General features: G+C 43.1%; 2 protein-coding genes, 2 non-coding genes and 2 pseudogenes across 5 annotated transcripts; 5 read left to right on the top strand and 1 right to left on the bottom strand.

The window, feature by feature from the left end:
• Positions 1-47,176: 47,176 nt before the first annotated feature.
• On the top strand, positions 47,177-67,251 carry LOC124722060 (vesicle-trafficking protein SEC22b). The gene is made up of 5 exons (XM_047247256.1): positions 47,177-47,432; positions 47,547-47,656; positions 66,522-66,682; positions 66,766-66,912; positions 67,009-67,251. Exons 1-5 carry the CDS (start codon positions 47,358-47,360, stop codon positions 67,155-67,157), a joined length of 642 nt encoding a protein of 213 aa, XP_047103212.1. The 5' UTR covers positions 47,177-47,357; the 3' UTR covers positions 67,158-67,251.
• A 56,913-nt stretch (positions 67,252-124,164) lies between these two features.
• LOC124722124 (b(0,+)-type amino acid transporter 1) lies at positions 124,165-703,215 on the bottom strand. 2 transcript variants are annotated; one of them, XM_047247330.1, is made up of 12 exons: positions 703,150-703,215; positions 409,537-409,746; positions 407,121-407,222; positions 353,329-353,571; positions 268,753-268,878; positions 253,173-253,317; positions 243,497-243,620; positions 192,278-192,381; positions 188,342-188,438; positions 178,228-178,377; positions 128,619-128,787; positions 124,165-125,692 (listed from the first exon to the last, which is right to left on the bottom strand). In XM_047247330.1, exons 1-12 carry the CDS (start codon positions 703,175-703,177, stop codon positions 125,628-125,630), a joined length of 1,563 nt encoding a protein of 520 aa, XP_047103286.1. In that variant the 5' UTR covers positions 703,178-703,215; the 3' UTR covers positions 124,165-125,627. The 2 variants fall into 2 exon arrangements, with proteins under 2 accessions (XP_047103286.1, XP_047103285.1); XM_047247329.1 differs by lacking the exon at positions 703,150-703,215 and adding an exon at positions 430,965-431,064.
• Positions 322,796-322,913, top strand: LOC124723509 (annotated as a pseudogene).
• Positions 338,412-338,529, top strand: LOC124723528 (annotated as a pseudogene).
• Positions 493,679-493,753, top strand: Trnat-ugu. Its single transcript has one exon. It is a non-coding gene; the product is annotated as a tRNA-Thr (tRNA).
• A 40,845-nt stretch (positions 703,216-744,060) lies between the features above and the next one.
• Positions 744,061-744,134, top strand: Trnas-gcu. The gene has a single exon. It is a non-coding gene; the product is annotated as a tRNA-Ser (tRNA).
• The last annotated feature ends 182,988 nt before the right edge of the window (positions 744,135-927,122 follow it).

Raw genomic sequence — 927,122 nt, 5'->3', positions numbered from 1 at the left:
TGTATACACTTAGTGTTCCAAAATCATTGTACTATATCACACTATACTAAAATTCATCATTAGCATATTCTATTATTAATAATGGTAGGAGTAAATGTAACAATGCATCCTATAGTTTAGATGTGCAACCATCCAGCGTGTCCTATTCGAGTCTTATCACACACATATCCTACTCTATCAAATTCAGAAAACAGTCATGTTCTGTACCGCTTCTGCTGTAACTTTCGTGCAACCCTTCATGTGGACAAGGCCACCAACCAGCTATCTATCCAAATGAATGGCCACTACCAAACTGTGGCAAAGGGCAGAGTTGATGATCCAGTAAGAGACTGCACTGCTGAGCACAATATAATTGACTTCAGTAGTTGCTTCACAACCTGTGCTATCTGGATCCTCTCCCTGAATTGCATATTTGAGAAATGTCCTTACAACACATTCTTTTATCCAGCAATCCTGCTAGTGTCAGTCTGAATTAGCCCCTGTCTGACATGCAACTCTGGGCATATCCACATGTCCCTCACTTCACCCATTCTACACTTACACTCTCCTCTCTGCAATCTTCTTCTTCCTCTGTTCACAATGCCTTTGCTGTAGCCACAGAGAGCTCACTAGTACCACACTCCTATGTCATTCCCTTGCTGCCTTTTCAGACAATCTTCCCTCCTCTACCTCCACCACTAACCAACATCCTTTCTCATCTTGGCAACTGCATCCAGCAGAGTCTCTCACAACAGTCAAGGTACAGTGTCAGTGCAATGTAGTCAGCCGGCACAATATAACCATGCACATGTATGTGCATTCTGTATTAGTTATGTCTGAAGAAGGATGTTTCTAAGAATTAACAGTTTTTGCAGTCTTGTCTAAGTACCTATCAGACAATAAATGCTTCAGCTATACAGTTAGTAGTTAACTCTGTTCTTTCCATACTATGTAGTCCAACGAATATTTTCCATTATCATATCTATTCTATTAAAAGCTTATATCATTAAGTTTAAGATAGTGAGCAACAAGGTGAGGGCTAAAGTATAAGAGTGATTCAATACTAAATACAACTTCCATTTTGCAGCACTTACGAGCATTTCAGCAATGTAATAGATCCATGTAGTCGAGTATCAATAATGACCTTTATGAATATAATAGAGGGAAACATTCCACGTGGGAAAAATATATCTAAAAACACAGATGATGTGACTTACCAAACGAAAGCGCTGGCAGGTCGATAGACACACAAACAAACACAAACATACACACGAAATTCAAGCTTTCAGACAAATGTCTGCTTGTGTCTGTGTATGTGCGGATGGATATATGTGTGTGTGTGCGAGTGTATACCTGTCCTTTTTTCCCCCTAAGGTAAGTCTTTCCGCTCCCGGGATTGGAATAATGACCTTTAGATATTTAGTGTTTGCAGACCACAGATATGTACACCAATTAGCTTTAATTGATATGTAAATATTAATATGGTTCTGGAAAGACTTAAGTAGAATATAAATAATGATGAGGGTAAAGTTAATTACTCAGAGTACAGTTGAGGCACTGAGCAGTTGTCACCAACTCCAACTGAAAGCTAGCATTGAACCTAGCCGCTCCCAGTACAGCCACCCTCCAGCTGTGATCCTCTCCCAAACCCATTGAACCACCCTCTGCTATCTTCCAGGAAATTCATATCGTCAACCTAATCTCACCTTCCTTCTCAAGGACACAACCCTTTCTACGGAGGAAAGAGCAGCCATTCACAATCTTAAAACAAAGCCTGATGTGATCATCCTCCCATTCAGATAAAGGATGCACCCCTGCCATGATGTGCTGCAGTGATTATCTGAGAAAGGTATCTGCCATCTATTTTTGACTCAAAATCTCACAAGCTCTGCAGTAGTGATTCCATCCCAGATGTTCAGCATAACCTCCAAATCCCTACTCAAGTTTTTAGACATATCCCTTAACCCCTTCCTCTCTCCATCCTCATCCCAACTACCTCCCACACACCCACCTTTTATATGCTTCCTAAAAGATAAAAACCTGACTATTCCAAATGCCTCACTGTAGCAGGTTACTATGGTCCCACAGAATGAATCTCACCACTTGGTGACCGACACCCCCAATCCATTGCCTACAGCCTAGCCTCCCATATCAAAGACACAAACCCCTCCTTCATCACCTCTCTACCATTTGAATGTTATTACCACCTGGATTCTTGCTTATTGCTGTTGACACCACCTCCCTATTGAGAAGCATCCCTCATACCCAAGGCCTAGCAGCCATCAAGCACTACCTCTCTCAATGTCCTGCCAACTCCAAACCCACCATTTCATTCCTTATATGGATGAAAATATAATCCTTACCTAGAACTAATCTTCCTTGTAGGGAAATATACACAAACAAACGCCACATCACAGCCCTGAGTTCCTGTATGTCACCCTCATATGTCATGCTATATCTAGATTGTAGATGAAACCTTCTTAGTCACCCAAGATCCTGGTATCTTCATGATTTGGACCCAGGGCCAAGTACTCCTGCCCTCATCCCTCCACAGCCTTAAACCTTCTCTCCAGAATGTTTCATATTGTTGTCTTCGGCTAATGCCACATTCTTGGTTGTCAACCTCCACCTCTGTGATAGCTCCATAAAAACCTCCAATAACAGCACCTTCACTTCACCCGCTGCCACCCCTTTCATACTAAAAAGTTTCTCCCCTACAGTCTAGGCCGTCATGGGGAGCACATCTGCAGTGATGGACAATCCTTTGCCCACTATCCTGAAGGTCTTACACAGCCTTAACAGACAGGTACTACCTTCAGATTTAGGCTACAGATATCTCATGCCATATTATTACATGCCCCTAATTCTGCAATCATCAACATGAACCTGCTGCAAAGGTACATTCCCATGATTACCCACTATTGCTCCAAACTAGAACAATGCAACATATCTTCCACCAAGGTTTCAACTGCTTGCCATTGTGCCTTGAAATGAGAAGCATACTTCCTGCCAGTCCCAGAGTGATATTCCACAGCACACACAATCTGTGAAATATCCTCATCCATCCTTATACCTTGCCATATCCCCTGGACTACTAAGGAGCTAGATCTATTATACATCCATCCATCCCATCTTATTTCAGTCATGGCACAGAAATATTCTACCCTATCAGAGACAACAAAAGTAGTTGTGCCATATATCAATTCTATTCCAATTTCTGCACAGGCTTTCATATGGGCTTGACCACCAGCCAACTTTCCAGCCTGACCATCCCTAAAATATGACCAAGAGCAGAGTGTGACACTGAGGAAAACATGCTTGACCTCAGTGGCTGCTTGACAACCCACACTCTCCGGGTCCCTCACCCTTGCTCCGATACCAGATACTGTGAAGTGCAAAGCTGGGAACTGTCCTTTCAACTCATCTTCCAATCCTGTAATCTTCTGCCCTCAATCTGTCCTAGTCCCTGTTCCAAACCCACCTCCACTCCTCTCCCTACCACTCCCACTTCACTTTATTAATCAACATCCACTCCATTCTTTTCACAGTCTCCCTACTCCTACATTCTACCTCCCCCACTCCACTGTTTCAGTGTGTATCCAGAAGCTTAGCTTTAATCTAGTTTATAGGCTTGTTGACAGTTCTACACCTCATCTATTTGATCAGTAATTACTTTCACTCTCTCCATTTTTTAGTATCACAGTTCACATAATATCTGTCACCAGCTCATAGTTGGTTAGTGTTGCTAATGCTCAGTCACAGGGCCCAGGGTCCAATCCCTGGTTGGGTCAGGGATCTTCTCTACTCAGGACTGAATGTGTGTGTTGACTGCATCGCCATTTCATCATTATCAATACATGAGTCACCGAAGCGGTGTGAAATAAAAAGACTACCACCAGGTGGCTGAACATCCTAAATGGGGTCTCCCAACTAATAATGCCCTACATGCATTTCATTTCACATAGTTCTACAATAATATTTTTGTTACCCCAACCAAACAAATGAGCAAGGAGCAGAAGGTGTCTTAGCACTACTTCACCACTGTTGAGCCGGCCGGGGTGGCCGAGCGGTTCTAGGCGCTACAGTCTGGAACCGCGCGACCGCTACGGTCGCAGGTTCGAATCCTGCCTCGGGCATGGATGTGAGTAGGTTTAAGTAGTTCTAAGTTCTAGGGGACTGATGACCTCAGAAGTTAAGTCCGATAGTGCTCAGAGCCATTTGAACTATCACCACTGTAGAAGCGCATACAGGAAATACCATGTATGGCACGTGTGAGTGTTTTGTGTTGGGTAAAAGCAACATTGTATGCCAAAGACAGGTAACACTACTCCTTTGTCCAGTTGACATGTACAAAACATGAAAGAACAAGCAAAACACAATAAAAATTTTGAAACAATGCTGCTGAAATATACAGGGTGTCTCAGGACTGGTAAATATTCAGGGGTATGACATAAACAATCATTTGAAGTAATAAACTTCCTATAGATATATACCCTATTGTAAATGCTTTCCTAGACAGAGCACATTTAATTACATTGTTATTTATTTTCTGTGTTACTCAATACATTGTCAGGTTTACACCTATATAACAGTTAGCAAACATTACAACATACATTTTACAAAATATCAATTGAAAAATATGTATTTTTAACACACTGTAAGTTCTCCTCCTCTTATTTAAGCTAATTGCGTATTTTGACTGTCTGGTTTTTAATAGGCAATAAGACTTGTTGGCTATTACAACATGGAGGACGAACTTTGTTTGAGGACATTCTTAACTGTGTGCCTGCTGGCATGTGCCCTGTCTACAGTTTCCATAATTCGTTCTGCAACTTTGTTCATGCACATAACATTAGAAAGGTGCCATTGGTGGCACATTCCTTATGCTCATCCATATTATTCCCTGACTATGTAAATAATTTAAGTCCCACAAATTAATGCCTTTTATTCACAATCATATACCTTGTGTACACATGTATTAATGTCATGTGGCGAGGGCCTCCCGTCGGATAGACTGTTCGCCTGGTGCAGGTCTTTCAAGTTGACGCCACTACGGCGACTTGGGCATCGATGGGGATGAAATGATGATGATTAGGACAACACAACACCCAGTCCCTGAGCGAAGGAAATCTCCAACCCAACTGGGAATCGAACCCGGGCCCTTAGGATTGACATTCTGTCACACTGGCCGTTCAGCTACCGGGGGCAGACTGTACACATGTGATCCTCTCTTTAAGAAGGCTCAGGTGCAGCTGACTCACTGAGATGCCAAACCAAATGGCAGGCTTCAAGCAGCACTCTTCTAGTACAATGGGGCTTTCCTATCAGTGATGCTAATATGCTGGATCGAAGATGCATAAGGGTAGATTCCATCTGTCCAGGATAGGTGTGATACCTGTACCATTACAGCATTCACATTTAAGCATTATCGTACACATGAAATTACAGTTGTTGTAAAATGTGTTCTTGTTCCTGCATGGTTTGCTGAACTACATGTTCAGAAGATACAAGGGAACTTGGAAGAATGCCTGTTTGATGTAATGCATTGAAAACTCTGGTGAACACTATAAGATCAGGAATTCAGTGGGTCAGGAAGTGCCAACTGTAATCTTCAAAAGCAGCAGTAGCACTACCATCACAGAAGCTATAAACATGTAAGATTTCTGCATACTCTTCATTACATCTACATCTACATTGATACTCCGCAAGCCACCCAACGGTGTGTGGCGGAGGGCACTTTACGTGCCACTGTCATTACCTCCCTTTCCTGTTCCAGTCGCGTATGGTTCGCGGGAAGAACGACTGTCTGAAAGCCTCCGTGCGCGCTCTAATCTCTCTAATTTTACATTCGTGATCTCCTCGGGAGGTATAAGTAGGGGGAAGCAATATATTCGATACCTCATCCAGAAACGCACCCTCTCGAAACCTGGCGAGCAAGCTACACCACGATGCAGAGCGCCTCTCTTGCAGAGTCTGCCACTTGAGTTTATTAAACATCTCCGTAACGCTATCACGGTTACCAAATAACCCTGTGATGAAACGCGCCGCTCTTCTTTGGATCTTCTCTATCTCCTCCGTCAGACCGATCTGGTACGGATCCCACACTGATGAGCAATACTCAAGTATAGGTCGAACGAGTGTTTTGTAAGCCACCTCCTTTGTTGATGGACTACATTTTCTAAGCACTCTCCCAATGAATCTCAACCTGGTACCCGCCTTACCAACAATTAATTTTATATGATCATTCCACTTCAAATCGTTCCGCACGCATACTCCCAGATATTTTACAGAAGTAACTGCTACCAGTGTTTGTTCTGCTATCATATAATCATACAATAAAGGATCCTTCTTCCTATGTATTCGCAATACATTACATTTGTCTATGTTAAGGGTCAGTTGCCACTCCCTGCACCAAGTGCCTATCCGCTGCAGATCTTCCTGCATTTCGCTACAATTTTTTAATGCTGCAACTTCTCTGTATACTACAGCATCATCCGCGAAAAGCCGCATGGAACTTCCGACACTATCTACTAGGTCATTTATATATATTGTGAAAAGCAATGGTCCCATAACACTCCCCTGTGGCACGCCAGAGGTTACTTTAACGTCTGTAGACGTCTCTCCATTGATAACAACATGCTGTGTTCTGTTTGCTAAAAACTCTTCAATCCAGCCACACAGCTGGTCTGATATTCTGTAGGCTCTTACTTTGTTTATCAGGCGACAGTGTGGAACTGTATCGAACACCTTCCGGAAGTCAAGAAAAATAGCATCTACCTGGGAGCCTGTATCTAATATTTTCTGGGTCTCATGAACAAATAAAGCGAGTTGGGTCTCACACGATCGCTGTTTCCAGAATCCATGTTGATTCCTACATAGTAGATTCTGGGTTTCCAGAAATTACATGATACGCGAGCAAAAAACATGTTCTAAAATTCTACAAGAGATTAGTGTAGATGTGTGGCATTTTTGCCAGTGCATGTACAAACAAAGTTAACTGATGCTTCTCTCTTATATACTCTCAATCCCTTGCACTACTTCACTCGCAACACTGTGGACAACTGTGCATTCAACTGGCTAGTTTAATGGCAGAAGGACATCCTGAGCAAAGAGGTTAAAAGCAGTGGGGTACGCTGGTCTGGAATAGAGCATCAAAGAGGTCAAGTGGGTAAGACATATACACCACTAGCCCAAAACAAATGTACGTTAAACGTATTCTATCTTGGAAACCGTTCAGAATATGGCAGATGTCTATATAAAATCCTTTGCTTCAAACCAAGTTGCCTGTCATATCCCTGAATATTGGCCATTCGTCCTGGGACACACTGTATATGTTGGATTGAAGCATCATCTTGAGTTACTTCAAGAGCAGTATGAACAGTAAGAATAAGATGATCATAGATAAGTAACTAAAATATGATGTGAAAGGCTTCATGTAGAAGATTTCAAGGGTGTTTGCCATTGGTATGACAGCACAACATGACATTCAGCTGCATTCATTTGTAGAAGTATGATATGGAGGATCCTCATAAATTGGCCATATGTGCACACTGCCATTTATAGGGAAAAAATTTTTACAACTAGGAACACAGTATCAAAGCTGCTGTTCCAGTAGTGGGTGCTTTTAACAGAAATGGGCAATTATTGCACCCATTATACTGGGGAATAATTATGCCCGTGAAATTAGTAACTCACAAGAGACACTGATCTCAGAATGAGATTTTCACTCTGCAGCGGAGTGTGCACTGATATGAAACTTCCTGGCAGATTAAAACTGTGTGCCTTCCAGCTTCTGTAAGTTTGGAAGGTAGGAGACGAGATACTTGCAGAAGTAAAGCTGTGAGGACGGGGAGTGGGTCGTGCTTGGGTAGCTCAGTCGGTAGAGCACTTGCCCGCGAAAGGCAAAGGTCCCGAGTTCAAGTCTTGGTCTGGCACACAGTTTTAATCTGCCAGGAAGTTTGACACTGATCTCGTTTATAAAAACCTAACACTTTATCTTATGCACATGAAACAGTCAAGCTGTGCTATGGCATGATATCTGTCTTACTAGGGAAGTTTCCCTATAACTGACAGGATGAGACAAAACTTATGGATCAGTAAGCCAAGGTCAAATTAGCTCCAGTTGGATCAAGTTCAATAAAACAGTGTGGTGCTGAAGCTAGCATTTCTGATGATGACTAATTTACTTTTTGCTTAATTCGGTGTAATCATATCCAACTATAGGATGGTTATAATAAAAGCTTACCTTTCTCCATCGGCAAGCTTGCTAAAATGCAAGTACAAGATCGTGTATGATGTTAAGATCTCAGTAACAGAAAGAATTTCCAGTTCTGAAATTTAGCCAGCTAGGGGGAGAAATGTATTTACTTACAAGTCTCCATTACCAATTTCCATACTTATTTCCAGGGTTAACACTAAATATGTAGTGCCTTCTGAAGTAGGAGTATAATTGTAATATCCTTAGCAGAGTAATGTCATTGGTAGTGATTGAATTCACATGTTTCAATAACAACTCTTTGTTTATTAACCTTGAACGAAACTGACAATGGAATGATCCAATAAGACATGTCGAAACCTACCCTGAAATTTTTTACACAGGAAGAAGACAACGAAAGAAATGCACTGCCAAAATTTTAGCTGCTAAGAGGCACTGCAAGTATTTTGTAAAAAATGTTGAAGTTACACATTTTTGCCGCGCGAAGTACAGCTTATGACAGCGGTTTGTACAGCCCTGCCCTCCTGGTGCGCGACTCTGCGAATAACTCGCGCAGCGTAGCGGAATTATCCGGAGTTCACAGACCAATTTTAAGCACCTAAAGCTTGTTTTAAAATGGAGCGGATTGGAGCAAACACTTGCGAATGAGCATGTGCGAAAAATTCACTACCATTTGCTTGCATATGGGTAGAATCGTTTATACTAGAGGGAGCGGAAGAGAACACGAGGTAGCGAACATTGCTTATGAACGCTGTGCTACTGGTTTCTAGTTTTTGGAGCTAATATTCGGCATACATGATACAACTCTCTGGCAAAGCACGCGCTTCGGGATCAAATCCCATTCGCACCACAGCTTTTTCACTTTGATTTTTAACCGAGCATTCACTTCTCAAGATGTTGGTATGGCCACGTCAAACTGAAGGTCTCCATTTTCCTATTAGGTCATCGGAGAAGGCTAGGGACACGTAAGTAGCTTCAGAGGCGTCAAGTTGAAAGTCCTGCAAGAGACTTATCGGTTACACCAGATAGAATTCTCATTTGTTCGTGCTCGTTAGCCTGTTTGCTCTGGTGAAAACCTGTCTTAAACTATACAAACATTTTTTTTGAATAACTTCAAGTCGATAGTTCAATTCTTGCACATGTACTTCTGATAAAAGTGGCTAGCAGAGAAATAAAATCATGGCAGTGTTTGATATCACAAACGACTTCCATCAAGGAGGACTTGAAATTTGTTGAAATGAAATGTGTCTTGCGGTACTACATTTTATAACAATTTCTTTAGGCCATTCCTTATAATAATGTTTGAATGTTGTACATTTGACTATCAGTGAAACAGTTCTTTATTTATTCCCTGTAGTCGTCAAAAAATGCGAAGTGTCTATTGAATGACAAAAACAAACATTTTTCTTGGACCAGGCACACCGGACCAAGGAAAAATTGATGCAGTCAGGCAATTTGCAGTAACCACTAGTTTTATTTAGACAGAATTGGGATAGAGTCGAAATGGTCCCGGTCGTTGTTCTGCATATTGCGCTGCATACCAGGCATACTTGATCAAATTCGTTAAGCGTGGCCAAGAAAACTGGTAATGCACAAATGACTGAAGCTTAAGAATACTGTTCCGCTGATAAACCTAAAATGAGAGAGGTATCGGAAATTATGTTGTCTCATAATTTCCTGAAATATGCTTTCCACTGTCGAAAAAATTCTTTATCGAGAGGTTGAATCGCACTAGTAAAATGGTTCAAATGGCCCTGAGCACTATGGGACTCAACTGCCGAAGTCATTAGTCCCCTATAACTTAGAACTAGTTAAACCTAACTAACCTAAGGACATCACAAACATCCATGCCCGAGGCAGGATTCGAACCTGCGACCGTAGCGGTCTTGCGGTTCCAGACTGCAACGCCTTTAACCGCACGGCCACTTCGACCGGCCTCGCACTAGTAGTTCCAGGCGGAATCCACATTACATCTACAGATTTTTCGTCGTCCTCCATAAAAACGGATGCGCCGTTATGTCCAGACCATGAATCCAACAAAAGTAATGAATCAGTTTCTGCAGGTTGTAGGAATACGTTTCTCATTTTTCCAGATTTTGATATGTCAATTACAAGAATTTTGCAACTAAACAGTCCATTATTTAGTTTTGGCCATAATTTGCCTTGCGGTTCTTGAAGACAGATATGCAGATGCGGAAACAGTAAACCACTCATACTCAAAAGTAATGAATCAGTTTCTGCAGGTTGTAGGAATAGTTTCGAACGAAATGTTGAAAATTAACCTTTCTCATTTTTCCAGATTTTGATATGTCAATTACAAGAATTTTGCAACTAAACAGTCCATTTTTTTGTTTTGGCCATAATTTGCCTTGCGGTTCTTGAAGACAGATATACAGGTGCGGAAACAGTAAACCACTCATACTTATCACTGGCATCATCGTATATGAATGTGTCATTGCATTCATTGGGTAACCGACTCTGTCTATTTTTCACCCCGAAATGATAAAGTGCAGTATGCACGCAGTTATCATTCAGATGGTTGCGGGTTTCTGTTTGGCGCACATTTCTTACTTCATGTAATTAATTCTTCCATTTGTACAATTCACACTCCGATTTTACGAAATGAAAATGCCTTTGCACACTGCAGAACTTCAAGCGTTGTTTTCCTTCTTCGTTTAGCTAATATTTCACTGCCTTTTCTTTGTGCGGGAAGGTGTCGTCGTTGAGTGACTGTAGGAAGAGACAAGGTGAATCAGATAGAATTTCTGGTTGGTCTGAGAATTGCAGCTTGCACTAAAGATGGAAAAATATGAGTCAAGCGCCGCACGGGCGCACGGCTCCCTCCGTCGGAGACTCGAGTCCTCCCTCGGGCATGGGTGTGTCCTTAGCGTAAGTTAGTTTAAGTTAGATTAAATAGTTTGTAAGCCTGGGGACTGATGATCTCAGCAATTTGGTCCCATAGGGACTTATTGCAAAAATATAAGTTAATTTGGGTGAGCAGGAAAAACAATATTGTAACGTTCAAATATGCGCATGGGGTATTAGTTTTTCAGACTGAAATTTTCACTCTCCAGAGGATTGTGCGTTGATACGAAACTTCCTGCCAGATTAAAACTGTGTGTCAAACCGAGACCCATACTTGGGACCTTTCCCTTTCGCGAACAAGTGCTCCGTCAACTGAGCTACCAAAGCATGACTCATGACCCCTCAACCTCCCAAACTTCATAGACGTTCCCCTGCGAAACTTACAGGATTAGCACTCCTGGAAGAAAGGATGTCGTGGAGACATGACTTAGCCACAGCCTGCGGGATATTTCCAGAATAAAATTTTCACTCTGCAGCAGAGTGTGCGCTGATATGAAACTTCCTGGCATATTAGAGTAGTGAGAATTTCGTTCTGGAAACATCCCCAGGGCTGTGGCTAAACCATATCGCTGCAATATTCTTTCTTCCACGAACACTAACCCTGCAGGTTTCACAGGAAAACTACTGTAAGTTTAGAACGTAGTAGACGAGGTACTGGCGGAAATAAAGCTGAGGGAGGAGTCCTGAGGCGTGCTTGGATAGTCCAGTCGCTTGGAGCACTTGTCGGTGAAAGGCAAAGGTCCCGAGTTCGAGTCTCTATCTGGCACATAGTTTTAATCAGCCATGAAGTTTCACTGCTTTAGTAGTCTGCTGCTTGACACAGCCACATCAACTAAATATCCAGGCATAACGTTGCAAAGCGTTATGAAATGGAATGAAAAAAAAAAAACAGGTTGGTAGTAGGGTAGGCGAATTGTCGACTTCGTTTATTTAGAGAGTTTCGGGAAAGTGTAGCTCATCTATAAAGGAGACGGACTATAGACCGCTAGTGCGACCCGTTCTTGAGTAGTGTTACTGCTCGACCGTTTCGGCTCCCCACCAGATCGGATTAAAGGGAGAAATCGAAATAACTGAGATGTGTGCTGTTAGGTTTGTTATCAGTAGGTTCGATCAGCACGCAAATATTACGGAGATGCTTCGTGAACTCAAATGGGAGTCCCCAGAGGGAAAACGACGTTCTTTTCTCGAGGCGATATTGCGGGAATTTAAAGAACCGACATTTGTAACCGACTGCAGATCGACTCTGCGACCGCCAACTTACGTTGCGCGCAAGGGACACAAAGATAAGTGAGAGAAATTAGGGACTCTATGGAGGCTTATAGACATTCGTTTCTCCCTCACTATTTTCTGTACATGGTACTCTTATCCATATACCGTACGGTGGCTTATGGAGTATGTGTGTTGATGTAGAAACTCGTTAGCCATGTTGAAAACCTAATGTGAATTACCCTTGATTGCTAGCTTCCAAAATATTACTGGCCATTGCCTTTGTCACCTTCAATTCCTAGCCGGCCGCGGTGGCCGTGCGGTTCTGGCGCTGCAGTCCGGAACCGCGGGACTGCTACGGTCGCAGGTTCGAATCCTGCCTCGGGCATGGGTGTGTGTGATGTCCTTAGGTTAGTTAGGTTTAAGTAGTTCTAAGTTCTAGGGGACTTATGACCTAAGATGTTGAGTCCCATAGTGTTCAGAGCCATTTTTTCTTCAATTTCTGCTCCATTTCTTCATAGAAAACATTGTTTCTGCTATGAAAGTCATGTCAATAAAATTAACGAACGGTCATATATCTTCCTATCTTTCACTATCACTTTCCCCTATCAAATGACATGGTGCATGTATGACACTCACCTGTTCCATTCATTCTTGGAAATTGGAAATTCGTGGTAAGGTCTTATGGGACCAAACTGCTGAGGTCGTCGGTCCCTAAGCTTACACACTACTTAATCTAACTTACGCTAAGAACGACTCACATACCCATGCCCGAGAGAGGACTCGAACCAACGACGGGGGGAGCCGCAAGGAACCATGCAAGGTGCCCAAGACCGCGCTGCTACCCCGCGCGGCATTCATTCATTGCTGCTGTTAATATGTTATTACCAAAAAAATTACTAAGCGGTGTTTTGTGAATAAAGCTTTCAGACTGCAGACAACAAGATGGAATGAATAACTGTCGCATACACCACTGAATTAATGATAATCCTTTTCTGGAGACTTTATCTCCGCAAGGCGTGACATACCTACATTACATAAAATTTACTTAGTCTAATTTGGAAGTAGGTATGACACTGCTTTCATCCTTAAAAGTCACTTCGACGTGGTAGCCATATTTTGTTCACAGTAATGTATGACTTACAGTGAAGCAGATGTGAAGTAGCCACCGACTTACGTATTTCATTGCGAAATCCATGAGTCAGTTACTAAAATTCGAAACATCATAATAACTATGACTAATGATGGAAAGACAAATAGTGCAATGCAGAACAAGTCGCGCCAAACATTAGATATCACCTTAAATGAGACCTGCAGACTCTTTACAGGTTGTATGAGATCTGCACCACTTGGAATAGTTTACTGTTTACAAGGTATTTCACCTCCATATAACCACTGTTAGTGCGCATCTAGGCTGGAGAAATTTAAGGCGCTGGTATTGAGGACTCGTATTTTACACGGGTATCAATCAGCAGTCTAAAGGCTCATGCAACAGAAAGCCTTACTAACCATCATTACACTTCAGACTAAATTCATATCGTTCCAGATCCAGTCACCTTACAGGATGGATTATGTCTTCTGAAAGCCTTCCTTCAGGTCACCAGGAAAGTTGAACTACGTGGAAGATGGCCAACAGGTAGCACTCTGGAGTTGGCAGAACGAAGATCAACACGAGAAAGTGGGGATTAGCCTGTGACTCTACATTATATGAATGTGGCGAAGAAGAGACAACGAACCATCTGCTTGTCTGCAAGTTGTATCCAACTACTTGCTCGCCCCAGAACGTTATTGATGCTACTAAGAAATCATGTGAATTAGCTACATACAGGTCACACCATATTTAATAAATATTTGTGTTGCATATAATTAGCCCATGCCATTAACTCTTAGTAAAGATGATAATGCTCATAGAACCAAACTGCTTGGAGCATTTTTGTTAATGTTTGTGATATGCTGTAAGTTATAGTGTATGCTTCTGACACGATTAAATAAATAAATAAATCAACACTGTAAGCCAAACAGCTTCCTCAAAATCGGTTGAGAAATATTTAGTTCCGATGTGCGCATAATTGACACATGCGCCATACAGTAGTGTACAAGCGTGAAAGCACAGATGTACCTCTACACGATCCAGTCACTTTAATGTGACCACCGTCTGTGTTCGATGTCAATGTGCAATAACCACTCACAGACGGCACGTGGCAGCACTAGCAGGGGAGTGTATATAAAGCGCGTCGGGGGGATAAGGAAAACAGTACGAGTCGTCGTGGTGATGGGTAAATGGAGCGATTTACCTGATATCCCAAAGGACATATCATTGATTTTCTGGAAAAAGTTGGAAGCATTTCCAAAATGGCTAAGTTTGTAAATTGTTCACGTGCCACCATGATTTAAGTATTCTATGCATGGCAAAATGGCGCTATCCAAAACCGGCACTGAGGTAACTGTGGTGCACCATGGACTGTAGATAACAGGGTGGAGATGTTTATGGCAAATAGACGTGCAACTGTTGAGCAGCTGACTGCCCAGATGAGCCAACAGGCAACCAATAGTGTTTCCTCAATCATTATTCAGTGAATGTTGCTGCATATGGACCTCCACAGCAGGCACCTGCTTCATGCACCCATGTTGTCTTCTGCTCATTGAGACAAAGACTGGAAGTTGCATGTCAATACTGCAACTGGAGCCACGCTGGCTCCAGTGCCATGGCCATCCGCTATTGGTGACAGTGGCCTTTTGAGACGAATCACGTTTTATGCCCCATTGGACAGATGGCTGTTGGTGTGTATGTCCCTGCAACAATCGTCGGAAGTGCCCAAGCTCGAGGAGGGAGTGTTATGGTTTGTGGAATGTCTTTGTGGCATTCCCTGGGTGATCTTGTCATTGTGGAAGGCTCAATGGATCAATACGATTATGCATCTGTTCTTGGGGACCATGTCCACCCCTACATGCAATTTGTTTCTACTTTGACATGATTGCATCTTCCAGCAGGACAATGCATTGTGTCAACAGCTCGCAGTGTAATTCTTGATTCGAAGAGTGCCAGGATGAGTTTACCATACTCCCCTGGCCACCAAACTCGTCAGACTTAAACCCAACTGAGAATTATGTGAAATCACCTCAACTGGGCTGTTCGCACCATTGATGCTCGACTGAGAAACCTATTGCAGTTGCCCATGGCACTGGAGTCAGCGTGGCTGCATATCCCTATTACTACCTTCCAGAACCTCACTGACTCTCTTGCTGCACATCTGCACTGCAAATGGTGCTTGTTCAGGCTTTTGACAGGTGGTCACAGTAATGTGAGTGGACTGTTTATATGACTACTGTGCAATTGACATTTAACTGCCTGGCAGATGGTTCATTAAACCACAGTCAGACCATTTTTCTACTGTTCCACTCTCAAACACGGCATGGGAAAAATGAAGACATAATACAGAGGAGAAAATTGGTTATTGAAATTTCGTGAAAAGATCTCGTCGCAACGAAGATTCCCACTCAATTCACTTATCATACCCATGACACTGTCTCCCCTATTTCGTGATAATAGAAAATTAGATGTCTTCCTTTGGACTTTTTCGATGTCCTCTATCCTTGGTACGGACCCCTTACCACACAGCAGTACTCTGGCAGAGGGTGGACAAGCATAATGTAGACAATCTATTTAGAAGACCTGGTGCATCTTCTAAGTATTCTGCAAATAAATCACAGTCTTCGGTTTGCTTTACCCACGACATTATCTATGTAATCGTTCCAGTTTAAGTTTTTCGTAATTGTAATACCTAGGTATTTAGTGAAACAGTCTTTAAGTTTGTGTGCTTTATTGTGTAACCGAAATTTAACTGTTTCCTTTTAGTACTCATGTGGATGACCTCACACTTTTCCTTATTCAGAGTCACCTGCCACTTTTTGCACTATACAGATACGGTATCTTGTCTAAATCATATTGCAGTTTGTTCTCATCTGATGAGATTACAAGACGGTAAATGACAGCATCATCCGCAAACAAACTAAGGGGGATGCACAGAGTGTCTCCTAAGTCCTTTATAGGCCTATAGATTAGAAGCAGACGGCCTATAGCACTTCCTTGGAGAACGCCAGATATCACTTCTGTTTTACTTGATAACTTCCCGTCGATTGTTATGAGCTGACATTTCTGACAGATAATAACGAGTCGAGACGCACAACTGAGACAATATTCCATAGGATGCAATTTTATTTGAAGTCTCTTGTGAGGAACAGTGTCAAAAGCCTTCCGGAAATTTTGCAACATGTTTTTGCTGCTATCTTAGTCGATAGCACTCATTACTTCGTGTGAATAAAGAGCTAGTGTGTTTCACAAGGATGATCTTTCCTGAATCGGTGCTGTGTGTCAACAGACAAGTTACCTCAGAGGCAATTCCTAATGTTCGAATACAGTATATGTTCCAAAACTATACTGTAAATCAACGAAAGTGATATGGGTCTGTAATTCATCAGATTACTCCTATGTCCTTTCTTGAGTATTGGTGTGACCGGCGCAACTTTCCAGTCTTTAGGTATGGATCTTTCGTGGAGCGAGTGGTTGTATAAGCTTGTTAACTATGCAGCTATTGTGTCAACATACTCTGAAAGAAACCTAATTAGTATACAGTCCGGACAGGAAGACTTTACTTTATTAAGTAATTTAAGCTACTTCACTACACCAACGACATCTGCTTGTAAGCTAACTTTCTGGCCTAGGTAAGCTTAGGAAAGCATGAAGACAAGCAGCAGAAACTCTCGTCGTGTGCGTGTGGCATTATCTTGCTGAAAATGTTTATCTTCTTTTATGAAAGAATTTCCGAAACCTGTGTTCAGTAATTCTGTTTTAGTAGTACTGTCATCGATAATATTACCATTGGTATCGTACAGTGAAGATATTGGTTGTGATTTGCTGCTGGTGTACTTTACATATGACCAGAATCTCTTTTGATTTTCTACCAGATTTCGAGACAAAGTTTCGTTATGGGAACTGTTAAAAGCATCCTACAATGACGTCCTCGCTAAGTTTCGAGCTTCAGTAAAACGTAGCTAATATTGAAGATATTGCGTTCTTTTGAATTTGGCATGCTTAATATATTGCTTCTGCAACAGTGTTCTGACCTGTTTTGTGTACTATGGGGAATCAGTACCCTATTTTATTAATTTATTTGGTATAAATCTCTCAATTGCCGCTAATACTATTGCAGCTATTCTTAAGCTACATCTGGTGTACGCTTACATAATTAGACTGGAAGTAGTGAAGACTGTCTCTTAGGAAGGCGTCAAGCGAATTTTTGCTGCTTGCTTAAATATATATACACTAAGACAAGAAACCACACACCACGAAGAAATTATCCGATTAGGACGGAAATCGGTAGATGTTATGCATATGTGAAGAGAAACATTTGATTATAATTTCAGAAAGAACGGCTGATTTATACAGGAGAAAGAGCTTCACAAACTGATCAAGTCAATAACACATCGGTCCATCTCTGGCCCTTAGGCAAGCAGTTATTTGGCTTGGCACTGATTGACAGGGTTGTAGGATGCCCATCTGAGGAGTATCGTGCCGAATTCTGTCCAGTTGGCGGGTTAGATCGTCAAAGTCCTCAGCTGGTTGGACGAGCCTGCACTTAATGCTCCAAATGTTCTCAATTGGGGCTCCAGCTAACTTTCTGGCCTAGGTAAGCTTAGGAAAGCATGAAGACAAGCAGCAGAAACTCTCGTCGTGTGCGTGTGGCATTATCTTGCTGAAAATGAAGCCCAGAATGGCTTGCATTGAAAAGCAATAAAAAGTGAATAGAATAAAGTCCACGTACCGCTATACTGTAATGGTGCCATGGATGACAACCAAATTGGTCCTACTGTGGAAATAAATGGCATCCCACACCATCACTCCTGGTCATCGGGCCGTATGGCAGAGGACAGTGGGGCTGGTATCCCATTGCTGTCCAGGGCATCTCCAGACAAGTCTTCGCTGGTTATTGGGGCTCAGTTCGAAATGGGACTAATACCTGAAGATAATTCTACCCCAGTCAATTGCCGCTAATACTATTGCAGCTATTCTTAAGCTACATCTGGTGTACGCTTACATAATTAGACTGGAAGTAGTGAAGACTGTCTCTTAGGAAGGCGTCAAGCGAATTTTTGCTGCTTGCTTAAATATATATACACTAAGACAAGAAACCACACACCACGAAGAAATTATCCGATTAGGACGGAAATCGGTAGATGTTATGCATATGTGAAGAGAAACATTTGATTATAATTTCAGAAAGAACGGCTGATTTATACAGGAGAAAGAGCTTCACAAACTGATCAAGTCAATAACACATCGGTCCATCTCTGGCCCTTAGGCAAGCAGTTATTTGGCTTGGCACTGATTGACAGGGTTGTAGGATGACCATCTGAGGAGTATCGTGCCGAATTCTGTCCAGTTGGCGGGTTAGATCGTCAAAGTCCTCAGCTGGTTGGACGAGCCTGCACTTAATGCTCCAAATGTTCTCAATTGGGGCTCCAGCTAACTTTCTGGCCTAGGTAAGCTTAGGAAAGCATGAAGACAAGCAGCAGAAACTCTCGTCGTGTGCGTGTGGCATTATCTTGCTGAAAATGAAACCCAGAATGGCTTGCCTTGAAAAGCAATAAAAAGTGAATAGAATAAAGTCCACGTACCGCTATACTGTAATGGTGCCATGGATGACAACCAAATTGGTCCTACTGTGGAAATAAATGGCATCCCACACCATCACTCCTGGTCATCGGGCCGTATGGCAGAGGACAGTGGGGCTGGTATCCCATTGCTGTCCAGGGCATCTCCAGACAAGTCTTCGCTGGTTATTGGGGCTCAGTTCGAAATGGGACTAATACCTGAAGATAATTCTACCCCAGTCAATGAGACACCAGGCTCAAGATCTGTCTGGAGATGTGCAGGACAGCTGTGGGATACCACTCTGACTGTGGCCCAACAACCAGGAGTGATGGTGTGGGGAGTCGTTTCTTTTCATAGCAGGACCCCTTTGGTTGTCATCTGTGGCACTATTACAGCCCAACAATATTCTATGCCGAGCTTTGTTGCTCTTCATGGAAAGCCATCTTGACGCTTTTGTCATTTGGCCTCATGGCAGGGAGAAGCTAGATGACTTTTTGGAACATCTAAATTCACGCCACCCAAATATAAAATTTACTATGGAGCTAGAGAAGGATGGACGGCTCCCATTCTCGGATGTCCTAGTCAAAAGGAAGGCAGATGGCACTCTGGGGCACAGTGTATATCGTAAGCCCACCCACACTGACTTATACCTTCAAGCCAGTAGTTGCCACCACCCGGCACAGAAGAATGGAGTCTTGAAAACATTAGTTCACAGGGCTCGGGCTCTGTCGGATACAGAAAGTCTGGCCACAGAGATAGAACATCTACAGCTGGTGTTCGGCAGAAATGGATACTCCTCCACAAACATCCAAAGGGTACGTCGTGCTACCAGCCAACCACAGGGTACAGAAGAGGAGCCAGAGGAGGTGAAGAAGGTGGCATACCTGCCATATGCTGGACCTATTTCTGCAAAGATCAGCAGAATTCTTTCAAAATATGATATAAAGAGTATCTTCTGTCCACCCTCCAAAATTGGGACAATGCTAGGGAGTGTGAAGGACGACCTGGGGCTACGTAAACCAGGCATTTACATCCCGTGCTAGTGTGGAAAATCATACATTGGCCAGACAACCAGGACAGTGGATGTCAGGTACGAAGAACACCAGAGACACATTAAACTCAGACAGGCAACCAAATCTGCCATAGCGGAGCAGTGTCTGGAGCTCGGTCACTCAATGGACTACAACAACACCAAAATTGTGACTCAGACTCCAACATTTTGGGACAGGAGGCCATCGAGATCAAGGTCACAGACAACCGAATAAACCGAGACAGTGGTTACCAGCTCAGCTCGGCGTGGAGTCCGGCTCTGGAGCTTATCAGGGCCCAATGAATGGAACCAAAAAACTCCTCAAGAAGTAGTAACACCGCAGTAGCAGCGCCAGGCGGGCGCGGACCGCGAACGCAACTCCCGACGCAGGACGGGCCTCTGACAGCCGCCACGACCGCAGATGATGGACGAACCGAGCGCGGACGACCGTCGGAGCACTAGGGAAGTGCCAACACCTCAGGAGCAGCGCCAGGCGGGCGCGGCCCGTGAACAGAGCGCCCGACAAAGGACGGGCCTCAGAGAGCTGCCACAGAAGGAGGCCAAGTCGGGCGCGGACGTCCGAGGGAGCACCAGGGAAGAGACAACAGCTTACAAGTAACACCAGGCGGGCGCGGACCGCCAACGGAACGCCCGACACAGGACAGGCCTCAGACAGCTGCCACAAATGGCGACCAAGTCGGGCGCGGACGCCCGAGGGAGCACTGGGGAAGAGACAACACATTACAGTGTGTAAACTTTTAGATGGCAGACCTCTCCCTAGTCCTGAATCGGCAGAAGTCGGTAAACGTCGGGAGGCTTCGGTCGGCACGCACTTTCGACTGCTGCCAACATTATGTAGCTGACTGTGTTGTACAAGGTAGCCATTGTCGTCTGCTTCGTTATTGTTTTGCGCTGTACTGTTCTGCGTGTTTTTATTGTGCAGTTGTGCTAAACATTATCAAAATGAGTGAAGAGGCAGTTGCTGGCCCATCTCGGGAGTCGCCAACAACCCCTACTGGTAGGCCTGCGGTTAGAAGGAAACCAGTATTACGTAGCGATGTTCGCAAAATTATATTGCGTGTGATTGAATAAATACGAAAAACAACCTGCCATTCATGGGTCGTAAATTTTATTTCTATTTCAGACTGTTTCCTTTCCTTGCGATAAGCCTACTTCATTGCTGCAGTTCAGATATTTATTAAACACTAGCTGTACGCCCGTGCTTCGCAACGGAAGAAATCTCGGAAAGTTGTTGACCGATTGATTTAAAATTTTGGCACAACGTTTCTTAGGAATATGCCCGTGCTTTTACATACTTTTTTTTAACACGTTTACGAAACGTGTTGCGAATAGTGTTAGTAGTGGAAAAATAATAGAACAAAACGTCATGCCCGACGCGGCATTTTTTCACGCATCTCGGTGTTTACCACGTCATATCTCCTGAATTATATGTCGTAAAGAAACATAAATTTACCGGCGCATTTACTGATACATGTGGATACTGTATGCGAAATATGTTGCGATTAGAGTTAATAATAACGAAATAATACATTAAAACGTCGTGCCTACTGCGGCAGATTTACGGTATGTACTGAGAAAATGTAGTAGGCGACAACCATTTTTCCTTTCATTATTTTGTGGGGGGTGTCGGCGAGAAAAATTTTCGTAAAGGTTTGAAATTGTATGTGACGTTTGTTGCTAGTCGCTAAGTGCTCTCATTCTCAAATAGTGGATGCATAAATCTGGGTATTTTCCCGCGGTGGCATCTTATTGTTTATGACGTCATATCTCCTCAAGAATGTGTCTTATTTCTTTCTTTCTTTTTTTTTTGGCTAGGAACCTTCGTGGGCATACAGAGAACAAATCACCAAAATTTCATCGCAATCAGATGAATGGCTTGGGAACGCACAGAGGGCAGACATACATACATTCATTTTTATATATAGTGATTCACAGTTATGTTATACTATATGACCTGTATAAGTATATTTAAATTTTATAATTAATAGTTTAACATTGCGGGGACTGAAATAAAATGAAAAAAAATTGCTAGCACTGGGAAACGAACCCAGGTCCACTGCATGACAAGCCTTTACCTAATCAATTGCACTACGCATGTTACAGTGCCTAACTGTTGAATCATTGTCCATTACTCGTGTGGGCGTTCGGAGAACAACTCACCAAAATTTCATTACAATCGGATGAATGGTTTGTGAGCGCATAGTAGACAAACATACATACATTCATTTATATATATATAGATTTTAATGTACATGACGATTTCAGTTTCGTTTACGAAAACAACATTTAAAGCGAGTTTTACTTCCAAGCCTTTCGTCTGCTTTCGTGTAAGCATGACACGCAATTTGTAGTGCCAGCACTGCAACTGGTAGGCGTGCCTTGTCCCCCCCCCCCCCCCCAACGGCTCCTCACCCCTCGCCGGCCAATGCTTGCTTCCTCCTCTCCCCGCACTCCACTCACAACTCTGCCATCTTATAGTTAACACACTGTACAAGCAGCGCCAGGCTGGCTCGGACGGCAGAGAGAGCACCCAGCGCCCTCTGGGCATAAATACTGGACAAGATCCTCCAATACGGCGTAGGCGGGAGAGCGGCCTGAGCTAGCGAGACGAGCGCATCGCTGCCGTTGCGCGCTACGCTTACTCGGCCGTTGAGAGCTTGTGAAGAGGTTTCTGTGCTGTAGGCGCCGCGGAAAGCAAATTGTCGCGTGTTGTTTCCACAACGCCTGCAGATTGTCGTGTTCCGCGCCTCGCAGCATGGGAAAGAAGGGTGTGCAGAGGAAACCTGCCGCTACGAAGGGTCCTTCGGTTGTGCAACTCACTGAATCTGCCGACCATGCAAGAAATTCCCGAGAAGACGAGTCGCGGCCTGTCCCCCCTTTGTACGTCAAGTGCAAAGGCGGGTGGACAGCGCTGTTCGACACCATGACGAATTGCGCTCGGAACGAGGTGGTCTACGAGTCTGTCGATACAGATTCGCTGATCGGCGTTCGAGCTGCAAACCTGGCCGACCACAGGGCGATCGAGGTCGCAGTGGCCGACCACATCGTCCACGCGCCGCCAGCGCGTGAGAAGGAACCTTCAGTAGGAAGGATGAAGCCGACCGAGGCACTCCTCAGGGGGCTAACTTGGTGCTGTGATGAGGCAGTGGTCCGGGAAAGGCTGCTGCAAGCCGGGTTTGGTAATGCAACCGCAAGGTTGCACAACCGGACCAACAAAAAGAGGGCGCTGCTCTATGCCGTGACCGTGCAAACGGCCGACGGCGGGAGCGGCATCTTCGACTTGCAGAAGTTTCTGGGCTTCCCGGTTACGACAGAGGCTCTCCCGACCGCGGTGGACCCCCAGCCCCAGTGCTTCAGGTGCGCGGGCGAGGGCCATGTCGCGAAGTATTGCCGCAACGCGGCGCGGTGCGTCAAGTGCTCAGACGAGCACGATAGCCGCGCCTGCGACCGCGGCAGTAACGCTGTGGCGGCCCGCACGTCGCCAGCTGGCGCGGTTGCGCGGCTTTCTCAAGCCGAAACCGTGCCGAAGGCGGCGAGGCGGCCGCGGCCGCACCGCGCAGCGGAAGAAGAGAAGACGACGTCGGAAACGACGTAGGGCGCAGAACAGCCCGGCGCAGCTGAGGGACGACGCAATAGCAGCTCCACCTGCCAGGGGCAGGGACGCCCGCCCGGAAACGAGCAGTCAGGATGCAGCTCGCGTTGGTGTGGTCGTGGAGGGGCCCATCCTTAAATCCAATACGGCAGTCTCAGGTAGCACCTGAAGAAGGCAACGAGTTACGTGGCCGAAATATTGTGCCAGAGGGACACAAACATCCGGCAGTAGACCCGATTATTCCACATGTCAAGATCTCGCCGGGAAAGCCTGAAGAGTTACAATGTTCCAAATGTTTGGTAGTACGATTGTGTCTTTTATCACTCAAAACATTTTTATAAGCAGAAAAGGGTCATTCTGCGTCAACTGAGATAACTGGGCCGTATATGAATTTGGGTGTTATATTGGCGCTTATTGCTTTTGGTAAAAGTTCACCTGTCCCACTAACAAAACTATCAATTTGGCCCAAGGGTTCAAACCTTGGGTTATTGTTTTAAATGTTTTCTTATTTTTCTTTAAGTTTTCTTGAGAATACCTCCGGCAATGAAGAGTTCACTAGAATAATTTTATTCATTAACTGAATAGATTCACTCAACGCCATACCTTGAGTTTCAAGCTTTTAATACTTGCAGGTATATGGGAAAAATGAGTGCTAATCACAGCAATATCTCTTTTAATACCAGAATCATTAAAAGCATCCTTGCGCTGGCAAACTGCCAAAGCCTTTGCACTACCGAATTCGTTTACTACCCCTCTAATGGCCTTGAAATATTCAATGTAAAACAACACAGCTTTGACCCACGTACCCCAACGAGTTACCATTGGTTCGAGAGGTTAAGGCACATTTCGTAGTTTTTCTTTGTAGGGCTCGATGCAAGCAGGAGCCTTAGAAACACTTTCTTTGTGGATGAAATCAGTTTATTTACATTCACAAACATGTAACATACTTCTTCAGCAAAGCGATGTACTCCATGAGCAAAGCACGACACATGAATCAAATTGGGTTAAAATACTCAGAGGGATTTGCCTGCTTTGATCATATTGGGAGCAGCATCTGAAATAAACACAAATACCCTTTCATCTGCAGAAGATTCTGGAGATATTTTTCTAATACCCTCATTCACAAATCTGGCAATTTTAGAATGATTTACTTTTCCAAGTTCTTTGTAGGCTGCTAAATAAGAAGAAGAAGGCTCTTCTTTTAATGCACCAACAATTAAATTTGCAATGTAATGGCCACAAGTGTCTGTAGTTTCGTCAACTGAAATCCACATAATGCTGTCCTTGAGTTCATTGCGTTTTTCTTCCAGAACATTTACGTAAATTGTCGGTATGTAATTTTTATGTCGCGTTGATTCATTTGGTGTATTTTGATTTAAGCAATATTTTCGCAGGAAGCCTTTGAGTATTGGGTTTGTAAGTTTGTGAAGAGGAATATCACTTGCACATTGATCCATGTTAAATTGACTTGTTTGGTTACTTTTGGACAAATCCCTCCTACTGTGACTCGCTGCTGTCAGAAGTTGTTGTCGTGGTTCTTTCTTCTGCATTCCTGCGATATAAAGACTTGTCTTGACATGCCAATCTATTTGAAACTTTTTTTTACACCTACCGTTTTTCTCGCAAACTCGACTATATAAAATAATTCCGTCATATGTAAATGTTCCACGATGGTCAGCTATCCACGAAACGACGTTTCTGTTTCCGGGCGGCATGGCGCAGAACACGTTACACACCACACGTAGTAAACACGTTCTCCTGTGTACAAGTAAATAGAAAGCTAAACTGAAACAATTGACGTGCGACTAAAAGCTTGAGCAGTTTAATTTTATTGTTGCGGACGCTTACGGTATGGTATGACAGCGGAGGGGATTAACCGGGGGCGGGGGCGCAGGAACATTAACCTTGTCTGCCTGTTCCTGTTCCTCTTCTGTAATGATTTCGCTAGGCATTGGTCTCTCGGTTAGCGATTGCACGCTGTTCTAGGTCGTGATCAATCAGTGAGACATCAAAACTAGATCGAGCTAGAGACTGCCCATCAAAATTTTTAAAATATTGTTAACATATAGCGAAAACATGCATCATCACTAGTTTTTAGTTAAAATATGCAATAACCAGTGCAAAGGAGCCAAGTATGCAAATGCATATGCATCATGCAGATCCATATAATCCGGTCTCTAGTGTTAATAAAACTACTTTGCACACCTAAGAAAATATCGATCCTTTGTGATACATGCACCATATGGCTTTCCATAGGTGTACAAAGCCAATTGTTCACATCCGATTATGGTTCCGAAATTATACTGTGCTTGCATCAGTCCTATAAAATGATCATCAGCAATGTAAAATGCGTCTTATAAGGAAACAGATAAACACATAGCAGCGGTGTTTGACTTGTGAAATTACATGCCATGCTGCACCAACTCCATAAACAAGACACCTGTCAAGCCTATGCATACATAGGGTTTTCGGAACCTCGCAAACACCTGTCACTGACTTAGAAACACTGCAGTTATAAAACTGAAGACCTGATTTATGTCCAAGATGTGGCAGAGAAATGATGTACTTCGCATACATCTCCATTCGTCAAGAGGAGGGCGCTGAAATAGGTTTTCCATCAATGGACATGATTCATCACATATGCATTGGACGTCCTATGTAGACTGTGGTATGGAAACGCTTGCTGTTACCGATTGAAGGTAGATAGCGCTATAAGTCTCACAAAGAACATGCAGTTGTTTACGAGTTGATCGCAAATTATACCACTCTCTGTCTAGAATGCACCATCAGTCTATCATTAAGTCATACCTCGTTACAGCTCCCCTCAGCCGATCACTCCATCTATTTTCTATCATGCTTCGATGCAGACCCATGTCAATTTAGAGGCAGATGGTTCTCTTTTCCAGGAAAGCATCAAAGGCAGCAGAAAACTTGCATGTATCACTATTACCTCAACAGAAATCCAGTAGAATGTTGTTAAAAAATTATGCAGCCACTGTTCTGTAACACAGAGGTTAGTTGACACGGCATAGTTTTGATTGGTGGAGAGTACAGAGAAGCACATTCTAAATACTGATTGCTAGGGTTTAAAACACCTAAACAGGGTCAAACACGTGATCCATTCATTCTGTAGCTGTATACTGCAGTCCCACCCCCCCTCTACATTTGGTGGTCATTCAAGTTAAACCATCTACACACAATGATATGGTATTTGTGTGGAAGATCATTTCACTCGGAAGCAATATCAAACTTCGATTTCTAAAGCATGTATACATTTTAACATGGGTATCATTAGCGACACTTGTGTGTGGCTGGAACCAAGACTGCTTTTTAAGCAACATGACAGTAGCAAGGTCGTTGCGATCGTGTTTCTAGCATGTCCATCTATCACGGATTTTCGCTCAGAATTGTTTGGTGCCACCAGCATTCAGTTATTATCAAAGTCTTATACTTAGTAGGGGATGAGTGATAGATTCGCTGTGATCGGCAGGCTTATAAAGTGTGTGTTGTTATTGTTCCAACATGTGCAAAGAGAATGACTATGTCTGGTCGTAAGGGGGGTATGGATTTGACATGAGAGACTGCGATTTCAGTGCACCGATTGCTTTAAGGATATGGGGTACTTATAAATGGTGGAAAAATCGAAATTTTTTATGACTTTATTAAATTCAGTAGTCTTTCCTGATTACGGGTTTCAAATGAAAAATGACCTATACACACCAAACTTTCAAGTTATGGTCATGTAGGCCACCACGACCTCTTTATTTCTGTAATAGAAACCAGTATTATTTCCAAAGGAACTGTGAAGTTTTTGTTTCCAGCGATTATATGTATGATATATTGTATATGTTGGTAACAGTGCAGGTTTCTAGTGTCTGTAAATGGTTATCTTTGCTAGTATTTTGTTTCACTGAAGCAGTTTGTTCATGTGTTACTGAGTGTTTGTTACCCAAGTGCTACATATATTTGTAGAAGTACGTATCCTTTAGTGTGCAATAAATATGATCTAGACCATGCATCAAGAAATTCAGTAAAAGGAAATTCCGTGGTAACCAGTTCACATACAAAGCAAGCCACACTGTTGAAAGGAACCTATGTATCAGTTCTTCAGGGAAGAAATTCCCACATGGCATGCCTCCTGGTGATTCAAATTTTTTGTGTTAACAATGACGCTGTTTGTAGTGGATTTGTTGTTGATGATGTGGGCATCTTATCAACTTTGATAAAGGAAGTGGCGAAATGTAAACAATGGCATGGTGTAGGCTGTCTGGAAATAACTGAAAAACGAAGTAGCAGGAAGGGTTTAGTGCCAAAATTAGCTGTTCTGTGTAGATCCTGTAATAAACCTACCTCGAAAACGAATTCGAACATTGTGCATAATTCATATGATGTGAATTTGAAGTTAGTGTATGCAGTTCGTGCAATAGGAAAAGGAAAAAAGGCTGCTCAAACATTTTGTGGTTTGATGTACCTTCATGCTCCTCCCAGTAGATTCAGCAAGTACATAAAAATACTTTTAGTTGCCTTGACGGTTGTGTCTAAAGCATCTATGAAACATGCAGTATATGCAACTGTAAATATTACTGTGCTTAATGGGACATGGCATCGTCGATGACTTTGTTCCTTAAATGGTGTTGTAAGTGCTACTTCTCTGGAGAATGGTAAAGTTGTTGATGTTGAGTGCTCATCTAAGTATTGCCACACCTGCCATGGTAACACTGAAGGACATATTGAACATCAGTTTTCTAAAAATTATGAGGGTCACAGTGGAGGTATGGAGTGTGATGGAGCTCTAAAAATACTTCAGAGTTTGGTGCCTGTTTATAACATTAAATATATGAAGTACCTAGGCGATGTGGACTCTAAAGCTTTCAATAAAATTAATGATTTCAATGTTTATCATGATACCTTGGTAACAAAACTGGAGTGTTATGGACATGTGCCAAGGAGTATGGGTGCTAGATTAAAGAAGCTATGAAGAAAAATGAAAGGAATGTTGCTCTCTGTTGGAAAATCTGTTTGGCTGAGGTAGATTGACAGAAACTGAAATAGACCTTCTTCAGAGTTATTATGGACTGGCCATTGGACGAAGTGCAACTTTAAATGATGTTACAGCAATGGGAAAACCTACATTCATAAGTTGTCCACAGATGAGCACCCTGTTCACAGAATTTGCCCTAAAGGTGCAGATTCTTGGTGTGGTTACCAGGCCGGCTGGAGTGGCCGAGCGGTTCTAGGCGCTACAGTCTGGAACCGCGCTACCCCTATGGTCACAGGTTCGAATCCCACCTCGGGACCTTAGGTTAGTTAGGTTTATGTAGGTCTAAGTTCTAGGGGACTGGTGACCTCAGAAGTTAAGTCCTAGAGTGCTCAGAGCCATTTGAAAATTTGTGGTTACCAAAATGCAAAGAAAGTGGTCAAATATACCAATATAAGCATTCTTTTCCTGAGCCGGTTGTGAATTAAATAAAACCAATTTTTAGAGTCCTGAGTGACCCTGTTTTGCTTTGTAAATGTCTTCATGGCGGCACTCAGAATATAAATGAAAGTTTCAACCATTGCATATAGGAAAGATTACCCAAGAATGTTTTTGTAGGACTAAATACATGAACAGTTGATGTACTAGATGCAGAGATGGTTTCAATGATGGAGTGATAGGAAGGTTGGAAGTCCTGAGAAATTTAATCATAAAATGTGGCTCTAATATGGAAGATCAATTGCTTGCGTGTAACAGACAACAGGGGCATGAAGCTGAAAGATTCACTTTTAAAGTTACGAAAGAAGCAAGAATTGCTAAAAGGAATGCCAAGAGGAAGCTTGAAGATGAAGAAATGTTGCATGATGAAGACTATGCTTCAGGAATGCTTAATTGGACTCATATCTTCATTCTCAATTTTCCGCCAGTTGTATTTTTCAGAATTCAGGTACATATATTTCCTAAAGTTTATAAAGCATTGCCCTATTTTTTCTGTAGCTTACAATAGTCCATACTTATGCAGTAGAGATAAGCTTTACTGCAGAATCAACTAAATTATGGAAAAAATAACATTTTTATTAGGAAAAAAATTGTAAAAATTAAAATGTAAGACTCGATATTTTTATCCCTGTAATATACATAATAGGTGGAATTAAACAGATCTAGTACCTCAGTCATCATGTCATGCGTATCTGGTAAAGATTTGGTCTCCTTCAAATGTATAACATTGGATTGAATGGTACCTCAATTTGGAGAAGCATCTTGGAAAAAAAAATTGCATCAATTTCTTTGTAATTTTTAATAACCCTCAGCAGGTTCAAAAATATTCAAAATACTTATAATTTGTTTAAAAAGTGTGCAGCATTACTTGATATCAACAAAAAATCTGTAAATCATATACATTATAAACAGTGCCTGAAAGAAATAGGTGTTGATCTTTACATAATATTGAACCAGAAAAGTATTCTGTATCCTTAAGGGAGATGAATGATTTTACTTGGAAAAATATGTCCAGTCATACTTCCAGAGCCACAGCTGTCAGGAGGGGGTGTTTCTGATACTTCTCTCATTGTCAAATGTCATCAGATTGCAGCTGCAATCATAATATTTAATTGTGATTACAGTGATAAATATGTAGCTGGTTGTAGCTGGTTTCCTAGGACGACACTGTCTTACATGTGGGGCGCATAGCAAAGGTAGCCTGTGGCTGGGACGAGTGGGCATTTCCAGCTTAAGGCTCTCATGAGCAGCAGGTGCAAAGAAAGGTTCCAGCACTTCAACTAGTCGGTTCTGCCCACAGCTGCAGGATCTAGTCCCAGCGGTGGCGCCCTCTGCATAGCTGAACAGCGAACTAATACTCAGGATGTGTTTGGCAGCCTTTGCGATTGCAAGTGTCACAATTATTCTCCGATTATTATGTGGATATTTGAGAAGATTCAATATTGATCACTGACAAGTGTTGGTGCTGGATATACTGATAACATTTGAATTCCATTCATCCCTGGACTCCCTCCATGGCTGTGTGGTCCTCTCACCCAGTCGACTCTGGCTGCAACCTGGTGCAATCGCTGAGACATGCGTACACTGCGGCAAATAGGTCTGTGCAACTCTCTTGCTTGGGGCACTGCGTGTAGACATCGGAACATGAGTGCGCTGGATGTACGAATATTTCAGTGATCTCTGACTTCTAGCCATGAGAACTACTACTACAGAATGGAAAAAGATTTAAGTGTGTGGTGTTTACTGCTTCTCAATACAGTACAGTGGACTGTACTTTGTGGTGAAAAGGTGGCAGTGGTATTCGTTGTTGTTACTATCCCATCATATAGTAGACCCTTCCTCCTCCTCCCCTCCCTCCTCCTCTTACTCATTCTCCAACCTGGTGTAGCTGAGAGAAGCAACTTAGAGGTTATATAGTGCTTTAAAAAGCCCATCGCAACATCAGATTCCTGACTGAGCAATTTATTGTTTCTGATGGTGATATAGCGAGCACACACACCAGTCCAACCCCTCCGCAGACACTTCAAGAACACAGAATACAACTGAGCTGAAATTCGAAACTTTCAGCTACCTCCAATGCAATGGACTTCCTACAAAATGACCTAAATGTATCAGTATTTACCGTTAGGAGGCAAGGGAAAAAAAATCCAGTAGGGTTTGGAAACCATGTGGTTGCAGGATCGAACTCCACCAAATATTCCAATCCTGGCATCTACCAATAGGAAGCTAGAAAAACTATCTTACACAGACCGTACCAATTTAATTAATTGGACAATCAATGTGACAGAGTGAGGGAATATTTCCAAGGCATCCACAGCTGCGTGTTTAGCAGGCAAGCCCTGCTTTCTTTGCGTTACACTCCGATGTTGGGTGCATGCCCGGGAGTGACACGTGACAGGTCATGGCCACGTGTGAGAGAGAGAGAGAGGGAGCATTTGTTTTGACAGGGATTTCTCAGGTATCAAATATCGAAGAGTTGTCGCCATCTGAAGCTTTTGATTGGGTGATTAGTGAGAAACCAGTCTGTGTGCCACAGGAGTCATCTGGTTGTGTGGCAGCCAACAATGGTTGCGGGGCATACACTTGTGGTAATACGCAATGCAGCTGCTACATGTTGGAGCCCAGCAGATGGCATGTGATTCAGGATCAAAAGATTTTTAACAGTGTAATTACATGTGATGAGTTATGTTGACGCTATTCCTAGTGTGACTGGAATAAAAATATGCCTCAATTGTTCAAATATTCCATAATGCCTTGTCACCCTCCAAATGTTTAAACAAGCAGTATTCCATATACTGCAGTAAATGTCCCGAAAAATCTTTCAGTGAATAAATAAACTATATTCCAAACACTGCCTTGTATCCCATGAATTGTTTAAATAAACAATATTCCACACATTGTTTTGTGGAGCAGAAGTTGTTAATACAATATTCCATACACTGCAATCGATTTCCCGCCAAACAGCCAACCAACTGAGTCTTTTTCCCATCAGTTTCCAGGTGGAGAAGGGAAGGGGGTAGCTGGGGGTGGGTGGGAGGGGAGGGGTTAATAAAGTGACCAACTTAATTATTAAGTCAATTAATTTGGAATCAAAAGTGTGCTTGTACCAGCGATGAGGAGGGGGGAGGGTTAGAGGTTTCCAGGGACGTGGGAGTTGAAGATGGAGGTATAAAGTGAGGTGGAGCTGTGGAGAGAATTTCTCAGAAGGAGAGATTACCCTGTGTCACAAACCACTTAGCAGAACAACAGGTTAAGGGGAGGAGTCATAAATCTGCCAGCTGTCAAATTTTAGTTACTTCGAGATCAATTTCATATCAAAAGTGGCCTAGAACAATATGTTAAGGACCTGTCAATCAGAATAGAACAATAGGTTAAGGACTGACAAGAAGCAGAACAGTAGATTTGCCACTGATTGTATGCTTGCAGCTGATGTAGGCAACCTGTGCTAACAAAATGTGCTGATGCACTCTTTGTCCCACTACTCATAACACGTTCTGGGGATGGACGTATGTCCTAACGAGCAGCCACACTCATCCGAAACAATATTAGAAGTATGTTACACTATATACGCATGCACCAATGTTTCATCCATTTACGCTCTCACACTGAACACACCCGCGTGCTGAACCAAAACTTCTGACCAAACCAAAGAGAATTCGACTACAAAAACACCAGTCCATTGGAAACGGAACAGCATCGAACCCCACAGAGCACACAGATGGTGAATTAGTCGAGATATTTGCCCACAAAAGCAAACGATGACTTTGGGCACCTATCCTGATATATGCATGAATATATCCCAGGATGGTGTCTGATGCACAAGTGTTGTTCACACGAAACAATCAAAATGAGACCTGTCCAAACGCACAAAACAATAAAAAAACATAATGTACAGACTAACACTGATCCTATTCTACACACAGTCATGCATAAAGAAAATTTCACAAAAATAAGAGCATCTAACCTAATATTAACAAAAAATGGAAAACAACAAATGACAACGTTCCTGTTCCAGAAATGGTTTGGCATGACTCACATGTTGGAGTCCAATGGACTACTTTGTCCATAACTGCTCCAGCTCCAATGAGTTTTCATCAGGAATCCTCTGCACACAAAATGGCCCATTGTTAATTGAGAAAAACTTAGAGCACTTTTGCTTTGATTTATTTGGCAGGTGAAAGGGCTTGATGAGTACCTTGTTCCTAATACGAAATTTCTATTCTCTCGGCATTCTATCAGCATGTGGCTTTCTGCTTCTCGCTGCGGCCTGAATCTGTTTATGTGCGAGTTCAACAACACTTTGATGCTTCACACGAGACCTGGGCGAGAAGTCCTCAATTTTCTGATGAGGCCACAGGTTGTCCACTGCACAGAACTGTTACTGGTGCCACTTGCATATCTCTGCGCAGTGTTTCGTTCAGCACATCCTGGAAATCTTCCAAGAAGATATTCCAGGTGGTGCATTGCCTTCTGCAGTATATCCTGTAGAGGTTCCCCAACTCTTTCATTACCTCCTCCACCAGAATGGAGCTCAGGTGGTGGGAGGAAATAAATACTGACGACATTTGATGTGTCCTCATCGTATATTTCCCCAACGACGGCTTGGAATTGCGCACCATTATTGGAGATCATTTTATCGACATGTCCCATTCTTGGAAGGAAATCTTTTCGGAGTGCCCTTGAAACAACCAGAGCTGTCGCCCCCTTCAGTAGCGCTAAAGTGACAAATTTTGACATCAGTTCAACGAATACTAACGTAAATCCCTTTATGACAGACATAGAATTGTCTGATCCCAGCCTCTCTCTGGTCTTTCCACATCTGCAGTATTGAACTGTATGAAAAAAAAAAGTATATTATTTACAGACTACGGCATGCACACACTTTATTCAACATGTAAATGGCACCACAGAGATTCGGATTTAGGTTATGACATGTTTGATGCACCTGCCATCATTGGTGGTGATGTGGTGCATACGAATAGCGAAATTCTGCATGAACCACTGAAGTGTTGGAACATTGAGGCTGTCGATGACCTCCTGAATGGCTGTTTTCAGCTCAGCAATGGTTTTAAGGTTATTTCTGTAGACCTTGTCTTTAATATAGCTCCACAGACAGGATCGCGTGTGCTCAGATTTGGAGAACATGGCGGCCAGTCGAGGCCTATGCCAGTGGCCTCTGAGTATCCCAGAGCCAGAATGTGGTCCCCAATATGCTCCTCCAGGACATCAGACACTCTCTAGCTTCAACGGCGTCGAGCTCCGTCTTGCATGAACCACGTCTTGTCGAAATCAGAGTTAATGAGGGTGAAATCATCTTCCAAAACCTTCACTTATCATTCGGTAATCACTGTGCCATCAAGGAATATCGTACCGATTATTACGTGACTAGACACTGCACACCACACAGTCACCCGTTGAGGGTGAAGAGACTACTGGATCGCGAAATGCGGATCCTCAGTGCCCCTAATGCCCAAATTTACCTATTGACCAACCCATCCAGATGAAAGTGGTCTTCGTCACGAAACCAAACAACAATGCGCATATCAATTCCCATCATGCCCCACATCCAACCATGAAGTTTGAACGTCCTAACGCAAACCGTTCAGAAGTTATGACGATTTTATTTCATATAGTTCAATAATTGTCACTCTGTATGGTAACTGTTACATCTTCTTGTAATGCAACCTTTCTTATATAGTAGAAGCAGAAAACTCAATGTTTCAATGTATATTAATCACTATTAGAATTTGATGATGCCAAGAACTCCTCGCATTTGTGGCTTTGTCATCGAGGAAGGGTACTTCGCTATGGCCTCTTATTATTTCTGTATTCAGTGATATTCCCTCTCCCATAAATACATGTCCTAGGAAGTCAACTTTTGTTAATCCGAAACATGACTTTTAATGTCTACTGTAACAATGTGTGTCTTGAAGGTGTTCAATAAATCTCATAGGACCACACTATGTTTCTGCCATGATTTTTCTGCTATTAACAAATCATGAACATATGTGGGGACCCTCTCCTTGAGGAAATAACTGAGGATACCACATACTCCTCTGATAAAGGTGTCAGACGAGATATTCAGACCAAACGGCAGCCTACTGAACTGATATCACTTCCTGAATGCAAGGAAGGCTGTGTACTGCATACAGTGTGAATGGAGTTCAGTTTCTTAAAAGTTACTGCGCAGATCGATCAACGAGGAACTGACACACCACTGAAGTTCAAAAGCAGTCCCTCCAGTGTCTCTCGTCTATCGGTCTCTATAGTGATTGTCGTGTTGATTTTCCATGAGCCTGAAACAGGGCAAATTGACCCACTTTCTTTCCCACTGCCTTGATGGAGCTGTTGCAAGTAGATCTTGCTGGTTGTATCATCTCGTCTTTCAGCATCTTCGAGATTTCAGATACAACCTTCTCCCTATACCCATGCAGAATGACATAAGGTGGAACGAAAAACTTTGTGTGTGCTTTGACGCTGACTAGTATTCAAAATTTTTGGTTGTACCTGGCTTTGGCACAAACATTTCACTGTTTGTTCCATAACCACAACGTTGTGGACTGAGACTACTTTCTTCTTGATGAGCTCTTCAGTTTCTCATTCTATGCAGACCTTTTCCACCTCATGAACGTGTTCAGGTTGAATGGCCACTCCATCATATCTGTTGTTGTGCATTTGTGTGATGCCTCGTTTAAAACTATCAACTGTTAGCTGAGCTTGAATAGCTTGTTTGTAAAATTTTGTAGTCATTTTGGTTTCCTTATTTAGGGTAGCTGAGGCCCTTCCCAGATCAAGAAATGCTTGGTGCTCCCTCAGATAATTCGTCCCTATTGCTACTTCGATCGAGAGATTGGGAACCACTAAGAAATTTATCTCCGGACGGTGTCCATGACACTTAAATTAGTGTCTGGTCTGTAGACTCACGTAAGTCCCTCTCCTTGCCATTGCACCTTTTATTTTAGTTGTTTTCATTGCGAGAGTCGGCCAGTTCCTGTATGCAGCACATCGAGGAAACGCCTGTTCTGAGATGACGGTAATATTGCTCCCGCTATCAACAATCCCATACAGCTCGACATTCCCTATTGTAACCGTAATTACTGGGTGCAAGTCCTCCCTGCTGACCACCCGTTTTTCTTCCATAACAATTTCTTGTATATCCTCATAACTGCTTACATTTATGCAGTTCTGGCCGAATTTCGATGCGGAGTTATTCTGAACTGCCTCCACATGTTTCTGGCGTCGGCTGTGGTTGTCACTTCGCTATTGTTGCCCATTGGACGGGTTTTGACCTCTAACTTGTTTTCTGTCACCGTTGTTATTATTATGGTTCTTACTGCACCACCAGTTGTCTCCCTGCTGGCTATGCATATGTTTGCGCCAGTTTCTGTCAAAGCTATGGGTATTCTCAGCTCTGTAGCCCTGGTCCTCATAATTCCTGCAGTTCAGCCATGCTAATCTTTCCTGTCACACACCTTGTGGTTTGTTTCAATCATTGCTCATTTCGTGAATCTTACTGGGTTGCTGATCATTTCCTTAGTTTGCCTTCTTCTTTCCTTTGAAACACAAGTCCCAGCTCAAACAGCAAACATTTGAACGATTCAAAGTTGTCACCGCATCTTCCAACCAGTGCTTGCTAGTAATAAGTGGAGGGTTTGGTTAAAAAGTACCGGATCATCTTTGACGCTCTACATGGGAAGTCTAAGTACCAATTTTTTCTAAGCAATGTGTCTAACATTTTGAGAGGGCTTTTGTATCCAACCGTCTCTAGATCTGGCTACATCACTGCATCTTGCTTAATGCGATCTTGCATCTCTCTCGACCAATTTTGCGCAGAGAAATGCGTCTCTAAATGCGTCGAACTCTGCAACTCTGTTATTTTTTACGAAACGGCACCCTCCGTGTGCTAATTCATGTCTACAGCGACCATCGTATGGAGCCGAATTACTGCTAAGAGTGTCCGGAATGCTTCTCGCCTCTGTCCAGAGTGGATCTCCGAGTGCACATTGATTGCGTCTCCGTTGGAATTGTGCGGCCGACACTTAAACCAGGACCTGTCGGTAAAGATTGACCCAACGGTGACCCACATAACCGTATATGCGCCTATACATTTTCTCTAGCAGTGCCTGTTTTGAACGCTTCTCAAGGTGAGACACTCGATAATCTATTTTTGTGTATTTACTCGAGATGTGTTCGACCACGATATCGCCTACTCTTAGTCGACTGGTGAAGATCTTTGTGTTCGATTTGTTCTTTGATTCGTGTGCTTAGCACTCCCAGCTGCAGTGATAGCTATATTCCTGGCTTCTGCTACTTCTAATTTACATAAATGCGCATCTCTTTCTGCGCTAGTTGCAGTTTGTTTTGCTTCCGCACACGTTTTTGCTATTTTCAACATTTTTTTCCTGGGTTCACTAGTTTCCGTGAAAATTAACTTCATAAGTTCTTTGAAATTTGCAACTCATGCCTTTTTAGCCTTCTCCTATCTTTTTAAATTCTGCCTCCTCTCTTTTTCCTTCCATCTCTCTAAGAAAATCTAAAATAGGATCCTCCGGTCGTTCATATCCGATACTGGTAACAGGGAATGTAACTTTGGATTCTTGCGTGCTGTTATGCTAGCACCGACTGACTGACTTATTGTCTGTAACTGGTTCTGGATTTTTACAATCGCTTCATAAGATTCCCTTCACTGTGGATCAATGGAATCCATATCATTCTCAATAGGTTGTGTTCCCTGTTCATGACCACTCTCTAAAAGGTGAAAAACACTTGCATCTGGACCTGTCTGCTGCATGTTCTTGTACACCACCTCGCCCCCCAAAAAGTCATCGTCCTCGCCATAAAATTGCTCCATAATGTAATTAGAATTAGAATACAACAACGAAATTAACTGAAGCAAGAACAGAGCTAATAATCTACCATTCTTTTCTGCAGACATTCATCAAAGAAACTTTTCTCTCCAAAAATAACACATACCAAAAGAAATCTTATACAAGTAAACGGCATGGTTCCCAACACTGATTTATGACGATCATGATGAATATGGTGCAGAAACCACAGAACCTTGAGTCACCATGAAAGGTATAGATCTAACTCGCTAAATAAAAGATAAAGAAAACAATAAGATTAGCACATAGGCGGCACAAATTTAAATTCTACCATGGATCTAAAAAAAAAAAAAAATCAAGTAATTGATGGGCTAGAGCAGAAGAAATTAAATTGAATCAGTCTGACCCATTGGGTATGAAACATAAGGCAAGGGTCGCCAACATGGAAACTAACCAAGTGTTTGCTATTTTGGTACTCTTATCAGATATGCAAGTTAGGGGGCATAATCACAATGTTATGCAAATGACATCCAAGTGGTTTTATATTGAATCTACACAAGATACATAACACAGTCTTATAATGGCCCTGATATAAAGGCTACATGGTGTGGCTAGCCTCTCATATAATTTGTTCACTAAATTAATTGATCAAAGTTTCCCGTCAATAATTATTATGGGAAGGGATTCTGATGAGTTCATCTCGGTAAATGATGACAGCCAAAACAGTTGCAGGATAATGATTTATTAAAATTCTTGACCAAGGTTTCGGTATATATAAATATACCTTCATCAGAAGTAAAATATCCTGAACAAGAAGACACTTTCATTAGCATCGGAAATATTATACCATCAACATAACAAGCATAGAAAGAAATGCTCGTTATATTGATGATATAATATTTCAAGGGAGTGACCAAGATCTACAACATATGTTTCATGTTTTAGCAGTTTTCACGAAAAAATGAATTTCACAGAAGAGATACAAAACAATGAGAGAGAACTCCATTTTCTTGACTTGAAACTTAAGTTATCTGATAACACTATTAGCTTCGACATTTCTCGTATAGAAACTTTTTCTGATAATATTATCCCAGCAGATTCTTGTCATCCTCAAACTCACAAAATCGCCTTCTTCCATTCTGTAGTTCATCGCCCTGTGAGCACACCTTCAGAACAGAATTGTTTAGAAACAGAAATGTCTTTAGTAAAATCAGTAGTTACTAACAATGTATACGACCCTAAATTAACTGACCAAATTATTAGGAAAAAAACAGCTGTAAAATATTCAACCTTAGGAGATGACAGGGCGAAAAAGAATGAGGGTAATAACTTTATTTCTATTCCATTTTTGGGGAACGTTCCATATAAGATAAGAAGGCTTCTACAGAAACAATACGTTTACAGAGTTGCCATTTCCGTAAATAATAGCCTGAAACAAAGAGTGATTCATACTATTGGAGCACGAGATGAACTTGGCACTAAATCCGGAGTTTACAAAATTACTTGTAATGACTGCCCAAACTATTTCATTAGACAGACAGGTAGACCCATTAAAGTAAGGTATAAAGAACACATGATTAGTAAAAATGGGGAAAACGTACATAATTCCACGTTTGCCGAACATCTATGGCTCTTACAGTATACGCCACGTAAACTGGATGACGTAGAATTGCTTCATGAAGCGAGTAAGGGTTACAAACTGGACCTGCTCGAAGAATTAGAGATTTTCATGCATCTGTCTCAAAAAGATGGTTTTGTTCTTAATGAGCAGGTGCAGCTTAGAAGCAAAACTTTTTTAGACAGTTTCAAACTCCTCCTTGCTTTAATGTAATATAGCCTGGCTGGCTAGAAGTTAGTTTTTTGGCTAGTTGATGCCGGTGAAATGCGCTTTTCCTGTCTTGTTGGGATTTTACGTATTTTTGATGTTTGCTGTTTGTCATTTTCGGTGTGTATGTGTGGTTAATTGACTTATGTTTTTATTCACAACGACAGATGGTTTCATTTTACTTTAACATTTTGCTTGTTTTCGCTAGTATGTATTTTACATTTACGTTACGCGAGTTTCTCGCGCATAACACTAGTGCCCTCTCTCGTTAGATGTGTTCCATAGCGCAAGCTTCATCTGCTTGACACTAGGACACAGGCAAATTGGTCTCATATTTTCTATTTTACATAGATGTTTCTAAATGGTTCTGATATGTTTTATTTATTCTGACAGAAGGTTTAAATTAGCAAAACTTTGCACATGTGTATGTATCCATGGATTTTAATGTGCACGAATGTCTGGCACAAGTGCCCTCTCTCGGCGAAACTATCTGACCTAGGGCTTTCACACTCTCGTCACGATAGTTCATAGGCGAAGTACTGATGCTAAACTGTGTTCGCATCGACCGTGTGTCCATCATCATGTTGTGTAAATGGAGATGATGTCTTAACTACTGACGACGCCTTTGGCACAATTGTTTTATTAATTTCCATTGCAGGATGTAATTTTAGTAAGTGACTAAAGGTTTTTGTGCCCTTAATACTCTGGCAATTTTATGGTTACTTAAGCTATAGTGTTTTTTTCTTTCTCCTAGAATCCATCCTTACCTGACGCATCCACCAGCATCTCCGAGCACCGCCTCCTTCCCATTACCCAGTGTGGCTTTCGGCTGTCCTTCTCCACCGATGACCTTCTCCTTCACCTCACTCATCTCCTCTCCAAACAACTTAATTCCCTTCGCTCCGCTATCTTCCTCTACCTTGACATTGAACGCGCCTATGACCGTGTGTGGCATTCCGGTCTTCTCTTCAAGCTCCAAACCTTTGCCCTTCCTATTAACTATGTCCGTCTGATCGGGTCCTTTCTTTCCCAACGTCCTTCCTACGTCACCATCCATAACACGGATTCCTACACCTTCTTCCCCTCCGCCGGTGTGCCCCAGGGTTCCATCCTTTCCACTCTTCTGTACCTTTTGTATACGGCAGACATTCCGCCGCCTTCATCCCCCGTCCACCTTCTCCAGTACGCCGATGACACTGCCTTCCTTGCCCTTCCCCCACCCTGCAGCGCTCCCAAAACTTTCTCCAATCCCATCTTGACCGGTTCACCACTTGGTGCAACCAGTGGTTGCTTAAGGTCAATCCTGCCAAATCCCAGGCGATCATAGTAGGCAAAACCACTCCTTCCTTCTGCCCCCTCGATTTCTACATCACCATCTATGGCCGTCCTATCGCCCTCACCCCCACCCTTAAGTACCTTGGTTTCACCCTTGACCGTCGCCTCTTCTGGACCCCCCACCTTCGGACGACCCAAGCCAAGGCACGCTCCCGCCTCTGTCCCCTCAAACTCCTCTCTGGCCGAACTTGGGGTCTGGACCCCTCTACCATCCTGCATACCTATAAATCCCTCATTCGCCCTATCCTTTGCTATGCCCACACTGCCTGGGTCTCTGCTCCCTCTACCTTTTACAAATCCCTTCAGATCCTGGAACGCCATGCTCTTCATCCCGCCTATTGCATCCGTCTCCCCTCCCCCACGCGGATCCTGTACAACCTAATTCACTTCCCCCACCTCCTCCTTTTCCTCGAACGGTTACGGATCCTCTACACATCCCGCAAACTCGATCCTCCTCACCCGCTGGTCTCTCCCATCCTCTCCCACCCCCGTCTGCTGCCGTGCCTATACTTACATGTCCCACCTGCTCTCCATCTCTCCACTCTCCACACCCTCTCCCAAGGTGGCTTCCGCCAGCTCCCCCTCCCTGATGATGCCCTCCTCCCCTCCATCTACCCCTCCTACCAACTTTGATCCTCCCTCCCTCTTCCTGTGTTTGAGTCCTTTGGGCACCCTCTCTCCCTTCTCTCCCCCTTCCCTCCCTCCTCCCTTTCTCCCCACTCCTCCCCTGGGCTTCCCCTACCCCCGTCTCTCTACTCTTCCTCCCCTCTCCTCTGCCATTGGCATCTTCGCTCTCCCCTCTCCCTCCCCCTCACCCTTCTACCCCTCTTGGCAGTTCCCCGGACTCGCACACGTTACGTGGACATTCGCGCTCTGGAGATCATCACCATCAGTGTCTCGTGTGTGTGCTGTCGTGCTTTGTGTTCAGTGATCATCGTCACGCTCCATCGTTCCCACGTGTCATCACAATCATCGATATTTGTGCGTCGTGTCAACAGCTTGTGGTGTGATTTCTCGTCGAGTGTGAACGGCTCCATGTTTTGTATTTTATGTCTACTGTTTTTTACCCACCATTCTGAGTATTCTTTCTGTCTTTTATCATTGTCTCCTCTAAGGCTGAAGAGCGGCGTAGAATGCTGCTGCCAGCCTACCTGTTGTATCTGCAGGTATAAAATAACAATAAAAGAAAAAAAAAAAGTTTCTTTCTCCTGGAATTCATCCTTACCCGACACATCCACCAGCATCTCCGCCAGCATCACCTCCTTCCTGTTACCCAGTGTGGCTTTCGGTCATCCTTCTCTACCGATGACCTTCTCCTTCACCTCACTCATCTCCTCTCTGAACAACTTAATTCCCGTCGCTCCGCTATCTTCCTCTCCCTTGACATCGAACGCGCCTATGACCATGTGTGGCATTCCGGTCTCCTCTTCAAGCTCCAAACCTTCGCCCTTCCTATTAACTACGTCCGTCTGATTGGGTCCTTTCTTTCCCAACGTCCTTCCTACGTCACCATCCATAACACGGATTCCTACACCTTCTTCCCCTCCGCCGGTGTGCCCCAGGGTTCCATCCTTTCCACTCTTCTGTACCTTTTGTATACGGCGGACATTCCGCCGCCTTCATCCCCCGTCCACCTTCTCCAGTACGCCGATGACACCGCCTTCCTTGCCTTCGCCCCCACCCTGCAGCGCTCCCAACACCTTCTCCAGTCCCATCTTGACCGATTCACCACTTGGTGCAACCAGTGGTTGCTTAAGGTCAATCCTTCCAAAACCCAGGCGATCATAGTAGGCAAAACCACCCCTTCCTTCCGCCTCCTCGATTTCTATGTCAAAAGAGAAAGCTGCCAGGCAGGGGTCAGGACTCTGTCCACCGTTTCCAGTGCCTGGATGTTCCCACATGTCCTGCTACTGTGAGCAGTTGGTCTTCTCACAGCCCATAAGTTCCCACTCCTCTCGTATGTGAAATGAACAGAACGCAGATCGGCATGCATCCTACTCCCAATCCTACACATGCCAGAACATAGCATCCGTTTACCTACTTTCCATAACAGTGTAACATGGTAGCAAAATGACATTCATTTGCGCTACGGTCGCAGGTTCGAATCCTGCCTCGGGCATAGATGTGTGTGATGTCCTTAGGTTAGTTAGGTTTAAGTAGTTCTAAGTTCTAGGGGACTTATGACCACAGCAGTTGCGTCCCATAGTGCTCAGAGCCATTTGAACCATTTTTTTGACATTCATTTGCATATTTTAGAAATCCAAAATAAGTTGGTTTGATAGCCCTTAATAAGTGTATGAAGAAGCCAGAGCACCTACCTTCTTGCAACATCGACGACACATTTGGCACTACAAAATGGGCTAGATATATGGTGCAGCTGAACAAATATATATATTAGGAAAGTTGTTGAGATTTAAATGTCAAGACATTTTGGTGTGAGAATCTACTTCACCTATCCATCTTCAATTACTTCCTCGGGGAACTTTCTCACATTGATTAATAAAAATTCGCAGTTTATTTCTGCAAGCATGTCTTCATTAGATAACCCAATAATAACATCTTGAATGACACTTGCCTTTTTGTGAGAAAATTAGGAACTTAAGCCTCTGTACCTTTCAGCCGAACGACATCAAGGAACTGTAACTTATTTGCAGACTGCTCAGATTTGGTTTCAGTTTTGTACCTGTTTCTGTCAATAGTGATGTTAAGAATTTCCTGTCGCAAAATTGTTACTTTCTTTAACCAACATTGCGCGCAGGGCCCTTGGATGCAACTTTCGAACATTACCATTTTCGCCTTCTACAAATACAACATAAGGATCCATGTCTGTTCATTGACTTGTATTATCCCTGCTAGCATATTTTCTGTGGCTAGGGAACGTTTGCTCCCTACAAAAGTGACCACTGGTGACAGTGAACTGACCAAGTTCCTACTGCTCTTGGCCTGTCAGTACCAATCCTTGTCCTGGAGGTGGTGCCAGTGCTTCATAGTCTGAATCACCTCCTCATCGTTCTCAAAATGTCTTCCACGAATGGTATCCTTTTTATGGCCCAAACAAGTGGAAATCTGAAGGGGCTAGGTCAGGTGTGTCAGGTGTGACAGCCGTAGATGTTCTCCCCGAACGCCGCTAGTCGTGGAGCTCCACTGAACCGCCTTCTGATGACCTCACCCTCTGTGCCCAGTGACTAATTGTACTTCTGTCGACAGCAGATGCTCCATAGACTTTGCACAAGCGTTTGTGAATATTCCCCACAATTTCTTTCTCTACAGTGAAAAATTCAATGATGGCACGTTGCTTGTAACGTACATCACCCACAAGCGCCATTTTGAAACCGTCTTGCAGCTACGCTGTCTGTCGGAAGTGACGGAAACTTGGCACGCTCACTCAGGAGACTTCACATAATATATACGTAACGTTTCGCATTCGTAGCACTGTTTTCGGCTGGTACCTGCCGTGATGAGAGTGAATGCTGTCTAGACTTTTCTCTCTGTGTTTTATGTGTCAGAGACTGTGATGAAACAAATGTATGCCAAGACTGATGTTCCTCTTGACTCTGATAATTCTGAGAACAGTGACCTTGTAGCACATTGAAGTGGTACCCGACCGATGTGGGTCTCTAATTTGCACTGTTGATGGAGTAAGCGTCACGACTGGGCCATTGTTATGGTCCGTATGCAAAATCATAGATGAACCCTGACCGGCATCAGCGTGGATCACGTCATTAGTTTCCATTTTAACTATGACGCTTGAGAGCTATCTCCCAGAGACTTACAGAATCGCTTGTTATGAACGTTGCTTGAACTGCGAGAACGAGCACGGAACGACACTTGAATTTCAACACACCATGGAAAATCAGACCGCTTATAGACTAGGCAAAGAGTATTGCCGCCCACTAAGCTCGATGTATTGTTTACTCTTCCCTGTCTAAGCTACAAAAAATGTTTTCATAGTATGGACCACAGTCTAATATAACAGTCGCAACACTCGCTGTTTTAAAAGTTGTTACCGTCTGACATCTGGAGCGACACTGACGCTCCAAGTAGCGAAAAAAGAGAACGTCAGATGTATCGTAAGCATAATGTTTCTTTTGCATCCCTTTCCTACTTGATTTACGAAATATTTGAATTAGTTTTTTGTCTTCAAAAGTTTGTGTAATATCAGAAGATATAGATGTTTCTAAAAATGACTCTAAAATAAGCGCGAGTAGGGATAAAAACCATGGGCGTACCCAGCGAGGGAAAGGGGGGGGAGCAACTACCCCCCCCCCCCCCCAGAAGATATTCGCAGTTTCTCACTAGTTTACTGTTTTATTTAATAAGAAATGCTGAATGTTTTCTCGGATTGTACAAGTGCATTCTTGTATTTAAAATGTTGATTAAAAGCAGTTTTTCACTGGTTTACTGTTTTATTTAATAAGAAGTGCTGTATGTTGTCTCGAGTCCCTGTTGCCTGAGACTAGTATGACCTACCCCCCCCCCCCCCCCCCCCAGTTCAGATCCTGGGTACGCCATTGATAAAAACCATGAAGCCAGTGGCAAACTACAGCACATTCCCGAAGAAACACTTGTGACGTTGGATAGAGCTGCGGCTTACCACGTTGATATTTGATATCAATAGGATACAAACATACAGATTCAAATGTAAGATGCACAGACATGTACCTCAACGTGCAGAAGGGATCGACGCCCCATTTGTATTTTAGTCATTGTCGTCTATTGCCACAAGTACGACCTCCATCTTTACATTATTGTAAGTGGGACAAGCCACTGCCAAATAGTGGGAGAAATATGCTGTACACGTAAACTCCAAGTCCTCAAAGCCAACAACACTGTCAGAAGTGGTGTCATATCTTAAATTTGCCGTTAGAGACATTTTATCCAATGACATATTCATTAGTTTATCAGTATCGGAGAAATACTATACCTTCTTCTTTAAAAGGTGGAATATATTGTCACTTATCCCACATATTTTATTTGTATGCCCACCACATACCTCTGTAATGTGCGCACTGATGGAAGCATAAAACATTCTGGCAAAACCTTTATGCCTGAGTGCTTTTATCCCACATTTTAATTTTATGCCCTCCACATGCCTCTGTAATGCATGCACTGATGGAAGCACAAACACTCTGACAAAACCTGTATGTCTGAGTGCTGTAATGTAATACATTTAGAACAAAGAACTTATTTTCATCTTTCCATTTTGCAGCACGTTTCTCCTTCAGTGGCATCGTAATCTGCCTTAGCAACAATTCAAGGGCATCCTTTGTTAAATATCGAGACCCTATTGTCTTCCAAATTGGTTTGTCCTTCTTCTGATAGAGTTTCTGTTGCTTAAAATTGTAGGCAATTTTACTTGTCCCGTAATAATTTTGCATAAGTTTAGCGATCTGCACATTCTGACACTTCAAACTCTTTTACAAGACACGAATAACTGCTCGTAATCCAACCACTTCATCGTCAGGCCTATGTTGACGATTCAGATGAATCTGGCACTGATATATGTAGAATTGAACTGGCTGCATCTGTGCCATATGACTTTAGACAAATTGTCCGTGGCAGTTTCTTCTTCATCGTCAATCGTGGCTAATTTGGGATGTCAAACAGTGTCAGCGCTGAATTCATCACGAGTTTATTATTGTTTGCATTAGTGAACTGGTTTTGTTCGAAGTGTAGTGAACAAAACTTAACATTATTATAAAGGTAAACAGTGTCTTTTTTCATAAAATCAGTTCGTCTGTTATGCACTAGCCATTTTCTGCTCTTAAAACGAAACATTAATCGTTAATACGCATGTAGTTTGTAAACGAATCCTGGCGATATTGTATAGTAACAGAGTCTTTAGGAAACCTAAAGAAAAAGACAGATGTGGTGTTTCCTTCATGTTGTTGCTGCAATTTATTGCGTTATATGCGCTCACATTTGTAGAAACGATTGTTCAAACCAAAATAAACAAATACTATTCTTGTTCGCTTTCACGGTCTCGCTGAGATCAATAGTTTTACTGGCCGCTTGTTGCGCTGCTGGCGCAGTTGGCGACAAACTCTAGGTGAAGTGTCGCGACTGTTATATTAGACGGTGGTATGGACTTACATGTAGATGTGGTCATCGATATATCGCACTAAACTCTTTGTACCATCTCTTCCGTCGTGTAGATACGTCTTTGACAGGAGTGAGCGTGGATATGTTTGTGTGCGAGTGAATGTGTGGTTCCGAGTGACGTGTATATGTTGTGCCTATTCAGGTGAAGGTAGATTTTTAATGATGCATTGTGTTTAATAGCAGCAGTACTCCATACATTGTTTGTGACGTCACCACACATCTACTGTAGACAAAATGGTTTTGATGACGATGATAGCAAGGCTGTCAGATGGTCTACCGCTGTCAGCATCAATGCAAGAAGATGAACAGGTTGGTAGATTGACCTATGATTTCGTGAGGTTTCATTAAAATTTATTCACATTTTTCTCATAAAAAGTTCATAATCTTTTACTGCTGACACGGTCTTTTTTGCGCCCTTTTCAGTTTGGGAGAAGCATTCTTGAGTACCAGAACCAAGCGAAATTATTATTCCGCAAGTTAAACAGCCATAGTTTGGAGCGTTGCACGATCGAAACAGGACCATATGTTTTCCAGTAAGTTTTTGTTAATGCATTATTGCAACCATGCGTACATCAAGCTATGTGACAATAGCCATTATTGTACTGTCATTGTTAGAACTATGGTTCATAATACACCGTTTCTCGTATTTAGTCGTATGTCGCACAGGCTAAACTGTAAGCATTTCTGTTTTGCAGTCTTGAAACAGTTTTGCACCCGTTATGTTGTCGTAACATTGACTTGTTTCCGGAACTTAATTATGCAGCACCTTTTCCTTTCGTAACTAAACGGCATTGAGTGTTCTGCTTGTGTGACATAATTATGGCCTCATATTGGAAAGACATCAAATCTTTGTTGTTTGGGTCATTGTCCTAAAAGGGTCACGATCAACTTCACAGTTCTCGGGTAGATAACAAGCAAATCAAATGTAGAACGGATTCAAGAGACATTAAAAATATGATATTTGCTCTTCATACAGGAAATATCACATGTCAGCTATAAGCAGCTGTGAATGAAGGTAGAGAACAGCTGAATGGCTTTGTTTGTGGGAAGTAGGTACTAATAAACACAAACAGCGATAGTCACAAAATTCTTTTTGAAAGGTGAAATCTACATGATATGTAAGACAATAAATATTAGCAGAAATCCCTCCCCCCTACTTCCTTTAACATGTAAGCGGAATTCATGCAATATTCACCAAATGTTACAGATTGTTTGCTTTCCATAAAAGTTTTTTCAAAACTTCCAGTTGACTACCTGGTTGAATAGTATCATATGTATGCTAAGTTACAATGCAGTCAGATTCCTGTAGTCTCACTTTTGAAAAAGTCTTTAATCCTCCCACTTCACTACATTTGTGTACTAAACATGTGTAATTGTCAGAACATACAAAAAAACCTAATGAAATATTATACAAACTGAAGAGACGATTCCCATTTACAGTGTGTAACATCTTAATTTAAAATCTCCACTAGGAATTACACTGTACTAATGTACTATTGTCCACTGTGTAAAGTTAATATTATTTGCTTCCTCCTATAGAAGAATTTTGGTTAGATCACTGTATCTATTCAGTAGCAGATGTTTTAGATCCTGTAAAATGCAGTTGCTGTGATGCTCTTCCCTGAGTTGGGTTTATTCTATTGTCATATACTGGGGTGTAAATATCAGTTCATTAATGCCTAAATGTGGTTATCATCTAAAAGCATGCGGAGGGGTTCTTGGGTGTATTAGGGTAGTATTAAAAAGTCTTGTTTGACATGCTCATTAGCCCGCATACCTACATGCATGTAGCCTACTTCACTGTGATGAAAAGGATTCAACATATGTTAAAAAAAAACATATTCAGAACATCTGGTTGGAATCATGGTTGTTATCCTTGTATTTGATTTTTATGCAGTATCCTTTCTTTGTCACTTTTTTTTGTAGTGCTTCAGTCTACTCAAAAAAACGTCTAAAGATACATCTTGAATGAACATATAAATAGTATTTAAATATATTCAGATTAACAATCGTCGAGCTATTGTGGCAGAGTTCTAAGCATAGGTTTAACATATGATGGGCGCAGTAGAAAAAACATGTTCGACATTTATTACGTATCATCAGGACTCTCGCTTTCCAGAGCAGTCTCTCTGCAATTGTTGTTCATGTTTTGCTTAGCACATACTTAATGAACAACATTTTGTTAAGAGTGAAATTTTTTTTATCCATCCAATGAGCCTGATTTGCATAGTTTCTGTGATTGTCCTACATTTCTACTAAAACTAACATTTTGGATTAGGCATATGATTGATGAGTATGGACAAACCAAATTACTGGGTGGGTAGATAGTTAGCTTCATGCCCCATGAATCATTTTACATGATGGATTGTACTGTTGTGGAGAGAGTCATTTTATATTACAAAGCAAATTAATGTGTACATGTGGTTGCATTTGGAACATTTCTAAGTTGTTGTTTCCTTTTTTTTCCAAGAAAAAAGTGTGTACAGATGTTTTGAGTTAGCAAGTCCTAACCACCACCTTTTTCACATTACAGTAACAGAAATTCTTCTCCCAGCTAGGAGTAGCTGTCAATGAGAAACTTTCTCAGCTTGTTTCCAAATTTTACTTTGCTGTCTATGAGACATCTTCTATCTATGGTTTCCAGATAGATGGAAAGCTGTCATGTAAAGCTTGTGTTCAGGATTTTGTTCAAAAACTGGTTACTGCTGTATCTACCATTGGAGCAGTGTCTGCAACAAATGATGGTCCAATACAAAAATTAGTCTACTTTGATTTTTCTCATTCTCTTAAGACATGCAGCATTATATTCTGGGGTAACTCTTCCCATTCACAAAGAGTATGTCTGCTCAGAAATTGATGTTAATGCATTTTTTTGGGGTTTTGTTGTTAGTTGTTGGTGAAAATGGTGGATTGTGCTTCATGAGATTAGATTTTCGGTATTAGTTATATGGCTGAGATTCGGTTTTGTGGTACTGCGGATGTTGTTTTAGCTATATAGGTCAAGTGAAGTGTTAACATACTGGGTTTGTAATTGTGTGTGATTTTCTGGTAATGTGGATTTCATATGAGATATATAGGTCAAGGAAAATATCTGGTAGCCTACTGGGTTTCGGAGCTGTGTGTGTGTGTTCTTGGTATTGTGGACTTCTTTTGCATTATATAGGTCAAGTGAAATTTCTGATATCAGTTTTTTCCAGTGTTGTTTTGTTGATTGCTGGGGATTTTGTTTGCTAGATGTTTCTTCAGAAGTATATCTTTTATAAGTCTTCATTATTAGGTTTATCATATATGTAGTTTGTCCCACCAGAAAGCACATAATTCCCACAGTTCTGTTAGTGTCATGTCATTTCTACAGTTATATATTTTTTGTATTGTTTGTTTATGTTTGTTCATGTGTGCTATGCGTGATGTAACAGGTCAAAGCCAGCAAGTGGTACTGCAATCTTGGTTCATCCTGTATTTTGCTACATCAATTTTCAATAAGGTGCTATAAGAATTAAAAAATCTTAGCAGTAGCTTTTCTACTATTTATCTTATGTTATGGTGTATGTTATCATCTATGGACACTATTTGCAATGCTCGTTTAGCTTTAAGGTACTATTCAAGGAAAATATTATATGATATCCATGTAAATTGCCTATTCCACCTCAGGTGGTCAATTGTGAATAAAGAATCTGAATCCTTCACTTTCCTCATGACACACTCCTATTCTGTCTGAGACTTGCTGGAATAAATTTTTAGCAAATTTCTTTGTTATATTGTTAATTATGGTAATATATACTTGGCAGTTTGCTGTCCATGTAGCATTTGTGTGAATTTCATTTTATTTACTATAAACCTTTCTGGAGTTAATTTCATGTAGTGGCTTGTTCCATGACCAAAGAAATTTGCTCCTCAGTTTCATCTTGTGCAGCTAGACAAGCAAAATAAAAATAAGAAAATCTTCTTTCAACTAAAATCAGTTTTTACCCATAGCAAGTAGCCCCCTATCTGGTTATCTAAGATAGCTCTGTCTGTATTACCACTTACTTTAAACAGAAGTTTTGGTTTCCTCATCTGCATGTGTATTATTTATTATGCATTCATTATTTTTATGTTTGCTGGGTTCTGCTACCTTACCTACCAGATAATCATGATAAGACAAGGGAATTGTCATAAAAGGATCCTAAGAACATTCTGAAGTCTGTTATAAACTAGAACTGTAGACCAAAATGTCTTACAGTCCCCAGAAGTAGTAACCAGTCTCCTTGTCATGGACTAATTAGTAATGATAAGTAAGAGTGAAGCATAAACTAAAGATGCTGTTTGTGAAAATAGGCATGACAAAAGGGAGAAAAATTTCACTGGTAAATAAGATAAAATTACTTTCAAAGAAATTAAGTATGCATGAATGCCAAATAAAAATTTTTGAAATCCTGGCAGGCTGCAAAAAACTACTTTGAGCTGAATGAGTTCAAAAATTGGATGTTGCCATCCCTGTTCTTGTATGAATTTCTTTAATGTTGGAAAATCTCTTTCAATAAATGTATGATAATCCTCCTCCTCCTCTTATACTCCCCAAAAAATCCTAGTCAGAACTGTAATAAGGTTTCTCCAGTAATGTGTTTCCTAACATTTAATACTGGAGAGAGAGAGAGAGAGAGAGAGAGAGAGAGAGAGAGAGAGAGAGAGAGACCAACTTGATGACTTGTTGCAGATTTGTTCTTAAAATGATAAACCTAAATAATTTACAAGTAAAGCTAACAAGTCACAAATAGTAGAGGCACTGAATTGTCAGCAGGCACATAAAGACTGAGCTCATAGCTAGCTTTCTGACTAATCCCTTTTTGAGCATACCTTAAGAAAAAGTAAACTCAACGTAGTGTTGACCCTGCTTATCATGGATGACCACTATGTTGTCTGTTGAGCAGTGCATAATTTCAGTGCTAAAAACTTATACTACCATGGCATTCCTCCCCTTTGCCAGATCTTGAAGTGACAGGCAAGTGACAAGACAGAGATCCAAGCAATTTGCACAGTTTCTTTCTTGTACCACAATTGATGGACTGTACTTTGTAGAAACATAGAAGATAAACTCAGAAAGGTTACTCTGTAGGAGAGAGAGAGAGAGAGAGAGAGAGAGAGAGAAATGGATCTGCATTAAGAAAAACTCTGAGGAAATTCGGGTAACTTTTGAGGAGTTTATGTTCCTTGCATACAGGAAATGTGTAAGGACAACCAGATCAACACAAGTGTTTGTCAGGAACACACTATCCGAAAAAGTGAGGGATATGATATACAGATTTCATGTGTTTTAAGCATACATTCCATCACCTATGTGTCAAGTTTATTGAAAAAGACAAGAAAATTCAGGAACTCAAAACTCATGACAACACGTCATATTTAGAAGCAGATTGACAGTATGAATCGCGTGACCGCTGCGGTTGCAGGTTCGAATCCTGCCCCAGGCATGGATGTGTGTGATGTCCTTAGGTTACTTACGTTTAAGTAGTTCTAAGTTCTTGGGGACTTATGACCTCAGCAGTTGAGGCCCATAGTGCTCAGAGCCATTTGAACCATTTGACAGTGTGAATTGGTTTATCCAGTATGGTAGCAAAGACATGAGACTTTTTCACAAATCTTCAATTGCTTCCAGAAAGGAGATGGCAGACCCTTTTAGAATTAGTTCTTTTGAGCTGCATCATAAAATGGGTATTACAAATGATGTGAACTAATATTCATTCTTTATGCAGCCACAGTGAGGGATTTGTGACATGCAGTGCTGGCAATCCTGTATACCCTTGCTCTAAACTCAAGTCAGCTCTCTGGCTGTCCAAAGAAATAACTGAGGCAGACTGCAGAGATAATTTCTCTGGCCTTATGTGGTACATTACCAGATGTTCCATCCACTCCAGAACAATGGGATATTATGATTACTAATTATATTCAGCAAGGTATGATAGCAATGATTTTTTTCCTATAGAGTGGAAGGGAAATATGATCATACCAATTTTGAATCTTTGCAAAAACTCGCACAGTAAAATTAGTTATCAACAGAGCAGCTGTGCGGAAAATACTGGAGCGGATGGTTAGTAAAGCTTTCCTGGTCGGTGGCAACTAGACATTGGCTGTTGCTGCTTCAGTGGGGATTCTAACTGGCCAGATCTACTTTGAATCACCTACTGCCATCACACACACCCTCGTGCGTTGTCTACACCTGGATTTGCAATAGGCTTAAGACACCACATGGGCAAAACTACATGTGACAGACCATTTGCCTGTCTTTACACGGGGCCTGTGACGTCTCACAATGATATGGAATGAGTCAGTAGCTTTACAATTGTAGTACAACTTCTCAGCAGAAAGTATGACAACGTGGAGCCAAAGTTTCACGTTCCATAAATCATGTCCATTATACATTGTAATGATGTGGAATCAGTTTTTTTACATTCACATTGCAAATTAATTGTAAATATGGCTACACGCTTAACATTTTTAAAGTTTTTTTTTAATAATATACAGAGGTTAGTAATTTCTACCCACCGTGTCTCATACATTACAATAACAGAAAGTCTTCTATGGAATAGGAGGAGTTGTCAAGGAAAAACTTTTTCGGTGTTTCCAAATTTTGCTTTGCTGTCTGTTAGACATTTTATATCACTGGGTAAGTTATCAGAAATTTTAGTTGGGTCATTGTGAACACCTTTTGTGATAAAGACAATCTTAATGTGGAGTAGAGTGAGTCAGTTTTCCACCTGATATCGTAACTATGTACATCATTGTTCCTTTTGAACTGCAGTGAATTGTTTCCAAAGAATTTTGAATTTCCCACACTATTAATTGTTTCCTCATCACGTGGTACAATTATCAGTGTTGCAGTACCCCTAGATGTGCAGAACTGAATATGTTGTCTTTTAAAACTGAGGGTGAGACCATTCACAGAAAACCAGTCAGTGATACTTTCAAGAACATTTTTCAATATATCTTCTGTAGTACACGATTGATTTCAATGTTAGTGTTGTCTGCAAAAAGAACTAATTCTGCTTGTATGTTAGACAGAAGATTGTTTACAAAAGAGGACTGACAGTGGACCTAAGATTGAGCCTTGGAGAAGATGATATGTGATTTCTCCCCAGTCAGAATAATGTCCCCAGACTAAATTGGTTGAATTACTAAGTACAGGTTAGATATGACATTATCCATTGGTTAATTGTATTGTCAATGCCACAAAACTTCAATTTAGCTAGGAGAATACTGTGGTTCACACAGTCAGATGCCTTAGATAGGTCACAGAAAATATCAGCAGGTGCTATTTTATTTAATGCTTGTAAAGTGCTGACCATTTTATTAGGCTTACACACACACACACACACACACACACACACACACACACACACACACCCCTTTCAGTGCCACACAAAGACTGTGATGAATGGTATAAATCATTTCTCCTTCTAGTATTATGTTTATGATTGTTGGTGTTGTTTTCAAACTGTGATTGATTGTTGACAACAAGCTCAATACAGAACTAAATGTAGTGTGGACTCGATCTTTGCCTCTATTAAAGCTCTGTGAAAGTCCATTTAAGTGAAAGTTGTCTGCAAACAGCTTTACATAGAAGACAGGCATGGGCTAAAAATTTCAGAAACTGTTTCAATACTGAAATTCCATACTACACACTTTTCCAACTTCGGTCCATTCACCCACGTCTCTAATTATACTGAAATCGCCAGCTGTTATAGTAGATGTTGACCGTGGCTGTTTCTTGACCTTACTGTTTGATAAGAAGTTGACTGGGGTACCACACATCCAGCAACTAAAGGCTACTCATATACAGATTATGGGAGCATTGTGTATGAGTTGGCTGCATCCTCTGTCCTGGGTTATTAGACACTGTACCTCATGACGGCATCCAGTTGCCATATACATCCATATCTACATCTACGTAGATACTCCGTAAGCCACTGTATGGTGCATGACGGAGGGTACCCTGTACCACTACTCGTCATTTCCTTACCTGTTCCACTCGCAAATAGAGCAAGGGAAAAACTACTGTCTGTATGCCTCCGTTTGAGCTCTAATTTCTCATAGCTTATGCTCGTGGTCCTTACGCGCAATGTGTTGGTGGCAGTAGAACTGTTCTGCAGTCAGCTTCAAATGATGGTTCTTTAAATTTTCTCAATAGTGTTTCTTGAAAAGAACATCACCTTCCCTCCAGGGATTCCCGTTTGAGTTCCTGGAGCGTCTCTGTAACACCTATGTGTTGCTAGAACCTACCAGTAACAAATCTAGTAACCTGCCTCTGAACTGCTCCGATGTACTCCTTCAGTCTGATCTAGTACAGATCCCAAACACTTGAGCAGTGCTCAAGAACAGGTTGCACCACCGTCCTGTATGCAGTCTCCTATACTGGTGAACTGCTCGTTCCTAAAATTCTCACAGTAAACAGAAGTTGATCACTTGCTTTCCCTACCACCGTTTTCACATGCTTGTTCCACCTCATATTGCTTTGCAACATTATGCCAAGATATTTAAATGACTTGACTCTGTCGAGCGGGAAACTAGATCTTCCTATTTGTCTGCATTAACTTAAATTTTTTCATATTTAGGGCTAGCTGCCATTCATCACACCAACTGGAAATATTGCTAAGATGTCTTGTATCTTCCTACAGTTTCAGCTTTGACACCTTACCATACACCCTGGCATCATCAGCAAAAAACTGCAGATTGCTGCCTACCCTGTCGGCCAAATCATTGATGTATGTAGAGAACATCAGCAGTCCTATCACAGTTCCCTGGGGCACTTGTGACAATACCCTCGTCTCTGAACACTTGCCATTGAGGACAATGTAGTGGGTTCTATTGTTTAAGAAGTGATCGAGCCACTCGCATATCTGAACTTACTCCGTATGCTCATACTTTCATTAACAGCCTGCAATGGGCCACCATGTCAAATGGGTTCCAGATATATAGAATCTGCCTGTTGCCCTTCATCCATAGTTTTCAGTATATCATCTGGGGAAGGGACAAGCTGAGTTTTGCACGAGACGTAAGCCTGATATACAGTCTCCTGGTGGAGGCAGATACTGCTCCCTTGAAAATAATTTGTCAACACCATCTAATTATGTGTTTAAATTAAGTAGACTTTTTAAACATCCGTGTTATTCAGTCTTCTTCCCTATCCTCAGCTTCTTGCTTATTAAGGGCAGCCAGCTGCTGTATGTTTCACCAATATTTGCCAACAGCTCTCTGTTATTGTGGCCACCCACACCCTCATCTCAACATCACAAGTCCACCATGGTGCATACCCTCTGCCCTACTGTGTAACTGAACCTTGAGAATGATATGAAAGTTGACCCAGTCCAAGAATTTACTGAGTTCGTCAAGAATATGTACTTTGGCCATATCTACTCTGATAGCTCCAAAGATGGGGGAAAAGGTTGGGCATGCATGCATCAATAAGAATTTCTTCAAACTTTATTCTCTAGGGGATGAAGGTTGCTCTTATACCTAGATCATAAATCATTGCGTATGAAATGCTCCTATACGGAGTGACTCACTCACTCAGCAGTCCTTACAGTAACAGGATGTTTTCCAAATCATCTTGTAATTTGTACATTTGAGAGCTCTTACATGATCTTTTCAGAACAAAGTTCCTTCATTGCACTGACAGATATAACTCAACACATTGTTCTTAACAGCACAATAGTGACTCGTGTAGAGGTAATTATGAGAGTACCTCAAATGAGTGTTACAGGGGCATTTCTGTACACATTACATATAAATGATTTAGTAGACAGTGTCAAAAGTTCTGAGAGCCAGTTCATGAATGATGCTGTTGTCTGTGGGAAGGTTGGAATGCCAGAAGACCGACTTTCCCTATTACTTGGCTATCATTGGCGTTTATCCGAAGTGTTTCAAATACAGGGTGGCGCATGAAATGAGTTACCAATTGTTTCTTTAACAATTTATGACGCACATTAGATATCCTGCTGGGATCTCTACAGCAGTACCAGCAGAGCTTGGAAAAACAAATGAGTTACATAATGACGTGTAATTCACAATACTGCCGCTAGGAGACTAGTAAGCAGCAATGGCTGACAATGGAAGACTGATGACACAGCAACAATCGGCAATTGTGTTACTTTTTCATGAAATGAAAAGCCTTGTTGTGACTCAGAGGCATTTTTGACAACAGTTTAACACACGATGGGCCCCTTGCAAGAAGACCATCCACAGGTTGTGTGATAAATTTGTACAGGAAGGAACAGTATTGGAAGCAAAGCAACCTTGGGCTAATCCTGTTTGTTCGCCGGAGAATATTGAAGCGATACGAGTTGCTGTACAGAGAAGTCCCGGGAAATCGTGTGGAAAGGCAGCAGTGCAACTGGGAATATCCAGACGCTCCATTCAGCGCACTCTTAAGTGACCTCCATATGTACCCATACAAGATGACCTGTGCACAGAAGCTCACTGAAGAACACAAGCAGCAGAGACTACTGTTTGCTCAGTGGACGGAGGATAGGGAAGAAACCCTCAACAACGTTTGGTTTTCAGATGAGGCGCATTTTCATTTAGACAGATTGGTTAACAAACAAAATGTACGCTTTTGGGCCACTGAAAACCCACAAGTGCTTCGTGAACAACAACATTATGCTCAGAGGATTACAGCATGGGCAGCAATTTCCAGTCACGGACTTATTGGACCCTTTTTCTTTGAAGAAACTGTGAACAGCGAGCGTTATTTGAGCATGCTTTGCAATAGCTTCATTCCACAGCTTCTTGCTACTGCCTTGCCCTTCAACACGCAGTGGTTCATGTAAGATGGAGCAAGGCCACATACTGCAAATGCTGTGTTGGAGTTTTTATACGAGCATTTCGACATGTGGATCATTTCACTCAGGTTTCCAGGTCACTTTAATGATGGACAAAATTGGCCCCCCAATAGTCCAGACCTCAATCCATGTGACTTTTTTCTTTGGGGGTACCTAAAGGAAAAAATTTTCCCGAAACATCCACGTGATTTAATGGAGCTCAGAAGACTTATTCTTCAAGCTTGCAGTGAAATTATGGAAGACATGTGCCGTAGAGTAGTAATCACTAACTTCAGTGTTCGTTTGAAGGAAGTTAGGAAACGAAATGGTGGACATATCGAGCATGTGCCGAGTTAGAACAAATCTCCATGGACGGCTCTTCAATGTAGTATATGTTCCTTCCAGATTGTATTGACAATAAAGTTTATATTCAAAAACAAAATGGTAACACATTTTGTGTGCCACCCTGTATTTTGTACATAGAATTTTCAGATGTGTTTACTGCCTTGGGGTGTAGCACATTTGTTATTTCTTTGGTAACTAACAGTGAGTGGAAGCCAACATTATAAACTGCACCCTGTTCCAGTGACTTGCAGCTCTGTTATAGACCATGAAATCCAAATTTCAGCACAAGTCATCGACAAACAATCAACATTCATTTTCATTGAAAGCAGTTAAATGAAACATCAACTGGAGTTTGTCCTCACCTGAAGTATGGCCTAGCACTGTCAGAATATAATAATTGCAAGAAGGCAGTCATTTGTATACGAGTATTTCCAGAGCCTTCTTTGTGTTTGCTCCTTGATTGGTAATGAAATAACATCTTTGTATGTAGTCCATTTTCAGTCCTTATTTCAAGAAAATGCACTTTAATTTCATGGTGAATATTTATTCCAGTTTTCTCTGGACTGCCATTCTGATCAAGGCTTGGGTACCATCCTTTCATTTGTCCTGAAATGGTTTTATGAAATCAGTCATAAAATGCATCATCTTGTGACTGCCGGTCCACAAGCCCACATTTAAGGTGCACCCCTCGACTTTCATTGCTACCTTCTGTTTCAGAACTATGACTGCTTTTATTTTGTTGGGATTCTTTCTGATGTCTTAACACTGTTTTAGTGTGTGGTAAATTGTCTTATAGTCTTACTTTCCCATGCATTTGCACCTTTGTTGATGAGTTGTTCTGAATATTTCTAAAAATCCATTAGTGCATAAATGTTGGAAGGTTGCTCAACACTAGCACTTCAGTTTCTCTATCAATCAGGATCGTTTTAATTGATCTGGATACTTTTCTTTCCTGGGATTTTTGTTGTATGATCCTGTAGTTACTTTTATATCATTGCATCATTACCGAGGTACTCAACGTATAAGGTATAGTGACATTACCTGTTGAGGAGCATTGTATCAGTTGTGTAGCCTCCTGTAACACAGTCTGCTAGCAGCAAGAAGGTTTCCAATGCCTCATTTTTTGGTTTGGTGTTCAACAAATTTTCCTTTTATACTATCAGTGCACTACGTTTGTGAAGCCTTCTCAATATCATTCTTCTGCTTGTGGTAGGAATGGCATTTTGCTGCACTGCTTTGATTGTGCCCTTGCTCGATCTTAGTGGGTCCAAGAGTACTGTGTAACAAATGAAGCTAAGAAGTGCGGTGGATTGAGAACTGATGCCTGAGTGGCACTGCAGTGATGTGAATGTACCCTACACGTTGTCAGTGTCATCGTCACCCAGAGTGGTAACTCAGAGCGCCTGACGTGGGTGAGGAGCACTGCGGCAGGTATCCCACAATGAGTTACCTTCATATGCCATTCGTAGAGTTTTCCTGTGACAAATCTTTTTCACCTTACTGTTTTTTGTGTTTTTTTTATAAATTTTAATAGATTTCAAATGGTTTTCAATAATGGAACACACTGAAGTGTGTTGTGCACAAAGATAGTCTTGGATCAAATAAAAAATAATAATAAATTAATATAGAGAGATAGTTTGATTATAGCATAGTTTGTGAGGTGTTAGGATTGAACATGTGGTGAAATAATTACGACAGTAAATTGTTTGAAATGAAGTGGTTGGGATTTGATTGACTTACAATGTCAGTGCATTGTTTGCCATAGAAAATAATGGAAATCAATACTAAGATAAAATTGGATAAAAGTTCCTATCTACAGTTAAAATTTTTCATCTACTTATGGCTAGTAGTTACAGCTCAAATGCCACAGTGTAAGCTGTCAAGCAGTTATCAATCTTGGTGGACAGCCCAGGTTGTGTACACAATATTTCAGATTAAGGATGGAGCTAATAAGGGGTAAAAGGGAAAGTGGTGATGGGCATGGGTGTCAACTAAAATATTCTATTTTTTGCAGTGTATTATCACATTTGTCTTAATAATGATTTCCAGTTTTTTTTCCAATTTTGAATATCTTCAGATTAATTATAGTTGCAGAGCAGCCTTACAGTTCTAATGTCGTAGTGACTTGCAGAAGCTGTCCACAGCACACACAACTGGTGGGTTGCTCTGCAACAATAGTTGATGTGAAGATGATCGGAATTTGAATGACACTAGTAATCATTATTAAGACTAATGCAATAACACGCTGCAATAAAAAATATTAGAATAATCAGTTTCTGCACATGTATATTTCCACTTGGCACCATGTCAAGCTTTAATAAACAAAAATATTGTTGTAGCAGGCAGTGTTTAACAGTAAAATTTCAAATCAAATATGACATTTCTTTTTATTTGTAATTGACAAAGTCATTGTTGTCATGTGATGCCCTATGACATATAAAATATTTTTCGGTGTCTGATTGAAATACTTTGTTAGGACAATGGATAGGGTCTGTGGATGAAACAGGAAAATAAATTGAGTTCAAGCAATTTTTGGCGGCAAGACTCCAGTTTCTCTAATACCATGAATATGCAACTCCACAAAGCATTCCAGAATTTGTAAAATGAGTAAAAACATTATTATTGCCCAATTTTAAATAATTCTTGCAATAACATGCAAACTATTATGTTGAAAGTACAGAAATTGCACATTACAAACTAAAGAAATTACTTTTGTCTCAGTGTGGCCAGGTGTTTAAGCAGTTCTCAGTGTGTTAGTCTACAGTTAATGTTATCACTTCATTAGAAATTTTCTCCAAAGATATAGCTGCAAATTATACTAATTCTATCCAGGACCCGGTGTTTCAAAGTAACAGACTCTGAGCCATGTTCAGACCTGCTTCAACACCATTATTTTCAGCAATACATCTATTTCTTCTTCTACATCCAATATTTGAGAGTTTTTAATAGTATCATCAAATGAAACAAAATCCTTAAAGTGGAAATTGCTGAGTTATTTGTGGATTTTTAACATCAGTATTTGCCCATCCAGGTGCACATCAAAAATATTATCCAGGTGCACATGTCAGAAATATTATTCAATCAATTGGATGCACTATAAACAATTCCCCAAATATCTATGATGTTCATATAGTCACTTCAGTAACTCAGGACTTAAAACTGTTTGTAATTCTTCTATGCTTGGGGTAAAGTTTACTGGATGTTACGGGGGGAGGAAAATGAATTAAGTGTTTTGCAACAAAATTTATTTCAAGTGGGCGGAATATTTGCATTCAAGTAACACAGTCCAACAGTTTTGTTTGATTGTTTAATGACCAGATGCATTCAAGCATTTTGGCCATGTGAGCAATAGAACTCTTGTTGACGAGGCTCGCTTCTGATTCTTGTACTCTCACAGCGGATTTTTGAAACAATGGAGATTAGTCATTTTACCTACAATCTCTCTCTCTCTCTCTCTCTCTCTCTCTCTCTCTCTCTCTCTCTCCTTACTGTACCATCATTCCTGTTACCTCGCAGTGTTTGCATGGGCTTGTCAGAATAAAGCAGAGATATTTGTTTCATTTTGTAACCATAATTTGCTTAGTGGAGGAATGGTACAAAATACTTTAGAAATATTATGACTAGGAAAAAGAAATACTTGATTTTAATGGATGATATGAGTTTTCAGTTAGTGCTCTCTAGCATATCCAGCCTGTACACAGAGAAATCAGTACATCATTACTACATGCACCCACAAACTTATGAATTAACAATAAAGAGTTATCATATGCAGCTCCCAAAGAAATGCTTTTCCACATAATGTTATACCCTGTGTGATATTACCTTATAACTGGGAAGAAATGGTCCGTTACTGATTTGAGATGCTGTTTGTAAAAAGGTGTCACATCTGAAATAAACAACCTGCCCTTGGGGAACTTTCAACTGTGCAACACTGGTACAGAATTGCAGGCAGTGTTGTGATGAAATAGAGGATGTGATTCATGAGCTGCAAAGCCAGTTTTCATCATTTAATTGTTTCATTTCTCACCCTTAGCACCCTGAAATAGTTATTAAGCAAGATTATTATTAATTTCCTTCCTTACTCATTCTTAAAACCAAACTGATGTGAGGAAGTATCTAAACCATTAACAAAGGAAAATTATGAAATTCTCTACAGTATGTGGCGCAATAATCATCATCATTCGGCAACACAGTTTTCAGTATTTGTTGCTTTAAACTGTTTTATGTATAAGAGCAACAATTGATTTCTGAACAGCTTTGCCATTTGGAATAAGTAGTCAATTGACGGTAAGTTTGAGAATGAGTATGAAGTCTTACTTTTAAGTATTGGGTGAGAGTACTTTGGATCTTGATATTGACTACTTATCCTCAATCTTCACCTTCTACTTTCACTGCTCCTATAATAGCCAGCAGAAATTCCATGTTATTCATTAGTTTCTGCCCTGTGTCACTGTGGGGTAACTTTGATTAAACTGTACCTTAAAGACAAACACTTAACAAAAACAATTTAAATGTGAATCATCCTCCACTCCTGGCCCTTATATGGCTTGTATATAACAAAAGAGGTAATTCTGTGCTCAAATATTATAGAACACAGTTGTTACTAAGCTCTATGCTGGGGATAATTCTTTTTAGTGAAACTGAGAAGTAATTTTTTAAAAAAAAAAAAAAAAATCTGTTGTTGCTATGAACATTTATTTGACTGATTTTTTCCTGTGTTCCTTTTGACATTTTGAAAATTATAGTGGTAGTTTACTAAGGATGGGAAAGGTTTTTGTATGTAGGTTTCTTTTTTGTGATTGTTTTAGTGCCCATCCTGGTAACATTCACAGCATGCTTTATGTAAAATTGCTGTCCTTGTAGGTGAAAGGCTTTCTTCCTTCATTGTTATTACAGTGCCTCATTGCACATATGTTTCCATCACCTGTAGCGTAAGTAACTAACATTTTACTTAAAACTGGGAAACCTGAACCAATGAGAGTTCGCTTGTGTCCTCCTTTGGTTAAGTTATAATATTGCTGTTTTGAAGTTCCATGATATTGGTGGCCATAGACTCCCGTGTATTTCAGGGTAACCGCATCACCATCTCTCTCTCTCTCTCTCTCTCTCTCTCTCTCTCTCTCTCTCTCTCTCGATAAATAGTTGGTTTTAAAACTCCTCATATCAGAATTACAGTGCAATGTCTTAATCATTTCTCATTCTTTTTTATTTTTCATCCTTCTTTCTACATGATCTGTGAACTGGATTTGTAATGAGATTGGCAGTTTATCCAATTGATACCTGTCAAAGCAGACTGTGACTAATGGCTTTGTTCTCCTCTGTACAACTGATAAGAGGAATTGTTAGCTCATGATAAGAACAGTGAGTCAGCACATCAAGTCTTTTTCTTTCAGATGTGTATCATGTTTATAATGTAATCTCGGTTAAGTGAGTGGTGTGTCATAATGATATGTTGGATGTAAATGGAGATGTTTCATCTATTGATATCAAGGAAATCTATGTAACAAAAATTATATGACCCAGATATTTAGAGGCAGGATAGTTGTAAAAACTCATTTAGAATATGAAATAATCAGCATAAGAACTGTCCAGCATAGCTTATTATTGATCTTTGTCTTTACTGATCATGAGTATTGGCAGTTGATTGTCAAAAATAAAGGTTGTTGGAAAATCATCTTGATACTGTCCAGGAAATAAATATTTTAGGTGTAAAGGAGACCAGTCACTGAAAAACAGAAGCTTTGAGTCATCAACAGGCACACACAAAAAGATAGAAAACTTGTTATATTTTGGAGTGCATCTGTTCTAGACCACAAAAATACCCCCCCCCCCCCCCCCCTCTCTCTCTCTCTCTCTCTCTCTCTCTCTCTCTCTCTCTCTCTCTCTCTCTCTCTCTAATTATGTACATACTCCATATTTGTTCCTTTTCAGATTTCTTGTTGTTGCAGAGGTGGGAAATAAGAATTGGTGATATGAATGAAGTTATAAGTAAATAACTGCCAGTTTCTCAAAGTTGATTGATTTCTTTGTAGGTTGTGTGTTGAATATGCACCAGTATTGTTTCCATTGCTGCATGCCTTTTTAACATGAATCATAAGGAAAGCAGAACATATTAAGTGATTGTAAGATGTCAGATGCCCCTTTGTTTTTCTTCCTAGAAATTTTTTATGGCAACTATGCAGAATTACAGCCTTTAGTTCTGTCATTTGTAGAGATTGAAATAGATGTGCCACTGTGATATTATGGCTCTCCTCTAGGTTGAACTAAAAATTATGTAAAAATCATAATTTCCTAAACAGAGAATTCAGGGATTCTGCTCAGTGTCTTCGTTGACAAATTTTGGAAAGCTTCTGGTAAAAGTTGAGTTGGTTTTCATCTTTCTTGCATTCTGCTATATTATTTTATGAGCAAAACATGTTCTTATAGAATATCTTCCCAGACGTTTTCATACAAGCAGAACATAACATCTCTATTCAGTTTTAGGCTTGAAGATATTATCATAAATACACAAAGTATCTACCAAAGTTGGAGCAAAATTATTAGACCATGTATTAGTAGACAGTGCCCATAGCAGTGTAAAATGGTGACTCCTGCAATTTCTTGCTATACCTTGCAGATGACTCCAAATACAAGCAAATGCGAAGTATATGTGATAAATTAACAGAGCGGTTCTAGGCGCTACAGTCTGGAACCGCGCGATCGCTACGGTCGCAGGTTCGAATCCTGCCACGGGCATGGATGTTTGTTATGTCCTTACGTTAGTTAGGTTTAAGTAGTTCTAAGTTCTAGAGGACTGATGATCACAGCAGTTAAGTCCCATAGTGCTCAGAGCCATTTGAACCATATGCGATAAATAGGTTAGAAGTCTAAATATAATTTACTGCTTCTGTGATGAGCCACTTGAAAGAATGTTTTGTGTCAAATACCGTGGGGTAGTCATTCATTCATTGGATGTACTGGGGAGAAAGAAATGTCTGAATGAAATACATTAGGAAGGGCCTGAAAAGTCTACTTTTAAATGGAGCTGGTCACGTTTGAAACTAATGTTTGACCCATCCCTAAATATTGTTAGAGCATTTGTTGCCCATTAAAAGTGAAAATTACAAATTGAGATGAACCCCTTCAATACCCTTTAGTTTTTTGACATGTTTGTCACTTAAGCACCCCATCAGTGCTCACATTAAGTGGCTTCATAACTCTATAAAAAGATGTTATGATTTCCATCATGGGAAGGTTTAAAAAGGCACCGCATCTCTCAATTGTTTAGTGCAAAAAAAGTTGATATTGATAAAACTAGACACATTAAGCTTCGTGTAGAGGAATGTAAGTGATTTATCTTTCCGCACAGAGGACACATCAGAGTGCCTGTTGTCGAGGCATCACCATAACTGACTCATAGTCTCATGTGAGAACATGTCTGTCAGACGTGTTACAGTATGCCATTTTGTTCTGATTTTTTTAAAATGCTGTTCATTTAAAGCCACTGATACATTTTCTCGGGATAGTACTTCTCTGATTACTGTAGGGTTCCTTGCAGGTGTTTGATGTTTTCCCTTGAGGCAGATTTGGCCCATTAATTTTTCTACATCATGATGTGAAATTATCTATGGCCAGTTAGGCAAATATTTAACTTTCCCCACTTTTCCAACCCAGGTGCACAAAATTCATACCTTTAAAATAACAAACACAGAAAAATGTCTTAGTTTTATTTTCTGTTCTTCCTTTTGTCTTGTGAATAAAGCCTAATCAAGGCAATACAATACATGAAGACCTAACTATGCAAATGCTGGTAGAATTTTTTAGTAACGATGATGATGGATAGTTGTTATAAGGCTCCTTATATGCAGCAGCTCCATTATAGTCTTGAAAAACACTTTAGTTGTTGATGTTTGAGGGTATTATTTCAGTATCATTGTGAAATATATTCAGATGTGAATAGTTACATAGATAGAATAATTCTGTAGTTCAATGGCAGAGTTAGTACAGAACATGTATTTGCTGGCAAGCTGCCGTATTTTCTGAAAGGTTATTTACTTCTAGCTGTATACTCAGCTCTTGCTGTGTGCAACTGAATTTGGATTATTTGCTTTGTTTGTTCTGTTTGTAATTTTCTAAAAATAGTGTGCTGTTAGCAATATTGTGTACATCCTTTAAAGTATTTTATGTGGCTTTTTATGTTAAATTTTTAAAGTAAAAATGGAAAATGATTGATTGCTTTTACTAACCTATTTTTTTTTTTTTTTTTTTTTTTTTCATTTAGCTATCTTATCGAAAATGATGTTTGTTACTTGGTATTAACTGAGCGTAATTTCTCAAAAAGACTGGCTTTCTCGTACTTAGAAGACCTAGCGCAAGAATTTCATGCTCAGTATGGGAAGAGAGTTAATGTTGTGCAAAGGCCTTACACTTTCATTGAATTTGGTAGGTAGTTTATTGTTCTGTGAATATCTGTCAAGAGCTGATACAATTACAAGGAACTGTTACCTTGCTATTCTCTGTTACAGATACATATATGCAAAAGGCTAAGAAAATGTTTACTGATGCGAGAACACGCCGTAACCTTGCTGCACTTAACACAGAGCTACAGGATGTTCAAAGAATTATGGTGCAAAATATAGATGATGTTCTGCACAGGGGTGCAGTATTGTCTGGTACGGTATATTTGCTAACTTTTTAAACTTAGTTTCACATTATAAATAAGAATATATTCTGACTTACATCGTCCACATTTTAAAAATTTGTTACAGATTTGGATACAAAAGCAATGAACTTACAGCTACATTCCCAAAAATATAAGAAAGACGCCACTCATTTAAATGCAAAATCAATGTATGTGAAAGCTTTTGGTGTTTGTGCTTTGATTTTCCTTGTGATATGTTATATCTATATACTGTAAAAGTTTACATACAATTATTTGTGCAATAGATTATACCGAATACCCTTCAGATTGAATATGTATTCTGTTGTTAATAAATAATTTTTCACTGTGATTTAAATTTAAAATAAATTTTTATGTCTGAGACAGTGCTGTCATTGTTCCTCTCACCTATAGATCTTGAAACCCTTCCCTGCATTTGACTACTTCAGTATGCAAACTAAGCTCTTCAAGGTCTGATTTTTAAAACTGAAGTTCATATTTCTTCATTCTACCCAATTTCAACTGTAGATACTTTGTAACAAAAAGATGCATATGATGTATGTTTGTCTCCCCAGTTTTGTAAGTTTTATATTGTTGAATATTTTGTTAAAGTAGAGAAGTTTGTAGGCCTGTTGTTTTGTTGATATATTACTAATTACTTAATGTGACCATATTTTCTGAAGCTGGAAATGGGACACTTCTCAACTGAACTTTTTTAATTACCATTAACCCTAGGCGTATGAGTTAATGCAGTTACCAAATATAAAAGCTGATTTATGTATTTATTATTAATAAACAAAATATAATCATCAGAGTACTCAATAAATTCATTATGACAGGCAGTGTTATTACAATATATAAAATAATATTATTTATAACATTACTATTATGATAAACATAACCCAGGGACCAAGCCGAGAAGACGCACCAGTGGCAGTAGCAAAGCTTCTGCAAAGAAGGGAACTATGCCTGTGTATTTTACTGTGTGGACTATCACTTAGCAAATTACTGTAAGTTTTTGTTTTTGCATAAATCTTGGTGCATATCTATGTGTAAGACGGTTTCCTAGTGTAATTTTCCCACCGTTAGACTGCCATGTCATGCCACCAAGTTTAAATCTCATGTTGGTACAGAGCATATAGTTTAGATCAGTGCATTCTACTTTGCATACTTACCTCATGCAGTAGCTTTTGGATGAGCTGAGTTTCTAATAACAGGTAACTAACTGTAGATGGATCAACTTCAGTATAGAAATTTATTTTAGTATTTCTTTATTCTCCTTGTCATATTTTGCATACATTCCAAACTCGATAGCACCATTTGAGATCTGATATCTATTTTTACACACTACAAGATGGCTAGGGACTGTGCTTGTTGTGAGCGGGCACAAGGAGAACTGGATGCTGCCCTAAAACAGCTGAAAGCACCATTGACTATTGTCGACATGCTTCTGGCTAATTCTCAAAGTTGCGGTGACATCGGGCATTGGGGATGAGGCTTGCAACACTGTTGGTGCCGTTGGAATTCTGTGGTGACCTGACTGTCGCTGCATCTACTGATATGCAACATCTGCCTGGTCAGTCCTCACTTGAGAGTGGGTAGCAGACAGTGGTGGGTTCATGTGTCACTGGGCAGAAGGTGAAGGAGGGAGCAGGGTGCGCAGCTGGCTCTCTATGCCTTAGCTACTGGTACAAGGTGCTACCCAGTGTTGATGATGACTCTGAGCAAGCAAGGGATGTCATTCATGTTGGGCTAGTGGCTGATTTTCCTGCCCAGTCCAGGCAGGTGCAGAGGGTGGATATGCTTGTCATTGGGAACTCCAATGTTAGGCAGGGAAGCAGGAGGCAAGGTGGGAGAGAATGCCAGTGTGCACTCAGTAGGTTTGACGGGGTGAGATTGTGATGTGGAACAGGCCCTGCCAGTGCCTATCGAGTGCACTGGATGCAACCGGCTGCATATAGTGGGACTTGTTGGCACGAATGATGCCTGCCAGTTGGGTTCCGAGGGCATCCTCTGCTCCTGTTCGCAGATGGCTAATTTGGTGGAGGCAACTAGCATTGCACATGGGGTGCAGGCTAAGCTGTCTCTTTGTAACATACACAGGGTTGATAATGGCCCTCTGGTTTGGAGCAGAGTGGAAAGTCTAAACCAGAGTCTCAGAGAACTCTGCAGTGGTATCAGATGTGAATTTCTCAACCTTTGCTATTGAGTACAGAATTGTAATGTTTCCCTCAATAGGTCAGATGTGCACTACACTCAGGAAGTGGCTACTAGAGTAGCGGTGTACATGTGGCATGCACAAGGGGCTTCTTTAGGTTAGAGAAACCCTCCCTTCGAATCAAAGATGATTTGCCTGATAAATTAGCCACAGTGTCCTCAGAGAACATTCACCACAGATCAGATATAGAAAAGCTTACTGTGATTTTAGTGAACTGAAGGAGCATCCAAGAAAAGTTCCCGGAATTAGTTTTGCTTACTGAAGGTTATAATGCACTGATAGTATTAAGAAAGTTGGTTGAAATCAGATGTTAATGACAATACAATCCTAAGCACAGATTTGAATATTTATTGTAAGAATAGGTAAGTTGTCAGTGGTGTCGGCATGTTTATTGCAGTACAAAATTCGATAAAATCTAGCGAGGTTATCGTGGGATGAGATTGTGTATTAATCTAGCTGAAGTAAAGTATCAAAGATAGGTAAAAAAATGGTAATTGGATGCTCTTATTGACCGCGTGGGTCAGGAGCTCTAGTGGTAGAGCACTTCAGAAACTCTCAGAATATCGTTAATAATTTTCATTGGGAATGTCATGCTATCAAAACTGGTGCCAGAGAAAAGAAGTCATGTGACATTGTTATGAATGTCTTGTCTGAAAATTACTTTGAGTAGATATTTAGAGAACCAACTTGTGAGAGTAACGTCCTAGATTTCCTGGCAACAAACAACCTGAACTTAGTTAACATGGAGGGAGATATCAGTGATCATAAGGCTGTGACAGCATCTATGAAAATTGGTTCAACAAAGAATGTTAAGAAAGGTAGGATAATATTTTTGCTTAGTGAGAGTGACGATACAAATGTCAGAGTATCTGAGCAGTCAGTATGAAATATTCAGTGATGAGGACGAAGATGTCGGCAAATGGGAAAAATTCAAAGGCATCATGCAGTATGCCCTAGACAAATATGTTCAGATTAAGGTCTTAAATGATGGGGAAGACCCACCATGGTTTAATCGTTGTGTTACAAAACTGATATGTAAACAAAGAGAACTACATCTCAGATTCGAGGTCTGCAGCTCGTGGTCTTGTGGCTAGCGTTGCTGCCTCTGGATTACAGGGTCCTGGGTTCAATTCCTGACTGAGTTGGGGATTTTCTCTGCCCGGGGACTGGGTGTTTGTGTTGTCCTCATCATTTCACCATAATCATCATCATTCTTGGCAGTGACTAGATCAGATTGTGTAAAAACTCGACTGTGCAAAAATTTGGACCGTGCAGTCGAGTGCCCCACAAACCAAAAATCATCATCATCATCATCAGATTCAAGAGAAGTAAAAACCTAGCTAACAAACGAAAGCTGAACAAAGTGAAAATGATTGTAAAGAGAGCAATGAGAGAAGCGTTCAATGACTTTTACTTTTAAACTTTGCCAACCAATCTGAGTGAAAAACCTAAGAGGTGTTGGTCATATGTAAAATCAGGAAGTGGGTCAAAATCATCTGTTAATTCACTGAGTGACCATACTCGCACTCAAAAGGAAAGTAACAGAGAGAACGTTGAAATACCAAATTCGGCCTTCCAAATTGCTGCACCATGGAAGATCGTAACACGATCCCTCCTTTCAATCATCGTACAAGTGTCAAAATGGCTGATATTGAGATAACAGATCGCGGAATAGAAAAAAACTACAATCGCTTAGTAGTGGAAAGGTGTCAGGACCAGATGAGACATCTATAAGATTGTACAAAAATTATGTGAAAGAACTTGCTCCCCTCCTAGCAGTAATTTATCATGTATTGCTTGAGCAACGAAGGGTGCCTAGCGACTGGAAGAAAGCACAGGTCATTCCCGTTTTTAAGAAGGGCCATAGGACAGATGCACACAATTATAGACCTATATCATTTATGTCAGTTTGTTGTAAAACTGTGGAACATGTTTTATGGTCAAGAATAATGACGTTCTTGGAGAAGGAAAATCTCCACTATAAAAATCAACTTGGATCCCACAAACAGAGGTTTTGCTAAACTCTGGTCACTCTGTTCTTCGATGAGATCCACAGTGGTGTAGACAATGACACTCAGGTTGATGCCATGTTCCTCGACTTCAGGAAGGCATTTGACACCATCCTGCACTGCCATCTAGTGAAAAAACTACAAGCTTATTGAGCATAGGATCAGATTTGTGACTGGATTCAAGACTTATCTGCTGACAGAACCCAGAAGAGCATTTGGCTCTTAACAGAACAAAATTGACAGATGTGAAGGTAATTTCTGTAGTGCCCCAATGAAGTGTGATAGGACTGTTACTGTTTACAATACATATAAATGATCTAGTAGAAAGCATCAGATGCCCTCTAAGGCTGGTTGTCTATAAGAAAGTAGCAATGCCAGAAGATAGTAAAGATTTGCATAATGACCTCCAGAGAATTGATGAATGGTACAGGCTCTGGCAATTGACGCTGAATGTAAATAAGTGTAACATATTGCGCATACATGGGAAAAGAAATCCACTGTTGTATAGCTACACTATCAATGACAAACTGCTGGAAACAGTATCTACCATAAAATATGAAGAGTAACTAGCCAGAGCAACCTTAAGTGGAATGACCACATAAAACAAATAGTGGGAAAAGCAGATGCCAGATTCAGATCCATAGAAAGAATCTTAAGGAAGTGTAACTCATCCATGAAGGAAGTGGCTTATAAGGCGCTTGTTTGACTGATTCTTCAGTATTGTTCATCTATCTGAGATCCCTACCAGATAGGGCTGATAGAAGAGAGAGAGAGAAGATCCAACAAAGAGTGACATGTTTCATCACGTGTTCATTTAGTTGGCACAAGAGCGTTAAGTATATACTCAACAAATCCCATTGGCAGACATTACAAGAAAGGCGTTGCGCATAACGGAGAGATTTACTATTACTAACTTACTTACTTACTTACTATTACTATTACTTACTTTCCTGGAATAGTCGGACAACATATTACCCTCTCCCCCCTCACACACACACACACACACACACACACACACACACACACACGTCTCGTGTAATGACCATGAGGAGAAAATTCAAGAAATTAGAACCAGTACAGAGGCTTACCGACAATCATTCTTCCCATACCCTATTCCCGATTGGAATAGGGTTGGAGGGCTCAATTAGTGGTACAAAAAGTACCCTCTGCCACACACCATTAGGTGGCTTGTGGACTATGATGCAGATGTAGGTAAGTGCAGTTCAGGACCTGTTGCTGAATTTGGCTGGAAAAATGAAGTTACACTTCTGGATGACGCAGCAGAAATTTCTGCCTTTTTATGCTTACTTGAATTTGGATGTTGCTCAATGTGCTCTTCCCTCCACGACACACACAAAACTCGATGTTACAAATGGTGCAATGAATATCAGAATTGGACTATGTTTTCTTTATGAATGTGTACTTAACGACAGAAGGTAAAGTATAAAAAGACTTAGTATTGGTTGATTTATGCATAATTATTGAGAATTAATGTAAAATTCTCTATAAATTGCAAGTCATATCCAATAGGCTAAGATACTTATCTTTTCTCACAATGCAGCAGTGAACACACACTTTTGTATTGGCATCTTCAATCTCTCATGGACTGCAGAAACAATGCAGATCACACCTCCAGCTGTCACTAAGTCACTGGAGAATGGAACTGAATTGTCGTAGTGAAGCACAGGAAAAAAAAACAATGCCAGCAGTGTGGCCAATTAGATGACTTGTTTTTCATAATGAATTTTGTCCATTGGTAACATAACTTTCATTCTTTGCAGTTATAGACACATAGCTTTAAATATTACTTAGCATAGCATAGAAAATAAAAAATAAATGCTACTTTCTAAAGTAATGGGACAAAGAGGCATCCCGCCGAAATATATCAGAACACTGGAACTGTAGGTTGAAAAATGGTACTGTCCTGTACAAAGCAGGATGTCTGATCAATTTAAATTATTACGCAGTGACAGAACAGTATGCCATTTCATTCATTAAGGTTCAGAACTGTGCAAATAAACAGTGTTTAAGGAGAATAAAAGGGTCATTTTTTATGAAATTATAGTATTTCTCTGTGGGTAATTTGGGAGTGTGGTGTTGTTGAGTGAGTAGTTTGGCGAACTTTGCCGCTAGTTGCAGGAATTGAGGAGAAGGACAAGGGAGGAAACTGCTCAGGAGATATTTCATGCAAGGCCACTGTAAAAAATTCATGGCAAATTTACCTGGTCAGTTCCCTTTTGTTTTGTGGTCAGTAAGTTAAAATAATCTTGTGTTAACTGGGGTACTTGGCTACACAAAAATGTGTGTCAAGCTGATGCTGAAAACTTTTAACCTCATGAATGGAAACTTCTGAATTAAGCTCAGAAATTTTATAATATTTTATTTGTTTTGGGAGGATTGTATGAACTGTGATCCTGATAGATGAAATCAGAATGCCCTACAGAAGTGTTACCTGAAAACAATTATTGCTTTTATTAACTCATAACTCTCAAAAGCATTTTTTTCATGTAAACGTCAGTTAACTAAACATTTTGTAAATAAAATATGTGCGCTGGTTTTTGTCTTAAGAATATGTATTTTACTGAGTAATGACCACAATGTTCAAGAGTATCGTGAAAAGTGAAAAAAGCCTATTAGTGTAGTTGAAAGCATTGTGTGTTTTGGGAAGTAAGTAGTTTGTGATCTCAAAAGGAGGACTACAGTGAGGAGTGTGTAAATGTCAGTGAGAAATTCTAGATCTTGTAGAAATGACTTTTCTTAGGAAGCGTGTGCTTTTCTTTATGATCAATTTGAAAACTATCCAAGCTTCAATTTTTCCAGTTAGTCCAGAGTAGAGTGCTGCAACGCTCAATGTTTGACCGATCACGGCTTGCCTGTTGACGGGGGGACCGAGCCGCTCGTGTCCGGCCCCACGACTCGCTCGGTCACGTACTCGCCCCATGTCTGTTGTCCGGATCGGATTCCGGACACGCGGATAACCGAGCACGACCGGTCATCGCTGACGTCTCACGTCGTCTCGCCCCGGCTCGCTGCACTCTACTGTACAAATCCAACGCCTCTCTCTCTCTCTCTCTCTCTCTCTCTCTCTCTCTCTCTCAATACAAAAGTAACATTTATAGGAAACATTAAATAAGTGCTTTCCCTGTAATCTAGAAGACAACCATCTTCATAAAGAAAGCATACAAAGAACATTAAACATTTACAGACGTAAGGAACTTGTCATACTTTTCAATTGTTTGCAACATAAACAAAATTATAGTTATTGTTGATCAGCAGTAAATCACTAACGCATTCCGGATTTAATTGGCTGTGGCAATTTGTTAGTAACATGCCGGCTTTACTAAAGCACCTTTCACTAGGTGCGCTTGTTGCTGGGATACATAAAATACGTCTTGCATCTGCAGCCAAATCTGGCAGATCTGTTTCATGTCTGCTCCACCACTTTAAGATGTCATCATCATCTCTGGGGTGCATTAAAATGTACAGATCTACTTCATCTGCTGCGGATGATCTGTTGTTCCTCCATTCCTTGAAATGATCTCTCTTTCTGGGTGGTGGTGACACAGTACTTGAAGGATCTATGATAATAAACAAAAGACACAAGTAATACAGAACTGATATGGAAATAATCGAAACATCCCCATAAGAGACCGATGACCTCTCTATTTGGTCTCTCCCCCCAAACAACCCGACCCCCGTTCCCATAAAAACGAGATGTTTTACGTTAATGAAATATTATACGAGTCACAGCATTCCCGTTTCTCTATAATACACTTTCCACTAACTATGCAAAAACGATTATGTTAATGATTGCATGTTGTACCTGCGTACGTAGCGCACATTGTCGCACATTGCTAAGAATTTCCTGCTTTTCACTTATTTCAAGCATATTAAGATCACAGAAGGATGGCCAAAGAAACGATCTTTGTGAGGTTTCCTGCAACTGTTTCTTCTTTAAATGAGTGGTTCCCGACTGGAAAAACAATAATAAAGTGGAGCAGATTATGCACGATACGTACCCAGTAGACGCACTGTTTTCATCTACAACCAACAGAAATGTACTCCATACTTGGCTTTTTAGACCTTCCCGTGTAAACATTGGTTTCAATCTTACGTCTTACTACACTGGCTTCCTCGCGCTGCTTGATTAGAGAGAGAGAGAGAGAGAGACCACAAATGAGAAGCCCGTACTGGCTGCAGTGTCTCACGGATAATAACACGTGTAATGTGTTTGAAGTTATGTGCTACGTATTCGGTCACGGCTTCTATGCTCGGTCACCAGAACTAGTGCGGGTAGCCTATCCAGTTAGGGTATGCTCGCCCCACCTTGTATTTTGTGCTCGCTTACTCGGTCATGCAGGACTCTAGTCCAGAGGACTGCAGTTTAGTTACAGATGGGAATTTGGATTGCTGTATTGTTTTTTGTTTCTTTTTCTAGAATAGAAAGAAAATCGTATCATTTATTACAGTTTGTTTTTGTTATGTTCTTGAAACCTTAACTTCCATTGCAGCTGGGAGTTAATGCTTGCTTCATTTGTAGCTTTCTGTAAGTTGCATTGGTAGAGTTAAATGATGGGCAAATCTGGGAGTTCAGTTCCGATGACTTTGAAGTTCCTGAGGTAGCTCTGGGCATGCTTCAGCATCTACTGTTAGTTGTGATGGAACATTGTGTATCATGGAGAATGGGGCCATGGTTTAACTTATTGAATCACAAAGCCACTACACTGCTTACACCTGTCTACCCAAATCTTTAAGACTGCTTAGAAGACCAGTTGTGACACATTTAATGTGCAACATTTTACATATGACTGCGACAAGAATACGATCAGTTTCAAAACTGATGCTTATCGCAACTTGGTTATTCCGTCATGTTAAACATAAAGAAAATCTACAATACTGGCTACATGCAATGTTCTTGAAATATGCAACAAAATGTGTCTGGTCTGTTCTATAATGCTTTATTTAAACACTTTGATAAGTTTTTCAGTTTAACAAGAATAAGTGAGGAATATTTTGATGAATTATTACAATTTATAAAGGATCATTTAGCTGGGATAGATGCCAATTTTCACCAGAGCTTGGTGTCTCAAGAAAAGTCATGGCCTCCATAAACCTTTGAGGCATATGGGTAGAATTAGTTTCTTTATTTTTGCTGTAGGGGAAAAGTACTAAATGGTTGTAATACTATGTTTGGCACATATGTATGCAAACTAGATTAATAGTTAAATTATGTTAGTCAATAAGGATGGTGCTGAAACCTTCAACCATCTGCTAGAACCTTATAAAGAGGAACTGCAAGTACCAGATCATTATCCACCATTTACAATTGCTACAATACGTATGTCATATGTATAAGGGTGATTCAGTAGCCTTAACCTATAGGAAAAAGCTGTAATTAGTGGAGATGGTGTAAATACAGAGAGATGAACACATGCTACAGATGTGCTTTAATCCTACTAACAAAATATTACATCATTGGTCAATGAAACCTGAAAGTTAACAGTACGGTGCAATTGTTGTCCCCAGTCAGTTGTTCAGTTGTCTGTTTAATGCAGAAGGTGTTCAAACTGACAGCCAGCCTGCAGGTGACACATCTGAATACTGTGATGGGCGCTGCTGGACACTGACCCTAGTGTCCCTCTTGGTATTTCTCTACAGGCTCTGATGATAATCTTCTGCATGTCATTTAATGTTTTTGGGTTATTGGTGGACACTATAGACTTGAGTTGTCTCCAAAGGAAAAAGTCCAATGGCGTCAGGTCTGGTGACCTAACTGGCCATTCCACTGGGCCCTGTCTGCCAATCCAGTGTCCAAGAAGATCCTCATCAAGGAGTCAGCAGGCCTTTCATCTGAAGTGTGGTGGTGTGCCATCCTGCTGGAAGAAAAACTTACATCTTGGTTCGAGAGGCAGATCAACCAAGTAGGGTAATAATGTTTCCTCAAAGTGATGTCTATAGTGTGCACAGTTGAGCATGCCATTACAAAATATGGGATCAATGAGGACATCCCGATGTTTGCCACACCACACATTTAACCTAGGGTTGGTCTGAATGTACACCTCAACAGTGAGATGGGGATTGTTGTTTGCCAAATAGATACCAGTATGTTTATTCATCCTCCCATCGAATCGAAACTAGCTTCATTGCTGAAGAAAATGTCAGCTTCGAGGTTCTGCTGGTGTGTGCATCTTTCTTCAAACTTCACAGAATGGCACCTGTTTTCCAGTAACATAACGATGAAGTTCTTGCACAAAGTGAATTTGATAGGGGTAGAAACAATTAAACAACAGTATCCTGGACACACAGGCTTGGCTTATGCCCACTATGCCTTGCTCTGTCATCTGTGCACTGAAGCCAAAGGCAAGCTCCTATCTTGTTTCAGTCAGATTTGGTTTGATGGGCAGTACCCCATAACTTGGAAGGAGGCAATACTAATTCCATTTTTGAAACCAGGTAAGGATCGCACTGACCCTGAAGTTAATGGGTGTAGCCCTTAACAGTTGTATGGATAAGACTAGAGTGCATGGTCAACTGCTGCCTCATCGGGCTCCTCGAATCCCAAGGTCACCTGTGCCACTCAAAGTGTGGTTTCAGGTGTTACAATTCTGCCTATCACAACTTAATTCCACAGGAGATGGCGATATAGGTTCCTTCATACACTGAAACCATTTGGTTGGTGAATGTTTTGGCCTTGAAGAAATGTATGACACCACTTGTAGGAAAACATCCTTTGCTGTTTCATAAATGGGGACTGTGTGGATGTCTGCCACCTCTTATTCAGTCCTTCCTTGAGGAGCAGTACTTCTGCGGTCCTGTTGGTGATGCCTTTTCTGATTGCTATGTTCAGGAGAGTAAGGTTCCTCAAGGCAGTGCACCTAGTGTTACATTGTTTGCAGTCCCTATTAATAGCATCTCATCTGTAGTCAGGGGCCCTGTTAAATGCTTTGTTTGTGGATAATTTTGCAAATTTCTACTCTTTCTACAATCTTATGACGACGATGAGGCAACGGCAGATGACCATCAGGAGGCTGTAAACTTGGGCCAATAAAACTGGTTCTAGGTCCTCTCTAGAGAAAACTGTGTGACAATTTTAACCATGCTCATTGAAGTTTTACCCAACCATAACTCACAATGAGGGACAATATTTTACATTTTAAGGACACTGTCCAGTTTTTGTGCTTACTAGTTGACTTGAAATTAAACTGGCTGCCACACGTGAAAGCCCTGTGAACAAAGGGGTTTAAATTGTTGAATGTTTTGAAGTGTCTCAGCAGAAAGGCATGGGAAGCAGACAGGTCCTGTCTCCTACAGTTTTATAGGGCATTTATTATATCATAGTTAGATTATGGCTGCGTGGTATATTGATCAACCTGTATTTCCTACCTCTATATGTTAGACACTATCCACCATGAGGGAATTTGGATATCAATTGGAGCTTTTGGACCACCCCAGTTCACGATCTGTGTGCAGAGGCTGGCGAACCACTACTCTGGATTTGGTGGCAACTCCTCTTGGCTCAACAGGCCCTGAAAATCTCCGTGTTGCATCACTCATTGGTATTTAGTGCAGTGGTCCACCCCAACTTTAAGTAGCTGTTCAGGAATCAGCCCCATGTGACCAAGCCATTTAGGATACATGGTACTGATTGTCTCAAGGACCTGGATATATCAGAGCTCCAAAGACTCAACCAGGGATGGAAAAAATTGCTTTCTTGATGTCTTCAGAGCCCCAAAGTGATTTTAATCTTGTTGAAATACAAGAAAACTTGTACTCCAGATTATGATTTTTGCAACTCTTGTTTTCTTCAATTTTAAATATGTATTACAGTCTTATCATTGTTTATATGAATGGATCCCAGCAAGAGAACACCCTGGGTTGTTCATCTGTTTCCCATATAGGGTTTTCGAAATGAACCTTCAGAGAAATTCTGAAATTATGATGCAGAGTTATATGGCAGTACGACGGCACCGGAGTGGATTCACAGGCATCATAGTACAAGGTTTCTTGTCTGTTCTGACTCACTAAGTACGCTGCAGGCAGTCCATCAAAATCCAATAGACCAGTTGATTTAGCTTATCCATGACCCTTACAACGGGTCCAACACTGTGGCAAGGAAGTGATCTTGGGTACCTGGTTACATCGGGATATAGGGAAGCGACATAGCTGACAAAGCAACCAAAGAAGCACATCAGCATGATAGTGTATGTTGGTGTGATATTCCCCTGCAAGCCATGATCTCATTATCTGAAAGACAAATTGTCTCCTTGGGAAACTGAATGGTTGGAGGTGGCAGAAAACTAACCATGGTCACTCAAATAAATCATACGGGCATGGTGGACTTCATGCCAATCTTACTGATAGCAAGTCACCAGATTGCACATAGTTTTCTTCTCTGGCAGGAGGATCAACCATTTGGTGAAATATGTGGTGTGTGCACCATTCTCACCAACACTGATCCCATTGTAACACCATTCAAAACTTTTGTGAACTGTTGGGCCTTATCTCTGATGTGCTTGGGAGGTAGGCGGACTTTTTCTGAGTCGTCAGTCTTCTGACTGGTTTTATGCAGCGTGCTACGAATTCCTCTCCTGTGCCAACCTCTTCATCTCAGAGTAGCACTTGCAACCTACAAACCTCAATTATTTGCTGGATGTATTCCAGTCTCTGTCTTCCTCTACAGTTTTTGCCCTACATAGCTCCTTCAAGTGCCATGGAAGTTATTCCCTGATGTCTCAACAGACGTCCTATCATCCAGTCTCTTCTTCTTGTCAGTGTTTTCCATATATTCCTTTCCTCTTTGAGTCTGCGGAGAATCACCTTATTGGTCCACCTAATTTTCAAAATTAGTCTGTAGTACCACATCTCAAATGCTTCGATTCTCTTCAGTTCCAGTTTTCCCACAGTCCATGTTTCCCTACCATACAATGCTGTGCTCCAGACGCACATTCTCAGAATTTTCTTCCTCAAATTAACATCTATGTTTGATACTATTAGACTTCTCTTGGCCAGGAATGCCCTTTTTGCCATTGCTAGTCTGATTTTTATGTTCTCCTTGCTCTGTCTGTCATTGGTTATTTTGCTGCCTGGGTAGTAGAATTCCTTAACTTCATTTACTTCATGACCATCAATCCTGATAAGTTTCTCACTGTTCTCATTTCTGTTACCTCTCATTACTTTCGTCTTTCTTCGATTTACTCTCTGTCCATATTCTGTACTCATTAGACGGTTCATTCTATTCAGCAGATCATGTAAATCTTCTTCACTTTCACTCAAGATAGCATTGTCATCAGCTAGCGAATCGTGTCATGGATATCCTTTCACCTTGAATTTTAATTCCACTCTTGAACCTTTCTTTTATTTCCAACATTGCATGTTCAATGTACGGATTGAACAGTAGGGGCGAAAGACTACTCACTGCCTTACACCCTTTTTAATCCGAGCACTTCTTTCTTGGTCATCCCATCTCTCCCTGTAGCTTACCCCTATTTTCCTCAGTTTTGAACATCTTACACCATTGTACAGTCTCAAATGCTTTTTCCAGGTCGATGAATCCTTTGGAAATGTCTTTATTTGTCTTTAGTCTTGCTTCCATCGTCAACCCCAGTGTCAGAATTGCCTCTCTGGTGCCTTTGTCTTTCCTAAAGCCAAACTGATCGTCATCTGACACATCCTCGACTTTCTTTTCCATTCAGTTGTCAGCAACTTGGATGCATGAGCTGTTAAGCTGATTGTGCAATAATTCTAGCATTTGTCAGCTCTTACATTATTTGGAATTGAATGGATGGTATTTTTCCGAAAGGCAGATGGTGTGTCGCCAGACTTATACATTCTGCACAACAACATGAATAGCCATTTTCTTGCCACGTCCCCCAATGATTTTAGAAATTCTTATGGAATGTTATATATCCCTTCTGCCTTATTTGATCTTAAGTCCTCCAAAGCTCTCTCAAATTCTGATTCTAATACTGGATCCCCCAGTATCTTCTTCTATCACTTGAGACAAATCTTTCCCCTGTAAAGGGGCACCCTCCTCTAACATTACCTTTATTCAACAGAAGTTATCAATACCAAAAATACTTTCTTCCTTTTAAACAGGTTAATTGTTGTGACTCACTGATCTTTCAAAGTGCCACCACGCAGTTATGTGCGTCCTATACATGCGGCGCTGTCTGCCAGCCATGCAGCAGCAGCGCCACCTAAGCGGCCAGCCAGCCAGCGGCCGCTAGACTTGGACTCAGTTATGATTTGACTGTTAAAGTGTACACACGTCTCACTCTGTTTACTTGATCTGTGACTTTCATGTATTGCATCTTCCTTGAAAATATATTTGTTCAACTTGAAGTTGTAACAATTGGTGACGAGGTAGTGAGTTTTCTTTTCCATCGTTGACCCACATGTTTCCATGGCTACTTTAGAGCAACTATTGCAAGGTCTTATAGAACAGCTAACGCTTCTCACAAATGCGATTCGTGATTTCATCGCGGCATCAAATGCGGGACATCTCCTGTCGTTGTCTCTTCCTACTTTTCCTCCTTATGACAAGACGGCGGAAGACTGGTCTGATTACGAAAAACATCTTCGACAGCACTTCTTGGCATTTCATGTCGCGGATGAAAAAACATGTAAGTCTCTGTTCCTTTCATGGATTTCACCTCAAATGTATCGGTTGTTGTCGCAATTGGCTCCTTTGAAAGATCCTGCATCTTTGTCCTTTTTTGAAATGTGCTCACTTCTGTCCGTCTATTTTCAAAAGCAAACGCATGTGGTAGCCTCTCGTGTTGCCTTTTATCATTGTCAAAAACAACCGAATCAATGCTATCGCACTTGGGCTGCTGAACTTCACGGCCTCAGTAGAAAGTGTCAATTTGTTACTGAAGTTCACAAAGAATCCTATGCCGATTCCATAGTACGGGATGCTATTAACCGATCGGCACCTAACAAAGAAGTTAGGCGATGTGCCCTTCAGTTGGCTAATCCGACTAGATGAAGTCCTATCCATCGCTCAGTGTTTTGAAATTTCTCGCACTGCTGGAGCGCAAATAGAGGCACGGGGCGACGTCGGGGAAATACAACCTCTGTGCGATGTTGACGAAGCGTGTGGCGTGTCCCTGTCAGTCGATGTGGCCACAGTATGCTCCCAAGCGCAGACTCGGCCTAACCGTAAACAAACCTTTAAGAAACTGCAGCAAAACCCACGGCAACTTCCTTCATGTCTGAGGTGTTTTACTAAACATTCATGAGAAGATTGTCCACAATGTTGGGCTGTGTGTCACAAATGCAATAAAAGGGTCATGTGTCATCCGTTTGCAAATCCGACCGCATACATGATGTTCATGAACGTGACGCAGATTCTGATTCTGTGTTGTATGTCAATTGTACTTCTTCTCTTTCAGGGAAGTTATTCCTCACTGTCCAAATACTTGGTCGAGATGTTCGCATGCAGGTGGATACTGGTTCTGCTGCCACTGTCATCAGTTCTGTTTCTGGTCCTTAACACGCCTTTTGGCCTCTATCAATACCAATGATTGTCATTCGGGGTTGCCAGCGCCCCTGCTCTCTTTCAGCGATTCTTGGAACTATTATTGCTCACTGTCCCTGGGTGTATAAATTACCTGCACGACATTGTTGTCACTGGCTCCACCACTGACGAACATCTTCAAAATCTCTGCACAGTTTTTCATGTCTTACAGACTGCCGGTCTTAAGTGTAATCTTCAGAAATCAAAATTTTTTCAGGCATCTATCACATACTTGGGGTTTCAACTCTCTCTGGATGGTATTCGTCCGCTTTAGCAAACTGTTGCTGCGATCGATGCCCTTCCTCGCCCTACACCTCTTAAGGAACTGCAGGCCTTCTTGGGGAAAATAGCATACTATCACAAGTTCTTACCGTCTGCTGCTTCGATGGCTCAGCCGTTGCATCGCCTGTTCCATAAAAACGTGTCATGCGATGTGGCTTTCCAGAAATTGAAGACTATGCTGAAACAAGGCCCCGTGCCTGGCTACTTATCGACCTGGCCAACATCTTGTTCTTGCCATGGATGCCTCTCAATTCGGGGTTGGTGCAGTCCTTGCGCACCATTTTTCTGACGGTTCTGAACAACCCATTGCTTATGCCTCCAAAACGCTCACGGATGCCCAACAAAAGTATTCTCAAATTGAAAAAGAAGCTTTGGCCATTATTTATGCTCTTCATAAGTTTGGTGTTTTTGTCTATGGATCTAAATTTCATCTTGTTATGGTTCACAAACCACTTGTTTCATTGTTTCATCCCTCAACGTCACTTGCCGACAAGGCTGCACGCTGCCTCCAGCATTGGGCTCTTTACTTGTCTCGTTTCAATTATGAGATTCATTTCTGGCCGACGGCTCAACATGCAAATGCTGATGCACTGTCTCGCCTTCCCATGGGTCCTGATCTGGCATTCGATAGGGATGAACTTTTGTGTTTCCACCTGGATATTGCCGAACAGCGGGTTGTGGACGGGTTCCCCATCACCGGGGACCGGCTGGCGGCTGCTACGGGTTCTGACCCTACCCTCTCCAGGGTTTTACACTGTATTCAGAAGGGTTGGCCAGATCGTCTGTCCGCTAAGACTTCTGATCCGTTGTGGAACTACTACGCTTTGCGTTACCGCCTCACGGCTAGGGATGGTGTTATCCTCCTTTCCACCGAAAATGCTGTGGTACCTGCGTCTTTGCGTGCTTTGGTCTTGCGCCTCCTTCACCAAGGGCACTGGGGTGTCTCGCACAAAATCTCTGGCGCGCTGTCACGTGTACTGGCCCGGCATCGACTCTGAAATTGCACACATGGTCGCTGGCAGCGGCCCTTGTGCGTCACAGGCCACCGCCCCGAAGTCATCTTTGTCACCGTGGCCTTTGCCTGAGAAGCCCTGGGAGCGTATTCATGCTGATTTCGTGGGACCTTTTCTAGGTACTTATTGGCTTCTCGTTATTGACGCCTACTCTAACTTTCCTTTCATTGTCCGTTGCACGTTGCCTACCACCGCGGCAACCACCAATGCTGTACCTCACATTTTCTCTTTGGAAGGCCTTCCCTCTACTCTTGTTACTGATAATGGACCGCAATTTGCCTCTTCCGATTTTGTGGATTTCTGTGCCCATCACGGCGTCATGCATTTCACGGCCCCTCCATTCCATCCACAGTCAAACGGTGAGGCTGAACGACTGCTCCGCACATTTAAGGCTCAGATGAGGAAACTTCTGACTTCTTCTACTGCTGATGCACTTCTCTAATTTCTGGCTTCTTACCGTTTCACCCCCATGGGCGACCACAACCTGGCTGAGCTCTTACATGGCCAACAGCCCCGCACGCTACTTCATGTTGTGCGGCCTTCCACCTCACGGCCGCGGGTGCCTTCGCTTGGCCGGTTCACTGCCGACAACCTTGTATGGGTACGGGGATATGGCAGGCAGCCAAAATGGAGTCCTGGCCGCATCTTAGTACACCGTGGCCGACGCCTGTATGAAATCCAGACGGACACTGGTGTTGCAGTGCGTCATTCGGACCAGCTTTGGCCTCGTGTGCTGGCAACGCCTGTTCCGGATGCCGCTACACCACCTTCGGCTCTACCTGACGCTCGGGATACTGGAATCTCTCATTACTCACAACGCAGTCCTCTCACCATCATATCGGTGCCAGCACAAGAACTGACGCCACCAGGAGACGTGCCCATGCAGGAACCAGATGACCATTATCTGTCGGAGCAACTCTACTTGCCTCCTTCTCCTATGGATGCTGACACATCGCCCATGTCTCCTTTTATAACAACCGGACTTGCCACAACGTGCAGATTGGTGCACGGGGTCCCAACAGATTTGACCCTCATGTCTTCTCTCATCTCGACCCGTTATCATCGGGGACACTTCCGTCCGTACAGGAAGCCTCCTCCTCGAGACTTTACAGCCAGTCAAACAACACCTACGGACATTAGCAATCTACAGGTCAGCTCCATCAAGACCTGTACAAAAAATTCAAAGGGGGGAAAAGTGTTGTGACTCGCCGATCTTTCAAAGTGCCGCCGCGCAGTTACGCGTGTCCTCTACATGCGGCGCTGTCTGCCAGCCATGCAGCAGTGGCACCTAAGCGGCCAGCCAGCTAATGTACACACATCTCACTCTGTTTACTTGTTCTGTGACTTTCATGTATTGCGTCTTCCTTGAAATATATTTGTTCAACTTGAAGTTATAACATTGATATTATCTAAGCTGTTTAACTAAAAGAATTTCATATGATTTTGTACATGATGTATTATATCTCAGGTTGAAATGTATAAAAAGAAATTATTTTATTACTTTATTACAATTGTTATGTATTAACCCTGTATGTACAGTTAAAATTGCTTTTCTTTTAGAAACATTTGAAATTATAAAATACTTGGTACACTAAAAATTCATATTATTAATTGTGCAATCTGAAAATATTTATTAAATTTATTTCTGGATTCATTTATGAAATAATAACATAAATTGGTGGAGATTCTTCTTGTGTCAAGAAAGCCTGTGAACTCTCTTTGTTTTGTAAACTCTTTGGAACATTGTTAATACCGCAGAATGAATTAGTAGTGGGCATGTGTTTGATGGAATCAGATGTGTTTTTAAGTTTGGCAATAACAATATAATTTTTGGTTTCATGAAAGTGGAAGGTATAAAGACAATGTGATGTAGAAAAATATGATAGAATAAAAAAAACGTTACAAGAACAGAAATTACACAGTTGGCCTACATAATGGTTATCATGTCATCTGGTAACCTACAAAGTCAAGAAAATTTCAGTCTGAAGAACCAACCACTAGACGTGACGAACTGGAGCCAAGTACAAGAAAATGAAGACAAGTAAAAACTTTATTTGTACATCTTACTCCTCTTGAAACTTATTAAAAGAAGTTAATTATTTTGACAAGTGACAAGCAACAAACGATGTGAGGGAGGGTAAGATAACACCCCTCATAGAGGCCTTCAATGTACTCTTTCCACTTGTACACTCTCTCCTCTACGTTTAGCAGTGGGATTCCCATTGCACTATTAATGTTACCACCCTTGCTTTTAATTTCACTGAAGGTTGGTTTGACTTTCTGTATTCTGAGTCATTTCGACAATCATTTCCTGTTTGATTTTTTCATATTTTCATGCAGCCACTTCATCTTAGCTTCCCCGCACTTCCTGTTTATTTCATTTCACAGTGACTTGTATTTCTGTATTCCTGAATTTACCTAAACATTTTTGAACTTCCTTCTTTCATCAATCAACTGAAGTATTTCTTCTGTTATCCATGTCTTCTTCGCAGTTACATTTGTTTGCACCTATGTTTTTCTTTCCCACTTCTGCGATTGCTCATTTTAGAGATGACCATTCCTCTTCAACTGTAGTGCCTACTAAGCTATTCATTATTGCTGTATCTATAGGCTTAGAGAACTTGAAATGTATCTCATCATTCCTTAGTACTTCCGTATCCCACTTCTTTGTGTATTGATTCTTCCTGACTAATCTCTTAAACTTCAGCCTGCGCTTCATCACTACTACATTGTGATCTGAGTCTATACCTGCTCCTGGGTTTGCCTTACAATCCAGTATCTGATTTCGGAATCTCTGTTGGACCATGATGTGATCTAACTGAAATCTTCCCATATCACCTGGCCTTTTCCAAGTATATCTCTTCCTCTTGTACAGAGTACTCGCTATAACCAGTTGAAATTTATTACAGAACTCAGTTAGTCTTTCTCCTCTCTCATTCCTTGCCCCAGCCCATATTCTCCTGTAACCTTTTCTTTTACTCCTTCCCCCACAACTGCATTCCAGTACCCCATGACTATTAGATTTTCATCTCCCTTCACATACTGTATTACCCTGTCAGTATCTTCGTATACTTTCTCTATTTCATCATCTTCAGCTTGCGATGTCGGCATGTATACCTGAACTATTGTTGTTGGTCTTGGTTTACTGTCGATTCTGATCAAACTCTTCCCTACTTTCTTATTCATGATGAATCCTACTTCCATTATACCATTTCTGCTGCTGTTGATATTACCCTATACTCATCTGACCAGAAATCCTTATATTTTCATTTCACTTCACTGGCCCCTACTATATCTTGATTGAGCCTTTGCATTTCCCTTTTCAAATTTTATAGCTTCCCTACCATGTTCAAGCTTCTGGCATTCCACGCCCTGTCTCGTAGAACATCATTGTTTAGTTGGCGATTGAATCTTTTTCTCATTGTCACCTCCCCATTGACAGTCCCCTCCCAGAGGTCCAAATGGGGGACTACTCCGGAATATTTTGCCCATGGAGAGATCATCATGACACTCTTTCAATTACAGGCTACATATCCTGTGGATATGTGTTATGTGTCTTTAATGCAATGGTTTCTATTGCCTTCTGCATCCTTATGCCATTTACCATTGCTGATTCTTCTGCCTTTAGAAGCAGTTTCCCACCAAAAGGACAAGAGAGTGCCCTGAACCTTTGTCCGCTCATTCACCCTCTTTGACAAGACTTCTTATGATAGAAGCCTGCGGCCACCAATGCTGATTATTAATCAAAATTTAAGTGGTGGTGGGTTTCGAACCCAGACCAAGGACATTTTCATTACTTATCAAAGATGCCAGACTTAAATACATTATAAACTACCCTGCATGAGGGGACAGCATTCATTCCCCTCTCCCCCCCCCCCCCCCCCTCCCTCCCCGTAGGAAGGAATGTGCCTTTGTAGACACTGGCAGTCGTGGGAGATTTTCTTGCAATAAGCCGATCATCTTCATATCATTCTACGTCTACTAAATTTAAGTGGAATGAGGCTAAAGATTCAAAGACTCCCAGCAGCAACTCGGTTCCTTGTGGTTTCACTTACTGAAGATGGTCAGTCCTTTGCTATGGCTAATCCCTTTATTATTCACAAAGGTGTTGATGCAGTTGCCGGCCCTGTCATATCCTGCTGTTGTTTGTGCAATGGCACTTTGCTTTTGGAGATGAATTGTAATCCTGAAGCACAACAATTATTTGGGAGGATGATGGTTCAGACCTGCATCTGGCCATCCTGATGTAGGTTTTCCATGATTTCCCAAAATAACTTCAGGAAAATGCTGGGATGGTTCCTTCGAAAAGGCACGGCTGACTTTCTTCCCTAATATCATGGGACTGACGATATCACTGTTTTGTCCCCTCCTCCCATCAACCAACCAAAACAACGGCTTGCAGCTTCACTCTTCCATGGCTATCCTGTTTGTGTCAAGTCAAAGCAGACTATGAAGTCGTAATGGTCTGACTGTCTATTCCAAACCCTATGTGCTGCTACCAGTGTCAATGTGACAACCACACTCGAATGTCCTGCCAAAACCCAGCCAAATGTGTTACTTGTGATAGGGATGCTCACAAAGGCGATTCCCTTCCCCTCCTCCCCCCCCCCCCTCCCCACTGTATTAATTGCAATGGCGACCTTGACCCCCACCCTTGAGAATGTCCCATGTATCTTGGTGAATGGGCCATCTAGGAAAAACAGGTGAAGGAAAAATTGCCTTACCCTGTTGCTCGTAAGTTTTTAGCTAGTCGAAAGCCCTGCATTTTACCATCTGGCACTTACAGTATCATTCTTGCTACACATCACTCCACAAAGGACACAGTGACATGAACTTGTGACATCAAATTTGACACCGCAGTTGTAAAATCACTGAGTGTCATGGTAACATCCTCTCCAGCTTTGCAATAAGCCACCAAATTTTCACCTCTGGTGGCGAAATCACCTGCTACACAACTGTCAGGCCAGAAAGGACCACAGGAATACTCCCATGAAGACTTTTTACATCCTTACACTCAATAAAGTCTGAGTCTTCACCTGCCAACCACAAAGGCTCCAAGAAATCAAACAAAGACAGTCTTCTCCTTTACTGACTTGCAGATTCCCTTCAACGGTGTCCCATGTGATACCCTCACCCAGCCGACCTCTGTTTTGATGGTGCACACTGCCAACTGTTTTTTTGCTCTGGAATCCGCAGGCCGACTGAGGTAAAATGCCAACACCTCTGTAGATCTCATGGAGCAGGATCCTCCAGATTCTGCACCCTGTAGCAGTGAGTCGTCAAAGGCTAGCACACAGCAGCCGCTGAGGTGATGACCCTTCATTTTTCCCCTCCTGCCCTTTCTCTGTCATGACTCTCCTCCAATGAAACATTTGTAATGTTAGATCCAACAAGTAGGAGTTACAACTGCTCTTGGCATTGCAGCGTCCACTCACGTTCTGCCTCTAGGAAACAAAATTGCGTCCTCATGACCACTTTGACCTCTCACATTTCTTTTCGGCCTGGTTTGACCTTCCCCACAAGGACAGCATTCCATCTCATGGGGGAGTCATGCTGGTCATCCAAGATGATGATTATAGTCAAACCATCTCACTGAAAAACCTGGCAGCAAGCTGTTGCAGTCTGCATTTTCCTTCCTCACTTCACCTCTTCTCTTTGTACTGTCTTCATCCCTCCATCATTTGGTGTCAACCCTGCAGACTTCCTCTGGCTTACTGGGCACCTTCCTCACCCCTTTTTGCTGCTAAGTGACTTTAATGCACACCATTCCCTTTGGGAATCTTCCAGAACCTGTCTGTGAGGTGCCCTCTTGGCTGACCTCAGTCAAATCAACCTCATCTGCATAGACACTGGAGCACTCACATTCCTTTCAGACTCCATTTGGACCTCTCATTCTGCACTGCCAAGCTTGCCTGTCATTTCAAGTTGTCTGCTGTATCTGACATGTACTTGAGTAACCATCTCCTGTGTGCTATCCATTTGCTGACTCCTACCTCCCCTACGTGTAATCCCAATTGGCAGCTTTCAAAGGCCAACTGGTGGTTTTTATTCCTCCCTGGTGACCTTTGACAAACATCATTTCTCAGTTGTGATGACCAGGTGGAATACCTTACAACCATTGTCCTTACCACCACAGAAAATTCAATTCCTTGCACTTCACCTTTACTGCACCATTTCTAGCAATTTCTGCTTACAAAGACTCGTCAACTGTGGTTAAGAAATTGCAAGGATTACTTGACAGACTCTGCCATCAGTCAGACACATCCACCCAGAAGTCCTGACATAGCGACTCTATTGTAGAAATCTGGTAGGATCTCCAGTCCCTCTTCAAATCCTTAAGTCCATCCCAGAACCTCTCCCCTGAAACACTCTCTGTCCACACCCCTGCCACTCTCTGCACTCCATCCTTTTACGTGGTTCCTAAAGTTCATAAACCCAACCACCCAGGATGCCGCATTGTGTCTGGTTAGTGTGACCCCACAGAGAGAATCTCTGCTCTCATGGACCATCACCTACAGCTTAGTACTCATAATCTACCATCCTATATAAAAGACACTAACAATTTCCTTCACAGTTCCTGTTCTTTGACCATGCAGTACCCAGCACATTACTGCTGATGCCACCTTCCTCCGCACTTAACATCCCCATTGCCCACAGTCTTTCGTACATTGAACATTACCTTTCCCAATGCCTGACACTCCAAAGCTATAAGATCCTTCCCAGTTGCCATGACCCTCTACATATGCACCCAGAATTACTTCTCCTTGGGTGGTATCAATTACAAATAAATGTGTGGTACAATGATGGGTACCCAAATGGCTGGCATGCTATGACATACTCAGGGGCCATCGAGACGAATCCTTCATAATCACCCAGAATCCCAAATCCCTCATCTACCCGAGACTCATTGATGACATGTTCGTAATCTGGGCAAAAGTTGATGACATCTTATCCACATTACTCTGTAACCTCAACACCTCCTCCCCCATCTGCTTCACCTGGTCATCTTCAGCTCAACAAGCCATCTTCCTTAATATCGATCTCCACCTCAAGGATGTCAACATTAGTACCTCTGTCCACATCCAACCTACCAACTATCAACAGTACCTCCACTTTGACAGCTGCCACCCATTCCACATCAAGAAGCCCCTTCCATACAGCTGAGTAACCTGTGGTTATTGTGTATATAGTGATGAGCAGCCCCTCTCCAAATGTGCCAACAGTTTTGCAGGGGCATTAACAGACCGAAATTATCCTCTCAACTTTGTCCAGAAACAGATCTCCCATGTCTTGTTTCACCCCCACCATGTACCCACTGTTGGCCACAAAGGAGCTTTCTTCTTGGGATTCAGTACCATCCAGATCTGAAGTAACTGAATCACATTCTTCACTAGGGTTTCGACACCCTCTCACCATGCCTTGAAATGAGAAATATCAACCCTACTGTCCTGCCCATCCTTCCACAATGGTATTCCACAGCCAAACCAAGCTATGCAACATCCTTGTCCACCCTTGCGCCCCACCTGTTGTGTCATGGGTCATGTCCTTGCAATAGTTGTAGACATTACACCTGTCCATAATGTGTCCCACCACCACCTATTTCAGTCCTGTGACAGGGATCTCCTACCCTGTCAAAGGCAGGACCACCTGTGAAAGCAGCCATGTGGTATCTACCAACTAAGCTGCAACCACTGTGCCACATTCTCAGTAGGCATAATAGCTAACAAGCTGTCTGTCCGCATGACTGGCCACTGCCAAAGTGTGGCCAAGAGACAGCTGTAACACCGAGCTGCTGAATATGCCATCCAGCACAGTCTGCTGCACTGTAATGACTGTTTCACAGTCTGTGCAATCTGAATTTTCCCCACCAACATCAGCTAATCTGTATTTCACAGTTGGGAATTCTCCCTACAACACATTCTTTATTTCCATAACCCCCCTGGCCTCAACCTTTGCTAGTCCTTACCCACCTACCTATCCTCTTCCCATTACAGCACAGCACAAACCTTCTATCCTGTCTGTGAACCTACATAGTTCTTTCCCCTTCCCTACTTTTCTCCTCTGACTTTCCCCCTCCCCTCTTCTGCCTGCCCCCCCCCCCCCCCCAAGCACACCCTCCCAATGCTGCACCCAGCAGCCCTATCCTGTCCCTACCATGTCCCTGCATGCTCCCACAGGTAGCATGAGCACATTCCCCCATCCCTACTGTGCTATTCCTCCTCCTCCCTGCCCTACACTTCTTCCTTACCCATATTACCCAACCCTGCTAGATTGCCTTCATGCCACACTCAGTCACAGTCAGACCTGAGAGAGAGAGAGAGAGAGAGAGAGAGAGAGAGAGAGAGAGAGAGTGTGTTTTTCCTGCTTTGGAAGAAGAACTTTGTCTGAAAGCTTTGATATTTTAACAATCTTTTTCATTCTGCCTGTTTGCAGCTCAGTGCTGCTTCTATATAGTGAGTAACAATCTACCCTTTCCATATTAATGTTATTCCATCATGGACTTTCAATTTTCAGTTTCTGTATCCCACGACAGGCCTAACAGATGCTGTTGAGTGTGGTCCATATTTTTAAAGGCCTATATTGACTGTGAGTCAATTGAATGCTGCCTCAAATGAATGCTGAATTATATTTCCAAGAGCTGAAATGTTTTGAAGTGAAAAAGCAAGGTTGAATCAACAGATGATGGACTGATGTGTAGTGGGGCAGAGGAGATAGCAACCATAAAAAGAAGGGTCTGAGGTCATAGTCCTATAGTAACACTAGTGCTAAGCTCTAATGAAAGCAAATTCATATATCTTTCTGAACAATTTGTCTTCCATAGGAAGGCATTACTTCTAAAGTGGAGTTATGCACAGCATACACTCAAATTTTGTTAGTAAGATGTTGAATTCTGTTAAATGCTTTATTTCAATTACATAACACAAATAATAATATTTTGTTTTTCTGCTTCTAATTTCCAGAACATGTGCAGTTGTAGTTTTGCATGGTTGGAAAGGAAATTGATTTTTACAGTTTGTCTTGTTTCTGAAATCAACTGCATAATGGTTTTACATAAGTAATTCATAATCTCTGAAACAATGGAAACTCCAGGTTGGAATAGAAACAATACAAAGAAAAGGACAGGTTACTAATCACTGCAAAGAAGAAACAATGAGTTGGAGACAGGCACAACAAAAGGTCTGTTACACATTTAGCTTTTGGGCAAAGGCCAAAGAAAAACACACACACACACACACACACACACACACACACACACACACAGATATATATATTCATTCGCACAAGCAAGCACATCTCATGCACATGAGTGCTTCATCTATGTTCATTACACAATTTCTTTAAGGGACATAGATACATAAAAACATTTTTCAGTTTGATGCTAAGAAGCAAAGAGCCAATTTCTGTTATTACAACTACCAATAAATAACACATTTATAACCTCTCACCTACTGCATAGTCAAATGGCATAAGTTGGTTGCTTACAATAGTGCCTCAGATACAGTGTTCACAGAACCACCACCTGAAATGATGACCATACGCAAATCTGTGTGGAAACTAACAATAACATTGCTGTGAGCTGTGGTATGTACATTATGGTGTAGTGATTACCATCAGCAGAAGACATGCTGCGGATCCCCAGTTCAAACATGATCAGCATAAATTATTTGTAATGTTTCTGTATTCTGGAATATTGGATGTTTGTATAAACACCAGAATTCTTGAATATTGAATGTTTGTACTAATAGGTACACTCTCCAGCCAGTAGGTCAATTCTTTCTGGCTATATGGTAGTTTTCATAGTACACATGCTTTCTACTTTAAGTGTTATGTTTAATTGATGACCTTGCTTTTGGATTTGGTCTTGTGAGCTTCAACCACCTGATGAGAACTGCAATTTTTTCTAGAGATGGGAGCTTAATTGTTTAGTTGGATTTTACTTGATATCTGACTCGTCAGATTTTCTCTAAAGACCAAATACACACCACTGTAAAACAGTTCCCTTTATGATGATCTCAAGTCTATAATGCTCTAGCAGACCTGGTAGCTGTGTTCTAATTAAATTTAAGTAGCTGGAGTTGGATTTCACAAATAAAATTAAGTGACAAAAAACTTGTTTAAGTTTCTCTTGTTTGTTTAATAGCAATAGTTTATCAATGGCACTGTCAATTCAGCAGCAGCCAGTTTACCAGAAAACTTAGTCTCGCTCATAATTTGCAAAAAAACTGTTCCTGAGTCAGATCACACTTCTCAACAAAACAGTACTGCTTGGTTGTAATGCTGCTGGAATAAGTACTCCAAGATGAGATAAACCCAGTGAAAGCTCAAAACTCTAATGGTTCAACGACACAGAAATCATCTCTCAATGAAAAGCAAAATTCGAAAACTTATACAGTTGAGGAAATGCTGCTCCTGTTAAAAGTGATATGTCACAACACTTTCATGTCCATGACCGATGTGCACTCCTGCCAGAACCAAAACGTTTTCACTTTTCTGAGCTGTGGGTGGAAGTCAAATCCACAAGGCTTAGCTCCTTCTAAAACAGAAATGTCTGTGCCCTCTGGAGTCCCATACCCATGTCTTCAAATACAATCAAAATGGAAATATCTGGACTGTTCTGAGTGTCGAATGAATTCATTCTAACAGAAACAGACACAAAAACTTCTGGAGACCCCAACCAAAATCTCCCAGCCCTCTCAACATCAGATCCCAGCTAAACTTTCAGTTGTTGTTGTTGTTGTTGTTGTTGTGGTCTTCAGTCCTGAGACTGGTTTGATGCAGCTCTCCATGCTACTCTATCCTGTGCAAGCTTCTTCATCTCCCAGTACCTACTGCAACCTACATCCTTCTGAATCTGCTTAGTGTATTCATCTCTTGGTCTCCCTCTACGATTATTAACCTCCATGCTGCCTTCCAATGCTAAATTTGTGATCCCTTCATGCCTCAAAACATGTCCTACCAACCGATCCCTTCTTCTAGTCAAGTTGTGCCACAAACTTCTCTTCTCCCCTATCCTATTCAATACCTCCTCATTAGTTACGTGATCTACCCACCTTATCTTCAGCATTCTTCTGTAGCACCACATTTTGAAAGCTTCTATTCTCTTCTTGTCCAAACTAATTATCATCCATGTTTCACTTCCATACATGGTTACACTTCATACAAATACTTTCAGAAACGACTTCCTGACACTTAAATCTATACTCGATGTTAACAAATTTCTCTTCTTCAGAAACGATTTCCTTGCCATTGCCAGTCTACATTTTATATCGTCTCTACTTCGACCATCATCAGTTATTTTACTCCCTAAATAGCAAAACTCCTTTACTACTTTAAGTGTCTCATTTCCTAATCTAATTCCCTCAGCATCACCCAATTTAATTTGACTACATTCCATTATCCTCATTTTGCTTTTGTTGATGTTCATCTTATATCCTCCTTTCAAGACACTGTCCATTCCGTTCAACTGCTCTTCCAAGTCCTTTGTTGTCTCTGACAGAATTACAATGTCATCGGCGAACCTCAAAGTTTTTACTTCTTCTCCATGAGTTTTAATACCTACTCCGAATTTTTCTTTTGTTTCCTTTACTGCTTGCTCAATATACAGATTGAATAACATCGGGGAGAGGCTACTACCCTGTCTCACTCCTTTCCCAACCACTGCTTCCCTTTCATGCCCCTCGACTCTTATAACTGCCATCTGATTTCTGTACAAATTGTAAATAGCCTTTCGCTCCCTGTATTTTATACCTGCCACCTTCAGAATTTGAAAGAGAGTATTCCAGTTAACATTGTCAAAATCTTTCTCTAAGTCTACAAATGCTAGAAACGTAGGTTTGCCTTTTCTTAATCTTTCTTCTAAGATAAGTCGTAAGGTTAGTATTGCCTCAAGTGTTCCAACATTTCTACGGAATCCGAACTGATCTTCCCCGAGGTCCACTTCTACCAGTTTTTCCATTCGTCTGTAAAGAATTCGCATTAGTATTTTGCAGCTGTGACTTATTAAACTGATAGTTCGGTAATTTTCACATCTGTCAACACCTGCTTTCTTTGGGATTGGAATTATTACATTCTTCTTGAAGTCTGAGGGTATTTCGCCTGTCTCATACATCTTGCTCACCAGATGGTAGAGTTTTGTCATGACTGGCTCTCCCAAGGCCATCAGTAGTTCTAATGGAATGTTGTCTACTCCCGGGGCCTTGTTTCGACTCAGGTCTTTCAGTGCTCTGTCAAACTCTTCACGCAGTATCTTATCTCCCATTTTGTCTTCATCTACATCCTCTTCCATTTCCATAATATTGTCCTCAAGTACATCGCCGTTGTATAAACCCTCTATATACTCCTTCCACCTTTCTGCCTTCCCTTCTTTGCTTAGAACTGGGTTGCCATCTGAGCTCTTGATATTCATACAAGTGGTTCTCTTCTCACCAAAGGTCTCTTTAATTTTCCTGTAGGCAGTATCTATCCTACCCCTAGTGAGACAACCCTCTACATCCTTACATTTGTCCTCTAGCCATCCCTGCTTAGCCATTTTGTACTTCCTGTCGATCTCATTTTTGAGACGTTTGTATTCCTTTTTGCCTGCTTCATTTACTGCATTTTTATATTTTCTCCTTTCATCAATTAAATTCAATATTTCTTCTGTTACCCAAGGATTTCTATTAGCCCTTGCCTTTTTACCTACTTGATCATCTGCTGCCTTCACTACTTCATCTCTCAGAGCTACCCATTCTTCTTCTACTGTATTTCTTTCCCCCGTTCCTGTCAATTGTTCCCTTATGCTCTCCCTGAAACTCTCTACAACCTATGGTTCTTTCAGTTTATCCAGGTCCCATCTTCTTAGATTCCCACCTTTTTGCAGCTTCTTCAGTTTCAATCTGCAGTTCATAACCAATAGATTGTGGTCAGAATCCACATCTGCCCCTGGAAATGTCTTACAATTTAAAACCTGGTTCCTAAATCTCGTCTTACCATTATATAATCTATCTGATACCTTTTAGTATCTCCAGGCTTCTTCCAGGTATACAACCTTCTTTTATGATTCTTGAACCAAGTGTTAGCTATGATTAAGTAATGCTCTGTGCAAAATTCTACAAGGCGGCTTCCTCTTTCATTTCTTCCCCCCAATCCATATTCACCTACTATGTTTCCTTCTCTCCCTTTTCCTACTGACGAATTCCAGTCACCCATGACTATTAAATTTTCGTCTCCCTTCACTACCTGAATAATTTCTTTTATCTCGTCATACATTTCATCTATTTCTTCATTATATGCAGAGCTAATTGGCATATAAACTTGTACTACTGTGGTAGGCATGGGCTTTGTGTCTATCTTGGCCACAATAATGCGTTCACTATGCTGTTTGGTGTAGCTAACCCGCACTCATATTTTTTTATTCATTATTAAACCTACTCCTGCATTACCCCTATTTGATATTGTATTTATAACCCTGTAATCACATGACCAAAAGTCTTGTTCCTCCTGCCACCGAACGTCACTAATTCCCACTATATCTAACTTTAACCTATCCATTTCCCTTCTTAAATTTTCTAACCTACCTGCCCGATTAAGGGATCTGACATTCCACGCTCTGATCTGTAGAACGCCAGTGTCCTTTCTCCTGATAACGACGTCCTCTTGAGTAGTCTCCGCCAGGAGAGCCAAATGGGGGACTATTTTACCTCCGGAATATCTTACCCAAGAGGACACCATCATCATTTAATCATACAGTAAAGCTGCATGTCCTCGGGATACTTTCAGTATTCCACCCATATCCTTCAGTTCATTTGTTACTGGCTGACTGCCTTTGTACCTCTACCACCATGTCATTTTGTCATAGTCCATTGCAGTGAGATACAAATCTGTTCAATTGTGAACCAACTGACCAATCATAAAAGCTATAAGTAAACAAAAGTTACATTCTAAATTCCATTTAAATACTGGTTTTAATGATACCAAAAGCTATATATTTATGTCCGACCTCTCTAAAAAACTATGTTATCTCAAATTATTTTATTACCATATGTTAATTGTGTCACTGAATTAACTACACAGTTGTTCTCCACAGTTCACTGGTAGATGATGCCATTCATTTCTGATATAATATGACAGTTGATTAAAACCATTAAGAGAAAGGAACATCCAGTCTAACGTTCTGTTCCCCTGTACATCCTTACATGGGTGGTTGCTGTCTAACAGGGCTAACAGTACACACGATGGTTTGTTAGAAGACAGGCAGACTCACTGGAGACCATCCCTTTTGCAGCACTTAGCAAATGTGCAAACGGTAGCCAAATAACTAATATTTACAGCCAGATTTACATCTGAGCTGGGAAAGCATATGATCAAGTCATTTGTTTGAAGAGACGACATCATTTTTCATGTCTTTTTAAACACACACATCTTGGAAAAAAACCTCACCAAAGTACAGTGTGTCACAATTAATTGTCAGTTTTGCAGCAAAGTGGCCACCATTGCAACTGGTAGTATCTGCTGTGTTCCCAATCCCATGAGTTAGAAGGTGTTTGACCTGCTCCTTCCAAAGAGAAGATTCAATGTAGTGCAGTTAAGACACTTCCACCTATAGTCTTTAGAATGTACTATGTGAATACTGTAACAATTTGTTTAGCTAAAGCTCCGCTAAAGAGAGTAACCTGTTTGGTCTTAAGGATAGAAACAATATTCTCTTTTGTAATGCATTTCAAACATGTGGCCCGCTGCCACCCTGTCAGAGCATATCTGTTAATCCATTGTGGACATGGTACAGTAGCTGGTCAAATATTTAACAAGGGAAGTTGGCAAACAGCCATTTGATTTGAGAAATTATTTTATTTTCACAACCAGTTTTGGCAATTGAATTTGCCATCTTCAGGCCCCATATGCACCTCATGTATAGACATTCAAATGTATTGATATTGGCATATTGGAGACATGAGTATTTGGATGTTGTGAATTCATATTTCAAGTGCTTCCTTCAGAGACTTGACAACAACTGAGCACACCTGCAGTCCAAGAATGTGGTCAAAGATCAAAGGATGGCTTTTGCAAAATACACATGTGTGTGACTTGGCTACTTTCCCTTCTGACCTGACTCAAATGCATTCAATTTCATTGGTGCTCTGTGCCGAATGGCATGAGCACAAGTAGCATCATTGTTGTCACAGCCCCCTCTGAGCAACCAGCAGAGATATTCTAATGTGGAAAATACACCAAGCATGCTGCCTGGCAGCTCACTGCCCTTCCCACATGGCACAAGATCCCCCTTGGCACTCCTCTTGTGACCTCTCAATACCCCAATAGACTTGTCTTCACCATAAAGTGTCAATGACACAGGTTATTATAACCAGGCTCATTGCCTTACCTGAAACAGACCTTCAGCATTTTACACCAACAAATGTATGCACTTCACACTACTGTGTCTATGTAGAGTGTTTGTCCTTCAGTGTACTTCCTTTTTGTAGATATACCAATATGTATGACTGAATTATTAATTTTAATTTAAGCTAAAATAAATATATCATGACCCCAAAAAAATATACTATGTGAATATGAAATTTTAAAAGACCTGATTTTTGACAGGCATCAAATCAATTATTGAATAAAAATAATCTTAATTCCATAGTTTTCCTCTGTGAAAGTTTAAAACAAACAAAAAGCATATTACATACAGTAAACATTACACTTACACTTGATGTGACTTATTTCATCATTACACACAAAATAAACACTCTTTTAAATTGTCAATTTGTGCAGCAATAGTGGCTTATTTAACCAATGTTCTGTTGTGTTTACCAGATTCTTCATAGGAATTTATCATAGTAATTCTAAATAACAATTTAACACAATGGTACACTTCATACAGAAACTGATTCTTGTTTGCTGAACCAGATCCAGTCCAGTCCACTGCTGTTTCCTGTTTTCCTGCTGCTCAGTACTGAACTGTAAAGTACCATCTAGATGCACTCTCATACAACCAGACTGTGCTATACTCCAAGACTGTGTTGTTGTCTTGCCAGCCAAACTTCCAAATCCCTTACAACATACAAAAACAAATTCCAGGCTGATAATTTGCACTATTAATCCCCTGATGACCAATGATCAAAGTACTTCTACCTTTCCCTTGCTTTCCAAACTGTACACAGTCAAAAATAGTTGAAAGAAATCTGTAAAAGGCAACAAGGCTGCAATGCTTCAGTCAAGAATTAGCACACACAACTTTCTTCAACTACAGTGTACTTGTAACCTCTAGTTCAAAGACCCAAATGAACTGGACTGTCTATACTATAGCATTTACTGCTCTGAAACAGCTGTCACTTAGGTAATCATATGCAGGTGACTGGCTAAACTAACACAATTAGCTACAAGTAACTCTGTTACTTATAAACATCACTCGACTACTAATCCGCAATCAGGTGGTGGCATCATCACCATGTCATACCTACACTATGATATACTCTTTAATAAATACATCTGCATATAAATGATAGTGTGATTTCACAAATTCCTTCATCATATGTACATTACTCATTGCACTTAAGTTTGTTCTTTAGTGTAACATGATTAAAAATGTGCCTAACAAGGAAACACTTACCATCATCAATAACATATTATTCCTAGATATGACAGAAAAGACATCCATTCATAATAAACATAACATCACATTCCAAATGGAACTGTTATACATTCAACATCAGACACTATAACTGAATACAGATACGTATCATCCAGATTGCCACAAATACACTTTTTTTTGTATATATAACTTCAGTTCGGTTATATTTCTTACAAGGAACTGCTTATGTGTGAGTTTGCAAAAGGCCAATGATGTTTACAGCATTCAGCACCCCATCTATTGTCCAGCATGCAGCCATGATACTGTCTGCTAATGGCAGTGGGGCTGGAGGTATCCAATGGTGAGCACAGCATGAGGCTATGGAGTGTAATTGAACTGCTTAGTCACTGAGTAAGTTACAACAGTGCTAGTGGTGTTGATACAAAGCAGAGCAGTGGCAATGATTTAAAAAAGCAAACATTGCATTATATTTATGATAACAGTTTCTAAAGTTGACATTTCATCAAAAAAGAACCTAATGAATTTTGCAGACTGAGAAAGAAGTGGCAGATGAAATATTAATGTTTCTGCAAGATGAGTTACTGGAATGTGTGGCGTCATATACCCTTGACTTTGTGGGCAACATACATGAGGAGTACAATGATGGTACATACTTAATGAGTGAAAGTGATACTGAAACAAGCGTTGAGCCATGTCAGACAGGGAGCCACAAATCCTAGGGTACAAAACATAATTACGTACATGGAAAATTATCCTCAGCACAGGGGAAAAAAAAAAAAAATTATGAACAGATTTCAAGTAAGTCTGCAGCAGTATGACTGTGTAGTGCATAAGAAAAGCTATGGGTATTCAAGGGAGGACAAGTTGCCCTTGTTACAAAAACTGTTATTTGCACATTTCAAGGATGCTTGATACAGTGTACAGGGTGTGCATGATAGTGACCTACAGCATTATGCACATAAAATTGTGACATAGATTATGGTGATTTCAAGGGAAGCTGTGGATGGTTGTATATCTTCAAACAGTGATACAGAACTGGAAGATGTAAGATACCAAAATTTAAAACAAAACATGAACTTGATGATGGACAGCAAACTGTGGAGTTGGCCTGATAATTGTAGGTGAGATTAACAAACTTATACCAGTAAGGAATTTGTTTTCAACTCCAACCAGTTGGGATTTGAAGAGGAAATGATTATGAAATGAACCCTTGAAATTAGAGGTAATAAGAGAGTTGCATCAAGATCAACTAACATCAATGCCTTAACACATTCGTATTCAATTATGTCAACTGCTAATCTGGATGGTAAATGGCTAGAAAGTTACTTATTGTGCTGGAAGAAGTTGGAGTGCTCTATTCCCTATAATTGTTTTTCATGTGTGTGATCTTGCAAGGACAGTAGGGAATTTTTACGTCACAGCAAGCAAGAGTGGGAAAATGTTGTAAGATGATTACAACTATGGCTCTGCATTTGGTCAAAATAACTTGCTTTTGCTTGATTCCTGGTTCGTGTAAAAAATAAAAAAAAAAAATAAAAAAAGTCATAGTCCTTTAGAGGAAACTATCCTTCCTGAAAAGTGCATAACATTGCAGTTCATACCACCTGGAACCAATGGACAGGTTCAGCCTCTGAATGTTTTTTTTCTTGCTTATAAAACGTATTATCATACTATCTGCAGCTGCACATTAAAAGATAGCCAGTTTCATGACAAGCACCATGACAGACTGTTTCACATTCAGTTGCATGCTGTCACATGCCATCAGTTCTCCTCATCCTGTTACACCAATATGATTCTATATGCATTCTTTTAAGAGTGTATACCTAGCTGAACATCCTATGCAGTTTGTAACTCCCGAGGAGTTCCCCATCGATCTTGATGGTGCGAACCTTTGTGATCACTGTGGTGCAACATTTTTCATTCAGTGTTCATGGTGCAAGTTAATGGTTTGTTTTGAACATTTCTTGAATGTCAACAGTGTCAATTTTGTGGAGTGTAATACATACATCCCATAGAAGGCTGATCTCGGCACCTTACAGACACTTATTTTCTGTCGCCCTCCTGATGCCCGTGGTGAGTCATTAGTAGCTAATATTTTCCTGTCATAATTGTTAACACAACACTTTCAAATGAGTCTTACTAAAGATTGAACTTGCTACCTCACGCTCAAGGGGTTCCTTGTAAGAACTACTGGTTTTCAGGACTTTGGATAGAGCAGTCTATTTGCATTAGGATGTGGCCAGTGAGTCACAATGAATGACCCATGATACAATTCGAAGACCTTTTTTATTTCTCCACCCAAATTTTCCTTTGTCCTACTGCAATATCTTCCAATTTCGAAATTACTGTTTTGCTCAAGGACTTTTTGAATACATAAAGCTTAATGAATTTTGAAAACATGTCTATCACCATCAGACTGTGTTTTAATCCACCTCTGCCTAGAGGAAGGGGTCCAAACAGATAAGTTGCCAGTAAATCCTCTTCATAATTTAACAGGTATATTTAACATATAAACAGCATAAAAGTCATAAAAATTTTTGACAGAATTGTTGTAAGTATTGATATTTACCTACTAACAATTTTGTGCATCTTTGGAATCACCTAAATGAAAGTGTATTAATATGTATTAAATAAGTGTAGTAATAACAGAACAAACCATGTAATTATCATTGTAAATGACTGTAATATTCTAGGGAACATAGTTATAAAAGCCAATTCGGAGTCACCAGTATAGGTTTAGCGTTGTAGGATTGCCGGATCCAATGATGTGCACTATGTCACATGTAATAAGCACTATTTTATTACTCTGAAGCACACATATACAGTTATATACATTCTTGATTCTCGGTGCACGTGTGTACTGTTTTGCGTGCAGCCACAAAACTGCTCGCAAAGAGCTTGCCAAAACAAAGATATTATACATGACCTGGTCAATAGTCGCCACAGTTGTATTAACTTCAATAAACAGCATTGCTATGGTGACATCATGATCACTAATACCTGCCCTTATACTGACAATGTTGATAAGGTCAGCCCTTTTTGTAGCTACTGTGGTATCATGTATTGATATCACCCTACCAACGTATCAAGTTGGCAGTGGAATTGCAAGTTTCCGTCTGATGTTGATAGTGATAATGTGGGATTTGGCAGACCCAATGGTGCATTCCCACTGAGTTATGCCTCCAGGGGCTCTGGACTATAAGTGCCATATGTCACCCCATTATAGGACAGCTGGTGGCAGCCACTCAGCCCACTCATGCTCGGAACCACTCGATTAAGCTAATCTATGCTGACACCGCCAAGTCATGGCTCCAACTTTACTGTTCATGCTTACTCCTGGGACCCTCATCATTGTTGACATTGAAATAGCTGGATTCTGTCTCTTGCTGCAATATTTGTAATGAGTCTCTGTTTGTTTGGAGAAATAAAAGTTAAGTAAATCTTCTGTTTGTTCTGTTAACTTATTTGCTAATTGTTCCTACTCCTGTTCAGCTTTCCTATGATGACAGTTTCTGCACTGCTGTGTAGCCCACCTCTCTTTACTGTTGTATACAAAGTCATACGTGACAGCTACATGGTCTGAAATATTTCCATTGCATGTGGGTTGTTTAACTAGCTGCTCAAGAAGTTTTTCTGAAATGTGTTCAGAACTAATTCACAAGACTGATTGTGTGTACCAACTGCAATGAATCCCTAGATGTCCCAGTCTATACTCGGTATGTTAAAGTCACCTCCAACTAATATTGCATGATTGGGGTACTGTGCATGGACTTTTTATGAATGAGTCTACAACTGTTATGATAGAAATGGGTGTCATTGGTGCCGACATGAGCTACAATTGGAAGATGACTGCACCCTGCACCTTTGATAGCCTCAATGTTCTCATGTTAACAGGGTGTTCCACGTATGATGCAAGTACTGTATTTGGTGTTACATGGGAACCAAAACACCTGCAAGAAGGCTTCAACCACCAGATAATGCTCTGGCCCATTACTCAGACAGTGTGGTATTTGGCGTATTGCTTACTATGCAATTGAGACTATCTCCCTCTTTCCACTATTGTGTGTAGTTTCCATTCAGAATATTATACACAAAGGTACAATGTGTGTTTCTTTTATTGAAATATGCAAGAATAGAGTTGTTTGTGGAATGTCAGCTTGACTAAATAAAAAATTTCTCTGTTACACATTCCCAGTGATTCAACTACACATAAATCAGTAAATAAATTTTGAGGGACTGGATCTGTGTTATAGAAAAAAGGTGTAGAAAACAGTGCTCATGTTTTCAGTGAGAAAACAAGATTATGAGTGGTATTGGGAAGAAGAATGAGAAAGTCATAGTGCTATTTAATACTTCATACTGGCATGTCCATTGCATCTACTCACAGAATTGTGCATAAACACAAACTGCAGCATTATAGAGTAACAGCAGTGCTTTGTTTGACCAAGTCAGATGCTATTTCTCAGTGCCTATACTACTATGACAGTTACAGGTTGTAGGTGATGGAGAGATTGATTCTGAAATGCTCTTTTTCTGATGACATATTGCTGTATGTGTACTTGTAGAACAATTGACATTAATGCTCCAAAAATCCTCATCAACTATATTGAGAACCTCTGTGAAGTGTGATAACCAGAGTGTGGAGTGCAATTAGTATAATATGAATTAATGGACCAATCTTTTTCCTCCAAATGATAACTTCTGAGTCATACATTTGGAGAGCTAGCAATTAATGAAAAGACCTATGGTTATGTAATTCTAGACTGCGCAAGAGCACATGCTGTCACTGCATTTATGACAATATTACAACGTGTTTTTGATGATAGGACTGATCTTCTGCATTGTTTTTATCTTTGTGGACTCTCTATACATGCTAAGTGTTAGAGGACAGTATTCAGCTTGCAGTTTCAAGAAGTGTGGTATTCAAAGTTTAACTAATGGTTGACAATGTGTTCAGAAGTTTGTTAGGTTGCTCTTTCCACAATAGGCCACCGTTTTGAGCACTTCATGTAAGTGAACATAATTTTAATTTAGTCACATTGCATGTTAGTTTATGCTCAACTTTGGGAAGATGTGCTGAGTTGTTGTGTGGCAGTTTTCAACAGAGCTAGCCAGTATGCACGCTGCATCACTTGAAGGCTTGCACATGTGTCATATGTGAAACACCCCATATAAAAGATTTTAAATTTTAATAGCTAATTTTTGATACAGCAGATGTTAACTTCCAGTAATTTAAGTTTTCTATCAGTCATTTTCATTCCATTGTGAGGCTGTATCTACATCTTCAGGGTCCAGTCATATTAATGTAACCACTACCTATGTTCAATATCAACATGCAGTAATCACTCGCAGATGGCAGGCAGTGGCAATAACAGCAGAGCATATAAAAAGTGTGTGTTAGGGACATGGAAAACAGTGGAGTCATTGTCATAATGCAGAAATTGAGTGATTTATCTGATGTCCAAATGGGCATTAGCATTGGCTCTCAGTCCAAGGATGGAAGCATTTATGAAATGGTAAATGTGTAAATGGTTCTTATGCTGCCATGGTTAAAGCATACTGCACATAGCAAAATGGCACTATCCAAAACCAGTGCTGGGAGAACTGTGGTGCACAAGGGCACTAGATGTCAGTGCTGAGTGATGGCTGCAGAGCTGTGTATGAATGAATGGATGTGCAATTGTTGAGCAACTGAGCACCCAGATGAACCAAGGGGCTAGCAACAGTGCCTCATAAGTGTTGCTGTGTATGAGCCTCTCCACCAGGTGCCTGGCTGATGCACACATGCTAACTGTTGTTCATTGGCGATGAAAGCTGGAATTTGCATGCCAGTATCATAACTGGATGTCCACTGAGTGGCAACAGATGTCCTTTTCTGATGACTCAGATTTTATGCTCTATCAATGTGAAATGTTTGAAAGCAAACATCCTGCAATAACCATTGGAAGGCTCCAGAGCAGAGGAGGGAATGTTATGGTCTGGGGAATGATTTTGTGGCATTCCCCAGGTGACATCATCATTCTGGAAGTCACTCAAGCCAAGTATGCATCTATCCTTGGAGACCATGTCCATCCCTACATGCAGTTTGCTTTTCCTGAGCATTGTGGTATCCACCAGCAAGACAGTGCAATGTATCACACAGCTAGCAATGAACATGCATCATTTGAAGATCTCCAGGATGAGTTTACTGTACTCCTATGGCCACCACACTCCCCAGATTCAAACCCAATAAAGAATTTGCAGAACCACTTCGACTGGGCTGTGAGAAACCTAGCATAGCTGCTCATGGCACTGGAGTTAGCATAGGTGCACATCTCTGCTGGTACCTTCCAGAACCTCATTGACTCTCTTCCTGCATGTCTCACAGTGATCCACACTGGAAAAGGTGATTAATCAGACTTCTGCCTGATGGTCACATTAATGTGACTGGACAGTGTATGTGATCAGTCTTTTTGACCTGTTATAATTTTAGTGTACCAACCCATGTTGGGCATCATGCTGCTGAGCATCTGTTGCAAGCACTAGTTGTTTTCTGGGTATGAAAGTTGCCAGATATGGTATTACTCTCAATTGCTTTTTTTCGCTCTAAATCCTTCAAATTCTGCTGTTTCCTTTTATCATACATCCATGTAAAACTATTGTAGCTGTTACATTGTGTGACCTTGGTAGGTTGTTATTTGCAGTAAATTGGTTTTGCGTGGGTTTAGCCCTTCTTTAGTTAGAGTATGACATAAAATTTTGATGTTTATTTTAACAAACTGACATTAGTGCAACTTGCATTTTAGGCTGGTCTGCTGTAACTTTGTGAATAACATCCTTATATTTGTGATACATTTATGTGTGGCCCTATTAATTGAAATGACAATGTTATGGTACTTTGGACTAGATGGAACTGATTGCCTGAGCTGTTCTCAGTATCACTGGAAAATGCTGTTGTGCTGGATACACTAAAAGGTAGGCATTTATAATGATGTGGACCAAATATTGTGTTTATCACAATTATTTTGCAGAGTTTCATTGCATGATAGCTACAAATATGCATCAGCCAAACCTGTTTTGTAAAAACACTTGCCTCCAGCTAGTTTTGCTGGTAATTTCTCAAGCTGTAGGATAGGGTGGAATTAATAGGTGTTTTGTACATTGACTGTAAATATGAAGTTCCTACATAAGCAAAGAACTAAGTCAACAACTGTGAGATGCATTGCCTGCTGCCTGGATGAGGTCTTTTGAATTCTTATTTGCTGATTTTAATGTGAATGATATATGTTAAACATAGCAATATTTTGCAGGGCTACCTGTTTAAATGTTATGTTGCGTGTGTAATCTGCAGTATAATGTTGAAAAAAATTTCACAGGTTTGTGGTAGAGGCGATCCAAAGTTTGAAAAAGAATTTGATTGGAAAATATATTGACAGAGTCCTCAAATACAAATGTAGAAAGGTTGAAAGCACTGTCCCCAAAGTTAGGAAAGGGATTCCACTGGAAATGATATTGACAGAGTGCACAATTACAAACCTAGAAGGGCTGAAGCCACCATTCCCAAAGGTAACTGCAAATGTATAACTATTTACAATGATGAATGTGATGGAGCAACTGACTTGCTTATAGATGGGATGCACAATGAACTGACCCCTGGCTGGAATCAGTTTGTTGCTGCAATTAATGAAATGATGTTGTAAAAAGCAATGGTAGTAGAAATTCCAAACAACAGAGCATTTATTAATTGAGGAGGGATGGCATTGTGGCTGTGTCAACTTGTAATTGCACTGGAGGTTGCCATACATGCAACAAATATACAGCTTTTGTGGTATTCAGTTTTCTATTACATTGTAGCCATTACACTGTTCACTTGCATTGGCATTACTTCTATGCTATGAGGAGGGATGGCATTGTGGCTGTGTCAACTTGTAATTGCACTGGAGGTTGCCATACATACAACACATATACAGCTTTCCTGGTATACAGTTTTCTACTACAATGAAGCCATTACACTGTTCACTTGCATTGGCATTACTTCTATGCCTGTGCATGAGAACTGAGTTCACGTGAGGTTTACTACTGCTACTTAGCCTCCAGTGTAGTAAAATGAGCATACAGCAAATGCGTATGGGTAGCAGGTTTAGTTGTACCTCCTAAAACAATCTGGGTACAAGAGACAGCTATGCTAGTTGCAGTTGTATATCAGTATAGCACAATTCAAGGTATCAAAAAATGTTGAGTAACACTATGACATCAAAATTTTAGATGGTAATGGTGTTGACTTCATGTACTGCTGTTGTATGGAACATGTGCTTCTATTTCTGATAGTTTGAATCTGCATTTATTTCGTTCCATCAGCAATAGACACTAACTTCCTCTACTGTAAGGTTCTCTAACTGCAAGGCATCCTAACAGACTTCCCTATAATGAATAGAGTGGTTAATGATGGCACAAATGATAGTGTTATATTGGTTCATTGACAACTGAGATTTTCACATCTGAAAGTGCAGTTCTAGTTTAATCCCTGATCACCATTCCAGGCTCAATATTTTAAATAACCTATACTGACTGGCAATTGAGGACTTCATAAGTGGCAGATGAAAGAGAACTTCCTGTAAAACAGCTATAAAAGCTTTCTCTGAAAATTATGTAGAAGAATCTCATCCTCATGGAAATAAGGAAGAGCTGTTAGCAGCAAACTGACATGACTCTGAGAGTTTTCACATAGAGATTGAAATCAGTGATCATGGTGCGGCTGTAACAACTAATGGCAACAAAAGTAAGCATAAACATCTAAATGTACAGTGAAATGAATGTGTTGGATTTCCTGTTTCTCAGACAGACATTTGATTCAATCAGTGAACTTGTAAAGAAACTGTAGCTCAAGTTCATATAAATAATCAACAAAGCTCTTGAAAAATATATACTGTATATACAGAAAATATTGTGAAGCTGCTTAAGTAATATTGCCAACTCACAACAGGAGCAGAATGTAGCATAAATCTACAGACAGGCAGATGTTAATTTGAACATGCTCAACTACCACAAGGGCAATTGGTGATCCTCCAATAACTACCATATTATAACAGGATCTATCTCAAAACCACAAGAAAGTTTGCTTATATTGTTACCTAGTTAACAGCACAAAAATGTCTAGACACTTGTGGATGAGACTGAAACCATATTAGAAATAACAAAACAAAAGCCTAAATGTTGAATTCTGTCTTGAAATATTCATTCACAATAGAAAATCAACAAATTTTACCATCATTCAATAGCTGTTCTGCTACTAAGGTGTGTGACATAGTAATCAGTACCAATGGTGTTGAAAACCAATTTAAATCACTAAAACACAAAAAGGCTCCAAGGTCTGATGGGGTCCCTGTTAAGTTCCATACAGAATAAGGAAACTGGCACTGAATCAACTCTGCTCTTGACACTAATTTACAACTGTTCTTTTAAACGGATGGCCTAGTAGTGCTCACCAGAAATAAAACACAACTGTAACACATGATGAACCAGTTGGTGGAAAGTGGAAGCACATGTGGCATGGAAATCAACATCAAGAAATCAAAAGTGATGTGGATATCAAAATGGGAAAAACCTTTGAAGATAACTGTAGACAATCAAGAACTGGAGACTGTGATGTGGTTCAAGTACTTGAGAAGCTTACTGACAAAGGATGCTCACTGCACAAATGAAATTCAAGTAAGGATCACTATTGGTAAAGTCACATTTAACAAGAAGAGGACTCTGCTGACCAGCAGATGAGCTTGGAATTAAGGAACAAACTGGTGAAGTCCTACATCTAGAGCATTTCAATATACAGAGCAGAGACATGAACCATAAAAAATGAAGAACAATACCTGGTAAGTTTTGAAAGAGTAGGAGAGATGAAGACTTTTTTAAGTATAATACTTCAGAGGGAGACCAACTGCATCAAACTCATACTTAGGCACAAGGGTTCATATATGACATCATTGAAGGGGAGATTAAAGGAACTACAAGACAAGGAAGAAGAAAAATACAACATATGGAGACATGAAAGATGGAGGGAGATACAGCAGATTTAAGGAAGAAGCTGAAGACAGGGAACACTGGCATCATAAATTCTCTGTCTGGAAGACATGCACCTGCCTAGGCAAAATACTACATAATAACGTTACCCCTCTGGACTGTACCAAGGCCATGGCAAGACTGGCCTCCACCAGGGGTGCAGGCACAGAGAAGACACAAAAACTGACCAAATAAAAGAAAGAAGATTTAAAAATTATCTGGAGATGCACATGAGTTCTCTTAAATCTTGTGTTTCTATCTTCTGCCTGTGAGAAGATGCCTCTCCCTCAACCCAAGATTGTAGCCATGTCCTGTTGTCACAGTGTTGTCTTGTCCAAGTAGCATCATAAAGAAACAACTATTGTCAAACAGGCATCCGATGTGGGGTTATGTGTCAACAGTGTGCTTTGTTAATACAGCTGCTGTCTACACAGTTACCTCATGTTCAACAATGGAGTATTTACTGCTATTTAACTAGATATTGTAGGATATAAAATGCCGGCAAGTGGGAACTGAAGCAAATATGCTATATGAGGGAAGGCTTTTGATTTTTTCTGATTTTTGCCAACCAAGGACTGAAATGAAATTGTGTAAGCTAGAACACTTGAAACTACTTGATAAAATAGTAAGAGAAATGGGAAACAGGTCTCACATGTAACACCATTACATATCACTTTAGATTAATGTTGGGGATGCCTTAAATGAGAGATCTGTATCTATTTTGCAAAATTTATACCAGATTGTGTTGATAAATATAGCAGAAACATTGACACAGCTGTACTAGGTTAATGAAGTAGTGGCTTTCAATGAGGATATTTATGAGAGTTCCAGTGACTGAAGCATCTCGTCAATACAGTTTCAACAAATTAACCACTAGAGGTTGAGTGTAGGTGAAGTAGATGGTCAAATTCATTTATCTTGTTGATAGAATACAACAAATTGCTAAATTTGACATCAGTGCTGTAATCAATGAGTTTACTTCCCTCAGAGCAAGGAAATGGAAAATAAATTATATTAAAAACTCAGTTCTAGGAAAGGAATGTGTTCTGACATATAATTATAGCTTTTTTCTTTTGTTTTGCATTAATAATTTATGCACATTAATGATTTATGATGAACAAATAAAATCTGTTCTTTGCTATACATCATCCAAAAACGCAGTAACTGCTGCCATAAACAATAAGACATAGATTTTGTCTTACTTTCAATTATTTAGAAAGATGTACAGAAGTTCTGGCTGAGAGTTATGAATTATTTAAGACTAAAGGAGATGACCTACTGAAAGAAGGAGTGCCGTACACAAACAAAAGGTACAGATTTTGGCTAGCTTTCCCTATTCCTAGCCAAAATGCTGTCCCATATCCTGTTCCTTAAATGCTGAATGCTGCCTAAGCCATGGAATTTCCTCCTCCCCCCCCCCCATGACATGACCATAAAAAAATCCCTATTTCGGGATACCATCCCTCCTTCCACAATGACCATCATCTTTCCATATTCTGCCAATCCTTTTCCCTCACAAACCTGGTTGTACAAAAACTAATCTCCACAGCATAGGCATCCCTTAACCACCAACACTCCCTCTGAAAAATAAAATACTGTTACTATCCAATCCCCACTACCTAAATATCATGACCCAAATTTAAATCCTGATGCTACAACACATTGAAGAAAGATACCAGCCACTTCTTGCACCAGATCCAATTCATTTCCTTGTACACCTAACCAACTGCATCCTAACCTGTAACTACTTCACCTTTGAAGGGAAGATATACAAACAGATTCGTGGCACAGCCATGATCACCCACATGCCACTGTCCTATACCAACTTCTTCATCAGCCACCTAGAGGAAACATTCTTAGCTTCCCAAACCCCTGGTCCAGTTCAGGTTGATTGAAATCATCTTTACAACCTGCACCCAAGGCCAGGACACCTTATCCTCATTCCTCCACAACCTCAACACCCTCTTTCCCATCCACTTCACCTGGTCTTTCTCCACCCATTGCACCATCTTCTTAGATGTTGATCTCCTTCTCTCAGATGGCTCTTTCTACACTTCGGTCCACATCAAACCCCCCAGTCACCAACAATACGTCCACTTTGACAGCTGCCACCCTTTCCATGGCAAAAAATCCCTCCCTTACTCCCTGGCCACCCATGGTAGATGTATCTGCAGTGATGAGAACTTCCTCACCCAGTATGCTCAAAGTCTTGCAAAGGTCTTCTCAGGCAGGCAATCCCCTGCAGACCTAATTCACAAACAGATGATCTGTGCCATATCCTCACACACACCTGATCCTCACATCCATCCCAAGAACCAGCCACAAAGAAGCACCCTCCTTGTCACCTAATAGCACTCCAGACTGGAACAACTGAACCATGTCCTTTGTCAGAGCTTTGATTATCTATCACCATGCCCTGAAATGAGCGACATCCTACCCAAGATATTTCCAACCCCTCCCGAAGTGGTGTTCTGCCACTCACTCAACTTCCACAACATCCTAGTCCATCCCTATGATGCTCCCATCCCTAATCCCCTGCCATATGGATCATACCCCTGTGGAAGATCCAGATGAAAGACCTGCCCAATCCACCTTACCAGCACCATCTACTCCAGTCCCGTCACAGCCTTATCCTACACCATCAGAAGCTGGGTCACCTGTGAAAGCAGCTATGTTATATACCAGCTGTGTTGCAACCACTGCACAGTGTTTTATATTGGTATGACAACCAACCATCTGTCAACTAGAATGAATGACCACTGCCAAACCGTTGCCATAAAGAAGATGGACCACCCAGTGGCACAAGATGCAACAGACCACAACTTGCGAGATTTCAGTGGCTGCTTCACAACCCATGCCATCTGGATCCTCCCCACCACCAGTTTTCAGAGCTGTGCAGATGGGAGTTATCCTTACAGCACCTCTTTCACTCCCGTAACCTTCCTTTTGTTTGTGTACCTGTTGATGATGCAGTGCTTTTGCCTTTCAGCAAGTGGCCTCCTTTATTCCTAAATAATTCGTAATTTTTTAGAAAGTTTGTGCAATTTGTAATTTATTTACTTCAATGGTACATATTTGTTGCATGTAATATTTTTCAATTATATGGCTCATTTACATAATATGTTTCAACAATGCTTTATTTTTATTAAACTTACCTTACAAATAACAAAATTTCCTAAGTATGTGTAGAAAAAACTGCAGAAAAGCAGTTTTCAGGGGGTGGGGGTGGAGGGCATACAACTTTGGCAGTTCTTTCAAGGACTCAGGATCACCTCTGTCAGTATGCCCCTGGTTCCCCAAGTTGGAAAAGAGCACAGGCCACAACCATCTATAAAACAAGAAGTTGAACTGATCCTCTATAAAACAAGAAGTTGAACTGATCCACAGAACTATCTTCTTTTTCATTCATGTTGATATGTAGTAGAATACAAGAACATTGTGTTCAAACATTATGATTTATGTGGTCCAAAATATCATTGGCAATACCAGACATGCTCCTATTCTACAACAGCCAAGTATCTGTATGGCATTAAGTGGTCTTTCTCTATCTTTTTTTCCCTTTGAAGTTTATGTTAGAACTCTTTATGTGGCTGTCTAAGTTCTTGCATTCTTATAACATGCTGGTGGTGTTTAAAGTCATATGTTTGCACATCATGTACCATTTCCCACGTGTATCATTGTTTTCTTATAACTTCACTTCTCACTCTACTCTTCAAAGTTCCAGCACTTCAGGGATTTCAAAATCTTATCTACCCACTATTTACCTGCCAACTTTGCTATGATGTTGTGAAGGATGATTTGTATTTCTTTCCTCAAGTGTTTACCAAAGTTTCTTTTTAACATGCCATTTATTTTATTATATTTTGTTAAATTCTTCATTATATCTGTCTGATTTGAGAATTGTGAAATATAGCTACCCAAATCTATGACATCTGTTGCCTTTTATTGACTGAAATATTTAAACTTGGAAGGCTTTATGTTACAGTTACTGCCCTTGATTTAGTGTCTGAGTGTTTCACATTGTACTTTCTGAGAATGTTTTGAAGTTTTTATGCAGATCTTCATAAATAATCTTCTGTTTCAGGTATTAATATTGGATCCAAATTAACCATCTCCATGGTAATCAGCATGAGCTCAGAAACTGTTGATCATGAGTTATTTAGCGCATGCATTACACATGTGGTATTCTCAGTGCAATGGATAGAGGAAATGAAGTTGATTAGTGTTCCTAGGTTTTTGAAAAGCTACTGAATCAGCGCCACACTAATGTCTTCTAAAGAAAATATATTCCTGTAGAATATCTAGCCAGATTTGCTACTGGAATAAATAATTTCTGACAGGCAGAATGTAAGACATTAAGCTGGATGGAGAACTATTTACAGATACTGAAGTAATTATCTGGTGTGCCTTATGGGTGTGTAATAGAACCATATTTGTAAATGATTCAGCAGAGAGTAGTAATTGAAACTTGCTGAGTACCCAGCACTGCTTGGGTATGTATTTATTTGAATTTTCTATTAGTCCATCTCCTCCTTCCCCCTCTCTCTGTTCATCTCCACCACTCTTTCTCTCTTTCCACCTCCTCCATACCCCATTTTCTGTGAATTTCCTCCTGCCCCTCTCTTTGTCCATTTCCTACTCCCCCTCTCTCTGTCCATTTCCTCCTCCCCCTTCTCTAGCTGTCAATGTGCTCCTCCATCTCTCTCTGTACATCTCCTCCTTCCCCAGTTCTCTGCCTGTCTCTTTCTCCCCATGTGTCTGTCCATCTCCACCTCTTACCTTTCTCTCTCCATCTCCTCCTGTCCATGTGCCCCATCCCACATCTCCCCCTTCTATTTTTGCTTATCTCCTCCTCCTCCTCCTCCTCCCTCACTGTCTGTCCATCTCCTTATCCTCCCTTCTCTCTCCATGTTATCACACTCACCCGAATGGGAGGCTTGTGGTTCTTTCCCCTACAGTATTTCTTTCCAGATTGTAACTTATGTGTGTACCAAATTTGATTGAAATCATTTCAGGGCTTTTTAGGATGAGCTATTTACCCATGGATTCACTCACATACACCCACATAAAATATACGTCACACATCTTTAACATATCTCACACATATTTGTACATACATTTCACCTGTATGCCCAGCAAATTTCACTCTGCAGTTTGATTTTCACACAGTTTAATGTTTATGACATTGTATACCCTGAACTTTGTGCTGTACAATCATATAATTTTGCAGGTACAAACAGTGATATATATGGCTAATGTCTGTGAAATGTGTTTTGAATAGAGTTCATAGTAAAGAAGTGATACATTAAAATTTAATGCATGATGTAGCAGTTTCTCATGCACCTTAGTGTCTATGATGCCATATCTCCTGAACTGTGTGTTGTACAAGGATATATTTTTTTAGGTAAATTCAGTGGCATATGTGAATACTATCTGCAAAAAGTATTGAAAATAGAGTTGGTAGCAACAAAGTAATAAATTTAAACATCTTGCCTGATACAGTAGTTTCTCATGTGTATAGTGTTTATGGTGTATCTCCTGAACTAAGTGTCCGACAAGAATGTAATTTTTCTGGTACATTCAGTGGTATATGCTAATGGTGTCTGCAAAATGTGTCATGAATATACTTAGTACTAAAGAAGTAATAAATTAAAATGTCATGCTTCACGGGGCAGTTTTACTGCATAAACAGTGAATGTGTACTGACCAACAGACCTTTTTCCTTTCATTGTTTTGTGGTGGTTGTCAGCAAGTAGTAGTTTTGCAAAGGTTTGAAATTATGTGTAAAGTTTGTTGCAATTCTCTAAATGCTTTCATTCTCAAATACAGGATGACCAAAGTATTGGTAATCTCATGTCATGGGCTGCACTGGTTTTCCACCCCACCCCTTTGGTAGGTGGGTGGTTCTTGTCCCCAAAGTGATTCTTTCCAGATAGTATATGATATGTGTTCAAAGGTTAGTTGAAATCAGTCCAGTGGTTTAGGAGGAAATGTGGAACGTACATACATATCTATTATACATACATACATTTTTATAACTTGTATGGATCATAGGCTTTGCAAAGTTGTTGTAGTTGTCTACGAAGAAATTCTTGGTAAAATTTGCAGTAATATTGAATTATATCTTGACAAAATATCAATATCATAAAAATACTACATGTGGAAAAATACAAATTTGTATACTTCATGTTGCATAAAAGCGTGGTATTTTTTGACTGCAAGAGTAATGAGTTACAACTAGACTCACTCGTGTCCTACTGGTAGTTTGTACAAACAATATGAAGAGAGGTAAAGTAGGTCAGCTACATAGGCTGAGCTGTGGATAAAGAAAATTGCAGGCAATGATTATCTTCTGATCCAAACTGCTTTGCTGAGAGTGAAGGTAATGTCAAAGCTATATCTAAAATCTTAAATCCACTGTGGCTTCAAGTTTTCTGATCCCCATTCAGCATGTTCACAGTGGCACTGAAGTAGAGGCAGTTGTGAAATGAGTAACTCCATGTTTTATAACAAATTTAATAGTTTTCTGGTGTAATGATAATACGCTATACATGAAGTCTGTAGAATTATATTCTGACTCATAGTTTGACCGTATTTAGCTAAGAGTCCAGTTAGTTTCATTGTTTCAGCCACCATCTTATGTCTATTGTATTTTATTGATGCTGTAGAAGCTGATAGAAATATTCACAAAACTTTTGGGTATTTCATTTGTTAATCTTTTTCTAGTGAATTAAATGCTAAACAAGTTACTGGTTATCGCATACGGAATGGCTTTCTGTGTATCTTTATTGATATTTGGTTTCTTCTTCTAATTTGCCAATATGGTGCTTAGCAGATATACTTTATTTGTAGTTATGTGCTCATTGAGTGTCTTTTTTTGTCTGAGGAGTATTTAAATTCAAAGTTGTGATCTATTTTGTTTGTTTGGAATGGAAGGAGCTGTTGTAGATAGTTGCAGCTGATGCTGTTTCATTGCTGTTTACTGTGGAGCTATATTTACTCTTGTTGATGAGAACAGCCAAATCTAGCAATTAAAATGTAGTCCACCTCACATTCACCTGTGAATTCATATTTTGATGAGAATTTCTAGATAATTTATGTAATTATTCTATTTCACTGGTAGTTTCGAGGAATGGTATGGTAATATCTGTAGAAAGAAGTCGTTTTAGTGACTTGTTTGAAGTTTGAAAACAGAATTTGGTTTGTAGTATACCTGGTCTATGACAGAAAGACATGAGACATGACTCAACCATTTGGTCATTCATAAAATTTATTGTCAATATAATCATATGTTAGCAAAGGCCCAATGACATCCATGACTTCTTGTACTCCAAGAGATAAAATGTCTTGATCTAGCATTCAATAGCTGTTTCTTGTGTGTTACTGGTGTAGTGGTGTACAGAAATTAACCAAATGAAAAGGTCTTCATTTTTTCTATTATAGCTTGGTTTGATACTGTGTTGTATTTAAATCTAAAAATTGCTTTTGCAAATGTATGAAGTTCAAACAGAAGCCAATTATTTCTGAGTTCATTATCACCTTACCTTCTGTTTCCTTCTTGGTGAGAATTGTGATAATATACTTCCTGATTTGTCCACACACACACACACACACACACACACACACACACACACACACACACACACACACACGAGTCAGTCACTTTAGTAGGTAGACTGGGGGTGAGGGCTTGTTGCAAAGTAGGTGAGGAAAGGAAAGAGGCAGGGAGTGGGAGGGATGACAGAGAGAGACAGTAGGTGTGCGAGATAGGAATGCAGGAGGAAGAAACAGCAGGTGCTCAGTGTAGGAATGCGACATGTGGGCACCAGAGCTGGTGATTTCATGCAATGCCTAATAATGATGCCCCACAGCATTGATGCAATTCACTGGTTTGTTTAATAAGTGGTATACTGTTAAAATTTTGAGAGCGTTTGTTTCTAAAGAAGTCAACCAGTATATTGGTTTGTCATACATATATCGAGAGTGTTAAGGTAAAATCAGAGAGGCTTGAGCTCACTTAGAGGCTTTCCAACAGTCTTTCTTCCCATACATTATCATTCAAAACTCAAACAAGAAAGGGGGCAGTGGCAGTGATAGACAACGCACCCTCTGACGGATGAAGAAAGTGGCTTGTATACTGTACATGTAGCTGAAGATTAATTTGTATATAGATTTCTAGGATTTATCCATTATGAAGGATACATATCAAGTGGCATTGGCATGTTTAATTTTGGAGAATTATGTTGCTCATGACAAGGAAATGTAGATCTGAAACTTCCTGGTGGATTAAAACTGTGCCAGACTGGGACTCAAACCTCAAACTTTGCCTTTTACAGGCAATGTTTTTACCACATCAGCTATCCATCATGACTCATGAAATGTCCTTACAGCTTCAGTTCTGCAAGTACCTCTCTCCTACTTTAAAACTTCAGAGAAGCTCTATGGCATATCTTGCTCACAGTTTTAACCCATCTGGAAGGTTCAACTCAGCATGTACTCTATTACAGAGTGAGATTTATTTTGGGAACAATCCCCTAGTCTTTGACTAAACCATTTCTCGGTGGTATCCTTTCTACTAGGAGCATTAGTTTTGGAAGGTATGCAGGAGAGCTTCTGTGAAATTTGGAAAGTAGAAGAGAGATGCGAGTAAAATTGAAACTCTGAGGACAGGTTGTGCATCACGCCTGGATACTTAAATATGAAAGAGCATTACCTGTAAAGGGCAATGTTCTGGGTTCAAATCCTGGTACAACACACAGCTGTAATAAGCAAAGAAGTTTCAAAACTACACCCACTGCACAGTCAGATGCGTTTTGGAAATGTAGAATTGTTTTACAATACAATATTCAAATAAGGAAATGAAAGTATAGTTCACAGGTTTCTTTCAGTTTCATTATTATAGTCAACATATTGTGCACAATATATTTACTGTTCAATGAGAGTGGTAGTGATTTAGCAGTAAAAGTCAATTACACATGATAGGAAAGGTCTGGAACTGAAACCTATACAGAATGAATTTTTTAAAAATAGTTCTCATTTTTATGTTTATCCTTTTTACATATTATTTAATATAAATTGGAAATGTAATCAATTACTTTGATTTTTAACTTGACAAGGTGTGGAAAATAGGAACTGAAGAAAGTTTAAAATAACAGTATAACAAAACTTTCTGGTATTGAAATTAAAATATGTCAGAAAGTCAGTATGCCATGCACATGATGAGAATATGACAGCGTGCGGGAGATGGAAAGATTGTAAATTATGCATTATACAGTAAATAGTGGCCGTAAAAAGAAAACTAAAAGGTTTTACAATTTTCTTCATAAAGAAAGAAGAAGGGCAAGGAAGAAAAAGAAAGAGAACTGTGTAACACAAAGAGAAATTTCAGTTGTATCTCAGAGTTAAGAGAGACAATACAAATAATCATGGAGAAATTATATAATTTCATAGGTAAAGTTGAGATTTAAAAGCTCTACAAATCAACAATACACTTAAAAAGAAGATAAACAAAAAATAAGTCAAAGCATTTACAAAATAGAAATTATAATCAGGGACAGTAGGGGACAGACACTGAGCAGAGTGAATTTTCCTGTTTTATCATCCATAAGTTACAAAGTGACTAATAAATACCTGTAAAATTTTTTCTTGCTTTAAGTCTGCTCCAAGCCACAGCATTTCCTCTTTTTAAACTTTTATCATTTTTTAGGGGAAATAGTTGCAATTTTTTACAGGCTATAGATAATGAATTCATTTAACAATCTTACATTCCTGGTGTTTCAGACAAACTGAATAAGGAAGTATTTACAATAAAAGTATTGTGTGTCCCTACTAAGTGTCATCAAATGTCTTTTTCTCTAGAGTTTTGGCAGATATTTGCATTCCTGTTTTGAATTTGTACATAAAATCAGACTTCTTGTGTGTTTTATGTGGTGCCTAATATAAAAGGGAAATTTTCACCACAAAAAAAAAAAAAAAAAAAAAAAAATGTTTTGTAAAGTTGAGTTTTACGTGTCCATTCAACAGAATACTTCCAAACTAGTCTAGTATGATATTCAGTTCGACATTATATATTAAAAGGGACAGCATAACATGAAGAACAACCAGCAGATTGGTAATGACTGAGTAGGGCTACTGCATAGCTGTAGCACACAGGCAGTGTGATGTGGGCTGGCACATGATATGGGGGAAGTTCAGCAAGGAGAACATGGTAAACAAATGTTTTCCGATCATTCACTGTCTGTTGTTGTCATCAACTGCATTTTAGAAAAACTGAGAGTAAGGCAGATAGCCACAGTACTAGTACAGCACGTGACAGTGTCACTATGAATACAGTGTTTCTGCACAGCCTTTTGTTTTATTTTCCATATCCATAACTATAAAAAAATAATATGTATTTATTTAGCTCTGCTGTGGAATTTTATAAAATGGCCACAGCCAGCTCCATGATACTCTAGCCCCCAGTTGTCATAACTGTAAATATTTATTTGCCATGTGTCCCTTGCAGGGCTTGCCTTGTCTCATGTGCCAGCTTGCACCATGCTGCCCTGTCTACTTCTACCTTGCAGCTGCATGTCTCAGTTGCTGCTAAGCTATGGTTTATATGTTGTGGTTTTCTGTGCCTATGAACAAATATTATTAAACTGAATGTTGCATTAGACTAACTTGTTCAGTTGAGTGAGCATACAAAACACTACTTCACAGAATTGTGAGGAGAAATAAATTGACATTCTCTGTTGACACTGGGTGTTGCATGAAACATAAAGAGCAGAATTTTTCTGGGATGATTCCATTTACACATTGCAAAAACAAATACTACAAATAGCTGCTGAAGTACCAGAGACAATGTGTTTGACAATTCTTAGGATACACACCCAGAATATTCAGCTACTGATTCTGTTATAAAAGGGAGCTTAAGCTTTGTAAAAGTTTTAGTTTATGGCATCATATGAAATAATATTTTGAACAATTATGTCCTGTTTTATAACTGAATAAAAATGGGTTTTCTAAGAAATATGTGGTGCTATACATCATAGCTACCAGTCTTTATGATTATATACTGTATGAAAGTGACATTTTCATTATGTGTTCACTGTCAGTGATTCCTCACTTGACTGACTATGGCATCTGCCAGTTCATGTTCCACAGAAAAAAACCTGCAATAGAACTGCAGGAGCAGATATTTCCATGAAAGATGATGTGTGACTTCTGCAACTGCAGTGTGCTGTAGAGTTACACAAAAATAATCAGGTCTTAGGGGCCTGATTTATATGTTTAGTGGATTCTGTAAATCATTTGTGCTGTTTCTTGTGTGAGATTGTAACAAATCATATTACCAATCTTATTTTATCCAATCACTATATTCACATTACTGACCTTATTTTAATCCAGTCACTTACCTTACCTCTAGTTATGATACTACTGACTAAATGCCAGGACAACATCTAACATCTTGAGACACACATGTGCATGATAGCAGGCATTATTCTTCTGCAGTGGGGAATAGTGGAGCTACTCTACTAGATATCGTAGCAAAATTTTCTAGACATGGCATGTTACAATTAATGTTCTTCTGTAGGGGACCAGAAATTGCACAAAATTGTGATCCACATCACGAAATTGCCTGTTATGCCAGTACGATACTCAGTAGTGGACCTCTGGTTTGTGCACTTTGTAAACAAAATGTAGATCCTTCATTTAACATTACTTTTTTGTGACAGTCATCTCAACAGATTACAAAACAAGTGTCAATGAGCTGATCATTATTCTAATATTTGCAGCAGATTATGTGAGGGACATTAGGAAGACCATTGTTTTCATTTTCCTATTTGTACTCTTCATGTATATTTTAGTAGTATATTTTAGTAAGTTATTACACTCATTTCTCATTACAATTGCTTTTTTTTTATTTCTGGGAGTTTTCTTTCTTCTACTATTCCAGACTTTACTCAGACTTCTCTGTGGGCTATTTTTGTTGACTTTATGTATTGAGTACTTCTTTGCTTGCTTTGTATCTCTCTCTATCTTTTACTAAGGCTCCTACATAAACATGTTCTCGTCTACAATCTTACTACCTCCACCCATCCCTCCCTCCTTTTTTCCTCTTTCTTAAAGTCCCAGAATACTTCTAAAAATAGAATCACTGTTCCAGACACTTTAGATTTGGGATTAAGTTTGCAGGTAGTAAAACTAGCGACTTTCAACGCAACATCACATGAAGTTTTGTAGCAAAGCAGTATAGGTTGTTAGTAAGACTTATCCTATGTGACATATCTTCTGTTTGGTGAACAATGATCTGCCCTCACACAAATATTTTGAATAATTATAAGGTTGTTTTCAGTGCATCATTAATATAAAATAAGTTGTTTGTTTTAAATCAAACAATGATTCTGAAGATGGCAAATTAATTTGCCAAAGCTAATCAAGAAGTTAATTTAATGAAAATTTGTGCAGCTGGCAACTGATTATTTCTATTCTTAACATGTAATTCACAGCTGCCAATTGACAGCCACAAATACAATTTTAAACCTTCTACCTGTCAGGTAAAAAAAGCTGTCACCATTTATAGAAGTATTAGCATAAATTATTAATTATATGCTCTTCTGAAGATGCAAATTAATTTGCTGAAACTAGGCAAGAAATTAATTAAATAAAAGTTTGTGCAGTTGATGACTGATTATTTCTTTTCTTAAAAGGTGCTTTGCAGGTGCTGATTGACAGCCTCAAATAAAATTTTATTTCAAAAGACTGTTCTACCTTAAACATATCTGAATTTTATTTTGATTTGCTGCATAGTATCATCACTCATTTCTGTCTCAAAAAGAGAGCTGTGTACACATTATTTTTGCTTGGATTTTGATACTTGTACTATATAAATCTTGCTCAAATATGGCCCTTTAAATATACCTGTTGAACACTATAAAATAATGATACACTGAAAGTTTCATTCTGTTCATTACATTGGCATTGTGTATCTATGTGATCAACTATCTAACTTTCTTTTTCATACACTATTCTGCACAAGACAGATTAAAAGAAAAATCTTCACGTAGTTAACATGATCTCTTTTTCTTTCATGGGCATTAAAATATTTGAACACATTTGTTTTTCTCATTTCAAGGTTCGATCACCCATGTATTTGTTGAAAATTCTATCTACTGCCATAGTTTTCTTGTGGATACTCTCATTTTTATGTTAATTCACTGAATTGATATACATGTCACCTGTTGTAGCATGTGGAATCAGTTTGTGTGTTCAGATGTCTTACCTTTAATGTGAAAGAAATGTAAGTCTACATTCTTGAGGATTAATTTTCCCCCTGTTATATTTGTAATTGGTGAATGGAAAATACTGTAGCATTGACCAAAACATTTGTGAAGATGTTTGGCTCAGTTTTTTTTCTCTCTATCAAACAAACAGACAGACACTCACTGACTCAGTAATATTACACTACCTGAGTTAATATCATTGCTGGTGAAGAGTGATCAAATGAAGTTATGATAACACAATGAATACCTGTTACATCACTGAATAGAAAAGTAGTTCAAACTGAACATATTATTGTTGTAAAAAAGTTCAATCATGAAGCTGATTATTTTTCTAAATGTAATTTATATTCAGTCATCATTTAAGTTCATTACATTTTCAACAGACAACCATTCATCTTGGGAATGAAAATGTACACAAAATGCATGTTACATCATCTGGCACAAGTGTATTTGTCTGAAAACTGTGTACAAGGCAAGGAACCTGTCAATTTTTGAATACCAACTTGATAAACAACTTAATTCTCAGGCAATTTGCAACTATTGAAAATATTTTAAATCGTCTTTCAATTTATCCTCAATCTGTAATAAACTAATTTTTTACAGCACATTATTCAGCTTAATTTCAGCATCTTGAAACAAATATTTATTTAACAGACCATTTACCTGGAGGACAATATAGTTATTCTTAAAATATTTACTATTCAACTGTAAAATATACTTATACAATTATAAAATTTATCAAAATGTAACTGACATGTAACAAAAATATTTCTCATTGGAATATCACTGAGAAGTTAACATAATACCTTTAGTGCTCCAGGTTTGAATAATATGTTCAAGTATTTCAAATTTTGTCAATTTGGATATGCATAATGCTCATGTGCTTTTCGTCTTGCTCTGGCAGTTACATTCGTTGTTTCATAATGTAAGTGGTATGGTTTCTTATGCCACTCATTTTACAGATTGTTTTAAATTTTAATGTTTAAAACAAATATTTCTTATATTAGTACTTTGTGACCAAATGCTACAATCCATATGGCACGGACATCTCATTATTGTAAAACTGAGGCTAAATTCACAACAAATGTCATCATATAACTGTCAGGCAATAGCCTACAGATCTTTTCAGCACTGAAATTCAGAAAGGTGAAAGTTTTATCTCTTACATTCCAACCATTCTTTTTTAATATTCACAAATACGAGCAACTGTAACATTTTGTTTTTTGTACAGCAACATCTGTCCTTAATTTAAAAAAAATTAAACAAAACTCAGAGAGTTAATTGGAATGTGTTTTGTCAACTTTTACAAATTGAGTTTCATCTCTGAAGGTTGCACCAAACAAAAAAATAAGACTAATAAAAGTAGAACAAAAAAATTAAGTCCATTTTTTAAAATAAAAATTTAGTCATTTTTATGATCATAATAAAATGCTGTTAAAGTGATAAACTAATGCCAAATACATTAAAAGTGTAACACTGAACCTCTTTCATTAATTCTTTTTATTTTTAGCGCAAGGGGAACACCAACAAAGAATTAAGAACATTGTAAATACTTTAACTTGTTCTAGCTTATACAACACAATGTTATTTCCTCCTATAATATTTCTGTATAATAGCTGACACACAGCAGGATTTTCAGTACACTGTTCTATGCTCAGCAGAGGATACTTTGACTTTTCATGATTTATTATCTTAATCTTTTCTGAATCATACAAAGGAGAACTAACATTGTCCGAATTTTGACTACTGTGTAACAGTATGAGATTCTGCTACTGTATCATGCATTTGATAAGCTTCTTAGATCCGTCAGTGATACTGCTATTCGTACATGGATTGGGTTGGAGCAACTTCAAGTAGTAGTTGTAGGAACACATTAATGAAACCTGGAATGTAGATAAAATAAACATTAGTGGAAAAATTTTAAACAACAAAATAGTCATAAGATATGAACTTCAATAACATATTAAATTTTATTTGCTAGCTAGATTTTTCCAGTAGTAAGTGTTGTTTGGAAAAAAAAGTAATAAGCAATTGTCAACAAAGCAAACCATAATATAGATTATTCCTTTTTAACAATATGAAATGGAAAGATTGGTACTTTACATATAAAGGAGACACTGAGCCACTGACAGACACAATGGGAAAGAATATTAAGTCATTGGACTATGTCATTCATCAGACTGAGACTGTTCTGAAGTGAGCCATAATCTTTGCTATGGTGGGTAGTGGGTGTACAGAAGAGGCATAGGGCAGAGAGGTGGAGGGATATCATGGTATGGGTAGGGGAAAATGCTATCACTGTGCTGTCACTACCTGTGGGAGCATGCAGGAATGTGATAGGGACAGGATAGCACTGCTAAATGCAGCATGGGGTCGTTGTGCTGGGAGGGATAGGGGTGAGGGGAGGGGAGAGGAGATGAGATGAGATGAGAGGAGAGGAGAGAAGAGGAGAGGAGAGGAGAGAAACAGATAAGGGGAAATGACTGTGCAGATGCACTGGCAGAATAGAAGGCATGTGTAGAACTTTAGGGGGTGCAGTGAAGGGGATAATCAGGTGGAGGGGAAGGACTAGTGCCAGTCTTTGTCCACTACCTTCCTATCCCCTTCGCTGGTCCCACCCCAGTACTACACGTGCCTTCCATCCCACCAGCATAACTGATGGTCCTTTTCCCACTTCTACTTCTCTTTTGTGACAGTGCTTCATGAATCTTTATTTTTCCAGATTCTACCCATTGTTTGATATTGAAAGTGTTGTTTGTTAATCTTTTTTTACTTTCACTACTTCTATGGTGGGAAATGTTTGAAGCTTTTGTCTGATAATATTTGGCATGTAACAGTATATTAAATGTTTATCAAAAAACAAAGATGATGTGACTTACCAAACGAAAGCGCTGGCAGGTCGAAAGACACACAAACAAACACAAACATACACACAAAATTCAAGCTTTCGCAACAAACTGTTGCCTCATCAGGAAAGAGGGAAGGAGAGGGAAAGACGAAAGGATGTGGATTTTAAGGGAGGTGTCTTTCGACCTGCCAGCGCTTTCGTTTGGTAAGTCACATCATCTTTGTTTTTTGATAAATTTTTCCCACGTGGAATGTTTCCCTCTATTATAGTATATTAAATGTTGAATACTGCTTGTTTTGGCCAGCCTATGGAAATTTTTAATCTGCGTTCATTGAGAATTCAGTTTGCTCAGAGTGTCTGCAGTCCATTGGTCATTTTCCCATGTTTGGCCATCAGGTATAAGGATTTGCAAAAGTTTGGGTGCAGTTCAATAAGAAGTGTACATTACCATGGAAGACTAAGTCGCTTTTATTGAATGCTGAACTACACTTCAAAGTGACACAGAAACATGGCACTATTTTTCAACATAGTCACCTCATTTCTCTAAACAACAGTCAGAACATTCTACCAATCATTCAATTCCTCGATGATAGAAACTAGCTCCTTGGTTGTAGAACCATTGGAGAACCTCTTTGCGAATGTCCTCATCATTGGGAAGTCTCTTTCTTTCTGATGTTCTTTTAGCATGCTGAGAAGATGGAAAGCACATGGTGCTAGATCTGGAATGTATAATGTATCAGCATCACCCGTGTCTGTGTGGCCTTGATCAAATTGTTGGCATGATTTCACTACAGCTGGACATGATGTTGCTTTTGGTCTATATGCCAGCAGACTTTCATGGTCAATCTGTGTATGATTTACATGTTTTTCCCACAAGAATTGTACTGCCCCATGTACTTCAACTTTGCAGTATGTTTCCAGATGGCTGATTTCACTTGCACACTGTGAAGCTCATGTTATACAGCAGAACTGTGTCTACAGGGCACTCAGCACACGTACCCTCATCTGACAGTGTGCCACTCTTACAGCACAATGGTCTTAGAGTGAGATGACATGTGTAACTAACTTTCTGTAGTCCCTATGTATCTAAGATACCTGATCTTTAAGCAATTATGTACATCACTCCAGTCATTAAGAATATTGTTAGTATGAATACCGAACAGTAGAAGCAACAACAGTTTCTGAAGTTACTGTTAGTTGCTATTGTACAATTCAGTCTTTTCAAAGGATTTTATTATATTTTTGCCCTCTGATGGCAACAAAGCATGTTTTAGAACCACTTCATTTATTTTTCACAAGTCTTTCCTCGATTTAATGGAAGATTTTTCATCGCCAGTGAAGGGAAATCAAATTTTGATACTGAATTCTTGGAGTTCTCCAATAATTTGATTGCCTATCTAAATGTTATTAACATTTAAGTGTCCCAGCTCCAAACTGCAGTATTGTGACAAAAGATTTTCAATTAGTGGTTCCATTCACTGATCTGTTAGTTTGGTTTGTAAATTTACAAGCTGTTGCCATTTTCTAGATGTGGCATGCATAATCTCTTAACTAGTGTTCATCATTCTTAAATACACAGTTTTATTGCCTCACTAAGCAAAGTGTGTGCCTGATACTCTGTGAGATGTGTTACATTTAAGACAACATTGTTCTTTAATTTTATTGTATTTCTTCTCTCGAGAGATGATTAATACTGACTGTGTGAGGCTTCACTCATTCTTCCATTTGGTACTGAGTACATATATAATGCTGTTTGTGTCTATCCTGAGAATAACATGGCTCAGTGTCAGTCTTGTTGTTGGCCGCAAATTTTGTTCGTCTGAGATATATGCATATTTGTCAAGTCCAGGAAATAAACAGTCTTTTGTAATGATACATAAATATAAACAACCTAAGCCTACATGAGTAAAAAATATTTCATTTATGTTTAACTTAAATCAGGTGATACATATGATACATACCAAGCCTCTTGAACCAATGTCGCTTGATCACAAAGGGCACATAAAAAATAAGACTGCCCACTATGAAGAGAGCTGCATATAAGTATTCAATTTGTGGTTTGTCTATTATTGGAGCTATTATCAGGTACACAGAGATAACCAAAACAAGACATGGAATGATTATGTTCACCTGAAATAAACAAAAGGTCATCATCAGTGGCGTCTCATAGAAATACAAATTTTTGAAGTTATAGTGACCTTTAATGGAATTAATACTATGTTACTATGAGAAAGGTTGACAACTTTTCTGGAATAGAAAGGAATTTAACCAAATAGAAAGACTGTACAGATCAGGTCACCAACAGATTTTTATTTGTCACCATTAACAATTGTGAATAAGCATACTCTGGAAATGCAGGAAACAGCCTTCATTTAATTTCTCGTATCACTCTCTCTCTCTCTCTCTCTCTCTTATGATAAAGGACAACTTAATGGATGAGACTATACCAAACTGATAGTGCAGGACCCTGAAAGTGAACTCATTACATACAACTTTAAGAACTGAAAATCAAGTTATTGAAGTATAATTGCAAGTAGCTATAACTTGATTGTTGGACACAATTGTTGTGTTCACCCTTGTACAACAATATGACTACAGAATCCTAAAATGAAAAGAGGAGTAAGGAATCAATGAATTTCCATTCTGGAAGTGTATGTTTTTGTAACAAAGAATATAAGTCACCTGCTTAATGAATCATTCCTACAATATTTTTCAGTTAGTATTTATCTCATTGTATTTGCAGGTATGAAATGTTGTTGTTTTACTTTCCTTATTTGCTCTTATGCCCTCTGTTCTGATTTATCTGGGAGAAATTGACCTCAAATGTAAATTCTAGAAGGGAAAAGACCTTTATTTTTATACTGGACACACACACACACACACACACACACACACACACACACACACACCTCTCTCTCTCTCTCTCTCTCTCTCTCTCTCTCTCTCTCTCTCTCTCTCTCTCTCTCTCACTGTTGAAAAGAAAGTGTGGGTGCAGGACATTAGATGAAACTGAAGCCAGGGGCCAGGAGGATTAAGGGAACGAATGATGTGTTACAGGGTTAACTACCATCTACAGATTTCAGATAAGCTGGTGCTAAGAAAAGGGATCCTGATGGATGGGTTGTGGAACAGCCACTGAAACTGAGCACGTTGTGCCCAGTAGTGAGTTCCTCCTCTGGTGGTCAGCTCTAGTCTTGGCCACAATTTAGCAGTGGCTGTTTATTTGTGTGGGCAGTTGATTGATGGTTGTGCCCACATAAAATGCTGTACAAAAATTGCAGTAGAGCTGATATATGACATGGCTGCTTTCACAAGTTGCCCTGCCTGTGATGGGATAGAAGAAGACTGTGACAGGATTGGACTCTGATGTGCTGGTTGGGTGAATCAGGCAGGTTTTACATCTGTGTCTCACACAGTTATATAACCTATATGGGCAAGGGTTTGAGAGTGGGAATGGTATAGGGATAGATCAGGATGCTGTTTAGTTTGGGTGGGTGGTGTAATACCGTTTGATGAGGGGTGGGAAGGACTGTGGGTAGAATGTCCCTCATTTCTGGGCACAACAACCAGTAGCTGACATCCTGGCAAAGGATGTCACTCAGTTGCTCCAGTTTAGGTTGATACCGAGTGATGAGGGAGTGCGCCTTTGCAGCTGGTTCTTGGGGGAGAGGCGTGGGGGATTAGGGGTGTGTGAGAGTATGGTGGAAAGAAACTACTTGCAGACTAGGTTTCGTTGATAGCACCTGCTTGTGAAGGCCTATGTAAGACCTCCAGCATACTGGGCAGGGAATTCTCATCACTGCAGATGCACCATCCCTGGGTGGCCAGACTATATGGGAGTGATTCTTTGGTGTGAAAAGGATGACGGCTGTCAAAATGCAGGTACTGTTATTGGTTAGTGGGGACAGAAACACAGATGGAGCCATGAAAGAGGTGGAGATCAAAGTCCAAGACATTGATACTACAACCCCCTAGTTATTGCTTACACAGGAATCATGAGGACGAGATTAGATTAATTACAGCACACACAGAGGTATGAAGTAAAATGATAGGTATCATTGAGTCAGCTTTTTGGAAATCCATCATATCTACAACACATGGGTCACCATCAAAACTGACTCCTGCAAATTCCACCATAAAATTACAGGAATTGTAGCCAGGAGTCTTCCAACTGTACCTTATGGCAAAGAATCATTACCATAATCAGTGAGTCAGAATACATGGAATTCTGACGTGACTGGTTCCTGGATGCTTAGCTAGTGAGACTCAAGGGTAAGGTTATATGAAATTACTTGAATGTTAAAAGGATAGGAATTATCATTTCTCATCCACTGTACTAACTGGAATTATCATTTTGAACCTGAAATGAAAATACATTTCATGGAAGAATACCATGCCAATTTCACCCTGTGGATTGGAACCACATGGACATAAACATTCCACAATATGTGGATCAAAGCAAAGAATTTTTAGGATTATTCATGAAAAGTATGTTTATGAACTGAAGTGTTCCTCTGGGAAACTGAAATATACACAGCTGCAAATGTGACTCAGCCAGTACCAATTAAGAAAATATTGTTTCACTGCTTTTCATTCAATGTTTATTCAAATGTTGAGTATATAAACAATATACACAGTTTCAGCAGCTTACAAAGTGTTCAATTTTTTTGTAATGGCATTTGGAATAGTGTCTTAATAGCAGTTTAACATTTAAATACAGAGCAGCTCCATATTTGTTCATGTGTTGGCTGTAACAGATAAAGATAAGCAACATACCCATCATGTCATAGTCTTAAGGATGCTGTGAGTTAGCCAGAAGAGTCCTTAAATGTAATCCCTGTAGCTAATGATTCTAAACACACTGGTGATGAAAACAGTATGAGCACAGCTAAGACTCACTCAGTTACATTTTTAGAGTTCTCACCTTAGCTCATAATCTATTAGCAACTGGAATGTGAAATGAACTGCACATTCTAGTGAAAGCATTAAGGTAGTATCGTAAAACTGATGCAGGTAATTCATAGCTCATGAAAGTGTGTATAATAAGTGGCATAGAGGGAATGTAATGTCTGCAACAGACTGGCTGCACTCATATTTGTTGCAGTCATTAGTAAAAAGAGCAGTTACTTGAAATAGAAATTTACAGCATGATTTTCCCCCTCTTCAATGTAGGAGAAATAGCATATAAACCAGCAGTAATTATACTGTCACTTGTTCATGATACATGGGAAAAGTCTTCTTCAGATGATGATCATTTCTTCTCCTTCTTTCTTTTCCCCCCTTCTTCTTCCTTGGTGTTTGTCTTGCATGCAGGCAGTGTCTGCTGTTTTGGCCCTCTGTCGCTATTTTACCTGATTGGGTCTGTTCAGGATGAAGGCCTGAGATCTTGAGACCTTTGTGTAGGATATCAAGCCATCACTGCCTACATTATCCTACTGGCCATTTACCATTTACTTTAAACTAAAATTAGTCTTCGCCACTTTAAGAAAATGCCCATACATCATAGACAGCTTTCTCTCATCTTGTCTACTATTGGTGTTATGGCATATCTTCATGATTTGTGATGTGATCGTGCAGTGTTAATCTAGATCTCCACCTGAACATCTTTGTTTTCCATGGCAGAAAGTTGTTGTTCCACTCTTTTTGTCATAGGCCAGCTTTCAGCACCACACAGTGCAGCTGAACATATTACCGATTTCTACCTATGCAACTAAACGAAAGACAGTTTGTTTTTTGCTATACTCATTTCACTGCTGTTATTTATGAAGCATCCTCAGTGGCATGTAATATTACAGACTGATATACTTTTGCCTTTAGCCAGTTTGCTGAGATTTCCATTAGCAGCAATTTTTGAGTCCTTGTTATTGGAACGTCAACAACATTGCCTCTTATGGTATATGGGTAATTTAGGTCTGTGGTGAGATACTGCATTCTCTTTATGTTGTGTCATAGGCCTGCTTCTGCAAGGCATTCATTCCAGACTTGCACTTGCGACTGTAGCTCAACCTGATCCTGCTGAACAGGGATGTGCGTACAAATTACTACCCACCCACCCTGATCCAAATTTCCCTAAACTGTTTCAGAATTCAAACTTCCTTCAGTTCTTCCTTCCATAATGTTCTGAAGGCACCTGAGAAAGTGAAGTTTTTCAGCAAAGCAGCTATTTCTATCTACTCCAGTTGCCTTATATGTGGTTTGGGTTATGCTTGGTGTTCTGGCATAACCACAAAAGCTGGAACGAAGATGCAGTATGCAAGACCAGAGAAGGCGGTGAGGAAACATCAGCCAATGGTGCATGGATTGGACTGCACCGCACCAAGAGTGACACCTGGAAGAAGTGAATATAAGTGCCGCTCCTGCTAGCCTCGGCTATTCAGATCAGTCTAATCTGCAATGGACATTAGTGCTAAGCTATCAGATTGTTGTGATCTGTATCAAGTGCTTACTAGGCCTTTGCGTATAGCAAGAACTTTACTGTTTTCCTGTCATCTCTCGCTAGCAACATTTGCAGTAATCAAAGTTATGTATTGTCAATTTGCTTTCTAAAAATAAAATCACTAATATTATTTGTTTGAATTGCTGTATAGCATTCTGAGGATGCTGCTTCCCTTAGGCAACAATTAGCAATGAGTGGGCAACACTCCACACTTGGCAACAGAAAAAAAGAACTAAAGTAAACCTCTTGGCAGTTCTGTTCTAGAGTGGATTGGTCAGCTGACCTATTGTTGCTCCATCCTCTATTCAAGGCATTATTTGATGGCAATAACTGAAGGACGTATGAAAAACACTCTAACCTTGTAGATATTAATGTGTATTTTCCTAAAGAGGAGAGTGTGAGAATCCAAGGAACTGAAGTAGATGATGTGACAGCTTTTTGCAGACACACTGTGGCTCGATGTGCCAGTCTGACAATGCTGTTGCTTCTCTGATGCCTACTGTGATTTATATCAGTGACAAAATGCCTGAATAATAAAAAAAAGATAATAAACTGCAGTTAAGGATTGCAAGAGGCCTACTGCAACATGTAACCTTCCAGAAATTATGATGAGATGAAGTCATGTCTTGCCTGAAGATGGTGTGTGTGGATTCCCATTCAGTACAAAAGATTCATCAGTCAACAGTATTTGTGGTATAGTGGTCTGAGTATACAATGTTTTAATACCCCTCATGTTCTGAAGAGCAAAATTTTGGAAAAAAAGGACTTTAGCACTGATATTATGATGTAAAAAATGATGGAGCGGTCAAGTATAAGTTCTTCAGGGAAAGCTAGAAAAGTGTTATTTTTATACAAAATGAACTGAAAACTTAGTAGTAGTTATGATTATATTTGCAGCAACAAAATCCTTAATTGACATGAAGATGGTTTCAAATAGCAAATATCTGTTCTGGTAAATTCCACACTGCTGATCAATAGCACATGGCTGAATGAACCTACAGGGAAAGAGACCACTCTTGCTGTAATTGTGATCACTGACTGAATACCAGTTCATCTTAGCCAGAGTACATGGCATTAATGAGAATTTTAAGACTAGTTGTTGGTGTTTCTGCAGATACTTGCATTTTAATTTTTGCATTGTGTAGATGGAGTCAGTCCAAACAATGACTGATCATCACATCTTTCATGGTATGCCCAGTGTCAACAGAAAGCGTCAGTTTATTTCCAGTTACAAACAAATTGGAATTTTACACACCCATTTGATAGTACACTCCCAAATTAGTCTACTCTGATATTCTTTTTATCAATATGTAACTATCAGACACAGTAGACCACAAAAAATAAACAGCAATCCAGCAGTGACTCTGTAGTGCTGCATGGTCGGCAGTAACAGTCAACCCAGGCCAGAGAAGTGCTGTTGCTGCTGGAATACTGGTTATCTTTGAGTTTTGCTGTCCTTGTTAATACTTGTCAATAATCTGGGACATTTTAAAAATAATTCTGCTTATAACTGGAAACAAACCGATGCTTTCCATCAACACTGGGCATCAATGAGCACTATTCGTTTGGCTGACTTCAGCTACGCAATGCAAAAATGAAATAGCAAATATCTGCTGAAACACCAGAGAAACTGAACTTGGTGACTCTTGGGAGCGACGCCCTATATATAACTTACTTGGAAAGAATTTATCACTGTAAAGGAACTACAAAAGTTCTGGTACAACCTTGAACAAAAATATGGCTAAATTCACCTATCAGCATTAAAATAGTTTTATTTTCCCAGAAAAATTTTCACAGTGCATCAACATTATGGACACTGGTAAGATATGGTAGTGGTGGCCAAATGAGAGATTAATTAGCAAAAGTTACTCCCAATAAAATCTTTACTTGTAATGAGGAGAGAACGTTTTTAGGAATCTTATCCTTCTACTTGTCCACATATGGGCAACACACTTCATTCCAATGTCATAATATTTTCCTGTCTTCCTTCACTGTTAGAATTTGTGATGTGAATTCTTTTTGCCAGGTATTGCAAATGCTCCTCCCACACAGTTTGAAAGTTTTTTCCTTCGTGGATTGCAGTGTTAATGGTGTTTATGTGCCTCAAATCATTGTACTGATTCCCCAACCCAGGGTTTAGCATCCTCAGTCATAAAGTAAGTTGAGAATCAACATTATATTATAATATTTTTTATATTTGTTTGATTTAAACATTATTGCTGATACACCACAGATGGCAAATAATGTTACAAAGAATGTACTAGAACAAAACAAATGGTAAAAAAAGATGTGGCAGCTATTTGAGATTTAATATGTCACATAAATTATGGAAGCATAAAATAAATACAAACCATAATATTGTTATTAAAATTTTTACACAGTTCAGGAATTCATAAAACTTCAGTCATTATTTCAATAATAAACTTTAAACCAAATGTACGATTTCATAGGGGGGAATGTTATATAATGGCCGATCAAAAAGTTTTGATTTGAGAACATTGCTGCAGTGTATATGCAATGTAGTGTAACTTTGATGTGGGTATACAACCACCGACATGTAGGCAAGGGATTAGTGTGGCATTCATGCCTTTGCAAGACACATGCAGTAATTGTGGAAGCGTGAACTATAGTGATGTTATTACGAAATTCATCCTAACAGTACCCATGTGCTGTCATTTTTTCTTGGCTGCTGAAGGACAAGCACTGGTAGAAATCCATCCGAGTATGAAGAATATGTACGAGCAACATCCCTGTCGAAAACTACCATTGTGGAATCGTGCGCGCCAAGTGTGCTGCTGCTTCATAATAATGCATGTTCTTGTACTGTAGATGTTGTAATGCAGAAGTTATGCCAACTCAGGTGGGAGACACCATAGACCCAATCTCCCCCCAAACAATTACCATGCCTTCAATCCCTTGGAAAGAGCCTTCAAGCATTGATAATTCCTGTGGATGAGGATGTGCAGTGGGCAGTTAAGGACTTCTTCACACAGTAGGTCCTAGTATTTTACCAAACAGGTATTTTCAAACTGGTGTGTCTGTGAGATGATTAGCTCAATGCTCATGGTGATTCTGCCTGATTGGCATACTGATTCTGGACTGTACAGCCTTCCAATGGAAACTTTTTGATTGCCCCTTATACACACGTAAGAAAAAGTTTTGCATCACCCTGGTCCCCAGAACTCCTGAAGATAGATGTTGACTGTGGATATTCTCTCACAGACACAGTCCCTTTGACTGTTCAGGGATGTCACTAAACCCGCCCAAAGATGTAAGCAACCATGCATGAGCAGCGCCTATTAGACGGAGGGGGTCTGACAGCTGATCAGTTCCAGTCATTGCCCTAGGGAGGAGCTACACGGCTCGTGTTGTCTGTAGTTCAACCATGCCTGGACAGTCAATACTGTGGTTCGATCACATCCCCATTGTTACTTTGTGCCAGGGAGGGCTCTCAACAAGGGAAGTGCCCAGGCGTCTCGGAGTGAACCAAAGCTACATTGTTCGGACATGGAGGAGATACAGAGAGACAGGAACTGTCGATTACATGCCTCTGCATTATGGCTTGGAGGAACCCTGACAGCATGTTGAATAATGCTTTTTGTGCAGCCACAGGATGTCATGTTACAACTCCAACTGTGCGCAATAGGTTGCATGATGTGCAACTTCACTCCCAACATTCGTGGCAAGGTCCATCTTTGCAACCACGACACCATGCAGCACTGTATAAATAGGCCCAACAACACGCCGAATGGACCGCTCAGGATTGGCATCACGTTCTCTTCACTGATGAGTGTCGCATATGCCTTCAACCGGACAGTCGTCATAGATGTGTTTGGAGGCAACCCGATCCACCTGAATGCCTTAGACACAATGTCCAGCGAGTGCAGCAAGGTGGAGGTTCCATGATGTTTTGGGGTGGCATTATGTGGGGCTGATGTATGCTGCAGGTGGTCATGGAAGGCACCGTAACGGCTGTACGATATGTGAATACCATCCTCTGACTGATCATGCAACCATACTGACAGCGTATTGGTAAGGCATTTGTCTTCATGGACAACAATTCATGATCCCATCATGCACATCTTGTGAATGACTTCCTCCAGGATAATGACATTGCTTGACTAGAGTGGCCAGCATGTTCTCCAGACATGATCCCTATCAAACATGCCTGGGATAGATTGAAAAGGGCTGTTTATGGACGACGTGACCAACCAACCACTCTGAGGCATCTACTCTATACCAAACCACCATTGAGGAGTGGGACAATCTGGACCAACAGTGTCTTGATGAACTTGTGGATAGTATGCCACAATGAATACAGGCATGCATCAATGCAAGAGGATGTGCTACTGGGTATTAGACGTACTGATGTGGACAGCAATCTGGACCACCACCTCTGAAGGTCTCGCTGTATGGTGGTACAACATGCAATGTGTGGTTTTCATGAGCAATAAAAAGGGTGGAAATGATGTTTATGTTGATGTCTATTCCAGTTTTCTGTACAGGTTTTGGAATTCTCAGAACAAAGGTGATGCAAAACTTTTTTTGATGTGTGTAGTTTGGTAGATAGTTGAGATGGAGTCATGGAAAAGGAAGATTGAAGTTAAGCATTTCCTTGACAACAAGGTAGACACATATTAGAAATTTGGATAGGGCAGGGATGGGGAATGGAATCAGCTGCCCCCTTTTCAAAGAAACCATCATGGTGTGCACCTTAATCATTTTATGAAAACCATGGAAAATATAGACTGGATGGCTGGGAGACCTGTACTCCCACTATTCCTGATTATCAGTTTGGTGTGCTAAATATGTTTTCACAGCTTTTGGTATAGGCGTATTGGAAGAAATGAAAGGAATATTAGATTGTACTATCAACTATCTGGAGGAGGTGCTGAGTCACGGACAGACACAATGAAAAAGACTGCTAAAATGTTAAGCTTTTGGGAAAAGACATTGTTCTGTAGTAGAAAACACATACATTCACACAAGCAGAACACACAAACACAAGGCCACTGTTTTAGGGTGCTAGAGAACAACTACGACTGTGTCTGACAGAGCAGCAGTTGGAGATGAGTGATGGCGTTAAGGAGGAAGCATGAGGCCGGGAGGGGGAGGGATAGCAGGATAAAGGTGGGGAAAGAGTGTTGCCTGGAGGAGCGTGCAGGGATGTGGCCAGGACAGGATAATGCTGTTAAATGCAGCAACAGGAAGCTGTGTGGGGGTGGGGGGGATGGGGAGGGGGGAAAGGAAGATGAGAGAAGAAGGTGCATTGGCAGGACAGGAAGCACATCCAGTACTGGAGTGGGGAGGGGGAAGGAGGTGAACTACACAGACTAGTTATGGTTTACGCCAAGAGGTTACAAGGGCAGAGGATATGTGGTAGGGAGAGCTCCCACCTGCACAATTCAGAAAAGCTGGTGCTGGTAGGAATAACCCAGATGGCATTTGCTGTGGAGCAATTATTAAAGTGAAGCATATCATGCTTGGCGGCATGTTCAGCAGCTAGGCAGTCCAACTGTCTCTCGTCCACAGTTGGCAGGGGTCATTCATGTGGACAGACACATAGAAAGTGGCACAGTTGTTGTGACTTAATGTTAAATCACATGGCTGCTTTCACAGGTGGTACTGCTTCTGAGGGGGTAGGGGATGCCTTGACAGGACTGAAGTAGGTGGTAGTGGGAGGATGTATGGGACATCTCTTTCATCTAGGTCTATTGCACAGAAATAAGCGACAAGACAAGGGATTTGGAGCAGTAGTGGAGTAGGGACAGACAAGGATATAGTGTAGGTTCAGTGGGCGGCAGAATACCACTTTGGAAGGGGTGGGGAGGTTAGTGGGAAGGATATTCTTCATTTCAGGTCGTGATGACAGGTAGTCAGTCAAAACCCTGGCAGAGAATATGATTCAGTTTCTTCAGTCATGGATGGGACTGAGTCATGAGAGGAGTACTCTTTTGTGGCTAGACAGTGGCTAGGCTGTATAGAAGTGACTTCTCGGTATGGAATGGATGACAGCTGTCAAAGTGGTGGTGGTGTTCAGGGTTGGTATGTTTGGTGTGGACGTAGATACTGATGTAGCCATCCTTGAGATGGAGGTCAACATAGAGGAAGGCAATTTTTTGGGTTAAGGAAGACCAGCTGAAGAAGGTATTGAGGTTCTAGAGGAATGTGGATAGGGCATCCTCACCCTTAGTCCAGATGAGGAAGATGTAATCAATGGATCTCAACCAGATGAGGGTTTAGTATTCTGAGTGGTTAGGAAGGATTCCCCAAGATTACTCATGAAAAATTTGGCACAGGATGGTTCCATGTAGGTGCCTCTTGCTAATCAACAGACTTGTCTATAGGTGATGCCTTCAAAGGAAAAGTATTTGTGGTTGAGGATATAGTTGGTCATGATGATCAGGAAGGAGTGAGTAGGTTTGGAGTCAGTCAGGCATTGGGAAAGGTACTGTTCAATAGTGGCTGGTCCATGGGCATTGGTGATGTTAGTGTAGAGGGAGATGACATCAATGGTGATGAGCAGGGTGCTGGATGGTAGAGGGTAAGTAACTGTGGAGAGTCAGTGGAGGGGATGGTTGCTGTCTTTTATATAGGAAAATAGGCTATGGATAATAGGTGGCAGGTGTTGGTCATTGAGAGCAGATACTCACTCTGCACAGTCACCAGCTACTATGGGTCATCCTGTGTGGTGGGTTTATGAACCTTAGGAAGAATGTGGAAGGTAGGAGTGCAGGAAGGGGTGGGGGTGAGGAGGAGAGAGACACAAGGGAGAGGTTCTCGGACTGAATTAAGGATTTGAAGAAGGCCTGGAGATCCCATAGGATTTCTGGGATGGAGCCACTGTGGCAGGGTTTGTAGGTGGCTGTATCTGACAACTGGTGGAAGGACTCCATCAGATAATTCCTGCAGTTCAAAAGCAAAGTGGTGGAGCCTTTGTCAGCAGGTGGGATTGTAATGTTGAGGTCAGTTTTTAGGTGGTGAATTTCAGTTATTCCTACAGATGTAAGGTCGTTTCCGTGTTAATCGATTTGGGGAATGATGGTGAGGCAAAGTTTGACATTAGGAAATCCTGAAAAGTTAATGGGGTGATTTTGAGGCAGTGGGGGTGGATTATGGTTGGGTGGAGGAGTAAACTAACTCAGGTAGAGTTCAGTGTTGGTTTTGGATTGAATCTGATTGGTAGGGTTGGTGGCGAGAAAGTGTTACTGCTGTAGGGATCAGGAGCAGTTGTTTACAAGCTCAGCAATTTGGGAGTGGGGTGAAAGATAAAACCTTTGGAAAAGAATGATACTTCTTTGGGACTGATGCTTTTGGAGGACAGGTTGATGACTGTGTTGCAGGTCTGTTTAGGTTATGGACTCTGTATGGTGGTGGGAGGGCGTCTCTGAGGGTGTGGTAAATCTGATAGTTCTGCAAGACAGGGTTTGGTGGCTGTGAGGGGAGGTTTGATGGAGGCTCTTGTAGAGATGGTAGATAATGTTAGTCCAAGCTGGGAGTATGATGTGAACAGGTTGTTGAGTTTTTTGAGGTGGCATTGTTCGTACTGCATTAGTTTCTGGAGAGCAAGGGTTTCAGTATGTGTGATGGCCTGCAGGAATTTTGGATTGTAGAGTAGGAGAATTTTATGGGTAGAGAAGAGGTACTGCAAGGAGCTTTGGACCTAATTTATATGATTTTGCAGGACTAGGTTGGTGAGGACTATGGACTGACAAAATTTGAACAGGTAGAGATCATTGTGGAAGGAGGGGTTGCATCCTGGACTTTCCATTGCTAGATTTTTGTATCCCATTGACAATGAGATCATCAGATATGGATTACAAGCTTGGTTTAGGGAAGGATGGAAAAGGAAATAATCTGTGTCCTTTATTCAAAGGAAATATGCTGATATTTGACTTAAGCAGTGTAGAGAAACTATGGAAAAACCTAAACCTGGATGGTTGTGTGAATGGGGATTTGAATCAGTATCCCCCAGGAGGCAAGTCCAGCGCCTGAATCTTTGCTTAATAAGTGTTATTTTCATCAGAGCTCTAGCTCCTGTCATTTGCCTTAAATGATTTAGGAATTCATGGGAAACCAAAACCAGCACAAGTGGATTGTGATTTGAACTGTATTACTTCCAAATGTAAGAAAGGAATTTTAAGGTTTAACATCTCATCAAGTTGAGCTAATTATTGACAAAGGAATGCAATGAGGGCACAAGAAATCATTCATGTCCCTTATAGAGGAACTATCTTGTTATTGACTTTGAGATATCTAGCACAACCATGGAAAATGTAACTTAAATTGTCAGATGGCAATGTGAACCATATACCTCTCAAATGCAAATCCAGTGCTTATATTTGTTTGTTTATTTTGTGTTAGCTGCATTTTGTGACTAGATCGCAGGATATGGAATGAGTCACTTTTGCAAGCTTGTTGTGATTATTGGAACACAATATTATATGGGATTAAGCGAACAGTACTAATCAAGTAAATACTTAACTATGTACATATTATAAAAGGTGCCTTACAGAAAAATTACAATGTTGAGATATACTTATGATGACAAAATGCACACACACACACACACACACACACACACACACACACAAAGATCTGGTAATGAATCTAAATGTTACAAGTACATTGATATTATATATTATATTTCAGGAACTCTCTTACAGGATGAACCAGGACTCTCCTGACAAACATTCAGGGGGCATTCGGTGATACCTTCCGAGTATTTCGGTATAAGGGACCTGTGCTCTCTGGTGACTCATTACAGAATAACAATGCAGTTCTGATTCTTTTGGTTTGTTACAACACTCATCCTTGTTTCTGTGAAAATACTTTCACAACAGTGAAGCTGTCTGTAACATACAATAACCAAAACATACAACATACAAGACACAACTCAGAGTAAAGCAACAATCCTCAAATGAAACATGTACACTTTTACGTTGGTGTGTTCAATAGGTTTGATCAATGATCAGCATGTAACAAATGCAGAACTGTTCCCTTACAAACACTGTTCAAAATTTTGACAACCCTGACCACAGCAGAGTGTACAGTGATGCACCATCAACTGTCTTACATAATAGAGAATTCTAAGAGTTTGACATACTACTTCCATGATTGCAATAATCCTAGCAACCAGGCCCATGCAAATATCAACCAGAGTCAGATAGACTAGGCTCTTCACATGCCCACAGAGGTAGTAGTCCATTGGTGCCACGCCAGTTGAACAAGCTGGCCATGGAACAGAACCATTGTGACCAATCCATTGTTGTCCAAACTGTACCTTAGTGTGGTTCCTGACATCAGTGCAAATTGTGTTGGTGCCCTGTCATGTTTAAATCACATATGCTGATGAATTCTTAGCAGTACATCTTCTATGAACTGTGGGGGGGGGGGGGGGGACATGTTGAAGGGATTTTTTGCACACAGCTTCCTTCAGTGTATCAAAAAGTAGGTAATATCCAAGCACAAAATTGTTGATAATACCAACCCATAATTTCACAGCAAACTTCTGTGTGTGGATTTTTGTCATCCTATGCATGGCTGTTCCTACAGATGAACGTGACCTCTCTTGTAAATATGGCCTTATCTGTAAAGAACATGAAAGAACTGAGCAGTGCTGAATACAAACTCAAGGGAAATAACAAAGAGAGCATTACTGTTGTCAACAGCAGGTACCCTGAGTGAATGAAAACATACACACAGTGTATAGTGTTGACATTTGCACTGTTGTGCCCTCTTTTCAGTGCAGAACGGATGCAAACCTAATTGGCACAAGAAAGCAGATTAAGTATAATAACTCTGTAACTAGTCCCTTGTACCAAAATATTTAGAAGGTATCCCTGAACTGCCTCTGGAAGTCTGTCAGTGGAGTTTTTGTACACCCTATACAGTTTTAAAAGGGTCTTCCAACAGAAAATATCTTTGTTTTTTAAACAGATGCTCATCTTCCACTATACTCTCAGTTTGTGAAGGGAGAGCATTAACAATCTTGCAACCATTAAATTCAATCTCTCTTCTGCATAATACTTAATTTGTAAGCTCAAAGTGGATGCCTTCTTTTCTTCTTATGTTGTATGATACAGACTGTTACATTTAAAGATTTCCTTTTTCCATAATAAAACATGTAAGGGGAACATATATGGTGCAGTAGTAGTGCAGATTTTGCGTCCCTAAAGATTTATGTTTGGATTTAGGATGAACTGCACTCATGATATGTGTGACTCATTTTTGTGCATATGAAATTTTTCTAGCCAGTTGCTGATTATCCCAGAAGATGATTCGACATGCCATAATAGCATGAAAGTAAGCAAAATAAGACGATTTAATAGTATCCATATTTCTACATGACCAAACAATTCATAAAGCAAAAGTTGAGGGGAAGAAAAGAAGACTTTTGCATAGACCTAGGATATAGCTTGGTCTGTTCAGTTTATTTTGACAATGTACACCCAGGTATCATGTGTATAAGTATGTCATCTGCTGGCCATACAGTTTTATTCCTACTTCTTATACACTTCAAAAACTTATTTCAATGAGGTAGACAGAAAAAATTGTTTTTGATAAATCAGTTCACAATATCTGTAGAAACCTTATTCACTGACACTTCTAGTATATCATCAAGTTATCAGTAATACCATGACAAACTTTCAATACTCTATACAGAGAACTCAATCACTAATAAAAAGAATAAAATGTAGAGGACCCAGAAATGAGCCCTGAAGCATTGCACAGGTGGTGATGCTGAGACATCTTCCGCACTGCCAAATACATCTTTATGTTAGGAAGGTATGAATCAATCCACCTCAATCCTGAACCAATTACATATAAGTATGCAGCCTTCTGTAACAGTATTTGATGATGATCACACTGAAAAGCCATTGATTGGTCACAAAATATTCCAACTGTGCCCATTTTTGTATTAGTGGAATCCAAAACATTGGCATCAAAAGTAAATACAGCATTTCGATTGCCAACAATTTTGGAAATCTAAACTACCTTTTGCTGATGATAATATTATAGTGACTAAGATTGTGAACAAATCTGGCAAGTGTGGGGGCGCGCGATAGTTCAGATCCTCATCAGGCCATCCAGATTTGGGTTTTCTGTGATTTCCCTGAATCACTTAAGGCCAGTGATGGGATGGTTCCTTTGAAGATGGCACTGCTGATTTCCTTCCCCATCCATCCCTAATACGAATTTGTGGTCCATCTCTAGTGACCTAACTGTTGGCAGAACATTAAACTATAATCTACCTTTAAAATGATCACCTGCAATAAACTCTCATGCTCAAAAACCTGAAGCTGCTTGATGATTGCAAATAAAGAAAGCCAGTCTATTTCAGGTGGATTAACCCCAGCCAAAACTTTTTGCAAGACATGAAAATACAACAGAAATAGCAGGGCAGGGCAGTAGCAGGGGAGCAAGCAGGTTTTGGGTCAATAAGGACAGAACATATTCCACATACAGATGATTAGAAATTCTGAGGTCATTGTTGTCTGCTGATCATTTTCTGCCGTTGGTTTCTACATTGCAATTTTAGTATCTGGTCAGTGTTACACAAGGCGCATCTCAAAAATTCAGTGAATGGTCTCAGAAAGTAAAGGAAATAGGAGTTACAAACAAAATACCATTACTGGTCTCCAAAGTAGCCACCATTTGCTTCAACACACTTCTGACATCAGTTGTGAAGATGCTGGAAACTATCAGCAAACACGTCTTGTGGAACTGTTTGAAGCACAGAGGTCACGCATTGTTGGATATCTGCAATGTCTGCAAATGTCTGTCTTCAGCCCTTCTGCTCTCATTCTTATAAATACAGCTGCCAAACATCTGCAAGCATCTGTTGCACTCATGTTGTTACAAAATGGACCACAAAGCAGAATAACATGTTAATGTCAAGTTGTACTTCAAGTTAGGGAAAATGGTGACAGAGACTCATGGAATTTTAGTGCAAGTATATTGTGTTGAAGCAGCGAGTAAAAATTATGTGTTTGTGTGGTTTAGAGATGGAAAGGTCGGTGTTGAGGATGAACCACATTGGGGTCAATGCGCATAATGCCCTTCAACAGCAAATGAGTGTGGTGGATTATCAGTGTCTGTCTTTGAGAATGAGAGCAGGAGAATTGAATATAAGCAAAGACAATGTAAGCACAATTGTTCACAAGCATTTGTGGATGTTGTGGATATCCAACAAAGCTTGACCATGTCGCTTTGAGTGATCCCACAAGAAACATTTGCTGACAGTTTCCAACAATGTAGTCAATGCTCATTACTTTGAAGGCTGGTAAAGGAATTTTCTTTGTAACTTTTTTTTGAGACTATTCTCCGAATTTTTTTAGACCCATCTTGTACACTCACACTCACTCACTCCATCACTCTATTGACATCTTTGCAACATGACAATCCCATGCAGCTCTTACTATCTGACTTCAGTTCTTTCTGCCTCATGTAGCTTCCTTCCACCCATTGATACCAATCACTCTGCAATCTGATGTCATCTCATCTTGCCATCTCCTTCTTGGTCACCCAAGGGGTCTTGAGCCGTCCATCTTCCTGTCATATATCCGATGGAATATTCGGTCAGGATCTATTCTGACAACATAACCTGCTTCTTCCAAATGTTTTGCTTTGGGAATCTTCACTAGAGAGGGTTGGTTGGATAACTTAGCTAGATCTTCATTAAATCTTCAAATGCATCTTTGTGTTTCTTGGTCATATGTTGGTCCAAAAACTTTCTGTGCACTTCATTTTAAAGGTGGAAAGTTCGTGCTCTTCTCTTTTGCTCATGTTCCATATTTCAGCTCCATGCAGCAGCACTTGCCTGATGATTGTGCTGTAGTGTTTCAGTTTGGTTTTCCTGGTCAGGAGTTTGGAGGATAGAAGTGTTTGGAAAATAGAAGTGTTTGGAGGAGAAAGTAAACTTTGTTTGTGTTCCATAGTCTAATCTAGTATTGACATGTCTTTTATTGTAAACATTTATATTTGCACAATGGTATCTGAAGCTGCAAGTGTTGCTGAAAGTGTACTTTTCTATATGAAGGTCATCACGTTGTTTTGTAGTCATGTTCTCCCTTTGTATGATCCTGTATTATGTCTTTCTGTCATTAATATTTAAACCAGTTTGCATGGTGGTTTCATTTAGTTTCTTGAACAGTGTTTCAATTTCACCACTTTTGCTTCCTATTAAAACTATGTCATTTACAAAGCTGAGTGTGTCTTGTTGGTTACATGTGATATTTACATTTGTTGCTTGTTTGGTTTCTCTTACTACTTTCTCCATGACAAGGTTGAAACTAAGTGGGGATAGCATATCACCTTGCTTCAGTTCATTTTTGTTCTCAAATCAGTTCAATAACAAACCACAATATGTTACCCCTCTCAGTGGCTTCTCCATAAATATTTAGACAAGACTGATGAGCACCTTAGGGATTCTGTATTCTGCTATGATTTCCCATAATGTTTCACTGTCACTCAAGCCTACTTCTGACAGTCAGTGGACAGGTAATGGATATTATTGTTGTAATCCCGTACTTTTTCACTGGTGGTCTTGATGCAAAATGTGCTGTTTGTTGTTGATCTATTTTCCGAAAAACATTCTGGTAGTCCCCTATTATGTCCTCAGTATAGGCAGTGAGTCTTTGCAATATTATATGTGACAGCAGAGCAGGGCCATTGTTGGGTGTTCTGCCGCCCGGGTGAGAATTGAAAAATGACCCCCCCCCCCCCCCCCCTCATTTTTACTACAGTCGGTCTTCCTGATATCCCCCCTGCTCCTCCACCACCACCAACATCCAAAGGCACAGCAATGCAAATCTCCCATTATACTTTTAATCATTAAACCAAGGTGACCTGGCATCCTATTTTTCTGGTGACAGTCTTCAGTTTTCATGCTTTGTTCTCAGTTCCCTTAAAACTGTTTGAGGACAACAAATGTCCACAATTTCTTGTATTTTTCTCCTCAGTTTTTGAATTTCCCAAAATAACTGAAAGAGGAAGAATGTGCTGAACATTTTAAACGAGATCTCAAATGAATAAACCAGTGCAACCTAATTTGGCATCAATTACTTATTTTATTTAATTGCAAGAAAATAGGCTAATATAGGAGTGGAGCTATTTTCTGGTGCAAATGAATTTTTCCTCGAATTTAGAAATTATGCCGTACTGATAGGAGACATGACAAAGCATCAAACTAGGACTTTGGATAATCGTGGTATTATTTCACTTCTGTTTTAACTGAAACACTTTTAGAATGAGAAATTGTTCTTATATTATTTAGCATCCACTTTCTTGCGATTAAATAAATAAATGATGCCTTGTTTCCATTTTCTGTTGAGGGTTCTACAACTTTTATTAACAGTAATCCAAATAATTGGCTTCTGATCTTTCGTCTGAGATGGGTCCGCGTTCGAATCCTGGGAAGGCATGGATGTTTTGTTCATCTAAAGATGATCTGCAGAGACAGAAGCAAAAAGAGGGAGGTGTGGTACAGTGTGCGATTTTCAGGGGGGGATGGGGGGGATTTCCCCCCCTCTACATCAGACCATCCCCTCCTCTGGTTTTAGTTTATGCATCCCAACCTGGGATGTTTATTTCCCACACACTGGAGTAAAACTTTACATATAATTTAAATTTGTGGAGCCGAACACTGAATGTTTTTAATAAGTCTTACTATTAATACTATTAATATGTTTCAGTTTTCTATCATCAGAATAAGTACAACTTTTCACAAATGTGCCTCTATTTTGTGAATTCCCTTCGTATATCTGTACCTGTATGTAGATGATTTTGTAAATAAGCTTTACCTATAATGTACTTTTAAAGATATAACAAGGGATGGCTTTTCTGATAGTGCATACGCGTCAAAAGTGAGTTTCGGCATTAACATCTATTTATAAATAGCTGTTTAACCATGCGTAACGCCACGGTCCAAGCTAGTAACATATATAATTCTACTAACCCCCTAAGACATCCCCCCCACTGGTTAAAGCACAAATCGCACCCTGGTGTGGTATCAAGTCGCAATATTATCGCAAGCCGGAGCACGTGCCACACTCCGACACTCGACAGAGATCTATCAAAAAATGGTTCAAATGGCTCTGAGCACTATGGGACTTAACATCTATGGTCATCAGTCCCCTAGAACTTAGAACTACTTAAAACTAACTAAGGACAGCACACAACACCCAGCCATCACGAGGCAAAGAAAATCCCTGACCCCGCCGGGAATCGAACCCGGGAACCCGGGCGTGGGGAGCGAGAACGCTACCGCACGACCACGAGATGCGGGCTGACAGAGATCTATCAAGGTCATGTTTGTTTCTCTTTCGTACTAAGTAGCGGGTGCTCGTGTTTTGAGGTAAATATCACGCGGACACTACATCGGGCAGTTTTAGGAGGGGAGTGTTTTGAACTATAATTGCGAAAGATCCCGGCAGAGTTCGGGACTAAACTAACACTTCCAGCTGCAGCAGACAATTGCGCCATAAGCCACTGCCAAATGCTTTGTGTGCTCCAATTTGCTTTGCGCTGTGGATTGCATGATTTTCCCTATTTTGAAATGAGTGTAGACATCAATTCTGGCGCATAAAGAGATTCGAAAGCGACTCTCATCACAAGAAAAGGACTCAGCGATCCCTATGACCCTTATGTTAAGAGATTACATCTCCGTCTTCCACCCTTTTTAATCTGAGCAATTCGTTCTTGGTCTTGGAAATTTGTGGTAAGGTCTTATGGGACCAAACTGCTGAGGTCATCGGTCCCTAAGCTTACGCGCTACTTAATCCAACTTAAACTAACTTACGCTAAGGACGACACACACACCCATGCCCGAGGGAGGACTCGAACCTCCGACGGGGGAAGCCGCGCGGACCGTGACAAGACGCCCGAGACCGTGCGGTTACCCCGGGCGGCCGTTCTTGGTCTTCCACTCTTATTGTTCGCTATTGGTTCCTGTACTTATTGAATGTTATCCGTTCTGTCGCTAAAGCGCTTGTTCCTTTTTACTAACGAAGAATAACTCCAGCTTTGTTGAATTAAATGTTAATGTTGGGAAAAATTTAAAACACTAATGTTGTTACGTTAAAGGACATTCGAGACAGACCGAAAAAATGGGCCTTAACGATTAAATGCAAACTCAGCTGTGGTGGTACAACACAGAAACGCCCGTGACACGTGTCAGTACGTGTACTGCAACAGTCCATGTGTACAGAGATTTTAGGTACACAGCAATCGAGTAGCACGAAAGAAGGACAGCATAGCAAACATACATTGGTGTTCAAAATTAAAGCAACAAACGGAAGGTTTCGTTTATTTTGCCATAACTCAGTATAAACAGGTGATAGTAAAGTAGAAACAATGTAAAGATTACGTAAAGAGAACGTAAACAACTACAACATATGTAACAGTAGACAAAAATATTCTTCGTTTTTTTCCAACTTAACGGATTTGCACACATATTCCGGCAATGATTAATGTGCTCAGTATAGGGTGTGATCACCTCTGGCATCAACACAGGCCTTACGACTGGACATGCAGTGAATGATGTCATCAGTCTCACGTTGAGGTAATAAGACCCGTTCTTACTGCATAGCTGCTTGCAAGTCTTGGGGAGTGGTTGGTGGATGTTGACGTGATGCAACCTGTCTCCCCAGTACATCGCAGACACACTCTATGGGATTCAAATCGGAAGACCGAGCAGGCCACGCCATGCGTGCAATATCTTCCATTTCCAAGAAAACATCAACTACCTGTACTCTATGAGGTCGAGCATTACTGTCCATCAGTTCAAAGTCTGGGCCCACAGCAGCTTGCAACAACCGCACATGAGGTCTCAAGATCTGGTCACTATATCTGACAGCCGTTAAATCTTACCGATGCACCCATACAATTTCGTGAAGAGCTGTTCGAGTGGTCAGCATAATCTCTGAGCATACATTTAGGGATCCTTCTCGATACCAGTCGCTTTCCACAATGTTTGGGTCCGGAAATCGTATTCCACGTTCCCTTCAGAGGCGAATCCGTCGATAATCGCTCTCCAGACTAAATCAGAACTCATGTGTGAGAAGAACATTGGACCACTGTTCGACCGTCCAGATGGCATGTTGATGACTCCGCTCTAGACGTTCCCTTGTGTGAAGACACGTAAGAGGTACACATACAGAAAGTCTCCGACAATAAAGGCCACTCTGCCGAAGCCTTCTGTACACAGTTTGACTCGTACAACACGTCTAGTGGATTCTGTGAGGTCAGATGCCAGTTGACTTCAGTAGTAAGGTGGTATCGTTGTACCGTTACAGCCAAATAACGGTCAAAAATGGCTCAAATGGCTCTGATCACTATGGGACTTAACTTCTGAGGTCATCAGTCCCCTAGAACTTAGAACTACTTAAACATAACTAACCTAATGACATCACACACATCCATGCCCAAGGCAGGATTCGAACCTGCGAACGTAGCGATCGCGCGGTTCCAGACTGTAGCGCCTAGAACCGTTCGGCCACTTCGGCCGGCCAAATAACGGTCTTCTCTTTCTGATGTCACACGTGGTCGGTCCTGCCCTGGCCTCTGGGATACAGTTTCGGTCTCTATAAACTGTCGCCACATCCGAGAAACAACAGAACGATTCACTTTAAGCCATTGGGCCACATCAGTTTGTGACTGTCCTGCTTCCATTCCTCCTACACCTCTCCACTGCACAGTCTGGCAGGCGTCTTCTCTGCACCATACTGCACCGTCTGTGACAGTGTACACAGCTTTTGTGGCTGTGGGACTAGCCGACAAATACTACCCCGTTTGATGGGTGCCCTGACGTCACCACTGGCGTGCTTGCCCGTTGACCGGAACGCCATCTTCTGGGCAGGACACGATCGTACGGACATCTATTGAGAATTTGTATGATTATCTCGTGAATTAGACACGGGAAGGGGATAGAGCGGTTAATTGCTTTAATTTTTGACACCAGTGTATCTGGATGACGTTATACGTGGCCCATCCATTGGTAGATTAGAGGTGGAGCAAAGTGTGTGTATAATGAACTAGAATCTGAATGTGGCCGGAACGTCATTTCACAGCTGGGGAGAAGATTCCAGGATGGAAACGACATTCAACAACAGCACGCGCCATCAGCCGGTACAGGACTGTTGTCTTACACGAAGACGCCCAATCAGTACATCATTGTCCTGGCAAAAGACCTTGCGGAAATCTAAGAGGGTTGCCCAGAAAGTAATGCACCGAATTTTTTTTCTCATCAAAAAAAAATGCTATGAATGCTATGTACAGGGCTATTACAAATGATTGAAGCGATTTCATAAATTCACTGTAGCTCCATTCATTGACATATGGTCACGACACACTACAGATACGTAGAAAAACTCATAAAGTTTTGTTCGGCTGAAGCCGCACTTAAGGTTTCCGCCGCCAGAGCGCTCAAGAGCGCAGTGAGACAAAATGGCGACAGCAGCCGAGAAAGTGTATGTCGTGCTTGAAATGCACTCACATCAGTCAGTCATAACAGTGCAACGACACTTCAGGACGAAGTTCAACAAAGATCCATCAACTGCTAACTCCATTCGGCGATGGTATGCGCAGTTTAAAGTTTCTGGATGCCTCTGTAAGGGGAAATCAACGGGTTGGCCTGCAGTGAGTGAAGAAACGGTTGAACGCGTGCGGGCAAGTTTCACGCGTAGCCCGCGGAAGTCGACGAATAAAGCAAGCAGGGAGCTATTTTCATCTTTCAACAGGATGGTGCTCCACCGCACTTCCATCATGATGTTCGGCATTTCTTAAACAGGAGATTGGAAAACCGATGGATCGGTCGTGGTGGAGATCATGATCAGCAATTCATGTCATGGCCTCCACGCTCTCCCGACTTAACCCCATGCGATTTCTTTCTGTGGGGTTATGTGAAAGATTCAGTGTTTAAACCTCCTCTACCAAGAAACGTTCCAGAACTGCGAGCTCGCATCAACGATGCTTTCGAACTCATTGATGGGGACATGCTGCGCCGAGTGTGGGAGGAACTTGATTATCGGCTTGATGTCTGCCGAATCACTAGAGGGGCACATATCGAACATTTGTGAATGCCTAAAAAAACTTTTTGAGTTTTTGTATGTGTGTGCAAAGCATTGTGAAAATATCTCAAATAATAAAGTTATTGTAGAGCTGTGAAATCGCTTCAATCATTTGTAATAACCCTGTATTATTTGAACTCTCCTGAGCGAGCGCGCCAAGTTTCCATCACTTCTCACTGCAGAGAAAGAAACTGTGGTGAATATTCACAAACGCTTGTGCAAAGTCTATGGAGCTCCTGCTGTTGACAGAAGCACAGTTCGTCGCTGGGCACGGAGGGTGATGTCATCAGAAGGCGGTTCGGCGGAGGTCCACGATTTGCAGCGGTCGGGGAGACCATCCACGGCTGTCACGCCTGACATGTTGCAGCGAGCCCTCGGACTTGCACTTGTTTGGGCCATTAGAGGATGTCATTCATGGAAGACGTTTTGATGACGACGAGGGGGTGATTCGCACAGAGAAGCACTGGCTCCGCCACCAGGACAAGGATTCATATTGACAGGGCATACACGCCCTTGTTTCGCGCTGGAGGAAGGCCACAGAACGGGATGGAGAGTACGTGGAACAATAGGGTGTGTAGATAAAACACCATTTTTTCGCGTGTGTAATTCACATTATGTTCAATAAAGAACTGTTGAAGAAAAAAATGCGGTGCATTACTTTCTGGGCAACCCTCGTAGTTCCCACATCTCATGTCAGCTAGTTCCAGTGTTGACTTTCAGGGGTACGGGGGTTGTACTAAAATATGGGAACACCGTGAGAAATACACGTTTGAATATAAATGTACAGGCTAGCCACACCCGCAGGTTGCTCTGTTGTATTTGACCACGAACAGCACCTGTGCAATGTCCTCAGTATGTTGCAACACTCTGGAAAGGCATCTATTAGGTACTTGGTTCAAAAAATTGTTCAAATGGCTCTGAGCACTATGGGACTCAACTGCTGTGGTCATAAGTCCCCTAGAACTTAGAACTACTTAAACCTAACTAACCTAAGGACATCACACACATCCATGCCCGAGGCAGGATTCGAACCTGCGACCGTAGCGGTCGTGCGGTTCCAGACTGTAGCACCTTTAACCGCTCGGCCACTCCGGCCAGCTATTAGGTACTTGCCAATCACTAATACAGCATCAAGTGATATGACTTGCATATTATCAACACTGCTATATTTGAATAACATTGCGCATGACAAAAAGGTTCCATCCTTAGTCTCTTTTGACCAACTTTTACATTGGAAAGCATAAAAAATTATTCATGAATACAAAGAACGTGAGATCACAGTAATAAATTCTTGGGTCCTTCCATACCCGCATGAATCTTTTGTGTTCGATTGCGCCATTAATAAACGGTTCAGGTTTATATGGAGTGTTAGAAGAGATATACGGTTCCAATGCTGTGCTTCATGTGATGACAGGTCAAGCCATTTCCAGGACTACTCGTGGTCGTATGTTTGTTGATGCAGCCGTATCTACTTTGTTGATAGGTGATGTTTTCCCCTGTAATGAAGACGGGAGTTGCTACAGACTTGTTGAAGACTCTTCGAATTTGTATGACGGTATCATGTCAGGCAAGGAATCGGTGGTGAATGTGCAGATTCGGATACACTGTGTGAGATAGCTAATGCTCTAAAGAAGAAAAAATTGCAGCGACAACCATCAGGGACTAATAAGCTGTGTTTGGTATACCAGGAAGTGGAGAAAATTATAATCAGGCTGATTTCCACTAATAGACCGTTCTCATGGAAAATACATTTAGAAGCAATCCAAGAATGCTTTGTCCTTGTTGCAGCAGCTGGTCACCACAATTATCCTAAATCTGGATACAAGTACCTACACGATATGTTGAAATGGCCACGTAATAATCCAACTGTATGGGACTCTTCCAGAAAGGACAGTTTGTAGTTCGAAGAAGTGATCGATTCTGGATAAGATTACGGAGTGTCCTTGAAACAGAACAATAGCTGATGCCGTCTAATAAAAGCAGAAGTTGTTTGACACTTGGTAGTGGACTTACAGAAATTCAGCAGGCAATTTGGCTTAAATCAGTGTTTACGTGTTGTCTTTACAACCTCGTAATGCAAGAATACTCTAGTGTTTCGTTCCAAACTAACGAACAGCACAAAGAAGATGGGGAGAGCAGGGGATCTAGAGTTATCAGCGACTTCCAAGAAGTTAGCGAATGCCTGAAACCTTTCTCCCTATTTGATTGTGACTTATCTCTCAGAAATATTCTTACAGGAGTTACTGCTGATCAGAGTGTAACCGTACAGGAACTACATTCAGTTGCACAGAAATTATAATAAAATGTTGGAAAACCGGTATACAAATATAATGCTGAAAGAAGCGACAGAGTGAAGTCGGTGGGATCAGAATCTGCTGTTAGAAGAGGAGAAAAGAACATTGAAATAGGTCAGAAATTGTTGTTCTAGAGAATGATAACTGTTGCTACACTTGGTGTCGTGAATCTAACAGAAGTCTTCTATTATGAACTCTGTGTTTATCCGCCAGCACCATCTGAATCACGAACTCTTGCAACGAAAGCTGTCAAGTCTCGTTTAACCAGTGAAATACTGAAAAAGAGTGATAATTTGTGCCCAACAGTTGTTCCAGAAACTCAAGCTAATGTTCACTACATTTTAGATGGAGGATCCCTGCTTCGCCGTGTGCTTTGGAAGGCTGTTGATACATTCCTCAAGACAGTAAATTCCTATACAGACTTCACATTTCATAATTATAGCATAGGTATTGTTATCTTCCATAGTTACAACAATGCTGCTTCCATTAAGGGCATGACTCACAGAAGGCGAAACGCATCCAAAACGAGCAAGACTAAATTTCCTTCCTTGTATGAAGTTTTCTGGGAAGAAAGAAAACTTGGCAAACGATACGAATAAATGGCTCTGAGCACTATGGGACTGAACTTCTGAGGTCATCTGTCCCCTAGAACTTAGAACTACGAAACCTAACTAACCTAAGGACATCACACACATCCATGCCCGAGGCAGGATTCGAACCTGCCACCGTAGCGGTCGCGCCTAGAACCGATCGGCCACCCCGACCGGCAAACGATACTAATACGCAACGTTTCATTACGCTTATATGAGAATCCTTAATAAAAACAGGATGCACTGTTCAGCATGTTGATGGAGATGCAGATTTTCATATTGATAATTTTGCAGCATTTTCATTTCAAAACATAGCGGCCGGCACTGTTGGCGATACAGATACAAACGCAAGTGTTTTGTTCTACCATACTAAAAACAATTGTTTTAAATTGTACTTCCGGAATGACGTCAAAAGAAGGTTATCTATAAATCCGGTGTACGATATTCCTGGAATATTTGTGATATTTGCAACAACATTTCGGTTTTACATGCTTCTCCTGGTTGTGATACAAAATCCAGAGTCTTTTTGACTGGAAAAGCCACAGCACTGGAAAAACCAGTGAGTAATAAGCAGCTACAAGTGACTGCAAATATATTTTCCTCAAATGGATGTCGACAATTTGAAACTGAATCTGCAGGACATAAGGCTGCGTTACTAATATAAAGCAGAAAGATATGAGATTCTTTACAAACACTTCGTCATCGAATGTTGGTAGAAAAAGTTGGAGCAGCTAAATCATTTGTCGCACCTGCTCGTTGGCCACCTACGAAAGTTACCGTAGCGTTCAGACATACTTTCAAGTCAGCGTCTGGATATCGAAAGCAACACTTTCAGTGCTGCTTAATGGGGTTTGTTTGATACAGACAAATCATGTTATCCTACAGTATCTGATATGCCACTAGCGCCAGAGTAGTTGTTTAAAATGATCCATTGCTCTTACAAGACGACATGAGCAACAGTGCGATGTGGATACAAGCAGAACGGGTCTGTCTTTCTCAGCCTCCTGGCGAGTGCCAGAACAATGCATGTGACGACAACGTTGTAATACAAAACACTGATAGTAATTCACATGCCTTGTTTTTCCAACATCACGTATTTACTTCTTAACGATTGCGTTCATATCTACCTCCTACGATAAGAATCATTTTTACTTATCACAAAAAATTAAAATTATTTCTATGTTTCCAGAAATTTTGCAATGTTGTTTAAATAGAATCTATTATTTGGATGTAATATAATTTCTCTGTTGTTTAAATACGTATACTGACACTTTTATTATCCAAAATATTACAAAAAGTCTTAAAACTAAGTAATCAATAGTTCAAAAAACTAACGACATTTTAAACTAGATTTTTCGGTACTTGCCCATGGTCCGATTTTGGATATGTTAAAAAGCAACGTTTGTTGAGTTGAATACCACTTCAGTCGCTTCTGTAGCAATTTTTCCCAGGTTGATGGCTCACTTTTCTTAATTTCAGCGGACTGTTAGCATGAAGAGCGATTCTTGCCATCTCTCTACCTGGCGCGCAGCCTGGGACTAGAGATGGAAAGAACCGAATAGAAACAATTCTTTCAGTCGGTTGTAATTTTACGTATCGGTTGAATTATTCATTTATTCCTTTGAATGAAGCCTGTCTACGGCATCAAGTGAATGAAAACAGTCGATTCAGTGGGTAGCAGTTTTACATATCGCCGAATTATTATTGATTCACTCCTTTCGAGTGAAACCAAATGAAAACAATCGATGTAGTCAACTGTAGTTTTGCATATTGGCTGAATTATTCATTCCTTCTTCTCAACTAAAACCAGTCTGTTGTCTTCCTGCCGATTCTGCCGGCGACTGTGAGTGTAATTTAAAACGCGGTTTCCCCACACTAGTGGGTAACAATTCAAGAAATATTAGCAAATGAGGTGTTGTTCACATAGTTCCGCGTAGTCAGCGCGTACACAACTTTCCCACTAGAGCGCGCCCCGCTAAGCACAACAGCGCAGGCGCAGCGCTCGTCCCTCTCCGCTCTACGAGATGGCGCTGTCTTAGAGACGGACCAAATTCTGCTTCCGTCGATCCGCGTATTAATATGTCTCGCAGTCAATGAGACTGCTGCTAACGTAGAACCTTTTCTCCTCGCGGATCACACTCGCGCAGTGATACCTGAACGCGCGAGGTATTATAACGAGTGTACAGACCTCCGATTAGTCAGTCTGCATTAGTCTGTACGAGTCTGCATTTATCTGCACCTGTCTGTACCAGTCTGCATTAGTCTGCAGCAGTCTATAGTCAAGTTTCAGTCTGCGCCTAAGATTATCATATTCCTGTACTTAGCCATGAAGATAAATATATAGACACTTTTGTCAAGTATCAGAGATATGTGAGAATAAGATTAACGTACCAAGACCAAAGGAACTTCAGATTGTCAATTTTGGTCACCGTCAATCAGCTACTCTAAGCGTGCAAGTGGCATTTCTATTGTCTGACCTAAGGGCAGAAGATAAACACGCCACGATAAGACCACGAGACATATTGCTGACACTCGCCTACTTCGTTAGAGTGACAAGTCAAATAATCTGATGGTGTGTGTGCCGAAGGTCTTACAGTACGCACACCACATGAGGCCAAAACATTTTTGCGAAGAAACACTTTGGAAAAGTGGCAGCATATCCTTCAAAAGCGAGTGATTAAGTTACGGACAATTAAAAAAAGGTATCCCGTATGCTTTCTTTTTACATCATCTCAGCATTAACCGAAAGAGAGTCATCGATGATGGGTGCAAACCATTGGTAAGGGGAAGACAGGGCTTAAGTATCTAAACATGAATGCACAATGAAACAACAGTTATTAAACTTCTAAAACTAACCAAAAACTGAAATATAGTGTGATGAATACAAAGAATTCGTATTTGAGTAAATAAATTCTTCATTTATAGAAATATACTTTTTATTTACGTCTCATTGGAATGAGATATGTTATTTGTCAAGTATGTAAATGCAAACACTCCCACCTGGAGACTGAGAGAAAACATTCATTTAACTAACGCAGCCGTTAAAGACTTGTTCTAGTAGCTTTTTTCGCATTAAGTGAAGCCCCTCAAGCCCGGAGAATGAGTGAGAAACATCCACATAGCTGACGTGGCTGCAAAAACTTGTTTCGTTCGACTACAAAAATTGACTGAACGCAAAAAACTATAGACTTATCAACTGATAAAACCAGGCGGTTGTCCCGTCACTACCTGGGCCACACTACGGGCTGTAATTAACCCGAAGATCGTTTTGAGCACCACAATACTTTACTTTTGGGATAGTATGCCGTTGCCTTCCCCCTAGCAGTTATAGGGAGACGTACAGTTTGACGTGGATACCGAATCACAGCGCAGCTCGGCATTATTCACATCAACAAACAATGCCAGAGGTGAAAGAAGTGACATAAAACACTAGAGCTGACCAGGGATCGAACCAGAGACCTTCAAATCAATCCCCTTCTTTTTATTTAAGAATTGGGTCTTCCATCTCCCCTTATAGCACACCCCGTCTTCCTCCAAAAATACCTTCTATGGCTACCTGCTCACGCTACAGTCTTCACTGTCTTTTTTTATTTTTTACCCTCGTTTTTTAATCTTAATTCTTGAAATAAAAGTTCTTCGTGCTTCAAATGGATAAAGAAACAAAAGTCCCTACTTTGGGATTAGGGTATTCTTTCTGGTCCAGTAAAGACCATCAACACTCCAAGAGCGTCTTCGGTCCTCGTTGAATTTCAGTTTGCATTCATCGTCAATGCAGAAAAAGAGAAATAATTAAAAACTTCTTGAATCGCTCAACGTATTTTGTTCCGCACCTTTATCGCAAGCTCCAATGTTGTTGTTGTAAATAAGACTGAAAGTCTGATATTTTTGGAGAGAAAGTGGTTATCGAGTAGTGGGTGAATTGAGCCACATACCGAATATACGACCGGTGTGTGATTCCTGGGAACAAGTGCCAGTCCAGCTGGAAAATAACTTTCAAGTCTTTGGTTATGTTGCACGTTCTGGTAAGTAAAGCCAAGTTCTTCCTCGTTTACGACCAAATTGCATTTTGGTCAGAACAAATGAATCTGCGTGTGAGGGTATTCTGTAAGTGACACTTCCCACAGGTTGGGTCTGGTGTCAGACTGATGTAACTTCTCTGTAGTTGGAACTTTCCCGTAGATTAAATCCAACTAAGTGAATCTTTGATCTCATGACAGGAGATTTTGATGAACATTCCGCCAAATCCTGCTCCAGTCTGTCGATAAGTAATTCCTGTAAAGTGAGAGTACTGGTGAGTGCTGCAACTCATTGAGACAAGTGGTTTCTCCCCACTAGTAAACGTGGGATGGGACCGATATGATGCCACCTGCGATCTTGGCCTGTGCAGCCTCATGCTAGGAGCATGTAAGACCCAGCATGTGTTTTCTAGGGAACTGTGACGCCTGCAACCTATAGGGCTCTACATTTACATCTACATACGGACTTCGCAAGGCATCATATGGCTCATGGCGGAGGGTACATTGAATCACTGCTAGTCCTTTCCTTTCCTTTCCTGTTCTAATCGCAAATGGAACGAGGGAAGAACATTTGTCTATATGCTTGCGTACGAGCCCTGATTTCTCTTATATTGTCGTCTTCACGAGATTTATGTCAAACGTATCTCGGTGGCAGCAGAATCATTCTACAGTCTTTCGCAAACACCGGTTACCTAAACCATCTCAATAAAGTTTCGCGAAGAGGACGTCTTCTTCTCATAAGGGATTCAAGTTCTCACGGAACATTTCCGTAATACTCACACGTGATCGAACCTGCATATAAGAAATCTGGCACCACGCGTCTGAATTGCTTCGATGTGTTCCTTTAATTCGACCTTGTGGGGATCCCAAACACTAAGCAGTACTCGAGAATGAGTCGCACAAATGTCCTGCATGCGTTCTCTTTTACAGATTAGCTGTACTTATCTGGAATTCTCCTGGTTGTTTTTCTACTAGGCTCTTCAGTCCGGAACCGCGCTGCTGCTACGGTCGCAGGTTTGAATCCTGCCTCGGGCATGGATGTGTGTGACGTCCTTAGGTTAGTTAGGTTTAAGTAGTTCTAAGTCTAGGGGACTGATGACCTCAGATGTTAAGTCCCATAGTGCTTAAAGCCATTTGAACCATTTTTGTTTTTCTACTCACCTGCATTAGGTTACATTTTTCTATGTTTGTAACAAGCTCCCATTCACAATACCAAATAAAAATTTTGTCCAAGTCATACTATAGTCACTCAGCGACGGCACTTACTCATATAGCACAGCGGCATCAGCGAACGAGAACCGAACCCTTGATCCGCGTCTGGACCCATGGCCAGTTTTAGGAAAAATGATGCAAATCGTTATCTTCACCGCAATCCCATGAACAAAACTTGTCACTGTCACCCTCTCTGCAGAGAGCTAGCATGACTTACTACGTAGTACTAGATGTTTGAGCCGTGCGACCTCAGTTGCTACTGGAATGTTTAATGAGTCCATCTCATCCTTTGCAGCGATTTCATTGAGTAGTTAGAAAACTGAATTCAAATTCGGGGGACACGGGCTTCAGATCCTGTCTGGCCATATGTAGGATTTCTGTGGTTTCCCTAAAGCTTTCACTGCCGTTGTGTCCGGTTGATATGTTTGGAAGATCACGTCGGTTTGACTGCCACATCCTTGACCGCCAAGCATTTGCTGTTCTTAATGAATTAGGTGTAGACAGGACGTTCAACCCTTATCATCATTCCTTCCTAAAATATCCTTTTCCTAAGGGGTACCATTATTTGCCGTACCATAGAACTGCGATTTATAGTCCTTGTGTTGCGCACGTGTTTTAACCTGGCACGGTTTGTCGTAGTCTTCCCAGGTAGAGTAACATGCCGTAACGCCACAGGCAGATTCATACGAATAATAAGTAGTGTTTAATAATCACTCTCGGATTGGTCCATATTCGAGACGAGTCGACGACAATTTGTTGCTTTTATTCGATCTCTGGCTCACCAACGTGTTTCGCAACCTGAAACCTCTGCACTGTACTTCTGCCTAGTTTTGGTGCTGCTACACTGATGCAGGTTTATCACTCATAGCTCGCATGACGTAACCCACTATAATAGCCCTTGAAATGGACTGCCATTAAAACAGACAAAAACGTACCGTCTGTAATGACTTTCGCGCCGAACGGACACGAAATTCGAAGACCAGGTCTCGCAAAAGGAACGTACCATACAAAAGCGGGAGAATTTTTTTCTGTTTTCAGATGTTTTACTCGGCGAGATGAATTGCTGGCAGCAGCATCAAGTTTCAGATGAATATGACAAATGGCGCAGGGCTCGGCTTTTATTTCTCTGTTTGCGAGAGTGGTGGCTGTCGGTCGCAGTAGACAGGTGTTCCATCCCCTTTCCTTACCTCCGCACCATTCTTTCCATTCTACAAATTTTCCACATTAATTAATCACTCTCAATTAATTTCTGAAGCATTTATGGGGACGCTTTCGGCGGTTTGGAGTAACCACGAATGTAAGCTATTGAGTCAAAAGGAAAGGAAACATCAGACACCAAGTCTGAGTTTCTTTGGTTGTTCGCCCACCTTTTAAAAATTTGCAAGGACGTCTCGAGAATGTTATGGCGCATGTATATTCAATAAAAAAACGGAGATATTATAAAAATTTAATTTGTTACTCGCCCGAAATGATAAGGAATTGTAAAAATTAGAGAACGTAATTTTTTAGTTTTTCACCAACTTATTTGTAATAATACGAAAAACACGATATCTCTCAAAATTCTGTAGTCTGTCATAATAACCGCTGTTCAGATGTGGACCTCGATTTTATTCAGTGTAAAATAAAAATATCTGCAGGCTACTTAATTTAAATGAAACGTGTAATGCTGTGCCTAGTTGACATTGTCTACTGGTGACTCATCTACATACACCACTCGCAGCTCTGGATTGATAAAAACGTAAATGTCGTGTGACTAGGGCCTCCCATCGGGTGACCGTTCGCCTGGTGCAGGTCTTTCGATTTGACGCCACTTTGGCGACTTGCGCGTCGATGAGGATGAAATGATGATGATTAGGACAACATAACACGCAGTCTCTGAGCGGAGAAAATCTCCGACCCAGCCGGGAATCGAACACGGCCCTTAGGATGGACATTCTGTCGCGCTGACCACTTTTTTTTTTTTCAAATCGTTTCGTTTGGCCTGGGCGGACGTCACATGACATCTGTTCAAGTTGATCGTTGATTCCTTCACTCAGTTTTTTTATTACAGAGGACAATCGGCCCTCTGTCCGAACACGCTGAGCTACCGTGCCTCTGGATTGATATGCTACGTGATCAAAAGTATCTGTTCAGCTATTAGCGGGCACTGATATGGACTGTGTCCATCCTTCGCCTTTACGACGGCTTCAACTCTACTGGGGGCACTTTCAGTGAGCTGTCAGAATGTCCGTGGACGAATGGCAATCAACTCTTCCTCGAGAAGCGGAATCAGAGAAAGTGGCGATGTCGGTCGATGGGGTTTGGAGCGAAGTCGATGTTTTCACTCATACCAAAGCTATTTTACTGGGCTCAGGTCGGGACTCTGGGCAACCCAATCCACTTGAGGAATAATGTTGTTCAAAAACCAGTGACTCACAGGTGCTGGTTTACGACAGCGTGCATTGCCATGCTGATACAGTCATCGTCTCAGAACTGTTCCTCTACCGTACGTAGTAAACAATGCTGTAAAACGTATTCGTATCTTCCCGCATTTAGTGTTCTCAAGTGCAATAAGAGGGCGACACCCTAACCACGGAAAACAGCCTCATATCGTAAGACCACCTCCTCCGTACTCCACTATTTCCACTAAACATGAAGGGAGGTAACATTTTCCAGGCTTTCGCCAAACTCAAACCCTTCCGTAAGATTTTCACATGCTACAGCGCGATTTATCACTCCAAATTTTGTGTCGTCCGAGAGTGAGGTCCCACATTAAAACTGGTACCTCACGACGGAGCCACAAGCTAAAGCCGTCGGCGCACAGACCGTGCCGTCGAACGTTAACGTTGAGCGTGCCAAGTTCAACGTGCTGCTGAACGCTCAGGAACGCTGCGACTTGTGCATACGGTACATGGGCCCCAACGTCGTATACGCGATCGCAACGCGCACCAGTGGCTATTGAGGGATGTTTCTAGTTCGTAAATCACACTGTTTACTCAACGTTTACCCACGTTAGCTCTATTAAAACGCATATTTCCTTCATCGTCCACTAAAAGGAAAGTACCATGTCCAATCAATAAGGACACAGGCTTATAAAAGTTCCATTACAAACAGTGCCGTACAAATTTGGAATACTTCTTCGCATAAGATAAACATTATTTCATCATTTCCACATATTAGTAACACCCCAAGGTCAGTCTTACATGATCACTGTTCCTACCCAGTAGCAGAATCTTTGCAATATGTGAATTACGAAGCAGAAAAGAAAAAGGAGCAAAATATCTTTATACAAGTAGCGCAAACTGTCCTGTAGATTAAGTGAATCGAACAAAGTCACCCCTCAAAAAAGGTCGACTTATATTTACATAACATCAAATATTACAGTATATAATTATATTAAACTAATAATAAAGTATCAGAACCTAACAAAACCCCAATGTTAGGAAAAAAAAATTTGTAAGTGTTAAGACGCGAACCACCGCCCCGACAAAAACTCATTGCCGAACAAATACGCTACTCATTGCACTTTTTTTTTCTTTCTTCATTTTGTTCGTTGTTGATCGTTGTGTTTGGTCGTTGCGGACGTCACATGACATCCGTTAAAGTTTGTTTGTTGATCCTCCAAAATGGTGCAAATGGCTCTGAGCACTATGGGACTCAACTGCTGTGGTCATAAGTCCCCTAGAACTTAGAACTACTTAAACCTAACTAACCTAAGGACATCACACACATCAATGCCCGAGACAGGATTCGAACCTGCGACCGTAGCGGTCGTGCGGTTCCAGACTGTAGCGCCTTTAACCGCGCGGCCACTCCGGCCGGCGTGTTGATCCTCCCACTCAGTGTTTTATTAATGAAGCCAATCAGCTCTCTGACCGAACACACTTTTTTTATTTTTTATTAATCTCAGTTTGTTCGTTTTTGTTCGTTGTATCTGCCCGGGGCGGACGTCGCAAGACACCCGTTTTCAGTTCGTCGTTGATCCATTAACTCAGTTTTTTTTATTACAGAGGGCAGCTAACCCTCTGACCGAACACGCTGAGTTACTGTGCCGGCAAACGCTGAGCTACCGTGCCGGCAGACTAAACCATACAACACACTCCATGTACTTAATCATATTATCTTACCCCTTGCTAAAAACGTTAATCTTAGATAATTATGTTACTAATTGAAATTTAATTATGAAGAACAACACGTTTTGGGTGGATCTTCAGTCCGTCGCTGCCTTCAGATAGCCTACTCTCATAATACGCAAAGTTACAATAATTCTTTTGCCACGAATATGATGTTTCTCATTATTTTATTGGAAGGAATCACACAACTAACAACGGGTTTTTCAGTGATTCTCAATTTGCTGGTGGTCAGAAACGGCATACATACATATAGGCTTGAAATGAATGCCAATATGGCGCCTCACAAGTCTGTACTGAAGGGACACGGCGTGCGTGTGACGTAGGTGGCGTTGTGCCATCTCATTGGTCAACGCTCAGAATATCTGACATGCCAGATATTGCTCTGCACGTCAGGAAAGACTCCCGAACGTGCTATTCCACGCTATGACGTCAGAAACTAGGCACGCTCAACGCTTAACGTTCGGACGTACGGTCCGTGTGCCGACGGCTTAAGGACAGTCGCTGCTAGACGCAGCCACGAACGAGAGACGTCAACGAAGACGCGCCGTCAAGATATTCGATACGGCGCCTCTGCTAGAAGTCTACTAACACTAGGGCGGAGCGCCGCTCAGCCGCACTCTTTGATAGCCCCTCTGGTAGCAGCGTCGTTATCGTAGTTCATATCCAGGAAAGAGCTAGTGTCAGTAGTCAGAACTGTACACCGAAGTTCATAGCTGTAATTCAGTACAAGACAAAAACTGTTGCGACGCTACATTAATGTAGTATTCAGTGCAAGAACAATTATTAATGTGTTCTGTGATTGTAAATGTATATCATCCCTCATATGGACATGGATTTCTGCTACAGCTGTAGCCTCCACTCGACGTCCTCCAGAAGTCACAGCTATTGAACTGTTGTCTAGTCTTGCTGCGACATATATAAAACCAGTTCACGGCGCAGTGTGTCGCTCTTTACACCACCATTGGCGTCACTTAGCACTGACAACAGGAATGTGTGGTTTATGAGAAGCTACTCGACCAGTGTACCGCATTCTCTGTAACTCCCTACGCACAGTCATTGTGCTGACTGGACTACCGGTGGCACTCTGGAATTCACGTAAGATTCCTTCCTCTGGTTTCATGCAACTTTTCACAACCACTGTCCGCAATGCTCGACGGTCCCTGTCCGTCCATAGATGAGGTCTGCCTGGTCTCAGTTTAGTGGTGGTTGTCCCTTCACGTTTGCGCTTCATAATCACGTTATCAACAGACGAATCGGGCGCTGAAATATCCCTGATGTATTTGTTACTCAGGTGACATCCAAAGGCTAAACGACGTTCTAAGCCACTGAGCACTCCTGGCCGACCGTTCTGCTGTTACGTGTACCGGTATGAAATGAGCGTTTTTTTTGTGAAAATGAAACACTAATTTTGAATTGAAAAGTAAAAACATTTTATTCAAAGTACTGACCATTGCTTTCTATACATTTTGACCACCTTTCTGGCAATTTGTGGACACCACGCCAGTAGAAATGTTCGTCTTTTGAAGCAACCAATCAGACACCCAATTTTCGACTTCTTCGTAGGAATCTAAGTGTTCCTCAGCCAATGCGCGTCCCATTGATGAAAACAAATGGTAGTCAGAAGGGGCCAAGTCTGGTGAATACGGCGGGTGGGGTAGCAGCTCTCAGCCAAGTGTTTTGATTGTAACCTGAACCAGTTTTGCTTTGTGTGCAGGTGCATTGTCGTGTAAAAAAATTACTTTGCCATGTCTTCTGGCCCATTCTGGTCTTTCTTCGATCAATGCATAGTTCAAATCGATCATTTGTTGTCTGTAGCGATTAGTATTCACAATTTCACCGGGTTTTAGAAGCTCATGATACACCACACCTTTCTGACTCCGCCAAACACAGAGCTTGTCTTCTTGTAGAATCGATCTGGTTTTGCAGTCGATGTTGATGGTTGTCCCGGATTAACCCATGATTTTTCCCCTATGCAAAATTGATTTTCTTTCATGTCTTTGAAGCAAAATATGACAAATGGTTTTTCGGTTTTCCATCTGTCTTTCATTCAATTCATGTGGCACCCATTTTCCACACGTTTGGATCTTTCCCATAACTTTCAAACGGTCAGAAATTGTTTGTTGTGCAACATTTAGTATTCCTGCCATTTGCTTAAAGTATAATATTCATCCAATATTGCTTGCAATTCACTTTTTTGGTGGGTCGTCCACGTTCTTCATTTCTTACATCAAAATAATTATTTCTGAACCACTGAAACCATCTTTTTCATGTTGCTTCTGATAGAGCATGATCACCATATGCCTCGACAAGCATTCGATGCGACTCTGCAGCACTTTTTTTTCAAATGAAAACAAAAAATTTATGCTTTCCGCAAATTATCACTTTCTGGTACAAAATTCGACATTGTTAACACGATGAAAACATATGATGTTGTTTGTTCCATGACTTGATGTATACTAAATATCTTTGACAGATGTCATACCAACAAAACAAAAAGAAATGAAGGCTCGTTCACAACAAATGTTCCCTATCGACACATTTATATCCTAACGCTCATTTCATACCGGTACACCTGGTAATTCTCTACATACAACATACTCCCCGCCTCATTTTACACTGCCAGGTAAACCTATCGTGAAATCTAGCGGTCGATTCCGCGTTACACATGGGTCTTCGGATACTTTCGATAAGGCGCTGTATATACGAGGGTCGTTCAATAAGTAATGCCCCACATTTTTTTCAGAACGTATTTATTTTTAAGAGTCAGAATTTGGTGACAATATACATCAACATGTCCTTGTCTACCTAGTCTCCATCACGTTATATGGCCGTACACCAACGCTGTGCAATAGCATGTATCCCCTGCTGGTAAACTCTATTGTCCTATAGGCGTAGCCATGTTTTCACTGCATGACTAACACTCTCGACATCTTCAAAGTGTATTCCCCGTAGAGAATCTTCAAGCGGCAGAACATATGTTGGTCCGAGGGTGCCAGCTCTGGACTGTAGGGGGGATGAGGCAGCCCAAGCGTGGCTGATCATGGAGCTCTGTTTCTGCATTTCCTGAGGCTGTACCTTTCTTTACCCACCGCCCAACTGTACTCCTATCAACTGCAACATCGCCATACACTGCACACAAACGTTTATGGATGTTCACCACGGTTTCTTTTTCTGCACACAAGAATTCAACAACAGCACGCTGCTTGTAACGTGATCGTATGTAGACGCCATTTTGACACTGTACTACGGCTCTGCCATCTGCCAGAACAGTTCGAAACTTCACCGGCGGACAGAACAAACATCAGTGTGAAGTACCAACAATGGCGTTTGTCTATGTATATTAATGGCTTTTAAAAAAATGTGGGGCCTTACTTATTGAAAGACCCTCGTAACTTGGATTCGCTCAAACTGTGTTGTTCCTAGTGCTTGTTATTATTTTTTTGATATGTAACTATGATGATCGTTGCTAAGCTGACATGTAAAATTGTACCCACACTTTTCATAAAATGAGAATTTTCTTTCACTTATTTATCTTCCTGGCATCTAATGCAATTCCTTATACTTATATATGACAGATGTTATCAATGCAATATTAAGCACGTTTCGACAAGAAAACTATACCGTGTCAAAATTCCCGAAATGTTGTAGTATCATATCTCATATCTCGAAATTGATCACGTTGATGATCATACCACACAGTGAGAAAATCATATGTTTTCGGTTACTTTTTATGCAGGATATCGGAGAAGTGTACCTAGTTCCTTTCTCATTTGAGGGAAGTGAACTCGCCAAAGCAGTTCGCACATCCGTTTCGATTCTGCAAGACATGAGTCAAAATAATGATTATGTAAATAAATATACAAGATACAAAGTGAAAGTATATTTCCGAATAAATTATTTCACTATTTAAAATGACTAAGAGCTACAGGTAATATTTCTTTTCTTGTCATTCACGAGAGGAAGGTCGTACAGTAGCTAAGACAACAGACACGCATTCGCTAGGTGCGGGGCCCAAATTCCCGTCCAGCCCTCTAGATTTCGGATTTCAGTGGTTCTCCTAGTCGTTAATGCGAATACGTAGATATCTGGATGTTAATCTTCCCTTCTCTTCTTGTGGTTCAGCCAAATTACCCTGCAACCTGCGTCTCATCGACAACCACTTTGCATTCAAGATCAGACTAACGCTTAATCTGCTATTATCGCCGTAGCTTCCTACTCGACATATCCCACTGTCTGCTTTGTGTCCAATAGGGAACTAGTATCTTTGTGACGTTGTAAACTAGCATGCTTTTCGCATCTCTTTCTGCTTCTGTTTTCTTCCTTCCATCTGATCTGCCGTATTGTTTTTCGCTGTTCTTCTGACCAGCGAACTTCCTCCCCACATTGATTCCTCCTGTACTGTAGCCACATGTTACCGTTATAAGGCATTACTTTCGACAAGAACATAATGCAGAAATTGCTTAATACAATGTTAATAAGACTGGCAGTTTCATATATTCATTACTATACATGTTATTATTATTACTAAACTACCGCAGAAAATGCATCACCTGTAACGACAAGGTCATTATACTGATGTGAAAGGAAATTCATCATTTAGGAGTATGTGGTAACAAACTGAGACCAAATGAACCACACATGAACAATGTTCCAGCAAAGGGTGCCGAAATATTCGTATCAGTATACAGTGTAACAAGCCCTCCCCCCCCCCCCCCCCCGCCCCCCTATGGTGGCAACGCAGATATACAGGGTGGTCCATTGATCGTGACCGGGCCAAATAACTCACGAAATAAGCGTCAAACGGAAAAACTACTAAGAACGAAACTTGTCTAGCTTGGAGGGGGAAGCCAGATGGCGCTATGGTTGGCCCGCTAGATGGTGCTGCCATAGGTCAAACGGATATCTACTGCCTTTTTTTGCATAGGAACCCCCATTTTTTATTACATATTCCTGTAGTACGTAAAGAAATGTGAATGTTTTAGTTGGACCACTTTTTCCGCTTTGTGATAGATGGCGCTGTAATAGTCACAAACATATGCCTCACAATTTTAGACGAACAGGTAGGTTTTTTAAATTGAAATACAGAACGTAAGTACGTTTGAACATTTTATTTCGGTTGTTCCAATGTGATACATGTACCTTTGTGAACTTATCATTTCTGAGAATGCATGCTGTTACAGCGTGATTACCTGTAAATACCACATTAATGCAATAAATGCTCAAAATGATGTCCGTCAACCTCAATGCATTTGGCAAAACGTGTAACGACATTCCTCTCAACAGAGAGTAATTGGACTTCCGTAATGTTCGCATATGCATTGACAATGCGCTGACGCATGTTGTCAGGCGTTGTCGGTGGATCACGATAGCAAATATCCTTCAACTTTACCCACACAAAGAAATCCGGGGACGTCAGATCCGGTGAACGTGCTGGCCATGGTATGGTGCTTCGACGACCAATTCACCTGTCATGAAATATGCTATTCAATACCGCTTCAACCGCACGCGAGCTATGTGCCGGACATCCATCATGCTGGAAGTACATCGCCATTCTGTCATGCAGTGAAACATCTTGTTGTAACGTCGGTAGAACATTACGTAGGAAATCAGCATACGTTGCACCATTTAGATTGCCATCGATAAAATGGGGACCAATTATCCTTCCTCCCTTAATGTCGCACCATACACTAACCCGCCAAGGTCGCTGATGTTCCACTTGTCGCAGCCATCGTGGATTTTCCGTTGCCCAATAGTGCATATTATATCTCGCGCAATTTGTCTGCTACTGATGTGCGGATTAGCCGCGACAGCAGCTAAAACACCTACTTGGGCATCATCATTCGTTGCAGGTCGTGGTTGACGTTTCACATGTGGCTGAACACTTCCTGTTTCCTTAAATAACGTAACTATCCGGCGAACGGTCAGGACACTTGGATGATGTCGTCCAGGATACCGAGCAGCATACATAGCACACGCTCGTTGGGCATTTTGATTACAATAGCCATACATCAACACGATATCGACCTTTTCTGTAATTGGTAAACGGTCCATTTTAACACGGGTAATGTATCACGAAGCAAATAACATCCGCACTGGCGGAATGTTACGTGATACCACGTACTTATACGTTTGTGACTATTACAGCGCCATTTGTCACAAAGCGAAAAAAGTGGTCCAACCAAAACATTCATATTTCTTTACGTACTGCACGAATATGTAACAAAAATGGGGTTTCCTATTAAAAAAAACGGAGTTGATATCCGTTTGACCTATGGCAGCGCCATCTAGCGGGCCAACTATAGCGCCATCTGGTTTCCCCCTTCAAGCTAGACGAGTTTCGTTCTTTGTAGTTTTTTCGATTGACGCTTATTTCGTGAGATATTTGGCCCGATCACGATCAACGGACCACCCTGTATATTGTCGGATGCAAATCACCATAAAGGTGCCGAATGGCATCGTGCTGTAGTGTGTCCCAAGCATCTTGCACATTTTGTTGCAGTCAGCAATTGTTCTTGCTGGCTGTGAGGAAGGAGTAAATTCCCATGTCCCAGACCTGTTCAGTTGGCGGGAGATCTTGTGTTCTTGCTGGCCAGGGAAGTTGTACACCAAGAAGAACACCTTGTGTAGCAGCAGCCATGCATTGACCTGGTGAAAAATCACATCACCTTCCTGATGAAGAAACTGTAGTAACACGAGGATAACAACCTATGTAGTATAACGGGAACTGGTTACTTTGCCCCGCAGAAACACCAAATGTGAGCGCGACTTGTAACTGATGCTATCTCCCCCCTACCCCTACCCCCTCCCCCCACCCCCTCACGCACACACAATGAAGCCAGGGACGGGACCCGTATGTCATGGGCGAATGCACTCCAGAACATGCCGCTCACAAAGTCTACTCCGTACACGTGTACGTCCATCACTCGCATACAGACAGAATCTATTATCATCACTGAAGACGGCAGAGCACCATTCCATTCTTCAGTCGACTCCTTCACGATGCCAGAGTAGCCGTGCTTGGCGATGTCCTAGTGTCGTGGCTGCCCGGCCAGATGAACACGTGATCTTAGTACTACTGAAAGCAGACGGTTCGCCATGGCCCTCGGTGCCACAGCAGATGCAAGATGTATCCGAATTTCTTCTCTGGACGACGTTCGGTCGACCACCACTGTTCAGACAATGCGTCGAGCTCAACGTGCGTCTGAACTACGCGGACTCCCAGAACCTGGTCTACAGGCGTGGAAATGTTCCTCAGGTCACTGCTAAAAGCAACGACACGACCGACACATTGTGCCCAACATGTGCAGAAATCCGCCGATGCGTCCATCCACCTTTCCTCAGGCTCACACATCGTTCAAATGGCTGATTTTTGTCGAAAAGTTTGATTAAAGATTTCACTTACAATATTAAGATTGTTAGCTCAGAGTTTGAAGTTTCATATATTGATGAAAAAAAAAACAAGAAAAACAAAGAAATGTATGCTTGATTACTTTTTAGAATGCTATAGGTTTTTAATTTTGAGATACACACCATGATAACGGATGGGGCTCCGTTTTATTGTTACCATGAGAGTCAAAGTAAGAAAGGTTATAATGAAATGTGCGCCACTCTCTACAATTACGTTGAGTACCCTGTCCCCGTAAGAGAACCCCACTTCTTCAACAGTGCATAAGAGGCCAAAATCGCAATCATACGGTTATAAGAATGTTATTGTTCTTAACAGACAGTGTCAGAGTTGACAAAATCTACCGCTATTTCCCCATTAGAGGACATTCTTATCTACAGTCTAACCACGACTTACGTGTCGTGCGAAGATAGTTACGTATGTGTGTCAGAGTACGGTTTTCAGAGCAGTATATCTCACTTATCTCCGAATCCAGCCACCTTGGTTCCTTTAAAGTTTATGCGGCAAAAGCAAGCGAAACAGTGAATTTTAAAACACGATGAATCCCTTTATACAAAAACGTCATCTCAGCTGAAACAATGGGAAGAGGCACTAGAAAAGAGGAGAAAGCATCATCTGCTCCCCATTAGTTTCTGTGCTGCCAGTACTGTTCACAAAAGAAAAGGCAAGTAGTTGCTAAGTCCTATATCGAAGGACTCTAAATCCATACCTTCACATTAGTGAAAGCGAGGACATATTTTCCCAATAAGAGCATTGGGCTTCCTGAAACAGAAGCATGTGAAGGGAAATCTCCCATAAAAAAGAAGAAGAAAGATGATATTGCGAAACTACTGAGGAATATTATAGATAGACAGTATCAAGTTTTTATAATCATCTGAAGACTTAACCTACAACAGCAGCAGATGCAGATTACTGAAAAGTGAACAGAATCTATTATTTTTATAACATCGCCGGCCGCAGCGGCGGAGCGGTTTTAGGTGGTTCAGTCTGGAACCGCGCGACCGCTACGGTCGCAGGTTCGACTCCTACCTCGGGCATGGATGTGTGTGATGTCCTTAGGTTAGTTAGGTTTAAGTTGTAGGAGTAATCAAGAAACTTGCCTACTGTCACACTGCTTAGTTACGGGGTCACCACTTATGTAGGAGTAATTTCACTACATACAGGAAAACACTTGTGTGAATGACCACCTTTATTGTACCGCACAAACACAATACATACATACGTTAACGCGGGAAACGAACACTCGTCGTGTCCTCCAAAGAACCCCGCTCGTAAAGAGAATCTCTCAGTGTCTTGTCGACTATCGACTTGTCACTCCCACAAAGTAGTTCTAAGTCTAGGGCACTGATGACCTCAGATGTTAAGTCCCATAGTGCTCAGAGCCATTTGAACCATTTATATCATCTTTTGCATTCATTTTTATGAACTGAGGGCTGTTTTGTAAATACTTAGGGCTACAAAGATGATATTAAACATTTTCAATGGTTTAGATTCAAAGACACGTGGAAACAACATGTCATTTGGTTATCATTTAAATGTACTTCAGATCATTATTATGTATGGTAATTTCTCTATATAATTGTATGCTCCAGACAGACATATATGCTATACAGTACATTTATTGGACTCGAAATAGTGTGATTCATTAAATATAAATTTTTACTTTTATGTAATTTAAATAAGTGTCTTAAAAAATATATTTCTTTCCTCATTTATTGTTCTCAGGGGATAACTCCATGCGATAAAAATCATCATGGCAGCTACAAGCCGCGCAGGATTAGCCGAGCGGTCTAAAGCGCTGCAGTCATGGACTGTGCGGCTGGTCGGGGCGGAGGTTCGAGTCCTCCCTCGGGCATGGGTGTGTGTGTTTGTCCTTGGGATAATTTAGGTTAAGTAGCGTGTAAGCTTAGGGACTGATGACCTTAGCAGTTAAGTCCCATAAGATTTCACACAGATTTGAACATTTTTGCAGCTACAAATATTTTTCAGACTAGTTAACGTTAGCCTTAAACATTCCAGAAAATGAACTGTTTCACACAGCAGAAAGAAATTCGCCATTAAATTGCTAAAGAAGGTTGTGGAACGTTTTTTCTTCCTCCTAAATAATTTACAAATCATTAGGTGTCCTCTTTTAGAAATAAGTGATTCAGTTAATCTGATGAAAGATCACTAGACGGCCACCAAAAGTGAAACAAACCGATTAATTAAAATTGTCCGAATGCTGTCTTGAGGAATTCCTTGCCAGGTTCGAAACAGATGCTGAGCCAGGTCATTATGATTGTTGGAGTTGCTGGAGGAGGCAGATTTGAAAGTACAGTCTTCCCATTGCATGCCAGACATACGTTGTGGGTGACATATCAGAGGACCGACTAGGCCAGTCAAGGATCAGCTCATTCTTCTAGACGTTTGTGGTATGTACTATTGCGTGGGGGTCTTGCAATATCCTGCTGAAGTATGCCATATGGTCCTTGGTCAAGAAGGTTATGACAATAGGGTTTACCATTCTTCCCATATACTGGCGAGTATTCAGGCTCCCTTCAACTGCTACCAATTCAGTCCTGTTGTCGCATCGAGTCCCTCCCCACACCACGATTCCAAGAGTTGGAGAAGTACGGGTCTCGAGAAGGACTGTTTCCTGTGCAATATCACCATGTTGTCTGCGGAACTCGCCGCTGAACACCACAGGACGCCAGTCAGTGTCCCAGTTCACTCTGGCTTTGCACCAACCAAGTCTCTGTTGTCTGTGGTAAGCAGTAAAGATCTTAACCCAGCGTCCAGTATCCTGTTCCCGACAGTTCATTGTGGCATTGTCTGTAACCTCGGCTGATGTCATCCGCTTATTCGTCAGAGCCAGCCGAACAACTGAATGATCCTTTCGTGATGTCATCCTTGTGAAAGGAGACGTGCCTACTCTTTTTACCTAAGTGCAACTTGTCAGCATTCGTTCTGAAGCTGTTGCACTGCAGCCAGCTGTCGGTACGATCCTCCCGTGCTCCTCATGCCAGTGATTCGACCCTTCTCAAAGTCCGCAATAAGCCGCGCATGCATTTCCTCTGGGCATGCTGTGCTGAAATGTCCACGTGAAACGTACTAGCAACACGGTGTCGTCCAGAAATCGCGGTGGTACACCGAAGTCGGCAACGCGAATCGATACCACATACATTAGCTAGGGCTCGCTGCAATCAGCAACAACCAGTGAGAGACACTGCAGGAGAAATGCTCTCCCTCTCAGTATAGCAGCTCCTTAGTGCTGAGGTTAATATGGTGTCGTGCATGCAAGAGCCCAGCCCCATTGTGTGACCTTTGCTTCAGCAGTCAGCGTTGTTAGTCAGAGTCTCAGCGGAGCATGTTGTTGTGTTAATATTGAATGTTGTACTTCAAGAGAACAGTTGGTGATTGAATGCATCAAGCGATGCCTTCATAGTCAATAACATTTGCAAATATTTTACGCTCTCTTGTGGTAAAGATCTGTCTCGAATTAAGTAAATCTTCTTATTTATTCGTGTAAGGACGTGAATTAATGTTTCATCTGTTGTAGCTAGAAATGAACCATCTCCCACAGTCGTGGCCGGATGGTTGTACACTACTGGCCATTAAAATTGCTACACCACGAAGATGACGTGCTACAGACGCGAAATTTAACCGACAGGGAGAAGATGCTGTGATATGCAAGTGATTAGCTTTTCAGAGCATTCACACAAGGTTGGCGCTGGTGGCGCCACCTACAACGTGCTGACACGAGGAAAGGTTCCAACCGATTTCTCATACACAAACAGCAGTTTACCGACGCTGCCTGGTGAAACGTTGTTGTGATGCCTCGTGTAAGGAGGAGAAATGCGTACCATCACGTTTCCGACTTTGATAAAGGTCGGATTGTAGCCTATCGCGATTGGGATCTACCGTATCGCGCCATTGCTGCTCGTGTTGGTCGAGATCCAATGACTGTTAGCAGAATATGGAATCGGTCGTTCAGCAGGGTAATACGGAACGCCGTGCTGGATCCCAACGGCCTCGTATCACTAGCAGTCGAGATGACAGGCATCTTATCCGCGTGGCTGTAACGGATCGTGCAGCCACGTCTCGATCCTTGAGTCAACAGATGGGTACGTTTGCAAGACAACAACCATCTACACTAACAGTTCGACGACGTTTGCAGCAGCATGGACTATCCGCTCGGAGACCATGGCTGCGGTTACCCTTGACGCTGCATCACAGACAGGAGAGCCTGCGATGGTGTACTCAACGACGAACCTGGGTGCATGAATGGCAAAACTTCATTTTTTTCGGATGAATCCAGGTTCTGTTTACAGCACCATGATGGTCGCATCCGTGTTTGGCGACATCGCGGTGAACGCACATTGGAAGCGTGTATTCGTCATCGCCATACTGACGTATCACCCGGCGAGATGGTATGGGGTGCCATTGGTTACACGTCTCGGTCACCTCTTGTTTGCAGTGACGGCTCTTTGAACAGTGGACGTTACATTTCAGATGTGTTACGCCCCGTGGCTCTACCCTTCATTCGATCCGTGCGAAACCTTACATTTCAGCATGATAATGCACGACCGCATGTTGCAGGTCCCGTACGGGCCTTTCTGGATACAGAAAATGTTCGACTGCTGTCCTGGCCAGCAAATTCTCCGGATCTCTCACCAATTGAAGACGTCTGGTCAATGGTGGCCGAGCAACTGGCTCGTCACAATACGCCAGTTACTACTCTTGATGAACTGTTGTATCGTGTTGAAGCTGCATGGGCAGCTGTATCTGTACACGCCATCCAAGCTCTGTTTGACTCGATGCCCAGGCGTATCAAGGCCGTTATTACGGCCAGAGGTGATTGTTCTGGGCACTGGTTTCTCAGGATCTATACATCCAAATTGCGTGAAAATGTAATCACATATCAGTTCTAGTATAATATATTTGTCCACTGAATACCCGTTTATCATCTGCATTTCTTCTTGGTGTAGCAATTTTAATGGCCAGTAGTGTACGGGAAGGTGTCTTCGTTGAGTGACTGTAGGAGGATACAAGATGACTTGGACAGGATTTGTGATTGGTGTAAAGAATGGCAGCTAACTCTAAATATAGATAAATGTAAATTAATGAAGATGAATAGGAAAAAGAATCCTGTAATGTTTGAATACTGCATTAGTAGTGTAGCGCATGACACAGTCACGTCGATTAAATATTTGGGCGTAACATTGCAGAGTGATATGAAGTGGGACAAGTATGTAATGGCAGTTGTGGGGAAGGCGGATAGTCGTCTTCGGTTCATTGGTAGAATTTTGGGAAGTTGTGGTTCATCCGTAAAAGAGACCGCTTATAAAACACTAATACGACCTATTCTTGAGTACTGCTCGGGCGTTTGGGATCCCTATCAGGTCGGATTGAGGGAGGACATAGAAGCAATTCAGAGGCGGGCTGCTAGATTTGTTACTGGTAGGTTTGATCATCACTCGAGTGTTACGGAAATGGTTCAGGAACTCGGGTGGGAGTCTCTAGAGGAAAGGAGGCATTCTTTTCGTGAATCGTTACTGAGGAAAGTTAGAGAACCAGCATTTGAGGCTGACTGCAGTACAGTTTTACTGCCGACAACTTACATTCCGCGGGAAGACCACAAAGATAAGATAAGAGAGATTAGGGCTCGTACAGAGGCATATAGGCAGTCATTTTTCCCTCGTTCTGTTTGAGAGTGGAACAGGGAGAGAAGATGCTAGTTGTGGTACGAGATACCCTCCGCCACGCACCGTATGGTGTATTTCGGAGTATGTATGTAGATGTAGATGTATTGTAGTTTCTCCTGGTCGCAATACATCATGTTCTCACACCATTATTCACCTGTAGGAATGGCTCTTTTGTATCCTGAAAACACTGACGATAAGCTCGCATAAGGGTAAATATTTAATCAACATATCCCACGGAAATGCAAAAAAGAAACAAAAACGATTATCATTTTGGTAGACTTCTATGCAGATGTTCATGTTGTAACATTTCCCATTGCCATCAGTGTATGTCTACATATAGTAATAATGCTCGTATGTGACAATGTGCATATGTTTAACGAACGAATAAAGATGAGGCAGAACACAAGTTCGCATTGGAAATGGTCGGAAAAAAATGTATGCTGCGCCCTTTTCTACGAAACCATCCCGGCATTCTCAATAATTTATTTAGCGAAGCAGCAGAAAACCTGAATCTGAATAACCTGACGAGGACTCGAATGCCGCTCCCGCAGAATGCGATTCCTGTGCTTTAATCATTACGCCAGCTCTCTCGATTACTCTTGTGTAAAGAACAGTGTGATAATTCTCAACAGGAATCAACGAGGAAAAATGGAAAAAAGAAGCACTCGACATGAGGCAGTGGTTATTCTTGCAATAAAGGGAACGGACGGAATTTTTAAAACAACGTTTGTAAAACAAAATGGAGACAGACCTTGTAGGGCCGTGGCGCATTTGGTTTGGTTCTCCGCATTACTAGCAGAGCCAGCATTGAGCCACCGTAGAATATCCAAGCTGTGAAGCTGAAGAAATCTATCAACGAGTCGATGTTCCCCGCTGCGACCATTGCGATGGCAATCAGTGACTGCAACAAAAAAGAAACTATGTTAGAAAAAATATTTTGTAGGATAGTAGATTACGTGGGTCGGTATCAGACGAGGACTGCGCCCAGTAGCCCAGAAGACTGCGAAGGTTTCTGAAACAAGACAATCAGCATTGTTGTCACTTCCCTCTCGGTGATATCTGAAAAGCCGAAAGAGGTGACAGTGCAAAACATGATAATTTCAGAAAATGAGCTACTCCTCCGAGGGGTACACCTATCCTAAAATTTTCAATATAATCACAGATCAATGTGTCTGAAACGCTGAATTTTTGCTGTGATTGCTCTTACCAATAGTAGTGGAACTGTTTCTTATGAGTAAGCGTTAGTCAAGGGTTGTACTAAAAGGCTCAACACTATCTGAAATACCATAATATTAATTGTCTAATTTCGATGTCAATAAATTAATGTATTCCTAAAGTTAACAACAAACGACTACCTCATAGGAGAAACAGGCAACAGTCATTACGTACCCTTAGCAACAAACTGGACTATCAAACAAAATAGTTCGAAATTATTGTTGAAGCCGGTGGTTTGTTAGACGAACATGATAGCGAAACGCAGATATTAATTCATGTCTCCCAAGGTGAGATCTCAACCTCTAGTCTTAAAAAATATGCGGGAGGTACTAGACAGGATTCAAATGACTGCTTTCAGTTTCTTTCTTTGGTGTGAGTTCCGTTACTAAGGATATCCGCACATTCGAGTCTTTTGGTCATGACCATGACGTAGACGCTATGGGAATAGTTAAGTAGCGCGCTGAACTACATACCTGCCTGCCTGCACGCAATTCCGCAACAGCGTGGTGGAGCACAATTAGGATGAACACGATTTGGGCTCCAATCCGGAGAATGAGTAGCCGAGGGAAATGCTAGAGAACCTTAGTCATCCTGTCCTAGCTACTGTGTGGCATTTAAAGGCACATCACACTTAACAGTGTTGTGATGGAAAGATCTGACTCGGAGAAAATAATCAACATATATTTACATTTGTTGTAATAATCAACCACCATCTGCGCGAAAGAAATTTTATTCTTTTACCAGTTTCAGGCACTTAGTGTCTTTCTTCAGAAGAATGTAATTATCACCTTATTAGCGAACGTCAATAAGCAGATGTATGAAGCATATTACTATAGTTTCTTATAGCAGATTTGTACAGGCGCCATGATCCACATGACAAAAATAATACGTTGCACACACCTGGTTATTTCTGACGCTCGCTAATAATGCGATAGTTACAATTTTCTGAAAAAGGGCACTAGGCGCCTGAAACTTGGATAAAATAATATATTTACACGACCTGAACGGATGGATTTGTAACCATATGGGTTTAGAGCGCAACGAATCTACACCTGAGGCTATTCCGCAATCAATGATCTTGTGAAACTCGGCTCGCTCTGTTCAGCCAGGCGGCTCAGAAGGATGCACCCTGGTTGATGTCCTGTTCTCTGACTACGGTCTTATATTATACGTTAATGAAAAAAAAAGGTGCTTATGCACTACTAGACGAACTTTGTGGATTTAAGACTATGAACTTATTAGAACTCAACTCTTCGTTTTTAACGGGAAGAAATCTTCTGACGTGAAAGTAGCTTCCTGCGTACCCCAAGAGAGGGTTTAGGATCTTGCTGTTCATTATACACTGGCTGGACAAAAATTTGCAAACACGAAAAGCACAACACATTACCATGCATAATACGGCGTAGGAAACTAAATGGCATTAAAAACAGCTTCCAGTCGTTTGGGAATCGATAAATATAGGTCCTGTATGGTTTTCAAGGGAACCTTATAGCACTGTTCCTGCAAAACAGTGGCCTGTTCGGGGAACGATGATGAAGGTGGATAGCGAAGGCATCACAATTGGGGAACGAACATTGTACCATGTGATGGACATAATCAGTCGAAATGATCACGTAATCGTTGCAGTAATGCGACCCCTCAGAGTAACAAAATGGCTCTGAGCACTATGGGACTCAACATCTTAGGTCATAAGTCCCCTAGAACTTAGAACTACTTAAACCTAACTAACCTAAGGACATCACACACACCCATGCCCGAGGCAGGATTCGAACCTGCGACCGTAGCAGTCGCGCGGTTCCGGACTGCGCGCCTAGAACCGCGAGACCACCGCGGCCGGCCCCTCAGAGTAACTATAGGGTCCATGGAATACAACGATGTGGCTACCGACCATCACCGAATCCCTGCCAAGTTTCAGTCTTGGGATTTAAACTCGGCCAGAAGTCGTAAACAGTGAGAGACAAGACTCATGCGACCAAATGACCTTCTTCCATTACTCCATAGTCCAGGTTTTATGGCTTCGGCACCACGTTTTCCCGTTAACGGGCGTTTGCATCACGGGTGAGTGGCTTTGTAATTCCAGTTCACTCTACAATTCCCTGCTTATGAAGGCCCCTTCGTGTTGTTCTGGTGCTGACAGGGTTCGTGACTGCGACATTCAGTTCTGCATTGACTTTTTCAGCTGTCGTCCTCTTTTTATTGTTAACAATCCTCTTCAATGACCGTCACGCAACACACATTTTCGTCCGCGTTGTGACTTAACGGATGTTGCTTTTCCGCTTTCCCTGTATACGATGTAAATCTTCGATACGGTGCCTCTTGAAACACCAAACACTTGGGCTACGTTGGTTTCGGAAGTATCCATGAAACGAACACCAACAAATTGTCCACGTTCGAATGCACTTGTTTCCGACATTATACACCCGCAAATGCACAGAACACTGTTCTGAGCACAACTGGCGGTTGCAACATATTGAGGCATTGCACAGGTGCTGTTCGTGGCCAAATGCAAGATAACAGCGCAACCTGCGGGTGTGGCTAGGCTCTACATTTATATTCAAGCATACATTTCTCGCGGTGTTTCCATACTTTTTTCGAAACCCTGCATACAAAAATGACATGGTGGGCAACGTCGCAGGCTCCATGAGGCTGTTGGTAGATGACACTGTCACAGCGCCAGAAACCTGCAGTGAAATGAAGGAATATCTATAGAGGATCGACGTATGGTTCAATGACAGGCAGGAGACCGCAGCATAAATAAATGTAACGCTCATAAATAAGCGGAAAGACCCATAATTTTTTATTGCACGGTTTGCAATAGCTTGCTGGACACAATAACAAGATGTCTAGAAGTATGAGTCTGGACAGATTTAAAAGTGGATACACCACATAAAACTGGTTGTAGGAGTAATACATGTCAGACAGAGTCATTCGGAGAATCGTGACGAAATATGATTTTCCCACGAATGTGTTAGCTAATAAAATCTTTCGGCTTATTCTTTTTCTTTTTTAAAGGAAGGAAAGTAGGCTAGAGTTTAACGTTCCGTCGCCGACGAGACAATTGGAAACGGAGCCAAGATAGGAAATGGCATTTGCCTTAAGCAAATTAGGGAAATCACGGGAAACCTAGTGTAAGTCGTGGACGAGCGACCGTAATGTGCCAACGTTGTTTTGTCACAAATCGCAGTGGAGCAACATCTGACTGTAAATCAAATGTTCAAGACATTCACCAAAACGTTTTGAAGAAGAGAAAAGTGCGTGACAAGTCTGTACTGTAGACTTCGTCTTCCGAACAGAAACGAGTGGACCCCTGCCTCAGCTTGATTGAAATGCGAAATGCCGACAATTCCGTTCTGGAAACAAATCATCAGTGGCGACGAGATTTGGTGTTATCAATATGAACCTATCATGGCAGAAATTTGCATGGAGGGCCAATGCTCTGACAAGATAATCGACACTCAAGCCAGTATGACGTGCGAGTTGAACAACGTCGCAAAGAAGAACTTTTCTGACAGTTTTACATGGTTGTACGAACGTTCTGTGCCTAGTATTCAAATGGGGGGAGTGTGTGTAGAACACCTGAAGCATTAAAAACACCTTCTTAACGTTTCCGTGTTTCTTATTAATCCAGTCTTGAAACATAACGTATCCTGTGAGTTACACATTACTGGTATCACACCTACGAGACGTTTTTAATAATGCCGTTCGTCTGTGTTTTCGCCTGTATCATACTAAGTTATTAGAATGTTTCAGTGCACAGTTCGGTCCCCTGCAGATGTGAAGTTAGTTTACCGTGCGTCAGACATCAGATGAGGCGTGTTTGAAGATGGCTGCGTCGATAAGAGCGCTACAGATTCATTCCCACATCGTCGCGCAACTGAGAAAGTGCACTGTGCTCGCGGCGAGACCTTAAATAAATGTTCCATTGCTGATAGTATTGTACTACGGCGGGACAGGATTATTTGATAATTTTCATTCGTGGAATTCTGAGAAACTCCGTGACACTGCCGACCAGTAACAATAGAAACAGTGTAGCCCTGCGTAATTTCAATATGTTTTTTCCAAAGTCAACCGTCTGCCACATCATGGAGGGAGTAAGTGAAATAGACCGTGGAATCCTTAGCGACAGCCTCTTGTAGGAATGTGGGGAATTATGTAGCGTAATTACGTTAGGATTCTGGTTCTAGCACGCTCGCTATGCTTGAGGAGGGACCTCATATAAGAAGACGTGAAATACTCGTGGAGCGGTATCTGCAACGAAACGACGTGAGGGAACCGAATGTACGCCGGCTTCAACAATAGCTCTCGAACCAACAGAGTCTTAGAACATTACAGATAAATTAGTGTTTTCTTACATGTCAGTTACATACATTTGTTTAGTAACACAAAAGCGCCAGTGTAGTGATTCACTCGTTCAGGGTCACTTGGTGAGGTATGAAGCTGGAAAACCGGGACATTATATGCTAAAATCGAAGTGAATGGCCCATAGTTTTACCTCTGACAGTTTTTCGTCTACGTGAATACCTGACACTTATTGTCATATTTGTGTAGTTATTTAATGAAAAGTTTATTATTTTCCCAGGAACTTTATTTAAACGTTGATTGCAAGTGCTATTAAGAAACTGTACTAATTTAAAAGTGGTCAGTTTCATATGTTAGTGGACGCCACAACTGAAAAGATAACCAAAAGACGCTTCTGTCAGGAAGGCATAAAGAATTGTTTAAACAATTTTTAATGACAATTCGTTCTCATTTAATGTGAGTAGACTTGCCCAAGAATACTAGCTTATTTATGAACAAACTTTTATTTGTAATTATTGTGAATGATCTGAGTGTGACCGAATATTTATAAAAATTCTCTATTTAAATATTGTTGTAATACATTAGTTTAGTCTGGGAAGTGGTCAAGATGAGTCAAATCATGTCTGTAGAACTTAAGAACGATGTGTTTTTTTATGGGGTGACCTTCAGCCAATGGAAAAGCAGACAGTAGTGGGACACTGCAGGAGTCAAGTGGAGACTGAAACTTTTGGAGTGAAGAGCTTAAGGGAGCAATTGGGGAACTTTACGTTGAGTTCTTGAAGAAGGCAGATCTGCCTGCAGTAACATGCATGATTCGGTTGTATAGGTGATTGATTCTGGGCAGTGAACGGCTGCTATCATACTTTGACTTGTGAAGGGACTTCATATTACGAGAGAACTGAAAGTGCTCCAATGTAGGACTCTAACTTTTTCCGCTTGTATTACGGATCTGAGGCTGGACCATGAGTTACTATTCTTTGTATCGTGCGTGTTAATATGTGAATCATCATGTTAAACTCTGAACTTTTTTCAGCTGGTGAATATTTCATGTGCTGTGATCATGAAATGCTCTTAGTTTTTGCGAGTCTTTGATGACTATTAGTTTGAGGATTCTGCTACCATTCTCATAACGCTCTCAACATAGCTTTATTGCTTTTGATAAGGGTATTTTCTGTTGGTATTTTAGCTGAATATCGTAGGACCACTTCCAGTGTACCTGAGATGTCTTTTCTTGAGTAAACATTATTCAACATAACTCTCTGTCATTTACATCAATTACAGACGTTACAATAGAACTCTTTTTAATAAATTATCCATTTAACTTAATTTTGTATTTATGTGTATTTCATTAACTCGCAATTCTAGCCAGTGCATAGATTATTCGACTGCAGGTTATTATTTGCAGTGAATTAGCTATGGGGAATGAAAGCAGATGTGCATGACTCTACACTATGACCACATTGAGTTACACTTTTTAAACAGAGCTCTGCATAGCCCAAGTACCTAAACTACGAGTAACTGGAGGTAAACACAGAACTAATTTGCTCATATGGGATGCTGTATAGAAGAGCAGATACACTTGCAGTAACCGTTTGGTATCGTCACTCTCACATACCCTGAGAAGCACTTTGTGCTGTCATTTTGAAGGCAAGTGGGAGGACTGTATTGATCCAGACAATACGCAGATATCTCCACACGATCAGTTTAGCCTCTAAGCTTCCATTATGGAAGAAATTCCAACCGTTCCTCCTAGCACTATGATGCATGAAGAAGTGAGAAAGGAATGGGATTTAGATCAGTGGCACACGGTTCTCTTCGTTGACGACTGCAGAATTTCTCTAACGCTTGACGATCGTTATAGAAGAGTGTGGAGGCGGACAGGTGACAATGCACTTCTCAGGCATTCAGTCCCACTGGTTCAGTAGGGAGGTAGGTCTGTCAGTTATGTTTTAGACCGGTTTCAAGTAAGAATGTAGGGTGCCTCTCACCACTAACAAGGGAAATTTGGGAACTGTGCAATATCGGACGAGGATCTTTCACCTTATTGTCCAAACATACTGTCAACAATGTGGTGATGGGTTCGTCTTTCAAGACTATTCTGAATGAGTATACTTGTACCCATAAATTGCAGGAGGTAGGACTTTAACGATTGGAATGGACTGCTGCATCGTCTGTCAAGAACCCAATTGACTGTGCCTGGGATCAGCTAAAGCTTGTAGGGATCGGATGATCCCAGAAGACCCACCGTCTGCACAGCAACGTCTCGACCATATTGTGAACAGAATGCTAAGGAGGATCCAGGCAGGTTGCAGTGTACAGTGGGGGTGGGGGGAGGGGGTGGGGAGAGAACAATGTGTTACTGAATGTTACACAGCAGCAGATTTTGATGCAAACGTGTGCCCTTTCGAAAATACTGCCTTTAGTTTGTTTATTGTGTTGTTTTTATTTCGCAGTAAAGTTTTTTTATTGTAATTAGGTAAATTCTTTCATTCCCTGTCTCCCTCGTAGCTGACCCTACACAGGTTTGCAGATGTGTAAAGATGCAAATCTACAAGGGTTGGAACTTAAATAGTGGCAACTTTTTATTTACAGCTCGTACAAAATAGATCGTGGTTCAAAGTTTTGCTGACCTTCAAAGTAGTCACCAGCATTGTGTATAACCCATTGCCAGCGATGTGGAAGTCGTAGTGCCAGTTACTTGACAGTTCAACTTGATTTCTGAACTGAAGGAAACACTTCTCGGCATTCGCTTCAGAACTGCTACAAATTCGTCGGGCAATAGACCGCGCTGCCAGAACTGTCAGCACAACTGCCACTGCTAAGAGTGTCCCGCGACTTTCATATCCCTGGCAACGGGTTATACACGATGCTGGTGATTACTTTGAACGTCAGGAAAACTTTGAAACACGTATCTATTTTGTACGAGCTGTAAATAAATAGTTGCCACTATTAAAGTTCCAACCTTCGTATTTTTAATGGGGTACAGCAGCCAGCCACAAATTGGTTTTGGGTTACTTTAGTAAAAAAATATCATTACTAGTTTCGAATTTATACAATTTGTCATCAGGCAGCTTTCATGATTTCGTCAAAACATACGATGCATTGGTTTACTGGTGAGTTGTCATGAAATCTTCGTATCGAACATTTGCTTTCACAGTTTTCTTCCAGCGAATTATATTGGTAATTTTGTTTGTATTTCCACAATCGCATACATCGTTTTGCATTATTAAGCACTTTCGGTTGGTCACAAAACGAATTTCCAATGCGCACCACATGTTTAGACTCACGTACAACATTTGTTTTTGTGCTGTCATAGATCGATACCACCCCACTGGCTTCCCGCAGTTGTTAATGGCAACGCAAGTTTCCCTCAGATGCCGACAGCGGTTGTAAGGGATCCGACGAATCCAATGGAGCACACCCACTGAGCCACATCTCCAGAGGCTCTGTCCCACGAGCGCCGAATATATGATGATAGGCGGCAGCCACACAGCCCATTTGCAATGAGGCGTGGCCCAGTCACAACGGAGTCGCCATGGAGATGCACAGCAGTCGTGGCCCTTCATCATCACTCGTGCGTTAATTAAGAGAGCCTCGCTGTACGATGCTCTTGTTGTTATTATATTAGCTAGACTTGGATGTATTTGTACACTTGGAGGAAGCTACAAGCTAAGTAAAGCTTGTTCGCTAATCATGTTTGCTTCCTCATTACACGTCAAACACAACACCATCAAATCACTCGGTAACCAGTAAATGGAGATCAATAGCTCCATAAAACCCTCTCTTCAAACATCCATAGTCAGTCTCTGAGAGTTTATCGATATATTTCGTGTCCACCGTGAAAGCTGTGAATCCTTCTAACACGCACTTCATTTCCATGGAATTTTGTTTTATTAGGAAGTATTTAACTCATGTTCCTGACGTTCACGAGTGTCTCGTTCGATTTTCTGAGGAACATTTAGAAAATTTAGACTCCTACAGTAGCAGGTCTAACGGTAGTTTGCCGTTCTTGTAATTTGTGGGATTTTATTAACGGAAGTAACACATAAATCAAGGAGACACATTTGGACGGTTGGCTGGATGAAACTGGGAGCTGAGCTGCCTAAAGTGAGCCAAGTTAGACAACACTTGTCGCAGTCATTGTAGCCACAAGCTTACGATAAGCTTTTCGGTTACTGGACTGACCTGAATAGGCGAGGGGCTACCCTTCTCGAGCGAATGCTGAATCTAAAACGCATATTTGATAAAAAAAATACATAAACACTTTTACAGGTCTTAAAAGCAAGTTATAGTCTTACGCTAAAGTAAAAAAAGTGTAAAAAGCAGGTAGGGTCCCGCAACTGCATCCACTGCGTCTTCTCATGTTAGCTGCAAGTACTACAGAAAAGAATACTTCAGTTCCAGGATTACATATCTGACCTATATATTAAAACTCTTCTATTTTAACAGAAGTAAGTTGTACCCAGTTCCAGGCAATACTTACCTGACGATGATCGCTCTCCTTTGGACTCACACTAATTTTGGTTTCCATGGCTCTTCATCCAGTAATTTTCTCCAATACTTCCTAACGGTCAGCATGCTTCTTCCTCTGCTGGCTGAGAGACAAATTAATGCCCATATTCCTTAAAACACGGTTGTCAAAGAACAGGTCACATTCATCGCGGGAATATCGAGCCTTACCACAGAGTACCTGCATGTGAAGGTATTGTCCAGAGGGCTTTGTGAATTTTCGAGTAAGACGGCAAACTACAACGGAATCCATTTTAAATACTGGATGTCACCTCTCCACTGGTTGCCTATTAGCAATGAGGCGTCGGTCATATTTTCGCATGAAAAAATCTCACCATAGCTGTACTTAAAAATTAATAGAAGTTGAACGAACTGCGAGAAACATAACGAAAATGGGAACTATGTATGAGAATAGCACTGACTGCAGTATAGTTTTTGCTTGTGAACGACACGGCATGCACATAGTTCTCTAGACTGTTTACGCAGTAACACGACATGATTTACACGGACATTAACTTTCCAGTCCTACGTTTTTTCCCTTCCTTCTTTTTTGCCCAAGAAAAATCTGATACTTCCAGAATTCGACGAGAGAATGCTTTAATACTACCGACAACTGCAGTCTATAGCATGTCGCGAAAATTAAAACACGAACATAACAGGTGAAGAATTTGACTGACATACCGTCTACAGTTTTTCGTGGACTCGAGGGTAGATTCTCTCAAGTGCACTAGTTTGTGGAACGTCTGACTACTAATTCTTATAACAACCTTTCGGACGTTGTAGTTCGGAACACTGATGTTTCAGCTAGGAGTAAAAACATGTGCAATAGTTTTTGTACTTACATGGAATATGAGGCTGGGAGCCGGTGTTAACTTGGTCACGTGCACGTAAGACAAAATGCTGAACAAGTGTCCTTCCCTGCTGGCCGCGAAACACAGCCTAGACAAGCATCAGATCATAACTTGTAAGCAAAAGAAAACTTACTTGTATTTTAACATCACAGACAGTGCAGCAAATTTTTCAAGATTATTATTAACATTTTGCTGAAAATAAATCTTTGCCTAGTGCAAAGCCAGAAAAAGAGTTACAGCAGCGAGAATACAGATTTCACTTTCAGTTTTAATAGAAATAAAAAAAAATAATCAGCTCCGTCAACGATGCTGCACAAGCTCCTCCGTTTTCAGTGGAACCACGCTCTGAGGCAACAGAGAAAAACAGTTCTTGCAAAAACACGTAGGTGGCTTGCCCGAGAAGCTAACAGCAGTTTTAAGAAAGGATAGTAACGGTAATGCACAAGACGTAAAAATGGAAGACACTACGTGGTTGAAAACTAACTTTTGAGCTTGATGTGTGCAGGATAAGGAAAGCTCCGGTAGGAAGAATGCCGGTTCAGTCTGAGCGACCGCTACACGTCAGTCACACGTCTAACTGTTATACAGGAAACTTGGTGAAAAGCAAAAGTATTAGAGTTTTATCGTTTCGTAATGACTAAAGCTGCAAATAAGACAGCTGAATCTGTCTGCTGTACATCCTTCTCTAGACGAACAGAAAGATTATTATATGCAAATACTGTCCTTCTGGCAAGAGAATGAATAGTGCGACCGTATTATCTGTGTGGTGATGTCGAAATAAAGTGAATTAGGAGCTGTAAAAGAGAGCACTACAAAACTTGCAGGAAAATAAAGTAAAACAACTTGAGACGTAGAAACTGAATGTATAAAAAGAGAAAAAAATCGATCCCCGGCATCTCTAAAATATAATCCAGAATCGAAAGCAATTAATTAATTCACAATTAAAAAGTAAATATTAAGCTTAATCACTATAGATATGTTCTCAGGGCAATAACACTCAACTTTTTCTTTTAGGATATTTACTGAAGAAGCAAAGGGGCTACTGCAGAATGAATGTGCAGAGGTCTCTGTCGATGGGCCTGTAGTAGTTTTTTACATGTATCTAGCTCTTTTAACGTTGGTGAACTGAGCGGCGATTTTAACTCTCGCTTAATTGAAAACGAAAATGAAGATGCTCTGCATGCAGAAGTATAGAGCTCCGAACACTGTTTGAGAGACTACTCGTCCACGCGTATGGCGTCTGATAACATTTGCACAAGTCTCATTCGCTCAACAGAGGTAAGAGTTCATCCTGATATCTCACCATGCAGTGGGTGTAACCGCAGCTAAGGACCACTACCGCGTTTCACTTAATATTCAAAGCCAATTGCTTAGTTTCTAGCATTAATATACGCAGATTATATTGTGTGACCTACTTGGGCTGCTGTTAACTGTTTTGCAAGAATCGTGTAACGTCCTGCACTATAAATCCGAACGAAAAACTTACACTGTTTTTCCATAGTAGCTAAAATTTCGTATAGCGTGGTACTTTCATTTATCAGAAGACTATTCAGCTGCTTTTTTCTTATACGATGATGTTCATTATTTTGACAGTGACGAGACCTTCACTAAAGGGGAATGACAAAAGCAATTACAAATGGTGTGCGGAAATTTCCGTTAAGACTTCTATGACTTGCAGAGGAGAGTGAGTACGTAATATTTTGAATAGGAACCCATATCCGGAAATGTACCGTTTCTGTTCAGATATGTAACGCGTCCACGTCTGCTGAGCTAAATAGAAAAGTCTCATAGGTGCTTGTCTGGTATACCATAGGATAGACAGGATGATGTGAACTACGTTAGATGGTCAGCTGATGTCACTTAACATCTACCTTGCTGCGAGACCCCTGTAGAGACAGAGGAAGGTCTGCTGGCATGAGTTCTGGCCGCTGCACTAAAAACTCAGGAGGCACCAGATGGGATGGAGAGTGTGTACCAGAACATTCTTGGTACGTACAACGTGTGTAACAACGTTAGTGACCGCCACATCGAGTCGCTGTTATAATGCATCAGTACTGTTCTGCGCATACAGTACGCTGGGCTCTTTTTTGTATTGGCATAATGCAAACACTTAATGTATAAGTGTTAATACAAACAAATGTGGTTACTTGATAAACGGATGTTTCGTTATGTTTCCTTTCGAATGGGTACCTAATAATTACAATGCTTGACGCCTAATTCAATTCCTCAAGCAGAACTGGATGAGTTACACATCTGAATCCAAACAGTCGTAGAACGGAAACGGTACATTTCCGGACATGGGTTCCTATTCAAAATTTATGGACCCACTCCCCTCTACAAGTCCTATAAGTTTGCAACGGGAACTTCCGAACTTTCTGTATGATCCACTTACCACGTTTTCCAGTTTACAGGATGACGAATCACGTCAACAATCAAGTTGAAGCTACTTTTTTCGGGTAAAAAGTCCTGTAAGAATCCGATCTAATGTCGCGAACTGACGCTAGCTATAAAAGTAATAAGAAATGTTTGTTGATTGTGTCGCAGACTCTTGTTAGAGGGAACTCTGAATCTTGTTCGCAAAGACTATCGGGCTTCTTGCTTCGGCGTGTGCGTGTGTAATATTCCTGGAGATTGCCTACCATATTTATCATGACGATGAGACTATTCCTATGATCACAAAATTCGTTTTCATCTACGAAGGATATTCTGTAAACACGGATATAAAACCCACAAGAGCATTTTTGCTTTGCATTAGCGTATAGTACGTTTAAGATGTGAATTTCTTTTTATTAGGAGTACACCTGCACCTCAGTGTGCTTCTTGAATCTGATAATTATGTTCTTATTTCAGATATGAAAATAACGGATACTGACTCTATTTAAAAAGTCTAGACAATGTGGCAATGTGAAACGATCGCATACAAAAAAATGTGTACGTAACCCAAAATAATATCTGGCGCATTGAGTCATCCTTGCTACCGTCTAAAATGTGACGGAACTGATTAATCACTGGAATATTTTGTATTCCAGGATTTCATTGATGCCTGGAGAAAAAAACCAATGCGACTAGTGTCCCCTGAGTGATGAAATGAGCTTTCTTTAATCCATATACATAAGCGCTTCGTGATTACATTTTTATTCATATTTTCTCTCTTTGTTTCAATAATGAGTTTTCAGGTTTTTACAGAAAGATGTCATTGTGACGCAAGATGAAACAGTGATCTTGTATTATGATTATCTAAGAAAAGAACAATCTAAATAAAATTATTTTTCTAGGAAATTCCACGTTTTTGTTTCCATTGCTCTCTAAGAACTGCCTACTCCAGACGGTTAAGTTTATTCGCACACGTGACGTAGTGTTGAGTATCGGAGCTGTAATAAGGGAATATACATAATGATTATTCTTCTTCTTCCTCCAATTTCTCTCGTCAGATTGTGAAACATTATAATTACCATTTAATGCTACAAAGTGATCCAAATGTATAGTGTGCGTCGCACTGCATCGCGTCGAAAAGTAGGTTTCGAGCCTCGAACTTTTCTTTTAGCATGTTATAAATATACTTTTTGCATCCAAGCGACGCAGATTCCGACCGACTCAAGAGCACGGAACAGTTTCCTGATGTTTATCGACTGTATGTTTGAGCTAGACACTAACAACTTCAGTTTATGCCACGGTGGAACACAGAACATGGAAAAGATTTTCACATTACGTGGAGAAAATCAGAGAAGAAATCTTCGAAGAAATATTTTGCCCCGCGAGTCTGACAATCTTACGCCGCTTCTCCCCGAATATTCGTCTGCCGCCTTGCGAGAAGCCCGATAGCCTTCATCTGAAGAGAAAAACTGTGTTGCAAAGACTCAGCTGTACTCCTGCAGCCCTCGATTGCGTGGTGAGCTCTGATGGGGATGAAACTGACGCGCAACTCACCTGCCAGCTGCGAAGAGCGTTCCATTGGCAGAGCCGAAGGTTGACACGGCGACTGCGAGCGGCATGAGCCACGCCATCGGGCCCAGAATGCGGTTGCCGAACAGCTGAAACCAGACGAGCTCTTCTTTACAACTCAATCATACGTTGTGGGTAAAAGTTGCTAAATTACAAAACATGAATTAAATGATGATCAAAGGAGACACAACCTCAAAAGTTGCAGATCTGGTCGTAAAGTGCAAATCTTAGAAATTTGGGTTGCAGAAAGTAGCAGTAATTAGGAGTAAATGTAAGTAATCGAATTCTTATCCTGGATGGATTATCGCTGATTCGATACGACGAGCAATCTGGATTTGGCTTTCAGTCGGTTTTCTATACGTATCTGCCCAAATGCTTGGTCGTATCCTCAGGTACATACACTACTGGTCATTAAAATTGGTACACCAAAAAGAAATGCAGATGATAAACGGGTATTCATTGGACAAATATATTATACGAGAACTGACATGTGATTACATTTTCACGCAATTTGGGTGCATAGATCTTGAGAAATCAGTACCCAGAACAACCACCTCTGGCCGTAATAACGGCCTTGATACGCCTGGGCATTGAGCGGATGGCGTGTACAGATACAGCTGCCCATGCAGCTTCAACACGATACCACCGTTCATCAAGAGTAGTGACTGTCGTATTGTAACGAGCCAATTGCTCGGCCGCTATTGACCTGACGTTTTCAGTTGGTGAGAGATCTGGAGAATGTGCTGGCCATGGCAGCAGTCGAACATTTTCTGTATCCAGAAAGGCCCGTACAGGACCTGCAACATGCGGACGTGCATTATCCTGCTGAAATGTAGGGTTTTACAGGGATCGAATGCAGGATAGAGCCACGGGTCGTATCACATCTGAAATGTAACATCCAATGTTCAAAGTGTCGTCAATGGGAACAAGAGGTGACCGAGACATGTAGCCAATGGCACCCCATACCATCACGACGGGTGATACGCCAGTATGGCGATGACGAATACATGCTTCCATTGTGCGTTCGCCACGATGTCGCCAAACACGGATGCGACCGTCATGATGCTGTAAACAGAACCTGCGTTCATCCGAAAAAATTACGTTTTGCCATTCGTGCACCTAGGTTCATCGTTGAGTACACTATCGCCGGTGCTCCTGTCTGTGATGCAGCGTCAAGGGTAACCGCAGCCATGGTCTCCGAGCGGATAGTCCATGCTGCTGCAAACGTCATCGAACTGTTGGTGCAGATGGTTATTGTCTTGCAAACGTCCCCATCTGTTAACTCAGGGATCGAGACGTGGCTGCACGATCCGTTACAGCCATGCGGATAAGATGTCTGTCATCTCGACTGCTAGTGATACGAGACCGTTGGGATCCAGCACGGCGTTCCGTATTACCCTCCTGAACCCACCGATTCCATATTCTGCTAACAGTCATTGGATCTCGACCAACGCGAGCAGCAATGTCGCGATACGATAAACCGAAATCGCGATAGGCTACAATCCGACCTTTATCAAAGTCGGAACCATGATGGTACACGTTTCTCCTCCTTACACGAGGCATCACAACAACGTTTCACCAGGCAAAGCCGGTCAACTGCTGTTTATGTATGAGAAATCGGTTGGAAACTTTCCTGGTGTCAGCACGTTGTAAGTGTCGCCACCGGCGCCAACCTTGTGTGAATGCTCTGAAAAGCTAATCATTTGCATATCACAGCATCTCTTTCCTATCGGTTAAATTTCGCGTCTGTAGCACGTCATCTTCGTTGTGTAGCAATTTTAATGGTCAGTAGTGTAATATATTAGCTGTTAATACAGGAAAATATGAAGAGTGATTTAAAGGCATATTATATTTTATCTGTACTTTAGATTCCAGTATGGTTACAGAAAAGACACCCAGTATTTAGAACAAATTCTACGTTATTCGATGAAAAGTATCTGGACCCTTTCAGTGGAGATAAATATAGAAGGTATCCACACTTCACCTTTATAACGACTGGAAACCTGCTGGGCACACTTTAAATGCTTCACGTGAATGTCTGTGGAGGAATGGCAGCGCTTCCTCAAGAGCCGAAACCAGAGAAGGTAGTGTTGTTGGGATGTTGGACGCCGGGGTCTGCAGCGAAGTCGATGTTGTAATTCATGCCAAAGGCGTTCAACCGGGTTCAGGTCGGGAGTCTAAGCAGCCCAGTCTATTTCAGGTACGTTTTTTCCACAAACCATTGCCTCACAGATGTCGGTTTATGCCAACGTGCATTGTCACGCTGATACGGTTCTACAAATACATCTACATGGATACTCTGGAAATCACATTTAAGTGTCTGGCAGAGGGTTCATCGAACCACCTTCACAAACCTCTATTATTCCAACCTCGTGTAGCGCACGAAGAGAACGAATACCCATATCTTTCCGTGCGTGCTCTGATGTCCCTTATTTTATCATGGTCATCGTTTCTCCCTATGTAGGTCGGCGTCAACAAAATATTTTCGCATTCGGAGGAGAAAGTTGGTGACTGGAATTTCGTGAGAAGATTGTTCCGCAACGAAAAACGCCTTTATTTTAATGATGTCCATCCCAAATCCTGTATCATTTCAGTGACACTCTCTCCCATATTCCGCTATAATACAAAACGTGCTGTTCTTCTTTGAAATTTTTCTATGTACTCCGTCAATCCAATCTAATAAGGATCCCACACCGCGCAGCAGTATTCTAAGAGAGGACGGACAAGCGTAGTGTAGGCAGTCTCCTTAGTAGATCTGTCCATTTTCTAAGTGCCCTGCCCATGAAATGAAGTCTTCCTATTGCCGGCCGGGATGGCTGAGCGGTTCTAGGGGCTACAGTCTGGAACCGGGCGACCGCTACGGTCGCGGGTTCGAATCCTGCCTCGGGCATGGATGTGTGTGATGTCCTTAGGTTCGTTAGGATTAAGTAGTTCTAAGTTCTAGGGGACTGATGACCTCAGCAGTTAAGTCCCATAGTGCTCATAGCCAATTGAACCATTTTGAAGTCTTTGGTTATCATCTCCCAACTGTCCCTCTAACGCTCACAACACACAATGTCGTATAATGTGTTCATATCAATCACGAAAAACACTCTCATACTGTAATATCACCTCCTCTGTATTTCACTGCTGAAATTCGCATGACGGTGCGTAACGTTCTTCAGTTATTCGTCAAATTCAAATTCCGATTGTCGCAGGGTATAGCGTGATTCACACTCCAGATTACTCGTTTCCAGTAGCGTCGCTCGTTACAACACCTCAAGCACCGCCTAGCACTGACTACGGGAATGTGTAGTTCACATGGAGCTGCTCGACCACTGTACTCTACTCTTTTTAACTCCATGAGCACAGTAACTGTGCTGGTAGCACATTGAAATTCACGAGTGGTTCTTTCTACTGACTTCGTACGATTTTTTACTACCGTCCTCCGCAATGCTCGACAGTCCATGTCCAACCGTACATGAGATCTGCCTGGTCTTGGTTCAGCTGTAGTTGTTCCTTCACGTTTCCGCTTTGTAATCGCATTACCGATAGTTGATATTGGCAGCTTTAGAAGAACAGATCGATTTGTTACTCTGGTGACATCGAATGAATAGTCCACGTTCGAAGTTACAGAGCTCCCCTGACCTACTCATTGCGCTATTACTGCTTCTCTACTGACAACGCAACAGTTCCTACCTCCTTTTATAGTGGCGAGTCCGCCTTTTGTGGCATCTAGTGGCCAGTTCTGCGTTATATAGGGGTGTCGGATACTTTCGACCAGGTAGTGTACATCTAAACCGAGCGAACACCTATCAGAAAAAAGGAAAGACAGACAGCAGACACACACATACACACACACACACACACACACACACACACACACACACACACACACAGAGACAGACAGAGAGAGAGAGAGAGAGAGAGAGAGAGAGAGAGAGAGAGGGAGGGAGGGGGGGGGGAGGGAAAAGTTATTAGAATAAGGCAAATATACGAGGGGCGTTTGAAACGTTCGTGCAAAAATAAAAACTACCTACGTGTTTGGGGTAAACCTTTTTTATTTTTCGACATAGTCTCCTTCTAGACTTATACACTTCGTCCAACGCTGTTCTAATTTGTTGATCCTTTCCGAATAATAGGAATTGTCCAAGTCTGTAGAATAGCTATTAGTTGCTGCAATGCCGGCCGGGGTGGCCGAGTGGTTCTAAGCGCTACAGTCTGGAAGCGCGCGACCGCTACGGTCGCAGGTTCGAATCCTGCCTCGGGCATGGATGTGTGTGATGTTCTTAGGTTAGTTAGGTTTAACTGGTTCTAAGTTCTAGGGGACTGATGACCTCAGAAGTTAAGTCCCATAGTGCTCAGAGCCATTTGAACCAAGTTGCTGCAATCACATCCTCGTTTGAATAAAATCTTTGTCCCGCCAGCCATTTCTTCAAATTGGGGAACAAATAGTAGTCCGAGTGAGCCAAGTCTGGAGGATAGGGGGGATGTGAAACGAGTTGGAATCCTATTTCCATTAATTTTGCGACCACAACTCCTGAGGTGTGTGCTGGTGTATTGTCGTGATGGAAAAGGACATTTTTGAGGTCCAATCGCCGGCGTTTTTCTTGCAGCTCGGTTCTCAAACGGTCCAGTAACGATGAATAATATGCACCTGTAATAGTTTTACCCTTTTCCAGATAGTCGAAGAGGGTTATCCCTCGCAAATCCCAGGAGACAGTCTCCATAACCTTGCCGGCCGAAGGAATGGTCTTCGCCTTTTTGGTGCAGATTCTCCCTTGGTAAACCATTGTTTAGATTGTTCTTTGTATCCATGTTTCATCCACAGTGACGAAACGACGCTTAAAGTCCCGCGGATTCTTCCTGAGCAGCTGCAAGCGATCCTTGCAATGCTTCACACGATTCCGTTTTTTGTCAAGCGTGAGCAATCGCGGAACCCATCTTGCGTATAGCTTTCTCATGTTCAAATGTTTATGCAAAATATTATGTACCCGTTCATTCGAGATGCACATAGCACTATCAATCTCACGCACCTTAACTCTCCTGTCATCCACCACCATATCATGGATTTTATCAATGATTTCCGGAGTCACCTCCACAGGGCATCCAGAACGTTCAGCATCACTTGTGCCCATATTGCCACTCCGAAAATCTTGAAACCACTTACAAACTGTTCTAATCGAAGGTGCAGAGTCACCGTAATGTTTATCAAGCTTCTCTTTAGTCTCCTGAGCCGTTTTGCCTTTCATAAAGTAATGTTTAACCACAACACGAAATTCTTTTTCGTCCATTTTTTGACAATCACACGACTTCCTTGATTCACACGAATGCCAAACACAAATAGACCAATATGGTTGAAACTTGGTGTGCGTTCCTTCCAAAGATGCTACTAACTAAACATGACCTCGATACACGCTGGTGGTGCCGACTCTCGGACTTTGCACGGACCCTCGTATGTTCCAGAACGTACACTATTGTGGGATGATGACGTTGATCTTTACAAGAGTACGACTATCGTTTGTTACTGACATGAATGATGCTGTATGACGTACTATGTATTCTTCCGTGTAATGGACACATGTAGGTGATACGAAGTGAAGACTCTCTGTATTTTAAAAAGGCCAAATTGTTGCAGGAAGCTTGTATGCAAGGATATCTTTGGAGTATCGGTAGCAGTAGTCTCCAAGGTGACAACGGCAGTCAAAATTATTAGAAGAATGCCATCAGGGAAAAGTACTAGTACACAGGAACTAGTCTTCGGTGATATGAATTGTTGAGCTTTGAAGAGCATTTTCACAAAGGATGGCGAAATTAGCAGGGTACGTGTGACTACAGAGCTCCTACAGAACTTCCAGCAACCTGTTTCTGCGATCACAAACTGGATATCGACAGCCATATGACAATATCCAATGATCTCGGCAAAGTGACAACATCTACAATACTGTGGCAGCAGGAAACTATTTGAGCCCTGCGTGGAGACCAACATTTGGGGTTCATATATCATTAATGCCCAAAGCGGGTCATCCGTCGTGTCTATCTGAGGGGCCTTCGAGATATACGAGATAAGATGGCGCTCTTGCAACAATGTGTGGACTGAACAGTAGTGACATAACAGGGACGTACGTGACGTACATGGCACGCCAGTACTAGATTGTTTAACCTGAACGTGACAATTGTGGCAGATTACAGAGTTGCCACAGTCAGCGCGAGATGGAGTCAGAGTTAAATGACGTCCCTAGCGTCATTCCAAGTCGGTGGAAAAGGTTTCAGGAAAGAGAAACGTTCATCAAAAGTACGGGCAAACTCGACAACGAACTACAGCCCAGTACCTTAAAGGCCCACTTGAGCTGGTTAGAGATCAAGAGGCAGACTCTGGGTCTCCCTTCTCCCGCCAGGCTGTGAATAGCCATCAACGAGACCTCTCAAATGCGTGCTCAACCAGCAGTATGTATTCTACTGAAACATGTGGGGACTAAAGTGTGTCTCGTCTTACCTATCGTGAGTAGACCCAGGGATAATGCCCTACTCACAGACGAGTTTTCGGTTAGCATAGAGAGTGACTGTCCTTGTCTGTCCGTATATGATGACTTTGAGGTGGGTTACAAACATGCCAATATTGTGAAAAGGGTCCAATTTGGCGACTAAAGTTTTATCGTCTGGAGCGCTGTCATGCTAGAACCAGATAAGCTATGCATGTTTCCTACGGTACTGTGACGTCTGAGGAGTACAGGAATGACTTTCAGCAATGATATGTGCACCATTTTCGTGGAGCATGTGCATCAGGGTTCCATATAAACAACTGTAATGACCGACCACACAAGGCCGCTCAGGTGGACTAATACGTGCTAGGAGTGGACATTAGGAGTCTGGAGTGGTCACTTCGCTTCTCAGCCTTAAATCCGATTGGATACACACAGGACGCTCTAGGCCGAAGAATTGGAGCCGTAACACTGCCGCCATTAGAGGGAGCTTGTTCAGCAATGAGAGGCGTTAGAGCAAGCTAAATTAGGCGAGCTTTCCCATAGAATTCAAATCTGTTGTGTGCCTTTTACTGGCATGTGGAGGCATCACGACCCGTATTAACCTTACGTATACTACTGGTGGAGGAACACCACAAAGACTCAAAGGCCAATTTTCAGGTATACTTTATACCCTTATCACAATGTCTCATAATACAATGTTGCCAAGGACCTTCTAGTGCACGAATTATCGCCAAGTATCGTGCTTTGTATACTTCGAAGATCCCTTAGCATACGGATAGGAGTGAATGTCAAACCACTCTTAAACAAGGTGTCTGCTGGGTCCCGCCAAAAGAAGTAATGATCTTTTAAAAACCAACACGCAACCCCGATTAAAAACTGGCAACAATAAAGGAAACTACAGGCATCATAGATGATGATGAAGTCCCATACTCCTTGACAAAGCGTAGGGGAACGATGCGGGAGACCCGCACTGCCGTACTAGGCAAAGTCCTAGTAGATGTGGTTCGCCATTGCCTTCCTCCGACCGTAACGGGGATGAATGATGATGAAGAAGACGACATAACAACACCCAGTCACCTGGAGGCAGGTGAAAATCCCTGACCCCGCCGGGAATCGAACCCGGGACCTCGTGGCCCGACAGCGAGAACGCTACCGCGAGACCACGAGCTGCGGACGGCATTATAGAAGACTACATAAGAATTCATTAAATATCTGTTGCAGTTAAACGCTAATTCGTGGAGATACGTGAAAAGAGAACTTGAAAGGAATCGTCAAGAGGACTCTAGAAACAACACAGTGATTTCATGAAAACCAACAGCGAAAGAAAATTAGAGTTTAACGTTCCTTCGATGACGCGATCATTAGAGCACAAACTCGTAAAGGGAAACGAAATCACGCATGTCCTTCTCAAAGGAACCATTTCGGCGTTTGCCTTAAGCCATTTAGGGAAGTCACGTAAAATCTAAATCTGGATGGCCGGACGGGTATTTAGGCCTCCGTCATCCATATTGCGAGTTTAGAGTTTTACCACTGCGCCATATTGTCTTGCTCGCTATTGAATTCGTGAGGCGGTTTTTGGAGAATAAAGAGAAACGCCACCAGGCGCTCTTTGAATAAGTAAAATTACGGAAGAAGAAGGAAGGTTAGAGACGAACGTCCCGCTGACAGGGAAAGGAGAACAACGAATGTTCGTAATCTGAGGAACAGCTTCAGATTCTGATGTAGGAAATCGTGTGTTTAGTAACTACATCAGCATTACAAACCTGGGTGTTAGCAAGTTTTTGCAGCTCATTTGGCAACAGGTCTCGGAACATTTTATTTTTTTCATTTTAACTTGTCTTACGTTCCGAAAATGCATCATTTTCTCTATGCAGGAAGACTTTTTCAAATGCTGAAACCGGATAAAAGGTGGAGAGCAACTGCAGAACCCGTACTAATTGTCTTCTTGCGGACATGGCACCTTCATATATTGGTGCAAATATTCTCGACGTCAGCTTGTGTATGGAATCCTGCCACAGAGTCGTTGCCAGAGCTAATAACTGGCCCCTTTGGAGCTGTGCTTTTTTTTTTTTTTTAAAGAATAGGACGTTTATCTTACAACAGTTTAACGTGCGTAAATAGCTACGTCTGTGTAGGCGCAACACTAGCGCAAGCGGAAGAAAAAAGGAAGAGGGCGTTCGTGTATAATGCCCTGACGTCGTTGGCCATTACAGACTAGAGACAACTTTGGAATGGGCAAAGTTTTGAGGGCGAGGATGGTCTGAGACCTTTTCTAAGGGACGATCACGCTCTAGTACGGGGACGAGTAATGGGCCTGTCGCCTTTCGGTAGGAGTACTCTTAGAATTAAGTTGAATGATTTACGAGCGCTACGAAAGAGCATACGTAATGATGGTTTGAACCCAGATCCTTCTAAATTCATGCAGTGTTCCACCTCTGCTGCAATTTGCTCGGTTAGAAGGTCTCGGACGTGTAATTTACCGGCTCTCTTTTAGGGGCTGCTGAGATGACAGTTGGGTTAAGGTCAGAAAGTAATAATTAGAGTATACTTCTCCGCTTCGAGGTGTCTCTATGGCCAAGAGTGAGACTGAACAAAGGTAAGAAAGACAGCCGCAATATCGCCGATGTGTTTCTTTCGTCGAAAAGACAGATTCATCTAGAGTCCAGCAGACTTGAGGGCGGCTTGAAGTACACAACTTGGTAAATAAGTTCGTTCAACTTTGGAGTGAAATGTAATTTACTTTTTAGTTTATGAAATGATATATGGTCAGTTATACAGTGTATTCTATGTAAATTAGACACCCTAAACACATTGTGGACTGATCCCGAGTTTACTCTTGTTTGGCGTGCCATAAGTTAGAGACGGATCTACATCTACATCTACATTTATACTCCGCAAGCCACCCAACGGTGTGTGGCGGAGGGCACTTTACGTGCCACTGTCATTACCTCCCTTTCCTGTTCCAGTCGCGTATGGTTTGCGGGAAGAACGACTGCCGGAAAGCCTCCGTGCGCGCTCGAATCTCTAATTTTACATTCGTAATCTCCTCGGGAGGTATAAGTAGGGGGAAGCAATATATTCGATACCTCATCCAGAAACGCACCCTCTCGAACTCTCGTGTTCTACACGCTATCTGTAGACGCCGTCTGCTGTGATATATTTTAACTACTTCATGTATTTAGGTATTTAAACCAGTAGTCAATGTACCATACTTGATTGCCTTCATGTATTTTTTGCTTAAAGCATTTTGATATTTCAATAGTTACTGTTTTCGTTTGGAAGTTTCTCTTGCTTCTAGAGTTGCCCATTTTCAGCAAACGGAAGAAAATAAACGAAATAAATACTTTCTGAAGTTTTTGGCAATGGCTATTCAGATATTTCTAGTGAGACTGAATATCTGGAGGACTTGTGTGAATTACTATTTCAATGGTACTGAGGACGATTCGAGTGACCGTGACATCATTAGATCTGTAAAGAAGCGGCCGTGCGGTTCTAGGCGCTTCAGTCTGGAACCGCGTGACCGCTACGGTCGCAGGTGCGATCCTGCCTCGGGCATGGATGTGTGTGATGTCCTTAGGTTAGTTAGGTTTAAGTAGTCCTAAGTTCCAGGGGGCTGATGACCACAGATGTTAAGTCCCATAGTGCTCAGAGCCATTTTTGTAAAGAAGCGTAAGGTGACAATGTTTTCAAGTGACTGTAACTATAACGATGAAGGTGATTTTGCTCTTGTGAATGATTCGTTTTGTCACGGGAGGTTCAACACATCGAAACAATGCATTCGACAAGGTATATAGCGGAAGAGACTGAATATTTGGCTATGAAGTTAGAATTTGTAAATCTCATTTTATTTACCGAAATTCTGGAGTTACTACAGCTTTTTTTGCAACGAAGCAATCTGCTTTCTTTAAACAAATTCGAAAGTTCTTGAAAACAGCGATATATAGTAAACAAGTTTCCGGTGCATCATGTAAAACTTTGATACACGGAGACCGATAGCTAAGTCTATCATCTTGCAGCTCCAAATATATATCAGTACATCAGGAATGATGTGTACATAAGGTTCAATACTTCAGGATTCCTTGCAAATAACAGATACAATATTATACTGGTCGATAAAAAAGAGGTTCGTTTGATCAAAGACGAAACTTTGTGGTGAACCTTTTAGAGAATTTGTAGGCCAACAATCAAAAGTATATGCTCTCGAGACTGAGTCTGGGGGCACAACGCACAGAGCACACACACACACACACACACACACACACACACACACACACACAAATGTTTATGTCAAATACTGTAGCCTCTCCATCAATGATTACAGACAACGTGTGCTGAACTGGGCAATAAAAACTACTGTGCAGTACAAATTTCAATCTAAGCAGCATGTTGTTTCTACTATTAGATAACATGAATTTGCTTTATCTGCACAAAGTGATAAATGTTTGATACTACACCATAAGATAAATACGGTGGCGTTGGGTCACTACTGCATGAAAGGAGATGATTGATTTTATTGTAAATTGTAGATTTAATTTGAGATTACTACCATTTTTGTGACTGATGTGAATGCAATGCAAATACCTGTAAAAATGTAAATTGTAGCTTGATGTCATTATCACTTTTGTAACTGATGTGTGAATTCACATACTCCTCAGTCATGTTCTCATTACCACGATAGAAATTTAGAGGTCCATTTTAACTGATCAGGTAGTTAATATATAAAAATCATTGTGTAATGCGTGTGAAATATATCAACTGCTGATCGTAATTTGAGCTCACTCTCACCTTTATAACTGATAGTTCAATGTAAGTACCAGAAAAATGTGTGTGAGAAATGTAAACTGTAGATTGTAATTTTAGGTCACTACCACCTTTGTAACTGATGTGAATTCAGTATAAATACCTTAAAATGTGTGTTAAATATGAAAATTGTTGATTGTAATTTGAGCTCACTACTATCCTTGTAACTAATGTGAATGCAATGTTAATATCTTTAAAATGTATAATTAATGTAAAGTGTAGATTGTAATTAGAGGTTACTACCGTATTTGTAGCTGATAAATGACTTCACATATTACTTATATGCTAATTATCTTGATGTAGACTTTTCGATGGGTATTTAATGATCCATCATAATTTCTCAGGTAATGAGTGTATAAAAACATTGAATGTAAGAACAATGTATGAAAAAAATTACAATAATTTTTATGTCTATAGTACTTTTTCAGCTTTTTCCTTTCCCATTCCTGTACTACAAAGACAGAGATGATATTTACTGATGATCACGCAGTACAGTTTTTGACATAAGCATTGAGTATGAAAACGAATGAAGTATAAAAGCAATCAAATTTACTGGAGAGGCTACAGTATTTGACATAAACATTTGTGTGTGATACACATGCAGCTTTTTTTTGAAAATTTGCTATCCACTGCCATTTTTAATGTTTTTTTTTAATTTTCAAGTTCCTCGCGTCCATCTTTATAACGTCATCGAAAAAGGGGGCGTTGGTTGTGATGTCATCGTTGTGATGTTATACATAACGGGCGTTGCTTATGACATCGTAGAGAGGACATCAGTCATGTGACGTCACAAATGGAAACAAGGTGCACCAGAGTCGCTCTAGCCATATTACTCCCTTTTGTGGAAACTTTCATTGAACGGTAAATAGGAGTATAGCACATTAATTTTCAAGCTGAATTTTAATTTGAACGTCACAGTTCTTTACTAGGAATCAGTACTCCTTACTTTAAGAGCTATCCCATGACGCTACAAAAGTAGAAAAAATTACAAATATTGACCTTACAGTAAAACACTTCCTTTACATGTTATCACTAATTGGAAGACTTGTTACGATTTCGTCATCCACTTATGAAACACCTCTATCGGTTTTTTGGGAACATCTTTATGTTGCATTGGTAAAGCATCTGAGGTCATTGCTGCATTCGTAAAACATTTGAGGTTATTGGACGCAAAATCTACCACATACGGAAATGGGCAGTTTTTGGACGTTATACAGGTATTACTCGGGTCAGATTCATTCACTGTGGGCCGTATGGATTTAATTAATCATACGACCTATTAGAAACAGTAATAGAGCACACTTTATAACCACGCACAGAGCACCAAGTTTTCGACTTGGTTACCTAAGGTGAATCATTGCAGTGGCCTATGACCTTTAACACACCTCGTTATTGTAGACTGTTCATTTTTCATCTCCAGTAACGCTTCAATAATGGATTGTTTTCATGGGGTTTCCGGAGCGGATCGTCAGTGGATACGGGAAATAACGTCGGAAAGTTTAGCAGCGTCACTGGGCGTATCAAGTTCCGACAGGTTTCTGTGCAAGTATGGATATCTCGAACTTTCGCAGGTACTGAATGATTTAGGATTTTATTGCAGATATCACGAAGAACACCTTAATTAGTATCAGTGGTCTGTCAACGAATAGATACGTCACGAATTTCAAAATCTCTACAACAGTTTACTTGATGCAACAGCTGCCAGTTATACTTTTTTTCGACTTTAACTCAGATATAAAAACTGTGTTTAATCGAAACAATCGACAGATTCACTCACTGTGGAACAATGAACCCAAGAAAAATCCAAAATTATGGGAGAAAGTTGAGAGTAGCACTGCATTAACTAGTCATACACATGCATAGGCGAGAATATTACAACAAATTACATCTTTCATGAGAAATGAAGTTCGAGTGTAAAGTTAAATTCATTGAAGTTAGCTATTCGAGAATAGTTTCAACTGTATATGAATCTCAATACAATAGCGTATAAATACATTATTGAAAACAGAGATTGAACGAATGTGTGAAATATATTCAGAAATTTATGAGGTTTCACTAAAATTGATTTTATTCATCAGATCTAGTTAAATGTCATATGATAGTCATTTTAAAGTACATGCACCGGTGTGTTGGTCATTCACGTTACCGTCTTACTATATACGCTTTTTTCACGATAACATCACATCTGTCTCCATAGTGACCGAGATTTTGCTGTTTTAATAGTATGGAGCTGTTTGTGATTCGCCTTCCTGTACTACTATTCTGTAGAATAGTTATCCCAATTTGTTTATGTCATATAGAAAGACGATATGAAGGTTCCCTTACTCAAAGTCTATACTTATTCTCCTTCTGAAACTTGAAAATTCTCAGCTCATTATAGTTGAACGTTGGACTTCACAACGAAGAAAAACATTTCTTCGTAATTCATTACCATAAAAATCAAGAAAAACGACGAATTTTTTCTTAAATTGAAAGAACTCCTTCCGACGTGATCAGATACACGAAAGAGGTTTACGGTGATTATTACAATGACGTTCATAGGTGACACGAAATTTGCAGAAACAACATTCCATAAAAATGGCGATCAGCGATATCTGAAGAAATCTGTTAGAAATTCCTTTTTGAGAGAAATATGTTGAACAGATAATAGGATTATAATATATAATTTATTTTTTCCGAACAAGACATACAGGAAGGAGTGTTGGATAAGACCAACTGTTGCGCTTTGCCCGTGAAGCACGTTTTAGCTTCAAAGCTTACTTTTATGTTCAAAAAACTTCTGTATAAAAAAGATTATTATCCTGTCTAAGACATGCGTCGAGTTGAAAAGAATATATATATATATATATATATATATATATATATATATATATATATATATATTAAATCTGAGAAGCGGATCTAAACACAGTATTCTGTGCAAATGCATTTGCTGGTTGACGAACTGCGACCAACGTGAAAAGAAGTAGAGAACTTTTGCTCCTACTGAATCTCGCTTCATCAACGTCCACGTGTCAGGTCAGCAACACCTCCGGGTCAGTCTCAAGAGTTCATCACGCGGAAGAAAGTGGTGCTCTCTTGGGGCAGCGGACTGCCTGCAAGTTGCCTGAGAGTTCAGCCCTTTAAATGTCACGACCGACACTTCTGGAAGTAAGGAACCTGGGGACTGCATGAAATAAATTATGGAGGTCTCTCCTTGCTCCCTTCTTGAAAAAAAAAAAAACAAAAACTGGTAACCGTTATACGTATCATGATTTATCTACGGTGAATATGTCTCTTGTAAATGAACAGTACAATCAGTCTGTGTGGATCATTAATTTAGAGGTCATTGGAGAACGTCAACCGTAATTATATACTGATCGAACATCAATTGCATCAAGTCCACACATCAAAATATTGCAGAAATATATGTCATGAAAGGAACTTCCTTCTGATGACATCAACAGAAGGCGATCGTCGTCAGTGCCGGTTTCACAAGAGGGCGATCGACATCATGTCAATAGTAGACAAAGCACTATCGCAGTTGGAGATGCGTGTGGGACGGGGTAGACCGCAACTTTGTTGAAGTAACCACCCCAGAATTTACGTGAGGTCATTTAGGGAAATTGTGGAAAGAGCTTTGGAAGACTTAAGATCAAATAAAGCGGAAGGGATAGATAATATTCCATCGGGATTGTTAAAATCAGTGGGGGAAGTGGCAACAAAATGACTTCACGTTGATGGGTGGAATGTGTGAGGTTGGCGATATGCTATCAGACTTTCGGAAAAAACTTCATCCACACAGTTTAAAAGACTGCAAGAGCCGACAAGTGCGAGAATTATTGCACTATCAGCTTAACAGTTCATGAGCCTAAGTTGCTGACAAGAATAATATACAGACGAATGGGAAAGGAAATTAAGGGTCTGCTAGATGACGATCACTTTGGCTTTAGAAAGGAAAAAGGCAGCAGAGGGGCATTTCTCACGTTGAGGTTGATAATGGAAGTAAGACTGAAGAAAAATCAAGACACGTTCGTAGGATTTGTCTACCTAGGGAAAGCGCTCAGCAATGTAAAATGCTGCAAGATGTTCGAAATTCTGAAGGAGTAAGCTATAGGGAAAAACGAGTAATATACAATATGTACAAGAACCAAGAGGGAACAATAAGAGTGGAGGACCAAAAACGAAGTTCTCGAATAAAAAAGGGTGTAAGACAGGGAGGCAGTCTTTCGTATCTAATGTTCAATCCATACGTCGAAGAAACAACGACAGAAAAAAGGAAAGTTTCAAGAGTAGGATTAAAATTCACGGTGAAATAATATCAATAATAAGATTCGCTGATGACACTGCTATCCTCAGTGAAAGTGAAGAAGAATTACAGGATCTGTTGAATGGAATGGACAGTCTAATGAGTACAGAATATGGATTAAGAGTAAATCGAAGAAAGATGAAAGTAATGAGAAGATGCAGAAATGAAAACAGTGAGAAACTTAATATCAGGATTGGTGACCACGAGTTAGATGAAGTTAAGGAACATGAACTGTGGGAAAATCGCAATAGAAGAGAATCGAAACATTTGGCATGTGATGCTACAGAAGAATGTTGAAAATTAGGTGGACTTATAAGGTAAGGAATGAGGAAGTTCTCCACAGAATCGGCGACGAAAGGAAGACATGGAAAACACTGAAAAGGAGAAGGGACAGACTGATAGGACATATGTTAAGACATCAGAGAATAATTTCCAGGCTACTAGAGGGAGCTGTAGAGGGCAAAAACTGTAGAGGAAGACATAGAATGGAACATATCCTGCAAATAATCGAGGCTGTAGGTTGCAAGTGCTACTCTGAGATGAAAAGGTTGGCACAGGGGAGAAATTCATTGCGCGCCGCATAAAAAAAAGAAAAAAAGGGAACAATCTTTCTGCATAGTTGGCCTGGCATGCCTTTTGTCATTATGTAGTATGATAAACAAATTGCTCTCGCAGCTCGCTACATCAGAGAGTCTTAATATGACCTGAATAGAGTTTCTAGATGTGGGAGATCTCTGGCCTTCACCAACACGCCCAGCGTTTGGTATATCCTGAATATGGAACGCTAACTGCTAATGTGACTATAAGAGTATTAGTTCCTAAAACAATTGCGTCAGTTCTCAGGTTAGAGGAACAGAAAGTATGCCACTTCCAATAGAACCATCTCTAATAAAACAATCTGATGTTCAGCGCTTCCTTTGAACTGTTGACACCTGTCAGCTGCTTACTAATGCTTCACCGTTTTATACAGATAACTTACTATCTTTTGTGTCACCCTACGTGTTAATATCGTTGTTATTGGTCCTGGAATTACCCCCTATCGACTGTACGGGTGAGTATTGGCCCACTGCCAATCCATTCCCGCAACCCCTACACACTAAGTTCAGGTGAGGGAGGCCTGTCTGCAAACTCTATAGCCTCAGTTCTGTGTGATTTCATCTTTGAACTATCATCGTGTTGTACGTATGCGGCGGAAGTGGTGACGCATCTCAGACGGTTGGGGGAACGCTGCTTTAATGCCACATCGGGGATGACCAGTGTAACGGACGTACCGTCGTTCGTCCGGAACGTCCGGAATGTGGTTTACTAACCTGCCTCACTAACTAAATCTCTCCGATAATCGAACAGATTGCTTGGGTACACTGAAGACACATGTTTTGCAAACGATAAACGGTGAAGAAGCGCAGTGTTACGTGTCGTTAATAGTGACCACAAAACGAAAATGATGGAGAGCGTCCAATTATATAGTAGCTCGTAGCCTACTTCTTTCGAACAGCGCCAAAGACAACGACGAACCCGAGTGCTTGTCCCACAGAGGACCACAAATGCTGTCCTATGGCCCAACTCCATACAACGTCACGGAGAAGAGACTAGCGCAATATCTGGGGATGAGAAATTTACAGCCGCTGTCTCTCCTTCACCTGAAATACGGATGTTGAGAGTTCGTCTAGTATCGAAATTTGTTTCTTCCGAGTTGAGTGATAACGCCAACTACTGCCGTCGGCTTGGGAGCGGACAGATCTAGTGCCTGGCTCTGAAGGAGGGACTCACCGTCTGCTTCTGTCTGTCTCTCTCTCTCTATCCCCGCCCACCCCTTTTCCAAATATAACATGCCGTCATCATCACTTTTACTAGCTAGAGATGTTAAGATGTCCGTTTGTAATAACAATGTATTTTATTATTATTGTATCAAAACATTTTATATAGGGTGGTTTTAAACTGACTTATCAGCTTTAAAAATAAAGTTATTCATGTCTAACGTATATTTTTAGCAAAGTACATGAAGATTTTTGCTTACAGCTATATATGTGGAATGTGATTTCCATTGGTTACGTGGGACATATCCCATATGAAGTCTATATATTGCAAAAGACGCTGCAGCACGTCGCGAGTAGGCGGCCGCGGTGGTCTCGCGGTTCTCGGCGCTCAGTCCGGAACCGCGCGACTGCTACGGTCGCAGGTTCGAATCCTGCCTCGGGCATGGATGTGTGTGATGTCCTTAGGTTAGTTAGGTTTAAGTAGTTCTAAGTTCTAGGGGACTGATGACCATAGACGTTGAGTCCCATAGTGCTCAGAGCCATTTTCTCGCTCTGAGTTGTGCTAGAGAGGCGGTAAGAGTGGTGCAAACACGGTCTCTTTGATACATCGAAGAGGTGTGAGGTTCGATGAATGTGGAGGCCATGCAAATGACGCATCTCGACCAGTACATTCACCTGGAAAGCGATAGTGAAGGAAATCTCGAAGTATACTATTTCGTTGACTATTTCCTCTTGGAAAAAGAAAAGACCACAAACTTTGCTCTTGCTCAGTGCACAAAAAACGGTAGCTAATGTGGTATCACGATCATGTTTCAAGATTCGTTGTAGATTTTCGCTGTCCCAGATCCTACAGTACCCTTCATTAACTTTGCCCCTTAACCAACAAAATCTTCGTCTTTGTCCAAATGAAAAACATTTCCTCACAAACGTTTTACGATCAATCCTATCAGTGTCTATTACACTACTGGCCATTAAAATTGCTACACCACGAAGATGACGTGCTACAGACACGAAATTTAACCGACAGGAAGAAGATGCTGTGATATGCAAATGATTAGCTTTTCAGAGCATTCACACAAGGTTGGCGCCGGTGGCGACACCTACCAAGTGCTGACATGAGGAAAGTTTCCAACCGATGTCGCATACACAAACAGCAGTTGACCGGGTTGCCTGGTGAAACGTCGTTGTGATGCCTTGTGTAAGGAGGAGAAATGCGTACCATCACGTTTCCGACTTTGATAAAGGTCGGATTGTAGCCTGATTGGGGACTATCGTATCGCGACATTGCTGTTCGTGTTGGTCGAGATCCAATGACTGTTACCAGAATATGGAATCAGTGGGTTCAGGAAGGTAATACGGAACGCCATGCTGGATCCCAACGGCCTCGTATCACTAGCAGTCGAGATGACATTAATCTTATCCGCATGACTGTAACGGATCGTGCAGCCACATCTCGATCCCTAGGTCAACAGATGGGGACGTTTGCAAGACAGTTTTTACGACGTTTGCAGCAGCACGGACTATCAGCTTGGAGACCATGGCTGCGGTTACCCTTGACGCTGCATCACAGACAGGAGCGTCTGCGATGGTGTACTCAACTACGGGGGCGTTTGCAAGACAACAACCATCTGCACGAACAGTTTTTACGACGTTTGCAGCAGCATGGACTATCAGCTCGGAGACCATGGCTGCGGTTACGCTTGACGCTGCATTACAGACAGGAGCGCCTGCGATGGTGTACTCAACGACGAACCTGAGTGCACGAATGGCAAAACGTCATTTTTGCGGATGAATCCAGGATTTGTTTACAGCATCATGATGGTCGCATCCGTGTTTGGCGACATCGCGGTGAACGCACATTGGAAGCGTGTATTCCTCATCGGCATACTGGCGTATCACCCGGCGTGATGGTATGGGGTGCCACTTGTTACACGTCTCGATCACCTCTTGTTCGCATTGACGGCACTTTGAACAGTGGACGTTACATTTCAGATATACTACGACCCGTGGCTTTAGCCTTCATTCGATCCCTGCGAAACCCTACATTTCAGCAGGATAACGCACGACGGCACGTTGGAGGTCCTGTAAGGGCCTTTCTGGATACAGAAAATGTTCGACTGCTGCCCTGGCTAGCAAATTCTCCAGATCTCTCACCAACTGAAAACGTCTGGTCAATGGTGGCCGAGCAACTGGCTCGTCAGAATACGCCAGACACTACTCTTGATGAACTGTGGTATCGTGTTGGCCGGCGGCTGTGGCCGTGCGGTTCTAGGCGCTCCAGTCCGGAGCCGCGCTGCTGCCCCGGTCGCAGGTTCGAATCCTGCCTCGGGCATGGATGTGTGTGATGTCCTTAGGTTAGTTAGGTTTAAGTAGTTCTCAGTTCTAGGGGACTGATGACCACAGCAGTTTAGTCCCATAGTGCTCAGAGCCATTTGAACCATTTTTGTATCGTGTTGAAGCTGCATGGGCAGCTGTACCTTTACACGCCATCCAAGCTCTGTTTGACACAATGCCCAGGCGTATCAAGGCCGTTATTACGGCCAGAGGTGGTTGTTCTGGGTACTGATTTCTCAGGATCTATGCACCCAAACTGCGTGAAAATGTAATCACATATCAGTTCTAGTATAATATATTTGTCCAATGATTACCCGTTTATCATCTACATTTCTTCTTGGTGTAGCAGTTTTAATGGCCAGTAGTATAGATCTTGTGCTAGTGTTAATTTGTACGGATTGAGATGCAAATGTCTTCTTAACACACGCCCAGCTCGCGAGAAGCACTCTCAGTTCATTTTGTAGGAGTGTTATAAAACTTTGTCTCACTTGCTCCACGACATCGTCTGACACACGCGATCGATCTGAGGATTTTTTTTATGGCTTACCGAGCAGCCAATTTCAACAAAAATTGTGGCATTCATGAATGATAAGACTACTGTGAAGATCTTTATCGTACTCCGTACGAAAATTTCGCTGCTTTGATTCTTCGACCGAAAAACACAGTCAGCACAATCGGGTCCGTGAAGGCATCCAGGGGATAACCTACAAATATTTACTATAAAAAACAGTCTTGATCACGATTTATTTATCAAGGTGAGCGATTTCGACCACTACTGTGGTCATCTTCAGACCATCGAGTAGGAACTCCTTCAGTTGAGTAGTGATTCTCCAACAGAGAGAGGTTCCTACTCAATGGTCTGAAGATGAGCACAATAGTGGTCGAAACCGGTCAACTAGATAAATAAATAGTGATCAAGACTGTTTTTAATAGTAAATGTTTGTAACACATTGATCACTGCCACTCCGATAATGTATTCAAAAGGATAACTTACAGTTCACAACACTTCGTGCAAACGTGACGTCAGTCTGACATCACACGCTGTAGCGAATATGTAAAGAGCTGACTCTCGACTTTGGTTATCGTTCTGTTCAGAACACGCGAGACGAACATGACGTTCAAAACAATAACGTTCACTTCAAGTAGAGGAAACTGGAGGTTATGCTTTTTCTCTACGGCAGGATACGTTAACCTGGAAGTAATGTCATTTATAGATATGTGAAGTTCTGCATTTATGTGGACTGGGCTGTGTATAAGCGAGCAATTACAGTGTTGCCAAGTTGTCTTCGGCCTGGAATGTCATTGACTGGAGTAGAATTGTCTTGAGTGATGAGTCCCGCTTCGAACTCAGGCCCGATGGCCAGCGAAGACGTGTCTGGAGACGTTCCAGATAGCCGTGAGATACCAATCTGAGCGTCGCCCGCCATACGGCCCGACAACCAGGAGGATTATCCGAGGTGCCATTTATTTTCATAATAGGTCCCCTTTGGTTGAGCCGCGACACCCTTGCAGCACAGTAGGATGTCGACGATATTCTACGCCCCACTTTGTTGCCCTTCATGACAAGTTATCCTGGGCTTTCATTTCAGCAAGATACTGCCCGCCCGCACATGGCGAGAGTTTCCGCTGCTTGTCCTCGTGCTTGTGAAACCCTTCCTTTGACGGATCTCTCCCCAGTTGAGAATGTTTGGAGCATTATGGGCAGAGCCCCCCATCCAGCTCGGGTTTCTGCCAAGCTAACCCGCCAATTGGACAGAATTTGGCACGATATCCTTCAGGAGGACATCAAACAACTCCGACTTCTGTCTCATTCAGATAGTTCCTTCGTGGTTTATTACAGCGTACGTCGCTTCAAGGTCACTTCCAAAAATTGTAGTTCAGTTACATAGTTATTTGAAGAGAATGATAGCAACAAACGTTCATAACTTTGACTATACCATAATTTATATGGTATAAAAGCTAGGTGTGCACTCATTCTTATCAATATTTGACTTAGCTGTAAGTTTATGAGTAAAGGTCTGCGAACATACACTACAGGCCATTAAAATTGCTACACTAAGAAGAAATGCAGATGATAAACGGGTATTCATTGGACAAATACATTATACTAGAACTGAGATGTGATTACATTTTCACGTAATTTGGGTGCATAGATCCTGGGAAATCAGTACCAAGAACAACCACCACTGCCGTAATAACGACCTTGATACGCCTGGGCATTGAGTCAAACAGAGCTTGGATGGCGTGTAAAGGTACAGCTACCCATGCAGGTTCAACACGATACCACAGTTCAGCAAGAGTAGTAACTGGCGTATTGTGACGAGCCAGTTGCGCGGCCACCATTGACCAGACATTTTCAGTTGGTGAGAGATCTGGAGAATGTGCTGGCCACGGCAGCAATAGAACATTTTCTGTATCCAAAGAGCCCCGTGCAGGACCTGCAACATGCGGTCGTGCATTATCCTGCTGAAATGTAGGGTCTCGCAGGGATCGAGTGAAGGGTAGAGCCACGGGTCGTAACACATCTGAAATGTAACGTCCAGTGTTCAAAGTGCCGTCAATGCGAACAAGAGATGAACGAGATGTGTAACCAATGGCACCCCATACCATCACGCAGGGTGATACGCCAGTACGGCGATGACGAATACACGCTTCCACTGTGCGTTCACCGCGATGTCGCCAAACACGGATGCGACCATCATGATGCTGTAAACAGGACCTGGATTCATCCGAAAAAATTACGTTTTGCCATTCGTGCACCCAGTTTCGTCGTTGAGTACACCATCGCAAGCGCTCCTGTCTGTGATGCAGCGTCAAGGGTAACCGCAGCCATGGTCTCCGAGCTAATAGTCCATGCTGCTGCAAACGTCGTCGAACTGTTCGTGTAGATGGTTGTTGTCTTGCAAACGTCCCCATCTGTTGACTCAGGGATCGAGACGAGATCCGTTACAGCCATGCGGATAAGATGCCTGTCATCTCGACTGCTAGTGATACGAGGCCGTTGGGATCCAGCACGGCGTTCCGTATTACCCTCCTGAACCCACCAATTCCATATTCTGCTAACAGTCATTGGATCTCGACCAACGCGAGCAGCAATGTCCCGATACGATAAACCGCAATCGCGATAGGCTACAATCCAACCTTTATCAAAGTCGGAAACGTGATGGTACGCATTTCTCCTCCTTACACGAGGCATCACAACAACGTTTCACCAGGCAACGCGGGTCAACTGCTGTTTGTGTATGAGAAATCGGTTTGAAACGTTCCTCATGTCAGCGCATTGTAGCTGTCGCCACTGGCGCCAACCTTGTGTGAATGCTCTGAAATGCTAATCATTTGCATATCACAGCATCGTCTTCCTGTTTGGTTAAATTTCGCGTCTGTAGCACGTCATCTCCGTGGTGTAGCAATTTTAATGGCCAGTAGTGTATAATTAGAGAGAATCATGTATCTTTCTGTTGTTTCCACGTACATTCTGGAAAGTCAGTCTTTATGTTGTTTTTTATTAGTGGAGCAACTTTCCCTTCTGTCTTGCCTTCTCTCAACTTGAAGAAGGTTTATCGGTTCCACGAACTGTAGAGTAGTTGTTGTGAATAGCTTAATTTTCCTGGTTGGAAAGTCTCCTGCAGCCAGTCACGCCGTAAAACAATCCACGTGGACTAATCCTCAAGAATGTAACTGAAAAGCATCCTGTGTTAAACGAAGCTTACAACATTTTAGAATTTCTTGCAATTTGAGAGTTTTTAGTAACCACGATACTGAATTCTCCGAAAGTTCGCTGATAAAATTGGGATTTGTATATGTAAAAAATATATAAACGCTTTTAGTAAAATGTTGTTTGGACCCATGACACCAGCCATCCCTTTGGATTCGCGCCTAGGTTCGGCTCACATCTGAAAACATAAAATATGTTTCAAAACAAAACAATAAACACCTTATTGTCTTATGCGTTGTTTGCTTTCTTTCATTAAGTGTTACGCCTCCTACTGCTAGGCAATATTTCAGTTATTGTTACGTGACGATATCGTGTTCTACAGCTTGCCCTGAAAAACGGTAGACATATGACTGATGTAGCTACTGGTGGAGAGCTAACTTTCATTAGTCGCCTCGACCCAGACGCTCATTAACTTGTTGCGCAACGCTGTATAAGGCGCCAATTCGCCTTTGACAGCTCTTATAGCCAATAAGCACGAAGGTCGTTAAATTTGATGGGCACCAGATCCAGCGCGCGCACCGACGTTGAGCAACGCTAACAAAATGTAATTTGTATCTCTGGTAACTGTGAATGATGCCCCACTTATTTTCGTTATCTTGTTCTGTGCCATCGATGACAAGGTGAATAGAGAGCTATTTATCTGCCACCGCGACGGTGTACTATCGTCTATTTCTGGGTGGTACATATTCTTGCTGAGAACTGGAACCGCGTGAATATCTGTTTCATTTTTTGCCCGACCATTTTTCACGTAGTCCGTATTACGTTTAAATCTAGATTTTACATTTTAAAATGTATTCATTTTCAAAATTTAGCTCCACAATGACCGTTTGCGTTTACAGTGTAATCGTTTATTCTTCTTTTATTTGTGTGTCTAGTGTTTTGTAGCTTTACTGTTGATACCCCAGCAGCTTTTCGCACGCTTAATGGTTTCACCCGTCTGATTCGCGATATTTGTCTCGTTATTAACGAGAGTGTTCGTTACCCTTGATTTGACACTATTTTCTTCCTCTTGGGTGAAACATTAAGGTTCACGTCTACTGCAGATATGACAACTGTTCTGTACTGTGGCTGTTGGGAGTAGATATATACCACAACCACTTAATGACCGCCTTAGCCGGCCGGGGTGGCCGAGCGGTTCTAGGCGCTACAGTCTGGAACCGCGCGACCGCTACGGTCGCAGGTTCGAATCCTGTCTCGGGCATGAATGTGTGTGATGTTCTTAGGTTAGTTAGGTTTAATTAGTTCTAAGTTCTAGGGGACTGATGACCTCAGAAGTAAAGTCCCATAGTGCTCAGATCCATTTTTTGACCGCCTTACATCTCAGTCGTGATCCCACCAACCCAGTGTCAGATAAAAAAATACTGAGAATGAATCAAAAAGCGACGAACAAGAATCAGTGTTATCGAAATCTGACTCTCTAAGTCTTGCACTGTTTGGAAAGACAGCAAATATAATATTCTGATGTGCACGGTAACTACTGAGAATGACTTATTTTATTTATTTTAGGAAACCACAGACTTTAATTGTTTCAGTCCTGAAAGGTTTATCGTCAAACTGTGGTAAATGTTTTTCATATTGTCTTGAGCAATAGGTCATAGTTAATGATGCGTGAAACCTGGGCTGGACAACAACACAGGTACCCAAAATGCTGCTGTGTTTGCCGGCCGGAGTGGCCGTGCGGTTCTAGGCGCTTCAGTCTGGAACCGCGCGACCGCTACGGTCGCAGTTTCGAATCCTGCCTCGGGCATGGATATGTGTGATGTCCTTAGGTTAGTTAGGTTTAAGTAGTTCTAAGTTCTAGGGGACTGATGACCTCAGATGTTAAGTCCCATAGTGCTCAGAGCCATTTGAACAATTTTTTTGCAGCTGTGTTTAGACAGGTAACTCCTGATAACGACGTCCTCCTGAGTAGTCCCCGCCCGGTGATCCGAATGGGGGACTATTTTACCTCCGGAATATTTCACCCAAGAGGTCGCCACCATCATTTAACCATACAGTAAAGCTGCATGCCCTCGGGAAAAATTAAGGCTGTAGTTCCCCCTTGCTTTCAGCCGTTCGCAGTACCAGCACATCAAGGCAGTTTTGGTAAATGGTACAAGGCCAGATCAGTCAATCATCCAGACTGTTGCCCCTGAAATTACTGAAAAGGCTGCTGCCCCTCTTCAGGAACCACACGATTGTCTGGCGTCTCAACAGATATCCCTCCGTTGTGGTTGCAGCTACGGTACGCCTATCAGTATCGCTGAGGCACGCAAGCCTCCCCACCAACGGCAAGGTCCATGGTTCATGGGGGGTGCAACGCCATAGAAATTCGAAAAACTGCTTTGGACCGAAAAAGATTGCAGGCGGCGCTCATGTGCCCAGGTCCACCATCCTCGATTGCCATATTGGATTCTGACATTATCGATGATTTCGTGGATCATTATCTTGAAGTGCGATCTTGAGTTCTAAACTTAGAACCGTGCAGACTCCAACGGTAACCTCAGGCTCGAGAGCTTGGGTTGCTCATCATGCAGATGGTGTTAAGGTCAGTCACCTTGTTTACAGTTTTATGGCAATTTGCTACACTTTGGAGCAACTGGTTGCAGTTGAGGGGCAATTGGGGGAGTTTTATTTCTATTTTTGCTGGAACATGGGGTAATTTGTTACAGTTTGGAGCGATGTGTTACAATTTTTGGGGTATTTTGTTACAGTTTAGGGGCACTTTTACAGTTTGAGGGCATTTTGTTACAAGTTATACTGGAATCTGGCGTGATCTGTTGCAGGTTGGGAGGACAATTTGTTACAGTTTTGGCCGTTTGTTACAGTTTTGGGAGAACTCTGTTACAGTTTTAAGGCACTGCGCTGTTTTTTCTGTAACATACAGAAGTACTGGGTGAGGTTTTATGTAGCCACCACTGGGCAGTACACGAATTCATACTTCACCATATTCTCCCTTCATATGGAATACTAGTCAAAGTCTAAACTTTGTCCAAAATGTTTCAGATTAGCCTTCGTAAAACCTCATGGTCTTGAATAACATTAAGTTCATTGTAAGTATTTTACTATAGTCAAATAAATTTCAATGCGCTACATTCTAGACGACTTGAAGAGTTTTGTCAAGACTGAAAACATGTTCATTTCACATCACACCTCCTGACACCCAGTGGTCAGCGCACTGGACTCGCATTCAGGAGGACGACAGTTCAAATCCGCTTACGGCCATCCAGATTTAGATTTTCCGTAATTTCACTAAATCGCTCTAGAAAAATGCTGGGATGCTTCCTTTGAAATGGAATGGCCGATTTCTTTCCCCATCCTTGACACAATCTGCGCTTGGGCTCCATCTCTAATGACCTCGTTGTCGATGGGACGTTAAACTCAATCTTCCTTCCTCTTTCCTGACGCCCTCTATGGTGACCAGCAAACAGATCTCGTGTGCAAACGCCCTTGTTGGAGGAATAATACAGGCATTCATTGGAGCGTGATATAGAAATCCTATGTAAGCGTGTAAGCTTGCAAATAGAAGTCCCACTATGTAGCCAATCGACTATGTAGGTGTTTCACATATTGCTCAGATTTTCAGATTTCCTAATTGTCACCATTTTGAAATCCGCTGGAAATGTTCGATGTCTTCTATATAAAGTAAAAACATAATTTATATGAGGAATGATCAACAAATCACTTAAAAATGCTATTCTAGCTTTGTCATTAGATCACCTTCTGTATTTAAGAAAGATGGTCAGAGTTTAACATATTGTCTACAACGGTATCAAATTTCCTTTACACTAAGGTATAGCTACAGTGAAAATGAGTGTTAGTTCAAGAATAATACTGTCATCTGTCAAAAAGTGTGTTGAGAATTATGGTATGACTACTACTACTACTACTACTACTACAGCTAGTTGGGAACTTATTTCAATCTATAATATGAACCTACTGCCACCACCTTACTGAATTCGCCATGGCACCTACTATTTGAATATACTGAGTGAATGTAGTACTAAAAAACAATCACTAATACTCTACAGACTAAGCCACATCGACCACACGTATTTAAGAACTACCTTACCTCATTTTCCTGAACAGACACCCTTGTAATTGACCATGGTATAAAGCTGAATCGTGCTACAGTGGTTTGAAGAGCACCCACATCAATATGCTAGCCATTAAGTTCGTGTGATCTGAATGCACATGGGACGCTATTGTATGTTAGATATTCACCTGCAGTTTATGCGAGTTGCGTTAAACATATGATTTCAGATACCTCAAGAAGAAATGCTGTAGAACTGATTTATTTGGACGCTGGATGCGCCGAAAATTGTAAGCCTGCATGTGGAATGTAATGAAGTCGTGACAGCAGACCTCTTTATCATGACTATGTGCAACCTTGGTCCGAAAGAGACTTCCAGCATAAAAGTGTTGTTGAAGGAATCACACCTGCATTTGTCAAAAATTATTGAGGAAATCTGTGCAAATATGCGATGCAAATGTCTGACAGTTAACTCACTGTACAACATCAGGATAGGTGTGAGTGTATATAATCACTGTGATGGTAGTGAAATACATGCAGACATGGCACTTTTGCTACCTGCAACGTTAACTGTGTGCTTTGTGTGTAGGATGATGCAGTTGTGTGTAGATAAACTGTGAAACGCAGTATCAAACTTCTAAAAGAATCTTCTACAGCACATTTGATATACTTGTAGGTGATTTGGACATAAACCAAACCATTCAGTTTCATAGGTTTAGCGATTCTGAGTAAGTAACAGGAATTAGTTAGATTCTATCAGTACTATGCACACTTTCCTCTGACCATGTGCTTGACAGTTATTGTGAGAGGAAGATTGGAGTCACTACCGTTTTTTCCTGTTTACGAAGTTAGTACTGTTAAGTTGAAACACAAAATGTTACTGCCCTGTACCCGCGTTTTTTCTGGCAAAGAATTTGCTTTCATGCATTGGCCAATGAGATACATACTGATAACAGTCGATTTTGTAAGTACAACTGACGACGACCTCTGACAAATGAGAAGATGATAGCTTGCCATAGGCATTGGTTACAACCGAAGGCATGTATAAAATACGTGACTCTGTTCATCATTCCCGAGACTTCAAGAGAATTGTAAGGAATATCACAAGCTAAATACACAAACATAATGTACTTGAGAGATGTGGTACCACTAAACATGTGAAATTGCGTAAAGCATATCAAACCGCTATGTTTGTAATCATTAGAACCTTTCGCAGTTACAGTGAATAACTCTTTGACTTCATAAAGTATAGGAAATAAATGTAAATGTCGTGTGACTAGGGCCTCCCGTCAGGTAGACCGTTCGCTGGGCGCAAGTCTTTCAATTTGACGCCACTTCGGCTACTTGCGCGTCGATGGGGATGAAATGATGATGATGATTAGGACAACACAATACCCAGTCCCTGAACAAGGAAAAACTGCGACCTAGCCGGGAATAGAACCCGGGCCCTTAGAATTGACATTCGGTCGCGCTGAGCACTCAGCTACCAGGGGCGGACATGAGATGCAGACAAAAATCTTAGGTATGTTAGAATGGTTTTCAGAAAAGTCATGTAATGTAACGGAAGTTGCGTAAAAGCTGCTAATACGAACAGTTCTAGAGGTTGTTTTGGATCGAACGAAATTAGAGATGGCATATTAGGATCATAACAGTTATGTACGGCCCTGGAAGTGTAACAGTATGGACCAGATGTGATGCTAAATTAATTTGTTAAGGTACAAATTTCATTGATTAGGTTTAATATTCGTTACCTCCGCATAAAAATGACGTAAAATTCAATGATTTGCTGTATGTATGTCGGCTGTCCCCATTTAAAAATCCTATGGAGACATCTGACATTATGTGTGTAAGGCAAATCACGTAGTGAAGCAGGAGTACTTAGATGTAAAAGATCTGTGACATCGTTGCTGTCATGTGTCGTTTGCTGAGAGAGTAATTACATTTCATTCTTTGACGAACATGTTCAATGGTAGGGGGGTGGATTTGAAGCATAAAAATTCTCTCATTTAAGTAGAAAATTGATTGAGTTTGGTACTACATTCGCTGATTTCTACGCAAAATTCAGTTTTGTCTGTACAACATTCTTTGATTTTGGGTCTAGTCCACTAGTAAGTGGAGTGAAGGGTGAATGAGTATATTCTTCCATATAAGCACTGATTTGTCTTGCCATCGCTGTTATTAAGTGAAATGTACGTTCATAGTAATATATTAGTCTGCAGTCTCCTCGTAGAGTGTGTTGTGTATCCTTCATCATCACTGACACGCAAGTTGCCGAAGTGGCGTCAATTAAAAAGACTTGCAATACGGCGGCCGAACCCCGAAGGGGATATCCCGGCCAGTAAATACCATACGATCATTTCGTTTCATTTCATTTCATGTGCTTCCGTATGGTCCTGCATGCCCAGCACTCCAAAGAAAGATATGACACTATTATTACACTGAGTGACCACAGGTCAAGACAGGGTCGCTGAGCCAACCAGGGCAGCAGGCGCGGTACCTGAGGATGTTCACAGCACAGCACAACGCCGTACAGTTTTTAAGTATGAAATAATCTAGCCAGCTGTGGTAGGAGTGCAATACCTGTAGAGTACTATAGGTGATGGACACCTGTCCACATTCCTAACTGTAAACGTGGCACCAAGCAGTCTAGACTTGTAGGTGAAAACAGCCCCTGTGTGTCAGCAGTTTGACGGCGGTTGTGGAGGACTGTGGAGCGTGACACAGTGTGATGTGGCCTCGAGTGGATGCGATGGCTGACGGAGCGGTGTCTGTAGGATATTGCGGCAGTAATGTGGAACCTTGCCTGAAACGCAGGGACCGTGGAAGCCCCGCCCAGTGCTATCCGTTATGGAAAAGACCTTCCCCTGATGTGGTATTTGTGTACTGCATACCTTTCTTACTAATGTCCTACAACATGCAACAGTGTGTTTGCAAACCATACAGATTGCAACAGTGAACTATACACTTGAAACGTCCCCTTTGAAAAATTCATGAATGACAGTGCTGGAAAAGCTCTAACGTTATTTGATACAGAAACAGCTGAGTAAAACTCAACGTACAGTTTTCTCTTTACTTATTCTGATCATCACTAAACTGACACACAATAATTTTAGCGCAACCCAATCTGACTTTCAATAATCCCTACAAAAGGATGGCCCTGACTAACAATAACCTACACCTTTCATGAATCACTTACAACTACTACAATACAGCGAGTGCCAATACTGCCAGCTAAATAAAAGATTCTAACTACTGAAGGCACTAACTGCTGATAGGCATAGCTAGAAAATAAAAGATATTGATAGAGAACAAACAATGTATTTATCTTAATAATGTTCAAAAGTCATAATTTTGTGACATCCAATAAAACAAATTTCCATTTTCTGATGGACACATGTCCAGATCGTCCGCTCAAACTCTGGCATCTCTCTCCCCACATCCACCACTGCTGGCGGCACACCTCCAACTGCGCAACGCTACGCGCTGTTCACATCCAACTGCCCAACACAACAATAGCGAATATTCCAACAATGCCAACCAGCCACAGACTGCACACAGCACAGTCAGTGATTTTCATACAGAGTGCTACGTGGCGTTAACAACATAAAAACCTAAACAGCCTACTTACACACTTTTTAAAGTTAGGATAAATAGTCTAGTTCTGACAAACAGACGGCTTCTCATAATTTAAAACTCAGGGTAAGTGAATGTCTCACCGTTTGAAATTTAGGATGAGTGAATTTTTTGAATGTCTTATCCCAGCAGTGGTGGCAGTTGTTTAAGCGTAGTGCAGGTGGACTTAAACTTAGGGCAAGTCATAGCAATACTTATAGTGATAATTGGTTTTACTTTGATGTCAGAGAGGTAGGGGAGAATTGTTAAACATAGCACAAGTGGACTTAGATGAACAGTGTGTGTAATGTCAGGGGAAAACCCAGTGGCCATCTTGGATTTTATACTCGGAAGAAGTAACTTGATAACCATATAGGCTGCAACAGTGAGCTGGTACGTCTGACCGTAATGGCTGTTATAGCCCTGTACGTCTCTACATGTCTGGCTGAATAATAGCTTTCTGTCTGCATAGGTAAAACATATTAAGTAGTTTTTCATGCCACTGAGGGTAGGTCCGCTATAAATAGGAGGCAAGTTTGGACTAGTTTACTACCTGTATGGTGAAAAACATGTTTAGTTATCCTACTTGAGTTCTTGGAAATGGCCAACGGGCGAAGACTGGCAGGGGAAAACACCCTTTTCTAAGAGTATGAATGACAGAAAGACTTCGACGTTTATGAGAGCCGGCCGCGATGGCCGAGCGGTTCTAGGCACTTCAGTCCGGAACCGCGCGCCTGCTACGGTCGCAGGTTCGAATCATGTCACAGATCTTTTACATATAAGGGCTCCTGCTTCACTACGTGATTTGCCTTGCACGCATAATGTCAGATGTCTCCATAGGATTTCTAAACGGAGACAGCCGACATACATACAGCAAATCATTGGATTTTACGTCATTTTTATGCGGAGGTAACGAATATTGAACCAAATCAATGAATTTTGTACCTTAACAAATGAATTTAGTGTCACACCTGGTCCATACCGTTACACTTTCAGGGCCGTACATAACTGTTATGATCCTAATATGCCATCTCTAATTCCATCTCTAATTTCGTTCGACATCTATTGTCATGCTTACTTCACAAGCACTCCAAAACAACCTCTAGAACTGTTCGTATTAGCAGCTTTTACGCCACTTCCGTTAGATTACATGACTTTTCTGAAAACACCCTATTTACACAGTGACGTCAAACAAGTGGAGGGACAATCCTTTAACAGAAGTGCAGGCTATTCTGAATTTCGTGCCAGTTTTTGAATTTCCTGCCATTTTATATATAGGGCAATTGACCTATTAGGAGAAATCTGCCAATGTTACATGACGTCAATAATGACAGCATAGGGAGAGGAGGTGTGGAAATCTGATAACAATGCAGCCTATGCCAGAACTCTGCTGACATACTTACTTATCAGCTTCTCCTAGCATAACTACTTATCCATTCTGTTCAAATGCTCTTAGAAGTCCTTTGCTATCTGTGATACAGATAGAATGTCACAGCAAACTTCCAAATTTTTAATTTTTATTTCTGAACCTTAATTCCCCTTACAAATCTCTGTTTGGTTTGCTTCACAGCTTGCTGGACGATCAGGAGAAAGCAACGGAACAGTGGCGAAGCTAATTTGAGAGAACTTCGACCAAGGAATTTCCACATTCATGAATACAAAACATTTCATCTGTTGAAGGACCAGTCAAGGGAATTAACACTGCTAAAGTCGAGGGTGCTCTGCAGTAGGTTGGCTAACAGATCTTTTCAACTAGATCATCAGAGAAGGCAGAGCACCAACAACCAAGCAGTGGAGCATCACTATACCTATCTTTAAAAGGAAAAGAAGTCCTGCTGAGTGTTCTAATTACTGACCGATCAGATTACTGAGCCATGTGATGAAGATCTTCGAATGTGCCCTCGGTAAAATGATTCCCGAGATAGCTCAAATCAGAAGGAACCAAGCCAAATTTATGAAAATTTGTGGCGCAACTGACGGAATCCATGCCGCACAGCTGCTGGTTGAAGAATACCGCTAAAAGAACAAGCCCATGCACTTCGATTTTGTAGATCTCTAAAAGGCTTTCGATCGGGTACCACATGGCCTAATCTTGTTAGGGCTTCAGGAACTTGGCACTGCAGAGTACCTTTTTAACTGCTGAACAGAGGAGCTACATACAAGCAACTGTAGGAGCATCCAATGACTTCTGCATTATAGTAGGAGTCCATCACGGCTCGGCCTTGATCACCACTGCATGTGATCAACACTGTCACATAAGATCTGCATATGACACTACCATGTACACTTCCTTAACTTAATGACGTCACGTTAGCTGTGAAGAACGAATTTGATCTCCAGCGCCAAACACAAGAGTGGAACGACCAACTTGTGTCTCAACAAAAAGAAACCTGAGTACATTACATCAGATCCACAAGAAGCTGGAACCATCAACAATGACGAGAAGACGTACCAAGAGTATCAGAATTTAAGTATTTCGGTTCCACAGTCTCTAGCGATGGCCAACTTACAGAAGAGGACAATACAGGGATGCAGGTAACCTGGATGAAGTGACGAACGACAACAGGAGTGATCTGCGATCGTCCAGTTAGGGATCATCTGAAGTCAAAGCTCTACCAGACTACCGTCCCGTTTCTCTCTGTGACACCGAGTGTTGATTAGCTACAAAAGTGGCTGAACGACGACTGGAGGTCATGGAGACTAAGATTCTTAGATGAACAGGTGGCATACTCGACTGGATGACGTTTCGAACGACACTATCACAAAACGTTCTGCAGTCGTACTGATCCAGAAGAAAATTCGAGAAAGACATCGGCGATGGTTCTCGTAGAGCACGATTCTCTTGCAAAGGCACCATACACAGTGGAAACCATGGGAAAGAGACAGTCTGCACAACGACCTGAAGGCTGAATCTTCACCCAGACATGGCCCACGATCGAACAAGATGGAGCCAGAGAATCCTCTCAGCGGTCCCTGCCACCAGGTGGGACAAGCGGTAAAGAAAAAGAAGAAAAAGAAGGCTCATGTGGCTTACGGCCTACTTGTGTAGCACAATGTTGTGTTCATGTGTGCATAAATATGGATGACTATGGAATTGCGAAGAAATAAAATAATAAAACTGCGGCATGTACCTGCACCCTTTCGAACAGCACCAAAGGGAACTTACATTCTCAGACCGAAGAACGAGAAATTCCCGATTTAATCCGAAGTACTGGATTTTGTAGGATACTGGAAAATGCAGCCAATCTAAAGAGGAGGATATTGGAAATTTGTGATAAGTCCCTATGGGACCAAACTGCTGAGGTCATCGGGTCCTAGGCTTACACACTACATAATCTAACTTAAACTAACTTACGCTAAGGACAACACAAACAAACATGCGCGAGGGAGGACTCGAACTTCCGACGGGGCAGCCGCGCGAACCGTGACTAGCCGAAGAGGAGGATATTTGCGAAACACTGGTGCAACCCATCCTAGAATTTTACTCATATGTGTGTGTGATTCATACCAGATAGGACTACGACAGGATATTGAATGCATACAAAGAAGGGCAGCACGGTTGCTGGACTCACGGGAGAGCGACAAGGAAATGTTCAGAACCTGTACTGATTGACGCTAGAAGACCGACGCAAAATATTCCGCCAAAGTCTACTTACAGAGTGTCAACAACCAATATTAAGTGAGGAATCTAAGAATATACGAAATGGTTTTAAGTATCGCTCCTGTAGGGATTGTGAAGACAAGATTACATCTACATCTACATCCATACTCCGCAAGTCACCTGACGGTGTGTAGCGGAGGGTACCTTGAGTACCTCTATCGGTTCTCACTTCTATTCCAGTCTCGTATTATTCGTGGAAAGAAAGATTGTCGGCATGCCTCTGTGTGGGCTCTAATCTCTCTGATTTTATTCTCGTGGTCTCTTCGCGAGATATACGTAGGAGGGAGAAATATACTGCTTGACTCCTCGGTGAAGGTATGCTCTCGAAACTTCAACAAAAGCCAATACCGAGCTACCGAGCGTCTCTCTTGCAGAGTCTTCCACTGAAGTTCATCTATCATCTTCGTAACGCTTTCTCGATTACTAAATGATCCTGTAACGAAGCGCGCTGCCCGTTGGATCTTCTGTATCTCTTCTATCAACCGTATCTGGTACGGATCCCACACCGGTGAGCAGTATTCAAGCAGTGGGCGAACAAGTGTACTGTAACCTACTTCCTTTGTTTTCGGACTGAATTTCCCTAGGATTCTTCCAATGAATCTCAGTCTGGCATCTACTTTACCGACGATTAATTTTATATGGTCATTCCATTTTATATCATTACTAATGCCTACTCCCAGATAATTTATGGAATTAACTGCTTCCAGTTGCTGACCTGCTGTATTGTAGCTAAATGCTAAAGGATCTTTCTTTCTGTGTATTCGCAGCACATTACACTTGTCTACATTGAGATTCAATTGCCATTCCCTGCACTATGCGTCAATTCGTTGCAGATCCTCCTGCATTTCAGTACAATTTTCCATTGTTACAACCTCTAGATATACTACAGCATCATCCGCAAAAAGCCTCAGTTAAATTCCGATGTTATCCACAAGGTCATTTATATATATTGTGAGTAGCAACAGTCCTACAACACTCCCCTGCGGCACACCTGAAATCACTCTTACTTCGGAAGACTTCTCTCCATTGAGAATGACATGCGGCGTTCTGTTATCTAGGAACTCTTCAATCCAATCACAAAAGTGGTCTGATAGTCCATATGCTCTTACTGTGTTCATTAAACGACTGTGGGGAACTGTATCAAACGCCTTGCGGAAGTCAAGAAACAAAGCATCTACCTGGGAACCCGTGTCTATGGCAGACTAATTAGACTATGTCTGGACTAATTACAGCGCGTACAAAGGTGGTCCACCCACGAACGGAATGGAAAGAAACACTAATACGCCGTGCGACGGTAAGTACCCTCTGCCATGCACTTCACTGTGGTCCGCACGATATGCATGTGGATGCAGGCCGACGCATATTGTGGCGATGGGAAACAGTACGTAACCAGCTCTCATCCTCTTCACCAGTGTAAACTGTCGATGAAATTTCTTTCATCCTCAATATTCAAGACTGCTGCCACTGGTCGAGCATCACTGTATTAGCAACCCTGGCTGCAAAGGCGGATGAATCGATAATGTACTCGTTGTTAAAGGCAAGCTTTCTGCAGACAAGAATGATCTGACTGATGTTTGTACACTACTGGCCATTAAAATTGCTACACCACGAAGATGACGTGCTACAGACGCGAAATTTAACCGACAGGAAGAAGATGCTGTGATATGCAAATGATTAACTTTTCAGAGCATTCACACAAGATGGCGACACCTAAAACGTGATGACATGAGGAAAGTTCCCAACCGATATCTCATACACAAACAGCAGTTGACCGGCGTTGCCTGGTGAAACGTTGTTGTAATGCCTCGTGTAAGGAGGAGAAATGCGTACCATCACGTTTCCGACTTTGATAAAGGTCGGATTGTAGCCTATCGCGATTGCGGTTTATCGTATTGCGACATTGCTGCTCGCGCTGGTCGAGATCCAATGACTGTTAGCAGAATATGGAATCGGTGGGTTCATGAGGGTAGCACGGAACACCGTGCTGAATCCCAACGGCCTCGTATCACTAGTAGTTAAGATGACAGGCATCTTATCCGCATGGCTGTAACGGATCGTGCAGCCACGTCTCGACCCGAGTCAACAGATGGGGACGTTTGCAAGACAACAACCATCTGCACGAACAGTTCGACGACGTTTGCAGCAGCACGGAGTATCAGCTCGGAGACCATGGCTGCGGTTACCCTTGACGCTGCATCACAGACAGGAGCGCCTACAATGGTGTACTCAATGACGAACCTGGGTGCACGAATCGCAAAACGTCATTCCTTCGGATGAACGCAGGTTCTGTTTACAGCATCATGATGGTCGCATCCGTGTTTGGCGACACCGCAGTAAACGCACATTGGAAGCGTGTATTCGTCATCGCCATACTGGCGTATCAGCTGGCGTGATGGTATGGGGTGGCATTAGTTACACGTCTCGGTCACCTCTTGTTCGCATTGACGGCACTTTGAACACTGGACGATACATTTCAGATGTGTTACGATCCGTTGCTCTACCCTTCATGCGATCCCTGCGAAACCCTACATTTCAGCAGGATAATGCACGACCGCATATTGCAGGTCCTGTACGGGCCTTTCTGGACACAGAAAATGTTCGACTGTTGCCCTGGCCAGCACACTCTCCAGATCTCTCACCAATTGAAAACGTCTTGTGAATGGTGGCCGAGTAACTGGCTCGTCACAATACGCCAGTCACTACTTTTGATGAACTGTGGTATCGTGTTGAAGCTGCATGGGCAGCTGTTCCTGTACACGCCATCCAAGGTCTGTTTGACTCAATGCCCAGGCGTATCAAAGCCGTTATTACGGCCAGAGGTGGTTGTTCTGGGTACTGATTTCTCAGGATCTATGCACCCAAATTACGTGAAAATGTAATCACATGTCGGTTTTAGTGTAATATATGTGTCCAATGAATACCCGTTTATCATCTGCATTTCTTCTTGGTGTAGCAGTTTTAATGGCCAATAGTGTAGCTTCCTCTATAAGAAACGTTATGGAACGCTTGATATGAGTGGGTTTTAGAACATCATTTGCGTGCAATACGGGCGGTGTAAAATGGAAGGAAGTTTGTTAACATCTCGTCGACGACGAGTTTATTAGAGACGGGGTAGCCTAAAATAGGTTGTGTTCTTTACAAAGAACCATTCCGTAATCTTTCTTCACAGATTTTGAGAAAGAATGAAAAATGTAATCTGGAAAGTGTATGTGGTGCCTCTTCTGTCGGACATGTCCGAGAGAACAATAGTGTGTGATATAAGCTGAGAATCTGGGTCTGACAGGAGACATGCTAGGGTAGTTTGTGCGGTAGTGGTGACCACTGAGTCCCGATGGCGTATTGGTCAGCACATCTGTCTAGTAAGCAGGAGACCAGGGTTCGAATCACGGTCCGCCGCATTTCTTTAACTTGCTTCATTCCTATAAATCAGTGCTCACAGGCAGTTAACGGTTTTCATACCTTTGTGTCTTAATGTGGATGGTCTGATGAAGACTGGGACTGTAACGATCCTGACATCCTAATCAGTGTACCCCCTCTATCGGGAAGAACGAAACAGCCTCGATGTTCTCGAACTTCTTTTGTTGAACGTGATGATTATGCAAGCGAATAAAAAATGTCATATTTTTCGAGGCGCAATTTTTTGTACGTAGCGACGCGGCTGGCAGCTGCGGGCTGGCGCCAGAGGCGGCCAGTGTATGCACACCGGCTGCTGCGCCGCAGCCCTTCTTAATGACTTGGCATTAGCACGCGCTCTAACCGCAGTCTATATAGAACACAATGGAATAGCTGAATAAAATTTAACTCACGATCTTGTTGTAGTCTATTCCTGGCCCGTCTAGTAGACGTCGTGGCCCTCGGCCACGGCGAAATCTTGCACTTACCCCTTTGTATAAAATGGCGCGCTCTCATTTGAGAAATACTTTTTCTTGCAGCACATTTACGAATGTGGAAATACAGCATCAAAAGCAACGAACTAAAGGCAGTCGTGTTATGCACAAGGGCTGTGAACTCAAAGTTTGGGTGTTTCAATGCCATTGGTCTGATTATGCCATAAGATGAAAACACAAAATCGAATATATATCTGTTCAAAAATGGTTCAAATGGCTCTGAGCACTATGCGACTTAACTTCTGAGGTCATCAGTCGCCTAGAACTTAGAACTAATTAAACCTAACTAACCTAAGGACATCACACAAATCCATGCCCGAGGCAGGATTCGAACCTGCGACCGTAGCGGTCGCTCGGTTTCAGACTGTAGCGCCTAGAACCGCACTGCCACTCCGGCTGGCGAATATATATCTGTATCTCAAAAAAACTGTACAAGATGGTTGCTCTTAAATGAAAGAGTGTAATGTTCCTTCGACGATGAGGCCATTAGTATGTGAAGAAAGGTCGAACTGGACAGGGAAAAGGAAGTTGATGGCCTATCATCTTTTAAAAGAAAAGATCCGGGTATTTTCTTAATTGATTTGAGAAAATCATGGATAATCTAATTCTGGATGGACGAATGTGACTTAAAGTCCCGCTTTTCATCAATGCAACCCCAGAGTGTTAACAACTGCGCCTTTCCAGAATGAGATTTTCACTCTGCAGCGGAGTGTGCGCTGATATGAAACTTCCGGGAAGATTAAAACTGTGTGCCGGACCGAGACTCGAACTCGAGACCTTTGCCTTTTGCCGGCAAGTGCTCTACCACCTGGGCTACCCGAGCACGACTCATGCCCCGTCCTCACAGCTTTACTTCTGCCAGTACCTCGTCTCCTACCTTCCAAACTTTACAGAAGCTCTCCTGCGAACCTTGCAGAACTAGCACTCCTGAAAGAAAGGATATTGCGGAGAGGTCCCGAGTTCGAGTCTCGGTACGGCACACAGTTTTAATCTGCCAGGAAGTTTCATATCAGCGCATACTCCGCTGCAGAGAGAAAATCTCATTCTGGAAACATCCCCGAGGCTGTGGTTAAGCCATGTCTCCGCAATATCCTTTCTTTCAGGAGTGCTAATTCTGCAAGGTTCGCAGGAGAGCTTCTGTAAAGTTTGGAAGGTAGGAGACGAGGTACTGGCAGAAGTAAAGCTGCGAGGACGGGGCGTGAGTCGTGCTTGGGTAGTTCAGGTGCTATAGCACTTGCCCGCGAAAGGCAAAGGTCCCGAGTTCGAGTCTCGGTCCGGCACACAGTTTTAATCTGCCAGGTAGTTTCAACTGCGCCATCTCGCTAGGTTGTCACAAGAGTTTCGAAGATGAAAATGTGTAACCGCTGTCTGGAACAGCACCGAATGTTGAGATGATGCAGACAAAAGAAGTATCAGTGAAACATAGTCACCATACAGAAATTATCAAAATAATGAAAATGTACGGCATGGAGTTGTTAGATAATCTGCATACATTATCTTCAGTACTAAACTTTCGGGGCCGTCGCAGGGGTCTGCATCGTGAATCATCTCTTCTTTACGATTATTTTTGAGAAGAGAATCTCGAATAGGAAAACACCTGAAGGAGAAACTTTGGCAATATTATCACTGAAAATTACGCTGCACGATTACATGAAAACGCTTAATCAAAATTTACATGGCCACGGAAGCTGCGCGGTAATGCAGTGGATCCTTCTGAACAGTCGCGATTAACAGAAAATTAGATAACTCTCAGCCTACTGTACAGCTACAATTAATCTCTCAATGGCTGCACACAGTTCGTGGACTAATCTCTTAAAAAAGTTGTTCAAGGCTTCGTAGCCGTACGTATTTCCATCAATCATGATGAAGAATGCGGTACAAACTGGATTATCTGGACTAAAAGTGACCTCAAACACTAACTAACGTTCGAGTCGGGCGATTTGGCTGGGCGGAGGAGGTGGTGAAGTCCATCTGCATGTACGTGAAACATACCCGGGAAGTGTAATATGGAGTGTTGTCATACAGTGAGAAACTTGTAGATGAAAAACATGTTTGCAGCAGAATGCAATTGCTCACCTAAAATATTAGTACAATGCTCGGCCGTACTTTGTCCTTGGAGGGAAACAACAGGACAAATGGAACGTGACAAAATGGCAGTCCAGATCACCACAGACGTTTACTCGTAAGTACTAGGCAGTCCAATATTAACTAGACATGTGCCCAGAAAAAAGTATGATTCATCGTACCATGTTAGGCCCTTACAATCATTGTTGTTTCACGTTTCATAGTCTGCATTGTGATTAAAAGTTAAAAAGATTATAAGTTTCGAAATAATCAACTGGGAAGTTACTCTTTGATTGAGTAACCCGCGTTAAACTGGTCTGTTTGTTTGAGATGGCAGTTGCATTTCGACATCGTGAGGTCGCATTAGCTCGAAGACACTTATACGTCGTTCCATGTTTGAGGCGGTGGAAAGAAACAGTTTTTTATCTACCCGTCGTAGTTAATTCCCTACGCATTGTTGGGGACAAGGTGGAAGAGGACTAATTCTACCACATCAGTTCCTTCCAACCGTTGTTGCTCAATGTAGCGAAATTTCGGCTCTCTTTGTGTTATACTAACACCTTATTATTGGTAATAAGAGATTTAGAGACCACCTAACTGACGTGGATGTTCGTTTTGGCAACTTTACTATTATTCGCCGACTATGTGTTGAAAGAATCGTTATTAGCTTGGTCAGTGTTGCTGTCTATTTGGTTAACGAACTGGCTGTCTTCGATGTACTTGCTCCAACTTGCGTTCCAGCAACCTGCCCTCACTGAAACAGAGAAAGGTTGCCGAGTTTGCCTCACCTACGCTGGACTGTCTATACGGGAGAATATGGAATACCGTCATTTTTCATACGGAGACAAATTTGTTTCACTATACACATAAGGAGAAATGATCATCACGATAAAATAAGAGAAATCAGGGATCGCACAGAAAAATTTAAGTGCACGTTTTTCCCGCGCGCCGTTCGAGAGTGGAACGGTAGAGAGACAGCTTGAAGGTGGTACATTGAACCCTCTGCCATGCACTTTAATGTGAGTAACATGTAGACGTAGACTATAATGTCGAACGAAACACGTAACGAACGAATTACCAATGTTATTATTCCTGGAAGATGTGGCAGTTCATTGATACTGCGCACCATCATTGCCCAGTCAAATCTCGTACGCCATCTCTGACACCTTGGCGTTACAGGGATGTAAAATCGTAACTTCTTCCACCTTTATGAAACCAGCACACTGGATTTGGAGTCTTTGCGGTTTTGATATTGCACGCGTCTCCCTATGGCAGAAACGACATTTCAAGGTAGAAGTAAAATACCTAACTTCTCACGCAATCTGATTGTGGGTGGAGTCAGCTGCCTGATAAAATTACTATGATTTCCGCATTTTAACACTCAGACAAGTAGCTCAGTTAAAGAATGGCGCAGCCACATTGTACAAGTACCTAGTTGTGTAGCTGATGCTTAAAGGTTATTTGGAATTTTACTATCGCTATTCAGTTTTGTTGTCGCCCGCCAACTCGTTTTGGAGTCATACTGTAACTTGAAACCGTTCCTGCATATGGCGAGTTACTCTCGTGGTGCTTTCACTAGCAACCGTATTGGGGCACATATTATGCGTCCTATGACATTTGCTGAGAAGTTCCTCCAAGCGGAGTTCATTAGCAGTTACCGTACCACAGTAATTGCTTTTGCTTCTGAGACCAGAATGAAACAAATGAGATGGAGCCAAGTGTAACTGAAACAGTACTATATAAACAAAATGGCTCGTGAATATACATGCAGTGACTTCACTCAGCTGAAACACAGCACAGAATGCATAATTTAATGACAAGGCTCTTGGGAGCCGCGGGGAGCTACTCCCGAAACGTGTAACGCCGAAATATTGGCTAACAAATGTGACACGATTTCCAATCCCAATACTAACATTTAAGTTACAAAAATATTCATTACCAGGAATATTTTTCTGTGTCACGTACTTACAGTGTTTGCTGTAGCCTTCCGTTCCAGAATAACATACACTCTGATCAATGTTATCGAGCCCTGTATACACGTACCCAGCGAATGCTTTACCACACGTTAACACCAGACCGTTTCTAAATTTTAACTGCAGTGGCCAATTCTGCTCTAATCACTATGTTAGGTGAGAAATTTCGTACTTCAAACATTCACGAGAATGGCTGAAGTATATGAAAGAAATGTAGCTTCGGAAACTGACACCTACGTTGGAACAAAGGCTTGCACAATTTAAATGAACTTATTGATGCTATCCATAATATCCATACCCATACATATTCATATATATTATAAAAATGTATGTATGTTCGACATCACCTAAACTACTGGTCCGACTTCATCCAAACTTGGTACACATATCTCTTTTGTTTGGAAAGAATGGCTGTGGGGGTTGAAACCACCTAGCTACCAAAGGGGTAGGATTTTGGGGTGAAAAAAGATTGTAGCCCACTACTCGAGAATACCTAGACTTTATTCAGCCAGTATTTAAGAATAAGAGCACTTAGTGACTTGCAACAAACTTTTCACATACTGTCAATCGTTTACGAAACTTTTTCTGGCGGACCACCCATAAAAAATGAAAAAAGGGAAAAAGTTTATCGGTTAGTACATGTTCGCTGTCCATGCAGTAAAGCTGCCACATCTGGCACGAAGTTTTAATTTATTACTTCTTTACTACTAACTGCTTTCGTGGCACATTTTGGAGACAGTATTCACATGTACCACTGACTGAACCAGCAACAATATATCATTGTACGACACATAGCTCAGGAGATGTTACGTCATGAACAATGAGATGCTTGAATACCTGTTGCATTATGCACGAGGCTTTAATTTATTATTTCTTTAGTACTAACTATAGTCACAACACATTTCACAGATAGTAGACACATATACTACGGGATGTACCTGCACAATTACATCCTTTTACAGCTCATAGTTCAGGGGATACGACATTATACACATTAAGCTGTATGAAAACTAAACTGCAGCGCGAAATTCGCTAAATATACAAGTGAAATGTGCGTATATATGTTGTGTGAGTGTATGTGTGAAATATGTTAAATATATTTGTAATAGCCGGCCGCGGTGGTCTCGCGGTTAAGGCGCTCAGTCCGGAACCGCGCGACTGCTACGGTCGCAGGTTCGAATCCTGCGTCGGGCATGGATGTGTGTGATGTCCTTAGGTTAGTTAGGTTTAAGTAGTTCTAAGTTCTAGGGGACTGATGACCACAGAAGTTAAGTCCCATAGTGCTCAGAGCAATTTGAATTTTTTGAATATTTGTAATATATGTGCATCTGTGTATGCTAGCAAAACTGTCGGTAAAACACTCCTACTAAACTGCTGGAACAATTTCAGCCAAACTTAGTACACATACTATTTACTGTCTGGAAAGAAATGCTGTGGGGGTAAGAACCAACATCCTCCTACTGGAGTGGAGTTGATAAAGTACGGAGAGAAAGGGGGGAGGGGAGAGATCGACAGGGAGGAGGAAAGGCGACAAGGCAAAGAGGAGATGGACAGCAGAGAGATTAGGAGAATATGGGCTCAGAGAGGGGGTGGAGGAGATTGATGGAGAAGGGGGAGAAGTAGATAGAAAGAGAGAGGGGGAGGAGGAGATAGACAAACAGAATTGGAATAAATATGTACCTGGGCAATGCTGGCTACCCAGCCAGTACATTACAAAAATGTATGTGTGTATGTATGTATTTATGTGTGTATATTCCACGTATCCTACTAAATCACTGGACTGATTTCAACCAAACTTTGTACAGATACCACTTATTGTCTCGAAAGAAGCCCTCTCGAGGTAAGAATAACCTGCCTCTGATTCGGATTGGTATGGGGCTGAAAATGGGGTGATAAAGGAGGTGGATAGAGAGAGAGGAGAGGATGCACACAGAGAGTGGGAAGAGGAGATGGAGAAGAGGGGTGAAGAGACAAGTGTAAGAGGAACAGTGAGGAGGCAGATGGAACCAGGACAACGTGTTAGAAGGCAGGTGGAAGACTGATAGTGCATGAGGAGGCAGGTGGAAGACGGATAGGATGTGAGGGAGCAGGCTGAAGATGGGCAGGGTGTGAAGAGGCAGGTAGAAGAGGGACAAATTGTAAGGAGACAAACAGAAAAGGGACAAGGATACAGGAGATCAGAAGAAGGGGTAAAGGGTTTGAGGAAGCAGGTGGAAGATGAACAGGGTGTGCAGATGCAGGTGGAAGAGGGGCAAGGTGTGAGGAGACAAGGAGAACAGGGCAGAGTGTTAGGAAGCTGGTGGAAGAGGGACGGGGTGTGCAGATGCAGGTGGAAGAGGGGCAAGGTGTGAGGAGACAAGATGAAGCAGGTCAGAGTGTTAGGAAACAGGTGGAAGATAAACAGGGTGTGCAGATGCAGGTGGAAGAGGGGCAAGGTGTGAGGAGACAAGAAGAAGCAGGGCAGAGTGTTAGGAAGCTGGTGGAAGAGGGACAGGGTGTGAGGAGGCACGAAGAAGAGGGATAGGGTGTGAGTATGCAGAGAGTGAGGAGGAAGATGGGACAGTGACAGGGTGTGGGGAGGCAGGTGGAAGAGGGGCAGGGTGGCAGGTGGAACAGGGACTGGATATGAATAGGCAGGTGAAAGAGGGAAAGGGTGTGAGGAGGAAGGAAGAAGACAGACAGGGTCTGAGTAGGAAGGAAGAAGACAGACAGGGTCTGAGGAGGCAGGAGAAAGAGGGACAGCGTTTGAGGATGCAGAGAGTGAGGAGGCAGACGGGAGATGGACAGGGTGTGGGGAGGCAGGTGGAAGATGGGCAGGGTGTGAAGTGGCAAATGGAAGAGGAACGTGGTGTGAGGAGGCAAATGAAAGCAGGAGAGTGGGCGAGGAGGCAGGTAGAAGAGGGAAAGGGGGTGACGAGGCAGGTGGAGGAGGGATAAGGTGTGAGGTGGCAGATGGGGGAGTGCTACATTATGAGGAGGTAGGTGGAAGGAGGACAGGATATGACAAAGCAGGTTTAAGAGGAGAGAGAGAAATAGTATGGGTAGGTAAATTAGAGGGTAGATATGAATGCTTCCTGATTATTTTGATAAAATCGTTGCAATAAAATTTGTTATATAGATGACTCATTTTTTGTGTAAAAGTAGAATACTCCCACTACCCTTAGGGATGCAGGTGGGGTGAGATATGAAAAAATGTTCTGAAACACTCTATTGATATTTCTTTCCTGTATTTAATTGACTTGTAATTTTTTAATGGTGCTATCCGTCTTTTATTTGTGCTGTTCAGTGCTTCAACCACGTCGCGAAAATGAGCACTATAGCGAGCTAATATTTTTTTCAACATGTTTCCGGACCGAAGATCACACCATGTGGCTGAATATCACAGATAAATTTATCATTGGTTCTCGAGTCATTCAGTGTAAAAGAACAGAGATTCAGGCACGTATGTGTGCAGTGTGTGTGACACACATGTAGGGAAGCGATGCCGCGGTGAAAACGCTAGTTTTAGACAAAGTTTGATGTGCGCTGTAACTTTAGACAGCCTGAATTATCGTACATAAAAATTACGTAAAAGATATATATTAGGAATTTTCGCTAAATCTTTTTCTGTGAAGGACTTTACTTTTACTTATTAGTTCTAATGACTCAACGTAATCTGGCAACGACGGATAGTTTCTCTTCAGATGTTAAAATGAACATTATAGACGTTCACGTGAGGCTTTTCAATGCAGTACATCTGCTGGAACCAGTGTGGGATCTACATAGTGTGTCACCCTCATACTTCGTGGTGAATAGAGCGTTAACATGTCTAGAAGCAATATGGGTCCGTCAGAGAAGCTGCGTGTACTTTTACAATGAACCGCCTCCAATGTGGTAAGCGTTGCCTATGTTCTTTTGAACGACGCCATGTCACTGTGCCCATCTTCTTAAAGCGCGCACTTCCTAAGTTCCAGCGTACTGTTTTGCTTTTAATGAATTGGCTCATGTAATACTCCAGCGACGTCACGTTCATGCCGATATTTTACAAATGGAAGTAAAGCAAAAAATGACTGCAAGTATGATGTTCCATGTTTGGGCAATAAAAGCACTCCCTCTTTAGGCCAAGAGTGGTCTACCGGGACCATCCGACCGCCGTGTCATCCTCTGAGAAGGATGTGGATAGGAGGGGCGTGTTGTCAGCACATCGCTCTCCCGGTCGTAAGATGGTATTCTTGACCGAGGCCGCTACTATTCGGTCGAGTAGTTCCTCAATTGGCATCACGAGGCTGAGTGCACCCCGAAAAATTGCAGCAGCGCATGGCGGCTGGATGGTCACCCATCCAAGCGCCGGCCACGCCCAACAGCGCTTAACTTCGGTGATCTCAGGTGAACCGGTGTATCCACTGCGGCAAGGCCGTTGCCATCTTTGGGCAGTACTAGGATGTAACTCAAGGATTCGATTCTTTGGAACGAAAGATTAGTATATCAGGCATAGATGAGACCTTTATAACGTACCGGAGTAACTCTAAACCGCATACGAAATTTATCGTAAAAAGAATACCGCTGTTGGCTACAACACGCCATGTAAGACCTCCAGGACGTTGATACAGCTTCGAGCAGATGCTATGAAGTGTGAAAGGAAACTTAAGATATAAGAGCTCCGCGTCTAGAGGATAAAAAGAAAAGAAAAGGGGGGTTGAGTGCTAGACCATCAATCTATAGGTCTCGTGATCGATCCCCAGCCAATCCCAGGATTTTTATGCGGCACATTTCACTTTCTTCTCATCTGGCAATGTTTGTTAATGTGGAAAATTTTGATTTGCATAGTGATTTGGACTAAATCTTGGTAAATCAGTTCGATGGTCGGAGGAAGGTAACGGCATACCATATCCAGTAATAAAGCACTGTAATGTTCACTAGCCTTCGGGTTGATAAGATTTTTACCTTTTTAGTGGCCTTCTAGACGGGAATGGTAGTTTGCATGTTGTCAACTAAAACACCGGCGAACGGTCGAGGACACACTTGCTCCTAATGACAGTCATCGAAGGTCCTTAATTTTGAATGTAGGAGTGTAGTGTTAAATACAGTTTCACATTTTTTAAATTTTGTATTTACTTGCACGTGCTATAGGTTTTTTATACTCCTGTCAGCGAAAAAATAGTAATTTCCATTAGTGTTACCTTAATTTTTGGTGTACGGATGATTGTTGTGGGAGGTGAAATTTTCGGATCCAGCAATGACTGAAACTAGTATGAATCAAATAGGGAAAACATGGTTATTTGGGTATTAGTTTGGTCTAAAAGCTACACCACTGGCCATTAAAATTACTACACCAAGAAGAAATGCAGATGATAAACGGGTATTCATTGGACAAATATATTATACTAGAACTGACGTGTCATTACATTTTCAAGGAATTTCGGTGCATAGATCCTGAGAAATCAGTACCCAGAACAACCACCTCTGGCCGTAATAACGGCCTTCATACGCCTGGGCATTGAGTCAAACGGAGCTTGGATGGCGTGTACAGGTACAGCTGCCCATGCAACTTCAACACGATACCACAGTTCATCAAGAGTAGTGACTGGCGTATTGTGACGAGCCAGTTGCTCGGCCACCATTGACCAGACGTTTTCAGTTGGTGAGAGATCTGAAGAATGTGCTGGCCAGGGCAACAGTCGAACATTTTCTGTATCCAGAAAGGCCCGTGCAGGACCTGCGACATGCGGTCGTGCATTATCCTGCTGAAATGTAGGGTTTCGCAGGGATCGAATGAAGGATAGAGCCACGGGTCGTAACACATCTGAAATGTACCGTCCACTGTTCAAAGTGCCGTCAATGCGAACAAGAGGTGACCGAGACGTGTAACCAATTGCACCCCATACCGTCACGCCGGGTAATACGCCAATATGGCGATGACGAATACACGCTTACAGTGTGCGTTCACCGCGATGTCGCCAAACACGGATGCGACCATCATGATGGTATAAACAGAACCTGGATTCATCCGAAAAAATGACGTTTTGCCATTCGTGCACCCAGGTTCGTCGTTGAGTACACCATCGCAGGCGCTCCTGTCAAGGGTAACCGCAGCCATGGTCGCCGAGCTGATAGTCCATGCTGCTGCAAATGTCGTCGAACTGTTCGTGCAGATGGTTGTTGTCTTGCAAACGTCCCCATCTGTTGACTCAGGGACCGAAACGTGGCTGCACGATCTGTTACAGCCATGCGGATAAGATGCCTCATCTCGACTGCTAGTGATACGAGGCTGTTGGGATCCAGCATGGCGTTCCTTATTACCCTGATGAATCCACCGATTCCATATTCTACTAACAGTCATTGGATCTCGACCAACGCGAGCAGCAATGTCGCGATGCGATAAACCGCAATCGCGATAGGCTACAATCCGACGTTTATCAAAGTCGGAAAAGTGATGGTACGCATTTCTCCTCCTTACACGAGCCATCACAACAACGTTTCACCAGGCAACGACGGTCAACTGCTGTTAGTGTATGAGAAATCGGTTGGAAACTTTCCTCATGTCAGCACGTTGTAGGTGTCGCCACCGGCGCCAACCTTGTGTGAATGCTCTGAAAAGCTAATCATTTGCATATGACAGCATCTTCTTCCTGTCGGTTAAATTTCGCGTCTGTAGCGCGTCATCTTCGTGGTGTAGCAATTTTAATGGGCAGTAGTGTATATTATACACTCCTGGAAATTGAAATAAGAACACCGTGAATTCATTGTCCCAGGAAGGGGAAACTTTATTGACACATTCCTGGGGTCAGATACATCACATGATCACATTGACAGAACCACAGGCACATAGACACAGGCAACAGAGCATGCACAATGTCGGCACTATTACAGTGTATATCCACCTTTCGCAGCAATGCTGGCTGCTATTCTCCCATGGAGACGATCGTAGAGATGCTGGATGTAGTCCTGTGGAACGGCTTGCCATGCCATTTCCACCTGGCGCCTCAGTTGGACCAGCGTTCGTGCTGGACGTGCAGACCGCGTGAGACGACGCTTCATCCAATCCCAAACATGCTCAATGGGGGACAGATCTGGAGATCTTGCTGGCCAGGGTAGTTGACTTACACCTTCTAGAGCACGTTGGGTGGCACGGGATACATGCGGACGTGCATTGTCCTGTTGGAACAGCAAGTTCCCTTGCCGGTCTAGGAATGGTAGAACGATGGGTTCGATGACGGTTTGGATGTACCGTGCACTATTCAGTGTCCCCTCGACGATCACCAGTGATGTACGGCCAGTGTAGGAGATCGTTCCCCACACCATGATGCCGGGTGTTGGCCCTGTGTGCCTCGGTCGTATGCAGTCCTGATTGTGGCGCTCACCTGCACGGCGCCAAACACGCATACCACCATCATTGGCACCAAGGCAGAAGCGACTCTCATCGCTGAAGACGACACGTCTCCATTCGTCCCTCCATTCACGCCTGTCGCGACACCACTGGAGGCGGGCTGCACGATGTTGGGGCGTGAGCGGAAGATGGCCTAACGGCGTGCGGGACCGTAGCCCAGCTTCATGGAGACGGTTGCGAATGGTCCTCGCCGATACCCCAGGAGCAACAGTGTCCCTAATTTGCTGGGAAGTGGCGGTGCGGTCCCCTACGGCACTGCGTAGGATCCTACGGTCTTGGCGTGCATCCGTGCGTCGCTGCGGTCCGGTCCCAGGTCGACGGGCACGTGCACCTTCCGCCGACCACTGACGACAACATCGATGTACTGTGGAGACCTCACGCCCCACGTGTTGAGCAATTCGGCGGTACGTCCACCCGGCCTCCCGCATGCCCACTATACGCCCTCGCTCAAAGTCCGTCAGCTGCACATACGGTTCACGTCCACGCTGTCGCGGCATGCTACCAGTGTTAAAGACTGCGATGGAGCTCCGTATGCCACGGCAAACTGGCTGACACTGACGGCGGCGGTGCACAAATGCTGCGCAGCTAGCGCCATTCGACGGCCAACACCGCGGTTCCTGGTGTGTCCGCTGTGCCGTGCGTGTGATCATTGCTTGTACAGCCCTCTCGCAGTGTCCGGAGCAAGTATGGTGGGTCTGACACACCGGTGTCAATGTGTTCTTTTTTCCATTTCCAGGAGTGTATTTAACGTCTTTGTTGCAGGGGCTTAAACTTGGAGTTTAAGGGAATTCTATTTCAGTGAATATGGAAAACCGTATAGAACTGCTTGTGTTGTTAAGAAGAACGCTTCAATTTTCCTTAGGGCATGAATTATTAACAACGCAGGTACTGCAATATCTTATTTATCCGCCAAAGCAGGCAGCATGTTTCAGTTATAATGTCCTCCCTTGTACGGAAATTACAGTAAGTGAACGCTAGTGCAGGCTGTGACACAGGAACGGCAACGTATGGATGTTTTGGTATGGCTGTGAGTGGTGGACAGATAGCCAAAGCGGTTAAGGTGACCGATCGCTCGCATAAAGTGGGAAATCCGCGTCAGAGTCACGCTTCGGCACAAATTTTCATTGTCATTCCATAATACAGCTGATTGTTGTTCGTGTTTGCAACTGCGAGTACATTTCACGTAAAGCGAAATGCCTCTGTGACGGCGAACATAGCTGAAAGCAATAAGCGCCCGATGACAGCGCCAGGCGGCGAGTGCTGGTACTCACCACTGCGACGGCGCCCGTCTCGCTCATCTCTGCGGCTGACATGACGGCCAGGTACGACACGTTGATGAGCACGTAGCATGACGTCACCAGCGGGATGGCGATGATGATCGAGAGCGGCAGATCCCTGCGCAGCACAAAACCGCCCTCCTGATCTCTTCCTCTCTCTGCTTCGTTCTTATGCGCAGTGCGACATCATTCACACAGTAATTTATTCTCCACAGTACAGAGACTTTGTGTTTTAATATGATAAAAACTTGTGGTACGCATGGAAAACTTCTAGATAAGCTAAATTACTGTGGTATTAATGGGACAGCGCTCGAATGGTTTAAATCATAGCTAACTGGAAGAGTGCAGAAAGTTGAAATAAGCAGTTCACATAGTATGCAAAAAACTAGTGATTTCTCAAACTGGGGAACAATCAAGAATGGGGTGCCGCAAGGTTCGGTCTTCGGTCCTCTGCTGTTCTTAATATACCGGGTGATCAAAAAGTCAGTATAAATTTGAAAACTGAATAAATCACGGAATAATGTAGATAGAGAGATACAAATTGACACACATGCTTGGAATGACATGGGGTTTAATCAGAATAAAAAAAAATACAAAAGTTCAAAAATGTCCGACAGATGGCGCTTCATCTGATCAGAATAGCAATAATTAGCATAACAAAGTACGACAAAGCCAAGATGATGTTCTTTACAGGAAATGCTCAATTTGTCCACCATCATTCCTCAACAATAGCTGTAGTCGAGGAATAATGTTGTGAACAGCACTGTAAAGCATGTCCGGAATTATGGTGAGGCATTGGCGTCGGATGTTGTCTTTCAGCCTCCCTAGAGATGTCGGTCGATCACGATACACTTGCGACCTCAGGTAACCCCAAAGCCAATAATCACACGGACTGAGGTCTGTGGACCTGGGGGGCCAAGCATGACGAAAGTGGCGGCCGAGCACACGATCATCACCAAACGACGCGTGCAAGAGATCTTTCACGCGTCTAGCAATATGGGGTGGAGCGCCATCCTGCATAAACATCGTACGTTCCAGCAGGTGTTTATCAGCCAGGCTGGGGATGATGCAATTCTGTAACATATCGGCGTACCTCTCACCCGTCACGGTAGCAGTTACAAAACCAGAATCATGCATTTCCTCGAAGAAAAAAGGCCCGCCCGCATCTCGTGGTCGTGCGGTAGCATTCTCGCTTCCCACGCCCGGGTTCCCGGGTTCGATTCCCGGCGGGGTCAGGGATTTTCTCTGCCTCGTGATGGCTGGGTGTTGTGTGTTGTCCTTAGGTTAGTTAGGTTTAAGTAGTTCTAAGTTCTAGGGGACTGATGACCATCGATGTTAAGTCCCATAGTGCTCAGAGCCATTTTAGCCAAAAAAGGCCCGATAACGGTAGATGTGGTAAATCCAACCCATACCGTGACTTTCTCGTCGTGCAATGGAGTTTCCAAGACAGTTCTAGGATTTTCGGTAGCCCAAATTCTGCAGTTGTTGGCGTTGACAGACCCTCGGAGCGTGAAATGAGCTTCGTCGGTCCACAACACATTACTCAACCAATCGTCATCTTGCGCCATCTTTTGAAACGCCCACACCGCAAATGCCCTCCGCTTCACTAAATCGCCAGGTAATAGTTCATGATGCCGATGGATTTTGTAAGGATAGCATCGGAGGGAACGCCTCAGTGCCAACCAAACAGTAGTGTATAGAACGCCCGTGCGACGTGCGACTGCACGATCGCTGACTTCCCCGTGCATAGACGAACCCACTACAGTCTCCATTTCTTCCTGAATTTTCTCAGCAGCATTACGCCTTGTGCTCGGTCGGCCACTACGGGGTCTATCGTCTAAACAAGCCGTGGCTTCGAATTTCGAAATCATTCTCGCCACAGCTGCGTATGTCAACGGACCTTTACCCGTTCGAATCCCCTTCCTATGGCGATAGGATCGTATCGCTGAACTAGCACATGCTCCATTCTGATAATACAGCTTCACTAAAAGCGCCTTTTCAGGTATCGTCAACATGCTGCGACTGCTGGCGCATCTGATTCTCTCTTTTTTTTTCCTTTATTGAGTTTCGATTCCCTCTAAAGGGGGCGGGCTGGCAGCAACTTATTACGCCGCTCTTCAGCCTACAGAATTTGTTTTAAAAAGATGAAGATAAGAAAAAATAATAACAGTTGGCGATAAAATCGGTGACTTACAGGTAAAATGGCAGAAAATGCTGGAGCTTAAAACATAAAACACAGGGTTGATGATGCTAATAAAATACACAGGAAGCAGAAAAATAAAAGACAGACAAGTAAAAAACACAGCGACAGTCTGGGTTCTGTTCGCAAGAGATATAAAAGGCACACCCAGCGACAGCATGATTTCCGTTCGCAACACTGTGGAAAGACGCACAACACGGAACACTCACTTAAACACTGCACTAAAAAGTTGGCACAAATATGACATACCACACCCGAGAGCAGGTGGGGGAAACTGGTCAGATGACGGGAAAAAAAGGGGGGAAAGGAGAGGAAAAGTGAAGTGGGAGGGGGGAAAGAAGCCAATGGAAGAGGAGGATCCAGAAGAGGGGTGGGGGGTGCTGAGCAGACGTGCCAGGGAGTGGGGAAGGCAGAGGAGGGGAGTACAAAAGGACCCGGGGGGGGGAGAAAGGAGATAGGGAGAGGGTAGGCAGGGAGAAAACACAGGATGGAAGGGGGGAGGAAGAGGGAGCCCAGGGAAAGGACGGAGGAAAGGAGGGGAGTGAGGATCAGAGTTGATAGGAGGGATAAATGGAGGGGGAGTTGATGGAAGCCAACTTGGGAAAGGAGATGTAGGGTGTAGAAATGAAGGGTAGGGGGGATACAACAGTGAAGACGTGGCAGGGGGCAGGGATGGGAGAGGAGAGGAGCAACCAGGGGGTGAGGGGGTTCAAGGCGGCGGGAGGTGTAGAGGATGCGGATATGTTCGAGGAAGAGGAGCAGATGGGGGAAAGGAATGAGATCATAGAGGATCCGCATGGGGGATGGAGGCGTATACGGAAGGCGAGGCGGAGTGCATGACGCTCAAGGATCTGGAGGGACTTATAGAATTTGGGGAGGGGGCAGATATCCAGGCAGGACTGGCATAACAGAGGATGGGACAGATTAAGGATTTGTAGGTGTGGAGGATGGTAGAGGGGTGCAACCCCCATGTCCGGCCAGAGAGGAGTTTGAAGAGTCGGAGGCGGTTGTGGGCTTTGGATTGGATGGAGCGGAGATGAGGGATCCAGGTGAGGTGACGGTCAATGGTGAGGCCAAGGTAGGTGAGGGTGAGGGTGAGGCGGACAGGACGGGCGCAGACAGTAAGGGAGAAATCCAGGAGCTGGAAGGAGCGAGTGGTACGACATACGATGATTGCCTGGGTCTTGGAAGGATTGATTTTCAGGAGCCACTGGTTACACCATGCAGCAAAAAGGTCAAGGTGATTCTGGAGAAGGCGTTGGGACCGTTGGAGGGTAGGAGCGAGGGCGAGGAATGCGGCTTCATCAGCATATTGCAAGAGATGTACTGGAGGGGGGGGGGGGGGTTGGAGCCGTGTACAGGAGGTAGAGGAGAGGGGAGAGGACAGAGCCCTGGGGCACACCCGCAAAGGGGTAGAAGGTGTGGGAATTGGCATGATGGATGGTAACATAGGAGGGGCGGTGGGAACGGAAGGAGGCCATCAGACGGATGTAGTTGATAGGAAGGGCATAGGTTTGGAGTTTAAACAGGAGACCGGGATGCCAGACACGGTCGTAGGCCTCTTCGAGGTCAAGGGAGACAAAAATGGCGGAGCGACGGGAGTTAAGCTGGAGGGAGAGTAGATGAGTGAGGCGGAGGAGTTGGCCATCAGCAGAGAAGGAAGGTCGAAAGCCACTTTGGGTGTTGGGGAGGCTGATTCTCTCTCTCATTACAGCTCCTTTTATACACGATTGTCATGTGCAGTCACTGACGTTTTGCTGTCCAGCGCCATCTGTCGGACATTTTGTGAACTTTGTTTTTCTTGGTTCTAATAAAACCCCATGTCATTCCAAGCATGTGCATCAATTTTTACCTCTACTTACATTATTCCGTGGTTTATTAAGATTTCAAAAATATACTGACTTTTTGATCACCTGGTATATTAATGACTTGCCATTCTATAGTCACGAAGATGCAAAGCTCATACTTTTTGCTGATGATACAAGTATAGCTATCACACCCAACAGACAAGAATTAACTGGTGAAATTGTAAACGATGTTTTTCAGAAAATCATTAAGTGGTTATCTGCAAATGGGTTCTCATTAAACTTTGACAAAACACAGTACATACAGTTCCACACAGTAAATGGAACGACACCATTAATAAATATAGACTTCGATCATAAATCGGTAGCTGAGGTAGAATATTCAAAATTTCTAGGCGTATGCATTGATGAAGGGCTGAACTGGAAAAAACACACTGAAGATCTGCTGAAACGTTTGAGTTCTGCTACTTATGCTATTAGGGTCATTGCAAATTTTGGCGATATACTTCTCAGTAAATTAGCTTACCACGCCTATTTTCATTCTCTGCTTTCGTATGGCATCATATTCTGGGGTAACTCATCACTGAGTAAAAGAGTGTTCATTGCACAAAAGCGTGTAATCAGAATAATTGCTGGAGCTCATCCAAGATCATCCTGCAGACACTTATTTAAGGAGCTAGAGATCTTCACTGTAGCCTCACAATATATATATTCACTTATGAAATTTGTTATTAACAATCCGAACGAATTCAAAAGTAATAGCAGTGTACATGGCTACAACACTACAAGAAAGGATGATCTTCACTACTCAAGGTTAAATCTAACTTTGGCTCAGAAGGGGGTAAATTATGCTGCCACAAAAGTGTTTGGTCACTCACCTAATAGCATCAAAAGTCTGACATATAGCCATATAGCAATTAAAAGGAAATTAAAAGAATTTCATAATGGCAACTCTTTCTACTCATTAGATGAATTTTTGGATATAGTAAGTGGGTAATTTCCCCAAACCCCACAAAAAAATTAAAAATATTAAGTGTCATGTAATCTTTGTATAATATAATATCTTGAATAGACACCTTTTATTAACCTGACACGTTCCACATCATTACGAAGTGTCGTATTCATGATCTATGGAACAAGTACTAATCTAATCTAATCTAGTCTATCAATACGGTTTTTGCCTCTGCGTGAAGAAAAGTTTAATATTGTTGTGTACACAACAAGCAGCTTAGCTTTCCTTTCGAACTTATAACTTCGTTAGCAAATGGTTCAAATGGCTCTGAGCACTATGGGACTCAACTGCTGAGGTCATTAGTCCCCTAGAACTTAGAACTAGTTAAACCTAACTAACCTAAGGACATCACAAACATCCATGCCCGAGGCAGGATTCGAACCTGCGACCGTAGCGGTCTTGCGGTTCCAGACTGCAGCGCCTTTAACCGCACGGCCACTTCGGCCGGCTACTTCGTTAGCAGTACCATTTCATGTCTTCACTGCCGCGTAACTGCAATGCACTTCACACTTACAATATGGTTGCCAGTTAAGAAAATTAAACAAGTGAATTTAGAAAATGAATGGTCTTCGAAATATGTCTGTCAAAGATAAACCCATCTAGTAAAAATGGCTGGATTTAATCAACATTCACTGCAGCATTCAGTCAATGTCCTTAATGCCTGCGGTATATCATTGCTAATCTGAACACAATCACGTGCAGTTCGCCTAATAGTTTTTACTGCTACATAACTGGAAAATGCACTGATTATGTCCCTCTCAGTTTGTCACTTTGATGAACGAGTAAACCGAACTATCTAAACTTATTGCGGCCATTTCTACTACGCCCTATTTGTAACATCTTCGTTTCTCTGCAGCTTCGCCAAATCTGTTTTTGATCTATTTACACTCACTGCATCCTCTCAGATAGTTCTCCCATTTCTCCAGACGTTGTCTACTTTCTTCTTTGGTTACATGTCATCATGTATATCATCAGTAAGCATCAAATAGTGGATAATGTACATCTTTCCTGATACTGTCACCAAAGATGTAAATTAGGTTAGTAATTTAATTTTGTTTACTTTGGTCAAGAAGATGACAGAAGCACAATTTTGCAATAGAATCTCTCAATTTAAGCTGGAAAGGACTTTAAATTTTCTTTTGTTAGGTGACTTAAAATTTTCACTTCTACTCTATGAACAAATATAGTATCTATTGATTCTTGGCATACATGAATGCAGAAATAGGCAAAGTCGTCAACCGAAGTCGAAAAACTATATTTAGTATAGTCTAGGAATGGAAAGAAGAAAAAAACTCTCGTCAGTCATCCACGACAGAGGCGTCCTCAGAAACTCACGAACAGAGACAAGAAGTAGATAGTTCGAATGGTGAAAAACGACCCGCGGACAACGGCCCCTGGTGTTAGAACAGTGCGAGGATGGTTGAACTGTGGTGTCACCGCCAGACACCACACTTGCTAGGTGGTAGCCTTTAAATGGGCCGCGGTCCGGTAGTATACATCGGACCCGCGTGTCGCCACTGTCAGTGATTGCAGACCGAGCGCCGCCACACGGCAGGTCTAGAGAGACTTCCTAGCACTCACCCCAGTTGTACAGCCGACTTTGCTAGCGATGGTTCACTGACAAATTACGCTCTCATTTGCCGAGACGATAGTTAGCATAGCCTTCAGCTACGTCATTTGCTACGACCTAGCAAGGCGCCATTACCAGTCACTATTGATGCTATAAAACATGTACCGTCAAGAGCGATGTTCACCAATTATGGATTAAAGTTAAGTATTCCAGCAGCTTCGTACTTTATTTACTAGACTCAACTCCTTAACTGTTCCAGTCCTCACGCCAGCCTGCGTGAGCTTAAACGCGTGCCTTTCGGCTTCACCTCCTAGTGGCTTGGCTGTCTTGCCAAGTCACAACATGAACAGTGCTGGGTACAACGCCAGAGTGACAAGGCGGAAACAGTTCGTCAGTAAGTGTAACGCAAAGAAAAGGATGGTTTTTGCAGAAGAACTTGTCGGCATGGATGTGACTCTTTGGGACAAGATTCTGTGGGTTGATGAATGCAAGTTTACTTTGAGCCACGTCGATGGCAGCAGATTAGGGTGGCTTTAAGCTAACACAGAATGGGAGTCCAAAAACATGCAAGCACCCATCAAACATGGAGACAGCAGTGTGATGGTGTGGGGATGCATGTATTCCAGAGATGTAGGCGAGCTTGTCTTTATTGAAGGCACCATGGACAAATATGTCACTCTCGATACACTCAAACAAAATCTTACTAAAAGTGCTGTGGAGTTGGATTTTGGAGGTGACTTTTATTTCCAACAAGACAATGATCCCAAGCATACGGCGGAAACTGTCAAACAGTCGATCCTATACAACACACCTCATCGCCTCATTACCCCACCGCAGTCTCCGGACCTCAATACCATCGAAAAACATCTGGAATGAACTGAAAACGGGACTACGAAAACGACATGTGAGCAGTTTGACATATTTTTGCGTGCATTGATAGAATAAGAATGGGTGAATATCGGTTCGGATGTAACGAAAAAGGTCGTTTTCTTCATGCCACAAAGACTTAGGGCTGTAATACAGAGATAGAGACGCATTGCCACATACTGACTGCTGAGTGTCTGAATACTTTTGCCCATTGCATATTTCAATTTTCTTTTTTTTAATGTAAGGCGTGTTTTGTTACTTTTTGTTCTGCATATGTTCATACTGACATATGTATTACACATTTGTAAAGAATAAAATATATGTTTTGAGTTAAAAACACATTTGAGGTTTACTTCTCTGATTACTGCCAGTGTCCGAATACTTTTGTCCGCCTCTGTATATGGCGTGTTTTGAGGATGGTCGGGTAGCATCGAATATCGAGTTGTATCGAACAAGAGCTGTCTATTAACTCTAGCGCTAGGGACAACACCTGTTGCGCCATGCAGTGCAGATTATTCACGTAATATTGAATAAATAAAATAGTCCGTTTCCGGGTGGCAACAGGTTATCTGCTCCTGATCTGATCCACTCGAAATGGGTTGTGAAAGCCTGCAACTGTGAAAACAATGGCTTTGTTAATAAAAAAAATTTCTGCTACCAATCACGATTTTCTTTTATTTATATTTTACACGACGCTTTTCGGAAAATGATTCCCATTTTCCAGTGCGTTTCTATTTGTGTACTATACCATTTTCTCGTAATGTATTTAATGTGTGTCTGCGAGATTCTGTAGAACCTCACATAAAAAAAAAAAACATTACGAACAAATGGCGTAGTACACAGAGAAAAATACACTTGAAAATGGGAATCATTTCCCGAAAGGCGTCATGTATATTAAATAAATAAAAGAAAATCTTGACTGGTAGCAGCAAAGTTATTTCTAAACAAACCCATTATCCGCTCCTATTGAGTTTTTCGGTACACGAACTTAACTTTGTAGTGTTGTGTTTCGTTTGCAAGTAAGTAATATATTTTCATTATATCTTTGGAGAAAACTGATATTATTCTCGTTATTTTAGGCTGTAACAATGTCTAGCTCATGTAATAACAATGTGAATGTTAAACTACCACAGCCGCAATTTCGGTTTGTATCGGACAAAGCAGTTTCTGGTTGTAACGGACAATACAGATAGCACAAAAACTAAAGTTTTTATTTGTTTTCTTTAACTGACAAAGAGGAGACGTCAGGACATAAATGGGATTAAAATAACAAGAAGAAAGGCATAGAAAAGTTATATTTCTTGAAATAACCATCAAAGACGCGAATGAGAAATATTCAGTTCCAAGAAGTAAATTGGATGATAGTTGCACAGCTTTATGGGAAAACAAAGAGCGGTCATGAAACCTATTAGGGAAAAAACAAGGTTTTTTTCGAGAAAATTCAGTGATGACGAGGAAACAGTATTGCACGAATGTGTTAAGAATTTGGATAGCCAGCTTACGTTTTTTACTGAAGATGAGTTTATAAATCTAGCGTGCAAATATGTAGAGCAGCTGAAAGTAAAACATCGCTTCAATAAGACAAAACTGAAAGCAGGTAAAGACTCTTACTATTATCTTATAAAAATACATGAAGTGTTAAGATTAAGTACAGCTGAATTTACGAGTTGATTACAAGCAGCAGGTTTCACCAAGGAACAAGTTGGCCGATTCTTTGACAAACGAGGTGAGCTGATGGGCAAGTTCAAGTTTACAACCATTTGCGATCTAATTAAAATTTTTTGCAACAAACATGACTTTTTTACACATTCCAGTTAAATTTCAGGTGACATCTTTTTAAGGTCATAACTTGTTAACACTAAGTGTTTGAGACTTTTAGCCTCATAACTGATTTTTCAATAATAAAGATTTAGCTTTAATATTTAACATAGGTTGCAGTATCCGCAATGGCGCGCAGTGGGGTATAATAAACACAAAACATGCCTATTCATCCTGTGATACACGTAAAGAGTTTCCGAATTGAGAAAAAAGGACTATCCGGCGTAGAAACTATTCGTGAGAAACTAGTTTTCAGTATCTTCTAATACTAAATGCAATCATCAGTACTGTTATCTCTCAGAGAAGGAAAGCAAATAATTGTGGTGATTTTTAGAGGAAAGAGCTCGAAAACAGTATGCGTTCCGTTTTGTAGGTTATAATAATGATAGAGTATTTACCTTGATGGATTTTTGATTTCTTCTGTAGCGTAGTTGAGATTGTTCCAGCCATCATACGCCCACAGGCCAGTATAAAATGCCGTCGCTAAGTTCCCAAAGGACGACGTCGTCCCATCGAACGCGTTCTCCAGGTGCTGAGTGTTCCCTGCAACAACGTTTCACTTGTCATCAGGAGCTGACGGCGGCGCAGTCGGAACAGAATCTTTAGTCAGGTTTTTGATACATTATCAGTAGTAAATTCATGCTGTACAGCCATCTTGGATAGATCAATTAGGGTGTGCTCCATATTTGATGACAGTCACATATTGAGAGAGAATATTACCATAAAATTATAGCTTTACTTCAGTATTTAGCTCACTGTATATATGTGTTAAATTTCGTGCAAGATGTGTTTAAAAAATTTGAAGAAGGTACGTAACCTCTCCCTGAGAACCACTGCGTCATGTTCCTGAATGAAGATAAATAGCCCTCAATATATCACTACTTGCAGCATTTCGAAAAATAAAACACACACATAACGTTGATATCATTTCGTAATTTTTTTACTTTTAATTGATGCATGATCATATGTGAAACCCGATATTGAATACTAACGCACTCTTTCCTCTCGATTTCAGTGCTTAATATTTATTTTCCTGCTTTTTTTCAAATTTGAAATGAAGAATAAATTTCAGTTGAGTCACACTTAGGCTTTTGTCTTTGTTATGATTCTGGTACAGCCCCTCCTGTTCACCTACATTGCCATGATAAGCTTTGATTACAGCACTGCATCACCTTCTTTGTTACAGGAAGTGGGAGGCAGGCGACTACAGGTTACCCAGAGTAGCGTCCCAAAAGATGTATCAGTGACGCATGGATGGCAACGATGAGTGTTTGTGCAGTAGTTTATTGTGTTTCTGTTGTTATATATGATTTTGGAAATCCATTCCCTCGAATAGGACCATGAAGTCCACCGAGCTTAACGACCTCACCATCTTAGGCCGATGGCTATGTAAAATGTCATACACCCTCTGTTGATGAGTTGTTCGGGACGTTTCGTCTATAGAATCTGTACACCATCACAACACTGCGTCTTGAAGATCAAGTACTGGTAGTGAAATCGTCTTCCATAATCAACATCGGTCTAATGGACAAGCTGCATGTGCCGCCTGGGTCTTGCTAAATGGCGTGCACCTCACTGAACAAGTTTACTGATCTCGGGATTCTCGAGTCGGGGACTGTAACTGTAAGCCCTAGTTGTGTTTTAGCGGTGACAACTCGCACGGCGGTGGAAAGTTATTTATTACAAGGAGCGAGAATTCTGGCAAAGCTGGCGTGTTCATAAAGATAGTAAAAACCTCTATGAAAACATCTCAGCCTCAAAGCTGACTACTTATCGATATATAGCTGTCCTGGGAAGCAGTGCTTAGCGGGAAACATATGCGGTCCTTTCCACACCTCAATTGGATAAGGCTTACTCAGGTATACCAGAGGTGACACGTGTTTCCATAACTGCTCGCAACAATCCCAGGGAACCAAGTGATCTAACTTCTAGCACTACTAGTGGTTTGAGTGGACTGCCATGGAGAGTTAAGAACCAACAAACCAACAGAGCTCAAAGAGGAAGGCCTCCTGATAGGCTTCCAATTACAATAAAGGCAACACTTTGTCAACATCAGTTTGTTTTTGTTAGAAGACAATCACGAGAAAAATATTCCACTTTTTTCGTTTCGAAACGATTAGTCGTTACAGTACGTACTCTAAAAGGTGTGAAAAGACCACCCAATGGCGCCCTGTTAGACGAAACTGGTACACGTCATCGAGCACGAAAATCGTTAAGAACAAAGAATTTAGGCAGACCAACCTGTCGAATGTTAAATTACAACATGATGTTGTGAAATGTCGTGATCTCACAGATTTAGATCTGACAGAGGTGCAGGAAGAATGATTGGATAAGACGGTCAAAATAAAGAAAGTAAAAGGCGAAAAGGAGAAAACAGCCAACACACGTACATTGGCGGTGCACATAAGGATCGCTAATATGCGCTCTAAAATACGAACTTTCATATCAAATCAAAATAAATGTTTCAGATGACAGAGCTGTACATCAGAGAACCACCTACGGTGTCGGTGCTCTCGACGTCTGGCATCATTTGAAATGAAGCAAATTCGCTTGTCGTCGGACCTCATTACACACCTCCATTGAATTGCTACAGTTTTCGTGTGGTTTGGTCTATTGAAGACGTGTAGCTGTGAGCAATGGCCTTTTGAGAGGTGCGCAACTCAAAATATCTACTCTGTGCAGTTACCTTCGTACTGTTCGCTCGGGAACGGGTTGAGATGGACCTGACAGCAGCAATGGCTGTCGGGCTTGAAACTGACTGCCAACTCTTCTCCGATCCCAGACTGTACCTCTCCCTGTTCTTACTCCGTTTTCCATGGCGACGAGTGGGACGCCATTCCTTGCAGACACATTGTACAGTCGGCGCTTATACACTAACAAATCGTGCAATTTCCTCCACCCTGCAGTCATGGGCGATTCCAACCACCACTGCTCCGTTCCTCAGTTCTGCCACATCTCCACGTCGATCCATGTTACTGTGCTGGTTTCATATAATCGACTGTCATATACACGCCCACTAGACTCCCATTATTTGCATCAGCGATGAAGAGTGACACGGCCACCTGGTAGCAGTTGTACAGCAAAGCTACCAGGGTCACTGTTATTTTGTCCAGTGAGTTACAATTAAAGTGCAGCTATCCACGGAGGTCCAGTCTGGGCTGTAAGTGACGTATGGCAGCCAAACTTGGTAGATTGCTAATACGTTAATGCGGAACCGATTTCCGGTGGAAAACAAATTACTTCCAGTTGTGACCTTCAGGGACAAATCTGGCACCGTTCACTGTATGATGGTATGCTATCCACGCTGTCATGACACGCCGTGAGTGAAGAGTATGGCTACCGAGAAGAGAGTCCGTGCCCCGTTGATGAAACTGTTTTACGTGAACGGCAGCAATTACAGTGTTGTGTTGACAGAGTATCGCCGACCGAAAGGTCCTAGGGGAGGCCCGATGTCATTAGATGGTTTAAAAAAGACGATAATGAAATTCGAAAACACTGGTGAGCTTGGTGTGGCTCCTGGAAGAGGAAGCTATCCGATCGCGGTGGAAGTTATTGACGAGACTACTGTTGCTGTAACTGACCATGTAGCACGCCCCCCCCACACACACACACACTCCCGGGTAGTGCTAGTGCTTGTGCAGTGTCACTAGAGTTCTAGAGTTGCCCATGCCATGGTCAACATTTCAGAAACTTTTTCGGTCTGTTTTACACTGGTATACGTACGAGATCCAGACGGTTCAGCATTTACAGCAACGTTCGGAATTTGCTCTTCGGTTTCTGACACGGATCGAAGTTGATGAGGTGTGGGTGGGCAATATATGGAGCGACGAGGCACATTTTGCGCAACAAGGTGCAGCGAACTGTTAAATCGCGTGATATGCAAGAAGAATCATTACATTCTCCATACGTGACTGTGGCGTGGATTCACAAGCACATTTATTGTCGGTCCTTTCTTTTTTGAAGAGAATATATCCAGAGGTTCTGTCAGGTGTACCGTGACGTCTGTTCATTATCAAGACTTGCTTGCAGAGCATTTGATTCTTGCTTTGGAAGAGGGCAACTGTGTGGAAAACACTGTTTTATTGAAAGATAGGGGCAACACTTCATATCGCTCGCCCAATGGAAGATCTGCTTAATGCTAATCTTCCACAAACGTGTTATCTCCAGAGATTTTCCAAGTGTATGGCCTGCACGATCACCTGATCTGAATACATGTGAGTATTGGCTGTGGGGATATCTAAAAGAACGCGTTTACCAGAGACACGTTCACTCTCTACCTGATCTGAAGGCCAGTACACAGGAACACGTTGCTCAGTTTCCACCGTAACTGCTGCGAGCAACTGTCGATCATGTGTTTTATGAATGCAGCATCTCGTCGGCGTTTCCGGTCTCATATTGAACAAATAGTGTAAGCGGTGGTTACTAATAGAATCAACATTGTGCCTTTCTCATTTGTTTGACCTTTTCTGCCCACGTTCCTTTCCTAACCCATAACATATGAAAAAAATTCTGTACGTCTTTCTTGCACTCACAACGCCAGATTTGCACCCGTTTGCCAAAATTGGAACTAATTTTTGGAGCGTAAATCGGTTCTGCATTAACGCATTAGAATATCCACCAAGTTTCGCTGCCGTACGGCAATTACAGCCCACACTGTACCTCTGTGAGTCGCTGCACTTTAATTATAACCGCCCATTACGTTAAAAATTGTCACCAAAGAAAGGGGGGAACATATTTGTGGAAGTAATTAAATTTTTATACGCGACTCCTTTGCCATAACTAAATAAAGTAACTTCTTCAGGAACCAAAACTAAAGTGTGTGGGAGGAGTAGATAACTATCGATGCCCGTTTATCAACCTGATAGTAGTCTTCCCTGGATCGCTAACGTGGAATACACAGCAGAGCAGGTGCCGCCCTTGCTTACAACACGCCATTGTCTTTCGGGAGAGAAGAGCAGTAAACTAACTTCGTACTACACATTGCATAGCCGTTGGCATGAGACTTATTCCTTTTGCTCGCAGCTCCCGAGACCGTATAGTAGCCGCCGCTTGGCATTAACGTCCTCAGGAGTCGCTAATGCCCTGCAGCTCACTCGTATATCAGAAAGAGCCCTTGGGAGGATATTCCTGCCCTCACTGGTGCCCCCCGCAGCAAGCAAGTCTACACAGGTCGTAGGAGCGTCCGTGAATTTTCCGGGAATGGACAATTTTGTCCTCCTTAAAACTACAGATATACCCAAAATGAATTCATTATACTCATATTTTGGAGTTATTTGGCGCACTGAATCTGAAAAATTGTTGTAGAGGTTTCTCTCGCAACCAACCTTATAAAAACCTGATTCACATAAACAGCTCACCAATTCATCAACACTGATCTCTACGACATTCCTGTCGAAGGACAAATCAGTGAGCTATATTTATGACAAATTGTGGTAATAACAAAGCAAATTTTCAAAAGCATGACAGTCCGAGACATTTTATTAATTGTGACATTTTCGTCCGTGAAAGTTTACATTTTACAAAGCATGTTATGTTGAAAATTATACTGATTTTATGTTAAACAGAAGCTTGTCCTTTTAGGACGTTATAACGGTAAATAGATTTACAGAACGAATTTAAACGTACGACTTCCGGCTCTGTGTAAGAAAGTAGTATTGTGCTACAGATACTGCTCTCTTAATGTGCCTCATTCCGATGTATGTTTCCACTGATGTCTCATGAATGTTGTCACAAATGCTTATTAATATTCATCCTTACCTCCCCATTCGAACCTTCTGAGGGACGCCTGACATGCTGAAATGACTATAATTTGTATTATTGTTTTCTCCCAATGTTTATTCTTACTTTCATTCATCCCCCCGTCCCCACCTCCATAAGATATGGGTGTGTGAACCAACGAAAAGACTCTCTATCTACTTATTAGTAATAGTTGCAGCCTTCCTCTCCTACTTGTATACATTACAGTGCTGGTGCGACCTCATTATTACGCTGAAGGGCCAAAGAAACTGGTACACCTGCCTAATATCGTGTAGGGTCCTCGCGAGCACGCAGAAATGCCGTAACACGACGTGGCATGGACTCGACTAATGTCTGAAGTAGTGCTGGAGGGAACTGACACCATGAATCCTGCAGGGCTGTACATAAATCCGTAAGAGTACGAGGGGGTGGAGATATCTTCTGAACATCACGTTGGAAGGCATCCCAGATATGATCAATATGTTCTTGTCTGGGGAGTTTGGTGGCCATCGGAAGTGTTTAAACTCAGAAGAGTGTTCCTGGAGCCACTCTGTAGGAACTGGACGTGTGGGGTGTCGCATTGTCCTGCTGGAATTGCCCACGTCCGTCGAAATGCACAATGGACATGAATGGATGCAAGGGATCAGGTAGGATGCTTACGTACGTGTCACCTGTCAGAGTCGTATCTAGACGTCTCAGGGGTCCCATATCACTCCAACTGTACACGCCCCACACCATTGCAGACCGTCCACCAGCTTGAACACTCCCCTGTTGACATGCAGGATCCATGGATTCACGAGGTTGTCTCCATACCCATACACGGCCATCCGCTCGATCCAATTTGAAACGCGACTCGTCCGGACAGGCAACATGTTTCCAGTCATCAACAGTCCAATGCCGGTGTTGGTGGGCCCAGGCGAGGCGTAAAGCTTTGTACCGTGCAGTCATCAAGGGTACGTGAGAGGGCTTTCGGCTCCGAAAGCCCATATAGATGATGTTTCGTTGAATGGTTCGCACGCAGACACTTGTTGATGGCCCAGAATTGAAATCTGCAGCGAGATGCGGAAGGGTTGCACTTTTGTCACGTTGAACGATTCTCTTCAGTTGCCGTTGGTCCCGTTCTTTCAGGATCTTTTCCCGGCCGGAGCGATGTCAGAGATCTGATGTTTTATCGGATTCCTGATATTCACGGTACACTTGTGAAATGGTCGCACGAGAAAATCCCAACTTCATCTCTACCTCGGAGATATAACACCACGTTCAAACTCACTTGAATCTTGATAACCTGCCATTGTAGCAGCAGTAACCGATCTAACAACTGCGCCAGACACTTGTTGTCTTATATAGGCGTTGCTGACAGCAGCTCCGTACTCTGCCCGTTCACATATCTCTGTATTTGAATACGTATGTCTATACCAGTTTCTTTGGCGCTTCAGTGTATAATGAAAGAGCTTTGCGCTGATAGCTTGGTTCTCAAGAGCCTTTTTCGAAGCTGAGAGTGTTATATATATAAGCACTGAACAACCCGTTCTATCTGTGAACGTGTGAACAAAGAAAGGTGTTCCTGACACCGTGAAGTGGCCTCTGAGAGTAACATGTGCGACTGTGGGTGGACAAGGCGCTGTGGCTCAGCAGGTACACCAGTCGTGTTTAGTGCGGGTTGGAGGACGCTGACGTCATAACTGCCGACAGCAGGTAAATGATTTGGAGAGCAGCTCATCTCCATCAAGTTCGCGGCGTAGGTCGTTGTATTTTTCGAAATCAGAGATTTGCAACTTGTTATGTCATGCAAGACCTACGGTGTCTGAGCGAAGTAGTGACATGTTTAAAGACGTTGGACTTTTACTCGGTTTCGAGTACTTATCCAGCCATACGCCGTACTGATTTTTGCAACGAGACTTTCCAACAGGCTATGTGCAATTACCTGTAGCATCCTTCTCCACTTGAAGACTTTTCTATGTCTGCTGACCTTGTTGCCGACGATGTGTTAAGTTGATAGTCTTGCCCGTTCACTAGAGCATATCGCCCGCTCTCGGGGCAGTGAATAGCCTCATATTAGTTTTACAATGGCGCACTGAGTTAAGAGGGCAAGCCATCAAATTACTAGGCATTGTTAGGTGTTCATTCACGGAGACTACTCGTCACATTTCAGACTGTGAAAACTCGAAAACCCGTGCTTTTAAGATAGGTCCCATACAAGAACTGACACTAAACCGAGCAAGGTGACGCAACTGCAAGGGAGGTGTTCCCGTATGCGGAAGGAGCAGGCTTCAAATCCTTGTACAACCCTTCAGATTTGGGTCTGTTGAACAACACAGGGGTATAACGGCATGATTCGTCAATATGTCACTGCTGCTTCCTTGTCCCATTCCTCTTCACCTGAGAAAATACTTCGTCTTTGGTGTTAATGTCGATTAAAATTTTCTTCTTTCGTTAGGAAATCGAATGAATACTCAATAATTTTACTTTGAAAAATTAGAAAATCATATTTCATTGAAATACACGATCCGTTAAGATATTCGTGTCTAACATAATGGTAATAGCGTACTTCAGTTTTTTAAAATTGTACGCAATATCGCACAGAATTTCAATTTAACTGAAGTATTTTTTTTAACTAACAGAAAGGTCTTGCTAAAGTGGTGACTAACCCCCCCCCCCCCCCCCCCCAAATCCACCTCCTACTCTCTCTCTCTCTCTCTCTCTCTCTCTCTCTCTCACACACACACACACACACACACACACACACATGCTGTGATAGGAATGGTTTTGTTTAATGTTTGGTCGATTTTGTGCTCATTAGCGATGGAGCAAAAGTTAACATTGGAAGTAAATAGCACTCAAGTGATTGACGAAAACGACAGAAAACTTGAGTCAGAATGACTACATGGAGTTATGCCATTATGCAATGTACCTAATCTGAAATCATTTATTCTGGATGAGCATTTCAATCTGATGGTTAAGTGTTTAAGAATTGATGCAGTATTCTTCTGAGTAACTGTGAAGCTCACGACGAGACGCAAATACTGCTACATGTCGAAGAACTGCGATGATTTTGGCAACACAACTGGAGTGTGACGTCACTAATGTAAGTCGGCGATCTCTGAGTGACAACAGGAGAATAAAGTCAGAAAATAACAAAAGATTATAATTTTCGATTTTTCCTGGTACGGTACTTTGTAATATTTCTGGCTTATTCAGCCATCATTTTAGGCTCCAGGAAGCTATTCCCTGGGCAGTGGAGATGCAAGAAGCGTAGAGACGACGCAATGTGGGATGAGGTACCGGTGACAGATGTTAGATTCGGTACTATTCCCGTGAGAAAGACCGCCTGCATGATGCTGCAGCTCTGTGATTGGCTGCTTTGTTCGGCGGTAGGGCGCCAAAACGTTACACTTTAGTTGCTATTATTAATTAAACCTGTCATCCAAATTACTTCATTTTTTTAAAATAAACATCTCTCAACAGCCAGATATCAATCAGCCATTTCAAAATTATTAAAATCAAAGTATTACTAAAACAAAAGACTGACGATATTACTGCCGATGCACTTCGGTGGCGTTCGTGTCACGCCTTGCTGGCTTGGCGCACGAAGTGTCTCGGGCAGTCCGGCTCTCGAGTTCTGACCGTTCCAGTAGACAGACATATTGTCTGTTATAGCAGTATTTGCTTGATGCAGTTTTATTTACTACAGTTCCGACCGTCGCTAGGTACAGGCATGTTGTCTGTAATAGTAGTATTTGATTCATGTAATTTTATTCTCCAGTTCTGACGGTTCCAGACATTTTGTCCGTGGCAGGATGTATTTCATGTTATTTTAGCCAGATATAATGACTGTGGAGAGATATGTTCAATACGTTGTGATCAAGAATAGATTCTCGTGTCTATATCAATAAAAACGCGAGTGGCATCCCAACTGAGTTATAGTTTATTCGGCCGGCCGCGGTGGCCGTGCGGTTCTAGGCGCTCAGTCCGGAACCGCGTGACTGCTACGGTCGCAGGTTCGAATCCTGCCTCGGGCATGGATGTGTGTGATGTCCTTAGGTTAGTTAGGTTTAAGTAGTTCTAAGTTCTAGGGGACTGATGACCACAGATGTTAAGTCCCATAGTGCTCAGAGCCATTTGAACCATTTTTATAGTTTATTCGTAGCAGCAGTTCCTTGCGAAGTTAATTTCAGCCTCAAGAAAAAGAATCCACGACCTGCCTGCTGTTTTCTGCGCTGGGGACCTCATCATCATGAAGACAGCAGGTTAGCGAAGTGTACAGGAACTTGTGTATTCCACACAGAGCAGTGGAAACACCTAGGCACCTCACGTGTTCTGCATGCACAGTACAAAAGTGCTCTGTGACACGTCATCTGCAGTAATGCAGAGGAGGTAAAGAAGGATGAAAGGATTAACACTATCTCACTTTTATTCCTTTTTCTTGCCGTAACTTGTGAATCAGGTAATGAACGCACGCCATTTTTCAAATTTGCTGTAAGGTGCTGTTTATGTCCTCGTGGCTATGCGTGATGAGAGTGTACCTGTAAACACGTCATGGGGCCAGAGAACCAAACAAAAGTGGAGCACTTGTTCGTGAGGGCGGGAGCTGCGCTGCACGCGCTCCTTGTGGCCCAAAGTAGCGGCGAAGTCGTTCGGCGCGACGCGCGGTCTGCGACGCGTCAATGGAGTTGTGGAGCTCCGCCGTGAATGGGTTGCCGAACTCCGGCGCGCGCCGCTTGGCGCTCATATTGATCTCTGGACCACCTCTGACGTCACAGGCCGCTACAACTCTCGTCGACCCAGTCACGCGGCTGCAGCGCGCGTCATATCAGCCGGGGGTCCCCTCTTCGAACTGCAACTCCTCCTCGCGCCCGAGCCGTTAATAAGCGATCTCTTCTTTTATTCCAGGACTGGGCTTGTGCGATCTCGAGACAAGAATTTCTAGCACTGGTCACTGGACAACGCTAAGAGATTTCTGTTATACGACCTACGGATATATCATTTAATGGAGTGCATTTTATTCTTTTCGCGAAAGAACAGTTTTACATGCTTCGTCAAACAAACGTGGAGTAACGGAGCGGAACTTGAGGCAAGCCTGCAGTATTTGTCTTAATATTTGGCCCCTTCCCCTCCTCTTTATATAAAAAGTTTCACAGCAAACCGTAATAAACGTAATAGGTTAGATGAAAAGTGCTCGGTCTGGGAATGAAATAACGCGTTATTCAGCACATTTCCTCTTTGAATTTTCATTGTGGAAAATTTATAAAATAACCATACAAAACTGCCATAACCACTTTATTGAACCCCAGGCGTTTATCAGCCACAAATTTCTTTAGACGTAAGTTTAAATGGAGCAAAAGGGTGTCGAATCGGTGAATAGAGTATGTGTTAAACCGATTCATAGTTGGTATTCTTCAGTTTTTAGTCGCCAAAGAACATTTGCGCACAGGTGCATTATCCTGATGGAAAAACCTTTTTTTCACTTTTATTATCCAGGCCTCTTATCACGTATTTTTCGTCTAGTTGCCCCAGAAGACTTACGTAGTTATTGTTCTATTCCTGTAAGGTAATCAGTAAGAAGGATCCCGTTTGAATCCTAAAAGAAACCTGGACATCCTTTGCACCGCTGCGATTACTGTTTCATTTATGGCCTCCAGTGGCCGAACCGCTTCACTAACACAGCAACAAATACTCGTAAAAACAAGTTAGGTTCTTTTCAGGTCAGTCTCAACATAGCTGAGAAAGTAGTTTTTGTATTTGATGTTGGTCAGTCTTCACCAAAGATTGCCCACATCTTGCACAAAGGTTTCTCGTAGTTAATTTTTCAGAAAAATGCTGCTGCTGGTACCGTTGCTTCATACACCTAATGGGATATGGCGGACGGTGCACCGTAAGTCTTGTTGTACAAGAACAGGTACCGTTGCTTCATACACCTAATGGGATATGGCGGACGATGCACCGTAAGTCTTGTTGTACAAGAACAGGTACCAGCAGCAGCATTTTTCTGAAAAATTAACTACGAGAAACCTTTGTGCAAGATGTGGGCAATCTTTGGTGAAGACTGACCAACATCAAATACAAAAACTACTTTCTCAGCTATGTTGAGACTGACCTGAAAAGAACCTAACTTGTTTTTACGAGTATTTGTTGCTGTGTTAGTGAAGCGGTTCGGCCACTGGAGGCCATAAATGAAACAGTAATCGCAGCGGTGCAAAGGATGTCCAGGTTTCTTTTAGGATTCAAACGGGATCCTTCTTACTGGTTACCTTACAGGAATAGAACAATAACTACGTAGTAGTCAGTCCTATCTGGTAGGGATCCCAGACAGATGAACAATACTCAAGAATCGGTCGGACGAGCGCCATATAAGCAACTTCCTTCGTGGATAAGTTTCAGTTCCTTAAGATTATTTATATGAATCTGAGTCTGGCACCTGCTTTTCCCACTATTTGTTTTATGTGGTCATTCCACTTAAGGTTGCTCTGGCTAGTAACTCTCGATATTTCACCGCAGTCATTTCGACTTTCGCACGACGATTGATAGGATGGACTGTGTTACGATCTTCGACGGTGAAACAATTTCGGAAGGCCGAATTCAGTATTTCGGCCTACTCCCTGTTAATTTCCTTTTCGGTGCCAGTATGGTCACTGAGTGAATGAATAGATGATTTTGAGCAACTTATTGATTTAACAAACAATCAAAACCTCTTACGGTTTTTGCTCGTCTATGTTGACAAAGTTTTACTTTCAAAGTCACTGAACGCTTCTCTCATTGCTCTCCTTACGCTGATTTTCGCTTCGTTCAGTTTTTGTTTCTCACCTAGATTTTTACTTCTCTTGAATCAACTTCTCTTTGTTTACGTAGCAGTAACACGGCTATTAAACCATCGTGGGTCTTCCCCATCCCTTAAGACCCTACTCGGAACATACCTGTCTTCCTCTACGTTAACTAATGCGATAAGTTTAAATCTGTTTGTTGGAAGGAGGTCTATGACGTTGCTCTCACGAGCTGGTTCTCTAACCATCTGCTCAAAGTAATTTTCGGACAAGACAACCAGAACGATGTCACACGGATCCCTGCCTCTGATCGGCAGCTCAGATTGACGCTTGACTCACTTTTCTGTGTAACATGTTCCAACATCACGAATATTTTATTCATATTTAATGCCATATTTGTAACAGACTAGCAACTTTCACCCTGTCCTCGTGTGTGTGATTTCCTTGCGGTCTCATCAGACCTGAATGGATTGTGTGATGCACTGGATATTACGGATTTCTCTCCCATGGATTTTATCTCTCTCTGATTTCAACGAAACAACGTTGCTAAGTTGCTATCATCCGCATTACGTTCGTGTGTTATAAAGATTTTGAAATACATTTGTCGATATCACTCTACACAAGCCCATAATTTTAAGAACATTCCTCGCAGTCTCATCTTATGTGCCGTGCGTCATTCTGTATCAGTTGCGAAAGTTTCGCACACTACTACTCAAGTCATTGCCGAGTTTTGACATAATTCATGTCGCAATAAGGAGTCAGCAGTGAATAACAGTCTCGTTGTTCAAAACAATAGCCTAGAGTTGGTCAATAATTTCCCGATTTTTAGAAAAGAAACTGATTGGACATTTACTTTCAACAGAAACAATAATTCACGGCTTCTGTCTTAAGTAGTTTGTGTAGGAATATGAAGGGGTGCTACATGACTGTTTGTGTAGCATAGAATATTTACATAAATGAGTGATCATGGATATTTCATGTATAACTTTCTGGACACAACAAAGTGGGTATATCTACTAGAGTACCCGACTCATACGATATTAGTTGTAGGTGACTTTATTTACCCTCGATATGTTGACGAAATACATGTTTAATTCCGGAGGTACGCATAAAATATCACCCGAAATTGTGCTAAACGCATTCTCTGAAAGTTATTTCGAGTAGTTAGTTAATGAGCCCACGCGAATAGTATACTGTTGTGAAAACACACTTGACCTCTTAGCAACAACTAATCCAGCGTTAATAACGAGCATCAAAACCGATACAGGGACTAGCGAACACGGGGTTGTCGTAGCGAGATTGAATATTGTAATCCCAAAATTCTCCAAAAGTAAGCGAAAAATATACCTATTCAAAAAAAGCAGATAAAAATTCAGTTGACGCCATCCTGAGAGACAATCGCCACTCGTTCCAAATTAATAATGTAAGTGCAGACCAGGATTGGCTTGAATTCAAAGAAATAGTATCGGCAGCAATTGAGAGATTTATACCAAATAAATTAACACACGATGGAGCTGATCCTCCTTGGTACGCAAAACAGGTTAGAACACTGTTGCAGAAACAACGAAACAAACATGCCAAATCCAAACAGACGCAAAATCGCCAAGATTGGCGATCTTTTACAGAAGCTCGAAATTTAGAGCATACTTCAATGCGAGATGCTTATAACAGTTTCCAGAACGAAACTTGGTCTCAAAACCTGGCAGGGAATCGAAAGAGATTCTAGTCGTATGTGAAGTACGTTAGCGGCAAGAAACAATCAAGGCCTTCTCTGCGCGGTAGCAATGGAGATACTATCGAGGACAGTGCTGCCAAAGCAGTGTTACTAAACACAACCTTCCGAATTGCCTTCACAAAAGAAGACGAAGTAAATATTCCAGAATTCGAATTGAGAACAGCTGCCAACATGAGTAACGTAGAAGTAAATATCCTCGGAGTAGTGAAGCAACTTAAATCACTTAATTACGCCCATATCGTTAACGTCGATAAGCAGCAGGATTTTGGAACATATATTGCGTTCAAACATTAATTACCTCGAAGAAAACTGTCTATTGGCACAAAGTCAACATGGGTTTAGAAAACATCGTTCCTGTGAAACACAGCTGCCTCTTTATTCACATGAAGTGCTGAGTGCTATTGACAAGGGATTTCAGATCGATTCCGTATTTCTGGATTTCCGGAAGGCTTTTGACACTGTACCACACAAGCGGCTTGTAGTGAAATTGGTGCTTATGGAATATCGTCTCAGTTATGTCACCGGATTTGTGATTTCCTGTCAGAGAGGTCACAGTTCGTAGTAACTGACAGAAAGTCATCGAGTAAAATAGAAGTGATTTCTGGCGTTCCCCAGGGTAGTGTTATAGGCCCCTTGCTGACGAGCAGCCGTCGTAGGTTGTTTACAGATGATGTTGTCGTTTATCGACTAATAAAGTCATCAGAAGATCAAAACAAATTGCAAAACGATTTAGAAAAGATATCTGAATGGTGCGAAAATTGGCAGTTGACCCTAAATAACGAAAAGTGTGAAGTCATCCACATGAATGCTAAAAGGAATTCGTTAAACTTCGGTTACACGATAAATCAGTCTAATCTAAAAGCCATAAATTCAACTAAATATATAGGTATTACAGTTACGAACAACTTAAATTGGAAGGAACACATAGAAAACGTTGTGGGGAAGGCTAACCAAAGATTAAGTTTTATTGGTAGAAAATGTAACAGATCTACCAAGGAGACTGTCTACACTACGCTTGTCCGTCCTATTTTAGAATACTGCTGCGCGGTGTGGGATTTTTACCAGATAGGACTGACGGTGTACATCGAAAAAGTTCAAAGAAGGGCAGCACGTTTTGTATTATCGCGAAATATGGGAGAGAGTGTCACAGAAATGATACAGGATTTGAGCTGTACATTACTAAAAGAAAGCCGTTTTTCGTTGCGACGGAATCTGCTCACGAAATTCCAATCACCAACTTTCTCCTCCGAATGCGAAAATATTCTGTTGATACCGACCTACATGTGATTTGCAGAGTATCCATGTAGATGTAGATATAGATGTACTCAACTACTGTGCTAAACAGTCTTGGCTATTGTTTCAAGCATACGAATGAAGGTGTAAAATTTCTTAAGAATTTTTCTAAAATGTACGTTACTGCTTACCTTACGCTAAGAAAGGACAAAAATTAGCTGTTCGATCGAAGTTGGTAATAAATGATAGATAAGTCACAGCTAAATAGATGTCGAGGAATGTATATGAGTTAGCTGACTGCGTGTCGTCATGAAGGGACTGCCTATTTTGCATACAGTAATTCAAAAGCCAGTTTTGATACACGTACAGGAAAGCTTCCGACCCTCTCTAGCAAATAGGTTTAAATTCTTTGGCACGAAAACAGACATGAAAATCCCATTACTTCATCTTCATTATCTATTTCACTTACTTACGATTTTTTATTTTTGGAAGGAATAGTAGAGACGTGTTCCTTACCGTGTCCTATCTTGTACATTCCACCGCAGACGATGACAAAAATTGCAACCAGCTTGGCAGCGGTGAACAGATTCTGCACAGCTGTTGCCAACTTCACGCTGTAGCAGTTGATATATGCGATGATAACTGGAAAAGAAAAGAGGCAACAACGACAAAGGTGAGATAGACTGTTAAAACAAGTATCCCACAACAGAGAAAATGACTTGTACTTCTAATCGCAACATGTAATAGCCTACAGTTTTTATATATGAGATAATTTTTTAAAGTCTTTCACTACTCATACAGCATTACTGGAAAAATTACTTATTGCTTAATTTGAAATGAAACTGGAATTAATCCTATCGTAAAATATTCTCAAAATGATGTTTATCAGGGCATAAAAATGATGTAGATGAGGGTTACCACCTGCATCTGACTTCAGTTTGAAACGTTGAGTACAAATTTATTTTGGGTGTACACTTGTTGATGAAGACCCCATGTAATTGGGCTCAAATTTCGCTCATGACCCGTTATTGGGGAATGTTGTACGTACATGATGTGGCACCGCCACAATTTACTGCTGGTGTAAGACGACACCTAATGCGCCAACATGGCCGAATATGAAAGGATGAGCAGGACCTGTACCTTGACCTCCGGAATCACCAGACCAGAATCCTCTGGATTTTTCTGTCTGGGGTCATCTCAGAAATGAAGTGTACAGCAGTCTCCTTGGTACAGTTGAAGAACTGCAGCAAAGGCTTTTAAAGATTTACGAGATAACATGGGGTATTTAAATGAAACTCATTACAGGGACGAGCGTAGTATTGCATGCAAAAGCGAGGACGACACATGGGACTCCTCCTTTGGAAGAATTGGAAATTTGTGGTAAGACCTTATGGGACCAAACTGCTGAGGTCATCGGTCCATAAGCTTACACACTACTTAATCTAACTTAAACTAACTTACGCTAAGGACAACAAACACACCCATACCCTATACCCGAGGGAGGACTCGAACCTCCGACGGGGGGAGCCGTGCAAACCGTGACAGGACGCCTGAGACCGCTCGGCGGACTCCTCCTTATATAGGGTAATTCAGTTGGCCCTACTTATGGCTTTTATGTAACTTGCAATGCCTTCAAATACCACGTGCAAGATTTCCATATTCTCTCGCTTGTGACGCACAAACTGCTAGTCCTAAAAAATAAATGAACAGTATCTTTTTGTAGGAAATTTAATGTAGTTAAATTTTGTAGCAGGATATGTTTTTGCTAGAGGACATAGTTTTCGAGTTATTAGGGAAACTTACGCAAAAGGCAATCAACCGCATTTTTCTTCAATAACCTGAAAATTGTGGCCTCCAGCTAAAACATATCCCAATAAAAAAATTAGCTACATTAAATTTCCTACATAAAGTTCCTGTTCGCTTTTTTCCGTGGGACTAATTGATTGCACGTAGAAAGCGAGAGAATATTAAAACCTCGCGAGTGTTTTTCGAAGGCGTTGTGGGTTGCATAAATTCTATTGGTAGGGGCAGCAAATTACCCTGTATAGGTATGAGTGTACATTAGATTGTATCACGTTACGCGCTGAGGCAGGCTTATATTTCTTGGTAAGAGCTGCTACCAGTTAAATCTGAGTTCAATTATATGAAGAGTTAACCGAAAAGTTTCATTTAAAATACGTTTTACTAACTAGGGTTCAAAATGGCTCTGAGCGCTATGGGACTTAACTTCTGAGGTCATCAGTCCCCTACTTAAACCTAACTAACCTAAGGACATCACACACATCCATGCCCGAGGCAGGATTCGAACCTGCGACCGTAGCGGTCGCGCGGCTCCAGACTGTAGCGCCTACAACCGCCCGGCCACTCCGGCCGGCCTACTAACTAGGACAAACAGTATTTCGTACTGACATAACAGGATTCTCGTAACCACATGTTGGCAGTTACCTCGCAAACGGCTTGTTTGTGGACCCATGTTTACTGAGTCGTTTTTGCTTCTATCATCTTATACTTTCACCCGCGTCAGTTTTCGGTGTTAATTATGATATAATCTGAATAAATGCTACCTTTGTACCAGGACGAGAACTTTTCACATTAAATATCAGTACCTTCAAAAGGGGGCACGAACGAATTATATAAAATGTGAACCGGACTGAAGATCGTAAATCTGTCTTTAACCGTCGACGGTTTTTCGTATGGTGCAAGTTATCGTGTGCGGTCTAACGCCGCCTAGTGGAAGACCGCTTGCTCCTTCAAGAACTAGCAATGTCACGTCACTTGCTCGTGATGGATTGCTGAGTATCATGAAAACTGATCACCTGCTGCCGAAGATTCTGTTTGGAGAACCTCGACATGGGGCACTTTAACACTGGCACGTGGTCAAAGGTGGTGCGCCTGCCGACACAGAGACCTTTCTGGCGTGTAAACTTATTTCTCGTATCATGATGAGGTCTCACATCTTATTGTTTGAAACTGTACGTTGGGTTATTTTGAGGCGGCAGGTGACAATTCTGCAGCCATAGCAGCACCTGTTACAGAAACAACGCCTGCTTTGATTGCTGTCATTAGAAAGCGCAATAACGCTAATGATTTTAGGAGACACGATTTTACCTTCATTATTGGCGCTTGAATTAGTGATACACGTTCTTTTGGCCGCGAATGCGTGCTTAATTTGACTGAGGAAGGCTAACGTGGAAAAATCCGAATTCGGCAGACAGAAACTCAAAACTGACGTTTAGTGTAGTTTCAATTGTTATGAGATTTAGTGTGGTTTAAATGGTTAGCACATTTAGTGGGGGTACGAGTTTAAAGAAATCGTTTCGATAGCTCTGTTTACGCGTATTCCATTTTTCACCATACGTTAACAACATATGGTGACTTTCAATTACGGTAAATTTACACTGAAGTGAGGTTAATTCGTGAATACATTTTTTTCGTTTGCCTCAGTCACGAGTTCACTGCGGATGTTGTCTCTTCAACATGCAGAGAGATTGATATTTTGAATAAGTACTCTCTCGGCTGTTCCTATTTAAGAGGCACGGAAACTGGCAGTCAACTTGTCCTTCTGCTCTCTGTCACACATATAAAATGAATTTCGTTTTTTTCAAGATCTGTCTTGTATGGAAATAATGCAACGAACCAACTTCTATATGCTTATGTCACCGAGTAATTGGTAGGATAACACAGTTATACGCTGTTTACTTCCTATCACAATAACATTTAGAGTATGTTTTTCAACATGTAATTTTCTACATTATTTGAAAGCACAGACTAGTACGAAGACTGCTTTTTATTGGATGACGATATGACACAACAGAAAAAGTTAAGATTCGGTCTGATTTCATTCACTTCAGTAACACATGACGTGAAGGAACAGTCGACAAATGACTCCCCCCTATAAAGATTATACGATTAAGTGACAGATAATATAACGTGACTGTCAAAATATGATTACATATACTGCTGCTCGTAAAATCAGCAAGTACCACAAATGATGGTATCCGGTGAGGAAAAGTTATTACACGAATAATTCAAACATATTGTTTCAGAGTAATTGTTCCGTTTTTGACCTAAGTTTTCGGGAGGTTTTCCATGGTTGTAACATAAATGTCAGAAGTGGATATCCCATTTCAAGGTATTCCCAACTGTGACTCTGTGCGGCACGAGCATCTCCAACAGCCCATTCTACGTTTACGGATAGCGAATGAAAAGTAAAGAAAAATTGGCAACGACCACGAACCAGCCAGCAAGTACCTCGGTGTATGCTTTATTTTTAAACCCAGACAATTCCGGTCTTGATTCTAAATTTTATCCGGTGCATGCGCTGTCTCCTGTTTCTCAGTATTGTATTTTAACTGAACTCTAAGCCAAAACATATTTATATCGATTGTTTCTTTTGTATTTCCTGCCTTCATTCTACTTGTATTCCTAAAGAATGCCTGTGTTTATTAAATTGAATAAAATACTTTGTCTCTTAAGAAACTGCCGATGTTAATTTACCAGTGCTAATATCGTTTGGGTTGAACGTTTAAATACACCGTAAGCACATATTATTAGGAAACTAAATCGAGTAGGGTCATCGCAGAACGGTTTCTGGCGCTCTTCTGGAATAACCACCCACAATTTTCGTAATGGAGCTCATAAATACTCTGCATGGCTTGTTCTTGGTTAATGACTGCTACTAATGTACTTCCCTTCGCGGAATTTAAGGCCAGATGGTATATGGTATTTTTTGCGCTGCCATGGATGTGCCGTTTGTTTGCTGAATGATGCGCGAGGTAAGAATATGTGTGTTTACCTTTCACTTAATCGTATAAGATCTGTTATCTGAAGTGAATGGCGAGCTACTGAAATTTCTGTGCTGTGTTCTCTAGTAAAAAAGTAACTTCGTGAGCTACCGTAGCCAAAATAGTACGTTAAGTTTTATTTGTTGTGCACGCTACACTACACGATGCGTTACCGATTGCGCCAAGGCTTCTTCTTTAGGGAGGAGACAGTTTAGTGGAACTAGCCAACCCAGAGTGGTCTTACTTCCAACTGGGAGCCCTCCTTTTTTCGCATTATGTCAGATAAATTGAGCGAAAATATGCAAGAGATTTCAATCAGGGAGAGAGAGAGTGCAGCATTTCTGACCCAAGCGACGTTGCCAGGATAATTGGCACTTGCCTGTGATACAGATTTTCGTTTCAGTCGACCTGAACAGACTTCCCTTCCGATGTTCAGCTGGTTTAAAATTTTAAATTTTAAAGTGCATTTTTCTTGGCATGTTTGGATATATGAATGCGTAATCAGAACCCAATGACTCCTAATAGCTCTATTATTTTTACAAAATATGTGATCAGTAAGTACGTTTTGAGTTGCAAGTGATGGTAATATTTGGAGCCGCGTGACCGCTACGGTCGCAGGTTCGAATACTGCCTCGGGCATGGATGTGTGTGATGTCCTTGGGTTAGTTAGGTTTAAGTAGCTCTAAGTTCTAGGGGACTGATGACCTTAGAAAAGTCCCATAGTGCTCAGAGCCATTTGAACCATTTTTTTGATGGTAATATTAAAAATCTACTTCTGTTTGTAAGTTACCCGTAGATTTTAAATTCGGTCCTCCAGCTAATACGACACGTATCATAAGTTTATTTTCTCGAATTGAGAGGTGGCAGTGATAAGGTACTTAGAAGGCGCGCTAGCCAGAAAAATATTTAACCACGCAATGGACCAGCGGCTCCGTTTTGTAGCTGGTGTACATATGTTTCTTGAAGTAATAGAAAGAATTGAATTACTTTGATTAATGTGATGTTGTACCACATTTAACTTATCTTACAGCTCGAAATTTTTTTTCAAAATTATTTTGAAGAAGTATAATTAGGCAGGCCAAGGAAGTTGACCGCACGCTGTCAAAGCATATGTGGTTAGAATTAGCAGAATAAGTTGGGGTATATTCGTGCTATCAAACTACGTCCTTATTAAGAGAGGATCATCTGTGGTACTGGTTTCATTGCGTCACCTAAAATGTTCACTCATTGCGAGGGTCCAGAGGGTGACTCATGGCACCATATAACCCACAGCCAGCCGCCGTCGATCCAGTCATATTGTTACTTTTGTGCTTCATGAATAATATTGGTAATACCTCAATATGGTATGAAAATATCATGTTTTTTTTCACATTTGTATCGTGCTGACGCATACTTAATGATGATCGGAAATCTACAGATGTCGGCCAAGGTGGCCGAGCGGTTCTAGGCGCTACAGTCTGGAACCGCGCGACCGCTATGGTCGAAGGTTCGAATCCTGTCTTGGGCATGGATGTGTATGATGTCCTTAGGTTAGTTAGGTTTAAGTATTTCTAAGTTCTAGGGGACTGATGACCTCAGAAGTTAAGGCCCATGGTGCTCAGAGCCATTTGAACCATTTGAAATCTACAGATTATCAGACTTCCGCGTGAATATTCGGTTTGTACAGGACGCACCAGTGTAATAAGAGTTTTGACGTTACTTGCGTTGCGTTATCTTTTCTTTTCCTTGTGATAAACATCGTTAGCGTTTGGCGAATTTGACAGTCGAGATTTGGGTTTTTGCCGTGTCTATGCCAATGAAGTCTCGAAATAACAAAGATCAGAATTTAATGTCCCGTCAACAAAGTGGTCGTCATAGGCCGAGCACAAGTTCGGAATAGGGAAGGATGAGGAAGGAAATCCGCCGTGCCATTTCGAAGGAACCTTTCAAACTTTTTCTTAAGTAATTTAGGGAAATCACGGAAAAAGAAGTCTGGATGGCCCGACGAGGATTTGAACCATCGTTCTCCAGAATGCGAGTCCAGTACGATATGTCGCCAAAGTCCTCTATGGTATCACGCCTCGTACATAGTTGCTCGGTGTCCACGTATCATACTGATAGCATTGAATAGCGCTAGTCCGCTCTAGCAGTTGAATGTGAGACTTATTTCGCATTTTACGCTTCTTACGTCTGGACATCTGCGCAGAGCAAGACGTAATACACTAATTGGTGTACAGAAGACCAAATTACGAGATGACTGATGCAAAACAAGGGTGGATAGTATTACCACGTCACAAAAGTCATATATTGTGGAAAATAGATGTCTGCGTCATTTTGATAACCAACCGCACATCTTAGAAACTAGCTATAATCCCAGTTCTTCACACTCTTAGTTAACTACTATTTCATTGTCGCTTGATGTGATAAATTCAGCTTTAAAAACCTGCTACAATTTTTTTAAGTTGAAAAATAATGCGAACTGGATGGGTATCTGAAACAGGGATTCATGGAGTATCCATTATGTGACAGCCGTTCTGCTGCAGGCGTTATACCCCACACGAACACTTGGGCCCTCATAATAATATTTGGCAAGGGCCCATAATGACAAATTTATTACTCCATACGTAAAGATACATGTACATTATCTGATTAAATGTATTCGGATACCTATTAGTGGGCATCAATATGGAGTTTGTCCACCCTGCGCCTTTGTGACGGTTAGAACACTACTGTGGACACTTCTAATGACGTGTCTAAACATCGGTGCAGAATTGGCAGCCCATTATTCCTCAAGAGCCGAAACCAGAGAACTTACTGATGTTGGACCCTGGGGTCTGCAGCGAAGTCGAAGTTATAACTCACACCAAAGGTGATCCACTGGGTTCAGGTCGGGACTCTTTCAGGCCAGTCCATTACAGGAATGTTACTGTCGTGTAACCACTCCACCACAGGCCGTGCATTATGAACAGGTCTTCGATCGTGTTGAAAGATGCAATCGCCATCCGCGAATTGCTCTTCAACAGTGGGAAGTAACAAGGTGCTTAAAACATCAATGTAGGCCTGTACTGTGATAGTGCCACGCAAAACTACAAGGGGTGCAAGGCCCCTCCATGAAAACCACGGCCACACCATAACACCACCACCTCCGAATTTTACTGCTGGCACAACACACGCTGGCAGATGAAGTTCACCGGGCCTTCGCCATACCCACACCCTGCCATCGGATTGCCACCTTGTGTACCGTGATTCGTCACTCCACAAAACGTTTTTCCACTGTTCATTTGTCCAATGTTTACGCTCTTTAAACCAAGCGAGGCGTCGTTTGGCATTTACCGGTGTGACGTGAGGCTTATGAGCACCCGCACGACCATGAAATCCAAGTTTCCTCACCTCCCGCCTAACTGTCATAGTACTTGCAGTGAATCCTGATGCAGTTTGGAATTCCAGTGTGATGGTCTGGATAGATGTCTGCCTATTACTAATTAGGATCCCCTTCAACTGTCGGCGGTCTCTGTCAGTCAACAGACGAGGTCGGCCCGTACGCTTTTGTGCTGTACGTGTCCCTTCACGTTTCCACTTCACTATCACATCGGAAACAGTAGACCTAGGGATGTTTAGGAATGCGGAAACCTCGCGTACAGACTTATGTCACAAGTGACACCCAATCACCTGACCGCGTTCGAAGTCCGTGAGTTCAGCGGAGCGCCCCATTTCGCTCTCTCACGATGTCTAATGACTACTGACGTCGCTGGTATGGAAACCCTGGCGGTAGGTGGCAGCACAATGCACCTAATAATAAAAAAGTATGTTTTTGGAGGTGTCCGGATACTGTTGATCACATACTTTATAATTAAATAAAAGGAAGGTGAGTAGTATCCTGGCCAAACAACCCAGTCACGGAGGGCAAACGCCTGGAGAAAACATGCAATAAGGGTCATTACGCTTTTAAGTTTTTGGTGGAGAATGTACATCAGGTCCCTAATATCAGCAAGAGCAGGTGTGAGATCCCATTAAAGAGGTGAAATAGCCGGCGGGTTGAGGCTGTTGATGATGGCCAAGCTCGCTGCTTGTGCATACTCCGGCAGTCTACTCTGACAGATAACCTGTGGTAGCTGCTGGTCTACTTGAGGTTGTGGTTGTTGCGGAGGCTGCTGAGTTGAGCTGAGCGGCTGTGTACGGACGTCGGAGAATTGGTAGACATCCTGGGGAGTCCGTGAAGTGGCAACAGCACAATATTAGTAGGCTAGTAGTAAGTTTTTGTAGTCCGGACTCCCTTTACAAGGTGATTTTTTCCACTGTGTACAAACTCTAGGGACTGACCGATGAGACGATATGGAACAAAAAATGTCTAATGAACTTATAACAGGAAATGCAAGGTTTCCATGCTAGAAGCCATTTGTTCCATCATACTTTGTTACAGAGACTGCCGTCTAATGCGCGCTGTACCACGCAGCCACAGTTACAGTATGCATGGTTTCCTCCTAGAGGGTGGTACTATTCCTCATACGTCATGCTCTAGCGCCCTTTCCTGCCATAGTAACTGGTAATATTGTGCCCGATTTACTTCTCTTGCTGACTCACCTTGTAGTGGATGCGACACAGCGTTGTACACAATGGTTCTGTACACGTATCGAGAGCTTGCCGACATGATGTTTACTTATGGAAAGGCAAATGGCAACGGCCGGCGGGCAGCAAAGAAGACCTATACCCACCGACAACAATCACAGCATTCAATGTTTGCAACAGTGTTTCGCCGTTTGTCTCAGACACGGTCGTTTCAGGAAGCAGGAAATCATGAAGGACGTACCTGAAATGTTCGGACACAAGGTTTGGAGGAAAATGTGATTAACACTGTGGAAGGTGACCGCTGTGTCAGTACCAGGCAGCTGGCCCGCCAGTGCAGAGTAAGCCAGACGACCGTGTGGAACATCCTCCATGATAAATGTTACTGCCCTGATCACTTACAGTGTGTGCAGGGCTTACTAGCGACTAACTTTCCACATAGGGAGCAGTTTTGTCACTGGTTTCTTCACCATGCAGCCACGATTCCGGGATTTGCTTCATCCACTCTGTTCACAGATGAGGCTACCATTAGGCTGACTGGTATCTTCAACTTACATAACAGTCATCTGTGGGATAGTATACAGAACCCCCATGGCATGGTGACAGCGAATCATCAGCATCGGTGCAGCAGGAATGTGTGGACCGGGATAATTGGCGAGCGTATTTTGGGACCAGTCTCCCTTCCACGTCGCCCAACAGGCCGAAACTACCGGCGTTTATTGCGGGTGACTGTCTCCCCTGTTGGGAGAAGTGCCATTGATGATTGGAAGGGTTCTGTGGCTGCTACATGATGGTGCTCCAGCCCACTTCACGTTAACGTCCGGACGCATCTCAGTCGCGTCTTCCTTGGTCGATGTATAGGACCAGGAGGTGCAGCTGTATGGCCTGATCTCAACCCGTGCGATTTCTGGTTATGGGGCCATCTCAGAAGTTTTGTGTATGCAGAGCCCATTCCAGATGTGGAGACACAGGAGCAGCGTATTCATGCTGCCACTGACACTGTTCGAATGCAACCTGGCCGATGTGAAGGTGTGAGACAGAACATGCTACGGCGCGTACACGCATGCGTTGAGGCACATGGAAAGCATTTTAAACACATACTGTAACTGTAACAGCATGGTACAGCGCGTACGAGACAGAGTCTCTGTAACAATGTATGATTGTTTGTTTTTTTGTTTGGAGGAGGAGACCAGACAGCGAGGTCATCGGTCTCATAGGATTAGGGAAGGACGGGGAAGGAAGTCGGCCGTGCCCTTTCGAAGGAACCATCCTGGCATTTGCCTGGAGTGATTTAGGGAAATCACGGAAAACCTAAATCAGGATGGCTGGACGCGGGATTGAACCGTCGTCCTCCAGAATGCGAGTCCACAATGTATGATTGAATAAATGGTCTCTAGCATGGAAACCATGCATTTCCGGACATACATTCATTAGAACTTTTTTGCTCCGTATCCACTCATCGATCTATTGCTAGGGTTTGTACACGGTGGAAAAAATCAACCTATATGAGAAGTAGGTGGTGCTGTTCACAATTACGGCATTTCTCTTCCTCAGTCCCTGGCAGGATGCAGTCCCGAGGTAGTGGTACTGACACATTCCATGGTGGAAGGTGGCAATAATTCGCTGTATGCTCAAACTTTTACATTGAAGGGGCCTCTCCTTCGGTATATAGTCTTCAACCCACATCCTAGTATGAAATACATATTGCAGATTGTAAATTCGGTCATTGATTTCCTCTGGCGGTCAGATAATATCGTAAATGGGAAGGAGTCGTGAGTCCTGGAGTCTTGGAACAGCTTCTCCCGTTCTCTTTTTATTTATTTATTTATTTTTTGTTATACTGGTACACAGTAGCTGCAGGAAAACATTATCCTGAGATTTCTCTCGTCAAGACGTCAACTGGAACTTGCGCCAAAAGACCCCATAAGACAACCTATAATCGCTTTTCTTCTGGCGGCTGGTGCGTGTAGAAATCAAGTCGATGGTGTTGGAGAAAAGCTTTCCATTGCTCGGTAAAGGTAGTTAAATGATACTTGACCCTGTTGCCTTGATAACAGCCTTGAGGGGACCCTTTCAACGCCTCGTTTAATTCAAGGTAGTCTGCAGTAGAGTAAATGGTAACTGGCTGCACTTTCTTCAGCTGGCGCGCAGCAGCAGCCGCTGCAGGTTCATGTGGGACGCCAGTCGGGTTTCCTGTTGAGGGACAGGTGAATCGTCGGCGTGAGTCCGCAGCGGCGAAAGAGGTTCGCAACGACTGTACATTTCTACAGTCACCACCCGCCGTTTGCGAGGGTTCTAGTCACCTGGAGGCGACCCACATTTGAGGTGACGTTTACATTGCACCATAACAAAATCTTCTTCGTCGGCGGTTTCCTGCTCCGGCATATCAGTCGTGACATCAACACCTTGTTCCATGGTCTCAATCAATCCACATTCGTCGTCATCATCAGGAACGGCATCGATGTGAGGGAAGCTGACTTCTGCTACGTGAGAATTAGTGTCTTGTGACGTCGGAGGTTGAGCAATAGGTAATGGTAGGTCGGCAATGGTGGTCTGACGTCCCGTTTCTTCAGGTCGTAAATACGGTGTGGACTAGCTGACTGGCTGGTAGCATCATGTTGAACAGGTTCCTGTGGGCTGGCAAATTCAGTATCTTGCTTAGTGGTCAGTCGTAATGTCTGTTTCAGTTTCCGTCGGGAGGGGGGAAGGGGGGGGGACGGGATTGACGGCTCCCTAGTAAATGGTGGAACATCCCGTTTTTTGTGTGATTTTATCCTGGCAGTCTTGGCCGGACGCGGAGAATGCGAGCTAGCCACCTTCTGGTGGGGCCTGGCTTCCCTAAGGGCCTGGAGCCAGCCATTCCATACCAGCAGTCTAACCCAGACTACCACACCGCAGCAGCAGCAGATGATGATGATGATGATGATGCTGATGACAATGACGAGTGATCAAGTCCACATCGTGGCAGGCGGAACAACGCGATAAGGGAAACAACTCTTAGCAAGGAGCAAGTGAACGCCGGATTCTAACCGGTCAGTGTGCCGACAACACTAAACTCCCCGCCTCCTTTTACGTTGGTGAGCCCGCCTCCCGTGGCATCTAGTGGTCAATTCTGCATTACATAGGTGCCTCCGGATACTTTTGATCAGGTCGCGGTATTATAAACAATGACAGAATTTAAGTTTAACGTGTTTGCAACCTAAAAAAACTCCTTAAAACGGTTCATACTTCTTCGAGTTCGTTATGTCAACCTGAGCTATGTCGTTTGCCATGAGGAGATGAAAGCACGACGAGCGGCCAGTCCATATGTGTGCTTAGGCTTCCGTTGCCACTTTGTTCCAATGGACTCTTGTTTATAGCTGCCGGAAAAGCGGACGCGTGGCCGGAGCCCCAATAAACACACAGACAGGGTCGTGACCGCGACTGAATAACCACGGCTCGCCTGGAGTCTTCGTCTGCCACTTCGCTCATTTGTGTCTCGCTGTTGAGATGAGCAACTCTGGCTCAATAAATGAGCTAGTCTGCATCAGCTACTCGGTAGTTGATGCTAGTTCTGCGCTCGGCTCTGGAGAGGCTAGCTGCTCCACGGGAACAGCTGCATTGATTTTGCGAGGATGGTCCCACAGGAGGAAGTCGCCGCTTCATTCCTCCAATCTATTATCCAAGTTTCATAGACACTACCGCAATGTGACGTCGGTGGTTTGTAGTGTAAAACGTAATACGACCTACAGAGCATCTTAAAATTGTAAAAAAAAACTATGATTCATTTCTCACTGATTATTTTATTTGCGATGGATCTCTTTGAAGTACGTAGTTGCTACACACATACTAGCAAATGTAGACATGTCTTTGACAGTATTTTTCCATTAAGACTAGATTAGACATGTCTGTGATGGATCTCTCATTTGAAATCTGAATTCTACGGCAAATGATGATGGCTGTGAGACAGTAAAGTATGTTGCGCTAGTACAGTGCATTAATGTGGCATAAATTAAGTGAAAAGTGTCTAATGTGATGCCGGTAAATATAAGTCAGTGATAAAATTCTGTGAGGTTTTACAAGCGATATTGAGAAAAGCGAGTTCTGCAGCTGTTATGATTTGAGTTTCCACAATGCATGCTGTAAGCAGTGGTACTCTTCGGTTTTTGTACTACTAAAATAAACACAAACTTTCCTTAACGCACAGACCTTGTAGTTACGGGTAACATTCAAAATGTCGAGAAACAACAATGTATATTCAAATACAGCCATATGATCACAAACCTATTGTGTTTGTGACTAATTGTGACTTCTTTTAGCAATGATATGTTATTTGTTTCTGGTTGGTAAGTGTTCAGAAATATAAATTTTTTGGTATCTAGCATTTTGAGTCTGAATGTTGTTTAGATACAAATGATCTTGCTAACGCAACAAATTCATTTGTGCAATAGAAACTAGAATTCCATGTTTTACTACGACGGAAAGATGGTTGTAAACTCTCAGTCCTTTGTAGAATTAGAAGCTCAGAACTTCCTAACTCAGAGAAACATGTATATCTCAGTTAGAAAGTCAACCTACACGTCAACATACTTTATTTTGTGCATTATTAGTCTTCGACTAAGATAAAATACAGTGAGAATAAAAAAACTCGAACAGTTATACGTCTTGGCATTAAATCTTATCTCCACACGAATCATTATGCTCAAAAGTGCGTAGAGTGAAAATTTTCTAGGTAATTACGTAAATTTCCTATACGAGATATTATTAACCAGAAAAAAAGTTCAAATGAGGTAAAACTATGAAAAGATACTTAATTCTCATGCATGTAAAATACTGGGACACTTATAACAGCTATTCATCTATCTAGTTTTCGATTCTAAGAGTGCCTAGTGATAAATTATCGAAATGACTACGTTAAAATGCATTCCGTCAGTTTTACTGTATCTGCTTCTATCCGGACGGCCGCACTTTCAAATACACGCGCCGCCGGTTACGCCGCCGAATTTCCAACAGCCGCCACCGCAGCAAGAGGGCGCTGCCACGAACGATTACGCCGCTGCCCCTCTCCGGAGCTCCAGCGGCGGGTGTAAACATTCATGCACTGAGATTTTTTTGTGTGTTTGGCATTTGATAACATTTACAGACTTTCATAACGGCCAGGGCTGGTCATTTACTGAACAGTCAAAGATCTGAAGACTCAACTGTAAATCATTAGTATCTACACTACTGTTGTTGTTGTTGTTACTGTTGTCTTCAGTCCTGAGACTGGTTTGATGCAGCTCTCCATGCTACTCGATCCTGTGCAAGCTTCTTCATCTCCCAGTACTTACTGCAACCTACATCCTTCTGAATCTGCTTAGTGTATTCATCTCTTGGTCTCCCTCTACGATTTTTACCCTCCACGCTGCCCTCCAATGCTAAATTTGTGATCCCTTGATGCCTCAGAACATGTCCTGCCAACCGGTCCCTTCTTCTTGTCAAGTTGTGCCACGAACTCCTCTTCTCCCCAATTCTATTCAATACCTCCTCATTAGTTATGTGATCTACCCATCTTATCTTCAGCATTCTTCTGTAGCACCACATTTTGAAAGCTTCTATTCTCTTCTTGTCCAAACTATTTATCGCCCATGTTTCACTTTCATACATGGCTACACTCCATACAAATACTTTTAGAAACGGCTTACTGACACTTAAATCTATACTCGATGTTAACAAATTTCTCTTCTTCAGAAACGCTTTCCTTGCCATTGCCAGTCTACATTTTATATCCTCTCTACTTCGATCATCATCAGTTATTTTGCTTCCCAAATAGCAAAACTCCTTTACTACTTTAAGTGTCTCAGTTCCTAATCTAATTCCCTCAGCATCACCCGACTTAATTCGACTACATTCCATTATCCTCGTTTTCCTTTTGTTGATGTTCATCTTATATCCTCCTATCAAGACACTGTCCATTCCGTTCAACAACTCTTCCAAGTCCTTTGCTGTCTCTGACAGAATTACAATGCCATCGGCGAACCTCAACGTTTTTATTTCTTCTCCATGGATTTTAATACCTACTCCGAATTTTCCTTTTGTTTCCTTTACTGCTTGCTCAGTATACAGATTGAATAATGTCGGGGAGAGGCTACAACCCTGTCTCACTCCTTTCCCAACCACTGGTTCCCTTTCACGGCCCTCGACTCTTATAACTGCCATCTGGTTTCTGTACAAATTGTAAATAGCCTTTGGCTCCCTGTATTTTACCCCTGCCACCTTTAGAATTTGAAAGAGAGTATTCCAGTCAACATTGTCAAAAGCTTTCTCTAAGTCTACAAATGATAGAAACGTAGGTTTGCCTTTCTTTAATCTTTCTTCTAAGATAAGTCGTAAGGTCAGTATTGCCTCACGTGTTCCAACATTTCTGCGGAATCCAAACTGATCTTCGCCGAGGTCGGGTTCTACCAGATTTTCCATTCGTCTGTAAAGAATTCGCGTTAGTATTTTGCAGCTGTGACTTATTAAACTGATAGTTCGGTAATTTTCACATCTGTCAACACCTGGTTTCTTTGGGATTGGAATTATTATATTCTTCTTGAAGTCTGAGGATATTTCGCCTGTCTCATACATCTTGCTCACCAGATGGTAGAGTTTTGTCACGACTGGCTCTCCCAAGGCCGTCAGTAGTTCTAATGGAATGTTGTCTACTCCTGGGGCCTTGTTGCGACTTAGATCTTTCAGTGTTCTGTCAAACTCTTCACGTAGTATCGTATCTCCCATTTCATTTTCATCTACATCCTCTTCCTTTTCCATAATATTGTCCTCAAGTACATCGCCCTTGTATAGACCCTCTATATACTCCTTCCACCTTTCTGCTTTCCCTTCTTTGCTTAGAACTGGGTTTCCATCTGAGCTCTTGATACTCATACAAGTGGCTCTTTTTTCTCCAAAGGTCTCTTTAATTTTCCTGTAGGCAGTATCTGTCTTACCCCTAGTGAGATAAGCCTCCACATCCTTACATCCATGCTTAGCCATTTTGCACATCCTGTCGATCTCATTTTTGAGACGTTTGTATTCCTTTTTGCCTTCTTCATTTACTGCGTTTTTATATTTTCTCCTTTCATCAATTAAATTCAATATTTCTTCTGTTACCCAAGGATTTCTACTAGCCCTCGTCTTTTTACCTACTTGATCCTCTGCTGCCTTCTCTACTTCATCCCTCAGAGCTACCCATTCTTCTTCTTCTGTATTTCTTTCCACCATTCCTGTCAATTGTTCCCTTATGCTCTCCCTGAAACTCTGTACAACCTCTGGTTTAGTCAGTTTATCCCGGTTCCATCTCCTTAAATTCCCGCCTTTTTGCAGTTTCTTCAGTTTTAATCTACAGTTCATAACCAATAGATTGTGGTCAGAGTCCACATCAGCCTCTGGAAATGTCTTACAGTTTAAAACCTGGTTCCTAAATCTCTGTCTTACCATTATATAATCTGATACCTTCTAGTATCTCCAGGATTCTCCCATGTATACAACTCTACACTACTAGCCATTAAAATTGCTACACCACGAAGATGACATGCTACAGACGAGAAATTTAACCAACAGGAAGAATATGCTGCGATATGCAAATGATTAGCTTTTCAGAGCATTCACACAAGGTTGGCGCTAGTGGCGACACCTACAACGTGCTGACATGAGGAAAGTTTCCAACCGATTTCTCATACAAAAACAGCAGTTAACCGGTGTTGCCTGGTGAAACGTTGTTGTGATGCCTCGTGTAAGAGGAGAAATGCGTACCATCACGTTTCCGACTTTGATGAAGGTCGGATTGTAGCCTATCGCGATTACGGTTTATCGTATCGCGACATTGCTACTCGCTTTGGTCGAGATCCAATGACTGTTAGCAGAATATGGGATCGGTGGGTTCAGGAGGGTAATACGGAATGCCGTGCTGGATCCCAACGGTCTCGTATCACTAGCGGTCGAGATGACAGGTATCTTATCCGCATGGCTGTAACGGATCGTGCAGCCACATCTCGATCCCTGAGTCAACAGAAGGGGACGTTTACAAGACAACAACCATCTGCACGAACAGTTCGACAACGTTTGCAGCAGCATGGACTATCAGCCCGGAGACCATAGCTGCGGTTACCCTTGACGCTGCATCACAGACAGGAGCGCCTACGATGGTGTACTCAACGACGAACCTGGGTGCACGAATGGCAAAACATCATTTTTTCGGATGAAGCCAGGTTCTTTTTACAGCATCATGATGGTCGCATCCGTGTTTGGCGACATCGCGGTGAACGCACATTGGGAGCGTGTATTCGTCATCGCCATACTGGCGCATCACCCGGCGTGACGGTATGGGGTGCCATTGGTTACACGTCTCGGTCACCTCTTGTTCGCATTGACGGCACTTTGAACAGTGGACGTTACATTTCAGATGTGTTACGACCCGTGGCTCTACCCTTCATCCGATCCCTGCGAAACCCTACATTTCGGTAGGGTAATGCACGGCCGCATGTTGCACGTCCTGTACGGGCCTTTCTGGATACAGAAAATGTTCGACTGATGCCCTGGCCAGCACATTCTCCAGATCACTCACCAATTGAAAACGTCTGGTCAATGGTGGCCGAGCAACCGGCTCATCACAATATGCGAGTCACTACTCTTGATGAACTGTGGTATCGTGTTGAAGCTGCATGGGCAGCTGTATCTGTATACGCCATCCAAGCTCTGTTTGACTCAATGTCCAGGCGTATCAAGCCCGTTATTAGGGCCAGAGGTGGTTGTTCTGGGTACTGGCTTGGTTCAAATGGCTCTGAGCACTATGGGACTTAACATCTGAGGTCATCAGTCCCATAGAACTTAGAACTATTTAAACCTAACTAACCTAAGGACATCACACACATCCATTCCCGAGGCAAGATTCGAATCTGCGGCCGTAGCGGTCGCGCGGTTCCAGACTGAAGCGCCTAGAACCGCTCGGCCACACCGGTCGGCTGTCAGTTCTAGTATAATATATTTGTCCAATGAATACCCGTTTATCATCTTCTTGGTGTAGCAATTTTAATGTCCAGTAGTGTATATATGTTTCTACATTCAAATCTATTATTAGCAACTGACGTTTCGCTATTGCATTACTTTTACTATTTGATATTAGATATAGAACAACTTAATATCTGAATTCTCCGTTCACGAACAGTCACTGTTTTTCGCTCCTGTATCCACTAAAGAACCACACAGCGTGGAAGGAAGTCATAATAGATTGGGAAAGTGCGGCCGATCGGATAGTTGCCAACACCGCAAGTTTCATATACCGGGTGATAAAAAGTCAGTATAAATTTGAAAACTTAACAAACCACGGAATAATGTAGATAGAGAGGTAAAAATTGACGCACATGCTTGGAATGACATGGGGTTTTATTAGAATAAAAAAAAAAACAACAAAAACACCTCATGTTGCTAGACGCGTGAAAGATCTCTTGCGCGCGTCGTTTGGTGATGATCGTGTGCTCATCCTCCACTTTCGTCATGCTTGGACTCCCAGGTCCCCAAACCTCAGTCCGTGCGATTATTGGCTTTGGGGTTACCTGCAGTCGCAAGTGTATCGTGATCGACCGACATCTCTAGGGATGCTGAAAGACAACATCCGACGCCAATGCCTCACCATAACTCCGGACATGCTTTACAGTACCGTTCACAACATTATTCCTCGACTACAGCTATTGTTAAGGAATGATGATGGACATATTGAGCATTTCCTGTAAAGAACATCATCTTTGCTTTGTCTTACTTTGTTATGCCAATTATTGCTATTCTGATCAGATGAAGCGCCATCTGTCGGACATTTTTTGAACGTTTGTATCTTTTTGGTTCTAACAAAACCCCATGCCATTCCAAGCATGTGTGTCAATTTGTACCTCTCTATCTACATTATTCCGTGATTTATTCAGTTTTCAAATTTATACTGACTTTTTGATCACCCAGTATATTCTGGCTTTTTGTCGGCGAAAGTTTTACAGTCGTAAGTGGTATATCGCATTCAGTGTACCAAGCGAGATTTTGAACTGTACTCGTATTCAAGATTTGTGGGGATGAAATCGCTCTCTGGCCATCGAAAGTGCCCGCGTTTATTTACTTCCGGCGAGGAGCTGCTGAATTTGTGTCGAAAACATTTGCTACTAAATAACAGCGGGACCTTCGTCGTATGTGAGGTAACGTTAAAAATAAATTATTTTCACACAGAAACATTCTTTAGAGCTTATGAATATGCAGTCAGTTTGAGAGCATCATTGACATGCTCAATAAACGCTAATGGCAGACGCTAGAAGAAAGACGTTACAGCCTCCGATAATCCACATTCCAATACGAATCTCCATCATACAGCTCGCGTAATGATCACAAAGGCAAAATTAGAAAGATACCGGCTTGATTCCTTCCTTCTTACCACGCATGAATAAATACCATTGTACCATTTGTTACAAACCGTATGGTGGCTTATACAGTACAAATGTGGTTGAAGAACATTCTAGTTTGGCCTATAACAAATCCATAAAGATAAAGGAGGCATACTCACATGCTAGGTATCAGTGAGTTTTGGGGGGATGGAGCCACTATATCAGCTTCAAATCGACAACACTGTATCTAGAGTTACTCGACACGGTTTGCCAAGCAGCATTTAATAACCATTTCAACAGGCTGGAGCATTTCTGCATTAACGTAGGCTCAGTTTGAGGGTACTACACTATGGGACAGTCAGATCAGCAGATAACACATACCTGGCACAAGTCGCTCACTTTCTACATCAACAACAGCACGAAAGTAAGAGACTACAACGTCTGCGAATGCCCGATAAGATATGTGCTAAGGAACAACGCTCAAGAGTAATGTTTTGTTACAAAAAACGGCGATATTAAGGCAAGTGTAGGGGGCAGAAGCCGTGAGAAAATACCGTGCTTACTACTACTTAAAACGCTTTCAGTGTGAAGAAGGAACTGTTGTTGATGCAACACAACACGGAATAACATCGGTCAAGTGCGACAAGTGCCTCAAAAAAATTGAGAGGCTCTCTGTGACAATAATGTCGGGGGAGAGAGGGTAGAAAGAGCTGTGTTAATGTGATGTTCTGCTAAGATTCTGAAGATTCTGATAATCGCACGATCTGTTCCAGATTCGTGCCGCACAACTCACTGACGAGCAGAAGCCAATCGCAATGATCAAAGTGACTGGAAAAAAGCGCATGTGCTCTTGTATAAAACAAGGGTAAAACAACGGACCAGTAAAATTACAGACCAATATCCTCAGAATCGATTTTTTGCAGAATTCTTGAGCATATTCTGAGTTCGAATATAATAAATTTACTCAGGGCAGAAAAGCTTATATCGGCAAATCGGCATTGATTTAGAAAACATCGGTCGTGCGAAACTCAGCTACCTTTTTTCTCGTATTATATTCTGGGAACCACGGACAACAGGCAAATTCCATATTCCTAGATTTCCGGAAAGACGTTTAAAGTAAAAGAACCCAGGCCGTTGCCCTCGACGGCGAGACAAGGGTATCGTCAGTACTGCCCCAGGGAAGCTTGGCGGGAACGCTCTTGTCCTCTATATACGAAAATGATCTGACATATATTATGAGTAACAATCTCCGGTGGTTTGCTGATGATGTACGAGAAGTATCGTCGTTGTGTGATTGTGGGAGCATACGGGATGACTTAGAATTTCTACACTGGTGGAAAAAAATCGCAGCAGCAAAAATTAATTAATCTTGGGTAATGAACTTCCGGGGATAACCCGCCAGGGTAGCCGAGAGCGCTAACGCGCTGCTTCCTGGACTCGGGTAGGCGCGCCGGCCCCGAATCGAATCCGCCCGGCGGATTAACGACGACAGCCGGTGTGCCGGCCACCCTGGATTGGTTTTTAGGCGGTTTTCCACATCCTACTAGGTGAATACCGGGCTGGTCCCCACGTCCCGCCTCAGTTACACGACTCGCAGAAAATTGGAACACATTCACGCTATTTCACGATTTACACTAGACGCAGGCAGCTGGGGTACACTAATTCCGTCTTGGGGGGTATGCGGTGGCGGCAGGAAGGGCATCCGGCCTCCCCTTAACATTAACATGCCAAATCCGTTTAACCATGGCCGACCCTGCGTCACCGCGGGACAAGGCCCAAGCGATAGATAGAATGAACTTCCGGAGATACAGTTGTCTAGGCAACATGTTTAAGTGATTAACATTGCAAGATCTTAGGTTAGTGTAACCGCAAGATAATCCATTGCAAGTGTGAAATGGTGGCACATTAATAACCAGTGTAACCGCTAGAATGTTGATTACAAGCCTGCAAACGTGAATGCATTGTGTTGTACAGGTGCCAGATGTCAGTTTGTGAGATGGAGGTCCATGCCTGTTGCACTTGGTTGGTCAATACAGGGACGGCTAATGTTGGTTGTGGATGACGCTGGAGTTGTCGTCCGATGATGTTCTATACATGCTCTATTGGAGACAGATGCGGTGATCGAGCAGGCCAAGGAAAGATGTCAACACTTTGTAGTTATCCTGTTGGAAAACACCCACTGGAATGCTGTTCATGAATGACAGTACAACAAGTCGAATCACCAGATTGACTCCGAGAGAGGTGGGGCAGTGGCTAGCACACTGAACTTGCATTCGGGAGGACGACGGTTCAATCCCGTGTGTGGCCATCCTGATTTAGGTTTTCCGTGATTTCCCTTTCGAAATGTGGTGCTACAGAAAAACGCTGAAGATTAGATGGTAGATCACATAACTAATGAGGAGATGTTGAATAGAATTGGGGAGAAGAGGAGTTTGTGGCGCAACTTGACAAGAAGGAGGGACCGGTTGGTAGGACATGTTCTGAGGCATCAATGGATCACAAATTTGGCATTGGAGAGCAGCGTGGAGGGTAAAAATCGTAGAGGGAGACCAAGAGATGAATACACTAAGCAGATTCAGAAGGATGTAAGTTGCAGTAAGTACTGGGAGATGAAGAGGCATGCACAGGATAGAGTAGCATGGAGAGCTGCATCAAACCAGTCTCAGGACTGAAGGCCACAACAACAACAACGTCATTTCCCTAAATCGCTCCAGGCAAATGCCGGGATGATTCCTTTGAAAGGGCACGGCCGACTTCCTTCCCCGTCCTTCCCTAACCCGATGAGACCGATGACCTCGCTGTCTGGTTTCCTCCCCCAGAATAACCAACCAGCTAGACTGACGTACAAATTTGCAGTCAGGGTGCATGGGATAACCACGAGAGTGCTCTTGGTATCATACGAAGTCGCACCCCAGACCATTATTTCTACATCTGCATCTACGTGATTACTCTGCCATTCACAATTAAGCTCCTGGCAGAGGGTTCAATGAATCACCTTCAAGTTGTCTCTCTGCCGTTCCACTCTCGAACATCGCGCAGGAAAAACGAGCACTTAAATTTTTCTGTGCAAGCCCTGATTTCTCTTATTTTATCGTGATGATCATGTCTCCCTATGTAGGTGGGTGCCAACAGAATGTTTTCGCAATTGGAGGAGAAAACTGGTCATTGAAATTTCATGAGAAGATCCCGTCGCAACGAAAAACGACTTTGTTTCAATGATTGCCACTCCAATTCACGTATCATGTCTGTGGCACTATCTCTCCTATTTCGCGATAATACAAAACGAGCCACCCTTCTATGAACTTGTTCGATGTCATCCGTCAGGCCCACCTGATGCACATCCCACACCGCACAGCAATACTCCAGAATAAGGCGGACAAGTGCAGTGTAAGCAGTTTCTTTAGTAGATCTGTTGCCCCTTCTAAGTGTTCTGCCAATGAAACGCAGTCTTTGGTTTGCTCTGCCCACAACATTATCTATGTGATCGTTCCAATTTAGGTTATTTGTAATTGCAATCCCTAACTATTTAGTTGAATTTCCAGCCTTCAGATTTGTGTGACTTATCGCGTAATCGAAATTTAGCGGATTTCTTTTAGTACTCATATGAATAACTTCACACTATTCTTTATTCAGGGTCAATTGTCACCTTTCGCACCATACAGATATCTTATCTAAATCATTTTGCAGTTCGTTTTGGCCATCTGATGACTTAAAAAGACGGTAAATGACAGCATCATCTGCAAATAATCTAAGAGGGCATCCCACATTGTTTCCTATGTCGTTAATATAAATCAGAAACAATAGAGGGCCTATAACACTTCCTTGGGGAACACCGGATATTACTTCTGTTTTACTCGATGACTTTCCGTTATTACTACGAACTGTGACCTGTGAACTGAAATCACGAATCCCGTCGCACAACTGAGGCGATATTCCATAGGCACGGTTTGGTTAGAAGACGCTTGTGAGGAACGGTGTCGAAAGCCTTCTGCAAATCTAAAAATATGGAATCAATTTGACATCCCCTGTCGATAGCACTAATTACTTCATGAGTGTAAAGAGCTCGTTGTGTTTCGCAAGAACGATATTTTCTGAATCCGTGCTGACTATGTGACAATAAATCGTTTTCTTCGAGGTACTTCATAATGTTCGAATAAAGTATATGTTCCAAAACCCTACTGCAGATCGACGTTAGTGATGTGGGCCTGTAATTCAGCGGCTTACTCCCACTTCCCTTTTTGGGTATTGGTGTGAATTGAGCAATTTTCCAGTCTTTAGGTACGGATCTTTCTGTGAGCGAGTGGTTGTATATCATTGGTAAATATTCAGCTATTGTATCAGCATACTCTGAGAGGAACCTGACTGGAACACAATCTGGATCGGAGACCTTGCCTTTATTAAGTGATTAAAGCTGGTTTGCTGCACCGAGAATATCTACTTCTATGGTTCTCATCTTCGCAGTTGTTCATGACTGGAATTCATCAATATTTACTTCACCTTATTTGGTGAAGGAGTTTCGGAAAACAGTGTTTAATAACTCTGCTTCAATGGTACTTCCATCAGTGACTTCGCTGTTGTTATCGCGCAGTGAAGGCAGTGATTGCGTCTTCCCACTGGTGTGCTTTATGTATGACCAGAGTCTCTTTGAGTTTTCTGCCAGATTCCGAGACAGAGTTTTATCGTGGAAATTATTAAAAGCATCTCGCATTGAAGCACGTGCTATATTTCGAACTTGTGCAAAACTTTGCCAATCTTGGAGAGTTTTCATTGTTTTAAATTTGGGATGCTTTTTTCGTTGCTTCTGCAACAGCGATCTGACCCGTTTTGTGTACCATGGGGGATCAGTACCATCACTTACTAATTTAGGTGATATATATCTCTCGATTGCCGTCGATACTATCTCTTTGAAATCATTCCACATATTTTCTACGCTTACACGATCAGATCGGAAGGAGTGGAGACTGTCTCCTAAAAAGGCGTTAAGAGCATTTTTATCATTTTTTTTAATAGATGTTCAAATGGTTCAAATGGCTCTGAGTACTATGGGACTTAACAGCTGGGGTCATCAGTCCCCTAGAACTTAAAACTACTTAAACCTAACTAACCTACGGACATCACACACATCCATGCCAGAGGCGGGATTCGAATCTGCGACCGTAGCGGTCGCGCGGTTCCAGACTGAAGCGTTAGAACCGCTCGGCCACTCCGTCCGGGTAATAGAAGTACTTTGCGTTTCTTTTTGATGGTTGTGTGTGTTACGATATTCAGTCTAGCAGCAACTGCCTTGTGGTCGCTAATCCCTGTATTCGTCATGGCAACCATTTACGCTTCGAGTGGGTTCATGAACTAATTGTTCAAAATAATTTTCTGAGAAAGCATTCAGTACAATTTCGGATGACGTTTTATGTCTGCCGCCGGCTTTAGACGTATGATTATTCCAGCATATCAGGTGTAGGTCCAATGTGTCTAGCGCGCAGACAGGTTGGTTGCAGGGCCTCAACTGGCCTCTTCACCAACACACAACCACCTCTGGCACCGAGGCAGAACCAGCTTTCATCAGGAAAATGCACGCTACAACTTGCCTGGATCATAGCTATCCTTGAAGTAATCAATTTGCAACAGTTCCTTGTGTCACTATGGTGCCAGATTGGTGTTGCAAATCCAGTTCGATGTGCCAGAGCCATACGCCGAACACGATGGTCTTCCCTCTTGGTAGTGCCACGTGGCCATCCAGAGCCCGGTCTCCTTGCGACCGCACATTCCCCGTACTACCACTGCTATCAATCACGCACAGTGGCTACATTCCTGCCAAGTCTTTCTGCAGTATCGCAAAAGGAACATTGAGCTTCTCGTAACCCTATTACACTACCTTGTTTAAACTCACAAGGGGAGGCCACCAATTGTGAAATTCGGATTCGATTCATACTGCGCATAATAAAAGCTCATGGCCAGAGGTGTAATGTGGCAAAGCACCAAGATGCACTTCTCAGCCGTTGTCGAGAAAATTGACAGTTAAAAGAAACCGTTGCGGTGAAATACTCTCGACGATTAGTAAAATTCTACAGCGTCGTGGCGCAGCGGTAAGCGCTCGGGTTTGTAATCCGAAAGTCGCCGGATCGAATCTCGCGCCATGCAATTTTTTTTTATTATTAGTTTTTTGTAATTCAAATATATATATATATATATATATATATATATATATATATATATATATATATATATATATATATATATATAAAGTATTAATGAATTGCTTATGCATGTTGGTGAAGGCGGATCGCTCTCCAATTGTACCGTCTCCATTTTTCCGTTTTTTTTTAACAGGCTGTACCAAAGCTCTCCCGTCCGCACTGATTTTCGACAATGTTATAAGTTGCGCTAGGGACCGCATCTACCTTCTTTCCAAGTTAGCAGGCAACTACGCTGTTATGCGGCGGCTCGTTTCGGCCCATTCAACATCTGTCATTCAAGTGTAACGAGCGAGTAACGGAGTTTATATTTCATACCTGCCACAGCAAATTTGTGTTCGTGGGGTCTCTATTCTAATTCGAACGTTTGACTTACGCTATACGTATTCGTTTCGGAATATCGTTTCTACGTCTTCCGTTAACTATGCGTGGTTAACATTATGAAGACAATTAATAACAATTGTGAAATACAACTTTGTTTGCGGAAAACATAATGATGTTCAAAGTCGCCAGTTTTTCCACGACAAACGACTTTCAACAACTTATTATATGCATAATTGTTGCAACTGATTGCCGGGAATTATATATATATATTTGAATTATAAAAAACAAATACTAAAAAAAAGGGTTGCATAGAGCGAGATTCGACCCGGCGACCTTCGGATTACGAACCAGAGCGCTTACCGCTGCGCCACGACGCTGTGCAGAATTATTAATCGTAGAGAGTATTTCACCGTGACGGTTCCTTTAACTGTTGGTTTTCTCGACAACGGCTGAGAAGTGCATCCTGGTGCTTTGCCACATTACACCTCTGGCCATGAGCTTTTATTATGCGCAGTATGAATCGAATCTGAATTTCGCAATTGGCGGCCTCCCCTTGTCAGTGAGGTGTTGATAATGGCTTCTTTGTCGCCATAAAAGCAATCTTGACTAACATCAACTCACCACGTCCAATCTCAAAATAACTAACGTTCACGACCGTTACAGCGTGTATTTAAAGCAAACCTGATTTGCATCCTCATAATGGCGCTACTGGCGCCACTCTTGTGCAACTGGAGCGAAATTTGAACAGACATTATCTTTCACATGTAGAAATACGCCTACCAACTTTCGTTTATGTCGCACAACTCCTTCTTGGTGGTGAGATTTTTTTTCCACCAGTGTATTTGGTGTGATGAATGGTAGCTTGCTCTAAATGAAGATAAATATAAGTTAATGCATATGAGTAGGAAAAACCATCCTGAAGTGGTCGAGTACAGTATTGGTGTTGTACTGCCTGACACAATCACGTCGATTAAATATCTAGGGGTAACGTTGCAAAGCGATATTAAATGGAACGAGAACGTAAGATTGGTGGAAGGGAAGGCGAATTCTCGGCTTCGGTTTATTGGGAGAATTTTAGGGAAATGTAGATCATCTACGAAGGAGACGAAGTGTAGAATACTAGAGCTATCCGTTCATGAGCACTGCTCGAGTGCTTGTAATGACCACCAGGTCGGATTAAAGGAAGACATCCAGCAATTCAGAGACGTGCTGCTATTATATGTTCGTTACCGGTAGGTTCGATCAACATGCGAGTGTTACGGAGATGCTTCATGAAGGTAAATTGGAATCACTGGAAAGAAGACGACATTTGAAGTGTTGGCAGAAGAGACAACACCGTGTTGCTAGAGGAGGCCGAAATGCACGCTTTTAGCTCACACAGGCTGGCGTGAGGTCTGGAACATTACAAGGAAATGAGAACTTAGAAAAACGGACGTAACTGGTAGAATACTTAACTTTAATCCATAATTGGAGAACATCGGTCTGATGGTACAGGCATCACAAGTTAAATATCTATTGATAATGGCGCCTTGCTAGGTCGTAGCAAATGACGTAGCTGAAGGCTATGCTAACTATCGGCTCGGCAAATGAGAGCGTATTTGTCAGTGAACCTTTCCTAGCAAAGTCGGCTGTACAACTGGGGCGAGTGCTAGGACGTCTCTTTAGACCTGACAGTGGCGACACGCGGGTCCGACGTATACTACCGGACCGCGGCCGATTTAAAGGCTACCACCTAGCAAGTGTGGTGTCTGGCGGTGGCACCACAACATTCATTTCGCGAAACGCTATTGAGAAAATTTAGAGCATTGACATTTGTAGCCGGCCGGTGCAGCCGAGCGGTTCTAGGCACTTCTGTCTGGAACCGCGCGACCTCTACGGTCGCAGGTTCGAATCCTGCCTCGGGCATGGACGTGTGTGATGTCCTTACGTTAGTTAGGTTTCAGTAGTTCTATGTTCTAGGGGACTGATGACCTCTGATGTTAAGACCCATAGTACTCAGAGCAATTTGAACCATTTTGACATTTGTAGCTGACTCCAAGACGATTCTACTGCCATAAGAACTGGGAAGACAACATAAGAGAAATTATGGCTCATACGGAGGCATATAGACATTCGTTTGTACCTCACTCTATTTGCGAGTGGACCAGGAAAGGAAATTCCTGGTAGCGGTGGAAGTTACCCTCCCTCATGCACGGTACGGCGCTTTGCGTAGTACGTATGTAAATGTAGAGATAAAGGTGACACGGATGAAAACAGCTGGTGGGTGTGGACTACAGTCGTCTTCTCTACAGACCATCACACGAGATGAGGATCGGTGATAAACTTACCAGCAGCTTCATTAACGTTGTCGATAGTTATTGTGGTCAATATAGATTACTTTGGAGCTGAATAAGACAATCAGTCAATTTTTAGACGCATACTTTATGTCACTATTTTCACGGAAAAATATGCAAAAAAATGTATGTTTTAAAGTATCAGATTAAAATTAAATGTTAAAGCGTGCGAGTTTCCGAATACTTTTTACTCCTGACACACATTTCAACGAGAAAAATATTGTGTAGTCTCACGTAAGGAAATTACACTCTTACACCCACCCTGATTTAGAAAACCACCAAGAACAGTTACTAAAATGCACAGACAGGTATTTCAACCCTTCTCTTGGAATATGACTCCAATTTTGACTGCTGCACTATCTCGCATGGTAGTACCATTACAATAAGGATACCGTAAATGAAAAGAGTCTCTACTACACAGAAACCTTGTACGCATACGTCTGAAAGAAGTCGCTATATTATTTTTATCGTCGTACACTTTCAAACTTCCTAGAAATGGCTTTCGATCGGGCGTTGTAAGAACGCGCCGTAACAAATCTGCTCGTTTCACAGAATTCTGTATAGAAGTAATATTTCGAAGAAAAACGTAGTCACGCATGTTTCACATGATATACTAGTTTTTGTTGCCCCTTTTTTGGCATTTGAGAACTTGCATTTCTGAATGATAAGTAAGGGTGAACATTGATCGTTTTATTCGTCGATATACTACCGCTATGTTATATAGAGCTCTTTGAAAATCGAGTGCTACACATCACTGTTTGAAATAACTTTATAAAATGGGGCGTGTTATGTACTAACTAGTTTTGCGTGCGTTTTTTGATAGCAGTCACAATTTCTGTTGCCCGCATCAGCCAATCTCGGTGGCTTTCGTTCGAGTACGTTGTACATGAAACCTTGCGTGACAACGTGCGCGGCTGTTGTTCTGTACGGCGTGTTGGAACGAACTGCAGGAAAAGAGTGGCAGCGTTATTGTACTCTATGTAATGGAGCCCTTAAGATTGTCGTACAGTGTTGTAGCATATAATTGCAATTATTCCATGCTTACAACACATGTAAATGTGAGGTGATGTTTACTAGGCAGATACACTCGTGAGCTCCCTCCACGCCCCAAAATGGATGTAAGGAAATCACCTAAAAATGATATACAGGCATGTCTGCGAACCACGCTGGATTTGTTTCAAGGACGTCAGCACTCAGGCTGATGTCGTGTTCCTCGATTTCAGGAAGGCATTTGATACAGTTCCGCTCCGTCGTTTAGTAAAAAAAACTACAAGTTCACCGAGTATCGGGTCAGATTTGTAACCGGATTCAAGACATTCTTGCAGACAGAACGCAACAAGTCGCTGTCAGCGGAATAAAATTGACTAATGAAAATATAATAGCAGGAACACTTCAAAGAAGTGTGATAGGGCCGTTACTGTTTACAATATACATAAATAATTTGGCTGATAACGTCGGAAGCTACATGAGGCTGTCTGCAGATGATGCGGTTGTCTGAAACAAGGCACAAGACAGCAACGTCAGAAGACTGTAGCGAACTGCAGGACCTGCAAACCTGTAGAGGAAGCGCAGGGACTGGGAGCTGACCCTGGACGTAAACTGTGCATATATACCTTGTGGTTATAATTAAACTTTCCCTATTTAACACGTTATAATACGGAAACTAATTACCGTACGAGTACCAGACTCGGTAGCATTCATGCCCAGAGTATGGGGTGCATGATTTCCATGCGTCACAGGGCCACCGTCCAGTTCCAACTATGGCCACCAGGTGCTGTGATCAGTCATCGCGAGTCATAGTCTCACATACCTAACAAGTCGCACTGCACTGGTTGAGGTATCAACATGAGCCTGGACAAAAGCAGCAGGGCATCATTGGGAAGCTGTATTATCAAAACAACAGTTATGCTGCTGCTTTACTTCGAGAATATCGTCGGCTGAAAGAATGACGGAAGGGTCCTCTTTCTCCACTTGCTGTGCGGAGCATGATGAAGAAGTTCGAATCCACTGGAGAACTGGGCGTCGTTCCGGGAAGAGGCCGACGACTGGTTTCACCATAGGTGATTGATGACATCGCTGTTGCTATTGCAGACAACGCTGCGCGCAGTTCCCGACCTTCAGGCAGTGCACGTGCTGTGTCACGACTGTTGAACATCGCGTGGTCCACTGTACGGAAGGTGCTTCGTACAAGATCTATATCGTACAGCAGCTTGCACCACAGGACGCACAACGACGTGTTGACTTCGCTCTTCACTTTCTCCCAAGGATAGAAGTTGACTAGGGCTGGCCCTGGACCATCCTATGGGCTGACGAAGCTCATTTTTCTCTAATGGGTGAAGGGAACACAGAGAATAACCGAGTCTGGGGATCTTCATCTCCAGTCACTGTGCATGAAGTTCCTCGGTATTGTGAACGTGTCACCGTATGGTGTGGCTCCACGGCTACGTTCATCATTGGTCCATTCTTTTTTGAACATGTTGCCCCTCAAGAACCAAAGACGTGCAGTGTGACTGGCCAGCGTTACTGCGATATGCTTCGCCAGCACGTCATACCCGCCCTACAGGAAAGAGGCGCATTGAACTCAACCGTTTTCATGGAAGATGGGGCCCCACCGCAAATCGCTCGTAAAGTTCACCCGCTTCTCCGAAATACATTTGGAAACGATCGAAAAATCATCCGATCGTTTCTAAATGCTTGGTCGGCACGATCACGTGATCTCACTCCCTGTGATTTCTGGTTGTGGGACTAACCGATGGACAGGGCTTATCAGGGGAACATTCACATATGTGTTGATTTGAACCGCAGCATATCAAGAGAGGTAGGTAGCATACCTACGGGCATGCTTCGTTCTGCTGTACAGAATGCAGTCCTGCGCTTTCAGACTCTTCTGGACACTGATGGGCGCCTTATTTAGCCCATTTTGATGTACCGTAGCAACACATTAAAAGTGTTTAAATTGAATTAATTCTGAATTATTTCTCTTTCCCATGTCCTTGACATTAATGCTATCACGTTTGGTCCTCGTGCTATAATTAGTTTCCGTTTTATAACATGTTAAATAGCGTATGTTTAATTATAACCACCTAGTATATGGGAACAAATCCACTACTGTACAATTACACTAGTGGTGAGAAATTACTCCAAACAGTAACTTCCGTAGAATACCTAGCAGCAACCATCTAGAGCGACCTTTAATGTAATGAAAAGGTAATGCCAGACTGAGATTCATAGGAAAAATCTCAACGAAAAGTAATTCGTCCATGAAGGAAATGGCTTACAAAACACATGTTCGACCGATTCTTGAGTACTGCTCAACAGTCTGGGACTCTCGCCAGGTTGGATTAGTGAAAGAGATGGACAAGATTCAGCAAAGGGCGGAGCATTTAGTCGCGAGATCGTTTAGTCGGCGAGAGAGTGTTTCGGAGATGCTCAGCAAAGAGAGGCGTTGTACATCACGGAAAGATTCATAGTTGAAATTCCGAGAGAGTCTGTTCCGTAAGTGTAGAACAACATATTACTTCCTCCCACATACGTCTCGCGAAATGATCGCAACTAGAAAATTCGAGAAATTATGATTAATACAGAAATTTACCGGCAATCGTTATTCTCTCGCGCCATTCGTGAATGGAACACGGAAGGGAGGATGAAATAGTGGTACCGGAAGTACCACATGCCACACACCGATGTATAGAATCTGAATCTTTTTTTCTTTTTTGGGGCTGTAAGAACTGGTGATGATTCACTTTCCATTCATCTTGCCAACATGAAATCGAACGGAGTAGCTACATACTCGTATATTTCTAAATATGTGTCTCAGTTATATGCATCAGACAAAACTGTGCATTTATAGTTACACACTTATAACACATTCCAAGAAAATAGCTGGTTATAGCACTTTGTGCCTCAAAATTCATTAGCCTTCATTTTATAATATTGTGTCAGTTGAAAGTAAGAAGACTAACACTAGATGGCTGTGGACATACAGAAAATTCTTGTAAGGAAAGGATTAAAAACGGATGAATATCAGTGTCACAACTCTGCCTGTCTGCATAATAAATTTTTGTAAATTCTTGAAATTAGAGTTTGCAGAAAGAGTACCTCACAGAATAACTTTAGGTCAAATTAGTAAAATGGTTCAAATGGCTCTGAGCACTACTGGACTTAACTGCTGAGGTCATCAGTCCCCTATAACTTAGAACTAATTAAACCTAACGAACCTACGGACATGGCACACATCCATGCCCGAGGCTGGATTCGATCCTGCGACCGTAGCGGTCGCGCGGTTCCAGACTGTAGCGCCTAGAACCGCTCGGCCACTCCAGCCAGCCAAATTAGTAAAGTTCAGAAACTTCATTATCAACGCCAGTACACGGGTTAAAACTCTTCACGCATAACCTGATACGCAACTGCACTGCTGGCAAAAAAAGTGAAGCACTCCGAAGACATGGTCGGATATTAATGTAACTTCTTACACGTACACACCATCGGCAGATATGTTAATGGTCAGAGATGCAACTGAGAAGTAGAACGGCCACCAGATTACGTTAGTGTTATAAGTGTTCAGTTGTGTTAGGAGCTGTGTAGTCGAGACCCCTAACAGCTCGCAGCGCTGTTGCCAGTTTTCAACTACAGAGCGCTAAGCCGGCCGAAGTGTCCGAGCGGTTAAAGGCGCTACAGTCTGGACCCGCACGACCGCTACGGTCGCAGGTTCGAATCCTGCCTCGGGCATGGTTGTGTGTGATGTCCTTAGGTTAGTTAGGTTTAAGTAGTTCTAAGTTCTAGGGGACTTATGACCACAGCAGTTGAGTCCCATAGTGCTCAGAGCCATTTGAACCAATTTTTGAACAGAGCGCTAACGGCTGCAGGCTGAAACAGTAGCCGTCTACAGAGCTGTGACAACACTGACGCGTTGCCATAGAGAAGTTTACAAAATCGCGTTAAGTTATTAGTTGAGCTGCAGCGCCCAATCCACTGCAACTGCCAGGGTTCAACGTACGCCAATTTAACCACCTGGAATACACTGAGGTGATGAAGGTCATGGGATCCGATATACACGTACAGACGGCGGTTGTATCCCGTTTACAAGGTATAGAAGGGCAGTGAATTGGCGGAGCTGTCATTTGTACTCACGTGATTCACGTGGAAAGGTTTCCGACTTGATTATGGCCGCACGACGGAAATTAACACACATTGAACTTTGAATGGTAGTTGGATCTAGACGCATCGGATATTCCATTTCAGAAATCGATAGGGAATTAAGAATATCAAACGTCAGCCATTAACTCTCACCATGGACAACGCAGTGGTCGAGGGCCTTCTCTTAACGACCGAGAGCAGCGGCGTTTCGTAGAGTTGTTAGTGTTAACAGACAAACAACACTGCGTGAAATAATCGTAGAAATGAATGTGGGACGTAACGACGAACGTATCCGTTAGGACAGTACGACGAAATTTAGCGATAATAGGCTATGGCAGCAGACGACCGACGCGAATGCGTTTGCTAGCAGCACCTCCCCTGGGCTCGTGACCATATCGGCTGTGCCCTGGACGATTAGAAACCCGTGGCCTGGTCAGGTGAGTCTATATTTCAGCTAGTAACAGCTGCTGGTAGGGTTCAAGTGCGGCGCGGACACCACAGCTAAAGCTGTTAACAAGGCAATGTGCAAGCTGATGGTGGCACCATAATGGTATGGGCTGTGTTTACATAGAACTGACTGAGCTCTCTGGCCCAAGTGAACCGATGAGACCATTTGCACCCATTGATGCACTTCATGTTCCCGAACAACGGTGGAATTTTTATCGACGACAAAGCGCCATGTCACCGAGCCACAATTATTCGCGAGGGGGTTGAAGAACTTTTTGGACAATTCGAGCGAATGATTTGGCCACTCGACATGATCCCCATTGAACATTTATGGGACGTAATCGGTAGGACAGTTCATGCACAGAATCCTGCACTGGCAACAATTTTACAATTATAGGTGGCTATAGAGGCAGCATTGCTCAATATTTCTCCAGGGACTTCAAATGACTTGTCGAGTCCATGCCACGTTGAATTGCTACACTAAGCCGGGCAAAAGGAGGTCCGACACGTTATGAGCTGTCCTTTGACTTTTGTCACCTCAGTGTGTAAGGCACTTAAAGCGTCAGACGTTGACAGATCACTGAAGGACAACGAGATGCCTCGTACTCGCGTGAGACGGCGTTATCAGCTCCTGACAGATCGAAAGGAGCTTCATTGTGGCTCTCCATGCCGGCTGTTCGAATCGTGCAATGTCCACATTTTCGGGGCATTTGGATGTGACAGTGACCTGAAACTGGACTGCATGGGAACGTGAGGGCCGGAATGACTGGTCGACCATGTGTGACCACAAAAAGGGAAGCCATTGGGTATGACTTCAGGTCACTTCTGCTAGCGACTGAGGGAATTCTGACGTGTTATCTCTCATGAATAGAGTCGTGGTGCCATTTTTCAACACGACAATGCTCGTCCACACATAGCATGTAAGTTTATGAACTGTCTGCATGGTGTTGGGGTACTCCCAAGACCAGCAAAATCCTCAGATGTGTCCCCAGTAGAACATGAATTGGACCTCCTAGGATGCCAACTCCGTTGCAGTGCTAGTACTGAGAATACGAAGGACAATTTACAACGGTTGTCGGCCAGCTTGCATCAGGAGAGGATGCAACTGCCTTATGACATCCTTCTCAACCGAACCAGTTTATGCATCCAAGCTAGAGGAGGTGCACCATCATACTGACAAGTGAACTTATACTGCCAAGTTCTTTCTAAATTTGACCTGATACTGTAATTATTGAAATAACATCGCATGCCCTCTTAATTAAGTGGTTCAGATGGCTCTGAGCACTATGCGACTTAACTTCTGAGGTCATCAGTCGCCTAGAACTCAGAACTACTTAAACCTAACTAACCTAAGGACATCACACACATCCATGCCTGAGGCAGGATTCGAACCTGCGACCGTAGCGGTCGCTCTGCTCCAGACTGTAGCGCCTAGAACCGCACGGCCACTCCGGCCGGCATACCCTCTTAACCTGTAACGTTTCATTCCGCTTCCTGCTCTTCTTCTGAATGCACCACTTTTTTGCCACACAGTATAAATAACAATAGACGAAATACAATATTTCATTTGACATAACCAGAGCAGAAATCGTTGTGAAATGTGAATATGATTTCCTTTAGAAATAGTATCTACGCCTACAGTGCAAGTGGCTAGCCAAAGCCTCCGCAGCAGCCTTCTGTACTAACTGATACCGTCTATTCGTCTTTCTAGATACAACTAAAGCGTTTGATGAAGTGGGTCACACTGATTTCCATTTAAACCGTATGCACAATGGCTTCAGGCTCAGCAGTGCACCTCCACCAGAAGCTACATATGCAGAAAAAAGTAAAATGTTAGGTTCTCAATGATAAGTGCGGTTTTAAATTGCTGTGTTATGTTATGCTGCACCTCCAGTCTACACACAGTGACAGGCAGACCACAACAATTTTATCTCTCAGTGTATAATGGTTAATAATACTTACAACTGACGACCTAACATGTTATCCATGCCACCAGGGTAACGCTGTCGCTCCCTCTCTTCAAAGAGTGCAGTAACAGGTTGAGGAAATCTGATGGAGAACCACAGCCTGGTATCTCGTTTTAAGGTTACTGTTGTTACAGCCCGTCCGAATACCGATACGAGCATAGGAGCCTTGGGAGAAATAGCATCGGAGAGTTGTGAGAAAAAGTAAAACTGCATCTCTGGTCACAACAATGGATGTGTTTTGACGTATGTGGTCAGTAGGAGTCGGTCGGCAGAGTCATTGGCGAGCGGTCGTAGTGAGTGGGTGTACAGGGGGGGGGGGGGGGGGGGTCGCGAGAATTTTGCTGAGATAATTCGCTTGCGTATAAGACAGTAGGTGGCGCGATTTAATTAAACTGCTAACCAGATAGCTCTGTTAAAAGCAGTAGGATACAGTATTCTGTAAGAAAGCTAACAGCAACAAGAAATGGTGATTGTCAATCGGAAACCTCGTGTAACATGATTACCTTCATTTTCTCAGTTCGTAGCGCATCCTGCTTTAGAATAAGAAGGAGAAGGAAGAGATCTACGAGACGGCAAACAACGAAAGTGCAACGAATGGTGTGTTATAACTCAATGGATAGGGAACTGTCCACAGTCTCATCCATACAGCCAGCATCACACTAAAGACACTTTTCCGAGTCCTAAAGCTTAACAGTGTGCTTCTTCAGTAATATTAGTCTACGTCACAAGAGCTTCATTCGACCTTCGGTGGTAAATACCCGCTCAATTTGAGGTTACGTGGTCAAAATTGCGAAGAGACTAATGCAAATGATTGGTGATATGATACTTGAGCTAGCTTTGTATATACTCGCAATTTTTTTCCACAGCTGTTCGAAATTAACCACTCCTATAGTGATTGTAGCATATAACAACGAATTTTCTTTAGAAACCAATTCTCCAGTCACAAATTTCTATAGCAAAGTCTGATCAGCACAAATGTAAGGCATCAGATTCAAAACACCCAAACCACGAATCTTTGAACCAGGAAAAACATAGCAAAGCGATGACTCCAGGACTAAACCATTAATTACTCCAATACGAATAGTGCTTCCCTGAAGCAACATAATCTAAAAACAATCGAGGTTAGAGTACTGCTTCGTGTGTGTGTGTGTGTGTGTGTGTGTGTGTGTGTGTGTGTGTGTGTGTGATTGTGTTCGTTTGTTTCATATTTCACCCTGAATTGTCTGTTAATTGTATGGCTAGGGTTCCAACAGTGGTGTAACGAAGGTGACTGGAGCGCAGGACGAACTTTGACTTTGCTCCCATCGACATCTCCCCGTTTTTTATTTAATCCGTCTGCCTTGATTTAGTGGCACAAGGTACAGCTAAAGTTCCTCCCCTCACGGCAGCTGGCACCAGGGCTGGAGACGTACTCTCGCTCCGACGGAGAGCGCGCCATACATCAAAGCAGCCGAGCACAGCGCCACCGAGGAGTCTGGTGTGTGAAGGCGAAGCGGGCGCAACTTGGAACCAACGCCAGGGGCCGGGCAGCAGCTGCAGGCAACGCTTTGAGTTGGTGGGAGAGCCGTCCCGTCTTGTTTTTGTCCCGGAGTGGCTGGTTTCTGGGGTTGGCGAGCGAGCATCGGAGAGTACGTCTAAAGTGATAGCAATCCTTCATTTTCCTGCTGAACTATATCTTCCGTTGTTCGGACTATTCCCCACTGTCACTGTGTTTAACTCGTGTAAGGGATGTTAGGTTGATTTGGGGGAGGGGACCAAACAGCGAGGTCATCGGTCGCATTGGTTTAGGGAGGGACGGGGAAGGAAGTCTGCCGTGCTCTTTCAAAGGAACCACCCCGGCATTTTCCTGAAGCGATTTCGGGAAATCACGGAAAACCTAAATCAGGATGGCCGCACGCGGGTTTGACCCGTCGTCCTCCAGAATGAGAGTGTGCGAACCACTGCGCCACCTCGCTCGGTGGGATGTTAGGAAAGGTTTTGTTTCAGTAAATGGTACTCATAACTGTTAGCGATTAAGTCTTACCTAATACGAAGTTCTGGAAGGTGTTCCTCTATTGGCTCGATCCACAGGAATCCAGTGGCTTTACCCTTGTTGTCTACTTCGAAGATCTTATTGGACTGCCAGTGGAGGGAATGGGGGGTCCATTCTGTACAGGTGGCCATAGAAAGCTAGGCGTCTTGTTCTGATGGCATTGGTGAGGTTTCCTTGGTGTTGGTGGAGTTCACAACTAGGTTTGTACCACTGCCTTCCATCAGGTAGGATCCTTGGTCCCATTATCTTTCGCAGGAATTTCCTTTCTTGTAATTCGAGGATTCTTACTGAGTCTTCTAGGTTAAGTGTAGGCAATCTGCTGATCAGAGGACTGACGCTCTGACTACTGTGTTATGGTCTCTTAGTTTGATCGATTTGATTTTCCTCTGTTCGAGAGCTATAGTTTCAGTGAGATCATCTGAGATTCATTCTGGGCAATTTACGGTTTTGACTTTCGTGATTTGCTTTGTAGCACTAATTCTCATCGTTTCAGGTCATCAGCAAAGACCATGCACGGGATCCTTAGGTTGTCTGCTTTGATCCTCATCCTTAATCCGGTGTTCGCTAGTAGAGACCTTGTCCTTCTCCTGGAAATACCATCTTCTCGGCTCACACCCGTATTGATAGGACCAGTCTCTGAGAGTTGTCCTTGAAACTTTACTTTGGGTTTGGCGTTGTAGAGAGTGGTCTGCAGAAACCTATTGAGTTCTTCGTTGAGTCCAGTTTCTCTTAGTATTCCAAACAGAGCTGTTCTATCCGCAGAGTCGTTAACCTATTAGAAGTCTACTGTCTGGCTCATTTCTTCCTGTATTGGACGATGCTCTTGAGGTTTTGTATTTCTTAAGTACAGGGTTTGGATGCTCTGAAGTTTGCTTGATATTCCCCTAACACATTGCTCAGCTGTCTCGTTACGTGTCGTTCGAGGATCTTGGAAAAAAAAATTTGCACGTGACTGCAAGGAGCGCTGTTCCTCTACAGTTATTGGAGGCTTTTTTCGTGAATTGGGAGGATAACGGCTGAGGTCCACTCGGCTGGGATTTCTAGCTAGCCCGTAAGTCCAGGATTAATGTATGTGCATGTCTGTGTGCGTTTTCTCCGACTAATTACAGCCTTTACGCCTCTGTCCCATCTTCCCCAAAGACTGTTGTTTTTGAGTAGATTTAAGACCTCTTTGACTTTCTCGAATGTGGGAGGAGGGATTTGCTTGATGTTGAGATTAGCAGGTTTTCTATCTGGGAGTGGTTGGCTAGGTTTTTTGGCGTTTAGACGTCTCTGGGAGTGGTCAGCTATAGTTTTAGAGCATTCTTTATCATTGTTTTTTGCCAGCTTGTATAGTTAATTAGTTGATTAGTTGCAGCCTTGTTTATTTACAGTGTGCTCTCCTTCCATTGTTAAAGCAACATTCACTTAAAGTATCAAGGTTCTTGTCACGTTGATGTTTAATGTAAGATGCTCTGCTCGTTTTTTGCTTGTTGGAGTTGAGTGCAAGTAATATTTCCTTATTTTGTTATATAAGCCGATGCGCTCTAGTTAGCTGCATTGTATTACCAATAAGTAAGGTACTGAAACTGTTACGTATTTACGCCCTCGCAACCCGCAGTCACTTACCACTCGCAAAGTTTCCCGCGCCACATCCTCATCGCTGCTTCGCATGTATTTACTGAGATCAAGGCGACTTTACGAGGAAGTAAATGGTCCACATTTCAATGATTATTTTCGGTATGAGACAATTCAAATAATGGAGAAGATAGTTCAAAATCGCAACGCTTGACCAATAATGCGATTCCTTTTCCATTGTTTCATTACTGGTCAACGCAAAGCCGTAACAAATCACTCAACAAACGCAACATACACTGTGGTGACAAAAGTCAAGGGCTACTTCCTCATATCGGTTCAAATGGTTCAAATGGCTCTGAGCACTATGGGACTTAACATCTGAGGTCATCAGTCCCCTAGAACTTAGAACTACTTAAACCTAACTAACCTACGGACATAACGCACATCCTTGTCCGAGGCAGGATTCGAACCTGCGAACGTAGCAGTCGCGCGGGTTCCAGACTGTAGCGCCTAGAACCGCTCGGCGACTTCGACCGGCCCTCATATCGGGACGAACCTCTTTTTGCCCGGCGTAGTGCGGCTGATCAACGTTGCGTGGACTCAACGAGTCGTTTGAAGTCCCCTGCAGAAAAATTGAGCAATGCTGCCTGTATTGCTGTTCTTAATTGCGAAAGTATTGCTGGTCCAGGATTTTGTGCACGAAATGACCTCTTGATTGTGTGCCATAAATGTTGACTGCGATTCATATCGGGCGATCTGGGTGGCCAAATCATTTACTTGAATTGTCCAGAATGGTCTTGAAACCAATCGCAAACTGTTATGGCCCAATGACATGTTTCGGAACGCGAAGTAGATGAATGGCGGCAAATGGTCTGCAAGTAGCCGAAAAACATAACTATTTCCAGCCGATGATCGGTTCAGTTGGACCAGAGGACCCAGTCCGTTCCCTGTAAACACAGCTCACACTATTATAGAGCCACCACCAGCTTGCACAGTGCTTTGTTGGTAACTTGGGTCAATGGCTTCGCGGGGTCTGCGCCACACTCGAACCGTACAAGCAGCTCTTACCAACTGAAATTGGGAGTCATCTGACCGGAACACGATTTTCCAATCGTCTAGGATCCGATCGATAGAATCACGAGCCCAGGAGAGACCTGCAGGCTATGTCGTGCTGTTAGCAAAGGCTCTCGCGTCGTCTCCTTCCATAGTCCATTAACTCTAAATGTCGCCGCACTGCCCTAACAGATACGTTCGGCGTACATCCCACATCGATTTCTGCGATTATTTCACGCAGTGTTGCTTGTCTGTTAGCACTGACTACGCAAACGCCGGTGCTCTCGGTCGTTAAGTGAAGGCCGTCGGCCACTGCATTGTCCGTGGTGAGAGGTAATGCCTGAAATGTGGTGTCCTCGGCACACGCTTGACACTGTGGATGTCGGAATATTGAATTCCCTAACGATTTCCGAGATGGAATGTCCCATGCGTCTAAGTCCAACTACCATTCCGTGTTCAAAGTCTGTTAATTCCCGTCTTGCGGCCATAATTACGTTGGACACCTTTTCGTATGAATCACCTGAATAAAAATGACAGCGTCACCAATGCACTGCCCTTTTATATCTTGTGTATGCGAAACTACCTCCGTCTACATATGTGCATCTCTCTGTCCCACGACTTTTGTCACATCCGCGTGTACTCTTTACATATTCGTTGCGTTGACTCATTTAGCACAATGAGAGTGGCTCCACCTAGTAGCCGGAAAGAGTGAGAGGTGAGTATTATAGGACTGTCGATCACCGCACTCCAATCCTAATCTCTTCACAGTTTTCTTTCATATATCTCCATCACTTTTCAATTTTGATGCCCTCCAATCCATTTCCTTCCTTCTCCTTCTTCTTTGCCGTCTCTTGCCACCTTTTCTTTTTCCCTTCCTAATTCCTTTCGTGTGTCAAAAAAATGAACCCCCACAGACGCTGTGGCTAGGCTGTAATATCCCGTTTACGTCACTAGGTTCGTAAAATTCGTCCGTGCCAATTGAGCAGTTTCCTCAACCAAGGACAGAATTGAATGTAAGAAGAGCAGGTGAAGTCATTATGAGGAACACACGGCATTCTTAGTGTGGCATGTCCCCCGCCGGGACAACGTCCCATGGAAGACTTCACACTGTATTCGGTGGTCGGTGGCTGACTGCTCGTTAACTCCGCCCAGCGTCCCTGATGACAGGATCACTTATTGCGGAATCCACTTGTGGCTGACGCACACTACTTCTTAATTGTGAAGCATGCACGGCGGATGGAGTAAGACGTCAAATGTAGACCATCCTATGGAGCGTTACAAGATCCGTTCGCCGTCGGGCCTTTTGTTTCTTGGCAAGTGGCGGCACTAACTTCCAACGTCAGAGACGGCCGCCACGTTTTACATCTGAAAAGCCTCTTTCTAGACCGTCAGCTGTTTGCTAATAAGCTTAAGTGCTCCTGTAGGAGGCTTGCCGATCATGACTAACTTCGAGAGAAGAGTGCTTCTTCACCGCATTAAGAGCGTACTAAATCAAAGCTGATAGTTAAAGTAAATGCTATTCGCACGACGTAGACGTCTGAAGGAATAAGTTACGGAGTCAAACAACGTCTAAGTAAAATTAAGAGTCTATGATAGGGTCTGCATTTTGAAACTACTGTGATAGGTGATTTAAACATTAGTTACCTAATAATTTTTTTGTGATTGATATTGACATTCTTAGATTCACAAAAGACATAAAGGACTTCGCGTCAAGTCAGTACCTTAGGGAGTGCATTAACATGAGAATGCAAAGGCGAAAGAAAGTAGGGATTAGCCGTGGTTAGGTCCTGACTTGACGCGAAGATTATAGTGATGACACAAAGTATAAAATAAATTAGGTAACATGACCTAGATCGTTCACTATGTACCTCCAGACTATAAACACTAGACACGAATCATATTCCTCCTGATGACCGGCAAACAACTTTAAAAAAGGAGGTAAATGCCTCTTTGCAGACATTGCGTTCCTGTACATATTCCAGTTGCCCCATTCATTTAACAGACGGCAAGTTCTAGTTCGCACGTGAACGTGGTAGGTACATCCTGCATGTCAGAAAAAAAAGTTTTATTAATAATCTGAAAAGTTCGACAGTATTTGTTCAGTTAAAACAGGTACTGCATTATTACTTTTTGAAAGTACTTCCTCACTTTCTATTTAAGAAGCTCCATATTGTTTGGGGTTTGTTTCACGCCTTTCAACATTTTATAAAAAATGTATTGGCTTCCACATATCTTCCTGGAAGGTAGCGACGGAGATGCGGGAAGAAACTTGATATATCTAGTCGTTGTTTGCAGTTCGAAGACTGGTTTGGTGCTACTGTATGAAGTGCAGGTTTTTACATGTCGACATTCATTTGAGCTGCTTGCTGTGATAAGCGTCACCCCCTCCCCCTATTCCTTGATGCCTCAGGATGTGTCCTCTCAACTAGCCCTTCTTTTAATCAATTTGAGCCAAAGCGCTTCTTCAGTCATATCTCCTCGTTAGTCATTCGATGTACTCGTCTAATTCCCAGCATTATTCTATAACAGCACAGTTGTAAAGCTTTGTTCTTCTCTTGTCTGTACTGTTTCACTTACATATAAGGCAACTCTCCAAACAAACTATTCCTGAAAAGACTGCCTAACACATCAAATTATCGTCAATGGTAGCAAACCGCTCTGTTTCAGAAAAGCATTTTTTGCTATTCTGCAGTTTGTATCCACTTTACTTCTGCCATAATGAGTTATTTTGCTGCGAAAATAGCAAACCTGGTCCGTTCCTTCTAGCGCCTCATTCGGCAATATAGTTTTCTCATCATTTTCTGTCTAAATTAGACTACCCTCCATTACTCTTTTTTTAATTTTACTGATGTTTGACTTATGACTACCTCAAAACACCATACATTTCGTTCAACACAACTTCAAAATACTATACCGCATTTGTTCAGAATATCGATATCATCGACAAACATCGATGTTTCATTTCTTATTCTCGAACTTTAATTCGTCTCCCAGAGTTCTTTCGTTTCCCTCATTTCTTGCTCTTTGTGCAGATCGAGGAACTCACAACAACAAGAGTAAGAACAAACTTAGGTTCTAAACAGAAAACAAATAGACAAGAAAACAAGTTCGATATCAGTACCTTAGGGAGGGCACTAACATGAGAATGCAAAGGCGAAAGAAAGCAGGGATTAGCCGTGGTTAGGTCCTGACTTGACACGAAGATTATACTGATGACACAAAGTATAAAATAAATTAGGTAACATGCCCTAGATCGTTCACTATTATAAATTTTTCCCTATCTTTACGCAGAGAAAAGTTGTCAAGAGAAGTCATTATTGGACATGGCAATTACACGGAAGAGATTTCCTTTGTAGCGATTAGCGCCTTTACCAAAGGCGAAGAAATACGTTTTGTTATATCAAGTTGTGTTGTGAAGTCGCAAATTCGATACAACAAATGCGAGGTAGAAATAAGTATATGAGCAAAGCAAGCAGAAAACTGATTATGAAAGTTTCGCGTTTTAATACTGTCGTAAGAACACCGTATAAAAATCTCCTTTAAAACTTAACGCTTAATGTTCTCTTTAGCACTTGTAGGAATCCACGAATTGACGTAGAAGACGCCACAAACAACAGATTGTGCAAGCTGAGAAACAGGAGCAGCCCCCGAACATGGTCGGCGGGATTGCGTCATCCCTCAGTCTCTAAGCGAAACGGTGCCATTTAGACGTTGTAGACACGCGTATTTTTACTGAGTTGTGCTTTGTCAACGTCCTCCCACGCGGGAAAGCGTTTAAAGGACGACTGAAAAGTACTCCAGGAATCAGTTTCTACGCCACGCAGCATAAAAAGTACTTTCAGCGGAAATACTGTGGTGATAAATGCAGATGAGGTGTTTAGGCTACCAAAACAAATACTCCGCAGAACGTTCTGAGAAGGAAATCTTGTTATACACCTGCTACTTTCGGCGTTATGAGAAAGTATAACGTGTTTATGCTGTAATTTTTTTTAGATTTTCTTCGGATGCGGTTGTCATACAAGCATAATAATTCCAGTTGTTTATAAAAAACAGGGAATTGGACTGTTTTCTATTTTTATTTTGTTCCCTTGCCATTCACTTTAGTTAAAGTTTCTCTTTTAATACTTCATCCAATATGTTACGTAGCGTACCCAAGACTAATTAGAGAAAATTAAAATGAAATAACTTGTTATGTGTAGAATGAAGTCCTTTCCTCGGCCGCGTGAAGTACGACATAAAAAATATCTGCAGTGACAGTGTTGTGTGTGTGTGTGTGTGTGTGTGTGTGTGTGTGTGTGTGTGATAGAGAGAGAGAGGGAGAGAGACAGTAAGAGAGAGAGGGGGAACGGTGGCGGAAAATCAATCACTTTCAGGAGCTCATCAATATCTACCACTGTTGTGCGAAAATTGGTAACAGATTCAACCCTCCTTAATGTACTCTCAACAGTAACTGTTTCCGAAGGCATAGTGACATGGAAACGCGACATGATATCCATAATCCAAAGGTGACAAGGTCCACCACAGATTTTGACCTCATGAAGCTGTCAAGTACGGACAAAAGCTATTCTGAGAAACTAAAAATCATTTCATCACTACACTCACTACGGAATTCTACGGTGTATTAGGATCTAGTCCTAGCGAAAAGAATATTTATATGGTAGATCAGTATTCTATAATACCCACCCACCCACCCACCCACACACACACACACACACACACACACACACACACACACACACATCATCGATAAATCTAAAATGCCGCTTATATAGTGTACGGAATCTCGTCACTGGACCATAGAATAACGTAAACAGATTGTTTGCAGTGGGGAATCAGGTAAAGGACTCGATGGGAGAGCATGGGTTTGTAAAATACCACAGCAACAGCTACAGGTAGCACATTCGACTGAGAACTCTCCCTAAGCATTCAAAGACAAGAGCCTTAATGTTACTGTTCATACTAAGGACTGGGTCACAGTAGTGATATAGTCCTGAAAACATAAAATCTCTAGTGACGTTACCAGCACATTGACGTGGCGGAAGTAGTTACCTAAGATTCGCAACATAAACGGAATTTAACAAAGAATAATGCACACCTATACCAGTCGTACTAGTACTGAGAATGTTACGCACCAGTTGTCAAATGCGTGATATTTACCACAATATGTTTCGGGACTACGTTATCTCATTATCAAGTGCCGTAAAACAAGTAAAGAAATCAATATATCGCAGTACTACACATACTGACAACCCTGCAAATATCTGAGTTGTATGAGATAAGATGAGGAGACTTGCACAGGACACACTCGCATGGAGAGCAGCATCGGACCAGTCTCTGGACAGAAGGCCGCAACAACATAACTGTATCACCACTTCAGTTGACAGGTCGCAGGAAGGAAAGAGCAAACAACCTCCTGCATAACCATGCCTAGAAAATGAAGGATTGTGATCGCCAAACCAATGCTCGATCCTGTTGCTGCTTTATTTTTGAGCAAGAAAATCAAATGCCTTGGGGGAAAAGAAAATAAGAAAAACTAGTTTAACAATCGGTCAATTTTGAGGGCATTAGAAATGTACTAATTAATTTAATGGGAGAAAGAAGTGGAGAGGAAACGCCCATAGCACTCACCTCAAACGATTTAGGAAAACCACGGGAAGAAGGATACAGTACTTTAACCACTGAAATATCACATAAACATTTGGTGTGAGTATCATCACATTGTTCTTATGAACACAATGTTCGGCGGTAGCCTATATCATTTTACTGCCGCGATGCCAAGCCCTCTGGCTCTACGCTGAATTTCGTTGCGTGGCGGGTTACAAAAAGCTAACCTTACTAAATCTTTGATAGTAAGATGACATTGGTAAAACATGATTGTGGCATGTGGCAAATGTTAGCTGCAATCTAAAGTATTTTGTTTACCTGTTGTCGAATAAACGTGATGCCCACCAAACTGCAGTGTCGGGTCGAAAATTTCTTTAGTCGGCAAACTGACAGATTTAGGTACAAAAATATGTGTTTGGAAAGCAGAGGCCTCTAGCATTGACAGTCTAAATTTGCGACATTCTGTAAACATCAGTGTAGTACAGAACATATCCCTCTTCATTTCTAGGACTCCTGATCTTTCACATTAGTGTCTTTTATTTCATTATATAACGAATAAATCCTGAGCTTAAGGGGCAGTGCGGTAAGGCAGTGATGCTTTCGTAAGGCAGTGATGATTCCACACTACCCTCCTGCCAATAAAGCTCAAGTCCACACAGCTTGGCCAAGCAAAGTGTGGTCCTGGAAACGCAGTGGTAAGTTTTGGAAATATTTATGTTGGAGTATGCCCAGGGTGTCGTCTTCATTCGCTGTTCTGTTACATATTTTTTTCCATGGAAGAGAGTAATACAGACTTTAGCAACCATTACTTATTATTTCACTTTTAATTTGTCACATGCACACGAACAACGTATTGTATATTGGTTCAAATATAGCATGACATAGCGCCACCCCTACACACACCTTTGTTGGTTGGTTGTTGTAGTTAAAGGGACCAAACTGCGAGGCCACCAATCCCTTCATCCTAGATGTATTGAACCAGGAATAACTCTCAGAAGGAGAGCACAAAAAGCAAATCCTGGGAAGCCCAATGGTAAACAAGGTGCAATAAGACAGAAATAATATGAAGGAGAACTACGAGGAGAGTGAGAGGGGTAAGGTGGGCGAGCTGTTTTACCCAGAATGCAGTTGTAGGTCGCTGGAGTACTGTATGCGGTAGGAGACACTCCCTCTGCTTCCCACCAGCACCACCTCACCGTCCATTACCCCAAGAAAACGAGCAACATAGAAAAGACGGTCAAAATTTAGGAAAGATAAAACGTTAAAAATGGCAAACGTAAAAGAAGAGGAGAATAAAAAGGTGAGAAGGGTTGGGGCCAAGCCAGACTGCCGAGAAAGGGCCGCCGTGGGACCCCTGAATCAGAGCAGGTGAGGGTTGTCCCGCCAACCCCTCACGCAGTCAAGGAGGCCAAAGTGCCCCACCTCACAGAGAGGAATAGAAAGCGCCTTCGTGGGTGAAATGTAAATCCAGGTCAGCCGCTTAAGTGTCGCCTGCTGACACCAGAGGTAGCGTGTCAGAAAGTTTAAGATATCGCCACGAAGTAGCCAAATTTGGTCAGTCTGGTAGGATGTTGGCCACCGTCAGGTGGACACCACATCGGCGGTAAGGCGGGTCCTCATGTCGGAGAATGTGACTGTGGATCAGTCAAGTGTGGCCAATGCACAGCTGACAAAGGACAGTGAATTCCCTGTGAGAAGCGCGAAGGGAAGACTGCCATATGGTCGCGATCTCCTTTATTGTCCTCTGTTGGGGGAGTCAAGGGCGAACCAATCCGAGTTCCGGACATCCAACAACTGATGACGTAGAGTCGGCAGAAGGTCCAGTTCTGGGACCCCCATCTCGGAAAACACTTGTTGGTTTGGCTGTGTCTGTGCTGTGTGGATGACTGTGACGAGTGCTAATTGTATTTATTTTTTATGGACGTGTATGAAGTGAAAGGAAGGAAACATAGCGTTGGCGATAGCTGGCCCATCTCTCTCAAATACCCGCTATCGTGCACAACGACCCCACCTGACAGATGGACCATCGTCACCAGCCCTCACTCCAAGAGACGCGCTAGAAAGAGTCAAGATTTGATACTCCTCCCTGCAGTACAAAAAGCACGTTGAGAGAATCTATGACAGCAAAAGACTAGGGCGACTATCAGAATCATTTACTCGGACGTACTGACCTGTTTTTGCCTCTCTTTCTGTCATTCTTTGGGTTGCTTCGCGTTCTATTGTCCTACATTGAACGTAAAAATTGCACGCCTCGTGTGACCAGCGCAGTGTTGTGCCTGGGGACTTGGGTCCCTCAGCGCACAACAAAGCTCCGGGTTTCCTACTCGCAAAGTTCCTTCTTGAAACTACTGGAGGTAGCGTCTTCTATCTAAAGTTTGGACGTCGGCCAGTTCAGACTGATTGTCTAAGAGTGGCTGCGCCGCTGGGCGGTCGCTAGTGTCGTAGGCGCTCGCGAAATTTTACCAACTCTCCGCCGCTGCGGAAGAAACTTCTGTGTTTGCTCTCCGAGTTCACGAACGTGTAATACAAATTATCTGTGGTGAGAATTCAAGAATATACTGCTGTGGCTTTTACAAAGAACTGGGGGTACTAACTACTCCACCCCAGTATATTTATTCCTTAATGGGGTTCATCATAAACAATGTAGGCCTGTCTCTTCCTCAAAGCAACAGATCAGTTCACAAAACAATCAATATTAGGAATAAGAATCATCTACACTAATATTCAACAACACATATTTTCAGTAACTTACCAGAAACCATAAAAAGTTAAGCTAGTAATTAAGTACAATTTAATAGAAGCCAAAAGATCCTTATGGAAACACCACGACAATCCATGCTCGAACATAAATGCAGGTGCTATCCTGCAGAGTGCGCTGTTGTATTTGACCACGAATGGTGCCTGTGCAATTTCCTAAACACGTTGCAAGTGTCAGTTGTGGTCAGAGCAGTGTTCTGTTTAGTTTTGAGTTATATTGGAGCTAATTGAATTCCAACGTGAATGAACTATTGGGTCTCGTAATGTGGGTGCTTCGGTAACCAAGTGAACAGAAGTGTTTGGTGTTTCAAGAGGTACTGTATCGAAGATTTAAATCGCATACAGGGAAAGTAGAAAAGATCATGTGTTAAGTTCAGAACGCGGACGAAATTGTGTGTTGGGTGATTGTGAGAGACGGTGAGGGGAAGAAAAACCAAGGCGAAGGGTGTTCCGTAAGTAGGTCATTCAGGGCGAGATCGAATTACAAAAGCACTCATCATTAATGCGAATGCTCGCAAAAGTAAAACGTGGTGCCGAAGCTATAAAAAACTGGACTGTGGAGTAATGGAAGAAAGTCATTTGCTCGGATGAGCCTTATTTCACACTGTTTCCAACTTCTGGTCGAGTTTACGTTCCAAGAATGAAACCCGGCGGAGGTTCGGTGATGATTTGGGCAGCTATATTGAGGTATTCCATGGGCCCCGCAGTTACCCTGCAACGTCAGGTTACTGACCATTTTGGCTGATCAGGTCAGTTCCATGGTACAACGTTTCTTCCCTAATGGCGATGCTGTGTTCCAAGACGACAGGACTCCTGTTTACACAGCTCTCAACGTCCAGGACTGGTTTTGTGAGCACGAGGATGAAATCTCGCATCTCCCGTGGCCACTACAGTCACCAGATCTCAATATTATTGAGCCTTTGTGGCCTGCTTTGGAGAGAAGAATGCCTGATCGCTATTGACCTCCATCATCGTTACCTGATATTTCCATTATTTTGCGGGAAAGACAGTGTAATGTTTCCTTTAAAACCACACAGGGCCTGTATTTATTCACTCCGAGATGGCTGGAAGCTAGTTTGAATGGAAACGGGTTTAACCATAGTACTGTGTTGTGTTTCTGGTGTGTCCATTCTTTTCTCCACCCCCCGTATATTTATATGTTTGCAAAGTTTGATATTAACTTGTAAATGAAAATATGTTTCATATTTTTTAGTTATTCCACTTCCTCCAGGGCCATTTCACATATTATATATGGAAGGAATATGTTTCATATTTTTTAATTATTCCACTTCCTTGACTGCTATTTCGTTTGTTTTATGTGGAACAAACATTAACAAAAAGTGGTTCAAATGACTCTGAGCACTATGGGACTTAATTTCTGAGGTCATCAGTCCCCTAGAACGTAGAACTACTTAAACCTAACTAACCTAAGGGCATGACACACATCCATGCCCGAGGCAGAATTCGAACCTGCGACCGTAGCGGTCGCGCGGTTCCAGACTGTAGTGCCTAGAACCGCTCGGCCAAAACATTAACATCTCTCTTCATTCGTAAATATATATTATTTAATTTTTTAGACGTTCTAAGTCCTTAAAATCTCCTGCTATTGGACTATGGAACAAGGACAATATCTACCATGCTAGAGACTGTGGTATTATCCAAGATACGCTAGCTTCAAGATGGAACGGCTTCTATTCGTCATTTTCCCAGTATGGTGTACACCCCATTGATACAGGTATTTGTATATTCCCCCGTACTACCTAGGCTGACACGAGATATGATATTATGTGATTACACCTTCTGCAATCAATCCTTGAAAATCTTTCATAACCTCAAATACCTAGAGATATCCAAACCGGCGATTTCAAGTGGAGTGATCACTAGAACGTAGTTGTGGTGAGGGTTTCTCCGCATAGGGGTTCATTGAAAGAATTCATAATCGTAGGACGTCGCTTGCACACCTCCCCTCTGGCCGAATCTTGAACATTGCCCTTCTGTACGGGACCCTTAAAAAGCTAAATTCCGGCAGCGTCTTAAATATTGGGGAAGCCAACTGAAAAAAAAAGTTCAGTCCGGAAATACACACTCTAAAAACTGGAATAGGAGGAAAAAATGTATGATGATGTGTCATCACTGATCCTTGTTGATAGCTAGCGAAGCTGAGTGGCCAGTGCACGAAATACATTGCTTTACAAAGATCTCTTCTCATTCTACAGAAAGGCGACGGTTTATATATACTCAATAGATAACTGCGTACACAGAAGAATGTCACAATTATAGAGATAATCTACTGACATTGACACACACGATCGTATAGATATGGTTTGTACGAAGCCAACCAATATACGAATGAGCAAGCATTTCTTTGTTTTCCTTCCGATGCAGTAGGAACACAAATAGTGTCAGATCCTATGCTTAATTTTCTCTAAAGATAACGCAGAAAACTTTAATTACTTAATTTCGTCTAACTTACATCACAAATAAGTAATATGTAAAAATATTGTGTAAATCCGATCAAATCATTTGCAGACAAGAGAAACAGGGAGTTGAAAACCAGTGTAGTATTCTCCTCGATCGAGTAAGCGAAAGTGAGGCCCGACTCTCAGGTCATTAAGGACTAAGCACAAACTCCTTTCTGCCAGAATGGGAAAGAAATCAGCCGTTGCCTTGCTTCAAAACCAATCCCAGCATTCTCCTGGTGTTATTTCCGGCAGATCTATACCGCATTTTTCGGATGAGGATTTGAAGTTCAGTCCTCACGAATACATTAAATTTAATCAATGTGCACCAAGTAAAAGTGTTTTATCCACGAACTAAAAACATTATTTGCTGACATACATACATTGAAAATAACACAATAGCTGCAGTATTACACCGAAAAATAACTAACAGTCAGCCTAGCAGTTTCTCTACAGCAACATAAAATCTCGCAGCTGACATACGGCAATGTCTCTAGCTTCAATATGTGTTTTCTGAAGTTTATATTTCGGTTTCATTTCCGATAAGGATGTTCCTCTTATGTTACCAATAGCATATGGCTTCTTTTTTTTTATATAAAACTATGGCTGTGATGGACAGGCACTCACAGGAAACCGAAATTTTATTCAAGGTAATGCACACCATACACAAGTGTTACGTAAACAAATAATAAATGTATTGTCCACAGATCATGCTCACGTATTACGGCTTTCATGGAGGCCAAAACTCTCCTGTAGAAATCTACAAATTCAGCAATTAACGATCGTCCACGAAACCCAGAAAAGGGTAATACCGGCGCCCAAGTTGATCCGTGTTCCTTGAATTCCGGAGGGCGGTAAATACAGTTACGCACTGTCGCCTAATGAACAAAATACGATTATAGGGAACATGAGACTAGGTTTTTGGAGTTCTTATCAAATGGAACAGCACTGGAGGAACTTAGGATGAACGCCAAGGTAGTGTTACAGAACAATTATCGTATGCAATATACTCGTACAGGATGAACCAGAACTCCACCGATGAACTTTCAGAGGTGGTAGTATGAATTAAAAGACGAAAAAAAGTGCAGTATGCCTTAAGATCCATGAGCTCGAGTTCACCTTTGATACTGTGAAACACGCCTCTTCTATAACAAACTATTCGCGTTCTACATTTTAGGAGGTGACAGTATCGATTAAATCAAGAAAAACATGTCCGGTAAACACGGGCTCTAAATGCACACCTTAAGGACTATGAGCACTTGTTTAGTAGTAGGGATACGCTTCACAATAGCGAAGTTGAACAAGTACTCATGGCTCTTAAGCTTTTCATTTTAGAACCCATGTTTACTGGACTTTTTTGTTGTTTTGCTACACGCTAGCACCTTTCCAAATACGTAAAGCAACGAGGTTTCAGTAGAAGAGATGTGTCTTCCAGTAACGAAGATGAACAAGTGCTCATAATTCCTAAGCTATGCATTTCAGTCCATATTTGCTAGAATTTTTTTCTTACTTTGGTTCATATTTCTATCTCTCATAGTTTGTTGGTTGAGTTCTGGTTGATCTGTGTACAAACGACCTAACAGGTAAGGTCGTAAGTTCAATGAGGCTGTTAGTGAATGATGCTGTTGTATATAAAGAGGTCACAACTCTAGAAAATTGTAGTGGAAGTGGGAAGATCTACGCTTGGTGGAAGAATTGGTAGTTGATCCTCAATATTAATCAGTGTAACGCATTGTGCATGTTTAGGAGTAAATTCCTGCTATTTTATGATTACACGATTCCTGAACAGTCCCTGGAAGCAGTGACATCCATTAAATATTTGGCAGTATGGGTATGGAGCGAAACGATCTCACAAAGGCAGATGCCACACTGAGATTCATCGGAAGGATCTGAGACAGTGTAGTCCACTCATGGACGGTAGTCTACGAAACCTTCGTTCGATTGATACTTGAGTATAGCTCGTCAGCGTGTCACTTTTACCTGAGAGAATTGATAGATGAAATACAATAGATCTAAGGAAGAGCAGAGCGTTTCGTCACAGGCGCGAAATCGTCACGGAATGCTCAAATGGTTCAAATGGCTCTGAGCATTATGGGACTTAACAGCTGTGGTCATCAGTCCCCTAGAACTTAGAACTACTTAAACCTAACTAACCCAAGGACATCACACACATCCATGCCCGAGGCAGGATTCGAACCTGCGACCGTAGCAGTCGCGCGGTTCCGGACTGCGCGCCTAGAAGCGCGAGACCACCGCGGCCGGCCGGAATGCTCATCCGGCACACTTCTTTGGCACACGTTACAAGACAGATGTCGCCCGCTAAAGAGTGGTTTACTGAGAAAATTCCGAGAACGATTCTTAACTGGGACGAAAGATGATGGGTAAAAACTGTCTTGCTGGAGGGAGGCATACCCTGCTAATTCTTATTTTGAGCAGGCACAACACAGAGATTTTAACTACTTTGTACAAGGACAGATGCAACGAATATGATTTGCAGAACCGGCATCAGTAGCTCGACGCGTTCAGCAGAACATTTTCTGCAGCTCTGCAATTCCAATTGGAAGGCGCGAGTGCGACTGTGGCGCGCAGATTGCTCCAATTCCGGCGGCCCCCCTGCTCCCTGCCCCCGGCGGTCACGTGTTTTCCATCTTGCGTCTTCTCGTCTGTTGCCGCCATCCCAGCTCTCCTGGCTTATTCTCCTACCACTCGCGGCAGTTTCAGTCTCATATATCGCTGTAAACTTCGGTGTAGAAATTGCAGACTCTTTCGTCCGTTCTATATTTCCGCGAAGGAGTTGAAAGTGTGATACAAGGATATGCTGTGGAATGTAACGCATTTGCTGATAGCTTTTCTTCCGCTTTTCCCAGAATAACGAAGCGGAACAGGCTGCATGAGATGGTAAAAGTTAGACAACTGGTAACTACACGACAAAGGGGGATACTGGAAGCATGCTTTCAGATACTTAAAATATTCTGCAAATGTCGTACGGAGAAATTACTTCACTTTCTCAGCACATAAGGCAACGGTCTTGCCGCAGTGGATACACCGGTTCCCGTGAGATCACCGAAGTTAAGCGCTGTCGGGCGTGGTCGGCACTTGGATGGGTGACCATCCAGGCTGCCATGCGCTGTTGCCATTTTTCGGGGCGCATTCGGCCTCGTGATGTCAATTGAGGAGCTACTCTACCGAATAGTAGCGGCTTCGGTCAAGAATACCATCTTACGACTGGGAGAGCGGTGTGCTGACCCCACGCCCCTCCTATCCTCTACCGAGGATGACACGGCGCTCGGATGGTCCCGGTAGGCCACTCGTGGCCTGAAGACGGAGTGCTTTTTTTTCTCAGCATATGTGATCAAAAGTATCCGACCACCCCCAAAAACATACGTTTTTCATATTAGAACCATTGTGCTGCCAGGTACTCCATATCAACGACATCAGTAGTCATTAGACACCGTGAGAGAGCAGAATGGGGCGCTCCGCGTAACTCACGGACTTCGAACGTGGTTAGGTGATTGGGTGTCACTTGTGTCACACGTATGTAAGCGTGATTTCCACACTACTAAACATCCCTAGGTCCACTATTTCCGATGTGATAGTGAAGTGGAAACGAGGACGGACACGTACAGCACAAAAGCGTACAGGCCGACCTCGTCTGTTGACTGACAGGACCGCCGACAGTTGAAGAGGCAGATATCTATACAGACCATCACACAGGAATTCAAAACTGCTTCAGGATTCACTGCAGGTACCATGACAGTTAGGCAGGAGGTGAGAAAACTTGGAGTTCATGGTCGGCGGCTGCTCATAAGCCACACATCACGCCGGAAAATGGCAAACGACGCCTCGCGTGGTGTAAGAAGCGTAAACATTGGACAACTGAACAGTGGAAAAACGTTGCGTGGAGTGACGAATCATGGTGCACAATGTGGCGATCCGATGGCAAGGTGTGGGTATGGCGAATGCTCGGTGAACGTCATCTGCCAGCGCGTGGTGCCAACAGTAAAATTCGGAGGCAGTGGTGTTGTGTTGTGGTCGTGTTTTTGCACCCATTGTTGTTTTGCGTGACACTATCACAGCACAGACCTACAGTGATGTTTTAAGCACCTTGTTGCTTCCCACTGTTGAAGAGCAATTCGGGGATGGCGACTGCATCTTTCAACACGATAGAGCACCTGTTCATAACGAACGGCCTGTGGCGGAGTGGTTACACGACAATAACGTCCCTGTAATGAACTGGCCTGCACAGAGTCCTGACCTGAATCCTATAGAACACCTTTGCGATGTTTTGGAACGCCGACTTCGTGCCAGGCCTCACCGGCCGACATCGATCCCTCCCCTCAGTGCAGCACTCCGTGAAGAATGAGCTGCCATTTCCCAAGAAACCTTCCGGCACCTGATTGAACGTATGCCTGCGAGAGTGGAAGCTGTCATCAAGGCTAAGGGTGGGCCAACACTATACTGAATACCTGCATTACCGATGGAGGGCGCCACGTACTTGTGAGTCAGTTTCAGCCAGGTGTTCGGATACTTCGGATCACATAGTGTACGTATATCCAGAAAATAATAATACAAGGGCTGCGTAAAGACATAGGAATTTTTCTTCAAAGTTGGCATCCGTGACGTGTAGAAGCGTTCATAATGGTCGAACGATGTGATCGAGCGCCTCAGACAGTACGAAATTTCGTTGCAGCAGCAAAACACCTCACCCAGTGCACCCTCCGTTTGTTCTTCTTACAGCAGGTGTAAGACTCATTCAGACATTCTGTCCCTCAGTTTGCGTAACGAATTGGCGGCCAGTATCCGTCGACAACTTGTGGAAACCTACGGATCCAAAGTGATGAACTGTCAGAATGTTACCAAGTGGATTAAAAGTCCGTACCGACACTCATGATGCGGGAGACCGTCTGTCATTTCAGAAGAACTTGTGCAGCGGGTAGAAGGAATAGCTCGAAATGATCGCAGTGTGATTCTTTGCTCCCCTACAGAAAGTTTTCCACGCGTTTTACGAGATCTTCTGGATGAAATTTTGTCAGAAGGACTTTAATTCAAGATGTAGCGGAGACGGTGGCTGCCAAAATTATTGACTCCGGAAAGCCGCAAAATTGCGTGTCGGCTGCACTAGAATTTCTTAAACAAGTGAAACTATATGGTATTTTGTCGAAAACTGACACTCTGAGCCCGTGGCTGTGTACAAAATATAGGGTGACTCTTACATAGAAGATAACAGCAACCAGCCACTTCTTACAATGCTATTTGTTTAAATAACATGTGTTCTTCATGGAGAATTTGTTTTCAAAAGTATAATGGGTATTAAGTAGAGCAAACGGTTGTTATGTAACCTCTATGAAGGGCTATTCCTAGAGTTAATCGTCGGCCTGATAAGACAATTTTCTTTTGGGTCTTAGGCTGTGACTGGAGTCACTGCACCTCGGCTCCGTCTTTGGCATTGTTATGATTGCTATATCGCCATCTTAGCATACATACTTCCATGTGGTGAAACTTCTCGATGTGCGAGTGTTGCTTCAGATTGTGTGTACCCATATACATAAAAAAAGTGCATCAAACAGTCTTCGCAGCTGCATGATCACAAGCAGTCAGCACTGGAACGTAATGGCGTTGATTTTTCAGTGTAAGAAACCCAAACATCTTCACTTTAATAACTCGTTTACAACATTTAAAATCGTTATGAGGCATAATTACATTCCAAAAGACGTCTCACAAATTGTTTTGGTTGTAGGGCACCACCACCCCAAGGAAATTTCATCACTTGGGAAAACAGAAAGTGAAAGCTGAAGTAAGACGTGTTAACGTGAACTAACCGTCTGAAGACTAACACGTGATATTCGAAACCGGTAACAGCGCTTTTTAAATCAGTAAATAAATAGCATTGTAAAATTCGGCTGGTTGCTGTTATCTTCTATTTAAGAGTCAACCTATATTTAGAAACTATATGATTCCAGAGAACTTTCCCTCTCTCAAACATGTATGATGGATATATGCAGAAAGAAGCCACGAATGAACATTTGTACCAAGGCTGGGGTTCGAAAATGGGTCTCTTTCTCACTAGGCAGATGCGCTAACCACTACATCACACTGGCACAAGGGGCTCTGCATAACTGCACGGCCTATCCTAGCATCCCCCCCCCCCCCCCCCCCACTCCATCCAAATTCCAATTCACAAGTAAGCCCACTTGGTATTCCCCCTACACTCGAATATCTTTGTGGAGGCTCTCCAATGACATTGGAATAGTACCTCAGCATCGAACGAAATGGGAGATCCTGCCTGAAACCCAGGAATTGGTGCTTTAATGAAATGCATGGGTTTCAGGCAGGAGCCCCTGATTCGATCGATGCTGAGGTGCTATTCAAACGCAGTTGGAGAGCCTCTGTAATGCTATTCGAGTTTAGAGGGAATATAAAGTGGCCTGAGGCATGAATGGGCATTTGGATCGAGGAGGGAGGCAACCTAGGATAGTCCGTGCAGTTATGCAAAGCTACTGTGCCATGGTGGCATAGTGGTTAGCGCATGTACCTAGTAAGCGGGAGACCTGGGTTCGAATCCAAGCCTTAGCACAAATTTTCATTAAACGCTTCGCCTGCATATATACAAGAATTTCTTAAACGTTTTCAAACTGAGGGTGAATCCCTTCTCGATTCAATTGTGACTGAGAACAAAGTGTGGGTATGTCACTATACTCCTGAGTCGAAAAGAAAATCTCTGCAGTGGTGCCATTCCCATCCTTCATCTAACAAATATAAAAGTTTAATGAAAACATATTCATTTTTCGATCTTTGCCAATTTTTGTGTTCTTACTTTCTGAATTGCCCCTCGTAAACACTATGACATAAAAAGTGGAACACCCAGAATGTGCGGAGGAATCGAAATGAAAGTTTACATATTGAGAGTGTATGTGATACTATTTCAGTGCCTACAAAACAGTGTCAAATCTACAAACAACTTTGGCAGTATGGACCCAGTTAACAGTATGACGTTGCACCCCTGCTGGCCTTGATGCATGAACAGATTCGGCGGGGAACGGTGTCATAAAGCCGGTTTATCATCTCTTGAGACAAACTGCCACCACAACTGTTGTAACGGGTCGTTATGTCCCGCATACTGGCTCTGGGGTGCAGTTATCACCTGAAGTCATACATCAGTCATGATGTTGCCAGTTGACATGGTATCGGCAGAACTGAAGGTGAACGGCGAGATGTCGTGTCAAGCTGGACACTGGAATAGAACGTCTGAGTCGTAAGGTCCTTTTTTGTAACCTGTTTCTTACAGCCTGATCGGACAGCGGCTGCAATGGCTCTTCCGTGATGGTCTGGCAGTGATCTGACGATAGGCTTAAGACGCCGCAACGCAGAGGTGGCCAGATATCGGTCGTAACGTGGGATTGCAATGCGTCGGCGACCTTGTGCACTCGCCAAGTATACTGAGCTATGTCCCTGTAGTGTGTCTACAGCCTATGGATGACAGATGAGACACGCTGGCATCTGCAGCAACACGACGGAAAGTCCTTCCTTCCTGGATCAAACAGGCTGCCCTCGCAACTTTCACTACATTGAAATGTCCTATTAAATGTGCTTGGTTGAATACAGTGTCGAAGAATGAGAACTGCCGTCTGTGTACCGGTTACACTTCTTTCTGAGGTGTCACCTGGTACGTAATGCATAACGCGGCGGATACATGTCAAATGACTTTAGTTTTTGTATACATTGAAAGCGAAGATCTCAACTTATGCAATAGGACCACAGATACCGCCAGTATCGAAATAGATTTAACACACCGGACACTGACGCACGTGTTCCCCAAATTGCTTTGAGTACCGTACGTAGAGAGGAATCTCCAAGGCATTGGGCTCATCGAGGTTCAAGTCCCGGTCGAGCCATTCTTAAAGCGTATGAAGCTAATTTTGGGACAAAAATCATTAAAAATGGCACGGACTATTTATTTCCCTATTCTCGTCCAATATCAGCTTGTGCTCCATCTGTAATGACCGCGTAATCGACGTGACGCTAAACGTTAATCTTCCTTTTCGTTGACTTTTTATTAAATTATACTAGCAATTTTCTAAGAATGCTGTTCAGTTTTTGTATTCATTTCACTTTAACGCTTCGGTACCGTGGAGCCATAAGAGAAAGATAAACTTAAATATTCCTATGGACGAATATACAAAGCGTTTTCGTCATGATCTGACAAACTCTCAAGGGTGATGGTGAAGTCAGAATGTATCGTCCTGAGATACGGGAAGTGATGCAATCGAAAAACATAAGCCTTATGCGCGAGCCGGCCGCGGTGGTCTCGCGGTTCTAGGCGCGCAGTCCGGAACCGTGCGACTGCTACGGTCGCAGGTTCGAATCCTGCCTCGGGCATGGATGTGTGTGATGTCCTTAGGTTAGTTAGGTTTAAGTAGTTCTAAGTTCTAGGGGACTGATGACCACAGCAGTTGAGTCCCATAGTGCTCAGAGCCATCATCATCACCTTATGCGCGATGGTGTCTACTAAACTGGCATCAGAGAACTTTTTCATACGTGTAATAAAACTATGTCATTTACGCCAAGACAAATTAACATAATTAGTTCATGACTTGCCAAAAGTATAAGAGAAAAAGTAATTTTGCATTTTAGCACATCAGTTTACCTGATTTTATTAATCAAACATTTTTTGTGCGTTTTTGTGAACTTTCACTTCTGTTAAACAATTTTAGAAAACGAAGAGGGCTTCTTGAGAGTACTTATTGTGCCTGTGATATACTCATCGTTTAATAATTGGAGGGAGGGCAGGCAGGACGATTATAATTTAAATCTCGTGGATGTGCAGATCTTTAGAGACGGAATACAAGCTCTTTTTGAGATGGTAGTGGAAAAAGAAGCTGCTTTGGACTGTTTCAGGAACTATCCCGGCGCTCATCTGGAATGATTCAGGGAAACTATGAAAGCTAAATCAAGATGGCCACACGTGAATTTAAATACGTTTCCTCAAAAATATTTGTTCTGCGTCACTGTCACTGTACCATTTTCCTTCATTTTTAGAGGACGTCGCTGTAAGGTACGAGGGGCGTTCAGAAAGTAAGCTCCGATCGGTCTCGAAATGGAAACGACTATGAAAATCCGATAAAGCTTTGCACAGATGTGTTGGGTAGTGTCTCTAGTATAACCCCAGTTAGCATCACGTCGCTCTTCTCATTTCTGAGCTCGCAGTGAGTGCGTAAAGATGTCTAGAAAATAGTGTCTGCCGCCAAGTACGAGGGCCTGGTGAGAAATTTCGCCTGAAGCTATGCAGCTAACATTACATAACTGTCGTGCTGTTTCTTCTTCAAGACAATTCTCAGCCGCATTCTGCAGGGGCAATGAAGATGCTCCTGCATCGTTTTCAAATGGAAATGTTAGATTACCCACAATACAGTCCGCAATTGTCTCCCCCTGAGTTTCATCTCTGGTCACATGAACCGCTGTCTTTGAAGACAACATTTTGACACAGACAACGAGGTGTAGGCCAGCGTGGAGAATTGGCGGAAAGCATTGGCGGCTGCCTTCTATGATGAGGCTATTGAAAAGTTGGTACAACGCTATGACAAAAGTCTAAGTCAGAACGGCGACTACGTAGAGAAGTAGCTGAAAGGTGTAGCTAATTGTTAGAAGTAAAACATTTCTGATGTTCACTGTGGTTTCAATTTGGCAATCAATCGGAGCTTACTTTCTGAACAGGCCTCGTATTACTCCAAACATTTCTCTGGATGGGTAGGAGAAACGTTCCTGTAATACTCGAACGTAGTATTAATGCAATGTTTCTGCTCTCTTCCTCTGATGAAACCCTTCTCGTTCTTCTGCAGCGACGACGACAGATAAACGAATGTCTAGAAGAAGGTGACCTGATTTGTAAACGCTGAAAAGAATCTGGCAGCGACGCATTTAGGTCAATGTGACCTGCCCAATGTCAGGAACGTGGGAGAGACGCAGGTATTGATAGAATCAGGTTAAGAAACGCGTGTTCTCAGTCGGCACGTACATTACTGTTCTTTAACATTATGAGGAGAGAAATCAATCGAGCATGACTGATTTTAATGATACCAGGGGAATTTACTCATCAGCTGGTACGAATAACCATGGCCCTAGTATTGTTACGAGTGCTTTGTAGAAGGGAAAACGGATACTGTAGAGGCATTAACAAACAGCGTCTTGGGTCGGCACAGAACTGACTCGCACTGTAGTCATTAGACATTAACAGTGATCTACATAATTACGATACAAAAGAGCCCAGATACGTTGATATCTTACAGCCTTAAGTTCTGGTCCTCCTAATTATATTCCAAACCACTGGTGCATTTCATCCATATTTCTTTTCCTTTCAAGCATCCAGCTACTATGAATTATTTTTTCACGGAATTATTTTGCTCAACAGGAGGAATATAAAGGAATTTTTCCGTACCTATAATGTATCATAAGCACTGATTTCTCCTGACGCGACCTATATCTACATCTACATGATTAATCTGTAATTCATAATTAAGTGTCTGGCAGAGGGTTCATCGAACCACCGTTAAGCTACTTCTCTACCTTTTCACTCTCTAACAGCGTGCGGGAAAAATGCGTACTTAAATCTTTCCGTGCGAGCTCTGATTTCTCTTATTTTATTGTCATGATCATTTCTCCTTATGTAGGTGAGTGCCAACAAAATATTTCACGCTCTAAGAAGAAAGTTGGTGATTGAAATTTCATGTGAAGGTAGCGTCGCAGCAAAACATTCCTTTGTTTTAATGACTGCCACCCAAATTCTTGTAACATGTCCATGACACTCTCGCCCCTATTTCGCAATAATACAAAATGAGCTGCCCTTCACTGAACTTTCTCGATGTCCTCCGTCAGTCCTATCTAATGCGGATCCCACACCGCACAGCAATACTCCAGAAGAGGGCGGACAAGCGTCATCTCTTTAGCAGACTTTGACATATGTTCTAAGTGTTCTACCAATAAGTCGTAGTCTTTGGTTTGCTTTCTCCACAAAATTAGCTATGTGATCATTCCAATTGAAGTTATTGGTAATTGCAATCCCTAAGGATTTAGTTGAGTTTACTGTCTAGATTTCTGTGATTTATCGTGTAACTAAAATGTAGCGGATTCTTTTTAGTGCTCATGTGGATGACTCCACACTTTTCACTGTTTAGAGATAACTGCCACTTTTTGCACCATATGGATATCTAGCCTAAATCATTTTGCAATTTCTTTTGATCATCTGATAACTTTACAAGACGGTAAATGACAGCACATCTGCAAAACAATATAAGAGGACTGCTCAGACTGTCTCCTAAATCGTTTATGTGGATCAGGAACAACGGGGTACCTGAATCACTTCCTTGGAGAACGTCGGATATCACTTCTGGTTTACTCGATGACTTTCCGTCGGTTATTACGCATTGTGACTCTCCTGACCGGATATCACGAATCCAGTCACACAACTGACGCGATGCTCCATAGGCACGCTATTTAATTGGAAATCGCTTATGAGGAGCGGTGTTAAAAGCCTTCTGGAAGTCTAAAAGTATGAAATCAATTTGACGCCCGCTGTCGACAGCACTCATTTGGTCGTGAAAATAAAAAGCTAATTGTTTTTTACAAGAACGATATTATCTGAATCCGTGTTGGCTATTTGTCAATAAATCGTTTTCGTCGAGGTGATTCATAATGTTCGAGCACTTATGTGTTCCAATATCCTACTGCAAATCGACGTTAGTGATATGGGTCTGTAATTCAGCGGATTACTCCTATTTCCTTACTTGGCAACTTGTGCAGATTTCCAGTCTTTGGGTACGGATCTTGCTACGAGCGAGCTGGTGCATATGATTGTTAAGTATCGAGCTGTTGCATCGGCATACTCTGAAAGGGATCTAATTGGTATACAATCTGGACCGGAATACTTGCTTTTATTAACTGATTTAAGTTGCTTCACTACTCCGAGGATATTTACTTCCAAGTCATTCATGTTGCCTTTTCTTGATTCGAATCTGGAGTATTTACTTCGTGTTCTTTTGTGAAGGAATGTCGGAGAGCCGTATTTAGTAACTCATCTTTAGTGGCGCTGTCATCAATAACATAATCATTGTTATAGGGCAGTGAATGTATTGATTGCGTCTTGTCACTGTTGTACCTTACACATGACTAGAATCTGTTTGGATTTTCTGCGAGATTTCTAGACAGAGTTTCGTTGTGGAAAGAATTAAATGCATCTCGCGTTGACGTTAGTGCTAAATTTCGAGAATCTGTAAAACTTCGTCAATCTTGGGGATTTTGCGTTCTTTTAAATTTGGCATGCTTTATCGTTGCTTCTGGAATAGTATTTTGACCTATTTTGTGTACAATGGGGGATCAGTAACATCTCTTATCTCATCTTGTATTTAGTGTGTATCTCCCAATTGCCCTCGATACTATTTCTTTGAATTTAAACCGCATCTAGTCCACTCTTTCATAGTCGGATTGGAAGGAGTGGAGACTGTCTCTTAGGAAGATGTCAAGAGAATTTTTACATGTATTTTTGTAAATGTATTTTTCGTTTATTTATAGTGGTTTTGGATGTTACTGTACTTAGTCTAGCCACAACAACATTGTGGTCACTAATTCATGTATGTCATGATGCTCCGTATTTGGTCAGGACTATTTACCGCTAAGAGGTCAAGTATGTTTTCGCAACAATTTACACATCGAGTGGGCACCTGGGATAGTTGTTCAAAATAATTTTTTGAGAAGGCATTCAGTACGTTATGCCTATCACTGACTTTAAACATGTATATTCTCCAACATATCGAGGGTAGATTGAAGTCACTACCAACTATAACTGCATGAGTGGCGTACCTATTTAAAGTAACACTCAAGTTTTCTTTGAACTGTGGACCAATTGTATCATACGAGTCGGGGGCTCAGTAAAAGGAATAAGTTATTAATTTATTGTGGATGTCAAGTATAACATCTACCCATGCTAACTCACAGGAACTATCTACTTCGATTTCACTGTACTGTAAACTACTTCTGACAGCAATAAACACTCCACCACCACTGTATTTAATCTGCCATTTCTGAACACGGTAAGGTCCTTTGTAAAAATTTCGGCTATACTTATTTTCAGCTTTAGCCAGCATTCTGTACCTATAAAGATTTGAGATTCAGTGCTTTCTATTAGCGCTTGGAGCTCCGGTTTTTTTCCAACACAGTTACAACAGTTACAGTGTTGATTGTTCCTGTGTCTGCCATCTTTCTGTGTTCGCCTTGCACCTTTTGAAACTGAAGCCCGTTTTGTACTTCCTCGAGACCCTCTAAAGTAAAAAATCTCCCAGTCACCGCCATACAGCCCGCATTACTCATGTAGCTGCTTCCTACGTGTAGTGGACTCCTGACGTATTTAGCAGAACCCGGGAACGCACCACCCTATGGCACCAAGTCTAGGAATCTGCAACTTAGACGGTCGCAGAATTGTCTGAGCCCCTGATCAGACCCTCCACTTAGCTCTTTACCACAAAACCACAGTCGGTTATCTCTACGATGCTACAGATGGTTAGTTCCACCTTCATCTCGCAAGTAAGACTGGCAGTCTTTACTTTCGCTACAGTCTCGTTTTTCTTTCCGTGCAACTTTCTAAATGCAGTAACAGGGTCCATAACTTGTGATCGTTTAGAAATTTATCTCGTTTTATTTCCATTCTTGCTAAAAAGTTATTAGAATGGAAATACGAGTATCACTTTAAAAGAAGAGCACAGGCCTACACGCACAAAATGATTAAAACTAATCGTAGACCATCTAATTCACCTTATAGTATACTCTAAGAAAAAAAACTCACCACGAAGGAATTATCCGAATGGGACGGAAATTAGTAGTAGTGATATACAAGTGAAGACAAACAAACGATTAAAATTTCAGAAAAATTGTATGATTCATTCAAGAGAAAGAGCTTCTCAAACCGAGCGAGGTGGCACAGTGGACTCGCATTCGGGAGGACGACGGTTCAATCCCGCGTCCGGCCATCCTGATTTAGGTTTTCCGTGATTTCCTTAAATCGCTCCAGGCAAATGCCGGGATGGTTCCTTTGAAAGGGCACGGCCGACTTCGTTCCCTAATCCGGCGAGACCGATGACCTCGCTGTTTGGTCTCTTCCCCCAAAACAACCCAAAACAACAAAGCTTCTCAAAGTGAGCAGTCCAGTAATACGTCGGTCTACATCTGGCCCTTATGCAAACAATTATTCGGCTTGGCTTTGATTGACAGAGATATTGGACGTCCTCCTTAGGTATATCGTGCCTGATTCTGTCCAATTGGAGCGTTAGAGAGTCAAAATCCGTAATTTGTTGGAGCGATCTGCCTATAATACTCCATACCAGGCCTGTTTAGGCTCACGCTCGCTCGCTGCCTGCGTAGTTATCCCTCGCGATAAAAAGGGACGTTCGGACGTCATTACGTAGCACAGGGGAAGAGCATACATACTGTGCGCTGTCTTCAGAGGAATGACCCCGTGAGACGTGAGCCTATGTACTTACCCTACTTGTGCAACAACTTCTTTCCCCAGTGAAGAGACTACAACTTAAAAGCTAATTTTACAATTAGCAGTACTCTTAAAGAGGTATCTGTTGTGACTGACAATTCGCAATTTTTCACAAACACAACTTTTATTTATGTAAGTTTACAAAGTTGATGACTGAACAACAAAAGAAAGGTAACAATAGCGATGCCAGTAAAGTCTCCTAATTGAGGCAAACAAAAGTTTACTTCTAATTTTCCACAAAGGTTCGTGGCAACACACACACACACACATTAGTAAAAGTCCGATTCAGAGACGAAGACTTAATCTTCAGCGGTCGAAGTCCTTGAGGCCGGCATTCGGAGTGATACTGAAGTTCAGGGCTGGTTCTAGCTCCTAAATAGCTGTTTCCAGCCAGTCAGGTTTTGGCGTAGTGATACTTCCTGCAGGCCGTGGCTCGAGCTCCCCTTGCAGGAAGTAGTGCTTGGAATGTCTGTTTCCATTACCTTGTATGTAAATAGCCGGTGCTTACCATGGTGCTTTTGGTACGCCTTGGACATAGACGACCCCGTCCTCTGTGGTGTAATATGGGTAGCCGGCCCTCAGGGGCTACCTTGGCTCCGGCATAACAGTATCAGACATTGATTCCTTAGTGGAAATAAGTAGTACTGATTGATATCTAGTGTTTCTATGTTTGAAGTGTGAATAAAATATTCACGAAGTACTAGGTAATGTCAAAATAAACAACATCCGAAAACGACATATATCATAAGACAGTATCAGTCGTAATAAATATCATATGTCGAACCTAGCTGTCCCATGTTCTTCGTCTCATTAAGTTCCATTTAGTTGTCATTTCTAATGAATGCAACAGTGATAAGAAGTAAATTTGCCACGAAAGGCATTAATTAGCCACAAACAACTGGTACATCTCGGTAGCTGCCACAGAATAGACTCATTGACAACAGTTTCTCGTGCCGTGCTGGCTTGTTCGGATTCCTCCCCCCTTCCCGCCCCTCAATTACTCGCTGTGAGCCGGGCTGTTGCTCACTGCTGAGGCGTGAGCGTGAGGTAGCTCCCACGAGCAAATCGGTGAACAACCCTGGCCCAAACCTTCTCAACTGCGGAGAGAGCCGGCGACCTTGCTGGCCATGGTAGGGTTTTGCAAGCACGAATACAACAGTAGAAATTCTAGTCGTGTAGGTGCAGGCAATACCTTGTTGAAATGTAAGCCCAGAATGGCTTGCCATGAAGGACAGCAAAACGGGACGTAGAATATCGTCGACGTACCACTGTGATATTAGGGATGACAACCAAAGAGGTCGTGGTACTAAATCAAATGGCACCCCACACCATCATGCCGTACGGTGGGCGACAGCCAGGTTCGTATCCCATCGCTGTCACGGGCGTCTCTAGACAAGCCTTCGCTGGTCATCACGGGTCAGTTCGAGGTGAGACTCATCACCGTTCTATTCCAGATTCCAAGGCGATAATTCCTTCGTAGTGGGTCGCTTTTCCCCCCTTCTTCTTAGAGTATATTATTGAAAATCTATGCTCATCTAACATCTGAAGGGAAGGAAGCGGGGAGGTTCTAACACTTTAGCAATGTTTAGGTAAGGCAGTAAAACAAAGTAACTACTCACTCAAGGCATCCCACAAGGTGTTAAAACATGTATGGCTGAGATTAAAATAGGAAATTGTATCTTATATAGAACGGAGTTTCAAAACCAGTGTCTCCATAATCCTTATTCCTTTCGCAATTATTTTACGTTATTTATGTTCACAAACGCTGTGGCCCTGTCTTCACATTACGATTGTTTAGTTTCATCCCATGATCCTTAAGGACCGTATGTATTTTCCACCCTCATGCACTCGAAATTCCATTTTGACTATGCAGATTTTGAGATTACGATTCATCAACTGGAAATTGTGCGGGCAAGTTACAGACCGAAACTTTATGATATTTACTTAATTCGCCTGCAGTATATGACTTGGTCCAAATTTTAAAGAAATAAGTATTGGTGTTATGAGACTTTCTCCCACGCTGAAACAAAGCTAAAAATTTTGGGAAAATGTTACTGTACAACATGTCATGTTAAAAGTAATGTGGTCCTGGTATATCTCCATACAGGAGAAAGGAGTGACAGACATCGCCGGAGAATAAATGTTGTATCGATTTATCGTATGTCGATTCATAGGACTACAAAAATGAACTTCCGGCTGATATCAAATGTGCATTGTAAATATGAAAGGCAGCGACCGAGACCGTGTATCACTACCTAGAATGAGGCGCACTTTTTCTTTAACACGTCAAAGGACTGGTTTGGTTCAAATGGCTCTAAGCACTAAGGGACTTAACATCTGAGGTCATCAGTCCCCTAGACTTAGAACTACTTAAACCTAACCAACCTAAGGACAGCACACACATCCATGCCCGAGGCAGGGTTCGAAGCTGCGACCGTCGCAGCAGCGCGGTTCCGGACTGAAGCGCCTAGAACTGCTCGGCCACAGCGGCCGGTGGACTGCTTTGATGCAGTTCTCAGTGCGAGTCTCTTCAATAACTACTGCAGCCTGTGTTTCACCTAATATACGAGGACGTGATGAAAACTAATGCTTTCGAATCTTTTGTGTGAAAACTCTTAAAGCTTTTTGAATAAAACAGACGTTAACAACATCCTACATCTTTATTCTTCATATCTACATATTTGCAGCGCTCTGACGCTAGAGGGCTTGTAACATGGCGGTATGTAATGCAGCTACACTGAGGTGACAAAAGTCATGCATCGGGTCGGACCTCCTTTCTCCGGGCGAAGTGCAGCAGTTCTTCTATTCCTAACGTTTCGTCCAATACTAAGTGTTTTCCAGTCGTCTAGGTTCCAACCGATGTGGTCACGAGCCCAGGAGAGGCGCTGCAGGCGATGTCGTGCTGTTAGCAAAGGCACTCTTCTGCTGTCGTAGCCCATTAAAGCCAAATTTTGGAGCACTTTCCTAACGCATACGTGCGTCGTACGTCCCACATTGATTTCTGCGATTATTTCTCGCAGTGTTGCTTGTCTTTTAGTACTGACAACTCTACGCAAACGCCGGTGGTTGCGATCGTTATGTGTAGGCCATCGGCCACTGCGTTGTTCGTGGTGAGAGGTAATGCCTGAAATATGGTATTCCCGGCACATTCCTGACACTGTGGATCTCGGAATATTGAATTCCCTAACGATTTACGAAATGGAATGTTCAACGAGTCCAGCTCCAACTGCCATTCCGCTTTCAAAGTCTGTTAATTCCCTTCTTGCGGCCATAATCGCGTCGGACATCTTCTCACGTGAATCACCTCGGAGCAAATGACAGCTTCGCCAACGCACTGTCCTTTTATATCTTGTGTACGCGATACTACCGCCATCTGTATCCGTGCATGTCGCTATCCCACGACTTTTTTCACCTCAGTGTATTTCGGTGCGTGAGATATAGCGTGCTGTAATCGAGTCTCGAATTGAAAGAGCACCCTCTCGTTCAGCATGACAATGCCAGACTACACACGAGCGCTGCGACATCTGCAATCACCCAACGCCTTGGGTTCAGCGTCAGCGATCATCCTCCATACTCTCCCTACTCGACCCCATCCGACTTTTATATGTTCCCAGAACTTACAGAACACCTTAGAGGACTCCACTTTGATAGCAATGAGGTGGAGCAAGTATAGGTGAGGTGGTTGCTCCGTCAACAAAAAAATGGTTCAAATGGCTCTGAACGCTATGGGACTTAACATCTGAGGTCATCAGTCACCTAGAACTTAGAACTACTTAAACCTAACTAACCTAAGGACATCATACACACCCATGCCCGAGGCAGGATTCGAACCTGCGACCGTAGCGGTCGCGTGGTTCCAGACTGAAGCGCCTAGAGCCGCTCGGCCACACCGGCCGGCCCGTCAACAAAGTCAAACATTCTATAGTGACGGTACAACAAACCGGTCTCTCATTAGGTGAAATGTGTTCGTCGCCAGAGTGACTATGTTGCGAAATAAGTATGCATAGAAGAAGAATAAAGATGTAGAAAGTTAACAACGTTTGTTTTATTTAAAAAGCTGTAAGAGTTTCCGCACAAAAAATTCCGAAGCATTACTTTTCAGCACGTGGCAACGGCCTTGCCGCAGTGGATACACCGGTTCCCGTCAGATCACCGAAGTTAAGCTCTGTCGGACGTGGCCGGCACTTTGATGGGTGACCATCCAGGCCGCCATGTGCTGTTGCCATTTTTCGGGGTGCATTCAGCCTTGTGATGCCAACTGAGGAGCTACTCGACCGAATAGTGGCGGCTCCGGTCAAAGAAAACCATCATAACTGTGGTGTCACCGCCAGACACCACACTTGATAGGTGGTAGCCTTTAAATCGTCCGCGGTCCGTTAGTATACGTCGGACCCGCGTGTCGCCACTATCAGTGATTGCAGACCGAGCGCCGCCACACGGCAGGTCTAGAGAGACTTCCTAGCACTCGCCCCAGTTGTACAACTGACTTTGCTAGCGATGGTTCACTGACAAAATACGCTCTCATTTGCCGAGACGATAGTTTAGCATAGCCTTCAGCTACATCATTTGCTACGACCTAGCAAGGCGCCATTATCAGTTACTATTGATATTGTGAATCATGTACCGTCCAGACCGACGTTCACCATTAATGGATTAAAGTTAAGTATTCCACCAGCTACGTCCGTTTTTCTAAATTCTAATTTCCTTGTCCTGTTCCAGACCTCACGCCAGCCTGCGTGAGCTAAAACGCGTGCCTTTCGGCCTCCTCTAGTAACAAGGTGTCGGCTCTGCTGCCAACCAAAACAATAACGACCGGGAGAGCGGTGTGCTGACTACACGCCCTTCCTCGCATCCTCAGTGAGGATGACACGGCGGTCGGATGGTCCCGATGGGCCACTTGTGGCCTGGAGACGGAGTGCTTTACCTTTCAGCACGCCCTCCTAGATGTAGACGTCGATATCAGTGCCGCCTGTGACAGACGTGGAAGTTCCACACTGCCATTAGTATATTGTTAATGGACAATCTGCTCAACTGCTTTATTGATGGTATTGGGTTTTCGTGATCGATTTCGAAATTACATAATTTCATTTTGCTATCTGCTTGTGGCAACCAAAGTAAACCTAAATACTGAGTACGTAAGGCGGTCCTAGAACCAATCACATAAAAAATCAGTAGTGTGTACTTAATATGAAAGCCAGAGTTATGGACCAAAACATTACGAACACCTGATTACTAGTGTGTTGGCGCATCTTTGGAACCCAGTACAGCATCGACTCTGCGTGGCATGGGTTCGAAAAGCTCTCGTTAGGTATGTGGCAGCAGATGTTTACGCACAGCTCACCCACTTACTGTAAATTATGGAGCAGTGGTTCGTAGGCGAGGAACTGACGCCAGACAGCGCCCCAGATGTGTTCCAAAGGGTTCAGATTGGGCGAATGTGTTGGCCGAGACATCAGCATGACTTCACTATCAAACTTCTTAAACCACCGGGACAGAGGATGCCATCGCCGTCGGGAAAGACAGAATGCTTGAAGGGTTGGGTTGATTTGGGGGAGGAGACCAAACTGCGAGGTCATTGGACTCATTGCATTAGGGAAGGATGGGGAAGGAAGTCGGTCGTGCCCTTGCAAAGGAACCATCCCGGCATTTGCCTGAAGCTATTTAGGGAAATCACGGGAAACCTAAATTAGGATGGCCGGACGCTGGATTGAACCGTCGTCCTCCCGAATGCGAGTGCAGTGTGCTAACCACTGTGCCACCTCGCTCGGTGCGTGAAGGGATTTAGGCTGTAAACAATAACGTTCACGTAGTCCATAGCTGTCACTGTGCCTTCGATTTCTACCACAGGTCCGATAGAAGCATAGATGGATGTCTGCCATAGCATAATACGGTCCCCACCGGCCTGTGTCCTTTCGCCTCGATGACAGCGTATCCGAAAACTACCCGACCTTGTGTAACGAGAAACGTGATTCATCCAACCAGGGAACGCGTTTTCACTCTTGACTGAGTATGTCGTTCGGTCAACATGGAAACAAGTAGGAGCGGTCTACTGCGGAGATCCACATTCAACAACTGACGCTAAACAGCGTCGTCCGAAACATTTGTGACTGTACTAGCATTCTATTCCGTCGTCAAATCTGCCGCAGATCGCCGCCTATCCTGCTTTACAGAGTAGCGTACCTTCGATCTCCAAGTTCTATGATGAGGCGTGAACATCCAAATCCTTTTCGCTAACGTGGGGCTTCACTGTCGTTCAACTACTTTTCATAGATGTTGACGATAGCAGTATGCGATCATCCGGCCATCTTCGCCGTTTCCGAGATGTTCATTCCCAGGCGCAAGGCCTTCAAAATATATTCTCGCTTATGTCACTTGATTTCCCCATTCGCAGCTCGGATCGTCGCTAGAATGATGCCCACTTGTCTCTGCTCCGCTTGTACAGCGTGGTCAGTAATATTCTGAAAAGCTTGTGTGGGTGCTGCACGGTAGATTGTGCTGGGAAATAATTATTAATAAAAATTTAGATACTCTGCGCCGTTTCCGAATAAATTAGCATTGAAGTTAGTCAGCCAGGCCGTTGCGCCCGCAAACTCAAACGGCTCGCCAGGGACAATGTCACCAAACGTGTTCTTCGTTTTGTTTCCTAAAACCATACAAGACAGCGATACAAAAATTACATATGAGACGGTAGTAAGGTGCGAAACCGAGCCAAAGGCTGAGCTGTCTTGTGCGGTATCATCTACACTATGGGTGCAACTGATACTAGTTGTATCTGGCGGCCGGACGGTTTGGTCGAGCGGTTCTAGGCGCTTCAGTCTGGAACTGCGCGACCGCTACGGTCGCAGTTTCGAATCCTGTCTCGGGCATGGATGTGTGTGATGTCTTTAGGTCAGCTTGGGTTAAGTAGTTCTAACTTCTAGGGGACTGATGACCTCAGATGTTATGTCCTATAGTGCTAAGAGCTATTTGAACCATTTTTTTGTATCTGGCGGGCCGCTTCAATTTGTGCACACAACGGCATTATTGGCTACCTTCAGAGCTAATTAACTCGGATACGTAACACGTCGAAGACGGTGTTAAGGCTCGCGGTGGGCAGTTTGTTTTGGCTGATCAGTGAAGAGTAAGCCAAGTTCCATGCCTGCCTAACGAAGAGATGAATTTGTATGATTTCTAAATCGAAATCGAATTAAATACCACACATGAAAACACTTCAATGAATTATCTAATAACAGTATTTTAATGAAATACAGGTGAACGCCACTCAGGTTCCATCCATGAAGGTGAATCATTCTCTCTCTCTATCTCTCTCTCTCTCTCACACACACACACACACACACACACACACACACACACAAACACAAACAAACAAAAGCGCGCGCGCGCCCCACCACCATAACGTCGTGGATAAGGGGATAAAGGGGGATGGAGCAATGTCGACTGCCTGTAACGCCGATAAATAGATTACGGGAGAGGCGCTGAGCAAGGGTATGCGGCGGCCCTTGCAGACAGGAGCCAGTGTCATTCTGATGGCGCGTGTTGCGGGCAGTCAGCGGCCGGCGTGGCCGCGTTACGCAATGCGTGCCGGGCTATTCGCGTCTGTGTGTTCTATTAACGCTGCCGCCGCAGTCGCAGCCACACTGGTTGAGAGCTGTGTTGCCGACACGCACCTTCGTGGAAGGCCGCCAAGATCACCGTGTCGTGATACCGCGGCCGTAATCGCGATGACAACTTCGAGCGCCAAACGAGAGCTTTCACTTATTCGGTGTTGGTATATGACCGCCATGCAAAACTGTTGCAGTCGGTGAAGAAGCAACGCACCAGTGTCGCAGTAGAGCGAAATCGTTAAGGCCACTAACATGAGCGTCCGCAGAAATTTGTCCGGAGGGACAAGACTCTTAGACTGCCATTTTCTATATAAATGCGTTGTTCAGTTTCGATAAGGTGTCATACCATAAGAAATAAATTTTATATGTGACACATAAAACTTATTGCAACTCGGCCAACTGATCATCATCCATTCACTCCCAGATCTGTATGAGAATAATGTAATGAATAAAAACTACTCCAGATTCCCTCCCGTTCCTTGCGGACGCCCTAGACCACTAGATAACACCCAGACGAGCCGCTGTGCGTAGATACGGCTTGCAATACGGAAAACTGAAACGTTTTAGGCCTGCCACGCTGAATGAAACCGTATCAACAAAATTTTGTTTCTCTTATGCTAGTGCATGTTGGATAAGAAGAACACCGATAAGCTCAGTACATTGTGTAGGAGGGAGACTATTTATTTACCTGTCGGGAACCCCTGTCCGGAAATGCTAAGCCGTGGCACTTTGAGGCATCGAAGTTTAGGAACGGCAGGGTCAAAGCTTCTTCGTTTCCTAATTAGCTGTGCAACCAATTAGCTATCAACGTTAAGTGGACGCACGAATTACACCTGTGGAACGGCACTTTGTTGGACACAACGGTAAACTGAAACTTGTTGGTAGACAAAAACTGTGTGCCGAGACTCGAACCGCCTTTTCCGGGCAAGTGATCTGCAGAATGAGCTATGCAAGCACGGCCTTCACAGTTTTACTTTCGACAATACCTTTATACCTTCCAAAGTAGGGGGAGGGGAAGGAGGAGGAGTCGTGAGCCATGCTTGGATAGCTCAGCCGCTAGAGCGCTTGCCCACGAAAGGCAAAAGTCCCAGGTTAGAGTGGTCATCTGGCACACACTTTTAATCTGTCAGGAAGTTTCAAATCAGCGCACACTCCGTTGCAGAGTGAAAATTCATTCCGGAGCAACACCGTAGACTGCGGCTAAGTCATTTCTCCGCAATATACTTTCTTCCAGGTGTGCTAGTCCCGTAAAGTATGCAGGAGAATTTTGGTGAAATTTGGAAAGCAGTAGAAGAGGAACTAGTGAAAGTAAAGTTGTGAGGGCTGGCGGTGAGTCGCCCTTGGATAGATCAGTCGGTAGAGCACTTGCCCGCGAAAGGTAAATGTCCCAGGTTAGAGCGGCGTCCGGCACACAGATTTAATCAGACAGGAAGCGTCAAATCAGCGCTCGCTAAGCTACAGAGTGAAAATTCATTATCAAAACAGAAGCCATATACATAAATTCATGATTTGGACGCTGAGTGGTGTACAACGTAGAGAACATTTCGATTATGGTAATGCTTCGATGTATCACGTCTTGTTAAGAAATTCAATTAAAGCGTTACATCATGCAACGAATTACTGTTCATGCTGTAAAACAGCCGCCGGCCGCTGTGGCCGAGCGGTTGTAGGCGCTTCAGTCCGGTTTAAGTAGTTCTAAGTCTAGGGGACTGATGACCTCAGATGTTAAGTCCCATAGTGCTTAGAGCCATTTGAACCATTTTTGTAAAACAGCCGCTTGTTACTAATTCTTTGCTGCTAACTTGATTAGCGATGCACTTTGCAGACAGCGTTCACATATACTATCGGATGTACCAGCAAAATTTTATCATTGTACGACACATACGCAGGATATATGATGTCGTCAACGTTTGAGCTGTGTGAAAACTATATTGCACATCGTAATTCTCAAGAGATATCGGTGAAATACGTATACAAATATATGTTAAACATATGTAAAGTATATATGACATGTGCGCACGCAGGCAAAGGTGCGGCTAAAAAGCTCTTTCTAAATCCCTAGATCGATTTCAACCAAACTTGGTACACATATCTACATCTACATCTACATGGATACTCTGTAAATCACATTCAAGTGCCTGGCAGAAGGTTCATCGAACCACCTTCACAATTCCCTATTATTCCAATCTCGAATAGCGCGCGGAAAGAATGAACACCTATATCTTTCTGTACGAGCTCTTATTTCCCTTATTTTATCGTGGTGATCGTTCCTCCCTATGTAGGTCTTTGTCAACCAAATATTTTCGCATTCAGAGGAGAAAGTTGATGATTGGAAATTACTTACTGTGTGGAGGTTCAAATGACTCTGAGCACTATGGGACTTAACATCTTAGGTCATCAGTCCCCTAGAACTTAGAACTACTTAAACCTAACTAACCTAAGGACATCACACTTACTGTGTGGAAAAAATTCTGTTGGGGGAGGGGAGGAAATTAGAACCAGCAACTTTCTAGTGGGGTGGGGGTGATAACGTGGAGAGAGAAGAGGGGAGGAAGAAATAAACAGACAGAGGGAGGGGGAAGGAGGAGATAGATACAGGTGTGGGGGTGGAGGGGATGGACAGAGAGATGGGAAGAGAGACATGGACAGAGAGAGGGAAAAGGATGAGATGGACAGACAAAGGGAAGAGGAGGAGATGGACAGAGAGAGGGGCGAGGAGAATACGGACTGTGAGAGACGGGAGGCGATCGAATTTTTCTTCCGAAATATGAATCTTAACATGTCAGATTAAAATTGAAAGAATTTTTTGAAGTTAATAAAAAATGTTTATGTGAACTGAAATAACGTATTTATAGAATGTGGTGATGAGGAAAATTTTCCGAGGGCAGTATACTTCGAATAACTTATTTCATACTAATTTATATGTAGGAGCCAACATAAACAGAAATGATTCCTTGCAGCAAAAAAATTGAAAGTAGCAATCAGTGGTGAACTCGAGAAGTATTCTTTGTTTCATTTATTTGTTTATTTATTTATTTGTTTATTTTCGCGGGGAAACATAATTGCATAAATCACTATCATTTCGAACAAAATATCAGCCAAATATTAACACATTATTCTACTGTACGTCATGAATTTTACGAATTCAAAGAAATGTAAAATTCTAGTCCTCGAGTAGTTTTAAAGTTACTTTATGAAGTTAGACGGTAGTGAAATAATCAGATGTATTTGTGTGTGGAACTATAGGGGTTGACAAACATATGAAAACACCAAAAACACAACATATTACCATGCCTAATACGGTGTTGGAAACCTGTTGGCATTCAAAATAGCTTCCAGTCGTTTCGGAATCGGTAAATACAAGCCCTGCATGGTTTTCAAAGGAATCGTATATCATTTTGTGTGTGTGAATTCCTAAGGGACCAAACTGCTTAGGTCATCGGTCCATAGACTTACAAACTACTTGAACTAACTTATGCTAAGAACAACACACACACCCATCCCCGAGGGCGGACTCGAACCTCCGGTGGGAGGGGCCGCGCAGTCCGTGACATGGCGCTTCAAACCGCACGGCCAAAAAATGGTTCAAATGGCTCTGAGCACTATGGGACTTAACATCTATGGTCATCAGTCCCCTAGAACTTAGAACTACTTAAACCTAACTAACCTAAGAACATCACACAACACCCAGTCATCACGAGGCAGAGAAAATCCCTGACCCCGCCGGGAATCGAACCCGGGAACCCGGGCGTGGGAAGCGAAAACGCTACCGCACGACCACGAGCTGCGGACCCGCATGGCCACTCCGCGTGGCCATATACAGGGTGTTACAAAAAGGTACGGCCAAACTTTCAGGAAACATTCCTCACACACAAATAAAGAAAAGATGTTATGTGGACATGTGTCCGGAAACGCTTAATTTCCATGTTAGAGCTCATTTTAGTTTCGTTCTTCCACCTACGCTCAATGGAGCACGCTATCATGATTTCATACGGGATACTCTACCTGTGCTGCTAGAACATGTGCCTTTACAAGTACGACACAACATGTGGTTCATGCACGATGGAGCTCCTGCACATTTCAGTCGAAGTGTTCGTACGCTTCTCAACAACAGATTCGGTGACCGATGGATTTGTAGAGGCGGACCAATTCCACGGCCTCCACGCTCTCCTGACCTCAACCCTCTTGACTTTCATTTATGGGGGCACTTGAAAGCTCTTGTCTACGCAACCCCGGTACCAAATGTGCTCGTATTGTGGACGGCTGTGATACAATACGCCATTCTCCAGGGCTGCATCAGCGCATCAGGGATTCCATGCGACGGAGGGTGGATGCATGTATCCTCACTAACGGAGGACATTTTGAACATTTCCTGTAACAAAGTGTTTGAAGTCACGCCGGTACGTTCTGTTGCTATGTGTTTCCATTCCATGATTAAAGTGATTTGAAGAGAAGTAATAAAATGAGCTCTAACATGGAAAGTAAGCGTTTCCGGACACATGTCCACATAACATATTTTCTTTCTTTGTGTGTGAGGAATGTTTCCTGAAAGTTTGGCCGTACCTTTTTGTAACACCCTGTATATCATTCTTCCGGCAAAAGAGCGGCAAGTTCAGCTAATGATGATGGGGGTGGATAGCGATCACGCGCCATTCTCTCCAAATTAGACCACAAAGGCTCAATAATATTGAGGTATTATAACACTGGTTGCCAGAGGAGGTGCGACAATTCATCCTCGTTCTTACAAAAAAAGTCCTGAACAAACATTATCGTGTGGCATGGGCCTGATCAGCCAAACTGGTCACATAATTCTTGTCCGTAACCATGGCCCATGGAATACGATGATATGACTGTCCAAATCATCACCGAACCCCGCTATATTTCCCTCCACGGACATAAACTCGCCCAGAAATTGTAAACAGTGTGAAACAAGCCTCATCCGACCAAATGACTGTCTTCCATTACTCCGTAACCGAAGTTTCAGGGCTTTGGCGTCACGTTTTCCCCTTAGGGGCATTTATGTCTCTGATGCCGCGCGAGATCAGCCGAGCGCTCTAGGGCACTGCAGTCATGGACTGTGCGGCTGATCCTGGCGGAGGTTCGAGTCCTCCCTCGGGCATGGGTGTCTGTGTGTTTGTCCTTAGGATTATTTAGGTTAAGTAGTGTGTAAGCTTAGGGACTGATGATCTTAGCAGTTAAGTCCCATAAGATTTCACACACATTTGAACATTTCTTTTTTTTTTTTTGTCACTGATGTGTGGTTTTGGAATCCCTACTCGCCGTGCAGTTTCCAGCTTCTGGAGCTGCCTTCGTGTTGTTAAAGTGCTGACAGGGTTCGCGACTGCGTCATTCCGTTTTACAGTAACTTCCACACCTGTCACCCTCTTATTATACGTCACTATCTTCTTCAATGACCGTCTGTCATTACCACTCAACTCATATTTTCGTCAGCGTTGTGACTTAGCGGATGATGTTTTTCCGCTTTCCCTGTGTGCTGCATAAACTTTGATAAGGTGCCTCTTGAAAAACCAAACTCTTCGGATACCTTCCTTACGGAAGCACATACCTTACGAGCACCAACAACTTGTTCACCTTCGAAACCAGTTAGCTTCGACAAAATGCAATTGCGACGACTGAGAAGACGGTTCTGACCATGACTGACACTTGCATTGAATTGAGGACACTGCACAGGTGCTGTTCGTCGTCAAATACGAGGGCTATTCGAAAGTAAGGTCGGATCGGTCGCAAAATGGGAACTACTGTGAAAATCAAAAATGTTTATTTGCAACAGTTAACTACACCTTCCAGCTACTTCTCTACACAGTCTAGACATTTGTCGTAGCTTTGTACCAACTTTGCAGTACCCTCGTCATAGCATTCTGTGCTTTCCTCCAATTCTCTGTGCTGGTCTACAGCTTGATGTCTGTAACAAAATGCTGTCTTGGTAGCCAGCGCCTCTGGGACCAAAAATGAAACATGGGGAAGCCAATTATGGGCTGTCTTTTGGGTGATCGAATACTTACCATCGAAAACGCTGCAGGTTCATCTTCATTGCCCCATGCATGGCGTGGTCGAAAATTGTCATGAAGAGGTAAACGCCTGACAGTTACTTTATGTGTGTTGCGTGACATCAGGCGAAATCTCTCACCACGCCCTCATGCTTGACGTGAGACAAAGTGTTCTAGGCATCTTTACGTGCTCACTGTGCTTTCAGAACTGGAAACAGCGACGTGACGCAATCGATGAGTATACTAGTGACACTGCCCAACACATCTGATTTTCATTATGGTTTTCAAAAAAATGGTTCAAATGGCTCTGAGCCCTATGGGACTTAACAGCTGTGGTCATCAGTCCCCTAGAACGTAGAACTACTTAAACCTAACACACGTCCATGCCCGAGGCAGGATTCGCACCTGCGACCGTAGCAGTCGCGCGGTTCCGGACTGAGCGCCTAGAACCGCTAGACCACCGTGGCCGGAATTGTGGTTTTCATTTCGCACCCAATCGGATCTTACTTTCCGATTAACTCCCTTACAACAGCGCAGACTACATGCTTGACTAGCATCTGCATCCATTTTCAAGCATGCCTTTCTCGCTGTGTCTCCATATTTTTGTGCTACTCCTATATATGTACGCCATTACCCATTCTGCCAGCTGCAGTTAGGCAATTCTGGGCACGTAGTATGGTGGCTAGTTATTGAAACCAGTGAATGACAGTTCTTCAAATTCTAATAGAGACTTGTCGTTTCGTAGATGGTCACTGTTGGGATTTTACATGACACTGAAAATGCTTCTTGTCAGATGGTCCCTGTGCATGTATTAGGTCAGTGAAAGAAAGATTAAATTTTTTCCATTTTCTGCTGCACACTGATTTGATAAGCACATTGCTTACATACGACAAGTCTTGTTTCGGCAATTTCCCGTTTTCCTGCTTTTCTGCAATATGCAATAAACTTTTTTCTACAAAATTACAAAACTTATACGCCTATTTTGATAAATGCTTACGTTTTATGTGTCGCAATGTAGTGTCTGTTGTTTCTCAGTTTCCGTACTGCTGAAGTTTGACAAAGCTCTACATGTATAGCGTGCACTTTTTTATTTGCACTCATTTTCATTAGAAAACATAATCCACCCCACTGACACATAAATTTACAATGGATTTACAGTTCATAGTCGTGGAATTTTAGTGACGATAGCTATATATGAAAGCTTACTCACTCTAAGACTCTTATGTTATATATAAAGATCGTATTATTCTATTTTTCATGTATTGTGCAAGTATATATTTTGTGTTGAGTGTTTTATTGTTCAGATTCATTTTTTGTGTTGTGTTGTGAGGGACTGAAATTTATCTTTTCTAAATAATGCTTGTGCTATAATTCTGTTGGGACATTAAGAATTTCGTCTGGATATGCGTCTGTATGGACACAAATTTCGAGTTCTTCCAGGATAATCATTATGGTTCCTTTGCGTACACGATGTGGAATTTTCATTGCATTTTATGTTTTTTTCTGCTCTGTGCTTGTGGTTCCATAAGTGTATGTAAGATGTTAATTGACTACTTTCACAATTGCGCCTGAATACTGTAAATCTAATTTAGAAATTCCTACCTGTTTCTCGAATGTAAAATTGGTTACAAACATTGCATGAGTTTTTATATATTTCTGGGATTATTGGTTTCCTGATTGTGTTTTCTATCGTAAAGTGTGATTGGTGCGACACGGCTTTTCAATTTCGTCTTTTTAAATATTTTATTGAGTTTTCCTGAAGTTCGGACAATGTATGCTGTTGTTTGGTAAGGTGGTTTTATGTAATTTTTTCTTCTATTGTCAGCATCATTTCTATATTAATGATTTGTGTTTTTGGTTGTATGCAATAATCATGTAGTCTGAGTACTATTGCAGGGTTAAAAGCATTCAGTTGTGTTATGTATCGTAATTTTTGTATTTCTTTGCGTGTTGCGTCTGTGTCAAATGGTTGACCATTGATTTAAAGAATGAAAGATTATGTGAAAATGGGTGACAGTAGTGGTTGTTAATGATAATATCTGTCGTGGTAGTTTCCCCATGCAGCTCAAATCTATTGTGGTTATTTTTATTGCTTAATATTAGGTTTATTAACCTGTTTTGTTTAACTTCTATTGCAAAATTTATTCTAGGGTGTAAGCTGTTTAATTTTTGATGGAATATAATCGTTGGTGGAACATTTGTATGTCATTTTCGTTACCATTTACAAGTAACATGATGTCTGTGGTAGTAGGCAATTTTCTACATAGATCCTCCGCAAGCCACAGTATGATGCGTGGCGGAGGGTTCCGTGTACAGTACCACTACTAGGCATTTCCTTTCCTGTTCCACTCGTAAACAGAGCTAGGGAAAAATGACTTCTATAGCCCCCGGTATGAGCACTGATTTCTCGTATGTTATCTTCGTGATCCTTACGTGCAGTTCATGTTGGCAGCAGTAGAATCGTTCGGCAGTCAGTTTCAAATACCGCTTATCTAAACTTTCTCAATAGTGTTTTTCGAAAAGAACGTCACCTTCCCTCAAGGGATCCACATTTGAGTTTTCGAAGTATCTCCGAAACACTTATGTGTTGTTCGAACCTACCGGTAACAAATCTAGCACCCCGCCTCTGAACTGCTTCGATGTCTTCCTTTAATCCGACGTGGTATGGATCCCAAACACTCGAGCAGTACTCAAGAATAGGTAGCACCAGCTTTCTATATAAGGTCTTCTTTGCAGGTGAACAACACGTTCCAAAAATTCTCCCAATAAACCGAAGTCGACCATTCACCTTCTCAACCACAGTTCTCACATACTCGTTCCATTTCATATCGCTTTTCAACGTTAAATTCAGACATTTAAACGACTTGATTGTGTCAAGCAGGACACTACTAATACTGTATGCAAACATTACACGTTTGTTCTTCGTACTCATCGGCATTAATTTACATTTTTCACATTCTGAACTAACTGTATATAAAGTGAGCCAGTTTGAACTCAAAACTGTTTCTTCTCATGTACCGGGGCTATTCGGAAAATGAGATCCGATCGGGCGCGAAATGGAAACCACAGTGAAAATCCGATGAAGCTTTGCACAGTTGTATTGGGCAGTGTCTCTAGTATGGCCATAGATCGCGTCACGTCGCTCTTTTAAGTTCTGAGCGCACAGTGAGTACGTAAAGTTGCCTAGAAAGTAGTGTCTCTCGCCAAGTATGATGGCATGATCAGAGATTTCACTTGATATTATGTAGCCTACATAACATAACTGTCATACGTTTCCTGCTTTCTTGACAATTCTCGGCCCCACTGCAGAGGCAATGAAGATGCTCCTGCAGTGTTTTCGATGGGAAGTGTTTGATCACCCACAATACAGCCTGTAATTGGCTTTCCGTGTTTCATCTCTGCTCTCATGAACCGCTGTCTATCAAGACAACATTTTGGCACAGACAACGAGCTGTAAACCAGTGTAGAGAATTAGTGGAAAGTAAACGCAGCTGCCTGCTATGACAAGGGTATGGAAATGTTGTTATAACGTTACGACAGACGTCTAAGTCGACGACTATGTAAAGAAGTAGCTCGAACGTGTAGCTAGCTTTTGCAAATATAACACAGTGGTTTTCATTTCGCCACCGATTGGAGCTTACTTTCCCAACAGCCTTTGTACTAATAAATACATGGGTCGTATGACAAGTAGTGGCAACACGGTTATAATTGATACCAGATTCTACTGACAGACGTCACCGTATTACATGCCCTCACTATAACTTCCCCATAACTAGATCACCTCCAGTACAGAGATTAATGGCGCCGTGCACCGTCAGCTTATCCATCTCTGTCAATGTCTAGTAGGGACTGCCCTACGACAGGGATGATGTCTTCTCTTTTAGCGCGTCCCACGAAGCGGTTCCTTCATTTTGGCGACATATCGTAATCGCGCAGATTCTTATGGTGGACTGATCGTAGTCGCGCGGATTCTTACGGCGGATATTCCACTATTTTCCATCCTCACGTACGCGGGGCTCCTGCACGGGATTCTCTATGTGCCCCGTGCGTTGTCATGGAGGATGATGGGATGCTATGCCAGAAAGAAATATAATTGTGCGCTCTCACCTCACCTTGTGCCAGTTCAGTCTTGATAAATGCACTTTCTTCGTGTTTCCTAAACACACTGTTAGGGCGCTCGAATTGGCCTTCCGCAATTTCACACAGTACACACAGCAAGTGGCTCAAACACAGCTGTCGCCGCTCACTACGGTATTTTAGCTCACCTTCTGATATCAGGTACAGATAGCGGGTATGCCATTTGACGTACATCCTTCGTCTTACGGCGGTGTTACCACTACTTTTTATCCAACCCATGTATGTCAGCAACTGATCCTGCAATGCAGTTGCCCGTTGTATTCTATTTAATTGTTTGTAATTTTTTTCTCAAATTCGAAATAGTTCTGTGATATGGTGAAATAATAAAATTATTCCAACTCACAGACATTTGAAGTCATTATATTGTGACACATAAAAGTCACTATATTGTGACGCATAAAACGTAAATACGTACCAAAACGAACGTAAGCTATCAAATTTAATTTTTTACAGTTTTACACAAAAAACTGTGTTTTTGTATATTTCAGGGCTACTTGAAAACGGCAGATTGTCGCAACGAGACTCGTCATATGTAAATAACGAGCCAATAAAATCAGAGTGCAACAGAAAATGGAGAAATATTTAATATGTCATTCACAGTGAAACTGCCTCGGAATACCTACTTAACCTATACGGGAATTTAGCCATCTAGTGATTATTCTCATCAGTACATTCTATAAATAAGTTAATATAGTTGACTAAGATATTTTTCACTAACTTTAAAAATGGTAAGATATTCATATTTCGTGAGACAAACTGAATCAGTTAAGAGATACTAGCCAGCTGAAATCAATTACTTTTCTTCATCGTTGCAGTAGTTGGAAATTTTAGCTGTATTCGCAGTAGATGAGATAACTAACACATGTCAGTGTAATGTGATAGCTCAAGACCCAGAGGTAGCCAATTCGAATCCTGATGGTAGAGGAAAATTGTCACCAGTCTTTGACCGGTAGGTGATGGCAAAACGTCTACAACACTAGGACACCTTTAAATATTTTATAAAATCCAGATTCAAGATCAGAAACAGCGTCAACTGTTTTTACGCCGTACTTCCTTCTTCAGTTCGTTTTAAACGCCCCCGAATTTCCACACTTTCGGTACCTGCGGGTTCAACGGCTTCACTATAGCTTTACATCTAGTGCTGTCTGTTAAAATAAACTCTGTCTGACAGACACAAAAAGGAGCTCAGTGAAACCTGAAAGAGGTTTTACCTTGAACGTAGTCGAAATTATTAGAACATAATCTAAAAATGCAAATACTACCGCAGATACTTACGTATGGCGAGGATGGCTGTGAGCTTGACAGCCATCTGCGGTGGTTCACACTCATATACGAACGCCTCCACGACGTACTGAGCGAAACTGAGGCAGATGATGGCCATCTGCGATGGTTTCAGCACGAGCGTTGACACCCAAGAGAACAGGAATGCTGGGATGGGCCCAAACGCATCCATGAAGTACGCGTACTCTGCCCCAGAGCTGGTGTTCATGGTACCCAGCTCAGCGTAGGCAAGCGCACCTGCCACAAACAACAAAACATCTCGCTTATAATTCGAACAGCACACAGCATAAAGCATTTCTCGTATTTAAATTGAGTGGAAGTGCTCTATAAGGAAACTAGTTGACATCAGAACCTGTTCTATGAAGCAGTTAGTGCTTACACTGATAGGAGGGTTATTCATTTAATTTTCCTATTCAGCACTGTCATTTGTATAATTTTCGTTCACTTGCTCACACTTATGTTCAATTCGTCATTTCTCATGCGCTGCATAGTAAATTGAAACTGAACACTCTCAGGAAATAAATAAATAAATATCTAAGAAGACCTATCTATCGCTTGTGCCTTGGTCCCGCATTGTGCACGGGGTTGCGTGGTTAAATCGGATTTGGCACGTTAATGTGAAGAGGTGGCCGGATGCCCTTTCTGCTGCCATCCCATAACCCCAGGACGGAATCAGAGTACCCCATCTGTCTGCGTCTAGTGTAAATCATGGAAAAATGCGGATGTGTGCCAAATGTCTGTGAGTCGTGTAACTGAGGCGGGACGTGGGGACCAGCCCGGTATTCACCTAAGGGGTGTGGAAAACCGCCTAAAAACCACATCCAGGCTCGTCGTTAATCCGGCAGGCTGATTCTATCCAGGGCCGGCGCGCCTACCCGAGTCCAGGAAGCAGCGCATTAGCGCTCTCGGCTAACCTGGCGGGTAAAATATCTAAGAAGACCGTTGTGTTGTTTTTAACGATATGGAGTGAATGAACACCATTATGGCACCCAATCATGCTACAGTAAAAAATACTTGTTTGATTGGGAGGTAGATTGCTGAATTAGGCCTAAAGAAAATGAATCAAAAAACATTACGTAAAAAATAACGTTTTTTGGTTTTCACCTGTGTTCTTTTTATCATGGCTATCGATTTTTATTAATGTCTGAAGTGGCACGTCTCTAAGGAAAGAAGAAAATCTTAAGACTACACACAAGGCATGGTGTCAGGCGGACATCAGAAACAAGGCCAGCGACAAGCTGCTGAGGGAGTTGCGGTGCTGTAATGGCTAGGCGAGGGCAACACCCTCGGGCAACAAGGTGACTTGCAGACGCCGGCATATAGCCAGAATGTTACCTTCGGAAGAGACAGAGAAAACATCTCTATAGGAGAAACTTGCACAAAAATCCCGCAGAAACCACTATACAAACGGCCAGTGCAGGGGGCCAAGACAGTGATTACCAGGAAGCAGTACAACAGCCGAGTCGCCGGTACTAGTCACTACAGAGCGACACATTGACTTTGAGATCTTAAACCTGTGACAGTTTTATACACACTCGAAGTAGGAGAACTGAGTTTCAGATAAGTATCCACCAACAGTTATTATCTTGTGTTCCTGCTTGTTGGTAAAGAACAAGCTCTTTAGAGTTTGTCTCTAGTAGTAACAACGGGTATTAGCTGATATCTTCTGTGTGCCAGAATACAAAGAGGAACGAGGGCTGCTTCACACTTGTCTTCTATTGTCGGAACGAGCTGCAAGCAGAGTACTCAAGTCTTGTAGCGAAAGTTGAAACTCAGGAACTGGGAGTTGCTGCAAAGGACTGACATATAGGGTGGGCGTATTCATTTACACACATCAAAAAATGTTTTGCATCACTTCGGTTCCGAGAGTCCTGGAACCTGTACAGAAAATTGGAGTAGAGATCAACATAAACATGATTTCCGCCCTTTCTATTGCTCATGGAATTCACTCGTTGCATGTTGTACCACCACACAACGAGACCTTCAGAGGTGGTGGTTCAGATAGTTGTGCACACGGGTACCTCTAATACCCAGTATCACGTCCTCTTGCATTGATGCATGCCTGTATTCGTCATGGCATACTACCCACAAGTTCATCAAAGCACTGTTGGTCCGGATTGTCCCACTCCTCAACGGCGTTTGGGTGTAGATCCCTCAGAGTGGTTGGTGGGTCACGTCGTCGTTAAACAGGCCTTTTCAATCTATCCCAGGCATGTTCGATAGGGTTCATGTCTGGAGAACATTCTGGCCACTCTAGTCGAGCGATGTCGTTATCCTGAAGGAAGTCATTCACAAGATGTGCACGACAGGGGCGCGAATTATCGTCCATGAAGACGAATACCTCGCCAATATGCTGCCGATATGGTCGGAGGATGGCATTCACGTTTCGTACAGCCGTTAAGGTGCCTTCCATGACCACCACCGGCGTAAGTCGGCCCCACATAATGCCACCCCAAAACAGCAGGGAACCTCCACCTTGCTGCATTCGCTGGATAGTGTGTCTAAGGCGTTCAGCCTGACCGGGTTGCCTCCAAACACATCTCCGACGATTGTCTGGTTGAAGGCATATGCGACACTCATCGGTGAAGAGAACATAATGTCAATCCTGAGCCGGCCATTCGGCATGTTCTAGGGCCCATCTGTACCGCGCTGCATGGTGTCGTGGTTGCAAAGATGGACCTCGCCATGGACGTTGGGAGTGAAGTTGTGCATGATGCAGCCTATTGAGCACAGTTTGAGTCGTAACACGACGTCCTGTGGCTGCACTAAAAGCATTATTCAACATGGTGGCGTTGTTGTCAGGGTTCTTCCCATCCATAATCCGTAGGTAGCGGTCATCCACGCAGTAGTAGCCCTTGGGCGGCTTAACGAGGCATGTCCACGACATTTCCTGTCTCTCTGTATCGCCTCCATGTCCGAACAACATCGCTTTGGTTCACTCCGAGATGCCTGGACACTTCGCTTGTTGAGAACCCTTCATGGCACCAAGTAACAATGCAGACGCGATCGAACCGCGGTATTGACCGTCTAGACATGGTTGAACTACAGACAACACGAGCCGTGTACCTCCTTCCTGGTGGAAAGACTGGAACTGATCGGTTGTTGGACCTCTTCCGTCTAATAGGCGCTGCTCATGCATGGTTGCTTACATATTTGGGCGCGCTTAGTGACATCTCTGAACAGTCAAAGAGACTGTGTCTGTAATAAAATATCCACAGTCAATGTCTATTTTCAGGATTTCTGGGGACCGGGATGACGTAAAACTTTTTATCGATGCGTGTATTTGCAAAGGTATGAAGTCACTGTAAAACACGTCTCCAAACAAGGTTGAACTATAGGAAAATAGACGGTCCAGTCACATTAAAATGACCACCGCCTATGTTCGACGTCAATGTGCAATAACCACTCATAGACGGCATCTACATCTACATCCATACTCCTTAAGCCACCTGACGGTGTTTGGCGGAGGGTACTTTGAGTACCTCTATCGGTTCTCCCTTCTATTTCAGTCACGTATTGTTCGTGGAAAGAAAGATTGTCGGTATGCGTGGGCTCTAATCTCTCTGATTTTATCCTCATGGTCTCTTCAAGAGATATACGTAGGAGGGAGCAATATACTGTTTGGCTCCTCGGTGAAGGTATGTTCTAGAAACTTCAACAAAAGCCCGTACCGAGCTACTGAGCGTCTGTCCTGCAGAGTCTTCCACTGGAGTTTATCTATCATCTCCGTAACGCTTTCGCGATTAGTAAATGATTCTGTAACAAAGCGCTCTGCTCTCCGTTGGATCTTCTCTATCTCTTCTATCAACCCTATCTGGTACGGATCCCACACGGGTGAGCAATATTGAAGCAGTTGGCGAACAAGTGTACTGTAACCCACCAGGTGGTAGCACTAGCAGTGTAGGGTATACAGAGCGTGTCGGTGGGACACGGAAAATGTGGTGTCACCGCCAGACACCACACTTTCTAGGTGGTAGCCTTTAAATCGGCCGCGGTCCGGTAGTATACGTCGGACCCGCGTGTCGCCACTATCAGTGATTGCAGACCGAGCGCCGCCACACGGCAGGTCTAGAGAGACTTCCTAGCACTCGCACCAGTTGTACAACCGACTTTGCTAGCGATGGTTCACTGACAAAATACGCTCTCATTTGCCGATACGATAGTTTAGCATAGCCTTCAGCTACGTCATTTGCTACGACCTAGCAAGGCGCCATATTCAGTTACTATTGATATTGTGAATCATGTACCGTCAAGACCGACGTTCATCATTAATGGATTAAAGTTAAGTATTCCACCAGCTACGTCCGTTTTTCTAAATTCTAATTTCCTTGTCCTGTTCCAGACCTCACGCCAGCCTGCGTGAGTTCAACGCGTGCATTTCGGCCTCCTATAGTAACACGGTGTTGGCTCTCCTGCCAACCAGAACAGAAAACAAGGTAGTCGTCTTCGTAAAGCGGAAACGCAGCGATTTATTTGACGTCAGAAGGGCATTACCAGTGGCTTTCAGACCAAGGATTGAAGAGCTTCAGAAGCGGCTAACTTTGTAAACTGTTCGCGAGCAGCCGCTGTTAAGGCATACCATGCGTGGCAAAATTGCGCAATCCAAAACCGGCGCCTAGGTGACTGTGGTGCACCGCGGGCCATAGACGACAGGGGTGAACGATAGCTGCGGAGATGTGTCCAACTCTTGAGAAACTGGCCGCTACCAACAGTCTCTTCTCAACGACCGTTCAGCGAACGTTGCTGTGTAATGACCTACGCAGCAGGGGCCTGGCCCAGGCGCCCGTGCCGACTGCTGTTCGTCGGCAACGAAGGCTGGAATTTGCACGGCAGTACTGCAACTGGATGTCGACTGAGCGGCGACTGGTAGCCTTTTAAGATGATCGCGTTTTAAACTCCTTGGCGCGTACGGCGTGAAACGTGTGAAAACAAATATCCTGGCCGCGCAGGATTAGCCTAGCGGTCTGGGCGCTGCAGTCATGGACTATGCGGCAGGTCACGGCGGAGGTTCGAGTCCTCCCTCGGGCATGTGTGTGTGTGTGTTTGTCCTTAGGATAATTTAGGTTAAGTAGTGTGTAAGCTTAGGGACTGATGACCTTAGCAGTTAAGTCCCATAAGATTTCACACACATTTATTCAAATATCCTGCAACAGGCTGACGGAGAGAGCGTTATAGTCTGGGTAGTGTTATTGTGGCATTCCCTGGATGATCTCGTCATTCTGGAAGGCACAATGGATTAACACAAGTATGCATATATTAAACTTCCTGGCAGATTAAAACTGTGTGCCGGACCGAGACTCGAACTCGGGAGCTTTCCCTGTCGCGGGCAAGCGCTCTACCGACTGAGTTACCCAAGCACGACTCACGCCCCGTCCTCACAGCTTTAATTCCGCCAGTACCTCGTCTCCTACCTTCCAAACTTCACAGAAGCTCTCCTGCGAACCTTGCAGAACTAGCACACAGTTTTAATCTCCCAGGAAGTTTCACATCAGCGCACAATCCGCTGTAGAGTGAAAATTTCATTCTATGCATATATTGTTCGAGACCATGTCCACCACTAAGTTCAGTTGGTTTTTCCTGAGCACGATGGCATCGACCAGCAGGATAATGATACATGTCACACAGCTTATACTGTACATGCGTTGTTCGCAGAGCACCAGTATGAGTTTACCGTACACTACTGGCCACTGAACTCCCAGAATTTGAACCCAATCGAGAATCTGTGGGACCATCTTGATCTGGCTGTACGGGCCATGGATTCTCAACCGAGAAACATAGCGCAGCTGGTAACGGCACTGGAGTCAGCCTGGCTCCACATGTCGGTACCTTCCGGAAACTCACTGACTCTCTTCCTGCACGTCGTACTGCAAAAGGACTTCTGACAGGTGATCCCATTAATGTCACTGGACAGTGTAAATTGTCCTCAAACTGCTCAAATGGTTCAAATGGCTCTAAGCACTATGGGACTTAACACCTGAGGTCTTCAATCCCCTAATCTTAGAACTACTTAAACCTAAATAACCTGCCGGCCGGGGTGGCCACACGGTTCTAGGCGCTAGAGTCTGGAACCGCGCGACCGCTACGGTCGCAGGTTCGAATCCTGCTTCGGGCATGGATGTGTGTGATGTCCTTAGGTTAGTTAGGTTTAAGTAGTTCTAAGTTCTAGGGGACTGATGACCTCCGAAGTTAAGTCCCATAGTGCTCAGAGCCATTTTTTGAACCTAAATAACCTACGGACATCACACACATGCATGCCCGAGGCAGGATTCGAACCTGCGACCGTAGCAGCCGTGTGGTTCCGGACCGAAGTGCCTAGAACCGCTCGGCCACCGCGGCCGACCCTCAAACTGCATTCTTAACTGTTTGCATCCTTATTCTCTCCCTAAGGAGCCAAAAACTTCTCCTCTCTGTTCCAAAATCACACGTAGATGTAAATGACGTCTGACTAGGGTCTCCCGTCGGGTAGCCCGTTCGCCGGGTGCAAGTCTTTCGGTTTAACGCCACTTCGGCGACTTGCACGTCGATGGGGATGAAATTATGATGATCAGGACTACACAATACCCAGTCCCTGAGCGGAGAAAATCTCCGACGCAGCCAGGAATCGAACCCGGGCCCTTAGGAAAAGGATTGTCGTTCCGTCGCGCTGACCACTTTTTTTAAATTCTCATTTTTTTCGATACTGTTCGTTGCATTTGTTCGTTGCGGATGTCCCATGACACCCGCTCAAGTTCAGTGTTGAGCCGTTGACTCAGTTTTTTATTGCAGAGGGCAGCTAACCCTCTGACCGAACACGCTGAGCTACCGTGCCGGCAGCACTCAGCTACCGCGGCCGGACAAATCACTTGTGCTAAGCATCAAAGGAATCTTTCTGCTTCCCACTGCGTTAAAGGTACCTTAGTAGCCCTCAGCTCACATTTTCGTCAACGTTTATTGCGTCAGCCAGGCCACACCTTCGCCCAAACCTAATGATATGATCTGTGCTGGGACGCGACGTATCATTGCAGACCTCTCTTCTAACGCGACACACATAGTAAATAAACGGAATGCTACGCAGTAGTGTGTCAAGATCAACTGTAAATTTCTTCCAAAGTTTTCTGTCCCCGAGGGACAGAACCGTAATTACCTAAGAGTCTCAGAGTGGAAAACTAAAAGACGAACGGTGTAGAATAAGCTGGGTAGGAACCAGGAGTCTCTGCACAAAGGTCTGAATGTCTCAAAAATAGAACTTCGGTCTCGCTAATTACCTAAGGCGGCAGGCGTAGAGACGGAGCAGCATGTATTCGTTGTTTCGCAGTTGGAATGAGTAGCGTGTGCGATGTTTAGCTCAGCCAGTGGCCTTGGTGGAGGAAGGTCACGATGTTGATGCGGGTCCCACTGTTTAGTGCGCCGTTCATATTAGGGTCACGGGAGCCGCCTTTGATGCTGCCAGTTCTACGAGGTGCTCTATCAACAAACAAGTTTTCCCGTGTTTGGAACAGCGGGTGAAACGCAGCTAGTGACATGCCGCTCGATAGGAGTTGGTCTGTTCAAATCCTGGTGGTGGAAGAAAATTTTAGCAACAATGACAGGTAGGAGAAGCTGTTACTGCTCACTAAACGGTGCATTAATAAGCTGAACTAAATCTCAGACCTCTCCAAAATGCGTGAAAGAGCGAGGGTATCTGTCGTCGTTGATGACGAACGTTCCGTTATACTTCACGTAGATGTCTGCACGATGCAGTTACTAATCAGACATCTCGCAGAGGATGGACAAAGTCACTATCCAAACACCTACTCCAAAAAACTTCTAAGAACATTTTGTAGCATGCCCAAGGTGTCCACAAGCTCAGGCATGAACACAAAAACTCACTCAGTGAAATAAAAAACAGAAAACCAGCAACAGAATAACCACCCTCAGGATTCAAACTAATTTTCCTGAAAATGACGCATAACTGCTGCCTTAAATGTCATTTGTCTAAAATCGTAAAGAAATTAAACTGAGTATACGGTTCTTGGTGCAATCTGTGAATTTGAAGATGAAGTCATGAAACAAGGATGCATTTCTTATACAGGCATGTAGAAGAAACACCTCATTATATAATAACGACCATAACTGCGCACACCAGGAACCAGAAGATAAAGGGCTACCCTACAATTCTTCGGTCGTTTTTGGTAGCTGTGGACCATTTTATTTCAAACGTACAGGTGTCTTTCTCGAGCTATAACTTACACTCATTCTTCTCGTACTCGTTTACTCCGAGCCTCGTTTGTTTCTTTACTCTATTCCATGGAAACGCTTGTGTGTTCAGAATTATTGTTGGAAATGTCACGTTCCTAGGTGTCTTAATTTGTGGTCCCCAATTCATGAAGATCCCGTTCGACATCAGGATCAGCGTCAGAACTTGTTTCTTTTCTCCCCAAATTACGCAGATGTCTATTTGGGTAGCGTATTTGGGCTCATTTATTACTTATTTACCTATTGTTTATTATTATTTATATTTATTTACTATTTAATTAATGATTCCAGAGAATCAGTTCTCCATTTCCGCATGGTGCATGTCACCTTTACCACGTCCTAGTATAGTTCGTTCACCAATCTGTCTTATCGGGGTTATGAACTTCTTTCAGTGTTTTCTTTCCCTACCTTCTAAATTCTCTTCCAGACGGTAACTATTCATTGCCAGGCACTCCGCTGTGCCAGAGATTCTGGCCGGCTGACTGTACGGTAGTGTCTCAGTTTGTCGGTAGGCATGGATCATGTGTTGTAAACACATATAGTCTGCTTGTACACCATTTCAAACCTCACAATCATAGACGTCAGTGTTGTTCCGTTTTATGGGCGATCGTAGGTACTTGAGCTTTCGTACCCACCTGACTGTACCTCATTTACATCTAACTCTCCAGACGCTGGCAAGATATTAGCTATGTACTTCGTTTGCTCATAGATATGGAGGCTCTCATTGGTCGCTTTAGTTTCGAATGCATTGACTTGTTTTGTGAATGAATATAGGAATTCGGAAAGATCGTAAAATCATCTGCGGAACATAGGCAGTCGATTTTCAGGTCTATGCTTCCTACAAATGTATTTATTTATTTCTAATAGTATTGTCTTTCATGACAACGAATCATTACAATTTCAGGTGAGTCAAACTATATTTTTCTAAGATGTCAGATGTAATGTCAGGGTTCAAATGGTTCAAATGGCTCTGAGCACTATGGGACTTAACATCTGTGGTCATCAGTCCCCTAGAACTTAGAACTACTTAAACCTAACTAACCTAAGGACATCACACACATCCATGCCCGAGGCAGGATTCGAACCTGCGACCGTAGCAGTCGCGCGGTTCCGGACTGAGCGCCGAGAACCCCTAGACCAATGTCAGGGTCACTGTTATATTTTTAGGAGAAAATAACATTAGAAAATGTGTATAAACTTTTGTGCGCAGTATCGCAACACAGAGAGAGTGTCTGTGTTATATTAAGCTTTATATCTCTTGACATTCTTGTTACAGCACACACAAGGGATAGCCCCAGGAATTTGGCATGTGAGCAGTGCTCTTGCTTGCGTGCCATAGCTGTCTCACTGCACACTTCCCCCACTTCACACCACATTCTCTGGGCGTGAGGAGGCTGAAGAAGGGGAAACAGCAAACGCGCTGCATTTAGGTGGCAATGCAGTCGCACTACATACGGCTTGATTTAATATTTCTCAACAACATAGGTCACAAACAAAACAAATTTTCAGTATTCTTTATTTTTTTTCTCGCTGGAGGCATAGTATAATTTTTATCTGATACAAACTCTCGGCATATGCCAGACGCAACCAACTTCACAGATTTTTACACTCAGGTTGACATTTACTGTGACTTATTTAGGTTCGCAATCGAAAAAAGCCTTTCACACACAAAGCTAATTGAAATATTTCATCACGTTTGCAACCTTATTGTGGAGAACACTGAACACTCTTGGATAGTTTTAACGTAAAATAAGTTGTCTTTTAAATGGGGATTTCACCACAAGTCAAGCTGTTTCGCCGACCGGAGTGACCGTGCGGCTCTAGGCGCTACAGTCTGGAGCCGAGCGACCGCTACGGTCGCAGGTTCGAATCCTGCCTCGGCCATGGATGTGTCTGATGTCCTTAGGTTAGTTAGGTTTAATTAGTTCTAAGTTCTAGGCGACTGATGACCTCAGAAGTTAAGTCGCGTAGTGCTCAAAGCCAGCCAAGCTGTTTCATATACACATGCATAGGGGCGCTTGCAGTTGAAATGACAAATGTTCTCGAAAACAGCTCGAAAATAGATGTAATATTGTCAGTGAGTTCAAAACGATGAGAAAATTATCCTCATAATTCTTTCAAGGCTCAATGAATTAATCAAACCTCACGTTTTCTTCAGCCTGCTTATGGAAATGGACAGTGTTTCTTGTGACAATTTGTCCTTTCCAGAATGCAATTTTCTTTTTAAATGCATGCCCATCAGCTCAGAAATACACTACTTTTCACCTTGCAAAATCTTACTGTGGGCAGTGTGCAGTCACGGTCACGTAAATTCCGATGTCTGCAATCCATTCTAGATGTTCTAATTTTCGTTCCTGTTCTCCTTTTTCTGTTGTAAATTCAACAATAGCGGGTTCTAAATCGAAAAATCGTTCTAGGCATTCGCCTTGACTTAACCGAGATACTTTGCAGTTATATTTGATGTCTTCATACTCTTCGAACAATTCCATCGAAAACTGTTGCAGCTAACAAGGGAATATTGCGTGAGACTTCAGAAAATTCACTATCCGTACTAAAAAATTTCATCAGATACTCCATTCCCGCAAATTTAGCACAGAGTGCTTCTTGATGCACCGAACAATGAATCCCGGCGGTCGATTATGATAATTTTTTGTTCTTTCACCGTCAACTAAGTCTTTAAAGTCTTTCTACATTGTGCTGTAATGTCGTACCGTAGCAGATTTGCGATACCCGTCGATTATGCCGTTGTATATCTATTATGCGATACTGAGAACTCTTATACGTCTTTTCTGTCATTATCATTCATTTTTAAAAACTTGTGAAGTTTGATCTCTAGACTACCTCATTTTGTGAAAGCAGACACTGAACCTAGCAACTTCCTTGGTTCAAATGGTTCAAATGGCTGTGAGCACCATGGGAGTTAACTTCTGAGGTCAACAGTCCCCTAGAACTTGGAACTACTTAAACCTAACTAACCTAAGGACTTCACACACATCCATGCCCGAGGCAGGATTCGAACCTGCGATCGTAGCGGTCGCGCGGTTCCAGACTGTAGCGCCTAGAACCGCTCGGCCATCTCGGCCGGCACTTCATTGGTACCAAGAACAAATAGCTAATGATAAACGGCGCTGACAACACGTTTCTGCCTTACTGATGAAAGTCGTGCCGATCAAAAAATGGCGTACCGCAATGAGAAATGAAATGTCGGCAGTACTGAGTACTCCTTTCTTTCAGGAGTGCTAGTTCTGCAAGGTTCGCAGGAGAGCTTCTGTAAAGTTTGGAAGGTAGGAGACCAGGTACTGGCAGAATTGAAGCTGTGAAGACGGGGCGTGAGTCGTGCTTGGGTAGCTCAGTTGGTAGAGCTCTTGCCCGCGAAAGGCAAAGGTGCCGAGTTCGAGTCTCGGCACGGCACACAGTTTTAATCTGCCAGGAAGTTTCATATCAGCGCACACTCCGCTGCAGAGTGAAAATCTCATTCTGGAGTACTGAGTACTCCAGGGAAGGACTGAGCAAAAGCCCGCACGTCGCGCTCGTGCAGTTGGGCACGCCGTGGCCGATCCTCCATAGAGTTGCTCGGGGTCAACACTGAGTATAAACCAAAAAGTAATTATAATGTCTTCAACTACGCGAGTTTCTTGAGTAGGCACACCATATCGAAAATATTTGACTTCTTGTTTTGCATACCAAAACACAGGATCTTCGATTGTCTTATATCAGAAGCTCTCCCCCTTCATTAATAGACTCACGTACGACCAAAAGTCCACCAGTAAAATGATCAAAACCGAGAAATACACACTCTAAGGAAAAAAAGGCAAAAACCGGCGCACCACGAGAGAATTGTCCTAATGGGGCAGAAATCGGTAGATGTGATGTACATGTACATACAGACCAATGATTACGTTTTCAGAAAAATTGGATGATTTATTCAAGAAAAAAGGCTTCACAAATTCAACAACACAACAACGTGTTGGTCCATCTCTGGCCCTGATGCAGGTAGTTATTCGGCTTGACACTGATTGATAGAGTTGATGGATGTTCTCCTTAGGGATGTCGTGGCCAAATTCTGTCCAATTGGCGCCTTAGATAGTCAAAATCCTGAGCTGGTTGGAGGGATGTGCTCATAATCCTCCAAACGTTCTCAACTGCGGTGATACCTGGCGACTTTGCTGGACGAGGTAGGCTTTGGCAAGCGCGAAGATAAGCAGTAGAAACTTGCCGTTTGCGTGCGTCATTATCTTTCTGAAATGTAAGCCCAGGATGGCTTACCGTAAAATGTAAATGTTGCGTGACTAGGGCCGCCCGTCGGGTAGACCGTTCGCCGGGTGCAAGTCTTCCGATTTGACGCCACTTCGGCGACTTGCACGTCGATTGGGATGAAATGACGATGATTAGGACAACACAACACCCAGTCCCCGAGCGGAGAAAATCTCCGACCCAGCCGGAAATCGAACCCGGGCCGTGAGGACTGACATACTGTCGCGCTGACCCCTCAGCTACCGGGGGGCAGACTAACTTACCGTGAAGAGTAACAAAACAGGGTGGTGTAGAATATCGTTGACGCATCGCTATGCTGTAAGGGTGTCGCGGATGAGGACCAAAGGGGTCCTGCTATGAAAAGGAATGGCACCCCAGACCTTCACCCCCGGTTGCCCGGGAGTATGGCAGGCAACAATCAGGTTGGTATCCCACGGCTGTCCAGGATGTCTCCAGACACGTTTTTGCTGGTCATCAGGGCACAGTTCGAAACCCGAATTATCAGTCAATGAGATTCCTTGCCGAAGATGTGTCTGGAGACCCCGCGGACAGCGGTGAGATAGCAACCCGACTGTCGCCGCCATATGGTCCGAGTGATAATCTCAGTTAGAATTCCTTTTTGTAGCAGGACCGTTTTGGTTGTTATACGCGGCACCCATACGGCTCGGGAATTTGACGATCTAGCTTGCCAATTGGATAGAATTCGGCACAATATCCCTAGGAAGACATCCAACCACTCTATCAATTAATGCCAAGCCGAATAACTGCTTGCATAAGGGCCAGAGGTGGACCAATGCGTTATTGACTTGCTCAGTTTGTGAAGCTGTTTCTCTTGAATAAATCATCAAATTTTTCTATAATGGCAGCTACGGCTGTAGGTTCGAATCCTGCCTCGAGCATGGATGTGTGTGATGTCCTTAGGTTAGTTAGGTTTAAGTAGTTCTAAGTCCTAGGGGACTGATGACCTCAGCAGTTAAGTCCCATAGTGCTCGGAGCAATTTGAACATTTTTTTTTCTGTAATTGTAATCATTTGTCTGTCTGTACATGCACATCACATCTACCGATTTCCCATTCGGATAATTCCTTCGTGGTCCGTAGTTTTTTTATGTCTTAGATTTTACATGAAAACAATCAATTTGAGGTATAAAACACTTCAGTGTTGTAAATGTGACAGCCCACCTATCAAGAAGCATGAAAATATAACGATTTGAACGTAGCGCCAACTACATTAAAAGTTGCTGTGCCTGTGGCACGGACGCTGCAAATAGTCTGTTAGATTTCAGAGAGGAGTAAATTTAGATGGAATTTTCGTCAGAAATCTGTAGACTGGCAACGTAACAGAAATAACCAACCGCGAGTTCCTCTGTTGGTGGTCGTCATAATACCGGTCAAAATACAGCGATTCGGCCTGCGTCTAGAATCGTAAACGATTACGTTCATTTTGTTAGCAGTACCATCTATCTCCACCATAACAGCCAAAATGTCACTAGTGTCTCTCAAATATACAGGTATGATCAGGTAACGCTGCTTTAAACGTATAGCAACGTGTATATAACGAAAATTTACATCCGCATTGAGCTTCTGGTTAGCGTTAAACACTTGAAACTTGGTTAACACACGAAATTGGTTTCTGTTGATCTTTTGATACACGTACTGTCAGACATCGGGTTGTCTTGCGCATACTAAGAAATAAATTATCCGAAGAAATACAGCTCTAAAAACTGTTTACGTTATTAAATGATGACGAGATGATATGCTGTAACAGGTTACGTTAATCCATAGGAGATTTCCTGGCAAAAGCGCTAAGCACAGAGTGTAAAAAGAATTGTTAATGAATAAAAATTAAAATAATCCGAACCCTTAAGTAGCAAATACTTAGCTTTGTTAACTAAGAATCAGTCATCAAGTGCGCTTTATTTTTATTTGTTTCACCTAACGAAATCAGCCAACTGTGTGCTAACAGGATATGTTGAAAGCTACGCATACCGAACAAAAAATTACTCACCGTCAGTAAACATCAGGCTAATACCGTGTAACGCTCTCATTGATTATCTCCTCAAGTCGGCGAGGAGAAGAGTCTACAAATTTCTCGAAGTAACGGTATGCCTTATCCAGCTGATCTGGATCCTGTAGACCTACTAATCTGCGAGGGTGTTGACTGCTACTTTCACCCGCTGTTCCAAATAGACAGACGTTTTCTACGGGATTCACCGTTCCAGTCGGTGGGTGATAGGGTGCCTGACTTTTCATCAAACAATGAACGTAAGAGTGTGGCACTGTGAAAAAGTTGTCTACAGCATATTCATCTTAAATCATAAAATCTGATTTGAAGAATATTCGCATCTGAGGTTCACGTTAACTGAACTAAAAATCTGCTACCGTTGTAAATAATGTATCTTTGTACATTATTTACAGCGGCAGTGGATTTTTAATTCAATTATCATGCAGAAGAAAGTGCAACATATTGGCACCATAATGATGAAATAAGTATACTGGTTCATGTTCGCTGTAATCTTAACGGGTGGGCCCGTCGGCCGCCGTGGGCGAGCGGTTCTAGGCGCTTCAGTCCGGAACCACGCTGCTATTACGGTCGCAGGTTCGAATCTTGCCTCGAGCATGGATGTGTGTGACGTCCTTAGGTTAGTTAGGTTTAAGTTGTTCCAAGTCTAGGGGACTGATGACCTCAGATATTAAGTCCCATAGTGCTTAGAGCCATTTGAACCGAGTGGGCCTAAGTCATAGTAGGAAAAGGAAAGAAGAAAGATTAGAATTTAATGTGCCGTCGACAACAAGGTCACTAGAGACGGAGGACAAGCTCAGCTTAGGGAAGGAAATCGGCCGTGCGCTTTCAAAGGAACCATCCCGGCATTTGCCTGAAGCGATTTTGGGAAAGCACAGAAAACCTAAATTTGGAAGGTCGGACGGTGATTTGAAATGTCATCCTCCCGAATGCGAGTCCAGTTAACTAACCAGTACATCACCTCGTTCGTTCGTCATGGTACGAAAAACACTCGCAAAGCATCACAGAATTACCTCCGGCTGAACTACAGCCTCCACACACTGTGGGTTAAACGCCTCAATGACTAACACCATAAGCCGTCTGTCTAGTCGATGCCTTGCATCATTTGGAAAAAAGGTTAGCCCGCTACGCTTTGAACCACACAAGCCTCCAGTCAGCTACAATCCCTGTTATGTGTTGTTTGGCCCATCAAAGACGTGAAGCTTTATGTGCTGATGTGATGAACGGCCTATTGCGAGGTACCAGACTAAAAATTTCAATTGCATGCAGTTGCCTTCGCAACGTTCACTCGTGAACGGTTCCAGATGGACCTGCATTGACTGACAGTACGAATTCCTGTCGGGTTCGAATCCGATTGTCAATGACAAGGCGTGACATTCGCATCCGACACCTGTCGGTTAGGTACGCCGTGTTAGATGGCGGCGAGTGGTAAGCCATTCTTTTTAGACATGCCGTATAGGCTGCTTTGGTACACAAAAAATCGGCAAATTCATTCTACTTTGTGATCTTGAGCACGTCTGCCGTTGTGCAACGCTACACGCCGAGACATAATACTGCGATGATTCCTTACTGTCTCATACACGCTACTTCACTTTCATCACTTATATGATTGGTATTGGTGGATGGTCACATACGCGCATGGCCTGGTACTAGTTTCGGACCATCTGCAGCGCTCCAAAGCGACAAGTGTGCACTTTTAAGAGGGGGGGGAGGGGGGCACAAATGTGCTGCCTGGTTAGCTCATAAAGTAATGGAAGATGTAGCATTCACAAATTTTATCGAAATGATCGAAAATCGTACAGAACCACTATAAGTTGCCATGGAAGACCGCTGCCGTTTTTATCAATCATGCGTGTCACAGAGCATCATGAGACAGTGATTTCCTTTTTAATCGCAGAATCTGTGTACTGTACATTACGTCAAGAACGCAACTGGGGGCAGCGCAAATTAATGCCTAAAATTTAAACACTCGCCAGAAGATCCAGGGTGCAATAACATAATACTACAGCTCATCCAACATCTGGATACTTGTACAGTGTCGGAAAAATATCGCTGTTAGATGTCTGAACCACAAACAGCAGCTGATGACGGCAGAATGGATACAGACAAATATTTTAAAATGTTTAAAATTCGTACTCGTGGATGTTATTGAAACCAATGACAACAGCTCGTGGTCTTGTGGTTAGCGTTGCTGACTCTCGACAAACGGGGCACTGGGTTCGATTTCCGGCCGGCTCGGCGTGTGCTTGTTGTTTGTTCTCATCATCATCATCATTTCATCATCATCGAAGCGGTGGTCTAGTGGCTAGCGTTGCTGTCTATTGATCACGGGGTTCCGGGTTCGATTCCCGGACGGGTTGGGGATTTTCTCTACCCGGGGACTGGGTGTTTGCATTGTCCTCATCATTTCATCATCATCATTCGTGAAGGTGACTAAATTGGACTGGGAAAAAATTGGACTTTGTATAAACGGGAACTTAGTACGGGCGCTGATGACCGCGCAGTTGAGCGCCCCACTAACCAAACATCATCATCATCGCCGCACAAGTCGTAGAAGTGGTATCAAATAGAAAGACTTACGGCAGCCGGTAGAACATCCCAGGTGGGGCCTCCTGGCCAATAACGCCATACGTACGTTTCATTGTAACGAAAGATCACACATTTCGACGATTACCGGCTACAAACTTTCGCAAGGCGTCGTTGTGACACTACTTCCACAGGTATTACGAGCGCGGTAGCTTAAACTATGGCTTCGATTTTTCGAATTTTGTTATTAAACACCGGTGGGTCTTTTCCTTCCTTAATCCAATTACTTAACTCATACTTCTCCAGAACAAGCTTGTCGGTTTAAACTTTGACCATAACTGCTCTACGTCCCTCATATTTCTAAACTGAAGAAAACAGTTCACGGCATTCGCTTCAGAACTGCTACAAATTCATCGGGGAATAGACGGCGCCGCTCGACCTGTCAACACAATTGGCACTGCTAAGAGTATCCTACGACTTCCACATCGCTGGCAACGGGTTTTACACAATGCTGGTGACTACTCTGAAGGTCAAAAAACTTTGAAACTCGTATCTATTTTGTACGAGCTGTAAATAAATAGTTGCCACTATTAATGTTCCAACTCTCATACATCCATTTAAAGATTACAAAGAAACTCACCGTAAGAAAGTTCTGATGAATAATGTGCAATTGGAGAGATTTCGATAAATGTTCCGTAGAAGCACCCAGCGGTTCTGTTTAGTTGCGAAGTACGAAATGAAATATACTATGATGGTCCATTATGACCTTTAGACCGGACTGCGAAGACGCATACCGACTCACCTTAGCCCCGTTCTGTGAAAAGGCTCTGACTGAAGGTGCGCCGTCACTAGCTCAGCTTGAAACAAGATCCTCTCGAAAAGGTTACCCTGACATTCCACTAGTAGGTCTTCAGGGCGAGTTCTCGCCCTTAGGAATCGCTCTGTGTTACGAGGCATAACGAAGTTAATAACGAATGAAATTTGATTGTGCCAACGAGGACTCTCAGGCCTTTTTCGGATAATAAACCGATATTTTGTATCAAAACAAATACAGTTGAAAGTTAGATTATCACAAGTGACACGAATACGTAAATTCACGAAGACAATTACTGGGTGACCGATTTATATCGATAACAAGATAATCCGTTTCTAACGACGTCGTCGTCATTGATAGATTAAACCATAATCTTCCTTCTCTGATAACAAAATGGAAAATGAAATTTCCTTTGAAAAGAAAAAAATACTCTTTTCTGCGTAAATATACAATGAAATACCAGTGTTCTGAAACAAGTACTTTTCTTTACAGAGCTGTACTCACTGTCCACAGAAGTATCTTATAGCCCTGACCGTAATTACACAAAACAAATCTTATTTCTGCTGATAATTCTAGGCTGCTTAACATTTCTTTCTGTTTCCCACCCGATAGGACGCAACGCTTTCCACAATCCAGTGTTTCTATACCGCTCATGAGAAACAGTAGCACAAACAACACATCGCTGGAACTTCCTGTGTCTGCTTTTAAAATGCCTGCCGTATAAATCTGTTCCCACAGTAAAATTTTGCCTGCATACCTCATACTCAGAGAGATTGCAGCAAACGGAATGAAACTACTAAAATATTAAAATAATGTAAGAAAGAAGAATAGTGACGGAATCAATTTAATTCGTTGCGGTACGATATGTAACACTGCATCAGAAATTTTTTGAAATGAATGAAAACAACCCAAGGAATACTGAGGGGATTCAGCCCAGTTGTCAGCCGTGTGATTATTGACACAACACGTTTCGGGGCAACATTATCCCGTTTTCAAGTGCTTAAAAAATTTATAACTGTATCTCGGGAACGGGGGATGCATCGGCTTGTGATGTTTTATGGTTTGGGTTGACAATGCACGTGTGCCCCTTGTTTTTAGGTTTGACGAGGCCTTGTGGACCGAAACATGATGAGGCAATAATAACACGATTGACTTAATATTGCTCGAATAAAAGTTGTATGATGGCTTCACATCAGTAATCCAAGGAAGTAACTAGCTACTGATGTCCTATACGGTCTCCGTGCAGTACTCGTTACTGATACAGTTTGGCAGTGAGTAGCAGGAAAATAGTGGCCGAATTCTGACTGACTCACCGAAAGTCATCTGTACTACTTATTTTATTCTGTTATGGTTTAATGAAGTTGCTTTACGATATCGCTCTCATGTCGCACTTATTCAAGTGATGTTTTGTGTTCAACAAGTACCTAGTTTGTTTTAGTTCTTTCCTGGACATCTCCATAGAGAGGTTGTGATCAAAAGTCAGTAGTGAATTCATGTAGCAGCTTTTGGTTACGCAATACATACCATGAATTCATGTAAACTTATCAGTCAGTTTATTAACTGTTGCATTTCTCCCTTATCAAAAATCTTTACTACGAGAAAATACACTCTAAGAAAAAGAAACGCCGCACCACGAAGTAATTATCGAAATGAGACGGAAATCGGTAGATGTGACGTACATGTACAAACAAATGATAACAATTTCAGAAAAATTGTATGATTTATTCAAGAGAAAGAGCTTCACAAATTGAATTATGCAAGCAGTTATTCGGCTAGGCAGGTCAAAATGTTCAAATGTGTGTGTAATCTCAAGGGACTTAACTGCTAAGGTCGTCAGTCCCTAAGCTTACACACTACTTAACCTAAATTATCCTAAAGACAAACACACACACCTATGCCCGAGGGAGGACTCGAACCTTCGCCGGGACCAGCAGCACAGTCCATGGCTGCAGCGCCTCAGACCGCTCGGCCAATCCCGCGTGGCAGGCATTGATCGATAGAGTTGTTGGATGCCATCCTTAGGGATATCGTGCCTGATCCTGTCCAATTGATGTAACAGATCTTCAAAACCTCTAGGTGGTTGGAAGGCCATGCCCGTAATGCTCCAAATGTTCTCATTTGGGGAGAGATCGGGCAACCTAGCTGGTCAAGGTAGGGTTTGGCAAGCACGAAGACGAGCAGCAGAAACGCTCGTCGTGCTGTAAGGGGGCTGCTGTGAAATGAAATGGGATCCCTGAACCTTACTCCTGACTGTCGGGTCGCAGTGGGTGACAGTCACGTAGGTATCCCACCGCGGTTCGGAGTGTCCCCAGACACGTCCTCGCTGGTCATCAGGACTTGGAATCTCACTGACTGGAATAGAATTGTCTTCAGTAATAACTGCCGCTTTGAAATAACTTCCTTCCCCATCCTTCCCTAATCCGATGGTACCGATGACTTCGCTGTTTGGTCTCTTTCCCCAAGCAACCAACCAACCATACAATGGCAGACACAGTCAGTAACAATAAAACCAAAGAAGTATGCACATTGTTTAAGTCGCTAGACTTGCATACACAGATTTCAGTTCACCTTCGGACCCTGCAGACTTGGGCTTTCCGTGGTTTCGGTAAATTGATTGCGGAAAAATGTCTAGATAGATCCTTTGGAAAGGACACGCCTGATTTTCTTCACCATGTTCGGCCAGTCGTTAGATAGCTCCTTGCTGATGTGACGTTAAACCGCACATCTACATCTAAGTGACTACTCCGCAGTTCACAACTAAGGCCTGACAGAGCGTTCATCGAACTACCTTCAAGCTACTTCTCTACCGTTCCACTCGAAAAACGTACGAAAAAAACGAACACCTAAGTCATTCCACGTGAGCCCTGATTTATCTTACTTTATTAGAATGATCATTACTTTCTATATAGGTGGGTGCCAACAAAATATTTTCGCATTCGGAGGAGAAAGTTGGTGATTGAAATTTCTTGAAAAAAACCCTGCCACAACAAAAAACTCCTCTGTTTTAATGATTGACACATCAACTCGCCTATCGTATCCGTGATGCTCTCGCCCCTGTTCTTTGAACCTTTTCGATATCGTCCATAAAGCCGGTCTGATGCGGATCCCACACCGTGCAGCAATACTCCGTAGTGTACGCAGACTCTTTAGTAGACCTGCTGCATCTTCTAAGTGTTCTGCCAGTAAATCGCAGTCTCTGATCAGCTTCCCCCACAACATTATCTATGTAATCGTTCCAGTTGAAGTTATTCGTAATTGTAATCCTTAACTATTTAGTCCAATCAACAGCTTCTAGCTTTGTGTGATTTATCGTGTAACAGTAATTTAGCGGATTCCTTTTAGTACTCATGTGGATGACTTCACACTTTTCATTATTTACAGTCAATTGTCACCTTTCGCATCATATAGATACCTAGCCAAAATCATTCTGCAATTATTTCTGATCATCTGAAGACTTTTTGAGAGACATTAAATGACATCAGCTGTAAGCAATCTAAGAAAGTCGCTCAGATTGTCTCCTAAATCGTTTATATTGGTTAGGAACAGTAAAGGGCCTATGACACTTCCATGGAGAACGCTAGATATCTCTTCTGTTTTACTTGATGACTTTCCGTCAGTTACTACGAACTGTGACGTTTCTGACAGGAAATCACGAATCGAGTCGGAAACTGAGACGATACTCCGTGGGTACGCAATCAGGCTTGTGACGAATGCTGTCACCTTTTATAGTTCCAGAAATATTGAATCAATTTTAGATCCCCTGTCGATAGCACTCATTGCTTTGTGTGAATAAAGGAATCATTCCGGAATTTGCCTGAAGCGATTTAGGGAAATCACGGAAAACCTAAATCAGGATGGCCGGACGCGGTTTTGAACCGTCGTCCACCCGAATGTGAGTCCAGTATGTTAACCACTGCAACATCTCGCTCTTCGTTGTATGTTAAACTCTTAAATTAATATAAAACACCATGACACCGTATTCTAAATTGTATGTGTGTTGCTGTGCGTTTCTCAAGCTTACGTACATCTTAAGACGAAACGTTTTAACAGTCCACGTCTGTCAGCGATCTTTCTCGAAATTGGATAAATCTTCAGCACTTAGGCACACTGAATAAATTCTGTTTCAAGCTAAAATTCGCTTCTGATCTCCTCGTCGTTATTTAGAAATTCCATGGTCTAAATCACTTCTCAGAAATACCGCGATGGACTCTTCAAAGGCCACGCTTGATTTCTTATCTAACGTAGGATTCCCTCCGACTCCAATCCCCTCGTGTGTCGATGAGAAGCACGATTGCAGCTTTCTGTTCTTATATTCGCTAGGAAGAGTGCTGAGTTTTTGGAGTTAAATGTTACGGTTATTATATGGTCATTTCGCAAGCCAAAAATGAATCAATTACATCGCTTCGATTTACCATTCTACGTTACAGTGGACGCAACTGCTCTGCTGGTGGGCAGCCAGCGCTTGAAAACAAAGAGCTTTATCTGATTCTTCACCCGTTCCGTGTCGCTTGTGTCTATAAAACACACGACTGTAAACTGTGTACTAAAACGCAATGCGGCAGTTCGCTTCCGAATAGTACTCTTTAATATTTAATTACAAGCGGACAAAGTTATTATCTTGCATGTTCTCAGGAAAGGAGGCCTCTCAAAGCTAGCAGATATTATATTAGTCAAGTGTTGATAAAATATTTTCGGTATTGGATATTGTCATTTAGTTATTAACTTACTGTCTGACAATTTATTGCTCAAGACAATGAAGGTGGTTAAAAGGTAACGCAAATAGATCAAATAGTCGACGAAGCGGATGTGTAATGCTACACGATGAACTGATCATGCGTAAGGGAGATAGGAATCTCAGATGTTAACGTCGCTTCGGCATGGGCGTCATGGGTATGGACATTGCTGGGAAAAGTAATTATTGCAAAATTTCTAGGAGTAACCATCGGGAGGAAAAGCAGATGCCATGTTGAGTTTCATTGGAAGAATCTTAAGAAAATGTGATTCATCCACGAAAATAGTTCCCTACAAAACTATTGTCAGACCGGTTCTTTAATATTGTTCATCAGTTTGGGAATCTCGCCAGATCGTTTGAAATGTCGCTAGGGTATATTCGGGGAACAGATGGGCAACATTTTACATCCTCCCACATACGTGTCACGAAATGATCTCACAGAGATAATCCGAGAAATTCGTGCTAGTCGGGAGTTTTACCGATAATCATTCTTCCTATGGACCATTAGGCAAAGGAAAATGGAAAGGGGGGACGGATAAATGAAGTGGTACCTGAAGTAACCCCCACCACACACCGTAGGGTGGCTTGCGGAGTATAGATGTAGATTAGATAGGAGCACTCGCTCGTTGAATTAGCGAAGGATGGGGAGGAAATAGATGTTGGTCTTACTTAAGGGAACTGTTCAGAATTCATAAAAAGTGATATAACCCACGGAAATCCTAGATTGAAAAAGCTGAACGGGGATGCGTGGATAAAACACTGCCCCATAGTACTTTAGCTTTTACTCGAAGAACAGTCAAATGCTTCGTAATTTGTTTTCATTAATGCGAACTTAAAGTAACCGTTAGTTACCGGATTCGCTAATAGCTTGTGAAGCACACAGAAAGTAACAGAGAGAGCCATGTGTATTGACCTTCAGAGGACAATACTCCCATCGATCGAGAGTGGCCGAGTTTCGGCTGCTAGGCCTCCAGACACTCTTGTGAGCGTTGCCTTCCTTTGAAACTGGAACTCAAGTCCTTTCACTGGCGGCAAACTGCTCCTAGAGCAGTAACCCCACATAAAGAAAGCGGCACGCGCGGACAGAGAAGCGGGGTGGGAACAGTCTGTCCCCTCGTAAAATTTCTCTCTCTCCCCGCAGCAGTTTGGCTGCTAGTGGTGGCTCTGACTCGACAGTCCAACTTCCTCCATATCACGAAACTTTTATTATCTTCTTGACTCTTCGTATTACCTTCTACTAATTTGTCTTTTTATATACATTTATACTCAATTACAGCTGTAGTCTGACACCCGTTATCGCTCTCAAACTTGTACGAAGAACAATTTAAATTTGTCTTACATTTAATGCATTTAATGTTACTCCAGACAGACATTTACACCGTAATTTCACGGCTGTAAATAGGTGATTCGACAAATGAAATGAACATTCAAGTTTAACATGTTACACTACTGCTGTACGAGCGCATGGCCCAAGAAGAAACCAGCGAACGAGATCACACTCGGGTTCCACGCGAAAAGTAGACGGCACTGTAATCGAGGGCCACAAACGGGTAGCAAATTGCTTGCCTAAGCCAATTACCCTGACACTATGACAGATTGCTATCAGTCGCCATCTGCGGATATCTACTGAAACACACTGAAATGGGTACTTTGTCCCTTTCGTGGGGCAAAACGGCGACCAATGGTGTAGAATGCAGTAAAGGGTGCTTCGTCGACGTAGAGGCCCTTAGAGATGGAGCACAAGTTCTGGAAAATCGGTGCTAACCCGTTCAAAGATAAAGTGTTTTAGAGGGTACACAGAAAAACAAACGACAGAAAGCTGGACGATAATTTCTATCCTGTTCCTCGAAATTAAGGGTCAAGTGTCTTTAACCTCGCTCGATGGAATAGGATTAGGAGAGGGGACTGCCTTATACAGTTCGGCGTTCGTGGTTTAATTGTGGCGTCGTTCGAAGAACAGTGTCCCACGTCAAAGTTAGTACCTCACGACGGAACAACAAGTACGGGAAGTCATTGCCTGACGCAGCGACGAATGAGAGACGTCGCCGAATACACGCTCTCAAGAGGTACCAAACGTCACCGCTGCTGGAACATTACATACGTCAGAGAGCATCGCCGCCAGTCCTCTCTGCAACTATTGCTTACGACGACAGCATCGTCTTACCTCACATCCAGCAGCGTGAGTTGTATTACGTGCCACAACTACACTACTGGCCATTAAAATTGCTACATCACGGAGATAACGTGCTACAGACGCGAAATTTAACCGACAGGAAGAAGATGCTGTGATATGCAAATGATTAGCTTTTCAGAGCATTCACACAAGGTTGGCGCCGGTGGCGACACCTACAACGTGCTGACATGAGGAAAGTTTCCAACCTGTTTCTCCTACACAAACAGCACTTGACCGGCGTTACCTGGTGAAACGTTGTTGTGATGCCTCGTGTAAGGAGGAGAAATGCGTACCATCACGTTTCCGACTTTGATAAAGGTTGGATTGTAGCCTATCGCGATTGCGGTTTACCGTATCACGACATTGCTGCTCACGCTGGTCGAGATCCAATGACTGTTAGCAGAATATGGAATCGGTGGGTTCAGGAGGGTAACACGGAACGTCGTGCTGGATCCCAACGGCCTCGTATCACTAGCAGTCGAGATGACAGGCATCTTATCCGCATGGCTGTAACGGATCGTGCAGCCACGTCACGATCCCTGAGTCAACAGATGGGGACGTTTGCAAGACAACAACCATCTGCACGAACAGTTCCACGTCGTTTGCAGCAGCATGGACTATCAGCTCGGAGACCACGGCTGCGGTTACCCTTGACGCTGCATCACAGACAGGAGCGCCTGCGATGGTATACTCAACAACGAACCTGGGTGCAGGTATGGCACAACGTCATTTTTTCGTATGAATCCAGGTTCTGTTTACAGCAACATGATAGTCGCAGCCATGTTTGGCGACACCGCGGTGAACGCACGTTGGAAGCGTGTATTCGTCATCGCCATACTGGCGTATCACCCGGGTAGATGGTATGGGGTGCTATTGGTTACACGTCTCGGTCACCTCTTGTTCGCACTGACGGCACTCTGAACAGTGGATGTTACATTTCAAATGTGTTTCGACCCGTGGCTCTACCCTTAATTTGATCCCTGCGAAACCCTACATTTCAGCAGGATAATGCACGACCGCATGTTGCAAGTCCTGTACGGGCCTTTCTGGATACAGAAAATGTTCGACTGCTGCCCTGGCCAGCACATTCTCCAGATTTCTCACCAATTGAAAACGTCTGGTCAATGGTGGCGGAGCAACTAGCTCGTCACAATACGCCAGTTACTACTCTTGATGAACTGTGGTATCGTGTTGAAGCTGCATGGGCAGCTATACTTGTACACGCCACACTTGATGAACTGTGGTATCGTGTTGAAGCTGCATGGGCAGCTGTACCTGTACCCGCCATCCAAGCTCTGACTCAATGCGCAGGCATATCAAGGTCGTTATTACGGCCAGAGGTAGTTGTTCTGGGCACTGATTTCTCAGGATATATGCACCCAAATTGCGTGAAAATGTAATCACATGTCAGTTCTAGTATAATATATTTGTCCAATGAGTACCCGTTTATCATCTGCATTTCTTCTTGGTGTAGCAATTTTAATGGCCAGTAGTGTATATATCAAAGTTAATCGTCAACTGAACATTGAGATGAAACAATCATTCTGTATTGTGTCAAGTGACAAGTTATAGTGTTCAGCGACAGTAAAAAACGCATCTGTCTTCCTGTGTACATGGGTTGTTTCCACGTTATGCATTTCAGATTGTTCAAGTTTTAAAAAAGCTCTAATGTTTTGTGTGTGCGTTGTAGTATCCTCCAGAAGGGGTACTGAACTGTGGGAAAAGAAGAAAAATAGAAACAGTGAACAAGCCAAAGATCAAAATGTTCAAAATCGAGCGACAGTGAATGGACGTGGTGTCGTGGTCATGTCGTTACGGTGTTGGGCTGCAAAGGGGGATATCCGGGTGCAAATCTCCCTCGCGCCCCACTTTTTTTCCCACAAAATTATGAACTTTCCGTCCGGTCATTGACATGTCTGTTCGTTGTATTAAAATTTGTGTCTGTGTCGTTGTGTAATGTTTAAGGAAGGGGCCTCTAGACGTACGTACCTCCTATTTGTTCTACATAAGTATCACACGTTATGCCTCTTGCATTCCGTTTTGGAAGTTTTGACTCTTGAATTCGTTTGTTGCGACACAGTTCACACCGGTTCATTCGTTGTTTTCATTTGTGGGAGAAGTCCATGTGGCATCTCTCCTGCTCTCACTATTCATCACATTTACTTACGTCGGTAATATATTCTTACCACTGGACTCATATTCTCCAGTCAATGTGTAGTATGACTGTTGCCAAGACTACAGAAGGAGAACAGACACGTCAACGACAGGATGGAAAGATTATAATTTTATGAAAAAAAAATTGGGCATAAAGAAGATTTGAACGCAGATCTCCCCGCTTCGCTGTCCAACGCCATAACCACATGACCAAGACCGCGCGGCATGAGCCTAGCCGTCTAAGGCGCTGCTGTCATGGACTGTGCCGCTGGTCCTGGCGGAGGTTCGAGTCCTCCCTCGGGAATGGGTGTGTGTGTGTTTGTTCTTAGGATAATTTAGGTTAAGTAGCGTGTAAGCTTAGGGACTGATGACCTTAGCAGTTAAGTCCCGTAAGATTTCACACACATTTGAACATGACCACGACACCACGTTTATTCCATTTCGCTCGACAGAGCACATACTGATATTGGACCGTTCACTATTTTTATTTTCCTTCTTTTTTCACGCTTCAATACACCTTCTTCCTGTTTTCTTGCTTGATCTGCGTCCAGTTTTTGACGGGGTATCCACTAGGCTATTTTACCACTAAATCTGAGGGAGGCAGGAGGGGGTGGTGGTGATGGGGAATTTCCCTAGTTAAAAATTAAAAGCTGTGGCCCAAGACTAAACTACACAATCAAATCTTTTACGTAATGGAAATGAAGCGCTCCGACAAGCTAACTGTCATGATGAATTCGTCATATTCATCGATGGCCACTGAACAGTCACAACATGGTGCGTAATTTGTCACTCCACATAATGATGTTTCATTATTTTGTGGTATATATGAAGTGATTTGTACCGCTGTAATCAGCTATGAGCTTGACGATTACTATGAGTAGCTTAACAAAGGAATTCAAGAGCGAAAAATTCTTGACGAATGTTACAAGTACTTCTATAATTTATAACTCATTCTACCATGGCTTCTCTTCGTACTTGCGCATCACACGTCGAATGTATGATGAATCCGTGATTGCCAAAGTTGTCTTTCTTGATCAAGGTCGATGACTTATAACCCTACGGTGTCTCAATTTCAGCAATATACAGAAATCACACGTAACGTAGACATGCCAAACATTTCATAAACATCAAAACGAGGGTGTCGGTACACTATAGTACAGAGTAAATATTTTATTGTATAATTAACGTTCGTAGATTTTTATCTGTCGAATTTTTGAAGCAACCTATAGTCTCTAAATGGAATGTTAATGACATCCTACAGCTCTCAAAGAATCACAATAAACGGTTGTAGTCAAAGGTTTTCTCAAAAAGAGGCAGAAAATGGACTGACTCATTGAAAAGTGCAGTTTCACCTAGTGCTGTACTATGTGGAGGCGGAAAATGCGCTGAGCCGGCAGCGTTGGCTTTCACGCTAGACGCACTTCCGGCCTCTTCTACGGAGTTTACTCTAGTCAGGCTTCTTTTTTCGGAAGGCTCTCGATTAGTTCCTTTGCACATCCATAGAAAATTATGACTCATTGAGTTTCCACAGATGAATTATTCGATTCCGAAATGACCAGATCAATGGATCTGATTTGCAGTCTCCTGCAAGATCTATCGACTTGTCCACCCCATGAGCTTCGTCTCGCACTGATGAAGAAGACAAACTATGTGAAATTAGCTACTTCCATTAATTGTCACTTTGTGTAACTATTGCGACACTGTTGGGTAGCTTCGAAACAACATAAAAGTACATTAGCATGTGAAATTACTTACCTTATTGTTATTGAAATCTGAAATGTTCTGGAGTATCTCAGATAAATGTTATTTGCTACTGAGATACGAAGTATCAAACAGTGGTTTCAAGGACCTTTGTTTCGCCAAAGAAGCTTGCATATTAAAATTCAAATTCCTAACGAAACGCTAACGAAACAAGGATAGCAGTGGAACCATGGAAGGAATCGTTCAGGTATGTTCGTCTATAGAAATTAAGGTAAACTCAGAATAAGAGTGATTGAACTAGTCTCGAACATGGTACCTCCAATGAAATAATTCCTAGTTTTATCACTGCACCACCTCACACAGTATTTTCCGTCAAATAATTTAATTCCTGAACCACCACTTCGTGTTCAAATATAATATGATAAGCAATATGTTTTCTGCCGATACTTTATTAGGTTCTGCATAAGACGATAGCGATGTTATCAGAGGCGAAAAGCATGCTCAGTTTCGCTACGACTGGAGAGTGGAGTATAAACAGCATTCGATTGAAGATCAGTACTTTTTTGCATCAAAGATATATAATAAATCATGTGAGATGGTTACTGCTCTTGCAGAAATTTTAAATTTGGTGTGTTTGTTGCTTTTCAGACACAATCGGAAATTCTATTCACACACTTGTTTGTAATTTTTAGAGAAATTACCAGTGTTTTCCTTAAAAATTTGTTTGTAGTTCCGGTACCGCTCGATACTAGCATTACTTCTTACTGTCTTTAAATTTTAGGGTCAACGTCCCTATTCGTCGAAATTACGAATCCAGTGTCCTTAACACTATTGGTACTTCATATCAAGTCTGCGCATACATCTGTAATAAGGAGAAAAATGTGCTAATTTTATTTTTTTATCATTTTACTAACTATTTAAATGTTTAGCGTTAAACTAGAATGGGACTCATCAACAAAGTACCACTTGTGATACGAAATGTATTAGGGGTAATGGCTGGTTTTAGCTGAACATAGTATCTCTGTTTAATTGTAGCTGTCACAGACGACAATGGCAATAAAAATGCAAAGCTTTTCTCTATCTAAAGTGCAATAATTAATAATTGTGCTTGGAAAGCAAAGTAATGTGATATTTCCTTTTCCTTCTGGCTTCTTTCACTGACCGAATCATCGTGCGTGAAGATCAATACACAAAATTGTTCTTCGTGTTTATTCTAGATATCCATGAAGAAGTCCTGTGTAAGTTTTCATATAACACGATTTTGTGTTTGAACATGATCATTACGTATGTTACGAAGACGATCGAAACAACTGTAGGAAAAAAAAAATTCCAGTGTAACAATAAACCTCATGTAGCCACATTTATTATTTTCATTGTTCTTCAGAAGATCTTGTTAGTAGTATCCACTCTAAAATACATACAACTAAATAGTTACAAGTTTGTGTGTGCCGCTCTAGTCCTATGGTGTAGTTCTACAGATCGCTCATGAAGTAACGTGATTTCCGACAACCTAGCTACACAATGAATGACTCACTAGAGCTATACATAGCACCACTGTGCAACTGTTTTCCGGAAACATTATCGAATGGCTCCAATTGTAGTTCGGAAAGAGGTTGTATGATACATACATTCCGATTTGTTACGTCATATATATGTACTTAGTGTAAGTTGTAAGACACACTACATTTGGCACATACGTATTTATTTGGTGTTACAAAATGCTCAAATGTGTGTGAAATCTTATGGGACTTAGCGAACTGCTAAGGTCATCAGTCCCCAAGCTTACACAATACTTAACCTAAATTATCCTAATGACAAACACACACACTCATGCCTGAGGGAGGACTCGAACCTCCGCCGGGACCAGCCGCACACTCCATGACTGCAGCGCCTCAGACCGCTCGGCTAATCCCGCGCGGCTTGGTGTTACAAAAAGTTTCACTGCATCACCTATGCAATATCAATTCTTGTTAATGTCTCAGACATAGTGACCTGCTTTTTCACAGCGTCTCATAACGATTGTATTGTATTCATCCAACAAATGTTTCATTATTTGTGTGTATGTAATAGTATGTCGCGAACCAGTACTGGACCAAATTGGGTAGATTTAAAAGATTCAACAACACAGTAAGAAAGTCCACACAAAGAAATAGTGTCAGGAGTGAGTCAGTATGCCAGTGACAGAAAAGCAGCCCAGATTAGTTGGTCTGTAAGCGGTCGGCAGTAGGTGGCGTTGCCGCAGGAAGAGCAGAAAAAATAATTTGGTGAGTGTGGTGTGCGTGCTGTAACACCTTCGGTACACACACCATCAGATTATTTGACTTGTCGCTCTAACGAAGTAGGCGAGTGTCAGCAATATGTTTCGTGCTTATCTTCTGCCGTTAGGTCAGACGATAGAAATTGCACTTGCACGCTTAGAGTAGCAGATTGACTGTGACCAACTTTAAACAGAACTTGATTAATTTTCACACACATTTACTAAAATAATAACAATCATAAACCTTACTTAACTTGATTCTGGATGCTATTTACAATTGACAATCTGAAGTTCCTTTGGTCTTGGTACGATAATCTTATTTTCACATATCTCTGATACTTGACAAAGTGTCTACACATTTCTCTTCATGGCTATGTACAAGAATATGATAATATTATTAGGCGCAAACTGAAACTTGACTACAGACTAATGCAGACTGACTAATCGGAGGTCTGTACACTCGTTATAATACCTCGCGCGTTCAGGTATCACTGCGCGAGTGTGATCCGCGAGGAGAAAAGGTTCTATGTTAGGAGCAATCTCATCGGATGCAAGACATATTAATACGCGGATCGGCCGAAGCAGAATTTGGTCCGTCTTTATGGCAGCGCCATCTCGTAGAGGGGAGACGGACGAGCGCTGCGCCTGCGCTGTTGTGCTTAGCGGGGCGCGCTCTAATGGGAAAGCTGTGTACACGCTGACTACGCGGAACTATGTACAAAACAGTGAGCTTTAAATGGTAAATCATCACACATAGGCACTTAAATGAGGGAGTTTTCAGCGCGGAAATTCTGTCCGCTTCAATTGAAACTCACTTGACATTTAGTTGTCGTTATTTTCATGTTCTATGATTCTTGTTCGTCATACCCCTCTTTCATATGGTATGTGTGCACTTGTTAACAAAAAGTACGCTTATCGGCCAGAATTTTTCCCACCTCCGGACAATACAAGCCAAGGCACGCTCCCGACTCAGTCTCCTCAAGCTCCTCTCCGGCCATATGTGGGGTCTGGACCCCTCCACCATCCTCCACACCTATAAATCCCTCATCCGCCCTATCCTTTGTTATGCCCATCTGGCTTGGATCTCCACCCCCCCTACCTTTTATAAATCCCTCCAAATCCTTGAACGCCATGCTCTCTGCCTCACCTATCGCATCCGTCTCCCCTCCCCCACGCGGATCCTGTACGATCTCATCCCCTTCCCCCACCTCCTCCTTTTCCTTGGAAGGATACGGATCCTGTACACCTCCCGTAAACTCGATCCTCCTCACCCGCTCGCCTCCCCGATCCTCTCCCACCCCCGCCCGCTGCCGCGCCTGTATTCCCACGTCCCACCCGGTCTCCATCTCTCAACCCTCCTTACCCTCTCCCAAGGTGGCTTTCAACCAGCTCCCCCTGATGATGTCCTCCTCCCCTCCATTTACCCCTCCTATCAACTTTGACCCTGCCCTCCCCCACTTCTGGTGTCCTTTTCTTTAGGCACCCTCCCTCGCTTCTCTTCCCTTCCCTTCTCTTTCCTTTTCCTCCGTCCCCTCCCTCCACCCCTCTTCTCCTGGGCTTCCCCTCCCCCTTCCTTCCTCCTCCTATCTCCCTTGGCCATGGCATCTCTGCTCTCCCCTCTCGCTCTCCCACTCCCCTTCCTCCTCCTCCTCTCTTGGCAGGTCCCCGGACTCGCACACGCACAGTGAACATTCGCGCGCCGGAGGTCATCGCCATCAGTGTCTCGTGTGTGTGCCTTCGTTTGTGTTTAGTGTTTGTTCGCCGCCACGTCGCCACTGTTCACGTGTACCATCGCCATCATCCATGTTTTGTGCGCTGTGTCAACTAGTGTCAGTGATGTTTTCTCGTCAGGCGTGAACGGCTCCGTGTTTTTTGTTTTTTTAGTGTCTACATTGTTTTGCCCACCGTTTTGATTGTATTCTCTGTGCCCCCTCTATTTATTACTTATTGTAAATCTCAAGGCTGAGGAGCGGCGTACTCAGCTGCTGACAGCCCGCCTTGTGTAAGGTGATAAAAATCACAATAAAGAAAAAAAAAGCCAAAACTTTATGACCACCGACCTAAAATCGATCTAAACCCGTCCAGGCGATAGCAGCGTCACCTGGCGAGGAATGACAGCTAATCGTACCCACGCACGGTGCGTGCAGTATCAGTGAGCGTGCTGCCGTACATTGAGAAGGCGCGCGATCTATCTGAGTTTGACCGAGGCCAGACTGTGATGCCCCAGAGGCTTGGCAGGAGCATTCCCGAAACTGCACAGCTTGTCTGGGGTTGAGGAGTGCTGTGGTGAGTGTCTTCAACACGTGGCGAAAGCAAGGAGAAACCGCGTCCAGACATCGTATGGTTAGGCAGCCACCCCTCATTACACTCCTAACTATCGACCTCCGCAGTCGGCGACCCATGCATGTGCCAATGTTAACACCACGACGTCGGCAACTACAACTGATATGGGCACGTGACCATTGACACTGGACGTTAATGTAGTGGAACAGCTCTGCATAGCGTCATGAATCCCGATGTCTTCTTCATCATGCTGACGGGAGGGCGTGAATTATTCGTGTTCCAGAGGAACAGGACCTTGGCAACTGTACTGCTGGACAGAGACAAGCTGGCGGCTGCTGCATAATACTACTGGGAAGATTCATGTGGGCATCCATGGGTTCACTGGAACTCGTGCAAGGCACCATGATAGCCAAGGAGTATCGTGCACTGGTTGGAGACCACGTACACCCATTCATGACGATCATGTTTCACGATGGCAGTGGCATTTATCCACAAGATAATGCGCCATGTCACAAGGCCAGGAGTGTGATGGGGTGGTTCGAGGACGACAGTGTCGAGTTTCAACTAACGTGGTGGCATTCCAACTCACCAGATCTGAACCCGATCGATCACATCTGAGATGGGATTGAATGTGGCGTCAGAACTCATAACCCCCTTTTCCGGAATTTACGGGTATTAGGTGACTTGTGTGTGCAGATGTGTTATATTTGTGTGTTACATTTGAACTTGTTATTATTTCCTATCAGCATCATTAGTTTACAAGGATACCCGTTAGTACAGCGTAACGCGTGCTTGTGTGACGGGCAGGTGATCGAGACCCGGATCGAATCCGCATGGCGGACTAGCGATCGTGGCTGGTGCATCGACCAACCTGCGTGAGATTCTTAGGCGGTTTCCAACGCTCGTTTAAGCAAATGCTGGGCCGTTTCCCAACTTCCGTCTCAGAAAATACGATACACAAACAGTTAAAATACGACCACACACAGAAAAAAATTATACAAATCAGAGAGAGCTGGTGAATACGACTTCCCTCCCTTAGGTATGTGACGGCTGCGGCGAACGAAAGGGGAACCGGTCGCAAAGTTAAATGAAATAATTTTATCAAAACCTGAGTACAGCGAGGCCCCTACTAGACGGGATTATGTAATTAATATATTACTCCTGAATGTAAAACTGTCCCTGTATATTAATCCAGTTGACATTCGTGTTTGGAAGTATGCGGAGAACGCTACGGTCGCAGGTTCGAATCCTGCCTCGGGCATGGATGTGTGTGATGTCCTTAGGTTAGTTAGGTTTAATTAGTTCTAAGTTCCAGGCGACTGATGACCTCAGAAGTTAAATCGCATAGTGCTCAGAGCCATTTGAACCATATGCGGAGAAATTCTGATCACAGAAATAAACAATCAGACGTAGAAAAACAATCGCCGAGAGTAAGACTTTAAGCAGCACTATAATATACGAGATCGAGTTCGAGTTCCTATCAGTATGCATACCCTACAATATGTGTTAATTATTCCTTTTTCAGCGTTTTCTACTGTTACTGTTCAAGTTGCACCCTCTCTTGTACGTAATTTCATGAATTGTGTTTTTTCTAAATTGCTTGACAGCTATGTGGAGCCACAAAGCGTATTTCTTCTGCCGGAAGCGAAAACTTTACAAAATTATTACCGAGACACCACATTTTAATAAATCCCTTGTATGTTGTTTCAGAGTTTTTATACTGGACAGGCGTGTCAGAAACTGGTAATACGACGACTTGTTCTATGAAACGTTAGTCACGCTGTTCGCTTACTTGTACTGTCTCCGTCCGTCTGTCATCTCTAATGTACTAAATGTTTTCAGAACATTTAAAATCTTTGTTGAATTTCCATGCATGTTTTAAAAACTCGAAAACACTCTTTTGGTTCGAATTTTTCCGTTAGCAGTCTTCTTTTCTTCAAAGGCTGGCTGGTATCAGCTTCTTGAAAGGTATGAAAGATAGTCTTCTGTTTAAAACCTGATATCCTCAGGTGAAGAACAGACAGCGATCTATATTATTCGCTACGAATTTTATTAGTCTTTATTAGAATACGATCCAATAATAACCTATGTCAATAACCAGTTTCAGTTGATTAACGACCATATTCACATCTACGGAACAAACAGAAAAACTGCTTTCCGTTTTCTTAGAAATCTCCGAAAGATTAGTAGCATATAGTTACATAAGTATTAAAACATTAAATACAGTAAAACAATATAGCAAGTTTTCACTATCATTGGTGCTTGAGATATCGCTGTTAAACATCACAACATCGTTACTAATTGGCAAATGACGATGGTCTCGGGCAGGCACTTACAGTACTCAATCTGTTTCTGAATTTATATGCCGATATACGTGCTCTGACCACACTTTGGATATTTTGACAAACGTACAAAGAAACTTCGAAGAACTGATAGTTAACGCAAACGGAAAGACGTTTTACCGTTTTTCCATTAGATCTGAAGATGGTTTTTAGTCAGCCGAAACTGTTCGTCGTCTATGTAGTACTGGATAGTATTGAGGTAAAGTCTATTACAATTTGTAGGAATAAATTTCATGTCATGGAAGATTACGTACGAAGATTACATAAGAATAGGTGTGTTTAAATCCCAAGTCGAACTACGCATTATATTTTCCCGTAATACGCGCGTACGAGGAATATTTGTTCTTGGAAGCATTGAACGTAGGAGAATTAACTTCTCTATAGACTCTGACGACTTGTCCCTCAGCGAGAGTAGAAGTTACCCACTAAAATAAGCCGAAGAGCATGGTCTATATTTCAGAAAATAAGACATGAAGTGCGAAATAAAGTGACCTGTCGATGTTAGACTACGTCACGGGGTTATCATGACAGCACAAGCAACTGAGAATATCATTATTTATCATCTAAATTGATTTTCAGTCTGAAATCGACTTTTTCGTAGACTTTATCTCCCACTAACAGATAGATTAGAAAAAAGATAACCTAATGGAAACTGTAAACTTTGCTGAAGTGCATAAATAATTATTGGGTGCTGTTGACGCTAAACTAGCTCAGTATTGGCGTATATGAGTGTGGAGCCCCGAAAAGCAACATGTAGCTTTTCCGCATCAGAGTAGCTGTCATGCATGAAATATGTGGTGGGAGATGCCTTCCAATATTCTTGTGGCTGAGGAATTTCGATGAAGATCGACAGGCAGTTAATATGAATGCTGCTCTTTGACTTATTCTTTGAGTCTTAAAAAATACAGCGAAGTCGAACTATAGGTTACTGAAAGAAGGATGCTTTATATTTATCAGATTTAACACAGACAGCATTTACAAGCCTGCAGAGGTGTAATGTTGTATGTCAGATGTTTCATTGCAGATGTAAGCAGTTGTAGTTGTCATTTTGCAATAGTGCAGATTTTTCAACAGTGGGAAGTGAATCGGTATGTGGTAGCAAAAAACATCTATGGTTGAATTCAATCTTATAGAAAACTCCGATCAGTAACCGCCATTTGCATTTTACGTAGTTTTCCTAAAGTGTTTGAAGTAAGTGAACAGGTACCTGATCACATAAAACCAAGGCATTTACCTCCTGTTTCTCTACTCAAGCGTCTAATCAAAATATTACCTTCAGATACGAGTAAATGGTAATTCTCCGTCATACTTTTTTAAGACGAATGTTGATACCTACAAGTTTGTTTCTTGGCCTTTTTCTTCTTAATTATACACCGACCTGTACAAAACAAAAATAGAAATCGTGCTTCTAACTTGATGCGAATTTTCTGTGTACATTCTACATATACATAAGTGATCCCCGAGCCACTTTGCAGTCCGCCACGGTGGGTACTTCGTACTAGGATTATTGATTTCTTGTCCTATCCCTCTACCGTAATGAGCTAAGGAAAGATGACAGCAAGGACCTCTAACAGATTATAGGATGATAGCAGAATTGTTGTACACTTTTCCTCGCATACAGGAAAAGCTGACTTTCTTTCAGAGCCTTCCTGAACGTATTGTTACAGTTTCATGTTAGCATATGCGACCTGCGACGTGGTACCTGATTCTAGGAGCGCGTCTCTGAATCCCTTCTATTTCTTCTGCCAGTTGTACATCATAAAGGCTTGAAACAATGGAGCAGTACAATAGAACTAATCGCCTTGTACGCGATTTCCCTTATAGATGTAGCGCACTTAGTTGGTTCAAATGGCTCTGAGCACTATGGGACTTAACATCTGTGGTCATCAGTCCCTTAGAACTTAGAACTACTTAAACCTATCTAGCCTAAGGACATCACACACATCCATGCCCGAGGCAGGATTCGAACCCGCGACCGTAGCGGTCACACGGTTCCAGACTGAAGCGCCTAGAACCGCACGGCCACACCGGCTGGCAGCGCACTTAGTCACAATACTTCCAACAAATCACTTATTATGGATTTTACGTTTTCATCCCATTTTATTTTTATTGTCCCTATAGCGTAACTGACGACGGCCGAAATAGAGTGGATATAACATGTACGTTGACAATGGCAAGAAAAGCATTTCCGAAGAAGAGAAATTCGTTAATCTCGAATACAATCTAAGTGACAGGAAACCTTTTCTGAAGATGGAGTGTAGCCTCGTGCAGATGTGAAACGTAGGCAATAAGGAATTCAGACGCAAGAGAACAGAAGCTTTTGAAATGTGGTACTGCAGAAGCATGCTGAAGATTACGTGGGTAGGTCGCGTAACTAATGAGGACTTACTGAATCGAACTGGAGATAAAAGAAATGTATGGCAAAACTTGTCTAAATGGCTTGGTTAACTGAACACGTCCTTATGTATGAAGGAACCGTCAGCTCGGTAATGGAGGATAGCGTGTTCAAAAAATGGTTCAAATGGCTCTGAGCACTATGGGACTTAACATCTATGGTCATCAGTCCCCTAGAACTTAGAACTACTTAAACCTAACTAACCTAAGGACAACACACAACACCCGGCCATCACGAGGCAGAGAAAATCCCTGACCCCGCCGGGAATCGAACCCGGGAACCCGGGCGTGGGAAGCGAGAACGCTACCGCATGACCACGAGATGCGGGCCCCGATAGCGTGTGGAATGAAAATTGTAGAGGGAGAACAATGGATGATTACAGGAAGCTGGTGCAAGTGGAGGTAGGTTGGAGCAGTTGTTTGGAGATGAAGAGGTTTGCACAGGATAGAGTAGCGTGGAGGGCTGAATCAAATCAGTCTTTGGACTGAAGGTCACAACAATAACAGTATTTCCCCTAAACATTTAAATTATGTGCCGTATATTCCACACATTCGTCACTAATATTGTAATGAGAAACCAACGGTTCTTCTGTTTTTATAGGTATTATCTTGGCCGGCCGGAGTGGCCGAGCGGTTCTAGGCGCTTCAGTCTGGAACCGCGCGACCGTAGCGGTCGCAGGTTCGAATCCTGCCTCGGGCATGGCTGTGTGTGATGTCCTTAGGTTAGTGAGGTTTAATTAGTTCTAAGTTCTAGGGGACTGATGACCTCAGACGCCAAGTCCCATAGTGCTCAGAGCCATTTTTGAAGGCATTATCTTGCATTTTTTTCACATCTAAAGAGATCTGTCGTTCACTACTCGAAGTGGAAAGTGAAAGCCTTTCTGCATTCCCTCACAATCGCCAACGACGCTACTTTACTGCACGAAACATCAGACAGTGTTGCTGACCCTATCGTATAGTTCGTTTATGTATATTGAGAAAATTAGACGTTCTATTACGCTTCTTTGGAACACACCTGACATTTCTTTCGTTTCTGATAAACATTCGCCGTTCAGTGCAACGCAATGAGTTCTTTTAGTGAAACATTCATCGAGCCCATCACGCATCTGAGGTCTGTAAATCCTATGTCGGTTAGTAGCAGACGGTGTGGCTCAGTGAGGAAGATCTTTTGCAGATATAGGAAGATGGACTCTACCATGTCACCTGGATCTTCCGTTTTCAAGGTATCGTGTGTGAATAAAGCTGTATCCCTCATTCTTGAATCTTTGCGGCGATCAAACATGGTAGTGCACGCACGAATTCACTCAAATACAGCATTTACTGTTTCCGCCTCCAATTTGCGGCTTTCAGTTTCAGTACGAGGTTAATGCACGAGAGATTGAACTGAAAGTTAGGACCCATTCATTGACTTTACATTTCACCAGAACTTCCAAGAATATTGTTTAGATCTTTAGCCAGGACTGACTGTGGAAACCATTACACGATTCACGCCTAGTCTCTTTTATGCATGGACTCAGCGTAAGAGATAGCTGAGATTTCAATTTCGCATTCCTTTTTCTAAAGTTGTTATACACTTAGTGGCCAGAAGTTGTGGAAATGCAATGGATATGATGATAACTGTGAGTCTCCCCTCTGTGAAACCACAAAGCTGCACTAAATACTAAATATTGAAATAGATCTGAAGATATATTGGTCCACGTATTTTGAGGTCCTACCCAAAACTGTTCTCGGATTTTTAGTGCTAGGTTGCTCGGGCGTACACGGATATAGATATCATCCTATAAAGATTCGATTGGGTTACGGTCGGTCTGTCTGAGGGCCATATCACGAATTCACAGGAGAATTCCTCGAGCCAACTGCGCGCAAGAAAAAGAGTGGTGACATGTCGCACTGACCTGGCATTTACATCACTGTACTCCAGTGCTAGAAATGAATGAGGATGGTCAGCAAGCGTATTCACATAAGTGCGCCTTTTATTGTTCCGTGCAGACGGACAGTGGGGCCTCATTGCGTCCACGTGAACACAGCTCAGATGATAACTGAGTCACCTCCTGTCTGGGCACAACAACCTCGTTGACAGGCAGGAGCAAAGCATCACGGGACAAACGTGACACACCAAGGCGCCAATCATCTGAATTGATCGGACCGTGAGACGCCGCCACTGTTCCGTGGTCGAGTGGCGGTGTTGCGAGCCTGTGACAGTTACGTAGCTCAGTGTAGAGGTGTCGGTAAAGGAACAAGAATCGCTCGTCGGCTGCTGAAGCCTATGCGGTAATCTATCTCCATTTAGTCCTCGGTTGGCTCTGCGGAGGTCGTGTGTCGTTCGTTCCCCGAGCACATTTAGTCGTCTCCTACGGCATGGATACATTCTCTGCGATACTGAAGAACCACCCTAAAAACTCTAGTCCTGAATTTGTGTGTACTCTCTGATATTCCTGAGCCATGCCTCAAAAACAAAAACAAAAATGATTCAAATGGCTCTGAGCACTATGGGACTTAACTTCTGAGGTCATCAGTCCGCTAGAACTTAGAACTACTTAAACCTAACTACCCTAAGGACATAACACACATCCATGCCCGAGGTAGGATTCGAACCTGCGACCGTAGCGGTCGCTTGGTTTCAGACTGTAGTGCCTAGAACCGCCCGGCCACTCCAGCCGGCCCCATGCCTTCTGCACTGCGTTCAGAGCCGGTTAACTCTAGACATCGTGGCATATTCAGTACACAGCTGTCCGTTGTAGACTGCCCAGATATCGTGTCTAAACTAGCATCTAGCTGCATCATTCGGGTGTCATACACGATACATCTTCAAACGCGACAAACCTTCCCAGGTTTTTTAACCAATCAGTTAATTTATTCACTTTTTCGTACAAAATACGATATTTTCTTCTTGGCCCAATGGCACAATGAATAGTAGCAGAACGTCAAAATTACAGAAACATTAATTTCGAAAAAGGTTACCCTGCTGAGACTTGCATGATTAGTTAAAATATTTGATATTTTTCAGAGTGTGTGATATAATATTTTCTGTCGTTTTGATATTACGTTCTTACTAAAACATTCCTTTCTGTCAAGATATTCAGATATACAGACGTATCCATGAAAACCTCAACGCAGATAGTTAATTGTTCTCCAGAAGACTGCGCAAGTCTCCAAACATTGTTCTCTATGAAGCGTGTTCCGAGGGATGCACTCAGCAATTTTGTATGACAAAAAAGATATTAGGAGGGAAACAGTTAGTGGAATCTTTCAGGCACAAGCTCTCTAAATAGCGTACGTTGTTAGAAGAAAGCGACAGAGAGGACAACTGAGTGCGAACACTTCGTAAATCAAATCACTGTTCTGCTTACAGTGAGGTAACAGCATTAGTGGTGCAACAGTTACCTACAGAATGGAACTGTAATGGAGAGTGCTTTTACCTGATCCAACACTCAAACACGCTCTCAATTTAGTTCAAGTGCGGCAGGGCCAGGTCCGATTACCTTTGCAGCGGCAAAATCATTAACACCCCATTAACTAAGAGCTTGGGCTATTAGTCTGAGTGATTCACGAGAAATAATTCACTTTGGTAGTAAACAGCGCAGCTGATCGAATTGCGATTCAGCCTGTTTCTTGGGATTATTGCCTACCCGTCTCTCCCTACGTTCTGTTTATTTCTCTGCATCTCCCTCCCTATGACTGTATCACCATTCGGTATTCCACGCAAAGTAAGATCTCTTAGAAGGAGTACGGTGATTTAGTAAAATATTATTCAGTTGAATGAAGTGCCATTTATTTGGTTAAAGAGTAAAATTTAATGACCTATTAGTTTTATTGCTGAAAGAAAAATTAGAGACTGCGTATAGATTTCTTTTGTCTTCGGGGAAAAAGACAACACTGTATTTAACACTCGGATAGGAGCATATTTCTAAATTCTATAAACAGTTTTATTTCAGTAACCCGCTAGCAACTGCTCCTACTACTCATGCCGGCTGCGGTGGTCTCGCGGTTCTAGGCGCGCAGTCCGGAACCGCGCGACTGCTACGGTCGCAGGTTCGAATCCTGCCTCGGGCATGGATGTGTGTGATGTCCTTAGGTTAGTTAGGTTTAAGTAGTTCTAAGTTCTAGGGGACTGATGACCACAGCTGTTAAGTCCCATAGTGCTCAGAGCCATTTTTGAACCTACTACTCAACTACAACGGCTGTTGCTGTTGTTGTTCGAAGAATGGTGTAATACAGTTCTCCACGCTAGTCTATACTGTGCAACTCTCTTCATCTCTAATTACCACAATATACATGTGTTTGAACCTACATACTGGATTCATTCCTTGATCTCTCTCTACAATTCTTATCCCCACACTTCCCTTCATTATCATTACCAAATTGACGATTGCTTGATTCCTCAGCATGTGTCCCATCAACCGATCCCTTCTCTTAGTCAAGTTGTTCTATAAATTTCTTTTCTCCACTATTTGATCCAGAGCAGCCTCATTATGTACTAGACCTAAGCACCTATTATTTAGGATTCTTCTGTAGCACTACATTCTTAAAGCTTCTACTCTCTTTATCGTCCACGTTTCACTTATGCTTAAGGCTACTTTTCAAACAAATACATTCAGGAAATATTGTTAATATTTCCTGACGATTATATTGATATTATACGTTAACAGAATCTTCTTTTTCAGAAATAATTTTCTTGCTATAGGCAGCCCTCAGTTTATATCCTCTCTACTTTGGGCATCATTAGTTATTTTGCTGCACAAATAGCAAAATTTACCTACTTTTTCTAGTTACTCATTTCCTTACCTAATATCTTCAGCATAGCCTGATGTAATTCGACCACATTCCAAGACCTTTGCTGTCTCTGATATAATTACAAAGTCATCAGGCAACCTCAAAGTTTTTATTTCTTCTCCCTGTACTTTAATTCCTTTTCCAAATTTTTCTTTGCCTTCCCTCACTGCTTGCTCAAGCTACAGCTCTGTCTCACTCACTCCTCAACCACTACTTCCCTTTCATTTCCTTCGACTCTTATAACTAAAGTCTGATTTCTCTACAAGTTGTAAATAATTTTTCGCTCCCTGTATTTTACACCTGCTGTCATCAGAATTTCAAAGAGTGTATTGTAGCTAGCATCGTCAAAAAACTTTCTCTAAATCTACAAGTGCTGTAAACGTTGTTTTCCTTTCTATAACCTATGTTTTAAGATCAGTCGTAGGGTCAGTATTGCCTCGCGTTGTCCTACATTTCCCCATTACCCGAAATGATCTTCCCCAAGGCCAGCTTCTTCTGTTTTCCATTCTTCTGTAAATAATTCTTGTCAATATTTTGCAACCACGGCTTATTAAACTAGTAGGTCGGTAATATTCTTATCTGCCAGCACCTGTCAGCTCAGAATTTGAATTATGACAGGCTCATAAATGAACAACACAATATTGTATGGGTATAATATAAATAATATTGTGCTTTTCATTTTTGTTTGTCAAGAAGCAACGGAATAATCAGTTAATATGACGCTCTTCTTGCCGACTGAGGGAATTTCGCCCGTCTCGTATATCTTGCACACCAGATGGAATAGTTTTTCATGGGTGGCTCTCCCAAGCATCTCAATAATTCTGAGGTAACTTCGTCTACTCCAAGGGCTTTGTTTCGACTTAGTTGTTCCAGTGCTAGTACTGCTGAAAAACAAAGAGAACGTTCATTCGGAACATCATATCAGGATTTTGACGACACTGAGAACGTCTTGACAGACAAAATGCTGCACACTATCCTGTACGGAGAATCTTCTGCGGATGCAGTAGTTATTTATGGTGCGCGTCCGGGAAGCCATTTCTGTTCATGTTACAAATTAAGGACTTAGTGGTTGTCAGTAATGGTCATCTTAGGCTTTCCGCTGATGGCATAGTATTCTAGAAGGTATGCAGTTAACCGTCGACAAAGGAGCACCTCACATCCACTGAAGAGCTTACAAAAGAATTTTGCAGCCTGTACTGGGATATTGCTCATGAGTGTGAGATTTGTATCAGGCTGGACTATCAAGGGACATAGGGCGTATACAACAAAGTGCAGCGTGAACAGTCATAGCCTTACTTATTTTTAGAGAGAGACAGTTACAGAAATGCTGATAAATCTTAGCTGACAGCCGTATTAATAGATACTCATAAAATCGCAAGAGAACCTACGTACGTATATAACTTCAAGAGACGGTTTTCAGTGAGAATATTAAGAATATACTTTTGTTCGCAACATATCATTCCACTCTAGAGTATAAAGATAAAATTAGATGAAAAGCAGCGGTCATAAATGCGCTAATCCCTCATTCTCCCCACTCTCCAACCGCAAATGGAACGAAACGAATCCGTGCTATAGCGTGAAATGAAATGTGCTTTCTTCCATGCTTTTTATTGTGATTTGCAGGGTATGTGAGTTAACGCAGAGTTATTATATTCGGCTCGATAATCCACATCAGTCACGAACCCCGATGTACATTTCCAAAACAGGGTAAAGTATCATGTGACACTAAGCCTTTCAGAACATAAGGCTGGAATCAAAATCGCAACCGGTCATCTTGGTGGATGTTACTGTGGTTAGCTCTGGAATTAATTACTTCAATAATTCTTCTTCCATCTTTGCGGGACCTAGGATGTCGCCGGCATGACGAGCTAGCACAGCGTTCCACAAATCCCGGTGTTTAAAGAACTGTTACTTCTCTTAGTATCTTCCACAGTTTTTAAAGGAGCTTCGAATGTCCTATGTTCTTATGTATGAATCACCCGAAACTGCACTTTCAAGCTAGTGTTCTGATAACACAAGTATTTAAAACAACGTCATACATCTTTACACATTTGAAATATGTAAATCTGGTTTTGAAACGCTCTTGCTACGTGTTTAGAACAGAATACCGTTAGCGGTTTCTTAACTGTAGATCACCGAAGTTTAGGGTGTTTACTCGTATTTTCCGCAAAGTTAGTGGAAATAATATGAGCAAACACGTTTCTCATGAACGAGCACGTGAGCAAAATGTGAGTGAAGCTCTTCAGTGGATGTAAGGTGTTCGTTTGTCGACTGTTAACTGCATTCCCACTGTTCACCTATTAAGCAATATTCGTAAATTATAACATGAAAAATATCCATACTCACTCCTGTGTTTCGATGGAACGCCACGTACCTTTGTGGACACTGGTCATGTATTTTGATGTCGCTTCTCTGCAAACATGTTGTGCATTGTGAATGGCAGTCGTTTAATTGGGCTTATTGTTTCACACAAGGAGACTTCCTTTACAATAAATTACCACAATTATTGGAAGAGGGCTCTTTGACTATACGACTGAGCACATTTTAATATCTTGAATACAACGTATTAATGTTCCACAATAATATTTATTACCTCGCTATGACCCGGTTTTCGGTTTCTTAGTCCACCGTCAGATATGTTATCATATTCTTTCAAAGCGCGTTACTCACCATTCCATCACCTAACACGTCGTCTAAAGGAAACATTCCTTTACAGATATAACGTCGCAATGGTCTGTTTTAACAGCCACCAAGATCACCGGATCTTATTTCATCCGACTTTGTGTATGGGGATGGATGAGAAGTGAAATCTGCAGAGGGAAAAGAGAACCACTGTGTGTGCAGAGGGCATACATGTAACGTTACGAAGGAAACAGAAAAGTGCATTCAAGTCGTTGACGGCATTTTCACTATTAATTTTGTTGCTGAAATTATTTTTTGCCTTCGATAAACTGCTTCAGTAAATAACTTGTGTGTACTTATCACTGTTGAGGATTTTATTTTATGCGTTACATTCAAAGAACTGAAAATTTCCACCCATAGAAAACTGGATTTACTATTTTATGAACTTAAATAATTGGAGTTGGCTATACCACTCCGTCGTGAAATAACTTGCACTTGTTTATAAAAGGTTTGAGAGCAGCCCTGCCTTCGGCAAGGGAATGGAAAGATACTACGCCAAGGTGGGCCAGCATTGGCCCCGCGCCCCCACGTGCCGTCCTTGTGTACGAAACCCCGCTCTTCATTGGTTCGGCCGTCTTGGCGCAGCTCCACGGAAAGTCTCACAACACAAAAGATGCACTCTTGCGAGTGGCGGAGGGTACATAGTGCACCAATATCGTTTCCTTCATGCCTATTCCACTCGTGCCGGCCGGAGTGGCCGAACGGTTCTAGGCGCTACAGTTCGAATCCTGCCTCGGGCATGGATGTGTGTGATGTCCTTAGGTTAGTTAGGTTTAAGTAGTTCTATGTTCTAAGGGACTGATGACCTCAGAAGTTAAGTCCCATAGTGCTCAGAGCCATTTATTCCACTCGTAGGTAGCACTTGTGAAGGAAGATTGTGGGTACCTATCCGCCTGAGTCTGATTTTCTCTCGTTTTCGAGTCTTCATCATTACGCGAAATAACACGGCTGAGGAAGCAGTGTGTTTCTTGACGCATTATGGGACGCAGGCTGTTGGAATTGGCTTCCCGCAATGTGCAACGTCTTTCTTGTTCTTACGTCTCTCACTGTTGGCCTTTCAGCACTTTTCACGCTGTCTCGAAGCATCCGTGCATCTTTTCCGGCTCTGAATCTTTGCAGTCTCTTGCATTAATCCATGGTGGTAAGGATCCTCAATTGAATCAATCAAGAATTGGTCGTTCAATGATTCTGCAGGCGGCCTCCTTAGTGCGAAAATTATTTTCGCCTAGGCGAATGTTAAGACATTTAAGAAACTCAGTTCATTTGCAATTATCACATGTATATTCTAAATAGCTTGTTGAACCAACTGATTTGCGCATATATATATATATATATATATATATATATATATATATATATATATATATATATATATATATATATACTCCTGGAAATGGAAAAAAGAACACATTGACACCGGTGTGTCAGACCCACCATACTTGCTCTGGACACTGCGAGAGGGCTGTACAAGCAATGATCACACGCACGGCACAGCGGACACACCAGGAACCGCGGTGTTGGCCGTCGAATGGCGCTAGCTGCGCAGCATTTGTGCACCGCCGCCGTCAGTGTCAGCCAGTTTGCCGTGGCATACGGAGCTCCATCGCAGTCTTTAACAATGGTAGCATGCCGCGACAGCGTGGACGTGAACCGTATGTGCAGTTGACGGACTTTGAGCGAGGGCGTATAGTGGGCATGCGGGAGGCCGGGTGGACGTACCGCCGAATTGCTCAACACGTGGGGCGTGAGGTCTCCACAGTACATCGATGTTGTCGCCAGTGGTCGGCGGAAGGTGCACGTGCCCGTCGACCTGGGACCGGACCGCAGCGACGCACGGATGCACGCCAAGACCGTAGGATCCTACACAGTGCCGTAGGGGACCGCACCGCCACTTCCCAGCAAATTAGGGACACTGTTGCTCCTGGGGTATCGGCGAGGACCATTCGCAACCGTCTCCATGAAGCTGGGCTACGGTCCCGCACACCGTTAGGCCGTCTTCCGCTCACGCCCCAACATCGTGCAGCCCGCCTCCAGTGGTGTCGCGACAGGCGTGAATGGAGGGACGAATGGAGACGTGTCGTCTTCAGCGATGAGAGTCGCTTCTGCCTTGGTGCCAATGATGGTCGTATGCGTGTTTGGCGCCGTGCAGGTGAGCGCCACAATCAGGACTGCATACGACCGAGGCACACAGGGCCAACACCCGGCATCATGGTGTGGGGAGCGATCTCCTACACTGGCCGTACACCACTGGTGAACGTCGAGGGGACACTGAATAGTGCACGGTACATCCAAACCGTCATCGAACCCATCGTTCTACCATTCCTAGACCGGCAAGGGAACTTGCTGTTCCAACAGGACAATGCACGTCCGCATGTATCCCGTGCCACCCAACGTGCTCTAGAAGGTGTAAGTCAAGTACCCTGGCCAGCAAGATCTCCGGATCTGTCGGATCTGTCCCCCATTGAGCATGTTTGGGACTGGATGAAGCGTCGTCTCACGCGGTCTGCACGTCCAGCACGAACGCTGGTCCAACTGAGGCGCCAGGTGGAAATGGCATGGCAAGCCGTTCCACAGGACTACACCCAGCATCTCTACGATCGTCTCCATGGGAGAATAGCAGCCTGCATTGCTGCGAAAGGTGGATATACACTGTACTAGTGCCGACATTGTGCATGCTCTGTTGCCTGTGTCTATGTGCCTGTGGTTCTGTCAGTGTGATCATGTGATGTATCTGACCCCAGGAATGTGTCAATAAAGTTTCCGCTTCCTGGGACAATGAATTCACGGTGTTCTTATTTCAATTTCCAGGAGTGTATATATATAATCGCACGACTCCAGTATGGATCACAAAATTTCACTACATGTCGTGAGAACAAACTGAATTGAATTTTCTGTTCGATGTAAGTTTCAGAATAAGCGTATGAACGCAGAAACTTTTTCATGTGTATAAAAAACTCACTCTAAGAGTAAGCGGGTTTTTGCCTAAAGCCCACTGAAGCCTTTGGCATAAATCCCGTAGGATCACTGTCAGTAATCCTCGCTGTGCGCCCAGATGATGAGAAAGCACAATGCTACATGTCATTAAACCGGCTGGGTGGCAGGATATAGATGATACCGAATCGAGAGACTCATCCACAGGTTTGAAACTAGAGCGTCCTACGGAAAGAATAGCTCGAGTTGAGAGATATATACCAAATAAATTAATAAGAGATGGTAATAATTCCCCATGATAGAAAAACAGATCAGAACACTGTTGCAGAAGCGGAAAAAGCATACCAAATTTAAAACAACGCAAAATACCAAAGACAGGCGAAGTTTTACAGAAGCTCTAAGCTTCGCACGTACTTCAGTGCGAGATACTTTTCATAGTCTCCATAACGAAAACCTGTCTCGAAATCTGGCAGAAAACCGAAAGAGATTCTTGTCACATGTAAAGCACACATGGCAAGACGCAATCAATACTTCCACTGCGCGATGACAATAGTGATATTATTGATGACAGCGCCATTAAATCAGAATTAGTAAACAAGGTTTTCCGAAATTCCTCCACAAAAGAAGACAAACAGATATTCCAGAATACCAGTCAGGTCCCTTTCGGAGTATGCTGATTCAATAGCTCTATGCTTCGCAACCATATACAGCCGCACACTCGTAGAAACATTCGTACGCAAAGGCTGGAAAGTTGCACTAGCCACACCAATATCTAAGAAAGGAAAAAGGAGTAATCCGCTGAATTACAGACCCAGATCACTAACGGCGATTTACAGAAGGATTTTGGAACATATACTGTCCTCTAACATTATGAGTCGCCTCGAAGACCACGGTTTACTGACAAATAGCTAACATGGATTCAGGAAATAACGTTCTTATGAACCACAACTAACTCTTTATTCTCAAGACATAATGGGTGCTATCCACAGGAGACATAAAATTGATTCCCTATTTTTTGACTTCCAGAAGACTTTTGACTCCGCTCCTCACAAGCAACTTATAATTACACTACTGCCCATTAAAACTGCTACACCACGAAGATGACGTGCTACAGACGCGAAATTTAACCGGAACGAAGAAGATGCTGTGATATGCGAATGGTTAGCTTGTCAGAGAATTCACACAAGGTTGGTGCCGGTGGCGACACCTACAACGTGCTGACATGAGGAAAGTTTCCAACCAATTTCTCATACGCAAACAGCAGTTGGCCGGCGTTGCCTGGTGAAACGTTGTTGTGATGCCTCGTATAAGGAGGAGAAATGCGTACGTTTCCGACTTTGATAAAGGTCGGATTGTAGCTTATCGCGATTGCGGTTTATCGTATCACGACATTGCTGCTCGCGTTGGTCGAGATCCAATGTCTGTTAGCAGAATATGGAAACAGTGGGTTCAGGAGGGTAATACGGAACGCCGAGCTGGTTCCCAACAGCCTCGCATCACTAGCCTCGTATCACTAGCAGCCGAGATGACAGGCATCTTATCCACATGGCTGTAACGGATCGTGCAGCCACGTCTCGATCCCTGAGTCAACAGATGGGGACGTTTGCAAGTCAACAACCATCTGCACGAACAGTTCGACGACGTTTGCAGCAGCATGGACTATCAGCTCGGAGATCATGGCTGCGGTTACCCTTGATGCTGCATCACAGACAGGAGCGCCTGCGATGGTATACTCAACGACGAACCTGGGTGCACGAATGGCAAAACGTCATTTTTTCGGATGAATCCAGGTTCTGTTTACAGCTTCATGATGGTCGCATCCGTGTTTCGCGACATCGCGGTGAACGCACATTGGAAGCGTGTATTCGTCATCACCATACTGGCGTATCACCCGGCTAGATGGTATGGGGTGCCATTGGTTACACGTCTCGGTCTCCTCTTGTTCGCATTGACGGCACTTTGAACAGTTGACGTTACATTTCAAATGTGTTACGACCCGTGGCTCTACCATTCATTCGATTCCTGTGAAGCCCTACATTTCAGCAAGATAATGCACGATCACGTGTTGCAGGTCCTGTACGTGTCTTTCTGGATACAGAAAATTTTCGACTGCTGGCCTGGCCGGCACATTCTCCAGATCTCTCACCAATTGAAAACGTCTGGTCAACGGTGGCGGAGCAACTGGCTCGTCACAATACGCCAGTCACTACTCTTGATGAACTGTGGTACCGTGTTGAAGCTGCATGGGTGGCTGTACCTGTACATGCCATCCAAGCTCTGTCTGACTCAATGCCCAGGCGTATCAAGGCCGTTATCACAGCCAGAGGTGGTTGTTTTGGGTACTGATTTCTCGGGATCTATGCACCCAAATTGCGTGAAAATGTAATCACATGTCAGTTCTAGTATAATAAATGTGTCGAATGAATACCCGTTTATCATCTGCATTTCTTCTTGGTGTAGCAATTTTAATGGCCAGTAGTGTAAATTGCGTGCCTATGGAGTATCGACTCAGTTATGTGACTGGATCCGTGATTTCCTGTCACAATTCATAACAACTGACGGAAAGTCATCGAGTAAAACAGAAGTCATAGAAGTAATATCTGGCGTTCTCCAAGGAAGTGTCCCTGCGCTACTCCTAACTTCTATAAACGATTTAGGGGTAATCTAAGCAGCCATCTTCGACTGTTTGCAGAGGATGCTGTCATTTATCGTCTTGTACAGTAAACAGATGATCAAAAAAATTGCAAAATAATTTAGACAAGATATCTATATAGTGCAAAAGGTGGAAATTGACTCTAAATAATGAAAAGTGTGAAGTCATCCACATGGGTACTAAAAGGAATCCGCTAATTCTCAGTTAGACGATGAATCATACAAATTAAAGGCTGTAGACTCACATACTTAGGGGTTTTAATTACAGAATACTTATATCATAACGATCACACCGATATTGTTGTGCCGGCCGCGGTAGCTGAGCGGTTCTAGGCGCTTCAGTCCGGAACCGCACGACTGCTACGGTCGCAGGTTCGAATCCTGCCTCGGGCATGGATGTGTGTGATGTCCTTAGGTTAGTTAAGTTTAAGTAGTTCTATGTTCTAGGGGACTGATGACATCAGATGTTAAGTCACATACTGCTCAGAGCCATTTTTTGATATTGTTGTGGGGGAATCAAACCAAAGATTGTGAATTATTGTCAGAACACTTAGTCTACTAAAGAGACTGTTTACATTACGCTTGTCTGCCCTCTTCTGGAGTACTGCTGTGTGGTGTGTGATCCGCATCAGATATGACTGACAGCGGACACCGTAAAAGTCCGAAGAATGGTGGCGCATTTTTTACTATCGAGGAATAAGAGAGGGAGTGCCACGGATATGGTAGACGAGTTAGGGTGACAGTCATTGAAACAAAGGCGTTTTTCGATGCGGCAAGGCCATCTCATGAAATTTCAATCATCAACTTTCTCCTCTGAATGTGAAAAAAAGTTTGTTGGCGCCGACCTACCTATGGAGAAACGACCATAATAATAAAATAAGAGAAATCAGAGCTCCCACGGGAAGATTTAAGTGTTAACTTTCCCGCGCGCTGTTCGAGAGTGGAACGGTGGAGAAGCAGCTGAAGCTGGTTCGATTAACTCTCTACCAGACACTTAATTGTGAATTGCAGAGTAATCATATAGATGTAGACGTAAAAGGCATTTTAGTGAAGCATGCTCTTCCTACTATCCCACGATGATGTGCAGGCACCCAAACAAAGATAGTTTTATTTTGGTTAACAGTTGTTTACTTCATACATCAAACAACGTAGTTTAAAAATACACTCATCAAAAAATGTTTTGCATCACCCCGGTTCCCAGAACTCCAGAAGATAGACGTCGACTGTGGATATTGTATCACATACACAGCCCTTTGATTGTTCAGATATGTCACTAAACCCGCCCAAAGATGTAAACAACCATGCATGAGCAGCGCCTATTAGACGGAGGGTGTCCGACAGCCGATTAGTTCCAGTCATTCCACCAGGAAGGAGGTACACAGCTCGTGTTGTCTATAGTTCAACCGGCGTAGACGGTCAATACCGCAGTTCGACGCGTCCGAATTGTTACTTAGTGCCAGGAAGGGCTCTCAACAAGCGAAGTGTCCAGGCGTCTCGGAGTGAACCAAAGCGACGTTGTTCAGACATGGAGGAGATACAGAGAGACAGGAACTGTCGATGACATGCCTCGCTCAGACCGTCCAAGGGCTACTACTGCAGTGGATGACCGCTACCTACGGATTATGGCTCGGAGGAACCCTGACAGCAACGCTACCATCTTGAATAATGCTTTTAGTGCAGCCACAGGACGTCGTGTTACGACTCAAACTGTGCGCAATAGGCTGTATGATACGCAACTTCACTCCCGACGTCCATGGCGAGTTCCATCTTTGCAACCACGAAACCATGCAGCGCGGTACAGGTGGGCCCTACAACATGCCGAATGGCCTGCTCAGGATTTACATTATGTTCTCTTCACCGATGAGAGTCGTATATGCCTTGAACCAGACAATCGTTGGAGACGTGTTTGGAGGCAACTCAGTGAGGCTGAACGCCTTAGACATACTGTCCAGCGAGTGCAGCAAGGTGGAGGTTCCCTGCTGTTTTTGGGGTGGCATTTTGTGGGGCTGACGTACGCCGCTGGTGAGCATGGAAGGCGTCGTAACGGCTGTACGATACGTGAATGCCATCCTCCGACCGATAGTGCAACCATATCGGCAGCATGTTGGCGAGGCTCTCGTCTTCATGGAGGACAATTCGCGCCCCCATCGTGCTCACCTTGTGAATGACTTCCTTCGGTATAACGACATTACTCGACTAGAGTGGCCAGCATGTTCTCCAGACATGAACCTTATCGAACATGACTGGGATAGATAAAAAGGGCTGCTTATGGATGACGTGACCCACCAGCCACTCTGAGGGATCTACGCCGAATCACCTTTGAGAAGTGGGACAATCTGGACCAACAGTGCCTTGATGAACTTGTGGATAGTATGCCACGACGAATACAGTCATGCATCAATGCAAGAGGACGGGCTACTGGGTGTTAGAGGTACCGATGTGTACAGCAATCTGGACCACCACCTCTAAAGGTGGTGCAATGTGTGGTTTTCATGAGCAATAAAAAGGGTGGAAATGATGTTTATGTTGATCTCTATTCCAGTTTTCTGTGCAGGTTCCGGAACTCTCGGAACCGAGGTGATGCAAAACTTTTTTTGAATTGTGTACTATGTTGCTGCGAGTTAACAATTAATAAATGTTATTTACACTTCACAAACCAATATTTTCTTTAAATCTGATACAAGCATTACCAATAACTAGTGGAAATAACTTTGAGTAATTGATTGTTATTGAAGAAATCAGAAAAAAAGTTTGTGACGTAAAATAACGCACAGAGATGCTCAGATTAAACTACATCACAGAGTCTCATAATTTACCACAATTATTAATTACCGTTAAATTTGACTGGAATTTGAGAAGGCAACAAATGAAGATGTTACTCACCTAGAAGTGACAGCAATCCGCAGAAGACCCATATCACAAAACTCATCCCTACAGAACCTGTACGAGTCACAAGGCCTGACGGAGACACAAAAATTCCAGAGCCTGAAAAAATATACAGCACTTCATTATTTTTTATTTGTATAATTTTTAAACTGAATATTTCATAATTTTTTATATTAACAGTATATTGATAAATGGGATGACTGCAAAAGATCTAAACCTGTATGAATATATATGTCTAAGTGAATGTTAGGCGTTATAAAAACTTTGCTTGTTCTGTACAACTGTTTTCATGAATGCAAGAGCACACGTCAGGCTGATAGATGTAGCATCACAGTGATTCAGTTCAGCACAGTCAAATAACAATTATTTGTTACGTGTTAGTGATGTTATTAACTTCGAGTGAATTTCTCGTTTTTTACCGAAACGTATTATCTAATATGTTATTCTCGTTTGCTAGCATATCGACAACCATTATATCGATTTTTCAACAAGCGTAGCACAGTGCCCTTTTGTTACACTAAAGTTTCAGTTTCTCCCGCGTCCCGTTTACACATAGTTTTTCGGATCTCCGACTAAATGGAAAAACGCATTCAGTTTGCATGAACTAAAACAATAAGAGGAAAAAGTATTAGAAACATGATCAAATCATCCCCAGGCAGCCTCCAATATACGATTTTTTAAAGATAGTACTAATTTCGAGAGTCACCTTTAGTCTCAAATCTCGCAACAAAGGATGTAGTCCCGGCTGTTTGAAGATAATTTTTCACTTTAGCAAATTCAGTCAGCCGCGTTACCCACCATCAAGTTAATCAACATGAATAAAGCCCTACAAAAAAATAAAATGTAGTGTGTGGCGATGTGAAAAGGGATCTACCGTCAATTTCTTTCGCGAGAAGTGGAAAATTCGTCGTTCTTTCCAAATGGTTAATAATTCAAATTAATTAAAAGAAATCTCTTCTGTTCGGACCTAAACGCAGACCGTATTCAAGATACCCTAAACGTTTTATTAAACATCCATATGAACGTACTAACTGGTAAAGTCCGTGGCGACGTTAATAATTCATCAGTATTAATGTCACAGTTGTTTATTTTGGTGTTACGTCATCATAGCCACTTCTAGAACCGAACCGATCATTCCGCCTCACGCGTCAGGCCCCTGTTGGATAGGCAACGCTGGGGAACACGTCAACTGCTCACTGTGCGCTGCCGTGATCCCTAACGAATCTTAATATCTTACCAAAAACGTTCCCGTGATTTGCGATGTTAAGATACGACATTTCTTTTACAGAACTTTCACACGTTTAAAATAATGAAAAGTTTACGTGGAGATCTACAAGGAATCATATGAGCGCATGTAATTAAAGTGTGACTCAAAATCAAGCGCAGCCGACTTCAACGAACGAAACAGAAGCATAATTTACAAAATCTGAACCAGTAGGTTTGGGAGCGTACGTAGAGGCCAGTATTAGGTATTTGTCAAATTAAAATCTTAAAATTTCTTTCATGCGTGATGCGATAATTGCTTGCTCTTTTCTTTTCAGCTTATTGTTTGCGTTCTAAAAAAAGAAAGATTATTTTAAAAATTGCCGACCATTATGGTTTGTATTTCATAGCTGCTGAACGAAACCTAAAACTTTTCAAGTTTAACATCGTTTTAAGTATGTTATAAATTAGAAACGACTAAGAATTATTAGAAGCAATGTTCATTAGAATTTTGTTTATTTCATAAATTTCACATTTTAAACACCGAATAAAATAAATATAACCTAAGATGTCTTTGTAATTCAACCGTAGCGGTCTGTAGCGTAACTTGTCTTATTTTTTGCTTTTAATTACTACAGTTAAGAACAGACATCCTGGAAGGGGACTATGCAGCAAGCGGCAGATGTAAAATCAGAAATGTAAAAGGTACCACTGTTTTCATAGGCAGACAAGAGCAATTTACTTAAGCCACCAGGTGCTAAAACTACCAATACCTGGTGGCAAGTAAGATTACCTTGTCATTTCTGAGAGGCGACTCAACGAAGTGCCAATTCAACTATACCATCGTTAAGTCCTGTGGAATATAGCATTTACTGCTGATTACTTATTTCAATTGTCTCAAAATTATCTTAATAATTTTCAGTTTCTGTCATATCGTATAATGGTTTTATTTGTTCCTGATTTTCGTTTGTAGGCTGTCGACCTGAATAATTCTCGATTTCGTACTAACTCTCTAGAGAGAATTTCTCCGTAAATAATTTCTCTAAGAAGTAGTTTTACGAGACAAAAACGCTCCTCAGAAATTTATTCAAAATTTCTCTTCTCAGGTACTGTGTTTGTTTTTTAATATTGTCTTTGTTCTTTGAGCAAAAAGGCGCTGTGCTGTTATTTAGTATAGAAGGGCGAGAAGTGGAAAAAGAAGGCGACTCACCGATCATAGTCCCAACGATTAAAGCCACCCCACTGAAGAGTCCCACCCGTCTCTCGAGGTGAACAGTGTCATTCGCAGTTGGCGACGGCCTCTCCAGCTGGTCTCCCCCTGTGCCGGAAAGTTCGGACAGCGCGCCCGCTTCACCGTTGCTTGCAGATCCGTTGCTTGAGCTCCGCAACTGGAGTCCATCTTTGCCGGATACATTATTCTCTGTGAACAGAAACACCAACATGCTAATGTTTTCGCAAGTAACTACTATTGGTCAAAAGCATTTTTATATTTAAGTAAAATAACTTGTACTGGATGTGGCAAATAAAAGTGGCCCGGACGAGTGGATACGATTGGACCTGCATCTATGCATATAACCGCACCCCGTGACGTGCACACCACGTATGTGCCAGCCACGTGATCCAAACCGGTTCCTTGGAGCACATTTACACAATCTTCACTCTTGACAGGGTTGTTAGCAGAGGTCAGTCTGGTTGCTGCCCCAGCTGGCCACACAGGTCACCAGATCTATCAGTATGCGATTACTTCTACATCTACATCTACATCCATACGCCGCAAGCCACCTGACGGTGTGTGGCGGAGGGTACCTTGAGTACCTATATCGGTTCTCACTTCTATTCCAGTCTCGCATTGTTCGTGGAAAGAAGGATTGTCGGTATGCTTCTGTGTGGGCTCTAATCTCTCTGATTTTACCCTCATGGTCTCTTCGCGAGATATACGTAGGAGGGAGCAATATACTGCTTGACTCTTCGGTGAAGGTATGTTCTCGAAACTTTAACAAAAGCCCGTACCGAGCTACTGAGCGTCTCTCCTGCAGAGTCTTCCACTGGAGTTTATCTATCATCTCCGTAACGCTTTCGCGATTACTAAATGATCCTGTAACGAAGCGCGCTGCTCTCCATTGGATCCTCTCTATCGCTTCTAGCAACCCTATCTGGTACGGATCCCACACTGCTGAGCAGTATTCAAGCAGTGGGCGAACAAGCGTACTGTAACTTACTTCCTTTGTTTTCGGATTGCATTTCCTTAAGATTCTTCCAATGAATCTCAGTCTGGTATCTGTTTTACTAACAATTAACTATTCGAACGGTATCAAAAGTGAGTGATACTTCGACACGTAAATTAGTCTACGTTGCTTATTTTCATTCACTTATGTCGTATGGTATTATGTTTTGGGGTAACTCTTCCCATTCTAGAAGGATATTTTTGGCTCATAAACGGGCGGTTCGGGCAATAAGTGGTGTGAGTTCACAATTTTGATAACGGCTGTGATGTGGGATCTGAGTGGGGTACTGTAAAGTGGGGGATGCTCCAGGGATCAGTGTTGGGGCCGTTCCTGTTCCTTGTTTATATAAATGATATGCCCTATAGTATAATGGGTAACTCTAAAATATGATTAGTGAAACTGAACAGTTCAAATTTCTAGGTGTTCAGATAGATAGTAAGCTGTCGTGGAAATACTTTGAGTGGGGAGCACTCAAGTCTAAGGTGTATCGCAACAACCCTCATAGCCTTCAAGAGCTGAAACATTTGGGATGAGACTGCAGCAATTCCAGCAGTCCAACTTCGATCCGCCTTCAGTAAATTGCTGACCAGGGCCCAAAAATGCCGAGAAATGAATGGTGGTCAGCATTATTCACAATTTTGATAACGGCTGTGATGTGGGATCTGAGTGGGTTACTGTCAAGTGGGGGGTGCTCCAGGGTTCGATTTTACACAGAGTACGCGAAGGAACTTGTCCCCCTTCTTGCAGCGGTGTACCATAGGTCTCTTGAAGAGCGTAGCGTTCCAAAGGATTGGAAAAGGGCACAGGTTATCCCCGTTTTCAAGAAGTGACGTCGAACAGATGTGAGAACTATAGACCTATATCTCAAACGTCCATCAGTTGTGGAATTTTGGAACACGTATTATGTTCAAGTATAATGACTTTTATGGAGACTAGAAATCAGCATGGGTTTCGAAAAAGACGGTCGTGTGAAACCCAGCTCGCGCTATTCGTCCACGAGACTCAGAGGGCCATAGACACGGGTTCACAGGTAGATGCCGTCTTTCTTGACTTCCGCAAGGCGTTCGATACAGTTCTCCACAGTCGTTTAACGAACAAAGTAAGAGCATATGGACTATCAGACCAATTGTGTGATTGGATTGAAGAGTTCCTAGATAATAGAACGCAGCATGTCATTCTCAATGGAGAGAAGTCTTCCGAAGTAAGAGTGATGTCAGGTGTGCCGCAGGGGAGTGTCGTAGGACCGTTGCTGTTCACAATATGCATAAATGACCTTGTGAATGACATCGGAATTTCACTGAAGCTTTTTGCGGATGATGCTGTGGTATATCGAGAGCATACCATCACCGAGGATTCAAGCAGTATATTGCTCCCTCCTACGTACATCTCGCGAAGAGACCATGAGGATAAAATCAGAGAGATTAGAGCCCACACAGAGGCATACTGACAATCTTTCTTTCCACGAACAATACGAGACTGGAATAGAAGGGAGAACCGATAGAGGTACCCAAAGTACCCTCCGCCACACACCGTCAGGTGACTTGTGGAGTATGGATATAGATGTAGATGACTCTAGGAATATACTACATCACCCCCCCCCCCCCTCCCACATATCACTTCCATAGGGATCGTGAGAACAAGTTTAGATTAATTCACCGTGCGCAGAGGCCTATAAACAGTCATTCTTCCCGCGCTCCATCCGTAAATGGAACAAGGAAAGATACCCTCAGCCATGCAAAAAAAAAAAAAAAAAAAAAAAAAAAAAAAAAAAAAAAAAAAAAAAAAGTTCAAATGGCTCTGAACACTATGCGACTTAACTTCTGAGGTCATCAGTCGCCTAGAACTTAGAACTAATTAAACCTAACTAACCTAAGGACACCACACACATCCATGCCCGAATCAGGATTCGAACCTGCGACCGGAGCGGTCGCTCGGCTCCAGACTGTAGCGCCTAGAAACGTACGGCCACTCCGGCCGGCTCTGCCATGCACTTCACAGCGGTTTGCAGATTATAGGCGTAGATGTAGATGACGAACTCCCTACCAACCCAACCTTGTGGCTAGCATGAGAGCAGGTTGCAGAGCGCGTTCTGGCGTCCGTGATCACTCACCCTGTTAAAAACCATGTTCCGCCGTTTGTAATGTCCAGGTGATCATCATAAATCGCGGTAACTGCAATGTGATTACTGTCTTTAAATGAAAGTGTCATTTCTATTCGTATCATTGCATATCTGTTTCAGTTATATCCTGTACTACACTGTAGCAGTTCTACATATGATCCAAGTTTCATCAAACTATGTTACTTGGCAGTGACCTATCACGCGAAAGTTACTTTAGTCCTTACGTTACACACTAGTGTACATCTTTGAATCTTTCAGCCAATAACGCTACACACTTTTGCTTCTATTTACTTTATTTTAACAAAGATTACATCTTTCACCGGAAAGGGTGTCAATGAACTCCGTAGTTAATGAAGGAATTCCTTAATAGCTACTGAATAAACCGAAATTTGATAATGTCGTAGCGAATTTCGTTAGAAATATAGGGAAATGAAGCCCTGAGAGGGTAGGAGGGGTTTTGAGTTTTTGCTTCCTGGCTGACCTGCTTGTAAGGTGGGATAGAAGTATGGTTTTCATAGAAACAGTATATTTGGTCATTCTTCCGAAGGATGATTTATGTGTTCCCTACACAGAATCCCTGCATTGCGTCATAAGTGAGGTGAAGAGAAGTTTCTAATAACAGTATCTACTGAATAAAGATATTCGCCTACAAATTACTTGAACAAGAACGTGTCGTGGCTTTTAAAGAAGTCGGAAACTGCTTTCGAGTACGCTGATGGACGTTTACAATTGTTAGATGGAGACGATTCATTTGAAATTACCTTTAAATACAAAATGAGACTTTCGTTTAACTTTTAATGGAAACGTAACGTCCTGAACCTCGTGTCTACTTAATTATTTAATTTGACATTTCAGAGGTTTGGAAGGTTGCCTTGGCTCCCCTGCTACTTTGGCAGCGAAGCTTTCGAGGGATCGCATCATAATGATACAGTCATTGACAAGCACATATAATGTACTATACGAAAACCTGCAACATTCTAACCATGAGTTGCAAACGGTAATTTTAACATTCCTTATTAGTTAGGAAATGGAAACGAACGCTAGAAAATACTGAACTTTCGACAGCATTTTTATTACGCACTATAATGTAAATCAAATACTATGAAAATGTGTTACTAAGTTAATAAAAACTTTTAAAGCACTTCTGTAAACGAAATGAAAAAAGTCTTGTGGTAAAACTCTTCTGCACTAAAAACAAGTTACGCGATATAGGTACTTTCCAGGAAAATTCATTACATCACCACCTCCGTACCCATCTATAGAGATTCAGTGAAAACCTTTTTTTTACTTTTACAAAATCGAATTTTTTATTGTTCAAAATGACTCTGAGCCCTATGGGACTTAACTTCTAAGGTCATCAGATCCCTAGAACTTAGACCTACTTAAACCTAAGGACATCACACACATCCATGCCCGAGGCAGGATTCGAACCTGCGACCGTAGCGGTCGCGCTGTTCCAGACTGTAGCGCCTAGAACCACTCGGCCACCCCGGCCGGCTTTTTATTGTTGCTTAATACACTGATCAGCCAGAATATTATGACCGCCGACCTACTATCTATATAAACATGTCCAGGCGATAGCAGCGTCACCTGGCAAGGAATGACTGCTAGTCAGACAAACACACGGTGCATGTAGGATCAGAGAGCGTGCTGCCTGTGTGGAGAATGGGGAAGGCGCACGACATATCTGAGTTTGATCGAGGACAGATTGTGATAGCCCGGAGGCTCGGTACGGACAGCGCACTACTTGGGTGTTCGAGGAGTCATATGGTGAGTGTCTTCAGCAAGTGACGAACCCAAGGATAAACCACGTCCAGACGTCGTCGGGTTGGGCGGCCATCCATCATTACGATGGCGTATGTCGTAGTCTCGGCGGACTGGTAAAACAGGGCAGGCGGCGACCTGTGGCGGAACTAACATCAGGCTTTAATGCTGGTCGGAGTACAAGTGGATCTGAACACACAGTTCACCGAACACTCCTAACGATTGGCCTCCGCAGCCAACGATCTTGCATGTGCCAATGTTAACACCACGACATCGACAACTATGACTGAAATGAGCACATGACCATCGACACTGGACTCTGCCACAGTGGTAGAGCGCTGCAAGGTCTGATGAATCCCGACAGCTTTTTCATCATGCCAATGGGAGGGTGCGAATCCGTCATCTTCCAGGAAAACAGCTCCTTGATACCTGTACTGTGGGATGGAGACAAGTTGGCGGCGTCTCCATTATGCTGTGGGGAACATTCACATGGGTATCCAGGGGTCCAGTGGAGACCGTGCAAGGCACCATGACGGCCAAGGAGTATTGTACACTGGTTGCAGACCACGTATACCCCTTCATGACGATTATGTTTCTCAACAAGATAATGCGTCATGTCTCAAATCCAGGAGCATGATGGAGTGGTTCGAGAAAAACAGCGGCGAGTTCCAATTGATGTGCTGGTCCCCCAACTCAGAAGATGTGAACACGATCGAACACATCTGGGATGTGATTGAACGTGACGTTAGAGCTCATCGTCTTCCTCCCCGGAATTTACGCGGATTGGGTACCTTGTGCGTGCAGATTGGTGCCAACTCCCTCTAGCGACCTACCAAGACCGAATTGTTTCCATGCTACGAGACGTCACCGCTGTTATCCGCGCCAAAGGTGGACACACCGGCTATTAGGTAGGTGGTTCAAAATGGTTAAAAAGGCTCTGAGCACTATGGAACTTAACATTTGAGGATATCAGTCCACTAGAACTTAGAACTAGAACTAATTCAACCTAACTAACCTAAGGACATCACACACATCCATGCCCGAAGCAGGATTCGAACCTGTGAGCGTAGCGGTCGCGCGGTTCCAGACTGAAGCGCCTAGAACCGCTCGGCCAGGTAGGTGGTCATAATGTTTTGGCGATCGGTGTATGTTCTCTCGGCTATCTACTTTTTTGTAGTGTTCATCTCAAGTTCGCCAGAAACTCCGTTATCGACTTACAAGGCAATCTGTGAAAACCATTTACAGAGGGAAAAATAGTCAACAAGTAATTTCATCGACGGCCTAGCAGGCAGATCGGGCCAGCCTGTTACAACTTCTGCACAAAAGCGGACGAAAAGCATAACGAGCGGGCAGGCAGCGGTTGACAGAAGCTGCCGAAGACGCCCTCAGGGCCACCATGGTCACCTAGTACATGGAGGACGACCACCTTTGGGATCTGGAAAGATTGCTCTGTAGTCAAGTAATCGCTGACTAGAGGTATATTCAATTTAACTACAAAACCGTTAAACGCGTTTTTCTCGAAAGTGTATTTTTCAAATTGAGGGGAAACATAACTTGAGAAGGAAGATACGATTTTGAAAAAAATGTTCAAATGTGTGTGAATTCTTATGGGACTTAACTGCTAAGGTCATCAGTCCCAAAGCTTACACACGACTTAACCTAAATTATCCTAAAGACAAACACACACACCCATTCCCGAGGGAGGACTCGAACCTCCGCCGGGACCAGCCACACAGCCCATGACTGCAGCGCCTGAGACCGCTCGGCTAATCTCGCGCGGCTACGATTTTGATTGGAATTCGTTGCCGGCATTCTAAATCGAATTCTCTATCAGCGTAAATAGCCGTTTTGCGATATCTGTAAAATTTATGTTCGGTCCACGTTTTTATCTCATTTTGGGCGAAGAAAATGACGTTTGTTTCACATCATCTTTTTTTGGAACTTAATGTTTTACAATTATCCTACGTATACTGATAGAAAATATATTGAAAATGACTTACAAAAATTATTTTTTTACATGCCCAAAACGAGGGATTTCGGAATTCTCGCCGATGACCAGTGTTCCCGCTACACGGGGTCTTTCCAGCTGGTGCGTCCGATATGGACGCAGAAATGATTTATTAAAAACGGAAGTATTAGGAATGAAGCTGAATCATCAGATTCATTACTTTTTATTTTACTTTAAAAATCACAAAAATCACCTTATTTTTCATGCGCTCAAAGAGGGCTACCCGCTGAACATTAGATTGCATAGGTGAGCCGACAACTAAAAGCGTAAACAATCACGTTTGATCAGTTTCTTTTTCCCCCCAGCACATCTCAGGAGTAGAAAAGGTATCATCCCATTATACAGCAATGTTTGCCACTGTGTGCATGATTTCTTCCTTTCTGTTGTAAAGTCTTTAGAACATCGCATAATATCACAAAAGCCGCATTTTTACACTGCTCTGGCGCAACAGATTGGTGGAATTCACTCACTCGACACTTCATGCATACAAAAAGAATAGCGAGAGGTGGTTCGATAGGAATCTGGAACGATTATGTTTAAATATTCAAGGTATGAGATCTGCAGTCATCTTGGCAATAGGATCACATTAGACCGGTGCACTTTTTGGCAGAAAAGATGGAGCTAGAATCTTTTAAAATGCAGTTTTCCACAGAAATTTTAAAATTTAACTGAGCATAGAAAGTTAATGTGTTGTAATTTTGTACAGGATCATGACAGGCTCAAAAACGCAATATTTAAAGAGTCTTAAATTTTAATGTCTTTATTCTGATCTTATAGTAACCTTTAATACAAATACTCCGTTTCATTTTTATAAAAAATAAATAATCGCCGATACTGCCCAACACGTGGTAACTTTTTGAACGCTGAGAATAAACTAAAAATTTGATTTGGCTAACAATGTACAGATAATTTTCAGACATATTTATCAATACAACGGCGAGCAAATAGTACGAATGGGACTAATGCAACACAAGAAACTACAAAACTCCTGTTACTCAGTACAAAGAGAATTTCCGTGTATTTCTAGTTGAATATTCCGTGCGCGGACGTTTTGTAACCATATAGCTTGTTCCGCAAGCCCTCGTGACGAGCGACGGCCGGAGTGACGTCTGAACGGAAGCGGGGAACCTGGAACGGCGGTTTGGGCGCTCGCCTCAGTCACCGATCACGGCTCACGTGAACGCTCTATTTTTAGCCCGCAGCGTTTCGTCACTGTAAATGGTTCTCGGTATTCTTCGAACTGCAGTCAGTGCGCTCGCGTCATAGGCCTCTGGTAACGTATGTTGACGAACACGTGAACTGGACGTCAGGCGTCGCGTCATTTGCTACGAGCAATTGGATTTCTTTCCAAATTCACCGTTCTTCTTCTGAGTACTCGCGCCGGTGAATGGCACCTGCTGAATGAGTTGATCGTAACTCCACGTATCATAATACCCTAGATCTAAAGCCATTTTTTTGTTTCTGGGGTTGCATTAAGGTAGAAATATACAATGAAGAGGTAGATATGAAACACGAACTGCTAAATAGGTTCTTCGACACCACTGCTGTCATAAAAGAATGTACGAGCGTAATCCCAAAAGTAAGGACTCCTATTTTTTTTATAAGTACATAGTCCTGTTTATTTCTACAATGGCTTACATCAGTTTACAGCTTGAACATTTAGCTATTTTTCGACATAATCACCATTTCTGTCGATGCATTTTTGTAGACGCTGTGGCAGTTTTTGTATGCCCATGTCATACCATCTCGCCGTCATGGTGTTCAGAAAGTTATGAACCTCTTCTTTCACCTGTTGTAGTTATATTTCATTTCAGGCAAACAGCATGGTAGTTCAACCAAGCCGAGCGGTTCTAGGCGCTTCAGTCTGGAACCACGCGACCGCTACGGTCGCAGGTTCGAATCTTGCCTCGGGCATGGATGTGTGTGATGTCCTTAGGTTAGTTGGGTTTAAGTAGTTCTAAGTTCTAGGGGACTGATGACCTCACAAGTTAAGTCACATAGTGCTCAGAGCCATATGAACCATTTAAGTTCAACCAACAAGGCCGCGGGTCTCCTACACTAACTTTTTGCAAAATGAGCTAGTGCTTCGTATATAATAATCAGGTTACCGAAGAGACGCTAAACGTTAGAGAGATGGAAGCGTATCTCAGTTGGCAAAAGAATTACCACAAGCCGCGTGGGATTAGCCGACCGGTCTAGGGCGCTGCAGTCACGGACTATGCGGCTGGTTCCGGCGGAGGTTCGAGTCCTCCCTCGGGCATGGGTGTGTGTGTTTAAAAATGGTTCAAATGGCTCTGAGCACTATGGGACTTAACATCTGTGGTCATCAGTCCCCTAGAACTTAGAACTACTTAAACCTAACTAACCTAAGGACATCACTCACATCCATGCCCGAGGCAGGATTCGAACCTGCGACCGTAGCGGTCACGCGGCTCCAGACTGAAGCGCCTAGAACAGCACAGCCACACCGCCCGGCTGTGTGTGTTTATCCTTAGGATGATTTAGGTTAAGTAGTGTGTAAGCTTAGGGACTGATGACCTCAGCAGTTAGGTCCTATAAGATTTCACACACTCAATTACCACAAACTGAGTCTTACGGAAGTACCACAGAAAAATGTCAATATTTCGGAAAACCACGCAAAGCTAAATCAAAATCACCGTTAGAATTCATCTACTCCCGAATGAAAGTCTTAGAGGTAAGAGCATAGGGGAGTGTGGTTATCACCTGCAGAAACAATACCAAACTGGCAGTAACGCTTCAAACACGCTGTTACCGAAACAGCAAGACTTTGAAAGGTTTTCAAAAATAACTGCAACCTTAATAAGAGACTGCTCACAGTTATTTCTGAAAACCTTTATTCATCACAGTCGCAGTGTTCAACATCCATAATGGATAAAAGCCTTTTTTTTCACGAGTTTTTACGAAAGCGAATGATTGAACGTGATGTATTTCTGTCAACTGTTTGGACCTCGTGAGTAACCCAGTGAAATATTTTACCATTTACACATTTGAATTACGTAGACTGACACGAGGGAAATTACGGTTGCTGCCTGTGGGGACATTCGGAAACAACAGATCAGAAACAGAGGTTTCTCCACTATGTTTCTGCTGGCAATCCCTCTAGCCGCGGCATTGGTAGCGAGCCAGCGAGTCTCGCATCGCACCATACTTCGGTAAAAACATGTGAGAAAGGCGCTAGACTCGCCACCGCATAACTCCCCTGCCTCATGCTGCACTTCTTGGCCTGCGGCCCGTCGCATTCATTCCTCTGTTGCCAAATGATTTTGCAACAACTCTCCATTATTCATGCTGTTACTACAAAAACACTTTCCTTATACAACCACATCCGCCTACCGTCCTGTCTGTGGAATGAGGAAGAAGGACAAGCTCGCGAAATGTAATAAGTTTAATACCGGCTTCATCATTGCTGCGCAACAGTTACAACGATCGCTCGAAAGATCGATCTGGGACAACACTGCTTGCGTCAGGAATAAGTTTCTCAATGCGACTCCGCCACGGTGACAATGTAACGGCCAAACTGGAACAAAACTGTATCGAACAATCCTCCTTCATTAAAGTTTTTTTCATAATCGTCATTATCCACCCTAAGGAACGAAAAAAAGAAAGTGTACATAGAAAATAAGTACACTAACTTTTACACAAATTCCAACATCCATAAACAGTGATCCTAATGAATCCAAACACGAACTATTCGCAGAATAGTTTACCAGCGATAAGTGGCTAAGGCTGCAGAGAGATGGCAATCCTGTAAGATTCACCAATGGCCCCTCTTGTGGGATCGAAAAGGTCACTTCAGCCAACGAACAGTTGTCAAACGAAATGAAATCGCGACACCGAGTACCGCTACGCATCGTCAACATCAAAAGGCTAAATATCAGCATGTGGGTAAGTTTCAACGGGGCAGAATGCGACCGGTCTCCGTGAAACGGGTCGTCATGCCGTAAGAGCGCGTTTCGAACAGGACATGCTGCTTCAGCAGTGAAGCTACGTCGTAGTGGTGAACGGGTACTGGACTCTCTTACTTTCCCTACTTTCGCATTCCAGTCCCCCCTAACAATTAAATGTTCCTCTCCTTAGCTATCTGAGTAATTTCTTTGGTTCCATCATACTGTCTTTATATTCCTTCATAATTTACCGAGCCAGTCAGTGTATAAACTTGTACTACTGTTGTGGCTGTTGGCTTATCTATGTTGGCTACATTAATGCGTTCACTGTGCTGTTCGTAGAAGCTTACTCTCATTCCTACTTTCTTATTCATTACTGGACCTACTCATGTATTGCCGCTACATCGTCCTGAGTAGTCCCCGTCTGGAGATCCAAATGGGGGACTACTTCACCTCCGGAATACCAGAGTGGATGCAATCATTATTTCATCATACAGAAGGGCTACAAGCCATTGGTAAAATAATGGCTGCATTTTTCTCTTGTTTCCAGCCATTCGCACTACCAGCACAACGAGGCCAAAGTCACAAGGCTCGATCAGTCAATCATCCAGACTGTTGCGCTGCAACTTTTGATAAGTCTGCTGCCCATCTTCAGGAACCACGTGTCAGTCTGACCTCTCCACAGATACCCCTCCGATGTGGTTACATCTACGGTACGGTTATCTGTACTGCTGAGACACGCCAGCCACCCCACTACAGCAAGGTCCATGATTTATGGGTGAAAATAAGCATTAGGGGACGCAAATGAAAGACTCAGATTTGTTGTATGCTTTCTGGGTACGCGTAACTTATCTGCAAAGGAAATCGCATAAAATAGGCTAGAACGACAGCGCCGGAATGTTGTTCCAGCCTTTGGAATCATTGTCAAGTAGGCATGACAGCTAACATCGGACGAAATCAGAGACGCGCTGTTGGGATCGTAACAGATTGGTGCAGCCCAAATGAGAGTAAGAGAAATGGTCGGGAAACTTAAAATGAGAATCTCTGGAAAAAAGATGACATAGCTCTCACGAAACCTTGTTGGATAAATCTAGAGAGCAGGTATTCCAGGAAAACTGCACGAGCATTCAGCCACCACCTTCGTGTGTCTTGTGTAGAGTTAATGAGAATAAGCTAAGAGAGATTAGGGCGTGTAGACTCAATTTTCTCTCGCTCAGCACACGAATGACGTAAGACAGAAAGCCGCTAATGTTGTTACGAAGTATACTACGCCATACAGTGCACAGCGGCTTCACCATGAGGAGTTAAGAGGGCAACTAAGAAAAGTGGTTGAAAAATTCATGGGAACGGTTGATGCTACGACAGAAAAAAACAGACATTTCACGATGACGGCTATTGTGTTTCCGTTAAGATGACAAAAAGCTGCCTGTTGACGAGGAAGTTGTTAGGGATGGAATGGAAGCTCAGCTAGGACAAGGCTGGGATAGGAAATCAAATGGATCTGAGCGCTATGCGACTTAACTTCTGAGGTCATCAGTCGCCTAGAACTTAGAACTAATTAAACCTAACTAACCTAAGGACATCACACACATCCATTACCGAGGCAGGATTCGAACCTGCGACCGTAGCGGTCGCTCGGCTCCAGACTGTAGCGCCTAGAACCCCACAGCCACTCCGGCCGGCGATAGGAAATCGGCTGGGTCCTTTTCGATTGGCCATCCAGACGACTACCTCAGCAGATTTAGAGTAATAGTGACAAACGTGAATTTGTATGGCCGGATGGGGCTCTAGCAGAACACGATGACGAAGTGAAAGAAACTGTCGTCTGTCGGTTGGACATACGCGACAAACTTCTAAGACGCATTTATAGAAAAACTAACCGTACACCACTGTGAATGTGCGGACAATGGAGACTATTTACTTTTCTTTTTTTCCATACGAAAATTTTTTTGGAAATTTGTGGTAAGGTTCTATGGGACCAAACTGCTGAGGCCACCGATCCATAGACTTACACACTGCTCAATGTAACTTAAAATAATTTACGTTAAAGGCAACACACACACACCCATGCCCGACGGAGGACTCGAGCCTCCGACGGGGGCAGCCGCTCGAACCGTGATAAGGCGCCTAAGACTACGGGGCTACCCCACGCGGCTTTTCCATCCGAATCGACTTTCCTGGTCACCCCCTTAAATTAAAAAATTGCGAATTTTGGTATAAGATCACAAGATCTTACCTTCATATGCCGCATAATATACATATATCCAAATTTTTAACCTGTTCCAGTTATCTGTAAGAGATCTTGTAACAAACCATTTTTCTTATAAAAATAGTAAACAGTCGGTACGGACACTTGATGGATGCGTGCACTACTGAAAAAATAACGATCCAATTCTGAAAGACAAATCCCGCAGGGTAAATTGTATAGTATATCGTAAGACAACCACATTTGTCGCAAAGCTATTATCCGTTTATGAATCGGTGTTGGCGACGACTTCACACTTCGCGCGGCAAACGTGGAGGGCTGTAGCGCGATCTGTGAAGCTGGCGCGGCCCAAAATAAAAGCGGTCTGGAACAAAGCCCAAGGCGAGGAGGCGCCGCGGTCACGTTGTTGGAAAGACTTTCCTAACCTGAGGCGGCTTGCACTGCAGGCGCCCTTCGCTGCCCGCTTCGCCACGCCAGTTGCGCGAGTCCCAGCAGCACGAGCGCAACCAGCCGGACCTTCGTTTCACCTGCTTCAGTCTTACTATCAGACGGCTCTCCACAACTGGATGACGATATGTCAGGCTTATCTGAGGGTCTTACCGAAACTCGCCCATTGATAAATGTAATACGTGTGTACATTTCTAGTTCGTTCAGCGGTGGAATTGGAACACTGGTTCTACTACCGATAGGAAATGGTCGAAGGCCGAAAATGGCAAATCATATCCACTAGGTCATAACATTGTGAGCACTGAGATCTCCTCTAATGCCCATCTCATCCAATGGTGGAATGCTGCTACTTTTTTATTTTAATTATTTCCAAGTGACACGAATTACACGCGTTAAAGTTAAATGGCTCTAAGCTCTATGGGACTTAACATCTGAGGTCATCAGTCCCCTAGACTTAGAACTACTTAAACCTAACTAACCGAATGACATCACTCACATCCGTACCCGAGGCAGGATTCGAACCTGCGACCGTAGCAGCCGCGTGATTCCGGACTGAAGCGCCTAGAACCGCTCGACCACCGCGGCCGGCCAATTACACTCGTCACTAGTCAGTACTTGATGACGTTACAATTGCTTTTATTCGTGGAGATTAGCTATGGTCAATTCATTTAATGTCATCCACTTCACCATCACCCGCAATTACGTTATGGTATTTTCAGTTCACGTAACGTCTTTCTGTTTTTGAGCCAATCTTCTGTCATCGGCGCGTTCGCACATTATGCCAACAGGTCCATCATATTCGTGCAGGTATAAATGATCGAAACGATTCCTCTGTGTGTTTGTCGTACTTCCTCTGTTTCCGCAACATGGCAGCATTTCTACTAGTCCCAGTCAAGAGTGCTACTGCCGCGCGGGATTAGCCGAGCGGTCTTAGGCGCTGCAGTCATGGACTGTGCGGCTGATCCCGGTGGAGGTTCGAGTCCTCCCACGGGCATGGGTGTGTGTGTTTGTCCTGAGGATAAAAAATGGTTCAAATGGCTCTGAGCACTATGGGACTCAACTGCTGTGGTCATCAGTCCCCTCGAACTTAGAACGACTTAAACCTAACTAACCTAAGGACGTCACACACATCCATGCCCGAGGCAGGATTCGAACCTGCGGCCGTAGCGGTCGCGCGGTTCCAGACTGTAGTGCCTAGAACCGTTTGACCACTCCGGCCGGCTCCTTAGGATAATTTAGGTTAAGTAGTGTGTAAGCTTAGGGACTGATGACCTTAGCAGTTAAGTCCCATAAGATTTCGCACACATTTTGAAGAGTGCTACTATTTCACATGAACATATGAAAGAACGGAATGTCTGTCTAAAACATTCAAATAATAATACTGCCCTGAATATAATGCGCGAATCAGCTTGGTAGTGATTGAACAATCTACTTGAATAACTGAAAACTGACTCGTATGTTCGAAACACTTAGTGTGTAGCAAGCGATAAAATAATAGTACCTGAAGAGAAATCTATCTTAAACTTTGCAGTACTATACATGAAAGTTATCTGAATTCATGGCCAATCGCTTGAGTGCTAACACAAAGTTTTTTCGGCATACGAAAAGTCGCCAAGATTTCGTCAAAGTGATTTGTATGGAGTCCAGTCGTCAGCTTGCTGTGTGTTACTACAGCCAACGATAAGCTGGCAGCACGACAGACTGGATCAATGGAAGTTTCGACTTTGCGTCCACCTGAATATTTGAACTCCTTACTAACTAATCAACAAGCTTTATTTATTCCTAAGAGGGCGTGTGCATCTCTTCGGTTAAGGAATAATTAAAATAAATCTACTTCAGTACCAACAACATAAACGGCCCAAAGAAAATCTTTCAATCATTAACTTGATCGTGTTTCTTCCTCTGTAAAGAATACCTGTCTAAAAACCTCGGAAACTGATTAACAGTACAACGTCCGTACCAAATCAAGAAGCGTTATCTGTTATACTTACTTGAAGTAAGGACCTAGAAAATAAATCTGTTAAGTAGCATTCACGTTTAATTAATGAAATAGTGCTAACAATAAATTATGTCATTTAAAATGCCTAAGTATTAACTTAATCACAAACTGATACATAATTACATCGAAGTGAAAAAAAAATGACACAGGTACTAAGCATATGTTATTCCCCAAACAAATCAGGGATTATATGAAGATAGTATCTGTTCTTTCGGACATGTCCGAAAGAACAGATACCATCTTCATATAGTTAAGGCTAACCGGCCATTGACCTTCTACTTCTGTGCTGGATGCACAGGTATTGACCGAACTCTTAAGGGACTCGGTAAGATTGTCTGCCACGAGTAATGAGTGTAATGGGCAGGGGCACTACGAATGTAGTGTGTGCACATTAAGATGGGAATGTGGGTCTCACGGGGAGTGTGCAAGGGATAAATCCATGCAGTTGCACTATCCTCTGTGCCCTCGGTGGCTGAGATGGATAGAGCGTGTGCTATGTAAGCAGGAGATTCCGGGTTCGATTCCCGGTCGGGGCACAGATTTTCAACTGGCCCCTTTGATGTATATCAACGCCTGTCGACAGCTTAGGGACTTGATTTAATTATCATTTCAAATCAGGAACTGTTGTCCCAAATTACAATTTACTTAGGGCGTCAAGCTATACAGTAGCTGACCTCTGCTGAAGCTACGTTTGATGAAACTATTACCCTAGCCATCTCTTTCGATGCGGATAGACTGCACAAATCGCACACAGTATACTGTCTTTTGACCATCACACGGAGTCGCGCATGGATGACATAGTTATCAGCATCCCTAGCGTAGGGAATAACTGAAGGCCGCGCGGGATTAGCCGAGCGGTTTCAGGCGCTGCAGTCATGGACTGTGCGGCTGGTCCCGGCGGAGGTTCGAGTCCGCCCTCGGGCATGTGTGTGTGTGTGTTTGTCCTTAGGATAATTTAGGTTACGTAGTGTGTAAGCTTAGGGACAGATGACCTTAGCAGTTAAGTCCCATAAGATTTCACACACATTTGAACATTTTTTGAAAAACTTAAAGAGTTCAAGCAAGTCGTCAGGTCCGGATGACATTCCAATTCGGATTTACAGAGGGTACTCTGCGGCCATGGCCTCATGCTTAGCTCACGTTTATGGCGAATCTCTCGCTCATCACAAAGTCTGAAGTGACTGGAAAAAATGCAGGTGTCTCCTGTATTTGAGAAGGGTAAAAGAACAGAGCCGTAAAATTACAGACCAATATCCTTAACATCGGTTTGGTGCAGAATTGTAGAACACATTCTGAGTTCGAATATACTCGTAATAAATTTCGTAGAGACCGAAAAGCTTATGTCCACGAATCAGCACGTTTTTAGAAAGCATGGCTCGCGTGAAACTCTAAAAAATATGGTTAAAATGGCTCTAAGCACTATGGGACTTAACATCTGAGGGCATCAGTCCCCTAGACTTAGAACTACTTAAACCTAAGGACATCACCCACATCCATTCCCGAGGCAGGATTCGAACCTGCGACCGTAGCAGCAGCGCGGTTCCGGACTGAAGCGCCTACAACCGCTCGGCCACAGCGACCGGCGCGTGAAACTCTGATTGCCCTTTTCTCACATGATACAGTGCGAACTATGGATGAAGGGCAACAGGCAGATCATGTATTCCTAGATTTTCGAATAGCATTTGACACGGTACCCCACTGCAGAGTGTTAATAATGGTAGGAGCGTACGGAATAGATTCCCAGATATGTGAGTGGCTCGAAGACTTCGTAAGCAGTATAACCCAGTATGTTGTCCTCGACGGCGAGTGTTCGTTAGAGACACGATTATCGTCAGGAGGGACCCAGGGAAGTGTGATAGGACTTCTGTTATTTTCTGTTGATACAAATGATCTGGCGGACAGGTTGGATAGCAATCTGCGTTTTTTTCTCGATGATGCTGTGCTGTACTTGAAGGTGTCGAAGGTGAGTCACTGTATGCTGACACAAGATGACTTACACAAAATTTATAGTTAATGTGATGAATGGCAGTTGGCTCTAAATGTGGAAAAATGTAAGTTAATGTGGATGAGCCGGAAGAACAAACCTGTAATGTTCGGATACAGTATTACTAGTGTCCTGCCTAACGCAGTCTCTTCGTTTAAACATCTGGGGTAACACTGCAAAGCGATATGAAATGGAACAAGCATGTGAGAACTTTTGTATCCCGCCTGGATAGGCGGTGTGTGGGTTTGATCCTTCTGTAAAATAGGCCGAGAGTGAAGGAAGCGAGCAGAAGCAGGAGAGGTGAAGCACTTCGGTACTGCATGTAACTTTAACACTTTTAATAGAGTCGAAAACACAAGTAAATATCAAACGAATACATAACTTTGGCTAGAATGAGCACGTAGGTGTGAATCCGTAGTCAGTGTCTAATCCTGCGAAGTTAGGATGACTATTCTGTATAATCTCAAAGCTAACAAATACTCGTTGCTGTCCAAACTTTAACTGAACGTAACTAACACAAAATCTCAATAGCAAGCTAGCCAACTCGGTAGTAGAAGCGATATTTCCAGGCCGTCGTCTCTTGATGAAACGGGCCGAAATCAAGACGGCACTCCCTGAGCTCCACAGCGTCGGCCAGAGGGCGCTGTGGTCGGCGTAGTTAGTCTTCTCTCGTAGTGCCAACTTACGACAGCGTGCACCTACGTCGCGGCATCGTAACTATCGACACCACAAGAACTGTGGTAGGGAAGTAGAAAGGTCGACTTCAGTTTATTGGGAGAATTTTAGGAAAGTGTGGGCTTCTGTATAGAAGGCCGCATATAGGCCACTAGTATGACCTATTCTTGAGTACTGCTCGTGTGCTTTGGATCCGCACCAGGTCGGATTAAAGGAAGACATCGATGCAATGCAGAGGCAGTCTGCTAGATTTCTTGTCGATAGGTTCGAGCAACAGGCAAATGTTATGGAGGTGCTTCGGGAGCTCAAACGGGGATCCCTCGAGGGAAGGTGACATACTTTTCGAAGAACAGTACTGAGAAAATTTAGAGAACCGGCATTGAAGGTGACTGCAGAACGATCCTACTGCTGCCAACATACGTTTCGCGTAGGGACCACGAAGATACTAGAAATTAGGACTCATACGGAGGCATACAGACAATCGTTTTTCCCTCGCTCTGTCTGCGAGTGGAACAGCAAAGGAAATGCCAAGTTGTGGTACAGGATATCCTCCGTCACGCACCGTACTGTGGCTTGCGGAATATCTATGTAAAAAAAAAAAAGCACTCCGTCTTCAGGTCACTAGTGGCCTACCGGGACCATCCGACCGCCGTGTCGTCCCCAGTGGAGGATGCGGGATAAGAGGGGCGTGGGGTCAGCACACCGCTCTCCCAGTCGTTAGGATGGTATTCTCGACCGAAGCCGCTACTATTCGGTCGAGGAGCTCCTCAATTGGCATCACGAGGCTGAGTGCACCCCGAAAAATGGAAACAGCGCATGGCGGCCTGGATGGTCACCTATCCAAGTGCCGACCACGCCCGACAGCGTTTAACTCCTGTGATCTCACGGGAACCGGTGTATCCACTGCGGCAAGGCCGTTGCCCGAGTATCTATGTGGATGCAGAAATCACAAAACGCGTAACTTTAAATTGCTGGATGCTGAGACTGAAGAATTATTACAATCTGTCTTTACTTTTACCCAGGCTTTTTCTCTATATGTGACACAACAGTAAATATGCTTTAATCAGGTTATTTATAAGGAACTATTCCGAATGAGACATGTTTTAGAACTGGTATAACACATTCAATGTCCCTTTGAGTAAGCTGTATCATGACAGTGTTTTCCATCTTACGAAATTTCGTTTCGAACTTGCAGTTTTGTGGTCTATTACTTCAACACCAGTTTGACGTTGGGTACATATTTTGAGACTCACTAGGCTGCAGAAAAGCAAGCATTTCTTTTAATTTGTCTTCAATGTTTAAAAACGACTCATATCAAATGCTTATTGCCGCCAAGCGCTCTCAGAAGAAATTGTGAATTCCCACACAGACTGTGCCATTCTTTCGCAGCTATAGAAGAGTGAGGTCTACCAACGAGAGACTTGTACAGATACTAACAGTTAATGGTACTTGACAGAATGTGTGCAAAATCTACTCGTTTTGTGTCTTATCTGTCTCCTTACGCCGGCCGAAGTGGCCTTGCGGTTCTAGGCGCTACAGTCTGGAGCCGGGCGACCGCTACGGTTGCAGGTTCGAATCCTGCCTCGGGCATGGATGTGTGTGATGTCCTTAGGTTAGTTAGGTTTAATTAGTTCTAAGTTCTAGGCGACTGATGACCTCAGAAGTTAAGTCGAATAGTTCTCAGAGCCATTTGTCTCCTTACCCGCCGACAGACGTAACCCGACGGTTGCTGTGATGATCTCGAGTTCAGGAGTTCACTGTTTGTCTCTGTTTAGAGGTGATCCTCGTTGACATTATGTCGCCCCAAAAATGTTTCAGCGTAGCTCAGGGACTACTGTCTGTCAATCCTGACGTTAGAATCCTCTTTGTGCGTTTAGAACTTATACATAGACATAGCCAGACTGGAGATCACTGACCTCAAACAATGCAAAACTTAATTCGGAGTTGATATCCGCCATGTTGAGGACCATTATACATGTTGAGGGCCATTATACAGGCAACAATAAAAACAATGACACTGACGACGACGACGACGACGACAACAACGACGAGAAGCACATTTACTCGAGAGTATAGCAAAAATGATGTTTATTAGCGCTTATCAACTTTGTCAATGACTATGTGACAAACTTTTGCAGTAATTTGTTGAAGGTTCTGAAATGATTGTCGATTTATCTAGTCGCAGTTGGAGTCAGATGAAGGAAATTCTAATTCTCAGGTTCACCTGAGGATTTAGTATTATTCGATAACGTGTGGGGTGAAATGAAATGCTAACTTAAATTTGGTAGTATGATGTGGGTTCTAAACTAATGGTAGGTGCAAATCGTTTTGCAGTCTACACTATGTATAATTAATGGGTGTGGAATAATTACTAATTCGGATCAGCTGGAATTCCTAAAAATATGTGAAGAATAACAGAAGATTTGATAAACAGCCATAGAGGTTCAAATGTCTAGCAATCTACGGTATCATAGCCTTTAAGAATTACATTAATTAGATCTCAAAAATTCGTATGAAAGATATATAAACGTGGGGAACTAAGGTTATTCTACAGTCCTCTGCATACTATTCTTGAACATATGTTAGAAACACAATTGGTTTTAGCAACAGCCGCAACATAGCTTTCGCTTATCCTATGCCTCATTTATGATCGTTTCTGTAAAATAATTTAGTTGAAGTTGACATTCGATCAGATATTGACAGGTTTCAGTCCATTAATGTGACGAAAAGACAGAATTCGTATCGATTCAGCAATGAGTTACAGTAGTCTTTTCGTTTGTTTAGATGTGGGTGGTGAGTTTTGAGCTTGTAGTTAGGCTGAAGCGAGTAATGTTTCGTGGTTTTAAATCTGAGTACTCGGCGGAAAAATGGATTTATATTCTGCCTCACAGGCAGATTATAAATTAACTTTACTGTACATTACAACGAATGAAAGCTCGAAACACGGAGTTTACACCTAAGCAAGATTCCAAATTCTGATGCAATACTTTGCTACATTTTCTGTGTTAAGAAAAGTTCCGTCTGCCGTGCACGCAGAATCGTTGACAAAGTACAGACACATTAAAGCAGATTTTAGTCCACTGCTATCACTGTGGACGAAGCACATGGACAATATGTGCTCAAAACTTTAAATCCGTTCGACGAAAGGCACGGCTTAAGTTACAAGGGAGGGTTCTCGGCATCAGTTTCATTTGCACCCTACGGTGTTCCATTCACAGATGAATCGAAGAAGAAAAATTTTTGTTAGGCGCGCCCGAGACGAGGCAGATTTGTTGTTGCGGCTACGATGCAAAGGAAGAGAGGTACCTGTGTAAACCGCGTGCCGGGAGCTACACAGCAGGTTCCACAGCTTGCCTCTCATGTCCCGCGCTCGCGGCTCCCTGGCTCATACTGGCTGCTGCGGCCGCGGGAGCGCCGCACGCGAATAGCTCCGCGCCCCACCATGCCGCTTTAACGTGTCACGTATGCGGCGGCGCAGAACGTCCTCTTTAAAAGGCGCCGCGGACGCTTTCGGTGCAGCCTCACGCGCCGTCCGCCATCTTCCGACGCCGGTTATCTCCAAAATGCACTGAAGCACCACCCGCCGGATTCGCCCCATCGGCTCGCGTCGTCTGCAGACCGAGTTCAGACGAGTCGGCCTTGCCGCTGCTCGTCCTCACCGAACGCTAGACTTCTGAGGTACAGCAGCCGGAACGCGTGCCGCTCAGGCAGGGGGGGGGGGGGGGGGGGACAACAATCACTACGTTTAAACTGCAGATCTCGTCGCACGCAACGTCTGCATTCTGACAAGGGAACCTCCCCATCGCACCCCCCTCAGATTTAGTTCCAAGTTCGCATAGTGGATAGGCCTTGAAAAACTGAACACAGAGCAATCGAGAAAAGAGGAAGAAGTTGTGTGGAACTATGAAAAAAATAAGCAAAATATACAAACTGAGTAGTCCATGCGCAGGATATGCAACTTCAAGGTCAACCTCAGCTGAGGAGCGCCGTGGTCCCGTGGTTAGCGTGAGCATCTGCGGAACGAGAGGTCCTTGGTTCAAGTCTTCCCTCGAGTGAAAATTTTACTTTCTTTATTTTCGCAAAGTTACGATCTGTCCGTTCGTTCATTAACGTCTATGTTCACTGTAAAAAGGTTAGTGTCTGTGTTTTGCGACCGCACCGCAAAACCGTGCGATTAGTAGACGAAAGGGCGTGCCCCTCCAATGGGAACCGAAAACATTTGATCGCAAGGTCATAGGTCAACCGATTCCTCCTCAGGAAAACACGTCTGATATATTCTATACGACACTAGTGACGGCATGTCCGTCACATGACGGGAATATGTTGTCGACCCACCTAACTTGTACACTTGGCGAATGGGTAAAAAGATTCTTCTACCTTACCCGATTTAGGTTTTCTTGTGGATGCATACTACGGCGCACTTACCTCGCATCGGACGGACGGACAGATAATAATTGTCTGAAAATAAAAAATTAAACATTTCACTCGAGGGAAGACTTGAACCAAGGACCCCTCGTACCGCAGATGCTCACGCTAACCACGGGACCACGGCGCTCCTGAGCTCACACTGTCCTTGATGTTGCCTATCTTGCGCATGGACTACTCAGTTTGTATATTTTGCTTATTTTTTTCATAGTTCCGCACAACGTCTTCCTGTTTTCTTGATTGATCAGTGTTCAGTTTTTCAAGGCCTATCCACTGTGCCAACTTACAACTAAATCTGAGGGGGGTGCGATGGGGAGGTTCCCTTGTGAGTAATATTCAAAACGAAATACGCTAGTTGGCACCTATCAACGAGTGCGCGGCTGTTGCGCATGCGCAGTTGTGCACCGACGCGGGTTGCCAGACAGAAGGTGAGCTATTTGGCTTACAACGCAGGGCGATTCCGATATATCGCAGACAGACCAGCAGAGAAGGTGAGACCTCGCGTATATTAACCCCTCTTCCATTTCGCACGGCTGCCAGCAAATCAACAGAGAAGTATCAGTCAACGGTGCCAGCGAGGGTGTTGCGCACCTGACGCCTGCGCCAGAACGCTAGCGTGTGCGCATGCGCGGATACCCCGCGCGGCGCGCAGTCAGTACGCGAGTGTATGTGGGTTATCAAACAATGAGACAGCAATAGATGCTGACGTCGTGCGCGCCAGAGTACAAGGGCCAATAATGTTGCAGAAAAAGTTTCAGTAACGTATTTTGTTCCGCGCGTCGTACTTGGCTGATGTCACTGCCCCCTCGGCCAGTATGTGTACACAAAACTTTTATCGAGCGTACAGGAGCACACCTGCTCCACCTAATCAGCCTGTTGCATTCACAAGTGCAATTGTGCACGCACAACAGTCGTTCTACTGTGGAGGCCTGCACCACAACAGTTTCTCTCACGATTAATGAAACTGGAATGCGCTTTCGCGTCTTATCTGACACATAGGACGCTGGCCGATAATGTTGTCATGTGTCAAAAGAACTGCAATTGAAACCTACTGTGAGCCTCCGTTGGCTGGGGGTAGCGATGTTGGTTCGTACACGGGACGTAGTGGGTTAGAATCTACCTCGAGTATGGATCTAGTTTCTAAATCTGCCGTACTTATTTAATATACAGAGGAGTCCAAAAAAATGTATACACAGTTTAAAAGTCCATAAGTGGCAAACTATTTAAAGGAGTTGTCTCATCTTTGGTGAAAGTGTAGCTTAAAGTCCAACTTAAAGATATCACTGTAGGTGTTCGAAATGGTCAACATTAACAACCACACACAAACGATGTCGCCCAACTGCAGCATGAACTACTGACTGCAACGTGTTCAGTTGAATATTTGCACATGAATGTATGATGGATTCTCGAAGTTCATCCAGTGTTCGTGGCTTTTGTCGATAAACGACGTCCTTTAGTGTTCCCCACAGGTAAAAGTCCAGAGGAGGTAGGTCTGGAGAACGTGGTGAATACGAAACATGAAACCATACGATTCAGCATTTGCAGAAGCCAATGAATCCAGCATGAATTCCAAAGAGCCTCTGGGCTTGTCTCAAAATGGTGTTGTTGTGCACTGCATCCCTCGCCCCCTACCACCCACCCGCGCAACCTCTTGGCACACTGACAGCAGTATTCTAACAAGAATGGTATAAACAACCTACCAAGATCACAAATACGAAAACAACAACATTGTACATCTTTCTCAGAGAGTTCTCCAGTGAAAAGTTTTCAGCATTTCTTTTACAGTCTCTCGTCAGTTAAACAATCCTGTGACCATTCGTGCCTTCCTTTTTTGTATACGATCAGTATCACAAACAGTTCATTCTGGTATAAACCTCATAACTTAAATAGTATTCCAGTATGGACTGTATACCCCATCAATCCAAAAAAGTATCGAAACTGGATTAATACAAAACAGAAAAAAGTTAAAACTCGATTGTAATGTACAGGTGTTCTACATAGTCTCCCCCACTTTAGTATAACGCACAAAACGTTCATACCATCATGCGAAACTGTCATAAAAGTCCTTCTTTGGAATGTTGTTCGTCTCTCGCGTCACACTGGCTCGAACGTCGGTTATGCTGTGAAAGCGTTGGCCCTTCGCGTGAATTTCTGCACTACGTTGTTTTTCGTTCGATTCATATCGATAACCACGAGTCTCGTCACTCGCGATTTTTTTTTCAGAAAAGAATTGTCCCCATTTTGCATTTCAGTCAAGTCGCGGCAGGTATGCACAGGACGTTGTTATTGCTCGGGAGTCAGGGTGTACGTGACAAAATTTACACTCACTTTTCTCCAAAACATTGTAGATAATTTCTTGAACACTTGATTTAGAGATGCTGCTCCATTGCGATTTGTGAAAACAACGTTGACGCACTACGGCTGCACGTCACTACTTAACACTATCGGCACACAGTTACTTGTCGAATGCACGTCTGTTGTTTACACTTCTTAGTTCAAGCTGGTACTGCTGTTACTGCACTGACGTCGCTTATACTCCGGGAATAAAATCGGCTTCTGCACTTTCAGGACTCTCTTTTATGGGTAAAGTGCGTTTTACAAGTATCCTACTAGGAAATAAAAACCCGCTGTTACCAATGCTTATAACTGTGCTTATGTCATCAGTCCATTTCCTATACCAGTTAATTACTATTTAAGCGATTTTGTGAAACATGACTGATTTCTAGTTGTGTAGCACATTTTCACGTAGTAGGTAGTTGCCAGTCTCTGCAAAACTTTATATTTGTGTACACTGGAGGTATTTGGCAGTCTCGCACCAAACTAATACATTGACAAGGAGTAACAAGATATAACTATATTCTTTATCAGAGTACACCTTTCCATAGAGGAACATATCTGCTACGAAAATTCTGAGTCTGCAACCAGCAGTTTCCGCTATAGGGTGAACAGTCTTGAGGTATGACAGCTATCACGTCTGTGTATATAGGAATTTTTGAATGTAGAATAACGTGTTGCGCTCTACAAGTCAATTTACTTGAAGAATTATAGAAATACGTAGTGCATCTACAATGGAGACTACATACAAAACAGAACAAGATTCACACGAGAACCGTACGGACGAGATGAAAAAGATTAAAGCGAGTTCGGAGGCGTATAGACATTTTTACCACTCCCTCCGTACACGAATGAAATACTGAAGCACCTATCACTATGCACTGTCAGTGACTTACAGTGAATACATTGCGACCAACTTAAACGTAGACTCTCCTAGTACGTTATAAATGTTTCAGGCTACCGTTATAAATTTATAGTGGGCGATAGTACAGCAACGAGCTAGTATTTCTTCCGCGAGGTTGAGGCAAAGTTTTTATCTACCTAGGATTTGGACCAGCTCTGTTTTTTATGTAAAAAATGTATCGGAAGATGGCGATACCTACTCGTATGTTAAGTGCAGATGCAGAAAAGTCCACTGCAAGCGTACGATGATCAATATTCGTACCCTCATGAACTGATCTGTGTATCAGTTGACATGGTATTCATGACAGTTAAATGAACTAGATAATATGCAACGAGTTTCTGTATTACACTATGATTTCATTACTTGATGCGCGCTGTTAGTATAAACTTATCACTTTACTATAACCCACACTAATTCGCGCAGACGAGAGAACTCACAGAGTGAGTAAAGTCTTGCTTTGACTGGATTCTCCCTTTCTTTTTAAGCCTTTCACGACTATAATGACAAGATTTCGATAGACCTCGACGTTACACAGTCGGTGGTCTGGCTATTTTCCCCGACCTGTGTAAAAGACGGGAACTTCCGGTAGCCTAGTTCGTAGAGGGCTGCAAGGTTGCCGCAAAGGGGTAGCGAAGGCGATGACCTCTCCCCTCCTGAACTGCAGAGAGAACCAACAGTTCGATAATCACGGCTGCGGGGTGTTCCTGCTGTCAATAACAATTCCTCAATGGTGCTTGCTAAGCAGAATTACGTAATTACAAACCAAAATTTCCATTTTCTGTTCTAAACAGAAACCTTTCTTTGCAAATGGAAATACACAATTTGCGTGAAAATCTTAAATTTTCGCAATTTCGCTGATGCCGTAAAGAACAATGCTCAGAGAGTAAGTGCCAGGCTACGAACCTCAAGGTCTCTTGTTCGATCCCTAGCCGGCCTTAGGATTCACCTTTATCAGTGCTTTAGTAATGTGATAAGTGCCAAGTTGCAACTTGGTTCGGAGACGACCTTGAACAACAGATGTCCCTGTAGTTGGCTGTTTAAGTCAGCTCAAAGGTCAGAGGAAGGCAACGGTATACCTTGAGACGTTATGACCATGCATCATAAATAACTGTGGTGTCCAATCCAACCTTTGTTTTGATGACAGCTTTCCCTCTGTTACATAACTTAAGAGTTATCAAAAAATAACGCAACAAATTATTCGTGGTAGACAATACAAATAATTTAATCATCAAATTAATAACATTTCACTATTAACAAGAAATGGATATTCTATGACGCAATCTCGAGATGCAGTAATATTTTTCAACTTTCGCACACACGCTCCGACATGGTCGAGAATGGAAAAGTGATTCGAAAATGTGGAATAAATTTCCTTATTTCACAATATTTGTGATCATAGACGTGAAATAAAGAAATTTATTTTAAACTTTCTGGCAGGTTAAAACTGTATGCGACTCTGAAAACGGAAATGAGATCCTTGCAATCGTCTTATTGTCATCCAGGCGTGCCTTATCAGTAGAATAAAATTTCAGTATGCCAGTACCATTATCCTTCACTGTCTTGAACCGAGCCGGGTAGAATGCCTGTATAGCTCTGTCAGAAAGATCGCTGACAGTTAAAGCCAAGACTCTGGGTTACACCTCAGGTTTGTCACAGAAGCTTAACCTCTTACAAATTACAACGTACACACGACAGCTACACTACGAGTACCAGAGAAAAGAAAAAAAAGTCGCCATCTGACCAACAAAGTCAAACAACTCCACGGCGTTTGATAACGCCTCTGAAGATTGACTGCACAAGTTTGTGTGTGTAGAAGACATCATTACAACCATTCTTGCCACAGCAAGCCACGCAAGTCGGACAGGTCTGGCACGTTATTCTAAGCGGTCACAGAGATCTTCATTGAGATTACAGTCCGAGAAATTTGCGGGCCAGTCAAAACGTGATCTGCTTCTGAAGTTTCTTACGTCATGTAGTCACAATTTTAGTACAGTACACGCGTAGGGTACTTCGTATAACGCAGTCTCTTCTCCCCTTTCCTGTTCCAGCAACGACTGTTCCGCGAGAATAACGATGGTTCTAGAGCCTCTTTTGTGAGTTAGAATCTCCCTAATTTTACCTTCATGACCTTTTCGGCAGATATACGTAGCGGGAATCAACAAATTTGTTGACCCTCCCTAGAACAAATTTACGGTATATGCAGGGCTTGGTCAGAAATGAAAGTGACAGAGATGGGAGCTTCAGGTGGCCAAACGTTTGGAAAAAATAGCATTTTTGGCACATGTTGGTCGGGGCATGATTATTTTGTGTTAGAGTAACTTCCAGGCAGTGGCTGGCGCAGCGCTAAGAGTACAGGGTGGTAAGCCGAGGGTCGTGGGTTTTAGTCGTTGTGTGGAAAATTTTTATTTTTTTTAATTTTCGGTTTTTACTCACACTGCAAATACACCGATATAATGTTCATTATACTGTATTTACTAATATTTTCATAAAACTCATAAAAAGGAAAGGCAAAAGAAAATTCGATATATGACTGCAAGGGAAAATATAGGATTGTCGTCATTACTTCATCACAACCTGGAAATTTACAAGAACTTTATATAAATTTTTTTGAGTGGTATGATTAAGCCTTAACTGCAGCAGAACCAATTTCTTCTGTTAGTTGGCCAGTGGGAAGAGCAAACAAATCCACAATTATACGACGAGACATTTGAAGACGAAGAAGCATTGCAATCATGCTGTATTAAAGTAATTCCCCCCGTACAAATCCACTTGCTATTGCAACCCTGCGATGTCTGTTGTTATCACCACGTAAAGAATTTATTCATAAAGCTGGGAAACTGCCATCATCTCATTGAGGGACGAAAAGAATTCGCATCCCGATAAGATTCCGTCAAAATACATTCCATTGCCAATATTTGGGGAAGTCATGAGTTAAGTGTGGTTTTCTGTCACAATGTGTGATTAGGGAGAACCTTTTGTGAATGTAAACCATGTTTGTTTTTCTACAGAAACTTTGAAAACACTATGTGATTATAAGAAAAGCGGCGTTCATAACGTGTGCAAGAGACCAAGAGAATTACTGCTTTCCTTGTTGTTACGATAAACATCACCACAGCATGTGTAAATCACCAACTGTAAAATAATAAAAGTATCTAATTTTATACAGGGTGAGTCACTAGCTATTGCCACCAAGAATAACTCCGAAAGTATGATAGGAGCTTAAAAAGTTTTTGGAACAAAAGTTGCATGGCACAACGGGAGCCATAATACCACGTTGGTTTTTTGTTGCTAGGTGGGGTCGCTTCAGAGATATGATGGTCAACTTCGCTTTTTTTAAAAAAATTTTAAATGGGATGCAATAGTTTGGTACTTATTTTCTGATAGCGACTATCGAGACGAGTCCAATGATGTGTAACAGTAAGGTCTTTGAAGACCAACGAATGTCACAAAGGTGGTATGAGCGTCCATTTACAGAAGGTGTTCGAAGTGATGACCATTGGTATCAATGCAGTGCTGCTATCTTCTTATCATGGATTGAGTGGTATTCCTTATCAGACCGGCACTTATCGAAGCACATGCTCTGACATTTCTCTCTCGTATGTCTTCAGGTGTAGTTGGAATGTCTTTATAAACACTTTCTTTTACGAATCCCCATGAGAAAAAATCCAGAGGCGTCAAGTCTGGCTAACGAGCCGGCCACTACACATCTCCTCCGCGTCCAATCCAACGATTTGGGAATTGTCACTGCAACTCATTTCTAGCCATCAGCGAAAAATGTGCCGGACACCTATTGTGTTGATACCACATCCTGTTCCTTGTTCTTAAAGGTACGTATTCCAATAACAGACCGAATGTTTCCGGCAGGAATGTGGTGTACTTCCTACCACTAAGATATCCTTCGATGAAGTAGCGGCCTATAATTCTGTCCTCCAGAATCCCACACCATATATTCACCAACCACGGTTTTAGGTGTGCAACTTGCCGCAGCCAACGTGGATTTTCAGTTGCCCAATAATGCATGTTAAGCAAATTAACATTTCCGTGGTTCGTGGATGTAGCCTCGTCAGTAAATAAAATAAAATTAATAAATGTTTCATCTCTCTGAATCTGAAGTTGAGCCCATCGACAGAATTCAATGCAACGCATACAATCCGTACGAGTTAATTCCTGGTGGAGACTGATATGGTAAGGATGATATTTATGACGATGCAGAACACAAACAACTCTACTCAGGCTCATGCCAGATTCCCTTGCGATTTTACGCGAACTAACACAAGGATCTCGTACCACAGTGGCGACAGTACCAATTTCCGTTTCCTCGTTAGTAACTTTCCTTTGCCGGATATGTTTCCGATGCGTTAAAGATCCAGTTGTTCTCAGTTTATCATACACATATTTAAATGTACGACGTGTAGGATGAGTACGTTGAGGATATCTTTCAGCGTATAAGTCTCTAGCTCTCACTGAATTTCGTTGGCATTCTCCGTAAATGAGAAGCATATCGACTTGTTCTACAAAGGAATACATTATTCACATTCGCTTGATTCGACGACACTAGTATAACCGTTCCTATTAGTGTTGTATTGCGAAACCATCGAATGGTGTTTATGTGTCAATGGCTCATTAGATGGATACGCCGTATTCGGCGAATATTTACTATTTGCACGAAATACGAGACAGAATAGTCTGAGCATGTGCTTCGATAAGTGCGAAAGTGATAAGGAATATCACTCAATGCATGATAAGAAGATTGCAGCACTGCACTGATACCAATGGTCATCACTTCGAACACCTTCTGTAAATGGACGTTCATGCCACCTTTGTGAACTTCGTTGACATTCAAACACCTTACTGTTACATATCATTGGATTCGTCTCGATAGATACTATCAGAAAATAAGTACCAAACTACAGCATCCCATTTAAAAAAAAAACAAAGTTGACCTTCAGATCTGTGAAGCAACCCCACCTAGGAACAAAAAGCAACGTCATATTATGGCACCCGTTGTCCCATGCAACATTTGTCCACAAACTTTTCAGCTCCTATCACACTTTCGGAGTTATTCTAGATGGCAATAGTTAGTGACTCACCCTGTATACGACGTTCTCGTGTCTGACTTACAATCTGTTTTTGGAAATTTATTTGCAATTTCTAAAGTCTTTCACCTTCCCTTTTTGTGCTTATGATGAAAATATTAATAAATACAATACATTGTACATTATTTCGGTGTATTTGCAGTGTTAGTAACTTAAGAATTGAAAATAAAAAATAGGAGAAGATTCCATATGCAGACTCGACCCCACGATCCTCCGTTATCATTTTGTCCTCTTTCCGCTGCGCTAACCGTTGCCTCAAACTTGCCTTAACAAGAACGGCTGATACCTCGACCGATCTGCGCCAAAAATGATATTTTTCTATACTTTTTTTCAAAGAAAATTCCGCACTGGTTGTATGAATGATTTTTTCATACAGCCAGTGCGGAATTTTCTTTGAAAAAATGTCGAAGATTGGCTGTGGTTGCGCGCCCTACAAAACAACATTTTCCTATACGTTTGGCCAACTGGAGGTCCCACCTCCGTCACTTTCATTTCTGGCGAAGTCCTGCATATACCATAAATCTTGACAAAATCGGTGATGAGGAGTACTCGCGGTCCCCTTGATAGGCATCAGACATGGCCGCCAGCCAGCTGCCCAAGAGACTAAATCCGGGTCGTTCACTCAAGGCGCTCATAAAAGTGCCCCCCCCCCCATTCTAAACCCGGCCATCTGCACCATCTGGCAACATTGTAGGATGTCGAAGTGTCTTACGGAAATGTTGTGTGCTCAAGATGTTTAAACCGCATTTCGGCAATCTGTTAATGATATCACTACGATGGAACGTCAAAGGTAACTTTCGTCACTTTCTAACAGGCCAGTAAGAGCAAAACCTCCCAGAAACATTGCCACCAAAGAGTTTGTGGCTGCGTCAAGATCAGAACAATTTACGCTCGAGAGTTTCCTCGCTCTACAGCGGCCACTGACCATTCGCGGCCGGGCTCTTTGCACCAGCCGCCATCCGACCAGATGATTGCGGCACGACGCACTTCGGCACGTTTCTGCTCTTGCACTGTTAGCGAAAAATTGCTTTTTAGTACAGTTTGATTTTCCGCTCGAAACAACTTCGATGAATCGATTGAGCACTATGCAGTTACACGAGACGCGTAGGTTGCTATGAGTGTATTTATCAACTATCATTTTCTTATTTGAAGTTCTAGTATTTTCCGTGCAGTTACGTATTGTATTTTTCATACTTCAGTTTTATGACAGGTGCTTAAGCGTTATTACACAGAGTCGCAAATAGAAACATTTCTAACATTTGAGGCGTATTGTTTCCTTTAGTTTTAATGGAATAGTGCAGGCACTGGAAGCAACTCGAAACATTTCGATCAAGTGGGGGCTAGTGTTATCGGACAAATCACGTCAGGAAAGGATTTTTTTAATGTTTAGTTTTAAGAAAAATCGCTCTGCCATGAACAATCTTCAACTTTCAGGAAGTTTCGAGAATATGACTATTACTATCTCTTTGCCTGAACGTCACCGTTCGCTCATTGAGCATTCCTGTGCAATATTGTTACTGATGACAAGTTATGAAGTCTTTACGTTAACTTCTTCACAAGAAATTAATGGCTAAGACCTAATAAAAGACATTTTCACGAGCACAGGGCCCCTGCAGAGGAGTTCGGAATGCACAACACCCTTTTTGTGCCACTAGATGCAAAATATTGTCTGCTCACACTTACCATTTGGTAGCGGTCATGTGCCTTGTTAGGGTTCATCCATTAATTCACTCTTAGGAAGTTAACGCAAAGGTATCGTAAATTGCCACCAGTAACAATATTGCACAGGAATTTTTAATGAGCGAACTGATGACGTTCAAGCGAAAATTTAGTAATAGTCTCCCGTTTTATTTTTGTAACTTTGAATTATAATACGCAATACTCCTACACCAAAACTCTGTACATAGCCTATTGGATGCAAATGCAGTTCCTCATATAAGTAAATTTTCGAGACTTCCTGAATGTGGAAAACCATTCATGCCAGAACGATTTTCCTTGAAACAGAAAAAGCCTTTCCAGTCATGATTTGCTCGATAGCACTTACCCAACATACGATACAAATGTTTCGAGCTGCTTCCGCCTCCTGCACGACTCCATTAGTCCCAAAACGAACAATTCGTTGGAAATGTTAAACTTTTTCCATTTGTGACTCTATTTCATAACGCTTAAACAACTGTCATAAGGCCGAAGTACGCAAAATCCAATACGTAACTGCACGGCGAATACTAGAACTGCGAATAAGGTTCAAATGGATCTGAGCACTATGGAACTTAACATCCATGGTCATCAGTCCCATAGAACTTGGAACTACTTAAACCTAACTAACCTAAGGATATCACACACATCCATGCCCGAGGCAGGATTCGAACCTGCGATCGTAGCGGGCGAGAGGTTCCAGACTGAAGCGCCTAGAACCGCTCGGCCTGCGAATAAGAAAATGACAGTTGAGCAATACGCTTGTGGGAACCTACGCGTCTTGTGTAACTGTACAGTGTTCATTCGGCTTATGGAAGTCATTTCGCGCGGAAAATCAGACTGTAATAAGAAACAGTTTTATGCTAACGATAGGAGATGAAGAACGGCCAAAATGTGTCTTGCCTGGTCGGGTGGCGGCTGGCGTCAAAGGGCCCGACGGCGAGTGGTCGGTGGCCGCTGTGAACGAGGAAACTCAAAAGCATAAACTGTTCTCGTGTTAACGCAGCCACGAACTCTTCCGCAGAAATATTTCTAGATGGTTTTGCTATTAGTGACCTGTTGGAAAGTGATGCAAATTATCAAATGTTCGGATGCGTGCGAATTCCTAAGGGACTAAACTGCTGAGGTCATCGGTCCCTAGACTTACACACTACTTAAACTAACTTATGCTAATAACAACACACACACATCCATGCCCGACGGAGGACTCGAACCTCCGGCGGGAGGGGCCGATGCAAATTATCTTCGAGGTTTCGTCAGTGTGATACCTTAGCAGACATCCGATATGTGATTAAAAAAAGTAAAGGATTGGACTCAAGCTCGTGACGTTGTGTCTACACTGAGCGACGTTTCCCACTGGATAACGTGCAGATACACCACTGTAACATCTCTAGCGGAAGACCACACTACCTCCAGATCCTTCCGCATCCTACAGTGTTGCCAGATCGTGAAGATGGCAGGACTAATAATGACGGACCCTCAGCTTGATGGGCATCTGAAGTGAACGACTCGGACTTAGTCTGGGTGGCAGCCGACTGGCGGCCAAATTTTGTGTGTTAAGACTGTACACATTCGGAATTTCATCAGTAAACCACTCTGCGATGGACAACGCCTCTCTTGTAGCATCTGCGACTGGTGTCGCATAAGCATTTCCGTGACGCTTTCATGCTTACTACATTTGTGACGAATCGTACTGATCTTCTTTGGATCTGCTCTATTTTATCTACCAGTCCTATCTTGTACAGATCACAGAGTGTCGACCAGTATTCAACTAATAATGAAATGATGATTCTATAAGCTACCTCATTTGGAGGTGGACAGTATTTCCTGAGAATTCTCCCAATGAAACTCAGTCTGGCGTCTGCCTAGCCTGCGATTAGCTTTATGTGGTCGTTTCAGTTAAATCATTACCTATCCTTTCCCCCAGATAAGTAATGGATGTGGCTGCGTCCAATGATCATTTTGCAATCGTGTAATCATTTAATAATGGGTATTTCTACCTATTTATGCGCAATGCGCTTATTTGTTTATATTGGGGATCAACAACCTACTGTGCACAAAGCGTTGCCGGCCGCTGTGGCCGAGCCGTTCTAGGCGCTTCAGTCCGGAACTGCGTTGCCGCTACAGTAACAGGTTCGAATCCTACCTCGGGCATGGATGTGTGTGATGTCCTTAGGTTAATTAGGTTTAAGTAGTTTTAAGTCTAGGGGACTGATGACCTCAGATGTTAAGTCCCATAGTGCTAAGAGCCATTTGAACCAAAAAGCGTTGATCCTCAGCAGGTCTTCCTGCGTTTCGTTACATTGTTTTAGCGTTGAGACTTCTCAATAAATAAAAGTATCATCCGCGAAAAAGCGTCTTTCGATCTTATACACTGTGTCGTTTATACACACTGTGCAAGAAAGTGTCACTTTGTCGAAGCCATATCATTGTTTCCCATTGCGATGAATAAGTTTGAAATTCGGCTCAAAGGTGCCTACAGCCTTCCTTTGTAATGATGTAAGAGCGGGCCTCAGGCTCGGCAATGCTTCAAATAGCAAGGTGTCTGCGCATGTGAAAAAAGCTCACTCCCAAGAAGTTCATATGGGAAGTAAGGTGGATTTATAATGTTACCTTGGCAGCAATTTTCAACAAGAATCTGCCTAATACCATCGTGGACGTGTGACACGATGGGAAGGTTGTCACATCCTCTCTAACCCACAATTAAACCCTACTTTTGACGTCTCTGCGATGGAAGTCAGAATTGCGACATTCAGCGTTGAAATCAAGCGGTTCTTCTATCGGTGGCCGTTTTAGACTCACCGCCTCTCAGTATCGATTCGAAAACACCTAAGGGGATGACGTAAATGGCGTCAACGAAACCACCCCTACCCTTGGGGAGTTCATTCCCACACAGCCTCTTGGGCTCGTATTATACAGGGTGATTCAAAAAGAAAGGACATATTTCGGTACTTCGCGATTGAAAACGACAGTTCGCAGTGCGACGAGCAACAGGACGACTTTCTGTTACCTCCTGAGGGCTTTTCATATCGATTCTGAGAGGTGGTGCTTTTGAAATGTTTCCCTCGGCCACCGATAGGAGAACTGCTTGATTTCAACGCTGATTTCGTGATTCCGATCTCCATCGCAAAGATGTCAAAAGTAGCGTTCCACTGTGGATAAAAAGGGTTGTGACAACTTTTCCATCGTATCGCACGGCCACAGTGGCAATAGGCAGAATTGCGGTGAAATTTGGTGCCAATGTGACATCATTAACCCACCCCACTCCTTATATGGACTTCTGAGCTGTGGCCTTTTTTTCGCATGTGCAGAAACCTTGCTATTTGAAGCAACACCGATCCAGAGGGTAACGTCGCAGGGTGCCCCTATTTTGCATCATTACGGAAGAAGATTGTAGGCACCTTTAAGCCGAATTTCAAACATATGCGTCGCAATGGAAGACAATTACGGAGTTTCGATGAAGTGACATTTTCTGCTCAGGGTATAAATTGTGTCTGAAGACTTCTCTTTGTTATGAATAACTCCCTGGTTCTGTTTGCTAGGAACTTCATGAGATACAATACTCCACGGCGTATACGTATTGAAGCTGTCCTTAGATAACCAGTGCAGGTGTACTGTAACAATTCCAAACCTGGCACAGAAAGCATTCTTAGCCACACGTTATGCCCACATACCTTCGTTTCTGGCCCAACTTGATTGTCTTTCGGCCGTGGTGCTGGAGCAAATACACTACTGGCCATTAAAATTGCTACACCAAGAAGAAATGCAGATGATAAACGGGTATTCACTGGACAAATACTGTATATTATACTTGAACTGACATTTGATTACATTTTCACGCAGTTAGGTTGCATAGATCCTGAGAAATCAGTACCCAGAACTACCACCTCTGACCGTAATAACGGCCTTGATACGCCTGGGCATTGAGTCAAACAGAGCTTGGATGGCATGTACAGGCACAGCCACCCACGCAGCTTCAACACGATACCACAGTTCATCAAGAGTAGTGACTGGCGTATTGTGACGAGCCAGTTGCTCGGCCACCATTGACCAGACGTTTTAAATTGGTGAGAGATCTGGAGAATGTGCTGGCCAGGGCAGCAGTCGAACATTTTCTGTATCCAGAGACGTCCGTATAGGACCTGCATTTTTGCGGTCGTGCATTATTCTGCTGCAATGTAGGGTTTCGCAGGGATCGAATGGAGGGTAGAGTCACGGGTCGTAACACATCTGAAATGTAACGTCCACTGTTCAAAATGCCGTCAATGCGAACAAGAGGTGACCGAGACGTGTAAACAATGGCACCCCATACCATCACGTCGGGTGATACGCCAGTATGGCGATGACGAATACAAAAATGGTACAAGTGGCTCTGAGCACTATGGGCCTTAACATCTATGGTCATCAGTCCCCTAGAACTTAGAACTACTTAAACCTAACTAACCTAAGGACAGCACACAACACCCAGTCATCACGAGGCAGAGAAAATCCCTGACCCCGCCATGACGAATACACGCTTCCAATGTGCGTTCACCACGATGTCGCCAAACACGGATGCGACCATCATGATGCTGTAAACGGAACCAGGATTCATCCGAAAAAATGACATTTTGCCATTCGTGCACCCAGGTTCGTCGTTGAGTACACCATCGCAGGCGCTCCTGTCTGTGATGCAGCGTCAAGGGTAACCGCAGCCATGGTTTCCGAGCTGATAGTCCATGCTGCTGCAAACGTCGTCGAACTGTTCGTGCAGATGGTTGTTGTCTTGCAAACGTCCCCATCTGTTGACTCAGGGATCGAGACGTGGTTGCACGATCCGTTACAGCCATGCGCATAAGATGCCTGTCATCTCGACTGCTAGTGATACGAGGCCGTTGGGATTCAGCACGGCGTCCCTTATTACCCTCCTGAACCCACCGATTCCATATTCCGCTAAGAGCCATTGGATCTCGACCAACGCGAGCAGCAATGTCGCGATACAATAAACCGCAATCGCGATAGGCTACAATCCGACCTTTATCAAAGTCGGAAACGTGATGGTACGCATTTCTCCTCCTTACACGAGGCACCACAACAACGTTTCACCAGGCAACGATGGTCTACTGCTGTTTGTGTATGAGAAATGGTTGGAAACTTTCCTCATGTCAACACGTTGTAGGTGTCACCACCGGCGCCAACCTTGTGTGAATGCTCTGAAAGGCTAATCATTTGCACAACATCTTCTTCGTGTCGGTTAAATTTCGCGTCTGTATTACGTCGTCTTCGTGGTGTATCAATTTTAATGGCCAGTAGTGTATCTTGTGAGCTGAAATGCTTGCGATTCCTGGTAAACCTGAAGCGCAGTATGCGTCAATTTCACATGTGAAATTTGCCACTTACTTGGAGAATTCGTTACTTCGTCATATCGGCATTGCTCCCCTTGTTAAGCTCGGCGAAAGAGACAGCAATTGCGCTACATGATCTCCAAGGACACGCTAAACACTAATCTACACTCCCCATGCAGTTACCTTCCACTCTACATCGTTTTACACCGTATCCAAGTGCCTCGATTTAGCGTTTACGCACAGGTGCCTAATGTTTAGAACGGTGAACTTCTGAAAATATACACAAACATGTCTTACAGCCTCTTATTCCGCATCTTCACTTTACCGTTGAATACTCGCTAAAGACCGAGAGATAAAATTGGTCATGTCATCTTGCCGAATACTGTACTCCAGAAAGGAATCTTCTAAATGTCATACTATACTATAGAAAGAGTGCTTCGTACGTGCGAGAGCTGTTAATGCGCTTGTACAAATTGCGAGGCTTGAACCTGGATCAGTGCCACAACTGCAGCCTCAGTTGCACCTCGTAAACAGTGATATGTCTGCCCACTTCTCACACATTACGGTCCCTCAGCTGTGTTGACTATACAGACACAGATACATTACAGCCATTTAAAAAATTCAATTAACGCTTCTGTGGTTTGCCAGAAATCACTGCGTTACGTATTCGATTGTTTAGACAGTTTTCTCATGTCAGCCAGATCGTTACCGTCAGCAACAATTACGTCCTTTTCGCACTTCTACTCTGTTTCTACTTGCTGACAAATGGTACTGTGTTAGGCTGTTTCGTAATACGTACTGTACCTCAGAAACGATAACTTAGTTTTCCGATCCTCAGAAACTATCAAATACAATCTGGCCATAGGGAAGTGAATATCTTTTCTGGACACGGGAATTCGCAAAAGAATTTTTTCAGTGTCATTACGGAAGGAAATGATCAAAAGCATTTTTATCTAAGATAGCTTTTTAATATATTTAGCCGAATAATTCGCAGGATGTGTAGTTGTATCTCACTAATTTTATTCACAAACCGGTAAATAATACGGTTATTGCAGTACCAACAAGCAGCATCACTACTTTATGGTGATCAAACCAATTTGGTTTCATGTTATTTAATTTCTGACGACAACACTCTCGCCGATATACGAAACTCAACTTCACCTTTTCTCGGACGACATCCTGCGAACCATGGATGAAAGGCAATAAGCAGAGTCCGTATTCCTAGATTCCCGGAAAGCTTTTGACACAGAGTCGTGCAGCAGTCTGTTGACGAAGGTCCGTGCATTCAGATTAGGTTCTTAGATACGTGAGTGACTTGAAGATTATGTAAGTATAGAACCCAGTGCATTCTTTTGGACGGTGCGTGTTTATCAGAGACAAGGGTATCGTCAAGAGTGTTCCACGGAAGCGTGTAGGACCACTCTTGTTCTCTGACGGATAGGGTGAACAGCAAGCTATGGCTGTTTGCTGATGACACTGATGCAGACGAGTACGGAAAACAATCCTGTTAGTGGTGTCCTGCTCGACACAAAATGGTTCAAATGGCTCTGAGCACTATGGGACTTAACGTCTGAGGTCATCAGTCCCCTAGAACTTAGAACTACTTAAACCTAACTAACCTAAGCACATCACACACATCCATTCCCGACGCAGGATTCGAAACTGCGACCGTAGCGGTCACGCGGTTCCAGACTGTAGCGCCTAGAACCGCACGGCAACTCCGGCCGGCTGCTCGACACAGTTGCGGCAAGTAAGTATCTGGGTGTGACGTTGCGAAGCAATACGAAATGGAACGAGCACATAAGGTCGGTTGGAGGGAAGACGAATGGTCGATTTCGGTTTACTGCGAGAGTTCAAATGGTTCAAATGGCTCTGAGCACTGTGGGACTTAACGTCTGAGGTCATCAGTCCCCTAGAACTTAGAACTACTTAAACCTAACTAACCTAAGCACATCACACACATCCATGCCCGACGCAGGATTCGAACCTGCGACCGTAGCAGTCGCGCGGTTCCGAACTGCGCGCCTATACTGCGAGAGTAACTGATCTATAGAGGAGACCGCGTATAGAAAACTTGTCCGACCAATTTTCGAGTACTGCTTAAGTATTTGGGATCCCAAACAGGTCAGGTTAAAGCAAGACATCGAAGTAATTGAGAGGCGTACTACTAGATTTGTCACCTGTAGATTCGATCAACATGCGAGTATTACGGGGACTTCTCGTGATCTCAAATGCGATTCCCTGGAGTGAAGATGACGTTTTCTTCCCGAAACACTATTTGGAAAGTTTAGAGAAGGAGCATTTGCGCCGGACTCCAGAACAATCCCACTGCCACAAACAAATATCTCGCCTAAGGACTGAGAAGACAAGAGAATCAGGAATCGTGCGAAAACATAGAGTCGTTTTTCCCTCGATCCATTTTCAACGGAGACAGGAAAGGGCATTATTACCAGTGGTTCATAGTACCCTCCGCTATGCACCGTCTGATGCCTTGCAAAGTATGTAGTGGGGTGGACAAGAACATGGAAACTAAACAAACATAACACATTATCATGCCTAGTACGGGGTAGGAAAACCGTTGGTATTCAAAACAGCCTCCCGTCGTCTCGGAATAGATAAATAGGAGTATGGCTTTCAAGGGACTATTCCACCATTCGTCCTGCAAAATAAAGGCAAGACAGATAACGATCATGGAGGTGGATAGCGAATGCGCACCCTTCTCTCCAAAGCACACAGGTTAGTAATATTGAGACGTGGTGATTGTGGTGGTCAGGGGAGATGCCACACTTGATCTTCATATTCACAAAACCAGTCCTTGGCGATGCCAGCTATGTGAACAGGGGCTCTGTCATCTTGAAACACAGCATGACCGTCGGGGAACAGACATTGTACCACGGGATGGACACGAACAGCCAAAATAGCCGCATAATACACTACTGGCCATTAAAATTGCTACACCACGAAGATGACGTAATACACACGCGAAATTTTACCGACAGGGAGAAGATGCTGTGATAGGCAAATGATTAGCTTTTCAGAGCATTCACACAAGGTTGGTGCCGGTGGCGACACCTATAACGTGCTGACATGAGGAAAGTTTCCAACCGATTTCTCATACACAAACAGCAGTTGACCGGCGTTGCCTGGTGAAACGTTGTTGTGATGCCTCGTGTAAAGAGGAGAAATGCGTACCATCACGCTTCCGACTTTGATAAAGGTCGGATTGTAGCCTATCGCGATTGCGGTTTATCGTATCGCGATATTGCTGCTCGCGTTGGTCGAGATCCAATGACTGTTAGCAGAATATGGAACCGGTGGGTTCAGGAGGGTAATACGGAACGCCGTGCTGGATCCCAACGACCTCGTATCACTAGCAGTCGAGATGACAGGCATCTTATCCGCATGGCTGTAACGGATCGTGCAGCCACGTCTCGATCCCCGAGTCAACAGATGGGGACGTTTGCAAGACATCAACCATCTGCACGAACAGTTCGACGACGTTTGCAGGAGCATGGACTATCATCTCGGAAACCATGGCTGCGGTTACCCTTGACGCTGCATCACAGACAGGAGCGCCAGCGATGGTGTACTGAACGACGAACCTGGGCGCACGAATGGCAAAACGTCATTTTTTCGGATGAATCCAGGTTCTGTTTACAGCATCATGATGGTCGCATCCGTGTTTGGCGACATCGCGGTGAACGCACATTGGAAGCGTGTATTCGTCATCGCCATACTGGCGTATCACCAGGCGTGATGGTATGGCGTGCCATTGGTTACACGTCTCGGTCACCTCTTGTTCGCATTGACGGCACTTTGAACAGTGGACGTTACATTTCAGATGTGTTACGACCCGTGGCTCTACCGTTCATTCGATCCCTGCGAGACCCTACATTTCAGCAGGATAACGCACGACCGCATGTTGCAGGTCCTGTACGGGCCGTTGTGGATACAGAAAATGTTCGACTGCTGCCCTGCCCAGCACATTCTCCAGATCTCTCACCAATTGAAAACGTCTGGTCAATGGTGGCCGAGCAACTGGCTCGTCACAATACGCCAGTCACTACTCTTTATGGACTGTGGTATCGTGTTGAAGCTGCATGCGCAGCTGTACCTGTACAAGCCATCCAAGCTCTGTTCGACTCCATGACCAGGCGTATCAAGGCCGTCATTACGCCCAGAGGTGGTTGTTATGGGTACTGATTTCTCAGGATCTATGCACCCAAATTGCGTGAAAATGTAATCACATGTCATTTCTAGTATAATATATTTGTCCAATGAATACCCGTTTATCATCTGCATTTCTTCTTGATGTAGCAATTTTAATGGCCAGTAGTGTACTTGGTAGTAATGCTACCTTGCAAAACAACCATGGGGCTCATGAAATAACACACTATGGCTGCCAAAATCACTGAAGCTCCACCATGTTTCACTACCAGTATGTTAACCTGGCCAGAAGTTGGAAAAATGGTGCAACAAGGCTCATCCGACCAAATGTCTTTCTTCCACTGCTCCATAGTCCAGGTTTTATGGCGCCGGCGGCACGTTTTCCTGTTACGGGCATTTGAATCACTGATGAGTGGTTTTGTAATTCCAGCTCACCTTGCAGTTTCCCGCTTAGGGAGTTCCCTTCGTTTTCTTTTGGTGCTGACCGGGTTCGCGAGTGCGACACTGTTCTACAATGATTTTAGCAGCTGTCATCCTCTTACTTTTCGCCACAATTCTCTTCAATGATCGTCTGTCACTCTCACTCAACATACTCTTTTGCCTGCTTAGTGGATGTTTTGTTTTCTATTTCCCTGTATACAGTCTGATTTTCGATGCGGTGCCTCTCGAAACATCGAATACTTCGGCTACATTAGTTACAGAAGCACCCACCATGCAAACGTCAATAATTTGACCATGTTCGAATTTGGTTAGCTCCGACATAATGGACACAAAACTACACAGAACACTGTTCTGACCACGTCTAACACTTGCAGCGTACTGAGGGCACAGAACAAGTGGCGTTCGTGGCCAGTTAACCAGCGCCCCTTGCAGGCTTGACTATCATCTGCATTTGTGTTCAAGCAAGCGTTTCTCGCGGTTTTTACATGTTTTTGTCCAACCACTGTATGTAGATGCAGAAGTAGAATACGTGGAATTTCTACTTGTAAAAATAGTTCAGGATGAAAATAGCAAGCCTCGCCTCTCACAAGAAGGATCAATGCTGTCAGAAGGAATTCTAGATGAGATGTACAGGTGCACCACATGTCTCCGAACAGACGATGGTACGAATATGAGCACACCAAAGCAGTTCACAGAACTCTGTAAGACCATTTTATAGAAGGGAGGCTTCTCTTGGATGCTCCATGTCCCAGCTGTATAGCAGGTGGGAAAACTTGTGAATGGTGCCATCACATGCGCAAGGCGTTTGGCAATGAAGCGTACCACGGTATTTTTTCAGGACTAACAGCTTCTAGGTACGGCTCGGATGTCGTTGCGTTGAAAATTGTGGAATTGCGTTCCCCTCACCTCGCCTACCCTTTCCCTTCCGTATGTGACAAACAAGTTAAAAGGGAGGCTATTTCTCACCCAAGAAGACATACTAAGAGCGTAGAAGGGTAAGTGCGAATAACCGCGCGACCACTACGGTCGCAGGTTCGAATCCTGCCTGGGGCATGGATGTGTGTGATGGCCTTAGGTTAGTTACGTTTAAGTAATTCTAAGTTCTAGGGGACTGATGACCTCAGAAGTTAAGTCCTATAGTGCTCAGAGCCATTTGAACCATTTCAAGTGCTAATAACTTCCTGAAGAAATCAGTTTTGGTTCGAGGACTAGTTGTGTAGGAATCAAAAGTGTATGTTGCGCAATGAAAAGCATTTTTAAAAAAGCTGCGGAAGTTTTTGTTCTATTTTATCTTAAGAGCTGACAGGCAAAGTCATTATTCACCTTAAATGCAATAGGTCACCGACAGTTTGTTAGCGCTGTGCTAGTGATATCTGAGAAACCAAGTTCTTTGGAAGAGGCTTCCCTCGTGCTAACAGTCCCTAACTGATACTGGCTGGGAGGAGAAAGGTTATGTAGACCGATTTCAACTTGATGTACGGAATACACTAACAGTGTACATGTAACAACAAATATAATATACGTGATTCGGATAGTTCACAACTCACTTATTTCGTAGTTTACTTGCATGACAAAGTCGGAGAAAAATTCGTCAATTATAGTCAAGTCGGCCGCGGTGGTCTAGCGGTTCTGGCGCTGCAGTCCGGAACCGCGGGACTGCTACGGTCGCAGGTTCGAATCCTGCCTCGGGCATGGGTGTGTGTGATGTCCTTAGGTTAGTTAGGTTTAAGTAGTTCTAAGTTCTAGGGGACTTATGACCTAACATGTTGAGTCCCATAGTGCTCAGAGCCATTTAGAGCCAATTATAGTCAAGTAGATCTCTTTAAGTATTTAAGCCATTAGACCTAGATCGCTCTTTAGCACAATAAGTAATTATGTAAAGAAATAAAACATATGTGCATGATTTTGGATACTTGCTGCTTGCCAAATGGGGAATATCGGAAATTCTTATTTTTGCATATATATTTTTTTGCACACACACACACACACACACACACACACACACACACACACACATATATATATATATATATATATATATATATATATATATATATATATATATATATATATATGTGCAAAAATAAGAATTTCCAGTATTCGCCATTTGGCAAGTAGCAAGAGGGCTATTCCGAAAGTAAGGTCCGGGCTGTCGCGAAATGAAAACCACAGTGAAAATCAAAAATGTTTCGTTTTTAACAGTTAGCAACACCTTCCAGCTACGTCTGCACATAGTCGCCCCTCCGACTGAGAAATTTGTCACAGCATTGTACCAATTTTCCAGTATCCTTGTTAGAGAAGTCAACCTCCAGTACTTTCTGCCAATTCTCTGCTTTGATCTACAGCTTGTTGTCTGTGCCCAAATGTCGTTTTCATAGCTAGCGGCTCATGTAAGCAGGAATGAAAATCAGGGGGAGCCAAGTTCTGACTGTGCAGTGGATGATCAAACACTTCCAATCGAAAACGCTGCAGGAGCGTCGTCAGTGCCCCTGCAGTGTGCGGCTGGGAATTTCATGAAGTAGTCCGCCCACGGTAGCTGATTGGTCAGCGCGACAGAATGTCATTGCTAAGGGCCCGGGTTCGATTCCCGGCTGGGTCGGAGATTTTCTCCGCTCATGGACTGGGTGTTGTGCTGTCCTAATCATCATCATTTCATCCCGATCGACGCGCAAGTCTCCGAAGTGGCGTCAACTCGAAAGACTTGCACCCGGCGAACGGTCTACCAGACGGGAGGCCCGAGTCACGCGACATCATGAAGAAGGAAATGCATGACATGCAGATTGTGTGGGCTGCATGACAACAGGCGATATCTCTCACAGGCATTCATGTTTGGCGAGAAACACTATTTTCTAGGCATCCTTTTTTTTGTGTATTTATTTGGATTCGAAAGCATGTCTCCTGCCCACTTTTTTTTTAAATCTTTTTTATGTATATAGATATCAATGTGCGAACAGTCATAGTTAATCAAGCCTGGAAAACAAACAGAATGAAGACACCATCGAAGATATGAAACGTAAATAACATGAAAAGAAAGCTTCCACATCGTAGTTAAGCTTCTCAGCGACTGCGCCCACTGATAAAGATTGTTCAGTATATGCTCGTTTGTAGTTCGTTCTGACCTCATCTGCCACTGCCTGGAACATTCCAGCTGCACGGCGGGCTGTGAAAGGCACTCCATAGGTAGTTTGCGAAGCACTGTCGATATCTGGTATGCCCGGAAATAGCATGATGTCTTTCTTGCAAATAGAGCCACAAGTCAAGGAAATTCTTGTGTCCGTCACGACAGAGGTAATGGACCGCATGTCCACGTATCCAGGTGACGGAGTTGGTTCGAGTCTTGGGGTAAAATGTCTCATCCGGAAACAATAACGTGCGTGCAGATATATGCTCCGGCCTAACCCGCAAGAGATAAGCCAGCATCTGCCGCACTAGGTGCCAAACCGGTTCCGCCTCTCCACAGCTGAGGTGGTGCTCGTCAGAATCGACTGTATTACAACCCACACAATTGGGAGATTCTGCCAGGTGGATATTGTAGAGACGTTCTTGCGTCACCAGCTTCCCATTAACGACTACGTACCATTGGGAAACAACATCGGAATCAAGCATGGCATCGTGTACAGTCTTCCACACCACGCGCCACCGTACGTCAGGATATTTTAGTTCGACCACATTTAGGGGGCGGCGTTGCAGCATGTCATGATAGAGGCGTCGAGTTGTGGCCATTTGTGGTGTCGTGAGCGCTACACTGCAATAACTTTGTTCTAAATAGAAACGTCCTATATAAAAAAGGGGCGCTGGGATGTCCTGTAGTGGCACCGGCGCTCTTAGTGAAGCAGGTCGTAGTGCCGTCAGAAGCAGACTCGTGAGGCTCGTAGGACAACGGCGCAGCAGACATAAATGTGAGCTAACATAGAGGGCAATGGCCCTATCATGGACGTTAACTAGGCCGAGACCACCTTTTCCCTTGGGGAGGGTAAGAGATACGTCCTTAAGCGCTCACTGTGCGCTCTGAATTGAAAAGGGTGACGTGACGCGATCTATGGGCAAACTACGGACACTGTCCAACACATCTATGCAAAGCTTCATCGGATTTTTACTGTGGTTTCAATTTGACGATCGAACGGACCTTACCTTCCGATTCATTCCTGTTAGCAAACTGAAATTTATTAAAGAACACCTTCTAAACAAATCGAAATTCTTTCTACGTCAGTGTCTGAATTAAAAGAAAAAGGCGAATATTGGAAACTATTTAACTTTAAATTCAGAGCACTGGCATAGAAAGAATTTCAATCTGTTTAGAAGATGTCTCTTACTAAAATTCAATCTTCTAACAGCATTGGAAAAGTCTTAAATGTCAAGTTACATGTTGAAGCAATCGAAATCGGTGACAGTGTTCCAACACATGTCCAACAATTAATCCTTCACAAATTCTAGCAGAGTCTCGACAGGCATTCTGATACACTTGACATACGTAGCAGTGGAAGCTTATCGAGCTTGACTTTATTTGATCGGTCTCTATTTCCAATGGCGTAGCTATTGACTACCTCTGTGGAGTAATCGTATAAAGTAGCTCATCTTTCAGATTACGGCTAAAGTCTCTCATTCGGCGCCGTTTAAAGCATGGCTCATCTTTATCGTCTGTCTCCAAGATGCTCTGCCATGAGCTGTGTGTGGATTACATCGCTCATCTTCTCCTGGTTCTTTATCGGTTTCATTCACATTTTCCCCTCGCACTCACATTTCCATGCTGGGGTAGACTGAAGGTCCTTTTCCATAACGCGGTTAAATCATCTCAACGAGTTCTCTCGCTTTTGTCGGCTTACTGTCTGGTAGATATGGCATTAATTTTTAACCAATATTTTTAGGCCACTTACAGCCCAGAATTAAAGCTTTATCTTCTTAACGCACAATTTCTGTCCAGCGTAATTTGTCAATTTGCCCTACTCTCAGGTGTCCAACGCTATATATCCTCTATCCCACATATTTTCTCACTGATCCTAATGAACTCTGGCTAGCACAGAATATTGTGATAGTTCTCTTTGTGTACGTTTCCTGTATCCTGTCTGAGAGATGGTGTAATAAAGCAATTAAACCGAGTGTCATTTACGGCTCGTTGTTGTCAGGAATTGCGATAATCCTTGTAGCACACTGTATGAGCCATTTTCCCGCTCATCTATAGCTTCCTTCTTAAAACGCCTAAATACTAAACACTCAGTCTGCTTCCTATGGCAGCACAAATGTAGAGGGTCAAATAGTATGGAATTTCAAACCATCAGGTTGTGATCGTATAGACGTATCGTGACATGAAAATTAACGTACGGTCAATTTAAAAACTGACTGACAGGATACAAGTCTCTTTCTTCGGAACACAACTGAAATCTTCTAGCAGGATTTGGATGATACCAATGGTGAGTGTGACAGGGAAGAAGCTGTGACCCTCCAGGAGAGCGAGGACACTGGAAGGATTCTGTGCGGTCAATACCAACCCTGAGCGTCCCAGGCCACTGCTTCACCGCCAATTGCCTAATAGCAGGCTAGTTGGTATGCACGGAGCTTCCTTGACAACTCAGGGAAACGCTAATTACTTGACAGATGCTCACAGATGGCCAACAATCTCACCGCTTTCAATCTACAGTTACAACAAAAATTTTCATCGAAACAAACGAACAGCAAATTCCCTGAGCTAAACAAGTGCCCTTCCTCGCATCATATTCGCGACTTTTTATTGCTTGAAAGAATTAACTCGATTACAGTTAACCGCAGTACTGAAATCAGAAACAATTTTTTTAACCGGACCAGTAAAACTATTCTAGATGCAGTGACATCAGTTAGAAGTCCAGTGACATCCCTGAAAAGCGATATGAGAAGGGAGACAGACAGTCCGTGGGAAATATTCCGGTAACAAATAAAATATATACGTTGGAAACCTCTAAAAAATTGTGCTGTACATGATGTAGGATTGTTTCACTGTTTTGGATCACTAAAAAGATGAACAAATTCAAAATAACCTGCCAGTTTAACCAGTAGGATAATTATCGATGTGCTTTCTGATATGATGTGGGAAATATGGGGGAAAGATGTGAAATTATTCAGTGAAAAGCTACTGCTGAAATTGTGAGAGCCAGTTTTCGAAATGGACACATTCTTCGGTTTCGAAAATATCTCTCCGGCGTATGGGTAACAAAAAGAGGAGGGAGCGTACACGGACATTCAAACAATGATTTTTTTTCCTTCGTTGTGTTCGAAAAATAGAGCAGAGATGAGAACAATAATAATTGTACCAAATTCGCTCTCGCATTCACTGATACAGTGCTAAAAGGGTATCGAGTAAATATACTAGTATCACACTGATTGACTAGTATTTAATGGTGTGGCATATGAGACAGTCGTTTCGCAGTTAACGTTTCAATTTAAAATCTCCCTTTCCGAATCACCCGAAATGCAGAATTTAATGCTTGAAGTCTGACTGGCTGCGAGATTCATTGATTTTTCGTGGGTCCTGGGTGGTAGTAGTATGATGTCTTCGCCGCGCGGGATTAGCCGAGCGGTCTTAGGCGCTGCAGTCATGGACTGGGCGGCTGGTCCCGGCGGAGATTCGAGTCCTCCCTCGGGCATGGGTGTGTGTGTTTTTCCTTAGGATAATTTAGGTTAAGTAGTGTGTAAGCTTAGGGATTGATGACGTTAGCAGTTAAGTCCCATAAGATTTCACACACATGTCTTTGTAATATTTACAGTAGGTAGTTGTCTTTTAAGGAAAAACCTTAGATTAGTTATACGTATGATAAGGTCTACTCTTTATGACTGATGTATACAACTAGCGGCGTGTGTTTCTTAATTTTGATCAATTAATTACTTACAGTCAACTGCGTGACTGTAGAATGCAATTTTAAGTATAATTATACAGCCGCAAGCAGTAACTTTTTTCTTTTATTGTCGTTTGTTTAGAAATCACAACTAGTTTCGACTGGATAACCACTCACCTATCGACCGCTGCTGAACGGATGTCTGGATCAATGGAAGTGTGTGCCACTTGAAAATGAATGATTACTCGCTCGAATACATTAGTTATAGTTTTTGAATAAATAACATTTAAAAGCAAACGTGACAAGAGTCTTACACTCAATGTTAAGCTATAGGAGACGTTATCACGGTTGGGCAAATGTCGGTAATACGGTAAAAGATTATTGCCCTTATCTGTAGAGAGACAAAGCGGTGGGGTGATTATAGGGGAGGTAAATGAAGCAGTATTCGTAGAATCAGCGTACGATTACGAGCCAAAAAATTTGGATTTAGGAATAGAAAATTATTTACATGGTCGATTTATAAGTGTGATTCCTACGAACCAAATGCCACTAGCTAAATGTTTATCTGGAGGCGAACGAGCGCTGTACGCCACGAGATGGAAATGAGCTGATTAGAAACAACTTAGGAAGTAATTGTTACTTCCACTGAACCGACGGTATGCTCGTATAGCGTAACGCGCAGCGAGCTACTGTAGCTTGTGAAACAGGGAGGTGAGCCATAGCCGGAGTGGATCTGCGCGGCGAAATTTATTACAGTGGGCAGGTACACCATCCAGGCTCAGTGTGGTTTTTAGGTGGTTTCCCAGCCTCGTTAAGGGAAATGCCTGGCTGATCCCCAATTTCCGCCTCAGAGAACACGTTACGCAAACAGTTAAAATACTGTAACTCAACAGAATAAAAATTTACATAATTCACGGAGAGATGGCTTGCACCTTCCCTTAAGTTACCCCCATGACTGTGGTATCAGGAAATTCATCTGGTGACAAAGTTAAATGGTCACGATAAAGTTTGCCAAATACTGGAGAAGCGGTCCCCATACTAGGCGGGATAAATGTTAGGATAAAGAAAGACTTTGATAAAACTGATGAAAATATACGAGGGTGAGTCAAATGAAAACCTTAAATATTTTTTAAATACTATTCATTGTGCAGAAGTGTAACAAAGCTGTATCACTTTTCATTTTTTAAATATTATTTATTGTGCAGAAATGTTACAAAGCTGTATCACTTTTCAACATAATCTCCCCCACGCTCAATGCAAGTCCTCCAGCGCTTACAATGTGCATAAATTCCTTTAGAAAAAAATTCTTTTGGTAGTCCGCTCAACCACTCATGCACCGCGTGGCGTACCTCTTCATCAGAACGGAACTTCTTTCCTCCCATTGCGTCTTTGAGTGGTCCAAACATATGGAAATCACTTGGGGCAAGGTCTGTTGAGTATGGTGGATGAGGAAGACACTCAAAATGCAGATCTGTGATTGTTGCAACTGTTGTACAGGCAGTGTGGGGCCTTGCATTGTCATGTTGCAAAAGGACACCTGCTGACAGCAATCCACGTCGCTTTGATTTCATTGCAGGCCGCAGATAATTTTTTAGGAGATCTGTGTATGATGCACTGGTGACAATGGTCCCTCTAGGTATGTAATGCTCCAAAATGACACCTTTTTCGTACCAAAAGAGAGTCAGCATAACCTTCCCTGCTGATGGTTCTGTTCGAAACTTCTTTGGTTTGGGTGATGAGGAATGGCGCCATTCCTTGCTCGCTCTCTTCGTTTCCGGTTGATGGAAGTAAACCCAGGCTTCGTCCCCAGCAACGATTCTTGCAAGGAAGCCATCACCTTCTTGTTCAAAGCGCCGAAGAAGTTCTTCGCAAGCATCAACACGTCGTTCTCTCATTTCAGGAGTCAGCTGCCGTGGCACCCATCTTGCAGACACTTTGTGAAACTGGAGCACATCATGCACAATGCGGTGTGCTGACCCATGACTAATCTGTAAACATGCTGCAGTGTCATTCAGTGTCACTTGGCAGTTTTCCTTCACTATGGCTGCAACTGCTGCAATGTTCTGTGGAGTCACAACTCGTTGTGCCTCACCTGGACGATGAACATCTTCCACTGAAGTCACACCATTTGCAAACTTCCTACTCCATTCGTAGACTTGCCGCGGTGACAATATGCATCACCGTAGTGAACCTTCATTCGTCGATGAATTTCAATAGGTTTCACACCTTCACTACGCAAAAACCGAATAACAGAACGCTGTTCTTCCCTGGTGCAAGTTGCAAGTGGGTCGGCCATCTTTATACTGATACTGCGACGGTATGTGTGCATCTGCACTATGCTGCCACCTGCAGCCATTTTGCACGCTGTTTGTAGCACGCTTACCAACTTACAGGATAACGGCGCGAAATTTCGATTTGTTATTACAAATTTAAGGTTTTCATTTGACTCACCCTTTTCCAAACTTAGAAGCACAGAATGGACGACGTAATAAGGCTGTCTGGAGAAAATATGACAATGATTTGGAGAAAATTGAAAGAGAATTTAGTTCCAAATAGTGTGTACGAACTCAGACGTAATAAGGCTGTCTGGTGAAAATATGACAATGATTTGGAGAAAATTGAAAGAGAATTTAGTTCCAAATAGCGTGTACGAGCTCAGATTGAGCTGTGAGGTCAGTAGTGGTGAAGGATGTGGAGGCATTCCCACGGGGCTGCAGAAGCCCTGGGTGCTGCCGCCAACATCGACCCGGAAAGTGTGCAACTGGGCCCTAGCTGTAGGGCCGCATCCCACGCCTGCAGCTCGCGTCACTCAGATGACCAATTGTAGGTGTAGCTCAGCTGGGTAAGGCTCAAAATTTTTTGTAGAATGTAAAGTGTGCTTTTGTACCGCATCGGCGTAGGGTCGGTATGGTTATTAACGAATTTGGCACGGTTAATTTAAGGGCTAGCCGGATGTCGTTAATCCGCAGGGCAGATCGAGTCCGACACCGGCGCTTTAACGCGTAGGGTTGTCCGGGCGGGAATGTAAAATGTGTACTATGGTCTCGCTTAATGAGGTGCCGGAACAACTGCATTGCATTTTTCCTGCTGGTATGGCAGAGCTGTTTAGATACTGACCGACCACGTACGTGAAGTGTAACGACCGGCTTTACGAACAGACGGATAGCATGTCCATGAGGAGACCGTCAATCCCGGTTGCAGCAAATTCTTTCGCGGAAAAATTCGAAGGGGAACTGCTACCATAAAACTGAACATTTAGTGCCATTTCGTCAACTACACGTTTTCGTTATGGAGACTTGGCAAAGAGTAACTACGTCGTTGCCGGCCGCGCTAACCGAGCGGTTCTAGGCGCTTCAGTCCGGAGTCGCGCGACTGCTACGGTCGCAGGTTCGAATGCTGCCTCAGGCATGGCTGTGTGTGATGTCCTTAGGTTAGTTAGGTTTAAGCAGTTCTAAGTTCTAGGGGACTGATGACCTCCGATGTTAAGTCCCATAGTGCTCAGAGCCATTTGAACCATTTTTAACTACGTCATTCTCAAAAATACATTAGTAACATAAATCCGAAGATTCAGTTCACCGTGGATGAGGGGGTAGACGGCAGATTACGTTTTCTGAATGTGCCATCCTTGAGAAAGAAGACGGTAACTTGGGCCACACGACATGCCGAAAATCCACCCATCACACCGGCCTTCAAATCACCATCCACGCAAAAAGCGCTGTGTTATAAATAGTTAGCCGATAGAGCGAGGAACACATGTGAACCGAAGCTGTTCGGAATTGGAGTATCTCATCAATGCGTTGCTGAATAATGGATATTCGTCTACTGCTTGTAATGGTACTTGAATTACGTAACCATTACAGCACCTCACCTCAACCACTCGATACCAGCAATATTCTACTGTGTTTCTGTAAATTAGTCGGCCGGCCGCGGTGACCGTGCGGTTCTAGGCGCCCCAGTCCGGAACCACGCGACTGCTACGGTCGCAGGTTCGAATCCTGCCTCGGGCATGGATGTGTGTGATGTCCTTAGGTTAGTTAGGTTTAAGTAGTTCTAAGTTCTAGGGGACTGATGACCTCCGATGTTAAGTCCCATAGTACTCAGAGCCATTTGAACCATTTTTTTTTTTTTTTTTTTGTAAATTAGTCAACATATTTCTGTGATAACATTCAGATTTGATTTCATTAATGTAGAGGTACTTTGATACATCGATATGTTTGTATTGCAGTGATATTACTCTTATGTGTATTCTTTCTTTTGTCACTATGATCTTTGTCGTACTTGTAACTCTGAATTTTGGGCGCGTAAGCTGTTGTTAGAGAGTCAAGTCTTGGTCGTCATGTTGAAAAGACGCAAATTGTAGTCAGTTTATGAAATGTGAACTTTAACAGTGAGGAAGATATTTTCAAGTATGTTTTATATTGTGAAGTGATTTTGCAAGAAAAGTAATAAAAAAGAAGTGTAACTTAAATTCGGAGTGCGGATTACTTTTTTACATCACCATTGTTCTAACTTGCAAAAGTTTAATCTTCAAGAATGGTTTATGAAACACATCTATAAAACTTTTGAATATCGCAGAATAACACCTAGGCCTCTTTGCGTCCGAGCTTGGAATCATCACTACCTAGATTTTCGACGATTGAGCCATGAGTCCACAACGAGACCATCGTGGGAAACACGAAAAGATGAGTGCCTAGTTTATCCATTATTTCAAGAGATGACTTTAATAACTGTGCTTAATGACACCTGCCACATAATATAACTTTATTGTTGCCCGAAAATGTAATATTTAGCAGCGTGAGCAACACTACAATTATAATTAATTTTTGACCTTTGTTGTGGTAGGGTTGTTAGATGCAGGCGGCGAGGGGGAGGCCAAGGGACAAGCGAGAGAGAGAGAGAGAGAGAGAGAGAGAGAGAGAGAGAAGAGAGAGAGATTCTTAAACTTTATTGGTCAAAAGTGACTGGGAAGCCTTATCTCAGAAAAAGTTTAATTTTAATCGAAACACGACACCTCGTTAAATCAAATTAAATACAACGAGTGCGTAGCTCCCAATGCCTTATCTTAAAAGCATTCATTACACAGTGGCTCTTGCTGTTATATGTTATCGAAACTCAAAGTCGGTAAAAAGTTTGCTCGAAGCCCTGTTGCAAACACAAAAAGATTATCGTGCAGGTTTTCCGTTATCCACGAGAATGGCTCAGAGGAAACCAAAATGAGACTCCAGCAGTATCAAGAGCAGACAACAATAAACTAAGGAACTTATCATTATTCCTACTATCTCTACTGTTATCTAAACTCTGTTTGTACAAGTAGAGGAGGGATGTTGGCAGAAGCCCTGTTTTAAAACTACGAACCCTTCCGGCATTCGCTTAACGCGGTTAAAAAAGCCGTTGCAAATGGGAACCACGGTGACTGGAAGAGGTTTGAATATGCCACTTCTCGAATACTAGTGAAGTATTTTAAACTCTGGGATACAGTATTACAAGTTTACTCATTTCAGAAATGGATGGCAATGACATTTCCCTTCGAGACAGTCATGGCTATATGAAAGCGCATTCTCGTTTTCTGCTTAATGTGCTCTCGGGAGAGAGGTCGTAAAAGGTGACGGTATGAGTATGGGAAAATAAACAGCAGCCACCGGATGTTTCAGAAAAACCCAGGAAAACGGTAACCAGGTTAGTCTAGTCGATTTATGAAGCGGGTTCCTCACGAAAATCCGTCCAGTTTTCTGACGTTACGCAATACTAACTAGTGTATATTTTGTTCAAATGGTTCAAATAGTTCTGAGCACTATGGGACTTAACTGCTGAGGTCATCAGTCCCCTAGAACGTAGAACTACTTAAACCTAAATAACCTAAGGACATCACACACATCCATGCCCGAGGCAGGATTCGAAGCTGTGACCGTAGTGGTCGCGCGGTTCCATACTGTAGCGCCTAGAACCGCTCGGCCACACCGGATATTTTGTTACCAGGATCGGCACTGGCTACGATTGGCCTTAGTGGATCTAGTGCGCCATATCGAAGAATGGCTTCTCTCTGTTACGAGCCCCTTTTAAAATATCTGAATCGACACACGTATCAATCAACTTTCGTGGAAGATTAAAACTCTATGGAAACAGCAGACGAACACAAAGTTGAAACTATCGCATGCCGTGGCTTATCCCTGTTACACGAGGGCACTTCAGCTTCAAAATTGAATTTCACTACATCTCTCTCACTTTTTAGGTCTTAATTTAGTACACATTCTGCTCCTGGGGAAAAGTTTTTATTGAGAAGCAGCACATATTTAAGTTAGATTAAGTGCCATTATACAAGTTGGAAGATAATGGGAAACAGTTTTTTTAAGATGACATATATACGATAAGAAAATAATTTAATAAACTACTTGATAAACTAGGTCTGTTTATAACGACAAGTATGACAGATACCAGCATATACGCCGGGAATCATCTTCAAACAGACCCATTATTTATTCCTTTCGAGCGAATCTTTTATTTGAAGCTTTCCTCAGGCGGATTTAGCACGGTATTCTGATATAAAATCCTTATCAAGTCATTCTGAGTTAGGCTTCCTAAGGTTTATACGAACTGCTTGAGGTAAATGCTGATATTATTCACTTGGTAACGGGTAGTATCGACAGTGGATCTTAAATTGATTCCATATTTCTAGTTTTTCAGAAGGCTTTTGACACTATTCCTCACAAGAGACTTTAAATGAAATGCGGGCCTATGGAAAAAATTTGAAGGTGTTGTTAAGCAGTTAGGCTCTTCGCTATGTTAGCGATTCATGTGACGAGTGCCTAGTGTCACATTAGCAACTCATTTAGAGTACGTCTGACGTGAATCCGTTCTTAAAAGGAAAACCGTCGAATAAAGCGGAGCACCGCCAACGGCCAGGCTGCCGAGAACGCTATCGTCCTGCTGGGGCCGGGAGTTGCAGCCGCATGGCCCGCCATCGCAGACGTCACCGCGGTCGTCGAGGCTGAGGTTAGTGCAACTCCACAGCAACAGGACATGCTTATTCTCGCTGTCCAGACCATCACTGGAGCAGTGATGGACAAAATACAGCAAACTCTGGAAGCGAATGCGAGCGAGATTCGTGCTTTGAACAAATCTTTGAAAGAACCTGATGATAGGGGACGATTGTTCGAACAGAAACTGGTCGACAAGTCTGGCGAACTTGAAAAATATCAGAGGCGCAATAATCTCACACTGTTCGGGATTCCATAGTAAAGCAGAGAGAATACAGACGAATTAGCGACGATTCTTTTCAGAGAGAAGCTAGGCCTGCAGGTGACACTGAATGACATTGACAGCAGTCGTAGAGTGAGGCGTAGGACGCAGCATCTACAAAACCTAAAACCTAGACCAATAATAGTCGTACAGGAAAAGATATGAAATCTTCAGAGTGACGAAGAAACCCGAAAAGTCAGGTCTGACTATACGAGAGTATCTCCCATCTCGAAGATTAAACATTTTGAACAACGCGATTTCGAGATTTGGGCTTCAAAACGAATGATGACAGAATAATGGTGAAGACCGAAAATGGTAAAAAAATCAGTTTGCGTTACAAATAAACTCAAAAGACTGTACTTTAGGAGCTAAGTACTTTAAAAATATGTATGCCGCTATTCTGTGTGTTTATATTGTTATTGTAAATTACAGTTAGCCATAACTTAACTAATGTGTAATTTTTTTATTTTGCTTCATTACTAATTCCTGTTTTTTATAGTTTCTTATTTACTATATGAATTACTGTGCCAACTTAGTCTTACTTTCATTTTTATTTAGCAGTATACTATCGTATTATTGTTGTTGCTCATTATTAGCGGCCGGCCGGAGTAGCCGAGCGGTTCTAGGCGCAGGTTCGAATCCTGTCTCGGGCATGGATGTGTGTGATGTCCATAGGTTAGTTAGGTTGAAGTAGTTCTAAGTTCTAAGGTACTGATGACCTCAGATGTTGAGTCCCATAGTGCTCAGAGCCATATGAACCATTATTAGCGCCATTAATAGTGCACTCTCTTTTTATTCCATTTATCTAAGTTTCAGTGCTGTTGTGCATAGGCTATTGTAGCTCTGTTTATCGAGATCCTTTTTCTGTCATCACTCGGCTGTTAGCGACTGGAACAAATCCCGCTGGTCTTGGTCACGAAACCTCCCTCCTCCCTGAAGATGCCCGCTGCTTTCACTTTCTGGAAGCTGTGCTCCCCCATGTTACCGCGTTTCCTTGTGGTTTGTTCCCTTGCAAGCACTGACCCTGAGTCTCAAGGCTCCATCAGCGACATCCGCACATATTCTGCGCCTGAACGCACCAAACCTCAGGTTGCTCACTCAAATGTTCAATCTCTGCTCGCTCATCTTGATGAGTTTCGTCACATGTTTCAAGAAATATATATCAGTAAATCTAAATGGTTACATTTTTCTAAGACACACTAGGGGGTGAAGTATCGGTGTACATACACTCTGATTTATCACCTACTGTGCCACATATATTCCAGCTTGGAGATAAACAAGTGGAATATTTGTTCATAGAGATCGTATCCCTTAACAGAAAATGCCTGATGTGTGTCCTCACAAAACCTCCTAAAGTAGGCGGCGTTGTCTGATTCCAAACTGCTCTTTTAAATCTCGAATCGACATAGAAACATAATTATAGCTGGTGGCATTTGTGGTGTGCGTACTGTAAGACCTTCGGTACACACACCATCAGATTATTTGACTTGTCGCTCTAACGAAGTAGGCGAGTGTCAGCAATATGTCTCGTGGTCTTATCGTGGCGTGTTTATCTTCTGCCGTTAGGTCGGACGATAGAAATGCCACTTGCACGCTTAGAGTAGCAAATTGACGGTGACCAACTTTGAACAGAACTTGATTAATTTTCACACACATTTATTAAAATAATAAAAAGCGTAGACATTACGTAACTTGATTCTGGATGCTGTTTACAATTGACAATCTGAAGTTACTTTGGTCTTGGTACGTTAATCTTAGTCTCACATATCTCTGATACTTGACAACGTGTCTATTCATTTATCTTCATGGCGATGTACAGGAATATGGTAATCTTATTAGGCGCAGACTGAAGCTTGACTATAGACTGGTACAGACCAATGCAGACTGGTACAGACAGGTGCAGATAAATGCAGACTGACTAATCGGAGGTCTGTACACTCATTATAATACCTCGCGCGTTCAGGTATCACTGCGCGAGTGTGATCCGCGAGGAGAAAAGGTTCTATGTAAGCAGAAATCTCATTGGCTGCGTTACCTATTAATACGCGGATTGGCGGAAGCAGAATTTGGTCCGTCTCTAAGGCAGTGCCATCTCGTAGTGCGGAGATGGACGAGCGCTGCGCCTGCGCTGTTGTGCTTAGCGGGGCGCGCTCTAGTGGGAAAGTTGTGTACGCGCTGACTATGCGGAACTATGTACACAACAACATTAATATAAATTTTCTATACAATAGTCCTTTCAGTGTGAAATTTAAGCGGACACTTTCTTCTTCAAACGTATTGCTACTTCAGTTTGCTTCTACCTGTCATACGAACAGTAGGCACACTCCCATGGATATATTTGCAACCTAATCCCCAGAGAGAGTAAGTCGTACCTCTCAAATACCTACACCTGGCATACCTACCCATGACATAATTCTCATGACATACTCGCTAGAACGTCCCGGAAAGAAACCACAACTGACTACATACCGAGACTTCATACGCACCAATGTATCCGCACTTGCAAATGAGGCGCAAGAAATAGTTTGGGTGACGTATTACATTCCCTTCTCGGACATAAAAGAAAAACTTCATGGTTTTGCTTATAAACTTACTGAGCTAGACGCAAATATGCTCCACTGCAGATCGTAAAAGTAAGAAGGAAACCTGCAGATTAGGCTAACTACCGAAATAAAACAGCTCATGACTCTCAGAAACGCTGCTCATCAGGCATACAAACTGCGATTCACGCCTGAAAATCATATAGCTTACAAGCTGAAGGAGAACAGAGTCAGTCAGGCTGTGAGAAATGGAAAACTTCGGCATACCCACACATTAATCGACAACAAAAAAATGGTTTAAATGGCTCTGAGCACTATGGGACTTAACAGCTGTGGTCATCAGTCCCCTAGAACTTAGAACTACTTAAACCTAACTAAACTAAGGACATCACACACACCCATGCCCGAAGCAGGATTCGAACCTGCGACCGTAGCAGTCGCGCGGTTCCGGACTGAGCGCCTAGAACCGCGAGACCACCGCGGCCGGCAATCGACAACAGAAATAGATCAACTGTCTTATGAAAAAACCTGTATGGTGCCCCATGCGAAGAACTGAACCGGTACTTCACATTACCTACAACCACAGTTGAACAGAAAAAGAAACAGAGACTCATTGATCAGTTCACGGAGCTGTAGCCGCGAAAAATTCTATCTAAAACATGTTACTTACCAATGCCGTCAAGAAAGCTATCGCAAATGTCAGATCAGCATCTACTGGACACAATGGCATCACAGCCAAATGATGAAGCTTATTATTGGCCCACTACTGCCCACTATGACAGGTATCTTCAACCCCTCCTTCACCACAAGTGTTTTCCCTGAGGCCTGGAAACAGCCGCCACGTAAAAAGGTCTTTACGACAGGACCCTCTGATTACCGACCTATTTGCATTCTTCCTGCGCTGTTCAATGCCTTAAAATGTATAGTCGACGACCAGCTAACAAGCTACCTGACTACTAACAGCCTACGAGACGAATACCAATCAGGTTTCCGTAAACATCCAGCACAACATCTGCTTTAATAAAGGAAACAGATGACCTGAAACTTACCATGGATGCACAAAAGTGTGTTTTTTTTTTTTTTATTATTGAAGTCCGCTATAGACTGACAATTAGCCGTCTTTGTCATCAAAGACTCAATGTGCGTAACAGGGTCACTCTCAATTAGCAGTTAACTGCTACGTGTTTCTCTCTGTTGGTCCTCATGTGACCAGGCACCTGATGTGTCAACATACAATGCTCTGAGACCCTAAGACAAAGCACACGATAGTTGTTACAGGAGTTACGAAGTGGTCCTTTCGTGTTACTGGTTTTAGATCTTCGTAGACGGGCTGTAAACAAGAGTAATTACCGTGATATTGCGGCAACTGGCCTGGCGCAAGTTACTCATTCAACGCCGCTAGAGCGAAGTGCGCGCTCGTTTCGCAGTACTTGCCGGTGCAGTTAAGGACATCTAGCGACGATTGCCTGAACTACGCAGCACGTGCGAACTTCAAAGACGAAGACTGATCAGCTCTTTAAGAAATGCTCGAGATTTTTCCAACTTTGGTTTCCGAAACTGCGTTCAACGTGTATCGCTATATCTTACCATTTTTGTCACATTTACTGCTCTGAACACTACTATTGTCAGCGGTTTATGCAACCATTCTGCATATGATACTGTTTTTACGATGTCAAATCGTTTTTTCAAGAATCGTCACCTAATTCCGTCAACATTAATGTTATTAGAAGCTGCTCGATAGCTCGGTTGGGTAAAGATGAGTAAACGGAGTGATCGTAGCGTTGTGACGAGACGACGAATTGAGTCCCCATCGTTGGGAATGTAAAACGTCTTGACGCCAGATGTTACACATTCAACAGAATGTAATGTAGCACTTACAGTGATTTGCATGTTTACCTGCAGCGTAAATTTCACAGTAGCATTTAACACAATTTTAGGAAAGGTTATCTGTTAACTGCTGCTATGTCGGTTTGTCAAGGTTATATATCCGTACGTAACAGTATTATAAAAATGGATGTACGCATGTATGTATGTATGTGTGCTTCACGTCTCTTAACCATTGGACCAATTTCAACCTACCTAGCAAAGGAGTGGGGGTAAAACGCACAGTAGTCCACGGCGTGCTAATACCTCTACCCTCCACTACGACCTTGCTTATCAAGTACTTGATTTATTAATTAGTATGCTTTGAAAACGCTAATACATGTTTGTCCATTAAGATAGGAACGGGGGATAGTATCATTGTTCAGCAACCATAAACCACCTTTCCGAATAAATTATACTACTGCTTCCGCCATACATAACATCTAACACTGATTAAAGATCTACTACCATTTAGGTCGTAAATATTTTGTTTATTAAATCGTGAGCTTTAGACTGCTCTATGCACAAAGATTTCCAAACCTGTATTTCAAACAAGAAAAACACTAGTTACGACTTGGCAGAAAATGAAATATTATAGAGATGTGCTAAAATCAGACCAGCTCTTCTCATATCAAAATGTTACGTCGGTGCAATTCGCAGCGGCAAGAAATTTTTATTTGTGTTACGTGCGATACTCCGTGCCATTCGGCACTCCGGTTCCATAGAGCCAAAGTATTCAACAATTTTCGTCACTTGACTGTTTTGAGCCGATGCGCTCTGCAATAGTTCGATTTTGTGGTTGTAAGTAGTATGTTATCATCATCTGTTACTTAATTTCACGTAATGTCAAATACAAGGCAGTTTCATTTCCTTTGTTTATAGGCACAAAATCTAAATTAAATGACTCATCTCCAAGGAAAAACAAAAGTTATGATTAAGACTTTCCTTGGTGTCATTTAGGACTGAATAGAAAATGGTACATACCTCTACAGGAAATTTTTGTTATTAGGGGCATAGTCACATAGCGCTTATTGTCGTTTGTAGCTGAGAGCCCAGAAACGTGCTAAATACACAAAGTAACTATCTATATGCCTCCGTACGCGCACTAATCCCTCTTAGTTTATTCTTACAATCCCTTCGTGAGATCCATAATCGAGGCTGCAGAAATGTTGCATAAACTATCTGGAATAACTGCTTTCCAAATTTACTCAAGAAAGTTTCGCGACAAAAGTGTCACCTTTCTCCCAAAGATTCCCATTTAAGTTTCCTAACCATCTTTTATGCTTTGGTATCGACCACAACGAGCTGTTACAGTTATACAGGGCTTCTCTGAACCCCTTCGATTGCTCCTGTGAGAAGGTGCTTTATAAAGACTCCAATAATAGCATCAGAATTATGGAGTAGGTTTCACCAGCGTCAGGCATACAGTTTTCTGAAAAGATTTATTCTATTGCGTAGGTGCATAAGTTCGTAGAGTTTTTCCGTAAATTACACAAGAGATACTCATAACAGAGACTTTAGTCATCAATGATATATTCTCCTTCACTATTTATAACAGTCTGCCAACGCTGGAGTAAGGAAGTCCCTTCAAGGTTGTTCGATAGAGCGGAGAAGGTGAAAATCTGGTGTGCATGGTCAGGTGGGTAAGGTGGATGCAGAATGACTTCCCAACTCAACGCATGTATAGTCTTTTTGGCAGTCTAGCGGAAGGCGGCGGGGCGTTATCGTGGAGTAGGATCACTTCTACATCTTCATCTACATTTATACTCCGCAAGTCACCCAACGGTGTGTGACGGAGGGCACTTTACGTGCCACTGTCATTGCGTCCCTTTCCTGTTCCAGTCACGTATGGTTCGCGGGAAGAACGGTTGCCAGAAAGCCTCCGTGCGCGTTCGAATCTCTCTAATTTTACATTCGTGATCTCCTCGGGTTGTATAAGTAGGGGGAAGCAATATATTCGATACCTCATCCAGAAACGCACCCTGTCGAAACCTGGACAGCAAGCTACACCGCGATGCAGAGCGCCTATCTTGCAGAATCTGCCACTTGAGTTTGCTAAACATCTCCGTAACGATATCACGTTTACCAAGAAACTCTGTGACGAAACGCGCCGCTCTTCTTTGGATCTTCTCTATCTCCTCTGTCAACCCGACCTGGTACAGATCCCACACTGATGAGCAATACTCAAGTATAGGTCGAACGAGTGTTTTGTGGTACGGATCCCACACTGATGAGCAATACTCAGGTATAGGTCGAACGAGTGTTTTGTAAGCCACCTCCTTTGTTGATGGACTACATTTTCTAAGGACTCTCCCAATGAATCTCAACCTGGCACCCGCCTTACCAACAATTAATTTTATATGATCATTCCACTTCAAATCGTTCCGTACGCATACTCCCAGATATTTTACAGAAGTAACTGCTACCAGTTTTTGTTCCGCTATAATATAATCGTACAATAAAGAATCCTACTTTCTACGTGTTCGCAATATATTACATTTGTCTATGTTAAGGTTCAGTTGCCACTCCCTGCACCAAGTGCCTATCCGCTGCAGATCTTCCTGCATTTCGCTGCAATTTTCTAATGCTGCAACTTCTCTGTATACTACAGCATCATCCGCGAAAAGCCGCATGGAACTTCCGACATTATCTACTAGGTCATTTATATATATTGTGAAAAGCAATGGTCCCATAACACTCCCCAGTGGCACACTAGTATTCCTTGTCACTGTTCTTGGATTGCGTTTGGAAGACGTCTCTGTTGTTGGCAATAAATGCCAACAGTTATGGTTACACCTTGGAGAAGCAATTCCTAGTACACCACACCGTCACTGTTCCACCAGACGCATAACATTATCTTTAGTGGTTCCGCGCAAGTCTTTGTACGGGCAGTTGCGTTTGGGCTCAGCCATCCATTTCTTTTCGTGATATTAGTGTAAGGCACCATTTCTCGTTACCAGTAGCGATACAGGATAGGAATGGTCGGTATTATTCACTAACCAATTGATATATATATATATATATATATATATATATATATATATATATATATTCGGCGACTTGCGCGTCGATGGGGATGAAATGATGATGATTGGGACAACACAACACCCAGTCCCTGATCGGAGAAAATCTCCGAACAAGCCGGAAATCGAACCCTGGCCCTTAGGATTGACAGTCTGTCGTGCTGACCACTCAGCTACCAGGGGCGGACACTAGCCAATTGATGACGAGCAAGCCCATATGACCACCCGTTGATTTTTGTGATTTTGGTTTAGAGCATGCTGTACGCATACACCCGATTTCTGAACGTTCCCCATTGCCTGCAAATGTCGCACGATGGTGGAATGATCACAGTTTACCACAATTGCCAGTTCTCGTGTACACTGACTTGAATCAGTGTGGGTTAATGTGTTTAAACGATCTTCTTCATGCCTCGTAAGTCTTCCTGAATGTGGAGAGTCACTAATATCAAAACGATGCTCCTTAAAATGAGACAACCATTTTCTTGCCGTGCTCTGTCCAATTGCACTATCTCCATACACGGCGCAAATGTTTCTGGCTACTTCCGTCGCTGTCACACCTCTATCGAACTCAAACAGAAGAATATGTCAGAGATGTTCCGATTTCTCAACTTGGCACTCCATTTTCTAGCGTTCATAGCTCCACTCACTACCTCCAAATGACAGAATGACAACATGTAAACTCAAACCGCAACGCTGAACTACAAATAAAAAATAACAATCCATAAATAAACGAGTAATTTTTTAGAACAATTGTTGTGGAGAAACAGAGATCTGGCTAAAAGTACTTTAAAAATGGATTACAAACGGACTCGGCCGCAATAAAAATGATTACTGTTTTCGGTCAGTATTTGAGCATCCTCAGATTCTCATATTATGGTGGTAGGCATTGGCAGGGAACGGAGCAGGCAGTATGACTCCACGAGTCAACTGCTCGACTCTACTTGTAACATACGCTGACGGAATTCCGACAGTAAACCTCTTCACGATGTACAACCCCTCTCTTTAACGTCTGCCATTGTAGTTGTAGGATGTCCTTAACGATTTACAGCCAATGAAAAGATCACGTGACGAAACGCGCCGCTCTTCGTTGGATCTTCGCTACCTTATTTATTAATCCAACTTGGCAAGGCACCCAGATTGATTAAAAATACTCAAGAATCGCTCGAGCTACCATTTTGTAAACCACTTCTTTCGTGTGTGAGTTACATTTCGTTAAGAGTTTCATAATAACTCCCAGCCTAGCGTCTGCTTTTCTAAATTTTTTTGGGTGGCCATTCCACTTTAGGCCACACTGGATGGCGTCTCCTAGAAATTTCACAGTGGTGATTTGTCATCGAGAGTATAATCGAACAATTTTTTGTAAACAGCAGCATCCTCAGCAAAGTGAGCATGCTGTTAACCCATTATGATAAGTTGTCTGTATATTTTGAGAGCATTAGCGTTTCTGTTCTTCATTATCGCACACACGATGTTAGTTCTGGTTAAGTTGAACGTTCGCCGTCCCGTATTACGTACTGAGTGTTACCATTATGATGTCCGCCCCCGGAAGCTGAGTGGTCTCCTAAGGGCCCGGGTTCGATTCCCGGCTGGGTCGGAGATTTTCTCCGCTCAGGGACTGGGTGTTGTGTTGTCCTAATCATCATCATTTTCATCCCCTTCGCCGGCACGGTAGCTCAGTGTGTCCGGTCAGAGGGTTACGTACCTTCTGTAATAAAAAAAACTGAGTTAATTGATCATCAACGAACTTAATCGGATGTCTTACGACGCCCGCCCCGAGCAGATACAACGAACATAAACGAACAAACTGATATTAAAAAAAAAAAAAGTGGTCAGCGCGACAGAATGTCAATCCTAAGGGCCCGGGTTCGATTCCCGGCTGGGTCGGAGATTTTCTCAGCTCAGGGACTGAGTGTTGTGTTGTCCAAATCATCATCATCATCTCATCCCCAGCGACACGCACGTTGCCGAAGTGACGTCAAATCGAAAGACTTGCACCCGGCGAACGGGGTACCCGACGGAAGGCCCTAGTCACACGACATTTACATTTACCATTATGATAAAGTTGGTAACATTGAACTATCGAATGAGAAATTGAGTATTAATTTGCAGAATATTTACGCGGTATACTGAACGGCGTGGCTTCGTTTTGAAGTACATGTTTCGCTTGGAAGATGGTGCAGGACTGCGACGCAGTAGCTGATTGCCGCCAGGCAGACGCAATCAGCGCGCTGCAACTGTAGTCCTCTTACCAGCCTAAGCCAGATGAGTGCGCCGCCGGCCATCTTGCCGCCAACTCTGCTCGCGTGCTCTGGTTTTAGGACTCTATACACGACGGCGATGCGAAAGTTGTTGATATTACCGAAACGGATCTAAATGACAATCAGCGAAATCGACATTAGGAGGTACTATGAACATCGTATCACGTGTTTCTAATGAAGAAATGGAATGTTAATTTTGACGCGAAGTACCACCTTTTTTTTTTTTTTTAATGCATGACTCGAAGCTGTTTAGGTGTCTTTTATTACAACTACCGGTTCCGGTCCGCACCATCCTCATGGTATCTGTATCCACCAAAAAAAAGCATGAAACAGCTAGAAGTGCAAAAAGTCCATTAAATTATACACACTGGCCATTAAAATTGCTACACCAAGAAGAAATGCAGATGATAAACGGGTATTCATTGGACAAATATATTAACTAGAACTGCCATGTGATTACATTTTCACGTAATTAGAGTGCATAGATCCTGAGAAATCAGTACCGAGAACAACCACCTCTGGCCATAATAACGACCTTGATACGCCTGGGCATTGAGACAAACAGAGCTTGGATGGCGTGTACAGGTACAGCTGCACATGCAGCTTCAACACGATACCACAGTTCATAAAGAGTAATGACTGGCGTATTGTGACGAGCCAGTTACTCGGCCACCATTGACCAGACGTTTTCAACTGGTGAGAGATCTGGAGAATGTGCTGTATCCACAAAGGCCCGTACAGGACCTGCAACACGCGGTCGTGCATTATCCTGCTGAAATGTAGGGTTTCTCAGGGATCAAAAATAAACATATACAAAAGACCAAATATTAATCCATGTCATAGCACAAATCAATAGGGAAATCCTGATAATTAGTGTCCATCTGAACTGTTAGACATCTAAAGAATCAAAAAGGTATTTTTGCAGAAGAGGTGGTGTGTCCAATTTGAAATCACAGCTACAAAGTATCACGCAGCTAAATTTAATCATGCCAAAGAGCATCCAAGCGTAGATGACTGTTATGGTTCAAATGGCTCTGAGCACTATGGTACCCCGTCTCCAGCCATCCTGATTTAGGTTTTCCGTGATTTCCCTAAGTCGTTTCAGGCAAATGCCGGGATGGTTCCTTTGAAAGGGCACGGCCGATTTCCTTCCCAATCCTTCCCTAACCCGAGCTTGCGCTCCATCTCTAATGACCTCGTTGTCGACGGGACGTTAAACACTAACCACCACCACCACTATGGGTCTCAACTGCTGAGGTCATTAGTCCCCTAGAACTTAGAACTAGTTAAACCTAACTAAGCTAAGGACATCACAAACATCCATGCCCGAGGCAGGGTTCTAACCTGCGACCGTAGCGGTCTTGCCGTTCCAGACTGCAGCGCCTTAACCGCACGGCCACTTCGGCCGGCATGACTGTTATGAAAAACAAACCAAACCAAAGATAGAAGTTGTATATATGCAGTCTGGCACAGTGGCTTTGCACAACTGCACAGGCTCCGCTAGCAGGCCTCCCTCCTCAAGCGACATTCTCATTCACGCCTCATCTCAGCTGGTATTCCCCCTATCGTCAACAGCATTCCAGAGACTCTCCAATTGTATTAGAGCATTACCTCCGCATCGAACGAAATGAGGATCCCGCCTGAAACCCAGACATAGGACCTTTAATCAGGGTGCTGAGGCGTGAATGGAAATTTGGACTGATGAGAGAGGCGTGCTAGGGTATTCCGTGCAGTTTTGCAACGCTACTGTACAAGTGTGGCGTAGTGGCTAGCCCATCTGCAGAGTGAGCAAGAGACTCAGGTTCAAATCCTGACCTTGGTAGAAATTTTCATCCGTCGCTTCATTCTCCATATATACATCATAGATCCAGAATGAGATTTTCACTCTGCAGCGGAGTGTGTGCTGATATGAAACTTCCTGGCAGATTAAAACTGTGTGCCCGACCGAGACTTGAACTCGGGACCGAGTTCGAGTCTCGATCGGGCACACAGTTTTAATCTGCCAGGAAGTTTTACATCATAGATGTTTGAGATTTGAAAAGATCTCTGGAATCATATGGTTTCATTTAAAGATATAACCAATGCTTCTTCAAGCATTCACTGTTAAAAGTCATTACAACACATTACGAAAAACATTGACTCCAGACACAAGAATAGAGTTAACATTTTACTATAAAATTACAAATCAGATGTTCAAAATGGTTCAAATGGCTCTGAGCGCTATGGGACTTAACTTCTAAGGTTATCAGTCCCCTAGAACTTAGAACTACTTAAACCTAACTAACCTAAGGACATCAGACACATCCATGCCCGATGCAGGATTCGAACCTGTGGCCGTAGCGATCGCGCGGTTCCAGACTGTAGCGCCTAGAACCGCTCGGCTACTTCGGCCGGCCCACAAATCAGATGTACAAGAGTATAATGAAGAAGAAAAATAGTAACATCTCAGAGCCTACAGTGTAAACATGTGCATTTAGCAGTGTCTAAATATAGTCGTAGGAAATGCTTTTGGTGATTGCTTGCACAAAAGATAGTTTGAGAACCTGCCTTGTAATCAGCAACTTCCAGTCAGACCGATCTTTCCCAACTAACTTACATCGTTGACTTCTAAATAAAGTACGCTCTATATAAAAGACTAATCGGCAGTAAATCTCTGTCATTGTCTTCTTTTCTCTGTCTTTCTGCAAATTCCATCAGCAGAGGTGCAGAATCTTTGTTCTGAATTTCATTTTAATCCATCACATTACAGAACGTCTTCTTCGTCGCTAGATTTAGCTAATTGGCAGATCAGTAGAAATAAGTGGAAAAGAGAGCTCTGAAAATCTGTCATATTTCAGCAACAGGGAGAGGTCGCATTCGGACTGCGAGTCTTCCTTGTTCGTGTGAAAGCCTCACCACCTTTTACAAACGCTACAAGAACACCTCTCTACAGAGCGACAGGTGACCTGCATGAAGTGATTTAAATCTCAATTTGCAAACAAGCTGAGCATGGCGTTCGAATTGTATAGATCGTGATGGGTAGAAAAATTTTTAGTCAAATTATATTAGAGTTCGTAGTTCACAAAACGAATAGATTTAGAATGCCTTAAGCTAGTGAAGTGTGTGGGCAACATAAGAGACATACGAGTATCCGCGCCCCAGAAGTCCAAGGTTGAGGATAAACAAGAAATTAGGTTATATCCCCTAGCATCTCTTCATCGACTAGCATTTCCATTCCACGAAGAGACTGTCTGCATCAGCTGCATCTACAGAAAGAACAACACGTGGTTGGAGTATCTAATGTACTCGAATATGTTCTGGATATTAACAATATTCCTCTAGCCACCAACAAAGAAGTGAAACCTCTTACTCTCACAATACCGGCCTGTACCACGTAACTACCATCACGATACGGATATGATAGTGGATGACTCTGTGACAAGTATCATACCATAACCTTGAGCGGGAGACAACTGTGAGAAGCGCTTTCCTTCATTCGTACGTGGTCCAATTTCGGTGTTGCCGAGTACATATCAAACATCTGTGTGTCTGCACTACCATGAGTGGTACACACACTATTGGCCGTCTGGCTCAGAAATAAATTACTCTGAGAATCCAGTACACAGTTTGTCGGGTAACTGCAATTCAGGAAGCATTTGGTACGTCTAGAGACCGTTTTACTGCAGACATTTTTATATTGCATTGTGCAGTCAAGGTCAAATGCCGGTCATGTCGTGACGTGGTTAATCTTGTATTGATCTACGGCGCACATTTTTTGTCTCAGAACCGACTATAAGAGCCTGAGGTGACACTTAGTGCCCCACGAAACGCAGCTGGAACTGCGGTCTGTGTCTCACCTGCTTCAACGCGCCTGGAGATGATATACAATGGAGGGTCCACATGGAGTCTTTGTGGCATTACATTCTAAACTTTGCCAAGGGACTAGGACCTCTTTACAGTGAAATTGTAAAAACGGTTGAATCATTAAAAGACTAATCCACTGATTTCTATATGTTTCAATCACATAACCATTGCCAGCAGTGACTGCTCGTGTCCGATATAGGTAGCACATTCTGAGTTGTTACACCGTCATGTTTAGCGGTGTAATCTAGACAGTCTGATGCATAATCCTTTTTGGAGGTTGGTCATCCACAAACGCCAATTATTGTTGGAATCCAGCACAAAGATGACTCGATGCGTACTAGTCTCTTCCTATCATCCTATCTCAAAATTGCATGGTCTCGGCACCATTTGCATCGGGCTAAACCATTCTTGGTAGTTTTGAGAATTATGAGTCAGTAACAGATATACAGTTTCGTTTCAGATACCGATTGTGTAAACTGGTTGTTTGATTTTTTGATTGAGTTATTACGACATGAAGATTGATTTTCATCCACTATTACTCTTCACCGACGATATCGTACCTCAAATCATGTATGCTGGTGTCATCCTTGACACTTTTTCTCCCGATATACCTAGATGATTGGCAGTATTCGTAGTATTCTATACATCAATCGCGCCCCAACAGTTTGTTCATATCGAAAATTAGAAAGGAAATCTAGTTTATGCTGTACTCTCATACGTCTGACTAACTACACGAGAGAATAAGTAACATGGTCCCTCAAGTACTGTAAGTTAACATCCTGCTCTGCAGTAACAAACGACTGCCAAACCACACACGATTCGCGACGCCGTCTCGAAACGATCTTCGTATTTCGGAACAAAGCTGAACTGGCGTGTTCGTTCAGATCGAAGGAATGTTCTCACACGTCTCTCAGGGTGCTGGTAGCACGTCTGTCACAAAAATATAAATTTTACGGCTCATTATCTGGTATATTAGGTGTTACATGGAGTTTAGCAAGGAAAATATAAAGGGATATGAAAACTTATCTTAAGTAGTAAATTGACACCTATGTATGAGGAGCTATGGAATTGTTTGCCCTCATGGATGAATAAATCTTATTGGCTGAATTACTCATCATGTCTAATTTCGTATTATTCTGTAAAGAAAGTCATTATGACGACACATTTGAGTTAGGTTTACTGGTATCGCACTGGTTCTATCATTTCAAATTTCATACATCGCGTACTTTGCATTTCTTTCACAATAAATTAATATAAGTATAATGTAAGATTAAAAATGAGTTTTGGGGTAGTACGTACACTCCCTGCGAGTATTTTAGTACCACATAAATTTAGTTCTGTAGGTGCGTTTTTTGAGTGCCAGTGCTGATTTTCAACCGCAATTTTATCGCTGCTGTAGACACCACCGTTGTTCTGATACACATCCGTTTGTGAAAACTCGTTTGGAGTGTACTCTTAGATATAACTTATTACGGTGTGCCTTTCGTTGAAGACGGAATGTTGGCATTTCCACAACCATTTGCGTATTGAGATGACGAATCTGAACTTGACGTAATTTCGAAAACTGTAATAATTCAGTACCCTTGCTAACTCAGGAGCTATTACCGCTTGTCAGCTGCAGCGCTCCTTTGTGAGGTGTTTGATGAACTGCGGAGTGCGTTCGTGCACCATTCCGCCTGACAGCTATGCAATGCTTTCATCACAGCTGTAAATGGTGTGCTGAATGTGGCTAACGCGTCATTCCGTGTAATCCGTCTTTCCACATCTTATCATCTTTCTTTCACGTCATATACAATGTATGTTACAACGCGAGAAGAAATACAGAAATTATTTCTCCCTTCGTTGTTAGTCACATACGAAGCGCCAAATAATTAATCTAAAAAAGGACAGACACATGCGATATGCTTTGTGTATCGTGATAGTATCATTTCGTATTATTGACGATTTTATCAATTTATGTAGCCTTCGTCTGTGGATAAAATGAGGAAGTAGGTTAATATTTGCGTGACATGGTGAAAGTCCTGCCTTCGCTGACGGGTTCATCCACCCTAGTTTAAAAAGTGTAATTGGCTTGTTTCTTGTTTATAGTGATATCTGAAGCAATCACACAAGTCTACGCAACAAGAAAATACCGTTTAAACTGCATTAGTATTGAAAACTTAAGTTTAACAGTGAGAAAGGTAAATCGGAAACAGGGAAAGTGACCGGTCAAATAAATAAATCAGTGCACTAGCCCCAAAATGGCTCAACCTGCTTTTGCACTATTGCCGCGAACACTGAGTAGTCTCTTGCTGAAGTTAACAGTTTTATGGCACCAAGAGTTCTCTTGGACCCAGTTTTCTAAAGTATTTACCCTGGACAAGTTGAAGTAGGTCAGAAACGCACTGCAGGTTCAGCAGCATTGAATGTATCTGTAAATTGCATTTCAAGGCTTTGATGACGGGTCTGAGACACAAGAAATGGTTGTCGTAAGCCAGTAAGTGTACGACCAATCGACGATAAGCCCCAAGTCTGGCCTTAAATACAGGATGTATTATAACAATTATTATTAAGGGCATATACACTCCTGGAAATGGAAAAAAGAACACATTGACACCGGTGTGTCAGACCCACCATACTTGCTCCGGACACTGCGAGAGGGCTGTACAAGCAATGATCACACGCACGGCACAGCGGACACACCAGGAACCGCGGTGTTGGCCGTCGAATGGCGCTAGCTGCGCAGCATTTGTGCACCGCCGCCGTCAGTGTCAGCCAGTTGGCCGTGGCATACGGAGCTCCATCGCAGTCTTTAACACTGGTAGCATGCCGCGACAGCGTGGACGTGAACCGTATGTGCAGTTGACGGACTTTGAGCGAGGGCGTATAGTGGGCATGCGGGAGGCCGGGTGGACGTACCACCGAATTGCTCAACACGTGGGGCGTGAGGTCTCCACAGTACATCGATGTTGTCGCCAGTGGTCGGCGGAGGGTGCAAGTGCCCGTCGACCTGGGACCGGACCGCAGCGACGCACGGATGCACGCCAAGACCGTAGGATCCTACGCAGTGCCGTAGGGGACCGCACCGCCACTTCCCAGCAAATTAGGGACACTGTTGCTCCTGGGGTATCGGCGAGGAACATTCGCAACCGTCTCCATGAAGCTGGGCTACGGTCCTGCACACCGTTAGGCCGTCTTCCGCTAACGCCCCAACATCGTGCAGCCCGCCTCCAGTGGTGTCGCGACAGGCGTGAATGGAGGGACGAATGGAGACGTGTCGTCTTCAGCGATGAGAGTCGCTTCTGCCTTGGTGCCAATGATGGTCGTATGCGTGTTTGGCGCCGTGCAGGTGAGCGCCACAATCAGGACTGCATACGACCGAGGCACACAGGGCCAACACCCGGCATCATGGTGTGGGGAGCGATCTCCTACACTGGCCGTACGCCACTGGTGATCGTCGAGGGGACACTGAATAGTGCACGGTACATCCAAACCGTCATCGAACCCATCGTTCTACCATTCCTAGACCGGCAAGGGAACTTGCTGTTCCAACAGGACAATGCACGTCCGCATGTATCCCGTGCCACACAACGTGCTCTAGAAGGTGTAAGTCAACTACCCTAGCCAGCAAGATCTCCGGATCTGTCCCCCATTGAGCATGTTTGGGACTGGATGAAGCGTCGTCTCACGCGGTCTGCACGTCCAGCACGAACGCTGGTCCAACTGAGGCGCCAGGTGGAAATGGCATGGCAAGCCGTTCCACAGGACTACATCCAGCATCTCTACGATCGTCTCCATGGGAGAATAGCAGCCTGCATTGCTGCGAAAGGTGGATATACACTGTACTAGTGCCGACATTGTGCATGCTCTGTTGCCTGTGTCTATGTGCCTGTGGTTCTGTCAGTGTGATCATGTGATGTATCTGACCCCAGGAATGTGTCAATAAAGTTTCCCCTTCCTGGGACAATGAATTCACGGTGTTCTTATTTCAATTTCCAGGAGTGTAGATCTTGAGAAAGCAGAGAAGTTTCCATTTATGCTCTAATTTGATATTTATCTTATTTTTTAAACATGAAAGAAAGAAGTCCACAATTTGCACACCAACGTACTTTTTATGCGAAAAATAGCTAGGACTTGGAGATATGACTTTTCGACACTTCAACCAGCAGCAGATGCTCATAGAATATTTCAGTTTTCCTTTAAATCACCAATAAAGTACTTTCTTAATTACGCTGATTACTCTGGAGCAATTAATTTTTTTCTTTCTAGTTTTGGCAAAACTAGACGTCACGCTGATCAGTTTGATACCCCACTGGGCATTATAGGCTCTCCGTTTGGCTATGAAAATTCGGACAGAAATTTTCCTTCAAATCACTAAGTTTTCCTGGATAATCCTGATGACTTTCGAGCAAAGAAACCTTTCTTTGCAATACTAGATCTCTCTATGGTCAATTTGATCCCCCATTTGACCTGTCCCCACTATTAATTTGATATGAAAATTCGGACGATAATTGACCGTGTAGTTCCTAGTGAGTCTTGTTCCGGTCTGCTCAAATATTTGACCAAAACAGACAAGTTTTCTGGTAGTGAGGTGGTGTCATGCTAATAAATTGTTTGGCGTATCGAGCTTCAAATCTTTGTTTGTGGTCGGTGGAAAATTATTACTATCCAGATAGACGAGGGCCATTCAGAAAGTAAGGTCCGATCGATCGCGAAATGGAAACGACAGTGAAAATTCGATTAAGCTTTGCACGGATGTGTTGGGCAGTGTCTCTAGTATGCCCGGCGATCGCGTCACGTCGCCGTTTTCAGTTTTGAGCGCACAGTAAGCACGTAAAGATGGCTACAAAAAAATATCTTCCACCAAGTACGAGGGTCTGGTGAGAGATTTCGCATGAAGCTATGCAGCCCACATAACATGACTGTCATGCGAATCCTTCTTCATGGCAATTCTCGCCCGCACTCTGCATGGGCAATAAAGATGCTCCAACAACGTTTTCGATGGGAACTATTTCATTACTAACAATACAGGCCGAAACTGACTCCACTGAGTTTCGTTTCTGCTCACATGAATCGCTAGCTAAGAAGACAACATTTTGGCACAGACAACGAGTTGTAGACCAGCGTAGAGACTTGGCAGAAAGCACAGGCGGCTGCCTTCTATGACGAGGGCACTGAAAAGTTGGTACAACGCTACAACAAATGTCTAAGTCTGAGGGGCGAGTATGTAGAGAAGTAGATGGAAGGTCTACTTAACTGTTTCAAATAAAACATTTTTGAATTTCACAGTGGTTTACATTTCGCGACTGATCGGACCTTACTTTTCGAATGGCTCTCGTTCAAAGATAAAAGAGGCAATAACATATGTAATTTTTTGGGATGTACAGCAGTGTCAGATCTTCTCTTCATAACCAAAGAAAAATTTTCATCGTTAGAACATATTGACTATCATTTATCGCTCACCGTCCCACGCTATGATGTGGAACGATGTAAATCTGATCGGCCAAAACATGGAGGAGGAGATTACTGTTTAACGTCCCGTCGACAACGAGGTCATTAGAGACGGAGCGCAAGCTCGGGTGAGGGAAGGATGGGGAAGGAAATCGGCCGTTCCCTTTCAAAGGAACCATCCCGGCATTTGCCTGAAGCGATTTAGGGAAATCACGGAAAACCTAAATCAGGATGGCCGGAGACGAGATTGAACCGTCGTCCTCCCGAATGCGAGTCCAGTGTGCTAACCACTGCGCCACCTCGCTCGGTCCAAAACATGTGTTGCAGCATTAAGTATACAGGGTGTTACAGAAAAGTACGGCCAAACTTTCGGGAAACATTCCTCACACACAAATAAAGAAAAGATGTTATGTGGACATGTGTCCGGAAACGCTTAATTTCCATGTTAGAGCTCATTTTAGTTTCGTCAGTATGTACTGCACTTCCTCGATTCACCGCCAGTTGGCCCAATTGAAGGAAGGTAATGTTGACTTCGGTGCTTGTGTTGACATGCGACTCATTGCTCTACAGTACTAGCATCAAGCACATCAGTACGTAGCATCAACAGGTTAGTGTTCATCACGAACGTGGTTTTGCAGTCAGTGCAATGTTTACAAATGCGGAGTTGGCAGATGCCCATTTGATGTATGGATTAGCACGGGTCAATAGCCGTGGCGCGGTACGTTTGTATCGAGACAGATTTCCAGAACGAAGGTGTCCCGACAGGAAGACGTTCGAAGCAATTGATCGGCGTCTTAGGGAGCACGGAACATTCCAGCCTATGACTCACGACTGGGGAAGACCTAGAACGACGAGGACACCTGCAATGGACGAGGCAATTCCTCGTGCAGTTGACGATAACCCTAATGTCAGCGTCAGTGAAGTTACTGCTGTACAAGGTAACGTTGACCACGTCGCTGTATGGAAAGTGCTACGGGAGAACCAGTTGTTTCCGTACCATGTACAGCGTGTGCAGGCACTATCAGCAGCTGATTGACCTCCACGGGTACACTTCTGCGAATGGTTCATCCAACAATGTGGCAATCCTCATTCCAGTGCAAATGTTCTCTTTACGGATTAGGCTTCATTCCAACGTGATCAAATTGTAAATTTTCACAATCAACATGTGTGGGCTGACGAGAATCCGCACGCAATTGTGCAATCACGTCATCAACACACATTTTCTGTGAACGTTTGGGCAGGCATTGTTGGTGATGTCTTGATTGGACCCCATGTTCTTCCACCTACGCTCAATGGAGTACGTTATCATGATTTCATACGGGATACTCTACCTGTGCTGCTAGAACCTGTGCCTTTACAAGTACGACACAACATGTGGTTCATGCACGATGGAGCTCCTGCACATTTCAGTCGAAGTGTTCGTACGCTTCTCAACAACAGATTCGGTGACCGATGGATTGGTAGAGGCGGACCAATTCCATGGCCTCCACGCTCTCCTGACCTCAACCCTCTTGACTTTCATTTATGGGGGCATTTGAAAGCTCTTGTCTACTCAACCCCGGTACCAAATGTAGAGACTCTTCGTGCTCGTATTGTGGACGGCTGTGATACAATACGCCATTCTCCAGGGCTGCATCAGCGCATCAGGGATTCCACGCGACGGAGGGTGGATGCATGTATCCTCGCTAACGGAGGACATTTTGAACATTTCCTGTAACAAAGTGTTTGAAGTCACGCTGGTACGTTCTGCTGCTGTGTGTTTCCATTCCATGATTAATGTGATTTGAAGAGAAGTAATAAAATGAGCTCTAACATGGAAAGTAAGCGTTTCCGGACACATGTCCACATAACATATTTTCTTTCTTTGTGTGTGAGGAATGTTTCCTGAAAGTTTGGCCGTACCTTTTTGTAACACCCTGTATACACTGGCGATCCAAAAGATTGACACCACCTGCTTAATGGCGTGTCGGTCCACCTTTGTAAAGCAACGCAGCAGCGATTCTACGTGGCATATTTGGACAAGTTCTCGCTAGGTATGTGGCACAAGATTTTTACGCACAGGGTATAGCAAATACGGGCTGATGGTTTGTCGGCGCGGAGCTTCGCAGATGTATTCCATTTGTAGCCAAAACATCAACGTGAGTTCACTATCACGCTCCTCAAACCACTGTTGCGCAATTCGGACAGTTATTTTGCTGGAAGATGTCTTCACCGTCGGAGAAAACATCGAGCACAAGGGAAGGAGGCGGTCCGTTATAATGTTTACGTACTTCACAGATGTCACGATTGCTTCGATTACTACCACAAGACGCACGTTTCCAACAGCCATTCACTTCGATGGTGGCGTATCCGGACATGACTATCTATTTGGGGTAACAAGTAACGTGATTTATCGAACCAGGTGACACGTTCCCATTGAGATACGGTCCAATCTCGGTGATCCTGTGCCCACTGCAATCGTAATTGAAGTGTCGTTGGGTTAACACGAGAACGCGTAGGGGCCACGTTCGACAAGGTGCGCGGAACGGAGTGCTCCGAAAGAGTTGTACGAGTACCTACACCAATGTACTCTGTCGCCAGATATGCCAGAGACTGCCGCCTGCCCTACCTTACAGAGTGGGCAATCCCCCTACCTCCATTTTATGTGAGGAGGTGTGGACTTCCGACACCTTGTCGTCTACTCACGCATTCTGCGTTCTTCGACCACCTTCCACACATTCTCACAACAGTAGCACGAAACAGTCGATCAATTTGCAGTTTCCGAGATGCTCTTCCCCAGGCATCGGGCCATAATAGTCTAAAGTTTGTCAACTCGCTTTCCCCATTTTCGGCCACTACCGTCGCTACAATGATTCTTCAACCCTCTCTGCTTCGCCCACATACTTTCCTTACCGCGTCGTGCGCTCGAAACGCTACCACTAGCCATCCAGTCTCGCAGCAGGCAGTGATCATAATGGTTTGACCATTCAGTCTGTACAACTTCTGACAAAAATACGAGTGTAGGAACTTAAATAGTGGCAACTATTTATTCACAACCGATACAAAAGAGTTACATGTTTGCACCTGTTACTGTCCTTCAAAGTAGTCACCAGTGTTGTGTAGAACCCGTTGCCAGCGACGTTGATGGTGCGAATGGAGCGGTCTAAAGTTATGGTGATTCTCGTGTACGACTGTGATGGTGTTATCCTAACGCATTACGTTCCTCCACGGCAGACCGTCAATGCACAGTATTACCGTTCGTTTTTGGAGCATCATCTGCGACAAGCTTTGCGAAAGAAGCGGCAACACTTTCTGCGCAACCAACCCATGATTTTGCACGACAATGCGTGGGGGCATACAACGCAAGCTGTGGCTTCTCTGTTCGGTCGATGGGACTGGGAAGTACTGCACCATCCACCATAGTCTCTGGACTTAAGTCCTTGTGACTTTGATTTGATTCCGAAGATGAAGGAACCACTTCGTGGCATTCGCTTCAGTACTGTTCCAGAGATTCGACAGGCAGTCGACTGCTCCATTCGCAGCATCAACAGAACAGGCTCTGTTAACGGTATACTACGCCTTCCACATCGCTGGCAACGGGTTCTACACCACGGTGGTGACTACTTTGAAGGACAGTAACAGGTGCAAACATGTAACACCTCCGTATCGGTTGTGAATAAATAGTTGCCACTATTTAAGTTTCAACCCTCGTAAATTATACTGGTCGCCAAACTAAGTAAGTGTTCGTCATAGCGTATGTTACGGCGTAAAGTCAAGCGCCGTCACGCCACTCGGGAACGATAGAGCGGAGTGGGCAGTGACATAGCGTCAGCCATTTGCACGCTGACCGACCCCTTTCCAGGAGGACAACGCGACAGCAGCGGCCTCTATGTGTAGAGGACATAAGCGCCGCGCCCGATTGGTCGCGCCCTGTTCTATAGCAACATCAAGATTAGGCACTGGTATAGTAGCGACTTAGGAATTGTGTATACTGAAGAGATTTCTTATTTTGTCTTTCACCCGTTGCTTGTGACACATATATGTAATTCTCGAAGTTAAGTATTGTCATTGTTCACTTTGTAATAAAAACTCATTAATACGATTTGCTTGAATGTTGTCTAGCGATCCGAGAAAGCTGGTTTCCTAGACACCCCACATTTTATGATCAGGGAGAAGTCAATAGCGTACTAGTTAGCGATTGTTTTTCTACCTTCATTCGTGTCATTATTTAGGAACAACATCAAAAAATTAATCAGGTCACACGCAGTGAACGAGTAGTTGAAAATAGAAATTTTCTTGCGTTCTGCCAGGGAATGTTTGACACGAAATGAACGCGATTGTTGTTCAAAATGTGTGTATATATAAAATATATACAATAAGTAGTGGTCGGCTTCTGATAAATGCCCATTGGAAGCCGATCACATCTACATTCGCTCGTTCCGAGTCCCGAAATATTTCTGCAGTTCGCTTCCCAGGAGGATGCGAAGGCACTTAATCAGTTCGTGTCTGTAGGACAATGCTCTTCTGTGGGTATTGGGTTGATCGAACAAGCTGAAACTTGCTCCTGGCTGAGTACAAAGTCCACGGGCAAGAAACAACCGCGCAGTAACACGGTGTGACAAATAGTTTCATAATAATGAGAGCAGCATAGGTCCCTTTTTGTCAGACATATCAGGCGCGTTGTCGGAAAAGGCGGCAGCGCGAGGCTGTCGATAGATTCTCTCCTCCGAGGCGTCACGACTGCCTGTCATCTTACTCACCACGGTCTGCTGCCGGACAAAGCGAAAATATGTGGATGTTGGCGCTATTTATGAAAACAGCTCAGTCCTTCAGAGAGCAGTGAGTCCAACACAGAAGCGTCTAGCCAGCCGTAAACCGACGCATCTTCCCCCGTTCAGAAGCAGTATACGCCCAAATGGTGGCGATTTTGTGTGGCCGGATAGCGTTTGTGAGTGAATGTTGTAGAATTTTATGTCTTTTCCCCGAAGAGCTCTCTTCCATCGACGACTCACGTAGTCGATTTCCATTTATAGCGACTTCTCGAAGAGCATGCCGAACACGTCTCGCAAGCCGCTCCTATCCCGAGTCGATATCCACCGACATCGATGAGTGGGAAGCTGACACTGTCCCACCTCCTTAGTTCCTCAGCGTACGCCTCGGTTGCTCAACTTTGGTTCTGTTAACTATTAGACTGAAGAATAAACTCAAATAGGCCGGCCGAAGTGGCCGTGCGGTTAAAGGCGCTGCAGTCTGGAACCGCAAGACTGCTACGGTCGCAGGTTCGAATCCTGCCTCGGGCATGGATGTTTGTGATGTTCTTAGGTTAGTTAGGTTTAACTAGTTCTAAGTTCTAGGGGACTAATGACCTCAGCAGTTGAGTCCCATAGTGCTCAGAGCCATTTGAACCATTTGAAACTCAAATAATTGCTTACGTTACAAGCGGACGTCAAACACGCCTATTAGTGAAATTTACAGTTTGCGTCATTCTTAGGTAACACATTTCACATACTTTTCAGATTTGTTAGGGGCAACACATGTACACGTAACAATACAGATTAATTAACGGGCTTTGCGACTACCTCTGTGTCAGTTACAGCAGTGTTTCCCATTGAGGATCACAGTTAAGACCATCTGCTGTATTTTACGAGGCTCGCCTATAAATGCGTCTCGTATTAACATTAGCGTACCGAGCGAGGTGGCACGGTTGTTAAGGAACTGGACTCGCATTCGAGTGGACTGGCGTTCAGATCCTGTGTGGTAATCCTCTTTTAGGTATTCCGTAGTGTCCCAAAAATGAAGAAGGCAAATTTCTGGCTGATTCTTTTGAAGAAAGTCTTTTATAGCCTATTCAGTGAACGGTAACGATAATATCATGCTACTTTGAGCAACGACGGACGCTCCTTCCATTTCTGACGATGTCTGCCCATTAGTAACGACGTACTGCTAGGTAGCCTCGATTACAGTCGCATTGAAGTTCCTGTATCCCGTAAGCCCATATTTTGCTTAGTGGACTACAGTGTGGGAATGTATCGAAAGTAATTCATTAAGAAACACAATATCAACTTGAGTTCTTTTTCTCTCTCACAAACAGATAGAGGAAGCTAGGTTTCAAATGATCAGCACATGTTGAATTTCTAAAAATGTTATCACACGCTAACACAAGATATGTTCTATAGTAGTCCAACAAATTGCTTGATTAGGGTGGAGCTATAGTTTTGTACATCTGACACGTAGCTGTTTCCAACCATAGGAGTCACTTTCCACAATGAATTTTCACTCTGCGGCGGATTGTGTGCTGGTTTGAAATTTCCTGGAAGATTATAAATGTATCCCGTACCAGGACTCAAATCTGGGGCCTTTGCCTCTTGTAGGCAAGCGCTCTACCGACTTTTTAAAATTTGTATTTATTTTTCTCGGGCCGCCACTCTCCCTGTACAGCCCATCCTTACGCTCGCCAGATTATGCACTCATGGGTTAGCTTTCTTTAGCTATATTCGTATTTTTTCTTAATTAACTTAATTCTTTTGCTTTAAAATTAACTAAAAACTTCTATTTCTTCCCTAAAATAAAACTTTCTTCTTCTTAAGGGTATGTGATTATCTCGTTTGTGGCACTGTAGAAGATTTAAAAACATGTTTTTACTTTATTTGAAACTATGGAATTAAATTGCACTTGAATATAAACTCGAAAATTCTTCCTCTGAAACGTAGTTTTCGGGTGTTTACTTTTTGAAATATCCTCCTATTAATAAAAAAATGTACAAGTGGCCCAATTTTTCGGTTTTCCAGTTGCTGTCGACAGTTTGGGCCCTTTCTTGGTTAAAGCGAATTCTATGTGTGCGAGCCGATTTCTAGTGTAGTTTACCGCTGCCATAAGCGCGGGAAGCGCGTGACTCAGTTTGAACCCCGTGACCGTCGGATAAAAAGCTCTCATAGTCACTGCAGCCGCTGGACACGTCTGGAACGCTAGCAGTCTCTGATTTATAACAGTAATTTAGTCTGAATTCTGTTTTCACGTACTTCTACGAAGAGTTAATTACACCTGTGTACTTTACTGTATAGACTAGGGTTTATTAACTCACTCTAAGTTTAAAATGTAGAGGTAATGTAGCAGCAGAACGTAGATTGCTCCTAGCGACTTCTAGGATTACTTTTGCATTACTTGTCATATAGACAAAAATTTATTAAGGATGGACAGTGACAGCGCCGGCTGTGTATAGATGAAGGGGTAGTTGGCCATTGTCTGTAAATGGGTGGAAGCTGTGTTGCCCATATTCGACAGGCTTCATTCCGGCTGCTGTCCTGGGATGCGATGACATTAGGGCACTTCAGACGAATGGTTTGGCGCTTGTGGGACCTATAATGTCGTTTGGGATGTCTGACGCCGCTGCAGCTTCCGATTCGCACGTCCCGGCCGGTCGACACTTAACAGACGCTGATTGGCGAACAGTAGCAGGTTCGCGAATCTCTGGGTGGAAGGCAAAAGTGGCTACTGGCCACACGTCTGTCTTTTTATGCCTCAAAAAACAGATCTGAGGTGTTGTCCACTGCTGAATGTACACTTGAGCCAGTGGAGATGCCATTCCTGTTGTGACTGCGGCCGATGTTCCTGAGAGCTCCAGGCAAGTGCGGCGGGAGGGACTGCTTGTCACTTCGAGCTCCAGTGTCAGGAGTGTGATGTAACCCCTCAGGAAATAGCGGACAGGTTGGGGAAGAAGGTCAGTATCCAAGCTGCTTGCTTGATGGGGATCTCGTCCGAGATGTGGAGGAAGCTCTGCCAGCACTGGGTGCACCTGGTTGCAGATCGTGGCTCGTATAGGCACGAATGACACCTGCCGCCAGGGTTCCGAGGCCATCCTCGGTTCCTACAGGTGGCTGCTTGATACGGTGAAGACAGCTAGCTTCAGTCGTGAGGTGGAAGCAGAGCTATTACTTTGTTCCATCGTTTCCAGAACCGATCGCAGTTCTCAGGTTTGGAGCCGAGTGTCCCGGCGGGGTCAGGGATTTTCTCTGCCCCGTGATGACTGGGTGTTGTGTGATGTCCTTAGGTTAGTTAGGTTTAAGTAGTTCTAAGTTCTAGGGGACTGATGACCATAGATGTTAAGTCCCATAGTGCTCAGAGCCATTTGAACCATTTGGAGCCGAGTGGGAGGATTAACCGAGAGGTTGGATGCAGACCTCTCGACGTCCGCTATCGGTTGGGAATTGTAGAACCCCCCTTAAGATATGAAGATGGTATCTGTTCTTTCAGACATGTCCGAAAGAACAGATATTGTTGGTGACCACGCAGCGCTCTAGAATTTTCAACTGTCCCCGTTGATGTATATCAATGCCTGTCGACAGCTTAGGGTCTTGATTTAATTATCATTTCATTCTAGAGCGCTGCATGGTCACCGATAGTATTTGTTCTTTCGGACATGTCCGAAAGAACAGTCACCATCTTCATGTAGTTAAGGCTAACCGGCCATTGACCTCCTCCTTCGGTGCGGATACACTCGTATTGCCCAAACTCTTACGGAACTTGGTAAGATTGTCTGCCACCAGTAATGAGTGTAATGGGCAGGGACACTACGAATGTAGTGTGTGGACATTACGTTGGGAATGTCGGTCTCACGGAAAGCGTGCAAGGGATAAATCCCTGCGGTCGCACTATCCTCTGTGCCCTCGGTGGCTCAGATGGATAGAGCGTCTGCCATGTAAGCAGGAGATCCCGGGTTCGAGTCCCGGTCGGGGCACAGATTTTCAGCTGGCCCCGTCGATGTATATCAACGCCTGTCGACAGCGTAGGGTCTTGATTTAATTGTCATTTCTCCCCTTAAGAGGTCAGGCGTGCACTACACGCAGGAGGCGGTTACTAGAACAGCGGAATACGTTATGGCGTGCATATGTGGATTTGTTAGGATAGAGAAATCCTCCTCAGGCCCAATAAGATGCGTTCTGGGTCCAGACAGGGTAGCTTTAGTCATAGCAGATCGGAGAAATAAAATGTTAATTTAGTATCACTTAACTGCAGGAGCGTCTGTGGAAAGGTCCCAGAACTAGCGTGGCTTATAAACGGTAAAAATGTCCATATACTACTAGGGCCCGAAAGCTCGCTGAAACCGAATGTCAAACTGCAATGAAATTCTCAACATAAAAGGAAGTAACGTATTTCGAATACATAAACCCTTTGTTGTATGGTTACATGATTGCAGAATAATCACTGGATGCAGTTACTTCCATATAATGTCTAGGAATATGCATACTGAGCGAGTATACGTGGAACGACCCTATGAAATTAATGGCGGGTAAGACAGATGCTAGAGTGAGATTTATTGGAAGCATGTCAGTAAATGTAGTCCATCAACGAAGGAGATACCTTCCAAAAAAACACTCGTTCGACCAACACTTGAATACTTCTCGTCAGTCTGGGATCCGTTAGGATTGGCAAAGAGAGGAAATAGAGAAGATCCAAAGAAGAGCAGCACGTTTTGTTATAGGTTTATTTATTAAACGTGAAAGTGTCAGCCAACTCTAGTGGCAGCCGCTGAAAGAGAGGTGTTCTGCATCACGGTGGTTTACCGTTAATGTTTCGAGAGTGAACGTTCTTAGAAAGTCAGCCAATATATTTGTTTCTCCTACGTCTACCTCGCGAAAAGAGCATGAAGATAGAGAGATTCGAGCCCACACAGAGGCTTACCAGCAATTGTTCTGCCCGCGAACCATTCGCGACAGGAACAGGGAAAGGTGGAAGTGACACAGGTATTCAACGCCGTAAAGTGCCTTGTGGAGTACGCCTGGAGTCTCTGGTGTTTCGGCACATATTTGCAATTTCGTTTTTGAATTGAGTAGCTGCGGTCACACCAAACAATTCTTGCTCATCATTTCTTTCATGCGACACCCACTGTCAACAGAAATCGTCGATTTGTTTCTCATTACAAACAAAATTATTTTTACATCAGGATTTTACGTGCACGTTTGACAGAGCGCTCCCAAATTAATCTAGCAGTATATTCGTTTTACCGAAATGTATTAACAGGGACGGGAAAACACAGAGAATAAACAATAATCCACCAGAGACTCCGTAGCGCTGCGTGCCTGGCGGTAGCAGTCAGCGCGCTCCAGAGCGGTGGTGTTGCTGCTGGAGTACTGGGATTTCTTCGAGTTTTACTGTCCTTTTTAATACATATCGGTAAAACGAATATCGCACTAGACTAATCTGGTAGCTCTCTATCGAATGGGTACGTAGAATTCCGTTTTAAAAATCATTTTGTTTGCAACAGGAAACAAACCGACGCTATTCCTTGGGTATTGTGCGTCGCACGAAAGACTTGATGAGCACTCACTTTAAACGTCCGAGCTAATAGGCCGTGGTCGATGTACAAAACTTTCTCCTAACGTTTCCTCTCCGACTGCGAGAAACATCTTCAGAGGTAAAATGGCGGACTGCAATCAGAATTCGAGGGAGCGCCGAATTTATGGGCATTGTAGAGGGCACCACAGTCCATCACGTGACGTCGGCTGCGAGATTATCTCTAGTAGTGCCAACATTCTCGATTAAAAGTAATCGATCTTCATTCTTACGTTGTAATGTTGACATCCAAATGTTATTTAATTTAACACCATCCTATTTTCTATTGAAATTGCCGGCCGTTGTGGCCGAGCGATTCTAGGTGCTTCAGTCCGGCACCGCACTGCTGCTACGGCCGCAGGCTCGAATCCTGCCTCGGGCATGGATGTGTGTGATGTCCTTAGGTTAGTTAGGTTTAAGTAGTTCTAAGTCTAGGGGACTGATGACCTCAGATGTTAAGCCTCATAGTGCTCAAAGCCATTTAAACCATTTTTCTATTGAAATTATTACGGTGTTTGTAACCCTGTATAGCCTCTTTATACGTATGGACAATATAATGCGATGTTTTCCATTCTATATTCGTCTCAGTGAATTTTATTTCAGGATGAGCCTCTTGGTAACGATATTCCGCTACGGCCGATTTATCCGTATGTCTCAGGCAGCCATTCCTCTTGTTTTGAACCAGACGGATGTTAACACTTCTCATTATGGCGCCTAAGTGTATATAAACCAGAGCCCAATTGCAAGGAATGTCATGCATCTCATGCCGATCTTAAACATTCTTTTAACTTCTTGGTGGGTCTGAAGGTAGTTTTCACATAATACTTGTTCAACACTCTCACAATGCAATCTGTAATCGTAGTGATGAACGGAAGGAAAACTTTCCTATTATTGAAGGATGAGCAGAACATCTACGGTCTACATTCAAAAAGAATGGTTATTCTAACAAGGATATAGATCGAGCACTTCGCCCTAGGGAGAGAATCAGGAGCGACGAGGAACGACGGCGGCCCAAAGGGAAAGTTTTCCTTCCTTTCATTAGTAAGCTTACAGATCGTATTGGGAAAGTGTAGAGCAACTAAGGCGTGGAAACTACACTACTGTCCATTAAAATTGCTACACCAAGAAGAAATGCAGATGGTAAACGGGTATTCATTGGACAAATATATTATACCAGAACTGACATGTGAATACATTTTCACGCAATTTGGGTGCATAGATCCTGAGAAATCAGTACCCACAACAACCACCTCTGGCCGTAATAACGGCCTTGATGCGCCTGGGCATTGAGTCAAACAGAGCTTGGATGGCGTGTACAGGTACAGCTGCCCATGCAGCTTAGACACGACACCACAGTTCATCAAGAGTAGTGACTGGCGTATTGTGACGAGCCAGTTGCTTGGCCACCATTGACCAGACGTTTTCAGTTGGTGAGAGATCTGGAGAATGTGCTGGCCAGGGCAGCAGTCGAACATTTTCTGTATCTAGAAAGGCCTGTACATGACCTGCAACATGCGGTCGTGCATTATCCTGCTGAAATGTAGGGTTTCGCAGGGATCGAATGAAGGGTAGAGCCACGGGTCGTAACATATCTGAAATGTAACGTCCACTGTTCAAAGCGCCGTCAATGCGAACAAGAGGTGGCACTCCATACCATCACGCCGGGTGATACGCCAGTATGGCGATAACCAATACACGCTTCCAATGTGCGTTCACCGCGATGTCGCCAAACACGGATGCGACCATCATGATGCTGTAAACAGAATCTTGAATCATCCGAAAAAATGACGTTTTGCCATTCGTGCACCCAGGTTCGTCGTTGAGTACACCATTGCAGGCGCTCCTGTCTGTGATGCAGCGTCAAGGGTAACCGCAGCCATGGTCTCAGAGCTGTTACAGCCATGCGGATAAGATGCCTGTCATCTCGACTGCTAGTGATTCGAGGCCGTTGGGATCTAGCACGGCGTTCCATATTACCCTCCTGAACGCACCGATTCTATATTCTGCTAACAGTCATTGGATCTCGACCAACGCGAGCAGCAATGTCGCGATACGATAAACCGCAATCGCGATAGGCTACCTTTATCAAAGTCGGAAACGTGATGGTACGCATTTCTCCTCCTTACGCGAGGCATCACAACAACGTTTCACGAAGCACCGCCGGTCAACTGCTGTTTGTGTATGAGAAATCGGTTGGAAACTTTCCTTATGTCAGCACGTTTTAGGTGTCGCCACCGGCGCCAACCTTGTGTGAATGCTCTGAAAAGCTAATCATTTGCATATCACAGCATCTTCTTCCTGTCGGTTAAATTGCGGTTCTGTAGCACGTAATCTTCGTGGTGTAGCAATTTTAATGGCCAGTAGTGTACATTCAGACCCACCTATAAGATGAAACGATGTTTCAGATGGGCTAAAGATGCACGAATTCCTTTGGCTACACCGGGTGTATATAAAATTCCTTGTAGTTGTTGTCTGGTTTATATACGCCTACGTACCACAAAGAGAAGTGTTAACACCCGTCTGATTCAACACAAGAAGAATTGCCGCCTGAAACATACGGATGACTCGGCTTTAGCGAAACATCTTTACCAAGAGGGTGATCATGAAATAAAATACACTCCCGCACGGGGTAGCCGTGCGGTCTATGTCGCCTTGACACTGTGCATGCGGCTCCCCCGTCGGAGGTTCGAGTGCTCCCTCTGGCATGGGTATCTGTTGTCCATAGCGTAAGTTAGTTTAAGTTAGATTAAGTTCAAATGGTTCGAAGCACTATGGGACTTAACATCTGACGTCATCAGTCCCCTAGACTTAGAACTATTTAAACCTAACTAACCTAAGGACATCACTCACATCCATATGCGAGGCAGCATTCGAACCTGCGACCGTAGCAGCAGCGCGGTTCCGGATTGAAGCGCCTAGAACCGCTCGGCCACAGCGGCCGGCTAGATTAAGTAGTGTGTAGGCTTACGGACCGATGACCTCAGCAGTTTCGTCCCATAAGACCTTACCACAAATTTCAATTTTTAAAATTCACTGAGACGAATTTTCATATCGAAAACATCGCGTATGTATAGAGAGGCGATTAAAGCACCGTAATAATTTTAGCAGAAAAGAGGATGGTGTTAAATTAGATAAAGTTAGAATGTCAACACTGCAACGTAAGATTGACGATCGGTTACTTTTAATCGAGAATGTTGGCACTACTAGAGATAATCTCGTAGCCGACGTCACGTGATGGACTGTGGTGCCCTCTGCAATGCCCATATATTCGGCGCTCCCTCGAGTTCTGAATCCAGTTCGACATTTTACGTCTGAAGATGTTTCCAGCATTCGGAGAGGAAAAGTTGGGATAAAGTTTTATACAACGATCACCGCCTGTTAGCCCGGAAGTTTTAAGTGATAAGACCAGCCGTGAAAGCTTACCTTGTTTAATGAGCACTATTTGTCTGGAGTGACTCCAGTTACACAACGCAAAAAAGAAATTGCACCAGAGAATAAACGACTGATGTCTCTTAAGAGAGACATCCTGTATATGTAAATATAGAAGTACTGTTGAATTCAGTTACAGATTCATCTTCATCGTTGATGATTAGGTTATATAAGAACATATAAACCACTTGATTGTTCTCGTCTTTGATGCTGGGACCGATTTGAAATTCGTGTACATTATCTTCTTGACGTTAGCTTCAGACTTTATTGTTAGTAGCAGTCCACATTTAAATTTAATCCACTTCCATAAGCCGAGAATTATCGAACAGCCTGTTGTTCACCGCAGCACTGTGTCATTCAAGCCACAGTGTTCACAGTACGTTTCCCGTGAGTCTCAGTCGGTGTTACCGTGATGCAGTAGGAAACGGATCGTTTAAGAATATGTAAGTAGTCGAGCGTAGCGTTGAACTTACAGTCGCACCAGGAAAATAAGACCAGACTATCTTCCAGTTAATATCTTTATGGTTAATTTGGCTAACTGGTGTATGTTCTGTTTCTTTTTGTAGTTCCCTCTCGTTGCTCACGTAAGAGGTAACCTGCTAGGAAGTATCAAATCAGCACACACCCAGCTGCAGAGTGAAAACTTATTCCGAAAAGAATCCCCCAGGCTGTGGATAAACCGTGTCTCCGCAACACCCTTTCTCCCAAGAGTGCTGCAAGATATGCGGGAGAATTTCTGTCAGGTTTCGAAGGTTGGAGATGACGTAATGGCGAAGGGAACTGGGAGAACGAGATATGAGTCGTGTATGGACGGCACAGTCGGTAGAGCACGTGCCTACCAAAGCCAAAGGTCCTAAGTTCGAGTCCTGAGCAAGCACGAAGTTTTAATCTGACAGAAGTTTTAGGCCCAGTTGTTAAACATACTCAGTATTAATTAACGAGCTTTCCATCAAGTCCAGTGGCCTTTCCTAAATCGAACGAGATCAGTTGGTTTTCAATTTCGTGTTTATTTGTTTCTGTACCTGTGACTTATGCACCAGGACCCCGTTCGGAGACGGGAAATGTGTTTCGATCTAAAGGTGAAGATCAATGCTGATAAGATTTTCTTCACCGCTCCAGCCCTTTTCAAGTCCCGAATAGCTGCGATCATAATAGCTATACTTCAGATAATGTTCCATCTTGACTGCTTTTTATTTTCACAGAACGTACAGGCGTTTTGGTTTAAGCCATCTTCATCCCAGATCGCAGTAAACAGACATCCTATGGCACGCTTTTGTTCGTAGAAATTTGACGAGATACTGTGTACTTATGTCCTTGCTGGCTTAAGCGAGAAGTGTTGATATTATTGGCTATGATAATAAATATTGATAAATTAAGCATTACTTCATCGACGGCTATTGCAGTAACAGCCCGTTACGAGCACAGGTTGTCATGGTACTTGAATTACGTAACCATTACGGAACCTCATCTGAACCTCCCGATACCAGTAATATTCTACTGTGTTTCTGTAAAGTAGTTAACATATTTCTGAGACAACACTCAGATTTGATTTCATTTGTGATACATCGATATGTTTATATTGCAATGATATTATTCTTATGTGATTCTTTCTTTTGTTACTATTATCTTTGACGTACTTGTAACACTGATTTTTGGCCGCGTAAGCGATAGTTAGTTAGTTGTTGACTTGTTAGAGAGTCGGACCTTGAGAAGGTCAAGTCTTGGACGTTATGTTGGAAAGACGCGTATTGTAGTCCCCTTATAAAATGTGAACTTTAACAGGGGCTGTGAGGAAGATGTTTTCAAGTATGTTTTGTATTGTGAAGTTATGTTAGTGTGTCACGTGATATTGCAATAAAAGCAATTAAAAGGAAGTGTAACTTAATTTCGGAGTGCTGATTATTATCTTACATCACCATTGTCCAGCAAAAGTGTAATCTTCAAGAATGGTTAGTGAAGCGCATCTACAAAACTTTTGAATATAGCAGAATAAAACCTAGGCTTCTTTGCATCCGAGCTTGGAATCATAACCACCTAGATTTTCAACGATTGAGCCATGATTTTACGACGAGACCAGCGCGGGAAACACAAAAAGATGAGTGCCTAGTTTTTTTATTATTACATGAAATGACTTTATTAACTGTGCTCTAATGACACCTGCCACATAATATGACTGTTGTTGCCCGAAAATGCAGTATTTAGCAGCGTGAGCAACACCACAATCGTTATTAAAGTTTGACCTTTGTTGTGGTAGGGTTGTTAGAAGGTGACAAATTTACACTATGACGGTATTCAAAATTTGGCGCCGATCTACAGTAAATGTTTCAGATTTGGAGGCAGTGATGCAGAAAAATAGTATATGTTACTTTGCTTGCACGTAAGATGAATGATATGGTATTTCCTCTACCGTATTTTCTTTTCACATCGTATTCTACCTCATTACTGCAATGTGCACGACAGTTCCACCTTTGGACATGAAGTTCACTAGGAACTCAGTCCATGGCATGTGTTTTAGTAGAAAGTTAGTTGACGGAAGGACACAAAGTCCAGTCGAAAACTCTTTTATGACCGAAGAAGGAGTAGTCGTAAATGAAAATTACAGGACTAAAGTGTCCGCCCCGATAGCTGAGTGGTCAGCGTCACGGACTGCCGTCCTACGGGCACGGGTTCGATTCCCGGCTGGGTCGGGGGTTTCCTCCGCTCAGGGACTGGGTGTGGTGCTGTCTTCATCATCATTTCATGCCCATCCAGCGCGCAGGTCGCCCAATGTGGCGTCGAATGTAATAAGATCTGCACCAAGGCGGCCGGAACTGCCTCGCAAGGGGCCTTCCGGCCAATGACGCCAAACGCTCATTTCCATTTTCCACAGGACTAAAGTGCGTGCCCCAGCATCATTCTCTGGCATTACGACAATAGCCTCCTGAGATAGTCACTAAAATATCTGAAGCGGTAAAGGCTCTTTTCAAATGCCTTTCCAAGCATAAATCATTGTCTTGCGGATAAGAGATGTCCAATACTAGGCAGCTGCGCGTGACAGCTTCTCCGACGTCTTCTCAAAGAGACCTTTCCAGGATTTCAGATAACACGGAGGCGGCTGTCTGCGTCACAGAAGTCAATTCTTTTTGCCAACAGGGAGTCTGTCCTCGTGCATCAAAGTTATCTGTGCCCGCCGCCTGCGTATCCCTATTAATAAAAGAACTCAAACGAATGGCAGGGTTTATAAAAAAAAAAGTCATCTGCACACTTTTAATGCCGTGGGAAGCATGTTGACATGAAACTAATGAAAACGTCGGACTCGGCTCTTGGTGTCAAATGTTCAAGTAGAAATCATGAGCCGTACTGACGTATTAGTTTTCTATAACTGTTTTATAATAAAGTACAAATCTTTTTAACATTATTTACTGTATCCGGTTTCAGGAAATATTTACACTTACAAGATGCGCACATACCGATTCATGTATTATTTGCCAACTATTCTCTCAATAAATCTGTAATACTAAGGTTAACACCTAAGAATTTTGAATTCTAATAATATACTCCCCAAGCCAGTATGTAGCGCATGGCGTAGGTACTTCGCACAACATTTGCCACCTTCTCTCCTAGTCCATTCATGTACTGAGTAATAGAAACATGACTGTCAGAATACTTTGGAAAGTGTACTCCTTCTTCTCCTTTTTACTGGACTATGTCCAGAGTCTCCTCTCCTGGGGATACTGCCTTTTCGTACCACGGACGTGCGGGCGTAGAGGTTTGCGTGTTCGCGTGAAGCTGACGACTATGACGCCTTGGGGTAAGTTACTGGCAGGGCCTCTCAAGTCGGACTGGTCTCAGCGAACGAACCTGACAAAGCGTGTCCCACAACGCCCCATTTCTTCTCACATCCATTTCCATAAAAATGGTTCAAATGGCTCTGAGCACTATGGGACTTAACATCGGAGGTCATCAGTCCCCTAGAACTTAGAACTACTTAAACCTAACTAACCTAAGGACAGCACACACATCCATGCCCGAGGCAGGATTCGAACCTGCGACCGTAGCAGTTCCGCGGTTCCGGACTGCGCGCCTAGAACCATTTCCATAGTCTTTTCCCGTGCCGAAGCGTGTGTGGCACATTGGAAGATGTGTCGTAAATGGAGCCTCAGGGATGCAGGGCGACCTCTCTGAGTAATTAGCCTTACACTAGCGTGGAGCGCCGCTGACGTTGACCTGATATATTCCCAGTTCTCGTGGGATCAAGATGAAGGACACGGAAAACAATTATAAAACAGAGGGATTCAGTAATATCTAAAATACCAAGACATTGGTGCTAGAATCGATGGTAGCCGTTTCTGCAACTGGATCGGATGATAGACCAATCCAAGAATTTGAAAACGTCACTGAGTAGTTGGACATAGATCAAACCGTTGTCTGGGCTCAAAGGAAGACATCTCCCAGATAACTACAAGATATGTAAAGACAAAAATGGCTTCCTAAACGTAAATGGAAGTGACTGAATGGTCCAAGGTTTTTTCGAGGTCCAAGACCCCCCCCCCCAAAAAAAAAAGAGAAAATACTGTCGCAGAGTGAAGGAAGTAAGCAGACAATTCTGTGTCCAAGACAAGAAACAAGAGAACGAGGGAGGAGTCTGTTACTTTCCCTACTCAGGATAACCGGATCCGCAAAAAACAGAGGCACGAAATAAGAAAACAGAGCTGTAGTACTGGAGTCTCGGTTTTCAGGATAGTGATTATTCAGTAGGGATATCCGCTAGCCATGACCCTGCAACAGGAGGAGCTAGTTCAGATAGCTCTCTTTGGAAGTTTGGACGGGAGGGGGGATGCAAGCCCAGGATGCAAGTTCAGAAGGATCTATCTAGACGAAGGTGCTCTAATCTTTGCTGTGATGGGGTGGGAACAGCGAAATGGCTTATGAGTTGGTGCCCAGGGTATCTTCGTAGGAGGAGGCAAAGCTGCTGGTCAAGACAGCAATAACTCAATTATTGTGATCGTTTCATAGCTTCTGTTAGTGCTATTAACTAGACAACAGTGTCTACGAGCTTTAATTTGTACGCTAAAGCACTGAAGATGTTCATTATGTGACCGAAAATCGATTTTGCTGTTAATAAATCATCAAAATTACGGCCAATGCTGACCTTCCTTCTAATTTTATTTAAGCTCACTTACGTTATAAATCTAAAAAAGCACGGACCAAGCATTTATGTCAAGGACATTGTTGTCGACAACATTATCATTAAAAGTGGAGAACTGGGTCAGTTGAATGCGGACAGGAGACATAATAGATTCTGGATTGGTTAGTCATCCACATGACATGATGAAGTGATTAAGTGAAACCACGGTAAACCTGTACTAGGATCGTCAGCCCTTCGTCGTATTATGTATTAACGATTGTAACTTGGTCTGACTCTTAAGGTTAAAAGGAAGATCCTTGAGAATTGGTAAATGCGTGAGCATTGAAGGCTGCTTACAAAACGTTCGTCTGATCCATCCTAGAATATTTTCTAAAGTACCTGGGACCTATACCAAAAAGGACCAGCGGGGGATAGTAAACGAATGCAAAGTGGGGCAGTCCGAATGGCGACAGGTTTGTTTGGCGCACTGAAGAGCGTCACGGAAATACTGACAAACACTTGAAGACAGACACCAACTACCCCACGAAAGCCTATCCATAATGTTTAAAGAACCAGTATTAGTTGAGAAATCAAGGAATATACTACAATCCCCTACATATCGCTCCAGTAAACAAGATTAGACTTATTGCTCCGCGCAAAGACGCGTTTAGGCAGTCATTCTTTCCTTAGTCGATACGCGAATGGATGGGAAAGAAACTCTGATATACCGTATACAATGGTGGAAAGTACCCCCCGCCATGCAGAGTACTGATGTACGAGAGTGGTTTGATAAGTCTGCTAATTTCCATAAAATCTTTCATTTTATTGTTGACAGCTATCTGAGTGGTAAGTGTGTCGGCTGAGAATGAGAATGGAGAAAACAGAGTTTCGTGCTGTTATTAAACATTTTCATTTGAAGGGTTGGACTGCCGCGCAAATCAAGACAGAATTGGATGAAGTTTACGTGTACTTCGCACCATCATTGAAGGCCATTTAGTTGTACGGAGAATTGGCTACTAAGAAGCTGTGTGCGAGGTGGGTGCTGCGATTGCTCACAGTCGACCAAAAGCCGATATGGCACAAAATTTCAACACAGTGTCTGGTGACGTTTAATCGCAATCCGAAAGACTTTTTTGGGCTGATTTGTGACTGTTGATGAAACCAGAATCCATCACTACACACCAGAGTCGAAACAGCTGTCACAAAAATGGATAAAGACTGGTGAAAGTGCACCGAAGAAGGCAAAAACCATTTTGTTAGCTAGAAAAGTGATGCCTACTGTTTTTTGGTATTCTCAAGGAACAATCCCCATAGATTACTTGGGAAAAGAGACAAAGATAACCGGATCGTATTGTGCCTCATTGCTGGGTCATTTGAACCTTGATTGGTTGAAAAAGGATCAAGGTTGGCACACAAAAACGCGCTCTTCCACCAGGATAATGCACCATCCTAACATCAGCGATAACAATGGCGAAAGTGCATGAATTGGACTTAGTTCCTCACCCACTCTATTCACCAGACTTAGCCTCAGGTGACGTCTTCCCGTGCCCTAATTTGAATCTTTGGCTTGCTGTGAAGCAATTTTTATCAAATGAGCAAGCTATAGTTGCAGTCAACGACTATTTTACAGAGTTTGACAAAAACTATCTTTTCTGGTGAAATGAAAAAGCTGGAGCATCCCCGTACCAAGTGTATATCCGTCAACGAACACTGTGTCGTTAGGCAAGGTGAGTTGTTTATGAAACAAACAATTTTTCTTGCTTTTTCACCAGACTTGTCAAACCTCCCTCGCAGACGAAGGGGCGTTAACAGTTTTGCGTGTTGCGATTACAATACGCCGCGTTGCTAGCATGGAAGTAGGTTATTTGGAGAAACAATACTGCAGCATTAATAGCGGATGCCAAGAGTGGTTAATCCTGCAGTGTATCCGCCACATGTTTTCTGTGTGTGATGTGTTTACACTGCTCTGAACTCCTGTTGGTTATGTATGCTCTTCTCATTATCGTTTGCTTAGTTGCTGACAACAGTGTACGGTTTTCGAGACCGACTTGTGTGGGAGCACTACAGTGAAGCAGTTTGCATAGTTAACAACAACCCAGTGGGTATTGGACTCTTTGTCCGTTTCCAATCGCAGTAGCCACCAAAGTCTCTTGTGTATAACAAACGGCGTGTAAGTCACGCTCAATTGTTAACACTGTTTCATTGGTCAACATTAAGTCAACATGCGTAGTCAATGAGTAGCGATGCTGCCTCATAACGCGCTTCAAATTTCACCTCGAGACTCATCATTATCGTACGTATTATTTCTCAATGGTGTTTTTGTCGGTACGCCATATCTCGCGTATTACGTGATCAAAATTAATGATTGAGATGTAATTTTCGAGATTTCTTCACCACTAATGAAAAATATACACACAATTTAAAGTCATTGTTTTCTTTAAATGATTTATTTTGAAAACATTTTTATAAAAACAACGTAGAATGTGCTATGTATTGACAATCTGTTTAACTAACATGCGCGACAGCTGCTGCACCTGTATAGATACTTCACGCAAGCGTAGTCTGTCACGCGATTTCGATCGTATATCTCGATTTAAAGAATTTAGAAGTCCCCTTCTGTCGTCAGTCTAATTTCACTATTATGCACGACAGCGGTTGGCATTGTTTACTTTCTATCAATAAGAGTTGCGTACTGCGCTAATAAGAATTAGGGGAAGGCGGCGCAAGACGGGGAGGTGGGGTAACACGGGGAAGGGCTATAAGCTACAGTTAGAGTATTGCCACGTGATGACTGGGTGTTGTGTGATGTCCTTAGGTTAGTTAGGTTTAAGTACTTCTAAGTTCTAGGGGACTGATGACCATAGATGTTAAGTCCCATAGTGCTCAGAGCCATTTGAACCATTTTTGAGAGTATTGCCATCTGTGGATAGCTACGTCAACATCATCAATACACAGGTCCCAGTGTGTTGACATTGCTGAACCTTAGTTTCGCGGCGGTTTCTGTGAGCTTTCGAGGTACATACAATTGTTATACTCATTTGCAATGTTTTACACCTTTCGACGTCCTAAAACGTGTTTCGTGAACATTTGTCCAGACTGTATATATAGCACTGAATAGTACATCTTATTAACAGTAAACTGCTGTGTCAGTAGTCAATGTTCACTACATAGTGTTCATGTAGGCGTAACATAACCTGACAGCATGGTAGGGGGCAAGACGGGGTGGGGCAAGATGGGGAAATTCCCCGTCTTGCCCATACTATTTGTCCAACCATTACGTTCTCATCGTCTCATGTGTTTACCTCGCTGTGGGTTTTGAACACGTACATTATACGTTGAATACAATTGTAAATAGAATGGTATTCACTATTCCAACATTTTCCTAATTAATTACAAAGTATGCCTTAGGCTATATGGTGAATAAAAATACACAAAACGTGCAAAGTCAGTATTCTTGCCATGCTTTAACGACTGACTATTGGAAATATGGTACTTACTGTATAATATAGATTACCAGGAATGATCTGACTCAATAGTACGTTCCACGTGTTTTATTTCAGATGGTTCGCAAGTATTGGCGACAAACGTCTAGGCAAGATTGGTCACTGGAGTCAATGGAAGGCGCTGTAAATGCTGTTATGGAAGGTCATATGGGTTCTTTCAGAGCTGCTCGACGGTTCAACGTGCCACAGAAATGTGTTTCAGCGTCGGGGTGCCCACATGACGATCATGTTTCGCGACGGCAGGGACAGAAAGTGATGATGACGAGCTGTCCACACTTGTGTACTATGTGAAAGTAAGAGGCCTAAATAAAACGTAATACCTGATTCTACAATTCGCAGAACCATGTTTCGAAACCTTATCGTCACATGATTTCGTTATTTCAGTCCTTATTTAAGCTTTAGAGATGAATTCATGCTAGTTCCCCATCTTACCCGGCATATGGGGCAAGTGGGGAATTGGTAGTTGATTTTCAAATCGAGATATTTCTAACTAAATGTAACAAGTATGCAGGTTTCTTTGCATGCTATTGTAATTCAATGGTTAAATAAACAAATGATAATCAAACCTACTTGAATTTGTTTGTTTTTGTCCCTTTTGTAAGGGTTTAAAGTTAGCTTCCCCATCTTGCCCCGCCTTCCCCTACATCAGCGTTCATCACAGATAAATGCCGTTTTCTTTTCTAACTAACTTTGCTTAGCTTTTAATTCGTCATTACTTTATCCATAGGTCCAGTGGAACTCGTGTAAGGTGCCAGACGGCCAAAGAGTATCGTACACTAGTTGCAGATCACGTACTCCCCATCATGACGATCATGTTTCGCGACGGCAGTGATATTTTTCAACAAGATAACGCGCCATGTCACAAAACCCCGAGCCTTATGGAGTGGTTCGAGGAGCACAATGGCGAGTTCCAATTGATGTGTTGGTGCCCCCCCCCCCCTTCCCTGTCTCGCCAGATCGAACACATCTCGAAAGGACTGAGCGTGGCATTAGAGCACATTGCTTCCCTTACCGGAATTTATGTGACTTAGATGACTTGTGTGCGCAGATGTATTGCCAACTCCATCCAGTGACATACCAAGGCCTCATTGCTTCCATGTTAAGACGCGTCGCGGCTGTTATCCGTGCCAAAGGTGGACATACCGGCAATTAGGTAGGTGGTCATAATATTCTGGTTGGTCAGTGTATCAAGATACAATGGCCATTGTTTACCGCTTAAGAAAGCCTGGTCTGCTTCTCTCAGTTACTTGCAACTCCAAGTGGACTGAAATTACCTGTCAACTGAAACCATATGAAAGACTTGAACATAGATCTAGGATTTTTCATTCAAAATTGGAAGCGTTATTATATGACCTTAAAAAAAAAGAAACATGTACGGGGTGTAGTTTCTGCTACTGAATTTCGAAATTGAGGTCCCTCATGCATACATTCTACTCAGTCTGCCAAATTAAGATAAATTATGCTTGGTTGAAGATGTAGACTTTTTAATTTCTGCAGAAATTCGAAATAATGAAACAGACTCTGAACTGTTTGAAGTCATTGAACAATGTGTGGGACACGAACCTTGCGATACTATCAATCTAAACAGTCCATGCATGCAAGAACAAAAATGTATCAAAAATTATCCAGAAGATTTTGAGGAGGGGACTAATTTAAATGTTAACGGCTACCCCACTTACGGAAGACGCAAAACGGCGTTACAATGAAAGCTCGATTATTTATCATTGATAATAGGTGGATTGTACCATACTGCAGATTTCTCCGTTGGCCGGCCGGAGTGGCCGAGCGGTTAAAGGCGCTACAGTCTGGAACAGCACGACCGCTACGGTCGCAGGTTCACATCCTGCCTCGGGCATGGATGTGTGTGATGTCCTTAGGTTAGTTAGGTTTAAGTAGTTCTAAGTTCTAGGGGACTTATGACCACAGCAGTTGAGTCCCATAGTGCTCAGAGCCATTTTGAACCATTTCTCCGTTGTTGTGTACATAATTACGCGTAGTCAGCGCGTAAACAACTTTCCCACTAGAGCGCGCCCCGCTAAGCACAACAGCGCAGGCGCAGCGCTCGTCGTCTCCGCTCTACGAGATGGCGCTGCCATAAAGACGGACGAAATTCTGCTTCCGCCGATCCGCGTATTAATATGTAACGCAGCCAATGACATTTCTGCTAACGTAGAACTTTTTCTCCTCGCGGATCACACTCGCGTAGTGATACCTGAACGCGCGAGTTATTATAACGAGTGTACAGACCTCCAATTAGTCAGTCTGCATTAGTCTGCCTTAGTCTGCATTAATCTGTAGTCAAGTTTCAGTCTGCGCCTAATAAGATTATCATATTCCTGTACATAGACATGAAGATAAATATATAAACACTTTGTCAAGTATCAGAGATATGTGAGAAAAAGATTAACGTACCAAGACCAAAGGAACGTCAGATTGTCAATTGTAAATAGCATCCAGAATCAAGTTAAGTAAGGTTTATGATTGTTATTATTTTAATAAATGTGTGTGAAAATTAATCAAGTTCTGTTTAAAGTTGGTCTCTGTCAATCTGCTACTCTAAGCGTGCAAGTGGCATTTCTATCGTCTGACCTAACGGCAGAAGATAAACACGCCACGATAAGACCACGGGACATATTGCTAACACTCGCCTACTTCGTTAGAGCGACAAGTCAAATAATCTGATGGTGTGTGTACCGAAGGTCTTACAGTACGCACACCACATCCGTAGACAATACCGCTCTCATATCAATCTCGAGTATTGTTCTTCCATCAGATCTGTTGAACATTTGTACATGGCTCTGAGCACTATGGGACTCAACATCTCAGGTCATAAGTCCCCTAGAACTTAGAACTACTTTAACCTAACTAACCTAAGGACATCACACACACCCACGCCCGAGGCAGGATTCGAACCTGCGACCGTAGCAGCCCCGCGGTTCCGGACTGCAGCGCCAGAACCGCACGGCCACCGCGGCCGGCAAAACATTTGTACAGTTATGTGTATAAAGGACATGACTGCGTGACTTTACGATGGTGTTAGAGAATATTTTTAAATATAGCAAATCTTCCTAACAATTCAACCTGTGGACCCTTGCTGCAGTCGTTGCACAACACACAACGCAGGCCCACAACGCGGAAGAAGGACGTACGATCGGCACGACCGCCTACGAAATGCTAAATGAAGAAGAGAAGGAAATAGCTGAGGAAGTGTTACATTCACTAAGAAATAAGATTCCCAGTTCTTACTTCAGTGAACGACCAGGAGGCTTCGGTAAAACATTTGTCTACAAAACTTTGTGTCACATTTTACGAGAGGAAACAAAATTGTTTTAACAGATGCATGGACGGGTATTGCTGTCCATCTCCTACCAGGGAGCTGCCCATCACATTCGATTTTGAAACTACCACCGTTCATCTTGAAAACATCCTATCATCGATTCGCACTCACACCAAGGCTGCACAACTTTTCAGTGACGTTGATCTCATCATTTGGGACGAGATTTCAGTGGTTCCCGCTGACGTGCCGTTCGTTGTTGATCGACTTTTAAGAGACATCGTGAATAATAGTCTCTCTCATGGAGGAAAATAATTCTGTTTGGTGGAGACTTCCATTAAGCATTGCCTGTCGTTAGACATGTCGATAGAACAGCTACTGTCGAAATTACAGTTAAACGATCAGCCCTATTTGGTCTCATCTCAAAATGTTAGGGAAAATGGTACTCCTGTTTTCACTGACTAGTTACTTAAATTGGACAACGGTAATTTAGAAAACGAAACAGATTACTTCAATGAAGAGATCAAAATTCCTAAACATTGTTGTTATTACGATGGTTTTATTATTCACCATATCCAGTGGCACTGGAGTCAATTAGCAAACTGTTTCTCAGTTCTATTCAAAGGCGATTCTATGTCCAGAAAATGATGGTTGTACAACAAAGCATACGTCATTTCCAACTTGTTACCTGGAGAAGCAAACGTTTACCTCAGTTATGATTCTGTCCAACTTGAAGAAACAAATAACGTTCAACTGTACCCCTCACAAGTCTTTCAATACGTCTGGTTCACCACCTCGTCAATTGGTTCTAAAATTTTTTTATTATTGTGTTAATTAGAAATTTTAAAGCTAATTAAGGACTCACTTGCGAGTACATCACCGCTGCTGAATTCAGTGACTCCGATGAAACTGTGCCCATACCCCGCATTAACCTTACGCCTTATGATCCAGCCATATTTTTTCTAAATGATACGGTGATATTTACGTTTGTGCTACAGACATATACAGCTAAAAACTAAACGATGATCACTTGATAACTGCTAACATTGTTTTCAAAGATGTTTTGTAAAATAAAGAAGTTTTAAAAAATAAAATTAATCTCATAGATACAGTTTTTGCTGTTTGTTTGTATTACAGTTAACCATGTTGTATAAAATGATATCGATTTTTTACAGTGAGACTAATATTTGTTACTACTATTCAAAATATAACACCTTTCATTAATAAATACTTGGGCTAACCCATTTCTCTATTACTATATTACCTATCAGTGACTGATGTGGACAGAGTGCGAATTATACGCACGAGTCAACTACTGATTGTAAGTTTTCGATTTACCATTACTATGGATGTCATGTGGATACTCCCATGCATTTAGAAAATTTTAGAATCGAACATAATGTGTATCTTGTAGATACAAGTACTTACAAAGTATGATCGAAATTTCCAAATACGAGATTATAAACTGGTATGTGGTCAAATTTCCTACGCTGAGGACAGCGGATCGATTCTCTGTAGAGCCAAGGAATTTTTTCTTGGTGGGAGGACAGGTATGGAACGCACTCAGCCTCGAGAGGCCAGTTGAGGAGCTACCTGAGTGAGAAGTAGCGGCTCCAAGCTCAAGGAAGCCCACAACAGCCGGAGAGCGGTGTTCTGACCCCATACCGCACCACATGACGTCATTGGCAGAGGATGACACGGCGATCGGTCGGTCCAAATTGGTCGTTGAGGATCAGAAGGTGGAGTTTTGCATTGGTTTAGAGTGGAAAAGTTGCCACATGCCGATTTTTAGTAATAAATATGAAATTCGAGACAACAAAGAGTGTCATCAGTATCATACTTTTCCAGCTAATTTTAAATTTACACAATTACAAATCTTGTTTTTTTTTATCATGGCCCTCTATTATGACGTATATAGATTTCAAATTCACTTATCGCTGTGGCTGTGAACAACCTTTCTTTTACCGTCGTTTATTCTGCTACGTACAGTACTCTTGAAGGAGCGCGTGCAACGAAGATACGAAGGAAATGGTCGGTGCAGTATGAATGTCGCCCTTCACGGCCGGGCTATTTCGCATGACACTTCCGCTTCATAAGTCATGTGGTGCGGATCGTAAATGTATCCCGCGTGTGTGTCTTCGATACTAGAAAGTGTCACTAGAATTTTATAGTCGCTCCCTACACTCTGTTGCGTATGAACAGCAAACACTACAACTTGTGCCATCATTGATCAAAGCGTGTGTTTGACATTCAGTATTTGAGGAAGTTTTCGGCGCTCTGAATATCTTATTAGGAAAATAACTTTGATATAAACGAAGCACGGCAGCAGCATCAGTAGACTATGACTCAATGTTCAGAAAGTACTCTCTGATCTAGTTCAATGCTAAGCACAGGACAATGAAATAGCTAACACCGCCAATGCGTCTATGACAGAAGGCGTTTTTGATGCTGCGAACTACCTGGTAATACAGTCATAGACGCGTTGACAGCGTATGCTCTTCCACTGTCTAACACGAAGTAACCGTAGATCTTTACGTTAGCTACTAGTACTCGGAAAGAAGATTGAAATACCTTTTATGAACTAAGTTACGGTATAGTGAAAAAGATTGGCTTAATAAATTGTATTGCGCGAATTGCACACTTCATTCCTGTTTTCACATCACTTGATGCTATTGATGAAGATTTTCAGAACTCCAATAAATATAGTCAGGAAAAAGAGCACAGCTACACTTGTGTCGAACGTGAAATACACTGTACTTCAGTGTTCACCGGGTATCACGAAATGCTGGCCACGATACAGACCGGAATCCATAACAGTGGAGGTGTAGCCAAGCGGTTCTAGGCGCTTCGGTCCGAAACCGCGCGACCGCTACGGTCGCATGTTAGAATCCTGCCTCGGGCGTGGATGTGTGTGATGTCCTTAGGTTAGTTAGGTTTACGTAGTTCTAAGTTCTAGGGGACCGATGACCTCAGATGTTAAGTCCCATAGTACTCAGAGCCATTTGAACCATGAAAGTGGAAACTTCGAACTCGAAAATTTTAGGTGAGGCCTAACGGTGACTCTAAAGAATATCAGTTGAAACTGGCCCCATAGCCGAGGGCTCAGCAATCGGCCCCCCCCCCCCCCCCTCCCTCTCTGCTGACGTCTGAGACTTTCCGCGCTTCATTTCTAATTTCTATATCGTACCCCACAGCGGGGTAGGTGCATAGACAAGCGCCCCTTTCGTTTATGCACTGTGCCAGACCTAGCCGGCTCCTTGGCTTCCACCCTACTTTCGTGCGCTTTTGCCTGGTTGTGGTGACGGTGACACTGTCGTCAGGCCTCGCATGATAAACCCCGCTCACTTTGCCCCACGCCCCATATGCCAAGCAGGAGGATGCCTGAAAGTCTTACCATACCCCCCCCCCCCCCCCAGACCTTCTCCCCTATTTCTCTACGACGTCACACATCTTACCTTACTTTCAGTTGTTTGCTTTCTTTTTTTTTTTGCTTTTTTTGTATTTTTTTCCCATTACGTCCACATCTTGTCAATAGACTTTTGGACGCCTTGTTCGGGCGTATTGTCTAATGTTGGTTCCCCAAAAAAGAGAGGAGCGATTCAGGGAGGGGAAGGGGGAAGCATCGTGCTCAGCCTCGGGTTTCGGCCCACACGCATCCACTATCATCTGGCTCGAAGCTGACCACTCTACTTCATAGTTACAAAAAATTGTGAAGATAAAGGTAAAAATGTTGGTGGTGGAACAAAAAGAAAAATCGGTCGAACACTTGGAAAAAATTAAAATTGTCGTGTAATTCATATTCATGTTTTTTGAGGTTCCTTTCCCCCCGGCCACCAACCCCACCACGACCCCCAAAAAAGGAGAGGGCGCTAACATAAGTCTGTGTGGTGGCGGCCGACTGGGAGGTAGGCCGGTCCCAGTCCTGGTGATGGATAAAGTTTTTACTGCTATCATTTGGTCGGCAAACGAAGGAGAGGTTATGGCGCAAGGTTCCTAACAAGCAGTCTTTGTGCCTATGTCCTGGATTAAATTCCATACCTTCTCACAGTGCCTCACGAACTGAGGGCATGTGACACTCTTCATGGTGATCCGTCCATGTGCGGGGGACGTTTAGCTCGGCGAACCCCCCCTCTCCCCCCTCCGTGTGCCCGCACCGGCTTTCAACCTCTCCCTTTCTCTCATCATCATCACCACCATCACATACCACAAACATAACACTACACTAAAAACGCTTTCGTTACATTCACATAAAGTCTACAAATGCACATACGACACGAGTCTCACATATTCGCAAGAAAAGGGGACAACGTGCCAGGAAGAAGAACGCCCTTCCTGTTGGCGGAACCCACCCTGTGGGATATCGCAGCCAACAGTATCATACAACGCTTACATTTTAGTTGAAATAAACAAATAACTGTATCCAGACATTTTCATTTCTCGCTCGATTGTAGTGTCGTAGGTCTATGACCATCATCAGGTATATTTAGTGTATAATTCACCTCTGTTGGCAGCGTCACAGTGTCATTATATTATGAGTTTTTACGTTCTAATAGTTGCTTCCTACTTATGTCAGCTCATAAAAAAGGTAGAATATAATGTAAATATGATTCTTAAAATCAGTTTGAGACACGTGATTGGTAAAAAACCATATAACTAAAACGTTCCGGAAATATGTTCATATATAGTTTTATTTCCGCCTTCTGCCGTCAGATAGTGTACGTAAGATACTCTAGGCAACCTGTAGCAAACTCCTTATGTCACCCTAATTCCAATAAATCCACCCTGTGATGGATGATTGATTATACGAATCGATCAGTGAGAAAATAAATGAAAGTCTAGTTAGAGTTATTTGCATTATTAATCAATGAATAGGATACCTTATCCTCTATAAATACAGTGATAGGTCACGTCTCACTTCATAGTAATGAATACTTAACTAGTTTTGTCCAGAGGTAACATCGACTGGTGTGCGCCAGACGGTTTTATTCGTCGGAGCTCCAAGGCAGCGATATCCTTGACGCAAAAGAGGGCATCTCTGGTATGCAGCTGTGCCGCACTCTGAGTTCAGATTACTTTCTAAATATCGAGTACAGGATCGATGCTCAGAGATCAAGGTTTAATCCTACTCGTGTCATTAACTATCTTGTAATGTTCCCATTAAAACTTCTGAAGCACCGCTAAACGCCTCCAAGTTTCGCAGTTTGTGAGGAACCTAAAGTGCGGCGAGCAGCATAAAAGGAATGAGATGTTTCTCTTCTTTCCCATGTGTTAAGCATGACGTAGTCTCTAGCTAATTAAAAGTCAGTCTGTCTGCTTTCCATAAATCTTGTTAATACGATGCTAGAAGATCAGGTATTTTATTTGCTCTCTGTTACTGTTCACAACGCAGAAATATTTTTACTATCCCTCATATCTGAATTACGTCGAGCGACGGAATCAAAAGAGTTTGTCCATCAGAGAGTCTTTACCGAAATCCCATCTGAAACTTTAGCATTAATTACTAATTTAAGTGTGCAAAACTTTGAAAAGCACTGAAATAATTGCCCCACTCTCACTGTATATAATTTTTACAATTTTTCTATTATTTAATCACTTTTCTAAATTCTGAAGTTTATTCACATAAGTTAACTAACGATGTGTTAAAACAATGGGCTTCCTTTTTAGGGTCCAGTGTTATATTCCTAGTAGAGGCATAATTTTTAATAATCATTTTCCTTTATTTTAATGGTGTTGTAAGGCTATCATATCTGTAATTTAAAAATAATCTGTTTTATAAATCTAAAACCAATTGGTAAAATGCGATCAATATCAGGTAACAAGACGATGAACCAATGAGTTCATGTGTCCATGGAATAAATAACATAATAAAACAGCAAATTGGATTCGCATTGGGGTGGACGATGTTTCAAATCCCTGTCCAGACATGCAGATTAAGGTTTTTCTGTGATTTTCCTAACTCGCTTAAGACAAAAGGCGAGATGGATCCTTTGAAAGGGTCCGGCCGATTTCATTCCTCGTACTTTAAGCAATTCGAGCTTGTGCTACGTCTCTAATGACCTCGTTGTCGACGGGACGATAAACACTAATCGTCCTCTTTTTTACCTTCCCTTCCAGTTTTGAACTTGAATGACGATGTGGCCACAAGAATTGCATCCACCTTGAGAAAAATGGTAATGCTTTATGCAGAATGGGCTGTTACCCGGCTTGTGTCCACAAGGCAAGTAAAGTGAAAGAATTGCACGTACTTTGAGCCAATGCTGGTGACGATGACTCCCGCAAAGCATCCAGCTACTCACAGGTGCAGCGGAGAGACTTGTTCTGGCCATAAATTACCAGAGATGGCTGTGCATTATTGAAAAAACAAACACATAAGAGCATGCTCCTTTGTGCGCGTGTTTGTATATTGATATAGTTCAAATGGCTCTGAGCACTATGGGACTTAACAGCGGAGGTCATCAGTCCCCTAGAACTTAGAACTACTTAAACCTAACTAACCTAAGGACATCACACACATCCATGCCCGGGGCAGGATTCGAACTTGCGACCGTAGCAGTCGCGCGGTTCCAGACTGAAGCGCCCAGAACCGCTCGGCCACTCCGGCCGGCTCTATATTATTATTATGTGTGCTTTGTAAGAGTACCTCGTCGCGTACATGAGCTCGGTACCTTTCCACCATCACGGCATCATCATACTACTCAGATTAAAATTTAGCATTGAGATGAACTTAAATTTTCTTACTTGATATGGATTCGCGAGATCTACAGCATATGTTAAGCGCGAACGATGTTTACGTAGTAGTTGTAAACGTGTTCCCATGACAGCCACTGTGCTACAGTTACACCGTTGGTAAAAAAATCTGTCGGTTCTTCTGACAGACTGAATTACATATATGACTGCCGGATGAAAAAAATAAGACTGTTTGGTGGCCTTGGCCGACATCACGCAACTCAGAGAGTTATTTAGCTATTCGATCGCTCACCGAAGCCTGCTTACAATTTTAATTCGAGAGCCTTCTTTCCGTCGACGCCAGTTCGGGTCTGTCATCAGGCTGGTGCTGGAATTTGGAAGGAATGCTATTCATATAACACTCGAAACACTCAGAATAAGCGGCACGTAACACTTAGGCAGTTTACTACCTTCTCGCGGGCGTCGATCCGTAAGGAAGTGACTCTTCGCGGGAAGAGTGCGCCGCGGCGCAAGCAATTATGCATTTAATGCGTCGTTTCTTTTTTGAAATGCAGGGTGTATCTACTAGCATGAACAGTCCTAACACAGTGACAGAAAGAAATCACGACACCAAGAAGGAGTAGTGAGACATAAACAGAAGTTGGAAGTCGTGTTTCTACATCCGATATGTTATGTCTGTTCAAATTTCGCTCCAGTCGCATAAATGTGGCACTAGTACCGCCACTATAAAGATGAAAACCAGGTTTGTTTTAAATACACGTGGTAAGGGTCATGAGCGTTAGTTATCTTTGAGATTGGACGTTGTGAGTTGATGTTAGTGGTGAGTGGTTATACGAGAATGCGTTGAAGGCGACGAAGATGCCATTATCAACACCTCACTGAGTTTGGACGAGATCCTGTAATAGAGTTACAAAGATTTGAATGTTTCTTCTGCGATATTGCAGAAAAACTTGGCAGGAATGTGCCACTGTGCATGACTGTGGTCACGAGAATGTCCGATGAGAAGAGAAACAGGCTCCAGACGGCCACGTGGCGCCGGCCGTTGTGGCCGAGCGGTTCTAGGCGCTCCAGTCTGGAACCGCGCGACCGCCACAGTCGCAGGTTCGAATCCTGCCTCGAGCACGGATGTGTGTGATATCCTTAGGTTCCCTTCACCAGGGAAGACGGATGGAATATTCCAGAATTTGAAACACGAACAGCTGCTAGCATGAGTTTCTTAGAAGTAGATACCTTAGGGGTTGCGAAGCAACTCAAATCGCTTGATACGGGCAAGTCTTCAGGTCCAGATTGTATACCGATTAGGTTCCTGTCAGATTACGCTGATGCAATAGCTCCCTACTTAGCAATCATGTACAACCGCTCGCACACCGATAGAACTGTACCTACAGATTGGAAAATTGCGCAGGTCGCACCAGTGTTTAATAAGGGTAGTAGGAGTAATCCATCGAACTACAAACCTATATCATTGACGTCGGTTTGCAGTAGGGTTCTGGAGCATATACTGTATTCAAACATTATGAATCACCTCGAATGGAACGCTCTATTGATACGTAATCAGCATGGTTTCAGAAAAAAATCGTTCTTGTGCAACGCACGATGTAATGGCCGCTATCGACACGGGATCTCAAGTTGATTCCGTATTTATAGATTTCCGGAAAGCTTTTGACAACGTTCCTCACAAGAGACTTCTAATCAAGCTGCGGGCCTATGGGGTATCGTCTCAGTTGTGCGACTGGATTCGTGATTTCCTGTCAGGAAGGTCGCAGTTCTTAGTAACACACGGCAAATCATCGAGTAAAACTGAAGTGATATCAGGTGTTCCCCAGGGAAGCGTCCTGGGACCTCTGCTGTTCCTGATCTATATAAATGACCTGGGTGACAATCCGAGCCGTTCTCTTAGGTTGTTCGCAGATGATGCTGCAATTTACCGTCAGTTGCAAAGCGATTTAGAGAAGAAAGCTGTATGGTGTGGCAGGTGGCAGTTGACGCTAAATAACGAAAAGTGTGAGGTGATCCACATGAGTTCCAAAAGAAATCCGTTGGAATTCGTTTACTCGATAAATAGTACAGTTCTCAAGGCTGTCAATTCAACTAAGTACCTGGGTGTTAAAATTACGAACAACTTCAGTTGGAAAGGCCACATAGATAATATTGTGGGGAAGGCGAGCCAACGGTTGCGTTTCATTGGCAGGACACTTAGAAGATGCAACAAGTCCACTAAAGAGACAGCTTACACTACACTCGTTCGTCCTCTGTTAGAATATTGCTGCGCGGTGTGGGATCCTTACCAGGTAGGATTGACGGAGGACATCTAAAGGGTGCAAAAAAGGGCAGCTCGTTTTGTATTATCACGTAATAGGGGAGAGAGGGTGGCGGATATGATATGCGATTTGGGACGGAAGTCATTAAAGCAAAGACGTTTTTCTTCGCGGCACGATCTATTTACAGAATTTCAGTCACCAACTTTCTCTTCCGAATGCGAAAATATTTTGTTGAGCCCAACCTACATAGGTAGGAATGATCATCAAAATAAAATAAATCAGAGGTCGAACAGAAAGGTTTAGGTGTTCGTTTTTCCCGCGCGCTGTTCGGGAGTGGAATGGTAGAGAGATAGTATGACTGTGGTTTGATGAACCCTCTGCCAAGCACTTAAATGTGAATTGCAGAGTAATCATGTAGATTTAGATGTAGTTCTAAGTTCTAGGGGACTGATGACCTCAGAAGTTAAGTCCCACAGTGCTCAGAGCCATTTGAACCATTTGTGCCACGTGTCACTACCAAGAGGGAAGGTGGTCGTGTTCGGCGTATGGCTTTGGCGCATCATACTGCATCTGCAGCAGTAATATGAGCAGCAGTTGGCACCACAGTAACACAGCGAACCATAACAAATCGCTTACTTCAAGGACAGCTCCGAGCCAGGCGTCCTGTAGCATCCATCAACTGACCCCAAACCACCGGCATTTGTGACTTTAGTGGTGTCAAGCGAGAGCTCATTGGAGGGCAGGGTGGATGTCTGTTGTGTTTTTTGATGAAAGCTGGTTCTGCATCGGTACCGGTGATGGCTGTGTGTTGGTTAGGAGAAGGCCAGGTGAGGGCCTGCAACCAACCTGTCTGCATGCTAGACACGCTGGACCTATACCTGGGTGCGATTATGATAGCAGGAGCACTCTCGTGGTTATTCCACGCACCCTGACTGCAACTCTGTACGCCAGTTTGACGATTCGACCTGTTGTACTGCCATTCATGAACAGCATTCCAAGGGGTGTTTTCCAACAGGATAACGCTTGTCCACGTACCACTGTTGTGACCCAACATGCTGTACAGAGTGTCAACATGTTGCCTTGGGCTGCTCCATCACCAGACCTGTCTTCAATCGATCATATATGGGACATCATCGGAAGACAACTGACAACTTCAGCGTCATCCACAACCAGCTTTGTCCGTCTCTGTATTGACCGACTAAGTACAGTACAATAGGCATGGAACTCCATCCCACAAACTAACACTCGGTGCCTGTACAACACAAAGCACGCACGTTTGCATGCCTGCATTCAACATTCTGGTGGTTACACCGGTTATTAATGTGCCAGCATTTCACCTTTACAGTAGCTTACCTCGTGCTTACATTAACGTGTGATCTTGCAAATCACAAAATGTTACCCAGACAAATCTATCCAAGAAAGAAGGAACACATAGAAAATGTTGTGGGGAGGGTTGACCAAAGACTGCGTTTTATTGGCAGGACGCTTAGAAAATGTAAGAGACCTATGAAGCAGACCGCCTACACTACGCTTGTCCGTCATCTTTTAGAATACTGCTGCGCGGTGTGGGATCCTTACCAGATAGGACTGACTGAGTACATCGAAAAAGTTCAAAGAAAGGCAGCACGTTTTGTATTATCGCGAAATATGGGAGAGAGTGTCACAGAAATGATAGAAGATTTGGGCTGGACATCATTAAAAGAAAGGCGTTTTTCGTTGCCACTGAATCTTCTCACGAAATTCCAATCACCAACTTTCTCCTCCGAATGCGAAAATATTTTGTTGACACCGACCTACATAGGGAGGAACGATCGCCACGATAAAATAAGGTAAATCAGAGCTCGTACGGAAAAATATAGGTGTTCATTCTTTCCGCGCGATATACGAGATTGGAATAACAGAGAATTGTGAAGGTGGTTCGATGAACCTTCTGCCAGGCACTTAAATGTGATTTGCAGAGTATCGATGCAGATGTAGATGTAGACATTACATTAATTAATTTTTGATGCTGCGGTTTTTTACCCGTCAGTGCATTTATTTATTTATTTATTTATTTATTTATTGTTCCGTGGGACCACATTTAGGAGCAGTCTCCATGGTCATGGAACGAGTCAATACATGAAATTATAACACGATTGTAGAAACAGATAAAATGAAATATAAGAAACATATTCAGGCGACAAGTCGTTAGTTTAAATAAAGAAAATCAAGAATGTAACACCGGAATTTGCTTAATTTTTTAGCTCTTCCAGGAGCTCCTCGACAGAATAGAAGGAGTGAGCCATGAGGAAACTCTTCAGTTTAGACTTAAAAGTGTTTGGGCTACTGCTAAGATTTTTGAGTTCTTGTGGTAGCTTATTGAAAATGGATGCAGCAGAATACTGCACTCCTTTCTGCACAAGAGTCAAGGAAGTGCATTCCACATGCAGATTTGATTTCTGCCTAGTATTAACTGAGTGAAAGCTGCTAACTCTTGGGAATAAGCTAATATTGCTAACAACAAACGACATTAAAGAAAATACATACTGTGAGGGCAATGTCAAAATTCCCAGACTATTGAATAGGGGTCGACAAGAAGTTTTCGAACTTACACCATACATAGCTCGAACAGCCCGTTTTTGAGCCAAAAATACCCTTTTTGAATCAGAAGAAATACCTCAAAAAATAATACCATATGACATAAGCGTATGAAAATATGCGAAGTATACTACTTTTCGTGTTGAAATGTCACTTATTTCAGATACTGTTCTAATGGTAAATAAAGCGGCATTTAGTTTCTGAACAAGATCCTGAACATGGGCTTTCCACAACAGCTTACTATCTATCCGTACGCCTAGGAACTTGAACTGTTCCGTCTCGCTTATAACATGCCCATTCTGTCTGATTAAAATGTCAGTTCTTGTTGAATTGTGGGTTAGAAACTGTAAAAACTGAGTCTTACTGTGATTTAGCATCAAATTATTTTCCACAAGCCACGAACTTATATCATGAACTACATTATTTGATAATGTTTCAATATTACACACAAGATCCTTCACTACCAAGGTGGTGTCATCAGCAAACAGAAATATTTTTGAATCACCTGTAATACTAGAAGGCATATCATTTACATAAATAAGAAACAGCACTGGCCCCAGCACCGACCCTTGGGGAACGCCCCATTTAACAGTGCCCCATTGGGACTGAACATCATTACCACTCTCAATATTGCGGAGGATTACCTTCTGCTTTCTGTTCTTAAAGTAGGAGGCGAACCAATTGTAAGCTACTCCCCTTACTCCATAATGTTCCAACTTCTGCAGTAATATTCTGTGGTCAACACAGTCAAAAGCCTCCGTTAAATCAAAGAAAACACCTAACGTTCGCAACCTTTTATTTAATCCGTCCAAAACCTCACAGAGAAAAGAGACTATAGCATTTTCAGTTGTTAAGCCATTTCTAAAACCAAACTGTACATTTGACAGCAAATTATGTGAATTTAAATGCTGCAGTAACCTTGTATATACAACCCTCTCGATAACTTTAGCAAACACCGATGGCATAGAAATAGGTCTATAATTGTCAACATTATCCCTGTCTCGCTTTTTATAAAGTGGCTTCACTACCGAGTACTTTAATCGGTCAGGAAACCGACCACTCCTAAAGGAAAAGTTACAGATATGGCTAAGTACTGAGCTAACATACGTGGAACAATACTTCAGTATTCTGCTAGATACCCCGTCATATCCATGAGAGTTCTTGGTCTTTAGTGATTTAATTATTAACTCAATCTCCCTCTTGTCAGTATCATGGAGGAGCATTTCAGGTAACAGTCTCGGAACACTTTTTTCTAAGAGCGCTATATGATTCCCTGTTGGCACTAGGTTTCTATTTAGTTCACCTGCTATATTCAGAATGTGATTATTAAGTACTGTACATATATGCGACTTATCAGTAACACGGACATCCCCACTACGCACTGATTCTATATTCTCGACCTGTCTCTGCAGACCAGCCACTTCCTTTACGACTGACCGTATGGTTTTAATTTTATCCTGAGACTTAGCTATTCTATCTCCATACCACATACTTTTTGCCTTCCTAATAACTTTTTTAAGCACCTTACAATACTGTTTGTAATGGGCTGCTGCATTTAGATTTTGACTGTTTCTAACGTTTTGATATAATTGCCACTTTGTTCTACAAGATATTCTTATCCCTTTAGTCAGCCACCCAGGCTGCCTGTTTGTGCTAGTACCCTGTTTTGAACGTTCTAACGGAAAGCAACTTTCAAAGAGCACGAGAAAAGTCTTGAGGAAGGCATTATATTTATCGTCTACTGTATCAGCACTATAAACATCTTGCCACTCTTGTTCCTTGATAAGGTTTACAAAAGTCTGTAAAGCAACTGGATCAGCTTTCCTAAAAAGTTGGTAACTATATATAACGTGTGTTGCAGCACAAAAATCTTTTAGACTTAAAATTTGTGCATCATGATCTGAAAGGCCATTCACCTTTTTGCTAACAGAATGCCCTTCTAATAATGACGAATGAACAAAAATATTGTCTATGGTTGTTCTACTGTTCCCTTGCACTCTCGTTGGAAGGAATACGGTTTGCATAAGATTATATGAATTAAGGAGGTCTACCAGCATTCTTTTCCTTGCACAATCACTTATACAATTAATATTGAAGTCACCACATATAACTAACTTTTTGTATTTCCTATAAAGTGAACCAAGAACCTCCTCTAGCTTTAGCAAAAATGTTGTGAAATCGGAGTCTGGGGATCTATAAATAACAACAGTAAGAGGTTTAGCTCCACTAAATTTAACCACACCTGCACAACATTCAAACACCTTTTCAGTGCAGTACTTTGAAACAGTTAAACAAAACGAAACAAGCTGTACCAAAAAGGACAGTAATAGAACACAGTAGTATTTTGCTGATTACTTTGTAATGATAGTTGTTTAATCTAAAGACATATGGAAGTAACAACGCGTATTTTTTTCTACCGTGTTTACAAATGTCTTGAAATGCACTACTGGCCATTAAAATTGCTACACCACGAAGATTACGTGCTACGGACGCGAAATTTAACCGACAGGAAGAAGATGCTGTGATATGCAAATGATTAGCTTTTCAGAGCATTCACACAAGGTTGGCGCCGGTGGCGACACGTACAACGTGCTGACATGAGGAAAGTTTCCAACCGATTTCTCATACACAAACAGCAGTTGACCGGCGTTGCCTGGTGAAACGTTGTTGGGAAGTCTCGTGTAAGGAGGAGAAAGGCGTACCAACACGTTTCCGACTTTGATAAAGGTCGGATAGTAGCCTATCGCAATTGCGGTTTATCGTATTGCGACATTGCTGCTCGCGTTGGTCGAGATCCAATGACTGTTAGCAGAATATAGAATCGGTGGGTTCAGGAGTGTAATACGGAACGCCGTGCTGGATCCCAACGGCATCGTATCACTAGCAGTCGAGATGACAGGCATCTTATCCGCATGGCTGTAACGGATCCTGCAGCCACGTCTCGATCCCTGAGTCAACAGATAGGGGCGGTTGCAAGACAACAACCATCTGCACGAACAGTTCGACGCCGTTTGCAGCATCATGGACTATCAGCTCGCAGACAATGGCTGCAGTTACCCTTGACGCTGCATCACAGACAGGAGCGCCTGCGATGGTGTACTCAACGACGAACCTGGGTGCACGAATGGCAAAACGTCATTTTTTCGGATGAATCCAGGTTCTGTTTACACCATCACGATGGTGGCATCCGTGTTTGGCGACATCGCGGTGAACGCACATTGGAAGCCTGTATTCGTCATCGCCTTTGTCAAAGTCGGAAACGTGATGGTACGCATTTCTCCTCCTTACACGAGGCATCACAACAACGTTTCACCAGACAACGCCGGTCACCTACTGTTTGTGTTTGAGAAATCGGTTGGAAACTTTCCTCGTGTCAGCACGTTGTAGGTGTTGCCACCGGCGCCAACCTTGTGTAAATTCTCTGAAAAGCTAATCATTTGCATATCACAGCACCTTCATGTCGGTTATACTTCGCGTCTGTAGCACGTCATCTTCGTGGTGTAGCAGTTTTAATGGCCAGTAGTGTAAAAAGGTTTCCGACGTGATTATGGCCGTTAAGACAGTGTGGCGAAATTTGCCGTTAATGAGCTACGGCAGCAGACGACGGATGCGAGTGCCTTTACTAGCAGTACGACATCCCCTGCAGCGCCTCTCCTGAGCTCCTGACCTCATCGGTTGGACGCTACACGATTGGAAAACCGTAGCCTGACCAATAATTCCCGATTTCAGTTGGTAAAAGCTGATGGTAGGATCCGAGTGTGGTGCAGACTCCAGGAAGCCATGGATCCTAGTTATCAATAAACCGCTGTGCAAGCTGGTGGTGGCTCCATTATGGTGTGGACTGTTTTTACATGGAATGGACTGGGTCCTCTGGTCAAACTGAACCAATCATTGACAGTAAATGGTTACTTCCGGCTACTTGGAGACCATTTGCAGCCATTCATGGACTTCATATTCCTAGACAATGGCGTCATGTCACTGGACCACAATTGTTCGCAACTGGTTTAAAGAACATTCTGTATAATTCGAGTGAATTATTTGGCCACGCATATCGAATGACATGAATCCCATCGAACATATATGGACATACTCGAGAGTATGCCCTGATTGTACCCAATAGCAGCCCACACCACAAAACCTTAAGTTGGCACTATATGTCTTGTGCGAATGTAGTCACTGTGATGCTGCTCTCCTTGTCTGCGGCGAACCAAAATGCAGCCATCATTTTCAAACAAACAGAAGCTGGATTCGTCCCAAAACACAATCTGATGCTATTCCTATCCCCAGTGACGTCGTTTCGTACACCACAGCCGCCAAACATGTTTCTGCACATTCCTCAGAGATAGGCGGTGAAGTGGATGACGCACACATAACCCAAACCATAGCAAATCGCAACGGACTGTCACCCCTGATAGTGTACTATATGTTATACTGTTTCACTGTTGCACCAGGGTCGAGGAGGATGCAGATCTGTCCTGCAATGCCACTTGCATGAAGTGTCGATCTTCTCCAGGGCTGGTCTGGGTGGTGCGACCTGACCCATCTCGTCGTGTTATAGGGCCTTTTCGTGAACCATTCTGCACACACCCGTTGCATTGGCGAAGCACTTCGTCCTGCACAAGCAGCAATTTCCCGGATGGATACATCACATTCTCTCAAGTGAATAATGAGTCCCCTTTCAAACTATCTGATTTGACAGTACGGCTCACGCATACATCTGTGAGGCATCCTGCACGCCTGCTCAAGTCACACTGATCCACTACCTTCTGTTTATAGCGACAACGAGAGACACAGTCACATTTTACCGGTAGGTGGTTAGTCGTCAAAAGTTTCCGTTTTTTTCTGAATATGAGTGTACATTCAGCTAGCAAGTTCCACACACTATGCTGAAAAGAAGGCGCCACCAATAACAAAATGCTGGCAGGACCAAACGATAACACGATAACCAATACTGAACAAACATTCTGGTATGGATAGACTTGTTTTTCTTGTGAGTGTCTTAAGAGGAGAGAGACGTAATCCTCTTATAAGCGAGCAACACTTGATTGTAAACGAAGATGAAACACTGTAATAACATTCACTTGATTGTAAACGAAGATGAAACACTGTAATAACATTACACAACTACCAGAAAGACACCTTCTACAAGAACAGTGCATGTGTCTTCTCCTCAACATGTGGATACATACTAAACAGCTTAGGAACCAGTCTTACTCACCCTAGCAGCTCCCCTTATCCCTTCCTCTCCTTCCTCTGCATGTAGGGATACTGGTTTGCCAGGCCTGTTCTATCCTTTTCCTGATGGTACAAAAAGAGACCCATCCACTGCAATTGCTCTGCTTTGGTCAGTATTGGGTATTGTTTCCGGTCTGCATCTGGACCCTCCTGTAGGCAGTGGTTCTGCTTTTCTAGGCCTACTCTAACCACTCACGATGGTATACAAAGAGATCCATCTGCAGGCGACGCTCTGCTTTGGTCAATGTCGGGTTGACAGTGATATACTGTTTCGAGTGTGCTGAAATCAAACGTATTTCTAGACCGACCCATGGAACGATAGCGAAATACTTGACCCGCTGGCTCCCCACATTATGAGACTAGGAGTAATAGCCCTGCGCTTTCCGAAAACATTGGAATAAGGGGACATCTCTCCAGATCGCCGCCATACGCGCGAATGATAGCCATGTGCGGTAGAGCAGGACCGCCATTCGTAGCTGAAAACAGTGCGATGCCATTCATCAGCATGATTTCCGGTCACGGCACCCCTCCAGACGCAGCCGTCTGTGTTACGGTGTTAACGGCAGACTACACATGGGATGGTAATTCTCTAGTCTCGTTGCCGTATGTCTCTGGCCAGTGGTGCGGTAGGGAACAAAATGTTGCGCGGAGTTCATTGCTTGTTCTCGGATGGTAGGCGCAAATCTGAAGGTGTAGTAGCGAGTTATGATAGACCAGAATCTTGTGACGACTATGTCTGCCCTCTCGTTCCCATGCATTACAAAATGCGCCGCTCTCACATCCGTGTGCCCCAGAAATTTGGATAGTGCACGATTCGACAAGCTGGACACACGGACACCCACAATGAGGCCCCTTTCAAACTCGCTTTTTAAGTCGAGTAGGCGGCATCTTCGTGTCCTTCACAGTAACCACACAATACACGCGCCTTACATACCCTACCAGGACAGGTGACTACAGTAAACACAAACAACATTTATGGACTTTGGTGGCCACTCTGCCTGTCACAGAGAATCCCAGCTCTCCTTTACGTACCCGCCGATCGAATGTCTGTGTTTACAACGTTACACTGACATCCGTCCATGTCTTCTAGGTGCTTCACTTTTTTTTCAGGATTTGTATTTCATCGCTACAGGCAGTCATTTCATTTGCCTCTGTTTTCACTAATACCTTTGCTATTCCCCAAACTGATCTCACCGCCGGAATGTTTTTATGAAAGTTGATCCTACAACGTACCTGAAGAATAATGACCATTACTTTCACTTTTACGTGAGGTTACTTTAGTTTGCTATATGTTCCAGAGATAATAGTGGCGATCAACATTATAGTGGATGCTGAACGTCTTAAAGTCACAATCATATTTATCAGTACCATTATCATCATCATACAGGTTATGATAAATTACAAATTGGTGTCCATAAATGTAGGAATGTGTTCCTGTCATCAAAACGCTAGAAAAAGTTATTCGTAACTAAGCTAAGTGGGTCTTCTGCTACTGTCAAAATAGACACATTTAACGATGTTTGCACCGAGCCTGCGTCCCACGCTTTGTGCTGCACTGTTGGAAATTTCTAGAATGGGTCGTATTTGGACAAATATATTTTGGATCTGTTATCGTGAAAAATCGAGATTAAGTAAAGGAGCTGAATATGCTAAGGATTTTAAATCTATTGGATTCAAATCTGGTGATCGAGCAAGTCATTCAGTGGGTCCTCTCTCACCTTCATCTACTTCCTCTTCTCTTTCTATAATACAGTCTTCAGATTCATTAGAGCCCCTCTCCGTATTTCTCCCACCTTTCAGCTTTCCCTTCTTTGATTAGTACATACCAGTACTTAATAATCAGCCTTTACGTTATCTGAAATTTTCAAATGTGAATTACTTTGTTTTTATTCTCGTAAATGCTGACAAAACAAAATTATTTACTCTCCGCTGATGAGGTAATTGGGGATACGTCGATGGGACCACTGACCAGCATCACTGTTGTCTAGAAAAAACTGTTTTCCTAAAAAACTACTCCACATACCTGTCCAACAACCGTATGAATAATCTGTAAGTGTACGACACTAATTATATTAGTTAATGACGAACAGACCCTCAAGATATATCTTGAGCAAATTATCGATGTTACAGATAAAACTGTGGCTGGCTACTTCACTTCAGCACATACTTCACTGCTGGTGTAGAAGGAGTATTGGCGTAAAACGGGAGTGAACTGTAACACCAACTACTCAGAGGTGACGCACTGCTCATATAAAGTGGCATTTGCTCAATCAATGTGTAACTGTGACCTTACCATCAATCACGTACTTGACGCTGTCGCGTGTGAATTACTAAGTAGCGAAGGCATTCAGGCGCATTCCTACAATCAAAATAAGCGACGATAAATATCTCCGAGGAATGCAGCTAGTAGTTAAAATACGTTTACATGAAATGCATTCAGCGCACATTTTTGCAGGCGCTATAAACCTCTAATGTTCGGCGCAAATGTTTATTTAGTCAACTGTGGATCTTTACTAGTAACATGAACCGGCTAAATGACATGTTTAGAATAGTGACACCATATACTTTAGTAAAGAGACTTACACGAGTTCACTGGAGCGGTGCAGACGAAGTAACCGAGCTATTAAAGTTTATATACATCCGGTCAAAGCAGTTAAGCCTAGCACTCTTTCATCGGTGGGTACTGAAATTCATAAGCATGAAACAAGCATCTCAATGTTACACTGTAGTACATAATATCAGTATATTTTTGTTGCTTTGTTTCTCTGAAGAATTTCATCCGTAATTTAAAGGTCTCCATTTTCCTCAACACTGATTTCTCTGAACGCTTTTCTCCCGTGCAGCATTGTTTAGGAACCACTATCCTATACTTCTAACGAATACTGCAAGCCCTTGATCAGCTTGTAGCTCGTTAAACAGTCGCCGAAGTGGCGTACAATTGAAAGACTTGCACCCGGCCTTTCAGCCCTACGCAATTGGAATTATCCGAATGGAATGGAAATGGCTCTGAGCACTATGGGACTTAACATCTGAGGTCATCAGTCCCCTAGAACTTAGAACTACTTAAACCTAACTAACTTAAGGACATCACACACATTCATGCCCGAGGCAGGATTAGAACCTGCGACCGTAGCGGTCGCGCGGTTCCAGACTGAAGCGCCTAGAACCGCTCGGCCATACCGGCTGGCCGAATTGAATGGAAATCGGTAGATGTGATGTACATGTACAGAAAAACAATTGATTACAAATTCACAAAATGATGACTGATTTATTCAAGAGAAAGAGTTTCACGAACTGAGCAAGTCAATAACGTGTTGGTCCACCTCTAACCCTTATGCAAGAAGTTATTCGAATTGGCGCCTCAGATCGTCAAAATCCCGAGCTGGTTGGAGGGCCCAGTACACAATGCTCCAAACGTTCTTAATTGGGGAGAGATCCTTAAACCTTGCTGACATAGGTTTGGTTTGGCCAGCACGAACACAAGCAATAGAAACTCTAGCCATCTGCGGGCGAGCATTATCTTGCAGAAATGTAAGTTCAGGACGTCTTTCCAAGAAATTGGCACTATATCCGTCAGGAAGACATCCAACAACTCTTATCAATCAACGCCAAGCCCAATAACGCTTGCGTAAGGGCCTGAGGTGGACAAACGCGTTATTGACTTGGTCAGTTTGTGAATCTCTTTCCCCTGAATAAATTATGCAATTTTTCTGAAATTGGAAGCATTTGTTTGTTTGTGCATGTATATCACATGTATCGATTTCTGTCCTGTTGGCATAATTCCTTCGCCGTGCTTCGTTTTTATATACTACTACTTATTAAATTCTTCTATGGTACCACGACAGACGTTTAGAGTGACGTTTCCAGAGAATCCGACAAATCTACTTTCCTCCTTCAGCCCACTTCACTTAATTAATTGTAATTGCTTTTAGGTTTTATCCTGTAAATATCAGTAAACGCCCTGCGGTGCCTCCTCAGAACCAAACGATCACTTGAAGTATTGTTTGGATACGACTGCTTTACACATTCAAACTTCCGATTACTGCGTAGAACTTCCAGAAGATATTCGTCACCACTTACGAACCTACCACTTCACCAAAGTCTTTAAAATCAGCTCGGGTTCAAAAATTGTTCAAATGGCTCTGAGCACTATGGGACTTAACTTCTGAGGTCATGACTCCCCTAGAACTTAGAACTACTTAAACCTAACTAACCTAAGGACATCACACACATCCATGCCCGAGGCAGAATTCAAACCTGCGACCATAGCGGTCGCGCGGTTCCAGACTGTAGCGCCTAGAACTGGTCGGCCACACTGGCCAGCAAAATCAGCTCTGGCCTTGTCAAGAAACAACATCTGCATTAGACTGAAATAATTTTAGAGAAACCACGGTAAGCTCGAAGTAGGGTGGCTGACCGAGGACTGATGGTTCTGAATACCAGTCCAGCATCATCTCACTCGATGGAAAATAGCTAGAAAGCATAACCGCACTATCCAAGATCCGTTTTGTTAGCACCTTACTTGCACATGTGGAAAAATAATACAAAGTAAGTGGAAATTCGCACATCCGGAACTCACTATTCCTTAGTTTCCCCAGACGTACCAAACTTTGCACCAGCGTCGTGGGATAAGCCACGAAGCTCTCTGGATTGTCTCACGAAGTGATAGCATGTAACATTGCTGATAGAATGCATCCATTGGATGTGCACATTAAGCTCCGGAGGCACTACTGGTGCTCCTCGAGAAGAATGGGGTATGCAATGACACCATGTTACAGCTTCTGTATTTCTTTTATGTGTATAATCATTCAAAACAACAAAATTTCGAAATAAAGCACTCGTCAATTTCATCCTCACAATATACATACTCATTTGAAACTTAACAGTCCGGTCAAGGACAGATCCGTGAAGCCACCTCGACTAGACCCGTCTGAAGGTAGTATAGTGGTATACCAATCCTGGTCCCAAGGCTCAAAAAGTAATATAACGTTTACTTTATAAACTAATTAAACGTACAAATAACATAAAAAGTGTTTATTTATAACATTTTTCTTTGTCAGTTCAAGACTTGCATACAGACAGAATTTCTACTGACAAGGGAACCTCCCCATCGCACCCCCCTCAGATTTAGTTATAAGTTGGCACAGTGGATAGGCCTTGAAAAACTGAATATAGATCAATCGAGAAAACAGGAAGAATTTGTGTGGAACTATGAAAAAATAAGCAAAATATACAAACTGAATAGCCCATGCGCAAGATAGGCAACATCAAGGAGAGTGTGAACTCAGGAGCGCCGTGGTCCCGTGGGTAGCGTGAGCAGCTGCCGAACGGAAGGTCCTTGGTTCAAGTTTTCCCTAGAGTGAAAAATATACTTTCTTTATTTTTGCAAAGTTATGATCTGTCCGTTCGTTCATTGACGTCTCTGTTTACTGTAATAAGTTTAGTGTCTGTGTTTTGCGACCGCACCGCAAAACCGTGCGATTAGTAGACGAAAGGACGTGCCTCTCCAATGGGAACCGAAAACATTTGATCGCAAGGTCATAGGTCAACCGATTCCTCCACAGGAAAACGTCTGATATATTCTATACGACACTGGTGACGGCATGTGCGTCACATGACAGGAATATGTTGTCGACCCACCTAACTTGTACACTTGGCGAATGGGTAAAAAGATTCTTCTACCTTGCTCGATTTAGGTTTTCTTGTGGATGTAATAATCACTCCCAAAAAGTGATGAAAACATAAGAGTTTGTCACGTACACCGAAAATAAAAAATTAAAATTTTCACTCGAGGGAAGGCTTGAACCAAGATCCTCTCATTCTGCAGCTGCTCGCGATAACCACGGGACCACCGCGCTTCTCAACTCACGTTCTCCTTGATATTGCCTATCTTGCATATGGACTACTCAGTTTGTATATTTTGCTTATTTTTTCATAGTTCCACACAACTTCTTCCTGTTTTCTCGATTGATCTGTGTTCAGTTTTTCAAGGCCTATCCACTGTACCAACTTATAACTAAATCTGAAGGGGGTGCGATGGGGAGGTTCCCTTGTGAGTAACTTTTCTGGGGCACCCCAGAAATTTAATTACATATTAAAACGCTCTAAACTAACTAGAATGAGCTGAGAACCACCTTGCGAAAGTTTCCAGCATTAAACAATAAGCCTGGTCGCTGTTTTATTCTGCCATCAACCTATGCTGAAAATTTCAGCAGCCACCCATTTGACTCGGTCAGTCAACTCGTCCACCAGCACAGGAAGCCCATTACTAACACCGTCTCATCTAGAATATCTTTATGTACCAGCATAATTTTATACTTACTTAATTCGTACTCATTAAAATATAATCGCAAACTTCTTATCATCGGCTAGAGAAATAGTGTGCTACTGCCGGGTCACCGACCTTCGAAAATGACTGATGTATAACTGACACAATAGGGAAAAGAACCGTAGAAGGCAGAATTTTAAAGTAAGACGGCAAAACAAGGACCGCGCCTGGGTCCTGTGAATGCTGTGAAAATGCCATTACTAGGAAGGCGGTGCTCGGCGCAGAGCAGTATGACGTCAGCGCGGCCTCCTGCTTAAGCCCGGGCAGTCAGCGCCCTGTGCAAGAAAGGAGCGAGTCCTGGCCAAGGCGACAATATGGCCGAGCACTGCTTAATAACACTTGTCGTGGTTGCCTTTCTCTTAAAATGGCGAAAACAATTTTACGCGAAAATAGAGGTCAAAGCAGGGGCTAACCGGTATTGTTGCGTGTGTATACGAGTGCACACTGTCTCAATCTTTTTAAGTCAATGTATTGCAGACGATAAAGTATAGTAGCGTTTTGAGGTAAGTAACCAATGAATGAAATGAATATTTCGCGTAGTAAGACTTCTTCAGTAAATGATGCATTTGGCGAAAGTTTAGGGTTTAAAGTCCTGTCGATGACGATTTCATTAGAGACAGAGCACCATCTCGTTGCGGAAGGCGATCGTCCGTATCCTTTCTAAAGATACCATCCCGACGTTGGCCTTTAGCGATTCAGGGAAACCGTGAACTACTTACGTTTTATAACAAACAACTGCCTTCTACGTAGTCATTCTTGGCGTTAACTCGGCTGCATTTACTACTCTTTACCATCCACGGCCGGTTGTCGGAGATGTTGCAATGTTCCTAACCGGAACTTGCAAACATGTAATTAACGTATGGAGCAGCAGTATGGACTTCTTGCATAGCTCAACGAATGTCCAGTGAAAAATTTTGCAATTGACGTCATTCTAACTTGAAGTAATTTATCACAGTAGTGCAGTAGTATCTGCTGTGATTCGTGTGGAGGAAGACTCATCGAGAAGGAACCGTCATGTTGGCCGTGCAATGCAGAGTTTGAATAATACAGCGCTGAGAGTAGTGGTCGAGCAGAAATTGCATCTCTATCATAAACAAAGTGTGCTCTCAGTGGGACTAAATAGTTTTGAACCCAGAGTTCATTTTTGCCAGCGTATTTTTTATTGCACAATACAGCAGTTCAAAAATGGCTCTGAGCACTATAGGACTTAACATCTGAGGTCATCAGTCCCCTTGAACTGAGAACTACTTAAACCTAACTAACCTAAGGATATCACACACATCCATGTACGAGGCAGGATTCGAACCTGCGACCGTAGCAGTCGCACGGACAATACAGCAGTGCTGTGCTTTCTAAAGTCAACATTGTCCACGGAAAAGGCCTCTTTTAATCGTGACGATGTTTACAGCTGTCGCGACAGTCCTGTTTGGAGTGATGAAAATACAAACGCCACGCTCGTATCAGTTCAGCAGCAAAGACGCCCCATCAGTTTGTTGGCTGGCGTTGCAGAAGATGAACGAATACTCGTATGACAGACACCTTTTTGAATGTACTTTTGTTTCTTGGTGTTCATTGGAACTGTGCTGCTACGGTTGTTAGACACTGTACCACCTGTTGTCCGCAAAAGGAAATGGTTTGAACACGACGATTAACCAATGCACTTCTATGTTAATGTAATTAATACCATGAACACCTGAAAAACAGATACCTTTTTTTAATTTTTGGACCCGAAGGTGAGGTCCTCTTCAATCACCAGCACGATCGCACTTTTCACTCCCATCAATTTTTTCCTCCGTAGATACGTGAAGCCGTTTGTGTTTGAAACTCCAGTATAAACTGAAGAAGAACTGGTCAGTAGGATCCTAGTTGTCTGTCTCCTTGTACTACATACTACAGCGACGTATGAGAGAGTGGGGAAACTTTTATACGCCATTGTAACTGAGAATGAGAGCGTCAATTTGAAAAATAGCCATGAGCTTAGGAAGTCGCTATAAGACGTAACTTGTTTGTGACAATAAGGAGATAAACATTCATTTCCAACTACCAGTTCCATTTTTCCAAAGTTCTCATGTTAAGATCGTCTACCATAGGTACAATTTTGACCCTAAAGGTTTCGGACTGTCTGTATCTATGTCACAGTTCATATTGTATAAGACTGTTCAGTGATCCACTGTACCAATATTGATCTTTCTGCTCACTGCTCTATTCCCAACCCACCATAAATTCCGTCATACTGACCCTGTGATTCTTACCGAAGTGACATCTAGTGTGGCAGCATATCCCACTGTTTTACCAGTGAATCCGTAAGAGTACGAGGGGGTGGAGCTCTCTTCTGAAAAGCACGATGCAAGGCATCCCAGACATTCTCAATGATGTTCATGCCTGGGGAGCATGGTGGCCAGCGAAAGTGTTTAATCTCAGCAGAGTGTTCCTGGAGCCACTCCGTAGCAATTCTGGACATGTGGGATGTCGCATTGTCCTGCTGGAATTGCCCATGTCCATCGGATTGCACAATGGACATAAATGTATGCAAGTGATCAGACAGGATGATTACGCACGTGTCACTTGGCAGAGTCGTATCTAGACGTATCAGGGGTTCCATATCACCCCAAATGCACACGCCCCACACCATTACAGAACCTCCACCAGTTTGGAAAGTCCCCTGATGACGTGCAGAGTCCAGGGATTCATGAGGTTGTCTCCATACCCGTACCCGTCCATCCACTGGATACAATTTGAAATTAGACTCGTCCGACCAGGCAACATGTTTCCAGTCATCAACAGTCCAATTTCCATGTTGACGTGCCCAGACGAGGCGTAAGGCTTTGTGTCATGTAGTCATCAAAGGTACACCTGCTCCGAAAGCCGATATCGATGATGTTTCGTTGAACGGTTCGCATGGTGACACTTGTTTATGGCCCAGCATTGAAATCTGGAGCAATTTGCGTAATGGTTGCACTTCTGTCACGTTGAACGACCCTCTTCAGTCGTCGTTTGTCCCTTTCTTAAAAAATGGCTCTGAGCACTATGGGACTTAACATCTATGGTCATCAGTCCCCTAGAACTTAGAACTACTTAAACCTAACTAACCTAAGGACATCACACAACACCCAGCCATCACGAGGCAGAGAAAATCCCTGACCCCGCTGGGAATCGAACCCGGGAACCCGGGCGTGGGAAGCGAGAACGCTACCGCACGACCACGAGATGCGGGCTGCCCCGTTCTTACAGGATCTTTTTCCGGCTGCAGCGATGTCGGAGATTTGATGTTTTACCGGATTCTTGATATTCACGGTACACTCGTGAAATGGTCGTACGGGAAAATCCCCGCGTCATCGCTACCTCGGAGATACTGTGTCCCATCGCTCGTGCGCCGTTTATGATACCACGTTCAAACTCACTTAAATCTTGCTATCCTGCCATTGTAGCTGCAGTAACCGATCTAACAGTTGCTCCTGGCCGGCTTTGTAGCCGAGCGGTTCTAGGCCCTTCAGTCCGGAACCACGCCGCTGCTACGGTCGCAGGCTCGAATCCTGCCTCGGCCATGGATGTGTGTGACGTCCTTAGGTTCAAAATGGCTCTGAGCACTATGGGACTTATGTCCTTAGGTTCGTTAGGTTTAAGTAGTTCTAAGTCGAGGGGACTTATGACCTCAGATGTTAAGTCCCATAGTGCTTAGAGCCATTTGAACGATTTTTTGAAGTTGCGCCAGACACTTGTCTTACATACTGTAGACGTTGCCGACCGCAACGCCGTATTCTGCCTGTTTACATGTCTCTGTATTTGAATACGCATGCCTATACCAGATTCATTGTATATTTACTAAGAGCAGGTCGTGCATTTTTGCCGTAATTTCTCTGTCAGTTTCGCGTATAGATTGTGGTTGGTATGGTACGCCCAGTTTATGCACTATTGCTGTGCCGTATTCCTGTCCGATATTCATGGTATCATCGTAACCAGAGATGTCAGCGATTTTATTTGTGGCCACCTCTTCAGGCATCGCTTCGTACACATGAGCTTGCATATAAATAATCCCGTAGACCTTTCAGCTTGACGTCTGATTCAGTTTTATTAATATTAGCAGTAGTTATCTTACGTGCTTGCAGTGAGGCATCTATTCTTGACCGGTAGTGACGGACCACTCAGGCCCCTCATTCTTATCTTCCCCGGTCATATTAATATCATAGTCACCGGTGTGGTGTCGTCTTTTGCCGACATTTTTCACGTCGGAACCCTCTGTGCTGTCTTTCTTACGTACTTTCTTTGTGCGGCATAGTTCCTTCGCTAATTCCTGTGTTTCATCGAGCCTCTCCTTCCGCGTCTCTTTGGATTGCACAGGCTACTGACTATGATGGTTTTTGTCAGTTGTCAACACCCCTGTTGTCGTTTTTAATCTCTTCGCTACTTTCTTCGGAGCCGGCGACTGTACTTGATGGGACTGGTGCCTCTGTTGTCACATAAGTACTCAGTGTCTGAAATGTACTATTGCTCACAATACGATCAACGTCCGTCTCCTGAGTCTTCATTCTGAAGCTGCTGTTTGTTGGCGTCGTCCGCCTGTCGACTTGTACACTACTGGCCATTAAAATTGCTACACCACGAAGATGACGTGCTATAGACGCGAAATTTAACCGACAGGAAGAAGATGCTGTGATATGCAAATGATTAGCTTTTCAGAGCATTCACACAAAGTTCGCGTCGGTGCCGACACCTATAACGTGCTGACATGAGGAAAGTTTTCAACCGATTTCTCATACACAAACAGCAGTTGACCGGCGTTGCCTGGTGAAACGTAGATGTGATTGTAGCCTATCGCGATTACGGTTTATCGTATCACGACATTGCTGCTCGCGTTGGTCGACGTCCAATGACTGTTAGCAGAATATGGAATCGGTGGGTTCAGGAGGGTAATACGGAACGCCGTGCTGGATCCAAACGGGCTCGTATCACTAGCAGTCGAGATGACAGGCGTCTTATCCGCATGGCTGAAACGGATCGTGTAGCCACGTCTCGATTCCTGAGTCAACAGATGGGGACGTTTCCAAGACAGCAACCTTCTGCACGAACAGTTCGACGACGTTTGCAGCAGCAGGGACTATGAACTCGGAGATCATAGCTGCGGTTACCCTTGACACTGCATCACAGACAGTAGCGCCTGCGATGGTGTACTCAACGACGAACCTGGGTGCACGAATGGCAAAACGTCATTTTTTCGGATGAATCCAGGTTCTGTTTACATCATCATGATGGTCGCATCCGTGTTTGGCGACATCGCGGTGAACGCACATTTAAAGCGTGTAGCCGGCCGGTGTGGCCGTGCGGTTCTAGGCGCTTCAGTCTGGAACCGCATGACCGCTACGGTCGCAGGTTCGAATCCTGCCTCGGGCATGGATCTGTGTGATGTCCTTAGGTTAGTTAGGTTTAAGTAGTTCTAAGTCCTAGGGGACTGATGACCTCAGATGTTAAATCCCATAGTGTTCAGAGCCATTTGAACCATTTTAAAGCGTGTATTCGTCATCGTCATACTGGCGTATCACCCTGAGTGATGGTATGGGGTGCCATTGGTTACACGTCTCGGACACCTCTTGTTCGCATTGACGGCACTTTGAACAGTGGACGTTACATTTCAGATGTGTTACGACCCGTGGCTCTACCCTTCATTCGATCCCTGCGAAATCCTACATTTCAGCAGGATAATGCACGACCGCATGTTGCAGGTCATGTACAGGCCTTTCTAGATACAGAAAATGTTCGACTGCTGCCCTGGCCAGCGCATTCTCCAGATCTCTCACCAATTGAAAACTTCTGGTCAATGGTGGCCGAGCAACTGACTCGTCACAATACGCCAGTCACTACTCTTGATGAACTGTGGCATCGTGTTGAAGCAGCATGGGCAGCTGTACCTGTACACGCCAGCCAAGCTCTGTTTGACTCAATGCCCAGGCGTATCAAGGCCGTTATTACGACCAGAGGTGGTTGTTCTGGGTACTGATTTCTCAGGATCTATGCACTTAAATTGCGTGAAAATGTAATCACATGTCAGTTCTAGTATATTATATTTGTCCAATGAATACCCGTTTATCATCTGCATTTCTTCTTGGTGTAGCAATTTTAAGGACCAGTAGTGTATTTTGGCTAGGGGCAACGAGCTCGCGCGTACCTGCTGTGTTTACCGTGCGCCGAGTGCGGCTGGCTCCGTTGTGCTTGGGCCCAGCAACTGTGCGCCTGGCGGCGGCGCATCTACTAGCATTTGCGCCTAAGTTATTCATCCCGCCTCATTGAGTCGGTCTTGACGTTGCGGTTTGACACGCGAGCATCCGCGATTAGATTTCCTGTGGAGCCACAAATGACGCACGTCCGCGTTTGCCCGTCGTATACCACGAGGGCTTTGAAACCTCGAATCGTGAAAAGAGAAGGCACGTGTTTCCTTAAATCGATTTCAACATTCCTGACTTCATTTTCAACATTAAAGTGTTGGTATTCGTGCCATTTCTCGGCTGTTATTTGTATAACGTTGCCGTAGGGCAGCAGAGCCTGTGGAATATTTATGAATTTCATTTTCAATGGAAGATAAAGTACTCGAACTGATCGAAGACCTACCCCAGCATAGCTGATAGCCACATTGACAACTTCACGTTTAGAATTCTGAAGTTTCGCGGAACTATCTGTCTGAGTCGTTATTCTAATGCAAGTTTCTTCGTCTATTAGCTTTGAATAAACATCATTACCGAGAAAATCGTAAATATAACTGGCGACTTCATCTTTCTGTTATCTTAAAAACAACCGTTAATTTCGAACAGTTTTGGACATTCATGTCCACACGGAAAGGAAAGCTTTAAGCAAAACTTCCTGTACTTTTGTATCCATCGTGTGACTGTGAAGTCAGTACTTACAAATTCCTCCTGTCAGCTAGCGCCAGCAACAACGCGCGAAGCGACCACGGCGATAAGATCGCACACCGCCAGCACTGACTTCGGACTGTGGTCCTAGCTTTTAGAAAAAGATTTACCAGAGACCTTTCACAGTTTAACACGGGCCTAAGGACGGCCAAATCGAGGGAAAATACGTAATACTGCGCAATAGTGTTAAAATTTGACTGCTGTCGGTTGGTGATTATTGACCACCTCTGATGGGTCACGTTTTTGCGGATGGGTGTCTTCGTGTTTGACTTGAAACATCGTAGAACAAACACGCATAGTTGTTGTTGGAAGAACGCAATGAGGAACTGGTACCGTTATGATCTGCAAAAATTTTTACGGCATCCCATCAGACAATTAATACCTATGGAAGGCACTCTTGATCGATTTGATTGAGAACTTTGATCCAAAAGGTGGGCACTCTTAAGCGGTCTGGTTACGACAATAATTCGATTGGGAGGCACCTTTGACTGGTTTGATTGTGACTGCATACTCGCGGAACGCGTTCTCCTACAGTTGATAATACTCTTCCCTGCAAAGCACGAGATCCTTGAGCAGGGAAGTACGCCTTACCACTGCGCTATATGTATCCGTAAAAATCCGAACGACTAATATCAAGGCACTTAAACATATCCCTGCGACTCTTCCGCCTCACCCTTCTGTGTGGAAGCTCTGTGGAGTACTTTCAGCAGTGGACTGAGTCACTTTTCGGTGATCTAGTAGCTGTACGAGCAGAAAACAACGGTTTACTCTGAATACTAATAATTAATTGGAAATAATAATGTAATTGGGCAATATATACGTAAATTCAGTCGTAGAGACTTCGATCGCTGTGCGCAACAATTAACAATATTTGAGGTGGAGATGTTCGTATATTATTTGGGTCCGACCCTGGCGGCTGTCTTGTGAATTGATGTGGAAATTTGAATTTTTTTTCCTGTGCTGCTGCAGTTCCACGGATATTTAGACGGAAACTAGGAAGTCGTGTCTATCCTGTGACGTCTGTCCGACAATGGATGTATTTGCCATTAAAAATATATGAACATGCCGAGAAAGCATTAACATGTGAAAGTTTCCCCAAAATGCTCCGAAAAGTTAGCGCGGAAATGGGATTAATCGTTGCATTTAGAAACATCAGCAGTGAAGAAATTTGTATAGAAGTGGACCCCGATAAACTATATCCGTCACATAAAATGTTACCAAATATTTCAACAAAGAGAATTCTGTGGTTATTACTGAGTAGGATTGGTAGGCAAAAGGTATGATTAGCAAGAAAGAAGCGACATTCCAATTATCTGGAAAAGACAGCTGTGAGGTGAAACTAGAACAAAAAAAAAGTGGATAATGTTCCAGCTTATCCATCTGAGGTGTCATTATTTACTGTTCAGTTAGCTTAATGACCTGAAAAACAAATATTGTCATTGAGGACGAACATGACAGGTCGAAGCAACGTGATTTGTGCTGCCACTAGATGAAGTGTCATTGGCCCGTTCATCGTCTCCTAAAAACGTATCGCACTACGAATAAGTCTGGAGATTTTATAACATTGCTTACTGACAAGAATGATGGTCTCGTGACAATGGCATATGATAGTTGGCGTGCAAGTAAATGGACCTGAGTGAGGTCCACGGATAAGTTGGGAATCGCCGGCAAGTGTCACCTTCAAATGATCACTCTACTCAACAGATCTTCCCTTACGAATTCATCCTGTGAGATGTCATGAAGGACCAAAGTGATGTGTTTGTACTTCCCGCGAAGTTATAAGAACTGAGAAGTCGCATTATTGCAGAACATCATCGGGGTTCCATGACAAGGCTTGGTTCAGTGAGTCACAGCCTAGACATTGCCATCTTGCACGTAGGACTCACAATGAGTGCTTTACGGTTGGTGCATAAACTTCAAACTTCTCATTGAGTCGATGGTAAGATAATGTACTTTTGTTCAGGTCGGCCGGAGTGGCCGAGCGGTTCTAGGCGCTACAGTCTGGAACCGCACTACCGCTACGGTCGCAGGCTCGAATCCTGCCTCGGGCATGGATGTGTGTGATGTCCTTAGGTTAGTTAGGTTTAAGAAGGTCTAAGTTCTAGGGGACTGATGACCTAAGAAGTTAAGTCCCATAGTGCTCAGAGCCATTTGAACCATCTTTTGAAGCATTCAATCAAAACTCTCGCACAGTGCATTTTAATTCCTTCCATCTCCATCTTTAATGCAACTTGATAAAGAACGCTAACAACCGAAAAGTACTTTAAACAGTTTCACATAAGGATCTTGTATGCAGTCTCGTTTGCAACCACATTATCAATGTGTGCTTTCCGTAAGGTACTACCTTGCTGACAGTAGCTTCCAAAAAAATTCTCTTTCTTTGCATAATGTTACGGTGTAAAGTCAAGCGCCTGCGCGCCCGTGGGGAACGAGAGAGCGGACAGGGCTGTGAAGAAGATGTCAGCCAATTGGACGCTGACCGACCCCTCTCCAGGACGACAATGCCACGGCAGCGGCCTCTATGCAAAGAGAACATAAGCGCCTCACCCGACAGGCCGCGGCCCCAGTTGTACAGAAGCTTCACGACTAGCGACCTGAATAGAAGAGTCAACTACATGAATTCACTTGTATTAGAAACCGTATAGAGGGTATTCCATTGATAGTGACTGGGCCAAATATCTCACGAAATAAGCATCAAACGAAAAAACTACAAAGAACGAAACTCGTCTAGCTTGAAGGGGGAAACCAGATGGCGCTATGGTTGGCCCGCTAGATGGCGCTGCCATAGGTCAAACGGATATCAACTGCGGTTTTAAAAATAGGAACCCCCATTTTAATTACATATTCGTGAAGTACGTAAAGAAATATGAATGTTTTAGTTGGACCACTTTTTTCGCTTTGTGATAGATGGCGCTGTAATAGTCACAAACGTATAAATACGTGGTATCACGTAACATTCCGCCAGTGCGGACGGTATTTGCTTCGTGATGCATTACCCGTGTTAAAATGGACCGTTCACCAATTGCGGAAAAGGTTAATATCGTGTTGATGTATGGCTATTGTGATCAAAATTCCAAGCGGGCGTGTGCTGTGTATGCTGCTCGGTATCCTGGACGACATCATCTAAGTGTCCGGACCGTTCGCCGGATAGTTACGTTATTTAAGGAAACAGGAAGTGTTCAGCCACATGTGAAACGTCAACCACGACCTGCAACAAAAGATGATGCCCAAGTAGGTGTTTTACCTGCTGTCGCGGCTAATCCGCACGTCAGTAGCAGACAAATTGCGCGAGAATCGGGAATCTCAAAAACGTCGGTGTTGAGAATGCTACATCAACATATTTCTATGCACCAGGAATTGCATGGCGACGACTTTCAACGTCGTGTACAGTTCTGCCACTGGGTACAAAAGAAATAACGGGACGATGACACATTTTTTGCACGCGTTCTATTTAGCGACGAAGCGTCATTCACCAACAGCGGTAACGTAAATCGGTATAATATGCGCTATTGCGCAACGGAAAATCCACTATGGCTGCGACAAGTGGAACATCAGCGACCTTGGCGGGTTAATGTATGGTGCGGCATTATGGGAGGAAGGATAATTGGCACCCATTCTATCGATGGCAATCTAAATGGTGCAATGCATGCTGATTTCCTACGTAATGTTCTACCGATGTTACTACAAGATGTTTCACAGCATGACAGAATGGCGATGTACTTCCAACATGATGGATGTCCGGCACATAGCTCGCGTGCGGTTGAAGCGGTATTGAACAGCATATTTCATGACAGGTGGATTGGTCGTCGAAGAACCATACCATGGCCCGCACGTTCACCGGATCTGACGTCCCCGGATTTCCTTCTGTGGTGAAATTTGAAGGATATTTGCTATCGTGATCCACAGACAACGCCTGACAACATGCGTCAGCGCATTGTCAATGCATGTGCGAACATTACGGAAGGCGAACTACTCGCTGTTGAGAAGAATGTCGTTACACGTATTGCCAAATCCATTGAGGTTGTCGAACATCATTTTGAGCATTTATTGCATTAATGTGGTATTTACAGGTAATCACGCTGTAACAGCATGGGTTCTCAGAAATGATAAGTTCAGAAAGGTACATCTATCACATTGGAACAACCGAAACAAAATGTTCAAACGTACCTACGTTCTGTATTTTAATTTAAAAAACCTACCTGTTATCAACTGTTCGTCTAAAATTATGTGCCATATGTTTGTGACTATTACAGCGCCATCTATCACAAAGCGAAGAAAATGGTCCAACTAAAACATTCATATTTCTCTACGTAGTACACGAATATGTAATATAAATGAGAGTTCCTATTTAAAAAAACGAATTTGATATCCGTTTGACCTATGGCAGCGCCATCTAGCGGGCCAACCATAGCGCCATCTGGTTTCCCCCTTGAAGCTAGACAAGCTTCGTTCTCTGTAGTTTTATCGTTTGACGCTTATTTCGTGAGATATTTGGCCCGGTCACGATCAATGGATCATCCTGTATACTGAAGAGATTTCTTATTTGCATGTCGGCATTTGCTCTTGTCAAAGTTAAGTATTGTCATTGTTCATTTCGTAATAAAACTCATTAATACGATTTGTTTGAAAGTTGTCTAGCGATCCGAGAAGGCAGGCTTCCTAGACCCCACATATCTGACTTCAAGGCAGAATTCAACACATTAAGCTGCCCAGCCTTCTGTTTAAACAGCCACGTTCGCCGCTCCGGTCATTTCGCCGACGATGCTCTGCGCCTATACAAGTCACGTTTAAAACTGAAAGCAAGGCTCTCGGTGAGGAAGAAAGACGAGGCGTGCACTTGGCGTGTAATTCTGGCACGCCTCAGCGCGGGCTGCCGCAGAGTTTATACACACTTCAGGCTGCCTCAGTACCAGCGCAATATCCGGAGCTCGTAACATTGTGCTCAGAATAGCTAGTGGGAAACACGTCCAATTTAGAGTCAACTATTCTTTAGAGCTAATTACTACCAGAGAATTTGTCAGTGCACATCTGTGCATTACCTTTTAGCACGAAAATTGTAACCATTAGGATCAGGAATCGTTTCAAGGAAACGACAAACGTAAAAAAAAAAAAAAAAGATTATCATGTACTTCGGCTCGCATGAGGGTGAGTTATTTCGTACATTGTACAACTTGTATCCTTTCCCCATAAAATATGCCTCACGATTAATGCAAATACGTCACAGCACACAAAGTTCATTAATTACCGTGGAAAAAATCGTTTGGGAGATTGTGCAACTCCTCACATACAAGGTGGTGCACCTGTTCATCAGAATATAAGTTATTACTGCTTATTGCTTCTTAGAGTGGTTCAGAGATGATAATCTCACTCGAGGCAAGGATACGGAAGACACTTAGAAATCAGGCTGCCGATTGCTGCAACTGCTACTTGGGTCGTATAAGGCTGTGCATTGTCATGTTTCAACATTATAACTGCTTCATTCTGTAATTGACTGCAGGCCGCAAGTGACTTTTTTAGGTATTTTAAGTATGACATACTAAGTGGTCGCCCGCGGCGGTGATATTTTCTCACTTTCGGAAGGGTATCAGCACAACCTGCCACACTGACAGATGTGTTCGTAACTTTTTCTTTTGGGCACGGAAGAATGTTCGATATTTTCTCGCTCCTTCCGTTTCTGGCTGATGTTAGTGGATCCAGACACAATCCACGGTGACGATTGTCGCAAGGAAGACGTCACTTTGTCAACCTGCCTCAAAAGTCCTTCATGTGGATTAATGCACTTGACGATTGTTCATCACGATGGCTTCTGCGGCTTTAGTACACTACTGGCCATTAGAATTGCTACACCAAGAAGAAATGCAGGTGATAAACGGGTATTCATTGGACAAAGATATTATACTAGAACTGACATGTGATTACATTTTCACGCAAATTGGGTGCATAGAGCCTGAGAAATCAGTACCCAGAACAACCACCTCTGGCCGTATTAACGGCCTTGATACGCCTGGGCATTGAGTCAAACAGAGCTTGGATGGCGTGTACGGGTACAGCTGCCCATGGAACTTCAACACGATACCACAGTTCATCAAGAGTAGTGACTGGCGTATTGTGACGAGCCAGTTGCTCGGCCACCATGGCCAGACGTTTTCAGTTGGTGAGAGATCTGGAGAATGTGCTGGCCAGTTCAGCAGTCGAACATTTTCTGTATCCAGAAAGGCCCGTACAGGACCTGCAATATGCAGTCGTGCATTATCCTGCTGAAATGTAGGGTTTCGCAGAGATCAAATGAAGGGTAGAAAAATGGCTCTAAGCACTATGGGACTTAACACCTGAGGTCATCAGTCCCCTAGAACTTAGAACTACTTAAACTTAACTAACCTAATGACATCACACACATCCATGCCCGAGGCAGGATTCGAACCTGCGACCGTAGCGGTCGCGCGGTACCAAACTGAAGCGCCTACAACCGCTCGGCCACACCGGCCGGCTGAATGAAGGATAGAGCCACGGGTCGTAACACATCTGAAATGTAACGTCCACTGTTCAAAGTGCCGTCAGTGTTAACAAGAGGTGACCGAGACGTGTAACCAATGGCACCCCATACCATCGCAGCCGGGTGAGACGCCAGTATGGCGATGACGAATACACGCTTCCAATGTGCGTTCAAAGCGATGGTGCCAGACACGGATGCGAGCATCATGATGCTGTAAACACAACCTGGATTCATCCGAAAAAATGACGTTTTGCCATTCGTGCACTCAGGTTCGTCGTTGAGTACATCATTGCAGGCGCTCCTGTCTGTGATGCAGCGTCAAGGGTAACCTCAGCCATGGTCTCCGAGCTGATAGTCCATGCTGTTGCAAACGTCGTCAAACTGTTCGTGCAGAAGGTTGTTGTTTTGCAAACGTCCCCATCTGCTGACTCAGGGATCGAGACATGGCTGCACGATCCGTTACAGCCATGCGGATAAGATGCCTGTCATCTCGACTGCTAGTGATACGAGGCCGTTGGGATCCATCTCGGCGTTCCATATTACCCTCCTGAACCCACCGATTCCATATTCTGCTAACAGTCTCTGGATCTCGACCAACACGAGCAGCAATATCGCGATACGATAAACCGCAATCGCGATAGGCTACAATCCGACCTTTATCAAAGTCGGAAATGAGATGGTATGCATTTCTACTCCTTACACGAGGCATCACAACAACGTTTCTTTAGGCTACGCCGGTCAACTGCTGTTTGTGTATGAGAAATCGGTTGGAAACTTTCCTCATGTCAGCACGTTGTAGGTGTCGACACCAGCGAAAACTTTGTGTGAATGCTCTGAAAAGCTAATCATTTGCATATCACAGCATCTTCTTCCTGTGGATTAAATTTCGGGTCTGTAGCACGTCATCTTCGTGGTATAGCAATTTTAATGGCCATTAGTCTATTTTCTGGAGGCATAATTCCAAGTATCCGAAGAAGATGATAATAATCTGTCGCGGAAGTCACACCGAACTACATTTGCGATGAGTTTCCAAGGGTTTCATACTCTCACAATGGAAAAAAAAACAAGTAACAGCGCTGCGGCCTGATAGGGCAACCTGTAAGCGGTCCCCATGGTGGTGTTTGAGCATCTGCACGACGCTGTTACCTATTTGGTATCCAGCACACTATTTGGAACATTCTTACCAACTTACAAACAAGAGGCGGCATATTTTTGTGTGTTATTAAGCAGTTACAGTTTTAATTTGACCCACTATCGTGGTTTTCTACCTCTCAAATAAATGTAGTTACCGTTTCTCTTGTAATGAAGTAGATGCAAATGGTTATGACACATTGCTAACATTGTTTCCAAGCTCATCACTAAGTTGCTGTTCTAAAGTACTCTGTAAATCGGCAATCTATGCTAATTTAAAACTGTAATGTCTGTCTGATTGCCTTATTGAGCACCCTAATATCCAAAACTACTAGACGAATAATCATGGGTTTCTGCAGGTAACTTGAGCGTGATTTGGGACAAAATACTGGCTTTATATCATCACAATTGGATCATGAAAAAAAGTCAAAATTTAAAGTTTTATCTAAACTCTACTGCTCAGCTTAGAAGTTTGGATGTTTATTCATTTACTGATTTCACTCTGTGTATTAAAAACCTAACAATTGCTTTGTTTCTTTCGATAGGTTTCGTTTATATCCTGTGCTAGGAAAAGCGAATATATTATGTTTGCTTTGCAATTTGGTTGACTACTCATTACATTTTGATTCCGTTTTGTTTATGAATAAAAATGCAGAGAAAACGGTCGAGTCTTTCTGAATACACCAGAACGACTAAAACACTGCGGCTTACGCTGTCTCAAAAAACCAGTGAAGATGATGAGGCGAGACTTGTTGCGGCTAGAGATCAGCTGGCTTTAACTCACTCTCTGGAAACTTCTCTCGAAAGCGAGGCGCGGCTTAACTGTGATTTAGAACATCCTGCATTATGTCACTCCTCAGAGCCCTTCACTCACAAAGTCTTAAAGTTACTTCTCTCCTACGTAACATTACAAAAGCGTGAACTTATACGGGAAGTGGCGCTGGCGAACAAGTTTTTATACCATGAATCCCACTTTTTCCTAACAATTTACCATTTTGCTTTAAACCGGTACAATTGCCGGTTAGCTTATATTAAGCAACGACCATAAACAAAGCAGGAGGTCAGGCGCTGCATGTTGCGGACTTGGATCTTAGTGTCAGTTGCTTTCCGCACATTCAACTATACATGGCTCCCTCCCGTGTTAGTGAAGCAAACAATCTCTTCGCTCGTGTCCCTAATCATACTACTGTAAATATTGTATACAAAGAAGCTTTATAAAACAAAAACAAATTCCACATATACACTACTGGCCATTAAAATTGCTACACCAAGAATAAATGCAGATGATAAACGGGAATTCATTGGACAAATATATTATACTAGAACTGACATGTGATTACATTTTCACGCAATTTGGGTGCATAGATCCTGAGAAATCAGTACCCTGAACAACCACCTCTGGCCGTAATAACGGCCTTGATACGCCTGGGCGTTGAGTCAAACAGAGCTTGGATGGCGTGTACAGGTACAGCTGCTCATGCAGCTTCAGCACGACACCATAGTTCATCAAGAGTAGTGACTGGCGTATTGTGGCGAGCCAGTTGCTCGGCCACCATTGACCAGACGTTTTCAGTTGGTGAGAGATCTGGAGAATGTGCTGGCCAGGGCAGCAGTCGAACATTTTCTGTATCCAGAAAGGCCCGTACAGGATCTGCAACATGCGGTCGTGCATTATCCTGCTGAAATGTAGGGTTTCGCAGGGATCGAATGAAGCGTATAGCCACGGATCGTAACACATCTGAAATGTAACGTCCACTGCGCAAAGTGCCGTCAATGCGAACAAGAGGTGACCGAGACGTGTAACCAATGGCACTCCATACCATCGCAGCAGGGTGATACGCCAGTATGGCGATGACGAATACACGCTTCCAATGTGAGTCCACCGCGATGTCACCAAACACGGATACGACCGTCATGTTGCTGTAGACAGAACCTGAATTCATCCGAAAAAATGACGTTTTGTCATTCGTGCACTCAGGTTCGTCGTTGAGTACACCATTGCAGGCGTTCCTGTCTGTGATGCAGCGTCAACGGTAATCGCAGCCATGGTCTCCGAACTGATAGTCCATGCTGCTCCAAACGTCGTCGAACTGTTCGTGCAGACGTTTGTTGTCTTGCAAACGTCCCCATCTGTTGACTCGGGGATCGAGACGTGGCTGCACGATCCGTTACAGCCATGCGGATAAGATGCCTGTTATCTCGGCTGCTAGTGATACGAGGCCGTTGGGATTCATCTCGGCGTTCCGTATTACCCTCCTGAACCCACCGATTCCATATTCTGCTAACAGTCATTGGATCTTGACCAACGTGAGCAGCGATGTCGCGATACGATAAACCGCAATCGTGATAGGCTACTATCAAAGTCGGAAACGTGATGTTACGCATTTCTTCTCCTTACACGAGGCATCGCAACAACGTTTCACCAGGCAACGACGGTCAACTGCTGTTTGTGTATGAGAAATCAGTTGGAAACTTTCTTCATGTCAGCACGTTGTAGGTGTCGTCACCGGCGAAAACCTTCTGTGCTCTGAAAAGCTAATCATTTGCATATCACAGCATCTTCTTCTTGTATGTGCCTTTAGCACGTCATCTTCGTGGTCTAGCAATTTTAATGGCCAGTAGTGAAAGAAGTCTGGGGCATAGTTATAAATAAATACCTACGCAACGCCGGCTTCCGTACCTAGTCCATCATAAAATCATAGATTGTAGGTGTTATTGCCATACGTGACCCATAGTAACGAATTCTTGTGTTTCACATTATGCATCCGAACCATATCTAACAGTTTAAAATAACTCATACGTGGTATTCTTTAATCGCTCGAGTCATACTGCGCAATGATTAAGTCATAGGACCCTTTAAGATCCTTAAGACGCCATCTGGAAGTCGATTCCTATCCTAAAAACGCGCTTTTCGACGGTCCGGGAGAGTCATCGATGGAGACTACAGGCTAATAGCTAGCTTCCCGAAATCATCCCAACTGTGATGTAGAGTTCAGGTACATACACTTGCGAGAAATTCATTAGTAAAGCTGCTCGTTCCAGACAGATGTTATTGCACAAAAATAGGAAGGCTGAAACAACTACAGTCGGTTATGTGATTGCAGTATCATCTGTCTACCTACGAGCGATAACAGGTTTCCTCAGACCACCACAGAGGAAGTGAAACTCTGTACGCTTTTAGAATGTGATGCTTCCTTACGCCAGTATCCCACCACCAACGTATTTGTCTCTTTCCACGATGTTTTTGTGATTGTTCCGGCTGCTACATTCTTTCGAAACGAATTTGTGACGAGTGTAATTCTGGCAGCTGAAGTGGGATTCACGCGTAAAGAGCATGTGTCTACATTTCAAGCCCCACTCCTATGTCCCTGATTATACAACAAATAAACCTACCTCTACGCTACTATGGGCATGACACACGCATCGAAAAATGTCTGGAATACAAAACATCATCTTTGAGTTTTGGATACACCGTCTTTCGGGAAACTGAGACACCTGAGACGGCTGTTAGATATTTTGACAGTTGTCGTGCGTCAGTTACAAGACGTCATGGTTACGTTTAATCGTCAGCGTTGGCCCGTATTGACCACACTGCCATTACCGAGTGTCATTTATGATGATAAGAGAAAACATTATGACCACTGCCCACCCCGACGTTGGATGCCACCTGGTGGCTTTGCGGGAACGTGACGCGATAGCAAAAGTATGTAAGCGGAGTAGACACGGACGGGGGATCAACCTAGCGAAGATGTGGGCTGCAAATTGGGAAATCCATTGAGATAAGCCAGTCTGACAAAGGGCAGATTAATACTACGTAGAGTCTGTGAGCGAGTACCTCGAAAACGGCGAAGACGGTCGAATGTTCACGTGCTACTGTCTTGAGCATCTACGAAAATAGGTAGAAGGACAGTGAAACTACCACTAAGCGCTATATGGTTAGACGTCCACTACTCTTCACAGAACGTGGGGTTTGGAAGCTTGTCTGCTCTGCAAAGTAAGATAAGTGGTGACCTGTGGCATCTCTGCCGAAAGAGAACAATGCTGTTGCACGTACTAGTGTTCCGGAGCATGCCGTTCGTCGTACATGGTTGAACATGGAGCTTCGCAGCAGAGCAACCCCACGCGTCCACATGTTGACCAAACGACATCGTCAATTACGATTGCAGTGGGCACGGGACCATCGGGATTCGACCGTCGATCAATGGAAACGTATCGGCTCTTCGGTTCAATCACATTTTTACTACACTAAGTTGATGATCGTCTCCACGAACGCCGTCAACGAGATGAACGGCAGCTCGAAACGTGCAGAGTGCCACGGACGCAAGCTGTTGGGAGCAATACTATGTTAGGGGAGACATTCTCTTGCCCTTGCATGGGACCTGTGGTAGGAACTGGAAACATGCTGACAGTTGCGAACCGCCTGCATCTTTTCATTCATGATGACTTCCATGACGGCGATGTCATCTTTTAGCAGTATAATTGTCCGCGTCTCGGAGCCAGAAACGTTTTACAAAGTTTTGAGGAGCATTATAGTGCACTCACATTGATGTCACGGCACCAAATTCCCCAAATGTAATTCCTATGGAACCCATCTGCGTCGCTATCGGGTGCCATCATCACGTACGCATATCAGCGGTCCGTTATTTATGCGAATTACATGACCTGAGCGCAGATGTCCTATGCCACATACCTCCAGAGACCAACCAACAAAATGTCGGATCCGACATACGCAGAATCAGTGACGTGTTTCGTTCCAGCGACGAACGATCAAGCTACCCTACTGGCCATTAAAATTGCTACACCGCGAAGATGACGTGCTACAGACGCGAAATTTAACCGACTGGAAGAAGATGCTGTGATATGCAAATGATTAGTTTTTCAGAGCATTTACACAAGGTTGGCGCCGGTGGCGACACCTACAACATGCTGACATATCTCATAAACAAACAGTAGTTGATCGGCGTTGCCTGCTGAAACGTTGTTGTAATGCCTCATGTAAGGAGGAGAAATGCGTACCATCACGTTTCCGACTTTGATAAAGGTCGGATTGTAGCCTATCGCGATTGCGGTTTATTGTATCGCGACATTGCTGCTCGCGTTGGTCGAGATCCAATTACTGTTAGCAGAATATGGAATCGGTGGGTTCAGGAGGGTAATACGGAACGCCGAGATGGACCCCAACGGCCTCGTATCACTAGCAGTCGAGATGACAGGCATCTTATCCGCATGGCTGTAACGGATCGTGCAGCCACCTCTCGATCCCCGAGTCAACATATGGGGACGTTTGCAAGAAAACAACCATCTGCAGGAACAGTTCGACGACGTTTGAAGCAGCATGGACTATCAATTCGGAGACCATGGCTGCGGCTACCCTTGACGCCGCATCACAGACAAGACCGCCTGCGATGGTGTACTCAACGACGAACCTGGGTGCACGAATGGTAAAACGTCATTTTTTCGGATGAATTCAGGTTCTGTTTATAGCATCATGATGGTCGCATCCGTGTTTGGCGACATCGCGGTGAACGCACAATGGAAGCGTGTACTCGTCATCGCCATACTGGCGTACCACCCGGCGTGATGGTATGGGGTGCCATTGGTTACACGTCTCGGTCACCTCTTGTTCGCATTGACGTCACTTTGAACAGTGGACGTTACATTTCAGATGTGTTACGACCCGTGGCTCTACCCTTCATTCGGTCCCTGCGAAACCATACATTTCAGCAGGATAATGCACGACCGCATGTTGCAGGTCCTGTACGGGCCTTTCTGGATACAGAAAATGTTCGACTGCTGCCCTGGCCAGCACATTCTCCTGATCTCTCACCAACTGAAATCATCTGGTCAATGGTGGCCGAGCAACTGGCTCGTCACAATACGCCAGTCATTACTGTTGGTGAACTGTGGTAACGTGTTGAAGCTGCATGGGTGGCTGTATCTGTAGACGCCATCCAAGCTCTGTTTGACTCAATATCCAGGCGTATCAAGGCCGTTATTACGGCCAGAGGTGGTTGTTCTGGGTACTGATTTCTCAGGATCTATGCACCCAAATTGCGTGAAAATGAAATCACATGTCAGTTCTAGTATAATATATTTGTCCAATGAATACCCGTTTACCATCTGCATTTCTTTTTGGTGTAGCTATTTTAATGGCCAGTAGCGTATATGCGATGACAATAGATCATAAAAACAGTCATAAATAATAAATCAAAATTTAGAGTCATGTGCAATGGCATCGTCAACTCAGATAACTACACATCGTATTGACAAACTAAATAACATGATATTCTCTTCACACAAATTGCTAAATATAATTTGCAACACAGTAAGTTTTTACTGTCCCTGTATCCGATTAAATGTTGAGTCAATTAGCTAACATGCATACAGGAAAATATATTCTGTTGTATATTGTATTTACTGGCATGTGTGTGTGTGTGTGTGTGTGTGTGTGTGTGTGTGTGTGTGTGTGTGTAGAGTAACAACAACTTACACTTATTACGGTTCACAGTGCGGGTAATAGTAAGCTATGTCGATACTGAACTGGATATGCCTCCACATTTTCATTTCTTATTTATGATTGCATGTACGATCTGTTATTAGCACAGATGTAATCAAATTGACGAGACTTTTTATAGTAACCATGTGGTCTAAATTCACAAATAGTGACGAGTAAAATATTTTATATAAAAGACAGACAGCCTCAGAGGAAGCATGAAACCTATTAACTGATTTTTTGTGGCTGTGCATCTAAGAATAAGGAAAAATTGATGTTATATTACAGGCATTGTTGTAAGTTAGTCTCATATTCCATAAATGCTTTCTACAATAAATTATAAAGATTTGGTGGTCCGCAGCTCGTGGTCGTGCGGTAGCGTTCTCGCTTCCCACGCCCGGGTTCCCAGGTTCGATTCCCGGCGGGGTCACGGATTTTCTCTGCCTCGTGATGACTGGGTGTTGTATGATGTCCTTAGGTTAGTTAGGTTTAAGTAGTTCTAAGTTCTAGGGGACTGATGATCATAGATGTTAAGTCCCATAGTGCTCAGAGCCTTTTTTTTTTATAAAGATGTGGGACGAGTCTTTTGCATTCAAATAGCAAATTATTTGTAAATATGACTACATGCTGACCATTTTATAATATACAGATGTGAGTGAATAATTCCTACAACGACCTTTACACACTACAATAATAAAAATTGTTCTACGGAATAGGACAAGTTTCTCGGATAAAGACTTTCAGTTTGTTTACAAATTTTAATTTGCTGTCTGTCAGACATTTTATATAACGGGGTAAATGATGAAAACTTTTGCTTGCACCATTGTGCACATCTTTTTGTGCTGAAGAGAACATTAATGTGGAGTAATGAATGTCATTTTTTCTTATAGTATTATAATTATGTGCACACAATTGTTCCTTTTCAACTGGATTACATACAACAACCTTCATGACCGAATGAATATACTGTGAAGCAGTAGTTGAAATGCCTAACTCCTTAAACAGATGTCTATAATACTATCTTGGGTGAGCACTATATGTTATTCTTACAGCACGTTTTTGAGCAATTAAAACTTTCTTTCTTAATGATAGTTACCTCAGAACATTATTCCTTACGATATTGAAATGAAATATGCAAAATATGCCAGCCTACTTATTTGTCTATCTTCAAGACTGGCAATGATTCTAAGTGCAAATGTGGATTAATTGTGTTGTTTTAAGAGTTCCGAAATGTTTTTCCTGTTTAAATTTTCATCATATGGACACCTAAGAAATTTGATAGTTCCGTGCTAGCTATTATTTCCTCAAGGTGTGCTACACTTATCACTGATGTAGTACCTCTGGATGTACAAAACTGGATATGTTGTATCTTTTTGAAACTGAAAATGAGACCGTTCTCAGAAAACCAGTTAATGATGCTCTTAAGAACGTTGTTTACCGTTTTCTCTGTTGGTGTATGTATGCTAGGATTAATTAAAATACTAGTGTCATCCACATAAAGAACAAGTTCTGGTAGTTTTACGGTAGGTGGAGGATTATTTACGTATATGAGGAAAAACAGCGGACCTAAGATTGGGACTTGGGTGATTCCATACGTGATTTCTCCCCAGTCAGAAGTCTCTCGCCTGATTACTCTGGATGAGTTTTTTTGAGTGGATATGACATTATACATTGGTTGGCTATACCATCAATTGCACGAAACCTCTATTTATCTAGGAAAATTTTGTGATTTACACAGCCTAATTCCTTAGATAGGTCGCAGAAAATACCAAGAGGTGATTGATTGTTTGAGATTTAGTAAAGTTTGGTGAGTGAATGTGTAAATGGAATTCACAGTTAAGCAACTTTTGTGAAATCCAAACTGTGATTTACCGAGGATATGATCGCGTCTCGTCATGCAGTTTAGACCGCGCTGAACTGAACGTTTTTTCTTGGTCGACCTTGTTTTGGTCTATGAGGAGAGTTTGCTATGTCTCAGAACCGTGGCCTAAACCTTGAAATGGCACATTCATCGATGTGGTCTTGGCCGACCTGCTTCAAGGCGGCCGGGCACTCTGCTAAACAGTCAGAAAGAAGTCTTTGAGGCATTACGTTGCTCATTGTACTCTATTTACAGTGAAAGTGTAAATATGTAGGAGCTTAAACATTCCTCAGTTCCAAGCAGGGAGTACTCCTCTATACAAATAGCGGGTTTCTGGGCTTACGGAAATTCTGACCGTCATTTATAGTAGTTGTACTCTTTTATATATCTCAGGGAAATCATACAACTAAAATCTAGCGAAAGAGACGCCGACAACAAGCGGCGAAAAAAGATCGCCAGTGCTAATCGCGGGATACACACTTTATACAAAAGCAAATACGTATCAAAGTGAGCTAAATTAAGGCACTACAACAGTGTTTTTAAAACAGAGTGTCTGTATGATAGTTAATGATGATAATTTAGAGACTATGAGAAGTCGACAGATTAGAGAGAAAGATCATCCGTGAGATTACGGGTGCAAAGACTGTGGACTGATGGTATAGATCACGAAAAATGGGAGAACTTTACTAGGAAAGTGATAGATTAAGCGAGTCAACTAGGAAAAGAAAATTAAAATTTACATACATCTGTTTATGATGGATGAGAAAAAGCTGCCAAAACTGATTTTTATATTACTTTGTAGCACGTTAAGTATATATAGGTCAATGATCGATAGCTTTAAAAGTTTCCAGGGCAAATATAAATCGAACAGGGAATGGACAGAGGAAAGAATGCAAAGATCTGTGGCTATAAATAAAGCTTCTAGTGATGTATAATTGTTAAATAAAGCGGTCTTCTATAGCCGTCACGGAATAAAAGAAGTATTCTTCTCTCTGCATTTTCCTCTTATGCTAAAATTCAGGAGAGGTTTGTATGTTAGACAGTGACAATTAAATAAACCTAAGATGGCATAAACAGAAGAATGGCCGTATGGTTCGCTGGCTAGTGCAGGTTAAACACTTGTTTTGTCTTTGTTCACCGTCGAATTGGCACTTGCCCCTGCGGCTAGATATCCCACCTAACGTGACTGTGTGGTGTACAAAATTTGTTTGTGAAACGTGCTTTGTATTTCTGAGACGTAGATGGGAAAACAGGCATGCACTTTTCTAACCAGTTGTGGAATATAGCATAAAAGCCATATCCACACTTTACGCTATACCAGCAAGTTTGTCTCCATCTTCGATTTACCTAGTTCGGTAATGGGCAAAGGGCTTGTGTAACAGAAAATGCTAAGTGATATAAGGAAGTCACGAAAGACGAATTACTATACTTCTCAATGATTATCCCTACGTCCTGACTCTACTAGCGTGGAAACATGTATCAGTATGAACACAAAATGGGGCTCCAGAAGGTACTTCAGAGGAAGGCTACAACAGCCTCCATGAAATCTCAAATATACCAGACAATGGAAGGAACAGTCACCCCTATGGCATTATATTACTTGACCGTCTACTGAAAATGCAGATACTACTACTGATGATGGGAATTATCCTACTGGACTATAGTGAGAACAAAACGTCCATGGGGTAGTGTTGTTCAACAACAAAAACGTGAGTATACGTAAGGATACAAAGAGCAGCGCATTAAATCATTTATGTAAATGTCATTCAGAGGTGAGATGGCGTAGACCGCATTAATGACCGAAGAAACGTGGCTGGATATATTCACAAGCAGGTGGAGGCTATGAAACTTTCGTTCATAGACTTGTTTCGCCGTATTAACTGGCATTAAGTGAACCATGTAACAAATACGGCACCACGAGATAACATGAAGAAGACAAATAAGAAGCTGAAGATGATGTCTCACAGACTTTATAGTCTGGAAAAGCGGGTTTACAGCCCCGTCTGGTCATACCGAGTTGCGCCTTCCATCGTTTCCGTAAACTACACTCCTGGAAATGGAAAAAAGAACACATTGACACCGGTGTGTCAGACCCACCATACTTGCTCCGGACACTGCGAGAGGGCTGTACAAGCAATGATCACACGCACGGCACAGCGGACACACCAGGAACTGCGGTGTTGGCCGTCGAATGGCGCTAGCTGCGCAGCATTTGTGCACCGCCGCCGTCAGTGTCAGCCAGTTTGCCGTGGCATATGGAGCTCCATTGCAGTCTTTAACACTGGTAGCATGCCGCGACTGCGTGGACGTGAACCGTATGTGCAGTTGACGGACTTTGAGCGAGGGCGTATAGTGGGCATGCGGGAGGCCGGGTGGACGTACCGCCGAATTGCTCAACACGTGGGGCGTGAGGTCTCCACAGTACATCGATGTTGTCGCCAGTGGTCGGCGGAAGGTGCACGTGCCCGTCGACCTGGGACCGGACCGCAGCGACGCACGGATGCACGCCAAGACCGTAGGATCCTACGCAGTGCCGTAGGGGACCGCACCGCCACTTCCCAGCAAATTAGGGACACTGTTGCTCCTGGGGTATCGCCGAGGACCGTTCGCAACCGTCTCCATGAAGCTGGGCTACGGTCCCGTACACCGTTAGGCCGTCTTCCGCTCACGCCCCAACATCGTGCAGCCCGCCTCCAGTGGTGTCGCGACAGGCGTGAATGGAGGGACGAATGGAGACGTGTCGTCTTCAGCGATGAGAGTCGCTTCTGCCTTGGTGCCAATGATGGTCGTATGCGTGTTTGGCGCCGTGCAGGTGAGCGCCACAATCAGGACTGCATACGACCGAGGCACACAGGGCCAACACCCGGCATCATGGTGTGGGGAGCGATCTCCTACACTGGCCGTACACCATTGGTGATCGTCGAGGGGACACTGAATAGTGCACGGTACATCCAAACCGTCATCGAACCCATCGTTCTACCATTCCTAGACCGGCAAGGGAACTTGCTGTTCCAACAGGACAATGCACGTCCGCATGTATCCCGTGCCACCCAACGTGCTCTAGAAGGTGTAAGTCAACTACCCTGGCCAGCAAGATCTCCGGATCTGTCCCCCATTGAGCATGTTTGGGACTGGATGAAGCGTCGTCTCACGCGGTCTGCACGTCCAGCACGAACGCTGGTCCAACTGAGGCGCCAGGTGGAAATGGCATGGCAAGCCGTTCCACAGGACTACATCCAGCATCTCTACGATCGTCTCCATGGGAGAATAGCAGCCTGCATTGCTGCGAAAGGTGGATATACATTGTACTAGTGCCGACATTGTGCATGCTCTGTTGCCTGTATCTATGTGCCTGTGGTTCTGTCAGTGTGATCATGTGATGTATCTGACCCCAGGAATGTGTCAATAAAGTTTCCCCTTCCTGGGACAATGAATTCACGGTGTTCTTATTTCAATTTCCAGGAGTGTACTTAAGTAAAATGCTGCTACTTTAAACAAGATCCTTCCCTCTTCTTGTGAAAACTATCTTTTTCTTAGTGTTTAATGACATCGATGTCAACTTGATGTTAAAATTTAATCTCATTTATTTCAAAAAACTATATATGCGCATTAATAGCTGTCTCGGGGAGAACTGAGACCACTGTTATAATAACTCGCGGAGTATGTTTCTTAGAAAAATAATACAATCAACTTCATTTTTCGGAAGAGAGGAAAGGATGAAGAAGGAGATACGGGCCTGTTAAGTAATAGTTCGTGATATGCGTTCACGTGTGCAAAATGTTTAGATGCCTCTTCATACTTGCGGCTATGGCATTTACGTCAAATACTAAAATATTTATATTTGACTAACTGTGCTATTAACTGCCGCATCTCAGGTGGAACAGTCGACATCAGTGAGAAGTACCTAGCAATACATAATGGTGCTGGTAGCGTCCTTTAAAAAGGAAGTGAAGTCTGAATTGTTGAGGCTCTGGCTTGTTTCTCGAAGTGTTGTGATCCCAATTGTCAACTGCTGTAAACGTTACAATAGTCTAGAATAAATTATACGAGCTTTACTTTTCTTATATCGACAGTTTTTTCGATAAGACCTTTTGTTTGCTTTCCGCTTCCGATAGTTCGTCCGCAAACAGATACTGCAACTCCGATTCCCTCACCATGCACTCCATTTCATTAATCATACGGCACTCTAATGCTAACTCCTCAACATGACAGTAAAGAGTGCGTCGGAACTCGTACTCTTGTGTACCTGTGTGAGGGTTATTGGTAAAGAACCTACACAAAGCACAGATCATCTACTGCCGTCCGTTAGTGGCCGAGCGGTCCTAGGCGCTTCAGTCTGGAACCGCGCGACCGCTACGGACGCAGGTTCGAATCCTGCCTCGGTCATGGATGTGTGTGATGTCCTTAGCTTAGTTAGGTTTAAGTAGTTCTAAGTTCTAGGGGACTGATGACCTCAGAAGTTAAGTCCCATAGTGCTCAGAGCCATTTGAACCATTTGGACAGATCATCTACTAGTGTTCAGCTACACCTGCTCGTCGTTATGTGATCCTACATGTCAGCAGAGTTTCCTGTCTTACTAGTTGTTTGAACTAACTAACTCTGCGATCAGACTTTATTATCAAGCAACATCTGTCTTTCACTGTTTCATCTTCCGCTTTAAATGCCAATTTGACGAGGGTGTTGGAGGAATGGCCGAAGTACAGTCTGGGATAAATTATACGTGCTTTGCTTTCCTTACATGGACAGTTTTTTCGATACGACCTTTTGTTTGCTTTCCATTTCCGATAGTTCGTCCGCAAACAGATACTACAACACCGATTCCCTCGCCATGCACTCCGTTTCATCAATCTTACTGCGCTCTAATGCTAACTCCTCAACATGACAGTAAAGAGTGCGTCGGAACTCGTATTCTTGTGTACCTGTGTGAGGGTTATTAGTAAAGAACCTATACAAAGCACATATCATCTACTATTTTAGTGTTCAGCTACACCTGCTCGTCATTATGTGATCCTACATGTCAGCAGAGTTTCCTGTCTTACTGGTTGTTTGAACTAACTAACTCTGCGATCAGACTTTAATGTCAAGCAACGTCTGTCTTTCACAGTTTCATCTTCTGCTTCAAATGCCAATTTGACGAGGGTGTTGGAGTGATGACCGAAGTACAGAGGATACAAAATGCAGAGTAAAAGTATTTCTAAAAAGAGAAATTTGTTAATCTTGAAAATAAATTTAAACGTTAGGACGCTGTTCCTGAAAGTACACAGAGAAAAGGAGAGAGGGAGGAAGAGCTTCACAAATTAAGCAATTCAATAACGCGTTGGTCACCCTTGCCCTTATGCTAGCAGCTATTCGCCATTGTATTGATTGACGGAATTGCTGGATGTGATCCTGCAAGATATCATACCGAATTCTGTCCACCTGGCGCTTTAAATCGTTTCAATCCCGAGATGGTTCAAGGTCCCTGCTCGCAGTACTCCAAACGTTCTCAATTAGGAAGAGAGCCGGCGACCTTGATGGCCAAGGCAAGCTTTGGCAGGCACGAAGACAAGCAGCAGGAACTCACGCTATGTGCGGGCGGGCATTATCGTGTTGAAATGTAAGCCCAGGATGGTTTTCCATGACCCACCTCTCTCTGGGATGTCTCCAGACGCGTCTTCGGCCTGCAGTCTCATTGACAGGAGTAGAACTGCCTTCAGTAATGAGCCCCGCTTCGAACTGTGACCGAGCGGTTCTAGTTTCTTCAGTTTGGAACCGTGCGACTGCTACGCTCGCAGGTTCGAATCCTTTCTCGGCCATGGATGTGTGTGATGTTCTTAGGTTAGTTAGGTTTAAGTAGTTCTAAGTTCTTGGAGACTGATGACCTCAGATGTTAAGTTGGCTCTGAGCACTATGGGACTTAACTTCTGAGGTCATCAGTCCTCAGATGTTAAGTCCCATAGTCCTCAGAGCCAGTTTTGAACTGAATCCCGCCGGCCGCGGTGCCTGAGCGGTTCTAGGCGCTTCAGTCCGGAACTGCGCGACCGCCACGGCGCAGGTTTGAATCCTGCCTCGGGCATGGATGTGTGTGATGTCCTTAGGTTAGTTAGGTTTAAGTAGTTCTAAGTTCTAGGGGACTGATGACCTCCGATGTTAAGGCCCGTAGTGCTCAGAGTCACTTGAGCCATTTGAACTGAGCCCCGATGACCAGCAAAGACGTGTTTGAAGACGCCATTGACAGCGGTGGGGTACCAAGCTGATTATCAGAACGAAGATTTGGCGACGGCACTGATATGTAAGACATTCCCAGTTTTCTTGCAGCGTCAATTCGGTATAAAATCTCGAGCATTCGACGATAGCCTCCATCGTCATAGTCAGGAGCAACTGACTGTCTTCATTGCTGCTGTGGTGGCCGCATATAGCCCGTGGACGGCTTATGATTGGTCGGCGATTACGTCCCAATGCCACAGACGATGTCAATGTCTGCGATGGTGGCGCCACCGCTTCCGTGGGAAGGTAAATACTGCAAGGAATCTCTGTACTGCTTCCCTGCATCGAGCGCTCGTTTCCATGCACCGCTCAGATAATATCTGCAATCACGGTGAAAGTTCTTCTCGCTCATTCTTATTTCAACAGCCTCCTTAATAACAGGATCCCAGTATGTGGATTCCCCCTTCAGTTGACACTGAAAGTAGCCGCGCGGGATTAGCCGAGCGGTCTTAGGCGCTGCAGTCATGTACTGTGCGGCTGGTCCCGGCGGAGGTTCGAGTCCTCCCTCCGGCATGGGTGTGTGCGTTTATCCTTAGGATAATTTAGGTTAAGTAGTGTGTAAGCTTAGGGACTGATGATCTTAGCAGTTAAGTCCCATAAGATTTCACACACATTTGAACATTTGAACACTGAAAGTAAAGAAATGTTAACGTATTGCGCCTAATTAGGCGAAGAGATCCATTCCACGCTGTGAGGCACTGGGAGAATCTTGTGAAAATGTAATTCATTCACGAAAGAATTGGGTCACAAAACAGTTGTAAGACCGCTGCTCATCAGTCTGGGAACCTCACCAAGATGAATTAATAAAAGACAGAGAGAAATGGAACGAAGAGTGGTGCGTTTCTTAACGGGATCGCTTAGACGGCGCGAGAGTGCAACGGAGATAGGCTGGCCAAGGTGGCCGAGCGGTTCTAGGCGCTACAGTCTGGAACCGAGCGACCGCTGCGGTCGCAGGTTCGAGTCCTGCGTCGTGTATGGATGTGTATGGTGTCCTTAGGTTAGTTAGCTTTAAGTAGTTCTAAGTTCTATGGGACTGATGACCTCAGAAGTTAAGTCCCATAGTGCTCAGAGCCATTTGAACCATTTTGCAACGGAGATACTCAAGAAACTCCAGTAGCAGATGCTATAAGAGTTATTGTTGAAATTCCGAGACCGTACTTTCCAGGAAGATTCGAGCGACATATTACGTCTTGCCAATATGTCTCTTCAAATGATTTCGACGAGATCATCAGAGTAGTTATAGCTGATACAGAGGTTTACTGACAATCATCCTCCCTGCCCACTATGCGCGATTGGAACAGGAAAAGGGAGGGGGGTGGAGAGAGGGGAGAAAGCGAAAAGATATCCGCACCGGATTTACCCTACGCCATACTCCGTAAAATGCCTTGCGAAGTACAGATGTAATATAAACGGGTCAGAGTCCTTGTGGAATATGCCTCCCGGATTATAGAGATGACAGGCGAACAGTGAGGTGAAGCCCGCATTCAGGATGGTGAATACCCCGGTACAAAGAGGAATTCCAATTAGCGGCCGGACTGCTTAGACGGCAGGGTGCTGAGTGACTGTAGGCGGGAAAGAGTGAAAGCAGGATCGCGTTTTGGGGGAAACGCGGGGCGTGGGCGTGGGACACGGCTGGGCGCGGTCGATGCGGCCGTCTGCGGTGCCAGACGCGCTCTCGCAGGCCTCTAATAACAATCTCACCGCTTCCTCCCCTTGAAATGGAAACTGCTTGTTACGGCCCGGAACTCGGATAATTGTCGCGCTCGAACGGTTCCGAGATGGGGAGGTCGAAGAAGAGGCTCGTTCAGAAACTGTAAGTACCACTTGAACGCCTTTATTTCGACGATACGTTTCGTGCTGCGTATCTAGAATCACCGAATGCTGGCTGGAAAAGCTGTAGCGTCTACTACGTGCATTGCCTCAGTGAGCATGAGCACGGTAGGCGGTGCAAATTCTAGAGTGATCTGCTTCCAAGCACGTGCACATGTAATGGACACAACATATTCACGAAAAAGGGTATCGAGCACGTGTGAATTTCACATCTAAGAAGTATATTATATAATATTTTGACCTTTCTCCAGCCTTTCGCTACGCTGTGATGCGTACCGACGGGGCTGACACGAGGGTGAGCGAGTTTTCGAGCACGGCAGGTGTTTCGCAGCAACTGTCAGAGTAAGACGTGGCAGGAAGCACCACCTTGCAACAAGTGGAATTAGCGTTAGCAGGATATGGCCGATTGAAATATCGTAATTCCGTTGCTGAGGCTGACTGAGCTGAAAGAGCTAGATGTTAAATTATTTTATGGAGTCGTTTGGAGCTCGAGAAACCGAGAAGTGTCGGCGGCTCTAGTGAGGAGCAGAAGCCAAGTATTGTGCCCCGGGGGCCGTGTTAGTGTTGTGGAGTGTATTTCACACGTCGGTTATGAGTGATCAGTAAAGTTGCTGTCCCGAGCCGAAAGCTTGAGGAGAGTTACCACGTGCGTGGACGTGAGAACAGGCCTGGCCTCTTGCCGATTTTCAAAGCGAGTGCTTTGTTTTAGTGGCCGCACAGCAGGGCGTGGAGCTATTAGCTGGCCGTCTTGTTTAACGAATGAGATATTTATTCCGGTTTGTTCTGGTAGGAACCTGAAGTGTAATTTTTTGTGTGTCCTCCGTTTTGAATTTATACTCTTTATTTTATTTATCGAGGGAGGATTGGCTGGAGCTGCTACGTACCAATTGGTGTCGGTTTCATGATGGTTTATAGTGCTCGTTTTGCAAACTGGTGATGAATCTGAGAGTTTTCTGAAAGTAATTAGATCGATACAGGGCACTTACGAGTGTCAACAGGAGTAGTGACATTTCAAGCCTGTCAGCGAGGCTGCTAACCATTATCTGAAGACTACTCCTGGTCCTACAATAAATCTGCGGAGCAATACGTAGCGTGATTTGTCTCGCGCTCCCCAAATAGCAAAGGCTGTCGAAATTCGACCGCAGGCGCCGGCGCCGGATAGCTCTTACAGAAGCTCCGCAGACGGACGACAAGCAACGTTTCAGCAGTCTGCATAGATGACAGCCAATACCAGCAAGTGAATGCGAAATGATACTGATTTTACATTACTTTAGTGACCGCTGCTTCGCTCGCCTAGACTCTATAGTCTGCACAGATTTTTTTTTTCAATCAAATTTTTATGTTGTTCACAAACTGAAACATATTTTAAACTTTTAAGCCTAATTAAGGCCATAGAGGCATGGTCTGTTTCGGAAGTGTTTCTGAACAAACTGGTAACTGGAATTCAATGTATGTGTTAAACATGCCTTTTACGTTCCACAGAAACTTCCATCCCCTAACACCTATTTCTTTATATGTAACCAAGAAACGACATACCAATTTCCATACATTTTGCTTTACAATTTTTTGTAATACAACGAAATATTTTCTTAATAATTTTCATCCCCTACTTCACCCACTATGGGGTTGAATTTCCAGAAATAGTGAAACACTTATTGTTTTCATTTCTAACAAGGAAACCAAATACCAATTTTCAAAGATTTAGCGTTAAAAATGCTTCATAATAAAATATTTTCACACAAAATTTCACCCCCTATTTCACCCCCTTAAAGGTTTAATTTCAAAAATAGAAAAATGTGTGTTCTTTTACTTCTGACAGAGGTGCCGAATACAAATTTTCATTGGTTTAGCTTCAAAAATGCTTGTATAATGAAATATTTCCATAAAAACTTCCATCTCCTATTTCACGCCCATAGGGTTTGTATTTCCAAAAACAATTAAACAATTTTTTTATTTCCACTCAAGAAACCAAATTCAAATTTTCATAGATTTAGCTGTAATAATATTTTCGTAGAAAAATATTTTCATAAAACGTTTCATCCACTATTTCACTCACTAACTGGTTGAATTTCCAAAAATTCTGAAACACCCAATTTTTTTATTTGTAACTCAGGAGTCAAATACCAGTTTTCATAGATGTAGCTTTGAAAACACTTCAGTACTTCTGTTATAATGATTTAGTAAAAAAACTTTCACCCACAATTTCATCATATACGAGTTAAATTTCAAAGAATGCTGAAACAGGTACTTCTTTATTTCTCACCTTAATAGCGACATATTTTCAAAAAATATTTCATCCTCTATTTCACCCCCTTACGGTGGAATTTCGAAAAATCTTTCCTTAAATTACGCCTACACCTATCCAAATTTAAAGTTTCTATCCTTAGCGATTTGGGCTCGGCGATGATAAATAAGTCAGTCAGGACATTGCCTTTTACACACAGGGTGTTCAATTTTAAAAAAATGGTTCAAATGGCTCTGAGCACTTTGGGACTTAACATCTGTGGTCATCAGTCCCCTAGAACTTAGAACTACTTAAACCTAACTAACCTAAGGACATCACACACATCCATGTCCGAGGCAGGATTCGAACCTGCGACCGTGTTCAATTTAACTGAAAACGTTAAAATATCTCGAAAACTACATATCGCATTAAAAAAAGTTATAATTCCAACATGTTTGTCACACTCGAACCCCCATCCATCCCGTGCGTGGGTGGCGGGGAGCAACCTTGATATCTTCAATGGGAACCCCCGTTTTTTATTGCAGATTACGATTCAACGGCAAAATAGGTTTTGTCTGAAGAATTTTCTTGGTTTCGCCAAAGATGGCGCTGTAATCGGAGGAATAGAAATGGGTACACAATCTTAATTTACGACTTGCTACTCAATGGCCCTTGAATTTCCAATGGCACTTGGGACCCCACCTCCACGCTGCGGGGGTAGGACACGCCAGTATTTCATAACTTCTAATTGGAAACCCTATTCACAACGTTGTATTCCTCCGATATATCGAACAGGGAACTAATCGACGCGTCACTGTGTCCGCGTAGCGAACGACACTGCGACCGGATCTCGTGTAGCGTACAGACGTTTAACAGATAGCAGCTCTAAATATCACAATACTTGCTCCGTTTTTATTGCTCGCAGTCCTACCTATCACTTGGAGAACAGACGTGCAAGTGGACGTTGCAACGACAGAAGAAAAAATTTAAATTATCCTGATGTACGGAGAAAGTAGGAGAAATGTTCAAATGTGTGTGAAATCTTATGGGACTTAACTGCTAAGGTCATCAGTCCCTAAGCTTACACACTACTTAACCTAAATTATCCTAAGGACAAACACACACATCCATGCCCGATGGAGGACTCGAACCTCCACCGGGACCAGCCGCACAGTCCATGACTGCAGCGCCCGAGACCGCTCTGCTAATCCCGCGCGGCTGTAGGAGAAATGTTGGGGCTGCCGTTCCCTTGTTTGCTGAGCGTTTTCCAGAGAAAGCGGGTTCTCGTTCATTCTTTTACAAGGTTGTGAACGCCTTTACGTCTTATGGTGGCGTACAGACCGGAAAAAGGAAACGAAGCAAACGTGTCACAGGTGAAGCTGATGTAATAGCTGCTCTAGCGGCAGTGCACCACAACCTACGGATAAGCGCTCGCCAATTACACCACGATTCCAATATGTCCGTAGGTAGTATTGTCACTATACTACATAGGCATAAGTATCATTCATACCACGTGTCACTGCATCAAGAACTTCGTGGCGCCAATTTCCATAACCAGGTAGTATTTTGCGAACGGGAACGTCAACAAATGCAAATGACCCCCACGTTGTTTGCCGAGGTACTATTTTCCTATCAGTCTACATTCACAAACCATGGTAGCGGTAACCGGCATAGTATGGATTACCGGAGTTTAGACAATCCTCACTAGCTACGGCAAGTTAACCATCAACGTCCTTGTTTGGTTAACGTGTGGTGTGGCATTACGGGGGACAAACTCATTGGTCCATATCCTCTCGACGGCTAGTTGAATGGACGTAAATATCGAACGTTTTTGGAACAGGAACTGCCGACACTACTGCAGGATGTTGCCCTAGACGTTCGACAATATATGTGGCTTCAGAAAGACGGTTGCCCAGCGCATTACGCAACTGAAGCACGGGAGGTATTAGATCGTGTTTATACTGGTCGGTGTATAGGCAGAGGTGGCCCAATTAATTGGTTCGCAAGGTCGTCAGATTTGACGTCGCCGGATTTCTTTCTGTGGGGATATTTGAAAGATAAGGTGTACCACCAAGTACCAATAGGCCGTGAAGACATGATCGACGCATCAGAAACGCCTGTGCTGACATTCACGCAGCTATGCTTCTGTCCTGTGTACGATCACTTGAAAAGCGGATCCTTAAGGGTATTGAAGTTGGCGGTACTACTTCTGAGCGCTTACCGTAATTGGAAAAGTAGAGCAGAGTTCGCCTAGAGCCATGGCCACAGTGGTGCGTTGAGTTGTCCCCTGTCCGATATGTCGGCGGAATACAACGTTGCGAATGGGTTTCCAATTAGAAGTTATGAAATACTGGCCCATCCTACCCTCGCAGCATGGAGGTGAGGCCCCACGTGCCACTGGATAGTCAAGGGCCATTGAGTAGTATGTCGCAAATGAAGATTTTGTACCCATCTCTATTTCTCCAATTACAGTGCCATCGATGGCGAAACGAAGAAACTGGTTCAGATAAAACCTACGTAGATTCTACCGTAGAATCGTAATTTGGAATAAAAAATGGAAGATTTCAAAGTTGCCCCCCTCCGCCCAACCACGCACGGGGTGGGGTGGATGGTCGGGTGTAGTATCATTGGATGTTCACCTCCCAGACAAAAAAATTGGAATTATAACATTTTTTGATCCGATGTGAAGTTTCCGAGGTATTCCAGTGTGTTCAGTTAAAAAGAACACACGAACACTGATACGCCGAAACATTATGACCCCTGCCCACCGCGAAGTTTCATGCTGCTTTGTGGCATTGTGGGCACTTGATGCTGTAACAAAAGTATGTAAGCGAAGCAGACACGGACTGGGGATCGCCCTAGCGAAGATATAGATTAAAAATGGGAAAATCCATTGATATAAGCGACTTGGACAAAGAGCAGATTATTATTGCGTAGAGCCTGTGAATGACTATCTCGAAATCGGCGAAGATGGTCGAATGTTCACGGGCTATTGTCGCAATCATCTACGGAAAGAGGTAGAAGGACAGTAAAACTACCACTGGGGTTTAAATCGTTGGACATCCACGACTCCTCACAGAACGTGGGGTTCAGAGGCTTGTGTGCTCTGTAAAGTAGGATAATTGGTTATCTGTGGCATCTCGGATGAAACAGCAAAATGCTAGTGCACGCAGAAGTGTTTCGGAGCGCACCGTTCATCGTACATTGGTTAACATGGAGCTACGCAGCAGACCACCCCTAAATGTTCACATGTTGATCCAACGACATTGTCAATATTACGATTGCAGTGGGTACGGGACCAGCGGGATTCGACCATCGATCAATGAATACGTGTAGGTTCTTCGGGTGAATCACTTTTAGCTGCACTAGGTCGATGGTTGTCTCTACGATTGCCGTTATCGTGATGAACGGTGGTTTGAAACGTGCAGCGCGCCAGGAACTCAAGCTGGCGGGAGCAGTATTATGCTATGGGAGACATTCCTCTGCGCTTACATGTGACCTGTTCTAGTAATTGAAGGCACGCTGACAGCTGCGGACCACCTGCAACCCTTCATGTTCCCAGCAACATAACTGTCCGTGTTCCGGAGCCAGAACCGTGCTACAGTGGTTTGGTGAGCACTGTAGTGAACTCACGTTGATACGTCGGACACCAAATTCACCAGATGTAAATCCTATGGAACCCGTCTGGATCGCTATCGGGTGCCACCACCGCGTACGCAAATCAGCTGCCCGACATTTACGCGAAGCCGACCGTTGTGACCGAGCGGTTCCTGGCGCTACAGTCCGGAACCGCGCTGCTGCTACGGCCGCAGGTTCGAATCTTGCCTCGGGCATGGATGTGTATGATGTCCTTAGGTTAGTTACGTTAAAGTAGTTTTAAGTCTAGGGGACTGATGACCTCAGATGTTAAGTCCCGTAGTGCTCAGAGCCATTTGAACCATTTACGTGAATTATATGATCTGTGCGTAGACATCTAATGCCACATACCTCCGAAAACCTACCAATAAACCGTCGGAACCCTGATACGCAGGATCAGTGACGTATTTCAGTCCACGGACGGACAAACAAACTATTAAGCAGGTGGTCATAATGTTTTGGCTCATCAATGTAGAACATGTGTGTGTGAATTCCTAAGGGACCAAACTGCTGAGGTCATCGGTCCCTAGACTTACACACTACTTAAACTAACTTATGCTAAGAGCAACACTCACACCCATGCCCGATGGACGTTTCGAACCTCCGGCGGGAGATGCCGCGCAGTCCGTGACATGACGCCTCAAACCGCGCGGCTACTCCGCGCGGCCTCACCAATGTAGATTCTTCGTATTTATAGTGAGTTATGAAATACAGAGTAATAGAACTGTTTTCATATTTGAATAGTGTTTCCATATGAGATGTACTAAAACGATTTTTGGGATGTTGTTAATAGCTACATACACAAGATATTTCATTTCAGTTCGAACCGATATGTTCAGCTAACTAACGTGCTTTTTGCGTGGCCATCCTCCGCAGCAAGCACAGAAATATTTGTTTTGTAACTAAAAATCGCCTTCTCTTGCTGCACTGTATTTCATTTCTCCAAGACGAGTTTCGCGTTTTTTTTGGTTTAAGGCTACTAACGTATCACAACAATAAGGGCAAACAAGATGAAAATTGGGATGAAAAAAGTCGGGAACATAAAAACATGCTTATTTTCATAAACAGAGCTGTAGTGTGGCTTCCAGCACGTGACCAGGTGAGAGGAAACACAGATGCCAACTAAAAACGCGATTTTCATTTGCAAAATAAATATTTCAGTTAACTACCTTTACAATGAAACTTTGTTAGAAATTGAGTCAGTGTGTTAGATAAGAATTGGAGCCAAGAGTGTTTCTTCTCGCTGACCACCTTCTGGTGTCCAGCCCATCGGAGAACCCGACACGACTTCATGAAAATTCGACGGAGTGAAGCGGCGCAGTGGATGCGCACTGGACTAACATTCGGAAGTACGACGGTTCAAATCCGCGTCCGGACCTCCAGACTTAGATTTTCGGCGATTTCGCTAAATCGCTCCAACTAAATATCCTTTGAAAGGGCACGGTCGATTTCCTTCCCCATCCTTGCAACAGACGCAGCTTGTACTCCTTCTCTAACGACCTAGATGTCGGCGGGACGTCAAACCCTAATCTTCCTTTTCTTGAAAATTTCAATCTGCCACAGCCTCTCTTCTGTTTTCTAAATCCCACAGAACCTCTCCTGGATGGCCTTCTGGATTGGCAACCCAAAACAAACAGATGGGTTTGACAGAGCCTAGGTTTTTTTTCCGAACCGACTCCTTTAATCTGCACTGGAGTCTACATTCAAGTGACTTGCAGGCAGATTAAAACCCCGTTCTTCACCTTGTGCAATATAACTCGGCTGAAAATGCCTCACGGATCGACAGGCAGATACTGGCGAATACCGGCAGATGGTAGCATTGATGAGGAGTGTGAACCGATGTCCAGCGATTTAGATGGTGAAGCTACGTAGCCAACGGAAAAAAAAATATTCAGTTCGAATCACGGTCGTTGACACAGTCTTAATTGGCAAGGAAATTCACGGTCCTACAGTTCAGATCGTAGAACAATGCTCACCAAAAGAAAGGTATTGAGATCGATTCCTAATACGAAACTCACTTTTAACTAGCGACTTAGTTATTTAAGTGTCCATACGGCTTCAAAGGAAAAGTTAACTCCCGGAAATATTATTGAAGTTTGTGATTTTTCTTGTTACACAAAAAAATATTTTTATCAACAACTGCTTACAAAAACAAGTGTACATTTTGCACTCTTCACACAAGTGGCTGTTTAGTAGGAAATTCATAAACAGCAGTTTATAACACCGTTTTGACTTAAGGTTGTCGTGCAACTCTGGTCCGTTGTCAAAGGTAAGGAAATCCGAGAGTTTTCGCAATGTAGAGCTTGCGAGTCTGAATCGAGAGACAATGTTATGTTAAGCATCAAAATATTGAGCAATATCCAGTATGAATTGTTGTCATTACTAATGTTAATATCGGAAGAGAGGTCAACAGAGACACCACAAGCTATAGTGGTATACATTTTAAGAAGAGAAATGGTGGGGCAATGTACAATGTCAAGGGGAGTGTATTGTACTATGTGACACGGGGGCCAATAATGTCATTCGTCCGACTCTCTGTAGCGTGCGCTCCGGGTTGCGCTTAGAACATTTAACATTGATTTTCATTTTAATTTAGGTATAGTGATGATAGTTGGTGAGGCATTAAGCAAAGTTGTCAAATATTGCGCTCACAAGCTACTACTAACTGTCTGAGTACCGGTATATAAAGTTTTCTACGAAGGGTCAGAAGAAGAAAATAGGGCTCGATATGAAGCGTTACCAGTTACCAGGATAGGCAACGGCTGAAGCATGTTGTATAGACAGCCCGCAATGTATTCTGCATTTCCGTCTGCGCAGGACACGTCACACACCCAACATCTTACTTGCACATCAGTACAGGATTAGACAAAGATGGAGCAGGAAATCGGCTTTGGCCTTCTGAAGGTGACCATCCCGGCTTTAACCTTCAGAAAGAAATTAAAAGGAAACTATGGGAGATCTATACCACGATACCAAAATGCGAATCCACTACGCTATCTCAGCTTCATCTTTAAAATGGGATGAATGAATAAAAGCATTAATTTGACGATCTTTTTTTATCTATAGCAAACAAAGATACAAATTCGTTTCAATATCTTTTGTATTTCCCCTTATCACGAGGTGGCAGGCAGTAGAAGGATAGCCAAGTGCGGAAGTGCGGTCAGCGGTCAGCAAGAGGCTCTTGGACAACTATGAAAATATACGCTGAGAGGTTACCTTTGCAGGGTATGACGCCCTTTTTGTGTCGATGTCCTTTTGTTGGATAATCCTGGCCTTCACTTCAAAATGTATCTGGTAAATGTCATAAAATCTGTAAATAATTCACTGAATTGTAGTTGTTAGTAAAAGATAATAATGAGTTTGGTAAGTGAAATACTCCAACAAGTTTTTAGTATACGACTGGCAACAGTAGTTCTAGTTGTTCACCGTAAGGACGCAATAAAAATGTCGACTACCCAAGGGAAGGCACTCTAAATCTCTTTCAGTGTGTTAGATTCGATGCAAGATAGAATCTAACAAGGATCCGCTAACACAACAGTCACCATAACGCATGCGAGAACAGTTACGTGAAAATAAAAGAGATATGCAGTCAGGAGAATCTCACCCGTAACTCAGTTATGTAACTCTTCGCAGTGTGCTTCTCGGAAATTATTTAATACTAAATGAATTGCCTGGAGAATATAAGTTAGCACAACAGTAGGTGCAGTAATGTATCCTTACTTACAATACTCGTGCATGCAGTACAGTATCGTAATACTTTTAAATCACATTTTTATCAAGGACCACCTTTATTATTCGTAACATACCGTTTAAAAGCGCTACCTTACTGTATTACATGTATCCGTGCTATAGATAAGAGAAGGTTATCACAATTATTGTCGTGCTAACTTACATTCTCCGTAGATGAATCGAATTGCTACCTGATCTTCGTTGGTGTACGTTTTACCCACACAAATATTCAACTGAAGCCTGTTGACTGAATGAACAGTGTAAATATTCTTTGTGTTTCCATTTGTTTACTGACGACTCCAATAAGTGGAAGAGTTTCGTAGCCCAAAGTTCCTGCACTATGTACAACAGGAAAGCCAACGTCAGTTTTCTCTTACGTATTTAGTAGTGTGATGTTTACGTGTATGATACACAGGGATATATTTCTAAAAAGGCCATGAGGAGAGGAAGTGGATTAAAAAAAATGGTTCAGATGGCTCTGAGCACTATGGGACTTAACATCTATGGTCATCAGTCCCCTACAACTTAGAACTACTTAAACCTAACTAACCTAAGGACATCACACAACACCCAGTCATCACGACGCAGAGAAAATCCCTGACCCCACCGGGAATCGAACCCGGGAACCCGGGCGTGGGAAGCGAGAACGCTACCGCACGACCACGAGCTGCGGACGAAGTGGATTATCGCGTAAAAAGTATACAGTGCTGTTTGAGAACCACGCGCTGCTGTTCATATCTTCATAACGAACAAAGTCACAAGAAAGGCAATCATGCTGGTTGACTTCCTCTGATAGCTAAACAACGTTTGCTAGATGCAGTTTTCAAATGGTTCAAATGGCTGTGAGTACTATGGGACTTAACATCTATGGTCATCAGCCCCCTAGAACTTAGAACTATTTAAACCTAACTAACCTAAGGTCATCACATACATCAATGCCCGAGGCAGAATTCGAACCTGCGACCGTAGCGGTCGTGCGGTTCCAGACTGAAGTGCCTAGAACCGCTCAGCCACACCGGCCGGCTACAGTTTTCATTTTGCTTCTGGAAAAATAGTGATTTGTGGTGGTCGAGATAAATGGAACGTTCTGCATATTGCAGTAGTTACTTTTGTGTTAACAATGCTGAATAATGTGGCTGTGTACGGGAGCGGCGAGTGGAGCATCGGCTGTGTCTGTAGATGTATCTACTCGTAATTGTACGTGCAGAGTTGTTGGAGTGATTATTGAGATAGAGCAAGGCTCATTGGGAATTAATCGTAGAGCTGCGGGAAGTTGCTGTCCTAGTGAATAAGTTGTTATAATGATACATGTAGATGATTGACTGATCGAAAATACATTTAGTTATTGGAAATTTTTGATCAAATTCACATATTGTTACAAACCACTTTGTTATTTAAGAAAGAGGTTATCCATTCCCAAAACAGTAAAAATCAGACCTTGAGAACTATAAGTCATGGACCCAAAAGAGCTGATCAGTTACTTATTAACAGGTTTTAATATCGCGTTAGACATGAGGAAGCGATTTTAGGGTTTCGGTTTCTGTCGACAACGAGTTCATTAGAGCATGAGCCCTTTCACTACCAGCTTTTCTTTTTCAGAGTGAAAAGCATTAATGGTTGATTATTTTAACTGATGTCGTAGTCAGTAGTAGCAATACGAAAAAAATATTTCTCGCTGCTTCGTTTTCCAGTTCGGGGAGGGGTGGGACATACAGCGTTAATCGTAATTACTTAAGGGGACTTCAAACAACTGCATGAAAACTGTAAGACGCTCTGAAAACAAAGACTCATAAGTGGATAGAGCATCTCTCGAAGTTTTTAACTCACATTGCGGGGCTCAGAATGAACACCGCTTGTGAATGCGTGCGCGCAGCTCATTGACGCGAATTTTCCGGGAAGGCGCGACAGCAGTCCGCTTTACAAATCTGCTCATTGGGTTGCCTATCCGCGGGCGCCAACTAATTGGATGCGGCAGTACGGAGCGGAGAGTTAACGGTGAAATAAGAAGGCATCACAACCTACAGGCGCTAGCTCTAATTATATGCATTGCGCAAACCATTAATATGCTTCACTTTACCAGTGCCACACTAGTACTTAGCAGTAACATGCGGCAAATTTCCACAGGTTCTCTAAAAACCTATCGTGGAGCTCATACGTCTCAATGGTAGTGAAAGGGTTAAAGAAACCTCGGCATTAGCCTTGAGAGAGCTAGGGAAATCACCGGAAACCCAAATCTGGATTACCAGACGGGGCTCTGAACTTCTGCCCTCCCGAATACACACGACTGTGTGTTCGACGTGCAGCTGTTGCAGAATTAAGATGCACACCTGATTCTGGTAATAATGTATTCATTCACTATTAAGTATTTAAAAACACCACAAAGACAAAGTCGCACAGGCTGTCGCTGTGTTCATCGACTTCAGAAAGGCATCTGACAAAGTCCCGCACTGTCGTTCAGTGAACTAAATAAGAACTTACCTTCGGACCAGACTTGTGGGTGTATTAAGGACTTCCTTGCAGATGGAAATCCACGCGTCGCTCTTAACGGAACATAATCTAAAGACATAAAAGTATTTTAGGAGTACACCAAGGAAGTATGATAGGACCGTTATTGTTTAGGAGATATATAAATGATCTAATGGATAACGCCAGAAGATGCATGGGGCTGTTCGCAGATTATATGGTTGTCTGTGAAATGTAGTGGGGGAAGGCTGGGTAAAGCGGCCATGCGTATTTTTTGCCCTCGACAGTCCTACTGCCTACCAGGAAGTGGTCAAACTAATGATAATATACATCGTCAGTGTTATCAGTGAGTTTGACAAAGGAAAGTAGTTCAGTTAGACTTTTTTACAATATAATTGTTTAAACAGCACACTTTTTCACAACTTCAGTGTTTAAACGACATATTTTGGCTTACAAATACAGTTCGTTTTTGTTTCTTTCGGTTTGATCATTTCATCTGTCAACCGTTAACGCCAACATAGCGTCTGATTTCGAGAAGAGGGCAAGGTGACCACTTTTCCCAATAGTTCATTTTTAATCAGTTTTCTCTAATAACAGTTAGCTACTTCCATACGTCATATGTACTACTACAGACCGAATTCTAAATTTTATTTACATACAAAGCTATCATCCGTAACTGTGTCACGTTGTGACGGTTTTGAATTAGTTAATTTACTAACGTTATTTAAAACTATCTCTGTTTTGTTATATTTGGTCTAATACAACAATGCGATTGAAATCGGTCTGCTGCAGCCGTTTGGTATTGTTGGGCCAAGAAGATATACCTATAAATCAGAGCGGCAGACGTGGGACCATGTTGCAAAGCGAAGTGCGATTGAGGCGGCAAAGAATGAGAAACTGCTTTCTTCTACAGAAGCAAAGCAATTCTGTGCTCCACGTAAAACGCTGAAAAGAAGTGTTCTAGGAAAAAACACAGATGCTGTAGGTGGTAAAAAAATTATGGGAAACTTCTGGACTGTGTTCGATAAAAAACAAGAAATCTTTTTATTATGTTTTTGAAAAGGGAAAGTGATTTTAAGGATTTACTGTGGACGATACATGGAGATCAGCATTGAAGTTGGCTGACTGGAGCAAAATACTGCATCGTTTTAACAAACAGCTGGAGATTGCAATCAAAGACAGCACCCTAATGTTAGTCTTAGGAGGCCTACCTCAATGGCTAGAGGTCAAACTTCTCGCAAGGTCAACGTAGAAAATGTTGTCGACAAAACAGTTGACAATTCTGTCCAAGAACAGCAAACTGTTTGCTGGGGGCGTTTCTTCAGTTGAAAGGGGGTTGCTGTCCACTTTCGGAGTGTATATGTCTTCACTGGCCGCTTTATCCCGTTAGATTGGGAAAAGTGATCACTGTGTATGCCTACAGAAAAATGCATGTAGGTCCTGTTCATTATACGAGTACATTTTTTTACGTATAGATATTCAGTGTGATGCCTTACAATACGAAGATTCGAAATGCAGGATGTTTCAGCTGGGTTTTATGGAACAAACAAAGCCGTCAAAAACCACACACGAGATTTTCCTATTCTCTCGTTAGCTACACAAAAACCATTAGTCCTACAGATAAAATGAACAGGACTTTTTTGTCAGAAATTTAATGTAATTAAAATTTTGTACCAGGATACGTTTCCGCTGGAGGCCGCAGTTTTCGAATTATTCAAGAAAAACGCGTCTGAAGGTCACGTGTTTGTTCAATAATTCCAAATCTATGGTCTCTAGCGAAAACATATCCAAGTACAAAATTTAACTACATTAAATTTTCTACATAAACGTACCGGTCATTTTTTCTGTCGGAGTAATAGTTTGCACGCAGCGAGTGAGAGAATATGAACATCTTGCACGTGGTATGTGAAGGCGCTGCGAGTTGCATAAAACCCACAGGTAGGGGCAGCTGAATTACCGTGTACGTAAGCGGAAAGCTTCTATAATTACCACAGTTCTGTATAAATTCAATTTCCCTTAGAGTGACCACTTATTCCACCTTCCCTAACACCAAAGGAATACAGCGAAATGCAGGAAGAGCATCAGATGACCCATGCTTGCTGTAGGGACTGGCAGTTGACCGTGAAATAAATGTAATATACTGCGCGTAATAGGCGTAGAAATCCATTCCTGTAGGGTTACACTATAGGTGACATACACTGATCAGCCAGAACATTATGACCACCGACCTGCTATCGATATAAACCAGTACAGGCGATAGCAGCGTCACCTGGCGAGGAATCACTGCTAGTCAGACACATGCACGGTGGATGTATTATCAGTGAGCGTGCTGTCCGTGAATAGATTGGGGAAGGCGTACGATCTATCAGAGTTTGACCGAGAGCAGATTGTGGTGGTCCAGAGGCTCGGCACGAGCGTTTCCGAAACTGCACGTCTTGTCGGGTGTTCGAGGAGTGCCGTGGTGACAGTCTTCAACACGTGGCGAAACCAAGGAGAAACCACGTTCAGACGTCGTGAGGTTGGACGGCCACCCCTCACAGCTCCTTGACGCCTGTACTGCGGGACGTAGACAAGCTAGCGGTGACTTTGGGGGACATCCACTTGGGCATCGATGGGTTCACTTCAGCTGGTGCAAGGCATCATGACGACCAAGGGTTATCCTTCACTGGTTGCAGACCACGTACAACCCTTGTTGACGATCATGTTTCATGACGGCAGCAGTATTTTTCAACAAGACAATGCGCCATCTCACAAGACCAGAAGAGTGATTGAGTGCTTCGAGGAACACAGTGGGTAGTACCAATTGATGTTCAGCCCCCCTTCCCCCCCATCTCGCCAGATCTGAATCCAATCGAACGGAAATGGGATGTGATTGAACGTGGCGTCAGAGCTCATTGCCACCCTCCCCGCATTTTATGGGAATTAGGTGACTTGTGCGTGCAGATGTGGTGCCAGCTCCCTCCAGCGATCTGCCAAGACCTCATTTCTTGCTTGCCACGAGGCGTCGCCTCTGTTATCCGTGCCAAAGGTTCAAATATCGCACATTCGGTAAGTGTTCATAATGTTCTGGCTGATCAATGTATCACTGCAGACAGTAACCATCGTAAATTACCTACCAGTGACGATCCGGAGTGACCAAAGGTTAAATGACAGCATAAAACAAATTGCAGGAAATGTAGATACTAGGCTGAGGTTCATTGGGAGAATCTTAAGGAAATGCATTTCATCCACGAAGTACATGACTTACAGACAGGTTCTTGAGTATTGCTCTGAGAAGATTGGATTAATAGATGAGATACGCTTCGTCACGGAGTCGTTTAGTTAGCGCGAGAACCTTACGGAGATGCTCAACAAACTCCATTGGCAGACGCTACAAGAGCGGCGTTATGCATCACAAAAAGGTTCACTATTGAGATGCCGACAGAGTACGTTCGGGGCAGAGTCGTGCAACATATTAGCTCCTCCCAAGTATGTCTCGCGGGATGACCGCAACGAGAAATTCGAGATGTTAAAGCTAATAAGGGGGTTTACGGCCACGCGCCATTCGTGAATCGAAAATGGAAGGGGTAAACCAAAAGTACCCTTTGCCGCGTATCATAAGATGACTTGAGGAGTGTAGATGTAGATAAGGAGAAGAGATGATAAGGCTCTATAATCCAACAGGCTGAGGTTTGTGGGCGAAGATAGAAATAATACACGGCTATTACAAATGATTGAAGCGATTTCATAAATTCACTGTAGCTCCATTCATTGACATATGGTCACGACACACTACAGATACGTAGAAAAACTCATAAAGTTTTGTTCGGCTGAAGCCGCACTTCAGGTTTCTGCCGCCAGAGCACTCGAGAGCGCAGTGAGACAAAATGGCGACATGAGCCGAGAAAGCGAATGTCGTGCTTGAAATGCACTCGCATCAGTCGGTCATAACAGTCCAACGACACTTCAGGACGAAGTTCAACAAAGATCCACCAACTGCTAACTCCATTCGGCGATGGTATGCGCAGTTTAAAGCTTCTGGATGCCTCTGTAAGGGGAAATCAACGGGTCGGCCTGCAGTGAGCGAAGAAACGGTTGAACGCGTACGGGCAAGTTTCACGCGTAGCCCGCGGAAGTCGACGAATAAAGCAAGCAGGGAGCTAAACGTACCACAGCCGACGGTTTGGAAAATCTTACGGAAAAGGCTAACGCAGAAGCCTTACCGTTTATAATTGCTACAAGCCCTGACACCCGATGACAAAGTCAAAGGCTTTGAATTTTCGGCGCGGTTGCAACAGCTCATGGAAGAGGATGCGTTCAGTGCGAAACTTGTTTTCAGTGATGAAGCAACATTTTTTCTTAATGGTGAAGTAAACAGACACAATGTGCGAATCTGGGCGGTAGAGAATCCTCACGCATTCGTGCAGCAAATTCGCAATTCACCAAAAGTTAACGTGTTTTGTGCAATCTCACGGTTTAAAGTTTGCGGCCCCTTTTTCTTCCGAGAAAAAAACGTTACAGGGCACGTGTATCTGGACATGCTAGAAAATTGACTCATGCCACAACTGGAGACCGACAGCGCCGACTTCATCTTTCAACAGGATGGCGCTCCACCGCACTTCCATCATGATGTTCGGCATTTTTTAAACAGGAGATTTGAAAACCGATGGATCGGTCGTGGTGGAGATCATGATCAGCAATTCATGTCATGGCCTCCACGCTCTCCCGACTTAACCCCATGAGATTTCTTTCTGTGAGGTTATGTGAAAGATTCAGTGTTTAAACCTCCTCTACCAAGAAACGTGCCAGAACTGCGAGCTCGCATCAACGATGCTTTCGAACTCATTGATGGGGACCTGCTGCGCCGAGTGTGGGAGGAACTTGATTACCGGCTTGATGTCTGCCGAATCACTAAAAGGGCACATATCGAGCATTTGTGAATGCCTAAAAAAACTTTTTGAGTTTTTGTATGTGTGTGCAAAGCATTGTGAAAATATCTCAAATAATAAAGTTATTGCAGAGCTGTGAAATCGCTTCAATCATTTGTAATAACCCTGTATGTGACAGAATTTGCATAAGTGTAAGAATTTGCATCCGCCTTCGCAACTGAGCAGTCAGTGCAGATGGCTGCCACGCGGATGACCTAAGATCGATTCCCGTTACTGTTACGGATTTTTACTTGCTGGGAGGAATGGCACGGGCTGCATTCAGCCTCGTGGTATCAACCGACGAGCTGCCTGACCCCGCAGTAACGGTTCCACGGTCTGTAAAATCTGCAAAACGGCCTGCAGATCGGTATGATGAGCACGTGCCCGTCCGTACCGCAATTACATGACGCGCTCGCTAGACATCTCTTCGACCTTCACGCCCTGGATGAGGTGCAGGATTTTTTTTTATTATAAGAATTCGCCCCTCCCCCCCCCATTTTGGTACAATTTCTTTTGTTGTCTGTCATTTACGGATGTAACACCTTACTGGAATTGTGTAAAGACGTAATGAACCACTGGTGACTTTCAGTAATGGAACAGAGACAAGGAAAACCACAGTTTCTTAGCTTTTTTATAGATTTTCACAATTCTCTGTAACATTACCGCAGAGAGCGCGGTAAGGAAATTGACTGGCAGATTTCCTCAATACGATGACACGCTGTGAAGGTTCTTGGAGTGATTATATAGGATGATTAAGCACTGCAGATATCAGAGACAGTCGAACATTTTTTCCACCGTTCCCGCTTAGGACGAAGAAGGCAGATTCATTCTCTCTGTTCACAAAATGTGAATATGAGCAGTTGTTCCCTAGACGGTCTCTTGGGGTACAGCGTGTATATGATACATCCAGACACACGAGATGTGTGTTCAGAATTTTATAATTTCACGTGTTGTATTAGCGCGATTCGCATGATATTTTTATTGTTGTGTTGGTAAAATGTCCGAAAACTATTTACACAGTGATAGCCATATAGGACATTTAGTCTGTTGTCAGTTGTCAAAAAAGTTACATGCGTTTTGTATTGTAATTACCTATTTTGTAAAAATGAATCAAAAAATTGTATTAACTTTAGTTATAAGAACAGAATTAAACGCACCCAAGTTTAGACATGTTCACTGAATTACCTCGGGTGAGTAAGGCCACCTTCGAGTCCTTTACCATCCGGGTTCTGTCTCTAATAACCACAATGTCGATAGTACGTTAAAATCTAATCCTCGGCAACACTATACAAAGGAAGTAATTTGGGCATAGCTTCCCGTGTCGAAAACTCGCCACGATAATTCTTTCTGAAATGGGATTCGAACAATAAGATTGACTTTTTTGTCTTAACAGGTTTGTTTATTGATGGGGTTTTCTGCAGTGAATAAAAGTCCAATCAAGATTTAAATGTATGGGTACCAACATGAGGTATGATCTCAGTGCACCAACACACTGATAACCGCACTCAAACCATGGTAGAGACAGGGTGAAGCTGAATTTTCATCATACGTGACCGCTATATTTTCAGATTGAATTATGGTATGTTTTTCTATAAAAGGTGTCCCTGGTGGTCCAGATGTCTCGACATAATCAGTCTTGCTGCAAACAATGTATGTGACGTGCCTGTACGGTCCTGCCTGGACGAGTGAAAAACATCTCTGTCCTTTCTGGCGCTAGACGTTTGGAGTCTTTGAGATCCTTCGTGACGTTCAGTATGCCTTTTCTGACCCCATCGATCCCATTCACATTGCAGTCGTAGGATCCCGACAACGCGAGCAGCGGTATCGAGGAACGATAGACAGCGACTTCGATAGACCACACTACTGCCGCTGTCGAATTTCGACATGTGCTGATAGATGTTTCTCTTTCTTACACAAAGCATAATGCGATGTTCTCACCAACAACCAATATTCAAATGCGGAATCTGAATGAGAAACCCACTGCTTAATCTTCCCTGAAATTCATAATGTATATGGTTTTATTCCTACCTACTTCTTGCATATCGAAGCAGGTATGTCACTTCATGGCAATTTGACGATTCTTGCGTACCAACTACAAGGGGTTGCAATTTTAATGGCCAGCAGAGTCTTTGCATGCCAGCATCCACCCGAGTAGCCGCGAGTGTCGAAACGCTGCTTCCGGAATGGGGAGGTGTGCTGGCCCCCGATTGAATCCTCCCGGCGTATTAAAGACGAGGGCCTGGATGTGGTTTTAGTGCGGTTTTCCACATCTCACTAGGTGAAAGCCTGGCTGGTATCTACGTCCTACCTCAGTTACGATTCGTAAACATTTAGAAAACTTGAGCTCACTTTCACAAGCATTATTCCCTATACAGACAATTGGGGTACACTATCCCGTCCCAGGGGTAACTGGTTGGCGACAGGAACGCCATCCAGCCACCGCTTAACTTAACCATGCCAAATCCGTTACTAACCATGCCGACCCTGTACTGATTCGGGACAGAAGGAGAAGCAAAAGAAAAAGATCAACATTGTACTTGCAGGCCAGCCATATGTATTTACAAGTACGACGAGTCATTTTTATGCCCAAGTAGCTGATTACCCAGCGTTGGTGGTTATGCACTTATTCAAATCTTCTATTAGTTTCTCTCCTGATTCCCCCTCTCCTGTCCACCTACTCCTCTCTCCTTTCTCTACCCACCTCCTCTATAATCCACTCCCTGTCCATCTCCTCCTGCCCTTCTTTCTGACAATCTGTTCCTGCCTACTCTCTCTATTCATCTGCTCCTGCCTCCTCTCTCTGTTCATCTGGTTCTCCACTCTCTGTCCATCTGCTCCTTCCGCTTCTCTCCATCTGCTCCTTCCCCCTCTATTTCCTCCTCATCATCTCTAAGGCTATTTCCTCCTTCCTCTCTCTCTGTCCATCTCTTCCTCCCTCCTTTCTCTGTCTATTTCCTCCTCTCCTCTCTCTACATCCCTCTCCTCCTCTTCCCTTTCTTTGGCCAATTCCTCCTCTCTCTCTCTCTCTGTCGAACTCCCCACTTCCTCTGTCCATATCTTCCTCCACTGTGTCTGTCCCTCTCCTCCTCTTTCCTTTCTCTGTCAATTTACTTCTCCCTCCTCTCTCCATCTGCTTATTTGCCCTCTGTTAATCTCATCTTTCTCCTTCTATGTCCATCTCTTCCTCCCCCTCTCACTGTCCATCTCCTCCTCTTTCCTTACTCTGTCTATCTCCTCCTCTCCTCTCTCCCTGTCCATCTCCTCCTCTCCCTCCCTCTTCCATCTCCACCGCCCCCCTCTCGCTCTCCTTCTCCCTCCTCTCTTGTCAACTCCTCCTCTCCCTTCTTTCTGTCCATCTCCTCCTCTTTCCTTCTTCCCTCTTCCATCTCCTCCACCCCCCTCTCGCTCTCCATCTCCTTCTCCATCCTCTCTTGTCAATCTCTTCCTCTCCCTTCTTTCTGTCCATCTCCTCCTCTTCCCTTTCTTTGTCTGATTCCTCCTCTCACTCTCTCTGTCGACCCCTTCCCCTTTCTCTGTCCATATTTTCCTCCACTGTCTCTGTTCCTCTCCTCCTCGTTCCTTCCTCTGACCATATGCTCCTCACCCCTCTCTCCACCTTCTCCTCCCCTCTAAGTCTATCTCCTCCTCTCTCCTATCCCTGTCCTTCTCTACCTCTCCTCTCTCCCTGTCCATCTCCTCCTCCCCCTCTCTATGACCACTCCTCCTCCCCCTCTCCCTGTTCATCTCCTCCCCCTCTCTCTCTCTCCAAGTTATCACCTCTACCGCAATAGGAGTCTGCTGGTTCTTACCCCCACAGTATTTATATCCAGATAGTAAGCAACATGTGTACCAAGTTTGGTTGAAATCGATCCAGGGCTTAGAAGGCGCTTTTTGGCCGTGGCGTTGCTCGTGTACGCACATGTCACTATATATTTAACATATTTCACACATATTTCCCTACAGGTATGTCACCTGTATCTCTAGCGAATTTCGCCCTGCAGTTCCGTTTTCGCGCAGCTAAAAGTTCTTTACGTCACATCTCTTGTGTCGTATCCAGCGGTAGGTGTGGACACTGTCTACGAAATGTGTTGTGAATAGAGTTAGTAGTAAGGAAGTAATAAATTAAAACGCCGTGCATGATGCGGCAGTTTTTCTCTTATCTCAGGGTTTATGACGTCGTATCTCCTAAACCCTGTGTCGTAAAATGATACATTTTTGCAAGAACATTCAGTGATATACATGAATACTGTCTACAAAATATGCTCCAAATAGAATTAGTAGTATAGAAGCAGTAACTTAAAAGATCATGTCCGATGCGCCAGTTTTAGTGCAGGGACAGTGAAAATGTAGTTAACGATAAACTCTTTTCCTTTCATCAGTTTGTGGATGGTGCCCGGGAGAAAAAGTATCGTCAAGTTTTGAAATTATGTGTAAAGTTGGTTGCAAGTCACTAACTGCTCTCATTCTCAAATACTTGATGAAAATAATCTGTCTATTTGCGCGTAGCGATAAGCACTCCTTTTTCACCAACACTCCTTTGAGCGGTAGGTGGTTCTTATCCCCACAGTGGTTCTTTCCGGACAGTAAGGGATATGAGTAGCAAATCTGGCTGAAAGTGAGCCAGTGATTTAGGATGAGATGTTGAACGTGCATACATACATACATACATACATCCTCTTTTATGATATGTATGGATTCACGTGAAAGCGATTTTTAGGGAAAAATTCATAATGAAGTAAATGAATTGTAAATCTGTTATTAGTATATACGATCGCTTTAAGCGTAATGTACGTGCAGCCTTGTCTAGTACTAATTTTATTTTATTTATTAGTTTTGTTTATTAATAGAAACTGTTATGTAGGCGTGCTATTCCTATTTTGTGCTAAAAGTTTTTCTGTCTACTCCATTGTTATTTATGTACTGTTCTGTTTTTACTTTTTCATTGCAAAGATGTTACTTACTGTATGTTTCTACTTCAGTCTAGATGTGTTACTTCTCTTCCAATGTTGTTTGCTAACATTTAACTTCTTTGGTGATAATACTCAGTAAATGTCTGAAGATGGCCTAGTAAGCCGAAAACCGGTTAACAATAAAAGTAATAATGTAGAACAAAAGCAAACTGGTGCTTTTCATTGATTACGTGAAGTTTTAGTAAATAAGCCAAATAATAGTATAATTCTTGTTGCATATTTTTATGGAACTTCATATCTAAATATAGATTTCTTCGTAAAATTTTCCTTATGCCATTAATTAGTGAAAGTTAAATTAATGGAATTTAAATTGAAGCTTGATAAGTTGATTACCAATATCAGACATCGCACGAAGCTCGGACGTTGTTCAAGCTGGAAGTCTCACAATGTTGATAACAGGGATACGTGATGTTATCAGTTTGTCGCACCACCAGCGTGAGCGCTTACAAAGAAAGTGTACGTCGGTCTGCAATAATTCCGCATTTACACAAAATTGGGGTATGTTTATATTAAGTTTGTTATTAACAATTTTCCTCTTCACAAAGTTCTGAGGTACACAATTTGCTCGTGAAATATCTTACGATGATATTCGCGAGCGTAATTTTCATCTATTACCATTGTAACCGCTAATGTATTATCCGATAAAGAATGTGATGAATCAGCGAAACGACTCGCGAAGTAATGAAACGAGAATCCTAGAAACGCTCTCTTTGACGTGTTTCCCACACATTTACACGAAAGTATCGTATGGCAGTCGTGTGATGTCTTTCACTACGTGTAGTCCTGCGCAAACACAACGGCGCTACACACAGTTCGCGCAGCATACACAAATTCTCTATTACGAGGCTGTTGCGTCACTGTAGCCGCGAAGTGAGTGAAGGTCTTTAAACCAGTGTCACACAACAAGCAGACAGATTGCTACAGCAAATAAAGCAGCCACGCCGCCGCTCAGCCACAGCCTACATGCCGCTTGGCACGTTCGCACACAAACACGTCTGAGGACGTGAAAGCTTTCTTCTGTGTAAACCAATAACTGATACCCATTCAAAACCACGTATGTTCTGTACTTACCACGGCAGACGAAATTTTAGCAGATAGAATAGTTTTCTGAAAAGAAGCATTTTGAAGACAACACTATTCCGTATTGCCTTAACTATTAGTGGAGTACCATAACAGCTCTGTTTTATTGACATAAAAGACAGATTGGTACAGGCATTGGCAGTTATCGCACAACATAAACAAATAACGTATTGTGCATAGCTATGCGGCATAATCCATTATTGTTTGATTACCCTATTTCCAAGTACGTAATGGAAACAGTCCCAGCCACTAAATTTCTGGAAGTTATGCATACGGAGGAACTGAAAGTAGAATAGCCACATAAAACTAATCATGGCAAATGGAGATACCGAACATATTCGTAGAAATAATTCTCAAGAAATTCTAGTTCACCCATCAATGAGTTATCTACATCTACATTCATAATCCGCAAGCCACCTGACGGTGTGTGGCGGAGGGTGCATTGAGTACCCCCATCGGTTGTCCCTTCTATTCCAGTCTCGTATTGTTCGTGGAAAGAAGGATTGTCGGTATGCCTCCGCGTGGGCTCTAATCTCTCTGATTTTATCCTCATGGTCTCTTCGCGAGATATACGTAGGAGGGAGCAATATATTGCTTGACTCCTCGGTGAAGGTATGTTCTCGAAACTTCAACAAAAGCCCGTACCGAGCTACTGAGCGTCTCACCTGCAGAGTCTTCCACTGGAGTTTATCTATCATCTCCGTAACGCTTACGCGATTACTAAATGATCCTGTAACGAAGCGCGCTGCTTTCCGTTGGATCTTCTCTATCTCTTCTATCAATCCTATCTGGTACGGATCCCACACTGCTGAGCAGTATTCAAGCAGTGGGCGAACAAACGTACTGTAACCTACTTCCTTTGTTTTCGGATTGCATTTCCTTAGGATTCTTCCAATGAATCTCAGTCTGGCATCTGCTTTACCGACGATGAACTTTATATGACCATTCCATCTTAAATCACACCTAATGCCTACTCCCAAATAATTTATGGAATTAACTGCTTCCAGTTGCTGACCTGCTATATTGTAGTTAAATGATAAGGGATCTTTCTTTCTATGTACTCGCAGCACATTACACTTGTCTACATTGAGATTTAATTGACATTCCCTGCACCATGCGTCAATTAGCTGCAGATCCTCCTACATTTCAGTACAATTTTCCATTGTTACAACCTCTCGATATACCACAGCATCATCCGCAAAAAGCCTCAGTGAACTTCCGATGTCATCCACAAGGTCATTTATGTATATTGTGAATAGCAACGGTCCTACGACACTCCACTGCGGCACACCTGAAATCACTCTTACTTCGGAAGACTTCTCTCCATTGAGAATGACATGCTGCGTTCTGTTATCTAGGAACTCTTCAATCCAATCACACAATTGGTCTGATAGTCCATATACTCTTACTTTGTTCATTAAACGACTGTGGGGAACTTTATCGAACGCCTCGCGGAAGTCAAGAAACACGGCATCTACCTGGGAACCCGTGTCTATGGCCCTCTGAGTCTCGTGGAAGAATAGCGCGAGCTGGGTTTCACACGATCGTCTATTTCGAAACCCATGCTGATTCCTACAGAGTAGATTTCTAGTCTCCAGAAAAGTCATTATACTCGAACATAATACGTGTTCCAAAATTCTACAACTGATAGACGTTGGAGATATAGGTCTATAGATCTGCACATCTGTTCGACGTCCCTTCTTGAAAACGGGGATGACCTGTGCCCTTTTCCAATCCTTTGGAACGCTACGCTCTTCTAGAGACCTACGGTACACCGCTGCAAGAAGGGGGGCAAGTTCCTTCGCGTACTCTGTGTAAAATCGAACTGGTATCCCATCAGGTCCAGCGGCCTTTCTTCTTTTGAGCGATTTTAATTGTTTCTCTATCCCTCTGTCGTCTATTCCGATATCTACCATTTTGTCATCTGTGCGACAATCTAGAGAAGGAACTACAGTGCTGTCTTCCTCTGTGAAACAGCTTTGGAAAAAGGCCTTTAGTCTGTCATCCTCTGTTTCATTACCATTTTGGTCACAGAGTGTCTGGACATTTTGTTCTGATCCACGTACCGCTTTGACATAAGACCAAAATTTCTTAGGATTTTCTGCCAAGTCAGTACATAGAACTTTACTTTCGAATTCATTGAACGCCATCCGCATAGCCCTCCTCACACTACATTTCACTTCGCGTAATTTTTGTTTGTCTGCAAGGCTTTGGCTATGTCTATGTTTGCTGTGAAGTTCCCTTTGCTCCCGCAGCAGTTTTCTAACTCGTTTGTTGTACCACGGGGCCCTTTTCCATCTCGTACGATCTTGCTTGGCACATACTCATCTAACACATATTGTACGATGGTTTTGAACTTTGTCCACTGATCCTGAACACTATCTGTACTTGAGACAAAACTTTTGTGTTGAGCCATTAGGTACTCTGAAATCTGCCTTTTGTCACTTTTGCTAAACAGAAAAATCTTCCTACCTTTTTTAATATTTCTATTTATGGCTGAAATCATCGATGCAGTAACCGCTTTATGATCGCTGATTCCCTGTTCTGCGTTAACTTGCAAAACCCTCCGGACGTCTCGATAAAACGAAGATTAGCGCTCTGTCGACGACAAGGTCATTAGAGACGGAGCACGGACTCGTGTTGAGGAAGCATGGGGGAGGAAACCGAATTAGGAGAAGTAAAAGTAACACCCACCCTGCTAATCTACAAATAAACCTAGACAAAATAGCGTTATATAGATAGTATCCGGAAGCAAGAGAATAGGAGTTCTCCCGTCAGAGGAGAGAATGAAAAAAAAGAAAAAAAATACTGCGACTGAATGCGCTGAAAACATTGGCAGCAACGTGTGTTACGTTAATAGCTTCTGCAATGTTTCAGTTTGTGACTAAACTGCCCTCCGTGAGAAGCATGACCGACGGCCGTGTGTGCGCGCCGCCTTTTGAGGTTGGTTGCGTGCCGCTGTCCGTCGCCGGCGCCAATCAATGCGCGCCAGGTTGTATGACCTGACCACCACTGCGGTCACAAAATACTACTTCACCGACCTGGCACGTCAACGACTTCGTTGACCCATCCAGATGATGACCTGTGATGCACCGCACACTACGTCCGTTAAAAACTGAGATTTCAGATCAATAGCATTATCTACAAGCAGCAATTAATTTTTTTGTACCAATTAACACTTTTCTCATTAAAACAGTCGGGTACTGTCTTTTCATAACGTGATGTTATAAATAGCGGCAAACATGTTATATTTACTGATTGTGATGAGTGTAATGCATCCTTACCGGCTAAAAGTAGTCTTAACCGGGTAAAGGGTCGCCATATGGCACACGTTCTGACCGTTTTTTAAAGTTGGCATTTGAGTTCAAAAAATGTCTCTGAGCACTATGGGACTTAACAGCTGAGGTCATCAGCCCCCTAGAACTTAGAACTACTTAAACCTAACTAACCTAAGGACATCACACACACCAATGCCCGAGGCAGGATTCGAACCTGCGACCGTAGCGGTCGGCATTTGAGTACTCCTCATACAAACATCTCCGTAAGTAAATTATAATGACATACAACTGGTACAAATTCCAAAGCAAATTGATAAAGAAGACACTAATTACGATGACAAGAAAACAAAGGCAGAAGCAACTGAAGTGACATACTGAAATGACACAAAATTATTTTGTTTACGTACTGAAGTCATATCTCTCTTTCCGCTTTCTCTGGAAGGGAATAATGTTCTTTGTACTCAGTAAACTCTGTGGCTGCGAGTAACATTGGCGCGGATGTTCGCAACTGGTATTTCTTGCTCACAACATTACTTAGCAACTTTTGTGTGAGGTCTGACTGGTCGGTACGTTCGGAAAATATGTAATCTATGTCTTCTGCTTCTCCGCAGCCACAAATTGGGGATTGTACTATCCGTACGTGGTGTAATTACCGTACACATCGACGGTCGTTGAACTTCAACCAGCCGGCCGAAGTGGCCGTGCGGTTCTAGGCGCTGCAGTCCAGAACCACGAGACCGCTACGGTCACAGGTTCGAATCCTGCCTCGGGCAGGGATGTGTGTGATGTCCTTAGGTTAGTTAGGTTTAACTAGTTCCAAGTTCTAGGGGACTAATGACCTCAGAAGTTGAGTCCCATAGTGCTCAGAGCCATTTGAACCATTTGAACTTCAACCGCGCTGTAGTAACTGCAAATTTCCGTGAGCACGTACTTCCTTGATGCCAAGGTCTGGTTGGTAGCACTGGTGTTATCTGAGCTTAGTATTTCCGTTTAGTTGCCTGGAAATCTTGCCATTCGTTGGTCCACTCAGTCCGAATCCTCTTCCCGTAACTCGCGTAGTAGATCCTCCGCTGGAATGTGTGTATAGCCTTCTATACTTATGATAATCTCTTCCTTAACAAGAATGTCAGCGATCTCGTTGTTCAGTACGTTGTTATGCGCTTTAATCTAATACATAGAGACCCTGTGACCATTCCATTCTGGTTGGTTTACGTATGTTGTTATCTACTGACCTACCGGGTGATTTTTATGCCTTCCACGTTCTCCCTTTCGACTTCGTTTCATGCATTTTACAGGTATACTTAACACTGCCTAAACTTGTAGCGCTTCCTAAAATAAATGTAACCAATGAAAATGAAAATTATAGTGTAGTAAAACAGTAAATATCGAAGGCTAAAATATTCGAAACATCAATCACAGTCGCACGAAAATGTATATATTTTAACGGTTTAGACGATGGAGTACACCATTATGCTTGCAACTCCAAACTATAAGGGGCAGTCAAACCAAACCGTTAATACATTTATCCTACAGAGAGACAAAACGGTCAATGTCTTCATGGAAAAATGTTTGCGTTTGCCTGCGGAATCATGATTGGGCTCAGGCGTGCATCGCTTCATCCGAAGTAAATCTACAGCCATGAATGTCTTTTTTCAGGGATCCAAAAATGTGTAAATCGCATGGAGAGAGATCGGGACAGTATGGGGGATGTGTACGAGCTTTCCAGTGAAACTTCTGCAGCGTCATCGAAGCGACAGGGACGCCAGCTGCGGAAAAAGTCATGATGACCTTCTTCTTTGACGGCATGAGCCCACTGCTTCACCGAATCACAACGCACAGCTGCACGCGGAAACTTTGCAAAAATTGATACGCGCCATCAAGTCCAAAAGGCCATGAATGTTGCCGGACAGCATCATTCCGTTGCAGGATTGCCCGCCCACATGTTGCCAAGGTTGTTTCGACTACGTTGCAGACGTTTCGATGGAGGGCCCTTAAACACCCTTCATATAATTGCAATCTCTCCCCATGTGATGTCCATATTTTTGGAACCCTGTAGAAAGACATACATGGTCGTCTATTTGCTTCGTAAGTGCACCTGTGCTGATCCACATTTTTCAGAAATACGGCAATTCTCGTAAATTTGTTAAGACAAAAAAGTCCATCTTATTGTTCGAATCCCATTTCAGAAAGAATTATCGTGGCGAGTCTTCGACACGGGAAGCTATGCCCAAATTACTTCCTTTGTATAGTGTTGCCGAGGATTAGGTTTTAACGTACTATCGACATTGTGGTTATTAGAGACAGAACCCGGATGGTTAAGGACTCGAACGTGGCCTTACCAACCCGAGGTAATTCAGTGAAAGTACGATAGGCCTAAATAAGATAGTTAGTACAACGATTCAACCCTTCTCCCACGATCTTACAGTCCCTATCACTGCGTCCATTCGCTGGTTACATGATACGGAAATAATAACTCTGAACAAAATTTTAACGTCAAACGAATATATATGTATTGTTAGAGTGGTGCGAGACTGAGTCAACTCGACATCTTTTTTCGCGTTAACAGTTAAATACAGCATATATTTCCGTTGATTTGACCTTCCCTTATAGACTGGCTGAAAAAGAGTTCCTACACCTGAAAAGAAGACATCGATTTTCATCCCATATGGCGGTATATGCCACCTGGGATAGTAGATGTACTGATAATGGCTTCAACGTCGTCCGTCGTAGTGGCATAGCTTCCAGAGCGTCATCTGTGTCTAACCTTTAGTCAGGAATGCTCTTAGCCAGAAGGCTCAGTGTTGTGCATCCGAACGTTGAGCGTTGAGCGTGCCGAGTTTCTGACGTCATAGCGTGGAATAGCACGTTCGGGAGTCTTTCAGAACGTGCAGAGCAATATCTGACATGTCAGATATTCTGAGCGTGCGTCTGAGCGTTGACCAATGAGATGGCACAACGCCACCTACGTCACACGCACGCCGTCTCCCTTCAGTACAGAGTTGTGAGGCGCCATATTGGCATTCATTCCAAGCTTATATGTATATATGCCGTTTCTGAGCACCAGCAAATTCAGAATCATTGGAAAACCCGTTGTTAGCTGTGTGATTCGTTCCAATAAAATAACGAGAAACATCATATTCATGGCAAAAGAATTATTGTAACTTGCGTCTTATGAGAGTAGGATATTTGAAGGCAGTGACACACGGAAGATCCACCCAAAACGCATTGTTCTTGGTAGAATTAGTTACGATTAAATTTCAATTAGTAACATACCTACGATAAGGTTTTCTGCAACGGGTAACATACTTTGATTACTTGCGAAATGTGTCTGTATGTTGTTGGATTAGCGTAATGAGTAGCGTCATTATCTCGTATGGATTTGATAGTTGGGGTGGAGGTTCACGTCTTGATACTCCTAAATTTTATTTTCCAACGTTAGCGTTTTTATTAGGTTCTGATACTTTATTATTGGAAACGATAAATAGCTTAGACAAGAAGAGAATAGAAGCTTTCGAAATGTGGTGCCTCAGAAGAATGCTGAAGATTAGATGGGTTGATCACATAACTAATGAGAAGGTATTGAATAGAATTGGGGAGAAGAGGAGCTTGTGGCACAACTTGACTAGAAGAAGGGATCGGTTGGTAGGACATGTTCTGAAGCATCAAGGGATCACCAATTTAGTATTGGAGGGCAGCGTGAAGGGTAAAAATCGTAGAGGGAGACCAAGAGATGAATACACTAAGCAGATTCAGAAGGATGTAGACTGCAGTAGGTACTGGGAGATGAAGGAGCTTGCACAGGATAGAGTAGCATGGAGAGTGCATCAAACCAGTCTCAGGACTGAAGACCACAACAACTTTATTATTAGTTTAATCTAAGTATATACTATGATATTTGATGTTATGTAAATATAAGTTCTGTGGTGTCACCGCCAGACACCACACTTGCTAGATGGTAGCCTTTAAATCGACCGCGGTCCGTTAGTATACGTCGGACCCGCGTGTCGCCACTATCAGTGATTGCAGACCGAGCGCCGCCACACGGCAGGTCTAGAGAGACTTCCTAGCACTCGCCCAGTTGTACAGCCGACTTTGCTAGCGATGGTTCACTGACAAATTACGCCTTCATTTGCCGAGACGATAGTTAGCATAGCCTTCAGCTACGTCATTTGCTACGACCTAGCAAGGCGCCATTACCAGTTACTGTTGATGCTGTAAAACATGTACCGTCAAGAGCGATGCTCACCATTTATGGATTAAAGTTAAGTATTCCACAGCTACGTCCTTTTTTTTTTTGCTAGTCTCGTTTCCTTGACCTGTTCCAGACCTCACGCCGGCCTGCGTGACCTAAAACGCGTGCCTTTCGGCTTCCTCTCATAGTGGGTTGGCTGTCTTGCGAATCCACAACAAGTTCACCGTTTTTTGAAGGGTGACTGTTCGATTGGCTTAATCTACAGGACGGCTTGCGCTACTTGTATATAGATATTTTGCTCCGTTTTCTTTTACGCTTCGTAATTCACATGTTGCAAAGATTCTGCTATTGGGTAGGAACAGTGATTAAGTAAGACTGACCTTGGGGTTTTAATAAAATGTGGGAATGATGAAATAATGTTTATCTTATGCGGAGAATTATTCCAAATTTGTACCGCACTGTTTGTAATGGAACTTTTATATCTCTCTGTCCTTATTGATTGGACATGGTACTTTCCTTTTCGTGGACGATGGAGGAAATTTGCGTTTTAATAGAGCTAACGTGGGAATTTTACGCGCTCCCGTTGAGTAAACAGTGTGATTTACGAACTAGAAACATCCATCAACTGCCGCTGGAGTGCGTTGCGATCGCGTATACCACGTTGGGGCCCATGTACCGTATGCACAAGTCGCATCATTCCTGAGCGCTCAGCAGCACGTTGAACTTGGCACGCTCAACGTTAACGTTCGACAGCACGGTCAGTGTGCCGACGGCTTTACAGAACTTCGTGAACAGGTCGAGCAGGCAGTATTTGCCATCTGTAAGCTCAACTGGATGCCAGAGTCAACGCTTGCATTGCCACCCGTGGTGGGTACACCGCGTAAGTGTTTCAGCATGGATCGAAAACTGCTACCTCTGAAACCGCTTGTGTTGTTCATCTGTAAATGTAATCACTTCATGTACTCCATATGCACTTTGCCGGCCGAAGTGGCCGTGCGGTTAAAGGCGCTGCAGTCTGGAACCGCAAGACCGCTACGGTCGCAGGTTCGAATCCTGCCTCGGGCATGGATGTTTGTGATGTCCTTAGGTTAGTTAGGTTTAACTAGTTCTAAGTTCTAGGGGACTAATGACCTCAGCAGTTGAGTCCCATAGTGCTCAGAGCCATTTTTGAACCATATGCACTTTTACAACAATAAATATTGAGTGAATTGGAAAGCTCGAAAAACGTGTACTAATTTTTTTTTCCAGCAGCGTATTTCTAACGTTTTAAACATTGCATATATGGAACTGTGTAAGTAAATCGTTTTCAAATAGTTTGTGTACATAGTGGGGAAACAAATATTGCGTATTTATTCAATAATGTAATAATATGTCCGCTAACTTAACCTTTTCAGCTACTTTTCGTGATCAAATGGTTCAAATGGCTCTGAGCACTATGGGACTCAACTGCTGAGGTCATTAGTCCCCTAGAACTTAGAACTAGTTAAACCTATCTAACCTAAGGACATCACAAACATCCATGCCCGAGGCAGGATTCGAACCTGCGACCGTAGCGGTCTTGCGGTTCCAGACTGCAGCGCCTTTAACCGCACGGCCACTTCGGCCGGCTTTTCATGATCCAGGAGCTAGCAACCGTCCCTTTTACATACCAGTTTTAAGAATTAAGAACAATTCTTAAGAATTAATAACAAATATAAACAATCATCAGTCTTGGTATTTATAAAAAATTTTGTTGTCATGACAATAATATTGCTTTTGTTTGTGTTACGATGTTGACGATGGACAAATTTATAGAAATCTCTAGACTGTTTCCAAAAAAGTACATTCATTGTAGATTATTGGAAAAATAGATCCCGAAAGAATTAGACAATGTATAGCGCAGCGTACCCTATTTTGAACCTTGTGGACAGGCTGCCACTCTGTGTCACACGGGGAAAGACGTGAGTCCGGTTTCAGCTTCTGGAGCGCCAAACAGTTTTAACTTGTCTAGAAGTTTCGGAAAATTCGATGTTTATGACTAAGAACGTGTCCGTACACGACAAAGATGGTGTAACCAAGGTTTTATGCACGAGAATATAAAGTTGAAATACATGTACATAAAATACAAAATAGACATCACGTTCCATAGCACTGTTCTTGCGGCACTTACGTGTACTTTTCAGCTCCATTCAGTCTACCTCGCGTCGGTTAAGTTTTATTAGAACTACACGTTCGGGGTATGAAAACGATACATATAAAAAGAAACCATTGTCTGATATCGCGCTTTAACAACACCGTTAAAATTCTATTAAAAGCCACGCCTTCGAAGAAATATCGATACGTGGCACGAGGTAGTGATAAGGGACATAAAAATCCATGCGTCATATGTGAATGGCGAGTAACTTAGTAATATTATACGTCGGAGTTATTTTTGGCGTCTTAGAAAAGTGCAGAGTAACGTTGACTCACACACACACACACACACACACACACACACACACACACACACACACACACACACACACACAAACAAACAAACAAACAGCTCATAGTCTCAGAGTACTGATTTCGACTTGTTATGCCATGGAAGAAAATTATTTGGTTTAACCGTTTTCAATTCAACTCTGACTGTCTTCTGCAAATATCTCAGACAGAACCAAGTTTCTTCTGGGAAGCTGGAGGCCCGATTAGATGCATCAACTCTATTGCCTTCGTATCTGTACTATGAGGAAATGTAAAGTTTGAAACTGGACCGTACCTACAGCGTCTCCGCTCAGTCGGAAATGGTGTCTCCTAGGTTTTTCCTGTTACAATGACGTGTCATATCTGGCAGTACTTTATACGTAGGAAACTGCCATTCTTCACCATAGATCGGATTCCACGTTCAACTGTAGGTCTTCCAGTAACTGCCTGTGTAAGGCAATACACATTTCAAAGCAATCGGAAGCAACTGGCCACTGGGTTGGAGACGGCTTTACTTTTTATGTTAACGCTATCGACCTCCTAGTTTTAAATAATCTAGGAGTACGCTCGGTTACAGTTTAGTATCGCGTCGACAACTAGGCCCTTACGAACGGAGGACAAGTTCAGTAAGGATCATTCTGGGGTACAACTCAAGTGATGTAGGGATACCGCGGAAAACGAGAATTTTAATCCCTCACCTCCTTCAGCCGATCCTTATTTTAAAACATCATATGCATTTATTTTGGAGCTGATTTCATCGTGTTTACTTAAATTATGCAGCAAAATTGCTGAAATGTAGTAGAATCTGGTCTTCTGTGAAAATTTCAATCGGAAAATAAGTGGAGTTTGACGTACCTATGACACAAAAGTCAATTACAAGAATTGTGTCCTTGCGTGATATTCATTGCTAAATCTTTCCGCAACTATTTCTTATAGAGATTAGTTATGCCATTACATTTCCATGACTTACCATCGGAAAGTCTGCTGGACGCGATGGGATACAACTGCTTCTCCATTACTGTGGTAGGAGTCGGACACTTTGTTGTCATGGTTTCCTGATCGATCATATAACTTGACATGTAGTGAGAGAGTTATGGCATAGCAGAGTACTGCCCTTTATAGTCTGGAGGATCAAATACAAAGCCTGAGCCCGCTCTTCCAAACGGAATACTTCCAGGTTTTCTCCTAATACTCTATGCGAATTCAATTACGATTACTACTATAAGATCTTATTCTTTCCCATAGCCCAGTCATATCTCAGTAAGTGTTCCGTATGAGATACTGCACACACAAAATTTTGTTTTTATACAAATTCCATAAACTTCAATTTCACCTGCACACTAAAGGGAAACTCTGAAAGCTTTTCAGTGTTTCTGCATGTGGTCCGCGGAAGACACTGTTTTAACTTGAACTATCTTCTCGCAAGTCACCATATTCACCAATTTTATGCAAAGATGATTCCTGATGCTACTCAGGAAGGAATCTAGTTTCATTTTATTTCCGAAATTGAAACAAAGCTCTGTGACCCAGCAGTTGGGATTTTAGAATGGTTTTAAGCAGGAGTGGAGACAAAACCTCTTGCAGGGGTCCTGCTTTAGTTTTTCCGCAGTTTCTCTAAACCACATGAGGCGAAAGACAGCACAGTTCCTGAACAGGGCCATTTCCATTTCATTGCTCTATTCTTGTCTAGCTGGAAGCTGAGGTCCATTTATCTTGACATCTACGAAGCTTTTAACTTCTTCACTTCTGTCTCGTCGAAATCGAAAAGGCATGTACTCTGGCAGCAACTGAAACGTGTAACCCTGTGAAGATATTCTGCCTAAAAACTATACATCCGTAATAGGCTTTTAATTCCTTCACTGAAAACCATTAATTACAAGCTACATGAGTTTATTAAATCAGTCAGGGTAAGACCGATATGGTTCCTAAAAATTGTTCTCGGTCTCTTATTTCAGTAATAGTGCCAAAAGTGAACCTGTTTATCTTCTAGTAAGCATGATATTGATGCGACATTAAACCCTAAAAAGAACCAAGTAAAAATGACAACATACTGAATTCAGGACTGACTTGAATAATTACCTTGACTAGTGAATTCTTTCAGTTGTCAAATAGCATTTTTAAATCTGAATGCCAGCATTAGTTTAAACTTTGATATATACATAATGATACAAAAATTACGCTCAAAACTAAATTTCGTTTGTAATGAAAATCGAAACGTCGTTTTTCCGTTGCCACTGGAGGTCGCGTGAATGACATGATGAGCTGCTTTTTAGATAGTTCCCATCAACGTAATACAGAAACAACACTGAAAATTCTTTCAGTAGCATAAGATGAAAGTCACCAGACGACACGTAAGAGAGCGAGAAACGGCTTTGTTACAACAACCACCCATCAGTAAATCCTACGGATCCTGTACGATCTGATGCTCGTTCGAAGTTTCACGTTTGTGATTGTGTAAACGGAACATGATTCCTAAGATATATAAGAACTGCATGTCACTAACATTTCGATACTGCACTTTTCCGATGCCAAATTCTGAGGAATAAAATGATAAGGAAACTGTACGGAAGTAACGGTTATTTGGAATGCGTTTAACATCAAAATGAAAATAGTAAATATCTCGTATCAAACAGCGACTTATATCACCTCGTGAGAAAATGATCAGTGACTCGGTACACACTAAATGTGTGTGGCACTGATAACAAGATTTTACGAATGATTTACGATACACTGACGCAATGTCTGAACACAATACATTAACATGAGGACGCAACATTACTTTAAACAATGGGACACCGTCTACCAATACATACTGAATCAGGGAACTGGGTCGTGCGTAGTAAAGTACTGCGGTGTTCAGATCAGACTTTCGGATAATGAGAGCTTTATCTCCAAATACAATGTGTCCAGTAGGTTAAGTCTTACCACATCACAGCCAAGTAATTTATCTCTGGTAACATCTCGACATTTACTGAGATTTAATTACCAAGACTTCCACAGTTTTTACTGTAATGCCATATCGGGCTACAATGAGCGATAGACAACAGTGGACAATCTGAGGCACGTAATACCGATCGCACTGCGGCTTGAGGAGTAACCATGAAACGATAAAAACTTCAGCAGAACGTGGGTAATCAGATAGCGACTTCTGTGAACGCTTATACCTCCGAATATTCTACGAAAGCTGGGGAAGTTGTGAAAGCAGTATATCAGTTTAGCTGATGGCATCGCCCAAGCGATGTTTCAGATAAACGTCAGCGCTCCTCGCAGCTCCAGGAGCACGCTGTTTGCCTGTTGCACCCCGACCAGCACGTTGCATCACCGAAACAAGTTGCGGAAATATCTGCTGTGACGGCTTTATGATTTCATACTCCACGAGAACACATTTCGTGGGATGGCCTTACGAGGAAGTGGAAGACGTCCGAGCATTTCATAATCCTGCTAGCAGCGGTCGTTTAGCGCTTTAAGTTGCTACAGCGAGTTGAGGAAGGACAGTTTGACGGGACAGCCTTTGCTGCTGTATTGAGCTAGGTGTCTTGTTCGTTGCTGATTCAGGCAAAGCTGAAACAAATCCTTTTGAATTTGCACACTGGAATACGTTGAGGCGTGTTGGATCTCTATCAGGTTAGATTACCAGGAGACGTGAACATATACAGGGTGTTACAAAAAGGTACGGCCAAACTTTCAGGAAACATTCCTCACACACAAATAAAGAAAAGATGTTATGTGGACATGTGTCCGGAAACGCTTAATTTCCATGTTAGAGCTCATTTTAGTTTCGTCAGTATGTTCTTCCACCTACGCTCAATGGAGCACGTTATCATGATTTCATACGGGATACTCTACCTGTGCTGCTAGAACATGTGGCTTTACAAGTACGACACAACATGTGGTTCATGCACGATGGAGCTCCTGCACATTTCAGTCGAAGTGTTCGTACGCTTCTCAACAACAGATTCGGTGATCGATGGATTCGGACCAATTCCATGGCCTCCACGCTCTCCTGACCTCAACCCTCTTGACTTTCATTTATGGGGGCATTTGAAAGCTCTTGTCTACGCAACCCCGGTACCAAATGTAGAGACTCTTCGTGCTCGTATTGTGGACGGCTGTGATACAATACGCCGTTCTCCAGGGCTGCATCAGCGCATCAGGGATTCCATGCGACGGAGGGTGGATGCATGTATCCTCGCTAACGGAGGACATTTTGAACATTTCCTGTAACAAAGTGTTTGAAGTCACGCTGGTACGTTCTGTGGCTGTGTGTTTCCATTCCATGATTAATGTGATTTGAAGAGAAGTAATAAAATGAGCTCTAACATGGAAAGTAAGCGTTTCCGGACACATGTCCACATAACATATTTTCTTTGTTTGTGTGTGAGGAATGTTTCCTGAAAGTTTGGCGGTACCTTTTTGTAACACCCTGTATAAGGACATAATCGAGCACAGACTACGTTGACTTGCGGATGAGTGAAAATGTGAATTTGAGACATTACAGCTGCCTAACAAAAGTTCGACAAGAAACTTTGCCGACCTATCGGAGAAGGATTGCAATAAAAAAGCACTTTTTTGACGTAGTCCTCTTTTTTGACAATAACCTTTACCAAACATGTTTCCACTGAGTTTATTCTTCCATTGATGACCGAGAAACTGAAACTTCTGCAAAATACCAACCTTCAAGTGCCATAGTGTCTCTATTCGACTAGATACCTTTTCCATCCCTAAATACGTCTGTTGCTGGAATAGTTGCATTTTAAAGGCTGACAAATATGGTAAACAGAATGGCTGTTTCAACAGTTAGTACTACTTAAAACACTTCCATTTTCATATTGCTAAAGCACCTTTTACGGGCAGTTGGGTTGTCGTGACTAAAGATGATTATTCTTTTTTCTTTCGCAATACGTACCCCTCCTCACGTAATTTTCCATGCATTTGATCCAAAAGACTTATGTGCTAGTCGCTAGTTAGTTTCTGGAATAGGTCCAGAAAACGCTGACAGTGAGTATTCCGGCACATTAAATCGGCACTGACGTCCCCTCCACAGAAACAAAACGATGCACAAAATCAGTTCGATGGTTTTTAATTAGTCCAAAACCATCTGCAGATAGTTTTTTCTCAGAATCTGGTATTGTTTAACATTTAACAAACGCTACATCCATTCGCTCAAAGATTAATAATACGTTAGATGTAATATGCTAAACCCTTCGTCCTGAAATGCCTGTGGCGGCCGGTATTTCATATATCTTTAATCGCTTTAATCGCTGGTCGTTCAAAATCAAATGTGTTTGAAATCTTATGGGACTTAACTGCTAAGTCACCAGTCCCTAAGGACAAACACACACACCCATGCCCGAGGGAGGACTCGAACCTCCGCCGGGACCAGCCGCACAGTCCATGACTGCAGCGCCCCAGACCGCTCGGCTAATCCCGAGCGGCAATCGCTGGTCGTCTCCTACCGTGCTGGGTATATTCTCGACATTTTTGTCTGTGGCTGCACCTTTGGGAAGTTCGTCATATGGATCATTTAGAAGATGAATACGAATATGTTTGATTTCAGCCAGGGGCATGAGACTAAAAATTCCTTTTTTGCATATCAGCCCCGGCGAAATGGCACGCCGAGGCTCCGACATTGCTCAAGCTACAATTTTGGTTGTAATAAGAATGTGGTGGGGTGTTTCAGGACACCATTCGGAAACTTTGTAAAGGACAGTCGCCTATGCAGCTAGACACGAGGTAGTAATTGCTATATCTACCACTACACATCAGGCCCTGTTCACACAATACTGAAATATAGACGCTTTGATCCATATTTACGTCACGTAAGCAGTATTTAAAGATTGAATATGAGAAAATTCAATCATTAAGTGTGAAAATTGTTAACTGGAGCAAGATTTATGTGTAAGTTTTCAGCGGGCTACGATGCGTACATGTATAGTTAAAAATCTAGCAGTTTTTTCTTAGGGATATAGACTTAAAGCGTTTTTATGAAAGCTTGATACACTATCAATTGAAGAGCCCGAGACAACCAAATTACTGAAAGTTATTTAATAATTACTGCCGCACAATTTTCTCAATGACAGCCGATTTCGTTCGATTACAGAACATCTTCGGACCGATATTAGTTGCAGAGTAAATAAATTAACGGACGCAGTGTACAGCAATTGAAACAGACTTGTTCCTCTGCGACAACATCTGATAAGATGGTGTTCTGTAACTGAAAAATCTGTTATCGTTGTGGAAAATGGGAGACTGTAGACTGTCATAAAGGAGTCTTTAATAGCTCTTTGTTTGTGTTTTAATTCGCAAAAGTAAGAAGAAAACGGGAGGCAATAATTGATTCGACTTTTTTGTTTCCTTTCATTACCATTCAAAGAAAAGTACACTACTTATCATTAAAACCGCAGTGCCATCAAAGCGACATGCCACAATTGAAGCTATTGGTGTAATATACAAATTTGTCCACTGTGAACCGACAATAAGATTCGACAACCATTGCATACACCGAAGTGACAAGCGTCATGGGATAGCGATATGCACGTATACAGATGACGGCAGTATCGCGTACGAGAGGTATAATTGAGCAGTGAACTGGCGGAGCTGTTATTTGTACTCAAGTGATTCATGTGGAAAGGTTTCCGACGTGATTACGGCCACAAGACGGGAATCAACAGACTTTGACCGAGAAATTGTGGTTTGAGCTAGACGCATGGCACATTCCATTTCGGCAATTGTCAGGGAGTTCAATATTCCGAGATCCACAGTGCCAAGAGTGTGCCAAGAATACCAAATTTCAGGCGTTATCTCTCAACACGGAAAACTCAGTAGCCGACAGCCTTCACTCAGCGACCGGGAGCAGTGGCGTCGGTGCTAGCAGAGAAATAACCGCAGAAATCAATGTGAGACGTACGCTGTTAGGACAGTGTGGCGAAATGTGGCGTTAATGGGCTTTGGCAGCAGACGACCGATGCTAGTGCATTTGCTAACAGCACAACATCGCCTGCTGCGCCTCTCCTGGGCTCGTGACGATATCGAGAGGACCCTAGACTGGAAAATCGTGGACTGGCGAGAAGAGTCCCGATTTCAGTTGTTAAGAGCCGATGGTAGGGTTCGAGTGTGGTACAGACCCCACAAAGCCGTGGACCAAATTGTCAACATGGCGTGAGATTTGTTTACGTGGAATGAACAGGGTCGTCTAGTCCAACAGAACCGATCATTGACTGAGACTTCATGTTATGAACGACAATGCTCCATGTGACCAAGCCACAGTTGTTTGCAAATTGGTTTGAAGAACTCTCTGGACAAATCGAGCGAATAATTTCGCCACCCAGATCGCCCGACATGAAACCCATCGAATATTTATGGGACATAATGGACAGATCAGTTCGTGCACAAAATCCTGCACCTGGAACACTTTAGCGATCATGGACGTCTGTAGAGGCAGCATAGCTCGGTATATCTGCAGGGGTGTTCCAACGACCTGTTGAGTCCACGCTACGTCGAGTTTCTGCGCTACACCGACAAAAGGAGGTCCGACACGATATTAGGAGGTATCTCATGACATTTGTCACCTCATCTGTATTTTGAAAATTGCTCGATCGTATGCTGCAAGAATGAAACTTGGCCGTGGGACCAATTCAGAATAACATATGGACTGGACTTGTCGAAGTCGGCTGTTTGGGGTAAGAACCAGACATGTCCACGATTCTCTTGTCATTGCACCAAATAGAAGTCAGGTTATCGCTTATGAAAGGAGTAGAACATAGCGCAGGTATTTATGCAGTGTCATGTCTATATACATAATGTACAGAATTCACGACCCATCTAAAAAAGCTGTTTCAGTCTAATATTAAGAGTGCTAATAATGACAAGTTTACTATTTCAAGGTACACGTCCTTTGAATACTCCACAGAACGCAAATCATGATTTCGTGACTCAGAAAGCCTCAACCACATTGACTTTTCGTGAGGAATAACTTCACAAAGTGCCTCTGCCAGTTATTTGAGAAATACAAAGATGTGAAGCTTGGCAAGAAATATGTGCCTCAGACATGTAATTTTGTACTAACTTGGTCTGTGACTGAAGCCTTACCGATACTACACCCAGTACATCAGAAAAAGAAGCTTAATGAACTTCTTTTAACCTTCCACAGTCATGATTTTTATTCAGCGATTCACATCTTTGTAATTCTCAGACTACTTATAATGTTCAAAGTGCTAATAGTTGTTTCTTTAGTTACTTGTTTATTCACTTGACATCGTATTCATAAAACAAAGTTGTTTGGTGCAAGAGAGAAGTAAGTTCAGTTTTTCAAAAGTTAATAAATATGGTAATAAATTACTGTCGTCATTTTAATTCTTTCTTTGCACCTACGAGAAAAAGTGTGTTTTTCCACCAAACGCGTTTCGTTTTATTGAAAAACAAAAATATCATCTGTGGTCGATAATGAAAAATCTTTACGATATGTCTTGATTTCTAGGGCGAAAATACAGGGTGATTCAAAAAGAATACCACAACTTTAAAAATGTGTATTTAATGAAAGAAACATAATATAACCTTCTGTTATACATCATTACAAAGAGTATTTAAAAAGGTTTTTTTTTTCACTCAAAAACAAGTTCAGAGATGTTCAATATGGCCCCCTCCAGACACTCGGGCAATATCAACCCGATACTCCAACTCGTTCCACACTCTCTGTAGCATATCAGGCGTAACAGTTTGGATAGCTGCTGTTATTTCTCGTTTCAAATCATCAATGGTGGCTGGGAGAGGTGGCCAAAACACCATATCCTTAACATACCCCCATAAGAAAAAATCGCAGGGGGTAAGATCAGTGCTTCTTGGAGGCCAGTGATGAAGTGCTCTGTCACGGGCTGCCTGGCGGCCGATCCATCGCCTCGGGTAGTTGACGTTCAGGTAGTTACGGACAGATAAGTGCCAATGTGGTGGCGCTCCATCCTGCTGAAATATGAATTGTTGTGCTTCTTGTTCGAGCTGAGGGAACAACCAATTCTCTAACATCTCCAGATACTGTAGTCCAGTTACAGTAGCACCTTCGAAGAAAAAGGGACCAAAAACTTTATTGGCTGAAATGGCACAGAAAACGTTCACCTTAGGCGAGTCACGTTCATACTGAGTTGTTTCCCGCGGATTCTCAGTGCCCCATATACAGACATTGTGACGGTTGACTTTCCCGTTAGTGTGGAAAGTTGCTTCATCACTAAACACAATCTTTGAAACGAAAGATTCATCTGTTTCCATTTGAGCAAGGATAAAATCACAGAAATCGATTCTTTTAATCTTATCAGCTGCAGACAGTGCTTGAACCAATTTCAGACGATAAGGTTTCATAACTAACCTTTTTCGTAGGACTCTCCATACAGTTGATTGTGGAATTTGCAGCTCTCTGCTAGCTCTGCGAGTCGATTTTCCTGGGTTGTGAACAAATGCTTGCTGGATGCGTGCTACATTTTCATCACTCGTTCTCGGCCGTCCAGAACTTTTCCCTTTGCACAAACACCCATTCTCTGTAAACTGTTTATACCAACGTTTAATACACCACCTATCAGGAGGTTTAGCACCATATTTCGTTCGAAATGCACGCTGAACAACTGTCGTCGATTCACTTCTACCGTACTCAATAACACAAAAAGCTTTCTGTTGAGCGGTCGCCATCATAGCATCAACTGACGCTGACGCCTAGTCAACAGCGCCTCAAGCGAACAAATGTACAACTAAATGAAACTTTATAGCTCCCTTAATTCGCCGACAGATAGTGCTTAGCTCTGCCTTTTGTCGTTGCAGAGTTTTAAATTCCTAAAGTTGTGGTATTCTTTTTGAATCACCCTGTAGTTCTTTACAAGATGTTGACTTTTACTTGCAGTATTTAATGCGTGCTTTTTGGGTTATTTCTTCGTTTGACACCGGTGATTCTGACCTAAGCCCACACTGCTTTGCAGAACTATGCATTTTACGATGTTAAACAAAACATAGTATAGTACTATCACTGTTTACTAGTATCCTTTTAGCTAAATATGTATCGTGTGTTTTGTGTAGTGTTGCCTACTCTACAGCTAGTTTTTCTTTGATCTAAAACTAAATATTTGTTTGGTTTATAATAAGTTATTACGATGTACTGGTGGCCTACATAAAGTTTGGGAAAAGACAAGACCGATTAAATATTTTATTCAAATTTCGGAAGGGTGTTTTGTGTTTTACTCGATAGTATGTAAATGTGACTTACCTGGGTATTGAACCAATGCCTTAAATTGTCACTTTGGCGTTAAATGTACCACGTGCTTGGATTTGAAAGTCTAATCAGCATTTCAAGGCAAAATCTAAAAGTAGGTAATGGTTACGCCAGCTACCTTCTGTAGATATCGAGAGATTTAGCCGCGTGTTCTCATTCAGAAAACATATTTTAATGTGGGTTGCTTGTGAAATTTGTGTTGTTCCCAGCGCGTGTAGGAATTCGACAGTGTCATAATCGTGGCCATCGTGGCCTATCGAGACTCCTGTCTATTGTCCTGCGGTATTGCTGCTAATGTTCGTCGAAATTCAACTACTGTCATGTTTATACACAGTATGGGGGGTCAGGAAGGCCACACTCGACTCCCTGCCATACTCATACCCAATATAGTGCATAAGGCAGGCCACGCTCAACGGAATGCAGAATCTCAACGGCCCCACGTGGCGACAGCTAGAGAGGATACACACACTGATTGCTGAGCCGTGTTACATCGTACGAGCACTTAACTACCTCAAGTCAGGAAATTGTCTTTATTAGAGTAAGACAAGTATGCACACGAACAGCGCGACGGCGCCTGGAGCAGCACCGACCGTGATGTCGGCCGTGTTTACACCGCAGGGGAGAGAGGAATGCAAAACAAACTGGACACATCTTTTCAGACAGGTCCCGATTCTGCATACAGCATAACCATGGATGTATCCGAGGTTGGAGGCCCCGAGGGGACCGAACGTCACCAGATCATCATCAACAGGCCCAGCAGCTGGCGTGATAGTACACGATTACCATTGGTTCCCACAATCCGTAACTTTCAGTATTCGTTACATTTCTGACGTATTTTGGAAATATATGTGCAGTTGGCTACAGAACCGTGTTGCACACAGGAGTGCACCTCTTCGTCCAAAGCAAATAGACGGCCACGAGTATCTTCCTTCAGAGTTCCAAAAATATAGAAACAGCTTGGGGAGAGATAGGGACTGTATAGATCACGGGTGGCGAAGATTTCGGCTCGAAGGCCATGACCTGGCCCGAGCGCCAAGGTGCTCAGCATTGCATCACGTTTCCCCCACCGCTACGCCGCCCTGTCTGCGCGCGGGGAGGGGCAAGAGGGGAAAACAGCGCCGCATTTAAATGGCAGTACAGCCGTATTGCATATGACTTCGTTTTATATTTCACATTTCTCAGCAACATAGATCACAATCACAACAAGTTATTAGTATTAATAATTATTTTTGGAGCACTGGTGACATAATATAATTTTTATCTGGTACAAACTGTCGGCATACGCAGACAATTTAACAAAGTTTCGCTTTCAAGTTGCCACATAATGGTGACTTATTTAGTTTCATAATCGAAAAAAGGTCTTTCACACAAATATGTCGTTCGAAATATTGTAGCGCTTTTGCAACATCATTATCGCTACTTGGAAAAACTACCTGAGAAAATCAATGTGGATATCTTGGACAGTTTTAACGTAAAAAGACTTGTTATCAACGGTGGAATTACCTTGCATGTCAATCAGTGATTACGCCACAGAAGTTCGCTCTGAAGACCTTACATATCCTCCATACAGTCCTGATCTATCCCCATGCGATTTCCATATTTTTGGAGTCTTGAGGAAACACTTTCGATGCCGCAACTTCCTGGCAGATTAAAACTGTGTGCCGGACCGATCTCGGTCCGGCACACAGTTTTAATCTGCCAGGAAGTTTCAAAACCAGCGTACACTCCGCTGAAGAGTGAAAATTTCATTCTAGACTTTCGTTGCCGTCGATTTGCTTCGGACAAAGAGGTGCACACTTGGGTATAATCACGGTACTGCAGGCAACCGCAAACATCTTGCACCAAGGCACTGACCGTCTTCTCTCACAGTGGGATAAATATATTAAGAGTTATGACGATTATTTTTGAAATAACAAACAGACTACTTACGTTTTACCCATCTGTCTCGTTTTCATTTGACCGCCCCTTATAGATTCATCATTTAACGTCGGATCTTGAACCAAGTAGGCTTTCTCTGGCTAGTTTACGTCTATCTTCAAACACCTATTAGTTCAGTTTCTTCAGTATCTCCATGGCACTTACCCATTGGTCAAACCAGCCTGTGACCTTTTCTGCTACCCTTATTTGTATATGTTCAATATCCCCTGTAAGCTTTGTTTCGAGTAGTATTTTAGAATGGGTCACTCGAGTGTTTCGTAAGCAATCTACTTCGTAGACTGATTGGATTTCCCTAGTAGTCTACCAATAAACCGATGTCTGCCACCTGCTTTGCCTACGACTGAGACTATATGATGGTTCCATCTCGTATCACTACAAACTGTTGCACCCAAGTATTTGTACGAGTTGACTGATTCCAATTTCGACTCCACAGGGTGTTGGACTGTGGCACTGATCACCGCATTCTCGAGATCGCTTGCCTAGACGTTCGCACGTCAGCACTCTCCAGTCGTTACAGTTTACTAAATCTGGCAGAGAGCTGAAGCAATATAGTATCATATATCAGTATATGCCATCCAAGCTCAGTTCCCAGCTGGGTTAGAGCCATTGTTGCTGTCAGACGTGGAAAACTGGCGAAATAAATTTCGTACTTGTATGCTCCCAAATCACCTATCAATTTAATCACATAACCTTCCTGCAATACAATATATGCCTAATAAGTAAAGTTTCGTTATTTAATATCTTTCTTGGTGTTGTAACTTTAATTACCATCTATGTGTTTTACGTCAGTGCTTCCAGCCGCAACGTTACAATAAACACAATTCTCTTGCAATGTAAGTTCAGTTGCTTATTGTTGGAGCAGATATGCCCTAGCAATCAAACGCTACTGCACGTTATAGAGAGGCAGTTGTTTGGAGCCAGCCCTAATGTGTATCTTCTTTTCTTGAATTTTTCGTAGATGAATGAAGTCCATTTAAAATCTGAAGTACTACGTAGAATAGGGACCTATGAGAAATGAATATCAAAGTGTATTATAACGGTTTTACGTTGCATAAAAGATTCTGGAAACATAACACAGTCATAGACATGAGAATACAACAGGACATGTGTTTAAACAGAATATATGCTGGGTTATGCAACCTACGCCAAGTTAAAATGCCTTTGAGATCAATGTGTGGTAACGAATTCTGGCAATGATGCTCAGATAATTTATATTTACAAGTCAGGTGTTTCGTTTAAGTTACAACGCAGATGTACGTCATACGTCAAAAATGGCATGATATTTCTCAAAACTGTTGACAGAAGCAAGCAGAATTTTGATTACATCTGCCGTTGTCTTCAACAGAGACAGCTTCGGCCCGGGCGGACGGGGAGGTTAATCGGCGGCCGTGCAGCCAGGCCAGTGTCATTTGCTAATAAGACAGCTGCAGGCCAGTGCAGAATACCAAACATCTCATTGCTGTGCCAAGCTCCAACTACAAAGAATGAAGCAGCCTACTCCCCTCAACATCAACGGAAAATCCCGAGAGGGATTTTTACCACGATTTTGATCTTATTCTGGATTGTCTTACTTGCAGTTACCTCGGTGCACTGCCACACAATTGTGCAAAGCGAAATTCAGATCCCTGATTCTGATCACTCTGAGTACAATTTCTGTTAACCTCGCAATCGACGATCCGTTAAGCGTTAATTTATTTTGAGACTGGTTATCTGCTGCCTCTCCTTCCTCCTCGCTTATAAAATGATTCAAATGGCTCTGGGCACTATGGCACTTAACTGCTGTGGTCATCAGTCCCCTAGAACTTAGAACTACTTAAACCTAACTAACCTAAGGACATCACACACATCCATGCCCGAGGCAGGATTCGAACCTGCGACCGCAGCGGCCACGTGGTTCCAGACTGTAGCGCCTAGAACCGCTCTGCCATACGGTCGGCTCCTCGCTTATACATTGAAACTAAAATGTAACGCAATAAGTAAAAAAAAGTACTCTTGATGGCGATTGTTAATTGTTGTAACGCTCCCCTGCATAATTCCAATTAAGTAATCGTTGAAGTGTGGCAGTGCCGGATGCGCCACCGAAAGATGATGGAATAATTTGGGTAATGTTTGGCACCAATATTTTTCAGTTACAAAATGAACCACAATAGTTTACATCAGATGTTACCCCTGACGAATTTGCTCCGTATTAACGAAATTTGATACCGAAATGCAGTGTCTGATTAATGGATGAGCATGTAAAGCAATACATACACATAACAACGCTATTGGAATAGTATCAGTGGTATCACATACACATAACAACATGGTATCACGAAAGAGGATGTAATAATATCCACCTTTGTGACCTTTGTTGACCTTTAAAGACCTTACTGCTACACATCATTGGATTCGTCTCGATAGCCGCTATCAGAAAATAAATACCAAACTATAGCATCCCGTTTAAAAAAACAAAGTTGACCTTCATATCTCTTAAGCGACCCCACCTAGCAATTTTTGTCCCACAAACGTTTCAGCTCCTATCATACTTTCGAAGTGATCTAGGTGGCAATAGTTAGTGACTCGTCCTGTATATACGCATGCTGTGATGAATCGTCAAAATCAAGAATCTGCTGGAAGTAATCCACATTTCTAATCACACATCTCTGCTCCTCAATGCGCCGAAGATATCTATAATCCAAATTAGGTTTCGTACTGAATTAAAACCTCAAGCTGATTTCACATCCCTACCTAATATCACCAGGAGAGTGCCATAGAATAATACTCGCTTCACTGTCTTCTACTGTAGCCTTAGATATGAAACGCGAACTAAAAATCAACTACGTAAGCCTCAATTTAACACAGCAATTTGTTATAGTTAACAGCTGTGCGATAAATGCCATAGCCTAGTTAGAGCTATTAGCCCTGTGTGGTTAGCTGGCTGCTGTTTCCTGAGCATACAGTCATTACGCAAAAGGTTTTCCCATAAATACACTTCGAATACAGGAGAACGCTGCGACTTTTTTGCTCGGCCAAGCCACGAGACCAGCACTGTTCCGTATCTTATTTCCACAAAAAAAAAAAAAAAGGAAAAGTCATTGGTATGGTTTGGGGAAATGAAATGTGGAACACTACTCACAAACTTTTGAAGGCTATTTTATTCATCTTTTCAGAGAAGAAAAAAATGTACATTAGAAACAAAGATGGCCGGAGTAAATTAAACCTGATGTAGTTGTAAATCCCCATCTGTTCTCCAAGTGCATTCTTGGGTCAGTCGATGCAGGGAAGTTGTCTATCGTAACTTGCATACGACTCCTAAATGAAAGGTTGTGGAAACTGCGACATCAAGAAGGGTAGATGTGATCGAAATGAGCTTCATACCGCAGAATAGCTGCATGACACTATAGGGTCTTTATAATTGAAATTTCGCTACCTGAGAGGGCACCTATGAAAAACGAATGCTCGAAGGACAATGAAACTGTGTGGGAATAGTTGTAAAGACACGCGGGAGAGAAATAACGAATAAATCATTGAAAGGAACACATTGTAGTTTCCACATGAGAGGGTAACATTTGTTAACTGCTTACGTTCCAGGTTACAAACTTTGTTTAATGTTAGGACCGTCTGCATTCACGACAGGCTTGGAGATTTTACGGATACCAGTTTACAATTCTTGGCAGCGTTTTTCGAACGGTGGGCCGTAGAATGTTCAGCTGTCCTGACCAAGTTCGTGCACTGCTTAACAATCGCACATTGCGTCCGGCATTCTTAGCCATGGCAACAGTAACTTCTTCAGCAATTTTTAGCGCTATTGGTCATCGGCCTGTGCCAAGAGAAACTCCCAAACCACCGGTTAATTCGAACTCCAGCATCATATTTCTCAACCCCGGCGCGAAAAGAGGACCTCTCCTTATTCCATTAATGTGTGGATACTCGCGAAGAGTAGCAGCACTGCTGCGGTTGTTTTGATAAAATAGCTTTACGAGTAAAGCCCTGCTCACCTTGTCCAGACCCATGTTGTCTGTTTGCATCTATAATGTACACCGATGCTTGTGTTTCAACCCCACGGCACCCTATCATAACCTGCGAAGGAGAGCTTCTGTGAAGTTTGGAAGGTAGGAGACCAGGTACTGGCGGAATTAAAGCTGTGAGGACGGGGCGTGAGTCGTGCTTGGGTGGCTCAGTTGGTAGAGCACTTGCCCGCGAAAGGCAAAGGTCCCGAGTTCGAGCCTCGGTCTGGCACACAGTTTTAATCTGCCAGGAAGTTTCATTGTGAAGGTGCTTCGATGAACCTTCTGAAAGGCACTTAAGTGTGATTTGCAGAGTAGCCAGGTAGATGGAGATGTAGACAGCCCTTCTTACCAACATTACACCCTTTCTTTTGACGTCTCTGCTGTGTAGGTCAGAACCACGATATCCAGCTTTGAAATCAAGGGGTTTTCCTATGGACGGCCGAAGAAAACATTTCAGACACACTTCCGCTCAGCATTGACACGAAAAGGTCACTGGGGGTGATATAAAGGGCGTCAATTAAATGACCACTTATCCTGGGCCATTCGTTCGTACATATTTTGCGGTCAAAACCGACAGTTCACAGTGCGATGAGCAACAGACAGATGTTGACACTAATGACACCTCACGTGGACGTTTCAACGCTTCTCTAAGGACAATGTAGTGCTGCATCCCCATTGAAAGTGACTCCCGCCCCCCTTGAAGTGCAGCCCGACCGCAATATTTGCTCTAGTGTACAAATTGGAACCACTAGAGTCCGTTCAAAACCATTCAACGAAATTTGAACGTGATCCGGAACGGCAAAGGATACTTATGCTTGTCAGGCCTCCTGTTCTGTGGCGTGACCATCTGGGAGTGCAACATTAACATGTATATGAATAAAACGGCAAATATTCCGTATAAGACCATCCCTCCCCCCCCCCCCCCCCTCTCCCCAGTTCGGCAACACGTTCGATATGACCCACGTAACTTTGTTGTGCACTTAACATATGTACCTGTCAGTGACTTTGACTTCAGTTTAGCCTGGCGCCTGCTTTACAGCCTGATGGTAAGCAAATTGCACCCATGGGGTGTCGGAGTGGTTGTCTAATACTTAGGTGCCAGAGCAGCCGCCAGGCTGATTTGGTGTCGAAATTTCAGAACGTACATTTCTAATGTGCTCATCAACGGTGCGTGAGTGGCACCGAGGGTATTGCCGAAGTAGAGGGTGTTAGAGGGACCCTTTGCCGTTCGTTTCACGACACTGACACATGGTATATAAAATATCAAAGTATCCCTCTATGATCATCCAGTTTATGCTGTTCAGCAACAACCTCAGTGCCACCCACATACCTTTCTTGAGCACGGTAAAAATGTACCTCTCAGAAACTTCGACTCCGATTCAGAATAGCGGCTGCACTAGCGCCTGACGACTAGATAATCCCTTCGACGGCCTTAGATGAAGTCTGCCTACATTTAGGCGCTAGAGCACCCACGAGACTAAATTGGTGTTCAAGTTTCTGACAGGTATATTTTCAATGTGCTCAACAAAGGTGCAAGGATGGCAACGAGGGTGTTGCCGAACTGGCTGGAACACCTAATTTTATTCACGCATGTGTCAATGCCGAAACCTCCCAAATCACGCCACACGACGACGCGAAAAAGGAGGGGTGAAAATGCATAGAAACACTTTTATGCTTCGGATAACGTTCAAGTATTGTTGAATGGTGCTGAATGGTTCCTAGTGGTTCGACCCTGCATGACACAAAAAAATTGCTGTCACGCTACACTCCAAAGTTGTGAGATCACGCCCAGCCGGGTTTCTGCGCTGCAATGTCCACAGAGTGGGTTTGAAGTGTTCAGGGGGTGGCAGAAGGCGCCAGATTTGTCAAGAACGTCGTCATGTTGCTCGTCGCACTGCGAAATGTCGGTTTAGACCGCGAAATGCGTGGGAATCAAAGCGCCAAGGAAGGGGTGGTTTCATTCGCACCCTTTACGCCACTTCGCGAGGCATTTCCATGGTCAGTCTTGAGCGGCGGCGTTTCTAAAATGTTTTTCTCGGCCACCTACACGAAAATAGCGTGATTTCAACCTTGGGTGTTGCGGTTCTGACATTCGTTGCCGAGGTGTTAAAACGAAGTGGCGAAATGTAGGTAAGAGGGGGTGTGATGACCTTTCCGTTGTGTTACATGTCAACAGTGGAGTTGAACATAATGGTGGTGAATTTCGGTACCAATATGACTTCATTAACCCACATTTCAGCTCACAAAAGTTTCTGAGCTGTGGCCTTCTTTTCACACCAGTCGACGGTTTGTCGCTCAAAACGTCGCTGAGCTGGAGAGTAAAGTCACAGGGAGCCACAGTTTTGCCCCATTACAAAGGAAGGTCGTAGGTACCCTTGAGCCAAATTTCAAACTTACGCGTTGCATTTGGAGACAGTTACGGGGTTTCGAAAAGTGATCCTTTAATTTTGTTGCGCCTTGTGTATTCATTTTATTTAAAGAGATTAAACTCGCCATTTGGGGTCAGGTAAAGAAATACCACGTTAAGATAGGTGTATCATACGTAAATGCTTCAACGCTGGGCTGGAGTATTACCCTCCAAGAGCAAATTTGCAGGAAGTTTGTTTCTCTTTCCGTCGTAAATGTGCGCTGTTTTCATCATTTGGCAAATTAATTTTATTTGCCCTACCTATCGCCATGGGCGTCAGTTAAAAGAAAGAAGTTGTGTGTGCCAACTGTCTGTAAATTGTGTAAAATTTCACCTGTGAGTTATCGTATTTTAACTCTTCGTGTATAGTATTTTCCGAGGCGGCGACTGAGAACCAGCTCATCATTTACCTAAAAGAATGCGGAAAACCACCTGAAACCACACTCAAGCTGGCCATTGTAGCAAACTGACAGTCGTTAACTCGCCGCGTGGATTCTGTCCTGGCCTGGCTCACCTCCCTCTCTCGTAAGCTAGCGCACTGTGTGTTAAACTATACGAGCATGTCGTTGCAAAAACTCTTGTACTTCTTTTTAAGTTATTAGAGGTGTTAATTATATCCATTATAGTTTCTACCGCTTGTCTTCGTGCTTGCCAAACCCCACCTTGGCCAGGAAGGTCGCCGGATCTCTCCCAGACTGAGAACGTTTGGAGCCTTATGGACAGAGAGCTCCAACCAGGTCGGGATTTTGACGACCTAACGCGCCAACTGGACGGTATCCCTCAGAAGTCCAGACGCCCACCCGACAACTCTGTCAATCTGTTCCCAGCCGAGTAACTGCTTGTATAAAGGTCAGAGATGGCCAACGCGTTGCTGATTTACTCAATTTGTGAAGTTATTTACCTTGAAAAAATCATTCAATTTTTCTGAAATTTTTATCATTTGTTTGCTTCCTCATGTGCATCACATCTACTCATTTCTGTCCCATTCTGATAATTCCTTCGTGGTGTGTGTGTGTGTGTGTGTGTGTGAGTGTGTGTGTGTGTGTGTGTGTGTGTGTGTGTGTCTGTTGGTACACTCAGTTACTGCACGTTTAATGCTTAAAACTATGCTCAAGAAGTGTCTCCAACGAGCAACCTCCACGTCAGCAGAAAAGCAAGCTACTCTGCAATTGCCCTGACCGCGTCCAGGCCTACACTTCACTCATTGTTACGCTACACGATCAGGACAAGCTACATGACTGAAATCAACTTCGATAGTTACTGGAGACGAACTCTGGGTACGCATTGAGGAAATAACACGACATACACGCTTCCCGTTTTAATAGAAGCTTATAAAAACAACGGTAAACTAATATCGCATCTAAGAAACATATGTTAAAAGATAACAAAAGTGATGACCTAGAAGGGCATACAATTTCTGTTTCCATAGTTAAAAACAAATGAAAGACAAACAAATTAAAATCAGCTTCAGAATGCAGTGTCAATTTTCGAAATGTATGTTACTACTCTCATGTTGCAAATTGACGAGAGGGGGGAGGATGATTAAGATCTCGCACTTGCATGAATCAGACCACAGATTAAATCCCAGTGTGGTCGCCCTGTTCAACGTTATCAGTAGCTTTCCTGCAGCGTTTCAGTTTCATGTCTGCGTGGTTCCCTCAGAACAACCAGAGTTGATATCCTCATTCAGTGTCCGAGAAGTCCATCGCTGGCTTATAATGTAGCTGTTAAAGGGCAAAAACTGACAGTAGCTATACATAGAGCAATGGAGGTCACTCTAAAGGAGTACCTTGCAATATGGACTGAGGTGCTGCAGAAGTTAAGATGTGACACAAGAAGAGCTAGGAAGCTGTACAAGAGTAGCACGATCCAAGAAGAAAGAGTCCCAAGGTTGCATAGATACAGGTAAGTTAAACGACGTTTTAAAGAAGAATTATGGATACCAGAAATGGAACGGTGGAAGCAATACGTGGAGGCTAGCTTAGAAATCGATCCGTGGGGTGTACCATATAAAATAGTCTGCGAGAAAATACGATCACCAACAGTCTTATCCACGCTCAAAAGGAATGATGCGACGGTAGCAGAAAGAAGGGAACAGTCAGCTGCCCTACTAATGGAAACACTGCTTCCTGATGATGGAGAAGAAGGCGCGACAGATGTTATGGGAAGGCTATAAGAACAATAAACCTGTGTACACCTTCGCACAAGAAGAAACTAAGCAAATAATTTTAAGGCTGGAAAAGAAATAATCTCCAGGGCCGGACAGGATTCCTGCCGAAGTAATACAAGCGCTATGTGACCAATTACTTGCGCGAACTGTACAACGAATGTATCTTGCAAGAATGGCACCCTGCACCGTGGAAGAACGCTGAAGTGGTAATAATTAGTAAAGGGGAAGGTAAGGATCTAATGATATCCAAATCCTATAGACCAATTTGTCTTTTGAACGTTCTCGGAAAGATATCTGAAAAACTATCATGCAAAAGGTTACAAGGTCATAGTCTCCTACAAGGTATGAGCCCTCACCAGTACTGGTTTGGAAAAGCCGTCAACTGAAGAGGCAAAAAGTAAGGCGATTTTGCTAGTGAGAAATACTCATTCTACGCAGGCTCTAGCGATGATGATTGATACTGCTGGTGCTTTCGATAACCTACGGTGGCTGTCTTTCTTTGGTCACCTTATGGATTTGGAGTGTCCAGAAGCGGTCCACAACTGCCTGAGAGATTATTGCCACGGGTGACATGCTTCTTTAACATGTCCAGGAAGAAAATAACGAAGACAATAACAAAAGGCTGTCCAGAGTTTTGGGATGTAGCACTGGAGCCATACTACAGATGTTACATGACTGTGGAAGTGGACTGGTAGCACTTTCAGGTGACGTTCGGTTCGTTGTACGTGGTGACTCCAGAAGAACTGTAGAAGACGAATGTAAGGCGGCGCTCCACGAACTTGAGGGCTGGTGTCGAAGTTCAACTGTCACTAGCACCTCACAAAACAACGTGCCTCCTGCTGAAAGAGAACGTAGTAAGAAACCCTAAAATAAAATTAGATGATGTACGATTAGGAGAAGCGCAGGAACGAGATGTCTAGGGGTACTCCAGAACTAACGTCGTAACTTCGCACATCATATAGAGGAAGTAGGCGGAAGTGGTACAAAAGTGATGAATAAGATTATAACAACTGCAAATAGGCAATTTCGGCTTCCCTCGAAAACAATCAGAGTATGCCACCAACCCACATTAGCACCAGTCGTAGGATATAGTGCGAATCTTTAGGCTCATAGATGGCAATTAGTGAAGCTAGACATATTAATGAGAAGAGTTTAACGAGGAGCGCTAGTAATATAAACGGGCGCCTACTGCTCTACCCCGAACGATGCTTTGTTAGTAATTCTAAGAATATACCCGCTGGACGTGGAAATTAGAAAAGGGGAGCCTTTTACTGGTTAAAGAAAGGAAGTACGAAGTGTGCTTGGAAGTGAGGCCAGTTCGAAAAAGGCAATAAAAGGTCGCAAATTGCAACTGAGGCAAAATGAATGGGACACTTCGGGCACAGGCAGAAGAACATATGAATTTCTCCCTAACATCATGGAGAGATTAAAAATGAGATTTCTTAACCCGTCGAGCGGACTGATATAACACCTGACTGGCCATGGCCTTTATGCTACGTATCTACATAAAATCAGAAGACAGATGAATGATAGCTATGTCTGCTGCAGTGTGGACACACCAGAATATACATTGTGGAACTGCGAGCTCTATGAAGATGTGGCGAGTAATGGACGTCAGATATTAAGGATGTTGGGTCCCAAAGCAGCGCCAAGGAGCGAGTCGACCTGCCGCATTTTGGACGATACTTCAGCCGCAATACCGAGGAAGGCCAAGGAAGATTTCATGAGGTATTCAATCATAAGTCAGCATGCTACCATCCCGCCTAGACAACACACTCTGCAGATAGAGAGAAGATGACTAAGGTCGGTGACCACCGAATGAAATACTGCCCCAAGAATCTACATTGCGCTGGTGCAAGTGATCATAGAAGTGTGGACTTCAAGACGTAACATTGATGGGTGGAATTGCTTGCTAGAGTCGAAATGCTGCTGACGTGCTGACCGACGCTCAAGGGATCCAGCAGACAATAGCTGTTGACTGGGGTAGTGTAAGGCCGAATCCAGTAACGGAAACAACTACCTACGAGTTAAATGCACCAAAATAAGTGATCAAACAGAGAACAAATTCTGTTGTGCTTACAGTAGCATTAGAAGTTAGGTAACTGGTTAAGGCTACTATTGTAGTTTTGTAATAGTAGAAGTAGTCGCAGCACTTTAAAAAACAAGTATCAGAAATAAATAGTTAATATATAATTTATTACTGTCCAAGGAAATGTGATTTGTATGGCCTATTTTATCTTTTCAGATAACAGGCTGTAACTACGAAAATAAATAAATTAATTAAATAAGCCTGCATCACTTTTGCCCAACTGAAGGACGAATGTTCCCTCTCTAGTGATATCGATGTCGATGAGATGTTCTACTTGAGGCCGGCCTTTTATTCCACAAATTAAATCTAAAATTTTAAATAACATTATTATTGCAGGTATATGCCTTCTTGTGTGACATCAATCGACTTGCATGTAACAAGACTAAAGGAGTTAACGATCACACAAAACTTAAGAATTTGAAAGATATTTTACGCTCAGCCAGTAAAGGAAGTATGGCCCGTCCCTGTTGACAAGCAGTCATTTGGAGAATTAGTGGGTCGTGTCGTTTAAATGCAGTTGCGTACGCTCAAGGAGCTCAGAACTGTGGCGGGAGATATGGGCTTCAGTTACTGCCACTTTGTCTGTCAGAAAGCAAACGACTTTACCTCGTTATTTTCTTGTTTTCATCTTTCTTCTCTCCTTTATAAGACACGATGGCCTCACAAATCCATTTAAGATACGCCTTTATAACCTGTAATTTCTTCTCCTTTTGTCTTCTTGCTCAATAAGCAGTTAACCGTTTTGCGTCTTTATCATTTCACAGAAATTCCCTTAATAATTTTTTTATTTTTTTTTCTAACCGGTGGTGAAAGGCACGTAAGTGACTTGAGCGCTGAGAGTAGGGAACAATGCACCAAGTGCAATCGGAGTGAGATTTCCTTTTGAGCAACGGTGGGCTGCGTTGAAGTGCGACTGGAAGTGCAAAAAGACACGACGACAGTGGCCGAATGAGTCTGGAACTCAACCACTAACATATCTTACAACTTCTCGTATTCCGAATAAATTTAAAACCGACCGTACTCTTTGCGATGTGCACAATTCGTACTCAGTCCGATCACCAACAATAACAAGTTCAGCTACCAGTTCTACGGTCTTTAAACAGTTGATATTATCACCGAAAAAATCTGATCCGCATACACGCGAAAGTTAGATTCTTTGATCAGGCGTTTGAAGGTTTTTGAAGGCTGCACAGTCGAAAAAGTGTTCGCTCCAAGATTACGGCACAATCGGAAAGAGAACGCCGAGAATCGAAGGCTTCAGGATTGCAAGTAATTTGAAGGAATGGTTTACGGGATCCAGTAATTGGCTGGGGAAGTTATCTCGTCTGACGAGGAGCACTTCGAATTGAATGGTAGCATAAGTAGAGGACTCTTGCAAATCCACAGGTTCACGGAGAAAAGGAAGCGAATCGAGCGATGCTTCAGGTGTCGTGTAGCCTGTCATCGTGCAATTTGATTGGCCCATTCTTCTCTAAATGTACAGAACTGTTTAGGAATACCTCTATATTCTCCAACCACTGATTTTTCCATCCATTCGAGATCTGTTTGGGGAAGAGTGGTCTTACAACAATAGGATGCTGTCTTTAATGACAGCGGTGTTTAAGAGACCACTCGTACGATAATCTGCGTATGTCGAAGGGATACTTCTGAGTACTGACCGTGACTTCTGATATCGGCTGCGAGAACATTTGTGCTAAATCGGCATATTCAATTACTACGCAACATTAAAGTTCTACTTCTTCTTCTTGCATTAGGACTTTCTAGAGACCACGTTCCAATTTCACTTCCTAATTCTTCGTTATTGTTTCCTTTTCTTCCAGTGGTACTTCATTGTTTAACTATGAATCTTGTCCCTGTCTACAGATCATTTGTGCCAGTTTTCTTTCCCCTCCGGCCTTGGAATGCTTTCAGTTTTGAAAATTTTTTCCTAAAAATCACTCTTTCCAATAGTTTGTCTTCCATTACGTTATTATTTTCAAAGGCTTTCTAACCTCTTGAATCCAGTTGGATGTTATTTTACTTCTTGTAAGATATTTCGAGATATGATTGGTGAGTCTACTGACATTCATTCTTTAAATGTGTCCAAAAAGTTAGTAATCCCCTCCTTCTTATTGTTTCATATAGGTTGCGATAAGTTTCATAGTTACCTCGTAATTTCCAAGGTGCTGCATTTTTCTCAGGATCTAACAGTTGTTACTATTTTAATCAAACTTTTAATATGTGCAATTTCCAAGTAGGTTAGTAAAATATGAGACCATTTGTACTTTTAAATTAATATCTTCGTGAAGAGAGCCATTTGAATTGGCAGATTGTATTAATTTAGTGAAGAGTCTTCAGTATCCAGCACGCGCAAGGCAGACCGGGTTTTGCGTCCTAGAGTCTTTTTTCTGAAAGTCTCAGGATAGACGTACAACTGAAGACGAGAGCAGCGCAGTTTATCTGTCAGGGCACACAACGCCAAGGAAGAGGCCACCCCGTGCCGCGAAATATTGGCACATATTTCTCCTAATTACACTACGATTTTAATGGAAAATAATGTATTTCTTGTACTTCTGAACATCGCTCCCACTATTCTCGTACTTTGGACACAATACTAAGAGTTCAAAAGGAAGGAACAGAAAACAATTTGGACGTGCCAACATGGACAGGAAGGCTGTATAAGACCCAGCCTTCAGCCTTCAGATGGGGGAAATACAGCCAACAGCTGGAGGCAGTTCCAGTCGCGGACATCACTTCTAACGGCTAGTATACGTCTTTTACACTCTTCTTATTTTGATAATTAATCGAAACTCTCAGCTGCCAACAGGTACTGTCGATATACCTCAATGGGGAACAGTTGAAAATGTGTGTCCCGACCGGGAATCGAACCCGGGATCTCCTGCTTACATGACAGACGCTCTATCTATCTGAGCCACAGAGGATAGCGCGACTGTAGGGACTTATCCCTTGCACGCTTCCCGTGAGACCCACATTCCCAACAGTGTGCTGGACCGAGACTGGAACTCGGAACCTTTGCCTTTCGCGGGCAAGTGCTCTCGCGGGCAAGTGCTTCTGTGAAGTTTGGAAAGTAGGAGACGAGGTACCGGCGGAAGTAAAGCTGTGAGGACAGGGTGTGAGTTGCGCTTGGGTAGCTCAGATGGTAGAGCACTTGCCCGCGAAAGGCAAAGGTCACGAGTTCGAGTCTCGGTCCGGCACACAGTTTTAATCTGCCAGGCAGTTTCATAACAGCGCACACTGCGCTGCAGAGTGAAAATCTCATTCCACATTCCCAACAGCCCCCAACCTACATTGGCTCATGAGGATAGAGCGTCTGCCATGTAAGCATGAGATCCCGGGTTCGAGTCCCGGTCGGAGCACACATTTTCAACTGTTCCCCATTGAGGTATATCAACAACACCTGTTGGCAGCTGAGGGTTTCGATTAATTATCATTTCTTTCTAGAGAAGCTGCATGGTCATCATTGGTATCTGTTCTTTCGGAGCAGTTACTATCTTCATATCTTCTTATTCTGCTGCTGCTAACAGGATTTAGCGAATTACATTAGAAAACAGAGAGCGTAGGAAATGCAGGGCTGGCTAGAGTGCGCCCGCTTACACGCGCAGTTCTCGGCTATCAAGAAATTACGGAAATTACTGTATCAACAGTGGCGTGAGCTCTCTTTTCCATAGCCTTCGCACCGGTACCTGTCAGGCCAGACTTCACTGTTAAAGTCTCCGCTCTGGTACCATATAGGTACTTAGGTACTTAATAGGCCAAAGCACTTTGTTACAACTTATCTTTCGCCGAAGATGAAATAAATTAACACTACACCAATTTTCAAAAGATTTGTCCTCTCTATTAATCATCTCCTTTTGTAGGTTTTAGGCGTTGGGTGACGCGGCTGCTCCTATGATCTTCTGCCAGCGCCTGGTAAGTCAAGAAGAGTACACTGAGGTGACAAAAGTCATGGGATAATATCGTACCGAACCTCCTTTTCCCGGCGTAGTGCAGCAAATCGATGTGGAATGGACTCAACAAGTCGTTGGAAGTCCCCTGCAGAAATCCTGAGCCATGCTACCTCAGCCGTCCGTAATGTTTCACAAGCAGGAATTTGTGCGCGAACTGACCTCTAGATTATGTCCCATAAATTTTCGATGAGATTCATGTCGGGTGAGCTGGGTGGCCACATCTTTCCATCGAATTGTCCAGAATGATCTTGAATCCAGTCGCGAATAATTGTGGGCCGGTAACATGGTGCATTGTCACCCATGAACATGAAGTCCACGAATGGCTGCAAATGGTCTCCAAGTAGCCGACCAGAACCATTTCCAGCCAATGATCGGTTCAGTTGGACCAGAGGACCCAGTCCATTTCATATAAACACAACCAACATCTTAATGGAGCCACGACCAGCTCGCACAGCGCCTCGTTGACAACTTGAGTCCACGGCTTCGTGGTGTCTGCGCCACACTCGAACTCTACCATTAGCTCTCACCATCTGAAATCGGGACTCATCTGACCAGGTTTTACAGGCGTCTAGGGTCCAGCCAATATGGCCACGAGCCCAGGAGAGGCGCTACAGGCACTCGCGTCGGTCGTCTGCTGCCACAGCCCATTAACGCCAAATTTCGCCGCACAGTCCTAACGGATACATTCGTCGTATGTCCCACCTTGACTTCTCCCGTTATTTCACGCAGTGTTGCGCAAATGCCACTGCTCTCATCTACATACATACTCCGCAATCCACCATACGGTGCGTGGCGGAGGGTACCTCGTACCACAACTAGCATCTTCTCTCCCTGTTCCCCTCTCAAACAGAACGAGGGAAAAATGACTGCCTATATGCCTCTGTACGAGCCATAATCTCTCTTATCTCATCTTTGTGGTCTTTCCGCGAAATGTAAGTTGGCGGCAGTAAAATTGTACTGCAGTCAGCCTCAAATGCTGGTTCTCTAAATTTCCTCAGTAGCGATTCACGAAAAGAACGCCTCCTTTCCTCTAGAGACTCCCACCCGAGTTCCTGAAGCATTTCCGTAACACTCGCGTGATGATCAAACCTACCAGTAACAAATCTAGCAGCCCCCCACTGAATTGCTTCTATGTCCTCCCTCAATCCGATCTGATAGGGATCCCAAAGGCTCGAGCAGTACTCAAGAATAGGTCGTTTGAGTGTTTTATAAGCGATCTCCTTTACAGATGAACCACATCTTCCCAAAATTCTACCACTGAACCGAAGACGACTATTCGCCTTCCCCACAACTGCCATTACATGCTTGTCCCACTTCATATCGCTCTGCAATGTTACGCCCAAATATTTAATCGACGTGACTGTGTCAAGCGCTACACTACTAATGGAGTATTCAAACATTACAGGATTCTTTTTTCTATTCATCTGCATTAATTTATATTTATCTATATTTAGAGTTAGCTGCCATTCTTTACACCAATCGCAAATCCTGTCCAAGTCATCTTGTATCCTCCTACAGTCACTCAACGACGACACCTTCCCGTACACCACAGCATCATCAACAAACAGCCGTATATTGCTATCCAACCTATCCAAAATATCATTTATGTAGACAGAAAACAATAGCGGACCCACCACACTTCCCTGGGGCATTCCAGATGATACCCTCGCCTCCGATGAACACTCACCATCGAGGACAACGTACTGGGTTCTATTACTTAAGAAGTCTTCGAGCCACTCACATACTTGGGAACCAATCCCATATGATCGTACCTTAGTTAGGAGTCTGCACTGGGGCACCGCGTCAAACGCTTTCCGAAAGTCAAGGATTATGGCATCCGTCTGATACCCTTCATCCATGGCTCGCAAGATATCATGTGAAAAAAGGGCTAGTTGCGTTTCGTAGGAGCGATGCTTTCTAAAGCCGTGCTGATGCATGGACAGCAACTTCTCTGTTTCAAGGAAATTCGTTATATTCGAACTGAGAATATGTTCGAGAATCCTGCAACAAACCGATGTTAGGGATATTGGTCTGTAATTTTGAGGATCCGTCCTTCTACACTTCTTATATACAGGCGTCACTTGCGCTTTTTTTTTCAGTCGCTCGGGACTTTACGTTGGGCAAGAGATTCGCGATAAATGCAAGCTAAGTAAGGACCCAGTGCAGTAGAGTACTCTCTGTAAAACCGAATTGGAATCCCATCAGGACCTCGCGATTTATTTATTTTCAACCCATTCAGCTGCTTCACAACCCCAGGATGGTTAAGTGAAGGCAACCGGCCACTACGTTGTCCTTGGTATTTCCTGAAATTTTCTATCCTCGACACGCTCTTGACACTGTTGATTTCTGAATATTGAGTTCCCTAATGACTTCCGAAATGGAATGTCCCATGCATCTGGCAACAACTACCATTCCGCGGCCAAAGTCTGTTAATTCCCGTCGAACATCCATAGGAATGACAACTCCGCCAATGCACTGGCCTTTTATACCTTTTTTACGTGATCCTATCGCCGTCTGTATATGTGCATATCACTATTCCATGACTTTTGTAATCTCAATGTATTCTGACAGCTACGTCGATATTCAGTATAGGTAACCTTGAATTTCTTTGACTGACTCTACAGCAGTCTTACAGATATCCAGGCAATACCACAGGTCAGTAAGAGGGCGAGTGGTTACAGACTGACTTAGCTTTGTAGTCAAAAAAAGCGAAACGCGTCTGGTCAGCAAACATTCCACTTCAAAAAGTATACACGAGACAATTTTATCCCAGGAAAGTGAATACATATATCTTCTGTCATACAGTTAAAATAGCTAATAACGTAAGTCAATCTGTATCAACAACATAGAAGGTGCTCCCATTAACCTTGACCGCCCAAAACAACATTTTGCCAGCAAGCAAAATCAAAAATTTATCGTGCAAATGTTGTTTAGCTACCAGCAGGGTATTAATCAACATGATTGTATCTCTTTTAACTTTTCTCGTTACAAAGATCTAAACAGCAGTACGTATTTTTTAATAGGACCCTATATTTTTTATTCGCTAATCCACATCCTCCCCTCAAGACCTGTACAAAAAATGTATCACTGCGCGCCATTCAAGTAAACATGACGTTATTGAAAATGTAACTCAAGACTGACTTTTACTCTCCTGTGATAGCACACAGAGCACGCACCTGAGGGACAGTTGGCAGTAAATAAATGTAAACACAAAGAAAGCACACTGCCCATTCAGTCAATCGACTTGTTGCAATGACTGGTCTAGTAACAGTTCTCCATAGATGTGTAACTTTTCTACCTTCGCTTCATTGTTGTATATTGTACGCACACAAACCTTGTATAGCAGAGAGTTGCCTGAATTATCAATGTGTATTTTCCCTGTGCTTCCATTTGTTTACTGAAAGTCTGTTGTGTATTACGTTTTCAGTAACGTCATATTTACGTGTATGGTACACTGTAATTCTTTTTGAACAAATCTTAAGGAGGGAAGTAGTTTACCGAATAAAAATTAAGGGGTATTGTTTATAAAAGATGCACTGTTATTCATATCTTGCTAGGGAACAAAGTTACAAGAATGGCAGTGATGCTGGTTTATCTCCTCCTGGTATACACTGATCAGCCAAAAAATTATGACCACTGACCACCGAGACTTAAGGTGCCGCCTGGTGCCTTTGCGGGCATGTGACGCGATAACAAAAGCATGTAAACGGAGCGGACACGGACGGGGGATCATCCTAGCGAAGATATGGGCTGCAAATGGGGAAATCCACTGAGATAAGTGACTTTGACAAAAGTCAGATTATTATTACGCAGAGGCTGTCAACGAGTATCTCAAAAATGGTGAAGCCGGTCGAATATAATCTACGGAAAGAGGTAGAAGGACGGTGAAACTACCACTGGGTGCTAAATCGTTGGACATCCACGACTCTTCACAGAACGTGGGGCTCAAAGGCTCGTCTTCTGTGTAAAGTAGGACAGAAGATGATCTGTGGCAACTCTGCCTAAAGAACACAAATTTGGTGCACGCACAACTGTTTCAGAATACACTGTTCGTCGTATATCGTTGAACATGGAGTTCCACAGCAGATCAGATGTTGACCCAATGACATTGTCAGTTACGATTACAGTGGGCACGTACCCGTCGGTATTCGACCGTCGATCAATGGAAACGTGTCGGCTCTTCAGACGAATCACATTTTTGCTACACTGTTTGGACGGGCGTCTCCACAAATGCCGTCATCGAAGTGAACGGCGGTTCGAAACATGCAGCGCGCCACGGACACAGGCAGACGAGAGTACTATTTTGCAATGGGAGACATTCTCCTGTGCTTACATGGAACCTGTGGTAATAATCGAAGACATGCTGACGGCTGCGAACCACCTGCATCTCTTCATGCCGTATGTCTTCCCCGACGGTGATGCGAACTTTCAGCAGTATAATTGCCCGCGCCTCGGAGCCGGAACTGTGCTACAGTGGTTCAAGGAGCATTATGGTGAACTCACGTTGATGTCTCGGCGACCAAATTCGCCCGATGTAAATCCTCTGGAACCCATCTGGGTCGCTATCGGGCGCCATCATCGCGTACGCAAATCAGCGGTCCGTTATTTACGTGAATTACATGACGTGTGCGTAGACATCTAATGCCACATACCTTCACAATCCTACCAACAAACTGTCGGATCCTTGGTATGCAGAATCAATTATGTATTTCGATCCAAAGACGGACAAACAAGCTATTAAGCAGGTGATCATAATGTTTTGTCTCATCAATGTAATGAACAACATTTGCTCGATACATTTGTTTTCCTTCTGGACAAAAATAATTTGGTGTGTCAAGGTAAATGGAACACCCTGTTTATTCCATGAAAAATTTTTGGAAAGAGAAAAGGTGTGACTTTTGTGAAAAGATTTGTTTCAGAGTAAGAAACCAAATAGGTTAGAGAAACATTTGACACGTCTTTGAATGATGTTCGAAATCATGCAGTGTAAATGAGGCGCCCTAGAATTTTCTCTAATCCATTTTATTTCTTACTTTTAGGCAAATCATACCACAAAAAATCTGAGCGTCCTTTTTTAAATTTTTTTTAAAGTTTTCCTCAGAAAGCATGAAGTATATTATATTTAAATGGGGATTGGTTGCCTGGAATTATTAGGAAAAGCTGAACTGTTTCGATCTAAAACCGGATACTTATTTTATTTTTTCAACATGAAATAATTCTAAGATTTCTACACAATGTAATATTTTATGTGCAAAATAGCTAGGCCTTGAAGAGATGAACTTTTGACACTGCTTTTATATAGCTAGCAGCAGCTATTCGTGAATTATTTCAATTTTTCCTCAAATCACTAAGTTCATCTTAGTGATTTACATTACTATCAAGCAGTTCAGCATGTTTTGGAAAAATAGCCCTCATACTGGTCAATTTGATACGCCATTTATTTAATTACCGGTCTTCCTATGGCTATGAAAATTCGAACAAAAATCCATTGTGTAATTTCTAGTGGGTCTTCTTTTTGTTCCGCTCAAACATTTGACCAAAAATATCCAATCACTGCAGCAGCCGGGTGTTTATTTGAGACTTTTAGATGTTTGATGTGAATTACGGTGCATATAAGCGCTGTTTGCAATCTGTACATTGAGCAAGCTGTGATGGAAATCAAGGAGAAATTTGGAAAGGGAATTAAAGAGCAGGGAGAAGAAATAAAAAATTTTTCAGTTTGCCGATGACACTGAATTTCTGTCAGAGACGACAAAGGACTTGTAAGTGCAGTTGTACGGAATGGGCAGTGTCTTGAAACAAGGATATAAGATGAAAATTAATAAAAGGAAAATAAGGGTAATAGAATAGAGTCGAATTAAATCAGGCGATGCTTGGGAAATTGGATAAGGAAATGAGACACTGAAAGTTTTAGACGAGTTTTGCTATTTGGGAAGTAGAATAACTTATGATGCCGAAGTAGAGAGGATACGAAACGCAGAAAATCATTTCCAAGAGGACGAATTTGTTAAGAATGAACTTAAATTTAAGCGTTAGGAAGTGTTTTCTAAAGCTGTTTGTACTGAAGTGAAACGTGGACAGTGAGCAGTTCAGGCAAGAGGAGAATACAGGCTTTTGAAATATAGTACTACAGAAAATGCTGAAAATTAAATGTATAGAACGCGTAACTAATGAGGAGTTACTGAACAGGCTTACCAACAATCATTCTTCCCACGCGTCATTCGCGAGTGAAACAGGAATGGCGGATCAGTTAGTGGTACCAGAGGTACCCTCCGCCACACACCGTTGGTGGCTTGCGGTGTATGATGCAGATGTAGAATTGCGAAGAAAAGGAAACTATGGTATAACTTGACTAAAAGAAGGAATCGGTTGACTGGACACATTCTGTCAATTCAGTACTGGATGGAAGTGGGGAGAGGAGGGGAGGGTGGAGGCTGGTTAAAAATTGCAAAGAGACCAAGAGACGAGTACAGTAAGCAGGTTCAAATGGATTTCGGTTGCGGTACTTATCTGGAAATGAGGAATTTTGCACAGGACAGAGTAGCGTGATTAGCTGCATCAAACCTGTCATCGGACTACAGACCACAGGAACGTGAGTTCTGTGGGAAATGAATAAAATATTAACACTGGACTCGTTAATGTAGAAAACCGTCCTACATTGATTTGCAGTCCAACGTAAATAATAACACGCTTATTACAAACGCTTGTACTTTTGAGATGGGATGAGTGGTCGAGAAGTATTTGCCTCGTTAGATACGGATCATCTTCACAAAGCCTTCCGCACAAAGCACACTTACTTTGGTTGCAGAAAGGAAGATCATTGTTGGTATCAGATCGCGATCCTATCCATTAGGGTGCATAACAGCAAATATCGGTCATCGGTGGTCACCTCGCAGTGGCACTACGAGGAAAGCTATAAATCAGTGGAACTCAAATTTTTAATGGCCATTAAAATTAATTGCAACATTGACGGGTACCAAAAATTGAACCGGAAAACCTTCGTACTCAGCGAATTCTTCTAAAGTGAAGAATGCAAGAAAACCGATAATAGCTGCTATACGAAATAAACGCATCTTTAGCATCACATTTCGTAACTTACAATTGCTGCAAGGAAACTCTGTCAACTAAAAAAGAGATAAGAGCGCACAAGACGAATTATTTCAACATCCAGTGAAGCTTGTTCCTCTTCACAATGGTTACATTATTGTAGATTTCGTTTCCAAAAAGCTACTTAAACTGTACAGCCTCTCCATAAAACGGTGTGATACTGAAATTTCATTTCCGTATTGCGTTGTTCACCAACACAATTTATAAACTTGCACGGCTATAGATCCGTTAAACTGTTGTTCGAGCAGCAGTCTCGCGTGATCAAGGACAAAAGCGCTGAGATACAAGTAAAGAGATGCTGACTTACCAAACTCCTCCTGATCCATCTCTACTCTTCGCCAGGAGAGCTGCACCAGCTGTGGACTGAACAGTAACCAGGATGTCTCCGAACGCTAATAGAAGTCTAGCAGCACTCTACTGAGCCACTTCTGAACGCCTGCTTGCGTACCGTACGTGCTACGTCTGACGATCCTCATCCACTGAAGCAACCTTCCAAACTGGCGTTGCTAATTGCCAGAGCGTATGTAACCCCACAGAAATGATGTGTCAAAAGCTTTGTTTCTGAGTCAGCCAAATGACACAGTGGTAGTGAATCATCGAAGCATTCCCATGATGGGCCTAGAAAATCAGTTCATAGTCCCGCTGACGTATGTTAATGCCGTAAATTCCCGGGGTAAAAGTCCAGATCGCTGCTAGCCTGTTCGTAGTCCGTCACTGGGTATTACGTGTGACTAAGGAATTAATTTCGAAACATTTTTTATTTACTGAAATTTTCGATTCTTTTCCAGGTTGGCTCTCTCAGTCTCGAGTGTTCGAGTGCTATAATTTTATCTGACGTCCCACACAAACGAAAGTTAGAAAACTTTAAAAGATATTAGTTAAACCCGCTACCAAAAAAAAAATGGTTCAAATGGCTCTGAGCACTATGGGACTCAACTTCTGAGGTCATTAGTCCCCTAGAACTTAGAACTAATTAAACCTAACTAACCTAAGGACAGCACACACATCCATGCCCGAGGCAGGATTCGAACCTGCGACCTCAGCGATCTCGCGGTTCCAGACTGCAGCGCCTAGAACCGCACGGCCACTTCGGCCAGCAAACCCGCTAACAGATCGCCGGTAGGAAATAGGAGTTGTTTTCATTGGCCATGCTGTAAGTTAAGTCAGAGAACATGATTTTTCTGTTTCCTAAACTATTGTATGTGCACGGGTAAGAAAATTCAAAACACCTAAAACATCAGATAAAATTGTTTTAATACCCTTCAGTAAACTTCGTACATGAAAACTACTTAGTTTAGTTTAATATGAAATCATTTTATAGCAAACAGACGACGAATTTCTCGGAAAATAATTCTAGCCGATTGTTAGCGTTGAAAAAATATTAAAACGAAGTTTTCTTTTTTGGGCATAACTCACTTCATGACACACAAGCAAATGCCATAAGCTGTCAGCTGGTACAAGAGAATTTTCAAAAGCGTAGCAAGTGGTTCATGCTACTGTGTGAGTAACATATTCACAAACGAGTAAATCTGGAATTATTACGATAATGATCAAGTCATGTTGCAAGAAAGTAAGCAGGCGACTGACGATTAGTGTGTACCTGCCGCAGTCTAAAATTCCTGTATGTTAGAACGGATTGCAAGCTGTGTTCTTAGCTGTAAAAATAGTGTTAAAATGTGCGACACTCGGCTCTCAAGAAACAGTAGGCGGAATTGGTACTGCGTATCTAGCCACAGTAGGCTTTACAGTTTTTGACCACTCAATCTCTGTAGCATTCATCATGTTCCATGTAACTTTTTATTTTTTTCCCGAAGCGCGATCGAGACTGAATGCCAGCAATTTTCCACAAATGAGGAGAAATACTGGAGGGCCACGAATGTCTATCACTGTCAGAAGAGACTTCGAACTAGTAATTTGATGAGTGGTTTGAAGGAAGAAAGTATTTCATTGAGTGTAATTAAAATTACTTTGGAGCAGTAAACTAAAATGTACAGCTCAACTACCTTACCAGTACATTTTATAAGTAGACAAATAAATGAACGGAAATTTATTTCGCTATTCTTTCAAAAGCTCTTCTACCAAGTTGATAAACGCAACTAATTCTACATCTTATCGGATATCAGCAAGGGTCGACTTTATCCTGAATAGATGTTTAACGTAAATATTTTAAATGAGGTTACCAACTTAGAAAGTAAGAGAGTCCTGGTTTAGCACGTATCTCGATTGGTGAGAAAAGAGGTTGTCATGCTAGTTTGGGAGTTCAAAAAAATGGTTCAAATGGCTCTGAGCACTATGGGACTTAACTTCTGAGGTCATCAATCCCCTAGAACCTAGAACTACTTAAACCTAACTAACCTAAGGACATCACACACCTCCATGCCCGTGGAGGATTCGAACCTGCGACGTAGCGGTCACGCGGTTCCAGACTGTAGCGCCTAGAACCACTCGGCCACCTCGGCCGGCAAAAAAGTTCAAATTTGTGTGAAATCTTATGGGACTTAACTGCTAAGGTCATCAGTCCCTAAGCTTACACACTACTTAACCTAAATTATCCTAAGGACAAACACACACACCCACGTCCGAGAGAGGACTCGAACCTCCGCTGGAACCAGCCACACAGTCCATGACGCAGCGCCCCAGACCGCTCGGCTAATCCCGCGTGGCTGGGAGTTCAAAGACAAACGTGAACGACTTAAAGGGGTTATTGAAATTTTTAGGCTGAGAGAGCAGTAGAACTAAATACTCTGCATACAAGTGTCTTTAAAAATAAAATCAAGGCTTGGAGAATACGAAATTAAGCTTGTAAACCGGCTATCAGGAACAGACGAAAGAAGCGCTCATAACAAGAGAACTGAGGACATGTTGCCAGATACACTTAAACATGTAACCGTAAAAATTCTAGCAAAAATGAATCAGTATATAATGTTCCCCTCCCTGTTCCTTAGAGCAGTACAAGGATCTAATTTATGATTAATATAAGTATAATATTTATTCATTTCTCTCCTAGCGTGTATCTCAGCACACGGCGTCCGCTAGTTTTCACGATTTGGCAGATTGTATATTAATTTACATGGTGACCGGATGCCTTTCCTTTCAATGCAGTACTCGGTTGCCGGCCGAAGTGGCCGTGCGGTTAAAGAGGCTGCAGTCTGGAACCGCAAGACCGCTACGGTCGCAAGTTCGAATCCTGCCTCGGGCATGGATGTTTGTGATGTCCTTAGGTTAGTTAGGATTAACTAGTTCTAAGTTCTAGGGGACTAATGACCTCAGCAGTTGAGTCCCATAGTGCTCAGAGCCAAGCCAGTACTCGGTTACTCTATGGGAGGGAAGTCGCGTGCACAACTTTGTTACACGTGTTGTCGTATTTTCTGAGGTAGAGTTTGGGGTCCAGGCCAGCATTTGCCTAAATGAGACTGAAAAACGTCGATCAGTTGTAGAATTTTGGAACACGAAGTATGTTCGAGTATAATGACTTTTCTGGAGACTAGAAATCTACACTGTAGGAATCAGCATGGTTTTCGAAAAAGATGATCGTGTGAAACCCATCTCGCTCTATTCGTCCACCAGAATCAGAGGGCCATAGACACGGGTTCCCAGATAGATGCCGTGTTTCTTGACTTCCGCAAGACGTTTGATACAGTTCCCCACAGTCGTTTAATGAACAAAGTAAGAGTATATGGACTATCAGACCAATTGTGTGATTGGTTTGAGGAGTTCCTAGATAACAGAACGCAGCATGTCATTCTCAATGGAGAGAAGTCTTCCGAAGTAAGAGTGATTTCAGGTGCGCCGCAGGGGAGTGTCGTAGGACCGTTGCTATTCACAATATACATAAATGACCTTATGGATAACATCGGAAGTTCGCTGAGGCTTTTTGCGGATGATGCTGTACTATATGGAGAGGTTCTAACAATGAAAAATTGTACTGAAATGCAGGAGGATCTGCAGCGAATTGACGCATGGTGCAGGGAATGGCAATTGAATCTCAATGTAGACAAGTGTAATGTGCTGCGAATACATAGAAAGAAAGATTCTTTATCATTTAGCTACAATATAGCAGGTCAGCGACTGGAAGCAGTTAATTCCATAAATTATCTGGGAGTACGCATTAGCAGTGATTTAAAATGGAATAACAATATAAAATTAATCGTCGGTAAAGCAGATGCCAGACTGAGATTCATTGGAAGAATCCTAAGGAAATGCAGTCCGAAAACAAAGGAAGTAGGTTACAGTACACTTGTTCACACACTGCTTGAATACTGCTCACCAGTATGGGATGCGTACCAGATAGGGTTGAAAGAAGAGATAGAGAAGATCCAACGGAGAGCAGCGCGCTTCGTTACAGGATCATTTAGTAATCGCGAAAGCGTTACGGAGATGATAGATAAACTCCATTGGAAGACTGCGAGAGAGTCGCTCAGCACCTTCTCTAAATCCTCGCACAAACGAAAAAATGGTTGACATCGAAATAAGTGTCCAAGGAATAGAAAAGCAACTGGAATTACTCAACAGAGGAAAGTCCACTGGACCTGACGGGATCCCAATTCGCCAATTCGATTCTACACAGAATACGCGAAAGAACTTGCCCCCCTTCTAACAGCCGTGTATCGCCAGTCTCTAGAGGAACGGAAGGTTCCAAATGATTGGAAAAGAGCACAGGTAGTCCCAGTCTCCAAGAAGGGTCGTCGAGCAGATGCGCAGAACTATAGACCTATATCTCTGACGTCGATCTGTTGTAGAATTTTAGAACATGTTTTTTGCTCGCGTATCATGTCGTTTTTGGAAACCCAGAATCTAATCTGTAGGGATCAACATGGATTCCGGAAACAGCGATCGTGTGAGACCCAACTCGCTTTATTTGTTCATGAGACCCAGAAAATAGATACAGGCTCCCAGGTAGATGCTATTTTTCTTGACTTCCGGAAGGCGTTCGATACAGTTCCGCACTGTCGCCTGATAAACAAAGTAAGAGCCTGCGGAATATCAGACCAGCTGTGTGGCTGGATTGAAGAGTTTTTAGCAAACAGAACACACCATGTTGTTCTCAATGGAGAGACGTCTACAGACGTTAAGGTAACCTCTGGCGTGCCACAGGGGAGTGTTGTGGGACCATTGCTTTTCACAATATATATAAATGACCTAGTAGATAGTGTCGGAAGTTCCATGCGGCTTTTCGCGGATGATGCTGTAGTATACAGAGAAGTTGCAGCATTAGAAAATTGTAGCGAAATGCAGGAAGATCTGCAGCGGATAGGCACTTGGTGCAGGGAGTGGCAACTGACCCTTAACATAGATAAATGTAATGTATTGCGAATACATAGAAAGAAGGATCAGAAATTGGTTCAAATGGCTCTAAGGACTATGGGACTTAACATCTGAGGTCATTAGTCCCCTAGACTTAGAACTACTTAAACCTAACTAACCTAAGGACATCACACACATCCATGCCCGAGGCAGGATTCGAACCTGCGACTGTAGCAGTCGCGTGGTTCCGGACTGAAGTGCCTAGAACCACTTGACCACAGCGGCCGGCAAAGAAGGATCCTTTATTGTATGATTATATGATAGCGGAACAAACACTGGCAGCAGTTACCTCTGTAAAATATCTGGGAGTATGCGTGCGGAACGATTTGAAGTGGAATGATCATATAAAATTAATTGTTGGTAAGGCGGGTACCAGGTTGAGATTCATTGGGAGAGTCCTTAGAAAATGTAGTCCATCAACAAAGGAGGTGGCTTACAAAACACTCGTTCGACCTATACTTGAGTATTGCTCATCAGTGTGGGATTCGTACCAGATCGGGTTGACGGAGGAGATAGAGAAGATCCAAAGGAGAGCGGCGCGTTTCGTCACAGGGTTATTTGGTAACCGTGATAGCGTTACGGAGATGTTTAGCAAACTCAAGTGGTAGACTCTGCAAGAGAGGCGCTCTGCATCGCGGTGTAGCTTGCTCGCCAGGTTTCGAGAGGGTGCGTTTCTGGATGAGGTATCGAATATATTGCTTCCCCCTACTTATACCTCCCGAGGAGATCACGAATGTAGAATTAGAGAGATTCGAGCGCGCACGGAGGCTTTCAGACAGTCGTTCTTCCCGCGAACCATACGCGACTGGAACAGAAAAGGGAGGTAATGACAGTGGTGCGTAAAGTGCCCTCCGCCACACACTGTTGGGTGGCTTGCGGAGTATAAATGTAGATGTAGATGTAGATGTAGCTCGGTACGGGATTTTGTTGAAGTTTCGAGAACATACCATCACCGAGGATTCAAGCAGTATATTGCTCCCTCCTACGTATATCTCGCGAAGAGACCATGAGAATAAAATCAGAGAGATTAGAGCCCACACAGAGGCATACCGACAATCTTTCTTTCCACGAGCAATACGAGACTGGAATAGGAGGGAGAACCTATAAACGTACTCATTGTTTGCGGATTATGGATGTAGATGTAGATGTAGAAAAACTACCTAAAAACCGCACTCAATGCGGGCGACGTACCAGACCAATGTTCACTAATCCGTTTGGCGGTTTCTATTCAGGTCTGACTCTCCACGCGTCGCAACCGAACTCCCTGCGCAGTAATGTATATCAGCAGGTCATTCGTATTAGCGCTCTGATACCTCACAATACCAACGCAATCGGCAACAATCGATTAAAACAGCTTATTTTCTTTCCTCTGTCTTCCTACAAAGTGAAGTGACGTAGTGGTAATCATACAGGATTGATATTAGGGAGGAATGTGGTTCACACCCCTGTCTGGCCACCCAGATTTAGGATTTCCGTGATTGCTCTAGATCGTTACAGTCAACTGTCGGGGTGCTTCCTTTGAAAAAGGAGCTACTGGTTGCCTTCCCCCTCCCTTCGTAATCTACGTATGTGCTTGGACTCCAGTGAGCACGCTGGCGACGGGAGGTTACACTCTAATCCTTCTCCTTAGCTTCTTCTTTTTGTTGGGAACAAGTTCTCTAGAGAAACATGTTACGTCCTTGGTAAAAGGTTGTGCTAGAATTCCTGTGGCTCTAAATGAGGAAACCAGGAAGCAGAGACTTACGTCCGAGGGCGGACTCTGGGTGTGCAGTAGCGGCGAGTACGGGTGTCGCTCCAGTAATGCCGGTAATCGGCCCAGCGGGCCTCCCCTCCCACCATCTCAGAGCGTACAGCACAACGCTATCACCATTACACTTCCCACAGACTCTCAAAACTTGCTCACACTGGCTTCCGCCATTTACTGGACATTTCACTGCCTGCTGCGGAGATGGGAGTTTGGGAGCTGAGTGCTCGCAGAATTCCTGTCGCTGGTGTGGAGAAGGGAGGCGGTTCTTTCACGTTCGGGGCATTAGCACTAAAATACCAGCCCGCCATTCTAGTTCATCGTGTTTTAGCTGTTTGTGTATTCGTTATATTGTCTTCTTTCGGCATTTTATTTGCAAGTTAACGTCCTATTGATAACAAACTGTCTGCAGCTCGTGGTCGTACGGTAGAGTTCTCGCTTCCCGCGCCCGGGTTCCCGGGTTCGATTCCCGGCGGGGTCGGGGATTTTCTCTGCCCTGTGATGACTGGGTGTTGTGTGATGTCCTTAGGTTAGTTAGGTTTAAGTAGTTCTAGGGGACTGATGACAATAGATGTCAAGCCCCATAGTGCTCAGAGCCATTTTTGATAACAAAATGGTTCAAATGGCTCTGAGCACTATGGGACTTAACTTCTGAGGTCATCAGTCCCCTAGAACTTCGAACTACTTAAACCTAACTAATCTAAGGACACCACACACACCCATGCCCGAGGCAGGATTCGAACCTGCGACCGTAGCGGTCGCGCGGCTCGAGACTGTAGCGCCTAGAACCGCTCGGCCACCCCGGTCGGCTTTTGATAACAAACTCGTTATAAGTGGCCCACGACGAAACTAGACGTAAGTCGCAATACGTTATACCGGAAGGCATTTCACAGCTTGCCTTTCAGAACTTGTTGGTACATCGTTATTCAGAATGTTTTCTTCGACTTTACCTCGGCTTTATTAATCGTCGATATTACGCTATTTGTCAGCTACGAGAGTCTGACAAAAAAGAAGAGAGACTGCTAAATTTACTAGGGGATTCTTTGTCGTTGTCTTCTGTAGTGACAAGTCTCATCGAAGTCGTTCAACTCAGTGGCATTGTATGCATTCTTACAGTCCGTCGGATAATGTCGTATTCGAGACTGGACACAAAAGAAATGCGGCTAACGGTGCCAATTTGTATAGTTACCCAATACGTTCAATTACAGGTGACCCGTCTGAGTCCACACACAGCTAGTTCTTTATAGCGCTCAAAACTTTTCCGCGTATCATTTTCCGTAAGACTGCGCAGGATCTCCATCGAATTTGACCTCCGTCGGAGCGTAAAATCACATCTACAGTAAACTGCTCACTCACTGCCACTGAGTTGAGCGACTTTGATGAAAATTGTAACAGCATAATGACACAGTTCAAGTTCGAAAAACCGACACGTACTCACACACAGCACCAGTGTGACAAAAAGCAACGTGCTATGATGTCCCTAATAAGACTTCAGTACAACCGTAGTAGGTACGTGCTCAGTTGTCACACTCGTCAAGTCTCAAATGTAAAAATTTAAAAAAGTCAAACGTTACATATAAACGTCATAGAGTTGAGCCCTTACCTACGATAGTTTTGATGAACTCAATAGGGACGTTATCACACGTTTTTTCTTCACACTGCTGAGTGCATCATATCACGCTGTTAGCATAACATAAGTTGTTGTGTAGTTTAGCTTGACAATGTCCGATGGGGCGAAAGTAACTGATCACTAATAATGAAATAATTAAAAAAACAGCGTACACACGAAAAATGGTTTCTATCAAAAATTAAATGCAAGCTGGCTGTATTTATCTTCCATCTTTCACCAGGTTTTTTCTGTGAGGTCCTGAGACACCCTCTATTAGATCAGACACCAGGTATTCCTTCGGAACGGGATTCCGAGCGGCATGTGATTAGCGCACTCGACTCGTATTCGGGAGGGCGTCGGTTCAAATACGAGTTCAGCCATCTTGACATAGGTTTACGTCATTTCTCTAAATCGCTTCAGGCAAATGCTGGGATGGTTCCTCTGAAAGGCCGCCGTCGAGTTCCTTCCCCATCCTCGAAACAGACTGAGCCTGTGCTCCGTCTTTAATAACCTCGATGACGACGGGACGTTACGCCCTAATCTCATTTTTTTCCTGAACGAGCGCAGAGCAACAACGAACATAACTACACTCGAACAGTGAATTTTCGTTAACCCCTGGGTGCCTCCTCGTAGTCGAATGGACGTTAAACCCTAATCTATCCATCTATCTTTCTTCCTTCCTTCAATCCATCCATCATTCACTGAGAGCCAATATACCAGCCAGGAATTTCTGTGAGTTGCCATAACGACACTCTCAAGAACACCGCGGTCCAGGAATGTGCAGAAGTCTTCCTATTTATTTCCAATCAGTGACTCCAAATACGACGGGTGTCTCTCTTATGGGTCGTCAGGCGCCTTTTCTCTGGTGTTTTGTCAGATTTTTGCAACTTCGTTTCTGCAACGCGTAACATGGGTCATCCAAGCGAATCCTGGTCGTCACGTCTTTATACGACGCCCAGCGTCGAGGGAAAGTGTCGGTTTGTTTCCCATGACAAACAAAATGTCTTTTAAATCGGAATTTTACGTACCCATTCGATAGAGCGCACCTAGATAAATCTAGTGCATTATTCATTTTATTGATATGTATTAACAGGTACAGTAAAGTACGAGGAATAACCGGTACTAAAGCAGCGACTGGACTCCTCGCTTCTGCATAGCGGTAGCAGTCAGCACGGGCCAGGGCGGTGGTGTCGCTGGTGAAGTACTGGATATTCCTTGAGTTTTACTGCCCCTATTAACATACATCGCTAAAACGAATATCGCACTAGACTAATTTGCGACCGCTGTGTCGAATGGGCATGTAAAATTGCACTTTAAAAATTATTTTGTTTTTAACGGGAAACAGCCTGACGCTTTCCATCGACGCTGAGTGTCGCATGAAAGACGTGATGAGCAGCATTTGTTTGAGCTTACTCCAGCTACACATTGCAAAAACAAAATTGCAAATATCTGCCGAAACACCAGAGACAATGCGCCTGACGCATTAGGAGAGAGACCCTGTATATCCGTAGATTACTGATTTTGGTAAGAAAGGACACTCTTCAGATCCGTTGTACAGTAAAAGGAAACAAATACACTAGAAATGGGCTGTGTACATTTACACACAGTAAACACACAAATAATACATGGAAATGAGCATACAGATTTCAAGTACTGTGCAGCATCAGATATTTACCAAAATGTTTCCGAATACAAGTATAAAGTCAAGAAATGAAAGAGAGATTTGCCAGCAATATTACCTCAAATGATAGCACATGTATAATACATATAACGCAGCAAAGCGAAAATAAACACGATGGCTCGTTTACACCATACTTTGATACATTCCGGTTCAATAAGAGCAGCATAGTTGACGACCGCTGCTAGGTATCGTAGCTGCGTACACAATTTACAGAACGGTTGCAAATATGGCCGTAATTACCGTGGGTGTTATTGTAGCAGCAAATGTACGCAAAAGAATAACGTATTCCTCCGCCGCGAACATACACAATTATCTCTACTGAACTGCTTGATAATATACTGACAATGTGGTCGCGTTTCCTCCATTAACAGTATGCAACATTCTGCACTGAACTTAGTTTTATTCCTGAAGTAAACAACCTGCTTAGATGAAGGAAAGCCATTCCTGGGGCGTGTATGCAGGGGAAAAGTATGTAGTCTGTGACGAGCTATTTATTTTACGCGGATGCCTCACTGATGATAGAAAGAAAAAAATCTGCAACGTAAGTGAAATATATTCATTAAACTCACATGACTTTGGTCCCCGATACGTCTGGAACTTGTGCCTTGCCACAGTATTCATATTGCTTCCTTAGCACTATCAAATGATTCAAATGGCTCTGAGCACTATGGGACTTAACATATGAGGTCATCAGTCCCCCAGAACTTAGAACTGCTTAAACCTAACTAACCTAAGGACATCACACACATCCATGCCCGAGGTAGGATTCGAACCTGCGACCGTTGCGGTCACGCGGTTCCAGACTGAAGTGCCTAGAACCGCACAGCCACACCGGCCGGCCCTTAGCATTATCCTAGCCGGCCGCTGTGACCGAGGCGTTCTAGGCGCTTCAGTCCGGAACCAAGCCGCTGCTACGGTCGCAGGTTCGAATCCTGCCTCGAGCATGTATGTTTGTGATGTTCAAATGTCTCTGAGCACTATGGGACTTAACAGCTGTGGTCATCAGTCCCCTAGAACTTAGAACTACTTAAACCTAACTAACCTAAGGACATCACACACATCCATGCCCGAGGCAGGATTCGAACCTGCGACCGTAGCAGTCGCGCGGCTCCGGACTGCGCGCCTAGAACCGCGAGACCACCGCGGCCGGCTTGTGTGTGATGTCCTTAGGTTAGTTAGGTTAAAGTGGTTCTAAGTCTAGAGGACTAATGACATATGTTAAGTCCCATAGAGCTTAGAGTCATTGAACTATTTTGAGCACTATCCTAATGTCCGCGCTTTCCCCTCCTACCAGGCGGACGTTCAGCTACTTATTTGGCAACACTGTGTTTTATTTTTCTCTCGTCGCAGACATAAAGTCTTTTGCCTGGGCTGAGACACAGACTTCTGGATGCTAAATTATACAAGACTTGAATTTTGTTAGCATTTTCTCACCATACATTGGAACTTCGACAAAAGTAAAGCGAGGATAATGGACTGTAGTCTACAACAACGTCTACATGACTACTCTGGAATTCACATTTGAATGTGAACCACTTTCATGATATTTCTCTACTCTTCCACCCTCTAACAGCACGCGGGTAATACAAACACTTAAATCCTTCCGTGCGAGCTCTAATTTTTCTTATTTTATTACAATAAACATTCCCTCATTTGTACATGCGTATCAACAGAATATTTTCGCATTAGAAGGAGACCATTGGAGACTGAAATTTCGTAAAGAGTTCTCACCACAACGGAAGACGCCTTCGTTTTTATGATTGTCACCCCACCTCTAGTATCATATCCATGACGCTCTCTCCCCTATTTCACGATAACACAAAACGAACTACCCTTTTTGAAAATGTTCGATGTGTTCCGTCAATCCTATCTGATACGGGTCCGATACAATGCAGTAGTATTCCAGAAGAGGACGAATAAGCGTAGTGTAGGTAGCTCTTTAGTATATCTGTGGCATCTACTACGTGTTCTGCCAATAAAACGCAGTCTTTGGTTTGTCTTCCCCACAATATTACGTATCTAATCATTCCAATTTAGATTATTCGTAATTGTAATTCCTAGGTTTAGTTCTGTGTGTGTGATTTATCGTGTAACCCTAATTTAACAGATTCCTTTTAGTACTTATGTGGATGATCTAACAAAAAATGGTTCAAGTGGCTCTGAGCACTATGGGACGTAACTGCTAAGGTCATCAGTACCCTAGAACTTAGGACTACTTAAACCTAACTAAAGTAAGGACACCACACACATCCATGCCCGAGGCAGGATTCGAACCTGCGACCGTAGCGGTCGCGCGGTTCCAGACTGTAGCGCCTAGAACCGCTCGGCCACACTGGCGGGCGATGATCTAACACTTCTCATTATTTAGGGGCGAGCTATATTAGACAATGTGGAGTGAGTCAAACTAAGAAATGAAGTATTAAAAGTAGTAGATAAGTTTTATTATTTGGCCAGAAGAATAAGTGCTAATGCCCAAAGTGGGTAGGACATAAAATGCAGACTGACGATAATAAGAAAAGCGTGTCTGGAAAAGAGAACTTTTAAGTATCGAATAGTAATTTAGATCTTAGGAAATATTTCCTCATGGTACTTCTATTGCGTATAGCCGTTTACGCAAGTGAAACATGGACAATAGCCGGCCGGAGTGGCCAAGCGGTTCTAGGCGCTACAGTCTGGAACCGCGCGACCGCTACGGTCGCAGGTTCGAATCCTGCCTCGGGCATGGATGTGTGTGATGTCCTTAGGTTAGTTAGGTTTAAGTAGTTCTAAGTTCTAGGGGACTGATGACCAAAGCAGTTAAGTCCCATAGTGCGCAGAGCCATTTGAACCATTTGAACCATGGACAATAAACAGTTCTGATAAGAACAAAAGAGAAGCTTTCGAAACTGATGCTACAGGAGAATGCTGAAGATCAGATAGGGAGATTGGGTGACTAATGAGAAGGTACTGGATCGCTGGGGAGACAAAAATATTTCAACTTGACTAAAAAAGGACCGATTGATAGGACATACACACATCAAGGAATCTTTAATTTGATAATGGGGAATGAGTGGAGGGTAAATATCGTGAAGGGAGAGCAAGGCTTTACTACAACACTACAGTACGCAGATTCAAATAGTTTGTAATGGAAGTTTGTTATGGAGTGTACACTGCAGTATTTATGCATAGATGAAGACCGACAGAGAAAGTAAAGCAACACTCTCAGAGATATAAAATTGTTATCCTAGCTCCGAACCACCGTATGATAACTATTTGGATCCAGGTTTGATCAGTTTGTATAATTTTTAGCCAAATAGTTAAACTTAATTCCGTGTCATTCGGAGCTAGCGCGATAGCAAAGTGGTTGGCACACTGGACTCGCAGTCGGGAGGACGAAATCCCCGTCTGACAATCCTGATTTACGTTTTCCGTGATTTCCCTAAATCGCTTAAAGCAAATGCCTGGATAGTTCCTTCGAAAGGGCACGGCCGATTTTCTTTTCCATCCTTCCTTAATCCGAGCTTGTGCTCCGTCTCTAATGACCTCGTTATCGACGGCACGTTAAACACTAATCGTATCCTCCTCCTCCACATCGTTCGGTCTTTCAAACACGTGGGGTGCTCGGTAATGATCTTAAAGATGATGCTGCCCACATTCAGAGATTAGGTTCTATATTTAATTTGAGAAAACCTCGAATTTCAACGAGACGAAGAAATCTGAGTCCAATAACAGCATATTTGTGAATGGGAATTGTGACTACAACAACGAACTAAATACAGTCCTGTCTAGGGAATTAATGGGCAACCTTAATCAAGGTAAATGTCCCTGACATCATTGCGGATGTTCATTAATGTAAATAAATATTTTTTTAACATTGCCTTTCCTTCGTTAATATTATAATATTTAATATTATGGTACTCAAAACCTATTTTATATGTAACATGATGAGCCAACATTTAAAAAAATAAGAACTGAAATCCTACAGCTTTGTGAACATAGATTGTCAGATGAAGGTTGAAAGCATCGTTTCTGCCAAGTACGAGAAAGGGCCGACTGATTCTCACCACTCCATCGTGAAACAGGAGGACTTTATATTACCAGCGAAGTGGCTGCTCACCCGATAAATTAACTGACAAATAATAAGAATTAACATCTTTTTCCAACCTCGAGTGCTGCTCTTGATGACTTTAAATACAACTGTTCTATAGAAGCACAAAAAACCACTAGAGCTAAGTCAAATAGTGAAATGGACTTCCGTCTATGTAAATAGAACGTCTTGTCGCTGCACCGCTTAGTTGTGTGCTAAAGCGAGGCAGCACCGCTTGATACTAGAAGCTGCACTATTTAGTTACTAGATGGTGGAGCTCTTGTTTACTTCCTCGCAATTCTCTTAATTAAATGCACACGAATACCTCACTGCTTACAAACGTAGAGTGTTCAAATGTGCGTGAAATCTTATGGGACTTATCTACTAAGGTCATCAGTCCCTAAGCTTACACACTACTTAACCTAAATTATCCTAAGGACAAACACACACACCCATGCCCGAGGAAGGACTCGAACCTCCGCCAGGACCAGCCGCACAGTCCATGACTGCAGCGACTTAGATCGCTCGGCTAATCCCACGCGGCAAACGTAGAGTGCTTCCCTATACGAAATTAAGAAATCAAAATTAAGCTAAGTGTTAGTTGTACGTTGATCGACACTATTGGCTGTTACACTTAAAAGAGCGGATACTGGCAGACTTCCGAAAATGAAGTATAAAAATCATAGAAACCGAATCTCCGCCTTTTTATGCGAACAATGTGCTACGAATTGTGTTATCTGAGCACGTCTCACTGACCGAATCAGAGCTTCAGCTTATCAAGGTATGCTGCTGAGAATTAATTGTTAATTACTCTATGCAGAATATTTCAAAACCTGTAAATTTTGTTGTAGGACGTCACAGTTCGGTTCAGTTACTTATCTCCGCTAATGAAAGCTCACCTCGCTGATGTTTTGTCTTATTTCGACAATATCTCTTCTCTCCCTGAATCTTATGTCATTGCTTAGTGATTTCAGTCCTCTGAATACACGGCAGCCAACAAATAAAGAGTTCACTTTCGGTATAAGATGATGATGAGGTCCCATACTCCGAGAAGCGCAGGGCACGATGCGGGAGACCCGCACCGCTGTACTAGGCAAGGTCCATAGTGGAGGTGGTTTGCCATTACCTTCCTCCGAGCGTAATGGGGATGATGAAGTCGATACAACAACATCCAGTCATCCCGAAGCAGGAAAAATCCCTGACCCCGTCACGAATCGAACCCGGGACCACGTGCGCGGGAAGCTAGAACGCTACCGCAAGACTACGAGCTGCGGACTTCGGTACAGGAGGGTTACGGAAAAAGTATCGCCGCTGTTTCAGTTTCTCTGATATCGAATCCACGTCATATTTTATAGTCTCTACATTTTATAATGTAGAAGATGTCCTGCCGGCGTAATACAATTTGTGTCGAAGTTATAGTTACAACGAATATTTGGAAATGAGAAGTAGCTGCGGATGCGAGCTGTGCAGGCTACATTGCAATGCAGTTCAATCGCCTGATTGCAGACCCAGTACGCTCCTTTCCATACAAGCTTTACCTAGAATATTATTTTGTCATATAACAGAATTACTTTATCCCGATAAACAGGGTGGTTAGAAACAGTCTGAAAAGCTGGTAAGGGTGTTTAGGATAGGTTGTAATGAGCAATAATTTTAAAGAAACAATTCCACACGTTGCGACGTTTCCGAGTTAATTAGCATTGAAGTTTACTCAATCAGGCCATAATGCGCGCATATTCAAGCGGCCCGCCAGACAGAACTGCTGTCAGTTGTTCTCATAGCGTAGATAACAGCACACGAGACTGGACAGCCTTTGTCTCGGGTTCGATCCTTTCTACCGTCACATAACCAATTTTTGGATCGCTCTTTTTTCGGTTTTAGGGGGGTTAAACGAAGAATACATTTAGTGACGCTGTCTCCGGCGAGCTGCTTGAATTTTGGGGCGCAACGATCTGATTGTCTAATTAACTCAGAAACGGCGCAACGTGTCCAATTTTTTTCTAAACAATTATTTATCAGTACAACCTACCCTACAACACCTTTACTAGATTTTGAGACTCTTACTGACCCCCCTGTATAATTCCCGGACGCTACAGACACCGTGTAATTTCCAGTAGATACACATAATCTGGCACACGATATAATGATAGTGAAGGGCAAACCGATCGAAAAAACTAAGAGAACAATAATTAGCTCATCTCTAGAAGTATAAGTCAAAATATAATGCCACAGAGGAGCACAGCATCTGTAATATGACTCATGTTGTTTTCTGCTTGATAGTCTGGGCTGTAAATATGCACCGAGAAGCGATTTAAGGAAGAACGAAATCATAAAACTAGTAACTAAGGCAAATGCCAGACTGATATTTGCAACCAGTTGTTTTTTAGATTTTTGATACGATTTATTCTACCATAAATGTGTTTTCGAAGCACTGCAGGCTCATCATCAGATGGAGGCGTTACAAGAACATTATGCTGCGGACCAAATGTAGCTAGATGCTGTGCTGATGCTGATGGCGGAAATGACGGAAATTTAGTAGTCGGTGACGAAACGTTTATAAAACCGAACTGGTTGCACATTTACTGGCAGATAAATCGCCAATTTAAATCATAGCTGCAGTTCGTCATCCACAGTGGATATACTGATATTCATTAGTAGAATACTAGAGAAACATCAACTATCCACGAAGAGGATGGCTTACAAAACCCTCGTTGTACCGCTTCTTGTGTATTGCTATTCAGCCTGGTGCCATTATCAGGTAATATCAATAGAAAAGAGCGCAAAGATTCAAAAAAGATTACATTTTTCGTTACAGGATCGTTCAAAAAGAGTGTAAGATGATAAAAGGGAAACGTTGTGACTCACAGATAAGTATTGTCTTAAAATTGGTGGCAGCATGTACAGAGAAGAGCCGTGCAACATTTAAAATTTAACTTCTTCGCACAAATATCTCACGAAGTGACCATTATGGTACACTTTGTGGTGGGGAAAGGGAGATGCAGAAACAACTTCTTTCTCTTTGAAAGAATCCACCTATCATAATGACTGATAACCACGAACGCCAGAGGGCAGTATTAACTCCAACGAACAGTACATAAATTGGACGCGACATTATGGATGATTTTATTTTCATAACTCATAGAGAAGATCGGGGTTAAATGTCAATGAGGGAGTGTAAAAATGTTGTCTTTTCCTTGCGGTTTGTGCTGAATAAAGTGGATGGATGCTATCAGATGTGGCAATGCGTGCGTGATACTGTCACCCACGAGAGAAATATGATCAAATTCAGGGTGTTTCCAAAATGAATTTTCACTCTACAGTGGCGTGTGCTCTGATTTGCAACTTCCCGGCACATTAAAAGTGTGTGCCTGACCGGGACACGAAGCTGGGACATTTGCTTTTTTTTCTTTTTTCATTTTGAGCGATATAGTTCGTTGGGTTTTTGGTCTGGGCGGACGTCACAATACATCCGTTCAAGGTGATCGTTGATTCCTTTTCCTCAGTTTTTTTATTACAGAGGGCAAACAGCCCTCTAACCGAACACGCTGAGCTACCGTGCCGGCAATGCTATCAGATGTGGAAAAGCGTGATACTATCACCTACGATAAAAATATGACCAAATTCAGGGCGTTTCCAAAATGAATTTTCACTCTGCAGTGGCGTGTGCTCTGATTTGCAACTTCCCGGAACATTAAAACTGTGTGCCTGACCGGGACTCGAAGCTGGGACATTTGCTTTTCGTAGGCAAGTGCTCTACCGACTGAGCTAACCAAGCACGATTTACGATCTACCCTCCCAGCTCTACTTCTGACCAATACTTCATCTCCTGCCTTCCAAATTTCACAGAAGCTCTCCTGCGAAACTTGCGGGATTAACACTCCTGGAAGGAAGGATATTACGGAGACATGGCTACATGGCTTAGCCACAGTCTGGGGCATTGTTTCCACAATGATTTCTCACTCTGCAGTGGGGTGCGTGCTGATTTAAAGATATGCAGAACTACTGCGAAGTTTGGAAGGTAGGAGATGAGGCACTGGCAGAAGTAAAGCTGTGAGGGTAGGTCGTGAATGGTGCTTGGATAGCTCAGGCGGTAGATCAATTGTCCGCGAAACGCAAGAGTCTCAGCTTTGAGTCACTATCCAGCACACAGGGTTATTCCGCCAGGAAGTTATGCTTCAGAATGATCGTAACATCTTTTTTGTGCGGAGAGGACTTCCATGGCACAATGTTAGATCGCTGTTGGCAGCAGAGATATCTCTGCGCCATTAATAACACTTGTCAGTCGTAGGGGATAATGCAAACTTTGACATTCTTCCCTGAAAATTATGATATCTATCTGTAGAACACTGGCACATTCACCACTATAGAGTGGAAAACCAATGGTCTCAGTAACACGATACTGAAATCGTGGTTCCGCTCATGTCTCCCATTTGTTTCCACTGGAACTCTTTAAGAAATCTTACACCGGCAAGTTTCCGACCCGAGTGTCTAGTTTCCAGTTTGAAAGATCACACTACTTACTCTCACCTAGCATGAGCCAGTGCTTCCCAATACCTTCGGATGACCTCATGAGACAATGAAGATTAGTCCCCGACTGTTAGAAATGTACTCCTAATATTGTGATGTAACTGCGTATATAAAGGTGATGAAATTCCTTCGCGAATATCTCAAGGTTGAGTTTCGCTTTCGCAAACAGGAAGATCAAGTCGAGAGGGCAAATATGAAGAAGCTACATTCATCACGCATGATAAGGAGCATAATAATATGTTATCTCTGCTGACCGGTTTCCCCTGTGTAAGGTGTCAGGCAAATCCAACACCTTCCATGAAGACCTTGACATGATAATCAAATCCAGTAGTATGTCACATAGCACCGAATAAATCGTGACATTAAATTAACCAAAGTAATACGAGTAACGAGTGAGCAAATGGAGTACCACAGACTAACACAAGAATGCCTAAATGCATGTCATACCTTCCCACCGTGAGACTGACGCAGTTCTGAGGGGAGAAACGAGAACAGAAGCCAAGAGCAGAACCGTGTTAAGCGAGAAGGCCCTACGATAAGGGACGGACACCCACGTCGCCAGCTAACCGCTACGACCACACCACCCGCAAGTTTTTAGCGTGAGACTTTTTCGCGTCTCTATTACGTTAGGAGCACCCCCCAGCCCATGTTAAAAGCTAGAGCCCTCCAGAAGAACAGTATAGATCTTACGATAACACAAAAAGGGCCACACCACCCGCAAGTTTTAGCGTGAGACTTTTTCGCGTCTCTGTTACATCAGGACCACCCCTCAGCCCATGTTAAAAGATAGAGCCCTCCACAAAAAAAGTATAGATCTTACGATAACGCTAAAGGACCACACCAGCTGCAAGTTTTAGCGTGAGACTTTTTCGCGTCTCTGTTACATTGCAAACTTTAAATACATTGCCCAACCACAAAAAGTATAACGTTTCTCATTGGATAGACAGAATTTTTGTAGGCAGAGCTTAAGGTTAACATTGAGACCCTGATTGGTCAGATGAAAACAGAGCCAGATAGTTTTTTTTTAAAGCAACTTCGGTAAATTGTAGTAAGGAGAAGTTAGGGGAGAGGCTTCCGAGAGGGCGAGCTGGACGGAGCTGCGCCTGCCACCGCCCCCTGACGAACACCGACAAGGTAATGAACCCACGCGATGCCGCATAACAGCGCATAAAGCTTCACTCAGAACTGCAAAAGTCTCATCTGTTACATCCCCTTTTTGCGTAATGCTACTGTCGATCGTCAATTAAAGCTCATGGTGTTCACATTTGCCACTTGAAGTAAAAATCTGAAACGCGATGATTTTTCTGTTATATACTCGTAGTTATTGAGAAGCCACACCAGCCACTGTAATTTACGACAAGTTAGATAAGTAATTAAAGATAATTGAGGGTCACTGTAGACCATTTTGATAGTTTTCTCTTTTGTAAAACTTAATTTAAACCTAGATTACAGATGTGATATGGCATAGGTCATCCTTCGATCCATTGTAGAACTTGGAAACCCATTCAGGGAATATTCGTTCACATTTTTGTTGAACGCAGAAGGTTTCCTTTTATCAATAGTGCAATTTATTAACAATGTTTTGTGAGTAGAATAAAACTTCCAATGGTAAACTTAACTGCTTTTTCGACGTTATTTTACCAGCTAACTAAAAATAGGAAAGCCTTGAACCCCTTCCACTAAATTTAGTTAGTATTAAGATTCTTTTACAGGGGGTGCAGTGGAGCTGACGCTGAAATCATTAAGTATTTGGTTATATCATCGCTAGTCTCACTGAACTCTTCTGAATTCTACATGTCATGTGTGGTCTGGCGTCTCCTTACCAGCAACAGGTCCCATGTTCAAATTAGTCAATTCCCTAAAAAACACGCTCAGAGCGTCGTTGCGCGAAAGTGGTAGGGAGACACGATATAGAACAGACAGACACCACGCAGAATGTTTAGACCTGCTTCCAACGAATTCTAATGTCTCTAAAACAAACTTACATTAAGACTAAAAGCGGAATTCCAGGATGTTGAAACGTCTAAAGAAAATGGTTCAAATGGTTCTGAGCACTATGGGACTTAACATCTGTGGTCATCAGTCCCCTAGAACTTAGAACTACTTAAACCTAACTAACCTAAGGACATCACACACATCCATGCCCGAGGCAGGATTCAAACCTGCGACCGTAGCGGTCACGCGGTTCCAGACTGAAGCGTCTAGAACCGCACGGCCACACCGGCCGGCCTAAAACGGCTCTCCTCATTGTAAGACGAAGTATTTTATGCACTTCTTCAGGATATTTTAGACCAAACATGAATAACACCCTGGTGCATCTGAGTATATTTCTCACGCATTTGTGAAGAACTACCAGAAAACTATACTGAAGTTGACCTAATACATCGTTTCTTTCAGAGTTGTGACTGTAATACGGCCCTGTGTACTGGAACAAATAGGAATTTAGAGTAAGGACTGCAATGTATAAGATGTTTCCGATAGATTCCATTTATGAAGGACTGTGTCCGAATTCTCAATGGATTAATTACGTTATTGTGCTTTCTGTGTCACTTAGAGCGCGCGCTACATTGTTTGTTTAAATAAGTCCGAGTCCGGTTCCTTCGTCATCTCTTCTTAGCTAAGATGGTGTATGCACCGATGATTGTAGAAATGACAGGAAGGAGGGAAATGAATGTAGTGTCAGCGCATAGCCTTTCTCGAGAATAGACTGAGGGGTGTGCCGCAACGGATTGACTTAGAGCGCCTTGCCGCCAGGGACGTTATCTCTCAAGCGGTTATCACAGCACCGTCAGACGCTGACGACAAAAGGGCGCTAACCACAGCAGCTTAAATCATCAGGTAGCTGCAAGTGCCTCCTGCCGTCTTTCCGCTTTCTTATCAAATTGGCTGCCTTATCTGCTTCGCTGTAGACACAACTGATGAAATTCAACGTCAGCTTGCGGTGCAGTTCTCTGTCAAGATAGTAGGTCTATTTTTACGTAATGTCTCAAGTTCTGAGTCAGACAGAGTAACTTCACCTACTCGAGTCCGGATTAGGCTAGCTTCAGTCTTTTTTTTTATTTGCCCCAAAATTAGTAAATCTTACTCCTTTTTCGTAATGTTCTTGGTGTGGTCGGTGAGTGAACAGGTACAACTTATGCAGAACAGTTTCTGTAGCGTTGTACAGGGCATTCCACGAGTTGAACTCGTCACGGCAATATATTAGCTTTTTTTTAGATCGGTTTGAAGAATAAATTGTAAATATGCAAAACATAAATTAATTACTACTGTTTGTAAGAGCCGGCCGGAGTGGCCGAGCGGTTCTAGGCGCTTCAGTCTGGAACCGCGCGACCGCTGCGGTCGCAGGTTCGAATTCTGCCTCGGGCATGGATGTGTGTGATGTCCTTAGGTTAGTTAGGTTTAAGTAGTTCTAAGTTCTAGGGGATTGATGACCTCAGATGTTAAGTCCCATAGTGCTCAGAGCCATTTGAACCATTTTGTTTGTAAGAATTTGATTTTACGCCCAACATCACCCACGTCCAACCATAACTACAGCGATCACTTTATAGACTGCGAACATCTGCTCATGAGCATATTCGAAATGAAATTAATAGCTACATTACCGAAGGCGAATGTTACAGTGTCTAACGAACTCCGAATTATATACGAGATCTATCAGGAAGTTATACCGCAAGGAATGAGTACAACATTGTATTCCAACAAGCTGTTATTTCATCTTGGTTCAAATGGCTCTGAGCACTGTGGGACTCAATTTCTGAGGTCATTAGTCCCCTAGAACTTAGAACTAGTTAAACCTAACTAACCTAAGGACATCACACACATCCATGCCCGAGGCAGGATTCGAACCTGCGACCGTAGCGGTCTCGCGGTTCCAGACTGCAGCGCCTAGAACCGCACGGCCACTTCGGCCGGCTATATTTCATCTTGTGGATACGTTGTTCTAAAGATACCGCCATCTTGGTAAGAACGAGGTCGCTTTATTATGCGAATATCAGAATCAATTAAATCTGGTGCATATGGCCTCAGTGTCATGTTACAATTTTTTTGACGGCTCTGGGGCCCTGACGCAGAGAAGGAGTCTTCTGGCCGTTAACTTTGTGAGCAAAATGTGCAGAGTCAACTCCGACTCCACCGATAAAATTTTGCATGTCGTTCAGAGAGACTTTTTGACTATTATGGTGGTCTCCGGCGGCTCGTTACAGAGTGATAAAATAGTTGTAATACATTCATCAAAAAAAGTTTTGTATCACCCCTGTTCCCAGAACTCTTGAAGATAGACGTTGACTATGGATATTGTATCACAAACACAGTCCCTTTGACTGTTCAGAGATGTCATTAAACGCGCCCAAAGATGTAAACAACCATGCATGAGAAGCGCCTACGGATTATGACTCGGAGGAACCCTGACAGCAACGGCACCATGTTGAATAATGCTTTCCGTGCAAACTGTTGCGCAATAGGCTACATGATGCGCAACTTCACTCCCGAGGTAGCCGGCCGGAGTGGCTGTGGGGTTCTAGGCGCTACAGTCTGGAACCGAGCGACCACTACGGTCGCAGGTTCGAATCCTGCCTGGGGCATGGATGTGTGTGATGTCCTTAGGTTAGTTAGGTTTAATTAGTTCTAAGTTCTAGGCGACTGATGACCTCAGAAGTTAAGTCGTATAGTGCTCAGAGCCATTTGAACTCCCGAGGTCCATCTTTGTAACCAGATAGGCCCAACGACATACCGAATGGGCCGCTCAAGATTGGTATCATGTCTCTTCACCGATGAATGTCGAATATGCCTTCAACCAGACAATCGTCGGAGACCTGTTTCGAGGCAACCTGGTCAGGCTAAACCCATTAGACACGCTGTCCAGCAAGTGTAGCAATGTGGAGGTTCCATGCTATTTTAGGGTGGCATTATGTGGGGCCGACGTATGCCGCTGGTGGTCATAGAAGGCGCCGTAACGGCTGTACGATAACCATATCGGCAGTATATTGGCGAGGCATTCGTCTTCATGGACGACAATTAGCGCCTCCATCGTGCACATCTTGTGAATGACTTCCTTCAGGATAACGACATCGCTCAACTGGAGTAGCCAGAATGTTCTCCAGATATGAACCATATCGAACATGCCTGGGATAGATTGAAAAGGGCTGTTTATAGACGACGTGACCCACCAACCACTCTGAGGGATCTACTCTATACCGAATCGCCGTTAAGGAGTGGGACAATCTGGATCGTCAGTGCCTTGATGAACTTGTGGATAGTATGCCACGACGAATACAGGTATGCATCAATGCAAGAGGACGTGGTACTGGATATTAGAGGTACCGTTGTGTACAGCAATCTGGACTACCACCTCTGAAGGTCTCGCTGTATGGTGGTACAGCATGCAATGCGTGGTTTTCAAGAGCAATAAAAAGGGAGGAAATGATTTTCATGCTGATCTGTCTTCCAATTTTCTGTACAGGCTCCGGAACTCTCGGAACCGAGGTGATGCAAAACTTTTTTTGATGCGCGTATATTAGCTTTATTACACCAGTTACCTTTGTTTCCGTCAGAATACCTTCACAGCACTGAAACAGCCTATAATATGCAATCACCAAAACTTAAGTCGCAAAATACAGAGTAATGCAAGAAACTTCAGAAGAAACACGTGGTTGCCGTCACAGTGCTGCAGCTCACCAAAAGGTCGTTGTGCAGGTTTTCCATTGCATTCAGTGGACCCATCTCGAGGAGCATATTGACCAGCTCTTCATCTCAAACCTGTCAGTAATGCTGTGCATCACTATTAATTTACAACTAACAGTACCGGGAAAAAAACGAAGACAGAACCGAACAGTACTGAAAGCAAGCTTCAGGGCGAAGAGTAGAGTGAGCATTGCTGTTCTCAGCAGCAGGTACGGTGACTAAATGGAACAACATTGTTTCCAAACACGATATGCAGCGCATACCGTCGACAATTTCACTGTTGTACTTTTGTTTTCAAGGCAGTAGGAATGCAAAGATATACAGAGGTAAAAAATCAAACAAATGTAGTTACTCTTTAACGAGTCACAGGAGCCATCGTGTCCCTTATACCAAAATACTCAGAAAACGTGCCTGAACAACTTCCAAAATTTTGCGGGTGCGGTCCGGGTTCACCCCGTAAACGGCTTAAGATCAGAAGACACTTCGTTATTTATCACCCCCGGCCCCCCTTTTCCCCCTTCGGTTCTGATGTTACGGAGCTACAGATGACCCTTCGACAAGTTGTATGTTTTACTGTTCAAAGCGGTAAGAATGCCACCCATGGATAACCTTATTCTGAACATTCGTTCCTTACCATTTAGGAAAACAACAGCCCTGTTTCCTATTGTGAACTACCTTCATAAACTTTTCACAATAAGAATTTTTTTCAGATCAGAAGGATAAGACTTAAGTTGCAGTAAATTGCTACAGCATAAAATTAAAGAAGATGCCACTTCAGTTTTGTATATTTGTGATCTATATATCAAACCCGTCATGTGAACTAGTCTTCTGACAATTTATTTCGTATGCAATGTCCTCGGGTGGATAAGCAGGGGTTTACATAGCGTAGTCACATCAAGTGTATGTACGACTTGTGCCATTAATTACAATGCAAGCATACAATTAAAAAAAACATTTTTTAGGATTCTGATGTCTTATTTTTTGTGCTAGTGATCTAGAATTTTTTGTTGTGCATTACTAGCATAAAAATAAGAGACATAAAATCCCAAAAAGCGGCAAATTTATCTCATTTGATATAAAAAATCAATAAAAGAACAATTGCGTCGTTTTCATTGTGTTCCGTTTAAGTAATCCCTGCCGCCGTTGGATAAGCAGCTGCAGCAGCAAGCCGTATACCCCTAGCTTACTTATTTGCTACATAGTTTAATTCTTAATTTCTTTGCGTGTTTTTGGGTACTTGCATTGTTTAATTCATAAATTTCGGGCGTATTATAGTATTTGAGAGTTGCAGCATCGCGCTTTAGTGTTTACTTCGTAGATTCTTACTTAAATTGCGTGTGAGTTTCGTATAGGAGGTGTAATTTCGAGTTTTAGTTACTGTAATCGTAAATTCAGGCAGATTGTAGCGCAGTCGTTAGGCATTTGTACAGGTTACTTAATACATTCTTTGCGTGTTTCCCTTGCGTTATCTGGGCACTGACTCGTGTTTCAGTAGCTGTTGTTCAACATCGATTAGAATGGACAGGGACTGTGATTGGTGTGTTCGGATGAGGGCTGAGTTGGCATCCCTTCGCTCACAGCTGCAAGCGGCGCTGACTTCGGTCGCGCAGCTTGAGGCTGTTGCCAATGGGCACCACTGTGGGGAGCCGGACTTGGGTATCACGGGGATATCAACCTCGTCCCGTCTGTCCCCAGATCGGTCTGCCGCTGTGGTTGCCCCGGTTGCTGCCCGCAGTGGGGCTGAGCCCTCGCCTGTGGTTGATTGGGAGGTCGTTCCAAGGCGTGGCAGGCAGCGAAAGACGTCCCCGGAGGCTGATCAGAAAGCCTCCCTGGTGCGTCTGACAAACAGGTTGCAGGCACTGTCTCTGGCTGAGCCAGATGCAGCTGCCTGCCCTGTTTCAGAGGATGATTCTCAGTCTTCAAGTTCCGGGCAATCACAGAGGGTTGGCTTATTGGTAATTGGGAGCTCCAATGTTAGACGAGTAATGGGGCCCCTTAGGGATATGGCGGCTAAGGAGGGGAAGAAATCCAGTGTGCACTCCGTGTGCATTCCGGGTGGAGTCATTCCTGATGTGGAAAGGGTCCTTCCGGATGCCATGAAGAGCACACGGTGCAGCCAGCTGCAGGTAGTGGCACTTGTCAGCACTAATGACGTGTGTCGCTTTGGATCTGAGGAAATTCTCTCTGGATTCCAGCGGCTATCTGATTTGGTGAAGGCTGCCGGTCTTGCTTACGAGATGAAGGCAGAGCTCACCATCTGCAGCATCGTTGAAAGAACCGACTGCGGACCTTTGGTGCAGAGCCGGGTGGAGGGCCTGAATCAGAGGCTCAGGCGGTTTTGCGACCGTGTTGGCTGCAGATTCCTTGACTTCCGCCATAGGGTGGTGGGGTTTCGGGTTCCGCTGAATAGGTCAGGAGTTCCCTACACTCAGCTGGCGGCTACACGGGTAGCGGAGGCTGTGTGGCGTGGACTGGGCGGTTTTTTAGGTTAGAAGGCCTCGGGAAAGTACGGGGTGGGCTGCAATCTCAAAGGGTGCATGGCAAATACAGGACGTGCTTGAATCAAGGAACAGTCGGAATTGTAGTTGAAAATTGTTGTAGTTGTGCTGGGAAAGTCCCTGAGCTTCAAGCGCTAATAGAAAGCACAGAAGCTGAAATCGTTATAGGTACAGAAAAGTGGCTAAAGCCTGACATAGGTTCTGCAGAAATTTTTACGAACTCTCAGACGGTGTTCAGGAAAGATAGATTAGGCAGAATTGGTCGTGGAGTGTTTGTGTCTGTCAGTAGTGGTTTATCTTGTAGTGAAGTCGAAGTAGATACTCCGTGCGAATTGGTATGGGTGGAGGTTATACTTAACAGCCGAAATAAGTTAATAATTGGTTCCTTCTACCGACCCCCAGACTCCGATGACATAGTAGCTGAACAGTTCAGAGAAAATTTGAGTCTCGTAACAAATAAATACCCCACTCATACGGATATAGTTGGTGGGGACTTCAACCTTCCCTCGATATGTTGGCAAAAATACTTGTTCAAAACCGGTGGTAGGCAGAAAAAATCTTCCGAGATTGTCCTAAATGCTTTCTCCGAAAATTATTTAGAGCAGTTAGTCCACGAACCCACGCGAACTGTAAATGGTTGCGAAAACACACTTGACCTCTTAGCCACAAACAACCCAGAGCTGATAGAGAGCATCATGACTGATACAGGGATTAGTGATCACAAGGTCGTTGTAGCTAGGCTCGATACCGTTTCTTCCAAATCCACCAGAAACAAACGCAAAATAATTTTATTTAAAAAAGCGGATAAAGTGTCACTAGAAGCCTTCCTAAGAGACAATCTCCATTCCTTTCGAACTGACTGTGCAAATGTAGACGAGATGTGGCTCAAATTCAAAGATATAGTGGCAACAGCAATTGAGAGATTCATACCTCATAAATTGGTAAGAGATGGAACTGATCCCCCATGGTACACAAAACAGGTCCGAACGCTGTTGCAGAGGCAACGGAAAAAGCATGCGAAGTTCAGAAGAACGTGAAATCCCGAAGATTGGCTAAAATTTACAGACGCGCGAAATTTGGCACGGACTTCAATGCGAGATGCCTTTAATAGGTTCCACAACGAAACATTGTCTCGAAATTTCGTAGAAAATCCGAAGAAATTCTGGTCGTATGTAAAGTACACAAGCGGCAAGACGCAGTCAGTACCTTCGCTGCGCAGTGCCGATGGTACTGTTACCGACGACTGCGCCGCTAAAGCGGACTTATTGAACGCAGTTTTCCGAAATTACTTCACCAGGGAAGATGAATGGAATATTCCAGAATTTGAAACACGAACAGCTGCTAGCATGAGTTTCTTAGAAGTAGATACTTTAGGGGTTGCGAAGCAACTCAAATCGCTTGATACGGGCAAGTCTTCAGGTCCAGATTGTATACCAATTAGGTTCCTTTCAGATTACGCTGATACAATAGGTCCCTACTTAACACTCATATACAACCGCTCGCTCACCGATAGATCTGTACCTACAGATTGGTTGGCTCTGAGCACTATGGGACTCAACTGCTGAGGTCATTAGTCCCCTAGAACTTAGAACTAGTTAAACCTAACTAACCTAAGGACATCACAAACATTCATGCCCGAGGCAGGATTCGAACCTGCGACCGTAGCGGTCTTGCGGTTCCAGACTGCAGCGCCTTTAACCGCACGGCCACTACGGCCGGCACCTACAGATTAGAAAATTGCGCAGGTCGCACCAGTGTTTAAGAATGGTAGTAGGAGTAATCCATCGAACTACAGACCTATATCATTGACGTCGGTTTGCAGTAGGGTTTTGGAGCATATACTGTATTCAAACATTATGAATCACCTCGAAGGGAACGATCTATTGATACGTAATCAGCATGGTTTCAGAAAACATCGTTCTTGTGCAACGCAGCTAGCTCTTTATTCGCACGAAGTAATGGCCGTTATCGACAGGGGATCTCAAGTTGATTCCGTATTTTTAGATTTCCGGAAAGCTTTTGACACCGTTCCTCACAAGCGACTTCTAATCAAGCTGCGGGCCTATGGGGTATCGTCTCAGTTGCGCGACTGGATTCGTGATTTCCTGTCAGGAAGGTCGCAGTTCGTAGTAACACACGGCAAATCATCGAGTAAAACTGAAGTGATATCAGGTGTTCCCCAGGGAAGCGTCCTGGGACCTCTGCTGTTCCTGATCTATATAAATGACCTGGGTGACAATCTGAGCAGTTCCCTTAGGTTGTTCGCAGATGATGCTGTAATTTACCGTCTTGTAAGGTCATCCGAAGACCAGTATCAGTTGCAAAGCGATTTAGAAAAGATTGCTGTATGGTGTGGCAGGTGGCAGTTGACGCTAAATAACGAAAAGTGTGAGGTGATCCACATGAGTTCCAAATGAAATCCGTTGGAATTCGATTACTCGATAAATAGTACAATTCTCAAGGCTGTCAATTCAACCAAGTTCCTGGGTGTTAAAATTACGAACAACCTCAGTTGGAAAGACCACATAGATAATATTGTGTGGAAGGCGAGCCAAAGGTTGCGTTTCATAGGCAGGACACTTAGAAGATGCAACAAGTCCACTAAAGAGACATCTCACACTACACTCGTTCGTCCTCTGTTAGAATATTGCTGCGCGGTGTTGGATCCTTTCCAGGTGGGATTGACGGAGGACATCGAAAGGGTGCAAAAAAGGGCAGCTCGTTTTGTATTATCGCGTAGTAGGGGAGAGAGTGTGGCAGATACGATACGCGAATTGGGATGGAAGTCATTAAAGCAAAGACGTTTTTCGTCGCGGCGTGATCTACTTACGAAATTTCAGTCACCAACTTTCTCTTCCGAATGCGAAAATATTTTGTTGAGCCCAACTTACATAGGTAGGAATGATCAACAAAATAAAATAAGAGAAATCAGAGCTCGAACAGAAAGGTTTAGGTGTTTGTTTTCCCGCCGCTGTTCGGCAGTGGAATGGTAGAGAGATAGTAAGATTGTGGTTTGACGAACCCTCTGCCAAGCACTTAAATGTGAATTGCAGAGTAGTCATGTAGATGTAGATGTCTCACCGGTTTGGCGTAATACTTTGATTTTTGCTGTTATCCTTTAATTACATCGCTAGCTTCTAGTATTATTTTTTATTAGGTCTTCGAGCGCTGATCAGCCTAGTACCAAAAATAGACCAATCCTGTATCCTTTCTTCACTGTCGGATCTAATTCTCTTCGATTCATCTTTTATCTTTGATGTTAAGATTTTTGAGGTACTCTTCTCTATCTCTTTTCGACGCGAGTGGTTTGCTTATATCTCAGTGACTACTACATCATTGAGTATTGGCGACAATACAAATATCAAAACAAGAAGTCTTAAATAAAATATTTCTGAACGTGGCTCCCAACGATGTTACTATGAAACTGGTTACAAGTTTGTGTTAAGTGAAAAGATACATTTTCGTAATAAGGGCTTGATTCAAACAAATCATGCAGCATCCGTTGACTAAGGCACTGGAGCCGCCATGGCTCGACATCGCTGACTGCTGAGGTAATCGGTCCCTAGGCTTACGCACTACTTAATCCAACTTAAACTTAAACTAACTTACGCTAAGGACAACACACACACACCCATGCCCGAGGGAGGACTCGAACCTCCGACGGGTGGAGGGGGGGGGGGAGGGGGGGGGGAGCCGCGCGAACCGTCATAAGACGCCTACGCCTAAGACTTACGGCTACCCCTCGTGGCTCCACGGTTCAAAAGTTGGTTGTTCGGGCTCGTAACAGTTGGTCACTTTAATATGACTGGGCACTATATAATACTGTACATTTCAACATGGAATCATAATGTTGTTTGTATACACGCTTTCGGATTCTAGAACGAAGCTGTAATCTACAACTTTAAAATTTTAGTCGTTGTTGTTTTGGTGTTCAGTCCAAAGAGTGGTTTGATGCACCTCTTAAAGCTACTCTGTGCTCTGCAAATCTCTTCAGCTCCGAATAACTACTGCAACGTATATTCATCTGCACCTGCTTATTCTATTCATCCCTTGTTCTCTCTTTACAATTTTTACTGCCTACACTTCCCTTTATTACCAAACGGATGTTTCCTTCATGCATCAGGACGTGTCCTATTAACTGATTCCATCATTTAGTCAAGTTTTACCATACATTTCTTTTCTCTCCAATTCGAGTCAGTGACTCATTAGTTACGTGATCTACCCATCTAATCTTCAGCATTTCAAAACCTTCTATTCTCTTATTGTCTGAACGTCTTATCGTCCATGTTTTATACCCACACAAGGCTACGCTCTAGACAAATGGCTTCCGAAAAGAATTCCTAGCGCTTAACGTTACATTCGTTAACAAATTCCTCTTTTTACAAATGATTATCTGCATTTTACATCCTCTCCACTTCGGCCATCCTCAGTTATTTTCCTGCCCAAATAATAACACTTATCTGCTACTTTTATTGTCTCATTTCCTATCTAATTCCTTCAGCATCATCTGATTTAATTCGACTGCATTCCATTGTCATTGTTTTACTTTTGTTGATGTTCACCTTATCAACTCTTTTCAAGACACTATCCATCCCATTCACCTGTTCGCTCAAGTCCTCTGCTATCTTCGACAGAATTACGATGTCATCTGCAAACCTCAAAGATTTTGTTTCATCTCCCTGAACTTTAACTCCTTCTCCAAATTTCTCCTTGGTTTCCCTCACGATTTGCTCAATGTACAGTTTGAATAACGGTGATAGGCTACGCCTTTGTCTCACTCCCTTCTCATCCATTGCTTCTTTCGACTCTTATAAAAGCAGCCGGATTTCTGTACAAGTTGTAAATAAACTTTCTCTCACTGTATTTTATCCCAGTCACCTACAGAACTTCAAAGAATATATTTCAGTCAACATTTTCAAACTCTTTCTCTAAATCCACAAATGCTATAAACGTAGGCTTGCCTTTCTTTAACCTATCTTCTAAGATAAGTCGAAGGACCGGTATTGCATTGCGTTTTCCTACATTTCTCTAGAAACCAAGTGATTTTCTCTATTTTCTGTTCTTCTGTAACTCATTCGTATCAAGTATTTTGCAACCATGACTTATTAAACTGATCGAACTATAAGTTTCATAAGTCATGGTTGCAACGAATGAGTTACATAAGAACAGAGAATGGGGAAAAGAGTCGAAAGACAAAAAAGGGTAGCAATGGATGACAAGGGAGTGAGACAGAGTCGTAGCCTATCCCTGTTATTCAAACTGTACATTGAGCAAGTAGTAAGAGAAACCAAGGAGAAATTTGGATTGATTAGTTCAAATGGCTCTAAGCACTATGGGACTTAAATCTGAGGTCATCAGTCCCCTAGACTTAGAACTAATTAAACCTAACTAACCTAAGGACATCACACACATCCATGCCCGAGGCAGGATTCGAAACTGCGACCGGAACAGCAGCGCGGTTCTAAACTGAAGCGCCTAGAACCGCTCGGCCACAGCGGCCGGCGAGAAATTTGGAGAAGGAGTTAAAGTTCAGGGAGATAAAATAAAAACTTTGAGGTTTGCTGATGACATCGTAATTCTGTCGAAGATATCAGAGGACTTGAGCGATCGAACGTCTGTCAGCACCTGCTATATTTGTAATTGTCTCATGTAGTATCTTGCACACTTGCTGGAATGGTTTTGTCATGGTATGTTCTACCAAGGATCTCTATAATTCTAAGGGAATGTTATTTACTCCAGGGGCCTCGTTTCGTCTTAGCTCTTTCGGTGCTCTGAAAAATTAATCTCTTAGTATCATAGCTCCCAACTCATATTCATTTAGTTCCTCTTCTCTTTCTACTATATTACCTGCCAGGATATTTCCTTTGTATAGACCTTGTATACAGGATTCTCATAAAGAATCTGAAAAGTTGGGATCGATGGTTACTGCCGTCCTAGGTCCAGTTTTTGTATCGTTCCCTTGTTCGGCCTTGGAAAACCAAACAAAGAAGACATTTGCCGACACCATCTTCGGCGGGCTGCTTCAATTTTCTCCCGCAACGGCCTGATTGGCTAACTTCAATGTTAATTAACTCGGAAACCGCGCAACGTATCGAATTTTTGTCCAAAGGTCTCTTTTATTTTCCTATAGGCAGTATCTATCTTTCTCCTAGTCATTCATGCTGCATCCTTGCATTTCTCGTTTACCATTCCAGCTTTGTCATTATGCACTACCTGACGCTCATGTTCTGGACGTCTGCATTCCCTGTTCCGAGCTTCATTTGCCCCAACTTTATCTTTTCTCCTTTCATCAGCTAGATTCAATATATCGTGCACTATCCAAGGATTGCTACTAGGCTGGGTCTTTTTCCCTATATGGTTCTCTACTGCCTTCACTATTTCATCTCACAAGGCTACCTGTTCGACTTCTTTTGCGAGTCCAGTGTGCTAACCACTGCGCCACCTCTCTCGGTGATTGTTAAAAATAAATATACGATGTTGCTGAGTTATTTTCATTGAAAAAGTAACACAATCTGTATTTTTTGTACATCATGTCAATAATATTGTACCGGCGTATACAGTAAGTCCATAACACCATCAAGAAAATACTTCTTTTACAAACATGAGATGTTCGATCTTATTACATTGTCAATCTAATATTGTCTAAAACCGCTCATTTTTTCATTTACATTCGCATCCACTTCAAAGTATTCTTCTACGAGGCCTTTGTCAAGCGACACATTGTCGTCCTATACTTGCTTTCACCTCGAGAGAAGTACTACAATTTCTGTCTACCTTGCCTGGCTTTGCCGGCAGCAGAGGGTGATCCACGTAAAGAGAGATGCTCATGTAAACTTCGACTGAAATGAAGTTTGTGACGCTAAAGTTACGAAAGCCACACGCCATTAGTCAGAGCCTTCCAGCGCAGGAAGCTAACAAGCTGGAAGCCAATCCGCTGTTACGAAACGATGCTTTCAGCAGTCTGAGAATTTGGGCGATGAAAAATTTGACCAGAGCAGCTGGAATAAGTAGTGAGCATATATGGTTTGATACGCATGGCGACAACTTGTTCAAAAATGGTTCAAATGGCTCTAAGCACTATGGGACTTGAACATCTAAGGTCATCAGTCCCCTAGACTTAGAACTACTTAAACCTAAGGACATCACACACATTCCTGCCCGAGGCAGGATTAGAACCTGAGATCGTAGCAGCATCGCGGTTTCGGACGGAAGCGCCTAGAACCGCTCGGCCACAACGGCCGGCTACAACTTGTAATTTGCCTTACGTAATTTGCCTTACCAAACTATATCTTCAACAGTTTTCGACTTTGACAGATGAAAAATGTTATCAAGAAAACTTCATGGCCTTTGTGAAAATATACGCACGTGCACCATTTGAATTCCAAACTACTTACGAATTCCAAACCACTTATATGAATTCCGTAAAGCACAATCACATTAGATGCATTCGTATGTACAAACGTAAGTAAGTAGACAACAAAGGCGATTTAAAATGGCTTTCAAAGCTCGACCACTTTGCCACTGCAAAAATAAATAAATAAATAAAGTGACTGAACGGTACTTTGTGATTTACTTAAGAAAGTATCTAAAATGGCATGTAACAGAATAACGATTCTAGACATAATCACAAAAATCGGTAGATGATTATGCCATTTATAATTATGATCAGTGTAGTTCCATAAATATAAAAACATATCTCTTCATATGCACAAGTCGACGACGCCCAGATACGATGATACGTGGTGTAAATAACAGATCGCATGTATGCCAATAGCCGGCCGGATTGGCCGAGCGGTTCTAGGCGCTACAGTCTGGAACCACGCGACCGCTACGGTCGCAGGTTCGAATCCTGTCTCGGGCGTGGATGTGTGTGATGTCCTTAGGTTAGTTAGGTTTAAGTACTTCTAAGTTCTAGGGGACTGATGACCTCAGAAGTTAAGTCCCGTAGTGCTAAGGGCCATTTAAACCACTTTGTATGCCAAAAGACGAATTCGTTGCTTCTATTGGCAGCAACTAGGGGAAACAAATCGATTGGGACGATTTTCTTAATAGGAGTCACTGTCATGTAGAATTATATAAATCATAATGGTTTCTCCATACAAATGTTATTTATTTTCATCTGGATACACTATTGCAACTTAGACCTTGTAGTGTTTGTCAAGTGATTCATTACTGTCCTTTTGAAGCTAATCAAAATGCAGGTCGCAGTACCTGTCTAGAAAATCATATCCATTACTGGATCGTACAGGGATCGTCACTTGAAGGCTACTTTTATGGTAGACCGCGAAGTGAAAGTATTACGTAGGTTTATATCACTTCCACAATGTTAAATGAGCTGTGGGAGGATTCACCGAAGCGGTTTACGAAAACCGCAGGTGTTAGAAATACAGTTGTTAAGTGAATATTGAAACCTGTTCTTCCGAAACATGATTCCAGCAAATTAACCACTACGCATTCACTTTGCTTAAATGTAGTTCAATGTCTTCTCTCGCTATTTGCAAACACTTGCTATTTGTTTCTGTAAAGGTTATACATTTGCATATCATAGGAAAACAGACATTGCGTCTATTATTTTGGTCATTAGCCTATCTGCAGTGCTCTGACATTAACCCTGATGTTTAACACAAGTCCAGTAGGTGTAATCGTGAAGTGAGGCTAAATCTACCATTTTTTCTTGTTTTGGTAACAGCCGGTTTTTTTTTTCCTTGGCTACTTTAAACTGGAAGCCTGGTTATCGTCATTACATTATGGCTGGCTGAGCCTTTGTTCCAGGCGAGGCCCGAGCCCCGGTACTCGTCTGATAGGCGGGACGCTCATGATCGAGTGCCAGTCAGCGATCTTTATCGACATTTGTCCTCGGCCAGCTCGTTCTTATCCTAGCGTATGGGATGTGGCGGCGAGGAACACTGACGCACAGTTTTTCAATCGCTTTTCACTTCCCTACGATGCGGCCCTACCTTGAGGTTGCGACTAACGCTTCCGGTAACACTATGCCATCCTCTAAAGACGTTCTACCCAGGCGTCGTTGGTTTATAATCTCTCTCTTTCGGACCATTATTCCCGTATTCGGGGTTCTCCTACTTCAGATTTAGCGGCGATTATTTTCTACGTCCGAATGCCAATGTTCCTGCAGACGAACCGACACGTTAACTTAACGCAGTGTCATGTTCGCCACCTCTCTATTAATTACGAAGATTTGTTTCGTTTGTTTTTGGGTTCGAACTGCGTGTGTGGAGTTGCTGGGCAAATGTGGGGAACTACACTACTGGCCATTAAAATTGCTACACCACGAAGATGACGTGCTACAGACCCGAAATTTCACCGACAGGAAGAAGATGCTGTGATATGCAAATGATTAGCTTTTCAGAGCATTCACCTACAACGTGCTGACATGAGGAAAGTTTCCAACCAAATTCTCACACACAAACAGCAGTTGACCGGCGACTTTGATAAAGGTCGGGTTGTAGCCTATCACGATTGCGGTTTATCGTATCGCGACATTGCTGCTCGCATTGTTCGAGATCCAAGGACTGTTAGCAGAATATGGAATCGGTGGGTTCAGGAGGGTAATACGGAACGCCGTGCTGGATCCCAACGGCCTCGTATCACCAGCACGCGAGATGACAGACATCTTATGAGCATGGCTGTAACGGATCGTGCAGCCACGTCTCGATCCCTGAGTCAACAGATGGGGACGTTTGCAAGACAACAACCATCTGCACGAACAGTTCGAAGACGTTTGCAGCACCATGGACTATCAGCTCGGAGACCATGGCTGCGGTTACCCTTGACGCTGCATCACAGACAGGAGCGCCTGCGAAGGTGTACTCAACGACGAACCTGGGTGCACGAATGGCAAAACGTCATTTTTTCGGATGAATCCAGGTTCCGTTTACAGCATCATGATGGTCGCATCCATGTTTGGCGACATCGCGGTGAACGCACGTTGGAAGCGTGTATTCGTCATTGCCATACTGGCGTATCACCCGGGGTGATGGTATGGGTTGCCATTGGTTACACGTCTCGGTCACCTCTTGTTCGCATTGACGGCACTTTCAACAGTGGACGTTACATTTCAGATGTGTTACGACCCGTGGCTCTACCCTTCATTCGATCCCTGCGAAACCCTACATTTTAGCAGGATAATGCACGACCGCATGCTGCAGGTCCTGTACGGGCCTTTCTGGATACAGAAAATGTTCGACTATCTGCCCTGGCCAGCACATTCTCCAGATCTCTCACCAATTGAAAACGTCTGGTCAATGGTGGCCCAGCAACTGGCTCGTCACAATACGCCAGTCACTACTCTTGATGAATTGTGGTATCGTGTTGAAGCTGCATGGGCAGCTGTACCTGTTCACGCCATCCAAGCTCAGTTGGACTCAATGCCCAGGCGTATCAAGGCCGTTATTACGGCCAGATGTGGTTGTTCTGGGTACTGATTTCTCAGGATCTATGCACCCAAACTGCGTGAAAATGTAATCACATGTTAGTTCTAGTATAATATATTTGTCCAATGAATACCCGTTTATCATCTGCATTTCTTCTTGGTGTAGCAATTTTAATGGCCAGTAGTGTAGCCCAATATCTGACTAGACGGGTGTGGATAACACCCAAAAAAGCATAATCCGGCTGGACGGCGTACCAGACCGCCATATGCACGGATTTGACGTAAGTTGTATGTGGATTACTTGCCCGTCTCTCAAGCTAGCATTAAGCAGTACAGAGAGATCTAGCACTTGTTTTTGATATCACCACACAATTTATCAGAATTGTTACTCTGGTTCTATGACCAGAAGGCACTCAATGAGGGAACTCAGCTGTAGTCTTTTCCTTAAGTTAAAAGGTCTTGATGATGCACGAAAAAACACGAAACACGTCGATAATTTGTGCAACAAATGTACCATGACAAAAGTGTGACACGTGAGGCAGCGATACAGGTACAAGGCGTATAGCAAACCCGTCGGTGGGTCGTCTCTCGGTGGCATGTGGTACGTAAATGGCGAAACATAACGTAACATCTCCCATTGCTGAACAAATGCTCATTTTAAGTCAGCAGTTATTCGTGGGGCCGCTGTTTGTCCAGCAGTTATTTTATTTAGTGGCTTCCATGCATGTTCCATCATTTGATGTCCGGGACGGGAGTGGGGTGAGGAGGGGACGACAGGCGCCGACGAGAGGCTAAGCCAATGTACTTGCGTGATATCGAACAGTCCTTCCAGGAGTGCTCGGACAGTGATGCCCGTCAACTAAAACTCAGGACCATATCGCCACTAAAAAATCGCACGTGAAGCGACATCAGACACCCTTACAGCCAGCATTCGCTATAGTACTCGTAGTAAATATATACACATATCAAAAAAAGTTTTGCATCACCCCAGTTCCCAGAACTCCTGAAGATAGACGTTGACTGTGGAAATTGTATCATAGATCCAGTCCTTTTGACTGTTCAGAGATGTCACTAAACCCGCCCAAAGATATAAACAACAATGCATGAGCAGCGTTTATTAGACGGAGGGGGTCCGACAGCCTATCAGTTCCACTCATTCCACATTCCACCAGGACGAGTACACGGCTCGTGTTGTCTGTAGTTCAACCATGCCTAGACGGTCAATGCCGCGGTTCGATCGCGTCCGCATTGTTACTTTGTGCCAGGAAGGGTTCTCAACAAGGGAAGTGTCGAGGCGTCTCGGAGTGAACAAAAGCGATGTTTTTCGGACATGGAGGAGAAACAGTAACCGCCGATGACATGCCTTTCTCAGGCCGCCAAAGGGCTACTACTGCAGTGGATGACCGCTACCTACGGATTGGGGCTCGGGGAACCCTGACAGCAACGCCACCGTGTTGAATAATGCATTTCGTACAGCCACAGGACGTAGTGTTATGATGCGCAACTTCACTCAAATGTTCAAATGTGTGTGAAATCTTATGGGACTTAACTGCTAACGTCATCAGTCCCTAAGCTTACACACTATTTAAGCTAAATTATCCTAAGGACAAACACACACACCCATGCCCGAGGGAGGACTCGAGCCTCCACCGGGACGAATCACGACACCATGCAGCGCGGTACAGGTGAGCCTAACAACATGTCGAATGGCCTGCTCAGGATTGGCATCACGTTCTCTTCATGATGAGTGTCGCATATGCCTTCAACCAGACAATCGTCGGAGATGTGTTTGGAGGCAACCCGGTCAGGCTGAACGGCTTAGACACACTGTCCAGCGAGTGCAGCAAGGTGGAGGTTCCCTGCTGTTTTGGAGTGGCATGATGTGGGGCCGACGTACGCCGGTGGTGGTCATGGAAGGCGCCGTAACGGCTGTACGATACGTGAATGCCATCCTCCGACCGATAGTGCAACCATATCGGCAGCATATTGGTGAAGCATTCGTCTTCATGGACGACAATTCGCGCCCCCATCGTGCAGGTCTTGTGAATGACTTCCTTCAGGATAACGACTTCGCTCGACTAGAGTGGCCAGCATGTTCTCCAGATATGAACCTTATCGAACATACCTGGGAATTGTAACGTGGCAGCTATACAGACGACTGACAAGTAACTGTAACCGTGACTCGTTCGTGAACAAGACGTTGCTTTGACGAGTACACCGGCACTGCCACCATACTGACCAATAAATCTTCATGCCTACTACAATGTTAACAAAATTGTAACGTGGCAGGAATTCCTGTGTGGTGGTCTGGATAGATGTCTGCCTATTACACTTTACAACCCTCTTTAACTGTCGGCGTTCTCTGTCAGTCAACAGACGAGGTGGGCCTTTGTTGCTGTTCGTGGCCCTTCACATTTCCATTTCACTGTCACGTCGGAAAGAGTAGACCTAGGGATGTTTAGGAGTGTGGAAATCTCGCATACAGACGTATGACGCAAGTGACACCAAATCATCTGACCACGTTCGAAGTCCGTGAGTTTCGCGGAGCGCCACATTCTGCTCTCTCACATTGTCTAATGACTGCTGAGGTCTCTGGTATGGAGTACCTGGCAGTAGATGGCAGCACAATGCACCTACAATGAAAAACGTATGTTTTTGGGGGTGTCCGAATACTTTTGATGTTATAGTGTGTCTAAATTACGATGATATGGGTTATCGATCGAAATTTGTAACCAGACTGAGGATTTCTCGTGGGGAAGACGAAGCAAGTTGTCTTGAATGGAGAGTCCTCGGTAGATGTAGAAGTAATCTCACGTGTGCTTCAGGAAGATTTGTCGGGGCCCTGGCTGTTCATGTTGTATATTAATGAGCTTACAGACAACATTAATAGTAACCTCAGACTTTTACACCAGGCACAGTTACCTATAATGACGTAGTCTGAAAAAAAAGACTCCACAAATATTCAATCACATCTTGATATGATGCCAAAGTGGCACAAAAATTGGTAACTCACTTCAGATGTTCAGAAATGTAAAACCGTGTGTTTCACAAAACGAAAAGACGTAGCGTCTTATAACTACAATGTCGGTGAGCCACTGTCGGAACTCATACGAACACCAGGGGGTAAGAGTTTGTAGGGATATGAAGTGGAAAGATCACTAGTCGTAGTCGTAGGTAAGCAGATGGCATACTGCAGATCATTGACAGAATACTAGGTAAATGCACTCTGTCTACAAAGGATATTGCATACAAAACACGAATGCCACCTATCCTAGAACATCGTTCAAGAGTGTGAAACCTGTAGCAGATAGGGCTAACAGGGGGTATTAAACGGATACAAATGATAGCAGGTTTGTTTGACCCATGGGAGAGAGTAACGAAGATGTTTAAAGAACTGAACTGGGAAATGCTTTGACGACAGACACAAAGCCTAATTAAAGTGTCTAAAACCAACATTAAGGAATGAATCGAGGAGTATACAATCCCCTACGTATGGCTCCCATAGGGATCGAAAACACAAGATTAGACTTATTACAGCGTACACAGAAGCGTTTGATCAGTCATCCTTCCCTCGTTTGATCCGTGTATGAATGAGAAGAAGCTCTAATACGTAGCTGGTATAATGGGAAATACCCTCCGACATGCACTTCACAATGGTTTGCACAGTATAGCTATAGATGTGAAGGCTATTTCTGGGAGTGAAATAGATAAGGCAGTTAACGAAGTTAAACCAGGATTGTTCTAGTACCTGGACACAATATCTTGCTTACCAGCCTTGAAAATGTCATAATCAGTGAGAACTAAACATTGTCTCCAACTCCAGAAAATACATTTCCTGTGTAAGAACATAGTTTGTTTAGGTCTTGATTAGTCAGTAGCTTATCGCAAGGTATGGAAGTTAAAATTAGGATCAAAGTTTGTTTCAGTTTTCAGTACAGCGTTCGGTACCATTATCAGTACAGAATATTTCCTGTAAGTGTGTTAGTGAAGTATGGGCACGCAATCATCCGGCAAAGAATTCCCGTACGAGGCAATGATGCTATCGTAGCTCAACCGCTTTTAGTAGTGAAAAGGTAAGTAGTGTGTAAGTCTAGGGACCGATGACCTCAACAGTTTGGTCCCTTAGTAATTCACACACATTTGAATATTTCTTTTAAAAATACTCCAATAACATCATAAAAATAAAAAAAATTATAATAGTACTAGAAATAACATTGACAGGTGTACGAAGAAGATAACTAGCGTAAAGAAGCTTCGATATCGGTTTTATGCATTATGGAATCCGGAAGAAATATTACGCAAAGTTTCAAATAACACTGGCGAGTATAGTTTCTAAATAGGTCAATAATGAAATGAATTAAACAGAACTATAGAGGATTACAGTGTTGGTTGAAGTAACTGAAAAGTGAAACAATGGTTAAAGATTTTTTAAGTAGTATTTTAATTTCGGAACAGTATTATTCTGTCGTCACAAGCTGTTTTCTTCATTCATTTACTGCCGAAGAAGCAACCCTGCATTACATAGCTTTTAATTTGTCAGCATTTAATTTGCCAGTGGCACGTGTTATCCATCGTGCTTATCTGTTCTCGCAATGAACGCCAGTTCTCTGAATACGTATGCTGCCATAAAACTAAGCCGTTGTATTCGTAACTAACCGTTATTTCTTTCGACTGTATGAGTGTAACCGATTGTGAGTTCATCAGAGTGAAGCACCAGGTAGCTTTCATTGCACAAGTCGACACACATTTTCACAAAGACAGAATATACAGTTATGGAGAAATTTTACTGCGATAGACGCCATACGAATGGTGCAGTATGATTAGTCTCCGGGCAATGTGTTTGTCACATCGCAACATGTCGGCTCGCTCAGGGCGTGCTGCTACGCCAACGATGTGAATGTGGAACCTGTTGATAAAGGATCGAACGTGACTATGAGCGGGTACTGGATCATGCATTGTGACCATTGCACGGGAGTGTCGTCATTTTGTTCACTTGGCCGTAGTGGAACTTAACGCAACTTCGATCACAGCGTTGGCTTCAACACTCTCCGTCTACAGTTCGACGCCCTCCGTTGAGTGCTGGCACTACGGAACCCACGTCATTGTGTAGACTTCTGCAGTCTAGAGAGCACAAAATACTTGTAGTATGTAGTGATAGCCTGGTAGCAAACGTGTTAGACCATATCGCGATGCAGCATGCAACGTTGGGCAGTATAGCAGGCAAAACCCAAGTGTGATGCTTTGGTAGTCAGTAACTACGACATGCGATTTCAACTCCTATCTAATACCACAAAAATCGCTAAATTAGGAAGGAGCGCCCATCGCTCTCGCCATCTATTTTAGGCAATTCCACATGCCCTATTTCAGATGGACAAATATCGGTGAGGAATCAGTACATTGTCTTTGCAGAACTGGGAATGCATTCTAGAGGGTGGGGTTCAAATCCCCATCCGACCATCCAAATGGTTCAAATGGCTCTGAGCACTATGGGACTTAACTGCTGAGGTCATCAGTCCCCCCAAGAACTTAGAACTACTTAAACCTAACTAACCTAACGACATCACACACATCCATGCCCGAGGCAGGATTCGAACCTACGACCGTAGCGGTCGCGCGGTTCCAGACTGCAGTGCCTAGTACCGCTCGGCCACTCTGGCCGGCCAACCATCCAAATTTAGTTTTTCCGTGGTTTTCCTAAATAGCTTAAAGCAAATACCAGAATTATTGCTTCGAAAAGGACATTGCAGATTTCCTTCTCTGTCATCCCTCCCTAAGAGACTTTAAACTCTTATTTTCCTTCCCACTATGAATGACGGCATCCCAGGCCTGGGCACTATAATCAATGACAACACGAAGAAAGAGCTGAGAGACATAAACCAAAGTTGACAATCGTGTTTCTATATCTGCAAGATAATGTCTATTCAAATTTCACGCCAGTCGCATAAAAGTGGCACTAGTAGCACCACTGTGAGGATGCAAATAAGGTTTGCTTTAAATACATGCTGTGTCTGCCGTGAGCGTTAGTTACCTTTGAGATTGGGTGTGATGAGCTGACCTTAGTCAAGAATGCTTTTAAGACAACAATGACGCCATTATCAACACCTCACTGAGTTTGAACGAGGTAGTGTAAAAAATGGTTGGTCCAAATGGCTCTGAGCACTATGGGACTTAACTACTGAGGTCATCAGTCCCCTAGAACTTAGAACTACTTAAACCTAACCAACCTAAGGACATCACACACACCCATGCCCGAGGCAGGATTCGAACCTGCGACCGTAGCGGTCACGCGGTTACAAACTGACGCGCTTAGAACCGCACGGCCACACCGGCCGGCTGTAAAAAATGGTTCAAATGGCTCTGAGCAGTATGGGACTCAACTTCTGGAACTTAGAACTACTTAAACTTAACTAAACTAAGGACATCACACACATCCATGCCCGAGGCTACCTGCGACCGTAGCGGTCTCGCGGTTCCAGACTGTAGCGCCTAGAACCGCACGGCCACTCCGGCCGGCAGGTAGTGTAAAAAGACTACGGAAAGCTGGATGTTTCATCTGCAATAGTGCAGGAAGAGATGGCAAGAATAGACAGACTAGGATGGACATTGACGCTTCCTATATCTAAAACATAGCCCAGTCAGTTTATGTAACCGAAGCTGCACTCTAAACCAAATGTACCATATTCGAAAACAAGTTTTTTTTCCATTCCACAAGCCATTTTGTATGTGCAGGCCCCTATCGTTGCCCAAAGATTCCCTAAATTCTCCGCAAAAAAAAAAAGAAATAAAGTATCTAGTCCTTACTTTGGGGAGCAGACGCCGTCAATAAACTGAACGCCTGCACCGTCATTTCTTGGAACTTGATCGTTGTGAGACATTTTCGTGAGTGTTCGTGGAATGTTGGAATGTACACAGACGGAAAAAAATTGCAACATCAAGAAACGACTAACGTAGAGTAATGAAATTCCGAGAATGCTTTTGTCTAGGTAATACATTTTAGTGATTAACGTTGCAAGATCACAGGTCAATGTATGCGCGAGGTAAGCCATTGTAAACGTGAAACGCTGGTACATTAATAACCAGTGTAACCGCCAGATTGTAGACTGCAAGGATTCTATCGTGCACGCATTGTGTCGCACAGGTACCGGATGTCAGTTTGTTGGATGGAACTCCACGCCTGTTGTACTTGGTCTGTCAATACAGGGACGATTAATTTTGGTTGTGGATGACGTTGGAGTTGTCAAACCGATAATGTTGCATACCTGCTCGGCTGGAGACAGATCTAGTGATCGAGCAGGCCAAGGCAACTGTAGCGCATGTTGGGTTACAACAGCGGCATGTGGGCGAGCGTTATCCTGTTGGAAAACACCCCGTGGAATGCTGTTCATGAACGGCAGCACAACTGGTCGAATCACCAGAATGACATACCAATTCCCAGTCAGGGTGAGTGGAATAACCAAGAGAGAGCTCTTGCTGTCATACGAAATCGTAAGTGTAGGTCCAGTGTGTCCAGCACGCAGACAGGTTGGTTGCAGGCCCTCGTCTGGCCTCTTTCTAACCAACACACGGCCATCGCTAGTACCGAGGAAGAACCTACGTCCATCAGAAAACACAACAGACTGCCCTCCCGTTTGACACCACTGAGTGGCAAACTGTGGTGGTTTGGCGTCAGTGTAATGCACGCTAAAGGGCGTCTGGCTCGGAGCTGTCCTTGAAGTAACCGATGCGTGACAGTTCGTTGTAACACTGTGGTGCCAACTGCTGCTCGTGTTGCTGCTCCAGAGGCAGTACGATGCACCAGAGCCATATGCCGAACACGATGGACATCCATCTCTGCAGTGCCACGTGCCGTCTGCATCCTGGTATTTGCGACTATACATTCTCGTGACCACCGTTGCCAGCAATCATGTACAGTGACTACATTCATGGTAAATCGTCCTGCAATATCGCGGAAAGAACATCCAGTTCGCCCAATCTCATAAGTGACCAACGCCCATGTCGGTTACAGTGCGTATTTAAAGCCAACCTGATCTGTATCATCATAGTGGGGCCACTAGCGTCACTGATCCGACTGGCATCAAATTTCAACAGACGGCATCTTCCAAAAACACGAGGACAATTCAAAAAATAACAGCAAACAGTCAGGAATAAATGCATTTAACACGTCAGGCATTTGTAACTCCCGGAAACAGAAGATACATGCTTTGAGAAAGTTCCGGCATATGCTGACAGATGGAATGGCAAGCTGAACAGGAAAGGCAGTTGGAACAAAATGGCTGCGTCCGTAGTTGTGTGCACTGTAGAAGAACATGGAGCAATTTTTGTGGTCGGACAGCGTAGAACTTCGACAAATCCGTAAAAGGATGTTGGAAAGCTATGGTGATAACTGAATTAGTGAGAGAAGGCTGTACGGATGAGTAGATGCTTTTAAAACTGGACGTACGTCAATCACAGGTGGGCAACGCTCTGTTCGTCCCACCACGGCCGTTACTGACGAGAATTTGGGAAGCGCTGACGGCATGATTTCTATCTACATCTACATCTATATGATTAATCCGCAATTCACATTTAAGTGCTTGGCAGAGGGTTCATCGAACCACAATCATACTATCTCCCTACCATTCCACTCCCGAACAGCGGGCGGGAAAAAAGAACACCTAACCCTTTCTGTTCGAGCTCTGATTTCTCTTATTTTATTTTGATGATCATTCCCACCTATGTAGCTTGGGCTCAACAAAATATTTTCGCATTCGGAAGAGAAAGTTGGTGGCTGAAATTTCGTAAATAGATCTCGCCGCGACGAAAAACGTCTTTGCTTTAATGACTTCCATCCCAACTCGCGTATCATGTCTGCCACACTCTCTCCCCCATTACGTGATAATACAAAACGAGCTGCCCGTTTTTGCACCCTTTCGATGTCCTCCGTCAATCCCACCTGGTAAGGATCCCACACCGCGCAGCAATATTCTAACAGAGGACGAACGAGTGTAGTGTAAGCTGTCTCTTTAGTGGACTTGTTGCATCTTCTAAGTGTCCTGCCAATGAAACGCAACCTTTGGCTCGCCTTCCCCACATTATTATCTATGTGGTCTTTCCAACTGAGGTTGTTCGTAATTTTAACACCCCGGTACTTAGTTGAATTGACAGCCTTGAGAATTGTACTATTTATCGAGTAATCGAATTCCAACGGATTTCTTTTCGAACTCATGTGGATCACCTCACACTGTTCGTTATTTAGCGTCAACTGCCACCTGCCACACCATACAGCAATCTTTTCTAAATCGCTTTGCAACTGATACTGGTCTTCAGTTGACCTTACTAGACGGTAAATTACAGCATCATCTGCGAACAACCTAAGAGAACTGCTCAGATTGTCACCCAGGTCATTCAAATAGATCAGGAACAGCAGAGGTCCCAGGACGCTTCCCTGGGGAACACCTGATATCACTTCAGTTTTACTCGATGATTTGCCGTCTGTTACTACGAACTGCGACCTTCCTGACAGGAAATCACGAATCCAGTCGCACAACTGAGACGGTACCCCATAGGCCCGCAGCTTGGTTAGAAGTCGCTTGTGAAGAACGGTGTCAAAAGCTTTCAGGAAAACCAGAAATAAGGAATCAACCTGAGATCCCCTGTCGATAGCGGCCATTACTTCGTGCGAATAAAGAGCTAGCTGCGTTGCACAAGAACGATGTTTTCTGAAACCATGCTGATTAGGTATCAATAGATCGTTCCCTTCGAGGTGATTCATAATGTTTGAATACAGTATATGCTCCAAAACCCTACTGCAAACTGACGTCAATGATATAGGTCTGTAGAACGCGCGTATTTCTGTCGAAGCTTTAGCCAGAAAACTGAGTATCAGCGTGGATCCGCTCATGGCCAGGAAACTGAGTATCAGTGTGAATCCGCTCATGCCAGAATTAGTGAGGTTCTCAAGTACTATTTTTGTGTGCTCGATGGGTGCCTAGGATACTCACTGGTGAACAAAACATGATGCGTGCTGAGGCAGCGACATCATTTCCGAGGCGATATACCGCTGAACAACATGACTTTCTGACACGTATCGTCACAGAAGACGAAAACTGGGTGCGTCACTATGAACCAGAAAGTAAAAGACAGTCTTCAGAATGGCGACACACACCTCCAACCAAGAAAACATTCAAGTCTCAGTCCTCCGCCGGAAAGGTCCTTTTGACAGACGACTGGGAAATGAATGGGCCGATTTTGGAGCACTATCGGCAAAACGGTGAAACAGTGAACAGTTCCTGGTGCAACGCTATGTAGGAGAATGAGCTAAAGCTACCAGTACGGAGCCGTCGCAGAGGACTTCTGCCCAGAGCCGTTCTGCTCCATCACGACAACGCGCGCCCCCGCGCTGTAGCTGCAACTCTTTCCATCATTTGGAGACTGAGATTTCAGGTCGTACTGCATCCCCCATACAGCCCTGATCTCGCTCCTTCGGATTACCATGTGTTTGGGCCCCTGATGGAAGCACTCAGAGGATGAGGTTAAAGAAGCGGTGCACTCTTGGTTGCGGGAACGACTGAAAACCATTTACTCCAATGGAATAGAAAAGTTGGAGCTACAGTATTAGAAGTTTACTGAAAAGGAGGGTAGTTATGTTGAAAAAGGACATCTTCTTTGTAATTGAAATATATGCTTCTCTAAAAATACAGGGTGTGAGAAAAGAATCATCCGATTTAAAAAAATCATTACTGTTATTTTATTTGAGATATGTGTGTGAACAACGTTCTTTTGGAAACAGCAAACTCTAGAGTTTTACGTAATTCCCGCTAGGTAGCAGCAGCATTGTGCGCTCACTTTAGTTCTAGTAAAAATGGTGTCGGGACAACAGAAGGCGTTTTCTGTTCCACGTTTCGCGCAGTGCGGGTGAGTAATAGCTGTTCAGTGTGACTTTCGTACTAGGTATGGTATGGTACCCCCTACAGCACAGAGCATTAGACGATTGCATCAACAATTCCGGGAAACAGGTCGTTTATGTAAAGCAAATCGCCGGGCCGTCCCCGAGTCGAACGCATCCGCCATGGTTTCTCACGGAGTCCGCAAAAATCCGTTCGCCGTGCAGCTCGACAGCTCAGCACGCCCCCTTTGTCCGTCTGGCGTGTGTTGAGTAGACGTTTACACATGAAACCATATAATATTCAGCTACTACAAGCTCTTCGTGAAGGTGGCAAACAGCAACGTGTGGTGTTCTGTAATTGTGTTCTTGGCAAGATAGAGGATGGTAGTTTTCTTCCGCGCTTAGTGTTTAGTGACGAGGCAACATGCCATTTAAATGGAAAGGTGAATCGTCATAATGTGAGAGTATGGGGTACAACAACAATGAATGAACTGAGACATCGCATAACAGCAGCTGTGTTAGCTGCAACTCAAGACACGCTCGCTACAGTGTGGGGACAATTTAAATATCGCATTGGCATGTGCCGTGCACTCAAGGGGGGCATATTGAACACCTATGAAAAAGTACGAAAAAACTTTTTGAGTTTCCTGTTCATCAAAAAACAAAATTCATTGTATATGTTTATTAGTTTCAGAAATGATTCAAATGGTTCAAATGGCTCTGAACACTATGGGACTTAACATCGGAGGTCATCAGTCCCCTAGAACTAAGAACTACTTAAACCTAACTAACCTAAAGACGTCACACACATCCATGCCCGAGGCAGGATTCGAACCTGCGCCGTAGCGGTCGCGCGGTTCCAGACTGAAGCGCCTACAACCGCTCGGCCACACCGGCCGGCGTTACAGGCACATAGGTGTGTCAAATCGGAAGATACTTTTTATACACCCTGTAGTTTGTGGTTACTTTTTGAATCACCCTCGTAAAAACTTGCCAACCAACTTTTGTTCATGTCGCACAGCTCCTTCTTGGTGTTTCGATTCTCTCCGTCAGTGTATCAATACGCAAATAAAGTCCTTCTTTTTCTTCATCATCGACACTTGTCAAGCGTATGTCTGTGTTGTGATCGTGAACTGGGTTGTGTAATGTACTACTGTATTTGTGTTGTTATGGATGATTACTGGAATAGGAGAAAGATAGCGCAGTGCAGTGTTAGCTCACAGACTGTTAGTCTCCAACGACTATCAGGGATTGCCAAGTATAATGTCCTAGTCCACGATTTTATCATATCAAATTTGTCATACGCCCTCATGCCACGAAGCAGAAGGGAAAGATACTGGATAATAGCAGACAACCTGGTAGTGGAAAACTAATTATTCTGATGAACATTTACTCCACAATTATGATACTAATCAGCTTTGTATACAGCACCACTGTAATGCAGCGCCTTAGCTAAATGGACTCCTCTTAGGAGTATACATTGCAATGTCAGTAGCGGCGCGATAATGTGGAGCTAAAGCTAAGAAGGTTAGTAGAACAGCAGGTAAAACCACTCGCCACTTGAATGACCCGGAGAGGTTCAAAAAATGGTTCAAATGGCTCTGAGCACTATGAGACTTAACTTCAGAGGTCATCAGTTCCCTAGAACTTAGAACTACTTAAACCTAACTAACCTAAGGACATCACATACATCCATGTTCGAGGCAGGATTCGAACCTGCGACCGTAGCGGTCGCGCGGTTCCAGACTGTGACCCGGAGAGGACCGCCCAGCTAGTGTGACGTTACTCCAGATCATAGACCGTAGTCTGTTTGCCCTGAAACTTTTCAAAATAAAGTAAATTCGAATGCTGAATATTCATTGTTACTGTTATTTTGTTTATTATTATTTCCGTTTTGGTAATTCATAGTCCAAATTTTACAATTTTTTTTCTTTTTTTAAATCTGGATGTTTAATGGCATTTTCTATAATTATTATCATTAGTATAGACATCCAGTGCAGCCGGCTGCTGTGGCCGAGCGGTTCTAGGCACTTCAGCCCGGAGCCGCGCTTCTGGTACGGTCGCAGGTTCGAATCCTGCCTCGGGCATGGGTTTGTGTGATGTCCTTAGGTTAGTTAGGTATAAGTAGTTGTAAGTCTAGGGGACTGATGACCTCAGATGTTAAGTCCCATAGTGCTCAGAGCCATTTGAAGTTTATTACGCTTGATTGGCGCACACCCGATGCTACTTTGTTTTCTGTGGATAGTTCACTGACTAGTGTAGCCATTTGAACCATTTAGATCCAGTGCAGTACAGAAACAGTAATATAAATGGAAATTAACTAGAGAACTAAACGTTTTCAATTTAAATACACCGTCCAATCTCATTAATGTGACCAACTGGCAAAAGCCTGAAGAACCACCTTTTTCAACCCGGACCTCTGAGAGATGTGCAGGATGAGTCAGTGAGGTTCTGGTAGGTACCGCCACGCCAAGCTCAGTGCCGTGGTCGCTACGCTAGGTTTCTCGGTTGAGATCCATGGCGCGAAAAGCCCGATTGAGGTGGTCCCACATGTTCTCTATTGGGTTTAAATCCGGGGAGTTTGGTGTCCAGGGATGCACCGTAAACTCATCTTCTTTGTAATTGAAATATATGCTTCTCTAAAAATACAGGGTGTGAGAAAAGAATCATCCGATTTAAAAAAATCATTACTGTTATTTTATTTGAGATATGTGTGTGAACAACGTTCTTTTGGAAACAGCAAACTCTAGAGTTTTACGTAATTCCCGCTAGGTAGCAGCAGCATTGTGCGCTCACTTTAGTTCTAGTAAAAATGGTGTCGGGACAACAGAAGGCGTTTTCTGTTCCACGTTTCGCGCAGTGCGGGTGAGTAATAGCTGTTCAGTGTGACTTTCGTACTAGGTATGGTATGGTACCCCCTACAGCACAGAGCATTAGACGATTGCATCAACAATTCCGGGAAACAGGTCGTTTATGTAAAGCAAATCGCCGGGCCGTCCCCGAGTCGAACGCATCCGCCATGGTTTCTCACGGAGTCCGCAAAAATCCGTTCGCCGTGCAGCTCGACAGCTCAGCACGCCCCCTTTGTCCGTCTGGCGTGTGTTGAGTAGACGTTTACACATGAAACCATATAATATTCAGCTACTACAAGCTCTTCGTGAAGGTGGCAAACAGCAACGTGTGGTGTTCTGTAATTGTGTTCTTGGCAAGATAGAGGATGGTAGTTTTCTTCCGCGCTTAGTGTTTAGTGACGAGGCAACATGCCATTTAAATGGAAAGGTGAATCGTCATAATGTGAGAGTATGGGGTACAACAACAATGAATGAACTGAGACATCGCATAACAGCAGCTGTGTTAGCTGCAACTCAAGACACGCTCGCTACAGTGTGGGGACAATTTAAATATCGCATTGGCATGTGCCGTGCACTCAAGGGGGGCATATTGAACACCTATGAAAAAGTACGAAAAAACTTTTTGAGTTTCCTGTTCATCAAAAAACAAAATTCATTGTATATGTTTATTAGTTTCAGAAATGATTCAAATGGTTCAAATGGCTCTGAACACTATGGGACTTAACATCGGAGGTCATCAGTCCCCTAGAACTAAGAACTACTTAAACCTAACTAACCTAAAGACGTCACACACATCCATGCCCGAGGCAGGATTCGAACCTGCGCCGTAGCGGTCGCGCGGTTCCAGACTGAAGCGCCTACAACCGCTCGGCCACACCGGCCGGCGTTACAGGCACATAGGTGTGTCAAATCGGAAGATACTTTTTATACACCCTGTAGTTTGTGGTTACTTTTTGAATCACCCTCGTAAAAACTTGCCAACCAACTTTTGTTCATGTCGCACAGCTCCTTCTTGGTGTTTCGATTCTCTCCGTCAGTGTATCAATACGCAAATAAAGTCCTTCTTTTTCTTCATCATCGACACTTGTCAAGCGTATGTCTGTGTTGTGATCGTGAACTGGGTTGTGTAATGTACTACTGTATTTGTGTTGTTATGGATGATTACTGGAATAGGAGAAAGATAGCGCAGTGCAGTGTTAGCTCACAGACTGTTAGTCTCCAACGACTATCAGGGATTGCCAAGTATAATGTCCTAGTCCACGATTTTATCATATCAAATTTGTCATACGCCCTCATGCCACGAAGCAGAAGGGAAAGATACTGGATAATAGCAGACAACCTGGTAGTGGAAAACTAATTATTCTGATGAACATTTACTCCACAATTATGATACTAATCAGCTTTGTATACAGCACCACTGTAATGCAGCGCCTTAGCTAAATGGACTCCTCTTAGGAGTATACATTGCAATGTCAGTAGCGGCGCGATAATGTGGAGCTAAAGCTAAGAAGGTTAGTAGAACAGCAGGTAAAACCACTCGCCACTTGAATGACCCGGAGAGGTTCAAAAAATGGTTCAAATGGCTCTGAGCACTATGAGACTTAACTTCAGAGGTCATCAGTTCCCTAGAACTTAGAACTACTTAAACCTAACTAACCTAAGGACATCACATACATCCATGTTCGAGGCAGGATTCGAACCTGCGACCGTAGCGGTCGCGCGGTTCCAGACTGTGACCCGGAGAGGACCGCCCAGCTAGTGTGACGTTACTCCAGATCATAGACCGTAGTCTGTTTGCCCTGAAACTTTTCAAAATAAAGTAAATTCGAATGCTGAATATTCATTGTTACTGTTATTTTGTTTATTATTATTTCCGTTTTGGTAATTCATAGTCCAAATTTTACAATTTTTTTTCTTTTTTTAAATCTGGATGTTTAATGGCATTTTCTATAATTATTATCATTAGTATAGACATCCAGTGCAGCCGGCTGCTGTGGCCGAGCGGTTCTAGGCACTTCAGCCCGGAGCCGCGCTTCTGGTACGGTCGCAGGTTCGAATCCTGCCTCGGGCATGGGTTTGTGTGATGTCCTTAGGTTAGTTAGGTATAAGTAGTTGTAAGTCTAGGGGACTGATGACCTCAGATGTTAAGTCCCATAGTGCTCAGAGCCATTTGAAGTTTATTACGCTTGATTGGCGCACACCCGATGCTACTTTGTTTTCTGTGGATAGTTCACTGACTAGTGTAGCCATTTGAACCATTTAGATCCAGTGCAGTACAGAAACAGTAATATAAATGGAAATTAACTAGAGAACTAAACGTTTTCAATTTAAATACACCGTCCAATCTCATTAATGTGACCAACTGGCAAAAGCCTGAAGAACCACCTTTTTCAACCCGGACCTCTGAGAGATGTGCAGGATGAGTCAGTGAGGTTCTGGTAGGTACCGCCACGCCAAGCTCAGTGCCGTGGTCGCTACGCTAGGTTTCTCGGTTGAGATCCATGGCGCGAAAAGCCCGATTGAGGTGGTCCCACATGTTCTCTATTGGGTTTAAATCCGGGGAGTTTGGTGTCCAGGGATGCACCGTAAACTCATCTTGGTGCTCTTCGAACCACGTATGACACGTTGCATTGTCCTGCTGATAGATGCCATCGTGTCGATGAAAATGAAACTGCATGTAGGGGTGGACATGGTCCCCAAGGCTAGCTAGATCCATACCTTTGTTGATCCACTGTGCCCTCCTGAATGACGATATCATCCAGGGAATGAAATGAAAATATTTCCCAGACCATAACACATGCAGGGTGTTTGTTGGTGTCTGTTTTCAGACGTTTCGCGCCTCAAACGACAACGGCCGTCTGTCTGATGGAGCATAAAATGTGATTCATCTGAAAAGGCCAACTGCCGCCATTCAGCTGATGTCCTGTTGCGATACTGGGGAACAATTTAGAGTATTTGTAGCTGATGAACAGCAGTCAGAATGGGGACATGAACCAGGCGCGTGCTGTGGTGACTGATATGTGGCAACGTTCACTGTGGGGTCGTTGAGGAGGCACTGTTGGTAGCACTTTGGTCCATTTGGGCAGTCAGCTGCCCAAAAATTTGCAAGTATATTCGCCCGCACGCATCTCCGCAGGCTTCGTTCACCCTGTCATCTATGGCCCATGGTACACCACAGTTGCGTCGGCGCCGGTTTTGGATAGTGCCATTTTGTCATGCAGGGTATATTTTAACCACAGATTAATTACTTAGCCGTTTCGGAAATGTTTCCACGCTTCGCCCGAAAGCCAATGATCATGCCGCTTTTGGACATCAATTAACTCGTTCCGTTTCCTCCACATTACGACAAATACTGCACTATTTCATTGTTTTCCGCTGCCCCCCCCCCCCTCTCCGAGAGTCGTCGAGTATAGGCAATGGTCACATAACTGTGTCTGGACTGTTTATTTTCAATAGATTATTAGTATTTTGAATAGAAATGTGTCTGTAATAGTCTAAGGTATTGTGTAGCATCCAGAATTGATGGTATTACTTTGTGAGCGATAGAAACCAGTTCTGTGCAGTAGAAATATAACTATAGTCCGCCTGCTTAGCTGAGTGGTAAAGTGCTTGCCTCTCATGCAGCGGGCGTGGGTTCGATTCCCGGCCGGGTTGGAGATTTTCTCCGCTCGTGGAGTGGGTATTGTGTTGTCCTTATCATCATTTCATCCTCAGCACCCGCACGCAAGTCGCCCAATGTGGCGTCGACTGAAATAACACTTGCACTTGGCGGCCGAACTTCCCCGAGTGGGGCCTTCCGTCCGACAATACCTCACGCTCAGTTCATTTCATAACTTTATACTCATAAAGGGATTGGTAAAGGCTGGTCTAGGATATAACTTACAAAAGAACGTAAATAATTGTGAATACAGAAGTTTCTGCACTTCCTATACTATAGTGAACACCAAGTGAGGAGACAGAGAGTTTCAGTCCGCCAAATAATTCGAAGCCCGGACTATCGCTAGCCAAGTATCGCTTATAGCCCATGTTGTATATACGCATTCATTGCGAAATGCAACAATCTTCGTTCCCGCGTCATGAACGCTAAGAGTTGTTAGAATTTCTATAAGTAATAGGGCGTAGTTTTGTTAAACTTACTTCACAACAAATGTTCAAATGTCTGTGAATTCCTAAGGGACCAAACTGCTGAGGTCATCGGTCCCTAGTCTTACACATTACTTAAACTAACTTATGTTAAGAACAACACAGACACCCATGCCCGAGGGAGGACTCGAACTTCCGGCGGTAGACTTCACAACAGTCGTCTCGGTACGGTACCCTTGTGAAAATGACAGAATTACTAAATTGGTATAGTGAAACTCCACGACAACACGTGACACTACTCAGACTCAGACACAAAACTGCAGACAACTCTTGTCGTGTTATCACCATTCTGGGTATGCGTATATCACCACTTACGATAGCTGATTTCTGTTTGTCGGAAGCGGAATAATGAGCAACATTTACATTTTTTTTGCGTTAATTGTGTGTGTGTGTGTGTGTGTGTGTGTGTGTGTGTGTGTGCGTGTGTGTGAGAGAGAGAGAGAGAGAGAAAGCGAATGCAATTTATATATCTAATTTAATTAACTACATCACATCAAGACTTTCGAGTCCTTCCACACAATTTGACTTAGGGACAGAAAGTGCCTAAGCACGAACAGGAAATATACATATTCAGTAACATTTATAAAGGGGGATTTTTCGCCGATTCTGCTTCCTAGATGAGCGTTAGATCATCTGCTGAAGATGGACCGCAGATGACTTACAAAAACGCTGTTGATGGCGTTTCCTTTCCGCTGAAAGCCACAGGAAGCACGTAGCGTGGGGAAACACCATCTTGACGACAATGACATCATCAGAGAAGTGCTCTACTTTGACGAGGAACAAAGAGGAATGAGTAATGATTCTAGTGAGCAACAACCCAAAATTCCCGTCGGAAGTTTGAAGGGAATTACATCGAAGTAGCCAGTCCAGGATGTGAACAAAATTCAAATCCAACAGTTGCGTACTACATAATGTGTGCTAGATAATATGTAGATGTATATGTAGAACTGTACTGTGGGAAGAAACATCTATGCCACTTTCATATCTGCTGCTGATGTGTGATGCGTAAGGCATTTTACTCTCATGAATACCGTATTTAATCTTTCTATGTTCTTTAGGTAATGACAGTTCAGTATTATCAGTTCGTGTTGGCTGTTGTCGAAATTTCGTATTACGATGACGTGCTCAGGCTCATTCTGGGCGCTGCTATCCAAAATACGGATCTTTTAAGATCTCCATCTACAGCTATACTCTGTGAATCACTGAAGAGCGATGCAGAGGGTACTTTTTATTGTACAATAAACTAAGGTTTCCTTACGTTCCATTACCAGCTGGGACAGGGTAAGAATTACTGTTTGTACGCCTCCGTGCGAGCTATTGTTTATCCTAGTTTCAGCGGCTATGTACAGGGTGATTCAAAAGTAACTATACACACGTCGTGGGTGTAATGTATGCATCACAATAAGAGTGAAATGTTAAATAAAGCTTTGTCTGAAATTCCCAGTTATGATGCATAATGTCATCTGTGGTAGGCATTACATCATGGGCCAGTACAGGCTTTTGGTCTCTCGCGTTCGCTCGCATATCAACTGATGTTTTGCACATCCTCCTACACACCTCTGTTGATTCTGGCACGAAATGCCTTTGTTTACTTGACTTCAGTGTGGTCTGCTGTACTTTATGCCGCTGTTGTAATGTAGCGGCACTAGAAGTACTTTGTACAACCATTCTGTCGTTGTGTACGATACAATGGCGTGCTCAAACGGTGAATACGCAGATGTGCACCTCTTTTACGACGCAGCAGAGGCAAAGCTTAAGTAGTGACGTGACGGTACATGGAAATGCTTCCAAACAGAAGAATAACAAACCAAACTTTCACAACTGTGGACAGGCGAATATGGCATTCGTGGTGTACCACGGTTATGTCGGCCTCAACTGGGTGAAGTGAGTTTGAGAACATCCTGGAAATGGCATATGAATTTCGACCAAAAGTACCGTCCTATGAGTGCAACTGTACGAGTTCCTCAATCAGTGCAATTCCACCTATTTCAGATATTTCGCCTGGAGAACGAACAGCAGCTGACACCTGTAGATTATCTTAGACGTCATTAGTTACTCAAGCGCCATGCTGCTGTTCGGTCGTCGGTTGCTAATTACGGATGAGAGCCTCTTTACTCATGTGGGTATCGTGAACGTTCATAACATGCACGTGTGGGCGAATGAGAATCCTCACGTAACTATAGTACGAGAATATAAATATCGTTTTGCAGTGAACATATGGTGCGGTTTCTAGAACCGCATGTTATTCCACAGCTCCTGACTTAAAGAGTGTATCGACAGTTTTTGGAACATGAACTGTGTGGTCTGCTTCATGATATCCCACTCGCCACACGAACAGCCTGTGGTTTTTGCACGACGTTGCCCCTGCACATTTCAGTCGGGAGGCAAGAGAGTATCTTAATGCCTGAATGTTGCTTATCCTGATAAGAGGTAAGTCGTGCAGGACCAGTTGCTTGGCCATCAGATCCCCGGATCTTAACCCCTTGGCCTTCTACCTTTAGAGCCATCTCATTGAGATCTTGTATGGTATTGCAACTGAGAATGTTGCACAATTACAGCAGCGAATAGAAAATGGTTGTGCGACTGTGCAGAATGAAATAAACGGAGTCTGCAACATTTCGAGAGCGGTAACACGTCGAGCATATCACCGTCTTTGTCTACATGGACATCGTTTTGAACATACTGTATTATGGGGTAAATGTACAGTAGGTAGTTATGTTGAATTTCAGGTCCCTCAGTGTATTTGCTTTCTGTGAAGAATTAATTTTTTTGTTGGTGTTGCACTTGTGATCCCTACTGTACGGCATTACTCTGAAATAAAGTAATTTCAGACAAAATTTAACATTTTACTCTTGTTTTGATGCATACATTACACCCACGAAGTGTGTATAGTTACTTTATAATCACCCTATATACCAGATAGATACGATTTTTCGTAATTTCTGACATGGGAGATGGTTCTCGTAGTTTTCTAAGTAGTTTTTCGCTAGATGTATTGCGTCTTTCATCGAATGTGTGTCGCTTTAGATTATACAGCATTTTTCTCCCAAGTTAAGCAAACCTGTGGCCATCTTCAACGCCCTTGTTCGATACCCCTGTTAGACTGACATTGTGTGACCCCCAAACACTTAGAAACGTGCCGTAAGAGTGTTTCGTATACAGATCTCTTCTTAACAAACTGCAGTTTCCCAGTATCCTACTAATTAATCGTGACCTATCGTTCGCATGATCGATAACTGCCTTGTCGTGTTTACACTTTATATTGTTACCTCCTAATATTAGTGTCACAGAACTAACTCCACTTGTGACTCATTAATCCTGTAGTGAAACAATCTCGTGCTTTTATATGTCGTCAGGTATTCAGCGTTTTATTTCCCTACATCATTAAGCGTTCCCGTACTGATATCATGTCGACACATATTTGAATATTACTGCAATTTTTACTAGATGGGATTTCGCATTGATAGCTGCATCATATGTAAAATGACTAAGGCTGTAAATAATTTTATCCACTACATCATTAAAGCATAATAGGAACAGCAAGGGTCGTTACTTCAGTGCCAATAGATAACTCTCCATTCAGGATAACGTGGTACGTCCTGCATGTTAGCAAAAAACGGTTGGATATCCCATTGCAACGCGTTTTCCTGACAGGGAGTAGACATGACGATATAACAAACATAGTTTCTGATATCCATGAACTGAGGATGTCGTTTCCGAATAGAGCTAGTTGTTGTTTTCAAATCCACCCTGATTTCCATGGAGAAGGCTATTTTCATACGTATACGCTATAATATAATATTTGAAATCATATGGTGCTTGCGTCATATTTGTTGTCGAGGCGATTATATACGGTGGTGTTAGATTAACGTGACCACTGCCTATGTTCGACGTCAACGTGCAATAACCACTCATAGACGGCACGTGGCAGCACTAGCAGTGGAGGGTATTTAAAGCGAATCGGGGGGACGCAGAAAACAAAGCAGTCGTTGTCGTCATTCGAAAACGGAGTGATTTATCTGACGTCCAATACGGCATGATCGTGACTTTTGGACCAAGGGTGGAAGCATTTACGAAATGGTTAAGTCTGCAAACAGTTCGCATGCCACAGATCAGCCCGATCATCACGACCACAGACCTACTATCGATATAAACCTGTCCAGGCGATAGCAGCGTCACCTGACGAGGTATGACTGCTAGTCAGACACACGCAAAGTGCACGTAGTATCAGTGAGTGTGCTGTCAGTCCATATAATTGGGAAGGCGCACAGTCTATCTGAATTTGATTGAGGGCATATTGTGATGGCTGGAGGCTCGGCACGAGCATTTCGGTAACTACACGACTTGTCGGGTGTTCGAGGAGTGCTGTGGTGAGTGTCTTCAACGCGTGGAAAAACCAAGGTGAAACCACGTCCATACGTTGTGGGATAGAGTGGCTACTCTTCATGGCAGATGTCGGGCGTCGTAGGCTGGGCAGACTCGTGAAACAGGACAGGTGGCGAACTGTGGTGGAACTAACTCAGACTTTAGCCGGCCGCTGTGGCCGTGCGGTTGTAGGCGCTTCAGTCTAGAACCGCGTGACCGCTACGGTCGCAGGGTCGAATCCTGCCTCGGGCGTGGATGTGTGTGATGTCCTTAGGTTAGTTAGGTTTAAGTAGTTCTAAGTTCTAGGGGACTGATGTTAAGTCCCATAGTGCTCAGAGCCCTTTGAACCATTTAACTCAGACTTTAATGATGGGCAGAGTACAAATGTGTCCGAACATACAGTGCACCAAACACTCGTAACGATCGCAGCCGACGACCCATGCGTGTGCCAATGTTAATACCACGACATCGGCAACTACGACATAAATTGGCATGTGACCATCGGCACTGGATTTTGACGCATTGGCAGTGCATTACATGGTCTGACGAATCCCGATATCTTCCTCATCATATCTATGAGAGGGCGCGAACCCGTCGTCTTCCACGGTAACAGCTCCTTGACACCAGCAATTGCGAACGAAGACAAGCTGGCGGCTGCATGATGTTCTGGAGAACATTCACTTGAGCATCCATGGGTCCAGTGGAGTTTGTAAGGCACTATGGCGGCCAAGGAGTATCGCGCACAAGTTGCAGACCACGTGCACCCCTTCACGACGATCATGTTTCCCGATGGCAGTGGCATTTTTCAACAAGATAATACGCCATGTCACAAGTCCAGGAGTGTGAAGGAGCGGCTCGAAGAACACAGTGGCGACTTCCAATTGATGTGCTGGCTGGCCCTCAGCTATGACCCAGATCGAACACATTTGGGATGTGATTAAATATGGCGTCAGAGCTCATTGCCCCCCTCTCCACAAATTACGGGAATTAGGTGACTTGTGGTTGCAGAAGTGGCGCCACATCCCTCCAGCAACCGACCAAGTCCTCATGCTTCCGCGCCACATCTTTCGCCATTCGCCGCTGTTATCCATGCCAAAGGTGGACATACCGGATATTAGATAGGGTGGTCATAATGTCCTGGCTGATCAGTGTATACCATGCATGACAAAATGGCGCTATCGAAAAATGACGCCGAAACAACTGTGGTGCACCATAGGCCATAGGTTACCGCAGTGAACGACGCCTGCAGAGATGTGTAAGGGCAAACAGACGTTCAAATGTTGAGCAACTGACCGTCCAAATGTACCACGGGACTACCAGAAGTGCCTCCTCCATGACCGTTCATCGAACGTTGCTGCGTATGGGTCTCTGCATCAGGTGCCTGGTTCACGCAACCACGCTGACTGCTACTCATCGGCGACGAAGGCTGGAATTTGCACGCCACTATTGCAACTGGACGTCCAACGAGTGGCAACAGGTGGCCTTTTCAGATGAATCACGTTTTATGCTCCATCGGACAGACTGACGTTGGCATGCACGGCGTGAAACTTCTGAAAACAAGCACCTGCAAGCAGGTGGGAGCATTATGGTCTTGGGGCAGCTTTCGTGGCATTCCTTGGGTGATCTCGTCGTTCCAGAAGGCACAATTGGTTAACAGGAGTATGCATCTATTCTTGGGGATCCCTAACGTGCAGTTTGTTTTTCCTCGGCAAGATGGCATCTACCAACACGACAATGCAAGGTATCACACAGCTCACAGTGTACGTGTGTGGCTCGAAGAGCACCATACTTTTTTGACAGACAAACTCCCCAGATTTAAACCCAGCCGAGAATCTGTGGGACCACCCCGATCGGGCTGTTCGCGCCATGGATCCTGAACTGAGAAAACTAGCGCAGTTGGCCACAGTATTGGAGTCGCCATGGTTACATATCCTTGTCGATACCTTCTAGAATCTCACTGGCACTCTTCCTGCATATGTCGGGCCGAAAAATTTGATTTTTCGGGCTTTTGACAGGTGATCACATTAATGTAACTGGACAGTGTTGCTTATCGCCTGTTAATCACTGGGCGATCTATCACGGTTGACATACGTGTCGCAATATGATATTGTGACTGAGAATTTACAATGAACTAGAGAATAATTGAAGATAATACCGGTAGCAGGATGCTGGTTTATAAGAAATGCCTTACGTTCATCCAAGGGAGAGATCGTCCCCTATTGATTATAAGAAACGCTGACAGCATTACGATAGGAGCAACATTGTTAGTCCGGGGCTGTTCTCGAAAACAAACATTAGGAACTAAATTGTACATGGTAGCCTTTGACTCAGTTCTCTTTACACACCAACCACCAGTTACTGTGATTGAAGTTTTAGAGAATTTTGTACGATTCTATAGGGCAGTGGCTCCCTTTTTTCCACCAATTTGATTATTCCCCTGCCGCCTGAACAGAAGTGATTAATGCATGCATGTGCACTCGAACCTGAGAGTGCCGGTTGCTTTCCGCCGGTGGAAGAATTTCCGTCCTTACGATCTGATTGGTACAGAGATGAGATACGAGGACGTGCAGTTCTTAATCACTGGACAGTGTACCAATTCGCCGGCTGAAATTCAAAATTAGTATGAAGAGTCTTACATAGTGGGGGTAACTGGTAGCGATCCAGTCCTCGGATGGGACGTTAATCTCTAGCAAAAATGGTTCAAATGTCTCTGAGCACTATGGGACTTAACTACTGTGGTCATCAGTCCCCTAGAACTTGGAACTACTTAAACCTAACTAACCTAAGGACATCACACACATCCATGCCCGAGGCAGGATTCGAACCTGCGACCGTAGCAGTCGCGCGCTTCCGGACTGCGCGCCTAGAACCGCTAGACCACCGCGGCCGGCAATCTCTAGCACCTCATCGGCTGCGCGACGACTATGTTTCACCCTGCCTTTGCTTTCACCCCGTTCTCATTAATAACAAATAACACCTCATCCTATGCTTACTCATAGCTATATTACATTTAACAAGTATTTGCGACAGTTATCAACATACTGCAGTATACATTTGACACACCATCATCACACCACAGCGAGGGAACGCCAACCATCTGCATTAGGATCTTACTCAGGACGGTAATGCGACACTCCAGCGCTCATTGAAGGGATGCGGATTAACTTTTACTTTCTGACTTTAAAATGACTCTATATGAAATGACCAGAATCTCACGAAACCTATACTGAACGTTACATTCCAATATAAATATGATCCTAAAGGAGATAAAATACAGATTTTCTAGAGCAAGAAAAGGGTAACTGAAAGATAGAATTTAAGTATGAGGATTATCTTAACTTATTCGTCAGAAGTGTAGCCTTGTACAGAAGTGAAACATGGATGATAAACAGTCCAGACATGAAGAGAATACAATGTTTTGTAATTTGATGTTTCAGGAGAATGCTGAGGATTAGATGAGAAGAACGCAAAACTAATGAGAAAGTAGTGAAGTGAATTTGGGAGAAAATAAATTTGTGGCACAGTTTGACTAAAAGAAAGAATTTGTTGACAGAACACATCCTGAGGCATCAAGAAATTGACGGTCTGGTAAGGGAAGTAATGTAGAAAATAAAACTTCAAAGGAAGACCAATGTTTTCCTACAGTACGTAGGTTTAAACTGATTTAGATTTCAGCATTTACGCAGCGATGAAGAAGCGCAGGTGAGACTAACGTGGAGAGCTGCCTCAAACCGGCGCTCGGAATGAAGGTGTCAGCAACAACAAAATGGTCAGAAATATATTTTCACTTATTTATCACGCTCACAGAAATCTATTTTCCCAACTATAATCTGATTCGTTGAAATAATTAATTTCTGACGTTGACATCCTATTACATTGCAGATTTCTTAAGATGCTTTCGATAAACTATTAAGTTTTGTGTAATAGAGTCTGGAAAGCGATATTATTGACAAATGGTGAGCTCTTTCTGAGCTAATATCTTCTGCTCTTGCTCTAAACCTGAGTCCAGTGCCGTGGAAAATAAACAAGTCGTAATGCACTACCTGATCAACAGCATACGGTTACATATTAGTAGATATAAATGTGGGGTGTCTGCATACTTCATCTTTGTGATGATTTGAACTCTGCTGGAGACACTTTCAATTCGGTGTCTGAAAACCTGTGCTAGGAATGGCAGACAATTTTCTGTTAAGAACAGAAACCACAGAAGGTTGAGATGTTGGACTCTCGGGTCTGGAGCGAATTCGACTTTCTTATTCGTCCCAAACGTGTTCCACCGAGTTCAGGTTGGGACTGTGGGCAGGCCAGTCCATTCCAGGAATGTTACTGCGCGCAAACCATTGCAGCACAGATGCTGCTTTACGACAGGATGTTGTCATACTGATACTGACAATCATTCTCTGGGAAGTATTCCTCTACTGTATGCATTACACAATGTTCTGTGTGTTCATGTCCTTCCACATTAAGCTACACTACTGGCCATTAAAATTGCGGCACCACGAAGATGACGTGCTACAGACGCGACATTTAACCGATAGGAAGAAGATGCTGCGATATGCAAATGATTAGCTTTTTAGAGCATTTACACAAGGTTGGCGCCGGTGGCAACACCTACAACTTACTGACATGAGGAAAGTTTCCAACCGATATCTCATACAAAAAATTCAAATCGCTCTGAGCACTATGGGACTTAATATCTGAGGCCATCTGTGCCCTAGAACTTACAACTACTTAAACCTAACTAACCTAAGGACATCACACACATCCATGTCCGAGGCAGGAATCGAACCTGCGACCGTAGCGGTCGCGCGGTTCCACACTGCAGAGCCTAGAACCGCTCGGCCACACCGGCCGGCGATTTCTCATACACAAACAGCAGTTGACCGGTGTTGCCTGGTGAAACGTTGTTGTGATGCCTCGTGTAAAGAGGAGAAATGCGTACCATCACGTTTCCGACTTTGATAAAGGTCGGATTGTAGCCTATCGCGATTGCGTTTTATCGTATCGCGACATTGCTGCTCGCGTTGGTCGTGATCCAATGACTGTTAGCAGAATATGGAATCGGTGGCTTCAGGAGGGTAAAACGGAACGCCGTGCTGGATCCCAACGGCCTTGTATCACTAGCAGTCGAGCTGACAGGCATCTTATCCGCACTGCTGTAACGGATCGTGCAGCCACGTCTCGATCCCTGAGTCAACAGATGGGGACGTTTGCAAGACAACAACCAGCTGCACGAACAGTTCGACGACGTTTGCAGCACCATGGACTATCAGCTCGGAGACCATGGCTGCGGTTACCCTTGACGCTGCATCACAGACGGGAACGCCTGCGATGATGTACTCAACGACGAACCTGGGTGCACGAATGGCAAAACGTCATTTTTTCGGTTGAATACAGGTTCTGTTTACAGCATCATGATGGTCACATCCGTGTTTGGCGACATCGCGATGAACGCACATTGGAAGCGTATATTCGTCATCCCATACTGGCGTATCACCCAGGGTGATGGTATGGGGTTCCATTGGTTGCACGGGTCGGTCACCTCTTGTTCGCACTGACGGCACTTTGAACAGTGGACGTTAAATTTCAGATGTGTTACGACCCGTGGCTCTACCCTTCATTCGATCCCTGCGAAACCCTACATTTCAGCAGGATAATGCACGACTGCATGTTGCAGGTCCTGTACGGGCCTTTCCGGTTACAGAAAATGTTCGGCTGCTGCCCTGGCCAGCACATTCTCCAGATCTCTCACCAATTGAAATCGTCTCGTCAATGGTGGCCGAGCAACTAGCTCGTCACAATACGCCAGTCACTACTCTTGATGAACTGCGGTATCGTGTTGAAGCTGCATGGGCAGCTGTACCTGTACACGCCATCCAAGCTCTGTTTGACTCAATGCCCAGGCGTATCAAGGCCGTTATTACGGCCAGAGGTGGTTTGTCTGGGTACTGATTTCTCAGGTTCTATGCACCCAAATTGCGTGAAAATGTAATCACATGTCAGTTCTGGTATAATATATTTGTCCAATGAATACCCGTCTATCATCCGCATTTCTTCTTGGTGTAGCAATTTTAATGGCCAGTAGTGTATTTGCTAAGTGTAGTAATGTGGTCGCACCCTAACCACGAAAAACATCCCGATACCGTAACACCACATCCTCCCTGTCTCACTGTTGACGCTGCACTTGATCGCAGGTAACATTCTCCAGGCGTCGCCAAACCAGAACACTTCCATCGGATTACCACAGAGTATAGCGTGTTTCATCACTCCACATCACTTGTCTTCAGTCGCCCAGTGTGCAGTGTTATCGGTCTTTACACCTGCTCAACTGTTCCTCAGTGTTGACTATAGAAATGTGTGACTTATGAGAAGCTGGTCGACCATTGTCCCTCATTTTTTTAATTCTCTACGCTCAGTCACTGCGCTAATCGGATCGCTGAGAGCACTTTGGAACTCACGAATATTTTCTTCTGATCATTTCATACGATTTTTTTACACCCACCCTCTACAGTGTTTGACAGACCCTGTCAATAGGCCTATATGAGACGTGTCTGGTCGTGGTTTAGCTATGGATTTCCTTCGCATATCCACGTTACAACCATATCATCAACAGTTAGCTTGGACAGCTTTAGAACTGCTGAAATGTCCATGATTGATTTGTTAGTCAGGTGACATACAGTGGTAGTTAACGTTCCAAGTCAGTGAGCCCTCCCAACCGACCCACTGTGCTGTTACTACTTCTATACTGACAACGCAACACTCCCCACCTCGTTTTATTCCAGCGGCTCCGCCTCTACAGGCATCTAGCGCTCAATCCCCCAATATTTAGAATACTTTTGATCAAACAGCGTACAGAGAGATGAGAATCAATTTCTCCTCCATCCGTATTTATATTTGTTTTCGTAGGTTATGTTGACCTGCGTTTGCAGCTAGAAACATGTCATCTTCTTTCTTTTTCTTTCGCTTACGCCATAGTCCCGCAGCGATCGCAGGGCCGGCGTGCTTACAACGGATTTGGCAATGTTAGTGTTAGGGATGGCCGGATGCCCTTCCTGCCGCCACCCCGTACCCCCCAGGACGGAATCAGTGTACCCCAACTGCCTGCATCTAGTGTAAAGCGTGAAATAGTGCAGACGTGTTTCAAATGTCTGCGACGCGTGGAAATGAGGCGGAACGTGGGGACCAGCCCGGCATTCACCTAGTGGGATGTGGAAAACCGCCTAAAAACCACATCCAGGCTGGCCGGCACACCGGCCCTCGTCGTTAATGCGCCGGGCGGATTCGATCCGGGGCCGGCTCGCCTACCCGAGACCAGGAAGCAGCGCGTTAGCGCGCTCGGCTACCCTGGCGGGTAGATACATGTCATCTCGCTTTTCTGAAAATTTCTAGTTTCGAGTGCTTTGTCTTTAGTGAAGTAGTTTATGTCTGAATGATTGCCTCGAGTAATGTAAACATTTTGAAATTACTGTATGTAATGGTCGCCCTTCGCTGTAAAAATATTTGTTTAGAAAGCCCACTATTCTCATTTCGGCCGTGCGGTCACAATCAACCCGGATACTGCAGAACTTTGCTTCACCAAATGTCGAAGCCTTAAAAAATACCTCACGTATATACATGTCAGATATTTTTTTAGGGTTTCGATATGCACTGAAACACAATTTTACAGAATCCCATTTGACAATGGTCACATAGCTGAATTTGCAATAAAGGGTTTCATAAATAAATAGTTTTGCAACTAAAGACGACCATGATGTCAATGAAAAAAAATCTCTAAGATTTTTCCGCAGATACAAGTGACACAAAGGACAATCTATACAGCCTAAATATTTCAGGAAAACGAGACGTTTCCTTCATAGGGAAGCGTTTCTTGTTGTTAGGAATCCGTGGCCTTCCACGCTAATGGAACTGACCTAGCAGTAGCAATGCCACGCCTCTAAACAGAACAGACATAGTGTATGCAAGAGTTTCTCGAGATCAAAGAGGTGTCCAGCTATTGCACTTGTATTCTGGAGGAGCGAGGCTCAATTCTCCGTCCAGTCATTCGAATTTAGGTTTTCCTTGTCTTCAGTAAAACATTTCACATGATATGGTAGTCATCTGAAATGACATCAGTCGAAGGTAAACTTCTTTCCTAAATAATGTGGCCCGATTTCACATCGAAAAAGGCCTATTCGCTACTGTCTCCATTATTACTACACACATCAAAAAAAGTTTTGCAACACCCCAATTCCCAGAACTCCTGAAGATAGACGTTGACTGTGGATATTGTATCACAGACACAGTCAATTTGAATGTTCATAGGTGTCGATAACTCCGCCCAAATATATTAACAACCATGCATGAGCAGCGCCTATTAGACGGAGGGGGTCCGACAGCCAATCAGTTCCAGTCATTCCACCGGGAAGGAGGTACCCGGCTCGTGTTGTCTGTAGCTCAACCATGCCTCGATGGTCAATACCGCTGTTCGATCGCGTCCGCACTGTTACTTTGTGCCAGGAAGGGCTCTCAACAATTTAAGTGCCCAGGCGTCTCGTAGTGAACCAAAGCGATGTTGTTCGGACATGGAGGAGATACAGAGAGACATAACTGTCGATGACATGCCTCGCTCAGGTCCCCCAAGGGCTACAACTGCAGTGGATGACCGCTACCTACGGATTATGACTCGCAGAAACCCTGAAAGTAACGCTCCCACGTTGAATAATACTTTTCGTGCAGCCACAGGACGTCGTGTTACAACTCCAATTATGCACATCTTGTGAATGACTTCCTTCAGGATAACGGCATGGCTGGACTAGAGTGGCCAACATGTTCTCCAGACATGAACCCTATCGGACATGCCTGTGATAGATTGAAAAGGGCTGTTTATGGACGTCGAGACCCCCCAACCACTCAGGGATCTACGCCGAATCGCCGTTGAGGAGTGGGACAATCTGGGCCAACAGCTGCATTGTTGGCCACATGTCCTAGAGTTCATCTCTAATGATCTCGTCATCGTAGGAAACATCTATCCTTCTCGGGTGAATCGGATAGCATAGCTAATGATTTCTACCCCGCCGCCACTTGTGAGAGGACGCTAGTAAATATACTACAAACATATACTGATTGCAACTCGTAATTGCTTGTAGGTATCTGGTGCGGTCCATTGCTTTTCACGTACCACCTAGTGGCCCATCTTGCCTGCTTCGACTGGGATGCGAGCCTTTGAACATGGCGCTCCGCTCCAAACGTGTTCCCATGTCGACCCAACGATATCGTGCGTTTCGACTGCGTTGGGCTCAGGATCATCGAGACTGGAGAGTGTATCAATTGAAACGTTTCGCCTGGCCGCATGACTCACATTACTTTCCACACCAGGTCGATGGTCTTGTCCGCAAAAGCCGTTATCCAGGCGAAACATGCTCCTCGCGTCTCTCTGCAGACGCCTGTTGGTGGGAGCAGTATTATGCTATAGAAGTCGTTTGCTTGGCTTTCCGTGGGACGTGTGATAGGAATCGAAGACACCACAACAGCTGTGGACTACGTGAACATTATTGCGGACCACCTGCATCCCTTCATGCTTGAAGTCTTCCCTGACAGCGATGGCATATTCCAGCAGGATAACTACCCTTGTCACAACCAGAATCGTGCTTCAGTGATAGTGAACTCACGTTGATGTTTTGGTCACCAAATTCCCCTGATCTGAACAGGGCGGAACATATCTGGGAGGCTCCTAAAAACACCTGCCGGTAACTTACGGGAATTGCGTGACCTGCGCTTAGGCATTTGGCCCCACACACCTCACGTCAGGGACCTACCAAGGACTTTTCGAATCCATGCGAAGTAGAACTGCTGCTGTATTGCGCTCCCAAAGCTGGACCAACACACTGTTAAACAGGTGGTCATACTGTTTCGGCTCGTTAATGGATGTATGAGGATATACCTGTATACTTTACAGAGCTGCAGAGCATAGGCAGACTAACTCGGGACTGAATGACATCCTTGACCATGTGGGCCTGAAGATCGTTCGAGAGACAGCCATTCCTTCCCACTTCTTTACCCATCGAGCTTGACGTCATCTGAATGTTAGACTGAATTCCTTGAATGAATGGCATAAATCTCTTGTTCTCTCACCTTTGCTTCATATACGAATGGACCATAAACAGTTAGCTTTTCTACTTATTGAAAATACCCTCCATTACGTATCCACTATAAATTTTCTGAGTGGATACGATTCTGTATAATAATGTCCATCTCAATGCACGATGGTTGCCCGAAGGATATTTTTTTTTAATTTACTGGCTTTCGGACCGTGGCCATACAGCCATTTCAGCAGTGGAATATCAGTTACGATGATAGGAGCGTAAGGACTACACAACAGTCAGGGCCCGAGCGGAGAAAATCTCCGACCCAGCCGGGCATCGAACCCGGGCCTCTTTGGTTATCAATGCCCCAACTGTTGGTCTGCACATTTACATGTTGTATTCGGGCTACACTATGAAGTCTGAAATGACGTCGGCCTGAATGCAGCTTCTCAGGTGTTTCCCACACTCATGTTGATCTAGTCCGCGAATCAAGACGCAAGCAAAACTTAAGAATCTTACAAACAGGTTTCTTTAGTTGACTTTTTCACTAAAAAGAAGTCAGTGTAAGAGTGCATTTAGTGGTTGCGCCCATAAGATTAGGAAGTTATTGGCTTAGTCCTCTGCGGGTTGTGGAGAGGTTCGTGAAAGTTGAAATGAATTTTCGACTGTTACCTCTGGTAACAATTTGTGGAGGAAAAACAGGTCAACTGTGGTATTTAAGCCAATCTTCTGGTTAGATTGATTAGAGCTTAAATACCTTAAGCTGTCTCAAATGACAGGGATATCAAATGGGTGATTAAGTAGAGATAAGTAAAAGTATTGTGACTCTCAGAAGCAGATGCATTACGTTGCTAGTTGTCGGTTACATAATGTACTTCGTAATTTTTACAATCATATTACTTCATACCATATTTTGCTTCTCGTCCAGTAAGTGTCGAAGTTACAGACAAAGTCTGTGTGTGATAAATTGTCTGGTAACACTCGCCAATTGGCGTTAAATGCCTCAGTGCAGAGGTGCGCAAGTAAAACTTACTTACATACGAAACAATCGCATCGTGCGAAAGAAACCTGCGATCGGTGTGCCACTTTGACACATAATGAAACCGATATTTTTAGTAGAAGTATTGCTTCATATCGGTGTGCTTTCGGAGGTTCCACCCACAAAATATTTCAGGAGGAATATGAATAATTATTTTTAAGCCCCATAGACTGTGGAAGACATTAGGACAGCAGGGAAATGTGTTTATTCCGCCGCACTATTTAGCAACGTAAGACAGTACATATAATGTCTGGTGTAAACAAATTCCCTATTATTACACACAGGAATACTACTGCTAGAGCTCAACGTTCACTTTCTAAATTCGCAGGATTTTAAGCATGATACATATGTCGATCGTTTCCTGACTAGTACATTTGTCATCAACACATATTAATGAACTAACTAAAGATACCATAAAGTGTAGTCATCTTTACTGACTCCTCGTACGGCATCGTGTTTACGTTAACAAAGATTTGCTTTCTACTTTTCTCCACCAACGGTCAGATCAAATGCTCTGAGGTTACGATCTGTGAGAAAGGTGACCGCTACCGTAATATTTTTCGTATACTTCAAATAAAGAGGTACGCCGAGCAGTGATTCAACAAATAACTTCCAGTGTTTTATCTGCTGCATCAAATTAGAGGGTTTGTTGATGTGACACTTCGGGTACGGACGCAAAGCCTGCTGCTTCACCCCACCTTAGAGGAGCGCGTCGCTATTGCGTCAGGCAGGGAAGTAAAGAGGAGGCATGCGCTCAGCTACTGTTTGCTCGGCAATATTAGCGGGGAGCAGCGCGCAGGTGACTCACCACGCATGCGGCGGTCATTCTGATGCATGTCTTCCCGTCGGCGAGCCGTCTGTCTGCGATCATGACACTCCTCGGACTGACGCTGGCCGCGGCCGGCCGGGGACCGCGCCCCCTACCCCTACCCTTACCCCTCACCCCCTCCCTGCCGCCTACCCCTTCCGCTTGCGCGCCGCTGCGTCTGCGCACGCACCGCCCCCGCCGCTGCCGCCCCGGGGATTCACCGCACGCGACCGCACTTGCATTTCCTCGTTCGTACTTCGGAATTACGGACGCGACATCTGACAAAATAATTAAGTTACGTAAGAGTTGGTATCAATTTCACAGACGCTACCGAACTTCGTCTCTCAAAGAATCAACAGCGATACAGGAAAAACCATTCGTGCGCATCATAGCTTGCTTCATTCGCACGCTGTATCTTGTAAACAACAGAGGCAGGTGTACAGGTATGTTCCTTCTTGCCACATTTGCGAAAGACGTTCCACACAGTGCCACACTGTCGACTACTAACTAAATTGCGACTGTATGGCGTATCTTCGCGAATATGTGAATGACTCGAGGGATATTTAACTAATAGAACACAGTACGCTACACTAGACAGTGAACTATCCACAGAAAACAAAATACCATCGGGTGTGCGCCAATCAAGCGTAATAGACTTCAAATGGCTCTGAGCACTATGGAACTTAACTAAATGGTTCAAATGGCTCTGAGCACTATGGGACTTAACATCTCAGGTCATCAGTCCCCTAGAACTTAGAACTACTTAAACCTAACTAACCTAAGGACATCACACACATCCATGCCCGAGGCAGGAGTCGAACCTGCGACCGTAGCAGTCGCGCGGTTGCGGACTACAGCGCCTAGAACCGCATGGCCACCGCGGCCGGCTGGAACTTAACTGCTAAGGTCATCAGTGCCCTAAAACTTAGAACTACTTAAACCTAACTAACCTAAGGACATCACACACATCCATGCCCGACGCAGGATTCGAGCCTGCGATCGTAGCGGTCGCGCGGTTCCAGACTGTAGCGCCTATAACCGCTCGGCCACGCTGGCCGGCAAGCGTAATAGGACCTGTAATGTTTCAGTATTCATAAACTACTTATCAGGGAGATTCAGTAGCAGCTGACAATGCCGTTGTCTGCTGGAGATTATCGCCGTTTGCCGATCGTAAAAACCTTTGAGAGACTTGGGCAAAACTTTCACTTTTTTTTAGGGAATCGCAGCTCTGTGTGAATAAATGTATGATAATGGCTACAACAAAGGAAAAGAACCCGATGATGGTATCTGATTCCAACATTAGTGATGAACATTTTGAGTATGACAATCGTATAAGTATACAGGGGTAACACTGTGGTGTCACCGCCAGACACCACACTTGCTAGGTGGTAGCTTTTAAATCGGCCGCGGTCCGTTAGTATACGTCGGACCCGCGTGTCGCCACTATCAGCGATTGCAGACCGAGCGCCACCACACAGCAGGTCTAGTCTAGAGAGACTCCCTAGCACTCGCTCCAGTTGTACAGCCGACTTTGCTAGCGATGGTTCACTGCCTACATACGCTCTCATTTGCAGAGATGACAGTTTAGCATAGCCTTCAGCTACGTCATTTGCTACGACCTAGCAGTTACTATTCTGAACAGATAATATTGTGAATCATGTACCGTCAAGAGCGACGTTCATCATTAATGGATTAAAGTTAAGTATCAAACTAATTACGTCCGCTTTCTGAATTCTAATTCCCTCTCATGTTCCAGACCTCACGTCAGTATAGTCCTTCCCTCCTCACGCCAGCCTGCGTGAGCTAAAACGCGTGCATTTCGGCCTCCTCTAGTGACACAGTGTCGGCTCTTCTGCCAACACAATAAACACTAAGAAGCCGTATGAAACGGGACGATCATGAAAAATCGGTAGACTTATAACGAAGATTGAAATTTGCTGGAAGCGGTTCTGCGAAAATGCAAAGCATCTATAGAGGGAACTGCACACACAGCGCTAGTGCGACCTGCTTTAGAGTACTGTTCCATCGTGTGAAGTCGTTGTCAAGTAGGCATGGCGGCAGGCGTCGAACGAATTCAGAAATACTTTGATAGCATCGTCGCTTGTCGGTATTTATTTATTTATCGTATGGCATTATTATCAATCACATTAATGAACTAAGAATAAAATTCATAAAGAAACATGTAAGTTACAAATATAGTTGATTGGCCTATCAGCCGTATTCAAGTAGTCTTTAAATTGTCCAGTGGAGGCTCTTAGCGAACATGTCAAATACATTGGAATTTCTTCATATCCCCAGTTACAATCTCTTATCAAGCTTTCTTCCACTATTTATTGTTTTTTAAGCGTATAGCTTCTACAAATTATGATTTCCTAGAGCGGAGTCGTTTCATATTTATATAATCAGAGAACGAATGAAAAGTAAATTGTTTCGAATTTTTCTAAATTCCATAAGAAGTGCTTGTTATCGTCGCAGATGTGGTGGAGGTAACTTCATAATGATTGACCCCTGACTTTGAGCTCATATTCTGGTCGCATCACATGACGAACATCGATATGTTATATCTTGCCGGAATCGTGTCAATGTCTACTTTTATTTGGCGTATGAATATTACATTTTAGTTGAAAAGTGGGCGGCATACGCGATAATATTTAAGACCATTTCGACAATTTTTTGGTGAGTACCAAATTTGAAGAGTCATAGGAATCAGACTGCAATTAGGAGAAAAATTTCCTTTGCACAGTTTAAAGAGACATTCATACTCCACTTCCAGAAGAATTGATGTTGCTTTCCGATTAGACCTTTTGTCCTAATAATGGTGGGCATAGATAACTGCAATTCGCTTAATGGAGATACATATTAACTAGACGAAAAGTGTAAATGCAAGCTCTGTTGTTGCCTTACACAGTTGTTATGTTTCTATGCATTAAATCTACATAAAGAGCTAATATCACATCTTTGATTTATTTGATTTTGCGTTTCTATGCGCCGTGTGCTCACATGTGCCGGACCTTTGAACAGTATTTCCACTTCATTCCTCATTGCAGCAGTGTTTACTTATAGGCTTCCCGTCAGATAGGAAATAATCGTGCTTCCATTCGCTGTTGTGTACTCGTGTGAGACAGTGTTCGTAACAAAATTAGTTGCCTTGTACTTGTGTGAAACCATACATAATTTACGAAGTTGTGAAAGGTGCATGGTGACCAGCGCGCGTGGTTACATTGAGATCGAAAAAGAACAGGGCGCGAGCAGTTCCATATCATAGCCAGTAATGAGAACGTCTGAAAGTCTCGGTATTAGTGAAAGTACAGTGAAGCGAATTTCGAGAGAATATAGGGAAACTTCATGTCTTGTATCAACAAAAAGAGTTCTGTCAGGCGACAGAAGTTTGTTTTAGACTAGTTTACGCAGGGAGTCATAAGAAGAAAAATCCACGACTTCTATGTGGAAAAGCAGTTTCCAACAGTTACAGATGTATTGGAAAAGTTGAAGACTAAAGTGAAAGATTTTCCTGGTATGAGTGAAACAATTCGATAATTGCGCTTCAGATACAAAAAGTTCAACAAAAGACCTGTACTGATGGAAAACAATCAAGTAGTAGGAAATAGAGAGAGTTCTTGCGGGAAATAAGTTACTTGCGTAATACTGGATGGACTAGTTACTACACTGATGAGAGTTGGAGTGGTGCAAATAATTTCAGAAAATTTAGTTGGCAGGGACAAAAAAGTGCCTTATGCATCAGAAGATGTGTACGATTATCATAGGAATTGTTCAAGAGTGGAATGGCCGGAAATGAGGAACTCAAACACCGGCTGTGTCTGTAAAAAGGATTATAATGTGACACATTGGGAACGAAGATGGGTTCGAACAAAATGCTGGCTTATGTTTTATAGGGCAAAAAGGAAGTGAAGATTATCATTCTGAAATGAATGCCAGGCACTACGAAGAGTGGTTTAGGAGCGTTCTCGAAAAATTACCAAACATATCTGCCATTGTTGTAGATCAGGCTCAATATCACAAGATGATAAATTCAGTACCAGGAAATCTACCTACGAAATGAAGAAACGATTCTGTTATTGAATTGATGGAAAGCAATGATGCAGAGCTTCCATCTAATGCCACATCATATGAGGAATTTACTAAAGCTGGCTACTGGAACACGCGCGAACGCACTTCAGGGCACAGGAATATCTTTTGGAAAGTACACTGAAGCGCCAAAGAAACTGCTCTAGGCATGCGTATTCAAATACAGAGACGTGTAAACGGTCCGAATACGGCGCTCTGGTCGGAAACGCCTATATAAGACGTCAAGTGCCTGGCACAGTTCTTAGATCCGTTACTGCTGCTACAAATGCAGATTATCATGATTTAAGTGAGTATGAACGTGGTGTTATAGTCGGCGCACGAATGATGGGACGCAGCATCTCCGAGATAGGGATGAAGTGGGCATTTTCCCGTACGACCATTTCACGAGTATATCGTGAATGTCAGGAATCCGGTAAACATCAAATCTTTGACATCGCTGTGGCCGAAAAAGATCCTGCAAGAACGGGGCCAACGACGACTGAAAAGAATCGTTCAACGTGACAGAAGTGCAACCCTTCCGAAAATTGCTGCAGATTTTGAGAAAGGACAAGTTACTCTCTCACCTATTTTTCGTATACGGAAAATTATTAAAGATTTTGTTACAACCTGACGCACCTTGAGCGAGACCCTAGAAAGTTAACGGCCTGAGCAGACGTTGATGGAGCCTGGTAGGGCGATAAAAGCATGAGGTATTCATTGCGCCACAATGAAAGGTAATACTGGTGGAGACTGTTTAAACTGACTGAGAAAGTTGGCATAATTTTACTGCGCCAGGCACTTATGCTAAACAAGTTGATTGAATACTGTAAACAACTAACAGGTGGTTTAAGACTACACTGGACAAGGATCCTGTGTTGACAAAGACGGTTTAGCTCTGGCCCTAAAAATGTGGGTAACGCAATCTGAATCTGACTTTGATTGATCAAGTCTACTGAAGTTTTCCTATATAGGTGCAGCTGGGGGCAAGTGACCTGAAAATGCCGGAGCGGTAGTACGTTTCCCTGTTTGCTTCGAACGGCGACGTAAATTGCAGCTGGCGAGATGTGTGCGGCGGAGGCGAGACGTGGAGGCGGCACCTGGGAATCGATCGCGGCCACGAAAGAAATGCAGAAATCTCACGGTCTAGCGATCAGGCAAACGGATCGCAATTTACTCTCTACCAGAGCCCTGAAATCACAGTAGATTTCAGTGTGTGACACACCTGTTCGCTGGTCGTGCCAAGGACCAATTTGGCACACTCATATGACAGAGCGCACAAGGATACCAAACGTCAAGACTGATAAAACAAAAACGAATACGTGTGCCCTCGGCAAACGAGCAGTCCGAGACATTTGAGGTCACATTGTCGGTACAGTAAAAACTTCACCCAGTCTAAACTAGTCGCATGTGAAGTCAGTCTCAGGACAGGTCTCAAGTATCAACCACACATGCCAGGTCCTCGACTAGAAGTTCCTTCCAGATCAAAGTCCTGCACCTGAGTGCTTTGCACCTCTCCAGAAAAAAAATCCGTTTTCTTGCAAAGTGCACGAACGACACCGCCTTCACCCCGTCTTGTGCCAATCACAGGTCTCTAGAGGCGCTAAATCTCCCCTCCCTCATGACAGCACAAACTCACGTCGAACCAGGGCAAGGGTTAAGAAACCTGCGTCTCAGGAAAAAAATGAAACCGCCAATTACTGGATTTTAAGTTTTCGCAGAGGGGGAAGATGATTTTCTGAAGTCGTGTCGCTTCCCACAGCAACAAGCGGACAGATACAGTCTTAAATATCTTTATCTAAATCGCCTGTGCCTTGGAGCTTGTTAGTTATAACTATGAGCTGCAATAAAGATTCTATCTCTAGACATTTCTCAGATGCCGGAGTTTCTTATACAACCAAAGCGGCTGATGGAAGTGGTTCACAGGCCTATTTGCACTATCAGCGAACACAAAAACTTGTGAATTTTTATTACGCATGACTCTTCACACAATGCCTGGTTTATGACTCCCCTGCGTAGACACATTCCTTCAGACCATTGCCCTCAGCCCAGGCTTCAGCTGGCGCCACGGCAGGTATCGCGACATTGTTCTGCTGGAGATCTGTATCAACAAGGGGTTGCCCAGTATGCCCTGTACAGCTGTGGGCCTGTCCGGCAAGCTTTACTAAGGGATGGGCTCGCCGCCAATTGCTTTCAACTCCCAACATGCCGTTTCTACCAACTAAGAACCATAAAAATACCTCATGCTTTTAGCGCCCTACTAGGCTCCATCAACGTCTGCTCAGGCTGTTAACTTTCTAGAGTCTTGCTCAAGGTGTGTCAACTTGTAACAAAATCTTTAATAATTTTCGATATACGAAAAATAGGTGAGAGAGTAACTTGTCCTCTCTCAATTTCAATGCTGGGCCATCAACAAGTGTGAGCGTGAAAATCATTCCACGAAGCTTCATCAGTAAGGGGTTTCGGAGCTGAAGGCCCACACCAGTACCCTTGATGACTGCACAACACAAAGCTTTACGCCTCGCCTGTGCCTGTCAACACAGACATTGGACTGTTGATGACTGGAAACATGTTGCCTGATCATACGAGTCTTGTTTCAAATTGTATCGAGTAGATGGATGTGTATGGGTATGGAGACAACCTCATGAATCCATCGAATCTGCATGTCAGCAGGGGACTGTTCAAGCTGGTGGAGGCTCTGTAATGGTGTGGGGCGTGTGCAGTTGGAGTGATATGGGACCCCTGATACGTTTAGATACGACTCTGACAGGTGATATGTACGTAATCATCTTACCTAATCACCTGCATCCATTCATATCCATTGAATGAACATTACTGACCATCTCTGGGATGCCTTGCAACGTGCTGTTCAGAAGAGATTTCCGCCACCTCGTACTCTTACGGGTTCATAGACAGCCCTTCAGGATTCATTGTGTCATTTCCCTCTAGCACTACTTGAGATGTTAGTCAAGTCCATGCCATTTCGTGTTGCGGCACTTCTACGTGCTCGCGGGGTCCCTATACGATATTAGGCTGTTGTACCAGTTTCTTTGGCTCTTCAGTGTATATTGCGATCAGTGGAAAGGCAAACTAAACTTGTGTCGTTGTCTGTAGAGCATTGCGAATTGAACGTCAACGAACTTATTTGTGTATTTGTCAAGAACAAGATAGCAAAGGAGAATATGAATTTTAAAATAAATTATGCTTTACAGTTGGGTCACTCCGCTGAAGAGACTATTCCCTCAAAGTGTGTGGAGGAATTCAGTGAGACATATCCACGAAGTTGAAAGCACTTATGCACGAAGAGCACACTGTCTTGACTTCGCAACAGAATCGTTGTGGATAAAGTAGACGAACTGCAATAGCAGCAGTGAGACCTAGCCAGCAGCGAAAGAGATTAAGACAGGTTTTATTTCAGTTATCATTCTTTACTGCAAATTCGTCCGCCCGCTTAGTTGAGTGACAACGTGCTTGACTACCAGGCAGCGGGCCCGGGTTCGATTCCCGGCCGGGTTGGGGATTTTCTCCACCCGTGGACTGTGTGTTGTGTTGTCCTCATCATCACCGAAGCGCAAGTCACCCATTGTGGCGTCACATGAAATATGACTTGCACCACGGCGGCCGAACTTCCCCCGACGGGGTCTCCCAGCCAACAATGTCGTGCGATCATTCTGTTTTTTCACTGTAAAATTAATTCGAGCTAATCGACTTTTCCATTGACTGTTGAAATGTGCTATACAGATGTTCATTTATTGTGAGCTGTTTGCATATAGAGCAATTATTTATAATTTCCCATATTATTTCCCTCTACTCGCAACAAGAACTGTGAACGTGGCAGTACTGAACTGGAATGCGACTACGACGTTATTGTTCTTCGCTGATGACAAGGCGCTTATGGTGCATTACAACAGTGGCGACGCGTTGGTGTGACAGTTGAGCTCCACCACTGCCTCACATATATTTCACACAATTTGTGTAAAAATTCTTATGTAACAAACACGAGGAGTGCTCATTAGTAAAGACATATGATGTAACCAACAAAGTTTCAAGGTTAACACCAGTGCCTTCTCCGTCGCAATAGCTACAACGATAAGCTCAACCGCAGCGTCTTGCTTTTGACATTATAGCGATGAAATGAGTAATCAGAAAATAACGAAAAACTACCTGTAAATAGAACAAGATTTTATCCTTAAACTGGGAAAAGAAAATTTTTCTCCTAATTACGGTCTGACTTTTATGCGTTCTTAAATTTGACACTTGCCGAAAAAGCTAGAAAGAGCAGGGTTTCTCTTAAATATTACCGCGTATGTCACCCCATTAGACGCAGTAGTCATACACTAAATATATAAAATAACATATCGATATTCGTAATGCAATGTGTCCAGAATATGAGGTCAAAGTCAGGGGTCAATCATTATCAAAGGGATAATACGACTGGTAGCCAGAATGTGACAGTGCTGTTAATAGTGCCCGAAATCATTTGCATCGTCTGATTGAATTCCATGTCTATCTTCTTAGTGTGAGGGCTATCAAGGCAGATGGAGCAACAATATTCTATTACTGAAAGAACCAGAGCTAAAGCTGTAGATGCTCAAGAGCCCCACGTGTTGCTGCACAGCATCTGTATAATATTATTTGTACGGAGTCCTGCAATGTCTTTGTTAGGTGTTTCTTATAGCTCAACGTTTCGTCCAAAGTATCTCCTAGTTACGAAGATTTCGTGTGAGTTAAGATGACACTGTTGAAAGGAATTCTAAGTTCCATGTTTCCAAGTTTGTTGTTCAGATGAAAAGACGAAATCTCCGTCCGAGCGACAGCCGTGGCTCGTAACTTGTCGGAATGCCCCATACGAAGAGTAACAGAAATACACAGAGAACTTAAATGGGAATCCTTGGAAAAAAGGCGACGTAGTTGTGCGAAAGCGATTGGGTAACTTCAGGGAACCTGTATTCGAAGAACAATGAGCGAGCATTTTTTCTCACTCTCCTCTATCTCGCTTAGGGGTCATGAGAATAAGCTAATATACACTACCGGCAATTAAAATTGCTACACCCCGAAGATGACATGCTATAGACGCGAAATTTAAACGACGGGAAGAAGATGCTGTGATGTGCAAATGTTTAGTTTTTCAGAGCATTCACACCAGTTTCGCGCCGGTGGCGACACCTACAACGTGCTGACATAAGGAAAGTTTCCAACCGATTTCTCATACACAAACAGCAGTTGACCGGCGTTGCCTGGAGAAACGTTGTTGTGATGCCTCGTGTAAGGAGGAGAAATGCGTACCATCACGTTTCCGACTTTGATTAAGGTCGTATTTTAGAATATCGCGATTGCGGTTTATCGTATCAAGACATTGCTGCTCGCGTTGGTCGAGATCCAATGACTGTTAGCAGAATATGGAATCGGTGGGTTCAGGAGGGTAATACGGAACGCCGTGCTGGACCCCAACGGCCTCGTATCGCTAGCAGTCGAGATGACAGGCATCTTATCCGCATGGCTGTAACAGATCGTGCAGCCACGTCTCGATCCCTGAGTCAACGGATGGGGACGTTTCAAGACAACAACCATCTGCACGAACAGTTCAACGACGTTTGAAGCAGCATGGACTATCAGCTCGGAGACCATGGCGGCGGTTACCCTTGACGCTGCATCACAGACAGGAGCGCCTGCGATGGGGTACTCAACGACGAACCTGGTTGCACGAATGGCAAAACGTCATTTTTTTGGATGAATACAGGTTCTGTGTACAGCATCAGGTCGCTTCCGTGTTTGGCGACACCGCGGTGAACGCACATTGGAAGCGTGTATTCGTCATCACCATACTGGCATATCACCCGGTGTGATGGTATGGGGTGCCACTGGTTACACGTCTCGGTCACCTCTTGTTCACATTGACGGCACTTTGAACAGTGGACGTTACATTTCAGATGTGTTACGACCCGTGGCTCTACCCTTCATTTGATCCCTGCGAAACCCTACATTTCAGCAGGATAATGCACGACCGCATGTTGCAGGTCTTGTACGGGCCTTTCTGGATACAGAAAATGTTCGACTGCTGCCCTGGCCAGCACATTCTCCAGATCTGTCACCAATTGAAAATGTGTGGTAAATGGTGGCCGAGCAACTGGCTCGTCACAATACGCCAGTCACTACTCTTTATGAATTGTGGTATCGTGTTGAAGATGCATGGGCAGCTGTACCTGTACACGCCATCTGCATTTCTTCTTGGTGTAGCAATTTTAATGGCCAGTAGTGTAAATTATCGCGCGAACAGATTCTTGTTTTCCCTCGCGCAACACGTTATTGGAATAGGAAAGAAAATCGATAATACTTCTACGATGCACCCGCCGTGATGCACTGTACAGTGGCTTGTGGAATGTATGTAGAGTATGTGGAGATATGTAGTTATCATCCTACAGCCTTCCAAAAAAAAAAAAAAAAAAAAAAAAAAAAAAAAAAAAATGGGTCTGAGCACTATGGGGCTTAACTCCTGAGGTCATCAGTCCCCTAGAACTTAGAACTACTTAATCCGAACTAACCTAAGGACATCACACACACCCATGCTCGAGACAGGATTCGAACCCGCGACCGTAGCGGTCGCGCGGTTCCAGACTGTAGCGCCAGAACCGCTCGGCCACCCCGACCGGCGTACAGCCTTTCACTTCTCGGCATGACAGTATAGGGCAATATTTTTAAGTCAAAAACGCACTTGTCTTCGGACATATTCCCCATTTTATATCAATACACTTTGTCCAACGTTTTGACACTGACTACATTTTGTTCCAGATGTGCGATTCAGAAAATTCTGCAAAATATTCTTGCATTCGGGAGCATGATGGTTCAAATCCTTGTCCGACCATCTTCATTTAGGTTTTCCGCGGTTTGTCTAAATCGCTCCAGGCAAATGGCCTTTGAAAGAACACGGTCAATTTATTTCCCCATTCTCGAAATAATATGAGTTTGTGCTCTGTCTCTAATGACCACGATGTTGACGGGATGTTAAACCCAGATCTTCTTTACTTCCATACTTTTGCAAACCCTCCATCTACAGTTGCCGTAAAGTTTCGAAACGCTTTATAGTGACAAATTTCTTTGCTTATGTAAATAGGAGAAAGTCAGTTGGTGTTATATCTGGGAACTTGAGTGGACATTCCAACAATACGCACTTCAAATTCCTCAGCTTTCCCACTGGTAAAGTGCCTGTGTCAACAGACGCATTGTCCTGATCAAAGATGATTCATTCTTTTGAACCAGCATCTCATCACGTCATTTATCCAATTGGTCCAGAAGAGCTGGGTAAAGTAAGTCAGTCATGGTTATACACTGAAAGAAATCAAGAAGTAGAGTGCCTTTTGTACCCCCTAAACTCTGTCCGTAAAACCTTTCCGGAAAATGAAGTCGACTTCCCCATTCTTCACGCAGGGTCATCGGCCTCCACGTACAGCCTCAAACTGCTGTTTCGTTTCTGGATGAAGTGGTGAATCCGCGTCTCGTTCACAGTAACAAGCGGCGCACAAAATTAATGCATTCTTATTAAAATGGTTTTAAGTATTACCGATAAATTCCTTTTCGCATTTTCAAAAGGTAAGGAGTCAACAAATGTCTCCCTCATAACGTATAAACCTTTGACATGTTAATTTCGCATATAACATATAGTGTACTCTTACTTTTGATATGCCTCGTCTGCTTCATAGCCTTTTAATTTTCTTCCTCTCCTTCTTCTGCCCTTGTTGGGCCTTAGTCTCCTCAGCAGCTTGCCTTCACACATCTCTGTTCCTTGCTTTTCTTTTCCATCTTCGGATCTCCATCTCGCTAAGGTCAAGCAACACATTTTACAGTCATCTTGTTCTTTGCTGTGCCTTCCTTCAGGTGGAATATCATGTCCCTGTTACAATTCTTTTAGGCATCATGTCATCTGCCATCCTCTCCATGCGTTCTAAATAGTGTATTCTCTGATATTTAATAAATTGTGCTATAGCTCTCACTCGTATCAGCTGATGTATTTCATGACTGTCTCAGAGATCCACACATTTTTCGCAGAATTTTTTTTCCGAATACCTTTAGAGGTTGCTGAAAGCCGCTTCATTGTCCACATTCAAACGAACATGAAGGGAGTAATCGATGAGAGGATACGGAACAAAATAGGTATAATGATCTTATGTCTGGAAATGCATGGTTTCCATGCTGGAGATCATTTATTCAATCATACTTTGTTACAGTCCGCAGCTCGTGGTCGTGCGGTAGCGTTCTCGCTTCCCGCGCCCGGATTCCCGGGTTCGATTCCCGGCAGGGTCAGGGATTTTCTCTGCCTCGTGATGACTGGGTGTTGTGTGATGTCCTTAGGTTAGTTAGGTTTAAGTAATTCTAAGTTCCAGGGGACTTATGACCATAGATGTTGAGTCCCATAGTGCTCAGAGCCATTTGAACCATTTTTGAACTTTGTTACAGAGACTGCGGTCTAATACGCGGTGTACCATGCAGCCAGTATGCATGGTTTCCTCCTAGATGGTTGTACTGTTCCTCATAGGTCATGCCCTAGCGCCCTCTCCTGCCATAGTAATAAGTAATGTTGTGCCCGATTCACTTCTCTTGCTGACTTACCTTTTAGTGAATGTGATATAGCGTTGTAAACAGCGGTTCCGTATTCGAATCGAGAGCTTGCCAACATGGTGTTTACTTGCGGAAAGGCAAATGGCAACGGGCGGCGGGCAGCAAGGTTGTATCAAGAAACCTATCCCCGCCTACGACAACCGGAGCATTCAATTTTGCAACAGTGTTTCACCGTTTATCTGAGACACGGTCGTTCCAAGAAGCAGGAAATCATGAAGGACGCACCCGAAATGTTGGGACACCAGTCTTGGAGGAAACAGTGATTGTGGAAGGCGACCGCCGTGTCAGTACCAGGAAGTTGGGCCGCCAATGCAGGATAAGCCAGACGACCGTGTGGAACACTCTTCATGAAAACTGTTATTACCCTTATCACTTATAGCGTGTGCAGGGCTTACTAGCGACAGACTTTCCACATCGGGAACAGTTTTGTCACTGGTTTCTTCACCAGGCGACCACTATTCCGGGATGTGTGTCATCCATCCTATTCACAGATGAGGTCACCTTTACAGGGAGTGGTAGCTTCAACTTTCATAAGTCACCTGTGGGGCAGTATACAGGACCCCGATAGTTTGGTGACAGCAAATCATCAGTATCGGTACAGCCGGAATGTGTGGGCCGGATAATTGGCGACCGTATTTTGAGACCATTCTTCTTTCCACGTCGTCTAACAGGGCGGAACTATCGGCGTTTCTCGCGGGTGACTTTGCCTCCCCTAATATAAAAAGTGCCATTGATGGTTCGATGGATTATGTGGGTGCTACATGATGGTATTCCAGCCCACTTTGCCGTTAACGTCCGGACGTACCTCAATCGTAAGTTCCATAGTCGATGGATCGGACGAGGGGATCCAGTTGTATGGCCTGCTCGTTCACCAGATCTCAACCTATGTCATTTCTGGTTATGGGGCCATCTCAACAGTATCGTGTATGCAGAGCCCATTCCATGTATGGAGACACTGGAGCAGCGTATTCATACTGCCTTTGACGCTGTTCGAATGCAGCCCGACCGATATGAAAGTGTGAGACAGCACATGCTACGGCTAGTACACGCATGTGTTGAGACACATGAAAACCATTTTCAACACATACTGTAACTCAGACTGCATGGTACAGCGCTTATTAGATCGCAGTCGGTGTAACAATGTTGTTGTTGTGGTCTTCAGTCCAGAGACTGGTTTGATGCAGCTCTCCATGCTACTCTATCCTGTGCAAGCTTCTTCATCTCCCAGTACTTACTGCAACCTACATCCTTCTGAATCTGTTTAGTGTTTTCATCTCTTGGTCTCCCTCTACGATTTTTACCCTCCACGCTGCCCTCCAATACCAAATTGGTGATCCCTTGATGCCTCAGAATATGCCATACCAACCGATCCCTTCTTCTAGTCAAGATGTGTCGCAAGCTCCTCTTCTCCCCAATTCTATTCAATACCTCATCATTAGCTATGTCATCAACCCATCTAATCTTCAGCATTCTTCTGTAGCACCACATTTCGAAAGCTTCTATTCTCTTCTTGTCTAAACTATTTATCGTCCACGTTTCACTTCCATACATGGCTACACTCCATACAAATACTTTCAGAAACGACTTCCTGACTCTTAAATCTATACTCGATGTTAACAAATTTCTCTTCTTCAGAAACGCTTTTCTTGCCATTGCCAGTCTACGTTTTATATCCTCTCTACTTCCACCATCATCAGTTATTTTGCTCCCCAAATAGCAAAACTCATTTACTACTTTAAGCGTCTCATTTCCTAATCTAATTCCCACAGCATCACCCGTTTTAATTCGACTACATTCCATTATCCACGTTTTGCTTTTGTTGATGTTCATCTTGTATCCTCCTTTCAAGACACTGTCCATTCCGTTCAACTGCTCTTCCAAGTCCTTTGCTGTCTCTGACAGAACTACAATGTCATCGGCGAACCTCAAAGTTTTTATTTCTTCTGCTTGGATTTTAATTCCTACTCCGAATTTTTCTTTTGTTTCCTTTACTGCTTGCTCAATATACAGATTGAATAACATCGGGGATAGACTAAAACCCTGTCTCACTCCCTTCCCAACCACTGCTTCCCTTTCACGCCCTCGACTCTTATAACTGCCTTCTGGTTTCTGTACAAATTGTAAATGGCCTTTCGCTCCCTGTATTTTATACCTGCCACCTTCAGAATTTGAAAGAGAGTATTCCAGTCAACATTATGAAAACCTTTCTCTAAGTCTACAAATGCTAGAAACGTAGGTTTTCCTTTCCTTAATCTACTTTCTAAGATAAGTCGTAGGGTTAGTATTGCCTCAGGTGTTCCAACATTTCTGCGGAATCCAAACTGATCTTCCCCGAAGTCGCTTCTACCAGTTTTTCCATCAATGTATGAATGGATAAATGGTCTCTAGCATGGAAACGATGCATTTCCGGACCTAAATTCATTAGACCTTTTTTGTTCCGCATCGCCTCATCGAACAGTCTCTAGAGTTTGTCCACGGTGGAAAAAAATCACCATGTATATCATACTCATAAAATGTCTAATAACAGATAACTGATCGGGAGTGCCTCTAGTTGGGCGAAAACCACATTGGTGTTTCCCGATGGTATTTTCATCACACTTTTTAATCCTGTCGCTCAGTACCTCTGAAAATACCTTGTAGGCTGTGCTGAATAAAATGCCTTTATAGTTTTTATATGCTAACTTTTCTCGTTTTTTATTTGTGAGGTATATTATTCAGCTTTTCCAGTGCTCTGGCATCCCTTCATTTACCCAAATGCTACTTATTACTGCATGCAGTTCATGTATTAGCTGTTTGTCGCCAAATTTTTAAGTACTGACACTATCCCGTCTTAACCATATGCACGGCAGCATTTGGTCAAATGTTTAAAAGGATCGAAAACAAGACTTCCTACAACTTACACAATGGAACCTTGTCCGAATATTCATAGAAAGACGAAAAGTGGGCATCAAGCAACTACTTGAAAGTAATCTGGGTAATTAAGAAAAGTAGAACGGGCACTTAAGTGACCAACGTGAGGTCTAGTTTTGAAAAAAAAAATTACTTGATAGTAAAAAGAGTAACTGAGAAAAACTTAGTTAGTGATTTAAGGAATAACTGGAATTTTTCACGAGCACCTGCTGCTGGCTGTTCAGCGCCTAGCTATTTTGCACATAAAGAGTTACATTGGTTTAGAAATATTAGAATTCTTTCTTCCATGTTAAGAACTAAAATACTTATCAATTTCCAACGTAAACTGAAACTTCTCTGTTTTCTCTTAATCTATACATAACAGTAGAATTCCGACTGATATTTACATATATTACATACATGTCATGCTTTCTGAACCAAATTTAAAAATTTAAAAAAATATGGAAGTAACAGTCAAATGTTTTCTGAAATGAACTGTCATCAAGTAAGAAATAAAATAGATTATAGAAACAACTGACGTCTATTTGGATGATACTCGAAATCATCTACAGTAAATTAGGCGCATCAAATATCTCTCTAATCTATTTCATTTGTTACTTCTAGAAAATTCATTTCACAAAACATATCACCGTTTTTTTTCAAATATTTTAAATTCATTTTGTATATCACCGGCTTCAAGAAGAATTTAATAATTCCAATCCCAATGAAAGCAGGTGTCAGTTTTACTGAACTATCAGTTTTATGAGCCATGATTGCAAGATACTGACACGAATTATTTACGGGGTACTGACCCCACCAGAACCTTAAAACATAGGTTAAATAGAGGCAAACCAACGTTTAAAACTCGTAGACATAGAAAAAGCTTTTGATAATGTTGAGCGGAATACATTCTTTGACATTCTGAAGATAACAGAGGTACAGAGAGCATAAGGTTATATAAAGTTTGTACAGAAACCAGACTGCATCTGTAAGTGTCAAAGGATAGGAAAGGGAAGCAGTGGTTAAGAAGGGAGCTTTAGCCTATACTAGATGTTATTCAACATGTCACTGTACAAGCAGAAAAGTAAAATAAAGAAAATTTTGGAGTTCAGGGAAAAGAAACTTTGAGTTTTACTGATGACATTCTAACTCTGCCAGAAGTAGCAACGGACTTGGAAGAATTTAACGGAATGGGTAGTACCTTGAAAAGAGTTTATAAGATGAGCATCAACGAAAGTAAAACAGGATTAATGGAATATAGTCGAAATAAATCTGCTGATGATGAGGGAATGAGATTAAGAAATAAGACACTCTCTGCAGTAGACAGTAATGCAATGGACTGTAAAGTAACTGATCATGTCAGAAGCAGAGAGGATATAAAATGCAGACTTGCTAGAGCAAGGAAATAATTTCTGAAAGCGAGAAATTTGTTAACATCGGCTATAAATGTAAGTGTTAGTGTGTCTGTAGTGAAGGTATTTACCTGGCCTGTAACCTTGAACCGAAGTGAAACGTTGATAAGTGTTAAATCCAGACAAGTCATCAAATATTGGGTGTCTAGGAAACCTGCTTTCTCGGGTCGCTAGACAACTTTCAAATAAATCGTAATTATGAGTTTTAAGGGCGACTTGCAAAATTAGCAATGTTCTTCAGTATAAACAATCCTAAGTTCGTATTACATAGACGTACAAGCAAGTGGTTAGAGTTGACGCTTCTATCCATGTTGCTAGTCTTGAAGCTGCTGTCCACTTCACCTAGGGGCCGCTGCTGTCGCGTTGTCCTGGAGAGGGGTCGGTCACCGTGCGATTGGCTGACTTCTTCTCACAGCCGTCTCTACTCTTTCGATCCCGACTCGAGTGCCGGAGCTTGACCTTACGCCGTACCAACAAGTGCTTCAGACAAGAAGAGAATGGAAGCTTGAAAGGGGGCACGTCTTTAGCTTCCGTTTAATAACTTTATTGTTTCATGACTTGCTAATGGCACTATTTTCTTGTTCACGGTATCATATCTTGAACACATGCCGACAGGAGGTCAGATAACTTTTTTCTACTTCGTACACAACACTATGGCCCAGTGAGCTACAGAGTAGAGCCGCAGCTATTGTCATGGGGAAGCTGGCCAGGAGCAGAAATATACTACCGGCCATTAGAATTGCTACACCAAGAAGAAATGCAGATGATAAACGGGTATTTATTGGACAAATATATTATACCAGAACTGACATGTGATTACATTTTCACGCAATTTGGGTGCATAGATCCTGAGAAATCAGTACGCAGAACAACCACCTCTGGCCGTAATAACCACCTTCATATGACTGGGCATTGAGTAAAACATAGCTTGGATGGCGTGAACAGGTACAGCTGCCCATGCAGCTTCAACACTATACCACAGTTCACCGACAGTAGTGACTGGCGTATTGTGTCGAGCCAGTTGCTCGGCCACCATTGAACAGACGTTTACTATTGGTGACAGATCTGGAGAATGTGCTGGCCAGGGCAGCAGTCGAACGAAGTATCCAGAAAGGCCCATACAGGACCTCCAACATGCGGTCGTGCATTATCTACAGAAATGTAGGGTTTCGTAGGGATCGAATGAAGGGTAGAGCAACTGGTCGTAACACATCTGAAATGTAACGTCCACTGTTCAAAGTGTCTTCAATGCGAACAAGAGGTGACCGAGACGTGTAACCAAACCATCGCGCCGGGTGATACGCCTGTATGGCGATGACGAATACACGCTTCAAAAATGGGTCAAATGGCTCTGAGCACTATGGGACTCAACATCTTAGGTCATAAGTCCCCTAGAACTTAGAACTACTCAAACCTAACTAACCTAAGGACATCACACACACCCATGACCGAGGCAGGATTCGAACCTGCGACCGTAGCAGTCCCGCGGTTCCGGACTGCAGCGCCAGAACCGCTAGACCACCGCGGCCGGCAATACACGCTTCCAATGTGCGTTTACCGCGATGTCGCCAAATACGGATGCGACCGTCATGATGCTGTAAACAGAATCTGGATTCATCCAAAAAAATGACGTTTTGCCATTTGTGCACCCAGGTTCGTCGTTGAGTACCCCATCGCAGGCGCTCCTGTCTGTGATGCAGCGTCAAGGGTAACCGCAGCCATGGTCTCCGAGTTGATAGTCCATGCTGCTGCAAACGTCGTCGAATTGTTCGTGCAGCTGGTTGTTGTCTTGCAAACGTCCCCATCTGTTGACTCAGGGATCGAGACGTGGCTGCACGATCCGTTGCAGCCATGCGGATAAGATGCCTGTCATCTCGACTGCTAGCGACACGAGGCCGTTGGGATCCAGCACGGCGTTCCGTATTACCCTCCTGAACCCATCGATTCCATATTCTGCTAGCAGTCATTGGATCTCGACCAACGTGAGCAGCAGTATCACTATACGATAAACCGCAATCGCGATAGGTTACAATCCGACCTTTATCAAAGTCGGAAACGTGATGGTACGCATTTCTCCTCCTTATACGAGGCATCACAACAACGTTTCACCAGGCAACGCCGGTCAACTGCTGTTTGTGTATGAGAAATCGGTTGGAAACTTTCCTCGTGTCATCACGTTGTAGGTGTCGCCACCGGCGCCAATCTCATGTGAATGCTTTGAAAAACTAATCATTTGCACATCACAGCATCTTCTTCCTGTCGGTTAAATGTCGCGTCTGTAGCACGTCATCTTCGTGGTGTAGCAATTTTAATGGCCAGTGGTGTAATAACCGAACACGAAAATACAGCAAACAGAAGTTTTGCTTGACTTATAACTTTCTCCAAGCATTGCGAAGAAACTTTCTAAAAGAACAAACAGCAATAAGGTCCAGCTATAACAAGAAGCGAATTGAAGAGCGTCGCGCAGTGTAAAGCTCCCACTGCTAACGCACGAGCAAACTGTCGACGGCTAACTAGACTGAAGACTTTCGGAGGCTAACTAGACTGGAAAGTTTCGAAGACTGCTTCTGAGACTAGGCCGTATATCTGCCGCCGGCCATCTTATATCGCAGCGGCAGAGTGCGCTCGTAGACGGAGCCGCTGAAGGCGTTTCCTAACGGGAGCGCATCATTGGATCCTCCATGTCCCTGTTAGAGCTGCAGATAAAATATCGAAATATCTATATTTCACCCAAAAAATCGACATTTACGGGCGACATACTGTACATCGATATATCATGTCAAAACGGCAATATCGAGCGCCGATATTTTTACTTTATATTATATTTTTCATTATTTTCGGCACAGGTTTGAAGTCGTTCCCTTGAAATTTTGATAGAACATAATTTTGCGTTCACTGTGTGAAGGGGTCTTGCTACTTTTTGTACTTCCAACTTGTCCAGTCGTTCTCTTTGACTGTGTGAAGCAAGTATATGTGACACAAAAGAAGAAGTCCGATTGCACTAGGGGGTGACGGTGTGAATGGAATAACAGGATTCCTGATGTAAATAAACAACACGCCAGTTTCGTTAAACAAATTTTTAATGCAATGATGAACAAAATCTAAATGCGGTGGGCAGAGACGAGTGAGGGGAAATGTCACAATCTACGTTTGACGCTACCAATAGAAACTGCAACGTCTAGCTTCACCACGCAATTTAGACACTGCAGCTGCTAGGTAACTGGCGTTGACAGAAATGAAAAAAACAGGGAAGTCGACATGAAGTGTTCCAGGCGAAACCGAATGACGGACCCATCGGACACATTTTATTGTGCCACTTACACGCAGTTACCATTGTTAGCAAAATGGTTATCGCCAAGCGTGAACTTGCTTCGTTTTGCTCTCAATTCTTATTCTAAGGGCGATAGCCAGGCTAATAATTTGTTGATGTAAGGAATATCCAACAATAAATCAATACGCACATATACAGCTCTAAAACCGGTATTATATCTATAAGGTGAAGCCTTTATGGACCAGAACTACAATATTCTTTCCGTCGATATATCGATATGTCGGTCCAATGGCTCGATATATCGAGTCCCGGTAACGATATTTTTGAAATATCGATATATCGGATTCCCGATATCTTTTAAAGTATCAACAATCCTAGTCCCTGTGCGACCATTATTAGCGTCTGTCGGACACGTGCGTTTCCTTTGCCAACCGTGAGAGGCCAATGAGTGCAGTATCGATTTATGATACCACAAACTGTTTCAACGTTTATGATTGTAGCACAGGTTGCATCTAGCGAAAATTGTGGTGCTGTGGTGGTAGTTAGGAGTGGTGGTGCCGAGTTTAGAGGTGTGCAACAACATCCGCCGCGCGGGATTAGCCGAGCGGTCTCGGGCGCTGCAGTCATGGACTGTGCCGCTGGTCCCGGCGGAGGTTCGAGTCCTCCCTCGGGCATGGGTGTGTGTTTGTCCTTAGGATAATTTAGGTTAAGTAGTGTGTAAGCTTAGGGACTGAGGACCTTAGCAGTTAAGTCCCATAAGATTTCACACACATTTGAACAACACCCAGGCAACTTATTATTAATCACAAACTATTAACTGACACATCAAAATTAAGAGCCGCCCACATCAGTTAGCCATACAACACAATACACAGCTTATAAGACCTAAAAACTGCCATTAAAAGAAATTCCACAACAGAATTATTTATACAGAAATCTGTCAATTTAATCCTCACATAATGCCACAATCAAAAGGTTGTGTTGGCAGAAGAGCCACCACCGTGTTACTAGTGGAGACCGAAATGCACGCGTTTTAGCTCAGGCAGGCTGGCGTGAGAAGGGAAGGACTATACTGACGTGAGGTCTGGAACACGACAAGGAATTAGAATTCAGAAAGCGGACATAACTAGTTTGATACTTAACTTTAATCCATTAATGATGAACGTCGCTCTTGACGGTACATGATTCACAATATTATCTGTTCAGAATAGTGACTGAATATGGTGCCTTGCTAGGTCGTATCAAATGACGTAGCTGAAGGCTATGCTAAACTGTCGTCTCGGCAAATGAGAGCTTAGGTAGACAGTGAACCATCGCTAGCAAATTCTGCTGTACAACTGGGGCGAGTGCTAGGGAGTCTCCCTAGACTAGACCCGCCGTGTGGTGGCGCTCGGTCTGCAATCACTGATAGAGGCGACACGCGGGTCCGACGTATACTAACGGACCGCGGCCGAGTTAAAGGCTACCACCTAGCAAGTGTGGTGTCTGGCGGTGACACCACACAAAATACCATAATCTATCAGATCTATGGAACCATTTAAATTTTCCCTTTTAAAACAATAATATAAGGTGCATTGTTACAATACAGCTATAACCTTCAAAAATAAATAAAAAAATTAAAAAATCTCAAACAGTAATCACCAAAGATTTTAAAAAACACGGTATAGTCAAAACAGGGCCAACTAAAGTAGTCAATAGTCAAAACAGTAAGAATAAGGATGGCTACTGATTATCGTAGCCGGCAAGTGTGGCCGAGCGGTTCTAGGCGCTTCAGTCTGGAACCGCGCGACCGCTACGGTCACAGGTTCGAATCCTGCCTCGGGCATGGATGCGTGTAATGTCCTTAGGTTAGTTAGGTTTAAGTAGTTCTAAGTTCTAGGGGACTGATGACCTAAGATGTTAAGTCCCATAGTGCTCAGAGCCATTTGAACCATTTTTGATCATCGCTCACAGGCTTAGAAAAAAAAAATACAACTACTGCCTTTCCAATGTCGACGAAATTTAACATGGAACACTGTCATAATATCAGTAATGAATAGAAAACATTTTTACAAATAAAGACAACAATCACTTTTAAACTTGTCAATAGTGAAGTTTTAGGACGTCCGTAACCGAGTGCTCCTGACAATCAATAAGTTCCTAGCGGGTCAAAAACAGAACACATTTGATCTCAGTTTCGTACAACCCAAACTGAGCCGCGACCAATATGCCGGTGGCAGATCATGTTGGTAAGTGTAACTCGTTGATACGTCGAGACCCATGGTACACTCACCGCGCGGGTCGCCAGTATGATGGCAGACCACATTTTCTTCCTGATCGCTCTACAGGGAAGACTACACCCGGAGAGCCGTGCCACCAGAACGGCTCTCTGAGCACTCTCAGCAACGTGAGTGCTTCTCAGGAGGCGTCACAGCAGTTCGGCGATGGCTGAAAACGGCTCGTAAAGTGTCGGAACTGTACCGTAACAGATGTCAGCCCCCGGTAGCTGAGTGGTCAGCGCGACAGAATGAGAGCCCGGGTTCGATTGCCGGCTGGGCTGGAGATCTTCTCCGCTCAGGGACTGGGTGTTGTGTTGTCCTAATCATCATCATTTCATCCCCATCGACGCGCAAGTCGCCGAAGTGGCGTCAAATCGAAAGACTTGCGCCAGGCGAACGGTCTACCCGACGGGAGGCCCTAGTCACACGACATTTATTTATTTACCGTGACAGATACAAAGAAATGGAGATGCAGCCACTGGAGTAAAAATATTCCGATGACGCTGACGTAAATCACAAATATTTAGCGTCTATGAACAGTTTCTTGTGCGACGGTCCACTTCAAATGGTTTTTCAGTGTAGCTGATCCGGAAAGAAAGTGCTTTTCAAACATGGCACTCGTCAGAATACAGGGGCAAATCGTTCAGGGGCAAATCGTTAGGCACCCTGAGTATTGTATGTATGTGTTAAACGGGGGACCTAGAAACGACGGAGAGGCTTGAACGTCTCATACCAGACGAGTGTAACCCCAAATGTTTGCGTAGTAGAGTTCAATCTGAGCACTATGCGACTTAACTTCTGAGGTCATCAGTCGCCTAGAACTTAGAACTAATTAAACCTAACTAACCTAAGGACATCACACACATCCATGCCCGAGGCAGGATTCGAACCTGCGATCGTAGCGGTCGCTCGGTTCCAGACTGTAGCGCCTAGAACCGCACGGCCACTCCGGTCGGCCGTAGTAGAGTAATTATGGTGTAAGCGTACGTGGAAACGGTGTTTGCGCAACAATCGCCGACACAGTGTAACTGAGGCGGAACGAGGGGAACCAGACCGCATTCGCCGAGGTAGATGGAAAACCGCCTTAAAAAACCATCCACAGGCTGGCCGGCACACCGGACCTCGGCACTAATCCGCCCGGCGGATTCGTGCCGGAGACTGGCACGCCTTCCCTCTCGGGAAGCAGCGCGTTAGACCGCGCGGCTAGCCGGTCGGGCTCAACCTGAGGATTTGTGTTCCTGAAAGGTGTTTCAGGACTGAATATAGGAAACACTGTGCGAAGTAACCCACAATTCGACAAGAACTGACATTTTAATCAGACAGAATGGGCATGTTATAAGCGAGACGGAGCAGTTCAAGTTCCTAGGCGTACGGATAGATAGTAAGCTGTTGTGGAAAGCCCATGTTCAGGATCTTGTTCAGAAAGTAAATGCCGCTTTATTTACCATTACAACAGTATCTGAAATAAGTGACATTTCAGCACGAAAAGTAGTATACTTCGCATATTTTCATACGCTTATGTCATATGGTATTATTTTTTGGGGTAATTCTTCTGATTCAAAAAGGGTATTTTTGGCTCAAAAACGGGCTGTTCGAGCTATGTATGGTGTAAGTTCGAAAACCTCTTGTCGACCCCTATTCAATAGTCTGAGAATTTTGACATTGCCCTCACAGTATGTATTTTCTTTAATGTCGTTTGTTGTTAGCAATATTAGCTTATTCCCAAGAGTTAGCAGCTTTCAATCAGTTAATACTAGGCAGAAATCAAATCTGCATGTGGAATGCACTTCCTTGACTCTTGTGCAGAAAGGAGTGCAGTATTCTGCTGCATCCATTTTCAATAAGCTACCACAAGAACTCAAAAATCTTAGCAGTAGCCCAAACACTTTTAAGTCTAAACTGAAGAGTTTCCTCATGGCTCACTCCTTCTATTCTGTCGAGGAGCTCCTGGAAGAGCTAAAAAATTAAGCAAATTCCAGTGTTACATTCTTGATTTTCTTTATTTAAACTAACGACTTGTCGCCTGAATATGTTTCTTATATTTCATTTTATCTGTTTCTACAATCGTGTTATAATTTCATGTATTGACTCGTTCCATGACCATGGAGACTTCTCCTAAATGTGGTCCCACGGAACAATAAATAAATAAATAAAATAATAAAATAAATATCTGTGTCAAGTATTTTGTTCTACCGATGAATAAATAACTCATGGCATATAATAATGGAAACTAAAACGAAGACACCATGAAATAACAAGTAAATTCCCTGTGATGACGTATCACTTTCCTTCTGTCTTTGCGAGGCTCTCTGTCACCTTCAGTGTTGTAATAGGTACTGAAAGATGAACGGACTAGAGCGCGAATCCCTTTAAGGATAAAACACAATTATCAACTTAATTTAACTTATACGTCAGCAAACATTGTTTCCTTTAGAACTTGTAAATATTAATAAATGACAATCTAAATGTTAATATACTACTTAATGTGAGGCAATAAACTTCAAAACTTGCCTGTACTGTTGAATTTCGTAGGTAAGTCTTGATGTCTTTAAATTGGTGAATGACTACTCTGCTGTGGCTGTAGTTTCAGGAAATGTGGCCAATATCTTCTCAAGGCTGTTGATATTTGGATAGATGTCATTGTTGCATAATTGCAGTGGTTCCATGGCAGATGAAGGTCTAGAATTTTTTTCTTTCCTATAAACGTAATTTTAGCATTTGTAGACTTAGAGAAAACTTTTGATGACGTTGACTGTAGTACTCTCTTTCAAATTCTGAAGGTGGTAGGGGTAAAATACAGGGAGCGACGGGCTATTTGCAATTTGTGCAGAAACCAAATGGCAATATAAGAGACGAGGGGTACTAAAGGCAAGCCGTGGTTGAAAAGGGAGTGAGACAGGGTTCCAGCCTATCCCCGATGTTATTCAATCTGTATATTGAACAAAGCAGTAAAGGAAACAAAAGAATAATTTGGAGTAGAAATTAAAACCTATGGAGAATAAATAAAAACTTTGAGGCTTGCCGACGACATTGTAATTCTGTCAGAGACAGAAAAGGACCTGGAGGAGCAGTTGAACGGAATGGACAGTGTCTTGAAAGGAGGATATAAGATGAACATCAACAGAAGCAAAACGAGGATAATGGAATGCAGTCGAATTAAATCAGGTGACACTGAGGGAATTAGATTAGGAAATGAGACACTTAAAGTAGTAAAGGAGTTTTGCTATTTGGGGAGCAAAATAACTGATAATGGTCGAAGTAGAGAGGATATAAAATGTAGACTGGCTATGGCAAGGAAAGCGTTTCTGAAAAACATAAATTTGTTAACATCGAGTATATATTTGTCAGGAAGTCGTTCCTGAAAGCATTTGTGTGAAATGTAGCCTTGTATGGGAGTGAAACTTGGATGATAAATAGTTTAGACAAGAAGAGAACAGAAGCTTCCGAAATGTGGTGCTACAAAAGAATTCTGAAAATTAGATGGGTAGATCACGGAACTGATGAGGAGGTACTGAATAGAATTGGGGAGAAGAGGAATTTGTGACACAACTTGACTATAAGAAGGGATCGGTTGGTACGACACGTTCTGAGGTCTCAAGGGTTCACTACTTTAGAATTGGAGGAAAGCGTGGAGGGTAAAAATCGTAGAGGGAGGCCAAGAGATGAATACACTAAGCACATTCAGAAGTATTTAGGTTGTGGTAGTTACTCGAAGATGGAGAAACCTGCACAGGATAGAGTAGCATGGAGAGCTGAATCGAACCAGTCTCTGGACTGAAGAACACAACAACAACAATAGACATAATTCAGCAAAAACATCTTCAACTCCACGGTCCATATCTCCAAAGTGGAATTCAATTCTTACATGAACTCTTCTCGTTCTATTAAATGGTGTTTCACTGGCTGAAATCTGGAACACTGATGAAAATCCAGACAACACTTTCTTGTGTTCTGCAATTTTTAGCTCTGTTATGGAACAAGCTAAAAATGAAATAAAGACTGCCTCTCGGTAGTACTCTTCAGGATCACGCATGGAGAAGTTTGATCTGTTCTTTTGGATGTTAACCATCCCAGGAATCAAGACTGAGATGTCCAGCTGTTGATAAATTTCAATTGCACTCTCAAAAACAATCCTGAAAGTTTTTGTAGTATCAGACCTCAGAATTTCTAGTTCTTCTGTAATGTCCTCAATTGCTTCCGTGGCTTGGTTTCCCCCCAACGGATCTTTCTTGTTGAGCATTAGCTATATTTTTAATTTATTTAAAAGGCCACTGGAAACAAATTGTTTATCATTTATTTAAATGGTGACTCTCCCCCTCCCTTGTTCAGTATTGGACTGATGATACAAAAGCTACATCTATTGACGTGTAACATTATCATGTTTAAATTAACAAAGTTGTTTAATAACACTTCACTCTTCCAAAAAATAACGAAAAAGAGTTACCCTGAAGTGTCATTTCTGGTGAACTAGACAAACCAATCTCAGTCGCGCTAAGTACTGCAAATCCCTTCTTACTATCAGTGTGACGAAACTTTTAAAGTTTCCACAGACTATGTTCGTCGTTTAATCTTCATGTAAGCAAACACACATTCAGTGTCTGGTCACTGACCCGAGGATACAGCCACCGGATGCTTTACTCATTGGAAAAAGGTCCAACTTATGTATTAGGTATATCATTTTTCAAACTCAGCCCATGAAACTCTGAGACACTAAAGCCATGTTACTTTTATTTCATGTTTTAGTGCTCTTAGAGGCAACAATTCCGCTCTATGGATATCGATAGAAGTCTGTATAAGTTGTTGATGCTAAGCTTAGCTTCGTTGAGTGTGAAGTGCACAGGAAGCATGAGGAAGAACTTTGTCACTACGTTGTGGGAGGACGTAAGAGGGAGAATATTGTCTGTCTGCTATAAAATGATGCAACTTTAGGCATGCGCGTGCCCAAATAATCAGCAGCTATGGTATATATTACACCCAGAAGCAACAAGGTCAGGTGAAAACATATCGAAGAGTTGTTTATGTTCAAACACACTCGCTACGCTATTTATTTTTCAGTTGACACACAACACTAGTTCGCTGTCCTAGTATATTGCTACAGCTATTAGATCGCTGAAGTTGGCAGCAGCCGTAAACATAAGAAGTCGACACGAAAAGTATCGACATTTACCGATAGCAAGTAAGGAGCCAAAACTCAGTTTAGCATCGATATCTTATAGACATCTTGCTCGCTGCAGCCAAACTTTGCAATCTAACAGACATACATGATGTGATCAAGACTGAACTTTAGTCAAAATATGACATTATAAGTGTTCACTAGTCAAAGTTTATTCATTATAACTAATAATTTCCGGCAACGATGTTGCCGCAGTGGATACACCGGTTCCCGTGAGATCACCGAAGATAAGCGCTGTCGGGCGTGGTCGGCACTTGGATGGGTGACCATCCAGGCCGCCATGCACCGTTGCTATTTTTTCGGGGTGGACTCAGCCTCGTGATGCCAATTGAGGAGCTACTCGACCGAATAGTAGCGCCTTCGGTCAAGAATACCATCATAACGACCGGGAGAGCGGTGTGCTGACCCCACGCCCCTCCTATCCGCATCGTCCACTAAGGATGACACGGCGGTCGGATGGTCCCGGTAGGCCACTCGTGGCCTGAAGACGGAGAGTACTAATAATTTCCTATTTTAACGTGAGCGACTGTAAAGCCATAGAATAAAAGGAAAACATTCATGTCTCTGGGCAGGGCATTTGGACTCCGTCGTCCGTTAGTCCCTTCGTATGCATGCCGATGCGAAGGAGGAGAATATAATGTTTTATTTTTCACTTGAGATCACCAGCCTCTTCGTTTTACATTACGATGTCCTGATTTCTTTGTCGCATGATATGGAAGCGTGCATATGCGTTTTCGAATCTTCGGGATTGATTAGAGAAGTTTATTTCCCGCAGAAGTAGCCACACCGAACTTCAGATTTACGCTTCTTTTCTCTCAGTTTGAACTTCAGAAATGTCCCGCAAAATAACATATAGCAAATCCTGATCCATCTCAGTCTTTATGTTTGTCCAGTAAAAGAGCATGCCACAAATTGTGAGCTTTCCCGGTTTTTCTTTTTCACTCTACTGGGTAGCCTAACAGCGCCAAGAGGACGTCGGTTTTTGGGGAGGCTGGTTTTTGGGGATCACTCTTCCTGCAGAGTCCGACGTGTGAGTATGGTTCGTCCCTTGGAACATGATCTTAGTATACGTCGGGCTGTGTTGTGCGAGGTAGGGTGTTGTTAGATTTGAAAGTATTAGTACGTTCATGTTCAGTTACTGATCTACTGTGCTTTTTGTATATTCTTCGCATGTGATACCAATAGACTCCTGTGCAACTTAAGATCTTGTGTTCATACTCCTTTCTTCCACACTATCTGTCTGTGAATAAGACTTGCGTTGCCTTTTTGCCTAATTATTCAATGTTGTTAGTTAAGAGGAGTGATAATTGAGTGAAATTAACGGCAACGAAATTATAGTGGTGGAGCGGACTTGGTGTGTTTCATGAATGATGGCCCCACGTCCGTTTCTTTGTAATCTTGAGTTCCATTATTATTTCTTCTTCCTCTCAGTTTCAGCGAGCTTTACCATTATAATTCGAATGCGGGCTGTAAACTTTCTTTCTCGAACCAAACCTTCGGTATAATGACGTCCATTCTTTGTGTGGTGGTGGACACCACGTGGCTAGAAACGTGTTTTTTATGATCAGTAATACTGGGGCGTGACGAGACTCGCAAAGAGCGCTTTAACAAACCTTCCTTATTTAACATAGTTCAATCTAATTAAATAGAAGAGCAGCACGTATACAGGGTGGTCCGTTGATAGTGACCGAGCCAAGTATCTCACGAAATAAGCATCAAATGAAAAAAACTACAAAGAACGAAACTCGTCTTGCTTGAAGGGGAAAACCAGATGGCGCTATGGTTGGCCCGCTAGATGGCGCTACCATAGGTCAAACGGATATCAATTGCGTTTTTTTTAAACAGGATACCCCATTTTTTATTACATATTCGTGTAGTAGGTGAAGATATATGAATGTTTTATTTGGAACTCTTTTTTCGCTTTGTGATAGATGGCGCTGTAATGGTCACAAACGTATAAGTACGTGGCATCACGTAACATTCCGCCAGCGCGGACGGTATTTGCTTCGTGATACATTACCCGTGTTAAAATGGACCGTTTACCAATTGCAGAAAAGGTCGATATCATGTTGATTTATGGCTATTTGATCAAAACGCCCAACGGGCGTGTGCTATGTATGCTGCTCGGTATCCTGGACGACATCATCCAAGTGTCCGGACCGTTCGCCGGATAGTTACGTTATTTAAGGAAACAGGAAGTGTTCAGCCACATGTAAAACGTCAACCACGACCTGCAACAAATGATGATGCCCAAGTAGGCTAATCCACACATCAGTAGCAGACAAACTGCGCGGGAATCGGGAATCTCAAAAACGTCGGTGTTGAGAATGCTACATCAACATCGATTGCACCCGTACTATATTTCTATGCACCAGGAATTGCATGGCGACGACTTTGAACATCATGTACAGTTCTGCCACTGGGCACAAGAGAAATTACGGGACGATGACAGATTTTTTACACTCGTTCTGTTTAGCGACGAAGCGTCATTCACCAACAGCGGTAACGTAAACCGGTATAATATGCACTATTGGGCAACGGAAAACCCACGATGGCTGCGACAAGTGGAACATCAGCGACCTTTGCGGGTTAACGTATGGTGCGGCATTGTGGTAGGAAGGCTAATTGGCCGCCATTTTATAGATGGCAATGTAAATGGTGCAGTGTATGCTGATATCCTAAATATTGTTCTACCGATGTTACTACAAGATGTTTCACTGCATGACAGAATGGCGATGTACTTCCAACATTATGGATGTCCGGAACATAGCTCGCGTGCAGTTGAAGCGGTATTGAACAGCATATTTCATGACAGGTGGATTGGTCGTCGAAGCACCATACCATGGCCCGCACGTTCACCGGATCTGACGTCCCCGGATTGCTTTCTGTGGGGAAAGTTGAAGGATATTTGCTATCGTGATCCACCGACAACGCCTGACAACATGCGTCAGCGCATTGTCAGTGCATAAAGCGAACATTACGGAAGGCGAACTACTCGCTGTTGAGAGGAATGTCGTTGCACGTATTGCCAAATCCATTGAGGTTGTCGAACATCATTTTGAGCATTTATTGCATTAATGTGGTATTTACAGGTAATCATGGTGTAACAGCATGCGTTCTCAAAAATGATAGGTTCACAAAGGTACATGTATCACATTGGAACAACCGAAATAAAATGTTCAAACGTACCTACGTTCTGTATTTTAATTTAAAAAACATGCCTGTTACGAACTGTTCGTCTAAAATTGTGAGCCATATGTTTGTGAGTGTTACAGCGGCGTATCCCTAAGCGAAAAAAGTGGTCCACTAAACCATTCATATTTCTTTACGTACTGCACGAATATGTAATATCAAATGGGGTTTCCTATTAAAAAAAAACGCAGTTGATATCCGTTTGACCTATGGCAGCGCCACTGGTTTCCCCCTTCAAGCTAGACAAGTTTCGTTCTTTGTAGTTTTTTCGTTTCACGCTTATTTTGTGAGATATTTGGCGCGGTCACGATCAGTGGACCACCCTGTATAGCAAGCATCACAACACAGTTAGCCATCCAGCAGTGATGATCAGTTAAAAGACACAACATACTTGCAAGGTAACTACTTTTCGACCTGCCCTCGGCCCTCGTTCACTCGTTGCACACGCGACATTAGCCGCCCTCCCCCGCCATCCCGTCCACTCCATTTGGCAGAGCTATGCTCGAACACAAGTTTAAGAGACCTTGTCACGACGGAAGCCCGGAGCCTCCCGGACCTAAGAGAAAAGATACTTGTTATATCTGCCGGAACGGGTCTGGGGTTCGTAGGGTGGAGGGCGGAGGATGGCTGAGGCAGGCTGGCTGGAGATTCCACGAGTCAAGGCGGCTGCTGCGTTTCGGTAAATGCTCGCTTAGGGTGGTCAGCTGAGACTGTGACATTTTTATCAATGACGAAGGTCTTGTGGTTGCGGGAGATAACAGCGAATGAAGAGGGGTCAATGGAGACCTGACGGCATCGTCCCTGATCCAAACCTTAGCACAGGTGAAAAGGCCTTTGGGAATAAAGAATGGTAGAGATAGATGCCGCAGCGGCGGAAAAGGATACTGCAAGCGCATGAAAGCTTGTAATTTTTGCAGAAACTGGCCATATTCACCAGTTTCCCAACTGTGCAGGGGAAATGAGGCGAAAAATTCTCCCGTGGCCTTTAAGCCCTCACCGTAGAATAATTTTGCTGCAGAGCATCCAATATCCTCTTTTAACCTACTGTGTAGTCCCAACAAAACCATAGATAGGGCAGCCGTCCTTGCTTCACGGTGACAGGCCAGTGAAACCTTAACGGTACGGTGCATACGTTCTATCATTCCATTACTACAGGGATAGTAGCTCGTACGTCGCAGATGCTCGTAACCTGTCACGAGTATTAATTCGGAAGAGGTCCTACGATGTCAACGTGAATGTGAACTAGTCGACCTGTAGATGAAGGGAAAGAGTCCACGGGAGAAGTCGTGTGACGGCCTACTTCACTTTTCTGCCGGGGAAGGCAACTTCGTGCACAGTCCTTACGTTCTCCCGACCATACCACTTTGGAGGCAGCTAACTTGGTCAGAGCGTTAAAGCCAGGGTGCAACAAGACGTGTAAAACATCAAAGACGGCCCGTCTCCAACGAAATCGAATAAGAGGTCGCAACATATTGCGAGATGTCACACCAAATGCGGCATTGAGAACCCTGTAATTCCACATATTCAAGTTTCAAACTGTTAATTGCAGGATCGAGGCGCTCTTGTTGCAAAAATGCGTCCGATTCTTGGTCTGTTGCGGCAGCTGCCCAATCGATACACGTCAAAACTATACAACTGCGCGGCAAGTAGTCCGCGACAGCATTGTAGGTCCCCGGGATATGGAATAAATTCCGCGTAACGTACCTGACGTAGGGCCTTTAACTCAGAAACCGTTGAAAAAGTGAAGTTAAGAGTTTGTGATCTGTGTAGATTTTGAACTTCACACCTTCCAAGTATTGTCGAAAAAATTTTGACAAGGAGATATATAGCAGGCATTTCACTATCAAATGCACCCCAATTCTTTTGTCGTGGAGATGGACCTTTCGATAAGAAGGCTAGTGGCTGCCGAACTCCAGATGACCATTGCTGGAGCGCTGCGATTGCAACAGACTGGCTAGCATCGAAAAAAAAGTGCCATCTGTTCACGGAGGACAGGATGAACCAATAACATAGAATTCGCTAAGGTCCACTTGAAGGTTTCGAAGGCCTAACTGGAGTGCTCCTGGACACTTCGAAGACAGCCTGCCACTGCAGTAGTGTGCACTTGTGTTGCTGGGATGGCCAGATCTCTAGTACAAGCCGTGCAGGTAACTCGCCTCGCCGCTGGCGTACCGCTACAAGATGTCATTGTCACGAGATTATGTGGCCCTGACATGAAACAGGTTAGGTCTTCTGCCTCTGCCTGCAATGCAGCGGGAGCATTATTGTACATTCTCATCTCACTGAGCGCCAGTTTATTTACAAAATTTATTCGCATGCGCGAATTTTCTTCACTCTTAGCATTTATATTTAGCATACGCTGTCCGATCAAAAGTATGCGGACATCTACTAATAATGATACTGCTGTCTCAGCGATCGGATACCAGCACATTCCTCGTAACAGTCGTCAGTTTTGCGGCGCAGCTGGTTCCCATCCTCAACATTCAGTCCACCTACCTCAGTAGGCTACTTGTTGCCTGCGCCTTGACTCTGCGTTGATAAGTACTGGCTCAGTCGAAAACAGCAGCGTTGAAGAAAAATTGACTTAATACCCTCCAAGCAAAGGCCGCATTACTCAAGCTTGGAGGCAGCATCTGAACGTTCGTAAAATATTCTGGCTTTCGGGATTCTAAATAGCTTTCTTCAAAAATTTTAAATTTCAATCGATTAGGTTCTATTGCCTCCAAAACGTGTTGTAAATTGCTATCAAGTCCAAATTTAGTTTAAAATTAATATTGTTTGATGTAAGCTAACTGCCGGCCGGTGTGGCCGAGAGGTTCTAGGCGCTTCAGTCTGGAACCGCGCGACCGCTACGGTCGCAGGTTCGAATCCTGCCTCGGGCATTGATGTGTGGGATGTCGTTAGTTTAGTTAGGTTTAAGTAGTTTTAAGTTCTTGGGGACTGATGACCTCAGATGTTAAGTCTCATAGTGCTCAGAGCCATTTGAACCATTTGCAAGTTAACTACTGTATTTAATACAACTTCTCCACGCGAAAGTAGCCACAAGTTTATCAGTCCGACCCGAATAAATTTAGCGTTCCATACAGTCACTAACCTACAGTTATTCGCGGGTTACTACATCGAGTCGTTCAGTGATCTTCTTAGAAACAAGTGCTCGCCCGAGTGTTCCGAGATGTTCACGAAACACGCCACGCAGAGTAAAAGTACAACAACAAAGTTCACACACAAACAACTTCCAAACAAATCCTCTTAAAATTTCCAGACTTCCGTTATAATGTTAAAGCTAAACTTGCTTCAAAATTCCGACAACAGAACCGACAGAACTTCAGAATTCTTTCATCTTAACAAAAATTCGCGTGCAGTGGTTCCACATTGATCTGTACAATAAGACGGTTCACCAGCGACCCTTAAAGACACAGAACTGTATGACAAAGAGTGGTAACTGCTTAATTACTACCGGCAGTTTACTTAGCCAGCCAATCGGAACAGCTCCACTCCTCGAATACTCGCGGTAATACCTAAGTCATCCAACAGAATCACACAAACCAATTTATAAGAGAAATTCTTTATTTACGAAACCAAATTTAATTTAAATAAAACAAATAACGGTTGAAAATACGTTTCAAAAACTAACTGATCTAATAAGAGAAATTCTTTATTTACGAAACCAAATTTAATTTAAATAAAACAAATAACGGTTGAAAATACGTTTCAAAAACTAACTGATCTAATAATTAACTTGCCGGCCGCGGTGGCCTACCGGTTCTAGGCGCTTCAGTCTGGGACCGTGCTGCTGCTAGGCTCGCGGGTTAGAATCCTGCCTCGGGAATGGATGTGTGTGATGTCCTTAGGTTAGTTAGGTTCACGTAGTTCTAAGTCTAGCAGACTGATGACCTCAGATGTTAAGTCCCACAGCGCTTAGAGCCATTTGAACCATTTGAACCAATTCTCTTTTGGCTGCTTACATACAAAAGCATGCACACCAGGATACACGTTACATACAGTGCGTCGCATGTTCATGATTGCGAGAGAACTCTCCCACGCATACTTTCACACTTTAAAATAAAACATTCACACTTTACGTATGCTCTCCACACCGTCTCTCATTCTCTCCGCAACATTCACTCAACGAAATATAATTAAATAATAATTTTTGAATTAGTTATTATTACGTCATCCAGCTATTGTAATGAAGGCAAAGAATATTGTAGAAAATCAGTTTATATGAAGTAATCTTTTTAGTTATCGTTTCAATTGATATTATAAACGAATGCTTTATAATTCCTTGCTCAGTTTTGTAGCAGCAGTAGAGTTGTTAAGCGCTTTAGGTAAAATTTTATATCTCGGAAAGTAGTGAAGTTACCGAACTAAGATTTTTGCAGTGTAATTGCATTATCAATACAAGTTTTCATATGGAATATGAAAACGAGCGAATCGATTTTAATACTAGTCATTTCGATTCATTACGAGTGTGCACAACGAAATCGTACGCACAGTAGTCAGCTCATGGTCCTAGTGCCCAAGGCGACAGCTGCGCTTATATGAGACAAAAAAAAACTGCTCTCTCCTGCTGAACAGCAAGACATGAACGGCGCGTAAAGCGTCGGAATAAGTTGCTATGTTACAAGGTGCATTTTCTCAGGTGTTTCGATAAATATTTGCAATTTGTTTTTTGCGATATGTAGCTGCAGTCAGCACAAAGAAACACTGGTCATTACGCTTTTAACGCGATCCCCATTGCCAACAGAGACGGACAATTTGTTTTGCGTTAAAAACAGAATTACTCTACGGTGAAATTATTCTTTTCGTGTACTACGTTTTTTCCGTCACACCATGTTGCACAGAGACGAGTCAAACAATTGCACTTGACTCAACGAACTGACGTTGCAACTACACTCCTGGAAATGGAAAAAAGAACACATTGACACCGGTGTGTCAGACCCACCATACTTGCTCCGGACACTGCGAGAGGGCTGTACAAGCAATGATCACACGCACGGCACAGCGGACACACCAGGAACCGCGATGTTGGCCGTCGAATGGCGCTAGCTGCGCAGCATTTGTGCACCGCCGCCGTCAGTGTCAGCCAGTTTGCCGTGGCATACGGAGCTCCATCGCAGTCTTTAACACTGGTAGCATGCCGCGACAGCGTGGACGTGAACCGTATGTGCTGTTGACGGACTTTGAGCGAGGGCGTATAGTGGGCATGCGGGAGGCCGGGTGGACGTACCGCCGAATTGCTCAACACGTGGGGCGTGAGGTCTCCACAGTACATCGATGTTGTCGCCAGTGGTCGGCGGAAGGTGCACGTGCCCGTCGACCTGGGACCGGACCGCAGCGACGCACGGATGCACGCCAAGACCGTAGGATCCTACGCAGTGCCGTAGGGGACCGCACCGCCACTTCCCAGCAAATTAGGGACACTGTTGCTCCTGGGGTATCGGCGAGGACCATTCGCAACTGTCTCCATGAAACTGGGCTACGGTCCCGCACACCGTTAGGCCGTCTTCCGCTCACGCCCCAACATCGTGCAGCCCGCCTCCAGTGGTGTCGCGGCAGGCGTGAATGGAGGGACGAATGGAGACGTGTCGTCTTCAGCGATGAGAGTCGCTTCTGCCTTGGTGCCAATGATGGTCGTATGCGTGTTTGGCGCCGTGCAGGTGAGCGCCACAATCAGGACTGCATACGACCGAGGCACACAGGGCCAACACCCGGCATCATGGTGTGGGGAGCGATCTCCTACACTGGCCGTACACCACTGGTGATCGTCGAGGGGACACTGAATAGTGCACGGTACATCCAAACCGTCATCGAACCCATCGTTCTACCATTCCTAGACCGGCAAGGGAACTTGCTGTTCCAACAGGACAATGCACGTCCGCATGTATCCCGTGCCACCCAACGTGCTCTAGAAGGTGTACGTCAACTACCCTGGCCAGCAAGATCTCCGGATCTGTCCCCCATTGAGCATGTTTGGGACTGGATGAAGCGTCGTCTCACGCGGTCTGCACGTCCAGCACGAACGCTGGTCCAACTGAGGCGCCAGGTGGAAATGGCATGGCAAGCCGTTCCACAGGACTACATCCAGCATCTCTACGATCGTCTCCATGGGAGAATAGCAGCCGGCATTGCTGCGAAAGGTGGATATACACTGTACTAGTGCCGACATTGTGCATGCTCTGTTGCCTGTGTCTATGTGCCTGTGGTTCTGTCAGTGTGATCATGTGCTGTATCTGACCCCTGGAATGTGTCAATAAAGTTTCCCCTTCCTGGGACAATGAATTCACGGTGTTCTTATTTCAATTTCCAGGAGTGTATTTACTTGCAGCCGCTCCGCAACATCAATATCCAAAAGATGCATGTAGATCACCATAAATACGTGACTTTTATATTGCTTTGGCAGGGTAGCGAATCAGAAAACAAATTAGTTCTGTTCCTTCTTGCAAGTCTATTAGCAAAGACCATTAGGTAATTTTAATCTCCTGCGTTACACTATTTTTAAAACATTCCACATCATCCTGGATGTACGTTAACAATTCTTCTGCTCCACATCAGTGTGCCTTTTCTGTATAAAACCTAAATTTTAAAGCGTTTGCAAACGAGTGGCCATTAAATGCAGTTAGTTTGTTAGTTTTAAACTCTGCAAAGAGCTGCTCTGTTGCTAGGTCCACAACAACCAGCCTGTCACATGTGAATATAATGTTTGAATATAATGTAACCATCCTTTTCAAGCAGATCCAAACAGGGTTGGAGCTTTATAAACAGGTTTTTCGTGCTTTCTTTAACATAATAAATACTCTCGAATCCATCATTTTTGGCCAGTACTCTATCTTATGGCAACTTATCATTAGTACTGACAGTAAATGCTGATGCATTATATTATCCACTTGTATCTAAATTTCCCCATACGCCGTGTTCAGGATAATATTTGAGCCGTGCCTGCAAAGCTGCAATGATTTCTATTTATTCCAGCAGCAATTTATATTCCTCCTTCATGTTAGTTGTTTTCGCTTTATACTCCAGCTGTTGTTTTTTGACTTCGACCTCTCCCATTTCCAGTTTTCTTTTTCGTACACATAACACACGAAGGGTGCTAAAAGGAGAAATTTCTTTAATGTGGTATCGTTTATGTCTGTTGATACATTGATTCTTTCTCTTAAGACGTATGTTGCAACATTATTCATGGGAATCAATCCTAATTCACCAACATCTACATTTGATGGTATTGTGAAGGCCAGTACCATAGAGCGATAAAAATATGTTTCTACAGCTTTGATATAAGACTTATGTATAATGTTTGTATCATTTTTGTTGCAGTCTGCATTAACAATCTCCACATAGTTTACAGGCCAATAATTGAAACTAACGCTGACAGAATATACTTTACAATCTTGTCTCAGTTATGATAATCTAGAAGGTTTGCTTGTGCGCAAGTCAGCTTTCTGGTTTTCCTTTTGGCGCACTAAACGAACTGCAGGACACTATTAAACGCCACAAAGCAGCTGTTCTATAAGTTATTCGTTGCTTGTCACCATACGGAAGTGACTGGCACAAGGTACAGCGGTGCACCCTATAAATACTGTTAGTACCCTTAGACAGTCGTCCACAGGACATAACACACGTCCACTCTGAAGTTACCGAAAGAGGCTTCAAGTCTAGTTATATCAGTTGTTTCCAAATGAATATCAGCGTCTTAAGGCCTTGTAGCATTTATTGCATTCAAATTACAATTATAAATAATACCTTGAATGAATGAGCAACTCAAGTTGTTTTGTTTGGATACTTCTGCACGTGTACTGTTACCTGTGTCTTCTGTCAGAAAGTGATAGTAGCAAAGACAGCGACTAGGGAAGATTTCCTGGATCGTGTCGTCTTCTGCGATGAATCGACATGACCCCTAAGTGGAAATGTGAACAGACATAGTGCGCACATCTGGTGGCCAGAAAATCCCCATGAGACGATACAGTTGCAACGAAACTCCTCTAAACTGATTATTGTGTCTGCCATATCCCGGCGGACAGCTTATGGGACTTCCTTTTTCGGTGAAGCAACTGTAACTGGTATTTTTTATCTTGATGCTCTAGAACTATGGCTCTTTCCTGTATTGGAAGGAATTGAACCACAGAACTTCATTTGGGAGCGAGATGGTTACTCACTGGCATAATTCAGTACGTGACTTGTTAAACGACGTTGTGCGCGACCACCTGATTTGCCGCAAGGGGCCGAGTAACAGATGTTTCGCAGGGCCTCCACATTCAAATGATCTGATGCCATGCGACTTTACTTTTGGGGGTTCATCAAGGATCATGTGTACCCGACTTAAGAAACAGAATTAAGCAATTGTTGCAACAATTACTCAAGACACAATGATCAAGACTTGGGAAGACCTCGCCGATCGACTAGATGTCCGCTATGTGACGAATGGTGCTCACACCGAACACGTGTAAGAAAAACTAAGTTGCTCTTTCATTTTTTTTTTTTTAGTTTATCAGTTGAACGTAATAAATTCTACAAGGATTTAAAACCTTGATATTCATTTTGAAATATCAGGTACTATACCCTTCAGCTTCCCCAAGGATCGGTGCTGGGGCCACTGCTGTTTCTTATTTATATAAATGATATGCCTTCTAGTATTACAGGTGATTCAAAAATATTTCTGTTTGCTGATGACACCAGCTTGGTAGTGAAGGATCTTGTGTGTAATATTGAAACATTATCAAATAATGTAGTTCATGAAATAAGTTCGTGGCTTGTGGAAAATAATTTGATGCTAAATCACAGTAAGACTCAGTTTTTACAGTTTCTAACTCACAATTCAACAAGAACTGATATTTTAATCAGACAGAATGGGCATGTTATAAGCGAGACGGAGCAGTTCAAGTTCCTAGGCGTACGGATAGATAGTAAGCTGTTGTGGAAAGCCCATGTTCAGGATCTTGTTCAGAAACTAAATGCCGCTTTATTTACCATTAGAACAGTATCTGAAATAAGTGACATTTCAATACGAAAAGTGGTCTACTTCGCATATTTTCATACGCTTATGTCATATGGTATTATTTTTTGGGGTAATTCTTCTGATTCAAAAAGGGAATTTTTGGCTCAAAAACGGGCTGTTCGAGCTATGTGTGGTGTAAGTTCGAGAACCTCTTGTCGACCCCTATTCAATAGTCTGGGAATTCTGACATTGCCCTCACAGTATATATTTTCTTTAATGTCATTTGCTGTTAGCAATATTAGCTTATTCCCAAGAGTTAGCAGCTTTCACTCAGTTAATACTAGGCAGAAATCAAATCTGCATGTGGAATGCACTTCCTTGACTCTTGTGCAGAAAGGATTGCAGTATCCTGCTGCATCCATTTTCAATAAGCTACCACAAGAACTCAAAAATCTTATCAGTAGCCCAAACGCTTTTAAGTCTAAACTGAAGAGTTTCCTCATGGCTCACTCCTTCTATTCTGTCGAGGAGCTCCTGGAAGAGCTAAAAAATTAAGCAAATTCCAGTGTTACATTCTTGATTTTCTTTATTTAAACTAACGACTTGTCGCCTGAATATGTTTCTTTTATTTCATTTTATCTGTTTCTACAATCGTGTTATAATTTCATGTATTGACTCGTTCCATGACCATGGAGACTTCTCCTTAATGTGGTCCCACGGAACAATAAATAAATAAATAAAAGTAAGATGTAAAAGTTTATCATAGACGCATATCAGGACACTTTAAAAAATCGATAAGGAGGTTACATGAACTTTGTTCGCTCCGGGGCTTTTGACTAGACATACAAATTTGTAAAACATCTTTACTCTACAGTTGGAGCTCATCCATGATGAATAGTCACTCTCACCTGTCTTATCGTAATTTACAATCACGCTGCTGTTTCCGTGGCAGTGTCCTTGCACATAGAAGTCATAGTTTGATCTTAGGTAGTCACACATCTCCATTTTGTTAAAAATCGCAACAAAATCTCACGTTATATCAAGGTCTATAAGATAATACTCATCTACAGGATATAAGATAATACTCATCTACGCGATAACACTGTGTCCCGGATGGCGCAGTGGTTACCGCACGTGCCTGCTAAGCAGGAGTCCCGGGTTCGAATCCCGGTCTGGTACACGTTTTCGCGCGTCGCCACTGATTCCGCTTGATGTCCCCTTGCAGCTGAAAGCAGTTATCCCCCTTCTATTTACATTAAGTTATATTTTCCGTTGCACCTGAAAAGACCGTGTAAATGTTGCTGAAAGTGAACCCTTTAAGAAACCCGATCTTGAAATTATGCAACAGGTCTATAAAAAGAATGTCCGTCACGAGATACCTATGCAGCTTCTTGGACGAGCAAAAAAATATAGTGCACATATTGAAGAAATAAGCAAGATAGGCCGGAATATGGTTTTCTCCCAAATATAAATCAGAGATAGAGAATGAGGCAAGTAAATCCATAAAGAGGTCTCACACATTCCTTGACGCGCCATGTGATGATGTGGGCCGCTCAACTGCGCGGTTACCAGTGCTCGTACACTTTCCCAATCTTTACACAGTCCAGTCTCGCCACTTTCACGAATGATGATGAAATGATGCGGACAAGACAAACATCCAGTCCTCGAGAGGAGAAAATCCCCGAGACTTCCTAACTTCATATACTTTTTTTGACCATCAGTCCTGATGTTAGATTTCTCGCTGTTCTCATTTAAGCTACTTCCCTCAATGAAATTCTGATGGAATTTTATCTATCCCGTCTGCCTTATTTGATCTTAAGTCCTCCAAAGCTCTCTTAAATTCTGATTCTAATACTGGATCACCTATCCCTTCTAATCGCCATTTGTTTCTTTTTTCTATCACGTCAGACAAAGCCGCGCGGGGTAGCCGAGCGATCTTACGCGTCTTGACATGGTTCGCGCGGCTTCCCCCATCGGAGGTTCGAGTCGTTCCTCGGGCATGGGTATGTGTGCTGTCCTTAGCGTAAGCTAGTTTAAGTTAGATTAAGTAGTGTGTAAGCCTAGAGACCGATGACCTCAGCAGTCTCGTCCCATAGGAACTTACCACAAATTTCAAATTTACGTCAGACAAATCTTCCCCCTCATAGAGGCCTTCAATGTACTCTTTTCACCTACCCGCTCTCTCCTCTGCACTTAATAGTGGAATTCCCATTGCACTCTTAGTGTTATCACAATTGCTTTTAATTTTACCTAAGGTTATTTTGATTTTCCTATCTGCTGAGTCAGTCCTTCCGAGAAGTATTTCTTTTTCGATTTCTTCACGTTTTTCATGCAGCCATTTCGTCTTAGCTTCCCTACACTTACTGTTTATTTCATTCCTCAGCGACTTGTATTTCTGTACTTCTGAATTTCCCTGAACGTTTTTGTACTTTCTTCTTTCATCGATCAAATGAAATATTTCTTCTGTTACCCATGGCTTCTTCGCAGCCACAGTCTTTGTACCTATGTTTTTCTTTCCAACTTCTGTGACTGCCCTGTTTAGAGATGTCCATTCCTCTGTACTGCCTACTGGGCTATTCGTTATTGTTGTATCTATAACCTTGGAGAACTTCAAGCGTATCTCGTCATTCCTTAGTACTTCTGTATCCCACTTTTTTGCGTATTGGTTCTTCCTGAATAATCTCTTAAATTTCAGCCTATTCTTCATCACTACTACGTTATGATCTGAGTCTACATCTGCTCCTGCGTAAGCCTTACCATCCAGTATCTGATTTCGGAATCTCTGTCTGACCATGATGTAACCTAACTGAAATCTTCCGATTCACCCGGCCTTTTCTAGGTATCCTCCTCCTCCTCTTGTAATTCTTGAACAGAGTATTCGCTATTACTAGCTGAAATTTATTACAGAACTCAATTAGTCTTTCTCCTCCCTCATTCCTTTACCAGGCCCATATTCTCCTGTAACCCGTTCTTCTACTCCTTCCCCCACAACTGCATTCCAGTCTCCCATGACTATTATATTTTCATCTCCCTTTACGTTCTGTATTACCCTTTCAATGTCCTCATATACTTTTTCGATCTCTTCATCCTCAACTTTTCATGTCAGCATGTATACCTGAACTATCGTTGTCTGTGTTAGTTTTCTGTCGATTGTGATAAGTACTACGGTATCACTGAACTGCTCACAGTAACACACTCTCTGCCTTACCTTTTTATTCATAACGAATACTACTCCCGTTGTACCATTTTCTGCTGCTGCTGAGATTACCTTGTCCTCATCTGACGAGAAATCCCTGCCTTCTTTCCATTTGACTTCACAGACTTCTACTATATCTATATTGATCGTTTGCATTTCACTTCTGATTTTCTAGCTTCCCTACCACGTTCAAGCTTCTGACATTCCACGCCCCGACTCGTAGAAGGTTATTCTATTGTTGATTATTCATGCTTTTTCTCATGGTCACCTCCCCCTTGGCAATCCCCTCCCGAACATCCGAATGGGGGACTATTCCGAAATCTTTTGTCAATTGAGAGATCATCATGACACTTTTGCAGTTATAGGCCACATGTCCTATGGATACACGTTGTGTGTCTTTAATGCAGTGGTTTCCATTGAATTCTGCATGCTCATGCCGTTGATCATTGCTGATTCTTCCACCTTTAGGGGCAGTTTCCCACCCCAAGGACAATACAGTGCCCTGAAATTCTGTCCGCGCCTCCGCCCTCTTTGACGAGGCCGTTGGCAGAATGATTGTGACATCTTATGCCGGTAGCCTTCCGCCGCCAATGCTGATTATATACCAAAGTTCAAGCTGGGGCGGATTTCGAACCCGGGACCTAGGACATTCCTGTTTACTACCCAAAGACGTTAACCTCACACCACAGGGGCGATGCGATGTTCTTAACCGCTGGCTACTGCAGTATGGGAGGTTTTGACAGAAGCTCAGGAACAACACAGCTAAGGTCAACAGTTCCGGCAGACGAACAACCAATAGTGAATGCATGGCGATTGCAACAACACGAGAGATAAAGCGCAGCGATGAATCGCATCTCGCCACCCAGGGAACTAGAAACCGGGGTGGTTGCGAACCTCACTGGTAGGAACGATGCTCCATCGCAACAGGAAGTCGTCACCAACAAGAATGCCGACAGACAGCCGAAGAGCCAGACGCAATCACAGCGGACTCTACAGCGCCCAAGGAATCGTACAGGATGTCCCTACGGACTGGGCAGTGAAGGAGTGTATTGTGGATTGCGGCAGTCAAGAAGTGGTGTTATCACCATTTACAACCTTTTTCAATTAGTTATAGTGTGCATTAGTGACGCATAGGAGGAAAAATTTGTAAATAAATAATAGCGGTAGATATAGTTAGATTTGAAAGTAGGTGTAGTTTTTCTCAATAATAGAAAAAGTTGTGGTGATGGGGACTAGTATAGTGTGGGTGTAATAATGTACCGAGTGATCAAAAAGTCAGTATAAATTTGAAAACTGAATAAATCACGGAATAATGTAGATAGAGAGGTACAAATTGACACACATGCTTGGAGTGACATGGGGTTTTATTAGAACCAAAAAAATACAAAAAATGTCCGACAGATGGCACTTCATCTGATCAGAATAGCAATAATTAGCATAACAAAGTAAGACAAAGCAAAGATGATGTTCTTTACAGGAAATGCTCAATATGTCCACCGTCATTCCTCAACAATAGCTTTAGTCGAGGAATAATGTTGTGAACAGCACTGTAAAGCATGTCCAGAGTTATGGTGACGCATTGGCGTCGGATGTTGTCTTTCAGCATCCCTAGAGATGTCGGTTGATCACAATACACTTGTGACTTCAGGTAATCCCAAAGCCAATAACCGCACGGACTGAGGTCTGGGGACCTGGGAGGCCAAGCATGACGAAAGTGGCGGCTGAGCACACGATCATCACCAAACGACGCGCGCAAGAGATCTTTCACGCATCTAGCAATATGGGGTGTTTTTTTTGTTCTAATAAAACCCCATGTCATTCCAAGCATCTGTGTCAATTTTTACCTCTCTATCTACATTATTCCGTGGTTTATTAAGTTTTCAAATTTATACTGACTTTTTGATCACCCGGTATATTGTCTCAGTTTCCGTTCTATAGGAAAAAATGTTCTTGATAGTAATAATTTCTCTAAGAATGAAAACAGTATGTTTTTAAACTATAGGTAATAGGTTACAATGTAATAAATAAATCTATTTCAGACAGATGTGTAGTGACTACGACAGCACATCACGTCTTAACCGGCTGTGAACGTGAGATGATAATCAGTGCAAGATGCATGTTTCTGTGCCTATCGGAGACTGACACAAGAATTAGTGTTTCCCGAGGTCTGCACTGTGTAGGGTTTTTCTTGAGTATCTCAGAGACAATGATCGAACACCGAAAACCGCCGGACAGCACTATCGCAAGTGTTTGCAGGAATGACGCCAGTCGCCAAACGGGGCGATCGACGCTCTACCGTGAGAATAAAGCGTGCTGCGTCAGGAACACGGTTCCACAAGAATTGTAGGGGCACAAATTCCCCGCACACGCTTCAGCGGCTGCCGGCCGAACATTATATCCAGCGCCTCCCTCGCCTTCTGTCCGATCAGTGTAGGTCAGATATTTTTGGGGGAAAGAATTAGTGCGGTTGCTGGTACGTCTCTGTCTGTGTTCCAACCTCTCTAATTTTATCTTCGTCGCCGTCTCTAGAGATATGCGTCAGAGGAGGCAATATACTGGTTGACGAGTCTAGGAACGTACGCTCTAGAAATTCTGACAGTTAATCGCGGCGTGGTGCGCGACACCTATTTGAAGCACCTGCCACTGGAGTTGAATGAGCACCGTGACACTTTCGAGCTTATTAAACGAACCTGTGACGAAATACAGGTAATTTTCATTCCAAACGGGCAAAAGTCCCAGTTTGATGACTTACACTCGAGTATCTGTCGAACGAGGAATTTATAAGCTATCTTTTTAATGGGTGGATTCTTTTAATAAATCTCATTCTGGAATATGTCTTTCTCATTGTCAGCCTTATGCGATCATTCCACTTTAAAACGCTCCTTGCACATACTCCCAGATATTTAATGGATGTGACTACTTTCAGTAACTATTCAGTATTCGTGTATTAATACAATAACGTATGTATCCGTCTTATTATGCGCAGTGCATTATATTTGTTTATGTTGAGGGCCAACTTCAAATAATGTCCGCTACACCGACCGTCTCTCCCATCAATTGGAGCGTACTTGCAGCCTCTTTAATTCAGCATATTTGAAGAATACTACATTTTCATTTTCTACACAATGGACAGACACATTAATTTCTTCCTTGTGTTCTTGCTACAATGATATTCTTTCATTTTTTAGTTCCATGAATGAACTCCATTTCCTATGCGCTACTTTTTTCTTGGGATGGCGATGAAAATACGTAGTTAGCATCTAGATTTCTGAAGTGCTTTTGTAATTTCCTGTCGGGCATTTCGTTTCTTAGAGAATCGCTAAAATAAACAGATTTCATTGCTATGGACATACTGAAGTACCTCATAATTTAATTCGATAATAACACCAGTTTTGCTCGTGAAAACGGCTGTTAGCACTAGAGCGTGTAATTCACATTAACAAGAAAACGGGGAGACTCGTGTTACGGGTCGTCAATGTGTTTATATGTACTATTGTTTACACGTGGCTATTTCATTGCTACATGCAGCTGTTTCGTGGCTGTAGCACAAAGAGTAGCGAGAAGTGCGGCAGCATGCTATCTTTTCTTGATAGCCCGTAACTGATTCAGAAATCACATTCGCTCTTCGTCCGTATTGGTGCGAACGCTGGCGCAGTAGGATTCGAGTGACGGCGCGAAACTACTTGCGGGACAATACGTCTTTTTTTCCCTCGCGAACCAAGGAGAAATAAAAATTGCAATGAGGGTTTAAAAAACACTGGTATTATCGCACACCGTAAAATTTCTTTGCCCGTGGAGGCAGTGAAGTGTGTGCCAATAGATTCCGTTGTTCTAGAATTCTCAAAAGCATTCGACACTTCCTGTGATTGCCACCCGGCATATAAAACGTGCTTCCCGAGAGTTACCGCAAGGTTGTGAGCATTTATTCCTCGTTCGTTTGATACCGAGGAATCGCATCGAACAGTTCAGATTACAGTTGCTTTAATGTTATGTGATCCCGTGACACTGAATGAACAGAAGTCATCGCCATATACGCAATCACGCAAAACAAGGTGACGCAGTAATTAAGGCACTTGCCTCGCGGGGAGCAGCGGGCTTCCATTCCAAGCATTATGAAGAAGATATCGCAGTAATCATTTCCTGAAAACAAAAAGTATGAGCGTTTAGGAAATTAATTTTTAGATATAGTTTCTATTTCATGAAACTTGATTCAAGACGGCGAATATAGCCAAAAATCCGCAAAATAGTAAATACGTTCTTCTTAAATAATTGAAAAACTACTAAGTATTCTCAGGTTATCAGCTGAGTGGCGACGTCGTCTTGTCGCAACGTTTCAATGGATTCCGTATCCATCACCTTCGCCTGAAGACGAGACGACGCCGCCAAACGGCTGCTAACCTGAGAAGATTTCATACCCGAAATACTCCGAAAAGCCTGCAATCACATACGAAAAACTATATCTCTGATCGAAAAACGTTAAACTGGAAAATCGTAAGCCTAAAAAAATCTATCGATTGCCTATTTTAGAAGTATCGATTTACTTGTTTTGTTTCCAGACACATAAAAAACGTTAAAAGTATCGTTAACTTTCGCGTTAGAAATATCGTCCGCATTCATGTATCTGGCTGGCTGGTCGAATCGTACAATATTGAGATTTTTGGGGCATTCGAATGTGACAGTGGCCCGATGTTGGACGGCATGGAAACGTGAGAGCAAATATACTTGACGTCAAGATTCCGATCAGTCACATGTAACCACTACAAAGGAGTATAGCCATATTGCGCACCAGGCACACCGTAACCTCTTCACATCTGCCCATGCCATCGGGTGCCCTACAATATCTGAGTGATCCTGTACCATTGCTCTGAGACTAGCACTAGCAGCAGCCTCACTATGGGATTACCGTCCCAAGCCGTGACCAGGCAGCATGGACTGCAGATGAATGGCATCGCATCGGGTTCAGTGGTAAATCACAGTTCTGCCCGACCCCGGCTAGTATGGCGGCAACCTTAGGAGAGGCTCCATAGTTCCAATGTTTTGGAGAGGCAAAGTGGTGTTATTCCTGACGTCATGGTGAGGGGACCAATCGGATATGAGTCCAGATCACGGCCGATAGTCATTGAGGGAACTCTGATGGCACAACTGCAGACATCCTGCGTCCTCATGCGTTACGTCTCATGCGACAATATCGTGGTGCCACTTTTCAAAAAGACAATGCTCGTCTACACACGGCACGTGTCTCTACGAAGTCTCTGCGCAATGTAGAGGTATTCCTGTGGCCAACAAGATCCCAAGATCTGTCCCCGTGAGAACATGTGTGAGACCAGCACGGACGTCATCTCCGTCCGAGGGACAGTATCCAGGATATGAAGGACCAGTTGTGGCCGAGCAGTTCGAGGCGCTACAGTCCGGAACCGCGAGACCGCTACGGTCGCAGCTTCGAATCCTGCCTCGGGCATGGATGTGTGTGATGTCCGTAGGTTAGTTAGGTTTAAGTAGTTATAAGTTCTAGGGGACTGATGACCTCAGAAGTTAAGTCCCATAGTGCTCAGAGCCATTTGAACCATTTTTGAACCAGAGGATACAAGGGTTTAATGGTAGCCTTCCTCACCGAATCAGTGCCTGCATCCAGGCCAGGCCTGATAAGTGGGCTCATAATGCTAGGTTCTTCATAAGTTTGACTCGGTATTGTAATTACTGAAATAATAGTGCAGCTTATTTCGACAGGCTAGGAGATATCGGGAATTTTGATCGTTAATTTTACGTTTTCTTCCACTTCAATTTTCATCGCGTTTTCTGACCCTCTTCCAGTATAAATTTACTGTAATATACGTGCCAAGCAGAACCATAGCATCAGCATAGGATGTTTGTTCTAATAAAAACGCTGACTGGCAAGTCCCGACTCGTCACCAGAGAAGCTAATAGGGGACACTGGAGGAAAATCACGTGTAGGTTACGCGGCGCGGCTGGAGCGTCACGCTACAGACGGACAGTCTGTCTGGACGTGGCTGTCAACTTGACATCAAGTCTTTTCTTCACATCTCTCTACTGAGTGTTCTCGGACTTCGTTCCTTTACTTATCGATATCTTCCGTGATCCTCGCTGACTGTTCCACGATCCCAGGGCGCGACCGATAGTGACCCCATTCACTGGAATAAAGTAAGAATGTTGCCTTTTAAATCGTCTGTTTTATTCAGAATACGCCCTTCAGATGTACACACTACCTGAAATTCCTCAAGGCATTCTGAACCTGTAAATAACATTAAATACCGTATCAACGCTACCCAGCGAAGTGGCGCAGTGATTATCACACTGGGCTCCCATTCGGGAGGACGACGGTTCAAACCTGCGTCCGGCCATCTTGATTTAGGTTTTTCGTGATTTCCCTATATCGCTTCAGGCAAGTGCTGGGATGGTTCCTTTGAAAGGGCACGGCTGGCTTCCGTCCGTAATCCAATGGGACTGATTACCTCGCTGTTTGGACCCCTCCCCTCAACCAACCGACCTCTCAACACGTGAAGTTTCATTTCGTTTCTCCCTTTCTAGGAGCTTCACGTTTTTGTTATAATGTAACTATATGTAAGTAATGCAGATATAAGTTATTAATAACACTTACTCAGGTAATACATATGGACAGAATCTACGTAAACCTCTGCACGATGTTCTACACTGCTATGAACATGTGACTATATGTAAGGGCATCAACTGCGAAAAGTCTGAGGCCACTGTTAATATTGTTTAGCAGAGAATTAATGTGCAATATTAGCAGAAAATGTTCCAACACTTCGCGAAGGCACACTTGAAGTTGCTTCTATAACTGTGGATGACTCGCTATCCAATACAACATGCTGCATCCTCCCCACCACGAAATCCTCATTCCAGTCACATATTTTGTTTGGTACCACATATTCGCTGATGTTGTACTGTGTCAAGTGCTTTTATGAAGTCATGAAATACATCTACCTGACTACTTTGGGCCATACCATTCAAGACGACATTTGAAAAAACTGCGAGTCCAGTTTAGCCCCCCGATATTTCTGAAAACTATGCTGGCTGGCATGGACGATGTGATTGTGTTCGAGATACTTCGGCGTGTTTGAGCTCACAAATGCTGTGGATGTATAGCTGTCTGTAAACTGAAAAGAGAGCAGCGCTCATCGTGGGGTAAGTTACCTTCCCCAGGACACTACAGCTGTCGTACACTATTACTAAGAATCAGTTTCTACTTTAGCAGTGGAGAACATCGTGCAGAGGATTACGTAGATTCTGTCCATATGCATTACCTGTGTAAGTGTTATTAGTAACTTATATCTGCATTCTATGTAGTGTTACGGTATTTTGTGCAAATAAACACTCTCTGGGCATGACTGGGCAGTGCGTCAATAGTGGTTAATAAGGTGCTCTGTGGAGAGCCCGTATGACTTTGTGAAACACCCTGTAGTTGCTTCTCGTGACGTTATGTGGCAGACAGAATGAGGAATCACCTGCTCAGTCTGCAGATCTATGAAGGAGGGAAGAGCATGAACTTAATCCGGCGACCTACCTTTCGTCGCGCTTCTACGCCACACATACCCCCTCCCCCCCCTTTCTTTAACCTATTTTTTTTCATTGATGGACTAATTGAGGGCATTGCAGAAACGCCATTCGTGTTCAAATACAACAGTGCCATCTGCAGGCTTGGCTGGCACCTGCATATATTTTCAAGCAAGCATTTCCTGCGGTGTTGTCTTGTTTTTGTCCAACCCCTGCAGCTTTTATGTCGACTCACATTTTTGTGAATACAGCGTTCTACGTAAATTTGTGCTGTTCGAAGCGAAATTTTTTTCTTGTTTTGAGAAGGGTACTGACTACATATCGTTTTTGGTAGAAACAAAGCACTGAAAAACCTTAGTCGAAACAAGGCCTCTGGAGTAGACGATATTCCCTCAGAAATACTGAGATCCTTCGGAGAACATACCATGACAACACTATCCAGCCTGGTAATGAAAATAAATAAGATAAAATAAATACTCTTAGATTTTGTAGGGAGCACATTGTGCTCATGTGGGAGCGATCCTGATGCTTTTAAAACATTAAACTGGTAGCTAAAATATTGGCTACCAGTTTATTGTTTTACAAATACACTTAGACTTCAACAGAAATTTAGTAATCCCTATACCAAAGACGGCAAAGACATATGTGAAAATTGTCTATCAATTTAATAAATCATTCTTGCAAAATATTGACACGAATTAATTACAGCAGAATGGAAAAGCATAGAAGCTGACTTCAGGGAAAATTATTTTTGAATCCGCACTGGTGTATGAACATGCGAGGCAATATTTATCTTAAAAGATAGAATGAAGAAAGGAAAACTAACATTTATACCATTTGTAGATTTGAAGAAAATTTTGACAAGGCTGACTGGAATTCATTTTGAAATTCTGGAGGTAGTGGGGATAAAATACAGGGAGGGAAGGTTACCTGCAACGTGTGTATAAGTCAGGCAGCAATTGTAAGCCTCGAAGAACATGAAAAGGAAACAATAGCTGTGAAGCTTATCCCTAATAACACGAAAAGCTTTCCTGAAAAAGAGAAATTTGTTAACATCGGATATAAATTTAGGCGTTAGGAAATCTTTTCTAAAGGTATTTGTCGAGCCTTGTAGCCTTGTACTGAAGTAAAGCGTGGACGATAAACATGTTAGGCAAGAAGAAAAGAGAAGAATCTTTTGAAATGCAATGTGGCTGAAGAATGTTGAAAATTAAATAGGTTGATCGGATAACTAACGCACAAATGCTAAATGCAAATTAGAAGAAAAGAAATTTATGGTGCAACTTGGCCAAAAGAAGGGAACGGTTGGTACGACACATACTGAGGCATTAAGGATTTGCAAATATGGTATTTGAGGGAAGAGTGTGTGTGTGTGTGTGTGTGTGTGTGTGTGTGTGTGTGTGTGTATGCGTGCGTGCGTGTGGGATTCGGGGGAGTTGAGACTGAAGAGAAAGAAATACCAAGGCATGTCGACAGTAGTAGAGTAATTTGGGTTGGTTATGCAGATATGATGGAGGTTTTACAGGGTTCATTAGCGTCGAGAGCTGCATCAGACAAGTCTTCGGACTGAAGACAACAACAACAACAATAACATAGTCTATCAGATCCAGTTATTAAATTGCCCGCTTTTGGTGATTTATAGACCCACTACACACCGTAACCTGTTTATCGCATTCAAGCCGTGCTTATTTCATACGAAGACGGTCTCCTGACTCACGCACTGCATTGTTGGCGACTGTAGTTGAATCCAGACGTGAAGTCCTTGACGACTTGGTGTCATCGGAAGATAAAGTTGCTGCTCGAAGGTTTTGCCAACAGCATATTCCACAGTTCAATTTCTATCAAGGAAATCGTTTCTATACTTAGTTCTTAAATTTTTTTGTGGATCATCCTCCGAAAAAGCGATATTTTGGATGAGGATATGGAAATGCCATTCAGTTTACAGCCAGTGCGTGAGCCAGATGACACGAAGCTCATCTGTATTTTCTTATATTTCACCCAATGTAATTCAACTTCCTGCACCAATTATTGCACAACCTCTATTGTCCACCTAATATAATAAAGAAAAACTAATAATAATTACTAACAACAAATAACAATATGAAGTGTGATAGATGGAATAGAAATAAGAACAGTAATGAGAAAGAAGGAAATAGATTTGTCATTACTCGACAAATACGTGGAACAGGCGACAAATATCAGTTTTTTGGGTAATCTTAGGTAATTTCAGTGACTCGGATACTCAATGTCCAGTTTCATTTTCACACTAACTTTAGAAACCTCATGGATCCGGTGTACTGTGTTATTTCCCATTTCTGCAGCTATATGGTAGGTGAGGTACTGCAGATCGAGTCTCCCTTTCGGAGTCGACTTCGGATCCGAAGACAAACTGACGGCTTTTCCCTCCATTCTTATCCTGTTATCGAGCCATTTCTCTCCTCCACGGCACGTAACATCCTCCTATTCTGGGCACGCAGTCGTTTATCTACATCTACATCGATACTCTGCAAATCACATTGAATTGCCTGGCAGAGGGTACATCGAACCACCTTCACAATAATTCTATATTATTCCAATCTCTAATAGCGTGCGGAGAAAACGAACACATATATCTTTTCGTGCGAGTTCTGATTTCCCTTTTTTTTTCATTATGATGGTAGTTTCTCCCTATGTAGGTTGGCGTTAACAAAATATTTTCGCATTCGAAGGAGAACGTTGGTGATTGAAAGTTCGTGAGAAGATTCCGCGCAACGAAAAACGCCTTTGTTTTAGTGATGTCCACCCCAAATCCTGTATCATTTCAGTGACACTGTCTCTCTTATTTCGCGATAATAAAAAACGTGTTGCCCTTCTTTGGACTTTCTCGATATACTCCGTTAATCCTATCTGGTAAGGAACCCACACCGCGCAGCAGTACTCTAAAAGAGGACGGACAAGCGTAGTGTAGGCAGTCCCTCTAGTAGATATGTTGCATCTTCTAAGTGTCCTGCCAATAAAACCCAGTCTTTGGTTTGCCTTCCCCACAACATTTTCTATGAGTTCTTTCGAATTTAGGTTGTTAGTAATTGTAATTCATAGGTATTTAGTTGAATTTACGACCTTCAGATTTGATTGATTTATCGCGTAACCGAAGTTTAACGGATTCCTTATAGCACTCGTGTAGATGACCTCATACTTTTCGTTATTTACGGTCAATTGCCAATTTTTGCACCATACAGATATCTTTTCTAAATCATTTTGCAATTTATTTTCCTTTTTAATGACTTTAATAGACGATAAACGACAGCATCATCTGCAATCAACCTAAGACGGCTGCTCAGATCGTCTCCCAAAACGTTTATATAGATAAGTAACAGCGGAGGGCTTATAACACTACCTCAGGGAACACAAGATATCACTTTTGTTTTACTCGATTATTTTCTGTTAATTACTACGAACTGTGACATCTCTGACAGGAAATCACGAATCCAGTTACATAACTTAGACGGTATTCCATAAGCACGCAATTTCACTACAAGTTGCTTGTGTGGTACAGAGTCAAAAGCCTTTTGGAAATTTAGAAATACAGAATCAATTTGAAATCCCTTTTCAATAGCACTCAACACTTCGTGTGTGCGAGGAGCTAGTTGTGTTTCACAAAAACGATGTTTTTCCAATCCGTGTTAGCTGCGTCTCAATAGACCGTTCTCTTCGAGGTAATTCATAATGTTCGAACACAATATATGTTGCAGAATCCTGCTACATATCAACGATAACGATATGGGCCTGTAATTCAGTGGATTACTCCTACGGCCTTTCTTAACTATTGGTGTGACCTGTGCAAATTGGTCCCCATGTTCTCTGTTGGCTGTCAGTTAGACGACTTAATTCGTCGCATTCCAGAAGCCAAAATACAGCTCATTACACACTACTTCGTAGATAGAAGTGCACTGATACTGATGCTACTGTTTCATCAAGGACTCAAACTGGACATTCCAGTAGGACGTGGTCTGGTGTACCCATGGCTCCGCAATCACAGCTGGGTCGCTCTTTTTCCTGGATTCTACATAGACAATCTGAGTATGTAGCATGTCCCGTCAGATAGCGTACAAATCCAACACTTGGATGAACGTTAAACCATTTGTGCGAGAGTGTACTACAAAGTGAATTGTAGGTACTACCTATAAAATTTGTTATCGACATTATTACTGAGCCGTTCTTCTCTTAAGCTGACAGCTTTACAAATAACAAGAACATGAGATGATTCCCCTTTAGAATCTAACATATGCATTACGTTGACCACTACGTATTTAGATTTTTAGGGCCGGCCGAAGTGGCCGTGCGGTTAAAGGCGCTGCAGTCTGGAACCGCAAGACCGCTACGGTCGCAGGTTCGAATCCTGCCTCGGGCATGGATGTTTGTGATGTCCTTAGGTTAGTTAGGTTTAACTAGTTCTAAGTTCTAGGGGACTAATGACCTCAGCAGTTGAGTCCCATAGTGCTCAGAGCCATTTGAACCATTTTTTTTAGATTTTTAGGCTATTTTTAATTTCATCCAAGAAAATGCTGGGCTCCTCCAACCTCGTGCAACACGTTTACTTGTACTTTCTTAGAATATTGTCGGTGAAGCTTTCATTCAGTTTCAAAAAATCAAACATGCGGTATTCAGAACGGCGCGAAAGCTCCAATTTGGTTCAAATGGCTCTGAGCACTATGGGACTTAACGTCTGAGGTCATCAGTCCCCTATAACTTAGAACGACTTAATCCTAACTAACCTAAGGACATCACACACATCCAAGCCGAGGCAGGTTTCGAACCTGCGACCGTAGCGGTCGCGCGGTTCCAGACTGTAGTGCCTAGAACCGCTCGGCCACCCCGGCCGACTGCTCCAATTTACATCTGATTTTGGTTATACGTCTTGAGCAGCTAATTCGGCAGCCCACACGCAATGGAAATATCTTAGACCTTGTAGTTAAAAATAGTCCGGACCTTATCAAAAAACGGCTCTGAGCACTATGGGACTTAACAGCTTAGGTCATCAGTCCCCTAGAACTTAGAACTACTTAAACCTAACTAACCTAAGGACATCACACAACACCCAGTCATCACGAGGCAGAGAAAATCCCTGACCCCGCCGGGAATCGAACCCGGGAACCCGGAAGCGGGAAGCGAGAACGCTACCGCACGACCACGAGCTGCGGACTGCGGACCTTATCGACAGTGTCAGTAATGAAACGGGGTTAGCAATTATGATGACATTATAGCAACTATGATTACGAAAGTTAATAAGTCAGTCAAGAAGGCTAGGAGAGTGTTTCTGCTAGACAGAGCAGATAAGCAGTTATTAACATCTCACTTAGACAGTGAAATGTCATCACTTAGTTCCAATAAGATGGGTGTAGAGGACTTATGGGCAAAGTTAAGCAGATTGTAAATCGTCATCTGGAGAGCTCTGTGTCTAGTTAGTGAATAAAGGATGGAAAAGACCCACCATGGTTTAATAACGGATGCTGAGGAAGCAGAGGCTGTTGCATTCTCGGTTCAAAAGCGAACGCACAATAACGTCAAGCGAAGGTTAGTAGATATTCGTGCGTCTGTGGAAATATCTACGCGCGAAGCATACAACAGCTACCAATGTCACACCTTAGCAAAACATCTGGCAGAGAACCAGAGAAAATTCTGGTCGTATGTAAAATCGCTAAGCTGGTCTAAGGCTTCCACTAAGTCCCTTGTTGACCAGTCTAGTGTGGCAGTTGAAGACAGCTAAACGAAAGCCGAAGTTCTAAATTTCACGATCAAGAAATCGTTCACACAGGAGAATCGTACAAACATACCGTCATTTGACCATCGGACAGACTCCCGTATGGACGACATCGTAATAAGCATACCTGACAATGAGAGACAATTGAAAGATTTGAAAGCAAATAAATCACCAGGTACCGGATGAAATGCCAGTTCGATTTCACAGAGAGTACTCTACGGCACTGGCCCCTTACCTAGCTTGCTTTTATCGTGAATCTCTCGCCCAGCACGAAGTCTCAAGTGACTGGAAAAAGGCGCATGTGACTCCAGTATATAAGAAGGGTAAAAAACGGACCCGCAAAATTACGGGACAATATCCCCAACTTCCGATTGCTGCAGAATCCTTGAAAATATTCTCAGTTCAACTATGATTTTCTTGAGACTGAGAAGCTTATGTCCACGAATCAGCACGGTTTTAGAAAGCATCCCTCGTGCGAAACTCAACTTTCCCTTTTCTCACATGATATATTGAGAACAATGGATGAAGGGCAACAGGTAGATTACATATTTCTAGATTTCCGGAAATCATTTGACACGGTGCCCCATTGCAGGCTGTTAACGAAGATAGGAGCATATGGAATAAGTTCACAGATATGAGAGTGGCTCGAAGATCTTAAATGTTGTCCTCGACGGCGAGCGTTCATCAGAGGCAGAGGTATCGTCAGCAGTGCCCCAGGGAAATGTGACAGGAAGACATCGAAGCAGTTCAGAGGCGTGCTGCTAGATCTGTTACTGGTAGGGCCCCAAAACACGTAAGTGTTACGGAGATGCTTCGGGAACTCAACTGGGAATTCCTGGAGGGAAGGTGACGCTCTTTTCGAGAAACACTGTTGAGAAAATTTAGAGAACCGGCACTTGATGCTGACTGCCGAACGATTCTACAGCCGCCAACATACGTTGCGCGTAAAGACCATGAAGATAAAATACGAGAAATTAGGGCTCATTCGGAGGCATATAGATAGTCGTTTTTCCCTCCCTCTATTTGCGAGTGAAGCAGGAAATAGTGGTGCAGGGTACCCTCCGCCACGCACCGTACGGTGGCTTGCGGAGTATCTATGTAGATGTAGGCGTAGGTATATAAGCATTAGGCAGTTGTGTAAGGCATATTAGTCTGGCTACGTTTGTGTGCTAGTGTCTTTAGACATCCTCTTATGATACAAAGACGCTGTCAGCTGATTTTCTAACTTAAGCGATCGCGTTTTAACTTCATCCCCTGACGCTGCCAAAGATTGCAAAATCGCGCTGACGTGTGTTTTTGAATTTGTACTGCAGAAGAGTTGATGGTGTTTTTTCCAAAGAAAAGGAGGACTGATAATAGCCATGTTCTGAGACTTGTTCTGAGCCATGTTCTGAGACTCGCTAAATAACGCAAATCGCACAAATTCTTGTGCAGTACAAGTTCTGTAATAGACATGGACGCGACTCCCTGCTCTTTGGCAGTAGTCGGATAACGTCACGATTCGGCTTGCTGAGCTTGTGTAAGTTCAAAAATCAGCTAACGACATCTTTATATTCATTGAAAATGTCTCCCACATAAGGAGACGAAACAAATACGTCTTAGAGCACGGCCTAATGCCCACACAATAAAAATCATCGAGAATTTCAAGTACCGGCCGCGGAGGCCTACTCTGTATGACGTGTAGTTTATTTACTGTGAATGGCCGTAACCACGAAGAAACTAAAAGCTTCAGCTTCTTTCACGTAAGTATATAGCAGTGATAGTTGGAGAGAAGTATACTACATAACGTACAACTACAACGCCAGTTAACGGCATGCAAATTGTCACATGTCATTACTGTGTCATATGCGACGATGTAATTAAATGTTTAAATAGGAGCAAAAAGGAAAGTTAACAGTTTAACATCCATCCACGACGAATTCACTGCAGACGGAGCACTAACTCGGGTAGGCCAAATATGAGAAAGTACTCCGTCCTTCCCAAAGGAACCCTCTGACACTCGCTTTAATCAATTCAGGAGTACCGCAGAAAACTATATCTGAATAGATAGATTTGAATCTTGTTCCTTCTGAATTCATGTCCAATGTGTTACCCACTACGCAGGCTATCTGGATAGTTCTTAAATTGAATTATAGTTTTAGAAGAGATTGCGTTCGAAACGCATTTTCACGTATTGTGAATAAATTAACAAAGCAAAAATAACTGCGGATTTATTAATGTCTAACGCAAAGGTAAAACAGGCATATTTCTTTCAACCACACTGTCTTCCTGCCTCACGGTAAGTGAATGAATTGCGCCTTAAATATTGTTCATGATTAAACCTGAGAAACACCTGACTCTGATATGGCACAAATGAGGAACCAGGAGAACTGGATATTGTTGTTGTTGCATGTCACAACTTTTTATTTCGCTCTTGAATATACACTGAAGCGCCAAAGAAACTGGTATAGGCATGCGTATTCAAATACAGACAGAATACGGCGCTGCGATCGGTAACACCTATATAAGACCACAAGCGTTTGGCGCAGTTGTTAGATCGGTTACTGCTGCTATAAAGGCAGGTTATCAAGACTTAAGTGAGTTTGAACGTGGTGTTATATTCGGCGCGATGGGACACAGCATCTCCGAGGTAGCGATGAAGTGGGTATTTTCCCGTACGACCATTTCACGAGTGTGCCGTGAATATCAGGAATCCGGTAAGACATCAAATCCCCGACATCGCTGCGGCCGGAAAAAGATCCCGCAAGAACGAGACCAACGACGACTGAAGAGAATCGCTCAACGTGACAAAAGTGAAATCCTTCCGCAAATTGCTGCAGATTTCAATGCTGGGTCATGAACAAGTGTCAGCGTACGAACCATTCAACGAAACATCATCGATTTGGGCTTTCGGAGTCGAAGGCCTACTCGTGTACCATTGATGACTGCACGGCACAGAGCTTTATGCCCATCAACGCCAACACTGTACTGTTGACGACTGGTTACATATTGCAGTTGGAGTGATATGGGACCCCTGATACGTCTAGATACGACTCTGACAGGTGACATATACGTAAGCATCCAGTCTGCTCGCCTGCATCCATTCATGTCCATTGTGCGTTCCAACATCGACTTGGACAATTCCAGCAGGACAATGCGACGTCCCACACGTGCAGAATTGCTACAGAGTGGGTCCAGGAACCCTCTTCTGAGCTTAAATACTCCCGCTGGCCACCAAACTCTCCAGACATGAACATTATTCAGCATATCTGGGATGCCTTGCAACGTGCTTTTCAGAAGCGATCTCCACCTTCTCGTTCTCTTACGGATTTATGGTCAGCCCTGCAGGATTCATGATGTCAGTTCCCTCCAGCACTACTTCAGACATTAGTCGGGTCTATGCCACGTCGTGTTGCGCCACTTCTGCGTGCTCGATATTAGGCAGGTGCACCAATTTCTTTGGCTCTTCAGTGTAATTTATATTAGATATACTTCGCATAGAATTCTTCACAAGAATAGAAAAGCAATGAAAATCACACATTTATATGGTAAGAGTACCGTAAGATACCACGTGGGATTGGCATACTTCTCGTGTGGATTTTGTAATCCGACCGGAATATCAAAGACAGCACGTTCCTCACAGTATGGTTTTTATGTTCGCGTTGACGTACAGTGTTTGCAATTCTGTATACTGTTTAGAAGTCTACAGTGCCTGGACAAAAATATGGAAACATTGTGAGAAGTGCATGTTTGAATATAAATACAGACGCTACACAATCCTGAAAGGGGCGTTGCTGTATTTGACCGCGAATGGTGCCTGTGCGGTGTCCTCAATACGTTGCGAGTGTCAGTCGCGGTTAGAACAATGTTCTGTATAGCTGTGGGTACATTATGTCGGAGGTGAGTGAATTCGAAGTTGGGAAATTTTTGGTGCTCGTATGGGGTGTGCTTCTGCAACCAAGGTAGCCGAATGTCGTACTCGCGAACCCTGTCAAGCACCAAAACAACACGAATGGAGCTCCATAACATGCGAATTGCAGGGCGAACTGGAATGATAAAACCACACATCAGTGATGCAAATTCTCTTAACACCACAACGTGGTGCCGAAGCCATAATACTTGGACTATGGGGCAATGGAAGAAAGTTTTTTGGCAGAATGGGTCTTGTTTCACATTGCTTCTAACTTCTGGCCTTGTTTATGTTTGGTGTACGCCGTCTCAAGCCTATGACGCAGACTCCTTGATGCCAAGAGTGAAACGTGGTGGCGGTTCGGTTCTGATATTGGCAGCCATATTGTGGCACTCCATAGGCATCGTGGTTACTCTATAAGGTCGGATTCTATCCAAGGATTGTGACCATTCTGTCTATCAGGACCAACCCATGGTACAATATTTTTTCCCGAAAGGTGATGCTGTGTTACAAGTAGACAAGGCCGCTGTCCACACAGCTCGCATCGTCCAGGAATGGTATTGTGAGCACGAGGATGAGGTGTCGTATCTCCCTGGCCACCACAGTCAACAGATCTCAATATTATTGAGTCTTTGTGGTCTACTTTGGAGCGAAGCAAGATCGATCGCTAACCATCTCCATCATCGTCTTCTGAATTTGCCACTATTTTGCAGGAATAATGGCATAAGGTTACCTTGAATACGTTTCAAGACCTGTATTTATCCATTCTGAGACGACTGGAAGCTGGTTTAATGCCAAAGGTTTTCCTGCACCGTATTAGGCATGGTAATTTAGTGTGCTTTTGGTGTTTCCATATTTTTGTCCGCTCCCTGTATCTTTCCCATGATGTACGTGAAGTTGTAACATTTCAGAGTAAAATATGTTTCAGAAACCTTTTTTACACCCATGAATAAAGTTAAAGTGAACTCGTATGAATCTACTGAGGTAGAGACGAAGAAGGTAAGTTCAGCCACTTAGTTGGGGAAGCTTTCTTTCATAGGGCGCAGTGTCATCCCTCCTTCGCAAAATGTGTGTCGTGTCGTAAGTGTACGTGTTGAGTGTAGGTGACAGTGCTGAGTGCCCTTGGAGATTTAGTGTCGTGTTTGTGTAGTTAATGACGACGAGAAATAAGATCACGGTGCAACCCGCTCATACTCCTCTCGAATAGTGGGCTCTCGAGCTTAATGTCCCATACGACAGTCGGGTCACCATCAACAGTGCCACAATGGGATATGTGGTAGAGGTTTGCAATTGAACCTAGTACACTGACGCAAAGTCCGCCCCGAAAGCTGGGTGGTCAGCGTGACGGATTGCCGTCCTAAGGTGCAGGGTTCGATTCCCGGGTGGGTCCGCGATTTTTCTCCGCTCAGGAATTGGGTGTTGTGTTGTCTTCATCATCATTTCATCCCCATCCGGCGTGCAGGTCGCCCAATGTGGCGTCGAATGTAATAAGACCTGCACCAAGGCGGCCGGACCTCGCAAGGGACTTCCGGCCAATGACGCCAACGCTCATTTCATTTCCACCGACGCAAAGGAAGTAACGGGAACTGTATGCAACTGCTTCTCTTTTCATTGCCAGTTGAATGAAAATTCGAAAGGATTCAACCAGCAACCTCTGAGTGGAGTGTTGGCATGAAAGCGTGCGGTAGCGAGATTGGCTATCGAGGCGAGCTACTCGTAACTTCGTACTATTGAGGCTCAGCATGCAACGATCAAACAGCAGTCATTACAGCAGCTCGTAATAATACCTAGCAAAGTATCGCTCGACTAAGCACTCTTGAGCAAATCTCGACCCAATAATTCTGATTTTGATTCAAGGAGATTTTTGACGAATGTTAAGATGGGTCTTTCCGTGTAACCACGGATGTTACCTCGATTACCTGTTGCTCCCCACCATACAGAGTCAGACGCACAAGCACCACACTAATGATCGTACATTGCAAACAAGAAAAATTAGAAAAGAAATTTACTGGAAGTAACAAATGAAGATGATCTGAAGGGATATCTGGATGAAGCTCAGGTAAATACCGCACTAGTACCAAGTACTGTGAGAACGAGTCCAACGAAAATTAGTCCATCATAGATTACAGCTGTCGTTTCTGAGAACGTCCAGTTCTGAAAACTGTGCGAGTCAGAGCATAGTGTAAGGTTCTTCGAAGTAATACTGACGCAAGCATTTCCGTCGATTACTTATTATAGCGGTTAAACATCTTCCTTGTTACAGTCCGGTAACCACACGAAGGCTTTCTTGTGCTTCCGTCACAGCTAAATCACCAAAGATAACTTGTTGTGCTGTTGGTGCGGAACAGTGCAAGAAAAGGTTGTTCACATCAAGATTGAAGTGCATCGCGCGGGCAGTGATTTACAAAATGTACAGCAATTTAATAACTTTGGGCTAATTCGACCAGCTATCTGCAATTTCGGCGCAAAAAGATTTGCAGTTCGTTTGTAAGAACGCTTTCGAGATAGCTTTTTCGTTGAGTTTTAGCGATATTGCTTTCCATGGTTCATATTTTCTCAGGAATTAGTATTGTTTCCAGTGGTCTAGCAGCACAAGGGGTTGATAACAGATCAGAAAGAGATCGGTAACAAAACCTATGTTCAATGAATACTTTAATATTATTCGTCGGTATGGGACACTTATCAAATTGGATTAACGGAAAACATACAGACTGTAATCGGAGACGTCAGAAGAAAGACGTTGTGTACCACCGAGAGACTTACTAATGAAATTCCAAGATCTCGCGTTCCAAAATGAATCACTTGCTTAAACAGAGTGCAAAGACCATGACGTTAACAGAAGGGAAATTTCCGCTCATACGGAAGGATATCGACAACACGTGCGAATGATGTAGGACGATGAGAAAAATATATTAGTATATTATGCATCCTGCGCCACTTACCATACGTGTACAAAGGCTTGTGGCGCACATATGAAGATGAAAATGTAGTAATACGAGAAGCACAGATTTTTATTTTTCCACAGTCAGTTGCTTTGGTCTCTGGGACGACCACTGGCATTCATGTGTGAGACTGGCGGGAAAATGCTCTAGAATTACATTTCTCCATCAAGTCTTGCGCTGTCAGCAAGCTTCACTTCAGCGCAACTCGCAGACTGAAGTTAGAAATTTCATTCTGAAAACATTTGTTTTAAATAATGGCTATATATTTCTCATCCATATTCATTCTTTCGCAGACGCCAGTTCCATATTATTGCCACGAGGTTCAATGCGGTGTTCTGAATAGCAGAAAAGCATAAAGAAGTGATATAGTGGTAACACGCAAAATTTGCATTCGGGAGGAGCGGGTATCAACCGCCCATCCAATCACACCTTTCAGGATTTTCGCGTCGCCTGCGACGATGTTTTCAGATAAGGTGGCCACCACTATTTCTTCGCCTTAATTTCGTGTAGTCAACCTACTGCTCCACCACTAAATACCAAGGTTTCGACGGGATGTTAATAAATAAACAGGAGTACGAGCGAAACAGTTGCACATCGTCGGTGTATAGAACATAAATACAGTGATCATAGTAACAAATGACTGCGTTTTTCGTCCACATTCTGTGTCAAGTTTGATCAGACAGTATACTGACACTCATCTAATTAGCTGGAAGATGCGGACTGTCATTTACGACCGCTACCTAAACTACTCTAGACGTTGACACTGTCACCACACTATTCATGGCTTTTAAGTGAATTCAAGGCACACAGTACCGCGCGAGATGGCGTAATGGTTAGCACTCTGGACTCGTATTCGGAAGGACGACGGTTCAAATCAACGTCCGGCTGTCCACATTTAGCTCATCAGAGATTTCAGTAAGTCACAACCCGCCAGGTTAGCCGAGCGCGCTAACGCGCTGCTTCCTGGTCTCTATGGTTGAAGTAGATAATTAAATCGAGTCAATAAAAACAATGTAAAGATCTCAGTAAGAGATTTTAATGCCCAACGGGGAAAGGAAAAGAAGCGCAGATACATAACTGGAAAATGGGCTCCCCGTAAATAAATTAATAGAAATGGACAAAGGCTCGTTGAAATTCGCAGAACACATGGGCTCATTTCTAAATCCACATATTTTAAAAGAAAACCAAGCAAACATATGACATGGAAACATCCTGACTGGACAAGAGGAGAGTGGCAGCTGGACCATGTCTGCATGGACAAATTATTTCATAAAGAAATTGGAAATGTTAAAGTGCAGAGAAGAACAGACACAGGTTCAGATCATTACTTGGTCAAAATCAAAATCAAATTCACCCCATTAAGGAAAAAAAGACAGCCAACAATTGGAGGTGAGAGAAAGTATGGTTCACATAAATTAATAAAAAATGACAAATATCAGAAAAACACACAAAATACAATAGTAACCGATAATCTTGAGAAACTAGTACCAATTTTAAAACAGCGTGTTGAAGAATCTGCCCCAGTAAATCAGTGTAAAAGTCATGCATGGTGGTCTACAGAATGTGACGAAATTCATGATGAAGAACATCAAGCTTGGAAAAAATTTGGATAGTATTAGTTGAAAACAGTCTTGGTTGCAATTTTAGTTTTTTTTTTGCCTTATTTAGGCATCTTCAAGCTGATCTTAATTTGGTGTTTCTTAAGAAGATCCTTTAGACAGTATAGCTAAATGGCATCGTCTAGTACATCAGGCCAACATCACCTTTGCTAACCTTTCTAAATGGTCGTGAGTGACTCCAAGACCTGCAAAACGCGTACACGTTCTCCTGTGAACGTGTGCGCGTTATGCAGGTCTTGGAGTCACTCACGTCCATTTAGAAAGTATTTACTGAGGTGGTCCATTGTAGGCCATAAAATAAATAAAAAACCAGAAACTGTGATATTAACTAGAAAACAAGAACGATGATCTTCTGAATGATTATGAAAAAGCAGATACAACAGATCCAAAGTCAGAGATGCGCGCGAGAACTCCATGGAAAGCACGAAACCACTGACTTTGTTGCTCTAGCAGTGGGAAAGTAATTGCGCCTCTCGCTCTGTGTCAAATAGATGAAGTGTCGAATTCGGAAATAAGTTTTCTTTTTTGTTGAAATCTTCTCTAGTCAGTGAAGTGGTCAGAGTTTAAAAAAAATCAAATGGGCCATTTCCATTTCAACGGAACCATCCCGGAATTGAGAGAAAACACAGCAAACCTACATTTGGATGGCCTGGTCGGGATGTGAACCGCCGTTCTTCCAAACGTGAATCCAGTATCTTCGCACTTCGAGTCACGGTTTATTTTCAGTTATCTCAGTATCATATATCGCATTTTTAGTTAAGGGATTTGTGGCTGGGCTAAACCATCTTGGGTCTGCAAACCACAGACACTACTCATACCACCACAAAGGGTCGTGGAAAGTGTGTATCTTTTCTCAGTACGGTTTGATGATTTGCATGACGTCTGTAAGAGGCTATGATGTTAGACTGCTTTCTGTCATTCGCATTCAACTTCGTTTTCCTTCGTACCAGCTTGGCCCGCGCCCTCTGCAGAAGAAACCCGTAGATGTGGCCCACGACTGGCCAGTTTGTTTCGTGTTGTGCTCCAAGTAAATTTACCTGTGCGCCCTTGTGGTACTCTAATATATTCTTCTTGAAAATTTATGTAACTTTAAAAGATGTATTGTAAAAAGTTAACAGGATGAAGAGTGAAGATTCGGGAAAAGTTGGTATTTTGTGCTAGACATTGGTACGAACCCAGAACCCTAGCATTTACGGACAATTCGCTACCAGTTGCACTATTTGAGCACGTCTAACGGACTTGATCAGACTTCACATACGTCCAGTGTAGCGTATATTTCTCTAAAGAGCAAAAACATCATCCATTTGAACTCTCCAGTATATTGTCTTCCACGGTTGCTGCTAGCATCGTGGTAGAGTCTCTGTGCGGATAAGATGGTACAGAGGGTCATTAACGACCAAATGAAATTTTAAGTCGATTCTTGAGGCATGCTAGAAAGGCACATTAGGTAGCGTACTGCCTGCGAAACGCACGAACCCAAGTACGAGTCTCGGTCCGGTGTAATTTTTTAACTTCTCACAAGTGCCGGTCACAACATACCCGTCGCTAAAGTGTATGAAAACTTGTCTCAAAGTGTAGAGTATTCGTCACTTTAAGATTCTTAAAACATTTTTGTAGGGGCCATAGCAAAGAGCAATGATTAAGTTGCTGAGTAGAGAGGGCTACCGTGGTGCACAAATCCGCAAATGACTGTCGGCAGTGTGTAGGGACGCCACGGTCAAACGGCCTTATCTGGGTACGTGATAGAAGTATCCGAAAGAAGTTAAATAAGCAATAGCTAAATAAGGCTGGAGTTGGGATCTGGGACATTAAAATCGCTTACAAACAGCAGTTTAAGTCTCTATCTGGCCATCCAGATTTAGTTTTACCATTTTCTCCCTCAATAAGTTAAGGAAAACTGAAGATAGTCGTCGTGTGATAGTCCAGAAATTGAATGACATGCCGGCCGGGGTGGCCAAGCGGTTCTAGGCGCTTCGGTCGCCGGTTCGAATCCTGCCTCGGGCATGGATATGTGTGATGTCTTTAGGTTAGTTAGATTTAAGTAGTTCTAAGTTCTAGGGGACTGATGACCTCAGCTGTTAAGTCCCATAGTACTCAGAGCCATTTGAACCATTTTGAATGACACAGTTCGTTGTTAGTAGAGAATTTTTCGATGATGTGGGAGATGCAGGGTTCTAAAACAGCCGCAGTATATTTCCATCGAAAGTAGTCTTACCTGAGAATTAAAAGACGGTGGAACGCAGAAAATTGGTGGACAATGCTTTGAATCGAATTGGATGGTTCGCGAGCAGTTTGATATTTTCACATAACGTCTCGTGTGCTTGCTACTGCAGGCAAAGGTTCTGCGAAGTTTCCAGGATGTGCTTTGTTTTTGTGAGGTTACGTTTAAAGTACTGCTCCAAGGATACTCACTCTACGCGCAATACTACTGTAGCTGTGAAATGGATAACGTCTTGTGTCTTGTTTGCTGTTATCTAAACACTTAAAACATTATGTACCTCTACTCTGCAGATGACTATGAGGTGCACTGCACCTGTTACTTTTCACTGTAATACACATTACGGTTTCTCCTCATTGTAATACGCATTCCGGTTTCTTCCATTTCTCTTCACGAGAACAACTATTACTCATATATTTATATGCAAGCTCTTAGTAGTCATCATTTATCTTCGCGGGCTCTACGGGACCGATTCTCAGGCAAACATGTATGTCCTTAGATACACCCGAAAGCGTAGAAGAATATGTTACTATGGAGGAAAGAGAAGTTATAGTATTATATCTAGGCGACAGCGAGCTCTTTGGTGTCGTAGCATTCGCTCAGTTGGAGAAGGACTCGTCCGTAGTTTTATTGAAAAACATCACTTCGGTTATCGGCTGATAATATTTAAAGAAAACAAGGAAAATCTAAATTCGATGGCCGGAAGTGGATTTGAACCTCGATCTTCCCGAATACGAGCCCATTGTCTTGACGATCGCGCCATCCATGACGGGTTGCTATTATGAACATAGTTTTTTTTCTAGACAGGAGCGACAGGGAACATATGATGGCCTCCTATTTCTTATAAAGTCTGGAACGTCGGAGTAATGTGTCACGTACCACCAGGATATACTAGTACATACCTAAAGATCTTTGATAGACACACATTAAATGTGGACTCGGCAAGCTTAAGTTCCAAGCTACTGAAGAACTTCATCCTCCAGGTGAGTCACGTATTCCCACTAGGATTTAACATAACCTAAGTGTCGGCTTTAGATTTCAAAAGTTACTTAACATTACATTTCTGTGCCATTCATTATTTTACAAATGCGAAAAATTCAAACCAGTGTTATTTTAGAAATGTAAATGGTTTTATTCTAAATTAATCCAGTTCAGAGAATGTGACTCCTGAAACTGAAATACTGCACAGTTAGGAAAGTACAGAAGGATCATTCGCATAAGTTGAAGAAATACAGAAATGCTGCTTGAAGTATATTTACACCTCCTGTATAAGTCTATAATAGTTGCATAAATACCCCTGAAAACAATTCAAGGAAAACATAATTGCTGAACTTTTAGCTTCAAAAATGAGATATCAAAGCAGGAAGAAACAACTGACCAATTGTTAAAGTTACGCTGTCATTTTACTGCTTCGCTCAAAACATAAAAGAATTAAAGTCCATTCGTCCATAAGGAATAAAGATCTCTTGCGTGTTATGACGTATTGAATTACGTTAGTATCGAAAGAAGCAACAAGGAGATTTTAGTTTCCATTTCACCAGACGTATTAGTCTCAGTTTATACATTGTTGCGAAGTCACAACTCAAAAGTCGTTTATTGCGTTTAAATTAAAAATCAGAATTGCAGTGTGCGGGGTAGATCTCAAAATTTCAACCAGCTAAACCACAAGTTATCTATTTGAAGAAATACTTCAGAACCAAGATCGTATTTAAATATTTATTTAGAACTCATGAGCGGTTTCAACAGTACTTTGCTGTCATCTTGGGATAGCATATTTTTCAAAATATATGCCATAATTCTGAAAACAAAAATAAGATCCGTAGATGACAGCTAAGTACTGTTGAAACCGGTCATCAATTCAAAATAAATACTTAAATTCGATCTTGTCTCTGAAGTATTTCTTCAAATATTACAATCTGCTGATCGCTCCCTGATCAGTATGTCTGTATTATATCACAAGTTACTTGATACAATGAAAGAAAATGCGATGTTACTATTATGAGAGCAAGGTAATTCAAAGTACGGGAAAGCAAAACAAAACAAATAAACCTCTTAGACGCGAAACAATGTAATTAATTATTCTGTGATGTTAGGAAATTTCGAAACTTTCACTATTTCCATTTTCCGTACATCGTTTTCGTAAATTCATGAAAAAACAAAACTAGAATTGAGACTGCAACAAAAAGTGCTTGAGCGTAAAAGAAAGTGACTTTATCGCGGAAGATCATAAATGTTTGGCCTCAGACTCGTAAAGATCTCTCGCGAAGTTATTAATGTGACTTTGTTTAGCTGTACAAGAAACACAGGCTAGTCATAAGATACTGGGAGTCTGTACTCGCCAGCTCGGAAGCGCAACTTACTTCGCCTTCTGCGACCATTCTGAGGCATGGCTTCTCGTCTGCGAGCCGTCTGTCTGCGATCATGACACTCCTCGGACTGCGCCGCGCGCGCTGCTACATAAAGTCTTGTACGCCCACCCCCACTCCCACCCCCGCAAGCCGCGACACGACGCGCACGCGCGAGTCGTAGCACCGCCTCCGGGGGGGATTCACCCCGTAACATCGGCCGGCCGTCGTCAACAGTACTATGGGCTGCAACTTCCAGAGGTTAACACTAATGTTCATGTAAACAACTTCACGACTAGAAGCTCTGCTGAAAGATAAATATAGGAACACCGACTCCTGGGTCCACTAGCACAGTCATGTTGGCCGAAACGCTGTCAATTTACAAGGCGGTTATAATCTTAATATTTCACTACTTGAACCGGCGTAGACGGGAAATTGTTTACAAAATGGTTCTGCCCAACTTTAAAAGAACGATTTTCAGACTGTCCGCTGCAGTCAGTGGTGTTAATGCCATGACTTATGGTTAGACGCCGATACTGTCAGGGCGACGTAGGGTTGAAACACAAACATCAGTGTGAATTACAGTTGTAGACAGTCAACATGGGTCTGGACAAGGTGATCAGCGCTATACTTGTATAGCAGTTTTATCAAAACAGTAATAGGTTACCGACGCATTAAAGGAATACGGAGATGTCATCGTTCAATACCCGGGTTGAAGGACATGATTCGGATGTTCGAATTAACTGGCGATTTGGGAACTGCTCCTGAGAGAGGGCTACACCAATTGCGTCACAGATTGCTGAAGTTACAGAGCGATGTAGCGCAGTGGTTAACACACTGGACTCGCGTTCGGGAAGACGCTGGTTCAAAACCGCGTCTGGCCATCCTGATTTATTTTTTCCGTGATTTCCGTAATTCGCTTCAGGCAAATTCCGGGATGGTTCCTTTGAAAGGGCACGGCCGACTTCCTTACCTAATCCGATGGGACCGATGACCTCGCTGTTTGGGCCCCTCCCCCAAACCAACCGACCACCTGTTGAAGTTACTGTTGTCATGGCTGAGAATGCTGGACGCAATGTGCGATCTTCAAGTTCTGCACGAGCTGTGTTACGACAGCTAAACATTCAATGGTCCACCATTCGAAAAGTGCTGTGAACAACTGTGAAATACATTTGTACAAACTTCACATTACGCACCAACTTTTGCCAGGTGATCCAGACAGTTTAGTAGACTTTCCTCTGACGTTTGTTAACGACATGTGACTTCGCAACATTTTGGGGAGTGATGAAGCACACATTATTCGTTATGTCCCTAAAAATGTTTCCACAAATTTAATTGTCGTACGATCACTCGTTTATCATAGGGGCCCTCCCATGTAGCGATATTTTATGGGTAAACACCCTGTACTTGAAGAAATACGGAAACCAACAACTAATTTATTCCAGTACACGTTTTGAGTTTTCACACATCTTCTGTCTGTGATCCAGCGTCAAGGGTAACCGCAACCATGGTCTCCCAGCTGATAGTCCATGCCGCTGCAAACGTCGTCGAACTGCTCGTGCAGATGGTTGTCGTCTTGCAGACGTCCCCATCTGTTGACTCAGGGATCGAGACGTGGCTGCACGATCCGTTACAGTCATGCGGATAAGATGCCTGTCATCGCAACTGCCAGTGATACAAGGCCGTTGGAATCCAGCACGGCGTTCCGTATTACCCTCCTGAACCCACCGATTCCATATTTTGCTAACAGTCATTCGATCTCGACCAACGCGGACAGCATTGTCGCGATACGATAAACCACAATTGCGATAGGCTACAATACGACCTTTATCAAAGTCGGAAACGTGATGGTACGCATTTCCCCTCCTTACACGAGGCATCACAACAACGTTTCACCAGGCAACGCCGGTCAACTGCTGTTTGTGTATGAGAAATCGGTTGGAAACTTTCCTCATGTCAGCACCTTGTAGGTGTCGCCACCGGCGCCAACCTTGTGTGAATGCTCTGAAAAGCTAATCTTTTGCGTATCACAGTATCTTCTTCCTGTCGGTTAAATTTCGCGTCTGTAGCACGTCATCTTCGTGGTGTAGCAATTTTAATGGCCAGCAGTGTACATCTACACGTCTGGAAACAAACGTGAAGTCCAGGGTAAGAATGATTGCTTAAACGTTTCTGTGCTTGTTGTGAATAGACTAAATTTACCCTCATGACCCCTACGGAAGCGATACGTTTGGAGATTGTAGCATATTCCTAGATTCATCACTTAAAACGGTTCTCGAAAGATTCTAAGTAGGATTTTGCGGGATAGTTGCCATTTATCTTGAAGCGTCTGCCAGTTCACTTTTTCCAGCATCTGTTTGACGCACTCTCGTCGGTCAAACAAACCTATCATCATTCGTCCTCCCCTTCTTTGTACACAATCAATATTCCTCGTTAGTCCCATTTGTTGCGGGGTCCACACACTTGAGCAACATTTTCGGATGAGTTGCACGAGTATGTTATATGCGATCTCCTTTGTAGACTGACTGCATTTTCCTAGTATCCTATTAATGAATAGAAACCTGCCACCTGCTTTACCTGCGACTGAGCCTACGTGACCGTTCCATTTCATAGCCCTCTAAAGTGTTACATCCCGCTATTTGTTTGAGTTTATTGATTTCAGTTGTGACTCACTGATATTGTAGTCATAGGATAAAACGTTTCCGCGTTTTGTGCAGAGCACAGCTTTACGTTTCTGATCATTTAAAACAAGTTGGCAATCTTTCCATCATTTTGAAACGTTATTAAGGTCTGGTTGAATATGTTGACATATTTTTTCAGCTAGTACTTCATTATAGGCAACGGCATTTTCTGAGCAAAGTCAGGGGTACCTGTTCATATCGTCTGCGAGGTCATTAATATAATCGTACAACATGAATAGCAAGGGTCCCAAAACAATTCCCTTTGGCGCACCTGAAGTTACTTCAACATTTATCGACGGCTCTCCATCCGAGATAACATGCTGCGCCTTTCCTACAAAGAAAATCTGAAATCATTTACATATTCATAATTATCGACTTCGTTATGAATGTTGCAGCTGCGTCGATTCATTTAGGTACCACGTTTTCCCAGCTGTACATTTATATTTAACTAATAGTTGACCGCGCTCACTTTATTACGGCAATTTGTAATTTCTTTTCCTGAACAAACGCTTTCAGGTAAACTGATGCAGCTCATCATTCGCCACGTTGCCGACTAATTCGTTTAGTTGCATCAGAAATAATATCTAACGTCAAGCTACAATTTCTTTCAAATTCCAAAATTATACCTAGTCGGTTATGTTTGTAGAGTTTATATTGCTGTCTTTAAATGTTGATACATTCCTGTGAACGGAAAATATTGCTAAACGTCCTGTGTATGTACTGTAATGAGTCGCGCTAGGTCATTCTACAATTGGAAAACTAAACTAAACTCAGCCAGAACAGGTCATGAATGCCCAACGTTACCGGCCGGTCACCGCGTCATCCTCAGCGCATAGGCGTCACTGGATGTGGATATGGAGGGGCATCTGGTCAGCACACCGCTCTCCCGGCCGTATGTCAGTTTACGAGACCGGAGCCGCTACTTCTCAATCAAACAGCTCGTCAGTTTGCCTCACACGGGCTGGGTGCATCCCAAGTGCTAGCCCAGCCCGACAGCGCTTAACTTCGGTGATCTGATGGGAACCAGTGTTACCGCTGCGGGTAGACCGTCGGCTACAAATGAAAAAAGGAGCTGTAAATTACAGAACAAAGCTAAGTGTATGTAACTATTACAAGGGTATATCAAACTATAACTTTCGCATTACTATCGCAGGCCAAGTAACTTTCACTGAATGCTGCACGACACACACATACAGCACAGATTTTCAACATAGTCACCAACTCTCTGTAAACAACGGTCGGAATGTTGTTATAATATTTCATTTCCTCAGTTCATCGACGACAGAAATCTTCTATTTGGTCACGGAGTCATTCGAGAATCGTCGTGCGAACGTCCTCGTCGTTGTAAAATCTTCTCACCCCCTCCGTTCCAAGACGTTGTTTCAGCTTGTCGAAAAGATGAAAATCGCATGGTACGAGATCTGGACTTCCCGATCAGCATCGCCTACATCTCTGCGGCCTTGCTAAAATTGCTGGCACCATTCCTCTGCTGCTAGAAGCGACACTGCATTTGGTCCATATATCGTCAGAATATCACGGTGGATCTGTGTGCAATTTACACGTTTTTCCCACAAGAATCGTACTCTGCCTCGCGCTTCAACTTGTGGAGTGCGTTTCCAGTTGCGGCGCCATTTCAACCGCGCACTGTGAAGCACTTGTTATTCGCACCGCAGGAGAACTGTGTCTGCGGATAACCGGAACATGTGTTCTTTTCTAACACTATTATTGCGCAGTAGTCTTTGAGTGGGACGAGACACATAGCTTACTTTACGATTTCCCTGCGTAATTATACTATGTTAATTTTCCATGGGGCAGCTTATAAGGGATCCGTGATCCCACGAACGTAGATATTAGTATCCGACACCCAGGTCGATAGTAGACAGGAGTCGACTGTCGAGTGTTACAGGAGGCAGTGAGATTAGTGCCGGGTGAAAGCAGTACTGTAAAGACTGGCAAAAATAAAAATGGCGGTTGAGTTGGGTGCGGTGTCAATGGCGGATGTGCCGAGTGAGGAGTAAATTGTAAATTCACCGGAGTGTGACAAATGAGCGCGTCCCCTTATCGCCGTGGGGTTAACCCTCATCAATACCGATTCGCGAGTGACGTAAAACCAAAAGTGACAAGTGCCGAACTACGTGTTTCGCGTCAACCGCGTCGGCCAGCAACAACCATGGATTGCAGTGAGGATTGTTGTGAATGTTAACCATCATCATTGCGTGTGACGAAGTACTTAAAATCAGCAACCAATAAAAGATATAACCGCAACTAAACATGTAAGACGAAGATAGCAACTGCCTCAGAATTTGTGTGTTAATAGAAAATAACATATCAGTGTGTATATCGCAACCTTCGTGGTCTTTAATAATAGAAAAACTTTCAGTCGTTAACTACTCCGTCTCAGAACAGCCACACTCTATTGAAGTACCCCCGAAACCACAGCAGAAAAAACCGATGGCCTTTCATCCATTAAGCACACGGTCATATATTCATAATAATTCACTGTTTGGCAGCTTCGGTAAATCACACAAAACCCAATAAAGGATGCAACGGGGGTGTTTCAAGCTGCAGTGTTCCAATTCTGCAGATAAAAGCGTGTTACTGAAGCAAGCATGAATGTATTACGCCAACTGAGGATGGGTGAAAGCTCAAACGCATCTCCGTAGGCACGAAGCAGCACAGAAAGTGGCCGCTGGCTGTATAATTCAATCCACAGCCACGGAGGTCAGCCACCGCTAACACGGATAAAGTAACGTTTCCTGTTAAATTTAAGTTAGTTATTGTAATTATTGAGTGAATGTGATCGGAAATGAGAGGAGCAATGAAAATATTTGCGTGCATATCAGTTATTAATTGTCAGCTACTAGATAGGAATCGCCAAAGTGTGTCATTGGAGATTTAATACCTCAGTGATTACCTTCATCTCTAGATGTGGGCTTTTTAAAGCAGCTCCGTTCTTTTGAGAACAAAATACATATTTATAACATTTTTCTCTGAATTATTTCCTCCAAACAAAGCCATTACATTTTTTTTTTTTTACTTAACACACCTACATGCTGTCATGCTGCCATGTTGCGCCCACTTGTTGCCGGCGTATTCGTCATATAAATACACTACTGGTCATAAAAATTGCTGCACCAAGAAGAAATGCAGATGAGAAACGGATATTCATTGGACAAATATATTATACTAGAACCGGTATGTGATTACATTTTCACGCAATTTGGGTGCATAGATCCTGAGAAATCAGTACCCAGAACAAGAACCTCTGGCCGTAATAACGGCCTTGATACGCCTGGGCATTGAGTCAAACAGAGCTTGGATGGCGTGTACAGGTACAGCTGCCCATACAGCTTCAACACGATACCACAGTTCATCAAGAGTAGTGACTGGCGTATTGTGATGAGCCAGTTGCTCGGCCGCCATTGACCAGACGTTTTCAATTGGTGAGAGATCTGGAGAATGTGCTGGCCAGGGCAGCAGTCGAACACTTTCTGTATCAAGAAAGGCCCGTACAGGACCTGCAACATGCAGTCGTGCATTATCCTGCTGAAATGTAGGGTTTCGCAGGGATCGAATGAAGGGTAGAGTCACGGGTCGTAACACATCTGAAATGTAACGTCCACTGTTCGAAGTGCCGTCAATGCGAACAAGAGGTGACCGAGACGTGTAGCCAATGGCACCCCATACCATCATGCCGGGTGATACGCCAGGGCCGGCCGAAGTGGCCGTGCGGTTCTAGGCGCTGCAGTCTGGAAACACAAGACCGCTACGGTCGCAGGTTCGAATCCTGCCTCGGGCACGGATGTGTGTGATGTCCTTATGTTAGTTAAGTTTAACTAGTTCTAAGTTCTAGGGGACTAATGACCTCAGAAGTTGAGTCTCATAGTGCTCAGAGCCATTTGAACCATTTGATACGCCAGTATGGCAATGACGAATACACGCTTCCAATGTGCGTTCAGCGCGATGTCACCAAACACGCATGCGACTATCATGATGCTGTGAACAGAACCTGGATTCATCCGAAAAAATGACATTTTGCCACTCGTGCACCCAGGTTCGTCGTTGAGTACACCATTGCATACGCCCCTGTCTGTGGCGCAGCGTCAAGGGTAACCGCAGCCATGGTCTCCGAGCTGATAGTCCATACTGCTGCAAACGTCGTTGAACTGTTCGTGCAGACGGTTGTTGTCTTGCAAACGTCCCCATCTGTTGACTCAGGGATCGAGACGTGGCTCCACGATCCACTACAGCCATGCGGATATGATGCCTGTCATCGCAACTGCTAGTGATACGAGGCCGTTGGGATCCAGCACGGCGTTCCGTATTACCCTCCTGAACCCACCGATTCCATATTCTGCTAACAGTCATTGGACCTCGACCAACGCGAATAGCAGTGTCGCAATACGATAAACCGCAATCGCGATAGGCCACATTCCGACCTTTACCAAAGTCGGAAACGTGATGGTACGCATTTCTCCTCCTTACTCGAGGCATCACAACAACGTTTTACCAGGCAACGCCGGTCAAGTGCTGTTTGTGTATGAGAAATCGATTGGCAGTTTTCCTCATGTCAGCACGTTGTAGGTGTCGCCACCGGCGCCAACCTTGTGTGAATGCTCTGAAAAGCTAACCATTTGCATATCACAGCATCTTCTTCCTGTCGGTTAAATTTCGCGTCTGTAGCACGTCATCTTCGAGGTGTAGCAATTTTAATGGCTAGTAGTGTACTTTCAAATGGCGTGAACAGTTAAATTAATTACATTCTACTATTGCGTATCATTAGCAATAAATACGTTGTTTCTTTGGATGGAGATAGGTTTTGGGTGGGTAAAGGTAAGTCGTCGGCTGCAGTTCTAGAAGATGCTGATTTCTGACTGCAGTGTGTAGTGATCTGGTATATTAGTGCGATACAGTCTGGGATACATGATACCAAGGGGCTTTGTAGTGGGTAATATTATGAGTAGGTTATGTTTTGCGGTGCTGTTCTGATGTTAGTGGCCTGAGAGTTAGTTAATTATTCTTTCAGGTCTAGATCTAATGAGTACAGATAAGAGGGAACATCATTTGCACTTCTTCGGACTATAAGCCAAAACTAAGCATACTCTATGAAATTGTACTTAAAAATTTGAAATTCCTCCAGCAGGTCCAAACCAAAACCCTTCCCCTCCCAGTGCAAAATAGCCATGTCTTCCAATTTAATGTTGTTTGTATCTAATTGCTTTTCCTGTCTGCCTGCCTGCCCTATATAGAAATACGGACAGTCATTACACCTTATTTTATAGATGCCAGAATGAGAAAATGGTTCATTACCCTTTAAGGCGTGAATTGAGTTTTTCTCAAGACTGTTGTTAGTTGAAAACGAAACATTACAGCCATATCTCTTAGCAAGAGGGCGGCTTATCCTATATAAAACCTTTCGTAGAAATGGTATGGGAAAGAAAATATTTTTCCAGATTATGCTTATCCATTACGGATATTTTAGAACCGTGACTGTATATTAAATGTAAATAAGTTATACACAACTGCAACCAGTCACTTTTTCAATAATAATGCTTTATTACATGAACCGGTTTTCGATCCCTTTCAGGTTCATCTTCAGATGATTTCGGGAGGATCCGGGAAGTTACATCATTACTGGTAGTAGCATAATGCTGTGTGCTGGTTTGCGGCAGTATAGGCGGCTTTTTTCGTATCTGTCTGCCTCCATTTTGATGTCCAGAACACTTTCACACGAACTATATTAGTTTATACTTTGACAGTGACACTTTACCAGCATCCAGCATGCGCTTTACAACTGTTTACAACAGTTTTTCCACTTCGTAATCTACTAGAGTGAAACGTTTTTTAGCGGTTTTACTATCCAATATTCTGTCTTCTAATGATGGTTCGTAGCCGTTATTACTGACTGGAGTTTTAATGAAATTTATCTCTTCCGCAAAAATCTCCGGGGGATAACTGAGTAACCAAAGCACGATTAATATTACAATGGAAATGGAAATGCCGTGTGGCCAGGGCCTCTCTTCGGGTAGACCGTTCGCCTGGTGCAAGTCTTTCGAGTTGACGCCACTTCGGCGACTTGCGCGTCGATGGGGATGAAATGATGATGATAAAGGTAACATAACACCCAGTCCCTGAACGGAGAAAATCTCCGACCCTGCCGGGAATCGAACCTGGGCGGTTGGGTACGACATTCCGTCGCGCTGACCACTCACCTACCAGGGGCGGACAATATCACAATGGAAAAAGGTGAATTTGTGTGCTTGAAGGTGAGCCGAATAAACTGGGATAAAGTTATCTAAAAAGGCTACACATTAAAGATTCTGAAGTCAATTTTATCTTTTGTTACATTCAAAGTAAGATCAAGAAACTTCTACTCACTGTTTCGTTTCGTTCTGAAATACTTTCGTGAACATTATTTTCTCATGAAACTGATTCAAACTGTAAAACAGTTGATCCCATTCTTCATAAGTACCTCTGAATACAAAAATTAAATGGTCAACGTACCGAGCGGAGTAGCTAATGTTACTCTTTAGCTCAGAATTACTCTTGAAGAAATCTTCTTCGAAGGAATATATGAAGATTTCAGCTAAAATTACGTGTAGGGGGCTATCCATGGCCATGCCAAAAGGCTGTATATACAGTGTATTTCCGTAATAGCGTGCAAAAATATAACAGGACACGAAGGAGGCTCCGCTGAACAATCTGAGGTAGGGAACCTTGGGTCGGAGAAGCCAGCTTAAGAAGATAATAAGAATAATATCACATTACTGTGTACTTTTTTATTTACGTTAGTTACTGTAAAGTGCAAATACGATTCGTACAGTATCTTACAAAATGTGTTGAAACTGACGGCTATCAAACTCAATGCAAGCATGATCTCGACGAACAAGATTCTGACGCACCCTCACAAATGTCCTTGGTGTTTTTCGAATCACATGACAGGCAGTTACAATTCTAGCAACTAATTCCATATCCGTACCCATTGCGGTCTCCTACGCAAGTGATTTAGATGACCCCATAGGGAATAACCACTGGGATTCTGGTCAGGTGACGTCACGAGCCATGGAATAGGACCTCTCCTTCCAATCCAGCGACAGGAAATACAGCATTGAGATGGTTGCGGACATCCACACTGTAGTAAGGCGGTGCACCGTCTGTCGTTGATTCATAGCACGTTCTGTCATGGGACAATGTAAATACGAAACAACAGAGACACCCTGTTGTTGTTGTGGTCTTCAGTCCTGAGACTGGTTTGATGCAGCTCTCCATGCTACTCTATCCTGTGCAAGCTTCTTCATCTCCCAGTACCTACTGCAACCTACATCCTTTTGAATCTGCTTAGTGTATTCATCTCTTGGTCTCCCTCTACGATTTTTACCCTCCACGCTGCCCTCCAATACTAAATTGGTGATCCCTCGATGTCTCAGAACATGTCCTACCAACCGATCCCTTCTTCTAGTCAAGTTGTGCCACAAACTTCTCTTCTCCCCAATCCTGTTCAATACCTCCTCATTAGTTATGTGATCTACCCATCTAACCTTCAACATTCTTCTGTAGCACCAAATTTCGAAAGCTTCTATTCTCTTCATGTCCAAACTATTAATCGTCCATGTTTCACTTCCATACATGGCTACACTCCATACAAATACTTTCAGGAATGACTTCCTGACACTTAAATCTATATTCGATGTTAACAAATTTCTCTTCTTCAGAAACGCTTTCCTTGCCATTGCCAGTCTACATTTTATATCTTCTCTACTTCGACCATCATCAGTTATTTTGCTCCCCAAATAGCAAAACTCCTTTACTACTTTAAGTGTCTCATTTCCTAATCTAATTCCCGCAGCATCACCCGACTTAATTCGACTACATTCCATTATCCTCGTTTTGCTTTTGTTGATGTTCATCTTATATCCTCCTTTCAAGACACTATCCATTCCGTTCAACTGCTCTTCCAAGTCCTTTGCTGTCTCTGACAGAATTACAATGTCATCGGCAAACCTCAAAGTTTTTATTACTTCTCCCTGGATTTTAATACCTACTCCGAATTTTTCTTTTGTTTCCTTCACTGCTTGCTGAATATAAAGACTGAATAACATCCGGGAAAGGCTACAGCCCTGTCTCACTCCCTTCCCAACCACTGCTTCCCTTTCATGTCACTCGACTCTTATAATTGCCATCTGGTTTCTGTACAAATTGTAAATAGCCCTTCGCTCCCTGTATTTTACCCCTGCCACCTTCAGAATTTGAAAGAGAGTATTCCACTCAACATTGTCAAACGCTTTCTCTAAGTCTACAAATGCTAGAAACGTAGGTTTGCCTTTCCTTAATGTAGCTTCTAAGATAAGTCGTAGGGTCAGTATTGCCTCACGTGTTCCAATATTTCTATGGAATCCAAACTGGTCTTCCCCGAGGTCGGCTTGTACTAGTTTTTCCATTCGTCTGTACAGAATTCGTGTTAGTATTTTGCAGCTGTGGCTTATTAAGCTGATTGTTCGGTAATTTTCACATCTGTCAACACCTGCTTTCTTTGGCATTGGAATTATTATATTCCTCTTGAAGTCTGAGGGTATTTCGCCTGTCTCATACATCTTGCTCACCAGATGGTAGAGTTTTGTCAGGGCTGGCTCTCCCAAGGGCGTCAGTAGTTCTAATGGAATGTTGTCTACTCCCGGGGCCTTGTTTCGACTCAGGTCTTTCAGTGCTCTGTCAAACTCTTCACTCAATATAATATCTCCCATTTCATCTTCATCTACATTCTCTTCCATTTCCATAATGTTGTCCTCAAGTACATCGCCCTTGTATAGACCCTCTATATACTCCTTCCACCTTTCTGCTTTCCCTTCTTTGATTAGAACTGGGTTTCCATCTGAGCTCTTGATAATCATACAAGTGGTTCTCTTTTCTCCAAAGGTCTCTTTAATTTTCCTGTAGGCAGTATCTATCTTACCCCTAATGAGATAAGCCTCTACATCCTTACATTTGTCCTCTAGCCACCTTATGAACAAGTAAAGTAACCAAACCTGCATCATGACTTCCTAGTAATCAGGCTCATCCTTGTTTCCTTATAGGAAATCAAGAATGTAAATTTAAATAAGCGGCATATTACGTGTAAAATTGTACACATGTTAGTTTTAAATAAGCTGGAAAACAGTAATGCTAGAGAAAACGGTAGACAAGATTACTTCCATATATCCTTCTCCGGCGCCAGGTCCCCTACCTCAAATTGCTCAGCGGAGCATTCTCTATGTCCTGTTACATTTTTGCACCCTGTTATGGAAACACACTATATAATTTGTTGTTAAACATAAGCACAATTTGAAACAACGGCATAAGTTCAGTAATTTCAAGATGTGTTAACTTTTTGTGATGAAGCAAATTACTTTCAACAATATCCAACGTAGTATCAACCGGGACATTGGTACACTATGCGATCAAAAGTATCCGGACACCTGGCTGAAAATGACTTACAAGTTCGTCTCGCTCTCCATCGGTAATGCTGGAATTCAGAATGGTGTTGGCCCACACTTAGCCCCGATGACAGCTTCCACTCTCGCAGGCATACGTTCAATCAGGTGCTGGAAGGTTTCTTGGAGAATGGCAGCCCATTCTTCAGGGAGTGCTGCACTGAGGAGAGGTATCGATGTCGGTCGGTGAGGCCTGGCACGAAGTCGGCGTTCCAAAACATCCCAAAGGCGTTCTATAGGATTCAGGTCAGGACTCTGTGCAGGCCAGCCCATTAGAGGGATGTTTTTGTAGTGTAACCACTCCGCCACAGGCCGTGCATTATGAACAGGTGCTCGATCGTGTTGAAAGATGCAATCGCCATCCCCGAATTCCTCTTCAACAGTGGGAAGCAAAAAGGTACTTAAAACATCATTGTAGGTCTGTGCTGTGATAGTGCCACGCAAAACAACAAGGGGTCCATGAAAAACACTACCACACCGTAACACCACTGCCTCCGAATTTTACTGTTGGCACTACACACTCTGGCAGATGACGTTCACCAGGCATTCTGCGTACCTACACCCTGCCATCGGATCGCCACATTATGTACCGTGATTCATCACTCCACACAACGTTTTCCACTGTTCAATCGTCCAATGTTTACGCACCTTACACCAAGCGAGGCATCGTTTGGCATTTACCGGCGTGACGTAGATCTTGTGAGCAGTCGCACGACCATGAAATCTAAGTTTTTTCACCTCACACCTATCTTTCATAGTACTTGCAGTGAATTGGTAGTCTGGTCAGATGTCTGCCTATTACACATTACGACCCTCTTCAATTGTCGGCAGTCTCTGTCAGTCAACAGACGAGGTCGGCCTGTAGGTTTTTGTGCTGTACGTGTCCCTTCACGCTTCCACTTCACTATCACATCGGAAACAGTGGACCCAGGAATGTTTAGGAGTGTGGAAATCCCGCGTACAGACGTATGACACAAGTGACACCCAATCATCTGACCACGTTCGAAGTCCGTGAGTTCCACGGAGCGCCCCATTCTGCTCTCTCGCAATGCCTAATGACTACTGCGGCCGCTGATATGGAGTACCTGGCAGTAGGTGGCAGCAGAATGCACCTAATATGAAAAACGTACGTTTTTTTGGGTGTCCGGCTACTTTTGATCACATAGTGTATATAAACTAGTGATATCAAAGAGCTCCAGCTTAGCTTGAGGATAAAATGTGATAGTTTTAAATTTTTCAATCAAATCTACTGAAAAACTCTACGGAAAAACCATTTTCAAACACATATGTTTGTAAGTAAAAACCTCGCTAACTTACGGCAAGCACTGCTAGAACTGTAGATAATCAGAAAGATTGGTGTCCATTTTCATAGCCCTTAAACTGGGTCCTCAGAACTGGTGGTTCGGGATTCACATTTACGAGCCACTTTTTACGGAACTCTCCAACCATTTTTTTAGTATTTTGCAAACCGTTCCTAGTTTGATTTTGGAAACTAGTAGTCGGGTTCGCGTCAGTCTCTACGATTTATGTTATTTACCTTAAAGACATCTATTAGTTTTAGGTACATACTGGCTCTTATGAGCGACTATTACAGTACTGCCTTTTGTCTGATTTAGTTATTAAAGCATCATTGCTCTCAAGTTACTGATTTACACTGCTAATTATCGGCTGCTCTACAGGGAACGCCCTGTGTTTGGAAGAACATTCTTTTTCCAATGTAATACAACACACACACGCGATCCTAGCCTGCTGAGATTTCTCTGTTATGGAATTTTCTAGACCAATTTTAAGATCTACAACAAGGTTTTCATAGCACTGGGATTCAGTAAGTCGGATTAACTTTATATTTAAGACCTTTACTTAAAACATCTTTTTCTTCCTTCGTAAAACTAATATCAGTCTTATTTGCCATCCTATCACAGAATTTGTGCCCATGCTGATTACGAGCAGGCATAAGGCTTTATTATTCACAGACAATTTTTAACAGTTTTAGTAGTTTCTTTTGGTGTCCGTCACTAATATCACATTTTCGGATATACACTCCTGGAAATTGAAATAAGAACACCGTGAATTCATTGTCCCAGGAAGGGGAAACTTTATTGACACATTCCTGGGGTCAGATACATCACATGATCACACTGACAGAACCACAGGCACATAGACACAGGCAACAGAGCATGCACAATGTCGGCACTAGTACAGTGTATATCCACCTTTCGCAGCAATGCAGGCTGCTATTCTCCCATGGAGACGATCGTAGAGATGCTGGATGTAGTCCTGTGGAACGGCTTGCCATGCCATTTCCACCTGGCGCCTCAGTTGGACCAGCGTTCGTGCTGGACGTGCAGACCGCGTGAGACGACGCTTCATCCAGTCCCAAACATGCTCAATGGGGGACAGATCCGGAGATCTTGCTGGCCAGGGTAGTTGACTTACACCTTCTAGAGCACGTTGGGTGGCACGGGATACATGCGGACGTGCATTGTCCTGTTGGAACAGCAAGTTCCCTTGCCGGTCTAGGAATGGTAGAACGATGGGTTCGATGACGGTTTGGATGTACCGTGCACTATTCAGTGTCCCCTCGACGATCACCAGTGGTGTACGGCCAGTGTAGGAGATCGCTCCCCACACCATGATGCCGGGTTTGGCCCTGTGTGCCTCGGTCGTATGCAGTCCTGATTGTGGCGCTCACCTGTACGGCGCCAAACACGCATACGACCATCATTGGCACCAAGGCAGAAGCGACTCTCATCGCTGAAGACGACACGTCTCCATTCGTCCCTCCATTCACGCCTGTCGCGACACCACTGGAGGCGGGCTGCACGATGTTGGGGTGTGAGCGGAAGACGGCCTAACGGTGTGCGGGACCGTAGCCCAGCTTCATGGAGACGGTTGCGAATGGCCCTCGCCGATACCCCAGGAGCAACAGTGTCCCTAATTTGCTGGGAAGTGGCGGTGCGGTCCCCTACGGCACTGCGTAGGATCCTACGGTCTTGGCGTGCATCCGTGCGTCGCTGCGGTCCGGTCCCAGGTCGACGGGCACGTGCACCTTCCGCCGACCACTGGCGACAACATCGATGTACTGTGGAGACCTCACGCCCCACGTGTTGAGCAATTCGGCGGTACGTCCACCCGGCCTCCCGCATGCCCACTATACGCCCTCCCTCAAAGTCCGTCAACTGCACATACGGTTCACGTCCACGCTGTCGCGGCATGCTACCAGTGTTAAAGTCTGCGATGGAGCTCCGTATGCCACGGCAAACTGGCTGACACTGACGGCGGCGGTGCACAAATGCTGCGCAGCTAGCGCCATTCGACGGCCAACACCGCGGTTCCTGGTGTGTCCGTTGTGCCGTGCGTGTGATCATTGCTTGTACAGCCCTCTCGCAGTGTCCGGAGCAAGTATGGTGGGTCTGACACACCGGTGTCAATGTGTTCTTTTTTCCATTTCCAGAAGTGTATATCCAACACGAGACGTTGACTATTTGAAAATTAAAATGGTCTTTGAAAGCTTTCGTTAAAAACAAATAAGACCTTCACGCTTCTTCATTCAACTTATCTTTTTTATCATGAAGTTTGACTGTCTGCTAGACACAACTTGTTGTGCTAGTTTTTTTTTATTTGCTAGTCCTTTTTACACTGCCATTAATATATGATTTTACATAATCGGACATCAGACCACGTTTCATACACTGCTTATTAAAATGTACATGTCAGTAGTCTTAGACACCTGAGCAGGCACAAACTTTAAAATCTTAGACATGGCAGCAGTCAGTAACTGCGTCTTTGAGAAAAGTAACATCTCGGAATACCGCGGAAACACGATGCAGCTGCTATGTCAATTTAAGAACAAGCCGAAAGCCGTCGATAAAGGTTCACATGGCTCTAAGCACTATGGGACTTAACATCTGAGGTCATCAGTCCCCTAGACTTAGAACTACCTAAACCTAACTTAACCTAAGGACATCACACACATCCATGCCCGAGGCAGGATTCCAACCTGCGACCGTAGTAGCAGCGCGGTTCCGGACTGAAACGTCTAGAACCGCTCGGCCACAGTGACCGGCCCCTTCGATAAAGTTTCTGTTTTTAAACTGTAATTGATGAGTAAGAATAAAGCCCCCATTATTGAAATGGTATTTAAAAATTTGATATTCCTCCAGCAAATCCAATCTACAACCCTTCTCTTCCCTGTAGAAAATAGCCTTTTCTTCCAATTTAACAGCGGTGTGTGCATATTGTATGAGATGCCCGGCATAAGTAGAGTGGCATACGTAGGCCGAAAAATTGGAAGATACGGTTATTTTGCATAGGAACTTGCTGCATTGGACTTGCTGGAGAAATTTCCAATTTTCTAAGCACGTTTCAATAATAGGGGTTTTATTGTTAATTATCAATTACAGCATAAAAAAAAAGAAACTTTTTCGACGCCTTTTGAACTGTTGTTAAATTGATGTAGCAGCTGTATCGGATTTCCGCTCTGTTTCGAGATGTTGCTTTTCTCAAAGACGCAATTTGTCATTTCCTACTTCAAAGTGCGTCGTAGTTTTGTTTACTATTTCCATATGTTTGTTTGCTTTTTATAATTTTTGTTATATTACCGTTTCTGTAGTGCTGTTTTAATGTAATTTTATTAACATATGAGGTGTCTTTTGTGGTTGGCACCGCTTCTTATGTGAGCGCCACCTGGGTGTAAGTTTCCTACTGGCTTGTCTCTTCTGTCCTGTTAGTTGTTTGTTTGAGTGTATGATGCACGCCTTCCTTAGAGTTTACATGGATAATTTTTACTGTTGACTAAGCCATATGGGTATGCCATAGCATTTATAGGGATGATTTTATTGTTGACTTCGTTTCTCTTTTCACCTAATATCTGACACGTAAGCTTATTTTATTTTTCCATTGCATGTAATGTTTCATGTTTCCTGTTGTTACACATACGACTTTCATGTACTGGTTGTAATATATCCTATTTTTAGGTGTTATTACTTCTTCTGAGTAAGACAGGTTTATATCCGTTGAACCGCCCTCCCCCCTCTCTACCAGACACTACAAACCTTACAAATGGATGATCCTGCCATGATATAGTGCGTGGTTTTTTCTGATTAACGTGTTACTTGTCAGTGTGACCAGCTCACATGTGGTGACGCATGGCAGGCTACCATTCTGACTCACTGCTGTTACAGGTCAGTACAATTAGTGCTTTATGAAGTCAGAGTCATTCAAACTTACATATCATCCCATGATATTCCTCTTGTGTACTTATGATTACTTTACAGCTTTGCAGATTAAAACAGGAAGAAAATGAAGTTTCTTCAACAGGCAACCTGTCTTCTCACGAAAGGAAATAGTAATTTAAATGATGTGACAAAGGACTTGGAGAAACACAAATATATAGATGAAATAGCCAGCTGCAGTGGCCGAGCGGTTCTAGGCGCTTCAGTCTGGAACCGGGCCTCCGCTACGGTCGCAGGTTCGAATCCTGCCTCGGGCATGGATGTGTGTGATGTCAAAAAAATGGTTCAAATGGCTCTGAGCACTATGGGACTTAACATCAGTCACCTAGAACTCAGAACTACTTAAACTTAACAAACCTAAGGACACCATACAACACCCAGTCATCACGAGGCAGAGAAAATCCCTGACCCCGCCGGGAATCGGACCCGGGAACCCGGGCGTGGGAAGCGAGAACGCTACCGCACGACCACGAGCTGCGGACTGTGTGATGTCCTTAGATTAGTTAGGTTTAAGTAGTTCTAAGTTCTTGGGGAACTGATGACCGCAGATGTTAAGTCCCATAGCGCTCAGAGCTTTTTGAACCATTTATAGATGAAATGGTATTTCAAACCTTAAGGTTGTATCAGGTATAATTGAAGGAATCTTGTGACGTCAGTTTGCCAAGACTACAAGTTCTGTCGTTCCTACAAACTATGACATCTTTTATAATACCACTAAAAATCTACTCCACAAGAGTATATGATTATGTCAGGGGTATATTTGATACTAGCTCGCCAAGTCCTCGACCAATGCGTAAGTGGTATCAGAGTGTGGATGGGATACGTGGTTTCTTAAGTAATCCAATATGTACGACAACGTAACTCTGTTGATCTAAGAGTTAGTCAAGTTATCAGTATGTGTATAAACAAGACTTTGTTTCTGAACTTGAAAGCCCACACGAGACATCCATTGCCCTTTGTCAGCTCGGTGTTACTAATAAAAGCCATTTCAGTCTCGTGTGATTCATGCAGATAGAATCCTGTATGTTTATACCTAAGGAAGCAGAACTAGATGGAAATATGTGTTTCTCGAAGTTTTCCCGGCGGATCTAATACACCATCATTTTTCGGGAGTGCACTCGGTGTAGTATTACCTCTTGTAACGATATTTCGGCTGACAACCCTTCAGGCATTTTCAAGTTGAATCGCTTCCAAGATTTATAAAGCACTTTACACGCTGGAGTAAAGACGCATGCGTCAGACATACCACTGTTTCTAACAAGAGCAGCAACAGACAAAACTTTACGCCTCTAAGGGTAAAACTAAGCACGCTGAGTCAGCGAGTTCACAGTGCTTACGAAGTATTTCTTTGATTATTACAGAAGGCATATGTTGGAATGGCAGTCAGTGAAGACTTAGAACAATATTTACTTTGAGTGGACGAACGTGAAAAAAGAGGTTTCCACGATTTGTCGAGCTGGCAACACTCATCTCGCTTGAGCAGGTTGTCTGCTAATTGTATTTCCATAGCTTCGTTGATCACCGAATCTCAGTAGGATGAGGCTGTGGGCAGTATCTTAACTTTCCCGTAATCCATGGACTTGCCAGTGAAAATACAATGATCAGCCAGTGTTGATCCCAGAAGATCTGCAGTCTTGGCTGTTTGAAGGAAGGTCTCATCCACTTTATGCTTCTTCATTATTCTTGCAATTTTAGAAGAAGTATTTGTCACATGCTGTAGAAAGACAGTGTACTTTACATCTCTTTCTTCTTGCCCTTATTTTGTTTGATATTTCGTTTTCACTGTCACTGATTAGCAGAAAGGCTCACAACCGCATTACTTAATCATGCCCTCACTTCCAATTACAGTTTAAGTGACTACCAATGTTTTGAAAAGATTGATGGTGTAGCTACGTGTTGTCCTCTCTCACCCATGGTAGCTAACTTATTTCTGGAGAATTCTGAAGAAAAAGCACTCAACTCTGCAGTTTTAAAACCGACAGTGTTCTGGAGAGATGTCGATGACACAATCACAGTCCAGCCCAATGACGAGGACAAATAGGTCTAGTTTTTCGAACGTCTAAACTCCATCCACAAAAATATCAAATTTACAGTGGAACGGGAAATTAATGTCTGTCTACCATTTATGGTTGTATCAGTTCGGCGAAAGGAAGGTGGATTTTTAGTACATCGCGTTTACCCTAATCCCACCCATAACGATTTGTACTTGCAGGCGTCTAGCTGCCACCACCCTTCACAAACTATGACTTACATCTACATCTACATCTACATCTACATCCATACTCCGCAAGTCACCTGAAGGTGTGTGGCGGAGGGTACTTTGAGTACCTCTATCGGTTCCACCTTCTATTCCAGTCTCGTATTGTTCCTGGAAAGAAAGATTGTCGATATGCCTCTGTGTGGGCTCTAATCTCTCTGATTTTATCCTCATGGTCTCTTCGCGAGATATACGTAGGAGGGAGCAATATACTGCTTGACTCCTCGGTGAAGGTATGTTCTCGAAACTTCAACAAAAGCCCTTACCGAGCTACTGAGCGTCTTTCCTGCAGAGTCTTCCACTGGAGTTTATCTATCATCTCCGTAACGCTTCCGCGATTACTAAATGATCCTGTAACGAAGCGCGCTGCTCTCCGTTGGATCTTCTCTATCTTTTCTATCAACCCTATTCAAGCAGTGGGCGAACAAGTGTACTGTAACCTACTTCCTTTGTTTTCGGATTGCATCTCCTTAGGATTCTTCCAATGAATCTCAGTCTGGCATCTACTTTACCGACGAGCAACTTTATATGATAATTCCATTTTAAATCACTCCGAATGCCTACTCTCAGATAATTTATGGAATTAACTGCATCGAGTTGCTGACTTGCTATATTGTAGATAAACAATAAAGGATCTTTCTTTCTATGTATTCGCAGCACATTACACTTGTCTACATTGAGATTCAATTGCCATTCCCTGCACCATGCGTCAATTCGTTGCAGATCCTCCGGCCTTTCAGTACAATTTTCCATTGTTACAACCTCTCGATAAACTACAGCATCATTCACAGAAGGCCTCAGTCAACTTCCACTGTTATCCACAAGGTCATTTATATATATTGTGAATAGCAACGGTTCTACGACACTCCACTGCGGCACACCTGAAATCATTCATACATCGGAAGACTTCTCTCCATTGAGAATGACATGCTGCGTTCTGTTACCTAGGAACTCTTCAATCCAATCACACAATTGGTCTGATAGTCCATATGCTCTTTCTTTGTTCATTAAACGACTGTGGGGAAGTGTATCTAACGCCTTGCGGAAGTCAAGAAAAACGGCATCTACCTCGGAACCCGTGTGCCTCTGAGCCTCGTGGACGAATAGCACGAGCTGGGTTTCGCACGATCGTCTTTTTCGAAACCCATGCTGATTCCTACAGAGTTGATTTCTACTCTCCAGAAAAGTCATTATACTCGAACATAATACGTGTTCCAAAATTCTACAACTGATCGACGTTAGAGATATAGGTCTATAGTTCTGCACATCTGTTCGACGTCCCTTCTTGAAAACGGGGATGACCTGTGCCCTTTTCCAATCCTTTGGAACGATACGCTCTTCTAGAGACATACGGTACACCGCTGCAAGAAGGGGGGACAAGTTCCTTCGAGTACTCTGTGTCAAATCGAACTGGTATCCCATCAGGTCCAGCGGCCATTCCTCTTTTGAGAGATTTTAATTGTTTTTCTATCTTTAAAACTTCAGTACACAAGGCTCATGTAGTGTCCGGCGCTGCCAGCCTACAGGTTGAGCTGATACACTTGGAAGAAATATTCCGGAAGAATGGATGTACAAAAAAACTCATTAAGAGAACTCAGCATGTGAAAATACAAGATCAACAAAATAAGAGCAAGAAGAAACCGATGTAAAGTCTACGGCCTTTCTACCGTATGGGGGAAATATTTCTCGAGAAATTGCAAGAATAATGAAGAAACATAAAGTGGATGAGATCTTCCTTCCACCAGCCAAGACGGCAGATCTTCTGGGATCTGTGAAGGATGATTTACTTTTACGAAAGGCAGATATGTACGAAATTCCTAGTGAGTGTGGTAAATGTCATATAAGACAAACAATACGCACTCTAAAAGAACATTGCATTGAACAACGGCGAGACACTCGCCCAGCAAGTCTGCACTGGCTGAACATTGTATTTCCACTGGCTATTCCAACGACTACGGGAAAGTTAAGATACTGACCTCAGCCTCATCCTACTGAGATTCCGTGGTCAACGAAGCTATGGAAATACAATTGGCAGACAACCTGCTCAGGCGAAACGAGGTTTGCCAGCTCAGAAAATCATGAAAACCCCTCATTTCACGACTGTGCTCTCAAAAGAAATATCGTTCTAAGTCTTTACTGATTGACATTCCAACATACGCCTTCCGTAATAATCAAGGGAACACTTCGTAAGCACTGTGGATTCGCTGATTCTTATTGTGCTTTGTTTTACTGTTAGAGGCATAAAGTTTTGTCAATGACTAACGCTCTTGTTACAAGCAGAGTTATCTCTGACAGATGCGTGTTTACTTCAAAGTGTAAAGTTCTTTAAAATTTTGGTACGTGACTCACCTTGAAACTGGCTGAACTGTTGTCAACGGAAATATCGGTACAAGAGTTAATACTACCCCGATGCTCTCGCAAAAAATAGTGGAATAATGGATGGAAATACATTAAACTAATAATCACTGAAGGACAGTAAACCAGATTGATGATGAAATACATTGATTAATAAGTTAGAACTTCGTTTTGTTTGTGAAAGTGAACACAGATCTAATTTCACGAAGCTCTCGAGTATTGTTTATGTTGTAAATAAAACGATCATTTAACTGTCCTTCCAAACTGTTGGAATTACTTTTTAAATACATCATAACTGGATAGATGTTCACTAGTGATTTTAATGGTACGTTAAAATTTTGACTGAGATACGCATTTCTGAGTGAGCAAAATTGTAAATGCACGGAACCCAAACATCAATTTTCATGTAATATTTTCATGTCCCTCTGACCAAAAACCGGTACTTCAGTGCTGACATTCTCATTTTACCAGTGAAATGATTGGAATGAACTTGAGCCGTTCGTGCTATGAACTACCACAGCTAATAGTTCGACTTAAATTAAAACAATTATAAAGCGATCGCCTGCTTTATCACGATACAGTACACGCATTACGAATAAAATTTCGCGTCAACGTATTAGAGTGCCACTGTTTGATGATTATTTCTCTAACAATGTTCAGCATATCTAAATGTATACTCGGGTGTGACTGTCAATTCAGTGACTTTAAGCTGTAACGGAGAAGCCACTGTCTTTCTCTTTGGATTCAGTCCACTGCTGATTTCAGTACGTAACGCCAACAGCTCCCTCCAACCCCCCCCCCCCCCCCCCACCACCATCAGATAAAGCCAGACAGCTTCTTTCACGGATCCCAATTGCGTATTAACGAACTACTGAGAGATTCACGTCAGGGAGTTACTCGATAAACACTAGGTCAGAATTTTCGTCATCGTACTTCCACATTCTTATTGCCCAAAACAAAAATATTCGTGGGTATTGTTTTTCATTGTCCAGCTCTTATCTCCCAACAGGAGATAAGATCCATTATTCGATTACCTAAATTAGGTAAAAGCTTAGGATCACGGAATAGCTCAGACATATTTGTTTCCCAAAGAGACTGAAACAGTAGGTACGCCGGCCGGTGTGACCGAGCGGTTCTAGACGCTTCAGTCTGGAACAGCACAACCGCTACGGTCGCAGGTTCGAATCCTGCCTCGGGCATGGATGTGTGTGATGTCCTTAGGTTAGTTAGATTTAGGTAGTTCTAAGCTCTAGGGGACTGATGACCTCAGATGTTAAGTCCCAGCCATTTCAACCATTTTTGGAACAGTAGGTACAATAAAATTTTGTTCTACCATAACCAACACTTAAAAACTGAATATCCGCAACTTTGGCTGCTAAAGCGGCAACGAATATAAAATTCGACGTCTCAATATAGCAACAGCTTTCTTAGGTTTGAATATGTAACGGGGTGTCTGGTATGGTTTCGTGTAGGCGGTGATTCTCTATCGGAGAGGGATGCGAGTGCAGCAGTAGAAGGCAGCTCATGGATACAAGAAACCCTTTGTTGCCTTTTATTTACATTCATTCAGAGTTCAGCGCTGCTAGTGTTTATCCCTGGCGAGCACAGTAAATACACTGACACGGCATCTCCCATCGTGGTCACCTCTCGGCGTCTGTCAGGTCAGCAGTAGCACACGTGGTGCCCCTCCGCTGCTGCTGAGTCAGAGGAGGCGTCGAGTTTCATAGCCGTAGCAGGCCGGTCTCGACGTCGGCTCCTGTCACCGAAAATACAGCAGGCTGTGCCTTGTCCCCAGCACATGCAGAGATCAATGCATCGTAGACCCGTGAAGGTGTCAGCAGCTGCTCAAGTTGCCGGGTGCTCAGACGGCGATCCGAGATTTGAGGTCTGGCCACTGCGGTGGCGACAGCGTCATCGGTGCGGCGTTGTCTGACACAGAATGTAAATCATAGTATAGCCCAGGAGTCCGACGCCGATAGGCTGGCCCCGGGGGACTTAAAATACAGCCGGCCGGTGTGGCCAAGCGGTTAAAGGCGCTACAGTCTGGAACCGCGTGACCGCTACGGTCGCAGGTTCGAATCCTGCCTCGGGCATGGATGTGTGTGATGTCCTTAGGTTAGTTAGGTTTAAGTAGTTCTAAGTTCTAGGGGACTGATGACCTTAGAAGTTAAGTCCCGTAGCGCTCAGAGCCATTTGAACTTCAAATACAGCTGTCTGGAGCTGACCGAGTGGAAGATGTCGCGTTTCCGTACCACGTGAAAGCCGTTCATTGACTGCGGCTCACAGAGGCGGCTGCTATGTCCTACATAAGGTACTGGCCCGTGTCGTTACAAACACACGCTGATCAGCCAGGACAACGTTTAAAGCCATTTTCCACACTCACCTAGACTAATACACTACTGGCCATTAAAATTGCTACACCAAGAAGAAATGCAGATGATAAACGGGTATTCATTGGACAAATATATTATACTACAACTGGCCTGAGATTACATTTTCATGCAGTTTGGGTGCATAGATACTGACAAATCAGTACCCAGCACAACCACCTCTGGCCGTAATAACGGCCTTGATACTCCTGGGCACTGCGTCAAACAGAGCTTGGATGGCGTGAACAGGTACAGCTGCCCATGCAGCTTCAACACGATACCACACTTCATCAAGACTAGTGACTGGCATATTGTGACGAGCCAGTTGCTCGGCCACCACTGACCAGACGTTTTCAATTGGTGAGAGATCTGGAGAATGTGCTGGCCAGGGCAGCAGTCGAACATTTTCTGTATCCAGAAAGGCCCGTACAGGTCCTGCGACATGCGGTCGTGCATTATCCTGCTTAAATGTAGGGTATCGCAGGGATCGAATGAAGGGTAGAGCCACGGGTCATAACACGTCTGAAATGTAACGTCGACTGTTCAAAGCGCCGTCAATGCGGTGACCGAGACGTGTAACCAATGGCACCCCATAACATCACACCAGGTGATATGCCAGTATGGCAATGACGAATACACGCTTCCAATGTGCGTTCACCGCGATGTCGCCAAGCAGGGATGCGACCATCATAATGCTGTAAACAGAATCTGGATTCATCCGGAAAAATGACGTTTTCCCATTCGTGCACCCAGGTTCGTCGTTGAGTACACCATCGCAGGCGCTCCTGTCTATGATGCAGCGTCAAGGGTAACCGCAGCCATGGTCTCCGAGCTGATAGTCCATACTGCTGCAAACGTCGTCGAACTGTTCGTGCAGATGATTGTTGTCTTGCAAATGTCCCCATATGTTGACTCGGGGATCGAGACGTGGCTGTACGTTCCGTTACAGCCATGCGGATAAGATGCCTGTCATTTCGACTGCTAGTGATACGATGCCGTTGGGATCCAGCACGGCGTTCCGTATTACCCTCCTGAACCCACCGATTCCATATTCTGCTAACAGTCATTGGATCTCGACCAACGCGAGTAGCAGTGTCGCGATACGATAAACCGCAATCGCGATAGCCTACAATCCGACCTTTATCAAAGTCGGAAACGTGATGGTACGCATTTCTCCTCCTTACACGACGCATCACAACAACGTTTCACCAGGAAACGCCGGTCAACTGCTGTTCGTGTATGAGAAATTGGTTGGAAACTTTCCTCATGTCAGCACGTTGGGGGTGTCGCCACCGGCGCCACCCTTGTGTGAATGCTCTGAAAAGCTAATCTTCTTCCTGTCGGTTAAATTTCGCGTCTGTAACACGTCATCTTCGAGGTGTAGCAATTTTAATGGCCAGTAGTGTAGTAAGCCCATACTCATGTTGCGAACATGTGGTTATCAAAAATCAACATGAGTCTCACATAGTTTTAGGTGACGCGGAGCGAGCTACACAGGGTGATTCACGTAAGACATAACACGTCTTTTATTTCGTGAAAGGTTACACATATCGAAACGCGGTTTATGACAAATGTTATAGCGGCGAGGGGCACGTTTTTTTTTTTTTTTTGTTTGGATAATGTTTTTAACGCTAGTATCAACGGAGATATTGCAACAAGTATTTTTTTAAATGGAACTGTATATTTTTTGTAACTACATAGCTTTGTAACTGTATAGCTCTTTGGAAGACACTTACAGTGATATAGCGTTCGTTGATGTTGACGTTGCAACCTGTAGTAAAAAAAAATTCGAGTAACATCCTAGAATTTGAGAGTAGGGTGGCCGGAATCGGCATTTACGTTGCAAACAGCGCCAAGCAGAGTTCTCGTGCTACGCCGTGCCAGAATGTCAACTCATTTGCCTGTTTAGTTGTCTGCACTACAGGTCGCTCATTTCTGCTTCAACATTCGTTGCGTGCAGACATGTTCACCAATGAGGAGCAGTTGGATGTATTACTTCTTTATCATGAATGTAAATGTAATGCCGTAGAAACAGTACAGCGGCATAGGGCTATCTATCCGGATCGCCAATGTGCGACGCGCCAGACAATTTCACGAATTATTAAGAGGCGAGTGAGTACAATCTCCTTGAATGTCAAAAAGAGGACAAGAAAGAAGACTGAAACTGACAGAAGACACGAAGAAGCTGTTCCGGTTACGACGCTAATGAATCCGCATACACGAGACATATTGCCAAGGAATGTGGAATCATCCAGACGAGAGTCATTCGCATCCTGCATCGACAGAATTTCCATCCCTATCATCTGACACTACATCAGGCACTCGACGACCGTAATTTCGAACTTTTTGTCTCTTTGCCCTTCAGCAACTGAGAGACGACACTGCGTTTTTCCAACTTGTGCTCTTTACCGATGAAGCAGCGCTTGCTAACCACTGTAATGTAGGCCGGCCGGTGTGGCCGAGCGGTTCTACGCGCTTCAGTTTGGAAGCGCGCGACCGCTACGGTCGCAGGTTCGAATCCTGCCTCGAGCATGTCTGTGTGTGATGTCCTTAGGTTAGTTAGGTTTAAGGGGGTAGGACGTCAAACGGGACGACTTGGAGCAGGAGAGGCACCTCAGGACATTTCAATTTCCACTGTCTATACTTTTACAAATAAATTTATAAAACTTTGTCAGAATGACCAGAAAGGATTCAAGATTTACACTTATAGTGGTGGAAGTTCAAAAATATAAGAAAATAATTTATTTTTTTACATTTGTATTTCACCTTTTTTCACTTACCATTGGCTGCATTTGTTACTATAGGTACACTTTTCTTCATAAGTAAGGGAGATTCTTCGATGAATTTTGCACAGCATACAAACCATACGTACAGGTATATGAAACTCTAGAATTTTCCAAACCTATTAAAAACTGTGGTAAAAATTGAGGTAATTAACTATAAAATTTGAGTTTTTTCTAAACATGAAGTTTAAAATGCAACAGCACATTCATTTTTTCATAAATAAAATAATTTCTAGAGTTTCATACACCCGTAAGTATGGTTTGTATTCTGTACAAAATTCATCGAAGAATCTCTCTTGCTTATGGAGAAACGTGTACCTATAGCAACAAACGCAGCCAAAAGAAGTGAAAAAATGATGAACGTCCACATGTAAAAAAATTATTTTGTTATTTTTTTGAACTTCAACTGTCATGATTGTGAATCCTTAATCCTTCCTGATAATGCTGACAAAGTTTTATAAATTTATTCGTAAAAGTATGGACAGTGGAAATTAAAATGTCCTGTGGTGTCTCTCCTGCTCCAAGACGGCCCGTTTGACGTCCTACCCCCCTTAAGTAGTTCTAAGTTCTAGGGGTCTGGTGACCTCAGATGTTAAGTCCCATAGTGCTCAGAGCCATTTGAACCACTCTAATGTACATTTGCATAACATGTGCTACTGGGCAGCCGAAAATCCACACTGGCTTCGTCAGATGCAACATCAGCGGCCTTGGAGCGTAAACGAAGGGTGCGGCATCATAGGAAATTAAACTGCGGGACTTTTCTCCATCTCAGGCGTTCCTACGCGACAAAACTGCTGAGGTCATCGGTCCCTAGGTTTACACACTATTTAATCTAACTTAAACTAACTTACACTAAGGACAACACACACACCCATGCCCGAGGGCTGCCTCGAACCTCTGACGGAAGGAGCCGCGCGATCCGTCACAAGGCGCCTCGGACCGCGCGGCTACCCCGTGCGGCTCAGGCATTCTAAATGGACATTCGCAAGCACGCTTTCTGACGAACATTCTGCCGGTTTTTCTACCACTGCATATTCGACAGTGTATGTGGCTGCAACATATCGGTTGTCCAGCTCACTCGTCTCGTGTTTCAACGCAAATACTGAATGAGAACTTTCCTAGACGTTGGGTAGTACAAAATTCTGTTGTGAAACGGCCTGTGATGACCCGCGATTCGACACCTCTTGATTTCTTTCTTTGGGAAGCACTCAAAGATGCCGTCTATGACACCAGACGATATGTGTCGTCGAATCGCCATTGCATGCTCTACCATATAATCCACTGTAATTAGATCTGTTCATCGTTCTTTCGAACGGCGATTGCAAATATGCCTTTCAGTCCATGTTTGAACACACGCAAAGAATAAAGTTCTTTTTTTGGAAGACAAAATTTATGTTATGTGGTTTAGGTGGTTACCAAATCATTGTTGGTAATTTTTTTATTTCATTTACATACGTAAATGGCAGTGCATGTACATATGTACATTGCACTGCAATGTCAAATAAATCGACAGCGTGTACTACACGTCACTGGTAACACTGCCATTACGCGCTTATGTTCAGCATGAAACGACGTTTCGTTAAGAAGAATATTTATTTTGCGGTGTACAGGTAGTCACTAAAGTATTTTTAATACAATGTTTAGTTAAACGAATATACCCCATACGAAGTAACTTAGAGCAGTGTAGGTAGAGACGGTTGTCCGACAGCACGTATTTCACCTTTAAGAAGCACACAGATACGTACCGGGAAAGATAGGTCAAATCTTCCTTGTAACATTTAGATATTTAATACAGCAGTTGCTTTTTGCAGCGTATAAGACCTCTTTATTTTTGAAGAATGAACAGCTGATTTCTCTGTTTCAGCTCACGTAAGTCTGAGAGCATATACAAATATGAAATCGTTTTCCTAAGGTCTTTGTAATACGCTAGATTCTAGCCTATGTCGTATTTCCATATACAACATTCGTCAATGAATCTGCATCTTAATCGTAAATTGGTTCAAGGGGAAATACAGCGTTGCTCTTGTAGCGCAGGCCTACCTTACGGTTACAACTACGCAGCCTGCCTGCAAGCGTTTGAACCGCAAATGCTGTTTCCGGCCACCGTGCTCTCACATTCTAGGACACTTCTCTAATTTTTTACGACAGGTTTCAACGACAACATTAACAAACGCTATATCACTATAATTGTCTTCTCCAGAGCTATCGAATGCTCTTATACTCGAAAAAGTAACCGATTCCATTAAAAAGCGTGTTTGCTTCAGTAAATACCGGCGCTAAAAACATAAACCAAACAAAAAATACGCGCCCCTCGACACTCTAATATTAGCCGAAAACCGCTTTTTGATACATGTAACCTTTCACGAAATAAAAGAAGTGTTACATCTTAAGTGACTCACTCTATATTTGACGATATAGTAGCTGGAATCCTTGATTTCGACTGGATGCTAAAATTTGCATAAAATATGGGATCACGAAAGCTTAAATGTCATTTCGACACAAAATTCCAGAAACTACTATCTTAGTAACTGCATCATAGAATAGAACCCCCAGAACAGAAGAGAAGTCTAAATGTTACAATGTTTAGAATGTAATCGTTTCCCAAAACCACTTGTGACAATCCTGCCACCTCTCCTAACTTCTGCAAAAATAATTGTCTCAAAATAACTATGAAGTTCTGTAGTGCTCGTTAACAGTTGACCTTGTACAGTCCTCAAATAAATTTGGTTAAATTATTCCCATAAATGGCCACTAAAACTAAAAAAAAATTACTACTAAACTTCATGCATAATCTATGTCTTTCAGGTAATAAGTCAGACAAAAGTAGTCAGTTTCTACTATTAATATTGTGCATTGATTTCATTGTTTTATTATTGCAATGTATTCTTCGGTTCCCCTTGGTACAACAATTTCTTATTTAACAAAGGAAAGCACAAAACTGAAAATATTCGACTAGATTATATATAACTGTATTTCGAGTACTGTTGTTCTACCAATAAAACCATCATACTGTAACAGATTTGTAGGGTTTTTAAAGATAATAGTAAGCACGGAACCAAAATTTAAGATTACGGATGTTACAAGAGGGTGAATCTATTACTGGCTGCAGTAGACAGTGATATGACTGAACACGAAACAGACTAATTTTCTTACAGCTTACAGCTGCGGACATATTTATGTGATACAAAAAGAAACTGTTTGATCCAGGCGAACACTTTGAGAAGAATCAAATGTATGGTGTAAGAAGGAGGTGTGGATATTATCACATTATTTTCATAGTATTATTGCGTATTGCGTAATAAATCGACAACCACTGTTCACAGTAAGCTGTGTTACCATTTTATTTCCAAAACGGTTCGCTAGCTATCACTTGATAGACTGTTTGAGGTGTCTACTGATATCCCACGATATTCAATCACTGCCGGGTTGAGTATCCGGACACAATTTGCAAACACGGAAAGGAAGAGGCGCGTTGCGTAGAGGGCTACAAAACCCATCCGCACGTAACACATTTTATATAAAAAAACCACACTATCATACACCTCTTAGTTATCATCATGTTACATGAATTATATTTACGATGCCCCTTTATGCTGCGAAACATTGCGGTAGGTTTCTCATGGAAATGCTGGCCATTTACATAACTGGACTTTTACTTTGATGTTAACCTACAATAAAATTTAAGAAACGCAGCCCGACGACACGAAGATATTATCTATTCAAAAATTCATTTGTGAAACAGAAGGAGTTATCGATCAGAAATGATTAAAATATTTTTTGAAACTGTTGGGCCACTTTTGTTCCTAATGGCTTACTGATAAATCGCGTCGGACAACAATTTCAGTAACTTGAATAGCCTTCTCCATTAACCTCTTAGTCTCGCAGTAGTCTACAGGGACGATCATACACGTGTCCGCCGTCATTACTGTAATTGGTGGGACATGGTACGTCCTACCTGTTGTCGCAAATAATCATGAGATGCTGCAGGTTACTTACACCGGACATCTTACGACTCATCCTTTTCCTAAACTTTCTCAGTGGGACTCGTGTTGGCCAAGCACGTTGAATGTCTTAAAGAGCATGCACATCTTACTGACGATGCATTAGCAGTATCAAAATGGGCTGCTCTCATTACCACACTACCTACCCACCCTCCCTCCCTACCCGACACCAAACTCCACTGCTACCTTGTGTAGCTCTAATGATCCCTCAATCAGCATACAGCAAATTATGTGCAGTTCGCAGCAAGAAAGGTTAGGTACAATGAAATACATATTTGTGATGTACAATCAACTGGAAACCTATAATACGTTCATCTAATGCCTACTCAAGAACAAAAAGACGCACGAAAAGAATAGGAAACATAAAAATAAGTGACAATTCACAACTCTATAATTGTAAACTGTAAGGTAATCCAAATGTGCTGCCAGGAAACGTTACGTATCTCTTAACAAACTACGTTTAGTTAAATGATTATCTTTCACTTTATAGACCACTAATGATGCCTAACACGAACAAGTGAAAACGATTTCATAAAAACAAAATAAATATTGAGTTGCTAAATGATAAACATAAATGAAGTAGCAACTGAGGAAGAATGCATTCAAATTTCCCTCAACAAACGGCAATTGCGTAAGCTCATTGTAGGCAATTTCTAGTAGCCACTCTCCTAGACAACGCCTCACTTGTAAACTACCGTCTCTGACGTCAAGACAGCATCTACTCTTATCCCCAAACACTACTACGAGCTCTTCGTTCCTCGAGTTGCATTCTTTGCTACAATGCTTACGAAATAATTCGACTAAAAGAGGATTTTGATATCTTCTAGCCGATGTGGTTTCCGAAAAAGCAAGAGTAGCTATAGTCAAAAGGCTCTATATTAAGGATGAGAAAGGCCACCAGTCGAACCCAGGGAAAAAGATAGAAGCCCAATATATCTGCGGCCTTTTGGCCCAGTAGAGGAACAGTAAAGGAAGGTGGCCCCATGCCTACCCAAGAAGTAACAGTCGTTCCCGGTAGAAAGGAAGGCGATGCATGCTGATCTGTTGCCATGTGCGCTGGAAGCAGCGACATATTGCTGAACTCCATATCGTACAGAATGTACCGTGAAATCACTGAAACTAAATACTATCAAATAGAAGTACAGTGCGTGTGTCTTTCGCACACTTCGCACAATATACTACTTACCTCTGCTCTGATAGACTGCGGCCAAAACGTAATCGTAAGTAATTGTAATAAAAGTACCATATTAGTACTGATATTAATATTAGTAGCACAAATTTTAGTAGCTGTTGTGTGATCAACATGATAGTAGTGATAACAGCTGCGGACGACCGTTTCTAGGTGCTTCAGTCCGGAACCGCGCTGCTGCTACGGTAGCAGGTTCGAATCCTGCCTCGGGCATGGATGTGTGTAATGTCCTTAGGTTAGTTAGGTTTAAGTAGTTCTAAGTCTAGGGGACTGATGACCTCAGATGTTAAGTCCCATAGTGCTTAGAGCCATTTGAACCATTTGAAGTAATAACAGACCCTGCTAGTATTTGTAGTGTGTATTGTGAATTAAACCGAAAACATAGAAACGACGGAGAGGCTTTGTCCCGCTATAGCCCTCAGTGGTTCACAACCCCACAACAGGCCACAGCATTCCACCCAACCCACCACCGCCCTGCACCGAACCCAGGATTATCGTGCGATTCGGCCCCCAGTGGACCCCCCGGGAACGTCTCATACCAAACGAGTGTAACCCCAAATGTTTGTGTGGTAGAGTAATTATAGTGTACGCGTACGTAGAGACAGTGTTTGCGCAGCAATGAAATGGTTCAAATGGCTCTGTGCACTATGGGACTCAACATCTTAGGTCATAAGTCCCCTAGAACGTAGAACTACTTAAACCTAACTAACCTAAGGACATCACACACATCCATGCCCGAGGCAGGATTCGAACCTGCGACCGTAGCGGTCACGCGGTTCCAGACTGACGCGCCTAGAACCGCACGGCCACACCGGCCGGCGCGCAGCAATCCCCGACATAATGTAACTGAGGCGAAATAAGGGGAACCAGCCCGTATTCGCCGAGAAAGATGGAAAACCGCCCTAAAAACCATCCACAGGCTGGCCGGCACATCGGATCTCGACATTAATCCCCCAGGCGGATTCGTGTTGGGGACCGGAACGCCTTCCCGCTTGGGAAGCAGCGCGTTAGACCGCGCTGCCATCCGGGCGGGTACAGTATTTGTAGCAGTAGCAATACTTGTAGTAGATTGCAAAAAGCGAGTGTCTAGGGCTCTTTTGCAGTGACAGGAAAGGGGCACCCGACTGAGAGTCGAAAAAGATGCCATAGGAATGCAGGTGGGAAAGCAGTTACATAGCCACACAATTATTAGTGTGGCATTAGTCGAAACAAACAGAAATAAAAAATAGTTATATTTTAAGTATTTTAAAATTAGATTAGGATTCATTGCATAATAAAATGTACACTAAAAATGGTTGTTACAGTCACCTACTTCCTCGGCGTTTGTCCGGCAATGTAACAGGGCCTCGCATTTGACTTTCTGTGTGCACTTTTGGAGCTATTTTGTGCTTGGTCAGTACGGAGAGGTCTATGTGGAGCCTATCTACCCAGCGTTGTCCCAGCCTCCCGAAAGGACGTTTAACATCGAATTTCATGGAAAACTCACTTTTTGCTATTGTGTCTTGATGTTCTCAAGGTTGGGGATATTCTCAATGATACGTGTCATTCCGTACTGCCTAGGAATTTCATCATCGGTTACATGATCATGAAGTGTCAGGTCAGACAACTACCGAAGCATTTTTTTCAATCACAGCAAATCGTTGCTCTGCTTCTTTTGTTACCGGCCAACATTCTGCACCGTACCGGAATGTGTGTGTGTGAATTCCTAAGGGACCAAACTGCTGAGGTCATCAGTCCCTAGACTTACACACTACTTTAACTTACGCTAAGAACAACACACACACCCATGCCCGAGGGAGGACTCAAACTGCCTGTGGGAGGATCCGCACAATCCGCGACATGACGCCTCATACCGCTCGGCCACTCAGCGCGGCACTGTACAAGACCAATGGGCGCATTGCAGACTTTCTGCTTAAGTTGGTCTGGGATTTTCTTATGACAAAACACACCAATCAGTGTCCGCCATTTAAATCATGCATTGCTAAGGCTGTTTGTGATTTCAGAATGAGTGAGCAGTCGGCATCGGTTTTTGAGCCATGGCACTTGAAGATATTTGCCTTAGGTAGATCTATACTGTTAGTATTGATGGCGCCCACATTATTTGCGTCTGCTGACAGTTTTTTTTTTAATATTGAGGCCTAGTCTGGACTGTTTAACGCTCTTTTTCCGTGCTCTGAGTTGTCACTGAAGCTCGTTCGTGCCTTCACCAGCCAGATATCATCAGCATATAGTAATGCCCACGGTGCTGACTTCTGTAGATTTCTAGTGACAGTATCCATATTGTGTTGAGGAAAAGGGGAAAAAGACCAGATCCCTGACGAACACCCACAGAAACAGAAAAGTCACTCGGTACACCAGCAGTAGCTAGTACTCGACTTTTGGATGATATTAGATCAGCCGGGCCGATTATTTTAGTTCTTCAGGCACTTCATGACCTCGTAGGGCAAACCATATGAGGTCGGGTGACACTTAATCATAATGACCTACATAAATGTAAATTTGATCTGCAATGTTCCATTGGTGTTACCGAGAAATTGGACTAGAATGAAAACATATATAAAAAATGCTTTGTTACATCATCGAAGTAGAGGTGAGGTAAGGTGTGAGTGAAAAGGTGCCGAACAGAACACTTTCTCGTGAGCCGCTTTCCAGTAAAGGACTCCTAATTGTCCTAATCAGCACTCTGGTTGCTGCATTAGTCCTACTTCGTACTCTGCTGCACGATCAACAACGGTTGGCCATCTGATGGTGAGGCCCAGGTGTTAGCCTGTACTGTGCTGCCATGATTCGGAGTAGGGGCACCTCCCTTGGAGCACTCGGACAAACCAGCTGGCACCAGACTTCCAGCATCTTTGGTTGTTCCTCAGATGAACCATCTAGGCCTATAGGGTAACTGACACCCCACATCTCGCAAAACAGTGCTGGGTAGATTTAGAGAACTCTATTCGAAGAAGACTGTGTGAGAATTATGCTGCTCCCATCGTGTGTCTCGTGTAGGGACCTCGGAATAACTTGAGAAAGAGGCATACAGACAGTCTCTTTCCCTCGCTCAGTACGCATATGGAATAGGGAAGAAATTCGACAATATTCGTTCGATGTACCATCCGCCTTGCGCCCTACATTAGCTAGCGGTGTATGTACGTAGACGTAGATATCTGAATGATGAACTTAGAGTTACCTGCTCTGTATTTCATGGTAATTATCGCGTAACCCTGTTAAAAAGTTGACAGCTTAACGTGATGATCACTCAAAAGCAATAACTAATTTGAAATGATTCGCATAATATTAGGACCTGAATGCCATTGAAAATCGGTGTGATAGCTTTGAACTATGCGCTGAGCATCAGGGATGGCATCCACTCATTCTCGTGAAATTACGCGAATTATTGTAGCGCAAGTATTCCAAATTGATCTGTCCAGCATTGAGACGCTTGTGCAACTCATGACACGGAAATCTGCAACGGCTAGCAAGGATCACAGAATTGTTACATATTATTAGCCTGAAAGTGACATATTATTTACTATTCGGAGGGAGATTAAATGGAAATAAATACAATTCAACTAATATTCAGATTACTGCAGTCTCTGCACATCTGCGCTCCATTTTCTTCGCATAAGACGAGTGGAATTTCGTTTTATATTAATGTATTGTTCCTCCCAGAATGTCCCACAATACACTGCTGAACTGAGGGAAACCTGGTCATCAGTTCGTCGAAACATACCTCCTTTCTTACGGCATCCGTATCAAATGTTTTTTTTCTTTCTTTTCGTAGTTCCATTAATGAAATAGTGAGATAGCCTGATTAGACGATATTCTTTGTTTCTGGGGTCTAGGGCATTTTCAGGCCTACTCAGAACGAAATGACTTCTTGGAAACAACGTTACGCACATCCGTGCTGATTCAGGTCTGAGTCACCACATTTATAAGTGCGTCGTTATGCAGCGGGTTTACAGACGCGTAACAACTCTTAACTCCTTAATGATAACAGCGGCAGTTAACAACAGCATATGCGAGAAAACTACAGAACAAATGAAATTTAATGATCCGGCGAGCTGGCTTTCAAGCGCTACAAAGGTGAATTTGCCGTTTATAACTGACATGTCCATAATACATTGTGTTACGTATTATACTTCACGCTGTTTTTACTCTTTTTGGGGACTGACTAACTTCTACTATTATTTAAACCTTATTTTTGCTTTCTTTACTTTGTTGTGTACGTTCTCTTCCAGGCTTTCGCTGGAAACCATGGTAAAAACCACCAGAATACTCCACTTACATTAAATAAATATTTAAAAGAAATGTCATTGTTTCGTCTGAGTATACTTCATCTATTGTACGTCCGCTATTTTTAAATCCCTAAATATTACACAAAGTGCTCAGTATGGTACTTCTCCGTTCAAAATTGCAATTTCTTTGAAGAGTATAGATATATTCTACCGGTGTCTCAAATTATCTTCACATGTGCAGTGGATTCTATTCATGTGAAATTATATTGAAAGAGATACTTATCCGATTTTACTCTATCCTTCAGTACGTCATCATTTTTGTAAGAACGTCTCTACCATATTTGTTTGTGGTAAGGTGAAAAAATTGCTGATCAAATGTAATGGCTCGTCCAGTAACTGACCACATATCGGAGTGTATACACCGACAGCTTTCGAGAAATGGAGGTGCGTCAGGTGAAAGCACCCAATAGGGTTTACAAAATTCGTAGGCAAAGCGCATACAAGAGTAGTGGTTATTAACAGGTTCAAGCTCCATTTTAAAGGTCATTATGTAACCTAATACACCTCTCACACCTCTCTAGCACTCGTAATGACTAAAAATTCCAAAACAGTGGCTGTTGTTGTTGTTGTGGTCTTCAGTCCAAAGACTGGTTTGAATGGCTGGCTCTGAGCACTATGCGACTTAACATCTATGGTTATCAGTCCCCTAGAACTTAGCACTACTTAAACCTAACTAACCTAAGGACATCACACAACACCTAGTCATCACGAGGCAGAGAAAATCCCTGACCCCGCCGGGAATCGAACCCGGGAACCAGGGCGCGGGAAGCGAGAACGCTACCGCACCACCACGATCTGCGGACGACTTATTTGATTCAGCTCTCCATGCTACTCTATCCTGTGCAAGCTTCTTCATCTCCCAGTACCTACTGCAACCTACATCCTTCTGAATCTGTTTAGTGTATTCATCTCTTGGTCTCCCTCTACGATTTTTACCCTCCACGCTTCCCTCCAATACTAAATTGGTGATCCCTTGATGTCTCAGAATATGCCCTACCAACCGATACGTTCTTCTAGTCAAGTTGTGCCACGAACTCCTCTTCTCTCCGATTCTATTCAATACCTCCTCATTAGTTATGTGATCTACCCATTTAATCTTCAGCATTCTTCTGTAACACCACATTTCGAAAGCTTCTATTCTCTTCTTTCCAATCGTCCACGTTTCACTTCCATACAAGGCTACACTCCATACAAATACTTTCAGAAACGACTTCCTGACACTTAAATCTATGCTTGATGTTAAAGAAATTTCTCTTCTTCAGAAACACTTTCCTTGCCATTGCCAGTCTACATTTTATATCCTCTCTACTTCTACCATCATCCGTTATTTTGCTCCCCAAATAGCAAAACTCATTAACTACTTTAAGAGTCTCATTACCTAATCTAGTACCCGCAGCATCACCCGATTTAATTCGACTACATTCCATTATCCACGTTTTGCTTTTGTTGATGTTCATCTTATATCCGCCTTTCAAGACACTGTCCATTCCGTTCAGCTGCTCATCCAGGTCCTTTGCTGTCTCTGACAGAATTACAATGTCATCGGCGAACCTCAAAGTTTTTATTTGTTCTCTATGGATTTTAATTCCCACTCCGAATTTTTCTTTTGTTTCCTTCACTGCTTGCTCAGTATACAGATTGAATAACATCGGGGATAGGCTACAAGCCTGTCTCACTCCCTTTCCAACCACTGCTTCCCTTTCATGCTCCTCTACTCTTATAACTGACATCTGGTTTCTGTACAAATTGTAAATAGCCTTTCGTTCCCTGTATTTTACCCCTGCCACCTTCAGAATTTGAAAGAGAGTATTCCATTCAACATTGTCAAAAGCTTTCTCTAAGTCTACAAATGCTAGAAACCCAGGTTTGCCTGTCCTTAATCTATTTTCTAAGATAAGTCGTAGGGTTAGTATTGCCTCACGTGTTCCAACATTTCTACGGAATCCAAACTGATCTTCCCCGAGGTCGGCTTCTACCAGTTTTCCCATTCGTCTGTAAAGAATTCGTGTTAGTATTTTGCAGCCGTCGCTTATTAAACAGATATTTCGGTAATTTTCACATCTGTCAACGCCTGCTTTCTTGGTATGAATAAAAAATACTTTCGCACTGCAAATGGTGTATATTATCTCAAATGTTCAACGTTCAAGAACATCCTGCGTTACTAGGTTACACTGCGTTGGGAGCTACCTCTTAACAGTGGAAATATATAACAAGGTGAATACCAAGGAGTGCACTCACTTTCAGGAATCAAACATGATTTGTGCTAGCGTCACAATCCAGTGTGCTGTGAATGAGCGTCTCGGGTGGTCTCAGTATGTGTACGGATTTTTAGGAAACGTAAGGTATGCGCTTACAAAGCTTAGTCATCACAACACTTCAGATACCATTTTGATGAATGTTACGCTCATGACTGTTGTACCAGGTGTTGTATATTGTTGTATGGTGCATCGACACTACCTGACGTATATGAAGTATTACGTGCATATTTATACATGTATGTATACACTACAATGAGCCACGAGATGTGGCCCAAATTCAAAGATATAGTAACAACAGCAATTGAGAGATTGCTCATAAATTGGGAAGAGATGGAACTGATCCCCCATGGTACACAAAACAGGTCCGAACGCTGTTGCAGAGGCAACGGAAATTGCATGCGAAGTTCAGAAGAACGCGAAATCCCGAAGATTGGCTAAAATTTGCAGACGCGCGAAATTTGGCACGGACTTCAATGCGAGATGCCTTTAATAGGTTCCACAACGAAACATTGTCTCGAAATTTGGTAGAAAATCCGAAGAAATTTTGGTCGTATGTAAAGTACACAAGCGGCAAGACGCAGTCAATACCTTCGCTGCGCAGTGCCGATGGTACTGTTACCGACGACTGTGCCGCTAAAGCGGAGTTATTGAACGCAGTTTCCCGAAATTCCTTCACCAGGGAAGACGAATGGAATATTCCAGAATTCGAAACACGAACAGCTGCTAGCATGAGTTTCTTGGAAGTAGATACCTTAGGGGTTGCGAAGCAATTCAAATCGCTTGATACGGGCAAGTCTTCAGGTCCAGATTGTATACCGATTTGGTTCCTTTCAGATTACGCTGATACAATAGCTCCCTACATAGCAATCGTATACAACTGCTCTTTCACCGATAGATCTGTACCTACAGATTGGAAAATTGCGCAGGTCGCACCAGTGTTTAAGAAAGGTAGTAGGAGTAATCCATCGAACTGCAGACCTATATCATTGACGTCGGTTTGCAGTAGGGTTTTAGAGCATATACTGTATTCAAACATTATGAATCACCTCGAAGGGAACGATCAATTGATACGTAATCAGCATGGTTTCAGAAAACATCGTTCTTGTGCAACGCAGCTAGCTCTTTATTCGCACGAAGTAATGGCCGCTATCGACAGGGGATCTCAAGTTGATTCCGTATTTCTACATTTCCGGAAAGCTTTTGACACCGTTCCTCACAAGCGACTTCTAATCAAGCTGCGGGCCTACGGGGTATCGTCTCAGTTGTGCGACTGGATTCGTGATTTCCTGTCAGGAAGGTCGCAGTTCGTAGTAATAGACGGCAAATCATCGAGTAAAACTGAAGTGATATCAGGTGTTCCCCAGGGAAGCGTCCTGGGACCTCTGCTGTTACTGATCTATATAAATGACCTGGGTGACAATCTGAGCAGTTCTCTTAGGTTGTTCGCAGATGATGCTGTAATTTACCGTCTAGTAAGGTCATGCGAAGACAAGTATCAGTTGCAAAGCGATTTAGAAAAGATTGCTGTATGGTGTGGCAGGTGGCAGTTGACGCTAAATAACGAAAAGTGTGAGGTGATCCACATGAGTTTCAAAAGAAATCCGTTGGAATTCGATTACTCGATAAGTAGTACAATTCTCAAAGCTGTCAATTCAACTAAGTACCTGGGTGTTAAAATTACGAACAACTTCAGTTGGAAAGACCGCATAGATAATATTGTGGGGAAGGCGAGCCAAAGGTTGCGTTTCAGTGGCAGGACACTTAGAAGATGCAACAAGTCCACTAAAGAGACAGCTTACACTACACTCGTTCGTCCTCTGTTAGAATATTGCTGCGCGGTGTGGGATCCTTACCAGGTGGGATTGACGGAGGACATCGAAAGGGTGCAAAAAAGGGCAGCTCGTTTTGTATTATCACGTAATAGGGGAGAGAGTGTGGCAGATATGATACGCGAGTTGGGATGGAAGTCATTAAAGCAAAGACGTTTTTCTTCGCGGCGAGATCTATTTACGAAATTTCAGTCACCAACTTTCTCTTCCGAATGCGAAAATATTTTGTTGAGCCCAACCTACATAGGTAGGAATGATCATCAAAATAAAATAAGAGAATTCAGAGCTCGAACAGAAAGTTTTAGGTGTTCGTTTTTCCCGCGCGCTGTTCGGGAGTGGAATGGTAGGGAGAAGTATGATTGTGGTTCGATGAACCCTCTGCCAAGCACTTAAATGTGAATTGCAGAGTAATCATGTAGATGTAGATGTAGATGTAGACAATGTTACATGAAATTACAAAAAAAAGAAAACAAATAATTGTCTACAGTCTGCGGTGCTTTATTTAAAGAAACGAAGTACAGCTAAGTGACAAATCTACGAGAAACTTGTCCCTGCTTTACTAGTGTGTTAAAAGACAACAACGTCACTATAAGACCGCCCTAGAGGATTGTGACACTGTAAGATTATAGTAGACATGTAAATAACGGTGGAAAAAATCAAAGTATGTACACACAACACATCGCTAAAACTATTCTGTATGTAGTTACCACCACCACTGGCGTAGGGTGGGTAAATTAGGATAGGCACAAACTTTATTAAAACAAACCACGCTGCGCTATGTACCACCTGCACAACCCGTAGTATCGCAGCGCCACGGCATATACTACAGGACGAGCAGTGCCGATGTTGGTGATTAGGGGAACCCAACGTCTGGGAAAATTTGTTATACAGGGTGTTACAAAAAGGTAAGGCCAAACTTTCAGGAAACATTCCTCACACACAAATAAAGAAAAGATGTTATGTGGACATGCGTCCGGAAACGCTTAATTTCCATGTTAGAGCTCATTTTAGTTTGTTCTTCCACCTACGCTCAATGGAGCACGTTATCATGATTTCATACGGGATACTCTACCTGTGCTGCTAGAACATGTGCCTTTACAAGTACGACACAACATGTGGTTCATGCACTATGGAGCTCCTGCACATTTCAGTCGAAGTGTTCGTACGCTTCTCAACAACAGATTCGGTGACCGATGGATTGGTAGAGGCGGACCAATTCCATGGCCTCCACGCTCTCCGGAGCTCAACCCTCTTGACTTTCATTTATGGGGGCATTTGAAAGCTCTTGTCTACGCAACCCCGGTACTAAATGTAGAGACTCTTCGTGCTCGTATTGTGGACGGCTGTGATACAATATGCCATTCTCCAGGGCTGCATCAGCACATCAGCGATTCCATGCGACGGAGGGAGGATGCATGTCTCCTCGCTAACGGAGGACATTTTGAACATTTCCTGTAACAAAGTGTTTGAAGTCACCCTGGTACGTTCTGTTGCTGTGTGTTTCGATTCCATGATTAATGTGATTTGAAGAGAAGTAATAAAATGAGCTCTAACATGGAAAGTAAGCGTTTCCGGACATATGTCCACATAACATATTTTCTTTCTTTGTGTGTGAGGAATGTTTCCTGAAAGTTTGGCCGTACCTTTTTGTAACACCCTGTATATCACAGAGCCCATTGCTATGCTGTGCTGCTGCTTTGTTGGACACGCTGGAAACTTGAGTGGCTGATCCGATAAATCAGCTGCTGCTGTGGTAGTGTAGACAACAGAAACTCGAACACCTGTGTGTCCTGGTCCAGCATATCTGTTAGGGTTGATTCCCGCTCCACTGCATCGGGAGAGAGGGGTGGTGGTGTTGTTGTGCTGTTGGAAAAAAATGAAAATCGTAAGTAAAAGCACGTAGAATATATAAATAAATGAATAACAATGAAAGAGATGGCTGGATAATACTTACTTTTGAATGTGGCAGTCTTCTTATTCTTTTTATTCTGTCGGTAAGGGGTGGTTGATCTCTGCAGACGCTTCTTGATGATGATTCTTTCACTAGAGCATACAGACCAAAATGACGAAACTCATGCAAATTGGCCTAGAGAGAAAAGGGGAGGAGAGGGAGAATTTGTTTTCCACCATTTTAAAGTCATCTTATTGGCTTAGAGACAGAAGGGGAAGGGAGGTGCGAGGGAAGGGCAAGGCCGAAGGGTGTGAAGGATTATCTTAAAATGCGACTTGTATCAAGTTACACCGTGATCTTTAATATACTACACGCAGTTGTCCGAGAAGCATGGAACGGGTATCAGGGCGCTTGGTCCCGCCCATAACCGGTACTTACACGTCAGTCCACCCTTTAGATTAAAGTGACGTTGTAGCATAAGAAAGGACGCCTAGCCATTGGAATACGTAACACTATCGCGATGACGAAGACGAGGAAATATGCATAAGCTGCTACCCTTGTAAAATGGAATAACCAGAAAAACAGTAGTAGATCCCTGTCCACTATTATTAGGTAGCATATCTATTCGAGAGGATTTGCGACTGCCGCATCTCTGTCGACTTTCTAGTGTTTCTTTCGCCATTTCTGGGAACATACAGAAAAAAATCTAGTTAAGTTGGCTTCCAGAAGATTGGCATCTGCACCATCAATCTGCCTAAAATCGACAATTATTTGTACTAGGTCTGCTTTCATCTTTTGCCTGTGGTTTTTAAGCGCCTGTCGTTTAAGTTACATTGGACGTAGAGAATCTGTTGTAAGAAAAGTGAAGCACTGGTCAGCTTTGTTCAACCTACGAAGCAATTTAACCACACAGTGGTAGAAAACCTGAACAAAAATCCGAATTACCATGTAATTTTGGCAGATTTCACATGCATAATATATATGTATGTGATTGAAAGCCACGTTAAACACCATAAAAAAGATACAGCAGCAACCGATAAAAGAGCTCCCATATTTGGATTAATATGTTGATATTTGTCACCGGATAAATGACAATGAATCTGGGGAAAGCATTAGAGTTTGTTGATACCTGATCTAGAAGTTAGTACACACAGGGTGTTCCTGGTACCAATGTGAGTTCTTCTGAGGGTTCAAAAAAAAAAATGGTTCAAATGGCTCTGAGCACTATGGGACTTAACAGCTTTGGTCATCAGTCCCCTAGAACTTAGAACTACTTAAACCTAACTAACCTAAGGACATCACACACATCCATGCCCGAGGCAGGATTCGAACCTGCGACCGTAGCAGTCGCGCGGTTCCGGACTGCGCACCTAGAACCGCAAGACCACCGCGGCCGGCTTCTGAGGGTTCAGGACTCTCTTTGAACGTCCTATCTCTGTTAATATTTACGCAAAAGTTTTCTGTATTCCTGACTCATTTTGCTTGGACAATATCATTTTTGTTTGGTCTTTTTTTTTCAATTCCACTGGCGTCTACTATATTCGAACAGCATTAAAACTGATATTTTTAAGCAGAAACGATTGATTTAGTGGAATATACCATCCAGGGGTATCGCGACCGTGTCAGTATAAATGTGGAAGTAAAAGACGTTTTAGGACCTAAGTATGTCATAATGGTAAATGATTCTCTCTGCAAGAGGCACTACTAATTATTTGCGTCAGTTTCTTGTATTTCCATTTAAGGAACGTAATTCGTAGCAGGCTACGCAATTTTCTCAGTATCTGAAGGTACAATTCTTTGACAATGATGAGGTAAAATGGTTAATCTCCCAAACTTCAAAAAAAGGACGAACGTTTCAGCCTCTTTAGCTGCAGAATTTTTCCTAGTGCATTTGCCATGTCGAGAAATATCGTACTTCGAAATATGCTGATACTGTTATATTTGCATATCCGCAAATGCCATTCCATCACTCAGAGTTGTCGTCGTGATAAATGTTCCTTTCTCTGTCAAATATTTGACTAGATCTATGAGAAGGTAATTATGTACAGAGAAAATAGCATATTGTTGCTGTACAAGTGACACACAAAACAATTAAAACAACCGTGTTCCAAATGATATAACGTTTTCGAAATGGTAACATTGTCATTTCCATTCCCAGTGAAGGAAGATAGTCTGTATTTGGTTGAACGACAGTTTCTCTGACAGAAGCCGCATGGAATAGCCACTGAAGTTGTGGTGTCACCGCCAGACGCCACACTTGCTAGGTGGTAGCCTTTAAATCGGCCGCGGTCCGTTAGTATACGTCGGAACCGCGTGTCGCCACTGTCAGTGATTGCAGACCGAGCGCCGCCACACGGCAGGTCTAGAGACACTTCCTAGCACTCGCCCCAGTTGTACAGCCGACTTTTCTAGCGATGGTTCACTGACAAATTACGTTCTCAGTTGCCGAGACGATAGTTAGCATAGCCTTCAGCTACGTCATTTGCTACGACCTAGCAAGGCGCCATTATCAATTGCTATTTATCTTGTGATGCATGTACCGTCAGATCGATGTTCACCAATTATGGATTAAAGTTAAGTATTCCAGAAGCTACGTATTGTTTTTACTAGACTCAACTCCTTTAACTGTTCCAGACCTCACGCCAGCCTGCGTGAGCTTAAACGCGTGCCTTTCGGCTATCTCATAGTGGCTTGGCTGTCTTGCCAAGTCACAACAGAAGTGTTGCAGCGTTGCTAGCTGAAACACAAGTGTCGATGAACGCCAATTTTTTTGCTGTATCAACAGCAACAATGTCTGACGTCACGACGGCATACAGGATTCGTGACAAGACATCATCAACGAAGAACAGAAGAGTACAAAAAGCAATCGTAAGTACTTGGGATCTGGTAAGGAACGAAATACTTCTTGCAGAAAATCTTTGCTATTGCCACCAATTTTAACGAAGTTTCCAAACATGTAAATAGCGGCCCCTACGCCTTCCTAAGTAACTGATTGATTAGGGTGAGATTAGGAGTGTTCCTGCTGTGGCACATTACTGCTTCGGACATGCTACAGCGCAAGTTGATCCTCGCGAATAGTTGCATGTGGAGGGCTACGTTGACCAACTCGTAACTATATGGTCCTGCACATCTAACAGTTCCCGACTGCACCAGTAAGAGGTTTGCTTACCTCGCGTCTTTCAAGTTGTCTCGACGTCCCAATTGGTCTTCCTCTCCGCCGGTCGTGGCTCCACACGAGCATACAATCGACTGTGACTAGTGGACTGGGTAGTGGCAAATCTCAACACTATTAAAATGAAGGTCTTGAAATAATGGGATGCGACTTTATTTTTTTAATAGGAAAATCAAGAAAAAAACAGTCTTTAGAGCCAATCTAACGCTGATACTTGAATGAAAATCGGAATTCGTGCAAAGGAATAAAACTTAATTATTGAAAAGTAATTCTGTATCATAGCGTGACATACTGCGTTACGGTGTCACAGATTAGTCAATTCTCTCTTATTTTGGAGGAGGGGTGGGGGTGGGGGGTGGTCCGAATGACCACTCTAATTTGCATTTCTGTGGTTTCAATAAGCCACTTAAGGGGAGGACGTACGAGAAAAATACACAGGTACATATGAGCTAATGTAACTGTTACTGTTTGAGAGATAATTGAAACAAATTTTGCACATGTCATCAGATTATTGGCTATAATCTCGATTTTTCAATTTTGTGTCACGTAATTTGATCAGAACGTTGCCGGATACTTTCAGAAGACATATTATCACGCGAGGGACAATTTCTCAAAGGTTACTGTACTTGCCACTTCCAAAATGTGGTAGGGTATTCTTAGTAATTAGATAAACAAATCTTTGTGCCAGTTTGTCTTAGAACTCTCGCAACAATTTTTTAAAGTTATGTGTATGATACACAGTAGTTCTTGTATTTCACAAAAATTTAAATAAATTTGACAGTAATACGCTTTGAAAAACTCTCTACCACGGGAAGTTGTGTTACAGTATTTACGAAGTCTGTAGCAACTTACAGTGGTTCAGCAGGAAATGTTCTTTATACACTGAAAAATGGAAGTTGCAGAAAAAGCAGGAAATAGATTTCATTAGCATTTATGCCAGAAACAAGTACCTTAACGCTGAGTAATGTTGACCATAACCACACATTTGGTATTTTGAGTCTTCATGCAGATCCTTCCTTCTAGTTTTATCCTTGTGGCGTACCCTTTTGCCAATATCCTTCACTGATATTTCAAAACCAACAATAAACTCGTCATCAATCTTCTTCAACAGGTTTTCAGAGAAGCAACTTACATCAAATCCTATTCTCGTAAGGTTGGTTGGTTGGTTTGGGGAAGGAGACCAGACAGCGTGGTCATCGGTCTCATCGGATTAGGGAAGGATTGGGAAGTAAGTCGGCCGTGTCCTTTCAGAGGAACCATCCCGGCATTTGCCAGGAGTGATTTAGGGAAATCACGGAAAACCTAAATCAGGATGGCCGGACGCGGGATTGAACCGTCGTCCTCCCGAATGCGAGTCCAGGGTCTAACCACTGCGCCACCCCGCTCGGTTTCTCGTAAGGGTCCTGATTCTTCCAGAGTTACCATCACTGAGCACCACACAAAACAGGACGAGGAGATTTTAACAATACTAGATGAACAGATGAGCGAAACGTTGTCTTTGCGCGTCTCCTCAAAATGAGGATATTAAAGCTTTCGTTCGGGTTTTGTGTTCCACCATGTGTGTACTTCTTTAATAAGTCGTTATCAGTCGCATCGTAAGTGGACTTACAGCTCTCTACACTCTACATCGGTCTTCTCTGATAGCACGAAATAATAAAATATCACAAACAAGGACAGAATCATGTAGAAAAGCGGCGTGGCACAGCGCATTGGTTTAAACAAGATGGCTTTTATATAATTCTTAGCACGAATTAAACTCTAAAATTGGTGACACTATTTCTAATATGCTCCAGAAATATCTGGTAGCAACACAAATTTCAATATTTTTGACCAATTTTACATACATATCCCTTAAAGCAAGAGTCAGAATAGTTTCAAGAGATAAACAATAACTAATTTTGTCATCCATTCTTGTCCAGTTGTGCTAATTTGTAATGGTCTCGATGTCGAACGGACTTAAAAATCCAGTCTTCTTTCATTCCTCTTACATGTAGTCTAGAACGGAACCCCACGTCAGGGAACGGCGGGAAAAGCCAATACTGACACTTCATTTTATTAATTTATGTAGTTCTTTAGTTTATGTTCAATAAGTTCCAACGCTCACTACAAAGTACACCACTCAGAGCAAAAACCTCGCCACAAGTTGAGCATATTCTCATCCTGTCTACACCGAATACGGAAGGTGGTCATAACATCAGACTTTGTAAACATTATTGAGTATTGGAGGTAATGAGGTAGAAAAAGTAGATGCAAATGCGTAAAATTTAATAAGGTGACACCTAAATTAATACAGTCAATGTAAAAATTCGGCATTACAAGACAGTAACTCAGTCAGAGTACATGTACTCACCAGCAGCGCTAGTGAAAGAAAAAAAAGAAGTGAGGTAAGAAAAAGGAAAGATCGTTATGAAGACGATAGGGAACAGATCCAAGGCAGAAAAGTAATGCAGAAATTAACAAATCAGTGTAAAAAAATTTAAGATCATGATAAGATAAAAGGTGAAAACTTTGTGGTCATATCCAAAGATGTGTTCTTGCCTGCTGACACAATAATCTGTACAACATTCTGCAAAAACGTAATTGGTTTTATACTGTACATGAAGGTATGGTGGGAAGAAGGACAAATAAGCAAGAAACTGAAGAAAGGAAAAACAAAGGTAGGGTATTTGTGAAAGTTTAAAGTTGGATTAGCTTCTTAGACGTGGTCGTTAGCAGATATGCAGCGCAAAAGAGAAACGAAATAATTTGAGTATAGAGTACATAGCGAAATACGTGCTAAGTGGAGTGTCGTTGCTGACGTTTTCTGAGGTACCCTAATGAAGAGAATTTCCCGGTCGTTTTTGTACTATGATCCGCTATAGGCTACTTTGTGTTCTCGTTATTATTCTGTGTTCCCAGGTAAACCGATAATTTTTCATCAAACGAAATACATTTTCACTTTTATTTTATGGTACAGTTCACATCAAATGCTCTTTCACTCTCAACCGTCTGATTTCCAACTTGCGGACACAAGCGGAAACTACTGAAATATAGGGAATACTGTCCGATATTTTGGAAAAGAGAGCAGGAAGCCGCACGGGCAGGGCTAACGTTAAACGCACAAAGCCGAATGGTGCGTCATGCCCCTCAAACGGGCTATTTCGGCTTCCGGCCGGTCGCTTGACGGAGCACGAACTTTAGGGACGATGCGGAATCAGTCGGGAGTAAAGTATTTGTAGCCGCTAAGCGACTTGAGAGAGAAACGAAATTTTCACATGACCAGTTCTCTCAAACGCCGTCATGAGTCGGTACGAGGTTCGGATTTTATCTACATTTCATTCATACTGTAACAAACAATGGATTGAAATACACGTTACTTTTTCCCGATTTGCATCCAGGCCTTGGTCAATATTTGCCGAAAAAGTGGTATTTATTGAATTGTTCGAACGCAAACGATTCTTACTAGTGAACAGCCGACTGATAGTGGGAGAAGTTGAGAGACGCTGTGTGCAGCAACCCGAACTATGTCATAATGTCAACAGAATCTATAATTCACCAGTCTCCTTGTGGTATGTGGCGGAGGGTACATCGGATACCCCATTACTGTTCCAATTGGAATGGTACACAAGAAAGACTGTCGCAAAAGCTCCATATGAGCCCCAATTACTCAGATTTTATCGTGATAATTATTTCGTGACTTATATGTCTGAAGAAGTAATAGGTGACTTGACTCTTCTTGAGACGTGCATTATCAGAAATTTCACTAGAAACTTCTACGTGTCGCACAACGCTGCTCCGACCTGGAAGAGCTTTTCCGTCACTCTCTTGATCTTATTTTATTTATCGTATAATAAAAACAAGTACATATATACAACATTTGCCAATAAACGTGCACAATCACAAATTCGCACAATCTTACAACTCCAAGTCTAGTTTACTAGTCCAAATGACCACCTTACGCAATGCGTGGTACGATTGAAGAGGACAGTAAAGATATGGTGGATTCACTGTAAGGTGTCACCACAGTCACTATCTGCAGAACTACCCCCTCCCCACTTCTGCATTAGGTAACCACATCTTCCTTGCCCGGTTGGGAGTCGGTTCAAGATCCTCCACTGACGTTTGGGGAGATCGATCCCATGTATCCGCAAGGGGGAATTCTCAACTAGATGTTTATTAACTACTGATGACTGCTCCCACTAGATTTCCATGAATGGTTGACACTGAAAGAGGACCCAACGAAGTCGTATGCTGTGCGCTACGACGGTTTCCTTGATATCGAGCGTTGGTGTTCTGCTTGTGCTATACACTATGTGATCAAAAGTATCCGGACACCTCCAAAACATACGTTTTTCATGTTAGGTGCATTGTGCAGACACCTACTGCCAGGTACTCCATATCAGCGACCTCAGTAGTCATTAGACATCGTGACTGAGCAGACAGGGGCGCTCCACGGAACTCACGGACTTCGAACGTGGTCAGGTGATTGGATGTCACTTGTGTCATATGTCTGTACACGAGATTTCCACACTCCTAAACATCACTGTTTCGGATGTGATAGTAAAGTGGAAAAGTGAAGGGACACGTACAGCACAAAAACGTACAGGCCGACTTCGTCTGTTGACTGACAGAGACCGCCGACAGTTGAAGAGGGTCGTAACGTGTAATCCATCCAGACAGTCACACAGGAATTCCAAACAGCATCAGGATCAACTGCAAGTACTATTACAGAGAAAACTTGGATTTCATGGCCGAGCGGCTGCTCATAAGCCCCATGTCACGCCGGTAAATGCCAAACGACGCCTCGTTTGGTGTAAGGAGCGTAAACATTGGACGATTGAAAAGCGGAAAAACGTTGTGTGGAGTGACGAATCACGGTACACAATGTGGCCATCCGATGGCAGGGTGTGGGTATGTCGAATGCACGGTGAACGTCATCTGCCAACAGTAAAATTCGGAGGCGGTGGCGTTATGGTGTGGTCGTGTTTTTCATGCAGGGGCCTTGCACCTGTTGTTGCTTTGCCTGGCACTATCACAGCACAGGCCTACATTGATGTTTTAAGCACCTTTGCTTCCGACTGTTGAAGAGCAATTCGGGGATGGCGATTGCATCTTTCAACACGAACGAGCACCAGTTCATAATGCACGACCTGTGTTGGAGTGATTACACGACAATAACATCCCTCTAATGGACTGATCTGCCCAGAGTCCTGACCTGAATCCTATAGAACACCTTTGGAGTGTTTTGGAACGCCGACTTCGTACCAGGCCTCACCGACCGACATCGACACCTCTCCTCAGTGCAGCACTCCGTGAAGAATGGGCTGTCATTCCCCAAGAAACCTTCCGGCACCTGCTCGAACGTATGCCTGCGAGATCGGAAGCTGTCATCAAGGCTATGGGTCGGCCAACACCATATTGAATCCCAGCATTACCGATGGAGGACACCACGAACTTGTAAGTCACTTTTAGCCAGGTGTCCGGATACTTTTGATCACATAGCGTAAGAGCATGTCATAGATTTTATTATATCAATCGTGAGTTGGAATTTAAGCAATATACAAAAAGGACAAGAGACAATGTGGATCTATCCTTAATGGAGTCGTTAACAGTTTACCCACTTCATATATGGGGATCAGTTACATTAATGTCACAACGCCTATGCTCGACGTCAACGCACAATAACCACTCACAAGCGGCAGATGGCCACATTAACATTGGAGGGTATATAAGGGACGGTGGGATGCGGAAATAGAGTGCAGTCGCTGTCGCAATGCGGGAACTAAACAATTTATTTGACATCGAAAAGAGCATGTCGACTAGTTTTCGGACCAAGGGTGGAAGCGTCTCCTAAACGGCTAAGTTTGTAATCTGCTCGCATACCGCCGTAGTTAAAGTACACTTCGGGCGGGGTCGTAGATGACAGACGTTAACGATAGCTGCAGAGATGTGCACGGGCGAATATACGTGCAACTATTGATCAACTGACCGCCCAGATGAACCGACAGTGTCTCCTCAACGACCGTTCAATGAATGTTGCTGCGTATGGGCCTCCACAGCAGACGCCTGGTTCGTGCACTTATGATGACTGCTGTTAATCGGCGACAAAGGCTGGAATTTGCACGCCAGTACCACAACTAGACGTCCACTGAGTGACCCCAGGTAGACTTTTCAGATGAATCAGAGTTTTATGGTCCATCTGACAGATTGTAAGTAGGCTGTTTAGGTTTTCTTATTGTATGAAAATCACTGGCTGTGCTGTGTGCAGTCTGTGGCTAGTTTGCATTGTTGTCTGCCATTGTAGTGTTGGGCAGCGGCAGCTGGATGTGAACAGCGCGTAGCGTTGCGCAGTTGGAGGTGAGCCGCCAGCAGTGGTGGATGTGGGGAGAGAGATGGCGGAGTTTTGTAATTTGTCATGAACTGATATATATACTATGACTATTAAGGTAAATACATTGTTTGTTCTCTATTAAAATATTTCATTTGCTAGCTATGCCTATCAGTAGTGAGTGCCTTCCATAGTTTGAATCTTTTATTTAGCTGGTAGTAGTGGCGCTTGCTGTATTGCAGTAGTTCGAGTAACCAAGATTTTTGTGAGGTAAGCGATTTGTGAAACGCATAGGTTAATGTTAGTCAGAGCCATTTTTTTGTAGGGATTTTTGAAAGTCAGATTGCGTTGCGCTAAAAATATTGTGTGTCAGGTTAAGCACAGTCTTGTATAATTCTTCAAAAAGGGGACGTTTCATATGTCTACCCTGCCAGGATTCTTAAATGTTTTGAATTTACGTGTAGTAATGAACAGCTTATAGTCAAAGTCATCATGTCGGCGAGTCGCATGTCGGTCATTGTTACGTCGTTTCGGCGGTTCCATTTCAAAATTCGGTGCACCTTGCCAATTTCTTTCATAATTTCCGAAATGCGCTGTGTTATTATTTTGTGGCTGTTCCGTATTTCTATGTCCCTCTTCCTGTATTGGGGCGCGAGTGTCCTCTGAAATACGTAATTCTTGTATTACCTGTGTCAGCTGATCTTGTACTTCCCGGATTTCTCTTTGGTGTTGCGTATTAATTTGATTCTGATTTTGTTTGAATTTTCTAATTTGTTCATACTCTTCTGTGTCAGTGAAGGCTACAGGTCTTGTGTCATTCAGATCATCATCTACCTTTGTAAATAAGTTAGTGACCTGATCCGAAAGTTCAACTACTTTCTCTGATAATGTACTAATTTCCTCCATGTGTCTTTCTACTGTGTCCTTTAAGTTTTCCTGAGTTTTTGCAAGTTGCGTAACCGAATCGGTAGATGCAACTGAGTCAATTTTAGCTTGCAAGGTCTTATGATTTTCATGAACAGTAATTTGCAGTTCTTTTATGGCTGCTTCGTGATTCTGTAATGCATTTTCATGCCGCGAAAAAATACTTGAAAATGCTCACAAATTTGTGTTTTTACGTCGTTACAGACTTTTTGACATTTCGATTCGATTTTATGTAACTCAGTAGTCAAATCTTCACGTGTTTGTTCAAGAGTGGTGTGAAGATTTTGTTCCATTGCGCCTAATTTTTTACGATTTTGTTCCACTGTGTCTAACTTTTTAAGATTTTGTTCCACTGTGTCTAACTTTTGAAGATTTTGTTCCATTGTGTCTAACTTTTGCTGTGTTTGTCTCTGATTTTGTTCCATTGTGTCTAACTTTTGAAGATTTTGTTCCATTGTGTCTAATTTTTGTAGCCTTTGTCCCATTTGTTGCATTAACTGTAATAACAATGCACTGGTGTCTGAAACATGTTCCTCAGTGCTTTTCGGCAGTGAAGTTGCACCGGCAACATTCACATTTTGACAAGCAGAAAATGTTTCTTGACTCATTTAAGAAAACGGTGAGAACTCAAAACCTGAGTCTACAGTATTTGCAATATTGTGTTCTGTCATTCCCGATTCCTGAGGCGAGCTATTGCCGACCGATCGATCGATAATGCTTCCCTGTTCACTACCTGTTTCACTGTCTACACCATTATTTGACGCCCGCTCCATTTCCCTATGCACAGTTACCAAATTACTACTTTGGATGTCTGTTAATTCATTACACAGCGGAGCTGGTAAGCTACACTCGTCGTCACTATTATTTCTCAGTTTAATTTGGAGCCTAGTGTTGCGTTTTTCACACGCCATTATTGTCACAATATTTCACACGATAACACAGAAAAGCACAATTTGAAGAGCAAAAATAAGAGAACACACTAACATAGCACTGAAAATAATATCTAGTTAATTGCAAGCGCAGCTGCGAAATACTTGGTGCAAATCTACATGCATGCCACAACTGTTTTACTGTACAACAATGAAAGACTGCAACTACAAAGGAGATTTTCTCTACAATTACGCGCTAGCAATAAACAATAGCTACACTAATTACACAAACTACAAGAAAAAAATCAGAAGATTCCAGTGAGGTATCCTCGGCTAAGGGTCGACATATGAAACGTCCCCTTTTTGAAGAACTATACAAGACTGTGCTTAACCTGACACACAATATTTTTAGCGCAACGCAATCTGACTTTCAAAAATCCCTACAAAGAAATAGCCCTGACTAACATTAACCTATGCGTTTCACAAATCGCTTACCTCACAAAAATCTTGGTTACTCGAACTACTGCAATACAGCAAGAGCCACTACTGCCAGCTAAATAAAAGATTCAAACTATGGAAGGCACTAACTACTGATAGGCATAGTTAGCAAATGAAAGATTTTAATAGAGAACAAACAATGTATTTACTTTAATAGTCATAGTATATATATCAGTTCATGACAAATTACAAAACTCCGCCATCTCTCTCCCCACATCCACCACTGCTGGCGGCTCACCTCCAACTGCGCAACGCTACGCGCTGTTCACATCCAGCTGCCGCTGCCCAACACTGCAATGGCAGACAACAATGCAAACTAGCCACAGATTGCACACAGCACAGCCAGTGATTTTCATACAATAAGAAAACCTAAACAGCCTACTTACAAGATGACCCTGCAACATTCGTCGGAAGAGTACAGGCCAGACGGGATTTCCCGGGTCATGTTGTGATTCTGGAAGGCGCGGTCTATCAACACAAGTACGCATCTATCATTGGGGACCATGTCCACCACTACATGCATTTTGTTTCTCCTCGGAATGTTGGCATCTACCAGCAGGGCGACGTAACGTATCGTAGCTTGCAGCGCATGCGCGTGGTTCGAAGAGCACCAAGACTGCTTTACGGTACTCTGGCCATCAAATCCCGTGGATTTGAACCCACTCGAGAATCTGTTGTAGCACTTCGATCGGGCTGTTCGCGCCATCGGTCTATGACCGAGGAACCTAGCACAACTGACCGCGGCAGTGGAGTCGGATGGCTCCACATCTCTGTCGTTAGCTTCTAGAACCTGACTCACTCTCTTCCTGCACCTCTCGCAGCGTTCAGCGCTCCAGAAGATGGTAAGGTGGTTATTCAGGCTTTTGACAGGTGGTCACATTAATGTGACTGGACAGAGTAGCTGGCTACTTGTATTGTGGACTGGGTTAGCAGATGGAACTGCTAAGGAGAAGTGACGTTGCAGTCAAGCCATTAGATGCAGCGTGCAAGGAACGTGACTTTGCTTGTGCAGTGCGCCCAGACAGTTTGTCAGACAACGAGCAGATCGGCTTCTGGCTGGAAGAGAGTGGCGTAGAGTGAAGCCTAAAGGTACTAAACTCAGCCGCGCGGGATTAGCCGAGCGGTCTCAGGCGCTGCAGTCATGGACTGTAAGGCTGGTCCCGGTGGAGGTTCGAGTCCTCCCTCGGGCATGGGTGTGTGTGTTTGTCCTTAGGATAATTTAGGTTAAGTAGCGTGTAAGCTTAGGGACTGATGACCGTAGCAGTTAAGTCCCATAAGATTTCACAAACACCTGAACATTTTGTACTAAACTCAGTGAGAAAATACCTGCTATAACAGTGACTACTGCAAACACAGCTTACTGCAAAATGAGTATTGGTATGAAAAAGAAGAAGAAACAGAAGAATGTAGAGAATATAATGAACACAAAATTAAAACAGTCTATAGTAGTCTAGAACCAAGCAACAGTCTCATAACAGCCGTGAAAATAGCTCGCAAAATTGCTGCACGAATTGCTCCAAAAGTGAAAGCACTCTGCAGACAGTATATTATACCCATTCCCAAAACAGGCTGGGCATTACTTATTGTTCCAATGCTCTTGGAGGATTAGCTGATAGAGCGGCATGCGTTAATAATGTAAAGGCTGCTTGCAAACAGTTGGCTGAGTTGCAAACACATGATCATACAGTGAAAGGAAAGCACTTCATGGAGGGCTTATACTGTGAACCAAACAGGGAAAATGGACTTAGTCTGTATCTTTTGTTTTTTTTTCTTTTTTTTTTTTTAAAAAAAAAGCTTCTCCCATAACAGTCTGCCAGCAAGAGCGCTTACAAATATTGGCTTAGAATATATGCTAAACATTGGAAACGCCACATTTTCGAAGCGTTTTTGTGAGAGATTCTTTTCTCAAAACGCCTAACATATGAGAGCGCCATTGCTAACCTCCAGACGGAAATTAACATTGGGTGTCTTAAAAGAATGATAATATTGTATACTACTTCGATAGCTTTGACAATTTACCGCCTCCTCCAGGTGTAGTAAGGTAGTTCAAAAACATTACAATTAAGTGTAACTACAATAGGTTTCAATTTCCTGAAAGTAAGAGGTGTCGTCACATTTGTTTAAAGTTTGTGAACTCTATATAAATTAACATGTGTCTTAGTATATACTGACAGTATCACAATGGATGCTATCGAGCATGGTCTGATGTTTAGCCTGTGTGCTGAGAACTCAGTTATAACTGCTGCCTTTAACTCGGCGCTAAATTTATCTTATCATCCGTGTGAAAATGCCTTACTCAACGTATTTACCTTAAATTCCATGTAGAATATTACACCTAAAATCAATAACTTTCACTGTTATAATCAAATAAGTGATGTTAAAATCCTGGACAGAGTTACTTCAAAACGGGGGACTTATGAATTCGACTACATTTTTTCCGCCCTGATGAGAGAATCAGGAATGTCCGAGAATGCAATGAGAAGAAAAGAAGAAAAATCTGTGTCAAACCGAACATCAGCTACAATAAAACTCTCGAACGAAACGAGAAGTGGAGTAATGTGTAGTATATATTCAGAACATTAACGTGTTATGTGTTAACTGACACACGTCTGGGGGTGCATTCCACAGTGCTGCTCCTACACACGTCACATCAGTTCTGGTCTGCAATACCGCCTGGATATGGGGTAGTGGAATCACCAGATCCGCTCTTTTACACGCTACTCATGCTAAGATTCGTTTCAGAGTTAAGTGTATCAGTTAGAAAAAAACGCTCAAATGTGTGTGAAATCTTATGGGACTTAACTGCTAAGGTCATCAGTCCCTAAGCTTACACACTACTTAACCAAAATTATCATAAGGACAAACACACACATCCATGCCCTAGGGAGGACTCGAACCTCCGCCGGGACCAGCCTCACAGTCCACGACTGCAGCGCCTTAGAACGCTCGGCTAATGCCGCGCGGCTGTATCAGTTAGAGATCAAGATGGAAATCTTGTAGATTTGGATGGAGAGGAACAGCTGTTCGATTGCACTTAAAGAAACTTCATGGGCATCGTATTCAGCAACGTGTTGTGTCTGAAGAGAATAAAACGGATACAATGAAGAAGAAGAAAAAGAACAGGAGGAAGAACAAGAAGAAATTGGTTTTATTCTCCACAATCGACAGGTACTGTCAGCACTAGGGCTCACAGTCTATAAATACGATCACCATTCTCTGAGAGCTCTCATTCGACATTGTTATGTTCGAGGGAGAGGACGAAGAAGAGGATAGTTACGTACTCAAATGATCGTGTGGCATTGATGGCCGGGAGGCCCCGTCCGTGAACTTCAGCCGCCGAGTTGCAAGTCTTATTTTAGGTGACGCCACATTGGCCGACGTGCGAGTCGGTACCGATGAGAAGATGATGATAACAACACAACACTCAGTCCACGGGAGGAGAAAATCTCTAATCCGGCCGGGAATCGAACCCGCAGCCCGGCGCACGATAGGCAAGCTCGTTACCGATCAGCTAAGCAGTTACGTACTGAATGTCAGAGAAAACGAATGTCGTTGATGTCTCCGCTACTTCGCTTCGAATATTATAAGAATAAACCATTTGATCAACCAGTTTTCGCTCACAACGATTCCATATCGACTGTGATACAATAAGAAAACATTCACCTACTGTCTTGCGAGAATCGCGCTATACAGGGTGGTTACAATTAAACATTCACCCCCATGAAAAATGCGTGCTCGTAGGACAATGACACTTTTTGGAAATGTTTTTAAGGACATACTGAAGAGATATAATGAATAAACTATTGAAAGAAACACACTTTAATTTCCACATGAGAGGGTAACATTTCTTAATTGCGTACCATGTCAAGTTCCAGGTTGACAGCGTTTCTCAACGTGACGGCTGTAAGTATACACGACAGCTTGGAAGTTTGTACGGATACCATTTCACAATTGTTCGCAGCAATTTTCGGACGGTGGACAATGGAATGTTCAACTGTTGTGATACAGCTCGTGCACTGCTTGAAGATCACTGATTGTATCCAGCATTTTCAGCCATGCCAACAGTAACTTCTTCAAAAATTTGTGGCGCAATTGGCTGTCTCTCCCGGGAGCAATTCCCAAATCCCCAGTTAATTCGAACTTCCGAATCACGTTCTTCAACCCCGGTGGGGAAAGAGGACCTCTCCGTATTCTTTTAATGGGTTGATACTCTCGAAGAGCAATGAACCTGTACTGATTAGCAGAAGAGAAGATACTAAATTTATTTTCTCAGGTAATGCAGATACCAAATCGAAAATTGTGATCGAAAAAATTTTTCTGGGAAATGCCACAATTACGAGTGTGCGAGAAAGAGCAAATATTATTACCGAACATCTTAAGAAATGACTCTAGCATTTCGTCCTAGGGATTTAATTGAATGTGTTGCACTAGAAATTAGTACAGGGACAAGGCAAGCTAAATTGAATACAGCGCTCGAAACAACAAGATACGTTATTTTAGCTTTTCAGACAAAAAGGTATTCGACCTCAAGTTATTGTATCATATTTAATGTAACAGACATAACAGAGTTGAAGCAATATCTGAATTCGGCCGATTTTAGCACAAAAATACTGCGCAAGCGAATGAACTGTATTGCAATTTTCATTCGCTATATTATATGGTAGAGGAGTAAGAGAAATCCGTTCATGAGTTGTAAAGAGTTCCAGAAGTGGCACATATATTTCATCGATAATACAGTACGGTTCGAGAAGAAGAAATATTTAAATCCTCTGTCATTGATATGAGAATTGAAATGCAAACCAAAAAAATACTATACCATTCCGCCTGGTAACTAACGATTCTCTTACATAAATGACACTTTCAAGTAACTGGGTAACAAGGCGTACCAGTAACGTGAGATTTAATACTGTACATATGGAGGGAGTCTCGCAGTTTTCTCAGCCGAAAGTGATGTCACGATCACGTGATCGGAAGTGCCACAATCTTGGGAATTCAATGTATATAAGAAGTCTTGACAATTACAACTGATCAATAATCTGGTGGACATCTTATTGTGGTGATATGTTACTCAAGGTAAGGGTAAAACAGTTCTCCCATGCTTAAGGAGAGAGTTTGATTTTGCATGAGACTGACCATTGCTGCTGCTTTTTTCTTTTTTTTTCAGAACCATGTACAAGAATTGCACACCATAGACAGTCGATTTGTTCCAAGAGATTAGGCACTGGGGATGCTGTGTCGTGCTTGAAGTAGCGTGGTTGCTCATGAAGATTTTATTTCTCAGTAGACGACGCCCTACTACCAGTTGGATGTAACTTCTGCAAAATGAGTGATCGAAAGTCACCATCATCACAGTGTGGACTCTGCTGGTGTGCTATTGGAGACTGCAATGAGTGATACACACGCACAGTTATTCCACCAGAGTCGTATGTTTACGCGAAGGGCTTAGAGAAAGTGAAGTGGATTAATGACATATTGATGGAATGCGATGTGCATAATATTGAGGACAATGGTTGCCCCACACTTCCTGCCCTCCGTTTGAAAGAGAGAGAGGGAGAAGAAATATTACTGTTTATAAGAGAGGTAACATGTGAGTTTAAAGAATACAGTATTTAAAGTATAAAATACAGATGTGTGTGTGTGTGTGTGTTTACGCCATTTTATACCTATAAAGCATATCCTGACCTTGGAGTCGTTTTAATATTACGCCGGAGGTGTGTGTGTGTGTGTGTGTGTGTACATGATTTTTACGTGGATAATGTACATCTTTCATATTCACATAACCTTAATATTTCCTTAAAGGTACATGAATATCTCTTACTTTCAGCGAAGTAATGTAACACCATGTTCACATATCGTTTTAATATTTTACCAAAGGTATGTGACTTTCATGGAAATAATGCATATCTTTGACTTTCGAGTTGAGGTTACGTAATTTTTTATTGAATATCTGGCCCTATTTGTATGCCTTGTTTTAATACTACACTCTGATTGCTTGGGAAGATGAGGGGAGAGGTGTAAATCACAACTGAGGTAGTTCTATTTCTTTTAATGTTCTGTATTTGATTGATTGATTGATATTATTATTTGATGAGACACTTTTTTGAATTTGAAGTATAGGTTACGTAACTTTTTACTGCGTATCTGACTCCATTTTTCCGCCTCGTTTTAGAACTATTTTCTGAGTGGTTGAAAAGAGTGGGGCATGAAACACAATTGAGCTAGTTCCTTAGTCTTTAGTTTCTCATTGCTTGAGGATAGGTGGGGGAGGGGGGATAATGGCGCTATTTGTACATTTCATGCCAATACTTTCCTTTGATTGGATTGGATTGAAAGAGGAGGGGAAGAGATACTTTTAAATTTCTCACTAGCACAATTGGGCTATTCCCGCCACCTTTAATTTTTTTACTGACTGCTTCATTTTTAATACTTCCCTTTGATTGAGGTGGGTGAAGGGACATGGCTTGTCACTGATATGGATGATGAAGTCACTAAAAAAATAGTCGTGTGACTAGGGCCTCCCGTCGGGTAGACCGTTCGCCGGGTGCAAGTCTTTCGATTTGACGCCACTTCGGCGACTTGCGCGTCGATTGGGATGAAATGATGATGATTAGGACAACACAACACCCAGTCCCTAAGCGAGGAATATCTCCGACCCAGCCGGGAATCGAACCCGGGCCCTTAGGTTCAAAATGGTTCAAATGGCTCTGAGCACTATGGGACTTAACATCTATGGTCATCAGTCCCCTAGAACTTAGAACTACTTAAATCTAACTAACCTAAGGACATCGCACAACACCCAGCCATCACGAGGCAGAGAACCGCGCGTGGGAAGCGAGAACGCTACCGCACGACCACGAAATGCGGGCCCGGGCCCTTAGGATTGACATTCTGTCGCACTAACCACTTTTTTTTCATTTTGTTCGTTGTTTACCGTTGTGCTTGTTCGTTGCGGACGTCACATGACATCCGGTGAAGTTCGCTTGTTGATCCTTCCACTCAGTTTTTTTATTACAGAGGCCAATTAGCTCTCTGACCGAACACGCTGAGCTACCGTGCCGGCACCATTCAGCTACCGGGGGAGGACATGAAGTCACTGACAGAGGGTGACACTAACAAGGAGTGGTAGAGCTACGACGCCTCTTGGGCTCCTCTCAGACGCCAGGTGCGTGGGAAGTGTTCCAGAATATTCATAGCATTTCTGCTTCAGTGTGAGTGATTTATGTTGATCTGTACATGCGAGATTTTTCTTTTTCTATCCATCCAACCTTTTGGAAAACATAAATGTCAAGTGGCTATTTTTACCAGGCGCTTGGAACGTGTAGATTACCTTCGATAAATTGCTGCTGCAGGAGAGTAAGTTATTTTGCACAGTCTATGTGGACTCGGTCACATGTATCCCATCCAGTCATTACCTCTGTACTGTGCTATTATATAAGATTTTCTACTTCTTAGTCACTTTCAAAATCCGACATTTCTGAATTTTACTACAACTCCAGGGGTTAACTACAAGACGAACTTGCTCAATGGAACATTTTCGAAAGATCAGATTCAGTACTTAGGTTTCTCCCTATCATCTTCCGTTTTGGTGCCACATGACCACTGAGTGACTGTATAGATGACTTTGAACCGTTTGCTTACTTAGAGAAAATTCTGCTTTCTTATTCATGGGACGATTCTCACATTGCTCTGTTTACCCATTGAGATGTTATATGTCAGTAAAGCTATAACCTTGGGTAAAGCTGTCTTTGCTTTCAAAGCAAAGTTCTAACAACTATTTAACCACAATGGCGCTTTCCATACCTTCCAATATTGCGCAACACATTACTGTCTTATGCGTATTTAAATTTTATCTACTCGTACTCCACGTTTTATTCTCCAGAGAATAATGTCTGCTGTTGATTGTGAATATAATCTGCCACCTGTTCGTCACATAGGCTAAACAGAAATATTTTCCTCCATTCATTGATATTGCCGGTACTACAGCTCTCTTATGGCCACAAAACACTCGCCGCGCAGGATAGCCGCGTGGTCTAAGGCGTCTTGTGACGGTCCGCGCGGCTCCCCCCGACTGAGGTTCGAGTCCTCCCGCGGGCATTGGGTGTGGTTGCCCTTAGCGTAAGTTAGATTAAGTAGTGCATAAGCTTAGGGACCGATGACTTCAGCAGTTTGGCCCCGTAAGACCTTACGACAAATTTCCAAACACAACACTCACAAGTCGATACTCTAACTATCGCCAAGGTAATGTCCACATAAGACGTTTAGAACAATCTCTCACGAATCCCTCTCCTTGTCACCTGTTCTGACCACTTGATTCTCTCAAGTTTGTCACGAATAGTTAAACAAGCAACAGACATAGCAGGCAGACATAATTACGTTTGTGTATGTAGTACAGTTTGCTTAACGTGATGTTCTGAACGAGGGCATGAACGTTTCGGTAGTTAAACCAATCACAGTGGTGTGAGAGAAGCGAATATGTAATTTCAAAGGCCAGCAAAACATTCTGCTATCAGTAGACATTCGTCTAGTATTTCACAATAAATATGTAAATATTGTTCATCATAGACGATGTTATTGGAAAGCCTGTAACTCTGTCAACAATGATCTGTGTAATAACGTTACTACACAACGCGCAGTACATCAGCATTTCGAGAGTTACCTCCGTTTTCGTATTCTATGGGAGTTTATATAAGTTTTAGACATGTTTTCTACATCTGTGTTGGTCTGCCTCTCGTCCCCTGTAATCGTATTTCTATGTTCTCACTGCAATCGTAAAACCGGATAGTATAAACTTTTAATTTAGATGCTAATGTTACAGGATAGCTTTTCTTGTGTATCTGCTTACAGGAAATGTGTCTTATTCATCACGCAGAAGTTAACATGTACACAACAAATGATTCATAATTTCTGGAAGCTAATTACCTGATTGTGTTTTGTGTATTGTACGAGTGTCGTTCAGTGGCTTCAACTTACGAAATTTGTACTAACGCATCATTTGAATATAGATCCTTTGCTCTCATAATTCGATTACAGCGTTAGATACAAACACAGAATTCGTTATTTCTGTACTATGGAGCATTAGACTATAAGTGTTCCATGCATCAGAAGGTAATTGTAAGAACATTAACAGCAGCCGTAGGTAAGACCGCTGTAGTGTTTCAGTGCGAACACACTTCGAGCTTATCTTTGCGGGCCACATTTTTTGTGTTTTTGCAGCTACATCCATACTCCACAAGCCACCTTATGGTGTGCGACGGAGGGTTCTTAGTGTACCGGTGTTGACTCCCCCATTCCTATTCAAGTGCCGAATGGTGCGCTCGAAAAGCGATTGTTGGCAAACCTCCGAAAAGGAAACCTCCGAGTGAACTTGAATTTAAATACGCTCACGGAATGTTAACAATGAAACACACCATCATGCAAAACGATTCTCTTTCAGCGTCTGCCACTGGAACTGGATAACTATCTCCGTGGTTCTTCCGCGCTTACTAAACGAGCCTCTCACAGAACGTGCTGCTGCTCTTTGCATCTTCTCTGCTTCGTCTATTAATTCTACATCTACAACTACATATACATAACTACTCTGCAATTCACACTTAAGTGCCTGGAAGAGAGTTCGTCGAACCACTTTTCGATTATTTTTCTACCGTTCCACTTTCTAACAGCGCGTGGGAAAAATGAACACTTAAATATTTCTGTACGAGCTCTGATTGCTCTTATTTTATTGCTAAGATCATTAATTTTACATATGTAGGTTTGCGACTATAAAATACTGAAATATTGCCATGTCCAGAGGAGAAATTTGGTGTTTGAAATTTCGTGAATAGAACTCGCCTCATCGCAAAGCGCCTCTGTTTTAATGATGGCCATCGCAACTCGTTTATCATATCCGTGACACTTTCTCCCCTATTTCGCCATAAATTCTGGTGACGCCCCTCAGACTAGCGAGCAGTGCTCAAGTTTCGGCCGAACGAGAGTTTTATAAGATACCACATTCTTGTGTTATCTTCAATTTCTGAGAAGACTTCCAATGAAGCTTATTCTGACATATGCCTTTCCTACATTTAGCTCTATGTGGCCGTTGCGATTTAAATCGCTCCGTACGCAAACTTGTGGACATGTATTTATGTGACTTTTTCCGGGGATTGTTGCGGCTTCGTGCTGTCAGACACCTTTTTCTGCGCAATACGTTACATGTTTATATATTGAGGGTCAACTGTCAATTCCTGTATCAAGGGTCGATCCTCTGTAAGACTTCCCACATTTCGATACAATTTTCTAGCATTAAAACTTCTCTGTGCATAACCACATCATCGAAGAATAGTCAGCGGCTCGTGGTCTTGCGGTAGCGTTCTCGCTTCCCGCGCGCGGTGGTCCCGGGTTCGATTCCCGGCGGGGTCAGGGATTTTCTCTGCCTCGAGATGACTGGGTGTTGTGTGTCTTTCATTATCACTTCATCCTCATTTAATGGCAAATCACCGTAGTGGCGTTAAAGTTCTTGTGGAGCGGCGATCGAACCGCCCCGCGAGTGGTCTCCCGGCCACCGATGCCATACGCTCATTATTATCTAATGGAGCATCTGACGATATCGTCTGTCGTTTATGTATATCTGGAACAGTAAAAGTCCTACAGCTGCCCATGGGGTACACCTGAAATTCCTTCTACATCTGATTTATCTCCGTTAAGAATAACATGCCCTGTTATATTTGCTATGAGCTTTTCAATCCAGTCACAAAGCTGATCTGATATTGCATACGCTCAGGTTAGGTGAGAGTGGGGAGCACTACAGAATGCCTTCCGTAAGTCAAGAAACACGGCATCAAGCTGGGCGCCTATATTTAATATCTTCTGGTTGTCGTGGGCGAACAGGATGAAATAGGTTTCACACGATCGTTGTTTGCGTAATCCGGGTTGGATTTTGCTAAGGAGGTTTTCAGTCACCAAGAAGATCGTAATATGTAACATAAAACGTGTTCTATTATTCTACAACAGATTTACGTGAGCGATGTATTCCTGTAGTTATGTGCTTCTGTTCGAAAACCCTTCTCGGAAACAGAATTGTTCTGTGCATTTTTCCAGTCACTTGGAACGCTTTGTTTTTCGAGCGACCTACCGTAAACTGCTGCTAGAAGAGGCGCAATTTCCTCCTCATACTTTATGGACAATCATAAGTTCCCCATCAAGTCCAGTCACCTTTTCTGTATCAAGCGATTTTAACTGATTTTTTTTATATCACCGTCACTGTGACAATTGAAAGGAAGAACCACAGTACAATCTTCCTTAGTGAAACAATTAATTTTTCAGCCTGCTCTCTGTCATTCTCCGTTTCAATGCCATTATTGCCACCGAGTGACTGTACCGATTGCTTTGACCCATTTACTGTTATGACATAAGGTTAAAATGTTTTAGAATTTTCTCTCAGCTTCGCAGGTAAAATTTTACTTTTGATTTATTGAACGTTTTGCTCATGGCTCTTATTACGGGTGATTGAGCGGAAAATTGTATCTGATATGGCCACTTTCATTACAAAGGAAGCAGGTTCCTTCTTGCCCTGCATATGTAACATGAATCCACTAACCGTAAATATTGAGGTATGAAGAAATAGTGTTTTGAACACACATTTCTACGGCTCGGATACCACTGTAACACTGCAACCGATGTTGCGCAGACCAGCGTTCCCACCAGATATGTCGAACGAATCCATAAAGAAGCAACGCCACCTTAAGAAGTAAATCGTCCACTTTGGTTGGAAAATTGCAGACTCTAGCCGGAATATACTCGATCGCCGCATTTGCAAGAAGGATTGGACTAACAGATCCATCATGATGTGTACACATAACCTGAGAATAAATCCGAGAGAGAAGCCGCTCTGTTAGCAATGGATCTTGAAAATTCACAAAAAATGCATTCAAATCAGAATCAAAATAAGCAGTATCTACCTGATAAGATGTATCGCGAATCGTGTCAACCACAGTGCCAAGTTCCGGCATAATACAAATTTCAAGCTGCCTGTTCTTGACCATGCTGCACGCAATTACAGCGTTGCCAGAGTCTCGTTTCTTAAATCGCATTTTTGCTAAACCTATTGGCGGGACTAGGTTTTTGCGAGATACACTTCCTGGACGTCAAACATACAGAATGGAACTATTGTGCGTAGCGTAATGTGCAGTGTAGTGTAGCCTACCTATTGTTTTTTGTAGCTCACTGGATACAGACGATGTTACTGGTTTCACTATTATTTTCTATTGCCCTTATTAGTATTATGAACGGAACAAATTGGCTGTTTACGTCTGATAAATACATGTTATATCTTAATGTTTAAACAAAGATAACAGAACAGAAAGAAATACACAAGATACCGCATTGTGGAGGTGTAAACTGGATACAGTTTCATGCTTTAACTGAAAAAATAGTTTGAAATAAAATTGTTGAAAAACAGTCTTGATAGCAGCCGATGTTAACTTCTGACTAGTTTCGGTCTTTTAATTGCGGGCCATTAACAGAGTTTGCACTGTAATATCACATGTAAAAGTGCTACATTACATAGAGATGACAATGTCGTAAAAGTATACTCAAAAACGATGCATCATTACCCATCTGCATGACGGCGATGGCGCCTGATCCTCTGTGGAGGTCTCCGTCACTGTAACTGGTGCTGATGGATAAGCAGCCACGAGTTACATAGGGTAGAGAGAGTGCGCTCCAGAGCCCAAGGCGTCGCCGTCAGCCGAGGGAGAACGACTTACTTATCGTCTTGAGTCTACATATTTAAACATTTATCTTTTAAATTTAACTAATCAATAAACGTGTTTATATGCATTTACGGTTCATAATCTATGTTACAGCCAGCCTCATAAAATGCATTAAAATTTGGTGTAATTCGTTAATTGAGTTCCAGAGCGTCGTCTGGAGGAAATAATTAGCGCTATAACATCGCTAATTCTGTAGCTACAGCTATTTATTCGTAATAAAAACCAAATGTATGTTGTATTAATACGACACTTATAAATATTGACTTATTTGTGTTAGTAGTCGCCGTCCGAAGTGGCCGTGCGGGTCTAGGCGCTGCAGTCTGGAACCGCGAGACCGCCCCGGTCGCAGGTTCGAATCCTGCCTCGGGCATGGATGTGTGTGATGTCCTTAGGTTAGTTAGGTTTAACTAGTTCTAAGTTCTAGGGGACTAATGACCTCAGAAGTTGAGTCCCATAGTACGCAGAGCCATTTGTACCATTTTTGTTAGTAGTCAGTTATTTAAAGTCTACAATACATCACTGTTACCATAATTTGTGATCCAAGATGGTTCCCCAGTCTTGCAGTGCGATCCTATTGATGGGATATCCGCACCCTCCCATCCCCCACAACACCACCCACTACCCACCTCCACTCGTCGGGGCACCCAGCATCATGAGACAGACTTAACATTTGTGCTTTCTACTCGGTCTATCAACATCATGAAGCGTCAGCAGCAGCAGATATCAGTCACTACCACTGGAGAGAATAAAAGAAGGCTGTCACATTCAGATGTAAGTATTATTATTAATCTTTCCATCTCTCACTCTCACACTCTCTCCCTCCCTCTCTCTCTCTCTCTCTCTCTATCTCTCTCTCTCTCTCTCTCTCTCTCTCTCTCTCTCTCCCTCTCTCTCTCACACACACACACACACTCACACTCACACACTCTCACTCTCACACACTCCCACTCCCTCTCCCCCACACTCACACACTCTCACACACACTCACACACTCTCACACACACTCCCACTCTGCCCCCCACTCTCCCCCCACTCTCCCCCCTCTCCCCCCATTCTCCCCCCACTCTCCCCCCAACTCTCCCCCACTCTCCCCCCACTCTCGCCTACACTCTTCCCCCCGCACTCTCCCCCACTCTCCCCCCGCTCTCCCCCCAATCCCCCCCACTCTCGCCACCCCAATCCCCCCCACTCTCCCCCTCACTCGCTCCCCCTACTCTCTCCCCCCACTCTCTCCCCCCACTCTCTCCCTCCACTCTCTCCCTCCCATTCTCTCCCCCACTCTCTCCCTTGCACTCCCTCCCCACTCTCCCCCACTCCCCCCCACTCTCCCCCTCCCCACTCTCCCCCTCCCCACTCTCCCCCCACTCCCCCCACTCTCCCCCCACTCTCACTGCCCACTCCCCCCACTCTCTCCCTCCCACTCTCTCCCCCACTCTCCTCCATTCTCCCCCTCCCCACTCTCCCCCCACTCCCCCCCCCACTCTCACTGCCCACTCCCCCCCACTCTCTCCCCCCACCCTCTCCCCCCACTCTCTCCCCCCACTCTCTCCCCCCACTCTCTCCCCCCACTCTCTCCCCCCACTCTCTCCCCCACTCTCTCCCTCCCACTCCCCCACTCTCCCCCACTCTCCCCCTCCCCACTCTCCCCCACTCTCTCTCCCCACTCTCCCTCCCTCACTCTCCCTCCCCCACTCTCTCTCCCCCACTCTCTCTCCCCCACTCTCCCTCCCCCACTCTCCCTCCCCCACTCTCCCTCCCCCATTCTCCCTCTCCCATTCTCCCTCCCCCATTCTCCCTCCCCCACTCTCCCTCCCCCACTCTCCCTCCCCCACTCACCCTCCCCCACACTCCCTCCCCCCACACTCCCTCCCCCCACACTCCCTCCCCCACACTCCCTCCCCCACACTCCCTCCCCTACACTCCCTCCACCACCCTCACTCCCCCACTCTCACTCCCCCACTCACACACACACACACACACACACACACACACACACACATACCTCATTATTATTATTATTATCTGTGTATGTCATTTGTTATTATTTCTCTGACAGTGCAGTGGGTCCCTGATGATGTAGTCAATCTACCAAAACAAGGAGACACAGTTATTCGAGTTTCCACAGCACTGCCTGATTTATCAGACTTCACGTTTCCCCCACATAATTTATCATGTGACTGAGTCTGCAGCACTGCAGCAGTGCACCGGTGACATATTGCTTCAGCTGCTGCTGCTTCAGGACATAAAAGAACTCTTCTTCTAAAACTTTGAGTTCCCACTATTATCAACATTGCCACCATTCGTCAGGTGTTTACGACGGTGCACATCACCTATTAAAGTGATGCTCTTTTCAATTATGTAGAATCTAAACGTGAGTGGGTGTAAACATGTAATTTTTGGCAGGTCCGCTAGTGAAGAGTTCAACACAGTGGTAGTGTTTGAAAGTCCCCAGTACAGCAACATGAAGTAGCTCTATCACCCAGTGAGTAGTGGCAATTATGTCAGAATTTTTCAAAGATAACCATCTCGTTCAACACTCAAACAGTTCCTGTGTTACTAGGCTGTCACAATACATGTTGAATACTACCCAAGCATAACTGAATTGTACATTAACAAGAATACTGAAGAGTGCACTCACTTTCAGGAACCAACGTTAAGAAACTTCATGCGTGCTAATTCCTTCAGTGTGCCGTGAATAACTGTCTTGGGTGGTGGGAGTATGTGTATACATTTTTTTGGGAATGCATGGTACGTGCTTACAAAGCTTACACATGAGAACAGTTCAGAGGTCGTTTTCACTACTAATTTTGATATGTGTTGAGCTTCTGCACACAGTATGTGTAATGAATCACCACCACCCTATGTTGCTGAATATATACGTGCAGATTTGTACATGTTCATGTATCCTACAATGTTATATCAAACTAAAAAAGAAAAACTAGACTTTTTCCATCTCTAAACTTACTCTCATTTCATGTAGACCATACATACTGTAGTAGATAAAGATATACTGTCGTTGTAGCTCAGTCAGTTTGGTACTTGCCCTAAAAAAATAGAGTGCCACCAATACTATCTTGCCTTCCCAGCTGGCTAAGCTGTAACAACTGTGCGTTTTTATAAGCTGCAAATGTGATTAGGTTTTTTTGTAAATAAGATCAAGTGGAATATATATGATAACAAAATAATTTGTTATTTTCACTAGATATATACAGATAATATTTTTCTATTTACTACAGAGATACTTTACTACCAGTGGCTAGAAAATCTTATAAACACAAAAATACATTTTCTTTGGTTGATACTTTAGTATTAATGAATAGAACTTTTTTATATTAAAACTAAAAAATCTACATCGTTTGTTTCTCACAACAATCTCTTTTTTTAAAAAACTGTTACACTTAGGATTCATTGATACAGCTGTTTCAGTAGAGGCTTTTTCACGTTATTTAATACAGCCACCCACACAATACACAATCTCCAGTTAAGAAACTGCATGGAAGACGACATAAAACATTAATGTCAATTTTAATTAAACTTGTGCATCAGCAAACCACGGTTCGACAACAGTCCAAAATTTTTTTTTTTACTCATCGAACCAGTACTGATTTCATTCTACAAATATGGTAAAAGAAGTGGGTACCAGGCACAGTCATAGAGCAGCACAGTAATGTCATGTATAATCCAAAGTGTTCAATGTTCAAATCAAGCCGCACAATGCTCACAAGCCTACAGGCAGAACTCAGAACTCTTAAGCCACATTCATTTACAGAATCAACTGCAGGCAGCCAGCTGTCAGAGGGATCCTCTTATGCATCGATCTGCTGCCTCCGCCAGCACCTGCAACATTGGAACCCAGCTGTATCCAAGCAGTGGTTGATCGATGGAAATGGACGTTGCGCCTCCCACCTCACACTAGCTTACGGACGTCAAAATGGCAAAAGCTTGACTAGCGTAGTGGGCTTCCCAAAGTCCCGTAGGTGAATGTCAGAGGGAGCAACATAAATACATTCACGAAATATGCACGCCAACAAGCCAGGAAGCAGGACGCTAATAAAACCGGATTCATCAGCTTCCCCCACCTCCCACTCTCTCTCAGGGAAGGAAGGTAGTTTTCATAGTCCAAGAAGTACACAACACTACTAAGAGAGGCTGCTACCACACAGGTACAATCACATCCTAAACGCCTCTCAGTTGCGAGCAAACACCTCCTACATAGCACAGGTTATTCGGGACCACATTCTGTGTCCACTGCAACGTCGTCGTCATATTCGTCCGCCAATAGTGTTAACAGCCGTCAAAGAGAGCGCTATCAACTGGAGAATACTGTGTTTCCAACAAGTACTCGCACAGATGGAGGTCCTTCTGCTGACAAGCCGGCCACTGTGGTCACCGAGCGAGGTGGCGCAGTGGTTAGACACTGGACTCGCATTCGGGAGGACGACGGTTCAATCCCGCGTCCGGCCATCCTGATTTAGGTTTTCCGTGATTTCCATAAATCGCTCCAGGCAAATGCCGGGATGGTTCCTTTCAAAGGGCACGGCCGACTTCCTTCCCCGTCCTTCCCTAATCCGATGAGACCGATGACCTCGCTGTCTGGTCTCCTTCCCCAAACCAACCAACCAACCACTGTGGTCGAGCGATTCTAGGCGCTTCAGTCGGGAACCGCGCTGCTGTACGGTCGCAGGTTCGAATCCTGCCTCTGGCATGGATGTGTGTGATGTCCTTAGTTTAGTTCGGTTTACGTAGTTCTAAGTCTAGGGGACTGATGACCTCAGATGTTAAGTCCCATAGTCCTCAGAGCCATTTGAACTATTCTTTCTGCTGACAGGCGGAAAAGACGGCACTCTCTGTACAGCTCACATCAGTTCCTGCGCCTCGGCCGTTCCTACCGTGTCAACATTTGCTGCATTACGCCAAGGAGCACAGCTTCGTGGGTTCCGTTGAGAATGCAACGATTCCGATTTAGCACTCACTGTTTACAGATAACTAGAACATTCTAACTAGAATCGGCATAATTACTATGTCATAGTAACGATACCATTGGCTGCCAAGGAACAGCAGAGTTATTTACATTTCATTGTATTAGGTATCGGACGTCAAGTACCACGCATCAGACTGTTATCAAAAGGTAAATAAACCTTCGATCATAACTCATAATAAATGTTATCGGTTATTTCGTACTGTGATACCACAATTGTTCTAGGGCCGCCCAGTCAAGCATGTGTATAATTTAAAAGTACTACAGTTCTTTTCATTGCTCTTGTGGGTAGCGTCTGGAGCACCTCTCTGCAGCATCCAGCAGAAGTCAGCCAACATAGCACCCTACGTACCACTGTTCCATGAGAGAAATCTTCTGTGGAATCGCTCGATATGCCCAACAATGAATGCACCACAGTTCTCTGGGAACACATCGCGGTGGAAGTAAAGGAAGTGCATCTTCAGGGCCATGTTGCAGCCAGAGGCCTTATAAGCATAAGTGAGATAGTCCACAACGTCCTTGTAATTTTCAACTCTCCTGTTCCCCAAGAAAACTGTTGTCACGTGACAAAAACAATACCATGCACGCAGCTGAGCGTGGACTCTAAGAGTGTGTCCCCCAACAGCTGCGATATCTGTAGACCAATGAATATCCTCTTTGTTATCTTCTCTATCCTGAGTCGAAGAAATTTCTTATACAAACATTGAAATGCTACTTCATTCCTGTGCACGACCTTAACAAATGCTGTCATGTTTCCAAGCTTAAGTGCACTGGTGAGAGAACAGTTTTTTTCGGATTCACTAGGGGTTATTCTGTAATATTTTTTGACTCAGGCACCAAATCTGTTCGTGGAGGCCATTCGCTCTGTGTGTAGTGTTTTTTCTAGCGCAACTGTCCTCCCTCACATAGATGGCAGCAATGCATAGTGTAGCCACCGTAATGACTTTGTAATTCACAGTTTACAACGGATTTCAACATAGTAATAATTTCTTTAGAAAAGACAGCATGTTCGACAGGGATGGGTGGCCTTTCATTGCTACTGTGTAAGAGTACTGCCTTCAAGCTTGTTGCCGGCCGGTGTAGCCGAGCGGTTCTAGGCGCTACAGTCTGGAACCGCGCGACCGCTACGGTCGCAGGTTCGAATCCTGCCTCGGGCGTGGATGTGTGTGATGTCCTTAGGTTAGTTAGGTTAAGTAGTTTTAAGTTCTAGGGAACTGATGACCTCAGCAGTTAAGTCCCATAGTGCTCAGAGCCATTTGAACCATTAGAATTTTTCAGGCTTGTTTTTGAGCCATCTACAAAGAATCTCCATCCGTCAACAAACCGTCAGTGTTACTGTAGAATGTAATTTCGCCTTCAGTAATTGAACTAGCATTCACTTTTTTTCTGACGCTCCAAAAACACAGGCACATGTACCGTGTAAGCAATGAGATTTCACTGCTGCAGTCGTGAGGCCAAGAGTTCGGCTTTATACTCTGGAAGATATAGTTCCCCAGACAGATCATTGACTCCACATTCACTTTTTCGGCTTTATTTTTTTGGTTCAGCTTTATCGCTTGATGGTGGTACATGTTCACTGCTGCAGTCGTGAGGCCAAGAGTTCGGCTTTATACTCTGGAAGATATAGTTCCCCAGACAGATCATTGACTCCACATTCACTTTTTCGGCTTTATTTTTTTGGTTCAGCTTTATCGCTTGATGGTGTTACATGTTCACTGCTGCAGTCGTGAGGCCAAGAGTTCGGCTTTATACTCTGGAAGATATAGTTCCCCAGACAGATCATTGACTCCACATTCACTTTTTCGGCTTTATTTTTTTGGTTCAGCTTTATCGCTTGATGGTGGTACATGTGGAGGAACAGGAACTGGCAGTCCTTCGCTAAGACCCACAGAGCGAATGACAGATAGGATATCAGGGTACTGAATGTTCCTATTGGTTTTGAATCCTTTCCTCAAGGGGGGGTACTATACAAAAATAGCAATCTGATGCATGATTTTTGGATTCACACCAAATAACAGGCACCCAACTTCAAGGAGACATTTTTACCATGCATCCGAGCTTTCAGTGTAGCTGAACACGAGATGCAACATAGGTGTGGTGCCCACGATTTATCCTGGCCTCCCACTCGACACCCGAAATAAAAGGCGTATGCTTGCTTCACTGCTTTCGTCGCGGCCACCTTCTTGAACCATAAAGAACATCTGCACACGTGTAACAAAAGTTATCAGGCTTGTTCCTGCAGGTGTGGCGGATTTTTGTGAAAGGGTACACACACTCATTAACAAAATTTTTCAATTTCAACATTTCCATTCACTGCCAACCAGTTACTCGTTCCAGTAACAAGTGACATGTCACAACACAAGGGCACAGAGATGAGACAAATGACAATTCAAATCGCGTCTGGTTTCTACATTCGTCAATACTCACATGACCGGATGGTATAAAGCTGTGTTGCCAAATTATACCGGAAGTGCCACGTCATTCACGGATGAGAAAACCTTGTCACAATGCCTTTGCATGTAGCTCTTATAATGTCCCATAAGTGGTATTATGAAACGTAAACACTTTATTTATTTGTAACCCTGATCTAACAGACAATTTTAATCTCGAAATTCGTTTTTAGTGCATCTTCATCTGTGAACCCCCCAAGAACCATGGACCTTGCCGATGGTGGGGAGGCTTGCGTGCCTCAGCGATACAGATAGCCGTACCGTAGGTGCAACCACAATGGAGGGGTATCTGTTGAGAGGCCAGACAAACGTGTGGTTCCTGAAGAGGGGCAGCAGACTTTTCAGTAGTTGCAGGGGCAACAGTCTGGATGATTGACTGATCTGGCCTTGTAACACTAACGAAAACGGCCTTGCTGTGCTGGTACTGCGAACGGCTGAAAGCAAGGGGAAACTACAGCCGTAATTTTTCCCGAAGGCATGCAGCTTTACTGTATAGTTAAATGATGATTCCGTCCCCTTGGGTAAAATATTCCGGAGGTAAAATAGTCCCCCATTCGGATCTCCGAGCGGGGACTACTCAGGAGGACGTCGTTATCAGGAGAAAGAAAACTGGCGTTCTACGGATCGGAGCGTGGAATGTCAGATCCCTTAATCGAGCAGGTAGGTTAGAAAATTTAAAAAGGGAAATGGATAGGTTAAAGTTAGATATAGTAGGAATTAGTGAAGTTCGGTGGCAGGAGGAACAAGACTTTTGGTCAGGCGAATACAGGGTTATAAATACAAAATCAAATAGGGGTAATGCAGGACTCGGTTTAATAATGAATAAAAAAATAGGAGTGCGGGTAAGCTACTACAAACAGCATAGTGAACGCATTATTGTGGCCAAGATAGACACGAAGCCCACGCCTACTACAGTAGTACAAGTTTATATGCCAACTAGCTCTGCAGATTACGAAGAAATTGAAGAAATGTATGATGAAATAAAAGAAATTATATAGATAGTGAAGGGAGACGAAAATTTAATAGTCATGGGTGACTGGAATTCGGTAGTAGGAAAAGGGAGAGAAGGAAACGTAGTAGGTTAAAATGGATTCGGGCTATGAAATGAAAGAGGAAGCCAACTGGTAGAATTTTGCACAGAGCACAACTTAATCATAGCTAACACTTGGTTCAAGAATCATAAAAGGAGGTTGTATACATGGAAGAAGCCTGGAGATACTGACAGGTTTCAGATAGATTATATAATGGTAAGACAGAGATTTAGGAACCAAGTTTAAAATTGTAAGCCATTTCCAGGGGCAGATGTGGACTCTGACCACAATCTATTGGTTATGAACTGTAGATTAAAGCTCAAGAAACTGCAAAAAGGTGGGAATTTAAGGAGATGGGACCTGGATAAACTGAAAGAACCAGAGGTTGTACAGAGTTTCAGAGAGAGCATAAGGGAACAATTGACAGGAATGGGGGAAAGAAATACAGTAGTAGAAGAATGGGTAGCTTAGAGATATGAAGTAGTGAAGGCAGCAGAGGATCAAGTAGGTAAAAAGACGGGGGCTAGTAGAAATCCTTGGGTAACAGAAGAAATATTGAATTTAATTGATGAAAGGAGAAAATATAAAAATGCAGTAAGTGAAGCAGGCAAAAAGAAGTACAAACGTCTCAAAAATGAGGTCGACAGGAAGTGCAAAATGGCTAAGCAGGGATGGCTAGAGGACAAATGTAAAGATGTAGAGGCTTATCTCACTAAGGGTAAGATAGATACTGCCTACAGGAAAATTAAAGAGACCTTTGGAGAAAAGAGAACCACTTCTATGAATATCAAGAGCTCAGATGGAAACCCAGTTCTAAGCAAAGAAGGGAAAGCAGAAAGGTGGAAGGAGTATATAGAGGGTCTATACAAGGGCGACGTACTCGAGGACAACATTATAGAAATGGAAGAAGATGTAAATGAAAATGAAATGGGAGATACGATACTGCGTGAAGAGTTTGACAGAGCACTGAAAGACCTGAGTCGAAACTAGGCCCCGGGAGTAGACAACATTCCATTAGAAATACTGATGGCCCTGAGAGAGCCAGTCCTGACAAAACTCTACCATCTGGTGAGCAAGATGAATGAGACAGGCGAAATACCCTCAGACTTCAAGAAGAATATAATAATTCCAATCCCAAAGAAATCACATGCTGACAGATGTGAAAATTACCGAACTATCAGTTTAATAAGTCACGGATGCAAAATACTAATGCGAATTCTTTACAGACGAATGGAAAAACTGGTATAAGCCGGACTCGGGGAAGATCAGTTTGGATTCCGTAGAAATGTTGGAACACGTGAGGTAATACTGACCCTACGACTTACCTTAGAAGCTAGATTAAGGAAAGGCAAACCTACGTTTCTAGCATTTGTAGACTTAGAGAAAGCTTTCGACAATGTTGATTGGAATACTCTCTTTCAAATTCTGAAGGTGGCAGGGGTAAAATACAGGGAGCAAAAGGCTATTTACAATTTGTACAGAAACCAGATGGCAGTTATAAGAGTTGAGGGACATGAAAGGGAAGCAGTGGTTGGGAAGGGAGTGAGACAGGGTTGTAGCCTCTCCCCGATGTTATTCAATCTGTATATTGAGCAAGCAGTAAAGGAAACGAAAGAAAAGTTCGGACTAGGTATTAAAATCCATGGAGAAGAAATAAAAACTTTGAGGTTTGCCGATGACATTGTAATTCTGTCAGAGACAGCAAAGGACTTGGAAGAGCAGTTGAACGGAATGGACAGTGTCTAGAAAGGAGGGTATAAGATGAACATCAACAAAAGCAAAACGAGGATAATGGAATGTAGCCGAATTAAGTCGGGTGATTCTGCGGGAATTAGATTAGTAAATGAGACACTTGAAGTAGTAAAGGAGTTTTGCTATTTGGGGAGCAAAATAACTGATGATTGTCGAAGTAGAGAAGATATTAAATGTAGACTGGCAATGGCAAGGAAAGCGTTTCTCAAGAAGAGGAATTTGTTAACATCGAGTATAGATTTAAGTGTCAGGAAGTCGTTTCTGAAAGTATTTGTATGGAGCGTAGCCATGTATGGAAGTGAAGCATGGACGATAACTAGTGTGGACAAGAAGAGAATAGAAGCTTTCGAAATGTGGTGCTACAGAAGAATGCTGAAGATTAGATGGGTAGATCATATAACTAATGAGGAGGTATTGAATAGGATTGGGGAGAAGAGAAGTTTGTGGCACAACTTGACTAGAAGAAGGGATCGGTTGGTAGGACATGTTCTGAGGCATCAAGGGATCACCAATGTAGTATTGGAGGGAAGCGTGGAGGGTAAAAACCGTAGAGGGAGACCAAGAGATGAATACACGAAACAGATTCAGAAGGATGTAGGTTGCCGTAGATACTGGGAGATGAAGCTTGCACAGGATAGAGTAGCATGGAGAGCTGCATCAAACCAGTCTCAGGACTGAAGACCACAACAACACAACATCTGTGAAGTAAGGCAACATTCTTTTCTGTAAAAAAAAAGACGTGAAACTTTGTGGAGCAGTACAATTCTCAGTCACAGGAAAGGAAATAGAACGAGAACGGTGCAATTCGCAAAAACTACGTTGTCCGGCATTTATAATTTCTGAGAAACCTGTCCACTAGCTTCCAACGTAATCAGCACCAAACGGCCTTGAGAAACGACACGGATTCCACAAATGTCACTATACTGTAGAATATATACGCTGATGAACCAAAGATGATGAGATTGAGCGTCGCCTAGTGGCGTTGTGGACACGCGACGCGCTAAGAAAAGTGTGTTATCACAGCAGAGCCAAACGGGGAGCCGTTCTACTGACTATGTGGGTCGCAAATGGGGAAATCCACTGGTGTAAGTTGAAGTCCATTAATTATGGAAGGGGGGAAGGAGGGAGATGATCCGGAGAGGGCCAAGGTGGGAAGCAATGAAAATCTCACGTCAAATTTTTTTTAATTCATTGAATAAACATTATTATAACGACTAACATTTTGTTTTATAAAATTAATCTCAACCATAGTGCCCGTCAGTCTTTGTGACATCTTTGAACTGAATGCCTTACACTTGTGCATATCCGGAGTTTCCCGGTTTGAAACATGTGCCGTCAAAGTGTCAGGTTTGGTTGGTTGGTTGTTTTGCGGAAGGAGACCAGACAGCGTGGTCATCGGTCGTCAGGTTTGATTCGCTGAGTTCTCTGCCGCACCGCTGAGTCAGTCATGATAGTCGGTAACGCATATAAAGTCGATGTAACTGCATTCATCATGAATTTGTATCAAAGCTTTTACAATGCGTACGGTAAGTGGCGTTCTGACAAATTGAAACACACGTGCAAGCAAGAAGTGTTAACCTTTTATTGAAGAAAGCTAAGCTGAAATCAAAAATTTCTTAGTGATTATAGAAATCAAGAAATTGAAAAGCTATGTAATTATGTGGTTCAAAGGAAGATACAAACAATGTTATCTTTCATCTGCAAAGTAAAGGTTCAATTACATTTAATGCATATAATGTACCAGTAACAGGTTAGTTTTTAGGGACCCGCCAAAATATTTAATACTATTTTCGCGGAACCCTTTTGGCCATCTGTCTCTGTCTGTCCATCCGAATACTACTCAGGATTGAGATGTTTAAAATAGTGTATGTAATCGCATGCTAAAAGTATTGTTTTATAAATAAAATACAGTTTAATTAAAATGTTTTAACGAATGTTTGAAAAAAATAAAAATTGAAGAAGCAAGCCAAAACCCTACTGCAACTACTGAACAACAAAGACCGAAAAGAATACGGTGAAATTTAATTTTTATAGGTAAAACTTTAAATAGGATAAGTAATATTTTAAGATGAAGGGGTTTTCTGTGCTTTTCTATGTCCCAGAGACAATAGGTAGATGTCTCTTCAGTTCAAAAGATTAACAGTGAGATATCATGAAAAGTAAGGTGCATAAGATCGTCTGCCGAGAGTGTCATTGCTGCTATATTAGACAGACTGGGAGGTCAATCTACACTAGGCTCAGACAGCACCATAGACGTTGGAAGTCAAGGATGCCAGATTCATCCTTCACCGAACATCGTAAAAATGATAATCGCGCGTACATCATAGATATGTAATTCCTACACACAGAGGGAAAGGGAGCAAATCTCACTCAAATATCAATTTTAAAAATTAGGGAACAGATATATATATCTCCATATTTATTACTTTATAAACAAACAGAAGTAAATTATTCGGCCCTTTCGGATAATACTGCAATCCATACACAGATGAAAAACCTCATTGTCTTCAGTCACATAAGAAAATTCCATTCCTATGCATAGCTCTGCCCTAATATATGTTTAGTCATAGTTATTGTAAATGCTGTCATAGTGATTTTTTTAAATTCAAGTGTAGCTGTGTCAAAATTGCCTAGAGAGATGACTTTTACGGTGTAAGTCAAGAACCGACATTTTAAAAAGATGGCCGGCCGGAGTGGCCGTGCCGTTCTAGGCGCTACAGTCTGGAGCCGATCGACCGCTCCGGTCGCAGGTTCGAATCCTGCCTCGGGCATGGATGTGCGTGATGTCCTTCGGTTAGTTAGGTTTAATTAGTTCTAAGTTCTAGGCGACTGATGACCTCAGAAGTTAAGTCGCATAGTGCTCAGAGCCATTTGAACCGTTTTTAAAAAGATGACTTGTTTACCTTTGCTTGGTTCTCATCTTTGGAATCAGTTACGTATTAGAAAATGGGCTTATAACTCTAAACCTCTGTTGTACAGTAATAATAAGTTTGTGAAGCAATGGCAAAAAAGTGTTCCGTTTAGTTAATACAATTATACAACATTTCACCAAGACCTCACAGTTGTCAGTGTTGCTATATTGTACAGACTGAGCAATCAATCTACAATAGGCTCAGTGAACACCATAGAAGCTGGAGGTTAACGAAACCAGATTCATCCTTTGCCGAACATCGTATAAATGATAACTACAATTCGAATGATTAAGAATGAAAGCCAAGCAATGTTAACTGTGCTTTATAGACGATTCCTAACCAACAAGGCGACAGCATCTCAGCATGTTTGGTTTAATAAGCAGTGTCTAGATTACGAAATGACACCAAAATACGCTACCATCAAGCTCGAAAAGAGATCAGCTTCCGGTGCCCCTGACGACGAAGGCGACTCTTACAAACGGCCTGTTGCCCTCCTCAACCGATAGTCTGCCTCTTCGCGCACCAAGAAGTCCTAACTAACTACCATTCAAATCATGACTGAACAGTAACACCGCAAATAAAGGTGACACAATCCTAAACTGAAGTTCCTGACCACAAGACACAGCACTGGTAGTAAAGGCATACGGGTAAATACTACATTACCCACAACGAATAGGGAGTTACGGCGATGCGGACAGCGCAAAACGTATGAGGAAGACAGAATACAAACTGTAGATAAAACACGAAACGTCGAAGTGGTGTGATGTACGAAATAATGGAGAATAAGCACTTGAAATTAGTACATATGCAGCTTACTTACATATTGCATCTGTGTGAATTTATCTGGTTGGAAAAAGTTACGGATCTCACTGATAATGCGCTTTCCTGTCAAAAGGAGATGTTAGAACAGTTGTTGTTGAAGGAGAGAATACTAAGCCCAACAATACCAATCCAGTTTTCAGGCTTAATTGTGAACATATCAACGTTCTCCCTGACAGGATCAGAAGACTATCAAAAGACCATAATTATGCCTCAGACATGATACCAAAACCCCAAGTGTTAGACCATGTAAGAGTAGATCCGGAATTACCTCTTCAGAAAGATATAACTACGAATGTACAGTGCGAAGAAGAAATTAAGCAGGTACAGCAACAACATTACTTGAGTGCAGGAAGAACGAGTTCTTAGTCTTAATGGGACTTAAAACTAGCACAGAAAGTAGTAACGTGGTCGTGTGTAAAGCAGATAACGGAGGGACTGTAGTGTTGTGAAATAAAAATGATTATACAAGTTAAATCGAAGAATTTTTCTAGTCAGTGTAGCTTCAAAACAACAGAAAGCTCCAACAGCCAAGATAAGCAGATAGTAAATAAGTGCTCTAACATTTTTTCTGAATATCTTTGGAAGAGCATTCTACAAATGAATCCTAGGGCTGCACAGCTGTATGGTTTACTCAGATTCCGCAAACCAGACATTCCAATCCGACCAGTGGCATCTGCAATACAAGCACCGGTACGCAATATTGTCAGGGTGATCAACGACGTCTCGAGGAAAAAACTGAACTTCACAAAAATATACCATTAAAAACAGTTTACATTTAATTTACAAGTAACACATGTTACCGAAAAACCTGCTTTACTGACACGTTGATTTCAGCTTCCTCTCAACATCCTACAGCCTACAGACATGCAGTATTCCACCACATGATCCATTATTTCCCTTCTGTTCCCACATCCCAAGCAGTCTATGACCAGGAACTCAATACAATAAAAACAATAGCACAAATAATGAATTTGATTCCAACATCGTTGACAAATTCACAATGAAAGAACTGAAGAAGCAAGCAAGATCCCCACTGTACCTAGTGAACATAGATAAACAAAAAAGGTAAAACTTCAAATAGTATAAGTAACATTTAAAAAGGAAAAGATTTCTCTGTGCTTGTCTATGTCCCACAGACGACTGATCGATGTCCCTTCAACTCCAAAGGCACATAACCAAACGTTATGAAAAGCGGTATGTCGTATCCTGCCCACTCGTCTAATATAGGGTGCCTAGGAAGCTGTTTTCTCGGACAGCTCGACAACAGTTCAAACAAATCTTATTAATGGAGCTTATAACAGTAAATCAAATTGACAATACTTAACTTTCCGTATTTACAAATATTTACAAAGATGGGTCGCAAGCAAACGGTGACATGCAAATAATCAATGTCCTTCGATATATACAATTTCCATACAAACAAGTAATACAGTTCACAAGTAACGACTAAAGCGTTTGTATGACGGCTCGTCTTCTAGTGTGGCCACAGCTATTTTGTTTTCTTTGTTGTTACTTCTACCTTATACAAAAGTGGGCCTGCAGCGGCAATATTACGCCGCTCTTCGGCCACAGATAATACATTTATTACAAGTTGAGGCATCGTAAAACGAAACAACACAGTGGATAGACAACAGTAGACACACAAACTTAAAATAAATGAAGTCGTTCACAGGTGTAGCGTCCAAAGAAATACGTGCAGCACTCGGACACTAACAGACACGACAGCAATGGCACACGTGAACGAAGGAGCACAAATGACGAAACACGAAATCACTAACACGATGGCACACACAAAACACTGGCGACGATCTCTGGCGCGCGAATGTTCACTTTACGTGTACGAGTCCGGGGACCTCCTAAAAGGTGAAAGGTGGGGAGAAGGGAGAGGGGAGGGTGTAGATGCCAGTGGCAGAGGAGATGGGAGGGGGAGGAAAGAAGGTAGAGGGACTAGGGGAGGCCCGGGGAGAGGAGGGAGGTAGGAAGGGAAGAGGGAGAGAAGGGAGAGAGGGTGCTCTTGGGAAAAAACACAGGGGGTGGATGGGGAGGATCAAAGTTGGTAGGTGGGGTAGATGGAGGGCATCATCAGGGAGGGGGAGTTGGTAGAAGACACCTTGGGCGAGGGTATGGAGATTGGAGAGATGGAGAGCAGGTGGGATGTGGGAATGCAGGCACGGCAACAGACGGGGGTGGGAGAGGATGGGAGAGACAAGTGGGTGAGGGGGATCAAGTTTGCGGGAGATGTAGAGAATTCGTATCCGTTTGAGGAAAAGGAGGCGGTGCGGGAATGGGATGAGGTCATATAGGATTTGCGTGGGGGATGGGAGGCGGATGGGATAGGCGAGGCAGAGCGCATGGCGTTCTAGGATTTGAAGGGATTGCCGTAGCTAGGCGGTGCAGCGCTTTTATTCTCTTCGTATAGGGGCCGCTCCAGTCGTAGAGGTCCTAGTCAGTGTACTATTGGCTGACATCGTCTCACAACCCTCTCTGCTGTAACGTTCCAGGCTGACGTGCCAGTGCTTGATGTTACGCCGGAGCGTAGGGTTTGTAAGATCATCTGCCGAGCAAGTCAGTACTGCTATATTGGACAGACTAGGTGATCAATCTGCTCTAGGCTCAGAGAACACCATAGAAGGTCAAGGTTAAAGAAGCCAGATTCATCCTTTGCCAAACATCGCATAAATGAAAACCACAAATACATCATAGATATAGAAGACCTACACATACATCAAAGCTCATGTAGTTAGAAATTTTAGAAACGAAGAAATCGTTGTTTGTATCCCCACATTTATTGCTGCAAGAGCAAACTCAGTTCAATCATTTTCCTCTTTTGGGCAATACTGCAACCCTATATATATGAAGAACCTTGGTGCCTTCATTTACATAACAAAATTCCGTTTGTGTATATAGCTCTGCTCTATTATATGCTTAGTCATAGTTACTGTAAATGCTGTCCTCATGAATTTTGTAAATCCATACGTAATTTTGTCAAAGTTGTCAAAAAAGATAACTTTTACAGTGCAAGCTAAGAACCGATATTTTAAAAAGTTGAGACGTTTATCTATGCTTGGTTCATGTCTTTGGGAGAAATTATGTGCTAGAAAGTGGGCTTATAACCCGAAACCTAGACCGTCCAGTAATAATGAAGTCCGTGAAAGAAGACTAAAAAGTGCTTCGTTTAGTTAACACAATGTACAATACAATGCATCACCAAGAACCTACTGTTGAATCAATTAAAATAAAACACTTTCACGTATCTTACATAATTAATGGAAGCCCCTAAACGATTTTGACAAACGGCAGATCTTTATTGTCTGACGCCTGCGATTGAGCATCTCGAAAACGGCGAAGCTGGTCACGTGTTCGCGTATTTCTGTAGTGAGCTTTTATGGAATGGGTTGAAGGACGGTGAAACCACGAGTGGATGACAAGGGTTTGGACCTCCACACAATGTGAAAGTCGGAGGCTTGCCCGCAGGATAGGCGACGATCTGTAGCAAATCTGACGGCGGAGTTCGAACTTTTTGTGTCTCACGTTCTTGCTGCACTAGATCGATGTTTGTGTCCGGAAATGTTGTCGTCCAGGCGAACGACTGCTCGCAACATCCACAGCGCCACGGACACAGGGACGCTGGCGTACTGTATTATGTTATCGGAGACGTTCACCTCGGCCTCCGAGGGACCTGTGGTAGTAATCAGACAGAACATTATTCACACCGATACTGAACAGTGATTGAAGCGTACAATTCACGTGGGTTTAAAGCATTTTAACCAACACGCTGATAACATAAAATCCACCAAGGACATCAAGATCTTTTAAAGAGCGCTTACTGTAGTATTTACAGTTTCACTGCCTCAAATTCGGCGATTTCAGTGGACGGGTGACACTTATGTCCTAGCTTCGATATTTTCGGCCATTTTTAAGTGGAGGCATTATCATAATCCAAGTTCCTCTGCTGCGAACAGTGCCTATGCTACTGAATGAACGTGGCCACCTAAAATAATTTCATTCATGATATCACATACTTCTTTTTTTAACTGTGGCCGTAGAACCTACAAAAAATAACGATATTCCCGCCAAAAGCAGTGCAGGTTCTGAAGAATGCTTCACATTTGTGGGTTATGTGCATATTTATGTACTGTCCATGTATAAACGAGACCTACTGGTAGTGAATTGTATAAAAGTAAGCTAATCGGGCCACGACACACATCTTTCAATTCGTCTATAGTCTAAGTTTAACGTCTCTGTCCCGTTCAAGCCATTTCCTTACACTGACCATGTTTGCAGCAGTTTTTGGCAATACCGTCTCCACAGCGAACGCTTTGTTCTTGTAAGTCGCCTGACATTGTGTTCTCTATATACATACGAAGCTCGGCAGTAAGTTTCGTGATAGTGAGTTAGTTACTTTACGTGACAACAGGAAGTAGCAAACCTTCTGATTCACCGCAGCAAAAGTGACGTCAGAACGACATGGGAGACACCTTATTTACATGCCAATAATGATCCTTAGAGATCTGTGTCGGTGTTGGCACTATCTTAGAGAAGTGGTACAGGAGTGCCATTGTCTACCCCTACAGTTTTATTTTGCTTTGGCTCTGTCGGCGGATTCATTTACAGGGTCTGTAGTATTTGTGCAGCCATCAGATAGACAAACACACCTCGTTTAAAGTGCAGAAATGGAATAGAAAACGGAACCGCGCCAGACAATATTAAACGTTATTATAAACGTTCTTTTGAAACTAGTGCGTGAGGTTGTGTCGCATATGACGCAGAACACCTAATTTTTTTGCGAAAATGATATGCAACTGATATTGAGTAAATGCGCTAATTTAAAATGGAATAAGAAGTTATTGGGAACGAGTGAAATTCATTGAACAAAATAACAATCTCGCGAACCGTTTAAAGTTCACAGTACTAGTTCGATTACTTTCCATCCTAGATATACAGAGTGACTCTGTGATGATGTTGTAAACATTCAGAGATGAGAAAAAGGGTAATGTATCAGTTTGAGGTAAGGACGCTGGTGCGGAAACGACCGAGGTATAAGCAAAAATCGTTGTGATACCTCTGACACTGGATCTCTTCTACTGCAGGCTCTTTGCTTTCCGTATTTAGGGATGAGGTAGTAGCGACCAAAACACGAAGAAAATGTCCAGGAAACATGGACTCTGAGATGTATACCTTAAGAGCTAAGAGAACTTGTACATTCTCGCTACTGTGAAACACATCTCTTCTACCTAAGTAGTGTTCATAGCTCTTAAGGTAAGCATTTTAGAGCCCACGTTTACGGGACAGTTTTTTTTTTCTTGTTCCATACTACCTCCTCCCAAAATATGAAAAGCAAAGAGCCTGCAGTAGATGAGATACACTGCCAGAGATATCACAATGATTTTCGCCTATAACTTTCAACTCGGTCGTTTCTGGACCAGGCCCCTTACGCCAAATTGATACATCTACCCTGAAAGTTTCTAATATAATCACGCATTCACCCTGTATTGGCCTTAGCTTCAATATTGCTACTTTCAGCGCACTAATTGGCTCTCCTACATCGATATTTGCTATACGAAATGGAAGACGAGAATCAGTTAGCGGATTCAGAATTCAGCATCTTCGTGCACAACGGCACTAGCCCGACCTATATTCTAAGCTTTGCCCCCAGGAAACAAAATTCACCTAAATAATTCAGCAATTAATACCATTTTATTTTCTTCGCAATTTCTGCTTGCCCATGAGATGCTAATATTGAACTTTTTGCAATTCAGACAGAATTTACGCTCTTTCTCATATTCTTAAGACTGAATCTATATTATTTCAGAATTTCTCGAGTACTGAAAAAGATTAAATCTTTTAAAATAAGCTGTGGTTTGAAGAGAAACATAATCATAATCGTCATCTGAGGCTTTTTGGTGTATATACTGCTTCCAAGGCTCTCGGATGTGCTGCCGGATCGAATCGTCGAAGGGCCACGGTACACGGCGCGAATAAACGTTTCGCCACCATCAGTTGGTTCTGACGGAATGATGTGTCTGCTGCATGCTTGTGGTATTTATGCCTGCCGTCCAGAGTTCGGGCTTCACCGGCCCAGCGCCAAGCTCGATGGAAAGGGGAGGGGGGGCGTGAAGAGTCTCAGTTGCCTTCTATCCGGCGTCTTGTAACCTCCCCCCTCACTTATCGACCTTAATGACAGTGAAAAATTAAACCGCGTGTACCTAATGGAAATTTGGGAAAGCAATCGTCACCGAAGTTAATCTGTCGGTAAAGAGGGAGGAAAGGGTTACATCTAAATGAAAGGAAAAATGCAAATGAAACTGGTGGAAATTAATTTTGAAATGGGGTAAAGTTAATAAAGAAAGTAAATGTGCGGCCGTTACGTTAACAATTAACTAGCGGTAATTAGATATTTGAGATTTGGGGGAAATCACGGTCGCCAGTCCTAAGGACAATTACTATAGTAACTGAAAAAGAAAGGTTATTACACATATAATTAGCACTAGAAGCGTGGCAACTGAAGGTTGACACGTGTAGTGTGAAAACTGAAAGTTTGTCAGAAGTAATAAATTTCGCTACACTCTGACTTAATTTAGCAAAAGAACTAATAAAACCGGAAAATCGAAAGTTAATTTAGTGACTGAAGTTAATAGTGAGCTTTCTTTCTGAAGCACATCGAAATCCAGTAAAATACGGTTAGTCTTGGACTACCTCAACAATCATTTCAAAAGCAACTTGACTCTACGCAATTTAGAAACAAGAGATTTAACTTTGAACTTGAATTAAATGATTCTGAACAATTAACAATAGTAAAATTTAGTACGTACCAAGCTGAGCTGCAGTCACAGGTAAGCTAAAATATGCTAACAAAACTCGCACTCTTAATTTGTGCTCGTGTAACCTAAATATTGTAGCCAGCTATGAATACTTTAACTGAACTTTGAAATTAAAGCAATGAAATCTAATTATATTATTTTAATGCTGGCGTTTGAATTTCAACGACACTCGGGTTCATTTCGGAAAAGGAAGGGACCCTGCTTGGCAATTCAATTGGGACAATGAGCAACAAAGGCTCATGATAAGTTGCTGTAATTTTGCGAGGCAAATGGAACAATTTGAAAAGCTGAGGTCTGCCATACAGTTCTGAAACTTTACGTGCTTTTAGTCTTCCTTGTTGGTTGATTGAAGGTTTGAAGCCGTCGATCGAGGAGGTGGCGATAGTCACTCATTGTCGGCCGTCGCTGTTGCAGAAGCTGGATGTTGGCGCGCCTTCTTCTCAACACGGTCACCAGACGAAACGGGCTCTTGATGTGCGCCAGCTAATGCTTCCCGTCCGCGACACCATGTCAGGAACTATCATCGCAAGTCGAGCGCAATTACATGCTGCCAAACCCCGAAAGCGCGGCAACTCGCGGGAGCTACACACAACACACCTGCTCCACTCGCTACTCCAGCCGGACTCTCTCTGCTCGGCCCGCGCTCCACGCGGCAGAGTTAACACTACCAAAGATCCTACACACTTTGATTCTTCACACGACCTATCGATGTAATCGTTCGATAGCAGTTTTCCCTAGGCAAGACCCAGCGTAAAAATACAAATAATATTTACGAAACAAACCAATTATACATCGACATAAGTGCATAAATATATATATACAAACAGTAAAACAATTACAATATATAAAGACACAGAAATGTCATATATTCAGGTAACAAACCAAGGAAAAAAAATTATAGTACAATAGATGGAAATAGGAGGATATGCATTTCCGGCGTTACACGTGCCCCACATTGTCTGAGGATGTTCGTGTAACGTAAACAGACTCAGAAAATGTCCCAAAAAATAAACAGCGGAAATGCATATGCTCAAAACATCAAAAAAATTTAGCATTCGTCTAATTAACCATAAACCAATTTTTTTAGACAATAATAATTGAGTGGAGACACTCCTAATCTTATTCCACTCTGTCATCTTGCACAAAATAAAACAGGTTGACAACATATCAAAATTCATAGAAAACATAGAAAATGGTTTAGCTATTCCAAAATCATTAAAATTCGTAACACTATAAGAAATGAAATACTATTTACAAAATTAATCAGAGTACATGATCATAAAAACAGGTAGATCAAAATACGCAAATTAATTATTAATTACATAGACTACACATTCTATATAACCTTTTCATAATTAATATTCTCGTCACGAAAATCTATTTAACGCTAAACAAGAAAATAATGTACAGCAGATCGACAAAAACATAAATATTAACAGCAGAATTCTTTCACATCAGCTGTCCGGGAAGAAAAACAATTCCGCCTTCCGTACTCGCAAGTACAAAGAATGCCGACAGCGGCACAAGAGCCGACAGCGGCTCCGCCTCGCCAGTATTGTTGCGCCCGCCTGTGCGGCACGCTTGATCTTACTCGCCCTTGTAACGGCGTTTCCAGAACGTCCGTTTCACTTAATTCTTTCGGAAAAACTCACTCCCGAGTAATCTCAAGGAGTCCATAAACACTATCACAGTGGATAATTCAACACTGTCCATCATCACACGCATGTACTAGCCTGAAACTTAAAACAGCGTCTAAGTACATCGGCAATGATTAGTAAAACAAATATTCATGAAATCTTACAGCTATTTACAAAATCATATTTACATTCCTTAATCTACTGTGACTCAGCTGAAAACTTAAACTAGCAGCTTGGATTTTTCAGTTCGTTAAAACGTCTAATCAAAAATTAATTACTTGTTAATTACAAGTTCTTTAATGACCTCTAGGTCAGGCAAAAGCATCGCAACATGGCACATCCTTAAATCTTACACTCTATATTACATACTGTACAAATTACCCATTGTGTGGTATTAATCGATCCTAGGTTGGTACAATTTCAAGTCTACAATGTTCCGTATACCTAATAGTTTTCCAGAGCTTGGATACTCTAGGCAATAAGCATTTGTGTGAGGTATACCAATGACTTTATATGGTCCATTATAAACAAACTTAAATTTAGAGATTTCATGGTCTATCTCGCTCGATTTCTCATGAGCTTTTACAAGTACTACGTCTCCGATTGCAAACTTAGCAAAACGCGCTTTAGCGTCATGACGACGTATGCGAGCATCGGCTTTTAGCTTCATTACTTCTCGCAAACGATCTTTTTTCACACCAATACTAATGTTAATCCGTGGAGGGAATTTGATTATCTCTTCCAATTCACTTTCTACACTTTTGTCAATGCCGAAATTCCTCATGTTACGGCAGTTGAAACTCATTCCTACGTCAATGTCATCCGGCGAGTTAACAATGTGTATAGGTTGGTATTGCCTATGCACACCGTCTCCTGCCTCGTCAAAACTAACTACCATTGTTTTATCTAGTGACATACATGTCAAAGTTTTGCTTTCGCAATTAATCACTGCACGGTACTTTAATAGCCAATCTAACCCGATAATTACTTCCGTAGTTAAGTCTGGCACGACGACAAACTCTTGCTCAAATCGTGCCCCACATATCTCGAAGTTGACAAAAATCTGTTTTGTGACCGGTTTACTGGCCTTCCCAGTAGCACCGATACTTTTCACTCCTGTTACTGGCATAACTACGATGCCAGGTCTGTCTTTCAGTAACTCAAATATTTTCCCAGATACAGCACTCAATTCTGCACCGGTGTCAATCAACACGTTTAGTTGCAGTTCGTGCATATTAACAGACACTACTATCTGTCTACACTTGTCCTCGACTGTTTCTTTATTTTCCCATAATAAATCCTCGTCTATATCCATGTCATTATAGAAACAACCATCCGCGTTTGATCCTAAATTCGGCTTATCTGGCGGCTTTTTCAGCCTCTGTTCACATACAGTTTTAATTTCAACACGTTTGTCCTGAGGCTTCGTCTGTAGCTTCGCCTCCAATACCGAAGCCTTTTCCTGTAACTCGTCAACTAGTGAGTGTTGCTTTGCTATCGATTCACTAATTGTCACCTTCGTTGATTCCTCTTTGGTCAGATCGATCTCATCTGCCAATCTACCTGGAGGAATGTGCCCAGTAGTATCTGCAATTACTTCCTCTGGATCTGCGCAACCCACACTGCCATCGTCTGACCGTATAATGTCAGCTCTAACCTCATACACGCTGTAATCCACATGCTTTTCTACCAATCGTGTCCGGCTATCACTAAAATTCTCGTAATCTTTCTCCTCAATACTTTCGCAATGTTTAAACTGGAGTTTTGCGTCGGATGAGTCGGCCACTTCTAACACTATAACTTTCGGCAAAGTCTGCCGGTCAGGGCCAGAACTTTCCGTTACTACTTCAACATCTAACTCCTGCGGGACGAAACACGACGAATCTTGCTCGTGCTCCCCATTAACATCAACTGTTTCCGGTAAAGTCTGCCGGTTAGGGCCAGAACTTTCTATCATTTCACAAACACTATCTTCCTGCGGGACGAGACGCGGCAAATCCTGCACGCGCTCCCCATAAACACTTCTCCCATACAGACCCCTATAATCTCTTAGTTCGTCGTATAAGCGACCGAACTGCCTTAACCAGACCTCATCCCTCTCTGCATCCCTCGCCCGATGACGGACGTTTTATCCGACACCTGATCTTCCCTCAACACTTGCGAATCATTCTTAAACTCAGTCTCCAGTTCCGCTGTGGGTATTACAGCTGCCACTTTATAACCGATTTCCGGAACACTACTTACATTGTTCTCACTGACAGTGAATGTATTTTCTACTGCCGTGTATACAGCTGATCTACTACTTGTGGGCGCACTCCTTTCTCCTAACACTGGCACACTCTCCCGCCGTTGATTATTCCATACGGAATTTTCATAACGACGACACCTCGATTTTCTCTTGTTATTGGGCCTCCAAAATTTCTCCACGCCCGGTCGGCCCCTCACCGGCGCGGCTAATGGTTTCCCTGTCTCGTCCCAGCAGATACGCTCCCCGGATGCTGCCGAGGCGGCTGATCACACCCTCTGGCGTTATTACTATTTCGTGAAGCCCGTATCACGTTAGTATGATACTGGTTTCCGTCATTCCTGTTATTATTTGCATTGTACCGATTGTTATTACGGTCCGAACCATTATTGTCATTGCTGCCATGGTTGCGGTATGCATTATTCCCATGGTTATCGTTGTTGTGGTTGCTGTGGTACCCGTTGTTGTTACCACGGCTTCTACCACTGTCGCGATTATTGCGCCAATTGTCCTCGTCCTCCACTCTTTCCAGGAAATCACTTATTGTCCTGTAATTGCTTCCTACGTAGCGTTTTGTATCATCTGGAAGCTTTTTGTAGAGTTCCCAGACTATTTCGGATTCCGTGCGGCGATCGCGCAAATATTCCAACTTGCGGATCCAGCCCTCACAAATCTCCTTCATCGAACCGCGCGAATTCGCATCGAAAGGCCTCGATACGACAAATTCGCGCCACACACTTTGCTGTTTTTGCTCTGACCAGTATTCAGCCAGAAACAAATTTTTAAAATCGTCAAAAGTCAGGTTCGTAATGTTGAGGTTTAAGCCCCAACGCTTGGCATCACCAGCCAACACATCAATAACCGCATTAATTTTTCTCTCATTAGTCCATGATCTGGGTAAAACTCTTTCACAATTTTTAATGAAATCCGTCGCGTGTATACCGCCTTTTTTCAAGGGGTCGAACCGCTCCTCTTTCGTCAACAATTCCGAACTATGTGCACAGATTGGCACATAGCTCTGTTTTTCTTCAAGTTTCTTTTCTAATTCCGACACTCTCGTAATCACTTGGCAAGTGGTTGTCGCAAGCGTTTCCACTTCCCTCTTTTTCTCTTCGCAGGTATTAGCCTACTTCCTCACTTTGGTATCTACTTCGGATACTAAAGTCTTTAAAGTTTCCACCTTCTGTTGATCCTCTTCTCTCACTAATTGAATTTGTTCCGTCACCTTATTCGCGATGATCGGAGCAACTGCGTCTCCTACACTTTTCTCGATTCTGCTAATTTCGGAATCAAAACGAGTATTTATGCTCGCAATTTCCGCCTGAACGCCTATCATTTCCTGTTTAAGATTACCGATTTCGGTATTAATCACGAAAATATCGTCTTTGATTTTATCAACTTTTGTGTTAACAACTTCAACATTGTTGTTAACAACATTAATAGCTTTGTTCTGATTGTCTAGCATTCGTTCAATTTTTTTAGACTGAGCTTCTTGCTTGGCAGCCTGAGCTTCTTGCTTGGCAGCCTGAGCTTCTTGCTTGGCAGCCTGAGCTTCTTGTTTGGCAGCCTGAGCTTCTTGTTTGGCAGCCTGAGCTTCTTGCTTGGCAGCCTGATCGTCTTGCTTGGCAGACAGAGCTTTAATTTCTGCCGATTTACTCTTGATTTCGTTAGTCAAAACATTCAATAAATGAGTTAAATTCCCGGAAACTACCGGTTTTACTTCCGCAGCGGCTTCCTCTTTAATTGTCCCCCCGTATTCGTCATCAAGGGATTCAGATTTGATTTTCACTTCCGATTCCGAAACAATTTCTAAAGTCTGGAATTCCATTTCTGCCCTTTGTTGCGTTTCGGCGGTCGCGTCTTTCATGCTAGCCGCCTGCCCCTGAACAATGGGTACCGCGGTGCGCGTTTCCCACTGTTCGACCGATTGTTCCGTATCCAAGTCTACCAAATTTTGGCAATTGTTGCCTTCACTCGTTTTAATATTTTTCAATATAAATGCCAAATCTCAAATCTAATTAGGATTCCTCACACTAATATTCTCGCTGACGTATCGACCATTTCGTAACCAGTACTTTGTTACAAGATTTGCACAATGCAAAAAACGTGTCCAGAACAACCTCAAATCTGAAGATTGTCCTGTCACCAGGTCGCCACGTGTAACCTCCCCCTCACTTATCGACCTTAATGACAGTGAAAAATTAAACCGCGTGTACCTAATGGAAATTTGGGAAAGCAATCGTCACCGAAGTTAATCTGTCGGTAAAGAGGGAGGAAAGGGTTACATCTAAATGAAAGGAAAAATGCAAATGAAACTGGTGGAAGTTAATTTTGAAAAGGGGTAAAGTTAATAAAGAAAGTAAATGTGCGGCCGTTACGTTAACAATTAACTAGCGGTAATTAGATATTTGAGATTTGGGGGAAATCACGGTCGCCAGTCCTAAGGACAATTACTATAGTAACTGAAAAAGAAAGGTTATTACACATATAATTACCACTAGAAGCGTGGCAACTGAAGGTTGACACGTGTAGTGTGAAAACTGAAAGTTTGTCAGAAGTAATAAATTTCGCTACACTCTGACTTAATTTAGCAAAAGAATTAATAAAACCGGAAAATCGAAAGTTAATTTAGTGACTGAAGTTAATAGTGGGCTTTCTTTCTGAAGCACATTGAAATCCAGTAAAATACGGTTAGTCTTGGACTACCTCAACAATCATTTCAAAAGCAACTTGACTCTACGCAATTTAGAAACAAGAGATTTAACTTTGAACTTGAATTAAATGATTCTGAACAATTAACAATAGTAAAATTTAGTACGTACCAAGCTGAGCTGCAGTCACAGGTAAGCTAAAATATGCTAACAAAACTCGCACTCTTAATTTGTGCTCGTGTAACCTAAATATTGTAGCCAGCTATGAATACTTTAACTGAACTTTGAAATTAAAGCAATGAAATCTAATTATATTATTTTGATGCTGGCGTTTGAATTTCAACGACACTCGGGTTCATTTCGGAAAAGGAAGGGACCCTGCTTGGCAATTCAATTGGGACAATGAGCAACAAAGGCTCATGCTAAGTTGCTGTAATTTTGCGAGGCAAATGGAACAATTTGAAAAGCTGAGGTCTGCCATACAGTTCTGAAACTTTACGTGCTTTTAGTCTTCCTTGTTGGTTGATTGAAGGTTTGAAGCCGTCGATCGAGGAGGTGGCGATAGTCACTCATTGTCGGCCGTCGCTGTTGCAGAAGCTGGATGTTGGCGCGCCTTCTTCTCAACACGGTCACCAGACGAAACGGGCTCTTGATGTGCGCCAGCTAATGCTTCCCGTCCGCGACACCATGTCAGGAACTATCATCGCAAGTCGAGCGCAATTACATGCTGCCAAACCCCGAAAGCGGGGCAACTCGCGGGAGCTACACACAACACACCTGCTCCACTCGCTACTCCAGCCGGACTCTCTCTGCTCGGCCCGCGCTCCACGCGGCAGAGTTAACACTACCAAAGATCCTACACACTTTGATTCTTCACACGACCTATCGATGTAATCGTTTGATAGCAGTTTTCCCTAGGCAAGACCCAGCGTAAAAATACAAATAATATTTACGAAACAAACCAATTATACATCGACATAAGTGCATATATATATATATATATATATATATATATATATATATATATAAACAGTAAAACAATTACAATATATAAAGACACAGAAATGTCATATATTCAGGTAACAAACCAAGGAAAAAAAATTATAGTACAATAGATGGAAATAGGAGGAGGAGGAGGAGGAGGAGATTAGTGTTTAACGTCCCGTCGACAACGAGGTCATTAGAGACGGAGCGCAAGCTCGGGGTGAGGGAAGGATGGGGAAGGAAATCGGCCGTGCCCTTTCAAAGGAACCATCCCGGCATTTGCCTGAAGCGACTTAGGGAAATCACGGAAAACCTAAATCAGGATGGCCGGAGACGGGATTGAACCGTCGTCCTCCCGAATGCGAGTCCAGTGTGCTAACCACTGCGCCACCTCGCTCGGTAAATAGGAGGATATGCATTTCCGGCGTTACAGTCTCAGTCGCATCTCAGTCCGGATGTTCCGTTGTGCTTTGACGGGGCTCAGCATGGGCTCCCATGCCTTGCTCGAAAGTCCTGGCTACCACGGATAAATTTCGGGACTTCATTTTCAAAGAAACGGTTGAAATCCCTACGACTATTAATTCAGTCAACACGATCGCGGATTCCAACTGAGCAAGGCATGGGAGCCAATACTAAGTTCCATCAAAGCAGAATGTGACAGTGGGACACAAGACGGTACAGGGACGGTGAGTGGAAGACAACTGAGACTCCTCTCCAGCACCGCAGCAGCAGCACGTACACCCACGCCTCCCCCCTCCCCCTCCTCCTCTTCATCGACTGCGATTACAGCGCGGGCCCATCGGGGCCCGAATTATGGATTGGTAGGTATAAATACCGCCATACAGTAGACACATCATTCCATCAGCACCACCTAATGATGGCGGAACGGATATTCGCCGAAATATCGTGGACCTTCGACGACTGGATCCTGCAGTAAATACAAGAACCTTGGAAGGTAAATCATAATCACTCTCTCTCTGAGCACTATGGGACTTATCATCTGAGGTCATCAGTCCCCTAGAACTTAGAACTACTTAAACCTAAATAACCTAAGGACATCACACACATCCATGCCCGAGGCAGGATTCGAACCTGCGACCGGAGCAGCAGCGCGGTTCCAGACTGTAGCGCCTAAAGCCGCTCGGCCACCGCGGCCGGCAATCATAATCACTGATCCTAACGCCACATCAGATAAAATTTCCGAAAAAATCGCAGTACCAAGAAGTAATTGATTAGAACAATGAAATTTCGGGAATACATTTAGTTTGTTAACATATTTAAGTGATTAACATTGCAAGATCAGTGATAAATTTAAGTGCGAGATAAGCCATTGAAAATGTGTAATTCTGGTACATTAATTACGGTGTACCCGCCAGAAAGTTGAAATTCAAGCATGCAAACGTGTATGCGTCGTATAGTACAGGTGCCAGCTGGCAGTTTGTGGGATGCGTGTTGCACTTGGTGGGTCAATATGGTGAAAGTTAATGCTAGTTGAGGATTACGCTGCAGTTGTCATCCGATATGTGCTCGATTGGCGACAGATCTGGGGATCGAGCAGGCCATGTAGAGCATGTTGGATTACAACAGCGGTATGTACGCGAACATTACCCCCTCGACAGACACCCCCTGGAATGCTGTTCATGAATGGAAGAACGACAGCTCGGATAACCAGACTGACGCACAAATTTGCAGTCAATGTGTATGGGGATGCTGCTGTCATACGAAATCGCACCTCAGACGACAACTTCAGGTGAAGGTCTAGTGTGTCTAGCACTCAGACAGGTTGGCTGTAGGCCGTCAGCTACCCTCCTTCTAACCAACACACGGGCATCACTGTTACTGAGGGAGAGCCAGCTTTCATCAGAAAACACAACAGACCCTGCCCTCAAATGAGCTCTCGCTTGATACTACCAAAGACGCAAAAGACAGTTCGTTATGTCACTGTGTCGCCAACTCCTACTCAAATTGCTGCCGTTGATGCAGGACGATATCGCACAACTCCTTCTTGATGTTGCGATTTTTTTCGCCAGTGTGTATAACAAACGAAAATCTCTCCATGTCTGAAACTGTAAACCAAGTCAACATATATTTTTGGAAATATTGCCTGAAGTCACAAATAAACCATGTGTGTATTGTAATTTATTTTTACGATAAGATTCGGTCTTGATTACACAACAATTTTGTTGATTATCGGTTTCGACTCTCACACAATGAGTTCATCGGATGAATATGTACGTATGCCACATCATACTAAGCTTTCGAACGTCAGCATTTGACAATAGCCTCTTGGATCTAAAAATGTCTATGAGAATCGAAACCGATAATGAATATAATGTTTATGTGATCAAGACTGTTACGCTGTAATCAAATCAGATACATTAATTATGTTAATAACTATGAATTTGTCAGGGAATATGTAAATGACAGATCAGAAAACTTTAAATCTATGCCATCAGTCCAAATTTCAAAATTTTATGTAGACTCACACGAATGGGTATGTGTGAATGTACGAATATGCTTCGTACACAATTTTCATCGAGATCCATGCAATTATGAATTTTATAGTATCTAATGACAACAACGTTTCTTAAAACCATCCCCTCCATTACGTTTTTGCTTGTCAGCCTTTGTCATCTAATGTCAAGAATTTATAGTGACCTGATTGTCACCTCTCAACACTCTTTCACCCATGATAAATCCCGCCCCCAAAAATCTAGATACTGGTGGTACCACTAGATATTTCTACAACTAAATGCATACACCCGCCCAAACCAGTCAGCAAACGAAATCGGTCAGAAGACGGGAGAGACAGGGATTCCACGAGGTGACGAGCTAAGCTCACATTCAGTGGCAGCTGGGGACACTTATGACCACGACCACAACGACAGTTTTAAAATTTAACGCTGCCAGGAGATGAGCATTGGCGAGCTTCCCGACTCCGCAATGCTTAGATATCTGTGATGTGAGCCAGTAACTTGAAGGACACCATGTGTAACGGCATAACAACTCCACGAAAATTTATATTGGGCCGAACGACAGTGACGAATAAGAGGAGTGAATAGTATCACAGAGTGGAAGAACATAATGCTTATGCGTTCTAAGGGCTGCAATAGTTGCGGGAAAGAAACAGTTCTTTGACACTCACACAGAAAGTAGGTTACACCACTACAGAGGTAATTTGGAGTGAAGTGGCACATGTTTTATTTCGGCCAACACCATTTATAGATTCCTGTGGATTCTGCTTAGTTTGATTGTCTCGAAGACTGCAGCTATCTACGCTAGTCTGCCGTTAGCGAATGACAGTGTTCCATCCTAGTAACACGAAAGAATCTTACATCATGCTCAACGTCTTGCGGAGAAACTTTCGCTCTGCCGCCACCAAATGCTGCCATACCCTGTTCCCTGTAGAACACATCATGTTTTGTCAGTGGGGAGATGAAACCGTTTGCTGTGTGTGGTGGCAGTTGTAGTGTTCTGCATACCCCTGAGATGTTATAATCCGATCTCTGGTGACCTGTAGAGAAGGGAAGCACGCCATAATATGATTCAAATTAAGGTTAAGAAAATGGTAGTGTTATGCAAATGGGAGCGTCTTACTGAAATCGTAATTAATAGCGATGACCCAGTCAAGTATGAAACTATAGACACCACACCAAACATATCGATATGTTAATGAGAGGGGACATCATCTGTCTACAACAGAAATAAGAGGTCTCTATTTTGTTATTGTTGTGGTCTTCAGTCCAGAGACTGGTTTCATGCAGCTCTCCATGCTACTCTATCCCGTGCAAGTTTCTTCATCTCCCAGTACCTACTGTAGCCTACATCCTTCTGAATCTGTCTAGTGTATTCATCTCTTGGTCTCCCTCTACGATTTTTACCCTCCACGCTTCTAAACTATTTATCGTCCACGTTTCGCTTCCATACATGGCTACACTCCATACAAATACTTTCAGAAAAGACTTCCTGACACTTAAATCTATACTCGATGTTAAAAAATTTCTCTTCTTCAGAAACGCTTTCCCTGAAATTGCCAGTCTCCATTTTATATCCTCTGTACTTCGACAATCATCAGTTATTTTGCTCCCCTAAAAGCAAAACTCACTTTCCACTTTAAGTGTCTCATTTCCTAATCTAATTCGCTCAGCATCACCTGATTTAATTCGACTACATCCCATTATCCTCGTTTTGCCTTTGCTCATGTTCATCTTATAACCTCCTTGCAAGATACTGTCCATTCCGTTCAACTGCTCTTCCTGGTCCTTTGCTGTCTCTGAGAGAACGACAATGTCATCGGCGAACCTCAAAGTTTTTATTTCTTCTCCATGGATTTTAATTCCTACTCCAAATTTTCCTTTTGTTTCTTTTACTGCTTGCCCAACACACAGATTGAATAACATCGGAGATAGGTTACAACCCTGTCTCACTCCCTTCTCAACCATTGCTTCCCTTTCATGCCCCTCGACTCTTATAACTGCCATCTGGTTCCTGTGCATATTGTAAATAGCCTTTCGTTCCCTGTATTTTACCTCTGCCACCTTCAGAAATGGAAAGAGAGTATTCCAGTCAACATTGTCAAAAGGTTTCTTTAAGTGTACAAATGCTAGAAACGTGGGTTTCCCTTTCCTTAATCTGTCTTCTAAGACAAGTCGCAGGGTGAGTATTGCCTCGCGTCTTCGTCCATTTCTACGGAATCCAAACTGATCTTCACCGAGGTCGGCATCTACCAACTTCTCCATGCGTCTGTAAAGAATTCCTGTTAGTATTTTGCAGCCGATACTTACTAAACTGATATTTCGGTAATTTTCACATCTGCAAACACCTGCTTTCCTTAGGATTGGAATTATTATAGTCTTCTTGAACATAAATTTTGACAACATAGTCCACAGAGAGCAGCGACCTGATTCTGTATTTAAAAATGAACAGTCGACATCTCGATAATATTGCGATCTCGACTGTTCATTTTTAAATATTCTTCTTGAAGTCTGAGGATATTTCTCCTGTGTCATACAGTATATCTTGCTCACCAGATGGTAGAGTTTTGTCATGGCTGGCTTTCCCAAGGCTATCAGTAGTTCTTATTTCGACTTCGGTCTTTCAGTGCTCTGTCAGATTCTTCACGCAGTATCATATCTCCCATTTCATATTCATCTACGTCCTCTTTCATTTCCATAACATTCCTCTCAAGTACATCGCCCTTGTATGGAGCCTCTACATTCTCCTTCCACCTTTCTGCTTTCCCTTCTTTGGTTAGAATTGGTTTTCCATCTGAGCTCTTGATATTCACACAGGTGGTTTCTTTTCTCCAAAGACCCCTTTAATTTTCTTAGAGGCAGTCTCTATCTTACCCCTAATGATATATGCATCTACATCCTTACATTTGTTCCCTAGCCATCCCTTTTTAACCATTTTGCACTTCATGTCGATCTCATCTTTGAGACGTTTGTATTCCTTTTCGCCTGCTTCATTTTCTGTGTTTTTATATTTTCTCCTTTCATCAGTTAAATTCAATATCTATTCTGTTACCAAAGCCTTCGTCTTTTTGCTTACTTGATCCTTTGCTGCCTTCAATGCTTCACCTCTCAAAGCTACCCATTCTTGTTGTACTGAATGTCTTTCCCCCGTTCTTGTCAATCGTTCCCTAATGCTCTCTCTGAAACTCTCTACAACCTGTGGTTCTTTCAGTTTATCCAGGTCCCATCTCCTTAAATTCCCACCTTTTTGCAGTTTCTACGCTTTTAGTCAACAGTTCATCACCAATAAATTGTGGTTAGAGTCCACATCTAGCACTGGAAACGTCTTACAATTTAAAACCTGGTTCCTAAATCTCTGTCTTACCATTATATAATCTATCTGAGACCTTCTATTGTCTCCAGACCTATTCCACGTATACAACCTTCTTTCCTGATTCCTAAACCAAGTGTTAGCTATGATTAAATTATGCTGTGTGCAAAATTCTACCAGTTGGCTTCCTCTTTCATTCCTTACCCCCATTTCACATTCACCTACTACCTTTCCTTCTCTTCCTTTTTTTACTGTCGACGTCCAATCCCCCATGACTATTAAATTTTCGTCTCCCTTCACTATCTGAATAATTTCTTTTATCTCATCATACATTTCCTCAAGCTCCTCCTCATCTGCGAGCTACTTGGCATATAAACTTGTACTACTATCGTAGGTATGGGCTTCGTATCTATCTTGGCTACAGTAATGCGTTCACTATGCTGTTCGTAGCAGCTTACCTGCTCTCCTTTTTTTTTAATCTTTATTAAACCTACCCCTTCATTACCCCTATTTGATTTTGTATTCATGATCCTGGATTCACCCGACCTGAAGTCTCGTTCCTCCTGCCACCGAACTTCATTGATTGCCACTATATCTAACTTTAACCTATCCATTCCCCTTTTTAAGTTTTCTGACCTACCTGACCGATTAAGGGATTTGACATTCCACTCTCCGATACGTAGAACGCCAGTTTTCTTTCTCCTGATAACGACGTCCTATTGAGCAGTACCCGCCCGGAGATCCGAATGGGGGACTATTTTACCTCCGGAATGTTTTACCGAAGAGGACGCCATCATCATTTAACCATACGTTAAAGCTGCAGTCCCTCAGGAAAAATTACGGCTGTAGTTTCCCCTTGCTTTCAGCCGTTCCCAGTGCCAGCACGGCAAGGCCGTTTTCGTTAATGTTACAAGGCCACATCAGTCAATCATCCAGACTGTTGCTCCTGCAACTACTGAAAAGGCTGCTGCCCCTCTTCAGGAACCACACGTTTGTCTGGCCTCTCAACAGATACCCCTCCGTTGTTGTTGCACATTCGGAACGGCTATCTGCATCGCTGAGGCACGCAAGCCTCCCCACCAACGCAAGCTTCATGGGTGAAGGGGGTCACTATAACAACCAGATTTCTTATCGTAAAGCATTTGAGTCCACAGCCGTGTCACGGTACTGCACTGAACAGATATTTGAATGATGTGCAGAAGCAGCTGAATTTAGTGAAACTAAACTTCTAATTGTTGTTGTTTATAGGTCCCCAAACTATGACTTCAGAGCATTTCTGTTGAGCTAGAGAGGGTTCTTGATTCACTTTATACGAAGTACCAGAAAGTAGTTATATGTGGTGACTTCAATATAAATTTTGTATATGACGGTGCAAGTTAAAGGATGTTGGTAGATCTCCTAAATTCATATGACCTGATGCAGACTATGTTTTTCAGCTAGGGTGCAGGGGTACAGCAGCACAGCCATCGACAATATTTTTATTCATTCTTCATTACTAGTTGGTCATTCTGTTAGTAAAATGGTGAATGGCCTTTCAGACCATGATGCACAAATTTTAACACTGAAAGGCATTTGTACTCAGACAAATGGCACATTTAATTACAAACTATGCAAGAAAGTTAATCCAACAGCAATAGAGTGTTCTTTAAACGTCGTCAGGGAACAAGAGTGGCAGGATGTTTATAGTGCCGATAACATAGATGACAAATATAATGCTTCTCTTAGCACATTTCTCATGCTCTTTGAGAGCTGCTTTCCATTACAACGACCTAAACGGGGTACTAGCAGTATAAGGCAGCCTGGGTGGCTGACTAGTGGGATAAGGATATCATGTAGAAAAAAGCGGTAATTATATGAAAATATTAGAAGTAGCCACAATCAAGCTAAAGTAGCCCATTACAAACAGTACTGTAAGGTGCTTAAAATGTTATTAGGAAGGCAAAGAGGATGTGATATGCAAGTAGAATAGCTAATTCACAGAATAAAAATAAATCCACGTGGTCAGTTGTGAAGGAGGTGTCTAGACAGCAGCACAAGGTCGACGATATGAATTCAGTTCGTAGTAAAAATATTTCTGTTACTGATAAATCAGATATATGTACAGTATTTAACAATTATTTTCTGAGCCTTGCTGGTGAAGTAAATAAAAATTTAGTTTGTACAGCGAATCATATCTCTCTTAGCAAATGCCTTTCCGAGACTGATGTCTGAACTACTTGTCTGTGACACTGACAAGGGGGAGATTGAGTCAATAATCAAATCACTGAAAACTAAGGACTCTCACTGATATGATGGAGTGCCTGTCAAAGTGTTAAAGTACTGTGTTGCATATGTTAGCCCTGTATTTAGCCATATTTGTAATTTTTCCTTTATGAATGGTCAGTTTCCTGCACGATTAAAGTACTCAGTAGTAAAGCCGCTTTATGCCATTAGTGTTTGCTAAAGTTATTGAAAAGGTTGTGAATGTGGGGATTATTGATCATTTTATATCACACGATTTGCTATCAAATGTACAGTTCGTGTTTAGAAGTCGTTTAACAAATAAATATGCTATATTCTCTTTTCTCTGTGAGGTACTGGATGGGGTAAACAAATAGGTTTCGAACGCTAGGCATATTTTTTTTTATTTAACTAAGGTGTTTGACTGTGTTGTACACACAATATTTCTCCAGAAGTTGGACCATTGCAGAATACAGGGATTCGCTCACAATAGGTTCACCTCTTACTTTAGCAACAGACAGCAAAAGGTCATTATTCACAGTGTTGAGAATGGCTGTGATGTGGGGTCTGAGTGGGGTACACTCAAGTGGGGAGTGCCCCAGGGATCTGTGTTGGGGCCACTTGTATTCCTTATATACATAAATGATATGCCCTCTAATACTATGGACAACTTTAAATATTTCTGTTTGCTGATGACACGAGCGTCGTGGTAAAGGATGTTGTGTGCAACGTTGGCTCAGTTTCAAATAGTGCAGTTCGTGACATAAGTTTATGGCTTGTAGAAAATAAACTGACGCTAATTCACAGTAAGACTCAGTTTTTACAGTTTCAAATACATAATTCAACAAAACCTGTCGCTTTAATTTCACAGAATGGGCATATGATTAGTGAAACTAAACTGTTCAAATTTCTATGTGTTCAGATAGATAGTAAACTGTCGTGGAAAGCCCACGTTCAGGATCTTGTTCAAAGACTTAATGCTGCCATTTTTACTATTCGAACGGTATCTGAAGTGAGTGATCGTTGGACAAGGAAATTAGTCTTCTTCTTTGCTTATTTTCATTCGCTTATATCGTATAGTATTATATTCTGGGATAATATTATATTCTGGGATAACTCTTTCATTCTAAAAGGATATTTTTGGCTCAAAAACGGGCGGTTCGGGCAATAGTGTAAATTCACGAACCTCTTGTCGACCCCTGTTCACGAGTCTGGGTATTTTGACATGGGCCTCTCAATATATATATATATATATATATATATATATATATATATATATATATATATATATATATATATATATATATATATTTCTTGTTAACAGTATTACCTTATCTGCAAGAATAAGCAGCTTTCACTCGTTAATACTTGGCAGAAATCAAACCTGCATTTGGATCGGACTTCCTTAACTCTTGTGCAGAAAGGTGTGCAGTATACTGCTGCATCCATTTTCAATAAATTAGCACTAGAATTCAAAAATCTTAGCAGTAATCCATGCGCTTTCAAATCGAAATTCAAGAGTTTTGCGTGACTCCTTCTATTCTGTCGAGGAGTTCCTAGAGAAATTAAACCGATTCTTCCTATATTGTTGATTGCGTTTACCTAAAGTTATGGCTTGAGTATATTCGGGTTCATAAACATTTTATTTTTATCTGTTATTACTTTTATGTTGTAATTTCATGTACTGACATATTCCATGACCTTGGAGATTTGCTCCTCAATTTGGGCCTGCGAAACTTGACGTGTAAATAAATAAATCAATCAATCAAAATGTGAATTAACCACTGAAGTAACTGAATGAACATTTAGTTATTGAACAAGGGATTATAACTGTAAAATCTAATCTTGGAAGAGGAGAGTGAACATGATAAAAGCAGGTGTATGAGAAAAATTCACGGGTATGACCAATGATTGCTATAGTGGTTAATAGTTAAAGAAAGAAACGGAAAAGTAAGTACAGATATCAGGAATATCGGAAAAATGCATTATGAAAGCAACTAGTTGGCCGCGAGATGCTGAAACTTTCCGATGAGCTCCTGAAGGGAGTTAACTAACATCCCGTGCCTACCGAATTGGTGATACCAGACGAGTGCAGCGTGACTGCGGAAAGGTGACGGCAGTAGGAGCGGTGGCTGGAGACTGGTAGTTCATCCTGCCCTCTCTACTCATTGCTAAAGTGATGTCATTCTTCTTTAGAACCGCAAGGTTCATTTGGCAGGAAACCTTCCCCTTTGGTCGTCGGCCTGGAGGTGTTCTACTCGATAACTGAGTGGCAAGTTTACTTGTTGATCGCCTATCAGTAAGTGTCCTCCAGCTTAACACCCTAAAACGTAGACGTTCTGCCAGAGCTGAAACCTCACTGGTCATTAGTGGCAGACATTGTGAGTTCCATCCAACAATAATGTTGTAATCTGGTTGAACAAACCTCTGATTCTAAGTATTTCGTTATTATCAACGGAGGGGACTCCAAAAAGCCTCTCCCACCCCATGGTACAATTGTGAAGCTGTCAAATAGGAGAATTTACATGTAGACACTCACGATATAGCACACGCTCTACAGAAAATAACGTTATGAACAAAAGAAGACACATGTCCCAAAAGTTTAAACAGAACGTTCATCCGTAGCATAACTGCTGAGGCAATGGTGTTTCTCATCCACTTGCATCTCTGAATAGTTGTTACTGGTTTACATCTTTCTAAAAGAGTTTACCCAGACTCTAAGAATGCTGTTTCTTAGCAGACATCTGATCCTTTCGACATCCTGGAGGGTGGGTGGAGGGGGGTGGGAGGGGGGGGCTAAGCAATTTCGGTTCCCTGCTGCCTGCGCTGAAACTCAACCTATGACTCCAAGAAATTTGTGAAGCCTTTCCCTGTTCCTTTAAGTAACCTCCAACCTAATCGCATCCAGGTTGGAGGCTTTGAAGTCTGCAGAAAATAACAACCCCTCAAATAGGGTAACTAAAGGGGTCTTGGTTCTGTTCCCGGCCAGATCGGAGATTTTCTCCAATCGGGGATGGTTGTTGTGTTGTCCTTAACTTCGTACAGTCATAACCCACACGAAAATCGCCTGCGTGGCGTCATATGACAAGTCTAAGCCTACGTTCTAAGCCTACGTCACTTCGTACCACTGTACGACTTGGCAGTAATGAATGTCCTGAACTGTCGAAACACACTCTCGTATCGTCTTTCCACTGTTGAGATGGCTATGTTGGCACGTACCGAAAGCCAATTAAAAAAATACTGTGCCAGCTGATTAGTGCAAGCAGAGAGGTCCAGAGACATTTGAAAGTCTCAAACATCAGTCATGTGTATATACAGACTGTAGCGACGAATGAAAATTTGTACCAAGGGCAAGATTCAAACCTAGGTCTGCTGCTCATTGGGTACATGCGCAACCCCTACGCCACCCTGCACCGTGACGTCCCACAAATACAGGTGCTACACAGATTGCCTCCCTCCTCAATCAGAATTCTCATTCACTCCTTTTTTTCTTTTCATTTGCTTTATCTGTATTAAAACAACTGTTAACTGTGTAAAACGTTTAACTGAGGAGCGGTTTCATCTCTTGCCATCACACTCTCTCGTTAGGAATTGAAATAATTATGAAAAGAAAAAAGGATGAACTATGGGCTAAGCAATAGTCCAGGTATCATATTTATTTGATTCAATTTTACACGTCACAGCTTACAGTTTCTGTGATAAAAGAAAATATGAAATGATGAAATCTTGATTTTTGTTGTATAGGTGACGTGTGCCATTTCGTGGGGCGCTGTTCCACTGCTGTTGCGCATGGACAGCTGAAATAGCTAGGGTTAATCCGGGTGCTGGAACAAGCAGTAAGTTATTCAGTAACTCGAAGTACTGGTTCAAATGGCTCTGAGCACTATGAGGCTTAACTTCTGAGGTCATCAGTCCCCTAGAACTTAGAACTACTTAAACCTAACTAACCTAAGGACATCACACTCATCCATCACCGAGGCAGGATTCGAACCTGCGACCGTAGCGGTCGCGTGGTTCCAGACTGCAGCGCCTAGAAACGCTCGGCCACCCCGGCCGGCTCGAAGTACTGAATACTGTCTGTAGTTATGAAGCAGTGTAAGGGTACGACTAAATTGAACAAGGGAATGAACGTATCATGTGATGAAATATGTGGCTTGACACATAACAGCAGCACACTTAAAGATCCAAACCATCTTTCGACATGTTTGTAAATCCCTTATCCCTACAAAAACGCAATCGTGTTCATTGACTTTTTCCACCAACACAAGTTTTGACAATGACAATACCGAAATTTTGGCAGCTTGCTAAGACAGTCATGAGCAGCGTCGTCTTACAGAATGCATCAACAGTCAAACTTAGTTCTGATTAGTGTATTTCGGCTGGCAAAATAAGATTTGAGTATTTTCAAGACTCTAATTTGATCAATTCATGCAATGGAAGGAGTATCATTTGAAATCTGACTGACATGAGAATCGTACCGCATGCCCAGAAACTGCACAATCTAATTATTAGCACTAATTTCCTGAGTCAGCATCGGTACTAACTATAAATCGTTTGTTGAACATGGCAATAGTTAGCGACAAATATGAACCACAACGCGCTGCCACTCCATTTCTTAAGCTGCCTATGATAAGGTACTAATGGTTAAATCCACTATGGTGCCACATGCATTTATTGAAGAACTACGAGTTGTTTTTTCTTTGTCGCTTTTTCGATCCAACACAAGATGAAGAAAGAGGGGGGTGGGGGGCGGCAGTGATCACTCTTCGACAGAAAATTTTAAATTAAAAAAACAAACAAAATGATAAATATTACTACAACCAGAGACAGCCACGCCGTACAAAACGGCATACAAACCAGATGAACTGGCGAAGGGTCGATCTGTCTCAGCTTTGCTCGGTCCTTCTTGGCAGTAGGTTGTACAGTGTGACATTACGTTTAGTGCTACGGTGTGGCATTTATCGGTCGCCACAACTCTCTTGAGTTTGGCAGAATCGTGGTGTCAGCACAGTTTACTCTTCGGTATTAGTTAGTGGTATGGTATGAAGGACGTTGACAGGTGCAGTGGCTTTTTGCAACGAAAAGAGGCAGTCTAATGATGTATCGTTACAAGCCTTTCAAATCTAAAGGAAATCACGCAAGAGAGGGATGAAAATTCTCGATATCTATTATGCAGGTACTGCGCATTCGCTACGAAACGACATTACAATACCATGCACAAAGGAGTTAGTGTTATAGTTGAGAACGAAAGAGTAAAAAAACACAACGATCGAGAGACGGGATTCTGTTCTGCACGTCAAGAAGCACTCTGTGCTAAAGTTGTGGGCGTAGAGCATTTGAAGAAATTAGTGGTACGAGCAGTAAAATTTCTGGAGTTGCATCCATTGTTTCACTCGCAGTTGCAACAGTTTTAGATGGAACTGAAAGACGAGTATGGAGACATTGTACAGGGTGTCTCATAAAACACTGACAACGCTCAGTATGTTGTGCGGAAAGGCAGACTGATCGAATATCAAGAAGGAGTCCATATCCGGGTACGGCTCGGACGCTGGACAGCGCCGAAGTCCGAGATCGATCTGTTGTGGCGATTTGTTTCGATTCGTTTTGGTGTCTCAGTATGGAAGGTACGCAACCCTTTAGCCATCTGGGTGCTGCGGATTGATGACATCAGCCTGAACAACATCCGTGCGCCTGAGCTACGTGGCTCTGCAAAGACCTTATCCGCATCCTACTGCGGGCCTTGTATGATCTGACAGTGTAGCAATGTTGTTATCAGCAGGATACAGCTGCGGAATGACTGACGTGGTTCTTGCACACGGCAATGTGAAATGGAGTATGAGAGCTGGTAGAAAATTGTACGCGAAATGTTTTCCAAACAGACGTATCCCACATCATTTCGTGTTCGCGGCCATCGAAAGACGCGGCAGAGAAGCCGAGAAGTTGCAAGTAGGTATTTTCTGCCTCAGGTCTGTCCATTGTAGAGTAAAGTAGTAGCACTTCGTGCTTGGTACGTGAGAATACTTACCGCAGTCTACTGTTTGTTCTCTGATAGGTGCCGAAATCGATGCGGGTGGTCCACGCTCGCCTCGAACACTTCGGCTGGAGGAGGACGTGCTGACAATGTTCGAAGAGGACCCAGCCATTAGCACTCGGCACGTGGCACAGGCGCTGCACACGGGCAAAAGTGCTGTGTGGCGTGTTGCCCATAAACACCGGCGCCGTCCGTACCATCTCCAGAAAGTCCAGGCATTACGGAAGGAGGACCAACCAGACGGGTACAGTCTGCGCAGTGGTATTTCCAACAAAGCGTACTCCAGCCACAATTACCGAGCTTGGAGCTATTCACAGATTAATGCGTGTTTACTAGAGAAGGCATATTAAACCTGCGGAAGATGCATGTTCGAGCGGACGAAAACCCGCGTGCCCAGATGATTCAAAGTCACCAAACAGGATCGGTATTAATATCTGGCCCGGAATAATTGGTGACCATATCCTTGTGCCATGTATGCTGCCAAACAGACTAACAGGACCAATCTAACTCACGTTTATGGAGACGTTTTGCCTACCCTTTTTCATGTAGTGCCAATAGTTGTTCAGACGGAAATATGGTTGCAACACGTCGGGGCTCCAGCACACTTTGATGTCGATCTGCAGAATAACCTCAACGTGGCATATATCAGTTGATGTACTGGTAGATATGCACTAGTTCCATGGACAGCACCATTGTCAGATCTGACGCCTCTTATCCATTTTCTGTGGGGTAGTATGAAGAGTATTTTGTATGGCACACATATACGTCAGAGGACCTTATTGCTGGAGTCAACAAAGCGACCGAAATACTTCAAAGACAACCGCGCGTATTGGATCGTGTCAGTGAGGCTTAGCACCCCTAATGTAGGCTCTGCATTTAGGTAAGAAGTACGCAGTTCGAAGTCTCTTCTAATGTAGACAGCACGATGTGCTACTCTTGTTGGGTTTATTGAGGTAATGTGAAATTCACACCCATCTCAGACCTCTACGCTCTGCAGCGGCCAACTCGTGCGTTTCCGGATATGGGCTCCTTCTTCAAAACCGATCAGTGTGCCTTCTCGCAACACATTCTAAGTGATGTCGGTGTTTTCGGGACAGCCTGTATATTACTGAAGTACGGTGGTGAAGTCTACGAGCATGCTTGGAACGATTTTTGGATTTATAACCCGCTATTATTGAATATATTAATAGCAAATGAGTGCAAGAACGAAAATTAGATAATCCGGAATGGTTCGCACACCCTACATTTCAAGTGGACTCGACTGGACACGGCATACAGTAAGATATTGCAAGGTGTGAAACAACTTATTTCTGATTCGATGAGCCGGCCGCGGTGGTCGTGCGGTTCTAGGCGCTCCAGTCCGGAGCCGCGCTGCTGCTACGGTCGCAGGTTCGAATCCTGCCTCGGGCATGGATGTGTGTGATGTCCTTAGGTTAGTTAGGTTTAACTAGTTCTAAGTTCTAGGGGACTGATGACCACAGCAGTTGAGTCCCATAGTGCTCAGAGCCATCTGAACCATTTTTTTTCTGATTCGATGAGGATGCATTTAAAAATAAAATCGCATTGTAGAAGGGACAAATTCTGATAAACACAGTGAAGTTCTTTAAGCGCACTGAAATTACAGACAACGCGAGGTTTGAGGAATTAACTGTGGCTTTGAAAGAATTACGATAATTTTCTAAATGTTTTGTGGACGCTGCCAATCTTATATCTGTTTTCGAGAGCGTTCGCTGTCTCAGTTTAAAGCGCCCCTGCACCGTGCTGTGGTAAGTAATGGATCCGCAGTGTAATTCCCATTTTAAAGACAAATTCTCTTACGTTAAAACAGTCTAGGGCGTCTACATTATTTTTCTTAGCTAGAGTTTCCACGCCTCTATAATGTGGGGCAAATGTGCTCCAATATTTCGAACAACATATGTGCGTGAAAGACCTTATTTCAGTTATGAAACTAAATAAGTCACGATTACATGGCAACCTGAGTGAAAATCTGTGAAACTGTCTGTCTCTGTATCGGACAAAAAATGTATTATGTCTTCAGGGCGTCAAAAATAATTAAATAATAGTGAAAATTTGTTTTGTTCATGACCTATGTTGTTGAGAAATGGGATGTACGAAAGCAAGTCATATTCAGTGCGACTACATTGCGTTTAAATGTGGGTCGTTCGAGTTTTCCCCTTTTCACTCGTCACATTCAGACAGCGTGCCGCGGCAGTGGGGGGAAATGTGCAGCTAGGCTGACAACTAGGGTACTCGTGGCAGGGCACGCCCCACTCATGAGCCGAATTCTTGGCTGCGCCTGCTTTAAACTATACACGGAGCACATATTTATTGTTTAAAACAACACGCTCTGACGAACTGTGCAAGTCCCTACAGACAGATTACATGTCCAATAATTAAGTATATATAGAGATGATGTCGATCCTTCTGGTCGTTATATTGAGAACAGGAGAGTAGTGATATGGCTGTCACTGCCAACAGATTTGACTTTATCGACTGTCGTAGGAATAGTGTCCTACCACGGCGGATGAAATGAAATAAATCAACTGGAAAGCACGCTGGTCGCTGCCGGCTGCATAGTTCCTTTGGACGGTGCTTAAATCACAACAGAAAAGATTTAGGACACCCATCACAGCAAATCTAAAACTGATGAAAAATAAATTTATTTTCAAGTCGAATTCTTGACTTTTTAACTGCAATAACAGCGAACTTACGTTTAATAAAGATTGGAAAGATGAGGAAAAGTGGTCTCTCATCATCTACAACTGCAGTTATAGGATTCGGTCCATATGAAAGGAAGGCAATATTCAAAAACGGAGTGAGACAGTGTTGCAGCCAACGTTATTTTATTTGTACATGTAGCAAACCGCAAAGTCAACAAAGAAGAAATTTAGAAAGAGATAACGCAGTTCAGAGAGAGGAAATGAAAACTTAAAGGTTTGCAGGTGACACAGTATTTCTGTCAGAAATGACATTGGAGATCAACTCAAAGGAATGCATAGTGTCTTGAAAGGAGGTTATCAGGTGAGCATCTAAAAAAGTTAAACAAGGGTCATCGTGGTTAGTGGAATTAAATCAGGAGATGCTGAGGAAATTCGATTAGGAAATGAGACGTTAAAAGAAGCAAACGATATTTGCTATTTGGCTTGCAAAAAGATTTTGAGGGGTAGAAATAAAGAGGACATAAAGTAGAGACTGACAATAACGAGAAAAGTAATTCTGAAAAGAGAAATATGTTGACATCTAATACAAACTTAGGTGTCAAGAACTCATTTCTGGAAGTATCTGTGTGGAATGCAGTCTTACGTGGAAGCGAAATGTGGACGATAAACAGAGCAGATAAGAAGAGATAGAAGATTTTGGAATGTGGTGCTACAGAATAATGCTGAAGATCGAGTAACTAATGAAGAGGTGGCGAATCGAACCGACTAGAAAAGAGAGTTATCACCTAAGTTGACCAAACGAAGAGATCAGTTTTTAGGACACATCTTGAGGATTCAAAAAATTGTTAATTTGCTGACGGAGGGAAGTGTAGGTGTAAAAATTCTAGAGGGAGTTTAAGGTTTCATTAGGCGTACGTTAAACAGGTCCACGTGAATGTTAGTTGCAGTGGTTACTCAGAGATTAAGAGCCTGTGCAGTATAGACAACCGTTGAGAGTTGCACTGATCTAGTCTTCGGGTGAAGACCACAAACACAGCAACAACAAGAACATTTAAATGGGATTTTTCCTATCCTGGCTGCACATACTGACGTTAACTGGCCATGCAGAACCAACGGGCTGCCGTTTTATCCTTTGCGACGGCGTTATTCGATTGTGTGGTACTTCGGCGCTCGGGTTCAGCACGTGACTCGCCCGGCCCTCTTCAGCTACCCAGATCTCGGAGTCGTTACTTTTGACTCAAGTCGTACATTAAAGGGCATAACGAGGCTGACTAGACCCCGTTCCATTGCACCCACTGAGGAAAAATTCCTGGCAGTACCAAGAATCGGATCCGGTTCTCCAGCGCACAAGTCACGCACGCTAACCGCTTAGCTACGGAGGCATACTTTCTTTGCGTAAGCGTTACCGAATCTGTCAGAACTCGAAATAATTGTTTTTCTTCTGCTTATGTATGCTACGAATCACTGAAGGGCGTAGTCGAGGGTAAACATCGAAAGGACGCATCTTTACACAGAAAAAATTTGTGTAATTACATAGTCTTGCCAGGACGCCTGAAAACATAATTTTTGTCCTTTATGTATCTGGGCACGATCTCAGTCGTAATTGTCCAAATTACGCAAATTCATTCTCAGATTGTTTTATAACCTCGACATTGATATGTCCTGAGTAATTTTTACGCACTGTTTGAACAAATATTATTTTATCATATCAAACTCTATTATTCAGCAGTCACTGAAGTAAATTATTCTTTGAAATGCACAGGTCCTCCAACCATAAGCAACAGGCGAGGCCCCTTTATAAGTTCCGGAACTTAGCAAATAACGTTTTCCGAAATGCGCGGCAGTTGATTTTTCAAGAAGTCTATTAGTTTCCTAGAGGTAATCTATCATTTTATATGATCTGGGGTGATAGTTTTAACATCAGTCTAATATGCATACCCTCTGATCACCTGATGAGCAAGAGGTCGTGTTCACAACACATTTGACTCCTAGCAAACCTTATCTGTTATCGGGTTCTTAGTAATATTAAAAAACCATTTTTCTCTTTACAACTAATTTGATTTAATGTCTATAATGAGGGACAAAGTAAGCAGTGGTTGACTGTTTTTTTCTGATGGTTTCCTCAAAACTGTATTTTTCCTTAGATACAGACTGTAAATTGTTTACATCAAATTTAATTAGTAGGGCTGACCCGGCGATATTATCATATAAAAATAAATTGTATTATCAGTGCTTTTCTCATTTTATGTGGGCACATATTTCCGTTATTTGGTTAGTTAGATACTGAAAGTGAAAGCTTAACTTCTCTCGCTGGAGCTGTTTGATTCTGGTAGATCTTTAGTGACGAGACGGAAACTACATACGGAAATAGAGTAGAAGTGCCAGGAAATTAGTTTTGCAGATCAAGATTTGCATTCACGAATCAGTTCTTACAGTGAACTACAAATTAAATCCAGACAAGGGTTTCTAGTGTCAGAAATATTGACTGCATTTCTCTTGTAATAAAGAAGAATTTGACGACCTATTGCTGCGGTTGGGGCGTCGTGCGTCTCGACGTTGCTTCATGGAGTAGTTTCTCGAGTTCAGTATTGAGCCCAATGTCGAACACCAGCGTTGTTGGATAGCAAGACTGACTCTAGTTCAGTTTCCGTATCGATACCCGATCTAGACGGGGATGCGGACGACGTGTCCTTGCTGCACACAGAAGACAAGAAATCATCATCGACAGCGAGAACATTCAGTCCTATGGAGTTTACGATCGATTTCGTTAGGAATTATGACGGAAACGCTCCTCATGTTTTTTCCTTGTTGCTAAAAGTAACTATGGGCAATAATAATACTGCAACACGAGCTTCCTAATATTTCAAATCTACGTTCCTTTACATTAAATCTGAAAAAAATATCGACCAACAAATCAATGAGATGACTTAATTATTGTATTATTCCTTGGCATTACTGGTTGCAAGAAAACCTGTCATCAGCAAACCCCTGAATAACATTTTTGCACGAAGTACTGATCATCAGTTGTACATTTTCAAGTTCTATGGCGCCCTACAGAAAAAATGATAAAGACTAGAAATAAAAATTATTATAAAAGCTAAACCCATAACCAACGTACTTGCAGTGAAAAAGTCCAATATTTTTCCGAAGAAATGTTTAGCACAAAATACGATGCTCAATTGTCTTCATTGCATTACCTGCTGCTTTTAGCAGTACAAACACAAAACGTCATAAATATATTTAAGAGGTCATCGTCTTTGAACTCAGATACGTTCTAGTACTCTCACTAAGCAAGGTGCTGCATGGCAGTCTTCCATTCGTTAAGACATCGCTTCTGATCCCGATTCGGACATCTAGGTTCCCGAAATCGCTTCACGCAAACGCTTGGGTGCTTCCATTGAAACGGACACTTGCGATTCCCTGCCTCATTTGAGTTTTGCGCTCCACCTCTAAAGGCCTCGTAGTCGACGCGACTTTGAACCTCTGTCTTTCTTCCCTTTTCCTAGTATTCTGTCAAACACAAAAGGAAGGAATATTAGAGTTTATAGTATTCTGTTGCAAAACGGTACCTGTCTGAATGACTTTTATTGCCTTTTTGTAGATGTGTGTCGCCTGTGCACTTTGATGTGATCGAGAAATCGGTTGTGCCGGCCGCGGTGGGCGAGCGGTTCTAGGCGCTTCAGTCCAGAATCACGAGGCTGCTACGGTCGCAGGTTCGAATCCTGCCTCGGGCATGGATGTGTGTGATGTCCTTAGGTTAGTTAGGTTAAAGTAGTTCTAAGTCTAGGGGACTGATGACCTCAGATGTTAAGTCCCATAGTGCTCAGAGCCATTTGAGCCATTTTTGAGAAATCGGTTGAATACAGACGTAGAATGGCATTGGAACAACATTGATGTTAGTTTTCATAATATTATACCTGCATTATTAACAGAAAAAATATATACCATAGTATCACGTACTGATGACTCTTTATGCTTTGCTAATATAAAAGTACTGTCATTACATTACTTTCTGCTGTTAACACTGGTTCTTTGTTTTATCCTTTAGCTATTTGTTAGGTTAAAGTAATAATATAGGCTGAAGTAATAATTTCGAATATGTTGCTGTGAGATGTTGATTATGATCTTTGTAAATTGTTAAGTGGGAAATTTCCGCCCAGAACACGAAAAAAAAGATGGCAGGAAAAGTGAAAATTTGATAAACAGTGACACAATGCACGGTAGAAAGCACAGTTTACATACCCTGCATGCGCGGAGTCAACAACAAATATAAAGCACACACAGTTTATTTACACAGACCCTCTGAAGTAAACACACGTTCCTCTGGTGACGAGACGGAGGGTAGTAAAATAACATGCCAAGCGGCACATGTCAATCGGACTATACAGATCATACTGGCGGAAGAAGGCGAACACTCTTCTGACAGATGATTTCGTTTCGGAGTTAAAAATCCCATTTGACCTTCACAACAAAACCTGCGATGTATGCACCTCTCAGACAGTTCAGTAGTTACTGGCGCATACTAGTTAAGCAGAATCAGCGATTCAGAATCTTGCACTATTTTTGTAAAGTATTTCACAAGATGATTCATCTACGCTGTTCATCTCAGATATTTTCTGAGACGTTTAAGAGATCACAGTTCTGTTCTTAATCAAATGAATTGTAAAATATCAGTAAATGACTTATAGTCTCATTTCATAGCTATATTAACTATAAAGGTATCAGTACTGTCTTCGCTTTTTCAAATAGAAATACAGAAATTTCTGCTGCTAATATCAAAAGAAATGAATTCAATAGCACTTCACTCTTCAAAATTCGATTACTACAAAGCACGTTTTTAAAATAAGTATCGTTCTGAAATAAACTAAAAGCAGTTTTACAACAACTTTATTTTTACGTGAAAGACTGGACTTTAATCTACTTTCAAACATAATATCCGCAAGTATTAAGGCACTTACCGTATCGTATGACCAGTTTCTGAAATCTCTCCTCCTAGAATTCTGCAACCTGTATGTTTAACCGGTCCTATGCTGACGTCCTAGGTTGACATCGTCAACCTACACCTAGCGCTGATGTCAAAAAAATGGCTCTGAGCACTATGGGACTTAACTTCTGAGGTCATCAGTCCCCTAGAACTTAGAACTACTTAAACCAAACTAACGTAAGGACATCACACACATCCATGCCCGAGGCAGAATTCGAACCTGCGACCGTAGCGGTCGCGTGGTTCCAGCCTGAAGCGCGTAGAACCGCTCGGCCACTCCGGCCGGCCGCTGATGTCAGCGGCAAGGCGCCTCTTTAAGTGCAACAACAAATTATAATAACTTTGCGCTAGCTCATTGCTATACTGATCAAACTGTTGCCAACCATACAACGCGATGAGATCTTTAATTCGATGAACCACATAAGGACGGGTCTTGTAGAGTTGTAGAGTGGCTTTCGTTTTTTTTTTTTTTTTTTTTTTTTTTGCACGACGTAATTTCTTTAAGACCTTACTGTAAATGTCTGCATTGACTGCGCTACCTCGAGGCGAAAACTAGACAAGCAAAACACTGTGCCTATACCAAAACATACATGATTATTCGGGCAGAAATTGTTTGCAGGAACTTTAGTTCATTGGGAAACGCCGACTGCCTCCGTTCCAAGGCATGTTGTTTTAATTCCGCTTTCATGTGAATAACGCATTTTTTGCCACCAGCGACAACTTGGTTTAAAAGCTTATTCCCTTCACAGAACCTCAAAGAAAGGTCATTGCACTGGAAAAACAATTGCTTTTGTACAACACAGTCAGCATTTTTGGAACCCAGCGTGCACACAACTTTCACTGCTGGAAGCGTTTTGTCATAGTTTTATACTGAAAATCTCTTGGAAAGTGAGAGAAAGCATAAGATGACGATCAAATCGTGTGCTGACTGTCTTTCCGATTTTGTTTTTATTGATTTTCTGCGCCAGGTCATCAGCAGTGACGACGGTCGTCCACCTCACTTCTCATCGTGCAAAGTTGTACGACAATAATTAAATGGTCTAGAACATTTTATAACCATTCCAGTCTTCGTAAAGTTTTCTCCATACACTTCACTAATCTGTCGATGAATTTCGGCAGCTTTCCCATCTCTTGCATTTTGGAAATGAATAAGAACACGTATTTCTCATTAGGGGACATTTTCAGTCGGATGAGCAGTTTCAAACACACATAAACTAACATTCACGCATGCGAAAGCTATCGTAATAGTGTTTGTGGACAGCCAACAGTTCGGGGGCATGCGCAGTACGGCGACCGTAAAGCTCTAACGGCCGTATTTCAAAGCGGTATTTACTCCAAACATGCGCCTCGTAGTCTCGGAGATATTGCAAGTTTTAAAAGTTAGGTTTCATCTGCTTCGAACATGAAACCGATTGGTGTCATATGCGACCTTCTTGTCGTTAAAAGCAACTCTTGCATAACGCTGATGGGACGCTTCAGCTTGACGCAGTTACGAAGTCCAAGCGGAACAGTGGAGAAAGGTTTAATTTAAAACTGATGTTAATCACACTTGGCTACATATGGTAGGACCGACTCACTGACTAGAAGGTAAATGACGTTACATCTATGGATTATTCATCAGTTAATTGCGATAGTAGTTTTGCTATTGATTCTTCCAGAGCCTTTAAAAATAGGTGTAAACGAAAAGTAGTATAGACCAAAACAAGAAACAATGTCCAGCAAACAAGGGCTCTAAAGTGCATACCTCAACAGCTATGAACACTTGTTAATCTTCGCTACTGTGAAACACATCCCATCTACTGAAGAAATGCTCATAGTTATTAAGGTACGCATTTTAGCGCTCAGATTTACTAGACAAATTTTTCTTCTTTTGGTCCATAGTACCTCCACCCAAAATAAGAATAGCAAAGAGCTTACAGTAGAAGACATCTGATTCACAGTATCGGAGATGAAAAGTGCTCGCAGCTCTTAAGGTATGCACTTTAGAGCCCAGGTTTACTAGACTTTTTAACTCCGAATAATCGTTCCTGTCTTTTTTGTTAGCAGAAGAGCCAACACCGTGTTACGAGTGTAGGCCGAAATGCACGCGTTTTAGCTCACGTAGGCTGGCGTGAGGAGAGAAGAACTATACTGACGTGAGGTCTGGAACATGACAAGGAATTAGAATTCAGAAAGCGGACGTAATTGGTTTGATACTTAACTTTAATCCATTAATGATGAACGTCGCTCTTGACGGTACATGATTCACAATATTATCTGTTCAGAATACATAGTAATTATACTGACTGAATATGGCACCTTGCTAGGTCGTAGCAAATGACGTAGCTGAAGGCTATGCTAAACTGTCGTCTCTGCAAATTAGAGCGTATGTAGACAGTGAACCATCGCTAGCAAAGTCGGCTGTACAACTGGGGGCGAGTGCTAGGGAGTCTCTCTAGACTAGACCTGCCGTGTGGCGACGCTCGGTCTGCAATCACTGATAATGGCGACATGCGAGTCCGACGTATACTAACGGACCGCGGCCGTAAAGGCTACCACCTAGCAAGTGTGGTGTCTGGCGGTGACACCACACTGTCATAACCGTGAATATTGACCATTGCTCTCAGGACGCCCTGTAGTGATGAATTATGTCTTCTTTAGAAGTCTCGTCGACAGCGAAACCAATGTAGTCATATAATTAGACAATTGCTGACAAAGATGCAAAAAGAAATCACATGTGCCCTCTTTTTTTTTCTTTTTTGTTATTTTAAACCCGTTTACAGGCAGGCCAGCAGCAGCATACTACGCCGCTCTTTGGCCATAGAGAAACACAAAAGAGACAAATGAAGACAATTAGAGAAAAACATGGTGGACATATAAACGGAGACACACAATTTTTAAAATACATGGAGCCATTCACGGGCGTAGAGTCCAAGATAAAATTTGTTCAGACACTTGGACACATACATAGACGAAAATTGTCACACGCGAACGTAGGTGCACAAAACGAATAACACTGAACCACTTGAGCACAAACGACGGCACACACAGAAACACGAGGCGATGATCTCCGGCGCGCGAATGTTCACTAAGCGTGTACGAGCCCGAGGACCTGCCAAGAGAGGAGGAGGGAGGGTGGGAGAGGGAGAGGGGAGAGCAGAGATGCCACAGGCAGGGGAGATAGGGGGGAGGGAGGAAGTGGGAGGGAAAGCCCAGGGAAGAGGGGTGGAGGAAGGGGGATGGGTGAAAAGGAGAGAGAAGGGAGGGAGGGTGCTCAAAGGAAAAGACACAGGATGTGGGAGAGGGGGATCAAAGTTGGTAGGAGGGGTAGATGGAGGGGAGGAGGACATCATCATGGAGGGGGAGCTGGCGGAAGTCACCTTGGGAGAGGGTAAGGAGGGTGGAGAGATGGAGACCGGGTGGGACATGGGAATACAGGCGCAGCAGTGGGTAGGGGTTGGAGAGGATGGGCGAGACAAGCAGGTGAGGAGGATCGAGTTTACGGGAGGTGTACAGGATCCGTATCCTTTCAAGGAAAAGGAGGAGGTGGGGGAACGGAATGAGATCGTACAGGATTCGTGTGGGGGAGGGGAGACGGATGTGATAGGTGAGGCAGAGAGCATGGCGTTCAAGGATTTGAAGTAATTTATAAAGGGTACGGGGGGCAGAGATCCAGGCTGGATGGGCGTAACAAAGGATAGGGCGGATGAGGGATTTATAGGTGTGGAGTATGGTGGAGGGGTCCAGACCCGACATACGGCCAGAAAGGAGCTTGAGGAGACGGAGTCGGGAGTGTACCTTGGCTTGGATTGTCCGGAGATGGGGGGTCCAGGAGAGGCGACATCCGTGGGTGACGCCAAGGTACTTAAGGGTGGGGATGAGGGCGATAGGACGGCCATAGATGGTGAGATGGAAATCAAGGAGGCGGAAGGAAGGGGTGGTTTTGCCTACAATGATCGCCCGGGTTTTGGAGGGATTGACCTTGAGCAACCACTGGTTGCACCAAGCGGTGAAACCGTCAAGATGGGATTGGAGAAGGTGTTGGGAGCGCTGCAGGGTGGGGGCAAGGGCAAGGAAGGTGGTGTCATCGGCAAACTGGAGAAGGTGGATGGGGGGTGACGGCGGCGGCATGTCCACCTTATATAAAAGGTACAGAAGGGGGGAGAGGACGGAGCCTTGGGGCACACCAGCGGAGGGAAAAAAGGTGTAGGAATCCGTGTTATGGATGGTGACGTAGGAAGGACAGTGGGAGAGAAAGGAGCCGATCAGACGGATGTAGTTAATGGGAAGGGCGAAGGTTTGGAGCTTGAAGAGGAGACCGGAATGCCATACGCAGTCATAAGCACGTTTGAGGTCCAGGGAGAGGAAGATTGCGGAGCGACGGGAATTAAGCTGTTCGGAAAGGAGATGAGTGAGGTGAAGGAGAAGGTCGTCGGAAGAGAAGGACGGCCAAAAGCCACACTGGGTAATGGGAAGGAGGCGGTGCTGGCGGAGATGCTGGTGGATGCGGCGGGTGAGGATAGATTCCAGGACCTTGCTGAAGACCGAGGTAAGGCTGATGGGACGGTAGGAGGAGACGGCGGACGGCGGTTTACCAGGTTTAAGAAACATTAGGATACAGGTTTTCCACAGATTGGGGTAGTAACCGGTGGACAGGACTACATTGTAGAGCCTGGCCAGGGTGGTGAGGAAAGAGACAGGAGCTTCACAAAGGTGACGTTAGGTGACACGATCATCACCAGAAGTGGTGTTGCGTTTTGTGCGGAGTGCAGCAATGAGATCTGTGTAGTGATAGGGGCATTGAGTTCCGTGTGTGCAATGTTGTCCAAGTACTGGAAACCAGGTGCGAGTGGAGGGACAGAGGTGTCAGTTCGATCGCGGACTTCCAGGAAGAGGGAGTAATCGAACTGGGGATCATCGGGGATGGAAAAGACATCGGAGAGGTAGGAGGCAAAGTTATTGGCCTTACTAAGGGTGTCAGGGAAGGGGTGATCGTCATGGAGAAGAGGATAGTAGGGGGAGGGTTTAGTTCCGGTAAGGCGACGGAAGGCTGACCAGAACTTGGACGAGTTTATAGGTAGGGTAGCATTTAAATGGGTGCATGTCTGTCGCCAGTCCCGGCGTTTCTTAGCCGCAAGCAAACTTCGAATGTGTCGCTGGAGTTGCCGGTGGCGTCGTAGTGTGTCCGGGTCACGCGTGTGGAGGAAGGCACAGTAGAGATGGTGGGATTCACGGAGGAGGAGGACGGCCTGTAGGGTTAAGGTAGGACGGTGGGGGTGGATGGCGACAGTAGGGATGTGGGCCTCCACGGCCTCAGACAAGGTCTGCTGGAGAAAGGAGGCGGCATAGGTTACATCATCAGGGTGGTGGTAGGTGAAGGGGTGGCTATCGACCTGGATGGAGAGGGTATCCTGGTAGACACTCCAGTTGGCACGGGAATAGTCATGGACGTACTTTGGGGGAGGGTCATTATGAGGGTCGGGGCAGGGGCGACGACCTTCTGAAACAGTGAGGAGGACAGGGAGATGGTCGCTACCAATAGGCTCCAGGACATCCACCGTTATGTGGCCAAGGAGGTTGGGGAGGAAAGGATAACATTGGGAGTGGAATTGGATTCGGGATGGGTGTGCTGGGGGATGGGGATGAGGTCGCCTTGAAGGGAGGAGAGGAACCGATGCCACCGCCGTAACTGGGCAGCGGAACAACTATGGATGTTGAGGTCGGCGGCGATCATGTAGGAAGAGAAGGTATGGTCAATGTGGGAGAGGAAGTCGAAGGGAACAGGGGCGTTAGGGCGGACATAGATGATGGCGCAGGTGACGGTAAGGGCGGGGAAGAAGAGACTAATAAGGATCAGGTGTTCAGTGGGGTCGGGAAGGAGAGGTTGGAGCTGAACTGGGATCTGGCGGTGGTGACCGATGGCAACACCACCACGCGCAATCAGGAGGGGTTTATCGGAGCGGTGTAGGAGGTAGGGCGATGTGTGGATGGTGTGGTGGGGTTGGAGGAAGGTTTCATTGAGGAGGAAGGCATCCACATGGTGGGTGGCAAGGGTGTGCAGGAAGAGGTTCTTGTTGGCAGGAAAGGAGCGGATGTTGTTGAAAAGGATACGGTGCTGTCGCGCCATGACAGGGATTTAGATGAGGGTGCCAAGACGGGAGAAGGTGAAATGGGCCTGGTTGTGGGAGTAGATGGCATACATTTTCAGGTGGAAGACGGAACAGGCGGCGAGGGAGACCTGTTGGAGGGTGTGAGGGCGCTGGAAAGGGTGGACGTTTTGCAGGACAATGGTGAGGAACCTGATGATGTCCTCAGCGGTGGGGGGGGGGGGGGGACGAAGGGAATTGCCAGGAGGAGTGGGGCGTCCAGAGGACAGACAGGGATGGTGAGTTCAGGAGTGGCCGGAGGGGGTCGGGCTTTACACTTTTGGGAGTAGGTGGGATAGGGGAGATTGCAGGTATTACAAGAGGGAGGGGATTGGAGGTTAGGGCACTGCAGGAGGAAGTGCGCTTGCCTACAATGCGGGCAGGTGGGGGCCTCGCGGCACTCGGCTGTTGGGTGCGCATTATAGTGCAGACACCTCTGGCAGTGCAGGGATTGAGGAGGGGAAGGGTAGGGGTCGACCTTATAGCGCTGGTTGAAGAGGAGGGCACCCTCCTTCAGGAGACGGTCAATGGAGGGGGCGTCCTAGGAGAAAACACACATAAAGTGGATGGGGCCGGCCGAGTTAAAAATGCAGCGGACCGCCCGCACCTCCAGTGCGGGATGCGCCTCGAGCTCTGCCAACACCTCCTCCTCCGTGATCGTCGGACAAAGCCGAGTGATCACGGCGGTGAGGGTTGGCGGGTGACACGGGGGTTGGGGTTGGCGGGGAGGAGATGGAGAAGGAGCAGGGGTGAGGGAGGCGTTGGGGCCAAACCGGGTGATGGGGATGCAAGAGAGAATGTCAGTATGGAGGGTGGGGCTAGGGAGGAGATGAGAACTGAATCCCGTCTGGGAGTGAGGAGTGAGATGGGGGCACCAGGGAAGTGTTGGCGGAGGAGGAGGGAGAGATTCCCGGCCTCGAGAAGGGAAGGATCGAGATGGGAGAGGAGGTATTTGTATAAAGAGGGGGGGGAGGAGGAGGAGGAGGGGGCGAAGGGAGCAGGGCCAGGCGGGGAGACATCCATGGCATCCTGGGGGGGGGGGAAGGAGGACGGGGCGGGGCCTTTTTGGGAGCGGAGGAGGTGGTGGTGCCACTAGGGCGTTTAACGGCGGCAGAAGGATGGGTGGTGACACGAGGGACGGGAGCTATAGGAAGGTGGCGCGAAGTGGCAGGTCCCAGTGTGGACGCAGCAGTCGGCGCCGAAGATGGTGACGGTGAAGGCGACGGCGACGCCGACGGTGGTGGCGGTGATGGCGAAGGCGAGGGAGAGAGTTGGGTATGGGCAGTGGCCCGACGGGCCACCACCCTAGCTGGAGCTGCAGTGACAGGCTGGGGGAGTGGGGGGAAAAGATCAGAGGGAGAGGAGCAGGAGGAAGAAGCTGCAGAGGGGGCGACAAAGAGCGAGGATGAAGGGAGAGTGAGAAGAGGAGGGATGGAAAGAGGGGGGGGGGGTGACTGGGCACACCATGTAATGATGGTGGTGGCGGCGGAGAGCGACGTGTACACAATGGCAGTGGTGGTAGTAGTGGCAGTGGTGGTGGGGGCTGACATGACGACAGAGATGAACAAAAAAGCACAGGACGAAAATGAGAGGAATAAACTGGGGACGGACGAAGACGGACGAAGACCAGAGTCCCACGCTGCTGGCGCTGGCTCTGGCGACGGCTGGCAGGAACGCCACAGCTTCTGCTGCTGCCGCGGACGGGGCCGGGGCCGCTGCTGCCGCTGCTGCTGCTGCTGCTGGAGGGAGGGCTGGCTGGCTGGACCGCTGCTGCTGGCTGGACCGCTGCTGCTGGCCGGGACCGCTGCTGCTGCTGCTTCTCGGCTGGACCGCTGCTGCTCGGCAGGCTGGCTGGCTGGCTGGCACCTGCAACCCTATCGCTTCGATTAGAACCGGAAAGGCACAATCGAAGGGCGGTATCCTTCCGGGTTACTGCCGGAGATGCATGTGCCCTCAATGAAGTGACATTTCAAATGACCTTCCATACAGATGCAGGAGAAGAGTGTTTTTACGGGATCGCCATGTGTGGCATCCGTTGTTGTGATAAAGATGAGATTCTCCAAATATATATACAGGGTGGTCCATTGATAGTGACTGGGCCAAATATCTCACGAAATAAGCCTCAAACGAAAAAACTACAAAGAATGAAACTTGTCTAGCTTGAAGGGGAAAATAAGATGGCGCTATGGTTGGCCCGCTAGATGACGCTGCCATAGGTCAAACGGATATCAACTGCGTTCTTTTTAAATAGGAACCCCCATTTTTTATTACATAGTCGTGTAGTACGTAAAGAAATATGAATGTTTTAGTTGGACCACTTTTTTCGCTTTGTGATAGATGGTGCTGTAATAGTCACAAACGTAGAAGTATGTGGTATCACGTAACATTCCTCCATTGCGGATGGTATTTGCTTCGTGATACATTACCCGTGTTAAAATGGAGCTTTTACCAATTGTGGAAAAGGTCGATATCGTGTTGATGTATGGCTATTGTGATCAAAATGCCCAACGGGCGTGTGCTATGTATGCTGCTCGGTACCCTGGACGACATCATCCAAGTGTCCGGACCGTTCACCGAATACTTACGTTCTTTAAGGAAACAGGAAGTGTTCAGCCACATGTGAAACGTCAACCACGACCTGCAACAAATGATGATGCCTAAATAGGTGTTTTAGCTGCTGTCGCGGCTAATCCGCACATCAGTAGCAGACAAATTGCGCGAAAATCTCAAAAACGTCGGTGTTGAGAATGCTACATCAACATCGATTGCACTCGTACCATATTTCTATGCACCAGAAATTGCATGGCGACGACTTTGAACGTCGTGTACAGTTCTGCCACTGGGCCAATTACTGGGCGATGACAGATTTTTTGCACGCGTTCTATTTAGCGACGAAGCGTCATTCACCAACATCGCTAACGTAAACCGGCGCAATATGCACTATTGGGCAACGGAAAATCCACGATGCCTGCGACAAGTGGAACATCAGCGACCTTGGCGAGTTAATCCATGGTGCGGCATTATGGGAGAAAGGGTAATTGGCCCCCATTTTATCGATGGCAATCTAAATGGTGCAATGTATGCTGATTTCCTACGTAATGTTCTACCGATGTTACTACAAAATGTTTCACTGCATGACAGAATGGCGATGTATTTCCAACATGATGGATCTCCGGCACACATCCCGCGTGCGGTTGAAGCGGTATTGAATAGCATATTTCATGACAGGTGGATTGGTCGTCGAAGCACCATACTATGGCCCGCACGTTCACCGGATCTGACGCCCCCGGATTTCTTTCTGTGGGGAAAGTTGAAGAATATTTGCTATCGTGATCCACCGACAACGCCTGACAACATGCGTCAGCGCATTGTCAATGCATGTGCGAACATTACGGAAGCCGAACTACTCGCTGTTGAGAGGAATGTCGTTACACGTATTGCCAAATGCATTGAGGTTGACGGACATCATTTTGAGCATTTATTGCATTAATGTGGTATTTATAGGTAATCACTCTGTAACAGCATGCGTTCTCAGAAATGATAAGTTCACAAAGGTACATGTATCACATTGGAACAACCGAAATAAAATGTTCAAACGTACCTACGTTCTGCATTTTAATTTGAGAAACCTACCTGTTACCAACTGTTCGTCTAAAACTGTGAGCCATATGTTTGTGACTGTTACAGCGCCATCTATCACAATGCGAAGAAAGTGGTCCAACTAAAACATTCATATTTCTTTACGTACTGCACGAATATGTAATAAAAATGGGGGTTCCTATTTAAAAAAACGTAGTTGATATCCGTTTGGCCTATGGCAGCGCCATATTTGTGACTGTTACAGCGCCATCTATCACAAAGCGAAGAAAGTGGTCCAACTAAAACATTCATATTTCTTTACGTACTACACGAATATGTAATAAAAAATGGAGGTTCCTATTTGAAAAAACGTAGTTGATATCCGTTCGACCTATGGCAGCGCCATCTAGCGGGTCAACCATAGCGCCATCTTATTTCCTCCCTCAAGCTAGACAAGTTTCGTTCTTTGTAGTTTTCTCGTTTGACACTATCAGTGGAGCACCCTGTATATATATGAATTACATAGTGTTATATGAATTTGGCAACATCCAGATACAATAATCCAAGTGAATAAAAGTTAATATCCGAATTTCTCATTATTTAAGACACAACATTTTCAGAGACTACAAGATACGTTGCGTTGAAAAAGTTAGCAGAAGATTAAGCCCCGTAGTCCATTTCTGTATATCTAGTGCCCAGGCTTTTGGTCAGAACCAAGGTGTCTGATTCTTTTCGGGTAAAGTACGTTATTTGCTAACCTTCAAAGGTGAAATGAAAACTGTAGTTTACATCACACTGAATCTGCTGAAGACTACAGAAAATTTTTCCAGCTTCAGAAATTGAAATCGGTAAATTATACTAAATCAGTAACGCTGAAACGAATTCTCAAACAGAAATTTTTCATAGAAATTCTTCCAATCCATCTGTGGCATGAATCAGCAAACCAGCGTTTAGTAGTATTAGTTGAAAATAGTCTTGGTTGCTATTTTAGTTTTTTTTATCAACTACGCGTTTCATCTTATTTAGGCATCTTCAGGCTGAAGATATGTATCTTGCGGTTCTAGTGTTAATATGGCGTCTCTAGTAAACATGCGTTCATCTGTGAATAGCTCCAAGCTCGACAATTGCGGCTGGAGTACGCATTGTTGTAAATACCACTGCGCAAACTGTACCTATCGTGGGTAGTCCTCCTCCCGTAATGACTAGACTTTCTGGAGATGGACTGGATGCAGCCGGTGTTCATGGACAATACGCCACACACCACTTTTACCCGTGTGCAGCGGCTGTGCCCTCTGCCGTGTGCTGGTGGCTGGGACCTCTTCGAACATTAATGTAGTGTTCGTGGCGAGCGTGGAACACCCGCATCGCGTTTCGGCACCTACCAGAGAACAAGCAGTGGACTGGAGTCAGTATTCGTATGTACCAAACACGAAGTGCTACTACTTTACTGTACAATGGTCAGACCTGAGGCAGAAAGTACCTACGTGCAAATTTCCTGCTTCTCTGTCGCGTCTCTCGATGGCCGTAAACGTGGAAAGATGTGGGATACGTCTGTTTGGAAAACGTTTCGTATACAATCTTCTAGCAGCCATCCTACTGCAGTCCGTATTGTCGTATGCAAGAACCATGTCAGTCCTTTCTGCAGCAGTGCACAGCTATTAACAACGTTACTGCACTGGTAGACCACACTAGGCTTAGTTCATCCATCCGCTGCACGCATACCTTCCACATTCAGACACCAAAACGAACCGAAACAAACTTTCACAGCAGTTCGTTCTCAGACTTCGACGTTGTCCTACGTCCGAGCTGTGCCCGGATATGGGTCCCTTCTTAATAACCGATCAGGTTGCTTTCCTGCGCAACATACTAAGCATTGTCAGTGTATTATGAGACACCCTGTACAAAGTCTACATACTCTTTGTTTAGTTTCATCGAAAACTATTGCAACTGAGAGTGGAACAATGTGTGCGACTTCAAAAATTTTAATGTTCGTACCAACAATTTCTTGAGGTGCTCCATGCCAGCAAATTTAGCACAGACTGCTTCTTGACGTGCAGAGCAATGAATCTCGTCTGTCGATCGTTGTAGTTTTTTGCTCTTTCGTTCGTAACTATAGCTCTAACTTCTTTCTGCATGATATTGTAATGTCATTTCATAGTGAATTCGCCGTGCCTGTCAGTTATGCGGCTGCGTAATAGATATTGAGAATTTTCATCCCTCTCTTCTGTTATTCCCATTAGATTTGAAAGGCTTGTGACGATAGATCATTAGACTGTCTCTTTCTGTGCAAAAAGCCACTGCGACAGTCAACGTCCTTCATACTACGAACTAACAGCGAAGGGTAAACTGTGCCGACACCGCGGTTCTGCCAAACGCAGGAGAGTTATGCGACCGATAAATGCCACACCGCAACACTAAACACAAAATCACACTGTACCGGGTAATTCCCAGAAGGACCGTCCAAAGCTGAGGCAGGTATACCCTTTGCCCTCACATCTGGCTTGCATGCGGTTTGACATGCCGTGACTGGCCTTGGTTTAAAGGAATATTTATCATTTTATTTGTTTTTTATATTTAAATTTTCGGCAGAAGAGTGATTACTGCCGCCTCCCTCCCTCCCCCCTCTTTGATGTTGAGTCGGATTGTAAAAACGACGAAGGAAGAACAACGCACAGTTCTCCAATACATGCACTTGGCACCATAGTGGATTTAACCATTAGTGCCTAATAGTGTGCAGCTGAAGAAATGGCGTGGCAGCACGTGGCTAGTTCAACTCTCTCACTAACTACTGTCATGTTCAACAAACGATTTATAATGAATACCGATACTGACTCAGGAAATTCGTGCTAATAATTAGATTGTGCAGTTTCTCAGCATGCGTTTCGATTCTCGTCTCAGTCGTATTTCAAATGCCACAGATCTAATTCACAATTTCAACTCAGTCCATTGATCAAATTAGTCTTGAAAACACTCAAATATTATTTTCCCAGCTAAAATTCACTAATAAGAACGAAGATAGATGTTGTATTCTGTAAGACGACACTACTCATGAATGTCTTAGCAAACTGGCAAAATTTCAGTGTTAGCATTGTCAAAACTTGTCTGGGTGGAATGAAGTCAATGAACACGAATCCATTTTTGTAGGGAAATGGGATTTGCAAACATATCGAAAGAGGGTTTAGATCTTTACGTGTGCTGCTGTCTCAAGCAACATATTTCATCACATGACATGCTCATCCCCTTGCTCAATGTAGTCGTACTCTTACGTTGCTTCATAGCTGTTGACAATATTCAGTACTTCCAGTTACTGCCCAACTAATTGCTCATTCTCTTTCCTATTTGAGGGCTTGTTATTTTCTGCAGACCTTAAAGCCTCCAACTTGGCTTTGATGAGGTTGGAGGTTACTTAAAGCAACAGGGAATGGCGTCATAAACTTCTTAGAGCTATAGGCTGAGTTTCAGCGCAGGTAGCAGAGAACGAAATATGTTAGCTCCCACCCCCACATTCCAGGACGTCGAAAGGACTAGAGGTCTGTTAATAAACAGTACTGTTCGCGTCTGGGAAAATGCTTTTAGGAAGTTCTAAACCAGTTGAAACTATACAGAGACGCAGGCTCATGAGAAACGCTGTGCCAGAGTGCTACGCTAGGGATGAACGGTCTGTTTTAACTTTTGAAACAAATGTCCCCTTTGGCCCATGGCGCTATTTTCTGTAAAGCGTATGCTTTTTCGTGCGTGTCTACTTGTAAACTCTCCTGTTTGTCAGCTTCAGAACTGAACAGTGGGGTGGGAGAGGTTTTCTGGAGTCCTCCCCGTTGATGATAAAGAAATACCTAGGAGCTAGGGTTTCTTCAACCAGATTACAACATTATTACTGGATGGAACTCACAATGTCTGCAATTACTGACCACGTAGTTTCCAGTTCTGGCAGCAAACCTAAGTTTTAGAGTGTTAAGCCGGAGGACACTTACTGTTAGGCGATCGACAAGTACACTTGCACTCAGTTATCGAGTAGAACACTTCCAGGCTGACGACCAAAGGGGAAGGTTTGCTGTCAGATGAACCTTGCGGTTCTAAAGAAGAATGACTTCACTTTAGCTGGCCGCGGTGGCCAAGTGGTTCTAGGCGCTTCAGTTCGGAATCGCGCGACTGCTACGGTCGCAGGTTCGAATCCTGCCTCCGGCTTGGATGTGTTTGATGTCCTTAGGTTAGTTAGGCTTAACCAGTTCTAAGTTCTCGGGGACTGATAACCTCAGATGTTAAGTCTCATAGTGCTCAGAGCCATTTGAACCATGTGAACCTCACTTTAGCAGTGAGTATAGAGGGCAGGCTGAATAACCACTACATCAGTGGTTAATTCGCATTTCGATTTATTTATTTATTTATTTACATGTCAAGTTCCGTAGGGCCAAATTGAGGAGAAAATCTCAAAGGTAATGGCACATATCAGTACATGAAATTACAACATAAAAGTAATAACAGATAAAAATAAAATGTTTATGAACCCGAATACACTCAAGCCATTACTTTAAGTAGACGCAATCAACAATATAACAAGAATCAGCTTAATTTTTCAAGGAACTCCACGACAGAGTAGAAGGAGGGACCCATGAGGAAACTCTTCAGTTTCGATTTGGAAGCGCGTGGATTACTGCTTTTAGAAAGTTTTAAACCAGTTGCAACTATACAGAGACGCAGGTGCATGAGGAACGCTATGCTAGGGATGAACATTCTGTTTAAACGTTTGGGACAGATGTCTCCTTTGGTTCACAACGTTATTTTCTGTAGAGCGTGTGCTATATCGTGAGTGTCTACGTGTAAACTCTCCTATTTGCCAACTTCAGAATTGTACCATGGGGTGGGAGAGGCTTTCTGGAGTCCTCTCAGTTGATAATAACGATGTACCTAGGATCTGAGGTTTGTTCAACCAGATTACATTATTGTTGGATAGAACTCACAATGTCTGCTACTAATGACCAGTGAGGTTTCAGTTCTGGCAGAACGCCTACGTTTTAGGGTGTTAAGTTGGAGGACACTCACTGATAGGCGATCGACAAGTAAACTTGCCACTCAGTTATCGAATAGAACACTTCCAGGCCGACGACCAAAGGGTTGCTGCCAAATGAACCTTGCAGTTCTAAAGAAGAATGACATCATTTTGGAAATGAACTCACATCTCCAGCCACCGCTCCTACCGCCGCCACCTTTCCGCAATCATGCTGCACGCATGTGGTATTACCAATTCGGTAGGCACGCGATGTTAGTTAACTTCCTTCAGGAGCCCATCGGACAGTTTTAACATCTCGCTTTCATCATGCATTTTGCCGATCTTACTGATACCTTTACTTACTTTTCCGTTTCTTTCTTTAACTATTAACTACTCTTGCAATCATTGGTCATATCCGCGAATTTTTCTCATACATCTGCTTTTATGATGTTCACTCACCTGTTCCAAGATTAGATTTTACAAATATAATCCCTTGTCCAATAGTTAAATGTTCATTCAGTTACATTTTGATGCTTTGCAATAATAAATCTGGTTGTTATAGTGACCTCTTATTTTTGTTGTAGACAGATGATCCCTTCTGTCATTAACATACTATGTGCTTGGTGTGGTGTCTATAGTTTCATGCTTGATTAGGCCACCCTTATCAATTATGATTTCAGTAAGACGTTTCCATTTGCATAACATAATCTTAGGGATATGCTAAATACTACAGCTGACACCGCTCACAGCGAACAGTTTCATCTTCACACCGGCAAAACATGATGAGTTCTACAGGCAACGGGTTACGGCAGCATTTGGTAGCTACAAGGGAAAATTTCTCCGCAAGACATTGAGCATGATGCCAAATTCTTTCGTGTCACAAAGATGGAACACTGTCCTTCAACGACAGATTAGCGTAGACAGCTGCCGTCTTCCAATCATTCAGACTAAGCAGAATCCACAGAATCTCTAAAATGTGTTGGCCAAATAAACCATATGCCACTTCACTCCAAATTACCTGTGTAGTGGTGGAGCGTACTTCCTTTGCGAGTGTCAAAGAATTGCATAGTCTTCTTCCTCTCAGTGATACTATTCACTCCTCTTATTTCTCACTGTCGCTTGGCCTAATACATTTTTCCGTAGACTTGATAATGCTTTTACGCTTGCTGTTCCTCATGTTCCTGGCTCACATCACAGATACCTAAGTGTTGCGGAGTCTGGAAGCACGCCTCTCTCCGTATCTTGGCAGCGTTAAATTTTAAAACTGTCGTTGTGGTCGTGGCCAAAAGTGTCTCCAGCTGCCCACTGAATGTGAGCTTAGCTCGTCACCTCTTTGTGAAATCCCTAGCTGTCTCGTGTTTTGACCGCTTTGGGTGAGTGTATGCATTTAGTTGTAGAAATATCAGGCGATACCTCCAATATGTAGATTTTTGGGGGCAGGATTTATCACGGATGATAGGGTGTTTAGAGGTCAGAATCAAGTCTTTATACATTCTTGACATTAGATGGCAATGGCTGACAAGCAAAAACATAATGGAGAGGGTAGTTTTAAGAAACGTTGTCATTCGCAACTATAAAATTCTGAATTGCATGGGTATCGATAAAAGTTGTGTACGAAGCACATTCTTACATTCACTTATACCCTTTCATTTGAGTCTACATAAAATTTTGAAATTTGAATTGATGGCATAGTTTTAAATTGTTTTGATCTCTCATTTACGTATTCCCTGATAAAACTTGTAGTTATTATCATAATTAATGTATCTGATTTTATTACAGCGTAACAATCTTGAGCAAATAAAACTTTTATTAATTCTCATAGTCGCTAGAGGACAAATGTAAGGATGTAGAGGCTTGTCTCACTAGGGGTAAGATAGATACTGCCTACAGGAAAATTAAAGAGGCCTTTGGAGAGAAGAGAACCACTTGTATGAATATCAAGAGCTCAGATGGAAACCCAGTTCTAAGCAAAGAAGGGAAGGAGTATATAGAGGGTTTATACAAGGGCGATGTACTTGAGGACAATATTATGGAAATGGAAGAGGATGTAGATGAAGACGAAATGTGAGATAAGATACTGCATGAAGAGTTTGACAGAGCACTGAAAGACCTGAGTTGAAACAAGGCCCCGGGAGTAGACAACATTCCATTAGAACTACTGATGGCCTCGGGAGAGCCAGCCATGACAAAACTCTACCATCTGGTGAGCACGATGTATGAGACAGGCGAAATAACCTCAGACTTCAAGAAGAATATAATAATTCCAATCCCAAAGAAAGCAGGTGTTGACAGATGTGAAAATTACCGAACTCTCAGTTTAATAAGTCACAGCTGCAAAATACTAACGCGAATTCTTTACAGACGAATGGAAAAACTGGTAGAAGCCGACCTCGGGGAAGATCAGTTTGGATTCCGTAGAAATGTTGGAACACGTGAGGCAATACTGACCTTACGACTTATCTTAGAAGAAAGATTAAGAAAAGGCAAACCTACGTTTCTAGCATTTGTAGACTTAGAGAAAGCTTTTGACAATGTTAACTGGAATACTCTCTTTCAAATTCTGAAGGTGGCAGGGGTAAAATACAGGGAGCGAAAGGCTATTTACAATTTGTACAGAAACCAGATGGCAGTTATAAGAGTCGAGGGGCATGAAAGGGAAGCAGTGGTTGGGAAAGGAGTGAGACAGGGTTGTAGCCTCTCCCCGATGTTATTCAATCTGTATATTGAGCAAGCAGTAAAGGAAACAAAAGAAAAATTCGGAGTAGGTATTAAAATTCATGGAGAAGAAGTGAAAACTTTGAGATTCGCCGATGACATTGTAATTCTATCAGAGACAGCAAAGGACTTGGAAGAGCAGTTGAACGGAATGGACAATGTCTTGAAAGGAGGATATAAGATGAACATCAACAAAAGCAAAACGAGGATAATGGAATGTAGTCAAATTAAGTCGGGTGATGCTGAGGGAATTAGATTAGGAAATGAGACACTTAAAGTAGTAAAGGAGTTTTGCTATTTAGGGAGTAAAATAACCAATGATGGTCGAAGCAGAGAGGATATAAAGTGTAGACTGGCAATGGCAAGGAAAGCGTTTCTCAAGAGGAGAAACTTGTTAACATCGAGTATAGATTTAAGTGTCAGGAAGTCGTTTGTTAAAGTATTTGTATGGAGTGTAGCCATGTATGGAAGTGAAACATGGACGATAACTAGTTTGGACAAGAAGAGAATAGAAGCTTTCGAAATGTGGTGCTACAGAAGAACGCTGAAGATAAGGTGGGTAGATCACGTAACTAATGAGGAGGTATTGAGTAGGATTGGGGAGAAGAGGAGTTTGTGGCACAACTTGACTAGAAGAAGGAATCGGTTGGTAGGACATGTTTTGAGGCATCGAGGGATCACAAATTTAGCATTGGAGGGCACCGTGGAGGATAAAAATCGTAGAGGGAGACCAAGAGATGAGTACACTAAGCAGATTCAGAAGGATGTAGGTTGCAGTAGGTACTGGGAGATGAAGAAGCTTGCACAGGATAGAGTAGCATGGAGAGCTGCATCAAACCAGTCTCAGGACTGAAGACTACAACAACAACAGTCATTTTTAGATCAAAAAGATTACTGTCAAATGCTGACCTTCGAAAGCTGAGCATTATATGAGATACGTACATATTCATCCGAAGAAACTTTGTGTGAGAGTCGAAACAGGTAATCAACAAAATTGTTGTGTGATAAAGACCGGCTACTATCACACAATAAATTACAGTACACACGTGGTTTATCTGTGACATCAGGTGATATTTCCAAAAAATATTTGTTGAGCTGATTTACAGTTTCAGACATTGAGAGATTTTTGTCTGTTACATGCACTGGTGGAAAAAATCGCAAATCCAAGAATGAGTTGTGCCACATAAACGAAAGTTGGTATGCGTGTTTCTACATCACGAAGATGACGTCTCCTCGGTTTCATCCCAATCGAATAAGAGTGGAGCTAGTTATGATCTGTGGTGCGATTTGTTCTGAGGTCATCAGTCGCCTAGAACCGCACGGCCACCGCGGCCGGCGAAATGCATTTCTTTAGGTAACATATATAAGTGATTAACATTGCAAGATCACAGATTAATGGAAGCGCGAGATAAGCGATTGCAAATATGAAATTCTGGTACATTAATAACCGGTGTACCAGCCAGAAAGTTGAATGCAAGCATGCAAACGTGCATGCATTGTGTTGTAAAGGTGCTGGACTTGGTGAGTCAATATGGGGTAGTTAAAGCTGGTTGTAGATGGCACTGGAATTGTCGTCTGATGATGTCCCAAAAGTGCTCGATTGGAGACAGATCTGAGGATCGATCAGGCCACATAGAGCATGTTGGATTACAACAACGGTATGCGCGCGAGCCTTATCCTGTCTGCAGACACTCCCTGGAATGTTGTTCATGAATGGAAGCACGAAAGATCAATCCATCAGACTGACGTACAAATTTGCAGTCTGCCATAACAAATCGCACCGCCGGCCGGAGTGGCCATACGGTTCCAGGCGCTACAGTCTGGAGCCGAGCGACCGCTGCGGTCGCAGGTTCGAATCCTGCCTCGGGCAAGATTGTGTGTGATGTCCTTAGGTTAGTTAGGTTTAATTAGTTCTAAGTTCTAGGGGACTGATGACCTAAGATGTTAAGTCCCATAGTGCTCAGAGCCATTTTGAAATGCATTTCCGAAATTTCACTACTCTACATCAATTACCCTTTGGTATAGCGATTTTTTTCAGTCTCTGCACATACTTTTGAGAAGTTATATGTGTTATTCTCATTTGAACTGCTTTTCGCAAACCCGCCGTCCCTGTCGCATCTTGCGTCCAGCTGTCCCGTTCTGCTTTGATGGAGCTTAGTATTGGCTTCCACTCCTTGCTCAGTTGGAATCTGTGTTCCTCTTGAGTGAATTAATAGTCACAGGAATTTCAATCGCTTCTTTGAAAATGGAGTCCCAAAATTTATCCGAGGTAGCCAGGACTTTCGAGCAAGGCATGGGAGCCAATACTGAGATCCATCAAAGCAGAAAGGGACATCCGGACTGAGATGATGCGACAGGGACGTCGGAAGGCAGCTGATACTCTCTCCCAGCCCCCCCCCTCCCCCCTCACCAGATGCCCCCCCCCCTTCCAAAGAGCATGGAACCGGGCCAGCGAGGCTCGTATTCTGGACGCCGGGTACTACCAGCATGTAGCAGACACATCATTCCGTCAGAACTAACTGATGCGGTAGCGGAACGGTTATTCGCGGGAAATATCGTGGACCTTCGACGATTGGCTCCGGCAGTACATCAGACAGCCTTGTTAGTAACATATACACTGGGAGAGCCTCAGATGACGATTATGATCATGTTTCTCTTGAAACCTTAGCTTATTTTAAAACATTTAGTCTTTTTCAGTACTCGAGAAATTCTGAAATAATAAAGGATATTCAATCTTAAAAATGTGAGAAAGAGCGTAGAATCTGTCTGAGTTCAAAAGACGTTCACTATGGGTACCTCACGGCCAAACACAAATTGTGAGGAAAATAAAATGGAATTCACTGCTGAATTATTTGGGTGAATTTTGTTTCCTGGGAGCAAAGCTTAGAATATAGGTTGGGTTAGTGCGACTGTGCACGAAGATGCTGATACCATTTATGCTGGCGAATTCTGAATTTACTAACTGATTCTGGTCTTCCATTTCCTATAGCAAATATCAATTTAGGCGACCCAGTTAGTGTGCTGCCAATAATAGCATTCAAGCTAAGACTTATACAGGCTGAATGCGTGGTGATATTACAAACTTTCAGCGTAGATATATCAATTCGGGGTAAGGGACCTGGTCCAGAAACGATTGAGTTGAAAGTTCTAAGCGAAAATCGTTGTGATATCTCTGGCAGTGTATCTCATCTACAGAGCCCATGTTTCCTGAACATTTTCTTCGTGTTTTGTTCACTACTACCTCATCTCAAAATATGGAAAGCAAACAGCCTGCAGTGTAAGAGGTCCAATGTCAAGGTATCGAAACGATTTTCTCTTATACCTCGGTCATTTCCGCGCGAACGGCCTTACCTCAAATTGATACATTAACCGTTCTACTCATCTCTGAATGTTTATAACATCATTGTGGAATCACTCTGTATATCTAGGATAGAAAATAATCGAACTGGTAGTGTTAACTTTAAACGGTTCGCGAGATTTTTATCTTGTCCATTGAATTTCACTCACCCCAATAACTTGTTATTCCATTTTAAATTAGCGCATCTCATTTTCTCACTCGTTCAGCCATGTTGGGCTCTCTCTCTCTCTCTCTCTCTCTCTCTCTCTCTATATATATATATATATATATATATATATATATATATATATATATATATATGCGTCTCTCTCACAGTGTTCTTGTGTGTGTGTGTGTGTGTGTGTGTGTGTGTGTGTGTGTGTGTGTGTGTGTCCCCTGCAAAGGATTCGCCACTCTCTCTTATATCAGCGATTCAAACAATTAGGTCTTCTGAGTCACATGCGACGCAACCTCACACACTGGTTACAGAAGATCCTTTATTATAACGTTTAATATTCCCTGGCGCGGTTCCATTTTCTGTTCCATTTTTACACTTTAAACAAAGTGTGTTTGTCTATCTGATAGCTACACAATTACTGATGACCATGTGAATGACTCCGCGGACAGAGCCAGAGGAAAATAAAGCTGTAGCGGCAGACAATGGCACTCCTGTACCACTTCTCTAAGATAGTGCCAACACCGACACAGCTCTCTAAGGATCATTATTGGCATGTGAATGAGGTGTCTCCCACGTCGTGCTGACGTCACTTTTGATGTTGTCAGTCGTCGGGTTTGCTACTTTTCCTGTTGTCACGTAAAGTAACTTACTAACTACCACCAAACTTACTGCCGAGCTTGGTATGTGGGTAGAGAACACAGTGTTAGGCGACTTACAAGAACAGAATTGTTCAAATGACTGTAAGCACTATGGGACTTAACACCTGAGGTCATCAGTCCCCTAGACTTAGAACTACTTAAACCTACCTAACCTAAGGACATTACACACATCCATGCCCGAGGCAGGATTTGAACCTGCGACCGTAGCAGCAGCGCAGTTCCGGACTGAAGCGCCTAGAACCGCTCGGCCACTTACAAGAACAAAACGTTTACTGTGGAGGTGGTATTTCCAAAACCTGCCGCAAAGAAGGTCAGCGTAAGGAAGAGGCTTGAACGGTGAAAAGACATTAAAATTAGACTACAGACGAATGGAAAGATGTGAGGTGGCCCAATGAGCTTTCTTTTACACTAGTCATTATCAATAGGTCATATTTGCACATGGAGAACACATAAATATGGACATAACCCATCGAATCTTCTCATAAATGTGAAGCATTCTGCAGAACCTGCATTGCTTTTGTCGGGAATATCAAATTTTTTTTTATTTTTTTTATTTTATTTTTTTTTTTTTAGTTGCTGTTCAAATGGTTCAAATGCCTCTGAGCACTATGGGACTTAATATCTGAGGTCATCAGTCCCCTAGAACTTAGAACTACTTAAACCTAACTAACCTAAGGACATCACACACATCCATGCCCGAGGCAGGATTCGAACCTGCGACCGTAGCGGTCGCGCGGTTCCAGACTGAAGCGCCTAGAACCGCTCGGCCACAACGGCCGGCTGTAGGTTCTGTGACCACTCTGAAAAAAAGAAATATGTGACACCATCCATGAAACCTTTTTAGGTGGCCACGTTCATTCAGTGGCATAGGCACTGTTCGCAGCAGAGGAACTTCGGTTATTATAATGCCTCAACTTAAAATTAGCCGAAAATATCCAAGATTGGACATAAGTGTTGCCCGACCACTAAAATCACCGAATTTGAAGCAGTGCCACTATAAATACGACAGCGAGGGCCCCTTTAAAAATCTATATGTCCTTGGTGCATTTTATGTTATCAGGGAGTTTGTTAAAATGCTTTTAACCCACGTGAAGTGTGTACTTCAGGCACTGTTCAGCATTGGTGTGAGTCATGTTGCGTCTTTTTACTACGTCAGGCCCTTCGGAGGCTCATCCCCCATAATATATTACTCCTCCCCCCCCCCCCCCCCTCCCACACCCTACGAACGTCCTGTGTCCGTAGCGCTGTGAATGTTGCGAGCAGGAAGGTGAGCCACCAAAAGTTTGTTCTCTACCGTCAGATTTACTGCAGATCGTCGCCTACACTGCGGGCAAGCCTCCGAATTTCACGTTGTGTGGACGTCCAAACCCTTGTCATCTACTCGTGGTTTCATCGTCCTTCAACCCATTCCATAAACGCTCACGACAGAAATACGCGAACACAAGACCAGCTTCGCCGTTTTCGAGATGATCAACCGCGGGCGTCAGGCAATAAAGATCTGCCGTTTGTCAAAATCGTTTAGGGGCATCCATTAATTATGTAAAATAGGTCAAAGTGAATTTTTAAATTTAATTGATTCTTGTTGAAACAGTGTTGTGTATATTGTATTAAATAAACAAAAACTCTTTCTTAGCCTTGTTTATCAAACTTTATTATTACTGTACGGTCTAGGTTTCGGGTTATAAGCCTACTTTCTAGTACATAATTGATCCCAAACATGTGATCCAGGCAGTATTTAAACATCTCAACTTTTTAAAATATCTGTTCTTAACTTACATTGTAAAACCTATCTCTTTTGACGACTTTGACAAAATTGGGTATGAATTTACAAAATTCGTTAGGACAGCATTTACAGTAACTATGACTAAACGTGTACTGGAGCAGAGCTATATACAGAAGTGGAATTTTATTATGTTAATGAAGGCACCAAGGTTTTTCTTCCATATAGGGGTTGCAGTATTGTTCAAAAGGGGAAAATGATTGTGTAAGGTGGCTATAATTTCGCACCTTACAAGCACTCATCTACGTACTTTTCCGTGACTTACAACCGGAATTAGGTATCATTTGATAGGTTGTACATCGTATATATGAATATTTAAAGAAGACTGACATTGCCACGTACACCTTGTAAATAGTTGTTAACGCTTATTGCATGAAAGGTGATGGAATGTCTTTACTATCAAAACGGCGTAATGAATGATTGCCTATACTAGTAGAGGTTGGAATGCAAGTGGAAATGAAACGGCAGGCGTAACTCTGGCCTTGGGTGGAAAAGCCCACACAGGGGTGTTGGTCCTGCTAAAAGCAGGCAGTAGCCCATGACGTACGGTCGGGGCACCTGAACGCCGAAGCAATATACAGCGGCGGTATTGCAGCTAGGCCGGAAGGATAACCAGAAACTCTGAAAATCTCGGACGCAGCAGAGAGGAACATGGAAGCGTTACCTCGGAAATCACGCAGGCTTGGCTATTTCCGACGATTTTTACTCTGAGGAGCGTACCATTGTATGAATTCCTAATTAACGAGGATTGGTATTTACTCGCAAACTTTCTACACTGGTCTTAAAGAGACTAAAATATGGTTGGTCGGCGTTCGAAAAAATCTGTAGAGGAGGAGAGTATTCCGTGGTTCCGAGAATATTATTTGCTTTCTGCAGTTACGAAGGAAGGGAGCCGAGCTTTTCTGGGGAGTCAGCGGTGGAGAAAAAGGTCTTCCGTTTTGAGCGCCCGTGTTTTACGGTCACTTAGTATCAGCTTTTGTTGGTACAGACGGACTTGCTGTCTTCGTCCTCAGGAGATGTTGTAGATAGAACGGTTAGGCACTGTACTGTTGCGAACTTATACGATTCTGGACTCCGCCTCCGGGTAGGAAGTCGTCGTTGAGTACGCAGCGTTCAGTGACTGAGAGCACTTCCTCTGCGTATACTCACGTAGAGACGTTATCTGAATTCCGTCCTTGTGGCTAGGAGCTCGCGTTTCTTGTCTGTAGAACACAGAGAGGAGAAGACAGTATTAGATCATACTAGTCAGAGGATCGCCTTCTGCCGGCCTAGTGTTTGAAAGAGTTTTTTATTTCGTGGCTGTCGTTCTTCCATCGTCGCAGACGTCTACGAGAACCATCACTCCAACGCACTGGACGCAGTACATACGGTGATATTGCTAAGTGCTTCGGCTTATTAGGGCTATAAAGCTAAACAGCTGTGATCACGTAAATTTTATTTTCACTGAGGTTGCACACCACTGTAGATCATCTTTGAAAGTATTGTCTTCTAGTGTTTGGTACGTAGATGATGTCAGTCATCTCGCATTATTTATATTAGATCGCGTAGCCATAAAAAGGGACAGATTTGGGCAATTGATCAGTAATATTAATTAGAAAATTCATTTGTGTCTCTTTATATCCATTGGACATTGATATATAAACATTTGTAATATATAAATGGGGTTTTAATCTACAATAAATGTATAAGCAGAAGCAACATATATCATTTTGCAGTTACTAGCTCCCTTAATCATTCATTTATGTAGTTTACATGTTAAAGAGCAACAAGGAGGAAGTAATATCACCATTTAGAGATCCTAAGATGTGCTTCAGGGGGTAGTCAGGTAGAGCCAAATCTTCATTATTTTCACGTTCAGTATTTTCCGTTGCACACGTTCATTTTTACACCCGCCTGGAGTAGCATCTTGGAATTGAACAGAGTTTGCTGTTGCAGCAATAAATGTGGGGATACACATACCTATTTGTTAGTTTCTAAAATTTCTAACTGCGTGGGATTTGCACTCTTTCCCTCTAGTACTTCTGTATCTATGATGTATTTGTGACACTCTCGGCAGATGATCTTACAATAGTATACTACGCTGTTTGTGTATCTTTGGAGTTCAAGAGACATCTACCTATTGTCTATGGGATGCAGAAAAGTACAGAGAAAGCCTTTCCTTTTAAAATATTACTTATACTTTTTGAAGTTTTACCTTTTCTGTTCGCCCATGTTGTTCACTGCTTACAGTAGGGAATTGGCTCGCTTCTTCAGCTTTTTTATTGTGACTTTTGCCAACAATGTTAGAATCAAATTCATTATTTGTGCTATTCTTTTTATTGTATTGAGTTCCCTGGTCATAGACTGCTTGGGATATGGGAACAGAACGGGAGTGGTGGATCATGTGGCGAAATACTGAATGTCTGTAGGCTGTAGAATGTTGAGACGAAGCTAGAATCAATGCTTTAGTAAAGCGGTTTTCCGGTAAATTTTAAATTTATGGTTGCGATTTTCTATCTGTAAGCTCGAGTTCAGGAAATTAATGCTGGAATCCCTTAGCCCAGTACTGACCTTTATGCTAATATGTCCTTGATTCATATTTTCCATGGGCTTGTGGATTGGTCTAGTGGAACCTTTCCAACTGCAGGTAATATCATCGACATATCTGTACCAATATTCAGTATGCTTTGGCAATGGTGAAAGCTTACGAAACTCTGTCTCCCACTTGTTATGAACATTTCTGCTAGCAGTGGGGATAAGGGTGAGCCCATTGCCAGACCATCTACTTGCTTGTAGTAGGTCCTTTGAAAGAAAAAATAATGTTGATTTAGACAACATTACACTGAACTACCTATTCTCAGCTGTTCTTCTGGATTAATGTTATATAAAAATAATGTTTGTGACATAATATCTACACAGTGTTTCACAGGAATGCTTGAGAACAAGCTCTGTTCATCAGATGAGACCCATTTTGTAATTTTTGGAGTCTTAACATCTGTTACCTTGCTAAGTAAATCTAAACTATTTTTGATGGTATATTTTTATGAAGTTCAGTTTTTTCCTCAAGACGTTGTTGATCACTCTGACAATATTGTGTGTTGGTGCTTGTATTGCAGATACCATTGATCGGATTGGAATTTCTGGTTTGTGGAGTCTGGATAAGTCATGCAGTTGTGCAGGCCTAAGATTCATTTGAAGAATGCTTTTACAAAGATATTCAGAAAAATTGCTAGAGCACTTGTTTACTACCTGCTTATCCTGGCTCTTGGAGCTGTCTGCAGTTTCTGGAGCTACACTGACTAGAAAAATCCTTCTACTTTACTTGTATAATCAATTTTATTTAACAACACTACAGTCCCTTCTTTATCTGATCTACTCAGAACCATATTACTGCTCTTAATGATAGTTTTATGTTCCCTCAAGACTAAGATCTCGTTGTTCTTCCTATACTGAAGTAGTTGTTGTTTCTGTACCTGCTTAATTTCTTCTTCACATTCGTAGCTATATCTTTCTGTAGAGGTAAATCTGTATCTGCTCTTATACGGTCTGACACTTGGGGTTTTGGTATCATGTCTGAGGCATAATTATCGCCTTCTGATGGTAACTGGTCCTGCCAGGGTTAATGTTGATAAGTTCACAATTCTGCCTACAAACTGGATTGGTATTGTTGGGCTTAGTATTCTCTCCTTCAACAACAACAACTGTTCTAGCTCATATTTCTGGCAGGAAAGCGCATGATCAATTATGTCCGAAATTGTTTCATTAACTGTATTGTCCAATTAGATAAATTCACACAGATGCAGCACGTAAGTAAGCTATATATGTACTAATTTCGAGTACATACTCATCATTATGCCGTACATCATACCAATTCGACGTATCTTGTTTTATCTACAGTTTCCATGCTGTCTTTCTTATATATTCTGCTGAAGTTGAGCTCTCTTCGATCTTGATGGTAGCGTATTTTGGTGTTATTTCGTAATTTAGACACTGCTTATTGAACCAAATATGCTGAAATTCTTTCGCCTCCTTGGTTACAAATCGTCTACAAAGTACAGTTAACGTTGCTTAGCTCAGGTTCTTAATCATTCTAATTGATTCAACTGTGAGATCTTGATGAAATATTGTATATTGTATTAACTAAACGAAACACTTTTTTAGCGTTGTTACACACACTTTATTAATACTGTACAACGTAGGTTTCGCGTTATAAGCCCATTTCCTAGTACATTACTGATTCTAAAGATGAGAACCAAGCAAAGATAAACAAGTCATGTTTTTAAAATATCGGTTCTTGATTTAAACTGTAAAAGTCATCTCTTTTGACAATTTTGTCAGAACTACACTTGAATTTAAAAAATTCGCTAGGACAGCATTTACAATAACTATCACCAAAGATATATTGGGGGACAGCTGAGCATAGGCACGATATTTTTTATGTGAATAAGGGCAATGAGGTTTTTCATCTATGTAGGGATTGCAGTATTATCCGAAAGGGCCCAATAATCGACTTGAGTTTGTTTATCTTTAATAAATCTGGGGATATACACATCCGTTTCTCAATTTATAAAATTACTACTCGAGTGGGCTTTGCGCCCTTTCCCTCTGTGTGTAGGACTTACATATCTATGACGTATTCGTGGGTTTCATTTATACTACGTTCGGCGAAGGATGAATGTGGCTTCCTAAACCTCCAACTTCTATAGTGTTCTCTGAGCCTAGTGCAGATCGACCTCCCGGTCTCTCTCATATAGCTGCACTGACACCCTCGGCGGACGATCTTATAAACCCCATTTTTCATGATGTCTCGCGCTTAATCTTTTGAACTGAAGAGACATCTACCTGTTGCCCCTGTGACATAGAAAAGCACAGAGAAACCCCTTATTTTGAAATGTTACTTATCCTATTTGAAGTATTACCTGTAAAAAGTAAACTGCACCACATCCTTTTCTGTCTATGTTATTCAATAGGTGCAATAGGGTTCTGGCTTGCTTCTTCAATTTTTATTTTTTTCAAACATTCGTTAAAACATTTTAATTAAACCGTATTCTGTTTATAAAAGAATGCTTTTAGCATGTAATTACAAACACTATTTTAAACATGCCATCCCCGAGTAGTATTCGGACGGACAGACAGAGACAGATTGACAAAAGGGCTCCACGAAAATAGAATTAAATGTTTTGGCGGATCCCGAAAATACTCACCTGCTATAGGTGCATTATTTGCATTAAATGTAATTGAACCTTTACTTTGTGTTGTTTGTATCTTTCTCACCCACATAATTACATAAACCGAGGAATTTCGGGTATGCACAAGTGTAGAGTATTCAGTTCAGAGAGGCCATCACTATGCTTGAGATTAATTATATAAAAGCAAATGTTATCCATTACAGTAATGTTTATTCACTGAATTAAAAATTTGACGTGAGGTTTTCATTGCCTCCCATCCTCGCCGTCTCCGGGTCTCCCCTCCCCCCCCCCCCATCGCCCCCTTCCCCTCCTGTAATTAATGGATGTCAATTTATGTCAGTAAATTTACCCATTTACGACCCGTATCGTCGGTAGAATGCTCTGCTGTGATAACACAATTTTATTAGCTCGTCACGTGCCCACAACGCCACTAGGCGACGTTCAGTCCCATCATGCTTTGGCTAATCAGCGTATATATTTTACGGCAGTGGTTCCCAACAGGTGGTCCGCGGACCCCCAGGGGTCCGCGAGCTATGCCAGAGGGGTCCGCAAGATGCTATTAGAATAAAAAATATATTAAATATATTTCGTATGGTAACAGTTTTTTTTTTGTTTTGGCCGCTCAATATTTTTTTAATAACGAATATGTCAATGTTTTTTCTAAGTACCAAAAATAGAAAACGTATAAAAAAGACTCTTAATTTGGCTTTTTTAGATCTTGATACTGTGATATGACAAGGTACCAATCAAGCTCGATGAGGGGGGTCTTCGAGAAAATTTTGTTGGGAACCCCTGTTCTACGGTATACTAACATATGTGGAATCCGTGACATGTTCTCATGGGCGTTTGGTGCTGATTGCGTTGAAAGCTACTGAAAAGCTTCCTCAGGAATTATACATGCCGGGCAACCTAATTTTTACGTATTGCACCGTTCTACATTTTCGTTCAATTTCCTTTCCTGTAACGGAGAATTACACTGGTCCTCAAATTTTCATATTTTATTTTTTACAGAAACGAATGTAGCCTTACTTCAGAGGTTTACATGCACTGAACACGAATATCGAGGTGAAAATTGTCTCCTTGGTCAGGATTACAGGTAAATAAGGTGTTTACGTTTCACAATACCACTTATTGGACATTATAACACCTGCATGCAAAGGCATTGTGATAAGGTTTCCTCTTCCTTGAATGACGTGGCACTTCTGGTATATGTGTCCGCAGCTCGTGGTCTCGCGGTTGCCTTCTCGCTTCGCGAGCACGGGGTCCCGGGTTCGATTCCCGGCGGGGTCAGGGATTTTTCACCTGCCTCGAGATGACTGGGTGTTTGTGTTGTCCTCATCATTTCATCATCATCCAGGAAAGTGACGAAATTGGACTGAGCAAAGTTGGGAAACTGTACGGGAGCTGATAACCGTGCAGTTGAGCGCCCTACGAACCAAACATCATCATCTCACTTCTAGTATAATTTCTCAACACATCTTTACACCTTACGGTCATGTGAACATTGTCGAATGTAGAAACCAGACGCGATTCGAATTGTCAATTGTCACAGTTGCGTGCTCTTGGGTTCCAATGTGTCACTTGTTACTGGAGCGAGTGTCGGGATGGTTGGCAGTGAATGGAAATGTTGAAAATTAAAAATTTTGTTATTGTGGGTGTGTTTCACGAAAATGCACCACACCTACAGTAACAAGCCGTGGGCTCCACGACCATGTTGCACCTCGTGTTCATCTACACTGAAAGGTCAAATGCATGGTAAAAATGCCTCCTTGAAGTTTGGTGTGCCTGCATCAGGTGGCTGTTTTTATATGATACATCCCTTGATGAAAGGAATTAAAACCAATAGGAACATTCAGTACTCTGACATCCCATCTGTCATTCGCCCTGTGGCTCTTAGCGGAGGATTGCCGGTCCCTGATCCTCCACATGTACCACATCAAACAGTGATACCGATAATGCTGAACCGAAAACATAACAGCCAAACGAGCAATATTATCTGCCAGTGACACTGACCTTACATTTCCACCAACATCGTCATCTGGAGAACCACAAAGAACCACACAGTGTGAAGCCAGTGATCTGACTGGGGAACTTGATCTTCCAAAGTATAAAGCCGAACTCTTGGCTTCACGACTACAGCAATGAATTCTCCTTGCTTACACAGTACATGTGTCTGTGTTTAGCAAGTGTCAGAAAAAGAACTTGAGTGTTATTTCAAGTACTGAAGGCGAGATTACATTCTACACTAACATTGATGGTTTGTTGACAGACCTGAACATGACATTCGAACCAGACGAGTGTAGATTTTTTATAGATTGCTCAAAAACAAGCCAGAAGGTAGCACTCTTACACAATAGCGATGAAAGGCCAACCATTCCTGTCGAATATGCTGCCGTATCTAAGGAAAGCATTACTATGTTGAAATCCCTTGTAAACTGTGAATTACAAAGTCGTTACGGTGGCTACACTAAGTATTGCTGCTGTCTATGTGAGTGGGACAGTCGCGCAAGCGAAACCAGTACACACAGAGGGAATGATCTTCACGAACAACTCTGGTGCCTGATTAAAAAAATATTAACTCGAACCTCTAGTGAATCCGGAAAAAACACTGTGTCAGTCACCATTGTATATTAAGTTGGGAAACATGACAGAATTTGTTAAGGCTATGCGCAGGAATGGAGCAACATTTCAATAACTGCGTAAGAAATTTCCTTGACTCGGTACAGAGAAGTTCACAAAGAGGATATTCATTGGTTCACAGATACGGCAGCTGTTGGGGAAAACACTCTTCGAGTCCACTCTAACCCCTTATGGAGTCCACTCTAACCCCTTATCAGTTGCATGCTTGACATAGTTTTTGTAACGTGGCAAGAGTGTTCCTTGGGAACAGGAGAGTCGAAAATTACAAGGACCTTGTGGATGGAGTCACTCATTCTTATAAAGTCACTGGCTGCAACATGGCCCTGAAGATACACTTCCTTTACTCTCACCTCCATGTGTTCCCAGAGAACTGTGGTGCATTCAGTAGTGGGCATGGCGAGAGGTTCCACAGAAGATTTCTCTAATGGAGCAGCGGTACACAGGATGCTATGTTGGCTGACTTCTGCTGAACGGTACAGAGAGGTGCACCAGATGTTACCCACAAGAGAAATGCAATGAACTCCGTACTTGTAAATTATACGCTTGCTTGACTAGGCGGCCCTAGAACAGAAATGTGGCAACACAGTACGAAAAAGTACAAAGAAGGGCAGCTCGTTTCGTGTTATCGCGCAATAGGGGTGAGAGTGTCACAGACATGATACCCGAGTTACTTGACATCCTATACGTACTACAATGAAATGTGAATATCTTTGCTGTCCCTTGACAGCCTATAGCATCGTTGCATCGTTACTATGACTGAGAGTAATTATGCAGATACAAGTACAACTTTTCTAGTTCTCCGTAAACAGTTGATAATCGAAACTGTTGTCTTGTCAACGGAACTCAGGAAACACTGCTCCGTGACGTAATGCAGCAAATGCTGCCACGGTAGGAACGGCTGAGCTCCAGGAACTGATGTGAGCTGACTGCAGGCATTGAACTGAGAGAATCTTTTCTGCCTGTCAGCACAAGGACCTCCATCTCTGCACTTGGTGGAAGCACAGTATTCCCCAGTTAATAGCGTGCTCTTTGGCAGCTGGGAACACTATCGGTGGACGAATATGACGATTTGGCTGCGGACACAGAAAGTGGTCCCGAATAATCTGCGCTATGTAGAAGGAGTCTGGTCGCAAACGAGAGACGTCGAGGATGTGGTTGTTCCTGTGTGATGGCAGCCTCTCGTAGTATTGTTGTGTACTTCCTGAGCCATTTGCACAGCTTCTCTTCCCTGGGAGGCCCTATTTCCCTGCTTGCTGGCGTGCGCATTTGGTAAATGTAAATGTCGTGTGACTAGAGCCTCCCGTCGGGTAGACGGTTCGCCGGGTGCAAGTCTTTCGATTTGACGCCACTTCGGCGACTTGGCCGTCGATGGGGATGAAATGATGATGATTAGGACAACACAACACCCAGTCCCTGAGCGGAGAAAGTATCTCACCCAGCCGGGAGTATTTCGTGAGCGTATGTACCCGTCAGTGCGGCTCTCGCAGCCGAGCGAAGCAGACGTGCGGTGTGTGCTCTCCGCTGTCAGAGAGAGCCCGCGCGCCTTGTTTACTTTCTTCGGCCGACACTAACGTGACGCCGTAGCGCTACAAGACCATGGCAAACCAATACAGAAGATCAACCTTGAAATTCACATTTCGGAACGACTTTACCCGACCAAAGGCGCTCGAAGTCGAACGCTTTTTAAAAGAGGAAGCCAAGATCCCGGCTGCCGACATTGTCGGCATTCACTTTTCGATCGTCAGTAGCACGGTCTATGTAAAGCTCATAAACGAAACTACATGCGACAAGGTGCTTCGTGAGATGAAACAAGAACTCCGCTTCTGCCACGCAGATGGCAATGTTGGCAACGTCGAGGTCGGCCATGCCGCAATGGGACTGCGGACTATCCGCATATTCGAACTTCCATTTGAACTCCCGGCGGCAGAAGTTGAAGCGGCGCTCCGCCCCTACGGCACGGTACACGAACACGTGGCTGAAAAATGGACCCAGTTTAAGACGTATCCAGTACTCAATGGAGTACGCCAAGTGCGCATAGATCTCCAACGACACGTGCCATCCTATCTACAGATAGGAGGATGCCGGGCCATAGTTATTTATGACGGCCAGCCGAAGACGTGTTCCGGATGCGGCAAAGAAGGACACCTTCGTTCCGAGTGCCTCCAGCGTCGGATCACACAACTCCCACCGAAGGACGTTGCGCCACCAGCGGCGAAGACTGTTCTACCCGTGACTTACGCGGCGGCGCTCACGACGTTCTCCACACAACAGACACGGCCGACCGCTTCAGCGGTACAAGAATCACTTTCCACGGACAAAAACCTGGATGATCCGCCGACCTGGCCAGTGGTGGAAAATAGTACTACGACTCTGGAGCTACCGAACGCGACAGACATTGACGCTGGCAAGATGGCAATTGATTCCCTTATTGTACCGACCGAAGCGTTTGTTCCGGCGGAGCGTGAGTCAGTGCCGTCCTCTGACAATGAAGGCCATGTACGGAAACAGCGATCACCGAAACGCCGAAAGCGCCGTCGTCGGACCGTGTCGGAACACAGCGGTTCGCATTCGGCCGGGGAAGAACAACTAACCACTCAAGAAGCCAGCCGCGAAGCTGAGGCTGTTTCCACTGACTCCAACCTTGCAGAACAGACAGAAAAACATGCAGCTTTCGAACATCAGCCCATTGACAGAAACAGTGAGCAGCGGGAAGGTACCAGTGCAGGCAGCGAAGTCGCCCGGTCCCTTACTACCAAACATTCCGAGGCTATGGAACATGAACAGACATCCGCGCCCGCTTCGTGGGCCGAGGACGTCGAGACACAAGATCCCGACCCGCGGCCAGCTGAGGCGCCGCCGCATCATGCAACATAAGCAGCACAAGGAGGACCGCGTTTGGCGGGGGGTGATATCAGTTCCGATGTTCGCTTCTCTCCAACTTCAACATGGATAACCTCGCCCAAACAACGCGTTGCCAGGCTTACCGCCTGGCGACAATGAATATCAACATGATCAGTTCTCCCGTCAAGATCCAACTTTTGAAAGAAACCATACGAGCCATGGGAGTTGACTTTGCTTTCCTACAAGAAGTGAAAACGACTACACTTCCGCACTTTTACGGTTACGCCACACATGTGACGCCCGGAAGCCCTGCAGACACCGGAGTGGCAATATTAGTGCGTGAAGGTATTGAAGTTACCGACGTCACGTTTCTTCCCTCCGCGCGAGGAATAGCATTCACGGCACTCAACACCCGATTCATTAATGTTTACGCGCCGTCGGGCACCACAAGACGTCACGACCGCGCCAGATTCTACTCCACAGATGTCGCTCCCCTTTTCCTTGGACGATACGACCACAGCGTCTTCGCCGGCGATTTTAATTGCGTACTTCACCCCAAGGACCAAATCCCACATTACATGCCTTGTCCGGAACTGGGTGCGATGATCCAAGAACTTCACTTGTGCGACACGTGGGAAAAAGTCCACGGTAACCGCTCTGGCCACACTCATCTTACCAGTCATTCGGCCAGCCGACTTGACCGCATATATGTGTCACAAGATCTCACACACGGTGTGGTGGACGCCGAATTATGGCCTCAAGCCTATTCCGATCACAGTGCCTATATCTGCACTATACACCTACGCCCCCAACAAGTCTGGCGCAGCAATGGCTTTTGGAAGCTCAACATAACTCATCTCCAGGACCTGGATTGCCGTCGGCAAGTTGCAGCAACGTGGACTGACTGTGAACGCCGCCACCCACGATACACCTCGACCCTGGAGTGGTGGCTCCTCTGTGCCAAACCAGCAATCCGTAGGACACTTATGCGATATGGCAAGGACGTGACTGCGTGGCATCGACAGACCCTCGATTTTTACTACGCGGCACTCAGGGACCTCGACGCCTTACCCCCTTCCCCGGAGAGACAACATGACCAAAGCAGAATCAAGGCTCACAAACTATCATTGACGAAGCGTCGACTAGAAGGTGCAGTAGTCCGCTCGCGATGGCACGACCGAACGGTTGCAGAGGAACCCACTATGCACCACATTGTGGCGGATAAGCGCCGACAACGTCAACATTTAACCACACAACTCAGGACACACGACGGTCGCTTATGTACGACCCAAGCAACCATAGTAAAGGCGGTGGAGGATCATTTTCGTCATCTTTACAAGGAAAGAACCGTCATTGACGAGGCCACTACTGAAGTGTTACAGCAGATAACACGTACTATCGACGAGGCTACCGTGAATGCACTAACAGAGGAAATCTCACTCGAAGAAGTGGAAGACGCCGTGGACAAAGGTGCGGCCAATAAATCTCCTGGACCTGATGGATTGCCCATCGAATTCTACCGGACTTTCCGTGACATCATGATGCCTCGCTGGGTTATAATGTTCCGCGAACTTATGTCTCCAGACTGTGTTGTGCCGCCAGCGTTTGTAGAAGGTCTCCTCATACCAGTACACAAGCCAGGTGGAGGGCTATCGATTAACGACTATCGGCCGCTTACAATGTTGAACGCCGATTACAAGATTTTCACCAGGATTATGGCGAGCCGTATTAAGACGACTTTGCCGATGATCCTCGCTCCAGAACAGTCGTCGCAGGGGGGAGAAGCCAACATACACATGGCCACCGGTGACTGCAGGGACTTAATAGCGATCGCTTCTGCGTGCCGTCTGAGAGCGGCGATCGTCTCCGTCGATTTCCACCGCGCCTTTGATAGAGTGCACCACAACTTCCTCCTACGAGTGATGGACTGTATGGGATTCCCCCCGGGCTTCATCGACACCCTACGGCGTCTTTGGACCGCAGCCAGCTCACACGTTCAGGTCAATGGAAGGACGGTAGGACCAGTACCCATTAAGAGGTCTCTACGACAGGGTTGTCCCCTTTCTACCTACCTTTATGCAATCGCACTCGAGCCACTCCTTGGGGGCCTTAACCACCGCCTATCTGGTATCACGCTGCGGGACGTCACCTTTCGCTATAGGACATACGCTGACGACCTGCTACTGCTGGTTCGTTCCAATGACGAAGTTCAAAGCGTACTAACCTGGATTGAGCGATACGGACAGGCCGCAGGCAGTCTTCTGAACATCAACAAGTCGGCGGCGTTGGACATTGGGCGTGGTCTCGGACCGGAAGCCCTCGCTCCCCTCCCACCAGTTTCTGATCTGCGATATTTGGGAATCACGTTCAAGAAAGATGTACGTAAAACAGCTGCAGCAAACTACCGACGGTTATTACAGATCATCCGCGCAATGGTGCGACAGAACCTACTCCGGGACTTGAATCAGCTACAACGTGTTGAATACCTGAACCTCTACGTAGCATCCAAACTCAACCACGTGGCACAGGTCCTCCCACTACCGCTGCAGATAGGTCGCCGGCTTCAGGCGGCCTTCAGTTACTACGTTTCCGCAGGTCATATCTTTAAAGTACGATATGACACTCTTACCCTCCCAGTGCACAAAGGAGGGCTGGGATTGGTCAACGTCAGGGCGAGAGCAGCTGCCCTTTACATGAGCAACATGAGGAAACGATGGAAAAGTCAATATACCTCTCTCACGGGTCGTTTACTACAGGTTCTGATGCCAGCCTCTAACGTCCCGCCGGTGTCGGTTGCGCACGTCGCACCACAGCTCTCCCATGTGTCGACCTTCATTCTTGATTACAGCTATGTCAGCTTGAACCTCTCCGCCACACGTCCACCGAAGGCGAAAGATTTTTATACCAACCTTCTGCGGGCTGTTCACCATAACGTGGTGGAAAACAAGTACCCTACGGTTCACTGGCCAAGAGTGTGGAAAACGATACACCACCACTTTCTGTCATCCACGGTGCGTTCGAAGTGGTATCAGATCGCCAACAAAAAATATGCCACACGCCAACGACTTCACACTATTGGACTGGCAGACTCCCCTTATTGCCCAGATTGTCACCTTTTGGATACCGATGAACATCGTTTTACTTGCGCATCATCGTCCGGAGTTTGGCGACTAACACAGAAGATATTGGCTTGTTACCTCCGGGTCACACCTGATATGATTGACCCGCAGACCCTACTCTGTCCCGATGAAACTTACTTTCTGGCTGCAAAATATCATGCACTTACATGGTTCAAAGGACTTACCGTCGCCTACATCTTTAGCGACGGAGAGAAAGAGCAGCTTGATTACTGGTGGTTCCTACAAAATGCTCATAACGCCCTCGAACGCACACCGAAATACCGTACGCTCTTCGCAAATTATTTACGCAGCGTTTTCGTTAACCCCCCACTCAGCTGGGGAGTGCCAGGCTGTGGTTAATGTGCTGTGCCGCATCACACTAACGGCTCAACGTTCTGCCTTGTCAGCCATGACCAAAGGAAGAGACAAGCTGCTGCAAGGATACTGTTTTCCTTGAGGCACTAGCGAAGCAGAATGCCT

The sequence above is a fragment of the Schistocerca piceifrons genome, chromosome X (genome assembly GCF_021461385.2).
Source record: "Schistocerca piceifrons isolate TAMUIC-IGC-003096 chromosome X, iqSchPice1.1, whole genome shotgun sequence".
In the NCBI taxonomy this organism is placed as follows: Eukaryota; Metazoa; Arthropoda; class Insecta; order Orthoptera; family Acrididae; genus Schistocerca; species Schistocerca piceifrons.
This window is presented reverse-complemented; position numbering and strand designations above follow the sequence as displayed.

What these genes read in the sequence shown, in the direction of transcription:
- LOC124722060 (XM_047247256.1), top strand. Translation starts at nt 47,358, where the DNA reads ATGGTTTTGATGACGATGATAGCAAGGCTGTCAGATGGTCTACCGCTG. An exon ending in TTACACTTTCATTGAATTTG is followed by an intron (nt 66,683 to 66,765) that starts GTAGGTAGTTTA and finishes TCTCTGTTACAG; the next exon opens with ATACATATATGCAAAAGGCT. An exon ending in CAGGGGTGCAGTATTGTCTG is followed by an intron (nt 66,913 to 67,008) that starts GTACGGTATATT and finishes AATTTGTTACAG; the next exon opens with ATTTGGATACAAAAGCAATG.
- LOC124722124 (XM_047247329.1), bottom strand. Translation starts at nt 431,019, where the DNA reads ATGAGAGGCAAGCTGTGGAACCTGCTGTGTAGCTCCCGGCACGCGGTT. An exon ending in AATCGTTGGGACTATGATCG is followed by an intron (nt 407,223 to 409,536) that starts GTGAGTCGCCTT and finishes ATATTTTTTCAG; the next exon opens with GCTCTGGAATTTTTGTGTCT. An exon ending in ACATTGGTTCAAGAGGCTTG is followed by an intron (nt 125,693 to 128,618) that starts GTATGTATCATA and finishes TCTACATTCCAG; the next exon opens with GTTTCATTAATGTGTTCCTA.